Here is a 1,153,433-nt window from a genome sequence, read left to right on the forward strand (position 1 = left end):
CCAAGGAACAATAAGAGACTTTACTTTTTAGACTGACAGTCATGTAATAGGTACTATTAGGACCTATAGATTAGGTCATCAGAAGTTAAACTGGGGAGGCATAAATAAAAAAATTAGAAATTATGTGGGAGAAAATATGCTTCTAAGGAGAATACACGCTGAAAGGAGTGCTTAAAAAAAGATTTGTCTGACAATGCAGGCTCTTCATTCCTTAATATTTTAGTTTAATGCTTGTAAATCAAGAATAATGAAATATGACTTATGGGGAAATTGAGAGGATTAATTACAGATGCTAATGTTTGTAAAGAGCTTTAAGAAATGTTGAATTCAAAGTCTTATTGCATCTCAGTTCACAGTATTTGCATTCTTCCTCTTGTGAATTTCTATTAATATTTTCTGAAGCTACTTTAGATTGAACTCTAATAAAAGTAGTTTCTGAAAGCATTTAATGAAAAAGAGGCACCTAAGAAGAGCAATTGGCAGTGTCAGACCACCTCAGTAGAAGAAAGGCCGGATTCCCAAGATGAAAGGTCATTAGTATGGGTTTCTAAGAGAAACCAGACAGCCTTCTACTGTTTTCCTCACTAGTTATCCTCTACTGACCTCTTCACTTTTTCATTCTCAGATTCCAGATACTCTCAGGTCAATCCATATGATAAATAATAATTAACCATAGAGGTAATCCAAAAATGATTAAGGGATCAAAACTGCTCACTAAATAGTTGCTATAAATTTGATTACAATGAAAATTCCACATTCTTTTGGAATGAACAAATAATTTTTACAAAGCAATTAAAAATGTAATATATAAACTGCCCACATGACAAATTTTTCATATACAAATTACACAAAGGCCCTAGAAAATCAGTAATCTCTTCATGAATTTCATTTCATTGTCATATATCATTTTTACTAAGTGTCCTCTGGGAGTGCAGAAACTTACATCCCAGCTCTGTTGCTTAATCACTGTTACTATTAGTAATGAAATTCCTTTATGCAACTAATATGAAGATATAGTATTTGTCAGGCACTATTCTTGGCATGTCTGATTGTGAGTGGATAAGTGAGACTAAAATAAAAATATAAATTTTTTCATCTTTATATGTATCTCTTATTTTTTATATGTTTCTATTGCATTTATGACAAAATGTATTAAAACTAAATTCCATACAATCATTCTTGCCCCCAATAAGTCATTTTTCTTGGAAATATCATCTTTCACATCATAGACTGTGCTAACCAAACTCTCTGAATGCATTTAGTCTCTCTACTCTTGCCTTTTCATCATTAGCTTGTATCAAAAAGTCATCCTTTATATTCCATCTCTAATTCCCACTAATGTAATTAATCAAGGCCCTAAATCAGGCATAACTATATCAAGTCACTTGTCCACTTTGCTTTCTTTCCTTCATCTCTCATTCGCTCAGTCTGCATCACCTGTGATTTTTATTAAATTTAAAGAACAATAGTATGGTGACATTCAGTTCTGGGTTTCACAAAAAATTCCTCATTCTGTGACCTTGCTCAGATCAGATCAGATCAGTCGCTCAGTCGTGTCCGACTCTTTGCGACCCCATGAATCGCAGCACACCAGGCCTCCCTCTCCATCACCAACTCCTGGAGTTCACTCAGACTCACGTCCATCGAGTCAGTGATGCCATCCAGCCATCTCATCCTCTGTCGTCCCCTTCTCCTCTGCCCCCAATCCCTCCCAGCATCAGAGTCTTTTCCAATGAGTCAACTCTTCGCATGAGGTGGCCAAAGTACTGGAGTTTCAGCTTTAGCATCATTCCTTCCAAATGTCACTTAAAAACATTAAGTTTTAGTCTCATCAACTTGGAATGGAGGAGATATTACCAAGATAGCACTATTTTCTCCCTTACTATAAACATTTTTTAAAGCTGCTCTTTTTTAAACATCTATACTGGATTCATGATATATATTTTTTAATTTACTTTTTGCCTCAGCTTTTTTTTTCCCACTACTCCATCGCTGTGTTCTTTGATCTAAGAAGCAGGTTAACTTAGTTTAAGAGCTCCTTCCCTTAAATCATTTCTCTAGTTATCTAAATAAATATACATATTTATTTACATAAAAATTTATTATTGATACATGGATATGATCAATTTACATAAATATATTTTCATAAATTATCTTCATATGTAAAATTCTTACTTCAGGTTCAAATACAATTCCTGCTTTTTTCCTTTACAGTCTTCTACAATAATGCAAGCCATTAATGCAATACTTTTTTTACCCAAAATCTTTTGTTAGAATTTAACACAAGATCAAAACTATAGTATATTCCTATTTCAAAACTACTCAGATGGAGGATGGGATCATCTCGCTGGCTTTACTAACCCTCATTCACTACATTAAGTTATGGAGAGACACAGCTTGCCATGAAGCACAAGACTGCCTAGGTCCCAACAGCAAGCATGGTGCCCTACCAAGGAAGATGGTGAGGGGATTTAGAACTGATGTAATACATTGTTTATAGACACCACATGCTATGTGCCATTAGCAAGTTCCCAAATACTTTATCAAAATTTTAAGAGCTAGAAGAGGAGAAACAGAATTTATATCTGCACAGTTGCTTATTGGAAGATTAGAGCTACATATAAAAGTAATGGATTTTGTTTCTGGCTCTATATCTAATGCCTGTTGCCGTACTGTTGCACCTCTTTTGGTGTAATGCTATTTGGCCAGTTTCCTCGTGTTAGTGAAGGTCTTCAGGGAAGGGAATTTAGTGAATCACAGGTTTCTGATTTGAGTATTCATATGAAAAGTGAAACTATTTAGTAAAATAGAAAATGGCATGGAAGGGTAAATTTTAGGAGATGAATATGGGAAGAACTAATGGATGTGAAAAACCTGCACAAGTGAGAGATTCAGTAGAAAATTGACTGCTGATGCCAAGATTGCCCAGCACAGATATATTAGAAAATATTTGTCATTTATAAAAATATATAATATTTGAAGCTACCGGGCACAGATGAAGTATTATTCTAAAGAGATTAAATACAGAGGTCTAACTAACACCAACATACAGTTATGGGTATAATTAATGAAGACTACAGGCTTTATCTGATGACTATATGCTGCTAAGTCGCTTCAGTCGTGTCTGACTCTGTGTGACCCCATAGACGGCAGCCCACCAGGCTCCCCCATCCCTGGGATTCTCTAGGCAAGAACACTGGAGTGGGTTGCCATTTCCTTCTCAAAAGCATGAAAGTGAAAAGTGAAAGGGAAGTCGCTCAGTCGTGTCCGACTCTTAGCAACCCCATGGACTGCAGCCTACCAGGCTCCTCCATCCATGGGATTTTCCTGGCAAGAGTACTAGAGTGGGGTGCCATTGCCTGTGACTATACGTGTGTGTATATATTTTTTCTTTAATTCAAAAGTAATATTTCAGTAACTGTTTTGGTATTTTTAACTGTGTTTAACCTTGGCAGTTGTACACAACCAGTATTTTGAGAAATGTCTTATTTTTAATGAATGTCAGAAATATATTTGAAAAAAAATATTTACATGTAAATAGTTTTGTCAATTACATTTCTCAATATAAATGATCTTTTCATTGTGCCTCACATTTTGCTTGCTTTTGGTTTCTGATCCACGAATTCTTTGTTTGACATCTAAGTTGCAAAATGTAATAAAGACACTGTGCAATCAGATAATTTTTTTCACTGAAATAAGTTGCTGATAAAGTGTGTAGAATTAAGGGGAAATTAAGATATAGATAAGCCAACTGCTTTTAGTGACTGTTAAAAATCAAATTCCAAATAGAAAATTCCAAAATAGTCTACCACTATTTTCTGGGAAATAAAGAATTAGCTATGGGTTAAGGATTTCATCTTATAAATTTGATCTTTCCTGTCATTACCATTTCATTATTGGGCATACAATATTTTGTTTAACAACAACAACAAACATTTTTTCTTCTTGTTAATGATTATTTTAAAAAAAAGAACTTCATATCCATGCAGAAAGATAACACATAATGCGAATTTGTAAATTTATCTATGTCTCCAGTCACTTTTTCAAAAATATTATTATAAGTACTAAAGAGGCAAATATGTTTTTTTCTTTATTCAATAACTTTCCAGAAGACTACTTAACATGTAGCTCATACAATAAATGTTTATCGAGTGGAAGAATAAATAAAAGTGATCATTAAGAATGACTATACATTTAAACTATTAATTATAATGTAATATGATAAGTTATATAATAAATATCAGAAAAGTTACTAAGTTACTATGAAAATACTGTTATAAGAAGGTTTCACAGGCAGATATGACTATGGAAAGATCAAATGTCAGTCATATAAGGCATATATACACTATTTAAAGATGTGAATCACAGTAAATATGGAATCAATAACTGAATATATTAGTTAATTGGAGGAGGAAATGGCAACCCACTCCAATATTCTTGCCTGGGAAATTCCACGGACATAGGCGCTTGGAGGGCTACAGTCCATAGGGCTACAAAGAGTCAGACATGACTTATGGACTGAGCACAAGCATGATATTAGTTAACACTTGATCAAAATGGCTTATACAAAAGGCTTTGTTTATCATATCACTTTTTTCTAATTTAATTATTTTTAATTGGCAGATAATTGGTTTACAATATCGTGTTTGTTTCTGCCATATATCAACATGAATCAGTCATAAGTATACGTATGCCCCCTCCCTCTTGAACCTACTCCCACTTCCCACCCCATCTCACCCCTCCAGGTTGTCCCTGAGCACAGGATTTGAGCTCCCTGCATTATACAGTTAATTTATACTGTCTATCTAATTATATATATGGTAATGTATATATTTCAATGCTGGTCTCTCAATTCATCCCACCCTCTCCTTTCCCACCTGTGTCCACAAATCTGTTCTCTAAGTCTGCATCTCTATTGCTGACCTGTAGAAAGGTTCATTAGTATCATCTTTCTAGATTCCATTGTTGTTCAGTTGCTAAGTTGTACCTGACTCTCTACAACCCCATGGACTGCAGCAGGCCAGGCTTCTCTGTCCTTCACTACCTCCTGGAGTTTGCTCATATTCATGTCCATTACTTTGGTTATGCTATGTAACCATCTCATTCTCTGCTGCACTCTTCTTCTTTGCTTTCAATATACGCACTAATATATAATATTTGTCTTGCTCTTTCTGACTTACTTCATTCTATATAATAGGCTCTAAGTTCATCCACCTTACTAGAAGTGAATCAAATATGTTCCTTTTATGACTGAGTAATATTCCATTTTGCATACATACCATACTTCTTTATCAGTTTATCTGTCAGTGGTCATCTAGGTTGCTTCCTTTCCTAGCTATTGTAAACAGTGCTGTGATGAACTCTGGGGTGCATATCTTTTTTCAATTATGGTTTCCTCAGGGTATATGCCAAGTAGTGGGATTGTTGGGTCATTCTTCCCAAGAAGGGTAGTACTAAAGTATGTGGTAACCATTGGACAATGCCATTCATCTCCCATGCTAGTAAGGTCAATGTTTAGAATCTTTTATGCTAGGCTCCAGCGTTATGTGAACCAAGAACTTCCAAATGTCCAAGCTGAATTTAGAAAAGGAAGAGGAACCAGAGATCAAATTGCCAACATTCACCGGATCATAGAGAAAGCTAGAGAATTAAAAAAAAAAAAAAAAAAAATATATATATATATATATATATATATATATATATATATATATATATCTACCTCTGTTTCATCAACTATGTCAAAGCCTTTGACTGTGTGGATCATAATAAACTGGAAAGCTCTTAAAGAGATGGGAATACCAGACCATCTTACCTGTCTCCTGAGAAACCTGTATGCAGGTCAAGAAGCAACAGTTAGAACCCTGTATGGAAAAATCGATTGGTTCAATACTGAGAAAGGAGTATGACAGGGCTATCTGTTGTCATCCTGTTTGTTTAACCTATACACTGAACACTTCATGAGAAATGCTGGGCTGGATGAGTTATAAGCTGGAATCAAGATAGGTGGGAGAAACATCAACAACTTCAGATATGTGGATGATACCACTCTACTGTCAGAAAGTGAAGAGGAACTAAAGAGCCTCTTGATGACGGTAAAGGAGGAGAGTGAAAGAGCTGGCTTAAAACTATTGAAAAAACTAAGATCATGGCATCCAGCTCCATTAATTTATGGCAAATAGAGGGTGAATATGTGGAAGTAGTGACAGATTTCCTCTTCTTGGGCTCTAAAATCATTGCAGTGAATGAAGCCATGAAATCAGAAGACGTTTGCTTCTTAGCAGGAAAGCTATGACAAACCTAGACAGGGTGCTGAAAAGCAGAGACATTACTCTGCCAGCAAATGTCCGTATCATCAAGGCTGTCGTCTTCCCAGTGGTCACATATGGTTGTGAGACCTGGACAGTAAAGAAGGTGGAACACTGAAGAATTGATGCCTTTGAACTATAGTGCTGTAGAAAACTCTTGAGAGCCTTTCAGACAGCAAGATCAAACCAGTCAATCTTTAGGGAAATCAACCCTAAATACTCATCGGAAGGACTGATGCTGACATTGCAATTCCAGCATTTTGGTCATCTGATGTGAACAGCTGACTCATTGGAAAAGTCCCTGATGCTGGGAAAGATTGAGGGCAGAAGAAGAGAATGTCAGAGGATGAGATGGCTGGATAGCATCATCGGTGCAATAGACATGAATTTGGGCAAACTCTGGGAGATGGTGAGGGACAGGGAGGCCTGGTGTGCTCAGTCTGTGAGGTCTGAGAGTCAGACACAACTCAGGCAGCTGAACAGCAACAACATGGTAGTTTTATTCCTTTTTTTTTTTTTTTTTTTAGAATCTCCATATTGTTCTCCATAGTAGCTGTATTAATTTGCATTTCCACCAACAGGGCAAGAGAGTTCGCTTTTCTCCAAACTCTTTTCAGCATTTATTGTTTGTAGAGTTTTTGATGGTGGCCATTCTGACCAGTGTGAGGTGATACCTCATTGTAGTTTTGATTTGCATTTCTCTAATAATGAGCAATGGTGAGCATCTTTTCATGTGTTTGTTAGCCATCTGTATGTCTTCTTTGGAGAGATGCCTGTTTAGGTCTTCTGCCCACTTTTTGATTGGGTTGTCTGTTTTTCTGGCATTGAGTTGTATGAGCAGCTTGTTATTTTGGAGATTAATCCTCTGTCGTTTGTTTTGTTTGCTATTATTTTCTCCCATTCTGAGGGTTGTCTTTTCACTTTGGTTATAGTTTCCTTTGTTGTGCAAAAACTTTTAAGTTTAATTAGGTCCTATTTGTTTATTTTTTTATTTTTAAATGTGTGTGCTTCAGTGTCATAAGTCTTGCTTTTTTAAAAAAGATTGTCAGCAAATACACGTGGAGAGAAAAATGCAAAAAGTAAAGCATATAATAAATATTTCTAGCAATACAAAGCACTTTATAAAGCATAAATGTGTTATGTAAACAGGAAATTGAATTTGTTAGAGAAAAGAAAATTTAACTATAAGAGGAAAAAACTCCTACTCATCCCATAAATATACAAATCATTACTACTTAGAACATTTAACTATAAGAAGGGGAAAAAACTCCTACTCATCACATAAATATACAAATCATTCTCATTTACTACAGATACTTGAGTAATTAGGTGGAGGCTTTCTTTTCCTTGCTTTTAAAAACCCATGTTGATACCCCTTTGTGTTGTGAGTACACATTAGATATCACACTAACTAAGTTTGGATATCATTAAGCAGATTAAATTGAATGATGAGAGCTCTTTCTAATAAAATGAACATGGTTCTTTTTCTTGTTAACTATATTAAACAAAATCCTCCCTTGAGATTGAGTCATTAAATTTGTCTTCTCAACCTATAAAATAAAACCATTATACATTCAACTTGATCAATATAAATGTCCAATTAAGGCAATTCTGAACTAAATACTTTTCCTATTTAAATACCATTTGATTTACTTGATCTACCAAGGCTGCTTTAATAAAAGTGGAAGCATTATTATTTTGCTTTTTGTGTATTACAAAGCAAATCAAAAATAAGACACATAACTATTGCTTAATCCTATTTGACTTATTTTTATTGAGATATAATTGACATATAACATTATATTAGTTTAAGCTATACAATATAACAAGTCAGTATGGGTAAATATTGTGAAATGATTACAATAAGTCTACTCAACATCCATCACCACACAGTTACAATTTTTTTCTTGTGATGAGAAGCTTCAAGGTTTACCCTCTTTAACAATACAATAGTATCATAACTATAGTCTTCATGTTGTATGTTACAGCTTCATAACATATTCATTTTACAATTGAAGGTTTTATCTTTTGACCAACTTCATCTTGTTGTCTACCTGTATACCACTACCTCTGGCAATCACTGATCATTTTCTTTATCTATGTCCTAATTTTGTTTGTTGGTTGGTTTGGTTTTCAGGTTTCATATATAAGTGAGATCATATGTTATTGGTCTTTCTATGTCTGATTTATGCCCTCAAGGTCTACCCATATATCCACAAGGGCAAGATCCCCTTCTTATTTTTTTAATCAAACTTCAGTTTGATTCTATTCTAAAGCCAACATTTTCAATCTCCTCCCATGTTTGATGTTTTTGATGTCACATACTATATTTTTTTAATTCTGTGTATCCTTGTGTGAATAAATTTTTATCTTTTAACCTTCATACTAGAGTTGTGAAATTCAGTACTTTTACTATATATTTGCTTTTACAGTTAGATTTATTCTTTAATATGTGTAGTTGTCCTTTTCATTATAGGCGACTGGAATGCAAAAGTAGGATGTCAAGAAACACCTGGAGTAACAGGCAAATTTGGCCTTGGAATCCAGAATGAAACAGGGCAAAGGCTAATAGAGTTTTGCCAAGAAAACACACGGGTCATAGCAAACACCCTCTTCCAACAACACAGGAGAAGACTCTACACATGGACATCACCAGATGGTCAACACCAAAATCAGATTGATTATATTCTTTGCAGCCAAAGATGGAGAAGATCTATAGAGTCAGCAAAAAAAGACCAGGAGCTGACTGTGGCTCAGATCATGAGCTCCTTATTGCCAAAGTCAGACTTAAATTGAAGAAAGTAGGGAAAACCACTAGACCATTCAGGTATGACTTAAATCAAATACCTTATGATTATACAGTGAGGTGAGAAATAGATTTAAGGGACTAGATCTGATAGATAGAGTGCCTGATGAACTATGGACGGAGGTTCGTGACATTGCACAGGAGACAGGGATCAAGACCATCCCCATGGAAAAGAAATGCAAAAAAGCAAAACGGCTGTCTGGGGAGGCCTTACAAATAGCTGTGAAAAGAAGACAAGTGAAAAGCAAAGGAGAAAAGGAAAGATATAAGCATCTGAACTCAGAGTTCCAAAGAACAGCAAGAAGAGATAAGAAAGCCTTCCTCAACGATCAATGCAAAGAAATAGAGGAAAACAACAGAATGGGAAAGACTAGAAATCCCTTCAAGAAAGTTAGAGATACCAAGGGAACATTTCATACAAAGATGAGCTTGATAAAGGCCAGAAATGGTATGGACCTAACAGAAACAGAAGATATTAAGAAGAGGTGGCAAGAATACACAGCAGAACTGTACAAGAATGATCTTCATGACCCAGATAATCACGAAGGTGTGATCACTGACCTAGAGCCAGACATCCTGGAAAGTGAAGTCAAGTGGGCCTTAGAAAGCATCACTACAAACAAAGCTAGTGGAGGTGATGGAATTCCAGTTGAGCTATTTCAAATCCTGAAAGATGATGCTGTGAAAGTGCTGCACTCAATATACCAGCAAATTTGGAAAACTCAGCAGTGGCCACAGGACTGGAAAAGGTCAGTTTTCATTCCAATCCCAAAGAAAGGCAATGCCAAAGAATGTTCTAACTACCACACAATTGCACTCATCTCACACGCTAGTAAAGCCATGCTCAAAATTCTCCAAGCCAGGCTTCAGCAATACGTGAACCGTGAACTTCCTGATGTTCAAGCTGGTTTTAGAAAAGGCAGAGGAACCAGAGATCAAAATGCCAACATCCGCTGGATCATGGAAAAAGCAAGAGAGTTCCAGAAAAAACATGTATTTCTGCTTTATTGACTATGCCAAAGCCTTTGACTGTGTGGATCACAATAAACTGTTGAAAATTCTGAAAGGGATAGGAATACCAGACCACCTGACCTTCTTCTTGAGAAACCTGTATGCAGGTCAGGAAGCAACAGTTAGAACTGGACATGGAACAACAGGCTGGTTCCAAATAGGAAAAGGAGTTCGTCAAGGCTGTATATTGTCACCCTGCTTATTTAACTTATATGCATAGTACATCATGAGAAACTCTGGACTGGAAGAAGCACAAGCTGGAATCAAGATTGCCGGGAGAAATATCAATAACCTCAGATATGGAGATGACACCACCCTTATGGCAGAAAGTGAAGAGAACTAAAGAGCCTCTTGATGAAAGTGAAAGAGGAGAGTGAAAAAGTTGGCTTAAAGCTCAACATTCAGAAAACGAAGATCATGGCATCTGGTCCCATCACTTCATGGGAAATAGATAGGGAAACAGTAGAAACAGTGTCAAACTTATTTTGGGGGACTCCAAAATCACTGCAGATAGTGACTGCAGCCATGAAATTAAAAGACGCTTACTCCTTGGAAGAAAAGTTTTGAGTAACCTAGATAGCATAATGAAAAGCAAAGACATTACTTTGCCAACAAAGGTCCATCTAGTCAAAGCTTGGTTTTTCCCGTGGTCATGTATGGATGTGAGAGTTGGACTATGAAGAAAGCTGAGGGCCAAAGAATTGATGCTTTTGAACTGTGGTGTTGGAGAAGACTCTTGAGAGTCCCTTGGACTGCAAGGAGATCCAACCAGTCCATTCTGAAGGAGATCAGCCCTGGGTGTTCTTTGGAAGGAATGATGCCTAAGCTGAAACTCCAGTACTTTGGCCACCTTATGCAAAGAGTTGACTCATTGGAAAAGACTCTGATGCTGGGAGGGATTGGGGGCAAGAGGAAAAGGGGACGACAGAGGATGAGATGGCTGGATGGCATCACCGACTCGATAGACATGGGTTTTTGTGAACTCCAGGAGTTGGTGATGGACAGAGAGGCCTGGCGTGCTGCGATTCATTGGGTCGCAAAGCGTTGGACACGACTGAGAGACTGAACTGACTGATGTGTTCTTGTTACAAAACAGTGCCCCTTCTTTTCAAGTTAAATAAGTAACTTTACCATTTCTTATAATAAAAGCTTAGTGGTGATGAACTCTTTTAATTTTTCTTGTCTGGAAAATTTCTTTACATTCTGAATAACTTTATTGGAAGAATATTCTTGTTGGAATTTTTTTGTGTGTCTTTTTCATCATTTTTAACATATCACGTCATTCTCTTCTGGCCTACAAATTTTGTTCTGAATGATTTGCTGAGTCTTATAGTCCTGCCATCTATGTAACACATTGTTTTAGTCTTTCTACTTCTAATGTTGTCTGCTTGTTTTTAACTTTTGTTATATTAATTATAATATGTTTTGGTGTGGGTCTCCTTGGGATTTCCAGGTAGCTCAGTGGTAAAAAATTCATCTGCCTATGCAGGGGACACAGGTTCAACCTCTGGGTCTGGAACATTCCCTGGAGGAAGAAATGGCAACCCAATCCAGTATCCTTGCCTGGAATATCCCATGGACAGAGGAGCCTGGCAGGATGCAGTCCACAGGGCTGGAAGGATTTGGACATGGGTGAGTGACTGAGCACACACACACACACACACACACACATATATATATATATATATATTTTAATTCTCTAGGCTTCTCCAGTCTAGATGCTTGTTTCCTTCCCCAAGTTAGCAAAGTTTTTCAGTCATTTTTTCATGTAAGATTTCTGCCACTTTCTCTGTCTCTTCTACTTCTAGGAGTCCTGTATCATATCATTTAAAATGATGATTAGCTTCCTTGAAAGACTGCTAAGATTGTGAATAAAATACCTTCGAGGACACACATCCAAAATTAAAAGAGTATTTAAAATTCTGTACAACTTGCTAAAATTCGGTTATATATATTTGCCCATTCCTAAAATATGTGCTAAATGAAGGCTGCAATTCAATTTTATTTTTTACTTTTTACACATATGAATACAGACTCATAACATTCAAGCTGCTTTTTTCTTAAGGTCCTGTTCACAATGTGAAGAAATATGACATTCTAAATCCACCTTAGTATTCTCTCTTCCATTTGTTTCTATAAAAGCATTTAATCAAAAGTGATGGAATCATTTTTATACCAAATAATTTCACTTATTATTCTTAATAGAAAGAGAATTTCACTTTGCCTAGCCTAGTTTACTTTTCAAAGCTGTCCTGGATATATTACCTCATTTTTTATATTCACAAAGTCATATTCACTTGCATGTATTTTTTCTTTTATTTAACCAACACATACAACATATGCCAACTGATAATATAGACATAATTTTCCATAATTTCAAGATGAGGAAACTAAGTCATGAAAGGCGATATGCTTGCCCAAGGTCACACAGGTAGTATTTGGTAAAGTTAGCATTTGAATCCAGGTTATCTGGCTCTTTGCTCACAAAAGTCTGTATAGTCAAAGCTATGGTTTTTCTAGTAATCATGTTTGGATGTGAGAGTTGGACCATAAAGAAGGTTGAACACTGAATAATTGATGCTTTAGAATTGTGGTGTAGAGAAGACTCTTGATAGTCCTTTGGAGAGCAAGGAGATCAAACCAGTCAACCTAAAGGAGAACAACCCTGAATATTCACTGGAAGGACTGATACTGAAGCTGAAGCTCCAATATTTTGGCTACCTGATATGAAGAGCTGACTCACTGGAAAAGATCCTGATGTTGGGAAAGACAGAGGGCAGGAGAAAGGGGCAATGGGAGATGAGATGGTTGAATGCCATCACCAATGTAGGGACATGAGTTTGAGCAAACTCCAGGAGATGGTAAAAGTCAGGGAAGCCTGCTGTGCTGCAGTTCATGGGGTCACAAAGAGTTGGACATGACTTAACCACTGAGCAAAAACAATCTGGCTCTAAATTAAATCCCTTTAGTTACTACACCGTATAGATATAAATTGTCAGTCAATCTTTCAAAGCAGTCTTTAGGTAAACAGACACACCCTGATCATGCTTTCATATGGAAGAGAAAGATTAATAACAAATTGGATGAGCAATAATCTCAAAACATTTTCTAGATTAGATATGTGTTTGTTGACCATTTAAGAACACTTTCATGGACATACTGTGATGTCTTTCCCAAGATAAGCTCAAGCCTCTTTATATTTCTTTTAAAAATGTATTAAATTATATCACTAAATATACTTTCTCTTCCATTATTTTTCTTTCTCTGAGGATTACAAATATTTGTACTTGATATTCACTATGTCTATTTTCTATACATAACACTTTCTCTCTAGATGTTTATTTTTCATATTTACTCTTTTCTCTCTAGACCTTGTTTGTGCATTCATTGTTTTTGGGCAAGGTTAGCCTTTTAAAATGAGCTTAAATATTTATTTTCCCTACCAGCTATCATATATCTTATTTATTAACAGGGAAATAAAGTATTTCATAAATTTAAATCTCACAAGTCTCATTTCTGGGCAATTAAAATTTAATAAAACAAATATTGAAGCACACTGCAACTTAGTCAAAGACATATCTCAAAACTCTTATTTATATTTTGGAAAGTTAATGCATGCTATGCCATGTAATATTATTTATAAGTCTGGATTCTCTTTTTATATAATTAAGAATCATTCATTCTTATTCTTATATAAACAGACAGTTAAACTGAGGGGAGTATTTGAGGAGTGGTACTCAAGATAAAAACCCCTAACTTCATTTTATCAATTTATGAAATATTTACAATTATAAATTCTGGGTACTTTTTATGATTTTATAATACTCAAAGCTTTTATTTTATTTTTATTAAAATTAATTACTAGTATATTATTTTACTTATATAGGCAGCATATTATTTTATATAGACAGCATATTAAAAAGCAGAGACATTACTTTGCCAACCAAGGGCCATCTAGTCAAGACTATGGTTTTTCCAGTAGTCATGTATGGATGTGAGAGTTGGACTGTAAAGAAAGCTGAGCGCCAAAGAATGGATGCTTTTGAGCTGTGGTGTTGGAGAAGACTCTTCAGAGTCCCTTGAACTGCAAGGAGATCCAACCAGTCCATCCTAAAGGAGATCAGTCCTGGGTGTTCATTGGAAGGACTGATGCTGAAGCTGAAACTCCAATACTTTGGGCACCTGATTCAAAGAGCTGACTCATCTGAAAAGACCCTGATGCTGGGAAAGACTGAGGACAGGAGGAGAAGGGGACGACAGAGGATGAGATGGTTGGATGTCATGACTGACTCAATGGATATGAATTTAGGTAGACTCCAGGAGTTGGTGATGGACAGGGAGGCCTGGCATGCTACAGTCCATGGGGTCGCAAAGAGTCGGACACGACTGACCTACTGAACTGAACTGAATATTTATTTATAAATAAATGGATGTGTCTTGGGCCTAGTGGAGTGAAAACAGAAAAAATGTCAGAACTCAGATGGATTCAGTCACAAGAATAAAGTAATTAATCCTTGGTTGTCATATGACAATTTGTCTTTTTCTACTATGAACAAGAGGAGACAACCTGGATATTTTCTCACATCCCATTTACCAGTCTAAATTACCACACTATATGTTTCTTTTTCAATCACAATGCTTAAACAGGGATAATAACAAGGATATTGCAACTTACTTTCGAACAGAACAATTTGTAATCAGGACTCAGCAAGAAGTTACAATATCAGAGGAAAGAGTCATTGTAAATCTGCTCCTTTTCTGATATATCTACAACAAATTTTCACTTAAGGCCATCTGGACAAATAAATCCATATTTATGACATAATTAAATCTTAATCCTTGGCTCCAAAAAGATAAGGTTTATATATATGTATGTATGGGTGTGCTTGTGTATGAACAGGAAAAATAGCATCTCAAGAAAGCAATAAAAAATTACTGTGGGTAAATGAATCCTATCAAATATTTGATTCAGAATGTCATCAGTAATTCAAAAGGAAATGTTTGATTTATGTCAGTAGTTACAAAAGGTAGAGTGCATCTGAGATTCTTCTAAACAGACTAGTAATCATTTTCAGTTAGGTGGTGATGATACTAGAAGATGTAATGATAAAGATGAAAATATGGAATATCCACTTATTTTTATCTGAGTCATTAAAAATGCTCTATTACTTAAATTCAAATAAAAATTTTTCAATTGGGTAAATATTTTATTTGAAAGATGATGATAGTAAAAGCAGTCAATTTTGTGTAAGCTTAAATAATATAAGAATTGCATGTATACCTGTGGTGCATTCATTTTGATATTTGGCAAAACTAATACAGTTATGTAAAGTTTAAAAATAAAATAAAATTAAAAAAATAAAAAAAGAATTGCAGTTTACACTGCAACATTGATCCAATACAATCTTTTATCATGATAAATTATGCTTTTAAAGAATTTATTTCAGAATTAAAGTCTTTTAACTTAAAATACAATATCCATAATTCTTCATATTTTTACTTTACTCACAAATATCCCATGTAAATTTCTTATAAACTGTGTTGTGCCTGCACCTCCCAGATTCACATATTGTAACCCTAACCTCAATGTGACTGCATTGGAAGATAAGGCCTATAAGACAGCGATTAAGGTTAAATGATGGCATAAGAGTGAAACCCTATCTATGTACTCGCTCAGTCATGCCTGACTCTGCAACCCCATGGCCTATACCGTACTAGGTTCCTCCATCCATGGGATTCTCCAGGCAAGAATACTGGAGTGGGTTGCCATTTCCTTCTCCAGGGGATCTTCCTGACCCAGGGATCAAACCCAGGTCTCCCGCACTGCAGGCAGACACTTTACCCTCTGAGCCACCAGGGAAGCCCAATGAAACCCTAATCCAATACAAATGGCATTCTTCTAAGAAGGGGAAGAGATACCAGGAATGTGTGAGACAAAGGGAAGACCATGTGAGGACATAATGAGAAGGTGGCCATCTGCAAGTCATGGAGAGAGACCTCAGGAGAAAGTGACTCTGCTTAGACTTTTGGCCCCCAGAACTGTGACAAAATAAATTTCAATCATTTACTCCACCCAGCCTGTTATTTAAGTTCTGGCAAAGTAATATGAAGTTTTAAGACCAAGTTGTTTAACTTCTGTAAGTAAGTTTGGGGACAAGGAAAATATTATATACAGAAATCTATAATTTAGTACTTTTGCTTAAATATTCAAAGGTTTTACCTGAAATCTTAAAGGTATTAAGTTTTAATTCAAAACAAATGGCTGAGAAGGGAAAGCCAGATGTTTCAGTTCATTGTCCAAAAATGAAGCAAAATGAGATATGGGATATAATGGGAAAATATATATATATATATATATATATATATATATATATATATATATATAAAGTTCAAATGGATTGTCAGGGTTTGAAAGCAGAATTCAGAAAAACCTAAATTCACAAATTCATGTGTAGTTCTGATATGTTTCCACTCCTTTTAGGACAGTGACTGGTTGAATATAAGGAATAGATCTGGTCTTTGAAAATATAAACAATTAAACAGGATATCAGTAATTTAGACAAACTGACCAAAAATGGACCTCAGGGCTATAGGAGCACTGGAGTACTTTGCGAAAAGGATACTGCATATGGTTGGTTAACAGGATCCAGCACCCTTGAAGGGTGCTTTTCTGTACTGCAAAAGAAGACAGCTAAATATTTGTTCCCTAGATTTCCAACTCATTAAGAATACAAATTAGGTTCTATCAGTTAGACGCATTTATAAAAGTTTTTTGAAGGGAAAAATTGAAATGAAGCCATCTTTCTGTTGATTTTTCTTGGTTTGTTGTTATTGTAAGCAAGCTGTGAGGATGCAGTTTTGTTCTGTGGCTTTGGTTCAGAATACAGTTTCCAGCTTCACTGGTGTTTAAGTATAGTTTGGAGGGGGCAGCTTCCTGATTCATCCAGACAGTATGTCAAACTCCATGGTGTAGTGGTGGCCTTTTGATTTTCCACTTTTCTGACTGTATCAGAGGTCAGCCCTTTGTTGATCAATTCAGTATGTAATGTTCTAAGGTATTTCTCAGAACCTATTCTTCCAATAGTTCTCTGGATTAAATCCCATTCTGTTCATAATATTTAGTGCATTCTGACTGTTAGAGAAACCAGCAAGAAATGTTAAGTTTTTCGTATGGAATCTATTCTACTGGTGTTTGAGAAAGTAATGTGTTATCCATACTCTAAATTTGATAAAATATAAAACGTATACAATTAAAACCCATAGATACCTTCAAATGTATAATTGAATATGTAAATATAACTATCCCTCAAGCATGAAATTATCTCCAATTTCACACTTTGAACTTCTTTTTTCTTTGATGCACAGATTCTTTCTAACTTCCTGTCCACACATAATGTGGTATACATTTGTTGAATTAGTTATCGTGACTAATATTTAAATAGAAAAAAAAATCAAACTATTTTCTCAATAAGGGAACATCCTTGATTTTATTATCAGTTAGCCAAAAAATTGAATCATCACATAACCACAAACATATACACTGGTATTAAACCTTATTTCTTAGACCTGGTAACAATAAATAGGAAGAATGTATGAAAGAAAAAAAATTGTACTGTTCTTTCAGCCTTTTGTTCAATTTGATTACTTCCCTTCCTTCAGTTCAGTTCAGTTCAGTCACTCAGTCATGTCTGACTCTTTGTGACCCCATGAATAAGCATGCCAGGTCTCCCTGTCCATCACCAACTCCTGGAGTTGACTCAGACTCATGTCCATCAAGTCCGTGATGCCATCCAGCCGTCTCATCCTCTGTTGTCTCCTTCTCTTCCTGTCCCCAATCCCTCCCAGTATCAGAGTCTTTTCCAATGAGTCAACTCTTCGCATGAGGTGGCCAAAGTACTGGAGTTTCAGCTTCAGCATCATTCCTTCCAAAGAACACCCAGGGCTGATCTCCTTCAGAATGGACTGGTTGGTTCTCCTTGCAGTCCAAGGGACTCTCAAGAGTCCTCCAACACCAGAGTTCAAAAGCATCAATTCTTCGGCGTTCAGCTTTCTTCACACTTCAACTCTCGCATCCATATATGACCACTGGAAAAACATAGCCTTGACTAGACAGACCTTAGTTGGCAAAGTAATGTCTCTGCTTTTCAATATGCTTTCTAGGTTGGTCATAACTTTTCTTCCAAGGCATAAGTGTCTTTTAATTTCATGGCTGCAGTCACCATCTGCAGTGATTGTGGAGCCCCCCAAAATAAAGTCTGACACTGTTTCCACTGTTTCCCCATCTATTTCCCATGAAGTGATGGGACCGGATGCCACGATCTTCATTTTCTGAATGTTGAGCTTTAAGCCAACTTTTTCACTCTCCATTTTCACTTTCATCAAGAGGCTTTTTAGTTCCTCTTCACTTTCTGGCATAAGGGTGGCGTCATCTGCATATCTGAGATTATTGATATTTCTCCCGGCAATCTTGATTCCAGCTTGTGCTTCTTCCAGTCCAGAGTTTCTCATGATGTACTCTCTATATAAGTTAAATAAGCAGGGTGACAATATACAGCCTTGACGTACTCCTTTTCCTATTTGGAACCAGTCTATTGTTCCATGTCCAGTTCTAACTGTTGCTTCCTGACCTGCATATAGGTTTCTCAAGAGGCAAGTCAGGTGGTCTGGGATTCCCATCTCTTTCAGAATTTTCCACAGTTTATTGTGATCGACACAGTCAAAGGCTTTGGTATAGTCAATAAAGCAGAAATAGATGTTTTTCTGAAACTCTCTTGCTTTATCGATGATCCAGAGGATGCTGGCAATTTGGTCTCTTCCCTTCCTTACTCAGAGACTAAAACTGTATTGAGCTATAGACCCTTGCTGTAATATTTACCTGAGCTAAACCTGAAAAAATATTTTAAACAGCATTTCTTAAAATTATTTAATGAAAAGGGTACTTGAGAGGGAAGGAGGAAAAGTTTGTGTTCCTATGGCTGCAGTGATTAACTACTGAAGAGAACTTCATTAGATCTCTCTGAGGCTGAGATTTCACTACAGTTAAAATCAGAGGTGAGCTAAATGATCTCTAAGACACCCAGTTTCTCTGCTGGCTATGCTATTCCAGGAAGGAATATTTAAAGACCATATTTAAAATAGGCTTTTAGATTATGAAAGAAAATGCTAAATTAGAACCTATTAATTAAACATGCAGAGAAACGTGGGAAGAAACAAGGCATTTCCCAAAGGAGAATCCATAATTTAATGCAGATTTTAATTAATATAATACCAGAAACTATCAATAAATATTATGAAAGGAGTGTCTTTCTCCACCAAGCTTACTATGCTCCCATATGCCTTGCTACTGTCCCCTGGGAGAAATCCTGGCACATATTTTCCTAAATCTTAAAAATATACTTATCTACAAAGTTGTGTATTTTTGCTGTTTTTCTCTCTTAAAAGAGGAAAAAATGAAACTATCTGAAAGTTATAATTTTCAAGGTGGTTTTTAGAGAAAAGCATAAGGATGAAGAAATTTTGTCATGATGTTGGTGATAGCATTATCCCTAGGATATTTACTTTTATTAAAACCTGTGGCTTCACTTTCTTAATATCTGTAGGGCTAAGATTACTTAGATGTTAGGAGAAGACAGCAATGGCAACAACCATTTGGAATTTATCATCATTCTATCTAAAATGCATTTATTTTCCTTGAGCTGACTAAATACATGAAAAAGAAAAACATGTCTATGAGAGAAGCTTTAGAGTGCAAATTTTATCATAAAATATAAAAATTAATTTAATTACCCAAATCCACTCAATACTATAAATTGGTTCTCTTAGGTGAATGGAACAGTGCATGGAAAGTTGCATTATCAATAGGACATTATGGCATTTTTCCATAGGATGGCCACATACAGATTCTTCATAAAAAGAAAACACTCGAGTGCTTGCTTTGGTAGCATATGGGCTAAAATTGCAACAATACAGAAAAAAATTAGCATGACTCCTGCATATGCCAATTTGTGAAGCATTCCATATATTTTATTAAAAAAGCTTTATAATTTCAGGCATATTAGTAATTGTCTGTAATTTGAGGAAAAAACATTGCTTACACTGCTTACATTGCTTACATTACTTACAGTTTGACCATTTGCCTAAGCACCCTAGTCAATCAGGAGAGTAAACATAATGATTGATGAAATGAATTGACAAGCTGAGTGACTGAAGTAACCAAATAATATAATTCATCTAATGTGAAATATGTGCAGTCTAACTACTGCAAAATTCGTTAATTCCACTATTTTATTCATGCTCTGGGAAGTCTCTGATCTCCTCTAATCTGCAAAATAGCACCTTCAGAAACTAAATAGGCTACATGCACCATATTGTTGGAAAACTCAAAAGCCTAAATGCATTGTCAAAACAAACACATGCTTATGGAGAATTAAAACTGATGAATCTAGCTTCCGGCATCTTTCTATGCTGAAAACGACGGAAACCTCCAAAGAGACAGGAAAACACATTGTGAGTTAATGATACAGGATTAATAATTTTCATTGCACAAACACTGTCTTTTAAACACCGGAGAGCAGAAAGACAGAGTTTCCAAGTCAAGAAGGTTTTTATATACAAGTGCCATTATGCAGGACCTTAGGGGCCTTCCCAGAAACAAAACCCCCGCCATATCCCCTCTCATCCTGTGTCTTCCACCTGCCTCTTATCTGCTGAAAAACTTTAGACTATTAGGCCTTCCCCCAGGTTCCAAGAAGTAAATATAATCAGAGAAATAAGAAAATGTCAAAAAAAAAAAAAAAGGAAAACAGTCAAAGAAGACAAAATAATAATAGTTTAGCCATTAAACAAAGTCAAAGACCTTTAGACCTTCCTCAGGGGCTATAGATGATATTATGAAAGATAGCCTTTGAGCTCTTTCACAGATACTGAAACCCTCACTAGATGGAAGAAGTTAAATATAGCTGACCACAAGAATGTGGACCCAGGATAAGTTGGTATCAGAAGGTTGACGATGTTGACTTCTTGCACCCTATAACTCTTAAAAGACCTTTCCCTTAAAGTAATCAGGGAGTTTGGGCCTTTTAAACACCAGCCACTTGGACTCCTTCTTGTATCCTGCAATTAATGCTGCACTTTGCTTCAGCACAAGCCAGTATCAGTAGATTGGCTTTATACTGTGCGTGGGTAATCAAACCCAAGTTTGGTTAGGTAAAATAAGGAGTGTAGATGTATCACTAGATAGCCTCATTAGTATTAACTTTATATATAAATAAAGACCCACATACACTCTTCAGCCCAGTGGAAAGCACAGAGGCCTTGGGGCTAACAGAGCCTGTAATTACATTTCAAACAATTTTATTACACATGACTCCACAATAAATTTTGTGTGATATAAAGGTATGAGACATGAGGTAGGCAATTCACACTCAAAATACATAAGTGACTTGCCAATGACCACATATGTAATAAATATTAGAGCCAGATTTAGTATTCACATTTTTAAACTCTTAATTCATTGCCCATTTCTATTACAATATTAAATCTTACTTGTTACAGTTAAAAATGAAGTTTCAAATAAAATAAGCTCCATGCCCCAAACATAAGTCACTATGGAGAACAATATGGAGATTCCTTAAAAAATTAAAAACAGAGCAACCACATGATTCAATAATCCCACTCCTGGGCATATATTCAGAGAAAACCATAATTTTAAAATATGCATGCATCCCAATGTTCACTGAAGCACTGCTCACAATAGTCAAGACATGGAAGTATCCTAAATGTCCATTAATACATGAATGGGTAAAGAAAAGCAATGGAATATTACTCAGCCATTAAAAAGAATATGATAATATGAAATAATGCCATTTGCAGAAATGTGGATGGACCTGGAAATTATCATACTAAATGATGTAAGTCAGACAAAGACAAATTTTCACACATTATCACTTATGTGTAAAATATTTTAAAAATTATAGAAATGAACTTATTTGTAAAACAAAAACAGACTCACAGACTTAGAGAATGAATGTGTGGTTACCAGTGGGGGAGGGTGGGGGGAAGGAATAGATAAGGAGTTTGACATTGATATGCACACATTGCTATATTTAAAATAGATAACCAACAAAGACCTACTGTAAAATAAAATAAAATAAAGTGGTATATTATAAAAGATAGAATAAAAATATAGAAATTATATCACTGGAATTTCTATTTATTTCAATAAACATTTTTTAATATAAGACCAAGTTTAAAACACTTAGAATATTCTATAATTCTACTGAAACATTCTATTACTTGTTAATATATGATCAAGCTCATCCACTCCTAAGAGTCTTTTTAGAGTTTTTCTACCTATTTCCAAATGATTTTTACAATCACCTTGTCCAGTTTTAAAATGGTTGGTTTTTCAGTTAAGTTAGTCATGTAACTGCATGTTTAAGAACAAATTATCGATTATTATTAATTTTACTGTTTCTACACTAAAATTTGTAAATTGAACTTTTTTTCTTTTTATAAATTCTTTTGTTTCACTTAGTTTAACACTGTCATTTCTATTTCTGAATTTAATTAATAATCATTTTATTTGACAATTTACACATTAAAGTTATAAAACAATTTTGAAGATAAAAATATTATATTTCCTAATCTTCCCCTTGCTGCTGCTGCTGCTGCTAAGTCGCTTCAGTCGTGTCCGACTCTGTGCGACCCCATAGACGGCAGCCCACCAGGCTCCCCCGTCCCTGAGATTCTCCAGGCAAGAACACTGGAGTGGGTTGCCATTTCCTTCTCCAATGCATGAAAGTGAAAAGTGAAAGTGAAGTCGCTCAGTTGTGTCCTACTCTTAGCGACCTCATGGACTGCAGTCTACCAGGCTCCTCCGTCCATGGGACTTTCCAGACAATAGTACTGGAGTGGGGTGCCATTGCCTTCTCCTAATCTTACCCTTAAGTAATTGTTATTCAGTATTTTCTTATCTTTTATGGTCTACATGTTTTTGAAGAGGACCAGTCAATTATATTGCAAAATGTTCCTCAGTTTTAGATTGTCTGACATCTTCTTATTATTAGGTTAATGCTGTGCTTCTTGCAGCAAGGATACCACAGAGGTAATGCTGTGTTCTTCTCAGCATATCATTATAGGGGAAACTCGATACCAATATATGATATTACTGAAGGTGTTAACTTTAATTACTTCATAAAGATAGTACCTGCTGTGTTTCTCCATTATAAAGTTACTTTCTTTTCTCTTAATTAATAAATACATTAGGGTATATTACTTGAAGACAATACAAATATCCTGTTTATTTACAAAATTTGGTCCACCAGTTTTAATATCTATTGATGGATCCTGCCTATAGCATTTCCTGTTGTGTTCTTTTCCTCCAGTGGTTTTTTCTCTATTTTTTCTATATAATAGTTATTAAGTAAAGAAGAGATATCCCTTCTCTTTCACACACTTATGTGTTCAACTTTCAGTTTATATTATAAAGTGTACATGGACATTTATTTTATTCTGTGCTTTTTGATACTAAATTATTATTGCTATTGCTATTGCTAAATCACTTCAGTCGTGTCCGACTCTGTGTGACCCCATAGACGGCAGCCCACCAGGCTTCCCCATCCCTGGGATTCTTCAGGCAAGAACACTGGAGTGGGTTGCCATTTCCTTCTCCAATGCATGAAAGTGAAAAGTGAAAGTGAAGTCACTCAGTCGTGTCCGACCCTCAGCGACCCCATGGACTGCAGCCTTCCAGGCTCCTCCATCCATGGGATTTTCCAGGCAAGAGTACTGGAGTGGGGTACCTCTAAATTATTATGGTATTCTTCAAAATATTCTAGCTTTAACCATGAAGAACTATTTCAAAGTGCTTTCTATAATCTTTTGATATGTACCCCTCTTCCTGTGAGCACTTTCTTACTTTCTGGCGCCATACAATGCTCTAGGTACACTTGTATTTCCTATTCTGCAGTTCTGGCCTCTGGAATCAATAATTTCTTGAATAAGGCCTTGTTCCTCTTAATCAACAATGATATTTATAAACCAATACCTTTTATTTAGAAACACGCCTAAGAGAGTGTCCTTGTTTCCAGGCCTTCTGAATGGATCAGTTCAGTTCAGTCGCTCAGTCATGTCCGACTCTTTGTGACTCCATGAAATGCAGCACTCCAGGCCTCTCTGTCCATCAGCAACTCCCGGAGTTCACCCAGACTCACATCCATCGAGTCAGTGATGCCATCAAGCCATCTCATCCTCTGTTGTCCCCTTCTCCTCCAGCCCCCAATCCCTCCCAGCATCAGAGTGTTTTCCATGAGTCAACTCAACTTGGAGAATATAAATATATTTTCTGTATATGGAAGGATGGATAGCTAGACAGGTTTTTATCCTTACCTATACATACAATTTGGCCTTAGAATACAGAATGAAGCAGGGCAAAGACTAATAGAGTTTTGACAAAAAAATTCACTGTTCATAGCAAACACCTTCTTCCAACAACACAAGAGAAGACTCTACACATGGACATCACCAGACGGTCAACACCAAAATCAGATTGATTATATTCTTTGCAGCCAAAGATGGAGAAGCTCTATACAGTCAGCAAAAACAAGACCAGGAGCTGACTGTAGCTCAGATCATGAACTCCTTATTAACAAATTCAGACTTAAATTGAAGAAAGTAGGGAAAACCACTAGACCATTCAGGTATGACTTAAATCAAATACCTTATGATTATACAGTGAGGTGAGAAATAGATTTAAGGGACTAGATCTGATAGATAGAGTTCCTGATGAACTATGGACGGAGGTTCGTGACATTGCACAGGAGACAGGGATTCTTTTCCATCCTCATGGAAAAGAAATGCAAAAAAGCAAAATGGCTGTCTGGGGAGGCCTTACAAGTGGCTGTGAAAAGAAGAGAAGCAAAAAGCAAAGGAGAAAAGGAAAGATATAAGCATCTGAATGCAGAGTTCCAAAGAAGAGCAAGAAGAGATAAGAAAGCCTTCCTCAGCAATCAATGCAAAGAAATAGAGGAAAAAAACAGAATGGGATAGACTAGGGATCTCTTCAAGATAATTAGAGATACCAAGGGAACATTTCATGCAAAGATGGGCTTAATAAAGGACAGAAATGGTATGCACCTAACAGAAGCAGAAGATATTAAGAAGAGGTGGCAAGAATACACAGCAGAACTGTATAAGGATTATTATCACGACCCAGATAATCACGATGGTGTGATCACTCACCTAGGGCCAGACATCCTGTAATGTGAAGTCAAGTGGGCCTTAGAAAGCATCACTACAAACAAAGCTAGTGGAGGTGATGGAATTCCAGTTGAGCTATTTCAAATCCTGAAAGATGGTGCTGTGAAAGTGCTGCACTCAATATGTCAGCAAATTTGGAAAACTCAGCAGTGGCCACAGGACTGGAAGGGGTCAGTTTTCATTCCAATCCCAAAGAAAGGCAATGCCAAAGATTGCTCAAACTACCCACAATTGCACTCATCTCACACGCTAGTAAAGCCATGCTCAAAATTCTCCAAGCCAGGCTTCAGCAACATGTGAACTGTGAACTTCCAAATGTTCAAACTGGTTTTAGAAAAGGCAGAGGAATCCAGATATCAAATTGCCAACATCCGCTAGATGATCAAAAAAGCAAGAGAGTTCCAGAAAAACATCTATTTCTGCTGTATTGACTATGCCAAAGCCTTTGTCTGTGTGGATCACAATAAACTGTGGAAAATTCTGAAAGAGATGGGAATACCAGACCACCTGACCTGCCTCTTGAGAAATTTGTATGCAGGTCAGGAAGCAACATTTAGAACTGGACATGGAACAACACGCTGGTTCCAAATAGGAAAAGGAGGTCGTCAAGGCTGTATATTGTCACCCTGCTTATTTAACTTATATGCAGAGTACATCATGAGAAATGCTGGGCTGGAAGAAGCACAAGCTGGAATCAAGATTGCTGGGAGAAATATCAATAACCTCGGATATGCAGATGACACCACCCTTATCGCAGAAAGTAAGAGGAACTAAAGAACCTTTTGATGAAAGTGAAAGTGGAGAGTGAAAAAGTTGGCTAAAGCTCAACATTCAGAAAACTAAGATCATGGCATCTGGTCCCATCACTTCATGGCAAATAGATAGGGAAACAGTGGAAACAGTGTCAGACTTTTTTTTTTTTTTTTTTTTTTTGGCTCCAAAATCACTGCAGATGGTGACTGCAGCCATGAAATTAAAAGATGCTTACTCCTTGGAAGGAAAGTTATGACCAACCTAGATAGCATATTCAAAAGCAGAGACATTACCTTGCCCACTAAGTTCCGTCTAGTCAAGGCTATGGTTTTTCCAGTGGTCATGTATGGATGTGAGAGTTGGACTGTGAAGAAGGGTGAGTGCTGAAGAATTTATGCTTTTGAACTGTAGTGTTGGAGAAGACTCCTTAGAGTCCCTTGGACTGCAAGGAGATCCAACCAGTCCATTCTGAAGGAGATCAGCCCTGGGATTTCATTGGAAGGAATGATGCTGAAGCTGAAACTCCAGTACTTTGGCCACCTTATGCGAAGAGTTGACTCATTGGAAAAGACTGTGATGCTGGGGGGGATTGGGGACAGGAGGAGAAGGGGACGACAGAGGATGAGATGGCTGGATGGCATCACTGACTCGGTGGATGTGAGTCTTAGTAAACTCCGGGAGTTGGTGATGGACAGGGAGGCCTGGCGTGCTGCGATTCATGGGGTCACAAATAGTCAGACACAACTGAGTGACTGAACTGACAGAATATGTTTAATTTTCATCAAAACCCACAGAGTTCCATCCTAAGAAAGTGAAAAATCTGCTTCTAATCATTCACAAAGCATTTACTTATTTGTACTATGCTACCATACACAATTTCAGAATTGATAATCTCTGAGAAACAAATTTATTATTGTACAATATTTTTGCATAGTTATTTCTGACTTTAGCCTTTCAGTATCCAGGCAGAACACTGTTTTCCAAAGTAACATTTGTTCTGCTTTTCTCTACATCTTTCAATACAGTATATCATTCATACTTTGTCCATGTAGTCTCAGATGTTACATTTAAGTGCATTAATTTCTTCTCACATGTTGCTTGATTTTTCATAGCTACAGAGTATGCCTTGTCAGAGAAGGCGATGGCACCCCACTCCAGTATTCCTGCCTGGAAAATCCCATGGACGGAGGAGCCTGGTAGGCTGCAGTCCATGGGGTCGTGAGGAGTCGTACACGACTGAGTGACTTCCCTTTCACTTTTCACTTTCATGCATTGGAGAAGGAAATGGCAACCCACTCCAGTGTTCTTGCCTGTAGAGTCCCAGGGACGGGGGAGCCTGATAGGTTTCCATCTATGGGGTCGCGCAGAGTCAGACATTACTGAAGTGACTTAGCAGCATGCCTTGTCAGTTAGTTCAGTCGCTCAGTCGTATCCGACTCTTTGCTACCCCATGGACTGCAGCACACTAGTCCTCCTTGTCCATTGCCTACACTTGGAGTTTACTCAAACTCATGTCCATTGAGTCAGTGATGCCATCCAACAATCTCATACTCTGTCATCCCCTTCTCCTCCCACCTTCAATCTTTCCCAGCATCAGGGTCTTTTCCAAAGAGTCAGCTCTTCCCGTCAGGTGGCCAAAGTATTGGAGTTTCAGCTTCAGTATTAGTCCTTCCAGTGAATATTCAGATCTGATTTCCTTTAGGATGCAGTGGTTGGATCTCTTTGCAGTCTAAGGGACTATCAAGAGTCTTCTCCAACACCACAGTTTAAAAGCATCAATTCTTCAGCACTCAGTTTCTTTATAGTCCAACTCTCACATCCATACATGACTAGTGGAAAAACCATAGCCTTGACTAGACAGACCTTTGTTGGCAAAGTAATGTCTCTGCTTTTTAATATGCTGTCTAGGTTGGCCATAACTTTTCTTCCAAGGAGCAAGCATCTTTTAAAGTCATGGCTGCAGTCACCATCAGCAGTGATTTTGGAGCCTCAAAAAATAAAGTTTGCCACTCTTTCCACTGTGTCCCCATCTATTTGCCATGAAGTGATGGTACCAGATACCATGATTTTAGTTTTCTGAATGTTGAATTTAAGCCAACTTTTTACTCTCCTTTTTCACTTTCATCAAAAGGTTCTTTAGTTCCTTTTCACTTTCTGCCGTAAGGGTGGTGTCATCTGCATATCTGAGGTTATTGACATTTCTCCTGGCAATCTTGATTCTAGCTTGTGCTTCCTCCAGTCCAGAGTTTCTCATGATGTACTCTGCATATAAGTTAAATAAGCAGGGTGACAATATACAGCCTTGATGTACTCCTTTTCCTATTTGGAACCAGTTCATGGACATGTTCCATGTCCAGTTCTAACTGTTCCTTCCTGACCTGCACACAGGTTTCTCAAGAAGCAGGTCAGGTGGTCTGGTATTCCCATCCCTTTCATAATTTTCCACAGTTTGGTGTGAGCCACACTAAATCTTTGGCATAGTCAATAAAGCAGAAGTAGATTTTTTTTCTGGAACTCTCTTGCTTTTTTGATGAATCAGTGGATGTTGGCAATTTGATCTCTGGTTCCTCTACCTTTTCTAAATCCAGCTTAAACATCTGGAATTTCATGGTTCACATACTATTGAAGCCTGGCTTGGAGAATTTTGAGCATTACCTTACTAGCATATGAGATGAGTGCAATTGTGGGTAGTTTGAGCATTCTTTGGCATGGCCTTTCTTTGGGATTGGCATGAAAACTGACCTTTTCCAGTCCTGTGGCCACTGCTGTTTCCAAATTTGCTGGCATATTGAGTGCAGCACTTTCACAGCATTATCTTTCAGGATTTGAAATAGTTCAAGTGGAATTCTATAACTTCCAGTAGCTTTGTTCTCAGTGATGCTTCCTAAGGCCCTTGTACAAATATGAATTTATGCTTATAGAAGAAATGGATGTGTAGATGGATCAATAAACATTTTTTTTTTTTTCAGGAAAGCTTTTCTGTCTGGTCTCTCAGATCATTTACCTGTTTTGGTGATTATCAGATGTGACTTGTCATATTCTTTCAACATTTTTGATCATGTAACTGCTCAGTGTTCTGGGTGCATTTACGTACGTGTGTGAGAGAGAGAGTGAGAGAAAGATAAACACAGAGACAAAGTCAGAGACCAAGACATAGATCAAAAGGTCACAAGAGATGATGGGAGAAGAAATACTTCAGATTCTGGTGTTTTCCTCATCGATTCATCCTCTGGCCTAGTGCCTCCAGATTCTGTTTATTGCCTGCTTCTTGAGACCATTTAAAGCTTTCTCAGATACCATCGGAGAAGGCAATGGCACCCCACTCCAGTATTCTTGCCTGCAGAATCCCAGGGACAGAGGAACCTGGTGGGCTGCCATCTATGGGGTCGCACAGAGTTGGACATGACTGAAGTGACTTAATAGCAGCAGCAGCAGCAGATACCATACCTGTTTATTTGTCCTTTCATAGAGTTACACTCTTGAGAGAATTTCTTTTTACTAGGTTCCTGGCCCTGTTGTCCATGTTGAACTTCCTACTAACATTAATAAAATATATTTCTAAAACTAAATTATAAATATTCAACAACTTCAGTTGCTAGAAGAGAATTGAAAGTATAAAATTCTGGCTGAGTAACAAGATTAATTTTGGTACTTCATGGCTTCGATATACAGTTTGCCTGGAGAATAAGAATTTAGATTCAGCAATACTAATATGAAGAGAGTGAGGTAATTGCCTTAGGCATAAAATTTAAAGAAGAAACAAAAATACTCAGTAATCTATGTAAGATATTTTAATGCAATATCATTGAATGTTCCATTTGCCTCAGGCTTAAATACGATTTATCAAGTTATAGTTGCGAATCTTGCCTGAATCTAAAATGTTGATATTTTTTCATTAATCATTTGCATTAATTTTCATTTTAAAATATGCATTACATAATATTCATCTTGATTACTGAATTATGGGGCACATTCTTGAATGTTCCTGAGGTAACTTCCTACCCACCTCACTCACATCACTGTAACCAGCCCTGCTTAGTCTCCATTTTTATCTGCAATCAAGATACTAAATGGTGCCCCAGAGTATATATAGTGGTGTCTGTGTATAAACATATACATACACATATAAAATGAAAGAGGAGTAATATCAACAAATATCAAAATAAACAGCTTATCTCCTAACAATGCATTAATACTTTCTTAAAGAAAATGTCAGAGTATCAAATATTCACAAAATATTTCACCTAATACTTCCCACAACAGCAAATAGCAAAATCACAGTATTTCAAATAAAACAATGAATGTAAAAGAAACTTTATTAGGCTGTTGTAACTTAGTTGACAGAAACATATGAGAATTCTATTATAGAAGTGAAGACATTAATTATAGATTTCTCATCAGGATTGATGAATGCATGTCTAACCACAATATAAGAAGGGTTCTGCATTAGCCACATTCTTTCTCCCTATCAAGCAGGGATTTCATATTGTTTTAAATTATTAAATACAAAAAGAATACAAATTCCCAACTGCTTCAATTGCTAAATTTCACTTTATTTTTTTATTTTTTTATTTTTTTTGCTTTTCAAAAGGTATTTTTTTAATTTTATTTTATTTTTAAACTTTACATAATTATATTAGTTTTGCTAAATATCAAAACGAATCCACCACAGGTATACATGTGTTCCCCATCCTGAACCCTCCTCCCTCCTCCCTTCCCATTCCATCCCTCTGGGTCATCCCAGTGCGCCAGCCCCAAGCATCCAGTATCGTGCATCGAACCTGGACTGGCAACTCGTTTCATACATGATATTTTACATGTTTCAATGCCATTCTCCCAAATCTCCCCACCCTCTCCCTCTCTCTCAGAGTCCATAAGACTGTTCTATACATCAGTGTCTCTTTTTCTGTCTCGTACACAGGGTTATTGTTACCATCTTTCTAAATTCCATATACATGCGTTAGTATACTGTATTGGTGTGTGGTACATATACACAATGGAGTATTACTCAGCCATTAAAATGAATACATTTGAATCAGTTCTAATGAGGTGGATGAAACTGGAGCCTATTATACAGAGTGAAGTAAGCCAGACATAAATTTCACTTTAAATACTACTAGATATTTTGATATCTCAAGTGTCTTATGATTAACATATTTCTCTCGTGTAGTAAATTAAGAAGTTAATACTGACCCATTCTGGTGCTCGATGTCCCAGCTTCCCTATTCACAATGCAACAGTATTGCCTAAAATAAAGACATATTTATTTTACTAAATTGTTTGCCTAAAAATATCTAGAGAGAGGAGAAAAAAAAATTTGCTTGTGATTCTGTTGTCAAGCTCATCTCGTACAGCTGGAATAGCATTTACTCTGAGTTTCAAATCATCCAATATTCAAGACCCCTGGTTTCAATTTAGAAATGACTAAAACCCAAAGTGACATTAAAATATATCTATATTTCCCAAATTAAATCTAAAATGCAGTATTTTAATATTGGCATTATATGACACCAGAACATCACAGAAGATCCCAAATGAATAAGCTCCAAACAACTCTAGTTGTTAAGCAACAACAACTAGTAAAAACTGAAGCAGCTATTTTAGAATGCTAGTCTCAGTCACTCAGCCATGTCTGACTCTTTGTGACCATTCTATGGACTATAGCCGACCAGGCTCCTCTGTCTATGGGATTCTCCAGGTAAGAATACTGGAGTGGGTACCCATTCCCTTCTCCAAGGGATCTTTCCAATTCAGGGATCAAACCTGGGTCTCCTGCATTGAAAAAATATTCTTTACCATCTGAGTCACCAGAGAAGCCCACTTGTTAATGCTAGAATCTAGTCAAATACTTTAGCCAGTGATAGGGAAGTGCTTGATGAAGAACGGCTCATATATTTCAGTGAATTTTGAAATTCCTTGTGTAGCTACTATTCCCTAAACCCCCATCTCTTCATCTCCTATCCCTGTGAGTGAGGCCTAATGTGCTTTCCTAGGTCTGTGGAGGGAAACAGAAACCTTCTTTTCCAAAAAGTTGCCTTTTCCTCTGTGATTGCTGCTACTGATTTCTGAAGCGCTAGCACAGAGGTTGGCCATTGATTTCATGCACACGGGCTATTGATGAAATGAAATTTAAAGAGGTAGACTTTTAATTTTTTTCTCTCTCTTTTATTCAAGCCAGGCATTTAAGGAAATTTCCATCAGGTTTGCCTGTTAATTGAGAGAATAATGGAATAGAGACAGTAGTGACCACATACAACAAGGGACACAATCTTTGTAAAAAGAGTCTAGAAAATTCACTGAACAAACTGATGACCGCAACCTTCATCAGGTAACAGCAGTAATCCTGGGTGAGAGAGAGGATGTGATGCTCAGAAATGCCTCACTAAAATATTCACAATGTCCAGTTCTAAACAAAAGTTATAAACCATACAAAGAAACGTGGAAATGTGGCCTAATCATAACAAAGATTAATTGATAGTCCCTCTCCATGAAGAAGCTATTGATGGTTTTGATTGTTAAGATGACAAAAAGCTAAAATGAGAAAGAGAAAAATACAAAGAGGAAAGAAAGGGGGATGGAAGGAAGAAAGGAAGGAACAGAGGCAGAGAGGGAGGGAAGGAAGAATATGAGGCACTAATTCAGTTGCAATAAAAAGATATACTCGAGTATGCTTGTGGTTAGAATATGGTCTGGTAGTGAAAACATATTGCTTTTATTCCTAGCTTTGCTGTTTACTCTGCTCTTGGCTTTCTCTACCTTGAACAGAGCTTGTGATGTCTTTAAAGGACTTTGATCTCATTTGAGAAAGATGATGGAGGAGGCATCATTTTCCTCAGTTCTAGTAGACACTTGACAGCAAGAGCTATCAATTTCTCATATGAAGTACTGGAGTATCCTTTTCTGGAAATCTTAACAATTGACTGGTCAAATCATAAGAAAATATTGTAAGAAAAATGGAAAGAAACAGCTTTGTGCCTTTGGGAAATAGATTGACAGCAGTGGCAGACTTGGAGGTTTATTATATTCTTTGTTTTAGTAGAGCTACAATTTTTAACACACTTTTTCTTTTAAAAAATGTGTATCCCATTTTAAAATAATTTGAAAGAAGCAGCATCTGTTACTTTCCTCAGAAATCTATCTTTCCAAATTTATGGCTCATGCTGTGATTTTTTTTTTTTTTTCCTTCATGAACAGCCACTTTCTTTAGATTCTTGTAAGCTTTTATGAACAACATCAATTTAATTTCCTTGGGGTTCTGATCTAAATTTTCTCTCTTCTGTGCTGTACTGGATACTACAATTTCAGTTTTAAGTTCTACAATGTGTGTGTGTGTATGTGTGTGTATTACATCACAATTCCTACACATTTTATGCTGCCAAATATTTATAAAATCAAATAAAATGTCTTGTGTATTTTAACATGTATTCAAATATAATACATTAAAAGGAAAAATTATATAATGTTATGAGACATACTCAGTATTATGGAGATAAATTTTACATTTCTTTTAGCTCAAACAAACTGGCATGTCAGTTTTGGGACAATCAGAACCTTATATGTGAATATATTAACAGAAGAAAATTCTGAAAATTTCCTTCATATTTATTATTCTTCAATAATATTAGTGCTTCCATGAATAATTTCTCTTAATTAAATTTCCAACATAATCAAATATTAAACCTGTAAGATTTTGGAAAAATGATATATTTATTTGGAAATATTTCATAAGTAGTGATATAAAATCCTTGTGTGATAACTATTAAAGATGCTTAATGTCTCTTAATCTTTTGAGTTTATATGTTTTTTTAAATACTTTTAACTATTGTTTTAAACCAAAAAGTATTTTGGTTTAAAAATAATCATTTAAAGAGTTTCTAAAATAAATTAATTATACCTTCTTTTATGAAAGAATCATAAAGTCCTGGCAGTTTTATGTTTAAATGATCAGTATTTGAATGCTGTGCCATTGACTTTACCTATTAAAGAAAAATCTGTTTTTATAATGATAAATACTGTATTTCTAAATTATTACTTATTCAAATTTAATATATCATTTTCAATCACAAGCTAAACTTGCTGCTGCTGCTACTGCTAAGTCATTTCAGTCATGTCCGACTCTGCGCAATCCCACAGACGGCAACCCACCAGGCTCCCCCATCCCTGGGATTCTCCAGGCAAGAACACTGGAGTGGGTTGCCATTTCTTTCTCCAATGCATGAAAGTGAAAAGTGAAAGTGAAGTCGCTCAGTCATGTCCAACTCTTTGCGACCCCATAGACTGCAGCCTACCAAGCTCCTCAGTCCATGGGATTTTCCAGGCAAGAGTACTGGAGTGGGTTGCCATTGCCTTCTCCAAAGCTAAACTTAGATGTATGGATTTAAATATGATTAGTAGAAACAATTTAAAAGCAGTAGAACAAAAGGGTAGACTTTTTAATATCATTTCTATGTGTTAGAACATGAACATATCAAATATGCAGTTATTTTTATATTTGCAATACATCAATTCAGGAATATTTCTTGACCATGTAATGGTTAACTTTATGAGTCACCCTGGAGGGTGTTTTGGGATGAGATTAACATTTAAGTTAGTACATTTTGGGTAAAGCAGATTGCCCTTCATAATGTGGGTGGGCCTCATCCAATCAAATGAAAGCTTGAGTAAAACAAAAAGGTCTGCCTTCCAGAGCAGATGAGTTCTCCAGTAGACCACCTTCAGACTTTCAGACTTCTTCATCTACACCATTTAATCTCCAGAGTTCCCAGTCTGTTTGCCCACACTGAAGACTGTGGACTTAACTAGCCTGCTTAATTATGTAACTAAATTTCTTATAATCTTTCTCTGTATGTATACATCCATAGATACTACTGGCTGGAGAACCCTGATTAATTCCAGTGTTGACTGTATTACTATTTTAAGTGCTATTTGAGACTTTTAGAAGGTTGGTCAGGAACAGATCTGGTGAACATCAATCATGCCTATGCTTTGAACTATGGTATATTCTATTGCACTTTTTTTAAATAAACATTCCTGTGGTTAGATGCATATCTACAGAAAGAATCTAAGTTACTGACAGAAATATATAGCAACTGAAGTAGACCCATTTCAGTTGTATTTACAATCCTTGTTAGCATTGAGTAGAATATCCCCTCCCAGCTGTCTGCCCACCACTTTGCTCCTTTAGATGTTATACCCATCCATCCCCTGAGTCAACAGAACTCTCTGCTAATCAAAAAGCTTCACAGGCCCCTCTTGTGAAGAAGAGGAGAAAATGATAGGAGAAGCCCTCTTCTTTACTCTTGAATGTGCCACCTCCTGACTCCCAATGTGTGGAGCTCACATTTGGACTGCCTTTGAATATATTTCACCTCATCGGGAGCTTCGTCTGCTATATTAAGTCAGGTGAATTGGTAAAAGTGAGAGTGTAAAAACTCATAATGTTTTACTTTTTGTAGCAACAGTCCTCTTGGTGGGAAAAGGGGACTTCTGAGACATAAATATTCAAGTGCACATACAGCCAAATTTTACATGTTAAGAGAGATGTTATTTGATTCTTAGTAACTAAAATTCATCTTCCTCTTTCACATTTGATGCATTCTGCTTTATTTTTCTTCCTAGAACTCACAAGTCTTTGACATTATATATTTTATATATTTATTGTAATAACTGCTATTTCTTTGTCCAGAATCTATGTTTGTGGAGAAAGGAGCTATATTTGATATTGTTTAAACTCAAATTCCAACTTCTATAACAACTAATAGATGATCATTAAACACTTCTTAAATACTCTTGAATAGAACTATTAACAGGTAAATGAATTGTATGTTTTGGAGTAAATTCCTTCCTTTTGTGGACAATCTTAGTTTCCAACTATATCTTTTTTGCCATAAAAAAATAATCTTCTCACATTTCTATTCACATTAAAAAATATTTTCTTAAATTAATGGATATTTAAATTTCTTTGTGGAAAAGTCAGAGCAATAAATGGTAAAATGTGCTAAAATTTCAATTAAAAATTCATACAGTTTATTCAGCAATATTTTCTTAGCCTTGTATTTTCATTATGCAATACCATCCTAGTATATTGCACATGAAATCATTTTCCCCAGACCTCTTTCTTTGGAAAACCCCATGTATTTGGTAGGTGGACATGCTTAATCAACAGTAATAGAATAGTTACAGCTCAATCACTTACAGATTAAAAAATCAATATCTAAAAAGAGGTGATGTCCCTGACTATCTTTCCATCACATAAGGTTTTTTCTGCTTCATAAATAACCCTGACCTCTTGTAATTCATCATCCTTCATAGTCTTAACAATGAGCACTGAATATCGTGGTCAGCACAGTGGATGATACAAAGGTATATAAGATATGGTGCCTGGCCTTTGAAGATTATTTTAAAAACATTAAAATATTCATAGTGTGGATAACAGCAAATTCATAATTTTCTGTTACACAATTTTATACAATTTTATTTATCTTAAAACCCATACTTAGAAATAATTCAACACATAATTTGTCAAGCCATTTCTGATTCTTCTTAATGCTATCTCCAAGTGTTGAAATTCAGGTAGGGTTTCTTTTAACATTAATGTTAAAATTTTTTGTCTAAATAGTATCGTGTGTGACCCACCACTGCTAATACATGAGTAATCTCAGGCTTTTTCTTCCTTCCCCTCATAAAAGAGAAAACTGTTTGCCCTGCTCATTTTCTTCTTATTTCTCCAATTTACAAGAAAACTACTGCTCGCCAAACCAATTATTTTTGAGTTTTATTAGTGTTATTGTTTGCTTGCATTTGTTTTTATTTGTGTTTTGCTTTTTGGAGTGTAAAATTTGGACAAAGAGGAACAAGGAAAGAAAGGAATGGGATGGGTCAAATTAGAATTTAAAAAGGAAAAAGCTGAAAGCAATTATGTCAAGAGGAACATGGAAGCAAATAAAACCTTTTTAAAGGAATGTGGCTTAGGTCAATATGTATACATCACAGTTTTTGAGAAACACACACAATAACCTTGGAATGGATTTAAATTTGGCTATGGATAGAATTTATTCACTCCTGCCACTACTATGAGTTTAGATCATGTCCATGGAACTACATAGCTATTAACATGTTTACTTTTGCTTTCCATCTATATATATTAGATGTTTATTCTAAGCTGAGCACTCTCCTAGTGCATATTTATCTAGATGTAACTCTTGTAGAAGGCTCAGTCATCATGAAACTTACATTCTAGGAAAAGGAGAGCAGAAGCACATTAAAACAAAACCTAACAAAAATATCTTCCTATAGTAAAAATTGCTGAGAAGAAAAACAATGGTCAAGTAAGAATGTTTTGGAAAAAAAGGAACTACCCTGGGGATATCAAAACATGGTCTAAAACATTTAAAGCAAAGAGAATCCTTAGAGCAAAGGACTGCAGTCCAGAACAAGCCTGGCATGTTAAATCCAAGCAAGTAAGAAGGCCAGTGCAGGCAACAGGAGTATAGGGTGTAAACAGAGCATGCTTAAGCTGAGATAAAGGAAGTAGGGATAGACTTATTGAATTAAACTTTGTGGGTCACCAAAAAGGAAACAGGGTTAAGTTCATTATGTTTGCTTGTTTGTCTTCTAGAAGTCATGTAAAACTTTTAAGGCTTAGTCAGAACTTATCTGTACCATATAGTAAAACTTGAGGCCAGAATGATAAAATTGCATACTCCTAAACATTTGGGAGAAAATTCTGAAAGAGATGGGAATACCAGACCACCTGACCTGCCTCTTGAGAAATTTGTATGCAGGTCAGGAAGCAACAGTTAGAACTGGACATGGAACAACAGACTGGTTCCAAATAGGAAAAGGAGTATATCAAGGCTGTATATTGTCACCCTGTTTATTTAACTTATATGCAGAGTACATCATGAGAAATGCTGGGCTGGAAGAAGCACAAGCTGGAATCAAGATTGCTGGGAGAAATATCAATAATCTCAGATATGCAGATGACACCACCCTTATGGCAGAAAGTGAAGAGGAACTAAAAAGCCTCTTGATGAAGGTGAAAGTGGAGAGTGAAAAAGTTGGCTTAAAGCTCAACATTCAGAAAACGAAGATCATGGCATCCGGTCCCATCACTTCATGGGAAATAGATGGGGAAACAGTGGACACAGTGTCAGACTTTATTTTTCTGGGCTCCAAAATCACTGCAAATGGTGACTGCAGCCATGAAATTAAAAGAGGCTTACTCCTTGGAAGGAAAGTTATGACCAATCTAGATGCATATTCAAAAGCAGAGACATTACTTTGCCAACAAATGTTCGTCTAGTCAAGGCTATGGTTTTTCCTGTGGTCATGTATGGATGTGAGAGTTGGACTGTGAAGAAGGCTGAGTGCCGAAGAATTGATGCTTTTGAACTGTGGTGTTGGAGAAGACTCTTGAGAGTCCCTTGGACTGCAAGGAGATCCAACCAGTCCATTTTGAAGGAGATCAGCCCTGAGTGTTCTTTGCAAGGAATGATGCTAAAGCTGAAACTCCAGTACTTTGGACACCTCATGTGAAGAGTTGACTCATTGGAAAAGACTCTGATGCTGGGAGGGATTGGGGGCAAGAGGAGAAGGGGACGACAGAGGATGAGATGGCTGGATGGCGTCACTGATTCGATGAACATGAGTCTGAGTGAACTCCGGGAGTTGGTGATGGACAGGGAGGCCTGGCATGCTGCGATTCATGGGGTCGCAAAGAGTCAGACACAACTGAGTGACTGATCTGATCTGATCTGAAACATTTGGGAGAAGGCAAAGGCACCCCACTCCAGTACTCTTGCCTGGAAAATCCTATGGATGAAGGAGCCTGGTAGGCTGCAGTCTGTGTGGTCGCTAGGAGTCGGACACGACTGAGCAACTTCACTTTCACTTTTCACTTTCCTGCATTGGAGAAGGAAATGGCAAACCACTCCAGTGTTCTTGCCTGGAGAATCCCAGGGACGGGGGAGCCTGGTGGGCTGCCGTCTATGGGGTTGCACAGAGTTGGACATGGCTGAAGCGACTTAGCAGCGGCACTTACATGTGGACTCTAAATTGAACATATAGGAATAGAGAAGAGATTAGTGGTGGTCAGGGTAGTGGTTGGGGTGTGGAAATGAGTGACGTGGTCAAAGGGTAAAAGTGAAAGTGTTAGTCGCTCAATTGTGTCATACTCCGTCTGAGTCTTTGTGACCCCATGGGACTGTAGCCTGCCAGGGATTTGTCCACGGGATTCTCCGGGAAAGAATACTGGAGTGGGTTTCCATTGCCTTCTCCAGGGGATCTTCTCGACCCAGGGATCAAACCCGGGTCTCCCTCACTGCAGGAAGATTCTTTATTGTCTGAGTCACCAGGGAAGTCTGGTCAAAGGGTACAAACTACTAGTTACAAAATTAGTAAGTTCTGGGATGTAATGTACAGCATGGTGATTATAGTTAACAATAATGTATTGTTATTTGGAAGTTGCTAAGAAAGTAAATTTTAAAATTTTCACCACACACACAAATTTTGACTATGAAAATTCATGAATATGTTTAACTAACCTTATTGTGGCAATCATTTTGCAATATATACATTCATGTATCAAATCATTACTTTGTATACCTTAAACTCAGGTCATATTATATATTAATTACATCTCAAGAAGGGGGCTTCCCTGGTGACTAAAATGGTAAAGAATCCACCAACAATGCAGGAGACCTGGGTTCAAATCCTAGGTGGGGAACATCCCCTGGAGGAGGACATGGCAACCCATTCCAGTATTCTTGCCTGGAGAATCCCATAGACAGAGGAGCCTGCCGGGCTATAGTCCATAGGGTTGCAAAGAGTCAAACATGACTGAAGAAACTAAGCAATCATGCACTATTAAAATCAGTCTGCATACCCTAAATTCACAAAAATTTGTGCAGACAGGCAGAGGGCTCAGAGATTTGTAGAAGAAATTTTCCCAGAATTAAAAACAGACTAAAATAGATCTTTGCAGCCAAATTCTCACATGGATAATTAAGAATGAACAAGATATAAAGCACATAGTAAAGAAAATCTATACAGGAATTCATTTCCATTTAAATTAGTTGTTTTCCCTCCTAATAGGAGGTAATAATAATGATGATGACCATAATGATAAGGGTAATAATAGTAAGACTCTTATTTGCAACTACCACTAAATTAAATGATTACTATGTGCCAGGTACTAAGTTAGCCACTTTACAAATAGTATCATATAATCCTCATAATATGCCTACATGTCTGTACTAAAACCCCCATTAAAGATGAGAAAAGTCCATCCTAAAGGATATTAACATGGTTTTCCCAGGTAATATATTTAATGTATGGCAGAGCTAGGATCCATACCTGAACATCTGTGAGTCCAGAGCACATACTTTCAGGGACTGTACAATAAAATGTGGTGATAAAATCTAGATTTATTCTATAACTTCTATGGTGTTTTTTTCTTACTGTTTGCTTGCTTCTCTGTATAATACCAAACAGCATCACTAGAAAGTAAGGACTAGAGATTTTAAAGTATTTTCCAATTATTTCAATGAGATGACATTTGCAAAGTTTTCATATCTTGTTTTAACGTCTCAGGAAGGCACCAGTTGAAAGATATTGCCTATGTCTATATTCATGTTTAACTCCTTCCCCCATATTCTTGTATGAAAGGATAAGATGGAAATATAAACAAGTTGCCATAGGACTGGAATGACAAATGTTATTTTTCCAGTCAAAAATACCCATTCAGGAGTAACATAAATCTTGAATACACGTTTACTGAATGCATATTTACCAAATCTGTTGAAATTCTGAGAATTCAACCAATAGCTAAGATATTGGGCAATGTTCTAATTTTGCTTACATTTACTTTGAAAACTCTGTTTTCTTAAAAACAGGATGCTGTGTTATTTGTGTAATTTCCTACACGACAAATCATTGTTCTGGACACTGGGTGCAGCAGGAGTTTCTAATACCTAAATGAGATTATACTAATTCTCAATTTAAAGCACTTAAATATCTTCCCATTGGTTGTAAAATATAATCCAAGACTTTTATCATTGAATATGTGGCTTTTTATTAGTCAGCAAACCTCTATTGGCATGTAGTGTATTGTTATGGTGCAATGATCCAATGACATCATCAGACATGATTCCAGGTTCTTTTCATCTTTCACCTCTACTCTTCTTAGCACATAGTTCTCTGTCCCCACTCTTATCATCTCCTGGTTACAAGATGAAAATTTTTCTCCAGGCTCCTGCCTTCATAACAGCCTAACTGGGGTAGGTAGATGGGGACAGAGAGAAAATTATGCTCCTACAAGGGAAAAGATGTAGGCAGACTACCTAGTAGAATAGGACTATTTACAAACCACCGCTAGTGTGGGGGGAGTGCTGGGAAATAGACTTTAGACAGACAGGCTGGAAAACTAAAAATAAAGTTTTATGTTTAAAGGAGGACAACTAAATAGATATTGGGTTTGTACCTAGTGGTACTTGACTAATATCTGGAAAAAATGTTAGTCATTGGGATTAGAAATTATTATTATTGTTCCCACTTAGAGAACTTATTTTATATAATCTAGCCTATTCAAATTGTTCCATCTCTTGTCCTGACATAATCTTCATTTTCTCTCTACTTAATTTTAGCTGAACCACTAATTCCTTGAATCATCCATGCACTTTCTCTCTTGTTTTATAGTTGCAGTCACTATAACTTTACTTTGCAGAATTCTGTCTTCTTAACTGCTGAGTTTCTTCTTTACCTAGATGTCAATTCAAGCATCTTTCACTTTATCAAGCATTCTCATATCTTCTTAAATGCATTTAAAATACCATTCCTTTATATTAATACTGTTCAGCCATAAAAAATAGAATAATGCCATTTGCAGCAAGATGGATGCAACTGGAGATGATCATACTAAGTGAAGTAAGTCAGAAAGGGAGAGACAAATATCATATGATATCACTTATTTGTGTAATCTAAAGTATGACACAAATGTACCTATCCACAAAACAAAAAGACTCACAGACATAGAGAACTGACTTGTGGCTATCAGGGTTGGGAGAGGGCAGCAGTGGGAGCTTGGTGTAAATTAGCAGGTGTAAACTATTATATATAGGATGGGCGAACAACAAGGTCCGACTGTATAGCACAGGAAACTATTCTCAATGTCCTGTGATAAACCATAGAGGAAAAGAATATAAAACATGTCCATATGTATAAAATGGAATCACTTTGCCATATAGCAGAGATTGGCACAACATTGTAAATCAACTTTACTCCAATAAAAAGTTAAAAATTTTTAAATACCATTCCTTTTTGTCACATCATACTGTGAACATTTGTGTATGCTTACATTATTATGAACAAGTGATTAACAGAGCTGAGAATTGAGGATATATTCAATCTGTGGACACAGGAAAATATTTAAGTGATAATGTGATGAATATCATTAAGCACTTGCAAGTGTTGTCAATTCTATCCTTGTGGCCATAAGAATATATATGTGTGCATGTACGTGTGTGTGTGTATACTAGAAGTTTATTCTTTTGTTAAATTTTTTTAAAAGTTTATTTTTAGTGAAAAGAAAATGTTTAGGCTGGTTGTATTATTAAATTTTAGCCAATGTAGAAGCGATAATATTGGATGTGTGAATAAGTAATCTTTTAGATGTTGTTTATACTATGATGACATAAATTACTAACCAAGTAATGTTGGATAATTGTCTATAATTTTGAATATATCAATCTATAAATAACACTAGTATAGCACTTTAGTGTTTTCAATTTGCTTTTATACCCTATTTACTTGATTTTTAAAACAGTCGAGTAAAGGTAGAGATGATAAATATCATTATTCTTTTTTTACAGAACAGATAAATGTGTGGTTCAGAGAGGTTCACGGATATGCCAAAGGTCAAATCGTGAGTGGTTAAATTAGAAATTAAACATAGATCTTTTGATTCCAAATCCACTGTTTAGTTAACTAATTCTGACTCTTGTGAATATGAGTATATAAAATTATCTACTTTTGTCCTCCTGAAGTGTTTTGTATTCACATTTTATTAACAGGTCTTCCCTGGTGGCTCAGTGGTAAAGAATCTGCCTGCCAGTGCAGGAGAGGAGGGTTTGATCACTGGATTAGAAAGATCCCCTGGAGAAGGAAACAGCAATCTACTCTAGTATGCTTGCCTGGGAAATCCCATGGATAGTGGAGCCTGGCAGGCTACAGTCCATGGGATCACAAAGATTCAGATATGACTTAGTAACTGAACAAAAACAACAATTTATTAATGGGATTTCCCTGGTGGTTCAGTGGTTAAGAATCCACCTGCCAATGTAAGAGACATGGATTTGATCCCTGGGTCAGGAAGATCCCCTGGAGAAGGAAATGGCAACCTACTCCAATATCCTTGCCTGGGAAATCCCACGGACATTGGAGCCTGGTGATCCACAGGGTCACAAAAGAGTCAGACACAACTTAGCAACTAAACAACAACACAATTTGTTAATAATGAATGCTACTTAATTATATTTTTAAAACATTATGTATACCTAAAACATCTTGAACATAACTTATTTTCTATGTAAAATGTTCATTACTGAAAGTCTAAATCGCTCAGTCCCTGGTGGAGTAAACAACTTGCCCAGCTTTGCCAAGAACTTCTCTGTGTTTAAAATTCCTAAGCCCCAGTACCTTCCTTGGTCCTGGGAAAATTAGAACATTTGATCACCCTCCTGAAACTGTAGAAGACAGAATGCTAAGCCCTATGTTCTTCTGAGCAGTCTTAGAATTGCAGACACTTCAACTGAAAATAAGGAATCTTGAAAGACAGGAAATTGTTGACACAGTTTAATAAAGAATTCAACTATTTATTAAGCTATTAAGCATAGTAAAAGTAATTTACCCAGAATTCTAATGAAAGGAAGCAGAGAGTAGAAATATTTTAAGAAAAAATCTTTATATCAGCAATTTCTAAAGCAATGCCAGTATACTAACTGAAGGAGGGTTTGGTATACTGTGTGGACTATGACTGTGTGCGACCTGCCAGGCTGTAAATGACCAGCTAGTTCTGGTTTGATCCTCACAACATGGACAGCAATGTTGATTGTAAGAGAATGATTGAAAAATGACTCTATCAAAAACTATTTCCTGTTGTAAAAATACTATAAATGTCATCAAACCAAGCCAATTTATGACTAGAAAGAGGTGTAACAGAAGAACGTGCCAAAAGAAGTTTGAAAACAAAGATGTAACAGATAACATTGCTGGAACTTCACAAGAGATGTGTCATTTCCTCTTAGATAATGAGAATGCTATTAATGACTACAAATTCTCTAGGAAAATGTTGCTGAGCATCATATTGGAACTTAGGGAATATCTTTGTTAAATAAACATTTAAAATTATTACAATGACAATATATTTAGCATGTATTGTAATCATACATAATATTTTATATGTATTTTCATTACTAGAGTTATCCCATGTGATTTCCATCTATGCAAAATGATGTTGTATATTTAATGAATGTTTTCATTGGTTTCAACTACATGGATAGATATTGATGATATATCTTTGATTGTACCTCCTTTTGTTTTTGAAATATAAAATATCAGATTAAAAAGAAATTGGGTGGGAGAGTAGAGGGAAAGGGTGAGATAAATGAAGAGAGTAGCATGGATGCGTATACAGTAACACATGTAAATAGATAGCCAATGGGAATTTGCTGTATGACTCAGGGAACTCAAGCTGGGGCTCTATAATAACTTAAGGGGTAGGAATAGGTGAGAGGTGGGATGGAGATTTAAGAGGGAGGGGGCATATGTATACCTATGGTTAATACACATTGATGTATGACAGAAATCAAACCAATATTGTAAAGCAATCATCAACCAATTAAAAATAAATAAATATAAAAACATTGAAAAAATCTATATATTATCTGTGGTTAAAAAAAAGGAAAAGTTGCACTTTATTTCTGAAACTCTTCCATTATTATATAAAGAGGGAAGATGTAGTAGACACCTAGCTCCGATCACTCAACCTCTTACCCTTACCTACTCTAAATCACATTAGAAAGTCTGTATAAGTCACTTGTCCAGACTCCCCTGAAGCAAGGAGGGGTCAGTGAAACATAAGCACAAGTCTGATCACACTATCTACCCCTTGTCTGTTTCCCTCTTCTTTTTTGGAACAGGAGAAAACAGTTAATAACTGCACAAACTTTTGAGTCATTGGTTCAACAGCTGCCTATCTCCCAATTATTTATATATTAGAGAAATAAACATTATTTATGTTTAGAGCAACAGAAGTCATGTTTTCTGTTATTTTCAGCTGAAATCTTGTTTAACTGACATTAACAGATAAATTTTCAGACAAAGTTGAATTTATACTATCAACGTCTTTTGAATAAGTTATGTATTAAATTTAAGAGTTAGTAAAACAATGACACAGAAGTGAAGGGGAAGAAATTACTGAAAATCAGACATGTTTACAAACGATATGTTTACAAAAATGATCAGAACAGATCAGATAAGATCAGTCGCTCAGTCACGTCCGACTCTTTGCAACCCCATGAATCACAGCACACCAGGCCACCCTGTCCATCACCAACTCCCAGAGTTCACTGAGACTCACGTCCATCGAGTCAGTGATGGCATCCAACCATCTCATCCTCTGTCATCCCCTTCTCCACTTGCCCCCAATACCTCGCAGCATCAGAGTCTTTTCCAATGAGTCAACTCTTCACATGAGGTGGCCAAAGTACTGGAGTTTCAGCTTTAGCATCATTCCTTCCAAAGAACACCCAGGGCTGATCTCCTTCAGAATGGACCGGTTGGGTCTCCTTGCAGTCCAAGGGACTCTCAAGAGTCTTCTCCAACACCACAGTTCAAAAGCATCAATTCTTCGGTGCTCAGCCTTCTTCACAGTCCAACTCTCACATCCATACATGACCACAGGAAAAACCATAGCCTTGACTAGGTGGACCTTTGTTGGCAAAGTAATGTCTCTGCTTTTGAATATGCTATCTAGGTTGGTCATAACTCTCCTTCCAAGGAGTAAGCGTCTTTTAATTTCATGGCTGCAGTCAACATCTGTAGTGATTATGGAGCCCAGAAAAATAAAGTCTGACACTGTTTCCACTGTTTCCCCATCTATATCCCAAGAAGTGATGGAACCGGATGCCATGATCTTCGTTTTCTGAATGTTGAGCTTTAAGCCAACTTTTTCACTCTCCACTTTCACTTTCATCAAGAGGCTTTTGAGTTCCTCTTCACTTCCTGCCATAAGGGTGGTGTCATCTGCATATCTGAGGTTATTGATATTTCACCCGGCAATCTTGATTCTAGTTTGTTTCTTCCAGTCCAGCTTTTCTCATGATGTACTCTGCATATAAATTAAATAAACAGGGTGACAATATACAGCCTTGACGAACTCATTTTCCTCTTTGGAACCAGTCTGTTGTTCCATGTCCAGTTCTAACTTGCTTCCTGACCTGCATACAAATTTCTCAAGAGGCAGATCAGGTGATCTGGTATTCCCATCTCTTTCAGAATTTTCCACAGTTGATTGTGATCCACACAGTCAAAGGCTTTGGCATAGCCAATAAAGCAGAAATAGATGTTTTTCTGGAACTCTCTTGCTTTTTCCATGATCCAGCAGATGTTGGCATTTTGATCTCTGGTTCCTCTGCCTTTTCTGAAACCAGCTTGAAAATCAGGAAGTTCATGGTTCACATATTGTGAAGCCTGGCTTGGAGAATTTTGAGCATTACTTTACTAGCGTGTGAGATGAGTGCAATTGTGTGGTAGTTTGATCATTCTTTGGCATTGCCTTTCCTTGGGATTAGAATGAAAACTGACCTTTTCCAGTCCTGTGGCCACTGCTGAGTTTTCCAAATTTGCTGGCATACTGAGTGCAGCACTTTCACAGCATCATCTTTCAGGCTTTGGAATAGCTCAACTGGAATTCCATCACCTCCACTAGCTTTGCTCATAGTGATGCTTTCTAAGCATCACTTGACTTCACATTCCAGGATGTCTGGCTCTATGTCAGTGATTACATCATTGTGATTATCTGGGTCATGAAGATCTTTTTTGTACAGTTCTTCTATGTATTCTTGTCATCTCTTCTTAATATCTTCTGCTTCTGTTAGGTCCATACCATTTCTGTCCTTTATCGAGCCCATGTTTGCATAAAATGCTCCCTTCGTATCTCTGATTTTCTTGAAGAGATCCCTAGTCTTTCCCATTCTGTTGTTTTCCTCTATTTCTTTGCATTGATCGCTGAAGAAGGCTTTCTTATCTCTTCTTGCTATTCTTTGGAACTCTGCATTCAGATGCTTATATCTTTCCTTTTCTCCTTTGCTTTTCGCTTCTCTTCTTTTCACAGCTATTTATAAGGCCTCCTCAGACAGCCATTTTGCTTTTTTGCATTTCTTTTCCATGGGGATGGTCTTGATCCCTGTCTACTGTACAATGTCATGAATCTCATTCCATAGTTTATCAGGCACTCTATCTATCAGATCTAGGCCCTTAAATCTATTTCTCACTTCCACTGTATAATCAGAAGGGATTTGATATAGGTCATACTTGAATGGTCTAGTGGTTTTCCCTACTTTCTTCAATTTAAGTCTGAGTTTGGTAATAAGGAGTTCATGGTCTGAGCCACAGTCAGCTCCTGGTCTTGTTTTTGCTGACTGTATAGAGCTTCTCCATCTTTGGCTGCAAAGAATATAATCAATCTGATTTCGGTATTGACCATCTGGTGATGTCCATGTATAGAGTCTTCTCTTGTGTTGTTGAAAGAGGGTGTTTGTTATGACCAGTCTATTTTCTTGGCAAAACTCTATTAGTCTTTGCCCTGCTTCATTCTGTACTCCAAGGCCAAATTTGCCTGTTACTCCAGGTGTTTCTTAACTTCCTACTTTTGCATTCCAGTCCCCTATAATGAAAAGGACATCTTTTTAGGGGGTTAGTTCTAAAAGGTTTTGTAGGTCTTCATAGAACCATTCAACTTCAGCTTCTTCAGCATTACTGGTTGGGGCATAGACTTGGATTACTGTGATATTGAATGGTTTGCCTTGGAAATGAACAGAGATCATTCTGTCGTTTTTGAGATTGCATCCAAGTACTGCATTTCAGACCCTTTTGTTGGCCATGATGGCCACTCCATTTCTTCTGAGGGATTCCTGCCTGCAGTAGTAGATATAATGGTCATCTGAGTTAAATTCACCCATTGCAGTTCATTTCAGTTCGTTGATTCCTAGACGTCGACATTCACTCTTGCCATCTCTTGTTTGACCACTTCCAATTTGCCTTGATTCATGGACCTCCAGGTTCCTATGCAATATTGCGGTTACAGCATCGGACCTTGCTTCTATCACCAGTCACATCCACAACTGGGTATTGTTTTTGCTTTGGCTCCATCCCTTCATTCTTTCTGGAGTTATTTCTCCACTGATCTCCAGTAGCAAAAAGTATATTAGAAATAATTTTTATGTTAGAGATTTTCTTTTAAAAATTTAAGCTTCTTAATACTCTGTTGACTCTCCTCTGTGAAAAATGATGCTATCATACAGGAAGTTCCTTCCAATTCTCATTCCTTATCTCCAAATGTTTTGTTAATTGAGTTATTATTTTTAAATAAGATTGATAATATTTATATTTTACAAACATTTTGAAATGGTTTAGTAGGTTTATTTGTTCATATTTTAAAGAGATGTAATGCCCACACCTTGCTTCTCCATTCCAAGTTTCCTCATTATTTGACTGAATATTTGGCTGTCTTTTACTAAGGACCTCAAATATCAACGTTCTATTCCTGAGGTTCTGGCATACATAAAATATTTTTCAGGTTGTCTTTGTAACTGAAGAAAATATATCCTGTATACAATTACTTAGATGCTTTATGTTTTTTTAGAACTATGTAAATAGTACTCAATCATAATTTTTTAAAAGGAAATATTTATTTCAGAAACATTTTTCTTCTTTTATGCCTAAATCCTCATGTTCTATTGTGTTTGTCAGGAGCCATAATTTTGCTTATGTTATTCTTTACAATATTGCATATTCCAAATCACTTATCTTCTCAAAAGTCAGCCATTAATCATTTTATATTTCAATTTTTTATTTTCTGTTATGGGATAATCACTCATAATCACTATGAAATTTTGAATTGCATTTTTATGTCCCTTGCTTCTAATATGACATTTATTTCTGTTATCTTTTTCTGGGTTATCGTTTTCTGCTAGATTTTTTTCACCTCTTTCACATTTCAATTATCTATTCTTCAATCATATTCACCTACTCTTTGAGTTTCTTTTGTTATTAAGGTCATTTGAAGCAATGTCTATTACAAATGTTATGTTTTCTTGATAAGTATTCTCGAAATGTAATGTCTTTGTATGCTTTGCCTTGTGTATTTTCTCTTTTCCAATGGACAAGTTATGTCTTGTGTCTTTCCTGCTTATCACTCATCTTTTAATGGAGCCAATTATTTGTTGGTAAAGATTATGGAAATTATAAAGTGGAGTGAGACAAGCCAGCTCTCAGCTTTAATTAGGGTATGCCATATCAACATATTTATTTTGTTTAAAAAAAAAAAAAAACATTTCTGTGTATTTGTTGTTTAAAATCTGTGAATCACAGGTTAGTTCTCTACATCTCAGGTTCTATGTGTTGATAATTTTCTCAGCCTCTTTCCTCCATCTCCCTGCCTTACATCTGTTCACCTCCCTCAGTAGAGGATTGCAGTAGTTGTCAGTAGGGATTTTTATTTCAGTCTACCTTCAAGGCCATCTTGTTGAGCCTAACAAAGTCATTCCAAGCACATAGTCCTAGAGCTTATCACTCCCATCACTGGCCAATTCCATATCCCTTTCAAAACTATGGTATTTAAGCTAATGGAAATTTTCAGTTTAATTTCATTTTTGAAGAGTAATACGCTATAGGAAACCACCAGAAATAATGGCCTTAAACTTGGAGTGAGACTTGACTTTACCACGTAAATAAAGTAATAACAATTGACTACCATGTTTAAGCAAACACTGTGTGTTTATACTCTGAAATACAGACTGCAATCTATAAAAACAAAAGAGATCATAAAGCTGTAAATCCCCTATTAAAAGTCCCTCTTGGTTGAGAATTTATTTGTTGATTTCTAATGACTCTATCAAAATTTGATGAAGGTTTGGCAAGAAAAGCAGACCTGCATTGTCCTCAATGAGCTAAAGGCACTTATGCTTGAATATCACACAGGGTCCCTAGGCTGTGCCCCTAGGAAAGCAGTTCAAATCAAAGCATCCATTCCCTGTGCATAGTCTCCTGGATATGCCTGCTGAGCATTGGCTGTATATTTTAGGAAATACCTCTACCATTTTCCTCCATCACTGAAGTTCAGGAATCAAACTAAATAGTCAGAGAGAGGGCAGAAGCAGGGCAGGTAATACCTGAACATTCCTAAGGATTTTGATAGAAATTGTTTGAAAGTTATACATAATGAGGATCCTTATTAACTCTCTCTACATGCTACTTTTTAAAAATACCCTAGTGATTGAATTCTCTATTTAGGGACTCTGCTATGTTATTAATAAAATAACACAAAATTCCAGTTTGTGTCATAGCTATATGTATTCATTATTAATTATTGCTACCATATCTGGAGAAGGCGATGGCACCCCACTCCAGTACTCTTGCCTGGAAAATCCCATGGATGGAGGAGCCTGGAAGGCTGCAGTCCATGGGGTCGCTAAGAGTCAGACATGACTGAGCGACTTCACTTTCACTTTTCACTTTCATGCATTGGAGAAGGAAATGGAAACCCACTCCAGTGTTCTTGCCTGGAGAATCCCAGGGACGGGGGAGCCTGGTGGGCTGCCGTCTGTGGGGTCGCACAGAGTCGGACACGACTGAAGTGACTTAGCAGCAGCAGCTACCATATGGATAGCACTGAAAGGCAAATGGACTTCCCTTGTGGCTCAGCTGGTAAAGAATCCACCTGTAAAGTAGGAGACCTGGGTTCAATCCCTGGGTTGAGAAGATGCCCCGGAGAAGGGAAAGGCTATCCATTCCAGTATTCTGGCCTGGAAAATTCCATGGACTACATCCCTTGGGGTTGCAAAGAGTCGGACAGGACTGAGTGATTTTCACTTTCACTTTGTAAAAGCAAATAATTCAGCAAACCTTCATTCTAATTACTCAACAAATCTTGATGAATATATACAATTGTTTTACAAAAGACAATGTATTTCTAACAAAAGGAAGGTATAAGTCAAGCTGTAATTATTTGATGTCAGGGATAAAATGTGTCATAAGATATAGCTGCAAGGAATCGAACAAATGTATTTGTATTTATTGCAAGATCATATGTTCTATTTTGTCTGAACATATTGGAGAAGGAAATGGCAACGCAGTCCAGTGTTCTTGCCTGGAGAATCCTAGGGATGGGGGAGCCTGATGGGAGGCCATCTATGGGGTCGCACAGAGTCGGACATGACTGAAGCGACTTAGCAGCAGCAGCAGCAGCATAGAGACTTTAGGAGGCTTCTGGCTGGCTTAGTGCAGGAGATGCAGGTTTGAACCCTGGGTCAGGAAGATCCCCTAGAGACGGAAATGGCAACCCAATCCAGTATTCCTGCCTGGGAAATTCCACGGACAGAGGAGCCTGGTGGCTACAGTCCATGAGGTCGCAAAGAGTCGGACGTGACTGAGCATGCAACATGCATGCAGAGACTTGAGAAGCATTAGTTAAGAAGCCTATGTTAAACTGCAATTACAGATCAATCACAGAATTGTACTCAATTGACACAGAAACAAACAAACAAAAGTCCGTCTCTATCTCTCGGCAGATAGCTAATGTTGGTCAGAGTAGGAGAAAGTCTCTCTACCCACACATTCCTTAACAGACTCAGGCTTACTGAGCCTCTACCATCTGATAATTGCATATGGACCCTGTGACCTAATTTCTTATTATGATAGGTGAAAAGAGATTGTAGTACACTTGCTATCTTATACTTCATTTATATACTTCAGAGATGATTATTTTCTGCTTAGAACCGATTCTAAAAGTAGCCATATCAACTCTCCTGAATGCACAGGGGCTATAAAAATATAACTAATTATTTTTTCTATGGAATAAGATGGATAATAGCCAATTAAATGCATTTTACGGTGTATGTGTGTGATGTATATGTGCATCAACTATCAAATACATTCTGACAAATACTGTGTCATCTGTTTAGGAATACAGTGTATACCTAAAATGTGGAAGGTGTGTTACCTGCTTCACAAATTTTTAATTCTGAGGAAAAATGTGTGATTATTAAATATCCTATATATGGTCTTCTGGAAAATTCTGAAAGAGATGGGAATACCAGACCACCTGACCTGCCTCTTGACAACCCTATATGCAGGTCAGGAAGCAACAGTTAGAACTGGACATGGATCAACAGACTGGTTCCAAATAGGAAAAGAAGTACGTCAAGGCTGTATATTGTCACCCTGTTTATTTAACTTATATGCAGAGTACATCATGAGAAACGCTGGACTGGAAAAGCACAAGCTGGAATCAAGATTGCTGAGAGAAATATCAATAACCTCAGACATGCAGATGACACCACCCTTATGGCAGAAAGTGAAGAGGAACTCAAAAGCCTCTTGATGAATGTGAAAGAGGAGAATGAAAAAGTTGGCCTAAAGCTCAACATTCAGAAAACTAAGATCATGGCATCTGGTCCCATCACTTCATGGGAAATAGATGGGGAAACAGTGGAAACAGTGTCAGACTTTATTTTTCTGGGCTCCAAAATCACTGCAGATGGTGACTGCAGCCATGAAATTAAAAGATGCTTACTCCTTGGAAGGAAAGTTATGACCAACTTAGACAGCATATTCAAAAGCAGAGACATTACTTTGCCAGCAATGGTCCATCTAGTAAAGGCTATGGTTTTTCCAGTGGTCATGTATGGATACGAGAGTTGGACCGTGAAGAAAGCTGAGCACCGAAGAATTGATGCTTTTGAACCGTGGTGTTGGAGAAGACTCTTGAGAGTCCCTTGGACTGCAAGGAGATCCAACCAGTCCATTCTGAAGGAGATCAGCCCTGGGATTTCTTTGGAAGGAATGATGCTAAAGCTGAAACTCCAGTACTTTGGCCACCTCATGCGAAGAGTTGACTCATTGGAAAAGACTCTGATGCTGGGAGGGATTGGGGGCAGGAGGAAAAGGGGACGACAGAGGATGAGATGGCTGGATGGCATCACCGACTCGATGGATGTGAGTTTGAGTGAACTCCGGGAGATGGTGATGGACAGGGTGGCCTGGCATGCTGTGATTCATGGGGTCGCAAAGAGTTGGACATGACTGAGCGACTGAACTGAACTGAACTGAACTGAGGTGGCCATAGTGGTAAAGAATTCATCTGCCAATGCAGGAGATCTAAGAGATGCCAGTTCAATCTCTGAAACTGGAAGATCCCTTGGAGTAGGAAATGGCAACACACTCCAGTATTCCTGCCTGGAAAATGTCACAGACAGAGGAGCCTTTTGGGCTACAGTTCAAGGGGTCACAAAGAGTTGGACATGACTGAACGAACAGACACGTGCGTGCAAATTATCTTGTCATTTTTAAGGAGTCCAGGTTTTGGGGGGAGTGTTCAAAAAATAAATCTATAATTTAAAACTTTGCCTCATTAAATAAGCTGTCTCTACTCCTGTCAATAATCACTCTAGCATTAATTGAAACATACGTATGACTCTCATTATACAAATGCTCTTTTCTAAATACAGATGGCTCTTAGAAATCTACTGTTGATATTTTTACCACATATTACTATTTTGGCTTCCTTTTTTATTGTTGCTTTGAATATACAAATTAAAATATTAGATTAAAATTTCATATACTTTTTGATAGTTTGGAGAATCACATCTATGTTTCATCAGTATAAAAGAGATTATATTGCAAGTAAGAATATTTGCAGCAATATGGAAACTCAAGTCATTTTTCTTCCCTTATTTTACTATTTTTCAAAAAACAATACAAAATAATATGTGGTGAAGCAAATAACTTATGATATATTGCAGTAATACTCTCACCACAGTCACCAAAAAGTTCGAGAATTCAGCAGAAGTTCAAGATATAAGAATATCTGGGAAACTTTGTAAGTAGCTCAACAATAATTAGAAAATATATAAAACATTTTACTTCAGGCTCTAGTACTGACATTTTCTAATTACCTTCTTACCTCATGAAGTACTTCTAAAGTTTTCAATAAGTAGATTTAGAAAGCATTAGAGATTAAGCTAATTGTACTAAATGCATTAAATACCTATTGATTGGGAGATAATTTATATATTATGACATAGTTTCTTCCCACCTAAGAACATGGGATGACTTTTCTTTTCTGCAGATCTCATGTTGTCTTTCAATAAATGTGTTCTCACTTTGTTCATATGCAGTCTCTGAATTTTTTATTAAATTTATGGGTAAGTATTTCATAAAGTTTCCTGATTTTGGTTTGATGGATTTGTTATTATTGTTGTTCATTGTGAATAGATTAATTTCCCCATTTCTTTTATTAGTTGTTTACTGCTAAATTCAAGACAACATACTGATTTTTGTAATCACTAATTTTATATCAAGTCACTTTATCAAGTTACCTTACTCATTTCAGTAGTTGAGAACAAAGATGTGGGTTGTAGGTATTAATCATATTATCACAAAGAAACATAATTTTCTCTCTTTCACAAAGTTTATATTGACTTCTGAATTCTTATATTTGTAAAAACTCAAGAAAATATTACATAATATGATGAGAGATAGGTTCCCATTAACTTATTTGTTTTAAATAATTTTAGAACTTTGTCCTATAAGGTAATGTTTGTTTAAAGATTCTGGTAAATGGCTTAATGATTTCTTCCTTATGTTTCTGTTGTACTCATACTTTTCATTAGGAATGAATTTTTATATTAGAAAATGCCTTATTGTAACCTACCAATAGAATTTTTCACTTTTTTTCCTTGAATATGTGAAGGTAAAATTTATATATATAAAACTTTTTATATTGAGTCACACTTTTATTAATGGAATAAAGCCTTCTTAATAATTTTACATTATATTTTCATAGATTCCTTGCTTCTATTTGTTGATATTTTATTTAAGAATATGTATTTTTATACTGATAAACAATTTCTCTGTGTTTGTTTTTGTCTCTCACTTTTTCTCTCTTTTTTTCTTTTTGAGATTTGAAACTTAAGTTGATCTCATAAAACAAACTGAAGAATTGTCTCTCTTTATACATTGAAAACAATGGAAACAACAAGAGACTTTATTTTGGGGGCTCCAAAATCACTGCAGATGGTGACTGGAGACATGAAATTAAAAGACAGTTGCTCCTTGGAAGAAAAGCTATGACCAACCTAGACAGCATATTAAAAAGCAGAGACATTACTGTGCCAACAAAGGTCCGTCTAGTCAAAGCTATGGTTTTTCCAGTAGTCATGTATGGATGTGAGAGTTGGACTATAAAGAAAGCTGAACCTGAATAACTGATACTTCTGAGCTGTGGTGTTGGAGAAGATTCTTGAGAGTCTCTTGGACAGCAAGGAGATCCAACCAGTGCATCCTAAAGGAAATCAGTCCTGAATATTCATTGTAAGGACTGATGCTGAAGCTGAAGCTCCAATACTTTGGCCACCTGATGCAAAGAACTGACTCGTTGGAAAAGACCCTGATGGGAAAAAATTGAAAGTAGGAGGAGAAGGGAATGACAGAGAATGAGATGGTTGGATGGCATCACCGACGAGATGGACATGAGTTTGAATCGACTCTGGGAGTTGGTGATGAACAGGGAAGCCTGGCATGCTGCAGTCCATAGGGTCACAAAAAGTCGGACATGACTGAGCAACTGAACTAAACTGATACCTTGAAATAGTTTAAATGAACTGAGAATGAAGCTACCTAACAGTTGGTTAAAACTTAGTTGATCCAGGTTGCTTACACTGTAGTGTTTAAACATATATTCTGTTTCTACCATTGTAATGCATATTTTCAACTTGTCTATTTCTTGAATCAATTTTGGTAATTTGTATTTGTTAGAAATCATCCATTTCCTCAAAATTTTTCAAATGTGTTGTATAAGGTTTAAAATGAGGTGATGTTTAATGCTTTTATTTTTCCTATAACTTTATTATTTCTCATTTTTCACTCTCATTCATGTATGTTTACTCTGTCAGCCTTTTAATAAATATCATTTGACTTTTAAAAATATGAGCTTCTGAATTTTATGCATACTGATAACTATCTCTTATTTTTTCTTAAATTTTATTCTATCTTTATTAAATTCATCTTCCTATTTTATCTTGGTTTATTTTGTTAAATAATGGTGCTCACTGACTAATTGCTTAAAAATAAATCAATTAAATTTGGCCATTCATCTTTCTAATAATGACGGTACCTGAAACTATAAACTTACTAATGGTATATAAACTTCCTCTTGGTACATAAACTTCCCATATGGGTACATCCCATAGTTTTTGATATGAAGTGTTCTCATATTTATTGCTTTTTGTATATTTTAAAATTTCCCAATGGACTCTCCAAAGGTAGTCTATAACTATTATTCTGAACACAAAAATAGTTGGGGATGACCAAAACACAGGGCCTAAAAATGTTTAGCATTATAGAACTTATAAAGATTCATTTTATCAGTTTATTTATGAGTTCTAGTATGTGCACTATTTTGTAAATTTTCCACAGATTTAAAAAAACATAAGCATCCTGTATGAGATAGCCATGATTCTAAGTATCCCTATCAAATTTGATTAATTGCATTTTTGTTCTGTGTTAATATTTGTTGCCTTTTATATCACTCAGTCTTTGAAGAGATTATTGAAATCTACATTTTTAATCTTGTAAATGTTTTGCATTTCCCAGATTTTCTTTTATGTATTTAGCTACTGTTTGCTCTATAAGGATTTTTAACTCTTTTCTACTACGTGTTTTCAAATCAACAAAAAATTCGTCTGTTCTTATTAATGCTTTAGCTAGCCTTAAAAATTCTAACTTGTCTAAATATATTTCCTCTTCATTATTATAAGTATTTAACCCTTATTTCCTTGTTCATTTTATTTCAATATCCTTTTATTTCTTTCATATTAATTTTTTCCTCTTTCTGCTGTTTAAGAGCATATAATCCAGCACTATTTTTTGACCTCTCTTTTTTTTAATGAAAGAAATCAATTCATTCACATTCAATGATGATGTTTAGACAATTGTTCTTCTTATATCTCACATAACATTTTTTTTTTTACTTCATTAGTTGCTCATTTTGATTTTCCATATTTTTGTTGGTTTGATAACAATTCCCCACCCCACCCCCAGGGAAAATCTCTGTGTTTCAGTCAATTATATTTTGAGAGGATAGAGGCAGTAACAAACGACCTAATATTCCCTGGTTTTCTAGCAATATCCAGAAAATAACCATAGTATATAATCTCATACATCATGTTCTTAACATCTATTCAGTAAACCGTTTTGTCCATAGAGAAACATTAATGAAGGCCATGTTAATCCATTTAGAGGGTTTGCCAGAGGATCTATGGCCTTGCCAATCTAGGCCATTTTATTTTCATATTAACTTACATAAGCAAAAGTCTACCAAGTATTTAAGATGTACAACATGAGTGATTATCTTCCAACCTCTTATAATAGACTAACTGCCACCACCAATATGTCAAATTTCAGTTTGCTTTTCTTTATTTGGAGCAATTCTGTTTTATTCAGCTTTGCTATATGGGCTGTTACAGATCAGCTATATGGGCAGTTACAGATCAGTTTCAGCATTCCTATCATATGAGTCTGCTTATATTATTACCCAGGATGAAGATACAGCTCTTATTTGGAATATGTTATGCTAGTGGTATAAGGAAAAAAGTAAACGAGAAAGCTGAACCACAACTGTACTTAAAGCCTTTGTTCCAAGAGGGTATGTTTTATCTACTCTGATCCCATTGGTCAAAGCTAGTCAAATGAAGTAGACCATCAGTGGTACAAGCAAGTAAAAATCTACATACAGAAGGAACTGCAAGTCACATGGCAATAGGAGGTGGATAATTCTCTTACAAGGAATGGAGGACTGAATACTAAAGGACAATACTGTGCTCTATGCCATCCCCTCATGAATTCTGAAGTGGTCCTTACCTTTCCTTCAGTGGCTACTACCCTTTTCTTTCTCTTCACACTTAATTATACATACCTTTTTACTAATATTTTCTTTTTTTTTAATTTTATTTTATTTTTAAACTTTACATAATTGTATTAGTTACTAATATTTTCTAACAAAAGAATTATGTTTCCCTCCTCACACTGCCCCTCCTCCAACTCACATTCATAAAAGTACAATAAAATTTTGAGACACTTTCTTTTGCTATATCATAAAAAAGGTATCATGAAAGGATTCTAATTACATTTTCTTTCTTGTCCCTAGATATTAGTCCATTAGTTTTTGGTTTTATGTACTGCACTAACTTTAGTATGGTTCTTTTTTTTATTTATAAGTAACACATTTAGTACCAGAGACTTATAAAATTTTTTCTAATTTTTACAATATAAAGATATTATCAGAATATACCTTGTTGTATTTCTTTTCTCAAAAATCATTCCTGAAATTCAATGAACTGTTTAATCTACTGGCTGGAATCTTTATATTAGAAGAATTATTTTTCTAGTATCTTTGATCAAATGTTACCCCTTTTCCACATGTGTCTTTTTTCTTCTCATGCCTAGCATAACTATGTATCCCCATTTGCCACACACAGCGTAGTTTATACCTGTGGTTACAGCAAATCTATTAATGCTGAGAAGAGTGGCGGCTGTGCGGGCGCAGAAGGGCCAAGAGGAGCTATTCCACATCCAAGGTCAGGAGGGGCGGCCATGAGGAGATACCCCTAGTCCAAGGTAAGGAGGAGTGGCTGCACTTTGCTGGCGCCACCATGAAGAGGTACCCCAAGCTCAAGGTAAGAGAAACCCAATAAGATGGTAGGTGTTGTGAGAGGGCATCAGAGGGCAGACACACTGAAATCTTAATCACAGAAAACTAGCCAATCTGATCACATAGACCACAGCCTTGTCTAACTCAATGAAACTAAGCCATGCCTTGTGTGGCCACCCAAGATGAGAGGGTCATGGTGGAGAGGTCTGACAGAATGTGGTCCACTGGAGAAGGGAATGGCAAACCACTTCAGTGTTCTTGCCTTGAGAACCCCATGAACAGTATGAAAAGGCAAAATGATAGGATACTGAAGGGGAACTGCCCGGGTCAGTAGGTGCCCAATAAGCTACTGGAGATCAGTGGAGAAATAACTCCAGAAGAATGAAGGGATGGAGCCAAAGCAAAAACAATACCCAGTTGTGGATGTGACTGGTGATAGAAGCAAGGTCCACTGCTGTAAGTGCAATATTGCATAGAAACCTGGAATCTCAGGTCCATGAATCAAGGCAAATTGGAAGTGGTCAAATAGATGGCAAGAGTGAATGTCGACATTCTAGGAATCAGTGAACTAAAATGGACTGCAATGGGTGAATTTAACTCAGATGACCATTATATCTACTACTGTGAGCAGGAATCCCTTAGAAGAAATGGAGTAGCTATCATGGCCAACAAAAGAGTCCAAAATGCAGTACTTGGATGCAATCTCAAAAACAACAGAATGATATCTGTTCGTTTCCAAGGCAAACCATTCAATATCACAGTAATCCAAGCCTATGCCCCAACCAGTAACACTGAAGAAACAGGTTGAACAGTTCTATGAAGACCTACAAGACCTTTTAGAACTAACCCCCAAAAAAGATGTCCTTTTCATTATAGGGGACTGGAATGCAAAAGGAGGAAGTCAAGAAACACCTGGAGTAACAGGCAAATTGGGCCTTGGAATGAAGTACAGAATGAAGCAGGGCAAAGGCTAATAGAGTTTTGCCAAGAGAATGCACTGGTCATAGCAAACACTCTCTTCCAACAACAGAAGAGAATACCCTACACATGGACATCACCAGATAGTCAACACCAAAATCAGATTGATTATATTCTTTGCAGCCAAAGATGGAGAGGCCCTATACAGTCAGCAAAAACAAGACCTGGAGCCAACTGTGGCTCAGATCATGAACTCATTGCCAAATTCAGACTTAAATTGAAGAAAGTGGGAAAAACCACTAGAGCATTCAGGTACGACTTAAATCAAATCCCTTATGATTATACAGTGGAAGTGAGAAATAAATTTAAGGGCCTAGATCTGATAGACAGAGTGCCTGATGAATAATGGATGGAGCTTCATGACATTGTACACAAGACAGGGATCAAGACCACCCTCATGGAAAAGAAATGCATAAAAGCAAAATGGCTGCTTGAGGAGGCCTTACAAATAGCTGTGAAAAGAAGAGAAGTGAAAAGCAAAGGAGAAAAAGAAAGATATAAGCATCTAAATCCAGAGTTCCAAAGAATAGCAAGGAGAGATAAGAAAGCCTCCCTCAGAGATCAATGCAAAGAAACAGAGGAAAACAACAGAATGGGAAGGACTAGAGATCTCTTCAAGACAATTAGAAATACCAGGGGAACATTTCATGCAAAGATGTGCTCGATAAAGGACAGAAATGGTATGGACCTAACAGAAGCAGAAGATATTAAGAAGAGGTGGCAAGAATACACAGCAGAACTGTACAAGAACGATCTTCATGACCTAGATAATCACGATGGTGTGATCACTCACCTAGAGCCAGACATCCTGGAATGTGAAGTCAAGTGGGCCTTAGAAAGCATCACTGTGAACAAAGCTAGTGGAGGTGATGGAATTCCAGTTGAGCTATTTCAAATCCTGAAAGATGATGCTGTGAAAGTGCTGCACTCAATGTGCCAGCAAATTTGGAAAACTCAGCAGTGGCCACAGGACTGGGAAAGGTCAGATTTCATTCCAATCCCAAAGAAAGGCAATGCCAAAAAATGCTCAAACTACTGCACAATTACACTCATCTCACACGCTAGTAAAGTAACGCTCAAAATTCTCCAAGCCAGGCTTCAGCAATACATGAACCGTGAACTTCCTGATATTCAAGCTGGTTTTAGAAAAGGCAGAGGAACCAGAGATCAAATTGCCAACATCTGCTGGATCATGGAAAAAGCAAGAGAGTTCCAGAAAAACATCTATTTCTTCTTGATTGACTATGTCAAAGCCTTTGACTGTGTGGATTAAAATAAACTGTGGAAAAATCTGAAAGAGATGGGAATACCAGACCACCTGCCTCTTGAGAAACCTATATGTAGGTCAGGAAGCAACTGTTAGAACTGGACATGGAACAACAGACTGATTCCAAATTGGGAAAGGAGTATGTCAAGGCTGTATATTGTCACACTGCTTTTTTAACTTATATGCAGAGTACATCATGAGAAACGCTGGGCTGGAAGAAGCACAAGCTGGAATCAAGATTGCTGGGAGAAATACCAATAACCTCAGATATGCAGATGACACCACCCTTATGACAGAGAGTGAAGAGGAACTAAAAAGCCTCTTGATGAAAGTGAAAGAGGAGAGTGAAAAAGTTGGTTTAAAGCTCAACGTTCAGAAAACGAAGATCATGGCAACTGGTCCCATCACTTCATGGGAAATAGATGGGGATACAGTGGAAACAGTGTCAGACTTTATTTTTTGGGGCTCCACAATCACTGCAGATGGTGATTTCAGCCATGAAATTAAAAGATGCTTACTCCTTGGAAGGAAAGTTATGACCAACCTAGATAGCACATTGAAAAGCAGAGATATTACTTTGCCAACAAAGGTCTGTCTAGTCAAGGCTATGGTTTTACCAGTGGTCATGTATGGATATGAGAGTTGGACTGTGAAGAAAGCTGAGTGCCGAAGAATTCATGCTTTTGAACTGTGGTGTTGGAGAAGACTCTTGAGAGTCCCCTGGACTGCAAGGAGATCCAACCAGTCCATTCTAAAGGAGATTAGTCCTGGGTGTTCATTGAAAGGACTGATGCTGAAGCTGAAACTCCAATACTTTGGCCACCTCATGCAAAGAGTTGACTCATTGGAAAAGACTCTGATGCTGGGAGGGATTGGTGGCAGGAGAAGAAGGGGACAACAGAGGATGAGATGGTTGGATGGCATCATCGACTTGATGGACATGAGTTTGAGTGAACTCCAGAAGTAGGTGATGGACAGGGAGGCCTGGTATGCTGTGATTCATGTGTCTGCAAATAGTCGGACACAAATGAGCAACTGAACTGAACTGATTAATATCCATCCTCTTTTACTCTCAATCGTGTCCAGCTTTGATAATAAATTATACAGTCAGCCTACCTATAAATCTTACTATTTGCAGGTGAACTCCTGAAACTATTTTCTAAAACTTTACCTTTTCCCTCATATGAAGTTGAATAAACTGTTCAACTACAAAATGTATCTATACCATTTTATATGTGACTGCAGTTATCCCACCAAGGGTGGAGCAAACTTCCCACCTCTTTGGCCTCAGTTGTATACTTCTTTTGCCAATGGGTTGTCAGCAGATGTGACTGAAGCAAAATAGGAAATGTGTTTTTATAATAGAAGTTGGCCTCTTGTTCTTCAATCACCATGAGAAGAATATGTCCTTTAAGGGTCCTGCTTGACCACTCCTACAACTCAGTTAATGAATTATTTGGTCCTATCAACTTCCCCATCTTTCACCAACACCATCCCAGTGACACCAGTATTCCTCACTCAAATTACTCCTGTAGCCTCCTATGTATAGCTTTTCTGGTAGCTCAGATGGTAAAGAATCTGCCTACAATGTGGGAGACCCAGATTCTCTACCTGGGTGGGGAAGATACCTTGGAGTAGGAAATGGCAACCCACTCCAGTATTCTTGCCTGGAGAATTCCGTTAGAGAGAGGAGCCTGGAACACTATAGTCCATGGGGTCAGAAAGAGTCCGACATAACTGAGCAACTAACTCTACTACTAATAGCCTTTTATTTGGCTCAATATATCTTTTAGAATGGACATGAGTTTGAGTGAAGTCTGAGACTTGGTGATGGACAGGGCGGCCTGGCGTTCTGTGATTCATGGGGTCGCAAAGAGTTGGACACGACTGAGCAACTGAACTGAACTGATCTTTTAAAATCACAAAACAAATAAAGCCATCCCTGTCTATTTAAACTTTTGGAGTAACTTCTAATTTCACTTTAAAATGTGAATAAAATCAGGATATGCCTAACATAGCCATGCTTAATGTGACCTTTCCTCATTCTTTCTCACTTTGCTTCATATTTCCCATTGCTCTCTCTCATTCGCCCATGCTAATCTGCCCCAAGATCCTCAAACTTCACGGCCTCAAGAAATAAAGGTTAACCTGAATCTGTTGCTTTTCCTTTTCTTTTTAATTTACAAATCAAGGCTTCTCTGGTTGCTCAGTGGTGAAGAGTCAGCCTGCCAGTGCAGAAGACGTGGGTTTGACCCATCGGTGGGAAGGATCTCCTAGAGAAGGCAATAGCTACCCACTCAGTGTTCTTGCCTGGAAAATCCCATGGGCAGAGAAGTCTTGTGGGCCTTCAAGGGGTCACAAAGACTTGGACATGACTGAGAGATTAAATAAACAACAATGAAGAATTTAATCTTTACTATTTCTGAGATATCAGCTAACATATTACTTCCTGAAAGAAAACTTTGTGATACCAGATCAGGGTAAACTCTCGACTGGATTCACTCTCAATGTTTCTTCCCTTTTTGGTAAATATTTATTTAATATGCATCTGTGTAGATGGGCTTTAAATTCCCAGAGGCATCATTTGTGTATGTCCTAGACAGCTCTATGTTCTAGTAATGAATACATTTAATAACTATGAATGACTAATTCATATGCCTTGGACAACCTAGGAATCAAACTGCATAGATTTTACATCAGATTTCTATGTCAGTTCCTCATCCCTGATCCACTTTTTTACTTTGTCTTAGCTGTTCAATATGTGGATGTAGAGTATGTTTTTTTTTACTTTACACATAATTATCTCAAGCTTAATTTCTTGAGCAAATGGATACTGACTTCTTGAAGTTTAAACAGTGATTCAACTCTGTGTTCTTACACTAAAAACATGGTAGAAGAAAATTTATTTGCATATTTTGGCATGTATTTTAATGTTTAATTTTCCATACAAGTAGGATCACTTTAAAATAAGAAAAGAGGGGAAATTTTTTAGACACATCCTTTAACGAAATATTTTCTTTATTTTTTCAAAACTGGAAAATGACTTAGTCACACCATCATTGCTGCTGCTGCTGCTGCTAAGTCGCTTCAGTCATGTCCGACTCTGTGCGACCCCATAGACGGCAGCCCACCAGGCTCCCCCGCCCCTGGGATTCTCCAGGCAAGAACACTGGAGTGGTTTGCCATTTCCTTCCCCAATGCATGAAAGTGAAAAGTGAAAGTGAAGTTGCTTAGTCGTGTCTGACCTCAGCGACCCCATGGACTGCAGCCTTCCAGGCTCCTCCATCCAGGGGATTTTCCAGGCAAGAGTACTGGAGTGGGGTGCCATTGCCTTCTCCGCACACCATCATTAAGAGGATTAAATTAAGAGAACAGAAAAATATTTTTAGTTCAGTTCAGCTCAGTCATCCAGCTATGTCCTATTCTTTGTGACCCCATGGACTGCAGCATGCCAGGCTTCCCTGTCCATCACCAACTGCTGGAGCCTACTCAAAGTCATGTCCATCATATTGGTGATGCCATGCAACCATTTCATTCTCTGTCATCCCCTTCTCCTCTCTCTTTCAATCTTTCCCTGCATCAGGGTCTTTTCCAATCAGTTGGTTCTTCACATCAGGTGGCTAAAGTATTGGAGTTTCAGCTTCAGTATCAGTCCTTCCAATGAATATTCAGGACTGATTTCCTTTAGGATGCACTGGTTGGATCTCCTTGCTGTCCAAGGGACTCTCAAGAGTCTTCTCCCACCATTGCAACAAAAAGAATAAAATACTTGGGAATATATCTACCTAAAGAAACTAAAGACCTATATATAGAAAACTATAAAACACTGGTGAAAGAAATCAAAGAGGACACTAATAGATGGAGAAATATACCATGTTCATGGATTGGAAGAATCAATATAGTGAAAATGAGTGTACTAAACAAAGCAATTTATAGATTCAATGCAATCCCTATCAAGCTACCAACGGTATTCTTCACAGAGCTAGAACAAATAGTTTCACAATTTGTATGGAAATACAAAAAACCTCGAATAGCCAAAGCTATCTTGAGAAAGAAGAATGGAACTGGAGGAATCAACCTGCCTGACTTCAGGCTCTACTACAAAGCCACAGTCATCAAGACAGTATGGTACTGGCACAAAGACAGAAATATAGATCAATGGAACAAAATAGAAAGCCCAGAGATAAATCCACGCACATATGGACACCTTATCTTTGACAAAGGAGGCAAGAATATACAATGGATTAAAGACAATCTCTTTAACAAGTGGAGCTGGGAAAACTGGTCAACCATTTGTAAAAGAATGAAACTAGAACACTTTCTAACACCATACACAAAAATAAACTCAAAATGGATTAAAGATCTAAACATAAGACCAGAAACTGTAAAACTCTTAGAGGAGAACATAGGGAAAACACTTTCTGACATACATCACAGCAGGATCCTCTATGACCCACCTCCCAGAATATTGGAAATAAAAGCAAAAATAAACAAATGGGACCTAATTAAACTTAAAAGCTTCTGCACAACAAAGGAAACTATAAGCAAAGTGAAAAGACAGCCTTCAGAATGGGAGAAAATAATAGCAAATGAAGCAACTGACAAAGAATTAATCTCAAAAATATACAAGCAACTCCTACAGCTCAATTCCAGAAAAATAAATGACCCAATCAAAAAATGAGCCAAAGAACTAAATAGACATTTCTCCAAAGAAGACATACAGATGGCTAACAAATGCATGAAAAGATGCTCAACATCACTCATTATCAGAGAAATGCAAATCAAAACCACAATGAGGTACCATTTCACGCCAATCAGAATGGCTGCGATCCAAAAGTCTACAAGCAATAAATGCTGAAGAGAGTGTGGAGGAAAGGGAACCCTCTTACACTGTTGGTGGGAATGCAAACTAGTACAGCCACTATGGAGAACGGTGTGGAGATTCCTTAAAAAACTGAAAATAGAACTGCCTTATGATCCAGCAATCCCACTGCTGGGCATACACACTGAGGAAACCAGAATTGAAAGAGATACATGTACCCCAATGTTCATCCCAGCACTGTTTATAATAGCCAGGACACGGAAGCAACCTAGATGTCCATCAGCAGACGAATGGATAAGAAAGCAGTGGTACATATACACAATGGAGTATTACTCAGCCATTAAAAAGAATACATTTGAATCAGTTCTAATGAGGTGGATGAAACTGGAACCTATTATACACAGTGAAGTAAGCCAGAAAGAAAAACACCAATACAGTATACTAATGCATATATATGGAATTTAGATAGATGGTAACAATAACCCTGTATACGAGACAGCAAAAGAGACACTGATGTATAGAACAGTCTTTTGAATTCTGTGGGAGAGGGAGAGAGTGGGATGATTTGGGAGACTGGCATTGAAACATGTATAATATCATATATGAAATGAGTCACCAGTCCAAGTTCAATGCACCATACTGGATGCTTGGGGCTGGTACACTGGGATGACCCTGAGGGATGGTATGGGGAGGGAGGAGGGAGGAGGGTTCAGGATGGGGAACACATGTATACCTGTGGCAGATTCATGTTAATATATGGCAAAACCAATACAACGTTGTAAAGTTAAAATATATATATATATATGAATAATATCATAAAAAAAAGAGTCTTCTCCAACACCACAGTTCAAAAGCATCAATTCTTCAGCACTCAGCTTTCTTTATAGTCCAACTCTCACATCACATCTTGATAGTCCAACTCTTACATAAAAAATATTTTATGAAATACATAATATTAGATTTATTACTATATTAATATTAGTCTTGTACAGATGGTATTAAAATCATACATCTTTACATAATCACTATATTTTTTCAATCAAACATTAAAAACCTCCTTATTTTTCTAATTTTTACTTTTGGTCTCGTAAATGATTATTACTCAAATAGTGCACGATATGTTCAAAGCCAGTGCTGTAGGCAATAAGACTTTTCAGAATCATTTCCTCAAAATATAGAATCTAATTGACTGACCAAATGCTCGAATTAGGGATTCTAGATGATCACAGTTAAAATTTACTAACATAGAGAATAGACTTATGGACATGGGGAGAGGGGAGGAGAGGGTGAGATGTATGGGAAGAGTAACATGAAAACTTACATTACCATATGTAAAATAGATAGCCAACAGGAATTTGCTGTATGGCTCAGGAATCTCAAAAAGGAGTTCTGTATCAACCTAGAGGGGTGGGATGGGGAAGGAGATGAGAGGGAGTTTCGAAAGGGAGGGGATATATGTATACCTATGGATGACTCATATTGAGGTTTGACAGAGAACAGCAAAATTCTGTAAAGCAATTACCCTTCAAGAAAAAATAAATTAATTTAAAAAAAATCTGTCACCATTAAATATATGGGAGGAAAACATTGCTATGAATTTGAACTAGAAAAATTACATCTCCATTGCCTTAGGGTCCATTTTTAGAAACTTTTATTAACATTTATATAAAAAGATTCCTCCACTCAGGATCCTTATTAGAAACTGTGACATTCCAAAGCCAAACATGCCACCATTTTTTAAAGTTACTCGTATTTTTCTTTTTCTTGCCATGGGATTTTAATAGTCAGATCCCCCAAGATCTATGATTATGCAGGTAGGTTCTGAGACACACAGCACTTAACATTTAGGATCAAATGAAGCTCTAAACAGCACATACCATTTGTAGACTAATAATAGGCTGGACATTCATTTGCTCAAGCAATAAACTGGTCTCTCAGTAGTCATATGGTTATATCTTCTTGGAAGCTTTAGCAATTGATGAACATGTTTTAGTATTGCCAAATAATACATTTATATATATAATATATATATGTGTGTGTGTGTGTGTATATATATATATACACACACACTATTGTTAAGTTGCTTCAGTCGTGTCTGACTCTTTACAATCCCATGGACTGGGGCCCACCAGGCTCCTCTGTCCATGGGATTCTCCAGACAAGAACACTGGAGTGGGTTGCCATTTCCTTCTCCAGAGGATCTTCGCAATCCAGGGATCAAATTGGTGTCTCTGGTGTCTCCTGCATTGGCAGGCAGGCTCTTTACCACTAGGCCCACATGGGAAGCCCATATGTGTGTGTGTGTGTATGTGTATATATATATATATATATATATATATATTTTTTTTTTTTTAATTATTCCCATTTGAAAAAAAAAGAATAATTAATTTTCAATTAGTTATCTCTTATTTAAAAATACACTCTGAAACAAAGTTATTAAAGTCCCAAATAATCTGCCTGCAATTCGGGAGACCTGGGTTGGGAAGATCATCTGGAGGATGGCACAGCAAACCACTCCAATATTCTTGCCTGGAGAATCCCCATGGACAGAGGAACCTAGCAGGCTACAGTCCATGGGGTCACAAAGAGTTGGACATGACTGAGCAACTAAGAACAGCACAGAATATGGAATAAAATAATGATTCAATGTATTCATTATGAGATAAACTAAAATATGCAAGGCATTTTAATGACACAAATTCCAAATCCAACTTTAACATATTATTTTCCAAAATATGGACAGTTGTCAGAAAAAGCTGGAAAGTAATAAAAAGAAAATTTGAGTTTTTAAAATTCACTATCTACAATATCAAATTGAAACTTACTATTGCTGCATTTTTTTCTTAGTAAAGATGAATGATTTTGCTTTCATTTACAACCATGCATATATAATTCCAATCTGCTTATTGTTTTCATTTAGCATTTTGCACAAGAAAATTAAAGACATTACTGAACTCTGAGAAGCAGTTAGCACAATCAGCCATTTGCTCTTAGGATTACACTGCTATGCTAAGTTGATTTTTACTTCTGCTGCACTTTAGAATATAAGCATTACTGTATTTCTAATCTAAAAGTGGTGTTATTTGAAATAAGACTTGCTTGGCATCATGTCAAGACAACTAGATGTTTTTAATTTAAAAATGAAAAGTACTAACATAAATAATAATAATAATTGTTGAAAATGTAAAAAAAAAAAAAAGTAACATTTCCATACGAAGCTTGGTCATAAGATAGATAACACCAAGACCTCCAAATGTATTCAAAATTGAAGGTGAAAGTGAAAATGTCAGTCACCCAGTCATGTTCCACTCTTTGGAACCCCATGGACTATAGCTTGCCAATCTCCTCTCTCCATGGAATTCTCCAGGAAATACTGAAGTAGGTTGCTATTCCCTTCTCCAGGGGATCAACCTTACCCAGGGATTGAACATGGGTCTCCTGCATTGCTGACAGATTCCTTACCTATTCAAAATTAGATGCTGCTAAATAATTTATTGGGTGATGAATAGAAGTACTTCCTGTAAGATGTAATCAAAGGGTATAGATAATATTCAGATTTTCTAAAGCACTATAAAGGACTTTTGTGATTCTGGATTATATATCCAAAGGTGTCATATTGTGAAGCTGCAAGATAATAAACCTTTGCTATCCAATTTAGTTGCATTGCCCTTCGAAAGCTACATTCAGTTTTAGACACCTCATTTCTAATGAAATATGAAAAGCCAGACAGATTTCTGGAAAAGATCGACAGTAATGTTCAGAGATCTGGAGACCATATTTTTAATAAGATAACGTTCTTAGCAGTCTTTTTCTCACATCTCTAGAACATGATTAGATGTCTGCTGATCTTGGTTTCTGAGTAAGCATAGTCTTTTGATTCAAAAAAGGAGTTTACTTAAAATAAGATTATTTTCATAGAATTTCCTAACCAGAAAAATCAATAAGTATCACCTTATTCAGTATCCACTATTTAAACATGAGGATTTGCACCCAAAGTTGTCATCACAAACAAGTCCCTGGAGCCTGCTGGTGTCAGAACCAACATTAAAACTCCACATGTGTTATAATAGACTTCCCTGGTGGCTCAGATGGTAAAGCCTCTGCCTACAATATAGGAGACCCAGGTTTGATCCCTGTGTTGGGAAGATCCTCTGGAGAAGGAAATGGCAACCCACTCCAGTACTCTTGACTGGAAAATCCCATGGATGGAGAAGCCTGGTAGTCTACAGTCCATGGGGTTGCAAAAAGTTGGACAGGACTGAGTGACTAAACTTTCAAACTTTGTTAAAATAAAAAGTTTTTTCCAATTTTCCACATGCTCTAAGTATCTCTAGTTACTGTCGTTTTACTGAATTAAAAGTACTACATTATATTTTTTTTCCAAAAACATTTTGGGCATTCTTACTATTAAAATGGACTTGGTATAAAACAACATAATTTAAGTCCACGTGGCTCAGACGGTAAAGCGTCTGCTTACAATGCAGGAGAACTGGGTTCAATCCCTGGCTTGAGAAGATCTCCTGGAGAAAGAAATGGCAACCCACTCCAGTATTCTTGCCTGGAAAATCCCATGGATGAAGGAACCTGGTAGGCTACAGTCCATGGGGTCGCAAAGAGTCGGACACAACTGAGCGACTTCACTTTCACTTTCTGTAACCCAGGTATTTGACCTTGGCCTAAATACTTATTTGGAGAAGGAAATGGCAACCCACTCCAGTGTTCTTGCCTGGAGAATCCCAGGGACGGGGAAGCCTGGTGGGCTGCCGTCTATGGGGTCGCTCAGAGTCGGACACGACTGAAGTGACTTAGCAGCAAATACTTATGGGCTTCCCTGATAGTTTAGTTGGTAAAAAATCTGCCTGCAATGCAGATGATTCCAGTTTGATTCTTGGGTCGAGAAGAACCCCTGGATTACTTATGTTTTCATTTTCCAATTTATTTGAAATTTTAAATGATACAAATTTTGAAAAGCACAACTATGTGAAAGTTATACAAGGATAAATAGGAAACCTGATTGTTCCTATATATATTAAATAAATTAAATCTAGAAAAATCCAATCAGAAACTTCCTAACCCAAGTAAAACCTGTGAATCACTTTAAATATTACAGAATAATCTGCAGTGATCTTAAATATTTCCAATTGTTAGAAAGAATGGGGGAAATCCACAATTCATTTTATGAGCTCAGGATGAATTTAATAATAAATTGTGAAAAAATACAAGGGACGTATACAAATGAAAAACAATAATACATGAACCATCTGCATGATATACAGAAAAACAAATTCCTTATCCCTTATAGATGGTATAAAAGTTAAAACAATGAAACAGCAGAGTATTTTTCCTGACTTTTGTATAAAAAAATGTCCTAAGCAAAATTTCTGTATGTTAAAAGACAATACTAAAAAGTGAAAAAAGCAGTCTATATTTGATATTAATTAACAATGACATACTTGAAGTCCAAATATAAAAAAGAATTCCATGTTTTCGTAGGAAAAGACATACAACTCAGGAAAATAATGGCAAAGCTTCTTGCAACAGGTAAAAGAGACTCTTCAAAGGGTCAACAGGCATACAAAGTGTTATACAACCTTATTAGTGATAAAGGAAACACAAAATTAATGCGCTACAAATACGGTCACCAAAATGGCTAAAATTAAAATGACTGGCATCACCTACAAATGGTGTGATGTAAGCAACTAGAATGCTTATACACTCTTGGCAGTGTCAATTTTTTAAAACTATCTTGGAAAAATATTCAGCAGTATTCACTAAAACTGAATGCAAACATTCCCTGTTGATCAATAATTCTCATATTTGCATCACAGGACAAACACTATACTGTTTATAGCAATATTATTTCCAATAGTGTGAAAATTAAAATGGAGTCCAGAAGCCCTGAAGAGGGATCTCTTACACTCTTTGTTCTTCGCATACCCTAAACAAGAAGAGACCTGCCCTGCATCTCCGACAAGAATGTTACCACTTTATTACTCCAGCAAAAGGAAAGACGATTCTCTCCTTGCCCATCAACAGCCCCAGGCACTGAGATATTACCACTACGGAGCCAATGAAAAACTGTCGCTAACCTGAACTCTTGCTGTTCTCCTGGATGGACTTTGTTTCAAAGCAGTCCTTCTCAGCTTTCTACCTTATCCTCTGTGTTGTAACAATCCTCTCCTTTCCTGGAGTTTTCCTATGGTATTGTCATAGCTTTCAAGTCCAGAACTGCAATTCCTCTGCTATCCCAAATAAACCCAATTTGCTGGTAAAATAACTGGCTGTTTTATTTTAAAGGTTGACATTACCTGTAAATTAAAAACAATCAAAAGTCCAGAAGCATCAGAATGGATTCATCTTAATAAAATCATAAAATAGAATACTATCCATTAAAAAGATAGCATAGAAACCACAAAAACATGTCTGAATTATACTTTATGTAGAGAGAAAAAATATCAGCACAAACACACATAATCAAATGCAAGTAGAATAATCCTGCTGCATGTGTATGTGTGTGTTGTAAAACAGGCACTATCCATGAACAGAATTCTGGAAAGAAAATATCTTTAGGGAGGGATATCAGAGGGGCTTCTGGGAACTGGCATTTGTCTGATTTTTGATGTGAGTAGTGGTTGCACAGTTGTGATCACACTGAGTGAAATTATAGAGCTTTACATTTTATAATATATTCTTTTCTTATATGTGGGTACTTTTTCAGGGAAAAGTGTAAAATATGTGAATACAAGCTCATGTAATTCTCTTGAATGTTCTTTGGATTCTTGCTTCCTAAAAATCTGTCACTTTTCAGGGTTTTTTGGGCTCTTTGATACCCCCACTTCTCATAGGTTAGTTTATAGTTTTGAGTCTCTCTCTGACAACTTTTCAGCACACTTAAAATGTCTATTCAAAGGCTACTGCCAAAGAAATTCTACTCATGATATTCTACTGAAAACATGACTCTTTATTTACTTTGAAGAACACATCTCCCATCTCATCTGCTCAAAGGTTTTTAAAAATGCTTTTCCAAGAAACTCATGACTAACATCATTGTTTTGATGTGAAAACAGCTAACATCTGTGGCTTCAGAAAAAATAATAAAACATGCTTCAGAAAGAACTTGTTCCATGTACTATACAAGTTCTGTATTATCAATGCTCGTACTTAGAAATAATCTAATTATTTTTTTCCAGCTTATACCAAAAAGAAGAGAGGAAAAAAAAAAAAAACTATGAACTACTTGTTCATAGTTCAGTTTTGCTATTGATGACAACTCACTTTCAAAAATTGACACTGGTTTATTTGCAATTACTTATCACATTTTCTTTTTTTAACTAAAATCAGCCACCTGTCAGTCAGGAAGATCTGTAGAGTCTTAAATCAGGTGAAGTGTTAGGATCCATATGTCTGCAGGCTTAACTCTATGGCATTTTATGAGAATTTTTAATACACATGTGTTTTTACTTTTCTTTAATTTTAAAATATTCCTAAGAAATAATTAACTCTTCCAAATTCCATTTGATGCCACTTATATTTTAATTATGTTTTGGGATTTGAGGATAGTATTTTATAATTCAAAATAATTCATAGCATAGAATCCAATGAATTTCATTCAACAGAATTACTTTCATTTCATTGTATTTTATAGAAAATGTGAACATTATACCTTAGTGTAATTAATCAATCCATCATAGCATAAGCTATATAAAAACTTTTTATGAATAAATACAGCAACTAGATACATTTGAAATTTGAATTGCCATTTCTGTTTACTAAGAACTATATTTACTATGGTTATCAGACAATAACTTAATTTTTACTCGAGTTATTTACAGCTGTTAATAACCCATCTCTCAAATGTACTAAAATAATCATGTTCATGATCTTAAATATTATTAGGTAAACCACATTTTGCTCTCTGGGAGGCAAGTAAGAAGGAAGGCAGAGTTAAATGAAATCAACATTTCTCCTCAAAAAGCTTTTCAAAAACATGAAGAGAAAACTATGAAGCTTTCTCTGGTCTGTTAAATAGAGCTGCTTCATCACATTTATGAGCCTAGGATATCATGCTTTTTGAGTGAACAGAGACAATTTTCACAAGCTAGAATAGGATTACAAAGAACAGTGAGAACTCTTTCTTTGAGACTGTGCTGGAGAAAGCTGAGAAGAAATGACTTGCCAGAGGATATGTTCCTAAGGCTAACTTCCACAGCACATTCATTAAAGAAATAAAACTAGAAATGAATAATATGTAAAGAAATGTTTTATTTTTTAGAGAATTCTGCCAGCCCAATTATTTCAATATTGAATATTTCAAGTCTTTCATCAGGAATTCATCAATAATTCATCAAATAAATATGATTTTATTACAATTAATACAAATAATATGTAGTTTCAGTTTTGTGTGAATTAGACCACAGCGAAAGCCTCCACATCAAGGTATCCTTATTTATTTATTATTAAATGACAGTTGGGACTTCCCTGGTAGCTCAGCTGTTAAAGAATATGCCTGCTATGCAGAGGACCCAGGTTTAATTCCTGGATCAGGAAGATCGCTGGAGAAGGGATAGGCTACCCACTTCAGTTTTCTTGGGCTTCCCTGGTGGCTCAGTCAGTAAAGTGTCTGCCTACAATGTGGGAGACCTGGGTTCAATCCTGTTGAGTATTTACAATCGGTTATTCGGTCTACTAGACACTAGGGATAAAAAGAAATATAAACAGTGGTCTCTGTAGTCGGACACTCTACAGGAGATTGGCAGAAAGTGGCAAAAAATTCCAAATGACAACACAGTAGGATAAGTGAAATAACAAGGATGTGCAAGGCTGTGTATTGTCACCCTGCTTATTTAACTTATATGCAGAGTACATCATGAGAAATGTTGGACTGGATGAAGCACAAGCTGAAATCAAGATTGCCAGGAGAAACATCAATAACCTCAGATATGCAGATGACACCACCATTATAGCAGAAAGCAAAGAACTACAGAGCCTCTTGATGAAAGTGAAAGAGGAGAGTGAAAAAGTTGGCTTAAAACTCAACATTCAGAAAACGAAGATCATGTCATCTGGTCCCATCACTTCATAGCAAATAGATTGGGAAACAATGGAAACAGTGACAGACTATTTTGGGGGGGCTCCAAAATCACTGCAGATGGTGACTGCAGCCATGAAATTAAAAGACACTTGCTCCTTGGAAGAAAAGTTATGACCCACTTAGCATATTAAAAAGCAGAGACATTACTTTACCAACAAAGGTTCATCTAGTCAAAGCTACGTTTTTTCCAGTAGTCATATATGGATGTGAGAGTTGGACTATAAAGAAAGCAAAGCAAAAAAAGCTAATTGATGCTTTTGAACTGTGGCATTGAAGAAGACACTTGAGAGTCCTTTGGACTGCAAGGAGATTCAACCAGTCCATCCTAAAGGAAATCAGTCCTGAATATTTATTGCAAAGACTGATACTGAAGCTGAAACTCCAATATTTTGGCCACCTGATGCAAAGAACAGAAAAGACCCTGACGGTGGGAAAGATTGAAGGCAGGAGGAGAATGGGATGACAGAGGATGAGATGTGGATGGCATCAATGACTCAATGGACATGAGTTTGAGTAAACTCCGGGAGTTGGTGATAGACAGGGAAGCCTGGCATGCTGCAGTCCATGGGGTCGCAAAGAGTAGGACATTACTGAGCTACTGAACTGAACTGAACTGAAGGATGTGCAAAGAGTAAAATGGGGAATACCAGGGAGGTAAAACTGTTTTGTATTTAAATTAAAAAAGGGGTTATTTTCAGATAAAGAAAAAATTAATACCAACCAGCAGAAAAAGCATTTATAAGAGCGGCAAGGTGAGAAGGCATGGTGTTAGGTAATTACATACAGTTCAGTATGGATTAAGCATATGTTACAAAGGAAAAATATGAAGAGATAAATTTTGAGAAGAAATTAAAGAAGACATAAGATATCTTTGTAAGTACAATATGGAGAATGGATTTAATCCGATTTGCAAATGAGAGAGGCTTTGAAGAAATTCAAGAAGAGTGACTGGTGCCAACTTGTACATTAGGAAGATCACTTAAGCCACAATGCAGGGCATGGAACAAAATAGGAATAGGAATAGGAACAAAAGGGTAAGGCAGCTGCTTGGAAAATCAAGTGAGAAATAATTAAATCCTGGACTAAAATAGTGGCAATTGAAATAGAAATAGGATAGTTGTTCCCATTAAAGAGTTAGACTAAGCAGCACTTAGTAATTATTTGGATGTGTGGTAGAGAAAGACTTACAATCATGGATATCTACAAGTGGAGAGGTTTAATACCAAATGGAGAAGATATGCTTGTAACATTCACCAAAAATGAAAACTACAGAAAAAAACATGTTTGAAGGAAAGTGTAAGTTTACTCTGGACATGCTGAGATTCAGGTAAAGGTGGTAATCATGTTCAGACAACAACGGACATAGCTTTTAGCACTCAACAAAATTATATGGACAAGGGATATACTAATTTAGGAGTTCCCCAAACATTTCCCATTGCTGACATCATTGAAGTTTCATTTGCTTTTTCCAGAGAAAGCAGAAATGAAAGTTTTAGAACCTTGGTGAACACTAAAGTCTAATGAATGTGAAATGGAAGAGAAAATTATAGAGACTCTAAGAGAAAGCATGAACTGAAAATGTATGATATCACAGAATCCAGGAATGGAAAGAGTTTCCAGTCAAAAAAATCCAATAAAATCATAAAGCAATTATGTTAGCAAGATATGAACTAAAATGCCTGTAATAAATTTAACTATAATCAGGTTTTAGTGAACTTAGTTCAGCTCAGTTCAGCTGCTCAGCCACGTCCTACTCTTTGCGGCCCCATGAACCGCAGCACGCCAGGCCTCCCTGTCCATCACCAACTCCCAGAGTTTACTCAAACTCATGTCCATTGAGTCAGTGATGCCTTCCAACCATCTTATCCTCTGTCGTCCCTTTCTCCTCCAGCCTTCAATCTTTCCCAGCATCAGAGTCTTTTCAAATGAGTCAGTTCTTCACATCTGGTGGCCAAAGTATTGGAGTTTCAGCTTCAGTATCAGTCTTTCCAATGAATATTCAGGACTGATTTCCTTTAGGATGGACTGGTTGGATATCCTTGTTGTCCAAGGGACTCTCAAGAGTCTTCTCCAACACCACAGTTCAAAAGCATCAATTCTTCAGTGCTCAGTGTTCTTTATAGTCCAACTCTCACATCCATACATGACTACTTGAAAAACCATAGCTTTGACTAGACAGACCTTTGTTGGCAAAGTAATGTCTCTGCTTTTTAATATGCTGTCTATGTTGGTCATAATTAATCAGTTTTACTGCTGTGAAAATGATAGAAGCCAGACTCCTGTTGGACAAGAGAAAAATAATGAAAAAATTAAGAAGTAACACATATAAATCATATATTTCAAAATCTGTCGGGGTGGGGGCAGAGACATAAATTAAGTAGTATAACAGAATTCCTTGACTGTGCTGCAATAAACAACCTTAATTTCTTACTGCTTAAAACACCAGAAGTTATTTCCTTCTTAGGTTTCTTGCCCATCTCATATCAGTAGACAGTTCTGATCCACATTATTCTCACAAAGAATTCAGCCTAAAGCAGGGCACTCAAAGCCAGTGCTCTGGGAAAACCCAGAGGATGGGATAGGAGGGAAGTGTCAGGAGGGTTCAGGACAGGGGGACCCATGTACACACATGGCTAATTCATGTCAATGTATGGCAAAAAGCACCACAATATTGTAAAGTAATTAGCCTCCAATTAAAATAAATAAATTAATTTTAAAGCTAAAAAATTAAAATAAATTAATTAATTAAAAAAAAATCAATTTGAGCTTCCATGGAAAAACCAGGAGGCAAGTCATCCAAGTTTAACTGGATTTTTCTTTAACTCTTGCTGTTAAAGTCCACTTACCATAAAAAAAAAAAAAAGAATTCAGGCCAATGGAACTTTTAAAATTTGGAGTTATTGTGGCCGGGAGGGAGAAGAAACAGAAAACTGTACACTGAATTTTGAAGATTTCTGCCCTCATATCATAACCAAGCAAGTTACATTTTAATGCCTATGTTTGTGGAAGTACAATTTATTCTTCTATCAGAATGAAAAAGATAGAAATATTTATAAAAACTGCAAATACTACTACAATTTATTCTGGTCACCAAATACTCTGTTCACTCTCCTTCCTGAATCCAGGGTTTACTTACTTCAGCCATAAATCCCTTTCAATCATGGCATCAACCTAAAAGTACCAGTTTTTTCAGTGAAAAGGTCTTTTTCCTAGAATGACAGATAAAGAGATTTTAGATAAATCATAGCGGGGGCTATTCTAGTCTTGGAGATCTCTGGATTTAGAAAGGCACATTATTTGTTCCCACAAACACAACTCAATAGATATTTGGAAGAACAGGGTCTGGATAATTACGATAAATACTTATTTTTGGAAAACAGGAGAATACAACACAAATCAAAAACCAATTATTCTTTTCTTCTATCTTCCTTTGCCTCAACTGAAATGGACATCATGGACCATGTTCTCCTTAAATACTACAAATAGTTCTCAGATTATTATCTGTCTATAGATAGTTGAGGCTAAGAGTCATTTCAAGTCTCAAATGGCAACAATATTCCAAGTTGGTTTTGATTTCTGCTTTTTGTTTTTCTGACAGTACTTTCTTTTAAAAACCTAGTTGGTTCTTACCAGTTTGATTCCAGTCAGCTTTATCTTTATATGTCAGTATTCATAAGCACATTTCTTTGCATGACATAAATCTCATATATAGTATATTTCTCTCTCTTTCTTAGTCTCTCTCCTTTTCTTAGTCTCTCTCTGTCTCTCAATATTTTGACTTAACAAATACTTGGAGATTAAATCGCTGAGGTTGGAAAGTACACAGTCTCTGTTTTCTGAGGCATGTTGCCCATTTAAAAATATTTATCAGATGTCATTATCTGTATCTTAATCACAGTGGTTTTGAGTATGACTCTAATGGTCACTTCCTTAATGTGATTTTTGTTCTGAGGCAACTTAATTTGTTGAAAATTATTCACTTTATTTTTATTTGCAAGACTCAGTTTAAATCAACATTTTATTTAATCCTTGAAACTTTCCTCCCCCTACAGTTTAGGGCCTAAAAGCAGTTGTCTTTTTAATATCACAAGATTTCATATTCTGGAAATGGTTTATTCCATTTTCTTCATTCTTGAAAACTGGCCGATTTATTTTGAGATCTTACTTTTTTTGTAATGCCTTGTTAAAGTTATTGAATATATGCCACTGCATCCAGTTTTTCCACTTCCTTCATCAACACTCACATCCACAACCAGCATGGCCTGCTTTCTAATTATAATCAACAATATTTTTACTAAAAGTTTAGTGACTAATGTGTAGCACTATTAAGCTATAAATAGCATTTTTCTCTTTGTTTACCACATGGTTAGTAAGACATTATCTTATATTTTAAGTTTTTGTTATGTTAGCACCCAAATTCTAGGACTCAGTTTCTATATTAATGCAGATAAGAGAGATTATGCTTTGGTAAAGAGAAACCCACAATTTCAGAGCTTAAAATAAAGACGTATTTTCTACTCATACCACAGTATTTTCGTTTCAAGTCAGCAAGGCTATCTACTCAACATTATGATCACTCAGGGACCTAGTCTGACCAACATCTGCCTCCTGGATAAATGAAAAGTGTACAGAAAAATGGAGAACCTTGAGCTGACTCATAAGGCCTCTGCTCAAATGTAAGGTTCAAAAAATGTCATTATCAATCTTACCACATGCCTGAAAGAAGAAGAATCTTAATGTAAGTGAACTGACCTATTGGTTAACATAGACAATATATAGAGAGGTAAGTGGAATTAGAATATTATTTTTGCTTTTATTTTTAAGGGGTAAGTAATTAAATATGTTTATTTGCTGAGAAGGAACTTCAAATGAGAGAGAAATGAACAAAGGAAAGAATAGTGGTCATTGTTGGAGCATCATTGCTGAGGACACTAAAGAAGATAGTGTCTGTGTAGAAGTGAAGTACTTAACAAGCAAATGGACATTTTTCTACCCTTTGAAAATGGGAGAAACAAAGTTAGATGGCTGTAGATAAAGGTAAATGTGAAAGTGAGGAGCTGAGAATCATAACTGAGAATCAGGACTTTCTCAAAGAAGCTAAAAGTCAGTGCAAAGAAATCAGAATACATATAGTATATTCAAAATGTTTTCCAAGGCCTAGATCAATCTGAAGATAAACAATAGGAGAAAATTTTACCTGAAATAGTTTCTATTTTGTAGTATAACCAGGTATTTCATCTCAGAGCTAAACTCAGAAGACAAAAAGATACATTGTATTGAACTTCTTAGCCAAAGTAGACATGCAATCAGGAGACTATCTGATTACAAAGTGCTTCTCACTTTCCTTCTAGGCTTCCTAAGAGAGATGCAACTATGATAATTCCTATCTTGTATATTAAAGAATGAGGAAAAGAAAAAAAAGGCAAATGAAAGAGAATATAAAATTTGCATGTGAGTGAAAGAATTCTTGAATGATTCTTTCCTGTCATGACGATGTGGCTTAAGCAAAATTTTATAAATCAACAGAGAGAAGAGTAAAACTGCTATTTTTTTTTAAATTACTTACTTCTAAGTACCAGCTAATTCTTATTTACTAAGTACTTCCTCCTTAATTCTCATTTTAGTGAGTAAGATGACCAACTATGATTACTTTAAAGGCTGATAAACTCATAAACTTTTTGAGATTCATGCTTAGGCACTCAGTCATATCCGACTCTTCCTGACCCTGAGGATGGCAAGACTGCCAGGATCCTCTGTCCATGGAATTTTCTAGGCAAAAGTACTGGAGTGGGTTGCCATTTCCTCCTCCAGGCGATCTTCTTGACTGAGGGATCAAACCTGCATTTCCTGTGTGTCCTGCACGGGTAGGTGATTCTTTACTTGCTGAATCATATTGGAAGACCCTTTTATGAGATTGGCAAGATCTAAATGATAATGATAAAAGTCAAATTCAGAACTGATTTCCTAAAACTTTTTTTATTTAGCATTTATAGTTTCACTTTTCCAATAAGTATTTTTAATTGCCTAATATGGGAATCTAGTTAGATACTGACCCTCTTTTTAGAATTTATACCATGGAAGGGAGAATAAGACACACATTTATGTGTTTTAATCTCTGAACTTCACATTTGAAATATAAACATAGAGTTATATATCCACATATTTTTACATTTCCAAAGTAGCAGAAGTCCAGATATCTCTTCCTCAGTCTCCTACCAATATCTCCACCTCCCACAACTAATCATCCAAAAAAGAAAAAGAAAGGAAAAGAAAGAAAAGGAAGGATGAAAGGGGAAAAAGAGAAATGAATACAGGATGCAGGGTGTTATGAACTGAATTATGTTCCCTGAGAATTCATATGCTGAAGACTTAACCTCCAACATGATTGTTTGAAGATATGTCCACAAGGTCCTAAACCTGGGTTCTAATCCAGTAGTATCAGTAGTTTTATACAAAGAGGAAAGAGAGAAAGATATATGTCTCTCCAGGAGCACACACTGAAGACAGGCCATGTGAAAACCCTGTGAGAAGGTGGTCATCTGCAAGCCTGAAAGAGGGCTCTAACTGAATCTGAGCATATTGGCATCCTGAGAGAGAACATCCAGTATCCAGAACAGTCAGAAAAATGAATCTGTCATTTCAGCTACCCTACTCAGTCTATGGTTTTTATTATGGCAGCACAAACAGACACATGAGGGGGAAATAAAAAAACTGAAACAAATGCCCACAATTCTACACAATTGGAAATTAAAAATCTACTGTGATAATTTATAAAACAAAAAGATAATAAGATAGTTCTAAATGGCTTTTGTGCCTCTTCTACATAAGTTCTCAATTCATTTCTACTTCAGCAGAAATGGGTTTCCCTGGTGGCCCAGGCGGTAAAACTGCCTGCATGTGGAAGACCTGGGTTCTATCCCCAGGTTAGGAAGATCTCCTGGAGGAGGGAATGGCTACCCACTCCAGTATTCTTGCCTGGAGAATTCAATGGACTAAGGAGCCTGGTGGGTGGGCTACAGTCCGTGGGGTCTCAAAGAGTTGGACACGACTGAAGCAACCGAAACTTTCAGCAGAAAGGAATCAACTGACATATTTCAATGAACTTAATCAACTTTGGGGCTCAACTAACAGTTATACCTGGGGATCCCAGTGAATTTAAACAAGGCATCCTATACAGTCTTAAGGGAGTTACTGAACTTAAAACAAGTGTGCTTCACTTTATCCAGAACTACTTGCCTAAATTCCTAATGGTTGTAAACTTATTATCCTAAAATATCCCATAAGGGTCACATAATACAGATCTAATAAATAATGAATTAAAGTTAAATTAAGTATTTAGTACTTAGAAGTTTGCACAGTACATCATGAGAAACCCTGGGCTGGAAGAAGCACAAGCTGGAATCAAGATTGCTGGGAGAAATATCAATAACCTCAGATATGCAGATGACACCACCCTTATGGCAGAAAGTGAAGAGGAACTCAAAAGCCTCTTGATGAAAGTGAAAGAGGAGAGTTAAAAAGTTGGCCTAAAGCTCAACATTCAGAAAACTAAGATCATGGCAACTGGTCCCATCACTTCATGGGAAATAGATGGGGAAACAGTAGAAACAGTGTTAGACTTTATTTTTGGGGGCTCCAAAATCACTGCAGATGATTGCAGCCATGAAGTTAAAAGACACTTACTCCTTGGAAGGAAAGTTATGACCAACCTAGATAACATATTCAAAAGCAGAGACATTACTTTGCCAACAAAGGTCTGTCTAGTCAAGGCTATGGTTTTTCCAGTAGTCATGTATGAATGTGAGAGTTGGACTGTGAAGAAGGCTGAGCACTGAAGAATTGATGCTTTTGAACTGTGGTGTTGGAGAAGACTCTTGAGAGTCCCTTGGACTGCAAGGAGATCCAACCAGTCCATTGTAAAGGAGATCAGTCCTGAGTGTTCTTTGGAAGGAATGATGCTAAAGCTGAAACTCCAGTACTTTGGCCACCTCATGCCAAGAGTTGACTCATTGGAAAAGACTGATGCTGGGAGGGATTGGGGGCAGGAGAAGAAGGGGACGACAGAGGATGAGATGGCTGGATGGCATCACCGACTCGATGGACATGAGTTTAAGTGAACTCCGGGAGTTGGTGATGGACAGGGAGGCCTGGCGTGCTGCAGTTCATGGGGTTGCAAAGAGTCAGACACGACTGAGCAACTGAACTGAACTGAACTTACTCCAAGAGTACATGTATAACATCAATTTAATAATATCTGCTCCAATGAAATTCATTTGACACATTTATCCAGGATATAAAATAATCACAGAAGAACTCACAAAAAGGGTTACCCATTACACTCTCCCACTGCCACCCATAGTGCAAGACTATATGCCGTCTCACTTAACTTTCTGAAAATTATTGGTAAACCGAGGGCCACTCCAGTCCTGACACTATCAAAACAACTATTGATCCTCTCAGCTCCCACAACATCTATTAAGTTCCAAGATGAAATTTATTTCTTATTTACACATTTCACTTTAGCCCATTTATGATGTATTTGCAAACTGGCTCATTCTGGCTCATTTATTCTTTCTAATAAAATGCTCTATGTCTGTCAAACAAACATTCCCACAGGTGTCCCCAGGAGACCGTTTCACTGAAAAGGTCTTAGCAACCTCCTTTCATACTTCCTAAAGTTTCAGACTATCTGTGATGCCCATAAGTGGTTCTTAAGTTTCTGACACATGAAACAGCTCCCCTCAGCTCTACATTATATGCCATTAGAGTGAAAATTGCTGGCTGGGTCTCTTGGAAACAGAGGTTCTCACAGGTCCTAGCCTGTGACCCTCCATACCCAGATGCTCATTATGCCTTGGGTCATGGAAGCAGCACCCTATGAGCTTGACACCCAAGACCTGATACCCTGACAATCACAGACACCCAAGAATGTCTACAGGATAGAGCCAGACTTAGACACTCTGGTATATCCCACCTCTGAAAGGGCTTGTCTCAGTCACTTGGCAGATGTCACAGCACTGGAGGAGAATATTCCTCTCCCAGACTCCTTGGGTTCTGAGTGTCTCAGGATCAATATAGTAAACAATAATGAAAACCCTCCCTTTACAAAATAGCCACCATCAGATGTATTGGAACTAAGTGGAATGTTTTTTTTTTTTTCTTTTCATCCCTTATCTAGGATGCCCTGATTAAGGACAGGAATCAAAGTTCAGCACAACTGACTGAACTTCAGGCAGCCATCTTAGTTCTGGAAGCCCTGACCCACAATCTTCACATTTGTACCTTTTTACAAACTCTTGAGCCACTGCAATTGGTCTAACTGTTTAATCAAGCCAATGGCAGCAATGTTAATTGCTTATCTAAGGTTGTGTTTTGTGATTAAAAAACTCTAGGAATCTCTGACCTCACCAGAACCCAAAGTATAAAATCAAGGTTATGCATGTCTCTATATCCAAAAAAGCTACAATACAAGGCCTCCTCATGACACTCTTTCTCCATTCCAGAGTCCTAGATATCATTAATAGTGACCAAAGCAACCACTTCATTTCCCAGAATGAGATTGCACAATGCTGGGATTATGCAGCACAGAGTGGACAGAATGTTCACCTCTCTTACCAGTATGATGTGGCTGTCCTCATACATACCCCTCAAAATCTACTTAAACAATTTCAAATTCAATTAAATGAAAAATGGGAAATTTCAGTCACTAAAAATCAGAGTGAAAAAGCTGGCTTAAAACTCAACATTCAGAAAACAAAGATCATGGCATCTGATCCCATCACTTCATGGGAAACAGATGGGGAAACAGTGGAAACGGTGTCAGACTTTATTTTTCCGGGCTCCAAAATCACTGCAGATGGTGACTGCAGCCATGAAATTAAAAGATGCTTACTTCTTGGAAGGAAAGTTATGACCAACCTAGATAGCATATTGAAAAGCAGAGACATTACTTTGCCAACAAAGGTCCATCTAGTCAAGGCTATGGTTTTTCCTGTGGTCATATATGGATGTGAGAGTTGGACTGTGAAGAAGGCTGAGCGCCAAAGAATTGATGCTTTTGAACTGTGGTGTTGGAGAAGACTCTTGAGAGTCCCTTGGAATGCAAGGAGATCCAACCAGTCCATTCTGAAGATCAGCCCTGGGATTTCTTTGGAAGGAATGATGCTAAAGCTGAAACTCCAGTACTTTGGCCACCTCATGCCAAGAGTTGACTCATTGGAAACGACTCTGATGCTGGGAGGGATTGGGGGCAGGAGAAGAAGGGGACGACAGAGGATGAGATGGCTGGATGGCATCACTGACTCGATGGACGTGAGTCTGAGGGAACTCCGGGAGTTGGTGATGGACAGGGAGGCCTGGTGTGCTGCGATTCATGGGGTCGCAAAGAGTCGGACACGACTGAGCGACTGAACTGAACTGAACTGAAAAATCAGCAATGTCCCTGACTCTATTTTTGATGGAGCTTTTAGCCTCAACCCTACCTTTCCCCCTTGCACTCCACATCTGATAAGAAAAACAATGATAAGAAATCTGATTTTAAAAAATCATTGTTTTCTCCTTTAGCCCTCATGAGAGGTTCAAGCCACAGCAATCCCTTTGCTTGCATGGGAACCCTCATCCTGATCCCACCCACTGACCACAACAAAACCCCCAAGCCACTATTTTTTTTTCCCTAAGATCTCAAGCTGTGTTTAAACTTGGTTTGGAGCTGACCTGCTCTTCCAGGAAAGTTTTATCATGTGACTAATAAACTTTCCATATCCTCTTGGCATGTATGTGTGGCATCATGAATCTCAAAATCTGAGAAAAATTTTGGGTGGAGTTTCATCTTACTTCTGGAAAATGGTCACAGCAGATAGATAGGTAGGTAAAAATATAGATGACAGATAAAGACTAAAGTTGAAGCAAACTCACACAGCTCTAAAGAGTGAATCTCAGCCTGAACTTCCAACTATTGTTTTGGTGGTGGTGGTTTAGTCACTAAGTTATGTCCGACTCTTACAACCCCATGGACTGTGGCCTGCTGGGCTCCTCTGTCCATGGAATTCTCCAGGCAAGAATACTGGAATGGATAGCCACTTCCTTCTCCAGGGAATCTTCCTGACCCAGGGATTAAACCTGGGTCTCCTGTATTGCAGGCAGATTCTTTACTGACTGAGCTATGAGGGAAGAATTTGTTTTAAAATTTAGGAAATAGGATGTGTTATTGACCTATTTTAGAATAGTGTTTCTCAATTCTAATGTACATGTGAATCACCTAGGAATCTTGTTAAAATGTAGATTTTAATTCAATGAAGGTAGAGTGGGGCCTAAGATTCTGCATATCTAACAAGCTTTCATCAGGTTTCCAGTCCTTGATTAAGGTATAAGAGTATTTTGATTCACAGTCAGTAACACCATATACACTGACAGAGAGGTAGTTCCCCCAATAAAGTTGGGAAATGTAGCCAAGGTTAAAAAAGGAAAAATGAGAAAATGCAAAAATGGATGCTTTGCACAAAATAACTAATGCTTCTTCAACTTGGAAAGTGAGTTCCATGAGCTGAGTAATGTTTTATTGAAGTGATTTATTTCTCCCTGAAACTCTTTTTCCTCACTTGATGGCAGCTGCCCTTTCAAAACTCAAAGCCCATGCTTATTACTACTATCGTTGAGAAAAACTAGACCAGAATATCTACACTGTCCACTATAACAAAGCTTGTCTTGCTGTCACGCCTCACAGTCAAGCCAAGAAATAATGTCTGAAAACTGGAAGCATAAATTTGTGGGTGATTGTTTTAGTGTTTGTCAGTGTTGGTCTGTCTTGGTGATTTCTCCTTAAAAAAATCAGTTCCTATTTGCCTCAGCCTCTATCTGTTGTCAAACTCTTCAATATCCCAAAGGCAGTTCTGCCTTCAAGAAAATTATACAGACATATATACAAGATAGCATGCATATCTAAGATCTACTCTTATTTACAACTATATATGCAGCATCAGTATAAATTATATGATTTTTCTGACATCCCCATAACTGTTTCTTCTACTGCTAACTTACTAAACACATGTGGATTTTTTATTAATGCTTATTTTTATGTCACTTGTCACATTTTTTCTCTGCTATGGCCATTGTTGGTGTTTTCATTATTGCTTGTTTAAGTTTCCCATTTTGATCCACAGTAAGAACAAGTTGTCTATTTCTAGATCAGCGTTTGCTCTCTGCTATGTATAGATTGGGAGCAGAGAATTTTTAATGAAGTTGCTTCATGTTTACTTTGATTATATGCCAAGTGATGAGGCTTTATTATAGTTATTCCCTTGTCTGTCTTAAATCCTGTCAACCTGCACAGTGTATATGCTTGTTGGACCACAAGACCTTCACCAATTGTCACAAACTTGAAATTACATGATTTGTTTATTAAAGTCACTGAGTCATTGTTAATCACTAAGCCTATTTCTGGCTATTTTCATTATTCATTTTGTTGGAGCTCTTCTTATGTACATACTTTGAAGTGTAAATTTCTAGGATTGTCCAACACACCTTGATAATATAAAGGAAACATTACTTTGATTTACTTCATTGATTCAGTCTCTGATTTATGCATTTTTCCTCTCTGCTGCAGGAAATTCATGACTAATAAGTCATCTTTACTTGATGACATAGCTATATGGGAAACACTAGACTGTGTATTGTCAACTCTGTCACTTCAAAATAACAGACAACTTAGAGGTATTCTTTTTTTCTCATATACCCATTGCAAAGGATACTAGCGATTCTTATCTAAAGAAGGATTTGTTTGTTGTAATCTTAACATAAAAAGGATAGTCTATATTTGTTAATTCCACCTAAAACTAGCTACTATGCATCTGCTTGTAAATATTTCCTTGATGTTATTTAAACATTATTTCCTGCTTATTAGAACTCATGTTGTAGAATACAAAGACTAGCCTTGGATTTTAACTTGCTTCTTTCACACTTTTTTTTTTTTTTTTTTTTTTTTTTTACTTTCCAGCACTTAATTTCTTTCTGCTTCATTTTAAAATCCTATTAAATGTTAAACCCAACAATGACCATTATCAGTGAAGCCAATGAAATGAGAATACTATGATGTAGCCGAGAATAGAAATCATTTACATAACTTCATCTCTTCAATTGATGCTATAAGTGATCATAGAGTTTTGCTTGCTATATGTCTTCAGAGAAGGGCATAATACAGGAATCTTTGTGAGAGAAAAAACATCGTTAAGAGCAATGCATTTGTGACAGTCCTCTTCCTCAATCAAAAGAGAAGAAATCTCTACCTTTTTAAGTTAGAAAGAAAATCCATATAGCAACTTGAATATTGCCAGTGTACTAATAGATAAAAATATAGTGAATCTGTCTCATGGCCATGACCCTAAAAGGAGGCCTCAGATATAATAAAACTTGTTGTAAGCTTTAGTAATTCATCACTACTTCTTCTTCCCTTCTGGATTCTAACTGTTGGGAGATTTAAATGCAAAGCCAAATAAAAATTGAAATATCTGTAAAATTAATAGCATTGAGTAAACAGTCAATATCCAGAGCTCTCTGAAATATTCTGGATGAAGTAATACTGCATAGTCTACTTTCACTACAGTGAATACATTCAGGAATCCGAGTCAACCTCATTTTACCCACCCAGGTGAAGCAGAAAAAGGTTAGCCTGTAGAAAGAAATCCTATCTAGTATGCCTTTTACAGGAAAACAGGAACTGTAAGAACTCACAGCCTTTGGGCTTGTGCAGGTTCAGTGGAAAACAAGAAATGAATTAGTAGAGAGCTGAAGTCGATACATCGTGTCAGTGCACGACTGTTGACCTTCCACTCAAAAACCCAACTGTGTAGAGAAAGAGGGCCAAGAACATGGTAGTTTTCCAAAAATTAGAACAAAAATCATTACTTCTCCCTTGGTGTCCTAGCAATATATAGGTGGGTCAAAATGTTGGAAAAAATTTCATTCTCTCTTTACTAAGGGAGAGACATAAGGGCATAAATAGAAGGGATCTCCCTCAACACCCTAATCCTTAACCTAAAGATCCAACAGAAAATTGTACTTTTTTTTTCATTTGTTTTTATTGAAACTATCTCTCACAGAGTTTCATTTGAAACTGCATAATGCTAATAATCCACAAGGCACTGTTCTAGGTGGTGTAAATACAGCAACAGATGAAACAGCAAAGTACCTGTCTTCCTGGAGTTTACATCTTAAATCAGTAACTTTTGTGTCCCACATTTTCAGTCATTCAGAATTCCAGGACTTCAGATCAGGAAAGTCTAAAGGACCATGCTATTAGAAATGATTCTGTACAATCTTGTAGTTTAAAATACAAAGAAACTCGGCCATAAATCACTATTTGCAAGTTTTCTTTTAATTTGTTTTTAATTGTTATTTATTCTTTAAGCATGACAACTTCAAAGACAGTGGTCTTGTATCTTTATTCTGCAAAATCCCCATGGTGTTTTGTAGTAGCTTAAAATAAACTAATTATGTTAATATGAGACTGATATGAACCAACTTTCCAAAATGGAATTATAACACATGTAACATTATTGCTATTGATTCTTGGACCACACTTTAGGAACTAGCAAGACGTTCAACTTTAAAGGAAGACCTTGATCTTTTACAGGAAAAGGACTATTGTGAGATGAATAGGAAAAAAATAGGTACAGCTGAGATGGAGAGAAATTCCAATTTGTATCCCCTGATTTGTCAAAATATGAGGTTAATGGGGAGGATAGATTTAAGCCGAGATGAGTGGGTGACACAATATATTTTCTAGGCAAAATTAGATTCCATTTAGTGTTAATATTCACTAATTTTTATTATGGGCTTTCCAGGTGGCTCAGTGGTAAAGAATCTGCCTACAAATGCAGGAGACACAGGTTCGATCCCTGGGTCAGAAAGAATCCCTGGAGAAGGAAACGGCAACTCACTCTACTATCTCATATCCAAATCCCATAGGCTGATGAGCCTGGCTGACTACAGTCCATGAGGTCACAAGAGAGTCAGACATGACTTAGTGACTACACAACAATACAACAATTTTTAGAACAGCCAGTCAGCCTTATCGATTTTATTTTCTGCAGTTTTTCTTCAGGAACGAAGAAGTCATTTCTTAGTTTAAACAAGGGTTGAGTTTTGCCATGTGTATGATACAGAATGAAAGAGTCCGGTGAGGGTATGATTTGGGGATAAGAATGATTAATAGTAAACCATGAGATCCAAGCTCCAAAAGGAAGCAAATGAAGGCAAGTATTGGGATAGTAAAAGAAAGTCAGCTACATGGTTCTCATGAACTCAAAGAATTGTAGAGAAAGAAGTACAATACTAATAGAGAGGAAATAATAAAAGTTTTAAGTAAAGGTCATGCATCTTTCTTTGTACATTATTTGGGCATAGTGCCAAGAATTTAGAAGATTTTTTGGAAATTCTCTATTTTCATAAATCAGTAAGAAAATACATTTAGATAAAAATATTGGATACTGTGAATTTTAAATCACATATATATTGCTATACTGTTTTTTTTAGATGAGAAATAGATTGGTACTAATTACTAATATTGTTGGTAAAATAGCAAATTCCTGATAAATATACTATTATAGTAAAAGCCAGCCAGTATAATAGTATATTTAACAGGAATTGGCTATTTTACTAACATTTAGCTATTTTAGTAACATTTAATGCAAAGATGGGCTCAATAAAGGACGGAAATGGTATGGACCTAACAGAAGCTGAAGATATTAAGAGGTGGCAAGAATACACAGAAGAGCTGTACAAAAAAGATCTTCACGACCCAGACAATCATGATGGTGTGATCACTCACCTATAGCCAGAAGACATCCTGGAATGTGAAGTCCAGTAGGCCTTAGGAAGTATCACTAAAAACAAAGCTAGTGGAGGTGATGGAACTCCAGTTGAGCACTTTCAAATCCTAAAAGATGATGCTGTTAAAATGCTGCACTCAATCTGCCAGCAAATTTGGAAAACTTGGCAGTAGCCACAGGCCTAAAAAAGGTCAGTTTTCATTCCAATCCCTAAGAAAGGCAGTGCCAAAGAATGCTCAAACTACCACACAACTGCACTCAGCTCACACACTAGTAAAGTAATGCTCAAAAATCTCCTAGCCAGGCTTCAACAATAAGTAAACTGTGAAAAACCAGATGTTCAAGCTGGTTTTAGAAAAAGGCAGAGGAACCAGAGATCAAATTGCCAACATCTGCTGGATCATCGAAAAAGCAAGAGAGTTCTAGAAAAACATCTATTTCTGCTTTATTGACTATGCCAAAGCCTTTGACTGTGTGGATCACAGTAAACTGTGGAAAATTCTGAAAGAGATGGAAATACCAGACCACCTGACCTGCCTCTTGAGAAACCTGTATGCAGGTCAGGAAGCAACAGTTAGAACTGGACATGGAACAACAGACTGGTTCCAAATAGGAAAAGGAGTATGTCAAGGCTGTATATTGTCACCCTGCTTATTTAACTTATATGCAGAGTACATCATGAGAAATGCTGGACTGGATGAAGCACAAGCTGGCATCAAGATTGCCGGAAGAAATATCAATAACCTCAGATACACAGATGACACCTCCCTTATGGTAGAAAGTAAAGAGGAACTAAAAAGCCTCTTGATGAAAGTGAAAGTGGAGAGTAAAAAACTTGGCTTAAAGCTCAACATTCAGAAAACTAAGATCATGGCTTCTGGTCCCATCACTTCATGGCAAATAAATGGGGAAACAGTGACAGACTCTATTCTGGGGGGCTCCAAAATCAGTGCAGATGGTGACTGCAGCCATGAAATTAAAAGACGCTTACTCCTTGGAAGGAAGGTTATGATCAACCTAGACAGTATGTTAAAAAGCAGAGACAATACTTTGCCAACAAAGGTCCATCTAGTCAATCTATGATTTTTCCAGTGGTCATGTATGGATGTAAGAGTTGGACTATAAAGAAAGCTGAGCACTGAAGAATTGATGCTTTTGAACTGTGGTGTTGGAGAAGACTCTTGAGAGTCCCTTGGACTGCAAGGAGATCCAACCAGTCCATCCTAAGGAGATCAGTCCTGAGTGTTCACTGGAAAGACTAATGTTATATCTGAAACTCCAATATTTTGGCCACCTGATGCAAAGAACTGACTCATTTGAAAAGACCCTGATGCTGGGAAAGATTGAAGGCTGGAGGAGAAGGGGACAACAGAGGATGAGATGGTTGGATGGCATCACTGACTCAATGGACATGAGTTTGGGTAAAGTCTGAGGGTTGTTGATGGTCAGGGAGGCCTGGCGTGCTGCAGTCCATGGGGCTGCAAAGAATGACTGAACTGAACTGAAGAGCCAGTAGTTTATAAGCATATGGTTTTAGGATTCTTAACTCTTTTGACACATTATCTTATAGCATTCTATGTTTACTGATAAACAAATATTTGCCGAGCGCTTAGTCTATGCCAGATACAATCCTTGCACCAGCATCATTCAGTTCCGTTCAGTCACTCAGTCATGTCTTAATCTTTGTGACCCCATGGACTGCACCATGCCAGGCTTCCCTGTCCATCACCACCTCCCAGAGCTTGATCAAACCCGTGTCCATCGAGTGAGTGATGCCACCCAACCATCTCATGCTCTGTCATCCCCTTCCCCTCCTGCCTTCAGGATATTTTCCAAATGTGTCAGTTCTTCACATCAGGTGGCCAAAGTATTGGAGTTTCAGCTTCATCATCAGTTCTTCCAATGAATATTCAGTACTGATCTCCTTAGGACTGACTGGTTTGATCTCCTTGCAGTCCAAGGGACTCTCAAGAGTCTCCTCCAACAGACAGTTCAAAAGCATCAATTCTTCAGCGCTCAGGTTTCTTTATAGTCCAACCCTTCTTACCTCCTTATATTTTCATGTGAAAACAAAAACCCAGAGAATTTCAAATTTTGACTCAGTGTTCACATTTTATGTAGTTTTTATTATGTCACTCTATAGCCACTTAAGGACTACAACTATTTCTCCAGATATTAAAAGGATTTCTTTAGCACATGTAGTTCACATTTTATGCATTTTATGGCAATATTCTTTAAAAATACATTATTTGAGAATTTGTATACCTTATTTTTCTGTCACAGAATAAATGCAATAATATTAAAGAGCTGTAAGTAAAGTGATAAAGTGGTCTTCTTCCTTCTTAATAACCCTTTAGCAATGTGCAACTTTCTCCATGTACCTGTAGTCCTATTTGTCTTGTTCATGCTCCTATTACAGTGCTCTCCTTCAGAGACTCTGATGGAGGGGAGGGAGTAAGAGCCAAATCAGTTTATTTGTATTTCAAAATTGCCAAGGGAGTAAACTCTGGGGGAAATAAAATGTCCAAAGGGGCCTCAGCAAAAATACTATTATTTCTTGAAAATGATATATGTACCAGGACTCTGCTATCATATTATTCACAATGACAAATAAAGGAAGAGAAAAATAAACAGCTACCAGAGTGTTCATTAACAAAGGATTGTTTGAACAAAACGTATTATGTCCAAATAGGAAATATCATTTGAATTTTAAAATAATTAAGTAGGATTCTACATACTGCTATCATAATGCTATGGAATAACACCTCTAATGTGCCATTCTTTGGGGAAAAATACATAAAATAATATGTATGATATGATCAAATATGTACACTGGCACAAGTATTAATAATATGGTGGGCAAAAAGTAAAGGAGAAAGATTTCTTAGGTTAATCACTCTATTACTCAAGCAATAAACATTACTTTCCAATTGTCTGGCACCCCTTTTGAAAATGCATACACTGTTATCAGTGAAGAATTTAGACTAAAAAGTCAAAAAGCAAAGTAAAGTAAAGTAAATGTCGCTCAGTCATGTCCGACTCTTTGTGACCCCATGGACTGTAACCTACCAGGTTCCTCCGTCCATGGGATTTTCCAGGCAAGAATACTGGAGTGGGTTGCCATTTCCTTCTCCAGGAGATCTTCCTATCCCAGGGATCAAACCCAGGTCTCCCGCATTGTAGGCAGACGCTTTACCATCTGAGCCACCGGGGAAGTCAAAAAACAAATATATAAAAATACCTTCCCAACCTGTTCCTGTGAAACATATTAGGAATTTTATTTTATACATGATTGCATTATTTACAAATATTACTTATGTGAATCACATGACTGAAATGGTCCATATGATTAAATTTGTCACACTGACCAACCCTACTCACAGATACAGCTATGCGCTTAAGTTGACAAAGGTGACAAAAGATGACTCATGCAAAGAATAAAGTTACTGAACTTCTCTTCATCACTTGGATTGGAGTCTTAACTAATTCACAAAATAATTCCAGTATCACTTCAGACAATAATGTGTTTTTTTAAAGTGAAAAAGTAAAAGTTGCTTAGTTGTGTCCTACTCTTTGCGACCCCTTGGATTGAATTCTCTAGGCCAGAATATTGGAGTGGAGAGCCTTTCCCTTCTCCAGGGGATCTTCCCAACCCAGGGATCCAACCCAGGTCTCCCACATTGTAGGAGGATTCTTTACCAGCTGAGCCACAAGGGAAGCCCAAGAATACTGGAATAGGTAGCCACTCCCTTCTCCAGAGGATCTTCCCGACTAGACCCAGGGATCAAACTGGATCTCCCACATTGCAGGCAGATTCTTTATCAACTGAGCTCTCAGGGAAGCCCCCATTTTCTTTTTAAAAAACTTAATATTCATATTTTTAAACAACTTCATCCTAGCAGTCGCACTGGCATTATTTGCACATTATAGAGACAGTAAATTTTATTTATTTATTTTTGGCTATCCTTGGTTATCATAGCTACGTGGTCTTTTCTCTAATTGTGGCAAGGGAGGGCTACTCCTTAATTGTGGTGCATGGGCTTCTAATTGCGGTGACTCCTCTTGTTGCGGAGCACAGGCTTTAGAGCATGTGGACTCAGAAGTTGTGGCATGTGCGCTCAGTAGCTGCAGCTCCTGGGTTCTAGAGCACAGGCTCAATAGTTGTTGCCCACAGGGTTAGTTGCTCCGAGGCATGTGGGATCTTCCCCAATCAGGGATCCAACCTGTGCCTCTTGCATTGGCAGGTGGATTCTTTACCACTGAGCCGCCAAGGAAGCCCTGTTTTATCATTAAGTCACATTTAGCTGATCTCAGAGAAATTTTAGTTTATAGATTTTGTTTTCTCAGATGAACACAAATAGCCTGCACTTTGCAGTAGAAAAGGAATTTAAATAAAAAGGCCCACTGAAATATCTGCACTTTATCTCTTTTCCTCTTTAAAATATCAGCAGAAAAAGAAACTTTCCTCAGTAATCAAGTCAAAACTGCTTAGTACAATTTAATTAATATGCCATGCTTGGTGATATAACTTTGATCTGCTACACTTCACTGATAACACAGCAGCCACAGACATGTCAAAGGTTTAACTTGGTCAATTATTCGAGAAATTGGATATCAATTTTATTGTGATCAAGTGTCAATTGATTTTCTAGGATATATGTGGGAGTGAGTTAAGTGTGTTTCATAGGAAAACAGATGGAATCATTTCAGAAAGTAGCATTTATTTAAAAATGTTTTTCTAGAATCTCTAACAAAATTTAATGCTTATCAAGTAAAGCCTTACTTTGTAGATGTGGAAGAATTTGATATTTACAGGGAGTTTCACCCAGTAATAATTTCATGCTTCTCTTTGAGTGATTCAGAGCTCTGTATTTCAGTCAAGACATTATTTTATATTAGTGTAGTGAAAAAAAATCCTTTATTCTATTGATCAGAAAATACTTAATTTAAAATAAAAGGGTGAAGGTTTATGATTAAAAAAGCACATTGACAAAATATAAAATGTTCATGTTTGAAATAAGGCTAAAATTTGAATGCAGACTCTACTCTAATGGTTATGTGACTTTAGTTATGCCATTTAATTAGTGTCAGCTTCAATTCCCTCATATGTAATTAAGACTAAAGTACATGAGATTAAATATATAACATATTTAGGATGAAGCCTAAAATACAATAATAAAATCATTAACAAGTATAGATTACTGACCTGTCCCAGCAAATGTTCCAAGGACTCTATACGTATTATCTCTAGAGTGGCTATAATTATGACTCTCACTTTACATATGAGCAAACTCAGAAACAGAGGGTAAATAATAATTAGGCCAAGGCGGGACACAGATAGGAAGTGACAGAACCAGATTTGACTTCTTAGAGCCAAGAATACTAAATTGTCTCTCTCTTTAGGAACTCAGTAATCACTAATGATTTAATCACTGTCTTTATTAAACTATAAGAGTATCTTCTTATAAACTGATCACAGAGTTATAATATTAAAGAAGCATTTCTGATTTATTTCATCGGATGACAGAGTTATGAGTATATAGTTGCCAAAGAAGGACTGTTTTCTTTCCCTAACACAGAAACCAAGACTTGAAAGTTATTTGTGAAAACTGTGCAACACAAGATGAGAGCAAAAAGAAAAAAAAGTAGATATTACTTTTTGAATACATCTTTGAATTTCTTTGTTTTATAAATCCTTCAAGTTCATGGCCATCTTTTATTGATGGAATACTAACAACAAACATATTCATATCTTTCAAAATGTCATTTTAATTAACATAACTCACTCACATCATTTTCTATTTAACACAAAGGACTGTTTTCCTAATTTGTGTTTAAACCCATAAAAGTCATTAATTAACAACCATACAGCCTTCTCTCTTTCAAAGTCTATAATTCCTCTTTTCTCCTTTTCTTCAATTTCCATTAAAAATGAATTTAATTAATTTCATACCATCTCTTTGATTTCTTTCCAAGTATTTTCCAGCTATCTTTATTGGTTGTGTCCCAGTCTGGACACTGAACAATGAAAAAGAATGCTCTTGATATGGCATCAAGAAGCAAATTTGGCTGAATTATTAAAATGTAAATGTAGATTGCTGGGAGAAATATCAATAACCTCAGATATGTAGATGACACCACCCTTATGGCAGAAAGTGAAGAAGAACTAAAGAGCCTCTTGATGAAAGTGTAAGAGGAGAGTTAAAAAGTTGGCTTAAAGCTCAACATTCAGAAAACTAAGATCATGCCATCCAGTCCCATCACTTGCTGGCAAATGGGAAAACAGTGGAAACAGTGGCTGACTTTATTTTTCTGGGCTCGAAAATCACTACAGATGGTGATTGTAGCCATAAATTAAAAGACGCTTAGTCCTTGGAAAGAAAGCTATGGCCAGCCTAGACAGCATATCAAAAAGTAGAGACATTACTTTGTCAACAAAGGTCAATCTAGTCAAGGCTACGGTTTTTCCAGTGGTCATGTATGGATGTAAGAGTTGGACTATAAAGAAAGCTGAGCACCAAAGAATTGATGCTTTTGAACTGTGGTGTTGGAGAAGACTCTTGAGACTCCCTTGGACTGCAAGGAGATCCAACCAGTCCATCCTAAAGGAGATCAGTCCTGGGTGTTCTTTTGAGGGACTGATGCTGAAGCTGAAACTGCAATACTTTGGCTACCTGATGTGAAGAGCTGACTCATTTGAAAAGACCCTGATGCTGGGAAAGATTGAGGGCAGGAGGAGTAGGGGTCAACAGAGGATGAGATGGTTGGATGGCCACCGACTCAATGGGCATGGGTTTGGGTGGACTCCGGGAGTTGGTGATGGACAGGGACAGCTGGCGTGCTGCTGTTCACTGGGTAACACAGAATCGGACACGACTGAGTGACTGAACTGAACTGAACTGAAAAGGCTTTTATCAACTACAAATAACCTCAGCTCCATCTGCCATCTCCACCATAGTGTTTCTTGCTTCACAGTTTTGATATTCAGAGGATTTTTGCTCATACATTTATTTATTTATTACTCGAGCAGGTAGACAATATTTACCATATATATAGCAGTGTCTTGGATCTTAGGTGAAAAAGATATAACTAAAGTAGTTCTTAACCCTGAGAAACATAGAATACAGTGGAAGAAAAGATGGGTAAGAGACTATATTGTTTGATGACATATAAACCTCCATGCTCCCCATCTCTGTTCCCCATGGGGATAAATATTATGTGTTCTCTAGTTGCAAATGCCCAATGCTAAATAAATTTAAAAAGTAGGTGATAAACATCAACAACAAAAAAGGAAATAATATTGTCAAAGAAGTTCAGATATAATTCATAAATGTTCTTTCTGACACTCTTATTGAGTAGTTTATAGTACTATTACTATTCTGTTCATAGAATGTCTATTACCTTGTTAAATTGAATTGGATGGCTTTTTTTTTTTTTTACTATTTTACCCCTTTAATAGATTCCAGTTAACCAAATGAAATATTTATTTTCTATTACATGCTTTAGTACTTATAATAAATGGATTCATTATGTAAACTTTGAAAACCTGATAATATATGGAAAGTGTAATTATTGTTTTGTTTTGGAATTATGAACTTTGTGAAAAAAGCATTTTGATTTATATAAATTTGCCAAATAAAAGTTTTAGAAATTAAAATACCTGGATATGTAACAAAAAGAAATAGTTTTTTAGTTTGATTATAAGATTTTCTTATTTAAAATAGAGAAACCTAAATATATGATAAATTTAACCATATAAACTTATAAACATGGTATACAATCATACATTTTCAGTAATAATGAAATGTTAGTAATAATATCAGTAAATAAAGATTTTGTTTTATGGTATTCTACTATATGGGAGTATATAATTTATTTAACCAATCTTTAATTGAGAGTCAATTACTCTGTTTTTGGAGATTTCCTATACATAAATAATATTGTGAGAAACATTTTCCTAAGGGGCAAGTCCTAGCATTAGAATTGCATTGAAATCATTATCATTCATATGATTAAACTGTTCCTAAACAGTTGTACCGATTTCTAATTCCGACTGCAAGTTTTCTATTATTCTTGTGTTTGCCTGTTTGTGTGTGTTTGTGGCTCAGTAATGGCCAACTCTTTGTGACCCCATGGACTGTAGCCTGCCAGACTCCTCTGTCCATGGGATTCTCCAGGCGAGAATACTGGAGTGGGTAGCCATTCCCTTCTCCAGAGGACCCTCCAAACTTGACCCAAGGATCAAACTCTGATCTCCCACATTGCAGGCAGACTCTACCATCTGAGCCACAAAGGTGTTAGCCCTGGTGGATTTGGATTTAAAACTGCCACTTTTTTCTCTTTGGTTCCAGGTCCTGCCTGCCTAATTGGCCTTAGTCTTAGGTCCTTGTGGCCTGTATTCTCATTCTGTTTTTTTTAGACATTTGTAAAACAAAGACAGTTGTTTCAATTTCCACAAATAGTTCTGTCACCTAAAGTTACTAAAATCAGTGACAAGATTTTTAATCAAACTGAAATTTATTTTACAGAGTCCTATGTTCTATAACTTATCATGTCTTTAAAGGATTGTATAAGGCATTTAGGAAAGACCTTTCTGAGCTTATGAATTAGTAAGTATCAATATGTATTTGTACATACACACACTTATTCAGTGACTCCTTATGCACATGCTATGAATTGTTAAACCTTCCAGCACAATAGTTAAAGGGTAAGATTTACTTTCTTTCTTGACTAGTAGTCTAAAGACGCATTAGACAATAGGATCAAATGTACCAGGTACATGAAGTTATAAAAGCAAAATTGCACACTTCTTTTAGAAACCTTTTCTTTAAGTGCTCAGTCGTGTCCAACTCTTTGTATCTCATGGATTGTAGCCCACCAGGGTCCTTTGTCCATGGGATTTACAAGGCAAGAATCCTGAAATGGATTGCTACTTCCTTCTCCAGGGGATCTTCCCAACCCAGGGATCAAACCCATGTCTCCTGCATTGAAAGATGGATTCTTTCCCACTGAGCCATCAGGGAAGCCCTTAGAAACCACACTATCAACCTGAAATTTAAGAATAAATATAAATAAAATCTAACCCAATAGTCATTTTCTTTTTCTATCAAATAACATTCAATAACTCTGTCTTTCATTAGCTCCAATTTTAAAAAGTCTATTTGTTTTCCTTCAAAGGAAATGGAGATAAGTGTATCCATCATACACTTTTTTCTATTTATTCTAAAATATAGACTCTATTTCAAATCCCTCTTAATCCATCTACTTTATGTTATCTATTCATGGCTGCAAGAACATTTACAAAGAGTGAGAAGGCTCTTGCAAACAAAAACAAATTCATTAAACTTACAGTTTCACTGTAAGTGAGTACCATTGTTAGGACCACTAAACTTCTAAAAAATTAATGAAAGTAAAGGACATCATCTTAAGAAATGTTTTAAGTAGTCATAGCAACTACTATTTTAAAACCAAGTGTTAGCACCCAATGTTTTCATTCTTCCTCCTGACTTAAGATCTGTAAAACACAGTTGCCCTCTTTCCACAAGTTTTAAATATTTTTATATCATAAAAAATACAAATTTTAGATGTGCCAAGCTGTCTCCAGTAGTTTTATTGGTAGCAGATAGATATCACCATTATGAGGATGGTGTTAATGGTATTAATTCCTCACAGATTTTACAAGCATTAGGTTTCATATTTATTTGAAATTGAAAACATGCTTTGGAAACATTTGCTACAACAATAGAAATAGTAAATTATCTTTAAGAAGCTTAAGATTTTTAGTATATTTTGTTGTTTTTGTAAGGCCAAGTTTATCTCTAATAATAATTTCAGCATCTGCTTTCTTGAGATTTAATTTTTAAAAAATTTTCCTTACTCTTTCTTTCCTTTATTTTTTTAGTTTGCCTGAAGTAAAATATTTTAGATGTTCTCTTAGGTTTTTATTGTTAATCCTAAAACTATAACAATCTTCTGTTAGTTACACACTGTATTCTGTTAAGGTGCAGCTCAATACCCTTAGACATTCCTCACTCATTAAACCCCTTTGATAAATGAAGCTGAGGTCTAAAGATAGAGTTTCAATGCTCCAAAGTGAAAATTTTCTTGGGAGAACTAAAATAAAATTTAGAATTTTGTGATTTTTCTTTCTCTCTTCTCTTCTGGTATCTTCTTTAGATTACATTTCACTGACCTTATCTCTGGGCTTCCCACATAGCTCAATCAGTAAAGCATCTGCCTGCAATGTGGGAGACCTGGGTTCAGTTCCTGGTTTGGGAAGTTCCCCTGGTGAAGGAAATGGCAACCCACTCCAGTATTCTTGCCTGGAGAATCCCATGGGTAGAGGAACCTGGTGGGCTACAGTTCATGGTATCTTTAGGACCTTATTTCTTAAAATCCGGTTTATTGAGTCTCCCTCATTCTCAGTAGGACTATAAGAAACAAAGGGAGCTCTAGGAGAAAGAAAAAATAAACTGGATAAATTAGTGTAACTCCCTAGATTTTAAGGAGAACAACTTATCCATGCTTCTCTTTCCCAAGATTTGTCTCTCCAACTCCACTCTATGTGTCATAGGGCAAGTAACACCCAGTTGCTGATTCCTTTTCTTTCACAATTATTTTTTTTTTTGGCATGATGATGAAAGTATTGAAAAAGGAAGTGCAAGCCTAGGTATATAAATGAATGTCAATAAAGTTTTAGGATATAAATTAGGCATTGCTTTTGTTAGAAAATCCCTGGAGGATGATGATGCCAAAGGAGGACAGTGGTGTGCAGTGCCCACTCGTGAGGTTACAGACGGTCTGAAACACTGGCTCGGGTACTTTCCTGAGTGTTTCCTGGGGTGGGGGTGGGGGTAGGAGTTGGGGGAGGAGGAAGCACTGTGACAGTCAAGACACTATGTGGTCCTGTCTCCAACTCTTCAATGTGGTGGCTGAGGTCTAAATACTTCATGTTGGGTCCAACCTATGACCTCATTTCAGGTTCTAGAAACTACCTCATTTCAGGTTCTGGAAAAATATTCTTTTCCTCTATCTTTCCCAGGAAGCTGGTCTATCTAGTTTTCTCTAGGATTGGGGTATCTGAATCTTTATCTACAGTACTTTTAATTTCATTCTGTACCTCTGTTTTATTTGGGGCTTTGCTTTTATTCTTTTGGGGTTTTGCTTTGATTGTTTGTTTTGAGCTTCTGGTTTATTTGCTTTATAGTGTTTTCTTATTTTCACATCTGAATACTGCAGAATTTGGTTTTCAAAATTTCTGTGTCTGGGGAGAATTTTAAGAGCATATTGTGGATGTCGTAAAGTATCCTTGTTTTTCAAGAAGTAACACGGATCCTCCATCTGAATGGGGAAATGGTTACTAATGGAGAAATGAGAAAAGAAAAAAAGAAGAAATTTAACCATTTAAAGAGATTCTCAAGTGGCACTAGTGGTAAAGAACCTGCCTGCCTATGCAGGAGACAGAAAAGAGACACTGGTTCTATCCCTGGGTCAGGAAGATCCCCAAGAGGAGGGCCTGGCAATCATACCAGTATTCTTGCCTGGAGAATCACTATGGACAGAGGAGCCTGGCAGGCTACAGTCCATAGATTCACAGAGTCAAACATGACTGAAGCGACTTAGCATGCAGAGAATCATTTAAAATATTATCTGCAAAATAGTTCCTGATGGGAAAGGAATCAGGAAGACTTTTCACTACAGGAGTAAATGAAATCCTTACAACTGACTTAAAGTAGCTCAATTCACTGAGATGAAAACCACTAAGATCAAAGTCTTGGACTAATATTTTCTTAAAGACTTGTTTCTTAGGACACTGCTGCTATTTTCAAGTAAAATAAAATAAAAAGGGAGAATCTTGTTCTGTGACCCAACATTTGAGCATTGTTAAATCAGGTTTAACAGATTCAAGTATCTAAGGGCAATTAAGCCTTTAACACACTTCAGTTCAGTTCAGTCACTCAGTCGTGTCCGACTCTGTGACCCCATGAACCATAGCACGCCAGGCCTCCCTGTCCATCACCAACTCTCGGAGTCCACCCAAACCCATGTCCATTGAGTTGGTGATGCCATCCAACCATCTCATCCTCTGTCATCCCCTTCTCCTCCTGCCCTCAATCTTTCCCAGCATTAGGGTCTTTTCAAATGAGTCAGCTTTTCACATCATGTGGCCAAAATATTGGAGTTTCAGCTTCAACATCAGTCCTTCCAATGAACACCCAGGACTGATCTCCTTTAGGATGGACTGGTTGGATCTTCTTGCAGTCCAAGGGACTCTCAAGAGTCTTCTCCAACACCATAGTTCAAAAGCATCAACTCTTTGGTGCTCAGATTGCTTTATAGTCCAACTCTCACATCCATACATGACCACTGGAAAAACCATAGCTTTGACTAGACAGACCTTTGTTGACAAAGTAATGGCTCTACTTTTTAATATGCTGTCTAGGTTGGTCATAACTTTCCTTCCAAGGAGCAAGTGTTTTTTAATTTCATGGCTGCAATCACCATCTGCAGTGATTTTGGAGCCCAAAAAAATAAAGTCAGCCACTGTTTCCACTGTTTCCCCATCTATTTCCCATGAAGTGATGGGACTGGATGGCATGATCTTAGTTTTCTGAATGTTGAGCTTTAAGCCAACTCTTTCACTCTCCTCTTTCACTTTCATCAAGAGGGTCTTTAGCTCTTCTTCACTTTCTGCCATAAGGGTGGTGTCATCTGCATATCTGAGGTTATTGATATTTCTCCCCGCAATCTTGATTCCAGCTTGTGTTTCTTCCAGTCCAGCATTTCTCATGATGTACTCTGCATATAAGTTCAATAAGCAGGATGACAATATACAGCCTTGACATATTCCTTTTCCTATTTGGAACTAGTCTGTTGTTCCATGTCCAGTTCTAACTGTTGGTTCCTGACCTGCATACAGGTTTCTCAAGAGGCAGGTCAGGTGGTCTGGTATTCCCATCTCTTTCAGAATTTTCCACAGTTTATTGTGATCTACACAGTCAAAGGCTTTGCATAGTCAATAAAGCAGAACTAGATGTTTTTCTGGAACTCTTGCTTTTTCCATGATCCAGCGGATGTTGGCAATTTGATCTCTGGTTCCTCTGCCTTTTCTAAAACCAGCTTGAATATCTGGAAGTTCACAGTTCATGTATTGCTGAAGCCATGCTTGGAGAATAAAGTAATTGAGCATTACTTTACTAGCATGTGAGATGAGTGCTATTGTGATGTAAATTTCCATTAATGTTGTGGATTTAATGAATAGGGTTTCGCAAATCGTTTCCCCAAAGAACTCTATGTTCAGGGTTTGTGCCTCTATACCAGTCACCACTTACATCATGCTTACTTATGTGGAAGAAAGATTAAGATATTAAATACATGTAAAGTAGCAGTTGTCATGTTGCAACACATTGCTGTGAACGGAAAAACTATGGACAGTTTCCAGAACACCTTCCTCTGCAGGTCTTCCTCAGTAATTTGTATTCAAAATCTCTTGGTTAAAGGTACAGACGTGGAATCCTTGCTTCCCTTAATTATTCTTTGTACTCCACCATCATTTACTTAATGCTTATATGGAAACAAAACATTAAATATTAAATAGATATTAAATTGCAACATTAATTTTAGTTGTTATATAATCTGAAAATCACATGAAAATTATATAAGAAGATGTATGATTTTAGGTTCTATCTTGATAAACTAAACCAAAATCTATAAGATCTTATATAAAAACTACAAACTAAGTAAACGAAATGATATTTCAGTCTATTATCCACCCCTTCAAGCAAAATGATCTTGCTGTGTTTAGTAAGCAAATACCCTTCATTTTTAAGCATCCATGTAAAATAGGTTTGCATTATAATTAATTAAGGTATAAGTATTATGTCTATGGGCTTCCCAGGTAGTGCAGTGGTAAAGAATTTGCCTGACAATTCAGGAGACGCATGTTTGATCCCTGGGTCGGGAAGATTCGCTGGAAAAGGAAATGACACTCCATTCCAGTATTCTTGCCTGGGAAATCTCATGGACCAAGGAGCCTGGCAGGCTACAGCCCACGGGATTGCAGAGTCTGATGACTTAGTGACTAAACAACAGCAGTTATGTCTATAGAATAATCTTAATAATTTATTAAAATATTATTAATTAAGAAATGCTGAATTGTTTTCCCACATGGACAGCATTGTTATATCACTTTATCCCTTATGAACCTTTATAATTTTGCTAATAAATACTAGAAATCTAAAATAATATTGTTTTCTTTAATTCCATTGCCTTGATTACCATCTGGATCATCTCAACATGGTTTTTAGTTTTTATATTTCCATCTTTGTAAATTGTCTGTTCATAACTTTTTCTATTTGTCCACTTGAAACTGAAGTCTTTTTGACTTTTATTTGTAGAACTAATACTTTCCACCCCTAGGTCACAGAAATATTCTATAACATTTCTTCCATTAATTATACATTTTATTTTTCACAATTCTGTGTTTAATTCATCCCAGTTTCTACCTTTGTGTGAGATATTATGCAAGGATTAAAATGCATTTTTTTCATTTAACTGGCACTGAGATTCTTTTAAAAGTGATATTTTCTAAGCACACTTTTCAATTCATTTACAGCCTTGACACAGTGTACATAGAGCACTTGACACTCAGAAAAGAAATTTTAAAAGTCTTCTTCTCCAATTTGACATAATTATTTTCATTAATTAATACATTAAACAAAAACAATAACTATTTCCTTGATTCATTCAATGAACAATTAACTACTTCCAAGGAGTAAATCTGTTTCAAAGTATTATTCATATTTAGTGAAATATTGCTTGCATAAATTACAGTTTGACTTATAAACAAAAATGCCACACTACCCATTTTGTACTGTTTCTCTAAGTTAAAATTTAAACACAAATAAAAAGTTCAAGTGCTCACACAGAGAGACAGAACTGAAGTAAGTGAAGTTTTCACTGCCTCTTCATCATTGTTTTGCTTGTACTATCAGTATTTATCTTGAACTTACTGTTTAAACACAAAGACGTGAAGTAACACAGAGAGTACAGACAAGAATGATTCCAAAATGTTACTGAGTCTCTAAATACATGGGTGCAATTGAGTCCAAGGCTGTCATGACCCAACTATATAAATGGAGGTTCTTTGTATTAATGTCTACGAATCATCCAATGTTAATTAAAGAGTAATAAAGCATAAACTAATTTGACATTTACATAAATATTAAAATTCACAATAACCACAGAACTTGTTAACAACTCAGCTCAGGAAAAATATTTTTAGGAGACATACTTTATCATTGATATTATTGAAGATCACTGGTGCATGGTAATGGAATGAAGCAGGACAACATTTAGAGAGTTCGACTAAGGTGTTTAAATCTTACAAACAATGCACCTATGCACTGGGAGCACTTGTAGATCATACCTCCTGCCATGCCTTTGGCAAGGTAATGCTTGAGATTAGAGTATGAGCTTCCAGTTCCAGTCCAAAGCATCATCTTATATATGTTTGTATGATACCCAAGGCTTCTTCTGGTGAAGCAACAGTAAAGAATCCACCTGCAATGCAGGAAACCCAGGAGAAGCAGGCTCAATCCCTGTGTTGGGAAGATCCCCTGGAGGAGGAAAGGGCAACACACTCCAGTAGTCTTGCCTGGGAAATCTCATGGACAGAAGATCCCAGTTGGCTACAGTCCATGGGGTCGCAAAAGAGTTGAAAATGACTTAGTGACTAAGCAAAAACAAGTTTAACAACACGTTGATTGTAGTTTTTGATCAGCAATGATTTCTATCTGTGATTGCAGTAGGATGACTTCCCTGGCAAAAAGGAACTGTGACATCAGATCTGTGTAGTTGGGAAGAGCCATGGAAAGTAGGTACCTTCACTCACTTCCATCTGGAAAGTTGCACTGTGCACCCAAACACAGGAGTGTCCTTTCATTTATAATGATGTTACAGTCTATCCTTGTGTATGTCTTAGTCACTCAGTCATGTCTGACCCTTTGCAACCCATACACAATAGCCCGCTCAGGCTACATTAGCCTGTAGTAGCTACTGTAGCCTGCGAGGCACCTCTGTCCATGGGATTTTCCAGGCAAGAATACTGGAGTGGGTTGCCATTTCCTCCTCCAAGCAGTCTATCCTTGCTGCCCAATAAACTGAAGCACCATGGGCTCTATGGTGGGACTTCAAAAATTAAAAATCCACAGCGCATCTGGGCGGGCTTGAGCATGAACAAGCAAAGGACCCCTGTCTAATGGAATGATTAAAAGTTTAAAAATGCTGTTTTAATCCAATCAATTAAAAGCATAAACAGCATGGGTTTGATTGAATCAATTTAAAGAATTACACAGCAGTCAATGTGCTCCTCAGCAGGAGTGAAAAATTCACGTACCACCTACAAACAGCTTGAAATCTGTATCCTTCAATTAGGTGTAACAAACAATCTTTTAGCACATTCCAGAAAGGTGACTCTTTTCCCAGAAGGAAAGAGTGCTGCTACACCAGAGGGATATGCTATTAATTATAACTAGTGCAGCTGCCATCCAGTCTGATATATTTAACAAATATCATATCTTCATTATTAATAACTGTGTCTTCTGTACTCAAAATTTGATTGTAAACATGAAAATGTACTTCTCTTTTTATTTAAAAATCTTGAATTATCAAGATGCAATCTTAAAATACTATAATGTAAACTAATATGTGTATGGAGGCAGTGGTGGTTTAAGATAATCATGAACTAACTGAAGTAATTGTTGTGTGTCTGCTTACTCTAGCAAGAAGCTGCGAATATATATATATATATATAAAAATATTTACAGCTACAGCTAAATAAAAGTAATAGAGACAGATAAACCAGAGATTTCTAAAAAAGATAATAATACTCCAAATTTCTAATTCACTCTCCTTTTAATAATCCTATAGTCTGACTATGATTAATAGAATTGTTTGGAGGGGAAGAGATTTTTAATGTAATTTTCACCACAAAATCTGAGCCAAGACAATCATAGATTCAGTGGGAAAAACAGGGTAAATCAGTATGCATGAATTTTCAAGTAAAAAATAAAATAAATCACAATAATCTGAGCATTTCCATTTCACTAGCACAAAGCTTTATACATTTTGATTTCTAGACTTGTAAAGAATGTGTTCCCTTAATCATATCTGGTTTAAAAAGCTATAGAATTTAGATGCAAATAAAGAAATGTTAGATTCTTCTTTCCCAATGTCATCTAAACTGAATCTATTCCAGTCTTTATCCTCATACATACTCAGTTTCATGATGCCATGAGCTGGATTGCCATGAGAAAACTCTGTCCTAGAGTAAGTGTTCAGTTAATGTTAGAATTAATATCTTTCAGATTTCATATCAAATTAATTTAGGATCATTAATTTCATGATTGGTGTTATTTAGTCGCTAAGTTGTGTTCGACTCTTTCACAACCCCATGGATCAAACATATATCTCCTGAATTAGCAGGTGGATTCTTTATTAAAGTACCTGGGAAGCCCAATTTCATTATTACAAGTATATAATAACTCATTCCAAACTCCTAGGGACCATATGTTATTTATTCCAAATAACAGGGAGTTGGATTATAGGAAATTTGGGTTTCAGAAAGCCAGTATAGTTTGTATGTGTATGTATATATATACATATATATTATAAATTATAGCATCTGCTTCATATAGAGGTAGGAAGTAACATAATCAAATTTACTGATGCTTCTGGAAAAGAACACATTAATAGCCACCTACTCAGAATAAATAAATTCTATTTTTGTCACAAAATGAGTTAAAGTTTTTCTTTTATTTAAAAAATTTGAGAGCTCTCTGCATTCTCAGTATGTGAATCTATACTCATGGCAAAGTATAGATTGCCATGTTGGAGTGATTTTATGCTTATGGGAAAAATGCAGAGACAGGCCTAGAGAGGTGAAGTAAAATCACCTAGCTAAGTAGAAATGGAGCCAGGATTTGAAACAAAGTCAACTGGTTCCAGAGCCCACATATCTATGCCTCCTTTCTCCCTCCCTCTCTGGTTGTGTACCACAATCATTTCACACTCTATAGTCACCAAAGAGCCGGTTTTCTAACTTAGGAGGAAGCACTGCCTCACAAGGTAAGTAGGAAAGTAACAATCAACAGTTTACCTGTCATGTGTCCCGGGACAGAGTTTATCCTGATGGTGTTCCTGATGCAAGTGTTCTAACAGGGTGTTAACAGATCTGTAGCCCTGATATCTCAAATACTCTGTACCAACACTTTGATTAGTTATCAGTTAACAGATTAAATGTACTGTTTGTGCCAGAAATGAGTGTCATATTTCAAAAACCTGATGTCAGGTTAGCATGTTCATGTCTCATTGACGTCAGTAGCACTTGGCCTGCACTGACCTCGATGAGAAAACGCAGTCAAGTGCCCCTGTGAGTGTCTGTCAACAGTCAGAGGCAGGTAGGCAAGCTCTGTAAGTCCAATATCATTAAGGTACAAATCTCCTCATCTGTGGGGCCTGTACACCAAAGCAGAGTTGTAGGAGCTGAGGCAAAAATTATGACTGTAGATGATTAGAAACCAATTTGAATGTATGCCAATGCCGAATCCTATTCTTTACTAATTAAAAAATTTTTTTTTAAAATGTAAATTTTCAAGGAAATAGTGTCAGGTAACTTAGAAGTACTTCTCATCTTGTCACTCAGGATATTTTTTGAATTATAATGCTACTCATTATAATTCCATATTATGAAGCCAGTGAAAACTTCTGTTTAAGCTAAATATCACTACACAAGCAAGTTATATAGGACAAAAATCACCACTGGAAAAAAATGTAAGTGCAAGTAATATTTTAAAAATAAAATGCAATCATTAATGAACAGAACATAAATTTCTAGCAACACACTCCACCATAAACAGGCTATGAAACTGAATTTTGTGAGAAAGGATCTACAAACAACATTAAAGATCTTGCTTCAAACATTTTGAAAACATGTTTCTCAAAAGCACTATGACTGAGACTTTTGCCATTTTTATGTTCTAAACCTTTTCAACTTAAGAAGTATTCCTAATGTAAACTTGTCTTCTAGTGTGGCAGAGAAGAATCTGCCTATGTTTCAGTGAGAAACATGATCTCACATCGTGAAAAAAGATGTGATGGAAGATGATATCTTCAGTGCATAAATACATACTGTAAACTGTAACTTTTAATACCCTATCTTAAATGCTTTGCTCTAATTTCTGTGCACAAATTTCTTTCTCTTTGCCAACTCAACAGTCATCATCATAAATAAATTCCATCATTTGAGGAAACTCCTCACTTAGGCTTTAAGTGACAATTTATTTGGTATTTCAAGATTCTTTCCACAAAATAACCTTATACTATCTGAAGCCTATTAAAAGAGTAATAAAATGTGACAGACATAATGGATGAGAGCAAATTAAGGGTGAAACATTTAATTATTACCAGTAAATGGTTGTTTGAGTCCTTGACATTTTTTCTTCTCAGAATCTCCAAGGATTGTTTATACCTCATAAGATAGCATATATACATAAGAAGAATAAACTCAAATCAGGCTCTTGACAGATAAATTAAATTCATAAGAGTTATGAATTTATGAATTATGGATAAAGCCATTGGTAAGGCAACTGTATAATTAACAGAAGTGCCTAATCTATGTTACAAATTAAACAATAATATAGTAACATAGTTTCTAACAAAAAAGTTGTAATTTCTAATAAAAAATGTATAATTAGTCATTGATTTCTTTCTAATTTGCTAAACTTGTTTTTTTTACTTTAATATTATTTAAAATTTCAAAATGGCCACAATATCATATGCACAATAAATTGTATATATTAAAGTACAGAATAAATTCAATTGCATAGTAAACTATGCATGAGCTATCTAATCAGTAAAATAGAAATGCCAAGTCATAATTATATTTTTCTAAGAGCTTTAAGATTATTTTATCCTCTGAGAGTGTATCAATAAAAATAAATGTATAAATAGCATTACTTTTTTAAAAAATGCCTTTAATGATACTAAAATCTAGTAAGCTTTGGTCTTAAACAGAGGTCAGATTTATCTTCATTTTATAAAATAAAATGGATTTCTATGATGTGATGAACAATTTTTCTAGAATAAATGTCTTCCAAAAGTAATGTATTTTAATCTGTTATTTTTCCTCTGTTTAAAATATTTACCAATCTATTTCAAAATTATAATTATCAGCTCCTTACTTTGTGGCCTCTGAAGTTTTCTCAATTTGGGTTGTCTCTTTAAGAAAAAATATATAAAACTATTAATGCAATTACTTAAGAAAATATCAATGTAAGATAAAAAATAACACATTATGAATTTTAAAAAACCTGGCTTTGTATTTTCAACTTGACATTACATAGCTTTTTTATTTCACTTTCTATAGAGGTACTGAAAGGTAATTCCATTTACCTTCTACGCGGTTGGTAGAAATATTTCTGTTATTTTTAATATTAGTTTAGGAAGTTTCAGATTTGCAAATGATTACTAAACATGAGGAATTTGAGGAGAAAGTCTTTCAATTTTCATATATGGGCTAAATTTTTTTTTAATTGTATTTTATTTTTAAACTTTACATAATTGTATTAGTTTTGCCAAATATCAAAATGAACCCACCACAGGTATACATGTGTTCCCCATCCTGAACCCTCCTCCCTCCTCCCTCCCCATACCATCCCTCTGGGTCGTCCCAGTGCACCAGCCCCAAGCATCCAGTATCGTGCATTGAACCTGGACTGGCAACTCGTTTCATACATGATATTTTACATGTTTCAATGCCATTCTCCCAAATCTTCCCACCCTCTCCCTCTCTCACAGAGTCCATAAGACTCTTCTATACATCAGTGTCTCTTTTGCTGTCTCGTACACAGGGTTATTGTTACCATCTTTCTAAATTCCATATATATGCGTTAGTATACTGTATTGGTGTTTTTCTTTCTGGCTTACTTCACTGTGTATAATAGGCTCCAGTTTCATCCACCTCCTTAGAACTGATTCAAATGTATTCTTTTTAATGGCTGAGTAATACTCCATTGTGTATATGTACCACTGCTTTCTTATCCATTCATCTGCTGATGGACATCTAGGTTGCCTCCATGTCCTGGCTATTATAAACAGTGCTGCGATGAACACTGGGGTACACGTGTCTCTTTCCCTTCTGGTTTCCTCAGTGTGTATGCCCAGCAGTGGGATTGCTGGATCATAAGGCAGTTCTATTTCCAGTTTTTTAAGGAATCTCCACACTGTTCTCCATAATGGCTGTACTAGTTTGCATTCCCACCAACAGTGTAAGAGGGTTCCCTTTTCTCCACACCCTCTCCAGCATTTATTACTTGTAGACTTTTGGATCGCAGCCATTCTGACTGGTGTGAAATGGTACCTCATAGTGGATTTGATTTGCATTTCTCTGATAATAAGTGATGTTGAGCATCTTTTCATGTGTTTGTTAGCCATCTGTATGTCTTCTTTGGAGAAATGTCTATTTAGTTCTTTGGCCCATTTTTTGATTGGGTCATTTATCATTCTGGAGTTGAGCTGTAAGAGTTGCTTGTATATTCTCGAGATTAGTTGTTTGTCAGTTGCTTCATTTGCTATTATCTTCTCCCATTCTGAAGGCTGTCTTTTCACCTTGCTAATAGATTCCTTTGATGTGCAGAAGCTTTTAAGGTTAATTAGGTCCCATTTGTTTATTTTTGCTTTTATTTCCAGTATTCTGGGAGGTGGGTCATAGAGGATCCTGCTGTGATGTATGTCAGAGAGTGTTTTGCCTATGTTCTCCTCTAGGAGTTTTATAGTTTCTGGTCTTACGTTTAGATCTTTAATCCATTTTGAGTTTATTTTTGTGTATGGTGTTAGAAAGTGTTCTAGTTTCATTCTTTTACAAGTGGTTGACCAGATTTCCCAGCACCACTTGTTAAAGAGATTGTCTTTAATCCATTGTATATTCTTGCCTCCTTTGTCAAAGATAAGGTGTCCATATGTGCGTGGATTTATCTCTGAGCTTTCTATTTTGTTCCATTGATCTATATTTCTGTCTTTGTGCCAGTACCATACTGTCTTGATAACTGTGGCTTTGTAGTAGAGCCTGAAGTCAGGTAGGTTGATTCCTCCAGTTCCATTCTTCTTTCCCAAGATCGCTTTGGCTATTCGAGGTTTTTTGTATTTCCATACAAATTGTGAAATTATTTGTTCTAGCTCTGTGAAGAATGCTGTTGGTAGCTTGATAGGAATTGCATTGAATCTATAGATTGCTTTGGGTAGTATACTCATTTTCACTATATTGATTCTTCCAATCCATGAACATGGTATATTTCTCCATCTGTTAGTGTCCTCTTTGATTTCTTTCACCAGTGTTTTATAGTTTTCTATATATAGCTCTTTAGTTTCTTTAGGTAGATATATTCCTAAGTATTTTATTCTTTCCGTTGCAATGGTGAATGGAATTGTTTCCTTAATTTCTCTTTCTGTTTTCTCATTATTAGTGTCTAGGAATGCAAGGGATTTCTGGGTGTTGATTTTATATCCTGCAACTTTATTATAGTCATTGATTAGTTCTAGTAATTTTCTGGTGGAGTATTTAGGGTTTTCTATGTAGAGGATCATGTCATCTGCAAACAGTGAGAGCTTTACTTCTTCTTTTCCAATTTGGATTCCTTTTATTTCTTTTTCTGCTCTGATTGCTGTGGCCAAAACTTCCAAAACTATGTTGAATAGTAATGGTGAAAGTGGGCACCCTTGTCTTGTTCCTGACTTTAGAGGAAATGCTTTCAATTTTTCACCACTCACACCTATGGATAGATCAACTAAACAGAAAATTAACAAGGAAACACAAACTTTAAACGATACAATAGACCAGTTAGACCTAATTGATATCTATAGGACATTTCATCCCAAAACAATGAATTTCACCTTTTTCTCAAGAGCACATGGAACCTTCTCCAGGATAGATCACATCCTGGGCCATAAAGCTAGCCTTGGTAAATTCAAAAGAATAGAAATCATTCCAAGTATCTTTTCTGACCACAATGCAGTAAGATTAGATCTCAATTACAAGAGAAAAACTTAAAAATTCCAACATATGGAGGCTGAACAACACGCTGCTGAATAACAAACAAATCACAGAAGAAATCAAAAAAGAAATCAAAATTTGCATAGAAACAAATGAAAATGAAAACACAACAACCCAAAACCTGTGGGACACTGTAAAAGCAGTCCTAAGGGGAAAGTTCATAGCAATACAGGCACACCTCAAGAAACAAGAAAAAAGTCAACTAAATAACCTAACTCTACACCTAAAGCAACTAGAAAAGGAAGAAATGAAGAACCCCAGGGTTAGTAGAAGGAAAGAAATCTTAAAAATTAGAGCAGAAATAAATGCAAAAGAAACAAAAGAGACAATAGCAAAAATCAACAAAACCAAAAGCTGGTTTTTTTGAAAGGATAAATAAAATTGACAAACCATTAGCCAAACTCGTCAAGAAACAAAGGGAGAAAAATCAAATCAATAAAATTAGAAATGAAAATGGAGAGATCACAACAGACAACACAGAAATACAAAGGATCACAAGAGAGTACTATCAACAATTATATGCCAATAAAATGGACAATGTGGAAGAAATGGACAAATTCTTAGAAAAGTACAACTTTCCAAAACTCGACCAGGAAGAAATAGAAAATCTTAACAGACCCATCACAAGCACGGAAATTGAAACCGTAACCAAAAATCTTCCAGCAAACAAAAGCCCAGGTCCAGACGGTTTCACAGATGAATTCTACCAAAAATTTAGAGAAGAGCTAACACCTATCCTGCTCAAACTCTTCCAGAAAATTGCAGAGGATGGTAAACCCAAACTCATTCTATGAGGCCACCATCACCCTAATACCAAAACCTGACAAAGATGCCACAAAAATAGAAAACTACAGGCCAATATCACTGATGAACATAGATGCAAAAATCCTTAACAAAATTCTAGCAATCAGAATCCAACAACACATTAAAAAGATCATATACCATGACCAAGTGGGCTTTATCCCAGGGATGCAAGGATTCTTCAATATCCGCAAATCAATCAATGTAATACACCACATTAACAAATTGAAAAATAAAAACCATATGATTATCTCAATAGATGCAGAGAAAGCCTTTGACAAAATTCAACATCCATTTATGGGCTAAAATTTTGAAAGATTTTTTTTGAAATATGAGCCTTTGGCTCAATGCATTTCCAAACTTGTTTCTCTCCTTTCACCCATGTATTTCCAGTTCAAACAGCACTCTGAGTTCAGACAATGCATCTCCATGCCCAGATACCAACTAACCTGACATATGAGCCACAGAACATTCCTATGTGCCATTCTTTCACTCAAATGGGTAATAATAATTTAACAATATACATGGCGTGAGTACGGAGCTACATAAATATATAACCCACTAAGCCCAAATTAAATGTATACATAACTTTTCAATCACATGGTCTCAAAAATGCTGGGGTTGAAGAAGAAAAACTGGTATAAAAACAGATCAGTTCAGTTCAGTCGCTCAATCGTGTCCAACTCTTTGCGACCCCATGAACCGCAGCACGCTAGACCTCCCTGTCCATCACCAACTCCCAGAGTTTAGCCAAACTCATGTCCATTGAGTCGGTGATGCCATCCAACCATCTCATCCTCTGTTGTCCCCTTCTCCTCCTGCCCTCAATCTTTCCCAGCATCAGAGTCTTTTCAAATGAGTCAGCTCTTTGCATCAGGTGGCCAAAGTATTGGAGTTTCAGCTTCAACATCAGTCCATCCAATGAACACACAGAACTGATCTTCTTCAGGGTGGACTGTTTGGATCTGCCTGCAGTCCAAGAGACTCTCAAGAGTCTTCTCCAACACCACAGTTCAAAAGCATCAATTCTTCAGCGCTCAGCCTTCTTTATAGTCCAACTCTCACATCCATACATGACCACTGGAAAAACCATAGCCTTAACTAGACGGACCTTTGTTGACAAAGTAACTTCTCTGCTTTTCTATATGCTATCTAGGTTGGTCATAACTTTCCTTTCAAGGAGTAAGCCTCTTTTAATTTCATGGCTGCAATTACCATCTGCAGTGATTTTGGAGCCCCCCAAAAATAAAATCAGCCACTGTTTTCACTGTTTCTCCATCTATTTGCCATGAAGTGACAGGACCAGATGGCATGATCTTCGTTTTCTGAATGTTGAGCTTTAAGCCAACTCTTTCACTCTCCTCTTTCACTTTCATCAAGAGGCTCTTTAGCTCTTCTTCACTTTCTGCCATAAGGGTGGTGTCATCTGCATATCTGAGGTTATTGATATTTCTCCCACCAGATCATAGTCTTTCACAAATTGTAGTTAAAAATATCTTACTCTTCCAATTTGCACAAAAACATACAATCCTGTGAACACATTGCAAGGCTTCTTCCAGGACCTTGGAAAGGGTATAAAATTGAAGAACATTTCACTTTAGGCTTCATAAGCTTCATCTCTTAGCTCATCATATCAATAAGACTTTTAAGGTTATAAAACAGTTCTTCATTAAAAAAAAAAAAAAAAAGACCAAATTAAGCTACCCCTGTGCCTTTGGAGAAGGAAATGACAACGCACTCCAGTATTCTTGCCTGGAGAATCCCATGGACGGAGGAGCCTGGTGGGCTACAGTCCATGGGGTCACAAAGAGTCAGACACGACTAAGCGACTTCACTTTCTTGTGCCTTTAAAACTCTGATGGGTTTAATATGAATTTCAGCAAAGGTTGGAAATTTTACTATAAGGTAATATTGTTCCATGATAAGTTCATCCTCCCATACTGACTCATAGTGACTCTATGCTATTTTTTTTTAAGAGAGTAAAAATAAATTCTCTCAAACACTAAAACAATACATAATGAAGTATTTAATGTGAAAATTTTCCAAAGAACACTGGTTACAATTATAAAAATGTGGTCACAATCCAAGTCTGTGAGCCAGAAAAAAATCAATAGGGATCAGTAGCACTCTCTGATCAAGCCCACTTGAACACTTTCCTAGGTTTGCTGTAACCACTCACTATTGCTAAGATAATTTCTGAATAAAACTGCATGAGGCAACAGAAGGGACACAGATTAATAATAGAACACCACAATGTGTGTAATTAATACTCATTCATTCAATTATTGAAGAATTATTAATTGAACACATACAATGCACCATGGTGCTCTTCCAGAAACTGGGGATATGACAATGAAATCCAATAAAACCTTTGTCTATGTTCAGTGGAGAATTATGTTATAAAAAATAGAAACATATATAGAATTTACCATATATATTATATTCTTCCTACTTTGAACTGTTATTGATGGTTTATAAACTAACTTCTACAAAACCTTAAGCCTCTTGAATACAAGGTTCCTTGTACATGATGCTACATACATTCAATACTGTCTGATGATTATAGAGATGACATATATCAGTTTTATATTTCACACTAGACTATAAGCTTTTTATTGTACCATGTATTTGGCATTAATATACTTACTGGTTAACTGATTATTGAATGAGACTTTATTCTCAGCACAGATGATCTTTCTATCAATAATGCCTCATAGCATTTAAGAATAGAAAGCTAGGCCATTCAAAGATAATCACTTCATATAAATTGAATACAATAGATATAATTACACATGGCACTATAAATATTTTACACTACAGTACAGACTGATTGATTGTGCTCCAGTGTTTTTCTACATAAGACATAATACAAAGGAGTCTTATTATCCATTTGGAAATTTATTCATTTTATTTTATAATCCAAGGAGATTGTCTCATACCATGATACTTTTGAGAGTCCAGAAGGCATATTTATTGACTATATGCATTAATTCATTATTGTTGTAATTTTCTGTTGTTGCAAACTGATCAAATTCTATTTAGTTATGATAGCTCTTAAGTTTTCAGAGATAACTAATCATCAAAGATTTAGCTGGTAAGAGTCACCTACCTATTTTCAATACCATATACAATAAAAGTGCAATCAATATTTTTAAAACAATTAGCAAATCAGGTACAGAAAAGAGCACACAATTTGTTCTATGAAGTTTAAGTTCTCTGAACTTTTAAGTTCCAACCAGAAACATTGGGCAGAAATGACAGAATGCTGACAGAAATGTTCACATAAGGCAAACAGTCTAACATCCCAGAAGGAGTCTTCATTTCCTGGTCTGTATCAGGAGAATTAAATTATTCTAAATCAATGCCTGGACATGCATAGAGTTAAGTAATAAATTCTGGGTGACATCTCTAAGATTGAAGGCTTTTAGCCTTTATTCATTCTTCTCATGAAAGATGAAGGAGGATTATTGAAGTAACTTTAGGCAATAAGAATCTACATTTGACTTTTATTTTTTTTACTTAAAAAGTCATTAAATAGAAAATGATAGGGCCCTTCTTGATATGACATCTACTGACAACTTCTTCACTATTCTTTCTTGATGATGACACAGTTATAACTTGGTCTATGTAACACACATAATTGTTTTACTGCATACATTGAAGTCATGCAAGGTAAATGACAGATATTATAACACCCATATGATATTCTCTTTAATGAAGCTTATAATATGCACTTAAATAAGGAAGTATTTCAGAAATGAAGGTGTGAGCTCTGTGAATCTGCTGCCCAGCATATCAACCATAATTTGTGAAAAGTATAAAAATAACCATAAAAATCTCTGGCAACTTTCCTAAGGGCATATAGCAGAGAAATGTTTATGTAAGAAATTTACTATATCTCTGTAAGAAAAGAGACTTGATGGCTTTTGAGCCATGACCTACTCCCTACACCAGCCCCCACAACTCAATGTAGTCAAAGTTTTACCATGGGTAATGAAACCAAGAAGATGGGGATCTTTTTCTCCCATTTCTATTTGAGGGTGATAGTTTCTCCCTAGAAAGGGCAAGCAACAGCATTCCCACTGCCCTCCAGCTTTATGTTGTAGAATCCTTTCCAGGCAAAGCATAGAGAGAGATCTGGGGCTTCTTCCTGCTACACAGTACCCACCTACAGAGTGGAAGCTCTCATCCAACCATGGCAGGGCAAGAATCCGGGGCCTTACCTTACTCCAATTGTTCATAGCATGGATATTCTGTACTGGGAGACACAAGCCATGAAGACAAGAGGCTACCACCTCCACCCACCATCGTTTGTTAAGAGGATTGTCACTGCAAGAATAGCAGGTCTTAGTCTAGGCCTATAACTCAGACACACAGTCACAGAGATTCTGTCCAGGAAAAGTTGTGTGTTGTAAGGAGAGTGAGTTCTCTATTTCTCCCCATCATAACTGATATTTTTGGGGTTGGGGGGTGGTGCCGGCAGGGAACAAATTGTAGGAAGTTTCAACATAACAGTTCTTTCAAAAACAATGAAATTTTCATGCTGAACAATTAAGAGGAGACATGTTTCATGTTAGCAAGAAATGAAACAGTCAACCAAATATATGCTTAATAAAGAAAATCAGGAAAAGAGACAGTTAAGAAGGACAAGTCTGTGGTCAGAGAAAGCTTAAAGACTGGTTAAAAAAACTACCCCTGCAAAGAATTTGGACTTTAATTGGTTTAGACTGTGGGGCATTTTATACTACAGGTCATTACTGAAAACAACAAAGCAATCGACTACCATTTAGTGTATGCTAACAGCTTGGAGAGATATCAATAAAGGCTGGCCAACCAGAGGCTTAAGAGAGAAAGAGATAAAGAGAGCCGAGTTGAAGTCTATCATCCACTGGGGTGAGAAGTGGGAGGAAGAAGTGATTAGAATTATTGTGTGTATACCCAAAGCAGTGTCGTTTGAGAAATGATATCAGAGATTACACACTGCAGAGGAAACAGACTGCACTGAAAAATTTAATGTAACACAAGCCAACACAAGCAAGCAAATGTATAACAAATTCAAGCCTCAAAGGGGGAATCATCATCCAAATTGAATAATCAGATCAGATCAGATCAGATCAGTCGCTCAGTCGTGTCCGACTCTTTGCGACCCCATGCATCGCAGCACGCCAGGCCTCCCTGTCCATCACCAACTCCCGGAGTTCACTGAGACTCATGTCCATCGAGTCAGTGATGCCATCCAGCCATCTCATCCTCTGTTGTCCCCTTCTCCTCCTGCCCCCAATCCCTCCCAGCATCAGAGTCTTTTCCAATGAGTCAATTATGATCTCAAATGTCCAATTTTAAACAAAAATCACAAGGCATGTAGAGAAATAGGAAAGTGTGATGCATACACAAGAAAAAAATGGTTAAAGATAATTTGTCTTTGAGAGAGCCCTTTGACTTAATGGACAAAGACTTCTAAACAGTCATTATAAATGTATTCAATTAATTAAAGAAAATAAGGTTTTGAAAATTAAATAAAAATATAATAATGAGGCCTCATCAAGTACAGACTACCAATAAAGAGAAATAACTATTTTGAAATGAAAAGTATAATAAACAGACTAAAAATTTCACTAGTGGGGATCAACAGTATACTAAAGCTGGCAGATGGAAACATCAGAAAGTTTGAAAGTAAAAGGATAGAAATTATACAATCTAGAGAACAAAGAGAAAGAAAGGGAGAAAAATGATCAAGCCTCAGAGGAATGTAAGGCACCATTAATTGGAAAATCATATATATACATACATATCTATATACTTGAAGAGTAGAATAAGAGAGAGAGAAAAGGGCAGAACATGTATTTTTAGAAATAATTGCAAAAATTTCCCAAATATGATGAAAGATATTGGTTTACACATCCAAGCAACATAATGAAATACAAGCCAAATACAAAGAGATCCATACCCAGATACATTATAGTCAAAATGTTGAAAGACAAAAAGGAAAATCTTTAAGGCAGGAAGAAGAAATAACTTGTCAAGTACAGAGGAACTCAAGCAAAATTACAGCTGTCTTTTCATCAGAAACAGCTAGGATCAAAGGTAGAGAGATAATATATTCACAATGGTGAAAACAATTGTTAACAAAGAACCTTATGTCTAGTAACTTTATCTTTTAATATTGAAGGTGAGGTTAAGTGCCGGGGTCCAGCCCCGGCTGATCCAGGGTATTCGAAGGAGAGACGGCTAGGCGACCTATTCAAATGTTAATTAGAGATAATAAAGAGGAATAGAATGAGGATAGCTCAGTAGGAAAATTCAGTGGAGAAAAGAAGCTGAGTGGCTTGGTTTACGCGGAAAATCAATATAACCCGTGACACCAGGTTAGCTCTGACCACGGAGGCCGCAGGCGCCCTCTCGAATAGCGGAAGGTGCCCCACCTTAGACACCTTCTCGAGTGGGTCTTAGAAGCCCAGGCAAATAAATGGTCGCAGAGGACATCCACGCTCCAGATGGACACTCAGCTGGAAGTTAAAGGGAAGAATGACATGGGGAGACCAAGCGTTGGTGAGCAAGGCCCATAGCTTTATTTTCAACAGGGGCTTTTATACCCTAAGTTACACATAGAGGACAATAGGGGATGCAAAATCAGCAGTCTTTGATGCTTATCAAAAGCCAGGGTTTCTTTCCTGCAGATTTATCGTATACAAATGGTTTAGGTGATTTACATCATCTTCTGGCCAGAGGCCTATTAACATTTTATGACTCTTGACAAGCACTTATCAACAAAGACTTATTTTCTCTAAGAGTAATTATTTTAAGGTTTGGCGCCATCTTCCGAAGATAAGATTACGTTCCTATAGGGTGGATGTGTAATGGGTTTACAAAGGAAAGAATTTACTACCTTAAGGGTCTAAAGTTACTAACACCAGGCCACTACTTATTTTTTCTACATACCAACTATATTAATTAATGCACATTCAAGGATACAATTCAGGGGATGTGAAAACTTGGCAACAAACATTGGCTCATCAATGAAATCTTTTACTAGCTTTATTCTGACAGTTTCTAATTCTCTGAGAGGCTCTAAGCTATTTGAATATCTTAAGCTTCCCGTGCCTCTGGAGGCTGGGAGACTGTAAACAATCGTATGCATAGCTGTAGGTGTCCGGGTAAACTTGTCAGGCGAGTTAGAGAGCCATCTGAGGGGTTTGGATTTAAACACTCCTAATTGCCCAGGAACTTTATTAATTGGAGCTGTAAGTTAACTCTTTGACAGAGAGAGTGAGATGGTGGTGGGGGACAGCCCCCAGTAAAGTCAGAGGTGAGAGCACAAAGCAATAAAGTAGGCAGACTCTGGTTTTTTGGGGGGTAGATGCTCGAGAATATCCGGGGGCACTCCCGAGGCTCGATCCCGCCTTTGCGTATGCCGAGCCCCCTTCCTCATGACCTTTGTCACGAGTGGAATGTCTCTCGCCGGCTCCCGGCAGTTAAGATTCCCACATAAACAATGAGAGAATTGATTACTAAGAGATCGACTTTATAAGAAAAGTTTTCTTAAAGAAAGTTTTTCAGGCTGAAAGCAAATGACACTATACAACAATCTAATGTACAAACACACAAAAGAGAATTCACAAAAGTGATTATGAAGGTAATGGTAAAACTGTACCACTATATATTTCTTATTCTTAATTGATTTAAAAGTGAGTATCATGAAACAAATGTATGTAATTATATTGTTGGGCCTATAACAAACACATATAATACCTATGATAATTACAAAACAAGAGTCAGACGGAGCAAAACTGTATGGGATTAAGAAAATGACACCAGATAGTAACAGATGGTAACTCAAATCTACAAGAAGAAGTGAAGAAAATAAGAAATTGAAATAATGAAGCAATATATATATATGTAACATACATATATAAGTATATGTGTGTGTATTTGGTCTCCTTTCTCAGTTTCTTTAAAGAATATAGTATGTGTGTGTGTATATATATATATATATATATATATATATATATATATATATAAATTATAAAAGTACATCCGGGGGATTGTAACATACATACACGTAAAAGGTATTAAAATAGCACAAACACAAGAGGAGGTCATAAAGTACATAGGAGTTACATTTCTAAATCTCACTTAAAATTAAGCTAGGAAAAATCCTCATGGCTCAGATGGTAAAGAATCTGCCTGCAATGCAGGAGACCCAAGTTCGATCACTGGGTTGGGATGAATCTCTGGAGAATGGAACGGCAACCCACTACAATATTCTTGCCTGGAGAATTCCATGGACAGAGGATTCTGGTGGGCTAGAGCCCATGGGGTTGCAAAGAGTCAGACACGACTGAGCAACTAACAGGCACAGATATTTGAAATCATTTCTGATACGTTAACATGAACACTAAATCCTAGAGCAACCAATAAGAAAATCATTCAAAAAAGGTAGTGAAAAATATTGAAGGAATTAAAGTATTACATGAGAAAATTTACTTTTCTCTGGCAAAACACAGCAATTTAAAAAATGACAAATGGCAGGGAAAAATTCAACCATATTAATCATAACATTACATTTGAATGAATTAACAATATCATCAATAGGCAGAGATTGTTAGACTGGATGAGTAAACAATATACAATTATATGTTGCATGCAGGTGACACAATTTATCATTAAAGATTCAAGTAACTGTTATTTAAAAGAAAGGTACATTATATATAATACAAACAGTAAGTATCAAGTTGGAAATAATATATCAAAATAAAATTTAAAATAAACTATATTACTATAAAGGTGAAAGTGAAAGTCGCTCAGTTGTTTCTGACTCTTTGTGACCCCATGGACTATACAGTCCATGGAGTTCTCTAGGCCAGAATACTGAAATGGGTAGCCTTTCCCTTCTCCAGGGGATCTTCCCAACCCAGGGATCGAACCCAAGTCTCCTGCATTATGCGTGGATTATTTACCAGCTGAGCTATCAGGGAAGCCCAGGTAAACATTTATAATGATCATTTGCAATGATCATTAACTATCATTGATCTTAATGACATTAAGAATAGAAAAATAGGGAAATCAATAAATATAAAATATGTTAATTTGAAAAAATCAACAAATTTTTAAAAATTAGCTACACTGAATAAGAAAAAAAAGCATTTCAAAGGAAATGAAAGAGAGAACATCATTAATGGCCACACAAGAATTACAAAATAATATAAAATATTATAAGGCAACTACATAAATATATGGATATCAATGAAGTATATAACTCAGATGAAATGGACACTTTTCTAGAAAGACAAATGACTGAAACTGACTCAAGAAGAAAAAGAAAATCTTAAAGATTTATAAAAAATAAAGTAGTTGAATTAGTAATTAAGAAAAAACTGCCTAAATAAATAGCCCAGACTTCTCTTCCACCAGTGAATTGTACCAAATATTCATAAAATAATCAATACCATTCCTTCAGAAATTTTTCCAAAATATATGATAGGATGGAATACATTGCATCCAATTCTATGAGGTCAGTTTTACACTGACAACAAAACTATACAAAGATATCATAATAAAAGAAAAATTCAGACCACTTTCCCTTAGAAATATAAATTTAAAAATCCTAAATAAAATGCTACCACACTGAATCTAGCACCATATAAAAAGTATTATCACAAAGAAGAACAAACCTCACTCCATATTGGATCTATTTCTCTAGCGCTAACCTTTGTGCCCTGTTGCCTGGGCTTACTCATAAGGGCTCTGCCACTTTTGTCTCCCCAGTCAGCAAAAGAATGTTGCCTATAGCCTGAAATATATTGTACATAAGAGTCCTTTCTCAAGGTTCTGCCTCCCAGGCTGGACATTTAAAGCCATATCATTTTTTGTTCGCATAGAGATAAAAATGTGCAGAACAGAAAATAACATTTGTCTTCTTGAAGGTTTATAGGAACGTCATGACCAGACCTAAGTGAACAGCTGCAAGATCAAAGGCTTATCACATCCCTTTCAGGGTCTGGCCAATACCAAGAAGTGTGTAAAACCAAACCCCCACCACTTCTTTTAGTATAAAAGAAGTCTGAATTCTTAAACTCTTGATTTATTGGCCTGTCATGTGGCACATAGTATGAGCTTGGATTCAATAACATTATTATACACAATGATCTAATGGGATTTATCCCAACAGTACAAGTTCGGTTTAATATCTGAAAATGGATTAATATGTCATATAAATGAAATATAGGTAAAAATTCAATGATAATCCCAAAGTACACAAAGAAGACATTTTACAAAATCCAACACATTTTCAGGACAAAAAAAATTAAGTAGGAATAGACTATAATTTATCAAACTGGTAAAGGACATGTATGTAAAGCCCACAGCTAATACATTAGAGTATATCATCACTTCTTGAGCTGCAGAAGCAGTACTAGCTTATTGTCCGTCACAAGCAAATGAGAGCAGAAAAGCCAACCTTTACATCATAGAGAGGTATCATTGTTTTGCTTAATTTTTAATATCATGTTTAAAACTCTAGTATGGAAATATTTAACCACACATAATACTATAAAATTTATTATATTATTTAACAGGCTTCTTGAGCAGTTTTAAGCTTATGTAAAAATCTAAGTAGAAAATAAAGACTTCCCATATACAACCTTTCCCCCAGCAACCAGTTACTCCTATTGCTAATATCATACGTTATGATGGTACATATGTTACCATTAATAAGCCAATATTGATATGTTATCAACTAGAAACCATAGTTTATATTAGGGCTTACTCTTTGTGTTGTACATTCTATGGGTTTTGACAAATGTACAATGACATGTATCCACCATTCCAGTATCATACAAAATAGTTTTTTTTTTTAATTTTATTTTATATTTAAACTTTACATAATTGTATTAGTTTTGCCAAATATCAAAATGAATCTGCCACAGGTATACATGTGTTCCCCATCCTGAACCCTCCTCCCTTCTCCCTCCCCATACCATCCCTCTGGGTCGTCCCAGTGCACCAGCCCCAATCATCCAGTATTGTGCATCGAACCTGGACTGGCAACTCGTTTCATACATGATATTTTACATGTTTCAACAAAATAGTTTTAATAACTTAAAAATCCCTATTTTCCACCTACTCATCCCTCTAGTTCTTTTCATGACTGAAAATTCATTTTTTATGTCTGAATGATATTTCATTATATAGATATATGACAGTTTCTTTATCCATTTATTCACTGAAGGGCATCTTGATTGCTTCCAAATTTTTTCAATGATGAATAAATTGCCTATAAAGATTTGAGAATGAGTTTTTATATGGACATAAGTTTTCAATTCATTTGGACATATACCAAAGAATGCAAAGGCTGGGGCACAAAGTAAAAGTGTTTTTAGTTTTGAAAGGAACATCTCAACTGATGTTCAAACTGACTGGACCATTGTGCATCTCCACTAGCGATGAGAGTTAGTGTTTCTTGCCTGTATTGTTAGTGTTTTAGACTTTGGACAGTCTAAGAAGTCTGTCTACTTTTTATCATCATTATTTGGTCTTTATATCTTATTTGGCAGACAATGCTAAAATCCTAGGGGGATTTTAGTAGGTACTAGTATTTTTTTATAAAAGTATTATTTCCAGGTTCTGGCATAGACATTGAATAAATTAAAAAAAGACTTTGAAAAACTTATCTAAAATTTCCCTGGTATTTCACTCTGATGTTTAATAACTTTCATTATGAGAAAAATATGTATATATCATAATCTTCAAAATTGTTGTTTAAACTAATATTTTCCTCTCATTATTTTCTATATATTTTCTATTTTTAGGCCCATTGAATAGAGCTCATAATCTAACATTTGGATACACTCTATTCTTCTATGTTTGGGGGGGTAGATTAATAAATATAAATAACTCCATCTCTTCCATTAATATTTACATTTTTAGATATCTCTTAGGACAAATTGCATGCCTTTCCAAAGGACTTTTCACAAAGTATGCAGATGCTAAGGGAAACCAGTCTACAACTGTAACAAGCAAAACTTTCCTAAGTATAGGGAACCTTAAAGTTTGAAACACTGAATCTTATAATTATTTCATATATTCCAAGATTTTAACCAAAAAATCATGGAAATCAAAGTAACTCATGGCCCATTTTGATATAATTCATTGTTCTACCCTAATTGTGAGAAGAAAAAAAAAAACAAAAAACCTCTACATATATATGTATTATTCCATGAATTTTGTCAAAAGTTGCCCTTGACAACTATAAATTTCCATTAATATGTCATTTTTTAGTTTATGCTCAAGATAAAAGAAAATTCTAATTTATTATCTTGCTATTTGAACATCAATTTTGTGTTTTTCAAAGATTTTTTTTCTTTTTTGATGTGGACAATTTTTAAAGTCTTTATTAAATTTGTTACAGTATTGCTTCTACTTTATAATTTGTTCTTTTTGGCTCCAAGGCATGTGAGGTATTAGCTCCCCCAACCAGGGATTGATCCCATACCCCCATATGTTGCAGGCTTTGGAAGGCAACGTCTCGACCACTGGACCACTAGGGAAGTCCCTTGATTTTGTATTTTTTTCTAATCAGTGATCACCACATAGCTATTTATTTTCTAAATATGACAGGCTATTTCTTAGAATTGTACATTGAAGTAAGACTTTTTCTGGTATGTTTTTTAAGGCAAGCAGCTAGATAACAGATATTATGAATAATGCAGATATATTTTAAATTAAACTAGAGGTTATTTTTCATGTATAGAATTTTATGTAATTGAAAATCACATATATGCATATATACATCCATCCCTAATATATATAGAAATGTATATAAATACACACATAGACATTTATCAAAAACACTGTACATGTCAATACACAAACATTCTCTAACTGATTTTTCAATTCTATGAAAACTTGATTATCTGTTTTTGTGAGTGGTTTTGCACTTGAAGTGTCCACTTGATCTGTAAAAATTTATAATGAGTTTATAGATCTTGCCCTGAAAAGTGAAAGGTTGAGTACAAATGAAGAAAAGATGGTCTCAAACTAACAAATTTAGTAAATGACTGATTTTTTAATACTCTATAGTAGAATGAAAACAAGTATGAGATACGTTTAAATCTTATAATCAAAGTGTTTAAATTTTCAGTTAAACTTTAAAATAACAAACCAAACAACTTCATGCAGCACATCCTATGGTGAGAAAATTGACTCCATTAGACAGTGGGAGCCACTTAAGATTACCCAATTAGATACGGACAGGTGTGAGTATGCCATTCACCCAGATGGAGAAATTCAGACACAGGAGGATTAAGGAATTCATTTAGGAATCCACAGCTGTTCAAGTTAGTGCAGACATGATGGGAACCCAACGTGAATGGAACCTAATCCTGGGGTTTGTTTGCCTGATTGATCTGTCTTTTATTTAGTTGCTTTAGATTCATATTTTTGATTTCCTGTTAGTAGAGTGCTATTTATATGTCAAACAATTGGGCATAAAAACAAGTAGTGTTCCAAATTAATGTCAAGTATCTATAAAGTCAAGAACTCTGCCTATATTCATTTTTGTATTCATAAGAAACTAATTCATAACTAACTAAGCTACCAGATCAATGTATTGATTAAGTTATAAATAGGGAGAATGCTTTTCTTCTTTATAAATAAATTTCCATTCCATTTCTCTAACCATATAACCAGTCTTGAAGTTGCTGTTTCCCTCTTCCTGTCATCTAGCTTCCAGGTGAGCATCGAGTGTTTCAGAAACAGGAGAAGTGCATTTTCCTAATCCTGGCCCAAAACCTCGGTCAATTACGGTTCAAAATGTACCACTACCTTCTGTTTCTCCTCATTCTCCACCTCAGCTTATTGTTAATTATAATTAATATAGTACAATTTGTTTAACATCTCTATTCTGTGCAAACAGATGGATAGGATTTGGGTCTACAACTGGCACAATAGTGTTAGTTTGTGTTAGTCGCTCAGTTGTATCCGACCCTTTGAGACCCCATAGACTGCAGCCCGACAGGCTTCTCTGTCCATGGGATTCTCCACGCAAGAATACTGGAGTGAGTTGCCATACCCTTCTCCAGGGAATCTTCCTGAACCAGGTATGGAATCCAAGTCTCCTGCATTGCAGGCAAATTCTTTACCATCTGAGCCACCTCAGTTCAGTTCAGTTGCTCAGTCATGTTTGACTCTTTGCAACCCCATGGACTGCAACACACCAGGCTTCCCTGTCCATCTCAAACTCCTGGAGCCTACTCAAACTCATGTCTATCACATTGGTGATGCCATCCAGCCATCTCATCCTCTGTTGTCCCTTTCTCCTCCCACCTTCAATCTTTCCCAGCATCGGGATCTTTTCCAATTAGTTGTTTCTTCGCATCAGGTGGCCAAAGTATTGGAGTTTCAGCTTCAGCATCAGTCCTTCCAATGAATATTCAGGACTGATTTCCTTTAGGATTGACTGGTTTAATCTCCTTTCAGTCCAAGGAATTCTCAAGAGTCTTCTCCAACACCACAGTTCGAAAGTTTCAATTCTTCGACCCTCAGCTTTCTTTATAGTCCAACTCTAACATTCATACATGACTACTGGAAAAACCATAGCTTTGACTAGATGGACCTTTGTTAGTAAAATAACATCTCTATAGTATGAAAAGGCAAAAAGGTATGACACTGAGCCACCTACTTGCCATTAAATAAACTAAACTTTATTAGCTAAGGTGACTGGAATTTCCTTAAGTCACCATTTTCTGTACTTCTTTTTCTTCCATTTAACCTCTTTTCAACCTCAACTAGTATGGCTTACATTTTATTTTACTGGAGTGAGAGGGTAGTGTAATTAAGCTATGCTATGGGGGGATTTATTCTGATAAACACAGGGTTATTTGTCCACTAATTATGTTAGTCTAGCCAGATGCTTCCTGAGAAAAACAGATATCTAGACAAAGCTCAATAGAATACTTTCTTTGAAATACTTGAACATTCAGGGTTGGCCTCTGATTACATTTTGAAACTAAACACAGATGATTTTACTGTTTTTTCCTTGTATAATATACATTCCACTCACCTCTAGAAATAGTCCAGTACTGACAGTTCCTTCCTTTGGACTTGAGAAAAGGCATTCAGAGGATTCGCTCCAAACTAATTTTGGCACTGATTAACTTCACTGGCATTTCTCTCCACCTGATTCAGGATACATATCATGTTGAGCTTAATCAAATAATGGTTTACAATTCCTCTGTGAATATAACACAATGATTTTTGTAACTTTTATGTAACTGTGAAAATTTACTGTTTTCATCATTGTTATTCTAAGAGTCTATTGAATCTCTTCCCTTAAAACTTGGTATCACTTTGAAAATACTCATGGACAGAATTAATTAATTACTTAAATTTACAGAATTAATAGAATTAATCTATGGAAACAGAAAACATACAGAAGCATACCTCAGAAATAGCTAAGAGAATATATGAAAGACATAAGCTTGGTTATTGCCTGTGGGTTTGGAAACAAACTGAGGACTGTGAGGAAGAGAGATTTACTTGTTGATGCTATTCATTGATATATAACATCCTTAGTATTTGAAAATTCTGTGTGTGTGTGTGTGTGTGTGTGTGCGTGCGTGTGTGTGTGTGTGTGTGTTTAGACAGAGAGGGAGAGAGAGAAAAACAGTACATTTTTATTAGGCTTGCTGCTGCTGCTGCTGCTGCTAAGTTACTTCAGTCGTGTCTGACTCTGTGTGACCCCACAGACAGCAGCCTACCAGGCTCCTCCACCCATGGGATTTTCCAGGCAAGAGTATTGGAGCGGGTTGCCATTGCCTTCTCAGCTGCCACAATAAAAATACCACAGAAGGAGAGACTGGGAGGCTTAGACAACAGAAATTTATTTTTTATATATCTGGAGTAAAGGAAGTCCAATATCCAGGGCTAGCAAGGTATATTTCATTCTGAAACCCCCTTCTTTTTAGCTTTTGAGTGGCCTCCTTGTGGCTGTGTGTTCACATGACTTCTTTGCTCACACATGAGAAGAGAGAGAAAACAAATTTTCTGGTGTCTCTTTTCACAAGGACACTAATTTTTTCAGATAAAACCCCATTCTTAACATTCTTATTTTACCTTAATTACTTCTTTAGAGGTTCCATCTCAAGCTACAACCAGTGGGGTTTAGAAACTCAGCATATGAATTTTGGGGAGACACAATCATTCATATATATTCAGTGAATACATATGTTCATTTATAAGTACATGCATATATATATTACATAGTTATACATGGTTATATATAACACTGATACAGTTATGTACTTAAACTACATTTTTTTTAGCTATCATATGGTTAGACACCCATATAAATGCATAGAACTGTACCATACAACCTAGCTCAATACTAAGTAATATTATTTAGGAACACTTTTAAGAAATTCTCCCTGAACTGTTTATAGCAATTAAGCTCTCAGCATAAATGTGAATCCTATAATAGAGTGATATAATACAGAGACTAACTCCTCTCCTCTAAAGTTTTCTGGAATATCCAGTGGGTGGTAGAGGCTTTTTCTTTCATGGCAAGGTAAGATAATGGAGAAGGAAAAGAAAGAAACAGAATTGCTACGCTGAGTACACAAATAATGATAATCTCTTCCTAAACTATTACTGTGGAGAAGGAAATGGCAACCCACTCCAGTATTCTTGCCTGGAAAACCCCATGGACAGAAGAGACTGACAGGCTACAGTCTATGGCGTCACAAAGAGTTGAACATGACTGAAGCGACTTGGCATGCATGCAAACTGTTTACTGAAAAAATTTTAGGGGAGCATGTTCTTGTGCCAAGACTAGGATAAACAGGTAAATAAACAGAAAATCTTATCAATTTCCAAAAGGTCAAAGTTAAAGAGAATTAACATGAAAATAATTAAAAAGTAGTAAAAATAGTTACAAAGACAAGTGATAATTTCAGGGAGAATACGGTTAAAAGATTCTCCACATTCTTTTCAAGAATATTCAACCCAAACATTCTAGAGCTAGGAAGCAGAAGAATCAAATCCAGAATTATAAAAAATCTGGTGATTGCCCTGGTAATTATTTCCAAACTAAATGTGAAGAAAATGTACAAGGATTGATGTTCTCTAAAAGCTCAACTGACCCTTAGAAAGACAGGAAAGAAAACCACATAGTAGAAGTTAGAATCTCTGTGAGATGAGGATGGTTTGAATGAGTGCTATAATACCATATTTGATTAGTTTCCCCTTAATACTGTTCTGTAAAGGAATTATATGTAAGAGATGGCACAGAAAAAGTCATGTACAAAAAAGCTTCTGTTCCTTCAAGTCAGTGAGTTTTTCTTGAATTTACTGCAAGAAGGTATCTCTCTCCCCACACCTTCAACCCAGCACCACTTTTAGTACAAACTTCCCATCTAACACAAGGATGGGAAACACACACACACACACACATTCCCACTTGGAGAAAATCTCATGAAAGAAGTTTGTATTTGTTTTTGTCATCACTATATAATGTCCACCTGGTACAATGGACATAGTAGATTCACAATAATTACTTGTCAAATACTTAATAAATTTATGTAATTTAGACACCTGAGTTTTCACAGCAGAATTCCATGTGGCTATCTGCACCACACCTCTCAATTACTAGAGGAGTCTCCTGGCATGGCAGGAATACAAGTTCTATAACGGCAATTTGGCTGACAACTTCTGACCCTCCTCACTGTGTTGACTGCTGCTTTTTTCAGTGATTGACTTCTTGGCTTTATGAGAAGCTGAGGTTGAACTGACTTCCTCTTTCTTTACAGACATTGTCATTATTTTCCTATGCAATTTGCTCATCAGAAACTACTGAAAAATGGAATGCCAAGGAAACCATATTGCCATGCTTTAAACTCCTAGGCAAAAACAGACCGGTGGGACTATATCAAACTAAAAACTTCTGCACAGCAAAGCAAACTATCAACAGAATGAAAAGGCAGCTTACCAAATCAGAGAAAATATTTACAAACCATCATCTGAGAAAGGCTACATTTTCAAAATGTACAACAAACTTTTATAAATCAATACGAAAACAAACAAACCAATCAAATTTTAAACTGTGCAAAGGACTTGAACAAATGTTTCTCCAAAGATGGCATACAAATGGCCAACAGGTATATGGAAAGATGCTCATCTAAAATGATTCCCTAATTAATGATTAGAGAAATGCAAATCAGAAATTAAATGAGATATCTCATTCCTGTTAGGATAGTTATTATTAAACAAAACAAAAGATAACAAGTGTTGACCAGCATGTAGATAAAAGGGAACCCTTGTGAACTTAGTGCAAATTTAAATTTTTAGCCACTACATAAAACAGCAAGAAGGTGTCTCTAAAAAATAAAAGTCGAACTAATATATGATCCAACAATCTCACTTTTAGGTATACAACCAAAAGGATTAAAATTTGGATGCCAAAGAGATATTTACAATTAGTTTGATTGCAGTATCGTTTACAATAGCCAAGTTGTGTATAGATGAATGGATAATGAGAAGGTGGTATATACGTACAATAGAATATTACTTGCTTTTAAAAGAGAGAAATCCTACCCTTTGTAACAGCATGGATGAACCTGGAAGCCACTATACTAAGTAAAACAAACCAGTGGCAGAAGAATATTGCATGATTCCATTTATATTATGCATCTAAACTAGTAAAACTCACAGAAGTGGAGAATACAATAGAGCTTGCCAGGGGCTAAGAAATACAGAATATGAGGAATCGGTGATCAATGAGTATTAAGTTGAAGTTATATAAAGATGATTAAGTTTTAGAGATCTGCTCTACTATAGTTAACAAAATGGTATTGTACATTTCAAATTTTGTTAAGTTAAATCTCATCTACAGTATTCTTACCACACACACACACAAAACTAAAACCAAAAACAAGCAAACCTATGCTATGCTATGCTATGCTAAGTCACTTCAGTCATGTCCGACTCTGTGTGACCCCATAGACGGCAACCACCAGGCTCCCCCGTCCCTGAGATTCTCCAGGCAAGAACACTGGAGTGGGTAAGCAAACCTAAGGGAGTCACAGAAATGCAGAGTGCTGCCTATGCCTATTATTTTGATTCTGGTAATGGTATTACAGATGTTGGCATATGTCTAAATTCATCAAATTGTACATGTTAAATAAGTGTAATTCTTTGTATCTCAATTATACATACATAAAGCTATTAAATTAAACTCTCAAAAAATCCTAGGTATGCTGAGACTAATATATCCACCATACCTTCTCCCACCATGATTTTTACATTTATACATGACCACGTAACAAAAAACTTCACATCCTATTCCCCAACTTTCTGATTTGCGTAATAATCATTTCTTATATTAACAGCCTTCAGTAATGTGACTTTTCCAAAGTTCAGTTCAGTTCAGTCGCTCAGTCATGTCCGACTCTTTGCTAGCCCATGAATTGCAGCACGCCAGGCCTCCCTGTCCATCACTAACTCCCGGAGTTCACTCAGACTCACGTCCATCGAGTCAGTGATGCCACCCAGCCATCTCATCCTCTGTCGTCCCCTTCTCCTCCTGCCCCCAATCCCTCCCAGCATCAGAGTCTTTTCCAATGAGTCAACTCTTCGCATGAGGTGGCCAAAGTATTGGAGTTTCAGCTTCAGCATCAGTCCTTCCAATGAACACCCAGGACTGATGTCCTTTAGGATGGACTGGTTGGATCTCCTTGCAGTCCATGGGATTCTCAAGAGTCTTCTCCAACACCACAATTCAAAAGCATCAATTCTTTGGCACTCAGCTTTCTTCACAGTCCAACTCTCACATCCATACATGACCACTGGAAAAACAATAGCCTTGACTAGACGGATCTTTGTTGGCAAAGAAATGTCTCTGCTTTTTAATGTGCTATCTAGGTTGGTCATAACTTTTCTTCCAAGGAGTAAGTGTCTTTTAATTTCATGGCTGCAGTCACCATCTGCAGTGATTTTGGAGCCCCAAAAAATAAAGTCTGACACTGTTTCCACTGTTTCCCCATGTATTTCCCATGAAGTGATGGGACCAGATTTTACATACTAGTAATTGAAGAATTACTGACTTCCAGATTCAAGTCTCTTTTTCTTTACTGCTAGTATCTTTGTACACCTCCACAGCTAGAGTAGTTATAAGCTAAAAATGTTTAAATAAATAAAATTTTTAAATAGTAAACATAAAATAAGACTGGTATTTATAAAATCAGAGAACCAAACACCCTATAGGCAAAGAGGAGGATGATGCCTCTTTTCATCAATAAGAAGGGACAATATTACCCATGTGCCTTGGTGGTCAATGAGAATCACCCAGGAGTACTAAGGAGACAATTGTATCTTTATTCTTAGGCTGACAGATGATATTCTAGAGTAACCAGTACTTTAAGTGCTCAGGTTCCAACTTTCTTAATTCCATTACCTATCAAAATTCCTACTCCAGAGTCATTTCTAAAAGATAAAGAAGAAAGGACATTAATTTTGAAAACAAACCAGTCAATCCTAAAGGAAATCAACCCTAATGATTCATTGGAAGGACTGATGTTGAAGTCCAATACTTTGGCCACCTAATGCAAAGAGCCAACTCACTGGAAAAGACCCTGATGCTGGGAAAGAATGAAAGCAAAAGAATAAAGGGGTGACAGAGGCCTTGATGATCAGATAGCATCACCTATTCAACAGACATGAATTTGACCAAACTCCAGGAGATAGTGAAGGACATGGGAGCTTGTTGTGGGCTCCAAAATCACTGTGGATGGTGACTGCAGCCATGAAATTAAAAGATACTTGCTGCTTGGAAGGAAAGCTATGACAAACCTAGATAGCATATTAAAAAGCAGAGACATTACTTTACCAACAAAGGTCTGTCTAGTCAAAGCTATGGTTTTTCCAGTAGTCATGTACGAATGTGTGAGTTGAATGATAAAGTTGAGTGCTGAAGTATTGATGCTTTTGAACTGTGGTGTTGGAGAAGACTCTTAAGAGTCCAAAGGAGATCAAACCAGTCAATCCTAAAGTAAATCAGTCTTGTTGGAAGGACTGATGCTGAAGCTGAAAATCCAATACTTTGGACACCTGTTGTGAAGAACTGACTCCTTGGAAAAGACCCTGATGCTTGGAAAGATTGAAGGCAGCAGGAGAAGGGGAGACAGAGGATGAGATGATTGGATGGCATGACCAACTCGATGGACATGAGTTTGAGCAAGCTCCAAGAGATGGTGAGGGACAGGGAAGCCTGTCGTGCTGCAGTCCATGGGGTCGCAAAGGGTCAGACATGACTTTGGGACTGAACAACATCAATATTAACTACCCAAGGACATACAGCTAATAAAAATCCAACTAATGCTGGACTTCAGAACCTTCTGTTTAAACTACCTCCATTCATTGAAGAATGCCCAAAGAGAGGCAGTCTATTCCTTTGAAGATAATCAGCAGTCAGTGGCTTTAGGCATCCCTCTTGAAGCCCTGGCTCCTCACCTCATGTTCCATTTGCACTTTCCCTCCATGTTAACCGACAGTGAACCATATCTTTCCCATCCCCCATATTTCTTAAGGAAAAAGAAGTTAGAAGGATAATCACCATTCTCAATAGTGCTAGTTTTCCTTTTTTTCTTTTCCTCTGTTTTTTTTTTTGTTGTTGTTGTTGTTTTAATTTGCCCTCCAAACCAGGCCAGTTGAAGAGAATGATAAACTTTATCACACAGAGGAAAATCTCATCCAGATAAAATTATGAGTGCCAAAAGCAAACAAAATGCTGAAACTGCAAGATAGAAATCATTTTGCCTGATAAGAAATTGTTCAAAGTAAAGGTAAACAGTATTTAGAGACCTCCTATACACATTTTAACAAGATATCTGTTTCTGACTGTGACTTAAGCAAACATTTGGAAAACAATGGCAGTTTCCTCCCTGATACTTAAATAGTCAGAGATACACACCTAAGATTTTTTTTTTTTTTTAACATTCTATTATCTTTTAACCTGCTCAAATATTTCTTATATGTTAGCATATTTTTAACAAAACCAGCAGGAGTTGAAAACACATTCAATTTAATTTCAAGTCCATGAAGAAACATGAATTTACATAACAGAAGGCAGTGGCTGTTTTTGTAGGTAACCAGGAACAGCTTAAATCATGTGACTTTTACTACTGGTCAGGTTTTACTAATTGAATGAGCTAGAGCTAATAGCATACATTTTCTTTTCTTTCTTTTACATAGTCATAATTTTGCCAATCTATTTCATAAGTTTGTTCATCCAATAAGACACTTATGAAAATATGACAATAATTAGGATGTTCGTAAAGTATCACTTTTAAAATGACAAGTAACTCTTCAATCACTAAATACCCTCTAGGAATTCACCTTGAACTTCATTCTGGGCATTTATTTGACAACATACATTACAGAATGGAATCTAAGCCTTGTTAAAGGAAAGTTAAATCATTTGTAAGCGTGTCTTTTTCACACTTTAAGACACCTTGAACTCTTCAAATATGAATCAGAATTTTGGCTTGGTAAAAATATAATCAATTTACTGTTGGAAGGCAATGTTTTTTACTCTACCTCTGATTTCCATGAAGAGAGATTCCCCTCCCCACCCCCTTTAGCCTTTCTCTACCTACTTAATAGCTCTGCCTCTCTTCCTCTTGTTTCCTATAGAGAACGCACATCCCCCTACCACCACTAATGCTGTGAGGAGCTGTCCCAGTTCAGCCTTACTTAGAACTGACTAAGCAACTCTACCGAAATCAGGCACTCACATAGTAGGTCAATCTATCTTTTACCCTGAGTATACTCATCTTACCTAGCTTTGCCAGTAGTAAAGGTGATATTGAGGACTCCTATGACTCTCCTTTGTTTATGTTATTTAACTTTTTATTTTAAAAACAAAGTTATAAAGATGGTTTAATAATATAACAAATTCTTAGTTCGTTAGTTCAGTCACTCAGTCCCACTCTTTGCGACCCCATGAATCGCAGCACACCAGGCCTCCCTGTCCATCACCAACTCCCGGAGTTCACTCAAACTCATGTCCATCAAGTCGGTGATGCCATCCAGCACTCTCATCCTCTGTTGTCCCCTTCTCCACCTGCCCCCAATCCCTCCCAGCATCAGAAGTTTTCCAATGAGTCAACTCTTCGCATGAGGTGGCCAAAGTATTGGGAGTTTCAGCTTCAGCATCAGTCTGTCCAATGAACACCCAGGGCTGATCTCCTTTAGAATGCACTGGCTGGATCTCCTTGCAGTCCAAGGGACTCTTAAGAATCTCCTCTAACACCACAGTTCAAAAGCATCAATTCTTTGGTGCTTAGCTTTCTTCACAGTCCAACTCTCACATCCATACATGACCAATGGAAAAAAAAGAGCCTTGACTACACAGACCTTTTTTGGCAAAGTAGTCTCTGCTTTTGAATATGCTATCTAGGTTGGACATAACTTTCCTTCCAAAGAGCAAGCGTCTTTTAATTTCATGGCTGCAGTCACCATCTGCAGTGATTTAGGAGTCAAATAAAATTTTGGAGAAAAATAAAGTCAGCCATTGTTTCCACAGTTTCCCCATCTATTTCCCATGAAGTGATGGGACCAGATGCCATGATCTTCCTTTTCTGAATGTTGAGCTTTAAGCCAACTTTTTCACTCTCCTCTTTCACTTTCATCAAGAGGCTTTTTAGTTCCTCTTCACTTTCTGCCATAAGGGTGGTGTCATCTGCATATCTGAGGTTATTGATATTTCTCCCTGCAACCTTGATTCCAGCTTGTGCTTCTTCCAGTCCAGCATTTCTCATGATGTACTCTGCATATAAGTTCAGTAAGCAGGGTGACAATATGCAGCCTTTACATACTCCTTTTCCTATTTGGAACCAGTCTGTTTTCCGTGTCCAGTTCTAACTGTTGCTTCCTGACCTGTATACAGGTTTCTCAAGAGGCAGGTCAGGTGGTCTGGTATTCCCATCTCTTTCAGAATTTTCCACAGTTTATTGTGATCCACACAGTCAAAGGCTTTGCCATAGTCAATAAAACAGAAATAGATGTGTTTCTGGAACTCTCTTGCTTTTTCCATGACCCAGTGGATGTTGGCAATTTGATCTCTGTTTCCTCTGCCTTTTCTAAAACCAGCTTGAACATCTGGAAATACATGGTTCACGTATTGCTAAAGCCTAGCTTGGAGAATTTTGAGCATTACTTTACTAGCATGTAAGATGAATGCAATTGTGCAGTAGTTTGAGCATTCTTTGGCATTGACTTTCTTTGGGATTGGAATGAAAACTGACCTTTTCCAGTCCTGTGGCCACTGCTGAGTTTTCCAAATTTGTTGGCATATTGAGTACAGCACTTTCACAGCATCATCTTTCAGGATTTGAAATAGCTCAACTGGAATTCCATCACCTCCACTAGATTTGTTCATAGTGATGCTTTCTAAGGCCCACTTGACTTAACATTCCAGGATGTCTGGCTCTAGGTGATTGATCACACCATCGTGATTATCTGGGTCGTGAAGATCTTTTTTGTACAGTTCTTCTGTGTATTTTTGCCATCTCTTCTTAATATCTTCTGCTTCTGTTAGGTCCATAAATCGAGCCCATCTTTGCATGAAATGTTCCCTTGGTATCTCTAATTTTCTTGAAATGATCTCTAGTCTTTCCCATTCTGTTATTTTCCTCTATTTCTTTGCATTGATCACTGAGGAATGCTTTCTTTTCTCTGCTGGCTATTTTTTGGAACTCTGCATTCAGATGCTTATATCTTTAATTTTCTCCTTTGCTTTTCACTTCTCTTCTTTTCAAATTCTTAAGTTAATATCAATTCTTAAAATTTAAATCAAAATATAAATTTAGCATAATCTTATTTTTATATATAAATATACTCATTAAAATAAGCATAGTAAACAATGGGAAAGAAATATATCTAAATTTTACAAAAGATCATATTCCATAGAAAACTTATAGTAAATTTATTTTTTTCCACATTTTAAAATATTTTCCAAAGCTTTGACAATAAGTGTGTATTTGAAGAATAAATTCAAGTGAAAAAAAAATAGAATGCAAAATTAGTATACTATATGATCATAACTATATAATGAAATACTGGAATTGTTAATAAAAATATTAATAATGATTTTTTTAACTTTTCTATAGTTAAAGAAATAAATAGGTCAACTTTACTTTCTTTAACTGATTGATCTATTATTTCTCCTAACATAGAAATACATTTATAATTTTTCTTGAGGTATAGTTGATTGACAATACTGTATTAGTTTCACTTGTACAATATAGTTATTTGAAATTTTATAGATTTATAACTTATAGTTATTATAAAATATTGGCTATATTCCCTGTACTATACATTATATAATTGCAGCTTATTTATTTTATACATAGAAGATTGTGCCTCTTAATCCCCTATCTCTTTGTTGCTCCTGCCCCTTCTCTCCCCACTGGTACCACTAGTTGGTTTTCTATCTATGAGGCTGTTTCTCTTGTGTTATATTCATTAATTTGCTTTATGTGTTAGATTCCCCACATAAGTAATAGCATATAGTTTGTCTTTCTCTGATTTATCTTACTAAGCATAATATCCTCCATGCATGTTGTTGCAAATGGCAAAATTTCATTCTTTTTTATGTCTGAGTAATATTCTATTCTACATATGCACTATGTCTTCTTTTTCCATTTATCTGTTGACGGGCACAGGCTATTTCCATATCTTGATAACTGTAAATAACGTTGCTATAAAACTAGAGTATATGTATCTTACAAATTATTGTTGTTGTTGTTTTTCCCCAGAAAGACTGTCCTTTGATTTTGTTTGTTCTCAAATTCCTCAGAACTGTATTGAAGAGAGATGTTATTTATTAGAGTGCCCCTGAGAAACTTAACTAATACCTTAAGAGGAGGCAAAAGACCTTCTGATTTGTTTAAAGATTCAATTCCCCTTGCCAAATCTATTCAAATCTGATAGGCAGTATTTAGAAGACTCCATAGACAGGGTTGTTTCTGAAGCAGAGGGTGAAGATGCCTCTGACTATATGCTTCTAAGGTGAGTATGGCTGGCAGCTGATTTTTTGTGGATTATTCCACAGTGAACTCATAGGAAAATCTATTATGCATTATTTATCAGGAATTGCAATTTTAATACTTCTAGACAACATGTACTAGAATATGACAAAATTAAAGGAACTCCACTTTTTGAGTTCCTAGAATATGATGGTTTCCCCAGTGGCTTAGACAATAAAAGAGTCTGCCTGCAATACAGAAGATCTGGTTTTTCCCTGGATTAGGAAAAACCCCTGGAGAAGGGAATGGCAATGCACTCCAGTATTCTTGCTTGGAGAATTCCATGAACAGAGAAGCCTGGTAGGCAACAGTCCATGGGGTCACAAAGAGTCAGAAATGACTGAGCAACTTTCACTTTCAGAACATGACAAGTCCTTTGCAAGAAAAACATTTGAGAGATGAGAAACTGAGCCTCAGGGGAGTTAAGTAATCTATGGAGAGAAACTATCAGGTAATTAATGAAATGAAGATTATAACTTAAAAATTTTGCTCCAAAATCTGTTCTCTTTTAATAGTACAAAACAACATTTGTATTCTGTAAAAAATTCACCCTAGTTGGGAAGATAAGATTTACAGTACAGTAATGTGTAATATATGTATATCTTTCCCACTTGCCAAGAACATTTTTAATATTATTAATATATATATCAAAATAGTGATAGTGTAAAGTTCATACTCGAATTCAGTTTCAGAGAAAAAAATGAATAAGGCTAACCAGGAGTGAAAAAATGAATAAAAATCATATACACACATATATGTGAGTGTACATATATATAAAACAGTCCCTTCTCAATAGACAGACCTTCCATTAACTTCAGCAGGCAAATGCTTGAACTGCACCCATTATCTACATAAATATATAATGTCCCAAGTGTGCAATTACGTTATTCTACAGTGAAGAATGACTTGGTTTCACAATGCATGTGCTGGGAACCTGACTGATTCTGAAATATTTGCATTTGAAAGGATAGAGACTATTCACATAAACTGTCAGTAGCTCAGTGCATCCTATTAGTGTGCATTTTATACTAAAGAAAGAACATTATGGCTGGGAATTCTCTCTTTCTTCCCAGCCAGAGTGACATACTTTCCCTATCACAGTCTGTTGTGTCTGGGGTTAGTTGGCTCCTTGCCTATTCCTTCAATGTAGAATATTCTCTCCATGCATATTTGGGCTTGTAATATATAAGAAGATCCTATCTGAGACATAATATGGGCAGTCCATTTACTATTCAATCAATAATATCATGCACAGAACTAAATATACATGTTTACTATTTCATCACAACTGCATTATCATCATTAAAATATTCCACAATCTTCTTCCTAAGTGCTTGACTAGACACAGTATGATCATATATCTCCTTAAGAAGTTAAAAATCTAAATAAAATTGCAGACCTTGTAAGAGTGGTGTATTACTCCATACAGAAGAGAAATTTGCTTAATTTTAAATTTGATTAACATGTGTTTTTATATAATATTACCATTAATATTTCATTGGAAAATATATTTTTAATAAAAAAGATAACTTATTAATGAAAGAATTACATTTAAATACTTACTGAATTCTGCTAAGCAAAATAAGTAATTTATTCCAGATACTATTGTAGCTATTATGCCTTAAAACACATTTTTTTAATTTATTTTTTAATTGAAGGATCATTGTTTACAGAATTTTGCTGTTTTCTGTCAAACATCAAAAAGAATCAGCCATAGGTACACCATCAACAAGAATCAACAAGAATAAGCTATACATACACTATTGTAGCTATTATGCTCTAAAACAAATTATTATAATGTTGGAAACATAAGACACCTTTACATGTGAAAATTAATTAATAATATAAGGCACTGCATAATAAACATTTTTTAAAGTGGCAGTTTGAACTAAAGGAATTCTAAGAAATAACTGATCATAGTAGATTGAATTAAACATGGAATAAAAACTATATGGAAATTAAAGTAGTCCTTGAAGGATAGATAATTCAAAATAAGATTTATTATTACTCCCATTTCTCCCTCCATATATTGATCCTCCCCACCTTTCCACTGGTAACCAGTTTGCTTCAAATTTTGAAGATGAAAATAACACGTGAAATCCCCAGACCCTACAGGGAAGAAGTTATGAAGCAAAATAGACTTGAGGACATTACCAAATTAAACAGATCTTACAGAATCAAGGAAATTGGCATCAAGAGGTAAAGACTTTGAAGTCACATTGTATCGTGGTCTTTAGCATTCACTGTGCTATGTCATACATCTCCTTGGGGCTAAAAAACAAAGTGTTAAGAGTGGATTGACTCAGAGGTCAGGAGGGCATTTTACTAAGCACAGCCAATTAGCTGCAAGAGAAGGGAGCTTAAGGAAATGGAAGTTAGGCAAAGGTACCACTGTCACTGTGGACTTTCCATCAGATAAAGGTTTCAAGGAAGACTTTACGGTGAAAGAAATTGGGGTTCCATAAAATTGTTATTCTACTGAGTTTGTGGGAACATTAGGCATTCACCAAGTATTTGTGAACAATCTACCATGCTTGATAGTCTGCAAGATACTGAGGAAATAAAGAGACGTGAAATCGAGTACTGCTTTTTAGAAACTTCAAATTCTAACAGGAGATGATGGATGGATAGATAGATAGACAGATAGGAGAAATAGCAGCCTAATGAGTGGTTTAATACGATAGGGGAAGGAAGGAGTAGGTGCCTTATTCTGCCAGAGACACATGGAAATTGAATAAATTCAAAGTATTTGAAGTGCAAATCTCTAGTATCAATTCATATTCCAGCTAGTTGTTTTTTAGTCACTAAGTCATGTTCAAATTTTTCTGGACTTGTGGACTGCAGCACGTCAAGCTTCCCTGTCCTTCACCATCTCCTGGAGATTACTCAAACTCACGTCCTTTGAGCTGGTGATGCTATCCAACCATCTCATCCTCTGTCACCCCCCTTCTCCTCTTGCCCTCAATTTCCCCAGTATCAGGATCTTTTCCAATGAGTCAGCACTTTGCATCAGTTGGCCAAAGTATTGGAGATTCAGCTTCAGCGTCAGTCCTTCCAAAGACTATTCAGGGTTGATATCTTTCAGGATACTGGTTTGATCTCCTTGCAATTCAAGGGATTCTCAAGAGTCTTTTCCAGCACCAGAGTTCGAATGGTCAATACCAAAATCAGATTGATTATATTCTTTGCAGCCGAAGATGGAGAAGCTCTATACAGTCAGCAAAAGCAAGACTGGGAGTGGACCATGGTTCAGATAATGAGCTCCTCATTGAAAAATTCCAGCTAGGTTGTTTCCTATTATCTGTGTTTTGGACTGCTGCTGAACAGACATCCGACCACCTTGGCCATCTTATACTTTGCCATCAGTGGTCAAGCTTTCCTTAGTTTTTGACACTCCATAGTGTAGATACAAACTCCCCTTTCATTTTCTTGCTGTTGCTGCTGCTGTTTAATCACTAAGTCATGTTCAACTCTTTGCAACCCCATGAACTGTAGCCTGCAATGCTCCTCTGTTCATGGAATTCTCCAGGCAAAAATTCTGGAGTGGGTTTTCCATTTCCTTCACCAGGGGATCTTCCAACCCAGGGATCAAACCCACATCTCCTGCTTGGCAGGATTCTTCACCACTGAGACAAAGAGTTAATACAAGACCATACTCATTTTCACTCTTTTTTAAAAGGCTTAAAAGTAGTAGAGGGAACTATAACAACAACAACAAAAAACAAAACAAAACAAAACAAAACACAAAAACACAGAGCTGATATCAGATTTCTTATTTTTAGATCCCAGTGAATATGTCTCCTATTGGGCATATTTCTCTTTAGCTCCAACAGATATCCATTTTGCAGAAATGTCATACCTTTCCAGACAGAAATCAACTTATTTTTCCCTCACTTTACTGCTATCAACCTATTTGTCTTTATTATTAACCAGCAAGAATGAACGTTGACAACAATATGTCACTCTCTTCAAACTATAATCTGGGTTCACATGTTAAAACCAGATTTCCTAGATTTCCATCCTATTATTGTCATTTACCAGCTGTGTGATATTTGGGAAATTACTTAACCTGTCTGTGCCTCAGTTTTATGAGTGTAATGAGGTTAATAATAGTATTTTTCTCACTGGGTAGTTTTGAGAATAAATTATTATAATATTAATTATAAATTGCTTAGCAAATAATGTTCAACAGGCATTAAAAATATCATTACTATTATTCACAATAGACAAATGTATTCAACATCCTCATCTGATCTATATTTACTCAGATACTTTTCCCAAGTCAAGCCTTTAAAAACAATTGTTTACAACCTATTTACATTTTCTTCCCTTGTGGCTCAAATGGTAAGAATCTGCCTGCAATGCTGGAGACCCGGATTCAACCCCTAGGTTGGGAAGATCCCCTGGAAAAGGGAATGGCAACCTGCTCCAGTATTTGTGCCTGGAGAATTCCATGGACAGAGGAGGCTGGCAAGCTACAGTCAATGGGGTTGAAAAGAGCTGGACAAGACTGAGCAACTAAAACACACACATTTGTTTAATTAAAAGATCTATCCTAGAATAATGGGTTTCTGCCTCAAATGTATGTAACACCTTAACTCTTAACTTCAGTAACTGAAAAGGTTAGTAAATTACAACCAGACATTTACAGGTTTTGTCTTTATTTTTATTTTATATGGTCCCATCAGGCTTTCCATACATCAGAAAACTGGAGCAAGGCTATAATCTGAGAACATGCAGAGGACCATAATGTTGTAGTTTGCATTAAGAACATAAGGACCCTTTTATTAAAGTAAAAATGTTCTCAGAACCTCATAAGATAATCTTTCTCAGAATTTACTGACTGAAAAATGCATGACAACGCACTTCTTTGCAAAGCTTTTAAAGACTTTGTGTTTTATTCATTATAACTATGGATCTAAATTGGTTCAAAATTGGGAAAGAAGTATGTCAAGGCTATATTCTTTCACCCTGATTATTCACTTATATGCAGAGTACCTCATGCAAAATGCTGGGCTGGATGAAGCACAAGCTGGAGTCAAAACTGCTGGGAGAAATATCAATAACCTCAAATATGCAGATGATACCACCCTAATGGCAGAAAGTGAAGAGGAATTAGGGAACCTCTTGATGAAGGTGAAAGAGGAGAGTAAAAAAGCTGGCTTAACAAACATTCAAAAAACGAGGATCATGTCATCCAGTCCCATCACTTGATGGCAAATAGATGGGGAAACAAGGGAAACAGTGACAGACTTTATTTTCTTTGGCTCCAAAATCACTGCAGATGGTGACTGCAGCCATGAAATTAAAAGACCCTTGCTCCTTGGAAGAAAAGCTATGACAAACCTAGAAAGCATATTAAAAAGCTAACACATTACTTTATTGACAAAGGTCTGTCTAGTCAAAGCTTTGGTTTTTCTAGTAGTCATGTGTGGATGTGAGAGTTGGACCATAAAGGCTGAATGCCAAAGAATTGATGCTTTTGAGCTGTGGTGTTGGAGAAGACTCTTGAGAGTCCCTTAGACTGCAAGGAGGTCAAATCAGTCCATCCTAAAGGACATCAGTCCTGAATATTCATTAGAAGGACTGATGCTGAAACTGAAGCTCAATACTTTGGCCACCTGACGCGAAGAGCTGACACATTAGAAAAGATCCAATGCTGGGAAGGATTGAAGGCAGGAGGAGAAGGGGATGACAGAGGACAAGATGGTTGGATGGCATCACTGACTCAATGGACATGAGTTTGAACAAGCTATGGGAAATTGTGAAGGACAGGGAAGCCTGCTGTGCTGCAGTCCATGGCTTGCAAAGAGTCAGGCATGACTGAGCCCTGAACAATAGCAACAATGTATCTAAAGTCTGATTTTCTCTGCTTCTGGGACCAAGATGTCAAGGATGCCCAACCAGAATGGAATAAAGCAAGGGAGGCAGATTCACTGTTGACCATTGTCACCTGCCTCAAAGGTACACTCAACTCTACCCAGAACTGTATTTTCAATCTAAGAACATCTTACTCTGCCATCTCTCTCACAAGTGTTTAAACTCTCTAAACCTCTGCCTCTCTACAGCTTCTTCCACACACCCTTTCTGGCCTCAAATTCTAATTTCTGGAAGAAGCAGAAGCCATCAAACAGAAAATACTTCCTTTACTAATATGAAAAATATATAATCCTACCTAGATTGACACCTGTTTATCTTCAACACACTGTTATTAACTCTACTCACAATGCTGCACATTACCTCCCCCACGACTTATTTATGTTATATTTGGGCATTTGTATTCCTTCATCCATTTCATCCACCCCTTATTCCCTAACCTCTGACAACCACCTATGTGTTCCCTATAAATTCACTTACATTGCTGTTTGTTTTACATTCCACATGTGAGAACTTAAGTATTTGTCTTTCTGTGTCTGACTAATTTCACATAGCATGATGCCCTCAAGGTCCATCCATATTGTCATAATTGACAAGACAGCCTTCTTTTTTATAGCTAAATAATACTCTTCCATGGATTTTCAATATACTCAAGTCTCTCCTAACATGAAAACCCTCCTTCAACCCTACTTGAAATTATTTCCTTCTATCTCTTTCATTTCTCAGGCAGTTTTGAAAAGTTTTTATTAGTATTTAGTCTACTGATTTCCACCTTCTCCATTCAATCTTCTGTCACTTTAATATGGCTTATTTCTTATCATTTAAAATACAATCTTGATAAGACTTACTATATTTATTTTTCTTAAAGACTTTGAATAGAAATGGAATTATCCATGACTTAATATATTGTATATGTCCTCCTAAAATCATTTGGAATTGATGATATTTACTGAATAGAGTCAAAATTTTTAAATGATTCAGTTTAGTTCAGTTCAGTCGCTCAGTCATGTCTGACTCTTTGCAACCCCATGAATTGCAGCATTCAGGGCCTCCCTGTCCATCACAGACTCCCGGAGTTTATCCAAACTTATGTCCATGGAGTCGGTGATGCCATCCAGCCATCTCATCCTCTGTTTACCCCTTCTCCTTCTGCCCCCAATCCCTCCCAGCATCAGGGTTTTTCCCAATGAGTCAACTCTTCGCATGAGGTGGCCAAAGTATTGGACTTTCAGCTTCAGCATAAGTCCTTCCAATGAACACCCAGGACTGATTTCCTTTAGGATGGACTGGTTGGATCTTCTTGTAGTCCAAGGGACTCTCAAGCATCTACTCCAACACCACAGAACAAAAGCATTAATTCTTTGGCGCTCAGCTTTCTTCACAGTCCAACTCTCACATCCATACATGACCAATGGAAAGACAAAAGCCTTGACTAGATGGACCTTTGTTGACAAAGTAATGTCTCTGCTTTTTAATATGCTGTCTAGGTTGTCATAACTTTCCTTCCAAGGAGTAAGTGTCTTTTAATTTCATGGCTGCAATCACCATCTGCACTGATTTTAGAGCCCCCAAAAATAAAGTAAGCCACTGTTTCCACTGCTTCTCCATCTATTTGCCATGAAGTGATGGGACCAGATGGCATGATCTTAGTATTTGGAATGTTGAGCTTTAAGCCACCTTTTTCACTCTCCTCTTTCACTTTCATCAAGAGGCTTTTTAGTTCCTCTTCACTTTCTGTCATAAGGGTGTTGTCATCTGCATATCTGGGGTAATTGATATTTCTCCCAGCAATCTTGATTCCAGCTTGTGTTTCTTCCAGCCCAGGGTTTCTCATGACATACTCTGCATATAAGTTAAATAAGTAGGGTGACAATATACAGCCTTGACATACTCCTTTTCCTATTTGGATCTAGTCTGTTGTTCCATGTCCAGTTCTAACTGTTGCTTCCTGACCTGCATATAGGTTTCTCAAGAGGCAGGTCAGGTAGTCTGGTATTCCCATCTCTTGAAGAATTTTCCACAGTTTATTGTGATCCACACAGGCAAAGGCTTTGCCATAGTCAATAAAGCAGAAATAGATGTTTTTTTGGAACTCTTGCTTTTTCCATGATCCTTTGGATGTTGGCAATTTGATCTCTCGTTCCTCTGCCGTTTATAAAACCAGCTTGAATGGAAGTTTACGGTTCACATATTGCCGAAGAATTTTTAGCGTTACTGTACTAGCATGTGAGATGAGTGCAATTGTGCAGTAGTTTGAGCATTCTTTGGCATTGCCTTTCTTTGGGATTGGAATGAAAACTTACCTTTTCCAGTCCTGTGACCACTGCTGAGTTTTCCAAATTTGATGACATATTGAGTGCAGCACTTTCACAGTATCATCTTTCAGGATTTGAAATAGCTCAACTGGAATTCCATCACCTCCACTAGCTTTGTTCATAGTGATGCTTTCGAAGGCCCACCTGCCTTCACATTCCAGGATGTCTGGCTCTAGGTGAGTGATCACACCATCGTGATTATCTGGGTCCTGAAGATCTTTTCTGTACAGTTCTTCTGTGTGTTCCTGCCACCTCTTCTTAATATCTTCTGCTTCTGTTAGGTCCATACCATTTCTGTCCTTTATCAAGTCCATCTTTGCATGAAATGTTCCCTTGGTATCTCTAATTTTCTGAAGAGATTTCTAGTCTTTCCCGTTCTGTTGTTTTCCTCTATTTCTTTGTGCTGATCGCTGAGGAGGGCTTTCTTATCATTCCTTGCTATTCTTTGGAACCCTGCATTCAAATGGGAATATTTTTCCTTTTCTCCTCTGTTTTTCACTTCCCTTCTTTTCACAGCTATTTGTAAGGCCTCCCCAGACAGCCATTTTGCTTTTCTGCATTTCTTTTCCATGGGGATGGTCTTGATCCCTGTCTCCTGTACAATGTCACAACCTCTGTCCATAGTTCATCAGGCACTCTATCAGATCTAGTCCATTAAATCTATTTCTCACTTCCACTGTATAATCATAAGGGATTTGATTTAGGTCATACTTGAATGGTCTTGTGGTTTTCCCTACTTTCTTCAATTTAAGTCTGAATTTGGCAATAAGGAGTTCATGATTTGAGCCACAGTCAGCTCCTGGTCTTGTTTTTGCTGACTGTATAGAGCTTCTCCATCTTTGGCTGCAAAGAATATAATCAATCTGATTTTGGTGTTGACCATCTGGTGATGTCCATGTATATAGTCTTCTCTTGTGTTGTTGGAAGAGGGTGTTTGTTATGACCAGTGCATTTTCTTGGCAGAACTCTATTAGTCTTTGCCCTGCTTCATTCTGTATTCCAAGGCCAAATTTGCCTGTTACTCCAGGTGTTTCTTGACTTCCTACTTTTGCATTCTAGTCCCCTATAATGAAAAGCACATCTTTTTGGGGATGTTAGTTCTAAAAGGTCTTGTAGGTCTTCATAGAACCTTTCAACTTCAGCTTCTTAAGCGTTACTGGTTGGGGCATAGGCTTGGATTACCAGACTATTAATTTTTATTCTTTAATGAATTTTGGTGGTCTATGTATATTTATCCTTTTTGCTTTCCTTGGGTTCATTTTCCTATTTTTCCTTAAGTTTTTAAGATGGATGCTTATCTCATTGATTTTCGGTCTTTCTTTTTTTCAGAAATAAGTATATAACTCAGTTTTAAAATGGAGTCCTTACACTATTATTTTTTATTCATGTTTAAATATTTGTTATTTTCTTTGACCAATTAGTTATTAGGAAATGTAATATCTAATTTACAAATACATTTGGTATTTTAAAATTATCTTTTCATTATACTCATTCTAATTCAATAAAACTACAGTAATTTTATATAATTTGCTCAGTGTTATCTGGAGTTTCATTAAATTTGCATTACAGTTTATTTCATTGTCAGTTTTATGTGTATCTTATGTATTATTGAAAAAAATGACAATTTTGAGACTCAGGGTTCAATGTACATTATTGAGAATAAGACTACCAACTGTGTTGTTTGTTCAAATCTTCTATATCTTTACTAAGTCTGGGTTTTGGTTCTCATAGTAGCAAGTTGAATGAAATCTCCCTGTATGATAGTAGATTTATTGCATTATGCCTGCCATCTGTCACTTCTTTTTCTTTATAGTACATCTTTGACTATCTTATTCTGTGCAAAAAATGTAAAATCACTCTATCTTCCTCATATGAAATGAAAGCTTTTATCCCACATAATGATTTTTTTGCCTTAGGGTCTATTTTGTCTGATATTAAAATAACTGTAACAGCTTTATCTTAGTAGGTGACTCTATGCTTTTTCTTTCAACCTCCTCGGGTCTTTAACTTTTACACGAATCTCTTGTGAATTACATATAGATGGAATTTAAAAAATAAAATCTGATCATCCTTATAGCTGTTTCTTTCAATCCATTCTATTTTCCATTACTGTTCATTTACATTTTTCTCATTAATAAAACATGCCTCCTTTTATTGATATTTAATACTGATATTTAACTGATGGACATTTCTCAATATACCCTACATGCATTTTGATATTTAATGATATAATTGTATATTTTAATGGTTGCATTTAAGTTTAAACACACTAAATCAACCCTAAGGGAAAACAATATATATTTCTCCCCCAAACAGAATTTGCATATCTTAACTATGATTATAAAGTATTCAACACTGCTAACATTCATGCTTTCTTCAACAAATATTTCAGTTCTATGTTACTGATATATCCCTTTATTCTTTTCTTACTTATTAACAATTATAAAATTCTGGCTATGTTCACAGTACTACTTGAAACACTTAAATCTTTTTAATTCTCAAAATAATCTTATGATATTATTCAACATTTTTGTTTTCTCATTTCTGCATATGTTTAGCATTTTATGTTGTCATATATGTCTAGATTTAAGTCTTTTTCTCTATATTCAATTTATCTGTTCCTGAAATATATTATTTAGAAGTTCTGCTAGTGAGAATGCACTGATGGTAAACTTTCTGCAATGTATCTATAAAATGACTTTATTTTGTGCTTGTTCATAAATCATGGTTTACCTACATAAAAAAAAGTCATGCATTATAATTATTTAAATTAATTCAGTTTTCTGAATGATTTTCTAAATTCAGTTGGTACTCAAGAGAACTCTCCTGTTGGTATCATAGCTTTTACTTTATGTGTAATTTTTGTTTCACTTTAGATGTTTTTAAGATCTTCTCTTTATCTTTAAAATTTAAAACTTTACCAAAATTCTCTTAAATGTGGATTGCATTTGTATAACACATTTGTGTTTTATTGCACTTCCTAAATCTGAGCATTTCTGTCTTTCACCTATCCTAGAAAAGTGTAAAAAATTATCTCTTAAGATATTGCCTATCCAAAACCATCTGGATTTCTCCCTCTGGAATTCCCATTAAATATATCAAACTTTCTCTTACCTATCATATCTATAACTACTACTCTTTAATTCTCTTTTTCTTCATATGTTTCATTATATATTTCAGACTATTAAGCCATTCTCTCGAGTTATTAGCAATATAATTTTAATACTCCCACTGACTATGAAACTGAAATATATCTATTTTGCATTTCTGTAAGTTTTACTTGGTTCTTTTCTAAAGTTGTCTGTATAATCTTGATTTTCTATTATTATTTCTTTTTTTTAATTTTATTTTATTTAACTTTACAATATTGTATTGGTTTTGCCATATATCAAAATGAATCTGCCACAGGTATACATGTGTTCCCCATCCTGAACCCTCCTCCCTCCTCCCTCCCCATCATCCAGTGCACCAGCCCCAAGCATCCAGTATCATGCATCGAACCTGGACTGGTGACTCGTTTCATATATGATATTATACATATTTCAATGCCATTCTCCAAAATCTATATTACACTTCTCACAAATTATTATATGAGAAGTGTGAGAGCCTTTTCAAAACCTGTTTCTCTTCAAAAAGCATTGGCATTGATACTGTGGGGTTTCCCAAGGTGCTTATGATCATATTAAACAAAAATTTTTGACTCGGGGTTTTCTAGACTCTAAAAAAGTAAATATTCAAACACCATATATGGATGAGAGCTGAATTCTGGTTATTGATTCTCAGCATAGAATGCTTTCCAAACAAGATCAGAGCATAACAAGTGTAAAATACTTTATTATCTCTTTTCTTGGGAGTAGGATTTTCATGTTTTTGTTTATTCTTTCTTCACTGGTAGTCATTTGAAGGTCTAGCCTTTATTATGGTATCTCAGTTTTAACTCCCCATTTTGCATACACCCAAAGCCCTATCTCCTATGCTTAACTATTAAAACCCATAGTTTTAAGTACAAAGAAAAGATGTTCTCTCAAAAACTCCATCATTAATTCAGGTTTACCATTCAGGTTTTAAACTTTTCACATTCTTCTGAAATGTGGCTACAGGCAGAAATCTTACTTTCTTCTGGACTCAGTTACATATTATTCTTTTTATCCAACAGCATTAGGGTTTATTTTGGTTTATGTGTGTGTATACGTGTGGTTTGTTTAACACATAATCATTTAACCTCCTCATGCTCAAATCAACAATGATCTCCATGTCTTTATGCCTAGGGCATAGTTGATTAATTCTTCTAAAGTTCAACATACCTTTTGGTAGCATTGAACACTGTAGACCCCCCTTTTAAGGTACTTCCTTTGTTGGCCTTCCACTATATTACCACATTCCTGTTTGTTCCCTGTCTCACTGTTTTATCTTTCTGACTGGCTGAATATCTCATGCTCCTTTCAGTTCAGTTCAGTTGCTCAGTCATGTCTGACTCTTTGCAACCCCATAAAATGCAGCACATCAGGCCTCCCTGTCTATCACCCACTCCCGGAGTTCACCCAAACCCATGCTCATTGAGTCGGTGATGCCATCCAACCATCTCATCCTCTGTCGTCCCCTTCTCCTCCTGCCCTCAATTTATCCCAGCAACAGGGGCTTTTCAAATGAGTCAGCTCTTGGCATCAGGTGGCCAGAGTATTGGAGTTTCAGGTTCAACATCAATCCTTCCAATGAACACCCAGGATTGATCTCCTTTAGGATGGACTGGTTGGATCTCCTTGCAGTCCAAGGGACTCTCATGAGTCTTCTCCAACACCACAGTTCAAAAATATCAATTCTTAGGCGCTCAGCTTTCTTCACAGTCCAACTCTCACATCCATACATGACCACGGGAAAAACCGTAGCCTTGACTAGACAGACTTTTGTTGGCAAAGTAATGTCTCTGCTTTTGAATATGCTATCTAGGTTGGTCATAACTTTTCTTCCAAGGAGTAAGCATCTTTTAATTTCATGGCTGCAATCACCATCTGCAGTGATTTTTGAGCCCCCCCCCAAAAAAAAATAAAGTCAGCCTTTGTTTCCACTGTTTCCCCATCTACTTGCCATGAAGTGATGGAACTGGATGCCATGATCTTAGTTTTCAGAATGTTGAGCTTTAAGCCAACTTTTTCACTTTCCTCTTTCACTTTCATCAAGAGGCTTTTGAGTTCCTCTTCACTTTCTGCCATAAGGGTGGCATCATCTGCATATCTGAGGTTATTGATATTTCTCCCAGCAATCTTTTTTTTCTCCCAGAAATCTTGATTCCAGCTTGTGCTTCTTCCAGCCCTGCATTTCTCATGATGTACTCATGCTCCTTTAATAGACTCTTTTAAATAATAAAACTAAGCTTTATCCAATGTCCTCTCTTCTTCAACCATACTCTATGAGTGTTCCTGCCACATTCATTATAAATAATTACCAACAAAGATTGTTTTAAAGCACAAATCTGATTATTTCACTCCACTGCTTATATTTATTCAGTGATTTTCAATACTCTAAGAATATAGATGGTGTTTATTAGCATGGTCTACAAAGGTCTTAAAGAAGATCTCTCCCCACCTACATGCCTCCCCAGTGCCATGCTTTCTCTCCTTCTCCCTTCATGTTGCCCCTCACCTTCTTTAGTTCTTCATATTCACTATTCTTATTCCTAATGCAGGGCTTTTATATAACATTTCCCTATGCCTGACACAATCTTACATCTTCTTTCATCTAAATATTGCCTACCCGTTCTTTAGAACACAGAATTCAGCTATGTCAGAGTTGTCTTTACTAGTTGCTTTGAACATCTCAAATTTATCTTTAATTTACTCTCAGTTATTCATGGAATAAATAATTATTATGAACCTACTGTGTGCCCAAAACTGCCCTATATGTTGGGCTATATTTAGCACTAAGTAAAATACATCAAATCTCCTTCCATATAGTTGAGAGAGGCAATAGGGAAAAATGATATGGAAATATACATAGTATGCATAAAAATACATAGTATTCAGAAAGTGTTTGCTAGTTGAGAAACAAAGTTTAGAATTTGCCACAGATTATTTAAATTAATAATACATGTCTACGCTAATTTCTAGTCATTACTTGACCCCCAATATTTTTCCATAATGCCTACTGCACTCAGTTGCTCAGTTGTGTCTAACTCTTTGTGACCGCATGGACTGTAGCCTGCCAGTCTCCTCTGTCAATGGAATTTCATAATTCCTATCACACTGTAAATGTTCATTAAAAATTTATATTTGTATCATATTTATGTGCAATGAGACATTTTATGTCACATCTGCAGACTTCTTGATACAATATTCTTTTCATTAGACAACAAATATTTGTTAGTTAGTTCAAGTATAACCTTGTGTCCTGCACTATATACCATCTTGAGGTTTATATTCCCTTGGGTTCTGAAATGAAATAATAAACAGTTTAATAAAAATAAACATGAATTCTTAAATCCATCATAATAATCTTATACCTTTTAATAAGGAACCAACACTCATCAGCTGGAGAATATAAGTACTGTAATTTTAAACTCTCTCAAATTTATATCACCTCTATTATGCTCTGCATTAAAATTGAGTAGTCCACAGCCAAAGCTAGCAGAGTATCTTTTCTACCATTCAAACAAGGTCATTTTGTAGTACAGTATGTTGTGCATTGCATAATGTATCTAAGGATAATCATGTTTAACCAAAAAATATTATTCTAGGACTAAAATTCAGTTGCAGAACAAAGAATCTAGCACGTGCATGATGCCAAGTATGTTTTCAAACAATATTAGTTCCTTCAACCCAAGTACAAGAATATCTGAACAGATCCAACTTGTCTCTATTTTTTTGTTGTTGTTCTTTGACAGGGGGTCAGGGATGGGGGCCATTAACCTGAAACATATTCCAATGCTTGTACAACTGAACATAGGAAGAGATAAGAATAATAAAATGAACCTTGGTAGCTGGGTACTAAAATAAAATTGAGTTAAATTCTAAAACTTTCCCAACTTCTGTTTTTTAGGATTGTTACTGTCTTCGTATTGATCCCTCTTGCCCAGAGGCTTCCAGTGGATATTTCATTGAGTTATCTGTAGAAGATGAAATAAAAAGATATTTATTCTACTACACAAATGAGAGCAATATAAATACACAAAAACTGTCAAACTAAGGAGATATACAGTGTATTAATGCAAAGTAATCAAAATATACTCTGAAATACAAGTGATGAAAAGAAATTTTAGAATTCAACCAAATGGTACCTTATGATCCTATATGCCTTTCCACAATGGAAAAGAGAGTCATTTGGAAAGACTCATCAACAACTCTTGAAGATAAAAAGGGGGAGTGGGAATGGAGGAGCAAAAGAAGGGAATGAAGAAGATAGGGGAGCAGAAACCAAGAAAAAGTGAACAGCAATCAACTGTTGTGGATCATGTCCACAAACATTGCAAGAGGGTATAAAAATATATGAATTTTATTTTTTCTCAACCTCTTCCTAACTGTTGAGGGGAAAAAAAAAGAAGGGAATTGAGCTAGAGCCAAGGCAGGAATCATTAATCTGGGAACATGACTTAGGGCAGCTGGCCAAAAGTAAGGCAAGAGAAATAAAAAGATGATCCATCAAAAAAAGATCCCTTGATCCAAGAATCCTTACAGAGACCTAGACTCCTGTTGGGTGATATATACTCAACCTAAAACAAGGAAAATATATATCCATAAGCCCCCTTTAACCTCCTTTCCTCTTGGGAAAAGGCTGGGATTCAACAGAGTGTAGGGCAACTACTGTCTGATTTACCCCTCTGGTTCTTCTGAAACACAGGATTAACTTAGTTCATAAATGAGAAATGTGCAGCTTCCCAGCCTAAACACTAAAACAATGATTTAAACATTGCCCAGATAAGCAGTTACAGTAGAATGGAGAGAGAAAAGAAAACGCAGGAAAAAAAAAAAAAAACAGACCTAATTCACTGTACTTCTATAAATGAGAATCATTAAGGGGAAGCAAGAAACAGAGAAGTGAAAACCACCTAACACGGGGACCATTTTCCTCCTGTATACTTTAAATAATCCCCAGATTACTTACAATAACTAATGCAATCCATATGTTATATAAATAATTGTAAATACAATATATTATGTAAATTGTAGGCACAAGGCAAACTCAATTTTTGGTTTGGGGAACTTTTTGGAATTTGTCTTTCAATATTTTCAACCTGCAGTTGATTGAATCTGCAGAGTTCAAATCTGAAGATATGGAGGGCTAACTGTATATGTATTAATATGCATATATTAATACATAATAAGATGACATAATGAAAATATGCTATGATTCTAAATAAAAAAGGAGTAAGACAAAATCTGGGTGATAAACATAAATTAAATGCAGTCTTTAAGGTTGTGGGACAGGTTCATCACTCTAAAACATACATGTTTAGTGGGATACGAGGAGATTCCTGATTCAGGAAATGACCTTGTTAGAAAAAAGGAACCTATGGAGCACAGCAGGCTTCCCTGGTGGCTCAGCTGGTAAAGAATCTGCCTGCAATGTGGGAGAACTGGGTTTGTTCCCTGGGTTGGGAAGATCCCCTAGAAAAGGGAACAGCTACCCACTCCAGTATTCTGGCCTGGAGAATTCCATGGACTGTATAGTCCATGGGGTCACAGAGAGTTGGACACAATCAGCAACTTTCACTTGCTTGGAGCACAGCAGCCGGCATCAGACTGTACCTACACTAAATTCACTCAGAACAGCTCTTGCTAGACTGTAAAAGGAGACAAAAGAGGGATGCAAGGGAAAGACAGTGAGCTTCCCCAGTCACTGGAATTAGCCTCCCCTGAATTATTGACTATGCCAAAGCCTTTGACTGTGTGGATCACAATAAACTGTGGAAAATTCTGAAAGAGATGGGAATACCAGACCACCTGAGCTGCCTCTTGAGAAATTTGTATAAAGGTCAGGAAGCAACAGTTAGAACTGGACATGGAACAACAGACTGGTTACAAATAGGAAAAGGAGTACGTCAAGGCTGTATATTGTCACCCTGCTTATTTAACTTATATGCAGGGTACATCATGAGAAACACTGGACTGGAAGAAACACAAGCTGGAATCAAGATTGTTGGAGAAATATCAATAACCTCAGATATGCAGATGACACCACCCTTATGGCAGAAAGTGAAGAGGAACTCAAAAGCCTCTTGATGAAAGTAAAAGTGGAGAGTGAAAAAGTTGGCTTAAAGCTCAACATTCAGAAAAAGAAGATCGTGGCATCCGGTCCCATCACTTCATGGGAAATAGATGGGGAAACAGTGTCAGACTTTATTTTTGGGAGCTCCAAAATCACTGCAGATGGTGACTGCAGCCATGAAATTAAAAGATGCTTACTCCTTGGAAGGAAAGTTATGACCAACCTAGATAGCATATTCAAAATCAGAGACATTACTTTGCCAACAAAGGTACGTCTAGTCAAGGCTATCGTTTTTCCTGTGGTCATGTATGGGTGTGAGAGTTGGACTGTGAAGAAGGCTGAGCGCTGAAGAATTGATGCTTTAGAACTATGTTGTTGGAGAAGACTCTTGAGAGTCCCTTGGACTGCAAGGAGATCCAACCAGTCCATTCTGAAGGAGATCGGCCCTGGGATTTCTTTGAAAGGAATGATGCTAAAGCTGAAACTCCAGTACTTTGGCCACCTCATGCGAAGAGTTGACTCTTTGGAAAAGACTCTGATGCTGGGAGGGATTGGGGGCAGGAAGAGAAGGGGACGACAGAGGATGAGATGGCTGGATGGCATCACGGACTCGATGGGTGTGAGTCTGAGTGAACTCTGGGAGTTGGTGATGGACAGGGAGGCCTGGTGTGCTGCGATTCATGGGGTCACAAAGAGTCGGACACGACTGAGCGACTGAACTGAACTGAAGTTTAAATAAAATTATCATGATATATTTTTGTAATGAATCATTTATTATTAAAATAGTCAAGCCAAACTTCAAGAAATGCAAGCAGAAAATTTATATAACATAATCAAAGACTTTAATTATATGCTGTGAATCCAGAAGAAAGTATCTAAACTCTTTAAATTTGAGCATATTTATATCTACATATACACAACAGGAAAATGAGAATAAAACTTCTTTAAAATGAACTCATATATTAGTATATGAAGATAAATTGGATCCCACCAAAATTTGGTAAATGAGAAATAAGAGAATCTTGAAATAGGATGTCCTGCTTATTAATCCTGCTTTTTTTTTTTTAAAGTGGATTTTTTGGAGTAATTTTAAGTGTACATAAAACCTGAATGAAAAGTATAGCAATTTCCCCTATACTCCTACATGCCTATTTCCCAGTTTCTGCCTTTATTAGCATCTTGAATTAGTGTAGTGCATTTGCTACAACTGGTGAACCAATATTGCTACATTATTATTAACTAAAGCCCATAATTTATACTAGGGTTCATTCTGTATTGTACATTGTATGGGTTTTGATGATTATCTGTCATTATATTATCATACAGAATAGTTCCACTGACCTAAAATCTCCTGTGTTCTTTTTTTTTAATATAACTTTATTTATTTTAATTGGAGGCTAATTACTTTACAATATTGTATTGATTTTTCCACACATTGACATGAATCTACCACGGGTGTCCATGTGTTCCCCATCCTGAACCCCCACTCCCATCTCCCTCCCCATCCCATCCCTCTGGGTCATCCCAGTGCATCAGCCCCAAGCATCCTATATCATTCATCAAACCTGGACTGGTGATTCATTTCACATATGATAATATACATGTTTCAATGCCATTCTCCCAAATCATCCCACCCTCACCCTCTCCCACAGAGTCCAAAAAACTGCTCTATACATCTGCATCACTTTTGCTGTCTTGCATACAGGGTTATCATTACTATCTTTCTAAATTCCATATATATGCATTAGTATACTGTATTGGTGTTTTCCTTTCTGGTTTACTTCACTCTGTATACTAGGCTCCAGTTTCATCCACCTTATTAGAACTGATTCAAATGCATTCTTTTTAATGGCTGAGTAATACTCCATTGTGTATATGTACCACGGCTTTCTTAGCCATTCGTCTGCTGATGGACATCTAGGTTGCTTCCATGTCCTGGCTATTATAAATAGTGCTGCGATGAACATTGGGGTACATGTGTCTCTTTCAATTCTGGTTTCCTCGGTGTGTATGCACAGCAGTGGGATTGCTGGGTCATATGGCAGTTACATTTGGGTTTTTTAAGAAATCTCCACACCGTTCTCCATAGTGGCTGTACTAGTTTGCATGCCCACCAACAGTGTAAGAAAGTTCCCTTTTCTCCACACCCTCTCCAGCATTTATTGCTTGTAGACTTTTGGATAGCAGCCATTCTGGCATGAAATGGTACCTCATAGTGGTTTTGATTTGCATTTCTCTGATAATGAGTGATGTTGAGCATCTTTTCATGTGTTTGTTAGCCATCTGTATGTCTTCTTTGGAGAAATGTCTGTTTAGTTCTTTGGCCCATTTTTTGATTGGGTCGTTTATTTTTCTGGAATTGAGCTGTAGGAGTTGCTTGCATATTTTTGAGATTAATTCTTGTCAGTTGCTTCATTTACTATTATTTTCTCCCATTCTGAAGGCTGTCTTTTCACTTTGCTTATAGTTTCCTTTGTTGTGCAAAAGCTTTTAAATTTAATTAGGTCCCATTTGTTTATTTTTGCTTTTATTTCCATTACTCTGGGAGGTAGGTCATAGAGGATCCTGCTGTGATGTATGTCGGAGAGTGTTTTGCCTATGTTTTCCTCTAGCAGTTTTATAGTTTCTGGTCTTACATTTAGATCTTTAATCCATTTTGAGTTTATTTTTGTGTATGGTGTTAGAAAGTGTTCTAGTTTCATTCTTTTACAGGTGGTTGACAAGTTTTCCCAGCACCACTTGTTAAAGAGATTGTCTTTTCTCCATTGTATATTCTTGCCTCCTTTGTTGAAGATAAGTTGTCAGGTGTGTGGATTTATTTCTGGGCTTTCTATTTTGTTCCATTGGTCTATGTTCTGTCTTTGTGCCAGTACCATACTGTCTTGATGACTGTGGCTTTGTAGTCGAGCCTGCAGTCAGGCAGGTTGATTACTCCTCCCCTGTGTTCTACTCATCCTTTCTTCCCTCCATCCCTTCATGCCCCTGGTAACTACTAATCTTTTTTGAGGTCTCTAGAGTGTTGCTTTTTCCAGAATGTTATACAGTTGGAATCATAGTCTATAGCCTTTTCAGATGGGATTCTTTTATTTAGCTATATTCATTTATGCTTTCTCCATGTCTTTCATGGCTTGATAGCTCCTTTGTTTTTAACACTGAATAATATCCATTGTCTGGATGTACCAAAGTTTGTTTACTCATCCATCCACTGAAGGACACCTTGATTGCTCCCAAGTTTAGAAACTGAAGAGTAAGAAAACAGTATAAATATAAATGTGTAATTTTTTTGGCTATTTGCAAGCTTTCAATTTATTTGGGTAAGTATCAAGGAATGAAACTGCTGAGTCATATATAAGAATATATTTAATGTTTTAGGAAACTGCCAAACCATCTTCCAAACATGCTGCAACCATTTCGCATTCCCACTTGCAATGAATGAGAGTTTGTATTGCTCTGTCCTCAACAGCATTTGGTGTGGTCAATGCTGTGGATTTTGGCCACGCTAATGGGTATGTCATGATATCTCATGGCCATTCTCATTTGTGATTCCTTAATGGCATATCTTTTCTTATGCTTATTTATATTTTATATATCTTCTTTGGTGAGGTATCTGTTCAGATATTTTGCCCATTTTTTAATTAGGCATTTGTTTTCTGATATACTGGATTTCTGTGCTGTCTAACAAATTACCACACACTTGGCAACTTATTACAACTCACAATTATTATCTCACAGATTTCCTGGCTCAGACATTTGGATACAGCACAATGGGGCACCCTCCACACAGAGCATCAAAGCTGGGAGGGTTTGTGATCTCATTTGGGGTTCTGGGTCCCAAGATGAGCAGTGCCCAGGCTCGCTGGTGGTGGGCTGGATTCAGTTCCTCGCAATTGCAGGAGTGAGGCCCTCAGCTACTGGAAGCTTCCCAGGGCTCCTTGCCATTTAGCCTTCACAGTATAAAAATTTGCTCCTTCAAGGTCAATAGGCTAGCTTCTGCTGCTGTTTCATCTCTTTCAAAGGGTTTGTCTGACAAGGTCAGGCCTACCCAGGATGATCTTCCTTTTAATTAAAGTCAACTGATGCAGGCTTTCATAATATTTCCAAACCCTGACCTTTACTATCTCTGACCCCACTACCCAGATGCTATCAGTACTTGAGATACTTTGGCTATCTTAGTGTACACAGTTCCTGATGGGCAAGCTTTTATTCACCAATAGCCTGTGCTTGTGGGTCTTCATTTGTGGGCTTCCCTCAGGCTGACACAGACAGCCCATGCTACCCCCACACACAGGGATTCCTGCTTCCCCATCCCAGTCCTTAGTCCTTATGATTGACAGCTGAGCTCAGCACTCCAGCTCTCTTGCTCCCACATAAGACAAGTACAGGGGTAAGTCTTGAGGCAGTATTGTCTCTGTGTAACATGGCCTGATTGTGCACCCTTGCTTGGTTTCCATCCCTTCTTCTTCTTACTCCCCTAATCTTTTCCCTGGGAAAAAATTCTAATAAGCATTGTTTATTCTCATTCATGTGAATCTTATTCTTAGTTCTGCTTCTGGAAAATTGAGCCCAAACCACATTCAGTTCTGTTCAGTTCAGATCAGCCGCTCAGTCGTGTCTAACTCTTTGTGACCCCATGAAGGGCAGCACGCCAGGACTCCCTGTCCATCACCAACTCCCAGAGTTCACTCAGACTCATGTCCATTGAGTCGGTGATGCCATCCAACCATCTCATCCTCTGTCGTCCCCTTTTCTTCCTGTCCTCAATCTTTCCCAATATCAGGGTCTTTTCAAATGAGTCAGCTCTTCGCATCAGGTGGCCAAAGTACTGGAGTTTCAGCTTCAGCATCAGTCCTTCCAATGAACACCCAGTACTGATCTTTAGAATGGACTGGTTGGATCTTCTTGCAGTCCAAGGGACTCTCAAGAGTCTTTTCCAACACCACAGTTCAAAAGCATCAATCCTTCAATGCTCAGCTTTCTTTATAGTCCAACTCTCACATCCATACATGACCAATGGAAAAACCATGGCCTTGACTAGACAGACCTTTGTTGGCAAAGTAATATCTCTGTTTTTTTAATATTCTATTTAGGTTGGTCATAACTTTCCTTCTAAGGAGTAAGCGTTTTTTAAAATCATGGCTGCAATCACCATCTGCAGTGATTTTGGAGCCACAAAAAATAAAGTCTGACACTGTTTTCCCATGAAATGATGGGACCAGATGCCATGATCTTAGTTTTCTGAATGTTGAGCTTTAAGCCAACTTTTTCACTCTCCTCTTTCACTTTCATCAAGAGGCTCTTTGGTTCTTCACTTTCTTCCATAAGGATGGTGTCATCTGCATATCTGAGGTTATTGCTATTTCTCCCAGCAATCTTGATTTCAGCTTGTCCTTCCTCCAGTCCTGCATTTCTCATGATGTACTCTGCATATAAGTTAAATAAGGAGGGTGACAATATACAGCCTTGACGTACTCCTTTTCCTATTTGGAACCAGTCTGTTGTTCCATGTCCGGTTCTAACTGTTGCTTCCTGACCTGCATACAGGTTTCTCAAGAGGCAGGTCCGGTGGTCTGGTATTTCCATCTCTTTCAGAATTTTCCACAGTTTATTGTGATCCACACAGTCAAAGGCTTTGGCATAGTCAATAAAGCAGAAATAGATGTTTTTCTGGAACTCTCTTGCTTTTTCCATGATCCAGCGGATGTTAGCAATTTGATCTCTGGTTCCTCTGCCTTTTCTAAAACCAGCTTGAACATCTGGAAGTTCACAGTTCACGTATTGCTGAAGCCTGGCTTGGAGAATTTTAAGCATCACTTTACTAGCATGATATATGAAATATAATAAAGACATATTTAACTTTAAAATTAGTCATCTTTATATACTAAGTTCTCTACATACAAAAACCTTCAAGTTATAGACTTTCAAAGATGTGAATCTGTAGTCCATCAACATCAGGAGTAAATGAAACTGCAAAGCTTGCCCTAAGTCCTGGTGATGATCCTTCAGCTCTACATCTCTCACCTCCTCTCCCTTTTCCAGTCATTAACTCTTCTTGCCAGTCCACTAGATGCCTCCCCTTCTATGCCTGCTGTAGACTGAACTACTGTACTTTTCAAGGTACTGTACTATAAGATTTTAAAATGTTTTATTTTTTATATTTATTTTTTATGTATTATCTGTATGAAAAGTATTATAAACCTATTAAAGTACAGTACTATATAGCTGGTTGTGTTAATTGGGTTAACTAACCTAGGCTAACTTTGTTGGGCTTATAAACAAACTGAACTTATGAACACACTCTATGAATGGAACTGATTCATATGTATGGGACTTACTGTAATCAATTTATGCTGAAGTGTTAGAGACTGTAATAAGTTATTACCTCTAGATAAGTTCATGGAGAAGGCAATGGCACCCCACCCCAGTACTCTTGCCTGGAAAATCCCATGGAGGAAGGAGCCTAGTAGGCTCCAGTCCATGGCGTCACTCAGTCAGACACGACTGAGCGACTTCCCTTTCACTTTTCACTTTCATGCATTGGAGAAGGCAATGGCAACCCACTCCAGTGTTCTTGCCTGGAGAATCCCAGGGACGGGGGAGCCTGGTGGGCTGCCGTCTATGGGGTCGCACAGAGTCCGACATGACGGAAGCCACTTAGCAGCAGCAGCAGCATTCTGGAAGCAAAGCCTCACTATGAAATAAACTGGTGATTATTTCAGGGACCCATAAAAAGCACGGAGAAGGCAATGGCACCCCACTCCAGTACTTTTGCCTGGAAAGTCCCATGGATGGAGGAGCCTGGTAGGCTGCAATCCATGGGGTCGCTAAGAGTCAGACACGACTGAGCGACTTCGCTTTCTCTTTTCACTTTCATGCATTGGAGAAGGAGATGGCAACCCACTCCAGTGTTCTTGCCTGGAGAATCCCAGGGATGGGGGAGCCTGGTGGCTGCCATCTATGGGGTCGCACAGAGTCGGACGTGACTGAAGTGACTTAGCATAAGAAGCAAGCAGAAATAGGAAAAAGAAAAAGAAAAAGAAAATCATGAAGATTGGTTTCTTAAAACTGTCTTACAGGACAGAGCTGTCTTTACTCTTCTAATTATTTGGTCTTAATTCACATTAAGAGCCCTCTGACTACTACTGGTTCAGAGCATTGCTGTTTCTGTTTCATTAAAATCAATGTCAGCTGAATTCTGAAGACCCTCTGCAGCTTGGAGATGGAAGTATGAAGAGTATGGAAAAAAAACAAGAGAATCCTATTTCAGTTCCTTAGTATAGTACCTAGCCTAGAGAAGAATATCACTATAGATCAAAGATAAATCCCCAAACAACCAGATTTTTCCACCTCTACTGCTACCCCCACTCCCCCAAAGCAATACAGCAGCAATTTGAAACAGGCTCCTAACTGATCTTCCCGCTTTCTCTCTGGAAATACAGTACACCATTTTCTATGTATCAGTCAAGGTATGTTTCAGTCATAAATTACATCATATACTTTGCTGCTTATAATCCCACTTTTTATTGCAATAAAAGAAAGTCCATTTTTTTAAACAATGGTCTTCAAGGCTCCATGCCAAGTCCTCTGCCCTTCAGTGCTAACCAGCTCAAGGAGTAATACTCCAGCCACACAGACCTCATTTCAGTCCCCTCATTTGTAACCCAGAGAGACTCTCTGCCTAGTGTTCAGTCACCAGCTCTCTACCTACCAGGCTACTTCATATTCATTCTACTCTCATTTTAAATAGAGTGTATGCCACACCACCCTGTTTTATCATCTTTCAGTACATTTCACTATATGAAATTATTTCATTCAGTTAGATGTCTGTTTGCTTATTGTCTGAGACCCTCCTATACACACACACACATACACAAATGCACAGACACAGGATTATAAGCATAAAAACAGTGACCTTGGTAGTCTTGTTCACTGCTACATCTCCTGCCTCTTGACAATAACAAAGAATCTGTAAAGACTAAAAATTAAATGAACGAATGAAGGCACAAATGAAAAAATCAGTGGATGGAATTTTTCATCTCTTCTCTTCTGTTAGTGGGAATTGCACAATCTACATCCAAGTTCCTGTTATGGACTTTCTGACATTTTGACTTACAAGCAGTTTGTGTTGATTTGATCAGGCTAAAATCATGTTCAGATATAATTTTCTTCCAATTAATTGGCAAAGATAAAATAAACTCACATTACTAAGATGCAGGATGGTTCAAGAAAATAAGTGCTTTAAATACAACTAGTGAATAATAATTTGATTATGCATTTTAAAATAATTTTCAAAAATAAAATGGCATAGCAATTCTATGTTTAGATATTTAGTCCAAGAAAATGATGTAAATATTTGCCAATACAAATTTCCACATTAAACCATTGAGCTGAGAAGTATAGAGATGTACAAAGGGACAATATGGCAATACCTGTCCAGTAAATATATTGAAAGCAAATATTTATTAAAATGAAAGATACTCCAAATAGTATTGTTATATCAAAAACAGTATTATAGTAAGTATGTAATACTTCTTTCCATCTATATAAGATACATGTGTGGGCAGGTATGTACTCAACAAATAATCTGAAAAGATATATCAGATTCATCAGTGGTGATTATCTCTAGATGGTAAAATTAGAGGCTATTTTTTAATTTCCCTCATTATTGATTTACATCTATACTTCACTGCTGCTGCTGCTGCTAAGTCGCTTCAGTCGTGTCTGACTCTGTGCAACCCCATAGATGGCAGCCCACCAGGCTCCCCTGTCCCTGACATTCTCCAGGCAAGAACACTGGAGTGGGTTGCCATTTCCTTCTCCAATGCATGAAAGTGAAAAGTGAAAGTGAAGTTGCTCGGTTGTGTCCGACTCTTCACGACCCCATGGACTGCAGCCCACCAGGCTCCTCCGTCCATGGGATTTGCCAGGCAAGAGTACTGGAGTGGGTTGCCATTGCCTTCTCTGATACTTCACTGGTTTTATTTAAAAATAAATATTTTGTATTTTTAAAAATGTAGTCACAGATACTCTAATATTGAACCCTCTGCATGCAGACAGAATAATGCATGCATGTATACTCAGTTGTGTCTGACTCTTTGTGACCCCATGGGCTGCAACCCATCAGGCTCCTCTGTCCATGGAATTATGCAGGGAAGAACACTGGAGTGGGCTGCCATTTCCTTCTCCAGGGTATCTTCCCAACCCAGGGATGGAACCCATGTGTCCTGCATTAGCAGGCAGATTCTCTACCATTGAGCCACCTGGGACTACTCTAGACAAAATAATGCCTCCCCTTCAAATATGTTCATATCCTGATCTCTAGAACCTGTAAAGATGTTACATTACAAGGCCAAGAGGACACTGTAGATGTGATTAAGTTAAAAACTTTCAGATGAGAAGATTATTCTGGATTATCTTAATGGGGCCAATGTAATTATTATTAACAAGGGTCCTTATAAGAGGGAAGCAATATGGGTCATAATTAAAAAAAAAAAAGCAGAGTTTGGGATACAAGCTAAGAAATGTGGGCAGTTCTGAGAAGCTGGAAAAGACAAGAAAACTGATTCTCCCCTAGAGCTGCCAGACAGATTATAGAGCCCTAACAATACATCCAGACCTCCGACATCCAGAAATGTAGAATAATAAAGGAGTGAGGTTTTTTAAGTCACTAAGCTTGTGGTTATTTATTAGTACACCAGTAGGAAACTAATACCACCACCACCACCACCCCCCTCCTCCACCGCTGCCATATAAAAATTAAGACAAAGTAAGAGGATATTTGGGGCTTTCTCAGTGGCTCAGTGGTTAAAAAAAAAAAAAAAAAATCTGTCTGCAATACAGAAACAGCAGGAGATGTTGGTTTGATCCCTGGATTGGAAAGATTCCCTGGAGGAAGGCATGGCAACCCACTCCAATATTCTTGCCTGGAGAAGCCAATGGACACAGAAGCCCTGTGGGCTATAGTCCACAGGATCTCAAAACTCTTGAGACATGACTGAAGCTACTTAGCATGCACACACAAGAGGACATTTACAAAATAACAATATTCAGAGTGACCTACATGGACAAGGGTATTAAAATCGCATTTTTCTTAGATGAAGTGATTCTTTTTTTTAAATTTTTGGACCAACTGAACCTATCTAATATAAAATCCTTTAGTATACAAACTGTGATCACAACAGCATCCACATAGCAGAGAGAGGATGGGGGCGTGGGCAGGGAGCATGGCTGGTGGAGGAGGGAGTTTTCAGGTTACTGCTTCCCTGGTCCCCACTGTGGCCTCTGGGAGTAAGAGGTCTTAGCAAATGTCAAATCAAGGCTGCCAGAAGCAGAGGGGCCCTGATACCAATATTGAGACAGACCGAGGACAGCAGGCCCCTCCAACATGCCATCTTCTCACAGGGGCAGCCTCCAGGGAAAGCCAGATCCAGTTGAGAGGAAAGAGTTTGAGATGTTCACATACAAATTTTTGAGCCTGTTTGTTCAGGCACTCGATAAGCATACCAAAATTTATACAAAGATATTCTGGAAGAAGTATTACATCACCCAATGACAGTAACAAAAAAACTTATACCACTCATACATATGGACACTCCAGAACATGCTCCATCACGTCAGCAAAGTCGTCCCCTTCCAATCTTTTCCTTTAAGTTCACTTTACTAGCTCATTTTAATCATTATTTTTAGTTTGAATAAAAATGATAAGGGGAACAAATGAGTATAATTTACTCCCAGACCTACCAAGTAGAAAATGTGGTCATTACCTGCTTTTTAAAAAACACAAAGGCAGGAGTTTGTGATTTGGTAATATTTGTCTCTACCAAGATATGTAAATTCAACAGTAAGTAAGTGGAAATATTTTTAGCCTACTTCAGAAATGGTTGTTTTGAAGCATTCTTCTCCAAAACCTATGATCATGGAAAGCTTAGAGATTTTTTTTTCTTTCTACTGCCAGCATGCAGAAACAGCATGCCAACTTGTTGAAGTAGAAGAAAGTACATATTTTTTTAAATCATTCAACTGATTACTCTGATAGCATAAAAGAAATATTACTTTGGGGCTGAAGTCAAACATTTTAAATTTAACAGTATTAATTTTTGAGTCACTAAAAAGGTTCTGTATAAAGTGCTGTTTACTAATTAGCTTGTCTTTGGTGGCTGTTATTGCTTGCTTTTATTTTATAATCTGTGCTGTCATTCTGGATTCAAAGTCGTGGCAGCTGATGGGGATGTGGTCCAAATATCTGAGTGATGCAAAGTGCCTTGAATGACCAAAAGGCAGCCTTGGACTAAATTATGAAATTGACAAATGTGTTTTGTTTTCTTCTTATGCCCCCACCCCTTGATCTGGCTACCTCCAAGGAACCTAGCAACCATAGCCCTCACACTGCCTCTGTGACTCTCCCAGGAACCACACTCTTGTGCTACAAGTGGTTTTTGTGCTTTTATCCACAGAAGAGAATGTGCCTTATTCATTTTCTACTTTGGATTTTGTCATGTAATTTGTCTAAAAATATTCCTGAAACTTCTAGTTAAGAAGGTTTTCTGAGCTCATACTTTGTTGTTCCCCTTCTACTTCAAACACTAGGGTACCTGAAAATAGGAAAATTCAGCACTGTATAAATCAAAATAATGTCTCTAGGGGTATACATATGAAGATGCATAGACACTCAGGGGAGCAAGCCAGAATGAAGGTTGTGTGACTACTGGATCTGGGTCCAGATTCAGGCAGAGACAGATGAGAGTTTATTTCCTTCAAGTTTCCCCATTTGAGGTAAATAGTTCAACTGTGCACATTTCATAAAAATGGCTGACATGGATTAGGCCTCTACAAACATGAAATTCATCCATACATTTTCATTTTACTGTTAGGTTAGTAATTTTGGTTTGGTTTTTTGTACTAAGAAATCTTACTTTATCCCATGATTATAAGGATTTTCTTTTATGTTTATCCATAAATTTTAAGGTTTTAGTTTTCATATGCAAATCTATGATCCTATGGAAATTAATTTTTGTGTTTGGTGTGAGTTAAGGCATGAAGTTAATCTTGTTTCATGTGTTTATCCAGTTTTTGTAGTGTAATTTCTTGAAAAGCTTTGTCAAAAATCAACTGAATTGCATATATGCAGCTCTATTTCTGGACTCTCCACTTTTATGACTTGTCTATCTTTACATAAATCCCACAATGTCTTGATTAAAGTGGCTTTGTAAGTCTTAAAATCAGGTAGTATAAATCCTCAAATTTTATACCTTTCATCAAAAATGTTTAGGCTGTTCTAGATTTTGCATTTCCATATATATTTCAGAATTATTCATTTTATTTAAAATGTTTCTGGGATTTTTATTGCATTTTAGAATTTATAGAGCAATTTGAGGAGAACTGATAACAATACTGAAACTTCCAATCCATGAGATGTACATATGCGTCTACTTAGGTCCTTAACTTCAACAATAGCTTTTATTTTTGTAGTGAGGAAAAATTTTATGCTATTATAAATCATTTAGTTTATTTATATTTCTTCCAACTGTTGCTATCATAAAAAATAAAACTGAATTTTGTATACTAACTTTGTTTCTTACAGTCTTACTAAATTTACTTAATACTTAGTCCTAGCATTTTAGTCCTAGTACTGTAGATGATTACTTAAAATATTAATGCATCTACTATCTACAAATAAAAACAATCCTTAATTCTGTTGTTTTTTTTTCCTTTTCCTATTTTACTGGCAGGGTCTTTCAATCTCCTGTTGAATCAAAATGATAAGAATTAACATCCTTGCCTCAGTTTTTAATTTTAGAGGGAAAATAATCATTATATCACCACTTCAGTTAACTTTAGTCGCTCAGTCGTGTCCAGCTCTTTGCGACCCCAAGAATCACAGCACCCAGGCCTCCTTATCCATCACCAACTCCCGGAGTTCACTCAGACTCACATCCATCGAGTCAGTAATGCCATCCAGCCATCTCATCCTCTGTCGTCCCCTTCTCCTCCTGCCCCCAGTCCCTCCCAGCATCAGAGTCTTTTCCACTGAGTCAACACTTTGCATGATGTGGCCAAAGTACTGGAGCTTCAGCTTTAGCATCATTCCTTCCAAAGAAATCCCAAGGCTGATCTCCTTTAAAATGGACTGGTTGGATCTCCTTGCAGTCCAAGGGACTCTCAAGAGTCTTCTCCAACACCACAGTTCAAAAGCATCAATTCTTCGGCGCTCAGCCTTCTTCACAGTCCAACTCTCACATCCATACAAGACAACAGGAAAAACCATAGCCTTGACTAGACAGACCTTTGTTGGCAAAGTAATGTCTCTGCTTTTGAATATGCTATCTAGGTTGATCATAACTTTCCTTCCAAGGAGTAAGTGTCTTTTAATTTCATGGCTGCAGTCACCATCTGCAGTGATTTTGGAGCCCAAATAAATAAAGTCTGACACTGTTTCCCATCTATTTCCCATGAAGTAGATGGACTAGATGCCATGATCTTCGTTTTCTGAATGTGGAGCTTTAAGCCAACTTTTTCACTCTCCACTTTCACTTTCATCAAGAGGCTTTTGAGTTCCTCTTCACTTTCTGCCATAAGGGTGGTGTCATCCGCATATCTGAGGTTATTGATATTTCTCCCGGCAATCTTAATTCCAGCCTGTGTTTCTTCCAGTCCAGCGTTTCTCATGATGTACTCTGCATATAAGTTAAATAAGCAGGGTGACAATATACAGCCTTGACGAACTCCTTTTCCTATTTGGAACCAGTCTGTTGTTCCATGTCCAGTTCTAACTGTTGCTTCCTGACCTGCATACAGGTTCCTCAAGAGGCAGGTCTGGTGGTCTGGTATTCCCATCTCTTTCAGAATTTTCCACAGTTTATTGTGATCCACACAGTCAAAGGCTTTGGCATAGTCAATAAAGCAGAAATAGATGTTTTTTCTGGAACTCTCTTGCTTTTTCTATGATCCAGCGGATGTTGGCAATTTGATCTCTGGTTCCTCTGCCTTTTCTAAAACCAGCTTGAACATCTGGAAGTTCACGGTTCACATATTGCTGAAGCCTGGCTTGGAGAATTTTGAGCATTACTTTACTAGCATGTGAGAGAGTGCAATTGTACGGTAGTTTGGGCATTCTTTGGCATTGACTTTCTTTGGGATTAGAATGAAAACTGACCTTTTCCAGTCCTGTGGCCACTGCTGAGTTTTCCAAAGCTGCTGGCATATTGAGTGCAGCACTTTCACAGCATCATCTTTCAGGATTTGAAATAGCTCAACTGGAATTCCATCACCTCCACTAGCTTTGTTCATAATGATGCTTTCTAAGGCCCACTTGACTTCACATTCCAGGATGTCTGGCTCTAGGTCAGTGATCACACCATCGTGATTATCTGGGTCGGGTAGATCTTTTTTGTACAGTTCTTCTGTGTATTCTTGCCATCTCTTCTTAATATCTTCTGCTTCTGTTAGATCCATACCATTTATGTCCTTTATCGAGCCCATCTTTGCATGAAATGTTCCTTTGGTATCTCTAATTTTCTTGAAGAGATCTCTAGTCTTTCCCATTCTGTTGTTTTCCTCTATTTCTTTGCATTGATCACTGAAGAAGGCTTTCTTATCTCTTTCTTGCTTTTCTTTGGAATTCTGCATTCAGATGCTTATATCTTTCCTTTGCTCCTTTGCTTTTCACTTCTCTTCTTTTCACAGCTATTTGTAAGGCCTCCTCAGACAGCCATTTTGCTTTTCTGCATTTTTTTTCCTGGGGGATGGTCTTGATCCCTGTCTCCTGTACAATGTTGCGAACCTCATGCCATAGTTCATCAGGCACTCTATCTATCAGATCTAGGCCCTTAAATCTATTTCTCACTTCCACTGTATAATCATAAGGGATTTGATTTAGGTCATACCTGAATGGTCTAGTGGTTTTCTCTACTTTCTTCAATTTAAGTCTGAATTTGGCAATAAGGAGTTCATGTTCTGAGCCACAGTCAGCTCCTGGTCTTGTTTTTGCTGACTGTATAGAGCTTCTCCATCTTTGGCTGCAAAGAATATAATCAGTCTGATTTCGGTATTGACCATCTGGTGATGTCCATGTATACAGTCTGTTCTTGTGTTGTTGGAAGAGGGTGTTTGTAATGATCAGTGCATTTTCTTGGCCAAACTCTATTTTCTTTGCCCTGCTTCATTCCGTATTCCAAGGCCAAATTTGCCTGTTACTCCAGGCAAATTTCTTGACTTCCTACTTTTGCATTCTAGGCCCCTATAATGAAAAGGACATCTTTTTTGGGTGTTAGTTCTAAAAGGTCTTGTAGGTCTTCATAGAATCGTTCAACTTCAGCTTCTTCAGTGTTACTGGTTGGGGCATAGACTTGGATTACTGTGATATTGAATGGTTTGCCTTGGAAACGAACAGAGATCATTCTGTCGTTTTTGAGATTGCATCCAAATACTGCATTTCGGACTCTTTTGTTGATCATCATGGCTACTCCATTTCTTCTGAGGGATTTCTGCCGGCAGTAGTAGATATAATGGTCATCGGAGTTAAATTCACCCATTCCAATCCATTTCAGTTCGCTGATTCCTAGAATGTCGACATTCACTCTTGCCATCTCTTGTTTGACCACTTCCAATTTGCCTTGATTCATGGACCTGACATTCCAGGTTCCTATGCAATATTTCTCTTTACAGTATCGGACCTTGCTTCTATCACCAGTCACATCCACTGCTCGGTATTGTTTTTGCTTTGGCTCCATCCCTTCATTCTTTCTGGAGTTATTTCTCCACTGATCTCCAGTAGCATATTGGGCACCTACTGACCTGGGGAGTTCCTCTTTCAGTATCCTATCATTTTGACTTTTCGTACTGTTCATGGGGTTCTCAAGGCAAGAAAACTGAAGTGGTTTGTCATTCCCGTCTCCAGTGGACCACATTCTGTCAGATCTCTCCACCATGACCCGCCCATCTTGTGTTGCCCCAAGGGCATGGCTTAGTTTCATTGAGTTAGACAAGGCTGTGGTCCTAGTGTGATTAGATTGACTAGTTTTCTGTGAGAATGGTTTCAGTGTGTCTGCCCTCTGATGCCCTCTTGCAACACCTACCATCTTACTTGGGTTTCTCTTACTTTGGGCGTGGGTTCTCTTCACGGCTGCTCCAGCAAAGCACAGCCACTGCTCCTTACCTTGGACGAAGGGTGTCTCCTCACCGCCTCCCTTCCTGAATATCACCATTTAGTATGAGGTTATTGTAGACTCTTATTAGATGCTGTATTAGTTGATTTGGGCTGCCATTACAAAGTAGCACAGACTGGGTGGCTTAAACAGCAGATACTTATTTGCTCACAGTTGTAGAGGCAGGCAGTCTAAGATCAAGATGCAGCAGGGTTTGTTCCTGATGAAGACTTTTTCTTGGCTTACAGCTGGTACATTCTGTGTCCTCATATTGTCTTTCCTCTGTGTACACACACACACATACACACACACACACACACACACACACACACACAGAGGTCCCTCTATGTTCTAATAAGGACATCAATCCTATCTGATCAGGGCCCTACCTCAAGATCTCATTTAACTTAAATTATAATCTACAAGACTATCTTGAAATATAGCCACATTTGGGATGAGGGCCTCAATATATGAATATGGAGGGAAATATAATTCAATCCAAAGTGTCTTTAATACATTCAGAAACATGTCATCAGTTTCTGGTTAGCTAATTTATTTGATCATGAAAGGGTATAGAATTTTATCAAGCAATATGTCTGCATATATTGAGATACAAATTAAGTTGGGATAGTAAATTACATTGTTTGACTTATTAATATATAAAGAACTTTGCATTTCTGTAATAAATCCCACTTGGTCATGATATATTATATATATATATATATATATATATATATATATAACTGAGTATTTTTGTAACAATGTGACTGAGCAACATTGGTTTGTAATTTTATTGTAATGTCCAGAAAAATCTTGTTGTTGTATAATATTAGAAATGGGTATCTTCACTGGGCTTTATAAAATAAATTAGAAAAAGTTTTCTCCTTCTAAACTTTCTGAAAGACTTTTTATAAGATTGATATTACTTATTCTAAACTTTTGATAGAATTTATCTATGAAATTATCATGGCCTGGAGTTTTCTTTATAAGAAAGTTTTGTTAACAATTTCAATTAGATATGGGGCTTCAGATTTGGATACTAGGTATATTCATATTTTCAATTTCTTTTTGAATCAGCTTTAATAGAGAAAGACACTGCTAATAAAAACCTCAGAAAAAGTACACTCACAGAAACATTAAAAATGAATAAAACCGTATTCTAGGCAAGGGTTAATATAAAAGAACTAGTGTAACTATATTTGTACCAGGTAATAAGTTAGAATTAAAACAAATTAATAAAACTGAAGGTTTTAAATTAATTAGAAAATATAATAAATTTATAATTTTATGAACCTAGTAAGTCATTAAAATTTATAAAGCAAATAAATATTAATAGAACTTGCACAGAGAAACTGGCACGTTTATCATCAGTAGATTTTTGGTACATCTCAGAAGTTGATTTATCAATTAAATAAACAAGCAAGTAGAAAGAAGGTGAAGAGCAAACAAGCTTAACTAATAAACCCATATGGAATTTGTTTCTAGATATATTACAGTAGAAAATGAGTTTCATCATATATTCCCCAATCTTGCCATCAGTTCAGTTCAGTTCAGTTGCTCAGTCGTGTCCGACTCTTTGCGACCCCATGAATCACAGCACGCCAGGCCTCCCTGTCCATCACCAACTCCTGGAATTCACTCAGACTCACGTCCATTGAGTCAGTGATGCCATCCAGCCATCTCATCCTCTGTCATCTTGCCATATGCAGATCCTAAATAATGAAATACGGTTCTACTGTACCTTCGCCATAATATGCAACTTTTCGGTAGTCACTATTTTGTTTTCTTGGAAAAGGCAATGGCACCCCACTCCAGTACTCTTGCCTGGAAAATCCCATGGACGGAGGAGCCTGGTGGGCTGCAGTCCATGGGGTCGCTAAGAGTCAGACACGACTGAGTGACTTCACTTTCACTTTTCACTTTCATGCATTGAAGAAGGCAATGGCAACCCACTCCAGTGTTCTTGCCTGGAGAATCCCAGGGATGGGGGAGCCTGGTGGGCTGCCGTCTATGGGGTCGCACAGAGTCAGACACGACTGAAGCGACTTAGCAGCAGCAGCAGCAGCATTTTGTTTTCTACTTCTTATAAAGCAATAAAAACACCATTGTTGAGAACTGTATGTAAATTTAACAGCATATTTATAAATGGAACATTAATATAGAGAAAGAGTCCTCAGACATTAAATTTTCATATTTCATCTAGATTTTGATGAAGTTATCATCAAAATATATCTTCCTAAAAACCAAATCAAACTCTAATGCAGCTTAACATCAGCTGAAATGACTAGAGTATATGTCATGGCACTAGAGTTACTCAGATTTACTTAAGAAAAAAAACAATTTTTATTCTGTGATAATACTGACTTTGTTTGGAGAGAAAACAATTTAAAAAACACCATGAGGAAGTACATTCTAGCACAAGATAGTGTATTCTTTTTTAAAAACAATATGCAAAAATGTTAGAGAGATACTGCTTTATACTGATTAAATATCTTGCTATTTTATAAATAGAAAATGCTTCCAGCAATGTCCTAAATGATGCACAAGACAGCATATTTATTGGTTGTAAAAGTATGTTCATGGTATTAGCTTTATGACCTTAATGGAGCAATAATTTAGAGGCTGCTGAAACCTGAAGAATAACTCATGGTTTAAGCCAGATTAAAGCAACAATTGATATTGAGAACATCTGGCAAATTTCCCAATCCATTACTGTTTGCAGATATTGAATTGTTGTTGCAAATATTTGTTGTAAAGGAGATGCAAAAATATATACAGCAGTATTAGCTTCATTTTTTTATGTCTGTTCATTGAACAAATGTTTGGAATATGCGATTGATGTTCTTAACTAAGAAAGTACATTAGCTTAGAGCTTGAGATTCAAGTCAGATTTCATTAAACAAAAATCATATTAACAAAGCCCTCATAATTTCTAAACATTACTCATTAACATTAGTTCCCATTCATATAGGTAGTATAGAATCCATAGAGTTTATGTCTGTGATTTACTGCTTTCCTTACCCATCAGGTTTATTCAAATTTCCAAGCTTTGTAGTGGGAAAATGATTAAACTTTAAAACAAAAAGCTGGCACTCCTTTACACACTGCCTCTACTTTACTTCCTCCACGGCCTGAAGGATAAAGTCTCTTTTCCATTTATTTCTGATTGGGAAAGACTGTCTCACATAACTAGCTCTAATGGGAAGAAAGGTAGGGAAATGTTCCTTTTTTTTTTTTTTTTAAGCTGTGCACATAGCCATCCCAAACAATTTCTGTCAATAAAAAAAAGAGCAAATGGATATTAATTAGGTATCTAGCAGTGTCTGCCTTAATAATCATTATCTCCTAGGCATATATTTTAAGAAAACCATAATTCAAAAAGTTACATGCACCTCAGTCTTTACTGCAGCACTATTTACAACAACCAAGACATGGGAAGCAACCTTAATGCCCATCAATGAATGAATGTATATCTATGATACATATAAACAAAGGAATAGTACTCAGCCATAAAAAAGAACAATGCCATTTTCAGCAACATGAATGGACCTAGAGATTGTCATGCTGAGTGAAATCGATCAGAAAGAGAAAGACAAATAACATGATGCTGTTTATATGTGGAATCTAACAACAGTACAAGTGAACTTATTTAGAAAACAGAAGTAGAGTCACAGATCTAGAAAACAGATATGGTTACCAAGGGGAACATAGGGAGGGATGAACTGGGAGATTGGATTGACATAAACACACTACTATACATATATATATATATATATATATATATATATATATAAAATAACTAATAAGAACAGGAACTCTACTCAATACTTTGTAATGATCTGTATGGGAAAAGAATAAAAAAGAGTAGATACCTGTATAACTGATTCACACTGATATACAGTAGAAACTAACACAACATTGTAAATCAACTATACTTCATTAAATTTTTGTATTAAAATTATTATCTAACACTATTAATATTTGATTTATTATCTTCATGTTTCATAATAAAACTCCCCCCAAAGCCATCTACTCTTCAAAACCTGAAAAAAAATTTGTTTTGAAAAGCCAAAGAGAGTTGTCAGCCTGAGGAAGGGAAGAATTTACCTTAAAATTCTCAAGAGCATCAATCCCAAATGGCTCCTTCTTTTCAGGGATCCAAACTATTGGCAAGAGTAGTTTTATAATTTATATGTACATGACATGTCAATTACTTGAAGAACTCTGTGAAATAGTTTGTGGTTTTCTCTGAATTTTTACAAAAAAACAAAATAGAAACTAGTTTTATTATTAACCCATTGAAATATAAAATTCAAACTCATAGCTTTACATTAGATCTTGATTCTTTGTTAACAGGCAGGGATTTACTGTTTACACATGACTTTCTGTTTGTTCTGTTGCTTTTAGACATTTCTTTAAAAAAAAATAAAACATTACAGCTAATATATTGCATTCTTTGTACTCTTTTCTGATTTCTCCTTTCCTATCTATAATAGACACAAACACAAATTTGGAACAATTCTAACAGTGAACTGTTGTTATTATTCAATCCCCAGGTTTGAAACAATTTTCACGCTTGTGGAGTATCATGTTATATGTGCATGACTTATACAAATGTACAAGTTTAAACTCACTCACACAGTCTTCCTTGTCTCCTGGTTCTGTAGTCAGAAGCAATCCTGTTAGACTCGGGTTTGAAAGCATGATGAAACAGGTGTTGCAAGAAATCCATTCTGGAAAGGGTACTTAGCAAGATTCATCTTTCAGTGGCTACAGCAGAAAAGGCTCTAGCAAGAACATCTAATTTTCAGCTCCAGCAAGTCAGAAACTTTTTCCCAGTGGTAGGGGCAGTGTGATTTTCAGAGCACTGCCCTATGTCCTAGTTGGTAATATAAGCTCTAGTGCCAGCAGTCAAGTCTGCGCATTTTGACCTTTCAAATATTTATAAGTTTCCTAATCACCCAGATTAGGGTGATTTTTGTTTTTTGGGTTTTTTTTTTTTTTTTTTAGTGAAACAGGCAAATACAGGTCTTATCCTAGGCAAATTGACATGTGGTCACCCTATACAGAAAGCAGTCATAAATAAAGTGAAGTAGAGAAGAAAGATCAAAACAGAGAGATATTAGAAGGTGGTTATAGTAATGTAATTAAAAATTAGGGGTAGCTTTAAAAATTAAGAAAAATCACCAGTAACTAAGAACAAAAGGAATGTGATTATTAATATCAGTCTTTTCATTGTTAACTCTAGGTTTACAGACTCCCCTCTAGCCTGAAGTTTGAGGAATAAAGAAGAAATTAAACATAAGTTAGGTTGAGAAAAATTTTCTACAATTAATACTGGTTTTGAGTGGAAAGTTAACACCATCTCACACATGCCCTCATTTTCACTAGAGGCTAACTGAGGAAAAATGGATTTGTCTTCTAAATAAACACATGATCTTGGAAAGGAATGATTGTAAATGATGCCCTTGAAAAACAAACAAACAAAATTATTATCCAAAAGTGCCAATGAAATGATGACTGCATGCTTTCCTGAGGGTGAGAGCATAACCAGGACTCAATTTATGTAGCAGCTTTTGTCTGCATGGGTTTTTTTCCCCCCAAGAGAACAATAAGTCTGGTCACTGTTCATCTGGACTGAATTCAATCCATCAGTCTACAAGCCAAGATTCAATTTAGTAGGTTGGTCCATCACTAACTAAAATATTAATTCCTTTGAAATATTAAATGACTCGGAACTACAGGCTTTGTGTGTTAGAAGAGGAAGAGCCAAGGGAGCTGAGGAATGAAGTGAAGATAAAAAGCACAAGATAACATCTCTCTAAGGTTTGTCCCCTCACCTTCCCCATGTGACTCAAATACTCAAGTGGGGTAAGTAGGGGCCACCATTTCTCACAGCTTTAAAAGAGCTGACAAACACTTCTCACTGTCATTCTCCTTTCAAAGAATAAATGTTTCACCTGTGAACCAAGATGAGTGTTTGGGGAATCAGATGTCCAGAAAAAAAACATCAATATAACAAAGTGACATTTTTGTGAGTGGCCATCTTAGGGTTATTGAACTGAGCCCTTCAAATTAAGCATTGCTGTAGGATTTTGATTTTCTTTTCAATTTCAAATGAGGGTATAGGGGAGAGTAATTCATAATCTAACAAGGGAAGTAACAGCCAGGCTGTCAGGAGGAAGAATGGAAGACTGAGCTCATACTGAAAATCAATAATAGGCACATAAAACAGGCCTAGATTTGACAATCTCCTAGTAACTTGAGATTGACACTAACCTTTCATTATAGCCAAAGTCTCGGGACATTGCCAAAGTTCAAGGTTATTTTCATCTATGCTAAAGCAAGAATGGGATCGTCAATGTATTTCTTTCTCATCTGTTGACTGTGGCAGAGACCTCATTTCTAAAGGGTCCTATGATCAATGTCTGATCTAGAACTAGATGGCCCCTGAAACACTTGGTACATACTTGGAACTTCAACTTTGTGCTCTAACAGATTATGGAATAACTCAATCTAATCCTTGTATAGTACAAGTGGGTGAATTTTATTCATATCTTTTTTTCTACCCATGTCCAAACATAAAATTTGTGAAAAGACATTGCCCTTAACTATGTATGTTCTATTATTTTGTCATAAATTTTCCTTTGTTTGTTACACCTAAGGCATTTTGGTTGTTTCTTGAAATCTCTGCTTCCCATCACATTTTAGGGCTTCAATGTTTCCATGGCCTAAAATAGTCTTCCCTTCTCTTACCCACCATCCCCCAAATCTCATGAGCCCCAAATCTCATTCACATGGTTGATATCTAATCAACATTAACATTCTGACATAAAATTAGCCTAGTCTCTTTATTACAATTTCTCATAACATCCTGTATTTCTCCTCTGAATCACCTGCAATGATTATAGCTAGTAGCAAAAATACAGAATATTTTTGTTTAAAGACTGACTTCAGTAACATTTAATATCTCTGAATATAAATAGTTGTTTATATCATTATCTTCTGTACCTAAAGTGTACCAGACTTATACTAGGAATGCAACAAAATCTCCTGGAGAGGATAAATGATATAAGAAATGCTTTCTCACAAGGCTAAATATTTGGTCTTCATTTTGTTGAGGTATACCCCACTGTGTCCACTTTCTGGAAAGTGTTTTTATCATAAACAGATGTTGAATTTTATTAAAAGCTTTTTCTGCATTTACTGAGATGATCATATGGTTTTTATTCTTAACTTTGCTAATGTGATGTATCACATTGATTGATTTGCAGATATTTAAAAAACACTTGCATTCCTGAAATAAATCCCACTGATCACAATGGACCATCCCTTGAATGTATTATTGGAGTTGATTTGCTAACATTTTACTGATGATATTTGTATCTATGTTTATCATGATATTGGCTTGTAATTTTCTTTTTTGTGATGTATTCATCTGATTTTTGTATCAGGGTCATGCTAGCTTTATAGAATGAGTTCGGCAGCATTCCTTCCTCTGCAAATTTTTGGAATAGTTGCATAAGGATAGGTGTTAACTCTTCACTACATTTTTGGCAAAATTGACTTGTGACACCTCTAGCCCCAGATTTTTGTTTCTTGGGAGTTTTTTAACTACTTATTCAGTTTCAGTACCTGTGATTAGTCTGCTCACTTTTCCTATTTCTTCCTGGTTTAGTCTTGGGAGATTGTAGCTTTCTAAGAATTTGTCCATTTTTTCCAGGTTGTCCATTTTATTTACCTCTAGGTGCCTATAGTATTCTCTTAGTATCATTTATATATTCTCATATCATTGTGGTTGCAAAAGATGCTTGCTATGATTTCAGTTTTCTTAAATTTACCAAGGCATAATTTATGACCCAGCATGTGATCTATCCTGGAAAATGTTCCATGTACGTGTATTTCACTGCTTTGGGATGAAATGCTCTATAAATGTCAATTGAGTTCATCCAGTCTAATGTGTCATTTAAGGCTTAATGATTTTTTGCCTGGATGACCTGCCTATTGATGAAAGTGGTGGTTGTTAAAGTCCCCCACAATTATTATGTTACTGTCAAATTCTCCTTTTATGATTGTTAACATTTACCTTTTATATTGAGGAGAAGGCAATGGCACCCCACTCCAGTACTCTTGCCTGGAAAATCCCATGGATGGAGGAGCCTGGTAGGCTGCAGTCCATGGGGTCTCTAAGAGTTAGACATGACTGAGTGTCTTCACTTTCACTTTTCACTTTCATGCATTGGAGAAGGAATGGCAACCCACTCCAGTGTTCTTGCCTGGAGAATCCCAGGGACGGGGGATCCTGGTGGGCTGCAGTCTATGGGGTCACACAGAGTCGGACACAACTGAAGTGACTTAGCAGCAGCAGCAGCAGCAGTATATATTTATAATTGTTACAGCTTTTTTTGGGATTGAACCTTTGATCACTGTGTAGTGTCTTTTTTTGTCTCTTGTGACAGTCTTTATTTTATAGGTTATTTTTGTCTGATATAAATATTGCTACTCTGCTTTTGTTTGCATGAAATACCTTTACTCATCCCTCACTTTCAGTCTGTATGTATCTCTAGATCTCCAGTTACCACATTCAAGCAACAACAGGAACAATGGGAAAGAAATTAGACCACTTTGCAGTTCAATAAGTAAGTCTGCTAAGTTTCTTACTATCAAAGATAGCAATAAATGAAAATATTATTAAATAAAACCTTTTATTTGAAATTGGCCAACAAATTAGTTTCAAACACTAAACTAAGAATAAGGAGACTTGAATTTTAGCTCTTTTGCCCAGGATTTTTATGATTTAGAACTTCTGCTAACCTTAACATTTTCCTCTGATAATTAGAGAAATCCTCAGTTAATACAATCACAGTTAACTCTAGAGGTTAATCACTGTGAAGGTCACTAATGTAAAACATACTACAAATGTGAAGAACTATTATTATGTCTGGTTTAATGCTAATAAATATATAATTAGAAGAAAGATATATGTACTTCTGACCTTTTGTAGTTTGATAGGTACACAGAAACATATATGTTACATGCAGTATATAAATACTATAGATTATTATAATATAGTAGCAATTTTTATACTTATGCTTAATGTAAACTCATATACTTGTTCACAAACTGCAAAGGAATTAAAACAGTAATATCATGTCTGAAAAGAGGCAAGAGCCAGATTTATACCTGTTTCTCTGACGTGTTTATAATAACTAGCAGTATCAATTTTACATATATTTAAAGATCTCAAGCATAATAATATATATGCAAAAATGATTCAGATATACTGCTTTAATCAAGTCAATTAAGGATAAAGTAAGGTTGTGTTGACTGAGACAGATATTTCTGTCAAAGGCCTTACTAGTACCTTCTGAAAATTTTTACAATTTATTATAGCCTCAAAAGATGTGTTTGTTTTCAGGTGAAAATATTGCTGGATGAAAAAATATGCCAATTGCATCTTCTTGGTTCACTAGCTTTGAGGAGAAAACACTGTGAATATCTTATATAAGGGTAAAGAAAGAAATATATTTTGCTGAGTTAAACAAATAACTCAAAATTAACATATATTTTATATTTAATATGCCTTACATTGATAATTTTGAGTCTTATTACAGAAATTTAATGAAAATACACAAAATTATACTGACAAGTTCATATTTGGGGCATTTTTTTTATAAACAGAAAATAGCATTTCTTTCTATGAATACTTTGCATGTGCTTGAATCATCATTCTATTGGAGTTATGATGCATTTCTCACTGAATCACAAACACATTTATGAAAATATTAATTCTTGATATGATTTATTTAGGTAGATCTTTTTTCTGACTTTAGTTTTTGCATTTTATTTTATTTATTATGCATATTAATAAAATATTTTTTAAAATTTTAAGTCAGATTCACTTCTGTTCTTGGGGTTGTTTGTTGTTTTGGATGTTTTCCTTCATTGCTGTTATGTACAGAAAGGACTCTCATATTCCAAGAAGACAAGTCACCAGTTTTTAACTTAGAATTTCTATATATCCAAATTTTACATTTAAATGTTAATGCCTCTGGAATTAAATCTACATGTATAAGGACATATAGAAATGACTTAATTTTTTTCAAGTGTTTATTATAATTCCCAGTATCAATTACTAACTAATCCCTTTTTCTCCACTGATTTTTTGACTACTTTCATTATATAATTAATGAAATAAATATATATATATATATATACTATGCTTACAAATTTTGTGTGTGTGAGAGGGATTTCATTAGTTCATTTTCTTTAAAATTATTGTAACTTTCTGAATATATTTTAATGTTACTGCTGCTAAGTTGCTTCAGTTGTGTCCGACTCTGTGTGACCCCATAGATGGCAGCCAACCAGGCTCCCCCATCCCTGGGATTCTCCAGGCAAGAACACTGGAGTGGGTTGCCATTTCCTTCTCCAATGCATGAAAGTGAAAAGTGAAAGTGAAGTCACTCAGTCGTGTCCGACTCTTAGTGACCCCATGGACTGCAGCCTACCCAGGCTCCTCCATCCATGGGATTTTCCAGGCAAGAGTACTGGAGTGGGGTGCCAACATGTGTCTAAACTAGTTACATTTCCAGAATAACCTTAGTATGACTTAATCAAATCACCACAAAATCATAAGGGGCCTGGGACTGGAAAATTATTAGATTTATAAATGAATTCAAAAAGATTAGAAATCTTTATAGCAACAATATTTCCATCTAGGAACTTCTAGCTCCTTAATAAGTAGATATATCTTTGAAAAAATTATTTTTTCTTCTTATAAATCTCATAATATGTATTATTGCTAAATGATTGCATATAATTTTATATTTTGGAGCTGTTGATAATTATATTTTCACTCTATATCTGTTCATGCAGTTTCTTAATAAACCTATGAATGTTTATCTATTTGCTTAGTAGCTGATCATCCTGTTGATATTTATTAAACATTTATATTTATTCTCCTAGGTTCCTTAAGTAAAGTTAATTTATGTTTCTTCTGATTTTAGTCCCCTACACAAGTCTAAGATTTCATTAAAATTCTTATATTAAATATTCCTTCTAGAAATTCTTTTACTAACTATAATACAAGTAAAGTGAGTTATATATTTTTGTTACATTCAGTTCAGTTCAGTTCAGTCGCTCAGTCACGTCTGACTCTTTGAGACCCCATGAATCGCAGCACGCCAGGCCTCCCTGTCCATCACCAACTCCCGGAGTTCACTCAGACTCACGTCCATCAAGTCAGTGATGCCATCCAGCCATCTCATCCTCTGTCATCCCCTTCTCCTCCTGCCCACAATCCCTCCCAGCATTAGAGTCTTTTCCAATGAGTCAACTCTTCGCATGAGGTGGCCAGGAGCTAATATATATCTAACAGCAATATCTGTTAGTATAACTACAAGCTGATACGTGTCAGTCATCACATCACAGAATTTATATTAAAAGCTACCCGGTAAGCTCTCTAGCAATTACATATCTCTTGAGTTGTTCCAAAATAATGTCTTATTCTCATGGAAGAATTATACTTTTGGGTCTAAATTCTCAAGCCCTAGACATTGGATTTCATTAAACTTCTCTCATCAACAGAATTCAGTAGATAAATTTAGTATGACAGTGATTTGACTCATCAGAACCAGACATAAGAGCAATCTTCCTTAATGCCCTTTTCCAACTTCTATTTCTCATTTTCTACTCTACATGAAATTTCCTCCCCATTAATTTCACTGTTCATATATACAGCTTTTAGTTAAATGTCTGTTCTATGTTTGGGTGGGAAATGAATTCACAGTCTGGGGTTTTCTCTCTGATCATTGGGTTGTATACTTCTCTGGGATTTTGAAAGAGAACTGAAAGATTCTCTTTATTTCTCATATAGATATCTCATATACTTCTGGTTAGATTAGGCTACAACAAATAAATAGAAATAAACAGATATCTGAAAGAGAATATACCAAAATATTTCTATGCTTTTGAAGTGAAAGCTTGGGAGTTTCAATCTTTTACATGCTTTGAGAAGATAAGATTATGCAGATTAAAAATGCAGTTGAAAGTTACCAATAATAAGCTAAAATTTTCTATTAAAAATAAACAAGTATTTCAGATCTTTAACGTATTCAAATAACTATAATGTTATTAATATTATATGATCAATAGAATAATGATCTAATTGTGTGTGGGTTAAAACCCATTCTAAAGTATCTAATTCATACTCAAGCAACATTTGGGCAGGGGATTAATTTCTGAAGCACTGGCTATCTACATATTTGTTAGAAACAGAGTCCTAGATCTATTAAAGAGCTATTAAATGATTCACTAAATTATTATCTACTAGCATTATACAAAGTTAATTTTTTATTTAAAAAATACCACATATCTGCTATAGAAGATATGAACTAGTAATCAATGGAGAAGTGAATGCTGAGGATTCCTTAGCTAACATTAATGGGTCACACTGAATAAAGTCAAATTCACACAAATCAGAAACCTTACTAAAGTAGCATTACTAGTAACTTCAAAGATAAAGCAATCAAGGAGTATAAGTAAATTAGAGACAGTGAAAATTTTGTATGACCATGTCCTTTCTGTAAACACTAGGCATTCACTCCCAGGCTCAGAGTAATATAAGAAATGTCCCATGAAGTTTATGGGATACCTTAAAGAGTAAGGAGAGTTTATTATGAAACATACCCATTTTATACCCTCAGTTACATGGCTTACATGACATTTTCTGGAAGCCATGTCTCATTAGTTCCTACAATACTTTTGCTTGTTGTAAACATCTTGCTAAAAGCATTTCATAGGTAAGTACTAGCCTCCTGGCAAGCACCATTTGTATCTTTTCTAGGAGGTCCACTTACCAAGATGTTTACAAGAAAATTATATCAAGTTACCTGCCTTCTTTCTTTCCCTACCGGTAATCACAAGCCAACTTTTTAAACTGCTTTTCTTTCAAATAATAACTTTGTGTGTACCTAATAAAATGCCTACTGAAAATCACTATTAGTTTTGACATTGACTTCTGAATTTATGGCAACCCACTCCAGTACTCATGCCTGGAAAATTCCATGGATGGAGAAGCCTGGTGGACTGCAGTCCATGGGGTCGCAAAGAGTCGGACACGACTGAACGACTTCACTTCACTTCTGAATTTAAATATTTCAGAAATATCCCCTTAATTCTTTTTGACTTTAGAAAAACTAAATGTCAGAGGTAAGAATTCACTGGAGACTTTTTGGAATATAGGTGTGTGAAGCTTGAAAAAGTCAAAGTGTTAGCTGTTCAGTCATGTCCAACTCTGTGACCCCATGAACTGTAGTCTGCCAAGCTCCTTTGTTCATGGAATTCACAAGGCAAGCATACTGGAGTGGGTAGCCAGCATCTTCATAACCCAGGGATTGAACCTGAGTCTCCTGCCATTGCAAGCAGATTCTTTACTGTCTGAGCCATTAGGGAAGCCCGTGAAGGTTACATATAGCAATCAAATATTTCTAAACTCAGCAATACCTGTTTATTGGTATGAAATATGATTGGAAACCCTAGATAATAAAATACAAAATTAACTGAAGGCTGCCCATTTATATGGGAAAATTTTTCTGAGTAAAGCAACAAATACATAGGAATTTACATTTCTGAAATTTTTCTTCAAATATGCATAATATTAATGTCTGATTTTTGTGTTATGACTATATGTTCCCAGGATATAGGTTAATAGATATTCAACACATGACTTACCTACCACACAAATTTATTGTGCAGGGTATTCAACACATGACTACCCACCACCACACAAGTTTATTATAAAAAACAGAATCTTTAACTAAAGAACACAGTCTGTATAGATAAAATAATTACATTTCCAATGGTCCCAAGTTCCAGAGCCCAAACACTAAAGATACATGGAATCAAAATTCCCCAGGAAGTTTGCAAACTTTTACTGTTTTTAAGTAATAATATTGCATTCATAAAGAGTCACAGCTTTTGATATATAAGACTCAAGTTAATCAAAACAGTTTAACAACTATTCTAAAGTTTTGGCTCTCTTGAGAAAAATGTCATTTATCTGCATTCCCAACCTCAGTTCTCCCCTTTCATCCCACAAAGGCATATAGGTTTACATTGAGTTGTATAATTAAGCTATAATTGAGAAATGTAAGAATTTCTCAATCATCTTGTCTTAAGGCATCACTAGTAAATAATTCTACTACAGAAGTTGTATATTTATCCGACTTGCATTTCTTAAGCAAATATTCTCCAAATTTACAACTGTCAGTCAGTTCTCTCCCTGAGCTAACATTTCCTCTTTAGTTTTGAAAGCTATAATTAGCAAGTGTTATCTTGTAAAAAGTGATTTTTTTTAAAAATCTGGGTGCTTCAGAATGTGAACATTTGAAATTGAATTGAGGTGACAATACAGTTCCCTCAATCTTTTCTATTGCTTCTGGTCTCTCTGCCGGGAAGCTCCACATGGCTTTCATTGAATTTAGATATATGATATTCTATCAGATTAAAGGCTAGGTTTTTCTTCTCTATCCAGGAATGTGAAGTCTCACTAGACATAAACTAAAAAAGTTTTTTTTTTTTTTTTAAATGGGAACTGAATTGGAGCTCAAATTCATAAGAAATATGACTAAAACCATGTACAGGAAAGAAAATTATTTATTTCAGAAAGCCATCTTACATTTTAAAAAAGTGACCAAATAAGTAAGGCAGAGTTAATGAATCCTCTTTAAGGCAAATGTCACAGTGATTTCTGGGCCACCGATATAAAAAGACTATTGTGAAGAAAGCTCAAGACCTATTACAGAGCAGCACATTGTCATTTCTGTGAGTCCAAACAAAGCCCTGAGGAAATTGGTGCATCCAGTACATTCCTCTCTGAAATATTAAATTACTTAGTTCTGAAGTGCTATTGTTGAGTTGCAAAGCTATTTCCTAGAAGCATTTCTCAACGTGTCACAGATTGCTTTAAAAAGAAGTTGATGACAACAGGAAAAAAAAAAAATACACAATAACAATATCAGTGATAGTTTAACAAATCCAGACTAAGAAATTCAGGGCTGGATGATGAGCAGCTGTCTCACATAAATAAATGGCACTCAGCTACATGTAAGAGCACATATGTGTTTGAGGAAATAGAAGATACTTTCCACCTTCTCTTTAAGTGGTTTTAGAAGTGGTAATATCTTAGAATGGTTAAAGTGGAATCTCAACTCATACAGACCTGGTGTTGACTCTGAGTCTACCACTGTACAAGCTATTTAAGCCTGATCCAGTTACTTAATCCTGCAAATTCCAGTGGTCTTTTTTATAGATACTTATATAACACAAATACGTATCAAATTCAACAATGTAAAAAAATCCCTAGGAATCTAGAGAATCACTATCAACAATGAGGGTGACTATTGTAACAACATTATTTTTCTTTGTAATCTTATTTCTAAATGAATATAAAATGAACAAATACCATGATTTCAGGCATCCACTGTGAGACTACTAACTATATTGCTGCTAGTTTATTCATTCACTTACTTAGAGTACAAACTTGAACATCTTTCATGTGCAGGACATTAATCTAGCTACTTGGAACAGTTAAATAAAATAGACAGAGTTCTCTATTCTTACAGATGTAGCATTCTAGCAGACAATAGTACATAAATACCACACATACTATAACATACTGAAAGGACAAAACAACATGGAAAAATATAAAGAGATCGGGATAAAGAGAACTGGGAATTGAGAATGGTGTAATTTTAATTACAACTCATTGAGAAGGTGAATTCTGAATAAAGACTTGGAGGAGGTTTGAGCTACACATCAGGAATAGCTGGTACAAAGACCATATGACAGCAGAGAGACAAGAGTAACTGGAGCAGAATCAGCAAAGCAGAGAGAAGGATAACATGAAAAGATGCCCAAATCAGCTACTACATTCTCAGGCATTGGAAAGGCTCTGAATTTTCCTCGCAGAAAAATGTAGAACAATTTTAGGGTTTGTTCAGAGGAGTAATGACTATATTTGTTTGTAAATGATCATTCTAGATGCTTTGTTGAGAATAGAGCAAGGTGTTGGGGGGTAGAGAGGCTATTTAGGAGTCTATTCAAGTAATCTATGGGAAGAATGTTGATGACCCCAAGGAGGGTGACAGCAGGAAAGAGAGAGACAGGGTTAGATATAAGATATACTTTGGATGTTGATGCCTGTCGGACAGTATGCAGGTTGTGAGAAAAACAGAAGAATCTACACTGATTCAAATTTCTTAGAACTGAGCAGCTATAAAGAGTTGTCCAAAATTAGATCTGGGATGAATCTATCAAGAGCAGGATAATTTTTGGTCTTCTTTTAGGGCTTGTGGGGGGAAGGGGGGAGACTCAGGAATAAAAGAGGAGAAAGATGTCAATCTGAGAGTGCAGAAATACTGTTTTTGAGATATTTATGAGATATTCAAGTGAAAATATCAAATAGACAGTTGATAAACATGTATGGGGTTCAAGAGAGAAGCCTGGATTGGATGTATACATATGAGAGTCATCCACATATAATTGGTATTTTCAAGAAATTAGATAGAAAAACTCACCATATGAGTGAATTAGTGAGAAGAAAAAAGACCAAGGCCTAAGCCCTGTTACATTATGAGGGAGGAGAGTAATAATCCAGAGAGATTTTAAAGAGTGACCATTGAGTTAGTAGAGAAAACAAGAGCATACAATTATGGTAAATGCTCTTAAGAGATACAGATATTGAAAATAGAGAAATAACTACCAGAAATAATAACATAAAGGCCATCAGTGACCTTAAAGGCAGTTTCACCATACCAGATGGTCAACACTGAAATCAGATTGATTATATTCTTTGCAGCCAAAGATGGAGAAGCTCTATACAGTCAGCAAAAACAAGACCGGGAGCTGACTGTGGCTTAGATCAGGAACTTCTTATTGACAAATTCAGACTTAAATTGAAGAAAGTGGGGAAAACCGCTAGACCATTCAGGTATGACCTAACTCAAATCCCTTATGACTATACAGTGGAAGTGAGAAATAGATTTAAGGAACTAGACCTGATAGACAGAGTGCCTGATGAACTATGGACTGAGGTTCATGACATTGTATAGGAGACAGGAATCAAGACCATCCCCAAGAAAAAGAAATGCAAAAAAGCAAAATGGCTGTCTGAGGAGGCCTTACAAATAGCTATGAAAAGAAGAGAAGTGAAAAGCAAAGAAGAAAAGGAAAGATATACCATTTCAATGCAGAGTTCGAAAGAATAGCAAGGAGAGATAAGAAAGCCTTCCTCGGCAATCAGTGCAAAGAAATAGAGGAAATCAATATAATAGGAGAGACTAGAGATCTCTTCAAGAAAGTTAGAGATGTCAAGGGAATAGTTCATGCAAAGATGGGCTCAATAAAGGATAGAAATTTTATGGACCTAACAGAAGGAGAAAATGTTAAGAAGAGATGGCAAGAATAAACAGAAAGTGAAAGTGAAAATGAAGTCCCTCAGTCGTGTCCGACTCTTTGCGACCCCATGACTGTAGCCTGCCAGGTTCCACCATCCATGGGATTTTCCAGGCAAGAATACTGGAGTGGGTTGCCATTAAGAACTGTACAAAAAAGATCTTCACGACCCAGATAATCATGATGGTGTGATCACTCACACCATCTAGAGATGTCTGTGAGTGTGTCTAGAGCCAGACATCCTGGAAAGTGAAGTGAAATGGGCCTTAGAAAGCATCACCAAGAACAAAGCTAGTGGAGGTGATAGAATTCCAGTTGAGCTATTTTAAATCCTGAAAGATAATGCTGTGAAAGTGCTGCACTCAATACATCAGTAAATTTGGAAAACTCAGCAGTGGCCACAGGACTGTAAAAGGTCAGTTTTCAATCCAGTCCCAAAGAAAGGCAATGCCAAAGAATGCTCAGACTACTGCACAATTGCACTCTTTTCACATGCTAGTAAAGTAATGCTCAAAATTCTCCAAGCCAGGCTTCAGCAATACATGAACCATGAACTTCCGGATGTTCAAGCTGGTTTTAGAAAAGGCAGAGGAACCAGAGATCAAATAGCCAACATCCACTTGATCATCGAAAAATCAAGAGAGTTCCAGAAAAACTTCTGCTTTATTGACTATGCCAAAGCCTTTGACTGTGTGGATCACAATAAACTGTGGAAAATTCTGAAAGAGATGGGAATACAAGACCACCTTACCTGCCTCTTGAGAAACCTATATTCAGGTCAGGAAGCAACAGTTAGAACTGGACATGGAACAACAGACTAGTTCCAAATAGGGAAAGGAGTATGTCAAGGCTGTATATTGTCACCCTGCTTATTTAACTTATATGCAGAGCACATCATGAGAAACGCTGGGCCGGAAAAAGCACAAGCTGGAATCAAGATTGCCGGGAGAAATATCAATAACCTCAGATATGCAGATGACACTACTCTTATGGCCAAAACTGAAGAAGAACCAAAGAGTCTTTTGATGAAAGTGAAAGAGGAGAATGAAAAAGTCGGCTTAAAGCTCAACATTCAGAAAAACTAAGATCATGGCATCCGATCCCATCACTTCATGGCAAATAGATGGGGAAACAGTGGAAACAGTGGCTGACTTTATTTTGGGGGGCTCCAAAATCACTGCAGATGGTGATTGCAGCCATGAAATTAAAAGATGCTTACTCCTTGGAAGGAAAGTTATGACCAACCTAGATAGCATATTGAAAAGCAGAGACATTACTTTGCCAACAAAGGTCTGTCTACTCAAGGCTCTGGTTTTTCCAGTTGTCATGTATGGATGTGAGAGGTAGACTATAAAGAAAGCTGAGCACTGAAGAATTGATGCTTTTGAACTGTGGTGTTGGAGAAGACTCTTGAGAGTCCCTTGGACTGCAAGAAGATCCAACCAGTCCATCCTAAAGGAGATCATTCCTGGGTGTTCATTGGAAGGACTGATGTTGAAGCTGAAACTCCAATACTTTGGCCACCTGTTTCGAAGAGTTGACTCATTTGAAAAGACCCTGATGCTGGGAAAGATTGAGCACAGGAGGAGAAGGGGGCAACAGAGGATGAGATAGTTGGATAGCATTGCTGACTCAATGGACATGGATTTGGATGAACTCTGGTAGTTAGTGATGGACAGGGAGGCCCTGCGTGCTGCAGTTTTTGAGGTCACAAAGAGTTGAACACGACTGAGTGACTGAACTGAACACCATAGCAGGAGGGAGAAGACATCTGACTTAAGTGGTTTTAGAGAGGATGAGAACAGTGAGTACAAACCAATACATATTTTGAGAGCTCAATTTTCAAGTTTTGGCATGAAAGGATACTGGGAATTATAAAAGAGTAAGAGCTGGGTTTGGAAGCTGGCCAAAGTATAAGAGGATACGGAGGGATTGTTCAAAGATAAAGGGGCCTCTTTCTTTTGCCTAGGTAATATCATGAGTGGATAAGTGGAGAAGTTAGATGAGAAATGAATCAAAGAATGTTGCAGAGTAGAAGAACCATATTGGTTCAGACCCACTGTCCTCCAAGATAAGTATTCATTCCATTTTCAAAGTGAATCTTATAGGGTCACTGCAGATGTAATCAAGTTAACATAAAGTCATATTGTGTTAGGGTGACTCTAAATCCAATAACTGGGATCCTTACCAAAAAAAAAGTCATGTAAAGACATTTTAAGTTCAGAGAAGAAAAGGCTATGTGATGACAGGTAGAAAATAAAGTTCCATAGTTGCAAGCCAGAGAATGCCAAGGATTGCCAGCAACCATCAGAAGCTAGGACAGGACAAGGAAGTTTGCTCCCTTAGAAAATGGACTTGTGAGTCCCCTGATTTCGGAATTCTGGCTTTCAAACTGAGAGAATAATTTTTTTTTTTTTAGTCAGTTTGTGTTACATTGTTACAACAGCACTGGGAATTTTATATGGTGGAATTATCCAAAGAAGGCTCTAATTTTTTTGTTTGTATTGATAACTTCTGCTTCACAGTATTTCTAACATTTAATAATCCAGAAGATGTGTTCAATCTATAAGAGGACTGACAGATAATTAGCATTTTTAAATAAATTCAAGATTATTGATTACATTTACCTTAGTAGAGCTGCATTTCAGGTTATTTATTCTTAGTAGGATCTGATGGAACAAACACCAAAAGTAACCTGAAATGGTAATGAAAACAACTCTGAAGTCACTAAAAATAAATCAGTATAATTCATAATAACCCCATGCAAGTTGAATGCATGAAGTAGGACACTCAAAGCCAGTGCTCTTGGACAACCCAGAGGGATGGGGTGGGGAGAGATGTGGGAAAGGGTTCAGAATGAGGGGAGGCACATGTGCGCCTGTGGCTGACTCATGTTGATATGTGGCGGGGGCCACCAAAGTGTTGTGAAATGATTGTCTTCCAGTTAAAATAAATAAATTAATTAAAATAAAAAAAAAAAACTCAGGCTGATCCTTCAACTGCTTTAATTGCTCTATCATAAGTTAGATATGTACTTTGTGCCAGCTCTACTGGGCAACACTAGGACCAAAGTGTGTCATTGGTTGTACCAACTGTGTCCTACAATACTCTCTGCAGTCTCTCAGAGGAGCTAGGGAATAGGACTGAAATTTACCTCATTCTTTGCTCACCAGTCTATACCCCTAGGTCATTGGGAATCACTGGGTTTAATTCTATAGTAATGTGTCATGCCTGCAATTGCTAATACAGAGATAAGGACAAGGTTCTAGAACTCTTCTTAGGAGGTACCAAGAGAGATAGTCTAGGTTCCCAGAGGAGTTACTCCTTAAATCAAAGCTCAAAACTGAGTAAGAATTAGTCACATGAAGAAATGGAATAAAAGAAATATCACAGCAAAAATCCTATGCGAAGTCCAAGTAGCCAGAAAGGGTATGCTTGTTCATAAGACTGCAAAATACTCGGTGTAACAAGACCATAGAGTAAGTAGAGAGGGCAGAGGATAAAACAGGCATAAGCAGAGACCAAATCATGAAAGTTCTTGAATGCATGTTAGAGAAAATAAACAGAGCCAAGCACACAATTACAAGCAAGTAAATTAATCAGATTAAATACTAGAATGATTGCTAATATATACTGGGGAAAATAGGATGGAGGGCAAGGCTAGAATCTATTGAAGTGAATATAAAATCCAGGATTAAATATGAGGCCTGAAGCATGAATTTAGAAGGAAAGAAGTGGATAAATGCAAGAAATAACAATGAATACATATGACTGATTGCATCTAGAGGCAGAAAATAAAGAAATCAAGAAAGACTCTCAGGATTTGGGAAGACAAGATAGAGAATAAGGGAGGAAAATGAAGTGACGTATAAGGAGTAGTTAGGTTTGGTTTTGGATGTTGGGTTTGATGTCCTCAAGGTGCATTTTTGGTAGAAATATTTAACAATACATTGTATTAATTGTAATTGTGTTACATTGTACTAATATATAAAAGCTCAAGAGCGAGATTGAGCACGAAAATTTGTGTCATCATCTGCGCATATCTGTTAGCCGAAGAAAAGCAGTGAGAGTAGCTGAGATCCACAGAGAAAATACATAGGAAAATCATAAAATAGGGCTTATAACAGCACCTCCAAGAACAACTAAATTGTATGGCACAGATGGAAAAGAGGAGACTGTGAAAGGAATTTAGGTGTAGGCCAAAAATGTGTTCTGGTTTGTGGAAACTCATGGAGTGTTCCAAATAGAATGAGGTCACCAGTTTCAAATATTCAGAGGATTATGGTAGATGAAGACTGAAAATTATGATTTGGTCACAAAGAGAGAACTGTTTAGTGCAATTACTGGTCTAAAAAGTGACTGAATCTCTGATCTGGTTCACATGTTAATGTAAAAATGTTTTAGTTAAGGACATAAGGTCACTTATAATATTAGTAAGTACTAATAAACAGTAGCTGATTGATCAGTTTATCCTTCATTATCACAACCAATTAGGATTCTGTACATAAAATCTGTACATTGGATATGAATCCAGAAACCCTGTGAACAATTGAAAGGGGCATTTTTATAATGCTGTAAATTGTCTCAATTTCTTTTCTATATATAACTGTATATCCACCCTTAGATTATATCCAGGGACCTGATTCTAAATAATTCACATTAATTTATTTTGTAAATATACCAGAAAACTGAGTATGGCTTAACATTCTGAAAAAAGAATAATTCTATACCTAGGAGATTTTTTTGGCAGCATACAGAGTTGAGATTCATCCTAGAAAAAACTGTTTCCCATGGATGACTGCCCATGGAAAAATCATGAAATGAATGAATGAATATGTGGGTGAATGAAAAAAAGTACATATGTGTAATGGGAAACAGATTGTGCTAGGCTAATGGGATTAACCCAGATTATCCCAAAAAGAAATTTTAGACCATGATTCATGAAGAAACAAAGTTTCACGAAACACAGAAAAACTATAACATTCAGTTATCGTCTATATGTGATGTTTGTTTTATTTGCTCTTCCTCTGCTTTCAGCACCCTTCCTTGCTAACAAATTTTCACTAACAAATATCTCTTACTGTCATAGTTCTGAAATTTACTCTATAACTGTACCCATGAATCAGTACCATTTTCTATCTCCTACCAGTCCAAGGGAATCTGTCCCTTGTTCTTGTCTAGCAGGCCAGATACTCAGAACTACTTAGAACTATGGGGAAAATATCCCAGCTCCCCTCAGAATATACATGTACTTAATAGGCAATTAATAGAACATTTGCAGATGTTTTCAGTTTCCCCTTACACTTTAATCATGGAAATTGATTGTATTGTTAAACTTGTGCCAAGCAGAAATATTCTACTTTTTAAAATACTAATCAAAAGCAAGTTCTTTATAATTTGATTTCACCACAGTATTCCATTGATTCAAAACAAGGCTAAAGAGGAAAACAGTTGTCCATCAGCTTTTAAAGAACTGTACTTCCAATGTAATCATACTGCTACTCAAGATAATTGTTTGTACTGCTGTAAAAGTTGACATATACACACACACAGACATATGCACAAACACACTGTCCTCAAATAAATAAGACACTACAAAATATGAACTCATTGGTGACATAAGTCCTACTTCATTTGAAAAGTAAAAGTCACCATATAATTATGGGACACCTACAGAATACTCAGATTCAGTAAGATATATTCTGCTAATTCCACTAACATACTTTGGTTCAGACCTTAAGGAAAAAAAAAAAAAAAAGGTAGGGGGAGATAAGGAAAAATTATCTTTGTTTCTCTCTGTCTCTCTCCATCCTTTTTTTTTTTTTTTTTTTGGTGACTATTCTATTACAGAACATAAAAATCCTCAGGGATGATATTCTTCTTTCCTCCTAAACAGCCCTTCACAGTAGTGCTTTATGCTAACTTTTCCAGGGCTTTTAACTTTTAAACATAACATTCTGAAGAGCTACTCTTTACAGCACAGCTACAAAAGTAGTCTTCTACATTTAACGATTCTTTACATAAGTGCATTTTTCTTGTGTGACTTCACTTTCACTTTTCACTTTCCTGCATTGGAGAAGGAAATGGCAACCCACTCCAGTGTTCTTGTCTGGAGAATCCCAGGGACGGGGGACCCCGGTGGCCTGACGTCTATGGGGTCGCACAGAGTTAGACATGACTGAAGCGACTTAGTAGCAGCAGCAGCACAGGATTTTAAAACTGCATATATATATATACATATATATATATATATATATATATTTTTTTTTTTTTTTTCAGTTCAGTCGCTCGGTCATGTCCGACTTTTGTGACCCCATGAATTGCAGCATGTCAGGCCTCCCTGTCCATCATCAACTCCCGGAGTTCACTCAGACTCACGTCATCGAGGCAGTGATGCCAACCAGCCATCTCATCCTCTATCCTCCCCTTCTCCTCCTGCCTCCAATCCCTCCCAGCATCAGAGTCTTTTCCAATGAGTCAGCTCTTTGCATTAGGTGGCCAAAGTATAGGAGTTTCAGCTTCAACACCAGTCCTTCCAATGAACACCCAGGACCGATCTCCTTTAGAATGGACTGGTTGGATCTCCCTGCAGTCCAGGGACTCTCAAGAGTCTTCTCCAACACCACAGTTCAAAAGCATCAATTCTTCAGTGCTCAGCTTTCTTTATAGTCCAACTCTCACATCCATACATGACCACTGGAAAAACCGTAGCCTTGACTAGACAGACCTTTGTTGGCAAAAGTAATGTCTCTGTCTTTTAATATGCTAAGTTGGTCATAACTTTCCTTCCAAGGAGTAAGCGTCTTTTAATTTCATGGCTGTAATCACCATCTAGTGCTATTTATAAATGGTATATACACACACACACACACACACACACACACACACATATATATATAGCATTTAAATTGACTTTGAATCTGAAAATACATATAACATATGTATCCTTGAAACAAATATAATTTTGGTGTGCTATATTTGAAATTTGACTTTATAACTCCTTTTTGAGCTTTTAAGTTTCCCTATTACTTCTGGTAGGAAATGGCAACCCACTCCATTATTCTTGCCTGGAGAATCACATAGACAGAAGAGCCTGGCAGGCTACAGTCCATGGGGTCACAAGAGTCAGACACGACTTAGCAACTAAAGAGAGACAGAGAGAGAGATTATTTCTGGTGTTTTGCTTTCAATTGACACCACCCATTGCATGTTATGAGCTTTCCTGGTGGCTCAGATGGTAAAGAATCTGCTTGCAATGTGGGAGACCTGGGTTTAATCCCTGGGTTGGGAAGATCCCCTGGAGGAAGACATGGCAACCCACTCCAGTATTCTTACCTGGAGAATCACTATGGACAGATGAGCCTGGCGGGCTACAGCCCATGGTATTGCAAAGAGTCAGACACCACTGAGTGACCAAACACAGCACAACACATTACATGTTATAAGCCAATGGTGTCCTATAGTAATGGTGATCCTAATGTAATGGACTTTTCTACATGTGTAAAATACTTCAATTAAATCTTCAAAAGGACTAAGAATTTGGGTAATACCCAGAGTAAGTATTTGGGTTTCCACAGCACTCCAATAAAGGATATTTTAAGCTTTGTAAGTTTTCTAGCCCCTGAATCAAACTAGATAAGTAATAGACTACTCCATCCCTGCATAAGGTGAGCCCTAACTTCTAGACTGATGAGCAATGCAACAAACTATTTGAAATATTAGTTGAACTTAATTCAATCAGAATCTCAGTCCTGTCCAACTCTTTGTGACCCCAAGGACTGTAGCCTACCAGGCTCCTCTGTCCATGAGGATTCTCCAGGTAAGAATACTGAAGTGGGTAGCCACATAGCCATTCCCTACTCCAGGGATCTTCTTGAATCTTCTTGACCCAGGGATAAAGCTCAGGTCTCCTGCATCACAGGCAGATATATATATATATATATATATATATATATATATATAATTTGATCTGAAATGTCCAGGTAATTTTTTAATATTTATAGCAACATCACTCCTCCCAATCTACAAAGACCTAATCTTAGAAAGCCTTCAAAGTTAAAAAAAAAAAAGGAAAGCCATATCTCTTTTGAAGTTTTATCTATTCTTCACTTAATATTTATATATAAAATCATATATTGTAAATATTTTAAATGGTAAAAATAAATAAAATAAACAAGAATAAGATCCTACCTAAAACCTATCTAATCCCTATAACTACTTTAAAAACTTGAAATATTTTTAAGTATATAATTTTTTTAAAAATCAATTAAACATTTAATTGAAGTACTTTAATGAAAAGTCTTAACAGCTGCCCTTTGATCACAGAATCAAATCTAAAGCCAATTAAATGTCATACAGGGCTCTGTGAAAATTGATTCTTAATAAACTTCTAAATTTCATTCTTCTTCACATTTACCTCTTTGCTCTCATTTGCCTTTGGGCCTTTTCACAGTTTTTTCCCCTAAATCTGGAACACTTTTCCCCCAAAATTTCATATATCACGCTTTACATCTCATTTGAGGCACAACTCCATGAAGCATTCTACCTGCAATCCCATTCTATCCCCTGATCTCCACACACATAGACTGTTTTTACTGGAGTCCTCTCATGTGAAGTCACAGCACATGGGACTTCCTCCATCACAACCCTAATCACATTATACTTTGGTTTCCTGTTTGAACTATTATCTTGGAGGGTAGGCACCATGTCTGTTACATTCAACATTTTAATCTCTAGTGCTTAGCCTAGTGATGAGTATATAATAGATACTCAATACTATTACATATAGATTGATGAATTATTGAAGTTAGTGTAAGAATTAATGAAAATACACAGCATCAACAATTTTAAAAAAACATTTATTTAAATAAGGGTGCTAAAACAAAAAGGCCTTGCTGAAAAGAAAGAACACACAGCCGAAAAAGATATTGGTCCTGAAAGTTTGAATTAAGACTATTTTCTCCTGTTTCTGAAAAAATATTACAATGAAATAGCTTTTTCTTGAAGTAAATTACTTTAAAGGTACATGAATTTGGCCATTCCAAAATTATAACTTTCCCATTTTTTCTGCATTTAATTCCTTTTTATGCAGAGTAATGTGTGTTTTGGTCACTCTGTACATCACTGTTACAACTTATTCTACATTTATAAAATAACCCTTCTATCTTTAACCAAGCTGTTCAAGTCATCAGGTTAAAAAGAAAAAAAAAGAAATTTGCATTTTTAAAAAGAGGTTCAAGACAGATTTGACCCTTTAGAATGTCATGAGTCCTTTTCCATTTCTCAATACCTTTAAAAATTCTTTTGATTTAAAAACAAATATTTTTCTACCAAATTTACAGTTTTAACAGAAACTCTATTCTACCTGTTAACATGAGAAGCTTTTCTGAAAATTTTAAAAAACAGAACTCCATTTAAACACTTCCACCCATAATATTTATTTATATGCCTATGCATTAATTACTTATTATTATAAGATCACATGAAACTTCACAATATAAAGAAATTAATCATTAATGTAGGACTTCCCTGGTGACTCAGACAGTAAAGAATCTCCCTGCAATGCAGGAGACCCAGGTTCAATCTCTGAGTCAGGAAGATCTCCTGGAGAAGCAAATAGCTATCCATGTCAATATTCTTGCCTTGATATTTCCATTGACAGAGGAACCTGGCAGGCTACAGTCCATGTTGTTGCAAAGAGTTGAACGTAACTGAAAGACTAATAACACTACAATAATAATATTATAATCATTAATGTAAAATTCAGTTATTTATTGCTAAGTGTTTTATATGCAAGGCTTATTTTAATCACCACCAGCAATGAATATTATAAGAAATGTAAGTGTGCTTGAATATGAATGTGAAAACCACTCAGTCATGTCCACTATTTGCGACCCCATGGATTGTAACTCACCAGGTTCTTCTTCTGTCCATGGAATTCTCCAGGCCAGAATACTGGAGTGGGTTGCCATTTCCTTCTCCTGGGGATCTTCCCAACCCAGGAATCAAACCCAAGTCTCCCACATTGCAGGCGGATTCTTTACCATCTGAACTACCAGGGAAACAAACATGTGCTTACTTAGGGCACCAGCAATTCTTGAATGACCTCCTCCCAAAAGAGGATAGGGAAATTATTTAATATGTCATATTTTTTAAATGGCATACAATTTTACCATAGGGAAAATAAAAACTTTGTTGAACTCTCTTCATAAATCATAATTAATGGTTTAGAAATATTTTCATTTTTGAATTGCATATGAGGAAATGTAATAAACAAGTCAGTGTTTGAGGCCTCTAAATTTCTCAATTTGCCCCTATTTCTTACAACAGTCCTATGAGATAATTAATAGTCTCTAAAGTACTGATAAAGAAATGGAGATTTATACTACCAAAAGCCATTTATAAATTCAACCTAATTCCTATCAAGATTCCAATGCCATTTTTTACAGCAGTAGAAAAAAAATACTCTTAAAGTTTATATGTAACCACAAAAGACCTTGAATAGTCAAAGATACCCTGAGAAAGAAGAACAAAGCAGGAGGCATCATACTTCCTGATTTCACACTGAACTATGAAGGCATGGTCATCAAATGAGATGGTACATAAAAACAGACAAATATACAATGGTACAGAATTAACAGCCCAGAAAAAACTCAAACACACACAAACAACTAATATTTGACAAAGGAACCAAGAATACTAATGGAGAAAAAAAAATAGTCATTTCAACGAATAGTCTGGAATAAGTGGATATTCACATATAAAAGAATGGACTTATATTTTACATCACTCAAAAAATTTATCTATAAATAAATGCTTAAATGTAAGACCTCTTAGAAGAAGGAAATCTAAACCTCCTAGAAGAAAACATAGAAATAAAACTCCTTGAGATAGGTCTTAGTAAGGATCTTTTGTATGTAATGTCTAAAAAACAAGTAACAAAATAAAAAATAAACAAATGAAACTACATCAAATAAAACCTGTGGCGGATTCATTTCGATATTTGGCAAAACTAATACAATATTGTAAAGTTTAAAAATAAAATAAAATTAAAAAAAAAAAGAAAATATGCTACAAAAATAAATAAATAAATAAATAAAGGGGGAAAAAAAAAAAAACCTTCTGAATATCGATAGAAACCAGCAACAAAAAGACAATCTATGGAATATTTTAAAAATTGCAAGCCATACATCTGATAAAGGGTTAAAATTCAAAATATATCAATATTTGAAACAACTCAATACCAAAAAAAAAAAAAGCCAAATAATTCAATTTAAAAAATGGTTCAGGATGGGGAGCACATGTATACCTGTGGCAGATTCGTTTTGATGTTTGGCAAAACTAATACAGTGTTTCAGGTTTAAAAATTAAAAAAAAAAAGATCCTAAAAATAAAAAATAAATAAATAAATAAAATAAAGCTTAGCCAATTAAAAAAAAAAAATGGGCAAAGGACCTGAATAGATGATAGAAATTTCTCCAGAGAAGATTTACAAAAGGTCAACAGGTCCATGAAAAGATGCTCCTTAGGAAAATGCAAATTAAAATGACAATATGATATCACCGCATGCCTGTCGGAATGACCGTCACCAAAAAGACAAGAAATAACAAATAGTGGCATGAATGTGGAGAAAAGGGAACTCTTGTGCACAGTTGGTGAGATGGTAAACTGGTATGGCAACTAGGGGAAATAGGAAGGGGTATTCTCGAATAATAAAAACAGAACTATCATACGATCCAGGAATTTTACTACTGGATATTTATCCAAAGGAAATAAAACCACTAAACTGAAAAAAAAAAAAATCTGAAACCACATGTTCAAAGCATCATTAACTAACAATAGCTAAGATACAGAAACAAGAATCCAGAATCATGCACAATACTGGATGCTTGGGGCTAGTGCACTGGGACGACCCAGAGGGATGGTATGGGGAGGGAGGAGGGAGGAGGGTTCAGGGTGGGGAATACATGTATACCTGTGGCAGATTCACTTTGATATTTGGCAAAACTAATACAATTATGTAAAGTTTAAAAATAAAATTAAATTAAAAAAAAAGAAACAAGAATCTATTGATGGATGATGAAAAAATCAAGCTGTAGAAAAAAACAAGGAAATCCTACCATATATGACAACAAGGATAAACCTTGAAGGTATAATACCTATGCTAAGTGAAGTAAGTCAGACAGACTAATGCGGAATCTAAAAATAAACCAAAAACAAACACAGAAAGAGAGATTAGACTGTGTGCTTACTTGAGATTAAGAGTAGAAGTAAGAGAAACTGGAGGAAGGTGGTCAAAGGTACAAACCTCTAGTCATGCTGCTGCTGCTACTGCTGCTAAGTCGCTTCAGTCATGTCTGACTCTGTGTGACCCCAGAGACGGCAGCCCACTAGGCTGCCCCATCTCTGGGATTCTCCAGGCAAGAACACTGGAGTGGGTTGCCATTTCCTTCTTCAGTGCATGAAAGTGAAAAGTGAAAGTGAAGTCGCTCAGTCGTGTCCGACTCTTAGCAACCCCATGGACTGCAGCCTACCAGGCTCCTCCATCCATGGGATTTTCCAGGCAAAGAGTACTGGAGTGGGATGCCATTGCCTTCTCTGACCATTCCTATACATTGTACATAAGTTCTATTTATAGGTATTATGTGTTACATTATAAGATAAATACTTGGAATTCAATGTAACACATAATACCTATAAATAGAACTTATGTACAATGTATAGGAAAGTCGTTGAGAGTAAATCCTAAGAGTTCTCATCACAAAGGGAAATAATTTTTCTTTAATCTTTAAAGAAATGAATAAAAAAGAATAAAGACATCTCCTCTTTCTTTTTTTTTTATTATCAGTTGGACGTACCAAAGTAACATTTCATGCAAAGATGGGCACAATAAAGGAGAGAAATGGTAGGGACTTAACAGAAGAAGACATTAAGAAGAAGTGGCAAGAATACATGGAAGAACAGTACAAAAAAGATCATCATGACCCAGAAAATCATGACGATGTGATCATTCACCTAGAGCCAGACATCCTGGAATATGAAGCCAAATGGGACTTCGGAAGCATCACTACAAACAAAGCTAGTGGAGGTGATAGAATTCCAGTTGAGCTATTTCAAATCCTGAAAGATGACACTATGAAAGTGCTGCAGTCAATATGCCAGCAAATTTGGAAAACTCAGCAGTGGCTACAGGACTGGAAAAGGTCAGTTTTCATTCCAATCCCCAAAAAGGCAATACCAAAGAATGCTCAAACTACCACAGAATTGCACTCATCTCACACGCTAGTAAAGTAATGCTCAAAATTCTCCAAGCCAGGCTTCAGCAAAACGTGAACCGTGAACTTCCAGATGTTCAGGCTGGTTTTAGAAAAGGCAGAGGAACCAGAGATCAAATTGCCAACATCCACTGGATCGTCAAAAAAGCAAGAGAATTCCAGAAAAACATCTATTTCTGCTTTATTGACTATGCCAAAGCTTTTGACTGTGTGGATCACAATAAACTGGGAAAATTCTGAAAGAGATGGGAATACAAGACCACCTTACCTGCCTCTTGAGAAACCTATATGCAGGTCAGGAAGCAACAGTTAGAACTGGCCATGGAATAACAGACTGGTTCCAAATAGGAAAAGGAGTACGTCAAGGCTGTATATTGTCACCCTGCTTATTTAACTTATATGCACAGTACATCATGAGAAACACTGGGCTAGAGGATGCACAAGCTGGAATCAAGATTTCCGGGAGAAATATCAATAACCTCAGATATGCAGATGACACCACCCTTATGCCAGAAAGTGAAGAAGAATCAAAGAGCCTCTTGAAAGTGAAAGAGGAAAGTGAAAAAGTCGGCTTAAAGCTCAACATTCAGAAAAACTAAGATCATGGCATCCAGTCCCATCACTTCATGGCAAATAGATGGGGAAACAGTGGAAACAGTGTCAGACTTTATTTTTGTGGGCTCCAAAATCACTGCAGATGGTGACTGCAGCCATGAAATTAAAAGACGCTTACTCCTTGGAAGGAAAGTTATGAACAACCTAGACAGCGTATTAAAAAGCAGAGACATTACTTTGCCAACAAAGGTCCGTCTACTCAAGGCTCTGGTTTTTCCAGTGGTCATGTATGGATGTGAGAGTTGGATTATAAAGAGCACTGAAGAATTGATGCTTTTGAACTGTGGTGTTGGAGAAGACTCTTGAGAGTCCCTTGGACTGCAGGTTGATCCAACCAGTCCATCCTCAAGGAGATCATTCCTGGATGTTCATTGGAAGGACTGATGTTGAAGCTGAAACTCCAATACTTTGGCCACCTGATGAGAAGAGCTGAGTCATTGGAAAAGACCCTGATGCTGGGAAAGATTGAGCGCAGGAAGAGAAGGGGACGACAGAGGATGAGATGGTTAGATGGCATTACCAACTCGATGGACATGGATTTGGGTGAACTCCAGGAGTTGGTGATGGACAGAGAAGGCTGGCATGCTGCAGTTCATGGGGTCGCAAAGAGTCGGACATGACTGAGCAACTGAACTGAACTGAAGTGATGGCTCAGCAGATAAGGAATCCACCTGTAATGCTAGAAACCCAGAAGACATGGGTTTGATCCCTGGGTTGGGAAGACCCCCTACAAGAGAAAAATGGCAACCCACTCCAGTATTATCACCTGAAAAGTCCCCAGAGAGGAGCCTAGCATGGCTACATTCCATGGGATCGCAAATAGTGGGACATGACTGAGCAAGACTGAGAATATAGGCTTTGAGAGGAAATATACTAAGGTAATATAGAAATTATTTCATAGATAAACTGCAGTATGAATGAGATCACTTTTTAGACTCAGTTCAGTTCAGTTCAGTCGCTCAGTTGTGTCCAACTCTTTGCGACCCCATGAATTGCAGCACACCAGGCCTCCCTGTCCATCATCAACTCCTGGAGTTCACTCAAACTCATGTCCATAAAGTCGGTGATGCCATGCAGCAATCTCATCCTGTTGTCCTCTTCTCCTCCTGCCCCCAATCCCTCCCAGCATCAGAGTCTTTTCCAATGAGTCAACTCTTCGCATGAGGTGGCCAAAGTACTGGAATTTTATCTTTAGTATCATTCCTTCCAATGAACATCCAGGACTGATCTCCTTTAGAATGGACTGGTTGGATCTCCTTGAAGTCCAAGGGACTCTCAAGAGTCTTCTCCAACACCACAGTTCAAAAGCATCAATTCTTCGGTGGTGCTCAGCTTTCTTCATAGTCCAACTCTCACATCCATATGACCACTGGAAAAACCATAGCCTTGACCAGATGGACTTTTGTTGGCAAAGTAATGTCTTTGCTTTTGAATGTGCTGTCTAGGTTGGTCATAACTTTCCTTCCAAGGAATAAGCGTCTTTTATTTCATGGCTGCAGTCACCATCTGCAGTGATTTTGGAGCCCAGAAAAATAAAGTCTGAAACTGTTTCCCCATCTATTTCCCAAGAAGTGATGGGACCAGATGCCATGATCTTCGTTTTCTGAATGTTGAGCTTTAAGCCAACTTTTTTACTTCCCTGCTTCACTTTCATCAAGAGGCTTTTTAGTTCTTCTTCACTTTCTGGCATATGAGTGGTGTCATCTGCATATATGAGGTTATTGATATTTCTCCTGGCAATCTTGATTCCAGCTTATGCTTCTTCCAGCCCAGCATTTCTCATGATGTACTGTGCATATAAGTTAAATAAGCAGGATGACAATATACAGCCTTGACGTACTCCTTTTCCTATTTGGAACCAGTCTGTTGTTCCATGTCCAGTTCTAACTATTGCTTCCTGACCAGCATATACTAGTAAAGAACAAAGTGAGTATTTCAGGTGGAGAATAATATGAAAGAATTATTCATGAACATGTTTTGTTTTGTTATTAAAATGAGGAAACCAACACCTTGGATGTAAAAAACGATGCATAAAAAATGTAAATAGTTAAAAAATATTCTATTAAATATCAGTATATTTAGATTCTTGGACACAAGCTAAGCAATTGGCCCAAGAAACAACATAGAATAATTATTTCTCTTAAGCATGAAAGTTACCAAATACAATTTAAGAAAAATAAAATTACTAGTGAATGTATTAGAGAAAGGTATTATTAGATTTAAGGAGGTCACTGAAAGGGCTTTCCCAGTAGCTCAGTTGGTAAAGAATCCGCCTGCAATGCAGGAGACCCCAGTTTGATTCCTGGGTCAGGAAAATCTGCTGGAGAAGGGATAGGCTAATCACTCCAGTATTTTTTGGCTTCCCTTGTGGCTAGCTGGTAAAGAATCTACCTGCAATGCAGGAGACCTAGGTTCAATCCCTGGGTTGGGAAGATAAGGGAAAAGCTACACACTCCAGTATTCTGGCCTGGAGAATTCCATGGACTATACAGTCCATGGGGTTGCAAAGACTTGGACACGACTGAGCAACTTTCACCAAGCAATACCAAAGTAATATATGTAGGCCAAATCATGTATTTTGTTAGTAGTGCTTCTTAAATAGCTCCAAGTTTTCAAGCCTGGTTATCTTAGATTGAAATGGCAGGGAAGATAACCAAAAGACATCTAGTATGTTGTAACAGGAATTCACACAGGTAGTCCTAACTCACCGTGTGCTTATTTATTACCATAGGTTTCTTGGTTCTTTATATTTTCTCTTTCCATCTCTATATCTCTCTTCTTGCCCAAATTCTCCTATTTTTATATCGAAGGACTGTGTAAAATCTTTCATGATCATTCAAGTCAATGATATCGTGATATAGTCCTATTCACCGAACATCTACCAATTCAGATTCCTTCCAGGCAAACAGCAGGCATATAAAAGGAACACATATTCACTTCTCCCTGAAGTTAATTACGCCACATAGTTTGATTTGGACAATAAAATGTGTGTCACAAGAGGGTGGAGTTTTTTAAGAGATAAAATTCAGTGCAACATAACTTTCACTCTGACATTTTAGATTGGAATTTTCAATAGGCTGTACTCCTAAAAAGGAGTACAATATATTTAAGAAACTAAATAAATAAATAACCTGACCTGCCTATTGAGAAATCTGTATGCAGGTCAGGAAGCAACAAGTAGAACTGGACATGGAACAATAGACTGGATCCAAATTGGGAAAGGAATACGTTAAGGCTGTATAGTGTCACCCTGCTTATTTAACTTGTATGCAGAGTACATCATGAGAAATGCTGGGCTGGATGAAGCACAGCTGGAATCAAGATTGCTGGGAGAAATATCAATAACCTCAGATATGCAGATGATACCACTCTTATGGCAGAAAACAAAGAACTAAAGAGCCTCTTGATGAAAGTGAAAGAGGAGAGTGAAAATGTTGGCTTAAAACTGAACATTCAAAAAACTAAGATCATGGCATCTGATCCCATCAATTCATGGAAAACTGATGGGGAAACAATAAAAACAGTGGCTGACTTTATTTTGGGGGGCTCCAAAATCACTGCAGATGGGGACTGCAGCCATGAAATTAAAAGACACTTGCTCCTTGGAAAGAAAGCTAAGACCAACCTAGACAGCATATTAAAAACCAGAGACATTACTTTGCCAACAAAGGTCTGTCTACTCAAGGCTCTGGTTTTTCCAGTGGTCATGTATGGATGTGAGAGTTGGACTATAAAGAAAGCTGAGTACTGAAGAATTGATGCTTTTGAAGTGTGGTGTTGGAGAAGACTCTTGAGAGTCCCTTGGACTGCATGGAGATCCAACCAGTCTATCCTAAAGGAAATCAGTACTGAATATTCATTGGAAGGACTGATGCTGAAGCTGAAACTCCAATACTTTGGCCACCTGATGCAAAAAACTGACTCATTGGAAAAGACCCTGATGCTGGGAAGGATTGAAGGCAAGAGGAGAAAGGGACAACAGAGGATGAGATGGTTGGATGGCATCACCGACTTAATGGACATGAGTTTGAGCAAACTCTGGGAGTTGGTGATGGACAGGGAGGCCTGGCATGCTGCAGTCCATGGGGTCGCAAATAGTCAGACAAGACTGAGTGACTGAGCTGAACTGAACTGAACTGAACTTTCTAAAAGAGAAAGCCAAAACCTTGATGAGTTCACTGATGAATTCTACCAAACTCTTAAAGATGAAATAAAATCAGTGATGTGTATAAACCCCTCTCCTCCTTCCTCCAGTACAACCACATGGCCATTTGCAATGACTCTCTTATCCCTTGAAATGTGAAAATATACAGCATAGGCCCACACAAATAGTAGGTGTTTAACAAACCTTTGTTTGTTTGTTTTCTTTTCTTGAGTGGCTAAGATATCCCATCAGCAGTTAAGAAATTGGAACCTGAGTTTGACAGGTGATTGGTATTAAGAATTTCTATTGTGATGTCACAAATATTAGCTCTTATTTCACTATGTATTGAATTTTCTGGCATTATGCTAACCAGAACCCATAATTACAAACTACTTACCAAATGAATCAGTAAAAGTAATTTTCAATATTTTCATTAGGTAAAGGCTTGTTTCATTTTGAATCATTACCCTCAGGAACTAGGATTATGCTAGCCATAGGTTTGTTTTTATTATTTATTTTATTATTTATTTCAATGATGTCATTCATTTGGTTGAATTCATCAAGCATTTCTGTGTTCATAGTATCAAGTGTGGGGAGAGACCACAAAAAGTAAGATATGAAGCAGTTATAGGTTTTCCATCCAAGGGGATTAAAAGGTATGATGTAAGGGTAAAAGAAGGTCATATTAAATTGATAATGCTTGGAATTATATGATGAAGGTATTTGGGAAGTGTAGAAAACTGGGAATAGAATTTAACTAATAGGAAATGTTCAGCTTTTCAATAGACATCTTACAGAAATCTCTAAAAGGAATAAAGACTTTACAGTAATCCTAGATACCAAAACTCAATTACAACCCAAAATGTACATGGCATTATCAAGGAAAGATGAGCACATATATTGTCTCTTTACATAATTCCCATTGCAGGCAAGCTGATCATCTCCATATGCCTGTAATTATCCATAACAATTTCACATTTCATCTGATTAATTCTTCTGCTTCTCTACATACAAACACGTAATGATATGGACCTCTCTTTCCTTGCATATTATTCTAATTATTGTTTCATTTTATATCATAATGTAATGAAAATGGAGCATTCAATCAAGGGATTATTGCTCCTACTTTGAAGAGAACATTATTAATTATGTAGTATCAAGACTGCCACTTCAGGGCCATGCAAAAGGTTGCCTAATTACCCAGTGATTTCAGGACAATTTACACTGTCAATCTGAGTAAAATATAAATAAAGAAAATAAGGCTGGGCTTTCTCTCCTCCCTCCCCCCACCACGCCCCCCCCACCTGCTTTTTCCTCTACCTTCCTCATGATATACTTGGTTTACAGATGCAAATAAATTCATTTGGTAATTCTATAAATTTGGCAGGCCAGGCCTGGGTTTTATTCTACATTTTAAAAAGTGTTTATTTTACACACTCCCCCACTTCACTGTTTCCATAAAAGGTAACCCTATTACCCTATTTACTGGCCTCATTTCTGGAAAGACTAACCTGGAATAATGTTTAATGCTTTAATTTTCCAAAATTCTCCAAACACAATCTGTTACTTAAAATCTTTTATTTGCTAAAGATAAAGTTAAGGAAATAAAAAAAGTGCATTAATGCACTCTGAAAAAATGATAGGATGTAAAGCATATTGGAAACTTTGCTAATATGGGGCATCAAGGACCAGTTTCAGAGATTAGCACCATGTTTCCAGTTCTAATTCCTATAAACTACTATGAAGTAAACAACCAGAGCTAAAATTCCCACACCTATGCAATCATTCTCACTCTTTATGGAATTAAAATTTTGCCAAAAGTAGCTGAGGTAACCACTAGGGTAACAAATGTGTAGCTGACTAGAGGATTAAATTTGATGACAATTCAAAAATAACTGACATCAAGCTACATATATTATCACAAAACACAGTACAAGCATTGTCAGTTTCCAGTGTGAGTTTTAGTACTGGAAGGCATTAGTGTGGGATCAGCAAAGGATAGGAAAAGGAGAGTGCATTGTGGTGAAATTTACGAACCAGTTCTCCAGAAAAATGTGAATATACACACACAAATAAAAGCTTTAGTGTCCTTTTCATTATAGGGGACTGGAATGCAAAAGTAGGAAGTCAAGAAACACCTGGAGTAACAGGCAAAATTGGCCTTGGAATGCGGAAAGAAGCAGGGAAAAGACTAATAGAGTTTGGCCAAGAAAATGCATTGGTCATAACAAACACCCTCTTCCAACAACACAAGAGAAGACTCTATACATGGATATCACCAGAAGGTCAACACTGAAATCAGATTCATTATATTCTTTGCAGCCAAAGATGGAGAAGCTCTATACAGTCAGCAAAAACAAGACCAAGAGCTGACTATGGCTCAGACCATGAACTCCTTATTGCCAAATTCAGACTTAAATTAAAGAAAGTAGGGAAAACCACTAGACCATTCAGGTATGACCCAAATCAAATCCCTTATGATGATACAGTGGAAGTGAGAAATAGATTTAAGGGCCTAGATCTGATAGATAGAGTGCCTGATGAACTATGGAATGAGGTTCATTACATTGTACAGAGGACAGGGATCAAGACCATTTCCATAGAAAAGAAATTCAAAAAAGCAAAATGGCTGTCTGGGGAGGCCTTACAAATAGCTGTGAAAAGAAGAGAAGCGGAAAGCAAAGGAGAAAAGGAAAGATATAAACATCTGAATGCAGAGTTCCAAAGAATAGCAAGAAGAGATAAGAAAGCCTTCTTCAGCGATCAATGCAAAGAAATAGAGGAAAACAACAGAATGGGAAAGACTAGGGATATCTACAAGAAAATCAGAGATACCAAAGGAACATTTCATACAAAGATGGGCTCGATAAAGGACAGAAATGGTCTGGATCTAACAGAAGCAGAAGATATTAAGAAGAGGTGGCAAGAATACACAGAAGAACTGTACACAAAAGATTTTCATGACCCAGATGATCACGATAGTGTGATCACTGACCTAGAGCCAGATATCCTGGAATGTGAAGTCAAGTGGGCCTTAGAAAGCATCACTATGAACAAAGCTAGTGGAGGTGATGGAATTCCAGTTGAGCTATTCCAAATCCTGAAAGATGATGCTGTGAAAGTGCTGCACTCAATATGCCAGCAAATTTGGAAAACTCAGCAGTGGCCACAGGACTGCAAAAGGTCAGTTTTCATTCCAACCCCAAAGAAAGGCAATGCCAAAGAATGCTCAAACTACCGCACAATTGCACTCATCTCACACGCTAGTAAAGTAATGCTCAAAATTCTCCAAGCCAGGCTTCAGCAATATGTGAATCGTGAACTTCCTGATGTTCAAGCTGGTCTTAGAAAAGGCAGAGGAACCAGAGATCAAATTGCCAACATCCGCTGGATCATGGAAAAAGCAAGAGAGTTCCAGAAAAACATCTATTTCTGCTTTATTGACTATGCCAAAGCCTTTGACTGTGTGGATCACAATAAACTGTGGAAAATTCTGAAAGAGATGGGAATACCAGACCACCTGATCTGCCTCTTGAGAAATTTGTATGCAGGTCAGGAAGCAACAGTTAGAACTGGCCATGGAACAACAGACTGGTTCCAAATAGGAAAAGGAGTACGTCAAGGCTGTATATTGTCACCCTGTTTATTTAACTTATATGCAGAGTACATCATGAGAAACGCTGGACTGGAAGAAACACAAGCTGGATTCAAAAGTGCCGGGAAAAATATCAATAACCTCAGATATGCAGATGACACCACCCTTATGGCAGAAAGTGAAGAGGAACTCAAAAACCTCTTGATGAAAGTAAAAGTGGAGAGTGAAAAAGTTGGCTTAAAACTCAACATTCAGAAAACAAAGATCATGGCATCTAGTCCCATCACTTCATGGGAACTAGATGGGGAAACAGTGGACACAGTGTCAGACTTTATTTTTCTGGGCTCCAAAATCACTGCAGATGGTGACTGCAGTCATGAAATTAAAAGATGCTTACTCCTTGGAAGGAAAGTTATGACCAACCTAGATAGCATATTCAAAAGCAGAGACATTACTTTGCCAACAAAGGTTCGTCTAGTCAAGGCTATGGTTTTTCCTGTGGTCATATATGGATGTGAGAGTTGGACTGTGAAGAAGGCTGAGCGCCAAAGAATTGATGCTTTTGAACTGTGGTGTTGGAGAAGACTCTTGATAGTCCCTTGGACTGCAAGGAGATCCAACCAGTCCATTCTGAAGGAGATCAGCCCTGGGATTTCTTTGGAAGGAATGATGCTAAAGCTGAAACTCCAGTACTTTGGCCACCTCATGCGAAGAGTTGACTCATTGGAAACAACTCTGATGCTGGGAGGGATTGGGGGCAGGAGGAGAAGGGGACGACAGAAGATGAGATGGCTGGATGGCATCACTGACTCTATGGACGTGAGTCTGAGTGAACTCCGGGAGTTTGTGATGGACATGGAGGCCTGGCGTGCTGCGATTCATGGGGTCGCAAAGAGTCAGACACGACTGAGTGACTGAACTGAACTGAGCTGAACTGAACCTTGCTTAAAGGTTTTAAGTAAAGCTTAAAGCTTATTAAAGTTTTAAGTAAAGTTTCAGATCAGATCAGTCACTCAGTCGTGTCCGACTCTTTGCGGCCCCATGAATCGCAGCACGCCAGGCCTCCCTGTCCATCACCAACTCCTGGAGTTCACTCAGACTCACGTCCATAGAGTCAGTGATGCCATCCAGCCATCTCATCCTCTGTCATCCCCTTCTCCTCCTGCCCCCAATCCCTCCCAACATCAGAGTCTTTTCCAATGAATCAACGCTTTGCATTAGGTGGCCAAAGTATTGGAGTTTCAGCTTTAGCATCATTCCTTCCAAAGAAATCCCAGGGCTGACCTCCCTCAGAATGGACTGGTTGGATCTCCTTGCAGTCCAAGGGACTCTCAAGAGTCTTCTCCAACACCACATTCAAAAGCATCAATTCTTTGGTGCCCAGCCTTCTTCACAGTCCAACTCTCACATCCATATATGACCACAGGAAAAACCATAGCCTTGACTAGACGGACCTTTTTCGGCAAAATGATGTCTCTGATTTTGAATATGCTATCTAGGTTGGTCATATCTTTCCTTCCAAGGAGTAAGCGTCTTTTAATTTCATGGCTGCAGAACCATCTGCAGTGATTTTGGAGCCCAAAAAGATAAAGTCTGACAGTTTCCACTGTTTCCCCATCTATTTGCCTTGAAGTGATGGGACCAGATGCCATGATCTTCGTTTTCTGAATGTTGAGCTTTAAGCCAACTTTTTCACTCTCCACTTTCACTTTCATCAAGAAGCTTTTTAGTTCCTCTTCACTTTCTGCCATAAGTAAGGTTAGTGTATAATATTTTTCATTTACATGTTACTGTGGAATTAAATACTATGATACAATACTTGCTTTCTAAAAATTATTTATTTTTCCTCTTATCAACTCTGAAACTGTTTAAGTTGTTGTTCAGTCACTCAATTGCATCCAACTCTTTGTGACCCGATGGACTGCAGCATACCAGGCTTGTTTACGTGCAAATGGGATTTTATATTTCTGAAAGATTTTAATGGGTTGACGTGGAGGCACAGAGCTCTAATTTTCCTCCAGAATACTTGGTCAGTCTACTATCCCAGTATTTTTTGAGTTCATTCTTGCAATTATATTTGTTATAAAATATTTCATTTTCTCTAGCTTTTCAGAGTTTAGAGCTTGGTTTGTTTTTTCATATATAACTTAATACCACTTTCTCTATTATTTTTTTCTTGATAGACTTAACTGTCTTTCATTTTCAAAGAAACAATGATATTTAAAATGTGAATGCTGTTTTTCAATTCACTAACATTTGTTTTTATCTTCACTGTGCTCTTTCTTCAGGTTTCTTTGGTTTGTTTTGTTGATAATTTTTCTAACCATTTAAGATAATTAGATAATTTAATTAAAATATTTTTTACCAATATAAATATTTCAGCTATAAAAATATCCCTCTGAAGCCTGTTTTACTCAATTTACAAAGTGTTAATTATGACATGTCTATTATTATTTACAAAGTATATGCAATTTAGGATTGACTTTTCTTTCTTGCCACAAAACATATAATCATTAAGGGCAGTTTGTGTTTTTTAATATTTATTTTTCTGATATTCTTGTTTCCTAGGTTTCTATTAAAGATTCAGTTATTAACTTTTCTAATCCATTACATGTTGGTCACTCAGTCATGTCCAAGTCTTTGCAATCCCATGGACTGTAACCCACCAGGCTCCTCTGTCCACAGAATTTTCCAGGTAAGAATACTGGAGTGGATTGCCATTCCCTTCTCCAGAATATATTCCCAACCCAGGGATGGAACCTGGGTCTCCTGCATTGCAGGAAGATTTGTTTACCATCTTAGCCACCATTAAAGTTTTATAAAGTTTCATCAGCCCTTGAAAAGAAAGTTCACTTCTGTTTTCAGGATATGAATTCAATTTATGTCTTTTGGAAATATTCTATTATTTATAAGTTTTATAGTCCTTTTGTCTAACTCTGTTTCTGTCTCTATAAAACATTTTAATTATCATAATAAAAAATTACCATGCAAATTACCATGAAGATAGAACCTTATTAAGAATTACACCCTTATTATGAGAAACTTAACACTAATGATACTTTCTTTATCTTTCCTTCATATTCATTTTATTTTTCTTTGGCTAGTACTGGACATCCCCGTTTCCTTAGTTTACAGTCTTATTGTTCTGAATATTTTTTTTCTGTGTTCAATCTTAGGGAAATGCTCTTTTAAAATATAATGTTGAAAAATAAGGTAGAATTTCATATTATCTGACCACTGTGGGTTATCATAGAATGTTGTCTCTCTTTCAGTCACCATGCTTTTACCAAGCCAGGCTAAGGTTGTAGATAGGCAGCCTAGGTGTTTCCCACTGAACATGAATTCAACAGGAATTCTGTCGGAAAAGGCAATGTCCTATATGTAGTTTTTGGACTTCTACTTGGCCTCATAAGAATGGGCCTTGGGACAGGAACACTTCTTTCAGCTCAGTTCAGTTCAGTTCAGTTACTCAGTCGTGTCCGACTCTTTGTGATCCCATGAATCGCAGCACGCCAGGCCTCCCTGTCCATCACCAACTCCCGGAGTTCACTCACACTCACGTCCATCGAGTTGGTGATGCCATCCAGCCATCTCATCCTCTGTTGTCCCCTTCTCCTCCTGCCCCCAATCCCTCCCAGCATCAGAGTCATGGTTGACTCATTGGAAAAGACTCTGATGCTGGGAGGGATTGGGGGCAGGAGAAGAAGGGGATGACAGAGGATTAGATTGTTGGATGGCATCACCGACTCAATGGACATGAATTTGGGTGAACTCCAGGAGTTGGTGATGGACAGGGAGGCCTGGCATGCTGTGATTCATGGGGTCACAAAGAGTTGGACACGACTGAGTGACTGAACTGAACTGAACTGAACTGAAAGAAGTGTTCCTGTCCCAAGGCCCATTCTTATGTGGCCAAGTAGAAACACCAAGAGATAAAGAGACCTCACAGCATGTGCTAAATTTATCACATTATGTGGGAATAGCTTTCGCAGTTCAGACTCAATGTGTACTTCTTTGTTGTTTAAGCATGTGCCTCATATGGCACCTGCCCAACCCCACTACTATATCCATTCCATGCCAGGGGGAGACAGGATACTTTTGCTGCAGGACAAGAAGGATTCCTGCAAGTTAACTGCCCTGTGTCCACTGCTGGGAGGGACCTGCTGGCCATGGTGGACCAATACCCACTAATGAAGCTAATCTTGCTCTGTCTCTTGTCTGTGTGAGTAAATCATTGTTCCATCCAGTGCTTAACTGCCTTGTATTTTCTCTGGCACTTTCAATATCAAATGCAGTGGACAGAAGTGTTTAGACTTCTACTCCCAATAAGCCACAAATGCCATTTGCTTGACAAGTTCATGAAGACCATTACCTAAAAGTGCTGGTTCTGTTCACTTTCTTGTGCACATTCCCTTAACATATACTAGATAAGCTATAAGTAGTCACTGAACAGAAGAATATGGAAAGGAACACAGGAGGTAGAGATTAAAAATGTACATGATTGAGGTTTTCTCCAAAGGGCAGTATTTATTAATTTTATGCTTGAAGAAAAAATTTTCATTAAAAATTTACTACAATTGAGTTAATAAATGTCATTCTTGAAAGTTATGTATTTATAATTGCAGTCACTTACTATAATTATGCATCACTTGCTTTGAGAAAGGACAAGCAGTTTTGAACTGTGTGGCAAATGATACCTGATAAAACATAAGCAATTAGGAACTGGGTAACTCTTTAATAGTCTAACAGCTATGATAAATAGTTCAAGTAATATTTTATCAGTATGGAAATAATTGTCCAATTAGTAATGCACTACTACAAAATGACAAGGGTTTATAAAAAAGTATGTGCTTCACAATTTGTAGGATAAACTCTGGAGGTTAAAGGAAGGGAAAAGTGGTAATATTAATAAAGAACTTCTACTAAATAATCCATTAAAATTGTTTCAAATACACTTTAAAGTCCTAAAATATGTGGTACTATTATTTTAAAATATTGATGAAAAATATATAGACTTGATTTTTAATTTAGTTGTAAAGATTACCATAAAATATGTATATAATCTCCTTCCATTACTTTTTTGGAAGCACATACTTTTAAGCCAAAAGTGAGTATATCAGAAAAAAGAGGAGCTAGCAATACAAAGATATGAAATAACAGAATTCCAAGCAAAAAAAAAGAAAAAGCACTAACTTTGTAATTAACTAGATGTGTACTATTTTGCAAGTATTTGTATTTTCCAAAGACAAATACAAAATTAATTATATAACATGGTTCCCAAGAAAAAGGAAATTACATGCAGCCTTATTAAGATATGGAGTAATATGTGAATAAGGAGGTTTTTTTTAATTCACAGATATATGTGTCCAGTTCAGTTCAGTTCAGTAGCTCAGTCGTGTCCGACTCTTTGCGACCCCATGAATCGCAGCACACCAGGCCTCCCTGTCCATCACAAACTCCCAGAGTTCACTCAGACTCACGTCCATCGAGTCAGTGATGCCATCCAGCCATCTCATCCTCTGTCATCCCCTTCTCCTCCTGCCCCCAATCCCTCCCAGCATCAGAGTGTTTTCCAATGAGTCAACTCTTCCATTGAGGTGGCCAAGTACTGGAATTTCAGCTTTAGCATCATTCCTTCCAAAGAAATCCCAGGGCTGATCTCCTTCAGAATGGACTGGTTGGATCTCCTTGCAGTCCAAAGGACTCTCAAGAGTCTTCTCCAACACCATAGTTCAAAAGCATCAATTCTTCGGTGCTCAGCCTTCTTCACAGTCCAACTCTCACCATACATGACCACAGGAAAAACCATAGCCTTGACTAGACGAACCTTTGTTGGCAAAGTGATGTCTCTGCTTTTGAATATGCTATCTAGGTTGGTCATAACTTTCCTTCCAAGGAGTAAGCGTCCTTTAATTTCATGGCTGCAGTCACCATCTGCAGTGATTTTGGAGCCCAGAAAAATAAAGTCTGACACTGTGTCCACTGTTTCCCCATCTATTTGCCATGAAGTGATGGGACCAGATGCCATGATCTTCGTTTTCTGAATGTTGAGCTTTAAGCCAACTTTTTCACTCTCCGCTTTCACTTTCATCAAGAGGCTTTTTAGTTCCTCTTCACTTTCTGCCATAAGGGTGGTGTCATCTGCATATCTGAGGTTATTGATATTTCTCCCGGCAATCTTGATTCCAGCTTGTGCTTCTGCCAGTCCAGCATTTCTCATGATGTACTCTGCATAGAAGTTAAATAAGCAGGGTGATAATATACAGCCTTGACGTACTCCTTTTCCTATTTGGAACCAGTCTGTTGTTCCATGTCCAGTTCTAACTGTTGCTTCCTGACCTGCATATAGATTTCTCAAGAGGCAGATCAGGCAGTCTGGTATTCCCATCTCTTTCAGAATTTTCCACAGTTTATTGTGATCCACACAGTCAAAGGCTTTGGCATAGTCAATAAAGCAGAAATAGATGTTTTCTGGAACTCTCTTGCTTTTTCCATGATCCAGCACATGTTGGCAATTTGATCTCTGGTTCCTCTGCCTTTTCTAAAACCAGCTTGAACATCTGGAAGTTCACGATTCACATATTGCTGAAGCCTGGCTTGGAGAATTTTGAGCATTACTTTACTAGCGTGTGAGATGAGTGCAATTGTGCGGTAGTTTGAGCATTCTTTGGCATTGCCTTTCTTTGGGGTTGGAATGAAAACTGACCTTTTCCAATCCTGTGGCCACTGCTGAATTTTCCAAATTTGCTGGCATATTGAGTGCAGCACTTTCACAGCATCATCTTTCAGGATTTGAAATAGCTCAACTGGAATTCCATCACCTCCACTAGCTTTGTTCGTACTGATTTTCTCTAAGGCTCACTTGACTTCACATTCCAGGATATCTGGCTCTAGGTCAGTGATCACACCATCGTGATTATCTGGGTCATGAAGATCTTTTTTGTACAGTTCTTCTGTGTATTCTTGCCACCTCTTCTTAATATCTTCTGCTTCTGTTAGGTCCATACCATTTCTGTCCTTTATCGAGCCCATCTTTGCATGAAATGTTCCCTTGGTATCTCTAATTTTCTTGAAGAGATCTCTAGTCTTTCCCATTCTGTTGTTTTCCTCTATTTCTTTGCTTTGATCGCTGAAGAAGGCTTTCTTATCTCTTCTTGCTATTCTTTGGAACTCTGCATTCAGATGTTTATATCTTTCCTTTTCTCCTTTGCTTTCCGCTTCTCTTCTTTTCACAGCTATTTGTAAGGCCTCCCCAGACAGCCATTTTGCTTTTTTGCATTTCTTTTCCACGGGGATCCCTCTCTTGATCCCTGTCTCCTGTTCAATGTCACGAACCTCATTCCATAGTTCATTACGCACTCTACCTATCAGATCTAGGCCCTTAAATCTATTTCTCACTTCCACTGTATAATCATAAGTACACATAAGATATATGTGTACTATGTGAATAAAGCAGTTCTTTTTTTAATTCACAGATATATGTGATATAATCTGAAGACTTTTATAAGTATAATTATCATCTTAATAAAGTTATCCTCTACTCCGTTTCCAATGGTTGCTTATGAATGATATTGAATTATATCAAATTATTTCTCTGAATATTTTGAAAGAATTATATCATATTATTATATTAATATATTGTACTGCATTGATAGATTTTCAAATAGTAAGCCATCAGCAATTCCTAAAATACTGCTTCCTTGATTCTTGATATAACAGCCTCTTTAAATCATTATTTAATTGGCTGATATTTGATTAGGATTTTTGCTTCTAAGTTTGTTAATGAGACTATATTTTTATTATCATGGACTTGTCAAGTTTTGACATCAAAGCAATGCTGATTTTATAAACAGTTGAGAAATATCATACTTTCAAGAATATTTGACCTTTTAATGATAGCCTCTCTGTTGAGTGACCATGTGTGTGTCCTGGTCTGACCAATTTGTCAAAATTTATACCTATAAACATCAATTAATATTTATTAACCTAGTAACTACTTTTACTTCCAGTATAAAAATAAATCATATTACCATCATTCCATATATCCACTTAACCTTTTATGTTTTTATCTTTGTGTTTCTTCAAATCTCATTCGATATTTTCTTTTGACCCATGTCCCAGTTCACAGACTTTCTCTCTTTACTTGTGTGGAAACTGTGGTTTAACTCAATGATTTAGTTCTTAAATTCACAGTATTTTTTATTACATATTCATTAACAATTTATATTTATTTCTTAAAATATTTTATACATCTTATTAATCTCAATAACCTTTCTTATTATTTACTCTGAATATCTACATTTCTTGGATTCTCTATAGGTCTCTTCTGTTGTCTGTTGTAATGTTGCTTTTCAGTGATACGTCACTGCCTCCTGAAATTATTTTTAATAATTATTTTTAATTGCACGCTAGAAAATGTGCATAAAATATTACAAAGCTAAATTAATATCTACTGATTTCTTTCAGAGAGAACTTATATCTGCCTCTGATAAAGGACTATGCTAGGGAATCCAGCACTCTCCAAACACCTTAATTCCATCAGCCTAAGACGATTTACATCTGAGTCAGTCTCTTTGAAGCCCATCTATTTCTATTTATTCTCACTTCAAAAGGTTTAGTTTTTTAGTATTTTTAACCAAAGACTGTTTACCAAAGCTATCCTCTCCTTGGAAAACTCTCAATACCAAATTTGTATTTCATGAAGATCTTTGAGTTTGCCTAGTTAATTGAGGAAAAAATTGGGGGAGGGGGATGTCTCAAGCTTGAAAATTTAACATGAAACAGCTTAAGAGGAATTTTCTTTTTCTTTCATGAAAAGTCCTAAATTCCCTACAATACACCTGTTTTCATATTTGTTTATTTCTACATGTAAAGTAGATTAGAAATACAGGTTTGGATGTGAAGTGAATATTAATGACATTAGTTTGCACATATCATTTTAAAAGGTAAATTTACCTATTCTGTATAGTTGACCAAAGGCACTATAATGGTTAATTAGGTCTAGTTGTAGACCTAGATGTATATTTAGAATTTATTTCTATCATGTCCAATATAAGACTGCCAGCAACAAAATAACTTTAAGTATGTAATAACTTCTACAAAATAAAAATAAGCACACAAACATAAAAACCCAAAACAGGGACTCTTATTTATTCTGGTTTCTTAAAAATAAAACCTCAAGGGCAAAAATACTATCTTAAGAAGCATAAATAGTCAGTGATTTAAGACTTTTGTAGACTTGATTAATTTAATATTACCCACACAATCTCTTTTCACATCATTTACATATTCTGTGTGATCTATAAAAATATTACATATTCTCATGTGTTCTATAAGCAACCTATCAATCTAATTTGAAAGTAGATCTATGTTCACCAATAAGATATTCAGGCATTCCTTGGGTGATATATACACAATAATCACATAAAACTGATTCTGATTTCCCAATACACAGTTGTCAATGTGTAGCTAGGGAAAAGCAAAACTAGGTGTCAGGCCAAATGAAGAAGACACCTCAACTCCTCTAATACATTTCATTATTTACACATTTCACTGGGCAATTGCCATCCTTGACCAACCATGGAAGCTTCTTTCAATCAGAGGAAACTTTACAATTCTGCTAATATTGTGGGAAATGTGCTGCTGCTAGCCACTGAGATATCACAAGCAGAATAAGCTTCAGTGGGACTTTTATGGCTATGTATGAATTACTACAAGATTTACCAAAGCCTATATTTTTTGCCATTAATATTATCAAGTAGTAGTGGAGAAAGTCATTATCTTCTACACTATAACTTAGATGACGGTGTTGATCTTTCAAGCCTAACAAAATAGTACTTTTATAAATCAAGCATAGTCTAGATATGACACCAACTATTGAATTATAGATGGTCAGTTCAGTTTAGCAGTTGCTCAGTCATGTCCAACTCTTTGCGCCCCCATGGACTGCAGTATGCCAGGCTTCCCTGTCCATCACCAACTCCTGGAGCCTACTCAAACTCATGTCCATTGAGTCAGTGATGCCATCCAACAATTTCATCCTCTGCCATCCCCTTCTCCTCCCACCTTCAATCTTTCCCAGCATCAGGGTCTTTTCCAATGAGTCAGTTTTTGCACATCAGGTGGCCAAAGTATTGGAGTTTCAGCTTCAGAATCAGTCCTTCCAATGAATATTCAAGACTGATTTCCTTTAGGATTGACAGGTTGGATCCCCTCGCAGTCCAAGAGACTCTCAAGAGTCTTCTCCAACACCACAGTTCAAAAGCATAAATTCTTTGGAGCTCAGCTTTTGTTGGTCAAGTATGTCTCTGCTTTTTAATTAGCTGTTTAGGTTGCTCATAGCTTTCCTTTCAAGGAGCAGGCGTCTTTTAATTTCATGGCTGTAGTCCCCATCTGCAGTGATTTTGGAGCCCAAAAAATAGTCTTTCACTGTTTCCATTGTTTCACCATCTATTTTCCATGAAGTGATGGGACCAGATGCCATGATCTTAGTTTTCTGAACGTTGAGTTTTAAGCCAAGTTTTTCACTAGGATCAGAGAATTAAAGTAAAGAGACCAGGAACCAATATGTTTGCACAGAGAATGGATATATCAGGCATTTAATATAATATTACCTTAATGAATTCTTATAACAACTGTATAAAGTAGACATAATATCCATTTTATATATGAATATCCTGAGGCTTACAAGAGTTAAATGACATTACAGAAATTACAGGTAATTACTGGCAAACCTAATATTTTAACTCAGGTTTGAATGACTCAAATCTGTGAAGGTTTCTGTTTCAAAGAGCTCTTTCACTGAATGATCTGTTTCAGCACTGATATAAACAATCCATGTATCACACATTTTCAAATTATTAGCATTCAGTAGAATATGAATATACTGATTACTCCAAATGCATACTGATAATTCAATAGGCAATTTAGGGTTTTAAAGAACCTCAGGTTCATCTTTTTAAACAGAAGTAATTAAGGTTTATACATACATGTAGGACAATTCTGACAAAGCATTGTAATTGGGCAAATTCTATTTAATAGGATTCTGCTTTATCTAGAAATAAATATCACTACAACCCTAATTTTGAACATTACAAAAGCTCCATGGTTATTGGTACAAAGCTTTGAGACAGTGACCTGTAGCCTGAAGAAGAAATGCCAGTGAAACAATACAACTGATTGACCAGAAAGTATTTAAAATTACCTGTTATTTCCACAAGGGCCCAATCACACTGAGAACCAGTGGATGTGGAAAACTCTTTGGGCTTACAGCCTTGAACATGGGAATTACAGTCACACACGTGGTTATTATTAAAACTCGCTACAAATCAGCACTGAATCTACACATTTTGTTCAGTTTTAATTGTTAATTTTCCTAGTTCTGTAATAATATGGCATTCATTATATATATATAAATGAGAAAGAAATAAAGATTTTAAAATATTTTCCTTTAAGTAACTTGACAAACTCGTAAGTGGTCTTTTCAGTTCAGTTCAGTCACTCAGTCGTGTCTGACTCTTTGTGACCCCCTGAATTCCAGCATGCCAGGCCTCCCTGTCCATCACCAATTCCTGGAGTCCACCCAAACTCATGTGCATCGAGTCGGTGATGCCATCCAGCCATCTCATCCTCTGTTTTCCCCTTCACCTCCTGCCCCATCCCTGAAGCATCAGGGTCTTTTCCAGTGAGTCAACTGTTACATGAGGTGACCAAAGTATTGGAGTTTCAGCTTCAGCATCAGTCCTTCTGATGGACACCCAGGACTGATGTCCTTTAGGATGGACTGGTTGGATCTCCTTGCAGTCCAAGGGACTCTCAAGAGTCTTCTCCAATACCACAGTTCAAAAGCATCAGTTCCTCGGTGCTCAGCTTTCTTCACAGTCCAACTCTCACATCCATACATGACCCCTGGACAAACCACAGCCTTGACTAGATGGACCTTTGTCCATCTGGGGACTGGAATACAAAAGTAGGAAGTCAAGAAACACCTGGAGTAACAGGCAAATTTGGCCTTGGAGTACGGAATGAAGCAGGGCAAAGGCTAATAAGTTTTGCCAAAAGAACGCACTGATCATAGCAAACACCCTCTTCCAACAACACAAGAGAAGACTCTACACATGGGCATCACCAGATGGTCAACACCGAAATCAGATTGATTATATTCTTTGCAGCCAAAGATGGAGAAACTCCATACAGTCAGCAAAAACAAGACCAGGAGCTGACTGTGGCTAAAATCATGAACTCCTTATTGCCAAATTCAGATTCAAATTGAAGAAAGTAGGGACAACCACTAGACCATTCAGATATGACCTAAATCGAATCCCTTATTATTATACAGTGAAAATGAGAAGCAGATTTAAGGGACTAGATCTGATTGAGTGCCTGATGAACTATGGGCAGAGGTTCGTGACATTGTATAGGAGACAGGGATCAAGACCATCCCCATGGAAAAGAAATGTAAAAAAGCAAAATGGCTGTCTTAGGAGGCCTTACAAATAGCTGTGAAAAGAAGAAAAGCGAAAAGAAAAGGAGAAAAGGAAAGATATTCCCATTTGAAAGCAGAGTTCCAAAGAAAAGCAAGGAGAGATAAGAAAGCCTTCCTCAATGATCAATGCAAAGAAATAGAGGAAAACAACAGAATGGGAAAGACTAAAGATCTCTTCAAGAAAATTAGAGATACCAAGGGAACATTTCATGCAAAGATGGGCTCAATAAAGGACAGAAATGTTATGGACCTAACAGAAGAAGATATTAAGAAGAGGTGGCAAGAATACACAGGAGAACTGTACAAAAAAGTTCTTCACGACCCAGATAATCATGAAGGTGTGATCACTCCCACTCACCTAGAGCCAGACATCCTGGAATGTGAAGTCAAGTGGGCCTTAGAAAGCATCACTATGAACAAAGCTAGTGGAGGTGATGGAATTCCAGTTGAGCTATTCCAAATCCTGAAAGATGATGCTGTGAAAGTGATGCACTCAATATGCCAGCAAATTGGAAAACTCAGCAGTGGCCACAGGACTGGAAAAAGTCAGTTTTCATTCCAACCCCAAAGAAAGGCAATGCCAAAGAATGCTCAAACTACTGCACAATTGCACTCATCTCACAGGCTAGTAAAGTAATGCTCAAAATTCTCCAAGCCAGATTTCAGCAATACGTGAACCATGAACTTCCAGATGTTCAAGCTGGTTTTAGAAAAGGCAGAGGAACCAGAGATCAAATTGCCAACATCCACTGGATCATTGAAAAAGCAAGAGAGTTCCAGAAAAAATCTATTTGCTTTATTGACTATGCCAAAGCCTTTGACTGTGTGGATCACAATAAACTGTGGAAAATTCTGAAAGAGATGGGAATACCAGACCACCTGACCCATCTCTTGAGAAACCTATATGCAGGTCAGGAAGCAACAGTTAGAACTGGACATGGAACAACAGACTGGTTCCAAATAGGAAAAGGAGTACGTCAAGGCTGTATATTGTCACCCTGCTTATTTAACTTCTATGCAGAGTACATCATGAGAAACGCTGGGCTGGAGGAAGCACAAGCTGGAATCTATTATGCTGGGAGAAATATCAGTAACCTCAGACATGCAGATGACACCACCCTAATGGCAGAAAGTGAAGAGGAACCAAAAAGTGAAAGAGGAGAGTGAAAAATTTGGCTTAAAATTCAGAAAACTAAAATCATGGTATTCAGTGCCCTCACTTCATGGGAAATAGATGGGGAAACAGTGGCAGACTTTATTTTGGGGGGCTCCAAAATCACTGCAGATGGTTATCACAACCATGAAATTAAAAGACACTTACTCCTTGGAAGGAAAGCATATTAAAAAGCAGTGGTCTTTTAGTGAGCCTGAAAAGCAGATCCTATATTCTGTTTACAATAGAGGAATACTAGTATCTCTATGGATTGACCATGCCTTTGGCCCATTTATATCAACCTTTGCCTAACTCATATTGTCATTACCTCTTACAACGCTGGCTCTGTCACCGATATAATATTTAAGGGGGAAACTTCCAGCTTTTCTTCTATGGGTATTTATATCTACTCATTCAATACTAAGAGTTCATTATATAACATTCTGTGATGTGAGAACTGGAGGAAAATAAAATTAACAATCAGGACAAATTCCAAGTTACATGACAGAAGAAAATTCACCCTGCCTTTTAAAAATTCAGTTAGTCCCATGGTTTATCCCATGTGCTTAGAAGCACACTCATATCCCTTTACCCTAACACAAGTTTAGTCAGATATGCTTAGGCCACTGAACACATTTTACAAAGGAAAGAAATAGGGAAGGAGGGAAGGAAGGAGAGAGGGAGGGAGGGAGGGCAGGAGAAAGAGAAAGAGAGAAAAGGAGGGAGGGAGGGAAAGAAGGAAGGGAAATTTTATTGTAAACATAGTGAGTACTCTAATAAAGCCTCATATATATGTTCACAGAAATCACTGGGCTGTGCAAAAATAAAGCCATAAAAGTCAACCATGGAGCTTATGAGGAAAGTTTGATTATGCCATAGCATTCAAAAACTTTATCAGTTATATATTAAAGAAAATAGAAACCAAAAAGCAATGGTGAAAATTGTACATGTTAAATAATTAAGAAGTTCATAAATACCACAATACAATTGATATGCCATTTTCTTTATAAAGAAAAGTCTGCATAACATGAATCATGGTAGAAGAAGGTGGAAGAAAGGTTATCTGAGATCAGATGGAGTTGTAAAGCAGATGTGGTTGGGTGTGACTCATGGCACACACACTGAGGGCAGTATCTGATAGATCTTTGAGGTGTGTGCATGTATGTCATTTGTATATCCTAACAGGCTCGCTTCGTGCAGGGACAGTTTCCTATATCACTTAGTGTTTATCAAGGACAAAATTTCCATAAGTAAATGTGAAATTAATGTTTCAACTAAATTGTTCCTAATATATCAACCACCATGTTGGAATAAATTTACATTTTCAAAACAAGTGTTAAAGAAGAACTGACTGTATTGAGATTGGTTAACTGACTCATACTCTGACTGGGATTGGGAAATAAAAAAATAAGCATAAATCTGCAGAGAGAACTTTTATACTACCAGTAATTCACATTAAATTCTTCAGTATAGGTGAAGTGACAAGTATGTGTAAATTCATTTTCATCTACACCCAATTGATAGTTACTAATCTAAAGACTTTCATTCAGAAAGAGCTGTTCAGGAACAACTGGTTTTCATTGGAAATACTTACATCCTAAACCTATATTTGGAGATGAACAATACCTTTATCACTGAACAAGCTCCCTATAGAAACTTTGTTGATTGATATAATAAGTATTAGAGATAGTGTTCTTTGGTAGAATGTGTGAAATCGCAAGAAATATATAGATACTTCCTTAGTGCATAAATAAGGTAGAAGAATCAAACATGTTAAGTAGGCTAGACTGTAAGATAGTTTGCTAAGTTTAGTAGCCTGATAGATCCTGTGTCCAGAAATTTATAGGCAGATTTTATCACCTTTCTCATACACAAAATTTAGCTAGAATACTGTTGCATGTGTCGTGATGAGGCTTTAAAGAAACTGTCAAAAAGGACTAAAATAGTAGAAACCCAAGGCATCATATAACTGTGTGTTTTCTAGCTATTTGTTTGTTGTATGAGGTAGGATGAATTTGAGACTTGCCTTCATCCTTATTTTGTAGTAAGTTTGTTGAAGAATAATCTAAAATTCCTACAATATGTAACTATGGAAGATTTATTTATATCTATCAAAAAGCATCCAATAATTACAAATGATCAAACTGACCTGGTTAAGCTTACAGCAATTATCATGATTCACTTGTTTTCTAACTACAGTACTTTTATTCTATATTCATTCACAGACATTTACCTATCTTATTTTTTCATAATTGCTTAATAAATAAATCAGATAATATAAAATGCATATATACCATATATTTATCTGATATATATATATGGATATATAGGTCAATTTTTCTACATATATTTATCTATATACAACCTGTATCTTCATAAACAGAAAATTTTATTCATAAGTGTTTTTGCAAAGGTTGTCATAGCCTTTCTAAACCTTTTTGTATCTGCAATATAATTTTATCATTTTAGATATGCTTTGAGAGAGGAATCATTTTCTCTATTTTACACATGAGGAAATTAGGGAAGCACTGGAAGGTCAAAGGTCTTTCTTAATGTAACTTAATTAGCTTAAGGCAGAAACAGAGCTATTCATTGATCATAGTCTCCTGCCCCATCCACTTAGGGTTCAGCCACAAATAACACTCATGTGTCTCATGCAGTGTTAGAATTTGGGTTCACCCAGTATATTTTATTTCTTGATAGTAAGTTAGGATTTGTGGAGTTTCAATTTTTGTTTTGGTATTATGTTATTATTTTTGTTTGGTGGAGATCATGATCTATTACAACTACTTAAATGACCGAGAAGAATTAAGACCTGTCCCCAAATGACCAACTCAGATCTGAAATACAGGCAGATGATCCTATTACATAACCACATGATTCGTTTTCTAAATCCTCTGGGGACTCTCTTAATGGAACCGTTTTCATATTCTTACCACAATCCTTAGTCATTTAGCTGTGCTGTAGTAAAATCGACAACCGAATTTTCAGCCCTGATTGTGTCTCTCTTACACAGTCACCCATTTATTCCCAGGGAATAATCTACCCCCTGAAAGGCTCCAGCTGCTTGTAAAGTGATTTTTCTCACACTGAGTTGTCTGTAAATCCAATACAAATCCCTAAGTTTATGTTAGTGTAAGAATACAAACACCACCTGTAGTACCACATTCCCTTCTTGAAATGTGTAGAAATTAACTGTTGTTAGTAAATCCAAAATTATAACTGTTCAGAGCAGGTAAAATATGAGAGGGGTAAAATGATATTTTTGCAACAGTGCCTTAAGGCTGAATTGAAGACCCACTTGGGGATAAAGTTCTCACTCATTCATGCACACACACAGTAAATCACCCTAGAAGTAAATTACAGCAAAGTGTTATACAATGGTAAAATCATTGATTTACTTCAGCTTTTATCCTGAGTTAGATGTGGAAGATCAATTGTTAATATTGTCTTGATCATTTCTAACAGTGCCCAGAGGCACATGAGCAACGACATGGTGTATAGACAGAAACATAAATAATGGAAAACAAATACAGGAAGATGCTTCTCTTCCTAAATTTATTTTTTCTTTAGAATTTACCCTTTGTCCTCATGGAAGTGGTATGGACTTTCTTTTTTTTTTTTTTTTAATTTTATTTTATTTTTAAACTTTACATAACTGTATTAGTTTTGCCAAATATCAAAATGGACTTTCATTTTAACAGCGAAGACATTGTGCTAAATGAGAGCTCTCTTTCAAGAAATACTAAGAATTTTAAAACTGTTTTTTTTTTTTTTTTTAAATACAACACTCTGAAAAGTCATCTTTTCCTACACTGTGATTTGGATAAAAACAACAAGATAGCCTACTAAAAGAGTTTCCCAAATGCTATATATTGAATACAGAAATTAGAATTAAATGTACCCAGAACCACCTCACTCATGCTCCTTTATCTGTTCCTCTCATTTCTTGTAGTTAACTATTTGTGAAAACCTTAGTGGGTGTACAATAAAGTTTCATTTATTTTGGTTTTATCCATTTCACTATTTATCAGTCCATTTTGAATTGCAAATAGACTAGTGTGAGAAAAAAAGGAAAAGTTAGAGATCACAAAACAAATATAAAAACAGAACCCTGAGAAGATGGCGGGGGGGGTGTCTGCTATTCTATTCTAGAATAGAATATTCTAGAATATTACATATTCTATTCATGCAGTTGACTTGCCCATTTCCTACTTTGGTATCTTTTAAAAATCAACTGGAGACTTTTTGATGGCTAAACTGACTGGTGTGAGATGGTACCTAAATGTAGTTCTGATTTGCATTCCTCTAATAATGAGCAATGTTGATATCTTTCATGTGTTTGTAAGTCATCTGTATGTCTTCTTTGGAGAAACATCTGTTTAGGTCTTTTTCCCAGTTTTTGATTGGATTGTTTGCTTTTCTGGCATTGACTTGTATGAATTGCTTGTATATTTTGAAATTAATCCTTTGTCAGTTGTTTCATTTGCTATTATTTTCACCCATTCTTAGGTTTGTCTTCTCACTTTATTTATAGTTTCTTTTATTTGCAGGGCAGCAATGGAGAAACAGACATAGAGAACAGACTTACGGACATGGGGCAGGGGGATGAGAGTGTGAGATGTATGGAGAAAATAACATGGAAACTTACATTACCATTTGTAAAATAGATAGCCAATGGGAACCTGCTGTATGATTCAGGGAACTTAAAAAGGGGCTCTGTATCAATCTAGAGGGGTAGGATGCGGCAAAAGATGGAAGGGAGGTTCAAGAGGGAGGCAACATATATATAACTACCATCCAAGAAGCAGTGACTGCACGGGCGCAGGAGGGCTGAGAGGAGCTACTTCACATTCAAGGTCAGGAGGGGCGGCCATGAGGAGATACCCCTCATCCAAGGTAAGGAGCAGCAGCTGCGCTTTGCTGGAGCAGCCATGAAGAGATACCCCATGTCCAAGGTAAGAGAAACCCAAGTAAGACAGTAGGTGTTGCAAGAGGGCATCAGAGGGCAGACACACTGAAACCATAATCACAGAAAACTAGCCAATCTGATCACACGGACCACAGCCTTGTCTAACACAATGAAACTAAGCCATGCCATGTGGGGCCACCCAGGACGGGAGGGTCATGGTGGAGAGGTCTGACAAAATGTGGTCCACTGGAGAAGGGAATGGCAAACCACTTCGGTATTCTTGCCTTGAGAACCCCAAGAACAGTATGAAAAGGCAAAATGATAGGATACTGAAAGAGGAACTCCCTGGGTCGGTAGGTGCCCAATATGCTACTGGAGATCAGTGGAGAAATAACTCAAGAAAGAATGAAGGGATGAAGGCAAAGCAAAAACAATACCCAGTTGTGGATGTGACTGGTGATAAAAGCAGGGTCCAATGCTGTAAAAAGCAATATTGCATCAGTTCAGTTCAGTTCAATTCAGTCGCTCAGTCACATCCGACTCTTTGCGACCACATGAATTGTAGCACACCAGGCCTCCCTGTCCATCACCAACTCCCGGAATTCACTCAGACTCACACCCATTGAGTCAGTGATACCATCCAGCCATCTCATCCTCTGTCGTCCCCTTCTCCTCCTGCCCCCAGTCCCTCCAAACATCAGGGTCTTTTCCAATGAGTCAACTCTTCACATGAGGTGGCCAAAGTACTGGAGTTTCAGCTTCAGCATCCATCATTCCATCCAAAGAAATCCCAGGGCTGATCTCCTTCAGAATGGACTGGTTGGATCTCCTTGTAGTCCAAGGGACTCTCAAGAGTCTTCCCCAACAACACAGTTCAAAAGCAACAATTCTTTGGCGCTCAGCTTTCTTCACAGTCCAACTCTCACGTCCATACAAGACCACTGGAAAAACCATAGCCTTGACTAGACGGACCTTTGTTGGCAAAGTAATGTCTCTGCTTTTCAATACGCAACAATTCTTCAGCATTCAGCTTTCTTCTCAGTCCAACTCTCACGTCCACACAAGATCACTGGAAAAACCATAGCCTTGACTAGACAGATCTTTGTTGGCAACGTAATGTCTCTGCTTTTCAATAGGAATATTGAACCTGGAATGTCAGGTCCATGAATCAAGGCAAAATGGAAGTGGTCAAACAGGAGATGGGAAGAGTGAATATAGACATTCTAGGAATCAGCGAACTAAAATGGACTGCAATGGGTGAATTTAACTAGATGACCATTATATCTACTACTGCGGGCAGGAATCCCTTAGAAGAAATGGAGGAGCCATCATGGTCAACAAAAGAGGCTGAAATGCAGTACTTGGATGCAATCTCAAAAACGACAGAATGATCTCTGTTCGTTTACAAGGCAAACCATTCAATATCACGGTAATCCAAGCCTATGCCCCAACCAGTAACACTGAAGAACCTGAAGTTGAATGGTTCTGTGAAGACCTACAAGACCTTTGAGAACTAATGCCCAAAAAAGATGTCCTTTTCATTATAGGGGACTGTAATGCAAAAGTAGGAAGTCAAGAAACACCTGGAGTAACAGGCAAATTTGGCCTTGGAGTATGGAATGAAGCAGGGCAAAGGCTAATAGAGCTTTCCCAAAAGAACGCACTGGTCATAGCAAACACTCTCTTCCAACAACACAAGAGAAGGCTCTACACATGGACATCAGCAGATGGTCAACACCAAAATGAGATTGATTATATTCTTTGCAGCCAAAGATGGAGAAGCTCTATACAGTCAGCAAAAACAAGACTGGGAGCTTACTGTAGATGAGATCATGAACTCCTTTTTCCAAATTCAGACTTAAATTGAAGAAAGTAGGGAAAACCACTAGACCATTCAGGTATGACCTAAATCAAATCCCTTATGATTATACAGTGGAAATGAGAAATAGATTTAAGGGACTAGATATAATAGAGTGCCTGATGAACTATGGATGGAGGTTCACAACATTGCACAGGAGACAGGGATCAAGACCATCCCCTTGGGAAAGAAATGCAAAAAAGCAAAATGGCTGTCTGAGGAGGCCATACAAATAGCTGTGAAAAGAAGAAAAGCGAAAAGAAAAGGAGAAAAGGAAAGATATAAGCATCTGAATGCAGAGTTCAAAAGAAAAGCAAGGAGAGATAAGAAAGCCTCCCTCAGCGATCAATGCAAGGAAATAGAGGAAAACAACAGAACGGGAAAGACTAGAGATCTCTTCAAGAAAATCAGAGATACCAAAGGAATATTTCATGCAAAGATGAGCTCGATAAAGGACAGAAATGATATGGACCTAACAGAAGCAGAAGATATTAAGAAGAGGTGGCAAGAATACACAGGAGAACCGTACAAAAAAGATCTTCACAACCCAGATAATCACAGTGGTGTGATCACTCACCTAGAGCCAGTCATCCTGGAATGTGAAGTCAAGTGGGCCTTAGAAAGCGTCACTACAAACAAAGCTAGTGGAGGTGATGGAATTTCAGTTGAGCTATTCCAAATCCTGAAAGATGATGCTGTGAAAGTGCTGCACTCAATAGGCCAGCAAATTTGGAAAACTCAGCAGTGGCCACAGGACTGGAAAAGGTCAGTTTTCATTCCAATCCCAAAGAAAGGCAATGCCAAAGAATGCTCAAACTACCGCACAATTGCACTCTTCTCACACGCTAGTAAGGTAATGCTCAAAATTCTCCAAACCAGGCTTCAGCAATACATGAACCGTGAACTTCCAGATGTTCAAGCTGGTTTTAGAAAAGGCAGAGGAACCAGAAATCAAATTGCTAACATGTGCTGGTTCATGGAAAAAGCAAGAGAGTTCCAGAAAAACATCTATTTTTGCTTTATTGACTATGCCAAAGCCTTTGTATGGATCACAATAAACTGTGGAAAATTCTTCAAAAGATGGAAATACCAGACCACCTGACCTGCCTCTTGAGAAACCTATATGCAGGTCAGGAAGCAACAGTTAGAACTGGCCATGGAACAACAGACTTTTTCCAAAGGGGAAAAAGAGTACGTCAAGGCTGTATATTGTCACCCTGCTTATCTAACTTCTATGCAGAGTACATCATGAGAAACACTGGGCTGGAAGAAACACAAGCTGGAATCAAGATTGCCGGTAAAAATATCAACAACCTCAGATATGCAGATGACACCACCCTTATGGCAGAAAGTGAAGAGGAACTAAAAAGTCTCTTGATGAAAGTGAAAGAGGAGAGTGAAAAAGTTTTCTTAAAGTTCAACATTCAGAAAACTAAGATCATGGCATCTGGTTCCCTCTCTTCATGGCAAATAGATGGGGAGACAGTGTAAACAGTGGCTGACTTTATTTTGGGGGGCCCTAAAATCACTACAGATGGTGATTGAAGCCATGAAATTAAAAGATGCTTACTCCTTGGAAGGAAAGTTATGACCAACCTAGACAGCATATTCAAAAGCAGAGACAGTACTTTGCCAACAAAGGTTCATCTAGTCAAGGCTATGGTTTTTCCAGTGGTCATGTATGGATGTGAGATTTGGACTGTGAAGAAAACTAAGCGCTGAAGAATTGATGCTTTTGAACTGTGGTGTTGGAGAAGACTCTTGAGAGTCCCTTGGACTGCAAGGAGATCCAACCAGTCCATCCTAAAGGAGATCAGTCCTGGGTGTTCATTGGAAGGACTGATGCTGAAGCTGAAACTCCAATACTTTGGCCACCTCATGCGAAGAGCTGACTCATTGGAAAAGACTCTGATGCTGGGAGGGATTGGAGGCAGGAGGAGAAGGGGATGACAGAGGATGAGATGCCTGGATGGCATCACCAACTTGATGGACATGAGTTTGAGTGAACTCTGGGAGTTGGTGATGGACAGGGAGGCCTGGCATGCTGAGATTCATGGGTCGCAAAGAGTCGGACATGACTGAGTGACTGAACTGAACTAAACTGAACTGATAGTTGATTCATGTTTATGTTTGATAAAACAAAATTCTGTAAAGCAATTATCCTTGAATTAACAATAAATAAATTTTAAGAAAAATCAACTGTGATCACTCTGCCTATGTCTAAGTGTGGTATAAAATATTAAGCTGCATACATTGCTGAAGGCCAATGCCCACAGTAATTAATATATTCATTTATATATTCAAGAAAACATATTTATTGAGCATTTACTATTTATCAGTTATTGCTTTCAGATGTTAGGTCAGCAATGAGTAAATTAGACAAGGCCTCTGCCTTCATGGAAATTTTATGCTAGTGGGTATATTAAAATACTGAAACTACATTTTAGACTTTTTAAAAACAAAGGGTATACAATCCTAAGGAGTAACTCGTGCTATGAAGATGAAGTGGTATAAGACCCAAGGGTTAGGAATTGCTGTTTTACTTAGAGTCTTCAGGAGAGGCTCTCTTCGGATGCAGTGTTTTAGCAGATAGCTAAATGAAATGATGAAGCAAGTCAAAATGACAGATCCATAAAGAGTTATTTAAAGATCTCTTCATTACTCCAAAAATAACATATGGGAAAGTAGTCTACTATCCAAGAGCTAGCATTTGATTAGCTCACTAGGATATGTACTATTCTGATGCTGAGAGTGGGTCTTTTTTTTCTGAAGCCAAAATATATCATTTTAATAAATTCCTGAAATTAAGCAGAACAATGGGCAGTTCCCACTCTTTATCACTGGAACCAGCTCAATATCTTCCAAATAATTAAAATACAGACAAATCACACTCATCACAGTCACTTACATCCTTCAGGCACTTGTTAGAAGCTAAATGAATCCACATTAAATGAATTAGAGGTATCTGAAAAGTCACTGGTTTGTTACAATCAAGAATATGGATTTTATAAGGTAGCAAGTGGCTTTATACTTATTGAACCTAATTGATTCCATTTATAATGATAGTAAACCAAACCTCTTCTCAATGAAGGAATACTTCTTTAGCTTAATTGGTAATAAAATGACAACTTCATACATTTAAAGATTATTAAATTAAATTATTCTTTCTAATGAATATATTCATAACAGAAAAAGAGAACCCTGGAAATGTTTATTGCAACATAAATCTGTTAACCTTTGATGTTTAACATTTTATTCCTTGTTATCTTATTACTAAATGGTTTAAATTTTGAACAACTGTAATCCACAAGCATCTTAATATTATTTCAAAATCAGAATGCAAAATTTGTGGTAGCACAATGATTTCCATGGTTACATTGAAATTTGTCATAAACACTGCAAGAAATAACAGTATTAAAAGACAGTTGGACCCAATTGTAAAATTCTTCAGTAATTAGAAATAACAATCAAGAAAACTAAAGCCAACTGTGGAAAAGGAGAAAAGCCTTCTGTAGAAGCAAACCTATCTTGTATAATTTTATTTTGGCTTTATTCTTGTTTAAATACTTTATAGAAAATAAATTTGTACTAGTTTATGGCATCACAAACCTTAGGCAATGTTTCTTTAATACACACGATCTTAATTTTAAGAATAGGGAGTCTGAAGAACAGTGAATAAACAGACGACACCAGTGGGAACTGGATAAAACAAGATCACTTGGAAGTAGAATGCTTGTCCACAAGATGGTAAGTAAATTATTCTTTAAAGAGATAAGAGAATTGAATAATTCAAAGTTAATTATACTTGGGATTGTACTGCTAAGGAACATTTAATTCTAGTCTATGGAATATTTTGATACTTTTATATTTTTCAATTAAATATAAACCTTGATTGGAAAATTCATTATTCCACAAAGTATTTGCCTTAAAGTATGTTACCAATTTGCTCTTTCCTAATTATTGCTATTGATTTTAAGTTTCAGAGATTTTTCTTGGGTCCAGATATTTCTCAGCCAACATTTTGTCTTTATTTTTTTAGATGACATTTATATGAACCTATTACTATCTGTGGCAATAGTTCTGTCAATTACAACTGTTTTGTGGAGGGTGGGGTAAGACATAACTTGTGGGTATTTTATAGGTAATGTAATTAGTTTAATAATTTTAGAATGATCCAGTTTTCACCTCATGTTTATGTTATGACCTTCAGAAAATCAGAAGATTACCAATTTTATCTTTACTTCCTAATGGATATTAGGTAGCCTAGTTTTAAACCAGAATATGTCACACAAGTGAAATGACTAATGGGATGAAACTGACATTAAGAGAAACATAACATCTAAGAGGCATATTTTACGAATGTAATTTATAACCAACTTCCAAACCACAAAGTATGTTCCTCTCAAATATGTACGGGATGTACTTGATGTACAACTGTAGATGTCAAAATGACTAAAGATCTTCAAAATTAGCCTGTTCTAATCCTCCACATCTTACAACCTTGCAATTCACAGTGTAGTTCAAGAACCAGCAGCAAAGAAAGACACATTACCTGGGAACTGGCTCTAATTGAGAAGCTCAGTTCCCACTCAAGACTTTGATTTGGAATCCATATATTCAACAGATCTCGAGGTAATTTTCAGGTATGTTAAATTTTGAAAAGCACTAGACTTTCTTAGAATCTTTATTAGAAATAAGCAACATATATTGCTTACAGAGCCTATTCCCATGGTCACTTTCTCTATATTAAATGGGTCAAATAACAGAAACCAATGTTGCAAAGTCTGTAAGTTGTCTGACTCTCTTAGCTACCAGTACTTTAGGGCACTGAGTTTGCAAAAGTATTTCTGTAACAGCCACTAGGTCTGTTGCCTCTGACAGCATTCTGATGCCTATGATGATGGCATCAACAGATAGAATTATATGGGTAAGACATCTAGGCATTCTAAAGAGAAAAGAACCCAAAATTTGGTAAATATATTGGATTATTTAAGCTTTTTTAAAGTAACTACATTAAATATAAACTTGTGCTATAATAAAAGCATAGTTAATACTTACCAATATATTTGCATAATTTTGAAATATTGATAATTATAAATTTATTTAATACTTATCATGCACAGACAGTTGTAAGCACTTTTACATATATTAGTCAATTAATTCTTACAGGTATCTGAAGATGAAGATATCATAATTGTTTTTTTATAATAAAAGAATGAAAGCTAAGAAAAATTAAGTGGTTTTTCCAAAGTGACACAACTAGAAAGTAATGGACAAGGATTCAAACCAGTAACTTACCTCTAAGTCAGCATAATGTGAAATTTAAAGGATTTTAAAATTTTAGAAAAGTCATGTAACATGAAATTTCAATGTTACCTCATTCTGTAAATTAACTTTGGTGTGAGTTGCTCATTTGTATTCAGGAAGGTTTTAAAGGACAGGAGAAGTCCCTGGTCCAGATATAGAAAAGAAGCTACCAAGGTCAACTTATGTGGAATGATACAGGTAAACTGAAGATAAAAAGCATTAACTCAGTCACAACTGGATAGAGTTGAGGTCAGAGGATGGGAGAAGGAAACCCAGGATGAAAGGTGTAGGGTTTGTGAAGTCTTGTGGCTCAAGAGCTCAAGTTATGAATTTCAGACATTTAGTACTTGCTGTTTTCCTTTTTTTGTAAGCCCCAGAGCTCAGTAGGGAGACAGTGGCTCCATAGTGAGGGGAGGGGAGGTATGCTGAGTATTAAAGTTAATTAACTTAATCATTCTAAGTATTTTCTTTGGAATAAAAGATATCTGGCTGTCAGTGGTGGCTCAATTCTAGCTCAGTCTTGAAACTAAAGGACAGTTCCAATTTGAAAAGTTCTTAGGTCAAGTCTCAACTTTACAGAATATCACTTTCTATGTAAAATTCTAAAAAAATTTACAATTGCTTCCTTCACACTCCAGTTCTCATCCAAGAGCTACTCACTATTAACCACTGAGTCTAAACATTCCTTCCCTCTTCCTGACCATTTTTTAAGAGGAGTTGATAGCCAGCTTCCAGAATTCTTCCATTGCCTAATACTTCACTTTATTAAAAGACATTAAGAATCAAGAAATTAACATTTATTAAATCCTTACTATTAATATATGCCCAGTGCCAGATTAAGTCCTTTACATTCATGATTTGCAGCAATCATAGAACATTATCCTGGTCTTACAGATGGCAAAATCAACTCTTAGAGTAATGTCTTGGTGGTGGTGATTTAGTTGTTAAGTCAGACTCTTGCGACCCCAAGGACTGTAGCCTGCCAGTCTCCTCTGTCTATGTGATTCTCTAGGCAAGAATACTGGAGTGGGTTGCCATTTCCTTCTCCAGGGGCTCTTCCCAACAAAGGAATCAAATCTGGGTCTCCTGCATTGCAGGCATAAGTAAGGTTAATGTCTTACCTCACTTCAAAGAAGAAAGGCGTAAAATCAAGAAATAAACTGAAGTCTGACTCCAAAGCTCCATACTATTCTACTTCCATACAACCATATGAAATTCTCTCTTTTTCAGTTAGAGGAAGACACCATCTTATGCCAATCACTTTCCTTACCATCAATCCATTAGCCACATAGCATTATACACTTCAGAATACTAAATTTTATTCCTCAAACAAGTAACTCCACACACAGATCTTCAAGGAATTGCTTTTTATAATCCCTGAAAATTATAAAACATTTTTGGATTTCCACTTTCAAATAAAGTAGCAGGGAACCAATTTACCCTCCAAGCTGAAACAGTCTAAGCAAACAAACACAATATATAAAATAGTAGTATTTAAGGCAGTGAACATAAGTAATCAAAAGACAACGATCCTCAAAAGACGTAAGATGTGTTAGCTTCCTTTTGTAATAAATTACTGAAAATTTAATGGCTTAAAAGACTTAAAAGCTCTCTTGAAATTCTGGAGGTCAGTTTCACTGAACTGAAGTAAAGATACCAGCAGGGCTAATTCTCCCTGGAAGTTCTGAGTAGAGAATTGATTTTCTCACCTTTTTTAGCTTCTAGGTTCCCCTGAGCTCATCTGCCTGTGCCCTCAACTGCACCTTCAAAGTGCAACACTCCCTTCTCTACTTCCAGCATCGCATCACCTCCTCCTCTGGCTCTGAAGGTTCATTCATTCCTCCTCTAAAAAGCATAATGATTACATTGGGCCCACCTGGATAGCAGGTCAAGCGCCCCACCACAAGACTAACTCTTAAATTAATTACACCTGCAAAGTTTCTTTTTCTATATAAGGTAACACTCACAAATTCTGGAGGGCAGGAGGTAGACATCTTGTGGTGGGGGGAGGGGGGGAGCTTTAATTCAGCCTACCACAGGAAACTAATAAGGTAAGCTCTATGATTGTCCAAGGCATTTATTTTAAGTCTAAAAGGAGGAGGACAAGATGTAGGCTTACAGTCCTCTTGAAGTAAAGAATAGAGCTTTGAGTTCATAAAGACCAAGGAGCTAGAATTACAAAACAAACTCAGAAGTCAGGGTTTTATTTTGCTGTGGATTTTTGTTTTAGGGGGAGGGTGAGTTGGAAAGAGATAGATATAGAACTACACTGTCTTCAGACTTATGTGCTAGTTGAGAAGTAGTATATCACTTGACGGTAGACTATGATGTTAAAAATATATACTAGAAATCCTGAAACAATCACTTAAATAAGTACAACAGAGTTATGCTAACATTTGAATTTTTTAAAAAATAACATTTCCACTAGTATCAAAACACAACGAAATATGTGGGTCTAAAACTGACTAAAGATGTGCAAAACTGATAAAATGAAAATGAGAAAGTGCTTTAGAGATAAAGACTCAAATGAAAGGCAAAATTTAGTTCAGAAGATTTACTATTGTTAAGATACCAATTTTCCCCAATGATCTACAGATCTGATATAATCCAATCAAAGCCACTGCTAGTTTTTTTTTTTTTTTTTATAAAAACTGCCACAAAAAAAAAAAAAACTGCCAAACTAATTCTAATATTCACATCAAAATAGAAAGAGCCAAGAATAGCTAAAAGAACTAAGAGAAAAATGTGAAGAACTTTATGTGATTTCAATACTTAATTTAACTACAGTATTTAAGAAGCTGAGGTCTGAGTATTAAGATAGATTAAAAAAAAGAATAGAGCTCAAAAATAGACCCATATGTATATGGACAATTAATTTTTGGCAAAGCTGCAAAAGATAATTTAGTGGAAAACAATAGTTTTTCTACATATTGGTGCTGGAACACAAATTAGATATCCACATACAAATCAAATCAAATCAGAGCTTTGATTCATATTTTATACCACATATAGAACTTAACACACAATGGATCAAATGGATCATAGACCTAAGTGTAAAACCTCAAACAACAGAGTTTCTACAAAACATATAAGAAAATCTTTGTGAACTGGAATTAGGCAGAAATGTTTAGATATGATGCATAAAATTATTGAGGACAATAAAAATATTTACCTACTACCTTACAATTCTGTAAACATCAGGAGAAACTTCAAGGGTGGGCCAAAAACCTCAGTACAAGCCGTGAGTACAATTTGGTAGTATTTTCAAAACAAATGGGAAAAGTAGCCTCTTATAAGTAAAACCCCTACAATGTTGTCCAGTGTGATTTTATGCCCTTGTCTCAAATCTATCAGATCAGATCAGTCACTTAGTTGTGTCCGACTCTTTGTGACCCCATGAATCGCAGCACGCCAGGCCTCCCTGTCCATCACCAACTCCCGGAGTTCACACAGACTCACATCCATCGAGTCAGTGATACCATCCAGCCATCTCATTCTCTGTCGTCCCCTTCTTCTCTTGCCCCCAATCCCTCCCAGCATCAGAGTCTTTTCCAATGAGTCAACTCTTCGCATGAAGTGGCCAAAGTACTGGAGTTTCAGCTTTAGCATCATTCCTTCCAAAGATATCCCAGGGCTGATCTCCTTCAGAATGGACTGGTTGGATCTCCTTGCAGTCCAAGGGACTCTCAAGAGTCTTCTCGTCAACATCCGCCTTAGAAGGTGCACCAGTTGTACACCTAGATAACCGAGCAGCAGGGAGGCGATAAGTCACAGCAATCGCACTGGCCAAACACCTCATCACCTGAGCTGCTCGGACCTGGGATGGGCACAAAACGCAGGCCCAACTGAGTCTGCACCTCTGAGGACTACCTGAGTGCCTGAACCTGAGCGGCTTGGACCCGAGAGGTGCAAGCAGCCCAGGGCCGGCCACGGATGGTTCCCAGCGGAGCAACCTAGAGCCGGAGCAGTGTGGGCAGGGAGGCTACACGCGCCTTGAGCAGGGGCAGACCCAGTGTGGCTGAGGCACTGTGAGCACACACCAGTGTTATTTGTTTGCAGCATCCCTCCCTCCCCACAGCATGACTTAACAAGTGAGCCTAAAAAAAAAAAAAGTGTCCACCACCGTTCCCTTTGTGTCAGGGTGGAAACCAGACACTGAAGAGATCAGCAAACAGAAGAAGCTATAACAGAGGGAACCGCCTTGGAAGCTACAGGCAATAGATTAAATCCTGTGGTTAGTACCGACTACATAGGAAGGGGCCTATAGATCTTGAGAAATATAAGTCAGACCAAGGAACTAGCCAAAAATGAACTGACACCACAATACTCACAACAAAACCAGAGAAAGTCCTAGATATATTTTTACTATTTTTATGATCATTCTTTCTTTCTTTTTTTTTAATTTTTTAAAAAATTTTAAGTCTTCTATTACTCCCTTAATTTTCACTTTTATAACCTACTATTACTTTGCAAAAAAAAAAAAAAAAAAAAGGACCCTATTTTTTTTTAAAGTAAACTTCATATATATATTTTTTATAATTTTTGTGACCTTGTTTTTTTTTTTTTTCTTCTTTTCTTTAACATTGTATTTTTGAAATTCCAATCTCTACTCTAGATTTTTAATTTTAGCTTTTGGTATTTGTTATCAATTTTGTACCTATATTTTCTTTTATAATTTCTGTAATTTTTTTTTTCTCTCTCTTTCTTTCTCTTCTTCTTTTATATAACATTGTATATCAGAAATTCCAAACTCTACTCTAGATTTTTAATTTATGCTTTTTGGTATTTGTTATCAATTTTGTACCTATATTTTCTTTATAATTTTTGTGACTTTGTTTTTGTTTGTTTTTCTCTCTTTCTTTTCCTTCTTCTTTTCTTTAACATTGTATTTTTGAAATTCCAAACTCTACCCTAGATTTTTAATTTTGGCTTTCATGTATTTGTTACCAATTTTGTACCTTTAAGAACCCAATCTTCAGTACCCATTTTTCACTAGGGAACGAGATTACTGGCTTGACTGCTCTCTCTCCCTTTGGACTCTCCTTTTTCTCCACCAGGTCACCTGTGTCGCCTCCTTAACCCCTCTCTACTCTACCCAACTCTGTGAATTTCTGTGTGTTCCAGACAGTGGAGAACACTTAGGGAACTGATTACTGGCTGGATCTGTCTCCCTCCTTTTCATTTCCCCCTTTTATCCTCCTGGCCACCTCTGTCTCCTTCCTTCTCCTTCTCTTCTCTGTATAACTCTGTGAACATCTCTGAGCGGTCCTGTTGTGGAGTGCACATAAGGAAGTGATTACTGGCTAGCCCACTCTCTCTTCTATTGATTCCACCTCATCTCATTTGGGTCACCTCTAACACCCTCCTCCCTCTTCTCTTCTCCATGTAACGCTGTGAAGCTCTCTGGGTGACCCTCACGGTGGAGAAACTTTTCATCTTTAACATAGATGTTTTATCAATGGTGCTGTATAGAAGGAGAAGTTTTGAAATTACTGTAAAAATAAGACTGATAACTGGAAGCAGGAGGCTTAAGTCCAAACCCTGACTCCAGGGAACTCCTGGCTCCAGGGATCATTAATTAACAGGAGCTCATCAAACGCCTCCATACATACACTGAAACCAAGCATCACACAAGAGCCAACAAGTTCCAGGGCAAGACATAACAAGTAAATTCTCCAGCAACACAGGAACACAGCCCTGAGCTCCAGGACACAGGCTGCCCAAAGTCACCCCAAAACCATAGACATCTCATAACTCACTACTGGACACTTCATTGCACTCCAGAGAGAAGAAATACAGCTCCACCCACCAGAACACTGACACAAGCTTCCCTAACCAAGAAACCTTGACAAACCACCTGGACAAACCCACACACAGTAAGGAAACGCCACAATAAAGAGAACTCCACAAACTGCCAGAATACAGAAAGGACACCCCAAACTCAGCAATTTAAATAAGATGAAGAGACAGAGGAATACCCAGAAGATAAAGGAACAGGATAAATGCCCACCAAACCAAACAAAAGAGGAAGAGATAGGGAATCTACCTGATAAAGAATTCCGAATAATGATAGTGAAATTGATCCAAAATCTTGAAATCAAAATGGAATCACAGATAAACAGCCTGGAGACAAGGATTGAGAAGATGCAAGAAAGGTTTAACAAGGACCTAGAAGAAATTAAAAAATGTCAATATATAATGAATAATGCAATAAATGAAATAAACACTCTGGAGGCAACAATTAGTAGAATAACAGAGGCAGAAGATAGGATTAGTGAAGTAGAAGATAGAATGGTAGAAATAAATGAATCAGAGAGGAAAAAAGAAAAATGAATTAAAAGAAATGAGGACAATCTCAGAGACCTCCAGGACAATATTAAACGCTACAACATTCGAATCATAGGGGTCCCAGAAGAAGAAGACAAAAAGAAAGACCATGAGAAAATACTTGAGGAGATAATAGTTGAAAACTTCCCTAAAATGGGAAGGAAATAATCACCCAAGTCCAAGAAACCCAGAGAGTCCCAAACAGGATAGACCCAAGGCGAAACACCCTAAGACACATAGTAATCAAATTAACAAAGATCAAACACAAAGAACAAATATTAAAAGCAGCAAGGGAAAAACAACAAATAACACACAAGGGAATTCCCATAAGGATAACAGCTGATCTTTCAATAGAAACTCTTCAAGCCAGGAGGGAAGGCAAGACATACTTAAAGTGATGAAAGAAAATAACCTACAGCCCAGATTATTGTACCCAGCAAGGATCTCATTCAAATATGAAGGAGAAATCAAAAGCTTTACAGACAAGCAAAAGCTGAGAGAAATCAGCACCACCAAACCAGCTCTCCAACAAATACTAAAGGATATTCTCTAGACAGGAAATACAAAAATGGTATATAAATTCGAATCCAAAACAATAAAGTAAATGGCAACGGGATCATACTTATCAATAATTACCTTAAACATAAATGGGTTGAATGCCCCAACCAAAAGACAAAGACTGGCTGAATGGATACAAAAACAAGACCCCTACATATGCTGTCTACAAGAGACCCACCTCAAAACAGGGGACACATACAGACTGAAAGTGAAGGGCTGGGAAAAGATTTTCCATGCAAATAGGGACCAAAAGAAAGCAGGAGTAGCAATACTCATATCAGATAAAATAGACTTTAAAACAAAGGCTGTGAAAAGAGACAAAGACGGTCACTACATAATGATCAAGGATCAATCCAAGAAGAAGATATAACAATTATAAATATATATGCACCCAACACGGGAGCACCGCAATATGTAAGACAAATGCTAACAAGTATGAAAGGAGAAATTAACAGTAACACAATAATAGTGGGAGACTTTAATACCCCACTCACACCTATGGATAGATCAACTAAACAGAAAATTAACAAGGAAACACAAACTTTAAATGATACAATAGACCAGTTAGACCTAATTGATATCTATAGGACATTTCATCCCAAAACAATGAATTTCACCTTTTTCTCAAGTGCACATGGAACCTTCTCCAGGATAGATCACATCCTGGGCCATAAAGCTAGCCTTGGTAAATTCAAAAAAATAGAAATCATTCCAAGCATCTTTTCTGACCACAATGCAGTAAGATTAGATCTCAATTACAGGAGAAAAACTATTAAAAATTCCAACATATGGAGGCTGAACAACACGCTGCTGAATAACCAACAATTCACAGAAGAAATCAAAAAAGAAATCAAAATTTGCATAGACACAAATGAAAATGAAAACACAACAACCCAAAACCTGTGGGACACTGTAAAAGCAGTCCTAAGGGGAAAGTTCATAGCAATACAGGCATACCTCAAGAAACAAGAAAAAAGTCAAATAAATAACCTAACCCTACACCTAAAGCAACTAGAAAAGGAAGAAATGAAGAACCCCAGGGTTAGTAGAAGGAAAGAAATCTTAAAAATTAGGGCAGAAATAAATGCAAAAGAAACAAAAGAGACCATAGCAAAAATCAACAAAGCCAAAAGCTGGTTCTTTGAAAGGATAAATAAAATTGACAAACCATTAGCCAGACTCATCAAGAAACAAAGGGAGAAAAATCAAATCAATAAAATTAGAAATGAAAATGGAGAGATCACAACAGACAACACAGAAATACAAAGGCTCATAAGAGACTACTATCAACAATTATATGCCAATAAAATGGACAACGTGGAAGAAATGGACAAATTCTTAGAAAAGTACAACTTTCCAAAACTGGACCAGGAAAAAATAGAAAATCTTAAGAGACCCATCACAAGCACAGAAATTGAAACTGTAATAAAAAAACTTCCAGCAAACAAAAGCCCAGGTCCAGACGGCTTCACAGCTGAATTCTACCAAAAATTTAGAAAAGAGCTAATACCTATCCTACTCAAACTCTTCCAGAAAATTGCAGAGGAAGGTAAACTTCCAAACTCATTCTATGAGGCCACCATCACCCTAATACCAAAACCTGACAAAGATCCCACAAAAAAATAAAACTACAGGCCAATATCACTGATGAACATAGATGCAAAAATCCTTAACAAAATTTTAGCAATCAGAATCCAACAACACATTAAAAAGATCATACACCATGACCAAGTGGGCTTTATCCCAGGGATGCAAAGATTCTTCAATATCCGCAAAGCAATCAATGTAATACACCACATTACCATATAAAAAATAAAAACCATATGATTATCTCAATAGATGCAGAGGAAGCCTTTGACAAAATTCAACATCCATTTATGATCAAAACTCTCCAGAAAGCAGGAATAGAAGGAACATACCTCAACATAATAAAAGCTATATGACAAACCCACAGCAAACATTATCCTCAATGGTGAAAAATTGAAAGCATTTCCTCTAAAGTCAGGAACAAGACAAGGGTGCCCACTTTCACCATTACTATTCAACATAGTTTTGGAAGTTTTGGCCACAGCAATCAGAGCAGAAAAAGAAATAAAAGGAATCCAAATTGGAAAAGAAGTAAAACTCTCACTGTTTGCAGATGACATGATCCTCTACATAGAAAACCCTAAAGACTCCACCAGAAAGTTACTAGAACTAATCAATGACTATAGTAAAGCTGTAGGATATAAAATCAACACCCAGAAATCCCTTGCATTCCTATACACTAATAATGAGAAAACAGAAAGAGAAATTAAGGAAATAATTCCATTCACCATTGCAACGGAAAGTAGGAATATATCTACCTAAAGAAAGTAAAGACCTATATATAGAAAACTATAAAACACTGGTGAAAGAAATCAAAGAGGACACTAATAGATGGAGAAATATACCATGTTCATGGACTGGAAGAATCAATATAGTGAAAATGAGTATACTACCCAAAGCATTTTATAGATTCAATGCAATCCCTATCAAGCTACCAACGGTATTCTTCACAGAGCTAGAACAAATAATTTCACAATTTGTATGGAAATACAAAAAACCTCGAATAGCCAAAGCTATCTTGAGAAAGAAGAATGGAACTGGAGGAATCAACCTACCTGACTTCAGGCTCTACTACAAAGCCACAGTTATCAAAACAGTATGGTACTGGCACGAAGACAGAAATATAGATCAATGGAACAAAATAGAAAGCCCAGAGATAAATCCATGCACATATGGACACCTTATCTTTGACAAAGGAGGCAAGAATATACAATGGATTAAAGACAATCTCTTTAACAAGTGGTGCTGGGAACTCTGGTCAACCACTTGTAAAAGAATGAAACTAGAACACTTTCTAACACCATACACAAAAATAAACTCAAAATGGATTAAAGATCTAAATGTAAGACCAGAAACTATAAAACTCCTAGAGGAGAACATAGGCAAAACACTCTCTGACATACATCACAGCAGGATCCTCTATGACCCACCTCCCAGAATATTGGAAATAAAAGCAAAAATAAACAAATGGGACCTAATGAAAGTTAAAAGCTTCTGCACAACAAAGGAAACTATAAGCAAGGTGAAAAGACAGCCTTCAGAATGGGAGAAAATAATAGCAAATGAAGCAAGTGACAAACAACTAATCTCAAAAATATACAAGCAATTCCTACAGCTCAATTCCAGAAAAATAAATGACCCAATCAAAAAATGGGCCAAAGAACTAAATACACATTTCTCCAAAGAAGACATACAGATGGCTAACAAACACATGAAAAGATGCTCAACATCACTCATTATCAGAGAAATGCAAATCAAAACCACTATGAGGTACCATTTCACACCAGTCAGAATGGCTGCGATCCAAAAGTCTACAAGCAATAAATGCTGGAGAGGGTGTGGAGAAAAGGGAACCCTCTTACACTGTTGGTGGGAATGCAAACTAGTACAGCCACTATGGAGAACGGTGTGGAGATTCCTTTAAAAAATGGAAATAGAACTGCCTTATGATCCAGCAAACCCACTGCTGGGCATACACACTAAGGAAACCAGAATTGAATGAGACACGTGTACCTCAATGTTCATCGCAGCACTGTTTATAATAGCCAGGACATGGAAGCAACCTAGATGTCCATCAATAGATGAATGGATAAGAAAGCTGTGGTACTATATACAATGGAGTATTACTCAGCCATTAAAAAGAATACATTTGAATCAGTTCTAATGAGGTGGATGAAACTGGAGCCTATTATACAGAGTGAAGTAAGCCAGAAAGAAAAACACCAATACAGTATACTAAAGCATATATATGGAATTTAGAAAGATGGTAACAATAACCCTGTATACGAGACAGCAAAAGAGACACTGATGTACAGAACAGTCTTTTGGACTCTGGCAGAGGGAGAGGGTGGGATGATTTGGGAGAATGGCATTGAAACATGCATAATATCATATATGGAACGAGTCGCCAGTCCAGGTTTGATGCACGATATGGATGCTTGGGGCTGGTGCACTGGGATGACCTAGAGGGATGGTATGGGGAGGGAGGAGGGAGGAGGGTTCAGGATGGGGAACACATGTATACCTGTGGTGGATTCATTTCGATATTTGGCAAAACCAATACAGTATTGTAAAGTTTAAAAATAAAATAAAATTAAAAAAAAAAAAAAGTCTTCTCCAACACCGCAGTTCAAAAGCATCAATTCTTTCCTTCCAAGGAGTAAGCGTCTTTTAATTTCATGGCTGCTGTCATCATCTGCAGTGATTTTGGAGCCCCCAAAAATAAAATCTGACACTGTTTCCACTGTTTCCCCATCTATTTCCCATGAAGTGATGGAACTGGATGCCATGATCTTCGTTTTCTGAATGTTGAGGTTTAAGCCAACTTTTTCACTATCCACTTTCACTTTCATCAAGAGGCTTTTTAGTTCCTCTTCACTTTCTGCCATAAGGGTGGTGTCATCCGCATATCTGAGGTTATTGATATTTCTCCCAGCAATCTTGATTCCAGCTTGTGCTTCTTCCAGCCAACGTTTCTCATGATGTACTCTGCATATAAGTTAAATAAGCAGGGTGACAATATACAGCCTTGACAAACTCCTTTTCCTATTTGGAACCAGTCTGTCGTTCCATGTCCAGTTCTAAATGTTGCTTCCTGACCTGTATATAGATTTCTCAAAAGGCAGGTCAGGTGGCCTGGTATTCCCATCTCTGTCAGAATTTTCCACAGTTTATTGTGATCCACACAGTCAAAGGCTTTGGCATAGTCAATAGAGCAGAAATAAATGTTTTTCTGGAACTCTCTTGCTTTTTCCATGCTCCAGCAGATGTTGGCAATTTGATCTCTGGTTCCTCTGCCGTTTGTAAAACCAGCTTGAACATCAGGAAGTTCACGGTTCACATATTGCTGAAGCCTGGCTTGGAGAATTTTAAGCATTACTTTACTAGCGTGTGAGATGAGTGCAATTGTGTGGTAGTTTGAGTATTCTTTGGCATTGCCTTTCTTTGGGATCAGAATGAAAACTGACCTTTTCCAGTCCTGTGGCCACTGCTGAGTTTTCCAAATTTGCTAGCATATTGAATGCAGCACTTTCACAGCATCATCTTTCAGGATTTGGAATAGCTCAACTGGAATTCCATCACCTCCACTAGCTTTGTTTGTAGTGATGCTTTCTAAGGCCCACTTGACTTCACATTCCAGGATGTCTGGCTCTAGGTGAGTGATCACACCATCGTGATCATCTGGGTTGTGAAGATATTTTTTGTACAGATCTTCTGTGTATTCTTGCCATCTCTTCTTAATATCTTCTGCTTCTCTTAGGTCCATACCATTTCTGTCCTTTATCGAGCCCATCTTTGCATTAAATGTTCCTTTGGTATCTCTGATTTTCTTGAAGAGATCTCTAGTCTTTCCCATTCTGTTGTTTTCCTCTATTTCTTTGCATTGATTGCTGAAGAAGGCCTCCTATTTATACTGATTGATTTATAGGACTATACCCAGAGTTGGACATGACTGAAGCAACTTAGCTGCAGCAGATATGGAATAGTAGATATGGAATCAAGAATGTTCTGATTGTGTTGTGAATGATAATTTATACAGCTTTAAACTAAAAATTGGACTAACTCTTCAAGGAAATATATGAGTTGTGTAGAATACAAAAAAAATAAAAATTAAAAGAGAATATGTAAGCCTTCAAGTACCTGAGTGTAATTCTCTATAATTCAATTTTCAATTACTATAAGGAAACAAAAAACAAAAAAACATTTCAAATAACAGATAAGGTTCTGCAGAGCTGCAATGGTCTCAATAGATATGTAAATTTGGAAAAAAAAGTCTCTAATCTTTTAATTCACTGAGATTCTGGCTGTTTGTTACTACAGCATAATCTAGCTCATCCCGACTGATGGTGGTTAAGAACAAAGAAAAAAAGACAACTCTGAATGAAGTCTTAGCCTTAGTACAAACTGGCTAAAAGGAGTGGGCAAACGTGTTCTCTTTGATCTGAGACCTTGTTACATGAGTCTGTTCATTTTTTGAAAATGTACTGATCTGTGTACTTTTAAGTCAATATATCTATGTACAGATAAATACATACATATATATACATAAAATCTACAATTCTAAAAGGTTTTTTGTTTTGTTGTTGTTGTTTAGTAGTAGGTAGAACAGTTTGGGAGAGGCAATGGCACCCCACTCCAGTACTCTTGCCTGGAAAAATCCCATGGATGGAGGAGCCTGGTAGGCTGCAGTCCACGGGGTTTCGAAGAGTCGGACACGACTGAGTGACTTCACTTTCACTTTTCACTTTCATGCATTGGAGAAGGATATGGCAATCCACTCCAGTGTTCTTGCCTGGAGAATCCCAGGGACGGTGGAGCCTGGTGGACTGCCATCTATGGGGTCGCACAGAGTCGGACACGACTGACACGACTTAGCAGCAGCAGCAGAACAGTTTCAACTCATTTATAATTTTGTGGAAGTTGGATAAGTTCACTAAAGAAACAGTCCTGATGGGAGTAGAAGGCATTCTACTATGTCAAAGACAAAACTATATGGAGACAGAACAAATGGACACTGAGAAGCTAGTGAGAATGGGATTATGGCAAATGGTTTTGTTCTAATCAAAATGGAGACTTTTTTGGTGGAAGAGGAGAGGATTTTGTGAATCCTAGAGAGCATGCTGACAATAGAAGCCATTAAATGTTACATAACAGAGAGGAATTGGAGAAGGCAATGGCACCCCGCTCCAGTACTCTTGCCTGGAAAGTCCCATGGACGGAGGAGCCTGGTGGGCTGCAGTCCATGGGGTCGCTAAGAGTCGGACACGACTGAGCGACTTCAGTTTCACTTTCTACTTTCATGTATTGGAGAAGGAAATGGCAACTCACTCCAGTGTTCTTGCCTAGAGAATCCCAGGGATGGGGGAGCCTGGTGGGCTGCCATCTATGGGGTCGCACAGAGTCGGACACGACTGAAGCAACTTGGCAGCAACAGAGAGGAATGAATGCATTTTGTTCCAAGATGTTAGACCTTAAGCAGCATTTAAATAGTCCTGAAATACACAGTGAAGGAAAAGTGAGTCAGAGAGTAGATTTCTACAAATAGTGCTCTCTCTTTATTGCAGACAGTTGGGCTATGCACACACATCCAAAACCAGAATCCTGAAGATAGGCATAATCCTGGGCCAGGAAAAGGACCAGGTAGCATAGACTTAAGGTTCATTTTATTTCTTTCATTTTCAAATAATAAACCTAACACCAAGTCTTTACTCTTTAAGTGCAATTTTCTGAATAGTCTTAATGATACGTTTTCTAAAGTTTTGTAGATTTTGCTTTTGCCAAAACTTCCATTTCATATAATGAATTAATAATATCTGCTGTTCTTAGTGGATTCTGAATAAAATGTCTAAACGACCGAAAGTTACCACATTTTTTTAAGTTCAGTAATTTTGAAAATCAAACTCTTGATCATCAAAAACTAACCAAATATAGTTGTAGGAGAGTAAGATACACAAGCCTTGCAAGTTCATAATTAATCTGCACATTAAAAATTGTACCCATAATAATTGATTTTTTTTATTATGAGTTGATCTATATTATTCTGTCCTAGACAAAGTAAAAGATGGAAATAGTGCCTGCATGGCTTACCAGAATTGGACAATGAAGCCAAATCATAAAATGTCTGAGCAGGCAGAAGCCAACAGAAAATCTCAGAGACAAACAATAAGTAGGGCATAGCTCAACAGGTACTGGGCACCAAAAAGAAGAAAAGGAAGTACAAATCTTCAGAGGCAGAGACTAATAACATGAGACATTATTGGCCTGAAGATAAGAGGAGCAGTGAACAAGAGAGAAGCCAAGTTACACAGAGGAAAGAAACCAGGACAGCACTTGGGAATGACTTGAAATCCAACCACAGATTAGAAATTTGGAGTTGTTAAACCATCCTTTACATAGAAAGCAGTGACTCCAGAAACAGGAGGCAACACAGGAAGTCCTACAGATGGAAATCAAGTGATGTCAACTGTTAGAGAAAAACTGCCGTAGCTGAGAATCACAATGGGACTGATAGCTGATTGATTATTTATGAAATCACTTGTCCTCATTTGAACACATAGGCAATATCAAAATAGAGTTGTTGATCCTTGAAAGACTGTAAGACTTGCATCTACTCTCTTGTTCTCGGGGCTATTTAAAAGCATTCTGATGGCCTGCAAGGGCAGTGAGCCTCAAACTTTAATGTGCCTATGAATCACCTGAGAATCTTGGTAAAAGCCAGGTGCTGATTCAGTAGGTTTGGATGTAATCTAAGGTCTCTATTTCTAAGATGCTCCCATAAATTTCCCTTGGTGCTGGTGCTTGACCTACCTTAGAGTAACAAGGTGCTAGAAAACCTTGAGGACTTTACAGCAAAACTGAACAAAACAAAGCAAACAAGCCTGAAAATTGAAGCATAGATATGGGGGGAAAAAAAATCTAACAATAAATGCTTGGTTCTTTTTCCTCTGATTTTTCAAGATATTAGCTTTAAGTTGAAATAAGAGGTATCTAACCCAAGACATTTTAACCCTCTCTTGTGGTTGTGTTATTAAGAATTTTGTCAACCAGAGGTATCTCCCAATGAGTCAGCAAAAGGGAATCAGAGGATGTAGTCTAAGAAGCATCCATCTGTTAGACAAGTATAGTACCATGGTTAATGAGCACAGTCTTGGTCTATTCAGTCCTTGCTCCAGTGTTCGATTTAGCTCCCATCATCAGTGTGACTCTGGGAAAAGTATTTACTTTCTAAGACTTGTGACCCCCATGGAAAAAAGCAGGTATTTCTTTCAAAACAGATTGTAAATTAGATAATATCGGGTATGTAAAATTGCTGCCATAATAAATGACAGCAATTTTGTTTTTCATATCTGCTAGCAATTGCTGAGCTTATCTTTATACACAGGAAAGACATGTTTTTACCTTGAAGGAAAGCCACATTTTTGACTAAGGTCTTCAATTTTATGTGAATACTTTCATCCGAATAAGTCAGTTTCTCCATGACTTGGAAAGATAAAATAAAATCAGAAATTCAGAGTGACCTCCACAACCACACAAAATCCATGCAATGCCAAGAAAATCAGAGGGGTTCTTTCATTCAAGAATTTTAGTGTTTATCTCCACATTGATCAACTACTTATCAAAACAAATTCTGTTTACACCATCAGATTAAACTCTAAACCATAGCTGTTGTCTTATCAATGTTAAGTAATTAATTATTACATCTATTTCTTGGGCACTAGCTATGATAATGGTATTATATCTAACCCTAAGACTTTCAAGACATTGTATTTCAGAGTCTCAAAATGTCTGTCATCCTGAGAAAATTCCTTTGGATTTAGTGAATAAAATGAATGCAAATATATTTGACTAATAGATTTAATTCCTGTCAAATGTATAAAACTAATATATAATATCTAGCTCAAAACAATGGTAAATATTCAAAGTTATTTCAGAAACATCTAGAAAGATGGATAATAGCTTGTTCATTTTATAATTAGTTCTGAGGCTGCTATGAAAGTCTTTAGTCATTAAATATCTGAAATCTATTTAACATAATTGATATACGTGCATATGTAACACTTCTGATTGTAATCGATTCTATAAATAATGCATGCCACTTACAGTACACATCATTTTGATTTGTTTTCAATATTTATCTTAATATATATAGTTTTTATTTCTGTATCTGATTTCTGAAAGCCATAGATTAAATATTCAAAGAATTTGTTTGCTATTTAAACACTACTTGATTCCTAGTTAAATATCAGTCCTCAAAGTAGTCAAACTAGAGTTATCATTAATCATCAAAAATACATTAAAGCTAACTTTAACTAAGCCTCCTTGTTTTTAACATTATTTCACTCTTAAAGCAGATGAATCTATCTTGCAAAAATGTAAGCAGTTTGACTTCTCATTCTAAAGGACCACATAATGTAAATTCTCATTTTGCATTTTTATTTTATTTTGGAGTTGTCTTTTGTTTCTGTCTTTCTGTTTACCCAATTTCCTTACCATTAGCTTTAAATCACTCTTAATAGTATGGGCTTGATAAAGGACAGAAATGGTATGAGCCTAACAGAAGCAGAAGATATTAAGAGGAGGTGGCAAGAATACACAGAAGAACTGTACACAAAAGATCTTCACAACCCAGATATCACGATGGTGTGATTACTGACCTAGAGCCAGACATCCTGGAATGTGAAGTCAAGTGGGCCTTAGAAAGCAGCACTACGAACAAAGCTAGTGGAGGTGATTGAATTCCAGTTGAGCTATTTCAAATCCTGAAAGATGATGCTGTGAAAGTGCTGCACTCAATATGCCAGCAAATTTGGAAAATTCAGCAGTGGCCACAGGACTGGAAAAGGTCAGTTTTCATTCCAATCCCAAAGAAAGGCAATGCCAAAGAATGCTCAAACTACAACACAATTGCACTCATCTCACACGCTAGTAAAGTAATGCTCAAAATTCTCCAAGCCAGGCTTCAGCAATACATGAACCGTAAACTTCCTGATGTTTAAGCTGGTTTTAGAAAAGGCAGAGGAACCAGAAATCAAATTGTCAACATCCGCTGCATCATGGAAAAAGCAAGAGAGTTCCAGAAAAACATCTATTTCTGCTTTATTGACTATGCGAAAGCCTTTGACTGTGTGGATCACAATAAACTGTGGAAAATTCTGAAAGAGATGGGAATACCAGACCACCTGACCTGCCTCTTGAGAAACCTATATGCAGGTCAGGAAGCAACAGTTAGAACTGGACATGGAACAACAGACTGGTTCCAAATAAGAAAAGGAGTTCGTCAAGGCTGTATATTGTCACCCTGCTTCTTTAACTTCTATGCAGAGTACATCATGAGAAATGCTGGACTGGAAGAAGCACAAGCTGGAATCAAGATTGCTGGGAGAAATATCAATAACCTCAGATATGCGGATGACACCACCCTTATGGCAGAAAGTGAAGAGGAACTAAAAAGCCTCTTGATAAAAGTGAAAGTGGAGAGTGAAAAAGTTGGCTTAAAGCTCAACATTCAGAAAACAAAGATCATGGCACCCGGTGCCATCACTTCATGGGAAATAGATGGGGAAACAGTGTCAGATTTTATTTTTGGGGGGCTCCAAAATCACAGCAGATGGTGACTGCAGCCATGAAATTAAAAGACACTTACTCCTTGAAAGGAAAGTTATGACCAACCTAGATAGCATATTCAAAAGCAGAGACATTACTTTGCAAGCAAAGGTTTGTCTAGTCAAGGCTATGGTTTTTCCTGTGGTCATGTATGGATGTGAGAGTTGGACAGTGAAGAAGGCTGAGCACCAAAGAATTGATGCTTTTGAACTGTGGTGTTGGAGAAGACTCTTGAGAGTCCCTTGGACTGCAAGGAGATCCAACCAGTCCATTCTGAAGGAGATCAGCCCTGGGATTTCTTTGGAAGGAATAATGCTAAAGCTGAAACTCCAGTACTTTGGCCACCTCATGTGAAGAGTTGACTCATTGGAAAAGACCCTGATGCTGGGAGGGATTGGGGACAGGAGGAGAAGGGGATGACAGAGGATGAGATGGCTGGATGACATCACTGACTCGATGGACATGAGTCTGAGTGAATTCTGGGAGTGGGTGATGGACAGGGAGGCCTGGCATGCTGCGATTCATGGGGTTGCAGAGTGGGATACGACTGAGTGACTAAACTGAACTGATCATAACAACTCACAGTTCAAGAAAAAAAAAACCTCTTATGTAACTAAGACAAAGCAATGTAGGAAAAAAATATGTTTGTCCCTTTTCTCCAACTTGAGAGGCCTGGACCTCTTTCTCCTCCTCAAGGGCCCTTGACTTCTTATCAAACTACCTAAGAATTAACTCTCTTAAGTCCAAGGATGGGGTTCCCTTTCTAATCACTGTGGGTTAAGGAAGTCTCTCTTAAAAAATAAAGTGATATACAAAACCAGTTCTTAAAGATGGTTGGAACCAAAGTGGAAGAATTTTTAAAAAAGCATTCTAGGCAAAAAGTAACACAGAAGCCAAGGTTCAGAGGTGGAAAAGAACATAGTAGTCTCAGGGAATGCTGGGTCATTCTTGGCAGCCAGGTGATCTTTCTTATATTAAGCTGAAGATTTAAGGATAGGTTTAGAGAATGAGAATTCCTATAATCTTGGAGAGATAAGCATTAGGAAATGAAGTAAAAGTCTCTCAGTCATGTCCAACTCTTTGAAACCCCAGGGACTGTAGCCTGCCAGGCTCCTCTGTACATGGAATTCTTCAGGCAAGAATACTGGACTGGGTAGCCATTCCCTTCTCCAGGGGAAGGATTCAGTTCTATTCAGTTCAGTTTCTCAGTCGTATCCAACTCTTTGCAACTCCATGGACTGCAGCATGCCAGGCCTCCCTGTTCATCACCAACTCCCAGGGTTTATGCAAACTCCTGTCCATAGAGTTGGTGATGCCTTCTAACCATCTCATCCTCTGTCATCCCCTTCTCCTCCTGCCTTCAATCTTCCCCAGCATCAGGGTCTTCTCAAATGAGTCAGATCTTTGCATCAAGTGTCCAAAGTACTGGAGCCTCAGCTTCAACATCAGTCCTTCCAACGAACACCCAGGACTGATCTTTAGGATAAACTGGTTGGATCTCCACGCAGTCCTAGGGACTCTCAAGAGTCTTCTCCAACACCACAGCTTAAGAGCTCAATTCTTCGGCTCAGCTTTCTTTATAGTCCAACTCTCACATCCATACATGACTACTGGAAAAACCATTGCCTTGACTAGATGGACCTTTGTTGGCAAAGTAATGTCTCTGCTTTTTAATATGCTGTCTAGGTTCGTCACAACTTTCCTTCCAAGGAGTAAGCGTCTTTTAATTTCATGGCGGCAATCACCATCTGCAGTGATTTTGGAGCCCCCAAAATAAAGGCAGCCACTGTTTCCACTGTTTCCCCAACTATTTGCCATGAGGTGATGGGACCAGATGCCATGATCTTAGTTTTCTGAATGTTGAGTTTTAAGCCAACTTTTACACTCTCCTCTTTCACTTTCATCAAGAGGCTTTTTTAGTTCTTCTTCACTTTCTGCCATAATGGTGGTGTCATCTACATATCTGAGGTTATTTATATTTCTCCTGGCAATCTTGATTCTAGCTTTTTTCCTTAGGAAGGAAATTAAATGAGTTAATGTATATAAAACTCCTAGGATAATAAATCTGATTTAAAGAAAATATTTAATAGATATTGGCTATCGTTATTTATGAGAAGATCCCCTGGAAGAGGGCATGGCAACTCACTCCAGATTTCCTGCCTAGAGAATCCCCAAGGACAGAGGAGACTGTCAGGCTACATTCCATAGAGTTTCACAGAATCGTACACAACTGAACAACTAAGCACAGCACATATCATTATGCATAGTAGTACTGCTTTACAAAATTATCATTTTGATCACCTACTGTTATGGGCTAAATGGTTATGTCTCCCACTCCCTGAATTCTTATATTGAAATCATAAGCCCTCCACCGCCATGTGATAGTATTAAGAGGTAGGGCCTTTGGAAGTGATTAAGTCATGAATTGAATTCAGTTCAGTTGCTCAGTCTTGTCTGGCTCTTTGTGACCCATGGACTGCAGCATGCCAGGCTTTCCTGTCCGTGACCAACTCCCAGAGTTTACTTAAACTCATGTCCATTGAGTAGGTGATGCCATCCAAACATCTCATCTTTGTCGTCCCCTTCTCCTCCCACTTTAATCTTTCCCAGCATCAGGGTCTTTTCAAATGAGTCAGCTCTTCACATCAGATAGCCAAAGTATTGGAGTTTCAGCTTCAACCTCAGTCCTTCCAATGAATATTCAGGACTGATTTCCTTTAGGATGGACTGGTTGGATCTCCTCACTGTCCAAGGGACTCTCAAGAGTCTTCTCCAGCACCACAGTTCAAAAGCATCAATTCTTCTGCACTCAGCTTTCTTTATAGTCCAACTCTCACATCCATACATTACTACTGGAAAAACCATAGCCTTGACTAGATGGACCATTTTTGACAAAGTTATGTCTCTGCTTTTTAATATGCTGTCTCAGTTGGTCATAACTTTTCTTCCAAGGACTAAGCATCTTTTCATTTCATGGCTGCAGTCACCGTCTGGAGTGATTTTGGAGCCCCCAAAATTAAAGTCTGCCACTGTTTCCCCATCTATTTTCCATGAGGTGAATTAGTGCCCTTATAAAAGAAACCCCAAGAGCTCCCTAATCCCTTCTGCCATGTGAGGACACAGAGTGAAGATGCCTGTCTATGAGCCAGGACGCAGGCCCACACCAGACACTAAATCTGCTGACACCTTCATTTTGGACTTCTCAGCCTGCAGAACTATGAGAAATACCAGCTACCTGGTGTATGATATTTTGTCATAGCAGCTCAGACATACTAAGACATCTACCTATTAAAAGAAACTGAATAGAAGAGGGATGAGTTAAATTGGTAACCTACACTTGGAGATATGTTAGTAAAGACAGACATTATGCAACATTTATCAAAATTAATTTATGGAGATGAATAAATACAAAGTTGGAATGTGGCCTTATTAATTAGGAAGAGATGATAATGTGGCCTTTTTTGAAGCCAGCTTCCTATTACCTTAGGACCAATTTAGTACAATTATTGTTGATGAGTTTATTTTCTCTGTGTGTTTAAAAAAAAATACAACTACAGTTATTTCATGAGTGAAATTAAGTTCAAAAGAGGTTATTTAGTTTGATATTGCAACCACCAGGTGTTTAATTCAGTCATACCTCATTATAAAATGTTTCCCCATCACAAGAATCCAGCTTTACTGCAGGTTGAATCACGTTTCCCCATAGGTATTTTTGTCCTGTTGCTCTTTCTCACTGTTGTTATATCAGAAGTAGAAAACATGATGGGGCAAAACTCATTTTTGTTTAAATGTTAATGTGTTTTGTTTATCTTCTAAGTATCACTTGTGTGATAGATGGCTCTAGCTCAATGTAATACACATGTGCACTTTTCCAGAAATTACATTTTGTAAGAGTATAAAGAGACAAAATGTATATATGGGCCTTTAAAAATAAGTAGGAACTTGAAATCTTCCTCAGTTTGATGGAAAACAAAGCACTTGGATTCTATGAACAAAACCAGAGAGAAAATACCTCTGGCTGGCTAAAATAAATATAAACATCCTTGTCACCTTTCAGAACATATGCTTCCTGTTGAAAGGAAGCATCCCTGAACATTGCCAGACAGTAGCAATTATTTCTTAAACAAAACTGGGTATATATGGCCAACTTTATCCAGAAGAAAACATAAAGTTCTTCAGAAAGAAAGTACATTCCCCAGAATTACTTTCAGTTCTGTGTATCTATAGTGATAGCTGATTTGATAAACTCTTACTTTTTAGCTTGTTGATAATAGATTTTTAAGAAACACAATTCATTGAGTAATTACTATATACCATGTATCATGTCAAGTATCAGATGTATGCTTTGTAAGGACTTCCTCATAATTCCACCCCTCCTGGGGCAATAATTCCCTAAGTTTTGAGTATGCAGTGCAAGAGTGTCTTTACTTCCTACATACCTTGAGTCCAAAATTATTCCACTGTTGCTATACAGTTAAAATGATGCCAAAGTCATCACAGAATATATAACCCTTATACAAGCAGGGCAGTTGAGTGAAGGTATTATTTGCAAAAATAATTGATAAAAATAATTAATAACAAAGTGGCTGCTGGGAGTAAGCTGTGCACATGTTTCTTATGGACCTCTTGTGGACCAGGATTTGTAGAAGACCATGAAATATTGCCATGAAGTTATGTATGTTATGATAATATTTTATAATCTGTAATGTCACTAAAATGGGGCCAGTCTCCTTGTGTCACTTGTTAATTTAACTCAGTTATATCCCAGCTCATTCAAAGGTCCTAACTTATCCACTTCTAGGTTCTTGAAGGGGGTGTGTGTGTGTGTGTGTGTGTATAATATACATATGGCTCTGTTAGAGAATTTTAAAAGATGGAGAAGTAGGGAAAAAGAAGCATTTATTAATTCCTAGTATATGTCACCCTGCTTATTTAAATTATGTGCAGAGTACATCATGAGAAATGCTGGGCTGGAAGAAGCACAAGCTGGAATCAAGATTGCCAGGAGAAATATCAATAACCTCAGATATGCAGATGACACCACCATTATGGCAGAAAGTGAAGAGGAACTTAAAATCCTCTTGATGAAAGTGAAAGAGGAGAGTAAAAAAGTTGGCTTAAAGCTCAACATTCAGAAAACAAAGATCATGACATCTGGTCCCATCACTTCATGGGGAAATAGATGGGGAAACAGTGGAAACAGTGGCTGACTTTATTTTGGCGGACTCCAAAATTACTGCAGATGGTGATTGCAGCCATGAGATTAAAAGACGCTTACTCCTTGGAAGGAAAGTTGTGACCAACCTAGATAGCATATTAAATAGCAGAGACATTATTTTGCCAACAAAGGTCTGTCCAGTCAAGGCTATGTTTTTTCCAGTGGCCATGTATGGATGTGAAAGTTGGACTGTGAAGAAAGCTGAGTGCCAAAGAATTGATGCTTTTGAACTGTGGTGTTGGAGAAGACTCTTGAGAGTCCCTTGGACTGCAAGAAGATCCAACCAGTCCATCCTAAAGGAGATCAGTCCTGGGTGTTCATTGGAAGGACTGATGCTGAAGCTGAAACTCCAATACTCTGGCCACCTCATGTGAAGAGTTGACTCATTGGAAAAGTCTCTGATGCTGGGAGGGATTGGGGGCAGGAGGAGAAGGGGACTACAGAGGATGAGATGGCTGGATGGCATCACCGACTCGATGGACATGAGTTTGAGTGAACTCCGGGAGTTGGTGATGGACAGGGAGCCCTGGCGTGCTGTGATTCATGGGGTCGCAAAGAGTCAGACATGACTGAGAGACTGAACTGAACCAAGTATATGTCACACCTTGTACCAGGTTCTTTCACATACAGTATTAATCCTGTTTTACAGTAGAGAAGAAAACATCTTAATAAATTTGCCTCAGGTCCTCTTGTCATATAAGCAGCAGTGATAAGGATTAACAGCAAGTCTTCTCACACTAAATTCAAAATCCTAAATTCACCATGGTCTTGAAGTGTGGTGTCTTTTTCTCCATACAACAGAGCAGTGATTTAAAAAAAAAAAAAATCTCTGGAATCTCCAAGTTTTTTATTCAACAAAACAGGGATGGGAGGGATGGGAGTTGTCTTCATCTGCCAACAATGGAGTTTTAAGGAGGTACCACCTACATTAGCTATCTAGTGCTGAAAAAAAATTACAAATTTAAAAGCAATAAACTTTAAAAGTGTCTTGAGCACATTTATTATGTCAGTTTCTGTATTCAGGGATCTGCTCATGGCCTAGTTGGATTCTCCTCAAGGTTGCAATCAGTGTGTTGGCCAGGGCTGGGTTTTCATCTGGGTCTCCCCCAAGGAAGGGTCTGCTTTCACACTGTAGATGTTGGCAGCTTTTGGTTCCTCAAGGTTGCCAAAATGAGATGCCTCAGTTTCTCGCTTGCTGCCAGGCTGAAGCTATATTCAGCTTCTTTTCACCCCCACCCCCAATATGGGTGCTCAAGACATGATAATTCACTTCTTTAAGCTAGTAGAAGAGAGTCCCCTAATAAGACAGATGTTACCATCTTATGTAACAGAATTCAGTGCAGATCATCAATCATGTATATCCCATCATTTTTCTCATAATGGATTGGTTAGGAGCAAATCATAGATTCTACACACATTCAAGGGGTAGGGATCACAGGAGAATGAACATGGGGAGGTGGGGATCATGGGGCTACCCTAGAGACCATCCACTATACCACCTGTTAATGAGTTTTTAAATGAGTTTAATAATGAGTTATAAATTAGTTTAATACAATTTTCTCATTTATAAAACAGGAATATTAACTGTAATAGTTCCCTGAGCTGTATTAAGTACCACAAATAGAGTGGCTTAAATAATAGAAATTGACTTTTCTCAGTCCTGGAGGCTAAAAGTCCAAGATCAAGGTGAACAGAGCTATTTTTCCTGGGGATGGGGAAGGAGATTCTGTTCCATGAATCTCCCCTAGCTGCAGGTGGGTTGCTGGCATCTTTGGTGTCTTTTGGCTTGTAGAAGCATCACCCTAATCGCTGCCTTCATATTTACACACCTTCTCCTGGTGTTCCTGTCTGTTCAAATTCCACCTTTGCATAAAGACCCTGATTATACCGGGTTTGTTATTGTTGTTCACGCTCTAAGTCCTGTCTGACTCCTTGTGACCCCATGGACTGCAGCATGCCAGGCTCCTCTGTCCTCTTCTATCTCCCAGAGTGTGCTGAAACTCATGTCCATTGAGTTGGGGATGCCATCCAACCATCTCATCCTCTGTCACCCCCTTCTCTTCTTGCCCTCAATCTTTCTCAGCATCAGGGTCTTTTCCAATGAGTTTGCTCTTCATATCAGGTGGCCAAAGTACTGGAGCTTCAGCTGCAGCATCAGTCCTTCCAATGAATATTCAGGGTTGATTTCCTTTAGAATTAACTGGTTTGTTAACTGGTTTGTCTTCTATTAGCTTTTTGTCCAAGGGACTCTCAAGAGTCTTGCCCAGCACCACAATAAAAAAACATCAATTCTTCAGGGCTCAGCCTTCTTTATGGACCAACTCTCACATCTATACATGACTACTGGAAAAACCGTAGCTCTGACTACATGAATCTTTGTTGGCAAAGTGATGTCTCTGTTCTTTTCATGCTATCTAGGTTTGCAATAGCTTTTCTTCCAAGGAGCAAGTGTCTTAATTTCATGGCTACAATCACCATTTGTAGTGATTTTGGAGCCCAAGAAAATAAAATCTTTCATTGTTTCCACTTTTTCCCCTTCTATTTGCCATGAAGTGATGGAACTGGAGACCATTATCTTAGTTTTTTGAATGTTGAGTTTCAAGTCAGCTTTTTCACTCTCCTCTTTCACCCTCATCAAGAGGCTCTTTAGTTCCTCGGCATTGTCTGTATTAGAGTGGTATCATCTGCATATCTGAGGTTGTTGATATTTCTCCTAGCAATCTTATTTCTAGCTTGTGATTCATCCAGCCTGGTATTTCCTATGATGTACACTGCATAGAAGTTAAATAAGCAGGGTGAAAATATACAGACTTGTCGTACTCTTTTCCCAATTTTGAACCAGTCAGTTGTTGCCTATCTAACTGTTGCTCCTTGACCCGCATACAGGTGTCTCAGGAGACAGGTAAGGTGGTCTGGTACTCCCGTCTCTTCAATAATTTCCTACCGTTTGTTGTGATCCACACAGTCAAAGATTTTAGCATAGTCAATGAAGCAGAAATAGATGTTTTCCTGGAATTCCTTTGCTTTCTTCATGATCCAACAAATGTTGGCGATTTGATCTCTGGTTCTCTGCCTCTTCAAAACCCAGTTTGTACATCTGGAAGTTCTAGTTTCACACACTGCTAAAGCCTAAATCACTGGATTAGGACCCACCTTAATAATTTTATTTTAATTTGATTTCCTAAGTAAATGTACTATTGTCAAATAAGTCACATTCTGAGGTATTGTTATGGGTTAGGACTTAAGCATATGAATTTTGGGAAGACACAATTCACCTAATATTACTGATACCCATCATCAGGCTGGTTTGGAAGATTAGTGATTTATTTTAAGACTTAGTACATTGTGTTTCACATGATAACTTCTTAGTAAATATGGGGTTGTGATTATAATTAATTTGGGGTCTCATATTTTAAGACTCATTTTTCAAAGAGATATAAGATATCTTGTAAAGACATCTTATATCAACTTCTAATCATGGGCCAAAGCTGCTGAGCTGAGAATAAAAGGTCATTATATCCATCAATAAATAGAAAAAGCTTCCAGTCACCTCCCTACAAGGCTAGCGGAGAACTGCCCTTCCCAAAAACACATCCTCACCATCCTCTGACCAAGAGAAGCCCCACTAGGATCCAGAGGGTAAAAGAGTTTGCCTTTGAAAGAATTCAGTGTTCCTGAATTTTGGAGAGGGATGTCTTTTTTCCCCAAAGCCAAAAGCATCTTTCTGAATAAAGAATAAAGATCATTTAATGTCTTAACCTGCTCAAGCTGGCAAAACAAAATTACATAGGTAATTTAGGGTAGCTTAACAGAATTTTGCTGGCTGTATAGAGCTTCTCCATCTTTGGCTGAAAAGGATATACTCAATCTGATTTCAGTGTTGAACATCTGGTGATGTCGATGTGTAGAGTCTTCTGTGATACTGGAAGAGCTGGACATCCTGGAATGTGAAGTCAGGTGGGCCTTAAGAAGCATCACCAAAAACAAAGCTAGTGGAGATGATGGAATTCCAGTTGAGCTATTTCATATTCTAAAAGATGATGCTGTGAAAGTGCTGCACTCAACATGCCAGCAAATTTGGAAAACTCAGCAGTGGCCACAGGACTGGAAAAGGTCAGTTTTCATTCCAATCCCAAAGAAAGGTAATATCAAAAATTGCTCAAACTACTGCACAATTTCACTCATCTCACACGCTAGTAAAGTAATGCTCAAAATTCTCCAAGCCAGGCTTCAGCAATATGTGAACCGTGAACTTCCAGATGTTCAAGCTGGTTTAAGAAAAGGCAGAGGAACCAGAGGTCAAATGGCCAACATCCGCCAGATCATGGAAAAAGCAAGAGAGTTCCAGAAAAACATCTATTTCTGCTTTATTGACTATGCGAAAGCCTTTGACTGTGTGGATCACAATAAACTGTGGAAAATTCTGAAAGAGATGGGAATACCAGACCACCTGACCTGCCTCTTGAGAAACCTGTATACAGGTCAGGAAGCAACAGTTAGAACTGGACATGGAACAATAGACTGGTTGCAAATAGGAAAAGGAGTACGTCAAGGCTGTATACTGTCACCCTGTTTATTTAACTTATATGTGGAGTACATCATGAGAAATGCTGGCCTGGGTGAAGCACAAGCTGGAATCAAGATTGCCAGGAGAAATATCAATAACCTCAGATATGCAGATGACACCACCCTTACGGCAGAAAGTGAAGAGGAACTAAAAACCCTCTTGATGAAAGTGGAAGAGGAGAGTGAAAAGTTGGCTTAAAGTTCAGAAAACAAAGATCATGGCATCTGGTCCCATCACTTCATAAGAAATAGATGGGGAAACAGTGACTGACTTTATTTTTGGGGGGCTCCAAAATCACTGCAGATGGTGATTGCAGCCATGAAATTAAAAGATGCTTACCCCTTGGAAGGAAAGTTATGACTAACCTAGACAGCAAATTAAATAGCAGAGACATTATTTTGCCAACAAAGGTCCATCTAGTCACGGCTATGGTTTTTCCAGTAGTCATGTATGGATTTTAGAGTTGGACTATAAATAAAACTGTTCCCAGAAGAATTGATGCTTTTGAACTGTGGTGTTGGAGAAGACTCTTGAGAGTCCTTTGGACTGCAGGAGATCCAACCAGTCCATCCTAAAGGAGATCAGTCCTGGGTGTTCATTGGAGGGACTGATGTTGGAGCTGAAACTCCAATACTTTGGCCACCTGATGTGGAGAACTGCCTCATTGGAAAAGTCTCTGATGCTGGGAAAGACTGAGGGCAGGAGGAGAAGGGGATGACAGAGGATGAGATGGTTAGATGGCATCACCTACTCAATGGACATGGGTTTGGGTAAACTTTGGGAATTGGTGATGGACAGGGAGGCCTGGCATGCTGCGTTAAATGGGTTCTCAGGGAGTTGGACACGACTGAGCAACTGAACTGAACTAAGAATTTTACTCTGGGAAGTTTAAGTTAATAGAATACAAGTTAAATTATGACTTTAGTTTGTGACTTTAATTCAAGCAAAGTATTGTTGTAGTTGTTCAGTTTTAAATGTAAGTTGTTTGAATAAGTGCAATTTATTTTCTCACAGTTCTGGAGGTGAGAAGTCTGAGATCAGAACGCCATTATGGCTGGGTTCCAGCAAAGGCACTCTTGCTGATTTTTAGAGGACTGCCTTCTCACTGTGTGTTCATGTGGCCTTTCCTGAGTACCCTCAGTGCCTGCACTGGAGAGAATGAAAGAGCAAGCTCTCTGGTGTCTCTTTTCATGAGGGCATTATCCCACCATGAGAACTACATCCTCATTACCTCATATAAGTATTTCCCAAAGTCTCCGTCTCCAATACTAACACCTTGGGGGCTAGAACTTCAATATATGAATTTTGCAGGGACACAAACATTCAGTTCCTAAGAGTTAGTTTTGCAGAGTGGGAACCTTCAGTGGGCAAGGATTGAATTTCCCCTGATGACTTTGGCCCTTTCTTCTCCTCCTCATCTTCCAATGCCAGTTGTCCACCATATTAATGAATGATCCTCTTGTGAAAGCATGTTCTAGACAAGTGCCCCTGAGGTGTGAGTGAAAGGGACAGGATGGTTCAAGTCTAATCATTTTCTAAGGTGTTCATATCATCTATGGAAGACCCTGGAACTTTTCTTCAAAGCTTGGTAAAGCAGTAGCATTTGCCATGGGCTCCTCTAGCATTCTGCTGATTGCAATTATCAGTTGACAGGTCAACATCAATCCTACTACTGGTGGAGGAGTGACAGTTTTGAAAATGGTAACTATTAGTCAATCCCTTGAAGTTTCCACCTTTAGCTTTGAAGTTAATCTCAACACCCATGAGGTGAAGAAGTGAGGCAAAATCTTCCCTTGGGAACACTGTACTTCTGCAATAGCTGACCTTCCTTCCACACAGGCCACTACCTACAGTAACAGAAAAATAATTTGGTAGCATAGCATTTCTCCTGTTTGGTGCCTCTCACCAAGCTTAACAGTGACATGACGCCAACAGCTGGTGTTTTATCTGACAATGTGTGGGATACTAAACAGATTTTGTTCCCAGATGTGGGCTTTAGTCATCAAACCATACACTGGGCAATTAACACTACTCTGTAATATGAATTATTGACAAGAATGGAACAATGCCCTTAGCAAGCATCAAAACCACCTGGAGGGGCTTTTTATTCTATAGATCTCTGGGTCCTGCCCCCACGTTTCTGATTTAGTAAGTTTGAATAGGGCCTGCGAATTTGCCTTTTAAACAGATTCCAAGGTGGTGCTGTTGCAGCTGGTCCTGGGACCACTCTTTGAGAACCACCAGCATATTCTAAACCCAGTGTCTCATACATTCTCCCATAAGATGATAAATTTTCCATCATGTTGGTTTGTTAATATCCAACTAAATATTAAATCTTCACAAAAGTTAAGATTTCAAGTCTATTTTACACTTGATTTTTAATTAATGTTTTATACTTTTTTCTATTCTTCTATGAAGTATTTTTAAAAATACATGTAGATTTATTGACACAGCACTAGATTTAAGTGTAATAACCACAGAGTTCTGGTGTGCATTTCACAATCGCTTGCTGTTAGGTATACCAATGAAACAGATTGACATCTACTTTTATTTATAAGATTAAAATGCATTTAAATTATGTAAGATAACTTTCCTGTTATCCATACCCAATATTCTGTTTTACTTTTAAACTTACTTTAGTTTTATTGAATTTTTAGTTTTATTGATTTTTTTTTCCTTTAAAATACTGCAGGTAAATCCCGAACTTAGAGGACAGGCTATCAGAACTTTAGTTACAGCAGTAGGGGCAACAGGGCTCTGTTATCTAGTGTGTTAATTATTTATTCACACCTGGTTCACCACTGATTAACAAAACCTATTAAGGCCTTCCCTTGAAGACCTTGCTGTTGACATGTATTTGCAGCTGTTGTTGATTTTTTTCCAAATTAGCACATTATATGTTTGGAAAACAGACAAAAAACAGCTGCAGTGTCTGAATGCATTTATTATGTACTCTTCTCAAAATGCTATTTAGGTTTACTATTAAATGATGAAGTCAGAGTGAAATGCACAATTAACTCTGCACTTCTAGTACTTACAGGTCTAGCAGAAACAGAATACGAGGGAGTCACATTAAAACTTCAGCCTTCGTTTTTGAAATGGATTCTACAAACTTCAGAAGCCAACTACTCAATAATATGCATTAAAAACAAGTGTCACTCTATAGCAGTTCCCCTTTCAGGTCAGCAAAGAGGCAAAGTAATTTAAAATACAGATGGCTTTAGCTGGACTTAAATGTTTATTAAAATAGCATTACCTTGACTTTCATATTATGCTATGCTGAATGCTTTATTGGTCTTATAGTCCCTCCTAAAGCCATCTAGTTTTAGGCTGTAGTAATAAGATATAATTTTTAAAGGCTGGGTTAATAGCTGAGAAATATTTTTATATATAAGATCTTTATTGTTGCTGCAATAAAGCAGCAACAAGCAAAGTATCTTTCTGAAGTAAACTATCTGGCCTTTAGCAGAGTTCAGAAATCATTCCATCTGCAAAGAGGCAAGTACACAAAGGCAGAAGACAACTTTCTAAAAGTCAAATGATTATTCTCTTTCATCCCGAGGTATTGTGCAGACTCATTCTTCTCACAGGGAAAGTAAACAGGACAAGGAGAGAAGTGGAGTCTTGAATTAAAATTGATTGAACCCACCTTTGCTCCCTTAACCTATACTCCAAAATCATGAAAAACTGGTTATTCTTGCTGATCTTTCCTCTATTACAACAAGTTCCACTTTCCAGTAGAGAAGCTATGGCATGGAGAACAGGCGGTGTAACAGGTGGGCCTTCTTCCATTATCATTGCAAGCCCTGACAATACCACTTTCTTCCAGTTCCTAATTCCATGAAGATGTACAAAGCTTTTTCAAATTGTAAGACTGAAAATATGCACATTCATCTTTATCAGAGACAGGTGTTGTCTAATTAGCATCCTCTGTTTACTTCATGGTTCTTGTCACAGATATGCTTACTAGATCAGACATACACATCTGTTCATGTTATTAATTACGCTGAAAAATACAAAATCATTTTAAAGTACCATAATACCATATAAGGATATAGCCTCTGTTCATGCTGACTCCTTAACCTGAGACAAACTTCAAGTGGTTCTGTGTCTACATGATATTTGGCTGTGTTAACCAAGTTGTTGAATAGAAGCTAAACGATAAACAGATGCCATCTTAAGCAAAAAAATAAATGTATTAGTAGCCCACAGAGTTACTAGGAGACTGGAAAACTAGAAAACCAAGAAAAGCAAAGCAGATCTGGAGGGCCCAACTGCAGAGAATACATTGCCATATACCATCAGTACAAAGAAATACATCATCTTTCCCCAATTTTCTCCATATGAAAAATTCTAGGTAGAAACTTTTGATAGACAAAATCATTCACTACTGCACATCAGGCCAGTTGGCGTGGAAACATATACCTTGGGAAGTAGGACATTTCTTCTTGCCAAAAAATACACAATTGGGAAATCCCTAAATATTAAGCAGAAGGGTTACATATTTGTAGGGAAAAGAACAAGTACACTCCCCATTTTCAAGGCTCAGCCTCATGAAAAAGATGCTTCAGATTTCTAAGATAAATTTTCTTTGAGTTAAATGTCCACTCAGAAAAGGGAAAATAAGAGAAGATGAGTGCTTATATTGAGGGATTCATGCTAGAAATGTACTAATCAAACTTAAACTTGTCTATCTTTGTCCCCCATGTCTTCCACTGGTCAAAACAGATAGTATTACTTCCACTTCTTGTACATGTCATGACTTCTTGTACTTCATAATAGCAGGTAAACAAATCTGACAGCCTCCATCCCCCAGAAAACAATTATTACTAAGGAATTTGCAAAGAGTAGGATTTGACTTAGCGACTAAAAACAAAGTTTCCTTTGGATGATTGGTAAGATCCTGTGGGCATATGGGATAAAAGAAAGAGCTAAAAGAAGTTCAGATACTCACATAAAGTAGACTGTGAACTAAAAATTTTAGGAAGTACTGGTCAAAAAATATGACGAGTTATTTTTTCTAGTTTTATTGAGATAGTGTTGACATATAACATTGTATTAGTTAAGGTGTACATGATGACTTGATACCTGTATATATTGCAAAGTGATTTATCATAATAATTTTAGTTAATTTCTATCACCTCACATAGTTATTTTCCTCTTGTGAGAGAAATTTTAATATCTACTCTTTTGGCAACTTTCAAATGTAGAATACATACTTATAAGTTAAAGTCACAATGTTGTACATTACATCCCCAAAACTTATCTATATTATACCTGAAAGTTTCACATCCTTTCACCACCATCACTCATTTCCCCCATGTCTACTCCCAACTCTGACAATCACCAACCATTTATCTGTTCTTTGTTCCTATGATTTATTATTTGGGGGGGGGGGGTGGATTTCAAACTATAAGTGAAATCATTTGGCTTTCTCTGTGTGATTTATCTCATTTAGCATAATGTCTTCAAGATCCACCCATGTTTCATCAATGGTGGATTCCCTTCTTTTTATTGCTGAATAGCATTTCATTAAAAAAAATATATATATATATATATATTATCATTCATTCATGAATGGACACTGCTTGTTTCCATGTCTTGTAAAAAATATGGCTATTAACATGAATGTGCAGATATTTCATCATGATTTCTTTTTTTAAATTTTTTTAAATATATACACAGAAGTTGAATCACTGGATCATATGGCAGTTCTATTTTAAATTTGGGGCTGAGCCTTCATACTGTTTCCCACAGTGGCTGTGCCAATTTACACTTCTACTAACTAAGGATTCACTTTCACCACATCGTCATCAAAAATTGTGATCTCTTATCTTTTTGATGATGACCATACTAGCAAGCATAAGATGATATCTTATTTTGATTTGCACTTACTGATGATTAAATAATTAGTGATGTCGAGCACCTTATCATGTACTTATTGGCCATTTGAATGTCTTCTTTGGAAGAAGTTCTATTCAAGTCCTTGGTCTATTTTTAATTAAATTATTTGTCTTTGTTCAATTGTTTTGGTATTAAGTTATGAACTCCTTAAATATTGTGGATATTAACCCTTATCATATATGTTTTTGAAATATTTTCCTCCATTCTGTAAGTTGTCATTTTGTTGAACATTTCTTTTGCTCTGCAGAAGCTTTTCAGTTTGATATTGTCTCACTTGTTTGTTTTTGTTTTTGTTGCATGTGCTGTTGGTGTCATATCCAAAAGGACACTGCCAAGACCAATATCCATACGTTCAAGTTGGATTTAGAAAAGGCAGAGGAACAAGAGATCAAATTGCCAACATCTGTTGGATCATCGAAAAAGCAAGAGAGTTCCAAAAAAACATATATTTTTGCTTTATTGAATATGCCAAAGCCTTTGACCGTGTGGATCACAACAAACTATGGGAAATTCTTCAAGAGATGGGAACACCAGACCACCTTACCTGCCTCCTGAGAAATATGTATGCAGGTCAAGAAGCAACAATTAGAACTGGACATGGAACAACAGACTGGTTCCAAATCAGGAAGGGAGTACATCAAGGCCGTATATTGTCACCCTGCTTATTTAACTTTTATGCAGAATACATCATGTGAAGTGCCAGGCTGAATGAAGCACAAGCTGGAATCAAGATTGCCAGGAGAAATATTAATAACCTCAGATATGCAGACGACACCACCCTTATGGTAGAAAGTGAAGAAATAAAGAGCCTCTTGATGAAAATGAAAGAGGAGAGTGAAAAAGTTGGCTTAGAGCTCAACATTCAGAAAACGAAGATCATGGCATCTGGTCCCATCAGTTCATGACAAATAGATGGGGAAACAATGGAAATAGTGACAGACTTTATTTGGGGGGCCCCAAAATCACTGCAGAGAAGGCAATGGCACCCCACTCCAGTACTTTTGCCTAGAAAATCCCATGGACCGAGGAGCCTGGTAGGCTGCAGTCCATGGGGTTGCTAGAGTCGGACACGACTGAACGACTTCACTTCCACTTTTCACTTTCATGCATTGGAGAAGAAAATGGCAACCCACTCCAGTGTTCTTGCCTGGAGAATCCCAGAGACGGGAAGCCTGGTGGGCTGCCGTCTATGGGGTCGCACAGAGTCGGACACGACGGAAGCGACTTAGCAGCAGCAGCAGCAAAATCACTGCAGATGGTGACTGCAGCCATGAAATTAAAAGACACTTGTTCCTTGGAAGAAAAGTTATAACCAAGCTAGAAAACATATTAAAAAGCAGAGAAATTACTTTGCCAACCAAGGTCCATCTAGTCAAAGCTATGGTTTTTCCAGTAGTCATGTAAGAATGTGATAGTTGGACTATAAAGAAAGCTGAGCACCAAAGAATTGATGCTTTTGAACTGTGGTGTTGGAGAAGATTCTTCAAAGTATTTTAGTTCCCATATCCTCTCTCTCCTCCAGTCAATAACTCTCCTTGCCTGTTCACTTGATGCCAGCCCCTGTATGCCAGCTGTTCTACTGTGAGTGCTAGTTGCTTCAGTTGTGATTCTACTGTGCTAATGTACTTTTCAAGGTACTTACTATACTGTAAGATTTTAAAAAATTAAAGGAAAAAAGAAAAGAAAGAAAGTCCCTTGGACTGCATGGAGATCCAACTAGCCTATCCTAAAGGAAATCAGTCCTGAATATTCACTGGAAAGACTGATGCTGAATCTGAAACTCCAATACTTTGGCCACCTGATGCAAAGAACTGACTTCTTGGAAAAAACCCTGATGCTGGGAAAGATTGAAGGCGGGACAAAAATGGGATAACAGCGGATGAGATGGTTGGATGGCATCACCGACTCTATGGAAATGAGTTTGAGTAAGCTCTGGGAGTTGATGATGGACAGGGAAGCCAGGCCTACTGCAGTCCATGGGGTTGCAAAGAGTTGGATATTACTGAGCTACTGAATTGACTGACTGAAGACCAACGTCAAGAAGATTTCTGTTTCTTCTAGGATTTTTATAGTTTCAGTTCTCACATTTGAGTCTTTAATCCACTTTAAGATAATTTTTGTGAATTGTGTAAGACAGGTGTCTAGTTTCATTTTTTAATATGTGATATCAAATTTTCTCAGCACTGCTTATTAAAGAGACTCCATTGAGTATTCTTGGCTCCCCTGTCAAACATTAGTTGACAGTATAGGCATGGATTTATGTCTAGCCTTTCAACTCTGTTCTAGATGCTTCTGTGTCTATTTTTATACCAATATCATACTATTTTGATTACCAAGGCTTAGTAAAATAGTTTGAAATTAGGAAGTGTGATGCCTCCATCTTTCTTTTTCTTGCTCAAAATTGTTCGGGCTATTTGGGGACCTTTGTGGCTCCAAAATAATTTAAGATTATATTTTTTGTTTCTGCAAAAAATGTCATTGGAATCTTGACAGAGATTACACCGAATCAATAGATGGCTTTGGGTAGTGGGACATTTTGTCAATATTATTTTTTTTCAATTCATGAATATGGGATAGCTTTTCATTTATTTGCATCTTCTTCCATTTCACAAATGTCATAGTTTTAGTGTACAAATCTTTCACTTCCTTGGATAAATTTATTTCTAAGTATTTTATTGGTTTTGAGGTTATTGTAAATGAGATTATGTACTTTTCAGATAACTTATTTTCAGTGAATAGAAACACAACTGATACTTGTACTTTGATTTTTACCCTGAAACTTTACTGAATTTGTTGATTAGAGCTAACAGATTTTCAGTGATATTTAGGATTTTCTATACATAAAACCATGTTTTCTTCAAGTAGATACAATTTTCTTTCTTACTTTCCAAATCAGGTGCCTTTTATTTATTTATTTATCGTCCTTGCCTGATTCATAGGCAATTACTTCCAGTAACGTGCTGAATAAGATGGTAGTTCAATCAGCAAAGAATATGCCTGCAGTGCAGGAGACCCAGGTTCAATCCCTGGGTTGGGAATATCCCCTGGAGAAGGAAATGGCAACTCACTCCAGTATTCTCACCTGGAAAATCCCATAGACAGAGGAACTTGGTGGGCTATAGTCCATGGGGTCGCAAGAGTAGGACATGACTTAGTGACTAAACCATCATAGTAGGCATCCTTGTCTTGTTCCTGATCGTAGAGGAAAAGCTCCCAATCTTTCACCACTGAATATAAATTAGCTGTGTGCTTGTCATAAATGGCCTTCATTATGTTGAGATATAATCATTCCAAATTCAAGTTGTTGAGAGCTTTTATTATAAATGGATGTTGAAATTTATCAAATACTTGTTCTGCATCTATTGAGATGATCACATGATTTTCATCTTTCATTCTATTAATGTGGTGTCTCACATTTATTGAGATGCAGATGGTAAACCACTGTTTTCCATTTCAGAGATGAATTTCACTTGATCATGGTATGTGAAGAGCCAAATAAATAAAATTATAAATGAAGGGAGAGACATCACACCTGATACCACAGAAATACAAATGATCTCAAACTACAGTGAACAACTATATGCCAACATATTGTACAGCCTAGAAAAAATGGATGCATTTCTATTTATATGCAACCCACCATGACTGAAAGGGCTTCCCTGATAGCTCAGTTGGTAAAGAATCTGCTTGCAATGCAGGAGAGACCCCGGTTCAATTCCTTTGTCAGGAAGATCTTCTGGAGAAGGGATAGGCTACCCACTTCAGTATTCTGGCGTGGAGAATTCCATGGACTGTATAGTCCATGGAGTCTCAAAGAGTTGAATATGACTGAGCAACTTTCACTTCACTTCACTACCATGACTGAATCATGAAGAAATAGAAAATTAGAACAGATTAATAATAAGATTGACTCAGTAATCAAAGATTTTCCAACATAGAAAAGCATAGGCCAGATTGTTTCACTGAGTTTTATCAAATATTTAAAGAGGAATGAATGGAAATCCTTATCAAACTTTTCAAAAATATTGATGAGGAAAGAATACACTCAAACTCATTTTAGGAGGCCAGTAATACCCTCACACCAAGGTCAGATAAGGAAACTACAAGAAAATACAACTACAAAACTACAGGCCAATATCCATAATGAATATAGGTGCAAAAACTCTTAGGAAATACTGGTAAAGCAAACTCAACAGCACATTAGAGGATCACACACCATGAGCAGCTAATTTTTGTTCTGTATACAACTTTTGGTTTCTGCATTCTTACCTCTTATAATACAAGATTTGTTTTTTGTTTGTTTTTACCTGTGACTCATTTCATTATGGTAGACATAAGTTAAAGACATCTCAATATAAGCATATATGACATAATACAATAAATGTTTTTCTTCTAAATGGGGTATAGAATGTTCTAAACTGAGTTCCTTAAAAAAAAAAAAAAGTGACCATAAACATTAGTGAAACAGGGAAGGATGAGAAGCACTTTACTGGTCTCTTGATGAGCCATGAAACAATACAATCAGTTCAGCCAAAACAATACAATTCAGCCAAATGGTACATATCCAGGTACGCTAAATGGAGAGGCCATGTCTCAGATGCGTAGTCTTTGAGAGGGACAGAAGAGAGGCTACATTTACCCTGGTGCTTATTTCCATTAATCAAATTACTCCTGACAGTAGACTAATTCCATTGCATTTCTGATTGCTTCTGGCTAAGTGATCTCTCAAAATCTGGCTGCATGTTCCTGCTGATTATGGCATGTCATTCAAGTATTGGATGAGGACACAAAACCTCTGAGTGTGGGGCTGCCTATTCTAGGTGGAGGAGCCCCACAGACTAGAGCTGAGCTGCTTACTCAGCAAACCAGAGTTTGAAGGTGCTAGAGGCAAATGCCATTGGAATCCAAGACAGTGTACAGAATGTACTATAAGCTATCTGTAAATTAGGGTTACTTGAAATGAAATAAAGCAACACATTTTTGGTTTCTACATGTATCAGCATCATCTAGGATTTTGGTTAAATCCCATATAACTGAACTAGATGATTCTGACACTCCAGGGAGGGGAAATCACAATTTTAAAAATACTCAAGGTGGTCTTGAGATGTAATTCGTTATCTCTTAAGGTACTCGTTTGAAGGGAAAATACATTAGTTCTATTTTTTAAAGAGAAGAACATCTTCACGTAAGACATCTAATGTCTTTACAAATATTTATGTGATTTTGTTTAGGTCTTAAAAAAAAAAGGATAATTCAAATGGAAACAGAAATTAAGTGAGTAGTATATACTCGTCTATTTTGTACTCAAAACACACACACACAGACATACATAAATCTATACTATGTTAAACATGTACATTTATATAGTTATTATTCTGAAAGTACTAGAAACATTTTTTAGATCAGAACTATTTTAATTTTAACCTCATCTAGCCACTGAAATCTAATTCAATTTTAAAAAAACTCAAATATCTGACAAATTTTCAAGCATACCCATTCTACATAAAAAAGTATACCTGTGCATCATATATTTCTCAAGTTAATTGGGAACTGATCCACTATATTTTACTGACTTTCAAAACAATCAGAGTGATTATTTGAATTCTAACCTATTGCTCAACATACCAAATAAAATTAGAACAACTGTTTTTTGTTGTTGTTCTTAGTTTCATAGAATGTAAACTGAATACTTTTTTTAAAAAAAAGCAAACTTTCTCTTTTCAAAAGAACAAATATGTCACTGAATTTAATCATACACTTAAGTATATAAAGATTATCATTTTTACTTCTTTTTTTCAAATCTCAACACTTTTGTGGGAAAAAATACTTTCTGTCTAAAAATCATAAATATATCCACAGCAAAACAATAAAGAAAAGGCACTTTGATTTTTTAAAGTATGAATGTCTACTCTATGTATAGGGAAACTTAATTGGTTTGAAATATTGAGTCAGAGTCTCCAACATTCAGTAGATAATGTAAATCTATGTTAATTCTTTCATATAGGATTTATATATATATATAAACTATTTTGAAAATTTAAAAATAAAAATTTTAAACATTATACTTCTGATTATTAGAAACTATTAACCATTGGTCAATAAATAAGCAGCTGTTCTAATGTCTCTAGAAATATAGAGGCTCTTTTTTTAGCTCTTTTGCAATTTTAAAAATATTTTTATGGATTTAGAGCATTTAATTCAGAATCATGAACCCAGTATCTATATATAAAAAAGCAACTGATGAAAATGATGATGATAATGATGATGTGTTCATGATTTTAGTAGCTCTCATATTCACATTTTTTTGAGAAATTCTTAATGTATAATATGTTCCTTTTTCTTTTAGTAAGAGCCTTTTGCTATTTCCAAGATTCACATAGGCTATGAATCATTTACATATCCAACTCTGTATTTGTACTCTAGAATTTGGTTTCTAAATGTACACAGGAGAGTTATGCATTATTATCTTCTGATTTTAAAACTTTATCTTTCAATTTTCATTGTAAAATAAGAAGTATTTGGCTATTTTGGATCTGCAAATGCATGGGATTCTTCTAAGCAACTATGAATTATTTTTGTACTCTTCATTAGGCAAAAGCCAGTTGCTTATTTTTGAAAGAGAAAAACATCACTCTTTACAAATATAAAATACCATCATATAGAATTTAACAACATTATAATGAGTTTTTTTTAAACTTTGTAAAGTCATAGTAGGCAAATCTCAGTTTCAAAGACAGATGTCAGGAGCACGGACTGCCTCAAACAAATACTGCTTCTGCTGCGTACACATTTTATACACATGTCTGACATCAAGCAGGTTACCTAGCTATCCTGCATTTCATTTTCTTCATGTATAAAGCAGAGATAATAGGGTTATTTTGAAAATAAAATTAATCAGTATGTGGAAAGCTGTTAGAAAAGTATCTGGCAAATGTCCAGTGATATGTAACTATAGGCTTATGTCTTAGTTTATATTACATTTCACTATCATTTTGTCTGAATATTTCTCACATTGACTCACATGAATATTTGTTAGGAACATATGCCACACTATTAAGTAACAGAGAAGGAAAAAGAATGTCATACTATGTATTTTATATTATATATGTATATATATGTATACACACACACACACATACACACACACACACATATATATATATTCCAGTTCTGCCTTTAAAATTTAATAAGACCAAGTTGAACCTGAAAAATTCAGCCAATGTACTTATTTTTACTATTTATTTAATGTTACTTATCCACATGTTCTGAAGTTTAGATAAATGAATAAAAACCATTCTTATTCAATTGATACATTAATTATATTCATACAATAATATCATGTACTTAACCAACAGTACTAAACATTGGTTGTGTCAAGCATTGTGTTAGGCTCAAGTAGTACACGGAAATTATCTAAAAGATATCTACCCATCTAAATATACATGCAAGGAAACAAATCATAATACAAATTAGGACAGAAACTCTCTGTGGACACTAAGTGCTGGGAAGAATGGTTTTGAGTAGGGGAGTAGAAAGAAAGCTTCACAGAAGGATATATATTAAAGGATAGTTCAGTTCAGTTCAGTCGCTCAGTCATGTCCGACTTTGCGACACCATGAATCGCAGCATGCCAGGACTCCCTGTCCCACACCAACTCCTGGAGTTCACTCAGAATCACATCCATCGAGTCAGTGATGCCATCCAGCCATCTCATCCTCCATCGTCCCCTTCTCCTCCTGCCCCCAATCCCTCCCAGCATCAGGGTCTTTTCCAATGAGTCAACTCTTCGCATGAGGTGGCCAAAGTACTGGAGTTTCAGCTTCAACATCAGTCCTTCCAAAGAAATCCCAGGGCTGATCACCTTCAGAATGGACTGGTTGGATCTCCTTGCAGTCTAAGGGACTCTCAAGAGTCTTCTCCAACACCACAATTCAAAAGCATCAATTCTTCGGCACTCAGCCTTCTTCACAGTCCAACTCTCACATCCATACATGACCACAGGAAAAACCATAGCCTTGACTAGACAGACCTTTGTTGGCAAAGTAATGTCTCTGCTTTTGAATATGCTATCTAGATTGGTCATAACTTTCCTTCCAAGGAGCAAGCATCTTTTAATTTCATGGCTGAAGTCAACATCTGCAGTGATTTTGGAGCCCAAAAAAATAAAGTCTGACACTGTTTTCACTGTTTCCCCATCTATTTCCCATGAAGTGATGGGACCAGATGCCATGATATTTGTTTTCTGAATGTTGAGCTTTAAGCCAACTTTTTCACTTTCCACTTTCACTTTCATCAAGAGGCTTTTTAGTTCCTCTTCACTTTCTTCCATAAGGGTGGTGTCATCTGCATATCTGAGGTTATTAATATTTCTCCCAGCAATCTTGATTCCAGCTTGTGCTTCTTCCAGCCCAGCATTTCTCATGATGTACTCTGCATATAAGTTAAATAAGCAGGGTGACAATATACAGCCTTGATGTACTCCTTTTCCTATTTGAACCAGTCTGTTATTCCATGTCCAGTTCTAACTGTTGCTTCCTGACCTGCATATAGGTTTCTCAAGAGACAGGTCAGGTGGTCTGGTATTCCCATCTCTTTCAGAATTTTCCAGTTTATTGTGATCCAAACACTCAAAGGCTTTGGTACAGTCAATAAAGCAGAAATAGATGTGTTTCTGGAACTCTCTTGCTTTTTCAATGATCCAGTGGATATTGGCAATTTGATCTCTGGTTCCTCTGCCTTTTCTAAAACCAGCTTGAACATCTGGAATTTCACAGTTCACGTTAGTAACAGACAAATATCTCATTCCCAATACTGAAAGTCAACAAAACTGACTTAGCTATTCTTCCAATTATGTCTTAAATTTTTACTCTCTTATCTTTTCTATTCCCCACCCAACTCTACCCCAACACTATTTACAAATTCATACTAACACTTACAATTATTTCAAAAATCCTTAGCTGGCCTTTCCAATTTTTGTCCCAACCATGTCCAATTCTAACAGAGCTCCACCTAAAGCTGGGTGTTCTTTGGAAGGACTGATGCCAAGGCTGAAACTCCAATACTTTGGCCACCTCATGCGAAGAGCTGACTCATTGAAAAAGACTCTGATGCTGGGAGGGATTGGGGGCAGGAGGAGAAGGGGACAACAGAGGATGAGATGGCTGGATGGCATCACCGATGCCATGGATGCACATGAGTTTGGGTGAACTCTGGGAGTTGGTGATGGACAGGGAGGCCTGGCATGCTGCGATTCATGGGGTCGCAAAGAGTTGGACACGACTGAGCAACTGAACTGAACTGTCCAATTAATCATCCTGTAAACCATTAACATCAATCTAAACTTCAAATGCCACACATATCACCTCCCTCCTCAAAGCCAAAACCCTTTTGTTTAGTAAATCAAATCTCAACTCTTCAGCTTCATTTTTTAAAACTCAATTACAATCTAATCCTACTTGGCTTTTGAATATATAATGTTCCCTTATTGGCCAATGTAGACCCTCCATTAAAGCTGGAATCAAAATTCCTCATGATCATGAAGGCAACGTTTGACAAATCTGGAAGAATCTTCCTACTGTTGTTTTTCTATGAATAATCCTCTTGTACCCATTCTCGTCTATATGCAGTTACTCAACTGGAAATCCAACTTAAGTGTCAATTTCTGCTTAAAACTTCTTAATGACATCTTCCTTCACTTGCTTTCCCTATCTCTAAATATATTTAAACCACTGCACAGAATTTAGCATGTTTCTATGTGTCTGCTTCCCTGCTGTTTTTTTTTTTTATAGGATTCACAATAAACAGATGGTACAAATACAAGACAGCATATTCTCTGTTATCCCAGGTCTATGAATACAAAATTGGAATACAGTTTCCTATCATCTCCTGTCAAAGATGCAGCATAAATGAAAAATATATTTTTGTAGTGGTTCTCAAACATGTTGGTCTCAGAATGCCTTTGCTTTCTTAATAACTGAAATTGAAAAATAATTGTTTATATTAATTTACCTATCAATAATTCCTGTTTCAAATTAAAACAGAAATGTATTAAATTTTAAACCTTTTATCTGTTCAGTTCAGTCACTCAGTCATGTCTGACTCTTTGCGACCCAATGATCCACAGCACGCCAGGCCTTCCTGTCAATAACCAACTCCCAGAGTCTACCCAAACCCATATCCATGGAGTAGGTGATGCCATCCAACCATCTCATCCTCTGTTGTCCCCTTCTCCTCCTGCCCTCAATCGTTCCTAGCACCAGGGTCTTTTCAAATGAGTCAGCTCTTCGCATCAGGTGGCCAAAGTATTGGAGTTTCATCTTCAGCATCAGTCCTTCCAATGAACACCCAGGACTGATCTCCTTTAGGATGGACTGGTTGGATCTCCTTACAGTCCAAGGGACTCTCAAGAGTCTACTCCATCACCACAGTTCAAAAGCATCAATTCTTCTGCGCTCAGCTTTCTTTATAGTCCAAGTCTCTCATCCATATATGACTACTGGAAAAACCATAGCCTTGACTTGACAGACCTTTGTTGGCAAAGTAATGTCTCTGCTTTTTCATATGCTGTCTAGGTTGGTCATAACTTTCCTTCCAAGGAGCAAGCGTCTTTTAATTTCATGGCTGCAGTCACCATCTGCAGTGATTTTGGAGCCCAGAAAAATAAAGTCAGCCACTGTTTCCCCATCTTTTTGCCATGAAGTGATGGGACCGGATGCCATGATCTTAGTTTTCTGAATGTTGATATTTAATATAGCATATTTTATATAAAATATATATTCCAAAAAATTAATTTAGTGAGAAAAGTTGCATCCAGTAACATTGTTTCTTTACTTTCGCCTTAGTAGGTTAAAATTGAATTTTCTTATCTGGTTCTAGATTTGATAACTTGAAACATTTTAATAGAAGCAAATGAAGGAAATCTGGCTTTGCACACATATGTAGTTGAAAATAAGAGGAGTGTTTGAAGGTTTTTCAGATAATTATGGATCTTACTCTTTGGAATAAGACAAAAATACTCAACAAATCACAGTTTCTTAAGAGTTAATTTTAATAAGGAATCTAAAGTCATACCAATTAACTTTTTATACTTTGTTATTATTAAAACATTTCATCTATCCTTCATTTTAAATAGATATTTTTACTGAGGCATAATTACATAATATCATGCATTGGTCATCTGGAAAACTGGTTACTGAGTTATTCAGATCTTCCAGCTTTTGATATTTTTTTTTATTCAATATTTTAAAATAACAATTGTTGACATCACAAATCCCAAAATATTTCTTTAAAAAGTGCTAATTCAGCCTGCAGCTCTATTGCACAAGTACTTTCCCTGTATGACAATCATCATGCTTTTATGTGTAGTGGAAGTGCATACTTCCCATTGTGTCACATAGAATATTGAAAAGATGTGTACTCAAGGATCAAAATTTAATAAAATTGATAAATTTTATACTTCTTCAAGGATACTTGTAAGTGAAATTATCCTTTTTTTTTTTCCCATTCTGGCCTAAAAGTATAATGAAAAATAGGATATCTAATAGTAGGTCAGTTTGAAACCACAGTCTTATCCATAACATTGCATCATCAATGCAAATGTCAACAAGGTTAAAGGGCAATACCATTTCAATATTATTTTGAAAGTAGATTTGCCCTCACCAATACTCTGAAAGAGATCTTAGGTATTCCTATATATCCATGGATCATACTTTGAGCATCACTGTTTAATTGTGTTAAACTATGAATTTAGGACTTGCATGCTATTGCAGCATAATCTACGTATTTTATCAATATAAATACGTAGGAATTTTACAGACAACAAGACAAGTAGTTTTAGTTAAAAGGAAGCATTTGCAAAGGCACAGTTCAAGAAATATTTCTACCCAACACTAGAGCACCTAAATAAATAAAACAAATCATTGACAGATATGAAGGGAGAAATAAACAGCAATACAATACTAATAGATTTCAATACCCTACTTTCAATAATGTATAGATCATCCAGAAAGAAATTCAGTAGAGAAACAAGAAACTTGAACACTGATATAGAACAAGTTAACTTAAAATATATAGAATGTTCCACCCAAAGCAGCAGAAAATACACTGTTCTCAAGTACACATGGAATATTCTCCAGGGTAGCTCATATGCTAGCTTACAAAAATGTCTTAAAAATTAAGAAGATTGAAATCATTCCAAATATCCTTTCTAATCACATGGATTAAAGGTAGAAATCAGTAATAAAGAAGCATAGGAAACTTCACAAATATGTGGAAATTAAACAACACACTTTTGGACAACAGTTGGGGTCAAAAAAAATCAAAAGGAAAATTAGAAAATATCTTAAAGCAAGTGAAAATAAAAATATAACACACCAAAACCTATTAGTACTAAGAGAGAAGTTTATAGCTACAAACATCTACATTTAAAAAGAAGAAATATCAAATATACAATATAACTTTATAAATCAAATAACTATAAAAGAGAACAAACTAAGCCCAAATCTAGCAAGGAAGGAAATAAGATTATAGCAGAAATAAGTGAAATTGAGAATAGAAAGACATTTGGAAAAATTGACTATGAGATTTAAAAAACATAAAAAACAAAATAAACTTTAACTAGACTAACCAAGAAAGAGAGAGAGAGAGAGAAGACTAAAAAAAAAATGTAGAAATGAAAGAAGATATATTACAATAGATGTCACAGAAATTTGAGAGATCATTTAAAAAGTTACAAACAGTTATATACCAACAAATTGAACAACCTAAGACATGGATAAATTCCTATAAACATACAACATGCCAAGACTGAATCAAGAAGAAAAAGAAAGCCTAAACAGGCCAAAAATAAATAAGGAGATTGAATCAGTAGTTAAAAACTTTTCAACAAAGAAAAGTCCAGGACCATGTGACTCATAGGTGAATTCTACCAAATATTTAAAGAAGAATTAATAGCAACTTTTCTTAAACCCTTCAAAAAACTTGAAGAGAGAACATTGCCACACTGATTACATGAGGCCATCATTACCCTGATACCAAAACTAGACGAAGACAACACAGGAAAACTACAGGAAAATATCCTTGATGAACATGGATGCAAAAATCCTGAACAAAGTATTAACAAACAAAATTCAACACAACATTAAAACGATCATACACCATTACCAAATGAGATTTATCCCTAGTGAGATAAATTATCAAAAGCAAAGCAATAAATGTGATAAACCACATTAACAGACTAAAGCATAAAATTTTATGATTGTCTCAGTAGTTGTAGAAAAAATATTTGACAAAGTTTAACATCCTTTCATGATAAAAGTTCTCAACAAATTAGGCATAGAAGGAATGTACCTTAATATAATAAGGACCATATCTGAACAGTCCATAACTAACATCATATTCAATGGTGAAAAACTGAAAGTTCTTCCTCTAGGATCATGCAGGAGACAAAGATACATAGTCTCACCACTTTTGTTCAACATAGTACTTACTGGAATAACTATCCAGATCAATTAGGCAAGAAAAAAAAAAATAAGATTTGACATCCAAATTTAAAAGGAAGAACCAAAACTATCTCTACAGAAGACATGACAGAAAACCGTAAAGACCACACACACATGCACACACAAAGAACCAAAAATAAATTTAGCAAAGTAACAGGATACAAAAATCAACATACAAAAACCTATTATATTTTTATACACCAACAACAAACTATCCAAAGAGGAAATTAAGAAAACAATTCCATTCACAATATCATAAAAATAATAAAATATTTAGGAATAAACTTGACCAAGTTTATTGGTCTTGAATGAATTGGTCTTAATGACTTGAAAAACTGAAAATTATAAATCAATTTTGAAAGAATCAAACCCAACACAAATAAGTGAAAATACATGCTGTTCATGGATTGAAGACATAATATTTTTTAAATGTCCCTACAACTCAAAACCATCAATGGATTTAATATAATCCCTATTAAAATCCAAATGTAACTTTTTTACATACATGGTAAACATAATCCTAAAATTTATTATAAAGCCACAAAAGATCCTAAATAGAAAAAGCAATTTTGAGCAAGATGAACAAAGCTCAAGTCATCACATTTCCTAATTTCAAACTACATCACAAAGCTATAGTAATCAAACAAGTATGTACTTGCAGAAACACAGATAAATAAACCAACTGAACAAAATAGAGAACTCAGAAATAAAACAAGTATGATAAACTAATTTTTGATAAGATTGCCAATAATGTATAAAGAAAAAGACAGTTTCTTCAATAGTGTGAAAACTATTTATCCACACTCAAAGGAAATGAAAATGAGGGAAATGCAAAGCAAAATCACAAAGAGATATCACTTATCACCTGTTAGAATGGCTATTATCACAAAAACAAAAGATATACAATGGCAAAGATGTGAAGAACAGAAATACTAGGAAACTCTCTGCTGCTGCTGCTGCTGCTAAGTCGCTTCAGTCATGTCTGACTCTGTGCGACCCCATAGACGGCAGCCCACCAGGCTTCCCCGTCCCTGGGATTCTCCAGGCAAGAACACTGGAGTGGGTTGCTATTTCCTTCTCCAATGCATGAAAGTGAAAAGTGAAAGTGAAGTCACTTAGTCATGTCTGACTCTTAATGACCCCTGGACTGAAGCCCACCAGGCTCCTCCATCCATGGGATTTTCCAGGCAAGAGTACTGGAGTGGGGTGGGGAACTCTCTGTGGGAATGCAAACCGCTTTAGTCACTATGGAAAACAGCATGGAGGTCCCTCAAAATATTAAAAAATAGAGCTACTATTAAATCCAGCAATCCTCCTCTTCCTGGGAATATATCCAAAAGAAATAAAAACAGAATTTCAAAGAGATATCTGCATTCCTGGGTTTACTGAAGCACTACCCACAATAGCCAAGATATTGAAATAACCTAAACGTCCATCAACAGATGAATGGACAAAGATATGTCCACGATATAGGTATGATGGGATATTATTCAGCCTTAAAAAAAAAAGAAAATCCTCCATTTGTGACAACATAGATGAACCTGAAGGACATTACGCTCTGTAAAACAGTCACAGACAAGCATTACATGCTACCACTTACATGAAGATTCAAAAACAGTCCAACTCAAAGAAACATATAGAGTAGAATTATGGTTGGCAGAGGCTAGAAGGAGGGAGAAATGGCACAGAAGTTGACTATGCAAGCTGAGTAAAGCCTAGAGACCTACCATACTACATATGGCTTATGATTAATAACACTGTATCATATATTTTAAAATTTGTTATGAGGATAGACCTTATGTTAAATGTTCCAATAATAAAAAGAAGAATACAAGGAGAAAAAGAAGATAAGAGGGCAGGAAGAAACTTCTGGACTTGATGGATATGTTGATGGCATAGATTGTGTTGATGGCATGAAGAATTCACAGTTGTATACATATCTCCAAACTCATCAAACTGTATATATTAAATATGTATACCTTTTTGTGTGGTGATCATACATCAATATAATAGTTTAAATAAAAGAGGGAAAAAGAGAAGATGGTTAGAGTGCCTTCCTTACAAAGATGACATTTAAGCAAAGAGTTATCAAAAAGGAAGAAAACGGTCTTATCAATATCTGCAGGTAAAGCATTTCAGAGAGAGGAAATAGCCAGTGCAAAAGTCCTGCATTACAATAACACAAAGCATGTGAGAAAAAGCAAGGAAGCTGGTGTGGGTAACAGGACACATTGAGGTGAGAAAATTCTAGGAGATGGAGTCAGAGAAGTAAATACGGTATGCTTCCTGTAGGACATTTTGGATGCCTATGTAAGAACTTTGCCTTTTCCCCTGAGTAAAGAGGTTGGGACATTACACAGTTTTGAGAGATGCCTTAAAACAATTACTCTGGTTGACAACAAAGCTCTGTTCACAAGAAGAATAGGGAGAAAGGGATATAGAGTAAGCAACAATTTTTGTAACATCTAGTACCTATTGGGAGCATATTATGGATACTCAGTAAATTCTTATTGAGTGTGTAGTTACTGTCATTTTTCCATGCAAATGTGTTCTCTTTTTCAATTATAAAGCAATCTCTAATCAAAATGTTCAACTAAATATATGTGAAGTATTATTTTAAAGCTTCTTATAGTGGAGAAGGCAATGGCAACCCACTCCAGTACTCTTGCCTAGAAAATCCCATGGATGGAGGAGCCTGGTAGGCTGCAGTCCATAGGGTCGCGGAGAGTAGGACACGACTGAGTGACTTCACTTTCACTTTTCACTTTCATGCATTGGAGAAGGAAATGGCAACCCACTCCACTGTTCTTGCCTGGAGAATCCCAGGGACGGGGAAGCCTGGTGGGCTGCCGTCTATGGGGTCGCACAGAGTCGGACACAACTGACACGACTTAGCAGCAGCAGCAGCATAGTATGGCAAAGGTGGGTTAATATTTTTGTATTGAAATTTTAGTTACTTCAAATATGCTTCCAGTACTGTTCACTAACTTCCTGAACCCTCTCAAAGTTATTCACAACACATTTATATAAGCTTTATGCAACTAAATAACAATTTGCTTATAAGTTGTGATGGGAGAAGACATGAATATTTCAAAGAGTCTTGTTCAAAGACCCATATTTGCTTTTATATGCTATGAACTAAATATAGAAAAAATGAACTCATTGCAATGAGAAAATTTTCTGCAACAAAATGCACTTAAAAGAGAGCTTTCTGTTCAGCAGAATCTCCCTTGCACATACACGATAGGTTATAAATTTTGCATGATTTTGACTTATCCACCTCCATGTTGCTCTAGTGGTGAAAAAAGTTGCAACTATCTAGATGGAGGAATCTTTGTGAATCAGATTGCATCTCTGCAGACTTGTAAATCCATTCAGTTCTTTCATATCACTTACCATTTGCATTAATACCACCATTCACATAATAATTCACTCATCAATTCCTCTCCTTCATTCACAATTTGAAAGTCTACTGATTCTTTGAAAAATCTAAGTACTTGTCTTTTTCTCTTTATCCTTTTTATAATTACCACTGTATAGCTGTAAAAGTTACTTTGAATATTTCTCCAGTTGCAATCTATCTCATATACAACTTTTATGCCAGTATCTCTGAATTAGTTAGGGTTCTCCAGAGAAAGAGAATCAATGTAAGATAGAAGAGGAGATTCACTACAGGAGTTGGTTCACACAGTTAAGACACCAAGAAGTCCCACAAGCTGCTCCAAGTTCTTGCAAGCCTTTGCAAGCTGAAGAAGCAGGAAAGCTGGTAATGTAATTCAGTGCTCTGACAAAATAGGTCTCAGTCTGAATCCAAAAGCCTGATGTTCACGGGCATCATGATAGATGCTTCAGCTTAAGCAGAGAGAGTTAATTTGCCTTTCTATTTTTATTTTTATTAATTTTTAAAAATTTTCCTTTCTTTGACTTTTTGTTTTATGTAAGCTCTCAACAGATTGGATGATGTCCAACCCACATTTGTGAGGGTGATCTTTACTTGGTCTACAGAATCAAATGCTAATCTCTTTCAGAGACACCAGTACAGGTCACAGGCCCACCCAGAAATAATGTCTTCCCAGCCGAGCATCCCTTAACCCAGTCAAGCTTACACATAAAATCGATCATTATAGTCTTAAAGGAGAATCTGGCAGGCCATATAGATACAAGAAGGAAGATCCACTTATGGCTGATGGTACCTTGACTACCTCCCAAAAGGGAGGAGCAGTTAGTGCTATGATAACTAACCTCTCCTAGGGATATCTAAGAGGTTTCACTGACGTGTGAACTAAAAATTTTCCTTTGATTCCTCCAATTATTGATCATTTCCCTCATTATATTATTGTTTATTCTTCTTTTATCTGCCAAGTTTTTTATATCCCTGGCCTTTTCTGTTTTGTTTCTCCCTGGCTATTCACCCATACTTAGCATTCATCATCTTCTCTTTACCTATAATTTTCTTGTTTCAATAGCTGTTTGACAAAATATCTGATAAGACTATCTAGGAATAATTCACCTTAGCACCAGTGACTTCTGCTCTCAACATTACCACTTGAATCTGAAACATCTAAAGCTATATTACACCAAGTCCTATCTCTTCACAAACTCTCAGGAACATGGTTAGTTTATTCCAATTATGAAATAAAACTGGAAAAATCTTTTGATATTGTACAAAAAAGAAAGTTGTAGTTTATGAATATTTTCAATTGACTGTTAAATTGATTCTGTGAAGAAAAACTTCAGTTTTCAAACCAATAACTTACACTAGGTATTTTTCCCATAAATTAATATTTATTATAATAAATATTTATTAAAGACATCATGAGTCAGGCATAGATCTAAAGGCTTTCGATATGTTAATTCAATAAATCATCACAATAACCTTACAAATCAGAAAGTATAGCAGTCCCATTTTATAGAACAGACAACTGTTCCAAGTCACATAGTATATAAAGTCAGTGTTGTGATTGACAGCTTAATCCCCAAACCAAGTGTATAGGAAATGATTCTCAGCCACAGTAATATTTAGAGATGAGCTCAGTGACTGATGTAGTCACTTCTCTAAGTAGACGTTTATGTTTTTCAGAGCTGGAGATACAGCAGACACAGTATTGACAATACCACCCATAGCCACTAGGATGAGTCCGGCCACCACCACAACACAATTCCTCACCCACGTGTAGTTATCGTTCCTCAACTCAAGAAAGAACAGTTTTCCCCTTACAGTGTAACCTATTCTTTCACAGGTTGACTCAAACCCAATTTCCATTACTTTGGGTGATTCTTCAGCCTCATTTTTTTTTTTTCTCATTTCATGGATAATCATTTAAAAGTTGAATCTGTGAAAACAGGTCTTAGACTTCAAAGTTCTATCCTAGTGAAGACTTAAAGGACATCTAAAGAATCTGGTGAAAAGTTAGGCAGAGGACTGTCAGCAAATGTTCCCAGCTGAGTCAAATCCCTTGATTATCTTTTGCAGCAAAAGTGAGGGAGGTGATCAGAGAAGATTCAAGTAATAGGATATTAAAAAAGGACCAGAATAGGCAAGAAGCTTCACCCAGCAGAAGCTATTGATAGCAAATCCCAGTCACTGGGAAGTAAAGTGGCCAGAAGAATTCTATTACTGAAGAGACTTCATAGGGAGTCAAGTCACAGGAAGGGCAAAGAAAACAAGAAAGGTGTTTATCGTTCTTTCGGCTATGTCATGATTTTTTTTTTTTTTTTAATTTTATTTTATTTTTAAACTTTACATAACTGTATTAGATTTGCCAAATATCAGAGAAGAAAAGAGACTGTTACTCACTGCCACAGACTTAACAGCTTTGATAAGCTTTTTACTTTCCAAATTCTTTAGAATTTTGTTAATTTCTGTTAATGGCAAGTTGCTTTTGTATCGGATATCTCTGCTCCATATTCCTGTAAGAAAGTAAAGTAAAGTAAGTTTAATACTAAAAAAAAAAAAAAAAAAAAAAAAAAGAAAACAAGAAAGGATTACAGACGCTAGGAGAGATGGATCCATAAAGGTTGCTGCTGCTGCTGCTAAATCGCTTCAGTCGTGTCTGACTCTGTGTGACCCCACAGACGGCAGCCCACCAGGCTCACCCGTCCCTAGTTACCCATAGATAATCAACTGAATTACCCCACAGAAAGACATATCATATGGAAAAGGACCCAAATCACCAAGCAGTTGGGAGAATGGCACTCAAACTTCAAGCCAGAATACAAAAACATTTACTCAATTCTCCTCTGCTGCTAAGTCACTTCAGTCGTGTCCGACTCTGTGCGACCCCATAGATGGCAGCCCACCAGGCTCCCCTGTCCCTGGGATTCTCCAGGCAAGAACACTGGAGTGGGTTGCCATTTCCTTTTCCAATGCATGAAAGTGAAAAGTGAAAGTGAAGTCACTCAGTCATGTCCAAGTCTTCACAACCCCACGAATTGCAGCCCACCAGGCTCCTCCGCCCATGGGATTTTCCAGGCAAGAGTACTGGAGTGGGGCGCCATTGCCTTCTCCACAGTTCTCCTCTAGGAATCACTAACCAAGGGAAATATAGGTATAGGCCTGGGTATAGCATATCAAACCCTGGAGTAATACTAAAGCATTTATAGATACTGAGAAACATGAGACAGAGTTGTGAATTGACATCAGTATTCACCTTTCCAAAAGTTCTTAAACACGCCTCTGCATCTTGTTCAAAGAATAGGTGATGCTCAAGGCAGGAAATCCTTTCGTCCAGACAATCAAGAGAGCGGCTTTCTGATGTCACTTCCACTACCGACTACAACCTTAGGCAGGTCAGAAACTTCCCCCCAGGTGAGAGCAGTTAGGCTAGCCACTACACAAGGCTCATTCAGTACAAACTCTCTGAAACTAAGTAGAAATCTGTGTACCCCAAGTATGATTTTTAGAATGTTTGGATCAATTTGAATGTTGGAATATTCTATGTCAACAGGTTATTTTATTCATTCCACTGCTAAAAAGCAGCTCCTCTTTCTCTGATAGGGGCTTCATGTCATTTTTTTCTAAAAATAATTGTTATTATATTTCAAAATAAATGGATTTAAACTACAGCTAGTTAGAAAGACAGAAAGGAGTAACTGTCTTGGTACTAAATTTTAAAATTAAATCAGATGACCCAACAATGGAAAATCTTGAACTTGAGATTTAATTGAATGAGAATAAAATGCTATTGCCAGAAGACAAAACTACAATTATGTGCTTTAAACAATGCCTGAACTGTACTATCCAGGTATTAAGTAGAAATTCTTAATTAAAAGACTCCTATGATATTGCTACAGGCCCTTAAATTTATGAAGTACCTAATAAGTGCAGTTTGAATTTAATGAGACATTGACTATTAAGTCAGTGAGCATTTACTATGTCCCTGGCACTGTAGGGCTTAAATACAGAAATGCATTTAATCCTTATAGCAACCCTATGAAGTAGATACATTTTCCAGATGAAAAACAAAACAAACAAGCAAATAAATGATGGTACAGAGAAGTCAAGTAACTTGTCTAATTTCATACAGTTACGAAGTCCAGGCACTACCGCTATATTAGCTTTACACATCCTTGCTCTGCCTGTGTCCTCTGATCGGTGTGTCCCAGATCAGACTGTAAAATTAGATGCTCATACTTCATAAATAACTATTAGTAATCTTTGAAAGGCTGAATCAAATATAAATTAGCTTTGCCATAATGCTGTTATTAATGTTAATTAATATTTTTAAAGCACTTATATATGTGATGTTTTATGTGTGTGCGTGTGCCCAGTCATGTCTGACTCTTTGTGACCTCATGAACTGTAGGTTACCAGGCTCCTCTGACCATGGAATTTTCCAGGCAAGAATACTGGAATGGGTTGCCATTTCCTACTCAAGGGGGTCTTCCTGACCCAGGGATCAAACTGCACCTCTTGCATCTCCTGAACCGCCAGGCAGGTTCTTTACCACTGTACCACCTCGGAAGCGTTACACCTCAGGGAAATGTTGAAGAATGTATATTTGGCAAAACTAATACAATTATGTAAAGTTTAAAAAATAAAATAAAATTTCTAAAAAAATGAAAAAAAAAAAATAAAAGTCTTTTGAATTTAAAAAAAAAGAAAGAAAGAAAACAGACAAACAAAAAGGTCCCAGAGACTCAGCCGTTTACTCATTCTGATATTAGGGTTGATCTTGTCTAGTGTTTAATGCTCTTAGCATCCTGGGGTCACAAGTACTAAACTCACCAGAGTTTCTTTTTAACATTTATAGTGTGAAATCTCGCAATAGATTTGCATAAGAAACAAAGTGGTAAAAAGAAGAAAATGTTTGGCAAATACAAATTAAGCAAAAGGATTGGAAAGGGAAAATAGGGGCAAGTGAAAGTCACTCAGTGTGTCCAGCTATTTGAGACCCCATGGACTATACAGTTCAAGGAATTCTCCCAGCTAGAATACTAAAGTGGGTAGCCTTTCCCTTCTCCAGGGGATCTTCCCAACCCAGGGATCGAACCCAGGTCTCCCACATTGAAGGCAGATTGTTTACCAGCTGAGCCACCAGGGAAGCCCAAGAATACTGGAGTAGGTAGCCAATCCCGTCTCCAGTGGACCTTTCTGAGCCAGGGATCAAACCAGGGTCTCCTGCATTGCAGGCAGATTCTTTACTTGAGCTACCAGGGAAGGCCTAGGGGCAAGTAAGATGATACTAAAAACTGTAGCAATCATTTTTGTGTCTGGCCAACATATCATAAAACCCTTTAATTATGCATCTTCATGTCCAAGTCACTCCTCTGGGTCTTTCATATACAATTATATAAAAACAAAACTCATAATAATTTTGAGGAATTAGGAATGTTGCCAACATTTTACAAATACATTGGACAAAGAACATTTCTATACTTTCTATACCCATCAACAAATTTCTCTCCAGACCAATCTTGACCATATTTTTCTAGTTATATTCAGTTACAGCTCAGAGAAATTGGGGTAACATGAGTGTTGAGTAAAATCCAAAGACTTTAGCAGAGTTCTGGCTATAAGGGTTGGATAAGGAAAGGGCAACCACTCCAGTATTCTTGCCTGGAAAATTCCATGGACAGAGAACCTGGCAGGCTATAGTCCATGGGGTCTCAAAGAGTTGGACACAACTGAGCAACTAAGTATGTACTGCTTGTAAGGGTGGTGGGCAGAAGAGGCAGACATTATTTTTTTCAACTAGATTAGAGTCCTTGAGAAACCCAACAGGCAGTAATATCTTGGTATATAAGGTATACAAGGAGTAGGAAAAACATGTAGGGCAAATCTCATTCCCACTCAAATATTTTTATATTGGGAAGAACTGGTTAAATACAGGAGGATTTGGTTAAATGTGATCATCAAGCTTATCACTGAAAAGAAAGCAAAAAAAAAAACCTAAATATTCCAGATACGTATTATCATCATCTGGAGAACTTCTCCCTTTTGACAAAACCCCTCAGAACTCCATGCTTTTCAAACCAACTATTCAGTGGACAAAGTAGTGACAAAGTGAATAGACCAAGACAATCAATCAGATTTGATTCCTTAGGGATTTTATCCACAGTATGAAATGATTTCATGGCAACAAACATAGCACTGGATGGGAATTTCCAGTTCTCAGCAATCGTGCTGCTGCTGCTTAGTCACTTCAGTCATGTCCAACTCTGTGCATCCCTGTGAGCTATAGCCCACCAGGCTCCTCTCTCCATGGAATTCTCCAGGCAAGAGTATTGGAGTGGGTTGCCATGTCCTCCTCCAGGGGATGGTCCCAACCCAGGGATCAAACCCAGGTCTCCTGCACTGGAAGGTGAGTTGTTACCACTGATCCACCAGAGAAGCGCCCTTACCCCTCCCGCCCTGCCCTGTTTGATAAGACAAGCATATTTGTTTTTGTTGTTCAGTTGCTAAATCATGTCTGACTCTTTGTGACCCCATGGACTGCAGTACACCAGGTTTCTCTGTCGTCCACTGTCTCCTAGAGTTTGCTCAAATTCACATCCACTGAGTCGGTGATGCTGTCTAACTATCTCATTCTCTGCCACCCTCATCTCCTTTTGCCTTCAGTCTTTCCCAGCATCAGGGTCTTTTCCATTGAGAAGGTTCTTCCCATCAGGTAGCCAAAGTAATGGAGCTTCAGTTTCAGAGCAGTCCTTCCAATAAATATTAGTGTTATAAAGATTAAGATAAAAACAAAAACTGTGATCCAAATGTACTTTGAAAACATATATTTTGGGGAAATGAAAAGTTATTTTATTTATCTTCAGGATGGCCTTAAATTACCTCAAGCCTTTTTGTAGATGCTCAGTTACATTTATGTCCATATATAAAACATTCTCTTGTTTAAACTCCCAAATAAAATAATAAATAACTCTTACTTAAAACAGTTTTTTTCCTTGCAAACTATTCAATCATATTGCTCTTCTTAATGTATGCCTCATCTTCTCCAATTATAAAATAATACAATTATATTTTTTAATGCCAGAAATGTATGTTTAAAAACAAACATAATATTACAAAATAGCAAAAAACATAACATTCCCGATCATCTCTTTTCCAGCTGCTACCTAAATAATTGTCAACCTAAATAAATGTCTGAAGCACCTGGAATTTAGAGCCACCTGCTTAAGTGTATTTTACACTGTATATTTAATATGTTTTGTATCATTTTTCAGAAGGATTATAAAGCAGAAAGATCATTTAATGCTTTTAAAAGTTAGATATTGTAAGTGTAGTAAAAAGCTGTACAGGGCATTCACATATAACATTTGTACAATCAACGTCAGGTCTATTTGTTTACCCCTCCCCCCCAAAAAAGGGCAAATCTATGCATGATTCATTGTATTGGGCTCTTTAATGCCCAATTCTGATCCCTGCCAAGGTCTGATTGATTGTTCTATTAATACAACCAAGGCAAAAATTGAAGAATAAATCAAGCAATCCAGGATCAACTTAGTCATGCTACAGAGACATGGTCTAAAAGCCAAAAACCAAAATCCTTTGCAAAGCTTGGCTGAATACCTATTGACTGCCTACTAAATCACTACTGTCTTCATGAATTAGGCTGGTTTGGGGGAGGAGAGGGAGGACCAGAAAGGGCAAAGAGTTGATATATATTAACGGTACCTGATGTATTATTTGTAGGTTTTATACTACATGTTCCCAGGTGGCACTAGAGGTAAAGAACTCGCCTGCCAATGCAGGAGACTTAAGAAATGTAGGTTCAGTCCCTGGGTTGGGAAGATCCCCTGGAGGAGGAAATGACAACCCACTCCAGTATTCTTGCCTGTAAAATTCCATGCACAGAGAAGTCTGGGGGCTACAGTCCATGGATTTGCAAAGGGTCAGACATGACTGAAGTGACTTAGCATACATACTTCATGTGACCTCTATTTTCTATTATGAGATGCTTTGCCTTTCAAGCTAAGTTGTCGTCCTTCCAAAAATGTCCTTTTTAAAATCAAAGTATATCAGAGAAAGGTGATATGTTAGCAAAAGAATTTGTCAGTAACAAACAAGCCAGGAAACAGACAAGATGAGCTCTTTTCCTTTGAACAGTGCATATGCTTATCCTCAACCTCCTCACTCCCATTCATTCTCCTGAGCCTTCTGGAATTTGGCTTTGGTTCCTACCACTCCAGCAGAGATACTTTTATGGTCACCATTTACTTCCTAAATGCCAAATTAAACAAGCACATTGTATTGCTTATCTTGTTAAAAACTCACAGCCACTTTTTAAATTTGTGAGTCATTTCACTGTTCTTGAAATCTGCTTTCCTTTTTTCTTTATCCACACTATCTCTTCATTTCCTCATTCCTAGATAGCCTCCTCACACTCCATCCATTCCAGGATTTTGTTCTCAGAACTGTTCTCTTTCTACTCTTATAGGCTCAGGTTTTCAGCATGAAACACAATGTTAATTGTTTCTGAATCTATACCTCCAGCACAAAATTTGTTATGGTTCTAAAAGTCATATATCCAACAGTCTATTAAACTGAGTAATGTTGTCAACCATTAACCATCCTTCTCTCATCCTCAGACCTCACCCATCACCAAGTAAGTTCTACTGGTTTTATTACTTTAAAAAGTGGCCTGCCCTTACCCTCCTCTCTGCCTGTTCCCCACTCTTCTCTTTCCCAGTCACAGCCATCTCTATACTTGATTCTTGCTTCTCTCAAAGGATGATAGAATCTCCTCTCAAAGGATGATAGAATCTCCTGATTTGTTTCTAGGTTTGAGCTCTTCAAATTTGTCTTCTTGAAATTTACTGACTAGAAGAAGAGGTAGACAATAAACACAATAAGTAAATATGCTAAAAGGTGAGGAATAAATAGTATCATAGTAAAATATACTATATAATATATAATGGTATAATAGTAAAAAAAATTGAGGATTGGAAACAAATGGTGAGGTAGAGCATTGCTTACAAAATGCCCCATAGGCTGACTCCTCCCTGCCTCCCTGCCATTTTAACTTCACCTCCCCACCCAGTTTTAAAGTTTTACACCAAACTACCTGCTTTTTCCTATGTCTTTGTTTATGACAGCCTTTCTGCCAGCAGTTTCTTTTCCTCATCACTGAAAAATTCATATTCATTTAAGTATTATTGGACATACACTAGACTGGCACGATGTTTGGACTTTCTAGTCCTGTATACCTTGTGTATTCCTAACTATGCAGTTAGGGCTGTAGATTATTATTGTCAGCTTATTTTTCTGTCTCTCACTAGGAGACAGACAATAAGACAGGGATCATATCTTGCTCACATTATATTCCCAACACATTCATTGAAATGGGCATTGCTTTATTTGCCCTGTGACTATATTTCTATAATTTCATAGTCATCCAACATCCACTTCTTTTCATATAGATGCAAGCTTTAGATACACTATTTTTTTCTCTATAATTCAGGATACAATGCAGTGCTAAATCACTTCAGTCATGTCTGACTGTGCAACCCTGTAGACTATAAACCGCCAGGCTCCTCTGTCCATGGGATTCTTCAGGCAAGAATACTGGAGTGGGTTGCCGTGCCCTCCTCTAGGGGATCCTTCCAGCCCAGGGATCAAACTAACGTCTCTTATATCTCCTGCATTGGCAAGTGAGTTCTCAATGGCACCCCACTCCAGTAGTCTTGCCTGGAAAATCCCATGGATGGAGGAGCCTGGAAGGCTCCAGTACATGGGGTTGCTGAGGGTCTGACACAACTGAGCGACTTCCCTTTCACTTTTCACTTTCATGTATTGGAGAAGGAAATGGCAACCCACTCCAGTGTTCTTGCCTGGAGAATCCCAGGGACGGGGGAGCCTGGTGGGCTGCCGTCTGTGGGGTCTCACAGAGTCGGACACGACTGAAGTGACTTAGCAGCAGTAGCAGTAGCAGCAGTGCTACTTGGGAAACCTATATAATCCAGGATAGTTGATTTAAAAGATCTTCTATATCTACGGTTATCCTTTCTATGTATTGTAGTTAAATATTCTGAGTCTAATCTGTCTAAATCAGTCTTTAAACCATTTCCAAATTGCTGCATTAGGATGAGATTGCAGGGGAGGTCATACCACTGCAGTCCTTAAATCCAAAGAGTGCAAAAAATATGTGCAATTTTTAATAGAGAGAAACAAACTCTCTGGAAAATGGGGAATGGGCAGGGGGAAAAAGGTATGGATAAAAACACATCATATCTCTACTAATCACAGTCCCTATATCACAAGAAAACTGGACTATAAAAGTGGGTGGCCAAGATCACTGCAATTTGCATTTTTTTCTCCAGATTATTTAAGTGTGTCTTCTCACCACAATTTTAAAGCAGTGTTCTGTTTATATTATGTTTAACTTAGGTTGTCTGATTTATAGCATCTTTTTCCACTTCATATATTTGCATATTTATCACCTGCTTAAAAAGAATATATATATATATTTGTGTACATACATGCATTATTTTTATAAATACTAAATAAATATTTTAATATGTATGAATAATATACCTTGAGTTATAACAATAATTTTGATAAAGGTAAACCTTTATTTTTAAAAATATTGTAAACTACATATAAGCTCAACAAACATAGAGCAGAAACTTCCAGTAAGTTATTTATGTAAATCAACAGAAATTTTAGTTTATTGCTGGTTATTAAAATTAGTAATAGAAAAGAAACAGCCAAAAGGTAAATGTGAACTAATATACAGTATCTCATTAAAAATGCATTATCAAAAACAAGATAGTCTCTTTTAAGTTAAAAGTAATTGGACCAATGAATTAGTCTAGGTTTTAATTAAAAATTGAAAATTCAGTATAACTGTTACCTAATTTTATCAGCTAGAAAAATAAAGCACAATATAAACTGATTTAATATTTAGATTTATTAATGAAGAGATATCTGGAACATTATGTTTGATCTACATTTTGCAAATTAATTACAATTGAGGTACCTAAGAAGATGGATATTTGAAAAGAAATGTACATATCATGTACCATGTAATTTTGCTCACATTAATATTTTCTTAAATATCTGACAAAACAAACTAATATGGCTTTTAAAATGTTGACTTTTAATAGACTGCACTACCCTGATGCAGAATATACAATAAGCACAAATTCTAAAATGAACATTAATGCTTAGCCACAGACTAATGTTTAGCCATGGACTAGTTTAATACATAAGTGAGCCAGTTCAGTAAGTTCAGTCACTCAGTTGTATCCGACTCTTTGCAACTCCATGAATCGCAGCATGCCAGGCCTCCCTGTCCCACACCAACTCCCAAAGTTTACCCAAACCCATATCCATCAAGTCGGTGATGCCATCCAGCCATCTCATCCTCTGTCATCCCCTTCTCCTCCTGCCCCCAATCCCTCCCAACATCAGGGTTTTCCAATGAGTCAGCTCTTTGCATGAGGTGGCCAAAGTATTGGAGTTTCAGCTTCAGCATCAGTCCTTCCAATGAACACCCAGGACTGGTCTCCTTTAGGATGGACTGGTTGGATCTCCGTGCAGTCCAAGGGACTCTCAAGAGTCTTCTCCAACACCACAGTTCAAAAGCATCAATTCTTCAGCGCTCAGCTTTCTTCACAATTCAACTCTCACATCCATACATGACCACTGGAAAAACCAGAGCCTTAACTAGATGGGCCTTTGTTGGCAAAGTAATGTCTCTGCTTTTGAATATGCCATCTAGGTTGGTCATAACTTCCCTTCCAAGGAGCAAGCGTCTTTTAATTTCATGGCTGCAGTCACCATCTGCAGTGATTTTGGAGCCAAAAAAAAAATAAAGTCTGACACTGTTTCCACTGTTTCCCCATCTATTTGCCATGAAATGATGGAACCAGATGCCATGATCTTAGTTTTCTGAATGTTGAGCTTTAAGCCAACTTTTTCACTCTCCTCTTTCACTTTCATCAAGAGGCTTTTTAGTTCCTCTTCACTTTCTGCTATAAGGGTGGTGTCATCTGCATATCTGAGGTTACTGATATTTCTCCCAGCAATCTTGATTCCAGCTTGTGCTTCTTTCAGCCCAGCGTTTCTCATGATGTACTCTGCATAGAGGTTAAATAAGCAGGGTGACAATATACAGCTTTGACATAATCCTTTTCGTATTTGGAACCAGTCTGTTGTTCCATGTCCAGTTCTGACTGTTGCTTCCTGACCTGCATATAGGTTTCTCAAGAGGCAGGTCAGGTGGTCTGGTATTCCCATCTCTTGAAGAATTGTCCACAGTTTATTGTGATCCACACAGTCAAAGGCTTTGGCATAGTCAATAAAGCAGAATAGATGTTTTTCTGGAACTCTCTTGCTTTTTCCATGATCCAGAGGATGTTAGCAATTTGATCTCTGGTTCCTCTGCTTTTTCTAAAACCAGCTTGAACATCTGGAAGTTCACGGTTCACATAAATGAGTAGATATATTCAAATAATCAAATAGCCTTCTATTTTCTAATATTTAATCTCAGGTTAGAAAGCAAGAATATTTACTTTTGTAATTTTCTTATTTTCACACTGGCTTCTTGATATTTTTTATATCCTCCCATATTTTCAAATTCATCTTCACCTTTCTACCCTCAAATCTCTCTTACATTCCTCATTACTTTTATATATGAAATTTGATGCTTCTAGAGTCTACATATTGTCCCTTAGCCAATGCTTGGTTAATGTTATTTCCATATATGACATCCTTCAGTGACTGACCATTGTCTACCAAAGGAATCCCGATTTCCTTAGAATGCTGTTTGCATCATTTATGACTTAGTCTCAAACTGTCGTTCTGCATTCAGCTCTCACTACTATATAAAAAACCCTGGAGTTAATCAGATGTTATTGCACAAATGTATGCTTCTTCTTTTAAATTCTGAGTTCAGCCTGTGCTGTTTCTTTACTGAATAGGCATTTAACTTAATCTCTCACTCCCTTTTTGTCAGATCTCTCTATTTAAAATCTTACCCATCCTTCAAGACCTATTTCAAATTTCAACTCATCCATGAATCTTTCCCATATCACCTAAGAAGTAATTTTTTGTTCAACTCAATTCCTATTACAAGGCTGTATATGAATTACGTTCCTGTGGACATTTGTATTTTAACACACCAAGACATACATACTAGGGATACTACAGTAAAGAAGGATACTGTAATAGAGTAGAGATACTAGACGAGTATACAAATGATTGCAAATCAAAAAAAAAGTAAGGACCTTTTCCTAAGAAAAGTACATAGAAATTCTGGGAGGATATTGAAATATACCATTGAGGAAAATTTCATTTGTGATGACAAGTGAGATACATCTTGAACAAAACACAATAATTTTGGAAATCAGAGATAAGGTGCAGAATATTCCCAGTGAAATATGAATCAAGGTATAAAGATAAAAGTATTCAGAGCATGCTCACGGATAGTGTTACAGGCTAAACTCCTTTCCTTCAAAATTTATGTGTTGAAGACCTAACCTTCAGTATCTCAAAATATAACTATATTTCGATAGGGCCTTTAAAAGAGGTGATTAAATTAAAATGAAGCTGATAGGGTGGTCCTAACTCAATCTGACTGATGTCTTTACAAGAAAAGGAAATCTGGACACAAGAGACACCAGCGATGCATGCATGTAGAGAAAAGGTGACGAAAGGGCACAGCAAGAAGGGGGGTATCTGCAAGCCAGGGAGAGAAACCAGCCATGCTGACAGCTTGCCTCCCGAACTGTGAAAAAATAAATTTCTGTTGTTTAAGCCACCCAGTACTCCTTTATGGCAGCCGTAGCCAACTAATACAGATACCTCATTCAATTTTGCAACATAAATATCAAGTAATGGAGATAAAGCTATGTATGTGGGTGTTATGGAGAAGGCAATGGCACCCCACTTCAGTACTCTTGCCTGGAAAATCCCATGGATGGAGGAGCCTGGTGGGCTGCAGTCCATGGGGTCACTAAGAGTTGGACATGACTGAGCAACTTCACTTTCACTTTTCACTTTCATGCATTGGAGAAGGAAATGGTAAACCACTCCAGTGTTCTTGCCTGGAGAATCCCAGGGACGGGGGAGCCTGGTGGGCTGCCATCTATGGGATCGCACAGAGCTGGACACGACTGAAGTAACTCAGCAGCAGCAGCAGCATGTGGGTATTAACAAAAAAAATTAGTTAAGTGAACTGATACATATAGTACATAAAAAAATTAGGACAGTATCTTGACTACTCAACCTACATTCTACTTCAGATGGTCTATCTTAACCAATCATGGTAATTTGATGCCCCTTGCTTGCCAATGATCAACTCATAGACAGGTTGTCTTAAGTCATTTTTGGCCAAGGAGACATGAGATACTAGGGATGCTTTGGGGGACTGTTTTATTACCAATAAGAGAACAAAGGCAGATTCTTCCTTCCTGTCTCTAAGTATTGGACCATAGCCTGAGGATGAAGAGATTCCTGACACAGAAGAGCAAGATGATGATGATGTCACTGACCTACTGCATCAACCTACTCTGTGTCTGTTCCACCTCTGACTCCCTATTAATTAAGATAGCAAGTTTTTCATTGATTTGTACAAACTGAGTTAAGTATAATATTCCTTGTAGCCAAAGGCAACTTAAACAAATACTAGGCTGAGTGGAGTAATATGCCCTATATTCAAAGGTTAGTCACTAAAGAACTGTATTTAGTAGTAATAAAGATAGTAACTATATAGTAACCATACTTAGAAGTAATATAGATGGGATTAGAGTGAAGAAAGTCATGAAGTGCGAAGACCCAGGTAAGAGGCTAAATATCCTAGTGATAAGTTAGAGATTTAAGCCTAGGAACATGACAGGCCTCTAGAGAAGGTGTCAATGGTAGTGGGAAAGGGTAATGGGATTCTATTTCCAACTTCAATGTCATTATTCAAATTCAAGTGCTCATTCTTTCTTTCCCGAATTACTGTAGTAGTCCTCACTAACTTTCCTGTCTTTGAGTTTACTCCCTTACTCTCACCCTCTTTATCTGCCCTTCTAAAATTCATTTACCATATAGCAACTAGGGTTATTTTTATAAAAATATTAATTTCACTCATGTCCCTTAAAATCTTTTCATTGTCTTTCCATAGCATTTTAGAATAAAACCCAAATTACTTAGCATTCTATACAAGACTTCTCACAATCTGTCCATGTAGGTCTCATCCTAACACACTGTTATAGTTGAATTTTTCTCTCTCCCCACAAAATAAAGACATGCCTTATGTCCTAAGCCCCAAGGCCTCAGAACATGACCTTATTTGGAAATAGGACTGTTGCATGTAAAATTTGCAAGTCTCCTACAGTCTCCTGAGCTCTTCCTAATTCTCTGGCAACTCCTTCTTGTTTTTGTTCCTCTTAAATGTTATAGTATCCCAGTCTTCAAGTCCTCACCATTATTCTCTTATTTGCCTGGATACACTTGTCCATTGCCAAGGCTTTAAACATGTACTCTGATCTGTGACTCTGAAATGTACACCTATAGTCATCAACAAGCCTCACTAAATTTGTATATCTAACTTTTTACCCAATATCTCTAAATTACCAATAAAGAGAATAACCCTAATACATCCAATGAGGCCTAGACTCTCTCCCACCCCAACTCATCCCCACAAATAATATTTCCTATCTCAGAAATTGCTACAACTTTTGTGCTATTTGTTTAGCTATCACCTCTGCTTCTTATCTTATAATTTACATTTAATTCACTCAGTCCTCTCAGGTTTTCTGTCATAATCTATGTTAAATTTGATCACTTTTAATCACTTCAAATATTAAACATCAACAGCCCCTCTGACTTTAGAATGGACTTCCATGCTCTGTAGCCTCCTAAATGCCTTGTTTCCTATCTGGTTTCCTATGGTCTGTTCTCTACAAGTAACAAAGAGTGAGCACTGTTAAATATGAATAATTAACACATTACATATATTAGGCCATTTATTTTCACAATAACCCCTTATTAAAAATGGTTGATATTTACTTTTCCATTTCACAGATAAGAAAAACAAGTAACTTGCCCAAGATGATAGCTGATAATGACAGACTGGAGTTGAAACTGAGGCAGCCTGCTTTCTTAAACTCACACTGTTATACACTCACACCTGTGCTTAAAACCATTCAATGGTCTTTCACCATCCATCGTGTTAAAGGAAAATACAAAATATAGACCAGACTTGAAAATTCCTTGAGCAGACAAAACCAATTAAGCCAGTGAGCAAAACTAAATATAACTCTCTCATGAACCTAAGTGAAACTTAAGCTATTTCTTATAAATGCCTCTGATAATCAAAAGAAACTTAAGTCCTCTTCCTAAAAAATGATTTAAGATGACCACTTTTAATCAATCCCTGTCCCCTGGGAGAAACTCCACTGTAATAATCAATCATTGTAAAGATTAAACAATTTCCTCATTTTCACTCTGTAAGACATCCTATAATATCAGGCTTCATATGAGTCTTGAATTTGAAAGCTCACAGTTCGTGGACTGCTCTTATACGTGTAATAAACTCTTACTAAATACTATTTTACTGATCTGAAAGTTTTTATTTTGCGACATCTGATTTTTTGATAATCAAACAAAATGTACCCTTCTTACCATGACTTAGGTCTACATTAGTTTTCATGTGTTTGCCCCTGCCTACATCTCCAACTCATTGCAACCATTTCCCCTCAGTCTTTATTGTTCCTCACATAGCATCAAGCTGTATCAATCTCGGAGCTTCTGCACCTTGTGACACTGTGGTTTCCTCCTACTCTTCTCCCAGATCTCTGGATGACTCACTGTCTCGATTATTTAAGTATCAACAGTCCCCAGGAAACCTATCTGAAACAACCTTCTCTCCCAGGGTTTTCTCTCTCCCCACACTTCACTCTCCATCCCTTTAGATGGCTGCATTACCCTCATCACTGCCTGGGATTATTTAAATATATTTGCTTCGTGTTTAACTGCATGATAGCGATACGTTTAGCATAATATTGTTTTCTTTACAATTTTGAGATCTGTGTTTTGAAATAACTTGACACATTAAAATGTGTTTATATTTACTAATACAATCTTGGAAGAGGTCAGCCTACAAGAAAAAATGTATTTATCCATGCAAAGTGCCCACACGGTGTCATTTCTATTATAGATATTTGAAAAAGATATAGTTAGAAAGTGAACACGTGAACATTTAAAAATACATTTCAAAATATCATTAACCTAAATAATGATTTTCCTTTGGGATAAATGTTCTCTGACAAATTTAAATTACCCACCTATGATTGAAAGCAATAAATTATTTCAGGAAAAATAAGAATTAATATAAATATCCCTAATTCTGTGTGCTTAACTTCTCTTGCCTCCAATTCAAATCCAACCATGGGACCACTAACAAAAGCGCCACTGCACTAGCATATCCACTCTTATTAGTTAGCACCACTTTTAAAAATAAGATAAATGTTTTACTTTAATGTGCTAGTATATCTCTTCGAGAGGTTTGAATTCCTTCATTTCTTAAAATAATAGATGAGAGCACAGTACTTACAAAGACAGAAAGTAACATCAGAAGTCTGGAATAGCAGCAGGTATGTGAGGCATACAAAAATAGTGAGGCATATATATATATGCTGATATGGACTTCAATAACAGGCTGTTCTCCTGGGAAGGTGTTTTTACAGACACTTCAATCATTTATGCTACTAGCCTTTGCTTTACCGGGGGGTGTTGTTTTGTTTTTTGTTTTCCTTAAGTGGGTCAAGAGCACATATGTTTTAAGCACAGAAAAAAATGTTACAGTACTAAATAATAAGGCCTTGATTTAAAAAGGATACCATTCACAAGGATGTAGTTTAAGACTTTAGTTATTCCCAATGTGACCTCCTGGCCTTACTTGATTCTCAGCAGAAAACCATCTGCATTCTCTACAATGTATGTAAATACCACCAACTGTTATTGGAGAAACACATGTTAAGCACATGATGTGTCAGGTAAGGGAAAAAGAGAAGTGTTTTTCCTCATAAATTTTAATCTCCATCCCTTCCTCATTTCTTGTTCTCTCTGCAGTAGTAAATCTGTGTAGTGTGGTGAGAAGGGTCAACTCGTTCAGGCCACTGGAGTCCCATCTAATGCCCCTATGTCCTTATGCTTCCAAAAACTCTCTCAACATCTCTCTCACTCCAGAAAAAAATTTATTATTTCCTGAAGAAATTTATTACCTTCCTCTGTATGTGCTTACAAAATGGCCATTTCTTAGCATTCCAGGGAGACTCAGAATGAAAAATAAAATCACCATCCAAGGCTGAGATTTTTATGAGTTTGCAAATTTGAAGAAATGACAAAAGTAAACATTAGAAAATAGAAGAGAAGGCAGAGTGAGAGAAAAGGCAAAGCTTGAGTCATGGGTTTGTTGACAAACTGATCGACCTTTTTGTCTAGGTATATGAGCCTTGCAATTCCCAAATATTTGGGCTTTAGAATTTCCTTTTTGGAAAAGCTGGTCTTTTCTTCATAGAACTCAAAGGCAAATGAATTGTCAGCTTGGTTATCTGGTTATATGAATGATTTTCCAGAAAATTATCAAATTTAGAAAAATATTTTCATGGAGTAGATTTGGCCCTACTTATATATTTGAATAGTTTTTCTTATTTTTTTATTCTAGAAAGCTAGGATATGCTCCTGTTCTTTCATTACCTATCTAAAAAGTAAAAGCTACACTTACTGATGAAATAAATGTAAACCCTACATACCAGTTTGTTCACTTTTTTACAGTATTAAATTTAGATTTTCTTTAAACTAAAAACATTCTTGTCATTCATGCTCAGGAGATGTTGTTAGGTTGGGGAACACAGGTTAAGTGTTTAAAAAATATATTCACTCTATGATAAATTTATTTGTTCATAAATGTCAGCTAGGCTTTTAAGCCTGGAGGAAGCAATGCTTGTAAAACTTTAAATTTTTATAAACTTTTAACTTTAAATGTAGTCTGGAGGAATACAAATTAAGCCTGTTTTCTGTAAAAACGTACATTTTTTTTTTTCCCTCCCTTAGAGGTATTTCACTGCAAACATGCTGTAAGTAACTCAAGTCATACAACCAGGCTATGTTTTACTACTTAGTTGTGTGACAAGAGACTTAATCAGCCTGAAAAATGTTGACACCTCAAGATTGGTGTTAGAAAAAAACATAATGCCTGATCATTGGAACTTGGGACTAAAAGCTCGCACTTTTCATTTAATAGAAAATCAGATAACTATATACAAGTAGGAATAGATGGTGCAGAAAATTTCAAATTAAATATGAAAGATGCAAATTGTCAAGCATTAGATTGTATGATTACTCTTGATTTAATGAACCCCAATGTCTAGAGAAAGACCTCTAACTTGTCAGGTTGTTCTCCATAAAATGAACATTTTTGCTGTACTATGTTGCTCTTTGCAAAGGTTTATTTCTAATATAGCCCAATTTCTACAAGCAAGTTATTGGAAGCAAAATCTACAGACTTATAAAATACTTAGCAGTGGAACATATTAACTGACAACAAGTTGAAGGGCATATGTAATAAATATTTTGAATTCAATTATTTCTTAAGATACTTATTAAGCTATTTAAGTATTAAATCCTGCGGTTCTCAGATTAATACAACTGGTTCAGAACCCCATTCATTTACTTCTTTGTTTACTAAATGGCAACTCACTCCAGTACTCTTGCCTGGAAAATCCCACGGACAGAGGAGCCTGGCAGACTATAGTCCATGGGGGCGCAAAGAGTCAGACATGACTTAACTTTCACTTTCACTTTTCACTTTCACTTTACTAAATAATAATTAAGTGGCTAGCACATGCTAGGCTCTTCTTGGATTTTCAAGGGCATTTGTTTCAATCTTTTATGGAAGGCACTAGAGATGCTAGTAAATCTGGAGGTCAAATGAGCTTCTAAGACAATATTTTAATATCTTATAACTCCAGCAGGAAAGACAAGGACAAATCATAACAGCATCTTATAGCATGAGTTCAAATTCTACCACAGTCACTTAGTGGTTGTACGAACTTGGTCATTTGAATATCCTAACTCAGTTTTTTTCATCTGTGCAATGAAGACTATGATGATACCTTCCCCATCATGTTGTGAGGGTTAAACATATGATAGAGGTAACAAGTTTATTTTTTTTTAATTTTATTTTATTTTTAAACTTTACATAATTGTATTAGTTTTGCCAAATATCAAAATGAATCCACCACAGGTATACATGTGTTCCCCATCCTGAACCCTCCTCCCTCCTCCCTCCCCATTCCATCCCTCTGGGTCATCCCAGTGCACCAGCCCCAAGCATCCAGTATCGTGCATTGAACCTGGACTGGCAACTCATTTCATACATGATATTTTACATGTTTCAATGCCATTCTCCCAAATCTTCCCACCCTCTCCCTCTCCCACAGAGTCCATAAGACTGTTCTATACATCAGTGTCTCTTTTGCTGTCTCGTACACAGGGTTATTGTTACCATCTTTCTAAATTCCATATATATGCGTTAGTATACTGTATTGGTGTTTCTCTTTCTGGCTTACTTCACTCTGTATAATAGGCTCCAGTTTCATCCACCTCATTAAAACTGATTCAAATGTATTCTTTTTAATGGCTGAGTAATACTCCATTGTGTGTATGTACCACTGCTTTCTTATCCATTCATCTGCTGATGGACATCTAGGTTGCTTCCATGTCCTGGCTATTATAAACAGTGCTGCGATGAACATTGGGGTACACGTGTCTCTTTCCCTTCTGGTTTCCTCAGTGTGTACGCCCAGCAGTGGGATTGCTAGATCATAAGGCAGTTCTATTTCCAGTTTTTTAAGGAATCTCCACACTGTTCTCCATAGTGGCTGTACTAGTTTGCATTCCCACCAACAGTGTAAGAGGGTTCCCTTTTCTCCACACCCTCTCCAGCATTTATTACTTGTAGACTTTTGGATCGCAGCCATTCTGACTGGTGTGAAATGCTATCTCATAGTGGTTTTGATTTGCATTTCTCTGACAATGAGTGATGTTGAGCATCTTTTCATGTGTTTGTTAGCCATCTGTATGTATTCTTTGGAGAAATGTCTATTTAGTTATTTGGCCTATTTTTTGATTGGATCATTTATTTTTCTGGAGTTGAGCTGTAGGAGTTGCTTGTATATTCTCGAGATTAGTTGTTTGTCAGTTGCTTCCTTTGCTATTATCTTCTCCCATTCTGAAGGCTGTCTTTTCACCTTGCTAAGAGTTTCCTTTGATGTGCAGAAGCTTTTAAGGTTAATTAGGTCCCATTTGTTTATTTTTGCTTTTATTTCCAATATTCTGGGAGGTGGGTCATAGAGGATCCTGCTGTGATATATGTCAGAGTGTTTTGCCTATGTTCTCCTCTAGGAGTTTTATAGTTTCTGGTCTTACGTTTAGATCTTTAATCCATTTTGAGTTTATTTTTGTGTATGGTGTTAGAAAGTGTTCTAGTTTCATTCTTTTACAAGTGGTTGACCAGATTTCCCAGCACCACTTGTTAAGGAGATTGTTTTTAATCCATTGTATATTCTTGCCTCCTTTGTCAAAGATAAGGTGTCCATATGTGCGTGGATTTATCTCTGGGCTTTCAATGTTGTTCCATTGATCTATATTTTTGTGCCAGTACCATACTGTCTTGATAACTGTGGCTTTGTAGTAGAGCCTGAAGTCAGGTAGGTTGATTCCTCCAGTTCCATTCTTCTTTCTCAAGATAGCTTTGGCTATTCGAGGGTTTTTGTATTTCCGTACAAATTGTGAAATTATTTGTTCTAGCTCTGTGAAGAATACCATTGGTAGCTTGATAGGGATTGCATTGAACCTATAAATTGCTTTGGGTAGTATACTCATTTTCACTATATTGATTCTTCCAATCCGTGAACATGGTATATTTCTCCATCTGTTAGTGTCCTCTTTGATTTCTTTCACCAGTGTTTTATAGTTTCCTATATATAGGTCTTTAGTTTTTTTAGGTAGATATATTCCTAAGTATTTTATTCTTTCCATTGCAATGGTGAATGGAATTGTTTCCTTAATTTCTCTTTCTGTTTTCTCATTATTAGTGTATAGGAATGCAAGGGATTTCTGGGTGTTGATTTTATATCCTGCAACTTTACTATAGTCATTGATTAGTTCTAGTAATTTTCTGGTGGAGTCTTTAGGGTTTTCTATGTAGAGGATCATGTCATCTGCAAATGGTGAGAGCTTTACTTCTTCTTTTCCAATTTGGATTCCTTTTATTTCTTTTTCTGCTCTGATTGCTGTGGCCAAAACTTCCATAACTATGTTGAATAGTAATGGTGAAAGTGGGCACCCTTGTCTTGTTCCTGACTTTAGAGGAAATGCTTTCAATTTTTCACCATTGAGGCTAATGTTTGCTGTGGGTTTGTCATATATAGCTTTTATTATGTTGAGGTATGTTCCTTCTATTCCTGCTTTCTGGAGAGTTTTTATCATAAATGGATGTTGAATTACAGGGGACACATACAGACTGAAAGTGAAGGGCTGGAAAAAGATTTTCCATGCAAATAGGGACCAAAAGAAAGCAGGAGTAGCAATACTCATATCAGATAAAATAGACAAAAGCTGTGAAAAGAGACAAAGATGGTCACTACATAATGATCAAAGGATCAATCCAAGAAGAAGATATAACAATTATAAATATATATGCACCCAACACGGGAGCACCGCAGTATGTAAGACAAATACTAACAAGTATGAAAGGAGAAATTAACAATAACACAATAATAGTGGGAGACTTTAATACCCCACTCACACCTATGGATAGATCAACTAAACAGAAAATTAACAAGGAAACACAAACTTTAAATGATACAATAGACCAGTTAGACCTAATTGATATCTATAGGACATTTCATCCCAAAACAATGAATTTCACCTTTTTCTCAAGCACACATGGAACCTTCTCCAGGATAGATCACATCCTGGGCCATAAAGCTAGCCTTGGTAAATTCAAAAAAATAGAAATCATTCCAAGCATCTTTTCTGACCACAATGCAGTAAGATTAAATCTCAATTACAGGAGAAAATCTATTAAAAATCCCAACATATGGAGGCTGAACAACACGCTGCTGAATAACCAACAAATCACAGAAGAAATCAAAAAAGAAATCAAAATTTGCATAGAAACAAATGAAAATGAAAACACAACAACCCAAAACCTGTGGGACACGGTAAAAGCATTCCTAAAGGGAAAGTTCATAGCAATACAGGCACACCTCAAGAAACAAGAAAAAAGTCAAATAAATAACCTAACTCTACACCTAAAGCAACTAGAAAAGGAAGAAATGAAGAACTCCAGGGTTAGTAGAAGGAAAGAAATCTTAAAACTTAGAGCAGAAATAAATGCAAAAGAAACAAAAGAGATCATAGCAAAAATCAACAAAACCAAAAGCTGGTTTTTTGAAAGGACAAATAAAATTGACAAACCATTAGCCAGACTCATCAAGAAACAAAGGGAGAAAAATCAAATCAATAAAATTAGAAATGAAAATGGAGAGATCACAACAGACAACACAGAAATACAGAGGATCATAAGAGAGTACTATCAACAATTATATGCCAATAAAATGGGCAACGTGGAAGAAATGGACAAATTCTTAGAAAAATACAACTTTCCAAAACTCGACCAGGAAGAAATAGAAAATCTTAACAGACCCATCACAAGCACGGAAATTGAAACTGTAATCAAAAATCTTCCAGCAAACAAAAGCCCAGGTCCAGACAGCTTCACAGCTGAATTCTACCAAAAATTTAGAGAGGAGCTAACACCTATCCTGCTCAAACTCTTCCAGAAAATTGCAGAGGATGGTAAACTTCCAAACTCATTCTATGAGGCCACCATCACCCTAATACCAAAACCTGACAAAGATCCCACAAAAAAAGAAAACTACAGGTCAATATCACTGATGAACATAGATGCAAAAATCCTTAACAAAATTCTAGCAATCAGAATCCAACAACACATTAAAAAGATCATACACCATGACCAAGTGGGCTTTATCCCAGGGACGCAAGGATTCTTCAATATCTGCAAATCAATCAATGTAATACACCACATTAACAAATTGAAAAATAAAAACCATATGATTATCTCAATAGATGCAGAGAAAGCCTTTGATAGAGGTAACAAATTTAGAACAGTCCCAGATACATAGAAAAGTGTCCAATAAACATTGGTTAGTTCTGATAGAATTTGCAGTAGTATTCAAAAGCAAGAGCAGTAGAATTTGTACTTTGGCTATTGCATTTTAACATACTCTGTGTATAGTTCACAGATATATATTTATTATACATAAATAGCTTATGTGAAAAATATTTTGTGAATTCTTTTAATTACTTCTGTTGGATTATAACCTTCCAAATAAATTTCTACATACACACACATATGCATATATGTGCATACACATATATGGGCGTTCCTGGTAGCTCAGCTGGTAGAGAATCTGCGTGCAATGAAGGAGACCCCAGTTCGATTCCTGGGTTGGGAAGTTCCTCTGAAGAAGGGATAGGATAGGCTATCAACTCCAGTATTCTTGGGCTTCCCTAGTGGCTCAGATGTTAAAGAATCTGCCTGATCCCTGGCTTGGGAAGATCCTCTGGAGGAGGGCATGGCAACCCACTCCAGTATTCTTGTGTGGAGAATCCTCATGGACAGAGGAATCTGGTGCACTGGGCTACAGTCCATGGTGTTGCAAAGAGTCGGACGTAACTGAGTGACTAAGCACAGCATATATATGTGTGTGTGCTTTGTATAATATACACATGTGTGCATATATAGAGGGAGAGAGAGGAGGAGAGAAATTCATAAGGAGAGCATCCAGTATCTGCCTCATTCTAAGATTTCATTCAAAGAAATGCATTATACTTACATTATCTCACTAATTTTGACTGATGCTGATTAACCCAAATTAACAAAATCTGAATTATAATACTCCTTTTAAAAATATAACTTTACTACCTTTATTAAAATTAAAAGCAAGCTACCTATGTATCATTCAGTAATTATAAATTAAATATTAACTATTTTAATGTTTACAAATATTAAATCTTCAGCATAGACACCACTATCAAGCAAGAAACTATTTTTTTGTTCACACTATGGGTAGATGAATTCTTATTGTCATAATCATCATCATTAAGGAACGTTCAACAATTTTTTGTGTATGTTAAAGATTCTCTATAAATAGAGATTCTATCAAAAATAGGGGGCTATTAATATTATACAAATCTATAGAAAAATGAAAGACTTATATATGCAATAGCAAACTAAGTTACAACTTGTAAAATGATCACAGACACCATGGTGATGCAATCTGCATTAATGAGGTTTGGTTATGACACAGAGAGTATGATATATTCTGCTCCTCCAAGAAAAACTAAAAAAATGCAAATTCTGTCCTGTCAATTTACTTAAATAGGCAATTTTAGTTAATAACTTCTATTACATTATCACGTAACTCCATAAAAGAGTCACACAAGGAATGTCAGATTTCTTTCCTTATTAATAACAAATAGTTGTGGCATAAATATATTGCTTTTACTCATTTAATAATATTTAACCACATTTGACTGTGTGGATCACAATAAAGTGTGGAAAATTCTGAAAAAGATGGGAATACCAGACCACCTGACCTGCCTCTTGAGAAACCTGTATGCAGGTCAGGAAGCAACAGTTAGAACTGGACATGGAACAACAGACTGGTTCCAAATAGGAAAGGAGTACGTCAAGGCTATATATTGTCACCCTGCGTATTTAACTTCTATGCAGAGTACATCATGAGAAACGCTGGGCTGAAAGAAGCACAAGCTGGGATCAAGATTGGTGGGAGAAACATCAATAACCTCAGATATGCAGATGACACCACCCTTATGGCAGAAAGTGAAGAGGAACTAAAAAGCCTCTTGATGAAAGTGAAAGAGGAGAGTGAAAAAGTTGGCTTAAAGCTCAACATTCAGACAACTAAGATCATGGCATCCGGTCCCATCACTTCATGTGAAATAGATGGGGAAACAGTGGAAACAGTGTCAGACTTTATTTTGAGGGGCTCCAAAATCACTGCAGATGGTGACTGTAGCCATGAAATTAAAAGACACTTACTCCTTGGAAGGAAAGTTATGACCAACCTAGATAGCATATTGAAAAACAGAGACATTACTTTGCCAACAAAGGTCTGTCTAGTCAAGGTTATGGTTTTTCCAGTGGTCATGTATGGATGTGAGAGTTGGACTGTGAAGAAAGCTGAGCACAGAAGAATTGATGCTTTTGAACTGTGGTGTTAGAGAAGACTCTTGAGAGTCCCTTGGACTGCAAGGAGATCCAACCAGTCCATCCTAAAGGATATCAGTCCTGGGTGTTCATTGGAAGGACTGATACTGAAGCTGAAACTCCAATACTTTGGCCACTTCATGCAAAGAGTTGACTCATTGGAAAAGACCCTGATGCTGGGAGGGATTGGGGGCAGGAGGAGAAGGGGACAACAGAGGATGAGATGGCTGGATGGCATCACCAACTTGATGGACATGAGTTTGGGTGAACTCTGGGAGTTGGTGATGGACAGGGAGGCCTGGTGTGGTGCGATTCATTGGATCGCAGAGTGGGACACAACTGAATGACTGAACTGAACTGAACCTATTTAATTCAATCAACATATAGTGAGCTGTTATATATTCCACCAGCACTTCAGGAAAATAAAGGTAAGTGAAAGAGTCTCAGCCTTCCTAAGTCTTGCAAACCAGCAAAAATAATGGCACTGTGATACAAAATAAAACAAGCCAAAAAAACAAATACAACATTGAAATTAAAAAATCCTGACAATATCAAGAGATTATATGGTAAACAAAGAGACAAATAACCAATTAAATTCTGAATGAGGGAAAGAGTGGGGGAGATCATATCTGTGTGAGTTATCAAAACAGTTTCTCTCAGTTGAGTAGAAACAGAAAGGGGAGAAAATGCAGAAAAAGACAAAGCACAGGACCTCTGAAATTGATAGGCGAAGGTCCTCCCTTGCATCTTCTTAGCTTCTGCCAGTTTGCCAGCAATCTTTGGCTTATCTTGGTTTACAGTTTCATAATTCTAATCTCTGCCTTTGTCATCACATGATATTCTCCACGCCTGTGTGTGCATTTGTATGTCTGCACATGGCTGTCTTCTTATATGAACACCGATCACATTGGATTAGGGTTCATTCTACTTCAGTATGATCTCATTTTGACCAATTATTCAATATTTTGCGACAGTCCTATTTCCAAATACTGTCTCATTCTGAGGTCTTGGAAATTAGGACTTCAAGATAGCATTCTTAGGGGGGATATAATTAATCCATGACACTTAATATAAAAATTATCTACTCAGGCCAAAGGAAATTTAAAGAGAATTATGAAATTCCAATTGTTTGATGATATATATTGTTTGTGACATGGTGAATTTTCACAGTACCTTTGGAAAGTAATCAGACAAACTGCATTCAAAGTGACTGTAAGATGTTCATACATTTAGACCAAAGAAAGAACTCTAAATATGGAAAAAGCATTTTATGCAGAGGCTTAGTGAAACTGCAAAAAAAATAAAAGTTAAATACATATAGAGAAATTAAATTTTAGTTCATCCAATTCATAGAAAAATAAGAAAACAAGAGATTAGATTTAGAAAAGTGCATTACATGGGAAATATTTCTATCAATTGAAATAAGCTATACACACATGCATGTGTGCGTGCATGTGTGTGTGTGTGTGTGGCTCCTCTATCCATGGAATTCTCCAGGCAAGAATACTGGATTGGGTAGCCATTCTGTTCTCCAGGGGATCTTCCCAACCCAAGGATCAAACCCACATCTCTTTCAACTCCAGCATTAGCAGATGGATTCTTTACCTAGGCATCTCTTGGGAAGCCCTTAGCTATGGTATCCACCTCCAAGTTATCACAGTTTAGGAAACTAGTGTGTATTCCCCAGGTTCATGTGATGACCTTTATGGATTAGCTGTAGCACTGCTTCAAGTTGTTTCAAATCCAGGAAACAGAGAAGCAGCCTCCATCTGGAGCATGCCATTCCCACGTCAGAGAAACAGAAAACAAACGAGGAACAACAAAACGCCCTTAAATGTCATTCTTTTTGGAATGACCTGTCACTCCTAGTCACTTTTATTTTTTTTTCAAAAGGTATAACTTTATTATAAAGTGTAAAAATGAGCACAACTTTTAACGAAAGGAAAAAGAATAACAAAATCAAGATAATCCATTCACCATCAGCCTTGACTGAGTTTTCCCCACTCTTCTTGAGGACATTTCAACCACTTCTTTTGTAATTGTCCAAACTGCATCACTTGGTCAAACCTGATAGCTATGGATTAGGAGTACTCATCTCACAGGAGTGTCAGGAATAATTAGAAGCAATAATACCATCTTATTTCCCTCTCCTCACATAAAATATACTTTCCTCACCCACACAAAAGGGAACAACTCAGCCATGCCATCGTATTCGAAGTCCATGATATGGTAGTCTTTAGGTCAGGGCCAAATATGGCTTTTTATTGATCCAAAGATCCAAGAACTGAAAAGTCAAGTTATCTGTCCAACAACACACACCACACACAGTGGTGGGATACAGACTGACCACAAGGAATATTTCCCTTGAAACAGAATGAGAATGGAAAACAAACATCATTACTAATATGTAGCAACACTGAAACCTCCCCAGGGAGAAATTGCAAAGGGCCCCCAGCCCTGAAGGAAGAAAATGTTCCTTAAATTAGGCCCTGTTTCCCTTCCCCTGAAGTAAATCCTAGTCCATTGTTCTTTTGGTAAGGGTTTCCCCCTCTGAGAGATCTTTCCTTTTCCATTAAGTCTCCTAAATTCTCATCTGAAAAGAAGGCTGAAGGGAATATTTTGAGCTCTGCATAGCTTACTTATCTTTCTGTCTGTGGAAGGTAGGGGCTCCAAGTCTCAGGGAGTCACAGTGTATTTTAAATCTAGACTAATGATTCCTTTGGCAGTACAACTCTTTCAAAAACAGAGTTTGCTTTTCTTCTGTTACCTAAATCATACATTAGTAGCTTACCCATAGATTATCTTTTATTGCATACTTAATTGCAGATACTGGGAAAGACAAGCCTTTATTCTTTTTGCCTTGAGCAATTTGTCTAACAAGGTTTTCACCAGGCTTCCCAGGTGGCGGTAGTGGTAAAGAATCCGCCTGCCAATGCAGGAGCCACAGGAGACGGTGGTTCGATCCCTGGGTGAGGAAGATCTCCTGGAGGAGGAAATGGCAATCTACTCTAGTTTGCCTGGAAAACTCCATGGAGAAAGGAGCCTGGTGGACTATAGCCACAAAGAGTTGGACGTGACTGAGCACAAGACAAGGTTTCATCAGGCACCACCTTAATCAATTTGGAGATTTTAACAAAGGGTTTCATGACCGTGATTCTAGTTTAATACTTTCAGAAGCGATTGAGCTTAAACTGGTGTTTGTTTTCAAAGACTACCTCAGTTTTACATTTTATCTGTTGGAAATGAGAAGCAGTGCCAGTTTCCATACCTGGAGGCTTTGGGAATTTCTGAGCTGTCTATACTCCCATTTATTTTTGCTTACGTGGTAGCCAAATATTTTCTAATTTAATGTCTTTCTTGTAGTGCCTGACCAAAGCAGTCAATACCGACCAAAGCAGACTAGCAATATTCTCCTTCTTATTCACCCCTGTATAGCATTGTAATCATTTGTTGAGACTCCAATAACAGCTCCCTGGGTGCCATCAAAAGGAAAGTTAATGTGAAGGGTTATTGTGTTTGTTTAATCAAAACTCCAATTTTTGGTAATGATTTTTATGTTCACTTTCATTAAGTATGATACAGTAACAAAAATCCCAATTTTCAGCAATTTCCAAAAACAAATATTTATTTCTCTCTTGTGTTACAAGCATCTCATGAGTCAGCTATGTTTCTGCTCTCCATTGATTCATAGCAGGGTCTATGCTGAAGGAGCAGCAGCCCCTATCTGGATCATGCAGATCTCATAGCAGAGAGGAGAGAGCCTACAACAGCTCTTACAGCTTCTGTTTTTTGGGAAAGGCATATATCACTCTGATCATTTCATTAGCTAGATCAGTCATACATCCCAATGTGATAACAAAAACCATCTTTTTAAAGCAGAGAATGTTTGGCAACCATAACGATCTGCCATAGGGAGAGAGCAATGCAAACATCTGCAGAGAAATTCCAGGCATAATGAACAGCCTGTATAAAAAGTGGAAATATGTCTGGCATGTCCACGAAATTGCATGGAGGCCAGGGTGAATAGAAAGAAGCGTGCAAGCTGGAAAGTTGTCAAGTGCAGAGATGGAGAAGGAACCCAATTTTATAGGGCTTTGTAGGCTATTGTAATGACTTTGGCTTTTAGAGTAAAGGGAGAATTTTGAGCACAAAGTAATGCGACCTAACTTTTATTTTAAAAGAATCACAGTAGTTGCTGCGACTAGATGAAATAAACAAATGGTGTTAGTAGGGAGATAAGTTCGGATATTGCTATCAAAATGAGAAAGTGATGCTTTAGACGAGGGTAACAGAGATGGAGGTTCCAAGACATGGTCAGAAGGATATTGGAGATGAGCAACAAGTTGTTTGAGAGGGTTTGATATGGGTTGTGAAAGAAACAAAAGTCAAAGTGAGATTTAAGATCTGACTTCTAACTTGCAACTGGAAGTTGTCATCAACTGAAATGGGGAAGCTTGTGGATACAACAGGCTTAGGGAGAAGATTAGGAGTCCCCTTAGTACACAAGTTTGAGATGGCAATTAGATATCCATGTGTAGATGTTCAGTTTGGGGGAAAGAAGGAGGAATTTAAAAAAATAATAGTTTGAGTCTATAATTTTATTTAAAACCATTAGACTGAATGAAATCACCAAAGGTGTGAGTTTAATTATAAAAAATGACAAGGTAACTCCAATTTTAAGAGATCCAGGAGAAGTAAATGAAGGAAGCAAGATCTAGTTTACAGGAAGAAAACTAACAGTGTGTGATATGCTGAAAGCTAAGAAATTGATGTGTTCAAGGAGGCAGATATGATCAAATGGATCAAATGATGCTGCTAGATTACTTTAAAAGAAACTGAAACTTGCCCACTGGCTTAGCAATGTAGAAGTTATTGTGACCTTGAAAAGAACAGTTATGTGAAGTGATGGGAGCAAAAGTCTAACAAGAGTAATTTTAAGAGTGAACAAAAGACATGAATGGGAACACTGAGTATAGATAATATACCTAGGAGAGAATGGAATGGGCCAGGAATAACTTTCATAGTGAATTTCAACTTCATATAAAATGGCTTATTCTTGTACAAAAATTGACAGTAACAATATTCTAACATTTGTTAATTTCTATGAAAATGATACACAGGTATTTTCCAGCAGGCTTTGTACTTTTTATTTAAAAGACGCAAAAAAAGGTAGAACAAAAACGAGTCCTTTAGAAGAGATTTAAGAAATTCAAACTTTAGGAATCTGTCAATTGCTGAGAAAATCACATGAAGAGAGGAAATACAGCCTAATTTAGTGAAGATTAATTTATTACGACTATCTCTCTTATTGTCAAAAAATCTATAGGGGCTAATTACAGTTATGGTGAAAATTAAAGTGCTGGGTTAATTTGAAAGATGGATTTTGATTTGTAAAGGTGAGATGCAGAAAAAATCAAGCAAGACAGATGACATGAATATCCTTTATGAAGTCTGGGATCAAAGACCTATAGCAAAATAAGTCAAATTATCTGTGAGTGTCAAGGAGATGATATGCAAGATTAGAAACCAGAGTCAAACAGAGAAACAGAGTCAAAAGCTGAAGGTAATTCCAGACTGTGGGAGAAGGAAAGGGGAATAGTAGGTAGAGAACATGTAGATGTGAATCTGGATAGATGAAATGTCCTAGACTGCTAAACTGCCCCTAAAGAAGTTAACTCTCCACCCATACTTCATAAAGAAAATCAAACTGCCTCTTGAAAACACTGTGACCCTGAATTTTTCTCTGAGTTTGGTCAGACTGCTTCTGACCCCTTTCAAATGCAGAGATAGAAAAAGAGAGAGAGAGAGAGATGTTCAAGGGTGCTCAGTGGCTTCAGTTGCATCTGACTCTGCAACCCTGTGGTATGTATCCTTGCCAGGCTCCTCAGTCCATGGGATTCTCCAGGCAAGAATACTGGGATGAGTTGCCATGCCCTCCTCCAGGGGATGTTCCCAACTCAGGGATTGAGCCCGCCTCTCCTGCACTGCAAGCAGATCCTTTAGCCATTGAGCCACCTGGGAAGCGATACATATGTATATATACATGGCATTTATCAGGTATGTATGTATCATACCTGATATACTACAAATAAACGTGTGTCTGATATATATATAAATATACTACAGATATGAACTTACAATAAGATCCTTTATGGCAATTATTTTGTTCTCTTATATGTATCCATCCCTCAATCTATGCTCAGAAAGTAGAAAGGATACATATACACTATTCAGTGAACATTGATATTCTTATAGTCAATGGATAAACTCTATATATAACTTCATATATATATATGTATATATACACATATATATATACACACACATATATACATATGACATGTTAGTGAACTAAACCACATTTAAAGACAAAGAAATTGCTTTTCCAAAGAACATGCTAGATTTCTTTTTAAGAAGAATATATTTACGAAATAAAATTTTATCTGTTAAGCTAAATTGTATATGGACATTATTTAGATTACAGATTTCATTTAGTGTTTCAAAATTCAAATTATTAAATATTTGAAAAGAAGTGGAAAATATATGAAAAAGTACCTTTGGGATTCTCTAAAAGTTAAATGTAATCAGTCAGGAATAGAATGTAACAAAAATTACCACTATATTGATAGATACTTAAATCACACAAATAAAACTGCTTAATACAATTGATTTTTCATTCCAATGCATCAGCTTAGAATTAAATCCAGTATATTAAATCAAGAGTTAATTGGAAAATGTTGTTAATGGTAAATATAACAGGTTTTTCTGAGATTGAAGCAACTTTCTTTTAATAAACCCAAAGGTTACATTATATTTGAATAGGTTCCCCTTGAATATTTTGGAGTATTACTATGTAAAGATCAGCCTTTTAAGAGTTTTAAACTGCCACCAAGTATGATCTCATTTTATCTGATATTTCTGAAGAACTCTTAAAAGTAAATAAGATGAGCAAACCTTTAATTTGACATTTCTTGAATTTAAATATTCATAAGGTGATTGATATTTAAATATCATCTACTGAAGAGCTCAGTTTCAATGAACCAATCAATGTATCAAATTCAGATGTATTACTCTGGGATGATGAGGGAATAGTAAAAGAGAAAACTTTGTTTTTATTAGAAAACGGATTATATGGATATCTCTATATATGTATATATATCTACGTTCATCTCTGAAACCTGATTTTTAAAGACAAATCATATTTTCTATAACTAAAAATACTATTGTCCTCTGTATTGCAATAATTGCTATATATTATTTTATTATATTTTAATTGAAATATATTTTGCTGTAAAAATTAAGTAGATATTTTAAAAGTGAATATTATAGGAAACAAAAAAAATTATTGACCTTGCACATGAACTTTACATAATTTGCCCTTCCTAAAAATGTATATCTGGAAATTGAGAAGATTGTATTTTTGTTTTAAGACAACAAAAATTCAAGTAAGGACAGGAGTTAGGATATAAAATATAACTCAGGAAGTTAGATTTTTATAACCAATGGCAAAATGATCCTGTATTCAAGATCCTGTTGAATTTTCAAAACGATGGAGAAACTGTTACTAATATGTCAGAGATCTTTCATGATATTTTGTAGAAATTATGAAATTTCAATGTCTGCCCTTTAATTAAAAACAAAGTATTCCACATATTTTTTGTTGAATTAGAGAAAATATTTCAAATCCAGTGTTTTATTTCAGTTAAAATAGAGAATTTTTAAATCAATAGGGAAAGGATGCACTTTCAAACAGAAAAGATTTCGAGATAACTGGTTTTGAAGAGTAATAGTATCAGTCTTTGTATACAATGTGAAATGGTAAAAAGTAAAATTACTTCATCACTGAAAGAATAGATTTTTATTTGTTTGCTTTGAAGAAGAGGAAAAGTGTACCTAACCATAAACGCAAAGGGAGAAGCTATAATGTAAGATGGATTTTAATATCTAGGAAATGTGAAATATTTTAAGTCAAACATTCTCAGAAACAAAGAAAAAAAAATCATCATTCGTGAAAAAACCCTTGCATTTGTAAGACAGAGACCTAATATCATTACTCTAAAGTAAACTCTCACAAATCAACAAGAAAAAGCAAATAACGTAAAGAGGAAAACATCCTCACACAAAATATAACACATGATTTAATTAGCGGTATAAGGGGCTGAGTAGTAGCAGTAGTAGGGAAAACACATAACCTTACCAATAGTAAATACAGGACCAAAGAAAATCATAATCAGGGGCCTGCCTGATGACTTGTGGCTTAGCGCTGCCCTACCAGAAACGGTTTTTGCTCAAACTCTTTAACATTTCTAATATGCGTCAGTTTTCCTTGAACAGTTCTGGTATCAAAAGAGGGAAACTAGGGGGAACCCTGACAGTCCCCCAGGAACAATGATTGAGCAGGTGTAGGTACCTTTGAGCCTGGAGCCTCTGGAGCGGTGGGTAAATCCTTATCAGATCCTGGATCCTTTTAGTTCGGAGATTTCAGAATTTTTTCGACTCATTTCTTTTTCCGGGTTTGGTCCGGAAACTAGCCAGAATCGGAGGGGGTCCACGATCTGACCCGATCCGACTGAGAAACCATACTAGATCCACTGTGAAGCCCAGGTGAACAAAATTTTGTTTTAAGTCTGAATAGGCGTCAGAAGCCAAACTGCACTGAGTAAAGCATGAAAACGATGAGTTTATTGCAAAGGTTCTGAGCTGCAAGCCGTCAAATTTAGGGCTAGGAAAGCAACGTGTTCTTGGTTGCTCATAGACCGGTGGCTTTTTATTGGGTAACTGTGAAGGTTATCTTCGGAGAGGGCAATGGCACCCCACTCCAGTACTCTTGCCTGGAAAATCCCATGGATGGAGGAGCCTGGTAGGCTGTAGTCCATGGGGTCGCTAAGAGTTGGACAGGACTGAGCGACTGACCTTTCACTTTTCACTTTCATGCATTGGAGAAGGAAATGGCAACCCACTCCAGTGTTCTTGCCTGGAGAATCCCAGGGGCAGGGGAGCCTGGTGGGCTTCCGTCTTTGGGGTCGCACAGAGTCCGACATGACTGAAGCGACGCAGCAGCAGCAGCAGCAGCAGCAGATTATCTGCTTTTTTCAGTGGATAGGAGGCCTGGTGGTCTTTTTCGCTATTTTAAGGATAGCTGAGTCAAGGTTCAAAACAGTCAAGAGACGGCTTAAACTGAATTGGTGTTTGGGGATTTGCTGGCGTCCTCTGCTGATTTCTAAGAACTGCCAATTTCTGCAACTTCTGATAGGTAAAGTTTTATTTTCTTAACTGCTCCTGTGTTGGCCACCTCCACTTTGTCCCCAGTGTAAGTGACTCCATTTTAGTTTTGGTTCTACAGAGTTTAACCTTACCAAAGATAAAAATAAATTACAGTGGACACAGTAGAGAACTTTTAACCTCTGAAATTGTTAAATAGGAAGTTAGGCATGAGCAACTGAGGGGTGGCCTAGCGAAAAAGATATCAGCTTCTCTAAATCCCACCTCAGGCACATCCCAGTGAGCCCAGGAGAGCTCACAGATATGCTATTAATACAAAATTAATCATAGAGTCTTTTCCACCTCTGGCATATGCACCCTTGATGCACAGCTGTGTCCTCCAGTGACCTTAGGCAACTGGGAGGGAGTCCCTTAAGGGTTCATAAACATTCTGTACATACATACATACATACATTTGATTATGTATGAATCAAACAGACTGAATTATCGGAAAGATGTGCAGTAGAGGCTGTTATGTACCTTGCAAATGTTAATGGAAACTATCAGTCCATGCTAACCTAGATGAATATGTAAAAGCCTTGTCTTAAAAACCTCATATCTCATCGTTCTGGTGCCAGTGCCTCTCTTGGCTTGGTCCAGCAATCCCTTGAGGTGTTCCTTCTGTCCTTTCTTCAATAAACTTGTTTTTGCCAGGGGTAAGACCTCAGATTCTTCTTTGTGTCCCTACCAAGAACCAAGGCTCAAGAGGAAGGGTCCTCTGCGACTCTTTTATCCAGTAACAAGATAAGCTTATCCATTTATGAGATGCCCTAGGGAGAAAGAGGTCTCAGCCAGGCACTCACTCTAGAAGGTAAAAGGAAAATTATTTTTCTTTCTCTGCAGTTTCTGGTGGCCAGAATGAGACTCACTGAGGCATCCCACTGACTCTGGAGCCTGCAGATGGCATCCTGTCAAAACTGGCAAAGGGTAAGAATTCTTACCAAAATTAGTGCTCCCAAACCTCTATCTGTAGTCTGATCAAGAGAGAAAGGTAGAATTCCACACTGGCTCTTTCTTTCCAAGTTCAACTTGGCAGGAAGCAAACATGGTTACCAATCCTTCCTTTCTCAGGAATAGCTATTGCCTTCTTGCTTGTCTGACAATTTGGCTTGGCCGCTGTTAGTGTGAAGGGCCCTCAAAACTATGGCTGGACAAAAATGTGGGTTGTCCACCATTTTGCAGGTAGGGGCCTACTGACTGCTGTAAGCTTCAGGAGTAGTATCTTAAGTCTTTTTTTTTTTTTTCCTCTCTTGGTTGTCTTTGGGAGTGGCTCTGAATCCTGGGAGAGTATCTTTTGCACCCTGTTGGGGACCTTTCTTGTGTGCATGGGGTTGTTCAGTACTACCAAGAATATTTGTTGTTTGTCCTGACTGAAACTTGACACGGTAATTTAAAAGGATTTTTTTTTTTTTTTTTTTTTTAGTATCTCTATGATCAGAAGTTGGCCAAATTAGAAGCTGATACTCAGAACCTGACTCGCTCCAATAAGCTTAAGTGAAACTATGCACCCAAAGGGAAAGGAATATATTCTGAAGCCGCTGTAGAAGGATATACTAAAACATTACAAAGACATGCAGCTCTAAATCTAAAACATAGGGATCTTTCGATTTCCATCTTAGTTGAAGATCTCCCTAAAAGAGGAGTTTGTACCATAACAAATATCTCCTGTACCTAGATCCTCAGCACCTCTGGTATTTTGCTGCTGTTTAGTCACTAAGTCATGTCTCAGTCTTTGTGAACCCATGACTGTAGCCCGCCAGGCTCCTCTGTCCATGGGATTTCCCAGGCAAGAACACTGGAGTCTGTTGCCATTCCCTTCTACAGGGGCTCTTCTCAACCCAGGGAAGAATCCTCATTTCCTATATACTGAACGTAATTCTTTACCACTGAGTCACCTGGGAAGCCCTCTGGTATTTTAGCAATTCCAAAACTTAACAAATAAGCCATTTGGCTAAAATAGTTTGATGACCCTTCACATATATTTCTTGACTTATTTAATATCTTGTTTGATTCATTAAAAAAAGTAAAATTGCAATGATGAGGTAATTATATTCAAATTGATATCCTTTTGGACATAATGCTATACCCAGTGTCAGTGAAATGAATGTGTAACACCAGGTTTGTAACATATATCAGAATATTAATGATTCAGAAATGAATGCTACAATGGAAACTTTAAGTTAGAAGCTTGCTGCTGCTGCTGCTGCTAAGTCGCTTCAGTCGTGTCTGACTCTGTGCGACCCCATAGACGGCAGCCCACCAGGCTCTGCCGTCCCTGGGATTCTCCAGGCAAGAACACTGGAGTGGGTTGCCATTTCCTTCTCCATTGCGTGAAAGTGAAAAGTGAAAGTGAAGTTGCTCAGTCGCGTCTGACTTGTAGCGACCCCACGGACTGCAGCCTACCAGGGTCCTCCATCCATGGGATTTTCTAGGCAAGAGCACTGGAGTGGAAGCTTAGTCCAAGATAAAAATAAAATAAAATATACACATAATATGTATACACAAGAGTGGCTACTGAGGAATGATATGGGTAAAATTGGAAACAAATTCAATATATAAAAAATGCAACTAATTAAATAAACCTTCACATATTCATGAACTAGAATACTCTGCTAATATTGGAAAGAATGTTTTATAAAAATACTTGATTCAAGGAATGTCATGCTAACAATGAATTTTTAAACTTAAAAAGTATGCTATAAAAGGATTACTATGAGACTATTAAGAAAATGATAAATATGTAAAATATGTCTTATATATGTAAATAGATGTTTATATGTACTCCATGGTGGGAGGGATTTACTAACAAACCCTTCCTGATTATTGCATTATTTTCTGTATCTTTGATCTAATTTAGATAATTTGGGGAGCTTACTTGGCTTGGAACATGCTTTTTAAAGTGGGATTTTTCAAACTTGCTTCATTTTTAAAACTCAGAAAAAGCTTTCCTACTTCCTTCTCCATGTCAGCTTAAGTCTCAAACCTTTGTACTCACAGGATAATCAGTCCAAGGGTCTTAGAACAATTTGAGAGCTTTTCAGAAAACTTAGGTTCCCCTCTAGATGAACTGCACTAGGTTCTATGCTGTAACGTGCTCCAGGGATAATTTGTATGCATACTGAAGTTTGAGAAGCACTTCTCTAAAACATTAAGAGGAAGTGAAAATACGTACTAATCTCATAACAACTTTTCTGTTTTTGCCATTAACAGAATCATTTCAGAAAAAAATCAAAGTTTAGGATAAACTTATGTGGTTGGAGTACTAATTAGTACAATTGTTTTGACAATTTGGAAATAGTATCAGAAATCTTAGAATGAATATATTGTCAGATCTAATAATATACAAATGGAAATGTATCCTAGTGAAAGAATCCAATGAAATGGTAAAAGCTTTATATACAAAGATGTCCATTGTAGCCTTATCTAAAATAGCAAAAAAAATTAGAAACAAACTATTTGTTCAACAATAGAAAAAAAAAATCTGGTAGTCTACTAGGTAGAGTTTTATTCAACAACCAAAATTGTGTTTTAAAAAGTTTATATTTTAAATACTTCTTTATCCATTTTAATAATGTTACTATTAGTTATCTTTTATATCTAATGTCATTGCTTCAATTACTTTCTTTTTTAGATATCTCTGGTTATTTTTTCCCATTCTTTATTTTCAACAATTCTGTATCATTTTGTTTTAGATGTGTTTTTTGTAAGCAGTGAAATTTTTATTTATCCAACCTGAAATGTCTTTCAATAGGTAAACTTAACCTATGGTTCTGAAAACATTTTTTAAAAACAAACAAACAAAAAAAGACCTGTTAGCTCTCTGCCCATACAAAACAGGCTATGAACTTGCCAACACATGGGTCAAAGTTTAACCCTTTCAAATTAAGTAACTCTAGTTAACATTTACACAGAAGTTTCCACATGCTAGACACTATCCTAAAAACCTTACATATAATAATTTAATAATCCCTAGTAAGAACTATTATCCCCATTATACAGATGAGGAAAGTGAGAGACAGAGACTTGTCCAAGTAGTGATGAAATTAGAATTTGATCCCAGGCCATCTGACTCCAGAATCTATAGCCTTGATCACCACAATATAATATTTCAACTTATAGATTAAAGAATGAAGCATGTATTTTACCATCTCCCTACTATCTTATTTCACATTTTCTTTTACAACTGATTAGCTCTGTATCAAGAAAGTGCAGTGTCATATCAATTATATGACTTGACAGTGTCAGCTTCCTAAAGATCTGGGAAGCTTATGTTATGTACCCTGGATGAGAACTCTTCATCGTATCACTTTAGTTGCTTGACACAATTATACCCAAATAAGTGGTTTGGCTTTCCTCAAATCAGAGCACTTTGGGGCACTTGTTGTTGTTCAGTCCCTTAGTCTTGTCCGACTCTCTGTGACCCCATGGACTGCAGTACACCAGGTTCCTCTGTCCTCCACTATCTCCCAGAATTCACTCCAATTCATGTTCATTGAGTCAGTGATGTTATCTAACCATCTCATCCTCTGCTGCCCCCTTCTTTTACCTTCAATTTTTCCCAGTACCAGGGTTTTTTCCCAATGAGTCAGCTCTTCTTCAAGTGCCCACTTGAAGGCAATTAATGAAAATATATTGGTCAAAAGAATTGTAGGAACCTTTTATTAAAGCTGCAGTTTCAGCTCTGTTTCAGGGAGTTTGTGCTATAAAATCAATTGCCAACATAAGCTTATTTATTTTCCTCATTTCCACTGAATTACTGTGTTCTTTTTCCTTAAAAAGTTCCTTTTTAAAATGATATGTTCAGTTTACCCTTATGATTTGGAGAAGAAAAAAATATTTTAAGAAAAAAACATCTGTTTACTTTCAGTAAGTGATACTTTCTAGAATATTGAGAGCAATAAATATTCGTGGGATGTACTAAAGCTTAGACAGGGGTTAGAGAAACATTGGGCTTCCCTGGTAGTTCAGCTGGTAAAGAATCCGTCTGCAATGCACGAGACCCTGGTTCTATTCCTGGGTCAGGAAGATCCCCTGGAGAAGGAATAGACTACCCACTCCAGTAATACATTGGGCTACCCTGGTGGTTCAGATGGTAGAGATCCACCTGCAGTGAGGGAGACCTGGATTAGATTTTTGGGTTGAGAAGATCCCTTGAAGGAGGTCATGGCAACCCACTTCAGTAGTTTTGCTTGGAGAGTCCCCATGGACAGAGGAGCCTGCGGGGCTATAGTCCATAGGGTCGAAGAATCAGACATGACTGAGCGACTAAGCACAGCACAGTTCTATATTGCTACTATAACCAACGGCCACAAACTTAGTGGCTTAAAACAACACAAATTTATCTCATAGTTGCTTAGTTCAAAAATCCAGTGGATACAGTTGTACCATCTTCTTCAGGTTTTACAAGACTGAAGTCAAGACAGGGCTGCATGTCTTTCTGAAGGCTCTAGGTATAAACTCATGTCCACATTTACTCAGATTGTTGTCAGAATTGTTCCATGTAGTTATAGGACTAAGGTTTTTCTTTACCTTCTGGCCAGTAGTTGTGCTTAGCTTCTGGAGGGTGCCTATGTTCCCTGGTCGTGCCTCCTATCCCCTCCATCTTCAAAGTAATCAAGTAATCAAGAATTGAGTCTTTTTCATGCTTCAGATCTCTCCTCTACTTCCTTTTCTGAAATCTCCACTCCTCTCTTTTCTGGCCTTCTCTTTAGGTTTTAAGGGCTCAAGAGATTACCTTGGATCCACCTTGATAATTTAGAGTAATCTTCCTATTTTAAGGTTAGTTGATTAGTGACCTTAGTTCAATCTGAAAACTCCCTTCACAGCAGTACCTGGATTAGTGTTTGATTAGATAACCAGAGAACAGAAAGGGCATATCTTTGATTTCTGTTTATTAGACTTTCTTTTTCATTTTTCTTTACTTTCCCTCTCTGAATTTCCAATTTGGAAATACAGTTTTTTAAATTATTTATTCTGCCTTTGATATTAAGTAATTTTCCTGGCAAGAGAGTAACAGAAAACTCACTTCATCTCATTTGTGTTGCTTATCTTAATAAGTTCTTTCCCATCAGATCTTTAACTGCATTTTGAAAGCATGTATTTTCATTTCCCATAGGATTTTAAAATTCGGGGAAATATGTTTTTAGTTTTATTCTGCTTACTTGGTCAGACCATTATATTAACTTTCCTTTTAATTGAACACACTGTATAATAACATTTTAAATAGGCAACACTATTTACTTATATTCATACTGCTCTCACATAATCATTTTGCATATTACTTTGCAATCCTCCATGTTTATATATTACATGACTGCAATCACAAGTATATAATGCTTTCTCTTTTTTCCAGTTTTGAAACTGTAACTATAACTGATTATTTCATTCTTCTGTGAACTTTTCATTGCCTAGGGAAGGTACATGAGAAAGTAATATACAACCTTCAAAGTGTAGTTTAAAAAGTTACCGAGACCTGGATCCTGTCAACTTATCCTCCCCAAACATCACTTCTACTCATTTGACCCTCATATATTACATTTCAGCATAATGTAAAATTTGCATTTCTCACCTTTGCCCACATGTCGTCTATCTGACTTCATTTTCTTCTGCTAACTCCTATTTGCCTTTCAAGACTAAACTCATGTGTCACCTCCCTTCAGGAAATTTTCCTCATCCAGTTTAAGTGACTCTTTTGTGTGTACTCACAAAATTATTTGCATATTTTTGTCAGATAATTTTCCATGTTCAATTATAATCATTTAATTATTTCTACGGCTCTCACAAGGACTTTAAAGTCCTTGTAAGCAAAGCCCATGCACTACCAGTCTTTTTACTTGGAATGAGTTAGGTTTGGCTTCAGTTAACAAACACCTCTCAAATATCAGTGGATTAAGTCAACACAGGTTTTTGGGGTTTTGTTTGTTTGTTTTTAATTTTTACAATTGAAATTGTGTTTTAAAATTGTGTTGGTTTCTGCCATACAACACCAACAGGTTTATTTCATCTTCACACCACACATACTCAATGGAGCAGCTGGAGGCTCTTCTCCATGCACTTTTGACTAACAAAGCAGCCATCATCTCTAGAATTACCAGCTGCCTAGGCAGAGGAAAAGAGAAAGCATGATGAAGTATATGATGCCTCCTAAAACATCTCCCTAAAATGACATGTTATGTCTGCTCACCTTTCATTGCCAAAGAAAGCACATGACCATCCCTATCATCGAGAGGAAAGAAGCTGACTCTTGTAAATGCCAGGAGTAGAGAGAGAATATTTGGTGAATAGCACTGCTGCTGCTGCTGCTGCTAAGTCGCTTCAGTCGTGTCTGACTCTGTGCGACCCCATAGACAGCATCCCACCAGGCTCTGCCGTCTCTGGTATTATCCAGGCAAGAACACTGGAGTGGGTTGCCATTTCCTTCTCCAATGCGTGAAAATGAAAAGTGAAAGTGAAGTCACTTAGTCGTGTCCGACTCTTTGAGACCCCATGGACTGCAGCCTACCAGGCTCCTCCGTCCATGGGATTTTCCAGGCAAGAGTACTGGAGTGGGTTGCCATTGCCTTCTCTGGTGAATAGCACTAATAGCAGTCAATAGCCACAATCAGGCTCTGTAATTATGTGGACTAGATTCCTAGCACGGTCATAGCAAACTACCACAGATTGAGTGGCTTAAACAGAAATTTACTGTCTCACAACTGTGTAGCTTAAAAGCCCAAAATAAAGGTGTCATTAGGGTGGTTCCCTTCTGAGGGATATTAGAGGAGACTCTCTTCCAGGTCTCTTTCCCTGACTTGAGGATGATCATCGTCTCCCTGTGTCTCTTTACATAATCTTCTCTTCATATCATACTGGATTATATGCTATAAGGACACCAGCCATATTGAATTAGGACCTACACTAATTATGAACTTATTTTAACTTGGTTACCTCTGTAAATCTGCAAATACCATCACATTCTGATGTACTAAAGGGTTAGACTTCAACATATGAATTTAGGAGGGACACAGTTCAATCCATAACAACATATAACAATATCACTGACCTGTGATAATATCTTCATTGCATCAGTGACTAATTCATGCCTGTTCTCATGTCCATATAACCTTTATAACTATGATGGTAATGGAAATGATTTAATGGATATTTACTTTTCTAGGCAGAGTGAAATAATAGTTATCACTCTTTTCTATCACAGGAAAACCACAATTAACACTTTCTTCTTAGAGTTTTTTTTCTTCCAGTTGATATTTTGTTAGGATAATGTTCCTACAATGGAATAACTGGTTATATATGGATTTATAAATTCAAATTGTAATACACATTCCAAAATACTCACTGGAGAAAAAAAAATCTGCTGATTAAGAATGTCATTGGCAGTGATTCACATGGTAATTGTGGCCAAAATTTTATTGCCATCATTAACTGTAATTCCATATTTACAAAATAATATCTTAAATTTGCTTTTGAATGGATTTTATTACTTACCTAGATGACATTTCCCTACGTATGTCTGTGTGTGTGTGTGTGTGTATATATATATATATATATATATATATATATATATTCACTCTTCAATTAATTTCTGACTCCACCTCCACCATACTGTTCTGCTCAATATTTTATGCCCAGTCCCTATTAAGATAGACAATGTAGGCACTCATACAGTGGTTAGGAGAACAGACACATTATGTAGGAATGAATGCTGACTCTACCACTTAATGTCAGTGAAATCTGAGTAGTTTTCTGTGCTTCCTTCCTATGCTTGGTTTCCTCATTTACAGAATAGGAATCATAATATTCCATACCTCATTGGTTTCCTTTAAAGATTAAGTTTGTGCATATCCAGTATTTAAAGCAAAGCTTATAAGATGGTAAGCACTCAGTAAATGTAGATTTTTATTAAAACTCTTGTCATTCTTTACAATTTAGATATTTGTGGGCTTTTCTATATTTGCTTTACATCTTTTCAGAGTCTAGAATTAAATACTTTCCTTTTCCAATTGTTGCTTGCCACTTCTGAGTTCTTTTAAAAATCAAATTTATCATGGTATGATATATAGACAAAAAACTGCATCAATTTTAATTGTATATTTTGATGGGTTTTGAAATTGTATATACCCATGTATGCTCAGTTGCTCAGTCCTGAATGACCCTTAGCAACCCCATGGACTGTAGCCCACCAGGCTCCTCTGTCCATAGGATTTTACCAGCAAGAATGCTGAAGTGTGTTGCCATTTCCTTTTCTAGGGTATATTCCTGAACCAGGGATCAAACCCACATCTACTGTGTCTCCTGCAATGTAGGTAAATTCTTAGCCACTGCGGAAGCCCATATACCCATGTAATCACCATCAAGCTAGAATCAAGATTGCCAGGAGAAATATCAACATCTCAGATATGCAGTACCACTCCAATAGCAGAGAGCAGAGAGGAACTAAAGAGCCTCTTGATGAGGGTGAAAGAGGAGAGTAAAAGATCTGGCTTAAAACTCAACATTCAAAAACTAAGATCATGACATCTGGTCCCATCTGTCTGTGGCAAATAGATGGAGAGAAAGTGGAAACAGTGACAGATTTTGTTTTCTTGGGCTCCAAAATCACTGCAGATGGTGACTGTAGCCATGAAATTAAAAGATCCCTGGAAAGAAAACTATGGCAAATCTAGACAGCATATCAAAAAGCAGAGATATCACTTTGCCTATAAAGCTCCATATAGTCAAAGCTATGGTTTTTCCAGTAGTCATGTACAGAGGTGAGAGTTGGACTATAAAGAAGACTGAGCATGAAAAAATTGGTGCTTTTGAACTGTGGTGTTGAAGAAAACTCTTGAGAGTCCCTTAGACTGCAAGGAGATCAAACCAGTCAATCCTGAAGGAAATCAACCCTGAATATTCACTGGAAGGACTAATGCTGAAGCTCTAAATACTTTGGCCACCCGATGCAAAGAGGTAACTCATTGGAAAAGACCCTGATACCAGGAAAGATTGAAGGCAGGAAGAGAAGGGGGTGACAGGATGAGATGGTTGGATGGCATCACCGACTCAATGGACATGAGTTTGAGCAAACTCCAGGAGATAGGAAAGGACAGGGAAAATTGTCATGTTGCAGTCAGTAGGGTCACAAAGAGTTGGACATGACTTAGCAACTGAACATCAACAATAGCAATCACCATCAATATATTGAAAGATCCCATTGTTCAGGAATCGTTCTTTTGTGCTCCTTAGCAAACAATCAACACCCCATGCCTGGCCCCAGCAACAACCAATGTGTTATGTGGCTCCCTTCTTTCTAGAAATCTGCCCTGCAACTTGCAATGGCCTCAGCTTCCCTGTACTTTGATCACCGTCTACTCAATTCCATGAATCCACTGAAGTTTGGGATTCCTCCCCCTCATATTGTATTTGAAAAAGTGCAATTAAGCAGAAATCAGCATATAACAGAACACCTCATTTTTTTTTCCCTTCTTTAAGAACAACCCTGAAAATAGCAGTTACATGGATTTTGTCCTGTTTCTCTAGTTATGATCAAGAGGTTAAGTCTACTCCTTTAAACCACCATGGCCGTAAATAGAGGTATATAATACTTATTTTAGAAGAATTTGTATTGTAGTTTATGATGTGCTTACAAAACTAAAATACTGAGGTACATCCACAAGTACAAGAAAATTCAAAGGCACATCTCTAAACAACCAAACCATGTCACACCCTCATTCTGGAAACAGTTTCCTTAGTAATGTAAAAATACTCATTCCCCATGAAAACTGAATGAATTAAAATATTCTGTTCCCCAGTCATTTCCCTTAATGAACATATTATGTCATCACTGGGTTCGGGGGGAGGGTGTAGACTTTTTTTGTAGCACAGGGCATTACTCTGGGCTGAGGACTGGGCAGGGCTAGGTGAGGGTCGGGGTGGTGGTGGTAAGGGGGTTGGAGGGGCTTGGCGGGGAGGGTGGGTTGGCCAGTGAGGAGACACAGAGGAGAATGACTGGGTCAGGGAAGTGGGGGGCAGTGGTTGAATTCTGGGCTCATGGGAAGCACAAGATGACGGAGTAGAAGGACGTGCGCTTATCTTCTACGAGAACTCCAAAATTACATCTCAGTGCTGAACAACCATTGACAGGAGATTGTTGGATCTACTTCTTCTTTATTGACTACACCAAAGTCTCTGACTATAGATCACAACAAACTGTGGACAATTCTTCAAGTGATGGGAATACCAGGCTACCTTACCTGCCGCCTGAGAAATCTGTATGCAGGTCAAGAAGCAACAGTTAGAACTGACATGGAACAACAGACTGGTTCCAAATTGGGAAAGGAGTATGTCAAGGTTGTATATTGTTACCCTGCTTATTTATCTTATAGGCAGAGTACATCATGCGAAATGAGTCGGTGATGCCATCCAGCCACCTCATCCTCTATCATCCCCTTCCCCTCCTGCCCTCTATCTTTTCCAGCACCAGCATCTTTTCCAGTGAGTCTGCTCTTCACATCAGGTGGCCAAAATATTGCAGTTTCAGCTTTAGCATCAGTCCTTCCAATGAACATTCACTACTGATTTCCTTTAGGATTGACTGGTTGGATCTCCTTGCAGTCCAAGGGACTCTCAAGAGTTTTCTCCAACACTACAGTTCAAAAGCATCAATTCTTTGATGCTCAGCTTTCTTTATGGTCCAACTCTCACATCCATACATGACTTCTGGAAAAACCATAGCTTTGATTAGACAGACCTTTGTTGGCAAAGAAACCATATCCCACCCAACGACTTGCGATGTTTGAATACAAACACCTTCAATTCAATTCCCTCAAAATCTACTCAAAACACATATACATTTGGTATACACCTTCCTATGTTTAGGTGTACTGGTAAAGTGAAAGTGAAGTTGCTCAGTCATGTCTGACTCTTTGCGACCCCATGGACTGTAGCCTACCAAGCTTCTCCGTCCATGGGATTCTCCAGGCAAAAATACTGGAGTGGGTCACCATTTCCTTCTCCTTTTCTTCTTTAGTGCGTACTGGTAAAAGTGCGCACTAAATAATTCTCATTAAATTACTGCTACAAGAAAGAGAAGATAGAAAGTAAAAATAGAAATATGCAAACTTACAAAATATATATACAGCAGTATACTCACATTATTATATAAGTGTAATAAAAATGTTTTATTTTGATCACAGTTTGGGTAATTGATTAGCAGCAATGATTCAAAAGCAAAAAATGGCTAAAGGGCTGTCTTTTTAAATTGCAGTATTCATTTTGAAATAAAGAGTTTATAAATGCAGTTAATTCTATTCTTATTCCTTTGCTCCTTGAACAAATTTGATGGGCCCAATAACATATTTCCTTTGTTTTAATTATGCACAGTATGTATTTTTGATGTTGCCATTTTTCCTAAAGAATAGCAAATGTTGCATTTTACTCAATACCTTTGATTTTGTGCATTACATGCTAAATGTTTTATTCTTCCTGTAGCAACTTTTAAGCATGTTGACATCCACAATGTCCCAGCATGGCCAGGCATCCCTTAGGATGTCATTATTAAGAAAAACATAATTTTTGTGTTCACACTTTAAAAATAATATATAACTTGTCTTAAATATTAAAATAATGGTGGAAATCTATCTAGGGCTGACATAAAAGTGTCTGTGCCTCTTTAAATCCTGTATTCTTTCTTCTCTCATTGTTTATTCAAATATATGTGTACATGTGTATATGAGTCTCAGTGTGTCTGTGTTCATGTGTTACTATGTGTATATGTGTGTATCACAAAGACATGCTATTTTATAATGACTCTATGTATTCAAGACACCATTCTTACAGATGCGCTATTCTGCCAAAGGCATGATGATATTGATGTTGAAATAAATGAACCGATATACTTATTCAATATATTGGTTTATGCTCCTTCACACACACACACACACACACAAAGGCAAAAGAAAACATTCTTTTCCTATCTATTCCTTTCTGTCTCGCATATTCATTCTCAGACAAACTAGTAAATGTACACATAAAGCTAAACCATTCCATACTATAAAATACTTTTTTTAAGGTGTCTTCTGAATGATCATTTGTTCCCTTTGCTTTCTGAATAATGGGAGCATTATATGAGATACATGAAGCCCACGCAAAGTAGGTATATTTCAAACCAACTATGGTGACCCCTTTTTTTCAAGTAACATTAGGCATTGCTGAAAAACTCTAGACAAAGTTTTAAGTTCTCTCTTTAAATGAAACACTTCAACAGTCCTTCTAAAACACTATCTGTAAATGTCAGGGTCAGTTGGGTGAAAATATTTACAAATGGCTTTGTTTCATGGAGAAAGGAGTCAGGAGGAGGAAAAGGTAAGACCTTTACCCAAGTTCTCAAAATGCATGCCAAGTTCAGGCAGAATCATAACTAAGTGCAAGCTGGCAGTGTGATTCAAACATAAAGTCAAAATTAACAAGAAGGGAGGGTTGCATATGGATGGATTTGGGATAGATAATTTGTCATTAACATGTGATGGTAGATTGTATATACACACACACGTGCACACACACATACACATATACATTTACATAAACAAACTCAGAATTATACCCATAGATAGATATGTAAATTGGATTAAGTGTTCAGGGTTCAGGGAAGGCAGTACGCTATTTTAACTTGTTTCCAGTTCCTGTTCCTAAGCCTGGTTGAGATGTAGAAGAAGCCTCACTAAGTGACTAATGGTTCACATACAACTAATAATAATTCATTGAGCATATATATTTGCAAATGCTGTGCTATTTATATTTTTTCTTTAATCCTTGCAATATTATAGTGAGGGATGTACAACTTTTATCCTGATTGTGCAGATGATGTAACCCAACTTGGGGAAGAAAAAATATCTTGCTCAAGGTTTATAGCTACAAAGTCAATGACAAAGTCAGGATTTGAACTCAGGCCTCTCTAACTCTAGCCTTTGATGTCTCAACCACTAGACTTCTACTGTCAAATATGGTCCTCAGTAGTCACCTGTGGCTATTTAAGTTTAGATTAATTAAAGGTCAGTAAAAATTAAAATTCAGTTCTTCAGCCTCACTAGTTACATTTCAAGTGCTCAGTAGCGACATGGATTTAGAGACAACCACATTGGCCAAGACAGATATAGATTTCTGTTACTGCAGAAAGTCCCCTGAGACAGTGTTGCAATAGACTGAACTATTCCATCAGAAATTATTATTCTCTTACCTGATGGAACAGGGCTTATTTCAAAACCAAATAATTACCAGTCTTTTTCAAAGAGATCAGAGTTCAGGTTGACAAATCCTCTTTCCCTATGCAAGGCTTCTCTGCTTCAGCACTATTGACATTTTGGCTTGAATGTTATGAGGGGGCTGTCTTGTGCATTTTAAGGCATTTAGTAGCCACACTGGTGGCCTCTACTCACTGGATGCTAACAGCATCCTTTCCCACTTGTGACAGTCAAATGTAGACATTGCCAGATGTCCTCTGGGGAACAGAATTACTCCACTTCATGATGCCACTCATAATAATATGTGAGGAAGGAAGCAAGGGCAGTGAAGTCTGAGAAGAAGACCTTTATTTTAAAAAATAACTTTTTATAAAATCTTTGTACTTCCTGCACCTGTAGCAACAGGTAGCCAGAGCCAGTGAGGCCACCAGAAAGCTTCCTTTCTTGCCAACCTGTGTATTAATAACATTCAAGGCTCCTCTCCTCCCAGCCAGCCTGGTGGGCTGTTGCTGGAGACCCTGAAGATCTCTGAAGTAATAATACACTGACCATCTAACTTCCGAAAATGAATCAATGAATGAAATAACAAAGAAATGTACAAATGTGCCACATGCCAGGACCTGACAGTCTATGACGTTTTCACAATGTTACATTCTCATGGCATTAATCTTAGTCTGGTTTTACCCCCAAAGCAGACCTTGCAGCAAGCCGGATTTGGATACAAGTAGTTTATTTGGAAGGTGGTCCTAGGGAAAAACCAAAAGTAGAGTGGGTTGGTAAGATAGACAAGGGAACATGAGGAGAAAAGTGTGTAAGTGTGTATTATCAATTCAGTTAGCCCAGTGGGTAACTGGAACTCAATTCCACTGTGGAATTCTGAGACTCAATAAGGATGATGTGTCTCGGAGTTAACCCACACAACCCACACAATAGACCTAGGATGTTCATAGACCAGCATGAGCCAGTCATGGAATAAAGACTTGTAGGAGGTGGCAGGTGGTTTTTTAATTCCTCATCACTTCTAGCCTGCCCTGGACAAACAGAACAATATTAAGCCAAAGAAAGCTCACTGACCATTGCGAGGCCCAATGTAACAGCTCTAGGAGATGCAGTCAGGACTTAGTCTGCCAGAGCAACCAATAGTAAATACAATATATAGACATTAATAAGCCTACTACTAAACCCCTATTTATATATCTACCTTTGTACTTAGGTAATTAACCTAGAAGTTAGTATCTGTGATCATCAAACTAGTAATAGATGCAAGTTTTTATTCCAGTGCACTCTCCTTGGTGCCTGGCATGTATCAAGTCTTCTCTAAGTCCTCATATATCTCCATCTCTAACTTTGAAGGGAGATATTCTCAAATAGGAAGGAATCAGCACAGATCATTATCTCCTGATCCTTCCACCTCATTCTCCTTCTACTCTGGCCAAGTTAGGTTCCATCTTTATTGTAAATGGCATTTAATTGTCACAATGCCTTGGATGCATGTTCTTGAGGTAGTAATTTTACAGATAGGGAGTTAAGGCAAAGGATGACTTGTTAGAGATTATACCACTAAAAAAAAGTGAACAAATCTAGGAAATCTGACCCCAGGAACCATGCTTTTAATGATTATGCTGTTTGACATATGATAGAAGAACGGATGGATATGTATAGGGAATTGTGCTATTTCTATTAAGAAAATGATATTGGGCAAACCTGAAGTACAAAATAACCTGGACAAAAGAGGCAACGCTGACAGAGAACGTTCATAATCATCCCAGAAAAGAAGGATATAGTTTCTATCTTTGGACAGAGAAACATATAGATGTATAATGGCTCTCAAAATCTGGAAAATACGAATGATTAAACTTAAGACAGAGGCTTAAATTTAAACAAAATTGCTTCATAAATATTTTAAAGCAAGTGACAAGAAGCAATCTTAAAAGCTTGCCTGAAGAGTCAAGAAGCTCTAGAACCCTCAAGATATGGAGGAAGAGAGTTGTCTTGCACTCATAGATTTAAGGTACAGAGATTCAGGATGTGAGAGTGGACAGCAGACAATCAGTTGAGAATTAAAGAGCCAGGAAATCAAGGGGACAATACAGAGCCTGACCAGGAGAAACTATCACATTGGGACTGGAAGAGTTCATCCAAAATAATAAAGAATGCTAAGATTCAGCCCCATTTTATCCCCAGGAGCTGCTCCTTAATTCCTCCTCTTATGGAAAAGCACAGACTTTTCGACCTGGAGAGCCCAGCAACCCCAGGTTATATATATTTATGTGCCCTGTCCTCCGATGTAGAACAGGCATGCATGAAGCTCCAGAAACAGTTCTAGAATCCATGGTTCTCCAAAGTATGCTTGTAAATTAATGCTTAATAATGGTCCTCTACTGAATATTTAAATAAAATTTGAATAATATGTAAATGACTTTCAAAAATTAAACTGTTGGCTAAGAAACCGGAAGATCTTTAAGGATTTCTCAGAAGTAATCAGTGTGTCCATTTGAGCCACAATATGTTGGCAAAATGTAAAAAAAAAAAAATCAAATTATACTTAAGTATCCCCTGCCCCCTCACCCTTGGCCCCACAGGCATCCACTTAACCACCTTTGCTTTTCCCACTGGCATATTGCCAGGGTTTTTGATTCTAGTTTTGTGAAACTCAGAGTCTCCGAGTACCTTAAGGACTATCAGATTTCATAATGAGATTAATTTTAGTTCAGTTCAATTTAAAAAGCAAATATATGTCAGACTGTACTTTTAGGAAGAGAAAATGACACCATGAAATTAAAGGTCTTTGCCTCCTGGCAGGCTGACAGATCTGACCTTGAGCAGAAGCAGATAATACTTCCTCTGGGGCATCTTTCCCACCTCATGCTAGACAGGAGTCCACCTTTCAGGTGTCTACTGTTATCTGTTAGCTTGCTCCCACCTGCAAGGAAAAGGAACACAAACTGTATGCTAGTTCCTGCCCTGGGACATTGGTACATCACTGATCTACATAGAAACCCTGCAAGTTAGCTGTTGAACTCCCGCTTTACACATTGGGAAAATCTTTCAGAAGAGTTAACTGTCTGGCTGAAATATCTTGAGTAATAAATGAATTGGCTTGGAATCAAAGATTTCTCTGGCTCCAAATCCCTTCTTACACGCTAATGAGGAGAGAAAAATTCCTTTTGCTGTTGTTTTTCTTTTCTCTTTAACCTTTGCCCAAAAAGATGTTTAATTATACATTAGAGTCTACCTCTAAAGCACTGCAAGGCACGCTAGTCTTTCTGGAAACACCAAATTGAGGCGATGATAAAGTTTTGAAATAAAGATGTCAGTAACAATAAAAACTGATTGGGTGGGGGTGGGGTTCCTTTATGGAAACTCCCATAAAGAGACACAGGGCAGATGCAGACCATGGAATTGAATAATCAATAACCTAAAAAGCTATTATCCAAATAGTCTTAATAAAAAATCTCATAATAGAATAGAAACAGCTTAGTGGAAGAGCTCTAACTAGCAGAGTGAGAGGCAAGCATGCTCAGAGAAAGTATCATTAAACAGATTTAGAAGAAAAATCAGGGGAAAGAAAGAAAGCATAACACCAGCTCTCATTTACTGACTCCTTACAATGTACCAAGCTCTATGAACCACATTTCACATTCATCATTTCACATAACTATCAGTGAGTGAGCGAGAGTTGCTCAGCTGTGTCTGACTCTTTGCGACCCCATGGACTATACAGTCCATGGAATTCTCCAGGCCAGAATACTGGAGTGGGTAGCCAGTCCCTTTTCCAAAAGATCTTCCCAACCCAGGGATCGAACCCAGGTCTCCCACATTGCAGGCGGATTCTTTACCAATTGAGCCACCAGGATTATTAAAACACCCAAAGTTCTCCTAATAGAAGTTGAACCTAGATATATCTGATTCCAGGGTATTTCATACCCCCTTGATAACTAGAAATGGAATAATGTCCCCTAAATGAAATCAGATGTATAAATGATCAGTTCTTTTATGACTGGTAACATCAAGGATTCAGATAACAAGTAGTCAGTTCCCTCATCCTATGTAATCATGTTCACAATATTGGGGTCTGTATTTAAAATTTTGTGTCATCAAGAAAAGTTTACACTTTGTTTAGCCATCTTCTATTTGAAAACCCAGAGGTTCATTTACTGTGTCTGTGAAGGTTTTCCATTTTCATTATTGTTTACTTAAAATTGACACTTCTAAGAATAATCTTCAGTCTAGAGGATGAATTCAATATCAACATTTTTAATCTCACCTGTAAAGGATGCCCTTAATTGTGGCTGAACAACGTCACTCAGCCTACCTCTTTACTCTTGGTCCATTTTCTCACATTACAAATCCTCCAAATCTTTCCAAAGTACAGATCAGAAAATTCACATTTCAGCCTCTTCTGCAGCGGATGCACACACATGACCTACTTCTGACAATTAGAAGGACCCATGGTGATGTGGATTTTCAAGTGAACAAAACAAGAAAGGTGCCACATAAGCCCCACAGACTCCATCTCCCACAAAGGCAGCGCCCTGTATGATCAGTACTTAATTGCAGATATATAGCAGCAGTAGCAGCAGATTTTTGCCTAATGAATCACCCCACCTCTACTTGTCTTACTTCTCCAACCCCTTTTCCTTCTGTAGTTTGGCATAAGTCATGGAAGAGTAACTTCCTAACTTGTCTCCAGTCCTCCAGGAAATTCTAACCTGATGATCTCATGCTCAGTCACGTCAGTCATGTCCAGCTCTTTGCAACCCTATAGACTGTGGCCCACCAGTCTCCTCTGTCCATGGAATTCTGCAGGCAAGAATACTGGAGTGGGTTAACATTTCCTTCACCAGGGGATCTTCCCAGTCCAGGGATTGAACCTGCATCTCCTCTGTCTCTTGTATTTCAGGCAGATTCTTTACCTGGGGAAGCCCTATAACCTCATATGTGCTGTGTGCTTAGTGCTGTGTGTTCAGTTGTGTCCAACTCTTTGCAACCCCATGGACTGTAGCCCACCAGGCTCCACTGTCCATGGGGATTCTCCAGGGAAAAATACTGGAGTAGGTTGCCATGCCCTCCTCCAGGGGTCTTCCCAACCCAGGGATCAAACCCAGGTGTCCCTCATGGCAGGCAGATTCTTTGCCATCTGAGCCACCAGAAGAAGCTCAAAAATAACTGGAATGGGTAGCCTATCCCTTCTCCAGGGGAGCTTCCCAACCCCTGAACTGAACCAGGGTCTCCTGCATTACAGGTGGATTCTTTACCAGGTAAGTTCCCAGGGAAGCCTCTAATCTGATATACTTATAAACAAATGCAAATTGTCAGGTCCCAACCCAGACCTATTTAATCAGTAACTCTGTGGTTATTAACCAGAAGAGAGAGAGAAAGACAGCCTTATTGAAGTGTAACTGACAATAATAATAATAATAATAATCAGCCATTCATCTTTAACAAACAAACAACAACAAATATACTTGTGTGCTTGATCTAGCCAGAGTGGAGTCTGTAGTTTACAGAAAACAAAAACAATAACAAAATACCCAGACGACAACCAAAAGGTAATACCTCCTCATCATTAAAGAGATACTATAGAACTAGCTTTTGAAGCACGGCAGTATTAAAGGGTACAGGTTTAGTGAAAATATAAAATATTTTCTGGATATATACATATTGAAGGAAAGTTTGATCTCAAGAGCTTAAACTCAGAAAGTTCGAGTTTCAGTGGATTCAAATGATGGTCCTAATTTGCTTGGTCATATTCCAGTAAGGACCTTACAGAGTTGCAACATTAGCAAGCTCATCCCTTCTCTTTCAGTTGTTTCTATGTTCATTATAAAAAAGAGATGAGAACATTTAGGTTAGATACAAGTTCTATTTATAGAGAGCTGCTCACTGTTTTCATGTATCAGTAGGTCATTACAACCCCAGGGAGATGATGACATCCACCTCTTACCTTGATTGATAGGGAGAATTCTATTCTGTATCAAAGAGACCACATTGCATTGTGCTTAACAAATGGCTCAGGACCTCTATCAATAATTAATTATGTCCCCTTGAGCATGCTATTACTTAGTCTCTTGCAAGACTTGGTTTCTTTCCTTGTATTTTGGGACTAAAATATCACTTATAAGGATATTTATAAGTAGCAATTCATGTATAAAGTGCCACATATGCAATAAGCACTTTACAAATGCCAGATATGCTATGAAAAATATAAATACATTCATAGCAATCATTTACCTTCTTAAGCAGTTCTGATCTCACATTTCTTTCAGAACTTCTGGTTTCTGTGACCTGCTGCCACAGCATCCAGTCCAGTTCAAGCTAGATACAGTGAAAAGGCAGTCTCTTTCTTAGAATATATCCAGAATATTATGTCTTCAGCTGCCGTATTCCCAAGCAGAGGTTGAACTGCTAACTCTGTATAAGAAACTGCATATTTAGGGGTGAGGATGGAAGGGATGTTTATGGAGGGAAAAGCAATGGCGATTTTAAAATACTACTCATAAAAATTAAAGAAGTCAAAGCACTTAGACCCATTATATGGAAGACGCCACATTGGAAATTAATCTTTAATGCGGCAACAAGAGTAAGTATCACAATACACAGCTGTTTGGCTCTACACAGCCAGAATTATCTAACTTTTGATATGGTTTCCCTGCATATCACACATTGTTGTTCAGTTGCTCAGTCATGTCCAACTCTTTGTGACCTCATGGACTGCAGCATGCCAGGCTTCCCTGTCCTTCACTGTCTCCCGGAGTTTGCTCAAACTCAAGTTCATTGAGTCAATGATGCCAATCCAACCATCTCATCCTCTCTCGCCCCCTTCTCTACCTCCCTCAATCTTTTCCAGCATTAGGGACTTTTCCAATGAGTTGGCTCTTTGCATCAGGTGGCCAAAGTGTTGGAGCTTCAGCTTTAGCTTCAGTCCTTCCAGTGAATATTCAGGGCTGATTTCCTTTAGGATTGACTGGTTTGACTCCATATAATCTTAAATGTTCTCTAACTTTTTCTCCCAGTCTATAGACTTCAACATGAAGCCCTGTCGACTCTACCTTCTTATTCCAGTGCTTGCTTTATACCTTGCTGACTAAAGACATAGAAAAGAGTAGGTCAGCAAATTTACCAAAGGCAGGCCAATGTTCTTCCATTTACCTGTTTGTAACCTCCCCTATTATTAGAGGAATTGCACCAAACCTTTCACAGGTTTATGCTGGACTATTCAAATTAGATGGACAATATCTTTTTCTGTCTAACATTCATAGAGAATAAGATGATACAGCTTCTCTTAATAAGATACTATGCTTAACAATTTGTATCACTAGCAAGTGGCTAGTATAAATCCCACAGGCAATTTATTAGCAATGCTAATGAACTGAACTAGATGTCTAAAAGTTAGTTTGAATATATTTTAGTATTGGCAAAGTTCATTGTGTATATGTTTGTTATTCTTGTTGCCCACAACTCTAACTTGTGTATAAATTACAATTCTACTTGCTTGTGATTCGTTCTGAGATTTTTCTGGCATCATCACTTACACTAATGAAATAATAATTTGGTTTGGAAAGGTCTTCCAAAGGCTGAATTTAGGACTGAATTTACAATCAACTTTTTTGACCCATGTCATTTTTCTTTGTTATATTTTAGAATATGAGCTGTCCAGTATTATAGTCACATGTAGCTATTTACATTTACATTAATTAAAAATTAAATACCTTAGTTGTGCTGGCCACATTCACGTGCACAACAGCTAGTGGTTAACTTAATTGGACAATATAGAGAGCATTCCTATCTGCAGGAGAAATTCTGTTTGCCACTGTTCTAAAAGAGGTGTTAACAATTATGTTAACAATAAAGCAAAGTGATGGTAATAAATTAATTAAAAATATTCATTATTTGCTAAGCAGTCAATAAGGGATTGGATACTATTATTATTCTTATTTTAGAGTTTGAAGAGGCATGACTAGTGGGATACAATTACAAACAATTTAAATTGTGCCTCCCACTGTCTTTCAAATACACCCAATGGGACAAGTTTTCTTCTGACTCCCCTGTGAAAATTTAGAGAATGTGAGACTTTTCTTTACTCCAAGAAATTTCTTCTATAACCTTTAGTCACAAAACATAGTATCAATTTAATAATTAGAATTCCTTATCCCATGTAATTATTAAAATTGTGAAGCTGATTTAAAATTGAGGCTTCTCCCCTCCTACAGTCTGGATCCATTGCTGGCAGGAAGATGTTATGTGCTAAGGGAGGTTTCGTTGGCTTCTTTTATGTTTTTGCGGAGAATGCAATGGCACCCCACTCCAGTACTCTTGCCTGGAAAATCCCATGATGGAGGAGCCTGCCTAGTACGTGTTTTCTTCCTCCATCAGCTTGAATATAACAGCTAGTTCTAAGATAACATTTCTACTATGGTCTGATTATTCACAGAATGATATCTGTTCATTTCCAAGGCAAACTATTCAATATTACAATAATCCAAGTGTATGCCCAACCACTAATGCTGAAGAAGCTGAAGTTGAATGGTTCTATGAAGACCAAGCTGACATCAAGATTGCCAGGTTATATGAATAACCCAGAATTCATATATTGAATCCTAATGTTCAATATGATTACAATAGGAGGCAGAAGCTTTGGAAGTTGATTAGATCATGAAGATGGGGCCTTCATGAATGAGATTTTGTTGTTCTTCAGTTGCTCAGCCCTGTCTGACTCTTTGAAACCCCAGGGACTGCAGCACACCAGGCTTCCCTGTCCTTCACCAACTCCCACAACTTGAGCAAAGTTCAGCATCAGTCTTTCCAATGAATATTCAGTACTGATTTCCTTTAAGATTGACTGGTTTGATCTCCTTGTTGTCCAATGGACTCTCAAGTGTCTTCTGCAAACCACAGCTCAAAAGCATCAATTCTTTGGTGCTCAGCCTTCTTTATGCTACAACTCTCACTTCCATACATGACTACTGGAAAAACCATAGCTTTGACTAGACAGACCTTTGTTGGCAAAGTAATGTCTCTGCTTTTGAATATGCTATATAGGCTGGTCATAACTTTCCTTCCAAGGAGTAAGTGTCTTTTAATTTCATGGCTGCAATCACCATCTGCAGTGATTTTGGAGCTCAAAAAATAAAGTCTGACACTGTTTCCACTGTTTCCCCATTTATTTCCCATGAAGTGATGGGACCAGATGCCATGATCTTCGTTTTCTGAATGTTGAGTTTTAAGGCAACTTCTTCACTCTCCTCTTTCACTTTCATCAAGAGGCTTTTTAGTTCCTCTTCTCTTTCTGCCATAAGGGTGGTGTCATCTGCATATCTGAGGTTATTGATATTTCTCCCAGCAATCTTGATCCCAGCTTGTGCTCATGATGTACTCTGGAATCAAGCTCATTCCAGCTTGATTCCAGCATTTCTCATGATGTACTCTGCATATAAGTTAAATAGTCAGGGTGACAATATACAGCCTTGACATACTCCTTTTCCTATTTGGAACCAGTCTGTTGTTCCATGTCCAGTTCTAACTGTTGCTTCCTGACCTGCATACAAATTTCTCAAGAGGCAGGTCAGGTGGTCTGGTATTCCCATCTCTTTCAGAATTTTTCACAGTTTAATGTGATCCACATAGTCAAAGGCTTTGGCATAGTCAATAAAGCAAAAATAGATGTTTTTCTGGAACTCTCTTGCTTTTTTGATGATCCAGCAGATTTTGGCAATTTGATCTCTGGCTCCTCTGCCTTTTCTAAAACCAGCTTGAACATCAGGAAGTTCACAGTTCACATATTGCTGAAGCCAGGCTTGGAGAATTTTGAGCATTACTTTACTACTGTGTGAGATGAGTGCAATTGTGCGGTAGTTTGAGCATTCTTTGGCATTGCCTTTCTTTGGGATTGGAATGAAAACTGACCTTTTCCAGTCCTGTGGCCACTGCTGAATTTTCCAAATTTGCTGGCATATTGAGTGCAGCACTTTCACAGCATCATCTTTCAGGATTTGAAATAGCTCAACTGGAATTCCATCACCTCCACTAGCTTTGTTCGTAGTGATGCTTTCTAAGGCCCACTTGACTTCACATTCCAGGATGTCTGGCTCTAGGTCAGTGATCACAGCATCGTGATTATCTGGGTCATGACGATCTTTTTTGTACAGTTCTTCTGTGTATTCTTGCCACCTCTTCTTAATGTCTTCTGCTTCTGTTAGTTCCATACTATTTCTGTCCTTTATCGAGCCCATCTTTGCATGAAATATTCCCTTGGTATCTCTAATTTTCTTGAAGAGATCTCTAGTCTTCCCATTCTGTTGTTTTCCTCTATTTCTTTGCACTGATGGCTGAGATCACAATGTATTGACCCAGATCCCTGGGTCACAATGTATTGGTCATTTAGAATTGTATAATTTTTACACATTTGTAATATCCCCTTTTTTTTTCTCTTACTGATTTCTAACATACTTATCTGATTTTATTCCTTTTAAATTTATCTTGGCTGTTTGTTTTTTCTTTTTCTGCATAGTGCCTTTGAAAGATAATATTCTGCTATTTCTAAGGAAGTAGTATTTTATAGATATTCTATAGATGCCTCTTGGGGCTTCCCTGGTAGCTCAGCTAGTAAAGAATCCGCCTCCACTGCAAGAGACCCTTTTTCGATTCCTGGGTTGTGAAGATCCCCTGGAGAAGGGGTAGGCTACACACTCTAGTATTCTTGGGCTTCCCTTGTGGCTCAGATGGTAAAGAATCTGCCTGCAATGTCGGATACCTGGGTTCGATCCCTGGGTCACTTTACCCACAAAGGTCTGTATAGTCAGTGCTGTCTGTATAGTGATGCTTTGCATCACTTCATGCAAATAGATGGGGAAACAATGGAATCAGTGATAGACTTTATTTTGGAGGGCTCCAAAGTAACTGCAGATGGTGACTTCAGCCATGAAATCAAAATATGCTTGCTTCTTGGAAGAAAAGCTGTAACAAACCTAGACAGCATATTAAAATACAGAGCCATTACTTTGCTAACAAAGGTCCATCTAGTCAAAGCTATGGTTTTTCCAGTAGTCATGTATGGATGTGAAAGTTGGACCGTAAAGAAAGCTAAGCGCCAAAGAATTGATGCTTTCAAATTGTGGTGCTGAAGAAGACTCTTGAGAGTCCTTTGGACAGCAAGGAGATCAAATTAGTTAGTCCTAAAGGAAATCAACCCTGAATATTCATTGGAAGGACTGAAGCTGAAGTCCTTCTGAAGCTGAAGCTCCAATACTTTGACCACCTGATGCAAAGTGCTGACTCACTGGAAAAGACCCTGATACTAGGAAAGATTGAAAGCAAAAGGAGAAAGGGGGTGGCAAAGACTAAGATGGTTAGATAGAATCATAGACTCCATGGACATGAATCTGATCTAACTCTGGGAGATAGTGAAGGACAGGGGAGCCTGGCATGCTGCTGTCCATGAGATCACCAAGAGTCGGACATGACTTAACAACTGAACAACAGCAACAAATATGTGTGTGCGTGTGTGTGTATACAAACACAAGTTGTATGTTTGTATGAAATTAAGTAAAATGAAGAAAGCTATATCATCAATGTGTTAGAATCTGTAACCTCAAGGTGACACCTTTCAGGAAGGGAATATCATTACTTTTCACTTTGTATATTTGTATTGTTTGACTTGTTGCAAGAAGCAAGTATTACATTTCTGATTTTTAAAATCCAGTATGTATTTCAGAGATGTCCAAGAGAAACAGAATATCAGCACAAAAGAAAAGAGAACAGCAAAAGAAGATGATAGAAGTATCACAAGTAAGTTTGAAATAGAAGTAAAAGCAGAACTTTGGGTCCGTGAGGACCCTTGGATGTGGAAAAGTGAACATTTGGCAGTCTCATTTCTCCACTGTGGGAAGATTTCCTGACCATATTGGAAATCTTTCATTTTTACGCTGCTCCTACTTGTCAAATAATACTTCTGCTTTCTGTGGCATGTGCCATTCTGCATTTTCACTGCCCTTGAAGAGAGACACTCGTAGTGTCAGAGACATCAAATTCCAATCAAGCTTCCTTCTGGAAATGAAACATGAGCATTTGGTTTTAAAATCAGTCTGGAGGATCCCATCAGAGTGGACCATCACTGAAGCTAATTTGGTAGCTGGTCATAAAACCAATCCCATTAGATAAGTTCATCGCTATAGGTAGTATTTAATAATCATGCAATATTCTGTCTTTTTACATAAAAATGGCAGTGGCAGTAAAGGAAAGAAACAAGGGAGAGGCTTAGAATGTCATTGCCTGTTAAACATCCCTATACCACCCACCAGTTGGCTTATTATTTATGAAAGCAACAGACACACATAATGTCCACAAGGAGCAAGCTAGAAAACATACTTTTGCAGATTTGGAGTATAAACCATACTGTGTAATTATAATGTTAAGATTTAGAACCATCTTTATCTGGAAAGTGAATTGAGATACTATGCACAGCAAAGAAGACCTTTTCTTTCTTATAAATATAAATGCCATCTTTTACAAATATCAACATACAGTGTTAGTAAATTTATTAAAGATAATTTTTATGTTCTGGTTTTCCAAGAAAAGTCCCCAGGAGTTTTTCCCTTAATACATAAAAAAAATGTTGTTCTTACAGATTTTAAAATGCACAGATTGATTTGGACTCAAGAGGTCTAATGCAGGCTAGAAGATGCTGAAAAGCAATTCTAGCAAATTCTATTGTTTATTATATTGCAATTCTCTGTATTTTAATTTACATATTTACCAAAGAGTCTTTATTAAATTCAAATGCTCTAAAAATGAAAGCAGCAATGGTAGTATTTAGTGTTCCTCTAATTTTTTTATATGTGTTTTAGTTTCTGAATCCAGTCATCATTATATATTTTAAGGTCTATCTTGTGTCTGTCTTTTACTCCAAGCACTCCTTGTCTGTCTTCAGATTATTGGTACTGTGATTAAGGGCCATTTCTCTTCTTGGTGGTATCTCTCAGATGATGCCCAAGAGCAACATTGACTGTTTCCACTCCATTCCTTATTCGAGTTAGCATAAATCTGGATGTAATTTCCTCTAAATATATGCTATTTAATACTTTTGACACTTCTCCATTTTTTACTTAAATATCAGATCAGATCAGTCACTCATTCATGTCCGACTCTTTGCGACCCCATGAATCGCAGCATGCCAGGCCTCCCTGTCCATCACCAACTCCCAGAGTTCACCCAGACTCACGTCCATTGAGTCAGTGATGCCATCCAGCCATCTCATCTTCTGTCATCCCCTTCTCCTCCTGCCCCCAGTCCCTCCCAGCATCAGAGTCTTTTCCAATGAGTCAACTCTTCGCATGAGGTGGCCAAAGTACTGGAGTTTCAGCTTTAGCATCATTCCTTCCAAAGAAATCCCAGGGCTGATCTTCAGAATGGACTGGTTGGATCTCCTTGCAGTCCAAGAGACTCTCAAGAGTCTTCTCCAACACCACAGTTCAAAAGCATCAATTCTTTGGTGCTCAGCCTTCTTCACAGTCCAACTCTCACATCCATACGTGACCACAGGAAAAACCATACCCTTGACTAGACAGACCTTTGTTGGCAAAGTAATGTCTCTGTTTTTCAATATGCTATCTAGGTTGGTCATAACTTTCCTTCCAAGGAGTAAGCGTCCTTTAATTTCATGGCTGCAGTCACCATCTGCAGTGATTTTGGAGCCCAGAAAAATAAAGTCTGACACTGTTTCCACTGTTTCCCCATCTATTTCCCATTAAGTGGTGGGACCGGATGCCATGATCTTCGTTTTCTGAATGTTGAGCTTTAAGTCAACTTTTTCACTCTCCATTTTCACTTTCATCAAGAGGCTTTTTAGTTCCTCTTCACTTTCTGCCATAAGGGTGGTGTCATCTGCATATCTGAGGTTACTGATATTTCTCCCGGCAATCTTGATTCCAGCTTGTGTTTCTTCCAGTCCAGCATTTCTCATGACGTACTCTGCATAGAAGTTAAATAAGCAGGGTGACAATATACAGCCTTGACGAACTCCTTTTCCTATTTGGAACCAGTCTGTTGTTCCATGTCCAGTTCTAACTGTTGCTTCCTGACCTGCATACAAATTTCTCAAGAGGCAGATCAGCTGGTCTGGTATTCCCATCTCTTTCAGAATTGTCCACAGTTTATTGTGATCCACACAGTCAAAGGCTTTGGCATAGTCAATAAAGCAGAAATAGATATTTTTCTGGAACTCTCTTGCTTTTTCCATGATCCAGCACATGTTGGCAATTTGATCTCTGGTTCCTCTGCCTTTTCTAAAACCAGCTTGAACATCAGGAAGTTCACGGTTCACATATTGCTGAAGCCTGGCTTGGAGAATTTTGAGCATTACTTTTCTAGCATGTGAGATGAGTGCAATTGTGCGGTAGTTTGAGCATTCTTTGGCATTGCCTTTCTTTGGGATTGGAATGAAAACTGACCTTTTCCAGTCCTGTGGCCACTGCTGAGTTGTGCAAATTTGCTGGCATATTGAGTGCAGCACTTTCACAGCATCATCTTTCAGGATTTGGAATAGCTCAACTGGAATTCCATCACCCCCACTAGCTTTGTTCATAGTGAGGTTTTCTAAGGCCCACTTGACTTCACATTCCAGGATGTCTGGCTCTAGGTCAGTGATCACAGCATCGTGATTATCTGGGTCGTGAAGATCTTTTTTGTACAGTTCTTCTGTGTATTCTTGCCATCTCTTCTTAATATCTTCTGCTTCTCTTAGGTCCATACCGTTTCTGTCCTTTATTGATTTCATCTTTGCATGAAATGTTCCTTTGGTATCTCTGATTTTCTTGAAGAGATCCCTAGTCTTTCCCATTCTGTTGTTTTCCTCTATTTCTTTGCATTGATCACTGAAGAAGGCTTTCTTATCTCTTCTTGCTATTCTTTGCAACTCTGCATTCAGATGTTTATATCTTTCCTTTTCTCCTTTGCTTTTCACTTCTTTTCTTTTCACAGCTATTTGTAAGGCCTCCCCAGACAGCCATTTTGCTTTTTTGCATTTCTTTCCTATGGGAATGATCTTGATCCCTGTCTCCTGTACAATGTCACGAACCTCATTCCATAGTTCATCAGGCACTCTATCTATCAGATCTAGGCCCTTAGCAGTGAAGAGATACCCCATGCCTAAGGTACGAGAAACCCAAGTAAGACGGTAGGTGTTGCAAGAGGGCATCAGAGGGCTAACACACTGAGACCATACTCACAGAAAACTAGTCAATCTAATCACACTTGGAACACAGCCTTGTCTAACTCAAGGAAACTAAGCCATGCCCGTGGGGTAACCCAAGACGGGCGGGTCATGGTGGAGAGATCTGACAGAATGTGGTCCACTGGAGAAGGGAATGGCAAACCACTTCAGTATTCTTGCCTTGAGAACCCCATGAACAGTATGAAAAGGCAAAATGATAGGATACTGAAAGAGAAACTCCCCAGGTCAGTAGGTGCCCAATATGCTACTGGAGATCAGTGGAGAAATAACTCCAGAAAGAATGAAGAGATGGAGCCGAAGCAAAAAGAATACCCAGCTGTGGATGTGACTGGTGATATAAGCAAGGTCTGATGCTGTAAAGAGCAATATTGCATAGGAACCTGGAATGTTAGGTCCATGAATCAAGGCAAATTGGAAGTGGTCAAACAAGAGATGGCAAGAGTGAATGTCGACATTCTAGGAATCAGCAAACTGAAATGGACTGGAATGGGTGAATTTAACTCCGATAACCATTATATCTACTACTACGGGCAGGAATCCCTCAGAAGAAATGGAGTGGCCATCATGGTCAACAAAAGAGTCCGAAATGCAGTACTTGGATGCAATCTCAAAAACGACAGAATGATCTCTGTTCATTTCCAAGGCAAACCATTCAATATCGCAAAATCCAAGTCTATGCCCCAACCAGTAATGCTGAAGAAGCTGAAGTTGAACGGTTCTATGAAGACCTACAAGACCTTTTAGGACTAACACCCAAAAAAGATGTCCTTTTCATTATAGGGGACTGGAATGCAAAAGTAGGAAGTCAAGAAACATCTGGAGTAACAGGCAAATTTGGCCTTGGAATACGGAATGAAGCAGGGCAAATACTGATAGAGTTTTGCCAAGAAAATGCACTGGTCATAACAAACACCCTCTTCCAACAACACAAAAGAAGACTCTATACATGGACATCACCAGATGGTCAACACCAAAATGAGATTGATTATATTCTTTGCAGCCAAAGATGGAGAAGCTCTATACAGTCAGCAAAAACAAGACCAGGAGCTGACTGTGGCTCAGACCATGAACTCCTTATTGCCAAATTCAGACTTACTTAAATATAGTCACAAGTAAACATGTATGTGTGTCTCTAAGTATAACAAATTTAACAAATGAGCTTTATTAAAATATTGATATTTATATAATTTGATGATGGACTTCCCTAGTGGTTCAGACAGTAAAGTATCTGTCTCCAGTGCAAGAAACCTGGGTTTGACACCTGGGTCAGGAAGATCCCCAGGAGAAAGGAATGGCAACCCACTGCAGTATTCTTGCCTGAAGAATCCCATGGAAAGAGGAGCAGGCTATAGTCCATAGGGTCATAAAGAGTCAGACACAACTGAGAGACTAATACATAACAACATAATTAGGTGACAGATTACCTGTAAACTCCCATGCAAGATTTCTAAATTAAGACAGCTAGCAAGTAGTACAATTACATAGAAAAATATGATCTTCTCAAAGAGAAATCAGCACAAATCGAAATATGTCAGAACATCCCTGGCTTATAACTTCTAGTTCATGATTGGTCCTTTTCTTTGCCCCATTATCCTGTGCATTTATCTTCTGCTGGTGTATGTTGGTGTACATCGTTAATACCACTGGTTCATATTTGTTTCATATTTTCAACTAAACACTTGAATGCTTGTTTAGTTCTCTGTCTTTTATTATTTGCAATATTAGTTGTGCTGCTTACTTTAATGAAAAGAGCCCTGGTGCCTCAGACTATAAAAAAGACACCTTCAATGCAGGAGACCCAGGTTCAAGCCCTGGGTCAGAAGGATCCCCTGGAGAAGGCAAAGGCACCCACTCCAGTATTCTTGCCTGGATAATCCCATGGACAGAGGAGCCTGGTGGGCTACAGTCCATTGGGTCTCAAGGAGTCAGACCTGACATGGGTGACTAACACACACCACACACAGTTTAATAAAGGAATGATAGTAATAACATGTGTTGGGGACTATCCCTGGGCCCACACACTTCCAAGCACTACATAGATTTTACTTTTTCTTCTTTCTATAAGTAGCTTCTACTTTTAATGTTTTCATTTTATAGAAAAGAAATCTGAGTTACGTAGTTTGTACAGCTTGACCAAAGTCACAAAGTAGCAGACTTTAACTCCAAAGTGTCAATGGCTAATTAGTAACTGAGATCTACTATATAGAGTAGATCTACTATATAGAGTTTGAAATATGAGAGTTGAAAATCATGCATATTAGATACCTATTTCTGCATAACACGACACCCAAAAACCTAGTGGCCTAAATCAACGAGATGTATTTTATGTCACAGTTTCTCTGAGACAGGAAATCTGGAGTGGCTTAGTTGGTTCCTCTGAAAGTTAAAGTGCTAGTTGTTCAGTCGTGTCTGACTTTTTGTGACCCCATGGACTGTAGCCTGCCAGGCTCCTCTGTCCATGGGATTCTCCAGGCAAGAATACTGGAGTGAGTAGCCATTTCCTTCTCCAGGGGATCTTCCCAACTCAGGGATCAAACCCAGGTCTCCCACATTGCAGGCAAATAACTTTACTATCTGGGCCACCTGGGAAGCCTTAATACCAAGTTGTAAATCTAATGATAAAGTTTGAAGAGTTCATGACTGCCAAGCAGATACACAAATCAGCACCACTTCCATCCAAATTGCTTCAGTACAGAGTATAGACAGAGTTGACAAAATAGAACACAATCTCAGGCAGTGTCTCTGTTATTATGTATATTTCCCTCCATATCTTCAAGTGAATCATGAAATAATCGCAGGATCAGCCGGAGAAACCTAAGAAATATATTCAAGTAAAACATGTTTTCATTAGTTCTGCTTCTGTGATTGGAATTTGCTTGATATTATTATTAATTAAAACGTTGCCAATTACATCTGAGAAATCTGATCATTAACTTAGAATCCACATAGCTCCTTTAGCCAGCACATGCTCCATCCTGTCCAACTCTTCTGAGGTTCCATGGACTGTAGCCTGCCAGGCTCCTCTGTCCATCGAATTTTTCAGGCAAGAATACTCAAGTGGGTTGCCATTTCCTACTCCAAGCCAGTCCTTCTGGTTCGGATATAACACAACAGTGCCATCAAGTTGTCTGCTTGGTCTCAGTTGAGAATATGACTGGGGAGAATCCTCCTCTAAGCTCTCTCACATGGTGGTTGGCAGGTCTCAGAAGTTTCAAGCCCATCCAAGTGACTATTGGTGGGTTTAAAGTTCTTGATGAATGTTGGCCAGAGGTAATAGCTCCTGTCTATTTGGGTCTCTCTATAGAGTTGCTCACAACTAGCTGTAAGTTTCCTCAGAGACAGCAAAGAAGAGAAGAGACAGTCCAGGTGGAAGATACAGTCTCTCTTTAACCTAATGTTGGAAATGAAGCTTTCACTTTCACCATAATCTGTTTATTAGGAGTGAGTCACTAGATCCAGCTCACCCAAGAGGAGAGGATTATATGAATACCAAAAAGCAAGGATAATTGGGTGCCATCTTAGATGTAGTCTTCCAATCATGGGACCTCTATTTTGAATCTGGTACGAAACAGTTACACTTTCAGAAAGTCACAGCCACTAATTTTCTCTTTAAGCTCATGATGTTAATAACCAGTCTGACCAAAGTTGTGGGGCTATTCAAGGAATAAAAGAAAAATTATAGATGAAAAATTAAGAGCTTGATATACATATGACTATACTATATTATTTTTCAAAGACAAGGGATTATCACTGTCTCATTTTGATTAGATCATATCTCTTCTCCATTTATTTTCTCATTACACTGCACATCAGTGCTAAATTTCATTTTCTACTTATATCCACAGATAAGCAAGTAATCAGCAAAAGTTGTGAAATGACCAACAGAAAGCAAACTAATATTTGCGAAGCATGACTCGTATGTTAATCTCTGTGCTGGGCACTTAATATGCATGATCTCATTTAAATCCTCACAATCACTTTCTTAGGGGGTATCCCATTTATTCCTTCCACAGGATACTGACTCTTGAAGAAATACAGCTAATGATCAGACAGAGTGGCTCTGTTTTTCCTTTCACTTGTCCTCAAAGGCAAGTCCATAATAATATCTTTCATTTTGCCCCTTTCAGAGAGTTTTAGAGATGTAGAAATGGCTTTATTAATATTGATCTTTTTTTTTTTACTTCCAGGTGATACCACAGCCCCCAAAATTCCATAGACACCCATCTATCATTTTCTTTAAAATCTCCAGAGAAAGAAATCTCCTTGTTTAACATGTCACATCATATTGGTTCAGTGCCTGCTGTACAGTGGCTCAGGTTCCCTTATATGTTGTGCCACATATATACATATAAACATATGTGTGTGTGTGTGTATATATCTATATATCCTCAAGTTACATCAGAATTCTTTAAAAATAAATATAACACTTTTTATAAGGCATAAAATAATGAATCTCTCACTCTCAGAAATACACACATACTTGCACACAACATACGTAATGTGTATACTCATATGCATTCACAAGCAAATCAATCATTGGATGATTGGCCTCAGTATAGTCTATTTGAAAACTACATGTATCAGTGAAATCTAACTTTGATTTTGATGTTTCTAAGGTACCCCTTTTTGATAATTGCCTTCAAGGCTACTTTTACACACCACAAAAGACACAAAATATGAAATTCAACTTGCTGTTTGAATAAATATAATATTGTCCAGATCTATCATATAGTAATTCACATGCAAAGGCTTTGAATGACCATTTTTAATAATCAATAGCACATTCAATGGGCAAAATGGTCACAAAAATGCCTCAAGTACCCTGAAGAGGAAATCCAAGAATGTTCGGGGCACTCGCTGTATCTTGAGGTGTAGTCACACAATTTCTCAATGTGACAGATTTGAAGGTACTTTCACTCATTAGATGCTAGACTCTGATTTGCTAGCTTTCAGAAATACCTTTCATAATTTCACATTACATCATAGTTAGTCCTACCCTACCCTAGAGGACTGTTGTTCTCCACAAGAAATCAAGGCATAAATAGTTTCATACTAAACAAATTAAATGTGTCATTTATGTGTGATTATATTCTATGCTGGTTAAGATAAAATTAATGAAATTACTTGGATCACATCATATACTTCTGCATTTCCCATACTCCCTTGCTAATGGCTAGGTACAAAGTTAGTAAATAACATGAGTTTAGGTTGAATTTTTTGCGTGAAACTGACTACTGATGAGCTACTCTGGCATTTTCAAATGGTACATTCCAAAAGGTGCCATAATAATCAGTTAATTCCTAGATAAAAATCATTCCCAAATAAAGTATATATTTTAATGCTTCCTTTAAACAGTTGCTGAGTTTAAGAGCGCATGAGGCAATGTAATGGAAACAGATTACTGGGTAGATAATTTGAAAACCACAATTCTGGCCACAGAATTTCATTTAATGCACTGAGTGCTTTGGTATAGTTGTTTTGCTTTCATATGATTGAGTTTTCCTATTTGAAATCGGGAAACCTAAAATCATAGAATGTAAGTTCTGTAAGTGACTTTAAAGATATCTAGTTAAAACCCCACGTTTTACAGATTGAGACTACATCTGTCAAAATGGGCTACATTTTGCCACTGAAACAAACATTCCCTAAATCTCAGGAACATAAAATTGCAAGAGTTTCTGTCTCACTCTTGCAAAGATTACTCAAGGTTTGAGTGACCATCCTGGGCAACTGAATTAACTAATTTAATAAGGCTACAATTAATCAGGTACTACTAAAATCCCTCACTCCCATAACCAGTTATTAGCTTGAACATTTATTACAGTACCTTACCAAGGATGACTAGAGGATGTTTGTATAGTCTGCATGTTGGCTAAACACTCCAGGACGCTTTAATCTTATGATGAATATATATTAACATGCTGTAATGATTAATTGTATGTATTAATTTAATCAGGCCATACAGTGTCCAGATATTTAGTCAAACCTACTGGTGGGTTCATCAGGATGTTTTTAGATGAGGTTAACATTTGAATCAATAGACTGAGTGAAGAAGACTGCCCCTCTTAATGTGGGTGGCCCTCATCTAAAGAGTTGAAGATCGGAATACCTGCATAGAACAAAAAGGCTGAGTAACAGGGTTCTCCTGTCTTACCACTTGAGTTGGAACATTGATTTTTTTTTTCCCCCAGTCTTTGGACTCAGGCTGGAATTGTGTCTTTTCTTGAGTCCTGAACCTGTCAACCACAGATCTTGGGCCTTTTTGGCTTCCAAAATTATTTGAGGCAGTTCTTTATAATCTTTCATTCTTTCTCTCTCTTTCACTAATATGCGAGATGTGTGTACACATGTATATGCATGTATATGCATGTATCCTATGTCTGATAGTTTCTGGAGACTAATGTAATACATATTTTGGTACCCAGAGTGCTACTAGAGGAACAGAAATTTAAGGATGAGTTTTATGAATTGCTTCTGAGGTCTCTGGAATTGGCTCTCTAACCTGATTAGATGTAAAGAGAAAGTACTGATAGTCCATGGAGTGATCTGGCTCTAGAGGTTTGCCGAATATTACCACTGGATACTCCTAATCAGCCACAAAGGAGAAGCAAGGATCTTGATGATTCTCTATTAGATACTTTAACTAAGCTATATTATGAGATTGACTAGTTACTCCTTGTTTTGCTGGAAGTTTTACTTTTGTTTCAGGTTTGAAGGATTAATTAAGAAAAGAAACCACTCATTACACACAAACAAATAATGTCAATATTTAATAGAGGATTATTTAACTTAATTTCAATATACAATTTTTAAAAGAAAAGAGAAATAGAAACAATAGAGAAGAGTAATAGCACATACATCACCAAATTGGGCTGACCAACACCCAGACTTAAACAGTGTGCTGAAAGTGCCTATTGACAGCAACCTGGAGTCCCAGTTGGAAAAAGGTCCCGGGAAGTGTGTCTGCTCCATGGGTGAGACTTCAAGTTTCAGTTTCAGGGGTTCTTGCTTATAATCCCAGGCCTCAGACTGATATCATTATCAATTTGCATGCAAAAATGCAGTCTTATTTTCCTTTAACATTATTTAGAATGTTGCTTGTTTTCTCTTAAGAGTCATAGGATATCATTAAACCCTAGCCCTGTTGGCCAGGCTTCCAGGGGCTCAAGAATTCAAAGATGCACTCTCCTTATCTGAAGTGCTGCCTGACTAGTTGTGCTTGTGGGTAGGCATGGAATCCAGGCAGTGTCCAGGCAGGTCAGAAGTAAGATCCAAGGCCTGCTCTCCGGCTTCTGAATCCTGAACAAGACTTCCTCCATTTTAATTTCCATAACACTCTTATTTTAGTTGGAAATAAGGATGAGCTCAGAGATTTCAATTCCCAACTCAAGTATCATATTCATGACCTGAAAGTTTCTATATGTGACCTCAAGCAGATCCTTATCTCCTGTAGTTACAGTGCTGAGATTGCTGGAAAATGAACCAAAAAAATAACTTGTAGTTTGGTTAAATTACAATTAAAGTTGGATTCCCATCTTTTCACGTTATCTACTGTTAAAGTAAAGGCATTAACTGGGAAGAAATGATATGCTAATGTGACCTGAGCTGCCCATCATGAGCTGGGACTTGTGAAGTTGGATGTGCACAGCAGTACTCCATTATCAAATGGATGTTGTTTATGCATATGATTAAACCCAAGCAGGCCCAGAAGGCACAAGTAAGTTACATTAAGAAGTGGTCCAAATGTTCACGGTCCCCAATCCTCCTACACTGCCTTCTCCATCCATCTGCATCTCTGACCTCATAGGGAGTTTCCTGCAAGCAGTTGACAGAGGAAGAAAACAGTGTTTGGTTTACAAATGATTCTGCACAATATGCAGGCATTACCTTACATTCCTCTTATGGTAATAGTGACAAGAAATCTTACTAGTGATCAGAACTTCAAGCAGTACAGCTGTCATTCACTTGGCATAGAAGGAGAAATTGCCAGAGGCTTGTTTATAATGATTAATGGGTTATAGCCAATTGGTTGGCTGGATGGATACAGACCTAGAAGGAAAATGACTTGAAAATTGGTGATAAGAAAATTTGGGAAAGAGATAGGCCTCTCTGAAAAGGCAAAAAAATATGGAATTATGTGTGTCCTTGTTGTTTAGTCACTAAGTCTTGGCCGACACTTATGCAACCCCGTGGACTGTAGCCCACAGACTCCTCTGATCATAAGATTTCCCAGGCAAGAATACTGGAGTGCATTGCCAGTTCCTTCTCCTGGAGATCTTCCTGATCCAGGGATCAAACCCACATCTCCTGCTTTGCAGGTAGATTCTTTACTGATAAGCCATCTAGGAAGCTTGAGTGTCCTGTGTGAATTTTCACTAAAGGGTGACCTTAGCAGAAATGAAATGAAATGAAATGAAATGTTAGTTGCTTAGTCATGTCCAACTCTTTGTGATCCCATGGGCTACAGCATGACAAGCTCCTCTTTCCATGGGATTCTCCAGGCAAGAAGACTAGAGTGGGTTGCCATTCCCTTCTCCAGGAGATCTTCCCCACCCAAAGATTGAACCTGGGTCTCCTGCATTGCAGGTAGATTCTTTACCATTTGAACCACCAGGGAAGCCTGAACTCAACAGAGCCTGAATTCTCAACAGAGGAGAATTTTAATAGTCAAGTTGTTAATATTACCCATTCTGTAACGCCAGTCAGTGTATTTCTTCAGCCACTCCTGTTATTGCTCAATGGACTCAAGAACAAAGTGCCTATGGTAAGAGGGATGAAGCTTATGCAGGGGCTCAGTAATGTGGATTTCCACTCACCAGGGCCAGCTTGGCTTTAGTCATAGCTGAATGCCCAATATGCCATCAGCAAGACCCAACACCATTCCTGAAAGCGATCAACAAGCTACCTGGTGGCAGGTTGATTACATCGGACTACTTCCATCATGAAAGGGACAGTCTCTTGTTCTTGCCTTAATAGATACTTAGTCTGGATGGAGATTTACCTTTCCTGAATGAAGTGCTTCTACCAAAACTCTCATCCATCAGTTTACACAATACTTTATCCCTCATCATGGTATTCCATTCAGCATTGCTTCTGATCAAGGGATTTAGTTCATGACAGAAATGTAGCAATGGGTTCATGGTCATAGAATTCATTGTTCTTATTGTGTTCCCTTTTGGAAAGACAGCCTTATGTGTGCAGTCTTTCCATCCCTACTCCGTCATCTGAGAATGGGCCTTGGGACTAGAATGCTTCCTTACCAAGCAATAAAGAGCCCACACAGCCTGTACCAGACTTATCAACTTGTGCAGGAATATTTTTCTCTGTTTCTGTCTCAGTAAGAGTAGCTTTGTTCCGCTTGGGCATGTACATCAATGGCCCTCAGGAAGAGCCCCATCTTTTAGTTTTCCAGATTCCATGGAGGAGGGGTCAAAGTCCTTCTAATGTGGCATGAGAGATATGCACCCAGACAAATGACCCTTCTTCAGCTGTTTGTAGAAGCAGGATGAGGGGATAAGATGGAGCTTGCTAATCATAATGGATAGACCATTGCACACTTCTGAAGCTGATTTTGCTCCATCTCTTCTCTATGTAAGTAAAGCCCCATCCCATCCATGGCTTGACTGTATTTTGTTTACTTTCACTATTTGATATCAAGATACAGATATTTGGTCTTCTGGCAATGTGATGATCTTTGTTATTCCCCCACATAGTTTGAGGCCTCCTTTGGCATTGATTAAGTGTACAAGATGCTTTGTTTCACCATCCTGAAGCAGCTGACTTGATAAAAGTGTGAAATAGCAATTTGAAGACTCAGTTACAGTGCCAGTTAGGTGGCTGTGTCTTGAAGGGCTGGGGAAAGGTTCATTGGAAGACAGTATTTGCTCTGAATCAATATTCAACATATGGTGCTCTTTCCATGATAGCCAGAATTCACAGAAATCGAGACATCAAGAATCAAGGAATGAAAATTCAACTGGCACTGCTATTACTCCTGCTGACACATAAAAACGTGTTTGCTTCTTGTTCCCATAACCATTATTCTGGGTTTGTCTATGAGTATGTTTTTGGTTGGGATTAATATTTTAATCAGTCGACTGAGTAAAACAGATTGGCCTCCTTAATGTGGGTGATTCTCATCCAATCAGTTGATGGACCGAATAGAACAAAAAGACTGAGTATGAGAAAACTTCTCCTAACTGCCTGAGCTGGGACATTTTTTTTTTTTTTTCTCTAGCCTTGGGACTCAGATTGAAACATCAGCTATTCTTGGGTAGAGTGTGCTATTTTTAGACTAGAATTTATGCCATGGACTCTCCTGGTTCTCTCTCACACGTATGTGCACGCAAGAGAGAACAGATTTCAGTCATATATATTCTGTTTCTCTGGAGAACCCTAATATAATGTTAAAGAAGAAAAGATGACACAGTGTGTGCTGGCTCCTAAATGCATCCACCAGGAAGACACATATCATTTCTGCTTATATGTCATTGACCAAAGCAATTCCTGTGGCCACCTTGACTTCTAGACTTCTTGACTCCTAGATATTTCTGAAGTACAGCCCTTACTTTTCACACTGTTCATGAGATTGGATGAGATGGTTGGATGGCATCACTGACTTGATGGACATGAGTTTAAGCAAGTTTCGGGAGTTGGTGATGGGCAGGGAAGCCTGGCATGCTGCAGTCCATGAGATCACAAAGAGTCGGACATGACTGAACTGAGCAATTGAACTGAACTGAACTGAACTGACAGCCCTTCCTATACTTGAATGTAGTCAGGAATGCACTTTGGTGATTAATGAATAATGATTTGCACAGTAATTCAATCCATTTATGAAGATACTCTTTATTTGTAGTAAAGTTCTTGTCACATTACTTGTCTATCCTTCAGGCATGTAATGAAGGTCAAAGCCATAAAAGAAGATGGAAAATTAAAATAAGTTACAAAAAGCAGAAACACACATACAAATTTGAGGGATTTATGAATAATAATTCATTGGACTATTTATTAAATAATTTAATATATGTGAAGAGCCTAGAATTGCCCCTGGTATACTGTAAGTTCTCAATTAATATTACCAAGCACTCTTTTTATTGTTACAAAATAGTGCTCTACTGACAAAGTTAGATTATCAATAACCCTTTTAAAGAGAGCCTGTTTTTGCAAATATCAAGATAATGATAGTTCCTACCATACTGTGACTTATTGCCCTATAATACTCTTTTGTGGCATGGATCACAAAGGTAACAAAAACATTACAGTGAAGCAGAAATGAAATCATGGGATTTTTTTCCACAAATATTGATTGTGTGTCATCTTTGGAAATAAAACCCCCTGGACTGAGTATTTCCTTTAAAATATTCTGAATCAAATGAAGGGCCCTTGAAAGCTAGGAACAAATGGCATACTTGCTTTGATCTGACATAAAGGAGATAGGTACATTTAAATACAGCCCTATTCTAAGTTTCAGTCCAGGAAACTCTGAGCAAACTGTCAGTTAAAATCAGCTACACTGAAGACAGATTTTTACAAGAGAGAACCACGTGAGATTAAATAAATGGAGTATACAAACAAGAAAGATGTTTGGAGCCTCTGCTTATGGGCTGCATAAACTAATTAGATCAGCTCTCCGTTGTAATGTAAAGTATTATTTATAGTATATCAGAGCAAAGGTTTTCAAATATGAGTGAACCAAATTGGATCCCCCAGCCTCAGTCACTTAATAGCTGTGATATCTCTTCATTACTTAACCTCCTTAACCTTCTTAAGTTTCAGTGTCCTCATCTTACTATGGATAAAATAATCCCCATAATCTGATAACTTCATAAGGTTATTAGGAAACTTAACTTCCTTAAGTCTCAGTATCCTCTTCTGTGCTACATAGAAAATAATCTCTGTAATGTAATAGCTTTGTAGGAATATTATATTAAGCAATAATATTCAGAGATTAAATGATAACCTTATTAAATGTGTTGAGAATGGTGTCTGGCAAACAGATGAGCACAGTATGATAACAATTATCATTATTAAATCTAGTACTGACATTCAGCTTCTGTTAAATTTGCAAACAGAATATTCATGCTCCAACCATCTATTGCTGGGTAACAAACATCCTGAAACAAAGTGGTTTAAAGTAATAAACTTTTATTAATATCTCACCCAAATTTTATAGGTCAAGAATGTGTGCCAGGCTCAGGTGGGTGATTCATTGGCTCCACATGGTGTCAACTGTGTTGTCAACCACTCAGTGGTATTCAGTTGTCAGATGAACTGTTCAAAAGGGTCCCAGATAGCTTGACTCTTGTGTCTCAAAGGACATGACTGAAAGTCAGGGCCTGGCTGAGACTGTCACCTACCACACCTACGTGCCATGAGGACTCTCTAGCATGGTAGTCACAGGGTAATGGGACTTCTTAAGCAGCAGTTTACAGTTTCCATGAAAATACTCCAAGGGACAGGAACCAGCATGATGTTACTCCCACTGTGTCCTACTGATAAAATCAGTCACAGAGTCTGTCCACATTCAAGAAGAGGGAACAAAGAACCTCTCAGGAAGAGGAGTGACCATCTTTATAAGGTCACTGTAATAACCATCATTACAAGGTTCACTATGAGTTCTTTGTGTTGTAATGAAAGCAGCATATCACTATGCATATGGATTATGTAATGTGACATGCGTGCACTGGAGCTAGAGCTTTATGGATATGGAGCTTTACATACGGAGCTTAGCAACTAATGTTCCATCTGGGCACTTACATATTGCAGTAGCTCCTTTCTTACATGGAATGTGAAATACTATATTTTTCAGTATCATCACTATACTCATGAAACTGATATTCAAAAAAAGACATCAGAAAGTGTTTTTTGTTAAGGGTCAGAGACTAAACAGTTTAGGCTTTCCGGGCCATATGCTGTGTCCTTCTTCTTTTTCTTTTGTTTTTAACAACTCTTTAAAAAATGTAAAAAAAAAACAAAATAAAATATCCATGGTACAGAAGGCCATACGAAAACAAGCCAAGGCCCAGATTTGGTCTGAAGGCTATAGTCTGCTGACCCCTGAGCAAATGAAGAGCAATATAAGTATAAATGACTCCAATTCTAAACTATGAAAATGTGTACAAAACAGTAATGAAGATCCTGAAAAATGTAGGATGCTCAATGTCCTTAGGAGCATTAGGAAAAATAGAGTTAAAAAAACTTGTATTAAGAATTTAATTTGTTCCAAGCAGTGTTAAGTTCTGTTATGAAATTATCACATTTACTACCTACAACAACCTTAAAGGTGACTTGTTGTACCCATTATATAAATACAATTAAAATATGAGCTATTTAAAGGCAAGTATTAGAATTTACTTATGTTCAAAATCTAACACATAGACTGATATAAAATAGAATTTAAATACATGTTGGATGAATTGAATTAAATGATGAAATACTTGGGTTCAGAGTTATTCATCAAAGATCACAGAGGTCCAGAGTGGAGGCCCTGGAATTCAAAAGTGGTTTCTTTATTTTCAGTACTTCACCCAACTCTTTCTCACTGTGTTGCCACTTTAACAACTTCTAGTGCCAACAATCTGATTTAAAAATAACTTACTATAGCAATATGATTACTGTCCTTAGGAAATTAAGCAGTATTAAGCAGTATTTATCTATAAATTAGGTAATATAAAGTCTTAACATTTGTTTTATTTTTGCAGAATTGAATTTATGATTTGGGGGAATCTTTGATGTCCATGGTTTATTTATTTCAACCACTCTCTGTCTATGCTCTTAATTATTACAAGCAAAGACAGGACAGAATCAAGTTGTATAAACTTTACATTTTTTGGGTGACCTTCCTTAAGAAAAAGAATATAGAATAAGATACAAAAATATTTACAAAAGAAATGTCTATTTAAAAATCATAAATTATAAGAAATTTCACATTTTATAGATCTGACAAATAAAAAATGTATCACAATGCTTCCCCTAAATTTGGTGTGACCAAAACTTTTGAAAAAATGCTACATAGACTCAATTTGAAATTAAGGCATATAGAAGAGCAATTGAAATAGATTTTTAAGTGTTTTTGCACTGTCTTAAACTTAATAACTGAATAAATACAACATAGTTTGACATATTGATGAATAGCTTACAGTATGAGTTTGTCACAGAAGTATTTGTTTCTTTAGGCTATCTTTATTGCACTGGTGAATATATGGAGTGTCATTTCATGTTCAAGTGCCAGACTTTGTCACTTGATATGTCAGATATGGTAACTCCAACACACTGGCATGTAAAAGTCACCCAGCTACACACATACTGACTCTATTTGCAATATTGCTACACATTTGCACCCTCAAACACAGGGATTCTGAAAATCTTCTGTATTTGTAAAATCTATGCTTAGAAATCACACACACATACAAACACACTCACTCAAAAGAATAGTGAGTATCTTCTGCCTTACTGAGTAATTCCTACAAGACAGAATATTTGTTTTAATTAGATGTCAAAGAGAAGCCCATTTTGCATTTGGAATTTTTTACCTAATAATTAGAAGTTTCAGCAGACTTGTTTCTGGCCCCACACACTTAAGCCTTGATTCCACTTCATCCCCCATGTATTTCTAGGAACCCACACTAGGGGACGGAGAAGGCGATGGCACCCCACTCCAGTACTCTTGCCTGTAGAATCCCATGGATGGCAGAGCCTGATAAGCTACAGTCCATGGGGTCACTAAGAGTCGGACACGACTGAGCAACTTCCCTTTCACTTTTCACTTTCACGCATTGGAGAAGGAAATGGCAACCCACTCCAGTATTCTTGCTTGGAGAATCCCAGGGACGGGGGAGCCTGGTGGGCTGCCGTCTATGGGGTCGCACAGAGTCAGACATGACTGAAGCGACTTAGCAGAAGCAGCACACTAAGCGATATTCTATCACTGTACAGAAGCCATGGCACTGTACCATTGTGCCACCACACAGGGCAAGCTGGCACAATGGATGTCAAATTCTTGGGAGCCATTCTGTGCCATGGTTGTTATTAATAGAAATAACTGTGAATGAAAAAGACTTAAATCCATAAAAACATTCTTGACACACCCAAATTAGATGTATCCTCATCTCAACTTTCCCCTTAACTAGATTCCCAAAAATGCCTAAGGCTCTCTAACACCATTTAAACAGAAAGTGTGATAGAGGAAATTGAAGAAGGAAGCAGTGTTAGTAACCTATTGTGCCAAAAATTCTTTTCTTGCAAATTTCAAAAACCTGTGACTATGTAAAGACATTGTTGCACCCCACCCCCTCACCCTAAGGTACTGGAAGAGGTTGATGCACGTGAAAGACCCTGAATGCATGAGGTTCATTAGCATCACATTAATTCTGCCCAGAGGAGTAATTCAGAAACAGAGAAAGACAGATGCGGATGCTTAAAGAGTAATTTTTGACAGTTGAAGACAATATTGGTTTAGCAGTTCAGTTCAGTTCAGTCGCTGAGTCCTGTCTAACTCTTTGAGACCCCATGGACTGCAGCACGATGGCATGCCTGTCCATCACCAACTCCCGAGATTTACTCAAACTCATGTCCATTGAGTCGGTGATGCCATCCAACCATCTCATCCTCTGTTGACCCCTTCTCCTCCTGCCTTCAATATTGCCCAGCATCAGGGTCTTTTTAAATGAGTCAGTTCTTCGCATCAGGAGGCTAAAGTATTGGAGTTTCAGCTTCAGCATCAATTCTTCCAATGAATATTCAGGACTGATTTCCTTTAGGATAGACTGATGGGATCTCCTTGCAGTCCAAGGGACTCTCAAGAGTCTTCTCCAATGCCACAGTTCAAAAGCATCAATTCTTCAACACTCAACATTCAAATAGTCCAACTCTCACACCCATACATAACTACTGGGAAAGCCATAACTTTGACTAGATGGGCCTTTGTTGGCAAAGTAATGTGTCTGCTTTTTAATATGCTTTCTAGGTTGGTCATAACTTTTCTTACAAGGAGCAAGGGTCTTTTCATTTCATGGCTGAAGTCACCCCATGCAGTGATTTTGGAGCCCGCAAAAATGAAGTCTGTCACTGTTTCCACTGTTTTCTCATCTATCTGCTGTGAAGTGATGGGACCAGATGTCATGATCTTAGTTTTCTGAATGTTGAGCTTTAAGCCAACTTTTTCACTCTCCTCTTTCATTTTCAGCAAGAGGCTCTTTAGTTCTTCTTCGCTTTCTGCCATAAAGCTGGTGTCATCTGTATATCTGAAGTTATTGATATTTTTCCAGGTAATCTTGATTCTAGCTTGTGCTTCATCCAGTCCAGCATTTCTCATGATATATTCTGCATATAAGTTAAATAAGCAGGGTGACAATACATAGCCTTAACGTACTCCTTTTCCAATTTGGAACCAGTCTGTTGTTCCACGACCAGTTCTAATTGTTGCTGCTTAACCTGCATACAGATTTCTCAAGAGGCAGGTCAGGTGGTCTGGTATTCCTATCTCTTTCAGAATTTTCCACAGTTTATTGTGATTCACACAATCAAAGGCTTTGGCATAGTCAATAAAGCAGAAGTAGATGTTTTTCTGGAACTCTCGTGCTTTTTCAATGATCCAACAGATGTTGGCAATTTGATCTCTGGTTCCTCTGCCTTTTCTAAATCCAACTTGAACATCTGAAAGTTCACAGTTCATGTACTGTTGAAGCCTGGCTTGGAGACTTAGTGTGTGAGGTGAGTGCAGTTGTGCAGTAGTTTGAGTACTCTTTGACATTGCCTTTCTTTGGGATTGGAATGAAGACTGACCTTTTCCAGTTCTGTGGCCACTGCTGACTTTCCAAATTTGCTGGCATACTGAGTGCAGCACTTTCACAGGATGATCTTTTAGAATTTGAAGTAGCTCAACTGGAATTCCATCACCTGCACTAGCTTTGTTCATAGTGATTCTTCCTCAGGCCCACTTGACTTCACATTTTAGGATGTCTGGCTCTAGGTAAGTAATCATACCATCATGATTATCTGAGTCGTGAAGGTCTTTTTTGTATAGATCTGTGTATTCTTCCCACCTCTTCTTAATATCTTTTGTTTCTGTTAGGTCCATAACATTTCTGTCCTTTTTTGTGTTCCCTTTGCATGAAATTTTCCCTTGGTATCTTTAATTTTGTTGAAGAGATCTCTAGTCTTTCCCATTCTGTTGTTTTCCTCTATTTCTTTGTATTTATCACTGAGGAAGGCATTCTTATCTCTCCTTGCTATTCTTTGGAAATCTGCATTCAAATAGGTATAGCTTTCCTTTTCTCCTTTGCCTTTTGCCTCTCTTCTTTTCACAGCTATTTGTAATGCCTCCTCAGACATCTCTTTTGCCTTTTCGCATTTCTTTTTCTTGGGGATGCTCTTGACCCTTGGCTCCTGTAAAATGTCATGAACCTCTGTCCATAGTTCTTCAGTCATTCTTTGTGTATCAGATCTAATCCCTTGAAATTATTTGTCACTTCCACTGTATAATTGTAAGGGATTTGATTTATGTCAAAACTTAATGGTCTAGTGGTTTTTCCTACTTTCTTCAATTTGTCTGAATTTGGCACTAAGGAGTTCATGATCTGAGCCACAGTCAGCTCCCGGTCTTGTTTTTGCTGACTGTATGAGCTTCTCCATCTTTTCTGCGAAGAATATAATCAATCTGATTTGGTGTTGACCATAGGGTGATGTCCATGTGCAGAGATCAAATTGCCAACATCCGCTGGATCATAGAAAAAGCAAGAGAGTTCCAGAAAAAATCTATTTCTGCTTTATTGACTATGCCAAAGCTTTTGACTGTGTGGATCACAATCAACTGTGGACAATTCTGAAAGAGATGGGAATACCAGACCACCTGATCTGCCTCTTGAGAAATTTGCATGCAGGTCAGGATGCAACAGTTAGAACTGGACATGGAACAACAGACTGGTTCCAAATAGGAAAAGGAGTTCGTCAAGGCTGTATATTGTCACCCTCTTTATTTAACTTATACGCAGAGTACATCATGAGAAATGCTGGGCTGGAAGAAACACAAACTGGAATCAAGATTGCTGGGAGAAATATCAATAACCTCAGATATGCAGATGAGACCACCCTTATGGCAGAAAGTGAAGAGAAACTAAAAAGCCTCTTGATGAAAATGAAAGTGGAGAGTGAAAAAGTTGACTTAAAGCTCAACATTCAGAAAACGAAGGTCATGGCATCCGGTCCCACCACTTCATGGGAAATAGATGGGGAAACAGTGGAAACAGTGTCAGACCTTATTTTTCTGGGCTCCAAAATCACTACAGATGGTGACTGCAGCCATGAAATTAAAAGATGCTTACTCCTTGAAAGGAAAGTTATGACCAACCTAGATAGCTTATTCAAAACAGAGACATTACTTTGCCAACAAAGGTTCGTCTAGTCAAGGCTATGGTTTTTCCTGTGGTCACGTATGGATGTGAGAGTTGGACTGTGAAGAAGGCTGAGTGCCGAAGAATTGATGCTTTTGAACTGTGGTGTTGGAGAAGACTCTTGAGAGTCCCTTGGACTGCAAGGAGATCCAACCAGTCCATTCTGAAGGCAATCAGCCGTGGGATTTCTTTGGAAGGAATGATGCTGAAGCTGAAACTCCAGTACTTTGGCCACCTCATGCGAAGAGTTGACTCATTGGAAAAAACTCTGATGCTAGGAGGGATTGGGGGCAGGAGGAGAAGGGGACAACAGAGGATGAGATGGCTGGATGGCATCGCTGGCTGGATGGCATCGCTGACTCGATGGACGTGAGTCTCAGTGAACTCCAGGAGATGGTGATGGACAGAGAGGCCTGGCGTGCTGCTATTCATGGAGTCGCAAAGAGTCAGACACGACTGAGCAACTGATCTGATCTGATCTGATATGTAGAGTCTTCTCTTGTGTTTTGGAAGAGGGTGTTTGCTATGACCAGTGTGTTCTCTTGGCAAAACTCTGTTAGCTTTTGCCCTGCTTAATTCTGTACTCCAAGGCCAAATTTGCCTGTTACTCCAGGTATTTCTTGATTTCCTACTTTTGTAGTCCAATCTCCTGTAATGAAGAGGACATCTTTTGGAGGGCATTAGTTCAAAAGGTCTTGTAGGTCTTCATAGAACTGTTCAACTTCAGCTTCTTTAGCAATACTGGTCAGGGCATAGACTTGGATTAGTTTCCTCAGTCAGTGTCTCCCAATAGGAAGCTTCCATAAGCCTCTTATCCTTCTCCATCAGAGGGCAGACAGACTGAAAACCACAATCACAGAAAACTAACCAATCTGATCACATGGACCACAGCCTGTCTAACTCAATGAAACTATGAGCCATGCCATGTAGGCCCACCCAAGACGGATGGGTCATGGTGGAGAGTTCTGACAAAACATAGTCCACTGGAGAAGGGAATGGCAAACCACTTCAGTATTCCTGCCTTGACAACCCCATGAACAGTATGAAAAGGCAAAAAGATAGGGCACTGAAAGATGAACTCCGCAGGTCGGTAGGTCCCCAATATGCTACCGGAGATCAGCAGAGAAATAACTCCAGAAAGAATGAAGATACTGAGCCAAAGAAAAAATAACACCCAGTTATGGATGTGACTGCTGATGGAAGTAAAATCTGATGGTGTAAAGAACAATATTGCATAGGAAACTGGAATATTAAGTCCATCAATCAAGACAAATTTGAAGTGGTCAAACAGGAGATGGCAAGAGTGAACATCGACATTTTAGGAATCAGCGAACTAAAATGGACTGGAATGGGTGAATTTAACTCAGATGACCATTATATCTACTACTATGGGCAAGAAACCCTTAGAAGAAATGGAGTAGCCATCATAGTCATTGGTTTATAGACCGTTGCAAAGCATGATTCTGTAAGGCAAGATAAAACAGAAACTGAGATACTACCTTTGTTTCAGTTACACCTTATTTTAATTGTATTTTTCTCTCATCCTCTCTCATATGTTTTAATTCTGTTTTAAAAGAAAGAAGCAAACCTTCCAATTTGTTAGATGAAAAAGAGAAGCTTTATATCAAATGTCATTGAAAAGACAAGGACAGGTACAATTTCTTTCCTCCAAATAGACAGACAGGATCAGAAACAGAAAGATGTAGTAAACCTCTCAGTGCTGAATTCAGATATATACTGTTGATGATATATACTCTGACTAACCCCAGCTGTTAATTTAATAATTCATCAAAACACTTGATATTTTATTCATAGATTAGCCAAATCAAAAGCTTCTAATTACATCCATATAGTTTTTTTTTTAAAATCTAGTGTTTTGGAGACACAATTGAAAATCAGTTACACAGTCAAAACAAGAATTAAAAAGAATAGCCATAAATACAAAAATCAATATTATCTTTCCATCTTATGGTACATCAACAATACTTTATCACAGTCCTATTTAAAGTGCTAAAATGCCATACCAGTCATTAGGAAAAAATAAACTACAGTGAAATGTGTCTGCTAATGTTGAAAATCACCAGGTACAAATTTATATTGCTTTATGTATATAGCAAGTACTTGCCTTGCCATTGGAACTTGTATTTCCACCTGTGACTAAATAGAACAACTGCTGTTTTATAGGGATTATAGTTGAAACCCATATCATCTATTTGGTAGGGCTTTTAACCCAGCTTCACTTCTATAATTCATTAAAAAAGTGCTGAAACAGCCACTTAGAACATATTACTGCTTTCAAAGTCAATGTAGGTCTGAAATGTATTGACAGTTTCCAGGTATTGGTCCTAGATCAGGTTAATAATCAGTGTAACTGACAGAGTTGAATAGTGATTTCATTTTAGCCATCCCTGTTCCTTCTGGAGGTGAACTTCCACTTCTATTAATAGTTACCCAGACCTAGTCAATGGCATCATCTAGCCACAAGGGGGGTGAGAAGAGTAATCCTATCCTAGGTCCAGAAGTTAGCAAGCAAATATTGTATTTGGGGAAAGGTCCCAAGGATTATCATATAAGGATGAGCATATATCACTGAAAAACTCATTGGTGGTAAAGTAGTTAATCAAACTTACTATATTATCCGTCCTAGAAACATTCTACATTTTGTATTTTCTAAATTTTAATGGGTTAAATTTGATTGAGTAATGTTTTATATTACCTGGTATTGGTAATTAACATAAATGATCTAGTTAGCATAGGTCAACATAGGGAATAAAATTTACAAAGCTAATTCATAATTTTCAACCATACTTAGTACAAGCAAGGTCATTTATTTGAGTATTATATTATACAATCCATTATAATGAGATATTTTTTCCCCAAACCCTTAATATATTATCTAGGTTTAGAGGTCATTAGTCACAGTAGCATTTGGCATATCCTGCCATGGTAGTAAAGAAATGCCAAATGTCTCAGGTTCCTGGAAAGGGCATTGGAATGTTCAATTTTTACTATAGATAAAGACAGGGGACAGCCTCAGATGGTCAAAAATAATAGGATATACTGTTTTGACCTATCAAGGGTCTTTCTCCCAAAAACTCACCCAGATTTTGCAAAATACTGTTTTCCTCTCAAGCTTAGATATTTGCAAATTTATAAAAATTACCATAAAGTTGGAAAAATCCATAAATCATCTTGTAAATAAAAAATGCGTTTGTCAGTTACAGTATCTGATTAGATATATTTCACATAAATTTTAAATCTATGTTATATTGAATATATTCTGACATTTAAAACTCTAGAAAAACATTCCCTCAATTTGTTCTGTGCTTAAAGTGAAATATTTCTATCAGGTGTCATTTTTAAACAAAAACACTACATTTAAATCAGCAAATCACACAGACTATAAACTAATATTTAAGTAAACTCTTAAAATTATTTTCATGAATTTCTTTTTCTCTTAAGTTTTTGTACTAGACTTACGGAAATGTTTAATAGTTATTCAAATAGGCAGTATGAATCAGTTTAGTTCTTAGCTTGTGTTCTTCTACTACTGATATATTGCATTATATGGCTTTGCATTACATGATCTCATGCTTTAAACTGTACAACTTGTTCTATTTCTTGACTGGAGACCAATTAAATAACCACTGATGCAAGCAGTTATTACCTGCTTAAAAGGAAATCTGTGGTTTCCTTATTTAAACTGCTGAGTTTTAATGTCCATCAAAAAGTCTGTTATTTCAATGAATATTTTAGCCATTTACGTATACTACACATTTTAATACTACAAGCATGAATTTAAGACTGCAAAAGATTCCTGTAGTTTCTCGCAGTCCCAGGACTCAGAATCATATTTGCTCTAAGTCGAGTTATACTTACTATTAAAATGACAGGTTTAAGGGACAGTCGTTTTTGATTATTTAGAGAAAGAAAACTAAAGTATCAAGTTTACCAGAAGTAGTTGGAGAAATGATTGATCGTAAAGACCTCAAAAACGTGTTTACACATACGTAAGTGGATACAGATGACGGAACATCGAAAAAGATAAAAGGTCAACGGATTTGGAGATGTAGGAGTGTCATTTCCTTAGTTTGTCCCTTGGTGGCGTTCTTGAGTCACTTTCTCCCTTGCCGTCAAACTGCTTTATATTTCTTTCCAGAACTGGCTATCATGTTTACTGTATTTAACCTTTTTTCTTGTATTATCGTAAATACAGCGTCTATAATGAATGAAAGCCCCTCAGAGATGACATCTCTGGCACGTACTTCTTTGTATTCATTCTAACCCATAAACTTTTGTTGTTGTTTTCCCTCTTCCTGCCTTTTCTTAAGGCTTAAACTACAACACGGACCCTGGATGCTATTTTTCAGCTCAGTCATTGAATTTTTCTTTTTTACTGCAAAGCAGTTTTAAGTAAGCAAGGTTAGTCGATAAATTTAAAAAGAAAAACCAAAAACTACCGAGTATTGTAAGATATTGGCATAGAAAAGAAATCGTTGGCCGAGCTTTTATTGTCTACTAGAATACAGTGATATTTCTATAATAAATTTTCCTTTTTAACCTTCGTTTCAAAGGGACATTTCTTTTTATTGTCCTTAAAAAAAAATTTTTTTTAACATTCTCTCAGATACTTTAGTTCATACAAGGGATGACGTTGTATCTGATCAAGGCGGGTTTTAGAACACTGATCTCGTTTTCTCTAATTCTGGACGCCAAAGCAACAGCAGCGGCAGCGCGCTCTTTAATTTATTGCAGCCGGTTACACTTTCGATTCCATTTCCTTCTGAACCCTTTCCTCTCAGGTTGAAAAGATAAATGCAGCCTCGGGTTTGAAGGGCCGGGCGGGGTTTGTGGGTGGGAGCGAACCCAGATATCATATTCCCTTGGTGAGGTCTCGTACCGCGGGGGATTTAGCCCCCCGGTTGCATTTAATGAAATTGCTGAGCACTTGTGACACTGGCTCTGAGACTGCGGAAATGGGGCGGGGGTGGGGGAATCGGCTTCTCGCCTCCATTCATCCTTCGCGCCGGCTGGAGGCAGGAGTTGGAGTGTCAGTCCCTAGACAGGGGGCGGAAGAGGACGGGAGCTCCGACCGCGGCAAGGGCGCTTGGAAAGCTCTCCTCACCTCGCCCACAACCCTACCCCGCCCATTCCGTTCCTTTTCCCAGGAACCCAACGAACGACCAGGCAAATCTGCCAACACTCCTGGGCTGCTCTGGAAAGGTCGGAGCCGGGGAACGTGGGGGAAGGGAGAAGCCAGAAGGCTTCAAGGCCTCGGCAGTCTGGTCGCGCTATTCTCCATGCCCGGCACGTCGGACCCATTTCCCACGCCGGTTTGGCTGCGCGGCGGAGTTGGTAGGGATGAGAGTGGGGAGGGCGGGCTGGTGACTCGCAATGAGGAAACCACTCCACTGTGAAGGACGCCGCCCCCCCGCCTCCCCACTCCACCCCACCTCCCGGTCATCTGGAAGGAAATTTCAACGCTCTAGGGAAAAGCCGCCTACTCTTTTCGTCCCCCCCCTCCCCCCCGCTGGTGTGCGCCTAAAGACTGCGCGTCGGAGCGGTGGGCGCACAGGCTTGTTCAAGTTTACAGTCTGGCGAGGCAAGAGGGAGTGTACAGTGTCTCTGCCTACGCGGCTGCCCGAAGTTTGCAAAATCTTAGGAAAGGCGGCGAAAGGACTGAGTTTACTGCACCATATTGCCACGTATTGGAATGCGCGGGCTTCCGTCTTGGACCCTGGAAAAAACGGGACTGGGTGTTCTCAGGGAGGCAGCGTTCTGATAAACCAGAGTTTGCTCAATATAAGGGGAATTTGGCTTTATTGACACTTAGCCTGCCGCTTCTGCGCTGCGGCGCCCGCCCCCGCCCCCCGGCTCTAGACTGCGGCGGTGAGCACTGAGTCTGCGCGCCGAGCAGTTCTCGCTGATGCTGCAGATATAGAGCGGAGAGGCTCCGGTGCCTGCGAGGGGTAGGAGGTTGGAGGGACAGGGGGTGGGGAGGCGGGTGGAAAGGCCGGATTCCCGGCCTGGCCTCAAGAGGAGGAGCCACTACCCCCAGAGTGCTGCTGTTTTAGCAGACTGGAAAATACTCGCCAGCTCCCTGGCACAGACCACGATTGCTCCATCCTCCGTACCTCTACGATCCCCCATAGGGAATGCTTGGAAATCTCTGCCGCCTTGCCCCCCATTCTTGCCGGCTGCGCCCGGCTAAATAACCGCGCGCTACGTCTGCTCAAAGACTTTATTGGTGTTTGTCTTTAAATCATTTCGCCGCCTCACATAGGTACCGTAAAGGTAGAGTACTCATTCTGGCCGTATTTCTCTCTCTTTTCTTCTTTTCGCTTTAAATTTTCCTTTAAGTGGAGGACCTTTAATGCCTTTAAATTGAGCAAACCGGCTGAAGACTAACCAAAACCTAGTAGCAGCCCCCATTCTTTTTTTGAGATGGTTAAGAATTCCCTCCAAGTATTTCCTACCCACTTCAACCCCCCTCCCCCAATCCTGGCTAGGCCCCCTTGTTTAACTGCCGCTGAAATAAATGAAGAGTAAATGTCTATAGTTCGGAAAACGCGACCAGACTTGAAATCCGATGAGGCGAGCTGCGGTGGCAGTGTCTGAAAAGCTGGGGAAGCCTCGCGTGGGGGAACACCATCTACGTTCTAGTGGCACAAAGTCAAGAGAAGGAGAGAAAAGGAGAGAGGGACAGTTTGGTACACAAAGTTGACATTAAAGTTTATTTCCCTTTTATCCAGATAGGTGACGCTACACTTTGCCAGTTACTAAAAGCTGCAGGTTTCTGCTCAGAAAATAATATCGAGGCTTCCAACATGTGTTTATTCCCCAGGCGCGCGCACACACGGTCTACCCCGTAAGCAAGCACGGCGACAGGAATGCCAAGCATTTAAACAAAGACAGAGCACCCTCCCCCTCCTCAAACCCCAACCCTCGTAACTCTGCGCTCCCAAAAAAGGATCGCTGTCCCACTCTCAGGAGTTCGCAGTTCTCTCTTAACGACTGCAGCCCATCATGGTTTCTCAGAACACCAGCGTAAGCTCCCTGGCCACACGCTGGGTCCCTGAAGCCACAGCTGACCAAGCCTTAACCAAGAAGCTAATTCGCGAACCAGAGACAGTAGGGGGCAGGGATGAAGAACACACTCTGAGAAGGGGAAGGAGAAACGTTTGCTGACATGTTCGGCGCTCTCACACACGCTCTCGGCATTACCTAGAGAGAGAAGGAAATTTACCAGCCGCAGGGAGGGAAAGCAAGTTCCCCCAGAAGGCAGCGGCTGCACTCGCTGGGGAGGGAGAGGGACAAGCTTTGTCTTAAGGGTGACTTGTTAGGATTGCGCACACTTGAAGTGGCCCCCGGAGCTGAAGCTGGGCTTTCCGGAGCGGGGCGGCTGGCTAGTGCTCCCTCCTGTTTCCCTCCCCCTCAGTCCTCCTCCCTCCTTCTCTGAGAGTGTGTAGTTTCCACGGCTTCACTGCTACCGCCGCCGCAGTAGCGTCAGGGACAAGCTTGAGCCTCAAGCAAGGCAGAGAGCTCCCAGCAGCAACCATCACTTTGGGCAAACTTGCGGGTTTCCGGCTCGCGGCTGGCGAACTGGAGCTTCCCACTTGCCATTCAGTGTCTTAGAGCCGTGGCAGCCAAAGGGGCGGCGGGAGCGCAAGCACTAGACTCTCCCAGACACCAGAGGGGACGAGACAACTGCGGAATTCACCCGCCGTGCCAGGGCACTTCCGAGGCAACAACCGACTGGCACTTTTTCTCCCCTTGGCAAACTGTGTTGTGTTTTTTTTGTTTTTGTTTTTTTTTTTTTTAAGCTTCTTGGCAGCTGTCTCTGACTCCACCTCCCCTCCCCCCCCACCCCATGCCTTGTGCTTTTCTTCGGAAATCCGGACAGAATTGGGCATCTTTGTTAATTGCCGTTAGGGGAGCCCGGCTGGGGTCTTTCGCCAGGCCAGCGTCGCCTGCCCACCAAGCCTGGTTTGCTCACCTTTGAACTGCAAAGGGATCAAGTTCAGCTCGAGTTGCCTGTATTGGGACTGGGAGAAAGGAGAGGGAGCGTGAGGGAGAGAGGAGTGGGAGAAGGGGAAAGGGGAAACGGGAGGAGGGAGGAGAGAGGAGGAGGAGAGAGGGAGGGGAGGGATCGAGAGAGAGAGAGCGGGGAGAGAGAGAGGCTGCAATCTCCTCCCTGAATCGCGCACAGCGCTGCAGATCCCAGTGCTCTGACATGCGGGCCGAATGCAGGTGAGGAAAGGCACGGACTCTGCGGCTGCGAACCCAAACTTGGGCACCGCGCGGTGCGCACGGCTCAGCCTTCACCCCCGCGGGCGAACGGCTGCTGCGGTTTCAGGAGGCGGCTTCGAGACTAATGACCTTGCGCAGAGTTGTTAAGAAAAAAAGAGAAACCCGAGCTCTCTGGGTGAGACGGGACCGACACTCAGGGCGTCTCTGAAGATGGCTCGGGCTGCTTTTCCGCGCACGGGGGGAACCCGGACGCGGACCGCTGTGTGACTCGAGTCGTCTCCACTACACGGTGCCCGAAGCGACCTGCCGGGATTTTTCATTCTCAATCTGTTGACTGGCTCCCCCTCTGCCTGATCGGAGTCGGAGTTGAGACTGGCTTGTTGCTGGCCCTAGCACCTCTTGCAGGAAGCGACTCACGTTTGCCTGGGCAGTCGGAGCAGAAGCTGGGTCTGGAGTGAGTGGCTGGAACGTGAATTGGACTCAACTCGAGTAGCAGCAAAGACGAGCGGGATTGGCAGGCGGGGGAGGCTGCAGGCTCGCTCCCGGCCGCTTCCCGGCTCCACCGCCCGCCTGCCGGAGCGGTTCCAGCCCCATCCGACTGAGCATTGACGGGAGCCCGGGTTCCTCTGCCGGTTGCGGGTATGACTCTGGGGGGGCGCCGATCCCGCGGCGCGCAGTGTCCCGTGAACTGTGAGTACTGCGACTGAACGGCGGCTGGCTAGCGGGCGATTAGCACCCATTGCATAAATTATGAAACAATAACTTTCGGAAGAAGCAAGAGGAGGAAAAAAAAAGAAGGCTCTATCTCTGGTACCCCCTGGCCGACTCTGGACGCTGCTCTTGCCCCCTCCCTACGTTCCCTCTTGCTTCTTCCCTTCCCGGAGAGGGGAGAGGACTGGGAGGAGGGCAGGCCACGGGCCTCAGAGGAGGGGGGCGCCAAGGGGCCGTAATTAGAAGGAGCAGTAGCAGCAGCAGCAGGAGAAGATGCTGAGGATGCGGACCATGGGATGGGCGCGCGCCTGGTGTCTGGGCTGCTGTCTCCTCTTGCCGCTCTCGCTCAGCCTAGCGGCCGCCAAGCAACTCCTCCGGTACCGACTGGCCGAGGAGGGCCCAGCAGACGTCCGCATCGGCAACGTCGCCTCGGACTTGGGCATCGTGACCGGCTCCGGTGAGGTGACTTTCAGCCTCGAGTCGGGCTCAGAGTACCTGAAGATCGACAATCTCACCGGCGAGCTGAGTACGAGCGAGCGGCGCATTGACCGCGAGAAACTGCCCCAGTGTCAGATGATCTTCGACGAAAACGAGTGCTTCTTGGACTTCGAGGTCTCGGTGATCGGGCCCTCGCAGAGCTGGGTGGACCTGTTCGAGGGTCGGGTCATCGTGCTCGACATCAACGACAACACGCCCACCTTCCCGTCACCCGTGCTCACGCTCACGGTGGAGGAGAACCGGCCGGTGGGCACTCTATACCTGCTGCCCACCGCCACCGACCGGGACTTCGGCCGCAACGGCATTGAGCGCTACGAGCTGCTACAGGAGCCCGGGGGCGGCGGCGGCGGCGGCGGCGGCGAGGGCCGGCGCGCCGGGCCTGCCGACAGCGCCCCCTACCCCGGGGGCGGCGGGAACGGCGGGAGCGGCAGCGGCCCCGGGGGCTCTAAGAGGAGGCTGGACGCGCCAGAAGCCGGCGGCGGGACCAGCCCGGGCGGACGCAGCAGCGTGTTCGAACTGCAGGTGGCCGACACCCCGGATGGCGAAAAGCAGCCGCAACTGATCGTGAAGGGGGCGCTGGACCGCGAACAGCGCGACTCCTACGAACTGACCCTGAGGGTGCGCGACGGTGGCGACCCGCCTCGCTCCTCTCAGGCCATCCTGCGGGTGCTCATCACCGACGTGAACGACAACAGCCCCCGCTTCGAGAAGAGCGTGTATGAGGCTGACCTGGCCGAGAACAGCGCCCCGGGGACCCCTATCCTGCAGCTGCGTGCCGCCGACCTGGACGTGGGGGTCAACGGGCAGATTGAATACGTGTTCGGGGCGGCTACCGAGTCCGTGCGGCGGCTGCTGCGCCTAGACGAGACGTCCGGCTGGCTCAGTGTCCTGCACCGTATAGACCGCGAGGAAGTGAATCAGCTGCGCTTCACGGTCATGGCCCGCGATCGCGGGCAGCCTCCCAAGACAGACAAAGCCACGGTGGTCCTTAATATCAAGGACGAGAACGATAATGTGCCGTCCATTGAAATCCGCAAGATCGGGCGTATCCCACTCAAGGACGGGGTGGCCAACGTGGCCGAGGACGTTCTGGTGGACACCCCCATCGCCCTGGTACAGGTGTCTGACCGAGACCAAGGCGAGAATGGAGTGGTCACCTGCACCGTGGTGGGCGACGTGCCCTTCCAGCTCAAGCCGGCCAGTGACACAGAGGGCGACCAGAACAAGAAAAAGTACTTCCTGCACACCTCGGCCCCTTTGGACTATGAGACCACCAGGGAGTTCAACGTGGTCATAGTAGCGGTGGACTCGGGCAGCCCCAGTCTCTCCAGCAACAACTCCCTGATTGTCAAGGTGGGAGACACCAATGACAACCCGCCTGTCTTTGGCCAGTCAGTGGTGGAGGTGTACTTTCCTGAGAACAACATCCCCGGAGAGAGGGTAGCCACGGTGCTGGCTACAGACGCGGACAGTGGGAAAAACGCTGAAATCGCCTACTCGCTGGACTCTTCCGTGATGGGGATCTTTGCCATCGATCCCGATTCTGGGGACATCCTCGTCAATACCATGCTGGACCGCGAGCAGACTGACAGGTACGAGTTTAAAGTTAACGCCAGAGACAAAGGCGTCCCCGTGCTACAGGGCAGCACCACAGTGATTGTTCAGGTGGCTGACAAGAATGACAATGACCCTAAGTTCATGCAGGACGTCTTTACTTTTTATGTGAAAGAAAATTTACAGCCCAACAGCCCCGTGGGAATGGTCACAGTGATGGATGCTGACAAGGGGCGCAATGCAGAGATGAGCCTATACATAGAGGAGAACAGTAACATTTTTTCCATTGAAAATGACACGGGGACTATTTACTCCACGATGTCTTTTGACAGAGAACATCAGACCACATACACTTTCAGAGTCAAAGCTGTGGATGGGGGAGATCCCCCCAGATCTGCAACAGCCACTGTCTCTCTCTTTGTGATGGATGAGAATGACAATGCTCCCACTGTCACCCTTCCCAGAAATATTTCCTACACTTTACTGCCACCTTCAAGTAACGTCAGGACAGTAGTAGCTACGGTGTTGGCAACAGACAGTGATGATGGCATCAATGCAGACCTTAACTACAGCATTGTGGGAGGGAATCCCTTCAAGCTGTTTGAGATTGATTCCACCAGTGGTGTGGTTTCCTTAGTGGGAAAACTCACCCAAAAGCATTATGGCTTGCACAGGTTGGTGGTGCAAGTGAATGACAGTGGGCAGCCTTCCCAGTCTACCACGACTCTGGTGCATGTGTTTGTCAATGAAAGTGTTTCTAATGCAACTGTGATTGACTCCCAGATAGCCAGAAGCTTGCACACCCCACTCACCCAGGATATAGCTGGTGACCCAAGCTATGAAATTAGCAAACAGAGACTCAGTATTGTCATTGGGGTGGTTGCTGGAATTATGACTGTGATTCTAATCATCTTAATTGTAGTGATGGCAAGATACTGCAGGTCAAAAAATAAAAATGGCTATGAAGCCGGCAAAAAAGATCATGAAGACTTTTTTACACCCCAACAGCATGACAAATCTAAAAAACCTAAAAAGGACAAGAAAAACAAAAAATCTAAGCAGCCACTCTACAGCAGCATTGTCACTGTAGAAGCTTCTAAACCAAATGGACAGAGGTATGATAGTGTCAATGAGAAGCTGTCAGACAGCCCAAGCATGGGCCGATACCGATCAGTTAATGGTGGGCCTGGCAGTCCTGACCTGGCCAGGCATTACAAATCTAGTTCCCCCTTGCCTACTGTCCAGCTTCACCCCCAGTCACCAACTGCAGGAAAAAAACACCAGGCCGTACAAGATCTACCACCAGCCAATACATTTGTGGGAGCAGGAGACAACATTTCAATTGGATCAGATCACTGCTCTGAGTACAGCTGTCAAACCAATAACAAATACAGCAAACAGGTAAGATGCATCCCACATATATTTAAATATCTAAGACAGGGCACCTTCTGCAAAGTCTTGTCTTCACTCTTAAAGCTATTAGTTAAATTTTTAATAGCAGGAAATTAATGCGGGTCTAATTCTTATACCATTTATTTAGTAGAGGACATTTACAAAAGGTACACCACTATAGTTTGCACCTTATACCAGAGTGTACTAAGTTACAGAGGGAAACACTGTAAGTGGTATTTTACGCTTCTCTTAGTGTTTGACAATTCTAATTCATGCTACGTTTTTTGTTTCCAGATAAATATGTGTGAATTGTTTGGATGGCTAGTTTTAACCTAAAATTCTTTTCTTTTGTGCTACTAAGTGGATAATTTTATCCAAAGACAACATTTCTAAAGTTACTACTGCTGTCTATGCAAATTGGACACTAAATAGTTTTAGCTACATTATACATTATGCAGAATTTTATAGATAAGCAGATGCTGATTCATGCAAATGAAGTACGAAGTCTGAGATATTGAAATGCTGACTGACAAAAATGCTGACTTAAAAACATTTAATGATATGTAAATGCCATAAAAAACTACATTTTAATATTTCAGTATCTATACAATTAGGCTTTTATGAGGATATGCAGTTGGCATTTGTAGTATATGTATTTGGTATGAAAAGTTCATAAGCAAAAGTAAATTGCATGAATCATGTATTATTTCAACCAAGTAACAAAAATGTTCATGTTTGGTGTAGTGTGTGTGAAAATATTTTGGTATGCATTGTGATATATTGAGACTATAAAGGTTTTATGGAATATTTGACACAGTTGTTTCTCAGTGAAATGTGGAAACTAAAAAAAAAAGCAAAGTATATTCTGAGGTGAACTTCAGAAAATACATAATTTATTTTTGAAAGTTTTGTTTTGTGTAATGTGTGTGTGAGTGTATAACTCACAAAGTTTACTTTTCTCACCCATCAACATTTGACACACAACAAATGAAAACCGTTTGGAAACTTCTGTATCTAAAGCTGTAGCAACTCGGCTAATAAAACATCACATATTTCTTACCGCCAGAACATTTCAGGAAACATATTTATGTCTGTCAAGCAATATCCAATAAAGAGTGTTCTATTAAATATGTTTTGCATGTGGAATGTGTGATCTTAATTAAGGCAATGTAAAAAGTTTATTTTATAGCCTCACATTGTTAGGCTCACATTGAAGATGTTATTGATGGGCTCATTAAAGGTATAGAAAAGAGATAAATATTAATTTCTTATTGTTTTCTATAATTTTAAAAATAAGCATTATAAAGAAATGTTTTTGATGTATTCCTTTATTGTAGCTATTTGGATAAGGAAAAATACACAGTATGCTTTTATATCCAGTTACCAAAGCAATCCAAGAAAACACAGGTTTGAACTACATTGAATTAAATGACTTTTATAAAGATGCCTTTTCAAGTATGTGAGTCTTATTTCCTTTAAACTAAAATATGCCAAGTGGAAAGTATGTTTGTTATCACTTTACCTAGGCTTAGAGGCAGATTTCTATTTTGTTTTTGGTGCTTTTATCTGTTTTATAAACAAGGAAGATTCCAGTTAAAAGTAACAGCACTTTTATAACATTAGTTATAGAACCCACAAATAGAGATTTGTAGAGATTTCTTTAGAAAATGATAATTTGTTAAGAGAAAGCATGTGAAAAGATCTTTATGCAGAATACGTACTTCACTGTCATCTTAAAAGAACTTTGTATCCTGTGGTTGACTAACATTTGCATTCTAAATTATGTAAAATAAACTTTTGAGTGGACATATCAAGTGGCAGATTTATAGATATTTTATACAACTACCTCCTATGTTCTGCTCTGTCACTTAAGTTTTATTTGACTCATCAAATAGGGTTAGCTCTATATTCTTGAATATTTAAAACAGTCAATATCAAGAGTGTGGTGGCATCCTGTCTAAAAGGCAAAGTGATAGGCTTATAAATAAACTAATGTATGGTGTTAGTCTCTTAACTGAACAAGGAAGTCCATATATCAGAAGAGAAAACCTACAAAGCCACTCAAATAAACCATGCAGTTTGCCAAAAGTAACTTTGGAAAACGTGTATGTTGTTAAGCACTTGAAAGATGTATAAAGTTTTAACCACAATAAACAGTTGATCTAAAATGAAATAAAGGCAAATGAAATACATTCCCCTTAATGTAATTAGTGATAGTAATTGATATGCTTCATCTACTCAGTATTGCTGTCAGGAGACAAGGGATCCATTTACAAATTTACATTCTGTTTTGACATCTGGCATAATGAGATCTTTTTTGTTCTCATTTTTGTTTGTGCTGTAGATAGATGATTTTCTGTATTTATTTTTAAAAGATATTGCCTTTTTAAACTTAACCAAAATGTATTTTCTTTGATTAAACCTGAACTTTTTTTTTAATTCAGAGTTTTCTTATAATTTCTCCCCTTTAATGCTGAATTTATGTAAAGAAAATCTTGAGAGTTGCCGTTTTTAAATTTCATATGGTAGGGATTAATTAAAAAATAGAAGATTTTATTTGACATAAAGCCTTTATTAATTTATAATTTTCCTGAATTGCCTTATTATATATAGTTCCTTATTTGTGATACAATGAAAATGATGTCTATTCCAGTGTTTTTATCTTCTTGAGAATAAGTGTTGCTCCTAAGTTCTGTTAATGGTTAGGCTATAATGAGTTAAACAGCTTTGTAGAAATGAAAGTTTGTAAAAAAAAACGCCCCCTCCTCTTTTTTGTTTGTTTTCATGGGTTCTAAGGACAGTCAAATCAATCTTCTATAGTTATTCCTGGGCAGAATCTGGGAGATAATGTGTTGCAGAGATACTGGAATTATTTCAGAAATCCGCACTTTTGATGATGTAGCCCAGGTTTTCATACTTTAGGCCTTTGCAATTCAAACAAGAGCCCTTGTTCTCAACTAAATAATGTGTCTAATTGAGAAAAATGGGGATCGTTGATAGCATTAAGTATCCTATCCACCTTTTCATTTCATTCTTCCTTTACTTGGTAAATCTGGCCTTGGTGGTTGTTAAAGTTTTGTGACCTGGAAGTTCAGCTGTGCTTTTGATTTGTAAAATGAAAGCAGAAGCATTCTGTTTTCTATTCATTTTACTATGTGTTAAGTATTTTTCAATTGTCTTAAAAATAATATAATTTCAAAAGATTAATAGACAATATAAAACTATAGTTCCTACTTTGCATATTATTTTCAACTCCTGTCAAGCTTATCTGTGCCATGATGTTATTTAGATAACGTACTGGCAAGTAAAATTTTTATTTTATTTAGTAAATGGAAGGTAATGTATTTTATTTTTGGCAAGCAGATAGAGGATACAGCTTGAATAAACATTAACTTAAAACTCTATTTGTAGCTGATCCTGCAGTACTCAAGAAAAATTCATATTAACTGCAGTGACAGTTTCCTTTGCCTAAAAGAACTGCTGAATGTCATCAGAATAATGTTCCCTTCAATTGATCAATTTGTGGTCGATATATCCATTATATACTTTGTAAAGATATGGCAGAAATTATTTTTTTAATTACTTAGATTTTGGAAGCAAGAAATGACTTGCCATCATCTATTACAGTTCTAAGCACTAAGAAAACTGAGTATCAATTTATTTGTGAATGTATGTTATACCATATGTATTATAGTGGAAATGCATTTGCATGGTGATGCCAACCACAGCTTTCTGCTTTAACTCCATAAGCATTACTTCTACAATATGGTTCTGCTATCTATGACCGAGGACACTTTGAAGAGGCAGAATGAATCTGCATATGGTGGGATTTCTGTTACATATGGCCAGAAATCATAGACAAGAGGCTAGTGACTGATGAAAGTTAGCCAGTGTCTTTAGTCAGGAGCTATCTACCAAACAGCTCTTGGCTTTCTGGATGTCTGTGAATCAAGGAAAGGGTCATTCACTGATTTGATCTGCAATGAATATACAGGTTTTTTGAAGTCCAGGTATGACCATTTGAACCTTATCTCAAACTTCTCCTAAGTCAGTTAATGAATTTGACCTAAGACCACAAAATCAATTTAATAATTGTAAGTAAATCATGCAGCTGGACAACTGTAACAAAAACATTCTTTCTTGTTATCTTTTATTTTTGAGTAAGTACATATCTCATGTAGAAAAGCATACTCCTGTGATAAATACGTATCATAATCCCTCTCTCTCTCTTGCTCTCTCACACACACCCATACAGACACACAAACAGATGTATTCATGTAAACTAACTATGATGCCATTAGGCTCTTATTTACTGTGATATTCATACATTGATATGTAGAAGAGACTTAAACTTTAAACACAAACAAAACTGACATAAAATATATCATAATCAAATGTTTAATGTCAAAATTTCTAGAGATATCACATTTTACAATTAAAAGATATTAACCAAACCAGTCTCCTCACTTTGTAGAAGAAACTGAGGCTTAGTTTGAAAGTTAGTTTGACTGATATCATAAGATTATCAGGGATATAATGTGGACTAGAGTCCAACTCATGGAATGCAGAGTCCAGTGTTCTTTTTTTTAATCATTCTACAGGAGAAAAAAAAATTAAATTTCTATAACTTTTTCTCTATGTATTCCAATAGTGACAGAAATCTCTTGAGGTTTTCTTATGTATAACTATATATTTGGCTATCAAAACTGATGTTTTTTACAGTAGTATATAATTCTGCTTTGGGTTCTAGTTTTTATCTGTAAAATTATTGGGGAAATTGTATTCCAAATTTTATAGATTTTTAACAGAAATTCATAGTTTTTCCCCCTTATATAAGATAGCAATTCATGGCATTCATTAAAATAACTTAACATGGTTTAGAACATATATTCAACAAGTTAAGAGGATTTTTCATTTTAGCAGAACAATGACAGTAGACATAAGCTCCTATATAGCATTTAGTATATCCTCAATAAAAACGTATTTGTAATGGAAATGAATAAAGCTTTCTATATGTTGTTTATGAAAAAAAACTTTCTATGCATTCTAATTGGGATGATCTTTTACTTTTTCCATCAATAGTGATGACTCCTTTGGCTTCTACACTGTTTTTCATTTTGCCAACTTTGCAGATGCACTTTACTTAAATAGCGTCCTTAACACACAATTGTGGACTATTTTCTTCCTCTATTTTTTTAAAGAAAGTGCCATTTTATTATTTTTCAATTGAATTGTTTCCTTGGTAGAGAGTTTACCAATCTAGCTTTTTCTATTCTAAATTTAACCTATTGGTAAAATACAAATTGGTGAATTTATTAATTTCAAATGTAAAACCCATACTGTTTTTAAAGCTAAATAAAATGTAACAAAACCATTGCTTTATCATAGCCACTAATGCTTTCAGATATTTTAACATTCCTTTTCCTAGAAGAGGATGGTAGTAGAGGTCATATATAGAAAATTTACTATGATAATTGTTTAGAGTTTTATGTTTAACCTGTATATAACCAAATTCTAGGCTATAGCAAAGCTCATCATCCATTTGTTTACATTTATGACTATAGAAATAGTAGAATCTTTGTGCATATATATATATATATATATACACACATATATATGTGTGTGTGTATATATATACATACATACATAAAGAGAGAGTCAGCTTTGCTTTTCTATCTTATTTATTTTAAAAGCCCTTAGAATCTCTAAAGCAGCGACTCTGTTTCAGAACATTACACAGTGCTTTATTTAGCATTAGTGTTGTGAGAGAAATCACATTCCAAGAAGAACTGAGCTGAAACCACTAAAACTAATCTTAATTATCACTTCTGGTGAATTAATGTTCTAAAGGCAGATAAAGGGTTATTTTCAGGAATTTAGTGATGTTTGTACTGAACTCTACAATACAATGCTGTTTATAAACAACAACTTAAAACTATTACAGCTTCCAAGTAGGATTCATCCAAGTTGACTTTTTCCCACCTGGATGTATTTATTATTTACAAACACATAATTTGCAAATAAAAATTCTTTTCTCCAAAACCTCCACCACAACATTCCAATTTTGGGCATAAGCCATTGGGGAAATTTCTTCATAGTTTTTTTTTTTTTTTTTTTTACCTGCATAAATCTTTATTTTCCTTCTTTCAGATGCGTCTACATCCATACATTACTGTGTTTGGCTGAATTCCACTCAAATATGATGCTCCATTATGCACCATACTCTGATGACCTTGCTACTTCGAAACCTGCTGGAGCCTGCCCTTGGCCGTGGGGTGTCAGCCAATCACTGCTTGTTCCATTTGTTGTGCATTTGATTTTCTTTTTTTTTTTTTTTCCTCATTTAAGGAAAAATAGTATTGAAATAAATAAACTTATAAAAGAAACAGTATTAATAAAGAAATGTGCTATTAGTGGGTGTCATTTACCAGGAACTACATTCTCAGAGAGGTAGTTATCAGAATTTAATAATGAAGTCTTTAAAAAAAAATCTACAAATGTATTTCAACAATGATTTTAAGACTCTGGCTTTGTGTAAACCAAGGAAAAGTAAGTTTATGAAGTCTCTGTCTATAATACATTAAATAATGACTATGAATAAAATCCTAAATTACTCAATAGTTTTAAAGTGTTACGTATTCAAAGCCTTTTCCAGACTAGGGAGAGAGTTCTGTTAGAGTGAAGGGTAGTGTCTCTTGTGCATTCTGTGTGTGTATTTCTAAATGCCACTGTGTGTGTTTGTGTGTGCTCCCACAGATTATATGCAAAGACTTTGAGCAACATTTATAAAAAGTATTTTCTCTAAGACAAATTCGAGAGATTTATTTTGTGCTTACCACAGGCACTGCCAGTGGATTGTTTTTTCCCTAATCTTGAAATATTGACCAAAATATCTGTAGAATTTTCATGACTTTGTTGTTGTTAAATTTCTTAAGAAAATTTAGAACCTTTGAGTTAGATTCACAGAAGTCATCGTGGTCACATTCAGAAGGAAGATGTAGCTACCTATTTTTTTTAGTTTTCGTTTATCAGAAGACTATTCTATTTGATGTCAGGTAACATAAGTTCAAGCAACTTCTGAGAATTCAGCATGTTATATATTTTTGAGAAAGCAAGTAGCTGAATTTTAGTTATACAAATAGTAATTTTCTAGGTAAGTCAAGAATTCTCTGTATGTTTCCTCTCACTCTCTTTGTATATTTATGTCTCTGTTTGTTATGTTGTATGTGTTTGTGTGCCTAAAATAAGTGTTCCATATATAAACTTTGGTAATTTTGTAATATATTTATCATACCATCTGCCCTATTAAAGTTTTCCCCAAGTTTTGAGATACTGACCAAGAATTCTAGATTCTTGAGAATTTTTTGGTGAATTATTATCAATATAAAAGCCTTTTAAGAAAAAAAAATACTGGGACAACATAAATATACAGAGTGATAGGAAATGCTCACTAACACTTGTAAATCACTAAAGCATGTATTTCAAGTTGTTTATTTTATTAGCTATTTATTTAATTTTGCAAAAAGGAAATTTTCAGAAATATCACTGAGACTATAGTGAAATTCTTCAGTAAAACCTAATTATCATCAATCTCTCATTTTGTTTTGAGCACAGGACCAGTGTAAGAAACTGGTAAAAAACAAAAACTTCTTACCACTTTTGGCTTCTTGGAAATATTATGTTTTCTCATCCTAAAGTAGTAAGCTTCCTTACTTAAACAAAATCCTGTACTGAATCACATCAACTCAAAGACAAGTTACAGACAAAAAAAAAAAAAAACAGAAAAAAATGTCCAGACTTTTGGGATAAACTAATGTGTAGCCACATGGAGCGGATGTTTATGAATACCTTCACAAAGAACATTCTAAGGCACAATTTTGCAAACTTGGGTATATGAATCAATTTGTGAATTTCTACTACAATCTGGAAAATGCAAAATAAAGCAGAAAAAATGCAAGTAGGCCATTCATACAGTGAGGCTAAATATTTTCTTGTGCAATCCTTATTTCAGTTGTGTTTGTATGCCTCCATTACTCCCTGCTTTTGGTTGCTATGTAAAAAATTTGTCTTATTGTGGAAGTAGCCCAAAAGGAATGAGAACCACCCCTTTAGATTGTTCCACATGGGAAACAATGGCTATTTACTGTTATGATTAGAAAACATAATAAATCAAAACAAAAAAGTACTAACAATCCCAAGGATTTTAGTGTGCTTAAAAGCTGAATCAGAATAATCAGTAGCAGCAAGCTATGAGATGTCTATTATCATCCCTCTAGTGTTTTCTTGTTTTTGTTTTTTTTTCCATCTTTGAACATTTTGCCGTTGGTTCCTGTCCCTGCACAGACTTCCCCTCTGTCCTAACTTAACCCCCTGCTCCCAAATGTTCTCCACCTCAGATCTCCTGACCACTCTCCTTTTCAGTTACTGGAATTTACCTTTTAGAGAGGTACCTATGGACAAATCGAAATGGACTCAAAGCAGTCCACCACCTTATATCTTTTAGCATTTGGATATTTTATTTTAAATGACAATGCAATCCTTCATTCTCCATTATAAAAACTAAAGAGGAATATGAGGATATTAAAGGCGGATTTAAGTAAAGTTTATTTACTTTAACACATACAATATCAGCTGATACTGAGTATGCAAAGAAAAATAAGATAAGTCTTTGTCTTCATGGAATTGATGTATTATAAAGAAGATTACAGAGCAGAAAAATGATAGATTGTGTTTGCCTTATGCTTCTAAAGTTTCAAATCATTGAACTCATGTTTGCTCCTCAGAGCAATCTTTGAGGAAAAGCACCATTATCATTTCTGAGGTAAGGAAACTGGAGTAACGAATAGCTTTTTCAGGACCCTGATGGAACTAGCAAAGAACTTTATCAAGTCTTGGAAGAAATAGCCAGTCAGAATTCAAAAGTACTGAACGCATTTAGTGGAAATGGTGAAATTTGTGCTTTTGAATATAGTATATTTTTAGACTTACCTGGGTAAACTCTTCCCAAAAGAATTAGAACAAATCCAGTTTTTCAAACTTGTTCTAGTCACAACCTACACTTTATACTATCAAAAAAAGTGTTGTGGGTATAACTTGAAGATCTAATCAATTACCCTATTTTGTAAACAACAGCCCCATATGAGATTAAAAACAGACAAACTTCAAGAATTAGGTAAGCAACCAAGATTATCATTTATTTTTGAGGCTATCTCTAGAAAAACTACTGATATCCTCCAGAAGTAATTAATTCCACAGTTTGAAATGTCTCTGAGAATAATTTCTATCTGTAATTTTGAAAAACACTTATCTTGGTTGTGTATAACTTTTGTAATCCATCTATTTTATAGAGAATAGGTTGATTTGCTTTGTCTTTTATACACTATGCAAGGCTTTGTAATTAAAATGATGGCTAAAACAAAACTCTTTAGTGCAAAAATAATATACTAGTACTTAAGGCAAGGGATAGGTGAAGCTCAGAGAGACTGCCCCCAAGTTTGTCTTGTTCATCAAGATATTCCCAGTACCTGCTAGAGTGCTCAGCATAGAGGAGATACCCCTAAATATTTGTGAAACAAACAACGATCAAAGGGCCTGGGCTTTAGTGCTAAGTAGCCTGAAAATCTGTCCACATCAGATCACTGAACTGTGGCATGACCTCTTTTATTTCAAACTCTGAGAACATCCTAGTTGTTATTTTCTTTCCCTGCTGGGTGATGTCTCCAGGATAAAGGACTACCTGCCGGGTTGGCTAGAGTCCCTGCCTTCTCTGCAGGATGTGTGTCTCTTGTTTCTTTACCAAATGAGCAATTCTCTGATTCCCCCTCCTGGCTTCTTCTTAGTGGTGTTATAAACACCAAACCCTTCAAAAAGATTAAACTAAAGCAAATGTGGGAGGGAGGCACTGGTCACACGGTAGACTTCTGGTATATTTTGAGGGGCTGTGAAGAGGTGTGTAGACATATGGGTTTTCAGGATTTTTTGGGAGATCCTCATCTGTGAGGAAATATGGATACATGCATGCCCATGCACATGCACGGGTCTCTGTATTCGTCTATTTATATATCCCTGCAAGCATTATTCATTCACTGTGCCAACCTATGCTCACTGATAATGTATTATTTTTTTCCATTTTCATTCTGACTCTCCCTGGGGAGCAGTTGTTTTTAAAGATCAGAGTCTAGCATATCTGTAAAGAGAAACATGTACTTGATGTACTCAGGAAAGAAGTCTAGGAGAGGGGATATGTCCTTCCTGTGGACTGATGGGCAGTGAAGCTGAGAAATGCCTTACAACTCAAAAGCACTCCTTAGAAGTCCCGAGATTCTAAGAAGTGCCTCTTTTAAATTGCAAATAACCTCTGAAGGAGTTGATTCTGTCTTTGGCACACCTGGGTGTAAATTGCTCTAAGCAGATAATGAGGTCAGCACCTCCCAAAGATCAATAGTTCTTAAGAAATGGGGATTTTGATGAGGACCCTGAGGAAGGGTGAACAGCCTTCCCTAGTTTAGAAGACTGAGAACTCTTTTAGGCACCATGTGTCTCGGACTCCAGCTGGGAGTCAGGAGGTAAGGTAAGATTATAGCAGCAAAGGGTATTCAGTCCTGATAAAACCAAATGTTTGTGTCCTTGATTTTGTGACCAGAGGGATGACACTAGATGTCTCGGCTTTATATGACTGTAAGACTGGTGTTAAAAAGTAGTCAGTGTTTACTTTCTCCCATTTCTACTAGTTGTTTTGTTTGGTTTTGGTTTTGGTTTTCAGCCTGCAGTATCAGTGCTCTCTATCTTCATTCATTTTCTACCCCTGTATGTTCATGAGAAAAAGAGGAACAAAGAAAGAGAAAAGAAGGGGGGAAAATGCAACCACTGCGTGGCCATACACTCACCTTCTCCCTATTATTTTTATTAGACTACTGTAATCAAAATAGTTGCCATATTATTGCCATGTAGCTGTTTCTTATCCTAATTTAATTAAATTCTCAGAAATTGAGTGCTATTAGGTCTTTACTGGGGTTTTTGTCTGGAGAATCCCATGGACAGAGGAGCCTGGCGGGCTGCAGTCCTTGGGGTCGCAAGGAGTCAGACACAACTGAGAACTAACACTTTGACTTTCACTTCAGGTCTTTACTAAGGGGTTCTCAGGTGGCTTGGTGACAGAGAATCTGCCAGCCAAGCAGGAGACACAGGTTTGATCTCTGGAGAAGATCCCCTGGAGAAGGAAATGGCAACTCATTCCAGTATTCTTGTCTGGAGAATCCCATGGACAGAGGAGGAGTCTGGTGGGGTACAGTGCATGGGGTCGCAAAGAGTCAGACAGGACTTAGAAACTAAGCAATAGTAACAAAGGTCTTTCCTATAGATATCCCAGAAAGCTGAATTTTTAACACTTCCCCCTTCTCAATTCTGACTGCAGAGGGTAGGTCAGGCTAAAAAAGACTTGAAGTTTAGAGCCCCTGAAATTCCTAACTTCTGCTTACTGGTTTTGGTTTTTGACAGCCTCTGACAAAGTAGAAAACTGAAGCCTGATAAGGTGATAGGAAAATCTGCCTTTTGCCCCAACTGTGTCACTGACTGGCCAGTGCGCCCTTGTATAAGTAAGTCCTTTCAAGTCTTGAAGCCTCTCAAACTCATCTTCTGTCATTTTACATAATAACCCTTGCTCTGATTATATGACAGGGTTTATGAGGGTCACATAAACTGTTTGGGACTTATAAAACACTACTGTAACTTGAGATAGTATTTCTCCATATCTATGAATTTCTCTAAGCCCTACTTAAAGTGCATTTGCACTTTTGGAATATTTTCACTATCTGTAATATTATATGAAAAGTTTTTTTTGTTTGTTTTGTTTCAGTTTCTTGGTGCTTTTTGTTTGTTTTGTCATAATCACTTATTTGAAGCCTCTGATGTTCTCTTATCCTGGTTGATTTCTTTGAAGTAATGTTGATCAAGGTGCAACTAGGGTGTGTACCTATCCATAGACCAGGAGACACTGGGTTTTGTCCAAAGTCATTGCAGAGCCTATGACATCTAAATGGGAAAAGGGAAAAGAAATAGTTTATTGCTGCAAAGCAAGTAGCTTAGGAAAGACTCACAATAGTTTGTATCCATTTTGATACTTTTAAAATAAATTTACTACTTTTTAACAGTCCTTTCCTCTTCCATTCTGTATTTCCTGGAAGTTTTTCTTCCATTCCTCATATCCAGTCTCTAACATTGAATGATCATTTATTGAGCTTTAGAAGAAGGCAATGGCACCCCACTCCAGTACTCTTGCCTGTGTCAATCACTCTGCAACGGTGTCTATACCACATTATAACATTGACTTCTCCTAACAGCTCCAGGAAACAGGTTCCATTATTTGCTCCTTGTGACACATGTAACTGGGGAAAAGAAAACAACCTCATAGGTCCCATCCTCTCTATATAAAGCAGGTGCATTCAGCTACTTGCAGTCAACTCTCCTCCAAAATAATTCTCTCTCCAAACCTGAGAGTTATCATTAGCATAGTACAATCACAGAAAAATCCTGATAGATTTTAATTTATGTGCTTTTGTATTTAGGCTTTTGTGTGCATTTTGTTCTAGTCCACAATACCTGCTGTGTATCCCCAGCAGTTAAGACAGAGTCTGTGTTAGTCCACAAGGTCTGCCATAACAAAATACCATAGACTATGTGCCTTAAACCACAGTAATTTGTTTTTTCGCAGTTCCAGAGGCTAGAAGTCCCAGATCAAGGTGCCAGCAGATTCACAGAGAGCTCTAGTGTTCCTTTCTCTTCTTCTAAGGAAACCAGTTCTATCAGATTAGGGCCTTAACCCTTCTGATATCATTTAACCATAAATTAGCCTCAGAAAGATTCTAATTTTGGTCAGGTCTTCAACATATGAATTTCTAGGGCACACAATTCACTCCAAAATAGAATGTATTCTTAAAGGCCGTGCGCTCATCTTGTCCTGCCAGAACACCAGAATGTATTCTTGACTGGAACAGAACATGTTTGACGGGACCATTGTTTCTTCTTGAGCTTGTCATTCACCACATACAGTCTGTACTTTCATAGTAAAGAAGTTAAAAGAACCTTCCATTTTAAACCTTTCCATTTTACAAGAACCTTTTTTTCTATCAATTTCTGAAAGCAGCCCTATAGATATGTTCTTGGCATTGATGAAAAATTACTATAGCTTTTGTGAAAAAATATGAACGTGTAATGGGTATGCATGTGCATAAAATTTGAAGTTCATTTTTTAGCTCATTATGTTTGTCTAACTTTTTATGCACATCATTGAATGCTTTTTGCAGTTTTAAGTTTTACAGGGATTTGTGATATTAAATGGGGCTTTCCTGGTGACTCAGATGGTGATATTAAATACCATCTTAGTTATTTTAATTTTGCCAACTGATATAAGTTCATGCAGGTATAGTGATTATGTAAAATCAATATTTGTATAGAATAGTCCCAAAATTGTTCCACAAATGTAACAGAATTTTTTAAAATGATGATGTTAATATTTAGTCTAAAATATCTAGTATATTATTAGCATTAAAGTTCAAATAAAAAATAATAGGAGTTAAAGGGTGGAGGGAGTCGGTTGAAACAGCAATCCTTTTCAAGGACAGTCTCAGTGGATTATCATGCATAGTGGTATAATTGATCTGACAAAGATCCAGTGAGTCTGATTCCCCCTAGCAGTTGGAAATTGCCAAACATTTAACCAAGGCTGATCCCACGCTCTGAGTGACTCTTCACAAACTATTATTATGTATGCATGCAACACGGTACATCAATACAAATCCATGGACACATCAAGTTGTTTTATTTTTTTTTTCCCTCACTGTGCCTTTTCATTTTCATAATAAAATTAAAAATTCATGTGATAAAATACATAATGAGTAGCCTGGGAACTGGAGAAGGCAATGGCACCCCACTCCAGTACTCTTGCCTGGAAAATCCCATGGGTGGAGAAGCCTAGTAGGTTGCAGTCCATGGGGTCGCAAAGAGTCGAACACGACTGAGTGACTTCACTTTCACTTTTCACTTTCATACATTGGAGACGGCAATGGCAACCCACTCCAGTGTTCTTGCCTGGAGAATCCCAGGGACGATGGAGCCTGGTGGGCTGCCGTCTATGGGGTCGCGCAGAGTCAGACACGACTGAAGCAACTTAGCAGCAGCAGCAGCAGCCTGGGAACTATATATATATATATATCCATTGGGCTGTAGGAAATGGTGATATTTTAGGTATAACACAGGATAAACCCATCAACGTCAGAAAAAGGAAGCTCTTTTCTCTGTCCTTTATCAGAATTTCTAGGCAATGGAGCATAACAACTGAATAGATCTTTCCTAAGAAGTACAAACTTTCTGAGCTAACTTTACATTTGACACCCAATATTAAAAATGGCAAGTTAAACAGTTGTTTTGTTCAAGGAAATGGCAATAAGTGTAACCTAAATCTGAATTTATTTTAATCATATCTAAATCTGCTTTTCGTTGAACACAAGGACCAGTTTTATATACAGAGATGGCATTAGGGACAAAAGATGGTAATGCCTATTTTTTCCAAACCAGTGCAAATGCTATTAGGTCAGGAGTATTAAAATTTACTTCATTACAAAAAAGTCTTAATTTTAGTATTTTACCTTTCATAAGAAACTACTGTGTGTATGTATGTATGTATATATATGTATGATATATATATGCATGAATATGTGCATGCTAAGTCACTTCGGTCATGTCCTACTCTTTGTGACGCCATGGACTGCAGCCTGCCAGGCTCCTCTGTCCATGGGATTCTCCTGGCAAGAATACTGGAGTGGGTTGCCCTGCCCTCCTCCAGGGCATGTTCCTGACCCAGGGATAGAACCTATGTCTCTTACATCTACCTGCATTGGCTGGCGGGTTCTTTACCCCTAGTGCCACCTGGGAAGCCCATGTATATGCATATATATACATAAATATATCCTACACATAGAAAAGTAATACAGTTAACATTGCAGAGAGAAAATACTTATCTTATGCCAATTAGGTGATTATGTGCAGGTACTATTTTAGGCACTGGAGAAATGGCACTAATAAACATAGACTAACATCCCTTCCCCCACAGAGATTAAATTACAGTGGGAAAATAAAAAAATAATAGCTAAACTTATTCAACATGCTGTGTTCTACACACTGATCAACATATTTTACATAGATTATCTCATTAAATAGCCCTACCAAGAACACCTGTAATTGTCTTCATTCTGTAGATGAGGAAAGTGATACACAGAGGGAGCTGAGTAACTTGCTCACCATCCCACAATTTGCCAAGTGTCCGAGCTGAGGTTCAAGTGCAGACAGTCTGGCTGCAGAGGCCACACTGTCCACCGCTGTGCATATGCCAAGTACAGGGAACACATCTATTTTATAGCCAACTAGTTTTGTGAGAATGAAATTGAATTCACTGAGTTCTCTTAAAGGCTTCAATAATATTTCAACCTTCCTATTTCAATATCTTTTACTATGTTCTTGAAATTGGGTCACTCAGTCCAATTTTTTTTTTAATAGTACTACCTTAAAACTTAAAGTTCAAATCAAAAAATGGGAAGATAGATATTAGACTAGTCCACACTTCCCACTTTCTCTCTACCCATTCTGTTCTTTGGGGAACACCTCATAAATATATTTTCCCTTTTTTGTTATTTTGTTTTAATGTTATTCATTTCATTAAGTATTCACACATAGTCTGTTCTGTAAGTTATTAATACAACTAGGAAAAAACAAATTTATTAATTTTTGTAAATTGCCATTTGATTAGGATGGGAAATGCCTTTATATGAGAATAAAATTTTATTTAAAAAGAATTAAAAACCTACTTTGTGTTTGTTATTGTTGTTTAGACCCTTAGTCATGTCTGCCTCTTTTTGATCCCCATTGGCTGTAGCCTGCCAGGCTCCTCTGTACATGGGATTTTCCAGGCAAGAATCCTGGAGTGGATTGCCATTTCCTTCTCCAAGGAATCTTCCTCATCCAGGGATGGAACTTACATCTCCTGCTTGGCTGTCAGATTCTTTACCCCTGAGCCACCAGGGGAAGCCCTTTCTTTAAACTAGTGCTGATTATTAAGCATTTGATTAAAATATGACCTATGTCATTTTCAGTTTTTTTCTCTTAAAACATTTTATCAGGCTGTTTCCTTATTTAAACTTCATATATGTTTCTTTATGATACACATTTTTTATTTTTTATTTTAAATTTATTTTTTAATTGAAGGATAATTTCTTTACAGAATTGGAGACATTTTTAATCACCTAAATTCAGAGGGGTATCATTGAAGCCCATCTGAAATTGCTTCTTTATGACAATAATGATATACCCATTTCTGCTATGACAGTGTCTTCCTAATGTATTGATGATACTTTATTATAGGTTGCTTATTCAACAGGTGGATGTCTCAAAATATAAATCTTTGTAATATAACTCTGGATTCAGCTATATGTCTCTATACACTTGTGATCTGGATTGATCTTAGTATATGTTTTATAAGATTTAAAGTTTTTAAGTTTAAGAATTAGTGAATCAAATTTTTGAGGCTGTTATTTTCATACTCCACCTAATAATTCAAAGAATTTTGTTTGTTTAACAATAAGTATTACAAGTATTGCCATCCTTGCTGTTATTTCCTACTAATAAGAAGAAAATATGATTAACTGGTAAAGAACCCAGTTAATAATCCCAGCCAGACCTCACATGAATTCTTACAGAGCCTAGCAGATCACTTCTTTACCATGTGGTTAAAAGTTGAACTCCCACTTGGAAACAACTGATTTAAAGCCAAGAACTCTGGAAATTAATCAGTGTTAGTCATTGGCTTGGGCTTCCCTAGTAGCTCAGCTGGTAAAGAATTCGGCTGCAATACAGGAGACTTGGGTTCAATCCCTGGGTTGTGAAGATCCCCAGGAAGAGCGCATGCAACCCACTCCAGTATTCTTGCCTGGAGAATTCCCATGGACAGAGGAGCATGGCAGGACAGAGGAGTCCATGGGGTCAAAAAGATTCAGACACAACTGAGCAACCAAGCACAGCACAGCACAGTCATTGGCCTTATAAGTGTGAGCATCATACATACATTTTAACATTAGTGTATCATAAGAGTATAAGCAAAGTAGAAGATGGAACAATTTGGTTTGAGTTGGAAAGATCATTCAAATTTAGTGTATGAATGTGGATAATTAGTGATGAATCTGTAAACTTCAATATAGATATTGGTGTACTTTCAGAAAAAGGAAAAGAGAAGAAAAGACAAAGAATGCCATGTGTTCAGCATAACCAAATTGTAAGGACCTGATGAAATCCACAATTCAGTTTGTATTGTATGTATAGTTGTCAATCTAGCAAAATGTTTCCTGGATACACCTTGTAGTTTGTGTCTTTTATGTTTTAATACACTTAGGGAAGGGAATTGTTTTCAGTCCCCAGAAATAATAGTATGAATACCTACCTTTGACAGTAAGAAAGCAATAAAAATGCATGCCTATGTGTTCTGGAGAATTCATCTCTATTATTTTTGAACTTTTTGATTGTTCTTTTGTGAAACAAGAACAATTTTTTTCAGAGCACGGGGCAGAAACTCCTAACGGCAAGTACGTTACAATTGTGTAACTGCTGTTTCACCCAAGAGCTTCAGTGAAGAATTTACTTTACCTGTATGTTTATTCTTTCAAATATCTATCATATTGTTTATCCATCATTAGATAATGTAAACCTTGAGGGACTTAAAGTGCTTGATGTCCCCACTATGTCACATTATAGTTAATGGGATAGCATATGCCTATTGTGAAGGAAGGACAGACATGGCTTGTGAATATAAAATCAATCCATACACAGTACTTCTGTAATCTTTGTATGTCTGTATACATTTCTCTACATCAGAAATGCTCAGTTCTACATTTCAGGCTACAGAGGTGCTAGGCGAAGAAAATGAGAGCGATTTGCATGAAGCCTAAACAAAGGAAATCCAGCCACGCTTCTAGCTTTTAATTAACTGTGTCATAAACTCTTGTGCAACTTATCTCGTGTTCAGAGATGACCTGCATGCTGCTCTTTTGATCTCTAGCATCAGTAAGGACTAAAAGAGGACTGCCACTTGAGCTGTGAATTTTGTTTTGATATTTAATAGTATCAGAAAGAAATTATTCATCACAATCTATTTCATATAAAAAGATGTTGAAATGCAGACAGATGCTCACATCTAAAAGCATGACTTTCCCATATAATATGCCTCCGCATTAGTACAATCCTGGCTGAGAGGCAGATGCAGCTTTTATAAGGTTTATTTTGGTCTTGATCTCTGAAGTTGAACAGATCACTCGGTTTTTCTTTATCTCATTTTCCCAAGGTATTCAAAACTTCATGGGAAATAAGAAACTGTAAAAATCAAACAGTGAAACATTGGATATTGATGAATGTCATTTCTATGATAGTAAACAAGCTATCTTCAAGGAGGATGGAGGGAGATTAGGCAAAAATGAAGTAATGATGCCAAAGCTGAAGCTAAATATTTTCCTAGAAGAGTCAGTTTTTAAAAATAAAGAATTACTTGTTACCAGAAATAGGTGTTGTCACTTTATTCCTAGCACTCATCTGTGGAGGAGAATTGAAGATGTATTATTTTGTCACTCTGAGTAAAAACAGAAATGTCTTATTGAAGAAAGGAGCAAAAAAATATGCTTCAGAACCAGAGAGGAAAGTCTCAATTTACAAAAAAAAAAAAAAAAAGCAGGATTTTGTTCAGAGGCCCCAAATATGTTTGGCTTGTTTCTTTTCTTTCTTTTTTTTTTTATCATTTAAGCTGGTTTCTTGCTAGGCCTTTTTACTGAATAATTGAAAAAGAAGAAAAAAAAAAGGATGGGGGAGGAACTTTTTCAGCAAAAGCAAAAGATAGTAAAAAATAAAAGAACTAAGGAAATACAGATAGGAAGTTGTATCTTTCTGTACCTTCATGATTACCTACATTTCCCCCTCAAACTTATAGTTGAAAAGGTCTGAAAAAATTATCAAGCCCCGAGCAAAGTGTTGGAGAATAAAACATAAAATCCTATGCACCTTCTACTTCCCATATTCGTGCTTATTTCTACACACTCTCTCTCTCTCACACACACACACACACAGACACACATGTCCATACTCCCACAAACTCAAATGACATTAAGTTTTAACACAGTCATACATTTATCTTTGCAACCCCCGTCCCAAACAAATCAGTTTAGGAAGCATTGAAATTTGGGGGCATGCTGGCATTTTTGAAAGCTGCTTTCAGAAAAATGATCATTAATCCTCTCAGTAGATTTCAAGTTGTGGAGGAAGATTGCTGGAATAATGGCTTCAGCAAAGTGGACATTCTGCACTTGGCAGTCTTCTGCAGGACATCAGACTAGGCAATCTGTGTTTCTCAGCCCCTCAGCATCCTCTGCAGCAGAGACAGTTTGTGATAGTCTGAGGTGCTGCTCTTTTTCTTCCCCTGTGGCATTCTGTAAGCTTTTATACTTGCTCTAGCTTCATTTTTCCCACCAAGCAGGCTGAGTTTTCTCACTGTTTCAGAGGAAGTCAGATGTCAGTAGGTACCAAGCAACCAAGTGATAAGAATATTTTAAACACCAAAAGTTTTTGAAGTTTTCAGGATCCTAGCTGCATTGAGAAAGCTATGAAGGACTATAAAATTTGGGGTTTTCTCTTTTAACAGCAAGTTTCAAATATTCCTCCATTGCATAACTAAAAATAGTATAAGAATAAATGTAGATCTCGAAGTTTGCCTAAGATGTGTCTCCATCAACCTAATTGAGGAGGGATGTTAAGTAAGATTGCCGGAAGTTACCTGTCCAAATGAATGTTGTTTATTCATCTATGTAACCCCCAATTATTGATTTCTCATGGTAGTAGGTGTATAAAACAGGAAGTCACAGTCTCATGAAAGACAGTCTTGTAATTTTAATATAGTATAGTAATGGCTATCATGGGAGTTATAGGTATTTGGGGAAGGACTTAACTGGGTCTTAGGAAGGTTGGACTAGTTAATGACTTCACACAAGTTATAATATGGCTTTAATTTCTTTCTTCTGCATCAGCCCTGCATCAATCTTGCATTGTTGTACATAGGCATTAACTGTTCTCATGAGAGCTGAATTGGAACCTCATCCTCCTTTACATTTCAACAGGTGTTTGCTATTTATGCATTTCTAATGGCTTTTTTCTTTGATTGTTAAAATTAGAACCAGTTCATGAGCAATTCAGTTAGCCTCATTGCTTTGTTATCTGTCACGTTGACCAAAAACTAAACTTTCTCACTGTAACTGTTGGCTCTGAATTCTCATATCAAACTACCTTTAAGTGGGAACTATTACTCTCATTGAAGAGACTGAAAAAAAAGACACATGCTGAAAAGCGATTTCCAAGAGAGAAGTCCTATAGATGCTTTTAATCAACATTACTGGAATGTTTACACCCTCTTGAGGCAACTTCCTTGAAAAATAGAACAATTCATCTGAATCATAAATTGTATTTTTCTAAAAACAGCTGTGTAATCTTGTATTTTCATACCTTGTATTTATTTATGCCTTGATTATCAAAAGCATTATAGCCTGGGAGATCTTAAGAAAAACCTTAATAATTTTTTTTCTTAAATTTCTAATTATTTTAGATGCTTTTCATTTCTTCTAGTGTTCTCTTTTTTAGCCGAGCACCTTTCATTTGTTCTATTAACACTGGTATTTGTTATCAACTGGCTTCCAGATAATCCTACTTAAGTGACTGGTTGATGAGAGCTTTTAAAATATCGCCTCTCCAAGTTATATTTCTATTCATGGAGGATTCTGGAAGAGCAAAAAGCCCTGATGTGAAGCTTTCTAACAAAGGGATTTATATAATACATTATCCAGAATACAGAGGAAAACATTTGGAGATAAAACAATCCTAGTTGATCTTTCTCCTGTCATACTTGGTCCCTTGATCTCTTAAAGGGGTCACTTCACAATAGATCTTTAGTTTTTTGTCCAGGTGGCAGAAAGGAGTAAGATATTCCTTATTTAGTGCCAATGCCACTCAGGGTCTAATTTCTTAGTTCATTATATGGTGGTTTTAGTCGCTAAGACAGGTCCGACTCTTTGTGATCCCGTGGACTGTAGCCCACCAGGCTCCTCTGTCCATTGGATTCTCCAGGCAAGAATACTGGATTGGATTGCCATTTCCTTCTCCAGGGGATCTTCCTGACCCAGGAATCAAACCCAGGTCTCTTGCATTGCAGGCAGTTGATTTACTGACTGAGCAATGAGGGAAGACCTGTATATGTATGTATATATATGTATGTATACGTTGGAGACACGGGTTTGATCCCCGGATTCGGAAGATCCCCTGAAGAAGGAAATGGCAACCCACTCCAGTGTTCTTGCCTGGGAAATCCCATAGACAGAGGAGCCTGGCAGGCTACAGACCAAACAGTCGCAAAGAGTTGAACATGACTTAGCGACTAAGCATATGTATATATATTCAGTCAGTTCAGTTGCCCATTCGTGTTCAACTCTTTGCAACCCCATGAACTGCAGCACGCCAGGCCTCCCAGTCCATCACCAATTCCTGGAGCCTACTCAAATTCATGTCCATCACATGAATGATGCCATCCAACCATCTCACACTCTGTTGTCCCCTTTTCCTCCCACCTTCAATCTTTCCCAGCATCAGGGTCTTATCCAATGAGTCAGTTATTCGCACCAGGAGGCCAAAGTATTGGAGTTTCAGCTTCAGCATCAGTACTGAATATTCAGGACTGATTTCCTTTAGGATAGACAGGTTGGATCTCCTCGCAGTCCAAGGGACTCTCAAGAGTCTTCTCCAACACCACAGTTCAAAAGCATCGATTCTTCAGTGCTCGGGTTTCTTTATAGTCCGATTCTCACATCCAGACATGACTACTGGAAAAACCATAGATTTGACTAGATGGGCCTTTGTTGGCAAAGTAATGTCTCTGGTTTTTAATATGCTATTTAGGTTGGTCATAGCTTTTCTTCCAAGGAACAAGCAACTTTTCATTTCATGGCTGCAGTCACCATCTGCAGTGATTTTGGAGCCCCCCAAAATAAAATCTCTCGCTGTTTCCATTGTTTCCCCATCTATTTGCCATGAAATGATGGGATCACATGCCATGATCTTCGTTTTCTGAGTGTTGAGTTTTAAGCCAGTGCTTTCACTCTCTTCTTTCACTTTTATCAAGAGGCTCTTTAGTTCTTCACTTTCTGCCACAAGGGTGGTGTCATGTGTGTATCTGAGGTTATTGATATTTCTCCTGGCAATCTTGATTCCAGGAGAATCTTGTGCTTCATCCAGCCTGGCATTTCTCATGATGTGCTCTGCATATAAGTTAAATAAGCAGGGTGACAATATACAGCCTTGACATATTCCTTTCCCGATTTGAAACCAGACTGTTGTTCCATGTCCTGTTCTAATTGTTGCTTTTTGACCTGCATACAGATTTCTGAGGAGGCAGGTCAGGTGGTTTGGTATTCCCATCTCTTTAAGAATTTTCTACAGATCATGAACTCCTTATTGCCAAATTCAGACTTAAATTGAAGAAAGTAGGGAAAACCAGTAGACCATTCAGTTATAACCTAAATCAAATCCCTTACAATTATACAGTGAAAGTGACAAATAGATTCAAGGGACTAGATCTGATAGACAGAGTGCCTGAAGAACTATGGATGGAGGTTTGTGACATTGTACAAGAACATTTGACAGAGGCAGGAATCAAGACCATCCCCAAGAAAAAGAAGTGCAAAAAGGCAAAATGGTTGTCTGAGGAGGCCTTACAAATAGCTGAGAAAAGAAGACAAGTGAAAGGCAAAGGAGAAGAGGAAAAGTATACCCATTTGAATGTAGAGTTCCAAAGAATAGCAAGGAGAGATAAGAAAGCCTTCCTCAGTGATCAGTGCAATGAAACAGAGGAAAACAATAGAATGGGAAAGACTAGAGATCTCTTCAAGAAAATTAGAGATACCAACGGAATATTTCATGCGAAGATGAGCACAATAAAGGACATAAATGGTATGGACCTGACAGAAACAGAAGATATTAAGAAGAGGTGGCAAGAATACACAGAAAAACTATACAAAAAGATCTTCATGACCCAGATAACCACAATGGTGTGATCACTCACCTAGAACCAGACATACTGGAATGCGAAGTCCAGTGGGCCTTAGGAAATATCACTACGAGCAAAGCTAGTTCCAAAGGTAATGGAATTCTAGATGAGGTATTTCAAATCCTAAAAGATGATGCTATGAAAGTGCTGCACTCGATATGCCAGCAAATCTGAAAAACTCAGCAGTGGCTACAGAACTGGAAAAGGTCAGTTTTCATTCCAATCCCAAAGAAAGGCAATGACAAAGAATATTCAAATTATAGCCCAATTGCAGTCATCTCACATGCTAGCAAAGTAATGTAGATATAAGATAACATTATATTTTAAATTCTTGGGTAATGTTTTTTTTAGTTTAAATTTATTTATTTTAATTGGAGGCTAATTACTTTACAATATTGTATTGGTTCTGGGGTAAATTTTGGTCTGGAAGTCTCTCATCCCCCAGAGATAACAGAAGCTATTAACTCGAATTTAGACAATGATATTTTTAAATTAGAAATTTTATTTGTATTATTTTTGAAAAATATTAAAAAGAAGCAGCATGCAGAAAGGTCACATATTTTAAATGCTCTTGTTGAGGCTTATGGTAAAAAAAAAAAAAAGACTTGGAAAATGTTACTTTTTGGAAGAACAACTGAATTGATTTTCTGGAAATTGTTCTTGTTGTTCAGTCACTCAGTTGTTTCTGATTCTTTGCGACCTCGTGGACTGCACCATGCCAGGTATAAGGCCTGCACCTTGAAAGGAGAGCAGAAGGCTAGGTGTTCTGGAATGGGATTCACTGTGTAATTAGCCTTGGCTGCAATCTTCCCCTTCATATTTTGGCATCTCTGTTTCCTTGTTTTTGTGTTGCCAGCTTTTCCAGTCTCCTGAGGCCTTATTTTCAATAACTATTCCTGAAATCCACCCCATTCACTTTCTACAGAATTTGCAGAATTTCTGTATAATTCTCTCAGGGCAACAGTTTAAGCCTATCCTTAGGTTGGGATATTCTATTGAAAGTATATTTACACTGGTGAATGTTAGTGGTTTGATATGTTAGTATCACGAGCACCTGTATGTAGTACTTAGAAATTAATTTAATGCTAAAACATTCCAGCTAGCAATGGTTATTTTAGCTATCTAAGTCTGGCTAATGTAAGAGAATTTTCTTTATTTTTCCTTCATTCTTTTTTTCTTTTCATTTTGTTTTTCAATTTTTTTAATTGAATAGAGTCTAGTAAACCAGAGATAGATTTTTGTTACAGTGGGCTTTTGAGCATTTAGTAATAAAGTTTGCTTTTATCACTAGGTCTTTTATATCATTGATATCATGGTGAATTATTTCATGAATCAGAATAGAGCAGTATAATTAATCATTTGAACAAGACGCATGATGTGTCTTAACACTTTAAGTATTTTTAATGCATTTTTGAATTATTCTCCATCATGGTAGTTTATATCATGGTTTTTAAAAAGGTGTTGGCTAAAACCATTTGTGTAATGAAAAATGTTTTAATACACTTTATATAATTAATGCTGAATCATACTTAAGAAAAGGGAAACATCTCCTACTATACAACCAGGAGACTTTAATTTATGTCCTATGGGATGTTGGCTAATGCAACTAATCACCATTTTCCAGGTATCTTCCAGGCCTTACTTCAGTCTTGAATTAGTTTTCTATTGCCTTTGTAACCAATTGTTAATAACATAATAACTTAAATAGCAATTATTTATTTCTTATATATCTGATGGTCAGAAGTCAAAAATGGGTCTCCCTAGGCTATTATCAATGTATTGTCTGTTGTGTGTTTCTTTTTGAAAGATCAAGAGGGGAATCTATTTTCTTGCCTTTTCCAGTTTCTGAAAGCTGCCTGCATCTTTGTCTCTTGACTCTCGTCCATCTTCAAAGCCAGCAATGGCTGGTAAAGAGTCTTTTTCAAATATCACCCTGGCTGTCTTCTGTTTCTCTCTTAATCATTTAAGGACATTGTGATTACATTAGACCCACTTGGATGATACAAAAAAATTCTTATTTTATGATCAATTGATTAGAAGCTAATTCCATCTGCATTTTTAATTCCTTGTGCTATGTAGGTTAACATATTCATAAATTCCTGGGATTAGGATGTGGATATCTTGGGGGGGAATCATTCTGTTCACTGTAGGTCTGATAGGCAAACATTCTAAAAACTTGATAAACACAGTTTATAAACCACAAAATATTATTTGGGCAGTCTCCAGTCTGCCTTTTCCCCATGAAATCACCAAATAATTATTTCATTATTATTTCTGTATCTTACTTTTCTCTCAAAAGAATTTTTTTTGTATTTGAAAAAGCTTAAGGATAGAAAAAGCTGCAATGATTTTTTCTGTAAGATAAATTTTATGTATAAATGTGTCAAATGTTTTGAGATGTAATATGATTTAGTGATTCACTCTTAACTTTAATGACTATTTCTGACTGCAGCAACTTTGCACACTGTTTATTAATTGAACTTATTAATTAAGTACTAATTAAGTTAAATACTATGATTGTTGTTAGATAGGGTCTGACTGACTTGATCAACAAGAGGCAGTAAAGAGGTGACATTAGCTTTGAAACAGGGTAAATTTGATTTCTCATTGAGTCTTCAATATCCTCATCTGTAATTTGAGAATAACATTGTGTGCCAAGTAGGGGTATTATGAGGGTTGATGGGATAATGGAGCACAGATCCTGGGACATAACAGAAACTCAATAAAGGATAGTGTCTTTACTCTCTAGGACTTGGCCTAACAGTGATGCACCTAGAGGAATAACATGATATCAGGGCTATCTTGAGGGCAGTAAAAGGTAATTATATCTGGCACTAGACATAATTCTTCTCTTTCTAACTGCTGTGGCTTATGATTTGTTTGATTGCAGAAGCCCATACTATGATTGGACTAGTAGTTATCAAAAGAGGAAAAGTTATGCTTTAATTTAGAAAAGGCCATTCATTCATAGCTTACTGATATGCATTCAGTTTAGTCTCACATGTATTTCCATTGGAGACTATGGAACCAAAATAATGTCCCCCTGGGAAAGAAAAAATAAATGTAGACCCTGGAGAAAAGATGCAGTTTCATCAATTCTCATCAATTAATGTTCCTTGAGATCCTAGGGGAGACATTACGTGCAGCCTCTGATTTCTGAACTTTGCAGGACACATATATGCTGACAACTCTTAGTTCCTTAAAGTCTGATAGCAGTTTGTATCTCTTTGGCTGAGTGAGCAAGTTTCAATAGGACTGGGTTTTCTATAAGAGAAGTGGAATGAAAGAAGCAGTCCCTAGAAATCTGAAATGCATTAAACATCTTTCTTGCATTAATGTAAAATGATCAAATACATAAGCATGCCTGGAATTACTCTATTTTTCTATTGTAATTCTGGTGGGCATTTTTGTAGAATGGGTTCAGTATATATTATCTTTGAAGAGGATTTCAATTCTCAATACAACATACTTGCAACATTTTTCTTCTAAGGGTTAGAAATATATATAATAGATGACTAACTATATCACTCACATTTAATATAACATCCAGAGAATTCCATCATGACTTTTGCATTTCACTGGAAACTCAGTGGCCCTGGTGATGAAATGCTGTAATTTAGGCAAATGATAATATAAGGAAATCTAGTCAATATATGTTTACAATATGAAATGAAATTATGACTTTGATATAAAAACACTTTGTACCTATTATTACACTCCATAGGACTTTTCCTAGTACATGTTTTTTAGTTACTATGAGTTTCATTTCCTCATCTATAAAGGTAAGTGTTCTAATAATGTCTATTTATAGACTTATGCAGCTCAAGTGAGATTAAATAGGTGAAAGTAATCTATAAACTGTAGATTACTCTAAAAAGATTATTTATATCTACTGAATAGAGGCCAGGAATGTTGCTAAACATCATATAGAGCACAGGGAAGCTGCTCATGACATGGAAATATGATGCTTAAAATGTCAACAGTGACAAGGAAGAGAGACCCTGCCCACTGAGTCCCACCTCTACTCTGCAGGGGAAAATGAGAGAGAGAAGTTAATAGAATAAAGTAAATATTTAGACAGGGCTGCCCAAAGTGGCCTTGGAGATGAGGAGTCAGGGAATAAATACTCTGACCTTTATCTTCTCTCTCTTTTTAGTCTGAGTCAAGAGTTTCCACTGACTAAACCTGGCTGTAAGCCAGAAAGAAAGGGATTCTGGGCATGTAATCTACATTGGGGGTTCAATCCCTGGGCTGGGAAGATCCTATGGAGAAGGGAATGGCAGCCCACTGTAGTATTCTTGCCTGAAAATTCCATGGACACAGGAGCCTGGAAGACTACAGTCCATGGGGTCACAAAGAGTCAGACACGACTGAATGACTAACACACAATCTACATTGGTCAGCATCTTGGGTGTAGAGCCTGATCATATGGATAAGGAAAATTCAGAAATGCATCTGTAAATTAATTCTTCCCCAGATAATTTGTGTTTGTTCATCATATTAAAACACATTAAAACATTTTCACATGCTTTGTTCAATGGTATAATGTTGTCTGTTTGTGCTCACTCAGTGATTTAATTTACCAAGTTATTGAAATTATGTTGAGTGCTAGGTACTGATCCAAGTGCAGAAGACACAAAAAATGAACATAAAATGGTGCCCACTCTGAAAGCATCTTTGGATGTAGCAAGAGAGACAGCTATATAAACAAAGTACTAAAGCACTTGGCCTTAGGAAGCATCACTATGAAGAAAGCTAGTGGAAGTGATGGAATTCCAGTTGAGCTATTTCAAATCCTTAAAGATGATGCTGTGAAAGTGCTGCACTCAATATGGTAGGAAATCTGGGAAAGGAAGCAGTGGCCACAGGACTGAAAAAGGTCAGCTTTCATTCCAATTCCAAAGAAAGGCAATGCCAAAGAATGTTCAAACTATGGCACAATTATACTCAGCTCACATGCTAGCAAAGTAATGCTCAAAATTCTCCAGCCCAGGCTTCAAAAGTACATGAATCTTGAAATTCCAGATGTTCAAGCTGGCTTTAGAAAAGGCAGAGGAACCAGAAATCAAATTGCCAACATCCACTGGATCATGGAAAAAGGAAAAGAATACCAAAAAAGGCATCTACTTCTGCTTTATTGATTACACCAAAGTCTTTGACTATGTAGATCACAACAAACTGAAAAATTCTTCAAGAGATGGGAATATCAGACCACCTGACCTCCCTCCTCAGAAATCTGTATGGAGGTCAAGAAGCAACAATTAGAACTGGACATGGACCAACAGACTGGTTCTAAATTGGGGAAAGAGAACATCAACGGTATATACTGTCACCCTGCTTATTTAACTTATATCTAGAGTACATCATACAAAATGCTGGGCTGAATGAAGCACAAGCTGAAATCAAAATTGCCTGGAGAAATATCAATAACCTCAGATATGCAGATGATGCCACACTTATGGAAAAAGTGAAGAAGAACTAAAGAGCCTCTTGATGAAAGTGAAAGAGGAGAATGAAAAAGTTGGCTTAAAACTCAACATTCAAAAAACAAAGATCATGACATCTGGTCCCATCATCTTGTGGCAAATAGATGAGGAAACAATGGAAACCGTGACAGAGTTTATTTTTGGGGACTCCTTAATCACTGCAGATGGTGACTGCAGCTATGAAATTTTTTTGTTGTTGTTGGAAAAGACTCTTTATTTATTTATTTTTTTTTAGGAGGGAGGAGGGTTCAGGATGGGGAACACACGTATACCTGTGGCAGATTCATTTTGATATTATGCAGCTATGAAATTAAGACAGTTGTTCCTTGGAAAAAAAGCCATGCCCAACCTAGGCAGCATATTAAAAAGCAGACACATTACTTTGCCAACAAAGGTCCATCTAGTCAAAGCTATGCTTTTTCCAGTAGTCATGTATGGATGTGAGAGTTGGACTATAAAGAAAGTTGAGCACCAAAGAATCGATGCTTTTGAACTGTGGTGTTGGAGAAAATTCTTGAGATTCCCTTGACTGCAAGGACATCCAACCAGTCAATCCTAAAGAAAGTCAACTCTGGATATTCATTGGAAAGTCTTATGCTGAAACTGAAACTCCAATACTTTGGCCACCTGATGTTAAGAACTGACTCTTTGGAAAAGACCCTGATGCTGGGAAAGATTGAAGGCGGGAGGAGAAGGGGATGACAGAGAATGAGATGGCTGGATTTCATCACCGATGCAATGGACATGAGTTTGAGCAAGCGCCAGGAGTTGGTGATGGACAAAGCAGCCTGGCATGCTGCAGTCCATGGGGTCGCAAAGAGTTGGTCATGACTGAGAGACTGAACTGAACTGAAAGCACTTGGACTGCATATGTATGAAGTAGTATGGGAGAGAAAAAAGATACTAACTTTTTCTAGAATGTAGATAGTGACCTTCACAGAACCTTCAAGGTCAAGTAGGTGTTTTCTGGACAGGAAAATAGAAATACTTAGGGAAGACTTAGAGGTGTCCTTTGTCACAGAGTGGAAACGGTGAGTGATAAAATAAGTGGAGCTCCTGTTTCTAAGGATTTTGTGCACCATACTAAGATATTGGAACTGGAACTACAAAGTAGTTTAGAATCATTAGCTGTATGGCTAATGCTTAGTGCAAAGTGACTTAATTTTTAAAAAATTTCTAACCTCTATACCCTTGTATAGTATAAGCCAATCAGAATTTTATCTTTAAAATCTTTTAAGATATCTTAAACGTGATGCTGTACCAATTCAATTATTTCTGAGTGAGCTTAATATAGTGAAGATTTTACAGAGGCATTTGGATGTTCAAACGTGATAGTACTTAATAAATGTCCTTAGCTAGGTTATTCTGATTAAAGTGTTAGAGGATCAAAGATCTCAGAAACATTTTGAGAATAAGAGTCCCTCTTCTGCTTCTCAACTAAAAAATGTTTCTTAAATCCTTACATGCACACTATGAAATATTTCTTATATCATTATCTTTTAGAAAGTTGTGAAATAATCATAGTTGGGAAATAGTTTTTTTGAAAGTTTGTCAGCTACATAATTGGAACTCAAGTTTTATATTATGTAAAAGTGAGAGTGTCGGTTGCTCAGTTGTGTCCAACTTCCTGTGATCCCGTAGAATGTAGCCTGCGAGGCTCCTCTATCCATGGAATTCTCAGGCGAGAATACTTCCCAACTCAGGGATCGAATCTGGGTCTCCTGCATTGTAGGTGGATTCTTTACCATCTGAGCCATCAGGGAAGTCAGCCCTTACATTATGTGGATGCACTTAAATTTGATACTCTTTGATACTCTTTAAATGGGGTTGCAAAGATGACTAAGCAAAGCAGAGCACAAATATAAATATATATATTTTTTCTTAGCCTCTATAAAATTTATTACTCTTTTTGTTCTCACAACACATTTCCAAAGCAAGATAATAATGCCAGGAGTAGGGGGGTATCAGCAGCTACCTGCTGTCTCTTCTCTTTAGTTTTGAACCTGAAGTTTGAAGGAAAATTTCACTATAGTTGAGTAATTAGCCTCAATATTTCCACTTAAAATAATGAATGTCCAAAGCTATCTTATGGTCTGAATGTGAGCAATGTTAACAATGCAAGTAAATATTCGAAGATGCTAGCTCTTCTTCTGCTGACACTTTTTCAAACCCTCCTAAGTCCTTGTCTTTCAGTGAATCTTGGTGATTACTGGTGGCCACAGAAGCTGGTGATGGAACTTTGATTCTTCTACACGCAGTCTCTTATTTTTCTCTTCCCTTTAGCATTCTTGTTTTGGGGTGAAAATGCCTGAAAATAAATGGGACAAAATTTGTGAATAAAGGTGTTTGACCCCACATACACTGTTACTAATTAAATAAATGGTAATTCAATTTGCAATGGTGTTGGTAAATGATATGTTACTGTAAACCAGTTAAAAATATTAGGCTTCAAAATGGGAGCATTTGAACTTGGTGTCATGAATTTTGGGAAGTTCTGAAAGGAATAAGTGCTTAGATTCCAGCAATCTCTGATGAAATTATATTAATGAAAGTGGAAGAGTTCTTAGTGGATTGGTATGGATGATAAAATACCATAACTGTCAGCATCATGCCTGGGCAACTCTTTAAGTCACTATCCTTTCTCTTAACTTTTTCATACCAAATCTTTTTGTTTCTGGTATGTATCTTATTTCCCTTCATGTATCTTTAACTGCAGAGAGAGAGAGATAACCTTTACAACTCTTTTATTGATAAGAAACAGAATGAAAGTCTCTCAATTTATAGGCAGTTGCTGTAATCTGTGAACAGCATATTTTCTGAGTGGTAATGTTGTTAAGTTAGCAGAAATCTCCTAAGAAGTATATTTTCATATAAATTACAAATTTTTCTCAGTCGATGTATGAAGATATATTGTCAAGAAACTTGACACGTTCTTGAAGTAGGCCCTAAGCCTTACGAAGACTACCAAGAACTCACCATGTAAGGTGGCATTCCATGTGCCATGTAATCTATGGATTTTTGGCACAGGGCTCAGACTGAGTTTGAGCCTGGTTTCCATGGCAAGAACCATTTTTAGGCTCTGTTAGAGAACAGATTGATTCTGTTATCATTCAGCAAATATTTATTAAACACCTACATTCTGTTGGGCTCTGTTGTTCTCATGTTGCTTACATTCTCATTTAAAATAAAGATATAAAAATTGTTGTATATGTGATGAATTTTTAAAAATTGCAAACTAGCCCCTTCCAAGGATTCTTCTCAAAGGAGTAGTTACCAGTACCTTGTGCAACTTCATTGCACACATAAATAAAGAAAATAAATAATTATAATTTAAAATAAGGTTTGAATTATATTTGACTACTAGGAAATTTACTGATAAAATCTTCATTTTATTCAAAGTGTTACTGACAATAGAAACCACTAAACATAATGGCAGAACATTAAAAGACACTCCTTGGAAGAAAAGCTATGACAAAACTAGACAGCATATTAAAAAGCAGAGACATCACTTTGTGGACAAAGGCCTGTCTAGTCAAAGCTAAGGTTTTCCAGTAGTCATGTATACAGATGTGGGAGTTGGACCATAAGAGAAGGCTGAGTGCTGAAGAATTGATGCTTTCAAATTGTGGTGCTGGAGAAGACTCTTGAGAGTCTTTTGGATAGCAGTCAATCCTAAAGGAAATCAACCCTGAATATTCATTGGAAGGACTGATGCTGAAGCTGAAGCTCCAATACTTTGGCTACCTGATGTGAAGAGCTGACTGATTGAAAAAGACCCTGATGCTGGGAAAGATAGAGGGCAGGAGGAGAAGAGGGTGGAAGAGGATGAGATGATTGGATTACATCACCGACTCAATGGACATGCATTTGAGCATACTCTAGGAGATAGTGAAGGACAGGGAAGCCTAGCATGATTCAGTTCATGGGGTTGTAAAGAGTCAGGCATGACTTAGCAACTGAACAACAAAATATATTTGAGTGTGTTTCTGAAGCAGGTCCAACCCCTGGGTCAGAAAGATCCCTTGGATAAGGGAATGGCAATCCACTCCTGTATTCTTGCCTGGTGAATCCTTATGGACAGAGGAGACATCCATAGGGTCACAAAGAGTGGGATATGACTGAAGCAACTTAGCATGCATGCATGTGCTTCTGAAATACATTTTCATAAGATACACTGAATGTCTATACATCCCCTTGTCAAATTGGGCTTCCCTTGTAGCTCAATTGGTAAAGAATCCACTTGCAATGCAGGAGACTGGAGTTCGATCCCTGGGTTGGGAAGATCCCCTGGAGAAGGGAAAAGCTACCCATTCCAGTATTCTGGCCTGGAGAATTTCATGGACTGTATAGTCCATGGAGTCGCAAAGAGTTGGATACAACTGAGCGACTTTCATTCCACTTGTCAAATTGGAGTCAGGTTGGACTGTCAGTAATAACTTAAGCCTCCTTTATCAGTTAGCACAGCCATTGTCTTATCTACTCAGCCGTCAAGATATGCTGCAAACCCAGAGGGATGGGGTGGGGAGGGAGTTGGGGCGATGGTGGTTCAGGATGTGGGGACATATGTACACCTGTGGTTGATTCATGTCAACGTATGGCGAAAACCACCACGATATTGTAAAGTAATTAACCTCCAATTAAAATAAAGAAATTAATTTAACAACAACAACAAAAAGATGTGCTGCAAACACTCTCTAGGTTTTTCTAGAAGGACTGGGCAGTAGTAGAATGGTTTACTCTTAGCCTCTCCCATGACTCATTAAACATGTCCTGAAATAAGTTCAGTTCCATATCAGGCAAGCAACAAAGCATTCCCAAGACATTTATCAAGTGAAAAGGAAGGAGGTTGTCATATTCAAGCAGACCTAGTGATATGGGCAAAAATGTATCACTTTATTATTTTTCCTTTCTTCTTTAGAAAACATTATATATTGATTTATTTTAGATTGTTTGGGGTCTGAGGTGTTTCAGGTTTGCAAAGGTTATGAATTAAAGGTCTTAAATTGTACAGTGTTAATGGGAATGAAATTCACACCCAATGCAGGAGATATAAGTTGGAAACAATAAATCTTGTCAGGCTCAAGGTACTTTTATTGCTGTACAAAAGTGAAGGTCACAGGATAATACTATTCAAGGAAGTATGTAAGACATTTAAAGAGATTCATCATTTATCATATGACATACAGATACCCTTTTAAAAGATTTCAGTATTTTATCTTCAATTTGATTTGGTATTTAAATATTTTAAGTGAACCCTTGAGAAAACCATATGTATTTTTTTGACATTATCTAATTGCATAGTTTAACAAGTGAATGGGTGGCCAAAATTTCTGATGAGTTTCTATAACTCATTTGGTGGTGTTCAGGTGGCTTCAACAATTATGTTTATAAGGAGGCTTAAGGACATCCATGTTGACAGAGGATCTATTATATATTAGACACTGTGCAAGGTGTGTTTAGGCTGATTAGGTCATTTCATTCTTTCAGTGCTGAAGGATATTGTTTTTGTGTTGGTTTTCTCAGATAAAGAAACTGAGGCTCAAGCTTGAACAACTTGCCCAAGATTGTATAGTTAATAAGGGATAGAGCTAGACTGAAACCTGAGGCTCTGTGACTTCACGAATTCAACTCTCTAAGAGGTTGATATAATAACACCAGGCTCACTTAACATCTCATAATATTTGTGCATTTCTGTAATACTAACTGGGGCAAAAACTCAAATGTGCTTTACCTTATAAAGTTGTACAGCTTTATTGTTCAAAATTGTATGTGCATCTCTGTTTTCAAATAAATAAACTGCATGTAAAAATTCATTTTCTAAAATTTTAAAGCTACTGCTTTCTTCATCTCTTGGTGGTAGTTGTCAGTGATGCACAGTTCTGATTCTAGTAATTATTTATATCTTGAGAAGTTTACATGAAAGAAAGTGAAGTCTCTCAGTCGTGTCTGACTCTTTGCAAACCTGTGGATTGTAGCCTGCCAGGTTCCTCCGTCCATGGGATTTTCCAGGCAAGAATACTGGAGTGGGTTGCCATTTCCTTCTCCTGGGGATCTTCCCAACCCAGAGATCAAACCTAGGTCTCCCGCACTGCAGACAGACTCCTTACCGCCTGAGCCACCAGGAAAGTTTACAAACAAGTTTTTTGTTGGGCCCTGAAAACTCCCTCGACCTCCATGTCCTCCTTCCTCACTGCTGCTCACGATAAAAAGAGAGGCCTCTAGGCCTGAACCCACAAAATATCTTTGTCCTCCTAAGTTATTTTCTCAGCAAGTGAAGTCTTCAGTAGCTTCCTATAGGATAAAGAGAAGACTGATGAGCAGAGGAAAAGAGTCTTAGCAAGTGAATTAATTAATCTGTACTTCTTGATTTATTTCTCGAGTATGCTCTGCTCTAGCCACACTAAACTATTTGCTCCTTGCTCTGTGGAACATTTGCTTCATCAGCTCCATGCTTTTTGTACATTCTTTTTCTTCTGTCTGAAATGTCCTTTTATCCTTCTCCATTACTCAGCAACAGACATATATATTCCAAGACTTAGTGTCTCAGCTCAGTGTCACTTCCTATGCAGTGTTTTCCCTAGCTCCCATGTAAATGAGTTATTCTCCTGCTTTTGGTCTTTATTCAACATAGAGTAATCATGCTGTGTTCTAATTAATTTTTATATGTCTATTCCAACAAGATCATGGCATCTGGTCCCATCATTTCATGGCAAATAGATGGGGAAACAGTGGAAACAGTGTCTGACTTTATATTTCTGAGCTCCAAAATCACTGCAGATGGTGATTGCAGCCATGAAATTAAAAGACACTTACTCCTTGGAAGGAAAGTTATGACCAACCTAGATAGCATATTGAAAAGCAGAGACATTACTTTGTCAACAAAAGTCTATCTAGTCAAGGCTATGGTTTTTCCAGTAGTCATGGATGAATGTGAGAGTTGGACTGTGAAGAAAGCTGAGCACCGAAGAATTGATGCTTTTGAACTGTGGTGTTGGAGAAGACTCTTGAGAGTCCGTTGGACTGCACGGGGATCCAACCAGTCCATCCTAAATGAGATAAGTCCTGGGTGTTACTGGAAGGACTGATGTTGAAGCTGAAACTCCAATACTTTGGCCACCTGATGCGAAGTGCTGACTCATTGGAAAAGACCCTGATGCTGGGAAAGATTGAGGGCAGGAGGAGAAGGGGACGACAGAGGATGAGATGGTTGGATGGCATCACCAACTCAATGGACATGAGTTTGGGTGGACTCTGGGAACTGGTGATGGACAGGGAGGCCTGGCATGCTGCGGTTCATGGGGTCACAAAGAGTCGGACATGACTGAGCGACTGAATTGAACTGAACTGAATTCCAACAACACAAGAGAAGACTCTACACATGGGCATCACCAGATGGTCAACACTGAAACCAAATTGATTATATTCTTTGCAGCCAAGATGGAGAAGCTCTATACAGTCAGCAAAAACAAGACTGGGAGCTAACTGTGGCTCAGATCATGAACTCCTTATTGCCAAATTCAGACTTGAATTCTAGGGAATTCTAGGTAAAACCAATAGATCATTCAGGTATGACCTAATTCAAATCCCTTATGATTATACAGTGAATGTGACAAATAGATTCAAGGGATCAGATCTGATAGAGTGCCTGAAGAACTATGGACAGAGGTTTGTAACATTGGTCAGGAGGCAGGGATCAAGACCATCCCCAAGAAAAAGAAATGCAAAAAAGTAACATGGTTGTCTGAGGAGGCCTTACAAATACCTATGAAAAGAAGAGAAGCAAAAGGCAAAGGAGAAAAGGAAAGGTAAATCCATTTGAATGCTGAGTTCTAAAGAATAGCAAGGAGAGATAAGAAAGCCTTCTTCAGTTATCAATGCAAAGAAATAGAGGTAAACAATAGGATGGGAAAGACTACAGATCTCTTCAAGAAAATCAGAGATACCAAGGGAAATTTTCATGCAAAGATGAGCACAAGAGAGGACAGAAATTGTATGGACCTAATAGAAGCAGAAGATATTAAGAAGAGGTGGCAAGAATACACAGAAAAACTCTGACTCTTTGCGACCCCATGGACTGTAGCCTACCAGGCTCCTTCGTCCATGGGATTTTTCCAAGCAAGTATACTGGAGTGGGTTGCCATTTCCTTCTCCAGGAGATCTTCCCAACCCAGAGATTGAACCCGAGTCTCCCACACTATAGGCAGATGCTTTACCGTCTGAGCCACCAGGGAAGTCCTAGGTCTTTCACTTTCACTTCAGTAGAAGGAGAAGATATTAAGAAGAGGTGGCAAGAATACACAGAAGGACTATACAAAAAGATCTTCATGACCCAGATAATCACGATGGTGTGATCACTAACCTAGAGCCAGACATCCTGGAATGTGAAGTCAAGTGGGCCTTAGGAGGCACCACTACGAACAAATCTGCTGGAGATGATGTAAATCCAGTTGAGCTATTTCAAATCCTGAAAGATGATGTTGTGAAAGTGCTGCACTCAATATGGCAGCAAATTTGGAAAGCTAGGCAGTGGCCACAGGACTGGAAAAGGTCAGTTTTCATTCCAATCCCAAAGAAAGGCAATGCCAAAGAATGCTCAAACTACCACACAATTGCACTCATCTCACATGCTAGCAAAGTAATGCTCAAAATTCTCCAAGTCAGCCTTCAACAGTACGTCAACCATGAACTTCCAGATGTTCAAGCTGGATTTGGAAAAGACAGAGGAACCAGAGGTCAAATTGCCAACATCCGCTGGATTATCGAAAAAAGAAGGGTTCCAGAAAAACATCTACTCTGCTTTATTGACCATGCCAAAGCTTTTGACTGTGTGGATCACAATAAACTGTGGAAAATTCTGAAAGAGATGGGAATACCAGACCACCTGACCTGCCTCCTGAGAAATCGGTATGCAGGTCAAGAAGCCAGAGTTAGAACTTGACGTGGAACAACAGACTGGTTCCAAATAGGAAAAGGAAATATGTCAAGGCTGTATATTGTCACTCTGCCTATTTAACTTACATGCAGAGTACATCATGAGAAACGCTGGGCTGGAAGAAGCACAAGCTGGAATCAAGATTTCCGGGAGAAATATCTATAACCTCAGATATGCAGATGACACCACCCTTATGGCAGAAAGTGAAGAAGAACTAAAGAGCCTCTTGATGAAAGTGAAAGAGGAGAGTGAAAAAGTTGGCTTAAAATTCAACATTCAAAAAACTAAGATCATGGCATACAGTCTCATCACTTCATGGCAAATAGATGTAGAAACAGTGACAGACTTTATTTTGGAGTGCTCTTTAATCACTGAGGATGGTGACTGCGGCCATGAAATTAAAAGACGCTTGCTCTTTGGAGGAAAAACTATGACCAGCCTAGACAGCACATTAAAAAGCAAAGACATAACTTTGCCAACAATGGCCCATCTAGCCAAAGCTATGGCTTTTCCTGTAGTCATGTATAGATGTGATAGCTGGACTATAAACAAAGCTGACGCCAATGAATTAATGCTTTTGAAGTATGGTGTTGGAGAAGACTCTTGAGAGTCCCTTGGCCAGCAAGGAGATCCATTCAGTCCATCCTAAAGGAAATCAGTCCTGAATATTCATTGGAAGGACTTATGCTGAAGCTCAAACTCCAATATTTTGGCCACCTAATGTGAAGAACTGACTCATTGGAACAGACCATGATAATGGGAAAGATTGAAGGCAGGAGGAGAAGGGGACGACAGAGGATGAAATGGTTTTATGGCATCACCGACTCAATGGATATGAGTTTGAGTAAGCTCCAGGATTTGGTGATGGACAGGGAGGCCTGGTATGCTGCAGTCCATGAGGTTGCAAAGTGCCCAACACGACTGTATTCCTGAACTGAACTGATTCCCACAATGATAGGACTTGCTCAGGAAATAGGATTATATCTGATTAATCACTGAATTCATGGTGTCCTATACATAGTAGGCTCTAAATAAAAGCTTATAGAACAGTTTCAGTGGTCAAATTAATGAATGTAAGCAACCAAATTTTATTTAGTACATATTTAGTATGTTGTATGCCAGGAAGTGCTCCAGGCATTGGGATATGGCAAAGAATAGCATTGAAAAAAATCACTGCTATCTCTGCTATCATATCTGCTGGAGGGATCAAATGGTAATTAATGATATAAATATATAAAGTATTATGATTAGGTGGCAAGTGCTACGAAAATTATGCTGGGACAAAAGGTATCAAAGATGCCATCCTTCTACTTGGACAGATACAGCAATCACTCTGTTTATTTTCTATCCTGATTCCTTGTTGTTTTTATACTTTTTATGGTAAAACAGAGGATATTGAGTTTCCTAGAATTGGTTGATCAGCTTTTAGGAAATTCTGAAAGTAAAGGTTCTTTAATAGGCAAAAGAAATCCTATCAAACAGCCAAGTTTATGTTGAGCTATGTTGTATAAAGAAAGAAAAAACTCCTATTTTCTAGGAAGAGTGAAAAAATGGAGACTGAATACTAAATTATTGGATGCCACAGGTTTATCTTCATACAAAAATAAAATAAATTATAGAAATATTTCTTTATCTTAATTTCATTGAAATACAAATAAATACATTACAATATATACTGTGTATATCTATATATATGTGGCTTCCCTGGTGGCTCAGACAGTAAAGCATCTGCCTGCAATGCGAGAGACCTGGGTTTGATCCCTGAGTAGGAAGATCCCCTGGAGGAGGTCATGGCAACCCACTGCAGTATTACTGCATGGAGAATCCCCATGGACAGAATAGCCTGATAGGCTACAGTCCACGGGGTCGCAAAGAGTCGGACACAACTGAGTGACTAAGCACTCACTATAAATATAAATAAATAAATAAATATATAGATATATATAATAGAATCAAAAGACTTTTCTACAATATGACCTAATTTAATTGAAATATTTTAAAATAAATTAAGAAATAAATGCTACTTTACATCAGAAAATACCATCATTGAATTTTCACACACTAATCTGCATTCTAAGTACAGATCTATCCTACATATTATTTTTTTAGTTAAAAACAAATGTGGCTCAAAAAGCTAGGGTTATATTTCTGTCTTTATTTCTTTTCATTTGATTTCTACACTTCAGCCACCTTCATTCCCAGTAATGAAATTTAGACCTATCTTTTCATCAGACTCTTCCTTTAAAATATTAGCATTACCTCTGTAGATTGGAAATAGAGTGTTCATGTACACATGCATACAATTTTTATTACTGAAAAGAAAAATCAGATTTTAAAGTTTCCAGAAGAAGTATGAGAGTTAAGCTTCAAGTTCCATTATTTTTTCTCAAGGACAGTATTCCCAGTGTTTCTGCATGTTTGTGGGTATTCCCTTGCCAAAATTCCTGCCATGATATCTGTTTCCTGTTACTGAAGATGTTAAAAGGGAAGAAGAGAGAAATGGGAGAAGAGGGTCTTCTATTGCTCCAGACACTCCTCAACGTTGGCTTCCTGCCAGCTCTCCTCCTCCCTCCTTTATCCTCACAGCCTCCTTGGAGTTATGAACTTGCTTTTTTTTCCCCCCAAATTCTTATTTTCATGTCCCAGTTCTTCTCTCCCTTTCCAGGGCTCTGAGAAGTGTTGGCTACCATTAAGCTATATCACAGAGAATCTGCTGGTTTCTTTTCCTGATCAGTGATTGTCTCTTCTTGTTGATGGCTGATAGTTCTGTGATATTATTTGGAAATTAGACTGAAATGTTCTATTTCTAAAGTGAATTATTATTTTTTTTTAGTTACAGGAAAAATAATCATGTATTTTTTTCTGTTTGATTTTCTTGTTTACATTTTGCTTCTACTTCTGCTGCCTGTTATCACTTCTTTGATAGTTCTGTCACATGACAGAATAAAAATGTTCAAATTGAATAAACAACCAGAAAACTTTTAGTATAACATTATCAGAAAAAAATGGGCCACTTTTTTGGGTACAGTTATGCTTGTTATATGATTTTATACTAAACAAGTTTCATGTATTAATTTTTCTAATGTAAACTGTCTTTACTCTAAATTTGATTGAATTTATTAAATACTTCACTTTACCATGATATTCCTCAAAGTACAAATGACACTGATGAGCCCTTCTCAAAGTACAAGTGAGAAACACAACTCAGTAAGGCATCCCTTCGTTTTGACTCTTTCTCCTCCTTCTGAAGCATCTCAACTGTGTGTCTTAGGGAGAGGTGTCCAAAAATGAATCACAGAAAAGTTCCTCTTCCTCTTCATCATCTATATAGTTCTTTCTACACCCTATGTTAAGAAAAACCCACTTGCTTCAACTCCACTTCTACTTCTAAAATCAGGTGTCTGCAAATTCCCCTTAATCCTGACGTTGACCATTTGGCTGAGTCAGCCTTCCTAAGGGAAACTGTTAGTTGCTCAGTCATGTCTGTCTCTTTACAGCCCCATGGACTATAGCCCACCAGGCTCCTCTGTTCTTGTAATTGTCCAGGCAATGATACTGGAGTGGGTAGCCATTCCTTCTCCAGAGTATCTTCCTGATCCAGGGATCAAACCTGGGTCTCCTGCATTGCACACAGATTCTTTAGCATCTGAGCCACCAGGGAAGCCCTCCTAAAGTAACTGCTGGCTTTTTAATTGGCATCTCTTACTTATGTCAAACTATATTCTCACCAGACACTAAGTAGCAATAGTCAAATCTTTCAGGACTATTAGATAGGACAGGATGAGGCTGGATGCTTGGCAGCATCTAATGTATGTAACCTAGGGAAATGGTTTTAAAATTTTTGCCTACAAAAGTTTCACCAGAGGAGCTTTTAGGAAGTACAGTTCTGCTTCTCTTCACCTCAGGCATGGGCAAGATACCTACATTTTTAAAAAGCGCCCTGGGTTATTCTTGTGGAAAATACTCTAGAGCAGCAGTATCTAATAAAATATCAATAGAAGCCATGCATGTAATTCTACATTTTCTAGTAGGCACAATAATACAATAAAAAAGAATCCTATAAAATTAATTTTAATTATATATTTTACTTAACTCCCTGTATCCAAAACATTTTAATTCAGTATTTAATCACCGTGTGTGTTCAGTCACATTAGTTGCTCAGTTGTGTCCAACTCTTTGAGACTCCATGGACTGCAGCCTGCTAGATTCCTCTTCCCGTGGGATATTCCAGGCAAGAATACTGGAGTGGGTTGCCATTTCCTCCTCTAGGGGGTTTAATCAATATATAATTATTAATGAGATATTTGCCATTCCTTTCATAAAAATTATCTGCAGAATGTGGTGTGTGTTTTACAATGACAGCACATCAACTTATTTTGGACCAACCTCACTGCGAGCACTCGTAACCATACAGAGCTAGTGACTACCATATCGTACAACACAGCTTTAGAGAATTGCTTTCAAATTGGTATATAAGCTCTTGATGCTAAGTAAAAACATACTTTCTTGTGTGCTTATCATGTGGTTTGCACCAAGCTAAGTTCTTAAAATGCATCATATTAAATCCAAGCAATAATAATAGGAAGCAGGTATGCTATTTTACCTACTTGGTAAGAAAAATACCATGCTTATTTCTCAAACAATTAAATGAGACATGGCCTTTTTCTAGTTTAAAGTCTTATACATGTTGAGGAATTGTGTCATATTAATATATCATAAAATAGAATGCAGAGGTAACTTATTATATCTATATATCAATCCCTCATGCCATTTAACCTTCCAGAACTGGAATAAGCATCCTTGGCATGAGATGCTTGGGAGGACTGGACATAAAAACTGTTTATTATAAAAATGCCAAAATATTATGGGTCACTTTTTAAAAACAATTTTATGTTTCCCTTGTGATTCAGAGGGTAAAGTGTCTGCCTGCAATGTAGGAGACCTGGGTTCGATCCCTGGGTCGGGAAGATCCCCTGGAGAAGGAAATGGCAACCCACTCCAGTACTCTTGCCTGGAAATCCCGTGGAAGGAGAAGCCTGGTAGGCTACCATCCATAGTGTCGCAAAGAGTTGGACACGACTGAGCGACTTCAATTTCACTTTCATATTTTCTTAAGATTAGTTTTTTCCTCTGAGGCAATAGGAAACATTATAAATAATAACATAAAAATGCCATTTACTGATGACTATTAATTATCTTAAATATGAATGAATAAATAAAGAAATGCTGATGCTGAAGCTGAAGCTTCAATACTTTGGCCACCTCATGCAAAAAGCTGACTCATTGGAAAAAGCTCTGATGCTGGGAAAGATTGAGGGCAGGGGGATAAGGGAGCAACAGAGGGTGAAATGGTTAGATAGCATCACCAGTCAATGGATGTGAGTTTGAATAAACTCCAGCAGATAATGAAGGACAGGAAAGCCTGGCTGCTGTCCATGGGATCACAAAGAGTTGGACATGACTTAGTGACTGAACAACAAATAAAGAAATAAAGTGAGCCAATGTATAATAAAACTATAAAAGCTACAGTTTTTCAAGGGCGAGACTCTCACCGTATCATTTGTTCAAAGAAGGTTATTTGTCAAAAGTTATTTACTCTTCTTTCCCCTTGCTTCCTTGGAGAAGGCAATGGCACCCGACTCCAGTACTCTTGCCTGGAAAATCCCATGGACAGAGGAGCCTGGTAGGCTGCAGTCCATGGGGTCGCTAGGAGTCGGACACGACTGAGCGACTTCACTTTCACTTTTCACTTTCATGCACTGGAGAAGGCAATGGCAACTCACTCCAGTGTTCTTGCCTGGAGAATCCCAGGGATGGGGGAGGCTGGTGGGCTGCCGTCTATGGGGTTGCACAGAGTCGGACACGACTGAAACGACTTAGCAGCCTGAGCACATACTATGAACATCTTCATTTATTTTAGTTTTAAGTTGAGTGATTAAAGAAAAAAGGACTCCCTTTGCTTTTAATATTGCTGAATATTTGAAGATCAATTGCAGCTATTAAATTAAAATAGTTTACCCCTCAAGGACTTTCAAAGACCAAGGAAAATATTATTTTAAATGGAAAACATTAGTCTTCTATTGTTACTATCTTGGACTAGATTGCATTAGATCTTCACATTAAGGTACCAAGTGCTTTGAAGATGTAAAGCTAGTGGTACTGTGTAGAATGAAGCATAAAATCAAACAAACATGTTATTTATCTTGGACTTTGTAAGCAGAATCAACTTATTGGATTTGTTTTTATCTATCAATAGAATGAATCTACACACAGTCATAATGTTCTCAACTTGATTACTCACTCGAATGAGAAGGGCATAGATGAATGGCAAATAGCAAGTTAAATATGTTATGTTTGGCCTAAAATGGGTATATAATTTTTAAATCTTTATTTTTCTGACCCTAAGTGTAAAGTGATATGTCAATGAGTAAGATTTTTTAGAAACATCCTGATATAAAGTTAAATTAGAGTTAAAAGTTTTGTGTAGATGGGTCACCATGGAGATCTCTCATGTGTAGACAATTCAGTGTAAATTGTTTGAATATCAATGGCTCTCTTGTTTATTTAAAATTATCTACCCATGTATAAGATAAACTGGAAGCTTAGAAACTTCTCTTGATGTAGAGGCTCCATTCATTACCAAGTGGGTAAATCACAGTGTTACATCAAGTACAGCTGTTACCTCATGGGTATAGCTGTCTAGTCCACAAGTAGGAGATGTAATCCCAGGGTGCTCTGTTAGCCTGGGATTTCAGGATCAGTTTTGTTTTTGATCCCACTATTTCTCAAATCCCTTTTCATTAATGATGAAATAGGGTCTCAATATCCTCAGCTGCCACTTGGAAAGAAAAAAAGGAAGATTATGCTGCTCACGTCCTAGTCATTTGGTATCTAAGTTTCTTTTTTGCTTTACTATAAATACTTACTTGCATTTTGATAAATTTACACATTTTAAGCATAATTCTCTGAATAACCTTTTCTATTTGGAATAAAAATTAAACTTAGAAACAGTGAAAAAGAGCACCAAGTAACTAAAAAAAGATGCTACCAAATGTACTTGGAAACCTCACATAAGTCACTTCTAAGTCCCTACTCAGAACCTGCTGCTTCTCATGTATCCATGATTGTACCAATGTGCTTATTTGCCACTTCTAGTTTAGTTAAAACAGGTGAATAGAATCTAAATGAAAAGTTATTAACACTCCATATTTATTCTGATATCAGAGGTATCAAGAAATATTTCTCAAATGTGAGGGAAACATATGTATCTAAGAGAAAATCTTTTTCCAGATTCATAAAGTCACACATACTTCACTGACTTCAGATGACACTACCTTAGGCAGCCTGATTAGTATTTATAATGATCTCAGTGTCTTCATGTATCCTTTGTTTAAGAATTCAGGTCACTATGGAACACATTTTGGAAAATTTTCACCCCAAATGATTGAATGTGTATTTAATGGGTACATTACTATATATAGATTTAATTTTCATGAACATAAGCAAACCATCTTTGTATCTAATTTTAAGTAATGACTCAAGAATTTCATATCATAAAGTGTTTATAGTTTATAACTGACCCTAAAATTAAAAGACGCTTACTCCTTGGAAGAAAAGTTATGACCAACCTAGATAGCACATTCAAAAGCAGAGACACTACTTTGCCAACAAAGGTCCGTCTAGTCAAGGCTGTGGGTTTTCCAGTGGTCATGTATGGATGTGAGAGTTGGACTGTGAAGAAAGCTGAGCACTGAAGAATTGATGTTTTTGAACTGTGGTGTTGGAGAACACTCTTGAGAGTCCCTTGGACTGCAAGGAGATCCAACCAGTCCATTCTGAAGGCGATCAGCCCTGGGAGTTCTTTGGAAGGAATGATGCTAAAGCTGAAATTCTAGTACTTTGGTCACCTCATGTGAAGAGTTGACTCATTGGAAAAGACTCTGATGCTGGGAGGGATTGAGGGCAGGAGGAGAAGGGGACAACAGAGGATGAGATGGCTGGATAGCATCACTGACTTGATGGACGTGAGTCTGAGTGAACTCCGGGAGTTGGTGATGGACAGGGAGGCCTGGTGTGCTATGATTCATGGGGTTGCAAAGAGTCAGAAAGGACTGAGCGACTGAACTGAACTGAACTGAATTGAACATGTTTATCTATGCAACAATGCCCAAACAATTCATAACTGCAGATTTTTTTAAAGACATCAAAGTAAATATTACTTTTAAATTTTTTATATGACATTGAAAGAAATCAAGTATGCCAATGAAATGTGTTAAAATACTGGCCTTAAATTTCATCAAATCTTTGTTGTTTTGTGAGATGAAGATTGCAGTCCTAATTCTACTAAAATGCACACAATTGACCTGATTAACTGGTCTCTTATCTGTATACTTACATACATGATCTGCTTGGGGAATTTCTTTGTAACTAAGAGGCCAGTTAAGGGAAAGGGGAGTAGGTCTGCAGACACTTAGAATGGATTCAGGTACCTGAGTCTAAGTAAGATGGAAAGTTAAGTGACAATTATGTATTCAGGTGTCTCATTTCCTGCACATTGTTCCTGAAAACTACCTGGAATGATAAAGCCATGGTATTAGATAGCCAACTTGAAAACCCTCCTCCTTTGATATACAAATCCCATTTTGCAACCTTAAAGTTAAGAGCAAGAAAGGCCTCTTTTCCATGGTATCTGATGGCTTTATATCTAATGATCATAACCTTGTAGCCTGGAATAGAGGCTATAAATTATCCTCACAGAGATTTTTCTTTATCATTTTTAACACACTAATTTTTTTCTATATTTTTACATTCTGGAATGTATCTTTAGGACTTGGTAACTTTAGGTAACAGAGAAGGCGATGGCACCCCATTCCAGTACTCTTGCTTAGAAAATCCCATTTATAGAGAAGCCTGGTGGGCTGCAGTCCATGGGGTCGCGAAGAGTCGGACACGACTGAGCGACTTCACTTTCACTTTTCACTTTCATGCATTGGAGAGGGAAATGGCAACCCACTCCAGTGTTCTTGCCTGGAGAATCCCAGGGCTGGGGAGCCTGATGGGCTGCCGTCTATGGGGTCGCACAGAGTTGGACACGACTGAAGTGACTTAGCAGCAGCAGCAGCAACTTTAAGTAACTTTAGAATTTCTTGTCTAAGGTTCAGCTTTTTCTGATTTTGCACTTTCATGAGCTTCTCTTATACTTCTGATGGAAACATTGGCATGAACAGATGCTCTGTGGACCAAGAAGATAAGGTTTTCTTTATTTTCACTATTGTATTTTCTAGACTTTACAAGTATTTAAATTTTAGGATCTGATTGGTAAAACTAGGATGCGAAAAAAAGGAACTTAAATATGCATATGTGCACATATATATATATATATATATATATTTGGCAAATTCTATTTATTTTTTAAATGCTTTGCTGTTTAAGCAGAATGTGAGTTGTGCAGGTACCATAGAGGGTGGGAGTTTAAAAGTTGGGAGTGTTAAAGAAGGTATCAAAGGATTTGAGTCAATAATGACTTCAGATATTCAAGTTGATTAATTAGTACTTCCTCTCCTACCTGTTGTTAGTGGTTTAGTAGGAGGCAGTCAGTTTCACTTAGACAATGCAGCAGTCAAAAGGGTGGGTCAATTATCTAGCCTACATATTTATAATTGGGAGGGAGTTGGGAGGAGCCAAACTCCCTTGAGGCCGGAAGGGAACCCAGTGACGCCTGTTTAGAGACACTAGTGGGCTTAGAAAAGACGTCACAGAAAAGAGTGACAGGGGACTCCATACCAGTGGGATCTTTTCCTTTACATGCAGGAAAAAAAAGAAATGAATCTGAAAAGCCCCTCCTTAATTATTAAATGCTATGTGTATTGTAAGTTTTGCAACAATCAGAAATTTTAGAGAATTTTATATACAGTTTTTAAAAGGGCAACTAAAATTCAAATTTTGGTGCTATTTTATTCTTTCGTAATATTTCACTTGCAAACTGATTTGACCTGACAAGACTGTGATGTGCTAAGTGATAACATTACGTGATTTGAAATTTAAGTTTTATAATAACTGCTTCATTGTATCAAGGGAAAATACATGTTTTTAAATTTACTTAACTGAGACATGGCTGTTTTTACAGATATTATATAATAATGTTATTTGTTGAAATATTTATGGCTCATTTAGGAAAAAAAACCTCTTTTTTGTATTTTATTAATATTTTGTGGTAAAAAAAATTACCAAAAAATGATTTTCTAGAATATTATATCTGATTTATTTTTATTATATTATTACCATTTTCATTACATTCTCTTCAAATTGCAGTAGTTTGGAACTATTCAATCCTATTTTATTTCAGTTTTAAACAAATGCATAAATATATATTAAGAAGAGAAGGTGCACCAAGGGAAAAGAAATATGTATAAAAATATTTAATAATCTCAAATATTTCATTAAATTATTTTTCAATGTTTGTTGGGTGAGTTTGACCTATAATACATTGTTATTGACATTAGCCTGCATCTGATACATTTTCATAATGTCATATCAAGTTTTATATTAGTGACAGTGAAAGTCACTCAGTCCTGCCTGACTGTTTGTGACCTCATGGACTGTACAGTCCATGGAATTCTTCAGGCCAGAATACTGGCATAGGTGGCCTTTCCCTTTTCCAGGGGATCTTCCCAACCCAGGGATCGAACCCAGGTCTCCTGAGTTGCAGGTGGATTCTTTACCATCTGAGCCACCAGGGAACCCCAAGAATACTGGAGAGGGTAGCCTGTCCCTTCTCCAGCAGATCTTCCCAACCTAGGAACTGAACGGGGGTCTTCTGCATTGCAGGCAGGTTCTTTACCAACTGAGCTACTAGGGAAGCCAAAACATAATTGGTTGTAAATAACTTAGCCAGTACAAATCCCCACAGTATTGGGAATAACATGTGGCTACTGAAATCTTATCAGTATCTCTTTCCTGAGCAGTCAAACTTAGCATGATTTTTACATTTAATGATGCAATAGTCAGGTATGGATTTGTTAAAATGAAAAAAAAGACATATTTCCTGAATATGTTGTATTTGTTCACTGTGTTGTCAGGTAAGAATTAGCAGTCTGCAGTCATCCACTTTATAAACTATGATCTAATCGGAACTCAAGAGCTAAATAAGAACATGGATGATTAACCTTTAGTTAGTAGGAACCCCTAGGGAAAAAGACAGGAAGTGATTGCTGATTTTTCAAGTGGTAATCTTGCCTCCGAGAAAATACTGAACAGTTAACTTCACAGAACAGGGTAGTATCTGTTGGATATTCCAGCCAATTGGAGACCTTTTGCTAGCAGAAGTCTAAGGTACATTTTTAAAAGAGAAAGAGATCACAGTAAGAACTGTTAAAGTTTGTTAGTAAAAAAATCTTGGACTCGTGAAAATCTTCCTTTCTTTGGGGCTATGAATCTTCAGAACTTCCCAGGCGGTGCTAATGGTAAGGAATCAACCCACCAATGCAGTAGGCACACGAGACACAGTTTTGATCCCCGGGTAAGAAAGATCCCCTGGAGTAGGAAATGGGAACCCACTCCAGTATTCTTGCCTGGAAAATTCCATGGACAGAGGAGCCTGGCAGGCTATACGGTCCATGGGGCTGCAAAGAGTTGGACACAACTGCACACACACACACACGCGCGCACACACACACACACATGAATATTTAGTAGCTCAGCTAACAATCAGGAAACCCTTAGTCTCCAAGAGGTACTGAGTAAAAAACGGTTTTAGAATTTATGTCAAATCTTACTGGTAAGGTAGAATTTGGTATTTTTCTTTCAACTTTGAACTGGAACCTTGAGAGAATTAAAGTTCTCAGAAAAACCTTTGTATTGCCCATTAATCCTTATTTCTTATTGCATTGAAATAAACAACAGCAGAAGGGAAAATTCAAGCCCTAGTACACTAAAACCATTAAAGTAGCTGGCAAAATTATAATCTAGGTAACTTACCTTCCATCCTACATTGCTATAATTTTATCAGTTGAAAATGATATCCACTTCATTGGAGAAGATTGTTTAACAAGCTTTTAATCATCATTGTACCTTAACAATATGATACTGAGAATAATTTTTTAAAATAGTTTTTGTGCTAATTTTGGATTAAAGATTCTTAGTAGATATAAATATGTGGCTGCCATTGCAATAACTCTAATGGAACTTTTAAAGGTCTAGCAATTTTAACTTATTCAGTCTCTGAATTTATTAATTCCACAGTTGAATATATTTTTACTAGATACAAGATATTCTAAGTAGTATGTTTACATCTTCATCTTTCATTAGCTTAATACTGGAAATCTCAGAACTGTAAAAAAATAAATAAATTATGTCATAAAGAGAAAGTCAGGTGAAGAGCTTCAGCTGTGAAACATTTGGTTCCTTTTCAGCTTCCTCAGGAAGCTCCACTTGCAAAGGAGATGTGAACAGGAAGACCTCAGCCTGAATCGAGATTAACTCCCTGCAATTCAGTCATCCTAAAGCAGGAAATTGCACTCAATAAATATCATAATGGAGTGAAAGTTTTAGAGTAGGAAGTTTTCACGTAAGAGAAAAGTTCTTTGTGCAAACGATTTTGCTGTTTATGATGTCAGTAAATTTATTTAACCAGATGCTGATGGGTATATCATACATTTTCCATCTTACTTCTGACTTGATTTCCAATTTCTCTTATTCTGCTCTTTCCCCTGTGTTTTTAAAATTAACTAGAAACCTCTCCTAGAAGGACTTGTGTTTAGCAACACAACTACAGGCAAACAGGTGATGATATTTGCTGTAAAAACAAATAGAAATAATGCATTATTTTAAAATAAATTTGTTAAATTAAGTTTATTTAAATCAGATTCTTAAATCAGATTTAGGAGATAACGATAGTTTCAGGTAACTTACAAAAATGTAAATTTTTTACGACAAAATCAATCTAATATTGATTAGCAATGATTTTGTTTCCACTTTCATACATTATTTAAAATAATTGAATCTGGTGAGCAACATGGATCAGGGTCAGATAAATGTTTTCATAGCAATTATTGGCAGACTTTTCCCTTCTAATGTTTCCCCTGAATAGAAGTATAATTTGCATCTAGTTAAGTATTGATGAGTCCCCTAGTGAGTTTTGATTTTTACATATTTTTTGAGACCCCATTCGCGGAGTTGCAGGCTTGTAGGGTCAGGACTTTGTGCACACTGCTCCCAGCGCCAAGCCACATCTGCCTAAGGCCCCCGCGGACTTGGCTGAGGCACAGCCCCACAGGCCCTGCTGCCAGCTCAGGTGTGGAGATACTGCCGAGCTGTCACTCCGCATGGTTTCCTGCAAGTCAGCTATCTCGTTCCCATCTGTGTTGATATTCTTTCCTGGGTTTTTTTCACTGCTTGCCTGGCATGCATATATTTGTCTAATAAGCCTCAATTTGGCTTTAAGAATTGCCTTCTCAGGTCATGGCTCAAAATGAAGTTTTTCCCTGGCTATGTTTTCCCTTTAGTTGCACTTCTTACTGTTACATAATTCTTAACTTTGAGATGTTTCTGTTTTAAGGTACACTTTGTTAAGCTTATTAGGGTCCTTTTACATGTTGCCCATCCCGTTTTGAATGTCTTAGTCCGTGAAGATCTCCCATAGTGTGAGTTTTATTTGCTTTCAAGTTTAAATAACAGCAAAATGAGATTATTTAAATATATAATGCCATGTTTTCCCTCTTCATTTTTATCTTACATAATTCTCTTTAGCTGAGAGGTTGCTTTTCAGCAGGAATTTATTTGGATAGCTTTGATTGTTAGTATTCAGGTGAGCCTCCCTGCAAAGTTAGGGATAGATTGCATAGTGGATATATTTAGTCCATAAAGGGCTTTTCTATATCTAAAGTTTGATTATTTGTGCTTTGCACCATTAATTGGCAATTTCGGCCATATTCTTGATTATGCAGCTAAAATTTACTCTGAAGTGTTCAATCCTGAAGGCTTTGTACTTGCAAAACTCCAGTGAATTTATTGAGAGTGGAGTACTCCTAATGGCTGCTGGTGCAGACTTTGTGGGTATTCTGAGTTGAAAATGGAAGGGCAGATAATTCGAGTACACCATGCTCTGATTAAAGAGCCATGAACAGCTTCCTCCACCTACAGATTAACATCATTTTATGTTCTGTTTTCAAACAAGGAATATCTGTTCTAAAAGTAGATCCCACAGATAACTGCTAATGCACCAAGTTCCAGTTGCCCTTGCTTGAAATAGCCCATCAGGTTTTCTTTCCTTTCAAGAAATAAATCATTATGGCTTTCATGTCTTTTGGCAGATTTCCTTCCTTATGGGACTGTGGTTTGAAATTGGTTTATGACTTCCTGCTTCTTAACAATAAAAAAAAAAACAGTGTTGAGTGTCTTAGCCCTGTTACCCAATGCGTTTGTTATGGAAACTGTTTCAGGTAAAGTAAATGGAAAGATAAATATGAAACTCAGGTGGGAATAGAGTGCTTAGTTATAGCATATATTCTTCTTTTTTTATAGATTCATTCACCCTGTAAGTACTAATTGAGTGTCTACATCACACTAGCTTCTCTTATAGTGTAGAAGTTATAATTAAAGTTATAAACTGTGCTCCAGATGATTATTAATTAGAAGCCTGTCAAAATTCCTATTTAAAAAAGTAGGAATGAAATGCAGCTTCCTCACTGAAAAACTGGAAAACTGAATGAAAGCTTCATTTCATAATTATCAAACAATCTCATTGTTTATTGTTGAAATTATACAATGAACAACATTGTAAGGGGGAAATATAAATTGTCTTTAATGTGTCTTTAAAAAATCAGTATACACTTCAATGTTTATTATGAAAGAAACTATGTATGCTAAAAGCTTATATAGGCTTACTCTATATCACTATTATTTTTGCCACTGAATCCCACTAGTGAGCAGGTGGCTTGGATCTGAGCTGTGACAATTGAAAGTATCAGCTCTAAATATGGGTCTTCTCTGTTCTGGAAATGTATGTCATTAAACTTCTCTCCATTGAAAGCTAAGATTTCACTGACAAAACCAGGTACCTGAATGTCTTAAACAGGACACATTTGATCTATTTATTACTACCAGATGGAAATATTTTGCTGTATTTCTCATACCTAATCTCTTCTTACTTTGAACAAATTCAAAATGTTGTCCTAACTACATGGAGCTGACCATATTTGAACAGCCCTACATCTGAAAAACGACTATTGTTAAGCCAGGATTATAGTGAAACCCAAGAGTTTTTCTTTATTGTCAACAAAACAAAACAAACTCTACACATAAGCTCTTGCATTCTGGGACTCCATCCAAAAGCATTTAGCAATTTGGTTGTACGCACCTTCAGAAAACCCATTCTAGGGTCTGGATCCCTGATATACTCAGAGGATCCCAGCATTCTCTAAATTGTCGGGGAGGGTTTAGAAGTTGTCAGTTCTGTTTTCCTGGCACCTAAAATCTGCATTTTCTATTCTGGCTGTTTGCTGTTCACAGGAGAGGGAAGTGGAAAGCTTCTTGTATACATAAATGTGATTTTTCATTGGACTTTATTTTGCAAGAAGTCACCAGATTAAAAATTTCAAGAAAATATTGTATAGCCTTAAGACTTTAACTAGTTTCCTATTTTCTTTAATGATTGCAGCTATCAGGAATCATAAATAAATAGAAACCATTTTTTGTTTTGAATTGTATAAAATTTCATTTTATAAAATTCTTCATGAAATTTTATCATAGACTCATAGAGCTAACATTAAATCATAGAAACAGAAGGGGATTATGTGTGACCTTTTCTTATACAGCTTTTATAGATTCAAATTTTCTACAACTAACTTGATAATATGTTTCAATGCTAAAACTGAAACAAATATATTTATTTAGTTAGCACTCTTTGGTTGCTGGAGCTTCCTTTGTGGCTCAGACAGTAAAGAGTCTGTCTGCAATGCAGGAGACCTGGGTTCAATCCCTGGGTCTAGACGATCCCCCGGAGAAAGGTGGCTACCCACTCCAGTATTCTTGCCTGGAGAATTCCATGGACAGAAGTGCCTGGTGGGCTACAGTCCCTGAACAGGACTGAGCAACTGGCACTTTCACTTTCTTTGATTGTCAGTAAGAGAAACCAGCTTAAAATATATCATGTAAAATAGAAGTACATGGATCTCAATCTTCATAAATATATTCAAAGTTCAATACCACCAGCATCTGTGCTCATGCTCTCTCTCACCCTCTTCCTCGCTTCCCTTCTCTTCCTCCCTCCTCTTTTCTTCCTTCCCTCTCTCCTTTTCTCTCTTTCTCCATCTGTCTTTTCTGTGCATCCACATGTTTCTTCTTACGTTGGAGATGATCCTTTTATCTTTTTCTACTCTAGGTGATAAACCATGCTGACAGTTCCATAGTTCTTTAATTTGCATGCCACATGCCCACCTGCAGCAAGACTGGTAACTTTTCTGGGTAGCAATTTCAAATGCCTGCTAGAGAAACTCTGGCTGTGCCTAGCTTAAGATCTGACTTTTTCAGTCAGCCATGCCTCAGGGAGAAGGTCATGAGCAAGATATTCTAGAGAAGATATGAGTAGATTATATTAAATAATAACAATGATCATAATAAATAAGCACTTAGTCTATGCCAGAACCTGTGTCTAAGTGTTTCACTTGCATCATCCCATGAAAATAGTTATTAGTAAAACACTGAGCATTTAAAGTGTCTTTGCATGCATTATATTAATCCTAACAGTCACTTCATCAATGAAATGTTGTGATTTCCATTTTTATTCTAAAACACTTTTGCTAAAACTGAGTTATTATGTGACAGAGTCAGAGTTCAAGCCCATCTTCTGATTCCTGCTCTAGAGCCCTTTAAACATAAAAGTTGCCTCCTTTTTACAGGGTGTCAGTGATATAAAATTTTGTGAAACATGGCAGTTGATCAGATGGAGTTGCAGACTCATAACCTGTATTTGGTGTGTAATCATGGGAACCCTTATAGTCATAGCTTCTTTTTCTTTTATTTTCTTATCCACCCCCCTCTTTTTTTTGGATAATCCTTCTCTCTGATTTTCCCTTTAGCAAATACATCACTTAAGAATGCATTTAGCTGCAAGTAATAAATTAATCATGGTTAAGTGAAGGGCTTATTTTCCCCTATAACAAGTTTCAGGAAGCTGTGGGTCAGCAAGTTTTACTGAGGAATCATGGTACGGCTGTTCTCTTGCACCATCATCTCTTAGTTTTTATTTTCCTTTTCATATTCCCAACTTGATGGCTGCTTTTCCTGGCACTCTGTCCCTGTTTCAGATTAGGAGAAGAAAGAGGGACAAAAAGGAAAAGGAACAACTTCCTTTGATTCCATTTCCTTTCTCTCCTAAGAATGAGTCCCTCCCCAAGGACTTTGTTCTGTATTTTATTGGCCAACATTTTGTCACATGGCTTCCCCTAGAAGAAAGCTAGATGAGAGTGAATATTTTTCTTTCTAGTTTTGATGATGCAGGAAGACAAGAGAGTGAGCCAAACTACACCCTATGCTTTAAGGGTCCAGAAAGCAGTAACTCAGCTCTGGGTGCCACATGCCTGTGAGTCCTCTCGAATTGGTCTACTTCACTTGGGCATTTTCAGCATTTTCTTTGAACAACTGAATGACTCCAGTTTCTTTTACTTTCTTAATAGGATCACTTTCCTGTTTTGCTCTGACCTGTAGATCCCCTTTCATTGATTTTTTTTTTTAATCCATAGCTCTACAAATACCCATGAGTTTACATTCCTACATATTCCCAGGAGGTCACCTGAGAATCATCCTGTTCTCCCTCCATCCCTCTTTTACATTTTATAGATGAGACAGAAGCCTGGGAAGGCAAAGTTGCCTGGCAAGTGAGTGAACCTAAAATGCACTCCATGTCCCTGACTCTCAGGCCTGGCTTTTTCTAAGTATTTCTAAATAATATCTTTGTGTTTTATATGTTCAAAGTTAGGAGAAAAATAAAACTGCTGACATATAAAGTGTTTGTTACAGAAAAATGAAAATGATCCTGAAATGACGACTCTAAAATTTCAGTTAAAGTGCTAGAAATTGACCAGTAAAACAGGAGGCATTCTCTAGTCTTTCAAATCAGCAGATGTTTATTTAGTGCCTGTTACACCCTAAGCACTACAGAGGACAGGATTATGGCAGTGAACAAGAAAGAGGAAGTTTTGCCCTCAGTTAAGTTTATGTATCAGATTATGTTTAATATATGCATAGATTTTCATATTCTAATCAAATATTTACTAAGGGTTTACTCTGTGTCTTGGACTGTTCTCAATATGGGGTATACAGTTTATAACAAGAAAGACAAGATTCTTATTCTTACTGAGCCACTGAAGCCAAAAATTACCCTGTTTTCTAGGTAAACTCAGACCCCATCCTTTCCCTCCTGCTTATTAACTAATGCAGTAAAAGAAACACATGTATATACACACACATTTAATTGATAGCATTTCTTAATCTAGGGAATGCAGTAAATTCTAAGCTTCTTTTAATTTCTGATACATATCCTTTGGCTGAGTATGCAATTTAGTTGGATTTAAAATGGATCTAAATTTAAGTGAAAATTTATTCGACTGAATTCTAACAGCACCGACTCTCTCTACCTTTATTCCTTTGTTTTATTGAATTTAACTTGAATGAAATCTTTTTTATTTGTCTAAGTCTATTTCTATCTAGTAAGGAAGTTGAAATTGATCATGCCTTGACTTTGTGGGCCATCAGAGAACCATGACATTCCAGGGTATTGATTTTGTGGTGTTAAAGGGTGACGGATCTAGTGTTAAAGTGCCGAGAGAGAATTGGGTTTCAGATTGTACACCATAAGCAGTCCTGGCTTTTGCTGAGGACTAGCTTTTTAAAGCAATGGAAAGAATTGCAAGTCTTATGTAATTTTTACTGCATAAACTTGGAAAGATTAATTAAGCCAGAAGTGTGTGATCATGCATCCAGGAGACAAAGGTCCATGTGTGATAAACATATACTCTGCATATCTGTATATAGACAGTTTAAAGTATGTATATATGTGTGAATAAAGGAAGTACACTCTGTGCTAAGAATATTGAGTAATATTCAAGTCAGTATGACTGAACCTTTTCAAAACATGTTTCATGTCACATTTTGGAAGTCCTTTGCTGATAACAAAAGTTTGATTGCCTTTCACACCATTCTTATCATCATTATTTTGCATATTGTTACACTGTGCTTTCACATAGTCAGGTATTAGAGGATGTGAGTTATGATGCGCACAATTCAGAGAGGCCAGAGGTCTAACAAGTATAATGCTTGACAATTTTTTGTTAACTTCTGGGACGTGGAAGGTTGACAAGAACATTATAATAGCTTGATATAGACATGATCTGAGGAAGAGTAACCATGGTCATCTTTCAATGTCCCATTTTCCTCTGTATTTGTTCTTTTTCAGTTTAATGACCTTTCGTGTATGCATTGAAAATAACATTTTGATTATATGATTATTGTGTGGAAAAGCTCTACTGAGCTAAGTCCTGGTGTATCTCTAGAAACTAATCAGAGGTACACCAGATTCATTGACTTTCACTAATCTATCATAGTCATCTTTTAATTTCTTTTCAAATTTTCTTCCAAGTTTGCATTCTTGAAGAAGACTTTGACCTGCAAAGAAGAATAGAATGTATTTTATAATGTATGTTTGTTCTGTTTTTTAACAGCATAAGTATTTTGCTTAAGCAGATTTCTAGAAAGTGACAGCTTTGAAAAATTGGACACAGGAGCCCCTGGAAGCATTTCAGTTCCAGACAATCTAAATAGTGCAGAAGGGGAAAATGAAATATCACTGTGTTTTAAAGATGACAGTTTTGTCAAAGATTCCCTTTCACTCTTTGGCTTAAAACAAATGGAATAAATCAGGTATATCTATTCAAAATATGCATGTGCACTCTCTGAAGAAGCACTCCTTCCTAGCAATGTTCCTTCTGAGACAACCAATTAGAGAATTACTTTAAAAACACGTATCACAGGGGAGGGAGGTGGAGGGGGGAGTTCAGGATGGGGAACACATGTACACCCGTGGCGGATTAATGTCAATGTATGGCAAAACCAATACAATATTGTAAAGTAATTAGCCTGCAATTAAAATAAATACATTTATATTAAAAAAATAATAAAAACATGTATCACAGGGTGGGTAGACTATCATTTTCTTTGCTTCATTCTTTTAGGCACATTTTGAGGTCATGGGATTTTACAAGTACATAGTCTGGCTTTATGAAGAAAGGAAAAAAGAAATCTCCTGGCTTAACACCATCTGAGTATAACATTATGTACACCTGTTGTGTGTTCTTCAGAAATGTAATAAAGTGATTATTATTGTGTGTTTGTTTGCATGTCTGTGTGTGTGTGAGAGAGAGAGAGAGAGAAAGAGAAAGAGAGAGTTTTAATAAACCTAAAATGATATGCTAAATATTTTCTGGTTCTATTAAAAATTCAATAATACTCTACCTGAAAAAATGTTATTGAGTATATTTGAAAAGGTATAGCAAATTTGATAAAACCTGCTTTTCAGAACAATTGTTTCACTAGAGAGGCAGTAGAGAGTAGTCAGTTAAAAGCAGAGACACAACAATGAGACTTCTTGGGTTTAAAATTCCAGCACTGCCATTTTTAGAACTGTGTTTTAAGCAAGTTAATTTCTCTGTTAGAGTCCCTTCTTTGTCAAGTGGGGTTCATAATATTATCTATTTCCTAGGGACTGCACCCATTAGCCTGAGATCTTGTAAACACTCAATAGAGTGTTAGTTATTATTAGCAATTGAAAACACTTATCATATTATGAAGCCAGGGATAGAAGCATATTTTAAACAAAAAGTAATTCGGAGGACAAATTAAAACCTCAAAATTTTTCAGGAAGTCCATAATATATAGATTATGTTTCTTTAAAGACAATGGTAGATGAATAGTGATCACATTTTTTCTTCTAACAAAAGAAGCACTGCTGATTATCTTTCATATCTTACACATATTCTTTAACATACTTTAAGAATTATGCTATAAGAAAGTCACTTGTAATTTCCATCTTTCAGATTTCATACAGTAGTCAGTTAATTGCTTTCCTGTTCATAGGTTATTCTGTTTTTTGTTTTGCTACTGTTAGAGATAGTAGTCTTATCAATGACTGTATATTTTAACTATAATTTGTTCCCGCTCAACTATGGCAAGAGTGGTTATGTTAGTATTGTTACTCTCTGAAACAACTTTGATTTAATATGCCACATTTGTTAATTCTCTGTTCACTTACATGCTTAAATTGTCTCTTATCAAATAGGTATCTGATAATATGCTTTATCTGGATTATCACCTAAATCTGTCCCGTGAAAAAGATTGATTCATTATAGCTTCCATAAAAAAATCTTATAACATGATCTATTTATATATTTTACTTCATTTTAGGGCCTATCAGCTTTTCATATTAATAAGATTGTCATTTTTATGTATGGAAGGATTCTTGGTACGATTTGGCCCTGAGCCATAATATTACCTATCCTCTTAACTCTTTGAAAACATTGACTTATGTTCATTGCATTAGTGCAGGCTTAATTTTATTTCATGTCCAAGATGACAAAGGTCACTCTATTAGGCACATCATTTAACTTTTCCTCCCTGTAATTTTCTGGTATCTTTTACTAAGTATCATTTAAAAAAAAAAAAAAAAAGAAAGAAAGAATGTTCTGCTCCCATTAAGAAAAAGTGAGATGAGAACAAAGCCAATTATTTGCAGCACATAAAATCCTTATGATAATTTGGTAGACTTTAATTAAACTAATACATCACACTGAACGTATAAGACAAAGGAGCAAAAAAGAAGCAAATAATCTTTTCTATGTTAAAAACACCATATTGCATTTTTATTAAGTTCCTTAAGACTTGTGACCTATTTTAAAGTGTAAGATTTGCAGTCCTTTTCATACAAAGCATATTAAAAAATTCTATGCAATATTGATTGGAACCATCCCAAAAAAATTTGAAATGAAGCTATAAAGAAGCTTGACTTAAAGTAATTTTTATTAATTTCTTAAGATTTTTCAAATGTTTCAAAATAAAAAGAGATTCTGTAACTTAGCCCACACAGAAACATTTGTGTTTCAAAGAATCTCATTTTCATATTTATCATATAATTGCCATTGGTTGTTTTTGATGAACCCACTGACATTATGAGTGCAAAGTCCTTTGTAAATTAAAAATAAGTCTATCTAACTTGTATGTCTTCCCTGCATTTCACAACTGAACTGTCCTGAAATTAGAGCTGCTTGGTTTTTAAATAATCTCATCTCCCAGTTTTATATTTCTTTGAGATGTAATTCTCATAAATTAAGTGGAAATAAACTACTGATTTGGGAGCAAGAGCATTTAGTTTTAATCCTAAAGTTGCAGTGTTACACTAAATGTCTTGTCATCCCCCTGGGCCTCAGTGTTATCACTGGTAAAATGAATAATTTGGTAGAGGGTGGTTTCAGGTGAGTTCCTTATCTCTGAAATTGTATTTCTGTATTAGTTGCTGATATAATATATTTCTATGTCCTAAAAGTCATTATGCTAATATACTCATGTCAGTCCTTAAATCATCACCACTTAGTATTTCTGAAAGTATTTGTAAAAAATATTCCTAGAAATTTCTAATGATCAGAAAGCATAGATTTTTTAAAGCTGATTGACCACAAATCACATTAAAAGAGAAGTATATTCAACTTAGAAAGCTCCGGGAGTTGATGATGGACAGGAAAGTCTAGCATGCTACAGTCCACGGGGTCTCAAAGAGTCAGACACAACTGAGCAACTGAACTCAATTGAAATACAAACATGGTGCCAGTTCTTACACTTTTAACATTATCGTTCATGAGCAAGAAACTGGTTGGTTGGATTTTGTAATTTTGTCCTATTGCACATTAACTTTTTCAAGACAGTTAAAACTCATCGGACATTACCTTCACTTCCCTGGTAGTGTATATGACTCTTAGTTACTTTATCCATCATCTAGAAACACTTTGGCTGCTTTCTACTCCCCTCTGTGAGTGTTTAAGGATCGCAAAGTAGACTCAGTATTTGGGGCACACAATTGCATTTCAATGTCATTTAAGAACAGCCAAGATTGCTATTCATTTCACCTTCTCATTACATCTAGTCTCTCTTTCTCCAGAGACTTATTGCTTTGGCACATGAATACTAGCCAGTTCTGTTTTTGTTTCCAAAGGTGGCCAATACCATGGTCTGAGGAGGATAATGATGACACCTTAAGTTAACATCATTTTACATTTTATTCTGAGCTTTAAGAATGGAGATACATGAATGGTCAACTTTGACCACATGTAATTGGCACTGTAAAGCTGAGGTTCAGTCAGTTCAATTCAGTTGCTCAGTCGTGCCCGAGTATTTGCACCCCATGGCCCGTAGCGCACCAGGCCTCCCTGTCCATCACCAACTCCTGGAGTTTATTCAAACTCATGTTCATTGAATTGGTGATGCCATCCAACCATTTCATCCTCTGTTCCCCTTTTCCTCCAGCCTTCAATCTTTCCCAGCATCAGGGTCTTTTCCAATGAGTCAGTTCTTCCCATCAGGTGGCCAAAGTATTGAGTTTCAGCTTCAGCATCAGTCCTTCCAATGAATATTCAGGACTCATTTCCTTCAGGATGGACTGGTTGGATCTCCTTGCAGTCCAGGGGACTCTCAAGAGTCTTCTCCAACACCTGCATTCAAAAGCATTAATTCTTCAGTCCTCAGCTTTATTTATAGTCCAACTCTCACATCCATACATGACCACAGGAAAACCAGAGCTTTGACTAGACGGACTTTTGTTGGCAAAGCAGTGTCTCTGCTTTTTCATAAACTGTCTAGATTGGTCATAACTTTTATTCCAAGGAGAAAGCATCTTTTAATTTCATGGATGCAGTCACCATCTGCAGTGATTTTGGAGCCTCAAAAAATAAAGTCTCTCACTATTCCCATTGTTTACCCTTCTATTTGCCATGAAGTGATGGGACTGTATGCCATGGTCTTAGTTTTCTGAATGTTGAATTTTAAGCCAACTTTTTCACTCTCCTCTTTGACTTTCATCAAGAGGCTCTTTAGTTCTTCTTCACTTTCTGCCATAAGGGTGGTGTTATCTGCTTATCTGAGGTTATTGATATTTCTCCTGCAATCTTGATTCTAGCCTGTGCTTCATCCAGCCCAGCATTTCACATGATGTACTCTGCATATAAGTTAAATAAGCAGGGTTGATGTACACAGCCTTGATGTACTCCTTTCCCAATTTGGAACCAGTCTGTTGTTCCATGTCCAGTTCTAACTGTTGCTTCCTGACCTGCATACAGATTTCTCAGGAGGTAGGTCGGGTGGTCTGGTATTCCCATCTCTTGAAGTATTTTCTACAGTTTGTTGTGATCCACACAGTCAAAGACTTTGGCATGGTCAATAAAGCAGAAGTAGAAGTTTTTCTGGAACTCTCTTGCTTTTTCCATGACCCAGCGGATGTTGGCAATTTGGTCTCTGATTCCTCTACCATCTCTAAATACAGCTTGAACATCAGCAAGTTCACAGTTTATGCACTGTTGAAGCCTAGCTTGGAGAATTTTGAGCATTACGTTCCTAGCATGTGAGATGAGTGCAATTGTGCAGTACTTTGAACATTCTTTGGCATTGCCTTTCTTTGGGATTGGAATGAAAACTGACCTTTTCCAGTCCTGTGGTCACTGCTGAGTTTTCCAAATTTGCTGGCATATTGAGTGCAGCACTTTCACAGCATCATCTCTTAGGATTTGAAATAGCTCAACTGGAATTCCATCACCTCCACTAGCTTTATTCGTAGTGATGCTTTCTAAGGCCCACTTGACTTCACATTCCAAGATGTCTGGCTCTAGGTGAGTGATCACACCATTGTGATTAACTGGGTCGTGAAGATCTTTTTTGTACAGTTCTTCTGTGTATTCTTGCTACCTCTTCTTAATATCTTCTGCTTTTGTTAGGTCCATAGTATTCTGTCCTTTATTTTGCCCATCTCTGCATGAAATATTCCCTTAGTATCTCTAATTTTCTTGAAGAGATCTCTAGTCTTTCCCATTCTATTCCTTTCCTCTGTTTCTTTGCATTGATCACTGAGGAAGGCTTTCTCATCTCTCCTTACTGTTCTTTGGAACTCTGCATTCAAATTGGTATATCTTTCCTTTTCTCTTTTGCGTTTCTCTTCTCTTCTTTTCATAGCTATTTGTAAGGCTTCCTCAGACAACCATTTTGCCTTTTTGCATTTCTTTTTCTTGGGAATGATCTTTATCCCTGTCCCTGTACAATGTCATTAACCTCCATCCATAGTTCTTCAGGCACTCTGTCTATCAGATCTAATCCCTTAAATCTATTTCTCACTTCCACTCTATAATTGTAAGGGATATGATTTAGGTCATACCTGAATGGTCTAGTGGTTTTCCCTACTTTCTTCAATTTAAGTATGAATTTGGCAATCAGGAGCTCATGATCTGAGCTACAGTCAGCCTCCAGTCTTATTTTTGCTGACTGTATACAGCTTCTCCATCTTTGGCTGCAAAGAATATAATCAATCTGATTTTAGTGTTGACCATCTGGTGATGTAATATGTAGTATTCTCTTGTGTTGTTGGAAGAGGGTGTTTACTATGACCAGTGCATTCTATTGGCAAAACTCTATTAGCCTTTGCCCTGCTTCATTATGTATTCCAAGGCCAAATTTGCCTGTTACTCCATGTATTTCTTGACTTCCTACTTTTGTGTTCCAGTCCCCTATAATGAAAAAGACATCTTTTGGGGTGTTAGTTCTAGAAGGTCTTGTAGGTCTTCATATAAACATTCAACTTCAGCATTACTGGTCAGGGCATAGACTTGGATTAACTTGGTATTGAATGGTTTGCCTTGGAAACAGAGATCATTCTGTCATTTTTGAGATTGCATCCAAGTACTGCATTTTGGATTCTTTTGTTGACCTTGATGGCTACTCCATTTCTTCTAAGGGATTCCTGCCCTTAGTAGTAGATTTAATGATCATCTGAGTTAAATTCACTCATTTCAGTCCATTTTAATTCACTGATTAATGTCCGTGTTCACTCTTGCCATCTCCTGTTTGACCACTTCCAATTTGCCTTGATTCATGGACCTAACATTCCCGGTTCCTATGCAATATTGCTCTTTACAGCATCAGACTTTACTTCCCTCACCAGTCACAGCCACAATTGGGTGTTGCTTTTGTTTGGCCCCGTCTCTTCATTCTTTCTGGAGTTATTTCTCCACTGATCTCCAGTAGCATATTGGGCACCTACCAACCCATGGAGTTCATCTTTCAGTGTCCTATCTTTTTGCCTTTTCTTACTGTTTATGGGGTTCTCAAGGCAAGAATACTGAAGTGGTTTGCCATTCCCTTCTTTGGTGGAGCATGTTTTGTCAGTAGACTGAAGCTGAGGTTCAGTCTAGTGTTTTTGCTTCCTTGATGCCTAGCAGTCTGTTTGAGGGCTTCCCTGGTAGCTCAGTTGGTAAAGAATCTGCCTGCAGTGCAGGAGACCCTGGTTCAATTCCTGGGTCAGGAAGAGCAGCTGGAAAATGGATAGGCTACCCACTCCAGTATTCTTTGGCTTCTCTTGTGGCTCAGCTGTAAAGAATATGCCTGCAATGTGGGAGACCTGGGTTTGATCCCTGTGTTGGGAAGATCCCCTTAAGAAGGGAAAGGCTACCTATTCCAGTATTCTGGTGTGGAGAATCCCATGGACTGTATAGTCCATGGAGTCCCAAAGTGTTGAACAAGACTGAGCTACTTTCACTTTCAGTCTGTTTGAATTGATCCCTGTCCCTCACTTGTTTAGAAAGAGTGTTCCTTTAAAATGTCATTTAGAAGTAAAACAAGAAAAAATAAAATTGTGAATTAAGATGTACACAATTTAACCTTTAGGAATAGGCAGTTCTAGAGCAAGAATCCTCAAAAACTTGATTATGTTAGTTTTAACAAAAACAGTAGATTTTTTTCTCTCTCTGACTTTTGACAGTTACTTTAATTTGTCTGTATTTCTAATTTAGGATATTCAGGACAGCTTTGTTGTTGTTGCTTTTAATTATTACATCACATCCTTTTATATGTAGACTTGATCTAAGTAGAGAAAACAGCTTGGGGTGAAGTTGAATGGAATTACAGAAATCTCTGATTTCGGCAGGGACTTCACCACCCATCTTCCTCACAGGTTTCTTCTTGGAATGCAGTTTTCCCTCATTTGCATAGATGTCAAGCTTATCTGGCTTTTAAGACCCAACTCAGGTTCAGTTAGTCCAGGAGCCCTCTTCCTCCTCCCCTCATCATAGTTTCTTCTCACTCTTCAGAGCTCTCATAGTTTTACCTCCTGGGTTCTTGTCTTTTCCTCCTCAAGATTAATCATCTGTTTATACGTATATATTTGTACACATAAAAATTTCCTCAGAGGCAAGATTGTGACTTTTGTTTCTTTGTATTTCCCCCATGCCTCCCACAATGTCTTTCACATGATTCGACTCTGTAACCTTTGGCATTCTTTCTAACACTGAGATTCCATGATTCTAACAGCCAGCCAGTCAATAAATATTGATTGTTTGGTTATCCAACCCACGGCACTTTTTTGTTAGGGCCCACATCATTCGTATTCTGTAGTGAGAGCAAATTACCTATGATGTGGAAATGGTATGATATTATCCAATCCCTTTCCTTCCATGGCCAATTCAGAGGTTGACTCACCATTTAAAAGCCCTCTTTTCCAAAGAATGTAAATTAAACAGTGCTAATGAATGGTCTTTGTGTGTGTGTGTGTGCACTATTACACAAGTGTGTGTGTTAGTTGCTCAGCCATGTCTGACTCTTTGTGACCCCACGGACTGTAACCCACCAGGCTTCACCATCCATGGAATTCTCCAGGCAAGAATACTGGAGTGGATTGCCATTCCCTTCTCCATATATGCAGGGTGAAAAGAAAGTGAAGTCGCTCAGTCGTGTCTGACTCTTTGCGACCCCATGGACTGTAGCCTACCAGGCTCCTCCGTCCATGGGAATTTCCAGGCAAGAGTATTGGAGTGGGTTGCCATTTCCTTCTCCAATTACACAGGTAAATGGTTATAAACACCTCTTTCTTTGATTAGGTGGAATTTGTCTTATTTATTCCTTTTCTTTCTGTGTTTTTCTCTTTTTTTTGTACGTTTAGACAACCTTCAGATATGTTGAAGTTGCTTCTTATGTATTCACAAATTTAAGTAATTATGATAGAATCCTGACTCTAATACACAGGCTTCTAGAACTGAGTTTCATACACACTCATTTATAATAGTATAGAAAGCTTGCATAGTTTTATTATTCCTGAAACAATGGCAAAAATAGAGACATTTTCAGTTATAACTTAGATGTATATTTTTAAAAGATTCAAAGTCAAATTTAAAAAACAATTATCCAGAAACATAATGCTGAGGAAGAACAATCTTTGATTAATAACCAAAGTCTTGATTTGGGGCCCTGATTTTCCCATTATCTATGTGATTTTTATATAAGAAGATTAAGCTCTCTGATCTTTAATTCCCTCATATGTAAAATGAGCAAACTTATAATTGCTACTTCATAAGGACTTTGTGAGGGAAAGTTAAATAATTAAGTGCAATCTTGTAATAAACATCTATGCAGATGATATAGTAACGAATAATTATAATTTGAGTTTTGGTACCTCATTTATATGTCAAAATGGAGTAAAACATGATCATATAATTCATTCAGAATTATCTTCATAGTCCTCCATTCACCAAATCCCATGTTAACCTTCTGTCTCACTTTCTATTTCAAATGATTTTCCATTATTTTTTTAAATAATAAACTTTCAGTCTTGATGATGGCTCTCCCTTGACTTAGCTCTGATATTATGCATTTGCTGTAAAATATGAAAATCCACTTTCTGTTCCTAGATTGCAGAAACTACCATCAATTGCATTTTCTGTGTCATGGAATAGACTTTACTTTTTACATGATGACTTTTACTTTCACCTAGATCTTAACATCAGTCAGAGAAAAAAATAATGAATATTCATAGAATCCTTTTACATATTGCCAATTATATGCAAACACATTCAACAGACACTTGTACTTAATCTACACCAATTACGTGGGTGTGTGACTTAGTTTTGAAGCATGCCTGATAAAAATAAGTACAAAATAGATACATATTCCTTTCAAAATATATACATTTGCTTATGATTGGAATTTTTTCAGAATTATTAAGAGAGTGTTTATTCCTTTGTATGAGTGTTCATTGTCTTCTTGTACTTAAATCTGAATCTTATTCCTGTTCTCTGCATAATTCAGCTTTCTTTTCCAAGCACTAGTCAGGGAGAAGGCCAGAGAAATCTGGAAAAGAACAAAGCTTTTATCATTTAACTTTTTATTAATATTTTTAAATTAATTTATTTATTTTAATTGGAGGATAATTGCTTTACAATTTTGTGATGGTTTTTGATAATTAATTCCAAGCTTATTTCAGTCTGATTAAGAAATGAAAACTGAGTAGTTATAGAGATGGCCTGGTAAAACGTGCTCCAGGAATGGCTTGGTTTCATCTTTGTGTGTGTGTGTGTGTGTGGCTTGTTGCCTGGGTGATAGAAAAAAATTGAAGAGAATGGCTGGAAGGGGAAGACAAAAGCTGCGTCTATACAACTTCAGCAGAATTGGACCTGACTGAAAGATTGGTTTGGTCTGATTTACTGGAGCCTATCTCCTCAGTGGGCAGTGATCTGAAAATTGCTTCCAGGGCCATTTTAATTAGCTGATTCAAATCAAAACAAACCAATCCTGATAACATCCATTTCTACCCTGACCCTCATCAATGACTGTTTGCAGAATGGTGATTCCTAAGTAGTTCTCCATGAGCTCAATAAGTGATTTGAGGTACACATTTTTGTTTTTAAACATGAATCTTTAATGGTGAGGAAAGAATCCACTTTCTTGGCTTTAGTGACAGGTGAATATTAGTGCACAGCTGCATTTGTTCAGTGCATCAAAGCTTGAGACCACAAACGTGAAACCTGCCCTTCCATAGTTAATTTATGACATGAGAGAGCTCTATTCCTCAGTAATATTTTAATAAGAGGATTTCATTATGTTTCATGGCAATGTGGTAAATGCATTCTGTTTCTTGGGTATGCTTTTAAAAGAATGTCAAGTCTTTAAAATAGAAGATGAAACACTTTGATGCCTCTGATTTCCTATGTTTTTATTGTTTTACTTATTCACTTATTGAAAACCTTGCAGAACATTTTAAATAGAATATTCCCTTTAAGGAAAGAAAAGAATGACTGCTATATGGAAAAGGTTAAAAAGAGAAAATTAATGAAATTTTAAATGGACAGGCCAAGTTGAAAAAAAATAGAAAAAGTGGGTAAAATAAAATGATAATAAAATGAAGAATGTTAATACAGCTCAAAAGTGTCTGTTTCATAACCTATCGTATGACAAATAATAGAAAGTCAAAAACATGATTTCAAAATATTAAAATTAGACAAAAGTGGTACTATGATGTGACCAGTATTGTGATTTGTTTAGCTAGCTATTTCCAACAGGTATTCATTCATTAGAGCACCATGTCCCAACACTGAGAATAAAGTAGTAAATCATGGAAATGAGGTTTGTTCTTCTAGACTACACTGTAGCCTTGACAGGATGAAACAGTTAAGTGAATAACTTTACAAAGATAATTATATATGTATGTATGTATGTGTGTGTATATATATATACACACATACATACATATATATATAGTGCTCCTGCTCAGTCGCTAAGTTGTGTTCGTCTCTTTGTGACCCCATAGACTATAGCCTGCCAGGCTCCTCTGTCCATGGGATTCTCCAGGCAAAGATGTGGACTTCCCAGGCTGCTCAGTGGTAAAGAAGCTGCCTGCCAATATAGAAGTCTTAGAGGATGTGGGTTTGATTCCTGGGTCTGGAAGATCCCCTGGAGGAGGAAATGGCAACCCACTCCAGGATTCTTGACTAAAGAATCCCATGAACAGAGGAGCCTGGTGGGCTATAGTCCATAGGATTGCAAAGAGTCAGACACGACTGAGCAACTTAGCACAACCATGATAGGTAGTACCTAACAGGATGATCTAATGTAGTCTAGTTGTGCTACATCATTCTCATTGGTTTGGAAATATAAAACAGTATCTGAAACTTTTAAATATATAGTTTTCATTTTTGTATAAAGCAGTTTTTAAATGACAAATGTAGTGTATGGTTGGTGTTCTGATTAGATAATCTATGTTCATCTTAGGGCTTCCCAGATGGCACTAGTGGTAAAGGAGACATAAGTGGTAAAGGAGACATAAGAGATGCAGGTTCAGTCCCTCGGTGGGGAAGATCCTCTGGAGAAGGAAATAGCAACCCACTCCAGTATTCTTGCCTGGAAAATCCCATGGACAGAGGAGCCTGGTGAGTTACAGTCCATGGGTTGCAAAGAGTTGGACACAACTGAAGCGACTTAGCACATGTTCATCTTAAACTTACAATCTAAATCATGAAAACTCACTTAGCATAGATTCCATGGTAAACTTGTCTTCCGTGTGTTATTGGCCAGAATATCTTAAATTATGCTAAGTTTTAAAACTTGCTAGAGAAAGAAAATATATGCTATTTCTAGAAAAGATAAAAATTAACTTAATAAATTAAGGCATTTTAAAGCTGCTTAAATTTATACAGCTAATATGGATAATCTGCAGTCAGAACAATTTTTAAGCATCTTAAATGCTCTTGAATATAAGCAATTTTTAAATTAGACATTACTTTTTTGTTCCATTTACTTTCAAATGTGAGTTAGTTGATTATTCCGTGAAAGAATTAATTTACTTCTTTTCTAACCTTGATTCTCATGTGCTGATGCATTGTGACATTGGAAATTAGGTGCAGTACTAATTTTTTTTTTAATTCTTAAAACATACTAATTCTTTTGGTAGTGAACTGTAGCATTTTTATTTTATGGAAGTGATTTATTATCCTTTTTGACAATGTTCAAACTCATTAAAGCTTTTACTGACATCAATTGCATCATTAAACTGGAAACAATATTCTGTGCATTTTTTTTTTTTTTTCACTTTCTTTTTTTTTTTTTTATTTTATTTTATTTTTAAACTTTACATAACTGTATTAGATTTGCCAAATATCAAAATGAATCCGCCACAGGTTTACATGTGTTCCCCATCCTGAACCCTCCTCCCTCCTCCCTCCCCATTCCATCCCTCTGGGTCGTCCCAGTGCACCAGCCCCAAGCATCCAGTATCGTGCATCGAACCTGGACTGGCAACTCATTTCATACATGATATTTTACATGTTTCAATGCCATTCTCCCAAATCTTCCCACCCTCTCCCTCTCCCACAGAGTCCATAAGACTGTTCTATACATCGGTGTCTCTTTTGCATTTTTTGTCAGAAAGCAGAAATCAGACTATTGGTCAGGCTCAAATTCAAAGCAATAAATATTCAATACTATTTAAAACTCATATTGGCACCAAAACATTTTAAAGGAGTATTATCATTACTTTCACTTGTAAAAAACAATACCTTTTTATGGTCATATTTTTGAAGGGGATAGTTTTAATAGTTTATCCTTGACCATAAATCAGTGAACCATTTGTTGATGATGTGTAAAATGCTCAGATTTCCATGATTGCATTTAGAGACTACAGAGCTACTTTGAAGGATGTGACCATTCAGATCAAGCTCACCTCCCAGAGATTTTAGGGACAGTAAATTGTAAAAGAACTGATAACAAAATTACCATTTCATTCTTATTTGTATTTATAATATAAATCAAGCCAACAACACTTGCTTCCCTGACAGCCCCTCTCCTTTAAATACTCAAAGCCTGAAAAACAATAATTCAATGTTTCTTTTACCATGCAAATATCTCTTGTCAAAGATGGAATCCAGGAGATTAGCCAACAGCACTGATGTAGATGCCCTAAGGTTGTTAATTGTAGCTGGAACAGTTATGTCTCTATGAATTCTAAAACAGGTTATGGCCACTACAAATACATCTTAAAGAAGGAAAGAATACTATCAGCCAAAATATGCATCCAAGTTTTGGATCTAGGCTAGCAAAACCCTACTCACATCCCTGTAAAGCAGACATATATTTTTGTATTTTTTATAGGTGGATACAGTGCAGACCACGAAACCCCCTGGCCACATTGAGGAATCGTGTAAAATGAATGTATGTGCTCGTAAGTGAAATCCATGGACTGTTCCAACTAAAGGTGTTGGATCCTAATAAACCTGGATTAGTCCTGTGTAAAAAGAAATCGATTCCCAAGGGGCAGGACCACTAGCTGAGTAAAATGAAGCTCTGATTTGGAAGAAAACAAAATGGCTTTAAAATAAATTTTCGGCAAAAAAAGGAATCAAACTATAATTTGCAAACAGCTGAAAAAGAAAATTAAGCTCTCAGTATAGAATAAAGAAGGGATGTGAGAGAGGTTTTACAATCTTATCAATTACAATGGAGACACTGAATCAAATATCATCACATTCAAGAGTATGAAAAGAACAGGAAATCCTTTTCCTTTGGTTTGCACTTGAAAGGACTCAAGCAAAGAGTGGAGAAACATATCCTCTTACTTACTCTTTATAGTTAATAAGATGGAAATTATTATAGATGTGATTTCATTTGCCTTGCTTGAACTAATTGGATGGATTATGTAGAAATCACCTGAGCCTGTGCTAGATCAACAAAGAAAATGGAAACATATACCTCAGGACTCAATTCTGAGAAAATTAGCTTGTTCCATACTATTTCACAAGGCTAAGAAGAAATACTACTGCCAATCAGGGAAAATGGGAAACTAATGGACATAAGAGAAAGTAAAATTTAGGTCAATCTGATACTTGTTGAAACAGAGTTTATTATGGTGTAAAAGCAGAAGATCAGGATATATCTCACAGACATTTGATACAATTTCTGATTGAATTTAGGGTAAACCTTCTTAAGTGTTATAGGAATGTACGGCCATTATTTAATAGGAAACTGGCCTTTTACATTTGTGGTCCTATGCATTTAGGTATGCAGAGGAGGACTTTTTAGATTTTATTAAAGGTGAATTGCATGTGGGAAGTAACTCTTTGCATTATAGTTACTTACTCAATTGAAGATACTGTATAAAGTCTAATTTGTGTATGGGCGTGAGTGTATATGTATGCATTTGTGTGTGTGCCTGTATGTATCAGTGGGAGAAGGTAAAACTTAACGATTGACATTTGCACTTTGGTTTGTTACCTAGAATGTAAAGAGGTAGAGTAAACCGTCTTAAGCCATTTCCTATATGTCATGATCATATTAAACATTATTATTCACAAAAGAAGCAGTTCTGAAGATAGAATGACTACTGCAAAGGCTCTCCAATTAAGTATAATATTTAATGCAATTGAGCCATTTAAATTAAGATAGTACTGATGTCTGAAAATAATGAGAGTAGGCTCCTGTGAAATCAGTTTGAAGACAGTTGGAAAGTCCTACTATATTCCTTAAGATTTCTTTATTCAGCGACAGAGAATGTGAATCACGGCTGCTCTTACAGATGAGACTGGGGAAATATTTGTGTTCTAATTTTTAAATATGCCAATAAGTTACATGTGTTTTTTCCCCACTTTTTTTCAATCTGAATTATACAAGTGACCATGCATTAAGGTAGATAAAATAGTATTTCAAACAGATTGATGTATTTTTTGAGGTCACTATGTGCCATAATAATTTTGAAACTATTGTACGCTGGTATTTATGATTATTTCTCTTTATATTACTGATTAACTTTAGAGTTGAAATTTTTTACCTCTTTTTTCTATGTGACAATCAACTGAAGCTGGTACCCTATCTATACTATTACAGGGATTTTGGTTTTTATGCTATTATAATAAATTATAAGTCTACAAGCTGTATAATTCTATTGTATTGAATATTTTTCTGTGGCCAAAATAATAAAGAAGTCTACTTTATAAAATGCCTGTATTTTTAATAGTCTCTTAAAACAAAATGAGATGTAAAGTATATTCGTGTTGCTGGTTTTAAACTATATTTTCTGCATCTTTACAATTTGAAAGTGAAGAGCTTAGCCACTTAAGATAAAGAGAAAGGTTTGACAGAGATATATTTGAGAATGTTTGGAGAATAGCACCCTGAACAGGGTCAGGAGTCTTGCTTGATGCCAAATTTTACTCTGGTGCTAAATAGCCAGACTTGAGGGTGCTTTTTTTGCATTACCCGGGGCTAAGCTCTCTCACCCATAAAGGATGGGTTTGGACTGAACTATCAATTTTAAAATCATTTGCATTCTTAACTCCTAATAAATTAACTTAATTCTTAGGTTTTGATGTCTTAGAAATATTAGCACCATGCTATAGAATAGTGATTATATCAATAATCAATAGTGATAATCCTTATTAAGAGAATCACATGCTGTTTTCCACTTAAATTGACCCAAATCTCAACCTATGCGTTAGGACCAAGAAAAAATATGAATTTACAGTTGTTGCTGTTCCAGCTTTAGCTTGACTTAATAGAGATATGCACTGACATACAAATAATCAAGTCTGGAATCAATAGCTCCCTCTAAGTTAACTGAACCAAGCAGCACCCAAGTACAAAATCACTCAATTTGTAATAGAGGAAACCTTTTTGTACTTCACTGAGTTGAATGCATTCCCTGGCAGAATGTATTAAAGATCTAGAACCAGTTTTTCTTGCTCTTTACCACTCAAGGATTGATCAACACATGAAGGTCTCTATAACTTCAAAAGCGTTTTTGGACTTGGATCAGCCTTATTGGTTTCAGAAAAGAAAGAAACACTAGCCCCTGATGTTTATTGCCGTAGGCTCTTTTGACTAATAGTAATTCTCTGCTTAGGAGAAGCAACAGGCAGAGAAGTCTTACAACTGTTCTGATTTCCCGATTGTTTATTCACAAAGTGCCTCACACAGAAAAACAGTACTTTTATTTTAGTTTCCTGCTACTACTCCAACTGAGAAAGGTCAGAGAAACAGTGGGAAGCAAAATGAAAGCATATATATCTTGTGGATTTTTTTTCATTGCAGCATACTGACTTGCAAAATAGTGTCACTTTCAATATCACAAAGATGGCATGGATAATCTTCAAAGTTCCTTATGCAGAAATTGGTCACTCTGAATTGTTTTTTTTTTCCATTTAGGTGAACTTCTGGCCATTTATGGAACTGATTTTGATAATAAAATTTAATTTTGTCAATTTAGTCTTTATTTTACAAGATTAAAAATTTAAATGGGACCTATCAAACCTCTCCCAAGTCCTAGTATCTCTACTTAAAACTTCTACACTTGTCCTTTGCCTCTATCCATTTGGAAAAAAAAGAGAGGAGGGAGAGGAGACTAGACTTGGCTTGAGGGAAATGGCTACACAGAGCAGTATAATTGTGAATGGGAATTCCATTTGAAAAATTATGTCCAGAATCCATCAGATTGAATACACATGGATTAAAAAAATATCACTGGGAATGAAAATTTGTTTTTAGTTATTGCTGTTTTGGGGGGCTACTATTATTCTACTTCACTGTTTTGGTATATATAGTCAAACAGATTTTCATATTTCTCTGATAATATTTTAAACTTAAGTTCCCAAGACCCTACTCTGTACAGATGATATAGTAATTGCTCTGTTTAATATTTATATCAACCTCATGAGGTTAGATACTATTATTGCATGAGACCCATTTTACAGATGAGGAAATGAGGAACAGAGAGTTTTGGTAAATTTGCAAAGCTACAGAATTAGCAGGAGGTAGTGCTGAGCATTGAGCCCTGGCAGTCTGGTTTCAGAGGCCACATTCAATAGGTGGGTCACAGCTTTCATGGCAAACGCAATTATAGTTAGGAGTTCAAGATAGGTTCTGAAACTATTTGGGGGTGCAGAGATAAATTTTGTGGTTCCCTAGATCACACATCTATTAACCTGTGTGAGGCAGATTCAGAATGCATGACTTAGATGTGAAAGGTATTCAGATGTTCTAGCTCACTGAAATATTGGATAAAGATGGAATCTGTGGTGAAAGGTCTGCTCTAAATACTGTATAAAGGGAAGAAGAGAAAAGTTTTTCTCTTACTTGTTTTGCATGCTTAAAGTGTAGTAATATAAATATGTACTATTTGCTGCAACTTCTTTTTAAATAAAGACTTTGCTGCTGGAATCTGAGTGGACTGAGGAATATGTCAGCTGCATTCTTTGAATAGGGAGAGCTCCCAGTCTAATGGGAATTCCAGCCGTGCAGGCTGAATGTTACAATGCCATGTGCTAAATGATGGGATATCACAGTGGTTAAGATTTCAGGGTCTGGAATCCAGGCTGCCTGAGTTTGAAACATGGTTCACGAACATAACTTGAGTGACTTTTGAACAAATAACATCTCTCTGCTTCCATTGCTTTGTATATAATATGGAGTTAAAACAGTATCTACTTCATATATTAGTTGTGATGATTAAATGAGATTCATCCAGGTAAAGTGAGTATGACATAACAAGAACCCAATAAACAATGGTATTATTAATTTTCTTATCGTTTTTATAATTGACATGAATAGAATGAGGTGATTGTTGGCTGAGATGTTCATGGGCCAAAATAAACTCAGTATCACTGGCAAAAGTGAAGTAAAAGACATCTCACAGAAAAGTGTAATGCCAAGCCCTCACTCTTTTCTGTATGCTATGGTGTGAAACTTAGAAAAATTGTGCAGGTCCAAGTTCTCCAGGGGAATGCATCAGTTTCTGATCCACTACAGTTCAAATCTGGGAGTTCTGTGATCTGTAATTTCTTCAGTCATAGACAAGTGAAAGGAAACTGTGAAAGCTGAAATCAAGCCTGTGTTACATGATTAAAGTTTCCAAAAGGTTAAGAAACAATTTTTGGAGATCACTTTATCCACAATCATAAGGGAATGCAATTCTTTCACATTATTAATAGCTTAAAAATTGTGAAACTTAAGAATGTAAAATATATCAGCTTATCATAAAAACTAAGGGTAATGCTGATTATGACAGCCAATCCATAAACAGGCAGTTGTTATTCTTTGAAAATATTTAATATCTGTTAAATATGATGAGGGCTTTATTTTCAAAGTCATTCATTAAGCAGAAAACAGTGCTGCATTTATTGGCTGATAAGATTTGAATGTATGAAATATAAACTAAATACGTGCTGAATTGAATTGGATCATATTTAGTATCGGTGAAGTCAGTGGCTTTCATTTTAAATATAGTAGTTGGTTAAGTAAGCATATTGGAGAGAAGAAAACAAATAAGCATTGAAAATGCTCAGTTTGGCCTATTTTAAACTACTTTCTAGATGAAATATATTGAATAAATGTGACTTTAGAAAATGTAGGCCTCAGAAGTGGCTCTGGAAAATAAGAGAAAGTTACATTTTAAGTTTATATCATAGTTTAGCAACCGAAAAGAAAAAAGCCAACTACAGATTTTTATTAGACTATACATTGTAATAATTTCTACAGTTTTTTATGAAAAAGCTGGCTACTGTATATTTTTGTGGATGTTAATTCCCCTATAATAACCTATCTTGTGCTGCTTTTTGTGAATTTCTAATGAGGAGTTAAGATTAATATGATTAAAAATGAATATCTTTCTAGACTCAATCCTTAGATGTTGGAGGGAAAGTGAACATTTCCTGCTTTAAGAGATTGGTGTTCTGAGATCAGGTATAGCTCAACCATGTTTTTTAATTGCTATTGCCCAGTTGTGTCAGTGAAAATCTGTCTCAGTAGCAACTGAGGGGGACCTAGGTCTCTAATCTTTCTTCTTCTCTCTGTGTCTAGCAGTTAAAAGGTAGGTCAGCAAGGACTTTTTCTCCCCTATGTGTCAGGCTTATGAAAGCAGCAGACATTTGTTATATGCATTTCAGAAAGATCAGAAACCGGCTGCCTCTTGATAGTAGATTTCAAGTGGGTATCGTGTAATCTAACTATTCTGCTGGTTGACTTTTTAAACCCCCTTAATATTTATTAGTTACAAATCTGTCATTTATTTGAACCCCAAATTGAACCTTGGTTGATAAGTCACGTAATCGAAAAAAAAAATGTGTTAAGGAAAATACTAATGATATTAACGAAGCAATTGGTTATATGAGCCTTTTTAATAAAAATCCTGTGATAACTTATCAAACAGATGTCTCACTATTTGGATGAAGATGTTTGAGCAAATGTTTTTGAGGATATCTCGTTATTAGTACTGCATTAGAAGAGATTATATTCAAATGAATACCAAGGATCTGTAAACAAAGCATCTTTTCATCTTTCAGTAAACCATTTTTAGTACTGGGAAGAAATGCAGTACGTGTCTTACAAGGGAGCTCCTCAGCAATCATGTGTTACTGCCATCTGAGATTAACATTTGGATTAAAGAGCATGATTAGATGATTCTAAATTAGTGGTTACACAAAAGTTGAAACAAAGTAATACAGCAATCTGTTTCATGCAATATATTTCTTATACCAGTTAATTAGCAGATTAATTAGCATGATGTTTCATGTTGTGACCTAAGCCACTGTACTCCCAATGGGTCTAATGGAGACAAGGAAAAAAAAGAAAGAGAGCTTTAGAATTGATGGTTTTATCACATGCATGGGGTTACAAAGAATCGGACACGACTGAGTGACTCACACTTTCACTTTTTTTTCACTTTTCATATCATATTCTACCAGAATTAAAAATAATTCTTCATTTTAAAAGAAGAGAACATACATATACTTTTTTATCTGAATGTAGAACAGATTTTTAAAGCGTTTTTATGGTATGAATCCTTCCACGAATTAAAAGCCTATCAAATAACTATATGTGCAATAGTGTTAAATGAAGTACATTTTAAATTCCAAATTACCACAAGTAAATGCCTAAAGGATACACTTCAGTAAAAGAAGTTCTGCTTACGATTTTGAGAGAAAAACATGAAAGATATGTATTAGAATGATCATATTTTTGAATGTATAATGTGATTCATAGGATTTTATTAAGGGCCATTGAAATCACTTACAAAGGACTGCATTTTGGAAAGGCACAATGGAACTCTGCCTTTGGACAGCCTGAGGAAAAAAAATATGCATCTTAGAAATAATTTATAAAGTAAATGACATGAAAGGAGTCTCCCACCCCTCCATCCTTCCCCAGTGAGAATGTATTCAGATTGTGTGTGTTTGTCTTTATTACACGAAATGGAAGTTTCTGCTGAGCCAAAGACAGTCATCTGCCAGCTGATTGGTTCTGCCTGTTTACAACAGTATGAAAAATGGCTACAGTAGTTATGAATATAGAGGTATAAAATATAGAATCCTTCTGGAGGTACTTTTTACACTGCTGACAATTCAGAACTTGCAGAGAAATAAAATATTTTAAGGAACTGACTAATATACCTAGATTTTGTCAAGCTTTCTTTCCCAGTCACTGAACTCTGCTGGCCACCTCCTCGTTGCTGTATCATAGGCTATCCATTTCCTTTGACTTTGCATATTATAGAAGGTCCAGAGGACTTTTTTTTCACTTTCAAAAATTATTATGTAGCCTCTTTTGGCAGTTAATGTATGGATGCCATTTGGAACATAACTTTTATCATGTTGCTCACAGATACTTTATTGTACACAGAACTGAGTATTTATGGAAATCTAAAGACACTGTACTCTTGCCTGGAAAATCCCATGGATGGAGGAGCCTGGTAGGCTGCAGTCCATGGGGTCGCTAAGAGTTGGACACGACTGAGCGCCTTCACTTTCACTTTTCACTTTCATGCATTGGAGGAGGAAATGGCAACCCACTCCAGTGTTCTTGCCTGGAGAATCCCAGGGACAGAGGAGCCTGGTGGGCTGCCCACTATGGGGTCGCACAGAGTCAGACACGACTGAAGCAACTTAGCAGCAGCAGCAGCAAAGACACTGTTAAGCAAAATGTTATAAAGAGAAAAAAAAACTTAATTTTTTTTCTCTTTGACTTTTGTCTAACACATCAATTCAAATTGCTCCCTTATCATTTAGCATAAATTTTTGGCAAATGGAATAGAAATATGTAAAAATTATGAATTTTTAATTATAGTGCATAATCAATTGGAAGTTTTAGTTTCTAAGTAGGCAGCAGAGGATGAGATGGTTAGATAGCCTCACTTACCCAGTGGACGTGAATCTGAGCAAATTCCAGGAGATAATGAAGGACAGGGAAGCCTAGCATGCTGCAGCCCATGGAGTCACAAAACGTCAGACACGACTTAGTGACTGAACAAAAACAGCAGTATTCTAAAATAAGGATTAATTTGACCTTGTGGTAAAAAAAATAATTCAGTAAACATTTTTGCTAGGATGAACATAAAGATAAGTTATTCTTAAGCTTCTTTCTTTTTAATGGTGTTATTATATCTTTAGATAATCAGAAAGTTGCAATTTAATTTTTAATCTGTTACCTGATAATGATCTGATCTGTGAGTGATCTTTCAGTTTAAATACATTTACTGAACATTTGAATTGCATTTTGTCCTCTCTTGGAGTTCCTGTGAAAATATGACTTAAAAGCATATATAATCCATGAATTAAAAATGTAGTGTTTACAGCATTGATTATGGACCAGTCTTTGAGACTTTGGGCAAGTTATTTAACCTGTCATGTATTTAAATGAAGATACTAGTAGTCTTATGGTAGCATTAGCAAATGTGCATGCATTAATATGCTCTATCAGTTGTATGTCCTATAATGAGTAAGTATAACTTGATATATGACACTTATGGCCATGTCTGGCATAAAGTGAGAATGTATAAATAACAGCTATTATTAAAGAAAGGCTCAGAAATGTGACACCAGTCGTGTAGCCATTCACTAGTTGAGCTAAGATTCCAGAAGCAGTCTGAATGCAATTCACAATACTGTCCACCATAATTATATGTGTGTCTGAGTACTATTAAAAACAAACATTTGTTTTACACCAAAACACTGGTCACGAGTTAGTTTGAGATTCAAACTTCAGATGTGCCTGACTTTAGATTGTGATTTCCTTAAACCTTACATGAATTTAAATTTGATTTTGAAATTATTTTTTGGTGTAGACTTCATAAATTTTATAAATAAGCTTGCTGTTCAGTATGTCTCAGAAAGGCATTTGGGGGATTGTTTAGGTTATTTCTATGTTTAGCATATAAACATGCTTATAAAACATAGTTTTATTTATAAAGGAGATTATAGTAAAACATGATCAATTATTAACACAAAGTTTGAACTGTTTTCAGGAATATCTCTTAGCATTTAGAAACTACTGATTAAAACAAACACTGGTGAAATATCTAACAGATTTATTTATTTATTTCAAGTATACTTCAGGAGGGTAATTTGGTGAGCTCATATTCTTACCTCCACTTTCTTTGAACATTTAGAATTATATTAATCAAAATAAAGTGATTAATTATGTTAATCACTGTCATGATTGTGGAAGGCACGTTTTACACTGTGGTATTTTCTTTTTGGCTATTGCTGCATCATTTCTGTTGCCATTCAGTTTTGTTTAACTGTGAGTAATGCTTTATTCAGTTTTCTTAAAATAGTTTGCTGTAATTTTTTCAGTTAACTTGTTCTAAAATATATGTTACAGTTAGATCTTTAGATGTAGATGTCTCTAGCATCATCTTTCAGTAGTCACCATTACTTTGTGTTTAGTTGAATTAGAAATTGATATGCCCTGATAACTGTTATTGGAAGTTACTTCACTTACTGTGCCATCTAGCAATACAGGATCATAAAAATATGTGTTAAATAAGAAATGCTTTCTCTGTTTGCTACTGGCAGCTGATCAAGACTGTAAAATAAAATAGAGCATGGCTAGGCATGGAAAGCATGCTTGAACTGCTATTAAAGTTGTGTACAAAATATGTATAATGTACTCAGATATTACACTGAAGGCTGAAGTATTCCATACATTGCAAGGACAGAATGACTTGCTTCTTAGGCCACGTTCAGGAACATTTAGCGCCTGCTCATTTCTAATCAATTTCCAGTTTCTTAATTTAGAATCTTATTTCTCTCACTAATCTCCCTCTCACATTTTTACTTTTCATTCTTCTTTTAATGAACTCTATGTTCCAGTTAAGCCCGGTAACTTTTGAGTGACTTTGCCGGCTTCACACTTTCTTACCAGTTTACCTTAACCTTTACTTTCATCTCCTCCAGCAAATCTCTGTCTTCTAATTTTACGTGAGTGAATCCTTCCTTCCTTGATTCTTCTTTTGTTAAGCTGTTTCTGATTACCAGGTCGTGAGTGCTAATTTTAAGTCACTTTATCTGCATGATTTTATGTTAGCTGGGGCTTCCTACCTTTAATGATGGAAAAGTTTTTGTGCATGTAGGTGAATATATCTATTACATTTTATTTTATTGTTACATCATAATCTCTTCACAAGAATGGCCTAAGTCTGATACATATTTGCCATCTCACCTCAGTTGTGAGCAAAGTGCCTTGCTTATAGTAGGTTGAAGTGTGTGTGCTCAGTCATGTCCTACTATTTAAGACCCTATAGACTGTATTCCTGGAGAAGGCAATGGCACCCCACTCCAGTACTGTTGCCTGAAAAATCCCATGGATGGAGGAGCCTGGTGGGCTGCAGTCCATGGGGTCACTAAGAGTCGGACATGACTGAGCAACTTCACTTTCACTTTTCACTTTTATGCATTGGAGAAGGAAATGGCAACCCACTCCAGTGTTCTTGCCTGGGGAATCCCAGGGACGGGGGTGCTGGTGGGCTGCCATCTATGGGGTCGCACAGAGTCGGACATGACTGAAGTGACTTAGCAGTAGCAGCAGCAGACTGTATTCCCCCAGGCTCCTCTGTCCATGGAATCCTCCAGGTGAAAATACTGGAGTGGGTTGCCATTTCCTTCTCCAGGGGATTTTCCCAACCTGGGGATCAAACCTCTGTCTTTTATGTCTCCTGAATTGGCAGGCAGATTCTTAACCATTGTGCCACCTGGGAAGCCTGCCTATAGTAGGTTAATAAATTCTAAGTTAGTAAATGCTTATTAAACAGTGATTGAATTCATTTGATGATATAGATGGGAATTTTATGTGATTCTAGGTCATTCATTGAAATGTTTAAGTAGTTCCTCAATAAATATTTATTGCATTTCTACAATAGATTAGGTGCGGAGGATGTCAATTCCTATAAGGAATTAAATCTTGGGTAACAATTTAGGTAATATGCACCTATTTAGATACATATATATCATAAATCATATAAGCTTTGTTAGAGCTTGTGTTCTGTATTACTCAGGATCTACTCTAGTGCAGAAATCCTATTATTACAAAGATAACTATGTTAACCAGATGTGATAACTAGATGGTACCAAAAGTAAGGGGTCTGGGGGAGTACAAGTAGATGCCAAGGCAGAATGGTCTAAAAGGAAACCAGGAAATAGATCAAGATATAAACAGCATTAGAGTTCATGTTAAGGAGATTCAACATGATTCTAAGAGAAATGGGAGTCAGATGGCAGAGGTCTTTAAGTACAGCAGAGTGGAGGCCTTAATTTCTTAGGGGAACAATTTTCAGAGCTTGATGAAGAAAAGAAAGAAACAAATATCCTGAAAGGGATCTGGATTGTTCTTTAACAGAGATATTTCTCTTAGACTTGGAATGCTGTGCTATTAGTGGCCACACTTCATGTGGAATAAGTAGTAGAGACAGTCGCTCTCTGTGGTCATTTCTTGGTACCAATACACTGCTCCTCTCTAGAGACTTATTTCCTTAGTAGAGGATTTAGTACAATAACAAAAGAAATGTTTCTAAAATCAATAGACTTGAAACTATTCTTTGAACATGGACTTCAGTTCAACTTAAATATTTATGTGTGGTGCTATAGCAAATCTGTATTATGTTTGCATATAGATAGAAAGCCTCATTTAAATATAAAAATTTTCTTGCTGAAATAATGACTGTCACAAAAGACTTCCCTTGATGTTGAGCTATGATCTCAGGTAAGTCACCCCTCAGAGGCTATCTTGAGGCTGAAGGCTGAAGAATTGACACTCATCGAATCGATGCCATCTCATTTCTACCCCTATCATTGTCTGAGCTCACTGTTCAAGCTATAAGCTGATTAGCATTTCACACTTACCCAAAAGTATTTTATTTTGACCTTGTAGCATATCATTAAAGTATTTTCAGTGATTTTTGATTACTTTCTGTGTTTCATGATTTAGAAAAAAAGAATTTATGCCACAGATAATATGGATATGATTTTCACAGTCCTGACCCTTTTAAGACTTACTGTTTTCTTTTGGAAAAAAAAAAACAATGCATAGGATTTCATTTGTAGTGAGACTGTTCTGACAGTTCTGTAACAGTGGAATTTTTAAGGATCATCAATATTAAAGGCACGGCCTGCAAAGTTACTGTTTTTTTCTCTTTCTTTTTCATCTTTAATTCCAATTAAAAGATACATATTCTATTAGACTAGATGCCTTCTGCCTGGATGTTTTCTGTGTGATCTTTGACTTACAACCAAGGAAATTCAGCTTCAATCTGTTAGAGCTGAAAGGGCCCACAGCATGCCATGGGCTATCCAGTGTTTCAAGAATTTAGAATCCCTGGTTTGTGAATAATGATTAATATGTGTTACTCATATTGTTAAATTTTCCAACAAAGATGGCCTATATTCTGCTTTGCTGATTGTTCTTAATATTCCATATAATGCAGATATTGCACATATCCTATGTATGCAAAATATTTAACTCATTCTATAGGGAAATAGATGGGGAAACAGTGGAAACAGTGTCAGACTTTATTTTTCGGGGCTCCAAAATCACTGCAGATGGTGACTGCCACCATGAAATTAAAAGACGCTTACTCCATGGAAGGAAAGTTATGACCAACCGAGATAGCATATTCAAAAGCAAAGACATTAATTTGCCAACAAAGGTCCATCTAGTCAAGGCCATGGTTTTTCTGGTGGTCGTGTATGGATGTGAGAGTTGGTCTGTGAAGAAAACTGAGTGCCAAAGAATTGATGCTTTTGAACTGTGGTGTTGGAGAAGACTCTTGAGAGTCCCTTGGACTGCAAGGAGATCTAACTAGTCCATCCTACTAACAGATGGAGAAATATACCATGTTCATGGATTGGAAGAATCAATATAGTGAAAATGAGTATACTACCCAAAGCAATCTATAGATTCAATGCAATCCCTATCAAGCTACCAACAGCATTCTTCACAGAGCTAGAACAAATAATTTCACAATTTGTATGGAAAAACAAAAAACCTCGAATAGCAAAAGCGATCTTGAGAAAGAAGAATGGAACTGGAGGAATCAACCTACCTGACTTCAGGCTCTACTACAAAGCCACAGTTATCAAGACAGTATGGTACTGGCACAAAGACAGAAATATAGATCAATGGAACAAAATAGAAAGCCCAGAGATAAATCCACGCACATATGGACACCTTATCTTTGACAAAGGAGGCAAGAATATACAATGGATTAAAGACAATCTCTTTAACAAGTGGTGCTGGGCACTCTGGTCAACCACTTGTAAAAGAATGAAACTAGAACACTTTCTAACACCATACACAAAAATAAACTCAAAATGGATTAAAGATCTAAACGTAAGACCAGAAACTATAAAACTCCTAGAGGAGAACATAGGCCAAGCACTCTCTGACATACATCACAGCAGGATCCTCTATGACCCACCTCCCAGAATATTGGAAATAAAAGCAAAAATAAACAAATGGGACCTAATTAACCTTAAAAGCTTCTGCACATCAAAGGAAACTATTAGCAAGGTGAAAAGACAGCCTTCAGAATGGGAGAAGATAATAGCAAATGAAGCAACTGACAAACAACTAATCTCGAGAATATACAAGCAACTCCTACAGCTCAACTCCAGAAAAATAAATGACCCAATCAAAAAATGGGCCAAAGAATTAAATAGACATTTCTCCAAAGAAGACATACAGATGGCTAACAAACACATGAAAAGATGCTCCACATCACTCATTATCAGAGAAATGCAAATCAAAACCACTATGAGGTACCATTTCACACCAGTCAGAATGGCTGCGATCCAGAAGTCTACAAGTAATAAATGCTGGAGAGGGTGTGGAGAAAAGGGAACCCTCTTACACTGTTGGTGGGAATGCAAACTAGTACAGCCACTATGGAGAACAGTGTGGAGATTCCTTAAAAAACTGGAAATAGACCTGCCTTATGATCCAGCAATCCCACTGCTGGGCATACACACTGAGGAAACCAGAAGGGAAAGAGACACGAGTACCCCAATGTTCATCGCAGCACTGTTTATAATAGCCAGGACACGGAAGCAACCTAGATGTCCATCAGCAGATGAATGGATAAGAAAGCTGTGGTACATATACACAATGGAGTATTATTCAGCCACTAAAAAGAATACATTTGAATCAGTTCTAATGAGGTGGATGAAACTGGAGCCTATTATACAGAGTGAAGTAAGCCAGAAAGAAAAACACCAATACAGTATACTAATGCATATATATGGAATTTAGAAAGATGGTAACAATAACCCTGTGTACGAGACAGCAAAAGAGACACTGATGTATAGAACAGTCTTATGGACTCTGTGGGAGAGGGAGAGGGTGGGAAGATTAGGGAGAATGGCATTGAAACATGTAAAATATCATGTATGAAATGAGTTGCCAGTCCAGGTTCGATGCACGATACTGGATGCTTGGGGCTGGTGCACTGGGACGACCCAGAGGGATGGAATGGGGAGGGAGGAGGGAGGAGGGTTCAGGATGGGGAACACATGTATACCTGTGGTGGATTCATTTTGATATTTGGCAAAACTAATACAGTTATGTAAAGTCTAAAAATAAAATAAAATTAAAAAAATAAAAAAAATAAAATAAAGGAGATCAGTCCTGGGTGTTCTTTGGAAGGACTGATGCTGAAGCTGAAACTCCAATACTTTGGGCACCTCATGCGGAGAGTTGACTCATTGGAAAAGACTCTGATGCTGGGAGGGATTAGAGGCAGGAGGAGAAGGGGACGCCAGAGGATGAGATGGCTGGATGGCATCACTGACTTGAAGGACATGAGTTTGTGTGAACTCTGGGAGTTGGTGATGGACAGGGAGGCCTGGAGTGCTGTGATTCATGGGGTCGCAAAGAGTCGGACGCTATTGAGTGACTGAACTGAACTGAACTGATAGACAAATATCCACGTTCTCAATGGACAATTTTCAAAATGCCTGTTTTATATTTTAGCATAATATTTATGTACAATCTTGTATAAATCATATTTTGTATGCTTTTTAATATAATTTTAAATCAAATGATTGTATTGTTTGAAATTTATATTGGGTTTGATAGGTTTCAGAAGGAATACCATCTTGTCTTTAATGTTACTGGTACCCATGAAATGACAATTTACCACACATTCTCTAATTAAAAGAATTAAATTTTTATTTTTAAAAATTACTTAGAAATCAAAATTGCCTTACTAAAATTATTATGAAAAGGTACAATCTCTGATGTATCATATTTTCAGAATATCTTACCATTTCATATAATTTACAATTTTCTCAATGCTTGATTTGCCAATTCTGAATATAACTTTCCTTGATATCATAAGTAAAGTGTGTCAGGAATACTATTGTCAGTGTTGAATCATATACTGACTGCTGAAGCATTAACCAATGGAGCATAAAAGTATAGAAATTCTGAATTATTTTGGATGCACATACTTGTTTTGATATATAATAAATACTTTAAATATATATTTTATCCTCATGTATGTATGTTTCACATATTCATATATATGTCCATATATATTATTAATATATATTCACATATGTGCATATATATATAAATTTCAGAGTGTATATTTCTATCCTGAAGATCACTAGAGGGAAATAACTACTCAAAAATAATTATTGAATATCTGCTTTATCCCAGAAACTGTGCTTGAGTCTGGGAATATAAATATTGGAATGATACTATCTGTGCTTTCAAGGAACTCATTACCAAGAGTGTCAGATGTGTTACAAGTTTTATAGGACAACAGAGATAAAGAGAGAAAGTAAAGACTTTTGGGAACAATACAAACAGCTTTTGCATTGAGCCTTATATTAAATGTACTTACACTAAGGAGGGAAGAAAAAAGCATTTTAACTGGAAAAGAAATCATAAGCAAAATAATGAAAGCATCAAAGTTCATCATTTATTTGATAAAATGCACATCATCCAGTGTGGTTAGAGTAGAGGGAACATGGGAAGAATGACCAGATAGAATTTGAAGATATGTAGAACTTAAAGTAAAATTATGTGGTGAAAAGCTGGAAACAAATGGAAAGCATTTCTGTCCATAGACATACTAATAATAACAATATCAAAAACTAATAATAGCAAAAATTGACTTAACTTTTACTAGGAACTAGACTTTGCAATAAAAATATTATGCAGAAGAGCTCATTTAATCCTAATCATAAAATTTATTTTCAAGCAGTAAAAACCAAGTTTGCAATTTAGTATTTTAAACTGAAGATGGCTTTGGGAACTAAGAGGTGGAGATCAGCTCTTGTGGAAGGTGAACATGCTCAGGAAGGAGAAAGATCCATTCCAGCTCCAGAGGGTAGAAGTCAATTCAGAGGTCAGTAGTGACTGGTAAACTATTCCTTTCAAGTTCACTGTTCAGACTCCAGAGAGGGAATGTTGGAATATCCTTTTGGCGTTGCTTGTCAACTTTCTGGTTGACAAGAAGGGGACCACACTTTGAATAACAGTTTTGCCACACTAAATTCAGTGGGTGAAAGTAATTTGCTCAAAGAAACCTGTAGCAGTAGTAGTAGTATAAGTTGCTTCAGTCATGTCTGACTCATTGCAACCCTGGTGGACTACAGCCCACAAGGCTCCTCTGTCAGAATTCTCCAGGCAAGAATATTGGAGTAGGTTGCCATTCCCCTCTCTAGGGGATTTTCTTGATGCAGGGATAGAACCCAGGTCTCCTGCATTGCAGGCAGAATCTTTACCATCTGAACCACCAGGGAAGCTCAGAAGAACCCAGAGTATTCTTAAAATTGACCCAAGCATCTGCAACTGAAATATGAGGGAACTAAATCGTAGGTAATTTAAATGCCTTTCAAAAATGGGGCAAAACAGTAAATAAATGAATTTGTATTAAAGCCAGACTTCCAGCATTCAGCTCAAGAAAACTGAAGAGCAAGAAAAGCCTCTTTTCTATAGCATTTCTAATATTTTAATTAGCATGATGACCAAGTAAGATTTCATCAGGTTGTATGGAATCAGTTTTAAGTAAAAAGACCTATTGAAACCAAGGTCCTTTGCCAAGAATTTTTGCAGGGAGGAAGAGAAAGCAGTAATTTGATGGTGGAAAAGAGGTAAAAAAGATCTTTTTTTTTAACAAAATAGGGAACTTCAGGTAGGTTTGTGGGTTGAAAGAAGCTTAGGGACTGAATAGAAAATAGAAACCCCATTGATGAAACAAGGTCTTGGCAGAGTCAACTAGAAATGGAATGAAAAGGTCAGATGAACAAAAGAATAAGGATTCTTCTTCTCAGATGCAAAATAAAGTCCTTATGAGTAAAGATACTGATAAATTTGGAGACACAGAGGAGGGAAGCAGAGGGGAGTCACGCCTGATAGCCTCAGTGTTCTCAGCAGTAGGAGGTGAGATCATGTTTTGGGGTTTAGGTGGGTGGGGGTGGGAGAGGGAGATCTGAGGAGGGTGTGGTGGGAACAGCTGCTGTGTGAAATGGGAAGACCAGCCAAGTAGGAATGAGTAATAGGGCTGCTAAGCAGCTCTGAGAGTTCAGCTGACATCGGAAATCATAAATTTGTAGCAAAGTCAATCAGCGTGGTTATTCAATTTTCTCAGTAACTCTTGGCAGCCCAGGATGAGGAGGAAAGTGAGCAGATGGTAGGATTGATTTGGTGGTGGGATTGGCAAGGCAGCTGTGAGAGAAGGTCAAAGAATGGAAGAATCAATTGCACCCATGAAAATGTGTTATCAGGGGGATCAAAATTAAGCAGAGATGACAGTGAAGCCAGGAAGGATTGGAGACTGCTAAAATGTGAAGGGCAAAGCAGTGGAAAGCATTAGCCTTTCACGCTGAAGAGGAATTTTGTGGGCATGAGTGGGATAGAGGATGAGAGAAGAGAATTTCACAATTCTAGATAGTATGGTACAGTGCTTTTGTTTAGAAACAATCCATTTTGTGTCTATGGGTGTGGATTGCCAAAGCTGTGTGGGAGTGTAGGTCACTGAATATAGGGGCAAAAGAATTTTGAAGCTAAATAGATGAATGAGTCATCCAAACCATCTAGGATAGCAACAAGCAACGGGAGAAAAAAACAAACAGGATAAAATAAGCTAACTGCCAAATTGGTCGAGTGAATTGATGAAGTACTTGTAGATGATAAGGTTTAGAAAACAGTTTCATTGATTGGGTTTTGTAGACATAGGGCTTATTGAACCAAGATGATAGAACAATGTCTCAGAATTGGGAGGGGAAGTTCAAGAGAATGTCCCTCGTCCTCTTTGCCTTAAGATAGGAAGATGATTACTGTTTTTTTTTTACAGTGTTCTAGCATGTAGTGAAATCTATGTGAATAAAACTTAAAACTCATTGTAAATAGTTCCTGTGCATACATCTGTGCTCAGACATGTCTTACTCTTTGTGACCCCATGGACTATAGCCTGCCAGGCTCCTCTGTCCATGGGATTTTTCAGGTAAGAATACTGGAATGGGTTGCCATTTCCTCCTCCAGGAGATCTTCCTGACCCTGGGATTAAACACAAGTCTGCTGTGTCTCCTGCATTGGCAGGCAGATTCTTTACCCACTAAGCCATCAGGGAAGCCCCCAGATCCCATGCATGGTAACTTACTTACTTTGTTTTTAGTCTCAGATATGTTCTAGTGGGTGAATTTCTTTTTCTGTACTAGGTCATGCTAATTTTCATTTAAACATGTGGTAATATAACCTAACTTAAACAAAGTTCCTAACTACTAAAAAAGAAAAAAGAGAAAGTTCTGTCTTAGCTACCACCTCCAGTGATAGCACCAAGTTTCTGATCTTTACCAAAACCTGTCAATGTCCATATTGCCATTCACCACTTGCTTACACTTTAAGCCTTTTTAATCCACTCCTATGGGTCTTTATTTCAGTGTCAAACTTTATTTTTTGGGGCTCCAAAATCACTGCAGATGGTGACTGCAGACATGAAATTAAAAGACGCTTACTCCTTGGAAGAAAAGTTATGACCAACCTAGATAGCATATTCCAAAGCAGAGACATTACTTTGCCAACAAAGGTCCATCTAGTCAAGGCTATGGTTTTTCCAGTAGTCATGTATGGATGTGAGTTGGACTGTGAAGAAAGCTGAACACCGAAGAATTGATGCTTTTGAACTGTGGTGTTGGAGAAGACTCTTGAAAGTCCCCTGGACTGCAAGGGGATACAACCAGTCCATTCTGAAGGAGATCAGTCCAGGGTGTTCTTTGGAAGGAATGATGCTAAAGCTGAAACTCCAATACTTTGGCCACCTCATGAGAAGAATTGACTCATTGGAAAGGACTCTGATGCTGGGAGGGATTGGGGACAGGAGGAGAAGGGGACGCCAGAGGATGAGATGGCTGGATGGCATCACTGACTTGATGGACGTGAGTTTGAGTGAACTCCTGGAGTTGGTGATGGACAGGGAGGTCTGGCATGCTGCAATTCATGGGGTCGCAAAGAGTCCGACATGACTGTGCGGCTGAACTGAACTGAACTGAACTGATGGGTCTTTTGTCCTTTCCATTCCACTGATACGTCTCTATCAAACTCACTAGAATTCCTTTTGCTGAATTCAGTGATCAATTCTGTCTCCTGGCCTGAATCTTGGCTGGTTGTTCACTCCGTCTCCCTGGAGCATTTCTGATCACTATATTTGCTTGGTTTTCCTCCTCCACTAATCACCACATCTTCTCAGTCACCTATGCTGCTTCTACTAGATGTCTAAGGCATGTGGTGCACCAGGATTTTGTTTTTATGTATCACCATCCCAGGCTTCTCACGTGGGCTCCATACTCAATACAATGACCCATTCAGCTTTTCCACAGGTAAAGGCAGTATTACACAGTGGTCATGCAGTAGATTCTGGTACCAGATTCTCCTTGACTCTATTAGCTGGCTGACTAGGGCAAATCTCTCTGTGCTTTAGTTTTCTTATTTCTAAAAGGAGGATGATAATAAGAACCACTTCAGGGACTTCTTGGGAGGCTTAAGTAAAAGATATAAATAAATAAAAATATATAAGTGTTTAGAAGTATACTTGACACAGAATAAGTGCTCAGTAATTGCTCCTTATTAATATTATCACAAACATAACAGAGTAAAAGTAGAACCATTGATTTTTTTCCCCTCATATAACTCAGTTTTCCCTCTTTGTAAACCTTGCTCATGTGAGTGAATAGTACAGAGGTCTACCCACTTTTTTTCAGAGGAAAACCCCTGAGATCATCTTTTACTCTTTTCCTTTATAAGCCACCATAATCAATTAGCAGTTTCGATTAGCTGTGCATCACAAATGTATACCAAATCTGACCATTTTTTATCACCTTCTCTTCTAAGTCTTAATCCAAGTCACCAACATCTGCTGTGTCTCTGATTCTCCTGTGCTCCCTACAATATCCATGTAGTGATGTTTCTAAAGTGCAAGTGCAAACATGTCCTTCCCCTGTTTAAAGTCTTCCAGTGTCCTTCTATTACAATGAGAATAATATCCAATCTTCCGAAATGGTCTACAAGCATGTCCTGGTTGGGTACCAGCTTGCCTCTGGGACCTCAATTCCTTTCAATCTCAGCATGATTCACTAAACCAAAGCCACTCTGATTCTTTTTTTCTGTCACTGAAACATGCCAAAAGATTTCCTCCTTCAGAGCCTTTGAACTTGTTATGCTTGCTCTTTGGAACACTCTTTGTCCCCTCCAGTCCTTGTATACATGCCTCCTTTTCATCATTTAAATTTCACTCCAGATATCAAATCCCCACAGTGGTTGACTTGACTGTCTTCATCATACTTCTCTGATTTATAATTTTTTGTAGCACTCATTGGAACTACAATTTCTGCCCAAATCTAAGTTTGCCCAAATTGATCATATTTATTCTGAAAAAATAAAAGAATCTATCATAGAGCTTTATTTGATTTACTTGATTGTTTACATTTTGATCACCAGAATTATTGTTTTATTTTTTATATACTTGGTTATTTAAGCAAAGTGAGTTTTAGATGGTACACTGGTGTCTGCTGTGCCTTAGGCATTTGGAATGTTGTAATGTTGTAAGCGTCTCTAGTTTTTCTCATCACATTTGTAAAAGTTGACATGAATAGAATATTATTTGTTTTGGATCTGGAGTTCTCTTGGAGAGTGACTATTTTTGGAAAATATGCTGTTATCCTTTTGATTTTTATGCTATATATATATATATATATATATATATATATATATATATGGGTTCCCAGGCGACACTAATGGTAAAGAACCCGCCTGCCTGCCAATGTAGGAAAGTTAAGAAATGAAGGTTCGATCCTTGAGTCAGAAGGTCCCCTGGAGGAGAGTGTGGCAACCCACTCGAATATTTAAGCCTTTGCTTGAAATTTAAATACTTTGCTTGAATCATTAGTTATTTTATTAATAGGGTTAACAGACCAGAAGTTTCTAATTGGTATATCAGTTGTTCTCCAAAGTGTAAACAATGAAATACAAACAAAAGCAAGATATTGTCTTCCTTACACATTCAGTTTCCTTTTGAGGAAAGCAATGCGAAACATGCTTCTTATCATTTCGAAGCAAGAATACATATTTACTCGGGTATCCATGTGTTGTGATTATAAATATCACTTGGGACCGAGACATGACCACGAAGGCATGTTCAAGCATTACTGTTTTAAGGTAGATCTATGAGGATGTCAGACATGCATGAGCTGCAATCATGGGCTTTCCACTACAAAAATAGAACAGATTCTTATTCATCAAACATAATGCTATGTTTTGCAGTCCCAACTAACTCTTTATAATCACTTAAGATTTGAATATAAAATTAGACTTTCTACAAGTAGTCTGAAACCACAAATATTACATTTCTGGATTCTGGTTGCATTTTTAAAGATAGGATGGAGCAAATGTTCTGAGTTAGTAACTAAATATTATTACATTCCTAGGCCTAACCCAGCACGTATGGTAACAGTCATCATTTATTTGTAACAGAGAAAATTTGCTGGTTACTGGCACACTTGGAAAATTCCAATTGATAGATGATGAGAGAGGCTTTCTGATGTTAAATATTTTGTAAATCTCAAAGCAAATGTTTAATTAGAGCATACATTTTTGTAGGCTCTCAAGAAAGAGAATTCAACCCAGGTTCCTTTTTCCTGGAAGAGCCAAAGCATGTGCAGCCACCGAGGGTTCTCTGGGGGTGCCACAGTCACAAAGGCGGCTTCTTTTCTTAGCTGGTGTAGGAGAAAGAGGTGGGCATGTAGGCATATCTCTGGTTGGTGTTTGCAGAAGATGAGAGATTCAGACATGTACAAAGACTGTGGGATGGTTGGAAGAGATGCCAGGACTGATTAAATGAATAAACATACTGAAAAGGGATTAAATGCCATTACCAATCATTTATTTTAGAGAGAGAATACAACTGATAAACTTCAAATATCATAGAAAAGCTACTAAAAAGTGCATTTCCTATGATAAAATACTTGGTAGTCTTTCTTATAGATTGATTAAGATGTTTGAATAATAATAATTGTTTTCTGCTTCTTTATTGGCAAGTAAAGCCAGAAGACTTTTTCAGGGCATCTTGTTGAAAATTCTCTCTCTTTTCTTATTCCCCCTTCAGAATAACTTCAGTGCAATTTCTAAAAGAACACCATTTGGCCAATTTCCATCTGGCATGCTTCCCTTCTTATTTTCACTGAAAAGTGTGGAGTCTAGTTTTTGATGCTATCTCTGAATAAATTCAGCTTTCAACTCAACACCCATTCTCCCTACTTGTTTTTTATATAAGCAGTTACCTCGTTTTGTGGGAAAAATAAATATAACTCTGGACTCTGACTGGATAGAATCAGATAAAAACAAATCGTAGAAATATGGATTCACCAATTTCTAGTAATCTTCTGTAGGCTTTAAAGTACAAATGTGTCATGTGAAAAGTTCCGTCTCTGCAGGAGAACTGAGTATTTTACACCCAGATAATTAGAAAATTGTCAAGACATATGTTGCCTTTTACAAACGATTTTGTATTTATTGTTTTGCAGATGAAATAAAAAATTATCATGGTGCTGAATTATGAAAAACCTCTCAACTTGGAGGTCTTCATCAATGACTAATTGCTACTATTCATAACCCACTTTAAAAGCAAATAAAGCACACATCTGGTAATTCTATTAATGGTTTCTGTATTAAAACAGCTATTGGTCCTCCAAAATAAAATATGTAATTATGAAATATTCATATTGGTGTCACTATTGAAAAGCTTAAAAATGTATCTGGAAAAAAAGTTTATCATTCTTTTTCTTGTTTTCTTTTAAGCCTATAACCTCTTAAAAAATCAAATTGGACTAATAATGTAGAGCATATACTCAACAAAATGGAAAATTAAGTGATTATCTAAATAAATAGAGGCAAAAAAGAAGCATTCATAATTAATAATTTAGATAGCAGTATCGACTCTCCCTTGCCCCCAGCCCTCTATGTTGTCAACTGGAGAATTTATAGGACTTGAATAACTTGGTCTCTCTGTTCAAAAGAGAAAGAGAAACACTAGTCCTTGTCTTGTTTTGAAAACCTTTGACCTAGAACAAAACTTTGAATATCTCTAAGACTCCATTTCTGTGGTAGTTAAATGTGAGAAATGTCTCTGATAGTCTTTAGTATTGTTATGGAGAATTAATGAAATAAAGAAGGTGCAAATATTTTGTAAAAGTAAGTCCCTGTCAGGAGACAGAGCTATCATCATCTAAGCTCCTGAAATAGGGCAAACTTTGTTTATCTCTGAGGAAAAATGGTGCATAGAATTGCTCCAAACCCTGCTCCATTCTGATCTTCAACCTCTAAGAGTGTCGTGAATATTCACTCACCTTGCATCTCCTGCTGAATGGGGCCGCTATACAGACCTACAGGGAGACGACCATTTTCCTGCTTGTTTTCTGCCTTTGATGACCGCAGTGTCCCTCTCTAGTCTGGTTTACATTATGTATATAACGCAGGCTGTGTCCCTGATCCCAGTGCTCTAGCACCTTTTCTGATTTTGTGCTGCCATCTCACTCCTGTTTGCATTTGTTCATGCCTGAAATGCCAATTCTCTTTTCCTTCTGGTTATCTTTTCCTTGTTCTTCAATGTGTAGCTTAATTCTGTGTGGTATGATTATAGATGGGCTTCCCTGGTAGCTCCGCTGGTAAAGAATCTGCCTGCAAGGCAGAAGACCCTGATTCAATTCCTGGGTCTGGAAGATCCCCTGGAGAAGGGTTAGGCTACCCACTCCAGTATTCTTGGGCTTCCCTGGTGGCTCAGCTGGAAAAGAATCTGCCTGCAAAAACATTTTGTTCCTTATAATTTATGTTTTTAGTTCTCTTTCATGACTTTTGCAATTTAAAATGCCATTTGAAGATTTCATGAACAAAAACCTGAAGCACCTCCATTGCAAACTGAATCAGGGTCAGTCACTCTGCTTACCTTTCACTAGCACAAACGTTCACCTCTCCTGATAATTATATGAGTGGATAATATTTATAATGGACTGCTTATCTATCTTACTAGACTGAGATCTTCTGTCAACATATTTATATCTATTACAATGTCTATAATAGGCGTTTATCACATATCAGTTGAATGGACGAACAAATAGTTTATGTATGTAGTTCATTTTAATTTAGTAAATAGATATTGGATGATATTAAACAGCTAATAATTAGATTTGCAGTTAATATGCTCCAAGTTCTTAGTTTTATTTTGTGCTTTATACTCACTGGAAAGATAAATTTTGTTATAATAACAAATAAATCATAAGTAAATGAGGTACACGCTTTTAAACTATCATTTTTAAGGTTACTTCTCATTCTTTCATTTCTTTTTTGTACTGTAATAAAGTATTTTCATCTTGAGGTCTATGGCTAAACCTTAACAGTCAAAGAGAGGCATTGTGCCAATATGAGAACACAGCTCATTACCATTACAAATGATTTCTAGCCATTTGTGTGTTTCAGGTCAGAACTGAGGTTTAGACAACTAGATACTTTTCAATGACAATCCAAGCTTCAAACATTCCTCTCATGCTGAAAGTTAGTCCTCTCTATCGGAAGAATATTTTTTCCCAAGTGGCAGTCAGTGGCATCTGATGTGAGTTGGCAAAGATAAGCACAATTTCATTCAATTCAATAGATATTTACTATATACCAAATAATTTATGAGTCTCTGATATATAAAAGTGCATAAGGCTTTGGCCCTTTCTTCGAGGGACTCACAATAAGTTTTAGGAAGGTAAAATGTAATCAATAACTGATAAAGAAATGGTGAAATGTTAACTAGCAACATTAAACAAAATGTCTTAGTGGCTACTCTTTGCTTGGCACTGTGCTGGGTATTAATAAACACTATGGGAACAAGGTCATGTAGAATCTTTAACTCTAGCATTGGAGAAGGATCCTGGAATAGAACTGACTGTTCATTGGCACGATAGTTACAATGCTTTGGATCCACAGTACGTTTTAATGTGGGGCCCATGACAGTGTTTCAGTTTCCTTTAAAATCAGAAGAAGAACAAGGACCTTTTCAGTCAAATAAAATGTTTTAATGTATAATATTACTACATCCATCTTTATACCAACACAGTCTTTACATATAATGGGTAAGTTTTTTTTCATGATGGATGTGTCTGTTAAGGCAGAGGAGACGGGTCCATGGAAGGTGTAAGGTGACCCTGACTGAGGGCAGGTGGAAGCTAGAAAGCGTCAGGAAAAGATTCAGAGCACTGGAATTGGGCTCTGAAATACTATGCTGTGCTGTGTTCAGTCACGTCTGATTCCCGTATGGACTGTAGCCTGCCAAGCTCTTCTGTCCATGGGATTGTCCCAGAAAAAATATTGGAGTGGGTTGCCATTTTCTTCTCCAGGGAATCTTCCCTACCCAGGGATCAAACTGTGTCTCAGATTCTTTTACTGCTGAGCCACAGGGAAGCCTTTTGTAATACTAGTACCATTTTACTAGGTAAAGAACAGGAAGGCCTTGTAGGGAGAAAGGTTAGTCAAAAGCAAGGCCCGGACTTGTAAAAGTATAGGGCAGAATGATTCAGAAGTGCACAAAACGTGGTCTCTAAATTAAAATTCAGTGAACAGAGACAAATGTATGCAGAGTACAATTCCATAACAGAAAATATGTGCCTATTCCAAGATTGAGGAATAAGATACCTGCTTCTAAATCTTTAAAATTCCTAAGAAGTAAAGATTTACAACCAGACAGCTTAAATAAATAAAGTTGATTAAATAAGCCTACCATTGTAACATTCTCAATTTTCTGAGATGTGTAATGTATTTGGGTGTAGGGTAGGTGGTACTCTGGTTTTGAGACTATCATTAAGCCCTAAGATCTTGACATATCAATAATTATGAATTTGTCACTGTTTGTTTTATTATTCTCCATGTACATTTTGAAAATATTACTAGTGAGATAACATCTCCAAATTACATTAAAATGGACAGTCATTTTCTCCCTCAGAAATTCATTTAGGGTTGAGTACACTTGTCAAATATGAATCCTTAAGTACATTTTGTACAAATGTTCACTGACAAAGCAGTAAACTTTCTTTCTAGGACAAATTCAAAATCCAGATTTGAGAAGTGAGTCATAATATAATCCATATTGATGAATTCTGTTAAACTACTTTTAAAATTTTAGAGGGTAAAGTAAAGCTTCATTCTAGTGTATACTATTTCTTTCATTCCACTCTACCTTCAATCAATTTCTTAAAGTATATGTTCTCTCCCTATTTTCTAAACCCTATTCTCAGTACTATCTTCTTTTCATCCTCCCTCACATAATGAAGGGAAAACATTATTTATCTAATTTATTTTGAGAGAATAACATTAAGGCTACTTACATTTTTCTTGTTAGTATAATAGCTGTAGTGAAAAGTAGGTGAGCTGATGAATTTAATTTTTCAACTAACTAAACATGCACATATTAAATTCTCTAACTGTCATAAATATAATCAGGCCTTTAATTAGAAAATGAAGGAAACATAATTCTAAGCATTATGAAGATATATTGAGCTTCTGGTGGTTAACGCATTTAGGGAGACTAGGTAACTCAATCAGCATGCCGCACTCTGGCTCTATTCTGAATCGAGCTTTTGGAAAATCTATTATACTGAGCATACAGGAGAGCCACTGGAAATAAAAGGGTGTGCCTTTCTAAGGTAGGTCACAGCATCATCTTCAAACATAAGGATACCAGCACCTCCTATAAATTAGTCTTGCACTGTTGGGTATCATAATCTATATTGTTCAATATAGAGGAAAATGTGGCCTTTAAAAGACATGTTTTCATTGTTGCCTATATATTTGCATCTCTGAAAATATTAAAGGGGAAGTAGACAAAGGCATTAGTAAAAATTGAACTGTTCACTTTGGAGTGTGATACACTAGATGATTTTTGCAAGGATTCCATCAATGTTTGAGTGAGTGAGTGAGTGAGTGAAGTCATTCAGTCGTGTCCGACTCTTTGCGACCCCATGGACTGTAGCCCACCAGGCTCCTCTGTCCATGGGATTCTCCAGGCAGGAATACTGGAGTGGGTTGCCATTTCCTTCTCCACCATCAGTGTTTGGATCCCTTCAAATAAATGTCATTTATTCATTCAAGAAACCATTGACCTAGCAAAACATCATGATAATAACAGGACTGTAGGACTGAAGAAGACACAGTCCCTGCATTCAAGAAGTTTATAGAAGTGGATGCAACAGAAGCACGATGGAAGCACAGTCCAGTATTGCTAATACTGTACCCTGAAGTGTAGAGGAAGGGTGGGGAGCTCAGCTCAGGGACCTGGGAAGGTGGCGTCATGAAGTAATTCAAAGGGATATACATAGATTTATCTCTATGTGAAATTATCACAAAATTTTAACCTCTTCTATATATTATTTTTAAATTTTGTATAAACAAATATACTTTTATGTCCCAATTTCATATTACCCATTTCTACATACTTATATTACATAAAATAATTTATACATGGATATGAGAATATGTATATTTTTAGAAAATCCATATATATATGAAAAAAGTGAATATCATTGTACACATATTTTGGAAGTTTTTTTATCATGCCTTTCTGAATACTTCTGTAGCTTTAATGCGGCTTTACAGTGCCAGAGTAAAAATTTCATTCATCATATGAATATTTATTGTTGGTTAACTTACATGTGATTTTCTTTATTTTACCTTTTAGCGAGTTATCTGAACTATGTGAAATGCTGCATCAAGTCTATTTTATTTATTCTTTCCCCTCTAAACATTATTGTTGTTTATATTTTTCTTCTTGTCCTGGCCTAAAAACATATTTCCTTTAACTACCTAATTTTCTTTTTAACTGAGGAAGCCCCTTTGTATTAGCAATCTCCGTTAACTTCTGTTCACCATTCATTTTACTGCTGCTTAAGACATGGTTCAAAGATATATGGAAACAAATCACACAGTTTCTTTCCCCTTGTGGAAGATGGCTAAGGGTTGAAATATTGATATATACTTTACATAATTTGTTAAATAAATATATTCTTTAGCTTTGGGAATAAGTTAGTAGCTCTTTACATTTAATTCATAATAAAAGGATATAAGAGTGGATTAGAGTCCATTTTTCCTATAAATTTTTATTAAAGTAAATGTGTTAATTAAGAGTCATGAATTGAGCATCTGCTTCTCTATATTATGTTTGATGTGATGGGAATGTAAAAAGTATTATAAGACTCTATTCCTGTGCTGGGTGGGTTTAGAGAGTAAAGACAGATTAACTGCACAAGCTTTGAGACAGATTAATAGGCAAAGTTAAATAGCATTGTATTAATAAAAAAGAAAATAAAATTAAAATGTAAGTTGTATGATGAAGACCATAAATGTATGTGTTCATTTTTATTTGTGAGTATGGATTATATATAAGTGTGGGTGTGTGTGTGTGCTCAGTGGCTCAGTTGTGTCTGATTCTGCAACCCCATGGACTGTAGCCCACTAGACTCCTCTGTCCATGGGATTCTCCAGGCAAGAGTACTGGAGTGGGTTGCCATTTCCTAACTCAGGGGATCTTCCCCCACCCAGATATTGAACCTGAGTCTCTTGTGTCTCCTGCATTGGCAGGCAAATTCTTTACTACTGTGCCACTTGGGAAGCCATGTATATATAAAATATGATTAAAAAATCAAAAGGAAGTATACCCAGTATCTCAGTGCAGATAGAACTTTGAGGAAAGGTATTTGAAACAGTGCAAGTGGATTCATTCAATAAATTGCTGTATGGATCTATAAATTATATAGGGATACTTATCTTGTGAGACTCTTGATCAATTATTAATTTGAAATATTTTGTAGATGAATCAGTGATTTTATTTATCATATTAAAATATAATTTTATCTTTATTTTTGGTAAATTCGGAAAAATACATCTAGTTAAATTTGAACAAATTGGCTTTAAATGTATTTTAAAAATATATTGCACACATTTAAAGAAATTCAAATGATGTCAGGTTTTCTGGAGTTTTTGTATAAAGCTGCTAGTAGCATATTTTGATTTAAGATGTATTTTCAGTTCTAAAATCCCTGAAGTTCTTCTCTCCTACAGTGACTGACTTTGTAGAGAAATGTTTAAAGAGGAATTTAAATTTAAAAGGTGCAATTTGAAACACATTTTCTTGTGTCAAGTTTTGACACTGACCTTTTAAAACATGTAAGCAGGGACTTTCCTCTTTAATTATGTTGCTTCTTTTAAATTAAATCTGTATTGTAATTCTTTACAAAATAAGGTAAAATTTTGGAATGAGATTTATTTTACTTCTCCCAGATTTTAGAAGTTGAAAGTACATTTTTTTTTTTTTTTTACCATTGGATTCAGAATGATTTTTGAAACAGTTTTCTATCTCTTCATTTAGGCATTGAAAGGCAAAACTTGTTCGCCACAAAATGATTGCATATTATACAAAAACATACTGGCATTTCAAAATAAGTTTTGTTTAGTAGATTTCAATCAAAGTTTCACTGTAGAGTTAGTGGAGAAAAACGATACTGATGGGTGAGGCAGTTATCATGAAGAACTAGGGAAAAGGGACATTTTAGGAATCTTTTTATTAAAGACATTTTGCTTTCATTCAAATAAAGAAAACAGCAGAAGGATTTATCACAAGTTAGCATTGCATTCTATTCCTACATCACTTTGCAGAAATTCAGTGAACAAACCAATAAAACACAGATCAGTCATATCAAGGCAAGTTATTGACAATACTGACCGTTCTTTGATACTGATCAGTATTTGATTATTTGTGTTCAATCTCTATTTGGAGGAATTGAGATAAAAAGAAAATAGTGTCTGGAATTAGACACCTGGATCCAAATTGATGCCTGATATTTATTTGCTATGGACCTGGGATAGGTCATCTAATATCTTGAAGCCTCAGTTTTTTCATCTTCCTCTGTTTTATAGGATGTTTTCAGAGCTCAATGAAATATGGTTTCTGAGGCTTTTACTCATCAGTTCAATTCAGTTCAGTCACTCAGTCGTGTCCGCCTCTTTGTGACCCCATGGACTGCAGCACGCCAGGCCTCCCTGTCCATCACCAACTCCCAGAGTTTACTCAAACTCCTGTCCATAGAGTCAGTGATGCCATCCAACATTCTCATCCTCTGTTGTCCCCTTCTCCTCCCTCCTTCAATCTTTCCCACCATCAGGGTCTTTTCTAGTGAGTCAGTTCTTCGCCTAAGGTGACCAAAGTATTGGAGCTCCAGCTTCAGCATCAGTCCTTCCAATGAAAATTCAGGACTGATTTATTTTAGGATAGACTGGTGGGATCTCCTTGCTGTCCAAGGGACTCTCGAGAGTCTTCTCCAACACCACAGTTCAAAGGCATCAATTCTTCGGCACTCAGCTTTCTTTATAGTCCAACTCTCACATCCATACATGACTACTGGAAAAACCATAGCTTTGACTAGATGGACCTTTTTTGGGAAAGTAATGTCTCTGCTTTTTAGTATGCTGTCTAAGGTGATCACAGCTTTTCTTCCAAGGAGCCAAGCGTCTTTTAATTTCATGGCTGCAGTCACCATCTGCAGTGATTTTGGAGCCCCCCAAAATAACGTCTCTCACTGTTTTCATTCTTCCCCCATCTATTTGCCATGAAGTGATTGTACCAGATGCCAAGATCTTAGTTTTATGAATGTTGAGTTTTAAGACAACTTTTTCACTCTCCTCATAGTGCTCAAAAATTTTACATTTCTTTTTCTTGGTTTCAGTGTATTGGCTTGTTATATTATCTTAATATTTTAAAATTTAGTTTTTAGGCCTAGTTTAATTACTAGTGTGTTGTAACATAAAAGAGGCTGCATTATATATTAAGTTTTTGGATTTCAGTTTTTCCTTTTGTTTGCATATATCTGTTCCATAAATTTCATTAAGTAAGTAGGTGTAGAAAAATGTCTGTAGGGATGATATAAAGCAAATGAAATATTAGGGATTTATGTAAATTGTTGAAGAACATGTATATTTTTCATCCTTCTTGGCTTTTCCTGTCCAATATTTATATTCCTATCTTAGAAAAATTAACTGGTCAACAAATGCATTTTTTCAGGACATTGTGGACTTCTGTTTAAGGGCTTTTCTTTTATTGTTTTGTTTTGTTTTGCTTTTATACAGGACATGCATGCCTCAGTATTGTTTTGTTTAATTTTCTGCTATCTGTTCTGCATGGCAAAGAGTGTCTAAAAGACTCTTAATTAGTCTCTCTGCTTCTAACCCTGGCCCCTGCAGCAGTCTATTTTTAAAACTATAATCAGAGTAAGTCTTGTAAAATATAATTCAAATTACTCCTCTGTTCAGAAGCCTCCAGAGGCTTCCCATCTCACAAAAAATTAAAGCCAAAATCTTCAAGACTCTGCATAGTCTGATTTCCTCAGATTCCCGAAGACCTTTCTAACCATAATCCCCTCACTCCAGCCACACTCATCTCTTTTATTCAAAGCCAGGTCCACTTCCAGCTCAGAATCTTTAAATCTGCCCTGCCTTCTGGGGCATTTCTTTCAGTCTCCACATAGCTCACATTTTTCCTCCTTCTGGTCATCTTAGCAATGAGAACTTCCTGACCATTCTATTTCAAATAGCATCTTGCTCTTAGATACCAAACACTCCGTACTTTTTTTCCCTTGGCCTCAATCCTCTTGAGATATGTATGTAAGTATGTATGTATTGTGTGTGTATAACATTTACAGATTTATTTGGCTTATTTCTTTTTCACCAGTTAGAATGTAGTTTCGGTGATTTGGGGAATTTGGGTCTGTATGTTTTTCTACGGCTGTATCCACCATATGTATTAGAGTGCCTAACCAAGAGAAAATATTCATTAATATGCATTGTGTTGAATGGGGAAATGATTGTATTTAATGTTTCTGAGTCTCCATATATATACAGTCAGCAAAATTAAGACCGAGAGCTGACTGTGGCACAGACCATGAACTCCTTATTGCCAAATTCAGACTTAAATTGAAGAAAGTAGGGAAAAACACTGGATCATTCAGGTATGGCCTAAATCAAATCCCTTACAATTATACAGTGGAAGTGACAAATAGATTCAAAGGATTAGATCTGATAGACAGAGTGCCTGAAGAACTGTGGACACAGATTTCTGACATTGTACAGGAAGCAAGGCAAATTGGAAGTGGTCAAACAAGAGATGGCAAGAGTGAATGTCGACATTCTAGGAATCAGTGAACTAAAATGGACTGGAATGGGTGAATTTGAATCAGATGACCATTATATCTACTACTGCGGGCAGGAATCCCTCAGAAGAAATGGAGTGGCCATCATGGTCAACAAAAGAGTCAGAAATGCAGTACTTGGATGCAATCTCAAAAACGACAGAATGATCTCTGTTCGTTTCCAAGGCAAACCATTCAATATCACAGTAATCCAAGTCTATGCCCCAACCAGTAATGCTGAAGAAGCTGAAGTTGAATGCTTCTATGAAGACCTATAAGACCTTTTAGAACTAACACCCCAAAATGATGTCCTTTTCATTATAGGGGACTGGAATGCAAAAGTAGGAAGTCAAGAAACACCTGGAGTAACAGGCAAATTCAGCCTTGGAATACGGAATGAAGCAGGGCAAAGACTAATAGAGTTTTGCCAAGAAAATGCACTGGTCATAACAAACACCCTCTTCCAATAACATAAGAGAAGACTCTATACATGGACATCACCAGATGGTCAACACCGAAATCAGATTGCTTATATTCTTTGCAGCCAAAGATGGAGAAGCTCTATACAGTCAGCAAAAACAAGACCAGGAGCTGACTGTGGCTCAGATCATGAACATCTTATTACCAAATTCAGACTTAAATTGAAGAAAGTAGGGAAAACCACTAAACCATTCAGGTATGACCTAAATCAAATCCCTTCTGATTATACAGTGGAAGTGAGAAATAGATTTAAGGGACTAGATCTGATAGATAGAGTGCCTGATGAACTATGGAATGAAGTTCATGACATTGGACAGGAGACAGAGATCAAGACCATCCCCATGGCAAAGAAATGCAAAAAAGCAAAATGACTGTCTGGGGAGGCCTTACAAATAGCTGTGAAAAGAAGAGAAGTGAAAAGCAAAGGAGAAAAGGAAAGATATAAGCATCTGAATAAAGAGTTCCAAAGAATAGCAAGAAGAGATAAGAAAGCCTTCTTCAGAGATCAATGCAAAGAAATAAAGGAAAACAACAGAATGGGAAAGACTAGAGATCTCTTCAAGAAAATTAGAGATACCAAGGAAATATTTCATGCAAAGATGGGCTTGATAAAGGACAGAAATGGCATGGACCTAACAGAAGCAGAAGATATTAAGAAGAGATGGCAAGAATACACAGAAGAACTGTACAAAAAAGATCTTCATGACCCAGATAATCACGATGGTGTGATTACTGACCTAGAGCCAGACATCCTGGAATGTGAAGTCAAGTGGGCCTTAGAAAGCATCACTACGAACAAAGCTAGTGGAGGTGATGGAATTCCAGTTGAGCTATTTCAAATCCTGAAAGATGATGCTGTGAAGGACTGCACTCAATATGCCAGCAAATTTGGAAAACTCAGATGTAGCCACAGGACTGGAAAGGGTCTGCTTTTATTCAAATCCCAAAGTCAGGCAATGACAAAGAATGGTCAAACTACTATACAATTGCACTTATCTCACATGCTAGCAAAATAATGCCCAAAATTTTAAAAGCCAGGCTCCAACAGTATGTGAACCATGAACTTCCAGATGTTCAAGTTGGTTTTAGAAAAGGCAGAGGAACCAGAGATCAAATTGCCAACATCCATCGAATCATCAAAAAAGCAAGAGAGTTTCAGAAAAACATCTATTTGACTGTGTGGACAACAAACTATGGAAAATTCTTCAAGAGATGGGGGTACCAGACCACCTGACCTGCCTCTTGAATAATCTGTATGCAGGTCATGAAGTAACAGTTAGAACTGGACATGGAACAACAGACTGTTCCAAATAGGGAAAGGAGTACGTCAAGGCTGTATATTGCCACCCTGCTTATTTAACTTATATGCAGAGTACATCATGAGAAATGCTGGGCTGGAGGAAGCACAAGCTGGAATCAAGATTGCCGGGAGAAGTATCAATCACCTCAGATATGCAGATGACACCACCCTTATGGCAGAAAGTAAAGAGGAACTAAAAAGCCTCTTGACAAAAGTGAAAGAGGAGAGTGAAAATGTTGGCTTGAAGCTCAAAATTCAGAAAACGAAGATCATGGCATCTGGTCCCATCACTTCATGGGAAATAGATGAAAACAGTGGAAACAGCATCAGACTTTATTTTTGGGGGCTCCAAAATCACTGCAGATGGTGACTGCAGCCATGAAATTAAAAGACACTTACTCCTTGGAAGAAAAGTTATGACCAACCTAGATAGCATATTCCAAAGCAGAGACACTTTGTCAGCAAAGGTCCATCTAGTCAAGGCTATTGTTTTTCCAGTAGTCATGTATGGATGTGAGAGTTGGACTATAAAGAAAGCTGAGTGCAGAAGAATTAATGCATTTGAACTGTGGTGTTGGAGAAGACTCTTGAGAGTCCCTTGGACTGCAAGGAGATCCAACCAGTCCATCCTAAAGGAAATCAGTCCTGAGTATTCTTTGGAGGGACTGATCCTGAAGCTGAAACTCCAATAATTTGGTCACCTGATGTGAAGAACTACCTCATTTGAAAAGACCCTGGTGTTGGAAAAGATTGAAGACAGGAGGAGAAGGGGATGACAGAGGATTAAATGGCTGAATGGCATCACTGACTCGATGGACATGAGTTTGAGCAAGCTCCGGGAGTTGGTGATGGACAGTGAGGCCTGGCGTGCTGCAGTCCATTGGGTCGCAAAGAGTAGGACACAGCTGAGTGACTGAACTGAACTGGACTGAACTGAGTTTCCATATCTTCACTTTCCATATCAGCTCAAAGGAAGCTTTGGGATCCACTAGCTGTTGTTAACACCTAAATACCAGGTTATTTTTTTTTGCATTGGAAGAGCAGTCCTTTCCCTTTGCTTAGAGCCCAAGGATTCTAATCATTGTAATAATATCCACATGTACGTTTATGTAACCAGATAACCATAGTAACTGAGACTTGCTCCACAGAATTGGAAAATCAGTACTTCTTTATTGATATAGACTTGAGGAAGCATCTCTCTAATGCCCCTGTTTCAGACACACCACTCTTCCTGGGAGAGTTTGAATTAGAATCTTTAACACCAGGTTCCCAGGGCAATTTTCTTTTCAAAATATTCAGTGTAATGATCCTAGGAAACCAACCCTGAAGTAATAACATGCGTAACAAACAATCATGACAAGACCTGGAAAATAAAGGATTATTTGCAGAAAAGATTTCAAAATAAAGCCCAACATTAAGATTCATAATCTTTTCTCTTTCCCCTATACCTGCAGTTCTAAAACTTAATTTTATTGATTTCACTGTAATTAATGCTATTTCTAGGAGAAGGCAATGGCACCCCACTCCGTTACCCTTGCCTGGAAAATCCCATGAACGGAGGAGCCTGGTAGGCTGCAGTCCATGGGGTGGCAAAGAGTCGGACATGACTGAGCGACTTCACTTTCACTTTTCACTTTCATGCATTGGAGAAGGAAATGGCAACCCACTCCAGTGTTCTTGCCTGGAGTATCCCAGGGATGGGGGAGCCTGGTGGGCTGCCGTCTATGGGGTCTCACAGAGTCAAACATGACTAAAGTGACTTAGCAGCATTCCTATTTCTAACCATTTCTGGTTTCCATCTCCTGATTGGGAAGGGTAGAGTAAGCCTTCCTCTTTCACAGGATGAGACAGAAGTGTCTTGAACTGTGGTCTATAGAACAGAACACTGATAAGTGTTTTTTTCTTAAGGTAATATTGTTCCTTGTCCTCTACTGAGGCTATAGGAGGCATGCCTATATGAGCCATGCCTATATGAGTTCATTTAGAAATTTCCCATCTCTGTACCAGCAATGTAAACTGTGTCTTCTAGGGAAGAAAATCAGTATCAACAGGATAAAAAGTTTTGATGGGAACTTATGCCTGGCTGTGCCCTACTCCTGAAAGAAGAGATTTCACTAGTTGGGCAGAACAATGCTACTTTTTCTAGAGCATTTAGATGTGCCCTGATTTAAATGTATTACATGAAAACTCTATTTAATTCTACATATTTAAAAGTATATATACAAATATATATGTGTGTATGTATATAAATATAAATATATATATATATATATATATATATATACTCTTGAGGAGAAGGCAATGGCACCCCACTCCAGTACTCTTGCCTAGGAAAATCCCATGGACAGAGGAGCCTGGTAGGCTGCAGTCCATGGAGTGGCGAAGAGTCAGACATGACTGGGCGACCTCACCTTCACTTTTCACTTTCATGCATTGGAGAAGGAAATGGTAACCCTCTCCAGTGTTCTTGCCTGGAGAATCTCAGGGACGGGGGAGCCTGGTGGGCTGCCGTCTATGGGGTCGCACAGATTCGGACACGACTGAAGTGACTGAGCAGCAGCAGCAGCATATACTCTTGGGATTTGATAATGTTTGGGTGGATTGTGTGATTAATTAACTGCAAATGGCTGTATGCTTGTACTGGAATTTACCTTGTTAGGGGGAAATTGAATAGATAAAGTAAAAATAGACTCTGTTGCCATTTTGCTAAGGACAAGTTAAATGATTCATTTTCAGATTGTCTATCCCTGCCATTAATTTGTTGAGGGTGTTATATTATGATAGTTTCTTGAATAATTAAGTTATAGTTGGTTATGAAATCATTTGTTTGGAACATTTTGCTCTGATAATTTTCAATATCCAGCAAGCTATGATGAATAAATTCCTGTAATCAGACTTGACCAAAGAGCTCATCTGTTTTTTGGAAATTAAATTCCCTAGAAACTTATTTTAAAAGTTTCTGGAAGGAGTTGGGGTCAATTATAAGTAGAGAGGTGTCTTCTGTCTTGAAGAGAGCCTAGTGGTGATAGCTCTTCATAAACAAGTTCTGAATAAAGCCTGGATGAAGTCACATAGAGTAAACATGAAACATGCTCTGTCTTCTGAATGTGCTCCAGAAATGTTAATAGCATCTTTAATTCTGAAAACCAATGATCAGAATGATTAAGAGAGTAAAAGAGTTCTAATATAGATCAAGATTTAACATTTCAGGTAATACCCTTGGACTTTCTTCAGTTAAACATTTTAGACAGCTGAATGATAATTAAATAGTTTTGCTATTTAAAAAAAAAATCACATAATGCAGACAAAGGGAGAAACTAATATGAACACTTTTATAACAGGTCCAAAGTTACAAAAGAAATAATAAATTAAAATGATTTTGTTTGTTTGTGAAGATGTCTCTATGTACAAAAAGCCCCAGAGAGTTGTGAATCCCTAGTTTATCTTTGTTTTCACACCTTTGATACAGGCATTTAAAAAAAGGAAAATAGTACTTTTTGCACTCCCTAGGAATATGTAAAAAGTGGCATATTAATCTAAAGGGGTAGTATATTTGATCAGTATTTGCCTGTGAAGAACCATATGGGCAGCAACGTGTAAAAGATGATAGATAATATTCAAATGGATTTAAAAATAGTACTATATTATTCTGATAAGAAACTGAGCATATTATTGTATGGAGGAAAAAAACATACATTAATTAAGCAACACTAGCTGTTTTTTAAGGAATAAGGAAGTTATGTAGAACATGTATTTACAGCCAACGCACCAAAACATCTTATATAAAAATTACTTTCAGAATATAAAATGCACAGTTCATCTAGGAGTGAATGGGGTTGAGGGTAGTGACAGATTTTAATATAAACGTACCACATTTTTAAGCACTTATCATAAGCCAAGCCATTGGTCTAAGGACTTTGAATTACCACAATGACTTTGTGAGATAAGGGCTTCCCAGATGGCGCTAGTGGTAAAGAACCCTCCTGCCAGTGCAGGAGACATCAGAGATGCCGGTTCAATCCCTGGACCTGGAATATCCCTGGAGGAGGGCATGGCAACCCACTCTAATATTCTTACCTAGAGAAGCCCATGAACAGAGGAGCCTGGAGGAATACAGTCCATGGGGTCATGAAGAGTCAGATACACCTGAAGCAACTTAGCATACTGCTGCTGCTAAGTTGCTTCAGTCACGTCCGACTCTGTGCGACCCCATAGACAGCAGCCCACCAGGCTTCCCCATCCCTGGGATTCTCCAGGCAACAACACTGGAGTGGATTGCCATTTCCTTCTCTAGTGCATGAAAGTGAAGAGTGAAAGTGAAGTCTCTCAGTCGTGCCCGACCCTCAGCGACCCCATGGACTGCAGCCTTCCAGGCTCCTCCATCCATGGGATTTCCCAGGCAAGAGTACTGGAGTGGCGTGCCATTGCCTTCTCTGACTTAGCATACATGCATACACAAATAGAGAAACTGAGGCTTACAAAGATTAAATGACCCGCTGTGTAGCTAGTAAATGGTAGTGATGGATTCAAAGTTAGGTCAGTTTTTACTACCCTGTCTGCATCACCTCTGCAGATGTATTCTTTGCCACTGGTGAAAAAACTGAGTTCCATCCATTTCTTGCATTTGAGGGCTTCCAGAAGAACTGATATCAAGCAGAGGAAAGAGGTCAGCCCCTTTCAGATATGGAGGAAAAGGGTATATGAAGTTCCAGTGTTGACTTAAGTATATGTGGTGTGTCTCTAGCTTGGCACCATGTCCAGAAAATAAACATTTTCTGGCTGAACTGGTTCTGGGATAAAACAAGGGACTGTGGCCTTCTCAAGGTCTCAGATGCTGGGCCGAGATCACCCTGTCCACTCAAGTTTTCCCACGACTTAGGCCAACCTGAAATAGACATAAGGGACGTTCCTCTGCTGCAACTGCTCTTGTCTTCTTAAACTGAAACAGCGATACCTTTGTTCCTTCCTGGATTTCCTTCATAATCTCCAGTGACAAATGGCCCGGGTTCACAGAGGCCCAGGATCTCCCTGCACAGGTTCTGTCCGTATGTAGGAATAGCCAGCATTTGAAACTTTAATTTAAACCCAGACCCATCCTTCTGCATACAATTGTATTGTGTCTAGGAATATTCAGCTGAAATGGCTTCTGCATACTGATGTAACCAGAATAGAAACAGTGGGAAGGATAAAATGTGTATCCCAGAGGCACTATTCAGAACCTTCTGAGCTATGTTCCCTGATGCTCAGTTTTTATTAACGGTTAAATTAAGAGGTAGATAAATTGAGTTAAGCCCCATCACAGAGCAGCACAGTAACCGATGAGAGCAAAGGATCAGTATCTCAGATATTGGATAACATAGATAAAGTTCTTAAAGGACAGGCAGGAAACCCTAACATTCCTTCCATCTCCCAGCCCTGATTAATTAAACTCCTTGATAGTGAGGTCATGGAAGCACCCCTGCCCACCTCCAACCTAAGCAAATAATTTCAAAGTGCACCTATTTTTAATTTATTTTCAAGAATCTTCTATTATTTCATTTCATTTTTACTCAAAATAATGAATAAACTTGAAGCCATACCTAATGGAGGGCTGGATGCTGTAAATGTTTCACAGTGCAGGCCAGTGCAAGCTAGGTTTGGAATGTCACATGCCACATCCAAAAATGTTCTCTCATTGTCGCGTTGCATTAAACAGCCATGACCTGGCCCAGACTAAGAGTAAATGGTTAGGTGTTCTGTTTTCATCTTTTGTTTGTGTTATTTTCCTGGCTGATAAATGGTGCTGTAAGCCTTAAATAGCTACTTTGCATTCCTATGGGGATATTGTGTGCATCTTTATGCATCCATTTTGGTTTACTTATATTGTGAGTCCACCTCTTTATATTAAAAATTTATATTTTTTTGTTAGATGTTTCAAGTATGTGGCTTTTAAGCATCAGTACTTCTTGTGCTCATTGTATAAGGAATGTCCTTCATTACAGAATGCAACTATGGGGAATATTGGTGAGCAAAGGACAAGCTGCATCAGGTTTAGGACCCTGGTCTAGACTTAGGATTCCTGGTCTAGACTTAGGATTCCTGGTCTAGCTCCCAGTTTTCAAGGGAACCCATTTGACCTTCAATCTTGCAGAGGCAACAGAAGCCTTTAGAAATCACGTGAAGAATTCATCCCCTTTAAAAAGCAACGGGATCCTTTCCATGCATTATCTTTCCCTTCATTTGCAGAGTTTCGCATTTTATATTTGAGTAAGAAGAAAAGAGAACAGTGAGCATTAAATAGCAAAGATAGAAGCCTTAGAGCTTGGATGTTGTAGCAGATGACAATATAGGCATTACTAAAGATAAAATGAGTTTTGGGCTGATATGAATATAGTGATGAGTTTGGTTACAGTGTGTGATATTATCATAAATTAAAACATGGAGATTGTCCAAGGCAAGCTTTTTGGCACACTTTTATTTCCTAGATTTGATAACAAGGTTCACCTAACTCTCAGCTGATAAAAATATGGAGGCATGATCGGATATTCTGATTTATCTCTTTGTGTTGTTGTTGCTCTCTTCTTATCCCTTCCACTCCAGTGCTCCTGTCCTTTGGTATATTTCATAGCCTGACATGCAGCTGTAATGGTTCTATTAGCTGCCACAGATGTGCTGAGCTTGCTTTTTGAAGCGAGCATGTCGTCACCGGCACTTTTTTGCAGTTCCTTATTAGTATGTGCCCTTTACTGACTCTGCAGGAGCCATCACCTAGAATTAAACATTTTCTGCTAGACCTGTCCTTACTCTGTGCAGAATGATTATAGTCCGTTACGCCACCTTCTTGCTGACAACCAGATACTGCTGAGATTACAATGAAGTCCCTGCAAATTTAAAATAGGATGCTTCCTGGGTGTACGGGGCTTTGATAACAAGAACCATTTGACGAAATGCCTTCCAGAGAACAGAATGTGATAGAGGCTCCTTGAAATCATATTATGGAAACTCCTGGTTCTTATTAGACTGATAACATCAGGAGCTAGCATCTTGGTGTTTAGAGTAGTTGAAAATCTACCATCCTTAAATGATCTCAGAATGGGACAGGTTAACTCAGAGCAGGTCTGGGAGTGCTGCTTCTGCAAAATGAAAAACACCCAACCCAAAATGAGAATTTCCAGTTTCTCTAATTTTAGGGTTACAATTTACATCTCATTCTAAAAGTGCATTTTTCTCATTCTGCTCAGCAAAAGCAGTTTCCTTTTATTCTTCAGCAAATTTGAAGTAAGGAATCCAGAATCTCAAAAGAGGCTAGTAAGTCAGGAGGATTTAGAGAACTATCAGTCATAGCAAAGGCAGCACCTCTCCTAATGGCTATTTGTCTGATAGTGTGTAATTAAAACAAGATTTCTCCTTTATTTCTTCCTTTTTATACATGCTTCCTCCTCCACCATCTGAGAAATATTTTTGTCATTTAGCTGTTCTTCATGATAGCTTTAGAAGTTTTCATTAAGTCATTGCCCATCAGGTATGACCCTTATGTACTGTATCCCCATCCTAAACAGCAGAAAAGATGACACTCCATGCTCTGAAATCTGATTTGGCAAACTTCAGATTTGTGATTGTGCTATTTTTCTGAGAGGACAGTAAAGACAATTTAAAGACATTTTTTTCCTTAAAAAATGAATAAACTAATATTGAACACCTTCCACATATGGATGGTATACCTTGACTTTGCAATTCAAAGATGAAGCTCCCACAATCTGTCACAGCCAGTTAATAGACATATATGCCAGAAATTACTGAAGGACAGAGAAGTGAGATACTGCCCTGCCTTGCATAAAGGGTCTGCTTCAGAGAAGAGTGGGTATTTGACCATGACTATGAGTAAAATTGTATTAGGCAGAGAAGGAGGAAACAACACAAGCAGAGTTTAAGAGCATGGAAATGGTTTTCAACTGTGAATATTCTGCTGTGGTTGAGGAAGCAGAAGCACAGAACTGAATATTACTACACAGGGAAAGATAACCAGGATGTGACAGGTACCCTGGAGCTAGCTGAATACCATGAAAAGGTGTTCCAAATTTATCCTTTAGGAAATAGGAAGTCATCAGTAGTTTATAAAGGGTAATTATTTGATATTTGTATTATAGGAAAACAATTCTGGGAGCAGATAGATTGGGAAGACAAGAGTCTGTGGCAGAGTGACTAGAGAAGAGTCTAGGAGACAGATGATTAATAACCGAGCAAATCAAGTGACAGTGGTAAAGGAAGGACAGGGATAGGCACACAAGGCACGTGTAAAGCTGAATGGATACATCTTGCTGACTAGGTGTGGATAGGCTGTGTTCATGAAGGCGAGGCATAAAGATTATTTTGTGGTTCCTGTCTTATACAATGGAGCAGATGGCGATGCCAATAAATGAGGGACCACATAGAACACTAGGTAATGTCATCAGTGTTACTGGTGACACCAAATATTACTTTCCCCCTCTACAGCTTCAGCCTTGTTGATCCATGTCTTGGTTTATGGACAAAGTATGTCATGTTAGTATTTTTCAGTGTCGACCTTGGGAATCTGGTCGAAACAGGAACCAAAAGATTATCACTGATACTATGTTTGGGTGTAACGTAGTATCATTTCTAATTTGCACTTTACAGAATGTGTTTATGTAACTAAACTTTCATTTTCTTTTCAGTTGTTAGCTGTCTTTCCTTAGTGTACTGCCCATGAACCTTTAGGAATCCTGAGATAGATCAATGTCACATTAAAATTTAAGGAACTACTTCATGAAAACCACATGCTTCATTTCCTGAGGATTGTTAGCAAGCCAAGGAAAAGAAAACACGTCAGCTCTGTATTGCTATTGGTGCTTCTTGCTTAACTGCTGCTTTGCCATTATAGTGATCCTTAGTAGCTGCTTCTCTGTAAAGGCACAAAGAACGCATGCGGCCAAGACAAGGAAAGTCTAAACTTCATTAGGGAGTTTTGAAAAAGAGCTGCCGTGGTTTAGGTGCTTAATCCCTTAGATCGTTTTGAATATATCAGAAGATATTAATATGCTGTTGTATGGCTATTTTTTCCTTTTTAAAAATTCTAAAATGGAAGGTCAGACTAGGCCAAGCATTGACTGGCTTTTTAGATTAATGTTTAAAAAGATGGAGTGAGTGGCTGCCAGTACCTTAAAAGAGTCAGGAACATGACTTGGATAGATGTAGAATTTTCTTGCAAATTTGGCTTTTGGTTTGTATCTGGCTAGAAAAATTTTTTTTTTTTTTTCTTTCCTCTTCCATCCTTTCTTCTTTATACCCCCTCTCCCTCCCTTCTCCCTTCTTTCCTTCAAGTATTAGTGTCTTTCTTATTATTCATGCCTCAAAGAAGGCTTCTCTCTTAGCTGACCATTCTTTAAAACCTAATGGCAAATCTTAAGCTCTTCTCCATTTGATAACCTCATTAAAGCCAGGGAAGCACTATAATGTATTTCTTTGTTTATTTCAAGGACCTGTACTGAGTTTAGAATCATCAATATTCATTGCGGATTTTGTGGAAGGCAAGAGTGACTGAAAGAGTCAGTGTATTGTGACTTATTGTGGTTAGGATTCTCTGGGACAAGGAAAATATACATAAATAAAACAAATGCACTGAACATTGAGACAAACTTAGAAAAGACCCTTGTAAAAACAAACATATGCTTTTGAAAAATGAATAACAGAAATACAGTTTGTCAATAATCCATCATTAGTGCAATTGAGCCTCTAGGGTATCTGGTATATTAAAAGCCATTCTGGGGCTTTTTCCCAGCATGCTCTACTTTAGGGAATGTTGACTTATAGTGTCACACTAAGAAATATGAACCAGGAAGTTTTGCTTTTTGGACCTGTACCCAGAAAAGGATACACCTCACCTAAGAACATCTGGAGATTTCTAAATCACCAAATGTTGCAGACCATGATGCTTAGAAGAGGCTATCATCTGAGAATTCTTAGAGATACTATTATTTGGCTATTGGTTATTTTCAGGAAACTTTAATTTTCAACTTAACTTCCCAGTGCTACTCTAGATTTTACTATTAAGTGCCCTACTTCTGATTGTCAATTTGTATACAAATTATGTAAATACACTTCTACTTCAGGATTAGAAAGGTAAAAATGCCAAAGAATATCCATGTATGGAACCCAAATAAAGTCAGGGCTAAACTTCATTTAGATGCTTATTGGTCTTTAATTTTTACCTCACTTCCTTGGAGAAAGTCTGAAAAACAATTTTTACACTCACTATACTGTGCTTACTTTGTGCCCACTATTATTTTTTTTTTATGTAGTCCCATTTGAAAGCTAAGGCAACTGAGGCACATGGAGGTTAACTAACTTTTTCTAGATCTCATAGATAGTACTACCCACAGTTGTGGAATTGGGGTGCAAACCCAAATCTGTAAAGACTAAATTTCTCATTTTTTTCAAGAAGTAAAAAATTATGTCTCCAGGACTGTCAGGGCATTTTTTAAAGAGTAGTTTTGGGAATGATAAGTACAGAAAGAGAGGTCATTGTATGTGTATCTGGGTGTCATCTACTCAGAAATAAAAAATGAAAGGATAATTAAACTAGATGGGTATTTGTGTCTTGAAGCATAAAATATTCAATGCATATCTGTTAAATTTTTAAAGTTAAAACGTTATCACTTACATTATCCTCACTAGGCCATTAATCTATACAGGCATCCATGCAGCTTCTGCACACTTGCTGTGTGCACATCAGTGCAGAAGTGGCCTGCAAGAGAAGACTGTGAGACAGCATTTAGTGTGTATTTTCAAGAAGCCTGAAGTCTGGTGTGTGTAGAGATATAAATTCTGAAAAGTTCTTGGAGGAGTGTTAAGGATCAAGTTGTTGAAGGAAGAGTCTATGCACATTTTTTTGGGAAGTGGCAGAGCCCCATCGTTAAGAATGCAAGCTTTTGGATAGGTGGGCAGTTTGAAGGAGAATGGCCACATGAACTTGGCCGAGTCTCTTGACTGTTCACCTGAAACTGTCGCAACGCTGTTAGTCAGCTATACCCTAATACAAAATAAAACATTTTTAAAAGGCATAAATAAATAAATACAAGGGAATAAAGAATGCAGGCTTTGATGTTAAACTGCTGGTACTTAAAGTCCAGCTCTATCACTTATTAGCTCTTGATCCCTGGGAGCTCCTTAATCAGCCTCTGCTTCTATTGCATCATATATAAAATGAGAATAACAAATACAACCTATTTCATGGGACTATTTGGTAAAACACTAATGTAGCACTTTCTATGTGCTGGGCAGGGACCTAAACATCTTGGAAGTAGTAAATGATTGAATTCTGGACAGAATTCAGTTCAGTTCAGTTTAGTTCAGTCGCTCAGTTGTGTCTGACTCTTTGTGACCCCATGAATCGCAGCACTAGGTACTATTATTGCTGGTATTGAGAGAATAAAAAGATTTGGTACATACAAAATATTTAGAGCAATGACTGGCACATAGTAAATATGTACGCAGTAAATGTAGCTTAATACATATCATCTGGAGCAAAGAAGCAGGGAAATATATTGGAAGCAGGAAAATATTTGCATAATCTTTAGAGGTAAGACCAAATACATAACACATGCTTGCTGAAGTCACAATCCTAAATTTGGTTCTGGTGATCAATAAAGAGACATTCTCCAGTGGAAGGTAGCTCTGTGAACTTCTTAATTTCCATTGTCAACTTATGAGATATGCCCAGTTATTCACATTTTAGTGGCTTAAAAGTAGCGCCAAGTATTTCATTAATATTTTTCTCTTTAGTTGAGTAGGCAGTCTGCATAGTGAGAATACATATATTTATCACAGTTTTATTACAGTGATATGATAAAATGTAATGAAAAAATGTGGTTCATAAATAAACATATCTTTTTTGTTTTTTGTTTTGGAATTGCCTCTTGTGAGGAAAAATAAAACAAAAAACACAAAGCTGGTGACCACAATCCAGAACATGGTTCTCTGGTTACAGTGATTCTCCCTTAAAGTAGTGGCTTGCTTTTATCTACTCAATATGCACATTCATTATGGTATGTGTGTAAAACTGTGGCTGCCCAGATGTTTTCTGGGCAGAGTCCCATTCTGTGGACTCTGTGAGCAGTGTACCTTTTCCTTGACCGTGAGTTGTTGTTGCTGTTTTTTAACCGTAGACATTACTGATATTTAATCAGTACATTTCTTACTCATTCATAATAGTCATTTGACTGTTTTATAAGTGCTTCTGATGGTCTTTAAGCATGTTGCTGCTGTGACGTGTCTTTCTTTAAGTAAATTAACCTGGACATGAAGGTAGATGCTTGAGTTTAGTCTGGATTCTAGCTCATGTGCAGCTTCCCATGTGTCTGCACTTTGTTACTTTATCTTTTTGAGCTGGAGCAATCCATCCAGATGCCATTGTGTTCTGTGTTTGGTCCCAGAGGGGAAGGAGATATTGAGGAACTGATATGGGGGTTTGTGTGTGATAAAACAGAGAGGGGGCTCTACACAGGAATCACATGATAAGCAGGAAGAATGAATGGTTCTAGTTATATTATCCAGCACTTCATTCCATACACATAAGTGTTATATATAAATTACATACATACAAATACAGAAAGATAGATAATTGTCCCTTTATTTTTCTAGTTACCTAACAGTAAAATCCATATGTGTACAATAATAAATTGAGAAAGCAAATGATATGGATTAACAGAGACGAAGTTGAGGGGCAGTTTTAGAAATTTCCCAAATTATAATCAAACCTGGAAAGTAAAATCTCTATTAATAAATCAGATTTTGTGCTTCAGAAGCAAAATGGTTGGTGGATAGGATATCAATATATCAGTATTTAGAAGCAACAGCCCAAGTCCACAGCTACAGTTCTATTTCTTGAAGCAATTGTCAGCAGTAACTAATTGATGTCCATAAAGTACTTCTGCAAATGCCAACTGTTAAAAAATATGCTCAGAACTCTCTTAACAGCAATAAAAGGAAATTCTTCTCCCACCAGGTGTCTAGATAGAAACCTTATCACATGTTACTGTTTTCAATACATAAGAATTTTGCAATGCAACCTATTCTGGCTTTCAATAAACTGGTCCAGTGGGGAGAACCAAATAATTTGCATGATGCATAATTTTTAGAAATATGGCTACTAAAATGTAGGAAGCTTTATCATCTTATTGCACATAGTTTGCTCTAAAATAGAAGGGGAATGGAAGCACAGTGATGATATATCGTCCTGTGGACCACTTTATGGCCTGCATTCTTTATGATACAACAGTTGCTTCATTGACACCAAGTTATTTATTGAATAGTGGCAAATAGACCAGTAAATCATGGTTTCACTTCTAGCCAATCAGAATCAGCCCTGGTTTTGCAGAGTGCTAATTTTTTAAGCTTATTTATTCTGCTTGCTTTCATTTTTCTCTTTATCAGTTTCTATTTTATAGCAATCTTTTCTTTAATAGACTTTAATCTGGAGACATTTTAAAATGTGCCACATGTCAAATCCAATTCAACTAAGATACTTAAAGGCTTACTATTTAAATTAAATATGAATGCTTTCAAAAATGTATACTTGTATCATAATTGCTTAAAACTGCACTTCCACATTATGTATGTTATAGATTTGAATCTTTTCAATGTATGCAAGAACCAAAGTTAGGTTAAAAAGAAACAAAAAATAAATTATTCACATCACATACATCTGATAGTGTAATTAGCAATCAAAAGTACTACATAGAGTGATGTAATAGAAACATAATTTTGTACATCCTGCTGTTGATGGATTTAGGTACCACATTTTGCACATTTTCTATTTCATTATTTTTGACTAAAAAAAGATAAAAATAAAATAACATGTGTTCTTTATTTTAGCCTAACCTTTTTAAATCATCCTTCACGCTTCTTTTGCTTTCCTTCCGTGTCTGGCCCTCACTTCCCCAGTTTAGATAGGACTTGTTTTTCTTCATTTATCTTTACTCTTTCCTGCTCTGTAGTGCTAACACTAATAATAACAATAGAAATCTTGCATCTAATCTGGGGGATTTTAGAGGTCGTTGAGGTTACTTCTCTGCTTTTAGTTAGCTTTCTAGCCATTCCAGAATAAAAATTATCTGTGCTGTTCTCAGTATCACCATAATAGATTTCTTGCATTTCTCAAATTACCTTTGACATTATTTTTCTAAAAGTTTTATGTATCCTAACATTGACAGTTATAGTTAAAATATTACCTCTCCTTATTTCCCCATAAGGACTACACATTTTCACTACTTTCTTCTGTGAAGTCGCTCAGTCATGTTGGAGTCTTTGTTACCCTGTGGACTGTAGCCTGCCAGCCTCCTCTGTCCGTGGGATTTTCCAGGCAAGAATACTGAAGTGGGTTGCCATTTCCTTCTCCAGGGAATCTTCTCCATCCAGGGATTGAACCTGGGTCTCCCATATTGCAGGCAGACTCCTTACCATCTACCTCAACATATTTCACTCTTTTTTTTTTTTCTCTTTACTAAGCTGTTCGACTGATCTCTATTAGATATATCAAACGTTTAATCTCTTTTAGTAGAGAGTACTTTATCAAAATATTTTTCTAAGAGTGTGTATACTCAGGCATCTCACTATTTAGACATTCCCCACCAGTGGCTTTATGTTAGTGTTTAAACTTTAGCTCTCTCCTGCATTCGTCCTGTTATTTGTGATGTTTCAGTTTCCTCTCCAACTGACCAGATTGTATCCCTCATAATCTTCATTCATTTATGCCTGGGCAATTAAAAAGACAAAGACAATCATAACTGAATTTTATTCATATGAGATATTTCTGTTGTTTGCTACCGTCTTGATAATTACTGTAGAGAAGACAGAAAGTATGGATTTGATTAACTATGGAACTGGGCTCACACCTTGATACTGGCTTTGAGTAGGAATGGAACAGAAATCTCATTTGTAAAATGAGTATAAGAACTGTCCATAGATTAATACAAGTTTTAACCTGAAAGAGGTAACATTTGTAAAGTTCTTGGCACAATTTGCTAGTACCAATGATGAGGTCATGGATATGAGTATGCTAACAGATTAAATAAAAACGTTTTTTCTTCTATTATTTAAATATTTGATGAAACTTTTCTTAATTGATTGACTAAAACAGAAACAGAACTAAAAACAAATATAAAAGGAAGAAGGAACCCCTCCTCATTTTACATGCTCTCCCCTCCCCCATCAGCTACTGGTTCCAAACCAAGAAGAGATACATTGGAGGTGAACTTAGCTATAGTTCAACACAGTTGTGGAAGGCTTGTTTTTCTTCTTAGCTATGGAAACAAAGTTACATCTGTAAAATGGACAGAAACTACCTTCTCATAGGGTTATTATTTCTGTGGATACAATCATCAGTAGAACTTTCTTGTCATGCTCTGCCAGGCAAGTGTTCTTTCTGCTAATAAATTCTGTTCCTAAAATTAAAATTATTATAGATGGTTCATATTTCAGATGTCTTATAATTTTCATGAATCTATATTTTTTAGTGCATGCCCCTTCATTGAGATCTAGCCACATATGAATCTGTCCTTCAGTTATTTATCATTTTAGTAAACCCCTAAAAGTGGCAATTTAAAATAGCACAGTAACTCACACATGACTAAATGGGATTTGTTAAATTTCTTTTGAAAAAACTACAGATTTATTCACATCTAGACGTGAACTCCACATCACAAGCCGAAACAGAATAGTGAGCTTTTTCTTGCTGTGAGTGAATAAAACTGGGGTTTCAGCTAGAAAAGATACAATCTATGATAACGTAAAAATAGATTCTGTGACTCCACTATTGAAGAATTTTATCTCACCTATCCATCACATGCACAGGAATGGTGTCTTTTACACTCTTGAAGAGTTTTTTAACTATCTTTTATGCTACTGGATATATTCTGTGAACCCTGAAATTACTTGTTAGTAATTCTTGGTTAATGTGGTATTACAGTAACTGATAGCAATGAAACCTGTTGCTCTTTCATTGGTCATCGTTTAAACTAGGATTAGAAAGCTCTAAGGATTCATAGTCACAAGCCTGGATTTCTGAATCAGACCTTACTATCCATTCCCAACTAATATCACTAAATAATATAGTCCTTATCTCATAACATTGTTGCGAGAGTGAATAAAATAGAAGTATACATTTACCCAGTGTGTGTGTGTGTTTGTGTGTGTGCACATGTGCATGCTTAAAGAATTTTCTCATTCATTAATTTAAATTAAGAAAAATCAAGAAATATTGATGGATCTGCCATATGTCACGCACTGTCATGTCATGGATATGGAGATATGAATAAAGACACAGTCCCTGTCCTACAGGCTGTCCCTGTCTAGTAATAAGACAGATAAGTATATTAACTATCAGCTAATGTAATCAACATAATAATAGAGGAGTAGATTCAGTGCAATGAAACACTGTGAAGGGTTGAAATTCTCAGTCTAAGTCAAAGAGGGCAGGCTCTTTGCATTTCTACTGAAATATCTTTTTAGCCAAAGGTGGGAGCTCCACTGTGGAGTGACTTCAAACAAGAATAGCCTGCCCTTGTGAGGGTTATTTACTCGACATTAGGAACAGCAATGTTCAAATGCTCAAAAGTATATCTGGAGTAAGTGTGTTTGAATGTGTGTGTGTGTGTATTCACACACACACTGGCGCACACACACCACACATCTATATATAAATGTTCACTCTCCTATTGCTGCTGTAACAATTACCCAAATTGAATGTCTTAAATCATCACAAATTTGTTATCTTATAATTCTGGAGCTCAGAAGTCTGCAATGAGTCTCAGTGGGCTAAATCAAGGCACCAACAGGGTAACATACTGTTCTGAGGGCTCTTGGGGAAGATCTGCTTTTGCCTTTCCCAGCAGTAAGAGCCTGGCTAGATTTCTTGGCTCATAGTGCCATCTTCCATGTTCAAAGTCAGCAGTGACCAGTAGGGGAATTTGTAAATGTGATTACATAGACCTACTTGGTTCATCTAGGATAGTCTATCTTATCATCAGCTGATTGACAAACGTAATTCCATCTCCAACCTTAGTGTCACCCCCTACCACTGCCAAGTGACATGACACATTCATGGATTGCAGGGATTAGGATGGGAACATCTTTGAGGGGAGCATTTGTTTTGGTACCACAGAAGTGTATATTTTTTTCAGTTAAGAATTGGATATTAGAGAGAAAATGTAAAAAGAAATAATCAGTAAACTAAAAGTCTTGTCCCATCTGCACATTGAAGAGAAGACCAGGACTTGAATCTTTTGTTAAAGAACTTTCCTGTTTCATATACTGTGTACCATATTGAGACAAAAACTATAGAGGTAAACAAATGGAAAGTACCATATGAATGCTATATATATATATATATATATATATGTATGTATATATGTAAAGGATAGAACTCACATTTTGCATATTTTCTGTGAAGGGAAGGTGGAAGAATATGATCTCTGTGAAATGAAGAAGAGGTGGTGAATTTTGATGTTGTTGTTGTTGTTTAGTTATGAAGTGATGTCTGATTCTTTGCAACCCCCAAAGACTGTAGCCCACCAGGCTTCTCTGTCCATGGAATTCTCCAGGCAAGAATACGGGAGAGGGTTGTCATGACCTCCTCCAGGGGATCTTCCCAACCCAGGGACCAAACCTGTATCTCTTGCAATCTACCTGCATTGCAGACAGATTCTCCCACTGAGCCACCAGGGAAGCCTGCATTTAGGTAATGGGACCCCAAATCCAGGGCAGAAAAGAAAATTGTTACAAACTTGAGACTTCATTCAAAATTGAGATCTAGACAACATCTAAAAAAACTGCCATTTTCCTTTATATTTCTTCCACGTTAAGTGAAATTGTAAATTCTATAATAATCAGTTCAGTTCAGTTGCTCAGTCATGTCCAACTCTTTGCGACCTCATGGACTGCAGCAAGCCAGCCTTCCCTGTCCATCATCAACTCCCGGAGCTTGCTCAAACTCATGTCCATTGAATCAGTGATGCCATCCAACCATCTCATCCTCTGTTGTCCCCTTCTCCTCCCTCCTTCAATCTTTCCCAGCATCAGGGTCTTTTCCAATGAGTCAGTTCTTCACATCAGGTGGCCAAAGTATTGGAGTTTCAGCTTCAGCATCACTCCTTTCCAGTGAATATTCAGGACTGATTTCCTTCAGGATGGACTGGTTGGATCTCCTTGCAGTCCAAGGGACTCTCAAGAGTCTTCTCCAACACCACAGGTCAAAAACATCGATTCTTCAGTGCTCAGCATCCTTTATAGTCCAACTCTCACATACATACATGACTACTGGAAAAACCATAGCTTTGATTAGATGGGCTTTTGTTGGCAAAATAATGTCTCTGCTTTTTAATATGCTATCTAGGCTGGTCATAGCTTTTGTTTCAAGGAATAAGTGTCTTAATTTCATGGCTGCAGTCACCATCTGCAATGATTTTGGAGCCCAAGAAAATAAAGTCTGTCATGGTTTCCACTGTTTCCCCGTCTATTTACCATGAGGTGATGGGACCGGATGCCATGATCTTCATTTCTTGAATGTTGAGTTTTAAGCCAGTTTTTCACTCTCCTCTTTCATTTTCATCAAGAGGCTCTTTAGTTCCTCTTTGCTTTCTGCCATACAGGTGGTGTCATCTGCATATCTGAGGTTATTGATATTTCTCCAAGCAATCTTGATTCCAGCTTATGCTATAATAATAATAATAATAAACTAACACTATTAGTACATGACACCACTTACTATGTGCCAAGCACTCTTAAATTGCTTTATATATATTAATCATTTATTTATCACCAGGATTGTCTTCTTGAGCATCAGTCTACTTACACAGTCCCCACTCTAAGAAGCTCCTCCTGCACCCTCACCCCCACACCTGGTTTACTGCTGCGTGGTCAGTCTCTTGAAGTTTTTGACTATTTTAAAATGAGTGGGGCCTACATCTGATCGTAGGCCCTGTAAACCTGTAGTTGGTTGTACTCATCACACCAAAACTATACACTAAATAATATTATTACCAGAATTTTGTAGAAGAGAAACTGAGATAGAGAAGGGTTAACTTGCCAAGATCACCCTGATGGCCTGAAGGAGAGCCAGGACTTGAACCTGAGGGGAATGAGCCCTGAGCTGTACCTGACCCCAACTTCTTGGAAGGCAGAGATAATGTCTTCTTCCCAACTATGCTCCACTCTCTGCTACATGGTTAACTTTTCTAAGTTCTTGGTGAACTAAATCATATTTGATGGTCTTAGGTATAAACATTCACTTCATTTTTCAACTTAGAGAGATGAAAGTAAAAAAAAAAATTTCTGAATCTTTTCCAAGACATTTGGTCAAACAGACCAGAATTGGCTTTTTTCCCTTCACTAAGTCAGATGCCTAAGGATATACGGTTCAGTTGCTCAGTCATGTCCAACTCTTTGTGACCCTATGGACTGCAGCACACCAGGCTTCCCTGTCCTTCACTCTCTCCCGGAGTTTGCTTAGATTCATATCCATTGAGTTTGTGATGCTATGTAATCTGCCTTCTTCTTTTGCTTCAGTTCTTCTCAGCATCAGGGTCTTTTCCAGTGAGTCAGTTCTTCACATCAGGTGGCCAAAGTATTGGAGCTTCAGCTTAAGCCTAGGGAGATTACCTTGTTCAAAAGTCCATTATTTAGTATTTATTAGTTAGATTGATATTCAGTTCAGTCACTCAGTCATATCCGACTCTTTGCAACCCCATGAATCACATTACGCCAGGCCTCCCTGTCCATCAGCAACTCCCGGAGTTCACTCAGACTCACGTCCATCGAGTCGGTGATGCCATCCAGCCATCTCATCCTCTGTCGTCCCCTTTTCCTGCTGCCCCCAATCCCTCCCAGCATCAGAGTCTTTTGCAATGAGTCAACTCTTTGCATGAGGTGGCCAAAGTACTGTTTAGTTAATAACTAGTTAGGTTCATATTAGCAAAATATTCTGGAGAGGTCTGATAAAACTACACAAAGCAATCTTATACCTTCACCCTAATTTATTCTTAAAAACCTTAAATTTTAGAAAAAATGGTTTTATATATTTCCATTGATAAAATTACTCTAAGAAGTATAATTTCATGTAGAATGAGAATAGTAAAGCCATATACAATAATAAACAATTAGGATGGGAAAAGCAGTTGAGAGGGCTTGTTGGTTATTAGGCTTCAGATTAATTTAATATGCATTTTCTTGGGTTTGCTATGTGCTAATGCTAGGCTGTATGAGGGAAATTTTAGTAATAATTATATTAATTAACAATAAAAAGTCGTCCTCAGGGAGCCCAGAGTCCCACGGGCTGAGAGATCCAATTATTTGAGAGTCTTATCAGAAAAACTCTATGGCAAGGACTGGAAACGAGGCATAGTAAGACCTTGAGGCCAGAATGTGGACATTTTAATGTTTATTTTACCAACAGATATCATGTGTAACTTTGGGCAGCTCACAGCCCAAATACATTCAGTATCTCTACTTCACCCTCTGAGGATTGGCACTAATATTATCTTTTCTACCTACTTCATGATGTGATGTAAGTACTAAATGGATCCATGAATGTGAATACATCTTAATGTTTTTTTTTTAAAGGGAGAAGGTGGAGGGAGGTATTAAACTAGGTGTTTTTCTTGCATTAAGTAGTTTCAAACAAGACATAGGCCATAAATCACAAAGTATAGAAAAAGAAGCCTTATTTCATATTAAGTATAGCTACATTACTTTAATCTCTGTTTTACTACCTTACATTATCCGTGTTCAGTTGACTTAGACGGTTATTGGACCAAAACAAAAAGATTGAAGATATTAGCAGTGCTAATTTACTCTAATCCTTAATTCACAATCCTATATTTATAATTCATATTTGGTTGACTCAGTTAATAGAGAAGCCAAAACATGAAACTAATTTGTTTTATTCATTTAATCATGTTATTGGGCATTTATAATTTACAGTGTATTGCACATAATATAGTGGAGAAGGAAATGGCAACCCACTCCAGTATTCTTGCCTGGAGAGTCCCAGCGACAGAGGAGCCTAGTTGGCTGCCGTTTGTGGGGTCACACAGAGTTGGACATGACTGAAGTGACTTAGCAGCAGCAGCAGCAGCAGCAGCACATAATATAGAGATAAAGGAGATAAATAAGATATAATCTGTACTTTTATGGAAAGCATGGTTTACTAGTGATAATAGGGATAAAATGTGTGTACACAGGGCCAGATGCACAAGTGCTATGGAATGGCTTTGAAAATTCTCAGAAGGAAATGAGCATATGAAATAGAAAACTATATAACTAACCACCTGGATTTATATGTATATATATTTTGTGTGTGTGTATCTAAGAAAAAAAACAGTTAAAATCAAGCAGTGTGGGAGAAGTAGGAAGTGTAGGGGAAGGTGGTATTATTTGAATACCCCTGTTATTTTATAAGGACAAACCAAAGCTGCCTGGGAGACTGTATATGTTGGTGAAGTTTTTCATAGCAACTTTTATTGTGGTTTATGAAAATTTAAATTTCTCTCCTGAAAGGTTTATTGTGAGGAGTAATAGTTTTGCAAACATGATCAAAAGATCGAGGAATAAATTAATATTATGATAAAACCTGTAGCTTGGAGGTTATGGTAATGGGGAGAAAAAATGTCTGGCTCTACCTGGTTCAGATCATTTTCAACGATGTTATTACAGTATTTGCAGGTTTCAAATGCTAGAGGCAAAATCTCCTGAAGAATACACCCATTTTATGTGTATAATAATTTCCATTATTGTGACTTTGAATGGTTGTCACATTCACTCACTGTTGAACTTCACTAAGTGAGATGAGTGTCACAGAGTTCATTACAGCTGACTCACTTTAAGCCAAACAGGCTAGCGCAGTTGGGCATTCCGGGCCCCTCCTTGAAACACAAATAAAACATTTTACAACAGGAAGCTAGCTTTTGGCTGTCACGATTTTCAAAAATAAAGTAGCAAGTGACAGACGCACCAAGTCTAGAGTGGCTTGGAACATAAGAACTTTTTTTTTTTAATGCTAGATCAGCAATTGTATGGTATGCGGTCTAACAGGAATTTCAGGAACAAACATGCCCCAAAGCACTGGATTAGACCTGAGCAAAAATTATTAAGATTACTCAGGGTCAAAGACTTTGTTCCTGCTGGATACCTGCAGTGTGTAGTAATGCCCTTTTAACGTTCTATCAAGGTCCCTGCCTGGACTGTCTGACTTGACATTGGACACTACTAAGAGGAGACAAGCATGCAGAGAGAGTGATTAATGTAAGCCCTTCTGCAACTAGCCAGAGGCCTAAGGAATTCTTTTCTGCAACATTCCAGAGATAATTGCCCACCATTTTATCTCGGAGAGTGTTAAGTCATTAAAAAAATATGGCATACTGTGACATGCAAGGGGGTGGTGTTACTCAAAGAATGAAATAAACAGCAAAATGGAAAATTGAGGCTAAAAAAGAAAAATGTGAGTGTGTAGAGTCTTTAAGGGAGGGTAGGGTTCATTTTACCAATGTATATCAGTTCTTTACATTGATAAACTCAAGAGGTTTTACACACTTTCTCCTTTACAGTCTGATAAGCTTCATGACTTCCCTGAAAAGGTACTGTTTTTATAAGTAGAATCAAATATACTTGCCAGTTGAAAACTTACTTTCTCCAATTTCTATAAATTAATTCTCTATTGTTAATGACTCTATAAATGAAACAAAAAAGTACATACTTTAAAAATAATTGATTAGAAATATGTATAACATTATTATGTTTGAAACCATTACTGTCTTATATGAGATCAATTCTGTTCCAATTTGGCATCCACAATCCACAAGAGCATCTTCGGTTCCAAAATATTTTAGCCAAATATCCTCTTCATCATGCTGGGGCTGGGGGCTAGGGGAGATAATGGACTTCAGTTGTGTTCAGAACGCCTGTGTGCGCCATATGGCCTATTTTCCATTGGCAAGTTAGTCCTTAAAATCTTCGGGGATTCCACAACATATGCATAAGTATTATAAATTAATGTTCTAATGTGCTTTGAGGCCCTTGCTGAATGAATGACAGGCTGAATAAAAAGAAAAACATATTTTTTTGAAAAAAACATAGGTGTGTGGTTCTCCCCAGGCACTGGAATTAGGAGTTTGAAGAGAGGCAAGGATTTGATCCTTCCTTTTCTTGAATTAACTCCTGGAAGAGATACGGCAAAGAGGCAGTTTTATTGATACTTCAGCTTTCAGAGATGGCTATAATCATTCCAGTCAAACTCCTTACATCATCTTAGCTTATTGCCATTTTTAAAACATATTTTAAAGGTCTCCTTTTCTTTGCAGTTTTAAATAAAAACAGAAAATACATTTAGCCACATGGAAGTGATCAATCAGCAGGTTCATTTGGAAAAAAGCCCTCATTTAATAAATGAGTCCCTGACTTTGGTAAAGCAGTGCACAAATTCTCTCTTTTCTCTTTCCTTCCTTCCTGCATTCCTGTCTTCCCACCTTCCTTCCTTTTTTCTTTTAATGAAAATTCAAATTCCTTCTGTCTTTGTGCTTCCTGGAACTGTAAAGCACTGCGGACCTTATTTTCTGTTGCAGAACAGTGATTTACGGGAAAAATAATTCCACCAAGGACCACCAAATAAACAAAGTGTAGCACTCAGGATTTTACTCTCAAAGCAGGGACCAAACTTCTTGCAAATCAATTCACCACTCACACTTTCAGAAATCTGGTGGTAATTTATGGACTGTGGGAACAGAGCATCACTGCCTTTTCCCTTTCATTCCATTTTTCCATCCTTCCTTTCTTTAGGGTGTTTGTTTTCGATTAATAGACTGATGGCTTCCCTGGTGGTTCAGATGGTAGAGTCCGCTTGCAATGCAGAAGACCTGGGTTTGAGCCACATTGATAGCCATAGATTGAATAAAACCAAGTAACAATGGAATGCTAGTGCTGAATGACATTTAATTCACAATAATATATAACCAGTTAATATCTTTTATGTACATGCTATGTATATGTGTAATAACTGCTGTGTATTTATAGTATGGGCTTCCCTGGTAGATCAGTGGTAAAGAACTCACCTGCCATTGCAGGAGATGCAGGTTTGATCCCTGGGTTAGGAAGATTCCCTGGGGAAGGAAATGGCAACCCACTCCAGTATCCTTGCCTGGGAAATTCAATGGACAGAGGAGACTGGCAGGCTATAGTCCATAAGGTCGCAAAAGAGTCAGACACAACTCAGTGACTGAACAACACCACCACCAAAATTATATAGTATTATAATTGCTATATATATAATATGACAAATTAATTACTAAATATTTTAATTTTAATTATCATTGTTCATTAGCAGAGATCAGGTCATGTAAAGGAAAGAAAAGGGAAATTTTGGTTAAGTTGATGTAAGTTCAAGTCCTCTCACTTCTGGGGCTTCATTTCTTCTTCGGTAAAATGAAATTAACTATTCATAGTTTATATGGCTATTGTATATATTAAAAGCCACAAAATATGCTATATACCTAAAATAGTGTTTGGCACATACGCTTGCTTAATAAACAGCAGGTAATATATTATTTCATATTATGCAAGTTAATAATTTCTAGTCTCCTTGGACTATCCTTGGAGGGTGGAGAGGCAGTCAGAGTAATTTTTATTTTCTGCCATAGAAACTACAATAAAGGAAATGTAACACTTACTCAAGGTTACCCAATAAGTCACTTTCTGTCATTAGGACTTAAGGGTTTTCAGCTTCACTGTCTGATTTCAGTCCATTAGGCCACAAAGTCATCAAAACAAACCAGAAAAGAGCACCATCAAAAAGCAAAAGTAATAAAATCAAAGGATCCTGGAGGAGTATTGTACTAAAAGCCATCTGCTATCTAAGTCCACATGCTCAACCCTCTTGAAATGTTATTTGTAAAGCTTTAAAAGGCTTGACTGGAAACCTTCATGTCTTTTTAAAGATACAGTATATCTATTGCTGACTCATGCATGCTGAATTGAGTTGTAATATAGATTTTTGAATATACATCAGAGAAATGCCAATACTTTTTACATTGCCAAAGCCCTAGGGCTTTGCTGTTGAGAAAGATTTGTGATTAGCTAAGCAAATGATTCTTGCTATAGCAGTAATGGTGAGACGAATTTATGTGTGTGTGTGTATGTATTTGTGTATATAAGTGTGTTTGGAGAATGGAGATAGTTGCAACATTTATAAATACTAGTATGCATGAGCTTCCCAGGTGGCTCAGTGGGTAAGGAATCCACCTGCAATGTAGGAGACATGGGTTCAATCCCTGTGTCTCATGGACAGAGGAACCTGGTGGGCTACAGTCCATAGGGTCACAAAGAGTTGGACGCGACTGAAGTAACTGAGCATGCACAATGCACTGTATGCATATTTTTTCAGTTCTTTGTTAATATCCAATATCTCACCAGCCTACTAGAATTTCTGTGCCATAATCAGGTGAAAAAAAAAAGATCCATAACTGCTGTCTTAGTGTTTCCACTTGACTTTGGTACCTTGTCTCCCTGCCTTGCTCTGTCAAATGCCCTTATTCTTCCCACTCCTTTTTTCATTTAGGCTTGGCAGGCACACTTTCACTCAGTGCCAGTGTGGTAACCTTAAACTTGCTTACTTAAGTGGCTGATCTCATATCTTCCTTTATGTGGTTTGTGGGATTTTTTCCCACTCTTTGGCTTATTACTTCCTTCTACCACCTTGTAGATTTGTCTCTCTCATTGTACTTGTGTTATTGTGTTATCTTTTACAAATAAAACAATGAATATTTGAAACATAAAACCTTTTTAATGCCAGTTATGGAGGCAAATATTTATATGTGAACAATAATGAGGAGGAAAAATGAATTTCTCCAAGCTTTATAGAGCCCCAACAAGGCAGAGAGCAAATTCTTAAGTTACAGGATTTTACTTGTCCTATTTCTAAGAAGTGGAGCAAAAAAATTTTTTGCAGATATTTTAAGAGATGGCAAAACAGGGAATCAAACCAAAGTCATCACAAAAGGCTCCCAGTGTAGACCCAGCCATCTGCATATAGTTCACAGAACTCTTCTGTTTATTTATGAGTCGTGGAATGTGTAAAGCCAACTTCTAGCTGTAAAAGGACATACAGTTGCTCTCATATAATTTCTTTGGGCCTTTTTTCTGCAAAATCAAGTTTGCTTTCTCATATACAGAGAAACACTGCCATGCATAAGGATCCAGTTTTTGGAAATTCAAATTCCTTTGCTAAAGCATTTAAAATGACAGCTAAAAAGTATATTTAAAACATAAGTGTATAGCATTTAAATAAATGCAACTGATCTTGATATGTATACACTGAAGTTCTGTACCTGTCAAGAATACTTTAGAATACCTCTAATATACTCCAAAAAGGATAAAATTAAATTGAAGACAGAAACATTAATTTTCTGGATAAAATTTTGTTCTTTTCAAGATAATAATCTTCTATTGATAGGCACAAAAGACAAGGAAAGAAATCATGTATTTTACCTTAAGACTTCACAACTTTCCTCATAGCAAGATTTTTTTTTCCAGAGGCTTATGTAGGAAAAATTATTTCTCAAATTTCATCATGATATAATGAGTTCAGAGAACTAAATTGTTTATACATGAAAGAATTAAATGTCTCTGCCATTCTTGTTCTGCAGCTCTGGGCTCTATCTTCCTAGTTAAAAAGAACATTATGTTTTGCAGGCCAGCAACTTTCTTGATATGATGTTTTAGTTTAATCTATCCAAAACATTACCCTCCAGCCATTCTAAGAAAGTTGCTTTTCTGACATGATGTGATTTTATGATCTTATTGAAACATTTTCAGCCTTAAGCATTAAACACAAATAAGTGGAAATGGGTGAGAGCTTGAGTATTTGACCTCTAAATGTGTGTTTGGAGTTTCCTCCTGAATAAGTGAAAATGTAAAATGTTACATATACCCAGAAATATAACAATATAAACAAATTCCACACTAGGCCAGGTCAGAGTTATCTAACTCTGACTTGTCTTTGTCTCCTTATAATTTTCAGTGGATCTTGCCTAACATCTGGGGATAAATAGAGCACATACAAAGGAGATGTTACTACCCACCAAAAAGGATGCAACAAGTGTAAAATTCTCTAGTTTTCTATTGCCAGAAAGAAAATCTTCCTATCTGTACATTTAAGACCTTTACCATAGGGGAGGTGTCAGCAAGTAAACGTCTGTTTTTTTGTTTTTAAGTATGCAAAGCCTGACAGCAGAATTTCATAAGCTTGGAGGGAAAAAGACAAACGCCATTGGTCATATGAATTAGAGTGAGTATGAGAGGAGAGTTTGATGTGAAAAATAAACTTGACAACAATAAAAACTGAGGGTTTTTTTTGCCTCTGCTTTTGCAATAATCTCAGCTATCTAAAATAGGTTAGGAGGAGATATAGACCCATTGAAAATAATTCTGGTATAATTTGTAATTTTGTATCCATTTATGTTAAGTCCCTTCAATCACGTCCAACTCTGCAACCCTGTGGGCTGTAGCCCTCCAGGCTTCTCTATCCATGGGATTCTCCAGGCAAGAATCCCAGAGTGGGTTGCCATGCCCCCCTCCAGGGGATTTTCCTGACCCAGGAATCGAACCCACGTTTCTTCTGTCTCCTGCACTGGCATGCAGGTGCCTTACCACTAGCATCACCTGGGAAGCCAATATAGAGTGGAAACCCAGAAATAACCTGCCCTTGAGGAGTGTAGAAATTTACTGAACACATAAAAACACCTAATTAAAACATATAAAGATACATGCCAATAGATGCCCGATTGTCATTTCTTCTGAGGATCATATCCCTTTATGTTAATCCTGATGATATCACGTTCTTCTCTTTTGAAACACTTTTCACATTTGCAATTGGTAGTTTCTTTGTGGGATCTGTTTTCCATACCAGAGTTTAGAGCTTATAAGGAAGGGGCCATGAATATTTATTTGTATCAACAGCACGTACAGGCGTCCCAGTGATTATCTTCTTGAATGGGTGGATGTATGAATGGATAAATCAAAGTGATGTACCATGTGACATGGTACACTTCGCATGGAATGTGAAGCTGGAAGGGGGACAGATGAGGAAGACAGGTTTTGAGGGTCTGAAATACCACAGATATTAGACTATGCCCCATAGAAGGCAATTAAAGTATTTTAGCAGGAATGTGACACGATAAAATCAATGATTTAGCAGATGATTGTGAAGGTTATGTGGAGGATGAATCATGAGAGAGAGGTCAGCATGGAGATATTGGAAGTGTACCTGTAGAAATTACCATAGTACTTCATTTTTTTATTTTCACAATATTCACTTCTCTCTGATAATTTGCTTACTTATACATTTATTATCTGCCACATCCTGCTTATCCTTTTGTGAGAGAAGAGATGATGTCTGTCTCATTCAGTGTTATAGGCCTGGCCGTGTTAAATACTGGCATAAGTTAGGGATTCAATTAATGTTTACTGAATAAATAAGTGACAACTTATTTAATTATAAATGTTGTAAATAAATAGGTTTTTTTTGTTTTTTTTTTTTTAAGAACTTGAACATAGTTAGCAAACAGTTTGTAAATGTCTGCTTAGCTATATACTGTATCTTATTTCTACCTACACTTTTACAAGTGAAAGTGAAAGTGAAAGTCGCTCAGTTGTTTTCAACTCTTTGCAAGTCTCCAGGCCAGGATACTGGAGCGGGTAGTCATTCCCTTCTCCAGGGGATCTTCCCAACCCAGGGATTGAATCCAGGTCTCCCACATTGCAGGCGGATTCTTTACCAAAGGAGGCACGAGCGAACCCAAACCCACCATCCATTATGAGAGGACTAGAGACTTTCAGTAAACTAGACATAATTCTTGCAATTGAGGATGTAGCAATTATTTTCAAAGACTGTCAGGTTTTCTGATTTGTATCTTCACTTTTTTCATCCTGTGTTCTGTTAGACATGAGGCAAACAAACAAACGAAAACCTACTCAAGCTAATTTTATCACATAATCTAAAGAGACTTGCTTCTGCAGCCCCTTAGATTTTCTTCTTTAGAGATTTGTGGTTTATTTGGGCTGAGATTGCAATTTACCTTTTCATCAAGATTAGAATAGCCTCTTATCAGCACAAGAATTTAAATAAGTTTACCACTGCACTTTCTCTTAGTGGAAAAAAAAAAAAACACAACTTCTCTGTGCGTAAGCATTTAAAATTCTTTCAAAACCTCAGGCAGAAATTCACAGTGATAATTTTCTTGCAGGTGTCTGTTATAAAAGAAATCATAGTGTCCAGAAGCAAATAAATAACCTTGACAACCAAATTCTATTTTCCACTAAAATATGGTTCTCTTGTCTTCAATGTCCAGGAATTTTCTCAGCTGGAAAGTTGGGAAAATCAGTTTATTTACATATATGGCTCATTTTGAGTCTACATTTTGGATGGTTCCCAAGCACTGGAGTTTTATAGGTAGGATGTGAGCATGTTTATTCACTTTTACTAAATAAACACATATCAATTAAGCATGAACAATATGGTCTGAAAAATTAACAATTTGTATAGAGTTTTCCAAAGTCTTATAGTATTACTCAAAACTGAAAAACTCACCTTATCATTGCTAAATTGTTGCTATGGGACTAAATAAAAATATGATCAGCAATTTAATTTTTTTCATATATACTTAGCTATAAATATCAGAATAATAAGCTTTTCAAATAGTTACATTCTAATCAATCTATGAACTCTTTAGGTTCAGATATGTAAGTGTGGACTTTTATTGCCTCTTTTCTATTTCGTACTTGGCCTTTCCTAATATTTTTAGAGCCTTTCATAGTTGTTCTAAAGTAGATGTTGAATTAAAGTATTTGGAAAGAAAATCAAGTATTCACAGAAATCATATAATCTATAATATGTGTGTAAATATTGTTTCAAAAAGAATTTGAGCACATGTCAATTTACATATTAACAAAATAAGTAAGCTAGTTCTGGGATGGTGGTGGGGAATACTGAAAAAAAAGTGCAAATTAATATATCTAATGACTAAGATATAGTCATTCAAATTGTGTTGCATATAATTAAAATCAGGTAGGACTAGTCAAGGCATCCTTTTTCTACACTTTAAGGGGAATTGAGGGGAAAAACAGCAGATATCCTAAAGTACATCTTAGGATGTGTAATATCCATGCCAAACCCCCAACCATCTTTTCACCTACCATGGGCCTCAGTACGACTAATCTTCAGGGGAGTTTTGTAGATAGTCATTACTTTATCAGGGAAGTCCTTCTGAAGAGCTTAAATACTTAAGTAATTTCCCTTGGAGCAGTAATAGTAAATTATGTGGTGCTCTAATTGTGCTATTAGTTTATCTAAGCTAAAATGCAATCTACTTAATTTGAGGGTTTTATTACACATTGGTCTCAAAAGGTGAAACACATTAAAAGCATATTGGTTCTTTTAACAGGAGGTTAAGCCTTTTCAGATGGATGGAAATATTGTGTCTTACATTTACTTTGAATGTTAGTGTAAGATGTTTATTTTGATGAAGTAATGTAACTTCAAAAATTTGTAGGATACTTGTTTAATGTTTATTAATTTGTTATCATTTGTGGAGTTGAAGTTACAGTTCTTTCAGCAAACCCTATTCTAGTCTCACAATGTGTTGAATCAATATACAAATTCATTATGAAACTATACCACTTACTTTGTGATGTGTTTAAAAGTTAAAAACACAGGAAGTAATTACAAATAGGTAGAGCGGAGAGGATTTTTAATGCAATGAAACTAGTCTTTGTGATATTTTAATGATGAATATGCTATTATATATTTGTCCAAACCCATGGAATATATAACATCAAGAGTAAACACTAAGGTGACCTATTGATTCTAGGTAATAATGATGTGTTAATGTATGGTCATTGATTGTAACAAAAGTACCACTCTGGTGGGGAATGTTGATAGTGGGGAGGGTGTGTGTGAGTGTGTGCACACGTGTGTGTACGCACAACACGTGTGTTTGCGTGTAGGACTTGAGGTACATGGAAAATCTCTGTAATTTATGTTCAGTTTTTTTTTTCAATTTTTCTGTTCAGTGAACCTAATGCCTCTCTAAAAATCTATTTTTTAAAGGGAAAACCCAGTTCTGCATAAAGTTAAAGTGGACTGGGATGATTTACCATCTAGTCTTATTTGAATACCATAAATGGGCAATTGACTCCATGCTATAAAAAGTGCTTTAGAAATGCTATATTTTTAAAATGAATTTTCATCTTAGAATTATCTTTAATTAGCAGGTATAATATTTATCAACACACTAAACATTGACTTAAATAGTGATAGCTACATGTCTGTATGTATAGCTATATGTATAGCTGTATGTATAGCTACATAGTCATGTATGGATGTGAGAGTTGGACCATAAAGGAAGCTGAGTACCAAAGAATTGATGATTTTGAACTTTGGTGATGAAGAAGACTCTTGAGAGTCTCTTGGACTGAAAGGAGATCCAACCAGTCAATCCTAGAGGAAATCAGTACTGAATATTCATTGGAAGGACTGATGCTGAAGCTGACACTCCAATATTTTGGCCACCTGATGTGAAGAACTGACTCATTGGAAAAGACCCTGATGCTGGGAAAGATTGAAGGTGGGAGGAGAAGGGGATGACAGAGGATGAGATAGTTGATGGCATCACTGACATGATGGACATGAGTTTGGGTAGGATCCAAGAGTTGGTGATGGACAGGGAGGCCTGGCGTGGTGCAGTCCATGGGGTCGCAAAGAGTCGGACACGACTGAGCAACTGACCTGAACTGAACTCAACATGTCTGACTATATCTAGAAGAGGGTTTTTCAGCCTCAGCACTATTGGCATTTTGGACCAGATAATTCTTTTGTTTGTGGGTGACTGTCTTGTGTATTTTAGGATGTTTAGTAGCATCCTTGGTACACATCCATTAGATGCCAGTATTACCACTCAAGTTGTGAAAATTAAAAATACTTCCAGATTTTGCCAAACATCACCTGAGGGGGAATTGCCTTTCATCAAGAACTATTATTGTTGTAAGAAAATATGCACAACTCTATTTTATTATTCAAAATATGTGGGATGAGTGTGTGTGTGTTTAACCTCCCAGTTCTATGTGTAGAGATCAGGTTTTAAAAAGACAAGAATGCAGAGGCAAAATGAATATTATTTAAGCTTGTTGATAATTTACACTGCTACTATCAGATTGTGCTTTTGCCTCCCTTTTCCAAGGGATAATTCATAGATTGGCAAATGATGTATATAGCCTTTTACCCTCTTGCTCAAAGAACGAGCAGGAGTGAGAACCTGTTATCAGTACACTGAGCTCTCCTTTCTGCATTAGGGGCTGCTTCCAACTAGCTGTGCTGCAGGCCTCCCTGTGCTTCACAGCAGAAGGCTTTAGAATAAACATTTGGCTGAAACGTCTTTATGGGATGCATCCAGCTGTCCTGTGAAGGAACTATTGCCCACACCCACTTGCATTAATGTATGACTTTCCAAAATGTTTGTCTGCGCGTAGACAAAGGCACAGATAATGTGAACAGTATGCTGTTAAATGATCGTTCCTTTAGCCAGCCCAGTGAACTTAGAATGTGTCCATATATATCATAGATGGTTTTGTGAACCTTTTTCTAAAGCATGATGGAAATTATTAGCTGAAATTTTAGATGAAAATAATTTAGAATTATTATTTCTAATCATAATGATTAATATATTTTATTACATATTATAATATATACATTATATTGAAGTTCCGAAGTGGCGCAGGGATAAAGAATCCACTTGCCAATGCAGGAGACATAAGAGACATGGGTTCAATCCCTGGGTCGGTAAGTTCTCCCAGAGAAAGAAATGGCAACCTGCTCCAGTTTTCTTCCCTGGAAAATCTCATGGACAGAGGACCCTGGTGAGCTACAGTCCATGGGGTCACAAAGAGTCAGACATGACTGAGCAACTGGACACACATATTCACACACATTTATTATATTTATTATGTCATATAGCAATATAAGAAATTATAATAATTATATAATACATAATAATAATATTAGAAATTACTAGATGGAAATAATTATTGCTGCAAATCATGATTCTAAGTTGCTCTTATAGTAGATTTTAATGCTACAAAGGAGTTTTGCAATTAATTATATTACAATTTTTATTTCATTTTTGAGAATGACATTATACATTTTACAGTTTTTCCATTTTAACCCTGTCTCCTTACTCAAATTTCTCTTCCACCTTTCCTGTATTACTTTGTTCATATTTTCTACTACTATTGCATCTCTAAACTGAGTTATATATCAATGGGAGCATGAGATTCAGAGTTGACACCAATGAAACTACCACATTACTTTAAAACAATTTTCAAGAGAAAAATGCAACCCTCTTTCCATTTTGTTACCGTTAATATGTATTTAATAAAGTACCTTGCCATATGCCTGCTCTGTCTTTAATGAGCAATATTATCTTCACTCCCATTAAATGTGCATCTAGTTAATTGTATATAAATGGATTATATACATACACTGTAAACACGAACTTGTACAATTGTGCCATCATATTACCTTCTCACATCAACTGCTTTCTAAAATAGTTTTAGTGAGAGTAGCAGCGGCAATCTGAAATTTTACTTAAACATAAAACTTTGCAGGTAGCAGCTCTTAATATACTTTAAAATTTGAAGTGTTCTGTATAAACAGCCATGTGATCCAAAAAATACAGTACAGATACTATATCATCAGTAATTCTCTGCATAATTATGTTTTTAATGTGCATTTATCATAGTTCTGGCATATTTAATGGTGATTTTTAGGCATTTTGTAAGATTTCTGTAACAAAGTTCATTCCTTCTTTTTTCATTTTGTTTTTCTTCTTTTCAGATGAGGACGGATGCAATGAGAACTGTGTGCCTAAATGAATACTTGTACTCTTGACTAAATTAGTTTGGCATAAACACGGCACTGCTAGCTCTCAGTACAATTGAAAATAAGAGCTGTGGTTCAGAGGTCTTTCTTTTCAGAGTTCTGCTAAATCATGCTTAAAGTTCAGTTTGTGTTCCGATAGTAGCATTTAAGACAGCATAGTTAAGAATCTCTTAACATTTCCATTTACAACTTCTCTCCCTTCTAACATTTTCTTTATTGATTTTAGGATATTTCACAGTAACAGCTTATCAGTGGTTATACCCAATGACCTAAACATGCAATTAAAATTGTCCTATTTTAGCTAGGTGATAAACTGGCCATCACTATGTTGCTTTGGGAATACTATTTTCTTTCCTCAAGATTTCTTCTTATTACTAATTATAAAATGGAAAAGCACACTGCTGAAATCAAACCCTTTGGAGAAATCATGTTAGGTTCTATATAGATTCAAAAATGAAGCTGTTTAAACATAATTTTGCCTTGTCAATAATACTTACTGGGCTTTAACATTCAATTCCAACTGAAACCATTCATTTATTTATAGTTTGTGAATGCAGAAAAATAGCATGAGGATTCCTATGTTTTTATAATTAAGTGGTCACATGGAAAACTGCCACCCAAAAGAGCATAGTGTTACATGAAACTTGGCCTTTTGACAGTCATGTGTGTGTGCCCCTCTTTCCCCAACCAAGGGGAAAATCACAGGCTATTATAATGAAAACTCATTGTAGTTCAACTTCCTTATTTTAAAGATGAGACAATTTTCTTCAAATCACCTGGATAATGACATACCAGTCACAAAATGTGTCTTCTGACTCTCAGTATAGGTAGATGCCAATAATTTAGGGCTTTTGTCCATTTCATGTTACTTCCAGATTTCTTTTCTCTGATGACTCAAGATATCATAGGCCAGATTCTTAGCAGTTTAGAGGGCTCTGTTTTACTAATGGTAATGACATACTTATACTATAATATGTGTGTGTGTGTGTGTGTGCATGTGTGTTTCTGGATAAGGCTAGTTACAGATAAAATTCAACTTCTGCTTATTCAAATGAACTAGCTACGTCATTTTCTTAACTTATTTTGCCTTTTAGGGTTTCATTTTCTTTGTCTGTAAAATACTAATATACCCCTACTGATTGTTTTGAGAGAGCTAATTCACTAAATTCAAGCATTTATTGTTTTCTTTCACTCACCACCCTCTTCCCTATTGGCCTCCTCTTCTTCAAGCTCCACATTCTTGGGGTCCCTGTTCTCCCTTTCTATTTCTTTTTTCACCTCTGTTCCTTGAATCTCAGGCAGAAACGTTTCTCCTTCTTCTGTGAACACTCATGTGTCTGTTTTAGTCTGAAACCTAGGTCTATACTTTGTGGTTTCAGGTTAAATTTGTTCTATGGAAAGTTAAAATTCTAAGAGGTGCCTAGACTTTGTAACAATACTCTGCCTGTAGCATAATCTCCTTTATTCTGCAAAAAAAAAAAAAAAAAAGTCTCCTCTGCTTCCTTTGGGCTTCATCTTCCTTCCTAGATCCTTTATACTTTTTTTTTTTTACAGTGAAAAGTTATTTATTTTTCATTCATATATTTACAAATTATGTATTAAACATTTATTTTTTTAAATTTTATTTTATTTTTAAACTTTACATAACTGTATTAGTTTTGCCAAATATCAAAATGAATCCGCCACAGGTATATATGTATTCCCCATCCTGAACCCTCCTCCCTCCTCCCTCCCCATTCCATCCCTCTGGGTCATCCCAGTGCACCAGCCCCAAGCATCCAGTATCATGCATCGAACCTGGACTGGCAACTCATTTCATACATGATATTTTACATGTTTCAATGCCATTCTCCCAAATCTTCCCACCCTCTCCCTCTCCCACAGAGTCCATAAGACTGTTCTATACATCAGTGTCTCTTTTGCTGTCTCGTACACAGGGTTATTGTTACCATCTTTCTAAATTCCATATATATGCGTTAGTATACTGTATTGGTGTTTTTCTTTCTGGCTTACTTCACTCTGTATAATAGGCTCCAGTTTCATCCACCTCATTAGAACTGATTCAAATGTATTCTTTTTAATGGCTGAGTAATACTCCATTGTGTATATATGTGTATACATACACACTGAGGAAACCAGAAGGGAAAGAGACACGTGTACCCCAATGTTCATCGCAGCACTGTTTATAATAGCCAGGACATGGAAGCAACCTAGATGTCCATCAGCAGATGAATGGATAAGAAAGCAGTGGTACATATACACAATGGAGTATTACTCAGCCTTTATACTTTTCTTACCTTTGTCTTCATACAACTCCACGGTGTCTTTCTCCACAGACACAAACGATTTTCTCTTCTAATGTCATCCTATGCTATTACAAATGCAATTAAATTATAATTTTTTTGTGAAGACTTCAACTGAGAAATTATTCTTGATACACACACATATTATCTGTGGTTGGAGGGCCCAATTTTTCCGGATCTCCATGTTTGTGCTCAGCCTTCATTGAAGAAATGGGAAGGTCTTTTAAACTACAATCTGATGGCTAAACATTGAGTCTACTTTGCTATTGATTTTCCCTTCACTCTAATATCAATTTTAAGAACTACTCTTTTCATTCCTTTGACCAAGCCATAGACTATTTGTGCTGGAAATAGCTTTGAGGTAATTTAGTCTCATCCCATATTATATGTGAGAAAACGGAGATTCAGAGACCTGAATGATTTGTGCTGACTCAGAGTCAGGTCTAGAAACCAGGTTTCTGTGGTTTTGTTGCCAGAATATCTAGCTCTGCATTCTTGCCTTGTAACTAGTTGTTTAACTAGGTTGCTACCTTCGGTATCTATGCTTGAGGCATGACTTTTCTCTTTCTAAGCTTCTGAGGGACTGAGAACACATGTCATGGCCCTACCCCATGGTTAGGGCCCTACCCCACCACTAAACACCAGACTGGCCTCATGCTTACTGTCTTCTTACCCCTAGTACCCAGCCTTTGCCTCCTTGATTGACTCATCGCTTGGTAATTCTGTTTGGGTTCCATGAGGCCATCTTGGTTTTCTTCTAATATCACCTGCCAACATTCAGTGCTTCTTTTCCTTAATTTTCTGCATTTTCTTCACTTGTCTGCCTAAGAGCAGCATTATGTTTGGTTACTATTTTTGACTTAACATTAGTTCTGACTGATGGAGAAATTGAAGGAGGCCAGTTTCCCTGGAAATTTTTATAAAGTGACCCAAAGATTACTTTTCGAAGTGTGAAGCCTTGTTTAGGGTGAGGAACATATTCTCCATGACATTGCAGCTTTCCTTCAGTTGTTATGAAACAGAAAATAAATGTATATATGTTTCTATTGAAGTACCACACAAGTGATAAAAAAAAAAAAAACATGATGTTACTGGAGGGATTCCTTTGAAGAGATTGTTACAATGGGTTAAGTTTGGTCCTGGGAATCAGATTCACCTCATTTGGAACCCAGTTCTTCCAATTACTTGGAAAACAATTATATGTTAAGTGCCAGCATTGAAATTCAAACACAGCTTTACCAAGCTCTAAATACCTACGTATTTCACACACCATGATATAGGATATACTCTGCTTGGGAATATTCATTTAACATAATTGAAGAAAAGATTATCATGATTTTTTGCCTTTAGCATGAAGGGCAAGTGGACTTTGACATGCTAAGTTGCTTCAGTTGTGTCCAATTGTTTGCAATCCTGTGGACTGTAGCCTGCTAGACTCCTCTGTCCATGGGATTCTCCAGGCAAGAATACTGGAGTGCATTGTCATTTCCTTTTCCAGGGGATCTGCCATATCCAGGGATTAAACTGGCATCTCTTGCATCTCCTGCATTGGCAGGTGGGTTCTTTGCCACTAGCACCAACTGAACAATAGGCCAAATTATTGAACATCTCTGAGCCTCAGTTGCTTCAGTTTATTCAATTATTATTCTACCTTCTCTCCATTCTAAGAAATTGAGTAGGGTACAGCTTTTCTTTTAAGTAATGATTATGACGTAGTCTATTTGGGCTACTATAACAAAATACCACAGACTAGATAACTTATAAACAGCAGAAATTTACTGATCACTGTTCTGGAAGCTGAAAGTCTGAGAACATGGTGCGAGCACAGTTCCATGAAGGCCCTCTTCTGGGTCACAGACTTCTAATTGATCCTCACATGACACAAGGGGAAGGAAGCTCTGTGGTGTTTCAAGAGCACTAATCCCATTTATGATGGTGCTACCCCTTGACTTAATCACTTTCCAAAGGCCCTGTCTCCTAACACCATCATCTTGCATATTAGCATTCGAACAGGTGAATTTGGGGGGATGGGACATAAATATTCAAGCCATAGCAAACAATCATTAATTTGACTTTCAAGTGTATTGCTTAGACAGTAAATTTGATAGCCATTGTCAAATACTTCATTACTGAGATAAATAGGAATGATAATTTCTGATAATTTACTCCTGAAAACTAATACACACATCCATAAGAAAATCAGCTTATATGTAATGGCTACATGAAAGTGGTGAAATTTAGTGTTTTTCTCTAAAAGAAGACCTAAAATATAACCTAGGAAAAAGAGATTTGTTGAAGGAAAGTAATAGAAAAAAAATATACAGAAATTGTCATTTAATACTTTGCTATTTTATGGTGTTTACTTCAACAAAGTACCTAAGAATAGTGTTTTCCTATTTAAAAAAAATTTTGATGTAAGCATTTCTGTTTCTGGCTAGGGAGTTGAGTCTCTTTGTGCCATTTTAATATTTTATATTTAAGAGGCTATGTCTTAATATATATATAATACCATGTTAAGGCACCGGTTACCAAGTTACAAAGTCACATCAGATTCAATAAAGGCCATTTGTTTGTCTTCCCAGGTGGCTCAGTGGTAAAGAATCCACCTGCCAATGCAAGAAATGGAGGAGATGCATGTTCAATCCCTGAGTTGGGATGATCCCCTGGAGGAGGAAATGGCAACCTACTCCTGTGTTCTTGCTTGGAAAATCCCAAGGACACAGGGGCCTGGTGGTCTATAGTTCATAGGATCATAAAGAGTCAGATGCAGATTCATGTAGCATACAATTTAGTAATTGCATCAGAGTCAAGTAAGCAGAAGGCATGGATACAGGGGTGAAGGAGAATAGAGAATAGGGGAAATAACTATTCTAGACCTAGGCAGTAGCCCAAGCTGCTGAGGGTTTCAGATGTGTCAGAGAAGAATTTGTCCTTCAGCACTACTACTTCATCTAATCAGCCAGAATCCTAAACTATCTCTTGAGACTCCTTGAAGTAATCTCAAGTTATTAATATGTTAACCAAAATGATGGTAGAGTAGAAAACCTCTTGCTGATCAAATCAAATAGCACTACTTGACGATTTTTATTGAATCATAATAGTCCTTCTGAAAAATCCTTGAAGGAGGAAAGACTTTAAAACTTTGCACATGAAAGTTAATAATATTGAGCCCTCCAAATTTCAATACTTTCATCCCAGAATTCAGGTGCTCTGGCCTAAGGTAGTGAGGGTAAGGTGGAGAAATTAATAGAAATTGATTTGAAACTATCAGAATCTGAATTTAGACTTGGGTGCACCAATATCGTGTCTTCCCAGGTGGCTCAGAGTAAAGAATCTGCCTGCCAATGCTGGAGACACAGGAGAGGTGGGTTTGATCCCTGGATCAGGAAGATCCCCTAAAGGAAATGACAACTTATTCCAGCATTCTTGCCTCAAAAACCCCTTGGACAGAGGAGCCTGGCAGGCTACAGTCCATGGGGTCGCAAAGAGTAGGACAGGACTGAGCGTCTGAGCATGCACACACGCATGCACCACCAATCTCAAGGTAAAAATTTCTGTTCAACAATGTTGACCAACCTCACTGAACAGCAGCATTCCTTACTTATGCTTTTAGTGTTTATCAGGGATGACAAATGGGTTTCATTCAACCTGTTGCTTTATAAGGATTAATTGGTAATGGCTTGCTGGAGTGCTACATTTAGAAGGACTTTGTGAAAAGTGTTAGTTGCTCAGATGTGTCCGACTCTTTGCTATCCCATGGACTATAGCCTGCCAGGGTCCTCTGTCCATAGAATTCTCCAGGCAAGAATACTGGAGTGGTTTGCCATTCTCTTCTCAGGGGATCTTCCTAACCCAGGGATCGAACCCAGGTCTCCTGCACTGCAGGCAGATTCTTTACCATCTGAGCCACCAGGGAAGGTGACATTATTGATTAGAGAGATTTGCCTTGGAATGGGATGGAGAGGATTCTTGCCAATACGTACCATTTCTAGGTTGAAATAAAATATCTAGGAGAGTGCTTGGTGAGAATTAAGTATTTAAGCAATGTTATTTATCTTCCATTTATTATTAACCTCTTCTAGGTGTAGCCAGAAAGAACTTTGCAATGGGCTTAGTAATGCCCATCTGGAGAATCCTAGAAGGTAGGGTGGCAAGATGAGCTGGGTACAGGAAGTGATACTATGTAAGGCACCATGTTGGATCCTAAGAGGAATCATTCAAGTTTTATATATTTATATGTATTTTAATTAAATACATTAGAATATTCATAAAAGGTAGGTAGCATATTTTATGAGTAGGGGAAATAAGCTGAAGCTATATTTTCTCCTCTGTTTATCACCATTTTACAATATGCCTAAGACATTCAAGAAAACAACCAGAGTAAATAAGGATATATTTTACTCTTCTCTTAGCACCCCTTATTTTTTATATTTAAAGTTAAATGTGACTTTAATATAAAGGTATGACCACCACATCAGCCAGGAATTTTTTATACCATTGTGTACTCAAAAGCCCATTTTTTTGTCTGAATAACTATGGAAGAATGGGCTCCTGAGAAACTAGATTAATCAAATTTAAAAGCAAATGTAAATTTAAATCAACCATGGAACCCTGCTGTACAGCAATTAACATTTCAAGGTAAAATGAAATGTGATGATAGTAAATACCAGTTGTATGCAGAATTGGAAGCATATTCTGTTTCATGGTGTATTTGGGCAGAGAATGGAAATTTGAAAGGAAAGCCATTATTAATACCCTAGATTTGACATTTCAAGATATAATTTAAACTTGATTACAATTTCTATTAATTTTTTTCAATTTTCCTACCTCATAGTTCTAGATATGTTTCTCAGTCTTGGCACTGTAGACATTTTGGACTGTAGAATTCTTTCTTTAGGGACTGTGCTTTGTGTTGTGGGACATTAGCAGAACCCCTAGCTTCTGCATACTAGATGCCAGTGGCAACTTGCCCCCTCCCATCCTTAGCAGTTGTGATACAAAAAATGTCTCGAGATGCTCAGCATGGATTGGGGAATTAAGAGAACTGGGTTACCACTGACTAACTCTCATACTCACTAACAGTGTAACTTTGTGTGGTTCCCTATTCTCCCTAGACCAGATTTCATTTAAATAAGTGAGGTTTTTGCAGTCTTATTCAGTTCTAAAAGACTTTAGTTTGTTCTTTCTATTACTTTCTTCAAGGAAAAAAAAACAATGTTCCAGAGACAGAAAGTCCTTGAGGATGATCCTTGGGAATTAAGCTGAAAGGAATGTTAAGCATGGGTTAAATTTGGCACAGCAAAAGCAAAATGACTGGAGTCATGCATATGCTTTATGAATGTCACCCAGGAGTCTGAATTTTCATAGTTGTTCTTGGTTACCATGGAAATCTATGTGAAGGAATTGGGAGCACTGGAAGGGAAGGCTGGAAGGCTGTGGGGGATAGGTGAGGGGCCATAAATTTTAGAGGCATTCAAGAAGTAAAGGATTATCTTTGATGTAATGTTTATGACTTTAAAAACTCTTTTCTGATAAAATATATTATTATTTATATATTTCTTTTTTTTTAATTTTATTTTATTTTTGAACTTTACAATATTGTATTGGTTTTGCCAAATATCGAAATGAATCCGCCACAGGTATACACGTGTTCCCCATCCTGAACCCTCCTCCCTCCTCCCTCCCCATACCATCCCTCTGGGTCGTCCCAGTGCACCTCTGATTAATATCTCTGTGGTTCTAAGTTACTCAGCTAAAATCATGATCTAGTCATTACCCTGGTTCAAGAATTTTCTTTTTTTTTTTGCTCAAGGAGTGGAGGTCAAGCATTCGCCTTCTGAAGCCAGAAGTTCATTGCTAATTTTTAATGTCCACAAAATCTGCTGCTGTGGTATTTCTGGGTCTGCTGACAAGGACAGGAAGCTCCACATTGGTGAAGTGCCTATGTACAGGCAGCACTACCGATGGATAATGGAGATTCTAATTTAATCAGCCTGAGTTAAGGAGAGCAACATAAATTAAATCTTTCTAAAGATGTTTGATTTGTCATGCTTAGAACAGAACATCTAGGCACACCTGCTTCTTCCTCACTTATGGTTGTGCTTTGTAATATTTCTTAGCTCTTGTCCTTTCCTAAGACATTAGTGGGCCAACCTCGCCACCATAACTGCAGCGTGCACAGTTGGTGTGTGGCTCTTTGGCTGGCCAGTACATACTGTTTCTCTTTGCATCAAATGTATTTTCTCCCTCTCCCTGCCCTCCCAATGAGAAATCACTTTTACTGGAAGTTATCCTTAATCACCAGTCAAATGAGCCTCTCTTGAAATCTGGCTTCACATTAACCTGCTGCTACCACCTTACTGTATTGGCATCAAACAGAGTCATATATCAATGCAGGTTAATTTCTTAAAATCTGTTAGATAGGGTGATCTTTTGCTCTGTGGCATGCAGATTATGTTGGTAAACTTGGTAATACATGGGAGTTAACCCAGAAATTGTACAGTTCTGCTTTTTCTTGTTGCAGAGCCAGGGGACAGGCAATTTATTATACTCTTATTCACCCTGAATAGGTCAGAACCGTGAAATTTGAGAATCCTTCATTTGAGGCTATCAAGTCATTGGGGAGATTACATCTACATTGTGCTTTAATCTGCAGGATGGCCACTGCCATCTGTAAAATGTCGGATCTGTCCACATTGTTAATGTAAGGGGCACTGTCTGGGTGATCATCAGCTGAATGTGGTGACAAGTAATTTTATTGAAGGATCAAGTGAGAACTTAACCCTCTTGATTTTTTTCCCTTGAACCCATTTTCTTACTTTTTGATGGAATGAGGACATTTTTAGAAAATACAGTGACTTCTGCGGTGGTTTTACACAAAATGTTTCTCACCCTTACATCTAAATTTAGTTTATCCCCTTACATCTAAATTTAGTTTATCTGAGAGGTTATGCCAAAAGGAATTAACACATTACCAAAAAATAAAGAAAAAATGTAATTTTATATGAATTAAAGCACTCTTTTTCTAGCTTGTGCTGTAACTATTTTATAGTGATCTTTTGGAGTATTTACTTTTCATTTTTTAATGGACAAGGTTTCTTCCCCCTCTGTGGATGTACAGGAATTGTATTAATGCTTAATATTGCTTGAACCTACTTTTCATATTAGAATATGTTCTCTTTCTCTTTTAGACCTATAATTTAGGCAGACAAAAGAGGAAATATAGATTAACCTTAGAGCTTCGTAAATAATTCAAGATTATAAGATGTTACTAAAGCTTAGAAGTCAGATAGCAAAAATAGAATCCATATTCTGCAGTTGTTATATACCAATATAAGCTTGATCACAGAGTTTTATATTTATAAAATAAGAAAGAACAATTTTACACACATGTGTATACATCCTATTAATGCTTAGGTGAGTATGCGTGAATAAGTGGCTTCAGTCGTGTCTGATTCTTTGCCACCCAATGGACTGAGGCCCGCCAAGCTCTTCTGTCCATGGGATTTACATTGATTTATAATTTTTTCACATATAAGATTAAAAAGAGATGTATATATGTTACTTACTGAAAATATGAGTTCAATGACTTTCAAAATCCACATTTTACTGCAAAAAGGTAAAGTAAATAATTTACTTTCTGAAAACCAAATTCTATAAAATTTGACTGTGAAATTGTACATCTAACTCTTAGAATAATTTGGGAAGCCTTTTTTTTTCTTTTTTAATCTTCAAATGACTGCACTTTGTCAGATATTTCAGTTAAGGAACAGCGGTGGTGGTGGTGAGTCAACGTGAAGGTTGAAATAGAGAGGTAATAAAATATCTGAAATTAGAAAACAAGGTTAATGGTGATGTTTGAATGAAACCTTTTCAAACCCACTGTCAAAACACAACTTCTTTTCCCTCTTGTTTGACTCTCATGGCAACCTTGCTACCTTTTACAGCGACTTCCCTTCTGGGGTGTGTTTTCTGAATGCCTTTCATTTAATAGGCATATTTTAGAAATCTAATTTCACTGTCTGCTTCAGATCAGCGATGCTGTAGAAACCTAACCATTTTAGACTGTCTGGATGCTGTTTTCATCAAGTCATTAACATTATTATTGAGGGTGACAAGGAAGTTATCTCCCCTCACTCAGAGCATCTTCTTTGTTAAAGAACACAGCCCCTTAACCTTTTTAAAGGATGTGGTTTCACCAAGCTAACTTTTTATGTACAGCTGTTTTCCATTTTAATTTCAGTTTATATCTGTCTGCAGTGCTTCCTGCAAAACGTACAAGGCTTTTTCATGTCAGTAAAGCGTGGCTGGGTTATGTATAGGTGTTCTCAGGATCTTAGTTTCTTAGCACATTAGAGTTGAGCCCAGACTCCTCATTTTCAAGATGAAGGAGCTGAAAACTCAGGTTGTCCTGCCGAGTAGCATCAACGTGACGAGCTCTATTATGATATCCTGACACTTCATCAAATGTGTTTTCCCTCTTCTACATCCTGCCCTTTTGCACCAGTCTTACCTTTGTTAGAATATTTTGAGACCCTGAAAACCAAGTAATTTATATTAGCCTTTTTGTTCTGGATTATTTCTCCTTCATTTTTGTTAAACCACAAAACAGATTCGAGCCTTTTGCTTTATGCCATAATTTATTTGGGCCAAACTCTAACACGAACTGAAATATAGTTTGTTATAAAAGGCATATCATTGCTTTTATAAAAATAATACATACTTGGGCAATTTAAAATAATACTGGTATAAATAACATACTAAAAATAAACAGAAGTTACACCAGCCACTCAAACCTATGTTTAATATTTTGGCAAACATACTGACAATCATATATCTGTGCAAATATTTATTATTCATATATGTATGAAATTTTGCCTGCATTGATTCATACTATAATTCAGTGTCAATAATGCTTGAGGCTGCCATTTCCTTTAACATGGCTAACACAGATCCTTGTCAATTTTTAAAATGTTTACCATTCTGAACACATGAAAAAAAACTATTTTATTTTTCTAGCTCAGATGAAGCCTTTAAATCACCTTTTCATGTATTTGTTCTTATTTGTATGCATACAACCACATCGGTTTAGTTTAACTGATTTGTTAAATTTGGCCATTTACTTTTTATATATGATATTTTGCAAATAGTTTCTCAGTTTAAAAAAATGTTTGAACTTGTTATGTCTTTTTTTTGTTTTTGTTTGTTTGTTGTTTTCTGATGTTTGCTACCATAAGTTTTCCTTCATAGTAAGGATACATTTATTATTCTAAACCATGCAAGCAATTAATTTCAAGAATAGGACTATATATAAGCATGTCAATAGTTACTAACACCATAAATTATTTTATAATATCTTATGTGTAAGTAAGTAATGTTGATAACATCTCTGTGGCAAGGAGAGGGTCTTTTATTAGGCAAGAGTAACAAATGCCCAAGTATATGTAACAAAGCTAATTAGCTGTTTACTGATTTCCTACCATTGGGTTTGCATCCCTTGGGCCTTTAGTTCTTCATCTTGTTATTGTCTTGACACTCCACATGAAGCATAATATATATATATATATATTTACCTTGTGTATCTTGTGTGAGAGTAGTTTATAGCTGAATATATTAACTTTCTGCCTTGAATTTTTCCATATGCTATTTTCCCATTGAATATAGGAAATAAGATCATTTACTTGGAGGAATTCTGCATTGTCTGAAGACGTTGCCACAGATCTATTTGGTCAACAAAGTTAATCATCTCTGTCTCTCATATTGGGCCCACAGTTTATGATCTGAAACTTGCTTTCTACAGATACTTATCTTCCTTCTATCCTTTTATTTTATTTTTGTTCTTTCCTGTCACTGCTTTTGCTGTAGTAAAGTTGCTCATTTTGTTTTTAATACGGTGCCTTCTCTTTTTTAGGATTTTCCATTCGCCTCTTCAAAGCTCTGTTGTTTTCTTCCTGGGCACTTTCAGACACCAATGATGTCAAGTTGAATGCTAGGTAACAAAGACATGGTCAATGTGTAAGGACAAGCATTTAAGGATTTATCAACTTTTGAGTTACAGTTAGGAGATCACATCGACATCAAATAAAGCCTATCAGTCTCCCCTAATGCTTGTATACTGCCCTCTTTTCATGCCATGTTTTTTAAAACAAAAACTATTAATTTTGTTCCCTTGTATATGCAATGGTGAGGACTCTATTATTTTTGTAGAGCAAAATCATCCCAGGTTAGAAAAGGAGAGAATTGAGATGACTGAAGGATATTAATAGCCACGAAGATTTTGCTTCTAGCAGTTATAGAGAAGTATAGACTAGGTAAATCTTACTAAGAAGTACAAGAAAGAAGTGTGTTAATGAGTTGATACTTGGAACAACTAGTTCAGAGGGAAAGTAAACTTTTTTTTTCAGTAAACATATACTTTTTACTTCAGTAAACATATACTTCAGTATACATAAACTTTTCAGTAAAAAGTAAACTTTTTAAGTAAAATGTGACTGAAGTTGGGAATCTCTTACATTTTGGGGGAGGGTAAATACTAAAATTCAAGGCAAATTTGAAGTGGTCAAACAGATGGCAAGAGTGAACATCGACATTCTAGGAATCAGAGAACTAAGATGGACTGGAATGGGTGAATTTAACTCAGATGATGATTATATCTACTACTGTGGGCAGGAATCCCTTAGAAGAAATGGAGTAGCCATTGTAGTCAACAAAAGAGTTAAAAATTCAGTACTTGGATGCAATCTCAAAAATGACAGAATGATCTCTATTTGTTTCCAAGGCAAACCATTCGATATCACAGTAATCCAACTCTATGCCCTGACCAGTAATGCTGAAGAAGCTGAACAGTTCTCTGAAGACTACAGGACCTTTTAGAACTAACACCCCAAAAAGATGTCCTTTTCATTCTAGGGGACTGGAATGCAGAAGTAGGAAGTCAAGAAACACCTGGAGTAACAGGCAAATTTGGCCTTGGGGTACAGAATAAAGCAGGGCACAGGCTAATAGAGTTTTGCCAAGAGAATGCGCTGGACATAGAAAACACCCTCTTCCAACAACACAAGAGAAGACTCTACACATGGACATCACGAGTTGGTCAACACCAAAATCAGATTGATTATATTCTTTGCAGCCAAAGATGGAGAGGCTCTATACAGTCAGCAAAAACAAGACCAGAGCTGACTGTGACTCAGATCATGAACTCCTTATTACCAAATTCAGACTTAAATTGAAGACAGTAGGGAAAACCACTAGGCCATTCAGGTATGACCTAAATCAAATCCCTTATGATTATACAGTGGAAGTGAGAAATAGATTTAAGGGACTAGATCTGATAGACAGAGTGCCTGATGAACTATGGGCGGAGGAGGTTCATGACACTGTACAAGAGACAGGCATCAAGACCATTCCAAGAAAAAGAAATGCAAAGAAACAAAATGACTGTCTGAGGAGGCCTTACAAATAGCTGTGAAAAGAAGGGAAGCAAAAAACAAAGGAAAAAATGAAAGATATACCCATTTGAATGCAGAGTTACAAAGAATAGCAAGGAAAGATAAGAAAGCCTTCTTCAGTGATCAATGCAAAGAAAGAGAGGAAAACAATAGAATGGGAAAGACTAGAAATCTCTTCAAGAAAATTAGAGATACCAAGGGAACATTTCATGGAAAGATGGGCTCAATAAAGGACAGAAATGGTATGGACCTAACAGAAGCATAAGACATTAAGAAGAGGTGGCAATAATACACAGAAGAATTGTACAAAAAAAATCTAAATGGCCCAGATAATCACAATGGTGTGATCAGTCACCTAGAGCCAGACATCCTGGAATATGAAGTCAAGTGGGCCTTAGGAAGCATCACCATGAACAAAGGTAGTGGAGGTGATGGAATTCCAGTTGAGCTATTTCAAATCCTAAAAGATGATTCTGTGAAAGTGCTACACTCAATATGTCAGCAAATTTGGAAAACTCAGCAGTGGCTATAGTACTGGAAAAGGTGAGTTTTCATTCCAATCCCAAAGAAAGGCAATGCCAAAGAATGCTCAAACTACTGCACAACTACACTCACCTCACACGCTAGTAAAGTAATGCTCAAATTCTCTAAGCTAGGCTTTAGCATTGGTGAACCGTGAACTTCCAGATGTTCAAGCTGGTTATAGAAAAGGCAGAGGAACCAGAGATCATATTGCCAACATCTGCTAGATCATCAAAGAAGCAAGAGAGTTCCAGAAAAACATCTATTTCTGCTTTATTGACTATGCCAAAGCCTTTGACTGTGTGGATCACAATAAACTGTGGAAAATTCTGAAAAAGATGGGAATACCAGACCACCTGACCTGCCTCTTGAGAAACCTATATTCAGGTCAGGAAGTAACAGTTAGAACTGGACATGGAACAACAGACTGGTCCCAAATAGGGAAAGGAGTATGTCAAGGCTGTATATTGTCACTCTGGTTATTTAACTTATATGCAGAGTACATCATGATCAAAGCTGGGCTGGATGAAGCACAAGCTGGAATCAAGATTGCCAGGAGAAATGTCAATAACCTCAGATATGCATATAACACCACCCTTATGGCAGAAAGTGAAGAAGAACTAAAGAGCCTCTTGATGAAAGTGAAAGAGGAGAGTGAAAAAGTTGGCTTAAAGCTCAACATTCAGAAAAATGGCATCCGGTCTGATCACTTCATGGCAAATAGATGGGGAAACTGTGGAAACAGTGGCTGAGTTTATTTTTTTGGGCTCCAAAATCACTGCAGATGGTGATTGAAGCCATGAAATTAAAAGATGCTTACTCCTTGGAAGGAAAGTTATGACCAACCTAGACTGCATAGTAAAAAGCAGAGACAATGCTTTGCCAACAAAGGTCCGTCTAGTCAAGGCTATGGTTTTTCCAGTGGTCATGTATGGATGTGAGAGTTGGACTGTAAAGAAAGCTGAGCGCAGAAGAATTGATGCTTTTGAACTGTGGTGTTGGAGAAGACACTTGAGAGTCCCTTGAACTGCAAGGAGATCCAACTAGTCCATCCTAAAGAAGTTCAGTCCTGGGTGTTCACTGGATGGACTGATATTGAAGCTGAAACTCCAATACTTTGGCCACCTGATACGATGAGCTGACTCATTTGAAAAGACCCTAATGCTGGGTAAGATTGAGGGCAGGTGGAGAAGGGGACGACAGAGGATGAGATGGTTGGATGGCATCAGTGACTCAATGGACATGAGTTTGGATAAACTCCACGTGTTGGTGAAGGACAGGGAGGCCTGGCATGCTGTGGTTCATGCGATCGCAAAGTGTCAGACACAACTGAGCAACTGAACTGAACTGAAATACTAAAATTAGTGAACAAAATGAGAGTTAGCATTTGTAGGTCACCTACTAACAGACATCAATAAGGCATTGAATTCTTAGTGCTATAAAAGATGGCTCTCACTAACCCCATTTTACAGGTGGGAAAGCTGAAGTCAAAACCCAGGTCAAATATGTCAAACAATGTGCAGTGTTTTTAGTTAATAGTTGAGCCCCAAATCTCTTTGGTTTCAAGGGCATGATATTTCTGTCTCCACTGAGGGTCTTAGAAGAGAAATCTCCATGGAAACCAACTCTGGTTTGGTGGGAGTTTGGTGAACTCTCATATTGTCAAAAAACACACTATTGAGCAGGAAAAAAAATAATCTCTTTGAGCTACCCTGAAAAAGCAGATTGGTAGGTATTGGAGGTATAAATGAATGGCTACCTAGTATTTTCTTGTTCATTCTTTGTTTTAGTATCATCTATATTTTCAAGTTGGAAGATTTCAGGTTATATTCTCCATTTATGGCTTGTCTCAATATGAAAGTCACTCAGTTGTGTCTGACTCTTTGTGACCCCATGGACTATAGAGTCCATTGAGTTCTCCAGGCCAGAATACTGGAGTGGGTAGCCTTTTCCCTCTCCAAGGGAATCTTCCAAACCCAGGGTTTGAACCCAGGTATCGCACATTGCATGCAGAGTACCAGCTGAGCCACAAGGGAAGCCCAAGAATACTGGAGTGGGTAGCCTATTCCTTTTCCAGCAGATCTTCCCAACCCAGGAATCGAACTGGGGCCTGCTGCATTGCAGGCAGTATCCTTACCAACTGAGCTATCAGGGATTCCATGGCTTGTCTATTTATTTTAATTTTCAGGTCATGCATCATTCCTTATACATGTTGGCAGTCTATGTAAACAAGCATCTACTGTTCTCAGCTCTTCTGTTTATCTGCTCGGAATCTTCTCTTCTCAAGTGATTACCTTCCTACTGAATCTGCTGCAGGCCTCAACTAGTATTGTTTGTTCTTTCTTATTGTTCAAATTTGAAGTTATTAAATCTATTTAAAATTTTATGCAAAAGTAAATATGAATATTTGAGGATTCTTTTTTAATCTTTCAAAATATAACATGTGACTCTTTCACTGTACAAATGCAGGCTAATTTCAGTTTTGCTCATTAGAATCTAGGATCATGGAGGAAATAAAACATTTCTTCACTTGTCTGAATCTAGCATCTAGTATGCATGTGCCTGCTTTTGAATTCAATTGTTTTAATGCTGTTTAGATAGAAAATTTTTATGTATCAAAATCATTAAAAAGAAACATTGTGATCTACATATTTTCAGTTCATTTCAGTTCAATCTCTCAGTTGTGTCTGACTCTTTGTGACCCCATGGACTGTAGCACGCCAGGCTGCCCTGTCAATCATCAACTCCTGGAGCCTATCAAACTCATGTCCATTGTGTCAAATTGCCATACAACGATCTCATCCTCTGTCATCCCCTTCTCTTCCCACCTTCAATCTTTCCCAGCATCAGGGGCTTTTCCAGTGAGTCGGTTCTTTGAATCGGGTGGCCAAAGTATTGGAGTTTCAGCTTCAGCATCACTCCTTGCAATGAATATTCAGGACTGATTTCCTTTAGGATTGACTGGTTGGATCTCCTTGCTGTCCAAGGGACTCTCAAGAGTCTTCTCCAACAGCACAGTTCAAAAGCATCAATTCTTTGTTGCTCAGCTTTCTTTATGGTCCAACTCTCACATCCATACATGACTATTGGAAAAACCATAGCTTTGATTAGATGGACATATGTTGGTAAAGTAATGTCTCTGCTTTTTAATATGCTGTCTAGGTTGGTCATAGCATTTCTTCTAAAGAACAAGCATCTTTTAATTTCATGGCTGCAGTCACCATCTGCAGTGATTTGGAGACCCCAAAATAAAGTCTGTTACTGTTTCCACTGTTTCTCCATCTATTTCCCATGAAATGATGGGACCAGATGCCATGATCTTAGTTTTCTGAATGTTGAGTTTTAAGCCAACTTTTTCACTCTCCTCTTTCACTTTCATCAAGAGGCTCTTAGTTCTTTGCTTTCTGCCATAAGGGTGGTGTCATCTGCATTTCTGAGGTTATTGATATTTCTCCTGGCAGTCTTGATTCCAGCTTGTGCTTCAACCAGCCTGGCATTTTGCATGATATTCTTTACATATAAGTTAAATAAACAGGGTGAAAATATACAGCTTTGACATACTCCTTTCCTGATTTGGAACCAGTCTGTTGTTCCATGTCCAGTTCTAACTGTTGCTTCTTGACCTGCATGCAGATTTCTCAGGAGGCAAGTATGGTGGTCTGGTAGTCCCTTCTCTTCAAGAATTTTCCACAGTTTATTGTGATCCACACAGTCAAAGGCTTTGGCCTAGTCAAAGCAAAAGTAGATGTTTTTCTGGAACTCTCTTGCTTTTTTGACGATCCAGTGGATGTTGGCAATTTGATATCTGGTTCCTCTGCCTTTTCTAAATCCAGCTTGAACATCTAGAAGTTCATGGTTCAGGTACTGTTGAAGCCTGGTTTGGAGAATTTTGAGCCTTACTTTGTGTGTGAGATGAATGCAGTTGTGCAGTAGTTTGAACATTCTTTGGCATTCCTTTTCTTTGGGATTGGAGTGAAAACAGACCTTTTCCAGTTCTGTGGCCACTGCTGAGTTTTCCAAGTTTTCTGGCCTACTGAGTGCAGAAAGTGAGTGCGGCACTTTCACAGCATCATCTTTTAGGATTTGAAATAGCTAACTGGACTTGCATTAACTCCACTGGCTTTGGTCATAGCGATGTTTCCAAAGGCCCACTTGACTTCGCATACCAGCATGTCTGTCTCTAGGTGAGTGATCACACCATCATGGTTATCTGGGTCATGAAGATCTTTTTTTTATAATTCTTCTGTATATTCTTGCCACGTCTTCTTAATATCTTCTGTTCCTGTTAGGTCCATGTCTGTCCTTTATTGTGTTCCTTTTTGCATGAAATGTTCCCTTGGTATCTCTAATTTTCTTGATGAGATTGCTAGTCTTTCCTATTCTATATTTTCCTCTATTTCTTTGCATTGATCTCTGAGGAAGCCTTTCCTATCTCTCCTTGCTATTCTTTGGAACTCTGCATTCAGATGGGTAATTTTTTTCCTTTCACTTGTCTTCTTTTCTCAGCCATTTGTAAGGCCTCCTCAGACAACCATTTTGCCTTTTTGCCTCTCTTTTTCTTGGGGATCGTCTTGATCACTGCCTCCTGTACAATGTCATGAACCTCCGTCCATAGTTCTTCAGCCACTCAATCTATCAAATCTAATTCCTTGAATCTATTTATCACTTCCATTGTATAATCGTAAGGTATTTGATTTAGGTCATACCTGAATGGTCTAGTGATTTTCCCCATTTTCTTCAATTTAAGTCTGAATTTGGCAATAAGGAGTTCATGATCTGAGCCACAGTCAGCTTCTGGTCTTGTTTTTGCTGACTGTATAGAGATTCTCCATCTTTGGCTGCAATGAATATAATCAATGTGATTTTGATATTGACCGTCTGGTGATGTCCATGTGTAGAGTCTTCTCTTGTGTTGTTGGAAGAGGGTGTTTGCTATTACCAATGCATTCTCTTGACTATATTAAACATATTGGCTTTGGATAGACCCTTGGAGTTTGTGGCTAGAACTTATTTCCTGATTATCAAGTAAATGTGGTTGCAGAGCAGCAAAAGAGAGACAGAGAGAGATTCATGAGTTTTCTACAGAATCAGTTGCATTACAGCCCCATCTTATCCATTTAAAGCTCTGTTCTTTGAATTTGAGGATGACGCCTCTAATGAGTCAACATCAGCATTACACGATCTTGAGTTGTTTTTCTGGTGGAGGTAATTACTGTTCTCTGATTCACCCCCACTTTCTTGATTCTGATTCCCTAGTGATAGACTGCTTGTACCTATAACATCACTGGCTAGGTGATTGTTAAATTATCCTAACAATGGTCTGAGCAATTGTGCATGTATTTTTTTGTCTCCACATGATGTTATAATAACCACTGGAGCAAAATAGCTATATATACACATTATTTTGATAAAGCAACAAAATGACAAAGTAGACAATGAAAAATATTTCTATTTTCTGCTGTGTAGCCCTTATTTCATTTCCTGTCCATTGGAAGGCTTTAGGTTAGATTATTTTTTGGCTATTTTCCAGTTCTGAAAACTTATGGTTCATAAATTCAATATAGTTAAACAAAACATCTCCATGAATTAATTCCTTTAATAGTTTTAGGAACATTGATTTCATTGTTTATAGTTAGAAAATTAGCAAAATGTTATTATTATCTTCAGATAATGTATGTCAAAATAACATTATGCAGATTATTTATAGTTGGTATATCTTCACTGTATCAAGATAATAATCATTTTTTAGTCTGCTATGTGTTATGTCTAGGTAACATAGAAGTAGAGTATTTTGGCTTTTTGCATTTGACTTTTTTTTTCATAGTTAAACTTCTGATTCTCTTTGGTCCTTATTAGTTTCAAATTATAAGCTATGTATAAATTCTAAGCATGGAAAAATATAATCCTATTAAGGGCACATAAAGGAGACTGGTGTATCTTGTAGGAAAACTGAAAAGGTCCATTGAAATGACAAGCTGGTAAGACCTTACTTTACGGTTGAAGAAACAGGTCAAAACAATGTTGTGCCTCTATTTAGCTTCCAGGGTTCCCTGGGTTTCTAATCCTTAGTTTTCCAGCTTATCCATGATACATTCTTTAAACTGGAAAATATTTAGGAATAAGGTGATGATGATTAGTGTATAAACGCAGTGGAAATTCCTAGAGGTGATTCAGACCAAAAATTGGTCTGTGTTCTCCAGGAATTTCAGCAAGAAGTGCCAACGGTGTGAAATTCTCTGTAGCTTGGCATAGTTCCTTTATGGGACCCAGAATTGTCAGACTCATGTTATTCCCTTCACAGTAAACTTTCTTGTCATTAGTAGTCTGTACCTCACAATAAATAAAATGCTGAGGAATTGGGTAACCCTTATTCATATGAGAAGAGAAGAGGTTTGCATCCTAATGCCTTGGCCATTGTGAAACATAGAAATTAGTCGATGAAATAGTCCCCTTTGAAGGATACATATGGTGAGATGTCACAGAATTATGTTTCAGAATTGATAGTGTATTTTGCACAGTGTTTTTACCAAGATAATATCATATGCCAATTATAAATATCCTTTCAGTGTTTGATGTCTCTGCTGAGTCTTTAGTTACTGCAGGTTTAAAATAAATATACTGAGAAAAATCTTGCTTTTTATTCTTTTCTCAGTAGTTTTTCTCACCTAAACAGCAAAAGGGTCAGAAGTCAGATCAGGTGGTGATCACTTGATTTTAGTCTTTCTACTTGAAATGAAAATATTTGTTCTCATACAATCTGATGTCTGCACCACTACATTTTTAAAGTATCATGAGGTCGATTTAGTGTAGTTCCAAAGCCCATGGTTTTGGAAGAAAAATTCTGATCATAAAAAATTATTGCTCAAAGTGAGTTAAAGAAATAAAAAAGTAAGTAAATAAATGATTTTCTGGTCATATACAAGAGAGATACACTAAAGAAAAAGAAATTCTTTCATGTTTATTAAGACCAGTTAAGGGAGATGTTTTAACTTGAAAGCTTTAACATTATCAAGAAATGTCTCCCTTTTGCAATTTTTAAAGCTTTCTTCAGGTTCATTTGTGTTCTGGCATTTGAGTGCAACAAAGGGAAATTGGACTTTTGCCCCATGATTATGGAATAACTTTCCCTTCCTCCAAAATTTAATGGGATAAAGAAGATAATACATTGGTCTTTTTCCCAGAAAATGATTCTTCATTCTGTGATTAAGCAGTTAGCTATTCTCCATTTTTGGTAAACCTGAACTTCCAGATATGTCTTTAATATGGTGGTTCTCAACCAGGGGTTATTTTACCCGCAGAAGAACATTTGGCATTGTCTGGAGACATTTTTGGTTGTCACAACCCGGGTGGTACTCTTAGAATCAAGTGAGTAGAAGGCATGGACACTGCTAAACGGTCTGTAGTGCACAAGCCAGTTTATTGCAGTAAAGAACGTCCCAGCTTCAAATGTCAGACGGGCCCAAGCAGAGAACCCCTGCTTAATGTTTGTCACATTGTATCATCATCATTTGTTTACAATCTAATGGTGATTTCTATCTATTCATAATTATACTTTCCCCCATATATGCAATTGATGAGGTTCAGAAATCATTGCTTTTATTTTGTATTGACATTTGGTACCAAAAAAAATTGTACAAACTTTAAATGCATGGGTCAGTAAGGCATCAGAAAATGAGCACATTAATATAACTACCTCATAGATTAAATAAATTTGGCCAGCCTGTAATAAATTGTGTGTTTTCCAAACATCATTTCCTAGCACCATTTCAATAATAACTACCATCTTGACTTCCAACATTTTCTTGTTTTAAAATTGTTTTCTGGTTCAAAATCACAGAATATTTAAGAGAGTCATCCAAGTTGTGTATAGCTTTAAGTTGTCCATTTTTATTGTTGAATAGTATTTCATTGGGCTAATATAGTATATTTTTTATTCATTTATTATTGATGGATATTTTGGTCATTTCCAGTGTCAAGCCATCATTGTTAATATGACTATAAATATTCTTATGCATGAATGTTGGTATGTGTATACACACATTTTTGTTTAGTATATACTAAAAAGGAAATTAATGGGTATAAAGGAGTGTATATGTTCAACTTGAAATATAAAAGACACAATTATAGGAAAGATAGGCAAAATAATTATTTTTCCTACTGCTGCATAGGTACAGTTTACAAGGAATTTGTTGCTAGTTTTATTAAAAATAACCTTTAACATCAGTGGCTGAGACAGAAATTTAATTGCATGAGAGCCTTGAGTTTTTGTTTTATTATCTTCATTGTCTCCTGTCATTTTAAGCCTTTCTGATTCTGCTATAATATAGGTTTAGTCACTATGACTTGATTTTACAACAGCTAGTGTTAAATAGGTATGTTTATGACTGGACTTATGTCAACCACCGTCCCCACAATACACACATCTCCACTATGTTCCACTTACCTACTGACCCTTTATTTTGAACCTTTTGTCCACATATGTATCTGCTGCATTTTTCCCCTTTTATTTTCCTTCTTCATATCATCTTTATTCCATTTCATTATGATAAATTTTCCTCCAGTTGAACTCCATGCTTCTACAGCCATATATTAATCACATGTGATATCTATTTGGGCACTTTGAGAGGAATCATATTTAACATGCGTGTGTCATTTCATAGTGATTACTTAAAACATTAAAATTGTATAATGTGTTAAGCTTATAGTATTTTAAGCCTTTAAAAAACTTATGAATCATTTACTACAAGACTCTAATTTTACTTTTGAAACTCATGGGAAAATTTAAAGTGACTTGTTGAAAAGAAAATGGCTACTTGGTAGTAGGGCTGGGGCTGCTCTGGGACTCTGGGATTTAGACTCACTGTCATAGGCTCCATCCAGTAAAGAATTATGTGCTCAGCAAAAAGAGATGGAAATGGCATAAGGGAATTGCACAATTCTTTTAGAGGACACAATAGATGACTACAATCTGTAGTAGGCAGAAAAAACTTGTCATAGGAAATTTGCCTTTTTCATACAGAAACATATAAATAGACCTTCTTAACCGCTTTGAGCAACTATTGGTGCAAAATATAATCAGGTTTAAAGAACACATGCACAATTTATTGGTACAAAAGAAAGAAATTCTAACAGAGAAATAGAAGTGATTTTTCTATTTTGGAAAGTGTGTGTGTGTGTGTGTGTGTAGGGGAATGGTAGTGGAGATGGTAAAGTGCTCTAGGATGATATAATGAGAGTTTTTTTTTTTTTTTTAATGAGTGATGTTGACACATATCTATTCAAACAAATTAGAACCCCATTGTGATGAAGTCTCTAATGGAAACCATTAAAATCAAATTCAGATAGAAAAGTGGGAGGAAGCACAAAAAAGAGAAGTAGAAAAAGCATTTACAAATTTCCCATACTGTGAGTACTAGCATTTTTTTTTGAAATAGCAGTTCCGCTAACAATTTAATGTTTGCTGCTTCTTATAGTCTAGAACAGAGTTAGAAAATAAGTTTATTCACCAATGCCAGCTTCCTTCACTTCATGGTTGTTACAGGGAACACTATTTTGGGAAGATTTCTGAGGCCAACTGCAGATTTATTAAGGAGTGACAGCAAACATGCCAAGTATGTGCCATCTTGCTGGAGACTAAACAGCTAGTGTTCCAGTTTCGTTCTTACCATCTCTGTGTGGATTTCTCATAGGCATCTCAAACTGAGCAGATTCGTAAAGGAACCCCTGATCTCTTTTCCTAGGTTGCTTTGCCAACATGTTTTTCATCAGTATATGGAACCATTGTTAATACCAGTGAATACTGGGAATCATCACTGCCAGCTCTTCTTTTCTCATCTCACCTCTAAATAATCAAGTCCTATAGAGCCTACCTCTCAAAAGGAAGCTGAAATTATCTGTTTCTCTACATGTTTTGCAGCACCAGCCTCCATTACCTTCAAGCTGCACTGCTAGTTACATTTTCTTTCCCAATTCAATTCTTAATCCAAAAACTAAGCCTAAACGATCTTAAAATACAAATCTGATTATATGTCTCTCCTGTGTAAAGCCCTCAGAAAGTTCCATTGCCCATAGGATAAAGGTGAAAATCTGTATTATGGTCTATAAAACTGTGCATAGCCTGATCTCCAGCTATTTTCCTAGCATTGAGTTAGGCCTCTTCTTTACAAAATTGCTTTGCATCATCTACAGTGGCTGTTCAGGGATTAAGCAATACCAGCTTTCTCCTCTCCTCAGATCATACGTGCTATTCTCTGTTCCTACAAATCTCTTCCATTTTCATTTCACGTCATTTGAAATCTCTTCCTTCTCCGAAATCTCAGCTTAAATTTCAGGGAAGCTGTTCCTGACACCTCAATTTATTTAAGTTTTCACAAGTACATAGGCATAACATTTTCTAAAAATCTTTATTCTATGTTGTACAATTGCAATTAAAATCTAATCTTATTGGTTAATTTTTGAAGGTCTGTCTTAGTCTCCTATTGCTGCTGTAAAAAAAAACTACTGCAAACATAATGGCTCACAGCAACACACTTTTATATTTTACAACTCCCTAGATCAGATGCTCTAAACGTGTCTCATGGGGTTGAAATCAAGGTGCCAGGAAGGTCTATATTTCTTTCTGGAGACTCTGGGAGATAATCCATTTTTTGCTTTTCCTGCTTCTAGAGGCTGCCTCCATTTCTTGTTGTGGCGCCCTCTTTCATCTTCAGAGCCAGTGATGGCCAATCAATTCTTCCTCGTGATGCCATCTCTCTGGTTCTGATTCTTCTGCCATCTTCTTTCCCACATAACAACCCATGTGATTATATTGGACTCACCTAGATAATCCAGGATCATCCACCTCTATTGAAGTCAGCTGATTAGCAATGTTACTTCCATATGAAACCTCAGATCTTTTTTGACATGTGACATAACATAGTTACAAGTGTGATTAGGGTGTGGACATCTTCGTGGGACATTCTTGCTTAATACAAGTTCTCTCTCAATAAATGAATTTTAAGTTCCTTAAGGACAGGAACCATATTTATGCTTGCCTGGTGCTTGATCTCCAAGGCCAGCTACATTGCCCATTTCACTGTAGCATTTCATAAATATTTGTTAGATGAAAGAATGAACTCATAAAGCACAATCATTATCAGTTATCAATGGTAATAGAGACAAGTAGCTAGTCTCAGGGAGGGGAATAGACTACATACTAATTATGGTTCATAAAGCTATTGTGGAAAGATACAGGTCAATTGTTTGAACCTCTTTATCCAAATCATCTCATCTACTTTGGGACTTAGGAAACAAAACTTAACATTTTGTTTTGGAATGCTTGTTGGTTTTCTCCAGCCCTCACCAGAATGAATTTCATAATTATGTATTCTGTACAGAAATATCAACATAAATGTTCTTTCCTGAAGCATTCAGCTGCTATCACTGAAGCTGACTGTTACTCAGACATATGCTGGGTGGCAGCAGATAAGTTCGGAATTAGTTGTGATAGGTAATCCACAAAATAGCTAGACTGCATGCCAGTAATCAAGAATTCACTGTAATTACTTTAATCTGTAATCGGCTCAGCACAGTGCACAAAAGACTGGCAGACAAATTCTGCAACCAGGGAGAAAGTTTGGTTAATTATTTCAAGACCATCTCTTTGTTACCATATTGATTTTGAATTGTATGACCTTTTCATTCATTCATTAATATATTTATTCATTCAGTCGAATGTGTTAATTACAGCAGGAGCATATTAATTACATTCGAAACAAAAACCAATAAAAACATGCCCCTCACTTCACAGGACATCCAGACTTATCGTGAGAGACAGACATGCAAATAAACTCATAAGTGCAATATTAACTCTTTTCTTTCCTTATAAAAATAGGAAATTGTAGACTCAAAATTAGCTAGCAATTACTATGAGAAAGTCCTTTAACTTTTATATTAGAAAGATAAGTTATTGGAAAACATACACATACATAAGCATACATCATGTTGTTTTCAAAGGAGCCAGTTTAGTTTACTAAGGAAAAAAAAATGTTTTTTTTTTTTCATTCCTAAATCTGCAGGCTATAGATTCTATGTTATACTTAAATGGATGACAGACTGTTTATTGCACAATAGAGTAAGTCCATAAAAATTAGGTTCTTTTATACTCTCTTCATAACAGTCATCTTACACGGTGAATGAAAAAGTATGTATGTTCAGCTGAGGAAACTTCTGATGCTGTCTCACATTCCTGGTTACCAGGATACCAAGGCTTGGTCCAATGTGTAAACATCTCATAGTGAACAAATGCAAAAGGTTCCTACAGGCTGGATAAAGGATGGGGTCTTACAAGATTCTATTTCATTCAGATAATACAAACTTTTAAAAAAGGTAATGTCAAATAAAGAAAGAGGGGGATACACTTTGAGAGCAACATGTGTGAAAAAATCTTCAGGAATTGCATGTGATTATAAGTTTAACCTAAGTTAGCACTGAGTATAGCTCTTGCAGCAAAATGAGCCCATGTGATTTTAGAGTGCTTGATTAAGATTAGAGCATATGAGAAATAGGAATGGAGAGGGTCCCACACTGATCAGACCCTGCTAGTTTTATTGCGGTTGGAGAAGGTCACCGAGAGGATAAGACTCCTGATTGACCCGAAAGGTGGACCCAGCCAATCACAGGCTACTCAGCCCCACCTTCATCCTTGAAATCTACTTTCTATCCACCATTTCCACAGCAGGCTTTATTTTCAAGAATGCAGTCTTGAGGGAGCAAGGTGGTGTTGAGACCATCTGGATAGCATATGTGTCTGAACCCAGTAAAGGTCTCTATACAGACTTCTAAGATTCTGGCAAGTGGCCATGGAGATCTACTCATAGGTAGAAACCTCATAGGTAAGTTCCCTTGCTTCTTAAACTTATCTCCTTCTAATCTAAGGTGAAATGATTTGCCTCTTTCTTCAGTCTCTCCTTGCCCTCTGTATACAAAGTCCAGTTTCAGATTTTACCTGGAAAGCTCTGAATATTTCAGACCAACAATTGTGCTTTTTTTAGGCATCTCAGGTAGGGACAAAACACTAAAAAAACTGGAATCATTTTTAAGAGGTATGAAGTCAGGATGGTGAGAAGGTCGTGCAAAGAAAGGTTGACAATATTGATAACATTTGACTTGGATGTTTATAAGGCTTCATTTTAAAACTTAAAATATTTGCAAATTTATCATGTTCAGGAATAAAGATGTAGTAAAGAAAAGGACAGGAAAGAAGAGTTACAGACATAGTAGCTTCTGAACAGTATTAGAACATTCAAGTGGACGTGTGCAGATATAAAATAAAAACCTGGAAAGCAGTGAGTGCCCAGCCTTCTAGGACCCTGAACAGGGCCATTTGGTAGATGCTTCTACCAAAGCATGTCTCACAGAGGGGATCTGAGCAATGCTTACCTTAACCACGCTAAACATCAGCTTGTCATCTTGTAGCTGTGACAGTTAGGTCATGAGGCAATCATTGAAAGTAAATGATCATTTATACATATTCCTAGTGCTTCATAGTGGCATATTTTGAGTTGAATTACCTTAGAAAACCTCATACAAAAGAACAGATAAAAGATGTACATATCTTGTATCTTTCCAGCACAGCCGCTGTTTTCTCTGGTGATGACTAATTGACTCTTCAGTTAGGTGCCAGCCAAAGTAATTGGCATACTAGTAGAATATGTTGTAGGAAAACTATGTGTTATTTGACCCTTGACTCACACTTGGCAGAGAAAGATCCTTACATGCTGAGATCCATTCCTATCATCTCACATCTGGGGGCATATATTCATGGAGTGGAAAATTGGACACAATTTTGTACACAGTCTGGTCTCCCTCTGTTTTTTTTTTCCCCTGAAGCCTCATAGTTAAATTCTCATTTGTTAAGTGAACATGATATGAGTCCACTCTTGCTTTTTTAAAGCTCTGTTATTCACTGATAATCTTGAGCTGTTTCTGCTCAGTGTCACACTGCTCCTTCCAGTTCCTTTTTTACCCTCATTGTTTTACTTGGTAACATAAATGAAGCTGATATTTTCACACTAAAGTACTGTATCAGGACATTTAACTTAGCTATACACAAGTAATTAGAGGTGGCTAGAGAAGATAACCTTCACTTATTACCTAACGAGTGCACTTTTGTACAACAAATCTACACAATTTCATTAAATTCTCTAAACTTCTCCAAAAAAGTATTATTGTTGTTATCATTATACTATTACTGTTATTATTAACATTGTAAATGTAAAGGTTATAGACTAAAACAGAAAAAAAGTTGAGGTCAGGTTGACCCCAAAATCCACTTGCTTTTCTCTCATATATTGCTGCTTCACTTATTTGACTCAGACATTTTTAATAGAGGCATTTTTAGGCCAGCAGGCTATAATGTTAGATCAGATTTACTCCAATTTCTAACTTTTCTGTTCAATTTTTCAGGTTGCATTTCTGTGAAATGAAGTGAATGAATATTTTGCTTAGACAACTTTGCTGAGTAATCATTTGCTTTCTAGCTATGACCATAAATGGAAAATGCTTTCCACAAATAGTATCTTGAGCCAAAAAAAAAAAAAGTATTGTTCTTTTTGATGAGTTTTTAACTCCTCTGAAATCCTTACATGGTAAACTGGAATAAGACAATAGTTTATAGAGAAATAGGGCTTTAAAAGGAAAGAGGAAACCCTCCAACAGCTAATAAAGAAGTTTCTGTACGTGGCTCTCATTTGATAGGGCAGCAAACCTGCAGTATTGTTTTTTATTTTTTTCCTTCCAGAACATAGAGTAAGATAGAAAGGGGACCAGGAAATATAGCACTATCTTTAAGTGTTAAAACTAAGATTCATGGGCTAGAAAGGGCAAATGTCTAACATCCTCACTTGCTGCTATCTAGAGTTAGAGATTCTGTTTGCTTAGGGTGATGAGATCAAATAAATATGTCAGCCCAGGTTTTCTGTAAGGGTCCACAGATCAGAGCTCTCTGTGGCTTTTCAGAAATAGGAACCACAGATTGAGAATTATTGCTTGTTTGAACTTTCAGTTCTGATTTGATTTGGTTATTCCATGTAGAATTAGCCTCTGTGTGTGAAGGTAAGAGAAAGGTGGGGCTGGAGGTGAGGGGCTAATTTAGTAATTTCCCAAAGGCCCTCCCTCCAGGAAATTGTTTGATTTTTAAAGGATGTACTCCAAGCAGGGAGAAAATGCATACAGTTTGTGATGTGCATTGTGATAAGCTAGAACATTTGTCATACACTTCAGGGCACTTAATAATAAAATAATTGCTGAGCAAAAAGACAATGAAAATAACCTCTTTTGAGATGGGACATGACATACCCAATAACTTTTACATTCATATTTTCATGTTTTTCTCCTGTGTCTCGTCATCAAAGTCGTCAGCTTCTTGGAGAAAAGAAAAACAAGGTTTTATACAGCCGAGGATCCATCTGAGAGCCTGGCACAGTGCCTTTTACTTGGTAGCAGCCCACAGAAGTTTTGGTAATTCACTGGTTTTGCCATTTTCCTTGTGAGAAAGGGGGAGACAGACTGCACGGGGTGATGTGCAATATACCTGTTTTGCCCTGTCGCCGTATGGATCAACTGAGGGGAAAATAGCATTCATTATTCAGTCTGATGGTAGAGCTATTCAAAAGAACTGTTTAAATATTATCAGTGATGAAATTCTTATTTTGCGAAACTAACATATAGTGTCAGATTAAGATGCCCTCTAAAAATCTCATGGTATTTTTAATATATGTTAACACTTAGGTCTGTCAATCATGTTGGTATTTCTATAAGAGAACGCCACAAAACCTTTCCCTAAAAAAGGCCTACCTTTGAAGCCACATTAGTTATTATTAATAGTTATTATCCATCATTACATGTCTCGTATAATCCATCATTTTCACTGCTTTACAGTAGTGCTGTCAGAAATGTATTCTGACAGAAATAAAAATTCATGCATGACAAACTAGGACTTCAGTTAATGATACCAACTGTTATGAATACTCACTTTTTCAAGATACCATTTCTGGCGAAATTCCTATATGCCAGGCATGGTGCTAAGTGTTTTACATACATCACCTCGTTTAATCCCTATTATAATGCTATTTTAAAGAGGAAGAAATGGTGATTTAGGTTCATTTGCATGCTAGGATCATACAAAATGGTACAGCTTGCAGAACTCCAATTTTAAGCATTGCACTGTTGACTTCAGTTCCTTGCTGAATTGTCTCTGCCTTTTTCTGAGCACTTGGGAACAGGCATTATATATTTTCTGATGTAGCTACTTTGTCAAGGAATCTTCAGTGCTTTCCATTTTACGATGTTTATCTAAAGACTTCTGTTTGTGTAACAGCAATTCCAAGTGCTTAATTTTTTTTTTCTATTTTTTGTTCCCTGGGTGCCTTTATACCATATTACTAAATGATAAAGCCTTGATGGAGCAAAGAAAGATCTATGTTTATGTAAGTGTGACTGATGAAAGCCAGGATCTAGTATCGAAAATTCTTGATCCCTAGCATAGGCCTATTGTTTGAGAACCCAAGGAAACAAAAACAATTTGTTCTTTTACTCAAGAGCACATCCAGTGCAAAGCTGTCAAACCCGAAAGTATTACGATGCATCTGCATCGCCATATGTTGACAGATGTTTCTGTCTGTAACTCTAGCTTTCTGATGTACAGTGTGACTTGCACTCAAAGATTTTTTACTTTACTTCATGAATTTTCATCTGCAGAAGTAGTTCACTCCATGAAAAAGAATTAGTAAAATGAAAAAGAGTGAATTAAAATATATAAAATCAAAAGGAAGCCAAAGATGTTACCAACCTTTATTTTTACCCCAGCTACTGATAGAGAACAAGAAGATAATCTTGAACTCCTTCTGTCAGATGGCACAGAAATATTACACAGGGGAGTACCAGTTCCAAGATGGTGGCATAGCCACTGATGGTACAGCAGTGTGCTGCTCCAGGAGGATAAACCTGCAGTCTCTTTAGGACTTGTTGTAAAAAAGAGGTTTGCAATCACATGCAAAGGAGATATTAATAAAAATCAATTAGTAAATCAAAGTTCAGTTTATGCAAATTCAGAAAAATAATCAAGTAAACAAAAAAAAGAAAGGAGAAATTTAAAAAAAAGAAAGGAAATCATATAGTGCATCATTTGGAAACTTATGCATTTAATGTTTCATCATCCTTTACTCAGCAGATAAATGTTCTTTTGAGTCATAGACAGCCTCCATGGAGTGCAGGTTTCAAGACCCATCTCTGACAAACACTGTTTTGTACATATGTTATCCCATTCAGAAAGTGCAAAAATAGCACAAATTGATTTGCCACTGCACCCGCAGAAAGATCACATTGTGGCATCACTTGGAAGCCATCGTTCACAGAAAGGAGAGTTTGTGACTATGTATTCTCACCTCTTGTCTCTTGTTTTGCTTCAAGCTTAGTTTTGGTATGTATCACACTAATTTTGGGGCTGTGTTTCTTTCCTGGATTTCCCCAAGTAGGTCTTATTGCTAGATTGTATACTTCATGGTACCCATAAACATCTTCTACGGCCAAAATTTTGAGAGTTTATTCCTCCTTTGTTCACCATGGAGCTGTAATCTGGATGTTCTTTTGCTAAATATTTTATATGGCTCTCTGTGGGCTTTATGTTGATGGCAAGTGTTGCTTGAATTTGGGCTGATACGTCTTTGAACTTTACATCGGTGATGTCCTTCTCCATTTGGTTTTCAAAATATTTATAGGGCCCTCATAATATAACACCTCTGAGGAGTTCAAATTCTAGAGAAATGAGAAACTTGATTTTGTGTTTAATAGTTCATGAAACTGATGTAATATTAGCTGATATAACATATAAAAACATTCCAAGGGCTTCACCTAATACAGATTTACTTTTTGCTGACATAGGGATCAGTTGGGAGGGTTTTATTCCATGCATATTTCCAGGGCCTGGGCCCCTTCCATCTTGGGGTTCCACCACCCCTCAAGCTTTTGAGTCTATGCATCCAGCTTTAAGAATGCAGACTGCTTCCTTAGTCACTTTGGTTATTATACTTCTGGCGGCATTCTATTGATGAGTACAAGTCTCATGACCCTGACTAAAGTCAGTGGAGGCGGGGAAATGTTTCTCTCACTGAATGGATACCTCCCAGTTATGTCTACTAAAGAAAAGCAAATTGTTAATTGGTCAGCTGGTAACCTGTGACACACTATTCAAAGTCAGTAATTTCCTGCTACCCTGTGTCTCTGCCTAGCCTGAAGGGCACTCCAGTCAGTTCCCATGGCTGCCATAAGGAAGTGCTACAAAAATGGCTGTACAAAGCAACATTCCCTTACAGTTCAGGAGGCTGAACGTCTGGAATCAAGGTGTCAGCAGAACCATGATCCCTCTCTGAGACTCTGCTTGCACTCTTGCCCTGCCTTCTCCTGGGTTCTGGTGGTGGCCATCCTTTGGCTTGTAACTGCATTTCTCTAATCTCTCCCTTCATTGTCACATGATGTTCTCTTCCTATGTCTCAGTCTTCCTGGTGTTTTCCTCCTCCTATGAGGACAGCTGTCATATTGGATTGTGGTACGTACTAACAACCTCATTTCAACTGGATTTCATCTGTACAGACCCTATCCTCCAGTGTCACATTCATGGTACCAGAGATTAAGACTCCCATACATCTTATTGGAAGAAACAGTTCAGTCCATAACAGGAATTTGGGGTTCCTTTGTTTTCTTAAATGTCTTTAGCAATTTTTGCTTATTAGTAAGGTGGCAACTATAACCATAACAAAGTTCTTTTAATTCTGCTAGGAATCTCAGCTAGGGACACCCTAGACCAGAGGTCAGCAAACATTTTTTGTAAAGGCCCAGACAATGAATCATTTCTGCTTTGTGGGCCATATGTTGTGGGCCATATGGCCTCTGTCACGATTTCTCTACTCTGCCCTATAGCAGAAAAGCAGCCACAGTCAACAGCAAATGAATGAACAAGGCTCATATAAGCTCCAATAAAACTTTATTTACAAAAATTGGTAGCAGGCTGGATTTGGCCTGCAGGCAGTAGTTTTTAAATGGCTGTGCAAAACTATGGCCCATTATAACTTGGATGTGAGCACTGGAAAATGGACCCCAGCTGTGGATTCAGACACACATAAATTCAAATTCCAGCCATGGATGAGTAGCAGTGACCTTGAACAGCTTAACCTTGCTAAGTGCTAGTCCCTCATCAACAGAATGATTTACATTTCACATAAATCATCCACATAGTGCTTAGCTCTTTGGAGGCATTCAAATGAGGCTTCCTGTATATGTCTCTTTTGCAGAGGCAGTGTAGCAAAACGGGTCTAAGCAAAAACTATGAAGCCAGAATACCCCTTGCTAGTGTTTGATATTGGGTAGGTTCTTTTGTTGATCAGTGTGCTTCACGTTTCTCGTCATTAAAATAGATACAATGATAGTCTAGATTCAACGAGTTAATATGTGTAAAAGAATTAGACAGTGCCTGGCACATATTAAGCACCCGGTAAGTGTATCTTTACTTGTATTGGTCATCATTGTTACAATTGGCTTTCCTTGTTACTCAACACAATAGCATGCCTTATTTTTATTTTTGCTGAATTTATGTCAAAGAGAGAACTAAATAAATACTGGGTGATTATTCAGGTCTAAGTAATTTCTATTTTGGATTTATTGGTTATATTATATTAGGATGAAGGATGATTTTTCTTTATTCTCTATATTATTTCTGCTCAAGAAGGGATGACAAAACTATCAGAGTATTCAGACAACCGCTCTGTCCTCCAGTCACACTACTCCTGAAGTTTTTCATGTATGTTGCAATATGAATTTAAAGGAAATTGAAATATAATAATTAGAATATTTCTTTAGAGCCAACTTTGGTATAAAATACTTACTTATTACATCTGAGGATTCGAATCCTATTTAAAAATTCTTTCAACTGAGGAATATATAAAATTGGATGTTTTGCTAATGTATAGTCGAGTTTTCTTAGATCCACAGCAGAGGAAAACTACATGGCTGATATATTTTTTCTTGGTTATATTAACTTAATAATTTTTCAGAAACTTGCCTTGTTCTATTGAAAACAAATAGAACAAGGATAATGATTTTTCAGAAGAAATAGTGTATCAATATACAATTAGAGTAGTGACACAGAAAATTACAAACTAAAATACTTTTATTGCCATGCCTAGTGGCTTGTGGGAACTTGGTTCCCTGATGAGGGATTGAACCAATGTCCCCTGTAGTGGAAACACAGGTTCTTAACCACTGGACCACCAGGGAAGGCCCACAAATTAAAATACTTAAACTTTTGTTGTTAGTAACTTAAATATGTAAATTTAATTCAGAAATGTATATTTCAAAATAATGAGAACTCCTTGCAGAGAACCTATAATGATAATCATTTAGCTGGTTTCTCACTTTCCTTAAGAAATATGGGTCATATCGTTCAATTCGTTGTTTAGCAGTATATTCATGGGGTCATGTGCTTCATTTAAAATTGCTATTTCTATTTCTATATGTTCACATACTGTTGAAGCCTGGCTTGGAGAATTTTGAGCATTACTTTGCTAGCATGTGAGATGAGTGCAATTGTGCAGTACTTTGAACAATCTTTGGCATTACCTTTCTTTGGGATTGGAATGAAAACTGACCTTTTCCAGTCCCATGGCCACTGCTGAGTTTTCCAAATTTGCTGGCATATTGAGTGTAGCACTTTCACAGCATCATCTTTTAGGATTTTAGAAATAACTCAGCTGGAATTTGCTCATCTCCACTAGCTTTTTCTGTAGTGATGCTTCCTAAGGCCCACTTGACTACACATTCCAGGATGTCTGGCTCTAGGTGAGTGATCACACCATAGTGGTTATCTGGGTCATAAAGATCTTTTTTGTATAGCTCTTCTGCGTATTCTTGCCATGTCTTCTTAGTATCTTCTGTTAGGTAAGATATCTGTTAGATATCTTAGTATCTTTCTGTTGCTGCTAAGTCACTTCAGTCGTGTCCGACTCTGTGGGACCCCATAGACGGCAGCCCATACAATTTCTGTCTTTTATTGTGCCCATCTTTGCATGAAATATTCCCTTGGTATCTCTAATTTTCTTGAAGAGATCTCTAGTCTTTCCCATTCTATTGTTTTCCTCTATTTCTTTTGATTGATCACTGAAAAAAGCTTCCTTATGTCTCCTTGCTAATCTTCGGAACTCTGTATTCAAATGGATATGTCTGCCCTTTTCTCCTTTGCTTTTTGCTTGTCTTTTTTTCTAAGCTATTTCTCAGGCCTCCTCAAACAACCATTTTGCCTTTTTGCTTCTCTTCCTCTCAGGGATGGTCTTGATTATTGCCTCCTGTACAGTGTCACAAACCTCCGTCCATAGTTCTTCAGGCACTCTGTCTATCAGATCCAAGCCATTTAATCTATTTCTCACTTCTCACTTCCACTGTATAATTCTAAGGAACTTGATTTAAGTCATATATGAATGGTCTAGTGGTTTTCCCTACTTTCTTCAATTTAAGTTTGAATTTTGCAATACTCAAAATTCTCCAAACCAGGCTTCAAAAGTACATGAACCATGAACTTCCAGATGTTCAAGCTGGATTTTGAAAAGGCAGAGAAACCAGAGATCAAATCGCCAGCATCCACTGGATCATCAAAAAAGAAAGAGAGTTCCATAAAAAATCTACTTCTTATTTAATAACTACTCCAAAGCTTTTGACTGTGTGGACCACAATAAACTGTGGAAAATTCTGAAAGAGATGGGGATACCAGACCACCTTACCTGCCTCCTGAAAAATCTCTATGCAGGTCAAGAAGCAACAGTTAGAATTGGACATGGAAAAACAGACTGGTTCCAAAACGGAAAAAGAGTATGTCAAGGCTATATATTGTCACCCTGCTTATTTAACTTATATGCAGAGTACATCATGTGAAATGCTAGGCTGGATGAAGCACAGGCTGGAATCAAGATTGCAGGGAAAAATATCAATAATCTCAGATATGCAGATGACACCACCCTTAAAAGAAAGCAAAGAAGAACTAAAGAGCCTCTTGATAAAAGTGAAAGAGAAGAGTGAAAAAGTTGGCTTAAAACTCAACATTCAGAAAACTAAGATCATGGCATCTGGTCCCATCACTTCATGGCAAATAGATGAGGAAACAATGGAAACAGTGACGCCTTTATTTTTATGGACTCCAAAATCACTGCAGATGGTGACTGCAGTCATGAAATTAAAAGACAGTTGCTCCTTGGAAGAAAAGCCGTAGATCAACCTAGACAGCATGCTAAAAAGCAAGGACGTTACTTTGCCAACAAAAGTCTGTCTAGTCAAGGCTATGGTTTTTCCAGTAGTCATGTATGGATGTGAGAGTTGAACTATAAAGAAACCTGAGGGCTGAAGAACTGATGCTTTTGAACTATGGTGTTAGAGAAGATTCTTGAGCGTCCTTTGGACTGCAAAGAGATCAAACCAGTCAATCCTAAAGGAAATCAGTCCTGAATATTCATTGGAAGGACTGATGTTGAAGCTGAAACTCCAATACTTGGCCACCTGATGCAAAGAGCTGACTCATTGGAAAAGACCCTGATGCTGGGAAAGATTGAAGGCAGGAGGAGGAGGAGATGACAGAGGATGAGATGGTTGGATGGCATCACTGACTCAATGGACAAGAGTTTGAGCAAGCTCCGAGAATTGGTGATGGACAGGGAAGCCTGGCGTGCTGTAGTCCATGGGGTCACACAGAGTCAGACACTACTGGGGGACTGAACTGAACTAATTTCTGTATGTTGAATATGACATGTGATATGCTTCTATGTTCATACTGTAAATACCACATTATATTGGTTTGCATAATTTCAAATCTATAGAAATGTAGTTTTGTGTTTTTGTTATTTATATTTGGAGACTTTTTAAATTTTTAAGAATACAAATGGGAATCATTTACTAGTATTTTGAAGCTATTTAATTTAACGGTTCAGAAAATTCCTGTTTGTTTCAGTTGGACTGTATTAAATAGTGAACTTGGAAAAAAGATGCCATTATGGTTATGTCATGTTAAGACATTGTGAATCTTTAGCCATATTCTCATATTGATTCTTTTGTGGCTCCCTTTCCATTTTCTACCATGTGCAAGTTGTTCAGTTGTTGGCCTCATGAACCATAGCCCACCAGGCTCCTTTGTCCATGGAATACTCTAGGCAAGAATACTGGAGTGGGTAGCCATTCCCTTCTCCAGGGAGTTTTCCCAACCCAGGAATCCAGCCTGGGTCTCCAGTGCAGGCGGATCCTTTACCATCTGAGCCACCAGGGAAGCCCCATTTTCTACCATAGCGGAGCCCATTCCTTGGCTACTATGACTTTATTAAAAGCATTTAGCATTTCCTCTTCAGCTATAGCCTTCAGAGATTTTTATAAATAAATTATTATTCTTTTTTCTTCTTTTTTAACCATGTCTCTTGAATATATACTACTGTATTTGCTTGTTCTTAGACAGTATGGGCTTCCCTGGTGGCTTAGATGTGGAATCTGCCCACAGTGTGGAAGACTCGGGTTGGATCACTATATGACCTAAACTACAGAAATGTATTCTGTCAAAGTTTAGGAGGCTAGAAGTCCACATTCAAGAGTTAGCTCTTTCTGAGGGCCATGAGGGGAGGACTTGTTCCAGGTCTTTCTCCTTTACTTGTATGGTCATTTCCTGTTCACATGGTGGTTTCCCTGCATGTATATCTCTCTGTGTTCAAATTTCCCTTTTATGTATAAGGACACTAGTCATACTGAATTAGCATCTACCATTATGTGCTTCATACTGTTCATACTGTTCATGGGATTCTCAAGGTAAGAATACTGAAGTGGTTTGCCATTCCCTTCTCCAGTGGACCACATTCTCTCAGATCTCTCCACCATGACCTGCCCGTCTTGGGTTGCTGCATGGGCATGGCTTAGTTTCATTGAGTTAGACAAGGCTGTGGTCCTAGTGTGATTAGATTGACTAGTTTTCCGTGAGTATGATTTCAGTGTGTCTGCCCTAAGTATGATCTAATTGTTTCCAACACAGAGGAGACTTTAAACCTAAATTACCATAGCCTGGTGTTATCTATATAAATCCACCCCATAATTGTGGGAGATTTTTTCCTCTTTGCTGAAACTTTTCTTGTTGCTCTGATTGAGCTTGAGTAATAGAAAAAAGCTCAAATTTATGGCCAGAGTCAGGGCAGGCATAATTAATTGGCCCAGTGATGGGATCCCTTCTAGTAATATCACAGTAACCTGAATATGACTATAAATTTTTTTAAGTAAATTTTATCAGAGCCAACCAGTTAGAGTCTTGTAGTAGAGAAATTTAACAGTATGAAAAGTATGAAAAGGCAAAATGATAGGATACTGAAAGAGGAACTCCCCAGGTCAGTAGGTGCCCAATATGCTACTGGAGATCAGTGGAGAAATAACTCCAGAAAGAATGAAGGGATGGAGCCAAAGCAAAAAGAATACCCAGCTGTGGATGTGACTGGTGATAGAAGCAAGGTCCGATGCTGTAAGCAATATTGCATAGGAACCTGGAATGTCAGGTCCATGAATCAAGGCAAATTGGAAGTGGTCAAACAAGAGATGGCAAGAGTGAATGTCAACATTCTAGGAATCAGTGAACTATAAAGGATTGGAATAGGTGAATTTAACTCAGATGACTATTATATCTACTACTGCGGGCAGGAATCCCTCAGAAGAAATGGAGTAACCATCATGGTCATCAAAACAGTCAGAAATGCAGTACTTGGATGCAATCTCAAAAACGACAGAATGATCTCTGTTTGTTTCCAAGGCAAACCATTCGATATCACAGTAATCCAAGTCTATGCCCCAACCAGTAATGCTGAAGAAGCTGAAGTTGAACAGTTCTATGAAGACCTACAAGACCTTTTAGAACTAACACCCCAAAATGATGTCCTTTTCATTATAGGGGTCTGGAATGCAAAAGTAGGAAATCAAGAAACACCTGGAGTAACAGGCAAATTTGGCCTTGGAATATGGAATGAAGCAGGGCAAAGACTAATAGAGTTTTGCCAAAAAATGCACTGGGCATAGCAAACACCCTCTTCCAAAACACAAGAGAAGACTCTACACATGGACATCACCAGATGGTCAACACCAAAATCAGATTGATTATATTCTTTGCAACCAAAAATGGAGAAGCTCTATACAGTCAACAAAAACAAGACCAGGAGCTGACTGTGGCTCAGATCATGAACTCCTTATTACCAAATTCAGACTTAAATTGAAGAAAGTAGGGAAAACCACTAGACCATTCAGGTATGACCTAAATCAAATCCCTTCTGATTATACAGTGGAAGTGAGAAATAGATTTAAGGGCCTAGATCTGATAGATAGAGTGCCTTATGAACTATGGACTGAGGTTTGTGACATTGTACAGGAGACAGGGATCAAGACCATCCCCATGGCAAAGAAATGCAACAAAGCAAAATGGCTGTCTGGGGAGGCCTTACAAATAGCTGTGAAAAGAAGAGAAGCGAAAAGCAAAGGAGAAAAGGAAAGATATAAAATCTGAATGCAGAATTCCAAAGAATAGCAAGAAGAGATAAGAAAGCCTTCCTCAGCAATCAGTGCGAAGAAATAGAGGAAAACAACAGAATGAGAAAGACTAGAGATCTCTTCAAGAAAATTAGAGATATCAAGGGAAGATTTTACGCAAAGATGGGCTCGATAAAGGACAGAAATGGTATGGACCTAACAGAAGCAGAAGATATTAAGAAGAGGTGGCAAGAATACATAGAAAAACTGTACAAAAAAGATATTCATGTCCCAGATAATCATGATGGTGTGATCACTGACCTAGAGCCAGACATCCTGGAATGTGAAGTCAAGTGGGCCTTAGAAAGCATCACTACGAACAAAGCTAGTGGAGGTGATGGAATTCCAGTTGAGCTATTTCAAATCCTGAAAGACGATGCTGTGAAAGACTGCACTCAATATGACAGCAAATTTGGAAAACTCAGCAGTGGCCACAGGACTGGAAAAGGTCAGTTTTCATTCCAATCCCAAAGAAAGGCAATGCCAAAGAATGCTCAGAGTACCGCACAATTGCACTCATCTCATATGCTAGTAAAGCAATGCTCAAAATTCTCCAAGCCAGGCTTCAGCAATATGTGAACCGTGAACTTCCTGATGTTCAAGCTCGTTTTAGAAAAGGCAGAGGAACCAGAATCAAATTGCCAACATCCGCTGGATCATGGAAAAAGCAAGAGAGTTCCAGAAAAACATCTATTTCTGCTTTATTGACTATGCCAAAGCCTTTGACTGTGTAGATCACAATAAACTGTGAAAAATTCTGAAAGAGATGGGAATACCAGACCTCCTTACCTGCCTCTTGAAAAATCTGTAGGCAGATCAAGAAGCAACAGTTAGAACTGGACATGGAACAACAGACTGGTTCCAAATAGGAAAAGGAGTATGTCAAGGTGGTATATTGTCACTCTGCTTATTTAACTTATATGCAGAGTACATCATGAGAAATGCTGGGCTGGAAGAAATACAAGCTGGAATCAAGGTTGCTGGGAGAAATATCAATAACCTCAGATATGCAGATGACACCACCCTTATGGCAGAAAGTGAAGAGGAACTCAAAAGCCTCTTGATGAAAGTGAAAGTGGAGAGTGAAAAAGTTGGCTTAAAGCTCAACATTCAGAAAATGAAGATCATGGCATTCTGTCCCATCACTTCATGGGAAATGGATTGGCAAACAGTGGAAACAGTGTCAGACTATTGTTTTGGGCTCCAAAGTCACTGAAGATGGTGACTGCAGCCATGAAATTAAAAGATGATTAATCCTTGTAAGGAAAGTTGTGTCTAACCTAGATACCATATTAAAAAGCAGAGACATTACTTTGCCAACAAAGGTCCGTCCAGTCAAGGCTATGGTTTTTCCTGTGGTCATGTATGGATATGAGAGTTGAACTGTGAAGAAGGCTGGGGGCCGAAGAATTGATGCTTTTGAACTGTGGTGTTGGAGAAGACTCTTGAGAGTCCCTTGGACTGCAAGTAGATCCAACCAGTCCATTCTGAAGGAGATCAGCCCTGGGATTTCTAGGAAGAAATGATGCTAAAGCTGAAACTGCAGTACTTTGGCCACCTCATGGGAAGTGTTGACTCATTGGAAAAGACCCTGATGCTGGGAGGGATTGGGGGCAGGAGGAGAAGGGGACGACAGAGGATGAGATGGCTGGATGGCATCACTGACTTGATGGCTGTGAGTCTGAGTGAACTCCGGGAGTTGGTGATGGACAGGGAGGCCTGGCGTGCTGTGATTCATGGGGTCGCAAAGAGTCAGACATGACTGAGAGACTGAACTGAACTGAACTGATTATGTGCTTCCTTTAACTTGATTACCCCTGTAAAGATCTTATCTCCAAATACGGTCACGGGGGGTTAGAACTTCAACATAGGGTTTTGAGGGAGATAATTCAATTCACAACACATGCTTTTAAGAGAAAGCCTGGAGAGGCTAAGTGACTAGTCTGAGCTTATCCAGTCCTTTGTGGCAGAATCTCAATAATGATTCTAATTTCTCTTCTACTTTCCAGAGTGATCAGTTGCCCTTCTGTCTACATTAATGCATAAGTCTATTCTATGCAAATAGACTGAAAGCTTCTCAGCACTGACTCACTCAGGTTTTCTTTGAATTTTTGTGGAAGTGATGGAGGTTTCCCTGAATCTATATGTGTTTTGTTGGTTGTTTTATTAAGGTTTTTACTTAAAGATGAATTTGCTCATTTAATTTTCTACATATCTGGTACACATAGTTCTCATTTATTCATTCAGCAAATATTTATTAAGGAGCCTTACAGTCCTGCAGCTGGCTATACCTGAGACTGTTAATTTCAACAGGACCTGCAAATGTTCTCTTCTGTCCTGTGAGGGAGGGTGAAAATTAGTTTCCCTGGTTTTTAGAAGTATGCTGTCTAACAGTTATGTAAGTAGTTTCTGAGGTTTATTGTTCTCCCAGGAGCATTTGTGACTTCTAACCAAGTATGTCTATAACATTCATGAGTACTGATGGTGTTCCCATGATGCCAGTGAAGAGTATCAGTCCTAGGAAATTTCATTACCTTCCTTCCACTTCACCTTGGGCCACTCACACATGTATCAGGCATTGAATGTAATAGATTGCAGTATGCATTAACATCATCCTATAGTGTTAAAAGTCTTATCTTTTTTCACCCATGGAATAGGAAAGTACATTAGCTGCTGCTGCTAAGTCACTTCAGTCATTTCTGACTCTGTGCGACCCCATAGACAGTAGCCCACCAGGCTTCCCCGTCCCTGGGATTCTCCAGGCAAGAACACTGGAATGGGTTGCCATTTCCTTCACCAATGCATGATAGTGAAAAGTGAAAGTGAAGTCGCTCAGTCGTGTCCAACTCTGTGCGACCCCATAGACTGCCGCCTACCAGGCTCCTCTGTCCATGGGATTTTCCAGGCAAGAGTACTGGAGTGGGGTGCCATTGCCTTCTCCAAGTACATCAGAGTGAAACATTTATAAGCGAAGTTGCAGTAAATATATATCAAGTATGTGATATATTAAATTTATATTTATTTTGAGCTTATTGTGCATAGCATCTGAGAAGTTAAAAAACTGTTCCTATTATTACCTTTTTGTATTTAAGATCCAAATTGTTCTAAAGTAAAGCTTGTGTAGATCAGATTGTATATACACCCATTATGCTTAACACATTCTGGGATACTTTATTATAATACTGTACATTTGTATTGTAATATTCCAATCAAATTTTGAGGTACATTTGTTAAGAGCTTTAGTTTAAAATTAAATTTTAGTTTAGGCCCCATAAAAGTGTATATTTGCTTGAAAAACAAGTTGTAAGTCTTTTACCTGCTACATATATTTTATAATACATTGTACCCCTGCCCTGTCAGATATTAGCATGTCCGTGTTTTCATCTTTTTTTTTCCTCCATCAAGTTTCCTAAGTAACAATTGAGGGGCATTATTAAAGTTTTAAGAAATGTTTTGTGAAGATAATAATGAATATTAGATTTTAATAAAAAGACTACGTAGGATGAAAGCACAAAGTTAGACTAGGGCATGTTGTTTTTTGGGGAGGGTGATAGGAATAAAGCCCACCACAAAAGCTTGACAGGCCAGGACTGAGCAAAAGAAGTTGGACCAAGGTGTGGAGAGCAAATGCCTGTTATTGAAAGCGAGAACTCTCTCTCTGGTGTCAAAATCAGAAAATAATTAGGGAAGAAATGTGAAAAGTGTCAGGAAGTGGTAAGAGTCTTATAAAAAGGAAATTACTCTGGCACCTCATTGTGTATTGATTAGTGAGAGATGAGTGGTAGGAAGAGGAAGTTGTAGCTATCAAAGAAGAACATGCCTAAGGCAAGAATGCTTGTGCTTAATAAAAATAAAATAAAATAAAAAAGATTGACCTGAAAGAAACTAGGCAGCAAGCCAATGATAAAGGCAAATCAGCCATCCCTCTGCCTTCTTCGGAGATTCGTCTCTCCCCCCATTCTAGCTCCCACACACAAAGTACATCTCCAACATGTTGCTTTCAACTCTACACTATTATCTTTTACATAATCTATTTTTCCTAGTATTTCATTCTTATTTTTATGCTGCTTGCTACATGGTATTCAGTGGAAATTTTAGTATATTCGGTTTTAAGCAGATTTCTGTTCTCAGACAATTTACGTTGGAATCAATAGATAGAAATGGAAAGGTGTCACAGTCTATTCTTTCCTGGTTATGGAAATTTGGTTAGTTAAATAAAAGTTTTGGAGACAATTATTTGTGATTTTTTTTTTTTTTTGTAATAGGAACTCTAAATGGCTATGGTCCCTTCATTTATTTTGCTGTAACAAATAACCCAATATGAAAAAAATGTGGATGAAAGAACTTATGTTTTATTGGAAGAAAAGTGGGAAGAAGAGCAGCAGGTATTGTATTGATGCAAAGATTAGGATATAGGCTCAATTGCCATGACATAAATTTGTTTACATAACATTTGCTTAAACAAAAGTAGAAAGCTATTTCTCACATAAACCCATTTACCGGTGCAATGGCTCTCTCATGTTAGGTATTTGCTCATGTGCTCATTCGTGTCCAACTCTTTGGGACCCAATAGACTGTAGCCTGCCAGGCTCCTCTGGCTATGGAATTTTCCAGACAAGAATAATGGAGTGGGTTACCATTTCCTGTTCCAGGGGATCTTCTCAACCCAGAGATCGAACCCATATCTCTTTTGTCTTCTACATTGGCAGGTGGATTCTTTACCAGTGTGCCTCCTGGGAAGCCTGGTGTTAGGTATAGGCTTCTGTGTTTTCATCCTTCACCACCCTCATTGGATTGCTATGGCTCTCCAAGATGTCTGGAAGAAAGTAAAAGGCAAGGGAAGTCACCTCTGGTCCTTTAAAAGCATAACCCAGTTTTGTATATCACTTTTGTGCACATGCTGTTGCCCATAAATTAATCAAATAATCTTACCTACCTGCAAGATAGCTTGGGAAATGTGGTCTTTCTGACATTCCATGAGGTTCATGTACTGGGAAATAGAAGGCTAGAATGGATATTGAAGGGTATCCAGAGGCCCTGAGCAAAACTGAGCTTTTGGATAGTGTGACAAAACAAGATAGGAAGAAACTGGGCATCCCAGTAACCATCTGAAGAAGAGGTACACTGCCATCTTGGATCCCTTACCTTTAGACCTTGATTTAAAAGAAACAGATTTCTGACATTTTAATGTGCCCTGCTTTTTTATTTTGCTTTTGATCTCTTTATTTCAGCTGCCTATCTACCAGTCTCCTAACTAATGTAGCTAGTTGAGGGCAAATATCAAAAGTAGATCCTTTAACAGTAATTGGTAAAATATATTTGAATATTATAAGATAATAAAGAAATGGAGTACAATTAAAGAAACTGAACTTAAAAGGAGATGCGAATTTCTCTGCAAATATGCAGTTAATGTAAAAAATACTCTTTCATCATTATTCCCACCCTTCTCCCTTCTTCCCTCCTTCCGTCTTAGTTCCTTTTTCCTTCAGTAAATGACTTGAAACTGTGATCCAACCCTAATTTCTAGATATAAAACACCAAGAGCGGTTATTTTTAAGGATTAACATAACTGAATGTCCATTAAGACGAAAATCTTTATATGAAATAAATTTCAGAACTGTGATCACATAAGTCATTCTAGTGTATTTTTGCAACATTTTATACTTGAGCACTGAATTCTTACCATTTATTTGATGGTATTCTTGAAAGTTTATTAATTTGCCTTTAATATTCAGGTCTGTCTATACTGAGCTTAATTGTGATATCGTGGACATACGCTTCTTGCATTTAATTCTTATTTGGGTTACGCTTCCTGGCCGGGACCTTGACCACTGAACAATAAAGCAATTATTACTGTGATGATATGCAATATTGAACAGATTATGTCATGGTTAACTTTGCATAGTCATAACTCTACCACCTGCAGATGCTAACATTGTACTAAAGCTGGTTTACATAGAAAATGGAAATTCTGTGAACATTTACCCTCAATTTTGCCTTTAAAAGATCAAAATCCCTCTGCTTACTCCTGTTTAATAACATTTTTATTATTTGCATTATATATCTTTTTGAGAATTTGAAAAAGGCTAGGATCTTTTACCTGAGGAAAAATATACTCAGATATGTATTTCTGAAATATATATTTTTCATACAACTTCAGTGGTCAACAGTTTTCCAAAAGCCTGTTCATAGATTCTATTTCAGAACCTAATGTTTGGAACCCATACTCTTAATACATTAGGTTGACTCATAAAATATTGAATGGAATGTCCTTAAGCATATTATAGTTTAGGATAACTTTTAACTTCTTAGCAAGATGTAATACCTAGGAATAGTTGAAGAAATCTAAGAATTTTAACTAACTTCAGCAAAATAGCCAGTAAAAAAGAGATAGTATGTATTGTTTCCTAGAATGGTCTGTACTGTGGAAGTTGTCATCAACCACAGTCGTACAGAAAAACAACAAAACAAGAAAGGGAAAGAAAATAAACTTTTAAGTTTTATATAAAATGTTTACATTGCAAAGGACTGTTCATATAAAGAGCTTAATTAAAATAGTCTCAATAACCAGATCTTCATGCAGTTTTAAAGCAATATGTAGAATATACGTAAATGTTACAGGACACAGAGGTATCATAGTTGTAATTCTTGAAAAACAGTGAAATCACTATTAGAACAGCTCAATAGAAACATCTCTGCATAGAATTTCTAACAAAGTTCTTTATCCACTGAGGTAGCATCTGCTTTGTGCCATACAAAAAAATACACAGGAAAAGGAGTTTTATCTCCTTAGAAGTTTTTTTTTCTTATTTCAATATTTGTTTAATATATATTTTTAAATATTTTTAGGACAAATAAATACTTCCCATTTTTTTAAATTACCTAAAGCCTCATAGGCCTACCTCTCTCTCTCTCCTTTTTTTTTTTTCTTAGCAAAGATGCAAGCAGATGGTTTTCTCTCTGAATAACAAAAAGATTGTACAAAATACCAATGATCAGAAGAGGGAAAAGTGAATTTGTGTAAAACAAACAGAGGGTGCAAAATTGAACTGATTGACAAACTCAGCTGACAGTCCAGAGGCATTGTCTTGCCAACAGTTATGACTGGGTCTGGGGATGCAAAAAATAACATCAAGATTTGGTTGCTTCTTTATATCTTTGCTCTCCTCTGTGCTTACATCACTGTCCCTCTTCCATGGAGGTCTCCATAAACTCAGATTTACACCTTCTCAACTGCAAGACTGAGCTTACTAGGCAACAATAGTGGTAAAAAAAAAAACCCACCCACCAATGCAGCAGACATAGAGACATGGGTTCCATCCATGGATTGAGAAGATCCCTTGGAGGCGGGCATGGCACCCCACTCCAGTACTCTTGCCTGGAGTATCGCATGGACAGAGAAGCCTGATGGACCACAGTCCCTAGGGTCACAAAGAGTTGGACATCACTGAAGCAACTTAATAGGCACGCACAACCTCAAGACCATCAGATTAGCTCTCTGTGAACCAGTTCAGATCACATAACTTTTCTGAATCAGTTTCTTTGAGCAGGATCAGTATAGATTAACCAGATGTTCTTTCAAAGTGGACCAAACACTGTGGTAAGATAGATGGGAGAAAAGGCTTAACCAGGTTCTACTACCCATCCTGGAGTATTTGGTGGGATCAGTAAAACATGACCACAAGTCCAGGGAGTAGGGAAAGAGTGAGTGCCCTCAGAAACGATAGTTCTTATCCCAGAAGAAGAGAGATCGATGTGTGCAAGTCAAAGGAACAACTACCCTACTATCCACACATGCTCAAAAATAAGCATATGTGTTTACCACATCCAGAGATCACTGAAGGACTTAGCTGCGATACAACTTAGGAAACAATTTTGCTGAGTTCTAGTGTCTCCCACCACCATTTCTAGCTTGGTGACTAAAGTAGGTCTCTGAACAGCTCTGGAAGGAGAGTTTTGTGTGCCTAAAGGAGTCCTTTCATTTAAGAAATTACTTTGCCTAGAAAATTGAAAAGTGCTTTCAATAAGTCATACCATCTGCTGCTGTCGTATTAAAACAGGCCAAAATTGAATCTTAATTAATGTGACTTGTAGGTTTCACCCTCACTTTTTTTTTAAGCAGTGTTATTTGAAACTAACCCTTCAAAATAGTACTTACTTGAATGGTATTAGGGTTTTGTGCATTATTTTGCCTATTTATCTATTATATTTTGGTATAAATATGGGTTATACGTAAAGTAACAAATGCAAAAATTTTTAAACGTTAGTAATATAACTGGCCAGCAAGCAGAGGCCACCACATGGGGACACACATCTTATTCTGGATGGCACATTTTGAGGCCAACAACTCTGAGAATGCTTATTTTCTACTGCTTCAGAGGATGTTTGCTAGAAACCTTTTTTTTTTTCTTTGTAACAGTTGGTAAAATAAGTAAAATATACAGTCAGTGAATCTACCATCTCTGAGCTTTGGTCATGTGGGGAAATAAATCTTTCATTGCGTGTCTTACTCTTTGAAGAGCTGAAAGAAGATAAAAACAAAGTAAAACTTTTGCTTATGGAAGTCACTGCCTTAGCAATAGCTGCAATTACTGAGGATTGAACCCATGCCAGAGGTTAGTAGGCAATGCTTCTTAGCTGGCACACCAAATATCTCTCTGTATCTGCAGAAACTACCTCATTGCTCAAACACTTCATATTTTCCATGTTGTCACCCATTTTATTGTCCACAAACCCAGCAGGTGACAGGAAGAGCCTGTGATCTCAGAAGCCATGATTTCTTTTTCGTTGTGTCCCATACGTGGCCTTGTTATCTCACACTTTGCCATTCTTTTTGTTAGCATGGGTTTCCTCCTATTAAGCAAACACACACGTGCACACACACACACACTGTCACACACAAGCACACCTTTCCCTCAACTATGTCTCTAAATCACTACACTGAATTCTGCCTAAGTAGCTCAGAGTCCCACAGAGGTAATTCGAGAGAAGGAATTGTTATCTTCTTTTTTATAGAGCTAAAACCCAAGGAACATAAAATTTAATTGATGTATCAACCCACTCACTTGTTAGTAATGATATAACCATCAAGCCAAATTCTTCTAGTACTCTCTGGAAATGTGAGACAGAGCAGAAACTGTACACTACTCTATCTATATGCATGTGTGTGTGTGTGTGTGTGTGTGTGGTGTTTACATATTTTGATTTTTTTCCTTTTTCTTGAGGTACTCTATGCATAGGTTCAAGCAGTTATTGGATTATGACTCTAGTAGTTTAAGTATCAATAAATACTCGGTTGGCCAGAAAGTTCATTTGGGTTTTTCCATAACATCTTATGGAAAGAAAATACAAAGGAACTTTTTGGCCAACCCAGTATTTGTTTGGCTATTACACTAATATGAGGACTATTTCATGGTTTGATAAGCCTATATATAACCATAGGGTAGAAGTGACATGTTGAACTTGACCATGGGAATGGAGTCAGAAAAATCCAAACTGAGATAATGCAGTAGCCAAAAAATAAATATTCTCCTTGTCAACCAGTAGGTGGTAAGACAAAAACAGTGATATAGAATACCTATAGATTAAGAGAGGCATGGCTTCCTATCTGGTGCAGTGGTAAAGAATCCACCAGCCAATGCAGGAGATGCAAGAGACCCAGATTCAGTCCATGGATCAGGAAGATCCTCTAGAGTAGGAAATGGCAACTAGCTCCAATATTCTTGCCAGGAAAATTCCACAGACATAGGAACCTGGTAGACTACAGTCCATGGAGTCGCAAAGTGTTGGGCATGGCTGAGCACACACTCAGCTGCGCACACACACACACACACACACATGGGAGACAGCAATTTAATTACCATGCTATCATATATAGAAATTATTTCGATCCTACTTTAAAAACATAAAAAATGCAATTAGGCATGTAAACTCTCACTGGATATTTCATAGTATTAAGGCATTAATATTAATTATTTAAAGGTGATAATGGGGCAGTAACTTGGTTAAGATAGTCCACATTTTATAGATATAAGTACTAAAATATGGATGAGGAATTGTGTCTGAAATTTTCTTACTAGTATTTGGAGAGGGAGGAAAGAAGATAGAGAGTGGTTTGGGCAGTTGTGCTCTTGGAATGACATTTATAAGGACTGGTTGATTATATATGGCAGCTTATATTATTTTGTTGAATTTTGTGTGTGGTTGAAAGTATCCATAGTAAAACAAGTTTGAGACTATTATAAATTTACCTTAGTTCTATCCATGAAATTGGATTGAATTAAAAAAGAGTAGGTACTCAAACATTTATGTGGTATTTTAAAAGTAACCAAGTGTTTGATAATATTAGAAATGATTTGCCATATATAAAGGCAATATATTTCACTACTGGCTTCTTTGCAAAGCTACAACAAATTGACCTTAGGCTATATAGCATAATATTTAGAGTCTAAAACACTGAGTGCTTTTTTAGTGATGTTCCATAGCATGAGACTTGAAGATAATATTATAATAAATTTCACAATACTACAAAAGAAATGTTCTGTGCTCAAAAACAGAAACATTTAGCCCTCACTAAATGAAAATTCTTAGTAGGCAGATAAATACATAAATATAGAGTTGCAAAACAAAAGAATAAATACTGTACTAAAGGTGTGTATTGAACATGGAGATAGTGATCTGTTCAGCTTGAGCATTAGCATGTGCACTCATGCGTGCTAAGTCGCTTCAGTTGTGTTGGGCATCAGTACTGACGTCAAAGAAAATGTAGTTATAGGTTTTTGTTCTGTGATATGTACTGCGTTCTCTTGTGGTGATTTAAATTATAGACCAAGAAGATACTGTTTTCAGACTTTCAGGAATAAAACCTTTGGAGTAAAATTTACCATTGACCAGTGTATTTAGGGATCTCTTTTAAAATAGAGAAAACGAAAATAACGGTCAGAGGATTATGATCTATATGCCAATGTGGCTGATTTTCATTTAATGCAATTCATATTTGTTTAAATTAAAGGATTATGATGATAAGAAAAAAATGTCTTACACACTTAGTATACTTTCATTTTAATTGCATGTTTAACATAAATACCTTAGACTAATACATTATTTTACTTATAGTTCATTTTGTTTGATATGTCTGCTAAAAGATGGAATTGCATTAGATTTCATTTATTGTTTTTTGATCATTGTGTAGTCAGTATCAACCGTTGAGTATTAATTTTTTTGAAAACTAGCATAACTAAATGTATGTTCAACTTCTTTTTTATGCAGTTTGAGAATTTTTCCAAAGAGTTAATCTATTTTGATGCATTATTAATGGGAGTTCAAACCACTAGTTTATCTTAATAGTTTTCAAGGTCAGAGGGAAAAATCAATAATCTGATAGATTTCTTGGGATAAAGGCATTCATGTTATACCTATGTAGAGGTGCAGTGTACCAATATTCTTTTGAAAAGAAAGCATGTAATTTCTAATAGTATCTTATATGTCCCTAGTGTAATAAATGATACCAGTGATGTTTTAATAATATCCAAAGTGAACTAACAGTACTCAAAAAGGCAATGTTTCTTTACAAGTAGTGTAGCAGCTCAATTAAGTGGACTGTTATTTGTCATAGGGAAGCTGTGTGTTCAGAAAGTTCCCCAAGGTTAGGCACAGGCTCACAGTTAGTGATCCATAAATGCTTGATGAAAACGCAAAGCTCTCATTATGGTCCTGCAAGGTTTTGTTTCATACATTCTCTACCTGCATTTAAAAAAAATCACATTCTCTTGGGACTTCCCTGGTGGTCCAGTGGTTAAGACTCCACCCTGTCAATGCAGGGGACACAATTTCCATCCCTGGTCAGGGACCTGAGATCCCTGGACAAAGAGTTAATGTCCAGACATGGACAAAAAAAAAATCATCTTTAACTCAGTTTAAATGAGGGAAGAGGTCTATAATTACCAACTGTCATTTTGAATCATCTGTTAACCCCTCTCCAGTCATTAAAATAGTTAATTGGGTTTCCAAGTTCATTTAATCTCATGATACAGCGAACAATTATATCTGTCTTACACACACACACACGTAAAGAATTCCTTTTCTTGCTGAGGAAATGATTAGTCCCTGTGAGTAACTGTATTATTGTGTCTGATTCAAATCCATTCTTTTAAAACTTCAACTAAATACAATAGCAGCAGCAACAAATTCCCATAGAGAAGGGGGAAAGACGACCAAAAATCACTTATTGACTAACATAAAGCATTTAATGGCATGTTGCAACCAGCTAGTTTATTGTGTATGTGTATTTTTGTTTGTTTGGTTTTCTTCAGTTTTCAGTTGGCTATTTTATTCTATTCAGGGTTAAATTGCACTTCCCAGAGTTTGCAGTATATAAATTACTTCAGAAAGCACTACAGTGACGTCATTTTTCTCTTATGTGACCCATCAGACATTCCACTGATTTTAAAAAGGAACATTTTCCCAAGAATTTACATGAACTTATATTAATTTAACATAGGATAGTTAGGAAAAGAGGGATATTCTGTTAACAACGGAATGAAAGTAAGTGAATAGGTTTTTTTTATGGTATCACTCTAAATCTTTATTAGGTAAGATATGGAAGAAAATTGGTAGATATTATTATCTGTTAGTCATAAAGTATACTATGTGGAGAGATAGACTTTCTAAACAGCATATACCATATATATATGTGCAAAGGGAAGAAAATTAACATGAATGATTCCATATTCAGCTATTCCCAAATTAATTTGAGAAGGTATTAAAGCTCACTGGAATAGTTCACAGTGAATTAAAAACTGAATCAAATAATACTAGCAGAGAAAAATAGTTATTCTAAACAGAATTCTAAATTGGAGCCTTTTATATAATATATTGTGCGGCATAGATATGTGAGAATCATGTATGTTAAGTATACCAGGTGCTTTTTCTCTCGTGGATTTAAATAGTGAATCATTGGTAAATGAAGATTCTTTTTTGTGAGATGAATAATCACATCCTAATACGTTATTCATATGACTTTTCTCTTTCTATATTGAATATAATATGTGGTGGCTAAGATGGTAAAACGTCTGCCTACAGTGCAGGAGACCAGGGTTCAATCCCAGGGTCAGGAAGATCTCCTGGAGAAGTAAATGGCAACCCATTCCATTATTCTTGCCTGAAAAACCCATGGACGGAGGAGCCTGATAGGCTACAGTCCATGGGGTTGCAAAGAGTTGGACACGACTGAGTGACTTCACTTCACTTTAATGACTTTTCTCTTTCTATATTGAATATAATGTATGTAGAAAATAAAAGAACAAAGTGTGTGTATGTATGTATGTATTATTGTATTCTATTTTCCCAAATGAAAATATATCTGATGAGCCTTTTCATGGAATAGAATCTTGGACAATTGTCAAATAAGTAGTATTACTGACTTCTCCCACCAATTAATATTCCTGTTTACTTAGATCATTTTTTCTTGTCACAGTTAAAAAGGCCATAATTCTTTCTACGACTAATCCCTCTAAGCCATATGGTAGCTGCATCCTTATCATGTCTGACAAGTATATTGAAGTGTGATTACTATTTTTCAAAAATTTATGTGAGTATTGCAGATTTTTTCTCAATTTTCTCAATAAATTTTTCCATTCTTCATAAGAAATTACTGTCATACTCTGCATATTTTGTGTCACATACTATATAATCTTAAAAATGGAAATTTCAAATAGATTGTTTTCCATGGCAAAAGAAACAGAGAATAAGTTGTCTAAGTATTAACATGAAACTATTTTCAATAATTAAAATTAAAATACCATTGTGACTATTTTTCATAGTCAGTGGTATCTTAATAAGAGTAGGTTTAATTTTACTTTCTGAAACATATCTAGCCTAAATTGAATATCTTTGAATTAACATTCCTCTTGAATTACTATTACATTTCAAAATACCATAAATCTAAGTATTCAGTGGACTGCAATGAAAGTAGCAAGTCTGTCTTCCTATTTCTGGACATACTTATGGCTATTTCCACTTTTGGATTTAAAGTCAGCAATTTAGCACATATTCAGGTTTGCAGAGATGTGAGCTAATGACCATGCAGAAGTGTGACTGTGATATATTAATCTAGAAGGTTCATCTCCTGGTGATAAGGTTCACTTAGTTGAATATGAGTATCTGGCCAAAAACATTATCATGTTTTCAGAAACTACCATCCTACCTGTGAGTTAAACCAGAGGTGAATTTCATTTGCAACAAAATGTAGTGTTTATTCAACTAATTGCTCCTTAATACATTATTTCTCTGAAAGACCAAATGCTTTTCATATGAAAAATGGTCTCCACTGCTTACATACACATGCCTGCATGTATCACCATGGTTGAGTATACCAGATTAAGTGTCTAGGGTGGTAAATTTCAGGTCATTGCCGCTAAGCAGCTATGTAATAAATATGGTAGGAGGAGGCCACTAAAGATTGAAGTCAGTCATACTCCTCCAGATGACAGTGCAGGGTACCAGAGAGACACCTGTATGCTTTCTGGGAAAATTGGATATAGAATCTTTCAATCTTGATAATGACCTATTCACTGCCTGGGCTATATTATTTTGCTTTTGAGAAATTATCCCTATAGGAAAATGAGCCTAACATTCTAGAGAATCAGCTTCAGAGAAAATTATGGGATCGCAGATGTTTAAGATTTGCCTTACACCCAGGCTTTCCTTGCCATCAAACCAAACAGCACTCTAAAGTGAACCCTTGAACTTTTCCCCAAAAGCAAGTGTGCTGGATTAATGTCCTGTCAGGTGAGTCGTAAGGAGAACAAGTTTTTAGTGTCTGTGCAAAGTACACACTAGTGAATGAAGTTTTTCAGTCTCACTGGAAATTTAGCTTCCCTGACAAGCCCAGTTGATGAACATGTGGTATGGATGAGGCCAAAGCCATGATCTGGAGACCAGTTACCCTTCGGAAAAGAAGGATCTATGGTATACACGGGCTTCCCTGGTGGCTCAGATGGTAAAACGTCTGCCTGCAATGTGGGAGACCTGGGTTCGATTCCTGGGTCGGGAAGATCCCCTGGAGAAGGAAATGGCAATCCACTCCAGCACTTTTGCCTAGAAAATCCCATGGATGGGGGAGCCTGATAGGCTACAGTCCATGGGGTCGCAAAGAGTCAGACATGACTGAGCAACTTCACTTTCACTTTCACTTATGGTATACACACACATGGACACGTATTATGGAAGTACAGTTGACTTGCAGTATTATCCCTACAGCTTATTTATTTTATACATAGTAGTTTGTGCCTGTGCATCTTAACCCCCTACCTCTATCAATGCCCTTCCTCCCCCCAAGTTGTTTTCTGTATCTTGAGTCTTCTGTTTAGTTTTATTCCTTGTTTTATTATTTTTAGATTCCACATATAGTCATAACACACAGTATTTATCTTTCTCTGACTTATTTCACTAAGCATAATATCCTCCAGGTCCATTCATATTGTTCAGATGGCAAAATTTCATTCTTCTTACAGCTAAATAATATTCCATTGTGTATATATACCGCATCTTCTTTATCTATTCACCTGTTGATGGATACTTACATTGTTTCTATATCTTGTCTATTGTAAATAATGCTGCTATGAATGTTGGGTGCGTGTATCTTTTCAAATTATTGTTTTGGGTTTTCTTTAGACATATACAGGAGTGAAACTGCTAGGTCATATGGTACTTTAGTATTTCAGGGAACTTCGATACTGTTTTCCATAGTGTCTACTATATGCAGTTTGCATTCCCATCAATAGTGTACCAGGGCCCTTTTTCTCCACATTCCTGCCAACATTTGATATTTGTACACATTTGATTGCAACCTTTCTGACAGGTGTGAGGTGATATCTCACTGTGGTGTTGATTTACACTGATCTGCTGATTAGCTATATTGAGCATCTTTTCTTGTGCAGTCAGCCATCTGTATATTTTTTTTGAAAAATGTCTATTCAGGTATTCTACTCATTTTTAAACTGGGTTATGCATTTTTCTATATTGAGTTATATGAGCTGTTCATATATATATTTTGGATATTAACCCCTTATCAGTAATAGAATTAGTAAATATTTTCTCCCATTCTGTAGGCTGTTTTTTTCATTTTATTGATGGTTTCCTTTGTTGTGCAAAAGCCTTTAAGCTTAATTGGGCCCCATTTGTTTATTTTTGCTTCTGTTTCCTTTGCCTTAGGAGGTAGATCCAAAAAAATATTGCTAGGATTTATGTCAAAAAGTGTTTTGCCAATGCTTTCTTCTAGAAGTTGTGTGGTTTTTCATCTTATATTTAGGTCTTTGATCCATTTTGAATCTATTTTTGTATATGGTGTGAAGATTCTGTGTTTTGAGGTCATGAATTTATTATTTTATCCAGTATATGATCTTGACAGTATAAGCATTGGTCACAAGCAATATTTAATGAAAAAATACAGATGTTGTAATATGCATCCTGCACAGCTATTAAAAAGCAACTTTACAGGCAGAGTTATCCAGACCCTGGCATTGCATTTTGGCTCTACCCCTTTGTGTTTGAGTGTTGGAAGGTTACTCAACCTCACTGAAACTCAGCTTCATTCTCTGTAAAATGGAGGTAATAATTCATATGCCATATGGTTTTTGTGAGAAATAAATGAAGCAACATATGTAAAACCTCTAGCATTATACTTAGCAAGTTGGTAGGTGCTAAATAAATTATGCTTATTTTTATTACATTGTTATTTTATTTTTATTACAGTATTATGTCATGCATCAGTTTCATCTTTTTATACCAAGGATATATATAGCTTCCTCTTTACAGAGAATGTTAAATCAATATATATTTTTATTTTTAAACAGTTACATTTTCAATATGAACATGACAATTTCAGCAAAAATAACAAGTACCCACTTTATACCATAGCTGTGGAAATGGCAAACAAAGATAAAATCTAGTGTCCCGGAGAATCTTTCAGTCTATTTAGAAAGATATGAAGTGCATAATTGGAATAGGAAAGGGCAACCCATTCCAGTATTCTTGCCTGGAAAATCCCATGAACAGAGGAGACTAGCTGGCTACAGTCCATGGGGTTGCAAAGAGTTGGACACCACTGAGCGACTGAACATGTGAGCATGTGCATTGCATAATCCATACAGGTTTTAGTGGGTTTTACCATATCTTTTCATGCATATAGTATTCTGCAGTATTCATCTACAGTGTTCATGACATCAGATATGTTGAGCAATAGGAAAACTTATGTATCCTATGGACTTCCCTGGTAGCTCAGATGGTAAAGCGTCTATGTAAAATAACCAGAAAATGCAAGTGATGTTTAAAAAACTGAACACCTTTCAAGCATTTTGAGAACAGGAACATATGATATATTTCTAATGTGAAGTAGCATATAGCTGTCTTACAATAGTATCTATCTCTTTTCCCTTGCTCTCCTACTATGAAAGTTATTTTCCTCTATTAATCTTACTCCCAAAAGGAGACAGAACAACACTTCTCTTTTCAGATAACCAGTGGTAAAAGTTTGAGGAAGTCATTTCCTACTTTGCTACTAGCAGACTATCCACGGTTATGGAAAATGCATCTCACTTTCAAAAAAAAAAAAAAAATGTAAGAACACTGATGCCAGTTGCCCTGGAGGACTTGACTTTGTCCTGATCTAGTGCCTGACAGACTTCTCATTTAATGTCACCTTACTCAGCCTGAATTTATATGACAAATAAATCCAAATGACAGTAAGCCCATACAAAGTGAAGTTCAGCACATGGAGCGATGGGCCATGGAGATATCTGCCTGGTGCAATCAACGTATCAATAATTCAAAACTCTTTATCGATGCCTGATTTTTTCCATTTCATCTAGTACACCATACAGAGAACTCTGGTTCAATGTCAAGGGTATTCAAAGAGTTCCATGCACTCTTACAAACAAGAACGCTTTTCATTACCTAAGTGATGATGTGTTGCAGAGGTTTTTGTTTCTTTCTGAACTTTGCAACATAACTAAATATTACACTGACATTTTTCTCCCCTACTTTTCTTTGTGTTGTAAACAACTTCTGGCTCAGTCCAGTTATATTTGCATTTTGGACTGCAAATTTGATCTGTCTAAAGTGCATTTAATTTACAATTTAGTTATATGGATTTGAACAGGCACTAAATTCTTGCTGTGAAGTTGGCAACTAAACAAAATATAAAATGTTATGTGTTGAAATTTGTATGTATTCCAATGCAGCTTAATTTCTTTTATGGATTTGGACAGCTATTCTGATTCTGAACTGATTCTCAATTGTTTGTTTCGGTAAATGTTGCCGCTGCCCCGGACTCTAACCCACCATGATTAAAAGCAATAAAGCTCTATTGTTATAAATGTTATGAACTATCTAATACTTTGAATATATAGCACAAACCTTATCACTGGAGCAAAGAATTACTTTTTTTCCTTTATGGTCTTACAGATGATCAGTGATTTAGACAGTAATTTAATGAATTAGGTACAGTAAAACTACTAATTCAGACTAACTGTGTGGAAAATTTAATGAAGAAGTGAAAATTTTGATAAAGAAGTTTTAAATACAGGTTTATTTCTTCAAAATATTTACTATATCTTATGCTAATAACTAATTGTGCCATGATAGTAACTTCATATACCACTTTTTGAAGTAGAAACGTGTAAACTATTTGCAGTTTATCCTTATCTTTGCACACATATCAGCATGCTTTTGAAACATTAGCCAAGCACTTCCCCATTTTCCTCTGCCCTCTGTCAGTCTTTTTGTTTTTAACTCTAAATTGCCTTGTGCTAAGTCATTTCAGTCATGTCCAACTCTTTGCAACCCTATGGATAGTGGCCCATTAGGTCCTCTGTCCATGGGATTTTCCAGGCAAGACCGGACTGGGTTGCCATTTCCTTCTCCAGGAATTCCTTCTTAAGAGATAATGCAAATATCTAGAGGATTTGAAAATGCACAATTTTAAAATAATTTCTTCCATTCATAACAATATTTCATAAATGTTATAGTCCACTAAATCATAACAGCAGTTCAATAACTTGAGATATTTTCTGTATTCTGGCCAAAGTATTTGTGAAAGTTTTTTAAAGTTATTTGAAGGGAATTTGCAATGTAAAATATTTCTTAAGCACATGGTTATCTCCTTTAATTATTAATATAAAATAAGTGATTATATACATGCTTTAGTAAGATCATACAAAGGTATTTAATATGGATATTAGTTGGATATATTTCAATTGATTACAGACTTTTACAAGAGGGGTAGACTTCTGTGATTCTTAAATTCCATGACAGAAGCTATGTGAATTACTCATTTTGTTCTTGATGATAGAGAATAAATATAATGAGACATTGTAGGCAGATTCTTTACCATCTGAGTCACCAGGGAAGCCCATAATCAGGCTGACTAAGCTAGTTAAAACACATATAGTTGTTTATCTTCCTGAAATAAATCATATACATCAATACTGTACACAAATAAAATGTGTTGTATTTACATTTCTGTGATGATACCATGTGACTGATAGCAAAATTCCTTTTCATTTTATTGAGAAATCGTTTCAAATTTTAGCTGAATAGTACAATATATAAGCTTCTTCCCAGGTGGCGCTAGTGATAAGGAACTTGTCTGCCATTGCAGGAGATCTAAGAGTTGCAGGTTCCATCCCTGTGTCAGCAAGATCCCCTGGAAGAGGGCATGACAACCCCTTTCAGTATTCTTGCCTGGAGAAACCCATGGACAGAAGACCCTGGCGGACTACAGTCCATACATAGGGTCGCACAGAGTCGAACGTGACTGAAGTGACTTAGCACACGCGCATCACATTCTTAGGTAATAATAGGAAATACTTGTACAACTTGGTACAATCAGCTCTCAACCCTGTAATAGTCTTCTTTACTCATGTAATTCTGGAGTATATTATAAATGCTCTCTCTTTCCTCCCAAAGGTACATAAGTAGTTTAACACTAATAAGAAAATTGAAAAACTAAGTTTTCCAATTTGCAGTAAGATATTTATACATTAAAAGTAGGGTTCAGTCAAATTGGTTTAATGTGTTCCTATTTTCTACCATAAAAGTAGCCTCAAGGGGGAAAACTCTGCATGACATAAACTGTAAATTGCAGTTAAGTTTTTTGTTGTTTTTGGTTCTTCTTGAGTTGAACTGTGAGATCTATACAAAAGATGAAAGGATTTAAAAGCCAGGGAAATCTGAAGATGGTTGTGAATTTATGTCTGGCATTTACCTTCTAGGGCCTCAGTTTATTCATCTTTTCAGCTTGGTTCTAGGCATGCAGTTGAGTCAGCTTTAATGTCAGCTTCAGTTCTGGAGTTTAGTAGAGGAGAAGCAGACAGGAGCAGGAAGGTAGAAGGCATCAGGGAAGGTGAGATCAGCTATATCTGAAGGCAGTTTTAACTCTATAGATCACTATTTCGAGAGATCAGAATCACCCAAAGTCCTGATGCCCATCCCTAGAACTATTAAATGCACATCTTGGGGTGAAGGTAGAACTAAAATCTTCATTTTTAACAAATGCCTTTTTTTTTTCCTCTCATACTGTAATTAAAACCCAGTAGTGAGGCATAAAATTAACTGAGTGGATCTTAATGAACAGTTTTAAATTAAAGAAGAGAATGGAATGAGATGGAATATATATATATATTTAAAATATATAAAAATATGTATAATATATATCAAAATATGTTGCACACAGTGAAGAAAAGTATTTTTTTATCATGTTTCCCTTTGTGTGTGTGTATATGTGTGTGTATGTTTACACATACATATGGAACAGGGATGCAAAATTTATTTCTTACTATTGCTAGTGACTTCAGAAAAACAACTTTGAAGGTGACTACCCCAGAAATATCTTACTTAATAGATATTAGTTGATAGATTGGAAATGACCAATAACCCTAACCCTATCTTACTTGATAGATTTGGAAAATGACTACCTACAGCAATGCAAATTCTAAGATGTTCCTATCCCATCCAATCTGAACACAGATAAACTCACTTTGTTAAGGAGAAGTCGTTGTAGTATAGTAGTATTTCAGATTCTAAAGGATAAAAATTGCCCTTACTTTGTCTTAGTGTCAAATTTTGTTGCTTCTGTTTAAATAATCTCCCCTTGCCTAATTTTCCATGCCTTTCTTATCTCCAGTCCCTTAGGATCTGTCTCATCTGCTGCTGCTCTCAGTTAGGCCTTCCAGCCAATGGGGAAGTAGTAGCACAACTGCCAGGACAAAACTGTCATCTGGGAGTTTCCAAGATGTCCTTTCTTTGGATTTCCCTCTTCTATTGCTTTCATCTTACAAAATGTGTCCTTAACCCTCCCTGGAATCTTTCTAGAATAGAACCTAATTGATTATGACTCTACCCTGCCATCTTTCAACAGTTCTTCACCACATGCATTTGTTTGTGTATGAGGTTGGGAAAAGCAATGAATGACTGAAATTCTTGGCATTGATTTTTGTGGTTGTTCATTTGCTAAGTTGTTTCTGATTCTTTGCAACCCCATGGACTACAGCTAGCCAGGCTCCTCTGTCCTCCACTATCTCCTGGAGTTTGCTCAAATTCACATCCATTGAGTTGGTGATGCTCTTTAACCATCTCATCCTCTGCCACCCTGCTTCTCCTTTTGCCTTCAATCTTTCTCAGCATCAGGATCTTTTCCAATGAGTTGGCTTTTCACATCAGGTGGCCAAAGTATTGGAGTTTCAGCTTCAGCATCAGTCCTTCCAATGAATATTCAAGGTTGATTTCTAAATCTGATAACTGATGGGTCTGACTGCCACTTTATTGCCTGCTATAAGGAACATCACCATGTTAGCTGTTAAAATGATGAGAGTGGCAACAGTTGTAATATTAATAAAGGAAATAATGTGCTCAGGGTTTTACATGGTTTATACCAGCAATTCTCAAAATTTAGTGTGCATCACTATATATATATATATATATATATATTTTTTTTTTTTTTTGGCTCAGCAAACATTTTCTGAATGTGGGGCTAGAGGGCTTTTGAGTACTGAGCAATTTTTCGGATAATTTCCATGCACTCTACAGATTAGGCTCCATGGATTGTGTAACTTAAATATTAGTTATACTATATTGTAAAGCACTCACAGTTTCCCCCATATTAGAGATTAGGAAATTGAAGCTTATGGGAATTAAGTGTTTTGCCTTAGCTCATAGAGTTTGTGAGTAGTAAAGCTCACATGAGCAAAGTTAAGGATCCAAGAAATGTTTTTGAAATGCTCTGATATGAGAAATCTTAGGTATCAACTTCAAGCCCAGTGTTTTTTCTAGTTGAAGGAAGAATGGGTAAAATACTTATGACTTTAGGAGTTTAATCTACTTCCTCAAATTTCTCTTAATCCTTTTGGTATGAAATTCTTAAAATTTATATGACTCATGGAAGATTTTCTTAAGACACCAAGTATTTTAATCAGTGTTACTATGTTATCTGAGGGAGCAACACATTGTCTAGAAGGCAAAACATAAAACCTCTGGCTTTCATTACCATGAATATCCATAAATCAATGCACAGAAGTCACAGGACAGAGCAAGATAATTTGTCATGGATGGTTGATGCAATATTGTTAGGAGAATGACATATTTAGAAGAAAAAGAAAGTAAAAAAATATGGTGCAACAAATGTTAAATGGAGGAAGTGATACTAAAGATGATTTTAAAGGTGCTCGATAATGCTGTCATTAATGGCACTATATCTGAGAATTTCCTAGTCTTGAAAAACTAGCAAACTATTGTATAGAAATAAAGTCATGAATAGCAATACACATCTATAACAATAAAAAATAGAGTAATCACTAGTTATATAAAACTAATCATTAATTGAGGAGCTAAATAGGTCAGCATGTCTTATGATGGGTATTAGATAACTTCATGGAGATGAATGTTCTAGTGTTTAAAACATGTTTTAATGACATGTTGATCATTCCCATGCCTATGTGGGCTAGGGCTGCGTTCAGTCACGTTCATCTCTTTGTGACCCCATGGACTGTAGCCTGCCAGGCTCCTCTATCCATGGAACTTTCTGGGCAAGAATACTGGAGTGAGTAGCCATTTCCTACCCCAGATAATTGATCATTCCCATACTATTTAATAAATAAAACTCTCTTAGTCTTCTTGTTTTTGAACAAAACCCCAAGTATGGCTGATTTTAATTACAAATTACTTTCTCTAGAATGTATTACAGCTTTTAGAAAAATAACACCCAAGTCATTTGTTTTCCCAAAGTAAAGTGAATGATAAGAAATGCTCATTTTAAGTTTTTCTGTAATCATCTTCAAAATGTAGGCCATCTGCTCCCAAAAGGATTTGGGATATTTTATGATAAAACAAATTTATAATGAGATATTAAAATGGAAATAATACCTCAAAAACCACATACAAGAATAAGGAAATGCACCTACCCTGCTTGGGCTTATAAATAGATGATGATTGAGTGCTGAGATTCCTGGCAGCCAAAGCACATAGAAATTTAGAATGATTTTTCCATTTTATTTCAGGATTAGAGTGGATTTTCAACCCTGCTGACATAGATGCTGAGCTCTATCCCAAAATAATTTTAGGATATGGTCCAAGTATCAATACTCTTTAGGTGAGGGTAATTTAAATATGTAAGCAGAGCAGAGAACAGCTGACTTGTGTAAAACACAGCTGAAAGGTTTATTAGACTTTAAGAAAATTACTTAAGTCCCACATGATAGAAAGTGAAGTATGTCCCTTTTCTTTTATACTTGGCTAAAGTATAACAACAAACTACACATAATCTCCAGTAGAATTCAAATCTGAATGTCTAATTTTCAGCCTAAGGAACCCTTATCAGAAGTGGCTGAGATAATCAACTTTTTTCTCCTGAGCACTTGCAGGCTTTTAAGTAGCTGATCTGTGCTAGAATATGATTTCCCTAAGCCAGTACTCTTGTGACTATATGAGCAAGCCTCAGTGTCTGTTTATCAATTTCTTAGGGTTTAATCAAGGCAAAGCTATTGCTTGGTGAGCAAGAGCCAAACTATGATCATTTAGCCACTGTGTGAGTACAGGCAAGTTACTTTCATGGGTACTGGCTTCTGCATTTGCCTCATAGTACTATTGTGAAAATTAAATAAGCTTTGAATGGACACATGGTAAGCAATCAATGAGTGTTAGGGAATAATCACTATGCATTTTAAATGCAGACATGTTATCAGCTATATCATTAAGGAGGCTTTGCCTTCTTCCAGTGTGTTCTGGGAAATGTCTGCTACCAATTACTGATTGCCCCCTAGAAAGATTTCTCTTTGCATTGTACAGTTGCACTATGTAAGTTTCTTGCTCAGTAAAGTATCTCTGACTTACTTCGGGGCTGTCTGTCAAACTAGGTGAAGATAATACATGTTATCTCTAGTTAATTCACAATCTACCATTATGAGCAGTTGTTACAAAAACTGAGCTTAAATATTAAAAAAAAAAGTTTCCCCTAGAATACAAGAGGTAACTTAATTATGTGGTTTATTATTAGTTTTATTTCTTAATACACAGAATGTAATGAACTTCCCAAACTATGGGTACCAGAGGGTTATAATTTTAGCACCTTTGAAGTGAAAATTAAGATATCAGGGAAGCAACATCTCCAAAATGTCAACGTATATGAAGTGTGAAAAAATAAAAAGATCAGAGACTTGGAAAAGGTCATAAGGTAAAAAAAGAAAGGAATAAAATATTTGTCTTTAGATATGGTACCCCATGTATCTCCTAAATATGAAATGTAAACAGACTTAGTCAAATAAGAATACTAGTAATAAAATATGATGGTCTTATGATGTTATGGCCTTGTGGACTCATTTTTCCCTCATGCTTAAAAATGTGCATTTTCTAGAAGCTTAAGAATTTGACCATTTTTCTCAAGAAGATGGCAATTGAAATAAGTTGTTCTTGTGGCATTTAATATTGAAATAATATATGGCAAATATTGGATACTATTGATTATATTTTCAAATTATGGCTGAAAACTAAACTCCAGTCAGTATTTCAGACTATCTGTCCTTCTGTATAATTATCACATTTTTAAAATTTATTTTTTTAATTAGAGAAAAATTGCTTTACAATGTTGTTCTGGTTTCTGCCATGCAACAATGCAAATCAGCCATAATCATATATCTATCACGTCCCTCTTGAGTCTCCCTGCTCTCCCCCATCCTACATCTCTAGATCATAACAGAGTGCCAAGCTGGGGCCCCTGTATTATGTAGCAACTTCTCACCAGCTATCTATTTTACACATGGTAGTGCATATATGTCTATGCTACTTTCTCCATTCATCCCACTCTGTCCTTCCCCCACTGTGTCCTTTGAGTCCCCATGTAACAGTCAAGTTACAAGTATCCTGTTTTCCCTAAAGAACCATGAAATACCAACATGCTTACTTATTATTTATTTGTTGAATTTATTTTCTGCTTTCCTTCTGAAAAGTTAAAGTTTTAGTAGAAAGAATTCATCTTCCTAGAAAGTTTTTTCAATAGACAAATGTAAAACAAAGAAGTAAGAAAATAGTAGACAATAGACAATATCTACAAATATGGTAACTCCAATTAGGCATCATCAGTATTTATTTATTAACTCTCTCCAGTGTAGATGAAGCTATGCTCAAAAATCAAGACATTCACTATCTTTCTTTATGCTAGCGTAGTGGGAAAAATTTGTTTCTTCCAAGTTTATGGAATTTTTAAAAAAATATCTTTTATCAGCTCCATAAATTTTTGGCCTATGGACAAAATTTTGAACTCAATTTACCATTATAATGTATAGGACACTCTACAATGTACTCTAAGATTGGATTTCCATTGTATCCTTTAAATGGAGATATTATAATTTATATTTACAGAAGTTGAATCCCAGCTCAGAAGAATTAAGTCAATAGCTCAAACCTGTTCAAATTATAGTTGACATCAGGAAAATAAATTCTGATTTCCTGATTTGGAAGTCTGTGGTTTTCTTCAAATACAGTATTAGTAATCTGATAAGAGAAGACTGAAATGCAAATTTGAAGTCGTTTTCCCCATATGAATGGTGGACAGAGACCTAATCCTTTCAATTTGGTTTTATTTGGTATTAGCACTTTCACTGTATTAAAAGAATAATAAATGTGAAAATAAGGCTATAAAGATTATTTTCAACATTTTTATAGTTTTTAGACCTTTCAACATAAAATACATAGTGATATACTTGAATGCTTTATAAAATAAGTACAGATATTAGAATCACATGCTGGTTCTCTATGCTCTACAGGTGGAGTGATATAGGAATGGAATACCAAATTAAATTTGAATGATGACTAACTTCTTTTATAAATGTGAAATGTAGGCCCAACTGCTTTACTTCTCTTATTTTCCCATCATACCTCAGGCTCCATGGCCCATTACATGTTTCTTATTGCTCCTATAACAAATTACTAAAATTTAATGGCTTAAAGCTATAGCAATTGTTGATGACAGAAATTCAAATCAGGTCTCTCTGGGCTAAAATCAGAGTGAGACAGTGTTTATGTTGGAGTTTTGAGGGAAAATATGCTCCCTTCCTTACCTTTAATATCTTCTAGAGGCCACCAGTATTCTTAACTTGTGGCCCCTTCCTCTGTCTTCAAAGTTTGAGAAGGTGAGTATAGATATTACATTGCATAACTCTGACTTCCTTTTCCACCTTCCCTTTCTCCTTTTAAGGAAGTTTAGATTCATTAGTACCATCTTTCTAGATTCCATATATATATACATAAATGTGTATATATATATGTTAATATATGATATTTGTTTTTTCTCTGACTTACTTCACTCTATAATAGGCCCCAGGTTCATGCACCTCATTAGAACTGACTGAAATGCTTTCCTTTCTAGGACTGAGTAATGTTCCACTGTATGTATGTATGTATATATATATATATATATATATATACACATACACTATAACTTCTTTATCTATTCATCTGTCAGTGGATATCTAGGTCGCTTCCATGTTCTAGCTATTATTGTAAATAGTGCTGCAGTGAACACTGGAGTACATATGTATTTTTCAACTATGGTTCTCTTAGGATATATGCCCAGGAGTGGGATTATTGGGTCATATTGTAGTTTTATTCCTAGTTTTTCAAGGAATCTCCATACTGTCATCCATAGTGGCTATATCAGTTTACATTCCCAACAACAGTGCGAGAAGGCTCCCTTTTTTCCACACCCTTTCAGCATTTATTCTTTGTAAATGTGTAGGGCAGCAATGGAGACACAAACATACAGAACAGACTTATGGACACAGTGAGGGAAGGAGAGGGTGGGACAAATGGAGAAAGTAGCATGGAAACATTTATACTACCATATGTAAAGAGATAGCTAAAGGGAATTTGCTGTATGACTCAGGGAACTCAAACCAGTACTCTGTGGCCACCCAGAGGGGTGGGGGTGAGATGGGGTGGGAGGTGGGAAGGAGGTTCAAGAGGGAGGGGGCATATGTATACCTATGGCTGATTTATGTTGATGTATGGTAGAAACCAATACAACATTGTAAAATAATTATCCTTCAATTAAAAATGTGAAAATGAAAGTTGCTCAGTTGTGTCCAACTCTTTTCAATCCCATGAACTATACAGTCCATGGAGTTCTCTAGGCCAGAATACTGGAGTGGGTAGCCTTTCTTTTCTCCAGAGGATCTTCCCAACCCAGGGATTGAACCCAGGTCTCTTGCATTGAAGGCAGATTCTTTACCAGATAAGCTACAAGGGAAGCCCTCAGTTAAATTTTTAAAAAAGAAAAAAAAAAAAAAAAAAGAAACCTGTGATTACATTGTGCCCACCTAGATAATCCAAAATAATATACCTATTTTAATATTGGTTGATTAATAAACTTAATCTATCTACAATTTAAAATTCCCCTTTTGCATGTAAGTTCACCAATTCACAGGTTCCAAGGATTAGGATGTATGTATCATTAGAGTCCACTTTTCTGCCTTCTAAGTCCACTTTTCACTCATTTTTCTGGAATTATTTGACTTCTATTAAGGAATGAAAACAAGCATATCTGGGCATTGAATACATTTTTCCTTAGGGGCCCTTGTAACTTTTATTTTAAACAAAGTACAGAGAAAATAAAACAAGTAAACCAGCAGAGATGGCAGAGGTATGGTTTCATGTGGGTAGCAGGAGTTTCATGTGGGTAGCAGAAGATTCGGCTTGAGTTAGGTTTCAACTCAGTCCACTAATTAAATGCTTAAGTAAAACTTCAGAGCCTTATTCCATTTGTCTATCTTGATTTCTGTCAGATACTTTAATCCATTCAGACCAGGAAAAGCTACTTAAGGACACAGACCTTCATTCTGTAGAATATGAAAACATAATGTTTTTAAACTCTATGTAGCTTCCCAAACAAGTTTTACCAGGTGCAGTTTCGATGTAATGTCTAAGATAGAAAAGGAAAAAAAAGAGAAAAAAATCTGGAGCATCTGTTTGAGTGGATCCTAAAATGCAAGTTTCATTTTCATTCATTTTAGGATGAGAGAATTGATCAGGTGTTTATGAGGCAGACTCCTGTCTGTGCTTCTAAACTTCTATGTATTTTGTGTGCGTGACTGTTAAGTCACTTCAGTTGTGTCCAACTCTTTGTGACCTTGTGAACTGTAGCCCACCAGTCTTCTCTGTCCATGGAATTTTCCTGGCAAAAATACTGGACTGGGTTGCCATGCCATCCTCCCCGGGATCTTCTGCACCCAGGGATCAAACCCACATCTCCTGCATCTCCTGAATTGCAGGTGGATTCTTTACCACTAGCGCCACCTGGAAAGCCCCTATGTATTTTAGGAGGTAGCTTTTAAAAGGTTATTATTATATTTTTTTTCCTTGTTGCTGTTGTTTATTTGTTCAGTGTTAGTATTTTAGAAGTCGGAAACCTGGACAATTCTTTAGGAGTTCCAGTTGGTTCTTCAGCATTACTCCCTTGAACTGCTGCAGTCTAACTCCAACTGTGTAGTTTAAGACATAGGTTTTTATCATCCGCATTCAGCACTTGTGGAACTCCATGGGTATGTAGAATAGTCATGCAAAGCAACTGAGAGGTTTGTGAACTGAGCTTTTGATGATTATCACAATAGCAAAAAGGAAAAAAGAAACCTTTGCTTGTATTCTGTGAGTGCTTTTGTATGATTATTCCGCACTTGCCCAGCTGAGCTTAATGCCTAAATTTGCAGCATGTAGATTTTTCGGTGCAGTGGCAGGCACAAAGCAAGTGCTTAATAAGCTTTTGTTGAATTGAGTATCATTGCAAAGATAGTCTTTTTCTCATTAGCTGCCTGTCAATATTCTCTTTTCCTAAATAGGACTCCCTCTGCCTTCCTGTTTCTCTGTGCATGTAAACATAGAAACTTACAAGGTTCTGTGTAGGGTCTCAAAGGAATTGGGAGGTGAAATCCAATCAACGGCCCAGCATGTTTTCACCACTCAATTTCATACCAACCTTGCTAACCTCTGCTATTCAAAGCATACCTTTAAGAGACGAATGAGATCTCACAGTCTCTAGCACACAGTAGGAACTCGAGTATTTTTTTTTTTTTCACTTGAATATTTTTCGGGGGGTGAATCAAAGAAGAACTCGCAGAAGAGGTGGTTTCAGAGGATAGGGAACATTTAAACAAGCTTATTTCATGGCGTTGACATTCCAGAGAAAGTCTTTACTTTTTGAAAACACCTTTCACAAAGATGTTAAGTCATTTTTGTAGCTTTTCATTAAGATAATTGACTAAAATGTTTTGTTATTATACATATGTTTGTTCATGATTCTCGCTTCATGAGTAAACACATTCCTAGTTGCTTTAATGTTTTGAAGACCATGCAGTGTACTAAGGAATTTCTTAAAGGGTGAAAAAGAGTAGTTTAAAATCACACATTTCAGCCATTTATTGACTTATTGAAAAAACCTATCTTCTTATAGTTTCAAAGAATTAAGGAACTAGAAAGGATGTTAAATATCATTTGCTAAAACTCTTTCCTTTTAAAGTTGAAGATGCTAAAATTGAAAGATTAATCTTTCCACCAGATTTTACACTTAGTATCAGAGGAAGTACTGGACTCCATGTCTGCTGATTCTCTACTTCAGAGTTATATGCGAAAAAGACAATAAATATTAAAACAAGCTAACAAATGACAATTTAATATAAACTAATTTCAAGGCACTGTCATTGAAACAGATATAATTGATATACACTGTTTATGAGGACTTTACGCACTGGTTGAAAAATATACAGTAACTTGTAAAATGTTAATACAACAGAAAAGTTGTATTTTTTACATTTCCATATGATTAAAAATTTAACAACAACATTTTATGAATCAGGAAAATCATATGAAATTCAAGTTCCTGTTTTAATCAATAAAGTATTATTGGAACCTAGCCATTCTTATTCATTTCTGTATCTTCAACGGTTGTTTTTTCAGGACAATGTCAAAATGAGTAGTTGGGACAAAGACCCATGACTTACAAAGCCTAAAATATTTATTTTCTGTCCCTTCATAGAAAAAGTTTTCCAAATTCTCAACCAGGCTTAATGGAAGCCAGCAAAAAGAGAAAAAAAATAGATCAAACAACGTGTCCACAATACAAAGGACCCACAATTTGTGTTTTAGAGCACAGTGTCTTATTTAGACGTTTTCAGAAAATAATATTTGCCTACATTACTAAAACATTTAGGCTTTTGTCTCTTCTGTTTTCTGATATTTTTCACTAAAAAAATAGGAGACAAAATTTTATTTTTAGATTAGAGTAGTGTGATTGCAGTAGTTTGAATATTAAGCTCATTATTTTTTTCTCATTTTCAAAATCAGAATATCTGTATGACCCATGCATGAGGAAAAGTGACAACACAAGTGAAATGAATAGCTACAATTTTAATATTATCATTATTGTTCTTCTGCATTATTGTGGAGAAGGAAATGGCAACCTACTCCGGTATTCTTCCCTGGAGAATCACATGGACAGAAAAGCCTGGCAAACCCTGGTCCATGATTTCACAGAGTTGGACATGACTGAGCAGAAAACACTTCACACTTGTGATCTAGTGGACTAAGAATTATTAAGTATAACCTACGTTCTTAGTTTCTGCAGAACAAATATATACAACAATGTCAAATTTGTAACTGCATGCAAGTCAGAAAAAATACAATTATTTAACTTCTCCTCTCCCAAATAAGTGTTTTAATTAACCAATCCAAATGTCTCAACATGTTTCTTTTTACTACTCTTTCATCTGCTATTGACTTGAAAGAAAGAAAGGCGATTTGAAGTACAGAAGAACTTTAAGATGTTAGCAAAGGAAGATGACCCTAAAAAGTTAAAAGACCTCATTAAAGTTTGTTTGAAGATTCTGCCAGACATATTGCAACTAATGCACTATGGAATCTTAGATATGTTTGTTCAGTAGCCACTGACACGGGTTCAAAATGTTTGCAGATTAATCAAGTACCTGTTCATTTGCAAGGAAAGATCTCCCAGTTTTAGTTCCTTTTAAAATAAAAAGCAAAAGCAGCACTCCTTTTAATTTAGCAATGTTCTGCTCCATGACTGTTTCAGTGCTTAATGACTGACAAAGAGAGTCATTAGAAGTCTGTTTGATGGACATAACTAAGTGAATTGGAAAAAATAGAAAAGCCTTTTCAGCCATACAGAAATAATTGACGTGACTGAGACAGTTGTATGTGAGTTCCAGATAAGAAGACGATTTATGGAGAAACTATTGAAACTAAAAAGTAAGGTACAGATTTAAAGTCCCAATAAAGTTGTCTGTAAGACACAGAATAGCATCCAACAGGGAAAGAGATTTAACCTGTAGTTCTTTCTAGCGTCATTTTTTGGGTTATATCCTCTTGCAAATGAAATCCCCAAAAAGGTCGTGTCACTAGGTTGATGGACTCCAAGGGGAAAGTTTCTCTCTTGTTAACCTGATGCTGTGTTTTCTCTTTTACTGTAAATATTACATATAATAGGATATTCCCAAAGTTCAACTATTTTCTTTCCCTTTTCAAAAATTAGCCACTGCCCTATTTAGAGAACACAATCCATTATTATTGTGCATATTGTAACTTAGAGGATTTTGTTAATGCAAGTGGAAGGTCAATATTTTTAACTGTGTCTGATTATGAAATTTAATATTTATTTATGGTGTGATGGTTATGTTTTAAACAATTTAATAATTAATAATGGATAAAATACATTTTTATTATTTTCATATTTTTGTGAATATGCATCTGGTCTTTATTGGCTTTCTTATAAACTATAAATGAACTTTGTGATAAAGATTTTTTTTAAATAATTAGCCCCTAGAGATGTAATGCCAATGACTGAATTCTGGAAACAGAATAACATATTACTGTTAATTTCAGAATGAAATTTCCTCAAAAGTACATATTATTTATAGTGTATGCTATTATGTCAGTACTTTCAAAAAAGGAGGGCAGTTATATAGTTCTCTAAAATTAAAACAAAATGAATCTGCAAGATAGAAAAATAAGACAGTTGGACAATTTGACATAAACTTTCTAGGCTTCCCTGGTGACTCAGATAGTAGAGAATCCACCTGCAGTACATGAGACCCTGGTTCAATCTCTGAGTCTGGAAGCTCTCCTAGAGAAGGGAATGGCTACCTTCTCCAGTATTCTTGCCTAGAGAATGCCATGGACAGAGGAGTCTTGTGGGCTACAGTCTGTGGGGTCACAAAGAGTTGCACACAACTGAGCGACTAACACTTTCACTTTCTAGATATTAAAAAAAGGCTTTTTAGAAAATTGTCCCAGTCCTCTAATGGATTTGAAATGTATGAACTTAACTTTCTGTGAACTCTCTGAATAAAGCAGGATGAGATCTGGCTTCTACTCCTTATGCGAAGTAAAGTGGGGATTGTGATAACTTCTTATGTGACCTCCAGAAACCTGATGGATTGCCTAGGTTTACATTTACTGTTTGGTAATTCACATTTGCAATTGTGGAGATGAAATTTTACAAAAAAGAAGAATGAATCAAATGTTCACCACCTTTTCCTCTCATGAATGCCTCACACTTTGCAATACTGTCATTAGAATGCAAGCCTTATTTCTGTCATCCACACATATCATAAATCCTCTCCTCATCTAACCAAGGTGTCTTTTTCTTGATACCAAGTTTACCTATATACCATTTTAACCACTGTTCATGTTTTCCAAATTAAAAAAAAATCCAAAATATTAATAGGCAAATGTATGTACTAAATATGTGACAATGTGTATCCCCCCAGCACCCAACTTTATCCTTATTTGCTATTTTTGTCCTTTCAAGTTTATTTCTTGTTGTTCAGTCACTCAGTTGTGTTTGACTCTTTGCAGCAAGCCAGGCTTCCCTGTCCTTTACCAACACCAAGAGATTGCGCAAACTCATGCCCATTGAGTCAGTGATGCCATCCAACCATCTTTATCGCTGTTGCCCCCTTCTTCTCCTGCCTTCTATCTTTCCTAGCATCAGGGTCTTTTCTAGTGAGTTGGCTCTTCACATCAGATGACCAATGTATTGGAGCTTCAGCTAGGTTAATTTTATTTGTGGAAATGATCATGGCAATCACATGTTCCTCATCTTGGGTGTATCAGAATTCCCGCTCAGGGGAGGAGGGTAAGAAGAGCAGCCATACTTACATACTCCACAGCATGAGGGCAAGGATAGAAGGGAGAGGACCTCTCCATTCATGTCCACTTCCCATGTGACCTCTAGATTTTGAAATAGCAAGTGAATAAAATTATATAAAGAATGGATAAGGATAATATGAAAAATAGACTGATTCCCAGTCTATAGTAGTTTAAAGCAAAGTCAATTATAATCCATTTCCATCAGCTGGGGCCTGGCATGAGTATCAAAGTACATCCCCTTCCCCAGGGATTGGATATTATTCAAAGTAACGTTTAAAAAACATTGTTTATTTATTTATTTTTGGCTGGGCTTGGTCTTTATTGCAGCACAAGCTTTTTCTTTAGTTGTGACAAGCAGGTACTACTCTCTAATTGCCGTGGGTGGGCTTCTCATTGGGGTGGCTTCTCTTGTTGCAGAGCATGGGTCCTGGGCATGCAGGCTTCAGGAGTTGTGGCTCGGACCTCTATAGAGTGTGGTTCTACAGCTGTGGTGCCCAGGCTTAGCTGCTTTGCAGCATGTGGCATCTTCCTGTATCAGGGGACGAACCCATGTTTCTGCATTGGCAGGCAGATTCTTTCCTACTAAGCCGTCAGGGAAGCCCCAGAGTTACCTTTGAATATATATGTGTCTTCAAGTGAAAATTTCCAGTGTGTCATAATGGAAACAAAAATTAATTCATGAATGTCACTCTTAAATAATTAAACTTATAGATGTTCATGCTCAGTAAATGATTGGATGCAAATATTTTTTGAAAAATGTGGGTGTTATTTGTGTACCTATTTGTTTCACAAATAACCTGCCTTTAGAAAAACAAAAATCAGTGCATGAATAGGAGACTTAGGTTTGTGATTTCACATGGGTTTTTAAAATTATATTTAGAAACTTTGTAAATTATTGGACTAGCCCTTTATTTTCTTGCAAAAAAAAAACTTAAAACATAACGGGAGATAGTTCTCATTATATAGCTGTGGCCTGAGGTATAATACCTTTTATAGTATATGTCTTTGAGGGAGCTTAAGGCTTTTTGTAGAAGCTATCTCATTATTTCTCGGAGAATTTAAGTTAGTAAGGGATAGGTATTATTTTCTGCATTTTATAGACCCTGAGCCTAAGGCACAAGAGCCAGAGGTCAGCTAACTTTTCTGAGGTCAATAGGGAATCCATAAGGTTGCTTGGAATAGAATCTTTTTTTAATTTTTCTGTTGTTTCTAATATATATATATATGTTTATATATATATATATTTCTCATTAAACATACACACATGGACCAATGGACCATGCATGTAATTCCCCACAAGTTTTACTGTTTGCCTTGCCTTTGTGATTTTAATTTTATTTCTCTATTAATTCTAGTTAGTTTACTTCTAGTCTCTGATTTATTTCATTTTGGAAAACTTTATATTATTAGGCATATTTTTTGCTTGACATTTTTGCTGGCATCTTCAACTACTTTCCCTAAAGCATTTTTTTTTCAATAATAAGAAAGACAAAAAAATAGATAAAGGTTTTACATAAATCTTATTCCTTTTAACTGCCACCCGACATCTCTCTTACACCATACCATTTTAAAAATTAGAAGCCTACACCCACTTTCTCCATGTCTCCTTATGTTTACAAGGGGTCTTTTACTTCCTCTGGCTTAATCTCCTAGAATTGTTCCCCAGAGTTTAGAGGTTTTATAACAAAAATGACCTCCTAATAGATGAATCCAATGGACTTACAGTAATCAATATTCTTCTCACTATCTCTGATGCCTTTGATCACAGAAGATTTTATTTGCTTTCCAGAAATTACCAGCTTCCTTGTTTTCTGAGTCTCAAAAGTGACTTGGTTTTCTTATTAGTCCTATATTTTATTCTTTGCCCCTATTTTCAAATTTGAAGTCTGTAATCAGCCCTCAAATATATATTATCTATCAAAAGTATTTTAGAGATCTCAATCCAAGAAACCCCTTCTTTGCAATGCCTGCCTGAATTCATAAGCAAGTTAAATGGAATTTTTTTTGGGGGGGGATGCCTTTACATTGTTGGAAATTTAATCATGTTATATTTTTGGCTGTTTTTATATACCTATAAGATTCTGAGTTTCTTAAATATATAGAATTATTGTTGGAACATCCTTGAACCCCTGAGATACAATGGGACATCGCAAATGTAGGTATAATGACTAGACCCAGCCAGCCACACAAGTTTGCTCTGTAATGGCCTTGCTGAGCATTCTTATTGCTGTTTCCCCATTCTTTCTTTCCTTCTTTTAAAAAATTTTTATTGGAGTATAGTTGCTTTACAATGTTTTGTTAGTTTCTGCTGTACATCAAAGTGAATCAGCTATACATATACATATACCCCCTCTATTTTGGACTTCCTTTCCAATTAGGTCACCACAGAGGGACCTAATTAAACTTAAAAGCTTTCGCACAGCAAAAGAAACCATAACCAAGACAAAAAGACAATCCCCTCTCTTTTTTAGCATAATCCTCCGCCTTCAACATTTCTTCCTCCTACTCTTCTGTAGGGAATGGTCAGACCATGTCTTTAATCTCACCCCTTTAATTAGGTCATTTATTTGCCTAATAAAAATCTTTGATTTCCACCCCCTCTTGTTTATAATTCTCACACACATACCACTCACAATTTTTGTAAAAGCTTTCTTGGAGACTTCATCTTTTAAGATTTTTTTTTTTTTGATGTGGACCATTTTTAAAGTTTTTATTGAATTTGTTACAATATTGCTTTTATGTTCTGTTTTTTTGGCCAGGAGGCATGTGGGATCTTAGCACCCTGACCAGGGATCAAACCTGCAGCCCCTGAGTTGGAAGGCAAAGTCTTAACCCCGGGACTGCCAGGGAAGTCTCTTGGAGACTTCTTTCTTGCATTACTTACTTAGTTTTCAAGCATATCTTCATTGTTTCAAAAAGCTGGGAAACTGACATGCTTCCTCAAGCTCTTCTGCTTTTTCCTGTTTTGCATAGAAAATGAGTTTGCCTTTGCAAGACATGTCATTTGTCACCCTAGACAGAAAAGTTGAAAGCTCAAACACCTCAGGTCACTAGATATCTTCATACCATACTTTTGCATCTCAAGATGGAACCATGCTTCTGTGACTTTACAGGGAAATTCTATGAATACTTAAAGGACCATCTGGCTTCCTGAAGCAGTTTGACTTTCTGACTAAATGTTCAATTGTAGGATTTCACCTTCCTCTCTGTGCCTCTCATCACCCTGAGAAATATTAGAAGTTGCTGATACCCACTTCCACCCTGAATGTTGATTCATTGGGTTTAAGTTGAGGCCAGATATTGGCACTGTATTTTCTCACAAGTATTCTGGATGTTTCTAAGACACATCTAAGTTTAGGAGTCACTACTTAAGCCACTGTACTTCAGAGTATTAGTCATTACCAAATTCATTATCTCTGTCACAGTTAACACAATGCTTAGACTTCTGGTTTAGTCAATATATCTCTGGTATGTAAATAATATGTATTCTGTGTCATAACTTCTGCCATAAAGCCTATCTTCTCAATAGACCCAACCCATGGTGAAGGATGGTGTGTAAATACTTATCTGTCTCCCTGTCTGCCTATCTGTCTACTTTGTTATCTAAATCTGTAATACATGTCTGATTTATTACTGGAATTAAAACTTAGTTCTTGCATTAATGGATTCTCTTTCAGAATTCAGGTATCTGTACTAATTTGGTTCACATTACCAACTTAAACAGTTTGCCACAGACTTTTTTTTATTTAAAATTATCAAAGTAGAATTTAAGAGATAGTAATGTAGTGTTTATATTGTATGTAGAATTCTATTGGAATTTTTTTAAATGCTGATAAAAATGATAGGGCATTTTATGATCCATTGGGTAATATTTTTTGTTTCAGATTTTATTATAAGTCATTTTTTCATTCATTTAGATATGATTTTAAATGAAAAAGCTTTTTTATGCAAAAAGGAAGTATTAATGGATCTGAGCATTTTCTAGTATATATATTCATCTTAGTATTTTAAAATTACAACACTTTCATTCTATCATTAAACTTAATATGTAACCTACAATAATTCATGGGGATTAAAATATTCACAATTAAAATAGAGTACAGAATCTAGAAAGTAAAATGCACAGATTCATAGCAATTATTATATAATGCATGATAGAAAAAAGTGTTTTATAAACATAGTCTATCTCCTGTCTGTGATATTCTAGTATTACTCTTAGTAGAACCAGCATTTAAGCACAGATTATGAGATTAACACCTTCATTCAAACATCATTCTTTTTTATATCAAAATGAAATGTTTTCTCTCATAATTTCTTATTTCTCTTTGTCAATCCATTAGCATAATTTACCTATTTCTGTGTTCATTTTGAACTTTCTCCTTGCATTAGTGGACTGATTCTAAAAGATTTGAGAATCATTAAAATAGAATTAAAAAGCCTTTGACCCTTTTTTATTTTTAACGTGATTTTCTTAATCCATTGCTATGTCTTGAAGTGATAATATGTTTTCATGACCCACAGCATTATTTCCTAAATTCAGCATTGTCATTAAAATTTTATTGTTCAGTATTATTTGCTAAGTGGCTTCTATGTGCAAAGCAATTTGGTTTTAGGGGACTGTCATTAATTCCATTTCTGGGGTGATACTGAACATAATTCACAGATGGTTTGCAGTCAATTGGGAGTATAAATGGGAAAAAAAGAAAGAAAAATATGCACACATAAGATAAAGCATGGCAAATACAAATTGATTTCATATTTATTAAGAAATGAGGTAAACTATCACAATTATACTACTCTAAAGCAATGTGAGATTATAGTGAAAAAAGGAAAATGTTTCTAGAGATTTTGTTGCTAGAAAATTTGGGCCCATGGTGTATATGATGTTTATCCTAGTAATATTTTGTAACTGTTTTAAAATACTGCAGTCCCAATTCAGGGAAACATTATAAAGAAGAGAACATGCTTTAAATGTTTCCAACAGAATTCAGAATTTCTTAAAGTTTGATTTTGATTTAAATGGAAAAGTAGATTTTATAAAGACTATACACTCTAATAAGTACATTGAAGGAGAGGTACTTGGTTAGAAATGTGAACAATAGACAATATTCCTGGCCAGTCTTCTATCTGAGACAAAATAAAGGGAAGTTTTGTGGAAGCATGTGTTTGTCTCAAGTAAGACCAGTTTATAAATTTTGGGGGAAATGTCACAGATCTTCTTAGCTTTCCCATTAGTAGTCTATGGTATGTAGATTAGACTTAACGTTTTAAAAATTCTACTGGTTCTAATTGTGATGGGTGATTTGTACCACTAGTATGCAAGTGTAAAAGTGCAGAAAAGGTTCTTTATCTTTCTCACTATTCTGGCAATATTAGTTTTATCTTCATACTAGAAAAAAACAATCTGAGTTATAGGTTCAAAAATCTGTACATTTATGCCACTTTCAAGTCATATAAGAAGATAATGAATACAATTTGCTAAGAATAATATGAAAGAGATATTATAGAACCTTTTATATTGGTTCTACCCCCACAATATTATGTGTACATATATCCCTGACAATGTATGGCATTAATTTGTTCCCTTAATGAGCCTAAAATGTTCTGTTTTATTATGTAGTTATGATAACCTTTAAAATCCATATATAGTAAGTATTCTATTCAGCCAACATTAGTAACATATTATATTGTGATGTCCAATGGGTAATATTTGCAGTACTTTAAATACTACTTAAAGATGGTATATGATGTTACTTTTTTGAGCAAATTGTGAATTAGTTGTGGTAAAAACACATTGAATTAAACTTTTTTAGTTTATTTTAAATTCCCTGGTTAATGAAACTCTTGTCTATTATTTCAGTACTACCCTTACACTTTTAGGGTCAGTAGGTGATATTTTTAATATGAATGAAGTAAGAAATGTATTCCAATCTGTTAGCACTTCATCCGAATTCTTATTTATCAGCTGTACCTTTAATAGTTGAAGTCAATTCCCAGAACACTTGATTTTAAACCATCTGCTGTAAGGACAAAGTATTTAAAAATGGTCTTCTTACGATGGATTAGTTCTATAGTTATTGCTTTCCAAAATCACTGACCCTTGTTTTTATAAGAAGTCTGTTTGTGAAAAATATATTTGAAGTGAAAACTTCGGAATAGAAAAGTGATGACTGTGTGGAAGTACCATATCAAATTTAAATGTGTGTTTCAGTAGCATTGCTGTTTTCTTATCTCTGTTACAGAAAGGAATATTCAGTTTTTCCATAATAAAATCTAAGCTCTATGTATTGCCTCAGAAAACAGAGTTAAGCAAATACATTTCAGCATTATCATATTAACTATTCTGTATTGAATTAGTTGTCAGTCAACCTTAATGTATGTAATTTATGTATTTTTTAAATAAGATCATTTACAATCTTATACCTTAGTGACATTCAGAATCTTTTCTCTTACAGCCATTTCGTAGAGTGACGTTTTCTGTTGTGAGTCAGCCTCAGGACCCACATCAGGGGTCACTGCAGAGTTGCTATGACAGCGGGCTGGAGGAGTCAGAAACACCAAGCAGTAAGAGTTCATCAGGGCCAAGACTGGGTGCCCTTCCACTCCCAGAGGACAACTATGAAAGGACCACGCCGGATGGCAGTGTTGGTGAGGCAGAGCATATGGAAAATGGTAGGGGCAAACACAACACCCACACACATAATCACGCTAGTGAGCCGTAATAAGTAGACTCTTGAAGGTCAGTCTAAAATCAAAATAAAATAGCTGACGCCAAACCTGTTTTCTTTGAAATAATCAATATTTGCTAAAGTATAGAAATGCCAAATAAAGGAACATAATTCTCTAGATTAAATTCACTGAACTTGCTCCATCATTTTAAACCAGCCTGTCAGAAATAAACACCTTTACAAATAAATCAGAGTAGTACCTGTTATGGGAAAAACTAAACTAGTATAATGCCTAAACTATAGCCACTGAGAAAGGTCTTGTGTCACTGTTTTCTTCTATTCATTTTTGTCATGCAACTATTTCTTCAACTGTAATTGTCTAGTCTTGGTAAAAGGAAATGACAATAAACACACCTGGCTCTGTTCTTTCGTCTCCTAGGTATTTAGAAAAGCATTTTCAGACCTCTCCTTTTCAAGTGATAACAGAAATGGAGTCAAAGGAGAAGAACAGTATCATATTATTCTCCAAAATAGACTGTAAATGCTATTAGAACTCCCCTCTCATTTAATTATAAGGTTTCTCTCTCTCTCTCTTTTTTCTTTTTTTTTGCAAGGGAAAGGGAGGAAGGAAGATTATAGCACCCTATATTCTTATTCTGTTGTGAGATGATTCTCATAATTACCACAATCAGCCTATGTACACTTACCTTTAAGCTACAATGTTAGATTGCAAGTAGTGCTTATGACACTTTTCACATTTGTTTCTGTTCCCAAAGGTTGTAAGTAAATGCCTGAAGAATAGATTTATGTCATATAATGGAGTGGTGACGTTCTTGCTAACTTTACTATTTCATATATAAGAAGAAATTTGGTTATATGCAGAGAGAGGAAGAGGAATCACACACATTTTTATCTCTAGTGAAACCTTGAAGTGAATTTATGTCTTTCACCATTCCATTCCCCAAGTGAAATAACAAATTTTAACTTTTTGTTATATACCAGTTTCTTGAGTGACAATATGTAAATAGAACCTATTACTGCGGGAAAAAGTCTTTTCTTCTGGAAGCTTACGCATGAATATTAAAATCTAGCATTAGAGAGTAATGTATCATACATAACTCCAAATCAAATTATTGCTAAACTAAGTCATGTAAAATAGTTATTTTTCCACATTGTTATCTGGCTAAGTAGATATGATATCAGGGTCTGCTGATTGAAATCCTTCTTGATTAATTATCCAGATATTAAATGGCATTTTGCCTTATGGCTATAAAGGCATGCTTATCTGTGTGTATGGCGGTGTGTGCTTATGTGGATGGGAGTTTGATATGGTTTTTAAGAATTCACCTTTTTTTTTTTTTAGATTTTTTTAAATACAATTTTGATATATATGAACTGCAATGCTGATGAATGTATATTTAAGGCAAATATGTTTCAAATCTTTGTACAAAAGTAAAAATTAAAGTAAAAATGCCACAAAATGTTTTATATATAGACACACACCTACACATACATACTCTCTATGAAGGCAGGATTCATTTACTTTAAGGGCTTTACTATATCTTTATTACCTTTTGATGGTATCGTATAATTTTATATGTATTTTTAAAAGTACTTTTCTCACAACATACAGTATAATTAAGTCTTTATTTTGGGGGTATCAACTATCATTGGCATTACAGTCATATTTTAATGTCATTTTCTCTTTTCTGAGTTTAAGGAAATCAGTGCCATTAAAATAAGAAAATAATGAATAATAAACATATTATATATGATAAATACACAGTGGTTACTTTTTAGGAAACATACATATCTTGGAAAACTTAAAAGATGAGCTTGTTAAAGGCTAGCAAGTTGACTGAGAAACATTTCTCAAAGACTTTTAGTTATTATTTATAACTATATTTTCAGTCTTGTCAACAGCCAAGGAACATAATGATGTAACTGATTTTTCCTGATTTTATGTGACTGACACTTGAAATTTGGAGTTTATATAACCATTTGTCATCTGCTCAGTGTGATTCATGTTAGCCCTGATCTATAGGTAATGACAGAAGAGATGTGATTCACTTTGGGTGATCCAAATGTAGCAGTTGACATTTAAGAGTTCCGTTGTGTTCGTTTTCAGACTATTATCTAGTCGTAAAGTGTAGTTGTACTGCTTGAGTTCTGGTAGTTTCATCTTCAATATTAATGGATCATTCTGACATAAATAGAATTGGAATTGAAACCTGTCAAATATTCATTTGTCACATTTAATTGGAATCCAGGTAATCTGCAGTGTTTTGCTTGGTTAGGTTTTAATCAGGATTTGTATTGGATTTTACAATGAAAATACCATTTTGGAAGCTGTCCTAGTTCCTAACTATTATTACCTCAAACATTTTGAATTTTTAATTTTAACCTATAAGAATTTTAACCTATTAGAAACAATGCTATTATAACTAATTCCTTGGATTAACTTCCATTGTAAAGTTTAGGAGATAATTTCCAGTGCAATAACTTTATAATATTCCAGTGTAATGATGGAAACTGGGTATAAGTTGGTACAGCTAATGATAAAAATAGTCACAGATGCTGTAGTAAGGAAATAACCAAAATACAGGAAAATTTCAGTACATGGATAGTGAAATGCACTCATGTTTTACAAAAGCTTTTATCTCTGCCTTCTATACTTTAGCATACAAAATTTTATTAAGGGCATATGGGTTAGTTCTCTTTTTAACAAGCTTTACACTATATTCCAAACCACATTAGTGCCAAATGATGATGAAGCTTTATTTTCTTATTAGCTTAGGTAAAATAATACAGTGTAAAAATAAACAATTTTTTGAAACCAGAATTTATTCATTAAAATAAAACCCACCATTTTGATGATTTCAAACCTGCGGTACTTGTATCTCCTGAGTTTCTGGAAAGGAATAATGAAAGTTATACATTAAAATATTTTTAAGAAAACCATCATGAATTATGCATTCATTAATGAAAAATATCACTAACATATTTTTCTTTAACTTAATATTATTAGGATTATTTCATGCTGATCCTTTGATAAGATTGGAGAAATTGGTTGCTATTTCATTAAAATATGCTTAGTGGAATTACATATTTTAAAATATGGAATCCATGGTAAGAAGTTAAGTAACGATAAAGAACTTTATTGATAAAATAATTTAATAAGTCAAGTGAAAACCAGATATTAGGCCTAAAAGCATGATCACATTCAAGGCAACCATTGATTATGCAAGGTTTGCTCTTCTCTTTATTAGTAGTAGTCTTCAGACTTTCTCTTAGAATGGGGCTTATGAGTTTAAGCCTACCCTGCCTTTGTACCATGGTCTACTTATTCTTTCAAAAGCCCTCCTGAATCATATTTTCAAGACTAGTTTGTTTTAACTATGTATCACAATATCACATGATGAGTTTAACAACTCAAATATGGAAAACACCCAACTTAACCTCTAGTCATAATTTCCATTTAGGATTGGGTAGGTCATTTACTTCTTTAGGGTCTGTTTCTATCATCTATATGGCAAATAGCTAAATTAACTGTAAACCATACACAGATCCAGTAAACTGCTATTCTTTTCTTACATCCAATTTTTCTTATGTATTTTATTCTCCTGAACAGAAAGAGAACTTTGGATCTCTTAGTGGGGTGGTGAGTGAATTTGATAATATGTAGTATAATTGGGCCAATCAGAAGTAATTCTAGGGCCTTCCTCACAACCCATATAACACATGTGCATTGTAGTAGTAGATAATGAATGTATTACATAAATCAAATAAATGAAAAGGGTCAAATGGCATGATTTCTGACCAGGTAGATGAAAAAGTTGGTCCAACAGTATGTCAATATGGGAAACAATTTTGGAGTCTCCCCAAATTGCACTGTCCAAGAGGCATTTATAGGTCTGATCTGGCTCTGGATACAGTGCCTTCAAAACCATTAATTATGACTAAGTGATCTCATAATAGAATAAACACATTTACTTTCTTACCTGACAGTGTAAACTTTGGTCAGAGTAAGAGTGAACAAAAGGTACAAAACAGTATGTGTTTTCCTCTAGTTAAACTTTCAGATAGTATAACATAGAAATAAATCAAAGTAAGAAAATAGCTGTTGATCCATAAGGCAGATTTTTAAAAGTTAAATGGTCAGAAATTTGCCCATTCTAACTGTCTAATTAATTTTATGCCTCTTGATTTTCTCAAATATTTAAAGATAATTTTGATTTTTAATATATTAATTTTTTAAATTTCCCACTTCAATACTTTTTATAATCTATGTATAAGCTAGTCATAATTGTTTTATTCATTCTCCTCACTCCATATGCTTTAGTGTTTAGAACACATTGTTCTTGAGGGTTGAAGCATGGTGCATTTCACTGTGAACCCTTTCTGTATCTGCCATGGACTTTTCACATTGATTTCAGAACTAAAGAACAGTATATTTGAAATGTCATTTGGGAATGAAGCTCCGTTTTTTTATGACCAAGGGCAACGAGAATAGACACTAAACTCATACCCTTGTGTGAGATAAAGGACCCTTTACTTTCTACTTTTCTTTTACCTACCCAATTTTCAGCACTCATCGGTAAGATATTGTCCTCTAGAAATTGTTGATTTTTACTGTTTTCATTTAGATTGAATTGACGCTGTCTCTTCCAGTCTCCCAAAGATGTTCATATTCTTGTTAATAACATATTCATAATACCACAAAACAAATGCCCTGCAACTTGCGTGTGTGTGTGTGTGTGTGTGTGTGTGTGGGAAAGAGACTAATATACCTTGAAAAGGATTCATTTTCTTGGTTTAGCATTTCACTCTGTCTAGTTACTGATGTCTGACTGTATTTTTTACATTCCTAACCATCAGTAAAATTCTGTACCTCGCAAGTATCCCCAAGTCCACACACCTTTCACTTCTGGAGGGTCCTATTTATTCCTCCTTCTTCATAGTGATTAGGGAAAGTGATAATAGATTATCTCTATGCAGTCTCAGCCAATCAAGATGTATGCTGCAGCAGCTTTCTAGCTTTCCAGTAATGAGCAACATAATCTAAAAGAATCTAAAGAACATTGTCCTATAGACAATGTCCTATATTACATATGTAATGTAGTAGAATGTACTGGCTTAAAAAACAGTCTTGAAATCTAGGGACAATTAACATTAACAATGTTAATTAAATGACATTGATCTATTTGTTGTTGTTCAGTCATTCAGTTGTGCCTGACTCTTTGCAGCCCCACGGACTGCAGCCTGCCAGACTTCCCTGTCCTTCACTGTCTCTGGGGGTTTGCTCAAACTTCTGTTCATCGAGTTGATGATGCCATCTAACCCTCTCATCCTCTGTCACCTCCTTTTCCTCCTGACCTCAATCTTTCCTAGCATCAGGGTCTTTTCCAATGAGTCAGATCTTCACCTCAGATGGCCAAAGTATAAGTCTAATTAACACTGGTTTAAATTCTGATTTCCCCTTTTACTAACAGTGTAATTTTCTGACATCTCATAGTCCCACCTTCACCAATAATAAATCATAGGGTAGTGGAAGACACTAAATGAGATAGTAGCACTGAATAATGTATAAATAAATAATGAGTACCAATAATTTTACTATATTAGTGATAGGACTATTTAGTACTATTATTTAAATAGTAATAATAAAATAATTATGATTATTATTAACTTTAGGTAGATTTGACATGACACAAAGGCTTAATCATGAAAGCATCAAAAATACTTAGTCTCACAAAGATAGCATTCTGATATGACTAGTAAGAATGATATTCTCACCTTTAATACTTCCCAGTTAATTTCTAATTTTTGTGGGATACCAAGGGAAGACACCCAGGAGCAGTAACATTTAAACATCTCAAGGATCTTAAAAGAGGGGAAAGTAAAATCTATCCTTTGGTATCAAATGAATCCAGTTTTTTGTGCTCTCTGTCAATCAAGGTGAGAAGTCATTATCTCCCTGTATTCTCTAATCTCTTTTTAAAGTGTTTTTACATTTTGAAATGTAAAACAACCAGTTTTCCAGTTAAATGCATTATTCTGCAGGTATATACTTCCTTTTTAACTGCTTCAAAATATTCAAATCGACAGAGAAACGAACTGAAAAGTATCCAATTAGTATGCTTACCTAACTTCAGCCCTTTCTTTTTAATCTCAGTATTAATAATTAACACTGATAAAATGTGTGACTATATTACCCTTTTTATTCTAATTTTGTCTTTTAAAACTGGATCACTCTGCTGAACCTTTATGACATTTGAGGAGGGAATGAGCTCTCATCAAATCTCAAAGTGACTTTGGAGGTCAGTTAGTGGGCTTGTTGCCTCCAGACTCTCAAAGCACTTGCTTATCTGAATTTCAGCACACTTGTTAGATAATGAATTCTGTGTTTAGGTCCTTATTAAGTTAAGCTATAATCCCATATTTCTTGTATTCGTCTTTGCTTATACATTGTATATATTTCTGTTTTTCCTATGATTCTTTCCCCTTGAGTTATGTATAAAATACTTGATGTTGCTGAAATGTGATGACACTTTAAGCATCCTCTGGGTGAGTAAAGGTACTCTGGAACCTGACTATTAAAGTGTAGCTAGCTCTCAACCTCAGAGGTCAGTCCACTTATAGAGACTTTGTTTCATCTCATATTCCTCTTTTAGGTTAAGGAAGTCACTATTGTTACTTCTGTTGCAGGTTTTTTTGTTTTGTTTTTTAAGAAAAGCATTCTTTTCTTAAGTAAAGCAAAATAGAGTAATATCCTCCTTGTCTCTTGTTTAATGGGTTAATTATATAGTGACAAAGCTGTGGTTACTCTTTTTGACCCAACAAACATGTATAAAAAATAAAACATGGCCAAGACTTTCTGAGGAAGTAGAAGTGAATGAGAAAGAATCTCTGCTTTTTGTGGCAGGCATCTTCAGGTTGGGGATATACAACCTTGATTTCAGTAGCTTCACTGTGATATGAAAAGGAGAAAGCTCAGAGAAGCTCAGAATGGTATGATGTACAGAGAATGGAGTAGAAAATTATTCAGATGAAACAATTATAAATGCACTTATTGATATTTTTACATTTTATAAATAATATCTTGGACTGGAAGAAGGCCAAAAGTTATTTACATTCTATCTTCTCTTTTTACCTACCTGTCTTCTACATAATTTAAAAATAAATACTTTATTGGCCTGGAAGCTTCATGTCAAACTACAAGAAATTAAATTCTTCATAATTAGTTCTAAAACTCCAGAATTTATCATTTATAGAAATTATCAGCATATGGTAAATCTAGATCTCATCTACAGAACAAATTACTTTTATGTCTCTTTTCTTTCCCTGCTCATAAATGTGGACAGTTACTAAAAATATGTGTACTTTAAATAAGGCTTTTCAAGCTTAATAAGATCCTGTAAATAATCTTTTGAAGTTCTTGTGATTTTTTTTCAGAAAACAATTTGTATTACTCAAATCAGATGATTAGATTAGAGTAGACTGATTAGATTAGGCTTATTTTTTTGAAAACCCGATTCATTCCTTGAGTTGTGGTTGTTATTTTTTGTGTAATTACTATCTCAAGGTTCCAGTTAAGTTTTTGGATATTTGTCTTTATGTCACATTCACTTTCTATCTGAAATATAGATAATAGGCTGCCCTGTTTTAAAATCTTGTTTCTGATTAAGTTTTACTTAATTTATGCAGATATATATTTTTTGACATCAGTCTCATTATTTTGTATGCCTTCTGATCACTGATCCAGAAAGAATAAATTCATTACAAAGTGAAAAAAAATGAAATACATGCACATTTAAATTTAAATCCTTTAAAATAGATAGCTGCTAAAATGTGATAATCACAACAGAAACTAAGATTTGATATAGTAATTTAAAACAAATCTCCAAGGAGTGCAAAAAAATGTTTGGTAATAAAAAATAGAACAGTATCCTATGTTTGAAAATCATCTACTCATTCATTTTCTTTGAGAAATACATCTTCTATGACTTTATTTCTGCTCTGAAATGCTCAGCATTTCCATTGATGAGGTCATTGGAGGACCCACATATAATCTGACTGGTGTGCTTCCTGAGAGCCATAGTGCTCTATACTGAATTATGCACATTGTTTCTATTCAGTATGAAGTTGCATTTCACCAACCCAGCTTTTACAGTAAAAGGTCATCACAGCTATAGCTGAAATTTTATACAATGAACAGTGAATTTAGAGTATTATGAGAATTCAAGTTCAATAATTATTTCTTGAACATTTACTCTACTCAAATTCCCATGAAGGATCCAAAGGTGAATGAGACATTCTCTTTGCCTTCTATGTGTCAAATATTGTGATGGAGAAAGGTATGTGCAGAATTAGATTTTTAAAAGTAAAGTCATGAGAAGCTCTAGGTGAAAGGACTAAATGTTACCAGAATTAGAGGAGGATATGAATTGGGGATATGAAAAACTTTAGTCAAGCTTTAAAGGATGGGTGAGTAGGAATTTGATAAATGGAAATGTGAGTGAGTAAGGTTATAGGGAAAACAGGGGTGCTATTTCCAAGTTGGGAAAAGTGGAAGGAATACACTTTTTCAGGAGGACAAGCTTGATTAAGACATGTTGGATTTAAGGTACCTTTGAAAAATTCAAATGCTATCTAGCAGCCTATTGAAAATGTACACCAGAAACTTGGGAGTGGAAATCAATAGCAGAAATACAACTTTAAGAGTTATTGGCACCCCGATGATTATGAAACTTGGAGAATAGATGTGAACATCAAGTAATTGACACCAGATAAGAGAGATCATACCCAACACAGAATCTGAAAAAATACTGAAATATAAGAGAATAATAGAGAAATAAGTTTCAGTAAAGGTGACTGAGGATATTTTAAAATAAAAAAAGTAAAACTAAACAAAGCACGGCAAGCTAAGGAGAAATTTAGAATTAGGGTTGTACATCTAGAATGTTTAGATGTTTAAAAACTTTGTTGAATTTTGTTATATGGACTTGGAGCCCAGTGTTGCTGATAGAGATTCAACAGAAATAAGACAACTGAGAAAGCCAAAGACCAGGAGGTGCTGTGTAAGAGCATATTCAACAATTATTTCCCCCAGGTCAGCAAGTCCATTATAAAGTCTTTGTCAGAGACAGGGGCATGGTTGCATCCCTCTATATCAATCAATAAATTTCTAACCAACTTATAATTTATCCTGTGTTCATAATTTTTGTTGCTGTTTCTACAAAATTTTCCAAAAGTACAACAGTGTCTGAAATTTTGGTAATAATAGCTTTTGTTATCTTTCCTTGAGATATAATAATTACTCTTTTAAGTGAATTTTGGCCTCACATATAACTTCTATGCTTTATTTTATACTAGGTCACCATTTGTCCATCTCACTGACTTGAAATTAAAATAATATCTAATTGCATTTTTGGTGAGATCCAATAATTGATATCAAACATTTTTAGTCATCGTCAAACATTTTTATTTTGTGATTATAGAATTCCTGACACTATAATAGTGCTATCAATTGTTAGTGGCCTTACGCAAATAGATAAGCTTCGAAACAGACAATAATGAAATAGAATTTGCACAAGAAATAAATTCAAATTATATAGTAAATGATTGTTCAGTTCCAGTCACAGAAATCCCATGTCAAAGATGCTTACCACAGCTAGTACACCATGCAAGGGAAGAACTGCCTTCAAATGTATTACGTGTGAAGACTTACTAACAATGATTTGCTAGGCAGATGTCACTTTTGATGTTGTTTTTTGTCTAAGAAAGGACAACTATCAATGTCACATAAATGTATTCTCCCTTGTCTGTGTTCACCATTGCTTAGTAGGAATTATACGTAAGGACTACATTAATAAAACTAGTCTTCCATCCCAAGATTATCTAAGTAACTGCTGCATAATAATTTCCCAATAAAAATTCAGCATCTATTTAATCATGCATACATTTATTTAGCTCATCAAAAACCTCTAGACGTGTGCATTTAGGGGCCTGGGATATGTGCTTCCCATTGTCCTGGAGCATTGAATAGAAGGTATGAAAGTGTAGTGTGTGTCAAGAGAAGACTACCTGTCTGGTGACTGAGTGGTCTCTACGTGGCACCTGGAAGATTTTTTCTAGATCCAAGTTTCAGTTTTATCAGTGTGCAGAATTGAACAGAGCCAAAGCAAATTCTAAACATTATTACAAGATCTTAATGTCGAACTGGTATATTAGTTCATTAAATTTTGAACAGGAAAATATCCCACTGAAGAAATTGGAAAGGCCCCACTTTGTCTCCAAGACAATATCCTTTATCTCTAAGGTGACCCAAGGAAAATCACTGCTACTGCTACTGCTAAGTCACTTCAGTCATGTCCAACTCTGTGCGACCCCATAGACGGCAGCCTATCAGGCTCCCCCTTCCCTAGGATTCTCCAGGCAAGAACACTGGAGTGGGTTGCCATTTCCTTATCCAATGCATGAAACTGAAAAGTCAAAGTGAAGTCGCTCAGTCGTGTGCGACTCCTAGCGACCCCATGGACTGCAGCCCACCAGACTCCTCCGTCCATGGGATTTTCCAGGCAAGAGTACTGGAGTGGGGTGACATTGCCTTCTCCGAAGGAAAATCAGTGTACCTCTTAAAAGATTGCCTGCTGAGGATGAAATCAGAAGAGGAACTTTTTCATCCAGACCCAATGAGGCAGATAAGGTGTGTTGTAACATGTCTGCGGTTGACTGAGATCTTCTCCTAAGAAAAAAATTGCTTTGGTGCCCTAGATTCAGGGGCTCTTTTAGAATACAAGGTACTAATTATAATTCCGTGTCTCTAACTTGTAGTTGTTTCTATTGTTGTTTTTTTTGTTTGTTTTCTCTTCTCTTTAGGGTTATTTCTTAGGGAAAAATTCTATTTAAAATATGCAAATGATTTTCTCAATATCAGCTATCAGTTCAGTTCAGTTCAGTTCAGTCGCTCAGTCGTGTCCGACTCTTTGTGACCTCATGAATCACAGCACGCCAGGCCTCCCTGTCCATCACCAACTCCTGGAGTTCACTCATACTCACATCCATCGAGTTGGTGATGCCATCCAGCCATCTCATCCTCTGTCATCTTCTTCTCCTCCTGCCCCCAATCCCTCCCCAATGGAAAAGCATCAGAGTCTTTTCCAATGAGTCAACTCTTCGCATGAGGTGGCCAAAGTACTGCAGTTTCAACTTTAGCATCATTCCTTCCAAAGAAATCCCAGGGCTGATCTCCTTCAAAATGGACTGGTTGGATCTCCTTGCAGTCCAAGGGACTCTCAAGAGTCTTCTCCAACACCACAGTTCAAAACCATCAATTCTTTGGCACTCAGCTTTCTTCACAGTCCAACTCTCACATCCATACATGACCACTGGAAAAACCATAGCCTTGACTAGACAGAACTTTGTTGGCAAAGTAATGTCTCTGCTTTTCAATATGCTATCTAGGTTGATCATAACTTTTCTTCCAAGGAGTAAGCGTCTTTTAATTTCATAGCTGCAGTCACCATCTTCAGTGACTTTGGAACCCAAAACAATAAAGTTTGACACTGTTTCCACTGTTTCCCCATCTATTTCCCATGAAGCGATGGGACCGGATGCCATGATCTTCGTTTTCTGAATGTTGAGCTTTAAGCCAACTTTTTCACTCTCCACTTTCACTTTCATCAAGAGGCTTTTGAGTTCCTCTTCACTTTCTGCCATAAGGGTGGTGTCATCTGCATATCTGAGGTTATTGATATTTCTCCCAGCAATCTTGATTCCAGCTTGTGCTTCTTCCAGCTCAGCGTTTCTCATGATGTACTCTACATAGAAGTTAAATAAGCAGGGTGACAATATACGGCCTTGACGTACTCCTTTTCCTATTTGGAACCAGTCTGTTGTTCCATGTCCAGTTCTAACTGTTGCTTCCTGACCTGCATACAAATTTCTCAAGAGGCAGGTCAGGTGGTCTGGTATTCCCATCTCTTTCAGAATTTTCCACAGTTTGTTGTGATCCACACAGTGAAGGCTTTGGCATAGTCAATAAAACAGAAATAGATGTTTTTCTGGAACTCACCATAGGCATGATTAAATGGCCAGATTTTGCTTCCCTCCTTGCTGCTGGTCCATTCTGTAAGATATCTTTGCATTATCTAAGCATTCAATTAACTATCCATCAATTTTATTGATGGATACTGGGCAGAGTTACCTGCTGTTCTCTTTAAGTAATACCTCTCAACAATCTGTGTCAGAAACATCTCACAGACTGATATGTAATTTTTGAAATCATTACTTATATAGTCACAATTTCTCAGATAATTCTCGCCTAAAATAAACTCAATTTTCAATTATATGAGTATTTGAGAAAATTGAATTTAGGGCTCAATCCTTATTCTTTCCCTGCACTTTAGTCCAGGCAATGTTAATCATGCAATATCTTTGAGCAAGTGATTAGAAAGCAACATGTTCACATAGAACCATGCGTTTTCAGAGTTTTTTTCTTTTCCTCTTAAGCTTACTACCCTTTATTCAGTGTGATCAGTTGTACTCAGCCTTTAAGAATTCAATTTTAAGAAGGCACTTCTAGTTTCCTGGACAACATTAGTTCATCTCTTTTTCCTAGAATAATGAAGATCTAAAATCTAATTCTTGCCTATCTCAGCCCCAGTCTGTTTTTGTCCTCTTTTGTGAAATCAAACCCATATGTTTTTCCTTAACAGCCCATGTCTGAGTATTATCTATGTCCCCAGAATCAAGTAGCTATTAAATTAGTTCTATCAATTGTCTGTGGGTTTAGAGGTTCCCATGTGAGTTTTTCTCAAGCAACCACATTTTATTTCAGGGCACAAAGTACAAGACTTCTGACTTGATTACTTAGCCTCTGGTCTTTATGTTTTAAGTTTTTGAAAATAACAGGGAAAATACATTACTCTTCTTTACCCTAATGAAAAGTTCTGAGCTCCTCTGACAGTCATTTCATTTCTGAAGGAGGATTAGAGGACTGTCCCACAGACTGAGATTTTAATATTTTCTTTATTTTATGCTTCTAATAACCTTACTCCTTTGCCCTCCCAACCACACTGTCCCATGCACACGTTGTCCCTTCTAATACCTTACCTGTGACATTTTTGAGGATCAAGTAATTCATTTTCTCTACCAAATGGCACCATTTGAGTCATTTCAGATTATCAGGTTTCTGTATTCTTTGGGGGATGCTTTTTGGAAGCATCTGTCCTATAAATTTTCAGTTTTAAAATGTCCTTTTTAAACTTAATTCTGGTGTGTTGTGGTATGCAGTACAATAGTTACATTTGCAAGGAATTGTTGCCAGAAGTCTAGGTCCTAGTTCAACCTCCATCACATTTTCAAGAAGGGAATCAAGATCAATTTACATATCTCACTCCCTTATTAAATGGAAACAACAATTATAATAATTATGGCCCTATCTTAAAGAGTTATTGTGCAGATATACATAAACATATGTATAGGCAGTTAGCATTTAATAAAATTCTATCAGATTACTGCTTCACTATGTTGATTTTTTAAAAAATACCTTAAATTTATTTCTAGTCCTATAGTTCTTTTTTTTTCCCCCAAATTAAACCAGATCCACAGTGTTTATATTTATTAAATACATGATTATTTTCTTGCTTACAAAAGTGTTCACTGGCCTCACAGGTATTTTGCCATTAAAGCAAGTGGTTTCCTGGCCCCTCTTGAATTCCTTATTCATTTCAAGGCTAGGAACACATGTTTCTCTATCCATTGTGAACAAATACCAGTGTTTATAACAAATAAAATTCTGTAAAAGTCATAGACAAAGAAAGCATATTAATAGTTTCACATTTATTTTCTGTGGCTACATGGCTTCTGTCTTTAAGAGACCTGTATATATTTTCCTGGATTTATTGTTAAGGAGAAGTAAATAACAGAAACCAGTAACTCACAGAGAAGTCATCAAATAATTATTAAAGATCATTCAGTGCCCAGTAGCAAAGTGGTTCCTAAAAGACTGAGATTGCAGTCAATTCTCAAAAATTCATGGCTGTGAGAAAAGCCTTGTAAAAATGATTGCCAATCACAGAATGTAGATAGACTCTGCCAATTAGGTAACAATTCATAACACTCATTCACATATCATTTTAAGCTGCTAATTAAACCAAATACATTTATAAATGTAGAAATCAACTTTTATGGGTTTTTGGAGATAATTTTCAGATCACAGTATGAAACACCTCAGTTACAATACAACTCAAACATAAAGGGCTGAAGGGATTTTAAAGGGGCCAAGTCATCACAAAGTATGTCTAATGTCAGAGACAAATGAATTATAGATTAATTCACTCCCTGTCACACTTACACACACAAAGAGAGAAGCACCAGAAAAGAGCAAATATAACATAAAGAGGACAATCTATCCATCAAAAAGAATGATGAAATCGTATCTTTATTAAGTATCTAAAAATAAATGATAATAAGGGTGAGAAAAATTGAAATAATAAATGAATGCTCTTGCAGTATATTAGTGATAACCTGAGGGTTCTCTATATTCATTTGCTTCATAGAATTATCCTGAGGAAGGAAATATATGCATTTTATAAATGATGTAACTGAGATGTAAAATTACAGTTAATACCTGATAATACTACGTGTTCAACATATAGTAACTGTTATCATTTATTATTCTTGCATTGTTACTATTAGCCCTAAAGACTATACTTGTATTATTACTACATTCAAAGCTCAGGAAAACCTTTTGTAGCCATTATAGTCATTTCTATTTTAAAACGTATTTAAGAAGGAAAAATTTAGTTTTCATTTTATACATATATGATATAAACATTACTTTATTATGCAGTTTTGACCAAATCACTGATCTTGTCTCATCTGAAGCAACCAATATTTCATGCACTACCTACTTTTCAAGGACATTAAGGGGATTCCCCTTTGTATTTATATGCATTATAAAAAACTGTACTTTTGTAATTATGTAAACACAGTGCATAAAAGTAGTATTATATGCCATCTTCTAGAACTACTGCTCATTGTGGCTTGACATAAATGTTGATACCTAGGATCATAAGTGAAATAGTCGTGTTCATATCACAAAAATTAAGATGTTAATACATTTTCCCTTCAAAATACTAAGATAATAAATAGATTCAATATAATCAGTTACTTAAAGAAATACAGTCTGCCCAAAATAGGGTGAGAATTAATACCAGGTGCTTTACTCACTAAGTAAACTAGACAGTTATATTCTTTATGCCTATATTTTGTTGGTACTTCATTCTACACACACACACACACACACACACACTTGTCTTCATTGGATCCTTCTGCCTAGGTAGGGAAGGTAATTCACTGAGTAGAATAATGCACGTGTATAAGAAAGTACAGCACTAAAAGCATGCTTCTGGAGTTGGTCCCTTGACTCCCAAAGACTGTGGGAACAGAGCAATTAACTTTTTAATTATGCACACCATTCAATAAAGCAGGCATTAAAAAGATACTTAAAGTTTATTTAATACTTTAATGTTGTCTCAGTAATGTTGGAATTTTCAAAATAAGCAAAAAGGAAGCTAAATTTGTAAACTCTTAGAGAAATTTTCTTTCAAATATTCTTCTTTGTAGGGTAAATATAGGATAAACATTTATATACTTATATCACTACTTTAAGAACTACTAGACTGTGTTAATGGAGAAGGCAGTGGCACCCCACTCCAGTACTCTTGCTTGGAAAATCCCATGGACGGAGGAGCCTGGTAGGCTACAGTCCATGGGGTCGCTAAGAGTCGGACATGACTGAGCGACTTCACTTTCACTTTTCACTTTCATACATTGGAGAAGGAAATGGCAACCCACTCCAGTGTTCTTGCCTGGAGAATCCCAGGGACAGAGGAGCCTGTGGGCTGCCATCTATGGGGTCGCACAGAGTTGGACATGACTGAGGCGACTTAGCAGCTGCAGCAGCAGACTCTGTTAAATAATATAATTTTTGTAGTGCATAATTGAATTAGAAAATAGCTATTTCAGGACTGGGACACACATATTTTTAACTGCAACTTAAACCCCTGCCTCTCTAGGGATATTTATTTTGATTATGCCTATCAGCTGATCTAAATGATTGAATTTGCTCAAAGGTACTTAAGAATAAGAAGCTTCCTTAGATACAAAAGCAAATTAAAATAAATTGAAAAATAATTTCAAAACCACTGTCATAAATAAGTAAAAGGACATATATATCATCTGTACAAAAGAGTTTTAAAGTCCTTTATTCTCCAGTAGTATAGTTTATTAATTTTTTTAGTAGTCAGGAGAAGACATGCCTTACAAACATAGATTGATAACTCAATTGGTGCTAGCATTTAAGCTGTTGTAATTTGATTTTCATATTGAAAAAGGATATTGCTTTTTTATTTGATATATAGAATCAGTTCATGTATTTAGGAATAACAGAAAAGATAATGCATATTTCACTTTGGGATTAAGTGAAAATAATGTTTTCACTGAGAAGCCGGCATGTACAGTTTGCTAATAATTGACCTAGTCATAAAGTAACTGAAAGTCCCCATCTGCCCCTGCTGCTCATTTGTATCTATTGTATATATTTTAGCATCAGTGCTAAGGCCTTCATTTCCTTTCCTGGGATGAAGGTAGGGCATTTCTGAAGTGGTTAAGGCAGTTCTCCTGCCTAAATAGGGAAGAAAAGAACAGAAAATGTAATATAGCTAAATGGAGAGATGCCTGCTTCTGAGCTCTTTTTGTTTTAGCAGCTTGAGAAATATTGGCACATGTTATTGCTCAGACACACATTCTTTCTAAACAAAGATTACTGCCATTGATTCCAAAGAGCAAAAGGATCCATTATAATATTTTTTGCACTTCATTTAACTAGTGTCCCTATTGATTGGACTTTATGAACTATCTACTTGTATACCTGATATGACTTCCTAAACAATTTTGAGGACAGATATTTTATTTGGTGGTACAACATGTGGAGAATTTGACCTAGTTACTTTAATTTTTGGAAACTCATTCTGAAATTTATGAGCAAATTTTAAGAAGACTCAGCATTGCTCACCAAGGAAACAGACGCACACACACACACATGCATGACACACCATCCGTGATGGGTTGGGCTAAGAAGCCTAAAGCACTTCTTGGAAATAATTTGAATAATAAACTATGCCTCCAGACTCTATTTTGGAACTGTTCTATTAAAGTCAATAGTTTCATCATTTGCAAATTTGACAGCCTCCTACCATATTAAGACTTTTATTATAAAAATAAGCAATACTCCTGTATTGAAGTAAGTTTATTAAATTGCAAATAGAAAACATGTAGAGCAAGTGCCTTTACAATTTGGAACATTTTCTCTCATTATTTAAATATGAGAATTTGGAATTCAATATAACCCTTTAGGTAAAAACCAACAAAAGACTATAAGGTTAACTCAAGGCTATGGTTTTCTAATGCCTTCTACTACTTCCTCCTGCCCCATTACCCGCTTCCACCCACCAATAATAAGATGTATACTTGCATTTTTATAATATATGCTTAGGGAATTGTGCTGATTAAGTTAAAAGAACTGTATTAAAGTATTTTAAAGTTAGAGTATTTTAGAGGTGGAGTATTTTAAAATATTGCTTTAAAGTAATTTCATTGGACCAATAAAATATTTCATCATTTCAAAATATTCTTTACACCTTAAAGTCTAATTTTCCTTGCAAGGAATTTTTTTTTATAATATAAACATAAAAATCCTTGGGGAGCACTTAAGCCTGGCTCTGCTAGTGCACAACAGGTCTCAACAGGAAGATCCGCGCCCAGAGACAGATACTGACAGAGTTGGCATTTGACGTTTCTGTTGAAAATATATGATAATCCGATGTAAATGTACCAGTTATTTATAATAACAGTTTCAGTATTGTGGTATATTAGGCTTTTCAAGCTTTTTCTCTCTTCACTGGAACCCAGCCATAACTCTGTCCTTGGCTTCTGCAAAGCTTGCTATAATAAAGTCCTTCTGATACTACTCGTAATAAACTTTCATAGAGGCAATGCAAGATAGACCCTACTGATAGCTGAATTATCTTTAATAGTGAATTGTATTCTTGTGAGATTCCATTCCTTTAGAGTTAAGGGGTTTTGCTGGAATAGTATTTATTTATTTATATCACTGAACAGTCTCACTGCTATGACTAAGAAAATTGCTCCATAAAATACTTGGTAATGTAAATGTGAGAATGAAAGTTATATATCTGGTGATTTATTAAATTTATGGCTTGTAGGAACATGACTGTCTCTATAAAGGAATCTAATATACACATTGGGGAATATTCTAGTAATGCCTTGTAAAAAAGGGATGGTGTTATAATTTGAAGTCTCAAAAGAATGAACCACTATAAAGGTTTGCCTTCAGCATTTGTAATCATACATGGCCTGGCTTTGCAAATCTAAATTTGATGTAGGAAAATTTAGAATACATAGTATCTTATTGCTCTTACACAGAATATAACTTTCCATGTACTTATCTACTCTTGATGTATTTCCTTACCTGTTTCTTTTACTGACAAGAAATGGATAGGTCCTTTAAGAGTAGGAAGTTTAATTGAGCTCATATTAGAGGAAAATCAGATCAGGGTTGATAAGCACATGCCTAGAGTTTGAGGCCAGTGTTTACCTCAGAATGAAGAATTCTGGTGTGCAGGCAAGAGGGACTCAGGATTATAACCAGTTCTCAGAATCTGCATTTAGCATATTAAAATATGTTCAAACTCTTTCTTCATCTCCCAGGAATTAAACTTAGTAGTTTTGGTCCATATTTTAAAAAGTAGATATTTCTTTTGTCTTGAACTTTCAGGAACCTTTTATCATCGTACTTTCTGAACTGCTTTTGACTGAAACTCTATTGAGAAATTCAGTGTATTTTGTCAGTAAAACTTTAACTTAAAAAATGGTGATTTCACTTTCTTCTTATAATGAACTTCTATTAATTGACTGAATATTTTAAAGACTCGAGAAATTTAAGCACACAATATAAAAATTTTAAAGATTTTATTTCTATAAATGGAAAAGCATGTGACATATTTTGTGCATTATGTACATCTAGAGCGGTTATACTAAGACAAAGATTTCAAAGATTTGGTTTCTTTTTACACAACACTCTTAAAATAAACTTAGCCAGGAAATGTATCACTTAATTGAAAGATAAAAGAGCATATATGTGGCAGGGAAGAGAAAGAACAGGTTCTTCTCATACATTATCAGATCCATATGCTGTTTATTAAATTTAATGCTGTGCAACTAATTCAGACAGCTGACTCAAATAAGAAGAAATCAGCAACTTTGTGGAAATGTGAAAACATGTGCACATGCACCATTCTAATGCAGTTTTATCAGCTGTCAGATTTCTCAAGAGATACCATATTTTATAGGCTTGAAATAAAACACTGTGAATTAATACATCCATAATGAAATAATATATATGCTTCGAGGGAATAGCATTGCCCAAAGTTGGCATTTAAGTTCATGTAATCTAAATGACAGCATTGAAAAAAGGTGTTCTCATGTATTCACTGAATTCCAGCTTAGAACATGTTGCCTACCTCTCTGGTTGTACACAGTATGCTGAGAAGAAAATAATACACAAAAAAAGTTTTACTAAGCATCTGAGATGTTTTATAGTCAAAGAACAACTTGTTTTTTAAAAATAAATTAAAATACATTAACTGCAGAGTGGGAAAAGTATTCCAAATGAAGGATAGGGTGAACAGATTGTTTTCCTTTCCTTGCATTCCACAGATCTATGAATAATCATTCCTTGAGGTTTAAAATTATAAATAACAGTGCAGAATGGAGTTATTTCAACTTTACAAAGGAAATCATCCATTTTGTTTTCATTTTCATTTAGGTAAACTCAAAATGACTTAGCGTAGCTTCTGCTAAACTGATTCAAGACTGAAGCATTCTTGATAAAGAAAAAAAAAAGTTTCTCAATTGTGAGTAGATAACACATGACTGAAGCGACTTAGCAGCAGCAGCAGCAGCAACTACATTTATATGGCTAAATTCACACAGAATTGACAACTGTTGTTTGACTTGACAAAGTTAGAATATAGTAGTTGATACCAAGAGAGGGGAGGTAGTGAAAAAAAAAGTAAAGAAAAGAGAAATTTCAATGAAGAAACTGTATGCAAATAGTGCTATAGGGGAGAATGGTTGAATAGGGATATTTTATTCCAAAGTTATCACCATAAGTTGATTATGCTTACATCCTGCCTTCACATACATGCACATGAGACCTGAAAATGAAGGTCAAAATTTATCATGCATATTTAATTTCAGCCATTAGTACAGTTATTTGTAAGTCCTGGATGACGAGTGCTACATGGAGTTAGACACCTATCTTTTTGGACATAGAGCTTTACTATCCATATTTACAAAGTCAGAATGTAAAAAGTTATAAAGTGAAGAGCTTGGTCTCATTTTTACAGTATATGTTTTTTACAACAAAATTCTCCTGAAAACAATTTTTAGAATTATTTCTATGTGTATTGAGTGGAATAAAATGTTGTATTTACTTATTTATAAAATATCCTACCTACTTGTGCTTCCGGAGTATTGAGATCATGTTTTTATGCTCTTTTTATCTCAAGCTACTAAGGAAGTGCCTGACATAGACTAGATGCTCAGTAAATATTTGCTGAATTAATTAAAGAATAAATTAATATTCTCTGGGTCCAAGGTCCAACCATAATTACCATTATTACCTTGGTTTAATGCTTTATTTTCTTTGCTTTCTCTTCTGATAAGTTAGGCTGGGTTTAATTGTGGGAGTGAAGAGATCAGACAAAATGATGGGTTGATGTAAAACATACTTTGTAAAAAAAAGAATAGTCTAGTCCTAAATTCTTTATAGATTATTGCAGTCATTCTCATCTAAAACCCACATTGTTCTTACCTGTCATTGGTGTATTGCTACAGCCAGTGCCTGTACAATGAGCCAGGATATTTATTGTGTTTTATAAAATTTTAAACCTGGACCTTGATGAAGAGTTTATTTTACATTTTAAAGCTGTGCTTCTCTACTGAGTACATTTTTTTCTTTTGTGCCTTAATTGTCAGAACTAAGGTGCATCGGCAGAAAATATTTTTTTGTTGGGAAATACTTTTTAACATTCTATCAGTGAAGTCTTGAAGTTCAAAGATAGCATCTGGATGGTACAAACCAGTATGGGGAAAAGTCATAACATTATCTATGTATCACACTCTTAATAAAAGTGTTTTCTAAATAAGTTGAAATCAATTTGCAGACTTTATGAGTCTCCTAATTTTCAGTTCCAAGTTGAGAACATCACAGTTGTGAGTTCAGATTCTTACTATAGTATGCATATGGCTTAAAATATACTTTTATTTATATATTCACCATTCATTCATTGCTGAGATTAATTGAAATCTAATTTCATAGAGACATGGAAGATTCAGGTCAACTAAACCTCTGTAAGCAGCAAAGTGGTTGGTTAAATTTGTCTTAAGTTTTTTATCATCCATTTTATTTTTTACATATTCATTCTATATTTATGATGATATTGGAGTAATTCATTTTTCTAAAACCTGAGTTTGTTCATTTGTATGTAATCCTGGGAAAGGATAGGAGGGCACCAAATGGAAATCGAGATTTTCTATGGGTTTGCTAAGGCCTGTATGAGAAGTGATTCTCATTGGAGTTTCCAAGGTAGTTCATTTCATATTACTGTGTTTCTGTGTTTTTTTAAGTCACTCATACCCACCTTTAACCTCCACACCAGCTCTTCTTTTCTGCTGTCCTTTTCACTCTTGTTTATAACTTCCATTCTCCCCACTACATCTCATAGTATTTTATGCTCTCAGCATGATAATCAATTCGCTGTCCTTAAATATGCAACAAAACACATTATATTACTGAGTTCCATTTAACTGCCACATGTGAAAATATTTTACATTTTTCATCTCAATTCTCATGACGTTCTTAATCTGTAGGCTCACAGGAGAGCAAAGAGAGGCTCACAGACCTTAGGTGATTTACTCAAAGCCATACAGCCAAAATAGCTGAGATGGAGTCTGAGGAAACTTTGTCAAACAAATAAACAAAAAAATCCATATTCTTTCTATTACAACATGCTCTGTTTAGCCATGCCCTTCTTTCACTAGAATGGTCTTAACCTCTTTCACCAATGTTTCCATCCATCCAGTCAAGTCTTTCTTTAAAGTTTACTTCAAGTATCACCTCTTCTGTGGAGCCCATACTGACCCCATCCAGCTTTGCTCTTTTCCTATCACAATCTATATTAGAACACATCATAATGTCACTCTTCTAGCTTATTTTTGGTTTTATAAAGTATGGTAATCGTTTTTCATAAAAATATTTTATTTTGAAAAGAAATGACTTTATTATGGCTATTTTCAAATGCATTTACAATTAATTTTTAAAATGTCAATTTTATTTTTTAAACTACCAATGATGTATGGCACCCCACTCCAGTACTCTTGCCTGGAAAATCCCATGGACGGAGGAGCCTGGTAGGCTGCAGTCCATGGGGTCGCTAAGAGTCAGACACGACTGAGCGACTTCACTTTCCCTTTTCACTTTCATGCATTGGAGAAGGAAATGTCAACCCACTCCAGTGTTCTTGCCTGGAGAATCCCAGGGACGGGAAGCCTGGTGGGATGCGGTCTATGGGGTCGCACAGAATCGGACACAACTGAAGCGACTTAGCAGCAGCAGCAGCAATGATGTAGTCACATTTCTTAACTCAATAAAAACATAATTTTTTTTGTCTTTTTTTCTCTTTAACTGAAAATGTTTATTATTTTTATTTAATGAAATAAATTAATCACTACACACTACATCCTAACAATAAATTTTCATGATGACAATTAGAGTATTGCCATACAAATCTTTACCTGTCACATAAAAAAAAAAGTCACATAAAAACAAAAGCACTTTTGGGTCATTTACAGTTTTTAAGAGGCTAGAGGAGTCCTGAAATCCAAATTTAAGTACTACTGATTAAAGTGGTGTCTAGCCAAGATTGAACACTCTTTAAATATTTGATGAACAAACCTAAATAATAAAATTGATATGACAACTTTTAGTTGCAGAGACTAAAAATGTTGTATGTGAGAATTTAAGATCCATAGTTTTATAAATTTACTCAATTCTATGTCAAGAAAAAAAAGAGCAAAATCCTCATTAAAATATATTTTGTAGGGAAAACTAAATTTAGAATATTAATTATACTGAGTGAATCATACATTAATTAAAATTCTAAGTGAACATTACTGAGCTCTTAGATACTAGGGTAGCTGATTTGTTAGTTTGTATGAAGGACACAGTGGATTATGCTGCTGCCAAGTCGCTACAGTCGTGTCCGACTCTGTGATCCCGTAGATGGCAGCCCACCGGGCTTCCCCATCCCTGGGATTCTCCAAGCAAGAACGCTGGAGTGGGTTGCCATTTCCTTCTTCAATGCATGAAAGTGAAAAGAGAAAGTGAAGTCGCTCAGTACTGTCCAACCAGGCTCCTCCTTCCATAGGATTTTCCAGGCAAGAGTACTAGAGTGGGGTGCCATTTCCTTCTCTATTGTAGCTATAAACTGAGAACTTCTTAGCAGATTGGTAAAACATTAGGAATTTGAAAATAATAAAGTGGAATATTATAGATTTGCTAGAAGATTTATAAAATGTTTTCAGTGCAACAAAATCTTGAACTTTTAGTGAGGTTGTCAGAAAAATAGGTTACAGGTAAAGATTTGTATGGCAATACTCTAATTGTCATCATGAAAATTTACTGTTAGGATGTAGTGTGTAGTGATTAATTTATTTCATTAAATAAAAATAATGAAAATTTTCAGTTAAAGAGAAAAAAAGACAAAAAAAATTATGTTTTTATGGAGTTAAATAATCTTAAAAATATACCAGGGTACCAGCTTACTCCACCCTGCAGGAGCTAGCAGCAACAGCCAAGCTGACCTCTTCAAGCTCCAGCCCTGCCTAAAAATAACATTGTTGTTAGTTGCTAAGTCATGTCCTACTCTTTTACAACTCCATGGATTGTAGCCTGCCAGGCTCCTCTGTCCATGGGATTCCCCAGAAAAGTATACTGGAGTGGGTTGCCATTTCCTTCTTCAGGGGATCTTCTGGACCTAACGATCAAACCCACATCTCCTGCATTACTGACAGATTATTTACCACTGAGCCTCAGGGGAAGCCCAGACACACCCAGCATTAAGATGAATAAAATTTCCTTTTGATAAGTATCCAGCCACTCTTAGCAAGAAGGAGAATGAGAGAAAATTGAACTGTTCATTGGAATATGGTAGACTGTTCCTATTCAGGCTGCAGTTCATGGGGTCTCAAAGAATCAGAAAGGATGGAAGTGACTTAGCACACATGAATATGTGACTCAGGGAAAATTTTAGGGTCAGAATCAGAGCTAAAATATCAATTTTCTAACTCTTATAGAAAATGTATTTTTAAGATAGACCTCACAAATAGGATAAGGATAACAATACTGTTACCAGGAATGTTTATACCGTATGGTAATGGCCTTTTCTCATATATTCTTGTATCAGACAGTGATGTTTTGATGAAGGTTTAAGGTCATCAAGCAGAGAATAGCAGTCTCATTGCCTAATTAAGCTCTCATTCTATATGTTGTTTGATGTGTCTCTTCTGCTTATCAAGGTGTGCTGGTTCCCAACCATATTATATGGTCCCACCATATAATCTGTCTGGTTTGACTGACTTCTGACTTGCCAACACTAAATAACCTTCTTCTCATCACGTTGCATTAGGCTGTATCAGTTTCCTTTTCTACAAACTGTTTCTTTCTTTATCCTTTTTCCATATCTGACACAGTCTTGAAGAAGTAGCTCTGTGTCTCCTTTCTCAAAGTTCATCCCTTTGTTTCTTTGCTTTGAGCTTCCAAACACTAAGAAATTTGACCTTAGTTTTGTTCCCCATGTAATTATTATATTTTTTTGAGGATGTGAAGCAAGTCTTGTGCCTTATTCTTGGGCCCTACAGCTTGACATTGTGTTCTCTGTGTCAATATGTTAGTATACGTATTTCTACTTTTATCATACATTTTTCTAAGAACAGAACCACAGAGGGCTGAACCATAGCATTCTCTATGATATTCTCATTTTATCTACATGACCAAATTCCTGTCCTTTTGGAAAATCAATCTCTTTACAAATTCTTGATTGCCAATTCTACTCAGTAAAATCACAAATCATTTGTCTATCTACTTTTTATTTTCATGCATCATATTGTACATTTTCCCTTTTCTAGCCAGGTAAAAATCTAGCTCATAAGATTGCCTATAAGCATATTCCTAACAAATACCCCGTTAGTACCAGGGGTGATTTTATTATCCTGGCTCCTACCTCTTAATAGGAAAAAAATAGCTTTCATTTTTATTTCCCTTAATCCATGAAGCTGTCTTCTCCACTCTATGAATTTATGACTCGAAAATTTCTGTTTAATCTTTTGGACTACCATTCTAAGTTGTTTTAGTTATTTATAAACTCAGATATTTATAAAATCATTTTATATTACTTGTTACATCTTGATAAGTTCTACTGTGAGCAGTCATCTGTGTTTTGTGTGTGTATATTTATTTTCCAAAGTTTCTCATAAGTACACCTTTGGTTATTTTTGTATCTTTCACAGTGTGGTGCAAATTTCCAAATATATTACCTCATGATAATCTACCCTTCCTAAGATCAAAGGAAGAACTTACTTATATAAAATCCTTATGGTATTAGGGATTCATGTACAAAAACTGCTGTGTTTCATGCTAGACTCAAGTTTTTTGCCATAAATTAAGAACATGTGGGCCCCTTTTGTTTTCTGTCTTGGAAGATTCACACACTTGATTCTTCCAAAGACAAAATGCTGATCCCCAAATAATCAATCAGGAACATTTAAATGTAGGAATAATTAATTATAACTTTGTTACTTTGATATTACTAGAATATGTGGCTTTTAATTTTGAAGGGGAGCTTAAATTTTAAAATATGTGTGATGGCAATTAATATTTTTAAAATTAAACACAAAATTAAAATGTATAAGAAAAAAAGCAAAGCTATAAAAATTATGTTCAACCATATCAAATAAAATTTAAGTTTACTACTTTGAGTTTATTTATTTTAATTTAACAGGCTTAGTGCATGTTCCTTCAGAATTCTTTGATGCTAATCCATCTGATAACCAATTAGTTTCCAAATATTTCAATTCAAGAGCTGACTAATACTATTACCTAAGTATTAGATGGATATGTTATTTTAAGCAGAGATGATGCCTAATAGTAATTAGTGTGTCAGAGACCAAAAGAGTTGAGAAACTGGAAAGTTTTGAGACATCCTGTTTAAATAGGATTAAGGCAAGACCAAAAGGATTATCATACTCCAAACCTCAAATATCTTTGTGATAGCTGCTTTCTTAAACATTTAGATTAATGGTCAGAATCACATTCAGAAGCAAAAATGCAAACAGGTATTTACATAAATCCTTGTCTTTAGAGAAAAACTCAAGAATGTCCCAGCCCTTCTGTAGATATTACACTAAGAAATGTATGGGTGGGAGGGATCAAAACCATTTTTTTTCACCCCCAAAATTAATTCTCTCCTATCTTTTAAGTTACAATGCTTAAGGCCTTTTTAAAAACAGTTTAGGTTCACAAAAACACTGAGAGGACAGTACAGAAATTTCCCATATACTCCCTGCCCCTATACATGCATAAACATCTCCATTACTAAAAACCCCAAGTGGATGACTTCTTATTTTCTTAAAAAATATACATATTTTTAATAAGCTTATCTCCAGGGTGTATAAAAGCTTCCCTAAATCATGTAAAATGTCATTTTTCATATGAAGTTTGTATTTCAGTATAAACATAGAAAGGCAAAGATTTCTCTGAAAACAAATATCAAGAGCAAAATATGTAGCAGTATGTCTTTTTCAGGTGGTATTGCCCTTTAAATTGATTCACTAAACCAGTTGATCACTACTAAAATTCAAAGAGTTCAGTATTATCATCAATGTTTTATGAAATTTTTTCATTGTACTTCTTTTCATATAACTCTATTTACTTTAAAAAAATTACATGTAGTTCAAATTAAACCATGTCTACAAAAATATAATTAAAACATGAACCTTTTTACAACTTTTATTAGTTTGGTCTCTTGCAGTGTATAGGCATTCTACTAAATTTAATTCTTTTTTGTTAAAATAACAAGTTGAAGTTGTTTTGATATCAAACCTACAGACCCTTAGGAGAATGTAATAAGGAAGATGTTTGTGAGCTTTTAGATATATGGCAATTAGATGGAGGCAGGACAAGTAAATGGTAATAATCCTACTGTGTGTTGGGGAAAAATATACATACCCATTTGGTACTATTTATCCTGCAGTTTTTTTTTTTTTTTTTTTTTTTTTCATAAATCTGTTGTAAAAAATAAAAACAAAAAACAAAACACTGTACCCACATATCAAAGTCCTGCCTAGTCCTGCCTTAAGCTACCCTGTCTAGTCAAAAAGTGAGAATAAGATGGTAGTTCATTACATGTAGCAGCCCCCATGTCCCAGACTCAGAAGAGGATAGTTGATAGTTGGAGAGTGATGAGATTAACGCCATTCAAAATCCCTAATTTGTTTAAATTATCTTTAAAATTTATCTAGATTTTTTAAAAAAGAAAGAAAACAAGTTTAGGGTTTTTGAAAATTGTTTCATTGGCAAGTCTGTGGATGGACACCGTGGTGTAGGGGCTGCTGATTTTCCCTTTACATATTTCCCCATCTCCCTTCCCCAGGTGTTGCTGCCATCACTACCTTTCCCTTCCTCCCCTTTCCTCATGGCAAGACGCATGGAAGAAGAGTGCTGTTAAGGCCTCTCCATTAATCAACAGGTATGGTGGTCCTCATGAAGCAGTACAGCTGCCCCTCTTCTGCATTCTCCATTAATAGTCTATCTTTTATATAGAGAAAACTCATGCATCCACTACATAAAGCCTACTGATACAAGGAAATTACACAACTTGAGTAAATCTTTACCTATTTCAGCATGCTATTTCAGAATTCCCTGCACAGTTGTAGATGATTTTTAAATGTAAAGGATTACAGAAGAACAACCTGTATCATTTTCAGAGAAAGGTGCTATGCAGTTTCCTCAATTGATTGTATAGAAAAAAAAAAAAAAAACGGACCTATATATATATGCCACTTTCAATGTTTTACAAAGACTTTTTATATGACATATCTTTGCAAATTGTAAAATGAGAATATTTTGTGAACTTTAACTCAGAATTCAATTATTTTAGCATTTGAACTTTCAAAAGCATCATACAAAACTGTACTATGTACTTTAATTATAATGCTTATTCATCTGATTATAGAAAATTAAGTATGAGCCATTTCAATTCAAACCTAAATACTCCACAAATCAAGGTCATCCAGATGTGGGAGCTGAGTGTAGGCCAATGGCTTTTTTGCAAAGATTTCTTTGCTCAGCTCAGCTGGTGGCATTTGAGGAAGGTGGGGGAGGGCCTTGGTCCTCCTGCCAGCTCAAGTCTACCTCTTTCAGGTTGATAATTTTGAAAGGAGCTAAGCCCTCAGGGCTCGAACTCCAGCAGAGTCTTAACCTGTAAAAACACAAACTGTAAGTCATTATGGGAAACGCCCACCTTCTTGATTTCCTTTTTCACCAGGAGAACTGGTCCTCCTTGCTCCTGCAGGGGCTTGTTTTGAGGGCATGTTGGGCTTTGCACTACGCCTTTGTGACTCTATTAGGATCTTTGAGGCAAGGAACTAGATTACTGCCTTTGGGCTGGGAAGATTTTTAGTAAATGTCTTTAAAGAAAAGCAGTGAGTGTGTCTATAGGTGTGCCTGTGTGTGGCAACACTATGGTATTCCTTAGAATAGTAGCCAAAGACTTGTTTGTGTATATAAATGAAGCAGATTCTTTACAGGAATTTTCATTGATGTGACCATTGACCGTTAAAGACTGGACCATAGATCTTCATTCACAAATGCAGAGTCTCTTATCCCTAAAAGCTCTGAAATCATTGGTTGGCCTTCGTGATCTCATTTCTACCTGCATTTCTAGTCCTTACTTTATGCACTTACCCTGGATATACACTGTTCTGGCCTACCCCATCTTTCCCAATGGCTATAATCTTCCTTGCCCACAGACCTTTGCATTGTTGGGTCCTTCCATCTGGAGAGCCGTTTCCCCAGGTCTGCTTGGAAAATTCACACCAAAAGCAGTAATAGGAAATGTGCAGAGGGTTTTCTGTGTGTCCAGCACAGTGTAAGTAAGCTTAATAATCCCTATTTTCTTCATTCATTCCACACAAAGGAACACAGTTAAAAATTGTTAATATTCATATTTAAATGATAAACAGTGAGGCTTGGAGAAACCTGACGTGGTCAAGATTACTCAGAACTGACTAAAGTGCACTGTGTCTTTTGCAGAGTCTCCTGTTTCCTCCCCAGCGAAGCTGGGATTCTCGTTCATGTTTAACTCTTTAAGTTTCTATGATTCCATCTTATCCTTTATGAACTCTTCTATGCCCACAGTGTTTGCTACTCACTAAATGTTGAACAGATGAATGAATTTTTAGAACACAGTCATTCTTCTTTTCACTCTTGTAGGGACCCTTTTCATCCACACTTATCTCTACCCTTTTTATTTCCTTTCATTTGTAGCTCTTGACTGTTATTAGCTGCATAGATGACTTAATATATTTTATTATAAAAAATAAGTCATTTATTTTTCTCCCTAAATTTAGGACCTGCAATTAAAAACCAAGTAAGTATAATTGAAAACATAGAAAAAAAGATCATTTAAATTTTATAAAATTTATCAAATCTAGTAGTAAGAAAAGAAGCATAGATATACTTATATCTCACATGGAAAGGAAACAATCCAACCAAAATATTTTGAAGTTTTGAGGAAAGGTCAGAGAAACTTTTTTTGTTGTTGTTATTTTATAGATGAATAAAAGAAATATGCACCATACAGCTAGAGTCTTAACAGGTTACATACAAGAAAAGAAAGAAATGGGGGAGTAAAATTAGATGAGAAAAAGAAGGTAAACTGAAAAAGAAAAGAAAAAATCTTTGAAAATATAGAAACAAAAAGATATGGGGAAAGTGAATACATTGAAAAGCAATAAAAAATTGAAGGAAACAGATCACTGAAAACCACAGACACTGAGAGGACTTTAAAAAATATGAAAGAAAACTTGTAGGGGAAAAAAATCAGTGCAAGTAGAGAAAAAGGACTTTATTTATGAGTTCATGTTTCCTTTATTCTTAGAAAAGCCTTTGAGGTAAAATGCTGAAAAGAGAAAGGGAAATTAAGATACATTGCTTTGTGTACACTGTATTTTTCTGGGATTTTTTTCTGTGGGAACAGTGCTTTTGATAGCAAGTTAAGGGCTTAAGCATTAACTTGGAGCTATGTACTTAGAACTAAAAAGGTTGTGCCTAGAGGGCACAATTAAGGCAGAGATTAATGGAAAATTAGGGTACAAGTCAAAATACCCTCTTTCCTAGACTTTCAACCAATAAGATCTTAGAATTAACCAATTCATTAGTTCTGTGAATATAAGGATCAGTTTATTTCTATTTTTATATGGAGTGCCTGGAGCATGGAATGAATGTTTGCTGAATTAATCATGGAATTTTAAGAGTTGGTAAAGAGATTATCACCAGCCAATCTGGTTTTAGATTATTCATGCATCCCTCATACCCATCATCAGTTCAGTTCAGCTGCTCAGTCGTGTTCGACTCTTTGCAACCCCATGAATCGCAGCACACCAGGCCTCCCTGTCCATCACCAACTCCCGGAGTTCACCCAGACTCCCGTCCATCAAGTCAGTGATGCCATCCAGCCATCTCATCCTCTGTCGTCCCCTTCTCCTCCAGCCCCCAATCCCTCCTAGCATCAGAGTCTTTTCCAATGAGTCAACTCTTCGCATGAGGTGGCCAAATCACTAATCTCTGCTTGAATGATTCTGGTGACAAAAAATCTAGGGGTAGCTCACTGATTTGGGGACATCTTTAACTTAAATTTTAAGCTTTTTCTTATATTGAGCCAAAATTTGCCTTCCCAGAACTTGAATCCATTTATCCTGAATTTTTCCTTTGGAACAACACAAAATTTAAGTACTATTCCTTCTCCAAATGTACTCCAAAAGTACTTCCAGCAACTGAAATTCAGGTAGACACTCCATCATAATGGCTAGCTCTATAATGTCTCTATTTCTCTTTTTCTAGTTTATAGCCCCAGTCTTTCAAATTGTTCTGTTAGTTGGTTGCAAATCGTTTTAGCATTCTGGTTATTTTCATTTAGTGCAAAATACTTTGTCAAAAAAAAAGATGGAATTCAGGATTGGCTCCTTCAGTTTACATGTCTATATTTGTGCAGTATGAAGAACCCAAAAAATCTGTTTAAATAATTTCAGGAAACAAAAGGAGTTACAGTTTAAAGCTGCATATATTAATACCTTTTATCTGAATTATATAGAATAAATGTATGATTTGGCTAGTATATAGTATAATATATAGATAAAATTAATATAAGCATGCATAAAAATGAATGAAAAAATATAGAAAAATGAAATAAAAAATAATATTTGATAAAAGTAAAAGAATTTAAGTGTCTCAGTGTTAAAGAACCCACCTGCCAATTCAGGAGATTTAAGAGATGTGTGTTCAATCCGTGAGCTGTGAAAATCCCCTGGAGACAGCATGGCAGCATTCTTGTCTGGAAAATCCCATGGACAGAGGAACCTGGCAGACTCCAGTCCCTGAGGTCTCAAAGAGTCAGACATGACTGAAGCAACTAAGCACACATGAAGAAGTCTCTACTTTTTCTTTCTTAATTGATTAAATATTTTGGTTTGAGTTGGTGCCTGAGATGAGTTTTCCCTTAAGATGTTCATTCATCATTCTAACATTTTTGACACTAAAAAATACATAGCTTTATATGGATAATATCAGTGGAAATAAAAGACAAACAGAAAAGCAGAAGAAAGCAAAAACTATTTTCTCAATGCAAATTATTGACTTTAATGACTAAATATGTGCTCACACATGGACGTCAAACTAGAGCAAAAGAAGTTTGAAAGATGTGTAAAGGTTGCCCTGTCAGATATGGAGTTTCCTCAGTAAAAGCTAATGTAAAGTAAATTCTCCATGCATGTGAACTCTTTTTTAATGCCAAATTGCTGTCAGTGTCCTTTGGTGAGTCCTATTTATGAGTAGATTACAGCACTATCTCGGAAGCACTGCACATCTGCCTTTCTATGAGTGTCTACACAGAATATATGGCCTTTCCTAGAACTGGGAGATTTAATTAATTTGCTGGCAGATAATACTTTTTACGCTACATGACTTTTCCCTGACCCTGCCCAAGATTTCAATTTTCAATGTGCTTCATATATTATAAACCTATATATTCTTAATGAATGTCTTCCATATGGTAATTGTAGTGCTTGACTTTATATTTTCAAAAGCTCTAGTGCCTACAAAAATTCTTACTCTATCATACTCAGCATTGCTTTGTATGACCAAAGGAAGTTCTCAGAAAAGTTTTGCTTTTCTTAGATTCAATTCCTGAAATAATGCCCTTTTGGTATTTGGTTATACATGAGTCTTAGGCAAAATTCTTAAAACAACTTTTGTTTTAAGGTTGCTCTGTCTGTCACTGCTATTGAAGATGTATGCTATGTGCATATATGTAATTTAATATTTTAAAATTTCTTTTAATATTTTAGAAAGAGAGTAGTGATACATGGGAAATACATGTTAATCATTTAACCTTTCAAGACCTCACTTATTTCACCAAAATAAGGAATTTAGCTAACTGATCTTTAAATTATCTTCCAAATTTTTATAGAATATGGCAGACTAGGAATTTTAGAAATTAGGATTTTGGTATTGGTTTGCCAGTCAATAATATTTAGCCTCCCGGGAAGCACGGTTTCCTCCTCTGTAAAATATGAAAACCACAGTAGTTGAGGGATGTAATCTTTAGTGTTAGCATATGTTGACCTGTTTTTCTTTCTGGAGCTTTCTCTTGAGAAGGATTCTGAGAATTTGCATTGACTCTGTGGCATGGTTGCTATGATCATGTGATCAATTAAAATTCATGTTACAAGCTTCTTAATTTCTAAGAAGGCTTCTAGTTTTAAAAAAGTTTGATGATTGTTATCATTTAAGTTTTTATACTTTTTCCGTTTTGCATGTATATACAGGTACTTTTTGTGCTTTTAAAAATATGTGAATCCAAGGAAATGTTTAATGTGCTGAGGAAGACAGGTTGAGGAGAGGACAGTCATTTAAAAGATATCTGAAGCACTTTAATGCAGAAGAGAGACAAAGGATAACTTATTCTTGGTGATTCCTGAAGGCAAGAACAAATGTTAGTAGGTATAAACGGTAGAAAATTGCTTCCTTCTAAGGAGAAATGTATTATCTTAAGAAATGTTCAACGAACTCTGTTCCATAGAATAGTCAGTATTCTGAAACCTTTATCATTGAATGTATTAGAGCTAAGGTTCCATGATAATTTCCCAAAATCATTATTAAAGAATTTCATTCATAAGATTACAAATTAGACAACACAGATTCCAACACTCATGCTCTATGATTCTATGATAATCATGAGATGTAATAACAATAATTCTGTGCTAGAATCTGGTAACATAATTATCAAAGATTTCATTGGATTAAGAATTTTTAACATAAGTCATCTAATTTTTAACCAGTGCTACAGTGTTCTAGGGACACCCTTTTATCTTGTTAAAGCTACGCTTTTGAAGACAAAGTTGCTCATTTTCATTTTGGAAGCATCACTTCCTTTGCTTCTGGAGACATAAGTCTGTCCTCATTTTGAATGCTGTTTATTATAGTGAAACTTACTATAACGGAGTTGTAATAACTTGCAAAAGTAATTTAATGTTTGATGGTTTTCAACTTATTAAGGTGTGGAATATAAAGCATTCACATAGAATCATAAATTATTTTCTCTGGAAAAAATTATTTTATCTGAAAATTCCTCATTTTGAAATCTAGTTAATGAAAAAAAAAGTAATTTTTCAAGGTCGTTAAGTTAGTGAGATAACTGTGATCCAGATTTTTTGAATCCCAGTTGGGGGTTACCAAATTTATTGAAGTATCTTGCTTAAAAGTAGAGATCTGGGTGAGTTGAAGGTGACACTTTCTTTTATGTCCTTGGATGCACTGTTTATCTGGAATCAGCAGGATGAAATAGGAAAGCAAACAATTTTATTCATAAGAAACAGAAAAACACTTGGTAATGCAGCCTGCTGTGCTCTTGGAGAGGCACGGAAGTTGGCATCCTTTTGCAAAGCTTGATATTACAAACATTCTTTGTATTCAACTAATAGTTTTTGCCAGAAGTGAAACCAGTCAAAGATAACTCCAACTTAAAGCCAGGAGCTGCCTAATAGGAACCATTCACCATCATTTGTGGCTGGGGACACCACACTGTGCAACAGCCCTAGAGTTTACAGCAAATAAAGCAGAGCAAGTTACCATAGATTCCAATCATAAGCCTTAACCAGACTCAACCATCATTATTTAAGCTTGCCTGTCCACTCTAATCAGGACAACAGGCATCAATTAAATAAATAGAATATCCTATTATAAAGAGAATTGTTAACACAGGCACATTAACTGCTTGTAATAGGATATTAGGTAATTGACAAGGGGTGGGGGGTGCGGGGGATGTCCTTAGACACCATAGTGCCTATTGCTCAGGATTTCAATTCTTTGTGATCTTTCTTGAGTATGATACCATGTTAAGCCAATGTGTTTAAGTAATGAAGAAAATGCAGGAAAATATTTTTAAAACAAAGAAATGTAGATTTAATTTAGAAGTTGTGCCACTTTTGTGAGGCTAATGGAAAACTTGGCCATAATGCTAAAGGTTTACTGATTTCTGAATTTATAATTCAGAATTAAAAAGTGAGATTGGAAGACTGGTGGTTTTCCAACGGTGTTTTGAACCACCTATTTAAAATTTTTTTTTTTTTTCTGATAAGCACCATACTATCAATGACATTTTTGTTATTTCTGAACTGCTTATCAATAAGACATTTTATATTATATGTCTTTTAATATGTGACTTAAATAGGTTTTACATAATAAGTATCTTTTAGTATATATCCATAACACCTTTTCTTCCAGGGAGCTAAATTTCTAATCTTATCATGAAAATCAATGGAAAGGTAACTTTCAGCTTATCCATTAATGTTCTTTACTGAAAACTCTGCTGGATCATATTAGGTTACAGGAAAATATCCAAATAGTGTACACGTCAATAGGAATGAGGAATCAAATCATTTGGAGATGTTTAGTCATGCTTGAACTTAAGAATTAAGTGTGGTTTTGACTCTGAGACTGAGAATATATGCTGAACTGTGATGAGTAGACGGTTGTTCTATGAGAAAGTAAAGACAGGGAAGATAAAACTAGGCAGAGCAAAGTACATGTGCATGGAAAGAATAAGTGAAGTAGGGGGTTACAGTTTTTTAAATATGTTTATATTTTAGTTAGTTTGTTGTGTGACAAGACTAGCAGGTAGACTGGGAAGGCGGGAAAGTAAGTGAAGGAGGAAGGAAATTCATCATATCCTGCCAGGCCTGCTCTAGAGGTTCCCTTCTTAGGTGTCTCATATATTTAACTGGGTCTATAATCTCTTCTTGTATTTCCAGAATATATTTCAGGGATATATGAGTGCTATGTAAATAAATCAACATATCAAAAAAAAATATCAAAGAATACACAATCTGTTTATGACCAATCAGTTTGCCTTAATAGTGGTATCAGGCTATTATATATCACAGAAGAAATACATCCTTGAATGAGTAAATTTGCAATTCATTGCTTTGGGATTTAAAGAATAACTTTAGAAAATGCAATATATTTTATGTAATAAGATTGTCCTTTTGACAAGCCTCTTTTATTTTTAAGGAGTTTTGTGTAAGTTATGAGGAGAAAAATCTTTATGTATTTTTGTCTAAGCACTTTAAGTCAAAATTATAAATATTTATAATTTTAATGAGAGGTTCTTTAAATTTCTTAGTGCTTTGCAAGTTTCCAAAGTTCCACACACATGATTTCATATAATCTCATAATAACACTTTATTATTCTCCTACTCCTATATTTTTCTTTGTATTTACTCCTGTAATTTGAGAGAATTTTAATATTTATCTAATTTAATCAATAAAAGTAGACCAATAATTTCATATAATAAAGCATTGGTATAATTAAAATAGTGACTGGCAAAAGCCAAAATTCAGATCATCTCCTTACCAATTTTAAGAATAATTCTTTTAAGGAAATAAAAAGTACATTGAACAGATAAACATAAAAGTATTTTGCTATGTATGTAATAATATATTTTTCCAAGTGTGTATGTATTTGTTAGCTATTTTATTTTAATGTAACCAATAAATAAATATAACAGTAAAGAATATATCAATTGTTTAAATGTTTGCTGTACTTTACAATGGGATCATGCTGCTTATTGTCTCAATAGTGTGAGACTCAGGCACTAGATTAGCAAAATTAGATGGTTGAGAAAATTTAAGAAAGTAATGAATCATCTATGACTATATAAGCAACGCTATCACTTTCCAAAAATGTCATTTATTAGACATTGCAGTGATGCTATAATATATGTTTAGCTTTTACCTCCAATTGTAGTTTATTTATGAGATTCAACAATGAGAATGACAGTGTTTTAAAATTTGCTCATAAATTGAGAGACACTAAAAGCAGCATTTTAGCAATATAAAGGTTTTTTAAGCCAAGGATTTATTATAAATAGCTGTGAGATTTCAGAGTAGTTTACTCTAAGGAAATTTGTTGTATAAAAGCACCATTACTAATTAAAATGATTAACTTTTTTCAGGACCCTCATAAAGTCCAAATGTCAAAGATATAAATAATTGCTCTTATTAGACAAGTTATATATTTTCAGGAAAAAATAGTATTAAACATCAAATTGCTCCTTGCTGAGAATTTAGGGGGGAAATAAAAGCATAAATGATATTTATTAAGTGTTGTGGAGTATACTTTGGCCTGGCTATAGTTTATATGAAAGAACGTTTTTTGTACTTGCATGAAAATTATATTTATAAGTAAAATGCATATATTACATATTCTTCCAGAAGTCTTAAGGCATTAAATCTGTGTTCAAGTGATCGTGGGTTACTTGCCAGGCCTAGTACCCTGGCACATTGGGAATTTGTTGACAATGAAATTTTAGATACTTAAACTGCAAATGAAAGATCTTTTTTTCTGAGATAGATTACAGTGCAAAACAATGTATGCATTCATCTACTTTAGTAAGTGGTCAGTCAGTCAGTTCAGTCACTCAGTCTTGTCCAACTCTTTGCAACCCCATGAATCGCAGCATGCCAGGCTTCCCTGTCCATCACCAACTCCTGGAGTTCACCCAAACTCATGTGCATCGAGTCGGTGATCCATCCAGCAATCTCATCCTCTGTCATCACCTACTCCTCCTGCCCCCAATCCCTCCCAGCATCAGAGTCTTTTCCAATGAGTCAACTCTTCGCATGAGGTGGCCAAAGTGTTGGAGTTTCAACCTCGACATCAGTCCTTCCAATGAACACCCAGGACTGATCTCCTTTAGGATGGACTGGTTGGATCTCCTTGCAGTCCAAGGGACTCTCAAGAGTCTTCTCCAACACCACAGTTCAAAACCATCAATTCTTTGGCACTCAGCTTTCTTCACAGTCCAACTCTCGCATCCATACATGACCACTGGAAAAACCATAGCCTTGACTAGATGGACCTTTGTTGGCAAAGTAATGTCTCTGCTTTTCAATATGCTATCTAGGTTGGTCATAACTTTCCTTCCAAGGAGTAAGCGTCTTTTAATTTCATGGCTGCAATCACCATCTAAAGTGATTTTGGAGCCTAAAAAAATTAAGTCTGACACTGTTTCTACTGTTTCCCCATCTATTTCCCATGAAGTGATGGGACCAGATGCCATGATCTTAGTTTTCTGAATGTTGGGCTTTAGGCCAACTTTTTCACTCTTCTCTTTCACTTTCATCAAGAGGCTTTTTAGTTCTTCTTCACTTTCTGCCATAAGGGGGGTGTCATCTGAATATTCGAGGTTATTGATATATCTCCTGGCAATCTTGATTCCAGCTTGTGCTTCTTCCATCCCAGCATTTCTCATGATGTACTCTGCATATAAGCTAAATAAGCAGGGTGACAATATACAGACTTGACGTACCCCTTCCCCTATTTGGAACCAGTCTGTTGTTCCATGTCCAGTTCTAACTGTTGCTTCCTGACCTGCATATAGGTTTCTCAAGAGGCAGGTCAGGTGGTCTGGTATTCCCATCTCTTTCAGAATTTTCCACAGGTTACTGTGATCCACACAGTCAAAGGCTTTGGCATAGTCAATAAAGCAGAAATAGATGTTTTGCTGGAACTCTCTTGCTTTTTCCATGATCCAGCAGATGTTGGCAATTTGATCTCTGGTTCCTCTGCCTTTTCTAAAACCAGCTTGAACATCTGGAAGTTCACACAATTCACGTATTGCTGAAGCCTGGCTTGGAGAATTTTGAGCATTACTTTACTAGCATGTGAGATGAGTGCATTATTCAGGAGTCTGAGCATTCTTTGGCATTGCCTTTCTTTGGGATTGGAATGAAAACGGACCTTTTCCAGTCCTGTGGCCACTGCTGAGTTTTCCAAATTTGCTGGTATATTGAGTGCAGTCTTTCACAGCATCATCTTTCAGGATTTGAAATAGTTCCACTGGAATTCCATCACCTCCACTAGCTTTGTTCATAGTGATCCTTTCTAAAGCCCACTTGACTTCACATTCCAGGATGTCTATCTCTAGGTGAGTGATCACAGCATCATGATTATCTAGGTCATGAAGCTCTTTTTTGTACAGTTTTTCTGTGTATTCTTGCCACCTCTTCTTAATATCTTCTGTTTCTATTAAGTCCATACCATTTCTGTCCTTTATCGAGCCCATCTTACAGTGCAAAGAAGTATGTCTTCAACTATTTTAGTGAGTTGTTAATATTTCTCCCTTTTACTTTGAATCTATTTTAGTGAGTTGTTATTTACTTATTTCTCCCTTTTACTTTGAATCAAGAATTGAGAGCTTCCATTTTATTTAGCACAGTCCTAATTGACAGGGAACAGAGACTTAATGAGTGATTGACTGGCAGAGCAAAGTACTTACACTGACTTGTCATCTATTAAATTTTTGTATTCAGTCTAACCAGTCTTTCTTATATTTTCTCACCTGTAAGACAATAACATAGTAACATACATCAAGCTCCCAATAGCTCAGTTGTGTTCAGTTCAGTTCAGTTGCTCAGTCGTGTCCAACTCTTTGTGATCCCATGAACTGCAGCACACCAGGCCTCCCTTTCCATCACCAACTCCCAGAGTCCACCCAAACCCATGTCCATTGAGCTGGTGATGCCATCCAACCATCGAATCCTCTGTCGTCCCCTTCTCCTCCTGCCCTCAATCTTTCCCAGCATCAAGGTCTTTTCCAATGAGTCAGCTCTTTGCATCAGGTGGCCAAAGTATTAGAGTTTCAGCTTCAGCATCAGCCCTACCAATGAACACCCAGGACTGATCTCCTTTAGAATGGACTGGTTGGATCTCCTTGCAGTCCAAGGGACTCTCAAGAGTCTTCTCTAACACCACAGTTCAAAAGCATCAATTCTTCTGCGTTCAGCTTTCTTTATAGTCCAACTCTCACATCCATACATGACCACTGGAAAAACCATAACCTTGACTAGGTGGACCTTTGTTGGCAAAGTAATGTCTATGCTTTTTAATATGCTAAGTTGGTCATTACTTTCCTTCCAAGGAGTAAGCGTCTTTTAATTTCATGGCTGCAGTCACCATCTGCCGTGATTTTGGAGCCCAGAAAAATAAAGTCAGCCACTGTTTCCACAATAGCTCATGTAGGCATTATATCCTGCTGATGGTTTCCAACAGAAAGGGAAGGGTAAAGGAGGAAGGAAAGAAACAGTTTCTACTGTCTTACAAAAGGGTCACTGCATGTGGAGATGCTGCATCCAAGCAGAGAGGGCATTAGCATTGTTGTTGTTTAGTTACTAAGTCGTGTCTGATTCTTTGCAACCCCGTGGACTCTAGCCCACCAGGTTCTTCAGTTCATGGAATTTCCCAGGCAAGAATAGTGGAGTGGGTTGCCATTTCTTTCTTCAGGTATCTTCCCAAACCTGGGACTGAACCCTGGTCTCTTGTTTGCCAGTAGACTCCTTACTACTGAGTCATCTGGGAAGCCCGATAGAGAGCAAAGAGTATGGATATGATACAGCATAATATAGCACTTCACGGTAAAAAATGAAATTAAATGTTGGTAGACTTAAAGAAATGCTCTTAGGAGTGAATTGGAAAATGAGAATTGGCTGCAGCTAAGAGATGAAACAGGGAACTGTGCAGACACTAGGAAGCCAGGCAGTTTATTAATGAGCAGAATGCTCCCTGTAGCACTACTTCCTACTGCTAACTGTAGGTGGATCTCCTTAGACATAGACACTTTGGGCCATAATTTTCTAGAAAATTCTTACATGGCTGGTCACAGTAAAAATATGGTGAAGAAATTTTAAGTTTAATGCCAAATGTTAGAGGAACAATCCTTGCACATATGATTGTTTATTGAAGGATAAAAGAAGATGAATCAGGTGTAGAAAATGTTTGGTTACAAAAAATTTGCAAATAGAGATGAACAGAGAAAGTATAAACATGAGACTGAAAATTAGGTGAGAGCTCTTCATTCTGGAAGAAGAGTTAATTAAAGTATCATTTCTCTTTCTGTGCATTTTATTTTCTGTCTCAGAATTTTCTGGTTGTTATTGTTGAAAATCAATTTTGGATGCTAATGGGGCCTCCTTCACTTTTCATGTGAATTTCTGTTATAGTCACATGATTTTTACACAATGTAAAATGAGAAAATAATAAGTAGGACAATATATGAGGCCAAAAGTATCTCTACTGATTTGAAGGGAAAGAAAATTTATTTTTAAATGTTTTAATCTGAGCAAACTGAGTTAGATCTCATTTTGATATGGAAAAATTTAATGAGTTGATTCTGTTAAAGAGTCTAGATGACTAAAATATATAAATTAAGAAAAGAATAAGCCAGAGTTGTTATTTTACATTGAAATGAAAATATATAAATTTATAAGTGTTGTAGGTGGACTACTGTCTCTCAAAGGTCTTTGCTTGCCATATGAAGAATACAGTCATTTATCGTTTCTTGGGAACATTTATAAAATATTTACTATATTCTTAATAACACTTTTAAATTAATACATTTTCATTCATATTTTATCCTTCAAAAATGATTTAAAGTGGCTTGTAAAATGCATTATAAAGCCTTGACAACTTGTCATAGTTTTATTATGATCTTATTATGATTGAAACATATCTAAGTCTATCAAAACCACAGCTCCCTCCACCTCCTCCACTTATTGTTCTTGTTATTTGAAAATGTCATCTTGGTGACTGCTCATCTCACATGAGTTTTGTCAATTGGCATGAACCATGCTGGCATAAAACTTATCTGTTGGTCTCTTGACCTGGTACCATCCATTGGTACCATCCAACCTGGTACCATCTCATTGTTTTTACTGCCATCCTCCTGCCACAAAGAGAACCAAACCAACTCATCTGTATTGCTGATATGAAGAAGCTGTCTGCTGCTGCCTTGTTCAAACAGAACATGCCCATAGAGTGTTGTTATTTTACATTTCATTTTAATAACTTCAGAGCATTTCCTGTGACCTAACTAATCTCTCTCACTCACCACTCTACCCACAGAGTAATGTTGGCAATCTACGTTTCCCTTTTCTTAATCAATACTCCACAATTATTCAGTGCAACTCTTCTGAACTTTATATTGAAAATGAAAGTGTCAGTTGCTCTATCGTGTCTGAATCTGTGACCTCATGGACTTTAGCCTGCCAAGCTCCTCTATCCATGTGATTTTCCAGGCAAGAATTTTGGAGTGGGTTGCCATTCCCTTCTCCAGGGGATCTTTCTGACCCATGGATCAAACCTGGGTCTCCCACATTACAGGCAGATTCTTTACCATCTGAGCCACTCCTCTTCTGAGCTTTATATTAAGTTCAGTTGCTCAGTCATACATACCAGGCTTCCCTGTCCATCACCAATTCCCAGAGTTTACTCAAACTCATAGCCATTGAGTTGGTGATGCCATCCAACCATCTCATCCTCTGTCATCCCGTTCTCCTCCCACCTTCAATCTTTCCCAGCATCAGGGCCTTTTCTAATGAGTCAGTTCTTCCTATAAGGTGGCCAAAGTATTGGAGTTTCAGTATCAGTCCTTGTAATGAATATTCATGATTGATTTGTTTTGGGATTGACTGGTTAGATCTCCTTGCAGTCCAAGGGACTCTCAAGAGTTTTCTCCAACACCATAGTTCAACACCATCAATTCTTTGTCATTCAGCCTTCTTTATGGTCCAGCTCTAACATCATACATGACTCCTGAAAAAACCATAGTTTGGACTAGACAAACCTTTGTCAGGAAAAGATTTACTAGTAATTTAGTAAATGATCAGTTCAGCTCAGTTCAGTTGCTCAGTCATGTCCGACTCTGCAACCTCACGGATGGTAGCAAGCCAGGTGTACCTGTCCATCATCAACTCCTGGAGCTTACTCAAACTCATGTCCATTGAGTCAGTGATGCCATCCAACCATCTCATCCTGTTGTCCCCTTCTCCTCCTGTCTTCAATCTTTCCAAGCATCAGGGTATTTTCCAATGGGTCAGTTCTTCACATCAGGTGGCCAGAGTATTGGAGCTTCAACTTCAGCATCAGTCCCTCCAATGAATATTCATAACTAATTTCCTTTAGCATTAACTGATTTGAGCTTTATATTAAGAACAACAAAATACCATTGAACAAATGCACATTGTTTATGAACAAATGGAGTTGGTCTTGGAGGAAACAGACTATTTGAGGTAAATTCATTCTTATATATGAAAGATTATCAAGATCCTAAAATATTTGCAGCTTTAAAAACATTTAATAAGCAGATGTGTCTGTAATTGATTGAAATTTAGGATGTATGAAAAAATGTTGGGGAAATTTTCTGACATTGTAATAACAGAGTTATACAGCACCAAAGATATCAGCTACCCTTGTTCAGGTTGGATAGCCTAAGTCATTATGTTCTTAAATATTTACCCCCCCAAAATTATGTTCTTAAATATTAACCCCCCAAATGTTAAAAAGCTGTAAGATGTGTGTATGTGTGTGTGTGTGTGTGCATGTGTTTGTATACTTATACATGCATGTTTCCAATTTAGTTAGAAAAGTGGTCAGTTAAGTGTAGTCATTATATGTAGTCATTATATTCATTCAAGAGCTGTGAGATTACTGTAAGAATCTTGGCTTAATATTAGTATCTATCTCCGTAACTGACTTGTTCATTTTTTCTGCTGAAGTGCTAACAGCTCAGCTGGGCTTCCACCATGAAAGTAATAAGCCTGCAGACTAAGCTGTATTATAATCTGTGTTCTAATCAGCCAAGGTAACTCTTGCCACTAACATTTCATGTGTTTCCTATTATAAGAAGTATTACAGCTATAGTCAGGGTGAGAAATGCAGAAGAGATATGCTTTGCTCCACTGTTGAAACTGTCATATGAAAAACAAACCTTGGGTAATGGTAGCTATAATCAGGAAGATCTGATAAGGACTGACTCACTGATTCTTTTGGCTTTTGGCCTAAATCTAGTCAATCAAAAATAAGGTTTCCAAGTATAAAATAGCATGCCATATGTTGACTAAGCATATGTTTTGAGGTTTAAAAGTCATGGGAGATTTCATATTCCTTTCTAACTTTGGTAAGTTGCTTTTTCTGGATAATATTATTTTTCTCAGTTTTTGAATATGTTCTTCCTCGACATTGAGGTTCTCTAAATAATGAAATTTTCCCAAATCTTGGTGATTGTTTAAAGCCAAATAATACATTTGCACTGTTACAGTATAACAATATGTGCCTTTACAAAAATAGTGGCAATTATTTTCATCTAACAAGAATAGTATAGAATGCCTTCTCTGTGCCCAATCCTGTGCTAGGTGCTGTATTGAATTTATAGAATTTAATCTGTTACTTATATTGTTTTTCTCTATTTTTTCTATTTCATTTTAAATTGAGTTCTTGGGTATTTCTGCATTTTTCACACTTCACAGACAGTAAAGTGATGTCTAAATATGCAGTGCTTTTTAGAATTTATGATACCTGGCAAATCTGAATAGAATATCAGAAATGAGAAAAAACCCAGCACAACCAAACAAGCCACTCCATCTTCTCATCTCCAAAATAATTTTTTCAGGTCTCGGGTAATTTTGACATGAGTTACAATGTTTTTCAGCTTTGTGAACCAGGCTTCATCCAGAAGATCACCCTGAGTCTTACAGATCATGATAGTATCAGAGGAGCCATATATTTACATGCATAAATCATTCCAAGATAAATTCTATAGCATATTAGGTACAAACATATTATCTTTCAATTTCAAACACTTATGTTTTATCTTGCTCCCTTGATATATCTTCAATAAATGCATGCATTTTGGCTATATAAGAAATACTCTATTTTAAACTAACGTTAAATTAACTGCACATTATCTTATCCCAACAATGTTATAAAACAGAGTCTACATTGTGCCTCAGAGGTCACTTTCTTTGGAGAACATCTCATTCACAGCTTTAGTTTGCCATAGGAGAAATGATAGGCTGTATTAAGCTCCTTTGGTGGCAATAGTTATTTTTATTTGAGAACTTACTGCATTTCACTTTTTATATCTTTGCATGTGAGAATCTCAAATATACTTCTTTCCCTAACTCCCTGGGTAGGCAGAAACAGCAGCAGAACACGTGGACTTTCAGAGCTTTGGGCAGTGCAGGGGCAGTACTGAGAGACCCAGCACGTAGGAGACTAAAGTGAAATTGTTCTACATGCATTTTCCCTCACTCAGGCAATTCACGCACAGACTAGAAAGTCCTTCCACTTTCCCACATTTTTGGATGAACTGCTTAGTTTTTATTTGCTTTTTAATGCTATTCCCAATTGTGGAGAGTAAAGGGATACTTTTCATCCTTTGCCTAAAATTCCCTTTCAAGGAACATGAGAGACATTTAGAGTTATTGCTATACATTTTGCTTGCGTGCTTATTTTTTAATTCATAATTATATGCTTTCACACAAAGGACTCCAGACATTCCTTGGAGTCCATAAGAAATAATATATGTTTCCTGAGCTTCCCAGGTGGCGCTTGTGGTAAAGAACCCACATGCCAATGCAGGAGACATAAGAGATGCAGGTTCAAATCCCTGGGTCAAGAAGATCCCCTGGAGGAGGGCATGGCAACCTACTCAGTATTCTTGCCTGGAGAATCCCAAGAACTAAGGAGCCTGGTTGGCTACAGTCCATAGAGTCGCAAAGAGTTGGTCAGAATTGAAGTGACTTAGCATACACACATATGTTTATTAGCTTACATCCAGTTATTTTAAATTTAATAACTCTTAGTTTCTAAAGGTTTGTATTGTAATGTGATTTGCAATACTTGTGTGGTATATATGGTAGATGGTCTTTAAGATGCAGTCATTTATAAATTTTAATTATATGTGAGTCTATGCAGAATAATAAAATAGGTATTTTCTGCAATGTAAACTTCTGTTTCATGATCCTGACTCACAACTGGGAAATGAAGCAATTTGGATCAACCAATGCATTAAGATACATAAATTGTTAAATAGTCCATATTTCAATAATTCTAATTTATAGGATAACATCTTTAAAATTATTGGCTAATTTTTTTTGGAAAATATTAAATTTTTCAACCTTTTAGTGTGCATTGAATCACTGTTATCAAAATAATTTTGCTTTAAATATATTTGACTAAAATATTTTATCAAATTTCTGCTTTTTCCTGAAACTATTCCCTCTATAGATCACATGACAATATATCAAATCACCTTTCACCAATCATGCAAAGCAGATCTTCAAAATTCTAAGCATTTATCCCTCATGAGTGATGTTACATCATGCTACTGAATCTTTCCATACAAATTAGGTTTATTCCTAGTTATACATCAGCATTGAAAGAAATTAAAGAAAAGAAAGTAAAAATCTTGCTAGCTGGAAATAGTTGTGTTAAATATTTTGCCCTTTTGTGTTCTTGCATCTGTATCCTTCCATCAAAAACAAAATAATCTTTTTGTGAAACTTCAAGAAGAAAAAATTTTAAAGAAGAAGAAGAAGAAAAAAGAAAGCAATGTTTCCCTAAATTTAGAAGCAGCTACAGCCAGATTATTATGAATAATTTTCATGCACTATCTAGACAGGATGACCATTTTCATCCAAAAGTATTTCTATGCAGTGAAAGAACATTTTTCGCTTGGAATCTTTCACAGTAATTAATTTTCAGTTCACACAGATGATTTAAGTGGATAACCTGGCCTTGTTAAACATGTATGCTGTTTCTGACCATCAACATTATAACTCATCGACTTTCCAAAGCAAGAGCTGTTTAAATCAAAGGATTTTCATTGCAGATCCCTGACTGCTGCTGGCTAGATGTCAGAGCTTGGAAGATATGCTCTAAGTAATTGTAAAGTACTGTTCTCCAATCAGCATACATTATTGCAGAGCAAGAACTACATCATCAGAATTTCTACTGAAGTTTTAACTCAGTCATTTGAACTTTGCGTCATATATACTCAAATGTCTCTACTGGATTAAAGGCATGTTATCTTCTTCCCTTTACATAATGATGTTCAGGACAAAAATACAGTATTCTGAGTTCTTGAATTTTACACTGAGTATAACTGTCATTGTTTTTGCAACAGGATTTAATATCCATAAAATGTTTCATGTTAGCTCAGTAAATAACTCAAAGGACACTGGAAATTGCGAACCTTTGGTTCTGAGCATAAAGGAAGAGAAATACATTTCATAGTTTAGTTTGGTTAAGTCTTTTGTTTATTATTATTTTTTAGAAGAGTGGGAGATGAATTAAGGGAGGTATATATTAATACATCAGGCACTCTATCTATCAGATCTAGTCCCTTAAATCTATTTCTCACTTCCACTGTATAATATCAGGGATTTGATTTAGGTCATACCCAAATGGTCTAGTGGTTTTCCCTACTTTCTTCAATTTAAGCCTGATGAACTATGGACAGAGGTTCGTGACATTGTACAGGAGAGAGCGATCAAGATCATCCCCATGGAAAAGAAATGCAAAAAAGCAAAATGGCACTGGGGAGGCCTTACAAATAGCTGTGAAAAGAAGAGAAGTGAAAAGCAAAGGAGAAAAGGAAAGATCTGAGTGCAGAGTTCCAAAGAATAGCAAGGAGAGATAAGAAAGCCTTCCTCAGTGATCAATGCAAAGAAAGAGAGGAAAATAACAGAATGGGAAAGACTAGAGATCTTTTCAAGAAAATTAGAGCTACCAAGGGAACATTTCATGCAAAGATGGGCTCAATAAAGGATGGAAATGGTATGGACCTAACAGAAGCAGAAGCTATTAAGAAGAGGTGGCAAGAATACACAGAAAAACTGTACAAAAAAGATCTTCACGACCCAGATAATCACGATGATGTGATCACTGACCTAGAGCCAGACATCCTGGAGTGTGAAGTCAAGTGGGCCTTAGGAAGCATCACTATGAACAAAGCTAGTGGAGGTGATGGAATTCCAGTTGAGCTATTTCAAATCCTGAAAGACGATGCTGTGAAAGTGCTGCACTCAATATGCCAGCAAATTTGGAAAGCTCAGCAGTGGCCACAGGACTGGAAAAGGTGAGTTTTCATTCCAATTCCAAAGAAAGGCAATGCCAAAGAATGCTCAGACTACTGCAGAATTGCACTCATCTAACATGCTAGTAAAGTGATACTCAAAATTATCCAAGCCAGGCTTCAGCAATATGTGAACTGTGAACTTTCAGATGTTCAAGCTGATTTTAGGAAAGGCAGAGGAACCAGAGATCAAATTGCCAACATCCACTGGATCATTGAAAAAGCAAGAGAGTTCCAGAAAAACATCTATTTCTGCTTTATTGACTATGCCAAAGCCTTTGACTGTGTGGGTCACAATAAACTGTGGAAAATTCTTCAAGAGATGGGAATACCAGACCACCTGACCTGCCTCTTGAGAAATCTGTATGCAGGTCAGGAAGCAACAGTTAGAACTGGACATGGAACAACAGACTGGTTCCAAAGAGGAAAAGGAGTACGTCAAGGCTGTATATTGTCACCCTGCTTATTTAACTTATATGCAGAGTACATCATGAGAAACGCTGGGCTGAAGAAGCACGAGCTGGAATCAAGATTGCCGGGAGAAATATTAATAACCTCAGATATGCAGATGACACCACCCTTATGGAAGAAAGTGAAGAGGAACTAAAGAGCCTCTTGATGAAAGTGATAGAGGAGAGTGAAAAAGTTGTCTTAAAGCTCAACATTCAGAAAACAAAGATCATGGCATCTAGTCCCATCACTTCATGGGAAATAGATGGGGAAACAGTGGAAACAGTGTCAGACTTTATTGTTTTGGGCTCCAAAATCACTTTAGATGGTGACTGCAGCCATGAAATTAAAAGACGCTTACTCCTTGGAAGGACATTACTTTGCCAACAAAGGTCCGTCTAGTCAAAAGTATGGTTTTTCCAATTGTCATGTATGGATGTGAGAGTTGGACTGTGAAGAAAGCTGAGCACTGAAGAATTGATGGTTTTGAACTGTGGTGTTGGAGAAGACTCTTGAGAGTCCCTTGGACTGCAAGGAGATCCAACCAGTCCGTCCTAAAGGAGATCAGTCCTAGGTGTTCATCTGAAGGACTGATGCTGAAGCTGAAACTCCAATACTTTGGCCACCTCATGTGAAGAGTTGACTCATTGGAAAAGACCCTGATGCTAGAAGGGATTGGGGGCAGGAGGAGAAGGGGTATACAGAGGATGAGATGGCTGGATGGCATCACTGACTCGATGGACATGAGTCTGGGTGAGCTCCGGGAGTTGGTGATGGACAGGGAGGCCTGGCATGCTGCAATTCATGGGGTCGCAAAGAGTCGGACACGACTAAGCGACTGAACTGAACTGAACTGATATTTATACATATACATTTTTGGCTCCAACGTTTAAGAGTAGATGTAGGAAATCACTTTTAAAATCTTCAACTTTTATATAAAGTTTATGTAGGATTTGTAGCTAAAAAAGAAGAAAAGGCACCTGTCTTGAGATTTGGCTATATTACAAATAGGGAGTAAAAGGTCCTCCAAGACTCTGCATCATATTACTGTTAAGCTGAAATGGAAGTTGAGGTTATCAAAATTGCTTTTAAGGACAAAATTCTATTATTCTTGTGAGGGAACATATTTCAGTTTGAAAAGCATGAAGACCAAGAACTTTCATTTAAACACTACTTCCAAAATCACTGCAGATGGTGATTGCAGCCATGAAATTAAAAGACACCTACTCCTTGAAAGGAAAGTTATGACCAAGCTAGATGGCATATTCAAAAACAGAGACATTACTTTGCCAGCAAAGGTCCGTCTAGTCAAGGCTATGGTTTTTCCTGTGGTCATGTATGGATGTGAGAGTTGGACTGTGAAGAAGGCTGAGCGCCGAAGAATTGATGCTTTTGAACTGTGTTATTGGAGAAGACTCTTGAGAGTCCTTGGACTGCAAGGAGATCCAACCAGTCCATCCTAAAGGATACCAGTCCTGGGTGTTCATTGGAAGGACTGATGCTGAGGCTGAAACTCCAATATTTTGGCTACCTCATGCGAAGAGTTGGCTCATTGGAAAAGACCCTGATGCTGGGAGGGACTGTGGGCAGGAGGAGTAGGGGACAACAGAGGATGAGGTGGCTGGATGGCATCACTGACTCGATGCACATGTGTTTGGGTGAACTCCAGGAGTTGGTGATGGACAGGGAGGCCTGGCGTGCTGCAATTCATGGGGTCTCAAAGAGTCAGACACGACTGAGTGACTGAACTGAAATGAACTGAACTGGGAAATAAACCAGACAATCTGTTAGCCTCTTTATCCCTTAATTTCCATATTGTGATATTATGGAAATGGGCTAAAGATTTTTAAAATTCCATCTAGTTTTGATTTTAATTTTTTCTATGTGCTGGATATTTTAAAATTAATAAAATATCAATATAAAATTAATAAAATATCAATATCAATATAAATAACATATTTCAAGTAAAAACAGTTTATCATTAAAATTATAATCATTTAAAAACTATTTTAAAATCATATAAAGATTGTGGCTAAAGAAGAATGTTGAATTCAAGATGGGAAAGCTATGACTGACATTACTAAAAGAAAATCTAAGTCATAAGGACAATTCATTTTTATTCTGTTGCTTGTCTGGTTTTTATTTGAATTGTACTTTTAAAATGCATCATAAAAGAGCCTAAACATTAGCAATAGATATTTTCTAAAATTGGGCCAAATATAATTTCCTGCACATTTATAATCAAGCAATTCTTATAGGTCACATTGTTATCTTCAGTGGATAGTCTGCAATATGATGTTTTTCTGACTTTTATGATTACAGTTTATGATTTTGCAAGAAGACTACACAGTATTTGATTGACAGAAAATATAGACAATCATACACACCAAAGTACACTAATGGGATCACGGACTCAATGGAGTTGAATGTTTGAGCAAATTCTGGGAGATAGTGAAGGACAGGGAAGCCTGGTGTGCTGCAGTTCATGGGGTTGCAAGGAGTTGGACATGACTGAGCAAATGAACAACAGCAATACTTTAAACAGCAGAAATACCAAGTCGTATAGAAACTCCTAAGATCCGAGAGGTATTCTTATATATATACGTATTTTCTCTTATGTATATACATATATATGCAAATATATATGTGAGAGAGAAGAAAATATATAAATGTAAGTATGTATTTATATAACATAAACACTGATTGATTATACTTGTTCAAACTGAGCCATTTTACAATGACACTAAAAATAAATATATTAATAAATATTAGTCTTCAGAACCAAGTACTTTGAATAGCATTTCCCAAAGCACAAGAATCAAAGAATTTTATAAATGAAGCATCCATGCCCTCTGAATCCAGAACTTTAGTTTCGATCTATAGTCCTTTCCCCAGTGAAAGCCCGCAATTGAGATTTGTCCTGGAATCCAGTAAAGTGAACTGGCACAGCTGCGTTTTACACAACTTCTGGCAGAGCCCATATCACAGCACAGAGGAGCCTTAGGCTGGGCATCTGACTCTTGCACTAGACTGAACCCTATGACAGTCCTGTGAGTAAAGGACAGGCACTGTGTCTGCTTCACTCACAACTTGATGTCTCATATTTAGAAGGTCCAAATATATATTCGTAGAATAGAAATAGTTCCTTGATTTTATCAAAATTTGCTCTTAGAAGCAAAATAACAGACACAAGAACTCTATTCTCTCTAAATCTCCATTGTTCCTCTTTGTTTATTTTGCAAGTATTTGTTGAGTGGACACTGTATTCCAAGTATCATTTAGCTTTCAGGAAGGAAAAAAGATTAGCCATTTGGAATCCTTGTCCTGTACAAATTCAGGATTCAGTGGAAAGAACATAAACATTGATAACAGAACAAATGTGATCAAGAATGTGGAGGAAGAACTATGGCAGAGTGAAGAAATGATAGGGCAACCCATTTTCAGGTCAGGGTTAGAGACTTTGATGGAGGAAACACATGAGCAGGATTTTGTTGCTTCTTTTCTGCTTCAGTCTCCTAAAATAACCCATAAACCCATGCTGCTCACACTTTACCTTCTGCTCACATAATTGTGCAGGTGTTTTTTTCACAGCAATTTTTTTTTTTAAATAAGAGATTTTGAAAAGATAGTTGATTTAACATGACAGTTATTTTGAAACCAGCTTTAATAAAGAACTGCCTAACAGTGATTAGTTTTCATGCCTCATTGTGAACATGTATATTACCTGAACATTAAAATAATTCTTACTAAATGTTGTAAAACTGAAAATGGCTCTTAATAGTTAATAGTGACACCAGACAACTCCAAGTTTCTCAAGCATGCATGTGCCTGTATACTGGGTTTCTGTTGCCTTATTACAGTTTTCCTCTCTTTTCTTCCTGGACAACCCTGATCCATGCATTAATGTTCACACATATTACTTCTTTCCATGAATTTATGTCACAGCTTTAGGATCCTGCATGAAATGATCATCTCTCCTTCCCTTTATAACATTTGGTATGTATCTCGGTCAGAGAATATTTACTGAGAGCCTGTTTTGTTTAAAGCACTGTGCAGGGAACAAAGAGTCATTTCAGCTTCACAGACAGAGCTGTTTTAGGCCAGAATGCAGAGCATGGACTGACTGGTTATTTACGGCCACTGTCCATTCTGTAAGACTCATGCCCTTGCTTTACCAGTGGTTAAATATTTTGAATGTTGCTCCTATGCAACACATAAAGAACCCCTGGGCACTTAAGATGTGCCATTTGTGTTTCTTTCCTTGAAGCTCTACTGTTGTACCTATGTGGCAAATTCCTCAATAAGAAAGAAGTTTGGTTTTGTTTCACATTTTCTTCAGAGGTTCCCCAGGGGAGCGTTAATTCCTTTTCTATGAATCCTTCAGGAACCGAAGGACAACATCAGAAAAACAATTTAGGAAACACGTTGACAAACCCAAATGAAGCAGAGAGTTTTGTTCTCACACCTACAAGACCAAGAAAGTTAAAAAAAAAAAAAAAAAAAAAAGAAATGATGGAGGAGGTTGCGCACATTTGCAAGCTCTTTCTTAAGCCTCATCTTTAAACATCTAGACACATGTGATTTTTTTTTCCATTTTATTTATTTTTTTTTTCTTAATTTTTTTAAATTTTATTTTATTTTTAAACTTTACATAACTGTATTAGTTTTGCCAAATATCAAAATGAATCCACCACAGGTATACATGTGTTCCCCATCCTGAACCCTCCTCCCTCCTCCCTCCCCATTCCATCCCTCTGGGTCGTCCCAGTGCACCAGCCCCAAGCATCCAGTATCGTGCATCGAACCTGGACTGGCAACTCATTTCATACACGATATTTTACATGTTTCAATGCCATTCTCCCAAATCTTCCCACCCTCTCCCTCTCCCACAGAGTCCATAAGACTGTTCTATACATCAGTGTCTCTTTTGCTGTCTCGTACACAGGGTTATTGTTACCATCTTTCTAAATTCCATATATATGCGTTAGTATACTGTATTGGTGTTTTTCCTTCTGGCTTACTTCACTCTGTATAATAGGCTCCAGTTTCATCCACCTCATTAGAACTGATTCAAATGTATTCTTTTTAATGGCTGAGTAATACTCCATTGTGTATATGTACCACTGCTTTCTTATCCATTCATCTGCTGATGGACATCTAGGTTGCTTCCATGTCCTGGCTATTATAAACAGTGCTGCGATGAACATTGGGGTAGTTGTGTCTCTTTCCCTTCTGGTTTCCTCAGTGTGTATGCCCAGCAGTGGGATTGCTGGATCATAAGGCAGTTCTATTTCCATTTTTTAAAGGAATCTCCACACCGTTCTCCATAGTGGCTGTACTAGTTTGCATTCCCACCAACAGTGTAAGAGAGTTCCCTTTTCTCCACACCCTCTCCAGCATTTATTACTTGTAGACTTTTGGATCACAGCCATTCTGACTGGTGTGAAATGGTACCTCATAGTGGTTTTGATTTGCATTTCTCTGATAATGAGTGATGTTGAGCATCTTTTCATGTGTTTGTTAGCCATCTGTATGTCTTCTTTGGAGAAATGTCTATTTAGTTCTTTGGCCCATTTTTTGATTGGGTCATTTATTTTTCTGGAGTTGAGCTGTAGGAGTTGCTTGTATATTCTCGAGATTAGTTGTTTGTCAGTTGCTTCATTTGCTATTATCTTCTCCCATTCTGAAGGCTGCCTTTTCACCTTGCTAATAGTTTCCTTTGATGTGCAGAAGCTTTTAAGGTTAATTAGGTCCCATTTGTTTATTTCTGCTTTTATTTCCAATATTCTGGGAGGTGGGTCATAGAGGATCCTGCTGTGATGTATGTCAGAGAGTGTTTGGCCTATGTTCTCCTCTAGGAGTTTTATAGTTTCTGGTCTTACGTTGAGATCTTTAATCCATTTTGAGTTTATTTTTGTGTATGGTGTTAGAAAGTGTTCTAGTTTCATTCTTTTACAAGTGGTTGACCAGAGTTCCCAGCACCACTTGTTAAAGAGATTGTCTTTAATCCATTGTATATTCTTGCCTCCTTTATCAAAGATAAGGTGTCCATATGTGCGTGGATTTATCTCTGGGCTTTCTATTTTGTTCCATTGATCTATATTTCTGTCTTTGTGCCAGTACCATACTGTCTTGATAACTGTGGCTTTGTAGTAGAGCCTGAAGTCAGGTAGGTTGATTCCTCCAGTTCCATTCTTCTTTCTCAAGATCGCTTTGGCTATTCGAGGTTTTTTGTTTTTCCATACAAACTGTGAAATTATTTGTTCTAGCTCTGTGAAGAATGCTGTTGGTAGCTTGATAGGGATTGCATTGAATCTATAGATTGCTTTGGGTAGTATACTCATTTTCACTACATTGATTCTTCCAATCCATGAACATGGTATATTTCTCCATCTGTTAGTGTCCTCTTTGATTTCTTTCACCAGTGTTTTATAGTTTTCTATATATAGGTCTTTAGATTCTTTAGGTAGATATATTCCTAAGTATTTTATTCTTTCCATTGCAATGGTGAATGGAATTGTTTCCTTAATTTCTCTTTCTGTTTTCTCATTATTAGTGTATAGGAATGCAAGGGATTTCTGGGTGTTGATTTTATATCCTGCAACTTTACTATAGTCATTGATTAGTTCTAGTAATTTTCTGGTGGAGTCTTTAGGGTTTTCTATGTAGAGGATCATGTCATCTGCAAACAGTGAGAGCTTTACTTCTTCTTTTCCTATTTGGATTCCTTTTATTTCTTTTTCTGTTCTGATTGCTGTGGCCAAAACTTCCAAAACTATGTTGAATAGTAATGGTGAAAGTGGGCACCCTTGTCTTGTTCCTGACTTTAGAGGAAATGCTTTCAATTTTTCACCATTGAGGATAATGTTTGCTGTGGGTTTGTCATATACAGCTTTGATTATGTTGAGGTATGTTCCTTCTATTCCTGCTTTCTGGAGAGTTTTTATCATAAATGGATGTTGAATTTTGTCAAAGGCTTTCTCTGCATCTATTGAGATAATCATATGGTTTTTATTTTTCAATTTGTTAATGTGGTGTATTACATTGATTGATTTGTGGATATTGAAGAATCCTTGCATCCCTGGGATAAAGCCCACTTGGTCATGGTGTATGATCTTTTTAATGTGTTGTTGGATTCTGATTGCTAGAATTTTGTTAAGGATTTTTGCATCTATGTTCATCAGTGATATTGGCCTGTAGTTTTCTTTTTTTGTGGGATCTTTGTCAGGTTTTGGTATTAGGGTGATGGTGGCCTCATAGAATGACTTTGGAAGTTTACCATCCTCTGCAATTTTCTAGAAGAGTTTGAGCAGGATAGGTGTTAGCTCTTCTCTAAATTTTTGGTAGAATTCAGCTGTGAAGCCGTCTGGACCCGGGCTTTTGTTTGCTGGAAGATTTTTTATTACCGTTTCAATTTCCGTGCTTGTGATGGGTCTGTTAAGATTTTCTATTTCTTCCTGGTCGAGTTTTGGAAAGTTGTACTTTTCTAAGAATTTGTCCATTTCTTCCTCGTTGTCCATTTTATTGGCATATAATTGTTGATAGTAGTCTCTTATGATCCTTTGTATTTCTGTGTTGTCTGTTGTGATCTCTCCATTTTCATTTCTAATTTTATTGATTTGATTTTTCTCCCTTTGTTTCTTGATGAGTCTGGCTAATGGTTTGTCAATTTTATTTATCCTTTCAAAGAACCAGCTTTTGGTTTTGTTGATTTTTGCTATGGTCTCTTTTGTTTCTTTTGCATTTATTTCTGCTCTAATTTTTAAGATTTCTTTCCTTCTACTAACCCTGGGGTTCTTCATTTCTTCCTTTTCTAGTTGCTTTAGGTGTAGAGTTAGGTTATTTATTTGACTTTTTTCTTGTTTCTTGAGGTGTGCCTGTATTGCTATGAACTTTCCCCTTAGGACTGCTTTTACCGTGTCCCACAGGTTTTGGGTTGTTGTGTTTTCATTTTCATTCGTTTCTATGCAAATTTTGATTTCTTTTTTGATTTCTTCTGTGATTTGTTGGTTATTCAGCAGCGTGTTGTTCAGCCTCCATATGTTGGATTTTTTAATAGTTTTTCTTCTGTAATTGAGATCTAATCTTACTGCATTGTGGTCAGAAAAGATGCTTGGAATGATTTCTATTTTTTTGAATTTACCAAGGCTAGCTTTATGTCCCAGGATGTGATCTATCCTGGAGAAGGTTCCATGTGTGCTTGAGAAGAAGGTGAAATTCATTGTTTTGGGATGAAATGTCCTATAGATATCAATTAGGTCTAACTGGTCTATTGTATCGTTTAAAGTTTGTGTTTCCTTGTTAATTTTCTGTTTAGTTGATCTATCCATAGGTGTGAGTGGGGTATTAAAGTCTCCCACTATTATTGTGTTATTGTTAATTTCTTCTTTCATACTTGTTAGCATTTGTCTTACATACTGCGGTGCTCCCGTGTTGGGTGCATATACATTTATAATTGTTATATCTTCTTCTTGGATTGATCCTTTGATCATTATGTAGTGACCATCTTTGTCTCTTTTCACAGTCTTTGTTTTAAAGTCTATTTTATCTGATATGAGTATTGCTACTCCTGCTTTCTTTTGGTCCCTATTTGCATGGAAAATCTTTTTCCAGCCCTTCACTTTCAGTCTGTATGTGTCCCCTGTTTTGAGGTGGGTCTCTTGTAGACAACATATGTAGGGGTCTTGTTTTTGTATCCATTCAGCCAGTCTTTGTCTTTTGGTTGGGGCATTCAACCCATTTACATTTAAGGTAATTACTGATAAGTATGACCCCGTTGCCATTTACTTTATTGTTTTGGGTTCGAATTTATACACAATTTTTGTGTTTCCTGTCTAGAGAATATCCTTTAGTATTTGTTGGAGAGCTGGTTTGGTGGTGCAGAATTCTCTCAGCTTTTGCTTGTCTGAAAAGCTTTTGATTTCTCCTTCATACTTGAATGAGATCCTTGCTGGGTACAATAATCTGGGCTGTAGGTTATTTTCTTTCATCATTTTAAGTATGTCTTGCCATTCCCTCCTGGCTTGAAGAGTTTCTATTGAAAGATCAGCTGTTATCCTTATGGGTATTCCCTTGTGTGTTATTTGTTGTTTTTCCCTTGCTGCTTTTAATATTTGTTCTTTGTGTTTGATCTTTGTTAATTTGATTACTATGTGTCTTGGGGTGTTTCGCCTTGGGTTTATCCTGTTTGGGACTCTCTGGGTTTCTTGGACTTGGGTGATTATTTCCTTCCCCATTTTAGGGAAGTTTTCAACTATTATCTCCTCAAGTATTTTCTCATGGTCTTTCTTTTTGTCTTCTTCTTCTGGGACCCCTATGATTTGAATGTTGTAGCATTTAATATTGTCCTGGAGGTCTCTGAGATTGTCCTCATTTCTTTTAAATCGTTTTTCTTTTATCCTCTCTGATTCATTTATTTCTACCATTCTATCTTCTAATTCACTAATCCTATCTTCTGCCTCTGTTATTCTACTATTTGTTGCCTCCAGAGTGTTTTTAATTTCACTTATTGCATTATTCATTATATATTGATTCTTTTTTATTTCTTCTAAGTCCTTGTTAAACCTTTCTTGCATCTTCTCAATCCTTGCCTCCAGGCTATTTATCTGTGATTCCATTTTAATTTCAAGATTTTGGATCAATTTCACTATCATTATTCGGAATTCTTTATCAGGTAGATTCCCTATCTCTTCCTCTTTTGTTTGGTTTGGTGGGCATTTATCCTGTTCCTTTATCTGCTGGCTATTCCTTTGTCTCTTCATCTTGTTTAAATTGCTGAGTTTGGGGTGTCCTTTCTGTATTCTGGCAGTTTGTGGAGTTCTCTTTATTGTGGCATTTCCTCGCTGTGTGTGGGTTTGTACAGGTGGCTTGTCAAGGTTTCCTGGTTAGGGAAGCTTGTGTGGATGTTCTGGTGGATGGAGCTGTATTTCTTCTCTCTGGAGTGTAATGAAATGTCCAGTAATGAGTTATGAGATGTCTATGGTTTTGGGGTGACTTTGGGCAGCCTGTATCTTGAAGCTCAGGGCTGTGTTCCTTTGTTGCTGGAGAATTTGCTTGTTATGTCTTTCCCTGGAACTTGTTGGCCCTTGTGTGGTGCTTGGTTTCAGTGTCGGTATGGAGGCGTTTGATGAGCTCCTGTCAATTAATGTTCCTTGGAGTCAGGAGTTCCCTGGAGTCAGGGTTTGGACTTAAGCCTCCTACTTCCAGTTATCAGTCTTAATTTTACAGTAGTTTCAAAACTTCTCCTTCTATACAGCACCACTGATAAAACATCTACGTTAAAGATGAAAAGTTTCTCTACTGTGAGGGTCACTCAGAGAGGTTCACAGAGTTACATGGAGAAGAGAAGAGGGAGGAGGGAGTTAGAGGTGACCCAAATGAGATGAGGTGGAATCAATAGTGGAGAGAGTGGACTAGCCAGTAGTCACTTCCTTATGTGCACTCCACAACTGGACTGCTCAAAGATGTTCATGGAGTTATACAGAGAAGAGAAGAAGGAGGCAGAAGACAGAGGTGGCCAGAAGGATAAAAGGGCGAAATGAAAAGGAGGGAGACAGATCCAGCCAGTAATCAGTTCCTTAAGTGTTCTCCACCGTCTGGAACACACAGAAATTCACAGAGTTGGGTAGAGTAGAGAGGGGTTAGGGAGGAGATACAGGTGACCTGGTGGAGAAAATGGAGAGTCCAAAGGGAGAGAGAGCAGTCAAGCCAGTAATCTCGTACCCTAGTGAAAAATGGGTCCTGAAGATTGGGTTCTTAAAGGTACAAAATTGGTAACAAATACATAAAAGCAAAAATTAGAAATCTAGAGTAGAGTTTGGAATTTCAAAAATGTGATGTTAATGAAAAGAAGAAGGAAAAGAAAGAGAGAAAAAACGAACAAATAAAAACAAACAAGGTCGTGAAAATTATAAAGAAACTACAGGTACAAAATTGATAACTAATACCAAAAAGCAAAAATTAAAAATCTAGAGTAGAGTTTGGAATTTCAAAAATACAACGTTAAAAAAAAAAAAAAAGAAGAAGAAGAAGAAGAAGAAAAATAAAGAGAGAAAACAAACAAACCAACAAAACAATGTCGCAAAAATTATAAAGAAAATACAGGTACAAAATTGATATCAAATACCAAAAAGCATAAATTAAAAATCTTGAGTAGAGTTTTGAATTGCAGATATACGATGTTATATAAAAGAAGAAGAGAAAGAAACAGAGGAAAAAAAAAGTCACAGAAATTATGAAAAAAACTATAGGTACAAAATTGATAACGTATACCAAAAGGCTAAAATTTAAAATATAGAGTAGAGTTTGGAATTTCAAAAATACAATGTTAAAGAAAAGAAGAAAAAGAAAAAAGAAAAAAAAAAACCACACGGTCAAAAAATTATAAAATATATATATGAAGTTTGCTGAAGAAGAAAAAAAAAATAGGGTCTTTTTTTTTTTTTTGGCAAAGTAATAGTTATAAAAGTGAAAATTAAAAGACAATAGAGGACTTAAAAAATTTTTTTTAATTAAAAAAAAAAGAAAGAAAGATTGATCATAAAAATAGTAAAAATATATCTAGGTCTTTCTCTGGTTTTGTTGTGAGTATTGTGGGTTCAGTTCATTTTTGGCAGTTCCTTAGTCCGACTTATATTTCTCAAGATCTATAGGCCCCTTCCTATGTAATCCGTAGTAACCACAGGGTTTTAATCTATGGCCTGTAGCTTCCAAGGCGTTTCCCTCTGTTATAGCTTCTTCTGTTTGCTGGTCTCTTCAGTGTCTGGTTCCCGCCCTGACACAAAGGGGATGGTTGAGGACACTATTTTTTTTTTTTTTTAAATTTTATTTAGGCTCACTTGTTCAGCCGCGCTGTGGGGAGGGAGGGAGGGATGCTGCAAACAGATAACACTGGCGTGCGCTCGCAGTGCCTCAGCCACACTGGGTCTGCCCCCGCTCACGGCACGTGTAGCCTCCCTGCCCACACTGCTTGGGCTCTAGGTTGTTCCGCCGGGAACAATCAGAGGCCGGCCCTGGGCTGAGCTCCCAGGTCCAAGCCGCTCAGGTTCAGGCACTTGGGTAGTCCTCAGAGGCGCAGACTCGGTTGGGCCTTCGTTTTGTGTTCTTCCCAGATCCGAGCAGCTCAGGTGATGAGGTGTTTGGCGGGCACCAATGCTGCGACTTATCGCCTCCCCGCCACTCGGTTATCTGGGTGTAAAACTGGCGCACCTTCTCAGGCAGCTGTTGACCGTCCAGACGCCCAAGAAGTTTTAGTTAGCAAAGAAGCCTGCTTACAGTTTTATAGATAGTGTCTCTCTGGGGCTGCGATTGCCCCCTTCCGGCTCTGGCTGCCTGTCACCGGAGGGGGAAGGTCTGCAGCCGGCTATCTCTGTTCAGTCCTTTGTTCTGTGCGCGGGCCTGGTGGTGTCTTAGGTTAGGGCTGGCTTTTCGCGTGGTAGATATCCCACAGTCTGGTTTGCTAGCCCAAATTATTTCGCTCAGATAGCGCTCAGGACATTTGGCCGGATTCTTACTCTAAGGGACACAGCCTGCGCCGCGCTTCCCTGCCCAGCCCCCGCTTGCTAATGCCGCGTGCAGGCGTCTGCGCTGCTTCTCCGCTGGGGGAGTTACCGTAGGGCTCACAATCCGCGATTTTTAATTGCTTATTTTTTTTTTCCCCTCCCTTTTATGTTGCCCTCTGTGCTTCCAAAGCTCGGCACAGATTCGGCAGTGAGAGGGTTTCCTGGTGTTTGGAAACTTCTCTCTTTTTAAGACTCCCTTCCCGGGATGAAACTCCGTCCCTCCCTCTTTTGTCTCTTTTTTTGTCTTTTATATTTTTTCCTACCTTCTTTCGAAGAGTTGGGCTGCTTTTCTGGGTGCCTGATGTCCTCTGCCGGCATTCAGAAGTTGTTTCGTGGAATTTACTCGATGTTTAAATGCTCTTTTGATGAATTTGTGGGGGAGAAAGTGTTCTCCCCGTCCTACTCCTCCACCATCTTGGCTCCTCCTGACACATGTGATTTTTGAGTCTCATAGAGCCAAGACTGCTTGGGAAGAAAGAAAGGAAATTAGACTAAGAGAGGAGAAGAAATAAAAAGAGAGTGCCTGCAACTGAAAACTCAGTTTGAAATACATGATTTTAAGGTATCTTATCTCTCAGCAAAATGTGTAGAACAATGTTTGAAGCTTTACTCTCTGGTTTTCAGTAACAATAGTGATTAAAATTATGAATCTCAATGTCAAAATGGACTCATGTTCATATCTTATCTTTATTTAGAAGTTGAGTATTGCAGACACTTTCATGACTTTACTGAAGATCTCATTCTGCACATCATTTTTGCATGAATTAAATAGATAACCATTTTGATTATCAGTCATTTCCTGTGCACTAGACTTTTCTCTCTGAATTGTTAATTAATTAAAAAATAACAACAATTCTATTGTCCTCATTTTACATATGAGGAAACTGAGGCATAGAGTTAGTTACTCATTTTGCCTCATTCGCCCGGCAGATACGTTCACCCCAGTGATCAGACCACAGAGTCGGAACACCGTGAACTGTGCATACCTCTGTGTCTCGCCTGCTTCCTGCATGCCATGTCTGGCATGTAGTAAGTGCTATATAAATAGTGTTTTATTAATAACAATTTTGAAATAGACCTATTATGCTCCCAGTATTTTATTGTAAATTATTGCAGCATAGAAGTGTGACAAAGTGGTAGTTTTTTTATTTCTGGCACAAATAATATTTCATATGAGTTGAATGATACCTTTTAAATATCAGACTTCTTTTTTTACCTCCCATTCCTTTCTGGAAGACAGAAAAGGAAAACATTGTTTTCTTTACTTCATCTATGTAACTCAGTCAATCAATACTGGTTTACAGAAGATATTGCTAACTATTAACTAGCTTTGTCAGATGGAAGAGGGATTTCTTATATTTTCTGCAGCTGCAGAGCAATATGTAAAATGGTGTTATTGTAGTATAAAGTATTTAAGAGCTCAGGTTTTCAGAATCTGTTCTCTGACTTGATGAAAGTCTCTTCATCTGCCTAAGCTTCAGGCTCCTCATAAGTAAAGTATAGTGTAAGTTCAGATACAAATGACACATAGCTCTAAGATCAATGATACTGTAATTTGGTAGCTAAAGTTCTAGGAAGGAATATTACATACACTTCAATAGGATAATTCAGGTTATCCAAATGGAATCATTTACCTTTTAATGTAATCAGGTCCACATCATTAGAAATATGCAAAAGAATTCCCTGCCAGAGATGATTTAGAAGTTACAAACTGTTGGGTTGAAAGCTAAACTATGTTAGTTTTTAGAATTTGTTTCTGATCCCAAGTTTCTTAACTTGATTGTATAAACTAAACGCATGTGTAGTTAGAGAAACCTTAAGAAAGGGCTAACAGAGTTTATAATCAGGTTTTTTAATCTCCAGGAAAAACAGAATAAAACAAAACAACATCTCTAAGTAGACTGAAACCAGGGCTCCAATTACTCTCTGAATTCTGGCAGCAAAGCAATAAGAAAATAAACCCAAACACCTGCTGTGTGTTTATGTAAATCAAGTTTAGGCAGGATTATTTCTCTAAAATGTCCTAGGTAATTGTGGCTCAGTAATTCCAGCTTTATTGGTAACTACTGTAGATTTGATCAGCATTTCTTAAAATGTAGTTCTCAACCCATCTGTATAAGAATCACCCTATTAAAACTGCAGATCCCCAGCCCTCCCAAAATTTTGAATCAGGATTAGAATCTGTCTCTGTCGGTAAACAAGCTTTCTTGTCAGTGATTTTCAAACATTTTTGACCAAAGTGCATAATGAATGATATATTTTAAGTCAGTGTTTCCTTTTAACAAAGTGCTTGTGTAAGTAGCTACACTAACCATAAAAGGTCATATGTGACTAAAGCAAAAGCTACAAAGATCATATGAACAACAACAAAAAACTAAGATGACTCTATTTATAATTTGCTTAACATTTATAGAAAATCTAAGAAGTTCCAGTCTTTGTGATAATGTTAGTCATATCACTTTTTTAAGATGAAAAGGAAAATCTTTTTATAACTAAAATAATTCTCTCTTTAATTGTCAGAATTATTATTATGGAAATGGAAAGTGTTCCAATTTCCCTTAATCTGAACACCAATATTTCATTTGCAGTTGCTAAAATTTGTAGGCTATTATGGTAATTTAGCACAATGTTTCTTTTGATATGAGTCAGTCAACTGACTTGTTACATTACTTTGTGTGTGTGTGTGTGTAGATTTTTTTTTTCCAGAGGTTATTTCAATTCCAAGTGACCGTACAGTAAAATGGAGATTATGAAAGGTAAATAGAGGAGGCTACTACCATATAGGACATAAAGAACTTTAGTAACATGACCCACCAAAGTCCCTTCCAACTAGAAAATTCAGTCATTTTCTGATGTACATGCATTCAACAGGTCTCACAATGAGCACACCACTCTCACAGAGTGAGGTGATCAGGACCATTAAAATGCCCAACCTATTTTTTTATGTAATTGTCCTCTACAGCACAAACAAATTATCTCCAAAACTCAATTACATTTCACAGATCTTATTTTGCTCTTGAAATCACGGGACTCACCCACATCATCCCACATTCTAGGCTAAGATCATTCCACCTAAGATGACATAAAATTGCTTATGTAAAATCAGACCTGGTTCACCCGACCTCACCCCATCGAGATAGACTCGGCCACATAAACTAACATTCATCCTCAAATGAAAAAATTCTAAAAGATATTGCTCACCATCTTTTGTGTTATCATGTTTGTTTTCTTCTAGTTTAGACAGTTTAATTCTTACAAATATTTCTAGAAAACTTGCTAAATGAGAAATAAGCATTATTAAGGGATATGACTCTGATGCTGGGAGGGATTGGGGGCAGGAGGAGAAGGGGACGACAGAGGATGAGATGGCTGGGTGGCATCACCGATTTGATGGACATGAGTTTGCGTGAACTCCGGGAGTTGGTGATGAACAGGGAGGCCTGGCGTGCTGCAATTCATGGGGTCACAAAGAATCGGACATGGCTGAGTGACTGAACTGAAGGGATATGAAGAAATGATAGATTACTTTGCTGACCTCTGAAAAGATGATATGATTGTGAAATTAAGATATCCAGAAACACATTCCCTAAAATATTTAGGAGTGTGGTGTTGGGCACAGATTGAACTCATGATAAATTTGCTCTTAGGTAAAGGTACCCAGAAAGAGTGAGGATGCAGCATGAGCAAGGATTAAAAAATGTCATGACATGTTTGGGGACAAGAGGGGAGATTGGTTTGGAGAAAGTATTATTTGGGAAGATAAATTTGGGTAGACCAGTTAGACTCAAGTGGTTTAACTTTGAGAGTGATAGTGTTAGTTGTTTCAGTCATATTCGAGCCTTTGTGACCCCATGGACAGTAGCCCACCAGGCTCATCTGTCCATGGAATTTTCCAGGCAAGAATACTGGAGTGAGTGTCCATTCCCTTCTCAAGGGGATCTTCTCCACCCAGGGATTGAACCAGGTCTCTCAGAATTTAGGCAGAGTCTTTACCATCTGAGCCACCAGGGAAGCCCTTGAGTGTGATAAGGGATTGCCTACAGGTCTTGAACAACAAACTACATTACTGGAATTTAGGAAAGATGTTCTAGTACCAAAAGAAAAAGTGATAACTGAGGTCTTCCTGAGAATGGGGACTAAAGTCAAAAATTTCTGGATGACTGAATGCATTAAATATTGGTGGTAATAGCAGAGGATAGTGGGTGAAATGAGATGAATATGGGGGTAAAACTGCACTGGATAAGATATGCCAGGATTGCTGTGCTACTAAGGTTCAAATCACCAAATTTTTTTATAGTTTAGTTCGGATTCCATTGTATCCAATTTGTCGTTAAGGGAGGAAATTTTATTACTCTCTGTTGTAATAGCTCTCAAATTTCCCCTAACGAATTACTCAAATGGATTGAGTTATTTTACTTCTTAAAAAAGTATAACCTGAAATTTGCTGGAAAATGTTGTTTGTTGAATTCATGAGAATTTATTTTCTGTCACTGAGAAAAAGCAAGTCTTGTTTAATTGCTAGCAAAACAGCAAAGGCAAGAAGGAAGATCTTCAGGAGTAGGAGCGTAGATTTGGGGCAGATACCCCTACATCTAGCCCAAGTGTCTTCTAGAATTCCTCCAAAGAACAAATACTGCTAGAAGCCTTCTTGTTTCTCAAGACAAGTGCTAAGTTCTGGTGTCATTAGATTAATTCCAATCAGAGCAATTTTTTTCTCCCTTCCTTCCTTCCTCCCTTTATTCCTTCCTTCCTTTCATTCTTAAATGTATATTTCTCTCTTTGATTACTAATTATAATGCTTTGGGTGACCTAAAGAGGAAAACAAAACAGAAATTCTTCACAAACACTTAATGATTTCCTACTAAATATAAAAGTTCCTTTTTTTTTAATTCAAGCATCCTTCATTTCATAACCAAAAGTCAGATACTTAATGAACTAAATTGGCTAATAGAGACTTTCACTGTGTAAGCCTCCCATTTTTCTTGATAATGATAATGATAAGAAATAGAGGAAGCTATCTTGAGAGTTGACTAACTGGAAATTACCAGTTGTGTGTTGGCTACTTAAAAAGATTAATCTTTCCCTCAAGCTAATTTCTGATAATTAACCAAAATATCCAGGAGTGCCAAGACATATTAAGCACGTAAGGTAGTATTTTATAACCACCTTTGGAAAGGATAGCCCAGCTCAGGAGTCCCTATTGTGTGGCCATATTTAGTGGCCACGGTAACCATTTAAAAAATGCTGGCATATTACTGTGTTGTTTTTGTTGTTCACGTGCTGTCATTTCTGACTTTTTGTGACCTCATGGACTTTAGCTCGCCAGGCTTCCCTGTCCTCCACTATTTCCGGGAGTTTCCTCAAATTCAGGTCCATTAAGTCAGTGATGCTATGTAACCATCACATCCTCAGCCACCCTCGTCTTCTTTTGCCTTCTATTCACTCTATTTAAAGTATATTTTATGAGGTCTATTTTGAAGAAAATAGAGTCGGATGGGGGATGGGAATTAGTAACAACTATAGAAGAAAGCCGGAGAAGGTAATGGCACCCCACTCCAGTACTCTTGCCTGGAAAATCCCATGGATGGAGGAGCCTGGTGGGCTGCAGTCCATGGGGTCGTTGAGGGTCGGACACGACTGAGGGACTTCACTTTCACTTTTCCCTTTCATGCATTGGAGAAGGAAATGGCAACCCACTCCAGTGTTCTTGCCTGGAGAATCCCAGGGACGGGGGAGCCTGGTGGGCTGCCGTCTATGGGGTCGCACAGAGTCGGACACGACTGAAGTGACTTAGCAGCAGCATAGAAGAAAGCCACCCTTTATTTAATTGGCTTGTATTTCTCTTATTCTTTCTCACTCTTATTAGCCTAAGTTAAGCACACAGGTTGTAACTCTTTGGAACTACCGTATGTAGTTCTCTGGCCAGTGACTGATTTTGGAGCTGGCAGCAGGGTGACTGCCAGCAGAGAGAATCCAGGGAGCAGATAACCCCTTAGAAAAATAGAGCCAAAGCAGTACTTTACAAACCTACTCTGTTTCCCTTTCATTTCTTGTGTGTGTGTGTGTGTGTGTGTGTGTATGTGTGTGTGTGTGTGTGTGTGTGTGTGTGTCTGTGTCTGTGTGTGCGTGCATGCATGCGCGCACGTGCTGTGTTCTCCTACCAGGAACTGGGAAAATTGAAGTTTCACTGAACTTTGATTGACTCAAAGTGCTCATATGTTGGCTTATAAAACAGTCATGAAACAGATTTCCAAAGAATACATATCACTCTGGCATGTTCTAAAAATGTATAATGTCGTATCTCCAAAATCATTACAATTCTTTTTTTCTCCCTCATTATTTATATAATACAGGTTGTCCCTCACTCACACAGGGAAAATCATTATATAAGAATAGTTTTACTTACATAAAAACCCTGACATTCTTAGTGATTTTTTAATATCTGAGGAAGACTACTAAGTGTTCAAGCAACGGGCATTTTCCAGAGATAATATTACCTGTGCCCATTTGTTTTATATTTTTAAAGTACTTCCACTTTACAAAGCAAAATGATGTCAGTTTACCCAGCTTTACTTGTCACATTTATTTATTTATTCGTCTATTCATTTTTAGCTCCTGAACACTTTTTATATGCTGAAAGCTTCGTAGAATTGATTCACTTTTCATGTTACACTAGTGAAAAATGCTCTTTGGCCTGAAATTACAATTACTTTAAAATTTATCAATGCCTATTATCTCTGAATGTTGAAGCTGGCCTCCCTTCCACAAAAGTTTGCAAGTGTTTAAACCAAACAGGATCTTGAGTGCTCCCAAAGCAGTCCATCACCAAATCTGGGAGCTTGCTCAAACTCATGTCCATTGAGCCGGTGATGCCATCCAACCATCATATCCTCTGTTGTCCCCTTCTCCTCCTGCCTTCAATCTTTCCCAGCATCAGGGCATTTCCAATGAGTCAGTTCTTTGAATCAGGTGGTCAAAGTATTGTAGCTTCAGCTTCAGCATCAGTCCTTCTAATGAATATTCAGGACTGATTTCCTTTAGGAATGACTGATTGGATCTCCTTGCAGTCCAAGGGACTCTCAAGAGTCTTCTTCAACACCACAGTTCAAAAGCATCAATTCTTCAGCACTCAGCTTTCTTTATGGTCCAACTCTCATATCAGTACATGACTACTGGAAAAACCACAGCTTTGACTAGATGGACCTTTGTCAGCAAAGTAATACCTCTGCTTTTTAATATGCTTTCTAGGTTGGTCATAGCTTTGTTCCAAGAGCAAGTGTCTTTTCATTTCATGGCTTTAATTATTTGTGAATAGTTGCCGCCAATGAAAATATGTGGTTATTTAAAAAATCTGAATAACTTTTAATTTTAAACATGTAATACTGATAAACAGGCATTTAGAGTATCATTCTTCAAAAGCTTTCTATGTACAACAGATATGAAAAAAAATAGTAATATTTAGATCAGTTTTCTTTTTCTTTTTTTTTTTAGATCAGTTTTCTTATTTGGAAGAGTTAGAACTTATCTAGGTAGGTAACACTGGGTTCTTTTCTCTGTGGCACCTTTCTATTTGTCCTCAATCTTCTCAGCCCCTCTCATTTTTTTCTGTCCCTAACATTGTTTCCCAGATAATTCGCCCCATTTCTGTCTATGAGGGCTCAGTAAGGTGTTTTGTACTCAAAGCAAGACCTGCTTTTTCCAATACTTTCTCTTGGAGCCAATATACAATTTTTCTTCTGCTCTCTCTTCTCTTGGCCTTCTATTTCTGGAGGACTTGTATGGAAGCAAAGTTTGCAATGTGGTAGAATGTTAAGAGATATGATCAAATGCAAATCTGCAAGCATGATTTTGTTCTCAGAAATTATCTGAATTGCATTTCAGTATTCATATTACTCTTCCCACCTTTCCCTCATTACAGTCAGAGGCATGGAAATTTCACGTGGCTCGTTATTGTGTGTGAAATTGTGAAAGTGTTAGTCATTTCACTTGTGTCCAATTCTTTGCAACCCCATAGACTGTAGCCTGCCAGGCTCCTCTGTCCATGGAGATTCTCCAGGCAAGAATACTGGAGTGAGTTGCCATGCTCTCCTCTAGGGGATCTTCCCAATCCAGGTCTCCTGCCATGCTGGCAGATTCTTTGCCATTCTGATCCACATATTACAAAGCTTAAATCTCAGGCTGCTTCTTTCCCCAGCCCTCTTCTCCTCTGGCCAGTCATGCCGTCTGAGCTATGAGGAAAGCCCAGTAATCTCTGATCTGGTGCTTTTAAATGTGTTAAGGACTCTGACAATTATCTTTTCCCTCTCAAACACCATTTTGAAATAAAAATTTTGGTACTTAAATAACATGTGGAGACTGTTGCACTTTTGTTGATGCATATATGTTGATGTGAAGATGTGTATACCCTGTCTTCAAGTAAATCTAAAACTTTGCAGCTGATTATTTTTTCTTGCATACTCTGAATTTTCTTTGTTGTTCGGCCATATTTCATGAATATAGTTCAAAAGGTCATTATAATGTTGCAATGAACTAGATATTATACATATATGTGGCCCAATCTAAGTTCATAGGGGCCTGACTCTCTTTATCCTATGGTTATTGATGCATAAGAAAATATCTTATACATTAATCAAGACCTATCAATATCCAAGATAATTGGTTTTCAATCCTGACTCTGCCTCCAGCATTATGTGTGACCTTGAGTACCTTCTATCCCTAAGGTACAAAGCCTTGTACCTTTCTGATCCTTGATTTTCTTATCTGTAAAATAGAATCATTATATGTCACTAATTATTTTTCAAGTACTTTTTCCATGGTAAGAATTGCATTTAATGGTAGGAATTATTTCTGAGTCTCACCATTGAACTAGATTTTTCAGTAGTGAATATACAGTCCTCATAAATTACTTCCTATGTTACATTCTAGCAAGTTTTTATTCACAGAGGTCAGTTTGATGGTATTTATTTTCCTATACGCTGATATGGCATCGTGGCCTCCACCCTGAGAATACCTTAGAACATTGCTATTAAAGAGAGTTTTTGTCATAGTTATATTAAAGTCTCAAGAATTGTACTTCTTGTTTCTTTTCCATTCTTTGAACTATTAGAACAACAATGTTGATAGTTTTGGGAAATAAAGGGCCTTTTGCTTTCTTTTTTTTCCACTGCATAGAAGCTAAAGATGCCTCTGCTTTAAGATAATTAAAAAGAAAAAAGGTAAAGGTAAAGGTGTGTGCATGCTCAGTTGTGTCTGACTCTTGGTGACCCCATGGACTGTAACCACCAGGCTCTTCTTTCCATGGAATTCTCCAGGCAATAGTACTAGAGTGAGTTGCCATTTCCTACTCCATGGGATCTTCCTGACCCTAGGATCAAGTCTTCACCTCTTGAGTCTTCTGCATTGGCAGGCAGATTCTTTACCACTAAGCCACCTGGGAAGCCTATGGGGTATCAATATTCACTCTACATCTTACCAGTCTCACATAAAATAACATTGGGCATAGAAGAACTCAAGAGAACTGTTTACATTATAGCTTTCTGGTAACAAAAACACACTTTTCCATAAGTATCAGATTAGTAATTCAGAGTCATAATAATCTGCAACTCACAAGATCATTATCTAACACTAAGATGTTACAACTATTTTTTCCTCTGAAGAGCATATTTAACTACTAGCACAAGCATAGGATTTCCTTTTATATCTAACAGAATTTAATCTTGCCCACAAAGTACTAACAGACAGAATGAAGCCAAACATGAACGTTAAGAACTACTCCTAACTTCACAATTCATATTTTTTTCTCTAATGGATTCTGAAGAGAAGAAAACACAGGGCTTGTAAAGAAATAAATGAATAGGATTTCTTGATCACTCAGAAACAGGTGATTCATTCATTATTGAACAAAGGGGGAAAAACACTTCTAGTAATTATAATTAAATTGCTTATGTTTTAATTCTTAGAAGTTTCAAATTTTTCAATAATTTTTAAATTCTTAAAATTTAAGATTAAATTTTATTAATTTTGTGTAACAAAATATAAAATTTATCAGAATATTTATTTACCTTTGCTTCTGTTTGCATATTTACTTATGATCATGAAAGATTAAAAGAAAAGTACAGTTTCAATGATTGGGATGCGGTAATCCCTCACATGCCTCATTTTCCTATTTGTATATTCTATTAATATCATTATCAAAAACCAAGATCAATAGTTTATTTGTGAAGAATTTAAAAACCACCAGAAAGTGTTGTAGCATTTGAAGTCTTATTAAGTTAATATTGACAGTAGATTATTGTTGAGAAACACGTTTCATTTTTGGATGCCTAGATTTATGACAGATTTAGTTACAAGGGACATGAATTTGATGTATAACACTGGAGTCTTTGAACTGCATGGGAAAATATCACAATTTTTCATTATATTAATGTCTTACATTGAGCTATCTGCTGCCTTGCTGCCCAAGGTTGAAGCAAATATTTTATTAGAAATCAAATCTATTTGAGACAATAAAAAGCCCATATTCCATCACTGAGTAAAGTACAAGCTCTTCAAAGTTGTTCTTTTAAATTAATAGAGTGTATCAGTTCATGTATTAGTATACAGCATCCAGGAATAATAAAGGATTAAGTTTTCACCCTTCTTCTTAACCTTGCTCTTTTATGTTGAGTCTTCTGATGCCAGTGTTGACTGATATGAAAATGCTTTGTGCTCTATGTCACTAAGTTTTTTTTTTTTTAACGTTGCCTCTATTCTTTCTTTTTTGTTTTTTGGCCCAGTATAGAGATAGTCAGAATTCATATTTTTTACAGTTTAGAGTACTAGTCACTCCCCTTTGCGGCCAGGTTCTGTTCTGTTTCTATTGCTGGTGTGTGGACTCTATTAGAATGGAGAACTGCAGTGGCAGAGCAGGGGAGGGCAGGAAGGAAGAAGAGGGAACACTGGATACATGTGTCATTCTCTAGTTCTTTTTCCCTTTTCACGTGCCGCTGTCCTTAGGAGTGTTCACCAATCTTTCCAGTAAACTCTCCCATCTCCGATTTCTTTCCCAGTTTTTACTACTCCTTTTCTCCATCCCTGGGCTTCCCTAGTGGCTTAGATGGTAAAGAATCTGCCTACAATGTAGGTGATCTGGGTTCGAACCCTGGGTTAGGAAGATCCCCTGGAGAAGAGAATGGTTACTCAGTCCAGTATTCTTGCCTGGAGAATTCCATGGACAGAGGAGCCTGGCAGGCTATAGTCCATGGGATCCCAAAGAGTCAGACACTAGTGAGCGATTAACACTTTCACTTTCTTTCTCCTCCACCCACTTTTCCTGGTGGATCTATCTATGCTCTGGCTTTTTCTTTCAAGATAACCTCCACTCTTTTCTCACCCGTAGGAGATAAAATCATGGTGCCTCTCAAGCCTGACATCCACGTTTGATTGATCTTCAGAACAAAGCTAGCATCTCTACCCAAATACTGAATTTTAGAATCCTTTTTCAAATTTCCTCCTTTTTAAATTAATTAATAAAATAACCCTTAACCTTTTTCATATCATGTATGGACTGCTATGTTATGTGTTAAATGCCATCAAGGGTTCTTTTATTTTTCAGTTACTCTACTGACCTCCTTCACATTTAACAGTAACTTCTCTGTCCACCCTGTTTTTGAGTGTCATTTCTTGTACTGTCCTTCATATCTACAAGATAGGAGGGGCACTTGAGTCTAGGTCTGATAGTACCTAGAATATTCCTGCAGAATTAAAGAGGAATTTAAAGATTTTCTGAATTATTGATTTTTGAGGAGTTAAAGATAGGAATAAAAATATTTCAGTGGTTTAAACAGTAAACATTAATTGCAGTTGGGATCTGCCAGATATACAACCTGTTCTTCTCACAAAACTCAATTTATCATTTATAGGAAAGCGATTAGCAACATGCCTCTACATTTGTCCAGACATCTCTTCCCTCTTCCTGAGATCAAGGAAGTAGTGCAGGGGGTCCCTTGTGTAGCTTTACTTTGCTCTCTGACTACATCTATACAAGAAATCAAGCTGGTATTACATTGGCCAAACAATTTGGAAAATATTGTTATTATTATATACACATACATCTATATTTATATGTATACATGTATCTTCATCTATCTAATCTATACTGTAATTTTCTTTTTAATAGAAAACAGAAAATATATCAACTTTGTTTTAAACCATTCTTAGTATGAATCAAAGGATTTCTGGTATTTATTGGACAAAGATGAAAATCAATCTCCCATAATTTAAGAGAGAATGGTAATTTGTTGTAAAGTCAATACATGGGTTACTAACTTTCAAATCAATGATGCTGTTTGTTTAACAGAGAGCTAACTTGAGAAGTCCAAAAAGCTGTCTGCTTTCTCTGATTATCCCAAAATTCTCATTGAATTTACATTTTCCAAAATAAAAGCAAAGCAAACTTACCAGGATTGGATCATTTATATACAACTGGAAATATTTCATACTCAGAAAAATACTATCATTATACATTTGCATCAGCATTGATAGTTTTGTTTTTCATCAGATTTTATTGCAAGCAGTGTAGGAGAGATTTCTTAACCCTAAAATGTTAACACATTTTGTTTCTAAATGTATGTGTCCAAGTATAAATCAAGTGGCCATAATCAGTATGCATTTCTTGTAGAATGGAAACATAAGTGACATTTTGAAATATTTTAATTGCATGTTCAGAAGTGCTAGTGGATATGCCAAAGTGAAAATGCAATCCTGAAACTAATTAATGTGGCTTCATTTATCAAGAGCACTAGAGCTCTTATAAATACTAATAATAGCATTGTAACAGCTTATTTCCGTTTGTCTGTTGACACTCTGTGCTGTCATAGTGCCCCACACCATTGAGTCGAAGAAAGTCTTTGTGTGGATTTAACAAAAAGCGTTCCACATTGTTTTGTAGTAAATCCTAAGACTTCTTACACCAGGTGATCTTACACTAGTGTCTATAGTACTGAGATTGATGGACTAGAAAAAACAACTATTTTATTGTTTACAGAGCTGGAGAAATAAAGGTAGTTTACAGAGCTGGAGAAATAAAGGAATCAGTAAAATACATTCTACATTCAGATACGTTACTTTTTAAAAATATATGAAATACAAAAAAATCACATGGCTCATCTGTGCAGGAGGTAAAGGTGAGCTGAAGGGAGGGATCAATATGGAGGTGTTAGTTTTAATATAAGGTTTTGCTTCATAAATAGCACTACACTGAAACAGAAAAGTCTGTTTAAAATGGCACTCTTGGATAATGGTCAGCCTTCATTTGTCATCATTAAATATCTAGGAATCTTTGCTAGGGCAGTGTTTGTCTATCACTGCTGTTGTGTTTGAATGAAAAGAGTACTGGATTAGGAATTCTAGATTTTTTTTTTTTTTTAAGTGGTAGGATTATTGTCTCAAAATGTGTTAGTTTCTGCTGTACAACAATGTTAATCAATTGTAGCTGTACATATATCTTCTCCTTCTTGAGCCTCCCTTCCAACTCCTGGCATCCCACCCCTCTAGGTCATCATAGAGCACCATGCTGAGCTTCTTACCTTATATAGCAGCTTCCCACTATCTCTCTGTTTTTTACATGGTAGTGTATATATGTCAACAGTACTCTCTTGATTTGTCCCACCTTCTCCTTGTGCCACTGTGTCCATAAATCCTTTCTCTATGTCTGTGTCACTATTCCTGTCTTGCAAATAGGTTCATTAGTACTAGATGTGGCCTTGGATCTTCTCTTACTTGGAAATTTTTTTTCATCCAACTTTATTTCTCAGGTCTTCATTTTCTTCATACATAAACATAAGAAGTTGAAGTCTCAAATGTTTAGGGCCTTTTCAACGAATTCTAAAAGTCTGTGATTTCGGAATCATTAATATAGGCTTCCCAAATAAAGAATACAGTGAGAGCAAAGTTAATATAATTATATCCAAGAGAAAAATGCCTACCAATGTGTAATTCTAAAAATTATTTGTGGGTCCTTTATAGTCATCTAAAGGCATCTGAAAGCAACCGGTTTGGTCCTTTCTATGGCAATGAAATTTACAAGTTAAGTACAGAGATCTCCATGGGCAATAGAATAATCCAAGTAAAATGTGGCAAAGGCATGTTAAATCCAAACAAAACTCTCATATGGGAAAAGGAAAAACAAACAAACAAATAGCCATTAGGAAGCTAAATATGTATGAAAAGAAATTCCGCTCAAACTTGAACTACATTAGTCATTTGGGGCAAAGGCTAGGTTTAGTAACATTGTTCAAGGAAAGTAAGGCCACATTTCTACATTGTTTTTTATGTCCTCTTGCTAAAAAGTTTCATTTGTCTTTGTTTTGAGCCTCAAGTACAGCTAAGTATTTATTGAATTTGCATTTGATTCCTCTTTAGGAAGCTTATAAATCATCACCCTCATTATTTCAACAAATATTATTCTATATTAGTTTGGTTATAGAACTGGCCTTCAGTTTTAGTTATTTTAATGTGTAAACTGAGATAGGAAAGAGGAACACTTTGGATTTTAGTGGTAACTATGCAATCAACTTACAAGCTCTGTAACCTTGAACTATTTACTTAGTCTCTCGGATATTCAGTATTCTCATTAAAAAAATTAATAAAATCCATAACTTCCTGAATTAGAGTGAGATGAAAAAAATGTATATAAAGCATGTATCATAGTGCCTGTAATAGAGCAGGTCTTCATCAATTCTCAGTTGATCTTCCTTCAAATTACTTATTCTCATATTGAAATAAGCACATTTCTTAATTTTTGAAATTTATAAATCAGTGATTTGCTCCTGGCTTTGCTGCCAGTTGTGGGACCTTGTGCAAACCACTGTCTTTTTGCACTCCAGTGTTCTTATCTGTAAAAGAAGATCTGAACTATATAGTTTTAAATACTTCACTACCCTTTCATTTAATTTATTTCTTTTGGTCTTTGTAGTTTTAAATGAATGACAACAAAAAATAGATGAAATACCATTTCCTGATTATGCAATAAAGTATAAGAGTTTCCTATGCAACATGTCATAATCCAATTATATATTATACTAATTACTGTAACTTTCTTAAATTATTCCTACCAGAAATAGCTAAGTGACTTGAAATAGGTATTTTTAATCTTTCTTAAAAACAAGGAAAATTTAAACCACATGTTTCTTAAGTTGAAATTTTCCTCCTATTAATAATTTCTATTGAGTCATAGATATCTAGGTTTAGGTTTCTTTTGGTCTGCAGATGATTTTGCCTTGTCTTCTAAATGACAGCTACTGATTGCATTAATATTCAGATCTCTGTCCTCTCTTCCCAAAAGGTCACTTTTTTCTCTTTTTAAAAAATTAAGCTCTTGTATTCCTGAAAAGAGAATTATTATTTCCCATGAAAATAGATTTTAGTTAGAAGGGCCTTTCTAAAAGCATGCAAATGAACAAAATACTGTATCCACGTTAGATTATCAAATGATTCACTTTTATGTAGATGTTATATCAAATCTGCAAAGCAAAATCTGTGAGAAATGCACAGACAATCCCTATTTCACATGATCCCTGCCCCTCCCCCACAAAATGACTATAGTATCATTCGGAAGAAATGGTTGAACAATGACAAACGTGATCTTTGTACAACTCAATTTTTTTTTTACCTAAAAGTACTCCAATATATTCAGAATGTATTTGAAAATATCTTTGGGCATAATATCCCATAGCATATTGTGATATGTCACACATACATGGAAATTACAATTTCATAGGTTATACATTACAAAGAATGACTTTTTCATCAGTCTATTCCTTTATTATGGGGAAGCTAACCAATGTTACTCTCGTACCATACTTGAAAATCTGCTTTTCCAATTCACAGGGTAAAGCAAACAAAAAACAGCAGCAACAAAACTTAATCCAAGGACAATAATTCTTTAATTAATAAGTAAATGTAAAACTTGTCATTTTGCCTGCTCACCTTTACCCGAATATCATGTAATTAACAACTTGAAATTTAGAAGTTAGATGAAGCTAATAAACTATATGTATTTCATCCTAAGTTTTCACTTTAAAATGCTTTCTTTTTCTTGTTTACCTGTTCCTGATATGTCTTTTCTGTAAGGGCACCTGGCTAATAACTTAAAAGTTTCTAAGTATAGCTACCCATCAGATTAGCTCCATGAAGCCCATTTAGTACTTAGAAAATGTTGTGGACACTACTTATAATATCTCTGGGAAATTTTGTCACTAGTATTTCTCAAATTATATCACATTGTTTAAAATCATGAAAATGGCTCATAAAACAGCATTTTCTTTCTTTTCCAGTAAGCATATAAGATAAAATAGTCTGAATACATTACATTTTTCTATATTTCGGAAATATCTGAAAGCATGGTAGTACAATAGAAACATGTTTTAGTTTAAACATTAGTTGGAATAGGAAACAAAAAATAAAATATCAGTGCAGAGTTACATACTAATGACCTAGGAAGCAGTTCTCATAACAGGCAGGTTGGGAGTTTGTTGCCAGGGAGGAAGGAATATAATGCCCTGGGTACATTAGGGAATATTTAATATTCAGGGAGTCCATTATATTGCAAACAGTGGTCATTCACTAGGTCTCTGTTAGGAGAAGACTGAGCTAAAGCAGAAATGTAAATTATTTTAAAGGCTTGATTTACTCCTTTGAAAACGTTATCCACCCCCACCTTCCCTGAGAAGCACATAGTTGTGGTTACATGAAAATATCCACTCATAAAAAAAGTGTGTTTCTCCCAACTTGGCCATATGAATCACCACATGAGAAAGGGCTATTAAAACATTAATCATTATGATAAGCAGATGGAAACTTCATGATAATAGCAGGTGATTAAAAAAAGGAATGTATTTCTTAGAAGTCACAGTATTTTGTCATGTTTATGCCCACAAGTGTATAAAAGCCACTACATTTTCTTACATGGTAAAATATTGGTGATAATTAGATTTAGAATATTGTATTATGCTAGATGGATAGATAATAGATAGAATTTTCACCTATATACTCTGAGTTATAAACAGTTGTAAACACTACAGTCTGAATGAAATTTAAACAGAATTCTCAGAATATGAGAAACCCAACATTTTCCATATGCACTGTCATATTCCATTCTTTTTCTAATATTCATATTTCATTAGCATTTATTATACACAGGCCTTGGGATTTTTTGAAAAGAAATATAAATATATTCTAGTTTGGTATTTGTGAACTATTTATCATTTAATTTACCATCAAGGCCTACTTAATTTTGTTTAAGACACTAAATTAATTTAAATCCCACCTCTTTTACTTTTGATATGCAAATATTTTTACTTTGATGTGGTAGCAGTACAAATTGAATTTTGCAACATGAACTGCTAATGCTAATTTGATTACTTCTGTATTAGTGTTGAGTGCTGCTAAAATAGCAAGAGATTGTTTAAAAAATGAAACTGGGAATGGAAGAACTCTTTCTCTGCAGGCCCTCTGCAATGATGGTAGTATTAATGCATGTATATTAATGCTTGATGATTCTCATACAGCCATGAATATTAATTTTAAAGATAAACAATTTAGGATTTTTTAAAAAACCTGACAGCTTGATTTTTTAAAAAATTGAGTTCATCAAAAAGTCCTGACGGAACTTTTTAATAGCTCAGAGAGTTTGAATCCATTTAAGATATTTATTGCAGACGATTTAGACCATGATTTCTTTTTAGTAGTAAAGATGTTTATCAAATATAGTGAAGACAAGGTGCCTAAATTATGAATTCAATACTTTTTGGATGGAAGTGAATCAGGCTTTTTTAAAAAAGAAAGAATGAACCTTTTTAAAAAGATCTATTTAATTGATTTATTTGATAAAGTTGAGGAGATTTCTAATGACCTGTAACAAAAAGGATGACATAAACATCTGATTACAATGCAAGATAAGACAAGAATACCTGACAACTGTTGAAAAACGATTTTTCCTTTTTTTTAAATAGTACTTGAAAATATTATCTCACATGAAAAAACAAAAAACTCATTTATACACATGATCTACAAGATCATCCAATGGTGGAGCTGCAGTAATATCTGCCACCTGTAGTGTGCCTGCAGCGTGCATGTTGCTTGTCTGTTTATCAATGAAATGTCTGTGTTTGTCTGTCTGTAATTTGCATTATGCCTGAAAGTCTCTATGCTCATTAACCTTTTACAGGTGCCGCACCGTTCCAAGGAACTGCAGGTACTAAAACAATGGGCAGTATTCTTGAAGGCACAGCACACTTTGAGCTTCACCTTCTCCTCCTGCCTACCCTCAGGCAATGTTTTGGAGGCCATTCAATGAGTTAGATATTTGTGGCCAAGCTAAGGAAGTAAAAAAGGAGTAGCTAGTGACTGAATGAGGGCACTGTATATTTTCCACATATTATCCATCATCTGACTATAAAAAGAAAGGTTTGATATAAAAAAGATGGAGAGAGATTGAGAGAGATGGAACAATCATTACCTTATCAAATTATCAAGAGTTTTCTTCAGGATGTGACTAGAAAAAAAATTTTAGAATGTATGCACATACTTTCAGTTTTCTTAAAAGTTTCTCAACAGTGTATGTGGTATGTGAACATATAATACAGTGATTAACTAGGTTAGAATGTTGATAAATAGAGATTACTAGGCTGATGATTATAAAATTAATTATACTGAGGATAAATACTAAACACTAGTTGATTGATTATTTTTAAACCTAGAATTTTTTGTGTAATGTAGTTTTAAATAAGATCAAGCATTCTGCTGTTCCACACCTGTGGACATTCACAACTTGTCTACTTAGGGAGGAAGAATTATGGTTTTGCATAAATATTTTTAACCTCCATGTATGAAAGAAAAAGATTCTGATTCTTTCCAATCAGAATCTTTTCTTTTTCAAATTAGTCACAAATTTCTTTTGTGAAATTTCTTTTGTGAATGTGTTCTTTATATGCAATCCAAAGTTTCAAAAGAATTTAAATCAATCTACCATGGGCAAAGCCTTATCAAATAGACATTAAATAGACAAGCAAACCACTAATAAATTCCAACAGCTTTATAAAAGTTGGTGAATGCTACTGTGATTGTGAAGATCATTAGTGCTATTAAAAATGGTGATGCCATTGATACTAGTCTTTATCATTGAAACTATTTTCAAAGGCTAAAAATGGGGAAAAGCATAAATTGAGCTCACTTCTTAATAAGTTCACAATTGAAATTACCGTCTTGTTCAACCTCCCATTTTGAAAATGTAAACTCGTTTACAAGTCACTTATGGAAATTGTTAAACATAATAGCCCATCTCCTTGTTTTCATAATGATTATAGAAAACTATCTAAAATTCTTTATATATATAATGAAAATAATCAGGGTTGACTATAGTAAGGACAGACGACAATTTACTTTCCTTTAAAATGAGATTTTATTGATATAAATGTTCATTGCTTGTTCATCACTTCATCTCTTTCTCACTCACACTATTTCTTTCTGTTCAAATGTCATGCTTTTCAAAAAAAAAACAAAAAAAAAACAACTGTTTTAGAATACTTCCTCTTCCTGGTAGCCATCAAGTCATCAATGAAATGTGTCTTAAATTGTATCTCCTGAAATATACCATTGGCTCATGCTAAAAGAAAACTGAGTTACACTCCTCACCCTCAAGTCTCAATGTCAGTTCTTATTTTGGCCGTCTTCATTTTCATTTAAGGAGACAACTTGTCCAGTGGATCCTGTTAAAGATAATGCGAAAATCACAAACAATTTGTCTTATTCAGAGTGCAGGGTTGTGAGAGGGGGAAAGAGAACATTGACTACAAAAGGGGAAAGAATTAGTGTAGATCATCCTTGATAAAAGCATCGCTTAGTTCATCCTTAGTTCCATTTAGATTGGTACTCATGTGACAGGAACTTATTTTTTAAAATTTTATTCAATCTTTATTTAAATTTCAATAGATGCATTTGGCTAGTGGTTACCATATTGCACAGTGCAGATTTAGATACGCATGTTCTTATTTCATTTTAAAAGACAAAGACTAAATGTTTTCAATTTAGCCTTTGAAATAGACGTCAAAGAATAAAACTAGTCATCATTCTTTTGAAGATTCATTGCTCCTTTTGTTAATATCAGATGACTTATCTTAGTTTCTGTGTTTTTAATCTTCTTCATTGAATATAATTAAAATATATCTTCCAAATTAGGATTACACACATATATACATATGCATAAGCATGTGTGTGTATATACATATTATATAAAATTTCATTAGTGGAATTTCAATAAACACATATAAAATTTTATGGATATTAGCCATAGAGTTGTCCTTAAAACTTCTCTACTGTGATTGTTAAGGTCATGGCTTTGAAGTCAAATAGACATGGGATCAAATTCTAGTTCTGTGACTACCTGAGTGACCTTGAGAAATGACTAATCTTCTTAAGTCCTTATTTGTTTCTGTGGGAAGAAATAATAAAACTTCATATTGTACATTGTACAATATATGAATATGTACAACTTCTACATTGTACATTGTAGAATTGTGGTGAAGATTAAATAAGCCAGTACTACAAAGCATAAAGCATTGTACATCTCTCTAATGTTCTGTAAATGTTAGCATGTCAGCTAGTCTCATTCTGAATGCTGTGTAAGGGATCGTTTGAGTACAGTGTATCCTTAGAAAGATTTGTATCCTCAAAGGATTTATTTTTTCCTTTTCTGCTGCATGGCTAACAATGGATAATTCCCAACCCACATGAATGTAAACAGGGTCCATAGGTTTTAGCATTTTCTCCTCCACTAGCCAGAGAAGGCAATGGCACCCCACTCCAGTACTCTTGCCTGGAAAATCCCATGGACGGAGAAGCCTGGAAGGCTGCAGTCCATGGGGTCACTGAGGATCGGGCACAACTGAGCTACTTCACCTTCACTTTTCACTGTCTTGCGTTAGAGAAGGAAATGGCAACCCACTCCAGTGTTCTTGCCTGGAAAATCCCAGGGACGGGGGAGCCTGGTGGGCTGCCGTCTATGGGGTCACACAGAGTCGAACACGACTGAAGTGACTTAGCAGCAGCAGCAGCAGCCACATAAGGGTATATGGTGATCTTACAGAGTGCCTCATCATAGCAACAATCTTACACCATTTGGAGAAAATGATACTGTTTTCAAGTGCTTAAAGAATTGTCCCAAGGAAGGAGGAATAAATTTTATTCTTAAACTTCTAATTTTTGCTTTAGTAGTAAAACTGTGGAACTATGTACCTAGTGGCTGACAGCCAATTCAACTGGGGCTAATTTCCTTATTTCAGCAAAACTTAGGGAATAGTCTTTGTTATTTGAGAAGCTTTCAATCTGTGATCTTATAAACAACAACATCAGCTGAAAGAGAAAGAGCTAACATTACAAACTGGAGTGGAAAAAATTGACTAGCACTAAAATACACATATCAATAGTAAGTTCTCTCAGTCCCTCAACTGCATCATTAATGTCAATTTGCAATGAAGGCTATCCCTACTCTTTGGCAAACAATTTCCAGAAATTGTTTGCCACTCAGACCTTCCTAAGATGTTCACTTCTTGTCACTTCTGCAGTATGTAAAGATGGAGGAGCTGAGATGTGTGCCACCCTATGTTTCTTCTGAGTCTAGTTTCTACATTTTCCATTAGGAGTCCTCTATGGGTAGATACTGCGGTTGACAAGTTTTCTGGAGTAAATCTAAGAAGCAGGGTATTCATATACTTTGAAATCAGGTTGTTGTGTTTTCCTTTTCCAAAGTGAGTCATGATGCCGGTGGGGCTAATGCATCTACAGCCTAGACTGAATTAAAATAGAGAGTGAAGGGGCCATCGGAGTGGCAAGATACTATGGAGACTGATAATGATGAATAACTTCATTTATAAAGTGTAAGGCTTTGCTAATTCCTAATATAAATATTAGACAATTGTCAAAAATAGCATACCCATATCTGGGCATCAGCTAGACTGTATTAGGTTTTGTTACAGCCTTAGAGAAAAGGTAAATTAAAGCCAGGGAAGGTGGAGGAAACAGGTGGGAGTTTTATTTGTATAATGTACAATAAATAAAATATTTTAAGAGCTTTGAAGAACACCATCAATTTAAGTTTTGTTTTGTTTTGTTTTTGCCAAATAGTGACAATTCTTTAAGAAAAAGTCTCAAGTTGGAAGATTTAGCTCATTATAAATTAAACAGAAGATTGGGATAAAGTTAAACAACAACAACAACAAAACCCAAAACAACACAGCTACAATTCCCACCAAATATTCAGAAGAGGGTGTTTCTGCATGGGCATATGTTCAGTTTATAACATCCCCTAAAGATGTACGTTAGAAAACTAGAAAGGGAAAAAATATATGCTAGGCTGATAGCTATTTAGATAGAATGTATACGTAGATAGTGAGAAGGACTGCATTGCCTTGCTGAGATTTTCAAATATCAGTATAGTTACTTAAAATGCTGATTGAAGTGTCAGCTCTATTTAAGAAAACAAGAATAATGGGGGAAAATCCTGCTACCTGCTTAAGTTGAAATAAAAACCTTCAGGATTATTGATTCCTATAATCTACAATTGCTTATCTTTCTGTGAAATGTCTATTTAAAATGTCTCTTTAAATCATATTAAGAATAAACTATGCAGTTTATATAGATTATCCCAAATTATAAGCAATTGAAATCCTGTAGAATTTAATCAGCACTGGAAAAAAATCTTCTGATATACCTGTGTTTTCACCTGCAATACTTTGGCTATTTCAGCTTCCTATTTCTGAGCAGACACCATGACCCATGATAGCTTTGTGGCAGCTGTGCTGTGATATGAATAAGCAGCTATTCAGAGTAGATGTAAAGAAGCAAACTCATTTTATTTTAGTTTGTTTTGCACTAAACATTTGATGCCTTGCTTGTAAGAATAAAAATAGAATAGGGAGAAAGAAATTCAAATTGGAAAAATAGATGACAAAACCCAAATATATATGTGACTCAAAGATCAGCTTTCCAACATACCCACCTAAATTTTTCAATGGCATTTAAATATTCTACTTACTTATTTGAAAAGAATTTGTAGATTGAGATGGTCTTGTCAGCATTTACATTTCTGTGTTTATGTTTAGTGTCTCAATCAAGTCAAACTTTTTGCCCTGTAAAATGTATAGAGAAATCACTATTCTTTATTAAAAACAGATAAAAATTCATATTATAGTTTTTTAACCACATAACTATATTCAAAGCTATCACCAAAATTGACTTCAGATACTAAAACATCTTAATATTTAGATTTATATTGCCCAATACAGTAGCTACAAGCCAGTTGTGATAATTGAGCAATTGTTATGTGATTAGTCCAAAGTGAGATGTGCTATAACAAACACATCAGATTTAGAAGACTTGATGCCAATAAAAAGAAAGCAAAATACCTCAATAACTGTATGTTGATGACATATAGATATGATACATTCTTGTATATTTGAGGTTGAATAAAACATGTCATTAGAATTAATGCCACTTGCTTCTTTTTTTTTTTAAACAGAGACACAAGGAATCTTTACATCATGTTTATGACTCTTAGGTGTGATTTGAATTATATTTGTGCATTGGCATGGACGTGGATGGTGTTTATCTTTAAACACAACAGAGAAATTCTCTAATTTAAAGATAAACAATGAGGCAAGTGTATGTACATGTATGTTTATTTTCTATTGTTGCTTGAACTAATTTTACCACAAACTTAGTGGTGTAAAACAACACAAATTTAGTATCTTACAGTTCTAGAGGTCAGAAGTCAATAGCGAATCTCACTGGACTAAAATCAAAGTATTAATATTAGAAAGACTGCATTCCTTTTATAGGTCTAGGATAGAATCCTTTTCCGTACCTTTTTCAGCTTCTAGAGGCCACCATTTCACATTTGCTAGTGGCCCCATTCTTCCATCTTTAAAACATCACAGGGAAAGTACTTCTAAGCCTGCTGCTGCTGCTAAGTCACTTCAGTCGTGTCTGACTCTGTGTGACCCCATAGACGGCAGCCCACCATGCTCTGCCGTCCCTGGGATTCTCCAGGCAAGAACACTGGAGTGGGTTGCCATTTCCTTCTCCAATGCATGAAACTGAAAAGTGAAAGTGAAGTCGCTCAGTCGTGTCTGACCGTCAGCGACCCCATGGACTGCAGCCTACCAGGCTCCTCCATCCATGGGATTTTCCAGGCAAGAGTACTGGAGTGGGGTGCCATTGCCTTCTCCCTTCTAAGGCTGTCATCCCTCCAATTCTCTCTCTGCCTCCCTCATCCTTCTACTTGTAAGGACCCTATGACTAGGTCCATCTGGATAATTCAGGATAGTCTCCCTATCTCAAAGCCAAGCTATCTGCTACTTTAAGCCTCCCTTTGCCATTAACCTAAAAGGATCACAGGTTCCTGGGATATGGATATAGACATCTTTGGGCTGCCATTCTGCCTACCATGATATGTATATATATATTTATATTTAACCTAGCAGATAAATATGGGGTTTCCCAGGTGGTGCTAGTGGTAAGGATAGACCTGCCAATGCAGGAAATGCAAGAGAGGCGGGTTTGTTCCCTGGGTTGGGAAAACCCCCTGGAGGAGGAAATGGCAACCCACTCCAATATTGTTGAACGGGAAATCCCACAGACAGAGGACCCTGGCCAGCTACAGTTCATGGTGTTGCAAAGAATCAGACATGACAGAGCACAATAGGTAAATATATAAAATCTTCCTTCTTTCCTTCTTCCCTCTCCCTCTCCTCTCCATTTCACACAAAAGAAGTCCATATTTTCCTCAGATTTTTTCCAATGTTTTCCTTTTGGCACTACTTCTTCTTATCATTTTAAGTCTCGGAAAAGCTTAGGATAATTTTCGTGTCACCCAAATACTCACATATAAAGACCAAGACATACGGAACAACTGTGTTCTTCCTTTTGGTAGTTCTAATTAAGGAGGAAGCTGGCAGAATGTGGAACTGTTTGCTACGCTCCTCAGGAAGAGTAGTAATTGACGCAGCAGCCCTATGAGAAGGAAGGGAATGTGAATTCCAGCGGACAAGCCTATTTTTCAGCACGGAGAGACTGAGTAGAACTTTCATGAAAAAGAAAAGGCTTTGAAACAAAGCCAAATAAAGTAAAGAGACAAAGCACTTCTCTGTCTCTCTGAGAGACTTTGTTAGTTTAGCACACCTGCTCAGACATTTTGAGCTTATCTTGGGACATGCTTCTGTGAATTGACAAGTGGATTCCTCAAAAAATTGTAGAAACGTGGCAGCCACTTGGTAACATCTCTTCACCTAGTCAGATAACTGGAAAAATTCAATCTTATTTTTAAAGTATAGTTGATTATAGACAGTTTCATCATGGCTTGTATAATATTGGGGGATAACAAAACTTACTTATAATTGATGAGAATGGGGGGTCTGCAGGAGAATGGATACATGTAAATGTATGGCTGAGTCCATTGACTGATCGTTCACCTGAGACTATCACAACATTGTTAAACAGCTATACTCCAATACAAAATAAAAAGTTAAAATGAAAAAAAAAAAAAAAAGAAGAAGAAGTCTGAATTTGGCCCCTGCCTTTTTTTTTTTTAACAAAACGATTCAAAGGCTTTTCCAAAGGTGATAATCCATGGTTTTAAATGAAACCCGTCTTTCAAGATATTATACTCCCTATTGTAATATTCAAATTGCTTTCTTATCAGTAATGAAAATGATTTAACTAGACTTAGAAAACTCTCAATTTATCCTGTCTATTCCACAAAACTAAATTGACCACTAATTGCCCCAGAAGTATAACAGTAAAATCAGTGAGTTCTAAACATGATTTAAGCACATGCTGGATATTTTTATTGTTGTTGTTCATACCAGAGCAATTAAAATCTATCAATCAATCTGAAAGTTTTACATTATTTCCATGTAGGTAATTTTATGGGGAAAAGTACCAGCTAAAGATAAACATAGTAAAATTAAGTGCTTGAGGAGAAAAAAATACATTTATTTTGTAATTCTGAAATTCATAACATTGTCTTTTCCATTACATAACAAGTTATTTTTTAATTATATAATAATATTAGTAATAAGTTGGGCCATGGAAGGAAAGGATTTTGGCTGTACATTTAGTCCTTAATAATTTAAGTATCAGTTTAGATGGAGCTTTTGTTGGGTTTTAAAATGCATTTAGTATAAGAGATAATGCTTTGATAGATTTAGAATTTAGACTATGTCTATATTTAGAAAGCATTTGTATGGCAGGTAGTAAATTTCAAATATTCATGACAGGTAAGATCCTTAAAACTGATGTTGAAGACAGGCCAAATCCTCAGGCATTTATTAAGATAAAGTCTGTGTATATTTGAAGACAAAGACTTAAATCACACCAAAATACCTGTCTATTGATTTAGACATTTATATCTCAAGACACATGCCTACACAAGTTGTTTTTCTAAATTCATGCGGATAATGTTGAACTCTTTCTTCAGTACGTCTCTGCATTAACATAGCATGTTGGAGGTGATAATATATGCTGAATGATATATTTTTAATCAAGTCATTTTAAAATAATACTTAATGAAGGAAAGTCAGCAGGCCAAACAAGTTGTCTGTTTCTCCTAATTTGTAATGGGGGATGGGAAATGTTGAAGATATTTAATTTTTTTTGTTTTTTAGTGGAGGATTTGGCTTATAAAAATAAACCCCCAAAAAGGATCAAAAGTGATAATTAAATACAATATAGTGAAAAATTCAATTGAGTTAGTACTAGGCACAATATGAAGTCACCATAGGACTTTATGAACTTTGCTAGGAGGCATTTGGCTATATCTCACATACAAAAATATGATCTTTGAAATAAACTTTGAAAGTTCAGTAGAAGTTGGACAGATTGAGATTAAGATGAGCATTTTATTCAAGGGAGACATCCTGGAAAAACAGAAGAGTGTGGTAGGTGAAAACTGTAAGGTGAAAGTGATTACCTTGCTTTCTGGTCAGTGGAATAACACTGGAGAGATTAAAAAAATATTAGTTAGGTAATTTTATCAGATTTGTGTTTTCACTTATTAAAATTGTCCAGGAAGGACAGAGGACAGGGATGAGAAAGGCAATGGTTGATAATTTTTTTGTGGTTGTCTGGTCAAGATCTGAGGAGAGCCTGGCACAAGGAGTTGACAAGAATGAAAAGATGCACTAGACTAATGCCTTTCAAAATGTGGTCCTCTGATCAGATGCATTGACATCACCTGGAAATTTGCAAAGAATGCCAATTGTCTGGGGCTCCATCCAAGACCTATTGGATGAAAACCTCTGATTCAGGGTCCAGCAACCATTTTTGCTTTAATTGAGATATAATTCATATATCAAAAACTGCAGGTGTTTAACGTATAGATCTTGCTAAGTTTGGACATACAGCATCACCACAACCAAGGTGGTAAGCATTTATGACCTCCAGCTACCTGTGTTTTAAAATGTTCATCAGAGAATCTGAAGCACACTAGTATTTGAAGACAACTTCCCTAAAGATAGATTTCTAGAGTTGAAGTAGAATTGAGGAATTCTTTAGATTTGGGGATAAGGAAGATGGAAGAATCAGGAAGAGTTAAAATTTCTGTTGTATGAACTAAGTAGAAGAAAAGCAAAGGAGAAAAGGAAAGATATAAGCATCTGAATGCAGAGTTCCAAAGAATAGCAAGGAGAGATAAGAAAGCCTTCCTAAGCGATAAATGCAAAGAAATAGAGGAAAACAACAGAATAGGAAAGACTAGAGATCTCTTCAAGACAATTAGAAATACCAAGGGAACATTTCATGCAAAGATGGGCTTGATAAAGGACAGAAATGGTATGGACCTAACAGAAACAGAAGATATTAAGAAGAGGTGGCAAGAATACACAGAAGAACTGTACAAAAAAGAGCTTCATGACCCAGATAATCACAATGGTGTGATCATTCACCTAGAGCCAGACATCCTGGAATATGAAGTCAAGTGGGCCTTAGAAAGCATCACTGCGAACAAAGCTAGTGGAGGTGATGGAATTCCAGTTGAGCTATTTCAATGCCTGAAAGATGATGCTGTGAAAGTGCTGCACTCAATATGCCAGAAAATTTGGAAAACTCAGCAGTGGCCACAGGACTGGAAAAGGTCAGTTTTCATTGCAATCCCAAAGAAAGGCAATGCCAAAGAATGCTCAGACTACGACACAATTGCACTCGTCTCACACGCTAGTGAAATAACGCTCAAAATTCTCCAAGCCAACCTCAGCAGTACATGAACTGTGAACTTCCAGATGTTCAAGCTGGCTTTAGAAAAGGCAGAGGAACCAGAGACCAAATTGCCAACATCCACTGGATCATGGAAAAAGCAAGAGAGTTCCAGAAAAACATCTATTTCTGCTTTATTGACTATGCCAAAGCCTTTGACTGTGTGGATCACAATAAACTGTGGAAAATTCTTCAAGAGATGGGAATACCAGACCACCTGACCAGCCTCTTGATAACCTATATGCAGATCAGGAGGCAACAGTTAGAACTGGACATGGAACAACAGACTGGTTCCAAATAGGAAAAAGAATACGTCAAGGCTGTATATTGTCACCCTGCTTATTTAACTTCTATGCAGAGTACATCATGAGAAACACTGGGCTGGAAGAAGCACAAGCTGAAATAAAGATTTCTGGGAGAAACATCAATAACCTCAGGTATGCAGATGACACCACCTTATGGAAGAAAGTGAAGAGGAATTCAAAAGCCTCTTGATGAAAGTGAAAGTGGAGAGTGAAAAATTTGGCTTAAAGCTCAACATTCAGAAAACAAAGATCATGGCATGGTCTCATCACTTCATGGCAAATGGATGGGGAAACAGTGTCAGACTTCATTGTTTTGGGCTCCAAAATCACTGCAGATGGTGATTGCAGCCATGAAATTAAAAGACTCTTACTCCTTGGAAGGAAAGTTATGACCAACCTAGATAGCATATTGAAAAGCAGAGACATTACTTTGCCAACAAAGGTCCGTCTAGTCAAGGCTATGGTTTTTCCAATGGTCATGTATGGATGTGAGAGTTGGAGTATAAAGAAAGCTGAGCACCGAAGAATTGATGGTTTTGAACTGTGGTGTTGGAGAAGACTCTTGAGAGTCCCTTGGACTGCAAGGAGATCCAACCAGTCCATCCTAAAGGAGATCAGTCCTGGGTGTTCATTGGAAGGACTGATGTTAAGCTGAAACTCCAATACTTTGGCCACCTCGTGCGAAGAGTTGACTCATTGGAAAAGACCTTGATGCTGGGAGGGATTGGGGGCAGGAGGAGAAGGGGATGACAGAGGGTGAGATGGATGGATGGCATCACTGAATTGATGGACATGAGTTTGAGTGAACTCTGGGAGTTGGTGATGGACAGGGAGGCCTGGCGTGCTGCAATTCATGGGGCGCAAAGAGTTGGACACAACTGAGTGACTCAACTGAACTGAACTGAATGAGTGATGTCATTAAATGAGATAGGATACATGAGAGGAGAGTTAGGTTATTTCAAAAGGCACTTTCAAAAATATTTAATTATCTAGGAAGCTGTCATAACAAAAAAGCATAGTTCTATGGTTAAATATAAGGAATTGGTTTTGATTAAACCCATCTTGGTCTTCATTGAACCAGAGAATGTTATTAATTTGTTTACAGTTTCGCTTTAGAGAGAAAAAGCCTGGCTAGGGGCAAGAACACCATTAGAATCTGTGGTATAGAGGAAAACATTTTGGACTTGGAACCAGAGCACCTGAAATATGGCCATGACCTGGAACTTCTGCAACACTACCTGGCTGTGAACACTAGTTCTGTGAAAGTCACTTAACTTCTCAGAGCTCTAGGTTTTTGTTTGTTTGTTTGCTTCTATTTTTTCATTTTTTCCCACTAGGAAATATTGACTATATTTCATAATTATTATGAAAAATAATGTGTGCAAGAAAGTGCTGTTCTTTGTTCAGTCGCTGTTGTGTTCCACTCTTTGTGTCCCCATGAACTGCAGCACACCAGGCTTCCCTGTCCTTCACCATCTTCCAGAGCTCAAACTCATGTCCATTGAGTTGATGATGCTATCCAATCATCTCATCCTTGGTTGCCCCATTCTCCTCCCATACTCACTTTTTCCCAGCACCAGGGTCTTTTCCAATGAGTCGGCTCTTCACATCAGGTGGCCAAAATATTGGAGCTTCAGCTTCAGCATCAGTCCTTCTAATGAATTTCAGGGTTGATTTCTTTTAGGGTTGACAGGTTTGACCTCTTGCTGTCCAAGGGAATCTTCTCCAGCACCACAGTTTGAAAACATCAATTCTTTGGCACTCAGCCTTCTTTATGGTCCAACTGCCATATCCATACATGACTACTAAAAACTCATAGCTTTGACTCTACAGACTTTTTTTAGCAAGATATAACATAGAATAAATGGTAGATTCCTTATTTCCTTCTCAGCTTCTTACTGATTACATACATTTTTTCTTTACAATACTCAAAAATGTGACTGAGAATTAGTGAATTATGAGGATGAAGATGGAAGAGAGAGAAAAATATTTCTCAGAGTAGTCTGGAACATGAAGAAGACCAAATAATCACCTGGAAATTTACTGCATCCCATATATAGTCTTGTACAGTTTCCTAGAGAAAATTCTTGAGCAATACATCTGAAAATATTTACTAAGGCACTGCAGAAAAATGGCTAAGTTTCCTTCAGAGAGACATGGGACTAAAAGACATATTACATTTTAAATATAAAATAGCAGTGCATTGTAATGTTTTGCTATCAGCTACACCAATTAATGCAGATGATGCTAATTAAAAGCAAATTTAGAGAGTGATTAGGTTCCTTCACCATTGTTAGGGAGAATTGATTCTTCTGTAGATCTAATATGTTAAAGTAAAAAGTTAATGATGTATTGATGTATTTTAAATCACCTAATTTAGATTATAATTCTGAGGAAAACATTTGTGTTAATACCGAATATTAAATGACAAACTTTTTCCCTTGGAAAAGAAATGGCACCATTTGTGCAACCCTAGAGCAAGGCACATGTTGATGTTTCAAATAAATTATTGTGTATGGCCATATAATCTCAATTTTAGTCTTATAAAACTTATAGTACAAGAATTCTGTTGCACATGTGCTCATTTATATGGCAGTATACAGCTGTGTGTGGCATAATAACTTTATTGAACAAAATTATGTGCTGTAGAACTTGCTGCAAAAATTTCATGGTCCCATCTGGACGAGCTTTGCAACTGAGTAGGCTGAAGTGGGCAAAGATTTTTACAGAATTACAGAAAACAGCAGTAGCTTTCTGCTGTCAATTTTAACATTTAGAAAATAATGTCACTAGGTGTTCAAACTAGGAGGGTATTTTTTTCAGACTCAAAAAGGGCTTTCAATTTGGAACAAAGGCACTTTCACTATCTGAAGGCCCTTATATAAAGATAGACATCTGGCTCATACCTACATGTATTGGCCTTCACTTACAGTATTCTTAAAGTCTTATATCTTAAATGTAACAAACCTATTGAATCTTATATTTCATCAAGATAGGCAGTTAAAATAGCTATGATCCTGGAAAAGTATTTTCTGAGGTCTTTTTTTTTTTCTTTATTTTATTTTTATTTTTTTTAAATTTTATTTTATTTTTAAACTTTACATAATTGTATTAGTTTTGCCAAATATCAAAATGAATCCACCACAGGTATACATGTGTTCCCCATCCTGAACCCTCCTCCCTCCTCCCTCCCCATTCCATCCCTCTGGGTCGTCCCAGTGCACCAGCCCCAAGCATCCAGTATCGTGCATCTAACCTGGACTGGCAACTTGTTTCATACATGATATTTTACATGTTTCAATGCCATTCTCCCAAATCTTCCCACCCTCTCCCTCTCCCACAGAGTCCATAAGACTGTTCTATACATCAGTGTCTCTTTTGCTGTCTCGTACACAGGGTTATTGTTACCCTCTTTCTAAATTCCATATATATGCATTAGTATACTGTATTGGTGTTTTTCTTTCTGGCTTACTTCACTCTGTATAATAGGCTCCAGTTTCATCCACCTCATTAGAACTGATTCAAATGTATTCTTTTTAATGGCTGAGTAATACTCCATTGTGTATATGTACCACAGCTTTCTTATCCATTCATCTGCTGATGGACATCTAGGTTGCTTCCATGTCCTGGCTATTATAAACAGTGCTGCGATGAACATTGGGGTACACGTGTCTCTTTCCCTTCTGGTTTCCTCACTCATTATCAGAGAAATGCAAATCAAAACCACTATGAGGTACCATTTCACACCAGTCAGAATGGCTGCGATCCAAAAGTCTACAAGTAATAAATGCTGGAGAGGGTGTGGAGAAAAGGGAACCCTTTCTGAGGTCTTAAATTTGGCTCACATTATTTAAAACTTAGCTACCCAATCTCTTTTTGGGGGAAAGGGCTAAATTAAGTCTGAGGTAGATTAAATGGCAGAACACAGCATTCATTTACTTTTATGAATATCTTCCATCTTTCTTTCCCTGTCCTTCTCCTTGCATGTCTTCCTTCCTTCATTGCAAACAAAAAACATGACAAAAAGAATAAAAGAGAAATAAAAGAAAAGAAGAAGTAGCAGCACAAGGTTCATCTATATAAAATCTAGTAAAACTGAGTTTGGAACAAAAAATTGGTATAATCCAAAAAATTAGCTCTTATATATAATAAAATGGTAACAAAATGGAGGTGCTATTATCATTGTCTTCAGTGGTAACTAATGATGGTATATCTTATGTATTTTGGAGTCTAAGTATGCACCATATACACACTTGTATAAAGATGGGGAAACTTCAGGAAATGCATTAATTAGATGGTGAAACTAGGACTGTGAGTGGAAGTATTGTAGATGAAAACAAGTTGATAAAAACGCCCAATATAAGTTAAACCCAACATAAGTTATTACTTTCAAAAATTATAGAAAAGACAAGAGGACTGGCTACTAAACCACCCTTAACAAAAGAATGTGGGTAAGTAAAAAATCCATGAAATATCATACAGACTGTCCCCTATGTTCTCATTAAAACTAGGCAAAACCAGATAATATATTGTGTTTCTAAAAACAGAAAAAAAAGACAAATATTGCCTATTTGTACATATGAGTTCAAAATTTTCTTTAGAATATATTTTAAAATTCATTTAAATGTTTGTTTCATAATACAATATTAATCATATGCTTTACATATGTAGTGAATAAGATTCAGTTCAGTTTAGTTCAGTCACTCAGTCATGTCCGACTATTTGCAACCCCATGAATCACAGCACACCAGGCCTCCCTGTCCATCACCAACTCCTGGAGTTCACTCAGACTCACGTCCATTGAGTCAGTGATGCCATCCAGCCATCCATCCATCCTCTGTCGTCCCCTTCTCCTCCTGCCCCCAATCTCTCCCAGCATCAGAGTCATTTCCAATGAGTCAACTCTTCGCATGAAGTGGCCAAAGTATTGGAGTTTCAGCTTTAGCATCTTTCCTTCCAAAGAAATCCCAGGGCTTGATCTCCTTCAGAATGGACTGGTTGGATCTCCTTGCAGTCCAAGGGATTCTCAAGAGTCTTCTCCAACAACACAGTTCAAAAGCATCAATTCTTTGGCATTCAGCTTTCTTCACAGTCCAACTCTCACATCCATACATGACCACTGGAAAAGCCATAGCCTTGACTAGACGGACCTTTGTTGGCAAAGTAATGTCTCTGCTTTTCAATATGCTATCTAGGTGGGTCATAACTTTTCTTCCAAGGAGTAAGCATCTTTTAATTTCATGGCTGCAGTCACTATCTGCAGTGATTTTCGAGCCTGACAAAATAAAGTCTGACACTGTTTCCACTGTTTCCCCATCTATTTCCCATGAAGTGATGGGACCAGATGCCATGATCTTCGTTTTCTGAATGTTGAGCTTTAAGCCAACTTTTTCACTCTCCTCTTTCACTTTCATCAAGAGGCTTTTGAGTTCCTCTTCACTTTCTGCCATAAGGGTGGTGTCATCTGCATATCTGAGGTTGTTGATGTTTCTCCCGGAAATCTTGATTCCAGCTTGTGCTTCTTCCAGCTCAGCGTTTCTCATGATGTACTCTGCATAGAAGTTAAATAAGCAGGGTGACAATATACAGCCTTGACATACTCCTTTTCCTATTTGGAACCAGTCTGTTGTTCCATGTCCAGTTCTAACTGTTGCTTCCTGACCTGCATACAGGTTTCTCAAGAGGCAGATCAGGTGGTCTGCTATGCCCATCTCTTGAAGAATTTTCCACAGTTTATTGTGATCCACACAGTCAAAGGCTTTGGCATAGTCAATAAAGCAGAAATAGATGTTTTTCTGGAACTCTCTTGCTTTTTCCATGATCCAGAGGATGTTGGCAATTTGATCTCTGGTTCCTCTGCCTTTTCTAAAACCAGCTTGAACATCTGGAAGTTCACGGTTCACGTACTGCTAGGCTTTGGCATAGTCAATAAAGCAGAAATAGATGTTTTTCTGGAAGATTAACAGAAAATATTTTATGTTTGACGGTATAGGAAGAGGGCACTGCAACGCACTCCACTATTCTTGCCTGGAGAATCCCATGTACAGAAGAGCATGGAGGGCTACAATCCATGGAGTCGCAGAGTGACTAAGAACAGCACAGCGTATTATTTATAATCAATGTACAAATTACAGTCATATGAGGCGTTCTTTCACTTAGACGTAAAATTTTGTTAATAATGTAATTGTTTTTATGTATACAGTTATATATCTGATGTGTTTGATGATCATATATATATATTTATATATATATATATATTTCAAATCTGTATGGATACATAAACTTCTATTCAATGAAACACAGTTCGCACACACATTTACCAGCATGGATTTACATTTTAAAAAGAGGTTAAAAAGGACGTTTCGTAACATGGCCATTAAATCCTGAGGTGAAGAAGGGTGAGCCAAAATATGATTATAGAGAAGCTGTTTGGACCAGTACCTTTCAGTGTTATTTTTTATTGTTGGGAATAGTTACATAAATGAAAGGAAAAATCCAGTAATATGTTCATATTTGATGTTGGGAACAAAAATATTTACCCTTTCTTCTACAGTTAACACAATATTTTCTTAACAAGTAAAATATTGAAGTCTAATTAAAGAATTGTATACAACAACCACACAACAAAAGCATCATTTGGACTGTACTACCTTAATTATAAACTCTTGAGAAAAAAAATCAGGGCTGCTGAGCCAATACGATAGAACATAGCTTCTTCCAATATAAGAGAAAGCTGCTTTGCTTTTATAAACAACCGTAGCAAATAATACCTTCCCCACCTTTACATATTCTGTGCATATAGCTTTTTTCGCTTTAATGGAGAATCACCAGCATGCTTATAAAAGCACATACCTGAAAAATATTAACTGAAATATAGAGAATCTTTATTTAACTTATAGGGGCAAAGGAGGACAGGCATGATTAAAGTCAGAATTTAACTCTAGGGATATATTAGTGTCTCAGGGGAATAAAATGATAAGCATTCTGGCACCATGCACATTTTACCCCAGTACATGTTCACACAGTTCCAAATCAGACTATTGCTCTTTGAAGCAACATGCACTATTTAATACTGTTACTAGCCCAGCAGTTTCACCACACCATTGAAAGTGCTCCGATATTTAATGTAGACTGTCTTGTTTAAAGTAAATTGGCATAAAAACAAACAAAAAATTTTTGCTAGAATTTTAGGCTCTACTTAGATGGGTCTAGAGAATAGAGGCTAGGATTTTTGCAATGATACTAATGCAATTAGTTTCTGATCCATGATTTAAGTAGGAATAGAAATATAATCTGGGAAAACTAAAAAATGCACTAGAAGTCAATAACAAAATTCGCTAAAGTAGAATATTTCTTTAAATAAAACTGCTTTACTGATTAATGCAAATTTTACTGCAATTTTGACATGAAATAATTATTCTTTGAGGTATTCTCAGCTCAACTTAATAGAAAAATCAAAGGGGAGAATGATGCTTGTGTCTGTTATATTGATTTTGTCTATAGTTATAGCCCCAAATATTTTGACATGTGCATTCCTGTAATATCTGAAGCTCTGTTCCATTTATAATAATAATTCTCCTGCTGAGAGCATGGCTTGTGCTGATGCCAGCCTGTGCCTCTCTCCTTGAGGTCAGAAGAAAAGTAATTTATATATTTTAATTAGTCTAAACTTTAGCTCTGAGTCGATGACTTTATCTTAAATCATAACATATCCATAGATAAATGCATCCCTTTGAGAAAAAATGCTGCTTCCACGTTATTATTCATTCACATGCAGCTCTTTGAAAAGGCACAGTTGGTTTGGAAAAAAATAAATCATGCTTGTTTAAAATTTATTTTAAAATACTTACCAAGTGTTTATGTGTTTAAGCCTCCTGAACACCTCACAACCTTCCTGCCAGAAGCAAACTTTCATTTAAATGTGTTTATTTTCAGTACTTCTTTGCTGACTTTTCAACTGAAAGATTTTACATAAAGGACAATGAATATAAAAAAATGAATCTTAAGTAGTAGTAGTGGTAACTTACTCACCAATAATTTTTTTTTTTTCTGTCAGAAGCTTCCACATTATAAACATTTTAAAGGGAAAAAAATGTTAAAGAGAATTTTCTTTAGAAATTGCAGCTGTCCTCAATGGGTTCCAATCTCCCCACCCCCCTTTTTTTTCCATTGCTCATGAAATATATTGAACAGGTTTCTTCACTTTAACATTAAATGAAATAGGTTTTCTTTCCTTTTACATAGATCAGCACTAGCCTATCGGGTTGTATAGGTAAAATAAAGCCATTTTCCTGAAACTCATTTGAATCCCAGAAGGGTGAGGACAATCCCACTAAGGTTTCGAAGAAGATGAACTTCTTTTTTGGCCTTAGAGATTTACTTGACAGCTACTGGGGCCACATTTTCCATAGTGCTTAGGGAAAATCTTTCCTGTCTATAAAAAACTGGCACATTGGAGAGAGAGATTTAATTTCATTCCATATACAATTGATGTTTATAGCCTATATGCTACTGCTGCTAAGTCACTTCAGTTGTGTCCGACTCTGTGTGACCCCATAGGTGGAAGCCTACCAGGCTCCTCTGTCCATGGGATTTTCCAGGCAAGAGTACTTGAGTGGGTTGCCATTTTCTTCTCCAATGCTTGAAAGTGAAAAGTGAAAGTGAAGTCACCCAGTCGCGTCCAACTCTCAGCAACCCCATGGACTGCAGCCTACCAGGCTCCTCTGTCCATAGGATTTTCCAGGCAAGAGTACTGGAGTGGGGTGCCATTGCCTTCTCCAAGCCTATATGCCACATTACACTGAGTTATATAGGGGAGGGGGAGAGAGATAAATATGGGATAGAGACCTGGCCTGAAAAAAGGATTGAAGGAAGAAGCTATACATGCATTCTATAACTAATTCCCAATGCAAGAGAGAATATCCTTTGTTTACTAGACTATGAAGTATAGGCAATACTAAAAAAAGGAGTAAGACAAATTCATAAGAATAATAAAGTAATGATAGTATTCAATATTTATTGAACATTTACTATATACCAAACACTGTTTGATATACTATTATCTAAATATTTTAAGTAATTTCAAGAAGTCAGATCTATATCATTCCCATTTTAAAGATGAAAAAAAAAAGTGATTAATTAATTTTGCTAACATCACCCAGTTAAGTGGCCAGAACAATACTAAAAACAGATACATGTTTTAAGAGCACATAGCATAACTTATTGTAAGGAGAGGGCAAAATGAGATTCCTAAAAGCAAAATAAAACAAACATCCCTAAAAATCTTCATTGGTGACTTCACTGAATGAAATAATTCTATGAAAACTGGGCAAGTCAAATTTCTGAGTTTAGCCTTTTCTTTCAAAAGTGTATGATTAATTGCATTTGGCCAAAGCTTGCAGGGTTTCTTGAATTTCAAATGGTTTATCTTGTAAAAGTACTTGGTAAAATTGCTCTGCAGATGTTAGTGTTTTTATCTGTTATTGAAGTTCCCTTTTCCTTTTTTTTCTTTTTCCCAATGAGGAACTAAGTGCTGCTTGAAATATTTCTAACAGGAAGTTTGGGGAAGCTGGGAGGCACACTTCTTTGCATTTATTTTCTATGAGTCTCTTCTAATCACAGGGTTTAATACTGGAAGTGTTATGAAAGAAGGAAATGCACATGAATGGAGGGTGCTATGATCAGGGCCATTTCTGTCAGGAAGTCATAGCTGTCTGCCCTGCCCTTATGAAGAAGCTTCCTTCATGACTGAATTGAATTGAATACAAATTCAGTATCACTGGCCTTTCTTCACAAAGGCATCAACTTTGAAAGGGAAAAAACAAGTTCAAAATAGATTCCATAGTAAGTTAAATTAGGGAAGCAATGATTTACGAAGACTTTCTTCCTAGTTAGTAACATATTCTGTTAGGTTATCAGCATAATACGATTTCAAAGATATAAGATTTTAAAAGAAGATATAAGATTTTCCTTACTGTGCTTATTAACATAATTTTGTTGAAAATCTGATGAAAGACTCTAACCATTTTACATGTAGAAGCAGAAACAAGCCCAACATATATATACATATATTATATATATAAATATATATAATTTCTATATATATTATTTCTATAAATATATATCTATATATTGAACTTTTATTTTGTATTGGGATATAGCTGACTAACCATGTAGTCATAGTTTCAGGTAAACAGTGAAGGGACTCAGCCATACATATACATACACATACAGGCCAAGTATCAGGCAGTATAGCTGTCCTGTCCAACATGGTAACCACTAGCTCATATATGGCTATTATTTTAAATTAATTAAAATTAAAAATTCACTTCCTCAGTCACACTAGCCACTATTTTATAACATACTTTATTACTGCAGAATGTTCTATTGATAATGCTAATGTGCAGTTGCGGCTAACAGATCAAGCTGGACTGTAAATTCCTGTGTTTCAGTCCGGCTTCATTTGCTAGAAGCATGAGCTTGGTCAAGTTTATGTTGACCATCATTCTTCATCTGCAAAATGAGGATGGTACCGATACCTATCTCATATAGTTGTCATGAGTACTAAGTGAGATAATATATGTAAAATATTTAGATCAGTATCATGTGTAAATAGAGGACTTAATAAATGCTGGCTATTATTATTAGGGGTTGCTAGGAGTACGACACAACTGAGCGACTTCAGTGTCATTTTTCAACATGGAATGGCTAACTGATTTTGCATTGGAGAAGGAAATGGCAACCCACTCCAGTGTTCTTGCCTGGAGAATCCCAGGGACAGGGGAGCCTGGTGGGCTGCCATCTATGGGGTCACACAGAGTCGGACACGACTGAAGCGACTTAGCAGCAGCAGCAGCAGCAATTAAATTGAGTATCATTCATTGGTTAGAAAACAATTGATTGCACATTTCAAGATCAAAATCAATATGCTAATAGGCTCCTATAAAGTTTAAAAGTAACATTTCACTTCCATATATTCATATATTTTCAGAATGGATTTGAGCCTATTAACTAAATTTTTAAAGGACAAATGCAACAGAACTGAAAATTATTAACCTAATTTTAGAAAGACAAATCCAAAATTGATGATGAGGGTGGGAATTTATAGAAGGCCATGGTTAAAGGAAGCTATTGCAATTGAACAATAACAAATATTAGCTGAGGCATAGGCTTAGAATTTTTTTCTTAATTTAGATTAAATCCAAATAGATATAAGAAATGTTTCAAAGTTGTATTCAGATACAATGTGAATCTAACTCAACCTCATAGGATTAGTAGAAAATGTACTGTTACATATATTTATTTTAATAACCAACTATTGTTTGTAGACTTTTTTTAAAGATATAATCAATAGGTCCTGCTAATTATCTAGGATAAAACTACCAGGAATTAGCTAAGCATATGTGAAATACCAGCGTAAAAGTAGAATACTGGTATAGCACAGTGGTTACAGCAAAGAAAGTAAAGTCTGACTGCTTGGACCTAATCTCTCTCCTACATTACAAGCTGAATAACTTGGAAAACTACTTAATCCCCCTGTGTCTCATTTTCTCATCTGTAAAATGGAGATAATAATTGTAACACTCTCATGGGTTTTTTTAAGACAGTAAAATTGCTGGTGCTTATCAAGTAGACTGCCTGACACAGTGTATATACAATACAAGCAGTATTGGATGTTAGCAACATGGAATGGCTAACTGATTTTGGAGAATTCTCCTAATTTCCCTCTTCCTTCATTTGCCTTCTGAAAATCTGGTACAGAACCAGGCATGTCAATTGTATTGCGAAGATGATCTCAGTATAAAAAATACATTGTAAAATTTTAGTATAAAATATAATAACTTAAATTTAATTTCCATATTTTCCTAAAAAATGCTATTCAGTATTTTCATGTATTTTCTGATGCTTCTTTTTTGCTGTTGTTATCATCTTGTTTCTTTTTAAAAAATATTTGGGCACTCTCTGGAGTAATTGTCTAAAGAAATTTTCAACTTGAGGGGAAAAATAAGAGCAAGAATATATGCTAATGGAAATTACTTAGAGAAACCTGAGTAAATCTAGTAATTGTGTGCCATCTGTGGTAAGGAAATTAAATAGTGCACTTAACATAATTCAATAATTAAATATGTATTTATTAAATCATTTGTAATAGCTTTAGTAAATGACCTCAGGTCTCAAAGGCAACCACAGAGTGATTACCCTTGAAGCTTCACTGAAAAGTGAATTACAGAATCAGTTTTCTTTTCTTTTGCTGCCTGAACATGCTTTACCTTGAAATCTCATTATAAAAAACTTCTGGTTACTCACAACTTTTGTACGGGACTTCATCACTACAGGACAATATGTGGTGGGAGTTGCAGGGGGAGAGGAGCAGAATGTCATGAAAAGTTGACAATCAACAGAAACAGTCAGAAAATTACCTGTGGGAGATGGCAGATGATCAGAGATACTGAGACAGAAGGCAAGCACTCTGCACAGCAGCTGGAGAGGAGAAAAGGTGCATTAGTCAAATGGATTAGGAAAAAAATGAAATCAAATTCCAGAGAGGTGCTGCCATTTTATTAGTATCGTTAGGTTTTTTTCAGACATTGAGATATATTCTTTAGTTGTCCCTCTCCTTTTCACTTATGTATTGCTTAGGGAGAAATTTTTGAATTTTAGCATTTGGAGAATATAGAACTTAAATCATCAACTTAGGAAATGCCATGTTTCATGAAACATAAATGATTTGAACTTGGTGAAGTTGATTGATTTACTTTTAAAAATCACATTTTCATAGATAATTTCCAAATTTGTTTTATAAATCTGTGAATTAAAGCATTCAGAATGTATTTTCTTACTTCTTAAACTAGATTTCCTGGGCAATATGGTGAAAATAAAAGTACTACAAAATTTTAAAATGCATGTTAGTGTTCATCTTCCTGATTTTCTCTTGCAAATTTACAGGATTTCCTGTTAAAGGAATAACAGGTGTAAAATATCCTTTGAAACTCCAATTTAACCTCTTTGTCCTATTTCCTGAAACCACGTGAATGTTTTATGATTCTAACTCCTGCCCTCACAGATCGCCGTGCTATTTTATGCATCTTTATTTTTTTACAGTTCAGTAAAGTTTGTATTAAGAGAAATCCTTTCAAAAAGTAATTTTGAGGAAAAAGTTTCCCTTAAGCTAACATAGTTCTTATTTCTCCTATTTCCATCTTCAGCTGTTAACTCCTTTCCATGGTATTCTCAAATTTGCAGAGTTATATAATTTTAGATAAGTCCTATGCCCATTACCTACTGTTGCCACACTTTACATTCCATCAAATCATGTACCAAATCACTTTGCATTTATGACACAGTTCAATCTGGGTGCTTTGATAATCAAAATAAAGAGATACTTTGGAAAATCAGTGACATATAAGTGAGAGGCATTGAAAACAAATCCAATTTTAATAATACTCTTGTAATTAAAATAGAAAATAATATTAACATTGAAATAGTGTGTCATTTCTAAAAGCTTATAAATTTAAAATGACAGATTAGCTTTACTCAAGTAATCAATTGTGAAACTTCACTTTAACAGGATAATGTTTCTTTTAATACATTTGTCAACATACTTCATGTTTTGGCACTGGAAAACCTCTCAATTTAATGGAAATAGTGAAGAAGCTGTTTGCACTGTCAGTAGAGAAATATTTTTATTTTTTGTTGAAAGCAACTAACTGACTTATATGCAAATTGAAAGTGCACACACATGCATACACACACAGACACTGTATACTTTTGTTGATATCAAAACCCCATAATTTCTACATAAAACCTGCTAAAGAGTCACAGCTGAAACCACTTTCAATGTGGGAGAAAGTTCTGGCACCTTTTAATTGAGCAAAATTGCAATCACTGAATTGGATATATTCTGAGAATTAGGGATTTGTCATTAATTTTCATTTAATTTTATGGTTATCAGAAAGTATATTCCTATGTCTGCATATATTCACTATCCATACCCCCACTCTGAACAGGAGTTTTGTACTGGGATATTTTCAGAAAATTAATTTGGGCTGATTTCCCTATTAACTAGTCATAAAGATTTTCCCTATGCTGAAACAAACTCCATCTTTGGTTTTGCCTGAACTGATATTGCTGCAGGTGATAGAGACTGAATTGAATAGTTTGATATTCATTGACTGCTGAGGTAAAGATGAATTTTCTGGTAAAAACTCCAGAGAGCAATTCTTTGGAGTTAAAACTTTTTTTTTTTAATTGACATAGGGCCAAAGGTGAATGTTTGGGGGAGTTTAGAGAAAACGAGCTTTGCCACTTTTGAATCATATGCTAGAAAGGAGGGGGAAAATATGTTCCCTACCAGACCATAAGACTCCAACAGTTTCTTTTGCCTACAAAATTCAAAAATGCCTTGTGGTATAAACCTCAAACTCAGAATATTGTTCTTCTCATTGTATTGAGAAAAATGCATTGAGAGCAAAAGCAATCCACATTCACATTTATAAAGCTGAGAGAGTTTTGAAATCCATGCCTGGATAAGCATCATATAAGCATTTTTCTGGCTTCTCAAACTGACCTTTCCTTTCTACTATTAGATTGTATTAAAAATTAAAAACTTAAGGGAAATCATAGGCTTAAATGTAAAGAACATATTTGTGCAAACCCTCTTTTGTTTAGGCTTCACAGAGTTTTTAATTTGTTTGTTTGTTTTGTGCTTTTTGTAAATCTTTACCTTTTTCTTCTTTATTTTTAAAAGTTAAAATAGGTCATTTAAAACAACATTTTACTTAATAATTAGATCAGGACTAAATAAAATGGAAAATGTGAGATTAGTTGAGGAACATTAATAAGAATCAACTTATCTTGATCTGATTCTCTACTGCTGGACACTGTGAATTAGAAGTCAAAATTACATTTTTAGAAGTGTTCTAACTCAGAGATTGTGCTTTTATATTAAAAACATATTTGCATTTCGCCTAACGTAAAAGCAAGAACATTTGGCCAATTAATAACTTTCTATGTTTAATTCTTGTTACATAATTTAAATAGATATAGTAGTTTCAGAGAAAAGGCATCTAGATGAATGTTTAATGAGTCATGCATGTATAGGCTTTTCAGGTGGTGCTAGTGGTAAAAAATCTGCCTACCAATGTAGAAGATGTAAGAGACTTGAGTTCGAACTCTGGAGGGCGTGGAAACCCTCTCCAGTATTCTTGCCTGTGGAACCCCATGGACAGAGGAGCCTGGTGGGTTACAGTCCATGGGGTTGCAAAGAGCCGGACATCACTGAAGCAATTTAGGACTGCTGCTGCTGCTGCTAAGTCGCTTCAGTCGTGTCCGACTCTGTGCGACCCCATAGAGGACAGCCCACCAGGCTCCCCCGTCCCTGGGATTCTCCAGGCAAGAACACTGGAGTGGGTTTCCACGCCCTCCAGAGTTCGAACTCAAGTCTCTTACATCTTCTACATTGGTAGGCAGATTTTTTACCACTAGCACCACCTGAAAAGCCTATACATGCATGACTCATTAAACATTCATCTAGATGCCTTTTCTCTGAAACTACTATATCTATTTAAATTATGTAACAAGAATTAAACATAGAAAGTTTCCTCCAATGCAGGAAAGTGAAAAGGGAAAGCAAAGTTGCTCAGTCGTGTCCGACTCTTAGCGACCTCATGGACTGCTGCCTACCAGGCTCCTCCGTCCATGGGATTTTCCAGGCAAGAGTATTAGAGTGGGGTGCCATTGCCTTCTCTGCAACTTAAGACACATACACACAAATATAGGAAGAAAAAAGGAAAACTGTGGCAAAAGAAATTTGATAATTTTGAGCCTTATTTTTCTCACCTGTATTTAAATAAGTAAAACAATTAGAATGATAATTCCAACCTTTAGAGCAGTTTGGAAACAAATACATTACAGTATGGATATGATATATAATAAATGCCAATCTCTTTCTCTTCTCCTGATAAATATGCTAAAATATATATTTTTTCTCATCCAAATAGCTAGCCTCTACTTCTGGATCTACACAGAAAATCAAGCCCATTATCACTTTAGGTTCTTATATCTCTCTTTTAATAATTGTGGTCAAAAGAAGTTAAGGTAAATAGCAGACAATAGGTTTCATTGACAAGGGCAACCATAAGGTCACAGTTTTGTAGAAGATGTGGAATGTATTGATAGATTTTTCATCAAAGGAATCAAATTGGAAGATAAAAATGCATTAAGCCATTTTATAAGAAGGTATTAAAGGACTAGGCTGCTATAAGAAAGTGGATCAAATTGCTTTTTTATTCAGTATGCCAATTGAAATATGGATGCTATTCTTGGAACTTGGTCTGTTTATAAAATTCAACAGGGATCTTTATTCTTGATATTTGGCTCCTTTCCAAGCCTGTTAAGTGCCTGGTGAAGTATCTTAAATTACAAGCTAATAAATGATACTTTTAATAAAATTCTAGGCTTTGGGACCATCTCTTTTCCTCCTTCTATTCTTTCCTTCTTTTCTCCCTTCCACACATTTAATACACTTTATAATATTGTATATATTTTATTTTGTTATTGAAATATAGTTGACATACAATATCATGTTAGTTTCAAGTGTGCAACTTAATGATTCCCCAATCAAATACATTATGAAAAGTTCACATGTCCAGTAAACATCTGTCACCATACAAAATTATTACATTTTATTGACTATTTTCCTTATGATGTGTATTACATTTATGCATTATTGTATAATGGGTACTTTGTACCTCTTATTTCCCTTCCTCCATTTCACTCAACTCTTTGAATCTATAAATTTGTTTCTGTTTTGGATTGTTGGTTTTGTATTTTAGATTCCACATATAACTAAAATCAGTACTCATTTTATATCAGAAACTAACTGAGGTGGGAATTATGATGTGATAACCACAAGGACCAGGGGTATAAATGGATTATTTGATTTAAAAAAAAAAAGAATAATTAGGTACTATTTAGTCAACACCCAGCTTTATAATAGCTAGTTATCAAATAACTACCATGTTTCAAAATTTTAAACATAATTTATTTACTTATAATGTTTGAGAGTACAGTAGTCAAAAAATTTACAAATCCATGTGCAAAATGGAATAAAAAAGATTTTGAAAATAGTAACCTTAGTATATAATGATTTCTTAAATTCTTTTCCTCCAGACAATGTCATTTAAATTAATGCAAAGTAAATATTATTTTTATTTTATTTTATTTTATTCAGTCAAGTATGTTAATTATATACAAATTTATTAAAAATAACCTGTTATTTATTCATTCATGCATCACATGAATAAGCAAAATTTCAGTTATCACCAGACCATCTTCTTAGAAACAAATAGATACTCAAACTTTAAATCTCAAAGTTTTCATTTAATGTTCTGGTAAGTGGATTAAAAGCTGAAAAACAGTCTCAGATCAGAGACTTTTTCTTTGTGATATATGTATATTGTTCTTGCTGTTTAGTTGTTAACTTGTGTCCAACTCTTGCAATCGTATGGACTGTAGCTTTCCAGGCTCCTCTGTCCTTCAGATTTCCCAGGCAAGCATAGTGGAGTGGGTTGCCATTTCCTTCTCCAGGGGATCATCCTGAGACAGGGAACAAACCCACATTTCCTACATTGACAGGCAAATTATTTATCACTGAGCCACTTGGGAAGTCCCAAGTGGTCCCAAGTGTATATATGTGTGTGTATGTATACAGTCATGTCATGCTCTTTCTCTGGGAAAAGAGACTGGCCCTAATATACATAGAGAGCTATTATGATTTATTTGTTATTTGTGACATAAATACTATATGTTTACTGGGCTTCCTTGGTGGCTCAGATGGTAAAGAATCTGCCTGCAATGCAGGAGACCTGGGTTTGATCCCTGGGGTGGGAAGATCCCCTAGAGGAGGGCATGGCAACCCACTCAAGGATTCTGGCATGGAGAATCACATGGACAGAGGAGCCTGGTGGGCTATAGTCCATGAGGTCACAAAGAGTCAAACACAACTGAGTGACTAAGCACACAGCACTCCTTAGTTCATATTTACATTCACCAATGGTATATGATGGGCTTCCCTTGTGGCTCAGCTGGTAAATAATCTACCTACAATGTGGGAGACCTGGGTTGGGAAGATCCCTGGAGATGGGAAGGCCTTTAAATAATAAAGAAGGCCTTGTCTTGGAGAAAATGATTAAATAATTCTGGAATTTAATGATTTACATGGACAATAAGTAAGATATCTTGTAATATTCTTGTCACATAGAATTCCATCCTATACATTAACATTCATGTTGTTTATCACCCCTTGTAAGTGGAATTTTTTTTTTTTCCTGGCAATTTCCAGTTAGGCTGAAATTTGCAAGTAATTATCTCAGGAGTTTGGGCTAAAATTCATAAAGGGGTAACATAGCAAGTAAAAATTTATAAAGACTTTTGAAAAATATTTTTTATTATGATTTGGGTAATGATAAGTTTGTTTTTAGTGTTAAAGCTCATAATGTAGTGTAAACTCATTTAAAATCTTGATTTACAAGAAGTGTGCATTGCTATAGAAGAGAGGAAGTGACCTATTTAAATTTTAAAGCAAAAATCTAGCCAGAGGTGAAAAAAGAGGAAAACAAAACATAATTATAAAAAGTTTCAAGTGGTGCCATTATAGTATAAAATATGTATAGATATACCTAACTTTAGAATCATAAAAATTGAGACATTTCATAATGTTATCTGCTGGATTCTTATTCAGAAAGTTACCTAAAATCATACCTGTACCACTTCCCAAAAATGGCTTATATTAGTGCATTTTGGAATTATTTGTTTTTATAGCTAACGTATTACAAGTAGCTTGTATTACACATAGTGAGATTTCAGATAGAAAAATAAAAGAAATAGAAAAAATACACAATACAAAAGAAGAGAAATAAAGAGAAAGAGGGAAAGGAGGAGTTGAAATGACTGACAGGAAAAGAAGGGATCAGAAAGGGAAATGTAACAGCAAATAAGCTAGTTGAAAAATCACACAATTCTTTTGCAATTCTACATTAATTTTATGTTAACAAGAATTGTTATAGCCAAAATATTAAATAAGAATACATTTTTTTCACTTCCCAAAGATGCACAGAACATAAAACTTGAGATATAAAGTGAATTTCTTTCAGTTCAGTTCAGTCGCTCAGTCGTGTTCGACTCTTTGCCAACCCATGAATCGCATCACTCCAGGCCTCCTTGTCCAAAACCAACTCCCAGAGTCCACCCAAACCCATGTCCATCTACTCAGTGATGCCATCCAACCATCTCATCCTCTGTCATCCCCTTCTCCTCCTGCGCTCGATCTTTCCCAGCATCAGGGTCTTTTCCAATGAGTCAGCTCTTCTCATCAGGTGGCCAAAGTATTGGAGTTTCAGCTTCAGCATCAGTCCTTCCGATGAACACCCAGGACTGATCTCCTTTAGGATGGACTGGTTGGATCTCCTTGCAGTCCAAGGGACTCTCAAGAGTCTTCTCCAACACCACAGTTCAAAACCATCAATTCTTTGGCGCTCAGCTTTCTTTATAGTCCAACTCTCACATCCATAAATGACCATTGGAAAAACCATAGCCTTGACTAGACAGACCTTTGTTGGCAAAGTAATGTCTCTGCTTTTTAATATGGTATCTAGGTTGGTCATAACTTTCCTTCCAAGGAATAAGCATCTTTTAATTACATGGCTGCAATCACCATCTGCAGTAAATTTTGGAGCCCAGAAAAATAAAGTCTGACACTGTTTCCACTGTTTCCCCATTTATTTCCCATGAAGTGATGGGACCAGATGCCATGATCTTCGTTTTCTGAATGTTGAGCTTTAAGCCAACTTTTTCACTCTCCACTTTCACTTTCATCAAGAGGCTTTTGAGTTCCTCTTCACTTTCTGCCATAAGGGTGGTGTCATCTGCATATCTGAGGTTATTGATATTTCTCCCGGCAATCTTGATTCCAGCTTGTGCTTCTTCCAGCCCAGCGTTTCTCATGATGTACTCTGCATAGAAGTTAAATAAGCAGGGTGACAATATACAGCCTTGACGTACTCCTTTTCCTATTTGGAACCAGTCTGTTGTTCCATGTCCAGTTCTAACTGTTGCTTCCTGACCTGCATACAAGTTTCTCAAGAGGCAGGTCAGGTGGTCTGGTATTCCCATCTCTTTCAGAATTTTCCACAGTTTATTGTGATCCACACAGTCAAAGGCTGTGGCTTATTCAATAAAGCAGAAATAGATGTTTTTCTGGAACTCTCTTGCTTTCTCGATGATCCAGAGTATGTAGGCAATTTGATCTCTGGTTCCTCTGACTTTTCTAAAACCAGCCTGAACATCTGGAAGTTCGCAGTTCATGTATTGCTGAAGCCTGGCTTGGAGAATTTTGAGCATTACTTTACTAGCGTGTGAGATGAGTGCAATTGTGCGGTAGTTTGAGCATTTTTTGGCATTGCCTTTCTTTGGGATTGGAATGAAAACGGACCTTTTCCAGTCCTGTGGCCACTGCTGAGTTTTCCAAATTTGTTGCCATATTGTGGCGGCTGAGATGGCGCAACAGCGCGACAGAGAGGAGCTACCCCTGGCCTGAGGGCAGGGACGGCGGCAGAAAGGAGCTACCCCACGCCCAAGGTAAGAAGCAGGGGCTGCGCTTTGCTGGAGCAGCGCTCAAGGGAGACCTCACATCCAAGGTAAGAGAAACCCAAGGTAGGCACTGAGAGAGGGGATCAGAGGTCAGACAGACTGAAAATTACAATCACAGACAACTAGCCAATCTGACCACACAGGACCAAGGCCTTGTCTAACTCAATGGATTTCTTTAAAAGCTAGTAATATACTTTCCTTAAATGATATCACAGAAAAATTACCTGTTAGACTGGACTGGAATATCATTTAGTTTTCAGATAAATGTCACTTCAAAGAAGTCTCTTTGGCCAAACCCTGTTCATTTTGTGTCTTGTCACACTAGTTTAATTTCCCTCACTGGATTTATCATTACCTGATAAGTACTTGTTTGTTTATTTGTTTCTTATGAGTGTCCTACTACTGTATGTAAACTAATGAGAAGGGGGATTGTCTTGCCTGGACTATGGAAGACAATCAACATTTATTGAATGAATGAATCAATGTATATTTTAAAATTTGACCAAGTCCTTTGTCAGTGAAGGTGTAATTTGCCATGGCACCATATCTGTACTTGAATATGCATTGATGGCTGAACTCTCCAGATGTGCAATAAGAAAGTTCTTTTAGATTTCATTATTCTTTCTCATAATGGCACCAGCTCCATTTCATGCCCTTTTTCTATCAGAAAATCAGAATGCATAAATTCAACAAACTACCAGTTTCTTTAGAGCACATGGTTACAATTGGATATTATTGTTTCAAATCAGCACTTTATGATGAAATGCCAAGTCCATGACAATTGTATAATGCACCTTTACAAAGATGTACTGTGAATACTCAGGTCGTATTTTACAGATTGTTGACTAAGTGATATGTCTATCAAATGGAATAAAGTAACACAAACCATATAATACTTTGTCACTATCAATCAAGAATTGCCTTCCCAATATGTATTCAATAACATATTTTTTCAAACATAACATGGAAAATCCTTGTGCATTCATTAATTCTACATCTGCTATTAATTCTTCTGAAATCTCGCACTACTCAGAATCTAACTCTCAACTCACACAAAAGTCTTTATTCATGTCTGCATTCTTCACTTAACACATTCTTTTTTAATAGAGTAAAACTATTACTGTGTGACTATTCAATAAAGCTAGTCCCCTCTCCTATATTACAAAGATTTAAAGGTAATGACAGCATGTGTTTTATCTTTACCTTTCTCAAACTGCCCAGTATAATGCCTCATCCATAGGAAGATCTTTAGAAATAATTGAATTATAGATTACATGTGTGAGAACAGACTTTAGTTAATACATAAAATGTCAAAATCTAACTTAAATTTATTTTAGAATCAAATCTATTAATTATACTCATACATGCATTCATTAATTTTCACAGATTAATTTTGTGATGTGGTTACAGTTACCAAGATACATAGCTTCTGGCAACAAAACGGATGGGCCTGGAATGGTGGATGTAATATAATCCATTATATTTTATGCAATTAAACTACTCAAGACCAGCATTCCACCTGCCAAATGTAATGAATTGGTTTCTAAATGTCCAAGAATATTAAAGTATCATCTATTAAAGGCTGATGTTCAGGTTTTTTTTTTTTTTATAGTTTCTATTTAATGTGCAAAACATGTTTAAATTCTCAAATGACCCAATGAAAATATATGCTTTGTGTATCTGTAATTGGCAATGCAATACTACACATTCACTGATATTAGATTACATGGTAATATGAGTATTTAAAACCACTTTAAAGAGAGAATGCTTTGAGTAAGAAACAGGTTTGAAACATTCTTTGAGTTTTTTTTTTTTTTTTTTTTTTTTTCTGAAAGTTGACTCTTGGTATTTTTACAAACACATGATTTACTATAGAAGCTTGCAAAGCAAGTAACTGGAAAGACAGATTTTGCTGACAAAAAAGCACTATTGGTTTTATTAGTCAGGAGAGGAGAAAAAGTAATCAGTTAAACCTATGGCTCTGCTATGGCTTGTGCATTGAATAAGCCCAAGTGCGCCATTCACGTGAACTACAATGGACATAGTGCCATTGGATCCATGCAATGTAAAGGCTTTGGTAGAGGGCAGCTGTCATGAACACTGTCATTGTAAGATGTGCAGGATTTGTTGAGGAAATTAATATTTTGTGGTCTGTTTGTATAAAATTAAATTTTTAAAAATTGAAGTTTACATAGGATAATTTAGTTGATGCAACTCTCACATGAACTATCTTAATACAATGTCTCATGGTGAATAGTTGAATATAATTGTTGTCTTTTAGTGTGTGAGGAGAGGTGTGTGTGTGTATTTGTCTGTATTTAAGTTTTGTATTCCTTTTGTTTACAATCTTGTGGTCTTATGGACCATGTATGCCTAATAATTTTACTTAGTTAATGTGAGAGTTCATTTAGAGAAATGTGGACATGTGGTGTGAAAGAGCAGGCCTAGCTGCTGAACAGACTATAAAAGCTATCCAAGTAGGAGTTCTCGTGTACCTACTCCTTCTAGGGGTAGTCCAGATCTTGCTATCTTCCAAAATTCTACTTTTAATTCTATCTTTTGGATTAAATTTGACATGAGAGATAATTTATATGACTAATGAAAAATTGAATTAACTGATAGTTATTATTTTAAAATGATTTAAATACATTCTGATCATAGACTTGTAAGGGCTAAAATTTAAGCTCAGTGGTGGCAAGGACTTTGTTAGCTGTGTTCATTCCTATATAGCAGGTAACATATATATATGAAAACATATAAAAGGTTCCAAGCACATACTACATAATGGGCACTCACTTTCAATTATTAACTGAATGAAGATACAAGAGAATAAATGGGTAATCTTCACTTTCCTGAAACCTATGGTAAAAAGATTCATTTAGCACATATATATATATATATATATATATATATATATATATTTATAATATACACACATGGACATATGTGTACCTGAGTATATATGTATATGCATGTCCATAAAGATAGATAAATGAATAGATAGACAAGTAGGTAGATAGATGGATAGACTCAGTTAGCCGTGGTGAAGGATGTCTATGTAAATGCATCTCAGCAGATACCCTAGTGTGAACTCATGCATACATACACACACATAACGTTTATATAAATGTATTCATTAAAATTCAATATGATACACACACACATCATCACCATCAGCACCACCAAACAACAGTAGCTATACAGTTAAAACAAGGCTTCCCAGGTAGCTCAGTGGAAAAGAATCGACCTGTCAATGCAGGAGATGCAGGTACAATCTCTGAGTCGGGTAGATCCCCTGGCGTAGGAAATGGCACCCCACTCCGGTATTCTTGCCTAGAAAATTCCATGGATAGAGGAGTATGGCCAGCTACAAACCATGGGATGGCAAAGAGTCGGATACGACTAAGCAATTGAGCAAACACACACAGTCAGTTAAAGCAGTGTGGTCTTTTTGAGTAGTTGCTGTAGTGAAAGCAATATAGAGAGGAGAAAAATAAAATAGTGCTTAGTTGAAACTGGGAACAAATAAGGAACTCTTACAGAGTTGAGAATACTTTGATTTCATCCTTGAGTATGAGGTAGAGTTTTGAAGAACATATGATTTGCAATGATGGCAGTACAAAGTGTAATTACTAACACAAGACACTTTTTATTTCTTACCTCAAATAAAAACAATAACCCTTTTACCCAATAATATTACAGCAATACAACTTTCCATTTAACTTGGTAACTTAGAGTCAATTCCAACCTTGTTTTAATTAGAAATTAGACAGTTTTAATAATTCCCTGACTTATAACATCAAAGCATGGAACTTTATTTTTTTAAACCTTTGGCATTTATGAATATTTGGAAATCTTAATTAACTTGGTGAAAAGGTTGGATAAGAAGATTATCAGCATGTGATGACTGACAGGATAATGAAAATTTTCTTCTGCAAAATTCTGATATATTTAGCCTGACTTGAGTTTCTTCTTATATCATCAGTTATCTCAGTTTTATTTTTAGTTTAGCTGAATGAATAAAAGTAAAATATTCATCAATGTAATTAAAAAAAAGTTTGGTAAGAAAACAAAGGTCACTGAACCTAGAAAGAATTACAAGTGTTAAAGCAAATATGTTTATCAAGAAAACTTTGACAAACTCATGATTCTGTTCAACATTTTTTTCTCCCTTATACCAATGTTTTCTTCACTATCCATCAACTGCATCTTCACTGTCATTCACCTTTCTCCATATAATGACACCATCCTTGCAATTTTAAATTTAAAACCTAAATATGATATCTAGCCTTTTCTTTCCTTGTTTTAGTCATGTACAGTTTCACAAATACAAGCAAAGCCTTGAGGTAGTGATACATTTTATTCTGCATTCCTATGAGATTTACTTAGAAGGAAAGTTATGACCAACCTAGACACCATGTTAAAAAGCAGAGACATTATTTGCCAACAAAGGTCCGTCTAGTGAAGGCTATGTTTTCAAGTAGTCATGAATGGATGTGAGAGTTGGACTATAAAGAAAGCTGAGCACCAAAGAATTGATGCTTTTGAACTATGGTGTTGGATAAGATGCTTGAGAGTCCCTTGGACTGCAAGGAGATCCAACCAGTCCATCAAAAGGGGAACACATGTATACCTGTGGCGGATTCATTTTGATATTTGGCAAAACTAATACAGTTATGTAAAGTTTAAAAATAAAATAAAATTAAAAAAAAAAAAAAGGAGATCAGTCCTGCGTGTTCATTGGAAAGACTGATGTTGAAGCTGAAACTCCAATACTTTGGCCACCTGATGAGAAGAGCTGACTCATTGGAAAAGACCCTGATGCTGGGAAAGATTGAAGGTGGGAGGGGAAGGGATGGTTGGATGACATCACTGACTCTGTGGACATGAGTTTGAGTAAGCTCTGGGAATTGGTGATGGACAGAGAAGGTGGCGTGCTGCAGTCCATGGGGTTGCAAAGATTCTTACACGACTGAGCGACTGAACTGATTATATACAACTTTAAAGTGGTAGTTCAAAAATATGTTAACACAGATATTTATGACTGACGCCCCAATATTCCAACTTGGGTTATTTATCCAAATAAGGAGATAAGTGCTCAAATGTATAGGTGCTTAGTCACTTCAGTCATGGCCAACTCCTTGGGACCCTATGGACTCTAGCCCACCATGCTTCTCTGTCCCTGGGATTATCCAGGCAAGAATACTGGTGTGGGTTTCCATGCCCTCTTCCAGGGGATCTTCCCGACCCAGCCATCAAACCCACCTCTCCTTCATCTCCTGCATTGCAGGCTGATTTTTTACCACTGAGGCACCAGGAAAGCCCCAAATATATGTACTACACTGGTATCCATTACACTTCTATGAGCAGCTGAAAAAAAGAGAGAGAAAAATGCCTGCATGGGAGCATTGTTAAAGGAATTATATCCATAACTTTAAATACATAATCTTAAATTTTTCTAGAGTTGTATTTATTGACAGAAGTTTTAAACAATTAAAAAAAAAACATGATCACATTTTATTTATGTAATCTATAAAAAATATTTATTGAATTATACTTTGTATGAAGCCATATGTTCCAAGCTAGAGGATAAATAGAGAATTCCTGCCTTCATGGAGTGCACAGTAAATGGAGGAAACATTTATTAAGCACACACACACATACACACTTACATAAGAGCAAAACTCTGGGGAGACCCTGAAAGAATAGTACATAGTGTGTGGTGTGCTCTGCTGGGCGCCAGGAGCTGGAGGTCCCCATGAGAGAAGGAAAGAAGATGTGAACAGCAGGAGGAATTTTGGAAGGATATTCATCTAGATTTTAATAGTAACTCTCTCTGGGCAGTAGGATTTCTGGTAATTATCTCTCTTGAAAATCTGTTCAGTAGTTTTAGGAATTTCTATCATGAGGACATATCATATTTACAGTTTTTCATCTTATAGACACTTTGGCAAACAAAATGAAGTCACTTATTAATAAGTCAGAAATAGCTGCAGCTGTGTGTTAATATTTTTAAAGAAAGAACCTTTTTTACGTGTAAAACTATATAAATAGATTGCCCAAGCCCCATTGATATAAACAAAAATAACCTAATTTCTAATCTACATGTCCATTTCAATGTTGTAAAAACTGACCAGAGATCATTGTCAACAACATACAATCCTCAGAAGATCCAAACACACGTTGAAATGAATGGAATCTCTTACTGAGGATTCTATCATTCAGTGACTGCAAATTTTTAAAAAATAGGGCATTTTTTTTTGCATTCCAAGATGATTTTTGATAGAATGTCAGACTAATAAATGTTATCTTTGGGAAAATGTAGAAGGTTAATTCCAGCAAATCTTCCTAAAATAGGACATTTTTATTATTTGAATTCTGGTTCAAAATGTGTGATTCTGTGTGTTTGTCTGATATAAATAGTTTAGAGACAATAGATATTGAAGCAGCTTTTAACATATAATGGGCAAATCAAGCTCCACTTTAGCAGTAAACCTGGGAATCACTGCAGTTTTTTAATAAGACCTCTTAAGCTCTTTCCAGCATCCAGTGCTGTCTTTCAGAACAAGGAAAACAATGAAAGGACAGGAAAATACTCCACCATAGGTTGACAAAAAAGTTGTGGATTCAGAAGCTAAATTACTGGCTCTAAAGTGGCATAAATTATAACACCCAGCAGTTTTGGTTTAGTAAATTATCAGTAGGATCCTGTCTGCTTCAATATAAACTCAATCCAGGCCTCATTACAATTGTTCACAATAATACTAACCATTTGTTTGAGTAGTGTAAAGCTGTATGTATTCCCACTGTGAAATCTAGGTTTGACTAGGATTCACATTGATTTCTACACATGGATTGTGTGCAGATTCTCATCCAAATTGATTGTTTTTTTCCCCTCCTCTCTTTTTTATTTTGCTTTCTGAATGGTAGAACTCAAAAGAAGATATTTGCATTCTTTGGAAAACATTATTTTTCTAGACCATATTTCAAAGTAAAAGATCTATTCAGAAAGTATTGTGAGGACTGTTGGGAACAACAGATATTTCATGCATATTTAATCAGGCTATATGATAAAATCATGCATGATAAAAGAAAAAAATTTCTACGTAAATTGGCTAGTTTTGTTTGACAAGTGATGGGTATGACTAAAGGACCTTCAGTGGCAAAAGCCTAGGGAATTAGATGTATGACCTCTAATTCATTAAGACACTTTCAATTGTTTTCCTAAGTGAGCTCATGCAGCCCCTAGGGGTTAGCCTAACTAATGTACCCTAGACCCATCACAGCTCAAAGATTTAATTTCCTTCTCCTTTCAGATGGTCTTTAAGGGATCTCATCAAAATGGCTGTAAGAAAAACCTTAATCAAATTAAAAGAACTGTATCCTTGTAAAAGGGCTTTCCATGTGGGGCAGTGGTAAAGAATCCACCTGCCAGTGCAGGAGATGCAAGAGACACGGGTTCGATCCCTGGGTTGGAAAGATCTCCTGGAGAAGGGAATGACTACCTACTCCAGTAGTTTTGCTTAGAAAATTCCATAGACAGAGGAGCCTGGTGAGCTATAGTCCATAAGATCATGAAGAGTTGGACATGACTGAGCATACACATATACTTTTGAAAAAGTATTTCTGAAGTTTTATTGGTTGGCATAGGCTAACTGTTGTAATAAACAATCCCAGAATTTTAGTGATTTAACTCAATAGACCTTGATTTTTGCTTATATAATAATTGATTGGCAATGTTCTGGCGGTGACTTTCCATTGGATTCAGAGACGCAGTTTCTTTCCATCTTGCAGTTCCAGTTTCCCCTAAGATCTTGGCATGCTTTCAATTCCTCAAGGAGATAAGGAAAGGAAAATAAACAGCACTATAGAAAAGTATGAATTAGTTCTGGAAATGGCAGGTATCTCTAGGCCTTACATCACATTAGCCAGATGGTCACAGGCCTATGTTTAATTTCAAGGGAGGTGGGGATGTGTGGTCTAGTCTGGAGCCCTGGAAGAGGAAAAAAAATGATTGAATGAACATAATCAGCTTCTATCACTAAGAAACTTCATTGAGAAAGTTATCCATTTTCTTAACAAGCACAAAACAAAAACAAAACAGCACCTTTCATCTTTGTCAAATATATCCTCAGTTGTTTTGAAATGATAAACATTGAGACTTATTTTCATATAAAGATATAAATGACCTCTTTTGAAGTAAGTGTTTAGACTGCAAAGACTCCTTATTAGTTAATAGAAATGAGCCTTTTGATTTTCTGTAGTGACAGACTCTGCTTTCAGCTGATTGTGTGCAGGTGCCCTTTGTGTATTAATAATAATTTTTAAGAATCTCATGTGTTCCACATGGAAAACAATTCCTAGGTTTACTGATAAAGGTATTCTTGGCACTGCAGAGATTTTTGTGGTTTTGCATAGTTGATGTCTGATTATTTCTAATGGCAGAGTAGCTAATGACTTTAAAAATTCACACTATAAGCTCTGAAATTCCTAGTGTTTAATTTTATTGTACGTAATTTTGCTTACTGTATCATTAAATCTATTAGGTAATGAGGCAAAACATTTTCTGAAGCATGGTGGGGAAGTAGAAGAATATATTAAGAATAATGCATGATTGAATATTCTGTATGTTTCTTATTTATCTATTTAATAAAAAAATATACTCTTGGATCAAAGATATACTACCTAGATGTTTAAAGTGATTTCAACCTAGATATTTAAACCGTAAATTGTATTTATCATGTTTAGTGATAAGTGTAAATTAAAGTTCTCTCTCATTCCTGGGATTAGTTTTTCCGTGGAATGTAACATGTAAATACTTGATGTATCTCTATTTTGATGAGTATTGATTACAAACTCTTATGTGTAAGCCATCACTTTAGGCCCTCAGATAATGTGTTAAATCAAAATTGGACCTTGCTTTTCAAAACTCTTACATGTAGCCATTGACATAATAGTAATAAATCAGCACCATGTATATCATGGTACAGTTCAATGTAGATATGATCATAAGGAAAATGCTGAAAGTTCAGGAATTAAGATTAAGGAAAAGAATGGGGAAGATAAAGGAAAAACATTCAAGAGGAAATGTGAGTTTGAGATGACAGAAATGGAAGTAAAATCATCAGGAAAATGATGTCAATTACCTTTGCTTAGAACAAGAGGCTTGAGTTAGTAAGATAAAGCAAACGGAGAAAAGGAAACTGGAAAACATTTTCAAAGACATTGAATGAGACTTAGGGAAATGTTAACGTGTCGGTTCTGACTTTAAGGAGGTGATGGGCTGGCAGGTGAGATTAAGGTCCAACAGCAGAGAATGAATTCACAAGGATGATATAGTTGGAAATAGTAGAGTCTTTGACTCCCACATTCAGACTTGATTGTTGGCAAGGCCAGAGCTGCTATTTGCCTGGAAGCAGACCACAGCCTGAAATGTGCTGGAGGCTGTAAAAGCAGACCCTGGAACTCCGATGAGGCTCTGCACATATTTTCTGTTTCATTTTCCCTATTCTTATCCTGACATCTAAGCCTCCCTCTTGTAGGAGAATTGGCAGGAGAAATAAGAGTTTTAGAGTCAGACCAGGATCAAATTCCAGCTCCATCACAAATTAGCAGTATAATTTCAACATTTCTTTGTTCTCAACCTGAAATTACTCTTAAATAAAACTGAGGATTCCTAATTTGCAAGCCTATTGTTAGGAGTAAGTGAAATAATATATGTGTGTGCTGCTAAGAACCAAAAACAATATCAGCACAAAGGAGGTCTGGCAAAATGACTCATTCCCTTGTTCTTTCATGTAAAGATCAGTTTTTTCCTTCTTTTCTTTCTTCCTTCCTTTTATTTGAAATTACAGACAAAGAGTTAAGTATAAAATACATGCCACAGAATTTTTCTGCCTTACATTACTGTCTTAGTATAGTAAGAAAGACTGTGAATCTGTAACAAAGCTCCCAGGAATAGTATTTAGGATTTAGGAGGAGTTGGGTACAAAAGAATGCTCAGAGACAACAAAGAGAGAAATTTCTTAACCCAAGAAGGACAGTGTCATAGAAATCAAGGTCTGGGAATTCAGTGAGGCATGGCTTAGGAAAACCATGGATAGAAGCTTTGCGACTTTGATATCCATTTGGGTGGAAGCATGAATTGATGCTTGTCAGGAAAAAGGGCATTAATACTTTGAAATGTTAATTTCTGCAGTGTAGATTGATTGCCATTTGATTGAAGAGTTCTGTGTTTCAGGAAAGATATTCTCCAGAAAAGTGAGGTGAGGTAGAGAACTATGGAAAATGATATTTGAAGAGTATGTCCCCCCTTTTTTTTTTCCAGAGCACTGTACTTGTCATTGAATTAAACATGGTTTCTTTAATATTTGAAAACACCTGAAGGTAGATATTATGTATATTTTCATTTCCTTTTTTCCCTCTGAGCCTCAGTTTCTACATCTGTTAAAAACTAGGATAATGATACCTATGTAACAGGATTATTAGAGGAAAAAAAAGGGAGTTGATGACACAGAGCACCTTATTCAGTGCCTGAAATATGTTAGGCTCTCTTCCACAAAGGTAGCTCTGATCATTATTCTTGTTATTGCTATTTAAGAAATACAGAATCTGAGGATCAGGAGGATTTCTTAATCAAAGATCGTGTCATAAATAAGTATCAATCAGTACCAGAATTTAAATCTGTTTGAGTATATCTGTACACTTGCCATTTATTTTTCAGTTTTCTCAAAGCATTTATTCCTTGAAACTATACGCTATAGCTTCCCTGGTAGCTCAGAGAGTAAAGTGTCTGCCTGCAATGTGGGAGACCTGAGTTTGTTCCACGGGTCGGGAAGATCCCCTGGTGAAGGAAATGGCAACCCACTCCAGTACACTTGCCTTGAAAATTCCATGGACGGAGGAGCCTGGTAGGCTACAGTCAATAGGATTGCAAAGAGTCACACATGACTGAGCAATTTCACTTTGCTCATACACTATAGCAATAATACTCAGAAAAAGAATTTTTACTTAATTCATAGTTATTTTTTTTTAAATCTAAGAGTGCATTAACTTTCTGTGATTTTATAACTCAAGTTACATAATAAATAATTTTACTAAGAAATGTTAATCCTATTCATGACTGGTAATAGCTTGTTCTTTTGGGGGCAGTTTATTGAAATGCACAATTTTGTGTCATTTTTCTCCCAAGAGATAGCCAAGAAAGGAAAAGGTTAACAAAAATTTCACAGATTTTCAGAGAAATTGTCTCACATATAGGACACATTGCATTTAACATCTTGCATAGCATCTGCCCTTAATTTTCAGCTATGAAAAGCTAAATGAAATGGCTATTAGTGTACAAACAGCATTAGGAGAGTGACTTGTTTCTTAATGCAGTTCTAATAAGAGTTGGAAGAAATCCCAACTCTGGCATAGAGTATAAGGATTTGGAAGAATTTTTGTTTGCTTGTCATTTGACTGAAATGTTTTGAACCCACTTAGCTAGGATTCACAGTGTTGTATTGTTCTTTAAGTACCAAGCAAATCTATGAGATTTGTTTTGAAGTGGATAATTTATTTCCTAATTATTGTAGGTAGTTGCAGATGAATGAAAGTAGAAATGTTTCCATTTGCCTATTATTTAATAGAAAATTTCTCTAAAATGCCTATTTGTACAATATACAGCCCAACTATGTTTTAAGTTGTTCTTTCTCAAATGTGTCAAGGTCCAGTTTCTCCATTATTTCATAGATTCTAAGTCTAGTGAATTTTAATTAAAGTTGTATTTTGGAAGTTCAGTCTTTGTGAAGTTTTGTAAAGCTTAACAGAATATGCTTTATTGCACCCATTGAAAATATCAGTATTACAAACATCTGTACTAAAATCTTTGTGGAAAATATTGGAAGTTTTCCGGACATACAGAATGAAAAAGTAATGATGTTTAGCAGGTGAGATACTAATATTTGTAGGAATCACTTATGAGGTAAACATGCTTGGAATTTCATACAATGATCATTCCTATTACATATCAAGTGATTTATCAAGAACTGTTTTGTGGCATGTCTTCACTGCCATTAACTGAAATTACAAGCAGCACTGAAGATTCATTGACTTTGGAGTAACCACAATGCTTTTTAGGATTAGATTTGTATTAATGACTCATCAATCCCCTGGGACTTTCCCCCTTTGTCCCCAGTCATCTGTGGGATTTTTCCTGAGTTCCCTCCAATTGTAGAAATGTTATTTGAATTGTCTAAGTACAGTTTTATTTCCCTCTCCTTTTGTACCACACGTTGTACCTTTGATGTATTTACATTTAAACTTCTCGTTTTGATGTGGAAGTGAAGGAACAAGAATTCCTGAGGCTATGATCTGAAAGACAACAGCCAGACTAGCAGCAAAAGAAGGTGAGATAACAACAGTGGGCATACCAAAATGAGCATGCTGTGAAGACACGTGTTCCTAGTTTTATGAACATATTATGGAGCTCACAGATGCTATGATAAATTTGTATAAAGACATTGTCTGCAGCATAATTTTTATGTATTCCCTTTAAAGCTGTAATTGTGTGTGTCTGTGAGCAAATATGTATTAGCATACATGCCGTTCTGCCTGCCTCGTTTACTTTCTTTGGGATACAACATTCTGCCACCTTGGCATCCCACAGAATTAAAAGTTTTACACATCACTGATATTTGTAACACCTCTTATTTTCGCCATAGAAAAAATATGTTGTATTGTTTGGCTTTCCTTTGGAGGAAAAATGTAAAACACACACAAACATGCACATACACCTGTGTTTTTAGATCTTGGCCTAATGTTGAATGTCTACAACATTAAAATAAATATATTCAGTGATACCACAGAGCCAAATGGCTTAGTTGGTTTGTAATTTGATTAACTAATAAAAGAATTTGTTTGATAGTCTTCTCAAAGGGGTTTCCGATGACTGTGTTTTAAATAAATGGTAGAGTAAGCAGCTAACGACTATTGCTAAGCTTTCTTACAAAGCTAATCTAATGCAATCATTGCACGAGAATCTTCTGCCCAAGTCCCACAGAATGTTCATGATTTGCCATAAGGAAACCCAGCCCAAGCTTTGCTGACTGTTAAGATAAATTTATCTTTACCATACTCCACTCAGTGCTCTCTGCTAAGTCTTGATGAAAAAGCTAAATTAATCCCCCCAAGGACTCTTTAAATTGCCAGCTGAGCTTCCTTGGAACCTTCTCACAAACAGGCATTATGTTCTGTGTGAAGAAAATTCTGTTTTGCATTTGATCAAACACCTTAGTTGTTTGAGTGTTAATATAGTATCCTACACTATTTACTGTATTCCATTAGTATGCTGTTCTTTTCAAAATTCTGGAAAAACCCTAGATTTACATTTGTATATTTGTATGTGTATGTATTCATTTATATATGAACAATACTCACATATATGTATGTATGTAAGTATATATTTATTGAATTGTGTTACTAAGGGAAATATGGCTCTGTGAGCTCATTGAAACTGTAGTATATAATCTTTTACAATGTCAGCAAACCTGCTTTGTATCATTCCTGCTTATTTTTTACTAGTATTTTATCAACTTGATTCAATTTAACTGCAGAAATGCTTGGATTTCCTGTGGAAATTCAATTAGCCAATTGAATTTTAGATTTAGCAACTTTTTATATATTAATAGCTATGATCATTTAATGCTTTTTATGACTTTTAGCTGTAATTTAAATTTTTTTTCTTTTAAAATATAAGAGAAGTTATCTAGGAAGTTTTCTTAGTAGAGAGAAATTATTTATTTAATATGATACTGACTTTGAGCAGCAAAATATTATACCCCCTAACAAGGTTGTAGTACATTAGGATATATTAAAAATTGATATGATATTAGTTTTATAAACATAGGGATATTCTTAGAATAAAACTATTTGAATTTGATCTTTAATAACTTCATTTGTTTCCTGTTTGATGCTCATGCAATATACCTAACTCAAATTTGATTATTTAAATATGATAAAAAAATAAATATGATAATCTTTAAAACAGAAGAGAACAAGATAAACATGTCACTTTAAAATTATCCAAAAATCAAGATTAATATTACAGTTATTTAACTAGGTGTTTTAATTTTAGCTTTACTTAAACTACAGTTATGGTGGATAACATAGGAGTTTAAAAGCATTGAACAATGTACTAATCTTGTAAAAAGAAAGTAAACATATTGTAGAATAATCTGAGGATTTGGGAAGTGTAACAGGTATGGAAAAGTTAAACAAAATCTTATATTACAAACATAAATACCCCAGTAGTCAGAAGCAACCCCAACTGACTATGTGGTTTTCATTTATATTGATAGGTGACTATGCCCAGAACAGCTAATAAAGCAGGTCTAGAAATGTTGTCAATTGGTACAAGCGGCAGTATTTTCTATAGATGATTACAAAATTTATTTTCTATCCTCTGCTGCTGCTGCTAAGTCGCTTTAGTCGTGTCCGACTCTGTGCGACCCCATAGACGACAGCCCACCAGGCTCCTCTGTCCATGGGATTCTCCAGGCAAGAACGCTGGAGTGGGTTGCCATTTCCTCCTCCAATGCATGAAAGTGAAAAGTCAAAGTGAAGTCGCTCAGTCGTGTCTGACTCTTAGCGACCCCATGGACTGCAGCCTACCAGGCTCCTCCGTCTATGGGATTTTCCAGGCAAGAGTACTGGAGTGGGGTGCCATTGCCTTCTCCATTTCTATCCTCTGGAGGATAGCAAATATTAAGCATATCTTTGACTTTGGAGGGCTGTTTAATTCATCTTGCTGTAATCACTGATGTGGTTATGTGATCAGAAAGGAAAAAAAAAATGCTAGAGCATTATTAATGCATTATGAGCAAATTTATCCACATTTAAAGCATATAAATCTATTTTTTGTGTGTAGAGATGTTATGCCTATTTTAATTAATGCAAGACTAACTAATCATAATGTGAAAATGGTAGCTATCTTCTGAAGTTTGTGTGTCTTGAATATGAAAACAAAATCAGAAATGTCCTAGATATCCAGACATCTTGAGTAGGTCTCCACAGATGGTGACAATGGAATCTAAAACAATGTCTTTTGAGGTAGATCCTGAGTAAAACCACAGGACTGAAAAGGTCAGTTTTCATTCCGATCCCAAAGAAAGGCAATGCCAAAGAATGCTCCAACTACCGCACAATTGCACTCATCTCACACGCTAGTAAAGTAATGCTCAAAATTCTCCAAGCCAGGCTTCAGCAATATGTCAACCGTGAACTTCCTGATGTTCAAGCTGGTTTTAGAAAAGGCAGAGGAACCAGAGATCAAATTGCCAACATCTGCTGGATCATGGAAAAAGCAAGAGAGTTCCAGAAAAACATCTATTTCTGCTTTATTGACAATGCCAAAGCCTTTGACTGTGTTCACATCAACTGTGGAAAATTCTGAAAGAGATGGGAATACCAGAACACCTGACCAGCCTCTTGAGAAATTTATATGCAGGTCAGGAAGCAACAGTTAGAACTGGACATGGAACAACAGACTGGTTCCAAATAGGAAAAGGAGTACGTCAAGGCTGTATATTGTCAGCCTGCTTATTTAACTTATATGCAGAGTACATCATGAGAAACGCTGGGCTGGAAGAAACACAAGCTGGAATCAAGATTGCTAGGAGAAATATCAATAACCTCAGATATGCAGATGACACCACCCTTATGGCAGAAAGTGTAGAGGAACTCAAAAGCCTCTTGATGAAAGTGAAAGTGGAGAGTGAAAAAGTTGGCTTAAAGCTCAACATTCAGAAAATGAAGCTCATGGCATCCGGTCCCATCACTTCATGGGAAATAGATGGGCAAACAGTGGAAACAGTGTCAGACTTTATTTTTGGGGGGCTCCAAAATCACTGCAGATGGTGACTGCAACCATGAAATTAAAAGACGCTTACTCCTTGGAAGGAAAGTTATGACCAACCTAGATAGCACATTCAAAAGCAGAGACATTACTCTGCCAACAAAGGTTCGTCTAGTCAAGGCTACGGTTTTTCCAGTAGTCATGGATGGATGTGAGAGTTGGACTGTGAAGAAAGCTGAGCACCAAAGAATTGATGCTTTTGAACTGTGGTGTTGGAGAAGACTCTTGAGAATCCCTTGGACTGCAAGGAGATCCAACCAGTCCATTCTGAAGGAGATCAGCCCTGGGATTTCTTTGGAAGGAATGATGCTAAAGCTGAAACTCCAGTACTTTGGCCACCTCATGCAAAGAGTTGACTCGTTGGAAAAGACTCTGATGCTGGGAGGGATTGGGGGCAGGAGGAGAAGGGGACGACAGAGGATGAGATGGCTGGATGGCATCACTGACTCGATGGACATGAGTCTGGGTGAGCTCCAGGAGTTGGTGATGGACAGGGAGGCCTGGCGTGCTGTGATTCATGGGGTCGCAAAGAGTCGAACACGACTGAGTGACTGAACTGAACTGAACTGAGTAAAGCATGAAGACATGATATCTGCAAGCATTTTTGAGAGCCCTATGGGAATGTTCTCCAGCATTACTGGGGAAACATAGCAGTACCTGGGTGTAGCAAGCCTGGTCTCCTGGTTCTAGAAAGGAAATTTATAGAGAAGTTTGAATTCAGACATATTTGAGTTTGCAAGTTAGATCTGCCACTTTTAATTTATATTATAACCCAGATGATGTGGTTCAGAAATCTAACAAGTGACTAGAATGCTGGGATGAGGAACCTGAGTAAAATGTGGAAACTCCAAGCAGGCAGATAGGCCTTGTCATGAAGGTAAGATATCAAATAATAGACCCTTAAGCACTAGGGTGGCATTCAAGTTTAAGAACTTAGTCCTTAAATGTCATATATTAGTAGAGGCAGGCCTTGGTGTCCAGGTAGTTTATGAGAATGCTGCTGCCAAGCCACTTCAGTCGTGTCTGACTCTGTGCGACCCCATAGATGGCAGCCCACCAGGCTCCCCGGTCCCTGGGATTCTCCAGGCAAGAACACTGGAGTGGGTTGCCATTTCCTTCTCCAATGCACGAAAGTGAAAAGTGAAAGTGAAGTTGCTCAGTCGTCTCTGACTCTTGGCGATCCCATGGACTGCAGCCCACCAGGCTCCTCCATCCATGGGGTTTTCCAGGCAAGAGTACTGGAGTGGGGTGCCATTGCCTTCTCCAGTTTATGAGAATAAAGGAAGACAAATAAACACTAATGCAAAAGTAGTTTTAAAATGAAACAGATTAAAAACTCATTACATAGGGGGCTAGGTTCTACTAAGTCTTGAAGGAATGTCCAGTTGTCTAATGATGAATGAATCAGCTCCCTGAAGAACCCAATGCTGAGCTGCCATCTGTGAAGTCAGCACCTCTGACTATGATTGAGAGGATAAGCTGTCTGGGGGATGTGTGTGTGTGTGTGTGTGATGGGTGTTCAATGTTGCTGGTATTATTTGATTGTCCTGTAGGTCCCAGCCTTGTCACATCATCTCAGCCATCCTTCATGTATCCTCAAATTGCTTTGCCTTCCTTAGGGCCTCACCCTGGAGCTAGAGAACCTGTGAGCACTCATCCTTCACTTGTGTCAATGTTAAGAGGAAGGGGGCTAAAAGTAACTCTTTTCCAGTCCACTTCATTTGTTTCAAAGACTTTCCTGACCATTGATTTTCCACTTGATTCAAAATTTCATTCATTCTGTTTGTCTTCCCTTTTAGATTTCAATTAGCAATCTAGTTCTAGGATGTTATGTTTCCTCACAAATAATAGAACAAGATGTGTAGTTATTTGCTCTCCTATCTATAATAACATAAAGTTTTATAGTTAGGAATCCTATCCAAACACTAACCAGGTTTGACACAGCCTTGGAAGGAAAAAAGAGAGAAAGAGAAAAAAAGAAAAACATTAGAAGTTTGTTATTTTAATTATCTGTCTTCAGGCTGAGAGGCAAGTTACATTTTTAATTCATATATTTAAAAAATCATAAGCAGCGTAATTTCATCTTATTTTAAATTGTTGATGCTTAGAAAAGAACAGCTAGGAAAAAGTGACTGAAAGTTTCAGTGAATTCCAATTACTTAGGGCTTAGCAGCAGTAATTGAAAAGCTAATTTGTTTAGTAATGAACTTTATCTGCAGAAAGAAAAAACAAGACCATTACTGAATCCAACAGCAAAGACTTACCCTCAAATTTTAAGCAATAAAAGGGAAGGGAACGTGCCTGTATCATCCTTCAGATTGATTAATATTAATCATGATTTGCTTTTTCAAAATATATAGTACATAGAACAGTGATGTGGAGGCTAAGAACATGGTCATGACGGTAATAGTGACTGTTCTATTACAAATATTAGACACTATCTGAGCAAATAAGAGGTATATCTTGGGATAAAGCTCTCTTGGAGACACCAGGGAAGAAAATGCATGATCCCAGTATTAAACTAGATTTCATAATGATGCAGGCAAGCATTGAGCACAAATACTTATAATAAGAAAGAGTGGGTTGTTTGAATATAATACAAACAACTATCAAAATGAATCCGCCACAGGTATACATGTGTTCCCCATCCTGAACCCTCCTCGGATTCATTTTGATATTTGGCAAAACTAATACAGTTATGTAAAGTTTAAAAATAAAATAAAATTAAAAAAAATACAAACAACTAGCAGTTATAGTAGTAGTATTAGGAGGCTACAAAGATTATATTTGATCTACATCTGAAAGGTGAATGATGGTTAAGATTTAATCAAGTATATATGAAGAGATTAAACAGTGATTTTTAACAGGGGGCAGTTTTAACTTACATCCCCTTCTCCCCACCCCTTGGTGATATGCGGCAACGTCTGGAGACATTTTTGTTTGTCACAATTTGGAGAATGAAACTGGCACTTGGTGAGTAGAGGTCAAGGATGCTGCTAAACATCCTATAATCCATAAAACCCATAAAAGAAGTATACTAAAAGGCCGCTGGAAGTGTGTAGTAGGAAGAACATATTCATTTCGCTATTTATTCATCAGCTATTTTCTCTAGATAAATAAAATTTTGTTTTTGATAAGTCGACGTTGTTTTCTAAAGTTAAGTTTTTGTAGGAAGATGTTACCCCAGTCTAAGCAGTGTGTGCTGTGTGTGCTTAGTCACTCAGTCATGTCTAACTCTTTGTGACCCCATGGCCTATAGCCTGCCGGGCCTTTGTCCATGGGGATTCTCCAAACAAGACTACTGGAGTGAGTTGCCATGCCCTGCAGCAGGGAATCTTCCCAACCCAGGGACTGAACCCAGGTCTCCTGCACTGCAGGCAGGAACAACCAGGGAAGCTCAATCCAAGTATAAATAAGAAAAACTAAAGATATCTCTTTTAAATTAGAACTCTCAATAATAAACTTTGCTAACAGAAAATAAAAAACAAAAAGCTCACCATGATCCCCAAAACTAAGGGATAAAGAGTTAAGAGATAAGAAATCTGGAAGAGTTAAGAGGGCAGATACAAGAAACCCAAAGGTTATGAGCTTGGGAGTGATAAGGTGATTTTTGCTGCCTTGTCTAAATGGATATAATTCTGAGTCACCCAGCCTTTCTGAATAGTTAGCACCATTCTTGGATGACATTCTAGAGAACCTAGAGAAGATGGACTAATTACAGCCATTTTAGGACCTTAGAACATGGAGAATTTATTACTTGTATTATTTTATTTGTAATAAATTGGTTTCTTGTATGCTTTTATGAATAAATGTTGTATACACACACACACACAAATACACAGTTGTGTAATGTTGAATCCATACAGGCTTTGTGTCAGAAACCTGATTACACCTCCTGAAGCTGTTCCCAGAATCACTGGTGGCAACTCAGGTCTGTTCAGTCAAATGGGATGAGCATAATCTAATAAGTATCTGAGGATTGGCCGCAATCCTTAGAAAGTGATGGCCATATGGAATTCAGTTTCTTCTGGGGGGATCATTTTCTCATCTCCCTGCTTTTCCAGATATTAGAGTGGCTGCCACAGAGCTAAATTGTTGTGTTATCCCAGATGCGGCCCCTCATTGCCTGCTTAATTCTTTATGTGTTTCTCTCTCTCTGAGAAAATATGTGAGAAAATAGCTGACATTCTGCAATTTATACTTTATAGTTTTATAGATTTCAAACTAAAAATATAGCTGAAGTGGGTTTAAAAATTATTATCAAAGAAATCTATTATCAGTACAATTATGAAAATAGAAATTGTTGTAGGAATAAAGAGGGGAAAAAAAAAAAGACAACCAGCCACAAGAATGATCCAGCTCAAACTGTCAATAGTGCCCAAGTTGAAAAACCTTGGAATAAAGAATATTCCAAGTAGAAGGATGAATACTCATAAAAGCAAGTCTTGGGACCTTTGATAAATTCTATTGGACTCGAGTGCTTGAGGTATCATATAGATTGCATGAAGGAGTGTAAAACAAGTGAAGGCTGGAGAAAGTTTATGACAAACTCAATGCTGGTTAAAGCATTTCAGTTTCTTAATTGACTTTCCTGATATCTCCTAATAAAATATTTCACATCTGATATCATAGAATGTAAGAATATCTTTGATTATTTAAATAATATTATTTCAAATATTCAATAGGCTTCATTCTTCTCAAAATATTTCTCCTCTTCTTAGTGTAAGGGATTAGCAGGGCATTTGGAAGCAGTCAAATAATTCCTTGGAAAAATGTTCTTATTATGTGCCAGGTTCCTTCAATTTATTTACAAAGAATAAAGGATAGTTTCCTCAGATAAGTTCTAGAATTCTAATTTAAGCCTCATGATTCTGGCATGGCTTTCATCCATTACATATTTAATTATTTTCATGGCATTTTCATGATTATTTTAATTACACATAAGTAGACTATAATATGTGTACAGGGCTAACTAGTTTTGTTGCTCAACCTCAAGAATCAAGATAAAATGTGTAGTTACTTATTTCATTTTCAATTAACTTTTTAAAAAGCTTTACTATATCTGCTTCAGTAAAATTATTTGTTTATAATTACCTGTATAAGTCAAGTTATGATAAAATACTTCTTAAGATTAGAGAAGTTTTTTAATCAAATGATACACCCTTCTTAAAAGGTTTAGCCTGTAATTACAGAATTACATACACATATATTATATGTAATATCATATATATATATATAAAGAATTCTCATATAACTTATTCCTTTTCAAAAAGCAAGATAACTTTTCTCAAAATACAAATATGATTTGGTTTAGGAAAAATACATATAATTTTGAACATTTGATTTTTATACATAATGAAAATTCAAAATAAATTATTTTTAAACTGAATTTCAAATACTAAAATAATCCACTTTTCATAAGAGGTTAAAAGATCTGAATTTTGCCATAAAACGATGTTTTACCATAATATCTAGTTAGCTAGTGGAGGTGATGGAATTCCAGTTGAGCTATTTCAAATCCTGAAAGATGATGCTGTGAAAGTGCTGCAATCAATGTGCCAGCAAATTTGGAAAACTCAGCAGTGGCCACAGGACTGGAAAATGTCAGTTTTCATTCCAATCCCAAAGAAAGGCAATGCCAAAGAATGCTCCAACTACCGCACAATTGCACTCATCTCACACGCTAGTAAAGTAATGCTCAAAATTCTCCAAGCCAGGCTTCAGCAATATGTGAACCATGAACTTCCTGATGTTCAAGCTGGTTTTAGAAAAGGCAGAGGAACCAGAGATCAAATTGCCAACATCTGCTGGATCATGGAAAAAGCAAGAGAGTTCCAGAAAAACATCTATTTCTGCTTTACTGACTATGCCACAGCCTTTGACTGTGTGGATCACAATAAACTGTGGAAAATTCTTCAAGAGATGGGAATACCAGACCACCTGACCTGCCTCTTGAGAAACTTGTATGCAGGTCAATAAGCAACAGTTAGAACTGGACATGGAACAACAGACTGGTTCCAAATAGGAAAAGGAGTACGTCAAGGCTGTATATTGTCACCCTCCTTATTTAACTTATATGCAGAGTACATCATGAGAAACGCTGGGCTGGAAGAAACACAAGCTGGAATCAAGATTGCTGGGAGAAATATCAATAACCTCAGATATGCAGATGACACCACCCTTATGGCAGAAAGTGGAGAGGAACTCAAAAGCCTCTTGATGAGTGTGAAAGTGGAGAGTGAAAAAGTTGGCTTAAAGCTCAGCATTCAGAAAACGAAGATCATGGCATCTAGTCCCATCACTTCATGGGAAATAGATGGGGAAACAGTGGAAACAGTGTCAGACTTTATTTTTGGGGGCTCCAAAATCACAGCAGATGGTGACTGCAGCCATGAAATTAAAAGACTCTTACTCCTTGGATGGAAAGTTATGACCAACCTAGATAGCATATTCAAAAGCAGAGACATTACTTTGCCAACAAAGGTCTGTCTAGTCAAGGCTATGGTTTTTCCTGTGGTCATGTATGGATGTGAGGGTTGGACTGTGAAGAAGGCTGAGCACTGAAGAATTGATGATTTTGAACTGTGGTGTTGGAGAAGACTCTTGAGAGTCCCTTGGACTGCAAGGAGATCCAACCAGTCCATTCTGAAGGAGATCAGCCCTGGGATTTCTTTGGAGGGTATGATGCTGAAGCTGAAGCTCCAGTACTTTGGCCACCTCATTTGAAGAGTTGACTCACTGGAAAAGACGCTGATGCTGGGGGTATTGGAGGCAAGAGGAGAAGGGGACGACAGAGGATGAGATGGCTGGATGGCATCACTGACTCGATGGACGTGCGTCTGAGTGAACTCCGGGAGTTGGTGATGGACAGGGAGGCCTGGCGTGCTGTGATTCATGGGGTCACAAAGAGTCGGACACGACTGAGTGACTGAACTGAACTGACTGAAGTGAACAAATCTCTAATAGATTTTATGAGATAGCTGTTTGCTATCTTCAAGACTGTGTCTGTTTTTGTTTTTTGTTTTTTTTTTTTTAGTAGCATAATAGTGCTTATCGTTTTCTTTTGTAATTCCTCTCTTCTGTCTTCCATTGAAGGTTTCCTAGGAATAGGTAGCCTGGTTAATTCAGTGCCCAGTGAGACATTCAGAAAATGTTTATAGAATGAGTAATTTTAAAGTAATCTTATATGTTGTTTTCAAAAGACAACTTCCCCAAAATACAAAGCATAAACATAAAATGCAAAATAAGAATGATATTTAAGTTTCATTAGTCCACTCTGTTATTTTTTTAGTACTGTGTAAAGCCAATAGAAATGTGTTTCTATGGGTCCATTAGTGGTGGGCATCACTGATGATAACTTACAACAACATACACCAGTTGGATCCATCAGACTACCTGCAGAAGTTAAGAAAACTAGAAAATATTAATTAGAATTATGTCCTTTCCAGTGTTGCTGAGAAAAAGATACTAAGATTGAGAATTCTTTACTCATTTAATAAAACTACTGTTTCAGCGTATTTTGTGGGGAAAAAATGGAAATGTATCAAAAATGAATACGGAATGAGGAGAGGCATCAGAGAGGATAATTTTTATGGTAGAATTTGCCTCTAGATTCTCCAGTACCATAATTTTATACAGCTGGATTCTACATTGGCTTTAAAAGCTCAATTCAAGAATTTAAATAAATTTTCTACATTTAAAAAAATTTAGATGTAATCCGTTACTTACATTGCCAATTTAATACTCACAGGAAATAATTTTCACTAGTTTTATATGTTTTCTATCCAATTAGTTCCCACTTCTTCTGCTTCCCAAAGATCGTGCCCGCTTTTTAATATTCAATCTTTGGTTGCTAGCTTTTCTGTAGCTTTTTATGTTGAAACCTTTCTAGATTAATCCAGTTAGGTAAAAACCCAACTGAACACTATCTTGCCCTCATTGTCCTCACTCTGATCAATTTCTCATCCTCCAGACACTGACTATTAAATCTGTTCTACATTTCAGTTGGGTTTTCAAGGCTCCTGCCTAGAACTTTTTGAATGTTCTTTCCTTTTTGGTAAGTGACACCTTCACAGTTTAAGGAAATACTTCTTTCTTTTTCATCAGTTGCTCATTTACCATGACGGTCGTCACTTCCTTTTCTCCTATCTCTTCCCCTACGACACACCAACTTGAACCTGGGCTCCAAAGGCACTATCTTAGAACACTTCTGTTCACATAAAATTGCCTTGTCTCATTTAATTAAAAAAGAAAATAATTGATCATTATTCAGAGTACACTTTAACCATCATTATCATGTAAACAGCATTGTATACATTAAAATATTTAGGTATTTGGTTTTCACATTTCACTGTACATATTAGCGTGAGTGATGCTGCCTATTTTAAAAATAGATGTTAGAATGAAACCAACTGAAGCCTAGCTGCTCAGTGCCTTTTCAAAAATTTGTACAAACATCTAAATTTAGAAATTGCCATTATCTAAGTGTCATTTACCTACAGGTAATGCAATTTCAGAACTTTTAGAGTTGTAAAAATCTATCATCATTTCCCTACCCACTGCTTCCACATTCATTCTATAATCTTGCCATCTGCTTCACTGAAATGGCAGACCCAGAGGGCAGGGAGCATATCTTATCTGTGCAATGCTGTGTGTAAGTGTGGATTCTCTGTCAGCATTTAAGAAATAATAGAACTTCAAATAGGGTTGATTTAAGCCTCCCTAGTCAGCAGTTAGTTTTGGTGACATGAATCACTCTTTCAAATGGTAATTTGCACCTGTTACCTTCATCCACAGGTTGGAAAATGCTTACACCTTAATTAATTACACCCTTGCCGTGTGGGAGATTGTATCCTCAACTCTGAGACAGGGGGACTGGGGCATAGAGAATCAACAGCTTTTCTGAAATTTCAAAGTAGATTTTGGAGAAGCAAATTAGAATTCAGGTCACTTTTCACTGAGTGACAGATGAAATTCTTTAGGAATCTGTGTCTTTTGTGGCATATAACATGGAGATGGCATCCCTTCCAGTAAGGGATGTAGTTGTTCTTAGCTTATTGTGCAGCATCAATTCAGAATGACCTCAGAGAAGATCTGTGCTTCTTAATAGCACATTCCCTCTCTGCATTTGCAGTGGCTGATGTCATCCATGGAACCAACCAAGCAGGTGGCATGTAAATTACTTTTAGGCGAACATGGCATTAAAATATAATTCCCCAAATGGTGGTGCCAACATGTAATTAAACTATAGCTAAGTGAGGAGTATCTAACATCAGATAATCATTTAATAGCGGAAAATGGGAGGCAGTTCATTATTTTAAAATGTGCTTTCTTTAAAGTTCCTTAAGGATGCGGAAGGATTTTCATGGCATTCAAGTGATCTTAAAATGTTTGTGTATAATTTTTGGCACATTCAGTAAAATATTTATGATAGTGATAAATGTTTTCTTGATATGTATCATTCAATGTTCAAAAGAGTTGTAAGTTGACTTTCATCTTTGATTTCTCACTGTCAGCAAGTATGCTGTCTGCATTTATATGCTTTTTATTACTTGACGAAATTAGGAAATACTGAGATAGACCCTTGATAAGGTATTACAGATGCCTTTGGATAAATATGTCCTATGTGTTTTTATTACTTTTATTAATATAACTGCTTACTCAGTATTTAACTCAGTATTATTTGATCATTTTCACTGAAGATAGAAGCTAAGAATTTATAGTTTTGGATATGTAGCAATAATAGAGTCCATCTCCAAAAAACTCTGAAACCAACATTTTAACATATATATGAGGTCAACATTGTGAAATTGTGGACAAATTAAGTTACAGAGTAAACCATGTGGTAATTGTTCTCTCATAGAAAATATTTCTTCATAATCTATTTATTACATGCAAGGCACTCTACTGCATTACTAACTCTAAATTAGTAAAACTGAAATTTCCATACCTCATTACCACATTTACCTCTCCATCATGCCCTTCATTTTTGAATTAACTTCATGTAATCCTTAATTTTATAACTTAATTTTCTTCATCATCACAACTCCATCTCTGCCTCATTCCAAGACCTATTCTCCATCATTGAAGACTCTTACCAAATCTGAATTTCAGTTTCTTCAACTGGGTATGGGACTAACAATGTAACCTAGCAATTGTTTGAGAATTAAATTATACTTGGAAACCATTTCATTTAATTATTGGCAAATACGAGTTAAACAGTAATGATGTGTTAACTTTATTGTTAATGATTGATTTTAGTCAAGATTTAGCTTAGCTATCACAAGCTCTCCTAGAACAGAGTTCTTCTAGTCCTGCTGTGCTGTGCTGATACTTCTATTGCTATTTCAGGCAAGTTCTATACTTTTTTTTATACAATAATTAGTGAGCACATTGAGGATATTGGCCATGTGTTCTTAATTTCTATATTTTTAATGGTTAAAACACTCAAGTGTCTCAAAACATTGGTCAACTAAGTGATTCAAGAAATGTTCTGAAAAAATATCCCTATAGCCGACAGTAGTGGTGGATATTTCACCTTCTCATGATGAGTGCAGTCATCTTTCTACCTATTGCTTCTTTTCTAGAAGACTGAAGGGTGCACTTCAGAGAGTATTTAAGTGACTCTTATTTCATCCATCACTTTCCTGCTATGGGGCCAGCATTTGCAGTATGGATTTTGCTTTAAATGGTGAAAACCAAATTATAATATCATGAAAGTATGTTGATAGAAGGAGACAATGGCTCAATCAGACAACAGGTAGATGACAGGTGACGTGTGTATTTCCTGGCAGCTGGTTAGAATTCATCGACAAAGGAAGATGGCAAGAAGCAATTTTCAGAATTTAGGCAGGCAAGTAAATGGATTCAATAATGTCTGGCAGCAGATGGTTGGGGCCGAGGCCAAGACTTCTGAGAGCAAGGCTGACCTGCAATTCTAGAAGTATGGTCACAGCAGAGATCCACAAGTAGAAAATAAATTACAAGATATGGAAGAGTATTCTCAATGATATTCCCAACTTACTTGATCCTGGGGAAAAGTTTAGAGTAAATTGATGTCTAGTAAGTAAGTCCAAATCAGGCTTTGAATGACATTTATCAGTAGCAAAGGAACTTAGCACACATACTTTAAAACATTGTTCTATATGCTTAGGTCTAAACATTTATTAAAATATACTGTTAGAATCATAAGTTAGGAGATGAAAACAAATGTAATTTCTTCCTTAGTGGCAAAAAACTTAAATATAAGCAAGTTAAATACAAAAGTAACTGGAGAACAATTTCAGAGAGAATAAGAAATTATAGAAAAGGAATGTTTTATTAATATTTATTTTCTTTATGATTTTGAGAAATAGATATGTATGCCCTCCCAAAACATATTGCCTTATGTTTCCCATTTATGAGTTGTATATAAATATTGTGTGTGTGTGCATGTGTGTGTGCACTCAATCATTCAGTCATGTTTGACTCTTTGTGACCCCATGGACTGTAGCCTGCTAAGCTCCTTTGTCCATAGGGTTTTCCAGGCAAGAATACTGGAATGGGTTGCCATGCCCTCCTCCAGGGGATCTTCCTGACTCATGAATGGAAACCTCATCTCCTGTGGCTTCTGCATTGGCAGGTGGATTCTTTACCACTGAGCCAACATATAAATGTTACTGTAATTTATATATTCTTCTGTGACTTATGCATCAGAAATTTTGTTTGTGAGATAAATCCATGTTGATGTGGGAAGCTGTGGTTCACTGATTTTCATAGTTGTATATATTATTGAAGTCCTGTAACAGAGTTTAGCTATCACTTCTTCTATTGATAGACTTTAGAATTATTTCAAGTTCTTTGCTGTAAATACCAATAATTCTATGTATGCACATATGCAGTATTCTATGGCATGTGTGCTCAGTCACCTCAGTCATGTGTGACTCTTTGCCACCCAATTAACTGTACCTGCCAGGCTCCTCTGTCCATGGGGATTCTCCAGGCAAGAATACTGGAATGGGTTGCCATGCCTTCCTCCAGGGGATCTTCTTGACTCTGGGATCAAAACCACACCTCATGTTTCCTGCATTGGCCAGCCAGTTCTTTACCTCTAGTGCCACCTGGGAAGCCCATTCTATGGCATATGTATTTTAAAATCCAAGTGCCACTACAAATCTTCTGTTAAACTTGAGAAAGTTACCCAATTTCTTGAGTTAGATATTCCTTATAAGCAATGTAGGAATGATCATACTAACTTACTATATAGAGTGTTTGTAAAGAGAAAATATTAGGTGATACATACCATGTGTTTAGAAAAGCACCTGCCCATAAGTGCAAAACAAATATGAACTATCATTATTGGTATCATCCCAAAGCAATGAAATCATTTCCATGCTGATTGTTGACCCTAAAGATCAGAAGATCTGAGCTTTCTTACTCCATAAAGTAAGAAGATCCACACTTTCTTCCAAAGTGTGGTTTGGAACATCAAAATCATAGATTCAATTTGATATTTATCTGTAGTATTTTAGAATTCACTATACTTTTGTGAAGGTATGAGAATATTTACATTAGAGTCATATATTGTATATAAATTTCCAGTAATAATGTTCATCACAACTTGCTCCACCATCATTTGTGAACATTAGAGCCACTAAGGCTGAAAGCCAACTGAAGGCACTTCCCCTCAAGAGGAGGGAACATGTTTTGAAGTAGGATAGTCTGCTGTCTACAGTTTATGGTTTTGGAGTCTCTTTTTTATAGACCAAAATTTTCCTCCTAATGTTCTCTGTTTCTTGCCCTTTATTCTTATCTCTGGACTAACATAAAAGCATCCCTTGACTCTGGACATTTTAACTTTGTTAGAAGAGCAATTGAAAGGTTTATTTTGTCCAAACGTATTTTTTGGTGTGTGTTTGTGTAAGCACACTTCATAATTGAAAAAAATTCAGCCACAGTTCCTTGTAAGCAAAGAGAATAAATTAGAATCAACAGCCTGATGATTATATACTCAAAGCAAGATAGATAGATTTCATTAAAGCCAAGCCAACAGACAGAACTGCTAGGGATTGCAGAATAAGGTCATGCTTCCCTAACCTAGAATCTGCACTCAGTTCAAAAAAAATCATAAGCTTAGATATAAGCAGAGCTTCTGAAAGGAATTCTAGATAATTTAGTGTTGCCTTCTTTATATTGGAGGAGTAAATGACCAGGGCTGAATATTCATTTTTTAAATAAATTAGCTTTACTGAGATATACTTTGAATAATTAGCATACAATGAAATGTCAGATTTTTTTTCAGTGTATATTTCAGTAAGTTTTGACACTTATGTACATGGGTAAATCCATCACTCCACCCCCATAAAGATATGAAATATTCTTATCACCTCCAGAAATTTCCCTGTGCCTCTTTCCAGTCTCCCCTCTACTCCTCCCACAGCCTCTTGACCCATCTTAACAATCATTGTTGTGTTTTGTATTACTGTCTGTTTGTTGTACCTGTTCTAGAACTCCATGTAAATGGACACATACTGATGTAAACTTTTGTATCTGATTATTTTTTTCCTCAACAATTTAAGTATGACATTCATAAGAGGAAAGAATGCTTTTAATTTGGTTTTTGCTATAAAATTATATTCACTTAAAATGTGCACATGTATTGTGATTTAAATCACTTTAGTTCAGATCACTCTAGTATATTGAATTAGTTGCAATAAATGATGAAGGCATTCGTTTGAGTGCATAGAGCATATCTATCATGAATCAGAAACTAGAAACATTTCTTGCTTTTAGGTTAGGTTAGCCAAACCAAGATGGGGGAAATTTTAGTCTTTGAGCAATCTGTTAGGTAGGTTTTTACTCATTGTATGTTCAACTGTCCTCAAAATTATAGTAATATTCTCATAATTTAGATCATTTGAGCTAAAACTGATGACATTCTTTACTGTCATTAAAGATTCAAATTGACCAGATAAATGGCCTCTTGTATTATTATTATTATTATTTGGTTTGGAAATTGAAAGGCAGACTAAGAAAAACTAAGTCATATGCCACTTGGTAATGAAGTGTTTTCTTCCCAAGTGTCTATTTACCTGACATGAATGATGAGAAAATACATGGACTGGAAAAGCATGTGGCGGTATAGAGTTGGGAAGAGAGATTGAAACAATTTTCCCAACTTTCTGAGAAAGAACATGTTCAAGTGCTTTTTGATAGTACTGACTTCCATTTGACAAGGTTTGCATTGTAATATTTGTTATTAATCTTAGAAAATTCTATAATGCTAAACAAATTTTGAACAACGACTCTTCAGAGATTCACACCTAGGATGAAATTCTACAACTAAGAAAAAAAGAATACATTTGAATCAGTTCTAATGAGGTGGATGAAACTGGAGCCTATTATACAGAGTGAAGTAAGCCAGAAAGAAAAACACCAATACAGTATATTAACACATATATATGGAATTTAGAAAGATGGTAACAATAACCCTGTGTACGAGACAGCAAAAGAGACACTGATGTATAGAACAGTCTTATGGACTCTGTGAGAGAGGGAAAGGGTGGGAAGATTTGGGAGAATGGCATTGAAACATGTAAAATATCATGCATGAAACGAGTTGCCAGTCCAGGTTCGATGCACGATACTGGATGCTTGGGGCTGGTGCACTGGGACCACCTAGAGGGATGGAATGGGGAGGGAGGAGGGAGGAGGGTTCAGGATGGGGAACACATGTATACCTGTGGTGGATTCATTTTGATATTTGGCAAAACTAATACAATTATGTAAAATTTAAAAATAAAATAAAATTTAAAAAAAAGAAAAAAAGAGAGCAATATGCATTTTCTTCTGGAAAATGTTTCTTCACAAGGGAATTACCTAGTGTTTGGTTTCTACCTACTATTAGAATTGTTTGCTTGCTTATACTTCCAGGCGTGCTTTATGAGATACGGAAATGGTTTAGTGGAGCACTGACTTACTGTTCAGATGCTGATACTTTATTTTCTACCTCTCTTCCACTCAGTACATTTTAAAGAGCAAGCTCCTTGTTTAACATGTTGAAATCTGGTCACTGCTAATTATTATGTCTGCAGTTTCCAACTTCACAAGTGAAAATCAAATCATGGACCCTTGCACGCTAGAAGCTATGCAATTCTGGGAAAATCCCTGAAGGAGCACAGCATAGCATGAAAGTTAAAGTCCAGCCAGCACTGGCATTGAGCGGTTCTAGAGATGGGAATTTCCCCCCAGCAGAGCAAGCTTCAGTTGGCATTGCTCCGCTAGTTATTTGCATTTTCATTAGGGCAGGGCAATTTCCCCTCAAACAAACTTCCCATTTGCTTATGTGCTTTTTTAGCACAATCAATGTGCTTCTTTCTATTGAAGAAGATGTAGAAATGCCACTGATTTATTTTTTCAAAAGGTGATTTTGCTTTAAAAAGCACATTTTCATATTTCAAGGAAGAAATAAATGCTAAGGGACATAAAATAAACCAAGAATTTTAAAAACGATTTCTGTTTACGGAACTGAGTATCTTTTCTTTCAAAAGAGTTGTGTGCAACGGGGGACAAGTAATAGAAATGGGAGTAGGAAAGTTAATCAAAAAGGTAATCATGTGAATCGAGGCAGCATTCCCTCTGAGACTAGACACCAGTGTTCCTGACTGACAGAGTGCTCAGTGACTCAGGGCACTAAGGTTTCTATCAACTGAGTGTGCAGCCTCTCTCAGTGATGGGAAATGCAGAACACTCAGTCATTCATATCATTTGAATATGCACAAGTGTTTCAGGCTTAATTTCTATTCATATGTTTGTTTGAATGATTGTCATTTTCTTTCTACCTTTTTTTTTAATAGGTAAGAATTTAATTTTATAAATTAAAAATTTTATAAATTTAATTTTATAGGTAAGAATATAAATGAAAGTGAAAGCCTCTCAGTTGTTTCTGACTCTGCGAGACCCCGTGGACTACATAGTCTATAGAATTCTCCTGGCCAGAATACTGAGTGGGTAGCCTTTCCCTTCCCCAGGGGATCCCAACCCAGGAATCAAACCCAGGTCTCCCACATTGCGGGTGGATTCTTTACCAGCTGAGCCACAAGGGAGACACAGGAATATTGGAGTGGGTAGCCTAGCCCTTCTGCAGGGGATCTTCCTGATCCAGGAATCAAACCGGGGTCTCCTGCGTTGCAGGCAAATTCTTTACCAACTGTATCAAGGAAGCTACATAGGTAAGAACAGAGAATAGCAGAGCCTAGCAATGCTTTCCTTGGTAATCAAATCACTAAAAGCAATGAGTCAGATATTTTCTTCACAAAGACTCTTCTCTACAGGAGTGTCTCATCTCTTTCTGATCTTTGTATGTTGCATTGATGATTGTTAATTACAATGACATGGAAAATATTTGACTGTTTTGATGAGTAGTAGGCTCAGAATCTACCTACAATGCAGGAAAACCGGGTTTGATCCCCTGGAGAAGGGGAGGACAATCCATTTCAATTTTCTTTCCTGGAGAATTCCTTGGACAGAGGAGATTTGTGGGCTACAGTCCATGGGGTCACAAAGAGTCAGACATGACTGAGCAACTAACCCTTTCCACTTTGTTTCCATTGTAGTAATTCACTAAAACCACCTTATGTATGTGTGTACGGAAGTGCATACATATGTGTGTATCATATTTATGAATAGTTTATGCAGGTTGTTTTAAGTAAACAGATTTGTAAATTGACTCCTAGATTAGTTTCTTTGAAGCATTGTGACAAGCCCTGAGAAGGGAGTGCGTATGGATGTTGATTTTAAAGATTGTACTCTTTTGGGGGAGAAAACTACACAAGAATACATATAATGTTCAACAAAGTGTAATAACTGCCATAAGAAAAATACAGTTAATATTCAGTGATTGATAACAGAAAAAAGAGATTGCTTTCAGCAAAATAATACACACAAAGGACTTAGTGTAAATGTTTGACTTAAAGCAGTGTTAGTTCCTTGTATTGTCTTTATGGCAGAGGATTAAGCAGACATTTGGAGAGTAAGTGACATTCAAAGGGGGAAAAAGAGAATTTGGGTATATGAACACTGAGAAAAGGCATCCCAATAAGCAAGAATAGCTTCAAAAGATGAACAAAGGTGAAAACACTAAACTTGTGTCAACTAATATTATAATTGCATGATCATAGGGCACACAAAATATTGGAAAAACAAGATGAGGCCAGATTATATAAGGATTTATATGCCAGTTTACAAACTTTAACTTATGCGCCATGGCAGGTTATTGTACATTTTTCAGCTTTAGAAAGAGTAATCTGACAGCAACAGACATGCTGTCTATTGTCAAGAAAGACAGGAAGAGGAAGGCTATTTAGAGGACTGTTACAATATTTCCATTAGAAATGCACAGAGAGTATGAAACAAGGTGGTAGCAGCAGAAGTTATATATCAGAAACATAATAAAGAAAATATATAAAACATGATAACAAATTTGATGAGAAGACAAAAGAAAGGGAGGTTTACAAGAAAATTCTTGGAGATTTGAAGACCATCTGAAACATTTAAGGAGTAGAAAATAGAGGAATGTTTTATGAAGCATGAGTGTATTGAATTGTTACAATAATATTTAAGGTACTTAAGATATTTTAAACAGAGAGAGATGACCAGGAAAATAGTGAGATGGAGAGAATAAAGAAGTAGAATCTAAGACAAAGATAAATTTAGTGATATACAAACAATCTTTATGGTGGTGATATTTTAAATCTATAGCATTGCTGAAACAGCTTTTATAGAGAGGAACAGAACAATGTTATGGAGAACAATTAAACTTAAGGGATACGTGGGGGTGGGCGGAGGTTAAGGTCTGACACAACAGGAGGATTCATAGAAGGGAAATCAAAGAAGTATGAAGTTACAAAGGCCAAGGAGTGTTCACCTGGCTCAGTATTTTCAGATGATTAAGAGGCCTGTGCAGGCTATTGAGTTAGTAAAGTAGATCCTTGTAAACCTTTAAGGGAACAGCTTTGATGGGGTAAAGGCATAGGTCAAAGTATGAGAAGCTTAAAATTGAATGGGAAATGAGAAAATGGAGATTGTTGGATGTAGTTTAGCTTTCTCTAAGGATATCTAATCATAAGAGAAAAGAGAGAAGATGGAAGATTCAAATGCTACTTTGCTGAAAGTAGCAACCTTCTTAACAGAATTTCTGTCAGTTTAAAGAAATAATTAGATAAATAAGTTAATTAAAGCAGGTGGGAAGAAATTTGCAGTTTGTACAGAAGGCCAAGTGTTCTCAGCATTAACCAAGTGGATTCCAGAATTTTTGTTCAAGGTTGTACAGAGAAGAGCCAGACAGTATAATACTATTGGAACACATTTTAAAGCCATACCTTTTTTTGGCATCAATATATTGTAATTTAACATCCCATATTTCTATGATAATAGTGATTCTGACAAAAAATATATTAGGCTTCCTTTGCTCTTTTTCTTTTCTTTCTTAATTATCAACAGTATGTACACATAAAACAGACCAGCAAGACATGTCTTTATATTTTGTTAATTGATATTTCTGTTTCTTCATGCTTAAGGGCCAAAGATTCTGAATCTTATATATTTTATATGAATTTTTAAAAGATAATGATCAATTACTACAGTATAATAAATTGCTACCATATTTGTAAACTACTAATTACTACTATTAATACTAAAGGGTGAAACAACAAAAATATGTTAGCTATCTTAGTAACATAATTAGGTTTTAACAAACAATTACAAAAGAATCTCCAAGTTAATTGGTTATTTTCAATAAGCTTAGAGTAGTTTCTTGGGAAAATAAATATAAGATCCATTGTAGTTTCCTTTCTTTTTGTAAGATTAACTTCTTATATATATTTGTCAATTTTCCAGAGCTGAAACACAAATGAAGAGAGTAATTACAATGGCATTTTTAACCCTCACTTCCTTGCCTCAGTGTTAATATCCAGGTTTGGAAGTGTATCACCCCTATACATATAATTTTATTTTTTATTTTACTTCTTATCTCTCTTATGACCTACATCAAATCTGAATAACCAGCTATATTTTTCAGAAAGTAAGGTAGTCTGTAAATGAATTACTTGTAATTTCCAAGTATTTTATGAATTTGTCCTAACACAGGTGACACATAAGAATTACTGTGCTTTTAAGAAAGAAAATCCATTAACTCATTTGACTCTCTTCTTGTTTTCTTATTTTTCGATTAAGAAGATTTTCAAATGGAATCCCTCAATTGCTGTCTTTGTGATTAAACTCAGGCTACTTTTCTTTTGGTCTTCTCTTTGGCAGGTTTTTTAAGACTACGATGAAGTTGTTTCATGAGTATTTGTATTTTGATGGCAAACCCTCTATGATGTTAAACTTAAGGAAGGACTGTATGTTGCATGTGTGTGTGTGTGTATCTGTGTGTATGCGTGTACAGGGGACAACATGTAGAGCCAGAGGGCACTCTCCTTTCTAGGAGCATAAAGGTTCTAGATCAGAGAACTAAACCCAGATTACCATGAAACATTCGGACTATTATATTCTTTCTGTTAGAAGTCATGGCATTATTTATTTATTTTAATTGGAGGCTAATTACAACATTGTGGTGGTTTTTGCCATACATTCACATGAATCATCCATGGGTGTACATGTGTTCCCCATCCTGAACCCCCCTCCCACCTCCCTACCCTTCCCATCCCTCAGGGTCATCCCGGTGCACCAGCCCTGAGCAAAGTCATGGCATTATAAGCAGAATGGTAAGCTAACACAAATTTAGCATACTTAGAATCTTCTGTTGAATACAATTCTGGATTTATTATAGTTTAGTATGGATACATATTCATAAAACATTTTTTAGTTTAAATCCTCAGTACCAAGCCATAAAGCTCTCTCTGTATTCAATTATTGACACTGCTCTTTCCTATAGTTATGGAAACCTAAACTCTGCTAGTTCTGTGTTGTTGCATTCATTTTGATAGTATTATAAAGACCTTTTGAGGAAAAGCTTGAGGAATCAATGTGAATAGTTCTTTCATTGCATTGCATTTTCTTAAAATTGTAAAAATAAAAGGCATTGACCTCAGGATATGGAAAAGATCAATTTACCTACAAAATTCTTAGGTAACTGGTGTCAGATTTTAATAGCATCCTCAAGAGGGCACTGTCACCTGTTTTATATAGTTTATAATTTGTGTCTTTTACTGATAAGACTCCTTGCAATACTTGAAAGATGATTTTGATCTATATTTATCTGAAATGCAATGTTGCATCCTTTATATCATACACAATCCTGCTGTTTATAGCAACCTCCAGTTGTCTGTTGTTACATAGCTTGGGTTAACTCATGTGTCAATAAGTTAGCAACTTTTGACTGGCTTTACACCACTAAGTGTGTTTACCATACCATGCATACATCAGTAACATTTTATAGATTGTTCCGCTTACCAAGATAATTAAGGCTATTTAAATCTTAGCTATCAATTAATAAAAAGTGTTTTTTGAGTACGTCCTTGTGCTTGTTATTTGTGCAGTTGATATGTGTTGGTAAATTTTGGCTGAGATGAAATGTGAGGCTTGGCTGAGATAATAATCCAGTCTAGACCTGCTTAATAAAGGACTTTGGGACATCTCCATTTAACATTGAGTCTTTCCACTTTTTTATTAAGTAATAGCTTATAAATGATTTTACTTTCCATAATATGTATACACACTCCAAGCTTGACACTGGAATTGGACTTCTTGAGTTTAAATAGCAGCTCTATTATTTAGAGAATGTGAATCTGGACTAATGACTTCTCCTTGGGTTGTTATGAAGGTAATATATCTATATAGGTAAATAGATAATATTAAGTTAATTTTATTAATATTGCATATTTCCAAAGTTCTTCATTGCACTTGTCATGACTCAAATAATCTAATCTGTAGTTTGTGTAATATATAGTTGGTCTCTGATGTTTCAAAATGTATAATTAATTACTTGAAAGTGTATATAATGCTTATAATTACTTAAGCAAAGAGTTAAAGCAAAGAGTTAAAAGAGTCAAGTTTTAAGGACATTTTATACATATACACATAGTTTTGTGGAAATTCTATTCTAAAGTAACCTAGATTGAATTATTCAAAGAGGTATGAAATAAGTATTCATACCTTAATTCAAATTCAAGAATTTTGAATTAAGTATTCCAAAAATGAATTAATCATTTGAAATACATTGTTTTTGTTTGAATGGTACTTATGTCTATCATATTAAAGTATTTCCTTTTCAAGTGTTGTATAAAAGGAAAAAATCTGACATGATTTTTAATTTTGCACAGAAATAGTTGTAAATTTATGTTATAAATCCAACACAAGAATTTGTAAGCCAGATATGAATTGTTTATTTCATAATATTTTTAAAGGGATGAAAGAGAATGAAAAGACCACAGTGCTACTATAACTTTCTATACACAATGGTGCTTATTTATATTGAATTTGACAGTATGTGGATAGTTACATTTTGTTTGGAGTTAAATAAAATATAATTTTTAAAAAAAAATACTTAATTTTGAAACTTTCTTTATCCTCTGGATATACAAATACCTTATAATGGCAGTTTAAAAAACAGATAAGATGGACTCAAAATGTTCTTGAAGATTAAACTAATGAGTAACTTCATGTGGATTTCTTCTCTATTCTTGAGGGCAAATATTCAAGAATAAATCCCCCTCCATTTGTACACCATCCTATAACATGATTGTCCATTCATAAGCTTCAAAGTGCAAACCAATGCTCTCAAACTTTGTCATCCTTTTCATTTAAATTTTTTTATTTTATATCAGAAGATATTTTATTAACAATATTGTGTTAGTTTCAGGTATACAGCAAAGTTATTCCATTATACATATACATATATCTATTATTTTTCAACTTATTTTCCCCTGTGAGTTATTACAGAATACTGAGAAGAGTTTCTAGTGCTATACAATAGGTCCTTGTTAATTATCTATTTTAATATAACTATGTGTACACTTTTTTTAATTACAAGATTGTAAGCAGTGGAGCATGTACAGCTGCATCTTTTGGACAAATGTTCACTGTAATAGAAGTCACTGTCTCTGCTTTTCCCTGATTATCTAATTACTATTACTCCATAAAAGTCAAACAATTGTCATTTCTCCCTTCTCAAAAAGTACTCCTCAAAATGTATTGTATTGAGAAAGACATCTGTATTGAAAGAGAAATACAGTAGGGGTGAAGAAAGAGACTGTTCAGTTAATTTATTGATTGATTGGATGGCTGATTGATTTCAGACCTTCTTTTATGAGTTCATCATTTCTACATTTCAAAACCAGTAATGCTCTATCAAGTTCTAATGACCTTACTTAATTAGATGTCTCTCATAATTGCAAAGGCAAATATGTCAGATGTCTTTACATATACTTCATTCATTTTGATCATTTCCTTCCTTGAGGCTAGTTTTCATTTCTGTTCTGAGAGCTAACTTGAAACATAGAAAAGTGGTTAAGTTCCTATCTGATGGCAAATCTGTTTGATTTAATCTGTGTAGTGACTGTCTCAATTAACACTTTTATAAAAATCTAATTGTTTTAAAATACTTCACAGTTTTAATCTGGTCCATATTTTACATTTCAACAATCAGTTACATTTTAGAAGAATATTGTAAAGAAGGAGTGACATTACAATTGCATGTTTATTTTGCATTTTCTTCCAAGTATTCTAAAATCTTAGGGCCACACAACACCTTGAAGGAAAGGAAAATAAGACTTTGTCTTTTTCTGATTCTAGACATTCTCCCTTGCTTATTTGAGTTTCTTATTGCTTATCTGATTAAAACTATTCCATCATACCTGATGTGATAGGAAATACCACTTTTTTTTATCTCATTAAAAAGCATTCAGATGACCTCCATTCCCCTCCCAAGTCTATTGGGGTAAAATTGACAAAGTTGCATGATTTTTAAGCTATCATTTTTATTTTTCAGTTATCATTTTTAAAGGTCCACAGGCATATATAACTTGTGCCTTGGAATATATTTTAATAACAATGAATATATATTATAGTTGCATAGTATTTGCACTGTTCTAAACTTTAAGCAATTATTGTTCAAGTATTAGTAGTACATGAATTCCATAAGGAGAGGGATCTGTTCTTCCTCTTTCACATAATTATGTTTTTACTATTCAGTTCAGGTTTAATGCAGTGATGGATACTCAAGAAACACTTTCTTGAATAAATCTATAACATAAAGCTATCGCTAATACTAAAACTATTAAATGACAGGTACAGGATAAGAACATCTCAGAAGTTTTGAAAACTGAGTGATTAATGCGAGATATTTCTTATGACTACGACTATAGTGTCCCCAGACAAGAGAGTGTATATATATATCAAGTCCAAAATCATGTTAATAGTCAGAGTATCAAATTACTAGATAAGACATAGATATTTGATTTTGAATAAAGATTACATTTTACAAAGGAATATAAATGTTGACCCTTTCTGATCCATGGTAATATAGTTATTGCTAGTCCTTAGGCTCAACGCCAGTTAGAATCTTTCCATGTCAGTAGAATCCAAGACTAATTTGCTCTGATTAGCAGAGAATTACTTTGCAGACTTTCTGTTCATTTATGCAAGTACGGTCCTGTTAATTCCATCCCAGTGAATTTATATGGGATATCCACAGAAGTCCTCAGAAGCCTCAAGCTTTTACTACAAATAGTTGATTTTTCCATATGCCGGATACTCAGTTTTTCAGAAGAAAGCAGCCAAATGGTGCTATTAAAAAGAGACGAAAGGGAAAGCTTAATTCCTTAAGTGAGGTTGCTGTTTCGACTCAACAAAGAAAATGCACTTAACCCAGTGTGGTGTAAATTCTTTCTTCCAAAGGATCCAGTAAGAACATCACATCAGAATGTTATCCTAACAGGGCTCCACAATGTGAAAGGACAAAATACCCTTGGAGAATAAAAGTACAAGTGAGGAAAAAGACAGCTATGATGATACGGTGTAACTGAACTATAACCCAGAAACAGGAAAGCATGCTGTGGGTATAATTTTTAAAAAGGGTATTTTTATTTCCCACTTGAAAGGGGCTTAACAGTAGATGAAAGCTAAAATGAGAATAGAGTAACTATGAACATCAGGTCACATAAGAGACTACTTAGTATGGATAAGCATAACCCATCCCTTACAAAGTAAGTCTCTGACAGTGTGTAACTTAGAGATGAAGGGTGTATAGGTTGGTATGAGCCAAGTACAGACATGTCAGAGAAATTCAGACCAGGAAGGGTAGCCCAGAAAGCAGTAAGCAAAAAATAAGATACACTTTTTTTCTTGCTAGTAACAGGAAGAGGGCATAAATCGTTAATATTGATTGTATTTGTTAATTACATTGCAAGTGACAAGAAACTTGACCCAAATTAGCCTTAATCACAGAGAAGTTCATCAGCTTAGGGATCTGAAAATTTTGGACTCTGACCTGACATGACTGTATACAAGGTCAAACATAGTCACTAAGGCCCTGTTTGACTCTCTCCACTTCTTGACCCCCTTTTCCATCCCCAGATAATCATTCCCTCTTTGACTACAATACAGTCTGTTTGCCATTTCAACGCAGTCTCAGGTCTCCAAGGGCATCACATGGACATATCAAAACCAACCATGTGGATAGGACAAACTGATATTCTGATTGGTTTAGGTCTGTATCATGTGTCTACCTTAATACTAAAGATAAAACTAGCTTTATGGAAACAGCATGAGCCAAGAGCTGAAAGGGGATAGTTTTTCAGAAGGAAATAGTGCATTTGCACTAACAATAGGGAAGTCGGATGCTGGTGTCAAAAACACAACAAATGTCTACTACATTGGCCAGTAAATCAGTAGTTTAAGAGGGATCCATCTCTGACTGTGACAGAAGGTGCTCAACACTTCCTTGTGAAGTTTTCTGTCTTCAGTGTAGAATTTGACTTCAAATATGCTTCAGGAAGATGTAGGCTGAGAAGAATGCTCTCAAGCAGCTGCTGCCGCTGCTAAGTCGCTTCAGTCGTGTACGACTCTGTGCAGCCCACCAGGCTCCTTCACCAATGCATGAAAGTGAAAAGTGAAAGTGAAGTCGCTCAGCCATGTCCAACTCTTAGTGACCCCATGGACTGCAGCCTACCAGGCTCCGTCATCCATGGGATTTCCCAGGCAAGAGTACTGGAGTGGGGTGCCATTGCCTTCTCTGAAATAGCTTATGAGTGTATTCTTATTTTGGATTGGAAGTGCACTCTGCTGGATAAACTATGACACTATTATTTGTTATGCTGACTGTATGTGGCTGTAGGTACATATGAAAAATATTTCCACATCACATAATAATTGTACTTGAAATTGTATGAGCTCAGAAATAAAATAAAATTGGGGGAAATTAAAATATATATACTCTGAAATTGGAGGGACAATTGTTCAGATACTATTTGGTTGTAAATGACATCTCTTAAATATGATCCATGCTTGATCATGGATGCCCTTGTTCAAGAGTTAATACGCTTCATAGGAATTAAAGACAATATGTATTATGAAGAGACCTTACTGTATGTTCCTAATATTTTACTGAAATGCAGTTTATATAAAGAGAAATGTGAAGTTTGCTTCTTGGCCTTGCCATTTATAAGTATGTTTTTATAATTAAGTGACCTCTACTTCTACAGTCACTGGACAAAAATAAGTATAATCAGGTAAATAACATTTTTAAGATGCTTTAGAACATACAGAACAGATTTATATAATTTCCTTAACAATCCTTTGAATCTATTTTTAAAATCTACTTTGCAGATTGAAATTGGGGCTACATAAATTTCCCAGGGTCACTTCACTGTCTTGCATTTATGGCCAGGCCCTCTGCCTCACATCATCTGTTCTCTGTTCCACTGATGTCTTTCCAGCTGAGGGTTATTTTTGAGTAGTATCTGAATCTTGTCACTTAGCTCATATAACTATTTATCATTTTCTTTCATTGATTTCTACCAAACCTGCCTTGGAAACTCCAATTCTTTCTTTAAAATATTGTTCACAAGCCACTTTCTGTTTAAGACCTTGAATGCCCAAGCAAATATGCCTTGTCTATCATCACAGTCCCATTGTATAGGCATCTGTTAGCACACCTCACTCTATTATAATGATCTGTTTACACAACTCTCTCTCCAACTGAACAGTGAGTTTTTTGAAGATGGAGATTATGTCTCATGGATCTGTGTGTCCCCAGTCACTAGTGCTCTAAAAGCTTAGCATCTGAGTTAAGCAATCAATGTTTGGTGAATGAATGAATGAACCATACATACTTTAAACACAGCAGCTGGAGAGCTGTATGGATAGAATGCCTTGCTAGAACATGCTGAAGTTAGAGAGAAGTAATTTACTGCCATTGTGTAATATGTCTAAATTTTATGTAGGTTTTTTTTTTCTTTTTTTTATCATATAGTTAAGTTGCCATCTTAGAATTACAATAGAGTTTGATTCAACTTCTTAATCTATATATTATAATACTTCAGTAACGCCCTTTGTTTTAATAGTAGTTCTTAACAAGTACAATAAAACAGCACTAACTCACATGCTTCGCATGGGTTGCAGCAGAACTTAAACCTTCCCAGAATAAAAATAGCAATCTTGAGTTGACACTTCACAGGTATGCAATCTTCTGAAGAAAAATCTTACACTTTGTCTTAAACAGGAACAGACTTGATCTTTTTTAATTTAGCATATTTGTGTGTGTGTGTGTGTGTGTGTGTGTAGAGGGGGCAAGTGGTTCATGATTTCTCAATCATTTCATGTAGCTTCATCAGGAAATAGATGACCATTAGTTCTGTGATGTTGATATTTGAATTTTATGGCATTAATTTGCTTATCAGTGGCATTCTAATAAATTATTTTGTCTATTGTTTCAGAAGAAAAAAATAATTTGGCAATTATCTGAACTAAGTATTAAGATTATTTCTTTATATACTAATAGAAGCCTATTGGAATTTTTTGTGTCTTGGTACTGAATATAGCTGCTGGCTTTGTGTATGAGATAGGTGTAGGGATGGATTCAAGTGATGTAGAAATGGGATCGTATGCCAACTGCCTATCAACCTTGGTTTAGCCTAGAATGTCCTCTCTATATAATGATCTCAGGACCAATGTTTTGAGATTTTATTGACCTAACATGGAATTTTATAAGTACTGTCTAAGTGGTAATATCCTCACCATTAAGCATTTTAAAACCACAGAAAGGATTTTATCATTGTTATACTGAACATCAAGAACTTATAGACTCTTGGAGTTTACAATGTGCTTGAAGATTTTTTATTCAATTTTATTGAGAGGTAGTAAGCAACAATGCAATGATTTCAATCCAAAGATCATTTTGTGAAGAAAAGATTTAAAAATATATCTTTTCTCAAGGGACATTAGAGTTCCAGTTATCTAGACTTTGCCCTCAGGTCACTCCTTAGTAAGTAAAAATGTAATAAGTGACCAGGAATCAGCAGATTCTAACAAGCACGAGTGATCCTATAAAGTTTATCTGCATATGCAGTTATGAAAGGGCCTTTGTTTCTGACACACTGTAAATGTTGTTGAATATGACGCTGATGCTGCCAGCATCTAATCACATGGCTTATCTTAGTAATCGCTTATGTTAGATTGAATTTCAGATTCATCTAAGGAAAAGAACAAATGAAAATAATATCATCAAATCATATCCCTTCAGAATAAAGACAGATTTCATAATTTTTTTTCACTTAGTGATTTTTCTCCTCTTCCCCCTCAACTTTTTTGCTTTTAAGTAGTTAAATGTTATGTTGTGACTGCTATCTCTCCTTCAGGAGCTGAATTACTTTTTTAGCAGAGCTTTGATGGCTTTTTTTGAGAAACCATTTTCCAGATTGCTCTCTTTACAACACTTAGGATACCTTTTCTGTTGGCAGTTTATGTGTTTCTTATAGATGCTAAAAAGCAGATATGACTTATAAAAGCAAAAAGTGAAGCTACGTACTCCCCTTTATTTTCACTCCCCTCATTGTTGACAGGAACTCTGTCAGTCTCCCCAGCTGTTCTCTCTGCTTCCCTGTCTTCTCATTTCCACAATTCAGCATACCTAGCACCAGACTAAGCCTGTGAAAACACCATTTCCATAATGCCACTGCCCTCATTCAAAGTTCTTCACCCCCAGCCCTACCCAAAATTCTAATCTCATTCAGACTTTCTTCAACCTATCTTTCCAAACTTTACATCATGTTCCCCAAACAGAACAAATTACTCTTGCTTCCACGCATTTGTCCTTGCTATTTCCTCCGTCTACATCATCCTTCTCACAAGGCCACTAACTTGCTTCCTTTTCACATGTCACAACTCAGTTTGATTGCTTAATTATTTGGTGAGTCTTCCCAGCTCTTATCATGTTACTGTATTCTCTTTTTTGTTGTAACTTTATGACACTTGGTACTTAACACTCAATTGCTGTTTGTCACCTAAAAGTGTTCCTGTCAAGGATACACACTCTGTCTGGACAGCTACATTTTACTGTGTAGGAGTTAGAGATATATTTTATAATTCTTTTGATTTTCCCATGCCATTAAACAAAATATATTTAAAAAACTGATCACTGAGGAAGGCTTTCTTATCTCTCCTTGATATTTTTTGGAACTCTGTGTTCAAATGTGTATATCTTTCCTTTTCTTCTTTGCTTTTTGCATCTTTTCTTTTCTCAGCTATTTGTAAGGCCTCCTCAGACAATCATTTTGCTTTTTGCCTCTATTTTTCTTGGGGATGATCTTGATCCCTGCCTCTTGTACAATGTCAAGTACCTCCACCCATAGTTCTTCAGGCACTCTGTCTGTCAGATCTTATCCCTTGAATCTATTTGTCACTTCCACTTTATAATAGTAAGGGTTTTCCTTTAGTTCATACCTGAATGGTCTAGTGGTTTTCCCTACTTTCTTCAATTTAGGTTTAAATTTGGCAATAAGGAGTTCATGATCTGAGCCACAGTCAGCTCCTAGTCTTATTTATGCTGACTGTATAGAGCTTCTCCATCTTTGGCTGCCAAGAATATAATTAATCTGATTTCGGTATTGGTCACCATGGTACTGACATTCCATGGTGATGTCCATGTGTAGAGTCTTCTCTTGTGTTGTTGGAAGAGGGTATTTGCTATGACCAGTTGTTCTCTTGGCAAAACTCTGTTAATATTTGACTTGCTTTATTTTGTACTCCAGTGCCAAATTTGCCTATTACTCCAGGTATCTCTTGATTTCCATCATTTGCATTCCAGTCCCCTATAAAGAAAAAGATATAGAATGGGAAAGACTAGAGATATCTTCAATAAAATTAGAGATACCAAAGGAATATTTCATGCAAAGATGGGTACAATAAAGAACAGAAATGGTATGGACCTAACAGAAGCAGAAGATATTAAGAAGAGATGGTAAGAATACACAGAAGAACTATACAAAAAAGATCCTCATGACCCAGATAACCACTATGGTGTGCTCACTCACCTAGAGCCAGACATCCTGGGATGTGAAGTCAAGTGGGCCTCAGGAAGCATCCCTACAAACAAAGCTAATGGAGGTGATGGAATTCCAGTTGAGCTATTTCAAATCCTAAAAGATGATGCTGTGAAAGTGCTGCACTCAATATGCTAGCAAATTTTGAAAACAGCAGTGCCCTCAGGACTGGAAAGGGTATGTTTTCATTCATCCCAAATAAAGACAACGCCAAAGAATGCTCAAACTACTGCACAGTTGCACTCATCTCACACGCTAGTAAAGTAATGCTCAAAATTCTCCAAGCCAGGCTTCAACAGTATGTGAAGTGTGAACATCTAGATGTTCAAGCTAGATTTAGGAAGGGCAGAGGAACCAGAGATCAAATTGCCAACATCTGTTGGATCATCGAAAAAACATGAGAGCTTCAGAAAAACATCTACTTCTGCTTTATTGACTATGCAAAAGCCTTCAACTGTGTGGATCACAACAAACTGGAAAATTCTTCAAGAGATGGGAATACCAGACCAACTGACCTGCCTCCTGAGAAATCTGTCTTCAGGTCAAGAAGCAACATTTAGAACATGGAACGACAGACTGGTTTCAAATAGGGAAAGGAGTACGTCAAGGCTGTATATTGTCACCTTGCTTATTTAACGTATATGCAGTGCACATCATGAGAAATGCCTGGCTGGATGAAGCACAAGCTGGAATGAAAATTGCCGGGAGAGATATCAATAACCTCAGATATGCAGATGACACAATCCTTATGGCAGAAAGTGAAGAACTAAAGAACCTCTTGATGAAAGTGAAAGAGAAGAGTGAAAAGTTGGCTTAAAACTCAACATTTAGAAAAGTAAGATAATGGCATCTAGTCCCATCACTTCATGGCAAGTAGATGGGGAAACAATGAAAACAGTGAGAGACTTTACTTTTTTAGGCTCCAAAATCATTGCAGATAGTGACTTCAGCCATGAAATTAAGAGTTATTCCTTGGCAGAAAAGTTATGACCTGCTTAGACAGCATATTAGAAAGCAGAGACATTACTTTGCCAACAAAGGTCCGTCTAGTCAAGGCTATGGTTTTTCCAGTGGTCATGTATGGATGTGAGAATTGGACCATAAAGAAAGCTGAGCAACGAAAAATTGATGCTTTTGAACTGTGGTGTTGGAGAAGACTCTTGAAAGTCCCTTGGACTTCAAGGAGATCCAACCAGTCCATCCTAAAGGAGATCAGTCCTGAATATTCATGGGAAGGACTGATGCTGAAGCTGAAACTCCAAAACTTTGGCCACCTGATGTGAAGAACTGACTCATTTGAAAATCCCTGATGCTGGGAAAGATTAAAGGCAGGGGGAAAATGGGATGACAGAGGATGAGATGGTTGTATGGCATCACCGACTGGATGGACATTAGTTTGAGTAAACTCCAGGAGTTGGTGATGGACAGGGAATCCTTGCATGCTACATTCCATGGGATAGCAGATTTGGACATGGTTGAGCAACTGAACTGAAGTGATTTAAAAAATTAATAGGTTACTCAATTAAAACTTCCTGTTTTTTAAAAATTATTTTCAGCAGTAATGAGAATAAAATATTCACATGAAACAGGTGCAAAGCTTGGACTCCCGCACAACTTTTGATCCAACCATCAAAATAGAATTTCCTGAGAACAACATGGAAAATCATAATAGCTATAGCATATTTCACATTAGTAAGAAATATTGAAGATTAATAACATGTCCAAGTGAAAGTGTCCATAAAGAGTTGATTATTAATCTTACAGATGGAGTTACAACAAGCAAGGAGATACAGACTGAGCTTTACAATGGTTAGGAATTTGAATGAGTGATGTCTTGATTTTAAACCACACCAACTATGTAAGGAGCTGTCTTGAGTTATGTAGGACCTAACATATTTTAAAATTCTTTCAAAACCTACATTCTCTATAAGGAGATAAGGAATTGAATAGTTCAGCTTGACTCACTTAATGGAAGTAATCTGATTGCCATTAGATTAGCAAGACTAAAGATTCTGGTTCCTCCTCATGGTGGTGTGTGTGTGTGTGTATGTGTGTATGTGAGATTAGTCACTCAGTTGTGTCTGACTCAGTAAGAGACTTTGAACTGTGGCCCGCGAGGCTCCTCTGTTCATAGGATTATACAGGCAAGAAAATCACAGTAGGTTGCCATTTCCTTCTCCAGGGGATCTTCCTGACCCAGGGATGGAAACCTCGTCTCCTGTGTTTCTTGCATCACAGGCAGATTTTTTTACCTGCTGAACCATGGTAATCTGAATGCCATTAGATCAGGGAGAATAAAGATTTTGGTTCCTCCACATGGTGCTATTATGTGGGAAAGGCAAAATGGTTAAAAGTATCAGATGGGTGCCTCTGGTCTGATACGTCCTTAGTGCCTTTTTGTTGATTCTAGTTAGGCTAATATAATCACAGATTTCTCTTTATTTATTTATTTATTTTTTAATCTCAGTTTTGTTTTTTTTTAGTTTTATTTTATTTTTAAACTTTACATAATTGTATTAGTTTTGCATGTATACCTGTGGCAGATTTCTCTTTAGAACTGTTGATTATTTGAATTTTTCCCGATAATGATTTGTTAATTAATGTTTTACTGTTTTTTAAGATGAAGTGTAGGATATTCATTAAATGTTTTGATCAACCTACCATAATTTTAGTTTCATCCCATTTCATGCTATTTTCTAACTGCTGTCAATGTCTTGTTTTTGCTTTCTTTTTTAATATTATTATATGACATTATCACTATGTCTTTTGTCTGTAGACATTATAGGAACATATGAAAAACAAAGCATTTATGTTTCATGATAGCAAGTATAGATTTGACATGGAAAACCACTCATTTTAATTAATTACCTTTGCTCCTTTTCTCCTTAACTGATATTTTAATTTCCTTTATATGATTCATCTTCAAGTGAAATATTATGTTTTAATATTTTCTTCCCACCAAAATAAAAGAAAGGTTTAGTTATGTTTTGAGATTATATTTTAAGTTTATAAAGCATTTTCTTTGTTCAAGTTTTTAAATTTCAAAGAAATTTAGTAGATCTTAACTTGCATAATACTTTAAGATTTATGAATGCTAGTTTTCAAGATTTCTCATGTAGTAGGTAAATATATTGGGGTCTACAAAAGCTTTGGGTGAGAATAGGCCTTTAAAATTCTAATACTAGGCTTTAATGACTTTGGGTAGTAGCAGACTTTGAAACCTTCAAATGACAACTATTTTATTCATGTCAGTAAACATCTGGCATCATATTAAGTTATTGAGTTGAGCCTTATAATATAACATAATATAAATGTAATCTCCTTAAAGTACTTTCACAGGAGATGCCCCCTTATCTTTGTCAAAGAAGAAGCACTAGATCAATGATTGGCACAGCATTATAATTAATTCTTAAATTTTATAACTAAATTATTTGTAGTTAGTAATGTTTTTCCTTGAGGCTAAGAATGTATCCTAGCAGTGGACTAAAAAATAATGGGAGAGTCAAAAGAATGTGTTTAATCAGTTAATTACAAATTTCTCGTTATACTGAAGGTATCTGAATCCAAGATAAAGAGAACATCAAATTCTTGCTTTGAATCTTGTTTATAAAGGAATGTTAGATGTTCGCCTAATTGTTAATGTCATTAAACACTAGGACTCTAGTTGGAGATACTCACCCACCTGGAACACAACTGTGTTCTAGTATGAAAAGGAGACATCATTTTTATGGACAGATTCTAGATGTCACTTTCATCTTTATAAACACTGGATATTTGTATTTTCTCTCTATGACATTGTCTTAAGTGTTCATCCATTAATCAAACATACAAATAAGTCAAGTTTTATACATATGTATGGTTGTTGATGAATATTTCAATTACATCATGTACATATTAATAATTTGTTTATTTTTAGAAAATTTCAATATTTTGAAAAAATGTTTTTATTTATTAACAAATTTGGTATTTGTTTAACTCCATTCATAAAAGCACACCTAGATGTGCTTTATTTAAAATAAACATGTGAGATTTTTTCCATCTTACTCTCTGGTTTTGCCAACAAAAACATTTTGCTTTTCATAAGTAGAAGAGCTTAGTCATATTATCTTGTTCTCCTGCACCTACCAGAAAAAATTGGTATTATTTTTCTGATTCTACTTAAATAGTCATCTTGTCTCTGATTTTCTTCAAAGTAAAATCATTATTGAAAATAGAAAAAAATGAGAACTTGTTCCTAAAGTACAATCTGTTAGATAAACATTGTCACTTTTCACAGTCGTGATTCAGGTAGAAAACCTAGGCATTCAATAGTTAATTGTGTGAATTTCTACACATAAACATATATTTGCTTGCCTGTTCCAGTGATTAGAGAGTAAATAAAATGTTGCTGTTTGTGCCTGTGAGTGAGTTGGATTCTAATGATACACCCAATAATGAAGATCACATGCTAATTGGCACATAGGAATCTGATGCTGTTACTGAACTCAACTGCCAAAGTAGCAGTATATGTGTTATGAAAGAGGACAAGGGCAATCGTTTAAAAAATACATCATTTAAAAATCTTACTTGATTAAAAAAAATTTTTTTCTTTTTTGGTTAAAAATATTCTTATCTGGAAAAGTCACACTTGTAACTCTGAATGCCTTAAGAAAGCATAATAGGAGTTGAAAAAAAAAACTTTTACTAGGTATTCACAGAAGATTCTTAGGATTTAAATATCTAATTAGGTAGAAATGAACTTTGACAACTGAAAGCAGTGACATTCTGAACAAGAACCTGCTATGAAATAACAATTTGCACACTGAAATATTTTTATTAGAAGCCCTGAGGAAAATTTTGGCTTGCTATAACACAGTCAATAAACACACAGAGAAAATAAGAACATAAGTAGGAAACTTCCAGTAGTTAATCCCAACCAGATATATATCTGTGCAAAGAATCAAGTGTCCCACATTTTCACTTAAAGAGTTACTACTGTATTCTTTCTTTCAATTCATTCTGTTTGGGTATTCTCAATGGTCAATTCCTTTGGAATCTGTCTAAATATTGTTGATGGTGTATAAGCAATATTAACTGATTTCTTAAATATTCATTTACTTATGGCAGTCTGTCAAAGTTAATTTTAATCAAAAACCTATAAACCTAACAAATAGTAATCACCTCTTTATTCAGAGTGCATTCAGCTGAAATGTAAATGATATATATGACCTTTAGTTATAAAGATAGTTTTCTAAATTTTTATTGCTTTTATTTTAATGAGCTTCCTGAGGACAATAAATATAATTTGACAAGTGATTTATTAAAAAGGTAAAAGACCTTCTTACAATCTAGGTAATATTTTTGGAAATTACTGAATGAAAAAGTTAATTGCCTGGCAGTTTTTCACACCAACTGTACTGGCAATCTAGTGGCAAACCTAATAAATAGTCTCTTATGTAGACAAATATGCTTCAGATAATAATAGAGTCTTTGAGTAGGGGATTCTAGATACTCATTCAAAAGGGGAACAATAGAATAAGCAGAGCCAAACACTTTACATAAGTGTTGAAGAATCAACAGAGGCAGTGATGCACAGAATTGTGAGGCTATTTACAGCTGACACTCACTGCCACATGTAACTGACTGTAGATCTAAAACCTATTGTTTCATTCTTATGTGGCAAAAACACAGGCCCTAGTACAAGACTCAATAGAAATTTCAGCAACTTTCCCCTTTATTCAGAGAAACTCAATGATTCATAAACATTTCCACTATGTTTCTTAGAATTTACATTTGAAATGATAGTTATCTTGATTTTATATATCATCATTATTCCTTTACATCATGTTCATATTCGCTTGCTTTAAATTTTGTTTTAGAAGTTATGGCTATTTATATTTGAATTAACTTGAAATAACAACCAATTATGAAGCAAATCTGTCTGAGAAGAAACATTCCATGAGTCTTTCATACAACTAGTATCTATATGACTTACATAACTTCTTAAACATGTATTTTAAGTAGTCAAATCAAAGTATTTTTTACTTAATAGTATTTCTAACTACATTGTGCAATTATTAATTTTTAAAATCATTTCAGGTGTGGTCCTTCAGCTTTATTTTGACACTTTTTAAGAACATGACAGTACAATTGTATAAATTGCTATACTTATTCATAATATTTATTATAATTTACATAAGTGTTTTTTCTAATTATTAAGCTCTATATGTCATTTCAGTGTTATTTTATTTGCCCCCCCCATCATCCAAATTAGTTTTGACTATATAGCAAAACAATATGCTCCTTAAATTGAATTAGGGAGCCATACATTGTCATTTTTACAATATTCTAAGGGTCTTCCTATAGCTCACTCAATAAAGAATCTGCCTGCAATGCAGGAGACCTAGGTTCAATCCCTGGGTCAGGAAGATCCTCTGGAGAAGGGAATGGCAACCCACTTCAGTATTCTTGCCTGGAGAATCCCACGAACAGAGGAACCTGGTGGGTTATAGTCCATGGGGTTGCAAAGAGTTGGACAGGATTGAGCTACTAACTAAGGTAAACAGTAATTTATACTTAGGACAAGGAAGTTGAATTAAATATTTAAATTCAAATTTATGCTCTTATAACCCAAAGGAATTATAATCAAAAATAGTATTTTCTTATTAATCTTATATTATCTAATCTCCAATGATTTATATAACTGAAATATTCTGTATATGTTTACTATATGAAGTATTCTTTTCTTACGTGTATAAAATAATTGAGTTGAAAGTAACCTTGGAAATAATTTACTCTAGATTCTTTCTACAGGTTGAAGAGATTAAGCTACAGAGAGGCAAAATGGCTTGGAAAACTCCACAATTATTCAGGCGTAATGAAAGCTGGAATCAGCCTGCCTTTTTGTGGTTGTAACAGCACATATGCTTGGTCAGGCATATCAGACCCAAAGATGTAGAGATTGTGTTGTTTTCTATTAAAAGTTACCTTTATCTTTACATACAATTTTATACTAGTCTGGCTAAATTCTGTGAAGAATAAATCAGTTGCATCTGGTAGTTGGTTCATTTTCCTTAGCTTATATATACAGATAAAATACAGATGCTTTGTGGATGCATGGTACCCAATCTTGGTTATGGGGCTAAATACCTATCTATGGTAGAAATTACTTCCCTTAATGTTTAAATAGCTAAGAGCCCACCCAGTAAGAGTTAATTTATTTAAGGTTACTTAATTGTAATTTTCTAGCATTTAATTAAAAAGAGAGAGAGACACTTCTAATTCTTATATCTCCAAAGAACTCCCAGTACCATTAGATTCTTAAATGCTTTTGTCTTGTGTATTGCCATATTGTTTGGATGGCCCATAGTGGCCAAACATTTCATTAAAGCCCCTTAAGGGGATAGTTTTTATTATTTGTTATTGGACATCCGCCAAAGCTTATTTTATCAAGCCTTTGCTGTCTTCTTGGGCTACTTCTGAGTATATTTTTAATACTGCCCATATGCCTTAAGTTTTAAATACTCCACAAGAACAATAATTCCCTACCACCTCCAAAGTCTAAAAATATTCAACTTCAGTGTATTTGAATGATAGTGTGCAATTTCTTCTTGTAATCTGATTATAAATATATAAATTGGTGATTATTCATTATATTTTCCTTAGAACAGGAAACCCCCAGCCTATGGATGAAATTGTTGATTTAGCTCACTTACTTAATAGGCAATACTGATATACTGATAATAGCTGTTGTTTATCAAACGCTAATTTTGAATATTCTCTGTACGAAGCACATGGCACACATTATTTGGGTTAAATATCATTACAAATTTAGGGAAATTTTTTCATTATTCTCAATAAAACAAGATTCAGGCTGTTAAGTAACTTGTGCAAGTTTATTTCACTTGTAAGAAGGAATCTTGGTTTCTATCCAGACTTCTCTGAATCCAAGTTATAACCATTTCATAGTACAGTCTTCTCTTTGAAAGAACATGCCTGGGCTCTTCACTGACTTCTCTTTATTGTCATGTTGGTTTCTATGGACTATAAAATACTAGACCATGCATAGGTTTTAAGAAAGCTTTGAATTACAGTCTGTATTTTTTTTTTTTTTACCACTTGGTGTTTTGCACATTTTTGGTGTCCCATGGACTGAATATTTGTAATTTTATTGTAAAATCTATTTTGGCAGAAGTTATCAGGTAATAATTGGTATGCTGGGTTTTCTCCAAACACTGCATGGTTCATGAAACTTTTGTTTGTTTAATTTGCCTTTTTTTTTTTTTTTTGGTCATGTAATGTATAAGGTGTTCAGATAGTGATATGATGATGATGCAAAATCTAAAGATTATAATTTTAATTGTTTTCTAGAGAGTGAATCTTTATTTTTTCTAGTTGTATACAACTCTTTGGGACCCCATGGACTGTAGCCCACCAGGCTCCTCTTTCCATGGAATTTTCTAGGCAAGAATACTGGAGTGGGTTGCCATTTCCTACTCAAATGGATTGTCCCAACCCAGGGATCAAACCCATGTCTCTTGTCTCTTCTGCATTGGCAGGCGGATTCTTTACCACTAGCATCACCTAAGAAGCCCTATTTTCTCTAGCAGATCCTAATTTTTTTAGTCTCTGAGATTATAACAATCAGAAAATATAAAATCATATTTGTTTTCCTTCATTATAAAATGTATCTATATTTTCTCAAAGAAAAACATGTCTACCTGAACTTAATTTCTTTCTTTTGTACTTAAAAGAATATCCTGAGGCAAGAAAGAGTAAAAAGAATATTTTTAAAAAAAGAAATCTACATTTCAATAATTTTAAACTCAGTGTTATATAATTAGAGTTTTTTTTTTCTGGAATAATTGCATCACCTATAATATTCAAAACATGCACACTGAAAGTGAGTGGTTTATTGTGTGCTTTTTTTTTTTAATTGATTGCTAGTTTGGCTGAGCTGACCTTTGTTTTAAATCAGAATTGATTGACCAATTGAGTCAACATGGTTAAATTGGTTGTGCATATACACAGAGACTTTGTTTATTGAATTTAGGATATTCTGAGTAACATAATTTCCCTCTGCTTCTCTTCTGCTCCAGGAAACACTCTGCTTTTTGATTGCATTTAATAATGTGTCAGAAAGCAAATGGAAATAGAACCGTACACAAGGGAGAGGAACAGTGGATTCAGTAACTGTTTAACATCCAAAGAAGGGATCCTTACAGATTCTTTCAGATTCACATAGTTTGTATATTACACATATTTGCTATATTAAAGATAGTATATGAAATTTGGCTTCTATAAAGGTATGAGAAAACCAAAAGCCATTAACAGTATGATAACCATCTATTATAAGTGTATAATTTCCAACATTTAAAAAAATTCAGAGAGCCTCCTAGAACAATAGGATAAATCTGAATGCAGTAAGGTTATTGCATTCTGTCTCTGTGTTTCCAAGTTAAATTTTTACTGTTGTAACAGGTTAGCCTTGTGTGCAAAGAAATTAAATAATACATAGAAGCACCAATATAGATCCTAAGATCTTGTTAGAGGATGTTTCTAAAAATAATAGTTTTCTTGTTCTTTTAAAATATCTAATTTCCTTTATATTTTGTCCTGGTTTTTATCATTTGAACATCAGAAAAAGGTATGAAACTCAGAAATTAATAATCAGAAGGATATGAGAGGCAGCCTTCTGGAAGCTAAAGGTAGCCTGCCTCTCAGAGCCAAAATTACAACTGATTTCATAAATTTAGTTCCTGTGTTATGAACTGTAGTGCCAATGAAAATCAATAAAAACAATTTCCTTCTACATTCATGATCCACTCCTCATACTCTTCCTTCATATTCTTTTCAGGGCCATTTTGTCAAAATGCCACAGGGCCATACAAAATGTAATTTTGTGTTTCTGTGTGTATGTCCCATGAAACCTGATTTTTCACGTGTGCTTTTGATTGGTATGAAGTGCAACAGGGACTTTAGGCAAAGTAAAGTTGTTTCATGTTTTCATAGTTTTAAAAATATTGAAGGAAACACTGTTTTGTTGTTATTTTTGGCATACAATTTGATGCTGCATACAATTTATTAATATATACTATATATAGTATATTCATATAGAAACCATATGTGTTTATGCAATTATATGTATGTATAATGTAATATATCCTGAGTTAATCCTTGTTGGATGTCTGAAAAGATACTGAGAGAACTAAGATTAAAATGCAATTTTAAAAGGATTGTGCTGAACCCACAAATCTTTAGCATAGCTGAAAACTCAAATACCTCCAGACAGGTTATTATTGATTCATTAATTCCTTCACTCATTCATGTATTCATTTATTCAAAGCATTTATCAAAGCTGTGGGCCAAGTGGATTGCCATAATTGCAGGAAGATTGTACATGTATCTTTTCCTTCAAAAACTTATTTAAATAACCAGATGATACTGTAATTTTAATACAAAGTAACCAATACATCATTTCTAATTATTCTATTAGATGTATGTGGTACACCTACATTTAATTCTTATGGATTGATTCCTCAAAATAATTCATGAAGATTTTGCAAGGATTGCATATACTACTATGCACATGGTGTTTAATCCAGGGTCTGAACATCATCAGAGTCAATAAATGATAGTAATTATCATTATTATTATTTCTCTAAAACTATCCAAATGAGATATGTATTATTTTTTCCATTTCAAAGTTGAACAAACTGATTTTTAGGTTAAGTAACTTTTAAAAGAGACTGCACAAATAAAGGGCTTCCCTGGTATCTCAGTTGGTTAAGAACCTGCCTGCAGTGCAGGAGACCTGGGTTCAATCCCTGTGTCAGGAAGATCCCCTGGAGGAGGAAATGTCAAACCACTCCAGTATTCTTGTTTGCAAAATCCCATGGCAGAGGATCCTGGTGGGCTACAGTCCATGGGTTGCAAAAGACAGACATGACTTAGCAACTAAACCACAAACAAACACAAAAAAAATGGTTGTGCTTACATTCAAAGCAATAGATATTGATTTTAAAGAATGTTATCTCCTTTATAACAAGGGGATAGATACTCAGAGTAGTTCATTCTTTAAATTGTCACAAAATGTAGGGTATAATGTTATTGAAAGTGAAATTTGCTCAGTTGTGTCCAACTCTTTGCAACTCCATGGATTATACAGTCCATGGAATTCTCTAGGCCAGAATACTGGAGTGGGTAGCCTTTCCCTTCTCCAGGGGATTGTCCCAACCCAATGGATCAAATCCAGGTCTCCTGCATTGCAGGCAGATTCTTTACAAACTGAGCTATCAGGGAAGCCCATAGTATTATTAATACTATCTAATATTTAATGAGCATGCATGTGCTAGACTTTGAGCTAAGCAATTCTCATATGTTAGCTCTTCAATATATTATGACATCTCAGGGAATGTAAATTTTTCATAAATATTGCCATTTTGTAGATGAAGAATCTGAGATTAAGAGAGATTTAGCAATCCTCCCCAAATCATATAGCCAGTAATCCTTGGAGAAGAGATTTAATCCGGTTCCAACTGAAAAGTAGGTATTATTTTTAAGTTTGATGTACTGATGCAAAGTCTATAAAAATGTGTTGAATGCTTAGGATGATTTGAATGTTCAGGACTTTTGTACATGTCTTTTACAATGTAAAAGCAGGTTTTTTACATTTCAAAAAACAGGTAAAGGGACCCAGCATTATGTTTTGGCCCATATTTAACTATCAGTACTGCTTTCAAAATAAAAACTTAGACTGTTAGGTACAAAGAAATTTAGATTATGAAAAGAAGAAAATCAGATAAAATTTTTGCTTCTGTCCACTTAGCCATGCTAGAGACAAGCCCTTGTGTGATTATTTATTACATACGACAGAATGACATATTTAATCTAGAGAAAGTTTGGAAACAACATACGCGTAGAGTCACATTCTCTCCTTTCATCCAGAGATAACAACTTTAAACACTGACACATATCCATGTAGTATTCTTATTTTGGTATGTGTATGGGTGGAGGACGTTGTGGGTAGGGTTGGGGGGTGGTGGCTTAAAACAGCAGAAGTTTATTCTTTTGCAGTTCTGGAGGATAAAAGCCCAGAATCAAGGTTTAGTAAGCCACTATTCCTCCATCGTCTCTCTACAGACTCGTTCCTGGCCTCTTTTTAACTTCTGGTGGTGGTAGCATTCCTTGACTTTCCTTGGTTTACAGCTGCATTGCTCCCGTTCTACTTCTATCACTACGTGACGTTCATCATGTGTGTCTGTCTTCACATTGTCTTCCCTGTTCTTATAAGGATACCAGGCCTATTGAATTAAGGGTCCAGTGTGAGAACATCTTAACATAATTACATATGCAAAGACTGGATTTCTGAATAAGTTTACATCCTATAATGGGAGGGGATAGTTTGGACTTCAGCATATCTTTTGGAGATGCAATTAATTCCATAAGAAACACAATACTTATAAAATTAGAATTTTGTTTACATATTATTTCAGAGCCTTTTAACTCACATGGTCATTAGTGAAGATAGTTACCTTTTGATTATAATTCTCAAGTTGACTTTCTTTGATTTTGGATGTGGTTAAAGATCTTTAATTTAGAATTCCGTTTCTCAGATAGTATAGTAATGTATTTTATCACCCCTTGCGGCTTTTATGAGGAATTAAGACACTCCTTTGAGGGATGCTGTGTAAACCTGGCACGTTATTATTTTCCTCTGGCAATGCAGGGACACTGGACATTTTACTTGTTCTCATCCTTTTCCCTGCATATTGGCAATAAATATAATATCCATGTGGCAGCTTCAGTCTAGTGTATTTGGCGGTGAGTCATCTTAATAACCAGGAGAGCAATTCTTGGTGAGGTGGAATGAGCAGTGCTTTAATAGCAGTGCTTAGTTGGAAGGCTGTCTGAGAGGCAGAAAAGAGATTTTAAATTAAATGGACTTTACAGAAAATTGTCTTCACTTTGCAGTTTGGAGTCAGGGTTGCAATTTTCAACTTTCTTCTCCCTCACTTACCTGTTGCTAAGAGATCACATTCAAGATAAAATTAATGCTTCTCCAATTACAGAGCATGTAGTCAGTAGTGCAGGAGGAAAGATAATGTGGTTCGTGTATGGGTTAGGACTTTAGGAAAATACGTGGCCTTAGAGAAAGAGTCACGTGTACAGTAGACATTTAACAAATGATTATTAAATGAATCAGCAGACACTGAATTTCAAGTATTAAGGACCTGTCATTGTGACTGGATGGTTTTTGCCTTATATTCTCTGATATTTTCTTTCTTCAGCCTTTTAACTCTTAAAAAAATTGAAAACAATTCTATCAAAGTAGAGTTGACAGCTGTTATTATCCATTAGAGTTCATTGTAATATTAACAGAATTGCCTATGGCTCTAGAATCTGTCAGAATCAGCAAAAAATTACTTTATATCAGAACATTTTTCATTGGATAATAGAATTTCAGGGTTAAAAATTGAGTTCCACTTGTAATAGAGGTGAAACTGGAAGATACATGCTATAGTGTGATTACGTCATAGACCTCGTTAGCACTACCATATTTTCCCTTAAGTGTTCATCAAAGCTCGAATCTCATAGGTGAGTATTCCTTATAGTATCCTAGAAGCATCATGTGACTAGGATTACCCTCCAGTTCCACATCAGCCACATCCTTCATTCAACAGATATTCACATCTAACTCAAGTAAAGCTTCTTTTGAGTTTATCTGACACTACAAAGCAGTGCAAAATAAGACTTTTTTTTTTTAAGAGTCACTATCTAATTTAGGAGATAATATCTGCAAATAATTAAAAGGAAATGCTCCATTTCTCCCATGTTAAATGAAGGGCTTAGAGTTAGTTCAATTTAAATATTGTTTTAATATGACGTTTTATAATACTAATGGTCTATAACATAAGAATAAATGTACTATAAACCAATCTCCCTTAAAAAGACATAGTCTGGTTTTCTCTGCCCAAACACTGAGAAGCTTTCAGAAAAATTATATACCTTTAATTTTTCTCTTCATATTTAATATAAGATTTTAAAAAGTGAGAATTCAAGTGGCAAGTTAGTTCAAGTGGCATTTTTAGCCATTCTCACTCACCAAAGTCACATCCTCAACGTGTAACAGTGTTTCAAACACCTTCTAATGGGTTTTATTAATCTGTTCTGTGCACCTTCCCCCTTTGGAATTTCACTATTTCTCTTTCAAAGGTGCTTTGACACGAAATTTGATTTTAAATGGGGTTTAATGTGCTCTGGTCAGGCTAGAGACACAATACTTAACAACCCAAATATGCTTTCCCATATGGAGGGTACCATCTGTGGTATTAAATATTTTTTTCATGAAGATTCCATTGTTCCCTCTGTTTCCTTTAACCAAAATGATAATAGACTAAGCATAGTGTTTCATGAGCATTTTAAGCAAATTTCTCTCAATAAATGCAATCATTACATTCAAAGTTTCATAAAGAAAAGTAACTAGAAATGTTACAGGATGCAAATTTTTGTGCCGGATGCACAGTGAGGCCAAACAATACTGAAACACCAATGTTTGGGTAGAGAAAGGTTTATGCAGGGCCATGCAACAGGACTTCCCTGCTGGGTCAGATGGTAAAGTGTCTGTCTACAATGCGGGAGATCAGAGTTCAAGCCCTGGGTTGGGAAGATCCCCTGGAGGAGGAAATGGCAACCCACTCCAGTACTATTGCCTGGAAATTCCCATGGACAGAAGAGCCTGGGAGGCTACAGTCTATGGGGTTGCAACGAGTCAGACACCACTGAGTGACTTCACTTTTCATGCAACAGGAATGGCTGACTTGTGCTCAAAAAGCCTCTGAACTTCCCCATGGATTTCAGAAAACTATTTATAAAGACCAGATGAGGGAAGGATGTCCCAGGGTGTGTGATCGGCTAATGTGCAATTCTCTAATTTTGATGGTGAGGTAGCAGACAGTTGACATTATCAATTCTTCAGTTCAGTCGCTCAGTCATGTCCGACTCTTTGAGACCCCATGGACTGCAGCACGCCAGGCTTCCATGTCCATCACCAACTCCTGGAACCTACTCAAATTCATGTCCACTGAGTTGGTGATGCCATCCAACCATCTCATCCTCTGTCGTCCCTTTCTCCTCCTGCCTTCAATATTTCCCAGGATCAGGGTCTTTTCAAATGAGTCAGTTCTTCACATCAGGTGGCCAAAGTATTGGAGTTTCAGCTTCAGCATCAGTCCTTCCAATGAATATTCAGGACTGATCTCCTTTAGGATGCACTGGTTGGATCTCCTTGCAGTCCAAGGGACTCCCAAGAGTCTTCTCCAACACCACAGTTCAAAAGCATCAATTCTTCGGCGCTCAGCTTTCTTTATGCTGCTGCTGCTGCTGCTAATTTGCTTCAGTCGTGTCTGACTCTGTGCGACCCCATAGACGGCAGCTCACCAGGCTCCCCCATCCTTGGGGTTCTCCAGGCAAGAATACTGGAGTGGGTTGCCATTTCCTTCTCCAATGCAGGAAAGTGAAAAGTGAAAGTGAAGTCTCTCACCCGTGTCCGACTCTTAGCAACCCCATGGACTGCAGCCCACCAGGCTCCTCCGCCCATGGGATTTTCCAGGCAAGAGTACTGGAGTGGGTTGCCATTGCCTTCTCCCGGCTTTCTTTATAGGTGCCAGTAATTCTGGGGGCTATTTGCTCATGATCATCAAGTAGTTTATTTCTTCCATTTGGTGGTGGTTTTAGCATGTGAAAAACTCAGAAAACAGGGATAAGATACTATTATCCGGGTACTTCAGAGAGGAGTTACAGGGAGTCTGTCCCCGGGAGGCACCATGGGTCCTGCTTAGTTACAGAGAAAATAGAGACATAAAACAATAATTATGCAGTCCTTATAAGAACTAGTTACTGATCATTATAGGGCACAAAAAAGGATTGATGAAAGGAGGAGAAGCCTGGGCTTTATTTCTCTCATCACAAACCAAGTCTCAGCTGTCTTCATTTCTAAAATAAGAGATCTGGAAATGTTCCATGATTTCCAAACCCACTGCACAACATTCAGCTGTGAAGCATGTTCAAAATACAAATACCTTAGCTCCACCCTGGTCCAGAAGAATCTGAATTTAGGACCAGTGCCCAGGAATCTGTGTTCTTTGCTCCACAGTTATTCTGATGCACAATGAGGTTTGGGAACCACTATTCCAGTAATTCCTAAGATCTATTTCCATTCATCTTGCATATGACCCTTGAAGACTAATTCAGAGAAATTTCATCCAAGAGCTATAATATGCTTAATTGGGATTAGAAAGGCCAGGATTAGACTCTGAGCTCTGCTGTTTACTTGCCTTATAAGGCAAGACTTTAAATTGTTAAGACTCAATTTCTTTCTCCAAAAAATGAGAATAGGATTAGCTACATTGCCCTGGACTATTGCATGCATTACAGTACTTAGTACAGCATCAGTAAATCTTGGCTGAAAGGTTAGAGGGAGTGAGAGAGAAAAGTGACCAGGTCACAGAATGAAACGTTATCAAGCACCAGAAAGAAATATAAGTATCTATGAAATGAGAGTGAAGTAAAATAATGTTGATAAGCTTCTGTTATATCATCAACTAAATACGTTTATTAATGAATTGACAACACATTTTTAAATTTTTTCAATGAATCAAATAGGCATCTTTATTTTAAGTTCTGTGGGGAATATTGAGAAGTTCATTCTAAGATATCGTAGAAGATTGTCCAGGGAAAGAAATATTATACATACAATGAAATATTGTGAACAGCAAAAATTCTTTCTCCCCCATTCTTGAAGAAAGTATATGTTAACCCTCACAATCTCTCTCATAGAGAAAGATACGTTTTCACTCTACCTATTCCTTAAGGATCAAATTGTTCTTGACTTTTTATTTTTGTGTGTGTGCTTTTATTTAGTTTTAAAATTAATTAATTTATTTTCATTGGAGGATGCTTACTTTACAATATTGTGATGGTTTTTGCCATACATTGACATGAATCAGCCACAGGTGTACATGTGCCCCCTCATCCTGAAACCCCCTCCCAACCCCATCCCCACCCCATCCCTCTGGGTTGTCCCAGAGCACCGGCTTTGAATGCCCTGCTTCATGCATTGAACTTCCATTGGTCATCTATTTTACATATGGTAATATTCATGTTTCAATGCTATTATCTCAAATCACCCCACCCTCACCTTCTCCCACATAGTCCAAAAGTCCATTCTTTACATCTGTGTCTCTTTTGCTCCCTTGTGTATACGGTCGTCATTACCGCCTTTCTAAATTCCATATGTATATATGTTAATATACTGTATTGGTGTTTCTCTTTCTGACTTACTTCACTATGTAAAATAGGCTCTAGTTTCATTCACTTCATAACTGTTTTTAAATATATACTTTCTTTCACCCATGGGCTTAGTGCATGGTTTGATACTATACACATACACTTACTTTTAGAGAAGATTGTACATGGAGACAAGACATTTCAAATGTACTTATAGTTTTGTCTTGTGGGAAAACGGAAGTTTAATATGTTTTTCTACTTTTTGAAAACATTCCAGTATGTTTTATTAATGTAGTCTGCCTTTAGTTTCTTTTATTGGAGTGTAGTTGCTTTACAATGTTGTGTTAGTTTCTACTGTACAGCAAAGTTAATCAGCAATATGTATACGTACACCTCTCTTTTATTGGATTTCTTCCCCATTTAGGTCACCGTACTGCACTGAGTAGAGGTCTCTGTGCTATGCAATATGTTCTCATTAGTTATCTATTTTATACATAGTAGTGTATATATGGAGAAGGCAATGGCACCCCACTCCAGTACTCTTGCCTGGAAAATCCTATGGACGGAGGAGCCTGGTAGGCTGTAGTCCATGGGGTCGCTAAGAGTCAGGCACGACTGAGCGACGTCACTTTCACTTTTCACTTTCATGCATTGGAGAAGGAAATGGCAACCCACTCCAGTATTTTTGCCTGGAGAATCCCAGGGACGGAGGATCCTGGTGGGCTACTGTCTATGGGGTTGCACAGAGTTGGACACTACTGAAGCGACTTAGCAGCAGCAGCAGCAGTGTATATATGTCAATCTCAATCTCCCAATTCATCCCACCCTCCCCTTCCCCTCTTGGTATTTATATGCTTGTTCTCTACATCTTTCTCGCTATTTCTGCTTTGCAAATAAGTCAATCCATATCATTTTTTTCTACTTTTGAAATTACAATTCTCATAATTTTGGTCTTATTTTTTTTCGTTTGATTTTGTTAACTCAAGAAAAAAGTAGAAAAAGAATCAATGGCATTTAACTAACACATTGTTGCTCTATAAAAATTTCCACACAGCAAGATGACTTGTAAGCTGAAGCTGGACAGAATGTATAGAAACTGCATTTGGCTTGTAGGGTCCAGCATATACACCCTGACACAAAGAGCATTTCAGCACAAAGAATTTAATAATCTGACACTTCTCTTGTGAAGTGCATTATTCTGCTGTAGAGAAAATTGCTATGGCCAAATTTGTCAGTAGGATTCAATTCTTTATAATAGCCCAGCAAGGTCAGACCTCAAACAAAGCTGTGACCTTCCTTGCATGTCCCCTCATAACTACGGAGGACTTCCAGGGAGGTAGGAGGTCTCCCTAACCTGTCTGCTGGGGTCCTTAAGTTTAGTTCAAGTTATAAGAAAGGAAGCTGTGGCCACTGAACTTCTCCTGACATCATTCTTTGTCATTGTATCCTTAACTTCTGAATATTTGTTCCAGGGCTAGAGTATAAATAGGATGAACAGTGCCTAGAAGCAGCTTCTGTGACTCATATAAGCCATAATTACACTGGCCATGCAACTATTTCCAGAACAGACATAAGACCTATAATTCAGAGAATAACATTTGTTTTAAAATATGATTCCAAATACTCCCCTTGACTTTGTCCTAGAAATGTTAGGGTAACAGAAAAGATGACCTCTTTGTTGGTACATGTAATTTCTTAATATGTGTATATTTGCACATTGAAATAGATGTTATGTCTGAACTCAGTACTAAACTTCTAGACAATATAAATGCTTTAAAAAAACTCCATGATTTCCTCCTCTGTGTCTTTATTTTTAGGGATAAAAGGAAGTTTTTAAAAGGGAGTTTACTTCCACCTTAAGGCAGCCCTCTGCCAACTGTTGCAAAAGAGGCCTTTCGACTTGCAGAAACATTAATCCATGGAGGACTTGCTTTATTCTGTTCAATCAGAACATCAAAAACCTCATCCAATTCATTCACTTTGCTGAAATAAGGAAGTCTTCATGGTCCCTCATGCCTCAAGTTTCCTTAGAAAATTTCTTTCCTTCTCAAGGAATTTAGGGCATTCTCTGTGATCATTTGAAGAATTTTATAACAACAGCAAAAATATATCAGATAAATCCCATGGAGAAGAAATGGATATCACTTTACATATTAAAAATAATGCTAAGGAAAGCAAAACTGAGATTGCAATACATTTTCTTCAAAATGATACTTTAATGACTTGGATTTCTTTAGAATAACCATTAGTTTTTGTTTAAAGTTTGCAGAGCAAATGATAATACAAGTTGGGTGTAAGTATACCAAAGTTTTCTCAAAAATTGAAATCTTTCTACAAATAAAATGTGAGGAATTTTTCTTATTAGATCACCTGTCCATCAGACATAATATACTATTCGGGGTGTTCTAAAGAATTCACTTCACCTGTAGTATGATATACTGATTGACCAACACACATGCTCATTCAGTGTTATAATTTTTAACGTATTTCATTTAAACAAAATGGCCGTAATTATTTAGATGGACATCTAACAATGGATACTTTTCAGACTGGTTGTGTAATGTTTTTAGCATCATTTATCCATCAAGATACAGTAACAAGACTGACTTTTTAATAGAATTCTTTCTCTCTCTAATGTTCCACTCCATTAGTAAAAAGAGAATTGTTCAAGTTCCATAGATGTGTTCTCAAGATTAATAAAATACAGACATCTGTGCCTGTAATGTTGAATGTTTACAGGTAGACATTTGCTTAAACAAATCACTTTGTTGTGTTAATTGAATGACCATTGTATTAAGAGTTGTGTAGATGTAATCTTATTTTTTTAATTTTTAAAATATTTTTAAAGGCTATAGAAAATATTTCTCAAGGAATATCAAATCATTTTATCTTTAGGTTTCTATACAAAGAATATATGAACATATGTAAAAATATCAAAATACATAATCAGAAGTTACTTTCACAGAGGAGATTTTTATTTTTTTCTCCTCCTGAACATCTGCACTTTAAAACTAAGTACATTAGACTCCTAGAGGTAAACAAATACAACTGTTTGTTAATGCACTGTTGCAAGGTAGGGACATTTAGACTTATATCAGACCCAGCTTATATAGAGTCCTCCAAAAAAAGACATTATGTAGTATCTCACTGAGTTTGTGTAAAATATTGCACCTGTCTCTAGGATGTCTTTCCCTTGTGGGAAAGAAGCTTAATTCTGCCAAGGCAAGAGTGCAGAGCCCCTTCCTGCTCTTATTTGCTTTTAGAGACTCACACTGTCAGAATGATAAATAGACTCTGACAGAAGCGAGGGTAATTCAAGGCTCATTCACAGGTAGAATAGTCCTCAATAGATTTTTTAAGTATCTGGAAGAGAAAAAATATACATAGAAAATGCATAGTATTAATTCACTGTGAGGCTGTTATTTTCCCAAACACCAAAAGCACATCATCTCTCTGAAGCTGTTTGGCTTAAATTCATCTTAACACACTTACGTGTACATGTGTGCCTATTTACTTATAAACAAAGGCTGTTTATTTGTTATCAATATGAAAGAAAATAAGTTATTCACCAAGGGAAAAAATTGGTAGAAAATGAATGTTTTGGAAGGTGATCTTTTATAAGCTGAGTACTGTTAAATACATCTTTCACTAGATCACTCTAACAGAAGGGCGTTTTAGAATTACAGAAAAAGTTAAAGGTTTAGCAATGTAGGTAAATTTTTGTTCTATTCTTTCTGCTTTTGATGTTTGACAAATGAATTCATTAGAGATGAAATAATGGGGTATGTCTGCAGAGAGAGCTCAATTCATTGCATTTATGCCACCCACCTTAGCTCATCTGCAGAGTTGGTACTCTGGTTTTGTGAGACAATATTCCCATCATCCTCCCTGGTATAAACCTTCACCTTTCCCTTATATTTGTAATATTGCCATTCCCTTTTTCTTTTGCTCTTTCAGCAATACAGAAATATAGCATTTAGGTTCAGCATTTAGAAAGAACCTTTCCTGCAGTGTTAAGTGGGTTCTGTAATTAATAGTAGATACCAACAATAGAATATCTGCATTCCTGTGTATTCTGAAGAGTGAGAACACTTTTCTTAGTTGTTATTACTTTTAGATTAGCTCATATAAATAACTACTTTTAGTACTAAACTGTTGTCAGAGCTATGACTCATTTTTACTATCTTTGTTTTTCTAAGTATGGAAATGTAACAAAGCTAATTTTCTTTGGAAGACAGTATTGGAGCACCCTAAAACACAACAGAAGCACATTAGCACATTTCGAAATAAAAACAAAACTGGTATAAAACTCTAAAGAAATCCTTTGGACAAATAACAATGCCCAATTCAATGAAAGGTTTTGCTGGCTCTTGTCATGTTTGGCAGAAATAATATATGATATCTATTTTAAAAAATGCACGCAGGATAGCACTTATAACTACCTCAGTTATTCTCTTGAGCATGGCGGCAGTTACCTCGCACTAAAATATGTGCTCCTATATACAGCTATAAGAGAGTAGTACCAAGAAAACCATATATGATCAAATGTGGAGAGCTTGTACTTTGCATGCAAGCATAAAGGCTTGAGCATCAGTAATTGTGATTTAATATAAACAGACACAGTGTAGAAAGAAATGAAAAAAGGGAAGCACTGATAATGTGTCAAAGAGTACGGAGGCAAGAGGGATGGCTATCGGACTCAGTTCAGTTCAGTTGCTCAGTCATGTCCTACTCTTCATGTCCTACTCTTTGCTACCTCATAGACTGCAGCACGCCAGGCTTCCCTGTACATCACCAACTCCCAGAGCTTGCTCAGACTCATGTCGATTGAGTTGGTGATGCCATCCAACCATCTCATCCTCTATCATCCTAGGCTATTGGATTAGGAGTAAGGAAAACTTTGTGGAGGAGTGACTATTTTAGATGGGTTTTGGAAGCTGTATAGGATCTCACAGTTGTCATTAGTGGATGGAGGCAGTTGTAAGACCAGGGAGCAGTGTGAGTGGAGACACAAAGTCCAGAAAATCTGAAGGCATTTCCAAGAATCATGTTATCTCAATCATATTGCACAGAGCATATCAGGGGAATGAATCAAATATAAGGTGAGAATGATTGCTGTGCACAATAACTTGTTTATTCATTCATTCATGCAGTCCTTGAATTCCTGAAATATTAGTCCCTGATATAAACTAGCAATAAATTCAGAAAAAAATGAATAAAATATAACACTTGTCCAGGAGGAAATAAATCTTTATTGTGGAGTATGGAAGTAAAAAGAGGTCTTATGAAAGGAAAAAGAGGTAAATCATAATTCCTTTAAACATAGATATTCAATTTTTTGTTTAAAAATCCTCCAACCCATCTCTCTGAAAAAAATCTAAATTCCTTGCTGTGCCTTATAAATATATTCCAGTACTCTGAACTCTGCATAATCTTGACCTCAACTCCTGTCATCCTGTTCTGGGTCATAGTTCAATAAACTGCTTTTCTGGAAATAAAACACAGGCATACGTTAAATCTACTTGGGAAATCAGGAAAAACTTAATGGAGAAATTGACATTTAAGCTGGATCCTGAAATGTGTACAAATATGAGAGTGGATAGGAAAAGTGTAAGATGAACTGGTGGAGGTGATGGAATTCCAGTTGAGCTATTTCAAATCATAAAAGGTGATGCTGTTAACATGCTGCACTCAATATGCCAGCAAATTTGGAAATCTCTGCAGTGGCCACAGAACTGGAAAAAGTCAGTTTTCATTCCAATCCCAAAGAAAGGCAATGTCAGAGAATGTTCAAACTACTTCACAGTTGCACTCATCTCACACACTAGCAAAAAATGAAGTCCCTCAGTCATGTCTGACTCTTTGTAACCCCATGGACTGTAGCCTACCAGGCTCCTCCATCCATGGGATTTTCTAGGCTAGAGTACTGGAAAGGGTTCCCATTTCCCTCTCTAGGGTATCTTCCTTACTCAGGGATTGAACCCAGGTCTCTGACATTGCAGGCAGACACTTTACCATCTGAGCCACCAGAGGAGCCCCAAAGTAATGCTCAAAGTTCTCCAAGTCAGGCTTCAACAGTACATGAACTGTGAACTTTTAGATGTTTGAGCTGGATTTAGAAAAGGCAGAGGAAGCAGAGATCAAATTGCCAACATCCGCTGGATCACTGAAAAAGCAAGAAAGTTCCAAAAAAGCATCTATTTCTGCTTTATTGACTATGCCAAAGCCTTCACTGTGTGGATCACAACAAACTGTGGAAAATTCTTAGAGATGGGAATACCAGACCACCTGACCTGCCTCCTGAGAAACCTGTATGCAGATCAGGAAGCAACAGTTAGAACTGGACATGGAACAACAGACTGGTTCCAAATCGGGAAAGAAGTACATCAAGGCTGTATATTGTCACCCTGCTTATTTAACTTATAAGCAGAGTACATCAGGAGAAATGCTGGACTGGATGAAGCACAAACTGGAATCAAGATTTCCAGGAGAAATATCAATAACCTCAAATATGCAGATAACACCACACTTATGGCAGAAAGCAAAGGAGAACTAAAGAGCCTCTTGATGAAAATGAAAGAGGAGAGTGAAAAAGTTGGATTAAAACTCAACATTCAGAAAACTAAGATCACGGCATCTGGTCCCATCCCTTCATGGCAAATAGATGGGGATACAGTGGAAACAGTGAGAGACTCTATTATCTTGGGCTCCAAAATAACTGCAGATGGTGACCTCAGCCATGAAATTAAAACATGCTTGCTCCTTGGAAGGAAAGTTATGACCAACTTAGCATATTAAAAAGCAGAGACCTTGCTTTGCCAACAAAGGTCCATCTAGTCAAAGCTATGGTTTTTCCAGTAGTCATGTATGGATGTGAGAATTGGACTATAAAGAAAGCTGAGCACTGAAGAACTGATGCTTTAGAACTATGGTGTTGGAGAAGACTCTTAGAATCCCTTGGACTGCAAGGAGATCCAACCAGTCCATCCTAAAGGAAATCAGTCCTGAATATTCATTAGAGGGATTGATGCTGAAGCTGAAACTCCAATAGTTTGGCCACCAAGAACTGACTCATTTGAAAAGACCCTGATGATGGGAAAGATTGAGGGTAGGAGGAGAAGGGGATGACAGAGGATGAGGTGATTGGATGGAATCACTGACTCAGTGGACATGAGTTTGAGTAAGCTCTGGGAATTGGTGATGGGCAGGGAAGCCTGACATGCTGCAGTTTATGGGGTCAAAAAGAGTAGGACATGACTGAGTGACTGAACTGAATTGAACTGAAGATGAATTGTCAAAACAGATGAAATAAATACTTGTAAATGAAGACAGGTATTTGTTGCTGTTGTTTAGTTACGAAGTCATGTCTGACTCTTTTACTACTCTATGGACTGTAGCCCTCCAGGCTCCTCTGTCCATGGGATTTCCCAGGCAAGAATACTGGAGTGAATTGCCATTTCCTTCTCCAGGGTATCTTCCTGACCCAGCGATCAAACCCGTATCTCCTAAATTTTCAGACAGATTAGTTTCCACTGAACACCTGGGAAGCCCAAAAGCAGGTATAGAAAGGCATAATTTTTCAGGAGCAGTTGATTGAGTGCTCTGCTTAGGAGCTAGGGCTTTATTCTTTAATCCTATGGACTTTGCAATTATGTGAATAAAGAAGTGAAAGAGCTGAATGTTAACACAACTCTTTGGGCCTTAATTTATATCTTACATAGATAAACAAAATGGGTTGCAACACATTCAGCTCACTAATATCTAGTACCTTATAAATTATACTCATATCTTGGACCAAGTAGAGTTTATACTTCATCAATCATTAAGAATGAAAATAAAAATCAATTTAATAAATGATTAGCTCAATTGCTTCATCGCAGTTTACTAATATTAATTTCTGCATTTCGAGAAGAGCAGAGCAAATGAAGGGAAAATAACTCATTAAGTGTCATAGGAAACTCAATGGCCAAATGAAAGATTTTAGAACAAGGTTATGGCTGTTTCTACATAAGACCAACAAATAGAATAAGTCTGAAAATAAACACATCTGCTATATGTCATATTAGTAAATTAGTTTCTCTGATCTCTGCCCTACTTCATATGAAGACTCACTACGTCTTGGTGATATGTAATGGTTATATGGAAGGAGTGTCTCACTATGTTCATATATAATTATAGAACAAAATATCTTATTTAGGTAGGTAAATCATAATCCCTTTCAACATAGATATTCACTTTTTTGTTTAAAAATCCTCCAATGCATCTGAGAAAAATCTAAATTCCTTGGCATGCCTTATAAATATTCCAGTGCTCTGAATCCTGCATAATCTTGACCTCATCTCTTATCCTGTTCTGGGCTCATAGTCCAACAAGCTGCTTTTCTGTCTATTCTTCCAACACACCAAGCTTAATACTCCAGGGGGCTTTGCACTTGCTTTTCCTACTCCACGCATTCTTTTTTCCCCAAGATGCAAACAGCTATTTTGTCTTTCAGATACTAGCTCAAATGTCACCACCCTATCTGTTCTAAATTAGATAGACACATTCTTCAATCCCAACACCCCAGTCCCACTCAAGCGTAATACCCCTTTTATCTGAAATCATTCAATTTATTTCTTGGCTTACATATTTATTCTGATTCTCCCACTATTGCTCCCTAACACACACACACACACACACACACACACACACACTCACACTCACACACATGATTGCAAAATATAATTAATTGTCCATTAAGGTCATGACTGTTTTTATGTGGGGCTAGGACAGTAGGTGTTCAGTTGAATGAATGAAAAAATGGTGCTCTCATATACTTATATCATTATTTCCAAAGATAGTTATTAACAATGAGTACAAATTATTTCTGGGTGTGCTGAAAAGAACAATGTAGAACACTTAGTCCTTTGTACACTAGGCAAAAAGGTTCTTGTTGCAGTTGCAAGTTTCATCTATTTGAGCAGCCTAGCCTGCCACTTTACATATAAGATTCATTCCTGCTGATACATTGCTCATCATTTGTACCAGGAAAATTAATAGGAATTAGGAGGAAATGTTAGTGGCCTTTCTTCTTCTCCTCCTACTCTAGCATATAATCAACCATGTCCTTCTCATCTGCAGAGTACTTATTAAGGCTTTACTGAAAAAGGCTTTGAAAAGGAGCCTGAATAAATGAAATTACATGACTGTCTGGACCTCACCCTTTTTTACAAACGGAGACAGATGTGGATAAAAGTGAGGGTATCACATTTGTTATGTGCATCCTTTGTAACTATGTTACCTTATCCTCAATGTTTTTTTTTTTAATATGTTGTTCCTGTTGTCTTATTTTGATTTCTTCAGCACTGTTCTGTAATCATGCATACAACCTTTGCATTTGCCTGAAAGTGTTTCTTTTACATGATATGATACTAATCATAGTGATGATAGAGTGCTATTTGTAGATTAGCAATGTACTCAGGATAGAAACAGCCAGAGACTAAATCAAAAGGGAAAATAACAGATCACAGGGCTGGTTCTGCTACCTGCCCAGCTCAGACCTCTGGCATGTATGTCTCTTAGTCTCCAGAGTCTACGTTTCTGCCCATAGGTATCTTCCCTCACAAGAAAAAGATCTGTAACCTAAATGAAAAGGCTGATTCTTTATGCCTGATATGTGTATGCTTTTCTGAAGCCTCACAGACAATTTACCTATGGATCAGGTTTGAGAAATGGAAACCCACTCCAGTATTCTTGCCTGGAGAATCTCATGGACAGAGGAGCCTATGGGACTATAATCTATGGGGTCTCAAAGAATCAGACACAACTAAGCAACTGAGTACACAGGGTTGAGAACCAGATGTCTGGATTATGATTTGAGAACCTCAAGGCAACTGGCTAACTTTCTTCCTGGCTAGTAATACTAGCTTTGTCACAATGGAAAGCAAAGGTCAATGTCTATCTGGATATGGGCCTTATTATGTCTCATGGGTGGTGACATCTGTGACTACATTAAATTCAATGAGAAATATGAATTGTTCATAGCTTTTAAAACCAAAATTTCCTTCTTTCCTTCCTTCCATTATTCTTTGAATCAGCCTCACAATTTCACTTTCTCTACTAGAATTTTCTTCATTTTACCTCCATATATCTCAGAAGCAAAGTTCAAACAGCTTTAAATTCAAAGGCGTGCACACTATACAAGCAAGCCCTGGCATAGCTCGTGTAAGCATAAACAGGCATGTGTGTTCCAATGTGCATTTTGATCTCGGGGTACTTGTATCTCTTTAATCTTCTTAAGGTTAAGTAGCATGCAAATACTATTTGGCACATATATTTTATTCTAGTGAGGCAGTTATTTTGCTTCCCCTGTGTTGTGTGAAGCCTGAAAGCATGCTGTTGTTAAAGCTCTCAGAATAGAATGAATGTTGACTGTTATGACAGTATGTCCGAGGGACCAGCTCTGGCTTGTTCATCATCAGGGTTATGTTACCAACACTCTTAGTGTGTGGTAAATTATGTCAATTAAACCTACATCCAGAATATAACATGTTCACCTTTTGTGGTAGTGTATTTTATTAAAAAGGATCATTTTAATTCATACTTTAGCTATCTTTTGAAGTCTGTTAGTATTAAAAAAAAACATTTAAAAATGCATTTCTTTCATGTACAAATGTTCCAAAGGAAAATCTTAAAGATAGAAACTTATTTCTTTCTACTTTCCTAAAACATAAATAAGACTTTGATTTAAAGTAGCAGTACTAAAATATACTGCCAATGTTGATGTTTTCTCATCTAAATTGCTTTTAAATCTTTATATTTATAAAATCCTCTACACTCAAACAAATATGGAAAGAAAAGAAGAAGGTGAAGTTGCTCAGTTGTGTCCTACTCTTTGAGGCCCCATGGACTCTAGCCTACTTGGGTCCTCCGTCCATAGAATTTTCCAGGCAAGAGTACTGGAGTGGGTTGCCATTTCCTTCTCCAGGGGATCTTCCCAACCCAGGGATCAAACCTGGGTCTTCCACGTTGCAGGCAGACACTTTACCATCTGAGCCACCTGGGAAGCCTTAGCTACATTTTACTCTTATTTTCTCAAATTATTCATATGCCAAAGGAAAGAATTATTATTCTTTCATTTCAAATAATTTAATTTCAAATAATTTCAAAAATTATTCATATGTCACATAAGAGCTTGTTTTTGTTAGACCTGAAAATATATGTGCTTCTAACCTACCCTCTAAAGTGGAATTGATAAAGACAGCACCTTCTATATATCAATATGCCTCAAAAGAAAGCCTTCAAGGACCTCACCTGGAAAATTTGATATATGATCCCGATATGTAGAAAGCACATGGTCCACTGACTGAATCCTAAACAGAAATCTAGAGAATGACAGAAGAGAGGGGATAAACTACTTTGATGAAAGAATTAAAGTGAGGTGGCTGATTTAGGATCAGCCTTATCCCCAAATATATTAGGTTAGAGCATAAATATTTCCCAAGAATTTTTACTTCGGTCTACTAAGAATCATTTGTGGAATTTAACAGTAAGAATCTGTACCATCCTGGAAAACTAGGGGGACTAGGCCAGATGTAGAAGTTGGAAAAAATGGTGTGCCACCCATTTCATGGAAGTTGTAGAAGAACAGAAGCCAGCAAAGGAGCTTTTGTAGAACTTATGAAAGATCCCACAGTGGAGTCAACTTTGAACATCTACCAGACTTAAATGTATTTTTCAGACAATTTTACAAGCTGATCTTGTAAAAAAATTTGATTACCAAATTTCTTTGGGATTAAAAGGTGCAAAAGTTAGCAAGATAAGTTTTAAGAACACAACTGATGATAGAAACTTTCTGTACCTGACATTAAACCTTATTTTAAAGCCAGAGTAGTTAAGAGTATGGTCTTAGCACAGTGTTAAACAAAATAAACAAATGGAACAGAATTAGAAATCATAAAATAGACCCACATATATGCAGGTAATTAATTTACAAAAGCTCTATTGGGAACAGGGGAAAACAATGTTTTACAAACAAATGATCTTGGGATAATTTGAGGTTTGGAATGGATAGAATTCTACATCACAGAATTCAAAAAATAAATTATCTGCAAATATTAATTATGTGTACATTGCAGACCTCAAATTTAAGGATAGAAATGGAAAACTTATAGATCAAATATGAAAACTTAGTGATTTCTTAGTGAGGACAGCTTTTTTTTTTTTTCCCCCAAACAAGAAACTAAAAGTACAAACTTCAAATAAAATATTTAATACAGTTGACTTTATTAACATTTGAAAGTTCAGTACAACAGAAGACTCCATAAATGAAAGTAAGTAAAAGAATGCCACATAGTGCAAAAAGACATTTAAATTAATTTTGAAAAATAGACAAAATAGCAGTTGATGTGAGAAGATATCCAAATGGCCAGTAAATATGAAAAGATGCTCAGTCTCACTAGTAATAGAGTAAAAGTTGATTGAAATTACACTTAAATACAATTTCACAACTATCAGATTCTAAGTAAGGCTAATATCTGGCAACACCAAGAGCACTGTGAGAAGGTGGAGAAATAGAAATTCTCATATACTGTTTGACAAACAAAAGTTTGGAGTAAAGTTTTGTTGAATCACTTTAGGGCTAAATTTAACAATAGCTAGTAAAGCTCAAGATTTTCACACCCTACAGCACATTAATTCTTCTCCTAGAGAGCTTGGAAAAGCCCTGGTATAGGAATGCATTGTGACGCACCCAGGAACGTGAAGCTCAGCTTTGGAAAGAGCACAAGTGTCCATTAACAGACTTCCAGATCGGCACAGTCCGGTGGATTCATACAATGTAATATTCTACTGCAGTTAAAATGAGTGAACCTAGAAATAGAAGAGAGTATGGTGTACATTGGAGGAAAAAGGGATATTTATAAAGGAGGATAAATTGATGAGGGCAAAAGGACATAATACAAAGAAAATGTCAGTAATAAGAGCAAACACTCAGTCAGAAGTGCCATGTCCTTTATTAAGCTTCACATAAGTTCCCCCCATCTGTTACCACCTGAGTCCTTGCTTCAGACAGCATAAAAGTAAGGTCCTAGAATGTATATTTTAATTTAGCAACAAAATCCTTCAGAGTGCCCTCCATAAATCCTATAATTAGAAACATTTAAATAGCAATGGTAAAGGCTCCTCTACTACTTGAAAAACACTAATAAAATATTTGAGTTATAAAATGTCACCTGACTGATTTTTCCCAAAAGTCTATAGATATTATTATCCTTGCTTTGAAAGGTGTGTTTAAATAGGATACGCATTCTTTGACTCAGACTTGATCGAATCATTTAACTTTTTAAAATAATATGTGCAATGAATATTATAAAAATGTCAAAACTTCTGAATTACTTAAAAATGACCTCAGTTATATTTTTGGCTGTCATGTATAGAAATTTATGTGAAAAAGTATTAGTGAGTTAAAATATTATTAAACTGTAATATTTAATCATTTGATTTATTATAAACCACTGGAACTCACTATTAAGTAAATAACTAGTTAATGATAATTGGCATAAGATTGTTCTCAAGAAGAAAAGTAAAATTCTTCTTCTTTGCACTTATCCCTGTTTTTAAAAGTCATCCATAGCAAATTTTTCTTTGAAGAGGCAAAGCCACAAAAAGCTATGTGTTGTGTAAACTTACCCCAGGCCTTAGTAATAGTTCCAAGCTGAACTGTAATACATACATAACTTGTAGTATTTTGGAATAATAAAGAAAAACCTTAAAAGGATTTCTGGTGTTAAAATAGTTATTCATACTATAGATTTCCAGAGTAAAGGGCTGCTTTCAAATTCTATTACTAAATAGTAAGCAACCTTTCTTATATTTAAGATTCGGAATAAGATTATTAAACTCTAATCAAGGAGATATCAAGCTACCTCTCATATTAAGCATGTATTTCTAAAACTGACCACATTGTATATTTCTTAGATTATTTACCCAGTTAATTATGAATAATCATATGTATATTTTGATATGTTATATGTAATTTTATAGTGGAAATATGGTTGATTTAGAAGCATTGTATAATATTTTCTCTTTATGATACTTTGGTTTCTTTTCCTTAGAACTTCACCAAAAGTCCCAGTGATATACCCCTACAATAACTCATATTTCTATCTCTTTCGATATTTTAAAACATTATTATTTTGGCTTCCCTTGTATAATTTTTGACCAAGATAGCTGAGATTACATGAGTTTATCTCAGGAACATTACCAAAGTTCATTTATGTCATTCCATAACTTCTTATTTAAAAATAAAAATGTCAAAACTATCAGATGGCCTTTTAAACCTCTTACATATAAAGCAAACTTGTTTAAGAACTTTTCTTTTACTTTATTCTTATTTGTAATTGAAAATTAATTTATGAGAACTTGAGGAAACAGACACAGAATAGTACATAAAATTAACTACCTTCAAAAGTCTTAAGACTATAGATATAAATCTTAAATGACTCCATATAGCTTCTAGGCTAAACTATCCAATTTCACAGCAGAATCCCTGAGCTAACAAACAGACAAAATTGCAACAACTATAAAACTAGTGTAAATGGAGAACCATACATTAAATAAGCATACAATGCTTTATATTTATTTTCCACCAACTATGAAACATAAGGACTTTCTTGGTGCCTCAGATGGTAAAGAATCTGCCCACAATGTTGGAGACCCGAGATCCCCGGGTCAGGAAGATCCTCTGGAGAAGGGAATGGCAACCCATTCCAGTATTCTACAGTTCAGTTCAGTCCCTCAGTTGTGCCCTACTCTTTGCAACCTCATGGACTGCAGCATCCCAGGCTTCCCTGTTCATCACCAGTTCCCAGAGCTTACTCAAATTCATGTCCATTGAGTCAGTGATGCCATCCAAACATCTTATCCTCTGCTGTCCCCTTCTCCTCCCGCCTTTAATCTTTCCCAGCATCAGGGTCTTTTCAACTGAGTCAGTTCTTGACATCAGGTGGCCAAAGTGTTGGAATTTCAGCTTCAGCATCAGTCCTTCCAATGAATATTCAGGACTGATTTCCTTTAGGATGAACTGGTTGGATCTCCTTGCAGTCCAAGGGACTCGAGTCTTCTCCAACACCATGGTTCAAAAGCATCAATTCTGTGCTCAGCTTTCGTCATAGTCCATTCCTCACATCCATACATGACTACTGGAAAAACCATAACCTTGACTAGATGGACCTTTGTTGGCAAAGCAATGTCTCTGCTTTTTAATATGTTCTCTCAGCTGGTCATAACTTTTCTTCCAAGGAGTAAGTGTCTTTTAATTTCATGGCTGAGGTCACCACCTGCAGTGATTTTGGAGACAAAAAGATAGAGTCTCTCACTGTTTCCACTGTTTCCCCTTCTATTTGCCATGAAGGGATGGGACCAGATGCCATGATTTTAGTTTTCTGAATGTTGAGTTTTAATCCAACTTTTTCAACTCTCCTCTTTCACTTTCATCAAGAGGCTCTCTAGTTCCTCTTCACTTTCTGTCATAGGGTGGTATCATCTGCATATCTGAGGTTATTGATATTTCTCTCAGCAGTCATGATACCAGCTTGTGTCATTCAGTCCAGCATTTCTCATGATGTACTCTGCATGTAAGTTAAATAAGCAGGGTGACAACATACAGCCTTGACGTACTCCTTTTTCTAGTTGGAACCAGTCTGTTGTTCAATGTCCAGTTCTAACTGGTGCTTCCTGGCCTGCATACAGATTTCTCAAGAGGCAGGTCAGGTGGTCTGGTATTCCCATCTCTTTAAGAATTTTCCACAGTCTGTTGTGATCCACACAGTGAAGGCTTTGGCATAGACAATAAAGCAGAAGTAGATGTTTTTCTGGAACTCTCTTGCTTTTTTGATGATCCAGTGGATGTTGGCAATTTGATCTCTGGTTTCTCTGCCTTTTCTAAAATCAGCTTGAACATCTGGAAGTTCATATTTCACGTACTGTTGAAGCCTGGATTGGAGAATTTTGAGTATTACTTTACTAGCATGTGAGATGAGTGCAATTGTGCAGTAGTTTGAATAATCTTTGGCATTGCCTTCCTTTGGGACTGGAATGAAAACTGACCTTTACCAGTCTTGTGGCCACTGCTGAGTTTTCCAAATTTGCTGGCATATTGAGTGCAGCACTTTCACAGCATCATCTTTTAGGATTTGAAATAGTTCAACTGGAATTCCATCACCTGCACTAGTTTTGTTCGTAGTGATGCTTTCTAAGCCCCACTTGACTTCACATTCCAGAATGTCTTGCTCTAGGTGAGTGATCTTGCCATGAGAATTTCATGGCCAGAGAAGCCTGGTGGGCTACAATCCATGGGGTCACAAAGAGTCAGACCTGTCTGAGCAACTAACAAGAAATCCATTTTTATTCTGAATTGCATAAAATAAAGTATGGTAAAATAAGGAGTTATCCATCCACACTTAACACAATTCAGATATTTTCAAGTTTTTAAATGTAACTGAATTGAACTGAAAATTTGACTGTCTGAACGGTTAGTAGATATTGATGAGAAAGACCTTTTTAAAAAGAATGCAGGGGAAATTCCCTGGCAGTCCAGTGGTTAAGACTCCATGCTTCTTGAAGTATGGAAGAGGGCGTGGGTTTCATCTCTAGTTGGGGAATTAAGATCCAGCAAGCCAGGTGGTGGAGTGAAAAATAAAATAAATAAAAATAAAGCTAAGCACTCAATCACAAAGCAAAACAAATAGAAAGCTGCTGCTGCTGCTAAGTTGCTTCAGTCGTGTCCGACTCTGTGCGACCCCATAGACGGAAGCCCACCAGGCTCCCCCGTCCCTGGGATTCTCCAGGCAAGAATACTGGAGTGGGTTGCCATTTCCTTCTCTAATGCATGAAAGTGAAAGGGAAGTCTCTCAGTCGTGTCCGACTCTTAGCGACCCCATGGACTGCAGCCTTCCAGACTCCTCCGTCCATGGGATTTTCCAGGCAAGAGTACTGGAGTGGGCAAATAGAAAGCAGCAAGTTTAAAATGAATCTTGAAATCAGAATTTGAGTTTATTTTACTTTTCAGTAGTAATCAGAATATATTATTAGTGTTTTGAAATTATTCTCAATCTTGTGATATCTTTTGCACAATATAGATATGAGCTATAGCTTGTCACAGTCAGTTTTAAGAAAGGATTTTAAAAATCATGTCCCTTTTTATCTTTATGATGCACTTGCTGAGTTGTTTTGTTTTCAAAATCATTTTTTCCTTGAAACTTACCTATAGAATATCTTTCTGCCATCCTTTTTAAAAGTGAAAAACCTAACTTCACTTTTGTGTATGTGTGAGCCAAATTTGAAAGGATTACGTTCTTATTCTTGACATTCAAAGGAGACATCCCGTGATGTTGTAAATGTTCCAGCAGGATTAAGGAGAGAGACTGCAGTGTCTCTGAGAGCACTCCAACGTATCTTCAATATGCTCATTTCTCAGTGGTGGGGCAGGGTGGAACAGAACTTCTAAGTCCTTGACCTCCTCAAAGAAGTCAGCTGTGTCAAAGTGTGACTACCTTTAATTTATTATGTAATGCTGAAGGAATTAATGCAGTAATTAATTTTTGCTTGTAACACTTTCCTCCCCAGCCCTATTCAATGATGTTGAAATAATAAATAGAAAATGCTTAGCATCATAAATATTTTTAAGTGTAAATGAAAATTTAATTTAAAAATCCATAATCATATATTATGTATAAGGTACTCTGGTCAATACTTTTTTCCTAAAGATTTATTTATTTGTATATTTTATTTTATTTTTGGCTGTGCTGGACCCTCATTGCTGTGCTTGCTCTTTCTCTAGCTGTGGTGAACAGGGGTTCCCTTTCATTGCAATGCCCATCACCTTCTTGTTGCAGTGACTTCTCTTGTGGTGGAACACAGGCTTGAGGCATGAAGGCTTCAGTAGTTCAGCATGTGGGCTCTGGAGCACTGGCTCAGTTGTTGTGGCACATGGGGTTAGTTGCTCTGTAATATGTGGGATTATCCTAGAGCAGGGATCTAACCCATGTCCCCTGCATTGCCAGGCAGATTCTTAGCCACTTGGACCACCAGGGATACCCCTGGCCAATACTTTGACATTTACTCTATTCATTATACTTATTATATTCAAAGAATAAATATTACCCAGGAATTCCATGCAGAGATTTGATATACAATTTTGATTCAGGTAATTAAGAAATGCCTGACAAAAGTATATTAAGACTGAAATTAAGCTGCATAAGTTATTGGTATTTAAATACTAACTGAAAAGTAAGACTGCATTTGCTTTCCAGTAAAGTGGCTCAAGTGGTTGAAAAAATCTGCCTGCCAGTTCAGGAGTCACAGGAAACAAGAGTTTGATCCCTGGGTTGGGAAGATCCCCTGGAGGAGGAAATGGCAACCCACTCCAGTATTCTTGCCTGGAAAATCCCGTGGGTAGGGGAGCCTAACAAGCTACAGTCCATAAGGTCAAAAAGAGTGGGACATGACTGAGCATGAGTGGGTAAATGGGGTCGGGCGGGGAGGATGTATTATATAGACAGATTGCAGGGAAATATTTAAAGGTTGAGAAATATATGACAAGTTCATTTATAAGGATGGAAATTTAATTTCCCTGCATCAATAACATGAGATGTGAACTCAGTTAAATGTATGCCTGTTGAGTCCTGTTATAGAGAAGTTAGCACTGTGGTTGAACTCATTCACTTGTTTCATCTAAACAAGTGTAGGGTGTTTTTGTCAACTTTACTAATTTAGCAATTGATGGCTAGAAGTGTTAAACAAGTATCTTGACTTGGAAACTTCTAAAATTGATCATAAAATCCAAAACATCTTGTGACATCCTCCTTATCTATTCTTTTGTTCATCTTTTCCTCTGTACTCCGATATCACAGGCTTATTTTTCTACAAATGACGTTGTCAAATCTGTTGATGGTAGATTTAAAGCCTCAAGAAGACTCTCTTAAGGGTTCAGGATGGGGAACACATGTATACCTGTGGCGGATTCATTTTGATATTTGGCAAAACTAATACAGTTATGTAAAGTTTAAAAATAAAATAAAATTAAAAAAATAAATAAATAAATAAAATATAGTGGGGGAAAAAAAAAAAAAGAATACCAGAAAGTAAAAAAGTAAGTTGAAAAAGACAAAGAGTGAATTTTTGCCAGCTAGGTAGGCATCAGGAAACTGAAGACTTTGAATCATTTAATCTAGTTCACTCTTGGTTTGCTTTGTTTGGAAACATAGAATCTTTTTCTTGCAGCCTTACAGAGGCTTGTTAGATGAGGCAGAAAAATGAATGAGATTTGTGTTCCTGTTCTCTGTGAAGCCTGTGCAATCGCTATTACTCTTTCCTGCCATTTGTCTTTTTGATGTCCCAACCTATGTAAAAAGAAAGTAGAGGAGAGTTGCTTTTATTAAGTAAATAAATTAAAATTGCTATAAAAAGCTTAATCCTTGATCTACAGTGTTCAAAAGACTTTTCAGATGATGGTCTCCTACATGTATTTTAAGAAGTCTGTTTTTGCATGCAATTTGAACATTTGCATCATGATCCCATCTCATTCTTATACAGATATATTATCTAAATACATGAGTATTTATATGCTAAAAAAGATTCTTAATCCTATATACCTTGCCTTGAATAATAAACATCTTTTGGTTTACAAAATTTGAAGACAGGTGTATATGTTATACGATACACACTGAGAAATATAGAGAAAATTACACTTTCTGAAAACAATCAGACCTTGTAGGAATAATCATATGTATATGTATATGTTTCTCTATTAGTAGAGGGTTATTTTGTATTTACCTGTGCATATAAACATACAGTCTTGGGCATCTCTTTTAAGACAGAACCATACAATAACAAGCATGGTATCTTTGTAACTCATGCTAGATAGAGGTCAGAATTCCAAAAAGGTCAGAACCAAAGCAAAAGGAATAATACATATTTGATCAAAATTCACTTGTAGGCTGGGAGATGATTGGCAGAGAACAAGCAATATTAAGCAACTAGCTCTTGTCAGAGAAACCACGGTGAATACATAGCCAAGAATACCATCTGTTGAATATGAAAATCTTGGATCAAGACGTTATAGATACATTTCCCCAAACAGCAGGGACAGAGTCTTTCTGGAAACAAAATCACAATAGGGTTGCAGAGATGCCAAGTGAGATAGTGGCAAATAACTGTTCATTGCGTTATGGGGAGCGGACTTCACTGCTAGTGCAGGGTGTGATTAATTACATGGCATGGCTCATGATGCCAGTAGTAAATAAACGTAGTCACCCTGTTTGAATAATTTCTAAATCAGTATGTCAACTACCAGCTGTAGGTAGATCAAAATCATTTTATCATGTTTGGTGTCTGTTTATTCACTCTCGGAATTCATTGTGCTCTCTGTCACTTACTATGTTTTATAAAGATTAGTAAAATGATGGCTGTGTGATATTCAATGGGAGATTTAAAATAAAAAATTAATGAATGATAACTGTCCCTAAAGTAAAACTTAGACGCAATTCTACACTTTATACTTGTATCTGATGTTCTTAGAAAAGGTGTATTTTTTAATATAATAAAAATGCTTGCCTTTACTAGAATGTGCCTAAGTTTGACTCTGTATCCTTTTTAGGGAAGCAGTCTGATATCTAGATAGACAACTGTTAATGTAGAAATGACCTCTGCTAATGAGAAAGGCATAGAACAGAAAGTAGGAAGAGCAATGAGTATGGTAAGAGAAGTAATAATACAAATTTTAATAAAACTATTCTGATTCCCTTAACTGAACTCATTGAAAACAGTTGGAACCAATGTGAAAGGGACTAAAATGTTGATTGATTCAATGTCTGGTGATATTTTTATTCATTCAAACTAATTGTATGCAAATGTTTTATTTGAGTTTACCTTGGAAATTTGGAAATCTGTATTTTTATTCAATTTTCTGGAACATCATACTTTGTTATTAGGACACAACTATTATTTTAACATATAGTAGTTGTTCAGTTGGAGAAGGAAATGGCAACCCACTCCACTATTCTTGCCTGGAGAATCCCAGGGATGGGGGAGCCTGTTGGGCTACCGTCTATGGGGTCGCACAGAGTCGGACACGACTGAAGCGACTTAGCAGTAGCAGCAGTTGTTCAATAATTAGTTAATGAAGGGATTAGAGTGATTACATAATAACATTCTTTTAAGCAGTTTATATGTATTAATTTATTTAATTCTTAAAACAATTCTAAGGAGTAGATGCAATTACGATCCCCAATTGTTTCTGTAAGAACGCTTGAGGCAGAGATCTGAAGTGAAAGGCCAAATGTCACTCAGTAAACTGATTTAAATCTAACCCTCTTTTTCTACAAGCTGTGCTTCTAACCACCTTGAAATATTATACATGAAAAAAGCCAAGGTACCATTTGGATATAGATGTCTTTAGGCCCAGAGTATACTACTGCTATGTATTCAAAATGAAGATTTTTGTCTCTTATACTTCAGTAGATCATCCACTGGGACAGTGCCCTGACATTATCCATGCAAAGGGATATAATAGAAAGGCTCATTTTCTTCTGATAATTTTGAGAAGTGCATGTGACTTAGGGAATTTCTATTAATACTTCTATAAACAGATTGCAAGTAAGGCAAACAGCAGCATGGTTATTTAGGTGAATTCAGACTTGTAAAATAAACACCTAAAGAAAGTTTAGTGACTTTCTCTTGATTTTCCCTGTGCCTGTCTTTATATCTTATACATGTGTTATAGATGTATGTGTGTTATAGATGTATTAGGTCTTTTGTGTTATAGATGTATATGTCTCTTTCTAGTCTTCTTGAAAGCAAGAGTCATTATTTAATGGTGTTTATTACTCCAAATATTGCTAGTGAAAAAATACATGAGTCATGATACATGAGTCACAGATACATGATATCTGTGATAATTCCCCAAGTTAGCAATGTAAAGAACATCTTACATTGTAATTTGACTTAAAACATTACTGCTGAATCCTTTAAAGTGCATAAAAGATAGAGATGGTAAAAGTGCATCTGCTCTCTTAGAATCTTTGTACCAGGTCTGCAATTTTTTCAGTGTGATCAACTTATTACAAAAGAGTCAACTTTTAGAAATAGGCTTTCATAATTCTTTACACCTGCCTAGTAGAGGGAACAATGGTATTACTCAAGTCTGGTTTTTTGCGCCAAGACTTATTTTAGTTACATGATATAGCATGTGTAACACCCAAAATATTTTGCACTTTTAGGTATCCCATTTTTACTTCCTAATATGGTGCACTTGCACTACATTTTTGAACTATTTCAGACACGTTATCTTGTAGTTCTGACTCAGTCAGAAAACAGCCAAGAGCACTACTTGTTTGCTTTAGATAAATGAGTTCCTGGTCATTCATCACCTCTCATGCTGAAAATGGCCACACTGCAGTGACATTGTGTTGATGGCAAAGTTGGCAAAGTTATACCTGTAAGAATAATTGGCCAATGTCTTCAAAACATTGTTTCTATAGTTTAAACTGTAAAATGTTATGGTTTCTAAAGCATATAAGATGATGTATCTCAGGAACAGAAAAAGAATTTGTAATAAATACAGAAAAAAAAAATGCCTCTTAAAGGCCACCCTGCTATTTTAACAACTTAAGGATTTTTTGGCTATTTCACCAAAACATAAAATGCCAAGAAAAATCTTTCTTATTTTTTTCATGTTCTTGGCATCCCTTATGTATGAAGTTGAGTAAGATTGTAAATAAAGCTCTAGGCTGATAGGTGCTGTATTAAATGCAGTGTGTAAAATATCAGGAATGGCTTGAATCATAATTGTGTTTTTATAATTTTCAACTCCCAGTTTAGAAATATTAAGGTTCAATTTAGAATAGTGACATATTTAGAGATGTTTTCTGACTTGAGGATATCTTTAAAGCAATTTATAAAAGCTTCCTATAAAAGTTTTCATTTTCCCCCATAATTCTACTTAATGATGCTCTCTGAATAGCAATTTTAGCTAATGGAGAAGTAACATTATACTCAGAGAACCATCAACTATCAGAGTCTTACAATAAAGAAAGATCCTAAAAAATGGCCATGTTAATGAGCTCCACATTTTAGCTTTTATACATTTCTGTTGAGTAAAGTGAGCTAATTTTCCTTTTCAGGCCTCAGATAACTTAGTAGGATTTTAGAGCTGCTTGTCAAACCGTAATTTGACTTAATAATTACCCCTCAAGATGTGATTAAGAAACACCTGACTCAGATGTCCAGTACATATGCAAACCACGAGTCATCACCCCTTCCTCTCCTTTGATTTCAGTGGCTAATAGCCAAGTCAGCAGGCTGAGAAGTGGCCCTAGGAGTAACCTGCCAGTTTAGAGTTTATTCAGGTCATTGCACTTATGCCAGACATACCTAACGAGAAGAGACCTCCATGTGTGCAAATGTGAAATGTATGCATTGTTCTGAAAGACTTCATGGGGGAGAAAAGGAATTCCTGATATCTGTCTTTCATATAAATGCTAACAATTACTAAAACTGTAATTCAAACTGTAAGACTATTTGCAGTTACAGTAAAGTAGATGTATATTACTCTAAGGGTGCCAAAAAAAGATTTTTTTTTCCCTCTAGAACTGAACACCTACTTTGCACATGAGAAGATTGTTTTTCAATCTTTGAGATCAACAAATTGATAAGAAGTATGCTATTTTTATGGAGAAGGCAATGGTATCCCACTCCAGTACTTTTGCCTGGAAAATCCCATGGACAGAGGAGCCTGGTGGGCTACAGTCCATGGGGTCGCTAGAGTCGGACATGACTGAGCGGCTTCACTTTCACTTTTCACTTTCATGCACTGGAGAAGGAAATGGCAACCCACTCCAGTGTTCTTGCCTGGAGAATCCCAGGGACGGGGGAGCCTGGTGGGCTGCCGTCTCTGGGGTCGCACAGAGTCGGACACGACTGAAGCGACCTTAGCAGCAGCAGCATGCTATTTTTATACTCATTCTTTACTATTTTCTGTTCTGAATTCACTGATCAATGTTTACATAAAATATAGCCCCTTTTCTCCTTACAGAATATCTATGGAAGGATCTATCTAGATCCTTTTTTTTTTTTTTTTGCTTCCCCAAAATATTCCTTTAAATAGATATCAGAATGTTTATGAATACAAAACTTGTTCAGTCAAAAAACTTTTATAAAACAAACCTGACATGTAGCATTATTACAGATTATCTCTTAATATAATGAATATTTTCAGTGATATTCTGATTAGTAATTTTCAACTTTCATTTCTAGTTTTAGTTCATTTTTTAAAATTCTTAATCTCCAGAAAAAAAATTTCTAGACAGGCTATGTTATTACATTTTGTTACCAAAATCTGAAGGTAGTCTGCTGAGCTTGCTGATATTTTAAAATCTGCTTTATAGATGTTTATGGATTTCAATTATTTGTGGATTGCTACAACAAAATGTAAAAATGATTAAGGAAGATATTTTTTAATTTAGAAAGGGACTTCAATTATGAGATTAAGGATATGAAAATAGATGATTTTTAAAAAGTTATTCACTTTTTGTTATCCTATTTAACATGTGGATTCACACTGATTTTTCAAATTTTATTAGTCAGTAATTAATTTATGTTCTATATTTTGAATGAAATCATAGTAGTAAATATTATTAAAGTGAAAAAGATAAAGTAAAAATGAATTGGATAAAAAAGATAACTTCATATCCAAGTTTAATGCTCACTGGTTTTCACAATTATTGTAAGGAAGGTTTGCTCAACCAGAATATAATTATATGTAAAATATGATTCTCATTCCACTTACAAATTTGTGTATAAAGTTTTCACTCAACTCATGAAGAATTTCATAACTTAGAAACACAGAAAGTGAGATTCTGGATATATATAATTAAAGAGTGGAGCTAAATGTTTGTGTGATTAAAGGAAATGAAAAATTACAAGTATTTATAATGGTTGAATTGTGAAATTATAATCAGGCTCAATTTGAAGTACTATGATTTCCATTCCGGTGGTCGCTTAGTAATCTCTCGCCTGATGGAGTTACTATTCTTTCCCCATGCACGTGTTTAAATTTCTGCATACTTAACACTATAAGAAACTGCCTAATTCCATGTTCTGAGAAGTGTTTGGTACAATGTTGATATGAAATAAGGTTTCTCTTTAAGGAAAGTAATGTACAAATATTTTTCATAGATACATACTCTAAAATATACATATTTCTTTCTAAGAAATGAGATTATCCTTTTCCAAATAAATATAAAAAGGAAAATGCCAAATCTTTATCTGTGTTAGATATAAGGATTATATAATAAATGAAATTCAAAGAGTTTTGTAAGGATAGACATTAAAGAAAGAAAAAGATGAATTAGAAAAAGCTACAAAAATGGTATGTTTCGGATCATACCTAGTGATCCAAATAGGATCCAATCTAATAGATAGGTTCTAAACTATCAGCTGGAGAAGGCAATGGCACCCCACTCCAGTACCCTTGCCTGGAAAATTCCATGGAAGGAGGAGCCTGGTAGGCTGCAGTCCATGGGGTCGCTAGGAGTCGGACACAACTGAGCGACTTCACTTTCACTTTTCACTTTCATGCATTGGAGAAGGCAAGGGCAACCCATTCCACTACCCTTGCCTGGAAAATCCCACGGAAGGAGGAGCCTGGTAGGCTGCAGTCCATGGGGTCACTAGGAGTCGGACACGACTGAGTGACTTCACTTTCACTTTTCACTTTCATGCATTGGAGAAGAAAATGGCAACCCACTCCAGTGTTCTTGCCTGGAGAATCCCATGGACGGGGGAGCCTGGTGGGCTGCCATCTATGAGGTCGCACAGAGTCGGACATGACTGAAGCGACTTAGCGGCAGCAGCAGCAAACTATCAGCATATTTAAAAGCAGAGACATTACTTCGGCAACAAAGGTCCATCTAGTCAAGGATATAGTTTTTCCAGTGGTCATGTATGGATGTGAAAGTGGGACTGTGAAGAAAGCTGAGCGCCAAAGAATTGATGCTTTTGAACTGTGGTGTTGGAGAAGGCTCTTGAAGAGTCCCTTGGACTGCAAGGAGATCCAACCAGTCCATTCTGAAGGAGATCAGTCCTGGGTGTTCACTGGAAAGTGAAAGTGAATTCGCTCAGTCGTGTCCGACTCTTTGCGACCCCATGAACTGTGCCTACCAGGCTTCTCTGTCCATGGGATTTTCCAGGCAATAGTACTGGAGTGGCTTGCCATTTCCTTCTCCAGGGAATCTTCCCAACCCAGGGATCGAACTCGGGTCTCCCGCATTGTAGACAGACGCTTTACCGTCTGAGGCACCAGGGAAGTCAAAGCTTGGAAGGACTGATGCTAAAGCTGAAACTCCAATACTTTGGCCACCTCATGCAGAGTTGACTCATTGGAAAAGACTCTGATGCTGGGAGGGATTGGGGGCAGGAGGAGAAGGGGACGACAGAGGATGAGATGGCTGGATGGCATCACTGACTCGATGGACATGAGTTTGAGTGAACTCGGGGAGTTGGTGATAGACAGGGAGGCCTGGCGTGCTGTGATTCATGGGGTCGCAAAGAGTCCGACACGACTGAGTGACTGAACTGAACTGAATCTATCATCAGTGGTAACATTTCTGTTCACAAAAGCGGTTGATTGCATTCCATTGAAGCTATTTGTTGTATTAAAATCATAAAACATTACTATTGATAGGGCTTTTGCATGTCAACTAGCCCAGTGGTTCTTAAATAACTTGAGTTTTAAGGTGCTTTGTAAATACAGTGATGGTTTAAGACCCTTTCAATGGAAGATTACACACTTGCCAAAAACAGTTTTGCAAGGAATTCTGTGTACATTTCCAGGAATTCTAATTAATCCAGGCAACCCTTAGACAAGATTTAAGCACCTCTGATTCTTCAAAGTTCACTACAGATCCGGGGGGCGGGGGAGGCCAACAACAACAATAACAAAAAACACTCATTAATTCCAGTTCTACTGACCTTTTAATACCTCTCAGGTTGTCTAGCCATCTGCAGTGATAATGTTCCAAACAGACTCCCACTAAATGCTCATTTTTTTCTATTTCTGTGATCAAAATAAATGAAAATATGTGGAAGCAACTTCCGCTTTCCATTAGAGACTAATCCTGCTTCACCACCTAATTTTTTCTTTATAGGTTTTTCTTTGTACAAGTGTGTGTGTGTGTATGTGTGTGTGTGTTTATGCATGTCCATCACCATTTCAATGCCTAAACTAGGTTGTTCCATCTTTCTTTCAAGTGTTAGCTTCTGCATCTGTCCTCCAAAAAATAATGTAGGAAAGGGAATCTGTCATTCAGTGGCAGGCACTTGGATGCGATATTCTTATTTTTCACAGATATTACCTGATTTTCAAACAGGATAGGATGTTCTTTTGTTATAAACAATAAGGACTTATCTTAAACCTCTTACAATAAGAGCTTTGCAACAACTAAAAAAATAGCAGGAGTTACTTTTACCATTTTCATTTAATTATAATTTAAGGGAATGTCAATGTCATCATCACTTGCTTTGAGTAATAGTCAAAAGGTAAGTTCTATTTTTTGTACCACTCTTGTTAAAAAAGATGTTCTGTGAAATTTGCTAAGAAAATGACTTCCAGATTTCTTTCCACTCCTTAAAAAGAGATATCTCTGAGCTTATCTCTTGAGATAGTGGAATATTGTGTGGAGCTGAGATTCTCCTGAGCAACATGGGAAGTGTATTTTTCTTCTACCACTCCGTTTGGAAGTTATAGAAATGAAATCACAAAGTAGAGATACATTTCTGCCTATACATCAGTTGGAAGACAAATTGGTAAACTTAAAACTCAAACATAAGTTTTTTTTTCTTAAAGCATCACTGCAGATGCATCCAGTACATTGTGACTCATGTTGGTTTACTCCTGTAACCAAGGTCCTCCTATAACTGTGGTCTTCTGAGACACTAAAAGGCAGCAACATGAGCCAGAGTTCCTTCTTTCCTTTATGGTTATTGTGAATATTAAATGACATAATATATGGAAAATCCTATTATAAACAAAATATTACAAGATTGTACAGAAACTATTGAGAAATCTTTATGAGTCATTTGAGTCTATCATCAATGAATAGCTAGAAGCTAAAATGATCTTCAGATTCCAATTCTTCCTTTCCAGTTTACCCTGGGCACTTTGTTGAAAGATGTGAATTCAAGGTACTGGTCACTGTCTTTGGGGATATTCTGTAACTTCCTTTTGAACAATTTTCACATTCTCCAAATCGTGATTATAATACCTGCCTGTTGAGAGTCCTAAGAAGAACTGAGTAAAATAATATAGGTTAAAACCATTTGCCAGTTACCATTGCTAAAGAGAAAATGAGGTGACAGTTCCACAGTCTAGGAAATCCTTCAGTAAAGTCATCAAAACTAATTCAATCTGCAGAACCAAACATTTGAATCTGTGCAATAATCTCTAGAACAGAAATATCCCTGGGTTCCTGATATAAAGCTAAACCAATCCATTTAGATTTTGTGTTAAAAATAGAGATAGCTGTAGGACCATTGCTTCATCCTCTATTATATAAATACATATTAAAACAAATCAATGAAAAGCTACAAAATGGGCAAAAGGTGTCTTCAAGACTTAAAAACCTTCACAATGGATTGTAAGGAGAAACATGTATTTTCTTGTTAAGAAATGTTTTAGTTTATACTGCAGAATCGCACATAGGTCATACTGAGATAAGAGAAAGTATTTCTGATAAACAGAAGCAAAGCAGCAAGGCACATCCAGCAGAGGTACTGGGAGCAGTTTCACAGCATCTGTTAGAGGCAAATGGAACTGGGGAGAGCATTAGAGAAAATCCTGCCCTGGGTCCAAACACCACTGATAGGGAACACATCAACAGCAACAATGAAACCTGGATGGTTCAGCCAAGGGCTGCTTCTCCAAACATTGCCTGCAGCAAATGCACATTTTCCTTTAAATCCTTAATACTTTCAAGTTCATTTTTTTATGATCAATATTACCAAAAAGTGTTGTGCCTTGGGGGCAGTTCTTCAGAGTTAGCATCAAATGTCAATTTGCCATATGATTCTTTTGTTATATGAAAAGACAAGATCCTTGGGCTTAAATATTGATAGCCAAACTAATCATCAAACTAGTAAAGGTGTAGCTATAGGTGAAAAATCAAATATAGTAGTGGAGTGTATATTTTCAGAAAACAAACAAACAGAAATCTTTACCTGTATAAGAGCCAAAGATGTAATAAAGAGCTGAATTATAGATCTACTAGGCAGGGTATTTTTATGGTTGATACCTTAGCTTTAAATATTGCTGGTGCCATTTTCTTTCTTTTTATTTCAGGCTATTAATTGTGGTTGTAAGGATTGGTCCCCTGGGAGATTTTGTACCTAGTTTAAATTACATTTCTTTGGTCTAGTGAGTCCCTCTCTGCTACCCTCACCTTTACCCTTGTGTATTGAACCTGAGGATGATTAAGGATAGGGAACCAAAGGCAGTGGAGCCGTTCAACAGGGGCACATGCAGGGGATTTTATAACTTTTCTATTCCTACTAGAATCGACTAACTGAACCTAGAGCAGTTCTTTGTGTGCCCTACAAGGAAGCCTTGTTTCTTATCAGACACTTGTACTTGTTCTGTCTTCTAAAATAATTTCTGTTGGTATCTTTTGTCTGGGTCTCTGTTTGCAATGAAGCATTTTGAGAAATTATTCACATTTATTTTTCAAAAAATGATTTCAGTATATTTCTTTTTTAATAAAAGAAAAGCTCCTGGTCCCAACAGAGCACCAAGTACTAGTAGACTGAGGCTTGGAAGTAAAGCAATCAACTGAAGTTTTCTGCATGGGAGATAATATGTTTTTGAAAAAAGATTTAAGAATCCCTATACACTATTAATTTAGGAAATTTTCTGTTCATTTGTAACCTAGCTCCAGTGCTCGATTCAGCAGCACATATACTAAAATTGTAACTTAGCTCTGCTTCTTCTGATAATTATTACAGAATAGTTGTTTCATTCTATAATATATAGATCTTTTATCAATGTATTGTTCTTTTGTTAACATTAAGCAGGACAGTATAAATTCTTACCTAATTAAGCCTGAGGTAGTCTTGCCTTGGTGCTCGGATCATCAGATCATTCATTTTCCTTAGTGCTACTGACCTAAGGTGGGTTTCCCAGATAGCTCAGCCTTAAAGAATCTGCCTGCCAACACAGGAGATGCAAGAAACACAGGTTCAATCTCTGGGTCAGGAAGAGTCCCTGGAGAAGGAAATGGCAACCTACTCCAGTATTCTTGCCTGGGAAATCCCATGGACAGAGGAGCCAGGCAGGCTACAGTCCATGGGGTCTCAGAAGAGTCAGTCACTACTGAGCAACTGAGCGCACTGTGATCTGGGGTAAATAGAAAATTGTTGCTTGAAATAAACTGCCTAACATTTCAGGCACTTAATAAGTGCTAAAATATTATATAACATCACAAGCAATGCATCAGTTCAGTTCAGTTCAGTTGCTCAGTCGTGTCCGACTCTTTGCGACCCCATGAATCGCAGCACGCCAGGCCTCCCTGTCCATCACCAACTCCCGGAGTTCACCCAGACTCACATCCATCGAGTCAGTGATGTCATCCAGCCATCTCATCCTCTGTCGTCCCCTTCTCCTCCATAGGATATTCTAAAACATACACATTAAAACATTCCAAACCATGTGTGCAAAAGATATCCTCTAGGCCCCCAAATATTCTCAATTATTTCATTATTTAAAATTATTTGCTTGTTGTGAGAAATTTGGCAGAATTATTTCTAGTCTTTAGAATGTATTTTGCTTAAATACTTAAGAAAATATATTTTATATTTTTTCCAAAATTTGAGTCACCTTTCCAATATAAAAAAGGATACAATTAAGCTTACATGAAAATAGAAATTTGGATCACTGGATCTGGAAGGGGAAAAATTGGGAAGTATTTGAAGGATATAGAAAGGACTCGATGGACATGAGTTTGAGTTAGCTCCGGGAGTTGATGATGGACGGGAAAGCCTGGTGTGCTGCAGTCCATAGAGTTGCAAAGAGTCGGACACGACTGAGTGACTGAACTGAACTGATACAAAGGACCTAAAAAATAACCTCCTTTTCACCTTGCTCCAAAATGCTGGGTAAAAGTAGACATTCTCAATTAAATTAAAGGGTAGCAAATTTAGAATTTCCTTTTGTAGCATATAATCAACCTGTGGGATATGCAGCCTCAAGATGTTATGTTAAATTGACGTCTAGAGTTTAAAAACAAATAGATAATTTCATGGCTATAAAAGTGATGGTGTAAGAATAATCAAATCTCACACCCCCAGGCATAAAGTGATATATGGACAAGGAAAACCTTTTCCCAAAGTAAAATATAACTGAGGACACGTTCAAACCTTAGACATTTATCAGTATGAGGTAAAGAGCAATCCAGGTGGGTAGTAGATTCTGTCATCCTTGCTCTCTTGGTCACAAAATTTGTTATTGAGTTTATGTCCTAGGAGAGATCAATAAACAAAAAAGAAAAATCCCATAAGTATATTTTCTCTAAAATCCATAATGATCACCTTGAGAGTGATGATAAAAAAATATTCTTTTGAGTTTTTGTGTGTTTACTGTCAATGGGTTTTTCTTTCTATGTGTATATGTGTGCTTTTCCATTAGGCTCTGTGTGTGGAGAAAGAAAGAATGTTCACCGCTATTATGTAACTTCTCTTTCAGATGAAATAAATTTTCCCGAGGTTGTCTCATCTAGACATCCACTAAACTATGACAAATGGATGTCATGTGTCTGTTATTTATTTAGAATATGACATGATGATGTATTTCTACCTTAAAAAAAACTTGTTTTCTCAAGGAACACACATGAACTGACTATTTACATGGGGCTATAGCGCTCCCCCAAAATATGTCATGGATTTTTTTTTCTTTAATTTCTCTAGTGAGGCTTAATGATTTTATATTCAATTTGTTATATACCTGATAAATCTAATAAGTATTGTGAAAGTATAATGCAAAAAGAGCTGGCCTACTTTAAAGGCAGGCTAGGCCTTTATATGTATATGTACATTTTTTCCCTATTCAGATGTTAATTATTAAGCACTTGTTTAGGAACTAAGTCCTGTCTGACTCTTTTGCAACACCATGGACTGTAACCCGCCAGGCTCCTCTGTCCGTGGGATTTTTCAGGCAAGAATACTGAAGTAGGTTGCCATTTCCTTCTCCAGGGGATCTTCCTGACTCACAGTTTGAACCCATGTCTCCTGCATTGCAGGTGGATTCTTTACTGAGTAGCCACTAGGGAAGTCCCATTAAGTACTTGCTCTTGTCTTAAAAATACTTCTTTTAAATGAAAGCAAAGTTATCAAAGATCTGACATGCTGAATGTAGGCTGCTGCTATTTTATCCTCATGAGGAAAATTATATATTTTAAGATGATTCTTAACCTAAATATGTAATTTTCTAGGAAAGATCTTTCAAGCCATGGATTATCCTAAAACAATATATTTGGGAGTATCAGGGAATCCAAAATTCTTCATGTACTTCTATTTAGAAAAATGTAGGCTTGTTTTTTCACCCAGAAAGAGGAAAAATGGACCAGAATCTTGGATTTATGTCCCACAGCTGCCAATTGCCCTACAAAGTGATGTCACTGCCCACAAAGGCACGCCAGGGACACCAGTTAGCTTTCCTGTTCCCATATTTAAACTGTATTATCATCTCTGAGGGTATTTTGGGTTCTAGTTCTTACAGCTGACCACTGGAATAACACAGGCTTAATCAAGGCTATTTTTAGGAAAGTTATTTCTAGTACAATTTGAATTAGTGTTTAGAAAATACTGTGTGATAATAATTATCATATATTGAGCACCTGGCGTTTACCAGTTTATATACAGTACTTCTGGTCTTCCTTATAACTTTGCAATGTAAATATTATTACACTCCATTTGCAAGGACTCCAAGAGGCTGGCTAATTGTTGCAGAGTCCCAAAATTAACCACTGCTAGAAACATAGGAAGAACAGTATTGAGATTATAGCACAGGGTCGGCTACCAGACCATGTGGGTTCATAACAGTTTGGTCACTTTAAGATCATTTCAAAGTCATTTAACTGGTAAATAGTGTGTGCATGCATGTTAAGTTGCTTCAGTCATGTATGCGTCCTTGAGACCCTATGGACTGTAGCCTGCCAATCTCCTCTGTCCATGGGAATCCCCAGGCAAGAATACTAGAGTGGGCTACCATGCCCTCCTCCAAGGGATCATCCCGACCCAGGGATAGAACCCATGTCTCTTATGTCCCCTACATTGGCAGGTAGGTTCTTTACCACTAGTACAACCTGGGAAGCCAGTAGATAGTAATAGCAAAGAGTAAATATGAATATTGATTGTCTTCCTTGCTTCATTTATCAGAAAGTTAACTTTGTTTCTACTAGTTCCTGCTGCCTCTAAAATAGAATGTACTCCCTGGATTTACACTTGACCAGTATTGTAATGAGGGGTGTATTTGTTTGCTGGGACTGCCATAACAAAAACCTTTGGGTCTTCAACAATAGGCATTGGTTTCTCACAGTTCAGGAGACTAGAGGTCCAAGACCAAGAGGTTGAAATGTTTGGTTTTCCATGATACCTTCTTCTCTGGCTTGTGGATATCCTCCTTCTGACTGTGCTCTTGTATGGCCATTTCTCTTTGCATGCACATTCCTCATCTCTCTCTTCTTATAAGGACAACAGCCCTGTTGACTCATCTAACTTTAATTACCTCTTTAAAGGCCACATTTCCAAATAGTGGGGCTTAGGGCTTTAACATCAGAATTAGAGGGTACTACAACTTGGTCCATAACACAAGGGGAGAGAATATAATTTCATTTGTTATTGACAGAGCCTGGGAAACACTGGTGTACTTTACAGACTGTGGATGTTGCGTTGGTTCTGCAGCCCAAAAGGGAGCAAAGGTGGAGTCACTATTACCCTATATTGTTGGTCTGAGTGGTTTAATCTGTTATCTAAGTAATGTGGATTTCCTTTAAACAAGCAGCATGTATCTGCAGAAGGAATGTGCCTAAAACTGTTTTGCTCTGATAGACAAATCATGCACTCAGAAAAATGTTATGGAAACCTGGGCAGATGTATATTTATTATAGTGTATTTGAATTTACAAATATTATCTGCTACATGCAAGATACACAGTAGGGAATGCTTTTGATAATGGATGAGAGGCTTTGTCTCAAGATACACACAATTGTGTGGTACACATACTGATATCTTTAAAAATATATCATATGCAGTTGCTTATTGCTTGCTGTGTCAGGGACTGGGTTATGTATCTGCTTAATTCTTATTAAAAGAGGAAGAAGAAAATATTATTTTCCTCATTTCACATGTGGGAAAGTTAAGCCTCTGAGAAGATAAGAAACTTCTTGAAGACCAAACAGTTGGCAGGTGGAGTAGGTGCGTTCCTTACATTTCTCAGTCCATGCCTCTAAACCAGACTGACCAACAAACCAAAATATGAAAAGATTGCTTGACATGTGTTTCTATTAGCTTTTGTAGTAATGTCTTGTCTTTCATATCTATATGTTCCTGTCCCTTCTTGCAAGAAGGGAATATGATTGATCTTCCTTACATTGACAGTGTTTAGCACCATGCCTATGCCATGGTAAAGCCAAGGTAAAGAGTGGACCAGGAAGGAAGGGGTGAAGGATGGAAGGGAGGTCTGAACACATGCCTGAGTATGCTTCTCATTCTTGCTTCTCTGTCTTCAGTTCAGTTCAGTTGCTCAGTCGTGTCCGACTCTTTGTGACCCCATGAACCACAGCACGCCAGGTCTCCCTGTCCATCACCAACTACCGGAGTCCACCCAAACCCATGTCCATGAAGTCAGTGACACCATCCAACCATCTCATCCTCTGTTGTCCCCTTCTCTTCAATCTTTCCCAGCATCAGGGTCTTTTCCGATGAGTCAGCTCTTCGCATCAGGTGGCCAAAGTATTGGGAGTTTCAGCTTCAACATCAGTCCTTCCAATGAACACCCAGGACTGATCTCCTTTAGGATGGACTGGTTGGATTTCCTTGCAGTCCAAGGGACTCTCAAGAGTCTTTCCCAACAGCACAGTTCAAAAGTGTCAATTCTGTGCTTGTGCCATAAAACTCCAACAAGCATCATACACAAATGCATACAAATTCTTACAAATTGTAGCTTGACACTTATTCAATTAATAGTTCCAGTTTCATTAGTTCAGGAAAGATCCAAGAAGATAAAAATTGCAACGGAGGGTTCAAAGAGTGGTAGATATTGATAAATAGATTAGTTAGAGAGAAGTAGATTAGCTGATATATAGAAATGTTGTAAGGAGATCAATGGGGCTGAAAGGGGCTTGAAGAAAATTAATGGGGGTGATTGAAGTCAGTGTCAAACAAAAATGTAAATAAAAGGCTAAATATTTCTGTAGGCAAAGACCTTTAGTAAGACTGAGTTGAGAAAATCAGTCCCAGAAGAAATGTGCTATCACATGATTTTTATTACATGAGTGTATGGTATGCTTGCTCTTGGTGTCTGAAGTATAACAACTGGAGAAATTTTTATAGAAAACAGGTTAGGCAAGATACTTGTCCTTTCTCAAATGGCTAGCATTGGAAGCCAGAAGCAGAATTTTTGAGTTTCTTGCTATTTTAGGGATCATCTAGTTTTATCCTCTCTTTTAGAGAAGATTGATTTATAGAAAAATTAACCAGAGCTAATTCAATCTTATGGAGCAGAAACAGAACTGGATTCCAGAACACCTGGTTCCCTCTTCAGTGCTTCTTTGACTCCAGTCCAATTTTCTGGGCCAGTTATCTGTGGATGAGTCAGGAAAATAGAACTGTGGTCTGATAGAAATTGTCCTTAAAGTTATAGAAAAATGTTCTTTTATCTAGATAGCTCTGCACATGCATTTACTAATATCTTTGGCATGTGGAAAATTGGTTTCATAATCTCCAGAGAAAAATTGTTAATTTCTGCCTTGAGCTTTCTCTCTGCTGATTTCTATCAGAACATTTGCGACTCAAAAATTAATTTTACCCTATTTACTATGTTGGTTGTAATGAATCATATTCAAAATCACCAAAAACTTATACAAAAGACTGCACAGGAGAAAAAAAAATGCACTTGGTTTTCCCAAGCTGCTTCTCTGTTGATTATTACTAGGTAGCATTTTTTTTCTCATTCCGTATTCTCATTTATATGAAAATCCAAATAGAAATGAAAGTAATGTATTAGCTGTTTTGAAAAAAAAAGTTAGGTCGATTATACTCTTGCAAGATTTATAAGAACTAAAGTGAGTTTAAATTTGAATTGTCGAAGGAAATTTTCCATGCATTAAGTACTCAGTAAGATCCATCATATGTATTTAATTATGTACTGGGTTTTGAACTGCTATATCTAAAGTGGAATTTTTATTTCTTTTTTAAAAAAGATGTTTTTAGGGAACTTTTTCTAGGCATCACTTGAAATTACATGTGTAAATAATTCAGATATTCATGCATTTAGGTGAGAAGATTTGGAGGTGGGGGAGACTGTGTGAATAGGTGTGCATGTGTGATGTAACCAAACACAGGTTTTTTTTTTCTTCTTTACAGTAATCATACTTTGGGAAAAAGCAATTAACAATTGTCAAGTCTGTCAAATTCAAGTGCCTTAAACCTTATATATATTCAAGTGTCCTGAAAAATCTATTCTTTGTTATCCTTTACGTTCCTAACAATATGTGTGTTGAAAGTCCTGCATGGTGGGGTGTTATTTCTAAGTATGAGATGTCTTATCTTAGCAGAGTAAGCATTGACCTTTAAATCTCCCCTTCAACTGAAATGTTAAAAAAATGAGGATATTACATAAATGCATTGAGCATACTTTTTATAAATGCAAGGCACCACCAAACATATTGAATGATTCAAAGATATATGAGATGGTCCCTGTGTGTGTATGTTGCAATCTGTACAGTCTCACAGTAAAATATGGACGAACCAAGCATAATTCTATATTACAAATGAAAAGACATGGTAGGAATACTTTGCCATAACGAACTCATCTCTTTATGCATGAAAAACTTCACATGGCTCTGACCCTAATGACTTAAATATTACCCCTGTGGAGCATTTTTCAAGCCCTATTAATGTTTTCATATCTGCCAGTAGCAGAGAATTATTTAAAATGAAATAAGATATTGAGAATTCCAGCAGTAGGCAATCATTCTTAGAGTTGTTACTTTAAATGAAAGCTGGTAGATAAGGTAGCCCCCAAATGTAGCCACTTTTGAAATGATAATTTTATCTTTTATTTTACTCTCTTCTTCCCCAAACAACATCCACAACCCGAAGTATAGTGTCACCTGGTATCAGTCTAAGCCAAGTCAAGTGAAAATGTAGAAATGAAATGTCTTATTTTGCTATCCTCTCTAGGGCTATTGAGATTAACAGAAAGAGGCAGAGTTTCTGGGAGCATCAGTGTTTATAATGTGGAAGATTCCCTCTGAAAGTGGGACAATAAGGAAAAGTATTTGAAAACAAAAGTGAAAAAGATCATGAAAGGGATGTCAAGATGATAGTCAAGAATCATGCTAGGGGATCCCTGTAAGTGTATCTGCTAAGTAATAAAAACAGGTGATTTTCACCTTTCCTGTGCCTTCACTGGATTGTATATATTATAAGTGATAATAATAACCTACTTTTGGAGACCATAATTTAGAGTCACCATAAGATCTAGATTATTCACACTGGGTAATAACTACCTTTTCCATTCTATGTTTCATAGAACTATATAAAGAAATATGATTTAGTTGGTATAATGCATAATCACTGAAGGGTTATAAATGTTTGGGAATAAGTTTTTTTAAATTAATGCTTTCATTACTAATTCTCATGTGGCAGAGAGAAAGCAATAATGTCCATAATACTATCTTCATGGTTGAATATTTAATATTAGCTACAATAAAGTTCTCTTTAGAAACCATATTGTTAATTTTCAGACCAGAATCCTTAATCACTTGAGAATTATATTGTTTGAGAGATATCAAATTATTTTATACATCTGTTTTCTTGTATTTCCTGGCAATGTTTCTATAATTAGAAAGTTTAGATGATGTTGAAGGATATTTTACTTATTTTTTAATTTGAAGATAACTTTGTATAGTCCTTTCAGCTCTGTATCAAATAAGCAGCAATAATATTTTACTATTCACTTACTTTTAAAAGTATGTTTGATTTAGTTGTCTTTGATTCTTTATTCTACGTTACTCCCTATATTTCAAATTGCTGTCTTTAAAATGTTTCTCCAGTTTCTCTGCTTTTGTCCAACTATGTTGCCAGTGCTAGTTTACTGGGATTACCAGAATATTTAATCTGTTCCAGTCCAATCTCTACAAAGTAATAATGCTGCTCTCAAAATATATATCATTATTGTTGTTATTGTTCTATTGCTAAATCACGTCTGGCTCATTGCCACTCCATGGCCTGTCTCCTGCTAGGATTGTACATAGGATTTCCCACGCAAGATTACTGGAGTGGGTTGCCATATTCTTTTCCAGGGGATCTCCCCAACCCAGGGATCAAACCCATGTCTCCTGCATTGGCAGGTGGATTCTTTACCCGTGAGCCACCAGGGAAGCCCATATTTCGTCATACCACATATTATTTAGAAACAAATAAGTATTTGAGATAGGATTGGCATAGCACTAAAGAACCTTTCCTACCTCCTTTTCTAACCTATCCCCTCATATAATCTGGACTATCCATTCTGAATCAGTTTAGGAACCTGCATTACCTGATATCATGTCGTGCCTCCAAGCATGACATTCACTTTTGCTGTCCTGTCAATGGAGTGCTCTACTAACCCCTACACTATTCCTTGGTAGGCAAAACTCAATCATTTCCCAATCTAGATTAAATGTCAATGTCTCAGGCAAATTTCTTCCCTCACATATAGGCTTCTACAGTACAAGACTTTGTGCATTTACAGTTTCTCAGTATTTGTGTTATCTCATATATTGTAAGTTCTTACAGTGCAGACACCAAATTCTATTTATTTTTCTACCATTATAGCACCCAGAACAGTGATTTTAATGTCGAGTCTGTTCAAAGAGTTTCTACAAAACAAATTTGTGTGAGGTCTTAAGTAGATTCATTCATCTCTAATATTACCAAGTTATACTTCCCACCAAATACATCTATAACAATTAAAAAAATTTACTTGTCTCATACATACCCCTTCTGTGCTCTCTACCTCTGTGATTTAAATTGGGAAGAAATCAGTTTGTTTTTATAGGTAAATAATATGGTACTTTATTGAATCAGTGCTCAGTGCTTCTTGCCAGAATGTTATCATTTGCTCTAGCAGTGGCCTTGTCCAAGAAAATGTTAGGTTTTGTGTATAAAAATACATAACCATGCACTCTGTCTTCCTAAACTATTTTGAGCAACAACGTGTAATGATTTAATTTGCAGGACTGCATGCCTAATAAGCTTTCTGTTTAAAATCCTAGCACTGAGCATTTTGAGCTACGTGGTCTACATGTAAACTCTTTGCAAACAGCATCTGAATTGCAGGCAGAGACACACATTAGGAGCTGCCAGGATTGTGTTTGTTGTGGCTGCCTGGTTAGCTGCTGCTTGAACAGCTGAAGTATGAGCGTATTGATCGATTAGTGCCAGCTCAAACAAGGAGTAAGCCAGCCTAAAGGAAAGTCAGAGTTGTGTGCGAAGCTATGTTGGTGAAATTTGGCTGGGATAGATGGTGAGAGGTTGGGACAAACTATTTAATATGAAAGCACGAGTATACCTTAAGGAATGCATGACAATTTGTATATGATATTTCAAAGATAGCATTTCATTTGCAGTAAGTGGAAAAGAAATTCATTTTGACCCAGAGCATGGTACTTGCTTTCATATGTAATATAGGATGGGAATGAAGTTTCTTGTGAAAAGAGTCCAGTCTAAAACTTAGTTTTGAATGGAACGATTTTTGCTCTAATTGCCATAATTCACTTATTTCTTTGTGGCTCAGCTGGTAAAGAATCTGCCTGCAATGCAGGAGAACTGGGTTCAATCCCTGGGTTGGGAAGATCCCCTGGAGGAGGGAAAGGCTACCCATACCACTATTCTGGCCTGGAGAATTCCATGAACTGTATAGTCCATGAGTTTGCGAAGAATCAGGTGCGACTGAGTGACTTTCACTTTCTTTCACTTTTCAAAAACAGAGGATGTTTTAAATATAAAGCTATTAACCCAGTTTCATAACATTTATTTTATGAGCTTTACAACAATGAAGTTATATGTTAAATCTGGCTCATGAACAACTATAATAATAGTATTATTTTTAAAATAATGTATATAGAGGATTCACAAAATCAAGGTTGTCTCTTAGAGACTCCCCTGGCAGTCCAGTGGTTAAGACTTCACCTTCCAATGCAGGGGATGAGGGTTCGATCCCTGATCAGGGAGGTAAGGTCCCACATGCCTCATGGTCAAAAAAACAGACAACACAAGCAATGTTGTAACAAAAAGACTTCAGAAATGGTCCACATAAAAAAAGGGTTTCTTGTCTGTGTTAGGGCTTCCCTGGCAGCTCAGCTGGTAAAGAATCCGCCTGTAATATGGGAGACCCTGGTTCAATTCCTGGGGTTGGGAAGATCTACTGGAGAAGGGATAAGCTACCCACTCCAGTATTCTTGGGCTTCCCTGGTGGCTCAGCTGGTAAAGAATCTGCCTGCAATGCAGGAGATTTGGGTTTGATCCCTAGGTTGGGAAAATCCCCTGGAGAGGGAACCTGACTAATCACTTTAGTATTCTGGCCTGGAAAATTCCAAGGACTGTATACTCCATGGGATCTCAAAGAATCAGACATGACTTAAATTCTGCCTGGATATAAATCAGGGAAACATCAAAAGAACATTTAGAAACCCATCAACTGTGTATTAGAATTTAAGTAAAGAGTGAGAAAACCCCTGACTGGAATATTCCTACTGGGGCTATATTCTCTGGTAATGCCTGTTCTAGAAACTTGTGCTGGTTACTCTGAGGAATAGGAACTTTACTGCAATGAAGAAGTAAGATTCAATAGTCCAGAGTATTTTGATAACACTGCCTGTAGGGTGTGTGTGTGTGTGTGTGTGTGTGTGTGCGTGTGTGTGTGTGTTAAACTTGGAGCTGTCATATTACAAAAAATTATAGAGCTCATTCTATGGATTTGAGCGCAAACATGGGATGCATAATTTTTAAAATTTTAAATGTTATGTAGTAGGAGCATTATTTTAATTGTATGTTCTTTAAGACTGAAACTAGTTAAAACAAATACTTAGCAGGGTATGTTTAAGGTAATCATGTATGTTTCAGTACAATTTTTATTCCTTTTCTTCCTGAGGTTTTTCCCATTTCTTCTCTTTTTCCACCTTCCCTGACCTTGTGTCTATGCTGGGAAATGGCTTTCTTGAGTTGAATCCTTAATGTTATTTGCAGAAATGTTCAAACTTTATACTGGCATTTGTAAAAAAAAAAAAAAAAAAAAAAAACAAAACAAACTCTGCATATACAGAATCTTTATATGTGCTTCTATGAAGAATTTGCTTTTCTTCCTTTGGTCTCTGCAGTGTGCTGGCCGCCAGATACATGTCACGCATAGAACAGAGCTTCTCTTGCTATGTGCATGGCTCTCTCTGAGTCTGATGAAGTGAGATTTCCCTGTGTCCTCTGGAGATGAAAAGGAGGTTTAATACTCTGCTCTTTTAGATGGATGAACCACTTCCTGATTGGATTCTGTGCTAAAAGTGGATCTGCCTTTGGGCTGAAACATAAATGCCATGATAGTTTCTATTTAACATTATTAACCATACTTCCTGGCCCCAGAAAGCCAGTATTTGACTATTTATTTCACATCAGTTAGCATAAAATTATTTGCAATAGAAAAAAGATAGTGGGTAAAATGGCCACACTTATTTTAAAAGGATCTTATGTAGACTTGTCCTTTCAGGTCAGAAATATGAGTCATTTAGAATAGTGTTCACTTTCTGGAAGTGGCATCTAGTGTGATTTATTAAAAAGCATGGATTTCACTCTTGATTTTAGTCAGTACATTAAAAAGTTTAATAAGGATGCCATTCTAGCTTCTCTTATTAATCCAATATGGTTTTCTAAACACTAACCTTTTAACTTCTTCATCCAATTGATATTTGTAATCTCTACTAACTTTGGGGTAATTATTTGATTAATATAATTAATCATAGTATGAAAACCTAATATCCTTTACTTATTTTCTACATTTTCTTTTGTCATTTTTAGTTTTCAAATTGTTTTTCCATAATACCCCTTGTTGTAAAACTTAACCTTATATGCAATGTTCACACATTCCCAAAGCAGTGTGCATATATCTGATAAAATTACCCAGACAATTTTTGTTGTAACTGAGCACTAAAGTATACAAGTAATGATGTGAATACATGGGTGATAGAATGTAAATTGAAGGCTAAATGGCAATAGAAATGCGTTTCACATTTGCATTTTTTTTTATTTTCACAATGAAAAGGGGAAGGGTGATACAAATGTATGTGATAGAAGGCCCATTAACTGGCATACAAAATCGCTGAAGCACCATAGTTCAGTGGAGAGACCAGAGATGTGTAATGAGAGTGAGAAAGTAGTTTTGATAATTAGAATGAGTCAAAAGCAATCTCCTGCCTGCTTTAGTTTGTACAGATGACGGGGAAGGAAAATGTTCTTTTCTTCTAGATAGAAGCAGGACATCAGTCAAAATGATAAGAGATGTCAGTATAATATTCCTTTGAGTCAGGTACCACTGAGCTAGGCGTCTGAGACTAGAGTTTCTAATCTTTTTCTTTACTTCAGTTTTATTTTGGGCTTTTGGGGAATAGATTCCATATCAATATATATCTAAAAATGTTAGCAGTTCTTAGTTGGGAGAAATAAAAGGAGTTTATAATCTAGTGGGGAAATAATACTGTTTGAAGTCAATGAAAGTAAGGACTTCTAATTTTTTTCCTATGTTAACTTGAATAAGGAATTTACAATCCTTATAATGGGTCCAAAATGACCTTTCTCACTGTAATTTTATAGACATTGATAATTAAATATATGTAAAATACCTTTGCATGAAAGAATATGAATAGCAGATATTTTTTGTTTGTAGCTGTGATTAAATTCACTTATGAAATGAGCAAAAAGTGAGTAATTTTATACCAGCAAAATGAACCACCTTAAATTAAAACCTTAATATACTTGCTTCTATTTAGCTTGTTATATTTATAAAAAATTGCAGAATAAGAAATGTGTATCACCAATGACAGCCTGAAGAAAAGCTTATCTTGAAACTACCTTAATCTCCAAGGCTAAAATAGACCAAGGCCATGTTTATAGTATGGAATTGGTAAATGTTCACTCTATTTCTATACGTCCCACTATTAAAACCTGAACTCTTCTTTTTTAAATATGAAATTTATGACAGTAGAGACACCTGGGCTTCCCTGGTGGCTCAGGCAGTAAAGAATCTGCCTGCAATGTGGGAGACATGGGTTCGATCCCAGGGTTGGGAAGATTCCCTGGAAGAGGGCATGGCAAGCCACTCCAGTATTCTTGCCTGGAGAATCCCCATTGACAGAGGAGCCTGGAGGGCTATAGTCCATGGAATCACAAAGAATCAAGACATGACTGTGAGACTGAGCAAAACACAGCACAGAGACATCTGAAAAAGTTACTAATGAGAAATTTGCAGAATTCAGCCACTATATACCAACAGTCTAAAAATAGATCTAAGATTATTGTAAACTGTAACATAAGGCATCCAGCAAAAAATACACTGTCTAATTATATGAGAAAGAGAGGGGAAAAGGACTCAAAGCAATCTAATTATCCTTGTAATTAAGTTAGCCACTAATTCAGTGATTCAGTATTTGTGACACATGGAAACATGGACATTCATTCTCAACGAGAATGCCACAAGAGACAAACTCTGTTTTTGTGATTCCATAGACACCTAGCTCACACCAGAAAGTAAGGCTCACCATTGCTATTTTTATTGGTGAGGAAAAGAATGGAGACAATTTATGTAAAATATTTGGAGTATTCCTGGTACAAAGTAACTTGGAGATAATTATAGATATAATGTATTATCAAATATTGATTGATTCATTCACTTTTCTCCCAATGAGAATTACATGCATTAGTCATATAATGAAAAAGAAGAAACTGTTCAGAGGGGACTCCAAGACTTAGTGACTTAAGACAATATGCATTTATTCGTGATTGGGTGCTTCTTCTATCTGGACCATGGTGAACTCTTCCTGGTGGGGCTCTCTCTGCTGCTCTGGTCCACTGTGGGTTGTCTGGGGGTTGCTTTGCTTGGCTAGGCTCTCTCACTTGTCCTATGCTGGAGCAACAGGGTGACTCTACCCCAAAAGTTTATATTTTTCTCATGGCTAGGCCAAAACAAAACAAAAGCTAGGAGTACCCAAACACTGGAAGTGTTGCAGTGTTGCTTCCACCTCATTCCACTGTCCAAAACAAGTCCCAAGGCCAGACCTGATTTAGGCTGAGAAGGTACACTCTTTCACATGATGGGAGAAGCTGCAAAGTTAAATGGAAAAATAGGCAGGAAATGGTACAGGAAAGGGGAGAAAATTGTAAGCATTTTAGGAAATTTCTATGAAAATCACACTAAAGAATCACTGATAACTCTAATTTTGGAATATCTGTAACAGTTTTTATTACTGTGAAACTGTCATCCTCAGTCTTTTCCCATATAAAACAGAACAGCACAAACAAAGAAAAAGAAGAAACCAAAACAATTGAGCCATAAAACAAACTGATAGATATAATAGGATCAAATTTGTTAAGTTGCTCCATGAGGGAGATTAATTTATTCAGAAGTTAAAATACCATAATGAACTTAGGCTAACTCTTATCTCCACATTTCAGTTCAATTCAGTTCAGTTCAATCGCTCAGTCGCATCCAACTCTTTGAGACCCCATAGACTGCAGCACGCCATGCCTCCCTGTCCATCACCAACTCCTGGAGTTTACTCAAACTCATGTCCATTGAGTTGGTGATGCCATCCAACTATCTCATCCTCTGTCATCCCCTTCTCCTCCCACCTTCAATCTTCCCCATCATCAGGGTGTTTTCTAATGAGTCAGTTCTTCACATTAGGTGGCCAAAATATTGGAGTTTCAGCTTCAGCATCAGTCCTTCCAATGAATATTCAGGACTGATTTCCTTTAGGATGGCCTGGTTGGATCTCCTTGCAGTCCAAGGGACTTTCAAGAGTCTTCTCTAACACCACAATTCAAAAGCATCAACTCTTCAGTGCTCAGCTTTCTTTATAGTCCAACTCTCACATGCATACATGACTCCTGGAAAAACCATAGCTTTGACTAGACAGACTTTTGTTGGCAAAGCAATATCTCTGCTTTTTAATATGCTGTCTAAGCTGGTCATAACTTTTCTTCCAAGGAGCAAGTGTCTATTTCATGGCTGAGGTCACCATCTGCAGTGATTTTGGGGCCTAAAAAAATAAAGTCTGTCACTGTTTCTACTGTTTCCCTATCTATTTGCCATGAAGTGATGGGACCAGTTGCTGTAATTTTAGTTTTCTGAATGTTGAGTTTTAAGCCGAATTTTTCACTCTCCTCTTTCTTTTTCATCATAGTCTCTTTAGTTCTTCTTTGCTTTCTGCCATTAGGGTGGTATCATCTGCGTATCTGAGGTTGTTGATATTTCTCCCGACAATCTTGATTCCAGTTTGTGCTTCATCCAGCTCACCATTTCTCCTGATGTACTCTGCATATAAGTTAAGTAAGCAGGGTGACAATATACAGCCTTGACTTACTCCTTTCCCTATTTGGAACCAGTCTGTTGTTCCATGTCCAGTTATGACTGTTGCTGCCTTATCTGCATACAGATTTCTCAAGAGACAGGTCAGGTGGTCTGGTATTCCCATCTCTTTAAGAATTTTCCACAGTTTGTGGTGATCCACACAAAGGCTTTGACATAGTCAATAAAGCAGAAATAGATGTTTTTCTGGAACTGTCTTGATTTTTCGATGATCCAGTGGATGTTGGCAATTTGATCTCTGATTCCTCTGCCTTTTCTAAAACCAGCTTGAACATCTGGAAGTTCATTGTTCACATACTGTTCATCTTCATATTTATTTAAATTTTAATGTACAGAGGATAGGACGAAAATATGTTCCTTGCCATGGGCTTCTCACAAGTATAACAATTTGAAGGACTTATTTGAAATTTTAACCACACAGATAGTCTCCTGTTTGAAACTATAAAAGGCATGGTTTGCTATCTCAAAATTGTGTTACTGAATACCCAATATGAGCACTCTGCCCCGGTTTGCCATTAATACAGGCAGTGTTTCATTTGATACTGATAATATAAGTGATAGATTCATAAATTATCCTTTCATTTTTCTATAAATTAGGCAGATTTCATAATAATCTTACCTTAGACTGATGACAGCTTTCTGATATTTTTAGCTTTAGTGTGAACTGACTGGTGCCAAAGGGAATATGTGGGGTAGCTGAAGGCTCAGTGTTGTTCACTAGAAAATATAGATAGTACAATCACCATCAGAGCATTTACTGAATACTCAAAACATGCTTTGTTGCATGAGTCCCCTCTAAGTTTATTTTATGTATTATTCATTGCATTAAATATTCACAGCAACAATGCAAGATATGGGCTAAACTACTTTTAGCCTAGTTTTGCAGCTAAGGAAACTCAGGCAAAGAGTATTAAAATTTTCCTGAGTTCATATATCTTATTGCTGGAGCTATGATTCCAATACAGACACTCGCTGCAAAGTTACAACACTCACCATCCTTGATAATGGGTGTGCCTTCTCATGCAAATAACCACCATGAAACCAATGATTTGTTATTGATTATATAGTATTTTCCTGCCAAGAAAATTGATGCCACATACTTAACATGTGGCCAAGATTAAGTTCAATTAGTGACTCTCTACCAGCGTTAAAATTTACTATGCCTGAGAATTGAATAAGAAATATAGACTATGTTGTTGTTGTTGTTCAGTCATTACGTCGAGTCCGACTCTTTGCAACCTCATGCACTGTAGCACACCAGACTCCTCTGTCCTCCACTATCTCCTATGGAGTTTGCTCCAATTCTTGTCCACTGAGTTGGTGATACTATCTCATCATCTCACCCTCTACCACCCCCTTCTCCTTTTGCCTTCAATGTTTCCCAGCTTCAGGATCTTTTCCAATGAGCTATGGAATATGTTTATTTGACTAAGCTGTTTAGTAGCAAGAGAAAAAAGACTAATCAAATGTCTGATCTTTCTTACAATTTTAAATTATGTTAATGACTTGCTGGCAACCCTTACGTTTTGTCATTTTTTTTTCCTGAAAAGCATCTGCAAATATTTTATTTGTTCATTATGGAAACTAAAAGATGTGAAGTTCCATTAGACATAAAATGAGTTGTGCTGATTAAGCTGAAAGATTGAAAATGAGTCTGTCATCTCATGTATACCACAAAAGATATTGCTGAGTGAAATCTGTTGTTTTCACCAAGCAGTTCATGACTTTGGATATTAGAGAACAAATCTTAAGACTTGGAACACCAAAAGCAATCATATCATCTAAGGGTCAAGTTAATATTCAAGTAGGAAATGTTGTCATGACCTGTTTAAAATTATTTAAGTCTGTTTTTATCAATAGAAATTCATATTGAGATTCATATTACAGATACAATAGAATCTCCTTGAGGTCTACTCTGGTTGAGATCAGGATATTTGTGATTTCATAAAGGTTTAATTCCAAAATATATGGTTCATACTTATTCTTGAAAACTGAATTATTCTCACAAGTTAAAAATTTCTCCATGTCCCTTGTTGTTCAGTCGTTAAGTCATGTCTGACTCTTTGCGAGCCCATGGACTGCAGCATGCCAGGCTTCCGTGTCCTTCAGCATCTCCTGGAGTTTGCTCAAACTCATGTCCATAGCATCAGTGATGCCATCCAACCATCTCATCCTCTGTTGTCCCCTTCTTATATGTTCCTTGTATGTGGCCTAAAGCACATTTTGTGGTTTGCAATAGAGAATAATATTTAAGAAGAAGTTCAATATTTTTAGTAATTTGCTACCTTAAATATAAATAATATGTATATTTATTCCCAAGTTTCATATGTGGACATCTCCATTCATGATAAAATAAACAAGAATAGCAGCAACTCCACTCAGAGGCACAGAAGTTCAAGCATCATATATTCTGATGACAATAAGTGATTCTGTGTTGTGGACATCCTAAGAACAAGTAGTGGAAAATGAGGTATCTCCCAACCCTAATGTGCCTTATAGTAATTAGTTCAGAGTTTCCCCTGTGTTGAATCATTCTCATAAAGGGTTATAGTTTTTATATATTTTTATTTTATACTCTAGCTTTTGGCTTCAACTTTACTCTTAGGATGCCATGGAACTCAGGAGATAGACTGAGTTCAAATTCAAATGAGGGCACTGACATGCACAGAGATGTGGATAAGTGACTTAACCTTTATGGGACTCATCAAAATTAGTATATAAAAAAGTGAGGGAAACAAATTAAATGGGTTAATAAATAAGCGTTTAGAGCCATGGCTGGCATATAATAGTGAAAGTGAAAGTCACTCAGCCATGTCAGACTCTTTGAGTCCCCAAGGACTGTAGCCTGCCAAGCTCCTCTGTCCATGGGATTCTCCAGGTATATAAGCATTTTATAAGCATTCTATAAATGTTATAAATTCTGGGAGTTTAGTGTGGGGACAGATGTTAGGTAACTGAGATGTCTATTTTTCTTGAAGTTTCTTTGAATCCCATTTGTCTGCCTTTTTATTTACTAACATGCTTGAGCAACGGAAACATTCCCTCACTTGACTAAACTAATCAGTTTCAGTGATTTTGTGTGTCTTTAAATAGATAAGGTTTAATTGCTAGAATGTGATACCAGAACCCTATAGACATGTCATTATTCTAAAAATTATATATATATAGTTTTGAAGTCTTTTGTCCAGAGCTGTCTTATTTAAATGTTTTTCTTGCACTTTATGTAGAACTGGTGTATTTGATTTGTACAATGAGTTGCATTTCCATAAGTGTTATTACTAGGAGAGCAAAGAAAATGCAATATTTAGAATTACTATAAAGAATCAAAGCCACTTGAATCTCTACTTAAGGCCTTTCATGAGGCAAAACATTTTGGAATGAGAATCTACCTTTATCAATAGTGTATGTTCAGTTGGCGTAACATGCTGTGAGTTCTCAGGATGAAGAGGAATCGCAAATCCATGAAGCAAAGCCTCTTTGTTGTTTACAGTATTTAAAATAAATTGTTTCAGTTCTCTGTGGGGTTGTTTCCTGTTGAGAAGAACCTCATAATTAAAAACAGCAACTGGAATGGAATTATAATGCAGGTATTTTGACAATGAAGGCACCTGGTATATTGTCTTGAAATAAACTGACCTATGGTTATTATCGATAGTGTTCTTTCTAGGCGGGATTTGCATAACTACAGAGAATTAGTCCCTCTGCCCATCCTTTTGAAAAGAGCACAGAGTATTTAGTATAGAGGAGATAATTATGCTATTTGGGATAATAGTTAGATTTACTGTCTAGGACTGCTATTCTTTACACTACATGAATTTCAGGATAATTATTCAGATCCTGTTTAGATGAAAGCTGATTCATTTTTTCAGGTTTTCCTTTACGCTCCCTTTTTATCCTTATTGTTATTTTTTAAGCAAACAAGTCTAGCATTGCAAGCAAAAGTACTATTTAATATTAAAATTGACCTTCTTTTGTCTGTACTTAGAATTCATCTATTGAAAATTTTGAATTGTCACAGATCAAATATGTACAAATTATGACTGCTTTTTTCGTCCAGTATTTTGCTAGAATATCTCTTGCCTAGCATTTATGAACTTCCTAAGGGTTTCCCAGGTGGCGCTAGTGGTAAAGAACCCACCTGCTAATGCAAGACACACAGGTTCAACCCCGGGTACGGAAGACCCCCTAGAGGAAGACAGAGCAACCCACTCCAGTATTCTTGCCTGGAGAATCTCATGGACAGAGAAGCCTGGTGAGCTATAGTCCATGGGGTCGCAAAGAATCAGACATGACTGAAGTAGCTTAGCACAGCACAGCACATGGTAACGCCCTATGCATGTATGTATGTGTATATATATGTATGCAAATTCCTTCTTCAAAAGGAATGAAATGTATATCAGCAAGGTCAAATGACAATTTGAAGAACTCATTCATTTGACTTTCTATTGAGAGACAACTGTGGAATAATTATATTATTAAATATATTTTTTGTGTTTTAACATAATAAACTATTTATGTTTTATGTCTTAAAAACTTAACCAGAATAAATCCTTATCTACAAGAACATATTGCATATTATTTCCTCCTCTTCTACATTGGTAAATTAACTCTGACTTTTGTGACATAGGAGAGCTAAAATTAAGCAATTTTATGCCTTGTTCTGTAAATTATCCATTTATAGTATCATACTGCAAAAGCCAACCCAAGACTTTACTTAAATACAATCATACATTTACTTTATTCTGTGTAGTTTCAAGAATTATGTTTAACATGTTCCCAGAAATAAAACAGGATATTTTGCAAATTGAATTTTGACCATGTGGTTATGAGAAATTTTGCAAATCGCAAAATAACTCAGTGATAATCTGCCATACCCTTAAAGCATTGTCAATTTATAGACTTTCATAAATTTAAAAGTTAAGCATTGTAAGTACATAAGCCTATCTTTAAATGGTTTTCATATCATTCTGTCTTTATTTTTAAGTTAGAAACTTGTCTAATCAAAGAAATCACCTTATGTAATTACAGCTATACTACTACTTCTGACATTTAATTGATGGGTTATTACATATTTGTGTGGCATCTGTGGATACATAATAAATGGATGTATTGATATTATTTGAAACATCCAGAATCCTTGAGATACTGCCTCCCAGGTAAAATGATCATAATCCTATTAGTCTTTCAAATCTGTATTCAAAATACTTTCCTTTTGTGAGAGAGGGAGAGAGAGAGGGATAAAAAGGAGGGAGGGAGTGGGGAGAGAGAGACGTGGGCATTACAACTGTTACAAGCACAACTCCTATTATTAAATCAGATCCCTTAAATAAAATATGTGAGAGCTGTCTTTCAAAGACTTCTCTTAAAGCATGAAATTGTTATATGGCATCCTAATTTAGCCAGTCCACAAAGCTATCTGTGATGGCAGAAAAAGGTTCTTTCTTAAAATGGATGCTTCAGTCTTTTTCTCCCAGTAGCTATTCAACGTCCTTTGTCTATTTATATTCATTATTGCCGCTGTAGGAACAGTGCGGGTTTTCATTACTTCATTGGCATGGGATGCACTGATTCAGTTTTGCTGTCAGTTCTGACCTCTTTCTTTCCCTCCCCCACTTTCACTTACTGAAAATCTACAAATAAAAGAAACAACATACACAGTATAATATAGTACGAAGTAAATAGCACATCACAAATTAAGTTGTCATGTTTGGCTTGAATTTAACAGAATTGCATCTGTTGAACAAAGAACACAGAGAAGCTTATGAACAAACAGTATAATTTGATGATTTTTTGTATGTAATAATTTTTTAAAGGGTGCTCAGTATTATCATTCTTCTGAATTTTTGTTGTGTTATTGCTGTGGATATTTTTTATTCCACTTAATATATTCAATTGGGAAAGAAAAAGCAGTTTGGTAAGATGATTGATATGATAACTTCACAGTTTCCATGTGAATTATTTGCAGCTATTTAGTATGAATTCTTTATTTTCAGCTCATTCGTTAATTTTCTGTGACTAGCTTGATCATCTAACAAATTTTATTTTTAAAAGCTTATCATATGTGTATATTGTATAAGTTATATTCATTCATTATACAGAAAACTGTAGGACTCTTTGTTTTCCTTAAATTTTACTGTAATACTATCAATACAATGTAATGAATTCTTTATGATAACTCACAAAACTAGGAAAAGTATCCTTTAAAAATGCATATTCTGCACTTTCCTTCCTTCTAATAATCATGGACAGGAGAAAGTGATATTGAATTTTAAAGCAGTTTAACAAAAGTAATTGGATCTCACGCAACAGAAAATCACTTTAAAATATACATTTTGCCAGCTCAGAGAATTCAGTCTGTTATCGCTATTGAATTCACGTATACTCTTTTCTTGCAAAATGGATAAGAAAAATCTCCATTGTATCCAGATGCCTTAGGTATAGTTTAATGCTTCTCTTTTTCTCTCTCCCCCAAATAATATTATTTACAAAGAACCTAGAAAAAAAGATAATGTTGTGACAATTCTTCATTCTCTTATTCCTGGGAGCTATAGAATATATAAAAAAAATCCTATCTGTGTAGTTTTAAAACATATCTACAAGATCAGGCCTGGTCAGAGGAGGGGAAAACAATTATCTTAAGAGGACTGAGCCTTCCTCCCTAAGAAAGCACCCCTGACCCTGGAAAAGTCTGTCTTGTACTCAAAATATCTTGAACTGTTTTTTCATTTTTGTTGAATCTCAATAAGCACCATCATATCTGATACCCTTAGAATAGTAATTCTCTGGAAAAGCATGAGACATCTTTGTTTTAAAGTGAATTTGATTATGAAAAGGTCCATAAACACTGTTTACATACTTTTCTGACTGTTAAAGGCAGTAAACAAATGATATTTTTATGAGCATTTTGAGTTTAATACAACCTTGTAACCTCATGAAAGCGCACCAGCATTTGTCCAAGGCTTTACCCCCCTGTACTGACATCAGGCTTGCCGGGTAGTGCTAGTGATAAAGAACCTGCCTGCCAGTGCAGGAGATGCAAGAGACATGGGTTCGATCTCTGGTTGGGAAGATCCCCTGGAGGAGAGCATGGCAACCCACTCCAGTATTCTTGCCTGGAGAATCCCATGGCCAGAAGAGCCTGGAGGGCTACAGCCATAGGGTCACAAAGAGGCGGACACAACCCAAGTGACTTAGCACACAAGCACTGATACTATCACTTCTCATCTGGGAGAACTGAGGTGGATAGAATTTGTGTCTTGACCTCTTATGTGGCATTTTCAGCAGTATTGGCACTATGATTTGCACAAGTGGTTTATGGGGCTGCTTGAAAAACTCCTTTCAGGTCATGATGACTTTGTCATCTGTAGAAAATTCTTGCCCCTTACTTTTTTCTGTCCATATAGTTTAAAATGTTAAATGAATAAAGGAGGCTGAGTAGGATAAAAAAAAATAAATAAAAGCAAAACAAAACAAAAACAGTGAGCCTTACTACAATTGTAAAATATGTAAATCAAGCAAAGGGTGAACCCCAACGTTAACTGAATTAGAACTGACTGAAATTCTGTGAATTTTATTATCATGTTTGCTGGATTGTGTTTTGCAATTTTAAGCAACAAAGGAAGAGTTAAGGCACTTTGGAATCTGTCTTGAGTAAAAGGTTAGTTAACTGATTTACCTAGGCTATCCGCTTCTTCCTACTACCATAGGTTCCAGCTCAAACCAGTGGTGAGTGATGTATGTTAGAGCTGTTTATTTCCTTTAGTTCTGTTAAAGGCACTGAGCTTTTCAACAGGTAATACTAAAAACTCCTGTATATATTTGATGCATTCAACTGAGCAATAAGTATCATAATGCTGAGATGTAGTTAATATTTTATTATTCATTCATTTATTCCACAATTATTCATCATGTATCTAGAGGTGCCAAGTTATATTCTAGGAAGGATATTTCTCAAACCAATATTTTTTTCTTACTAGTATATTAGCATCATTATGATACTGCTAAAAATGCAAGATTTCCAACTTGGATGAGGCTCTGTTTCCCTATAGAATAAAATGACAGATGGAGATAATTGGATGAAATTTACAAGAAAAAATATCTCTTTCACCATATTCAAGGGTGAAAAAATGGTTTTGTCTTTCATCCAATACTGAGTAATGATGTTTGGAAGGACTTGGAAGTAGAGGTCAGCCTTAGTGTTGGGTAGGCTGAGTGGAGATATTATTAATAATGTGTGTTTTGAATGTGGGTGGGGACTATTGTGGACCAACCTAGACATTTTTTATGACAAGGTCAGTGAAAAAACTAAAATTTATTTATTAAAAGGAAGATTCCTTCAACTACACATTTGACTCTTCTGATATGCAATTGATTCACTCTGAAGAAGAAATTGATATCTACATACCCAGTGATTACCAAGCATTCTGTATAAAATGGAATATATAGAGTTTATTTATTTCCTAAATATTTAAGACAATGCCAGACATGTTAGTGAAATACTAAACCCCAAACAGTCAAAATTTTAACAAATTTTGATCTACGATGATTCAAAAATTCCCAATAGATAGTTTCTAAATACAAAAAAGATCAACAGTTCACATAATTTATTTTACTTCTCATATGAAAGTCATTGCTTTCTAACTGGATTAACTTTCTTTATACACTGTCTTCCTTTCCTAGATTCTCTGGATATTAAGACAGAATCCATGTTTAAATTAGTAGTGTAATTCCCACAATGACTTGATAGGAAGAGGCAAGTTAACTATTTCTTGAGTAAATCACTGAGTGTTAAGTTCTATACTTAGATGAGACTACCCTCTCCAAAGTCTTATAAAAACTCACCATTCCCTTTTAAATCCACATCCACAATGATAAGATAGTAGCAAAGCTTGTGGAAATTGATGAAAGTTCTACCATCATTATAATGCTCAGATTTACTTTGAAAGGGAACTGAAATCAGCCACTGGGAACACTCTAAAACCTCTACTAATTTTAGGTCATTAGCTGTTCTTCTTTAGGAACGTTAAACCATTCTCAAATAACACTTTTTTAATCTTGTTCTAAAATATATGCCTCTGCCTAGCCAAGTCATTTGGAAGTTCTTCCTTTCTGAGAAGCTAATTCATCATATTTTCGGTTAAAAAAAAATTTAGTCCAAAACATGCTTAGTGTTTAGAAACTCCTTAAAAAAAAAAAGAAAAAAGAGAATGTCAACCTGACTAGTATCTAATTTAAAACCTGTTTTTGGATGTTCTGCTCTCAACTGAAAGCTGTAATTTGGGTACTGACCGTGCAAATGAACAAAAGCTAAAAAGGGACCACAGGAAGACCTTCTGACCAATAGTGATCTTTTTTATTTAAAACACTTAAAACACTAAAGTTAGAAGAAGCTTAAAGTGCTTATGTTCTAACACAATAAAGAGACTACTTAAGACATCCTGCAAACACTAGATGAGATTTGATACTTGAAAATCTAACTGAAATAAATAAGAGGAAAAATTGTAAATTTCATTATGTATTTAACAGCTCCTCTTGTCTTACCCCTCTTTTTTAATCACTAGAGCACAGCTAAAAACTTTTTGAAATGAAAGGCAGATGCTGTAAAATGTGCAAGTTTTCTGTATCATGGATCTGCACTTTTTTTTGTCCTAATGCAGTTTTTTGTTTCTTACTTCACCATGGTTTTTCATTAACTTGTCTACTATGTGCTGATTTTAGATTCATTTCAAAGACTTTTATATATTTTCTTTCTTTATGACAGGAAATGATTGATCAACTCACTCATTCTCTGTTATTTTTCATGCTGATGGGCTAATATCCTGTAGAGTCATTTTTTAAATTATGTTTTAGGCTTACATTACTGCCTTCCCATACACATAACAAAGAAGGGGACTACTAGCTACAACACAGCTTCTAATGGATTTAACCTAGATTAATCTGTCATAAATCTGTAACCCTTGAGAGTCAATGTTTGTAATTAATCTACACACTATATCTTAAAACAAAGCTGAGAATCTATATAAAGTTAGCGATAAATATAAATTCTTCCATAGGTCACACATCAAGCTGAGAGACTCATTATCTTTCTCTATTTTGTTTTCCTTTTTTTTTTCTTTATTTTCATTTCTTTCTTCCTTAATTTTCTCCTAATCTTTTCTCCTTTCCCTTTTTCCTTGTTGCCATCCCCTTTCCCTTGCCTTTCACTGTTCTTTGCTCCCTACTTCTCTCCTTCCCCCTATGTATTCTTTCATTCTTTTTCTTTTAATTCATTTGTCTTCCCTGACTTTCCCACTATTTTTCTTAGTTAAAGTTTTCTTCTATTACTTTTCTTTCTTTGTATATTTTCCCATCTCTATGTTATATTTACCATATGTTCACTGAAGACTAGATAGGCATAATGGAAAAAAAAAAGATGATAAAATGAAGATCCTGGCCTGCTACCTTGTTCCCTTCATTCTGTTCTTTCTTAAACATGTTTATTAAAAACATGTTGTGTGTACGTGTCTAGTAATGTGAGGTACAGAACTGTGTTGTTCTTCATAGCATTCCTAGAAATGTTTAGGGAAGCAGTGCTTAAACAAAGTTAATTAGCTTGCAACAAGTTTATACAATGAGTGGTTGGATTAGAACATGACCATCTACTACAGAATCCCCAGCTTAGCCAAATTCTTTATACCATTTTCACCTTCTAAATTTCTTTTTTTAGGCAAATCACTTGACAACTGTTTCATAATTTTAGCCCTCTGGGAATGGGCACAACACTTGCCTCTTTATCTTCTCAGTAGAAAAGATGACCTAGTCTCTAGATGGTGATTATGATGATGATGCTTTCTTGCCCTTATATAGCTTTGTGTGTACCCAAAGCTGTCCTTATCACTTTATATTGATAAATTCAATCCATTCAGAGTGACAGCTTAGCTATTAATCTTAATGAACATTGCTGTGCTGAGCGTAATTAGCACATGGTCACTATTCACAGGGCTTCCCAGGTGGCACAGTGGTAAGGAATCCCCTTGCAATGCAGGAGATGCAGGTTCCACGCCTGGTTCAGGAAGAGCCTCTGGAGGAGGAAATGGCAACCCACTCCAATATTCTTGCCTGGAAAATCCCGTGGACAGAGGAGCCTATCAGGCTACAATCCATGGGGTTGCAAAGAGTCAGACACACCTGAGTGACTGAGCATGTGCATTATTCCATATTTAGACAAAAAGATGTCTCTGGGCTATTACAACTTGTGCAAATTGTGTCCTTATTTCCATGTCCGAGTGCTGCAAGGAAAAAAAAAAAAAAGTACATTTTCAACCAAACTCAATTTAAGTTGAATAGAATATTGATTTAAGACAAATTTGAGAAGAGGAAGCAATAAATATGAATTAGCAGGCTATTTATTTTTAATATAACAGAAAAGCACAAGAAAGGAAGGAAAAGTGAACATACCAATAGCTATGGACAGTTTTCTTCAGTGTAGAGGAACAAACCAGAAGGACTATCATGTAAATTATAACTTAAAAATTCAAGAATAGTTAATTAAAGAGTAACTTATTTATTTAGTGCTGATATGCTAGGTTTGCACTAAACAGCATTGTAGTATTCTGTGGATGCTTAGCTATTTAAGATATTTTATTTCTACAGACTTCTTATGTCCCTATATTTCTTGAGGTACAGTCAGGAAAACATGATTACTAGTTGAGAAATTGTAGTTGTTAAGTTTTCCATATTGAGAAAAACATTCCCAAACTCCAAATAGGAACCACACTGAACATTTTAGAACAATTAACAAGGAGGAGGTAAGACATATCACACACCAAAAATTATTTATTTTCAGTTACTTAAAACTTTTTATTGTTTGAAATAGTCAAATCTAGCATGATGATAGTGGCTTGGTGAACCTTTATAGTTCCAATTTGTAGCAAAAGAAATGTGGATCTCTTCACTTATCCACAAGATAGCTGGTTTAATTGCCTTTCCCAGCAGGAAAAAATTTAAAGTGCTTCTTCTTGGTTGGTAGTGTGTATGTATGTGTGCGCTCAGCTGCTGAGTCATGTCCAACTCTCTGCAACACCATGAACTATATAGCCCTCCAGGAAATTTCTGTCCATAGAATTTTCCAGGCAAGAATACTGGAGCGGTTGCCATTTCCTTTTTCAGGTGATTGAACCGGTGTCTCTTGCATTGGCAGACAGATTCAATGGCAACCCACTCCAATATTCTTTCTTGGAGAATTCCATGGATAGAGGAACCTGGCAGGCTACAGTCCATGGGGTCACAAAGCGTCGGACATGACTGAGTGACTAACACACACAGGGTTAAATATTCAACATCATCATTATTACATCTGAATCACTATTTACCCAGAAGTTTTTTTAATGCAAAGAAGGAGTCAGGTCTGATGCTGACTATTTTGGAATATTTAGCCCTAACTATCTGGACACACCATAAGCACAAGCACGTTTTATTTTACTAGTTTCCCATATTCATGAATAATGTATAACTAGTCATACTTCTCAGATCATCTTCGTTCTGAATCCTCAACCTGACTGCAATTCTTAAATGCATTTAATCATGCCAAATCCCTGTGTGTTCTTTGGAAGCCATATAGGTATATCATGAGCAGATAATTAGTCCTTATTTTGACTGGACAACATTTTAAATAGTTAAATGACATTTCTTAATACAGCCTAAAGGAGAAATGAATCCCTTAAGTCACTGCTAGCTTTTATTCAGAAAGGCAAGTTCTCCTTGACAGTTACTTTAAAAGACAAGTCGTCTCAAGATATTTGTTTTCCCTTTTAAATTCTCTTGCTTTTGCACTTAAGCTCTGCATTATTTAGGCTAGTTAACATGCAGAACAGAAAGCTGTTTCTTAACTTTTTCCCCCTCTTTTGAAGATAATTTAATTCACATTAACTGAGATTCTGCACCTTTTATACTTTCTGATCTGTTTAAAGATTCTTTAAACTCTTCTTTTTTTCTTTTAAATGCTGATACACTTGTAAAGTCCACCCAAGTAATAATTTAAAGATTATACTGTGTTAAAGGCACGTAATCTCTTTAACTTTCTCAATTTTACCATCTTTTCATGGCCTCATATTTTTTTAAAGCAGCATTAGAATTTAAGCAATAAAAATGTGATTTTAAAGTGAGAAAAATGATAATTATGTAAAAATTGTTTCTTTGGGAGAAATGAGAGACTATACCTAGTTAAGTAGATGACAGAGTACTAATTATTATTTACAGCCTTTAATATTGTATTCTTGCAAGTAACAATAGATTGTTTCAATTAACATTTAAAAGCTGGTAATTATAAAATATAATGCTACTTGTCAGAAAAATCGCTAACTTATGTACACGTACTCTTTGAAATTACTCTGTATTTCTTCTTCTCAGTTTCCAGTAATATGCATTTTTGACATTTATTGATTTAAATAATTTAAAAAGAAACTTAAACAATGTCTTTTTTCACAAACTATTTTGGGGCTTTATTTAAAATATATTTTTTGGCACTCTGATAATGCAAAAACATGAATTTTAATCTTTCATATGTGAAAGAGGGCTTCCTAGGCAGTGCTATTGGTAAAGAACCTGCTTGCCAGTGCAGAAGACACAAGGGTTTGGTCCCTGGGTCAGAAAGATCCTCTGGAGGTGGGCACGGCAAACCACTCCAGTATTCTTGCCTGGAGAATCCCATGGACAGAGGATCCTGGCAGGCTCCAGTCTATAGGTATACAGAGTTGGACACGGCTGAAGTGACTTTGTGCACATATGTGAAATATTTTATATATTTCTGTATAATTGGCAAATATTCTAAAAATGTAAAGTTTGACATCTTTAATTATACCAAGGGAAGAGGACATTTATAAAAATATATATTTTTTGATAATTTGGAGTCAGTATTGTCCCATTTATTAAGTAACTTGCCCGGGGTTACTTTGCTGATAGGTGGCAGAATGTGAACTCAACCAGACTTCCTTTGCTTAGATCCCAGGGTGTTAATCACACTGATTCATTAATTCCCACTAGTGTAGGAATGAAAGTAAAGATTTTCACACAGTGAAAGTAAAAGTTTGCACTCTGCATGGTTCCTTGGTTTGGGCTCCAAGAAACTATTATGAAAAAGTGTGACGTGTATTAAGTATACTTGAAGGCACCACTTTTACCTCATTCTCTTTAATATACATACATTTTCCTCATCCCTACAGGTTAAATCTCAGCCTCATGGATTGCACCTATATATTCTCAAGTCATCTAAAAATATGTATGTCAATTACCTGATTAATATAGGGTTAAATAAGTATGCCTCAAATATCTCTTTGTGTTCATTTTCTCTTAAGAAATCAGTACAGTCAGGTTTTCTTTCCCAATTTAACCAACCCAATTGTGATTAATATGTCCTACATAATCTCTTTGATGCTTTGTTTGCTGGAAATAACCATCATACTTCTTTCTTCTATTCTTAAAGCATTTATTTCCATTTCTCACATTCACCTCACCAAGGAGTGGCTTGGCATCTCCCATTCTCAGAAGTTCAGCCCAGCATGCTATGGTTTCCAAACTTGGCTTTTCTGTCTCTGGGATGATGGTGATCCCAAACCTCATAATTGAGGTGTCTTTTTACCATGTAGAACTACAAATAGACCAATATTGTGAAGTTGCAACCTTTTCTTAGTTGAATATGGCTTTAATAATAGAATAAGTTTGAGGCTTTTTACCAACATAGTAATTTAGACTCCCTATTTTGACTTAAATACAAAATTCTTCATCCATTCAGAGACCAACTGAAGTATAGCTGTGAGAGGAAGAGCCAAGAAAAACAGTCATTTCCCAATATCATTTTGGTCCTGGAATCTCTACGCACATGCTTCTTGAGTTTTCACCTTTCTGTCTGTCCAAACTAAAAATGTTCCCCTTATTTCAAGCTGAGTCTATTGAGATTCTTAGTATACCTGAAGATATTGTTTTGCCAGCTTTCTTCTCCTATGGATAGGAAAATGCTTTCTGCTTTCATTCTACTTAGAGATAGATAATTCTTTTCAAGCTTATGACACGGGTTTACAGTATGTTAACGTGTTATTAATTGAAAGGGAGTATGTATAGCAGTTAACAGCACAACATTAAAGTCAGAATGTCTGAGTTTGCAACCTCATTCTTTCATTCTCTAGATGCAAACTTGTGAAAAACTCATTTAACTTCTTTATGCCTTACTTTCCTCATCTGTAAAATGGGGTCAGTATACAACTTGTCTCACAAGATTTCTGTGAGAATTGAATGAGCTAATATATGTTTTAGAATAGTGCCTGATATATCAACCTTTCCTGAGTGAATGAATATACTTTTTCAGGTTATGTTACCATAATAGTGGTAGCTACCTTCCCTGAACCTGAAACCTTCATGCTAGCTTTGTGAAGGAAAGTTCATCTGTTATTTTCTCTGCATAGTGGAAATTCCTCTGAGTTCCCCTGTCCTGCCATAACAAGTCCTGATTCCACTAATCCTTGGCTTATTTGGAGAGAGAGAATATTGACAAATTAGCAACATTCTCACCAAATGATTCACTGAAGTACTCACGGGGTACAATCCAATGATTAATATAGTACAAGTAAATTTTAATTATGTCATTTAAAGGAAATTCCCAAAGCATATGCCTTAGTGATGATTTTCTTTGCAATATTTCTGGTTTTATCCTTTTTTTTTCTTCTTCTTCTTCTCATTTTTTTTGGTATAGGATTGACACATTTGAATTGTACAAGACTCAGGGCAAAACACAAAGCTTGCTAAAGTTAATTCCATCCAACCAGTCTTCTTTGCCTAAGAGCCAGTGAAGCTAACTCATTGAACACATGGAAAAATTTGTTTACACCATGAAACCTCTTTTCCTATGCAATGCCCACTACTGGCAAATACCAAACTGAAAAACATGGGCAGAAAAAAAAAAAAAAACTTAAATAAAAAGCATGCTTGGCAGATGGTAGAGATAAATAGTTGATCATCACTGTCTGCTAATCTCACTGTACTCTGCATTGTTGCATTACCATAATTTTGCAATGATTATCTGTGAAATTATGTTGACTGTTAAGCTCTGATTCATGCATTTCTCATGTCATCTGCAGAAGAGATGACATTCTAATTGCAGTCCTGATTTTTTTTTCACTCTGAGTTTGTTAAGCACAGACACATTTTACTTAAAAAAAAAAAAAAAAGAAACCTTAATGTATGTAATTTGACATTGTGACAGATTAATACTTAGGCATTAGACCAGTGGCACAATTAGACAGCTTAAATGTGTCCTACATCTTAATGTCTACATGACTTTTAAGAAGTCACATTAAGTCCTCCTTTTTTTAAAGGGTCTGTTGCCATTTTGCTGATTGAAATAAAGTCTATCAGAGGATTTAACTGGATTATGAGAAGGCTCATCACAATTACATATAATTCTAGGAAATTGGAATCTAGGGAATTAACTGTAAATTCAGAATGTCTCAAAATAAGAGACTGTATTTACAGTACTTCCTGAAGTGATTATTGAAGATGTGACTAACTCATTCTTTAAGTTATCTGAATTCCTTTTTAATAAGGATAGCACTGTAGTCTCTAAAGTACAATTTGAAATGACAGCTAAAAGTACAATTTAAAATTAACTTGACATTGTGTGCATATTAAAGTTATGTTTTGTGTTAGATATCACAGAATATATAACTTCCTCAGAAATAGCCAGAAATATACTGATTTCCATGTGGTATTATTTAAATTATAGATTCAATGTGGACCCGAAAAAAATGTCTACTTTATATGAGGACCAAGTACATATATATAAATATACATACCCTTATTGAAAAATATACAATTAAATATTTGCAAAATAATGTGAACATAGTATGAGCAAGTTATAATCTCATAAGTAGCTTCAGCCACCAACCAGGTGATCTTGATTCTCTGTTCGAAAAGCACTGATCTAAATTGCCCATGATCCTACTTGCTTAACATGTACCCATAAGGTCGCTATGAAAAGGCAAATAAAATTTGTTGAACTGAAATAGGTTGGCACATTGCCTACAATAGTTCCTATTAAAATACACCCACATTACAAGAATGAGAAGAGAGCTTTCTTCTTTTCATTTTCCATCACATAAAATACCTCTCCTTCATGCTTTGAAATTTCTCTTCTATGATACAAGCTGTGTATAAGCCAAAAATAAATTTCATTTTCCAAGTTTGTTATTGAAAGATTCGTATAACTGCCAACCAGAGGTCCTGAAAACATCATAGTAACTATAAAATAGCTACCACTTGTGAGCAAAGAAGCTTAACAAATTAGTTCATATGTGTAGTCTTGTGACTACTAAGTATAAGCTTTTCTCATTAGACTTTACTTCGCACCCACTACAGCTTCTAGTGACCCCACTAGCCTGCCCCAGGCTGGGGACTGCATTTTGTTCTGTAAAATATATTCATGGACTATTTCAATCAATTGCATTGTTCTACTGGAAAATAAATCTCAGCTAGAGAAATTATAGGACAGGCTGTGAAAGGGGGTAAGGACAGTGAGCAGGTAGAGAAGTTTATTCAGATCTGTATATAGCAAACAAATAGAATCTACTTCACCTTCTATGCTTGGACAATTGCATAGTGTTTGTGATTGGCATATGTCCTTATCCTCCTTTTACCTCCTTTTACCTGTGGCCATTGTGGAGTTAGACAGAATCATCAGAGACGACATGCAATCTGTTTCCCCACCATGTTTTTCATCCATCATTCAAAAAGCATATCTTGATTATATTACCAGCTTGCTGCTAGCATCCCAAGTACACAGTTTAGTAACTTGTGAAGTGAATTCTAGCCACAGGGAGTAAGTAACCTTTTACAGAAAAAGTCACATGAATGGGTATCAGATTTCAGTGCAATATATTAAATGCTATGGTAGAGAGAGACATGGGCTTCCCTGATGGCTCAGTGGTAAAGAATCTGTCTGCCAATGCAGAAGTCTTGGTTTTGATTTCTGGGTTGAGAAGATCCTCTGGAAAAGGGGATCTGGAAAAGGAAACAACAACCCACTTCAGTATTTTTGCCTGGGAAATCCCATGGACAGAGAGAGAGAAACTTGACAGGCTACAGGCCATGAGGTCACAAAAGAGTCGGACACAACTTAGCAGCTAAACAACTACAAGGGAGAGACATATAATGAGGACTAGAGAGGTAAAGAGAAGTCAGAATTAGACAGCCTGGTTAGGTGAAATCTCAAAGTTGACGTGTTTAAACTAGATTTTGAAGGATTTGTGGGAGACAGATAACAAGCCAAGGAACAGCAGAAGCGGCAGCACATTAGTGCCATGAAGACATGGAACAGCAAGGGACTTTCTAGAAATGACAAGTACAGTAGGTCTGTTGAAGTGGTAAAAGGGAACATGTAAGACTAGAAAGCGATCAGGGTGAAGAGTAGGCAGGGTTCAGATCTTGAAGAAATTTCTATGTAGAAATATAAAGTTTGAAACTTATACTAAATTTTTAGAAGAGAGTTTTAAACTAAGGAGAGATTTATTCTACTTATTGTTCTTAAAATAATCATAAAGGTGCTTCTTTATTAGAAGCTCTCCTACTAATTACTAAGAGGGAACAGGCTTAACAAAGAGATAAATATGACACAAGTAATAAATATTAGGAAATCACAAAAGCATCATAATAATTTGACAGAGACCTCATTAAGATTGTACCCTGGTACCTGGTTCTCCTTCCTTTATGTTATGCCAAATTCTTTTACTTTTCTCTTCTTGGGAATCCCACTCCCCAAAGAGAGAAAGCCTTAATAATCCCAGAGACAGCTCTTGCTGAGGAACTAGGAAGAAAATGGTATCATTCAGAAAGAGGATCTGTTAGTACTTTGTTGGACTTTGCTGATTGGTCAGATACAAATAATTTAGACAATTAGATATTAAGGTATAGCCAAATTTTTAAAAGTATAAAAAAATTCCTGAACAGAGTAAATATGACTCAAAAATCAAAGTTTTTCTACTCCATTCTCTCCAATGGATAACTATGGGTAGAAAGGACCAAATGTTTCAAGTCTACCCTGATCTTCCCCTGACCTTCCTGGGACAAGTGGTGGGAGTATGTATCTGTTGCCTATTGCCACTGTAACAAGTTGCTAAAAGCATAGTGCCTTGAAACAACAAAAGTGTATCCTCTTACAGTCTGTACCTGAGAAGTCTGACCTGCGTCTCTGGGGGCTAAAATCAAAGTCTCTGCAGTGTTGCCTCCCTTTCTGGAAGCTCGAGGAGACAATCTGTTTCCTTACCTTTTCAATTATTAGTATGTGCTCACATCATTTGTTTTATAACCTGCCTCCTTATAATATCCCTATTTTAAGGACAGTTTATTAGGAAACTTAATACCTCCTGCCACCTTAATTCTCCTCTGTCCTGTCATCTAACAGGCTCACAGATTCTGGGGACTAAGATGTAGATATTTTGGGAGGGAAGCATCTTTCTGCTTACCATAGTAAGGTTGTGGGCACAGGATGGCATTTGCAGCATCACAGGGGGCATTAGAAGTGCTTCTGAATTCATGTGGTATGAAAAGGTATAATGCAAGCATGAGAGGATCTCCAAAGCTTACTCATCCTCCCATCACAGGCTCCAAGGGAGGATCAGCAGTGAGGCTTCGCCACTCTCTGAAGAAATTGGAAGTAAATAAAGGAAAACATTTCAATGAGCAGCAAAAATCAATGAAGCAAACTGATCCAGTGTTGCTTCATTGATTTCCCCCACTTGAGCTGCTCACTGAGTTCTGTTTGCCAGTCATCAGAAATCATTTCCTTTTTTTTCCCTTTGATTTACCTGCTCTAAGCTCTCAAGCTCTTCAACACTCTTTTGGTCCTAAATGGGATGGCCAATTTTAGTTTTAATTGATAAACTTATTGATGAGAGTAAGGAGCCAGCATTCTAGTAGTCTTAAAACTCTCCTCATAAATGGTGTTTCAGCTCCTATTAAAAGCTTTCAGAACCTCACCTCTCAAAAGTACTTCTGAACTCAAGACTTTTGAGAAACCTTCCTCAGCAAAGAACACAAAGGAGGAACTCTTTGTCTTTCTCCTCAATCACAATAACTAATGGAATTCTGTTACTACTCAACTTCTTGTTACAGGAGTGTTTTCAATAGATAAGCCACTGTATGATTATGATATCTTTCAATAGGTAATTCCATGCAAATAACTTGAGAATGTATTTTTTAAATGGTCATATTATTACAATAATTGTATAGTTTCACAGGATCACTACACTGAAGGAGAAAATTAACAGATATTGTGACTTCTGTCACATATATACAATGGAATATTACTCAGCTATTAAAAATGAAATATTGATATCATATGTTATATGGAGAAGCAAAGATAAAATGGGCACTGCCTTTAAGACTACCATCTAAATATAATATTCTTATAGTTAATAGAAACTTTATATATTATTTTTAGATTAAATATCTATTCCAAAAGTTAACATTTATTGTAGGATATATATTTTACAATTTTATAATCAATATTGAAGACATTAAAGATTTAAGGTAATTACTGGAAAGTGATTCTAAATAGATACTTTCAATTCTTTTAGAAGTGCCCACTTTTCACTTTACCGTAAAACTAATGTGCAGTGGCCAACACATTTTATTAATTAAAAAACTCATCTGGATCATCATTGTTTTGTATATAATTCCTGCATGACAAGAATTCATTAATTCATCTCCCTTCTCATGGTGAGTGAAGATCCAGCTGCTCACGATTCAAGATGCTGGTACATATATTGGATGTAGGGTCTAGGAAAGAAAATACATTTCAAGTTGATCAGCAACTTGATCAGCAACCAGTAAAATCTACCCACAAGTATTGATCTGCTGTCAACACAAAGCTTTATAAATTATTGGGGGGTTTTAGATAGAGGCATTTAAATGACTTACCTGCAATATTAACATAACCAAACCTAAATTGTTTTCCTCACTTCTATACATGGTTGCAGAATTTGTTTTTTTTTATTTGTTTGTTTTAAATCTTTCTGTCACTGAAGGCCAATTTATTTACCACATGTAAAATTTCTAAATTTCAAGGATAGATTATTATTTGTTAAATATTTCTTAATCATTGATTTAAACTCAAAGGAAAAAAGTATAAATGTAAAAATTTCATCCATAAAAATGCTGCAGCCTTAACTGGTATCTTGAACTCCACTCAAATTTTTATGCAAATTTTAGGGGCACATATCTGAGTTTATGGAGGGAGGCAATACTTCTACTTTTCATTAGATTACTAGTCTATGACACCCAAAGCAAATAATTTCTGACTTAAAGAAACCCAAGAGACTAGAAAAAAAAATCATGAAAACTTTGATTGTTGCAGTGGAAAAGCAAACATGAATGGCCAGAACAACCAGAATTCCATCTTTTTTCAGTGGGATAATCAATTGTTAACTTGTGTAATAAATATCCTCAATCTTTTTTGGGTTTTATAAACTCTTCTGATTAATACTAGAGCATCTCCGCATTTTCCAGCACTTCCTTCTTTTCCTTTCACTCTCTTCCCTCAATATTCCCTTAACCTCCACTACCTCACCTCAAATTTTGCATTTGTGAATAGTGAAATCGAAGTGAAGCCCCATCTTTGAAGTGCGTAAATAGATCCCTCTCCAGCAGTCACCATACATTTTTCTGCTGTAGTGCAGTTTTCATGTGCCAACCAGCAGAATCATGTTTGAGTTGATTCAGCAGGACTGCTTGAAATCTGGCCTGCAGTCTCCACTGTATATGATAATACCACATTCAGAATGACATTGGTCTAAGCCTTAGGGCAGTAAATGCTTCTTGAGATACATGCAATTGCCATTTAACTGAGTTTAGCCTAAGGTCCAGAGAAAAGTTGCTGATGCTTTCAAACTTGTTTAAACATTTTAATATTGTCTTGGCATGCCAGCCTGAACTAGAGCACTCTTAGGTGAAAAAGCCAGTAAAATCCTATAATCACAGGACCAAAATTTCCAGATTTTTATGGGAGCCCTTTGCTTGAACTTCAAATAAATGTACTTACATCCTTGAAAATGTTTATTCTTTCTATAATATTGGTCAGTTTTTTGCCCATGATCAGAAGACACAAAAGTAGAATATATTGCTTCTATATCTCAGGCTGGTTTTTTTTTTTTTTTTAATCACAGATAATACAGTATATCCATGATCATGACCTCAGAGATCTGTTTCCGCATCAAGGAATTCTCACCCTCTAAACAAACAAAAACAAACATAACTTAGGAGCTTCAAACAACAGTGATTGCATTCCATGTTTCTGTGGTTTGACTATTGATTCTTCTGCAAGTTTTGTCTGGATCACTCATGAGGCTACCATCGTCTGGGGGGTTGGTGGGGGGTAGGCTCTGCTGGACCAACTGAAATAGCTGAGTTTCTCTCTCTCTCTCTTTCTCAAAAAGTCTTTCATCTTCAAAAAGGCTAGATCATGCTTTCTGTCAGGATGGAGATGACAGTCTTCCAAGGTCAAAAGCAGAAGCTGCAAGGACTCTTGAGACCTGTCCTGAAAATTGTGCAGTGTCTCTCTAGTCGTCAAAGCTAGCCCAGCTTCAAGGGCTGCAGAAACAGCATCCTGACAGTAGTAGTGATATCACACTCCAAAGGGCTGTGTATAGGAAGATGAGAGGAATTTCTGGCCTTATTTTGTGACTTAAAACAAGCATATACATACATCATAAAATCCACAAAACTTGAATGCTTTCATTTCATAAATTTTGATCTCTGACAGGTGCATTGAAGGTGAGGTATTTTCCCTGCTTTTTGTTGTCTTTTCTAGATTTTCAAACTCTTAGTCTTATTACTAATTTTTAACATGTTAAAATGGTAAAATGGAACTCACTCTCTCTTTTTTATGTAACTCACTCTCTCTTTTTTATGTTGTGGTCCACGCAGGCAAAGCAAAATAGCAACCCAGTATCTCAGAGGCAAGTCTCTTTCAAATGAAAATGAGCAATTGTGGGGTTGATCTGTTTATGTTGTAAAGATAACTGCAACTAACAGAGAATTTGCTGTTCAGTTTTGAGCAACTATGACATACCCTGAATAAATCTCCAGCAAAGTCTTAATAAAGAAGTGTTAAAGGGAATATCTGATATGGAGTAACCTGTGACCAGTGTACTTTCCTCAGTGGGTGGTAGTTCTGGTATACTGCAGGCTCTATTGGCATAAATCCATGAGTCCTACTGAAAAAATAACTTCAAATACATGTCCTTTTGACTGATGATTGCTACTAGATCCACAGTAAGTTATCTGAAACCCTTGAGAACAAACATATCTTAAAAATAAGAATCATTTATATACTAGAAAAGGTAATATCATGCATCTATATTATTTGGGGGGCTTCCCTGGTAATGCAGCTGGTAAAGAATCCACCTGCAATGCAGGAGACCCTGGTTCAATCCCTAGGTTGGGAAGATCCCCTGGAGGAGGGCATGGCAACCCACTCCAGTATTCTTGCCTGGAGAATTCCATGGACAGAGGAGCCTGGAAGGCTACAATCCACGGGGTCACAAAATGCTGGACATAACTGAACAAACTTTCACTTTCCTATTATTTTGAAGATCTAAGAGTCTGAGATAGTGCCTTTAATTAAACACTATTTCTCCTTCAAAACACATATTCACACTATGTGAGATAAATAAAGATGAAAAATAACATTGTATTAAAAGTCAGGTTTATTGTAAATATGTGGGTAATAAAAGTTTTTGGTTTTCAAAGCTATTTGGAGAACTGAATTGTAGATAAGGGATTGTGCACTTGAAATATGTAATTTTTTTGAGGGCCCATTATATGTCATGAATTCTTACTATTAAGTTTACCTGTGTTACTACATTTAATCTTCATAATTATCCTGTTAATTCATTCTTATGTCTTTTATAAAGATTAGGAAACTTACATGAACCAAGTAACTTGTTTAAAGTTACATATGTACTAAGTGACAAAGTTATGATTTGAATTCAGGGTTCCTCGTTGTGGTGCCTATTTCCTTAATACCCATTTCATTCAGGGAAGACTGCAGAGAGAGAGAAGAAAAACAAAAAACAAAAAACTATGTTTTTACATCTCTCCAGGGGCTGTGACCTACTATTTACTAAAATATATACAGCATCAGACACCATATTATAAACTTAATATACATTCATTCATTTATCCCAATAAAAATGGTGGAGTAGATATTATTACTTCACAAATGAGGAACTTGAGCCCCAGAGAAATTATATCCAAAGTCACACAGCTTACACATGATAGACCCAGAATGACACTCAAAACAGCCTCCCGTTTTTTTCACAAGTTCCATTGTCCCTTGAAAGAAGCACTCAAGAAAGATATAGATGAGACTGAAGTAAGGGCTGGTTGGATAGATGACACTTATCTCTTCTTATAATTCAATAGAATCAAGTGATTTCATGATAAATTATAACACAGCATAGAAATTTTAACCACCTAGTAGTAGATCATACTGTTCATACTGTTCATAGAGTTCATGAGCACTATGAAAAGGCAAAATGATAGGATACTGAAAGAGGAACTCCCCAGGTCAGTAGGGGCCCAATATGCTACTGGAGATCAGAGGAGAAATAACTCCAGAAAAACTGAAGGGATGGAGCCAAAGCAAAAACAATACCCAGTTGTGGATGTGACTGGTGATAGAAGCAAGGTCTGATGCTATGAAGAGCAATATTGCATAGGAACCTGGAATGTCAGGTGCATGAATCAAGGCAAATTGGAAGTGGTCAAACGAGATGGCAAGAGTGAACATCAACATTCTAGGAATCAGCAAACTAAAATGGACTGGAATGGGTGAATTTAACTCAGATGACCATTATATCTACTACGGTGGACAGGAATCCCTTAGAAGAAATGGAGTAGCAATCATGGTCAACAAAAGAGTCCGAAATGCAGTACTTGGATGCAATCTCAAAAATGACAGAATGGTCTCTGTTCGGTCCAAGACAAACCATTCAATATCACAATAATCCAAGTCTATGCCCCAACCAGTAACGCTGAAGAAGCTGAAGTTGAATGGTTCTATGAAGACCTACAAGACCTTTTAGAACTAATACCCAAAAGATGTCCTTTTCATTATAGGGGACTGGAATGCAAAAATAGGAAGTCAAGAAACACCTGGAGTGACAGGCAAATTTGGCCTTGGAATATGGAATGAAGCAGGGCAAAGATAGAGTTTTGCCAAGAAAATGCACTGGTCATAGCAAACACCCTCTTCCAACAACACAAGAGAAGACTCTACACATGGACATCACCAGATGGTCAACACCGAAATCAGATTGATTATATTATTTGCAGCCACAGATGGAGAAGCTCTGTACAGTCAACAAAAACAAGACCAGGAGCTGACTGTGGCTCAGATCATGAACTCCTTATTGCCAAATTCAGACTTAAATTGAAGAAAGTAGGGAAAACCACTAGACCATTCAGGTATGACCTAAATCAAATTCCTGATGATTATACAGTGGAAGTGAGAGATAGATTTAAGGGACTAGATCTGATAGATAGAGTGCCTGAAGAAGTATGGATGGAGGTTTGTGACATTGTACAGGAGACAGGGATCAAGACCATCCCCATGGAAAAGAAATGCAAAAAAGCAAAATGGCTGTCTGAGGAGGCTTTACAAATAGCTGTGAAAAGAAGAGAAGCGAAAAGCAAGGGAGAAAAGGAAAGATATAAGCATCTGAATGCAGAGTTCCAAAGAATAGCAAGAAGAGATAAGAAAGCCTTCCTCAGCGACCAATGCAAAAAATAGAGGAAAACAACAGAATGGGAAAGACTAGAGATCACTTCAAGAAAATTAGAGATCCAAGGGAACATTTCATGCAAAGATGGGCTCGATAAGGGACAGAAATGGTATGGACCAACAGAAGCAGAAGATGTTAAAAAGAGGTGGCAAGAATACACAGAAGAACTGTACAAAAAAGATCTTCACGACCAAGATAATCACAATGGTGTGATCACTGACCTAGAGCCAGACATCCTGGAATGTGAAGTCAAGTGGGCCTCAGAAAGCATCACTATGAACAAAGCTAGTGGAGGTGATGGAATTCCAGTTGAGCTATTTCAAATCCTGAAAGATGATGCTGTGAAAGTGCTGCACTCAATATGCCACCAAATTTGGAAAACTCAGCAGTGGCCACAGGAGTGGAAAAGGTCAGTTTTCATTCCAATCCCAAAGAAAGGCAATGCCAAAGAATGCTGAAACTACCTCACAATTGCACCCATCTCACACGCTAGTAAAGTAATGCTCAAAATTCTCCAAGCCAGGCTTCAGCAATATGTGAACCGTGAACTTCCCGAAGTTCAAGCTGGTTTTAGAAAAGGCAGAGGAACCAGAGATCAAATTGCCAACATCTGCTGGATCATCAAAAAAGCAAGAGGGTTACAGAAAAACATCTATTTCTGCTTTATTGATTATGCTAAAGCCTTTGACTGTGTTAATCATAATAAACTGTGGACAATTCTTCAAGAGATGGGAATACCAGACCACCTGACCTGCCTCTTGAGAAATCTGTATGCAGGTCAGGAAGCACCAGTTAGAACTGGACATGCAACAACAGCCTGGTTCCAAATAGGAAAAGGAGTACGTCAAGGCTGTATATTGTCACCCTGCTTATTTAACTTCTATGCAGAGTACATCATGAGAAACGCTGGGCTGGAAGAAGCACAAGCTGGAATCAAGATTGCTGGGAGAAATATCAATAACCTCAGATATGCAGATGACACCACCCTTATGGCAGAAAGTGAAGAGGAACTTAAGAGCCTCCTGATGAAAGTGAAAAAGGAGAGTGAAAAAGTTGGCTTAAAGCTCAACATTCAGAAGACGAAGATCATGGCATCCGGTCCCATCACTTCATGGGAAATAGATGGGGAAACAGTGGAAACAGTGTCAGACTTTATTTTTTTGGGCTCCAAAATCACTGCAGATGGTGACTGAAGCCATGAAATTAAAGGATGCTTACTCCTTGGAAGGAAGGTTATGACCAATCTAGATAGCATATTCAAAAGCAGAGATATTACTTTGCCAACAATGGTCCGTCTAGTCAAGGCTATGGTTTTTCCAGTGGTCATGTATGGATGTGAGAGTTGGAGTTTGAAGAAAGCTCAGTGCCAAAGAATTGATGCCTTTGAATTGTGCTGCTAAAAAAGACTCTTGAGAGTCCCTTGGACAGCAAGGAGATCCAACCAGTCCATTCTAAAGGAGGTCAGTCCTGGGTGTTCTTTGGAAGGAATGATGCTAAATCTGAAACTCCTGTACTTTGGCCACCTCATGCAAAGAGTTGACTCATTGGAAAAGACTCCGATGCTTGGAGGGATGGGGGCAGGAGGAGAAGGGGATGACAGAGGATGAAATGGCTGGATGGCATCACTGACTCGATGGACGTGAGTCTGAGTGAACTCTGGGAGTTGGTGATGGACAGGGAGGCCTGACAGGGAGGCATGGTGTGCTGCAATTCATGGGGTCTCAAAAAGTCAGACATGACTGAGGGACTGAACTGAACTTAACTGAACTGAGTAGTAGATCTGGGTGACACTTGCATAACTATACATTTCTCCTTCTTCCAGAAACTTCTGGAATATTCAGAAGATCATCTACTGCTTGTCCGAGGCAATGATTTCTACCTTCTCCATAATCTCTTAACGTGCTCACCTTTCTAACCTTCCTAAATGCCCGAAACAGACAAAAGGCAAGGATCTTTAGTTGAGTGTACATTCTAAGTTGCTTCATCATGGCTATTTGTGACTTTATGGACTGTAGCCCACCAGACTTTTATGTCCATGGGATTCTCCAGGCAAGAATACTGGAGTGGGTTGCCATGCCCTCCTCCAGGGCAATCTTCCTGATCCAAGGATAGAATCCTCATCTCTTATGTCCCCTGCACTGGCAGATGGGTTCTTTACCACTAACGCCACTTGGGAAGCCCTGATCTTCAGATCATTTATATAGAAAGCCAAGTCTAACTCAGTATGCACTTTTTTGTCTCATAACCTCATTCCTAAACTTCACTGACTATAACAATAATGTTCCAATAAAAGGTTTATGCAGTTATTTGTTCCCAGATCTATTATATAATGCAAGAATAAATCATTTTCTGACAGCTATTTTGAAATAAAGTACTTAATTGAATCATTGGAATAAAAATGATACTTTCATTTGAATTAAATAAAATAAAGTTAATAGTAAAATATTAGTTGGAAAATAACAAAATTTATCTGCCTTTTTTGCTGTTGTTCATCTTTTTGTAAAACCTGTGCATGGTTCACCAAATTCCACCAGAATCAGGTGTGTCTCTAGAAAAGGAAGTCTTCAGATAACAGGAAGTCAAGACATGGAACAGAAAAATAAATCCTTAAAAAAGGAAAATGTGCCTGTCTTTTAGGAAATGGAAATATCTTTATGTGTTCAGCCCAAGACAAGGGCCTGAAATAGGAGTGGGTGATTAGGATTCTGGCAAAATGGATAACTGAGCCTATCCAAATCTTTACTGGTACAAAGTTGTCTCTAAAAGCCTTAACAATTCCACTGCTCTCCTGTAATATTGATTTCTCTAAAACTTTCTGAATTGCATAGGAGAGCTTCTGGAAACATTAAATGCCTCCTTAAATCTGGACTTTCCTTTGTGTTTCTAATGATGCTACATATTATCTGTCACTTCTTGCTCAGGTCATTTTGTAGCAATATCTTCTCACCACCTACTCATCTGCCCTGCCTAGTAAGATGAAGTACATTTCTTTGTAGTGAAAGAACTTGATTTCTTTTTTTTTTTTTAATTAATTTTATTTTATTTTTAAACTTTACATAATTGTATTAGTTTTGCCAAATATCAAAATGAATCAGCCACAGGTTGATTTCTTAAATTAGTTATAATTTCCTTCACATTAGGAAATGTATAGTCTTTAAAAAAGTTGAATTATTTTTAAAGTATTTTTAAAATTTTTGTCTTCATGACATCTCTTTCCTGTGCTGCTCAGATTTTTTTTTCTCTTTCTTAGGAGACTGTAACTTTTTCTTATGGCTATGGGTAGCAGTAATTGACCTCTAAATAACTCTGCTGTTACATTTTAAGAAGGAGCAGTATGGTGTTATGGGAAACACTAAAGTGGAGGTCAAAACACTTGCTCTTTGGCTTCAGCTCTCCCATAGTCTGATCCCTTCACTACTTCCATCCTCCTTGCTGTTGGGTTGAGGTGATAAGTAAGAGGGAAGAAGTTCAGGGAATTTTTTTATGTGTTATACATTGTTTGATATTATGATAGCTGAAAACTCTGTACTTTTGAGGGGATAATTCACTTTATGTCTAAGAACAGATTTTAACTTTCCAAAGTTATTATATGTAATGTTTCTAGTAAACAGCATAGCTAGCTGAAAGTGGAAAGCTCTACAAATGATGCTAAAGCAACAAGACCTAATGAATACCAGTTTGACTTTCAGTCATGTCAAGATTTAATATGATTAAGGGCATGTAAAGGGGGGACCTCTAAGGAACTCACTTACTTATGGAAAATGCTGATAGAGGATACCATATTTCGATATAGAATATTTTGCTTTTTTAAATTAATTTAATCAGTACCATGTAAAGAGTCATGGTTAACTATTTTCCATCTTCACTCAGGTCAAAATGAAAGGGAAGAGTGCTAAACTGAAGTGTGCAATAATGTTCTTAGATATAAGAAAACACCTCCTTCAGTGAAAGACTAAGGAGGATTACTATTTATGGAAGATCTGCCTCTACAATCCTACAAAAAGAGGACATTTTAGGAGTATATCTTTTAAGAAAAGGGAAAAAAAAGTGTGTTTTAGTAATTCTGTAAGACTCTATATAACTCGTCTTTTAAAAATATATATAATATCTACTTGCATAAATAAAATAAGGAAATAGAGAAAAAATACTATTCTACTCATGCCTTCCCTTAATAAATTACATCATAATATAAATTGCATTTGTTAATCATTGGCATTTCTTTTGAGGATTTGAGTCATCAAGATTAGAAGTTTTGATTGCTTGTGATGAATCTCTTATAGCCTTTCTTGATTATTTTCTAAATTTGATGACAAACACTGCAACATGTCTCAGCCAATTAGGCTTGTCAAACTTCCACTGTGGTCCCCAATCAAGTGTTTGACTTTGGAAATGACAGGAGATCCTTATTAAAAGTCATCCTTCTGGGATAAAGATGTGGCAGCCCACATGTGGCTTATGGCACAGAAGATAAGCTGCCCTTCCTTAAAAGCAAAAAGAGGAAATTAATTTTAGCAGTAAATAAACCGGACTATGAAGTAAAGACTGATGGGAATGAACTGAAGAGCATCTAATTTCTAGTTGACTAGAAATTGAGTTAATTTAAATGAATATAATTTTTATGAGCTACAGGGAATTCAAGGTATGCAAATTAAGTATAACAGGTAGGAAGACGTGTTAGAGTGTTAAGATATTTTTGTGAGCTATCTCTAAGCGCATCTCCAACAAAGGATACACAAGGTGCTATGAATTTCAGGCTAGAAACACAAATTAATCTCCAAAAGCAGCGACCTGTGTAAGTCATTGTCTAAGTAAATTGTCATACTTAAGTAAACGCAGAGATGTTAGAGACAATTCTGTATCATCTCTGCAGGGAATGACAAACACATTTATGAAGACCTTTTCCTACATCAGTAGCTAAATTTCTGATTACTGTCTTGTGTCCTTGGTAGGCACTCTCATAGGAGAAAAAGAAAAACTTGAACTTATTAAGGCAGTGAAGAAGAAAAGGAATGTTTAGAGTAAAAAGTAAATCTGATCTCACACTTTGCATTTTTATAAGATTTTTTTCCTGTTCAAAGCATTTAGGTCAGCTTCAAATAAAATATCCCAAGACAGGAAATATTCCAAATAACTCAGTTTGCTCATTTAAACTAAGCGGATTACAAAAACCATACAAAAAATTTGTCAAAACACTGATTTTTTTTAAATGCATCTAAAATTTGTGTTTGAGAGACACAGAGGGAGTTTAGCACATACACAAAAATAGGACTGTGCTTTTTCTTTTGATGATAAAATTAATAGGATCTGTCCACTTAAAATCAAAGAGCAGCATTTGCAACTGCAATAAATAATTATCTTTGCATTTTGCCTTTGGAAAAGAGAAAAGCAATTCTGGATTTCCTGTGAAGAACAATGGCATTTTCTTGCTGAACTCTGAGCACAAAGCATAAAAATCTCAGGTCACAGTGGTTCAAAAATCATTAAGCTGACAAATATCAATATTTCAGTTAGTCACCCATTACTAAAGTGAAAAAAAAATGACATGCAATATTGGACTGACTTGATTTAGGAGTTTCAATGATGTGAAACTTGTAAAATAACCTAATACCAATGATAACCAGATGAGAATATCATTTTATACTACAGGAATTGATGTGTAGAGACAAAAGCAGTAGATTTAAATATATTGGGAATAAGTTAAATAACCTGCTCTTTTATTTTTAAACCAGTCTATCCAGGATGCATATGCAAATGTCACAGATTTCCTTTGTTGTGAATATATTTTCAGAGGTTAAAATCTGTCAGTCTTTTAAGTCCCAAACCTTGTAATAAAATGATACCGAACAATATACATTGGAGCACAGTCATATTATGTTCTTTTGTTTGGCAGTAAAAGAAACTATCAAATATATTAAATAAAACCCTAGAGGTTGTTTTCTTAGATTCTGTTGAGGTGAAGCAGGTTTTTCTCTCTCTCACTCTCTTTCTCAAACAAAAACAAATCTGTTAAAAAGTATTTGTAATAGTAAGAAAATATATAACAATTCTCCAAAGACAGACATATGCAATGATATAACAGCTTTATAGAAATAGAAGATATTTCCCATGGCATTAGGCAACAATCTTTAATTAGGAATACGTGTCATTTCATCAAAACTTTAGTAGAAGTTTGATTCAATTTACCCAGTACATTGCATTTCACATAGTATTTCCATTCAGCAAACACACTGACAGGTATATTTCTATGTGAACACTCAAGGGACTATCCTATAGCACATTAACAAGGTCATTAACAAGGTGGGAGGAGGGGTGGGGTGTGGGCTCGGGTTGGGTAGGTGCTGATTCTACTAGTATGCTCACACTTGAACCCACTGGTACTTGGTTTTTTTTTTTTACTTTTTAACCACACAATGTACTGTCAATTTAGGTTCTACTTCTGAGTCACCCTGATGTTTTATAATATATTTTAAATATAAGGTTTTACATATTTGCATTCTATGAATAATGTATAAACAGGAAGCAAAGCAATTCAATTGGCAAAAGTACATGCTTTCTGGGATAATTTATAAATACAGAAAATTATATTTTTGGATTTAATAACTTATGACTATGGAAAAATTTACTCCCATACAAATATACTTGCATCCTTTATTTCTGTGTGAGAATATGCACACGTACCTGTCCTGTAACAAATTCATATACCTGTTGTCTGTTCAACACACACTTAAATTTATCCGTTTGTCCTCTACTCTCTTTCTATAATATTTGAAGTTTTTGCAAAACCTTATTTTTAATGGATATGAAATAAAAACAGTTCTTTGGAATAATGAACTGCAGAGTGTTGAAAAAGGGAATGTGGTAAAGGAAATGTATGTGTAATATAATATTATACATAACTACCCCTCCCCCACATCCAGTTTCTTATGGGTCGGAAAAGGCTGTTGAGAAATGACCTGCTTTAAAGGCTCCTTCTCCTTAAATTTCAGATTCAAGACCTCTTCCAGATGTAGCCCTGACTGGGAAGTGTACCCGTGAGTGTGATGAGTACGGCCATTCCGACTCCTGCTGGATGCCTGTCCGCACTTCTCCAGAGAGGAAGAAGAGCCAGCCCAAACTCTCCACTTTCATGCCTGTTGATGAACGAGGAAGCCAGGAAAAGCTGGCTAATGGTGAGGCCGCCATCATGGGCGACCGCAACAGAAACCTCCTGAACAAAAAGTTGACCTCATCCTATGAGACCTTCAGTGCGGCTAGTTTCAGCAAAAATGAGGATGCCAACACTGAGGATATTCCCCTTACAAAAACAGGGGAATACAAGCCATCTCCTGTCAATACTCTCACTAGAAGAGAAGTTTACCTGTAGGGTATACAGAAGCAACAGCAAAGTTCTTTTCATGTATGAGAAGGAGAATAAGGGGTGAAAACCTTACAAAATGAAACCTTGTAATCAAAAAGAGGGGGCTACCAAAGAGACAAAGCTTTGCCTGCCGCTTCTGCCTCCAGATCAGGCCTTTAGTGAGCGACACTGTTCAGCCTGATTGAAATGTACAATGTAGAAACCATCCTTGTTACTTGCATGTCTAACCCCCTCACTGATTCCCCAAACCCTCTTTCTCTCTTCCCCACCCCACTCCAAAAACCAGAAAAACAAACAAACAGAAAAAGATGGTTGCAAGTTTCTTTCATGGTAACAAGCCTGATTAGCAGAACACACACACTCTCATTATCCCTAAGCTGAAACATGATTTTAGTCACTTTGATTCAGTTTGAATGTCATCCAGTTGATCAGAAAAAGCAGATCAGGTGAAATGTATTTCAGACATATGATCAGAATATGAGGAGTAATGGAAGGCAATCCTTCAAACATGATAGAGTCCCTCTAATGGTACAGTCCTTACAGAGGAGAACTCCAGAAGAAGCGTTTAGGAGAAGATCACAGCTTTAACATTCTAACAAAGCCTGAAAAAATAAACAATACCCAGTCAGAGACAGCAGTCCCAAATTGGCATAGGTTGTTTTTCTCAAGTCGGGAGCATCAACGTCAGTTCCATACATCTACTGAATATTCTTAGTATACATGCTACTTTGATCACATGAATTACACTAGTTATAACTTTTAAAAACTATATATGTTTTTGGAATGGCACCACTATTATCAACTAACAGGAACAATTGTATCATTAAAAGGCCAAAGATCATAAGGCAGATCAGGGAAATCATGGAGTAGATTTGGTCTTGATGTGGAAATCCATTAAGCAACAGAAGTCACTGAACCCAGGCACACAGAGGAAACCCTCAAAAGCCAGTTTATCTTACATTTTCTCTGTACCCAGAAAGCATGAATTTTCTTTGAAAGTTCAGAAACGGAAAAGCCAATGAGACATATGTTTGGTACTATAATAGGCAATTAGTTGAGGTTAAAGTTTAGTTTTGAAAATATTATCAGGGAAGATTCTACTTTTTAATATCATATTTATGGGTAGGTAGGAAGAGAAAGATACATTGGCATAACAGTCTTAATTAAGTTTACTATCATCATTTGAGAATCAGGTTGTACTTACTGGTCTCATCCACATTTGAAATAACCAAGTGCATTTTTTTACATGTTCAGTGTACACTTTCGAGTAACAAAAGTGCATTAATTTTGCATTATGTGCAATATAGCACTATCTCGAGACTCACAACTTTGAAACAAGGTGACACCCCTAGTTGACTTTGTCACTAATGTGATTTTGAGCATTGTTTAACATATCTCTTTAACTAATCCAGACTGAACATGAAAGAAATGAGTTCTGGGCAGTGACATGTCTCATGGTATACACATCTCAAAGTTCAAAAATATGCAGTCTTTTTTTTTTTCCTTCAATGTAATATAAAGAAACAGAATATGCAGATTTTAGGGTCACTTCCTCTCCGGAGAATTTAATACAATGGGGAACTAAGCTGGGCATTCAGAAAAAGTGACAATCCAGGGACAGGCTAGGGGATAACAGGTGAAGAGAGCAAACATTCCGGTTACTGAATGTTTGTAACCTAGTTAAGGTATAGCCTTGATGGCTCTTTAGCAAACTAGAAACAATGTAGCTCTGGGTAGTTTCATGCTTTGCAGTATTTCTTAGACTACAAAGTAAAGCAACCTGGTATACAGGTTGTTAATTCACTATAGGTCATCAAAATGCTTATCTTTGAAAATCACTTCTCTGTTTGGTGGGGTACTCTTTGGGGTCATTTCCTTATGCTCTTTCTTAAATGGAGTTTTCATTTTGATGTTAGTTTATGTATAATAGGATGAAAGAAGATATGTAATTGAAGAAAAAAATCATTGGACTAAAATATCAATAACTGAAAATGTTTATGGTTGATTATTATTTACATTATGGAAAGATGCAATTCTAGTACTTTGTTAGGAAACTGCATTAAAGCAGTTCTGCCTTGTATAATCTGTAAGTACCTATTAAGACAAAATACTTCTAAAGATACTTATGAAATGTATACATATTTTTTCTTGCACGTTACAAAGGAAATATTCAATTGCATAACACAGGTGTGCAACAGACTTTTTTTAATGCATTTTTTCCCTCTCATGATACACTTCAAACATTAGATAGCTCATTTCACTCTATCTTAAAACCCTTCTGTTGTCTATAAAGCTAATACGGGTCATATGGGACCTTTGGATTAATTGGATCCACATTCCCCAATGACATTTGCACCACATACAAGATAGCCATGTCATCATCATTTAACTCGTGAGCCTCTTTAGAACTAAAATGGGTGTGAAAGAATAAAATTCAGTGTACTGTAAGTATTCGCAGTAATTCTAGTAGAATTAGCTATCATAACATGTTTATTATTATAATGAGCTGGCATGACACAGAAATCTATTTTGTGTTTGTATGACTTTTATTTTGAATAGGTTAAATCTGGTGCCACTCCATATATAGAGTGCTTTTGAAAAAAATCTATAAAAAGAAACAAAAAAATAATAAATGAGTGAATGCAAAATAAGCAACTGTGCCTTTTATACCTGTTGTTATGGTAAAAAAACGGTTGTTGGGTTTGGACAATGAGGGGAAATGGGCTATTCCCAACTTTTTTGATCCTATATATTTATCCATGCTTATTTTCTGAAAATAATAAATAATATATTAAAAATTTGCCTTCTGACAAACTCAGATAGTGGACCAGTCTTAAATATCATTCATTCGTAAAATTTATATGGGCTGCTTAATTTGGTCTAGAAGGCTAATGCGTTTATTGTAATAGTAATACAGAAAGAGATTATCAGGGATGAAATCAGTCCATTTTGCAAGGTAAAATACTGATTTACCATTTATATTCTTTCTTCTTTTGTTGTTATTTTTCTTTTAGCTGCTGTTTCATTTTGGTTGTGCACTATATAAACCATATTTCTTTTCTGTACCCAAGAAGGTCAAGTGAACTTTGCATGCATTATACATTAGGACACATTTATAAATTGAGTAACTATATCAATTTATGTGTATTAAAACATCTTTAGCTTCAGTCTAAAATCTGAACCTCTGAGGTTCATTCTGAACCTCCAGATAGCATTATGGTTTCTGACTGGCCTGCTGCCTGTGTTTCAGAAAACAAGAGAGGCACTATTTTTATGGGAAGAAAAACTAAGATGGTACTGAAGATGTCTGGCTGAAAGGTTACCCTAGGAAGCTGTCTTATAGGAAAATAAAACAGAGACATCAGAAGAAACTGCCAAGAATCAAACAGCTATCCTAAAACAGACATGAGAAACCTGAAGACCTCAACAGTTTTAGGTATATTGTATCAGCAGTAAATATAAGACGAGTTCTTAAGGGGGAAAAACAAAACATAACAGTGAAGATGATCATAAATATTGTAAAGTTGTTAGTTGTGACCTAGCAGAGGTAGATATAACATCTGGAGGAAGGCATCATTTTTTCAGCTACCTAGGGTTTACTTTCAGACAATTTTTCCTACATTTTAAAGCACTTGCATTCAGTGTGGTACGATCTGTTTGTAATGTTGATCATTGACTATTGTTCTGCTACTTGGATGTTGATAGTGAAGCAGAGGACAATTTATCATCGTTTCTTATGAATCACTATGCACGCAACTATGCTAAACATGGCGAAATGTATTAAACACTCGTCCAACTATTTATGAAATACTTTACATAATTTAATTTGCTTTTGTACAGTTTTATGTAAATAAATTGCTTGTCTTTTTTGTCTCTGCAAATTAAAATATAACATGGTCAAATGGTTTCACACTTGTAAGTGTGCTTCTCTGTTGACAGGTCCATTCAGTTTTGATTGGAGGAGAAGTGAATGGATGCATATACCAGTTGGATTTTAAATGGTTTGATTTTTGCTAAATTAAGATTAAGTGAGGAAGATAATGCTGCAGTAATTGTTGATCTAGAGGGCACTGGGCATAACTGTTTATTATTTTGCCTTGTAATAAAATAGAACTTGGATTTTTAAGTTTCATCAAAGTAATTCCTGAGACAGTTACCTTGATGTCTTTGAAACCTTATGTCTACAGTGGAAGAATTTCTCATCATTAATGTAAAAATTGACTTTTTTCAGGTGCTATCTAGAGACATTTCACATTTCAGATAAACTTAATTCTATGTCAAAATATATCTATGGTAAGGAAATTTTTTTTTTAATCTACAGTAAAGATGTATACAAAAAGAGACTAAAAAAAACCCTTTAATCATGTGAGATATAGAGAAACATGAAGCAAACAATAGAATTTTTACCTTACTTATTTTTCTGTAGGTGAATTTTCTCTACTTTTTATATTTTTTCTATCATTTACTATCTTATTTTAAACTGTTGCACTTACTCTCTGTTGTCAGATTATAACTCTAACTATAGTGTTTATCTTCTTCATTAAATTGGTATATATTCAAACAAGCAGCTTTCTCCGGTCTAACTCAGAGACTTAAAAAGGGAAAAAAATGACTTCCCTGGTGGTCCAGTGGTTAAGAATCTGCCTTGCAATGCAGGGGACACAGGTTTGATTCCTGGTCAGGAAACTTAAGATCCCATGTTCCATGGGGAAACTAAGGCCATGTGCTAAAACCAAGACAGGATGCAGCTAAATAAATACATATTTTTTAAAATAAAAAGAAAATACTTTCTAAATAAACTAATAGATTGAAAGGAATGTTTGCCACATCTCCCAACTCCTAAAACTTACAGATGTGAAAAAAATAAAAATTATGAAGATGCTTGCCTTCAAGTTTCTCTACCAGTTTTTTCCTCTCTCTTGGTTGAAAATTCCAAGTACTTTATGTGGAATGACACATTCATTCTTTTTTTTTAAATTTTATTTTATTTTTAAACTTTACATAATTGTATTAGTTTTGCCAAATATCAAAATGAATCTGCCACAGGTATACATGTGTTCCCCATTCATTCTTAAACCAAAGATATCTTAGTACACTGATTTTGCCTGGCAGCCTTCCTTCTCTAAAGAAGGAATTAAGGATGAACTATGGTTAGCAAGTCTGATGCAGGTTGTAATAAGGTGAGCAAATGATAAATGTGTTAATTTGTTTTGTGATCACCTAATGGTGAGACCCAAACATCAGTATATAAATCAATAGAACATAAAACCACTATTTTTCTTTTAAATTCTTAATTTAGATTTGACAAATATATATTACTCTTTACCCCGAGATTGCATTCTTGGGTTAATTTTTTTTTTATCATGAACATGTAAAAATACAGTGATACATTTTAGAAAGAAGATAGACATAAAGCAGGTCAACAAAAGTTGTGTGTATTGCTTCTGACTTAAGTGTGATTCGGAGAAGGCAATGGCACCCCACTCCAGTACTCTTGCTTGGAAAATCCCATGAACGGAGGAGACTGTTAGGCTGCACTTCATGGGGTCACTAAGAGTCGGACACAACTGAGCGACTTCACTTTCACTTTTCACTTTCATGCATTAGAGAAGGAAACGGCAGCGCACTCCAGTGTTCTTGCCTGGAGAATCCCAGGGACTGGGGAGCCTGGTGGGCTGCCGTCTATGGGGTCGTAAAGATTCGGAAACGACTGAAGTGACTTAGCATAAGTGTGATTATTCCATCACCTCTGACTCCTTAAAGAGTTCCATCTGGTTACTTAGATGCTTGACAGTGCAACAACATGTCACATACATAACACATATTATGGTTTATAAACATTTTAATAAGTTTATTTGCATAATACCTGCGACATAACCCAAATGATCTATTAGAACAGTCATGTATGACAGATTTTACTTGTATTAAATTATTTTTAGGTTAAAAGCAAATTGAACACAAAATTCTGCCAGAGTTAACATTTTCCCTCCACTAGATTATGTACTAATGAAAACATATTCCATAATTTAGCAAATGACAAAGAAAAGGAACTCTCCCAGTTTACCTGAAAAAATAGGCATTTGGTAAAGTGAGAACAGGGGTGAAAAACTGAAAGTGATAGTCACTCAGTTGTGTTTGACTCTTTGAGACCCATAGACTAACTTGTCAGGCTCCTCTGTCCAGGAAATTAGCAGGCAAGAATACTAGAGTGGGCTGCCATTCCCTTCTCAAGAGAATCTTCACAACTGACCCGGGGATCAAATCTGGATATCCTGCATTGTAGGCAGATTCTTTACCATCTGGGGTGGGGGCGGGGCGCCAATTACTCTGATTGGTAAGTAGTTTTCATCACTTGACATCAGACAACCTACCCTGGCAGTAATGTAACTTGTATGGAATTTCTGGCAGCAAACTATAAATCTTGAAAATATCATAGCCTAGCTTTTATGCTGAATACCCCTGGCCTAATCTATGAGGCAATGAGGTTTTCAGTGCACTTTGGATGGATAGTCATTCTAGGTCTGAGAAATGAATGATCACAACCAATAATTAGCACTGTCAAAATCAATCAGATAATCATAGAATTCCCAAATTTACTTTTGCTTCAATTAGCTGATTTCACAAAGAAATCTGTTCATTGAATTTTTGTTTTGTACCTTTCTTTTCTACATTTCACCTTTTTGTGTCCTCATCTCAAAGCCCTTTGCCATATTCTCAAAAGTTTATTTATTCTGTGGCTTTCCTCTTTCAAAAACAAACCTAGTTTTCCCTGGAGGTGGAGGAATGTTAGGTAACTATCCAAGAACATTTGCAACACAATCAGCTTTATTTTAATAGAAATTTACAGTGTCACTATTTGAGTTCTTAGGAGGCAGAGTGAATAGGGACTGAACTTACATTTGTTTATTTTCTTTCATCTTTATCTCTACTTTAATACTTGTTTATAAACTGTGTGGAAAAAAGTGATTAACCAAGATATATAAATTTCCTAAGCTGCAGGGAGTGAGGAAAAGATATGAATGTAAATGTGAAAAGTTAAAAATTTATGCTCTCCTTTAGCCCTAACTTCATTTTTTCCTGTCTTGCTGCTGTTAAATATAAATTTTATTCATTGGTTGAATTTAATGTGTGACAAAGAAATAATTTTGTCTTTTTTACTGGACCTCCTGTGGGAAGATGTAGAAGATGCTCAATTGGTCATAAATGTAACATTTACCCCAAACATCCTCAGATGATGCTAGACAAGAATTATAGTTCACCTGTGATATTCAGTTTTATTTTTTCTATTAAAAGTTATGATTCAAATAATGTCTCACCCAAAGGGCCATATGATAGATGCATGAGGTTGACAGAGAAATGCAGATATAATCTTGGAAGTTAGAATGGGCTTTGAAAAATAAAAATGCTAATCAAAGTGCTTAATTAAAAAAAAAATCCATTGAAATGAATGAATAATCAATCTAAAGAGAAGCAAGATGTTTTATTTTGGCAATTTAATTCAAAGTACATTACAACTTCCCAGACTTAGTAAAATAAGTATTAAATTGATAGGATGATGAAGTTTTTTTCTAAGTGTGTTTTATGCAGTAGTACATGGAATATTTTTATTAGTTTTATGGCTTGTTATAAAAAGTTGACCATGTATTTAAACCATTTTATAATACATTTATGAAAAGGAAGTAATGGCAAAAAATACTAGAAAAATACTAGAAATGAAGTTAGTAGATGACTAAGAAATTTACTTACAGTTTTAAAACCTGCCTTTAAGAGAGAAACACTTACTTGAATGCTTTTCCAGACCCTGCAGTACAGCTAGAATATACTAAAATGATATTTCTTAAACTGAAATTTTTGGCTCCCTGAGTTTTAGAGATCCAGGTATTCCATGAGAATTTTTAAAATTTAAAGTTTTATTAATATGATGATCAAAATAATCTTTCAGCAGTTTACAGTGATAATTTTCAGTTGAAGCTAAATTTAATGAAATAAAATATTTACTTTGCAAATCAGTATTTAGCCATCTATTGTGTGAACAATTATATTCTCTAGAGTCCAAAGGGAATTTTTTCCTCTTTACAGAGGTCCATATTTTAGTTCAGTTGTGAAAAAAAAAACAAAATCGGAGATTTGGATAAGAAGCAAAGTCTTAAACAATATGAATGATTGGACTAGAAGACCAGCATACACAAACTTTCTATAAAGGGCAAGATAGCAAATATTTTAGACTTTGCAATTCAAGAATAAAAATCAAGGATATTGTGTAGGTATTTACATGAGAAGAGAGAAAAAAAGCTTAGATTTTTTTCAGCCATTTAAATGCATAAATACCATTCTTAGGTAAGGAGACATAAAAAAGAAGTGGACTGGATTTGATCAATAAATTACTTTGTTCATCCTGGAAAAGGAAATGGCAACCCTCTTCAGTATTCTTGCCTGGAAAATTCAAGGTGGGCTACAGTCCATGGGGTTTCAAAGAGTCGCACCAGACTGAATACACACACACATGCACACACACACACACCCTGATATACTCCAAAATGCTGCAATTGAGATTAATTTTAGAATTTATTACTAAAATTCCTCTTCTTCACCTTACTTCAGGATTCCTCTGTTTGACCTGGACTGTGCTAGTATATGGCTTTATTCTGCAAACTCACTAATAATCACTCTCAGGTATTAGACTATGTGATTACCCTGGTTTTCAGGATCATTTCTTCTCATTGACCAGCTACATAAAAGTCTCATCCTTAGATCACAATAGGCAGACTCCTTAAGAGACACAGGTTGATGTGCAAGACATCCTCAGGCATCAGGAAAATATCTCATTAACCTTCTCAGTGAGGGGATCATCATTGTCCACTTCAGAAAAAAAAAAACGAAGAGTCCTGGAAGTTATCAGTTTGGTTTAAAGGTGGGAGATTTGCTTTGGATTTCATCAGATCAAAAGCTTTAAACATATTTCCTTTTAAATGCCATGGACAGGGCTGATTATTTTGTTTGTGCAGTTTATTTGTGTTGAGCAGCAAATAATATGAAGTTTTATATTTAGAACATGATAGATATAATATAAAAATAAGAAATACTGTGATGAATGTACAGGCATTTTTGGAGTGAGGTGCTTTATTTAGTTCTTTTTTATGTTTTCCAAATTATATACATGAATATATTTTATATGAACAATATAAACAAGTGAACATTTCAAAGTATCCTAAAGTTATGTCCAGTTGAATGAAAAGAATAATAAGAGAAACAACTTAATTTTAAAACATTAAATACTTTTCATCTGTTAATACCTCCAAGAAAACTGCTTTTAAAAAAAATCTTAGATTATCATTCTTGTGAGACATTTGACATTAACTATTTCCTCTCTCGGCAAAGTAAATATGATACGGTAAATAACTTCAGCAATTGTTGTTACTGAGATAATGCAAAGGAAATAATCTTATATAAATCCTAAATATGAACTAATTTACTGCAAAACCTGTAAATTAAACATGAAGTTTATATTTTGAGGAAATGAACATATAACCGCAAAGAAAAACTCAGTACTACAATGAACCTATTGTCTAAGGTTGGATCAACATAGAGAGTACAGTGTGCTTCAACTTGTAAACTGTATTATATCAATGTATATTTTCTAATATGACTATCCCTGAAGCTTCAATCTGGGAACTATTGTAGAAAAACTTTTACTGTGCAATTGTCAGCACTAGTTGATTTTGTTAAACCTGCAGAAATGAAGCTAATGAAATAACTACTATAAAAATCTATGCCTGGTCTAGAAACAATAGATATTCTCATTGATTCAAGTAATCTGTGAATGTAACTGAATAAAAGAAAAGATAAATTTTCAGTCATAGCAATGAGTAGTGCCAGTCTACAGATGGTTTAAGAAATAAAAACGGCAAAGGAGAAGGCTAGCATACTGGGAAATGCTTCAAAGCTATAGGTGTTATTGACAAAGAGAAGGTGAACAGGACAAGCAATATAGCCCTAATCCAAAGAAATTCATCCTTCAGTGAGCTGTCTTTTTTGTAATACTTGCGCTTTGCTCCTGCTATGTCAAATACTGGAACGCATAGTGAGATGTTTAGTGCACCGCCTATCGACTTCTCTCCGTAAATTGCTTGGAATACTCCAGGCTCATTTTTTTATTAGATGAAAACAAACAGTATAACAGGTGATTTGATTTTTCTCTCTGTTTAGGATTTATATGTGTTTCACAGCCAGTGTTGTGTTATCCTCAGGTTTAAAGACTCTAAGTCATCAGAAAAACACTCCCATTTGACTATAAATATAAGTCAGACGATTATAGTGACAGTGTTGCAGGTGGAAAAATAATCTTCACCCTATTGTAATCAGACCCAACACTGAGAAGAATCATGCATTGCTCTAGTGTTTCAGTGGGGATGAAGGCACCAATTTATACTTTAACTCTTCATGAAGGGTAGAAAGATATGTAAATAGAAGGATATACTCTGGTTTAATTTCAACCTGAATTACAAATAAAAAATAATTTTTCAGGATAGTGGATTAGAGCTGTTTACCAGAAATTAACTCGGAAATATCATTTGCATTTCTTGCTTTCATTCAGTTCAGTTCAGTCGCTCAGTCATGTCCGACTCTTTGTGACCCCATGAATCGCAGCACGCCAGGCCTCCCTGTCCATCACCAACTCCCGGAGTTCACTCAAACTCATGTCCATCGAGTCGGTGATGCCATCCAGCCATCTCATCCTCTGTCGTCCCCTTTTCCTCCTGCCCCCAATCCCTCCCAGCATCAGAGTCTTTTCCAGTGAGCCAACTCTTCACATGAGGTGGCCAAAGTACAGGAGTTTCAGCTTTAGCATCATTCCTTCCAAAGAAATCCCAGGGCTGATCTCCTTCAGAATGGACTGGTTGGATATCCTTGCAGTCCAAGGGACTCTCAAGAGTTTTCTCCAACACCACAGTTCAAAAGCATCAATTCTTTGGCACTCAGCTTTCTTCACAGTCCAACTCTCACATCCATACATGACCACTGGGAAAACCATAGCCTTTACTAGACAGACCTTTGTTGACAAAGTAATGTCTCTGCTTTTGAATATGCTATCTAGGTTGGTCATTACTTTCCTTCCAAGGAGTAATCGTCTTTAATTTCATGGCTGCAATCACCATCTGCAGTGATTTTGGAGCCCTTCAAAAATAAAGTCTCTAACTCTTTCCATTGTTTCCCCATCTATTTGCCATGAAGTGATGGGACCAGATGCCATGATCTTAGTTTTCTGAATGTTGAGCTTTAAGCCAACTTTTTCACTCTCCTCTTTCACTTTTCATCAAGAGGCTCTTTAGCTCTTCTTGGCTTTCTGCTGTAAGTGTGGTGTCATCTGCATATCTGAGGTTATTGACATTTCTTCTGTCAATCTTGATCCCAGCTTGTGCTTCATCCAGCCCAGCATTTCTGATTATATACTCTACATATAAGTTAAATTAGGGCAGGATGACAATATACAGCCTTGACACACTCACTCCTTTCTCAATTTGGAACCAGTCTGTTTTTCCATGTCCACTTCTAACTGTTGCTTTCTGACCTGCATACAGATTTTTCAAGAGGCAGGTCAGGTGGTCTGGTATTCCCATTTCTTTCAGAATTTTCCACAGTTTACCTACTACTTACATTTTATCAAATATTTTAGTCTTAATACCTGCAATATGTGCTTAACAATATTCATTGAGGAAAACATCAATATGGGAAAATGGATGTATATTATCAGTGTTTTATTCATTCAGTTTTATATTTATACCTTTTCAGTTGAATCTTCCTTAATCTCTTCATGACCACTCAGTGCCCTAGTAAGCATCTTCACTGTTTCTGAATTTGCCTGGGAGATTTCAGGCTCTAGGTCATTCTCGCCCATCCCCAAATGTGTACCCCCAAATCCTGCCTACTGTAGAAAGCCTGGCTCAGCCTTAGATTCTCCACCACTTTCTCTGATTGTTTCAGCTCAAAAATCATCCAATTCCTTGAAACTAATTTGGGAGATAAATATAATTTCTTCATTTCTCATTTCCTATAGGAGAGAACTTCACAGAATCCTCGACTTCTTGCTGCACATCTCGCTCCTTCTCACAGCAGAAAAGTAAATTGATTTGTGGATGAGACACAGACATTTGCTCATTTTATATCTTGAATCCAAAGAAGTTTGCTTTTCTTTTTTAATTAAAATAACTCACAGGGGATTATTTGATCACAGGGGATTATTTTTTTCTTTCCTTTCCCTGGTAGAACATTTGCTTCTTGCATTTATTTACATCCCCATCCCATAGATTTTGTTGTAAAGCTAAGGCTGTTAGATAAAAATGGGTTTGGAGATGGACACAGAGATAACCTACAGATTTCTAAGCAACTTCTAGAGATTTCTTGTTATATAAATACTAGTGAGAACAGTGTCTCCCTAAGACTTCCAAGACTGATAAAAATTTCAAGCTCCCCAAATTGGTAAAATACTTACTATAATGTCATCTTTGCTTTTGAGGTCTCTTTTTAGTAAGGAAAATCATGTCCTGATTCTAAAGAATTTCAAGAGTGACATTACATGTAGTTATGGAACAATATTCTTGGAAGTAATTGAGCACATTTTCTGCTAAATCATTCAGCATATTTCAACAGTCTCAATATTCACTAATGCACTAATTTTGAGTGACTGATTGCTGATTATAGGTATCTTTATTCATTGTTCATGAAAAAGGACTGTGATTTATAATAAGGCAAAGAGCCAAAAAAGTGGGTCATAATGCTTTTCTTTGAAATTAGCTTCACTATTTATGATACACACTTTGGCAAAACTTTGAATATGTGTTTTAAAATCTGGAATATACAAGAAATAGCATTCATCCCTAGTGTCACTTTGAGAATAATGTATATTAATATATGTCAAAATGTTCTTTGTTTTAAGCCCCCTTAGACCCATTACTGATTAATATGTTCTGAGTTTTATATGTAATAATCTGTTAGTATAATACACAGACACATCCTTTGCCTGCTTTTTTTAATGTTTTTATGCAGCATCTCAATATATATATATATATATATATACACACACACAAATATACACATATCATATACATTAATATTGTCAATTTTTCAACTGAAGGCAAATAGCTATCTGCATGTTTAGCTGTAACATGTATTTTTAAACCTAGGGTATGACTAAGAAGTTCATAATACAGAAGAGCATGTCGTGGTGAAATAGTGGGATAGAAATCAATAAACTTATGAAGAACTATAAAGAAGTGAGATAATGGGAGATCCTGTGCTTATAATGAAAAATACATTTTTAATTTACATTTACATTTCATAGATTGTATTATGCCTCCATACATGCTCAGCCATGTCTGACTGTTTGCAATCCCTGGACTGTAGCCCACCAGGCTCCTCTGTCCATGGAATTTTCCAGGTAAGGATACTGGAATGGGTTACCATTTCCTACTCCAGGAGATCTTCTTGACTCAGGGATCAAACACATATTTCATGTCTGCAGCACTGGCAGGCGGGTTCTTTACCACTAGCACTACCTGGGAAGCCCATACTGTATTATAACTGAGGATAATTTCAGTTAATTCATAGAGATAGGAGGAAAGTTATGAAGGCTTAGAAGTTTCTTAATGTGAGTTTAATTTTATGCTTTCAGAATGATAACAATAAAAATAACAATATTAAAAGCCACCATTGTTTGTCAACTACCCATGCTCCAGGTTCTGAATTTAATATTATCCCATCATCATATCTTAGTACATAAGTGAGTTTTTATTATCTCCATTTTCAGATGGAGAAATTGAATCTCAATCAAGTTAAAATATACTGCTTGGCTATTAACTGAAAGAACTGGGAATCCCACACCCTATCAGAATGACTTCAAGGTCCATACTTCCATGTGCTTAATATCATCCCCCATCATCTTCCAATGCAGACTTTCAAAACTGCTTTAATAGCTGTGTTTTGTGCAGTAAATTCCCCTAATTAGCACAACACACACTGTGAGGACAGGACGAGAGTTTCTTTCTAGAGCAGAATTTCTCAGCAGTGACACTGTAGACATTGTAGCTCAGATAAATCACACACTAGGGTGTTTAGGAACATCCCTGACTTCTAGCTGCTAGGTGCCAGTAGTACCTCCTCCTCGGTGATTACAATTTTAAGATGTCTCCAGTCATTACCAAATATGTCTTCTTCCCAGAATAAGAGAATTACCCTTAGTGGAAAACCACTCTTCTACAGGTCATTTTCTCTTTAATCAGGCCAAATTCCAGGACAGTATTGAGAAATACCTGCTCTGCAGTATCGTACATGGTGTACATAATGTAGAATTTTAAAATACATATTTTCCTAAACCATTTAAGAGAAAGTGAATACAGTAGATTATTAATGTTCTGAACTGGAGTCAATTTTATATACACACATTTAAGAAATTGTTAGAAAAGTATGTCTATTTCAGTCTCTGTTTGCTTTTCTGTATCTCCCTACTCATCCTGTCTCTATACTATTCCTTTTCTTGCCCTTCTTTCTTTCTTCCTTCCCTTGATTCCTCTCTTTATCTTCCTCTCCCATTCCCTTCCTTTCTTTTTTCCCTCTTTCCCCCTTCTATTTCTTCCTTTTCCCTTCGTTTCTCCTTTCATTGCTGAAACAGGTTAAAAAGAAGCACAACACAACATGCATTTCAGCAGTACATGCATATCTTAGTCTTGAATGTTCTAGTCACTTTAGCAATCGAAAGAAAAAAAAGCTAAAATGCTAAATAATTGAGAGATTGTGAATTTGCATGAGAATTTAGACTCCAGAATGACTCATATCACATTTTCTACAAATAGTTTTGAAAAAGGCTTTTATTTTAATGGGAAATTACATACCGCCATTGGAATTAAATCAATTACTACAAATGATGCTTGAATTAAAACATCTATCTGTACTGGTCTTAATTTTCTGTAGATAACAGTTTCCTGATATATTTTCTTTTTTTTTTTTTCACCAAGATAAAATGCAGTAGAGACTGCTGGGTCCAGTAATTTAAATGGTACTTATTAAACACAGTAAGCCAAGTATATTCAGAGTCATTTAGTACCTATTTAAAAAGCTATTTCTCAACATCACTCATTATCAGAGAAATGCAAATCAAAACCACTATGAGGTACCATTTCACACCAGTCAGAATGGCTGTGATCCAAAAGTCTACAAGTAATAAATGCTGGAGAGGATGTGGAGAAAAGGGAACCCTCTTACACTGTTGGTGGGAATGCAAACTAGTACAGCCACTATGGAGAACAGTGTGGAGATTCCTTAAAAAACTGGAAATAGAACTGCCTTATGATCCAGCAATCCCACCGCTGGGCATACACACTGAGGAAACCAGAAGGGAAAGAGACACGTGTACCCCAATGTTCATCGCAGCACTGTTTCTAATAGCCAGGACATGGAAGCAACCTAGATGTCCATCAGCAGATGAACGGATAAGAAAGCTGTGGTACATATACACAATGGAGTATTACTCAGCCATTAAAAAGAATACATTTGAATCAGTTCTAATGAGGTGGATGAAACTGGAGCCTATTATACAGAGTGAAGTAAGCCAGAAAGAAAAACACCAATACAGTATACTAACGCATATATATGGAATTTAGAAAGATGGTAACAATAACCCTGTGTACGAGACAGCAAAAGAGACACTGATGTATAGAACAGTCTTATGGACTCTGTGGGAGAGGGAGAGGGCGGGAAGATTTGGGAGAATGGCATTGAAACATGTAAAATATCATGTATGAAACGAGTTGCCAGTCCAGGTTCGATGCACAATACTGGATGCTTGGGGCTGGTGCACTGGGACGACCCAGAGGGATGGAATGGGGAGGGAGGAGGGAGGAGGGTTCAGGATGGGGAACACATGTATACCTGTGGCGGATTCATTTTGATATTTGGCAAAACTAATACAATTATGTAAAGTTTAAAAATAAAATAAAATTAAAAAAAAAAGAAAGACAAAACACCAATTATAATAACAATGAAAGAGATAAGATAACTATGACCTTAACAAAAAATGTGAAAATTCATATGAGGAAATCCTTAAAATATTCCTGGGTGGGGGGGTGGGAATAAAAACCAAAATATCATACACAAAAATAAAAAGTAGATTTGGATGAAAAAAAATAATAAAAAGCCATTTCTTCGTTCTGTATGCAACTCCTTTGAGTCAATTGGAGCTACAAGATAGTTATATTGAGAGTAAATGTTTCTTTCTTAAATATGTGCTGTCTTTTCTTATTTGATGAAGATACTAAGAGTTTTTAAACGAGAAGAGGGAGAGGGTGGGAAGATTTGGGAGAATGGCGTTGAAACATGTAAAATATCATGTATGAAACGAGTTGCCAGTCCAGGTTCGATGCACGATACTGGATGCTTGGGGCTGGTGCACTGGGATGACCCAGAGGGATGGAATGGGGAGGGAGGAGGGAGGAGGGTTCAGTATGGGGAACACATGTATACCTGTGGCGGATTCATTTTGAAATTTGGCAAAACTAATACAATTATGTAAAGTTTAAAAATAAAATAAAATTAAAAAAAAAAAAGAAAAGAAAACTCCATATGCTAAGTTGTGTCCGACTGTACAGCTCCATGGACGTCAACATGCCAGGCTTCCCTTCAACATCTTCTGGAGCTTGCTCAAACTCGTGTCCATTTGTCAATGATGCCACCCAACCATCTCATCCTCTGTCACCTGCTTCTCCTCCTGCCCTAAGTCCTTCCCAGTATTAGGGTCTTTTCCAATGAATTGGTTCTTCCCGTCAGAGGGCCAAAGTATTGGAGCTTCAACTTCAGCATCAGTCCTTCCAATGAATACTCAGAGTTGATTTCCTTTAGGATTGACTGGTTTGATGTCCTTGCTGTCCAAGGGACTCTCAAGAGTCTTCTCGAGCATGACAATTTGAAAGCATCAGTTCTTTGGTGGTCATCCTTCTTTATGTAGTAAATTGAAATAAATAAAAGGCAGCAGACCTTAAACTGCTTAGGCAACAAACATGACAGTTAAAGTCAGAAGAATATTTTGCTGACTTTGGATTACCTTAGCTATCTACCATTGTCTTAAAAAAAAAAAAAAGACAATACAGATGTGACTCTCTAATATTGAAATCCATAAATAACTTATGGGAAAATATGCTATTCCCTGAAAATAATTTGAAATCTTAGCAAGTTGTTGAGGGGAAAAAAATTCTTCTTTAAAGACATGTAAAAAGATAACATCTATCTCTGTTCTCTTGAGGTCTGACCACTTCTTATATATTTAGTGAATTTAGGTTTAAAAGTAATGTTACTCACATCTCTAAGCTCAGTAGAGAATGGTGCCATCTTCTCTACTAAAATAACCAACGAAGTTCTTGAAATTCTTTGTGAATTTTGCTTAACTGCTTCTATGTCTTAAGCCCGGTCAGTAAGAATATTACATCTGGAAAGATTTCCTCTACCTTGAGCTAACTCCCCTGGAGAAGGAAATGGCAACCCACTCCAGTACTCTTGTTTGGAGAATTCCATGGACAGAGGAGATGGGCAGGCTACAGTCCATGGGATTGTGAAGAGTTGGAGACAACTGTGAGACTAACTTTCACTTTCAGAGCTAACTAGGGCAACTGGGTGACAGAATAATGCCTCTGATCTGTATTTGGGAAAAAACAAACAAACAAAAAAACAGAAGCAATTATTACCCTCAAGATGTGTTTTTCAGGGAGATATGCATTGTGAACTGCCATCCACAGCTAGTACAAGAAATAATCTGAGAGAGAGTTTTAAAGGACATTTCCAGTGTAATTTCTGTACGGCTTCTTTCTTGTTCTGGGCTTCCCTGATTGCTCATATGGTAAAGAATCTGCCTGCAATGCAGGGAACCTGGGTTCGATTTCTGGGTCGGAAAGATCCCCTGGAGAAGACAATGGCTACCCACTCCAGTATTTTTGCCTGGAGAATTCCATGGACAGAGGAGCCGGGTGGGCTACCTCTGTCATGGGGTTGCAGTTCATGGGGTTGCAGAGTTGAATGCGACTGAGCAACTAACACTTTCACTTGTTCCAGGTTATTTGGCCTAGTACTACATACTTTTAAAAAATTTTTTTTCAGCTTGCTTTTCTTGACGTTTCCATTCATCCAGGAGGTATATCTGTCTGTAATAAGTAAAAAGGAAGTTTCAAACCTGTGATTATTTGATTATTTCTGGATTTCTTTGTTCATGTCAGTGACAGCTCATTTTCAAATTAGCATAAAGTAATCTAGTATGTATGTACATACACACACAAACACATACACATGGCTTACTATATATCTGATACTATTCCAAGAGCTTTATTAATATTAACTTATTTAACCTTTGAAAAAACCTTATGAGAAAGTTGCTTGTAATTATGCCACTGTCAGGTGAGAAATCTGAGATACAGAAAGTTTCAGAAAGTTGACCAAGGTCACCTAATGGTGAATTGCCAATTCAAACCTAGGCCATTGGTATCTAGAGTCTGCCCTTCACCACTATGTGCTACCAACTCATTGACAAGTAAAGTCACATTCACTCCAGCCCTTCAGACCCAGGATAGTTGACAATTTGCACATGCTTCTCAGAAGCAAGAGAAACTTTATGTGCTCTGGATGAACATCTCCTTAAAAAAATATTTCCTATAAATCAGAGGCATCTCACTCTTTTTAATAATCTAGTGGGCTTCAGATGCCAGGGAAAAGCTGACTTCAGAGGTGGTCCCAAGTGGACAGAGTACACAGCTTTATGGTACAGCATCCTTGCAAGGGAACTTAAATAATTCTGGAGGTGCTATGAGCACAGTTTTTGGCCTACATAAGACTGCTGAATTTCTGTGAATTATAACTTCTATGTATGTTTAATTATAATTCATAAAACTCAAAGTTCAAAAGTGAGATTAATAAAAATTCAAGGTATAGGATTTACAAGACATAAATCTCAGTCAATCAATATAATTATTCAAATCTTAGAAATATGTCTTAGGTGGTCAACTTTAGACTTATAAAGACCTTACTTCAACACAAGTAACTACAACAGATTCTAAGTTCCCAGAGGTCAGGTAGCATATCTACATGACTCAGCATTTAATTAACCCAGTTCATGGCTCATAGTTGATGCTCAATATCAGGTGACAAAGGAAGGAAGAAGAGAGTGTGAAAAGAAAGACAGAAGCAGAGAGGGAGGGAAGGAGAAAATGGGAGGAAAGAAGACAATCTTTTAACTAGTTTTCCCTGCTCTCTAATGGAAAATTCCTCAGATGAACAGTCTTCTAATTTTCACTATGAACATGTTCAGATGTTTTAGCCTGCTTTAGAAAGGATGAATTCACCAAAATTTCCTCTCCATTCTAAAGTTGTTCAAATTATCTTGCAGAAAAAGAAATTATCTCACAAAAATTTATTGTTGTTCAGTCACTAAGTCATGTCTGACTATTACAAGCCATGGAATGCAGCATTCCAGGCTTCCCTGTCCTACACTATCTCCCAGAGTTTGCTCAACGTCATGTCCACTGAGTCAGTGATGCCATTCAACCATCTCATCCTCTGTTGCCACCTTCTTCTCCTCCCTTCAATCGCTCCTAGCATCAGTTCCAATGAGTCAGCTCTTCTCATCAGGTGCCCAAAGTATTGAAGCTTCTGCTTCAGCATCAGTCTTTCCAATGAATATTCAGGGTTGATTTCCTTTAGGATTGACTGGTTTGATCTCCTTGCTTTCCAAGAGACTCTCAAGTGTCTTCTCCAGCACCAAACTTGTTCAAATTATGTTGTAGAAAAAGTACTTCTCTCACAAAAGTCTATAGACTTCTATAATTTCCATGTAGGACATACAAAATTATTACAATTAAACACACCATTCTCTTTCTCTTTTGGTTGGCTCTCAAATTGTAGCTCTTAATATTTAAAACTTGAAGGTATATCATGGATCATATCTAAGATATGTTTATAAAGGCAACAAAAACAGCAGATCGATTGCACCATAATGAATTTTGATCCAGGTTCTGGGAATATTCTTGTGTAGAGTCTTTAAACCAAGTTTGAATTCTTCCCTATTCCAGGCAAAATTCCATTGTCATATTCTATTCATTCAAACATTTAGGAATATTATGGTATGCCCCAGATCCTCATCCAAGCTTTGTCTAGGATTTTTACAAATAGTTTCTGTCTTCTAAGATAGAAGCCCTTTCTATGATTAAGGACATTTAAGCTAATGGAGAATAGACACACTCTTTGGATTCATTTTGCATTCATGAGATCATTCAAGTTCTTTAAAAAAAGTCATCTTCTAATCCGAGCATGACTAATGCATTTCTAGGTTGTGGTCATAACACTTCAGGCTGAAAAAGAAAAAAATTAAACTCTTAACTTTATATGTTTTGCCTTTATGTTTGCCACCATTGGAAGATTTTTAAAAGTTTGATCAGAACAGGGCTTGTTTTACAGGAGGTTTTCCTGTGAAAAGGAAGTGGGTAGAGGGAAATGAAAGTTAATGCATGAGCAGAGTTCAGTTACTCTGCTTCTCCTAGAATCTATGCATTTCTTCTGAGTTATTTTTTAAATAGATATGTTAGATGTCCTGTTATTCTGAATAAGTGTCTAGTTTTAATTAGGCAAGGTACATAAGTGTTTTAATTAGATATCCAGATACACCATCTGAGATTTTTTTCCCCCAGAAAATAAAAGTAATTTAATTTCTTCTTCATTAAATATAAGACCAGTAAAATCTTTTGAATATATTTTCAACTCAAGAGATTGAGATCTTTTCCATTGGACTATAATATATGCATATTATTTCATCTTAAATTTCTCTAAGCTAATGAAGCGCATGAAAGTAATGAAGTTAAACCACAACTTGTTAAGTGTGGTGCAATTTTCCAACATGACAAAAAAAAAAAGTTACTAGGTTAATGCCAGTGCCCTGAATTAGAGTCTACTTTGTTCGCTTGCTTTTTAAACTCAGTACAAAAAAAGTATAAGTGTGTTTGCATGCTTTCTATGAGATGAAATGAGGGATAGCATCCTGTCATTCCACTGGAATATATCTGTCACTCTCTTTTTCATGTCACTATGTATTATTTAACTTGAAAATTAGAGCATGACAATAGGAGAAAAGATATTTAACCATAAAAATTGGACACTGTATACCTTGCCTTTTTCAGAATGTTTGTAAATATACAAATCACACGGTTTCCCACATGGTTTTCACTGCAATCCACCAACTAATATTTGCTGTAACACTGCTCGCCATTCTGTTTCTCACATAGAACTTAACCCCTGAATGATAGTGCAGGTACAGCAAATACTAGCTTCTAAGTGGGGCTGTGATGATTGTGAAGTCCAGCTGTTCTACTCATTGGTGGGGCCCCGAGATCCATTATTTAATCTATTGGAAACTCGTTTTTCTCATCCACACGTTGGAGACTCTACATTTTGGTTGTTGGAAGAGTCATGCAGAGTGTAAAAAGGCACTTGTTGTCAAATGAGTCCTCATTAAACGTTATCCTCAGTTTATCATCTTTGCTCCAACCATTTCTTTCTCTTTCTCTTCTATTTGTTTTCTTTCATTTCCATTGTCTCAGCCTCAGCTCTCTCAGTGATTGACTATTGCTCACACTTAATATACAAAAGCATCTTGTTGCTCTTTTTAACAGTAGTTAAGGGGAGTCATTTTGAATCATCTGAGACTGTCTCCATCATTCATTTTTGTGTGGCTAATCTGAGATGCATACATGGAGCTAAGGTTAAAGTACTGTCTTTAATAACTTTTACCATGCATTTAAAGACATGCTTAACCTCAATATTTATATATGTTTTTGGAGGGACTCACTTAAATTATCTATATTTCTATTCATTTTTTAAGAATTGTTATTGAATGCATCTTGAAAATCAATTTTTTTTTTTGAGTGAGAGTATTTTTCACATTGGGCTTGCCTGGTGGCTCAGTAGTAAAGAATTCACCTGCCATTGCAGGAGACACAGGTTCGATTCCTGGGGAAGAAGATCCCCTGGAGAAGGAAATGGCAACCCACTCCAGAATTCTTGCCTGGGAAATTCCATGGACAGAGGAGCCTGGCAGGCTACAGTCCATGGGATCACAAAACTGTTAGACAGGGCTTAGCAACAACAACAGTTTTTCATATTATCTTTTTGTGACTTTGTGTCTTTAGACAATTCTATTTTATCTTTTTGTGATTAGTGTCTTTAGACAATTCTATTCTTGGGAAAAGTGTGTTTCTGAATGACTGAGTGCGTTCAAATAAAAGAAAATGTGGCCCTAAAGCCATGTAAAACCTAAGTAAATTAGGATAGATTTCAGACTCTTGACATCTCCTCTTTGATGCATGGCTAAAGTTCTCTTCCATGGTGGCAGTCATATTGTAATGCATAAACGAGTCACATCAACACTTTAAACATACACAATGTTATATGGCAATTATATCTCAATTTTAAAATGGTTATTTTTTTAAGTTTCCATATATATCAGGAAGGTATGATTTGCAGAGGCCAAAAAATCCCTAGATATCCTCTAGGGGTAAACATTATGTTTTTTATACCAGTTTTAGAAAGCATCTTTCTTCTCTTTATGCCTAGTTCAAGGGACAGCTCTCTGAGACTGTCCCTGATGGTACAGAATTAATTGCTCTTTCATCCAAGTCCCTATAGCGCAGTCTACATATTTTGATTAAAATATATAGCACAACCCATTTCAGTGATTGTATGCAAGTATCTGCTTTACTAAATTTACTCTCCTGTAAGTGATTGTTCTTTTCTTCTCTTGTCTTAGTAATGCACCTGGGCAGAATAACCTCTTTGGATATTTATCGGACTTGCAGATGTTATAGAATTTGGGGTCTTCTTACTCTTAAACATTGATATGCAACCTGTCCTTAGAGGGCAATTCTACAAAGTAGTCTTTGTGGAAAATTATGCCATAAGTTAGGAATTGATCCAGAAATTCATAGATTAACATACTTCCCAAGTGGTGCTAGTGGTAAAGAAAGTGAAAGTGTTAGTTACTCAGTCATGTCCAACCCTTTGCGACTCCGTGGACTGTGGCTCACCAGGCTCCTCTGTCAATGAGTTTCTCCAGGAAAAAATACTGAAGTGGGGTGCCATTTTCTTCTTCTCCGGGGTATCTTCCTGACCCAGAGATCAAACCTGGGTCTCCCATATTGCAGGCAGATTCTTTACTGTCTGTCTGTGCCACCAGGGAATTCCATCTGCCAATGCAGGAGACTTAAGAGATACAGATTTGATCCCTGGGTTGGGAAGATTCTCTGGAGGAGGGCATGACAACCTGCTCCACTATTCTTGCCTGGGAAATCCCATGGAGAGAGTAGCCTGGTGGGCTACAGTACATAGTGTTGCAAAGAGGTAATCACGACTGAAGCCACTTAGTAGGCTCGCACACAGGGATTTAAGAATTATTTTGCTAGGGTGAAATGATAAATTCAATGTATTCATCAATACATATCTTAATGTCCCCAAATAATTTTCCACCTTAAATGGTCCAATATATTAATATATTATGCATGCAAATAGAGGTATTTAGTTCAAATTCCTAAATTAAATGTGTTGTTTTCATCTCTCTTGTATTTTCAAAATATGTATTTACTGAAAAAAAAAGGGGGGTAAAAGTTCCCCAATGTCCTCTGTACACTTTTCTGAGTTCCTTGCTCAGGTAAAACCACAGTTTGCTGCATTTTTATAGTAGTCCTTTGAGTTGTAAACTAAACATATATGCTTTTAGGGACTGTTTATGTTCTGTAGTATTATTTTTAAGAGTACACAAGTCCTCATTAATAACTGAGGCAACTGGATTTAATTAGAGGGATCTCTGACTACATGAAATCAGTATAAGATCAAATTAAAACATTTTGCTTTACATAAAGTCTTTACTACATCCTCTCTCAATGCCAATGCCCTCAAAATTGAGTTGCCAAACCCTATTTTCTCATAGAATTAATGATATTATGCAAAGCAAAATGTCTGATTTTTAATGGTCAAAAAAATCTTAGGTATATTAATACATTTAGCCTAAGTATTTAAAAATTTTTTGATTTGTATTTTTTAGCCTCTGCAAGGATAAATCAGTTCTACCAGCATTGGGTAAATTTCCATATGATCCTCTGCCTGGGCCCCACTGTTCAATTACGGAATATCTATGATCAAATTTACTTTTGTGCTCCATGTTAGGAAAGATCTGTGTGTGTCTGCTTCCTCCCTTTATTCCCCCATGTCTACACATTTATGGGTGTGCATGCCATGTGTGAAACATGAGAACATTCTTATCTCCACAGCTCAGCTAATTTTGTTAGAGATACCAGCAGCCATAATAACATAAGGCGGTATTTTTGGATTCAGACACTGAACCAAGCCAAATATTTCATGAAGTGCAGTGAGTCCATACGGAGCTGAAAAACATAGCTTTTGTGTTTCATGGAGGCCCTTAAATTGAAACAAATTTTAACTAGGCTGCAAAGTCAGCAGAGAATATGTCCTTTTTCTTTCTTCTTCTGTGAATGTGGATATCTAATTCACATAAAGAATTATCCTGTGTGCCCGTAATAGCTTTCTTATATTAAGTAATTTAAGGCTTCCCTGGTAGCTCAGTGGTAAAGAATCTGCCTGTCAATTCAGGAGACACAGGTTCAATCCTTGGGTCAGGAAGATCCACTGGAAAAGAAAATGACAACCCCACTCCAGTATTCTTTCCTGGGAAATTCCATGGACAGAGGAGTCTGGTGAGCTACAGTCTGTGTGGTTGCATGCGCGCACGCACATGCACACACAAACACACACACAAACCACACACTGGTATTCTTTACTATGTGTGGATCCTTCTGGTCCTCATTGTTGCTTCTTTTTTCCAGCAAGTTGCAGAGATAACTTGTAGGGGTTCACTCGGGTCTTCCCTCTCCCACCTTTGATAGTTGCTTCCATGTACACTATGATCTTTGACTTTTCAATTCACTTCCCTTGTTATGGGATACAGCCTCCCTCATTCTTTATTAACCAACACAGCTATGTGGACCTTTTTCTTTGAAGAGGTGTCTGATATTCTTCCCATGAGAAAAATATAGGTAATAACAAAATTAACAGAGAGGTTTAAAAGTTCATAAAATAATAATTCTTTTCCTACTGCTCCCAGTTCCTTCACAGAAAGTAAGCTTAAGACATAACTGGACTTTGAAATCCAAACCTCTTCCCCTTCAAGACTTGGTGAAATCACATTGTTCTTTCCTCCCTTGATTATGCCACTCTTGAGATGATGTCACCACAAAGTCCAGTTGATTGATCCTGTGTTTCAAACCAATGACTAGAATCTCTGAGTATTCCAGGTGAGCCAGCACTTAATTCACCAGACCTTTCCCCTGATAAGAAATGATTTCCTTAAACATTTCCTCATCATTCTCCTTTTGACAAAGGCTTACGAGTTGTTACATTTATAATCATCCTAGGTATTAAAAATTCTCACCCTTTCTTTTCCCAATTTTTAACCATTCAGTTGTTCCACGTTGTTACTAACTGTTGTTCCTTGACTTCCATACAGGTTTCTCAGAAGACAGTTAAGGTGGTCTGGTAGTCCCAGATTAAGAATTAAGAATTTTCCAGTTTGTCGTAATCAATACAGTCAAAAGCTTTCATGTATTCAATGAAAGAGAAGTAGATATTTTTCTGGAATTCCCCTTTTTTTTCCTGTGATCCAGTGGATGTTGGTAGTTTGATCTCTGGTTCTTCAACCTTTTCTAAATCCAACTTGAACATCTGGAAATTTGCAGTTCATGGACTGCTGAAGCCCTTGTTGCTTAACTAGTCACTCAGTCATGTCTGACTCTTTGTGGCCCCATGGATTGCAACATGCCAGGCTTCCCTGTCCTTCACCATCTCCTGGAGCTTGCTCAGACTCATGTCCTTTGAGTCAGTGATATCACCCAACCATCTTGTCCTCTGTCATCCTCCTCCTGCCTTCAATCTTTCCCAGCATCAGGGTCTTTTCCAATGAGTTGGCTATTTGCAACAGGTGGCCAAAGTTTTGGTACTTCAGCTTCAACATCAGTCCTTCAAATGAATACTCAGGGTTGATTTCCTTTAAGGTTGACTGGTTTGATCTCCTTGCAGTCCAAAGGACTCTCAAGAGTCTTCTCCATCACAGTCTGAAAGCATCAATTCTTCAACACTCAGCTTTCTTTATGGTCCAACTCGCACATCCATATATGACTACTGGAAAAACCATAGCTTTGACTATACAGACCTTTGTTGGCAAAGTAATATCTCTGTTTTTTAATATGCTGCTGAGGTTTGTCATAGCTTTTCTTCCAAGGCACAAGCATCTTTTAATTTCATGGCTGCAGTCACCATCTGCAGTGATTTTGGACCCAAGAAAATAAAGTCTGTCACTGCTTCCAGTTTTCCCCCATCTATTCACCAAAGTGATGGGACTAGAGGCCATGATCTTTACTTCTTTAATGTTGAGTTTTAAGCTGGCTTTATCACTCTCCTCTTTCAATTTCATCAACAGGCTATTTAGTTCCTCTTTGCTTTCTGTCATAAGGGTGGTATCATCTGCCTATCTGAGGTTATTGTTATTTCTCCTGATAGTCCTCATTCCATCATTTTCTTCATCCAGCCTGCCATTTCACATGATGTTCCCTGCACAGAAGTTAAATAAGCAGGATGACAATGTACAGCCTTGAAATACTCCTTTCCCAATTTTGAACCAGTCTGTTGTTCCATGTCCAGTTCTAATTGTTGCTTCTTGACCTGCATACAGATTTTTCAGGAGGCAGGTCAGGTGGTCTGGTATTCCCATCTCTTTCAGAATTTTCCACAGTGTGTTGTGATCCACACAGTCAAATGCTTTAGTGTAGTCAGGAAAAAGTAGCAGATGTTTTCCTGGAACTCTCTTGCTTTATCTATGATCCAATGTATGTTGGCAATTTAATCTCTGGTTCTTCTGCCTTTTCGAAGTCCAGCTTGTACTTATTAAACTCTTAGTTCATATACTGTTGAAACCTAGCTTGAAGAATTTTGAGCATTATCTTGCTAGGATGTGAAATGAGTGCAATTTTGTGGTAGTTTGAACATTCTTTAGCCTTGCTCTTCTTTCTGATTGGACTGAAACTTGACCTTTTCAAGATGTGTGGCCACTGCTGAGTTTTCCAAATTTGTTGGCATATTGAGTGTGGAACATTAATAGCATCACCTTTTAGGATTTGAAATAGTTCAGCTGGAATTCCATCACCTCCACTAGCTTTGTTCCTAGTAATGCTTCCTAAGATCCACTTGACTTTGCACCCCAGGATGTCTTACTCTAGGTGAGTGATCACCACCAAGGTGAGTGATATCACTCTAGGTGAGTGATAACCACCATCGTGGTTATCCAGGTCAGTAAGACATTTTCTGTATAGTTCTTTGTATTCTTGCCACCTCTTCTTAATCTTTTCTGCTTCTGTTATGTCCTTGCCATTTCTGTCCATTATTGTGCCCATCTTTGCATGAAATGTTCCCTTGGTATCTCCGGTTTCCTTGATGAGATCTTTAGTCTTTCCCATTCTATTTTTTCCCTTTATTTCTTTGCATTATTCTCTTAAGAAGGCTTTCTTATCTCTCCTTGCTATTCTTTGGAACTCTGCATTCAGTTGTGTATCTTTCTCTTTCCCACTTGCCTTTCATTTCTCTTCTTTTCTCAGCTATTTGTAAGGCTTTATCAGACAACCACTTTGCCTTCTTGCATTTCTTTTCCTTTGGGATGGTTTTGGTCACTGGCTCCTGTACAGTGTTATGAATTTCCATCCAGAGTTCTTCAGGCATTCTGTCTACCAGATTTAATACCTTGAATCTATTTATCACTTCCACTGTATAATCATAAGGGATTTGATTAAGCTCATACCTGAATGGTCTAGTGGTTTTACCTACTTTCTTCAATTTAAATCTGTAATTTTATCTTATATACTGAGTACATCATGCAAAATGTCAGGATGGATGAATCACAAGCTGCAATCAAGATTTCCAGGAGAAATATCAACCACCTCAGGTATTCAGATGATATTACTCTAATGGCAGAAATTGAAGAGGAACTAAAGAGCCTCTTGACGAGGATGAAAGAGGAGAGTGAGAAAGATGGCTTAAAACTCAACATTCAAAAAAGGATGATCATAGCATCTGGTCCCATCATTCCACAGCAAATAGATAGGAAAAAAGTGGAAACAATGACAGATTTTATTTTCTTGGGCTCCAAAGTCACTGCAAACAGTGACTGCAGTCACAGAATTAAAAGACACTTGCTGCTTGGAAGAAAAGCTATGACAAACCTGGGCAGTGTATTAAAAACCAGAGTCATCAGTTTGTTTAGAAACGTCCAGATAGTCAAAGCTATGGTTGTACCATAAAGAAGGCTGAGCACCCAAGAATTGATGCTTTCCAACTGTGGTGCTGGAAAGGACTCTTGAGAGTCCCTTGAACAGCAAGGAGATCAAACCAGTCAATCCTAATGGAAATCAACTATGAATATTCATTGGAAGTACTGATACTGAGGCTACATACTTTGGCCACTTGATGTGAAGAGCCCACTCATTGGAAAAACCCTGATGCCAGGAAAGACTGAATGAAGGGGGTGACAGAGAATGAGATGGCTGGATGTCATTGATTCAGTGGACATGAGTTTGAGCAAGCTCCGGGAGAGAGTCAAGGACAAGGAAGCCTAATGTGCTGCAGTTCATGGGGTCAAAAAGAATCAGACACAACTTAAGACTGAACAATAAAAACAACCCTTTCCACTGGACTTTTGAAGTGCTCTGCCTCATCTGTGTGGCATTTCCAATAGGATTTTATTATCCCCTCTAATTTTAGTTACTTAAATTAAGCAACATACATCATTTTTATTTTGCCTTTTTATCAGGCATCCATCATAATATCTTAACCCTGCTGTCAATCTCTCTGATTTTTTCAGAGACCAGATATACATGGAGCATGTCAGGAATGCAGCATTTTTGAGATATCCAGTTGATAAAATAGCAAATAACAAAGCTTTTCCTTGTATATATTTTTCCTTATGAAATCTATTCAGCTTTTAATTTTGATCTAAAGTTTTTTCTTAGTTCACTTAGGATTGGAATTTAATAAAAGACATTCTCCCAACTCTGCTCATGGAGAAAGGTATTCTTTTGATTTATTATATTAGACATAGAATGAAGGGGAAAAAAAGTTCAGGAAATGCATATAAACTGACCAATAATCTTGAGTTTTATAAAATATCACCTGGCAAATCTACTGCCCCAAGAAACTAGACTTGTTATCTCTAACTCAGAGTGGGTCAGAGAAGGAGCTGTGCACTCCAAGGGGTTTTGGACTGGAATGTACTCTTAACCCCGGATATATCTGGGTATTGCCGAGAGCTTGTATATGGGCAGTCACGTGTTTTTAACCACTTAAGTATCTTTCTTATTTTGGAACTATCCACTTACTTGATAAGTATTATCAACTTAAAATTAGGTGTTCATCAAGCACACTACCGTCTATAAGACAGATAACCAACAAGGACCTACTGTATAGCACAAGGAACTCTACTCAGTATTCTGTGATACCCTATATGAGAAAAGAATATAAAAAAGAATGAGTAAACACTAAATCAATGCCTATCTGTCCCTTCCCCCACCCTTCCCTCCTGACCGAAAGTTCATTCTTTAAGTCTCTGAGCCTATTTTTGTTTTGTAGATAAGTTCATTTGTATTATTATTGTTATTAGACTCTGTATGTAAGGGATATCGTACATTTATCTTTCTCTGGCTTATTTCACTTAGTATGATAATTGGGAGTTTGGGATTCACATGTACACACTCCTATATTTAAAATAGATAACCAATAAGGACCTACTGTAAAAATAAATAAATAAAATAAAACTTTTAACTTTGACAAGAGTAAAAAAGATGAATATATGTGTATGTATAACTGAATCACTGCTACTACCACAACTTTATAAATCAACTATACTCCAATAAAAACAAATACATAAATATAATTGTTTACATAAATTAGAAAGTTTTGTTCCAAGTAGTAAAAACAACTTTGAGCTAAGTTGTCACAAGGGAGGATATGTTCTAAGGACATAGGTGTTTTTTTTTGGAGCTCATAGGAAGCAGTGCAGGTACCATAACAGGAAATTAAGAGCCTTCTAGAATTCAAAATTTCTCTCTCAAACCCCAGCTGGTGTCTCCTGTTACCAGTTCTAAATGCCAAAGAAAGGAACTCTGATTGACTCAGTTTGAATCATCTGCCTGGTGCATTGGTCAAAGCCTCAGGTACAGGCTTAGCCTGTACTGATGAAACTGATGAGTCAGAGTTTGGCTGCTCGTAGAAGCCATTCTAGGCATTTAGGAGCAAAAGCATTTACAGATGGGGTTTCCCAGGTGGCTGAGTGGTAGAGAATCCACCTGCCAATGCAGAAGACATGGGTTTGATCCCTGGGTGGGGAGGATCCCTTGCAGAAGGAAATGGCGACCACTTCAGTATTCTTACTGATTAAATCCCATGGACAGAGGAGCCTAGCCCAGTGCTTAATTGACTGAAAAGTTGGCAGTGTCCCTCAACGTTGAATATTGTGCTATATCTTTTATTGTTAAACATAACTGGCAAACAATGTCACAATTGCCAGAGTAGTCAGAACTGGAACTTTTTGAAGGCACAGTTCTTTGTCTATTTTTTTTTTTTTTGCAGTGAATTATCTATGACTTTATTTTATCACTCATCCAAACATTGACAGCCCAAGAAATGCCCATTCATAATTATATTGTTATCTTTAATTTGATATATTTAAAGTGTGGAGCTTGATGAGCTTTGCCCATCACCATAAACAGGGATTTTCAGGGGCTGGTGGTAAAGAATCTGCCTGCAATGCAGGAGACACAGGAGATGAGAATTCAACCCCAGGATTGGGAAGATCCCCTGAAGGAGGAAATGACAACCCACTCCAGTATTCTTGCCTGGACAATACCATGGACAGAGGACCCTGGCGAGCTACAGTCTGTGAGGTCACAAAGAGTTGGACATGACTGAGAGATGAACAAACTGACACTGACATCGCCATCATCAAGATAACAAACATCGTCAGTATCTCCAAGTTCTTCATGGCTTAAAAAATCTTTGTATTTTGTAGAGTGGTACATTTGTTACAATTGATGAACCTACACTGACCCATCATAATCATCTGAAGTTCATGGTTTACCTTGGGTTTCACTCTTGCTATTGCACATTCCATGTGTTTGAATAAATGTATAATGTTATGTGGTATCATACAGAATATTTTCACTGGCCTAAAAAATCCTCTTTGCTCTGCCTATTTATCCCTCTACCCACCATAATCCTTAGAAACCACTGATTTTTTTTTTTTTTTTTTACTTTCTGTATCAGATCAGATCAGATCAGATCAGTCACTTAGTCGTGTCTGACTCTTTGCAACCCCATGAATTGCAGCATGCCAGGCCTCCCTGTCCATCCCCAACTCCCGGAGTTCACTCAGACTCACCTCCATCGAGTCAGTGATGCCATCCAGCCATCTCATCCTCTGTCATCCCCTTCTCCTCCTGCCCCCAATCCCTCCGAGCATCAGAGTCTTTTCCAGTGAGTCAACTCTTTGCATGAGGTGGCCAAAGTACTGGAGTTTCAGCTTTAGCATCATTCCTTCCAAAGAAATCCCAGGGCTGATCTCCTTCAGAATGGATTGGTTGGATCTCCTTGCAGTCCAAGGGACTCTCAAGAGTCTTCTCCAACACCACAGTTCAAAAGCATCAATTCTTCGGCTCTCAGCCTTCTTCACAGTCCCACTCTCACATCCATACATGACCACAGGAAAAACCATAGCCTTGACTAGACAAACCTTTGTTGGCAAAGTAATGTCTCTGCTTTTCAATATGCTATCTAGGTTGGTCATAACTTTCCTTCCAAGGAGTAAGCGTCTTTTAATTTCATGGCTGCAGTCACCATCTGTAGTGATTTTGGAGCCCAGAAAAATAAAGTCTGACACTGTTTCCACTGTTTCCCCATCTATTTCCCATGAAGTGGTGGGACCGGATGCCATGATCTTAGTTTTATGAATGTTGAGCTTTAAGCCAACTTTTTCACTCTCCACTTTCACTTTCATCAAGAGGCTTTTGAGTTCCTCTTCACTTTCTGCCATAAGGGTGGTGTCATCTGCATATCTGAGGTTATTGATATTTCTCCCAGCAATCTTGATTCCAGCTTGTGTTTCTTCTAGTCCAGCGTTTCTCATGATGTACTCTGCATGTAAGTTAAATAAACAGGATGACAATTTACAGTCTTGACGAACTCCTTTTCCTATTTGGAACCAGTCTGTTGTTCCATGTCCAGTTCTAACTGTTGCTTCCTAACATGCATACAAATTTATCAAGAGGCAGATAAGGTGGTCTGGTATTTGCCGGGAGCCGGCATATTGCATATTGAGTGCATATTGCATATTGAGTGCAGCACTTTCCACAGCATCATCTTTCAGGATCTGGAATAGCTCAACTGGAATTGTATCACTGCCGGGAGCCAGTGTGAGGAGCTCCTCCCATGACAAAGGTCATGAGGAAGGAGGCTCGGCATACGCAAAGGTGGGATCGAGCCTCAGGAGTCCCCCTGGGAATTCTCGAGCATCTACCCCCCAATACCAGAGTCTGCCTACTTTCTGCTTTGTGCTTTCACCTACACCTCTGACTTTACAGGGGGCTGTCCTCCACTACCTCTCTCTGAAAAAAGAGTTAACTTACAGCTCCAGTTAATAAAGTTCCTGGGTGTGATAGTGTTTCAACCTACAAATTCCTTTGGAAGTCCTCTAGCCTGCCTGAATAGGTTTTTCTGGCCACATGTGATTGCTCAGAGCCTCCCAACTGTGAGAGGCATGAGATGTTCTAAACTGTCTAAATACAGATTCCTTTGAGCAGTTAAAAGATTGATTAGAAATTGTATTGGTGAAGGGTTTTTCACTTGTTGGGCCAATGTTTGCTGCTAAGTTTCCATATCCCTTACCTGCTGTGTCCCTGGCAGTGTATTGATTAATATAATTGGAGTAAGTAGTAGCTTTAATGTTTGTAACCTGGGACCCTTGAGTTAATTTTTTTTCTTGTTATAGCCCACCACACCTTTGTTCTGTAGGAATGCAACTTTATCTAATGCTTTTGGAGGGTGGGTCCTGACCAATCACCTTTAGAGAAAAATAAGCTTTCTGAAGAAAGGGTCTTAAAATGTTAACAGGCCTCCGGGCCAGAAGATGATGCAAATCACCTAAGCTTTTGCATATGATAAGTTTGCAGGACGAAAGCCTGGCTTGCTGCATGACTCTACCCCTTCCCCCATTATCCTCTATGCATAACTTACGGTATAAAAACTACTTTGGAAAATAAAGTGCGGGCCTTGTTCACCGAAACTTGGTCTCCCCATGTCGTTCTTTCTCTCACCTTCTGGCTGAATTATTCAGCCTCTCTTCTCCACTGAATTTCCTCACTGAGCTATCCTTATTCTATTATCTTTAATTAAATTCTAATATCTTTAATTAAAGTTTAATTAAGCTATTGTATCCTGATCCTCGCCGACGCCGTTCCCGCTTCGAATTCCCTGGATCCACCGGGGCTGGACCCCGGCAGGTATTCCCATCTCTTGAAGAATTTTCCACCAGAATGTCATATAGATGGACACATACAGTAAAAAGATGGACATGCATACAGTGTGCAACTTTTTCAAACTGGCTTCTTTCACTTAGTAATATGACATATATTTCCTCCATGTCTTTTCATGGTTTGATAGCTCATTTCTTTGTAACACTGAAGAATATTCCATTCTCTAATTGTACTACAGTTAGTTGTTCACCTACTAAAGGATAGGTTGGTTGATTGCAAGTTTTGGCATTTATGGATAAGTAACTGTAAACATGTGGGTGCAGGTTTTATTTGTATATAGGTTTTCAACTCCTTTGGGTAAATACCATGGAGTATGATTGCTGGGTTGTATGGTAAGAGTATATTTAGTTGTGTAAAAAACTGCCAAATTTTCTTTCAGTAAGGCTGTACCATTTTGCCTTTTCATCAGCAATGAATAAGAATTCCTGTTGCCCCAAATCCTCACCAGCATTTGGTGTTATTATTGCTCCTGTTTGTAGCCATTCTATAGGTATGTAGTGACATCTTGATATTTTAATTTGCATTTCTTTGATGGTAGTATAAAATGTTGAGCATCTTTTCAAATGCTTATTTGTCATGTGGATATCTTCCTTGGTGAGGTATCTGTTAAGGTTTTCAGTTCATTTATTTTTAATCAAGTTGTTTGTTTTCTTGCCATTGAATTTTGAGCTTTTCATATATTTTGAGTCCTTCATATAAAGGAGTCCTTTATCAAATGTGTCTTCTGCAAATATTTTCTCTCAGTCTGTAGCTCACCTACTTATTCTCTTGACATTGTCTTTTCCAGAGTAGATGCTTTAAATTTTAATGGGGTCTAGCTCATCCATTATAGAGCAACTTCAAAAAAAAAAGTCTTCAATTAAATACAGTGAGGATGCATCACAACTGCATTTTACTGGCAAAAATTAATTCACATATCATGTAAAAAATAGAGGGAAATATCCTTTAAAATGGTATAAGTTATTTTACCCAATATTCTACTCAAGAAACGAATGTTCCAGAATTACCATGAAAAACTAGAATGTAAAGATGTTTTTCCATTACTTGGCCTTGGTTCCCATGTATGTTACACAGTGTGAACTGATCACCATACTGAGTGGGTTTCTAGTATTTAGAGATATGCATTCTTGGCAGCATGCTCCTAAATACAATCCAACTACTTCACCCAGCGCTCAACTTAAAGAAGTCACAATTTACTCCAGGGATGAAAGTTATACCTTCAACTGCCTGCTAACTTGAACTTAATGAGAACAAAATGTCTGGGAATCTTCAAGGGCATTACTGACTGTGTAAGAATATATGAATGTCTTTTCCTTGGTTGATGATTTTTAACTCTATGGTTTATTGTAGAAAACCAGAATAACTAACAATGTGTAGACTATTGAAGGACATCAGATGCCAATAACATAACATCTAAGATATGATGATATGCTAGTCAACTTAATTTTTTGCAAACCTATTTGGGCATTGATAGACAAGTGTGAACTAGTTTCTTAAAAGCTGGCACCCATTCTCTTATTTCAGAATTCATTTATATTCATATATTTTCTAATTTCTTTTTTTGGAATATCCTTTGAAGCTTGTTCAAATCATTTAAATTCAATTAATCTTGGCATATGGCCATTCTTAACGAGTAGACTTGGTTTCTAGTAGTAGTCAACATTCATCTCATGCAAGTGTTAGGCACTTAAATTGGCAAAATTATTTTAAGACAAAATGTGCTGTGCCTCTAGATTTACAAAACTGTTTCATTCCTGAGTCTCCTAATCTAGCTCTGAGAGCAAGACATGGGAATTAATTTCAAATTGCTAATGGGAATGTCACTGGAACTAATAAGTAAATATGATGACCATTTTGCAAAAACAACACACATTTGGAGCTAATAGTTCTAACACATTTTCTTAAATTTTTATCCTCTAGTGCCCAAATCTTTACTTAAAAACAAGGCTTAGCTTCTTACAAATGGAGAAGGCAATGGCAATTTTTTTTGTAAGAAGCTAAGCCTTGTTTTTAAGTAAAGACAAAAGATGACTGTAAAATAGCTTTACTCCTTTACTTGTATGTTGTTTCCAAGGGCATGGAGATAGGATAATTATCTTCCTCCTCTTAGTCCTATTCTGTTTTTAAAGAAAAACTTCAGTTCAGGTTATTGCTTGTCATTATTTCTTTATCTGCAACTCTCCAAAAGACATATGGCAAGGTGTCCTTGAGAATCAGATTTGCAGAGAATGATCATTGGGCATGCCTGGACTTTTCTATGAATCTGATCATATAAAATTAAAATAGATTCATACAGCATAGGCCTGGGATTAGTTGAGGTGAGTAAGGCATTTATTTCAGGCATAAAGTCTAAGATGTCTAAAATACTTAATCATCAACATAAATAGTATTATAAAGCAAGTTATTAAGCAAATCAAAATCAATGCAAAAGTTCATGCTGTACATAATATTAACTTTTAAAAATAAAATGGCACTTGTTTATTCTCTACCCTGCATAATTTTGCAAAAAAACAACAACAGTATCAGTTTGAAATTCCTATCTGGGTAGATGTCATGTTCCCTTTGGGTTGATTATGAGACCTGACAACAGTGTGGGAACAGATTGAACAATATAGACTGTAATATATCATCATGTTTTTTAATTGTAGAACTTCCATTACATTTTTCCAACTCATTCTAAATTAGATAATATCATGTAAGAATATTATCTAAGTGTATGCAAGCGAGTATATTTTCTACAGGCTCCCATTTTTTTCACAACTGCCTTTGTCTTTTGCTCCCAAGCACAGATGTTGTTCAGTCACTAAATCATGTTGGACTCTTTGCAACCCTATAGACTGCAGCATGCCAGGCTCCTCGGTCCTTCACTATCTCCTGGAGTTTGTTCAAGTTTATGTCCATTGACCAAGCACTGATAGTCACTTTTTTAGCTCCCCAAAGGTTGTGTACATGCAATTCACCTTCATCCTGTGTTACATTACATAATGGAGAAAAAGTACTGTTGGTAGAAATCAACTTAAGTATTTATTTAGAGAAAACTGTTGTTATATTTTAGATTGATATATTGTTTTACAATAATATAAAAAGTACATAAAGGGCAGAAATAATGAGAACATATAAACATCAAAAGATACATACTATGATGTACCATTATAAACAGAAAATTCTGCTGGCTCTTCAATATTTAAAATGTTTGCTATTTATTCAGCATATGACCTGATTCAAATTATTTACAATTCAAGTATTTGTTTCTACTGTGGAGCTTGTTTTGGCTGTTTAGTCTGAAATGGTTCTCCTTGTTATTTCTTGTATACTGTATCAACCTAGATTAGCATAATCACTGTGATTAACATTAATTGAGGAGCAGAAATGAAAATGGTGGCTGAAAACAGTTTGGCTGATATGTACAATGGTAAAAATTTGTATTACATGAATACTCAAATTATAACATTTGACTTTAGTTCTAAAATCTCTGAAGCATTAGTAGGAAAATAGAATTTTGGGCATAGATGAATATACAAATGTATGCTAGACAAAAATGCAGATGTGTTCTGTATAGGAATACTCACTGCTCTCCTAGTTTATTACTGGAAAGCACCATAATATGGCTGTTTAGGAGTATAGACTTTGCTTTAATTGTTAGCTGTGTAACTATGAGTCAATTAGTGAATCTCTCCAGAGCTCAGTTTTCTTACTTGTAAAATGGGTATAATTAATAAACTTAGTAGGGTGGTTACAAGTCTTAAATAAAACTCTGTATGCAAGCTTCTTGGCATCATGTTAGGCAAATGATAAATGCTTTCTAAATACTAACTATGATCCATCATGTATTTGTTTTTTTCTTCTGTTTCATTGTTTAATGTCACATTCTTGCTCACAGTTCTGCACTTTATTTCATACCCTTTTCACTAATAGCTTTCACTGTTTGTAATGTTACTGACTTCCTTGAATTTACTTTCCTTTTCATTCCCGTGGAGAGGTTCTGAAATCTTCTATATGTTTTCTTTTACTTATGTCTATGTCTATGCTTATTGTCCATTTCTAATCAAAAGTATTGTGACAAGGACCAGGTTTTCCTTCAGAAAACACACTGAACTGTCCTTGGAAAACACATCTAGCATGTGTTCAATGAAAAATGGCCTCCCACTGTTTATTTCAAATCAATTTAAACTGGATAAATTTATCTCAAAACTGCAAAAGAAACTGGCATTGATAATATCTGTTTTGGAAGGATAACCAGTGAGGTTCATTATTAACTGCTAAAAATTATAAATATAACATATTTACATATATATACACACACACACACACACACGTATATATGTAACATTTAAGAATTTGGAAATATCTTTTGATTTTATTTCCTTGACAATCATATTTTTTTGTAATGGATACCAATAAAAGCAGAGAAAGTTGTGAGACTAGTCATCATATAAGAAATGATAATAAACTTCAATATTCTAACTATAGGAGAGAGAATTCTTCTTTCTCTTATCAATCACTAATAAAAATTTTCTAAACTTTATAACTTTGGTAAGACTGTATCATAAGGAACACATCCAATTGCTAGAAACATTCAGTTCAGTTCAGTTCAGTTCAGTCCCTCAGTCTTGTCCAACTCTTTGTGACCCCATGAATTGCAGCACACCAGGCCTCCCTGTCCATCACCATCTCCTGGAGTTCACTCAAACTCACGTCCACTGAGTCGGTGATGCCATCCAGCCATCTCATCTTCTGTCATCCCCTTCTCCTCCTGCCCCCAATCCCTCCCAGCATCAGAGTCTTTTCCAATGGGTCAACTCTTCGCATGAGATGGCCAAAGTACTGGAGTTTCAGCTTTAGCATCATTCCTTCCAAAGAACACCCAGGACTGATCTCCTTTAGAATGGACTGGTTGGACCTCCTTGCAGTCCAAGGGACTCTCAAGAGTCTTCTCCAACACCACAGTTCAGAAACATCAATTCTTCGGCGCTCAGCTTTGTTCGCAGTCCAACTCTCACATCCATACATGACTACTGGAAAAACCATAGCCTTGACTAGATGGACCTTTGCTGGCAAGTAACATTAAAAAATTATAAATATCATAAATATTTTTTTCTTCTACATAACAGTTTAGACATGAAAAGTTGGTAGTGTGAGTTCAGCTATTCAGTGTATCACAAAGAACCCAGGATTTTTCCATATTTCTTCTGTATGATCCTCAGAATTTTGGCTCCTTAGTTTTATGTTTGCTGACTAATGGCTATGATAAGACTACTATAACTCCAGATATCAAGATCTCATTCTAAAAAAGGGATATAAGCCAGAGCATTAAGACAATTTCTCATGTTGCTTTCCTGCTTGTAAAATTATTTTTGCCCAAAGACCCTTGGCAGAATTCTCTTTTTCATGAGAAATGGAAAATGACCATTCTCTAAACAAGAATTTTAGGCCCACTTTATCTGAGATCAAGGGATCTCTTCTTGAGGCCTTGAGAAAATCATGGCTCTGTTAGCAAGGCAGTGGTGTGTGAGCAACCTTTGTTCCTGTCACATAGGTGTACACATACATAAATACATACACACACACAACAGTACTCTACAGGAGGAAGCATGAAGTTCACAAAGCAGCTGTCATCTCTCTTCTCACTAATTTCCTATTTTTTCTTTTAGCTCTAAAAATGTTAAAAAATGTTTACAGTGCTAATAATCAGTTAATTCTTGTTTGATGAAATGTTCAGATCAAACTGAACCTGAAGTTCTATTAGAGAATATAACTGATTTTTGAGGTCGCTGGTATATCATTCCATATCTCATAAATCTGGAACATGAGGATTAAAGAGAATACTTGCAAGGAAACAAGATGGAGAATACATAAAATGCATGTCAAACATGCTAATGTCTTCTTAAAGTTGGTCATGATGTTAGTTTTAAATTTCTTGGCAGCCAATAAGAAGAGGAAAATCAATCAGCTCAAAATATTCATAGTATCTATAAGACAGAAATGAACTCCAGACTCACAGGAAACCCAACTAATCTGGAAGAATCCAGAGGCATTTTCCCCAGGGTTCTGATAAAAAGAACAATGTATAACCCAGTGAATCTTGTTCCACTAACTTCTTTACAGAAAACACATTGCAGCATTTCTCAGGGGCAATTTCTTATGAGCTCTTTCAATTTGAACAATAGCAAACTACCTAAGTATGATTCAGAAAGCACAATTTTTGGTCAAGGGCCATAGACCTGGCAAATCCCCAAACAGGAAGGATAATAGAAAAAACATGTAATAAATCTATCTTCCCTTCTGTCTTTTTGCAAATTTATCTTCATAAAAGAGTAACAGACACAGGAAATGTAAAAACAAATCTGTCTGGCCTCACTGTTGACAATACATTTGGTCAGTTTTGGTTAGCTTATTACCTTTAGGTTATCAAGATCTCAAAAGCTAATGCTTTTTCTCAGGTTTATGCTAGTGGAATTTCAGCAATTACTAACAACACTTTAAAAAAATGCAGTAGAATAGAGACCATTAGATTCAAGTAATTCTAAGAATGAGCTAGAGTTACCATTTGACTTATTATTTTTAATAATTTACTTACTTATAAATATTTCCTAAAAATAAATTAAAGATTTAGTCATAAAAGACCCTGCTGAGCAATAGTGTGTCAAAAGATTGCCTTCGATCCTGACCACAGACTTTTATATCTGTAAATAATTAAATATTTAAGGAGTTAATTCATTTCTAACCATTAATTTTCATCTCAGGTTAAGTGGTTTGTCTATTTGACTTCATTTCAAATTATTAGGACTTGAACTTAGACATCATTTGGCAAAAGATAAAAATCTCAAGGGTCCAGGAGCCCCAATTATTAATCTCTCTTATGGAGGTGAACATTTAGGCTACATAAAGGACATGTATTCAATGTAAACTTTTGCTTTCCATGACACACATAAAGACAAAAATAGACATAATTTATAAGATGTTTATAAGATTTAGGAAATAGCTTATTGTTCTTAAAACAGTATTTTTAATATATAATAATTGTATGTAATCCTTTTAAAATGATCTCTAAGTTGTGTTGTATTTCTAAGGATTGCCCTTTTGGAAAATGTCATCATTATTTTACAATAAAAAGAACTGAACTTTTTCACTAAATCAATTTCACCTCAATTATTGTTTGCCTCCAGATTCACCTTGGAAGCACATGAAAATTTTTTTGAAGACCTTAGGTAGGAAAAAAAATAACAAAAACAAAACTATCTGGTAAGCCTAGCCTAGCAAGTTAGAAATATGAATAAAGACATACATATTAATTGCAAAAGTTCACCATAATTGCACGTGCAAAAACACAGGTATAAATAACTAACCTCTTGAGCAGGAAATTGGTTGATTGCAGGTGCAATTATTGAAACAGAAAAAAGAAGGAACGGTGGAGTTCTGTTGAAAATGTAATCTCAAATTGTATGAGTTTTCAAACTACACTGCAATCAAGTTAAAAAGTAGTGTTAATCATGTTGATGGATGGCAGAAATCAAACCAATATTGTAAAGCAATTATCCTTTGATTAAAAATAGAGTAAAAAAAATCTAGTGTCAAAAGTTTAGAAATAATAGTAACAAAAACACTGAATCAATTGTTAATCTAAAAGAAATAGACTGCCAAATATCTCCCCAACAAAGATGGGTTTGTTTGGGATCAGCGAAGAATTTCAGTTTATACAACCTTGATGAGTCACATGCAAGTACCTACATGGCAAGGGAAAAATGCTTTTATAGAGAGGAAAATGAAGTTGGAGGGCTACAGTTTCATTGGCTGCTTCCTTTACAAGAAGAGGGGTATTTCCTGTTGGACTCTGCTCTTATTGCCAGGTGCAAATGTTCCTCCTTCTGTTCTCCTGACATTACTTAACTGAGGTTTTTGTTCATTAGTGTTTTACACACTGAAGAAGTAATTAGTAAAAATGCACATATCAAAATAAAACCAGTTTATAACCTAGGAGCACTCAAACCAAAATATAAATGAGGCTCAGAGATATCAACATATTTGTTATAAAGCAGTTTATATGGTGAGAAGGAAGTGACTGTGTATTCTTCCCAGAGATTGATCATAATATTAAATTTTACTTAAATGATAGAAAATTGGTCAGTGGTTACCTTATATCAACCTTTAGTTGCTCAGTCATGTCTGACCCTTTGTGACCCCATGAATTGCAGCCCACCAGGCCTCCCTGTCCATCACCAACTCCTGGAATTCACCCAAACTCATGTCCATTGAGTCGGTGATGCCATCCAGCCATCTCATCCTCTGTCGTCCCCTTCTCCTCCTGCCCCCAATCCCTCCCAGCATCGGGGTCTTTTCCAATGAGTAAGTCTTTGCATGAGGTGGCCAAAGTATTGGAGTTTCAGCTTCAGCATCAGTCCTTCCAATGAACACCCAGGACTGATCTCCTTTAGGATGGACTGGTTGGATCTCCTTGCAGTCCAAGGGACTCTCAAGAGTCTTCTCCAACACACCACAGTTCAAAAGCATCAATTCTTCGGTGCTCAGCTTTCTTCCCAGTCCAACTCTCACATCCATACATAACCACAGGAAAAACCATAGCCTTGACTAGACGGACCTTTGTTGGCAAAGTAATGTCTCTGCTTTTCAATATGCTGTCTAGGTTGGTCATAACTTTCCTTCCAAGGAGTAAGCGTCTTTTAATTTCATGGCTGCAGTCACCATCTGCAGTGACTCTGGAGCCGAACAAAATAAAGTCTGACACTGTTTCCACTGTTTCCCCATCTATTTCCCATGAAGTGGTGGGACCAGATGCCATGATCTCAGTTTTCTGAATGTTGAGCTTTAAGCCAACTTTTCCACTCTCCTCTTTCACTTTCATCGAGAGGCTTTTTAGTTCCTCTTTGCTTTCTGTCATAAGGGTGGTGTCATCTGCATATATGAGGTTATGGATATTTCTCCTGGCAATCTTGATTCCAGCTTGTGCTTCCTCCAGGCCAGCATTTCTCATGATACTCTGCATATAAGTTAAATCAGCAGGGTGACAATATACAGCCTTGACGAACTCCTTTTCCTATTTGGAACCAGTCTGTTGATCCATGTCCAGTTCTAACTGTTGCTTCCTGATTTGCATTTAGGTTTCTCAAGAGGCAGGTCAGGTGGTCTGGCGTTCCCATCTCTTTCAGAATTTTCCACAGTTTATTGTGATCCACACAGCCAAAGGCTTTGGCATATTCAATAAAGCAGAAATAGATGTTTTTCTGGAACTCTCTTGCTTTTTCCATGATCCAGCAGATGTTGGCAATTTGATCTCTGGTTCCTCTGTCTTTTCTAAAATGAGATTGAATATCTGGAAATTCATGGTTCACATAAAGCTGAAGCCTGGCTTGGAGAATTTTGAGCATTACTTTACTAGTGTGTGAGATGAGTGCAATTGTGCAGTAGTTTGAGCATTCTTTGGCATTGCCTTTCTTTGGGATTGGAATGAAAACTGACCTTTTTCAGTCCTGTGCCCACTGCTGAGTTTTCCAAATGTGCTGGCATATGAGTGCAGCATTTTCACAGCATCATCTTTCAGGATTTGAAATAGCTCAACTGGAATTCCATCATCTCCACTAGCTTTGTTCATAGTGATGCTTTCTAAGGCCCACTTGACTTAACATTCCAGGATGTCTGGCTTTAAGTCAGTGATCACACCATCATGATTATCTGGGTTGTGAAGATCTTTTTGGACAGTTTTTCTGTGTATTCTTGCCACCACTTCTTAATATCTTCTGCTTCTGTTAGGTCCATACCATTTCTGTCCTTTATCAAGCCCATCTTTGCATGAAATATTCCCTTGGTATCTCTAATTTTCTTGAAGAGATCTCTAGTCTTTCCCATTCTGTTGTTTTCCTCTATTTCTTTGCATTGATCACTGAAGAAGGCTTTCTTATCTCTCCCTGCTATTCTTTGGATCTCTGCATTCAGATGCTTATATCTTTCCTTTCCTCCTTTGCTTTTCACTTCTCTTCTTTTCACAGCTATTTGTAAGGCCTCCCCAGACAGCCATTTTGCTTTTTTGCATTTCTTTTCCATGGGGATGGTCTTGATCCCTGTCTCCTGTACAATGTCAGGAACCTCTGTCCATAATTCATCAGGCACTCTATCAGATCTTGTCCCTTGAATCTATTTCTCACTTCCACTGTATAATCATAAGGGATTTGATTTAGGTCATACCTGAATGGTCTAGTGGTTTTCCCTACTTTCTTCAATTTAAGTTTGAATTTGGTAATAAGAAGTTCATGATCTGAGCCACAGTCAGCTCCCCATCTTGGTTTTGCTGACTGCATAGAGCTTCTCCATGTTTGGCTGCAAAGAATATAATCAATCTGATTTTGGTGTTGACCATCTGGTGATGTCCATGTGTAGAGTCTTCTCTTGTGTTTTTGCAAGAGGGTGTTTGCTATGACCAGTGCATTCTCTTGGCATAACTCTATTAGCCTTTGCCCTGCTTCATTCTGTACTCCAATGCCAAATTTGCCTGTTACTCCAGGTGTTTATTGACTTTCTACTTTTGCATTCCAGTCCCCTATAATGAAAAGGACTTCTTTTATGGTTTTTTCAAGGCAAACCATATCAACCTTCAGTTCAGTTCAGTCACTCAGTCATGTCCAAACTCTTTGCGACCCCATGAATCGCAGCATGCCAGGCCTCCCTGTCCATCCCCAACTCCCGGAGTTCACTCAGACTAATGTCCATCGAGTCAGTGATGCCATCCAGACATCTCATCCTCTGTCATCCCCTTCTCCTCCTGCCCCCAATCCCTCCCAGTATCAGAGTCTTTTCCAATGAGTCAACTCTTCACATGGGGTTGCCAAAGTACTGGAGTTTCAGCTTTAGCATCATTCCTTCCAAAGAAATCCCGGGGCTGATCTCCTTCAGAATGGACTGGTTGGATCTCCTTGTAGTCCAAGGGACTCTCAGGAGTCTTCTCCAACACCACAGTTCAAAAGCGTCAATTCTTTGGCGCTCAGGCTTCTTCGCAGTCCAACTCTCACATCCATACATGACCACAGGGAAAACCATAGCCTTGACTAGACAGACCTTTGTTGGCAAAGTAATGTCTCTGCTTTTGAATATGCTATCTAAGTTGGACATAACTTTCCTTCCAAGGAGTAAGCATCTTTTAATTTCATGGCTGCAGTAACCTTGGGAAACAGTAAAACTTTGCTCACAATTTCCAGAGGTGTAGATGAGAAATGACCCAAATCAGGTTAGTCTTGCAAAATAGGCTAAACTAAGTTTTGCTTCTATGACTAAATTGGTTTTGTCTGCTCAGGGAACTTTCAAGATTGCTCTCCATTTGTTTTTTATTTATTTTTTGTTTTATCAGTTGTTGTTCAGTTGCTAATTCTCTAAATTTTGTCTGAATCTTTGTGAGCCCATGAACCACAGCACACTAGGCTTTCCTGTCTTTCATTGTCTTCCAGGGATTGCTCAAACTCATGTCCAAAGAGTCAATGATGTCATCCAACCATCTTATCTTCTGTTACCCCTTTCTCCTCCTGCCCTCAACCTTACCTAGCATCAGGGTCTTTTCCATTGAGTTTGCTATTCACATCAACTGGCCAAAGTGTTGGAGCTTCAGCTTCAGCATCAGTCCTTCCAATGAATATTCAGATTTGATTTCCTTTAGGACTGACTGGTTTGATCTCCTTGCTGTCTAAGAGACTCTCAAGAGTTTTCTCCGGTATCAAAAATTAAACTTGCTAATATTTGGCTTTCATAGCATCTGTCCATCATGCAGTAGTAAAGAAAACTATTGCTATTAATAAAAACCATAGGATTTTCATAATCTTTATCTTTAATAAGTTTTAATTCCTCAAGAATAATGTTTTTCTATATCTGATCATAACAAAAATTAATACAATAATAGTTTGATATCTGGATTATTGCTTACTATCATTTTGAAGAAATGAGACCCAAAAGATAAAATCCATTTCTCTCCCATTCCAATATTCCCTACTTAACTATTTTTTAAATGAAAACATCAATGTAGGGACTTCTGGAAAGAGCAGAGCTGTGTAAATTTTTATCTAGCTCCTTTCCTTTCAATAATTCAAAAGAAAAAGTTTTGATTTTGAAATAAAGTTGACAAAAGACAATTCAGGGATTAAAAAAAAGAATAAATTCCATTAAAAATATATAAAATGGGGCAAAAAAACTGAACTGGAGGAAGCAAACTTAAAAAAAAAAAAAAGTGGAAAAAGGGCCAAGTGGTAGCAGTACTCAAAAAGACCAGAAAAACATGTTTCCTTAAGATGAGGGCATGATTATAAAGGGTAAAAACTGAATCTCTTATGAAATGGTGTGTGGGTGCATATGCATGCTTAGTCACTCAGTAGTGTTCAATTCTTTGCAACCCCATGGACTATAGCCCTCCAAGCTCCTTGGTCCATGGAATTTTCCAGGCAAGAATACTATAGAGGGTTGCCATTACCTCCTCCCAGGATCTTCTCAACACATGGATTGAACTTCCTCTTGAGTCTCCTGCATTAGCAGGCAGATTCTTTACCAATGCCACCTGGGAAACCCCTTATGGGTGATTTTGGGGTAAAGAGGGATAGCAAGAGAAGCCCTCCTTGGTAGAAAACAGTAGGGAAAGAGTCAGAGCCATACAGAATTTAATAAAGTTGTATTTGAAAGTTGGTGCCTTTATAAACCAAAGGAATGAAGCTTTATTTTGTCACCAGAAAGGTGATCTTGGTGTCCTACTTTCCATACATTCCATGGGGTTCTTCTGAAAAAGGTTAGTCACTTCATAAAGGGTAGTAAGGAAAGTAGCAAGGATAACATTAAAACAAATATAAGAAGTTGGAAAAAGGATGAAGAATTTTTAAAAAGGTAAAGCAATTGCACCCAAAATGTGTTGTTTTGAGAAAGTGTATGAAAATTATAGACTAAAGTTAAACCAAGAATTTTTAAGAAGAAATGAAGCAATCACCTATTTGAAGGAAAAACAAGCAACAGAGATGCAAAATCTCAAGAAAATGATACTGGAATAATAAGAAAAAATAAAAATGGTAACAGAATGAAGGAGAACAAATAAACAATATCATTATAAAAATGAAATAAAAAAGGGTTTAGGAGCATAAGGGAGAATTACAGTGTAAGTAAAAGGAATAAAAATGAGAAAAGCATAAATAAATATAGGAAAGGAGAGTAGTAATTATAGAAGATGCATGAAGGAGGTCCAATGTAAGAATGAGTTTGGTACCTAAAGAAGAAAATCAGAAAATATATTATTTAATTATAACTGTATTTGAAGTACAAAAGTGTATTTGGAGATGAAACTCATGACACATTTCAAGAAAAAAAAAAAGGAGACAAAAATTACATTGTTAGAATATATCTATATAAAAATTTAATGTTGTCATTCGTGAGCAAAAGTTGACCTGGCATGGTCAACACCAAGGTGCAACATAAAAAATATAGGAATTTAAAGGCAGAAGCTCTTAAAAGGGAAAGTTAAAACCTTTGAATTTCCCTACAGCTAAATTCAATCAGCAAAGACAGGGAAACAATATCTGTAATACTTTAAGAGGAAAAATGTGAACCAAGATTATCTTTCTAGCTGTATGGTCTTTCTAGAATGAAGACTACTGAAAACAATTTTAACCATGCAAGAATCCAAACTAAATCACCCTGAGATACCATTTTTACATTCTACATTGACAAAAATTTTAAAAAGTCATCACCATAACACCTAAACTAAAAGGTAACTTGTATACAATCAATGTAAGAGAATAATTTGGTATAGTCTCTGCACAGGTCACTTTGTGTGCTGTGTGTGCTACATCGCTTCAGTTGTGTCTGACTCTTTTTGACCTCATGGACTGTAGCCTGCCAGACTCTTCTGTCCATGGGATCCTTCAGGCAAGAATACTGGAGTGGGTTGCCATGCCCGCTTCCAGGGGATCATCCTGACCCAGGGACTGAACCCAAGTTTCTTACATCTCCTGCATTGGCAAATGAGTTCTATACAACTAGTACCACCTGGGAAACACTCAGGTCACTTTAGCAATATTAATCAAAACTGCAAACACAAATCCACTTTGATTAAATAATTCTGTTTCAGGGATTATATTGTACAAGCACCCTTGCAATGTGGAAATAATATGTGAAAAAGTGTTATTTACTCAATAATATTTGTCCTAATAAATAATGAAAAATAGATCAAATGTTTATCAAAATATGACTATATACACTGTAATGTTCCACAGAATGGAATACTATGTGGCTATTAAAATGAATAGGAAAGCTCTTTATGGACTAATATAGAAAGATTAGGGCTTGCTGGATGGCTCAGCAGGTAAAAAATTCACTAGAAATACAGGAGACCTAGAGGATGTGGATTCAATCCCTGAGTTGGGAAGATAACCTGGAAGAGGAAATGCCAACCCACTCCATGCTGACTCCATGAGGTCAGCAAAACCTCATGGACAGAAATCCAGCTCATCCTCTACTACCCTCTTTTGCTTTTGCCTTCAATCTTTCCCAGCATCACGGTCTTTTCTAATGAGTCAGTTCTTCAAATCAGGTGACCAAAGTAGTGAAGCTTCAATGTCAGCAACAGTCCTTCCAATGAGCACACAGTTGGTTTCCTTTAGGGTTGACTGGTTTGATCTCCTCGCAGTCCAAGAGATTTCAAAGGTCTCCAAAACCAAAATGTGAAAGCACCAATTCCTTGATGTTCATCCTTCTATATGGACCAACTCTCACATCCATACATGACTCCTGGGAAAACCACAGCTTTGACTAGACAGACCTTAATTGGCAAAGTGATGTCTCTGCTTTTTAACTGGCTGTCTATGTTTGTCATATTTTTCCTTCCATGGAGCAAACATCTTTTAAATTCATGGCTGCAGTCACCTTCCATTATGATTTTGGAGCCCAAGAAAATGAAATTTTCACTGCTTCTACTTTTTCCCCTTCTATTTGCCATGAAGTGATAGGACCAGATGTCATGATTTTAGTTTTTTGAATGTTGAGTTTCAAGCTAGCTTTTTCACCCTCCTTTCACCTCATCAAGAATCTCTTCAGTTCCCCTTTGATTTCTGCCATTATGGTGATATCATCTGCATATCTGAGGTTGTTGCTGTTTCTCCTGGCAATCTTGATTCCAGCTTGTGATTCATCCAGCCTGGCATTTTGCATTATGTACTCTGCATATAAGATAAATAGGCAGGGTGACAATATACATCCTTGATGTACTCCTTTCCCAATTTTGAAATAGTCTGTTGTTCCGTCTCTGGTTCTATTACTTCTTGATCCACAAACAGGTTACTCAGGAGACCTGTATGGTGGTCAGGTATTCCTATCTCTTTAAGAATTTTCCACAGTTTGTTGTGATCCACACAGTCAAAGGCTTTGGCATAATCAATGAATAAGAAGTAGATGTTTTTTCTGGAATTCTCTTGCTTTATCTATGATCCAACTGATGTTGGCAACTTGATCTCTGGGTCTTCTACCTTTTCTAAATTCAGCTTGTACATCTGGAAGTTCTCAGTTCACCTACCGTTGAAGCCTAGGTTGAAGGATTTGAGCACTAACTTGCCAGCATGTTAAATAAGTGCAATTGTGGGGGTAGTTTGAAGGTTCTTTGGCATTTCCCTTCTTTGAGACTAGAATGAAAACTGACTTTTTTCAGTCCTGTGGCCGCTGCTGAGTTTTCCAGATTCTCTGGTGTCTTGAGAGCAGCACTTTAACAGCATCATCTTTTAGGATTTTAAATAGCTCAGCTGGAATTCTGTCACATCTACTCGCTTTGTTCCTAATAATGCTTTCTAAGGTCTAGTTAATTTCACACTACATGATGTCTGGCTCTAGGTGAGTGACTATACCATTGTGGTCATCCAGGTCATTACGGCCTTTTTTGTATAGTTCTTCTTTGTATTCTTTCTACCTCTTCTTAATCTCTGCTTCTGTTAATTCTTGGCCATTTCTGTCCTTCATCATGCCCATCTTTGCATGAAATGTTCCCTTGGTATCTCCAATTTCATTAAAGAGATCTCTGGTCTTTCCCATTCTATTGTTTTCCTCTATTTCTTTGTATTGTTCATTTAAGAAGGCCTTCTTATTTCTCCTTGCTATTCTCTGGATCTTTCCATTCAGTTGGATGTATCTTTCCCCTTCTCTCTTACCTTTCATTTCTTTTCTCTCCTCAGGTATTTGTAAAGCCTCCTCAGGCAACCACTTTGTCTTGAATTTATTTTCCTTTGGAATGGTTTTGGTCACTCCCTCCTATGTAATATAATGAACTTCTGTCTATAGTTCTTCAAACAGTCTGTCTACCAAATCTAGTCGTTTGAATGTATTTGTCATTTCCACTATATAATCATAAGAGATTTGATTTAAGTCATACATGAATGGTCTAGTAGTTTTCCTTACTTTCTTCAATTTAAGTCTGAATTTTTCAAAAAGGAGCTCCTGATCTGAGCTACAGTCCAGGTTTTTTTTTTTTTTTTTTTTTTTTTTAACTGACTGTATAGAGCTCCCTTTTTGGCTGCAAAGAAAGTAATCAATCTAATTTTGGATTGATCATCTAGTGATGTCCATGTGTAGAGTTGTGTCTTGGATTATTGGAAAAGGGTGTTTGTAATGACCAGCATATTCTCTTGACAAAACACTGTTAGCTTTTGCCCTGCTTCATTTTGTACTCCAAGGCCAAATTTACCTATTATTCCAGGTATCTCTTGACGTCCTACTTTTGCTTTCATTCCTATGGTGAAAATGTCATCTTTGTGTGTGTGTGTGTGTGTGTGTGTGTGTGTGTGTGTGTGTTAGTTCTGGAAGGTGCTATAGGTCTTCATTGATCTGGTCAGCTTCTTTGGCATCAGTGTTTGGATCATGGACTTGGATTACTATGATGTTGAATGGTTTGCTTTGGAAACAGACTGAGCTCACTCTGTCGTTTTCGAGATTGCATTGAAGTACTGCATTTCAGATTTTTTTGTTGTTGTTGTTGACTATGAGAGCTATTCCATTTCTTTCAAGGGTTTCTTGCTCACAGTAGTAATTGTAACGGTCATCTGAATTAAATTCCCCCATTCTCATTCAGGTTTCCCAGGTGGCACTAGTGGTAAAGAACCCACTTGCCAATGCAGGAGACATAAGAGATGCTGGGTTCAATCCATGGGCTGGGAAGATCCCAGGGTTGGGAAGATCCCCTGGAGGAGGGCATGCAACCCACTCCAGTATTCTTGCTTGGATAATCCCTTGGAGAGAGGAGCCTAACAGAGTACAGTCCATAGGGTTGCAAAGAGTTGGACATGACTGAAGAGGCTTAGCATGCTTGCACACATGCATTCCCATTTTAGTTCATGGATTCCTAAGATGTCAGTGTTCACTCTGGCCAACTCTTGCTTGACCACATCCAGTTTACCTTGATTCATGGATCTAGCATTCCAAACTCCTAGTCAACATTGTTCTTTATAGTGTGGGACATTACTTTCACCACTGAACACATCCACAGCTGAGCATCATTCCAGCTCTGGCCCAGCTGCTTCAATCTCACCAGAGCTACTAGTATTTGCCCTCCACTCTTCCTTAGTAGCATATTGGACACCTTCCAACCTGGGGGCTCATCTTCTGGTGTCATATCTGTTTGCCTTTTCATACAGTCCATAGGGTTCTTCAGGCAAGAATACTCAAGTGGGTTGTCATTTCCTTCTCCAGTGGACCACATTTTGTCAGAACTCTTCACTATGACTCATCCATCTTGGGTGGCCCTGCACACATGGCTCCTAGCTTCATTGAGTTACACAAGCCCCTTTTCCAGACACAGCTGTGATCCATGAAAGAGACCCTGTGTGGCTAAAGTTTGGCTCAGTACAACCCTCAATGAGATGACATTTTGTTGGTATGTCTCCAGATGGAACTTACCTGATAGGATCTTCACAACCTCATAAGGCACCTGATTACCTACTTAATAACTCTTATCAAAAACTCCCATAATAAAATGTAGTCAAGTTTTCTGTGTTTTTTAAAATCTAATAATATTATGTCTACACTTTGGTCCTTAAAAGTGTAAGCCATCTCCACAGTACAGCTCTTCAAATATTAGAAGGAAGTTGTACTGTTTTCTAATAAACTCTTTTCTTTATTCCAACTGGTATCTTGTGTATTTTTCTCCTCCTATTTCTTTGGCTTTTAATTGCAGAAAAAAGCAGTTTCATTAATTTTGCAAATTTGTGAGTGTATATGCTCTTAAATTTGATTTATTAAATTTGATTGGTTCTATTTTGGCTAATTTGGCCTCAGAAAAATTTTATATAGAGTCATAAAAATTGGTTTACATGGAAAATGCTAATGCAATTATGCATGCCCTCCTAATAAAACCAATTTCTGTTTGTATGCTTTCAATATATGTCCAGGAACAGAGATATGAAAATGTATCACTTTGTAGTTTATTCTTTACTTACATGTTTGAAATTTGCAGTGAATTAACAAAATAGAAAGCAAAATAACCCCATAGTTCTAAATTTGCTTTAAAATATAAACTCAAGAAATAGAAAAGTACTGATGTCACCAGATAGAGCTAAAAAGAAATGAAACACTAATGAAGAGGCATTTTATTACAATCAGACTTGAAATTCTCTTGAAATTGAATTTGTAAAAGACACGAAGTAAGTTATTTGATTTGGAAATTTTACAATAAAATCATCTGTTATATATTTTAATGCATCCTTAGTGCTCCCACTAGATTACATGGCATGTGTTTTCAAAAATCATTTCTATACTTTGAAATATTTGTGTACAATATTTTAAAGTGGTCAACAGTTTGAAAACAATAGATATAGTTCTTCTAAAAGTAGATTGTATTTGTAGGAAGCAGAGAAGCAACCATACTGCATGAAATGCCTGGGCAATGACAGTTAAACCTACAAAGGGAAGAATTCTTGCTCCAGAGGGTGCAGTGCCAGCTAGTCAGCTGGTCTGCAGCCGAGTTGGAGGCATAAGCAAAAGAATGGGTTGTGGCTCTAGGCCAGAGCTTTTCAAAGAGAAAAGGAAACAAAGAACAGTACTAGACTTGATAATCAGGCCAGTGGTACTATACATCCCACTGTCTCCAGTAGTCTTTTTTCTTTTTTTTTAATTCCCACCCTAAAGCCAAGAAAGAAAATGAGAACCTCTTAAAAGAACTCCCACAACATATCATTGGGAAATCTTTGGGATAAGTTTTTGTAAGCCAGGAAGACAGATGATAGGAAGTTCATGAATTAAAAAAAAATAAAACAAGAAAGAACTAGATGGCTTTCAGAGATTTGAAAAAAAATATAGCAAATGCACTGCATTATGTTATACAAGTAGTAGCCAGAGGACAAATGTTATTGGAGTCAGCTGATACTTCTGGGTGTATAGATAGCAAGTGTCTTAGGATATTTTGTTGATAAGTATAGAAGGACATTTATACCACTCCCTCTCTAAGGTTCTGATGTGAAAAATTGTGTGTATGTGTGCTCAGTCACTCAGTCATGTCCAACTCTTCAGCTTCATTAGCTCCTCTGTCCATGGCATTTTCCAGACAAGAATACAGGCTGCCATTTCCTACTCTAGGAGATCTTCCCAACCCAGGGGCCAAACCAGCATCTTTTACATCTCCTGTGTTGGCAGGTGCATTCTTTACTATTAGTGCCACCTGATATGAAAAACAGGGGCATTTAAATATGCAGGCAAAAAAGATCAGCCAACCTTTGGGTTTAGTATAGATTCACACATTCTAATTACCAAATTATTAATGCAAAGCCAGAAAGAATGTAAGTTGTTTTTAACAATTTAAGAGAGAAAGTCAGTAGGTAACTATCTAAAAAGGAACTTATTAATTCAACAAGCAGTTTTAAAGTATTTTATCTGTATGCTGCTAAGTCACATCAGTCGTGTCCAACTCTGTGTGACCCCATAGACAGCAGCCCATCAGGCTTCCCCATCCCTGGGATTCTCCAGGCAAGAACACTGGAGTGTGTTGCCATTTCCTTCTCCAATGCATGAAAGTGAAAAGTGAAAGTAAGTCGCTCAGTTGTGTCCAACCCTCAGCGACCTCATGGACTGCAGCCCACCAGGCTCCTCCATCCATGGGATTTTCCAGGCAAGAGGACTGGAGTGGGGTGCCATATAGATCACTATAATTATGACACACTCAAAGTTTCTTTTGGTTGATTCACTCATTGATTCAGTCAACCACTTACTTACAAATTTATTTTAGCAACTAAATTGTTTCAAATATTAAAGGCAGTAGGATTTGTCCAGTGAGACATGTAAAGTTTCTTTGATTTTACATGTCTCTACATATACTACTTGGTACTATAAGTTAGTTTTGCAAAAATGTAGAAATTCCTTTGCCTCGGTTCAAATGTCATAATACTGTAACTTGATACATTGATGGTTTAATACTCATGTCAGTGAGTCTTTACCTCTATCTAATTTTCTTCATTAGGTCCAAACATTGGACTTTTGAATATTTATTATATCTTTATTATACTATTTACACTATGTATACATTAAAATTTTAACTTTTTCCCATATAAATGGTAGCACAAAGAGATTACAAATACAGGAGGAAAGGCTATCAAAGGTGACCACAGAGATAATTTCTGATATGAAATTTTTAGAGCATAATAGAAAGAAAGAAAGTGAAGTCGCTCAGTTGTGTCTGACTCTTTGCGACCCCATGGCCTGTAGCCTACCATGCTCCTCTGTCCATGGGATTTTCCAGGCAATAGTCCTGGAGTGGATTGCCATTTCCTTCTCCAGGGGATCTTCCCAACCCAGGGATCGAACCCGGTCTCCCTCATTGTAGACAGACACTTTACCATCTGAACCACCAGGGAAGCCAATAGCATAATAAGTTTTTAATAATAAAATGTTATTCAAGTTGAAAGTCTGTTTTTCTATAAAGACTCCTAACTTGTGATAAAGACATTAGCATTATACTATAGCAGAATAGTAGAATTCTACTATTACTTGTACCATAATAGCTGTTGGTTTTTTCATCCTTTTGATAAAGGAAATGCAGTTAATTCCACGTTGGTCTCTTTGTTATATTTTATATACTTTAACTAATGAAAAACTCTATCATTAGCAGCTTTTCTACTGCTGAAGAATTATTTGGTCTTTTTGGATTTCAGTGGATTAGACATGCTCTAAGAATTTTTCCAGCTTGAAATGTCCATGAGTCTAAAACTAAGTGTTTATGTGAATATAAAATATAAAATATGCAGAATACATTATGAGAACTGTTGGGCTCGATGAAGCACAAGCTGGAATCAAGATTACCTGGATAAATATCAACAACCAGATATGCAGATGTTACCACCTTTATGGCAGAAAGTGAAGAAGAACTAAAAGGCTTCTTGATAAAAGTGAAAGAGGAGAATGAAAACGCTGGCTTAAAATGCAACATACAAAAAACCAAGATCATGGCATCCGGTCCCATCACTTCATGGCAAGTAGGTGGGGTAACAGTGGAAACAGCGAGAGACTTTATTTTCTTGGGCTCCAAAATTACTGCAGATGGTGACTGCAGCCATGAAATTAAAAGACGCTTGTTCCTTGGAAGAAAAGCTATAACCAACCTAGGCAGCATATTAAAAAGCAGAGACATTATTTTGCCAACAAAGGTCTGTCTAGTCAAAGCTATTGTTTTTCCAGTAGTCATGTATGGATGTGAAAGTTGGACCATAAAGAAAGCTGAGTGCTGAAGAATTGATGCTTTCAAACTGTGTTGTTGGAGAAGAAGCTTGAGAGACCCTTGAACTGCAATGAGGTCAAACCAGTCAATCCTAAAGGAAATCAGTCCTGAATATTCATTGGAAGGACTGATGCTAAAGCTGAAACTCCAATACTTTGGCCACCTGATGCGAAGAACCGACTAATTGGAAAAGACCCTGATGCTGGGAAAGATTGAAGGAAGGCAAGAGATGAAGGGGACAACAAAGGATGAGGTGGTTGGATGGCATCACCGACTGGATGGACATGAGTTTGAGCAAGCTCCAGGAGCTGGTGATGGACAGGAAAGCCTGGCATGCTGCAGTCCATGGAGTTGCAAACAGTCAGACACGACTGAGTGACTGAATTGAACTGAACTGAATAATTTTTCCAACTTGAAATGTCCATGAGCCTAAAACTAAGTGTTTATGTGAAAATAGAAATAATTGGTATTTCTTTTTTTTTTTAATTGGTATTTCTTACCATAACCATCCCATCCTAACAATGCCTGAAGGATCAAATTAATTTAGGGAGATAATTGTATTAATATTGTCTGGTAAGAAAAGTTCAATGTCAATGTCTATCTCTCTTCTCAGGCCCCATGAAGTGATTGATATTACTTAAGACCCACTCTTGGAAGCTGTGTAACATCAGTGCGTATTAGGATAGACCACTAATTGCTCACGTATAACATAAGTGGTTGAAATAGGGAAGGACCCAGAGAAACGTGGTCATCAGAAAGGAAACTGAAGGAGAAAAACATTATTAGAGAAAAATAGAAGAAAATGTAAGTAGTGAGACCTTCTTTCATTGGAAATAAGAGAAAATGAAAGAGGAAATTTAAAATAGAGATTCTTTGGTCTGACACATTTAAAGAAAGAACATATTCACTCTGGACGGCTGAGCATATTGTTGGTTTTCAATAGAGCTGTTAGTGACTATTGAGTTCAACTGATTACTGTATATAACTAATGAGGCCAAAGTCCAGTCCCCATGTGGGCCAGTTAACTGTGCCCTGTTCCACAACCACACAGCATGCCACTAACTTTGGCCAGCTGTCTACAGAATGCATGCTCTTTATCACAAAAGGGACATGGTGTATGTGGATCAGTGAAAAATCTATTCTTACCAATAGGAAAAATTCTTAAACCAGATGGTAGGTCAGGAATGTGACTTTAGCATATAAAAGATGGCATGTGTTCTGATTTTGAAAAGTAGAGTGGAGATTTGTCAGTTATCCAATTGTAGGTGAATATTTGGGCTAAAAATCTAGTCAAGTTTAGACAGTCAACATGGTGGTTTATGTGATATACTAAAGGCACTGCCACTTCAGTGTCTCAAACTTAAATGACTTTGGTGACCAAAGAGATATACTGGCCTTCTAGATGACATATGGGATGGTGGAAATGGTAATGAATTGGGCAATTAATGCTGCACCTAATGTGATAGAAAAATAAAGTAAGAAAATCTCATTCACCAGACACCTGACTTATTTGGGCCAGTTATCCAGAGGAATTAAAAAAAATCACAATGCATATGGGTAAGTGCCTGATAATAGAACAAAATATGTTGATTTTATTTAAAAAGACACTCAAAATACTTACTATTTTTTTATTTCAGAATGTGTATCACCTCACCAACCAGTCCATTCTGAAGGAGATCAGCCCTGGGATTTCTTTGGAGGGAATGATGCTGAAGCTGAAACTCCAGTACTTTGGCCACCTCATGCAAAGAGTTGACTCATTGGAAAAGACTCTGATGCTGGGAGGGATTGGGCACAGGAGGAGAAGGGGATGACAGAGGATGAGATGGCTGGATGGCATCACTGACTCGATGGACGTGAGTCTGGGTGAACTCCGGGAGATGGTGATGGACAGGTGCTGCGATTCATGGGGTCACGAAGAGTTGGACACGACTGAGTGACTGAACTGAACTGATCACCTCACCAGATCCTGAATTCCACAAAAAGGAGCACAATGTCTTGCTTGTCTTTTCTACAGTAGAACATAATATGAAATATAGCACCCATCCAAAAAACTTATAAATTTTTTCCTAATGCATAGCTATAGTGTAAACACAAGATTATATAATGGTCTCAATTATCTATATTAATTTCATTTTCCTAAACATACTTAAATTTTGGTGTGTTAGAAATTTATTAGAACAAATAGAATTAGATATGAAAAATCATATTCCCAGTGGTAGACAACACAAAATTAAAAGTTTATTTAATCTATATAAATTACAACAATTGAAAAATAAATTTACTCTTACTTTAGAATTTTTCAAGGTAATTAAGTGGACTTCAGTTTAGTGTACATCTCATTAGAAACATTAAGAAAAGTATTTGCTTAGTTGCTAGATTTCATTTTCTTAAAGCAGATGATGATAAAACAAATAAACAGTAATTAAATTGCAAAGAAATTTCTGGATGAAATAAAACAATTCTTTACAGTTTCTAGGTAATGGCTAAAGTGTTTCTGGCAAGAAAAGCATAATTAACAGCAGTGTTAAAGCTTTGCTTTACATTCTTTTGGCAATTGAGTCTACTAACTTGAAAGCTGTTAAACAGAGTATTTGAGTTTTATATTAATTTGCATTTCACTTGACTGCTTTTTACTGTTTTGCAAGCATGAAGCAGGGAGGTCTGGGTTCAACGCAACAAATTACTGTACGAAATAAAAAATTGCTACCCAAGCAGATTTGTGTTTCTACTGGGTTTGTCATGCTGTGAGTAAAAAAGAAAATAAAAAAGAAGTGTTGATTCTTTTAGAGGCATCTCAGCACCATATCTGCACTATCAAAAATAGTCCTCGAGTATAGAGTTATCTAGAAATTCAGCAGTTTGCAAACAAATGCACTAGGGAGTAGTTTTTTCACACTAAAATATTTTTGCTACACATCAGCAAGTCCTTGAGGAGAGCCTGCTGGCTCCAAAGGGCTGCAGTTTGCTGTTGAAATAGCAGCACAATAATATTTAGTCAGTGCTAACAGTGAAGCCATGATGTATCTGCTCTTCATGGTGACTATTACATTTGACCCCAAATGGTTTACCCACTAGGACTGAAAATCAGGACTGCATTTTAATACTTACTTCTTAACCTTTGACATCTTTTATTATGACTTTTCAGAAGTGTTAAGCATACATGTCACCTGTTCTTTCCATAGACATTGATCACAAAATACAGAATGAAAGACAACTGATTTAAAAATAAATACATTCTAGTGTTTGTGCTTGTGTGCTAAGTTGCTTCAATCATGTCTGACTTTTTGTAACCTCAGGGACTGTAGCCTACCAGGTTCCTCTGTCCCTGGGATTCTCCAGGCAAGCATGCTGGAGTAGGTTGCCATGCTCTCCTCCAGGGGATCTTCTCAACCCAGGGAAAAAACCCTAGTCTCTTTTGTCTCCTGCATTCTTTACGACTAGCGCCAAACATAGCCTTGATAGTATGCTGGTGTATGTACTTACTATCAAGGCTATGTTTTGTTAATAGTGGGCAATAATAAAAATAAAGAGAATCTTGCTGTGAGGGTATTATTACCTGAGTCTGTTAGTTCTCTGCATTATTAAAAACAGAGTTAGTGCATAATAATATTCTTCAAATCATTAAAATATTTCAGCTTCCCTTTATCTATATCACTTTCTTCCTACGTATTCATCTGGGTTTCAATAATTATATATTAATCTAATTAATTCATATGACTATGGCATAACCTAAAATATTTTAAGGTTTTGACCTCTGAACTTTTTATATTAATGCATTCATATTTTTAAACTGAAGACCTGCAAGAGAATAGCTATGTAAAAAACATGACTCTAATAAAAACAAGGGGATAGAAATTCTTTATTGAAGGAGTTTATATATTGGCAGCTATCTAGATGGCTAATAAAGTTGTTTAAATATTTGCTCATTAGTGAATGAAATCATATCAGTTTAATTCAGTCCCATTTCACATTTCTAAGCTTCAAAGCAACTTTTTAATATACACTGCAAAGGATTTTCTGGAGCTTTTGTGCTGTAATTTTCTTTCTTTTTCTAACTAGATATATATTGATGTAGTCATACCAGATGAGGTGTTGGGCTTCTCCTAAAATCTTCCTATTCATCTGTTTGAGTTTGACTGTAAATTTCAGTGACTGCAAAATCACACCATGTGCATCACTGGCAGGACTCAGGGCCTGAGATATGTGAATGATAGAGACCTTAGGTGTCAGATGGGTGATGCATCCCAGGAGTGTTTAGGGTGACTAAGAGCCTGTCACTGTGGGAGAAACTGCTTGTAGCACTAGGTTTATCTTAAGACTTCAGACAGGGAGATAAAATGCATATTAATCCCTAAGGATAAACAGTGTTTGCTGTTGTACTGGATAAGCATCTGTTTTGTCAGATTTAACCTAAATATGGGCAAATGGGGAGAAATCAGTGGTGAATTATTGGAGGGGCGCTGAAGCTGAGAGAAGTAAGTTAGAAAAGCAGAGGATGGTGTCCACCAAACTCTGGCGATACATCCCAGTGCTGTCCTCTCCCACCCTTACTGACACATCTGCATTTTGGGTAACCTTAAATAAAGTTGATATTTTCATTCTCTTCTGTCTCTTTTTTGCTCAGGCTTTCTTAAGGGGGATCTAGAGAGCAAGAAGGTCACTAATTGATGTCTCCAAAACAACAAGTGTCAGGACGCTTCACATAGTTTCTTGAGGTTAAGGATGTTGTATTGTCTAGTACCTTTTCTCTATAATGTCCAGCCTCGTATTAGAAAAAATAAGTCCTGCATATATATTTTTTGAATGAGTATACAAAGGATTATGATGTTTTTATCTTCTGACTGAGGCCAGCAATTGTCTTGTTATTTTGACTTTTTCTGTAAAGGAATATTGCAAAAATCAGACCATAACACCTTTAGATGAAGCAGAGCATAGTGTTTTTATTTACTCAACCATATTCTGGTCCTCATTCTCAACCTACTTTTACTTGATCTTTCCAAAAATGCTAAATAAACATATTTGTTACAATATAGAAGCAACTTTAGCCCTAGCCTAGGTCACTGTTAGCACCAGCAAAAGACAAGATGTGGAACACAAGTCCAAATAATTATCCACTAATTTTGAATACTACCTTAACAGTTTTGCTTAGAGAAAAGATTAGATGACTTCTTTTCCTTTCAATTACAATTGTTTCATAATGAAAATTTTAGAGCCGAGGGGATATTTGAAAATGAAAGTGAAATTTGAAATACTGACTAAATCCCCCTTCAAACAATGCATTTTTGGAAAATGTGTTGAAATGAGTCTTTAGAATAGAAGCTGTGCCTACTTTTGCAAGATTAATTCTGTTAACACCCAGTTGATAAATTCTGTATCAAGTTCTCATATACCAGATATGGAGCAAATATTTTCAGTGATTTATACATATTTCTATGTTTATGTTTTACATATCAACAATATTCTATTGTTCATGAAGTCTTCTGAATACTTCATTTTAGTCTTCTTCTCCAAAGGCAAATATAAGAATAAGTGAGGCGATAGAACAAAATTATTTTTTAATATTGATTTCAAATCCTTTGTTGATCATGTATGTTTTCCCCTCACTGCCTGTGGGGACTTGATTCAAAGCTGAGATTCTGTCTGATACATTTCCTTGTAAATTTTGTACTGCTTATGTGGCAGCCCAGCCATGTCCAAAATGGTCCCCAAGAAAACTTGCTTTCTGATATTCATTCCCTTGTGTCGTCTACAGCAAATTGTATCAGGATTGCTCTGTGTGACCAGTAGAATCTATAATGGTTAAATAAATTAATACTTCTACCTTATTCTCCTAGATCATTCACTTAGAAGGAAGCCAGCTACCATGTCAAGCAGCACTATTGAGATAAACTGTGGCAAGAAAACGTAGCCTCCTACCAAGAGGAAGAATCCACTTGCTAGCCATGAGTAAGAAATCGTGGAGGTGGATCCTCCATGCATGCTCAAGTTTGCAGATAACTGCAGCCCCTAACATCTTAACCATAAATTCATGAGACACACCATGCTAGAACCAGCCAGCTAAAACTATCCCCAAATTCCTAATCCATGAAAACCGTGAAATAATAAATGTTTATTTTTGTCTAAAGTAATTACATTTTAATGTAAGTTATTACACAGCAGTAGGTAACTAAAACATCTGCCCAATAAACTTTGCTCTCTGAAAGATTTGAAGGAGTGATATTTTAAGGATTTTCTGTAGGGAGTGGAATATCATTTCAGGATCAAGAAAACGTTAATATTCAAATAGTCACTGCTGTGGTCAATGGGATAATTCATTCTAGAGTGAAAAATGGTTTTCCCTGCTGTAATGGAAAAAAAAAAAACTTCCTCTTCTTTTTTAAAAGTGTGTCTCAGGTTTATAATATGGACAATCAATATGTTTACACTGCTGCTGCTGCTTCTAAGTCGCTTCAGTCGTGTCTGACTCTGTGCGACCCCATAGACGGCCTCCTACCAGGCTCCTCTGTCCCTGGGATTCTCCAGGCAAGAACACTGGAGTGGGTTGCCATTTCCTTCTCCAATGCATGAAAGTGAAAAGTGAAAGTGAAGTCGTTCAGTCGTGTCCGACTCTTAGCCACCTCATGGACTGCAGCCTACCAGGCTCCTCCGTCCATGGGATTTTCCAGGCAAGAGTACTGGAGTGGGGTGCCATTGCCTTCTATTTATAATCAAATGAAGAAATTCTGCTAATGAAAATCATAGGATTTTTTTAAAGCCTAATAGAGTAGGCAGAAAAAAATAGTCTCCAAAAGATGCCCACATCCTAATTCTTGAAATTTGAGAATATATGCATTTCATGGTAAAAGGGACTTGACAGATATAAGACCACTCCCACACACAATTTTACAGAAGTTAAGATTTTTTGTGACCCCACCGAATTGTAGCCTGCCAGGCTTCTCTGTCTATGGGATTCTCCAGGCAAGAATACCGGAGTGGATTGTCATTCCCTTCTCCAGAGGATCTTCTCTTCTTGACCCAGGGATTGAAACTGGGTCTCCTGAACTGCAGGCAGATTCTTTATTGTTTGAGCTACAGGGAAGTCCAGTTTTATAGATACTCAAATAAATGTGGATTCATAGACCCAGAATCACAAGAGGATTATTTCCAGACCGCTGAAACAAAGTAGGATTTTCCAGGCTGGATTTTGAAATTGGTACTGGTGATTTCCTTTTTTCCCTTCTTATTTTCTTACTTTTTGAATGGGAATGTTCATAACTTTTGTCATATGCCAGACAACTCCAGAAACTAGAAAAGATACTTTCTTCTCTAGCACCCTCAGAAGGAATGCTGACTTTCTACATTTTTATTTTAGCCCAGTGAAACCCATTATGGACTGCTGACCTCCATCGTTATAATATGCTTGTTTTGCTTTGAGACACTATGTGATAATTTTTTACAGCAATGATTGGAAACTAATTCACCCATGTTTCCAAAAAATGTAGCAAAATTTAAGAGGTCACGACTGTACCATCTTTATTTTGTTTCCTTCAATAAAATCTTAACTAATATGGAAATGCCAGACTCAAACATAATACTTACAAGAAGTCTTTTTAATTTCTCAAAGTGCTCTTATTCTCTATCCTGAAGATAAAGGCAAGACTTCAACTTAAAGTTAACAATATAATGTATTGTACTATCACTTATATTGGTATTTAAAAGTATTATTTAACTTGTGTGTATTCTCTTTTACTATAGTTAAAATATCAGTTACTTGAGAAGAGCTTAAGAATATTTTGTTGCTGCCATAGACAACACCTCCATCACCAGGAGACCCTGCTCTTGCTCACTCAATAAATACTTCTTGATTGGATTATATGTAATTTCATTTTTTCTTTGTTGTTGTAGTTTTCCTCTGAGGTGTAATTTACATAAAATAAAATTCACAGGTTTTAAACATTCATTTGAATGAGTTTTTTAATTTATTCAGTAACATAATCACTATGCAAAACGAGATACAAAACATTCCCATCATCCCCAAAAGTTTTCCTATGTTTCTAACAATCAATTCCTATTCTCTGAGAAGCCAATTACTTTTGACTTCTTTCATTCAACCAAATGTTTATTACTAGTGGTGTCTCATGATATGATTACAGTGCAAAATATTTATTTGTTCTCTGGTGCTGATTTAAGGGAGATATCTATTTAACTTTGGCAGACACTGATGACATCACAACAATGCTCCAGAGTTTGCCATTTTACAATCCTCTGTCAGCAAGGATGAAACTTTGTGGTGTTCTACATTCTTGACACTATTTGGTACTGTCAGACTTTTAAATTTTAGATATTCCAATGGAAATGAAATAGTATTTCATTGTTGATTTATATACATGTTGTATATTTTGGTCCTTTGAAATTTACTGAGTTTTGTTCTTTGGCTTAGTGTATGCTCAATCTTGGTGAATGCTCAATATGCACTTGAAAAAAATATGAGTTTTGTTGTTGTTGTTGAGCAAAGCAACCTTTCCATAACAAATAAGTTAGTGGATAATTCTACTCAAATCTTCCATGCCATACTATTTTTTTCTATTAAAAAATATCAGTTTCCATTAAGAATATTATATATCCAACCAGGATTGTGGTTTTATATTTTTCTCTCTTTAGTTGTGTTATTTTATTATTTCTATATTTTAAAATTATTTTACAGTAATGTTCATAATGTATTTCTATAGCCATAAACATATGTGCGTACCAACACATATGTTTATGAATACATGCATACACATATATCTATAAAAATAAGCACAACAAAAATCTGCTTATTTATACATATGAATACCCTTGGTTATTTCTTTCTTAACATTCAGAGTTCTGCTTTTTTTGTCATTTTCTACCTTCCTTCAGCATGAAGAACTAGTTTTGTCATATCCTGCAGTAAAGTTCTGCTAGAAGCATATATTTTCTGCTTCTATCTGAAAAGTGTCCTTATTTTATTTTCATTTTTGAACGATATTTTCACTGGATATAGAATTCTTGCTTGGTATTTTCTTTAAGTACTTCAGTAATTCTGTATCATTTTCCTCTGATCTTAACTTGTTTCTAATGAACTGTCTGCCTTAACTCTCAGTATTATTCTAAATGTTATGTGCTTTTTCACCTTTGACCAGTGATGAAATTTTCGATTCATTTTTACTTTATGGCCACCTAACTATGTGTGCTTAGGTATAGATTTTGTTGTATGTATTCTTTGTGAGGTTCACTGACCATCTTGGTTACAACATGCATAGGTTAAAATATTTTCATTAAATTTAGAAAATTCTTAACCTTTATCTTTTAAAGTGTTGCTCCACCTTGTTCCTGTTCTCATCTCCTTCTGAGAGTTTCCTTTCACTGTCTGTATCCACATTTCTCTATATATCTTTAAATATTCCCAGATCTATAACAATCCAGCAATACACACTATCTTTCATTTATTGTTCCTTCCTACTAGGAAAATGTATACTTATATTTGTAATTTTAGGTCTTGGAAATGCTTTCTGAGGTTAAGCAGTTACAAGAATAAGATGAGTTATACCTTCAGTAGCCAAAATAGAAAACCCAAAAAGGAAAAAATAATAACAAATAATAAATTGGAATGACCAAGTCAGCTTGATGAGTTCTTGTATTCTTGTCTGGCACCTTTGAGACTGCTCAGAGAAGCAGAAGACATATGTTCAATTCAGTTCAGTCACTCAGTTGTGTCTGACTCTTTGAGACCCCATGGACTGCAGTGTGCCTGACTTCCCTGTCCATCACGAACTTGCAGAGCTTGCTCAAACTCATGTTAGTATGCTGCTACTGCTGCTGCTGCTGCTAAGTCGCTCAGTCGTGTCCGACTCTGTGCGACCCCAGAGACGGCAGCCCACCAGGCTCCGCTGTTCCTGGGATTCTCCAGGCGAGAACACAGGAGTGGGTTGCCATTTCCTTCTCCAATGCATGAAAGTGAAAAGTGAAAGTGAAGTCGCTCAGTAGTGTCCAACTCTTAGCGACCCCATGGACTGCAGCCCACCAGACTTCTCCATCCATGGGATTTTCCAGGCAAGAGTACTGGAGTGGGGTGCCATTGCCTTCTCTGCATGTTAGTATGAGGTAGCTATATTTTTAAACATAAATACATGTTCAAAAAATTCAAAAATGAAACTTTAATGTGAATTCATTGTAATATATGTTTTCACTTTTTTGATAACTATTACCTTTTTTGTATGTTTCCATTGAGGCCTTTTTAGTTTATATTAATCAAAATACCTCAAAGTAAAAGATAATGTGGAGTAGTAAATAGCAACCTATTCTAGTATTCTTGCCTGGGAAATCCCATGGACAGAGGAGCCTGGTGAGCTGCAGTCCATAGGGTCACAAAAAGTCAGATATGACTGAGCATTGATACAAAAGATAATGTTCATGGAATTTAATGATTCTATAAGTTACACAAATTTTGTAATGCCTTTCTGGGGTGGTTAAGTGATCCTTCATCTCAGTCAAGCACAAAATGGCTAGTCAATAAAGGAATCGCTCTAAATAGAATGAAAACAAGTTCTCATATGACTGAGTTTGCTATTCATTATCCTCTATTGTGGGCTTCCCAGGTGGCTCAGTGGTAAACAATCCACCTGTCAATGCAGGTTTGATGCCTGGGTTGGGAAGATCCCCTGAAATAGGAAATGACAACCCACTTCGGTATTTTTGCCTGGGAAATCTTATGGACAGAGAAGTCTGGCAGGCTACAGTCTGCCAGGGTCTCAAAGAGAGACACCTATGAGAAACTGAGCATACAGGCATTCTCCATTATTAAATTAACTCAAGCACATATTTTAAATAAAAAAAATATCATATGGGATACTCAAAATCACTACACTAAACAGTTCTGTCTGTTTTAATAAGGGTAAGATATATAATCCTTTAATGAACTAAACTTTATGAGCAATATTCTTATATTTATAAAATATATGAATTATGTGAACATAATAGTCAATTAACAATTGAATATTAGAGTAGATACTAACTAAAATTTAACTAATTTTAAATTCTATTTTAAAATTTTATACAGAGCCTTAAAGGGGTAATGACAGAATAGGTGTCAAGACCTACATGCCTATTTAAAACTGAAACAATGGCATGTGTAAAATCATTAAATGTGATACTGTTGTTCAGTCTTTCAGTCCTGTCTGACTCTCTGTAATCCCATGAACTGTGACATGCCACATCTCCCTGTCCTTCACCATCTCCTGGAGCTTGCTCAAATGCATGTCCATTGAGTCCGTAATGCCAACCATCTCATCCTCTGTTGTCCCCTTCTCCTCCTGCCTTCAATCTTTCCCAGCATCAGGATCTTTTCCAAAGAGTCGGCTTTTTACATCAGATGGCCAAAGTATTGGAACTTCAGCTTCAGCATCAGTCATTCCAATGAATACTCAGGGTTTATTTCCTTTAGGATTGACTGGCTTGATCTCTTTGCCATCCAAGGGACTCTCAGAATCTACTACTTTAAAACTGCTCCTCTGTCCTTCAATATATATTTACCAGGAGAGTTACATTTTCTTTCATTCTTTTTCAAACGGTGAGTCCTCTTCTCCATCTACTTATTTTCTTAATTTGAGATGCAATTTAATTGAACCAGAAGTGAATAAAAGACCCAGTTTGCATAAATTTTGTTCACAAAGAAACTGGAGCTGGGACTGAGAGATATCTAGTGTGGAGAGATGAAGGAACCTAGTCTACAGGGAGAAAGAGAAAAATGAGGGGGCGGGGGGGAAAGGAAAAGGCAAAATTAAGCAAGTTCTTAGGCCACCTGAATTTTAAGACACTTCTAATGACCCAACTCTGTCCTGAGCCTACCTGTACGATGCGCTTGGATTTTAAAGATATTTTCCACATATTTAAGTTGGCATTAATGGATACTAAAGATCAATTGAGACCCATTCAAAATTTCAGTTTATTCAAGTATATGTCAATTTCAGCAGGGCAGTGCCAAACTGAAAGTGGTTAGGAATGACTCCACTGACAGGAGAAGGTAGTGGAAAGGTTTATATGCAGAAAAAAAAGAAAAAAAAAAAAAAGATTGGTTATAACTTAAGTAGTTGCTTTATTTGGGAAGGCTAGTTAACTGTGATTGTCTCTTCTCAAATTTCACTTTGTCAAATTCAAGTGCATTGACCCTGGCTTGGTTTTGTTTTGCTTATAGAGACCAGCAGTGCTTTGGAGCCACCTCAGTCTAATGGCCTCCTTATTTAATTACTTAAACATGGTTTTTGTTATTTGTAACCAAGAGTCCTGAGTAATGCAATCATCTACAGCAAGTGATTTCCCCAGTAATACATATGCATGTTAGCTCTATACAGCAATGCTCCGGAAGTCCTTATACAAAATACCTGGTTCTCTTCGTATCATGTATTTCTTTCTTTCCTTTTTGTTGCTTAAATACATGTACAAATAACAGAAAAGCACAAGAATAATAATAGTTATAATCTTATTTCCTTTAAAACAATCCTTGCCCATGTTTCCAGAGCAAAAAAAAACATCATCAGGAGGGCAGTGTATACAGTTCTAGTGTGTGTTTTACACAGATATATTTTTATTTGTAACAATTTTACTTTGGAGTGTGAGATTTAAAAATACAGATGATAATGGGACTTGATTTTTCATTTATTCTATTTAAGTATCTTTCACTTTCTCTGTGTATGTGTACATGTGTGTGCACCTCTCAGTCTCATTATATATTTAATACATTATTGTTAATTGATCCATTAGTATTCCACATCTATTCATCTGTTTCTCTAATAATGGGCATTTAGTTATTTCCAACTTTCAGTGACTACAAACAATGCTGTGATTGATCATTCTCCAGAAGTTCAGCCATCTGCTGTGATTTCAAACACTGGATGATTTTCATCATGGTTCTGATTTGCTTTCTAATTGCATGGCTGGGCATTCACCCACCATCCTACCTGGACCCCCCTCACCATGGTAAATGCTCTCAGCAATAAATTTCTGAAGAAGGGACTTTGGGAAATTATATAATTCAGTATCCTGAAGCTGAGGCTTACTTGGCTCTTTCTCAGCTCAAATAATTTGTGCAAGATCATGAATTAAACAAAATTATTATTACCTTTTTACGGTTTCTAGTTTTTCCTGTTCTAGTAGTAGGCATCAAAGTAAAATTTTCAGTTTATGTGCCTCATTTTAAATGACTTGGCCATTAATTGATACTCTCATCAATTTTTCTCATGAATCTAGTTTAGAAATGAAAGATATTTTTGTTGTTTTCCCTAATATTTGTTTTTTTTTTTTTTTATTTTTATTTTTTTTTTATTTTTTTTTTAATTTTATTTTATTTTTAAACTTTACATAACTGTATTAGATTTGCCAAATATCAAAATGAATCCGCCACATATTTGTTTTTGATATTGTAGGTGGATTCAATTCAGGAGGAAGATGCCAGCTGGGCATTGTTTGAATAACAATAGTTTCTCTTGCTCTTTAATAAAATATTGTGCATTTCTGACAAGTATTTATGGCTGATTCACTCGAAATAGATAAATGGGGATCAGAATCACCAGGACCCTACTTATGACCATGTTTGCATTATTAGAGTCTTGTGATATTTTACCATTGAGTTTATGCCTGCAGTTTCTCTGCTGGACTCTCACCCAGGGTGCTTTAAGATTGCATATATAAAAACATGTGCCCAGGCCCTGAAACACTTAAACCTGATAAAGTCAATTTTACCTATGTGAGTCCCAGCTGAATGCCACTTCTGATGTACATCAGCTTCAAAAGAAATTAAAAGATAAATAACATGATTACAATCAGATTAGCTTGTCTAGGCAGGCAAACAAGATTGTAGAGTTATCTGAGTGAAGATACTTCCTAGAAAACCAGTTTACATCACATTAAACAAAAATGAGTTTCCAATATGTGTACTATATAACAAAACAGGTAAATGGAAAATTGCACCCTTGTGACTGAATATGAATCAGGGAAACTGTCTGTTATTTTGTAACTTTTTGAGAATTTACTGCCTGTCGGAACACTTTATGAGGTATCATAGAAAAATACCAGAATTATTCCCTGAGATTTGTTGCTTAAGATAAAAGAACTATTTCTTTGATTAATGTAGCTCATGAAAGCCAAGAGGGGGAGACATTGAATGGGGGAAAATCTTGAATCCCAAATGATTCTACACTGTAGAATAGGATAATGAAAAATATTTAGAGGCTAATTCATGACAAGGGTCATATGTAACCAGAAAAAGAGACACATATAATACATTAATGATTACTAATGGGACAATGTACAAGAATTGTACATTTGGGTGGGCTCAGTTATAATTAACATAATATCTATAGTGAAGAAAAAAGCTCCTTTCTCTCTTGTCTCATTCATAAAATGCTTTTTTATTGAGTTGCTTAGAGGGAAAAAGAAAACAAAGAACAAGGAAAGTTGTATGGGGCAAGTAGAAAATAATTTAGCAATGTTTGTTCAATCAACTGTGAGAATGCATTTCTAAGCTATTTTCTTTTTAGTCTATAATTACTTCGGTTATAAAGAAAAATATTAAGAAAATTAAAATAATTTGTGTCTTAATGATTGGACAATAATATAGGTAGGTGCCTTAATCAAACAATTCCAATTTGCTTTAGCAGCAAATTTTAAGAATTAAAAAGAGCAGAGCACATGACAAAGTTATGGTAGTTAAAGTAAGGGAATAATAGGAAAGAAAAGAACCTTGTGAAACTGAACCCTAAATAATAGAAATATTTTAACACCTAATAGAAATATTTTTACACCTAATCGCCAGTTCTATTTTTTTTTAATGTCTTATGATTGCAGAATTCCAATACTTCAAGATTTCTTCAAATTACACAGAATCTTAGAGGAATGTGTCTCGAAACTAGTAGTGTATTTAGAATAATTTGCTGACAAAAATATTACTAAACATCTATTTAGATTTTATGGTTTTAACTAACATTTGCATTATTCACAAAAGGGAAGAAAATTTTAACGTGAAACATATGTCATTGATGTAATTTGACCTTCTTAGGGAAAGTGCAACTATATCTTTTCTTCACAAAAAAATGTTAAAGGAAAAGGAAATCTAGGGAAATGATTATCAGGGAGGAATCATGGGAAATATTTCAAGTACATTTTTTTTCTTCTAAATATAAAGCAATACCTTTTAGCCCTAATTTTAAAAAGTCTACTTGTACATATAACCTAAATATCAGATTGCAACATGCCACCATTTCAAGAAACTCTTAAATCTCTGGTTTAGATCCTCCCTCCTTTAAATTAAGCATAAAATATATTACCAGAAAAATATGAAGTACTCAGCTAAGTGCTCATCAGGAAAAAGCAACATAAGCTTTTGACAAAACACAATGATCCTCATGAATATGTTTTGACAAATATTATTAACAATCATTGGTTACTCCTTTTATGATCTAGATATTTAATTTCTAGTAGTTCTTTCCAGAAATAGTTGGCTTACTTTTCAGTAAATGACTTTAAATGAAAGTCTTTCTAGAAATAATTAATTTTATTTCTATTTAGTGATAGATTTTATGAATCATTTGGTAGTGGGACAATCATCTTGGAATTCTTGGTGGAATGTATAGCCTTGAAGAAATAGCCAAAATTTTTATTTCAGTTTTCCTGGACCTTTGACCATATGTCCATATCATTTTTTTCTGACTTTCTTTCTTGTTTTCTCTAAACTAAAATTTTCTCATTTATTAAAGGGCATAACAATATCTCCTTGAGTGGTGATTGTGATGATTAAATGAGTAAATCTATGCATGATGCCTATTGCATTACCTAATACATTGTAAGTGTTCAAAAAATATTGCCATTATTCTTTTAATCTAGCACAGTACAGGTTTATTACCTATAATGTAATGTCAACTATATTATACCATGTAAAATGTGTATGTAATAGGGAAGAACAAGTTACTCACCAAAAGTATGCTTCCTGTAAGCTTAAAGTATACATAATGGCCCATCTCTAGGAATCCTATCTCCGAAGTAATGGCCATTAACCTAAAATACCTTTGTATAGCTCACAGGAAACATCCTGACCAGTCCCACCTGTGAATCTGTGAATGGCTGCAGGAAGGAAATAACACATTCCCCTCTGGAGTCTGACTAAACCAGGACCTCTCCCTTCTCTTTTATAAACAAACCTCAAATTCTAACTCCAGGAAGATCGTTCTTTGAAAAACTAGTCTACCATCTTCTGGGTTTGCTGATTTTCTGAATAGTCATTACTCTTGGGGCTTCCTCGGGGGTTCAGACAGAAAAGAATCTGTCGGCAATGCGGATGACCAAGGTTCAATCCCTGGTACAGAGAGATCCGCTGGAGAAGGGAATTTTTACCTACTCCAGTATTCTTGCCTGGAGAATTCCATGCACAGAGGAGCCTCTGGGCTACAGCCCAGGGGATGAAAAGAGTCAGAAACAACTTAGAGACTTTCACTTCCATTTACACACCAAGGCAAGCTTATTTGAGAGTCAAGTGGGCCTTAGAAAGCATCACTACGAACAAAGCTAGTGAAAGTGATGGAATTCCAGTTGAGCTATTTCAACTCCTGAAAGATGATGCTGTGAAAGTGCTGCACTCAATATGCCAACAAATTTGGAAAACTCAGCAGTGGCCACAGGACTGGAAAAGGTCAGTTTTCATTTCCAAAGAAAAGCAATGCCAAAGAATGCTCAAACTACCACACAATTGCACTCATCTCACATGCCAGTAAAGTAATGCTAAAAATTCTCCAAGCTGGGCTTCAGCAATACATGAACCGTGAACTTCCAGATGTTCAAGCTAGTTTTAGAAAAGGCAGAGGAACCAGAGATCAAATTGCCAACATCTGCTGGATCATGGAAAAAGCAAGAGAGTTCCAGATAAACATCTATTTCTGCTTTATTGACTAGGCCAAACCCTTTGACCTTGTGGATCACAATAAACTGTGGAAGATTCTGAAAGAGCTGGGAATACCAGACCACCTGACCTGCCTCTTGAGAAACACCTATATGCCCGTCAGGAAGCAACAGTTAGAACTGAACATGGAACAACAGACTGGTTCCAAATAGGAAAAGGAGTACGTCAAGGCTGTATATTGCCACCCTACTTGTTTAATTTCTATGCAGAGTACATCATGAGAAATGCTGGGCTAGAGGAAGAACAAACTGGAATCAAGATTGCCGGGAGAAATATCAATAACCTCAAATATGCAGATGACACCACCCTTATGGCAGAAAGTGAAGAGGAACTAAAAAGCCTCTTGATGAAAGTGAAAGAGGAGAGTGAAAAGGTTGGCTTAAAGCTCAACATTCAGAAAACGAAGATCATGCCATCTGGTCCTTTCACTTCATGGCAAATAGATGGGGAAACAGTGTCAGACTTTATTTTTGGGGGTTCCAAAATCACTGCAGATGGTGATTGCAGCCATGAAATTAAAAAAGATGCTTACTCCTTGGAAGGAAAGTTATGACCAACCTAGATAGCATATTGAAAAGCAGAGACATTACTTTGCCAACAAAGGTCCGTCTAGTCAAGGCTATGGTTTTTCCAGTGGTCATGTATGGATGTGAGAGTTGGACTATAAAGAAAGCTGAGCACTGAAGAATTGATGCTTTTGAACTGTGGTGTTGGAGAAGACTCTTGACAGTCCCTTGGACTGCAAGGAGATCCAACCAGTCCATCCTAAAGGAGATCAGTCCTGGGTGTTCATTGGAAGAACTGATGCTAAAGCTGAAACTCCAATACTTTGGCCACCTCATGCAAAGAGTTGACTCATTGAAAAAGACCCTGATGCTGGGAGGGATTGGGGGCAGGAGGAGAGATGGCTGCATGGCATCACTGACTCGATGGGCATGGGTTTGAGTGAACTCTGAGAGTTGGTGATGGACAGGGAGGCCTGGCGTGCTGTGATTCATGGGGTTGCAGAGTCAGACACAACTGAGTGACTGAACTGAACTGAACTGTGATTTAAAGTCTCCTCAAATTACAGGTTGTCCACCATACTTAAGGTGCAAAAGTGGAGATATTACATTTTATTTAAAATATTTTGTCTGTAATTTCTCCAGGGCATTGTTTTGCTCCCCTGAATAATTTTGTTCTCTTTCTCTGTCTCTCTTGCTCTCTCTTTTAACTTTCCTTTAAAATTGTATTTCATACTTTATATTTCATTTCATTCAACTGGATGAAATACTCTATGTCTTTAAACCACTCTCTGGAGCCATAAATTCAGCTAGGAATTAGAAATTCTTAAGATTATTCTGCTATATCTCAATCTATGCAAATCTCACGTCCCATGATAGGCTTCTGTTCTATTTTTCCAAGATAGGACTATTGTCACAATGGTTTCATCTCTCTCAAAATAAAAAAGCTCAATGAATGCTTTACTTAATTGATTGGTTTCTTCTTCATTTCGTGTTTTGCGTGTGGTGCTCTTTGGTGCAGGATCATGAATGACTTTAGCAGGAGATAACCATGGTCTTAGATTTCTGTCAGTCACCATTCTAAATTGTAAAAAATTGTCCCAGCAATCAGATTCAGATCTACCTTCTATAAAGTATCTTGGACAATATTAAATTTAGTTATTCTCCTTGGTTATATGTCTTCAGTATCCACACTTAAAACCAAAACATTTTGTTTATCTGAATATCTGAGTCTCTAGTTTAATACTCACATATTGAGTTACTTAAATCAATAGGAAATTCTTCAATAAAAGGTGAATTATTATTTCTCTGTGATTCATTGATTATCGGAAAGCACAACTGTCTGATTGCTTATTTTTTTCATATCATCTGAGTTCATTTGTGTTTTAAATTGTCACCTTGACTCTTTCATATACTATTAGAAATTTCTTTTCTTTAGTAAACATCTTGGGTTAAGTATGTTTTTCATTATTATATTCGTTACCAATCCCCCGCCCCCCCAAAAAAAAAACTTGGTTTAAGAGATGACTTGCCTTGAATTCATAGAGCAATGTAAAGTTCCTTTCTTGAATTTTTTTTTTTTGGAATAAGTAAGAAACTTATTTTCCTCTGTCTGCCTGATTATTAAACCCTTGAGACATAATTAGGGAGACTAAGGGTCCAGCTGGTAAAGGAACTGCTAATGCTTAGCTCACTAATAAGGAAATTTTTCAGTTTCAAGGAGAATAATTCTCTGATTCTTACTATAAAGGAAGTCCTTGAAATTTCCTAATATTTTTCTTTCAGAGAATGACTCAATACACTTTATGTAGTCATCCTTATTGTGGAAATACTGTGCAGCATTTTTTAAAAATGATGTATATCGGGCTGTAGAAGTATAGTTCAATTCATCGCTAAGTCCTCTCCGACTCTTTGCTACCCCATGAACTGCAACTCCAGTCCTCCCTGTCCATCACCAACTCCTGGAGTCCAACCAAACCATGCAACCATCTCATCCTCTGTCACCCCCTTATCCTCCTGCCCTCAATCTTTCCCATCATCAGGGTCTTTTTAAAGGAGTCAGCTCTTCGCATTTGGTGGCCAAAGTATTGGAAATTCAGCTTCAACATCAGTCCTTCCAATGAACACGTAGGACTGATCTGCTTTAGGATGTACTGGATGGATCTCCTTGCAGTCCAAAGGACTCTCAAGAGTCTTCTCCAACACCACTGCTCAAAAGCATCAATTCTTGTCTTAGGTTTAGATCTTTAATACCCCAATGTTCATCGCAGCACTGTTTATAATAGCCAGGACATGGAAGCAACCTAGATGTCCATCAACAGATGAATGGATAAGAAAGCTGTGGTACATATACACAATGGAGTATTACTCAGCCATTAAAAAGAATACATTTGAATCAGTTCTAATGAGGTGGATGAAACTGGAGCCTATTATACAGAGTGAAGTAAGCCAGAAAGAAAAACACCAATACAGTATACTAACGCATATATATGGAATTTAGAAAGATGGTAGCAATAACCATGTATACGAGACAGCAAAAGAGACACTGATGTATAGAACAGTCTTTTGGACTCTGTGGGAAAGGGAGAGGGTGGGATGATTTGTGAGAATGGTATTGAAATACGTATAATATCATATATGGAACGAGTTGCCAGTCCAGGTTCAATGCACGATACTGGATGCTTGGGGCTGGTGTACTGGGATGACCCAGAGGGATGGTATGGGAGGGAGGAGGGAGTAGGGTTCAGGATGGGGAACACATGTATAACTGTGGCGGATTCATGTTGATATATGGCAAAACCAATACAATACTGTTAAGTTTAAAAATAAAATAAAATTAAAAAAATAAAAAATAAATAAAATTTGTTTTCTGACCAAAAAATAAAATAAAATAAAATCAACCTGATGTGAAATTAAAAAAAAAAAAAAGCATCAATTCTTTGGTGCTCAGCTTTCTTTATAGGCAAACTCTCACATCCATATATGACCACTGGAAAAACCATAGCCTTGACTAGACGGACCTTTGATGACAAAGTGATGTCTCTGCTTTTTAATATGCTGTCTAAGTTGGTCATAACTTTCCTTCCAATGAGTAAGCATCTTTTAAATTCATGGCTGTAATCACCATCTGCAGTGATTTTGGTGCCCAGAAAAATAAACTCAGCCACTGTTTCCCCATCTATTTGCCATGAAGTGAGGGGACCAGATTCCATGAACTTAATTTTCTGAATGTTGAGCTTTAAGCCAACTATTTCACTCTCCTCTTTCACTTTCATCAGAGGCTCTAGTTCTTCTTCACTTTCTGCCATAAGGGTGGTGTTATGTGCATATCTGAGGTTACTAATATTTCTCCTGGCAATCTTGACTCCAGCTTGTGCTTCCTCCAGCCCAGCGTTTCTCATGATGTTCTGCACATTACTCAAATAAGCTGGGTGACAATATACAGCCTGGACATATTCCTTTTCCTGTTTGGAACCAGTCTGTTGTTCCATGTCCAGTTCTAACTGTTGCTTTCTGATCTGCATACAGGTTTCTCAAGAGGCAGATCAGGTTTTCTGGTATTCCCATCTCTTTCAGAATTTTCCGCAGTTTATATTGATCCACAGTCAAAGGCTTTGGCATAGTCAATAAAGCAGAAATAGATGTTTCTCTGGAACTCGCTTGCTTTTGCGATGATCCAGGAGATGTTGGCAATTTGATTCTGGTTCCTCTGCCTTTTCTAAAACCAGCTTGAACATCTGGAAGTTCACAGTTCACGTGTTGCTGAAGCCTGGCTTGGAGAATTTTGAGCATTACTTTACTAGCATGTGAGATGAGTGCAATTGTGTAGTAGTTTGAGCATTCTTTGGCATTGCCTTTCTTTGGGATTGGAATGAAAACTGACCTTTTCCAATCCTGTGGCCACTGCTGAGTTTCTCCAAATCTGCTGGCATATTGAGTATAGCACTTTCACAGCATCATCTTTCAGGAACTGAAATAGCTTAACTGGAATTCCATCACTTCCACTAGCTTTCTTCGTAGTGATGCTTCCTAAGGCCCACTTCACTTCACATTCCTGGATATCTGGCTCTAGATGAGCAATCATACCATCTTGATTATCTGTGTTGAAAAGTTTTTTTTTGTATAGATCTTCTGTGTATTCTTGCCACCTCTTCTTAATATCTTATACTTCTCTTAGGTCCCTACCATTTCTGTCTTTTATCAAGCCCATCTTTGCATAAAATGCTCCATTGGTATCTCTAACTTTCTTGAAGAGATCTCTAGCCTTTCCCATTCTATTTTGTTCCTCTATTTCTTTGCACTGATCCTGAAGAAGGCTTTCTTATCTCTCCTTGCTCTTCTTTAGAACTCTGCATTCAATTGAGTATATCTTTCCTTTTTTCCTTGGCTTTCTGCTTCTCTTTTTTCACACCTATTTGTAAGGCCTCCTCAGACAGCCATTTTGCTTTTTTGCCTTTCTTTTTCTTGGGGATGGTCTTGATTCCTGTCTCCTGTACAATGTCATGAACCTCCACCCATAGTTCATCAGGCACTCTGTGTATCAGATCTAGTCCTTTAAATCTATTTCTCACTTCCACTGTATAGTCATAAGGGATTTGCTCCAGGTCATACCTGAATGGTCTAGTGGTTTTCCCTACTTTCTTCAATTTAAGTCTGAATTTGGCAATAAGGAGTTCATGATCTGAGCCACAGACAGCTCCTGGTCTTGTTTTTGCTGCATATAGAGCTGCTCCATCTTTGGCTGCAAAGAATATAATCAATCTGCATTTTTGGGTGAATTTAAATCAGATGACCATTATATCTACTACTACAGGCATGAATCCCTCAGAAGAAATGGAGTAGCCTTCATGGTCAACAAAAGAGTCCGAAATGCAGTACTTGGATGCAATCTCAAAAACGACAGAATGATCTCTGTTCGTTTCCAAGGCAAACCATTCAATATCACAGTAATCCAAGTCTATGCCCCAACCAGTAATGCTGAAGAAGCTGAAGTTGAATGGTTCTATGAAGACCTACAGACCTTTTATAACTAACACCCAAAAAAGATGTCCTTTTCATCATAGGGGACTGGAATGCAAAAGTAGGAAGTCAAGAAACACCTGGAGTAACAGGCAAATTTGGCCTTGGATACAGAAAAAGGAGGGCAAAGACTAATAGAGAAAATGCACTGGTCATAACAAACACCCTCTTCCAACAACACAAGAGAAGACCCTACACATGGACATCACCAGATAGTCAACACCGAAATCAGGTTGATTATATTCTTTGCAGCCAAAGATGGAGAAGCTTTATACAGTCAGCAAAAACAAGACCAGGAGCTGACTGTGGCTCAGATCATGAACTTCTTATTGCCAAATTCAACCTTAAATTGAAGAAAGTTGGGAAAACCACTAGATCATTCAGGTATGACCTAAATCAAATCCCTTATGATTATACAGTGGAAGTGAGAAATAGATTTAAGGGACCAGACCTGATAGAGTGCCTGATGAATTATGGACAGAGGTTCCTGACATTGTACAGGAGACAGGGATCAAGACCATTCCCATGGAAAAGAAATGTAAAAAAGCAAAATGGCTGTCTGGAGAGGCCTTACAAATAGCTGTGAAAAGAAGAGAAGTGAAAAGCAAAGGAGAAAAGGAAGGATATAAGCATTTGAATTCAGAGTTCCAAAGAATAGCAAGAAGAGATAAGAAAGCCTTCCTCAGCGACCAATGCAAAGAAATAGAGGAAAACAACAGAATGGGAAAGACTAGAGATCTCTTCAAGAAAATTAGAGATACCAAGGGAACATTTCATGCAAAGATGGGCTCGATAAAGGACAGAAATGGTATGGACCTAAAAGAAGCAGAAGATATTAAGAAGAGATAGCAAGAATACACAGAAGAACTGTACAAAAAAGATCTTCACAACCCAGATAATCACGATGGTGTGATCACTGACCTAGAGCCAGACATCCTGTAATGTGAAGCCAACTGGGGCTCAGAAAGCATCACTATGAAGAAAGCTAGTGGAGGTGATGGAATTCCAGTTGAGCTCTTTCAAATCCTGAAAGATGATGCTGTGAAAGTGCTGCACTCAATATGCCAGCAAATTTGGAAAACTCAGCAGTGGCCACAGGACTGGAAAAGGTCAGTTTTCATTCTGATCCCAAAGAAAGGCAATGCCAAAGAATGCTCAAACTACCACACAATTGCACTCATTTCACACGCTAGTAAAGTAATGCTCAAAATTCTCCAAGCCAGGCTTCACCAGTATGTGAACCGTGAACTTCCTGATGTTCAAGCTAGTTTTAGAAAAGGCAGAGGAACCAGAGATCAAATTGCCAACATCTTCTGGATCATACAAAAGCAAGAGAGTTCCAGAAAAACATCTGTTTCTGTTTTATTGACTATGCCAAAGCCTTTCACTGTGTGGATCACAATAAACTGTGGGAAATTCTGAAAGAGATGGGAATACCAGACCACCTGATCTGCCTCATGAGAAACCTGTATGCAGATCAGGAAGCAACAGTTAGAACTGGACATGGAACAACAGACTGGTTCCAAATAGGAAAAGGAATATGTCAAGGCTGTATATTGTCACCCTGCTTATTTAACTTATATGCAGAGTACATCATGAGAAATGCTAGGCTGGAAGAAGCACAAGCTGGAATCAAGATTGCCAGGAGAAATATCAATAACCTCAGATATGCAGATGACACCACCCTTATGGCAGAAAATGAAGAGGGACTAAAGAGCCTCTTGATAAAGGTGAAAGAGAAGAGTGAAAAAGTTGGCTTAAAACTCAACATTTAGAAAATGAAGATCATGGCATCTTGTCCCATCTCTTCATGGGAAATAGATGGGGAAACAGTGGAAACAGTGTCAGACTTTATTTTTTGGGGCTCCAATATCACTGCAGATGATGACTGCAGCCATGAAATTAAAAGACGCTTACTCCTTGGAAGGAAAGTTATGACCAACCTGGATAGAATATTCAAAAGCAGAGACATTACTTTGCCAACAAAGGTCCGTGTAGTCAAGGCTATGGTTTTTCCAGTTGTCATGTATGGATATGAGAGTTGGACTGGAAGAAGGCTGAGCGCCAAAGCATTGATGCTTTTGAGCTGTGGTGTTGCAGAAGACTCTTGAGAGTCCCTTGGACTGCAAGGAGATCCAACCAGTCCATTCTGAAGGAGATCAGCCCTGGAATTTCTTTGGAAGGAATGATGCTGAAGCTGAAACTCCAGTACTTTGGCCACCTCATGCGAAGAGTTGACTCATTGGAAAAGACTCTGATGCTGTGTGAAATTGGGGGCAGGAGGAAAAGGGGACGACAGAGAATTAGATGGCTGGATGGCATCACTGACTCGATGGACGTGAGTCTGAGTGAACTCCGGGAGTTGGTGATGGACAGGGAGGCCTGGAGTGCTGTGATTCATGGGGTCGCAAAGAGTCGGACACGACTGAGTGACTGAACTGAACTGAATTGCATGTCTCACTCTTTTGTTGACTATGATGGCTACTCCATTTCTTCTAAGGGATTCCTGCCCACAGTAGTAGATATAATGGTCATCTGAGTTTAAATTAACACATTCAAGCCCATCTTATTTCGCTGATTCCTAGAATGTTGATGTTCACTTTTGCCATCTCCTGTTTGACCACTTCCAATTTGCCTTGATTCATGGACCAACATTCCAGGTTCCTATGCAATATTGCTCTTTACAGCATCAACGTTTGCTTCTATCACGTCCTATCCACAACTGGGTGTTGATTTTGCTTTGGCTCCATCCCTTCATTCTTTCTGGAGTTATTTTCCCCTTATCTCCAGTAGCATATTAAGCACCTATTGACCTGGAGAGTTTGTCTTTCAGTGCCCTATCTTTTTGCCTTTTCATACTGTTCATGGGGTTCTCAAGGCAAGAATACTGAAGTGGTTTGCCATTTCCTTCTCCAGTGGACCACATTCTGTCAGACCTATCCACCATGACCCATCCGTCTTGGGTGGCCCCACACGGCATGGCTTAATTTCATTGAGTTAGACAAGGCTGTGGTCATTGTGATCAGATTGGCTAGTTGTCTGTGAATGTGGTCAGTCTGTCTGCCCTCTTATGCCCTCTCTCAGTGCCTACCATCTTACTTGGGTTTCTCTTACCTTGGACATGTGGTATCTCTTCATGGCTGCTCCAGCAAAGTGCAGCCACTGCTCCTTACCTTGGAAATGGGATAGCTTCTCTCGGCTGCCATCCCTGACCTTGAGTGTGGGGTAGCTCCTCTCGGCCACTGCCCCTGACCTTGGATGTGGGGTAGAAGCATAAAGTATTTTCAAAAAATAATGAGTAAAAATAAGAAGTTGCAGAAAATATGTAAGTGATGTCCTTTCTATTATACAAACATTATATATAAAATGTCTATCTATGTATCTATCCTATCTATCTGTCACAAACCAAGATAGTGAATATTGTTCTGTGGGCAGATGGATATGTGCATAAATGTTGAAAGATCTCAGGGAGATCTCAAGGAGAAGGTCTAGAAGTAAGGAATGGGGAGAAATGTAGAATAGTAGTGGTAGTAGTGAGACAGTAGAACAGATTTATTCCTAATACCTGAATTTTAAAGAATAATATATTAATGTATTAGTGTAGAACCCAAAAGAAGTTGATTTGAAAAAAAAAATGAAAATATTTGCATAATAGGCACTATACTTTTAATTTTATACCACTCCCTTCCTCTAATATTTCCAAAGAGAGATTGTTGTTGTTTAGTCACTAAGTATGTCCAATTCTTTTGAGACTGCAAGAACTGTAGCCTGCCAGACTCATCTGTTGATGTGATTTCCTTGGCAAGAATACTGGAGTGGGTTACCATTTCCTTCTCCAGGGGATCTTCCTAAACCAGGGATTGAAATTGCATCTCCTACATGTGTCTCCTGCATTGCAGGTGGATTCTTTACCACTGAGCCATCAGGGAAGCCCAGAAGACTTAAATAGATGGGCATTATGGTTGCTTCAAGGTATGCACTTTCACATAGAGGTTTAGTTTCTAGATTCTTAAGTCGGGCTGAGTATTTCAGAGAATAATCAAGGCTCTCTCTATTCTAACTTTTGATGTAAAATATAAAATAACAGGGAGAAAATGGGACAGGAATGAGGAGATTTGATTACAGTTCCAGCTTGTTCACTCAGCATTTGTTAATGGAGGTAGGGCCCTTAATATCTTTGGACTTTGATTTCTTCCTTCGTAAAGTTGGGATAACAATTCTCAGTCATATTGCAGGCATATAGTGTCAATCAACACCATATAAATGCTTAACTTACATTTTATAAATCATACAATATAAGTTAACAAGTATGAAAATACTTGATTAATTATAAAATATTCTTGTGTTTTATCAATATTATTATTCTTAAATTTAAACTTTGGTGATAAAAACATAAACCAACCTAGGCTCATTGTCCTCTTACTATTCTTTGACAAGAAAAAGCAAGATCTAGTTCTTGCCTTTGCCTTACTGTACCAGCTGTGCCTGGTATGCTCTTTTGACAGGATTATCTGCAGGGCTCATTCTCTTGCTTTTTATCTCTACTGAAATGTCATCTTATCACACAGGTCTCCCTTCCCTGACATCCTCTGTCAATTAGCAACACTCACCCAAGTACCACTATCTCCCTTACCATACTGTATTTTATATCAACAACTGAAACATTATCAAATTATTCACATATCTAATTTTTCTATCTAATACTCTTTCCTCAACACACACAAGTGTAAAATCCATTAGAATAGTAATTTTGGTTTGCTTTACTATGATCCTTAATCTCCTGAAGAGGGCTTGAACTATGGAAGTCACACACTAAACGTTACTGATGTTGTTGCTATTCAGTCACCCAATCATGTCCGACTCTTCGCAACCCCATGAACCACAGCATGCCAGGCCTACCTGTCCCTCACCTCTCCTGGAGTTTGCCCAAGTTCATGTCCACTGCATCGGTGATGCCAACCAGCCATCTCATCTTCTGATGTCTCTGTTACTTAATGACTGAGCAAACTTACAGAATTGTCTGATTTGAATTAAAAACTATAAGCAAAATAAACTTTGTGACTCTTTTATCCTACAGCAGCTCACTTAATAAGGCTTTACACTTATTTTTCAAGAAAATACTGAAAACTTATACAATATATTATGTCAACGTGCCAAAATTCCTTTCAGTTTATTAATATGATTTATTTTTATAAAAGTATAACAAAATCTCTTGCAAGGAGATGCCTTGGTGCTTGCACCATGTCAAAACATGAAACAAATATGCCATTAATATGGAACCATATCTATAAGAATCAAAGGATCCTTCACATTATAATGTCAATTATCTAAAAATAGATAAATCCTAATTATTCATACAGCCAGTTTGGAAACTATGGGAGACAATAATAAGCAAGTAACAAAGTTAATTTTATCCACTTATGTTAAATTTCATGTTTACCTCAGTTATGTATATATGGATATGTTAAAACCATGTTGGGTGACTTCAATTTTATATCATTTACCTTCAGGTTCTTCAAAAGAGTAAAGAAATTGATAAGGCTAGAAATGGTTTATCTAGAATAATGTGAAGCAAGAAGCAAGCCACAGAAGTAGTATGTTAACAAGATAATAATTCTAATAAATTGAAATTTTTCTGCATATAACAATTTCTCTATTCTTTTTGGTGTACTTTTAGAAGGCAGCAGCTGGGATCGGCATACCTCTGATTATGTAGTGCTCTTCAGGATAATGTATTATTTGGAAAGTCGCCTATTATATGTTGAACTTGTTATACGTTGATTTAGAAACAAACTTGTTGGCAATTTCTAACAATGCCACCAGAAATTGATCATCTCTTCAATAAAAATAGTTTTAACATTTCCAACTGAGTCTTGCCTCTTTATATTGTAAAGTTGCGACATTTCTAGAAATACTAAATGTAAAATGCTAAAGACTAAACTGATGTATGGCGTATACTGTGGCTTTATTTATCAAAATGCAGCAAATAAAATCCTTCCAATCTACATATGGGGAATTTAATAGCACACAAAGGACTAAGTTACCATTTATTTTAGCATGAGTCTGTTGAAGATATAAAAGACACTAAAAACACTTATGATCTAGGTAAAGTTATGAACTGTGTAAAAAGTATGATCGTGTCATTCTCAGAGTTAATGAAAATTTAGAAAGGTCATTATGTTAACTGATAAATGTTAAGCCTCAAATTCAAGGAGTTTTAAGTAAAAGAAAAGAACTTCTAGTAAAAGAAGTTCTCACGTGAAATCTGGAGAAAGATTGAATTTCATAGTGCCATTAGTGAACTTTAAATAACACCATCAGCTTTAACTGTAAATTAATTTTGATCTGCAAATGCTTTCCAAAGGTAAGTGTGTGTGTGTGTGTGTGTGTGTGTGTGTGTGTGTGTGTGTATGGATGGATGGAGAAATAAGTGTGTGAGATTGTTTTCATTTATAGATATATCAGTTTTTGATGCTCCCAGATGGGGAGTTTTTAACTCCATTGCAAATATGTGTAATGGCAACACTGAGTAAGCAGATGAGTAAGCTGTCAAAACAAATGTTTAAAGAAAAGTTAGGAGAATTTAAGAAATAATGAAACTCCTTCTAGTATCATGTTGCACTAATGATAACTTTTTTCCTCCCAAATGTGTGGGGCTGATAAATACAGCATCCTAAATAACTTTATAGTACATTGTTCACTATCCATAGAATAGTTGAGGACAGAATTGTGCCCCCAAAATAGTGTCTGAAAAAGACACAGTATAGCTGTGTTGACAAACATGTATTGAAGCAGTGTGCCTCAAACTTTTCAAACCTAATAGCTGAGGGATAGGTGGACTCAAGCATTGGGAATCTGGGGGCATAATATCTTATATGAATATTTCAAGTCAGATGGCTCTGTTTGAGTTATCCATAAAAATATATAATATTTGTTTTATATACAATATTTTAAGTTATCAACAAATGATAGGATTTATTTTCCTACTTATCTTAAAAATAAATGGAAGAGCATCTCTTTGTTACATTGAATATATCAATTAAAAGAAATGGCCTGGGATTATAATAGGTTACATCATTCTCACAAGTTTTTTCATTGCTATGTTTTCATAATACTTTGATAAATTTACATGAATAAATAATTACAAGTAATAACAATCATTTTTTTAATCATGATCACGTAATAACCAAGTTGTATTGTCTAAGAAACTAACTGATAAATAAAAATATTAGTGGAAATTTTATTTGAAGGGGTGGTGGGAGAACGGGGAAGGAAACACAAAGTTGTTTGCTCTGGACTGAACTGAACAAGTTTTTAATTCACTCAGTATTTGAGGGCTTCAGGAGAATGATTACCAAAATGTTTTGTTTTTCAGTGAAGAATATAGTTGGCAATACTATTCTTTACCTTTCCATTGAAATTGCAATTTAAACCACATGCAAATGAATTGAGTTCCAATCAGATCACAATCCCCATAATCATTTCTCCTCATCCTTTTCATACACTTTATTGTTTTTGTAGTTTTGTTGCCTTATTCTTTAGTTTTGCTTTAAACTGTAAGCAAATTTCTAATTTTTGCCTTGAAGTTGCTGCCTAGGTGTATTTAACCTTGGAAACATGTCCACAAAGCTACTGCACGGAGTGAGGTATTGCTCATAAGGAGAAGACTGAACTCATTTCATTAATTGAACTTTAAAGTCCTTTGTGTCTTCTTATTTATTTATTTTTCCTTTTCATAAGGAACAAACAAGATCAGCAACAAGAATTAAACTCTAGGTTCAAAAACTGTCAACACTTTCCATGTGCCGACAGGGTGTAGCAAGGTGCCTTTCCAAATATTATTTCTACTTTATTATACATTTGTTTCAAACACAAGAATTAAAACTGCTAATTTTTCTTTGCACAAAACTTCCTATTTTATCATTCCATTGACTCTCGTGATAATTAAGAGATGATGCATTTGAGACATCACTGGTGATTAATGCAGGTAATAATCTGGGTTTACAAAAATTTTGTTTGGAGATGCCACTCACATTCTTTAGCTCTACATAGTTTCAGCTCCATCTGGCTTTGATTCCAGCATTTATTTTTATTTTTTAATTGTCAATTTTGCTTGCTAAGGAAATTCACATATCTTGTTAAAATATCTTCCACATCTTTTTTTTCATAGAACAATTTGCAAATTAATTGTTCTGTAGAGACTATTGTAAATATAAGCAAAATGTAAATATAATAACTACTATGAACTAAGAAACTATCTTTCAATCTACAGCTCAAGTATACTATTTAAATGCATCATTAGCTTTTCAAAATAAAGTCATCTTTTTTCAGTAATGCTTCTTTCTGATGCAAAACTAATTCATCTATTAAAAGTAAAAAATATTAACCATACTTTCTACTGTTACATAAGCTCTTCCTAGAAGTTCATGAAACTGATAAATAAGACAATTTTAGCTTTTAAAATATTAGCTTGCTGATTTGAACTTGTAAATATTGTTTCTAGGCAAGGGTTCCCTTATTTTAATTGAATAAAATCCTTATTTTCATTCAATTTTTCATTTTAATGAAAATAACTTTCAAATGTTGCAGCAAGAGCAATGATTTCATGCATATGGTAGATTGTTTTCAAATGTCTGCAATTCCCACGTCTGATGGTGTCTCTTGAGACCCCATGGAGTGTAGCCTGCCAGGCTCCTCTGACCATGGGATTTCCCAGGCAAGAATACTGGAGTGAATTTCATTTCCTTCTCCAAATTCCTGTATCAACCCCTTAGCAAAGTGACTTTGTTATTCATAGCTCCCATCAGGAATTGCAGGCTATATTCTCTGGTCATGGTAACAAATTACCATAAATTTGGAGACTTAAAACAATAAAAATTTATTCTCTCATTGTTCTAGCTGCCAGAAATCTAAAATTAAGGTGTCAGCAGGGTCATACTCTGAAGACTATGGAGGAGAATCTTTCCTTGTGTCTTCCAGCTTCTGGTGGCTATCAGCATTCTTCTGTGGCTGTGTCACTTTGATCTGTGCCTCTGTTCTCACATGGTCTCTTCTCTTCTCAGTCTGTCTTCTCTTCCACTGTCCTAAATATGGATCCTCATCAATGGGTTTAGGGTTTGCTTTAAGATATCTAGGATGGTCTCATCACAAGATCTTTTAATTTAATTACATCTGCAAAGACCCTTTTCCCAAACACTATCACATTCACAATCTGATTATCCGGACATAGATGTATCTTTTGAAAGGTTGTCATTCAACACCCTATACCATCCTTCACATCTTATGGTCTTTTCATGAGCTTTGATTGACTGTTAATTTATGGCAGAATAAACATGGGTTTGAGTGGCTTCCAGCTTCTGCTTTATCATTCTGGAAAGCAGTCCTAAGAGTATTATGTAAAAAAGTCCAGTCTAGCCTATTAAGTCACAAAAAGCCATGTGGAATAGAGCCAGACTTTTCCTATAGAGGCTCATTGGTCTCCGCCCAGCCCAGGCTGCCAGTCATGAGTGAAGATACAAGAGCACTGAGCCCAGACAATTGTCAGATAACTGTAGCTACATGTGGGAATACAGGCAAGACAAGCAGAAGAACCATCTATCTAGGTCTAGCCAACATTGCTGACACAATATAGAGAAAATTAGTTTGTTTTCATCTATCAAGTTTGGGTAGTTTTATTAAGTGTTGATAAATTACTAGTACAGATATTAGTACCTAGATGTAGGATAGTGCCATAACAAAAGTCCCAAACATATCATTGGCTTTGAGGTAGGATGGTGAAGATAGGCTGGGAAAATGGCAAGGCTGGAGAAATGGCAAATGAATTATTCCTGGACACTTGAAAAATAGTGAGAAAAATGCTAATTGAGGATGAAAAACTGGTAATCCATATTCCATAGTTGTGAGAAAAAAGTTAATGGATCATCCTAGTAATATGGAAGGTAAAAAAGTATTCTAATGAACATATGGCTCTAAGGAGGTTTCAGGCCAAATGCTAAAGAGGTCAATTGATATTTTTTAGTGTATTCTCATAAGCTTTTGATGTTCCATGATTTTGAAGGAATGCTTAGTAATAAACATACTGTGTCAGAGGCTAATTGCTGTGTAATAAAACAAGCCCCAAAAGAAAGCAAAAATAGTAAGTTTTTGGTCAAGATTCTGAAGGTTGCCTTCACTTGGGCTCAGCAAAGCAAGGCATGGTTTTACTTAGGTTCATTCTAGCAACTGTGGATCCGGCAAATTTATTGGGGCTCAGTAATCTAAGATGGCCTTATTCATGTATGTTGCAGTTGTTGCCTGCTGTCTGATGGTTGCTTCTTGTGGCTTCTTCACCATTAGATATATTAAGGCTTCTATATGCGATAATCTCAAGAAAAATTTCTAAGAGTAGTAGAATAAATGTTGTAAGATCTCTTGATGACAGAACTCAAGAAATTGTAAAATATGTCTATTGAAATAAACTAAGATGTATCTCCTTGATAATAAAGTAAATATATTAAGTAAACATCTAAATTATGCTATTTAGATAAACTACCACTTCTACAAATTTACTAACCATAGTTAAGTATATGGTTGTGTCCAACTCTTTGAGACACCATGGACTGCAGTCCACCAGGCCTCTTTGTCCATGGGATTTCCCAGGCAAGAATACTGGAGTGGGTTGCCATTTTCTCTTCTAGGGGATCTTCCTGACCCAGGTATAGTACCCACATCTCTTGTGTCTCCTGCATTAGTAGTCCAGTTCTTTACCAACTGTGCCACCTGGGAAGCCCAACCATAATTGGTGTAGTGGTAAGAGATTCATTGCAAACATTGATTCCTCCATTTGAAAGGTGACAGCATGTCTATTTTAAAGTTTAATAATTTAAAATGATTTCTCATTTCCCTAATTCATTTTAATAAGTTCATACTGACTGAACCAGGGCTATAGTATTAAAACCACTGTATCACAGGAGAGCACAAAAATAGCCAATATTCCAATACCTAATTGCATATAAATATTGTTTTATTCATGAAAGAAAAAAAAAATATGATTAGACTAGCTAAGCCAGAGAGCTAGGTCTGTAGTTTTGCTCGCCCAGTTTTAGTATAAAAATTTATTTAAGTTCTTTGAGTAAAACTGTATTTCCTGAAGATTATTTTTAGAGAATATATGACCTCACTGATCCCCAGGCTAGTCCTTGGATAGCTCTGTTTTTAGCAACTTTGGTTTGAGAACTGCAGCTTTAGAAGATGAGCTGGGCTGTGGTCTTTGTGGAATACACGGTCAAAGAGAAATTACAGCCTTGTGATTGGTTTTAGAGGGTAGGATGAACATAGGATCATGAATCCAAACCCAGAATTGGGTAAGCGCAAATATAAATATCCAAAGTCAGCCAGTGCATTAGCGGTGACGATAGTAACAGTCATAACAGAAGCAGAAGAAAGGACTTCTTTTAGAGCTTAATCTTGAGTTAAAGTTAAGGTAAGGTTAGCCTGTCTTTTGAGGTATGTATGCAGTTGACTTTGTTTTCCCTGTTCCAATCTCTGGACAATCTCCATGCTCCTCCCCAGATTTCTGTGTACTCTTGTGCCCTTGCGTTCTTGTGGGTTCAATCCCTAACCCAGTTGATTTCAGCCTTCTGTGTCAGTTTGCTATCGCTCTCATAACAAATTGCCACAAACATAGCGATTGCAGACAACATAAATTTATCATCTAACAGTTCTAGAGGTTAGAAGTGTCACAGAGCTAAAAGCAAGGTGTCAGCAGGACCACAGTCCTTTCTGGAGGGTCTAGGGGAGAGACCTCTTGCACTTTCCAGTTTCTAGAAACTGGCCATATTCCTTGCATCCTAGAATCCTTTCTCCATCTTAAAGTCAGCAAGAGTGCTTTGAAATCTTTACACTGCATTACTCTGATGACTTCATTGGCCTTTCTCTTCTATTTTAAATGGCCATTCTGATTACACTGGGCTTGTACATATAATCAGGTGTATCTGTGCTCTGTCACCTCCATCATATCCAATTCAAACATGTGTCAGGAATCAAACCTGTGTCTCCTGCATTGCAGGCAGATTCTTTACCCACTGGGCCACCTGGGAAGCCCCATATAATCAAGATATTCTCCCTATTTTAAGGTCAGATGATTTAGCAACCTTTATTTTATCTACCACCTCTTTGCCATGGGAAGTCACATATTCACAGGTTCCAGGGATTAGGATATGTACATCTTTGAAGGACTATTATTTTGCCATCACATTTTCCACGGCTGTTTTCTTTTGATTATGCTAGATTTTGTCTTACCTGGACCTCAGTCCCTGATTTCCACAAAGCAAGTATAGGTATGAAAGACGGTTATGAATGTTTAGAGTGACAGTTTACATGAATAAAGCCAAACTATATGATACCAAATTTCTTTGTCTTAGCAAAGTAACATCATGCCAGCTGGGAAATATTATTATTTTTTTAAACTCATAAGGGAGCAAAAGGATATTCTTACTTCTTTAATAATTTGGTAATGGGAACTTGTAGACAAATCATGACAAAAAGTTAAGTCTCATATGACTATCATTTTGAACAAACAATACTGGAAGCTGGGGAATATATGCCTCTATCCTGAAGAGAAAATGGGGACCAGAGCACCCATGACAAATTGGCAGGTCCTTTGTTACATAGATGGGAACAGGAACTAGCCTTTTATGGAATATTCTATAGAATTTTGAAATTGCAACAATACAAAGAAAACTTCTCTTGGTTTTAACGCTCATTTAAGAATAAGTCTAAGTCATGGTTGTTGAAATGCTGATGTTATTTTGTTGACAGCCACCCCCAAAGTGGGCTAGAGTTAAATGTGATACAATATTAGATTACACTTCAAATAATGATATCCCCTAAACTGTAATTTTGTTATTTAGCAACAGGATATAATTTTTAGAGATATACATTGGGACCAAAACCCAAGGTATAAATGTTTATTAGTCAAACAGTCATGCCTCTCCCATGCATGCATGTGTGTTAAGTAGCTTCAGTCATGTCCAACTCTTTGCGACCCTATGGACTGTAGCCGACCAGGCTTCTCTGTCCAAGAGATTCTCCAAGCAAGTGGAGTGGGGTTCCATGCCCTCCTCCAGGGGATCTTCCCAACCCTGGGATTGAACCTGGGTTTCGTAGGTCTCTTGCATTGGCAGGTGGGTTCTTCACCAGTAGTGCCACCTGGGAAGCATGCTGATCCCATACCCTGTTGCTAATAATTGCCTTCTTGTAGGAGAGGAAAAGACTCAGTTTGTGGCCATGGAAACCCAATTATTTCACCTATCTCTTTTCTTCCTATCTTGAGTGATATCTAATAAGGCCCGGATCATAGAGATCATCTTCCTACTTTTAGGCTGAGTGATCTTCTGAAAATTGAAATGGGAAAAGATGAGCAGGGATGAGGTCCTTCAGGATATCACTGAGCCAATGGACCAAGACTGGAACTACATTAAATTGACTCCTTGGTTGACTTGAGAGAATCAATGGCTTTATTGTTCCACCTACTTTTATTTCATATTCTGAAGCTGCTGCCAACATATAACAAGGGTTGGGGCTGCTGCTGCTGCTGCTAAGTCGCTTCAGTCATGTCTGACTCTGTGCAACCCCATAGACAGCAGCCCACCAGGCTCTGCAGTCCCTGGGATTCTCCAGGCAAGAATACTGGAGTGGGTTGCCATTTCCTTCTCCAAGGGTTGGGAAGTTCTACTTAAAACAACCAAAAGCATTCTAAGAATTTGAAATGTAGCAAATTTGAAAATCGGAAAGAAGCTCTTAGCTCACACTGCCATAATAAAATACCACAGACTAGGCGACTTAAAGAACAGAAATGTGTTTCTTACACTTCCAGAGCCTCAGGAATTCAAGATCAAGGTGCTGACAGATTTGGTTTCTGGTGAGAGCTTACTTCCTGGTTTGCAGATGTCAGACTTCTCACTGTGCACTGACATGGCCTTACCTCTGTGTGCAGACACCTGGAGCAAGAGCAAGCTTTCTGGTATTGCTTTTTATAAGGACAGTAAACCTATAGGATCAGGGCCCTATTCTTATGACCTCATTTGATGTTAATTATCTCCTTAAAGGCCCTATCTTTAAATACAGTCACATTGAAGATTAGGGTGTCAATCTACGAATTTGGGGAAGACACAAATCTTCAATCCATAGCAGAAGCTAACTATACAAATGTATTCAATATATTATATAAAATATATAACATTTAATTATACTATATTTGGTAAACTTATAGTCAAATATAGTAAACTATCAGTTCAGTTCAGTCACTCAGTCGTGTCCGACTCTTTGTGACCCCATGAATTGCAGCATGCCAGGCCTCCCTGTCCATCACCAACTCCCAGAGTTCACGCAGACTCGTGTCCATCGAGACTATGCATTATATATATAATACATGATGTGAAATATATTATGTAATATATTAAGATAATATGAAATATATTTTACATGATAATATAATATGCATGGTATAATCATATCATAAACAACATTTTAGGTCTACCATATACTACATTTGTTGTTCAGTTGCTAGGTCATGTCTGACTCTTTGAGACTTACATGATATATAGTTATACTATGTAGGTATTACATATGTGTGTGCTAGTCGATCAGTTGTGTTCAAGTCTTCGAGACCCCGTGGACTGACTATAGCCTGCCAGGCTCCTCTGTCCATGGGATTCTCCAGGCAAGAATACTGGAGTGGTATTCTCTCAAATCATCCCACCCACACCTTCTCCCACAGAGCCAATTGTAGCTCAATTTAAATGAAAATGGATAGGTTAGAAATAGATTTAATAGGCTGTGTAGAAAAATCAAAGGTATTGAACTGACCTAATGGTATTTATTTTAGGAAATATTATCTCAGACAAAAGTAATAAATATTATATAATTCCATATAAAAATCTGTATTAATAAATACGAAACAAGAACTTCCTTAGGGTCAAGAAAACAGGGGGCCATAATTCCTGATCTCTCTGCTGAAGCTCCTAAAGAGAAAATGGAAATGGAGACAGTCCTTGGCTGGTCTGCACTTTATGAAGATTTCTGTGATTCTTCCATCAACTTTTCATCAATAAAAATTCTCACTGTTTGGGATTTCTCTGTTGTTAAAAAAAAAAAAAAATAGAATACTGGAGTGGGTTGCCATTTCCTTCTCCTGACCTGGATCTTCCTGACCCAGGGATCAAACCTGATTCCCCTATATTGTAGGCAAATTCTTTGCCATCTGAGCCACCAGGGAAGCTCCTAGATATTATACAGTAAAACTATATTTTATACAATCTATTCTATTTAAATATATATATTAATTAACTTGTAATAATGATCATATTTACATATTCTTATCTCTCTATTAAGCTTGAAAACGCATTTTAAAATTCCATTTTAATGTTTTCACTTTTAACCATGAGATTTATATATTTTTTGCTATTAAAAATAATAGTATATTGAAATTGTATATACATCTTTATTTGCACCCTTGAATATTTCCTTATGATGAATTCCTAGAAGTAAATGATAATATTTTAAAAAATTTGGTTCAGGATAAAAATCAATTTATACAAGTATTAATGATGTTAAGGTTTTTTTTGAAAGGTACTGAACACATTCTTTTATTTTTTCACGAAAGTGAAAGTTGCTTAGTCATGTCCAACTCTTTGTGACCCCATGGACTATACAGTCCATAGAATTCTCCAGGCCAGAATACTGGAGTGGGTAGCCTTTCCCCTCTCCAGGGGATCATCCCAACCCAGGGATCAAATCCAGGGCTCCCGCACTGAAGGCTGATTCTTTATCAGCTGAGACACAAGGGAAGCCCAAGAATACTGGAGTGGGTAGCCTATCCCTTCTCCAGCGGATCTTCCCAACTCTGGAATCGAACCCATGTCTCCTGCATTGCAGGCAGATTCTTTACCAACTGAGCTATGTGGGAATTTTTTCACTAGCCAGCCATATTCTCTTTATTCTAAGATTTACATGAACTTCACATCCAATGTTTCTGAAATGATGTCATAACATAAAGTACTTTTTGCCAGATTTCTTTTTTAAATTTTTTTTATTGAAGAAAAGATTAGCAATTGCTTATCTTTATGAAAGTACTAGGATTTTCATTACTTTTAACTTTTCATTTTGATAGTAATAAAATAGCATCTCATTTTTGTTTTCATTACTTTAGTAACAGTGGTATTGAATTCAATTTCATCAGATGGAGCTTTATTTTTATTTCAATTTATATATATATATATATATATATATTTCCTTTTAAATGAAAAATAATTTAAACTGTTAAATAGCAGGCAACTTTCTGAGATGCTTAAAGGCTGGGATGTAGCCTTGCTATTGCTGGAGACTTGATTCAGGAAACAGCCGAGCCTGATGTTTGCAAATATTCACTTGAACAGAAGCACATTATATTGTTTGCATAATTTCAACTGACAAATGATGTAAACCTGAATATAAAACTGCAGTGCATAATAAAAATTGAAGTGTGTTCTCTCCTCTGGCAGGATCAACAATCATTCCCCCAAATAGCACACTGTATGAATTAGAAACAGCCCCTCTTTAGGACACCTCACTGTCTGCAATCTGCCAGCAAACTGTCCAATTTACAAATCTACAGCATCTACATCAACAAATCTACAAGCACTACAAATGCAAATTTTGTCCCTTGGAGTGGTGTCATACACAATTTACACATATAAGGACCAATTAAAGCTTTAGCACTTGGCCAAAACATGGGTTTCAAAGTATTTTCAGAGACTTTTGATCAAATTTATTTTCACGTGTGTATATAAATATGTATTATATATATATACACACATGTATAAACATTCAATGTAAATGTTTGTGTATTTATATTTTGTATATAGTTGCAGACTGAATGAATATTTGAGTTGCTCATCCCCTTGCCCCTGCCAAATTCCTAAATTGAAATCTAATCTAATCCCTAATGTGATGATATTTTGTAGGTGAGGTCTTTGAAAGGTAATTAGGTTATGAGGCTTCTCAGATGGCATTCATGGTAAAGATGCCAATGCAGGAGACATAAGTGATGTGGGTTTGATCCCTGGGTTGGAAAGATCCCTTGGAGGAGAGCGTGGCACCCCACTCCAGTGTTCTTGCTTAGAGAATCCCCATGGACAGAGGAGCCAAAGAGTCGGACATGACTGAAGTGACTTAGCACACATACAGAGTTCTTGGACTCCCTGAAATTTGCAAGAAGACACTCTCCTCAGAAGGATTATTGGTAGCTCAGCTGGTAAATAATCTGCCTGTAATGCAGGAGACTCTGGTTCATTTCCTGGGTTGGGAAGATCCCCTGGAGAATGAATAGGCTACCCATTCCAGTATTCTTGGGCTTCTTTCGTGGCTCCACTAGTAAAGAATCTGCCTGCAATGTGGGAGACCTGGGTTTGATCCCTGGGTTGGGAAGATCCCCTGGAGAAGGAAATAGCTACCCACTCCAGTATTCTGGCCTAGAGAATTCCGTGGGCTGTATCATCCATGGGGTTGCAAAGAGTCAGACACAACTGAGTGACTTCACGTCACTGGTGACTCAAACAGTAAAGAATCTGTCTGAATGTGGAAGACCTGGGTTTGTTCTCTGGGTCGGGAAGATCCCCTAGAGAAAAGAAATGGCAACCCACTCCGGTATTCTTGCCTGGAGAATTCCATGGACAGAGAAGTCTGGTGGGCTATAGTGTCACAAAAAGTCAGATATGACTGAGCTACTAACTCTTTAGGTTATGAGGAAAGAAAACTAATGTCATAAGAAGGGGCCAGAGAGATAGCTCACTCTTTTTCCACCATGTGAAAAAACAGGGAGAAGTCAGCTTTGGACCACTTTGGACCACTCTGAAGAGGACTCTCTTCAGAGCACAATCCCACAGTTGTGCAATCATGCTGACACCATGATCATGGACTTCCAGCCTCCCAGAAATATGAAAAATAAGTAAATACTTGTTGTTTAAGCCACCTAGTAAATGGTAATTTGTTATAGCAACCTAAATTGATTTATATATATATATATATATATATATAAATATAAATATATGGTATGTATATATAGGCATGCATATACACCTACATATTTTTCACATACCAGATATATTCATCTTTTCTTGGAATTTCCTATCTTTGTGTAGTACAAAGAAAAACTTTATATAACCTGTGAATATGTGTATGCAACTTACTTCTAGGTCATTTAGGCTTTTTTAGTGAAAATTGAATTTATTTTAAAAGAAAATAAAGTTAAAAATACCTCCCCCCCTCCCTTATTTGCAGGTGCAGTTTTAAAAGGAATTATAGAAAAATTCATCTTTTTCACATGGACATGAAAGTTCTAGTCTCTCTTGCTGTGTTGTTATAAATATGTTTATTTTTATCTTTTTCTCACTGAGTGTATATATATGTATACATATACATACACACACACACACACATATATATATTGCCTCAGTGGCTCAGTGGTAAAGAATTTGTCTGCAATACAGGAGTCGCAGGACAGGAGTTCTATCCCCAAGTTGGAAAGATTGCCTGGAGGAGGGCATGGCAACCCACTGTAGAATTCTTGCCTGGAGATTCCAATGAACACAAGAGCCTGGAGGGCTACAGTCCATAGGGTCACAAAGAGTCAGAAGTGACTGACATGCAAATTAGTTTTACTCTCAGCAAGTTTCAATTGTATAATACAACAGTATCAACTATAGTCACCAGGTTATACATCACATCTTCAAGTTGTAATAACCTTATAACTGAACACATGAGGGTTTTGAGGTGACTCAGTGGTTAAGAATCTGCTTGCCAACGCAGAAGATGTGGGTTTGATCCCTGGGTTGGATCGAAGAACCCTGGAGAAGGAAATGGCAACCCACTCCAGTATTCTTGCCTAGAAAATCCCATGGACAGAGGAGTCTGGCTGGCTACAGTCCATGGGGTTGCAAATGATTCAGACATGATTTAGCGACTAGACTAGACAACAACAAGCTGAGCATATGAAGAATTCAGACAACTCAATGGTGAAAAAAAAAAAAAAAAAAGCTTTGAAAATTGGCAAGAGGAACTGAATACCCATTTTTCCAAAGAAGATTTACAAATGGCCAACAGATATAGTAAAATGTGCTCAACATCATACATTATCAGGAAAATGCAAATCAAAACCACAATTGGATATCATCTCTCATTTTTTAGAATTGCTATTGTTAAAAAACAAGAGATGACAAATACTATCAAAGAAGCAGGAAAAATGTGGCTACTATGGAAAACAGTATGGAGGTTTCTCAATAAACTAAAAAGAAAACTACTGTATGATCCAGCAATTCCACTTCCAGGTGTATATCTAAAGTAAATGAAAACAACTTAAATATTTGTATTCCAATGTTAATTGCAACATTATTCACAAAAGTCAAGATATGGTAACAATCTAAGTGTCTACTAATGGGTGAATGGATAAAGAAAATGCAATATATACTATACATGCATACAGTAGAATGTTACTCAGCCATGAGAAGGAAATCCTGCTATTTTCAACAACTTGGATGGAACTTGAATGCATTATGTTAAGTGAAATAAACCAGATAGAGAAAGATAAATACTGCATTATATCCCTCACATGAGGAATCTTTAAAAAAATCATTGAACTCATAGAAACATGGAGAAAGTACTCATTTTATAAGGAGGAATAAATAAGGCTAGAAAGAATGGGATGAAGAGGAGTGAAAAAGTCAGGTGAACATCATCAGTCAGTTGATTAGGAAATGTTTTTCCTAACATCAGCTGATTTCTGGAGGGACTGTTAAAGAGAAATTATTTCAATGTTAAAAGACATGCCCTGTTCCTAGGGCTGGTGGGGAGGGGAGATACCAGACTAAGTAAGTCAAGTTGTTGAGTATTTTGTCCAGATTGGCCAGTGGGGACGAACAGTTCAGCTAATCATTTATGAATCAAAGAATGGGAATTTAGGTCTGCGTCTGGCCTTATTGTAGGCAAACAATTGGGTCATCTGTAAGTCACGTGGGGAAGGATGGTTCTGTACAGTAAGCAGTTTCCTAAAATATAAATTTTTGGAGAAATTCTATCTTCTTTTTTTTAATTGAAGTATAGTTGATTTACAATGTTGTGTTAGTTTCAGTTGTACACTAAAGTGATTCATTTATACATATATATATATATATTCTTTTTAAGATTCTTTTCTTTATAGGTATTACACAATATTAAGTAGTTTCCTGTGCTATACAAGAGGTCCTATTTTATATACAGCAATGTGTATAAGTTAATACCAAATTTCTAATTTATCCCTCCCGCCAACCTTTTCCCTTTGGCAACTGTAAATTTGTTTTCTATATCTGTGAGTTTTTTTTCATTTTATAAATCAGTTTATTCATATCTTTTTTTTTTTTTAGATTCCACATATAAGCAATATCACTGAAGCAGGGCATGTTAACTCCCTCCAGTATTCTTGCCTGAAGAATTCCATCGACAGGGAGCCCCTTAGGCAGACTACAGTCCAAAGGGTTGCAGAGTCGGATATGACTAAGTGACAACACGTAAGCAAATATCATATGATATTTGTCTTTGGCTTACTTCACTTAGTATGATAATCTCTAGGTTCATCCATACTGCTGCAAATGATAATATTCTTTTTATGGCTGAGTAATATTCCATTGTTTATATATTACCATATATTTGTTCATTCATCCATCAATGGACATCTAGGTTGCTTCCATGTATTGAAAGAAAGTGAAAGTGTTAGTCACTCAGTCGTGTCCAACTCTGTGACACCATGAACTGTAGCCCACCACGCTCCTCTGCCAATGGAATATACCAGGCAAGAATATTGGAGTGGGTAGCCATTACTTCTCCAAGGGATCTTCCCAATCCAGGGATCAAACCCCAGTCTTTTGTATTGCAGGTGGATTCTTTACTGTCTGAGCCACCAGGGAAGCCTTTCCTGTGTCTTAGCCATTGTAAATAATGCTACGGTAAACACTGGGGTTCATGATCTTTTTGAACTATAGTTTTCTCTGGATATATACCCAGGAGTGGGATCATCAGATCATATGCTGGCTCTATTTTTAGTTTTTAAAGGAACTTCCATACTGTTCTCTGTAGTGGTCCCACCAATTTACATTCCCAACAACAGTGTAGAAGAGTTCCTTTTTCTTCACGTGCTCTCCAGCATTTATTATTCATAGATATTTTGATTATGGCTATTTGGACACAGGTGATCCCTCACTGTGGTTTTGATTTTCATTTCTCTAATAATTAGCAATGATCATTGCTGTTTTCCAGGAGCACAGATTTCAGGTTAAGTATGAACTGAAAATTATGTCTTCCAGTTTCCAAAACTGTGAATTGGAAATTGTCCCCTTATCATGTAATGATGAGTTTTCTCACCTTAATTTTTTATGTGATAAATATCAATAGCTCTGCTTTCTGCTTTGCATTGTAACTTTCTGATTTTTCCCTCCTGAATCTTTGCTTTGAACCATTTTATTCATTTGTTTTAAGTTTTTCTGTGAATGACTTTTAGATTTTTTTAATGGGAAATTTTAACTCATTTATACATAGTGTTGGAAAAGGAAATGACAATCCACTCCAGTATTCTTGCCTGGGAAAACCCATGAGGAGCCCGGTAGGCTACAGTCCATAGGGTCACAGGAGTCAGATGTGACTGACAGATAACCTATGTACCTATGCTACTGCTAAGTCACTTCAGTCGTGTCTGACTCTGTGCGACCCCATAGATGGCAGCCCACCAGGCTCCCCCATCCCTGGGATTCTCCAGGCAAGAACCCTGGAGTGGGTTGCCATTTCCTTCTCCAGTGCATGAAAGTGAAAAGTGAAAGTGAAGCCGCTCAGTTGTGTTTGACCCTTAGCGACCCCATGGACTGCAGCCTACCAGGCTCCTCCGTCCATGGGATTTTCCAGGCAAAAGTACTGGAGTGGGGTGCCATTGCCTTCTCCGATGTACCTATACATAGCATAATAAATGATCTATTTTATTTATGCCAGCATTGCACATTTATGACATTATCTTTCCATTGTTTCCCATGTTTTTGCATAGGACCATTATTTTTCTTCCAATGAGTTTATTTTTTTCTGTCCAGGTTCAATGCACGATACTGGATGCTTGGGGCTGGTGCACTGGGACGACCCAGAGGGATGGTATGGAGAGGGAGGAGGGAGGAGGGTTCAGGATGGGGAACACATGTATACCTGTGGCGGATTCATTTTGATATTTGGCAAAACTAATACAATTATGTAAAGTTTAAAAATAAAATAAAATTTAAAAAATAATAAAATAAAATAGATTAACCTGAAAAAAAATTAAAAAAAAATAAAAAGCATATTTTGCATTTTAGATTCTGGTTTCAATAGAAATACTGGTAAAATTCCATTTCTTTGTCATTTGACCTATTTTCTTTTCCCATGTAAACACCAGTTTTAAAAATTCTTTAAGGTTTTTTTTAAATATAAATTTATTTATTTTAATTGAGGTTAATTACTTTACAATATTGTATTGGTTTTGCCATATATCAACATGAATCCACCACAGGTATACACGTGCTCCCCATCCTGAACCCCCTTCCCTCCTCCCTCCCCTTACGATCCCTATGGGTCGTCCCAGTGCACCAGCCCCAAGCATCCAGTATCATGCATTGAACCTGGACTGGCGATTCGTTTCATATATGATATTATGCATGTTTCAATGCCATTCTCCCAAATCATCCCACCCTCGCCCTCTCCCACAGAGTCCAAAAAACTGTTCTATACATCCGTGTCTCTTTTGCTGTCTCGCATACAGGGTTATCGTTACCATTTTTCTAAATTCCATATATATGCATTAGTATACTGTATTGGTGTTTTTCTTTCTGGCTTACTTTATTCTGTATAATAGGCTCCAGTTTCATCCACCTCATTAGAACTGATTCAAATGCATTCTTTTTAATGGCCGAGTAATACTCCATTGTGTATGTGTACCACAGCTTTCTTATCCATTCATCTGCTGATGGACATCTAGGTTGCTTCCATGTCCTGGCTATTATAAAACAGTGCTACAATGAACATTGGGGTACACGTGTCTCTTTCAATTCTGGTTTCCTCGGTGTGTATGCCCAGCAGTGGGATTGCTGGGTCATAAGTACTCTTGCCTGGAAAATCCCATGGATGGAGGAGCCTGGTAGGCTGCAGTTCATGGGGTCGCAAAGAGTCAGATATGACTGAGCAACTTCACTTTCACTTTTCACTTTTATGCATTGGAGGAGGAAATAGCAACCCACTCCAGTGTTCTTGCCTGGAGAATCCCAGGGACGGCAGGGCCTAGTGGGCTGCCATCTATGGGGTCACAGAGTCGGACATGACTGAAATGACTTAGGAGTAGTAGTAAGGCAGTCTAGTTGATGGTCAGTATTGATTTCTTTTGGCTCGTAATAAGGTCCTTCAAAACAGCTAAATGCTTGTATTCCTTCACTTGAACTTCAAAAAAAATCTTTAAAAATATTATTTTTATTCCAATTTTTGTTCACACAACAATAATAATTACTGATATATTTTATATTTTATGTATGCTATTAGTTTTCTGTATTTTTAATTCTCTGATTTTAAAATTCATAGTAGTGTTGTTATATATTTTGGAAGTGCTATATATTATTTTTCTAATAAATATAATTCAATTTTTTTTGCAATATAGTTATCAAGGCTACAGTCTTGTTTTGCTGCCATTTTTGAGAAGATGATTCAGAATGGTTAGACTCACTTATTCTACTTTTATTTCTTTTTGGTCTTGATACTAAAAAAATAGAAATTTGATAACCCCAACACAAAGAAAACAGTTTTCACATGTCCTTTTACTACCCTTAAAATCAGTGATGAAATAACTTAAAGCAGTTTACAATGCCTTTTACTATAAGCAAGATAATTTATATCATGTACAAACAGATATATATGTTCAGACAGACCTATTTCTATATAAATGGAAAAAATGTGAATTAGCATATAAAATCTGCAAAGCTATTAGATATTCTTGTTCTATTTGCTTTAATCTTTTTTTATAAAATGCTGTCATGACATAATACATCCATTTCAAGATTCAGTGTGTAGAGGTATCATGCAGTTTAAAGTGTACTGGATTACTGTACATTACAGTATACTGTTTTCAGCACTCTGACTAAGAGAGTGTAATTGTTAAAATGTCTGAGACCTGAGCTGGTGATGTTCACTCTTGTTAGGGACAAAAGGAGAAGGGGCTGCCACTAGCCTTCAGCTGAATCTCAAGAGGAGCTTTTGGTCTCCCACTTTAATTAGTCTTCTCCCATTACTGAGTTCCCTGGGTTTGAAGAGCATACAGATTGAGATGATGTAGAATCTACTCACATTCCCCTGACTCCTTAATAACATTTTCTAGGTAAATTCCCATTAAGCATTGCTCAGGGGAATCCTCTCAGAGCTTAAAGAAAGATATGGGGCTGCTCCTAAGTAGATTAGGTACACATAGAAGTATAAAACAAAAAGAAACGTCAAGCTTGGAATCAGTATTCATTCTTTTTCAGTGGAAATTCATAGACACTTTTAGCAGTTGTCAGGATTCATTAGGTTGTCAGATCAAATTGATGAAACTCAATCAGCATTATTTAAAATGAATTAGAAGAAAAGAGAAAATGCCAGACAGCATTACACATAGTATTGCTTCAGATGACAGTCCCTGTGTGCATGTCTGTCTGTCTGTGCGCACGTGGAGGCCTAAGAGCATGATGTAAAATGTCATTTTATTCTAGATATAGTGGTCATCAAAGTTTGAAGTGCCCGCCTTGTGAGATATGGTATAGAAACTTTAAGCTTAGCTTGCTCCAGAAAAATATTTATGATACTCATTTTCCCTGTCGCACAAAGGGGAAAAATCATCGCATAGCTAGAGCCAGAGGAATTCATATCTACATTTGGATATTTTCTTTTAAATCTTGCTTCTTCTATCATTTACATTTTGGTAAAGCATCATTTGTTTCCTTAAGTTTATTTCCTAAATCTGACAGCTAACCTTCCGTTGCAGTCTGTATATCATCAGCCAACCTTTTATCTCCAGCTTCATAAAGTGTATGTTTTATTTAACTTCATGGGAATCTCTAAGGATATACTACATTTCTCTCTCCCAAGCAACTATGTTCTTTTCCTCCTATTATGTTACCTCAGCTATTTTTTTTGTATTGATTTTTTTCCCTTTGTTTCTTCCCCAGTAACCCAGTCTTGAGCATAATGAGGTCTATCCCGTTACTCTGTTACCTATCAAATACTATAAGTAAATTTCCCTTGATTCCTTTAAACATTTACTTGGATGATGTTAGGTCTTTCATATAAGATCAAAAACTGGAGAGTTAATGGATGTAGGTCAGTGTAAGCGCCTTAGAGATCGCAGCCTGAAGAGACCAGAAATAGAACTGTGGAAAAGTTACCACTTAAGAGGAAAAGGTGTATGTTGATATTATGCCATTATAGATCTGCTATTTAGCAGAAATTTACAAGAGATTTGTAGAGTGGATGTTATGTTTTCCTGACAATTTTTAAACCATTTTTTAATTTAAGTACAGTTAACTTGCAGTGTTGTGTTAGTTTCAGGTGTATAGCAGAGTGATTCAGTTATATATACATATATAATATAGATACAGATATTTACATATATTAAAAATTATTTTCGATTATAGGTTATTATAAGATATTATAATATTGTAATGCCAAGTCCTTGTTGTTGTTATTGCAGGTCCTTGTTACCTAACAATTTTTCTTTTTCTCATGAAAGTTTTTTTTTTTTTTCTGGTTTCTCTCTTGTTTTCAAATTTTAATATCTATTTTCAGCAGTTCTTGGAGGAAGGAATTATATAATGTTAAAACTAATATTTTTCTGGAAATAATTATCATCCTTCCCTTCAATGTTTGTGTACTTATCTTTGAGTAAAATTTATCACAGTGCTCACAGTGTCCTGTTTACAAGAAATGTTGCTATCTGTGGCTTAATTAAAATAATTTTCCATTTTACTTCTTAGAACTTAAACCCATTAGGGCTTTGAGAGATAGCAGCAACAGCTAAATTAAATGCAATTTCTGTCAGGCAGTCTGCTAAGCATTTTATGTACATGTGGCAAAAACTGTCATCTATCCACAGCCTCCTTTTTTCATTCTTAAGCACACAGATTATATCTCTTAGTATTTCCTGGCGGTGAGTACAGTCATGTGCCTATGAATTTAACAGATGTAATTCACCATTGTGGGCCTTGCTAACAAAACCTGCCATGTGCAATTCTTCTTTTCCTTTCTCTCTCTATTTGTTCTCTTACTAACTTAGCGATGGTCAGTCTAGTTCTCTGATGATAGAGAGCCACTCGCTAAACCTGAATATCTAAGAATTTTGTATAAATAGGAAATAATGTTCTAGTCTGTTATGCCACTGAAATGGGGCCTTATCATTTAAGTAGCATAATCTATGTTCCCTGTCTCATTTACTTCTTATGACAATATTGATGACTAGGTTTTATTATATTCATTTTACCATGAGGAACCTGAATTATTTAAGAGAGAAGTGCAAACATCCCTATTTCAAACCCAGTTTGCTCACTGCAAAATTTGTGTTCAAAGCTGCCTCATTTTATAAGTGAGACAGCTGTTTATAACCATATTATTGAGGAGTATCAATTTAGGAAAGTAAAAATATGAAATGGCTTCATTTTTCCACCACGAACACCAATACTTGTGCTCTATTAAATCTATATTTCTCTGCAAGTTATTGGCAAAGTATGACAGCATCTTATCCTAATTCTATATCTTTTAAAATAGCATCGGGTATTAAAGCAGACTTTTATTTCTAAGCATTTATTCTGCTCATTGGGAAAATTCAAAATTAACCAACTGAAAATGCTCCTCCTATGTTCCTTTCACTGCAGTCTAGCTGTGTGGATGGTTTCAAGTGAAGAAGAACATTGACATTACCTAGCATAGTTTAACCATGTTTCAGGAGAGATGCTGCCTAGGTTAGACCCCACCTCTAGCAGGTACTGGCAGTGTGACCATAGACAAGTTATGTCATTTCTCTGTGCCTTACTACATCTATCTGTAAATAACTGGTAACAATTCAGTTTCAATAGGTGGGTTTGTCTGTGTGTGTGTGTGTGTGTGTGTGTGTGTGTATGTGTACAAAGATTAAATGTACTAAGTACTGAATGAATCACAATACAAAACCTCAATAAATGTTGGAGTCTTAAAATTCATGAGTTTGCTTTGGTTAGTGGCATTGCATCACATTCCTCCATGTCACCATCATGTTGAACCCTGCTGTGTTCATTCAAGACAAAGTTGTGGCCACCAGTTGTGTTATCCTCCACATAAATCCCTAGACCTGTGGTCTCATGCAGGATTCAGTTTGTAAGTCACTTAGGGACTGCTCACTTACAATGACGTGATCTGGACTGTCCTGCTCTCACTGTCCCTAACATCATTCTAGGATGCTCTCCTCTACTGCTCAATACCAGATGGAATATGATCACTCCTCCCCCACTAGTAGAGGGAAAAATGTTTGCAGTTCTGCAAACTTAATTTTCTCTGAGTCTTGACCAAAAACTTTGTAGAAAGAAAGAATCTTGCCTCTTCTAAAGGAATATAAGGACACAGGATGACCTGTCTGTGCTTACTTTGGTAAGCTTTCATGTTGTGTGTGCTTAGTCACTCAGTTGTGTCCAACTTCTTGCGATCCCATGGACCATTCATTACCCATCAGGCTGCTCTGTCCATGGGATTTCCCAGGCAAGAAGACTGGAGTGGGTAGCCATTCCCTTCTGCAGGGGATCTTCCTGACCCTGGGATTGAAGTCTGGTCTCCTGTATTGCAGGAGGTTTCTTTAAGCCACCAGAGAAGGCTGGTCAGCTTTCTCTCCTCCCCAAAATCTCCTTATGTCTTCATGTGTTCCTCTTGCTTATATCAAGAGGAATGACACAATTACAGGGAATGTATAAACTCTAATAACAGTTGTTCTGTTTGCAGTTGGTGTGTGGAAAACTGAATGTCTTTTATTTTTCACTGAGGATTTCAATAGTCAATTTCAGGGAAGCAAGACCCAACTCAGGACTAACACTACCTGGTTGCATTTTAATTAAATGGCTTTGTCAAGTCAGTGTCATGGACTCAGCTTGTGACATGTTGTTTTGGTCTAGTTGTTTGTTTAAGCCGTGTCCTGATTCTTTTGTAACACCACGGAGAGTAGCCCATGAGGCTCCTCTGTCTATGGGATTTCCAAGGCAAGAATACTGGAGTGGGTTGCCATTTCCTTCTCTAGGAGATCTTCCCAACCCAAGGACTGGACCTGTGTCTTCTGCATTGCCGGCAAATTCTTTATGGCTGACCCACTGAGGACACCCACTTTATGACATAGTCAGGCATCTCTGGACTCTCACTACAGTATTCTTTTTAGAACTTTATGAGTACCTCTAGAAAGGTTTTGAATAGAAACAAATAAAAAAGTCAACATGTATATATGCTACTTATTCACTTCACTCCTGTCTGACTTTGTAACCCTATGTTCTGCAGCCAGCCAGGCTCCTCTGTCCTTGGGATTCTCTAGGCAACAGTACTGGACTGGGTTGCCATGCCCTCATCCAGGGGATCTTCCCAACCCAGGGATCGAACCTGGGTCTCCAGCATCACAGAAGGATTCTTTACCCACTGAGTCACCAGGGAATCCCATGTGTGTGTGTACATATGCACATATATGTATGTACACATGTTTGTATATATGCACATATATGTATATATTTTTTTAAGAAAAAAAAATCTTTACCTCCAGTTCACTTTACAGGGAGGAGAAAAGATTCCATCAGGTAAGTGAGGACCATGAAGAAACAAGGTTTTTTCACCGTGCCAGAAGAAGAAATAGAGAAGGCAAGAGAAAGCAAATGTCACTATGCTATGCTGCTTTTCATTAGCGTTAGAGCACATTTTTAATCTGGTAAATATCAAGATCAGGTCATTTTTCTATAATAGAGCTTAATATGGATTTCAGCATCACAATATTCACATACTTAACGTTTATTTATGAGAAGAGTTTCAGAGGATAGTCTTTTCCAGCCTCTTAGTTGTTTCTGTTAAATGTCAACTTGGGTTTAAAGCTGCCATTGTGGGAGAGCCCTAGAGGAGCCAAATTCCTTTTCTGTAGACATTATAATACTGGAGCTTTCGTTACGACTCACAAATGCAGCACCCACATATCTGAAATTTAGATCCATAAAGGGCAACCTAAACTTAGCCTGCAGAAACATGTTTTCAATTCACATTCCTTTACAACACAACTATACATAATACAATGAGCTGGTGGTTTAGTGGAAGAATGTTTTTATTCTTTTATAAATGAGAGTTTGAAATCAAAGATAATATTTTTCTTGTGAAATTTGTATAAATGTCTCAAAACAAAAACAAAGTAATAAAACATGTTTCTTCCAGCAGAATTAAGACTGCATGTCTGTGAGTTTTTGTTTTTGTCTCTAAACCAGTCTCCAAAAAATTAGAGATTGTTTTGAGGGAAGTTAAACTATATAACTGCAGTTATCTTTACAACTCTGATTTATGATTTAAGTTTTGTTTTGTGAAAATTTGTTCCTCTAAAGTTTGGGTACCATTCAACCTTTCATTCTTTTCTCCTTTGTCTCTCCTTTTTTCTCAAACTACCTTTCAGAGAGAAGTATACTTGGTAGGTTTTAATTTTAAAATTAGAATAATTAAAATAGTCTTATTTCAGTGGGTTTTCCATATTTCCATTAATTTTAATAAAACTAGTATTTATTTATATTAGTTGAGGGTTGAAAATTAAAATTTATTTTGTGGAGAATTTTAGGGAAATCACTTTTGAGGAAAGGAGAAAAAGTAAATGTGAGTTGGTAATGAAATGAAGTTGTTTTCTTTGGTTGTGCACTTTGGTATTTAGAAATCACCTTGAGTAACAAAAACAAACAAACAATGAGAGCGATAAGGAAGACATGTTCAATATATCATCTTGTGATAATAATCAGTGAGCCAATGAGTACAAAGAAATAAACCAAATACAGTACTCTCAATTGAACACCATTTACTTTACTACAAAGTATGCTATTACTGTTTATGGGAGGCATCAAATAATCTCTTTAAATGATATCTTCAAAAAATTTATGTGTGCATGAAGTTTCATGCATTTTTTTAACTAAGAACCTATAAATATATGACTGGGCATAGCTGCTGCTGCTAAGTCGCTTCAGTCGTGTCTGACTCTGTGCAACCCCGTAGACGGCAGCCCACCAGATTCCCCCATACCTGGGATTCTCCAGGCAAGAACACTGGAGTGGGTTGCCATTTCCTTCTCCAATGCATGAAAGGGAAAAGTGAAAGTGAAGTCGCTCAGTCGTGTCTGACTCTTCGTGACCCCATGGACTGCAGCCTATCAGGCTCCTCCATCCATGGGATTTTCCAGGCAAGAGTACTGGAGTGGGGTGCCATTGCCTTCTCTGGGGCATAGCTGCCAAAAGCCAAATAAGGTCTCTGCAATGAGTTACTATAAAGAAAAGATGTCAGGTGCATCTCATATTTTGCATTTGTTTCCACAAATCTGGTTATTCAAAACCCTTCAATGACTTCCCATTGCTCAGAACAAAAATCCCAAATCTTAAATATATACAAAAGGTCCTATCCAGCCTAGTCCCTGTGTCCCTTCATTTCCAGGTGTACATTGTGTTGTTTTTCTCCTTAGTCTCTTCCTGGTTCCTACCATGGCCAGTTTTGCAGGTCCTAAAATCCACCAGTTACACCTTCCTCTTCACTATTCCCTCCATCATCCACCTTTCTATTTGCTCCTAATGCATCCTTCAATTTCAGTCAAAGATGATGGTTTTGATAAGAGCCTATGTGAATTCCACCCCAAATTTGTTTAATCTTCCCAGAAATATTCTTTTACCTTCTACATAATTATATATTTATGCATAATAGTATGTACTTAAAATATTATTGGCTACTAGGGAGTAAATCCCTTGATAGCAGGAATTGTTTCTTTTCTTGATCAATTTTTCATTAAATGCTAAACCTAGTAATGAATACAGAAAAATGAGTCTATGTTTGCATTAACTAAGAAATAATTGAAGTACATGAACTATTTAAATAATAATTTAGAAACACCTTGAAACCCTGGAATTTGTGAAGATCTAGATAACAAAGGGAGCAGTGGAATCTCTAGATGTGGTAGAGCTAAAGATATTTGGCCAGAAACAATTATCAGCTTGGAGGAGAAAGGCTCTCATTGTGTGTATATCTGCCTTCTGAACTTTCATCTGTCGGGCTACATTCCTGGGAAAGATAATTCTTTTAAAATATTGCCCTTAGTGGAATGCAGGCTGAAATGTGTGAGGACCCTCTCAAGGAATAAAGGGTAGGCAGCTTATTTTTCCAAAATTTAGGGCAAGATGGCCTTTCTTTTTTAATAGAAGAAGGGGAAGGAGAGGGAAGAAGGGGAGGGAGGAAGGGAGGGGGGAAGAAAAGGAAAAACAAAACAGGCTCTTTCCTAGCACAAAGAGATTGAATCAAATCCTATGCTTCTTCTGCGCTTTGTGCCACATCTTCATACATTGTTCTACAGTATAATTTATGTTTACATGTCTTTTCTCTACTAAGTTCCAAGCTCTTTTGAGGATAAAATTATATATACTTTTATATGTGTGTGTGTATGTATGTATGTATATATATATATATATATATCAGTTCAGTTCAGTTCAGTCGCTCAGTCGTGTCCAACTCTTTGTGACCCCATGAATCATAGCACGCCAGGCCTCTCTGTCCATCACCAACTCCCAGAGTTTACCCAAATTCATGTCCATTGAGTCGGTGATGCCATCCAGCCATCTCATCCTCTGTTGTCCCCTTCTCCTCCTGCCCCCAATCCCTCCTAGCATCAGAGTCTTTTCCGATAAGTCAACTCTTCACATGAGGTGCCCAAAGTATTGGAGTTTCAGCTTTAGCATCAGTCCTTCCTATGAACACCCAGGACTGATCTCCTTTAGAATGGACTGGTTGGATCTCCTTGCAGTTCAAGGGACTCTCAAGAGTCTTCTCCAACACCACAGTTCAAAAGCATCAATTCTTCGGTGCTCAGCTTTCTTCACAGTCCAACTCTCACATCCATACGTGACCAATGGAAAAACTATAGCCTTGACTAGACAGACCTTTGTTGGCAAAGTAATGTCTCTGCTTTTCAATATGCTATCTAGGTTGGTCATAACTTTCCTTCCAAGGAGTAAGCGTCTTCTAATTTCATGGCTGCAGTCACCATCTGCAGTGATTTTGGAGCCCAACAAAATAAAGTCTGACACTGTTTCCACTGTTTCCCCATCTATTTCCATTAAGTGATGGGACCAGATGCCATGATCTTTGTTTTCTGAATGTTGAGCTTTAAGCCAACTTTTTCACTTTAATCAAGAGGCTTTTTAGTTCCTCTTCACTTTCTACCATAAGGGTGGTGTCATCTGCATATCTGAGGTTATTGATATTTCTCCTGGCAATCTTGATTCCAGCTTATGCTTCTTCCAGCCCAGCGTTTCTCATGAGGTACTCTGCATAAAAGTTAAATAAGCAGGGTGACAATATACAGCCTTGACGTACTCCTTTCCCTATTTGGAATCAGTCTGTTTTTCCATGTCCAGTTATATATATATATATATATATACATATATACATATATGTATGTATAGATATATCAATGAATTCACTAACTTAGATAAGAGATTTACAAACTTTTCTTAAGATTCTGATGTTCAGAAAAGTGTATATTTTACTGTTCAAACAAATGTATCCCCTCCTCCCCTCACATATATAGTTGAAACTAAATTACTAAAAGATAATATTATATTTACTCTGTGGGTAAATATTATATTTACTCTTTGGGCTTCCCTGTGGCTTAGCTGGTAGAGAATCCTCCTGCAATATGGGAGACCTGAGTTTGATCCCTGGGTTGAGAAGATCACCTGGAGAAGGAAAAGGCTACCCACTCCAGTATTCTGGCCTGGAGAATTCCATGGACTATACAGTCCATGGGATCGCTAAGAGTGGGACACGAGTAAGCAACTTTCACTCACTCACTCAGACACCGATTTATTTTCTAATCTATTTTATTGTATTTTGATTTTTGAAATCCATTGTTTATCATGTGCTGTTCTGTGCTTAGTTGCTCAATTGTGTACGACTCTTTGCTGCCCTATGGACTATTGCCTGCCAGGCTCTTCTGTCCATGGAATTCTCCAGGCAAGAATACTAAAGTGTGTTGCCATGCCTTCCTCCAGGGGATCTTCTCAATCTAAGGATTGAACTCAGGTCTCCTATATTTCAGGAGGATTCTGTATTCTCTGAGCCACAAGGGAAGCCCAAGAGTACTGGAGTGGGTAACTTATCCCTTTTCCCAGGGATCTTCCCAACCCAGGAATCTAACTGGGATCTCCTGTATTGCAGGTAGATTCTTTACCAGCTAAGCTACCTGGGAAGCCTCATTATATATTGTAGATCACCCCAATTGATTCCATCATGAGACATATCTACCTATCCTCAGTGATGAAACACAGATTGGCCCACACTAAATATGATTTTAAAAAAATGAATGGCTGTAGATTTAGAAATATTATATGGTATTTCATACCTGGATATTGAATGAACATGTTGAGAAAGTCTCTTAGATTTTGAAAAAGTGGCCTGGGACACTTCTATATTTTGAGTTTTCTGGTATAATATAAATAAATAAATGTCAAATAAAGTCATAAAATTTAAGAAAGTTGAAATGTCTACATTGAATTCCTGTACATTTAACACTAAACTTAAAATGAAATAAAATGATGCAATTTATATCATTAGAGGATTTATAAGATCATTAATGCAACTGTAGACATTATGGTCCACTATTGAGACACAGCATGAGTTTAAAACTGTTTGATGCACATCTGAATACAGTATTTTTGACAAAAATTTCCAAGTTCAGCTGTGAGATCATTCAAGAATACAAGGCACCCTTCACTTGTTTTGTTTTCTTAATGACCATAATATAAAATTCAGTACCATTAACTTCTAGCTTTAGGAAGAAACTTCTCAATTGAGGAATAGCTTAGAAAATGTTTTTGCTGTTAATAAAATGCAAACTGAAAGCAGTATCATGTTAAATAGTAAAAAGTGATACAAGTAAGTTGATATAATTAAAGAAACAATTTTTAAAGGAAATAAATTATTCTCTGTTCAGAAAGAAAGTTCTAGCTAGAATAAATACAATGACTACTCTTATAAGGCAACAGGAGGGTGCCAGAGATCATGAAGGTCCTGGGAATGGTGTTGACCTTTGGAAAAATTAAGAAACCTTTAGATCCAAATATTTCTGTACAACCACTCTTTCCTTCAAAATCCCTTGCTGGTTCTTTCACTCATCACATTGCTCCTAATAGATCTGCCTGTCTATAGCCTTGCTCTTTCTATACTGTCACCAGAGTTAGCTCTTATAAATCCAAATCTGGGAGGTCCCTGGTGGTCCAGTGGCTAAGACTCCCTGCTTTCAACGCGGAGGGCGTGAATTTGATCCCTGGTCAGGGAACTAAGATCCCACATGTTGCCTGGTGTGGCCAAAAAAAAAAATTCATTCTGATCACAGTTGACCCTTGAAGAATGAGGGGGCTCAGGGAACAAACCCTGCCAAAGTAAAAAATCCATGTAGTTCAAACCTGCATTAGACAAGGATCAGCTGTATCATTCTCCAGCTCAAAAAATTTTAATGATGGCCCATGGCTTGGAGAAGGAAAAATCATACCACAGGATGACACATAAAGCCCTACTAGGTTGGACATGTGCTGACCTTCTTTCCTTCTCCCTCCATTTCCTCAAAAGCATCTATGAACATTACCCTCAAAACTGGGCTTTCTGTTCCCTGTGTGTCTTATTTTTTTTGGCTTAACTTTGCACTGGATATTTATTTTCCCTAGCAAACTCCCCCTTCATTTGATTGTACATATATATATATAATATATATAATATATAATATAATATATATATTTGTATTTTCAGTTCTTACTCAACTTTAAAACTTCATTTACTTGGAACCTCCTCTGTGAAGTACCCCCTAACCCCAGCTCCTGATCTCTGCAACCATAAGACTTAACCAAACAGTGGCAGGTATAAAGATAGCAACCGCACAGATGTTCTGTGGAAGCAGCCACTATTTGATTTGAACTCAGGTACCATTAAAACCATGAAACTTGAGCAAGTTACTTGGTTTCCTTGAATTTCAAATTTCCCCATAGAGTAGGAAATATAGTGCTACAGAGTTTGAAAATTTATGGGAATGATGTGTGTACAGTTTAAATAGGTTCTTTATCATTTTTTTTCTTTTTGTTGTTGTTCAATCACACAGTTGTGTCCGACTCTTTGCGACCCCATGGACCGCAGCACACATGTCTTCCCTGTCCTTCACCATCTCCTGGAATTTGCTCAAACTCATGTCCATTGAGTCACTAATGCCATCCAACCATCTCATCCTCTGTCATCCCCTTCTCCTTCTGCCTTCAATCTTTCCCAGCATCAGGGTCTCTTCCAATGAGTCAGCTTTTCACATCAGGTGGCCAAAATATTGGAGCTCCAGGTTCAGCATCATTTTTAGAAGGAGCCTTTCTGTGTATGTGGTCAGGAAGGTCTCCTGACTTTGAGGATGAGAAATATGTGGTCTGGCAGGTTTGCCCATCCTCCTCCTTTTTTTGGCCTGCTTTGGTGCTAGTGGTAGAGAACCCGCCTGCCAATGCAGAAGATGTGAGAGATGTGAGTTCGATCCCTGGGTTGGGAAGATCTCCTGGAGGATGGCATGGCAACCCACTTCAATATTCTTGCCTGGAGAATCCCTTGGATGGAGACTGGTGGACTACGTTCTGTGTGTGTGTGTGCATACTCAGTTGCTTCAGTTATGTCCAACTGCTTGCAACTGTATGGACTGAAGCCTGTCATGCTCCTCTGTCCATGGGATTCTCTAAGCAAGAATACTGGAGCGGGTTGCCATGCCCTCTTCTAGGGGATCTTCCCAATCCAGGAATCAAACCTGCATATCCTGTGTCTCCTGCATTGCAGGTAGATTCTTTACCCACTGAGACACCTGGGAAGCCTCACAAAGAGTTGTGCATGACTGAAGTGACTTAACATACATGCATTCTCCTCTTGGAGTTTCTGTCCACAGGGAATGCATCTCCAGTTGCTTTTCTCTAGGGGTGGAGGAGGAGAGCCATCTGCCTCCTGCCTCATTCCCTGTCTTTCAAATACTCTTACACTTTACTGAAAATGCCACGCATTATCATTCTTGTAGGAGAAGGCAACAGCACCCCACTCAAGTACTCTTGCCTGGAAAATCCCATGGATGGAGGAGCCTGGTAGGCTGCAGTCCATGGGGTCGCTGTAGTCGGAAACGACTGAGCAACTTCACTTTCACTTTTTATTTTCATCCATTGGAGAAGGAAATGGCAACCCATTCCACTATTCTTGCCTGGAGAATCCCAGCGATGGGGGAGCCTGGTGGGCTGCCATCTATGGGGTCACACAGAGTCGGATATGACTGAAGTGACTTAGCAGCAGCAGCAGCAGCATTCTTGCACCTTCATTCTGGATATGATCTCTGATTTGAATTCTCTCTCCTCTCTTGAATGGCTTAACACTTACTCATCCTGTAAGGCCTGGAATTCCTTTACCCTTTCTGGGCAGAATTAAATGCTCTCTATTCTGCTCCCAAGCAGGATGGCCCACTGACAGTATGTCCATTGCTTAATTAAAGTGACTTGTTTGAATTTTTATTTTTCTTTTCTGGATATATGATCTTCTTTGCACAGTAGCCATGTATGGGTATCCCTGGTGGCTCAGATGGTAAAGAATCTGCTTGCAATGCAGGAGACCGGGGTCAGTCCCTGGTTCAGGAAGATCTCCTAGAGAAGAGAATGGCAACCTATTCCAGTAGTCTTGCCTAGAGAATCCCATGGACAGAGGGGCCCGGCAGGCTACAGTCCATAGAGTGAAGAGTTGGACATGACTGAGCAACTAACACTTTTACATTCATCCAAGTAGTCAATATATCATCTAACATAGTGCCTGGAGCATGGCAACTATTTAAAAAGTGACAGTTTAGTGTCTGAATATGAGCTATCCACTGTCACTCTGGGTAAGGCCTAATGAAAATAACTTCATAATGGACTTGTTTTCTCTATATTTTAATTTTACTGTCTAACTAAAATGCCTAGAATTATTTTTTCCAGTCTAAATATTTAACAGCTTTTTGAGGAATGCAAATGATTGCATATGAATAAGCTAAATGATATAAAGGCGTTATTTTCCAATTTCTCTATCTGGATCACTTCTAGAGCACTCTACCAGTAAGAAAGACATGTTTATATGTCTTGGCTAATTCCTTCATGAAATTAAGTGAGAATAGCAAATGCTGGCTTTGACAATTGTTGATTCTCAGAATTCAAATTTATCTCCAAATCTGTGTTGTATTTACAATCTTATAATTTTCCTAAAACTCCATACTGTTTCTTAAAATCATCAGATCTTCTATTAAAACCAATTTTAAACTTCAAAGGGACTCTTTCATCTCAATCAACATTTGGAAGCCTTCCACCACCCTGAAATGTATTATTTGTTTGTCAAGATGGAGAGAATTTAAAATACACTGCTATATTAAAGACCAATAAATTATTTGGACATAAATGTAAAAATTTCCTTGAGAGAGAAGACATTATTATATGATTCTATTTTATAAAATGATAAAAGGAAATTCACACTAAAAATTACATTTAAAAGCCATCTCCAAAAGTTTTTTTTTAAGCAATTTTATTTGAGAATGAGAAATCCTGACATTAAGAGAATGTATTAAAACATCATTTATTATGGAGCAGGACACATCAGTTTGCCAAAACTCAGGCTTCAGCTGTTTGCAGTGAGGTCTGGTTGCTGCACTATAATAATGATTTGTCTTTATTTATGCACTTACTCATTGTCTTCGTAGTCAGGTAATAGCTGCAAATCAAATGGCGTATTCTCATTCCTTGTCACATATCCTGCTCCTTACAGATTAGGATAAACAGATGTGGCTTCACCAGAGCTATTGTTGGCAATACACCACTTTTAGTGACCATAAATCTTTCCATTAATGATATTAAGGGACAGAATTGGTCTTTTGTACTTTCCTCTCCCTCTGCTCTATTTTAAGATGATGCTTTTTTAAACAAATACTTAAATAGTGCAAGGTATTACATGGTATGGAATAAGCTTGATCCATTATTATGTTGTGAGGTTGGGACTGAGAAAAATAAAAGGAAAGAATGTGATTGGTATAGGAAGGAAAAAAAAATTGTAAAACATAAGCAAGCTATCAAAAGGCAGAATGGCTTAGTTTTATTTATAAAAGCCTTTACATGTTCCTACATTTATTAAAAAGTGACCCTCTTGAACTCAGTCTGAATGGTATTAAAATGCTAACAGAGAGATGAGAAAGAAGAGTCCGCCAAAACATTTTTCCATCAATGGTGATGTGTTCCATTTATTCCACCTTAGATGAAAAAGAATAAGGGGATCAGAGATTTGCAGTTTGTCATTTCAAGAGCAAATAAACACCTACCTAATAATACCTCTGAGGATGTTGTTGGAAATTTATTTTTCATAAGTTCTCATGCCATGAGGAGGAAAATATGTTGGTTTATCTTGATAAATGGCATTTAAACCTTTTAATATCTCTTCTATGTAAGAAAACAAGAGAGAAATTGCTATTTTGTTAGGTTTGATTCCATATAAAAAGTAATGGAAAGGGGGAATGGGATGAATTGGAAGATGGAGATTGACATATATACACTACTATGTACAAAACAGAGAACTAATGAGAACCTTCTGTAGAGCAATGAGAACTACTCAATGCTCTGTGGTGATCTAAATGGGAAGGAAATCCAACCAAGAGGGAATATACGTATATGGAAAACTGACTTACTTTGCTGGACAATAAAAATTAACAGAACATTGTAAAGTAACTATACTCCAATACAAATTAATTTTAAAAATTTCCTAAGCATAATAAAAAGTAATGAAAATATATATAAGAACTTTGATTTACTTCAGACAACATCCACGCTATTCAAAGAAGGCGTCAGAATTGGTTTTGCAATTTTTCTCTCTTCCTCCCCCGTTTCTCCTCCTCCATTTCCTTCCTCTTTTTTTTTTTTTTTTAGGAGAAGCTCATTTTTACAAAAGATTGAAGAACGTGTAATTTAGGGCTTTAAAAGGGTAAAAGTTAACCAAAAAATTTTAAGATGTTGAACCCATCCTCTTATATGTTGCTGTCTTTCCTTTGGTTTGCTCTCCCGGAAATCTTTCCATAGCTCCTGTTCGTCATTCAAGTTCAGCAGAAGAACTCTCCAAAGTCTTGGGAACATGATTCTGCTCTGAGCACACAGCATCCTGGGCTCATTCCCAGCAAAAGGCCTAACACATGAGAATTTTGATTCCCTGTTGTGTCAACATCTTCCCTCAGTGACAGCCTGGGAGCTGAGGACAGAACTGTGAGGACAGAACTGTGAGAAGCATTTACATTTAAGATGAGGAGGAGTGCAGTAAAGAAGAAATAGAGATGACAGAGAAGGACTAGGGATGTGTCCTGTGCCATGGAACCAAAGGACTAAAAAGCTGAAAGAAGGAAGGGGCTGTAGCAGCATCAAATTCTACAAAGAGTTTGAAAGCAAAGAACCACCACTGAATATCACAGGAAACCACTGGTTCCTTGAGAACAATTTCCCTCTGATGAAGTGTGGAGAAAAATACTGCAAATTTCTAAAGGTAAGTGAAGGAAAGAGGAATGAGGTGTGAGGACATAATATTCTACAACAATATTTGGTGATGAAAGGAGCACAGTGTGCTAGCTGAAGGGAGACATGCTTATAAGGAATGGCAACAACAATTTCTCTAGGGAATGGACACAACATGCCATTAAAGATGGGAAAGGGACCAGTAAAAGGAGCTGAGGCATCAAAGGGAAGGATATCCAAGGATAAAGGTAGAAGTGCTGGCTTTGGCAAGAAAGAATGAAATTTGTTTCTCAGATTTGTGAGTTGACAGAAAGAGGGCTTACAGCAGAGATAGCTGAGTGGCAGAGGAAGGCCAACGCTCTCACACAGTTCTATCAGTAACCAATTTTGTGTGATGAGAATAAGAACATGAAGGATGGGCATGAAGATTTAAGATGAGGATGGTGAAAGTTTGGAAGAGTCTTTTTGGGGGATTCTGAGAGGCAGTTAGTAAGTAATCAATAGGCCACACAAACTAACCAAGTTTAGAAAGCAGGTATTTGCCATCTATTAGATTAACAGAATTTCTGCAAATTTCTAGCAATACCAGGTGACTTAGGAGAGAATATTGAATACAGAAAATGAGGACTTCCCAGAGCTGGCAATTAGCATGATTTGTGGGGTTTTGAGGTATAGTGGACACAATCTTCTGTATACTCTAGAGGCAGGGTGAGGTACCATGCTGCTTATAGCTTGAAATGGCCTGGATCTCACATTCTCATGTCTCATACTAAGTATGAATCTAGACCTGTTGTGTTTGATAAAGATTTCCCTGGCCCCATGGTAGATTCGCTAATTCAGTGAGAATGAAGTGCAACCAGGTTTCTGCATTGTAATAGATCCCCCAGGTGATTCTGACACAGGTGCTCTGAATCACATATTGAGAAATAGTGCTCTAATCACACATTGAGAAATATTGGCTGGATCTTCTAGAGAGTAAGTCAAGGGGCTACAGGTCATAGTAATAATAAGCAAGTCAGGGCAACTAGAAAGAGCCTAAGTTAAAAGGAAGGAGTTTTAAAAGAGAGGTTAATTTTAAAGAGTGAACATTGAAAATGGAACTCTTTTAAAAAGTTTATTATATTTTAGAAGAGAGAGAAAGACTTTCTTTTGCCTATGCTTCTGTCTTGCTTGTGACAATCTAAGAGGGATTTATTGATATTTGGAAAGAATTCAGGACTGTAAATAAGCCACATTTAGCAGTGGTTGGAGCTATATTGCATTAAACATTCAAGTACATAGTTATAGAATTATTCTTCTTTCTCCTTCCACATTGTTGACAAAGAAATGAGAGACTTCGGACCTATTAAAAGTTTTATCAAAAAGACCTATATGTGGAAAGAGGTACTATTCACTTAATATAGCTTCTATGGTATTTTTCATTTATCATTACTTTTGTATGTTGTTTTTCCTTGAGAAATGAATTTAAAAGGAAAATTCTAAATTTGAGCTTTCCATGATGCTCTAAGAAAATTCCATTTATTAAAATACCAAACTACACCAGACACCTCTATCAGAGGTCAAAGACTTACAAAAAGACATAAGTTTGCCACTGAGAGAGTCAATTCCTAGGCAGGTTAATAAGAAGTCCGGGGCCCCTTGGAGGAGAAAGGGGTCTGGCACTCTGGAAGTGAGGATAGGGGACTGGAATTCTCAAAGAGGAGTAAAGTACAAACTTTTTTTTTTCCTTTACATTCCTTAGCCTTAGTCACATAACACACTTTTTTCTAAACTGATGATTACCTAACCAACAACTCAGTTCAAACTCTGTACTAAGGATTACATAACAACAATGTATCCTGCTTGAGGACAGTTTCCTCTTCCTCAAAGTTCAGTTCAGTTCAGTTCAGTCACTCAGTTCTGTCCAACTCTTTGTGACTCCATGGACCACAGCAAGCCAGGCATTCCTGTCCATCACCAACTCACAGAGTCTACTCAAACTCATGTCCATTGAGTCGGTGATGTTATCCAACAATGTCATCCTCTATTGTCCCCTTCTCCTCCCACCTTCAATCTTTCCCAGCATAAGGGTCTTTTCAAATGAGTCAGCTCTTTGCATCAGGTGGCCAAGTATTGAAGTATCAGTTTCAGCATCAGTTAGTCCTTCCAATGAATATTTAGGACTGATCACCTTTAGGATGGACTGTTTGGATCTCCTTGTAGTCCAAGGGACTCTCAAGAGTCTTCTCCAACACCACAGTTCAAAAGCATCAGTTCTTTGGCACTTAGCTTTCTTTATAGTCCAACTCTCACATCCATACATGACTGTTGGATAAACCATAGCTTTGACTAGATGGACCTTTGCTGGCAAAGTAATGTCTCTGCTTTTTAATATGCTGTCTAGGTTGGTCATAACTTTTCTTCCAAGGAGTAAGCGTCTTTTAATTTCATGGCTACAATCATCATCTGCACTGACTTTGGAGTCCAAAAAAATAAAGTCTGACACTGTTTCCACTGCTTCCCCATCTATTTGCCATGTAGTGATGGGACCAGATGCCATGACCTTAGTTTTCTGAAAGTTGAATTTTAAGCCAACTTCTTCACTCTCCTCTTTAACTTTCATCAAAAGGCTCCTTAGTCCTTCTTCACTTTCTGCCATAAGGGTGTTGTTATCTGCATATCTGAGGTTATTGATATTTCTCCTGGCAATCTTGATTCCAGTTTGTGCTTCATCTAGCTCAGTTGTTCTCATGATGTACTCTGCATATAAGTTAAATAAGCAAGGTGACAATATATAGCCTTGACGTACCCCTTTTCCTATTGGGAACCAGTCTGTTGTTCCATGTCCAGTTCTAACTGTTGCTTCCTGACCTGCATACAGATTTCTCAAGAGGCAGGTCAGGTGGTATGGCATTCCCATCTCTTTTAGAATTTTCCACAGTTTATTGTGATCCACACAGTCAAAGGCTTTGGCATAGTCAATAAAGCAGAGGTAGATGTTTTTCTGGAATTATCTTGCTTTTTCGATGATCCAGTGGACATTGGCAATTTGATCTCTGGTTTCTCTGCCTTTTCTAAAACCAGCTTGAACATCTGGAAGTTCACAGCTCATGTATTGTTGAAGCCTGGCTTGGAGAATTTTGAGCATCATTTTGCTAGTATATGAGATGAGTGCAATTGTGCTGTAGTTTGAGCATTCTTTTGCATTGCCTCCTTTGGGATTGGAATGAAAACTGACCTTTTCCAGTCCTGTGGCCACTGCTGAGTTTTCCAAATTTTCTGGCATATTGAGTGCAGCACTTTCACAGCATCATCTTTCAATATTTGAAACAGCTCCACGGGAATTCCATCACCTCCACTGGCTTTGTTCATAGTGATGCTTCCTAAAGCCCACTCGACTTCACATTCCAGGATGTCTGGCTCTGGGTGAGTGATCAAATCATTGTGATTATCTGGGTCGTGAAGATCTTTTTTGTATAGTTCTGTGTATTCTTGACACCTCTTCTTAATATCTTTTGCTTCTGTTAGGTTCATATCATTTCTGTCCTTTATTGTTCATATCATTCTGTCCTTATCTTTCTGTGAAAGTTCTCTTAGTATCTCTAATTTTCTTAAAGAGATCTCTAGTCTTTCCCATTCTATTGTTTTCCTCTATTTCTTTGCATTGATCCCTGAGGAAGGCTTTCTTGTCTCTCCTTGCTATTCTTTGGAACTCTGCATTCAAATGGGTATATCTTTCTCTTTCTCTTTTGCCTTTTGCTTCTCTTCTTTTCACAGCTATTTGTAAGGTCTTCTCAGACAACCATTTTGCCTTTTTCAGGTACTTTTTCTTGGGGATGGTCTTGATCCCTGCCTCCTGTACAATGTCACGAACCTCTGTCCATAATTCTTCAGGTACTCTGTCTATCAGATCTAATCCCTTGAATCTATTTCTCACTTCCACCTTATACTCGTAAGGGATTTGATTCAGGTTATACCTGAATGGTCTAGTGGCTTTCCCTACTTTCTTCAATTTAAGTCTGAATTTGGCAATAAGGAGTTAATGATCTGAGCCACAGTCTGCTTCCAGTCTTGTTTTTTGCTGACTGTATAGAGTTTCTCCATCTTTTGCTGCAAAGAATATAATCAATGTGATTTCAGTATTGATCACCATGGTATTGACATACCATTGTGATGTCCATGTGTAGAGTCTTCTCTTGTGTTGTTGGAAGATGGTGTTTGCTATGACCAGTTTGCTCTTTTGGCAAAACTCTTATTAGCCTTTGCCCTGCTTCATTCTGTACTCCAAGGCCAAATTTACCTGTTACTCCAGGTATTTCTTCACTTCCTACTTCTAAATTCCAGTCCCCTATAATGGAAAGGACATCTTCCTGAAAACCTTCCTGGAAACCTTCTGACTTATCTTGATATCTTAGAATGTATATTATAGGAGTGGAGATGCTAGGATCTTTCTATTGTTAAGTTCTAATCCTGTTATTCTAAAATGTAAATTGTGGAAGTGGGTCTGGTAAAATTTTTACAACCTTGAGATATTCTTTTGATTTATTGTAATAACTAATTTAAAAAGTATATAACTCTCTTGGTAACAGTAGTGATGGGGGCATTCTCTGTTTCCCTTCTGATGTCTACGTCAGAAGCTTTCTATGTCCCTTTTTCACTGTAATAAAACTCTGTTACACAAAAGCTCTTGAGTGATAAAGCCTGGTCCTTGGTCCCAATGCTAAATCTTCTTTGAAAATCATGAATCTGACACCATTCCCTGTAAGCTATCACTACCTACTCCTCGTCATTTTAAAAATCATTTTATCTGAAAATAGTGCTTTAGAAAACATGAATGAGAGAAAAAGAAATAAAACAATAAACAGGGTGTCTTGTTGGTAGTCAATATCTTGTAGCTAGTCAGGCTTCCCTTGTGGTTCAGCTGGTAAAGAATCCACCTGCTATGTGGGAGACCTGGGTTCAATCTCTTGGTTGTGAAGATCTCCTCGAGAAGGGAAATGCTACCCACTCCAGTATTCTGTCCTGGAGAATTCCATGGACTGTATGTATAGTCCATGGCATCATAAAGAGTTAGACATGACTTAGCAGCTTTCACTCATTCACTCTTTTAGTGAGTGTGTGTAGCTGTGTGTGTGTGTATGTGAATGATCAATTACTCAATCATGTCCAACTCTTTGCGACCCCATGGACTGTAGCCCGCTAGGTTCATCTGTCCATGGAATTATCCAGGTGAGACTACTGGAGAGGGTTGCCATTTCCTACTCCAGGGGGTCTTCCTGACCTTGCAATCAAACCTCTTGTGTCTCCTGCATTGGCAGGTGGATTATTTACCACTGCACCACCTGAGAAGCCTCCTTATAGGAGTTAGCCCTCAGTACATAGTCCTGTGATGAGGAAATTAGTGGGAACTTGTATTAGCATTTCTGGTATCCATTTCAGGAAAGAGATGCCAGGATGACTTGTAAAACCACCTAGTGTGGATGAAAAGTTACTTGTTGATTTGGGCCTCCATGACATAAAATCATTCAAAGACAGTATGACAGAAGCTCTGTCATTCTTAACATGTGGCTTCTCAGACTGCCTAGTGCATTGACACTTAATAAATAGAGGGGGAGAAGCATGATGTTGCAAGGTCACATAGAAAATTTATGAACTATAACCAGAAATGGTACAAATCACCTCCCTATTCCATTAGCCCTGGACTCAGGAGCAGGGCCACACCTTACTTAGGTAGTCTGGGAAATACTGTGTCCAGGAGAAAAAGACAAAAATAAAAGATGTGGAATATGTAACAGTCTCTGCAAGGTAGTTACTGCAAAAACACCTGTTCAGATATTCCCAACAGGACATTTGAGTGACTCAAAGTCAATGTTGGTTAGTTTACCATGGCTCTGGTGGAGTCAAGAGGCCAGCAGAGAGGAGAGTATCCAGTGGGGACAACTCTATGTGGGACTGAGTGGGTGGTTTCTGTGGTGGAATCTTAGTCAAACCTTGACTCCCTCCAACCTGAAGGGTGGTGGTTCAGTCTTCCTCTTGTTTTCTCACACTGTCTATGAGATAACTGCAGACTCCTCTCTCACAAATTCCATTATCTGAGAAGGTTTTGTTGTCCTTATGGCAATACCCTCCTTTCTGAAAATTCTCCTTGGATTCTTGCTGTTGTCACAGAAACATGAAGAATCTCCAAGGGCAGGGCTTTTCTTCCGGCACTGGTTCTGTTTTGCCAGCCATATGGTGTCCTGTACTCCTGGCTTTTCATTGTATTCATCCACCAAATCAAAACAAAAAACCCAGCTACCTCTGAAATGCATACTTTCAGACTGTTTTATGCTTCTACCCAATGTCCTTGTGATCAATACCCCTAATTTACCGAAGGTTTTATTAGTTAGTTCCCTCTCTGTGCCCTCCATATTAGTAATCACTCTTGGTGTCTACAACTTCCATAATGCATCCATCATTCTGGATTTTCATTTACTTAACCTCCTCACTTTAATTTATATTTTATTAACTCCTTTCAACCATTCTCATCTATGTTTACAATCTTGATGTCACTAACAAATATTCTTTATTTCAAACATCTCATTTTCTCACCATCACCTTTTTTAACTTTCTTTTTAACTCATTTCCTCTAATCTCGCTTCTTGCAATATTCTTCAATTCTTTTTCAGCACCCTCAGTATATCCCATTATTTTTTCACTGTCCATTACCCTCTCATCCAATCCCTCCTTTCTGTTCATCCTAGCTTCTCTGCGTCTCTTCTCCTCTGTAATTCTTTCTAGGTAAACCAATACCTTGATTAAATAGAATTATGTGTTGTATCATATTTGCTTTCAAGTAGATAAGTAATTACTGGAGAAAGTCTCACAGTTATGCAAATTATTCCAAGCAGTTTGAATGTGAAAGAGAACACTCAACATTGTCAGGCAATCCACTATATTTTTAACAAATTCATGTTTATTTTCCAAGGTAATAATTTTCTATTTCTCCCTTCTCAGACTACAAAACAGCTACTCAACATTTCTTAAGTTCAACTAATATTCTCTACCAGTTTTAAAGAAGAAAATATTAATTTATTATCCTTTTAGCAAACCCATCTTCTTACCTTCATCCTATTATAATGTTATATTAAGTCTAATTCAAGGATGCTTTTGACTTGTAAGAAACAAAAGATCTGCCTTAAAGTGGCTTACACCATAGAAATGTATTCTCATAATTGGAATCAGGAGGTTGAGGAGTATATCATTCAGTATCAATTGAAAATTAAAAGAAAAAACAACAATAGTCAGACTTATGTATAAAGAAAGGGATTTAATACAAGGGAATTTAATAAAAAGGATAGCTTAGAACAAATATTGAAAGGCCTGGTAAATTAAATTCTAGGCTGAATTTCCAAAAACGTCCCCTTGACTACTGGTCTTCCAGGAATACTGCTACCTCTGCTACCATCTTGAAGCTGAGGTTGAGGATACTAGTTTCTCAAACAGACATTCTAGAACAATGACACCTCTATTATTAACCAGTCAATCCCATGAGCACTGGTTCCCAAGAGCTTTTGTAATAAAGTGTTACAAATGGAGTTGCTTAAAACAGTAAAAATGTATTCTCTTACAGTTTAGCAAGTCAAAATTTTGAGATTATAGTATCAGCAGGGTTAGTTCCTTCTAGAAGCCCTAAGGGAGAAACCATCCCAAGCCTCTCTCCTACTTTCGAGTGATGTTCAGTAAGACTTGATAGTCCTTGGCTTTGAGACACATCAATCCAATCTCTGCTTCCATCTTCTTTTTATCTCTGTGTATCCTTTACTCTATCTTATTGACACTCCACTGGCTCAGCATAATCCAGAATGATTTCTATTTTATCCTTACCTTAATTGTGTTTGCAAAGACCTGATTCCCATATTCTGAAGTTCTGGGTGGACATGAAATTCTGCATAAAATTTTTTGCATGCCAGAAGACCTGTGCTCCAGGATCATAAATAAGGGGGAAAAGATTTAGAGGTTAATGCTAGAGATAGTCAGATTATAAGGATGTGTAGACTAAGGAGACTGGATTTTACGTGATGTAAGTTGAAGTCCTTTGGAAGATGTAGGCAGAGGAATAAAACCATCTAACTCTAAAAGATTACTCTCATTAATGTATGCAAAACAGATTGATGGGGTGGGATGTAGGGGTGATGATGACAGTAATGGAAACAGTAAAACTGATGCCATTTTCAGTTGTCTAAGTGTTGCAAAAACCAGTACTCGAGAAATCAAGCACCACACTTGAAGAGTTGGAGAATTCAGGTTTATTACATTGGCGGGCCCAGAGGAGTTAACACTCTAAGCTCTGAGCCCTGAACAAAGGGGTTACAGAGTTTTTATGCACAGACAGGCATGATTAAATGGGTTTTCAGGGTCTGGGTGATTGCAAATATCAGGACAAGGGTTAGTGAGATAAGTTCCGGTTCCTAGTATTGTGAGTCCCCACTTTCTGAGACTATATAGCCTATGTGATCCAGACTCAAAGAGCAAACTGAGTTACAGAGGCAGGAGGAGCAGGAGGTTATGTAAAATTTTAACTTTTCCTCTTCATTACCCCCTCTTGATGCTCTTATCACTCACTGTAGGAAGCATCATCTCAAGTTCTGGTAGGACATTTAGAGCTCCCCATCATTCAAGGGACTATATTAAACTATTACCATTTGTAACTTTATGGATTCAATTCAAGAGGTTATGAACATTGAGAATACAAGGGCCAAACAAGAGTGCCACAAAGAGCATGAAGAGAGGACCTGTTAAAGGGAGAAGCCATGATGCCCAGCTCTAGATACTGTTCCAATTACCCCAGGATTTAGCTAGTTTCTCTCTCCTTTTTATTATTTGTTCCCTTAGATGTTGGGCCATTTCCCTGACTATTTCTGATTGGTTTACATAAAAGCAGCATTCTTCATTTAGGAAGAGGCTGAGTCCTACCTTTTTATCTGTCAGTAGGTCTAGCCCTGTCCTATTCTGTAAAACCACCTCAGCCAGGGAGTCTAGTTGGTCCTGTAATGAAGAGCACAGCAATAATATCTGATTAGGGATAGAGGCCAGGGTTGACAATGAAATCCATTGATGTTTTGATAGCCAGATCCTCAAGCTTCCAACGTGCATTGACCAACCAGCTGCCAGAGTGTAGCTGGAGCAAGGCTTAAGAATCCTCAAGCTTCTGCCATGCATTGACTAGTCAGCTTCTGGAGTGACTACAGCAGGGCTGAGTCCTTTGTGGATGATGGCTGTTGTCTTTGAAACCAGAACTTGAGGAGGTTTGTGGGGTCCAAACTGCTTTCCAGGTGTCCTCAACACAGAAAGTCTCTGCCTTCTTGACTCTGGTGAGGTGGATCCAAGGCAAACCTAACAGCAATAAGGTTTGCCAGGACGACTATGTGAGGGCCTGTCCAAACTGGCTGAAGTTTTTTTTTTTTTTTCCAATCATTAACCCATACTTCATCTCCTGGCTGATAGGGATGAACCCAATTGCCCAAAGGAATGGGTGTCCTTTCTAAGGTTTCTCGGGTGATACGGTTGAAGACTTTTCCAGGGCCTGAAGGTGCTGGGACATCTCCAGGCCAGCTAGTTGTTGGTGGTCTCCTTTGAGCTTTTTTTTTTTCCCCACTGGTAGTGGTCTCCCATATAAAATCTCAAAGGGAGAATAGCTTGAGGACCTCAGGGTGTATTTACAGTGGGAGATAAGAGTCCACAGAATGATAAAGCAGCTTGTTTTAGCATTGTCTGGGTGTTGGATGGGGGATATTCTTGTCGTACTACTATTTGGAGAAACAAACTTAACAAAAAAGTTAAAGATATATGGCCCAAAGATTAGATGTAGGAAAGCTGCTGAGGGGTTAACCAGGAGAACCAGGTCCAGATACTGATTCTTTATATTAGTGTTTTTCTAGGTATGAGAAGATGCAAGAATTTGGACTCATAAAAATCTTCACCTGAAAACATCTGACTACCTGAAGGCCTGTGTTTTTTTGTTTGTTTGTTTTTTCCCAGAGCACAGAGTACCTTATTTTTTGTCTCCACCATGAACTCTTTTCAAGGGGGTGTTGAAGGTCCACGTCTTGTAGTGGTTATGATTTAGTCTTTGTAGAGGCAGCTGGCAAGGGCCAACATTCAGTCAGCAGGGCCCCTTCATAGCCACATATTTGACCATGTTTTGGGTGCATTTCATGGTCATTGTGTCCCACGGTGCTAGGAAGGCTCATTCCCAGGTCTAACAAAGATTCCATTGACAAGCCACTCAATGTGTTGTCACTAGACCAGGCTTTGTAAGTAGCAAAGGTCTCTGGACCATACCTACCTTATTAGCCTCTTGGTCTAGGACAATATTTCCTTTTGTTGCTTCTTCCTATATCTAGAGCTACATTATTACAATTATTGATCTCATATGGAACTGCATATCAGCATTTTATCACAGGCTCAGTCACACATTTGGTAATGTAAAAAATAATCTTCTGAAACAAGCTACATAGAAAATAATATAGCTGGCAGTTATTTGTAAGGTCACAAGCAAGAATTTAAGTCAAGAACTTTCACTGGGTATAGTCTGATATACCCCAGGTCATCTGACTCAGTTAAATAATTATGGCCAAGTGCTAATCTCCTGGTTGTGCATCATGGAGCATCTGACCTTTATCCAAAGACTGGTTACTGAGATAAGCTTTAGAAACAATCTTAGAGTGTCCTTTTTAATAACTTAATTAAACGTTTTAGCAATAAAACATAACAAGAACTATTTCAGAAGTGAGTCTTAGTAAGCAGAGACCCTAATTAACAAAACTATAACTTAATATTCAGTGAAATATAAGTATTTCTTTCTTTCTTTCTTTTTTTTTTTTTTTTTTGAGAACTCATTGTCAGGGCATTAACACTGTAGCCAGAAAAGGTTTTAACCCATCAAATAAAAATGAGATCTATCAGGGAGCCAGGAAAAGCCAAGTGGCTGTCTTGGATTTCCCATAGCCCTGGCTCTTTGATTTTCAGCTGTTGTTTATCCATATTTAATTTCTTGATTTAGGAGTAGACTTTTGCCATGTTTTAAGAATATCAGGGTAGCAAAACCTAGCTGTGAAGAGTTATTTTTTTGTAGAAGCAGAATGAGCTTTGTCTACATGTACCAGAATATTAAATAATGTTTATCTACTTTACCAAACAAAAAGATTTTAAAAACCAATGTAAATTACTTAGAGGCAAAGAAATTCATAATCTGTTATCAAAAGCTGCATTCTAAGAAAACTTTGTTCTCTAAATAGAGAGAAGACGAAATTCCTCTCTGGTACCAGCTTACTGTTAAAAACAAAATTTGTTTTTCTGCTTAATCTTAGAAAGTCTTTTCCATAAATTTTGAAGAACTAGCAGAATTCTTCTAAAGGCATGAGAGTAAAACCATGGAAGGCATGTTAAAATCTAATTCTATTGCAACTGACAAAGAAACCTGGTCATAACACTTTAATATGATAACTAGAATTATATTTGACCATCTTTTATCAGGGCATATCAGATCTATATGAATTTCACATAATTTTAGGATATCTATATTAGTAACATCAGCCATACAGTATAATCTGAAAAGATTTATCACCCCTTCAACAGTACTTCCCATGTAATTTAACACATCCAATGAACCCAGGTAGCTTAATAGCTCTTTGGAATGTCTCAGGGGCCTCTGATGCATCCAAAAGTTAGTTAGAAGTCAAGTTATTTAGGAATTTTTGTTGATAAATATCAAAAGGGTTTATAACACTCCGTCAGGTAGGATCATATAAGTCACTGTGAAATAATACTTATTTACTTAGCCAAAGGTAACAAAAGATTTCAAAAGTAAATATTAAACAGATCAATTAAGAGGTAAAGAAACTTAAATCTATAGTTAAAAACAGTTCAACATCTGAAGAAATCATATGCTCTTAGCAGAGAGAAAGGCCAAATTTAAGTTTTTGTACCAGTTTACTTAAAACTCATTTAGGTAAACTTAATTAAATTTATTTAAAACTTAGTCAGTCCTCAATTCAGTTCAATTCAGTTCATTTCAATTGCTCAGTCGTGTCTGACTCTTTGTGACCCCATGAATTGCAACACGCCAGACCTCCCTGTCCATCACCAACTCCCGGAGTTAACCCAAACTCATGTCCATCGAGTCGGTGATGCCATCCAGCCATCTCATCCTCTGTCGTCCCCTTCTCCTCCTGCCCCCAATTCCTCCCAGCAGCAGAGTCTTTTCCAATGAGTCAGCACTTTGCATGAGGTGGCCAAAGTACTGGAGTTTCAGCTTTAGCATCAGTCTTTCCAAAGAACACCTAGGACTGATCTCCTTTAGGATGGACTGGTTGGATCTTCTTACAGTCCAAGGGACTCTCAAGAGTCTTGTCCAACATCACAGTTCAAAAGCATCAATTCTGCGGCACTCAGCTTTCTTCACAGTCCAACTCTCACATCCATACATGACCACTGGGAAAACCATAGCCTTGACTAGACGGACCTTTGTTGGCAAAGTAATGTCTCTGCTTTTCAATATGCTATCTAGGTAGGTCATAACTTTCCTTCCAAGAAGTAAGCATCTTTTAGTTTCATGGCTGCAATCACCTTCTGCAGTGATCTTGGAGCCCAAAAAAATAGTCTGACACTGTGTCCACTGCTTCCCCATTTATTTCCCATGAAGAGATGGGGCCAGATGCCATGATATTCGTTTTCTGAATGTTGAGCTTTAAGCCAACTTTTTCACTCTCCTCTTTCACTTTCATCAAGAGGCTTTTTACTTCCTCTTCATTTTCTGTCAAAAGGGTGTCATCACCTGCATATCTGAGGTTATTGATATTTCTCCCGGCAATCTTGATTCCAGCTTGTGCTTCTTCCAGCCCAGTGTTTCTCATGATGTACTCTGCATAGAAGTTAAATAAGCAGGGTGACAATATACAGCCTTGACATACTCCTTTTCCTGTTTGGAACCAGTCTGTTGTTTCATGTTCAGTTCTAACTGTTGCTTCCTGACCTGCATATCGGTTTCTTAAGAGGCAGGTCAGGTGGGCTGGTAGTCCCATTTCTTTCAGAATTTTCCACAGTATATTGTGATCCACACAGTCAAAGGCTTTGGCATAGTCAATAAAACAGAAATAGATGTGTTTCTGGACCTCTCTTGCTTTTTTGATGATCCAGTGGATGTTGGCAATTTGATCTCTGGTTCCTCTGCTTTTTCTAAAACCAGCTTGAACATCTGGAAGTTCCTGGTTCACATACTGGTGAAGCCTGGCTTGGAGAATTTTGAGCATTACTTTACTAGCATGTGAGATGAGTGCAATTGTGCAGTAGTCTGAGCATTCTTTGGCATTGCCTTTCTTTGGTTTTGGAATGAAAACTGACCTTTTCCAGTCCTGTGGCCACTGCTGAGTTTTCCAAATTGTCTGGCATATTGAGTACAGCATTTTCACAGCATCATCTTTCAGGATTTGAAATAGCTCCACTGGAATTACATCACCTCCATTAGCTTTGTTTATAGTGATGCTTTCTAAGGCCCACTTGACTTCACATTCCAGGATGTCTGGATGTATGTGAGTGATCACACCATCGTGATTATCTGGGTCATGAAGATCTTTTTTGTAAAGTTCTTCTGTGTATTCTTACCACCTCTTCTTAATGTCTTCTGCTTCTGTTAGGTCCATACCATTTCTGTCCTTTATCGAGCCCATCTTTGCATGAAATGTTCCCTTGGTATCTCTAATTTTCTTGAAGAGATCTATAGTCTTTCCCATTCTGTTGTTTTCCTCTATTTCTTTGCATTGATCACCGAGGAAGGCTTTCTTATGTCTCCTTGCTGTTCTTTGGATCTCTGCATTCAGATAGGAATATCTTTCCTTTTCTCCTTTGCTTTTCACTTCTCTTCTTTTCACAGCTATTTGTAAGACCTCCCCAGACAGCCATTTTGCTTTTTTTCTTTTTTTTCCATGGGGATGGTCTTGATCCCTTTCTCTTGTACAATGTCACAAACCTCCATCCATAGTATCAGGCACTCTATCTATCAGATATAGTCCCTTAAATCTATCTCTCATTTCCACTGTATAATCATCAGTAATTTGATTTAGGTCATACCTGAATGGTCTAGTGGTTTTCCCTACATTCTTCAAGTCTGAATTTGGCAATAAGGAGTTCATGATCTGAGCCACAGTCAGCTCCTGGTCTTGTTTTGCTGACTGCATAGAGCTTCTCGTTTTTGGCTGCAAAGAATATAATCAATCTGATTTCAGTCTGGTGATGTCCATGTGTAGAGTCTTCTCTTGTGTTGTTGAAAGAGAGTGTTTGCTATGACCAGTGCCTTTTCTTGGCAAAACTTTATTAGCCTTTGCCCTGCTTCATTCCATCTTCGAAGGCCAAATTTGCCTGTTACCCCAGGTGTTTCTTGACTTCCTACTTTTGTATTCCAGTCCCCTATAATGAAAAATACATCTTTTTTGGTTGTTAGTTCTAAAAGGCCTTGTAGGTCTTCATAGAACCGTTCAACTTCAGTTTCTTCAGCATTTCTGGTTGGGGCATAGACTTGGATTACTGTGATATTGAACGATTTGCCTTGGAAACGAACAGAGATCATTCTGTCGTTTTTGAGATTGCATCCAAGTACTGCATTTTGGAATCTTTTTTTGACCATGATGGCCACTCCATTTCTTCTGAGGGATTCCTGCCCACAGTAGTAGATATAATGGTCATCTGATTCAAATTCACCCATTCCAGTCCATTTTAGTTCACTGATTCCTAGAATATTGAGATTCACTCTTGCCATCTCCTGTCTGAGCACTTCTAAATTGCCTTGATTCATGGACCTAACATTCCAGGTTCCTATGCAATATTGTTCTTTACAGTATCAGACCTTGCTTCTATCACCGGTCACATCCACAACTGGGTATTGTTTTTGCTTTGGCTCCATCCCTTCATTCTTTCTGGAGTTATTTCTCCACTGCTCTCCAGTAGCATATTGGGCACCTACTGACCTGGGGAGTTCCTCTTTCAGTATCCTATCATTTTGCCTTTTCATACTGTTCATGGGGTTCTCAAGGCAAGAATACTGAAGTGGTTTGCCATTCCCTTCTCCAGTGGACCACATTCTGTCAGACCTCTCCACTTTGACCCGCCTGTCTTGGGTGGCCCCAACACGACATGGCTGAATTTCATTGAGTTAGACATGGCTGTGGTCTGTGTGATTAGACTGACTAGTTTTCTGTGAGTATGGTTTGTGTGTCTGCCCTCTGATGCCTCTTGCAACACCTACTGTCTTACTTGGGTTTCTCTTACCTTGGATGTAGGGTATCTCTTCACGGCTGCTCTGGCAAAGTGTAGCCGCTGCTCCTTACCTTGGACGAGGGGTATCTCCTCACAGCCGTCCCTCCTGACCTTGACTGTGGAGTAGCTCCTCTCGGCCCTCCTGCGCCCGCGCAGCCACCGCTCCTTGGACTTGGGGTTGCTCCTCTTGGCTGAAGCCCCTGACCTTGGGCATGGGGTAGCTCCTCTTGGCCACTGCCTCTGACCTTAGGCGAGGGGTAGCTCCTCTCAGCCATGCTTCTGTGTGGTCCATCACAGCCGGTGAGCCCTAACCAGGAACAAAACTTTTTTCAGTGTCCACTTTCCACAAACTTTTAATCACTTTCTGTAACAGCCACTTGTAAGTCAGACCTACTTTTTTTCCCTTTATAAAATGTAATTTTTTTTTTATATCTTCTTTATTAAAAATATACATCCTACTTCTTTATTAGATTAGCAAACATCAATGCTAGATATTTAATATAGAATACTTCCCAGTTTACATGAATCTGAAATTTATTTAGGTTAATTTTTCTTGTATTTAGAATTGTTTGATTTGATTTCTTTAGGCCAATTAAATTAGAAGTCATTCACAACTTCAACAATATTATCAGAAAAAAAGCAAAAGATGTAACATTGAGGTATACATAAATCCAGACAGACAGAGATCTTATTGTTTTCTGCTTGAGATTTAAAATATCTCTTTAACACCCTTTTTCTTTTTCTTTGCTTGAAGTTCTAATTTGCCCAAGGCTGAAGTCTCAGGCAAAGTTGGCTGTGTATTTCAAGGACATGGAAAGGGTTAACTTCAAACTTTTCCTTAAGCAGGCCTTTTAACAAGCTAGTTGTTTTTAACTGCATATGCAAAAAGAATTTTTTTTGTGCAGTTTCCAAAAAGAAAAATTTCTCTCACTGTGTTCAGTCATCAATTACACAGTGACAATCATTCATAGGCTATCATAATGCATCCCTCCTCCCAAACCCCCAGGTTTCCTTAACTCTTGCCCCCTTCCTGGGAGCTTCAAGGAGGTGATCAGTCTCCTCTTCTTCCTGTTGGGGTAGGACTTGACTGGGGACTGGCCCCAGGACCTTACCTGTGGCCATTCCTAGTGAGTTGGTCCATCCCTCCAATGAATCTGGTCAGGGCTCGGTCATCCAGAAAGTCAGAACACCAGTCTGAAAGAGAACCCAGAATACTATCAGGTGGAACACCTCCTTGTTTGTCTCAGGGTTCCTTCACTCTAGCCCAACTGAGCCACCAGTCCATTGACTCAGGGGGCTGGCATTGTTGGAATCTCACTGAAGCTCCAGAAATGTTGCAGAAACCAGTACTCGAGAAACCAAGCACTACACTTGGAGAGTTGGAGAACTCAGGTTTATTACAGCGGCCCAGAGGAGTTGACACTCAAAGCTCTGAGCCGCAACAAAGGGGTTAGAGAGTTTTATGCACATACAGGCATGATTAAATCGGTTTGCAGGGCTGGGTGATTGCAAAGAGCAGGACAAGGGTTAGTGAGATAAGTTCCAGTTCCTAGTATTGTGAGTCCCCACTTTCTGAGACTACGTGATCATGGCCTATGTGATCCAGATTTTGCAAGGAAAAAGGTGAGTTACAGAGGCAAAAGAAGTAGGAGGCTATGTAAAATTTTAACTTTTCCTCTTCATGAGAAGGAGATAACGGTGTTAATGACTGGTTGTCAAGTAAGAAAGGTAATAACTAGTTTGATTACAGATATATTTTAAAGGTACGACCATTGGATCCAAAGGATTTGAAGTAAAGGTTAAGAAAAGTGAGAAACTAAGGAAAACTTTTGGATTTTTGTCTGAACAATAGGGTTAAGTTTGGTGCTATTTCAGCCACAGGAAAATATGGGACAATTAGATTTACTGTTTTTCTTCTTTCAAATATCCTCAGGGTAAAGGGTGATAGCAGGTGGAATTACTTAAAGGATCTTTTAGGGAGTCTGTAAAATAGATGAGAACCTCACCTGAGGATCTGGAACTGAAAGCATTGTCCTCTACATTTAGGCTGGCTGCAAACATCTGAGACAGCAGGGAAAGATTACTGCTCACATTCGACTACAATAACATTCAATATGGCACCCCACTCCAGTACTCTTGCCTGGAAAATCCCATGGACGGAGGAGCCTGGTAGGCTGCAGTCCATGGGGTCGCTAAGAGTCGGACACGACTGAGCAACTTCACTTTCACTTTTCACTCTTATGCATTGGAGAAGGAAATGGCAACCCACTCCAGTGTTCTTGCCTGGAGAATCCCAGGGACAGAGGAGCCTGGTGGGCTGCCATCTATGGGGTCGCACAGAGTCGGATATGACTGAAGCGACTTAGCAGCAGCAGCAGCAGTAGCAGCAGCAGTGCTATTATTATGTTTTAAAAGGAATTTGCTGATTCCAGTAATTAGGAAGTAGGTGGAGAAATCTGGCTTTAGTTACATTTGATTCCAGGAGCTCAAATTATGCCAATAGTTATCTCTCTTTCTCTCTTTCTCATTCATTATTGTTTCCATTCTCTTTTTTACATTCTTTTTTTTTTATGGAGATTTTTTTCTTTATTGAGAACTTAAGACTTGGGTACATCAAATAAAACCAATTTCTTGGGAAAAAAAAATCAAAACCCACAATAGAAAAAAAAAAAATGTTAACACTGTCTGGGCCATAGCAGAACCCAGAGAATACATTCTTTAAATTGAAATATTCTAGGTGCTTCATAATTGACCTTTTGATACAAAATGAGCCAATAAATTTGCAAATGGGGTTCTTGGTGTTGAGGTCCATGGAACAAGCTAGGAAGTCTTCAAACCTTGAGCTAAATTCCATGAGAGTTTATTTGGCTTTTGAATAGGTTCATCCTTGTCTAAGAGGTAGCAGCAGCAACAGCGTCCACCTTCTGAGCAGCTTCTTTCTTGGCATGATGAGCCTGAAGGACCTCCACAGCCTCCTCCACCTTGGAGCAGAGAGACTCGGGGGACTCCAGCATGTGCAGCAACTCCGAGCTGTTGATCTCCAGCAGCATCCCAGTTATCTTCCCAGCCAGGTTCGAGTGCATCATCTGGATGAGTGGGAACAGACGTTAACCCAGCATCTGCTTCTGTTCCTGGGTGGGGAGGGAGTTGCTGTGGCCAGAATGGAGGCGGTCAGCGGCTCCTGCCCCTGAACGTGGACCGCAGGCGGGGGTGCCTGCAGGGGCTGGATGGCAGGGTGAGGACTGCGGATGCTGGAGGCATATTTATAAGGTGCAACAGCCCAAGGAGCAGTGGCAGCAACAGCAGCACGAGGCGCTAAGTTCTGCACAGCTGTAGGAACACCTCCAGACTGGCAGCTTTTAGTCAGCCCTTGCTGGGTGGCACCAGCCCCACCAAAGTCCATAGCCAAGTGGTCAGGGCACTCAGACCCGACTCTCTGAGTGGTAGTAGGGATGCCGCCAGAAGCTGGAGCATTACCAGTTGGAGCCAGATGGCGAAGAGCTGGACGAGGCCCAGACTGGCATATAGCACTAGGCATTCCTTGGAAGCCTTGAGATCTCCCACCTTGCTGCCAGCATGGATTAGGCCTCATTTGTGCTAACTGGTTAGGTGTGTAATACAGAGGTCTTCCCTGAGTCTGTGGAACTGCTGGCACAAAGTAGCCCCCAGCTGCAGGCAGGAACTGATTTAAGATGGCATTGGTGAGCAGTGCCCTCATCCCAGCCACCTGTTGCATATACTGGTTGGTCAAGTGAGCCTTTCTCTCCTCCTTTCTCTGGGCCAGAGCGACATACAGTGGCTTGGAGCCCACGATGCATCCATTCATCTCCCTGACTGCTTTGGTTGCCTCTTCAGGGGACGAGAAGCAGACAAAGCCAAATCCTTTGCTTCTCCCATCCTCCAGCATCACCTTAGCACTGGTGATTGATCCAAAAGGAGAAAACTCTTTCCTTAACTTCTTGTCATGGATGGTTTCATCCAAGATTTTAATGTAGAGATTCACCCCCTGATAGCAACTAATCATCTCCTGCTTCAGCTGTTCAAATTTTTGCTTTAACTCGGCCTGCCACTCCACTTTCTTTTGTGCATGGCCAACGAAAAGGACCTTCCCAGTGATTTCTTTTCCATTCATCTCTTCCACAGCCTTATTGGCCTCCTCGTGTTTTTCATAACTCACAAAGCCAAAGCCTTTGGATTTCCCAATGGGATCTCTCATCACCTTGACACTTAGGGTCTTACCAAACTCTCTAAATAGCTCTTTCAGATTCTCATCATCAACCTTTTCCCCGAAGTTTTTTATGTAAACATTGGTGAATTCCTTGGCTTTGGCTCCAAGTTCAGTTTCCCGCTCTTTTCGAGACTTGAATCTGCCTGCAAACGCTTTGCAGTCGTTGAGGAGCATGCCGTTCATCTTCTCCACGGCCTTGTCGGCAGCCTCCTGGGTCTCGAAGTGGATAAAGGCATAACCCTTAGAACCGTTTTCATCACACACCACCTTGCAGGACAGAATGTTCCCCACAGCAGAAAAAGTATCATAAAGTGCCTTGTCATCTATAGATTTCTCCAGGTTCTTGATGAAGACGTTTCCCACACCAGATTTTCTCAGAGACAGATCCCTCTGAGACCACATGATTCGGATTGGCTTTCCCTTAATTACATCAAAGTTCATGGTGTCCAAGGCCCGCTCAGCATCGGCCGGCTGCTGGAAGTTGACGTAGGCATAACCCAGGGAGCGGCGGGTGATCATATAGCGGCAGGCCCAGATGGACAGCACAGGCCCTGCAGGACTGAACTTTTCGTACAGCATGGCCTCGGTGACGTCTGAGCGCAGGTCACCCATGACCTTTTTATTTATTTATTTTGCTTCAGACTCCTAGGCCCGAAAGTGGTGGAGGCTGCAGCGACCCGGGGCTGAGAGCTCTTTTTTTCATTCTTACTAGGTTCTGTTTCCTGGTGAATTATCACCTCTGTGATAATAAAAAGTTCTTGTAGAAAATGATTGCTAATAAATTTACATTAATTATATTCCTTCTTTGTAATCATAAATATTTTAGGAGAACACATACATACACATAAATAAATAATCTTTGTTCTGATATTTTATTTAACCCTCCAAAAGACTTTTTTGGATCCCTTAAGTATCCCTTCTGAAACAATATTGATCAATATTTCAGGACCATTAAGATTGGCCTGGAATGAGAAATGTGCCCAGTTTTTGTCCAGGAAGAATGGAGCACCATGATTGAAAAATCCACCCTTACTGTAAAATGGCATGGAGGAAATTTTCCAAGTTTCCAAAGAAAAGGGAATTGAAAAGGACTGTCGGGAGCAAAATTACTATAACTACCACATGTATATAACATGTTTTCATAAAACTCTTTTTTTTTTTCATATTTTTCTAATTATCTACTTCTCCCTGTCAAAAGAATAATTGAAGGAAAATGATACTGTTGTCTTTTTGATAGTTAAACATTTTCTATGCTAAGTGAGTGAATGTAAAGTGAATGAACCAACAAATGAATCATCATGATTCTTCCATTAAGAAAAAAGATAATACCGAAAATAACTATCACAACATATTTTTTCAGATGTATAATCTATCTTACATATTCTTTGGGAGACTATTTTTCTTATAAAAAGAGATTTAAGCACATTTTCTGAAGGGTCTAAAGGAGAATAAAAAACCCAAACAATATTAATAATATTAATAGAGTTTGGACAAGAAAAAAATTGATGAACTATGATTTTTATTATGTGAAAGCATGACATATCACTTGACTATCAAAAATTGCCATTTGCTTAATTTCCTATTAACTAGAAGAAATTAGGCTCATATTAAATAGATTTTCCTGGTAGCTCAGATGGAAAAGAATCTGCCTGCAATGTGGGAGACCTGGGTTAGATCCCTGGGTCGAGAAGATCCCATGGAGGAGGGCATGGCAAACCATCCCAGTAGTCTTGCCTGGAGAATCCCAATGGGTAAAGGAGCCTGGCAGGCTATATAGTCCATGGGTTGGCAAAGAGTTGTACACAACTGAATGACTAAGCACAGAACAGTTATTTCTTTAACTGCTTTTGTCAAGAAGATAATGTAAATCCCTAGAAATGATGCTATAGTTTATATAGTATAGTATATTATAGGCATATTTAATAGAGGAAGCACTGGATAACTACTAGTACATTTATTATTCTACATCTACATCTGTGTGCTCAGAAGTATCCAGCACTGTGTGGCCCTGTTAGACTAGGAAAAAGAAGTTGAAAACATCAATGGCTAAAAGACAAAGAAGGGAGAAGCCTGCAAAAATGGAATAAAGGGTGGTCCGAGGACCGGAGTGGGAATCTCAGGTGAAACAAACAGTCCTCCTGGCTAGCCCAATTTACATAGGGCAAGCTCAGGGGGAGGAAAAAAAAATATATGAAAAGAGGAGCCAAAATTGAGCCCCTCTTATCATCTCTTCTTTCGTGTTGGCCTGCCTTCATGCCTCAACGATGTATTTTCCTTTGCTTGCCAAATAAAACTGAGCTGAAATACTGGTTTGCTGTTTAAAACTGAGCTGTAACATAGCTGTAACACTGGTCTGCCATTTCAAATTTTTGCTGCAGCGAGAGAGAACTGAGGAATTTACACACTCCCCCGACAGCCCCATGAACAGCAGCCTGCCAGGTTCCTCTGCCTATGAAATTTTCCAGGTAAGAATACTGGAGTGGGGTGCCATTTCTTCCTCCAGGGGATCTCCTGGACCCAGGGATTGAACCCACATCTCCTGTCTCTCCTGCATTTCAGGTGGATTCTTTACCACTAGTGCCACCTGGGAAACCTACACTTATTATTAGCAAACTACGAAAAGAGTATTAAATCTGTCCTGTTGTTCCTTATGGAACTATCTCTACTAAGACTCTCAAATTATCATGCACATGCATTTGCAAAAATTTTAGCCAAAGAAATATGTGACATAGTAAGTGATAGCTCAGTTGGTAAAGAATCTGCCTGCAATGCAGGAGACCCTAGCTCAATTCCTGGGTTGGGAAGATCCCCTCAAGAAGGGGATAGGCTACCCACTCCAGCATTCTTAGGCTTCCCTTATGGCACAGCTGGTAAAGAATCTGCCTGTAATGCAAGAGACTTTGGTTCGATTCCTGGGTTGGGAAGATCCCTTGGAGAAGGGAAAAACTACCCATTCCAGTATTCTGGCCTGGAGAATTCCATGACTGTACAGTCATGAGGTTGCAAAGAGTCAGATGTGACTAAATGACTTTTACTTTCACATATATTATAACCTAGAAGTGAGTTTTTCCCCCAGCGAGGGTTCATTTAAATAATTTTTTTTTTTTTTTTGTCATCATAGGGGGATTTTCTTTTTCTTCTGCAACATAGCTTGTGGTGAAGAAACATTGGTGCCCACAGTCCCTGAAAGTGAAAAATGAAAGTGTTAGTTGCTCAGTCATTTCCAACTCTTTCTGACACCTTTGACTGTAGCCTGCCAGGCTCATCTGTCCATGGGATTCATCAGACAAGAATACTGGGTGGGTAGCCATTCTCCAGGGGATCTTCCCAATCAGGGATGAAACCCTGGTCTCCTGTGTTGCAGGCAGATTCTTTACGGTCTGAGCAATCAGGGAAGCAAGGAGAGATAAAAAGCACTAGGGAAGAAATGAACACCTGCAGGAGTTGTTTTGTTGTGACTAAAGAGGCACTTTGATGTTCAGCAAGAGGGAGGAATATGCAAGCAAAAGAATGTAGACAGTGATTAAAACCATGTTTCTTTGCCAGTGGGGTTTCTATACATGTTTTATCACTGTTTCTGGATGTAAAACTAGAAGGTGTGTAACCTTTGCATCCCACTGCCACAGCATTAATCTCCCCCAGAATGAAGACAGAAGGTCCCAGTGTGTGGTGCGTAGAACAGATATATTTTAATAGGCTGGAGCTTGATGCTATCACAAACAATGGCATTTGCCAAGTTTAACTTGAAATAAAATCTAATCTTACAAATAACTGAAATAGAACAAAATGCATAAAGCATCTGTTTTCAAATTACTGTATTGTTTATAAATCAAATAAGCCACTTCCTAACTCAATCAACTTGTCCTTGTGAGTTAATGGGCTGTGATATCAATCTTATACTAAAATCCATTTTGAGGTGGTTCTTATAGCTTTTAGCTCAATGTTGCTTCGCTAGAAGGGAGAGTTTATCTCCCAGAAATTTCCATGGTTCCCACTTGTTCAGAAAACTTGGATGTGGTTTGGCAAGTATGTGAACACCTAGCCTAGCATATTTGAGGACATATCTGAGGGATGTATTAGACAGCTATCATTTAGAACATAGCATACACTGCAAATTGGGTGGAAGGAAGAAGATTTTATTATCTCTTTATTTTATTCTAGTTTTGTCTGTGCTGGGTCATCATGACTGCACTCATGCTTTCTCTAGTTGCAGTGTGCAGGCTTCTCATTGTGGTGGTTTCTCCAGTGTGCTTAAGGCACATGGGCTCAGAAGTTGTTGCTCCTGGGCGTAGTTGCTTTGTGGCATATGGAATCTTCCTCAACCAGGAGTTAAACCTGTGTCTCCTGTATTGGCAAGAAGATTCTTAACCATGGGACCACCAGGGAAATCCAGGAAATAGCTTTTAAAAAAGAGCACCTTTGGGGTTCTAAGTGCTTTGCTTACAAAGTCTCATTTATTCATCCTTGATATTATTTGGATACTATTTCTATAATCATATCTCCCTTTTTACAGAAAAATAAATAAAAATGTATGGATAAATTTAAGTAACTTAATTAATAAAACTAAGTTGTATAAGAACTGAGCTATTACCCCAAATTCCATCACATAAAATATCTATCAGATAAAATAAACATCCTAAAAGGATCAGGATATCAAAAGTCCATCAAGATGTATCTTTTCTCCAATTTGGTTGTCCCTACTGCCTCATTTAATTGCTGCACTGCTACCACCTTGAAGTCCAATAATATTCAATCTAAAAATGTAATATAGCTTTTCAAGTTAAAAATCTAGCTTCTTTTAGATGTTTAGTCTCAGCCAATATGTAAACTAAATCAATACAAATTTAAACGTTATATCAGGACTGTCTTCCCATTTAAACTCTCTCCATTTTTTCCTCATTCTTTTCTTTCTTCTACTGCTCGTGCTCTCAGGATGACTATGGATTTGGGGAAAAAATTGGTATAACTTCAGAAGTTTGAGAGGTAGGAGGCTATTCTGTATCCTGTTACCTCTTTCTCCCTTGAGCCTGCTGGGATGACTGAATACACAATGACAGCTATTGTGTATTCACCTCTAATCCCTGTTCACCTGTTTTTCAAGCAACTCTCCCTCATTGTGTTGGCAATAAATGTCTCAGCTTCCTAACTTGACCTCTGATTATGGGATCTACCTATTTTGGATTTTCCCATGAAATTTCCCAGGCAACAATACTGGAATTGGTTGCCATTTCCTCCTCCAGGGGATCCTCCAACCCAGGATTGAACCTGTGTCTCCTGTGTCTCTTGCATTGGCAGGCAGATTCTTAACCATTGAGCCACCAGGGAAGCTCAGTCACATAGCTCTATTCTTAGTCAATTTGTTGATGTGCCATGGGGATATCACAAGACACATATTAATGTGTGCCCTAGTGTGTGAGTGTAAAGTATTTACATGCAAGATGGTGTACATAAATTTTTCCTGTTAGATATTAACTTATGTCTGAAGGCTTAGATTTGGGACACCATTCAAAGCAAATTTGGAGTGAAAATTCAATTCAGTGGTGCATATTGCGAGGAAGCTTCTTGTGTCTAGAGTGTCATGGACAAATCTGCTGATGAGTAACTTTAAGTGCAGAATTCACACAAGAAGTTCTTATGCTCTGGAGTTCAGCCAGCTCCCTGGGGTTCTCTAGTCATCCCTGCAGAATGGTGGCCCTGTGAGGTCAACAAGGAAGCTCCAAACAACTCTCATAATGGTCTTCCTCCCCATATTCCCCTTCACTTTTCAGCTCTTCTGTGATTCTCTCCTTAAGTTAAGAAGTATATGTGTTCTCTTTCTTGTTAGATAGGAGAGTGTTGCTGTATGCTGCATTCTCCACTTCAGGGCTTTCAGCAAAGCCTCAGTGCTCTCTCTTTAATTTCAATCTTGATTTATTAGACACAAACTAATCCAGATTCTTCAAATATCAAATCCTTATAAATCAAAAGGTGCTTTAGATCAGAGAGATCAGTCGCTCAGTCGAGTCTGACTCTTTGCGACCCCATGAATCCCAGCACACCAGGCCTCCCTGTCCATCATCAACTCCCAGAGTTCACTCAGACTCACAGCCATCGAGTCAGTGCTGCCATCCAGCCATCTCATCCTCTGTCGTCCCCTTCTCCTCTTGCCCCCAATCCCTCCCAGCATCAGAGTCTTTTCCAATGAGTCAACTCTTCCCATGAGGTGGCCAAAGTACAGGAGTTTCAGCTTTAGCATCATTCCTTCCAAAGAAATCCCAGGGCTGATCTCCTTCAGAATGGACTGGTTGGATCTCCTTGCAGTCCAAGGGACTCTCAAGAGTCTTCTCCAACACCACAGTTCAAAAGCATCAATTCTTCGGTGCTCAGCCTTCTTCACAGTCCAACTCTCACATCCATACATGACCACAGGAAAAACCATAGCCTTGACTAGACGAACCTTTGTTGGCAAAGTAATGTCTCTGCTTTGAATATGCTGTCTAGGTTGTTCATAACTTTCCTTCCAAGGAGTAAGCGTCTTTTAATTTCATGGCTGCAGTCACCATCTGCAGTGATTTTAGAGCCCAGAAAAATAAAGTCTGACACTGTTTGCACTGTTTCCCCATCTATTTCCCATGAAGTGATGGGACCGGATGCCATGATCTTCGTTTTCTGAATGTTGAGCTTTAAGCCAACTTTTTCACTCTCCACTTTCACTTTCATCAAGAGGCTTTTGAGTTCCTCTTCACTTTCTGCCATAAGGGTGGTGTCATCTGCATATCTGAGGTTATTGATATTTCTCCTGGCAATCTTGATTCCAGCTTGTGCTTCTTCCAGCCCAGTATTTCTCATGATGTACTCTGCATAGAAGTTAAATAAGCAGGGTGACAATATACAGCCTTGAAGTACTCCTTTTCCTATTTGGAACCAGTCTGTTGTTCCATGTCCAGTTCTAACTGTTGCTTCCTGACCTGCATACAGATTTCTCAAGAGGCAGATCAGGTAGTCTGGTATTCCCATCTCTTTCAGAATTTTCCAGTTTATTGTGATCCACACAGTCAAAGGCTTTGGCATAGTATATAAAACAGAAATAGATGCTTTTCTGGAACTCTCTTGCTTTTTCCATGATCCAGTGGATGTTGGCAATTTGATCTCTGGTTCCTCTGCCTTTTCTAAAGCCAGCTCGAACATCTGGAAGTTCACAGTTCACATATTGCTGCAGCCTGGCTTGGAGAATTTTGAGCATTACTTTACTAGTGTGTGAGATGAGTGCAATTGTGTGGTAGTTTGAGCATTCTTTGGCATTGCCTTTCTTTGGGATTGGAATGAAAACTGCCCTTTTCCAGTCCTGTGGCCACTGCTGAGTTTTCCAAATTTGCTGGCATATTGAGTGCAAAAGGTGCTTTAGTTCTAAGTTATTTCACTTTCTGTGACTTAAGAAAAAAAAAATGCAGAGAAGCTATACTGAATACTTTGTAATAATATTTAATGGGAAAGAATCTGAAAAAGAACACATATAGATGCTTTTGAATTGTGGTGCTGAAGAAGACTCTTGAGAGTCCCTTGGACTGCAAGGAGATCAAACCAGTCAATCCTAAAAGAAATCAATCCTGAATATTCATTATAAGGACTAATACTGAAGTTGAAGTTCCAATACTTTGGCCACCTGATGTAAAGAGCTAACTCATTTAAAGAGACCCTGATGCTGGGAAATATTGAAGGCAGGAGGAGAAGTGGGTGACAGAGGATGAGACGGTTGGATGGTATCACCAACTCAATGGATATGAGTTTGAACAAACTCCAGGAAATAGTGAAGGATAGGGAAGCTTAGCGTGCTGCAGTTCAAGGAATCACAGAGTCAGATGTGACTTAACAACTGAACAATAACAACAACAACAACCACAACCACACACACAGAGACACACACACACACATATATATATGAGTGTATATGTATACATATATACATGTATATATACATATATCTGAATCACTATAGAATCTAACACATTAAGAGCAAAAATTCGCTTAGAATTTAATGTAACATTTTTTTTCCAGGCTGTATCTGTTCTCAATATAGAGTAATAAATGACAATACTCTAGTAGATGCTAGTCATAGGACAGTAGACATAGAAAAAGAAAGCTTATGGTTTAAAATGTACAAATAGTATTCCTTACATGTGCAAAAGATCTTGTAAGTATTTGGAAAATGCCTAGCGTTCAGTAATTTTTTTACCTATTTTTTCTGCTATGTTTTGACGTCCCTTTGTTTTGACTGCCATCTGTCTGCCAGATTCACTTGATTCTGTTATTTCCGCTCCTTAAGATTTGGACTTTCACTGGTGACCTGTGGCAATCTAGTTAGGTCTGTGTATTAATTGGTTTCCAGAATCTGGAAGTCATCTTGTCTCATTTGAAACTTATTTCTGATAACAGTGAGGAGGAGTGAAGTATCTTTTAAAGAAACACATCATTGTAAACATTATATATATATATATAATATATATATATATATAATATATATATATATGTGTTTATATATATATGTTTAAATATATATAAAAGAGACTTGAAAAATATTTTCATGGACTCAAATCTTGATTCATTTTTATATAAATTAATTCAATTCTTTAATAAAGTTCCTACTGTGTGTTACAATGAGTCTGATTTTCTGGTATATAGCAGAGAAGCAGACAGAAAAATATTTTACTCTTATTCCTTCATTCTAGTAAGGCAAACAGATACCAAGGAGATTAAAACATGACAATTTCAGATAGTGACAATGAACATAAAAATTAGCCAAGATACTTAGCTAGAGAATTACATGATATTTCTGAGACAGTGATTTTCAGAATCATGCTGCCATTAAATAATAAATTCTAGGTAATGATAATGAAGGTTATAGTGAGATTTAAATTCCTACTGATTTTAAATTATGATGAATTGGAGGAGTAATTATTTTAGGAGAATGTCTTCATAATTGCTTATAGTTATAATATTTATAAAGAGTGTTCATTCAGAAACCTAGCATGGCCACAATTTATTTCCTGTTCAAGAACACAATATTATAAATTTACCTCAACTTAGAAGATTATCACTCTACTAAACATTAGAAGATTATTCACCCATCAATTTCCTTGGAAATTATTAATGAAGTTAAGCTCCTATGACAAAATAGCACAGACTGCATGGTTTATTTATTTTCTCAAAGAAATTTATTTTCTCACACTTCTGGAAGCCCAAGCTCCAAATGCCAGCAGAGCAGCTTCTGGTGAGACCTCTCTCCTTGACTTGCAGATGGTGCCCTCTCAGTGTCCTTACATGGCCTTTTCTCTGAGAGGGTATGCAGAAAGATTGAGAGAGAGATATCTTTGGTGTCCTTTTTCATGATAAGGCCAACAATCTTATTGCATTAAGACCTCACTCTTCTGTTATTACAGTTTCACTAATCTAAGATACATCACTCCGTTTTTAATGCCCATGATAACATCCAATGTTTTCTCCTTCATTAATGATAGAAGGAATAATTCAAACTACTTGAGAATATTGCCTTGACCCTGCGGAAAATAGCCATAAGTCTTGTATTTATCCTTACATTTCTTTAAGATTGTCTCCTACAAATAATTTCCCTTAAATTCCCTTGGCTTCCAGTTAATCAAATTCTCAGTAATTTTAATATAAAAATTATGTATACATGTGGAATGGGGCTGCTGCTGCTCAGTCGCTTCAGTCGTGTCTGACTCTGTGCGACCCCATTGATGGCAGCCCACCAGGCTGCCCCATCCCTGGGATTCTCCAGGCAAGAACACTGGAGTGGGTTGCCATTTCCTTCTCCAATGCATGAAAGTGAAAAGTGAAAGTGAAGTTGTTCAGTCCTGTCTGACTCTTAGCGACCCCATGGACTTCAGCCTACCAGGCTCCTTAGTCCACGGGATTTTCCAGGCAAGACTGCTGGAGTGGGTTGCCATTGTCTGCTCAATGATTGATACATAAATGTGTTGCAACAAATGAAGGTATGCAGATATCCTAATAGGATAGACCTTATAGATATTTATACTAGGAGCACACTGAAAACATTTTCTTTCTTTAATGTTTTCATTGATGCAACTAGGTCACTTACTTACTATACTGTGTTAAGCAATGAAATATGCCAAGCATCACTACAAACAAAGCTGATGGAGATGACGGAATTCCAGTTGAATAATTTAAAATCCTGAAAGATGATGCTGTTAAAGTGCTGCACTCAATAAGCCAGCAAATTTGGACAACTCAGCAGTGGCCACAGGACTGGAAAAGGTCAGTTTTCATTCCAATCCCAAAGAAAGGCAATGCCAAAGAATGCTCAGACTACCGCACAATTGCACTCATCTCACATGCTAGTAAAGTAATGCTCAAAATTCTCCAAGCCAGGCTTCAGCGATACATGAACCATGAACTTCCAGATGTTCAAGCTGGTTTTAGAAAAGGCAGAGGAACCAGAGATCAAATTGCCAACATCCACTGGATCATGGAAAAAGCAAGAGAGTTCCAGATAAACATCTATTTCTGCTTCATTTACTATGCCAAAGCCTTTGACTGTGTGGATCACAATCAACTGTGGAAAATTCTGAAAGAGATGGGAATACCAGCCTACCTGACCTGCCTCTTGAGAAACTGATATGCAGATCAGAAAGCAACAGTTAGAACTGGACATGGAACAACAGACTGGCTCCAAATAGCAAAAGGAGTACATCAAGGCTGTATATTGTCACCCTGCTTATTTAACTTCTATGCAGAGTACATCATGAGAAATACTGGGCTGGAAGAAGCACAAGCTGGAATCAAGATTGCCGGGAGAAATATCAATAACCTCAGATATGCAGATGACACCACTCTTATGGGAGAAAGTGAAGAGGAACAAAAAAGCCTCTTGATGAAAGTGAACGAGGAGAGTGAAAAGGTTGGTTTAAAGCTCAACATTCAGAAAACTAAGATCATGGCATCTGGTCCCATCACTTCATGGAAAATAGATGGGGAAACAGTGGAAACAGTGTCAGACTTTATTTTGTTAGGCTCTAAAATCACTGCAGATGGTGACTGAAGCCAGGAAATTAAAAGACGCTTACTCCTTGAAAGAAAAGTTATGACCAACCTAGATAGCATATTCAAAAGCAGAGACATTACTTTGCCAAGAAAGGTCCATCTACTCAGGGCTATGGTTTTTCCTGTGGTCATGTATGGATGTGAGAGTTGGACTGTGAAGAAAGTTGAGCACCAAAGAATTGATGCTTTTGAACTGTGGTGTGTTGGAGAAGACTCTTGAGAGTCCCTTGGACTGCAAGGAGATCCAATCAGTCCATTCTAAAGGAGATCAGCCTTGGGTGTTCTTTGGAAGGAATGATGATGAGGCTGAAACTCCAGTACTTTGGCCACCTCATGAGAAGAGTTGACTCATTGGAAAAGACTCTGATGCTGGGAGGGATTGGGGGCAGGAGGAAGAGGGGACGACAGAGGATGAGATGGCTGGATGGCATCACTGACTTGATGGACATGAGTTTGAGTGAACTCCAGGAGTTGGTGATGGACAGGGAGGCCTGTTGTACTGCAATTCATGGGGTCGCAAAGAGTCGGACATGACTGAGCGAGTGAACTGAACGGATGCCCTTTTGTAACTGATGCAAGCAAAAACTATTGGAATCAAATAACCAGAAATTCAGTAGCTTGACAATTGGGGATATCAGTAGAGAGGAAAGTGCATTTGCAAATGATAATCACTGCATTGGTCCTCAACATTGATCCTAGGAAACATTGCTGGACTGTGGCTCTTTAAAAATCCAGACAGAATTTAGCCAGTAAGCAGGGGAAATTTGTCCCCAAGAGGTTGAATCACACTTAACTAAAAACCTAGTGAGACTGGGAGAGACACCAGAAAGAAAATGCTACCACATGGATCAGAATATTTTTGTCACCTAATGCGATCGGGAAACGACCACATAATCAGTGAAAAATAAAAAAATATTATGGATTTTCTGTGTAATTCAAGAACATAGAAATAAGAAATATAAAGAATAGAGGATGAAAAAGTGAATTTTATGGAAATTGAAAACTACACACTGAACAAAACCTCAAAATAAGGGGAATTGGCCGTGTTGAATGTTTAAAAGCATCAGGTTAAGCTAGCTGGCCATAGCCATCTGATGGTATTTGCTATCTTGTCAATAAGTGGGAAATGATACTTATGGGCTCCTGTGATTTATATTCAGCTCTATCCTTGTGATAAAGTGGATATCAGAATGAGAAATATTCAAATTCCCATGGCTAATGCATCTAATACATCCACTCAGCCAATGGTGGAATTAACCACTGAATTTAAGTGTCTCTGACTCTTTCTACAGTTTCCCTTTTTGATAAAATAAATCATTCACTTATATATTAGCATTTTCAACAGACTCATACTGTCCAGGGAATCTATTTCTTCCCTTGAGTTATGTGTGTTAAGTCGCTTCAGTCATGTCTGACTCTTTGTGACCCTATGGTTTGTAGCTCACCAGGCTCCTCTGTCCATGGGATTCTCCAGGCAAGAATACTGGAATAGGCTGTCATTTCTTCCTCCAAGGGATCTTTCCAACATCCCTTATGCCCCTGCAATGGCAGACAGGCTCTTTACCACTAGTGCTACCAAAATTTAATTCCCAAAGGGAACTATCACCTTTCTCTTTTCCTAGCTCTAGAGACAACTTGCTAGACTCCTTCTCCAATGCTAATGAAATCAATGATTTGATCCATTAAACAGTAGCAAAATGTTTCATGTAATTTTCCATCTAGTAAGTGGTAGGGCTTCCCTGGTGGCTCAAATGGTAAAGAATCTGCTTACAATACAGGAGACTGAGGTTCGACTCCTGGATTGGGAAGATTTCCTGGAGAAAGGAATGGCTACCATTCCAGTATACTTTCCTGGAGAATTCCATGGACCAAGGACCCTGACAGGCTGCAGTCGGTGGGGCTGCAGAGTCAGCTATGACTGCGTGACTAACAGTGAGCGGTATAGATGAAAATCTTCAACTCATAGACCACTTATGTCACTTATTAACAGCTGCCTTGGTAGACTTAAGTAAATCATGTGTCTGTTTTTTATCTCCCTTTTGGAACATATGCTTCTCATCATCACTCATTTTAGTATTTCTCACATTATCTAACACTACATCATGCTCTGAGTACAAACTCAATAAATGGCTGCAGAACTAAACTGAAAATCAACTAAACTGATATTTTCCATTGTCAAAAGCTGAATGGAGGGAAAGATATGCTCTTTTTCATATTTTGATATTTCATAAAAACAGATGAAATACCATTTAAAGTAGTTAGAATGATCAAAATTCAGACAATATGGATGAAGTAATAAGGAGGGAGATCCCTATTGGGAGTTTCAGAATATGTACAACTTTCAAAATGTAACCTACAAAATGTCTTAAAAATATATGTAGCATTTCAGGAGCATATCTCCATGAAGTCTTGTTTCAGGTTCTGTATGCTTGTATGAAATTGGTCTGCAAATATATGAAAAGGAATACAAAAGATATTGCAGTAAATATGCTCTTTCAAATAGATTTCTCTTTGTGATTAGAGATAGTAACACAGCACTGAAACATTGAGAATAAAAAAGGGGGCAAAGATTTGAGTCAAAAGCTTTCAATGCCATTAACCCTTAGAAGATTTGCAGAATGAGAAATATGATAAATGACTGCTCTCCAGTTTTATCCACAGTTGACCTTTTTTATGTGATGCAAGAAAATTTGGAAGAAGCCGACTCCCAAAAAGTACAGCTTACTGTCAGCAAATTTGAATTTCATTTCCTGAAATGTCATTGGAATAAAGCATATCTTCATTGTTACAGGGTTTCTCATTGTAGCTGGACAAATGTGCTAGTGTATGACATTCAGCAAAAATAATCTTTCATGTTTCAGACCTGGCTTCAGAAAGCACTACATCCAACAATGGGAAAAGGGGAATTGTATCATCTCATCTGCCATGAGCAAACCCCCAGAATCTTGTTCCATGGGGGAATTTTGTCATTGGCACTAACTACCATGGCCACAGAAAATTTAATAAAAAGCCTTTAGCCACAGCAAGAGGCTCTCAAGGTGAGGTGGTGCTCTAGTTTTATTACCTTAACCGTGCCTGCATAATAAAACCATTACGGAGCCAGAGTAAATATTGTAAATCATACATTCTCACCTACAAAAGTTCATAATGAACTGAGTATAAATATCAGCAAAATATACAAATAACAAAACTACTCAAATGCATACTGCATGTTAATGAAGACTGAAGGCAATTCTTGACTTCTCTGGGGTGCAGCTTAAAATACGGTTGCCAGCTGGAGAAACCTAGTGACAGAAATTAAAGAGAGAAAACCGAAGGCTGGAAAAGAGTGAAATCTCATTGTAGTAACCCTGTCACTAACTTAGAGAAAATTACATCAGTTATTTTTTGAATGTGGGATTTATCAAATTTCATTTTGTTATTGTATGTATTCACTTAAGAGTCACTGAAGTAGTTTGTTGCCAGTCCAATAGCAGTTTCTATTAGTTTTTCTTTATAGAACCCTGAATTTTTTCAATAATCTACCTTCACTGGATTATGACATTGTTCTGTAAGGGATCAATTCTGATGAATCTAGTCTAATCAAGTAATTATATTTCTCTCGCCAGTGACTGGTTTATGAGTGAATATGGACTCAAACTTAGTCAGTTGCATGTGCATTTAGGGGCTCTGCTGGATGACTTGTATAAATATGATATGAAATGTTGAATACAGCAGGCTCATGGTCCACGTCAACCATTTTGATATCATGAATGGAACACATGTTTAGATTAAGCTAACATATGAGGTTGGCATAAAGACAAATAGAAAGAATCTAGTCTATAATGTTAGTAACCTGCTTAATTAACTTAGCTTTGAGCTTCTTTTAATGTGAGACAATAAATGCAATTAATATTTAAAGGAGTTAAGTTATGATTTTTCTATTACTTTTAGCTTAAATCAGTCTGATTGATCAATACAATCAGATTTTCAGAGGGAAATAACAATTTATAAAAAATGCTTATGTCAAAGACAATTAATGAAATATTATTAATGAAATCTGTGATAAACTATATCATAAAGTAAGTACAGAACAGTTACAACAAAGTCTATTTGGGTTACATGGTCAAAAAAATTTAGATTATATAGATACCACAGTATTTTCTATAGAAAGTTTGTTCATAGTATACATTATTCATATTTTCAATAATTCTTAGTGGCTTTTCAATTTGTGGAAAATCAGGAAAGTGTTATAGAATTTTGGGAAGAAAATAAATACTAGAGTATTTTAAAATAGAATTTTGAGACAAATTTTTTTTTTCATTTTAGGACATATTATTATTGTCATTATTCCCTATATGTTAAATTTTAAATGGGTTAGATAAACATATTATCTGGATTCCATAGGACTTTTACCCATATCATGATTTTATAGTAGAACACCATTTACTCTTGACTATGTTTTCAGAGCTATAAACTTGCACAGTTTTAACAAGTTACCAACAGCTAATTATACCACAGTTATTTTGGCGTTCATATTTAGAAATCATGATAACAATAAACCCCTGCATGTATTGTCTCATTATGACATTTCTCAGACTAATAACATGAAGTTGTCAGTTGAAGTCATAGCCTTTGTAACCAGGATATTACATAGGGCATGCCCTGAGATGGGTTTATTTTCTTTTAGCCTATAATTTTCTTAAATCATCTTTAGTTAAAATACTAAAAAACTGACATATATGCCAAAAAACAAAAACAACTTACTCTTCAGATGCAGTGTTTTATATCATCAATTAAGAAGTTAATATTTAAAATTCTGATTAGATATTTTCCACTGATTGTTCAGTTCAGTTCAGTCACTCAGTCATGTCCGACTCTGCAACCCCATGGATTGCAGCATGCCAGGCTTCCCTGTCCATCACCAACTCCAGGAGCTTGCTCAAACTCATGTCCATAGAACTGGTGATGCCACCCAACCATCTCATTCTCTGTTGTCCCCTTTTCCTCCTGCCTTTAATTTTTCCGAGCATCAGGGACTTTCCAAAGAGTCAGTTCTTCACATCAGGTGGACAAAGTATTGGAATTTCAGCTTAAGCATCAGTCAGTCCTTCCAATGAATATTCAGGGTTGATTTACTTTGGGTTGGATATTCAACACCACAGTTCAAAAGTGTCAATTCTTTGGCACTCAGCTTTTCTTTATAGTCCAACTCTCACATCCATACATGACTACTGGAAAAACCATAGCTTTTACTAGACGGACTTTTGTTGGCAAACTAATGTCTCTGCTTTTTAATATGCTGTCTAGGTTGGTCATAGTTTTTCTTCCAAAGAGTGAGCATCTTTTAATTTCATGGCTGCAGTCACCACCTGCAGTGATTTTGCAGCCCCCCCCCAAACAAAGCCTGTCACTGTTTCCCCATCTTTTTGCCATGAAGTGATGGGACCAGATGGCATGATTTTAGTTATGCCAAAAATGATACCTAGTCCACAGGTCTAAAATACTCTATTTTGCATTTATACAAAGAACATACCTAGTAGTCTTAATTTAATATTTCAACTTTTGGAAGCTTTATAAGGACAGACTATTAAACAGGCCTTATTAACTCAATAATTAATTCTTATCATATTTGTATATCTATTTTATATCTTCAGCTATGTATCCAGCTGTATATCCCAGATATCATGCTAAGTGCTGTTAGACAAAACATAAAATTTCAAAGCATATGATAGAACCTATGGTTATAGGTGATAAACAAGGTAATAAAAAATTAAAAGCAAATCACTTTAAATAAGCCAATGCAATGTCTAATATCACACTTTCATTAACAGGGACTGGGAGTTAGAGGTTGTCTTTTGATAGGTTTTGAAGAGAAGGCCCAGATGTGGAAATGTTTATTTCTGGAACCCAAATGATATAAAGATGATCATACAGAAACAGAGGAATTGATGTAAGATATATGCTCAGCACATTCAAAGGCCTTGAAGCTGGAAATGGCTTGGTCCATCTGAACATAAAGGAGTTCAGTTTGGATGGATCCTAATTCTTATACTTTTTTAGACTCTCTCTCTCGTAACATAAATAAATGAAAGCCATACCCATTTGATTTTTCAATTTTTATAATAATTGTATGCTTGAAGTGTCAAGTTTAAATGAGAAGAGTAAGCCATGACTAGGACTGGGCCAAGAGCATTTAACTCTTCGCACCTTTAAGTTACAAATGCATAACCCCTTTTCTTTTTACTTTCTTTTATGTCTGCCTTTCCAAATGAGCTTCCATCCGTGTTTAAATTTATAACCTGAATTATGTTTTTCTCTATGAGGCTGGCCCAGGAAATTTTCCAATTGCAAGCCTTGAGGAAGCAAAAGTTTTGTATTATGGTCAATATTTGAGCCCCAAAGAAATTGCAAACAAGATATTGCTTGTCACAGCCCTAAAAAATAGTATTTGATAATTTGATCCTTATTATTTCAAAGAGAATGCTAAATGGACAGTTTTTGGAGTTAGAAGTGCCTGCATTTGAATTCTGCTTTAGTCCTTCAGTTGCTGGGTGACCTTGCACAAGTTATTAGATCTCTATCTGTGTTTTTTCATCTTTAATCATAATAATAGTTACTGTACAGAGGATGCAGAACTAAACTTTCAGTTTCATACTTATTATAGAACCAATATAGAATCTCCAGAATGGTGGCTCAGAAGGTAAAAAATCTGCCTGTAATGTAGAAGATCAGAGTTCTATCCCTGAGTTGGGAAGTTCTCCCAGAGAAGGGCATGGCTACCCACACTAATACTCTTGCCTGGAGAATTCCATGGACAGAAGAGCCTGGTGAGCTATAGTCCATGGGATCACAAAGGGTCGGATACTACTGAGCGACTAGCACTCACATAGAATCAATGCCCAGCATATGGTAGCAATTGCTTATCTTGGCTATTTATCTATTTATTTTTTTCTAGACTATTCCATAATTCTCTCCAGATTTTTTTCCCTCATTGTTCCAGGAGATGCTCTATTTCACAATAGTCAGGACATTTTCATAACCCATGAAATGCTTTAAAAACATTCATTGCTTCTAATAAAATTATTGGAATATTAAGCAAATTGTTGATTCTTTATAGGAATGATGAAAACAAGTAAGACAAGTGGCAAAAATATATGACAAGCATGCAAGTCAGAATTTTAATCCTATTAACTGTTTAATAAATATTCCTTAAGTTCCTATTATGAAGCTAGAAACTAGATTATTGCATAAAATTATTATAAAAATATAATTATATTAGATAAAATCATCAAAGTATTAATGGACTTTTTTTTAACATATGTAAAAGTGTTTACTCTTTGATTTAATCAATTACTATGAACTTGGTTAAGGTTACATTTTAAGGAGTGGAAAAAGTTAAGGAGTGGGAAAATCTTTCTCTTTTTCTCCCCCTCCCATCCCTGTTGGAGCTGAGCATTTGGCTGGTGGAGCTGTATGTGATTAGGAAATTTGTTATATGGTAGGGAAGTTTTGAGTAAATATGTAAAATGACTGAAGATAAAGTCAGGTTTCTCATGGAAAGGAAGAGGAGTTACACAATCATGGGAGACAAAAACAGAGGCAAAAATAAACCATGTATTCTTGAATTTGAATTGAAGATATCCAAAAGAATTCATGGTTTTAGACGGATCTATCAAGAGCTATACAGATGTAAATATGTAGATATATGTGTGTGTGCGTGCAGAGGTATGCATTTAGGATATATATTTTCTTCCTCTGTCAACTTGAAGAATTTAGAAGCAATGAAACCTCTGTAAAAATGTCCTAATGTATAGCATAAGGAACTATAGTCAATATCCTGTAATAACATAATGGAAAAGGATATGAAAAGAATATATATATATGTATGTAATATATAGATGTATGTAATAAATATATATGTGTGTGTAACTGAGTCACTATCCTGTACACCAGAAATTAACATAACATTATATATCAACCAAATGCCAATTAAAAAAAAAAAAGTAAGCCCTCTATAGCAATGATCACTGTTAGCATCTAGCTCTCTTATTTTTAAATGATATTCTCCCATTTGGCACAGTGATAAAGAATCTGCCTGCTAATACAGGAGACACAAGAGATGCAAGTCTGATCCCTGCAGTAGGAAATGGTAACATGATCTAGTATTCTTGCCTGGAAAGTTCCATAGGCAGAGAAACCTGGTGCACTACACTCCATGGGGTTGGACATGAATGAGCTGGACATGAATTGGGCATGAATGAGCAAAAACACACTCTACTAAAATAAACCAAGACTCTTTGGAGAACCAGCTGTACCAGAACTAGAGAGGGAGAGTAGCAGAAGCTAAGGAATTGCTCTCACAAAAATTACATTGAAAAGACATAAAAATGAGCTTGAGGAGAATGCTGCTGGCCAAATTTGAGACCCTTTAAGCATCTGAGCGACTTCACTTTCACTTTTCATTTTCACGCATTGGAGAAGGAAATGGCAACTCACTCCAGTGTTCTTGCCTGGAGAATCCCAGGGATGGGGGAGCCTGGTGGGCTGCCGTCTATGGGGTCGCACAGAGTCGGACACGACTGAAGCGACTTAGCAGCAGCAGCAGCAGCAGCAAGCATCAAAATAAAGGGTTCATGATGGGGAACACATGTATACCTGTGGTGGATTCATTTTGATATTTGGCAAAACTAATACAATATTGTAAAGTTTAAAAATAAAATAAAATAAAAAAAGTACTGATTTTCTAATGAGAAAAGTAGTTTGTAACTAATAATTATGAAAACTATTAAGGATGTGAAAATGTACATAGTATAACAATAAATGGAAAAATAGTGAAAAATCCCTTCATAAAATTTGATCACAAAAAAAAAGTAAAATAGTAACAAAAGATAACTCTCTGAATAAAATAAGAATCTCTAAAGTCACACCAATATATATTTAAAATGGAGTAAATATATAAACAAATGTTTAAAAGGAGAAGGGAAAGCTATCCTTAATGGTGGAAAACCAATGAATAAATACAACTTATGGCAAAATTAGGGAATTGCTATTTGGAAATGATCACAGCAATAATTGCTTCAGGAAAGTAAAAGCAAGGGAGTAAAATTTTTATGAAGAAAAATATGTTTTTTCCTCACAACATAGTTATCAATTACTTATTAGTTATTAAGTACAAAATAATTATTAACTTTATAGTGGAGAAACTTTATAGATACTATCTGCCTCTGGAGAGAAAAGTTAATATCATCAAGTACAGGACAAATTAGTGTCATGTGTCTATGTGATACACTGAAAAGAACTCAGTAGCACCTCAGTGATTTTCCTGATCAAAGGCATGATCTGAACATAACTCTGAGGAAACATCACTTCCACCTGAATTGAGGGACATTGTACAAAGTGGTTGACCTGTACATTTTTAAAATGTGAAGATAACAAATGAGAAGGAAAGAGTGGAAAAAATTGAATAAAACTAAAGAGATATCTCATCCAGGTGCAACATGTGATGTTGAATTAGCACTTGGACCTAAGGGTAAAAAACAGATAAGTATGAATAAGCTCTGGAGAAGGCAATGGCACCCCACTCCAGTACTCTTGCCTGGAAAATCCCATGGATGGAGTAGCCTGGTAGGCTGTAGTCCATGGGGTCGCTAAAACAACTGAGCGACTTCACTTTCACTTTCCTGCATTGGACAAGGAAATGGCAACCCACTCCAGTGTTCTTGCCTGGAGAGTCCCAGGGACAGGGGAGCCTGGTGGGCTGCCGTCTATGGGGTCGCACAGAGTCGGATATGACTGAAGCGAATTAGCAGCAGCAGCAGCATAAATAAGCTCTGAATTTGATTGTTAATATATCTTTGTAAATTTCCTGATTTTATTCTTCCATTGTTAATCAGGAAGGTGTCATTTTATGGAATAATCATTCAGTTATGAAGGGATAATGGAGAATCATTTTAGCAAGTGACCCTCAAATGGTTCAGGAAAACATTAGGTATAATTACAGATAAGAGGCTTTCCAGGTGGCACTAATCGTAAAGAACCTGCCTGCCAAAGCAGGAGACATTAAAGGTGTGGGTTTGATCCCTGGGTCAGGAAGAACCCTGGAGGAGTGCATGGCAACCCATTCCAGTGTGTTCCTGGAGAATCCTATGGACAGGGGAGCCTGGCAGGCTACGGTCCATGGGTCACAAAGAGTCAGACACGACTGAAGCAACCTAGCACATATGCACCTAAATATAGATGGGAAAATGATAAGATAAAATGTGATAAACTCTTACAATTGAGAAATCAGATTAAATGATATGTAAAAATTCTTTTTCCTATTCTAATGCTTTTTTTTTTTAATAGAGTTTATTTTCTGGATCAGTTTTAGGTTCACAGCAAAACCGGGCAGAAAGTATAGAGAATTTCCATATACTTCCTGCCACACAGGGGGCAGAACCTTCAATATCAACGTCACTCATCAGAGGGGTGAATTTTTTACAATGATGAATCTATATAGACATATTGGTATCATTCAAAATCCAGATTTTATGCTAAATTTACTTTATGTTACATTTGATTTTGGTGTTGTTTTCCATGAGTTTTGACCAATGCATGACATGTATTTGACATGACTGAGTGACTAACACACACATAGACACATGACATGTATCTATCATAATACTCTCATAAAGAATAGATTCATTGATCTAAAATTTTTCTCTTCTTCTCTATATATGCCATCATTCCTCCAAGTTTCTGGCAATCATTTTTGCTGTCTTCACAATTTGTTTTTTTTTTTTCCCCACAATGTCATATAATTGGAATCATATAGTTTGTAGCCTGTTCAAATTTACACTTAGTCATATGCATTTAAGGTTCCTCCATGCTTTTTTCATGGCTTGATAGCTCATTTCCTTTTAGAATAATACTCTATTGTCTGAATATGCCATAACTTGCTCATCATTCACTTATTGAAAAACATCTTGATTTCCTCCAAGATTTGGTGACTTGAATAAAGCCACTATGAACATTTGTATGCTGTTTTTGTACAAACAAAATTTCAAATCCTGAGGTAAATATCAAAGATCTTGATATGATAAGAGTATGTTTAGTTTTATAAAAAACTGGCAAACTGTCTCCAAAGTGGCTGTTTCTTATGACCTTTTAATAAATTTTATTTTATTTCTAAATAAAAAGTTAAAACCCCAAACAAAAGGAGGTAAGTAGGCAAATAAGTTATTGAAATGTGATCAGTGTCGTGAGGTAAACACACAAAAGACCACATGACACTGAGTATCTACTACAGAGGGATGTTAAATAAAACAGGAAGAAGTAGCAATGATGCTGAGTTCTGAGATATGAGGAGTTTAGTCTTGCAAAGGGTGGAGGAGTCACAGAGAGAGAGCCTAGTGTATGCCAAGAACCCGGGGCAGGAGAGAGTTTAGCATATTAGCGAAAGTGGAACAAGATTTAGTGTAGCCAGAACCTGAACAAACCTGAAATTGGAGAAAAAAGGGAAAGTAATGAATCAAGCACAATTAATGGAGATATCTAGCAAATAGTGCAGTAGACAGAGCCTGGAACTTCCTTCAGTGCCACCTTTGTTTGGCTTCTCCCTAATCCCCAGCTTACTTCTTTCATTGTTGTTATTGTTGTTCAGTCACTAACTCGTGTCTGAACTATAGTCCCGCATGCTCCTCTGTTCAAGGGCTTTCCTAGGCAAAAATACTGGAGTGGGTTGCCATTTCTTTCTCCAGGGAATCTTCCCGACCCAGGGATCAAACCTGGGCTTCCTGAATCATAGGCAGGTTCTTTACCACTAAGCCACTTTTTCTTCTAAATATCTCCCTAATAAACCATTTACACATGAATCCTTGGCTCAAAGTAAGATTTTGGAAGACTAACAAGTCAAACTCCAAGCCCTCTGCCTAAAAATATATAGAAAACAGTGATGCAATGTTGTTTTTGAGGTATCATTATTAAGTGCCAGAAAACATTACATGATGAATAAATCATAGACTTCTTAATGTGAAGTCCATTGTAAGCTGGCTAAAAGACACAGTCGTACAGTTTTACAACTGAGAGATGCACCTTTGAAATCATGTAACGCAAGCTTTTCATTTTACCAATAAACTGAGGCTTAAGCAATGTGGGAATTCCTATCAAGAGCTTGTCAGAAAGGTCACATTTTATGACCCTCTAATCCCTTTTTTACAGAATATAGCCTAAGCAAGTAGTCATAAACTCAATGATTTATGTATAGAGATTTCCATCTGACTATTATATATAATAGTAAAAAAATTGGAAGCCATCTAAATGTTCAAAATATAAGAAAAGATAAATACATTACAGAATATGTGTTGGCATATTTATTCATATAATAAAAATGGGACTCTAAAAGAATATTTGAGAGATGTGAAAAGGCTCACAAGTTTAAGTGGAAGGAAAGGGTATAAACAGGCATGTTCATTAGAAGGAAAGAATGGAAGAAATATATCAAAATATTAATAGCAGTTATCTCTGGGTAAGTGATTTATATTTTCTTTTTATACCATTATTCATTTTCAAAATTTGCCAGAATAAGCATATATTACTTTTATCAGCATTTATTTAAAAAAAAAAACAGGAATATAAATTTAGTCTTACAGAATTGAAATGACATGTTCCAAGGTCGGACATATCACTGCAGGGCTGAAGATCCTTAAGAATCTTGATTCTTAGTCTTGGTCTCTCTGAAAATATATTATCATCATTATTTTTTTAATGCATAAGAGAAGTTCTAAAGTGAATTTTTTGGTTCACTGATGGCACCCCACTCCAGTACTCTTGCCTGGAAAATCCCATGGATGGAGGAGCCTGGAAGGCTGCAGTCCATGGGGTCGCTGAGGGTCAGACACGACTGAGCAACTTCACTTTCACTTTTCACTTTCATGCATTGAAGAAGGAAATGGCAACCCACTCCAGTGTTCTTGCCTGGAGAATCCCAGGGACGGGGGAGCCTGGTGGGCTGCCGTCTATGGGGTCGCACAGATTTGGACACGACTGAAGTGACTTAGCAGTAGCAGATGTCTACTAACTTCGTTTTGGAAAAGGAATAGTTCTTTTCTCTGCTAAATCATAGTTTCAAGAGCCTATGTTACTTCAGTTCAGTTCAGTTCAGTTCAGTCGCTCAGTCATGTCCGACTCTTTGCGACCCCATGAATCGCAGCATGCCAGGCCTCCCTGTCCATCACCAACTCTCGGAGTTCACTCAAACTCACGTCCATCCAGTTGGTGATGCCATCCAGCCATCTCATCCTCTGTCATCCACTACTCCTCCTGCCCCCAATCCCTCCCAGCATCAGGGTCTTTTCCAATGAGTCAACTCTTCGCATGATGTGGCCAAAGTATTGGAGTTTCAGCTTTAGCATCATTCCTTCCAAAGAACACCCAGGGCTGATCTCCTTTAGAATGGACTGGTTGGATCTCCTTGCAGTCCAAGGGACTCTCAGGAGTCTTCTCCAACACCACAGTTCAAAAGCATCAATTCTTTTGCGGTCAGCTTTCTTCATAGTTACTTAAGTAAGTATATACCCATTGCTCCGTAGAGATGGACAAGGAGGAAGACTGTTATTGTCTCTGACAAAGTGTTTTTCAGAGATATTCTCTGAGAAGGAGGTGAAAGTGAAAGTGAAGTTGCTCAGTCCTGTTAGACTCTTCGGGACCCCATGGACTGCAGTCTACCAGGCTCCTCTGTCCATGGGGTTCTCCAGGCAAGGATACTGGAGTGGGTTGCCATGTCCTTCTCCAGGGGATCTTCCCAACCCAGGGATCGAACCCAGGTCTCCCACATTGCAGGCAGATTCTTTACCATCTGAGCTACCAGGGAAGCCCTGGTGAGAAGGAGATAGATATGTTAAAACATAGGTCAAGAAAGTGTCAGTTGCTCATTCATGTCTGAATCTTTGCAATCCCATGGACTATAGCCTGACAGGCTCCTCTGTCCATGGAACTCTCCAGACAATAAAACTGGAGTAGGTTGCCATGCCCTTCCCCAGGGGATCTTTCTGATCCAGGGATCGAACCTGGGTCTCCTGCATTGCAGGCAGATTCTTTACCATTTGAGCCACCAGGGAAGCAGAGATCAAGAGGCTAATGGTAACAATTTAAATATTTTTGATTTATGTATTACAATCCTTTGAACCAAATTTTCACCTAACGTTTATGAATCTCAAAGTACAAATGAGAGCACATTAGCATATGTCTTAACATTTAAAAGTTATTAAATCAAGACACTACATATCACACCTTGGCATATACACCTTCATACTTGACAAATATTTTGAAACATCAGATAGCTCATAATTTTGTTGTATAGAGCATGCCATGGAATGAGGTTCATGACATTGTACAGGAGACAGGGATCAAGACCATCCCCATGGAAAAGAAATGCAAAAAAGCAAAATGGCTGTCTGGGGAGGCCTTACAAATAGCTGTGAAAGGAAGAGAAGCGAAAAGCAAAGGAGAAAAGGAAAGATATAAGCATCTGAATGCAGAGTTCCAAAGAATAGCAAGAAGAGATAAGAAAGCCTTCCTCAGCGGTCAATGCAAAGAAATAGAGGAAAACAACAGAATGGGAAAGACTAGAGATCTCTTCAAGAAAATCAGAGATACCAAAGGAACATTTCATGCAAAGATGGGCTCGATAAAGGACAGAAATGGTATGGACCTAACAGAAGCAGAAGATATTAAGAAGAGGTGGCAAGAATACACAGGAGAACTGTACAAAAAAGATCTTCACGACCCAGATAATCATGATGATGTGATCACTGACCTAGAGCCAGACATCCTGGAATGTGAAGTCAAGTGGACCTTGGAAAGCATCACTATGAACAAAGCTAGTGGAGGTGATGGAATTCGAGTTGAACTATTTCAAATCCTGAAAGATGATGCTGTGAAAGTGCTGCACTCAATATGCCAGCAAATTTGGAGAACTCAGCAGTGGCCACAGGACTGGAAAAGGTCAGTTTTCATTCCAATCCCAAAGAAAGGCAATGCCAAAGAATGCTCAAACTACTCACAATTGCACTCATCTCACACACTAGTAAAGTAATGCTCAAAATTCTCCAAGCCAGGCTTCAGCAATATGTGAACCGTGAACTTCCTGATGTTCAAGCTGGTTTCAGAAAAGGTAGAGGAACCAGAGATCAAATTGCCAACATCCGCTGGATCATGGAAAAAGCCAGAGAGTTCCAGAAAAACATCTATTTCTGCTTTATTGACTATGCCAAAGCCTTTGACTGTGTGGATCACAATAAACTGTGGAAAATTCTTCAAGAGATGGGAATACCAGACCACCTGACCTACCTCTTGAGAAATTTGTATGCAGGTCAGGAAGCAACAGTTAGAACTGGACATGGAACAACAGACTGGTTCCAAATAGAAAAAGGAGTTCTTCAAGGCTGTATATTGTCAGCCTGCTTATTTAACTTCTATGCAGAGTACATCATGAGAAACGCTGGACTGGAAGAAACACAAGCTGGAATCAAGATTGCCAGGAGAAATATCAATAACCTCAGATATGCAGATGACATCACCCTTATGGCAGAAAGTGAAGAGGAACTTAAAAGCCTCTTGATGAAAGTGAAAGAGGAGAGTGAAAAAGTTGGCTTAAAGCTCAACATTCAGAAAACAAAGATCATGGCATCCGGTCCCATCACTTCATGGGAAATAGATGGGGAAACAGTGGAAACAGTGTCAGACTTTATTTTCTGGGTTCCAAAATCACTGCAGATGGTGACTGCAGCCATGAAATTAAAAGACGCTTACTCCTTGGGAGGAAAGTTATGACCAACCTAGATAGCATATTGAAAAGCAGAGACATTACTTTGCCAACAAAGGTCCGTCTAGTCAAGGCTATGGTTTTTCCTGTGGTCATGTATGGATGTGAGAGTGGGACTGTGAAGAAGGCTGAGGGCCGAAGAATTGATGCTTTTGAACTGTGGTGTTGGAGAAGACTCTTGGGAGTCCCTTGGACTGCAAGGAGATCCAACCAGTCCATTCTGAAGGAGATCAGCCCTGGGATTTCTTTGGAAGCAATGATGCCAAAGCTGAAACTCCAGTACTTTCGTCACCTCATGCGAAGAGTTGACTCATTGGAAAAGACTCTGATGCTGGGAGGGACTGGGGGCAGGAGGAGAAGGGGACGACAGAGGATGAGGTGGCTGGATGGCATCACTGACTCAATGGATGTGAGTCTGAGTGAACTCCGGGAGTTTGTGATGGACAGGGAGGCCTGGCATGCTGCGATTCCTGGGGTTGCAAAGAGTCAGACATGACTGAGCGACTGAACTGAACTGAACTGAATGATTAAATAATAACAATAATGATTAACAGTTTAAATAGCAAATAAGACAATAAATAGAAAAATGGTTCAACAGATAGAACTAATATCACTAAGATCCCATAATTTATCAGATTTATACAGTGTGTAATGAATCCTTATGGTAATTGCAAGGTAGTTTTAATTTAATTTTATTCTATTAAAAACAAGTGATCATTATTCTTTCAAAGACCTCTAAAAAAAAATAAAGTTCATATAATTTCTATTTTTACAAAGAGTTAGAGCTCATCAAAAAATAAAAATAAAAATTGGGATCAATAAATCTTAATGTTATTGACAGTTAATAGAGACATGATTTCAACTGATTTGCAGCTGCAGAATAAGATATAGAGACTTTGCTGGAAAACATAATGTTAGAGTTGGTGTCTGTAACTAATGACTCAAAACTGAATCTGACTTACACTGATGAGTAAGAATTTTTTGAAAAATTTTAAAAACTGTCTAACTTCCTTGAGCATTTTGAACTTGTCATACATATTTTTAAATCACATGTTTAAAGAGTTTGAAATTATGCAATTTCTAGAATTTGTCAATAATGACATTTCAAATAAAATGTTACATCATTCTTAAAAATGGCACCCTAATTTGATTCTTTTTCTCTCCTCTCAGAAATATAAAAAAATTCTCCCTTAAAATTTAGAAGTGTTACCTCTCTATCTTCTTTATTAAAAGGTTTTCCTTCCATTTTCCACACATATTTAGTCTTAACTTTGTGTTTAAAAATCTTTTATTAATGTTCCTTTTCTGCTTCCCTGCAATATATATATAATTAAATTTATTTTAATAGTAGTTACCATTTTCTCCAAGTGTTATTTTCTTTCCTTCTGTATAGAGTAAAATTTAAAGAAGTTACTATTAGTAATAAATTGGTTAAAATAACACAAATATATATTTTCACAAACAAAAAATAAAATTAAAATTTTATTGTGATGATTTTCATAATGATATTAATGGGTTTGGGGTTTATGTTATCTTGATTAAAATTACAGTGAAATATTTTTGGTGGGAAAATATAGTTTAAATTCAAACACTTTTCAAAATATATCCTGTAAGTATTTCCATTTATTTGGAGCAAAACAAATAATATCATTGATAGTTTATATATCACTAAATATCACTAACCTAGATAGCATATTCAAAAGAAGAGACATTACTTTGCCAACAAAGGTCCGTCTAGTCAAGGCTATGGCTTTTCCAGTGGTCATGTACAGATGTGAAAGTTGGATTGTGAATAAAGCTGAGTGCCGAAGAATTGATGCTTTTGAACTGTGGTGTTGTAGATGACTCTTGAGAGTCCCTTGGACTGCAAGGAGATCCAACCAGCCCATCCTAAAAGAGATCAGTCCTGGGTGTTCATTGGAAGGACTGATGCTAAAGCTAAAACTTCAATATTTTGGCCACCTCATGTGAAGAGTTGACTCACTGGGAAAGACTCTGATGCTGGGAGGGATTGGGGGCAAGAGGAGAAGGGGACGACAGAGGATGAGATGGCTGGATGGCATCACTGACTCGATGGATGTGAGTCTGAGTGAACTCCGGGAGTTGGTGATGGACAGGGAGGCCTGGCGTGCTGCAGTTCATGGGGTCACAAGGAGTTGGACACGACTAAGCAACTGAACTGAACTGAAATATCACTAAAAGAGAAGAGTGATTTATAAGCAGCCTTGATGTAATTAGAGCTGTGCCTTCTAAGGCTGATATAGTTAAGGGTTTGATGTTACCTCTGATACCAGTCATTTTCTACAGAAAAACTAATATTTACTTGTGGCTCAACTTATATTTTTTATATGTGGAACTACAATAAACCAAAGACAGTATGAATATTGCACAGCAGATACTGGCAGATCTGTCTTAAACTTACACTGCTATGATATTAATGGGCCAGAAAGTATTACTTGAAAAATGGACAATAAGCTGTTAACTTTTCATACACCCCTATTTTTTATGATTTGTATTTTAATATCCATTTCTACAGTATAATATTTAATGATATGTTTTTTAACATGTTTTTAATTCCTTTTTAATTTTTCTTTAAAAGGAAATCAGTTATTCTTATTAAAAGTACAGATTTTTTAAAATGTTGATGAATATGATTATCTTTGTGATTTCTAGGGAAGAGAGAAAAAGAAACTTTAGCTATCAGCTATATGGTTTATAATAGCAATGTTTATTTTTTTTAATCTACTAAGACTGCTGGGAAATACATTATATTTTATTAGAACTTCTTAAAGTATTATAATTTCATTTAAAATGAAATCTTTTTAGTGATATTAAAATTTTTGAAATAGAACACATTATTAAATTTGATATGATATTAAATTTTATTTTTGAAATGTAAACATGTCTAAATCTTTTCATATTTCTTTACATTATTGAGTATATACATTGATGTGAAATTTCAGAATTAAATACAATTTTATAGTTTTTAACTTATCATTTATTAGCCAAATCTACTGTTATAGCCTACTAGACAGAATAAGGACTCTATGTCTTGGAACATGTGGATATGTCACCGACACAACAAAGAGACTTCACAGATGTGATTAAGGTTACAGATCTTAAAATGGCAAAATTACCCTGGATTATCCTTGTGAGCCCATTTTCATTACATGAGTAATTAGAAAGCAGTAAACTTTGCCTGTTGTCGTCAGACATAGATGCAACAGAAAATGGATTAGAGGTGATGTGGGAACCACTGGACTATACTCTTGCTGGCTTTGAAGATGAAGAAAGAAGGCTGAAAACCAAGAAATGCAGGCAGATTTTAGAGGCTGGAAAGAGCACAGAAATTGAATGTCCCCCTAAAGTCTTGAGCTTCCCTGGTGGCTCAGAGGTTAAAGCATCTGCCTGCAATGCGGGAGACCTGGGTTCTATCCCTGGGTTGGGAAGGTCCCCTGGAGAAGGAAATGGCAACCCACTCCAGTATTCTTGCCTGGAAAATCCCATGGACAGAAGAGCCTAGTGGGATATACTCCACGGGGTAGCAAAGAGCCGGACACGACTGAGTGACTTCACTTCACTTCTAAAGTCTCCAGAAAGAAATACATTCTACCTAAACCTTGATTTTTGTCCTGTTAGACCATGTTACATTCCTGACTCCAGAACTTTAAGATAGTATATTGGTGCTGTTTTAAGCCACTAAATTTGTGGTAATTTGTTACAACAATAATAGAAAAGTAACACATTCATTATGGTATTTTGATTGAATAATATAAGACATTTATTTCATCTGTTATCCATTAAAATCTGTTATCCCTCCCCCAGAAAAGTATACAAGAGCCGCAATGCTTTTTTTTGGACATGTCTTTCATTGACCAGGGCCACATTTCTTTGTCCTCAATAATTTCCTTATGAATTTTCTAATCTTACTAATAGCAATATAGAGTCCTTCGACCAAATAAAACATTATCAATATCTTAATAGCATGTATTTGATAGTAATACAATTCCATTCACAATAATATCAGCAAAAGAAATCAACAACTTGATATTTCAGTATCTGAGAGAAATCAAATCAAGGTATGTGTTAGAAAGTAAAATATGCTTGTAGATAGATTATTCTAAATTCTTTACATTTATGATGAAGCTTTGCAAATGTGTTTCTAAATCAAATCTCATTTAATAGAAGCAATTGTGAAAACACAGACTAAAACTTTAACATTTTAGAGACTTAGTCCTCTTTAATACTTTTTTTACTCTCAGAATTATCATCACTTATTTCCATAAAATCTTAAAAGTAATACAGTAATCTAAATAGAATGATCTCATCAAAGATGAAAGATGTTTAACAATTATAGCTTTGTATTTTTATATATTTCTGGGTAAAAAATCCAACCCCAAATTTAGAAACTGAAATGGTAACCACTTATTATTTAATCTGTGGGTCAGAAATATGGGTACCACTTAGTGGGGCATCTCTGTGGGGTTCAAGGTCTCCTATGGGGTTGTTGGCAGGATGTTACCCAGGGCTGCAGTGTTATCTCAGGACTTGATGAGATGAAACATCTGCTGTCAGGCAGATGTTGCTTTCAGGGTTCAGTTCCTCCTGGATTATTAAACTAAGATCTCAGATCTTCCCCATCATGCAGAAGTCTCTGAATAGTGTTCTTTACAACATGGTAGCTTCTCCCAGTGTGAGCAATCCAAAGAGAGAAAGCATGAGAGCGTCAAAAATGGACATCACGATTTTTGTGATCTAAACTTCAATGCATTGTCCCACCACTCCTTCTGTATTATCTTCTTTTGATGCAAGTCACTGAATCTAGCCTGTATTCAAAGAGGAGGTTAAATAAAAACATGGATGCTATAAGGTAGGGACCACTGGGTGCTATCTTAAAGGCTGCCTACCACACGAGCTGTTTAGAGTCAATACTCTTGTTAATTATTTTTAATGAAAAAAAGATATTCCTATTCAAAGGGTATATAGTCAGTTTCCTTCATTGTTTTATGAAGAATGAGAAAATTTAGCAGTATATAGGGGAAGTCAATGTACATGGCAAATATAGAAATGCAGTCTTATTTAAAACCATAGATGATGATGGGAATTATAGTAAAGTATTTTCAAAAGTGAACTATTCCTGAAGTTAAAGTTCATGTGTCATACAGTGAATTAAACTTAGCCTGCCTATTAGTTTCCTGGGGCTGCCGTAAGAAAATATCATAAACTGGGTGACAGAAACAGTAGAAATGTATTGTCTCACAATTCTGAAAACTAGAAGTCTGAAATCTAGGTGTCAGCAGAGTTGGCTCCTTCTAAGTGCTGTGAGAGAGAATGGGTTTCAGCTCTTTCTCCTAGCTTTTGGTGGCCTCGGGCATTCCTTGGTTTGTAGATGGCATTCTCTCTCTGATTGTTCCCATCATCTTCCCTCTTATGTTTGTCTCTGTTTTCCCTTTTAGAAGGACACCAGTTATACTGGATTACAGCCCATCCTATGACCCCACTTTAACTTGACTTACTTCTGTAAAAAAATTGTCTCCAAATAGGGTCACATTCTGAGGCCCTGCCGATTGGGACATCAACATACCTTTTTGGGGGAGACAAAGATAACACCCTGTGTTACATATTTTTCTTATTATCATTTCTAAACCAGGAGATAAATATGTTTCAGGCAGGTATGTCATGCTTCACACTGTTCTACGTGGGGACCCCAGATGGTCAAACTCTATATTCTGTGAAGGCTGCAGAGAAACAAAAGCTGGGGGAAAAAATGGTGAAAGATGGTAGTTTCTTGCAGAAATGCTAAAAAACCAAACTCATTGTTCAGGAATTAGCACGCAAATCTGCTCATTACCTCTGACTCAAGGAATGGTTTGTGGTTACTGCAGCTTTGTTAAAATCCAGTAGGTTGTGCTATAAAGGTGATAACTAGTAAGGATGACTGACTTGTAATCAAGAGAATAAAAAAGTTGTGACAGTGTTCTTTTTATGTAATGGCACCAAAACTGACTCTTCTTACAGGAAGCATGCTCGATTTGTTATTTTTTTTTTAATTATCTTGCTTTAATATAATGCTGCCACAATGTCTTTATCAGGGAAATAACCATTTCCATTTCCATTGTAAAATTAAAATATGAAATGCAATATGACAGTTGCCTGATAGGGGAAAGTTATTATGCTTCTTTGTGGCACATCCAAGTAAAATCTAGATTTGTCTTTTAGAAATATTATAGGACTGTTTCAGAGTTTTCTTTTGTTGCTATGGTTACTCTTTGAAGGTAGATGATTTATTTTGTTTGTACAGTGAAACTGAACTGTATATCAGTAGAACTGTAGGGTCATGCAGTGGGTGTATGTTTCACATTTTGAGAAACTGCCAGGTTATTTTACAAAGTAGCAGGAAATGTATGAGGATGTCCAAATTTTCTACTTCCTCATAAACATATTTGATTTCATATCTTTTTTTTTTATTTTAGTCATCCTAGTGGGTGTAAAGTATCACTTTATAATTTTGATTTGCATTGCAGTAATGACTAATAATGCTAAGCATATTTTCATGTCTATATTGGCTGTCTGGATAACTTGTTTGGAGATATGTCCATTTAGATCATTTTCCTATTCTTTAATGGATTTCCAAGGTGGCTCAATGGTATCTGCCTGTAATGCAGGAGACACAGGTTCGATCCCTGGGTCAGGCAGTTACCCTGGAGAAGGAAATAGCAACCCACTTCAATATTCTTGCCTGGAAAATCCTATGGACCTAGGAGCCTGGTGGGCTACAATCCATAGGTTTGCAGAAGAGTCAGAGGCTACTTGGAGACTTAACAACAACAACCTATTCTTTAATGGGGTCAGTTGTCTTTTTATTATTGAGTTGTAATATATTTGGGATACTAGACACTATATATCTTGGTACTAGATAAGCAAATGTATGATTTGCAAATATGTTATCTTCATTCACTGGGCTTCCCTGATGGCTCAGCTGGTAAAGAATCCACCTGCAATGTGGGAGACCTGGGTTCCATCCTCTGGGTTGGGAAGATCTCCTGGAGAAGGGAACGTTTACCCACTTGAAAGTGAAAGTTGCTCAGTCCTGTCCGACTTTGTGACTGCTTGGGCTACACAGTCCATGGGATTCTCCAGGCCAGAATACCTTCCCAACTCAGCGATTCAACCCAGGTTCTCTGCATTGCAGGTGGATTCTTTACCAGCTGAGCCACAAGTATTCTGGCCTGGAGAATTCCATGGACTGTGTAGTCCATGAGGTTGCAAAGAGTTGGGCACAACTGAGCGACTTTCACTTTTATCCTCATACACTACTACAGTGCTTTCATTATGTTAGCTCTATAGTAAGTTTTGAACTCAGGAAATGTACTTTAACTTTGTTCTTTTAAGCAAATTTTTTTCAAAATCGTTTCAATTATTCTGAGTTCCTTATATTTCTACATGAATTAGAATATCAACTTCTCAATTTAAAAAAAAACAAAACAAATAAGCAACAACCTGTAATTTTGATAGGGGTTAAGTCTTTTAGCTGATGACTACAGGATGTGATTTCATCTATTTATCTTCTGTAATTCCTTTCAATAATTTTTTGTAGTGTTTAATTCACAAGTCTTGTACCTTTTTTGATGCTATTGTAAACGGAATTTAAAACTATTTCACTTGGGATTGTTCATTGTTAGTGTATATAAATTAAACTGATCTTTGTATCATCTTACCAAATAGCTAACTGGTGACTTAGACATATTTTAGAAACATTGAATCCTTAAGTAGTCTAAAGCTCCATCATTCATGTTTCATAATCAACGGAGAGAAAACTATTATCCTGCATTACCATAATCCCACATAAGAGATGCGTTATAAAATTTCCTAGTGATGTTAAAATATATATTTTTATATTTCTGTGTAATTTATACAATGACCCTAATAACTGATCTATAGCAACATTAACATAGGTATGCCTAATATATCTGTGCTGCTCCTATGTTGTTTAAAAGCCTTTTTATCCTTGGACTTTGGCAACCCACAGCAAGACCAAGTGTTGACATCCTCCTTCCTGCATCTGTGTTCTAGCAAATGTGTCACGAAACTATACGTCAAAGAATCTCTGTTTATCCTACTTGGACTCTGATATCCATACTGGCTTTCTTCCCACTTAGATGCCCTTTTCATTTAACTCAAGCTATGCCACCCTTACTTGAGCACTCCCACTCTAAATAAATACTTTACTCACAATCCTGTTCACTCTCAGACTCTGGTACCTTGCACTCAGTGTCCCTGTTGTGCAATTCTGATATCCAACACCAGGCATCTCTCTTGAATGGTTGCATTCCTCACACTGCTTGGGCTCTAACACCTAGCACTGGGCCATCCTGGCTCTTCTTTCGCCATCAACCCCAGTGCAGACAACTGATGTGATTGGTACCATTTAATAATAAATGTTAATCCACAGAATATCATCTCTTATTCTCTCTTTCTCTCTCTACATTGAATATTACTGAAGACAGAAAAATAGCTAACTTTATATGAGGAGTTAGAGAATCTGGAATCAAAGAATATTATTCACTTTTCAAGTAAGAGTGATAACAACTAGATGCATAAAGAAGTCTTATGTGATCTTAAGAATATTAAATGCCTTAACATTGTACAAAAGTTTCAAATAATCTCAGTTAGATTCAGAAGGCATATATATCTAAACCATTATTGAATATACGATTTCCCTGACAGAAAATAGTTGTACAGGTGTTTTTTGGAACAATTATAGGTGTGAAAATTTACTATTACAGCATTCACTTATAGAATCGAATTTAATGTTCTGTAATTAAAAATAAGCTGTAAACTTTGTAACAATTATTCATGTATTTATTCCTTCTTTGTGTCCTTCATTCTTCAACAAAATATTTTTTGAGGAGCTATTAAGTGAAAATTATTCTTCCGTAATGGTTTGCTGCTGCTGCTGCTAAGTCACTTCAGTCGTGTTTGACTCTGTGCTACCCCATAGACGGCAGCCCACCAGGCTCCCCTGTCCCTGGGATTCTGCAGGCAAGAACACTGGAATGGGCTGCCATTTCCTTCTCCACCATAATGGTTTAAAAATAGACAAAAATTCCTGTTTCACAGAGCTGACACTCTAATGAGATAGAAAAACAAGATAAATAATGAAAATATAAGATATATTGGCTAGTTATAATTTCTTTGGAGGAGAATAAAGTGATGAAAAGACATATGGACTGTCAGCAAGCACTGGTGGTAATCCAGGTTAATTTTTTTTTTTTTTCTTTTAATGGTGTAGCGGTCTGAGTTATCATCCACTTAGATATTAAGTCTTAATCAATGGGATTTATAAAAGTTAGACTTTGTAAATATGATCAAAGATAGCAAGATAATTCTGGATTAAGTCTGCTGCTGCTAAGTCACTTCAGTCGTGTCCAACTCTGTGTGACCCCATAGACATCAGCCCACCAGGCTCCCCCGTCCCTGGGATTCTCCAGGCAAGAACATTGGAGTAGGTTGCCATTGCCTTCTCCAATGCATGAAAGTGAAAAGCTCAGTCCTGTCAGACTCTTCGCGACCCCATGGAGCCTACCAGGCTCCTCCATCCATGGGATTTTCCAGGCAAGAGCACTGGAGTGGGGTGCCATTGTCTAAATGTGTTTAAAATATCCAAGTAAAAGCAAGAAGAAGGGAATGTGAAGTTGAGACAGAGAAAATTTTGAAGATTGGATGTTTGTGGCTACAAACCAAAGAATGCTGGCAGCCACCAGAAGGTTGTAAAAGCAAGGCTTGGATTCCCGCTAGAGACTCCAGCAGGAATGTAACCCTGCCAAACCTTGATTTTGGTCCAGTGACACTATGGATTTTTGGGCCTCCAGAATTGTGAGGGAACAACACATTTTTATCGTTTTAATCCACCTAGTTTGTGGTAATTTGTTACAGCAGTTACAGGAAACTAATGCTAATGGCATCTGGGAAAGAACTCTCTGAGGAGATATTTGGGTAAAGATATGATGATATGAAGGGCTGAGGGACACAAAGATCAGAAGTTGGAGTTAAGGGCAGGTTGTGCAAGATTTTTTCAAAGACTTTAAATTTTACTTCTTAATTTGAATTTATATTCACAGGGAAGTGACATTTGAGCTGAGTCTTGAAAAAACAGTTTAAAATATTATAGGAAGAGGGAATAATATATGCAAAAACTTGAAAGTATGAAAAATTTAAGCATACTCTAGGATATTAAAAGATTTAATACCTTTCTGCATGAACCTATCAATTAGAAAGAGTTAAAACCAAAATATGTCCTTTGGTATATGATAATGTTAAGCCATAAAACATGTATACAGCAGTTCCTTTTCCAACTTGTAAGTCTACTACTTGTATGGAAGAAGAGTGATCTATAACCTGTACCCTGATGATTAAGTGGTGTTCTTAAAAAAGTAAGGGCTCTTCTTGGCAGGAAAACTAGAAGTTATTTCATCTGATTAGGAATCATACTGTTGCTGACAGCTTACCACATGTTCAGCTGCATTGTGATTCATTTCCATGAGGTACTTGATCAAAAAAAAAAATATATATATATATATAATATATATATTAGCAGCAGTTAAGAAGTTCTAAATTTAAAGTTCATAATAGTTCAATATAAAGTCAGACATACACCTATCTATCTGTTTATCCATCTATCTATCTGTGCATATGTGCATGCTAAGTCACTTCAGTTGTGTCCAACTCTTCGTGACTCTATAGACCATAGCCCATCAGGCTCCTCTCCATGGGAATCTCCAGGCAAGAATACTGGAGAAGGTTGCCATGACCTCCTCCAGGGGATGTTGACAACACAGGAATTGAACCCACATCTCCTGAGTCTCCTACATCAGCAGGCAGGTTCTTTAACATTAGTGCCACCTGGGAAGTACCCTATCTATCATCTACCTATATTTATCATCTATCTAGCCGTTATTGTATCTCACTCTCAGTGAATAAATCAAAGTTGAATTTTGTTGTTATTCATTTACTTTTTCTGTTTTATATATATATATATATATATATATATTCATTTTTGAGTTCCTTATGAATGATGCATATATGAAGAATAATTTTTACAAATATTTACAAGACCTTACTATATGCCAAGCATGCTTCTGATAACATCATATGTATTATCTCATTTAATCTCTAGAGCAATAGACAGTATCTCCATTTCACAGATGATGAAAGTTCATTTTGTTTTCAAAATGGAAGCAGAATATTTAGTATATTTATAACATTATTTGAAATATATAAACAATTAGCTTGTAGTAACATAGAGTACAAGATCACAGGGCTAAAATAAACTCACAAGCTAGTTCTTATGAAGTAATATTAGAATGGCAAATGTTCAAAACACAAGTGTAAGTCAAGAAGATGGAATTATACTGGATACTAGCATTATGTAGGCCTCACACAAGATGGAGTGATTGTCCAATTCAAAGTTATAAGCACAAAGTAAGATCATATAGGCAGAGGCAAATAAGCTACTAAGACATTAAGACTCAGTGACTGTATATAGGCAACGTAACTGATATTCCTTTCAACTATAACTTGTTGGTTCAAGGTCTCCTTTCAATTGGTGGAAAATACTTCTGAGACTCTAGATATTCTCCTGGTATGAGCATTGTGGGTAAGAAAGGTAAACATACAAATGGAATAAGTGTTAATTCCAGTAAGGACAAAACTGTGTCTCCTTAAAAGTGTGAAGTGTTTGATATAATCACCAAATGGCTGCCTATTTTTCTCAAGAAAAAAATGATAGAGGGCTTTGTGTTAATCTCTGTAACAGAAATCTGTAACTTACAGGAGTAAAAAAAAAAACAATCAGCCCTTGTTGTTGGGTTTACTGCATATGCACAGGAGGGTTCAGGTTGGGGAACACATGTATACCTGTGGCGGATTCATTTTGATATTTGGCAAAACTAATACAATTATGTAAAGTTTAAAAATAAAATAAAATTAAAAAAACAAAACAAAACATTAAATCGCTTCAGTTGTGTCTGACTCTTTGTGGTCCCATGGACTGTAGCCCACCAGGCTCCTCTGTCCATGGGATTTTCCAGACAAGAATACTGGAGTGGGTTGCCATGCCTTCATCCAGGGGATTTTTCCCCACCCAGGGATCGAATCTGTGTTTCCTGCATTACAGGTGGATTCTTTACTGCTGAGCCATGAGAGAAGCTCCTTATTTCATACACATGAATGCAAAAGTTCATTTTCATGAATCCATTGTACCAGCACAGAATGACTATCTCATGTTACTTCTCCTCCTCTACACATTAGACAATAAGTACACAACTGAAGCAGTGACCACTGCCATCTATCACCAAATACTTTGAAATCACCAGCAAATGGGCTTGTGATGCATCAGTTGTCCATTCTTGACTAGCACCAAATTTTAACCCAGGATAGCCTGTAAACTGGGCCCAAGTTCTTTCCTCTGCCGTTTGGTTGAAAGGATTCCTTACATACACTAGCTGTAGGTATGCATTGAAGGAGTCTTCAGGGTAGTAGAAATGGTTGACAAGTTATCTTTTTTTTACTGTTTATTTTTATTACTTTTCCCTTCTATACCTGTTCCAACCTAATCCCAAATATATAATTTTATTGTAGTGCTGTGAATCTCCACTGTGCCCACTTAACCATAGATTTTGTGGATTTCATACTCAGATCATCATGGGCTCTTTCAATCTCATGGTCACTTGGTGTTCTAAAGGCAGCCCCTTTAGCGCTCTGAGACCTTAGAGTTCGATCCTGCTATGATTTTCTTTATAGCCAACATCTGAAAGTGATGATATTCTTAAAATTTGCACATCTGCAAGAGTAGTAGTTCATACTTTGCCTAAGTTGGCAGTATGATGACCTTCAGATCAGTTCAGTTGCTCAGTCATGTCCAATTCTTTGCAATGCCATGAACCGCAGCATGCCAGGCCTCCCTGTCTATCACCAACTCCTGGAGTTCACCCAAACCCATGTCCATCGAGTCGGTGATGCCATCCAGCCATCTCATCTTCTGTTGTCCCCTTCTCCTCCTGCCCTCAATCTTTCCCAGCAACAGGGTCTTTTCCAATGAGTCAGCTCTTTGCATCAGGTGGCCAAAGTATTGGAGCTTCAGCTTCAACATCTGTCCTTCCAATGAAAACCCAGGAATGATCTCCATTAGGATGGACTGGTTGGATCTCCTTGCAGTGCAAGGAACTCTCAAGAGTCTTCCCCAACACCATAGTTCAAAAGCATAAATTCTTCAGTGTTCAGCTTTCTTTATAGTCCAACTCTCACATCCATACATAACTGCTGGAAAAACCTTGACTAGACGGATCTTTGTTGACAAAGTTATTTCGCTGCTTTTTAATATGCTGTCTAGGTTGGTCATAACTTTCCTTCCAAGGAAAGTCTTTTAATTTCATGGCTGCAATCACCATCTGCAGTGATTTTGGAGCCCCCAAAAATAAAGTCAGCCACTGTTTCCCCATCTATTTGCTATGAAGTGATAGGACTGGATGTGGCCTTAGCTTATAACTTTCCTTTTACGAAGTTTCCACTTCAGTTAAAATAAGCCAGTCTGCTTCAAACTCCTTAAAATGACCCACGATTTCAAGTGATACAGTTCCATGTATCCTGATGCCTAATTTTTTACCTTAATTTAATTCCAATTAACCATAGATAAAAGCTTTAAGGGTTTTGATGCCACCATATACCAAGTATTATCACTGTCCCACTAATAATTGTATAATCCAGATATAATCAAATATCTCATTCTGAGGCTCTGTTTTTGAAGTTCATTCCCCAGAAAGTAAAGACTTCTTTATCATGAAGTATAATTTCGTAGAGTAAAATTGAAGAGCATATGGGATGAAATCTACAAGGCTTGCAACATCTCTATTCTCTCTTGTCGCCCTTTTCAAATAGTTCAAATAATTATACAATTATTGTCCTTCTAGATGGTACTGCAAGCCCCTCGAAGGCAGGAACCCTGTCATGTTCACTGTTATATCTCAAGCACTAAGCACAATGCTTTAGTTGAAGTGTTTAATGAGTCATTAAGTGAATGAATACTGGGGCTTCATTCAAGGTTTCAAACAAATAGTATCATAAAGCAGAATCCCCTTGTGTGGGCAGAGACTGTGGTGAGGCTTCAGAAGGACAAAGATTCAGTCACAGAAACAAGAACAGTGATGGAGCCCAATTCCTATAACAAAGGAGTCAGGTGAAATTGAGCCCTGCTGCTTATTTAATGCAAAGGAGAAAAAGAGTCAAAAATACTCCTGTCTTTTTTTTTTTCTCATCTCTCTATTAAAATAGAGAGTGGTGGGTGAGCTATGGGTAGCAACTTGAATGTTTGAGAGTTCCTATGGAAGGATGAAAAGACAAGGGAGGGAACTCATAAACTGCTCAGGGAAGATGAGTTCCTGGGGCTGCTGAAGGCTTCTGATGCTAATAAAATTGTGCCAAAGAAAGCTTATGAGAGCTGTTGAGAACCAAACTGCTCTGCTTAATTTACCTTTCCAGGAGAAATGATGCTATTTGTAGTGGACTCACTGCAGAAATAAACCATTTTATGGCACCCCACTCCAGTACTCTTGCCTGGAAAATCCCATGGATGGAGGGGCCTGGTGGGCTGCAGTCCATGGGGTCGCTAGGAGTCGGACACGACTGAGCGACTTCACTTTATTTTTTCACTTTCATGCACTGGAGAAGGAAATGGCAACCCACTCCAGTGTTCTTGCCTGGAGAATCCCAGGGATGGGGGAGCCTGGTGGGCTGCCGTCTATGGGGTCGCACAGAGTCGGACACGACTGAAGCGACTTAACAGCAGCAGCAGCAGCAGCGTCTTTCAAAGTTTCCATTTCTAAGAACTATTGCCACCAACCACTCAGAAAAGCACAAGTCAATAAGCCCCAACAGCCAGAACTGTGCCATTGTTCTTGCAAGCAGGTGCCATCGAAGGACTTCAGCCTATCACATTAAAATGGGATGTTCTCCTCTCTTCCTGGAATGTACCCCTCTCTTCCTGGAATGTACCTTATGCTTCACATGACAGCTCCCTGATGACACAGGTTTTAAAATATTTTTGCCAGTACTTATTAAAAAGATATATCGCCATGGAATTTTAAGTGGAACGAGTTGTATTTATTGATTAGGCTTTGAGATGTATATTACAGGTGAAGTGGCCTACTTTTTTTTTTTTTTTTCTGGTGTGTTATGAATTGGCTGAAACAGACAACCTGCTTAGATTTCTTCTTGTGAAAATTTCTAGGACCTGGTCCTCTACTCTTCCATCCTGCCCAAACTCCCACAAACTGAAATCAGTCAGTTTCCTGTCTTTTCCTTCCCTCTGTTTAGACCTCTCATAATGCCAGACTGCATTCTTCTTCTATGGTTTCTGAACAATTTCTGGCTTGGAGCTCTATCACATTCATCATTGCATTCCCCATACGTGTTCACTAGGGACATACTGGTGCTCAGTAAATGCTCAGTAAATACTTACCGACAAAATAAGAGAATATGTGCCTGATAACTTTGCAAATGCATTCAATATTAATTTTTCCCCTCATCTATAAAAGTTGCTTTTTGCAGGTCTTGTCTAAATACCCTTAACTAGTTACTTGATTCAAAGCTTCCATTTCTCTGGCTTTACGACTTTGATCCTTGGGATCTCTATTGAAATGAACATTCCATTATGAGATATAATACTTTAAGGTACTGATTTTCAAAGTTTTTAACAGCAGAATCCTTTTGCTGATTTGGCTGAAGTGAATACTACTTGCTCAAAGGACTTAAGCTTGCAAAGTCCATCTTTCTCACACTGGTTTTTTAACAAATTGCCTGTCCTCTGATGCATGTAACAGTGACCAGGAATTATACTTAAAAAGGAGCATAACAAGAAGGTTGGGTGAAGGGATTGCAGGTTGAGAAGAGAGGCAAAATGGAAGGTCTGTGCTTCTGCTTTTTCTTCCTAAAACCCTACTACCAGGCAAAGTTTTCTCAAAGATGAGCAAGTGTGAGTTTCAGAGGAACTCAATAAACTTGTTATATTCATTTGGAAGTTCCAAAAACACCAATTTATAACCATAAAGTTTTTCAAAAGTTTATAGATGTTAGATGTTTGGAATTCAAAAATACACTTTTCCTGTAGAAATAGTTTATCTGTTTTGATTAGGTTCTTTTACCCATTTATCCTCCTAAATTCCAGAAGTATAGCACTGTTTCCACAGCACTAGAGAACCTCAGTGCAAGGAAAACAGTTTAGGCACCTTCAATGAATTGAGTTCTCTCCAGCTCAGACTCCCTGGCTCTCTGCTCTCCACTCTCTCACAGTCAGGGAGAATAAAGATTCTTAGTACCAGTAGTATCACCATGGGCAGAGCTATAGGAAGGCGGGTCTAGGACAATGGAAAACTTGAATGGAAATGCTAAACAACGAGGAACAGACTCCCTGACATTCAGGAGCTTTAAATTGTTAAAGAAGGAAACCACGATGATCTCTTTCTCCAAATCCTTCCAACTCCGCCAGACCAGGTGACACTTTTTGTTACTTACTTCTCATTGAAGACCTCAAGTAATGACTAATTTCATTTTTTTCTTTTTCTTTTGGTCGCTTTTGAAGTATCTCTTATTGACGGACTAGATTTCAGATTAGAAATAGAATAGTTTTGTCTCTCTGTCTCTTTTTTCCTTTTCCCTGTCTCCACTTGCTTCTCCCTCTTTTCTTTTACATTTTAGATTAGCTCTATTTTTTCCATAAGATATGGAAAGGGGTTTATAATTCTAGAGTAGAAAGATATGGCTTAATTTGTCAGGACTTCTCTGCTAATCTAGTGGTTAAAATCCAGAGCTTCCAAAGCAAGGGGCATGGATTTGACTCATGGTCAGGGTTTTAAGAGGGTTTCCCAGGTGGCACTAGTGGTAAAGAACCCACCTGCCAATGCAGGAGACATGACCGCCACAGGTTCAATCCCTGGGTTGGGAAGATCCCCTGGAGGAGGGCATAGCAACGCACTCTAGTATCCTTGCCTGGAGAATCCCATGGACAGGGGAGCCTGGCAGACTGCAATCCATGGGGTTGCACAGAGTCGGACAGGACTGAAAGCAATGTAGCACATACTGCACACAGGGAAATAAGATATCACATGGCATGGCCAAATATATATATATATATATATATATATATATATATATATATATATATATATATAAAAGATTTGTCACAGGCCTAAAAAGATGAGTATTTATTATCAACAGGATGTATTGACGAGCTAAAATGGTGTTCCTAAGAGGCATAAGGTCTCAGGTGGCACTGAAGGACAGCAGTAGAAAATTGATGGGGATGCAGCTTCTCTCCTGTCTTACTTTTTCTTGCCTCCAACAGCCAGCCCAGGCCCATGGTCATGAATGTACCCTACAAATCCAGTGAAGAGGTCAGAATAGAAACTTTAGGAGAGAGTGCACATTGGAAGAGAGGAGGCATTGTCTTGTGGAAAGAGTAAGAAGAAATAATGAAAAGGAGGCTATTGGGAAGGGAAGCAGATTTTCCAGAGGCCACTGGTCATTCTTAGCTGATTATTTATGTGTAATGGACAGCTAAGCCACCTAAGTCAAGGACTGCCTGAATACATCCTAAAGGCAGCAATGGCCTACTTCATTAAATGCAGCACAATGTTCTTAGAATGGTGTGTCAAAATAGAAAAGTAATTGCTAGTCTTATTATCTTAAGCTGCATATGCCATGACCTGAAAGTCAGAATGTAACAAGAAATGTTTCCTTAAAGAGGTGAACATAATTTCCCAGAAAATTAACATAACTAAAATGAATAAATTAGCAGTCAAAGAAAAAAAATCAAATGCTCTTTATTTTTAAACAATGCATATGCTACAAAGGACAAAATAATTTATATTTATTTTCATGAACTGGATTTATGTGTATTAAGATAAGCTTCTTATTTTACTCTGAATCTTTCTCCTAAGCAGAAATTGTACAGGGATAATGAATGTATAAAACTTGAGAGGTCAATCTATCTAAAAATAATACAGAATTATCTGTAATTTTCTCAATTAAAAGAACATTTATTGTGCATGAAATATCCTTCTTGTTGAAAGTCATGTACCATACTTTCCCCAAAAATAGAGGAATCAAAACAGAGTTTATGTTTCACAGCTAAATGACAAGTATTCCTGCAAACTTGAAGCTTTCAGTAATAAGTTCAAATCATTTTTATAACCAATTATTTGGCATTTTTATAAATTGTTCCCTAGAACATGGTAATTTATATGGAAAACTTTCCTCCACAAATATTGAGTTCCATTTCTCATGACTTTTTTGCTATTAAATCAAATTGTTTGATATATTATTAAAATAAACTCATTAGACTTTTAACATCCTGGTAGAACCAGTAGGTCAGATGCTTGTCATTGATTGTTAAATACAAGAAGGGGTGTTTTCAGGACACATATAATAAAGGTCCTGCCAATTTATAAATAAAAAACTTACCCCTCCTTCAATAAGGTTAAAATAAAAGATGCAGGAGCAAACATATGACATAGTTTACTGTTGAGAATTTAGGCAGTGTCTTGACAATAACTCTAATTAAAGTTGCCACTGGTTTGACCTGATTAGACAGAGAACAATAGTACTGCTACTCTTTGTCTACCTCAGGATGGTAAGCAATGGATGATATATAATATCTTTTGACAGCCATGTTAATTATAACCTAGTTGAATGCGTTTCTTTAGAGTAGTTGTTTTAAACAAAAGGAAAGGAAATTGTAGTGAAAGCTGTCAGAATATTTCTGAATATTGCTAATGACTGTATCTAATAGCTAAAAATGTTAATTTTCTTGAGTTTTTTTCCCCCTTATTTTTACAATGTATTCATCATATTTTCCACAGTTTTACAGGAGCATTCGCATAAGAGTATCTGAATTATCAAAGTAGGTCAAAGCAATGGTCAATCTTTCTCAATAGTAACATTTCAATTTTATTCGTTTATTCTTGATTTGGCAAAGTGAGAACAAATGCCATCCCTTCATAAGTTAATGAGTTTAGAATTCCTTCATTTTGGCTTCATCATGATGTGTGCATATGCTCAGTCATGTCCAGCTCTTTGCAACCCTTTGGACTGTAGCCTGCCAGGATCCTCTGTCCATGGGATTGATTAGGCAAGAATATTGGAATGGGTAGCCATTTCCTCCTCCAGGGGATATTCCCGACCCAGGCATTGAATCTGTGTCACCTGCATTGAAAACAGATTCTTTACCACTGAGCTACTGGGGAGTCATTTTGGAATAAATATATTTTATAGGCCAAAATATTGAATGGGTGAAGAATATACAGTGTGATTTCCACTGCAATATCAAACTATGTCATTACTTGGTAATGCTGTTAAAAGAGGAATTTTGAGAATTACTCAGGCTCTAATTACAACATATATTATCCACCATAGTCATGGCAATAATTTTGTATTGCCTAGAATATAGAAGTTTTAAGCTACTGAGTATATGCTAGAGACATTATGTGTATGGCTACCTTGATCATGATTTTTCTTTCTAACCAATGTTTTTTACTGAAGATAATTTATATGAAAATGTTGAAGCCATTGAAATATTCGAGTTCTTAGTCAAGTCAAAGCCTTCCAGTAAAAATGAGTGTTGGTAATCATTTGGCTTTTAATTTCAAAGCTTTTATTTACATGGATTTTATCTCTAATTCTTTTTCATTGATCATCAGAATTGAGTGAGTTGAAGTAAATTATATCTTATCTGATTTTCCCTGGGTCTGATTTGACCAGATATCAGTGGAATGAATCAAAATTAAAGTCAATGAATATTTATTTATTCACTAATTGCATGTATGTCCCAATCTTGATAACATGGTACAATGGACTGAAGTATGTTCCCAGCCACAACTCATATGTTGAAGCCCTAACACTAAATATGACTATATTTGGAGATAGGACTTTTAGAACGTATTTACTGTAACTGAGGTTATAAGAATGGGATTCTAAATTGATAAAACCTATGGCCTTAGAGGAGGAGGAAGAGAACTTTCTCTCTGTCTCTGCCATGTGACAACATAGCCAGAAGTTAGCCATCAGGAAACCAGGAAGAGAGCTCTCATCATAGCCCAATCACACTGGCACTCTGATGCCCAATTTTCAGTCTATAGACTGTGAATAGTCTGTGTGAGTGACAGTCGCTCAGTCATGCCCAACTCTTTGCTATCCCATGGACTTTAGCCCGCTAGGCCCTCTGTCCATGGAATTCTCCAGGCAAGAATACTAGACTGTGAGTAAGTACATTTCTATTGTTTCACAGGGAAAATGCTTCTACAACCAGCAGGAGGCAGAAAAGTCTTTCCAAGAGTTTGTTGAATCCTGAAGCATGGATTTTTATATTAAAGAATAAGCAAGCATTTCTGGTTGGCAAAAATGTGTTGATTGTAATGGTTCCTATTTTGATTAATAAAGATGTGTTTGAGCCTAGTTATAATGATTTAAAATTCATAGTCTGAAACCATAATTATGTTTGCAGCACCCTAATAGTGTTTTGTTTTGTTTTGTTTTGTTTTCTATTTTTCAGACGTTACAGAAAAAAATGGAAGACCACACATGAGATAACTTTGCAGGCCAGGATTAAAAGTGATATATATCAATTTTACTCACATTCCACTGGCCAAAGTTCAGTTATATGACTACATCTAGCTTTAAGGGAGGCTTGTATGTGTATCCAACTCTGCCCAGAAAGAATAACAGAAAAAAGATATTGTAGAGCAAGGCAGCCTCAGTCATACCAGATCATTCCTTCTAATGAGCATACTCTGCTGCTGCTGCTGCTAAGTCACTTCAGTCGTGTCTGACTCTGTGCAACCCCAGAGACGGCAGCCCACCAGGCTCCCCAGTCCCTAGGATTCTCCAGGCAAGAACACTGAAGTGGGTTGCCATTTCCTTCTCCAAAGCATGAAAGAGAAAAGTGAAAGGGAAGTCGCTCAGTCGTGTCCGACTCTTAGCGACCCCATGGACTGCAGCCTACCAGGCTCCTCCATCCATGGGATTTTCCAGGCAAGAGTACTGGAGTGGGGTGCCATTGCCTTCTCCGAGCATACTCTAACCATCTTCAAAAGTTGCTTGGAACTAAAACTAATTCCTTCTACTTGTCTTTCATATATTTTTCTCTCCTTATTGTGAAAGGTAGAATAAAGCCCATGTCCTAATTCCTGAAACCTGTGAATATGATATCTTACATGGCAAAAGAACTTTGCAGTTGCAATTACATTAAAGGTCTTAAAATGATGAGATTATTCTGGATTTCCAAGTGGGCTGAATGTAAATAGAAGGGTTTTTAAAATGGAAGAGGAAAATAGAATAAAGTGTCAATTATGAAACAAGAGAGAGACTGGCCATCACTGGACTTACAAATGGCAAAAATAAAGGTTCAAAAGTTAAGGAATCTGAGAAAACTCTAAAAGCTAAAAGTCACAAAGAAATGTTTTCTTTCTATGAGCCTCTTAGAGAGGACCTCAGCCACTCTGACTCTGATTTGAGCTCAGTTAAACCTGGGTCAGACTTTTGACTATCAGAACTATAAGATAATAAACTCATGTTATTTGATACAACAGTAAAGGAAAACTAATGTAAACATGATATTTCTTATTCATCTGAATACCTTGATGCATTATTATAACAGTCACATTTCCTTTCTCTTACTTTGTTATCCTCACTAGCTTATTCTAAGCCTCCACCTACTTCAGGTCTGCATCATGCTGCATAATACAGTCACCAAATGTATCTACCTTGCATTATGGTCTTATTGTTTTTTAAGGTCAGTTTTGGGGAATCTCTACATCTGTCTAGCCATCCTACTACATTTTCTTAGTCTCCACACTTCCTTACCATTCCAGAGGAACAACTCACATTTCTACAGTCTTCTCAAATGTATAGGAACTTCTATCTCATTCCCAGGCTCAACCACACAGTATTTTTTATATTATTGAGAAAAAAAATGCTAAAAAGGTAATTCTACACACTCTTACAATCATAGTTGCGTACTTACAAGCTGCAGAGCTCACTGACTCTGTTACTATGACTGAACTCTCTGTCCTTCTGATAGAAGGACAGAGTTCTTCCCCTTGAACACTAAATCCCAGCCACTGTTACCACTCAAAGTCATTGCTTCATATTTGTTGTCAATTCTCCCCTTCTCTTTGATCATCTCCATGAGGCAGAAGTCTTACTGAATTACTCATTTTAAGTAAAACACTCTTTTGACTTCACATTTAGCTCTCACTCAGTTTCTAGGCAATATATGATAGATATGAATATAGATTTCATATGCTTGATATTATTGTATGTAATTGACCTTTCTCCCATTCTTGAACCACTCTTCCCCCTGGCATTGTTTCTAAGATATCACTATCCTTTTATTCTTTTTTCATATCATTGGCAATTTGACAGCTGCATCTCAGTCCTTTTGCTGATTTCCTTTGATCTTCCTGGTTCTAAATTTTAACATGTTTCAGAGTAATATTTGTACAGCTACTATGGAAAATAGTACAAAAGTTCCTTACAAAACTAAAAATAAAACTACCATATGATCCAGCAATGCCACTTTTAGGTATATATCTAGAGAAAACCAAATTTGAAAGGATGCATACATCCTGATGTTCATTCCAACACTATTTACATTACCCAGAACATGGAAGCAATCTAAATGTCTATCAACAGAGAAAAGCATAAAGAAGATGTGGTATATATATATATATATATATATATTAGAATATTACTCAGCCATGAAGAATGAATTAATGCCATTTGCAGCAACATGGATGGGCCTAGAGACTGTCTTACTGAGTAAAGTCAGGCAGAGAAAGATAAGTATCATATGCTATCAGTTAAATGTAGAATCTTTAAAAATTGTAAGACTGAACTTATCTACAAAACAGAGATAAACTTACAGACGTAGAAAACAAACTTATGGTTAGCACAGGATAAAATGGGGGGAGGGACAAATTGAGACTGACATATACACACTACTATATATTGTTGCTGTTCAGTTGCTCAGTTGTGTCTGACTCTTTGCAATCCCATAAAAGATAACTAATAAGGACCTCCCATATAGCACAGGAAACTCAACTTAATTTTCTATAATAGCTTATATGGGAAAATAATATAAAAAAGAGTGGATATATGTACATGTATAACTGAGGCAGTCCTAAGAATGGTAGAAGAATAGGATGGGGATACCACTTTCTCCCTTAAAAATTCATCGAAAGATCATTTGAACACTGAGAAAATTCCATGAAACAACTTCTGAACCCTGGCGGAGGACACCAGGCACCCAGAAAGGCAGCCTATGTCTTCGAAAGGAGGTAGGACAAAATATAAAAGATAAAAAGAGAGGCAAAAGACTCATCCTGGGGAGGGAGTCATGAAGGAGGAGAAGTTTCCAAACACCAGGAAACTCTCTCACTGGCAAGTCTGTGGGGAGTTTTGGAATCTCAGAGGGCAACATAACCAGGAGGAAAAGTAAATAAATAAAACCCACCGATTACACGCCTAACCGGAACTCCCAGGAGAGAAGTAGCCCAGACGCTCATGTCTGCCACCAGCAAGCAGAGGCTGAATTGGGAGGTGCGGGCTGCATTGCTTAGGGTAAGGACAAGGCCTGAATGCCCTGAGGACAATTTGAGGGAGCTAACCTGAGATAGCAACCCAAACTGTGGGATAGTTAGAAAAAAAAAAAAAAGAGAGAGAGAGAGAACTTTCCTGTGAAAAGCTCTATCCTTGCCTGGAAACATCCCATGGATGGAGGAGCCTGGTGGGCTACAGTCCATGGGGTCGCTAGGAGTTGGACACAGCTGAGCAACTTCACTTTCACTTTTCACTTTCATGCATTGGAGAAGGAAATGGCAACCCACTCCAGTGTTCTTGCCTGGAGAATCCCAGGGACGGTGGGGCCTGGTGGGCTGCCGTCTATGGGGTCGCACAGGGTCAGACACGACTGAAGCAACTTAGCAGCAGCAACAGCAAGGCACTGCTGGGCCCGCTCACAGAACAAAGGGCAGAGCAAATACTAGAGGAGAGCTAGCTAGTTGCAGACTGGCCCATCCCCCTCCGGAGGTAGAGAGGCAGGTGGGCATCAGCCAGAGCCAGCAAGCAGCAATCTCTGCCCCAGAGACAGCATCTTCTACCAAACTGCGAGCAGGGTCCCAGTTACTAACCAAGTCTTCCTGGGATCCTGGACAGTTGACATTCACCAGGAGGGTCACAGCCAGAGATCAGCTCCCCAGAGGAGACAGACACACAGCACACCCAGGAAACCTAGTGGCTGCAACTGGGGAGGTGATAAGATGCACCCCTCCACCTGGGGATAGTGCGCTTGCCAAGCATCTAGTCGCCTGAGATTCTCAGACCTGGGAAGGGCACAAAACGCAGGCCCAACCAAGTCTGCATTTGGGGAGTACCTAAGAACCTGAACCTGAGCCACTTAGACCTGGGAAGTACATGCAACCCAAGGCCCGCTTTAGACAGTTCCCCTGCAGAGCAACCTGGAGCTTGAGCAGTGTAGACCTGGAAAGCACACACACCTTGAGCAGGGGCAAACCCAGTGTGGCCCAGACACTGTGAGTACTCCCCACACATGCCAGTGATATTTGTTTGCAGTGTTCCTCCCTCCCCACAGCACAACTGAACAAGTGAGCCTAAATAAGTGACCACCTCTGCCCCCTTGTGTCAGGGCAGAAATTAGACACTGAAGAGACTTGCAAACAGATGCCAAAATAAACAGAGGGAACCGCTTGGAAGTGACAGGTGTTGACAAATTAAAACCCTATAGTTAGCACTGACTACATTGGAAGGGGCTTATAACCCTTGAGAAGATGTATAAGCTGGAACAAGGAACTATCTGAAACTGAACTGACCCCACACTGCCCTCAACATCTCCAGAAAAATGCCTACATATATTTTACTATTATCATTTTTTTATTTAAATTTTTTCCATTTTAAGGCCTTTATTACCACTTTAATTTTCATTTTTATAACCTATTATTACATTGCAAAAAAAAGATCCTATTTTTAAAGCAAATTTCATATATATTTTTTATAATTTTTGTGATTTTTTTTAATATTGTGTTTTTGAGAGTCTAACCTCTATTCTAGATTTTTAATCTTTACTTTTTGGTATTTATTATCAGTTTTGTACCTTTAAGAATCCAATCTTCAGTACCCATTTTTACTTAGGAACATGATTACTGGCTAGATTGCTCTCTCCACCTTTTGACTCTCCTTTTTCTCCCACAGGTCACCTCTATTTCCTCCCTCCCCCTTCTCTTCTCTACCCAATGCTGTGAATCTCTGGATGTTCTTGGCTGTGGAGAACACTTAGGGAACTGATTACTAGCTAGATCTCTCTCTCTCTCCTTTTGGCTCCCCCTCTTCTCCTCCTGGTCACCTCTATCTCCTTCCTCCCTCTTCTCTGTGAAACTCTGTAGACCTCTCTGGGTGTTCCAGGATGTGGGGAGCACAAAGGGAATTGATTACTGGCTAGAGTGCTCTCTCCCCTTTTGATTCCCCCACTTCTCTTCCTGGTCACCTCTATCTCCCTCTTCCCTCTTCTCTTCTCCATGTAAGTCTGCAAACCTCTCTGGGTGTCCCTCACTGTGGAGAATCTTTGCTCCATTAACCTAGATGTTTTGTCATGGGTGCAATATGGATGGAGAAGTCTTGAGGCTACTGTAAGAATAAGACTGAAAACCAGAGGCAGGAGGCTTAAATTCAAAACTTGAGAATACCAGAAAACTCCTGACTCCAGGGAACATTAATCAACAAGAGCTCATCCAAAACTCTTCATACCTACACTGAAACCAAGCTCCACCCAAGAGCCAACAAGTTCCAGACCAAGACATACCATGTTAATTCTCCAGCAACACAGGGACATAGCCCTGAGCATTAATATACAGGCTGCTCAAAGTCACACCAAATCTAAAGACACCTCAAAACTCACTACTGGACACTCCATTGCACTTCAGAGAAAAGAGATCCAGCTCCACCCACCAGAACACCAACACAAGCTTCCCTAACCAGGAAACCTTGACAAGCCACTTGTCCAACCTCACCCACAGGGAGGAACCTCCACAATAAAGAGGAACCAGAAACCACCAGCATACAGAATGGCCACCTGAAACACAGCAATCTAAACAAGATGAAAAGGCAGAGAAATATTCAACAGGTAAAGGAAAATGATAAATGCTCACTAAACCAAACAAAAGAGGAGGAGAAGGGAGTCCACCTGAAAAAGAATTCAGAATAATGATAATAAAAGTGATTCAAAATCTTGAAAACAAAATGGGGTTACAGATAAATAGCCTGGAGACAAGGATGGTGAAGATGCATGAAATGTTTAACAAGGACCTAGAAGAAATAAAAAAAGAGTCAATCAATAATGAATAATGCAATAACAGATCAAAAACACTCTGGAGGGAAACAAAAGTAGAATAACTGAGGCAGAACATAGGATAAATGAGATGGAATATAGAATGGTGGAAATAAATGAAGCAGATAGAAAAAAAAATGAATTAAAAGAAATGAGGACAACCTCAGAGACCTCTGGGACGATGTCAAATGCCCCAACATTTGAATCATAGGAGTTCCAGAAGAAGACAAAAATAAAGGCCATGAGAAAATATTTGAGGAGATAATAGTTGAAAACTTCCCTAAAATGGGGAAGAAAATAGTCACCCAAGTCCAAGAAATCCAGAGAATCCCAAACAGGATAAACCCAAGGTGAAACACCCCAAGACACATATTAATCAAATTAACAAAGATCAAACACAAAAAATTTAAAAGCAGCAAGGGAAAAACAACAAATAACACACAAGGGGATTCCTATAAGGATAACAGTTGACCTTTCAATAGAAACTCTTCAGGCCAGAAGGGAATGGAAGAACACACTTAAAGTGATGAAAGAGAAAAACCTGCAACCCAGATTACTGTACCCAGCAAGGATCTCATTCAAATATGAAGGAGAAATCAAAAGCTTTACAGACAAGCAAAAGCTTAGAGAATTCAGTACCACCAAACCATCTCTTCACCAAATGCTAAAGGATCTTCTCTAGACAGGAAACAAAGAAAAGGTTTATAAACTCGAACCCAAAACAACAAAGTAAATAGCAACAGGGTCATACTTATCAATAATTACCTTAAATGTAAATAGGTTGAATGCCCCAACCAAAAGACAAAGACTGGCTGAATGGATACAAAAACAAGACTCCTATATATGCTGCTTACAAGAGAAACACCTCAAAACAAGGGACACATACAGACTGAAAGTGAAGGGCTGGAAACAGTTATTTCACTCAAATGGAGACCAAAAAAAGCAGGAGTAGCAATACTCATATCATATAACATAGACTTTGAAATAAAGGCCATGAAAAGTGACAAAGAAGCACACTACATAATGATCAAAGGATCAATCCAAGAAGAAGATACAACAATTAAAAAATTATATGCATCCAACATAGGAGCACAACAATATGTAAGACAAATGCTAACAATTATGAAAGGGGAAATTAACAGTAACACAATAATACTTGGAGACTTTAATACCCCACTCACACCTATGGATAGATCAACTAAACAGAAAATTAGTAAGGAAACTTTAAATGATACAATGGGCCAGCTAGACCTAATTGATATCTATAGGACATTTCACCCCAAAACAATGAATTTCACCTTTTTCTCAAGTGCACATGGAACCTTCTCCAGGATAGATCACATCCTGGGCAATAAATCTAGCCTTGGTAAATTCAAAAAAATTGAAATCATTCCAAGCATCTTTTCTGATCACAGAGCTGTAAGATTAGATGTCAACTACAGGAAACACACACACACACACACACACACACACACACTAAAAATACAAGCATATGGAGGATAAACAACACACTTCTAAATAACCAAGAAATCACAGAAGAAATTAAAAAAAAGAGATCAAAGTATGCATAGAAATGAATGTAAATGAAAACACAACAACCCCAAACCAATGGGACTCAGTAAAAGCAGTGCTAAGGGGACGGTTCATAGCAATACGAGCTTACGTTAAGAAACAAAAGTCAAATAAATAACCTAACTGTACACCTAAAGCAACTAGAAAAGGAAGAAATGAAGAACACTAGGGTTAATAGAAGGAAAGAAATCATAAAAATTAAGGCAGAAATAAATGAAAAAGAAGCAAAGGAGACCATAGCAAAAATCAACAAAGCTAAAAGCTGGTTCTTTGAGAAGATAAAATAGACAAAGCATTAGCTAGACTCATCAAGAAAAAAAGGGAGAAGAGTCAAATTAACAAAATTAGAAATGAAAATGGAGAAATCACAACAGACAATACAGAAATACAAAGGATGATAAGAGACTACTATTAGCAACTATATGCAAAAAAAAAAAATGGACAACTTGGAAGAAATGGACAAATTCTTAGAAAAGTATAACTTTCCGAAACTGAACCAGGAAGAAATGGAAAATCGTAACAGACTCATCACAAGCACGGGAATTGAAACTGTAATCAGAAATCTTCCAGCAAAAAAAGCCCAGGACCAGATGGCTTCACAGCTGAATTCTATCAAAAATTTAGAGATGCTCTAACACCTATCCTACTCAAACTCTTCCAGAAAGTTGCAGAGGAAGGTAAACTTCCAAACTCATTCTATGAGGCCACCATCACCCTAATACCAAAACCTGACAAAGATGCCACAAAAAAGAAAACTACAGGCCAATATCACTGATGAACATAGATGCAAAAATCCTTAACAAAATTCTAGAAAAGAGAATTCAACAACATATTTAAAAGATAATACATCATGACCAAGTGGGCTTTTATCCCAGGGATGCAAGGATTCTTCAATATCCACAAATCAATCAATGTGATACACCACATTAACAAATTGAAAGATAAAAACCATATGATTATCTCAATAGATGCAGAGAAAGCCTTTGACAGAATTCAACATCCATTTATGGTAAAAACCCTCCAGAAAGCAGGCACAGAAGGAACATGCCTCAACATAATAAAAGCCATATATGATAAACCCACAGCAAATATTATCTTCAATGGTGAAAAATTAAAAGCATTTCCCCTAAAGTCAGGAGCAAGACAAGGGTGCCCACTCTCACCACTATTATTCAACATAGCTTTGGAATTTTTAGCCTCAGCAATCAGAGAAGAAAAAGAAATAAACAGAATCTAGACTGGAAAAGAAGAAGTAAAACTCTCAGTGTTTGCAGATGACATGATCCTCTATATAGAAAACCCTAAAGATTCCACCAGAAAATTACTAGAGCTAATCAATGAATACAGTAAAGTTGCAGGATATAAAATTAACCCACAGAAATCCCTTGAATTCCTATACACTAATGAGAAAACAGAAAGAGAAATTAAGGAAACAATTCCATTCACCATTTCAACAAAAGGAAAACCTCAGTTTAATTCAGTTCAGTTGCTCAGTTGTGTCTGACTCTTTGTGACCCCATGAACTGCAGCACGCCAGGCCTCCCTGTTCATCACCAACTCCCGGAGTTTACCCAAACTCATGTCCATTGAGTCGGTGATGCCATCCAACCATCTCATCCTCAGTATTCACCTTCTCCTCCCACCCTCAATCTTTTCCAGCATCAGGGTCTTTTTCAATGAGTCAGCTCTTTGCATCAGGTGGCCAAAATATTGGAGTTTCAGCCTCAGCATCAGTCCTTCCAATGAACACCCAGGACTGATCTCCTTTAAGATGGACTGGTTGGATCTCCTTGCAGTCCAAGGGACTCTCAAGAGTCTTCTCCAACACCACAATTCAAAAGTATCAATTCTTCAGTGCTCAGCTTTCTTTATAGTCCAGTTCTCACATCCATACATGACTGCTGGAAAAACCATAGCCTTGACTAGATGCAAGCTCGGCAGAAAGCAGGACAACCTGTTGCTTTCTCTCCCTTCCCATTTGCCTCTTTGGAGTTTCTTTGGCCCATTTTTTTTTTTTCATGAGTCAAAAAATTAAAAAAACAAAACAAAAATTTAATTTAAAAGGAAGAGCAAAGTCAAGATGAAATCAATAATAAAAAAAAGAATAAAATAGTTAGGAATAAATCTACCTAAATAAACAAAGACCTATATATATAAAACTATAAAACACTGATGAAAGAAATCAAAGATGATACAAATAGATGGAGAAATATACCATGCTCATAGATTGGAAGAGTCAATATAGTGAAAATGCATATACTACCCAAAGCAATCTATAGATTCAATGAAATCCCTATGAAGCTACTAATAGTATTTTTCACAGAACTAAAACAAATAATTTGACTATTTGTGTGGAAATACAAACAAACAAATAAAAAACCTTGAATAGCCAAAGCAGTCTTGAGAAAGAAGAATGAAACTGGAGGAATCAAATTGCCTAACTTCAGACTATATTACGAATCTACAGTCATCAAGACAGTATGGTACTGGCACAAAGACAGAAATATAGATCAATGGAACAAAATAGAAAACACAAAGATAAACCCATGCAACTGTGGACACCTTATCTTTGACAAAGGAGGAAAGAATATACAATGGAGAAAAGACAATCCCTTTAACAAGTGGTGCTGGGAAAACTGGTCAACCACTTGTAAAAGAATGAGACTAGAACACTTTCTAACACTATACACAAAAATAAACTCAAAATGGATTAAATATCTAAATGTAAGACCAGAAACTATAAAACTCCTAGTGGAAAACATAAGCAATACACTCTATGACATAAATCACAGCAGGATCCTCTATGACCCACCTCCCAGAGTAATGGAAATAAAAGCAAAAATAAACAAACGGGACCTAATTAAACTTAAAAGTTTTTGCACAATGAAGGAACGTATAAGCAAGGTGAAAAGACAGCCTTCAGAATGGGAGAAAATAATAGCAAATGAAACAACTAACAGAGAATTAATCTGAATAATATACAAGCAGCTCCTGCAGCTGAATTCCAGAAAAATAAATGACCTAATTAAAAAAATGGGCCAAAGAACTAAACATATTTCTCCAAAGAAGAAAATACAGATGGCTAACAAACACATGAAAAAATAATCAACATCACTCATTTTCAGAGAAATCCAAATCAAAACTACAATGAGGTACCATCTCACACCAGTCAGAATAGCTGGTATCACAAAGTCTACAAACAATAATTGCTGGAGAGGGTGCAGAGAAAAAGGAACCCTCTTACACTCTTGGCGGGAATGCAAACTAGTGCAGCCACTATGGAGAACACTGTGGAGATTCCTTAAAAAACTTCAAATAGAACTGCCATATGACCCAGCAATCCTACTGCTGGGCATACACACTGAGGAAACCAGAATTGAAAGAGACACGTGTACCCCAATGTTCATTGCAGCACTGTTTACAATAGCCAGGACATGGAAGCAACCTAGATACCCATCAGCAGATGAATGGATAAGAAAGCTGTGGTACATATATACAACAGAATATTATTCAGCCATTAAATAGAATGCACTTGAATCAGTTCTAATGAGGTGGATGAAACTGGAGCCTATTATACAGAGTGAAGTAAGTCAGAAAGAAAAACACCAATACAGTATACTAATGCATATATATGGAATTTCGAAAGATGGTAATGATGACCCTATATGTGAGTCAGCAAAAGAGATACAGATGTAAAGAACAGTTTTGGATTCTGTGGGAGAAGGCAAGGGTGGGATGATTTGAGAGGGTAGAGTTGAAACGTGTATATTTTCATATATGAAGTGGATTGCTGGTCCAGGTTTGATGCATAAGACAGGGTGCTCAGGGCTGGTTCACTGGGATGACCCTGGGGAATGGGCTGGGGAGGTAAGTGGGAGGAGGTTCAGGATGGGGAACACATGTGCTCCTGTGGCTGACTCATGTCAATATATGGCAAAAACCACTGCAAATTGTAAAGTATTTAGCCTGCAATTAAAATAAATAAATTTTAAAAAAGAAAACAAAAAATATGTACATGTATGACTGATTCCCTTTGTTGTACACCTGAAACTAAAACAACATTGTAAATCTACTATACTCCAATAAAAAGTTTAAAAAATAAAAGAAGAAATGAAATCGTGGACATTATTATCAATTCTATAGGAATAAAGGGGATTATAAGAGTGAGCTTATAATAAGTGAACTACTATCCACTAATGAATATCATGACCTAGATGAAATGCACAAATTCCTAGAAGCACAAAACTACAAAGATTAAATCATGAATATAAGTTTAAAACAAATATAAATAGATCTACAATTAGTAAGAACATTGAGTCAGCAAGAAATCTTCCCGCCAAAGAAAAGCCTTCAACCAAATGGCTTCACTGGTATGGGTGAGTTTTACCAAACAATTAAAGAATTACTTCTCAAACTCTTCCAAAAATTGAAGAGGACGAAACTCCTAGCTCATTCTATGAAACTAGTATTATCCTGATACTGAAACCAGACAAAGGCACTACAGGAAAAACAAGACAAAATAAAGACATAGGCCAAATGTTTCCTAGAAATATTAGTGTAAAAATTATTACTAAAGTACTATCAAACCAAACTCAGCAGCATGATAAAAGGATTATGTTTCATAAGATAAAATTTATAATTTTCCATCTCAGAACATGGGAACTTCCTGTTCCCTCTCTCTAGAATCTCCCCCTGATTATTCTCCTTCCACTTAATCTACTTTTATTTCTCCATTGTGTTTTATATTATCTGACAAAGAATGTATTTATTTGTGAACTTAACTACTTCTGTCTTTTACCACTAGGTTATAAACTTTATTTACTGATACATATTTTAGTTTCTATAACAGCACTTGGTACAAAGCAGGTACTCAATAATGTGAGTTGACTGGATAATTGAAAAATTAATGAATAGAACTTTTACTGTGTGTAATTTCCATTCCTCCATGCATTTTAGCATCATTAAGGATTTTTTTTTTTTCTGGCTTGCTTAACGTAGATTGACTAAACGTTCTTTCATAGGGTTAGTAGTGTTATTACTCATGTAACAGAACATGATTAAAATGCTTTGCACCTCTGATTCTTCCATGTTATTTTATTTCCCTTTGCATTATTTATTAACTTTTCATCTAATTAAAAATTATAGTTATTTTGAAAACGTTCTTTATTCAAGCACTTGTGTCACTGTTTCCCTGGGGGAAAATGACCAATATGCTGGACCAGGATACACAAAAAAGCACAGAGAGAACATTAGATTATGTATAAGGTTTTTTTCTTGTTTTTGTTTTTTGTTTTTTGTTTTTTTCTGGGACAGCAGGAAGACTGTTGCAAGAAATCAATATTTGGACTCGTTCAGATCATTTTATTTGAGTGACTGCTACCTGAAAATGCACAGAGCAATAGATCTGCCAAATATAATCATGAGAAGAAAGGAAACATTTTTACCAGCATTATTCCAGGATAAAATTCAGTAGCATGACAGATTAGTAGATAGAATGAGTGCTCTGTCAATCCTGAGTATACTGTCCAAACCGTATACTTATGTATAACAAGCAAACTTACGTGTCCCAAGTAAGGCAATAGATGGCTTCACCGATGACTCAGTGGTTAAAGAATCTGCCTACAATGCAGGAGATGCAGGAGACTAGGGTTTGATATCTGGCTTGCGAAGATACCCTAGAGAAGGAAATGACAACCCACTTCAGTGTTCTTACCTGAAAAATACCATGGACAGTGTAGCCTGGTGGGCTATAGTCCATGGGGTCTCAAAGAGTCAGGCGTGACTAAGTGAAGGAGCATACACACGAGGCAATTGAATCTGCAGGAATACTTCTAATACACGTTTGCTTTGCTTTTTAGATTGTTCATCAATCAAAAGCCACTGTGCTTGGTTTTAACTGACGTAACCAGCACCATTTTGTGTCTCTACATTTTTTAATCTTGGCAAAATGAAATGATTGATTTGTAAAAGTCTTAAGTTTCTCTTTCATCTTTTAATAAATATGTTGTAAGTATTGAATAAAATAGAAGAAAATGCTGAAATAGAAAATGAACAAATCCTAGAAAATTGCCAAAAGTATTCCCTCTCAACAAGTAACTCATATTGAGCCAAATATAGGGAAAAAACAATTAACTTGAGTAGCCATATTATTTTATCATCTTAGGGTGTGATATTCAATGAGTATTATTAACAGAGAAAAAATGATCAGAAAAAGTATGAACTTAAAGACAGAGCACTGCTCTGTAAAGGGCTAAACAGTTTAAATTACAATCCTGTTTCTCTTTGCTCCTTGTGTCTGATTTTGATCTAATTCCTGAAGTGCAATGGTGCTTTGTTATTATTATACAGCTAGAACCATTCATTCTCACAAAGCATTTACTGCAACCCTAGGAAATACTTGGTTCTATAATCCTTGTCTGATCACTCTGATCCCATTTAGGGGAGAACGATGTATAAACATAAAACACCAAAGCCTCAAGAACCAAATTATCTGTGATACTGTGATATATTGTATTCTTTGTATCATGAATGATTCCACCAAAATGAAAAGTCAGAGGACACTTAACTGATTTTTGTATGGCAGAATAATGCATTTATTTCTTATTCATCTACAAGTGAAAACTGTGGATCAAAAAAACTTTATTCTTTGCCAAGTATGTCAGTTGATTGAATGAAGTGAAAAGTGAAAGTATTAGTTACTCAGCTGTGTACAAATCTTTGTGACCACATGGACTGTAGCCAGCCTCTCCTGTCCATGGAATTCTCCAGGCAAGAATACAGGACTGGAGTGGGTAGCCATTCCCTTCTCCTGGGGATCTCCAACCCAGGGATCGAACATGAAGAAGAGTTGATTTACAATATTATATTAACTTCAGATGTCTAGCATAGTAATCCAGTATTTGACAAATAATACTCCATTAAAATTGTTGTAAAATAACAGCTATAATTTAATATGCTGTACAATATATCCTTATTGCTTATCTATTTTATATATAGTAGTGTGTATCTTAATCCCATATGCTTATTTTATCCCTCACCACTTCTGTCTCCCTACTCGTAACCACTAGTGTGTTCTCTATACCTGTGAGTCTGTTTTGCTATATATATATTTGCTTTAATTTTTTAGTTCATATGTAAGTGACATCATACAATATTTGTCTTACTATTTCACTAAGCATAATATTCTCTATATTCATCCATGTTGCTGCAAATGGCAGCATTTCATTCCTTTTTTTTTTAATGGCTGAGCAATATTTCATTGTATATATACATCATTTTTTCTTTGTCCAATCATCCACTGATGGAAACTTGGGTTGCATCAATATCTGACTATTGTAGATAGTTATCCTATGAACACTGGGGGAGATGTATTTTTTTTTTTTTAATTAGAGTTTTTGTTTTTCTTGGATATATAAGCAGGATTGGAACTACTAGATCATATAGTAGCTCTGGGGCTTTCCAGGTGGTGCTAGTGGTAAAAAAAACCTGCCTGACAATGTAGGTAGACATAAGAGACACGTTAGATCCCCTGGAGGAGGGCATGGCAACCCACTCCAGTATTCTTGTCTGGAGAATCTAATGGACAGAGGAGCCCAGCAAGCTGCAGTCCACAGAGTTGCACAAGTTGGACATGACTGAAGTGTCTTAGCATATACATGCATGATAGTTCTATTTTTAGTTTTTTGAGGAACCTCCATACTATTTTCCATAGTGGCTGCAGGAACTTGCATTCCCATTAGCAGTGTATAAGGGTTCATTTTTCTCCACATCCTCTCTAACGTTTGTTATTTATAGACTTTTCAATTAATACCATTCTGACAGGTGTGAAATGATTATCTCATTGTGATTTTGATTTGAATTTCTGTAATAATTATAGATGTTGAGTATCTTCTCATGTATCTACTGGCCATCTATAGATCTTTGGGAAAAAAAGTCTATCCTGATCTTCAACAAGCCATCACCTTGGTATAGGCTGGAGCTGGAGACGGTGGGGCCAGAGATGATGCTGGGTGTGAGGTGGGAGTTACCATCTGCTCAGTGGTGATAACTGGACTATCTAGGGGGAGGGAAATCCAATCCTAAGTTGCTGGAGTAGAAGCTCTGAGTGTCAAGCCTGAGTTGATTCTGTTCCACTTAAGTGTGTCTTTTTCCTCTTCCAGCATTGGGATCATCGGCTTAGAATAGAGTAGTGCTGAAACAAGGTGTGGGCCCATGCGAGACCTGGGCTCATGTTGGCTGCAGAGAGAGGTCCAAGCTATCTTCAATGAGCTGCCTAAGCAGGCACCCACAATTTTTTCCCTCACTCTGCTCAGGTGCATGTCGTTTTTGTCCCTCACAGCCAATCAGTCAATGCCCCAACCTATGGCTACAATTAGTCATTTTTAAAGTGAATACTTATTTTATATTGTAACATGTTATATTGCAAAAAAGTCAATGGTTTTAGACTTTGAAACCTTGCTAAATATGTTTTTAAGGCAATTTGGTTAAATTGCTTGGACTGCCATTTGTTTATTTCCAAATGAGCATAGTAATACCTTCATAGGTTTTCTAGACTTCTCAAATCAGATAATAAATTTGAAACTCTTTGGAAATTGTTAAAGGTAAAATATTACCTTTAAATTCAGAAGAGCTCCATTTCTGTCAAGGCTGGCTCATCCTGAGTAAGTCATTTAATCTCTTAGGAGCGATAAAATGGAGAGTTTAGTTGATGATTACTAAGGTCACTTTAAAAAATTATCAGCCTATGAATCTAAGATAAAGTCACTATAAAATTCAAGTAATTATGATAATGCAGAACATCTGTATTGTCAGCAACTGTCTTATTTTAAAAGTAAGCATTTTATAGTGTGGTATTCTCAGACAAAGCATAATGAATTGGTCTGTTTGTGGTTGTTAAGTGATGAGTTCCAATTTTTCTTCATACAGTGCCTTAGAAACTCCAGTCTTTCGTAACTCAAATCACCAAATCTTCAGCTTTAAAAAATATATTACTTATTTCTCCAAACAACAACAAACTGGCTTTTCCCTCCCATATAATATTAATCTCTGAGTTTCAAAAATATATAGGATATGTGAAGAACAGAGCACAATTCAGTTTGGTGTTTTTTCTTGAAAATCGCGTCTCCAGAAGGCAGCGCTTCCAGGCATGGTAGCACACTGTCGGCTCATTTGTGTTGCCAATGCCGCCACCTCGTTCCCAGAAGAGCATCTGTGGGTTTTTGGAGAGAATGCTATACTTCTGGGAATGGTGCCCAGAACATGTAAGCTTCTGTGTCATTTTAGAAAGTCAGAGAGGGGACAATAAAATCTTCATTTGCTGCATTCTTTTATGTGCAGTCATCAGTCTTAGGGCTAACAGCTGCAATAGCCATATATTTTTATTTGTGGATTTTAAAAAGGAAAATAACTTTTAAATTTACTTTTGGCTGTGCTAGGTCTTTGTTGCTGCTTGGGCTTTTTCACTAGCTGTGGCGAGAGGGGGCTACTCTCTAGTTGCAGTGTGGAGGGTTCTCATCGTTGTGGCTTCGCCTACTGTGGAGCACAACGTTGTGGTAGTTTTAGATGGATAATGAAGGGGATCAGCCATATATATACACTTATCCGTTCTCCCCCAAACTGCCCTCCCATCCAGGTGGCCATACAACATTAAGCAGAGTTCCCTGTGCTATACATTAAGATCTTGTTGCCTATCCATTTTAATATAGCAGAGTGTACTTGCCTATCCCAAGTGTTGGTTGCTGAGTCATGTCCAACTCTTTGCAAAACCATGGACTATAGCCCCCCAAGCTTCTCTGTTCATGGAATTCTCCAGGCAAGAATACTGGAGTGTGTAGACATTCCCTTCTTCAGGGGAGCTTCCTGACCCAGGCATTGAACCCAGGTCTTCTGCATTGCAGGCAGATTCTTTGCTGTCTGAGCCCTGCACTGCTGAACTCAAACTCCCTAACTATCTCTTTCACCCATTTCCCCCCCTGGCAAGAGTAAGCTCTGTCTCTGTTTACAAAACAAATTTAAGATTTGAAGAATGTTCTGCTGCTTTATGGGCTTCTCTTGTAGCTCAGCTGGTAAAGAATCCACCTGCAAAGTGGGAGACCTGGGTTCAAACCCTGCATTGGGAAGATCCCCTGGACAAGGGAAAGGCTACTCATTCTAGTATGCTGGCCTGGAGAATTCCATGGACTAAGTCCAGGGGGTCGCAAAGAGTTGGACACAACTCAGTGACTTTCACATTCACTTTTTTTCACTTTGCTCCTTTAGGATTAACAAAAGTAAAGTAGTGACACAGCAAAGCAATCTACTTTAGCATGACCAGGTAAGTTACAGATGCAGAGCTCAGAAAGTCTGGAAAGTCTTAAGTCTTTAAAATAGAATTTTTCATCATTATGGTTTATAAGTATGGATAATAGGATGATATAATTTGGTGGTATGGGTTTTCATGTACTGATTGACATGGATGTTATCTTTTTTTTCACCACAGTATTGGAACTCCATTTCAAGAAGTTAATATTAAGCCTACCAGTTATATATAGATAAAATAAGTATGATTTGGATTTGGTTCTGTTTTCTGTTTTAGTTTAACTATATAGTATATCAGATCAGATCAGTCGCTCAGTCGTGTCCAACTCTTTGCGACCCCATGAATTGCAGCATGCCAGGCCTCCCTGTCCATCACCAGCTCCTGGAGTTCACTGAGACCCACGTCCATCGAGTCAGTGATGCTATCCAGCCATCTCATCCTCTGTCGTCCCCTTCTCCTCTTGCCTCCAATCCCTCCCAGCATCAGAGTCTTTTCCAATGAGTCAACTCTTTGCATCAGGTGGCCAAAGTACTGGAGTTTCAGCTTTAGCATCATTTCTTCCAAAGAAATCCCAGGGCTGATCTCCTTCAGAATGGACTGGTTGGATATCCTTGCAGTCCAAGGGACTCTCAAGAGTCTTCTCCAACAACGCAGTTCAAAACCATCAATTCTTTGGCACTCACCCACTTGTGTTGATTTATTCTATATTTAACCACCTTGGTTTAATGCAAAAGCTTACCCCTTGGAAGGAAAGTTATGACCACATAGACAGTATACTAAAAAGCAGAGACATTGCTTTGCCAACAAAGGTCCGTCTAGTCAAGCCTATGGTTTTTCCAGTTGTCATGTATGGATGTGAGAGTTGGACTGTGAAGAAGGCTGAGCACCGAAGAATTGATGCTTTTGAGCTGTGGTGTTGGAGAAGACTCTTGAGAGTCCCTTGGACTGCAAGGAGATCCAACCAGTCCTTCCTAAAGGAGATCAGTCCAGAGTGTTCATTGGATGGACTGATGCTGAAGCTGAAACTCCAATATTTTTGCCACCTGATGCAAAGTGCTGACTCATTTGAGAAGACTCTGATGCTGGGAAAGATTGAAGGCAGGAGGAAAAGGGGACAACAGAGGACGAGATAGTTGGATGGCATCACCGACTCTATGGACATGAGTTTGAGTAAACTTTGGGAGTTGGTAATGGACAAAGAGGTCTGGTGTACTGCAGTCCATTCAGTCACAAAGAGTCAGACATGACTGAGTGAATGAACTAAACTGAACTGAAACCACCCTGGTTTAATGCAAGGCCTTCGAGTACAGAATGAAGCAGGGTAAAGGCTAATAGAGTTTTGCAAAGAGAATGCACTAGTCATAGCAAACACCCTCTTCAAACAACACAAGAAAAGACTCTATGCATGAACATCACCAGATGGTCAGTACCTAAATCAGATTGATTATATTCTTTGCAGCCAAAGATGGAGAAGCTCTATACAGTCAGCAAAAACAAGACTGGGAGCTGACTGTGGCTCATATCCTGACCTCCTTATTGCCAAATTCAGATTTAAATTGAAGAAAGTAGGGAAACCAGAAACCACTAGACCATTCAGGTATGACCTAAATCAAATCCCTTGTGATTATACAGTGGAAGTAGAAATAGATTCAAGGGATTAGATCTGATAGACAGAATGCCTGAAGAACAATGGATGGAGGTTCGTGACATAATACAGGAGGCAGGGATTAAGACCATCAATAAGAAAAAGAAATGCACAAAGGCAAAATGGCTGTCTGAGAAGGACTTACAAATAGTTGTGAAAAGAAGAGAAGCTAAATGCAAGGGAGGAAAGGAAAGATATACCCATTTGAATGCAGAGTTCCAAAGAATAGCAAGGAGAGAGAAGAAAACATTCCTCAGTGATCAGTAGAAAGAAATAGAGGAAAACAATAGAATGGGAAAGACTAGAGATCTCTTCAGGAAAATTAGATATACCAAGGGAACTTTTCATGCAAAGATGGGCAAAATAAAGGACAGAAATGGTATGGACCTAACAGAAGCAGAAGATATTAAGAAGCTGCTGCTGCTGCTGCTAATTCACATCAGTTGTGTCCAACCCTGTGCGACCCCATAGACGGCAGTCCACCAGGCTCCCCTGACCTTGGGATTCTCCAGGTAAGAACACTGGAGTGGATTGCCATTTCCTTCTCCAATGCATGAAAGTGAAAAGTCAAAGTGAAGTCACTCAGTCGTGTCCAACTCTTAGCGACCCCATGGACTGCAGCCTACCAGGCTCCTCCGTCCATGGGATTTTCCAGGCAAGAGTACTGGAGTGGGTCACCAGTGAATTCTCCGATATTAAGAAGAGGTGGAAAGGATACACAGAAGAACTATACAGAAACAATCTTCATGAGCCAGATGGTGTGACCACTCACCTAGAGCCAGACATCCTGGAATGCAAAGTCAAGTGGGCGTTAGGAAGCATCACTATGAACAAATCTAATGGAGGTGATGGAATTCCAGTTAAGCTATTTCAAATCCTAAAAGATGATGTTGTGGAAGTGGTCCACTCAATATACCTGCAAATTTGGAAAACTCAGCAGTGGCCACAGGATGGGAAAATATCAGTTTTTATTATATCCCAAAGAAAGGCAAAGCCAAAGAATGCCCCAACTACCACACAATTGCACATTTCTCACACACTAGCAAAATGATGCTCAAAATTCTCCAAGCCAGGCTTCAACAATATATAAACCGTGAACTTCCAGATGCTCAAACTGGTTTTAGAAAAGGCAGAGGAACCAGAGATCAAATTGCCAACATCTGTTGGACCAAAAAAGCAAGAGAGTCTCAGAAAAAACATCTACTTCTGCTTTATTGACTATGCCAAAGCCTTTGATTGTGTCATTTTAGTTCAGTACAGTTGCTCAGTCATTTCTGACTCTTTGCAACCCCATGAATCACAGCACACCAGGCCTCCCTATCCATCTGCAGCTCCCAAGAGTTTACTCAAACTGATGTCCACTGAGTTGGTGATGCCATCCAGCCATCTCATCCTCTGTCGTACTCTTCTCCTCCTGCCCCCAATCCCTCCCAGCATTAGGGGCTTTTCCAATGAGTCATTTCTTCACATGAGGTGGGCAAAGTATAGGAGTTTCAGCTTCAGTATCAGTCCTTCCAATGAACACTCAGGACTGATCTCCTTTAGGAAGGACTGGTTGGATCTCCTTGCAGTCCAAGGGACTCTCAAGAGTCTTCTCCAACACCACAGTTCAAAAGCATCAATTCTTCGGTACTCAGTTTTCTTCACAGTCCAACTCTCACATCCATACATGATCACAGGAAAAACCACAGCCTTGACTAGACGGACCTTTGTTGGCAAAGCAATGTCTCTGCTTTTGAATATGCTATCTTGGTTGGCCATAACGTTCCTTCCAAGGAGTAAGCATCTTTTAATTTCATGGCTGCAATCACCATCTGCAGGGATTTTGGAGCCCCCCAAAAGGAAAGTCTGACACTGTTTCCACTGTTTCCTAATCTATTTCCAATGAAGTGATGGGACCAGATGCCATGATCTTAGTTTTCTGAATGCTGAGCTTTAAGCCAACTTTTTTCACTCTCTTCTTTCACTTTCATCAAGAGGCTTTTTAGTTCCTCTTCACTTTCTGCCATAAGGGTGGTGTCATCTGCATATCTGAGGTTATTGATATTTCTCCCAGCAATCTTGACTCCAGCTTGTGGTTCTTTCAGTCCAGTGTTTTTCATGATGTACTCTGCATATAAGTTAAATAAGCAGTGTGACAATATACAGCATTGATGTACTCCTTTTCCTATATGGAACCAGTCTGTTGTTCCATATCCAGTTCTAACTCTTGCTTCCTGACTTGCATATAGGTTTCTCAAGAGGCAGGTGAGGTGGTCTGGTATTCTCATCTCTTTCAGAATTTTCCACAGTTTACTGTGATCCACAGAGTCAAAGGCTTTGGCATAGTCAATAAAGCAGAAATAGATATTTTTCTGGAACTCTCTTGCTTTTTACATGATCCAGTGGATGTTGGCAATTTGATCTCTGGTTCTTCTGCCTTTTCTAAAACCAGCCTGAACATCTGGAAGTTCATGGTTCACGTATTGCTAAAGCCTGGCTTGAAGAATTTTGACTGTGTGGATCTGTGTGGAAAATTCTTAAAGAGATGGGAATATCAACCCACCTGACCTGCCTCTTGAGAAATCTGTATGCATGTCAGGAAGCAACAGTTAGAACTGGACATGGAACAACAGATTGTTCCAAATAAGAAAAGGAATATGTCCAGGCTGTATATTGTCACCCTTCTTATTTAACTTATATGTAGAATACATCATGAGAAACGCTGGGCTGGAAGAAGCACAAGCTGGAATCAAGATTGCTGGGAGAAATATCAATAATCTCAGATATGCAGATGACACTACATTTATGGCAGAAAGCGAAGAAGAACTAAAGAGCCTCTTGATATAAGTGAAAAAGGAGAGTGAAAAAATTGGCTTAAAGCTCAACATTCAGAAAACTAAGATCATGGCATCTGGTCCCATCACTTCATGGGAAATAGACGGGGAAACAGTGAGAGACTTTATTTTTTGGAGCTCCAAAATCACTGTAGATGGTGACTGCAGCCATGAAATTAAAAGACACTTATTCCTTGGAAGAAAAGTTATGACCAACCAACAGCTCAAACTCCCTGAGTTGAGTCAGTGATGCCATTTAACCATCTCATTCCCTGCTGTCCCCTTCTCTTCTTGCCCTCAGTCTTTCCAAGCATCAGAGTCTTTTCCAATAAATTGGCTCTTCGCATCAAGTGGCCAAAGTATTGCAGCTTCAAGTTTAGTATCAGTCCTTCCAGTGAATATTCAGGGTTGATTTCCTTTTAGATTGACTGGTTTGATCTCCTTGCTGTCCAAGGGATTCTCAAGAGTCTTTTAGCACCACAGTTAGAAAGAATTAATTCTTTGGCACTCAGTCTTCTTTATGGTCCAACTTTCACATCATACATGACTACTGGAAAAACCATAGCTTTGACTATGCGGATATTTGTTGGCAAAATGATACCTCTGCTTTTAAATATGCTGTGCAGGTTTGAAATAGCTTTTCTTCCAAGGAGCAAGCGTCTTTTAATTTCATGGCTGTAGTCACCATCTGCATTGATTTTTGAGCCAAAGAAAATGAAATCTGACACTGTTTCCACTTTTCCCCCATCTATTCACAATGAAGTGATGGGACTGGATGTCATGATCTTCACTGTTTTGAAAGTAATATGGGAATTCAAATAGTTGATATGATTAAAGTGCTTAAATAGTATCAGCCACATAGTATAGATATTAAATTATAGCTATTACTGCTCTACCTCTGGTATTACTATTATATTATTTGGTTTGACTGTGATAAAATCTGTATATATCTTAAGAGACACAATCACTTATAACCTTAATTTGTTGTTTGTGTTGTAGAAGTAACAGTTCCAGTGGAATTATTGAAAATATCATGAAAAATATATGAAATTTAAATTATTGAAATCTAAACAACAAATTAATTCCTTTAAGTTTGGAGATATTCCCAAATTCTATGACATTATCTGACCACAAGCAGCAATGTAAAACTTTCAAAGAATTAAATAATGTGGAAAGATGTTCAAGCATTTTAGAGACTTGTTAACACTCTAATTGGATAAAAATGCTAATACTTTAGAATACTCATTTATCATGTTTTATTTACATGTAGACCTTATATTTGCTGGAATAATCTCTAAATAAATTTGTCATATCCACTGACAAAATGGCTTAAATAATAAGCAGGGACAAGCAAAGTAACTGGTTGGATGCTTCTGTCAAATTATAGAGTTCATTGCAAAATTACAGATTTGGCTAAGAACGTAAGGCACCAAATATTATCATGACTGTAATAAAATCTGTTTTATTTCATTGTACATGGATAAGTCCTCTGGTGTTGTGATTTTAGTTAACATTTGGAGCTAAACACTGAGACCATGGAGAGCTTTAGTTCTACCAGTCTTGGCCAAATAACACAACTGGGATAGAGGTTTTAAAACTTATTAGTAAGTTCATGACATAGTCTGAAAGCAATTTATTGGGATAAGCAATAAGAGCCCTAAAGTCACAGTACAAAATATGAACTTGTTCCATGTAATCAAATTGTGTCACAGGAAGTAATGTCCCATGTTTTCCACTCTTATCCTCCACCCCACACCACCCCAGAAGTGTAGAAGACTTAAGAGGCATACATAAAGTTGTAGAAAGAAATATATCAAACATTGAAAAGAGAGGCCACTGAACTCTTGAAATGTTTTCTAGTATTTGTCTAGAATCAACAAATTACAACAAATTAAAGATTTTTTTAACTAAAATTTGTTTTATTTTTTATGTTGAAACTGTCCCTTTTCTGTTGAGGCAAAAAGACAACATTAGTGTATTCTTTAAGGTTAAAACGTTGAATATGTGACAGTGTATTCACTAATAGGGACTGCTTTCTCCTATTAGAATATTTTATAGGTCTATCAGCCTAACAGGACAGTCTTATTCTTACAAAATCCATTTATGTCAGTGTTATATATGCAAGAAAGACTGAATTCATTGATAGCAAAATTGAAGTATCAACCATCAAGCCTTGATAATGGTATGCTAGATTATTTGATGTGTTAGTATGTATTAATTATAAATTCATTTGAAGTACTTGTTGAAAAGTATTTTGAATATTATAATGATGCTGTAGATGGAGAACAAAAGTAAATGTTCTTCATTGATAACCTCCTAAATTGAACATCACATTTGTATTGCTATGAAATGACTGAAGCAACTTAGCACACACACAATGCAAACATTATCAGATTACCTGACACCTTCAGAATAGAATTTCAAGAATCTTGAAACAAAAATTTGTTGTTCAAAGATGCTCATCTTATTTTGATTAACAATGAATTCCAAGTTTCAGAATTTATCCCAAAAAGTAACAAAATAATTTTTCTAGTTTCTGAATGTGTATGTTTCAATTTAGGTGCTTGAGATTGGTCAATATAAAAAGCAATGAGTTTGTCCTGTTAAATTATGCTTCATTTTAATGTTTAACTTAGTTTAAGGATCCAAAACTTGATTACTGAACAATGATAGATATTTCCATTCAACTTTTTGAAAAAATTTTGAAATTTTTGAAAATCATGTGACTGTTTTATTGATTACATTGATGGCTATTTTTTGTTGACTTAAAATTTTTAACATTTAATAATATTTTGCTATAATGGTATTAATTATTATAATAGTTATAAAGCATATATAATATTGTTGCTGTTGTTCAGTCACCCAGTTGTGTCCAACTCTTTGTGACCTCATGGACTGCAGCTCACCAGGCCTCCCTGTCCTTTACCATCTCCCAAAGTCTGCCCAAATTCATATCCGTTATAATGAATCAGCTGTTTGCATCAGAAACCCGAAATACTGGACCTTCAGCTTCAGCATCAATCCTTCCAAGGAGTATTCAGGTTTGATTTCCCTTACGATTTACTGATTTAATCTCCTTGCTGTCCATGGGACTTTCAGGACTCTTCTCCAGCACCACAGTTCAAAGGCATCAATTCTTTGGTGCTCTGCTTCTTTATAGTCCAACTCTCACAACAGTAGATAACCACTGGGAAGACCATAGCCTTGACTATACAGACCTTTGTTGGCAGAGTAATATGTCTGCTTTTCAACACACTGTCTAGGTTTGTCATAGCTTTCCTGCCGAGAAGCAATGTCTTCTGACTTCATAGCTGCAGTCACCATCAGCCATGATTTTAGAGCCGAAAAAGAGGAAATCTATCACTGCTTCTACCTTTTCCCTTCTATTTGCCATGAAGCAATGGGGCCAGATGCCCTGATCTTAGATTTTTTGAAATATATTTTGGGGCAAAAATAATACCAAATACTAAGTAATGATAGTAAACTGGTAAACAGAGCAGAAAAATAGAGATTTCATGTAAATGACTTAATTTTGAGGAATTCTAACTTCAACGAAAAAAGTCTTAATGAGATACAGAAGAGTAAATCTTTCTTGACTTTTAATCCACTGGAAGATATGACTGAGTGTCCTTGAGGAAACTCTGGTATGCTGCTGCTGCTGCTAAGTCGCTTCAGTCATGTCCGACTCTGTGTGACCCCATAGATGGCAGCACCAGACTCCTCTGTCCCTGGGATTCTCCAGGCAAGAACACTGGAGTGGGTTGCCATTTCCTTCTCCAATGCGTGAAAGTGAAATTTGAAAGTGAAGTCGCTCAGTCGTGTCTGACTCCTAGCGACCCCATGGACTGCAGCCTACCAGGCTCCTCCGTCCATGGGATTTTCCAGACAAGAGTACTGGAGTGGGGTGCCATTGCCTTCTCCGAAACTCTGGTATAGCATCTATCAAATAGATAAAAATTCTGGATAATTAAGTTTATATAGGTTTACTCTAAAGTTTGTCATCAGATGCACAGAATCTTTTGTGAGAAAGATCAGTTTTCTGGATCACATTGTAGGTTCATGAATTTTTGATTGTCATTTGCTAGAGATTTTATTAATCTGCAAAGAAATTATCAGCATTGCGGTTAGTGTAGTAAATCCACAGCTATTGTTGTAAAACTATGTGCAAAGCTTTAAAAGTGAATTTTATTTGTAATTCTTATGCCATTTTGGGGGTGTTGTATTCTTTGGAAAGACTATATGTATATATATATAGTTTTTTAAAAAAAAAAATATATATATATATGTATCTGTTCAAGAACCTGACAGAATTTCCTTAGAAACTTAGAAATAGTTCCAGTTCTTAGAAACAATTGTTCCAAGGTTTGGAGACTAAAAAACAAGTGACTATTGTTACATTTGGTTTGGTTACTGGACAGATTTCATTAGTCAACCTACACACTCAAACTACATGCCACATTTGGCATCCAGTGTCAGCACAGACTGTGACAATAAGAGTGACGCTGCAGAGCGCAGCCACTTCTTGGCACTACAACCATGATCTTGGTGCTTCAATAAAAAGATAACACTTAAATTACTCAACTTTCCTTGGGAAGAGAATACTACCCAGAGAAGGAGTTAGAGCTAAAAATGAATATGAAGAAATATATTTCAATATCTGAAAGAAGAGAAATATGTACAAACCAAGTGGTCAATCTCTCTTTGCTACAATATCTACCATTTATCTGATCACCGGTTATGGGAAGATAGTGACCCCAGCCATTCAAGATTATTTCACCTCCTTTCCTCTAAATACACTCTCAGGCAGTATCTCATATCTCAAGCATTTGTCTCAAAGATAGATTGGCTTTGCAGACTTCACTGGCACTCTGATTTGTAAGACATTCAGAAGGATAAAAAGAAATGATTCTGGCTTTCTAACTGAGGAAATTCAGATACCCAACCAGCTAAGTGCTCCCAAATCTGATCACACATTAGTTTCTCTTCACTGACACTACAATCCCAAGATAATTAAGTCTCATCGCATCCATTGCTTGGATATCAGTTATTTAACAGTATCTGCTATCATTTCTTTTGGTGGGATTTACCTCCCTACGACTCACAGAGTATAAATATCCACAAGCCTGCAATATTAAAGCCAAAAAGGACTTCATGAATTATTTATTTCAATTTTAGGACAGTGAAATTACAACTCAAAAATGTTAAGTACTTTTTCTGATATTTAGTATCATTGGTAACTCTAAAACCCAGGTCTTCTAATTACCCAATGCTTACCCACCCAAAGGGTTTTCTATATTCATAAATTTAGTTTTTATTTATACTAGAAATCTGGCATATATTTTATTACATAACTAGTTAGGGCTATGACATTATGTTTATTAAAGACTGAACATTAGCAAAAGAGGCACTTAAGGGCTTGGTGTTTGAAAAGGTGCAGACTGCATATGCATTTTGAAAGCTAATTGCCAGTATTCTGGTCTTTGTGCTGTGCTAAGTCCCTACAGTTGTGTCCAACTCTGTGCGACCCTATGGATTGTAGCCCACCAGGTTCCTCGGTCCATGGGATTCTCCAGGCAAGAATCCTGGAGTGGGGATTTTCCCAACCCAGGGACTGAACCCAAATCTCTCTCCTGTATTGGCAAGTGGGTTCTTTACCACTAGTGCCACCTGGGAAGCCCATTCTGGTGTTTACTATGTATCAAACATGGTGATAAGTGATAGACATATGACAGTTTAAACAGTAGCTGATGGAAGTGACACAAAGGAGGAGTGTGCAATGAATAATCAGTATGTGCCAGATGTTATATATCCCCAGAACTCATTTTATAAGGTCAACACTGCTAAAAATAAAAGCTACCATATTTTGGAGTGAATTGTACTAAATGTTAGTCAGTTTAAAAATAAGGTCATCTGATTTCCATAAACTTCCCTGGTTTCATTCCCAGAAATACATTATATATTGAAAAATAGGACTGGGAAGTTTTAACATTGGTCTGCTGTCCACGCTGAGTTCCTCAGCAATATCCCACACATGTGCCATATACTCTCAATGTACATTTATTTTCATGGCTGTAAAGCTCATTTTCTTATTCTTTTCAAAATATTTCAGCACATCAGTTTCCCTCTACCTGAAATGTCATTCCCGACATCTTTCCCAGTTTCCCACCATCTCTTTATCCCACTAGAGGAAGCACACAATGAATTTGAAATTATCTTTCACATCCATGTCAGAATTTAGCATAGTATTAAACATATATGAAGTACTCTCAACATTTTTCTAATAACAAATAACATTCTTTCACTTTTGGGGCTGATGAATAGTCTGGTGAATAATAACAAATATCAATTAGGATACTTCTATTTACACTCAGCTGGGTCTAGTTATTCAGGAAGAATTTTTTCACAGAAAATTAATGTTGGTATTACCAAATCGGCCAATATGTATTTTGGACCTTGTACACCAGTTAGCTTTGACCTTATTTATAGAAGTAGAATTATACCTTGGAAAAGTTCTGTACTAGTCAGGTTTCTTCAGAAAAAAAGGACCAATGAATTATGTGTATATTTACACTAATAATTATATTTTAAGGACTTGACTCACATAATTTCCTGTTGAAAAAAGATAAGAGGTGATGCTGCAGTCTTAAGTTTAAAGTCCATAGGGCAATTCAGAAGACTGAAAACTCAGACAAGATTTACAGTCTTGAGGGAAAATTGTTTCCTTTGGGAAATCTCAAGTGAAGTGAAGTGAAGTGAAGTGAAGTGAAAGTTGCCCAGTCGTGTCCGACTCTTTTCAACCCCAAGAACTATACAGTCCTTGGAATTCTTCAGGCCAGGATACTCGAGTGGGTAGCCTTTCCCTTCTCCAGGGGATCTTCTCAACCTAGGGATTGAACCCAGGTCTTCCACATTGCAGGTGGATTCTTTAGAACTAAGGTATCAGGGAAGCCTGGGAAATTGCAACTTTGCTCTTAAAGTCTTCAACTGATTAGATGAGGCTCACCCACATTATGGAGTGTCACCCTTTTTAACTCTAATTATAGATGTTAACCACATCTACAAAATATCTTTGCAACAGCAGCTAGACTAGTGTTGGACCAATAACTGGACCCCATAACCTAGCCAAGTTGACACATAAAACTTATTATTCACAATCACTATAAGTACTAGCCCCAAAGAGCATGTGTATGTGAAGGACCTTGCAGACATGAGGCTTCCAGAACATCTTTCTATGCATTGTGTAAGCCCTCACTGACTGAGTACAGATGGTTGAAGATGTCTTGAGGTAGTATAAAAACCCCTACCCACTAGTAATCCAGCAGAACAGATATCTTTGTGTGAACAGGGTGCACTCTGAGCTGTAATAAACCTGATAAATCTTACCACTAATCTCTAGCAACAATCAGCTTCAGAGGGTACATAGAAGTCAAAATCATCATCAGAACCTAAGTATTTGGTTAAGATATAAAGTGTGATAGTAAGATACTGGGTACTTTTCCATGTCAAAATAACTGACAAAACCCATGTGCTTTCTTAAATTGATCTTTGAAATGAGAAAGGAAAAATCCTTTAAGAAATCTAACTACATTCAGGAAGTTTTCACCTAGAATTGCTGAGTAAAATTAATATAGCTTTCAATGTATTGTTGATCTTTATAAAAGTAGTTGCCTTTGTTGAGTTATGTCCAAGAGCTAAGGGTCTGGTATATTTCTAATTCTGTTTTCAATTTTAAGCACATTTCTTAAGGCATGAAGCATAGTGCTTAAACAGTGATTTCTTGTGAATAAATTCTCGATTTTCCACACAAAAGACATTTATGATGATACATTATCTATTGTTAAGAAATTCAGTATGATTTACAAAAGAAGTCATTCTTTACAGGCAGAAAACTCAGGTTTAAATGTGCCCTTCTGCTGACCATCCTCTGCATATCTACTTTCAAAACAAGCCAAAGTAAATTATGAGTAATCACTCATGTTGATAAGCCTGTTTCATACAAGTCTATTACCCAGACTGACAATGGATGGGCTGTAAAAGCTGAACTTGGCACCAGCATAAGTTATGGACTTTTATGGAAGTATCCATTGAAAATTTCCAGAGAAAAACTACATATACTTTGACATACCAAAAGTAAGAATTAAGGATAGCACAGGATCATATACACAAAAAAAAGTTTACAAAGTGATTGGCACAGGAAGAAGTATGGTTATAAATAGGCAACTGGAAAATTTGTCCATCTTAACAAAGTAATTCTGACCTGATATTAATTCTTATTTAGAAAACACTTGCTATCTCAATTCAAACCAGTATTTTTTTTTCACTATGAAAACTAATGCACTAAGTCAAATGCAATAGAAATATGCAAGAACAATTTCTTTTTATTGCCACATAGAAATGATGATTTAAAAGTCAATAGCTCTTTGACATTCTCAGTACTATCTTCATTTTGGCAGATAAGAACTTACTAAATGTCTGTTTTAATAAGATTGCAGGCAGAAACCGAGTTTCTTATGTTTATTTTCAGTATAGAATGAAAACAGCATATGGTTTTTAACCAAACAAAGGATGGACATTTTTTTTTCAAAATGCTCTATGAATTATTTTTACTCACAAGGCCAATTCAAATTTTAGAAAATAAATCATTATCAGTCTAAATCAGGAGCACAGGCTCTAGATTTTGTGACACATTTCTGCCCCTTTCTTGATTTTCAAGGTTAGAAAGAGCTTATATGTAGTTTCATTAATAGACCCCAAAGTTGAAGAATTCTCCACTTTTTCCCATGCCACAGCTGATTTGATGGGACACTTAACCCAGAATTTTGCATGAATAAAAATTATCTTACTGAAAGGCTAATTATTGCTTAAATTTTTATTTTGTCATTACTTTTGGAAACTTTCAGTTATTCACCTTCTTTTTTTTTTTTTTCCTAAAGATCTGATTAGCAAGAAGAGTGACCCTGTCTTCCAGTTTAGAATGTATTCTTTTTCTTGCTTTTTCTTGGAAGGGAGGATAATGGAGACTTAGTGTGCATGTTTTCTTTGAATTCCCCTTATGCACATTTTTAACCTTGCAGTGAAAATGAACAGCACACAAACAACACCGAGCCTGTCTTTTTTGCATTTTCACGTTACCAATTTGAATTACACATGTTGATCTTGCTAGCATTGGCCACTTGCCTCAGGGAATTATTGTTGAAAGACAATTTAAAACATTGACTCTAAAGAGTCACAGTCTCTTAGGGTAACAAACATTTCATATAACAAATTTATATCATTTTGAATTTTAGAGAATTATAACAACAATTCTAAGACCAAGATTTCTTAAAAACATACTGATATTTAACTCATGAATGGCTATTTGTTGTGCGTGATCTGTATGGAGGAAACATTGCTTCTTTTTTTCATTTTATTGTGTACTTGTTAACCTATTTCCAAAGGTATTATGCTAATTATAACACAACTCTTCACATTCAGAATCAGAATTGCTCATTTTCAAGTTTTTCTTTTTTTTCAAATTGTAATCTGTTAATTACTTGTTTAATGGAGTGTGTAATTACCTACTTTAAGTTAGGAAACTGTTTCCAATTTCAAAGATGGAAATCTACTTTAGAAATGAAAGAATATAAATGCAATCCATTCTGATACAGAATATAACTCTTTACCTCCCTTAATGGTTCTAAGTGAAAAAGATTAGATTGAAAAACATTCCTATTTTCTCTCTGTTTTTGTGCACACCATATCAAACATAGGTGAAATTTACAATAATGGAAATAGGTTACCATTCAGCTACACTTTGTAGAGTAATTTTACTCTCCATTTGTGGCATAAATGACACAAATGAGTAGAGCAGAAGGAAAATTATTAATCTCCAGGACAGTAGGAAAACCAAGTTATTAATGTGATGTATTTTTGAAAGTGTTTTCTTTTTCAAATACCTGGCCAGAAGAGAACACTTAGTCAAAAAATAGATTAAGTGTAGAAGCAAGACAGAAGAGAACTGGAACAATTTAGGAAATATAACAGTAATCTACAAGATTATTGTGTTTGGAATTTATATATGAGTTATATGGTTTATATGGATGATTTAATTCTATTTAAAGCAACAACAAATAGCTCAGACCATAAAGAATCCACCTGTAATGCAGGAGACCCAGGTTTGATCTCTGAATTAGGAAGATCCCCTGGAGAAGGGAATAGGTACCCACTCCAATATTCTTGTCTGGAGAATTCCATGGATAGAACAGCCTTGCTACAGTCCATGCGGTCACAAAGAGTTGGCCCTGACTGAGCAACTAACACTATCACTCTTTTAAAAGCAACAGCAAATAAAGAAATAGTCAGAATAGTCTTGTGTCACATGAGGAGACTATTGTAGATACTAAGTGAAATTTGTTATTGCCCCTCAAATAGAAGTATACACTTCACTATCCAAACAAATGCCTCCAAACAAATTTCTAGTTATCTTAATGGAAATAATTAGATTTATATATTCTTAGGGAATAAAGATGGAGAAAGCAATGGCACCCCACTCCAGTACTCTTGCCTGGAAAATCCCATGGATGGCGGAGCCTGGTAGGCTGCAGTCCATGGGGTCGCTAACAGTCGGACACGACTGAGTGACTTCACTTTCACTTTTCCCTTTCACGCATTGGAGAAGGAAATGGCGGCCCACTCCAGTGTTCTTGCCTGGAGAATCCCCAGGACGGGGGAGCCTGGTGGGCTTCCGTCTGTGGGGTTGCACAGAGTCGGACGTGACTGAAGCGACTTAGCAGCAGCAGCAGCAGCAGGGAATAAAGAATCCACTTACTCATAATTTATTGATGAACATTTACTCTCTTAATGATAGCTCATGATAGGGGTTGAAAATTGATCATATGAATTTTTGGCAGCAAAATCTCTGTGCTGAATGGGTAAAGAAGCAATATACCAGGGCTTTTCTTTTGTTGAAAGTGTCTGTAATGTGGGCACAACTGGCTGGTAACCTAAGAAAATGCCTTAAAGATATCAGTGGCTAGATGGACTTATGTCAACAAAAAGAAACAAATTAAGGAAGTCTAAAACTTCTGTCCTCATAAAAGCAAGGATGACACTGGCAAAAAATTGTTTGAATCAACTTTTCTAGGTCAATAGAAATTAACCAAAGGTTTGCAAGAGGATTGAGGAGGGTTTAGTTATTTTTTTTTAAAGTTAAATCTCAGTATGAATAATGAGGTTTTGGCATTTTAACTTGAACTGTTCTTAACTTCTCTCCCATTCTAGCTTTTCAGTAGTTTGAACCACTAACCCTGTAAACACTTAACAAATACCTTACAATCATTTTGAAATCTAGTATCCTTGTGTCCAGCAGAAGGATAAAAGGGTTGAAGCTCCTCAGAATGTTGCTCCCAGAGAATCATTGTTGTCTAGAGATTCCCTGGAAGATACTACTTTCAGGGATGTCTTTATGTTAACTGAATTGAAGCTCATTTGAGAAATGGTTTCTTTAGAGGTGTATACTGAAAATGATAATTTAGAGATCATTGTTTACCCTAAAAAGTTGTCTGAGACAGTGGATAATAGTTTGAGCCAACAATGAGATAGCCAAAATGCTTGAAATGAAAAACTAGGGAATTAGATGTCCATAGGATGCCTTGGTATTCTAGCAGGACACACATGCTCAGAAATATTTTAAGAAGGTTGTAAGCTTTCAATTCTGGCTGACCTTGAAGCTCTGAAGAAACATGAAGTGAAGACTGTGTCAACTGCCTCTTGAAGGCATGCCCAAACATGCACAGAAAGTTTTATCAGCCAAACTAGGAGACGTACTAAGAAAATATATGTCCATTTGATGAAAAATTAGCAGAACTCTAGGCTAACCAAAGACTTCAGTAGACACACACAATAAAGAATATAGATGTTACATAAAATAATTAGTTCAAGAGTGTTAAGAAAAAAAGAAAGAACAAAAGCAACCACAAACAACAATAACAACCACCCTGGAGAAGTGAAAAAAACTAATTTTCAGAGTTGTCATATTATATTATTTAAAATGTCCAGTTTGGAACAAAAATATGATGAGCATGCAAAGAAACAGGAAAGCATGACCCATACACACACACACACACACACACACACACACAAAGCTAATGCTAGAAATTATCTCTGAAGAAGCCTGCATGTTGGACCTACTAGATAGACTTCAAATTAACTTTTAAAAATATATTATGAGAACTAAAGGAAACCATGTCCAAAGACATAAAGAAAAGTATAAGAATGCCATCTTCCCAAAACAGAATATTGAAGTGGAATAGATATTATTGAAATATAAATTTTAAAGTTGAAAATAGAGAATAATAACTAAAATCAAAAATTCAATAAAGTGTCAATAATAGGTTAGAGCAGGCAGAATATAATATCTGTAAATTTGAGATTTCAATTAGATTATTCAGTCTGAAGAACAGAGAAAAAAGAGGCAAAAAGTGAAAAGATTCTCAGATATCTCAGCACATCATCAAATATATTAACATATTCATAATGTGAGTCTAAAAGTAGAGAAGAAAGAGAAAGTAGTGGAAAAATATTTCAAAAACTAATAAAAGCTTCTTAAATTTAATTAAAAATTAGGTAACAGATCCAAGAACCTTATCATACATCAAGTAGTTTAAACTCAAAAGATCTACACCTTGATACTTTGTAATCAAATTGTTGAAAGCAAAGACAGAGTATGAAAATGAAGGTACAACATACTGAAATTTATGAGCTGCATGAAAGTTAGTTCTCAGTATGAAATTTATAACTACAAATGACTACATTAATTTTTTTTCTCAAATCAATTTCACCTTAAGAAATTAGAACCTACAGACCAAACTAAACCTAAAAGCTAGTGAAGAACATACAGCAGAAATATATTAAATAGCAAATAGAAAACCAATAGCGGAAATTCAAAACAAATAAATTTGGGTTTTGAAAAAGACCAACAAAATTGACTAATATTTAGCTACACTAATTACAAAAAAGAGAACTTAAATTATGAAAATCAGAAATGAACTAAGAACCATTACTACTGACCTGACAGAAATAAAGATATATACCTGAAGATTATGATCATATTGAATAAACTTTAAAAAATGGACAAATTGCTAGAAAACAGAAACTATTGCAACTAATTCTATGTGAAATGGATAAACTGAAAATTTCCATAACAAATAAAGAGATTGACTTCATCAGAAAAGTAGCCACATAGAAAGGTTCAGGAGTAGATGGACTCACTGTTGAACTGTACCAAACATTTAAAGAAGAGTTAATACTTATCTTCCACAAACTCCTCCAAAATATAGAACTTGAGGAAACAATTCCCCAATCATTCTGAGGTCAGTTTTAACTTCACAGAAAAGCCATATTTAAAAATTCATAAGAAAAAACTATAAGCCAATATCCCTTTGAATACAAATACAAAAGTTTCCAATATTCTTAAAAAAAAAAACTACCAAAAAAGAAAAAAAAAATCACTAACATATAAAAAGGATTGCACACCATATAAGATTTATGGCATTAATTCAATGTTGGTTGAGCACATGAAAACTAATCATTGTAATGTACTATAACAATACAATAAAGGACAAAATACACTCAGTCATATTATATATGTTCAGATGCTCAGTCATGCCTGACCATTTGCAACCCCATGGGCTGTAGCCCACCAGACTTCTCTATCCATGGGATTTCCTAGGCAAGAATACTAGAGTGAGTTGCCAAGATTTTGAACTGTGGTATTGAAGAAGACTCCTGAGAGTGCCTTGGCCTGCAAGGAGATCAAACCAGTCAATCCTAAAGGAAACTCAACTCTGAATATTCATTGGGAGGACTGATGCTGAAGCTGAAGCTCCATTACTTTGGCCACATGATGCAATGAGCCAACTTATTAGAAAAGACCCTGATGCTGTGAAAAATTGAAGGCAGGAGGAGAAGAGGATGACAGAGGACAAGATGGTTGGGATTGCATCACCAACTCAATGGACATTTGAGCAAGCCCCAGGAGATTGTGAAGGACAGGGAAGCCAGATGTGCTGCACACCATGGGGTCACAAAGAGTCAAACATGACTGAATGACTGAACAACAATGACAGCCTCCAGGGGATCTTCCTAACCCAGGGATCAAACCTGCATCTCTTAGTTGTCTTGCATTGGCAGGCAGATTCTTTACCACCAGCACCACCTGTCATGTTAACACACGCATAAAAGCATTTGACAACAATTTGTATCTTTTAATGTTAAAAATACTTAAACTCAGAAGAAATGGGAAATTCCTTAACCTGATAATGTGCATCTGCAAAAAAAAGATCAACATATAAAAAGCAATTGCAGAGATTGGTTCAAGATGGCAGAATAGAAGGATATGTGCTCATCTCCAAGCATTTCACACTACCAATAAACAATCTGAAAATTAAGAAAACTTCAAGTTACAATATTGTCAAAAATAACTAAATATTTAGAAACAAATTTAACAAAAGGAGTGCAACACATGTACTGAAAAGTACTAAATACGATTTAAAGATAAGAAGATATAAATGAATGGAAATATATCCAACTTTCTTGGATTGAAGGACCTAATACTCCCTAACTGACCTGCAAATTCAATTCAATTCCTACAAAAAATTCTGCTAAGCTGTTTTAGAAATTGAGAAGCTGATACTAAAATTTTATAGGTAAATTGAATACACCTAAAATAGAGACAACAATCTTTAAAAAACAATAAAGTTGAAGTACTTACAGTGCCAAATCTGAAAAACATACTACAAAGCTATAGTCATCAAGACAGTGTGGTAATGGCATAGGAGAAACATATACATCTGTTCCCAGAAAAATCACTGGCAATTGTCTGAATTGGAAGCTGAATTAGTTCCTTTTTTAAAATGAAATACCATTTGTAATTTAAAGAATGATTTATTGACATAGAATTTTCATAGAAATAAGTATTTAATGCATATTTTCTCAAAATTAAATGATGGATGTTAAACTGCCACTTCATGGAAAATGAGTGATAGCAGTTTTTGCCAATATTAATATTTGAATGTTCAAAGTGCAAATTAGACTTTTGGAAAACTTGAATACACCCACATGAGTTTCACAGCTTCTCAATACTTAAGAACATTTCTGATGAGATTGGAGTTGTTATTTATAAATGTGACTTTTTGATATTATAAAATGAGATATGTAAACCTTTGTAGTAGTTTGATAGTTCAGTGAACCAGTGCCTTCCACATGACCAATGCATAATGTCATAAAATCATGCAAAGTTAAAATACATTTTCATAGGTTATGGTGGGTCCATGGGGTTATAATGTAACATGGAAATTTATTAACTTAGTTTCAGGTTCTACTTTGCAACTGTCTGTAAAATAGCCACCATTTCACAAATTTTAGTGTAGTATAAAAAACAATATCAACAATTTTCTAAAAGGCAACTAAACACCAGTGTGTATTTGTGTGAGCTTGAATTTTCTTCACAGACTTCAAGCAAAATAACATATTACAATAGATCAAATGGAGATGTAGATATGAAAATTCAGCTGTTTTCTATTAATCTAGATATTAAAGAGATTTGCAAGACTGAAAAGCAATATTATTCTTGCTAATTTATTATTTATTTCTAAAAATTGGTTATTTTTCATTAAATATTCTAGTTATGTTTCTGTAATAAGTCTATCAGTATTGTTAATATTACTAAATATATATTAAAATATTTCATTGGTAACTTTTAATATAGTGATATTGATAGTAACAACCTATATAATCTAAAGTCTTTTTGCATTTTTTAAGTAATGTTCATGAATGTAAACGAATTTTGAGACTAAAATGTCTGATAGCTGCTGAAGTTAATATTTCCATGGGGAGATAATTTAAAGAAAACCTGATAGCCTTTTATTGTAGAAATGTCAATACTTCTATTAGCTCTAAGCACATTCCCTTTAGAACTTATTTAGATTATAAGAAGTTATATTCTCTAATTCATTTTTTCATTCCATCAGCAAATAGTGCACTATTCTAGAAGAAGAAGATATAGGAGACGAAAACAAATAAACAACCAACTAAGAAATACTCTGCTTTCACTGAGACTATGCACTAGTAGGATAGATAAAAGTATATAAATAAAAAACCTGCAAAATATAATATCCTATACTATGAATATACTTCTAGTCAGTCATAAAGATCCTGAATTTGAGTAATTAGAACACAGGCCACATAAATTTTAAACCAACAATTATGAGAGTAGATTTCATGAACTTTTTGGCATTGGTTAGCTTCTAATTTGAATCAGCTATATTGGCTCCTCTTTATATTAATATTTAAAAGCAAATTAGCCAAAATGATGCAAAAGCTGGTTTTAGAAAAGGCAGAGGAACTACAGATCAAATTGCCAACATCTGCTGGATCATGGAAAAAGCAAGAGAGTTCCAGAAAAACATCTATTTCTGCTTTCTTGACTATGCCAAAGCCTTTGACTGTGTGGATCACAATAAACTGTGGAACATTCTGAAAGAGATGGGAATACCAGATCACCTGATCTGCCTCTTGAGAAATCTGTATGCAGGTCAGGAAGCAACAGTTAGAACTGGACATGGAACAACAGACTGGTTCCAAATAGGAAAAGGAGTACGTCAAGGCTGTATATTGTCACCCTGCTTATTTAACTTATATGGAGAGTCCATCATGAGAAAGGCTGGACTGGAAGAAGCACAAGCTGGAATCAAGATTTCCGGAAGAAATATCAATAACCTCAGATATGCAGATGGCACCACCCTTATGGCAGAAAGTGAAGAGGAACTAAAAAGCCTCTTGATGAAAGTGAAAGTGGAGAGTGAAAAAGTTGGCTTAAAGCTCAACATTTAGAAAATGAAGATCATGGCATCCGGTCCCATCACTTCATGGGAAATAGATGGGGAAACAGTGGAAACAGTGTCAGACTTTATTTTTTGGGGCTCCAAAACCACTGCAGATGGTGACTGCAGCCATGAAATTAAAAGACGCTTACTCCTTGGAAGAAAAGTTATGACCAACCTAGATAGCATATTCAAAAGCAGAGACATTGCTTTGCCAACAAAGGTCCGTCTAGTCAAGGCTATGGTTTTTCCTGTGGTCATGTATGGATGTGAGAGTTGGACTGTGAAGAAGGCTGAGCGCCAAAGAATTGATGCTTTTGAACTGTGGTGTTGGATAAGACTTTAGAGTCCCTTGGACTGCAAGAGATCCAACCAGTCCATCCTAAAGAAGATCAGCCCTGGGATTTCTTTGGAAGGAATGCTGCTAAAGCTGAAACTCCAGTACTTTGGCCACCTCATGGGAAGAGTTGACTCATTAGAAAAGACTCTGATGCTGGGAGGGATTGGGGGCAGGAGGAGAAGGGGACAACAGCGGATTAATTGGCTGGATGGCATCACGGACTCGATGGATGTGAGTCTGGGTGAACTCCGGGAGTTGGTGATAGACAGGGAGGCCTGGTGTGCTGTGATTCATGGGGTGGCATAGAGTCGGACACGACTCAGCGACGGAACTGAACTGAACTGAACTGAAAATCTACTCCACATGGCCCATTTGGCTACTGACTTAGCTTATTTTTTTTCATAGCATTCTAGGCTTGGCCATGTTCACATATCCTTCCATTTCCAGGTTAATGTATTGCATAATCTATTTGGACCACAGTGTAACTGTGATATCTATCAGGCTGATAGAAGAAAATGAAATTTGGCTAACATTAGGAACTAAGTAGGACCAGTTTTCCACCATCTTATCTTCTTCTCTGTGTTATTCCCACTTTTATTCTGAGCTACAATTATCTCTTTTGGTTTGGCACCATGAGATTCATAGCATTGTATAGGAGACAGTGACCAAAACCAAGTCAAAGTAAAAGAAATGCAAGAAGGCAAAGAGGTAGTCTGAGGAGGCCTTACAAAATAGCTAAGAAAAGAAGAGAAGTGAAAGGCAAAAATATGCTCAACTGAATGAAGAGTTCTAAAGAATACAAGGAGACAAAATAAAGCCTTCTTAACTGAGCAAGGTGAAAGTAGAGGAAAAGAGTAGAATGGGAAAGACTAGAGAGCTCTTTGAGAAAATTGGAGATACCAAGGGACTAATTCATGCAAAAATGGGCACAGTAAAAGACAGAAATGGCAAGAAACTAACAGAGGCAGTAGGGATTAAGAAAAGGTCGCAAGAATTCACAGAACTATACAAAAAAGATCTTAATGACCCAGATAACCATGATAATATGGTAACTCACCTAGAGCCAGACATCCTGGAGTGTGAAATCAAGTGGGTCTTAGGAAGCATTACTACAAATAAATCTAGTGGAGGTGATGGAATTCCAGCTAAGCTATTTCAAATCCTAAAAGATGATATTGTTAAAGTGCTGCACTCAATATGCCAGCAAATTTGGAAAACTCAGCAGGACTGGAAAAGGTCAGTTTTAATGCCAATCCCAAAGAAAGGAAATGTCAAAGAATGTTCAAACTACCATCCAATTGTGCTCATTTCACATGCTGGCCAAGTAATGTTCAAAACTCTTCAAGTTAGTCTTCAGCAGTACATGAACTAAGAACTTCCAGACATACAAGCTGGATTTATAAAAGGTATAGGAACCAGAGATCAACCAGGCCAACGTTCATTGAATCATAGAAAAAGTAAGGGAATTTCCCTCCTCTCGCCCCAAAAAAATCGGCTTCTGCTTCATTGCTACAATAAAGCCTTTGACTGTGTGGATCACAACAAACTGGAAACTTCTTAAGGAGATAGGAATATCAGACCATCTTACTTGCCTCCTGAGAAACCTGTATGCAGGTTAATAAGCAACAGTTAGAACTGGACATGGAACAATGGATTGACTCAAAATTGGGAAAAGAATATGACAAGACTGTATATTGTCTTGCTGCTTACTTAACTTATATGGAGAGTAAATCATGTGAAATGCTAGGCTAGAGGAATCACAAGGTGGAATCCAGATCACCAAGAGAAATATCAACAACCTCAGATATGCAGATGACACCACCCTTATGGCAGAAAGTGAAGAGGAACTATAGAGCCTCTTGATGAAAGTAAAAGAGGAGAATGAAAAAGCTGGCTTAAAACTCAACATTCAAAAAAGGAAGATCATGGCAACCAGTCCTATCACTTCATGCCAAATAGATAGGGAAAAATTGGAAACAGTGACAGATTTTATTTTTTGGGGCTCCAAAATCACTGTGAATGGTGACTGCAGAAATGGAATTAAAAGATGCTTGCTCCTTGTAAGGAAAGGTTTGACAAACCTACACAGCATATTTAAAAGCAGAGACCCCTCACACTTTGCTGACAAAGGTCCCCCTAGAAAACTATGGTTTTTCCAGTAGTCATGTATGGATGTGAGAGTTGGATCATAAAGAAGACTGAGCATTGAAGAACTGATGTTTTCAAATTGTGGTGCTGGAGAAGATTTTTCAGAGTCCCTCGGACTGCACAGAAAGCAATCCTGTCAATTCTAAAGGACATTAACCCTGAATATTCATTGCAAGGACTGATGCTAAAGCTGAAGCTCCAATATTTTGGCCACCTGATATGAAGAGTCCACTAATTGGGACAGACCCTGCTGGGAAAGATGAGGGCAAGGACAGGGGGCAAGGACAGAGGATGAGATGGTTGGATGACCTCATGGACTCAGTGGACATGAATTTAAGCAAATTCTGGGAGATAGTGAAAGATGGGGAAGCCTGAAATGCTGCAGCCCAGGAGGTTGCAACATGTTGGACACAACTTAGTGAGTGAACAACAAGTCTTCCTCCAATTTCTATATCAATGATTCAAATTTTATATTTCTATATCTAGTCTTTTTGAAGTTGGGAATATTTTGGTATCCTCACACAAAAATGGCAGGACGTAGAATTATCAAGTCAACTATTTTTGCAAGCATGAATACAGAATTGGAATATTTTAAAATCTATTTATAAGGGATCAATTTTCACCAATTACTAGCTTAGGCTGGGTCAGGAGAATAAAATTCCCTATAAATATTTTAAAGAGAAGTATTTATAAAGAAACTAACAGACACATATACATTGAAAAATTTGGACACATGAAGGTCAGAACTACTAAAATTTACAAAAGCAAGAATTGTCAAAACCCACAATGGTTAATATAGGTTGTCTGCAGCACCAGGTGGGTGATTTTTCAGATGAGACAGGAGGTACAGAAAAATCTACTGCTAAAAATCATGAGATGCTTATGGTTGCTATAGGAACAATATTAACCTTTGTTACTCTTTTGCTTATAAATCACATATAAATTCTTCTCACTAGTGGAATTGAATTCATAACTCTGCGTGCAAGTGTTTCTAGGAAATGTAGTTCTTAGGCTTCTACATTGTAATGGAGAGTGTAGAAGAATTTGGGAATGAGGTTAGTTATTGGAAAATAAAAGTAATAATCATTGCATCAAGATAGTATATATGACAAGATAAATGCTCTTTAGTAAAAATTTGAAAATATAAAAACAATAACATATTCTTTATGAAGTGTTTTGTAATCAAATAACTAATCAAATAACACCTTATAAAAATCTTTGTGAAGTGATTTAATAGGTCAAAGGTCTTAGAGAAAATACAAAATTTTTAGTAAGGGAGAGGGAATATTAAGTCATAAAAGGATAGTGCCTCATAACATATTGAAAATCATAATGGAGTAACCTATTTTGTTTGCTCAACCCTACAAAATGGATTTGAGTGCCCACTGAGGATATGTTCTCAGACATGTCCCTACACCACTAAATTGAACTTTCTGTGAACTGTACCAAATTCAAGCATACTATCAGCCATTTAAAAAGAAATATCAGCTAGCTGAGACCTTGGTGGTAACCTTGTAACTATGCAATGATTTTAGATTGCAACCAATCCTGGCTTAACAAGCACCTTCACTTCTGGCCAGCTCCAATTATAGTTATTAATGAACAACTCATGTAACTGTGATCTTGAAGTTCTTGCCTTTATAAGCTCCTTCTCTTTTGTAGCTGTGCATGTGTGCATGCTCATTTGCTTCAGTCATGTCTGACTCTTCGACCCCATGGACTATATAGCCTGCCAGGCTCCTCTGTCCATGTGATTCTCCAGACAAGAATACTGGAGTGAGTTGCCCTGCCCTTCTCCAGGAGATCTTCCCAACCCAGAGATCCAACCCATGTCTTCTGTGTCTCCTGTAGTGACAGGCAGATTCTTTACCACTAGCACCACCTGGGAAGCCCATTTTGTAGTTGAGTGGAATACAATTCAAGTGCTTCTTTAATTTGTGTCTTCTGGGCTACAGTCCTAACAAACCCCAGAAAATACTTTTTTATTTCAATCAGGTCTCCATTTCTGAAATTTTAGTTAACATAGCTGTCATAGTTAGCAGAATTTGGACCAGCCACCCTCAGCAGTCTGGAACTCCTTTAGATTCAGTCTACAGTACCTACAGGGCTTTCCAAGTGGTGCTTGTGGTAAAGAACCCATCAACCAATGGAGGAGACACAGGAGACCCAAGTTTTATCCCTGGGTGGGAAGATCCCCTGGAGGAGGAAATGGCAACACATTCCAGTATTCTTGCCTGGAGAATCCCATGGACAGAGGAGCCTGGCAGGCTATACTCCATGGAGTCAAAGAGTCAGACATGAATGAAGTGACTTAGCATGCACACACTAACCCATTGCATGCAGTTGTCTCTTCAACGGCTTGGAAGCTATGAAGTGAGGACTACTGGATCCCATTTGATTGAGGATTGTGTCTATTTGGGTATTTCTAAGTATCAACACTAGTTTCCCTCTCTTTTGGGGAGTAAGGAGGAATCTTTCTCCAGATTTGGGTTTCACAGTAAAAAAAAAAAAAAAAAAGACACAAAACTTTTCTGATGAGTACTCAAAATAATAGAAAGCTCTTATAGAAACAATTCAAAGAAAGATAAACCCCTCCAAGAACCATTGTCAGTTTTATGCTTAACACCTGTGGACCCTTACCCTGTAACAACCTATCTAAATGGGTCCATTTACCTGGGATGATTTAAAATTACACTGGCCAAATTGAGGAACTTTCCAAATTCCCAAGTTAGTCTATCTTTGTGCTTGACTGAAAAATGTACTGACCAGACAAAATAAGTAGGAAACATTTCAACTGGCATCTAGAGGCCTCCAAAGATAACACTGAGAAAATTGCCTCCCTTCATGCTGTAAATGAAAAGATGACTCAGAGTATCTCTAAACTTGAAAAATCAGATGAACTTTCTTACCCTTCTTCTATCCCCCTTCGAAATTCTGCACCTTCTCCTCCATCCCTTTATTTGCCTTATTTGAACTTCCCTTTTATGTAACTGACTTACTTCTCCTCCTCCTCCATCAGTTGACACCCCAGAGCCCAGAGGAACTCTTGACATCCTGTTCTGACAGCTCCTTTAAAAAAAAACAAAAAAAAACCCATAAACTAAGCCCACCAGATGAAGTTAAAAACTGGCCCATCTTCTCAGCCTTCCTATAAGTAAACACCTGAGATAAAGCCTAGATTGCGTAATCTACTCAGTTAGTAGAACCTGAAACAAACAAACAAGCAAAATGAGAGTAAGAACAAACTGCTACTAAAAGAACTCTCTTGTCTAAGTAGCCTCCTTAAAATTACTTGTCAAAGGCAAATATAGATCTTAAAAATCTTCTCCACAAATAACCAAATATTTTTAGTCATCTGAGTGAGTAATCTTACTTATTTAATCGTTATTCATAAACTAGTGATTTTTGTATTGTAACTGATTCATGACTAAAATTTTGAAATGAAAACTATGATATCTCTGATTATGTTTGTTTATATGTCTAAGTTATAAATATATTATTTTCAACCACAAGTAATATAGCAAAATATTAATTTTTAAAAGATCTCTATTTAATTGGCTTAAGCAAATGATAAATTATATAAAGGTTCTCAAAAATATAATAAAATCTAAGCCAAATATTTTTCAAATTCATGTGATCCTTACCTGGAGAATCCCATGGACGGAGGAGCCTGGTAGTCTACAGTTCATGGGGTCACAGAGTCAGACACAGCTGAGCAACTAAGCATGCACACATAAGATAATTTTTAGTAAATAAAAGTTAATTTTAAGCATGTTTATTTAATTAATAAATAACTTGTTTTTCTATCTGGGTTTGCTAATCAGATAGGCTAATGTCTCGATTGCAAATTTGTCAGCAAAGGAAAAAAATTAAGATAATAACTAACTGCTTTAATATCTCATGAAATTTTCATGAGTAATTCAAGTATGATTGTTAAGAACAAATGAATTAAATAGATGTAAATGAGATGATTTTTTTTAGGTTAACATTTTAACAATAATTATTTTATGATATGTTTACTTAAATTGTTTCCTAAATTTCTTTGATGATTTATACCCTTAGAATTTTGCTAAGTTGATTTGAATGATGGAAATTCATTGAATATCTAGATCATTTCCAAATAAGATAACATACTAAACATTAGTTGCTAAACAAATGCTAGTTTATGTATTTTTGATCTCTTAATACAGAGATACTAAGTATGTTTGGGGTCTGTTCATAAACATATTTTATGCTTTACTAAAAGATTATACTATGAAGTAAGATATATTTCTAGAAATTGTAAAATGTATTTATAATTTCACCAAGCCACAAAATGTTAATACAGTTCATGATTGTTTGCTTCTTCATTTTCACTAAAAAATTAAGGTTTCAAAGGATTAAGAATTCTAATTAATATACATGGTTAAAGCTACTAGATATAATAATATAAATAGGATGTGTTTGGGGGTAAGAAAATGTACAAGTTATGGAGACATTCTTGTTAAAAAAAAAGAATATAATTTTGTTCTAAAGTTGGCTATTTCTAAATGAGAAAGAAAACAAAGGGCAAGCTAAAATGGATATATAAAGTTGTAAAATGTTTGCAAAAGAAGGAATCTTTAGAAATAAATTTTATTTGTGATCAGGACTGGATAATATTAGAATGAATTTGATTAAGTAAATGAAGTTTAATATTAAAAAATATTATTCTTAATACTAAAATATTATTTTAATATTAAAAATAACAGGTACAAATTAAAATTTGCTTTTCCCTCTGTTAAAAGAACAACTCTTTTTCTATTGGTCTGCTTTTGATAATAAAAGGCTATGAAAAATTTTTATTTGTATTTATTCTGCCTCAAAAATATAACAAAACAAAGATCTTATGACTTGTCAAAATAATCACCTATAATGTATCAGGTCTTTGATTACTTCAGTGAACCTAATCCTCAGCATTAAGAGCTAACTTTTTCTCAAAAATATGTGTATATGTGTATATGTGTGTGTGTGTGTGCGTTCAGTCATGTCCAACTTTTGCAACACCATGGACTATAGCCTGCCAGACTCCTCTGTCCATGGGATTCTCCAGGCAAGAATACTGGAGTGGGTTGCCATTTCCTCCTCTGGGGATCTTCCTGACCCAGGTATCAAACCTGCATCTCCTACATTGGCAGGAGGATTCTTTATCAAATAGCCAACTGGGAAGCCCTCAAAACTACATAACTTTCTATATTTGCCTATGACATCTTTAATAATTATTTAGGTTAAAGTAAAAGTCACAGTCATTTCTCTTTGCGACCCCGTGGACTATACAGTCCATGGAATTCTTCAGGCCAGAATACTGGAGTGGGTAGAATTTCCCTTCTCCAGGGGATCTTCCTAATCCACGGATTGAACCCAGGTCTCCATCATTGCAGTGGATTCTTTATCAGCTGAGCCACAAGGGAAGCCCAAGAATACTGGAGTGGGTAGCCTATCCCTTTTCCAGCTGATTTTCCTGACCCAGGAATTGAACTGGGGTCTCCTGCATTACAGGCACATTCTTTACCAACTGAGCTATCAGGAAAGTCCTATTTAGGTTAAATAGATAACTTTAAGCATTGTATTACAGAGCCCTATTTGATCAAGTGTTTTAAAACCTTTCTGATATTTTTTACAAACTTAACCAAAATCAAATTCAAAAGGTTTTTTTTTTTTGGTTGTTCTAGAACTAATTTTGAGATATTTTCTTTTCTTATTAAAAGAGAAACAATAAATTAGGCATATTTGACATGTTAAATTACATAAGAAGCATTGGCAAATAAGAAGTAATATACCTTCTTCATGTTGTGTCTATATAGATATAAGTGTTCTAGAAATTGTATGAAACTCTTGGAAGTTTTATAAATCTTGGCATAAATGTTATCTCACACTAAAAGGCCTGAACCTAAGTATCAGGGAAATGCCTAACTGCCATTCATGCAAAGGTGTGAATCTATAAAGATTATGCCATGAAAATAAAATCCATTCCATTACTGAAAAAACAAAGACAAACAAAACAAAAACAAAAAACCCTGACTTCTCTTTTCCATACTTTTGCCATCCTGCTGTTCTTATAAAACTGTAAGTTAAAGAAATAGAGCTTTGGGAAACCCAGCATGGCCATTTGGTTTTTCCTATCTGCTGGCAAAACTCATTTTCTGTTTGATGGGTTGAAGCCTTTCCTTGCTGTCAGGTTGATGTACTTACAATGGCAAAACAAAACAAAACAAAAAACTTTGGAGTTTAACTTCCATGATCTCCAGTGATCAAGACACCCCACTTCACTCAGTAAATCATACTAGTCTTAAAAAAACCTTGCAAAGTTCCTGAAATTTCCCCGTCTTTAACACCCTCAGTCATCAGGCAAGGTCAATAGAACAAATGGAAAAACTGGACGCAGGCAAATAAGGATTACATGGGATTGAATTAATTGATGAAAATGATTATATTCTTTATGACTTCTTTGTTTAAAATATTTTTAATCTTTTATTTTTCCAAACACAAGGAAATTTTTTTTTCTAGGGCTTACAGAAATTTGCTAAGTTATACTTTTGTAAGCAGAACTGAAACATTTATCTTTTTCTCACTACCTGATCCCTCTGGAATTCAGAAATTCTCAAACTAAAACTGTCTTTTTCCTAAAGACCTACCAACACACACAAGCACAAACTGAAGGTAGACAACTTAATATAAACTTCAAAGAAAATGCCTTATCAGCTCATATTTAGATGATTCTCAGGCCTATGTCTAGTATTAGCCACTCAGAAAATTAACTAACTCCTGAAGACATCATCAGAGACAGTTCAAACTACAAAACATGTTTTAACCCTGACATCTAGAAATTTTCTTAACTGACTGCCCTGTGGGCTGAAAAATTAGTTTATAATTTAGTTCAAACATTAAATAGCCTTTGTTTTTCTTTTGTTTCCACAGAAGTGCCTCTTGGGCTTCCTTGATGTCTCAGCTGGTCAAGAATCCACCTGCAATGTAGGCGATATGGGTTCAAACCTGGGGTTGGAAGATCCCTTGGGGGAGGAAATGGCAATCCACACCAGTACTTTTGTCTGAAAAATCCAATGGACAGAGGAGCCTGGTGGGCTACAGCCCAAAGGGTCGCAAAGAGTCAGACATGACTGAGTGACTAAGTACGCACACATGCATCTTATTAAATACCTGATTGCTTGCAGCATAGGCCAAGATTCCAGAGCCCACCTGCATCACCACCTCTTGAAATGAGATACAATGGTTTAACTGAATTGACTTGTTCTCAGAACAAAGAAAACTGAAAACTATAGCAAGGATTCATTAGTTTCCTCAAGAAATAATGATTGTGCCGGCACTGGTGTAGACTAGGGGAATATAGCAATCATAATCACAACATATTCCCTGCTCTCAAGAAACTTACTTCTTCAGAGGAGATAGATAACAAAACAAATAAATAAATAAGCAAACAAATCAGTCTTACTTATGGGTAAATTATCAGTTATACAATAGGAACTGACAGGAAATGTGATTGAGATAGAATGATAAAGAAAAAGCTCTCTGAACATGTGACATTTGAGCTGTGGTTTGGAATTTGTAAAGAAAGGGGCAAAGATGATTTCAAGCAGAAAGCACAATATGCCTCAGGCACTGAGAGGCAAGTCTTCATATGGCCAAGAAATAGAACGGAGGTCAGAGTGGCTGGAATATACTGAGTAGGGTGGAGAACAGAATGAAATTATATTAGAGATGTACACAAGAAGCAGGTCATGTTAGGTAGGTCCTGGCGAACGCAGTGGAGCTGAAGTAAGATAATTGTTATTAGTGAAGTTGATGAACAAAGAGAACAGCAGATTATGAAGATAACCATAGGCAAGTTGATCTCAGAAAAGCACCTGACATCCTCATACAGTTGGATATCTTTTTAACACATATGAGAGGCCACTGAAGGATTTTAAGTACTGGTACAGAGATGGGTATCATCTGATTAAAGATCTATTTAAAATTTGGAAAGGACAATTTTTTAAATGAAACAGAAACAAGAACTTTTAGATTTCATGGACAAAAATGTTAGGGGAAAAATTAGGAAATTATGAATATTTTTTTAAAAAAGCAAGAAATAAATAGGAAGTTTACTATTTTTTTGAGAATTTAACTACACTTTCAATGAAACAAATAGAAAATGAAGTTTAACTAAAATTTCACTTGCCCTTTACTTAATTCAAGGTGTCACTTTTGATGAATTGCTTACCATTATATTTATATTTCTTTTTTATGGCTTTTAACATTATATTATGCTTGCATGTTTTTTATAATTGATTGTATTCCTTTTGTAATCATTTTTAATTCAATTTTTGCTATACTACATAATTTCATTGCTCTTCTGGTTGTCAATTTTGTATAAATACTACTGCTTTTATTCATGGCTTAGGTGAATTTTTTTCCATGTAGGATCTAAAAGAAAATAATAATTTTTAAATGTTGGAAATATAAATTGTAAACTATAAAGTTGTCTGCACAAATCCTCTGAGGAAGGAACAAAAGGATCATATTGTATATAGAAGAAAGATTTAGGTCAAAATTTTAAAGGGAAAAGTCCTTGCATATACTTAAAGAACATACAGTGTACTAGAACCATGAAGTTATTAGTTTATAAGACTTTGTATTCTAGAGTAAACTTACTATATTTTTCAGTCTTACTATTGGTAGTAGTCATTATCACTTTAAATTATGACCTACTTTGGGTTGGTCAGTGTATCGGGCACTGGAAACAAAAATGATATTTCTTCTGAAATAAGGCTTAGAAGACAACTTTCCTTTGGTGCTATAAACTACATTTACTTTGCAGGGTTTTACCATCGAAGTTTTCAATTCAAAATATGAAAAGACCGATATAAATTAAATCTGGATTGAGGACACATATAAACAGATGTTAGAGGAGGCTCAGAGTATAGATAAATTTTGAGAATATATTAAGCATATATTAAGTGTTTGTTTATACCACATGTGGGAGGCTGAGATATTCTTTTTTTTAGGGAAAAAAAAGGTAGTAATACCTTGTGTTTACATAGTGCTTTACAGATTCAAAGTCTTTATACTTATATTTCATAGGGTTATCAGAATAATTCTAGAAGCAAACGTTCCCAACTGTGTGAATAGAAAAGGAGCCTAGTAGATGAGAGACTTGCATATATCTTGTATGTGATTTGAGTGAACTCAGATCTTCACCTTCTATTCTCCTTTTCAAAGATCTTTCTGCTATGCTGTTCAGTTTTGTTATTATTTTCTGTCAAGGAAAATGTAAGTTAAGCTATTTTGACTATTAGGAGAAATTAATTGTAAGCCTTACATTTAAGTATAAAATAAAATTCACCAGTGTTTTTTGGTGATATATTAGATATTGAGAAAAGACACAGAATTTGTTTTGTGAAAACATTTAGAAAACATGATATGATAGATGTTATCATTTATTATGTGCAAACTATGAATCTGTTTCTCCAGGCATATTATTTTTCCATTTTAGTAATAAGAAATGTCCCTTCTATATCAATCGGGACAATTAACTTTAATTCACAGAAATCACTCAGGCTAATTTAAGGACTTTATTTAAGTGTATGAGTAATTTTCCAACTCTCAGAGAGGGCCAGGAAATCTAGCTTAGATTAGATCTAATAGCCAGGACCTATGCCTGACCTCGGGCACACTTCAGAGACCCTACAGTAAGGGACACAGGCAGAGACCATGCAATAACATGGGAGGCCACTGATGGAGCACTGCCAACCGTCTCTCTGCTGTGCTCTACCAGCTTTCACTAGAAAATGAATTACTCATAGTGCTTTGTTTTCTTTGGAGCTTCCATTGTGGCTCATATGGTAAAGAATCTGCCTGCAATGCAGGAAACCCAGGTTTCATCCCTGGGTCAGGAACATACCCTGGAGAAAGGAATGGCAACCCACTTCAGTATTCTTGCCTGGAGAAATCCATGGATGGAGGAGACTGGAGGGCTACTGTCCCTGGGGTCACAAAGAGTCGGACCCGACTGAGTGACTAACACACACACTCTTTTCTTTGAGTAAAGAATTTCACAGAGCTGCTTCTGATTCATTAAGTCTACATCACATAATAAAATCATGTCAGTCAGTCCATGGCACCCCACTCCAGTACTCTTGCCTGGAAAATCCCATGGACACAGGAGCCTGGTGGGCTGCAGTCCATGGGGTCGCTAAGAGTTGGACACGACTGAAACGACTTAGGAACGGCAGCAGCAGCAGCAGCAGAAGCAGCAGCAGCAGCAGTCAGTCCTATGAATGAATTGAAAATCTAGGAAGGCAAGTTCGCAAGTTCTGACTTTTTTTGTCTCCTAAAAGTAGAACCCTTAAAGTGATAAATTCCCCAAAGGACTTGTGATTAAACTGTTAGCCACTCAATTGTGTCCCACTCTTTGTGACCCCATAGACTGTAGCCCACCAGCCTCCTCTATCTCATAGAATTCTCCAGGCAAGAGTACTGAGTTAGTAGTCATTCCCTTCTCCGGAGGATCTCCTAAAGTCAGGTATTGATCCTGGGTCTCCTGTATTGCAGGCAGATTCTTTACCATCTGAGCCACTAGGGAAGCCCCTTGTAATTAAAATCGTTGCCAAAAAAATGACACATGTGTACCATAAAACTGGGTAGATTTTTTAAATGGACATAAATTAATTCTTTACATAGGGTTTTACAATATGGGTATTGCAGTTCCTTCTATCAAAAAAATAGAGCGTCTTTCCTCCAAAATTGAGTCTGGGCAGGATATGGGACCTGCCTGCACAATGCAATAAGGTAGAAATGATACTGCACCTGTTCCAAGCCTGGGCCTCACAAGGACTTCTACACTCTTCTCTCTATGGACCCTGCTGCCTCAAGTGAACAATGGCAAGCTAACATCCTGAAGAAGGGAGACTGCATGAAGCAGGCTTTACCATCACAGCCTTGACCTAGACACCTGAATGAGCCACACAAGAAATGCCAGGCAATCATCAGTTGACTACAGATGTACACATGAGCTCCACTGAACATATGATCTAAACTCTGTCAGAAGACCCACCCAGCGAACCTGCAAACTATCAGCCCATTTGCGCTTGACATAGTAAGCTACTAAATCTTGGGGTGAATTGTATGCAGCAAATGCTTATCAGATAGACTTACAGAAATGTCATTCCATAAGGCATTCCTGGGAGGAATGGGCTTCACATACTAAAATTCTTTTGGAAGGTAGTTGTGGATAAGATGAACTTTTTAGATCAAATGATCGATTTGCATGGCTTTTCAGGTACACCCATCACATTCTGCTGTAGGTGCTTGTGGTTCCACTCTGCACTTGATTATCTTAAGGGACAGCCAAAAAGAGATTACCTTCATATGGTTTTAAATTACTCCAATGTCGATAGAGATTTTATCACAGTCTTTTTAATATAAATTGATATATTTATTTCTTCCTTCTTGTTTAACTGCCTATACTATGTATTGCAGTATTCTTTTCCAATCTGAATAGCCCCTCAATAGCTGTTTATTGGACTATTTGCAACTAGGTCACCTCTCTCTGACAGCAGGGTAATAGAGCTTAATGAAATATTTGTAAAGGGCAATGAACTGCACAGAAGAAATGTGCTTTAAAATTCTAAATGATGTTTCTCACTAACACCATTAATAACAGATTTCCCCCACATATGTGTAGCTTGGGTTTCACTCAACCAACCATGCATCTTGTAGTCACACCACCTGAAATGTTAGGTGTGTGAATGACTCACAGAGACAAATTGCCATCATAGAAGCTGTCCTCAACCAGTTTGGGAATTAAATGATAAAACTGCAAATTGCTAAAATCTTTTCGCATAATGCTTGTCTTTATGATGATTATGATGTTTTAAAATCTCTTTTTGTCTGGCATTATTTAGATATTAGTATTTAATTGCATCATGTTATTATTAGCATCCAATAACCTTAATGTATCTCTAAGCTCTCTTCCATTAGATTCTGTCATATCTGAGGTCATGCTGAGACCAATAGATCTCACATTGTTAAAGCTGAAAGGAACTTTTAAGTTAATGTATATTAAATGCTTAATAGGATGCCTTGAAAGGAGTAATTAGGCCATACACATTAGTTAGCATTATTATTGTCATTTCTATTATTATTAAATCCTTGCAATTTAAAGATGAGAAAACAGGCATCTACATAAATATTTCTAGTAATATGTTCTATAACTTCAGCAAACATTCTCTTATTTAAAAAATATTTTCAGTTGCCTCCTGTAGTCACATATTGGAGAAGGGAATGGTAACCCACGTAGTCTTGCCTTGAGAATTCCATAAACAGGGAAGCCTGGCAGGCTACAGTTCATGGAGCTGCAAAGAGTCAGGCACAACTGAGTGACTAACATGCACACACAGTCACATATAGAAAATATAGATGAGAAAGAGTTCCTGTGTTCTGTTTACTGATGATTTGTTGGAATCTGTGCCTGTACATATGTAAAGAAGTGTTTTAAACTCCAACTTGACATCCAGGCAGGGTCTGTCCTTGGCTGGCTCTTGTGTGAATCCACATTCTGATAAGGAGTATATATGTACTAGAAAAGGAAAGAAGGGGCACAACTGAGTTGCTCTGTACAGTGAAGGAGTGAGGATTTTAAGGCCCCCGGTAGAAAATCTGGAAAAGGGAAAGGTGGGTAAAGGGGAAGGGAAGGGAAGATGAAGAAAAAGATGGGAGAGAAAGGAGGAGGGAAGAGAGGAGGAAGGAAGAAGCTAAGAAAGCTGAGTGCTTCTTGGAATACAGCTAGAGAAAATACAAGATACCCAATAAAATCTTTTTGTACAATGATGTCCCAAATGGTGCAAGGGTATATATACAATCTTGTTTAGCTGAAATCCAAATTTAGCTGAGTGATCTGTATCTATAATTCTAAGTCCCGCCACACTACCTTGGGAGAGCAGACATAAAGGAAAAAAATGTATACAAATTAGCCATAGATATTATGAGACGTGAAAGGTTAGTACCTCCTCTGTCTTCTCTATAGATGTTATAGATCTCCTTTTATGTGACTGCTTTTCTTTCTCCTTTACTGGATCAGTCTCATCTCTGCTTGGAAATCTCAAAGGTACCTCAAGCAGAATGTTATGTAAAACCAAACTCATGGCATTACTCTTCTGGTCTCTGCTAAGAGTCATTCTCAGAGCAATCTGTGAATCCCCTTTTTATAATGGCTTCATTGCCTCCCCCATCACTCTCTATTTCATTATGTTGTTTCATTTACTCTGTAAAACATATAGCTTACACTACCTTATCTATTTGTTTGCACACTTCTTTGTGATCTGGCTTCTCTCACTAAAATAGGAGCTCTATGGAAGTAGGGAACTTGAAGATTTGGTTTACATTAGCAGTTTATTACCTAGAACAACAGTGTTTCACAAATCAATATTGAGTAAATGTTGAATAAATTGATGTATAAATGAACTACTGCCTAAACCAAGTTTTCTTATATTATTTTCTGTCTCAAAGAATGGCATTACCAAGCATCTAATTTTGCATGTGTCATGAATTTGATCTTTGAAATACTTTTTAGCCTGCAATGGCCACATCCAATTCAATTTTAAATGTTATCTATTATTTTTTACGTATTTGAAAATCAGCTTAATTCTCAACATTTCTACAACTATTATACAATCTCCAATGTTACAAACTCTACCTTAGACTCTTTTTACTTTCCTAAAAGGTGGGAAGGATCCTCTGAAGGGTCCTTCCAAAGAATTCTCCATAGAATGGTCAGAGTGATCTTAAAGAAAAGAAAACTTGGTCATGACATACTTTCTCTCCCTCTCCCCCAAATAGAATTTAAAACAAATCTGAAAAATAAATTTAAAACAAACTTTACTTTTAAATAAATGAATAAATAATAGATTAATAAGACCCATATAATCAATTCATGATTCATGAACTGACCTCTAGGAAATGGCCAGTCTCAACTAGCACCATATTTCTTCTCTACATCTTAAATTATTCCCTTTCTCACTCTCTCTCTCTTTCCTCCCCCCTCTCTTTACCACCCCCATTATTTTTGGATGTTGGATCTTAAATGAACACAATCGAACTTTTCATAGCATATGTTTTTTAATATATTATCAATTTTGGCCTGCAAATGGCTCTCTCTTTTTATCCTTTTTAATCTTTAATATAATAAGCTTGTTCTAATCCATCATTCAACTCGAGATCTAGAACACTAACACATCTTACATGTACTTATGTGCTCTTTCCCAATTCCACTGTTCTTTCAACTCTCTCAGCCTGAGGCAACTACTACTGTGAAACTAAGTGTATGTATCTGTGTGCACGTGTAGATTTTGCCTGCTGTTGAAAACTCACCTGAGGCCTGTTTTTGTGCAGCCAGTAAGCTAATTATAATTTTCACATTTTAAAATAATGGTAAAAAGACACAAATAAAAATATATGGAAACAATTTTTCCACAGAGTAATATATTGCTAAAGTTCATTCGTATTCCTGCATATAGCTGTAGATCATTTGTGTTGGTTACTATATAATATTCCATTATGAGTATAGTACACAGTTATCTATTCTTGGTCTCTATAAGTCTACTTTTAGTTCTCCATTCAAATTATTTGTTTTCTTTGCATGTATATCACCTCTTTCTTAAAATTAACTCTTTTAATAGTTAATTAAAAGACTTTTTCCTTCGATCCTAGCTAAATCTTCATTTGTTGGGAATCATTCCTTGCATTTCCTGTCCATATTCTCCATTGAAGTAATATTTTATTTATGGATTTTATTTCTTGGTTATTCTGTCTTCCTCTTCCATTATAACCTTCATCAGCAGAAAGTTTATGACTTTCTTTTTTTGGTGATTATTTATCCCCAGAACCTAGCATGGTGCTTGGCAGAGAAAGAAAGAATAGTCATTTAGTCATGTCTGACTTTTTGCAACTCCATGTACTGTAGCCTACCAGGCTCCTCTGTCCATGGAATTCTCCAGGGAAGAATATTGGAGTAGGTAGCCATTCCAATATCCAGGGGATCATCCAGATCTAGAGATTGAACCTGGGTCTCCCACATTGCAGGCAGATTCTTTATCATCTGAGGCAACAGGGAAGCCCACAATGTTTGGTTTGTAGTACATATTTGTTAATTGAATGGATATAGTGACTATTTCTCACTAATATTTTTGTTTGTGTGAATAAATTCACCTGGCAATACAAAATATTGCCAAAATATATCTAGGTGCAAATGGTTACAAAGACAGGTGGAACAGATGAAGGAACATGAAGATATGACTAACATCTGGATTATTTTGAAAATCAACTTAACAAAACACTGATAAAGACTATATGGTGACTAAACGGGCCATGAACAGAACAGTAGTTAATTCACATTAGATTTGCAAAGCCTCATACATTTGATCTGGGTCAAATGTTTAGAACTGAAAAAGTTGTGTATAATTTAATTCCCTCAATTTTTTTTAATTTGCAAAATGAGAGAGCTGGATTAAATAATGTCTAAAGTGTTTTCTACAGCTTCTATATTAGGTATTTGTGTTTTGCACACACATTAAATAATTAATTTATGATTTTGCTTTCCATCTTAATAAGTACTTTCTCATGGGCAACATAGTTCTATCAATGAACATATACTTGATATTACTGTGCACAAGAAACCCTAATAACTTGTCTTAACTCTGTTTTGCTAGAAGAGAGATGCTAACATAATATTGTCTCATTCTTGTAGTGTTTCCTGAAGCACTTTATTATCATTACTACTTCTTCAGATGAAGATTAAAGCTTTCTGTCTCAAAAAAAAAAAATGTGCTCTCTTTTTTTTCTGACTATATTCATTAAAAAAATTTTTTTTTTCTTTTAAAACTTTATAGTATCAATGGCCATGTAAGTTATGGATTATCCTATGGACATTCTATCTGATCAGGTTGACTATAGATTTCTCATAAAAACTATAGAACACTGTTGACTTAGTCCAGTTAGCAAAAGGCATTGATTTTTATTAACTGTTTTATAATCTAGTTCTAAGCTCCAGCTTTGCCATCAGTTTTGTTCTGCTTATAGCCCATCTGTGTTCTGTCTCTTCACAGTCTGGCCACAGATACAGCGAGAACACTCTCTTTATCTACTTCTAGGCAATGGCAGCCCACTCCAGTACTCTTGCCTGGAAAATCCCATGGACGGAGGAGCCTGGTAGGCTGCAGTCCATTGGGTCGCTAAGAGTCGGACATGACTAGGCAACTTCACTTTCACTTTTCACTTTCATGCATTGGAGAAGGAAATGGCAACCCACTCCAGTGTTCGTGCCTGGAGAATCCCAGGGATGGGGGAGACTGGTAGGCTACCATCTATGGGGTCACACAGAGTAGGACACGACTGAAGTGACTTAACATAGCATAGCATAGCATATTACTTGCTACTTATTTTATATTTACTTTAGACTACAGAAATAATGTTAGACAAAGAGCAAATTCGAATGATTTTCTTATTTGAGTTCAATGGGTCGTAAAGCAGTGGAGAAAACTTGCAACATCAACCACGCATTTGGGTCAGGAACTGCTAATAAACATAAAGTGCAGTGGTGGTTCAAGAAGTTTTACAAAGGGGATGAGAGCCTTGAAGATGAGGAGCATAGTGGCCAGTCATAGGAAGTTGACAACGACCAACTGAGAACAAGCATGGAAGCTGATCCTCTAACAATTACATGAGAAGTTGCCAAAGAACTCAACATCAACCATTGTATGGTCATTTGGCATTTGATGCAAACTGGAAGGGTGAACAAGCTTGATAAGAGGATGTCTCATGAGAGGACCCAAAATAAAAAAAATACTATCATTTTGAAGTGTGGTCTTCTCTTATTTTATGCAGCAACAGTGAACCATTTCTTGACTGGATTGTGACATGCGATGAAAAGTGGATTGTATACAACAAACAGTGATGACCAGCTTAGTGGTTGGACTTAAGAAGCTCCAAAGCCAAACTTTCACCCAAAAAGATAATGGTCGCTGTTTGGTGGTCTGCTGCTGGTCTGATCCACTACAGCTTTCTGAATCCCAGTGAAATCATTACATCTGAGAAGTATGCTCAGTACATCAATTAAATGCACTGAAAACTGCAACACCTGCAGCCAGGACTGATCAACAGAAAGGGCCCAATTCTCCACGACAGTGCCTGACCACACGCCACACAACAAGCGCTTCAAAAGTTGAACGGATTGGGCTACAAAATTTTGCCTCATCTGCCATGTTCACCTGATCTCTTGCCAACCGACTACCACTTCTTTAAGCACCTCAACAACTTTTTGCAGGGAAAACTCTTTCACAACCAGCAGAAGGAAGAAAATTCTTTCCAATAGCTTGTTGAATCGACTCATGGATTTTTACACTATAGGAATAAACAAACATTTCTCACTGGCAAAAACGTGTTGATTGCAATGGTTTTATTTTGATTAATAAAGATGTGTTTGAGCCTAGTAATAATGATTAAAACTCACAGTCCGAAATTGAAATTACATTTGCATCAACCTAATACTTTCAAAATCTCTTATGAGGGTTATTACTATGTCTTTTTTTAACAATGTACTAAGATCTTGTATCAGTCATTCTGTCATGAATAGGAAGAGGAACTACGAACATTCTATTCAGAGTTTACTTGCAATCACCTGGACATACCACTAGATGGTGGTAAAAGTGGTAAGGCATTCAATGTGCTTGGATTTAGAATGAGCAAAAAGTGAAATTTGGGGGTTTATTGGGTTGACATAATAAATAAGTTAGGAAAATATGAGAACAGGAAATTCCTGAACTCAGAATGATGATGTATTTTCTCATTTCTGTTCCTTAATTCTCAACTGAACTGCAATAGTTGGTAAATAGTCTCCTTTTCAAACTTAATTGCCAATTGAGGTTTCAGAAAATAGACTAAAGTGATACTTAATTTTTCTCTTCTCTTTGATTTGTATAACTGTGCCATTATTTTTGAAAAACAGTTTCTAGAAGATGGGCTTTGTGGGTTATGTTTTTTAACTGCTTACTTTTACTTTTATTGCTCAATTGCTAAGTCGTGTCCAATTCTCTGAGACTGCAGCATGCCATGCGTTTCTGTCCTTCATTATCTACTGGAGTTTGCTCAAACTCACATCCACTGAGTCAATCATGGCATCCAACCATCTCATCCTTTGCTGCCCCCTTCTCCTCCCACCCTCAATCATTCTCAGCATCATCTGTGCTTGCTGCTGCTGCTGCTGCTGCTGCTGCTAAGTCGCTTCATTCGTGTCTGACTCTGTGCGACCCCACAGATGGCAGCCCCGTCCCTGGGATTCTCCAGGCAAGATTTCTGGAGTGGGTTACCATTTCCTCCTCCAGTGCATGAAAGTGAAAAGTGAAAGTGAAGTCGCTCAGTCTTGCCTGACTCATAGTGACCCCATGGACTGCAGCCCACCACGCTCCTCTGTCCATAGGATTTTTCAGGCGAGAGTACTAGAGTGGGATGCCATTGCCTTCTCCGCATCTGTGCTTAGTCGCTCAATTGTGTCCGGCTCTTTGCCACTCCATGGACTATAACCAGCCAGGCTCTTCAGTCTATGGTGATTCTCTGGGCAAGAATAGTGGAGTAGGCTGTCATGCCCTCCTCCAGGGGATCTTCCCAACCCAGGGATTGAACCCAGGTCTCCCCCACTGCAGGTGGATTCTTTACTGTCTGAGCCACATCAGGATCTTTTCCAGTGAGTTGGCACTTCGCATCAGTTGGCCAGAGTATTGAAGCTTCGGCTTCAGCATCAGTCCTTCCAATGAATTTTCAGGGTTAATTTCTGTTAGGATTGACTAGGTTGATCTCCTTGCAGTCCAAGAGATTCTCAAGAGTCTTCTCTAACACCACAATTTGGAAGCATTATTCTTCGGTGTTCAGTCTTCTTGGGCTTCCCTGACAGCTCAATTGGTAAAGAATCCACCTGCAATGCAGGATGCTGCTGCTGCTGCTGCTAAGTCGCTTCAGTCGTGTCCGACTCTGTGCGACCCCATAGACGGCAGCCTAGCAGGCTCCGCCGTTCCTGGGATTCTCCAGGCAAGAATACTGGAGTGGGTTGCCATTTCCTTCTCCAATGCATGAAAGTGAAAGCGAAGCCGCTCAGTCCTGTCCGACTCTCAGCGACCCCATGGACTGCAGCCCACCAGGCTCCTCCGTCCGTGGGATTTTCCAGGCGAGAGTACTGGAGTGGGGTGCCATTGCCTTCTCCAGCAATGCAGGATACCTTGGTTCAATCCCTGGGTCAAGAAGATCCCCTGGAGAAGGAACTGTCAACACTCTCCAGTATTCCTGCATGGGAAATCCCATGGACAGAGGAGCCTGGCAGACTACAATCCATAGGGTCACAAAGTGTCAGATTTGATTTAGTGACTAAATCACCTTCTTTATAGGGCAACTCTCACATCTGTACATGACTACTGGAAAATCCACAGCTTTGACTATACTGACCTTTATTTGCAAGGCTATGTCTTGGCTTTTTAATACACTGTAAAGGTTTGTCATAGCTTTCCTTCCAAGGAGCAAGTGTCTTAATTTCATGGCTGTAGTCACTGTCTGCAGTGATTTTGCAGCCCAAGAAAACAAAATCTGTCACTGCTTCCACTTTTCCCCCTTTTATTTGCCATGAAGTAATGGGACCAGATGCCACAATCTTAGTTTTTTGAATGTTAAGTTTTAAGTCAGTTTTTTCAGTCTTCTCTTTCACCCTCAGCAAAAGACTCTTTAGTTCCTCTTTACTTTCTGCCGTTATATGGTATCATCTGCATATCTGAGATGGTTGATATTTCTCCCAGAAATCTTGATTCTATCTTGTACTTCATCTAGCCCATCATTTCTCATGATGTACTTTGCATATAAATTAAATAAGCAGGGTGACAATATATAGCCTGTTGTGCTCCTTTCTCAATTTTGAACTAGCCATTTTTTCCATGTCCAGTTCTAACTGTTGTTTCTTGACCTGCACACAGGTTTCTAAGGAGACAAGTAAGGTGGCCAGGTATTCCCATCTCTTTAAGAATTTTCCAGTTTGTTGTGATTCACACAATCAAAGGCTTTCATGTAGCTAATGAAGTAGATGTAGATTTTTTTTTTCTGGAATTCTCTTGCTTTCTCTATGATTCAATAAACTTTGGCAATTTAATGTCTAGCTCCTCTTCGTTTTCTAAATCCAGCTTGTGCATCTGGAAATTCTCAGTTCATGTACTGCCAAAGCCTAGTTTGAAGGATTTTAAGCATATCCACCTGCAACGTGGGAGACCTGAGTTTGATCCCTGGGATGGGAAGATCCCCTGGAGAAGGGAAAGGCTACCCACTCCAGTATTCTGGCCTGGAGAATTCCACGGACAATACAGTCCATGGGGTCACAAAGAGTCAGACACGACTGAAAGACTTTCACTTTCACTTCCACTTTCAAGCATAACTTTATCAGCATGTGTATAATGTCAGCCATTGTGACATGTGGCTCCCCAGGTGACTCAGGTAAAGACTCCACCTGTCAAGCAGAAGCTGAAGGTTCAGTCCTTGGGTCAGGAAGATCGCCTGGAGAGGAAAATGACAACCCTCTCCAGTGCTCTTGCTTGGGAAATCCCTTGGACAGAGAAGCCTGGGATCACAAAGAGTCATACACAACTAAATAGCAACAATATCTGTTTATCTATCTATCTAGCTAGCTCATCTACCTCATCTATTCATATCTTATATCCCAAGATTAAAGATTTCAGAAATTAAATTATTTACCTTCTCTTAAATCCCCCACAGGAATGCTCACTGAAATGTAAACATAGCCAGTTATACTAGTCAGAATTCTTCAAAGAAATGGAAGCAGTAAGATATATACAGATGAATACAAAGAGATTTATTATGAGAGACTGAGCCACATAATTATGGAGGCTGAGAAGTCCCATGCCTAGCTGTCTGAAAGCTGGGTGCCTAGGAAGCCAGCGGTGTAGTGCCAGTCCAAACCCAAAGCCCCAAGAATCAGGAGGACTGATCTTCAAGGGCAGGAGAAGATGGATGTTCCAACTCAAGCAAAAAAAGAGCAAGTTTACTCTTTTTTGTTCTGTTGAGCCCTCAACAAACTCTATGTTTCTCACTAACATTGGTAAGGGCAATATTGTTTACTCAATCTACCTATTCAAATGCTCATCTTTTCTAGAAATGCTCTCACAGACACGCCTATAAAAGATTTTTACTAGCTACCTAAGTATCGTTCAGCCCAGTCATGTTGACACACAAAATAAATCATCACAGTAACACTCCATAAATGTTTGTTGAAAGACATGACTCCCAGTTCAAATCTTCAGCCAGTTATGTAATTTACGTTTAAAGTTCATCTGACTCTAGGGTCTTTGAACTATTGCCCCCAGGAAATGTACAGGTAATGGCCTCTAAGAATATTAGCAAGGCCAAATCTCAGAAGTGAAGACCTCATTATCTCCTCAACTTAGAATCTTCGGGTTAGACATCCTATAACTCATTCAGCAGAGTATGTCTGCTGCTCCTCCCTGTTACTGTCATCCCATTTCTAGGCTTTGCTGTTGGTTGTTCAGTTTTGCAGCTTTGCTATTTTTCAATAAAGGGCTTTGCCTTTCTGTGGTGTGTGTCCTTAGCTGAGTATAATTACAGACTCTCCCACACATTCTTTCATCATGTCTTCTAATATATCTCTAACATAAACTGTTAAAGAAAGTAGGAGGTGAGTGGGTGAGTTCTTAATGAATATCATCTGTAGCCTCATAGGTTCCAGAATAACATGCAAAGAAAAGACAGATCTTTTGAGCAGCCAAATATTTAACAAAATAGCAACCTGTACTATGATAAGCCACTCTTCACCCAGGAAGCATGAGAAAAATGTTTTGCTTGTACATTTTCTTCCTTTGATCAACTCTACCTCTTTTACAGTTCTGTAACACAGTAGCCAAAACAGTGAAACATATATATTTTTCTTCATGAGACTCTAAATTTCCAAACACAGAAACTTTAAAATTTTTATTCCTATCGAGATCAGGAGTCCAGAGTAAAATCCTATGTGGCTAATTTGGCCTGCCACTTGTTTTTATTAATAAAGTTTTATTGGCACAAACCACAGCCTCTCATTTATGTTTGCCTTTGATTTCTTCTTGAACTGCAATAGCAGAAATGAGTAGTTGTGACAGAGACCATGTAGCCTTTAAATCTTAATACGTTTATTTTTTTGCCTTTACAGAGAAAGCTTGCCAACCTAGATTCAGTTCTTAAAAAATTTGTTGTATAAGTGAATTAATGCAGATTATCATTATATTGATATAACTCTTGACTATAAATAAAAATACTGTCAGTTAAAATTGCATGTTTTTTTAAAATGAGTCAAGAGCTAATTAGTAATTTATCTACAGAGAATACAAGATGAAATACTTTACTGGATTTAATCAGCTTACCAAATTGACTGGCTATCATATTTTTGTCTATTTGTGGGTTATTTTAGAAACCAAAATTTCTGAGAGTTTTAATTACCTTAACAAATAGTGATTCATTTTTGTATCATATGAACTAAGTGTTACTGAAATGTGTTATTAAGGCTATTAGTTCCATAAAAATATTAATAATTTCTTGTCATACAAACCACATAATCAAGTGAGATAAAAGGTTTTTTTGTAATATAGATTTTATTTTATTTTATTTTTTTACATAAGCTTTAGGTTCACAGCAAAATTGAGTAGAGGGTACAGAGATTTGCCATGTACCTCCTACCCCCACATATCACCACCTCTTCCGCTCTGAACATCTCCCCCATTCCCTGGTGGTATATTTGTTATAACAGATGAACCTAAACTGACATATCACCCAAAGTCCCTAGGTAACATTAGGGTTCACTCTTGGTGTTGCATACTCTGTAGGTTTTGATAAATGTATAATGACATATGTCTACCATTATTGTTTATACAGAGTAGTGTCACTGCCCTAAAAAGTCCTCTGTGTTCTCTTTATCCCACCATCCCCCACTAACTCCTGGAAACCACCATTTTTTTTTTTAACTGTCTTAGTAACTTTGTCTTTTATAGAATGCTATATAGTTGAAATCATATAGTATGTAGCCTTTTCATATTGGCTTCTTCCACTTAGTAATATGCACTTTTGACTCCATTTCTTTTTATAATTTGACAGCTCATTTCTTTTCAGCCCTTTGAAACATGTTTTATTGTCTGGATGTACCATGGTACATTTATCTATTCACCTCCTGAAACATATCTTGGTTGCTTCCAAGTTTTGGCACTAATGAATAAAGCTGCTATAAATATGCGTGTGCAGATTTTTGTGTGGACATAAGTTTTCAGCTCATTTGGACAAATGTCAAGAAAAGCGATTGTTGGATTGTATGGTAAGACTATGTTTAGTTTTATAAGAAACTGCCAAATAGTCTGCCAAAATGACTGTACCACTTTGCATTTCCACCAGTAATGAATGATAGTTCAGCATTTGGTGAACTATCAGTTCAAATCTAGTTTGAACTATCAGTTCATACATTCAGTGTTTGAGATGTTCATCATTCTAATAGGTGTGGTTTTGTTTTTTAACAATATTTTGAAATGCTTTCAAAAATTTAAAAACACATTCTGAATATTTGGGGTGTGGTAGAACATATATTTCTTAAAATAATTTTTTTTTTGGTAGTTAAAGTGTTTATTTAAATAGGAAATCTTAAAATAAATTAATCATTAAAATGTATTGTTGTAAGATAGTTTATAAAATGAATGTTCTAGGGAACTGCTGATAGCCTTTTTGTGTCTCAGTGCCTAGCATCTTGCCTGGCTCATAGCAGCTATCTGTGAATATTTGTTGAACAAATGAACCTGAATTGGAACTCAGGGATCTGGACTGGCTGATGTTTAAATGAATCCAGATATGGTGGGATAATCTTCTGCCTGCTTGCTGAAAAGCAAGCCAGCACTCACATGCAAGAAATTTCCAAGGCTTAAGCCGAAGCTGTTATACAAATGTTCTATTAAAAAAAAAAAAAAAAGGTCAACTAAATGGTTAATTTTATCATTAAAATAGAAATAGAAATATGAGATCAATTAATTGTTTTATTTTTGAGATCTTAACAAGTTGACCAATAGTTCATAATAGTGCAGTTTTCTTTGGCAGCCAGTAAGTTGCGGATGGCAGTTTTCTTTGTCAGAACTATTATCAAACTGTGCTATTAAGTGAGATTTATTTGGTGAGGTCTGAGTGGATCTGTAACAAATAAGAACAGTCCAAGCTGTTGTCTATAATACAGGAATTTGGGGAGACTTTTCTTTATCCTCTTTGTGTAAGCCACATTTTATCATATTTTGAATATGATCTAGGTAAGCCTTCCCAAATGTGTCTCATACAATGACATATTTAAGTTAGCATTTTATTTGAAAAGTTTTATATAACTTTGTACTTGGCTTCATATATTTATTTAATATGGGACTTTTGTTGTCTTAAGCACTTCCTCCAGTTCTTATTCTAAATAGCAAATTTATGTTATTCCATTTTACAAATGGGGAGGCTAAATTCTGGAGCAGGTTTCAATGCTATTTTAACACTAAGATTATAAATAGAGTGGTATTTAAGTCTTTAAATGTTAATCTACCTTCTAAGCTAAATTTGTGTTCAATTTTGTGTTTTTTAATTTTATATATATATATATATATATATTTTTTTTTTTTAACTCTAGGGCAGCAAACGTGTTATAATTGCTTTCCCTATCAGTGTCAGTGTTCAAAAATTCTGAAATGACTTACCTTTTATTTTTTCCTGGTCAACTTGTTAAGAGACCTGTGGAAGTACTTACAGTTGTCCCTTGGTAACTGTGGGGAATTGATTCCAGGATCTCTGTGGATATCAAAATTCTTGGCTGCTCAAGTCCATCTATAAACTGATGTAGTATTAATATTTGCATATAACTTACACACATTCTCTACAAACTTTAAGTCATCTCTAGCTTACTTATAATACTTAATGCAATGTAAAGGCTATGTAAATAGTTGTAAATACAATGTAAATGCTATGTAAATAGTTGCTGGTATGTGGCGAATTCAAGTTTTGTTTTTGGAACTTTCTGGATTTTTTTTTTCTGATCCTTGGTCGGTGGAATCTTCAAATGTGGAATCCTCAGATATAGAAGGCCAACTATATCTCTACTTTGAAAAACTTTACAAGTACACCAAGCATGATAAAAAAAAGTAAACTTAAATTTCACAACTGCTGCTGGAATATAAATTTCGATGGATATAATTTTAATTCTCATAATTATTTTCACATTAATACAAAATATTAATACATAATTTTCAAAAGGTGTTTTTTTTTTTATTAGGGAAAAAATTCTGATTATGTACACAGAGGCTATAAAATGTGTTAGAATTCTTAAACACAAAATATGTAGTGATATAAATTAGAGTTTAAAAATACTACTACAAATAAATTTTAGTAGAAGTGATTTGCAGATCACCTTTTTAGAACATTTGGTCGATTTTCTCATGGGGACAATGCTATGAGTAATTGTTCTGGATTGAACTAGTCCCAAAGGCTTATACACAACATAATAAATAACACATTGCCAGGAGAACTCTGGGGATAAAGCTCAGGAAGAAGTAAGCCTATTGGTTGGGGGTTTTGTGTGCTATGATAAAATGTGAGAAATGGACTCTGGAAGATGGGAATCACTAAAGACTGTCTGGAGAACTGAACTAGTTTGACTTGAGTTTTAAAAATATGTCTGTTTGGAGAGTGTGGCATGTAGGTTAAGTCTAGATTTAGAGATAACAAATTAGAAATCTATTACAAAGTTCCAGAAATTTTATGAGAACCTAAAAGCTATCATAAATCAAGGTACAGATAATGCTGAGGGAATTCCCAAATGTTTAGTTAGAAAACAAAAATAAAAAGCAATAGGGAAGGAAAAATAGTTTCAAAAGAAGGTAGTGGGAGAATGTGAATAATCAAAGAACCTGGATTGTAGGTAGCCAAAACAGGAAAATGGATATGGGAAGGAAAACTGAGGCAGCACACATCTGTCAGGTCCACTAAAGAAGGTTGCAGAGAAGACACTGAATCAAGACATTCTCTCTTTAAAGGCACATACCAGATTCTTACATAAATGAAAAGTTATCTGCAAATTCTGATGTACACTTGCTACCTCTATGATTGTAAACCAGATATTTGGGTTTCAACTAGTGGCTGTTCAAATGCCTTCCCATTAAGGAGATTTTAAGGTGATTTAGACAATTGTTGATTTAGTATTCAACACATCACATGAGCATAATTATGGAAAAACATATCAAATTCTCTTTAGAAGTTCTTTTAGTTCTTGCTATATGACCTTTCTGCCTGGAAAATCCCAGGACGGAGGAGCCTGGTAGATTGCAATCCATGGGGTTGCTAAGAGTCGGACACGACTGAGCAACTTCACTTTCACTTTTCACTTTCATGCACTGGAGGAAGAAATGGCAACCCACTCCAGTGTTCTTGCCTGGAGAATCCCAGGGACGGCAGGGCCTGGTGGGCTGCCGTCTATGGGGTCACACAGAGTCGGACACAACTGAAGCAACCTAGCAGCAGCAGCAGCAGCATATGACCTTTCTAAATGACTTAATTGTATGCTTTTCATTTATGAAAATCTTACCTATGAAAGTAATTAATATATCAAGATGACTTTAGACTCTCTCAGAAATATGACTCCATGACTAATTTAGGACCTACTATGGCAACATGGCACTGTTAATAAGATACCACATGTTGGGATTTGAATTGCCTCACATTTAGCTTTATATTGATAGTCTCATATTTGGATCTTGTCCAGTTAGCTTTTATTTAGCTGGGCTCATGTGTTAGAGAAATATGGGAAAATAATCAAAGGTAACTAATACAGTGATTCATATACTAAGTATTTTATCTAATCTAGCCAAGACCCTATTTGAAACTATGTGTATATTTTCTGATATATGAACTTAATTGAAAAATAAAATTGAGACACACCTTGATAATAGATTCATAGATGAATTGATTATGTACTTTCATTGGCAACTGTTTACTCACTGGCTCAGCTAATGTTAGTTTTACATTCTCTAATGTCAGGCTAACTGGGACTGTAAGCCTACTATATCTACAACATATTTAAGTATAGTTTATATGGAGCATTCTGTCATTTTGATGCCTAGTAATGGTATAAAACCAAACAGTAATGATTATAATTAGTTGTTCAGCAGCTAAGTTGTGTCTGACTCTCTGCTACTATATGGACTGCAGCATGCCAGGCTTCCTGGTCTTCACTGTCTTTCTGAATTCTGCTCAAATTCATGTCATTGAGTCAGTGATGCTATCTAACTGTCTCATCCTCTGCCATCCTCTTCTCCTTTTGCCTTCAATCATGTCCAGCATCAGGGTCTTTTCCAATGAGTCAGCTCTTTGTATTGCAGCTTCAGCTTCAGCATCAGCCCTTCCCATGAATATTTAGGGTTGATTTCCTTTAGGACTCACTGGTTTATCTCCTTGTAGTCCAAGGGACTCTCATGAGTCTTCTCCAGCACCACAATTTGAATGCATCAATTCTTCTGCACTCAGCCTTCTTTATGTGCCAAATCTCATATCCTTTCATGACAACTGGAAAAACCATAGCCTCAACTATATGAATTTTTGTAGACAAAGTGATATCTTTGCTTTTTAAAACACTGTCTAGGTTTGTCATAGTTTTTCATCCAAGGAGCAAGTATCTTTTAATTTCATGGATACAGTCATGTTCCACAGTGATTTTGGAGCCCAAGAAAATAAAATCTGTCACTGTTTTGACTTTTTGCTCTTCTATTTGCCATGAAGTGATGGGACTGGATGCCATGACCCTTTAGTAAGCCGTATTTTTCACTCTCCTCTTTCACACTCATCAAGACACTCTTTACTTCCTCTTCACTTTCTGCCATTAGAGTGGTATCATCTGCATATCTGAGACTGTTGCTATTTCTCTCAGTAATCTTTATTCCAGATTTATTTATTTATTTATTCCAGTGAGTTATCCAGCCAAGCATTTTGCATGATGTGCTCTGCATTTAAGTTAAATAATCAAGGTGACAATATACAGCCTTGTCATACTGTTTTCCCAATTTTGAACCAGTCATTTGTTCCATGTAAGATTCTAACTGTTGTTTCTTAACATATGTACAGATTTATCAAGACACAGATGAGGTGGTCTGGTATTCCCATCTCTTTAAGAACTTTCCACAGCTTGTTGTGATCCACACAGTCGAAGGCTTTAGGGTAGTCAACGAAACAAAAGTTGATATTTTATTGGAATTTTCTTGTTTTATCTATGATCCAATGAAATTTGGCAGTTTGATCTCTGGTTCCTCTGTCTTTTCTAAATCTAGGTTGTACATCTGAAAATTCTTGGTTCATGTATTGCTGAAGCTTATACTGAAGGATTTTGAGTATAACCTTTTTAGCATGCAATTATTTGGTAGTTTGAACATTCTTTGGCACAGTGCTTCTTTGGCATTGGAATGAAAACTCACCTTTTCCAATCCTGTGACCACTGTTGAGTTTTCCAAATTTGTGGACATACTGAATGCAATATTTTAATAGGGTCATCTTTTAGGATTTTAAGTAGCTCAGCTGGAATTCTATCACCTCCATTAGCTTTTTTCATCATAATGCTTCCTAAGGCCCACTTGACTTCATGCTCCGGGGTGTCTGGCTCTAGATGAGTAACCACACCATCATAGTATCCTGGTCATTAAGGTCTTTTTTATATAGTTCGTTTATCCTTGCCACCTCTTAATCTCTTCTGCCTCTGTTAGGTACGTACTGTTTCTGTCCTTTATAGTGCCCATCCTTGCATTAATATTCCCTTGATACCTCCAATTTTCTTGAAGAAATCTCTAATCTTTCCCATCCTATTGTTTCCCTCTACTTCTTTGCATTTTCACTGAAAAAGGCCATCTTATCTCTCATTGCTATTCTCTGGAACTCTGAATTCTGTTGGGTATGCTTTCCCATTCTTCCTTATTTTTCCTTATCTTCTTTCCTCAGCTATTTGTGAAGCTGAGGAAAGTTGTCCTTAGACAACCAGACAAATTTGCTTTCTTGCATTTTTTTTTTCTTTAGGATGGTTTTAGACACTGCTTCCTGTACAATGTTATGAAATCCATAGTTGCTCAGGCACTCTGTCTACTAGATTTAATCCCTTGAATCTATTGTTCACCTCCACTGTATAATCATATGGGATTTGATTTAGGTCATACCTGAATGGCCTATTGGTTTTCCCTGCATTCTACAGCCTGAATTTTGCTATAAGGTACTGATGATCTGAGCTACAGTCAGCTTTAGGTCTTATTTTTGCTGACTGTATAGAGCTTCTCCATCTTCGACTACAAAGAATATAATCAATCTGATTCTAGTATTGACGATTTTGTGATGCCCATGTGTAGAGTTGTTTCTTGTGGTGGTGGAAAAGGGTGTTTGTTATGACCAGTATTTTTTCTTGACAAGACTGAGCCTTTTCCCGTCCTCATTTTATACTCCTAGGACAAGTTCAGTTCTGTTCAGTTCAGTCACTCAGTCGTGTCTGACTCTTTGCGACCCCATGAATCACAGCACACCAGGCATCCCTGTCCATCACCAACTCCCAGAGTTCACTCATGTCCATCGAGTTGGTGATGCCATCCAGCCATCTCATCCTCTGTCGTCCCCTTCTCCTACCCCCAATACCTCCCAGCATCAGGGTCTTTTCCAATGAGTCAACTCTTCGCATGAGGTGGCCAAAGTATTGGAGTTTCAGCCTCAGTATCAGTCCTTCCAATGAACACCCAGGACTGATCTGCTTTAGGATGGACTGGTTGGATCTCCTTGCAGTCCGAGGGACTCTCAAAAGTCTTCTCCAACACCAAAGTTCAAAAGCATCAATTATTCGGTGTTCAGCTTTCTTCACAGTCCAACTCTCACATCCACACATGACCGCTGGACAAACCATAGCCTTGACTAGATGGACCTTTGTTGGTAAAGTAATATCTCTGCTTTTCAATATACTATCTAGGTTGGTCATAACTTTCCTTCCAAGGAGTAAGTGTCTTTTAATTTCATGGCTGCAATCACCATCTGCAGTGATTTTGGAGCCCCCTAAAAATAAAGTCTGACACTGATCCACTGTTTCCCCATCTATTTCCCATGAAGTGATGGGACCGGATGCCATGATCTTCGTTTTCTGAATGTTGAGCTTTAAGCCCACTTTTTCACTCTCCTCTTTCACTTTCATCAAGAGACTTTTTAGTTCCTCTTCACTTTCTGCCATAAGGGTGGTGTCATCTGCATATCTGAGGTTATTGATATTTCTCCCAGCAATCTTGATTCCAGTTGTGCTTCTTCCAGCCCAGTGTTTCTCATGATATACTCCTAGGCCAAACTTGCCTGTTATTCCAGGTATCTCTTGAATTCCTATTTTTTCATTCCATTTCTCTATGATGAAAAGGACATCTTTTGGTGTTAGTTCTAGAAAGTCTTGTAGGTCTTCATAGAACTGGTCAACTTCAGCTTCTTCTGTATCAGTGACTGGGGCATAGATTTGGATTACTGTGATATTGGATATTTTGCCTTGGAAATGAACCAAGATCATTCTGTTGTTTTTGAGACTGCATCCAAGTACTTCATTTCAGACTCTTTTGTTGACTGAGCACAACTCCATTTCTTCTAAGGGATGCTTGTGCACAGTAGTAGATATAATGGTCATCTGAATAAAATTCGCTCATTTACATCCATTTTAATTCACTGATCCTTAAAAATGTTGATGTTCACTCTTGCCATCTCCTGCTTGACCACATCCAATTTGTCCTTCATTTGTGGTCCTAACATTCCAGGTTCCTAAGCAATATTGTTCTTTAGCATCAGAATTTACTTTCACCACTAGACACGTCCACAACTGAGGGTCATTTCCTGCTTTGGCCCAACCACTTCATTCTTTCTGGAGATATTAGTAATGGTTTTCCCTTTTCCCCAGTAGCATGCTGGACACCTACCCACCTAAGGGGATCTCATCTGCCTGTGTCATATCTTTTTGTCTTTTCATCCTGTTCATGTTCATGGGGTTCTCATAGCAAGAATACCGGGGTGGTTTGCCATTTCCTCCCCACTTGGACCATGTTTTAGCAACATGGATTAACATATCTCTTGTACAGTACCATGCAATTTTTTTTTATACTACTTCACATTTTTCCTCTGGGCTTTCCTAAATTAGTTGCATATTAATACAGTTCCTCTTCATTTTGTTTAGCCCCAAAACTCCAATTTCTGGATAAGATCAACTTTTTCCTTGCTTCCATGTTTCCTTTGTAGAGGAGATGACTCCAGAAGGTAGGTGATACCTTCAGAACTCCACAAGCTCTCTGAGTGAAAAAGGCAACCCTGAAATCTCCTTGGTTTATGTGCCTCCAGCCTACATTATCCTCCAAACCTCCGATATAGATATAGAAGTCAGAAAGTGGGGAGAGGCAAAGTTCTGGGTATTAGAAGCATCATTAACCACTAACAGGAGGAGGGCAGGGAATCAGGGATTTTCATGTTTATGCCAAGACTTAGAGACCTTCTCCCTCAGACTCATTGACTCTTGCTATAATCTGACTTGAATCCACTAGGATTAATCCAAACATGCCATTTATCCCCGTGTATTTTAGTAATTCCTATAAGCCCAGGATCTGAGGTTATCTATCTCTCATGACTTGGACACTTAGGCCTTAGTAATTTTCTTAATTCCATAACACTCCCTGATATTTAAAGCTTCTCACATGTCTTCTGGTTTTCATTGTCTGTCACCTACAAAATCCCCTGTTGCTTCAAACTCTTCTCTAAATATTTATTTTATTATGTTCTGACAGTATTCTGAAGAAGTAGATAAAAGAATGACTGAGCAGCACAGAAACTGAGACAGTTTGGTGTGCAAGGTTTTCTTCTTCCTTTATTTTTTTCCTGTATAATCTTTGTTTAAGTAAAGTGATACTCTTATCATATACCCTTATATATGTGAAAAAGTCTAAAGTGTTGGTTGAAGCTGTGAGGATAATCTTGTTTGAACACCTTGGGTTCCTTTAACATGTTTTGAAAACCAATAGTATAAACAAATTGGCCTAATAAGAAAAAGTTTAAGGAAGCTTCTAGCCTACAAATGTTAATCTTTAGGGAATGACTTGACAATGATACTCAACTCTTTGAAGTGGTATCTCTTTGAGGATGCTAAATTATGTTTCCATATTTTCACGATGGTGATGGGGACTAAATTTAAATTTAGAAGACCATAAATTTAAGCTTATTATTGAGAAATCACCAAACTACACAGATAGCAATTGGAAACTGCAGAATATTAAAAATACAACTAGATCAATTACAATATACAAAACCTAAACAAAACTATTCTATATGATGGATAAAATTTAGACTGTTAAATCCTACTCTTTGAGTACTTGGAGCTGAAAGTGTTTAGAACATTGATTTGTAAGCATGTTGAGAAATTTGTAAAAACAAAAACAAAACACTTATTTTAAGGGAAAACCAAAAGCTTTCCTGAAGAATTCTCCAGGCAAGCAATAATTTAAAAATCTGAAATAATATCTACCTGAGAGCAGAAAGTCATGTGTGTAATTGGCCATCCAATGGAATCAAAAGAATCCTTAAGCAAATCATTCCTTGAAGCAATGAGGATTGCACAGTCCACAATATGATAGACAAAACACAGCAAGAATCCACTTTTGTTCTGTAAAAGAGTCTGCCAAATTGCTCGACGCAGGCAAGAGGGCTATTTTATCAGTGACATTATCTTACAAAAATCATCAGTGTGTTCTCACATGAGCTGGAAGCCCTTGTAAGCCTTCTTGGGGAATGCAAATCTTAGCCAATGGAGAGGTTGACATTCACTCCAGCAGCATGAATTAGAAGGTGGAAAGATGAGTCAGACCAGTGCCTTCAGCAAATTTAAGCTAACTATTCAGTTATAATTAGTATCTTGGAACCTTCATCCGTGTTCAACTCTGACAAGGAGAGGTTTCGATGATTTTTCTTTAAAAAAAAAGTATCTTCTTTTTTTTTGTGGCTGCAGTAGTAAAATGTGTGCAAAAATCCTGTCATTCATGAAATGTCTGCATCTGACTGTCAGAGGACTTCAGGTATTTTCAGACTGTTAATGAATAGGCATCCAAATCCGTGGCTTGCACCTGAAGTCAGATGTCACAGTTAATGTGCACTGAGGATTACAGTATGTTCCAACAGAGCATACAAGACACTCCAATAGCAGCACCCCTGGTCCCTTCAGAACCAATAAATATCAAGGACCAGAAGTTGTTCCTATGTGATTCCATCTCAACTGACTAAGAAGAATAGAAATTGGGATATAGTGCTAAGCAACATCACTCAACTATTTTCATTTTCAATCAATTTTCTATCATTTATGCATCTGTCAGATATATGTATGTGCATATGTGCTCAGTCACTTAAGTCATGTCTCTCTTTGTGACCCTATGGATGGCAGCCTGCCAGACTCCTCTGTGCATGGGATTCTCCAAGCAAGAATACTGGAGTAGGTTGCCATCCCCTCCTCCAGGAGATCTTCCCAACCCAGGGATCAAACCCATGTCTCATATCTTCTGCATTGGCAGACAAGTTCTTTACTGCTAGTGCTACCTGGGAAGCCGATGTGTGTGTGTGTGTACATATACATATGCATAGTCACTCAGTTGTGTCCAACTGTTTGTGACCAGACTCCACTGTCCATGGGATTCTCCAGATAAGAATACTGAAGTGGGTTGCCATTTCCTTCTCCAGTATATATACATATATACATAATTTTCTCAGACTTACTGTTATTATTCTAATGCCAGAATCCAAAAGAAGATTTAGTTTCTGTCTTTGAGATAAGAATATGTTATATATAAAGATAATTTCACAAGTTTATCTTTATGATAAGTAACAACTGTTATGGAAGAGGGAAACAAACTCTTACACAGTACACTATTTTACTTATAGATGAAACGTCCATCCCTGTGATGGTTAATTTTATGTGTCAACTTGGCTGGGCTATGGTGCCCAGATATATGGCTAAACATTATTCTGGATATTTCTATGGAAGTGTGTTTTGAATGAGATCAACATTTATATAGTTGGACTTTGAGTAAAGCAAGATACCTTCCATAATGTGGGTGAATCTTATTGAAAGTCTCAGTAAAATGCAGACTTACCTCCCCTAAGCAAGCAGGAATTCTGCCAGCAGACCACATTTGGATTCAAATGGCATTTCTTCCTTGGGTCTTCAGGTAGCCTATGGACCTACACTGCAGATTTTGGACCTCCTTTCACAGTAATGTTAGCCAATTCCATAAAATAAATCAAATCTCTCTCTTTATATATATGTGTACACATATATACATTACTGATTCTGTTTCTCTGGAGAACATAAATTAGAATATATAGTTTTTGAGTATTTGAAAATATGGCTGTGTTTGCCAATTCTTATGCAGTGCAACTGGTATTCATACCACTATAAACTTGGTGAAGTGAAAGTGTTAGTCACTCAGTCGTGTTTGACTCTGTGCAATCCTATAGACTGCAGCCTGCCAGGCTTCTCTCTCCATGAGATTCTCCAGCCAAGAATACTGGAGTGGGTTGCCATGACTTCCTCCAGGGGTATGGGCCACCAGGGAGGCACAAAATCGATGAGGTGCTTATGAGCAATGCAGCTCTTGCCCTGACTTGAGTTGGAATTGAGGTTGCTATGGCCACAGCGCAGAGTACTAACTACTATAGGATCACAGCATGCCATCAAGAAACACCTTGCAGTCTGAGTCACCAGAGATGCCCACCATAAACTTGAGCTAACAATAAAATTGCATTTATAAAAAATGGCTCTAGGGTTTAGATTAAATGAGTGGAGGAGAAACAGAAATTGAGATAATTATAAGCTAGATGTTTATAAGGAACACAGATAAAGAGTAATAACCTTAATATTCAGTGGTTCAGTGGAAGGAGGAAAAAAAAAGAAGAGAAATGAGAAAGAAAGAGAGGATTTGAACTTATCTCAGTTATTCAAGACTGAATTTAGAACAAGATACAGTTTTGTTTGAACTGGGGACAGTGCCCTAAGACTCAGAAATGCATATGCTATTCTTGGTATCTGAACTGAATTAAAAAATAATTTTAATAAGATAGAATAGAGACTTTCCTAGTGGTCCTGCACTCCCAGTGCAGGGGGTCTGTGTTCTATCTCTGGTGAAGGAACTAGATCCCACATGCCACAACTGAGTTCATATGCTGCAACTAGAAATCCCAGAGAAGGAAATGGCAACCCACTGCAGTGTTCTTGCCTGGAGAACCCCAGGGACAGGCGAGCCTGGTGGATTGCCGTCTATGGGGTTGCACAGAGTCAGACATGACTGAAGCAATGCAGCAGCAGCAGAGATCCCACTTGCCACAACTAATACTTAGCACAGACAAATAGATAAATAAAAATAGATATTAAAAAAGATAGAATAATATGATTCACACATAGCTCACCAGGTAATACTCTGATCTGGAAAGAGAAAACACTGGGATATCTTGGACTTCATATAAACTTTCTATATTGATAAATGAGTACTTGAATATAGATTAATATTTGAATAAACCACATAATATACATTTTCTTCCTTCTTTATTGATACGGATACATAACTCAGCACTAAGAAAAATAAATTCAACTTAAACAAAAATTTGCAAAATAAGCACTAAATTTTGCAGAAATCAGCAAGGGCCAGATGATCCCCTTGTTCTTAATATTGACTCTTTTGAAAATATCAAGTTATTCAAATCTGTACATAATCATGTTACTATATACTTAAAAACATTCAGCTTTATTGATGTATCAGTTCAGTTCAGTCGCTCAGTTGTGTCCGACTCTTTGTAACCCCATGAATCACAGCACGCCAGACCTCCCTCTCCATCATCAACTCCCGGAGTTCACTCAGACTCACGTCCATCGAGTCAGTAATGCCATCCAGCCATCTCGTCCTCTGTCGTCCCCTTCTCCTCCTGCCCCCAATCCCTCCCAGCATCAGAGTCTTTTCCAATGAGTCAACTCTTCACATGAGGTGGCCAAAGGACTGGAGTTTCAGCTTTAGCATCATTCCTTCCAAAGAAATCCCAGGGCTGATCGCCTTCAGAATGGACTGGTTGGATCTCCTTGCAGTCCAAGGGACTCTCAAGAGTCTTCTCCAACACCACAGTTCAAAAGCATCAATTCTTTGGCGCTCAGCCTTCTTCACAGTCCAACTCTCACATCCATACATGACCACAGGAAAGACCATAGCCTTGACTAGACGGACCTTTATTGGCAAAGCAATGTCTCTGCTTTTGAATATGCTATCTAGGTTGGTCATAACTTTCCTTCCAAGGAGTAAGCGTCTTTTAATTTCATGGCTGCAATCACCATCTGCAGTGATTTTGGAGCCCAACAAAATAAAGTCTGACACTGTTTCCCCATCTATTTCCCATGAAGTGATGGGACTGTTTGCCATGATCTTCGTTTTCTGAATGTTGAGCTTTAAGCCAACTTTTTCACTCTCCACTTTCACTTTCATCAAGAGGCTTTTTAGTTCCTCTTCACTTTCTGCCATAAGGGTGGTGTCATCTGCATATCTGAGGTTATTGATATTTCTCCCGGCAATCTTGATTCCAGCTTGTGCTTCTTCCAGCCCAGCGTTTCTCATGATGTACTACTCTGCATATCAGTTAAATAAGCAGGGTGACAATATACAGCCTTGACGTGCTCCTTTTCCTATTTGGAACCAGTCTGTTGTTCCAAGTCCAGTTCTAACTGTTGCTTCCTAACCTGCATATAGGCTTCTCAAGAGGCAGGTCAGGTGGTCTGGTATTCCCATCTCTTTCAGAATTTTCCACAGTTTATTGTGATCCACCCACTCAAAGGCTTTGGCATAGTCAATAAAGCAGAAATAGATGTTTTTCTGGAACTCTCTTGGTTTTTCAATGATCCAGCAGATGTTGGCAATTTAATCTCTGGTTCCTCTGCCTTAATGAACATATAAAATTATAAGATTTTTAAAGTGTATGTCATGGTGATTTGATATATCATATGCTTTAGAAAGGGATTCCCTGGTGGGTCAGATGGTAAAGAATCTTCCTGCAATTCAGGAGACACAAGTTTGATCCCTGGGTTGGGAAGATCCCCTGGAAGATGAAATGACAACCCATTGCAATATTCTTTCCTGGAGAATTCCATGGACAGAAGAGCCTGGTAGGCTATACAGTCCATGGGGTTGCATAGAATTGGACACGACTGAGTGACTTACACACACACACCTTATAAAAGGATTATATTCCTCTAAATGAGTTTGCCAACTAACAGGTTAGCTCAGTTGGTTAGAGCATGTCTAGTTAATTAACACATCATCACTTTATATATTTATCTTTTATTTTTATTTTTGTAAGAATATTTGAATTGTAATCTCTTACCAAATTTCAATAACACTATACAGTATAAACAATGATAGCACACTATACATTATTCATTTTATAGCTGAAATTTTGTGCCCTTTTACCAACCTACTCCTCAGTCTCTAGCAACCACATTTCTACTCTATTTCTATAACGTTTGATTCCATTTATAAATGATACCATACAGTATTTGTCTTTCTCTAACTAGCTTATTTCATTTAACATAATGCTTTCAAAATCCATCCAGGTTGTTATAAAAGATAGGATTTCCTTCCTTCTCATGGCAGGCTAATGTCTATGGGGTCGCACAGAGTCGGACACGACTGAAGAGACTTAGCAGCAGCAGCAGCAGCATGGCTGAATAATATTCCAGTATATATGCTATTAAGCCATGAGCTTCAAAAATCATTTTACTATTTGTCTTTGACCAATTCAATTTCTCTTCCCATGTTTTAGAATTAATTAAAAAAAATAAATACAGGTTTTTTCCTGGATTTCATCTATTAATTTATTTATTCAAACTTGTATCATGACTTTTCAACAAAACACAGCAATTCCTTGAAGAGTTTTTGTGAAAGTGCCTTAGGTGTTAATCATGTATCTTTGAAAGACTTTATCTTATAACAGGTTTCTTTTACTATTTTCATTTGTTTATGGAATAATTAACTCTATAAGCCAAGTAAATTGCTCTTGCTAAGGCCAAATAATCAGACTTAAAGACATAATTTTATAACATAGTTCTGGTTTCCCTAAGAAGGACTTCTTAATAATCATTTTCTCTTTGACTAATTATCTTTACCCCTTCTCCTACATTGTTATCAAGTTAATCAGATATTGTCATTATCATTAGCAAACATAGAATTCTTATCAAAATGATTGGCTTTCTGCAAAAGTAAACAGAAGACAATTTGGTCCAGAGTTTAATGTAACCAATCCCAGTCATTTTCAAGATGGCAATCCTCAGTTTTGGATTGTAGGCAGGTGCGTCACAACAATTAATTTCTGTTTTGAAGCCACATCCTACATTTATAACACAAGGCATTGATTTATCCTGCCACAGGAAGGATTAGTGCTTTCATCTACTGAGAGGATTGGGCTGGTCGATTCTTTTTCATGTCATAATTCTATAGTATGCTAGTCATATCAGGTGAGCTAATCAAGGCATTACTCCTTTCACCATGAATTTCCCCTTAGTGCTGCTCCAGTGGGTCCGGGTGTGTGCTTTTTGCCCTACTTGCTCTTGTTTAAAAGACATATTTTTAAAGATTTTTTTTTTTTTAGTTCACCATGCTATTAATTTCTTCTGTATATCTATATTTATGGGTCAGATTTGCATAAGTTATCTAATTTTTTTTGTATCTTTTGGGTCTTTTTAGGATTATATTAGCATAAAATGCATAAAAAGCACACAAACTGTCTAAATATATAGGACATAATTTAATTCATTGTACATAATGGATTTCCTATGGATTGTGACTGGTATTCTTGTGGTCAATGGACTGGAAGAGGTACCTGAAATTTAAATTTGTTTGACATTAGTATATATACACCAGATTTTTTGTCATTTCTTTAGTTGGTGTGATTTTTTAATTTTACTTTTAGTCTTTATTTATCTTTACATTTAACAGTGTCTGTGGTGACAAGTTTCCTATTTTGTCTGTTTTAAAATGCACTTTTTTAATATTCATTTTTGAAGGATACTTTATGGATAGCGTTATATGTTGAAAATTAAGTTTTCCAGAAAGCAAAAACTCTTAGTTTTCATGATTTCTATGGAAAGATACTGTTTTTCATTTAATTGATTTCCTTTGAAAATAATATCTTTTTCATCTGGCTATTTTAAGTATTTCTTCCTTTGTGTGTGTGTGTGTTTTAAAATCAGCTTTATATTATAGGTCTAGTTGTGTTTTCTACTGTTTTCTTGTGTATTTGTTTTATTCTGATTGATATTCGCTGTTTCCTCAATAAATGGCTTAAATGCCAATTTTGGAATATTCACTAAATCTTTAAATATTGCTTTTGGGTGATGCTTTCTCTCCTCTCATTCTAAAATTTCAATTGTAAGTATACTAGAACTTCTCACTGTTCTTTAGATTTGTTATACTCTCTTTTGTTTCTCTGTGTATCATTTTTCATTCTATGCTACATTGTAGGTATTTTCTTTTGACCTATGTCTCAATTCAATGATTCTCTCTTCAAAAGCCATAAAATCCATTTTGAAATCCAATCATTAAGTTCTAGTTCTACAATTTCCACTTTTTCAGTACTTTTCTGTTTAAATTTTTGAGCATATATTTTATTTCCTTAAAAATATTTAGCATGGTTAGTTAAAAATAAATTTCTGATAACTCCAATTTCTGACACCTTTATGTATCTATTCTAGTTGTCATTTGTGACTCTGCGTTTTCAAATAACAGTGTCTTATCTTATTGCATGCCTGCTTCTTTTGTTTTTTGGAGATTATATTTGAAGAGAAAGGTAAGAATACTTAGATAATCTTAGATTCTTCAGAGATGTTTACAATTTGATCTAGATGAGGTAGGTATCTTTGGAAAATTCAGTTCATTTTCAACCCCTGAAATGACCTGAAGATGGGCTTCTTTCCCTAGAAGAGCTGGCTACTGCTTGTTCACACTTATCGCTATGGTAATCCCTTTATAATCTTCTTCCAAACTGTGGAGGGTTTATCAGCTCCCTCATCTCCTTGGTAGATGTTAAGCTTAATGTTTTATTACCCTAACCCTGTAAAAACTTCAACAATTATGATTACCTTCTCTATTTCTAGATTAGGAGAGGGAGGAAAATTAAGTTGCTTCAAATGCAAAGCTCAATATTTTAGTATTTCTTCTCAGTTACTGGCCCCACAATTCTTCACTAAGTTCCCCTGTACCTTAAAACTCTCTCAGTCTCTCCTTGTCCCCTCCCCCACCTCTTGTTTTCCTGGTTTCATAATTGTTGTCAGTTTTAAGATTAGATTGAAGTTACTGAAACTGATAATTCTATATTTACATGAAATAATGTTCACCTTTAAGACATGGATTTATACAACATCCTGGTATTTTTAGGTTTATATTAATAAATAAATTTGCCTAAATTTAACAATTAAATAAAATTCTTAGGTAACTAAATGGATTCACAAGTAATAATAATAGTAGTTAATAGCTCTTGTTCATTTACTTGTGCCAACCCTGTTTTAAGGTCTTAAGAAATAAATTCTTGAATAATCTTTGCTAGCTTGTTAGTTATATTCTGTTATTATTCTCATTTTACTGATGAAAGCTGTAAACCAGAGAAGCAAAAGTAGCATTTGAACACAACATTTTGGTTGACAATTGTCATATATTGAGGAATACTCACAATTTCTGAAAATTATTGATATAAACATAGGTGCATAGGTGCATAGGTGCATGTTACATACACACAGCACAAACACTGCTATAGTTAAACTCTAGTAGAGAGGCAGACTATCTCATAATTGCACAAGTCTCTTTTGACTAGACCAAAGTCAGTTCCTTTAAATTCTTCTTGGTGGGAAGGGTTGGCTGAATGAAAAAGAATCACTAACTCCTAACTCTATCCCCTTAAATGATACCGTATTGAGGTTCATTCACATGCAATACTTCTATCGTGATCCTCTTTTGGCCCCTGGGTTGGTTACATGACTTTCCCTTAAAAATGTTAGAATTTGAGTCTCTTTGTGAAAACGTGCTATTTTTCTTTTCTCACCCATAAGACATCAAGGCAAGCTTGCATTTTTCAAAAGAAATTTTGCTTAATACATAGGAAGAACAAAAATGGATGAATAATGTACAAGATTCATTAAAAATTACACAAGCTTGAAATAATCCAGGTTTCTGTTTCTGTAACATTTAAGTAATTTACCAGACCAAAAGCCCCTGTTGTATTACCCAGGGATGTTACACTCTAGCCTCAAATGGCTGGAGCCACTTTGCAGGCAATTTACTTGGCTACAGGCTCTTTTGCCTCCCTGATTCTCTCCATAGGGTGAGAGCTATCTTTTCAGCAGGGAGTTGGTCAATTGCCCAACTTGTTCTCTCCATGATAACAGCAAAAATGAAACATTCTAAACCTGCTGCTGACCTACGATGCTCCCACTAACTTCTACTTTCTTGGTGATTGGCAGGCCTACAGTCTTCAGGAAGGGAGCCAGGCAGAGAAAGCAGTAAGAGGCTTGATCTCTCATGGTTTTCCAAGTGGATGGTGGGGGATGGGCAATAACCAGACAGTTGACTTTGAATCTCTGTCTCAGCTTCCTAGCTACAAGAGAGAAAAACCCAACTCACTAAGAATCACTAGGTCCTGAGGAACTGATATAATCACACTAATTTCATGAAAGACTAATTTACAAGCCTTAATGTCAATTGTATAATTTTCACTGAGAAAAGTAACTGTGTGATCGAAATAACCTTGCTGCCATGCTGTTCTCATCAGCAACACGTTCAAAAATCATCACCAAAAAAGTGACACCTTTTCACCATGTCCTTGCATTTTCAGAATATACACAGTTTGAAGCTTCTGACCTTCCTCTACGGACAAAATAATATACCCTTATAATTCCAAGACATTCATTATATCATTCTATAGAATTAACACTTGTAATGCATGATTACATTTACACTATTTCTATTTCCTTTCTAGGTAATAAAACACATTATGGGGTCTCTAATTGATTTTCAGGAAGCCATATAAACCTGTTTTTTTTTCAATTAGTATGATAGACAGGGTAGCCACTGATTCAACTATTACAAATCTATTCCAGGCTGCTGGCTGGTAAAAAAGAAAAGAGGCATTTGTCAGTTATCCAACTAATTATCTCAATATATTACAGCCAAACCAAATAACCCTAGTCCCCCAGTAGACATTCTGAACTGAATTGTCTAGATAACTACCCATGCATTGTCACTATAAATTTAGAGGATTAATTCATTAATGCATATACATCCAAAGTGTTCATCCTGGGCTTCCAAAATAATGATCACAATAAAAAATTATAAGAGCTACCATTTATCAGCTGTTTAATATGAGCCAGGTAGTGTGATAAGTGCTTTCTATGCATTCTCTTTCAAGTTCACAAGTCCATGAAGTAAGCACTAGCATAGCTAGCATAAAATGGAGCCTGCATATCCAAATGACTCTTTAATTTTACCTACATGAACAGCTTCACGGGGCTTCCCTGGTGGCTCAGAGGAGAAAGCATCTGCCTGCCATGCAGGACACCCGGGTTCAATCCCTGAGTTGGGAAGATCCCCTGGAGAAGGAAATGGCAACCCACTCCAGTATTCTTGCCTGGAGAATCCTATGGACAGAGGAGCCTGGTGGGCTACAGTCCACAGGGTCACAAAGAGTCGGACACGACTGAGCAACTTCACTAAACAGCTTCACACATATATTATTCAAACAAAATTTCCTGTTTGCAATATGTACATGGATTCTTTTGGACTCAGTGTTTTTCCTTTTTCCAAAAAGCAAAATGAGTTTTCTTTTAGTCATATTTTTGGCATTCTCTTTTCTGATTCTCATATCCTTTCCTTTACTCTGATTGCTGTCTTGAGTACAATATTTGTCCCTGATGTTGAATGATGCTGAGAATCATGAATTTATACATGTTATTCAGAATGTTACATAAAATTTTATTCCTTTATTTTTCATGGAAATTGACATTTCTGTTAATATTTAATAAAACACCAAGCTATTATAATAATATTTAGGTGTGATGATTCTGAATATCTGGATAGATAAGGGTTTAGGGCACATTGAATGTCTGGCAGGCAGTAGTTACTTGTTTAATTTGGTATCAACTGTTGGCTAGGAATGAACCACTGAGGAGTAAAGTTTCCCTGCAAGTTAAAAGACACCTAGGTACAGAGAATCCCAATTTATTAAAATTAATGAGCAGCAGATGCTTATTAAATGCCCGAACACCTTAATACGACACTTTTAAAAATGTACTGAAAGTTGCAAACATTCTTCAGCCTGAATAAAAGTGGTCATCTTTAAGGTTTTCTTTAGTTTAATGGAGGGTCATAAAATACTGAGAAATACACAGTTTAAAGTAAGACAATCTTGACTTCAAGTCCCAGTTTTAGTGATTATTGGCTCTGGAGAAAAATATGTAATTCTAACTGCTAAAGTAAGATAATCTGCTGCAATACAGGAGACCCTGGTTTGATCCCTGGGTTGGGAAGATCACCAGGATAAGGGAATGGCAACTCACTTCCAGAATGGCAACTCACTTCCAAATTCTTGCCTGGAGAATCCCATGTACAGAGGAAGCTAGTGGGCTACAGTCCTTGGGGCTGCAGAGTCGGACAGGACTGAGCAGCTAACACTTTATGATAATAGTTTAACCTCTGCTTAACATCTTTAATTTGTTTCAGAGAAACAGGGTTTTGCTGCTAGTATGTTCATGGGGAACACGTTTTCCCTCTTCCTTGGGTACTTCATTGCTTGACCTCTCTCTCTAAAAGTCCATCCTAAGTAAATTGTTTCTACAAAAGCAAGTAATAAAGTAAATTGTATAACAGAATGAAAACATCTTAGATTTTCACCTTGGTTGGGGAAGCAGAAGGAAGAGTGGTGGCAGTCCATCAGTAGTACTATTCACTTATTTAAGACATCACATTCTAAGGACCCTAACCTTTTGTTTCCATTTATTATTACCATTATTCAGGTGAATAGGTAAATGAAAAAGTGAAAGTGTTAGTTACTCAGGCATGTCTAACTCTTTGTAATCCCATGGACTGTAGCTTCTGTCCATGGGATTATCCAGGCAAGAATGCTGGAGTGGGTAGTCATTCCATTCTCCAGGGAATCTTCCCAACCCAGGAATCCAACCCAGGTCTCCTGCATTGCAGGCACATTCTTTTCCATCAGAGCCATCAGGGGAGCCCCAAATAGGCAGATGTCTTAATACAAACACTGATTCTATGAGTTTTTAACTAACCTTTAAGGAGGATAACAAACCAAAAGATGTAGAACCTAAGAATTGGGAAATTTTAAATTGTGTAGACTATCAAAAGTATACTCCAAAGAGAATTGTTATGAAATCCTAAGTCAAATGAGTGCAATAACTAGGACTCTGAAAATATACTCGAATGCACAGACTCACTTTCCATTCAGTGAAAGCTAAATTAATATAAATCCAATTATGTATTAGCAGGATTATTTTTAATGCTCTCAGAAGTCATTTGATTACCAGGAACTGTTGATTTTACTACATATATCTCAATATTTGAATCTTATTCTTGTGTATAACTGACTAAATAGTATCTTTTTTTTTTTTAACTTTACAATATTCTATTGGTTTTGTCATACATCAACATGAATCCGCCTCGGGTGTACATGTGTTCCCCATCCTGAACCCCTCTTCCACCTCCCTCCCCATTCCATCCCTCTGGGTCGTCCCAGTGCACCAGCCCTGAGCATCTTGTATCATGCACCGAACCTGGACTGGCGATTCGTTTCACATATGATATTATACATGTTTCAATGCCATTCTCCCAAATCATCCCACCCTCTCCCTCTCCCACAGAGTCCAAAAGACTGTTCTGTACATCTGTGTCTCTTTTGCTATCTTGCATATAGGGTCATCGTTACCATCTTTCTAAATTCCATATTTTTTTTTTCATTTTCTTTTTCTTTTTTTCATTTTTTTAAAATTTTATTTTATTTTTAAACTTTACAAAATTGTATTAGTTTTGCCAAATATCAAAATGAATCTGCCACAGGTATACATGTGTTCCCCATCCTGAACCCTCCTCCCTCCTCCCTCCCCATACCATCCCTCTGGGTCGTCCCAGTGCACTAGCCCCAAGCATCCAGTATCGTGCATCCAACCTGGACTGGCAACTCATTTCATACATGATATTTTACATGTTTCAATGCCATTCTCCCAAATCTTCCCACCCTCTCCCTCTCCCACAGAGTCCATAAGACTGTTCTATACATCAGTGTCTCTTTTGCTGTCTCGTACACAGGGTTATTGTTACCATCTTTCTAAATTCCATATATATGCATTAGTATACTGTATTGGTGTTTTTCTTTCTGGCTTACTTCACTCTGTATAATAGGCTCCAGTTTCATCCACCTCATTAGAACTGATTCAAATGTATTCTTTTTTTTTTTTTTTTACAATCTCAGATATATATATTTTTATTTTTTTATTTTTTTGTTTTTATTTTTTTAATTTAATTTTATTTTTAAACTTTACATAATTGTATTAGTTTTGCCAAATATCAAAATGAATCTGTATATGAAACGAGTTGCCAGTCCAGGTTCGATGCACGATACTGGATGCTTGGGGCTGGTGCACTGGGACGACCCAGAGGGATGGAATGGGGAGGGAGGAGGGAGGAGGGTTCAGGATGGGGAACACATGTATACCTGTGGCGGATTCATTTTGATATTTGGCAAATATATTTCTTTTAATGGCTGAGTAATACTCCATTGTGTATATGTACCACTGCTTTCTTATCCATTCATCTGCTGGTGGACATCTAGGTTGCTTCCATGTCCTGGCTATTATAAACAGTGCTGTGATGAACATTGGGGTACACGTGTCTCTTTCAATTCTGGTTTCCTTGGTGTGTATGCCCAGCAGTGGGATTGCTGAGTCATATGGCAGTTCTATTTCCAGTTTTTCAAGAAATCTCCACACTGTTCTCCATAGTGGCTGTACTAGTTTGCATTCCCACCAGCAGTGTAAGAGGGTTCCTTTTTCTCCACACCCTCTCCAGCATTTATTGCTTGTAGACTTTTGGACTGGCGTGAAATGGTACCTCATTGTGGTTTTGATTTGCATTTCTCTGATAATGGGTGATGTTGAGCATCTTTTCATGTGTTTGTTAGCCATCTGTATGTCTTCTTTGGAGAAATGTCTGTTTAGTTCTTGGCCCATTTTTTTTTATTGGGTCGTTTATTTTTCTGGAATTGAGCTTCAGTTGTTATTTGAGATTAATTATTTTTGAGATTCTTTGTCAGTTTTTTCACTTGCTATTATTTTCTCCCTTTCTGAAGGCTGTCTTTTCACCTTGCTTATAGTTTCCTTTGTTGTGCAGAAGCTTTTAATTTTAATTAGGTTCCATTTGTTTATTTCTGATTTTATTTCCAATATTCTGAGAGGTGGGTTATAGAGGATCCTGCTCTGATTTATGTTGGAGAGTGTTTTGCCTATGTTTTCCTCTAGGAGTTTTATAGTTTCTGGGCTTACATTTAGATCTTTAATCCATTTTGAGTTTACTTTTGTGTATGGTGTTAGAAAGTGTTCTGCTGCTACTGTTGCTAAGTCACTTCAGTCATGCCCGACTCTGTGTGACCCCATAGACAGCAGCCCACCAGGCTCCCCTGTCCCTGGGATTTTCCAGGCAAGAACACTGGAGTGGGTTGCCGTTTCCTTCTCCAATGCATGAAAGTGAAAAGTGAAATGGAAGTTGCTCCATCATGTCTGACTCTTAGCGACCCCATGGACTGCAGCCTATCAGGCTCCTCCATCCATGGAATTTGCCAGGCAAGAATACTGGACTGGGGTGCCATTGCCTTCTCTGAGAAAGTGTTCTAGTTTCATTCTTTTACAAGTGGTTGACTAGTTTTCCCAGCACAACTTGTTAAAGAGATTTTCTTTTCTCCATTGTATACTCTTGCCTCCTTTGTCAAAGATAAGGTGTCCATAGGTGCATGGATTTATCTCTGGGCTCTCTATTTTGTTCCATTGATCTATACTTCTGTCTTTGTGCCAGTACCATACTGTCTTGATGACTGTGGCTTTGTAGTAGAGACTGAAGTCAGGCAGGTTGATTCCTCCAGTTCCATTCTTCTTTCTCAAGATTGTTTTGGCTATTCGAGGTTTTTTGTATTTCCATAAAAATTGTGAAATTATTTGTTCTAGCTGTGTGAAAAATACTGTTGGTAGCTTGATAGGGATTTCATTGAATCTATAGATTCCTTTAGGTAGTATACTCATTTCCCTATATCAGTTCTTCCAATCCATGAACACGGTATATTTCTCCATCTATTAGTGTTCTCTTTGATTTCTTTCACCAGTGTTTTATAGTTTTCTATATATAGGTCTTTTGTTTCTTTAGGTAGATATATTTTTAAGTATTTTATTCTTTTTGTTGCAATGGTGAATGGAATTGTTTCCTTAATTCCTCTTTCTATTTTCTCATTATTAGTGTATAAGAATGCAAGGGATTTCTGTGTGTTGATTTTATATCCTGACACTTTACTATATTAATTGATTAGCCCTAGTAATTTTCTGGTGGAGTCTTTAGGGTTTTCTATTTAGAGGATCATGTCATCTGCAAACAGTGAGAGTTTTACTTCTTCTTTTGAAATTTGGATTCCTTTTATTTCTTTTTCTGCTCTGCCAAAACTTCCAAAACTATGTTGAATAGTAGTGGTGAAAGTGACCACCTTTGTCTTGTTCCTGACTTTAGGGGAAATGCTTTCAATTTTTCACCATTGAGGATAATGTTTGCTGTGGGTTTGTCATGTATAGCTTTTATTATGTTGAGGTATGTTCCTTCTATTCCTGCTTTCTGGAGAGTTTTTATCATAAATGGATGTTGAATTTTGTCAAAGGCTTTCTCTGCATCTATTGAGATAATCATATGACTTTTATTTTTCAATTTGTTAATGTGGTGTATTACATTGATTGATTTGTGGATATTGAAGAATCCTTGCATCCCTGGGATAAAGCCCACTTGGTCATGATGTATGATCTTTCTAATGTGTTGTTGGATTCTGATTGCTAGTATTTTGTTAAGGATTTTTGCATCTATGTTCATCAGTGATATTGGCCTGTAGTTTTCTTTTTTTGTGGGATCTTTGTCAGGTTTCGGTATTAGGGTGATGGTGGCCTCAGAATGAGTTTGGAAGTTTATCTTCCTCTGCAATTTTCTGGAAGAGTTTGAGTAGAATAGGTGTTAGCTCTTCTCTAAATTTTTGGTAGAATTCAGCTGTGAAGCATCTGGACCTGGGCTTTTGTTCGCTGGAAGATTTCTGATTACAGTTTCAATTTCCATGCTTGTGATGTGTCTGTTAAGATTTTCTATTTCTTCCTGGTTCAGTTTTGGAAAGTTGTACTTTTTGAAGAATTTGTCCATTCCTTCCACCTTGTCCATTTTATTGGCATATAATTGCTGATAGTAGTCTCTTATGCTATGCTATGCTAAGTCACTTCAGTCGTGTCTGACTCTGTGTGACCCCATAGACAGCAACCCACCAGGCTCCCCGTCCCTGAGATTCTCCAGGCAAGAACACTGGAGTGGGTTGCCATTTCCCTCTCCAATGCATGAAAGTGAAAAGTGAAAGTGAAGTCGTTCAGTCGTGTCCGACTTCTAGCGACCCCATGGATTGCAACCTAACAGGCTCCTCCGTCCATGGGATTTTCCAAGCAAGAGTACTGGAGTGGGGTGCCATTGAGTTCTCCGAGTCTCTTATGATCCTTTGTATTTCTGTGTTGTCTGTTGTGATCTCTCCATTTTCATTTCTAATTTTATTGATTTGATTTTCTCCCTTTGTTTTTTGATGAGTCTGGCTAATGGTTTGTCAGTTTATTTATCCTCTCAAAGAACCAGCTTTTGGCTTTGTTGATTTTTGCTGTGATCTCTTTTGTTTCTTTTGCATTTATTTCTGCCCTAATTTTTAAGATTTCTTTCCTTATACTACCCCTGGGGCTCTTCATTTCTTCCTTTTCTAGTTGTTTTAGGTGTAGAGTTAGGTTATTTATTTGACTTTTTTCTTGTTTCTTGAGGTATGCTTGTATTGCTCTGAACCTTCCCCTTAGCACTGCTTTTACAGTGTCCCACAGTTTTGGCTTGTTGTGTTTTCATTTTCATTCATTTATATGCATATTTTGATTTCTTTTTTGATTTATTCTGTGATTTTTTGGTTATTCAGCAGCGTGTTGTTCAGCCTCCATATGTTGGAATTTTTAATAGTTTTTCTCCTGTAATTGAGATCTAATCTTACTGCATTGTGGTCAGAAAAGATGTTTGGTATGATTTCAATATTTTTGAATTTACCAAGACTAGATTAATGGCCCAGGATGTGATCTATCCTGGAGAAGGTTCTGTGGGCACTTGAGAAAAAGGTAAAATTCATTGTTTTGGGGTGAAATGTTCTATAGATATCAACTAGGTCTAACTGGTCCATTGTATCATTTAAAGTTTCTGTTTCCTTGTTAATTTTCTGTTTAGTTGATCTATCCATAGGTGTGAGTGGGGTTTAAAGTCTCCCACTATTATTGTGTTATTGCTAATTTCCCCTTTCATACTTCTTAGCATTTGTATTACATATTGCAGTGCTCCTATTTAGGGTGCATATATATTTATAATTGTTATATCTTCTTCTTGGATTGATCCTTTGATGATTATGCAGTGTCCTTGTTTGTCTCTTTTCTCAGCCTTTGTTTTAAAGTCTATTTTATCTGATATGAGTATTGCTACTACTGCTTTCTTTTGGTCTCTGTTTGCATGGAATATCTTTTTCCAGCCCTTCACTTTTGGTCTGTATGTGTCCCTTGTTTTGAGGTGGGTCTCTTGTACACAACATATATAAGGGTCATATTTTTGTATCCATTCAGCCAGTCTTTGTCTTTTGGTTGGGGCATTCAACCCATTTACGGTTTAAGGTAATTATTGATAAATATGATTCCGTTGCCATTTACTTTATTGTTTTAGGTTCGAGTTTATACACTCTTTTTGTGTTTCCTGTCTAAAGAAGATCCTTTAGCATTTGTTGGATACCTGGTTTGGTGGTGCTGAATTCTCTCAGCTTTTACTTGTCTGTAAAGCTTTTGATTTCTCCTTCATATTTGAATGGGACCCTTGCTGGGTACAGTAATCTGGGCTGTAGGTTATTTTCTTTCATCACTTTAAGTATGTTCTGCCATTTCCTCCTGGCCTGAAGAGATTCTATTGAAAGATCAGCTGTTATCTTTATGGGAATTCTCTCGTGTGTTATTTGTTGTTTTTCCCTTGCTGCTTTTAATATTTGTTCTTTGTGTTTGATCTTTGTTAATTTGATTAATATGTGTCTTGAGGTGTTTTGCTTTGGGTTTATCCTGTTTGGGACTATGGGTTTCTTGGACTTGGGTGATTATTTCCTTCCCTATTTTGGGGAAGTTTCCAACTATTATCTCCTCAAGTATTTTCTCATGGTCTTTCTTTTTGCCTTCTTCTTCTGGGACTCCTATGTTCGAATGTTGGGGCATTTAACATTGTCCCAGAGGTCTCTGAGATTGTCCTCATTTCTTTAAATTCATTTTTCTTTTTTCCTCTCTGATTCATTTATTTCTACCATTCTATCTTCTACCTCACCAATCCTATCTTCTGCCTCCGTTATTCTACTATTTGTTCCCTCCAGAGTGTTTTTGATATCATTTATTGCCTTATTCATTATATATTGACTCTTTTTGTTTTATTTCTTCTAGGTCCTTGTTAAACCTTTCTTGCATGTTCTCAATCCTTGTCTCCAGGCTATTTATCTGTGATTCCATCTTGTTTTCAAGATTTTGTATCATTTTCACTATCATTATTTGGAATTCTTTGTCAGGTAGATTCCCCATCTCTTCCTCTTTTGTTTGGTTTGGTGGGCATTTATCCTGTTCCTTTACCTGCTGGGTATTCCTCTGTCTCTTCATCTTGTTTATATTACTGTGTTTGGGGTGGCCTTTCTGTATTCTGGCAGTTTGTGGAGTTCTCTTTATTGTGGAGTTTCCTTGCTGTGGGTGGGGTTGGACTAGTGGCTTGTCAAGGTTTCCTGGTTAGGGAAGCTTGTGTCTGTGTTCTGGTAGGTGGAGCTGGCTTTCTTCTCTCTGGAGTGCAATGAAGTGTCCAGTAATGAGTTATGAGATGCCAATGGGTTTGGAGTGACTTTGGGCAGCCTGTATATTGAAGCTCAGGGCTATGTTCCTGTGTTGCTGGAGAATTTGTGTGGTATATCTTGCTCTGGAACTTGTTGGCCCTTGGGTGGTGCTTGGTTTCAGTGTAGGTATGGAGGCATTTGATGAGCTCCTGTCGATTAATGTTCCTGGAGTCAGGAGTTCTCTGGTATTCTCAGGATTTGGACTTAAGCCTCCTGCTTCTGGTTTTCAGTCTTATTTTTACTGTAGCCTCAAGACTTCTCCATCTATACAGCACTAATGATAAAACATTAAGGTTAAAGATAAAAATTTTCTCTGCAGTGAGGGACACCCAGAGAGGTTCACAGAGTTACATGGAGAAGAGAAGAGGGAGGAGGGAGATAGAGGTGACCAGGGAGAGATGAGGTGGAATCAAAAAAGGAGAGAGCAAGCTAGCCAGTAATCACTTCCTTATGTGCTCTTCACAGTCTGGACCACTCAGAGATGTTCACGGAGTTATACAGAGAAGAGAAGAGGGAGGAAGGAGACAGAAGTGGCCAGGAGGATAAAGGGGTGAATCAAAAGGAGAGAGAAAGGTCCAGCCAGTAATCAGTTCCCTAAGTATACTCCACAGTCCAAAACACACAAAGAGATTCACAGAGTTGGGTAGAGAAGAGATGGGGGAGGGAGGAGACAGAGGCCACCTGGTGGAGAAAAAGGAGAGTCCAAAGAGAGAGAGAGAGCAGTCAAGTCAGTAATCTCACTCACAAGTAAAAACGGGTACTGAAGATAGGGTTCTTAAAGGTACAAAATTGATAACAAATACCAAAAAGCAAAGATTAAAAATCTAGAAGAGGTTGGATTTTCAAAAATACAACATTAAAGAAAAAAAAAGTCACAACGCATATATATGGAATTTAGAAAGATGGTAACAATAACCCTGTGTACGAGACAGCAAAAGAGACACTGATGTATAGAACAGTCTTATGGACTCTGTGGGAGAGGGAGAGGGTGGGAAGATTTGGGAGAATGGCATTGAAACATGTAAATATCATGTATGAAATGAGTTGCCAGTCCAGGTTCGATGCACGATACTGGATGCTTGGGGCTGGTGCACTGGGACGACCCAGAGGGATGGAATGGGGAGGGAGGAGGGAGGAGGGTTCAGGATGGGGAACACATGTATACCTGTGGCGGATTCATTTTGATATTTGGCAAATCTAATACAGTTATGTAAAGTTTAAAAATAAAATAAAATTAAAAAAAAAATTATAAAACATATATATATATATATATATATATATATATATATATATATATATAAAGTTTGCTTTAAAAAATAGGGTCTCTCTTTTTTCTTTGCAAAGTAATAGTAGGTTATAAAAATGAAAATTAAAGGAGTATCAGATCAGATCAGATCAGATCAGTCGCTCAGTCATGTCCGACACTTTGTGACCCCATGAATCGCAGTACGCTAGGCCTCCCTGTCCATCACCAACCCCCGGAGTTCACTCAGACTCACGTCCAGCCAGTCAGTGATGCCATCCAGCCATCTCATCCTCTGTGACCCCCTTCTCCTCCTGCCCCCAATCCCTCCCAGCATCAGAGTCTTGTCCAATGAGTCAACACTTCGCATAAGGTGGCCAAAGTACTGGAGTTTCAGCTTTAGCAGCATTCCTTCCAAAGAAATCCCAGGGCTGATCGCCTTCAGAATGGACTGGTTAGATCTCCTTGCAGTCCAAGGGACTCTCATGAGTCTTCTCCAACACCACAGTTCAAAAGCATCAATTGTTCGGTGCTCAGTCTTCTTCACAGTCCAACTCTCACATCCATACATGACCACAGGAAAAACCATAGCCTTGACTAGACGAACCTTTGTTGGCAAAGTAATGTCTCTGCTTTTGAATATGCTATCTAGGTTGGCCATAACTTTCCTTCCAAGGAGTAAGCATCTTTTAATTTCATGGCTGCAGTCACCATCTTGCAGTGATTTTGGAGCCCAACAAAATAAAGTCTGACACTGTTTCCACTGTTTCCCCATCTATTTCCCATGACGTGGTGGGACCGGATGCCATGATCTTCATTTTCTAAATGTTGAGCTTTAAGCCAACTTTTTCACTCTCTACTTTCAATTTCATCAAGAGGCTTTTGAGTTCCTCTTCACTTTCTGCCATAAGGGTGGTATCATCTGCATATGGGAGGTTATTGATATTTCTGGCAATCTTGATTCCAGCTTTTGTTTCTTCCAGTCCAGGGTTTCTCATGATGTACTCTGCATATAAGTTAAATAAGCAGGGTGACAATATACAGCCTTGACGTACTCCTTTTCCTATTTGGAACCAGTCTGTTGTTCCATGTCCAGTTCTAACTGTTGCTTCCTGACCTGCATACAAATTTCTCAAGAGGCAGGTCAGGTGGTCGGGTATTCCCATCTCTTTCAGAATTTTCCACAGTTTATTGTGATCCACACAGTCAAAGGCTATGGCATACTCAATAAAGCAGAAATAGATGTTTTTCTGGAACTCTCTTGCTTTTTTGATGGTCCAGCAGATGTTGGCAATTTGATCTCTGGTTCCTCTGCCTTTTCTAAAACCAGCTTGAACATCAGGAAGTTCACAGTTCACATATTGCTGAAGCCTGGCTTGGAGAATTTTGAGCATTACTTTACTAGCATGTGAGATGAGTGCAATTGTGCAGTTGTTTGAGCATTCTTTGTCATTGCCTTTCTTTGGGATTGGAATGAAAACTAACCTTTTCCAGTCCTGTGGCCACTGCTGAGTTTTCCAGATTTGCTGGCATATTGAGTGCAGCACTTTCACAGCATCATCTTTCAGGATTTGAAATAGCTCAACAGGAATTCCATCACCTCCACTAGCTTTGTTAGTAGCTCAACTGGATTTCCATCACCTCCACTAGCTTTGTTCATAGTGATGCTTTCTAAGGCCCACTTGACTTCACATTCCAGGATGTCTGGCTCTAGGTCAGTGATCACACCATCGTGATTTTCTGGGTCGTGAAGATCTTTTTTGTACAGTTCTCCTGTGTATTCTCACCACCTCTTCTTAATATCTTCTGCTTCTGTTAGGTCCATACCATTTCTGTCCTTTTCGAGCCCATCTTTTGCATGAAATGTTCCCTTGGTATCTCTAATTTTCTTGAAGAGATCTCTAGTCTTTCCCATTCTGTTGTTTTCCTCTATTTCTTTGCATTGATCGCTGAGTAAGGCTTTCTTATCTCTTGCTATTCTTTGGAACTCTGCATTCAGATGCTTATATCTTTCTTTTTCTCTTTTGCTTTTTATTTCTCTTCTTTTCACAGCTATTTGTAAGGCCTCCCCAGGCAGCCATTTTGCTTTTTTGCATTTCTTTTCCATGGGGATGGTCTTGATCCCTGTCTCCTGTACAATGTCACAAACCTCATTCCATAGTTCATCATGCACTCTGTCTATCAGATCTATTTCCTTAAATCTATTTCTCCCTTCCACTGTGTAATCATAAGGGATTTGATTTAGATCATACCTGAATGGTCTAGTGGTTTCCCCTACTTTCTTCAATTTAAGTCTGAATTTGGCAATAAGGAGTTCATTAATGAGCCACAGTCAGCTCCTGGTCTTGTTTTTGTTGACTTTATAGAGCTTCTACTTCTTTGGCTGCAAAGAATATAATCAATCTGATTTTGATGTTGACCACCTGGTGATGTCCATGTGTAGAGTCTTCTCTTGTGTTGTTGGAAGAGGGTGTTTGTGTAGTTTGATACTAACTACAGGGTTTTAATCTATTGCACCTGTCACTTCCAAGGACGTTACCTCTGTTTCAGCTTCTTTTCTTTGCTGGTCACTTCAGTATCTCATTTCTGCCCTGACGCAAGGGGGAGGTGGTGGACACTTTTTTAGGCTCACTTGTTCAGTCGTGCTGTGGGGAAGGAGGGACACTGCAAACAAATAATACTGGCAATGTGCTCACAGTGTCTCGGCCACACTGGGTTTGCCCCCACTCACGGCGTGTGTGCTTTCCCTGTCTACACTGCTTAGGCTCTAGGTTGCTCTGCCAGGAACTGTCTGAGGCCGGCCCTGGGTTGTATGCACTTCCCAGGTCTAAGCCGTTTAGGTTCAGGTACTCGGGTAGTCCTCAGAGGTGAAGACTCCGTTGGGCCTGCATTTTGTGCTCTTCCCAGGTCCGAGTAGCTCAGGTGACCAGGTGTTTGGTGAGCACGGTAGCTGCAACTTATCAGCACCCCCGTCCCTGCCGCTGGATTTTCTGGGTGTACAACTAGCGCACCTTCTCAGGAAGATGTTGACCATCCAGAATCCCAAGAAGTCTTGGTTAGCAATGAAGCCTGCTGGCAGTTTGGTAGATAATGCCTTCTGTGGCTGCGATTACCCTTCCAGCCCTGGCTGTCCTCATCTGCCTGTCACGGGAGGGGGATGGGCTGGTCTGCAGCCCGCTATCTCTGCTCAGTCCTCTGTTCTGTGAGTGGGCCTGGTGGTGTCTTGGGTTAGGGCTTTTGGTGTGGTAGCTATCCCACAGTCTGGTTTGCTATCCCAAGTTAGGTCTCTCAGATTGCCCTCGGGGTATTCAGGCCACGTCCTAACTGTAAGGAATGCAGCCAGCGCCTTCCCTGCTTGCTAGTGGCGAATGCAGCAGTCTGCGCTGCTTCTCCCTAGGGGAGTTACTGTTGGGCACGTAATCTGTGGGTTTTAATTATTTATTTATTTGTCCTCCCGGTTATGTTGCCCTCTGTGGTTCCAAGGCTCACCACAGACTCGGCAGTGAGAGTGTTTCTTGGTGTTTGGAAACTTCTCTCTTTTTTAAGACTCCCTTCCCAGGATGGAGCTCCGTCCCTACCTCTTTTTGTCTCTCTTTTTATCTTTTATATTTTTTCCTACCTCCTTTCAAAGACAATGGGCTGCTTTTCTGGGTGCCTGATGTCCTCTGCCAGCATTCAGAAGTTGTTTTGTGGAATTTACTCAGCATTCAAATGTTCTTTTGATGAATTTGTGGGGAAGAAAATGGTCTCCCTGTCCTATTGCTCCACCATCTCAGGCTACATCTAAATAGTATCTTTAAGGCTTTTGATTTGAGGTGAGAAGGAATGGGAGGGAGTAAGGTTTTTTTTTTCATTTTCAGGAAATATATTCAAGGAATATTGAGGAGTCTAGATTTGTTGTAGAATAAATCTTGTTTAATTAAGTATTAACTAAATGGAAATAGTCCATTTAATAGTTACAAAAATAAACTCTTCAAGTAAAACATAGAACTGAGAGAAATAACTAAATTTTTTGAATAAGATGATATTTCTCAGTATCATAATATTTTTCTTTCTTTCTTTCTTTTTATATCTGTATCTAAATTTATCTCACTCAGATTAGCGCCAGGTGAAGATTGAATACAAAGATTTATTTTTATAATAAACAAAAACCTGATAAATAATAGAAAAAATAAATACATTTCTGCTTCAGCTTCTTTCTGAAATAAATTCATTTGGTATGTAACTGGACACAATCATTTTTGAACTTATAAAACCAAAAAGTTTATAAGATACTCGGTCTCCATAGCCCCAATTTTGAGGTCATGGAAAGCCAAAAAGAAGGACAAATACTAACCATATCATTACATTTTCTATTTATCCATTATAAAAATATTTGTCGAGGACCTAAAATACAGCAGACTCTATGTCAGGCGAGCAGTAGTGACTGAGGCAATGAACAGAACAATTACTGTCACGTATTATAAATTTTTGTCTCAGTAAAGTATCAAGATCAAATTATAATGAGAATAAATTATAAAGTATTAAAAATGAGGAAGCAAGAATACACAATTTATTTTAACAATGATAAAAGACAATTAAAATTCTGGGTAAAACAGAAGTGAAAGAATTTGTGTAACCTGAATATGAAGCAAATTGTAATATTGTTTGATTTCAGAACATTAGGGAATTGAGACAGAATTTGTCATGTAGTAAGTGTTCAATAACTATTTGAGGAATGAAAGAATTAACTCGTACTATAAAAATTTACATGAGTAGCATAGGAATTATAAAATTAGATCCATGAGAAATGATGTGCACCCAATTATATAGTAATTGGTCCTGCAGTAACAATATTTACTCAGTAAAAGCAATGTAATAATGAAGCATTACTATGAACAGAGCTAGTGGAGATGATGGAATTCCAGCTAATCTATTTCAAATCCTAAAAGATGATTCTGTTAAAGTGCTGCACTCACTATGTCAGCAAATTTGGAAAACTCAGCATTGACCATAGGACTGGAAGAGGTCAATTTGCATTTCAATCCCAAAGACAGGCCATGCTAAAGAATATTCAAACTACCGTACAATTGTGCTCATTTTACATGCTAGCAAGTTAATGATAAAAATCCTTCAAGCTAGGTTTCAATACTATGTGACCTGAGAATTTCCAGATGTACAAGCAGAATTTAGAAAAGGCACGGGAACCAGAGATCAAATTGCCAATATCTGTTGGATCATAGAAAAAGAAAGGGAATTCCAAAAAACAAACAAACAAACAAACCCATCTACTTCCACTTCATTGATTATGCTAAAGTCTTTGACTGTGTGGATCCCAACAAACTGAAAAATTCTTAAAGAAATGAGAATACTAGATCACCTTATCTGCCTCCTAAGAAACCTGTGTGCAGCTTAAGAAGACACAGCTAGAACTGGGCATGGAACAATGTGTGCTTAGCTGCTCAGGTGTGTCCAACTCTTTGAGACCCCTTGGACTCTAGTCCACCAGGCTCCTCTGTGCATGGGGATTCTCCAGGCAAGAAAACTGGAGTGGGTTGCTATACCCTCCTCCAGGGTATCTTCCCAAACCAGGGATCGAACCCAGGTCTCCCACAATGCAGGCAGATTCTTTACTGTCTGACCTGTGGACTGGTTCAAAATTGGGTAAGGAGTACAACAAGGCTGCATGTTGTCACCCTACTTATTTAGCTTATATCCAGAGTACATTACATGAAATGCTGGGCTGGATGAAGCACAAGCTGGAATCAAGATTTCTGGGAGAAATATCAACAGCCTCAGATATGCATATGATGCTAATCTAATGGCAGAAAGTGAAAAAGAAATGAAGAGCCTCTTCATGAGGGTGAAAGAAGAGAGTGAAAAATCTGGCTTAAAACTCAACATGATCATGGCATCCAGTCTCACCACTTCAAGGCAAATAGATGGGGAAAAAGAGGAAGCAGTGACAGATTCTATTTTCTTGGGCTCCAAAATCACTGCAGATGGTGATAGCAGCCATAAAATTAAAAGACACTTGTTCCTTGGATAATAAGCTATGACAAGTCTAGACAGCAGATTAAAAAGTAAAGACATCAGTTTGCCAACAAAGATCCATATGAGCCAAAAACCAAAGCTATGGTTTTTCCAGAAGTAATGTATTAATATGAGAGTTGGGACATTAAGAAGGCTGAGTGCTGAAGAACTGATGCTTTTGACTTTGTGGTACTGGAGAAGATTCTTGAGAGTCTCTTGGGCTGCAAGGAGATCAAACCAGTCAATTCTAAAGGAAATCAACCCTGAATACTCATTGGAAGGGCTAATGCTGAAGCTGAAGCTTCAATACTTGGCCACTTTATGTGAATAGCTGACTCACTGGAAAAGATTCTGATGCTGGGAAAGATTGAAGCCAGGAGGCAAAGGGGGTGACAGAGGATGAGGTGGTTGGATGGCATCACCAACTCAATGAACATGAGTTTAAGCAAAGTCCATGAGATAGTGAAGGACAGGGAATCCTAGCATGACATCCAAGGGGTTGGAAGGTCAGACACAACTGAACAACAACAACAAAAAAAATGTAAATATTATTCAATGAAAAAGACTTTTGAATAAATCCCCACAAATAGCATGGAAGAGAAATTTCAGTTCCTGGGTAGAATACACAGGTGATCGTTTTGTAAATATACTTTCTAGACAAAAACTTAATTGCTCTCCCAACTACTTGTTCAGTTCAGTTCAGTCGCTCAGTCATGTCCAACTCTTTGCGACCCCATGAATTGTAGCACGCCAGGCCTCCCTGTCCATCACCAACTCTTGGAGTTCATTCAAACTCATGTCCATTGAGTCAGTGATGCCATCCAGCCATCTCATCCACTGTCGTCCCCTTCTCCTCCTGACCTCAATCCCTCCCAGAATCAGAGTATTTTCCAATGAGTCAAGTCTTCGCATGAGCTGGCCAAAGTACTGGAGTTTCAGCTTTAGCATCATTCCTTCCAAAGAAATCCCAGGGCTGATCTCCTTCAGAATGGACTGGTTGGATCTCCTTGCAGTCCAAGGGACTTTCAAGAGTCTTCTCCAGCACCACAGTTCAAAAGCATCAATTTTTTGGTGCTCAGCTTTCTTCACAGTCCAACTCTCACATCCATACAAGACCACTGGAAAAACCATAGCCTTGACTAGACTGACCTTTGTTGGCAAAGTAATGTCTCTGCTTTTCAATATGCTGTCTAGGTTGGTCATAACTTTTCTTCCAAGGAGTAAGTGTATTTTAATTTCATGGCTGCAGTCACCATCTGCAGTGATTTTGGAGCCCCCCAAAATAAAGTCTGACACTGTTTCCCCATCTATTTGCCATGAAATAATGGGACCAGATGCCATGATCTTCGTTTTCTGAATGTTGAGCTTTAAGCCAACTTTTTCACTTTCCTCTTTCACCTTCATCAAGAGGCTTTTTAGTTCCTCTTCACTTTCTGCCATAAGGTTGGTGTCATCTGCATATTTGAGATTATTGATATTTCTCCAGACAATCTTGATTCCATCTTGTGCTTCATCCAGCCCAGCGTTTATCATGATGTACTCTGCATGTAAGTTAAATAAGCAGGGTGACAATATACAGCCTTGACGTACTCCTTTTCCTATTTGGAACCAGTCTGTTGTTCCATTTCCAGTTCTAACTGTTGCTTCCTGACCTGCATATAGGTTTCTCAACTACTTGTTATGTATATGTAAATACATATTTTACAGATATTTAGAATCAGAAGCAGGAAGACAAAGAACTGTAAGAAATGAAGCAACCATAGAATACTTAATTTACAAAATCTTTAATTTACAAAAATTCAACATTCATAGACATAAGAAATGGACCAAATAATACATTGTTAAAATTTATAAAATTAAATTATATAACTAACTATAATTTATAGAGCTAAATGTAATCTTTTAGCAATTCACTTTATATTTGATGAATATTTTATCAAGATGTATTGATTTTAAAATGGAAATTTCAGAAAATGTATATAAAATTAAAAAAAATCATTTTGCAATCCCATAAATCAAAGATTATTATTGCTAACCTTTGACTTTGTTTTCTAACAGTTAAATGTATAAACATATCTTGGTTTTCCACACTCATAATGAGACTGGGATATTTTTCTCAGTGTCAAAATTATATCAAATATTAGCCTAAAGTATTGTTCTCCTTTTCTGATGTTTTGTACTTTAATGACAATTTAATATTAGTTTATAAAAATATATTTTAGCTATTGTTCTTTTGAACACTGAGGCTTTGGAACAATGATTACTTTATCATTCATTTCACAGAAGTCAGCTTTACTGGTGCCCAGGGTTGTTTTCTGTAGTTAAAATTATACAAAGTTATTTTTTTACACACACTGTAATTTATGGCAGGTAAAGCCCTCTCAATATAATGGAAGTAGCATGGCTTGAATTCTTGCCAAAATTTCTCCATCTGAAAGGCTCACTTTTCTTTAAATATATATCATTCAACACACACAAACACAAATACCCACACATTTGAGAAACAACCTAGCAATGAAGAGTTCCACAATGACTTTGGCCCAAGTAAATTAAATAGTTGTTAAATAGCTACACTATTCTTTCAGACTACCAGATAGTTACATGAGTAAAATTTAAATATTGCAGTATCATGGGAATGCTATACATTGTATGGACAGAGAATACACTTCCCACATGAAAGGGGTATATTTCTACAACCAATCAGTGTCCTCTTTGAAAACTGTGTTACATAAATTCCACTCATGTTGGATTATACTATTACAATTTATCATCAGATTTTTTTTATTTTGGTACATAAGTCATAGCCCTTAAAGACAATATTATGGTTTATATAATTTACTTTCTCATGGATCCCTCCCACAATGTCATTTTTGTCTGTCTGGGATATAAAGGAGATAATTCAAAAGCACTGGTGGCTTCAAATGAGAGTTTTGCCATGAGCAGGGAGCAATTGTCTCACATCTGAGACAAGCAATGCCTACTTTTTCACCCATTCCATTATTTTCTAAAGAATTTAAGTGGTTTAAGTGTTTGGTTTAAAAAACCATAAAAATGGAGTAAAACTCTTAGATATTAGAAGCATCCTGTTTTACAGCTAATTAAAAGGTCAGAGGTGCCTTTTGCTTTAAACAAGCCTCATCAGGGTAGTTCATTAATGCAATTAGACAAAACACATTCTGTTTCAACTATCTATTCATTTTAAGGCACTTTCTGCCTTGCTTAATCAAATTTAGCATGGGAGACTTTTCCTGGCTACATAATCAACATGTAAATTAAAATGCACAGGGATCTCCAAAGAATAAAAAGTTAATTATTTAATCGTTTTTCCCTCTATGCAATGAGCTGAGAATGTTTAATTAAAAAGAGAGAAAAGGAAAGTAAATATATCTTTAAGATTTATTTATTTCTCTTGTATGAAAATGTGACTGTGATTAAGTCAAAATGACAATATAGAATAGTGAATTTTCTGCTCAATTTTAATAATAGCGATTTTGAATAATCAAAGATTGTCATTTTAATCGGAAAACTTAATTGATGGTGACATAATAATCAGAAAACTTAATTGATGGTGACATAACATGTTTTCATAAAATATGGAAATAGTTTTAAATATTTTCTTTTTGTATAAAAGTGATCCTGCATTCATTAACTGGTTTGCCTTTGTGAAAATGGAAAATATTGCTGAAGACCAAAGAGAAAACATGAGCATTCATTTGACACTTTATTTTAAAAGTTCAGAAGCAGTTCATTTGAAATTTATTTGTTATACATTGAATGTTATAGAAATAACAGGGAGAAAACACAGCCCCACTCATCAACAGAAAATTGGATTAAAGATTTCCTGAGCATGGCCCCATCCATCAGAACAAGACCCAGTTTCCCCCTCAGTCAGTCTGTCCCATCAAGAAGCTTTCTTAAGCCTCTTATCCTTCTCCATCAGAGGGCAGACAGACTGAAAACCACAATCACAGAAAACTAATCAGTCTGATCACAAGACCACAGCCTTGTCTAACTCAGTGAAACTATCAGCCATGCCTTGTAGGGTCCCCCAACAGATGGCTCATGGTGGAGAGTTCTGACAAAATGTGGTCCACTTGAGAAGGGAATGGCAAACCACTTCAGTATTCTTGCCTTGAGAGCCCCATGAACAGTATGAAAAGGCAAAAAGATAGGACACTGAGAGATGAACTCCCCAGTAGGTGCCCAATATGCTACTGGAGATCAGTGGAGAAATAACTCCAGAAAGGATGAAGACAGAGCCAAAGCAAAACCAACACCCCGTTGTGGATGTGACTGGTGAGGAAAGTAAAGTCTGATGCTGTAAAGAGCAATATTGCAAAGGAACCTGGAATGTTAGGTCCATGAATTAAGGCAAATTGGATGTAGTTAACAGGAGATGGCAAGAGTGAACATTGATGTTTTAGGAATCAGCAAACTGAAATGGACTGGAATGGGTGAATTTAACTCAGATGACCCTTACATCTGCTATTGTGGGCAAGAATCCCTTAGAAGAAATGGTGTAGCCATCATAGTAAACAAAAGAGTCTGAAATGAAGTACTTGGATGCAATCTCAAAAATAACAGAATGATCTCTATTCATTTCCATGGCAAACCATTCAATATCACAGTAATTTAAGTCTATGCCCCGACCAATATGCTGAAGAGGCTGAAGTTGAACAGTTCTATGAAGACCTATAAGACCTTCTAGAACTAACACCCAAAAAAGATATCCTTTTCATTATAGGGGACTGGAATGCAAAAGTAGGAAGTCAAGAAATATGTGGAGTAACAGGCAAATTTGACCTTGGAGTACAGAATGAAACAGGGCAAAGAATAACAGAGTTTTGCCAAGAGAACACACTGGTCATAGCAAACACCCTCTTTCAACAACACAAGAGATGACTTTACACATGGACATCACCAGGTGGTCAATACCAAAATCAGACTGATTATATTCTTTGCAGCCAAAGATGGAGAAGCTCTATACAGTCAGCAAAAACAAGACTGGGAGCTGACTGTGGCTCAGATCCTGAACTCCTTATTGCCAAATTCACACTTAAATTGAAGAAAGTAAGGACAACCATTAGATCATTCATATATGACCTAAATCAAATCCCTATGACTATAGAGTAGAAGTGACAAATAGGTTAAAGGGATTAGATCTGATAGAGTACCTAAAGAATATGGATGGAGGTTCCTGACATTGTACAGGAGGCAGGGATCAAGACCATTTCAAGAAAAAGAAATGCAAAAAGGCAAAATGGTTGTCTGAGGAGGTCTTACAAATAGCTGAGAAAAGAAAAGAAGCTAAAAGCAAAGGAGAAAAGGAAAGATATACCCATTTGAATGCAGAATTTCAAAGAACAAGGAGAGATAAGAAAGGCTTCCTCCGTGATCAGTGCAAAGAAATAGAGGAAAACAATAGAATGTGAAAGACTACAGATCTCTTCAAGAAAATTAGAGATACCAAGGGAGCATTTCATGCAAAGATGGACACAATAAAGGACAGAAGTTTTATGGATCTGACAGATGCAGAAGATATTAGGAAGAGGTGGCAAGAATACACAGAAGAACTATAAAGAAAAGATCTTCACGACCCAGATAATCACAATGGTGTGATTACTCACCTAGAACCGGACATCCTGGAATGTGAAGTCACATGGGCCTTAGGAAGCATCACTAAAACAAAGCTAGTGGAGGGGAGGTGATGGAATTCCAGTTGAGCTATTTCAAATCCTGAAGGATGATGCTGTGAAAGTGCTGAACTCAATATGCCAGCAAATTTGGAAAACTCAGCAGTGGCCACAGGACTGGAATAGGTCAATTTTCATTCCAATCCCAAAGAAATGCAATGCCAAAGCATGCGCTAACTACCACAAAATTGCACTCATCTCACATGCTAGTAAAGTAATGCTCAAAATTCTCCAAGTCAGGCTTCAACAGTATGTGAACTGTGAACTTCCAGATGTTCAAGAAGGATTTAGAAAAGGCAGAGGAACCAGAGATCCAATTGCCAACATCTGTTGGGTCATCAAAAAAGCAAAAGAGTTCCAGAAAACATCTATTTCTGCTTTATTGAATATGCGTTTGACTGTGTGGATCACAACAAATTGTGGAAAATTCTTCAAGAGATAGGAATACCAGACCACCTGACCTGCCTCTTGAGAAATCTGTATGTAGGTCAGGAAGCAACAGTTAGAACTGGACATGGAACAACAGACTGGTTTCAAATAATCAGGAAAGGAGTACATCAAGGCTGTCTATATTCACCCTGCTTATTTAACTTATATGCAGAGTACATCATGAGAAACGCTGGGCTGGATGAAGCACAAGCTGGAAGCAAAATTGCCAGAAGAAATGTCAACAACCTCAGATATGCAGATGACACCACCCTTATGGCAGAAAGTGAAGAGGAACTAAAAAGCCTCTTGATGAAAGTGAAAGAGGAGAATGAAAAACTTGGCTTAAAACTGAACATTCAGAAAACTAAGATCATGGCATTTGGTCCCTTCACTTCATGACAAATAGATAGGAAAACATAGAAACAATGACAGACTTTATTTGGACTCCAAAATCACTGCAGATGGTGACTGCAGCCATGAAATTAAAAAAAATGCTTGCTCATTGCAAGAAAAGTTATGACCAACCTAGACAGCATATTAAAAAGCAGAGACATTATTACTTTGTCAACAAAGGTCTGCCCCTAGTCAAGGCTATCATTTTTTCACCAGTCATGTATGGATGTGAGAGTTGGACTACAAAGAAAGCTGAGAGCCAAAGAATTCATGCTTTTGGACTGTGGTGTTGGAGAAGACTCTTGAGAGTCCCTTGGACTGCAAGGAGATCTAACCAGTCCATCCTAAAGGAAATCAGTCCTGAGTATTCAGGACTGATGCTGAAGCTGAAACTCCAATATTTTGGCCACCTGATACAAAGAAGTAACTCATTTGAAAGACTCTGATGCTGGGAGAGATTGAAGGCGGGAGGAGAAGGGGACGACAGAGAATGAGATGGTTGGATGGCATCACCGACTCAATGGACATGAGTTTGAGTAAACTCTGGCCGTCGGTGATTGACAGGGAAACCTGGAGTGCTACTCTCCATGAGGTCGCCAAGAGTGGAATACCAACTGAGTGACTGAACTGACTAACTGAAGGTCAGTTTGAAGAGAGTGCAAAGCTTGGCTATTGATTATCCATGCAATTTCTATCTGCACAAGATTGTTGTGAATACATTCATTTTCTTTCTAATTTTTTTCATGATGTTTTTTGCATCTTCTCAAAATGTTAAAATGTTGAGTTCATACAAATGCTAGTAATCTCTGATTTCCTTTATTAGTTTACATAATCTTGCATAATGAGAAGCTCTTCAGTTCAGTTCAGTTCAGTTCAGTTGCTCAGTCGTGTCCAACTCTTTGTGACCCCATATATCCAGACCACAGCACTCCAGGCCTCCCTGTCCATCACCAACTCCCGGAGTTCACTCAGACTCACATTCATCGAGTCAGTGATGCCATCCAGCCATCTCATCCGCTGTCATCCTCTTCTCCTCCTGCCCCCAATCCCTCCCAGCATCAGAGTATTTTCCAATGAGTCAGCTCTTCCCATGAGGTGGCCAAAGTACTGGAGTTTCAGCTTTAGTATCATTCCTTCCAAAGAAATCCCAGGGCTGATCTCCTTCAGAATGGACTGGTTGGATCTCCTTGCAGTCCAAGGGACTCTCAAGAGTCCTCTCCAACACCACAGTTCAAAAGCATCTATTTCTTTTGCGCTCAGCTTTCTTCACAGTCCAACTCTTACATCCATACATGACCACTGGAAAAACCATAGCCTTGACTAGACGGACCTTTGTTGGCAAAGTAATGTCTCTGCTTTTGAATATGCTATCTAGGTTGGTCATAACTTTCCTTCCAAGGAGTAAGCGTCTTTTAATTTCATGGCTGCAGTCACCATCTGCAGTGATTTTGGAACCCCCAAAAAATAAAGTCAGCAACTGTTTCCTCATATATTTGCCATGAAGTGATGGGATCAGATGGCATGATCTTTGTTTTCTGAATGTTGAGCTTTAAGCCAACTTTTTCACTCTCCACTTTCACTTTCATCAAGAGACTTTTTAGTTCCTCTTCACTTTCTGCCATAAGGGTAGTGTTATCTGCATATCTGAGGTTATTGATATTTCTCCTGGCAATCTTGATTCTAGCTTGTGCTTCTTGCAGCCCAGTGTTTCTCATGATGTACTCTGCATATAAGTTAAATAAGCAGGGTGACAATATACAGCCTTGATGTACTCCTTTTGCTATTTGGAACCAGTCTGTTGTTCCATGTCCAGTTCTAACTGTTGTTTCCTGATCTGCATACAAATTTCTTAAGAGGCAGGTCAGGTGACCTGATTTTCCCATCTCTTTCAGAATGTTCCACAGTTTGTTGTGATCCACACAGTCAAAGGCTTTGGCATAGTCAATAAAGCAGAAATAGATGTTTTTCTGGAACTCTCTTGCTTTTTTGATGATCCAGTGGATGTTGGCAATTTGATCTCTGGTTCCTCTGCCTTTTCTAAAACCAGCTTGAACATCTGGAAGTTCACGGTTCACATATTGCTGAAGCCTGGCTTGGAGAATTTTGAGCATTACTTTGCTAGCGTGTGAGATGAGTGCAATTGTGCAGTAGTTTGAGCATTCTTTGGCATTGCTTTTCTTTGGGATTGGAATGAAAACTGACCTTTTCCAGTCCTGTGGCCACTGCTGAGTTGTCCAAATTTGCTGGCATACTGAATGCAGCACTTTCACAGCATCATCTTTCAGGATTTGAAATAGAGAAGCTCTTAGGTCAATAATTTCCCTCTTGAGTGTGATGACTGTGATTCAAATCCGTGAAAATTCACTTAATATTGCATTTAGTTATTCACTATGATGCAGTCAGTTTCCCCTTACTCTTAGAGATTAAGTTCTTAACTTCAGAATTGTCAATTGGTAAGAACTACCTATTAACGTATTTTATCCAAGTTTTTTATAAACAAGTCTTTTCCTGCTGAATCAGATATATTTTCAAAGAAATCTAGGTTTTTGTACTATAACAATGCCCTTTCTATTACTTCTCAGAAAATTAATATGTATATATTTATACATAAAAAGTTTACTTTTCTACATACTATATATATATATATATATATATTGCCAATGGAACAGTCTAATTGCTCTTCAATATCAAGAAATAATGGCCCTATGCAAAATTTATTCAATGACCACTTAAAAATTTTGTGGGACTTTGTGTTCTGGGCAAAAATGCATAAATGTAAATGAGATCTGATCTTGCCCTTGTATAACTTATAATTAGGAGAGAGGAACAAAATCAGGCTTCCATAAGGGGATGCCTTTTGGAATAGTGGAGATTGAAAAAGCTTCAGATCGTATTGAAATTCAGCGATACTGGTTACTAAAGGAAAATGTTGACATGACATGCACATTTTAGGCCATGATGTTCCTTAAAGATAAAATAACCCAACTTCATATAGTTAAATGCATATATGCGTTTGTATTCCCACCTCTCCTTATGTATATAAAATTATAATTTTGTTTGTGCTTAATACAAATGATAAGGACAAATGTTTAGCTGTAGATGTTCTTAAAAGATAATGTAGTATCATTATGTAACTATATATATAAGGACATAAATCAAATATTTACATATCAATACATCCAGTCCCATCACTTCATGGCAAATAGTTGGGGAAACAGTGGAAACAGTTGCTGACTTTATTTTTGTGGGCTCCAAAATCACTGCAGATGGTGATTGCAGCCATGAAATTAAAAGATGCTTACTCCTTGAAAGAAAAGCTATGAACAACCTAGACAGCATATTAAAAAGCAGAGACATTACTTTGTCAGCAAAGGTCTGTCTAGTCAAGGCTATGGTTTTTCCAGTAGTCATGGATGAATGTGAGATGTGGACTGTAAGGAAAGCTGAGTGCCAAAGAATTGATGCTTTTGAACTGTGGCATTGGAGAAGACTCTTGAGAGTCCCTTGGACTGCAAAGAAATCCAACCAGTCCATCCTAAAAGAGATTAGTCCTGGGTGTTCATTGGAAGGACTCATGTTGAAGCTGAAATTCCAATATTTTGGTTTCCTAATGCAAAGAGCTGACTCATTGGAAAAGACCCTGATGTTGGGAAAGATTGAAGGCAGGAGGAGAAGGGGACAACAGAGGATGAGATGATCAGATGGCATCACCGACTCACTGGACATGAGTTTATGTAAACTCCAGGAGTTGGTGATGGACAGGGAGGCCTGGTGTTCTGCAGTCCATTGGGTCACAAAGAGTCAGACACGACTGAGCAGCTGAACTGAACTGAACTGACTTCTGTTATTTTCCCAATAACAGCCCTAAGATCTATGTTTGATTTTCACTTCCACCATACAGATAATAAAGCAGAAGTATAATGAGTTAATTTACTTGCACAGTCATCTAGTTAATACATAGAAGAATTGGTATTTAAACCCCAGAAATCTGGAAACAAGTGGAAGAGTTTTATGTGACAGACTAGGGAAATTCCCAGGTGGCTCAGTAGGTAAAGAATCCACCTGCAGGAGACACAGGAGATTGTTTCTATCCCTGGGTTGAGAAGATCCCCTGGAGGAAGGCATGGCAACCCGTTCCAGTATTCTTGCCTGGAGAATCCCATGGACAGAAGAGCCTGGAGGGTACAGTTCACAGGGTCACAAAGAGTCCCATACAATTGAAGCAACTGAGAATGCTCACACACTCATGAAGGAGCTAAAACCCTATCTTGCAGTAGAGGTATGCCATTAACTGCTTCCAAGCACAGATGTGATAAGCACCAATGGGTGACTCAGAACTAAAGGGCAACTGTGGTATAGAAAGATGGATTTCTTCAGTCATGTATATCTAATATAGTTACAAGGCCTCATTTAATTATTTTTACTTAGGGAGTGGTCTTTGGAGTAGGAAATCAATTTTTACTAAAAAGCATCAAGAAAGGCAAAAACTACAAAAGAAACAGCCTTGAAATGACTATTGGTTT

At 36.8% G+C, this 1,153,433-nt stretch overlaps 2 protein-coding genes, 3 long non-coding RNA genes and 1 pseudogene across 9 annotated transcripts; 3 read left to right on the forward strand and 3 right to left on the reverse strand.

Annotated features, from left to right (window-relative positions):
• Positions 1-20,047: 20,047 nt before the first annotated feature.
• LOC129658206 (uncharacterized) lies at positions 20,048-20,146 on the forward strand (annotated as a pseudogene).
• Positions 20,147-155,751: 135,605 nt separating this feature from the next.
• Positions 155,752-241,284, reverse strand: LOC129657744 (uncharacterized). 2 transcript variants are annotated; one of them, XR_008717062.1, is made up of 3 exons: positions 241,122-241,258; positions 194,698-194,765; positions 155,752-156,375 (listed from the first exon to the last, which is right to left on the reverse strand). It is a non-coding gene; the product is annotated as an uncharacterized LOC129657744 (long non-coding RNA). The 2 variants fall into 2 exon arrangements; XR_008717061.1 differs by lacking the exons at positions 155,752-156,375; positions 194,698-194,765 and adding an exon at positions 222,822-224,224 and having other exon boundaries at positions 241,122-241,284.
• A 55,058-nt stretch (positions 241,285-296,342) lies between these two features.
• Positions 296,343-335,043, forward strand: LOC129657203 (uncharacterized). Its single transcript, XR_008716602.1, has 3 exons — positions 296,343-296,478; positions 326,542-326,625; positions 334,945-335,043. It is a non-coding gene; the product is annotated as an uncharacterized LOC129657203 (long non-coding RNA).
• Positions 335,044-381,464: 46,421 nt separating this feature from the next.
• PCDH7 (protocadherin 7) lies at positions 381,465-857,643 on the forward strand. Of its 4 annotated transcripts, none has more exons than XM_055588213.1 (3): positions 381,465-385,946; positions 605,381-605,597; positions 857,177-857,643. In XM_055588213.1, exons 1-3 carry the CDS (start codon positions 382,767-382,769, stop codon positions 857,551-857,553), a joined length of 3,774 nt encoding a protein of 1,257 aa, XP_055444188.1. In that variant the 5' UTR covers positions 381,465-382,766; the 3' UTR covers positions 857,554-857,643. The 4 variants fall into 4 exon arrangements, with proteins under 4 accessions (XP_055444188.1, XP_055444189.1, XP_055444190.1 ...); XM_055588214.1 differs by lacking the exon at positions 857,177-857,643 and adding an exon at positions 633,454-633,722; XM_055588215.1 differs by lacking the exons at positions 605,381-605,597; positions 857,177-857,643 and adding an exon at positions 533,462-533,617.
• A 135,708-nt stretch (positions 857,644-993,351) lies between these two features.
• On the reverse strand, positions 993,352-995,394 carry LOC129657204 (polyadenylate-binding protein 4-like). The gene is given in 2 exon segments (XM_055587454.1): positions 993,352-993,694; positions 993,697-995,394. Coding segments are annotated over 2 exon segments (1,947 nt in total). The 3' UTR covers positions 993,352-993,445.
• Positions 995,395-1,078,633: 83,239 nt separating this feature from the next.
• LOC129657205 (uncharacterized) lies at positions 1,078,634-1,090,883 on the reverse strand. The gene is made up of 4 exons (XR_008716603.1): positions 1,090,759-1,090,883; positions 1,087,392-1,087,466; positions 1,086,747-1,086,816; positions 1,078,634-1,078,815 (listed from the first exon to the last, which is right to left on the reverse strand). It is a non-coding gene; the product is annotated as an uncharacterized LOC129657205 (long non-coding RNA).
• Between the last annotated feature and the right edge of the window lie 62,550 nt (positions 1,090,884-1,153,433).

The sequence above is a fragment of the Bubalus kerabau genome, chromosome 7 (assembly GCF_029407905.1).
Source record: "Bubalus kerabau isolate K-KA32 ecotype Philippines breed swamp buffalo chromosome 7, PCC_UOA_SB_1v2, whole genome shotgun sequence".
NCBI classification, from domain to species: Eukaryota; Metazoa; Chordata; class Mammalia; order Artiodactyla; family Bovidae; genus Bubalus; species Bubalus kerabau.

Excerpts from the sequence above, each read along its gene's own strand:
- PCDH7 (XM_055588213.1), top strand. The coding sequence starts at position 382,767 with ATGCTGAGGATGCGGACCATGGGATGGGCGCGCGCCTGGTGTCTGGGC. Across the intron at positions 385,947-605,380 it reads ATAACAAATACAGCAAACAG|CCATTTCGTAGAGTGACGTT; the intron begins GTAAGATGCATC and ends TTTCTCTTACAG. Across the intron at positions 605,598-857,176 it reads GGCAGAGCATATGGAAAATG|ATTCAAGACCTCTTCCAGAT; the intron begins GTAGGGGCAAAC and ends CTTAAATTTCAG.